This window comes from Macrotis lagotis, chromosome 1, assembly GCF_037893015.1.
Source record: "Macrotis lagotis isolate mMagLag1 chromosome 1, bilby.v1.9.chrom.fasta, whole genome shotgun sequence".
Taxonomy (NCBI): Eukaryota; Metazoa; Chordata; class Mammalia; order Peramelemorphia; family Peramelidae; genus Macrotis; species Macrotis lagotis.
Genome location: NC_133658.1, coordinates 285,329,619 through 286,443,643, shown reverse-complemented (window position 1 = coordinate 286,443,643; position 1,114,025 = coordinate 285,329,619). Strand labels below are relative to the sequence as shown.

The 1,114,025-nt window shown below is 38.0% G+C and overlaps 8 protein-coding genes, 2 long non-coding RNA genes, 3 other non-coding genes and 3 pseudogenes across 32 annotated transcripts in view; 9 read left to right on the top strand and 7 right to left on the bottom strand.

Annotated features, from left to right (window-relative positions):
* Positions 1-17,544: 17,544 nt before the first annotated feature.
* On the bottom strand, positions 17,545-160,435 carry SARDH (sarcosine dehydrogenase). 7 transcript variants are annotated; one of them, XM_074210762.1, is made up of 24 exons: positions 160,301-160,435; positions 159,832-159,919; positions 158,113-158,251; positions 155,932-156,013; positions 155,192-155,570; positions 145,351-145,529; positions 144,019-144,198; positions 142,076-142,199; positions 141,022-141,122; positions 133,660-133,764; positions 132,824-132,953; positions 128,893-128,979; positions 128,247-128,337; positions 114,122-114,263; positions 108,442-108,525; positions 106,752-106,865; positions 103,291-103,429; positions 100,937-101,050; positions 87,241-87,388; positions 75,748-75,841; positions 38,138-38,300; positions 35,826-35,994; positions 32,115-32,250; positions 17,546-18,619 (listed from the first exon to the last, which is right to left on the bottom strand). In XM_074210762.1, the coding sequence occupies exons 5-24, from the start codon at positions 155,505-155,507 to the stop codon at positions 18,494-18,496; spliced, it is 2,742 nt and encodes a 913-aa protein (XP_074066863.1). In that variant the 5' UTR covers positions 155,508-155,570; positions 155,932-156,013; positions 158,113-158,251; positions 159,832-159,919; positions 160,301-160,435; the 3' UTR covers positions 17,546-18,493. The 7 variants fall into 7 exon arrangements, with proteins under 7 accessions (XP_074066866.1, XP_074066867.1, XP_074066863.1 ...); XM_074210765.1 differs by lacking the exon at positions 158,113-158,251 and having other exon boundaries at positions 17,545-18,619; positions 155,889-156,013; XM_074210760.1 differs by lacking the exon at positions 158,113-158,251.
* Positions 46,869-47,447, top strand: LOC141505186 (programmed cell death protein 6 pseudogene; annotated as a pseudogene).
* LOC141510534 (U6 spliceosomal RNA) lies at positions 59,189-59,295 on the top strand. The gene has a single exon (XR_012475004.1). It is a non-coding gene; the product is annotated as a U6 spliceosomal RNA (small nuclear RNA).
* A 7,369-nt stretch (positions 160,436-167,804) lies between the features above and the next one.
* Positions 167,805-249,745, bottom strand: LOC141505181 (guanine nucleotide exchange factor VAV2). 2 transcript variants are annotated; one of them, XM_074210757.1, is made up of 22 exons: positions 249,285-249,745; positions 246,411-246,511; positions 214,825-214,924; positions 214,398-214,493; positions 213,954-214,022; positions 204,611-204,697; positions 203,780-203,865; positions 200,430-200,562; positions 198,607-198,716; positions 197,429-197,530; positions 196,809-196,897; positions 187,190-187,231; positions 186,569-186,585; positions 184,711-184,732; positions 183,229-183,356; positions 182,689-182,763; positions 181,368-181,420; positions 179,126-179,242; positions 177,916-178,003; positions 176,356-176,479; positions 173,449-173,603; positions 167,805-170,743 (listed from the first exon to the last, which is right to left on the bottom strand). In XM_074210757.1, exons 1-22 carry the CDS (start codon positions 249,345-249,347, stop codon positions 170,696-170,698), a joined length of 1,905 nt encoding a protein of 634 aa, XP_074066858.1. In that variant the 5' UTR covers positions 249,348-249,745; the 3' UTR covers positions 167,805-170,695. The 2 variants fall into 2 exon arrangements, with proteins under 2 accessions (XP_074066858.1, XP_074066859.1); XM_074210758.1 differs by lacking the exon at positions 187,190-187,231 and having other exon boundaries at positions 167,807-170,743; positions 249,285-249,744.
* A 1,840-nt stretch (positions 249,746-251,585) lies between these two features.
* LOC141505182 (guanine nucleotide exchange factor VAV2-like) lies at positions 251,586-698,788 on the bottom strand. Its single transcript, XM_074210759.1, has 26 exons — positions 697,874-698,788; positions 605,634-605,750; positions 439,913-439,971; positions 384,926-384,994; positions 335,958-336,060; positions 331,203-331,301; positions 325,882-325,950; positions 323,008-323,108; positions 291,440-291,539; positions 291,013-291,108; positions 290,569-290,637; positions 281,215-281,301; positions 280,384-280,469; positions 277,023-277,155; positions 275,197-275,306; positions 274,019-274,120; positions 273,396-273,484; positions 263,784-263,825; positions 263,166-263,182; positions 261,309-261,330; positions 259,819-259,946; positions 259,261-259,353; positions 257,959-258,011; positions 255,716-255,832; positions 254,507-254,594; positions 251,586-253,077 (listed from the first exon to the last, which is right to left on the bottom strand). Exons 1-26 carry the CDS (start codon positions 698,075-698,077, stop codon positions 252,922-252,924), a joined length of 2,409 nt encoding a protein of 802 aa, XP_074066860.1. The 5' UTR covers positions 698,078-698,788; the 3' UTR covers positions 251,586-252,921.
* On the bottom strand, positions 519,654-559,072 carry LOC141505180 (STE20/SPS1-related proline-alanine-rich protein kinase pseudogene; annotated as a pseudogene).
* Positions 698,789-722,830: 24,042 nt separating the features above from the next.
* Positions 722,831-722,935, top strand: LOC141510505 (U6 spliceosomal RNA). Its single transcript, XR_012474984.1, has one exon. It is a non-coding gene; the product is annotated as a U6 spliceosomal RNA (small nuclear RNA).
* A 16,938-nt stretch (positions 722,936-739,873) lies between these two features.
* LOC141516640 (heat shock factor protein 1-like) lies at positions 739,874-741,943 on the top strand (annotated as a pseudogene).
* Positions 741,944-802,133: 60,190 nt separating this feature from the next.
* On the top strand, positions 802,134-807,022 carry BRD3OS (BRD3 opposite strand). The gene is made up of 3 exons (XM_074210756.1): positions 802,134-802,202; positions 804,436-804,707; positions 804,827-807,022. Exon 3 carries the CDS (start codon positions 805,133-805,135, stop codon positions 805,385-805,387), a length of 255 nt encoding a protein of 84 aa, XP_074066857.1. The 5' UTR covers positions 802,134-802,202; positions 804,436-804,707; positions 804,827-805,132; the 3' UTR covers positions 805,388-807,022.
* A 1,519-nt stretch (positions 807,023-808,541) lies between these two features.
* Positions 808,542-863,017, bottom strand: BRD3 (bromodomain containing 3). Of its 8 annotated transcripts, XM_074210752.1 has the most exons (14): positions 861,934-862,094; positions 857,424-857,546; positions 854,876-854,996; positions 841,723-842,037; positions 840,436-840,573; positions 839,728-839,875; positions 838,141-838,355; positions 832,725-833,096; positions 826,028-826,156; positions 823,365-823,556; positions 819,817-820,058; positions 815,156-815,448; positions 813,216-813,344; positions 808,542-812,191 (listed from the first exon to the last, which is right to left on the bottom strand). In XM_074210752.1, exons 4-14 carry the CDS (start codon positions 841,921-841,923, stop codon positions 812,076-812,078), a joined length of 2,175 nt encoding a protein of 724 aa, XP_074066853.1. In that variant the 5' UTR covers positions 841,924-842,037; positions 854,876-854,996; positions 857,424-857,546; positions 861,934-862,094; the 3' UTR covers positions 808,542-812,075. The 8 variants fall into 8 exon arrangements, with proteins under 8 accessions (XP_074066853.1, XP_074066852.1, XP_074066851.1 ...); XM_074210751.1 differs by lacking the exons at positions 854,876-854,996; positions 861,934-862,094 and adding an exon at positions 862,796-863,017 and having other exon boundaries at positions 857,424-857,590; XM_074210750.1 differs by lacking the exons at positions 854,876-854,996; positions 861,934-862,094 and adding an exon at positions 862,796-863,002.
* A 45,527-nt stretch (positions 863,018-908,544) lies between these two features.
* Positions 908,545-933,225, top strand: WDR5 (WD repeat domain 5). Of its 4 annotated transcripts, none has more exons than XM_074210746.1 (14): positions 908,550-908,959; positions 911,687-911,870; positions 912,356-912,464; positions 914,588-914,661; positions 915,082-915,171; positions 915,459-915,548; positions 915,744-915,827; positions 918,630-918,685; positions 920,782-920,828; positions 925,905-925,980; positions 926,837-926,870; positions 927,932-928,006; positions 928,547-928,634; positions 930,034-933,225. In XM_074210746.1, the coding sequence occupies exons 2-14, from the start codon at positions 911,790-911,792 to the stop codon at positions 930,132-930,134; spliced, it is 1,005 nt and encodes a 334-aa protein (XP_074066847.1). In that variant the 5' UTR covers positions 908,550-908,959; positions 911,687-911,789; the 3' UTR covers positions 930,135-933,225. The 4 variants fall into 4 exon arrangements, 3 of the variants coding, with proteins under 3 accessions (XP_074066848.1, XP_074066847.1, XP_074066846.1); XM_074210745.1 differs by having other exon boundaries at positions 908,550-908,964; XR_012473560.1 differs by lacking the exons at positions 928,547-928,634; positions 930,034-933,225 and having other exon boundaries at positions 908,545-908,964; positions 926,837-927,664.
* Positions 933,226-937,586: 4,361 nt separating this feature from the next.
* LOC141510744 (U6atac minor spliceosomal RNA) lies at positions 937,587-937,714 on the bottom strand. The gene has a single exon (XR_012475161.1). It is a non-coding gene; the product is annotated as a U6atac minor spliceosomal RNA (small nuclear RNA).
* A 459-nt stretch (positions 937,715-938,173) lies between these two features.
* LOC141516620 (CD59B glycoprotein-like) lies at positions 938,174-959,615 on the top strand. 3 transcript variants are annotated; one of them, XM_074227629.1, is made up of 5 exons: positions 938,174-938,340; positions 940,083-940,129; positions 953,676-953,943; positions 957,382-957,522; positions 958,737-959,615. In XM_074227629.1, the coding sequence occupies exons 3-5, from the start codon at positions 953,868-953,870 to the stop codon at positions 958,931-958,933; spliced, it is 414 nt and encodes a 137-aa protein (XP_074083730.1). In that variant the 5' UTR covers positions 938,174-938,340; positions 940,083-940,129; positions 953,676-953,867; the 3' UTR covers positions 958,934-959,615. The 3 variants fall into 3 exon arrangements, with proteins under 3 accessions (XP_074083730.1, XP_074083737.1, XP_074083742.1); XM_074227636.1 differs by lacking the exon at positions 940,083-940,129; XM_074227641.1 differs by lacking the exons at positions 938,174-938,340; positions 940,083-940,129 and having other exon boundaries at positions 953,548-953,943.
* A 13,539-nt stretch (positions 959,616-973,154) lies between these two features.
* Positions 973,155-982,790, bottom strand: LOC141505175 (uncharacterized). The gene is made up of 3 exons (XR_012473561.1): positions 982,722-982,790; positions 976,928-977,523; positions 973,155-973,365 (listed from the first exon to the last, which is right to left on the bottom strand). It is a non-coding gene; the product is annotated as an uncharacterized LOC141505175 (long non-coding RNA).
* Positions 982,791-983,740: 950 nt separating this feature from the next.
* Positions 983,741-990,994, top strand: LOC141516612 (uncharacterized). Its single transcript, XR_012476766.1, has 4 exons — positions 983,741-983,848; positions 985,549-985,609; positions 987,663-987,734; positions 990,712-990,994. It is a non-coding gene; the product is annotated as an uncharacterized LOC141516612 (long non-coding RNA).
* A 113,913-nt stretch (positions 990,995-1,104,907) lies between these two features.
* RXRA (retinoid X receptor alpha) overlaps positions 1,104,908-1,114,025 on the top strand; it is a 441,978-nt gene continuing 432,860 nt past the window's right edge. Inside the window, exon 1 of the mRNA XM_074210739.1 lies at positions 1,104,908-1,104,932. The gene's annotated coding sequence lies outside the window, so the exon portion shown is untranslated. The remainder of the gene's footprint in view (positions 1,104,933-1,114,025) is intronic.

The window sequence follows — 1,114,025 nt, the reverse complement described above, 5'->3', positions numbered from 1 at the left end:
ATTGACTGAAGTAACCTTGAGCAAAAATGGAAATCCTTCCAAGCAATGTTGAATGTTTAGGGAAACATCTACAAGCCAGTACTCCCATGATTCTCTGTTTTCTAGAACTTCCCTTGGGGCATGAGACAGACTACCACCCAAGTCCTTTGCATTTTGACCCTGATCCCCATATATGCAAGATCCTTTGTTGTAGCTGCCTCAGGAGTTTATCCATCAGAGTGCCCCAGTGGGTGAGTCCCAGTGCTAATTTATCTTCTAAGAAAGCAATCCTCCCTGTCCTTTCATTGACTGTGATCTGTCTTGGTGTGTCCTAATGTCAAGAGATGGTTACATGTGTTATTTAAACATTTTCTCTCGAATGGCTGATTTATGGTAGTAGGATTTTTTCTTTCCCAAAACAGACAGGACAAGGCATTTAACCAATTAGAGATTTCCACGCCAAATTGCTCTGATGCAAAGATAAATCCACATTTTTCACCCAGTTAAAAAAGAAATCCTAACATCACCTCCCACCAGAAACCCAAATGAAAAGACCCAAGATCAAAACTAAAGGCAAACTGTTAGAGGAAAATTATGAATACTGGCTTTCTTCCCTCCTTCCAGATTCTAGAGTCAGCTTCCAAACAGTGGGAAAAAGTGAGAATAGAAGGTTTTGGCTAAGAGGGAAGTTATTTATCCCCTGTGTGGTAATAGTTGTATATGTAACATCAGGTAGAACCTTCCCCTTTCCCAATGGGAGGTTAACCAACTGCTGATAAAGCTATTATTAAAAATTGAGAAGGAAAAACAAAACACTGAGCAGATCCCATAGGATTATTTCCAATTTCCAATGAACACCAGGTGTCCTTGTCCCCTGGACAGCCTCCTTTCACCTCCATTTAAGCTGAGAGGGACTAAACCAGTGATTTTACTAGTATAAGGAGAGCCTCTAGATGAGGAACTCCATTTACCAATGCAAGTAAATACTTTCTTTGAAGCTTATATATTCCTAGAGTTACCCTAGAATATGGGGATGTTAAGTGACCTGCCTGAGACACAGAGCCAATAGATTTCAGAATCAGGATATGACTCCATCACACACTGCCTCGTGGATATAATTGTATGTAATTACTGATACCTAAATTCCATTGGGAAAAGGGATCAATATTCAGGCAACAATTCACCAGATCTCTGGAAGCAAAGATGCCAAATCTGAGTCCTTGGAACCCTGAAAACACAAGGGTAAAACCAGCCTATTCATGGGATGCTCATGTGGACATTTCCTCACAGGAGCAAGAAATGTCCCAGAGACTCATAACATCTCCCTGCCTTGGACCCAAGAACCTCCTCCCCCCACACTGGATTAGTCTCACTCAATTAAGTTCAACACTTAGTGAGCAAATGATGTGGTCAGTTCAGGGGACTGACCTTGTTTTGTTTTTGTTTTTTTCCCATCCTCACTAAACAAAAATTCCTCTATTTGGTGATGCCAAATGATTACTTCACTGGCAAGGGTTGAAGTTGTGTCTTGGGGAGGGGAGGGTAGAGGAGTAAGATTTTGGCATGGGATAGGGACTCCTTAAGAGACAGTCACTGGCACCTTTGTTTAGCCTTCCTTTGAAACCCAGTGCACAAAGCTTCTAATGGAAGCTGAATACCCAGTTCTGTCAGGTCAGAGCTAGAGAATGTCCTGTCACTACATAGGGAGTGAGTTGGTGATGGATGGAGCCTCAACAAACCCCTATAAGCCTGCCAAACATCTCTGCCTCAGTGCCACACTTCATTACAGACCGTAATGAACAGGCGGGAGACAATCTGCATTGCCGCTTTATAAATCAGGTCTTCACACAGCTCGTAGATCACAGGGAATCATTGCTGGAAAATGCCAAACCTTGGCTTGGAGACAGAAGGCTGGCTTAGTTCTTAGATTGTCTTTACAGCAGTGAGATGACACATAGATCTGGACTTTGTGCAGGTACTCAGTCCTTGGGCAGAGCCCAGCCATTGCCCAGGCTGAAACCTAAGCTGATTCCCTTAGAAGTAAAGACATAGTTAGTCTTCCTTAATGCCTTTACCCACTTACTTCAGGCTTCTTCAGTCTCCATCCCCTCTCCCATTATAATAAGGGTCCTTTAAAAAAAGAGTCAATCAGCTCTTGAATCTTAAAGAAGAGAAAAGTCCAATTTAGTCAGGTAGGAAAATCGATGTCTTGAGAACACTCTCCAGAAGGAAAAAACTTCAGAATCTTCTGTTATTACATTATTTGCCTTATTATCCTTTCAGAATTATATTTGTTCTGGGTGAGAAGCCCATGCTAAGCCATAGATATGTCATCTTTTACCTACTGCCTGACAACACAGACTGTGAAATGTATTGCTATCTTTGTTCATTGTTCCAAGTCATATGTAAACCAGTTACTTGTCCATTGTTATCATTATAGAGTTATAGAGAGATCTAGGGGTCAGGAAGAACTGGGTTCCAATCCCACCTCCATCACTAACTTCTCCTGTGACCATGCGCCTCAGTTTTCCTATTGGCTCAATAACATACTGCTTAACAGTATAAGTGGTGGCACAAGCAGATAGATCCTGCTAAACATTCCCTTCTACTTGTCCTATTTCAGAGGAAGCATTAAGAGCTGATGCTGCAAATGACATTGAATCCAAATGAGTCTGCATGAGAAAAACAGCTAGCTACTTCTCAGCATTTTGAGCCATAAGCCACAGATTCTTCTTTGAAAGCAAAGATGACATTATCTTAGTAGGCACATGGCTAGTCTTTGACTCTGGACTTAGACTATATAGATAGCCACATTCACATCAGTCTTCCTATTTATAATGGTTTTGTTAACAAAGAGTGGACCTGAGATGTAGATGAAGAAAAGGGCAAGTTCACCTGGAGTTACAGATTTAGGAGATAAAAGAGGTCTTAACAATTGAGTCCAACTCCTCATTTTCCAGATGAAGTAACAAGGCTATAAGAAGTTAAGTGACCTACCCAGGACCACATAGCTAGTCAGTGCCAGATTCAAACCCAAATCATCCCAACTCTGAGTCTACTACTTTTACCATGGGGTTATACTGTCTCTCTAGGAATGAGGCATGAAACTGATAGTCTAGGTGCCACATTGGATGGAGTATCAGCCCTGGAGTCAGGAGGACCTGGGTTCAGGTTTGGCCTCAGCACTTAGTAATTGCCTGTGTGACCTTGGGCAAGTCACTTAATCCCATTGCCTTAAATAAATAAATAACATAAAAAAAAGACTGATAGGGAGTGAGAAGGAAGGGGGAACAGAAAGGCAGAAGACAGAGAAATTTCTTGCTTATTAAACACATTGATCAGAGTTATTCTTGTTACCTCTAGACATCTAGGCACCTCCAAGGCTTGTTTCAGTGGTTCAACTTTTTATTGCTCCATTAAGTTCATAGGATAAGCAATTCAGAATTAGATTTGCCTATGGTTGGTCATTACTATTGTTCAGTTGTTTCAGTCCTATCTGACTCTTTGTGACCCTATTTGGTCTTTTCTTGGCAAAAATATAGGAGTGGTTTGCCATTTCCTTCTCTGGCTCATTATACAGATGAGGAAATTTGGGCAAGCAGGGCTAAGTGACTTTCCCAGAGTCATACAGCTAGAAAGTTTCTGAGGCCACATTTGAATTTAGGAAGGTGGCATTCTATCCTCTGAGCCATCTAACCATCCCCTAAATAGTTGGTTACACAGCTCTGAGTGTCTCAGGAAGAATTCAAGACTGTACCTCTGAAATCCACATTCATGATTCCAAGAGAAGAATTGGCCAATATCTAGTCCAATTCCCTCTTTTTTCCAGTGGAGAAAATTAACACCAGGAGAAAGTGACTTGCCAGGTAGTATATGTAGAACAGCCAAGGATTTGAACCCAAATCTTCTAAATCTAAATTCCATGCTGTGGCCTCCACACTATTACTACTCAAATACATTTTGTCCTAAGGGAAGCTAGGGTTCTCTAATCCAGGAAAATCTTTAAGAATGGAGCAAATACTCTCATTACAAGTTTAATTGCATCATAACCCTGCCTGGAGGTCTCTTCTAGTCAGAGATTTAATCACTAGTCATTGAGAAAATTCCATTTCTGAAGCTCTGACTTTGGTTCTCATTTTCATCTTGCCTTCCTTGAAATGACATTGTTCTTCTTTAGGATGGGATATATCAACTGAATTAATCAATCAATAAACATTTATTAAGTGCCTACTATATGCTAGGCATTTTGTTAAGCACTGAGGAAGCAAAAAGAGGCAAAAGACTGTTTGCAAGGAACTTTATATATTTTTTTAATCTTTTTTTTTATTTTTTAAAGATTTTTCAAGGCAATGGGGTTGAGTAGCTTGCCCAAGGCCACACAGCTAGGTCATTATTAAGCGTCTGAGACCGGATTTGAACCCAGGTACTACTGACTCCAGGGCCAGTGCTTTATCCACTGCGCCACCTAGCCGCCCTTGCAAGGAACTTACAAGCTAATAAGGGAGACAACATGCAACAAATATGTACAAACAAATAATATAGAAGATAAATAGAAAACAATTGACATAGGCAAGGCACTAGAATTAAGAGGGGTTAGGGAAGGTCTTCTGTAGAAAGTAGGATTTTAATTGAGACATAAAGGAAACCAGGGAGGTCAGTAATTAGAATAGAAGAGGAAGAGAGAGGACAGCCAGAGAAAATACCCTGAGCTAAGAGATAGAGTGTCTCATTTGTGAAGCAGAGATCAGTGTCACTCGATCAAAGGGTAAAAGTTGGAGAATAAGATATCACAAGTCTGGAGAGGTAGGAGGAGATTACTTTATGAAGGACTTTGAATGCCAAACAGAGCATTTTGTATTTGATCGTGGAGGCAAAAGAAAGCCACTTGGAGTTTATTGAAGTGTGTATGTATGATATGAATGATATGAATGAACCTTAGGAAAATTCCCTTAGAGGATAAAGGGAGGATGGACTGGAGTGGATTACTACTGCAATAATCCAGGTGTAAGGTGATGAGGTCTGCACTAATTTAGGGGCAGTGTCAGAGGAGAGAAGAGGCACTTATTCAAGAGATGCTACAAAGAGAATTGAAAGACCTTGGCCACAGATTGGAGATGGGGGTGTGAGTTGTAAGAGATAGTGAAGAATACAGGATGACTCTTGGGTTGCAAGCCTAGGTTGCAGGTAGATACTATATAATTTTAAACTAAGTGTATTTTAATTTCTTTTCATCCTTTGAAACAAAACAATTTGGAAAGGAACCAGCTTCTGTCAAAGGAGAGATAGAGTTACTTAGGTCTAAGCAGTTGCTAGGAAATCTATTCCAGGCAATCATCACTGACTGGAGGAAAGGAGCCCCCAACTTTATTCCAGAAAGAACTGAGTTTTCAAAAGGCATGGAGAGAGGCAATTACCATCATAGGCGCTGGGCATCCTGAATCTAATCTGCTAGTTGAGCTGGGGGGGAGGTGTTTCAACACATTCAGTATTTTAAAGGATTAGTATGATGGTAGAGAAAAGAACATTTTAAAACCTTAATATTGGGGGAGCTTTGAAAAATCAAACTGAAAAGGGAACAAAGGAGATTTGGTCATAAATTGCTGAGTGAATTCCACTGGTGACCAAGCAGCGTGACAGAAGCTCCTCCTGGGAAGACAATTAGGGCAGACACAGAAATGAGCAGGGCCTGAAGGGAATCAGGCTGAAACCAAAGAAATTAAGCAATGAGCCAAGTGAGACTTTCACTGGTTGATTAAAAAAGCCAACCCAGAGCTAATGCTGTTTCTTTCTCATCTGCTGTATAACACCTGTTATCTGGACTTCCCCTGGGAGCAGGTGGCAGTCCCATGATTTGGGGAACCTGGGATCTTGATGCAGAAAGGATTTGAGAAATCACCTTCTCTTTACAGTTGAGCAACTCTCTCCACTAGGCTATCCAACTAACTGCCCCCTAAATGGTTGGTTACACAAGCAGAACTTGAATTCAAGCCACAAATTAGTAAGTAACAAGAAAGATTCAAGTCTGAATTAGGAGGCAGTTTGTTACACTTCAAGGATCATAAGTTGTGGAGTCAGAGAACCCGAGTTCGAATGACAAATCTGATGCCTATTACCTGTGTGATTTTCTATAAAAGGAAGGGGTTAGATTAGCCAGCCTCTGAGCTCCCTTCTGGTTCTGAATCTATGCTCTTGGGAACCCAGCCTCTCTAACTCCATGCTCTGTCTACCATCCATATGACTTTTGAATTTTGAGCTGGCACCTTAAAATTCATCCAATGCCCTGATCTTGTACACAAGGAATCTGAGACCCTGAGAATTGATGCAATAAGGTCACACAGTCAATATATTTATTGACAAAAGTAAGAGTTACAATCTAGGACTCTCAGCTCCTTTTCCATTCTACCATACTGTCTCTGGCCATTCCTCTCCAAACACTCACTCTGCAACAAACAACTCATTCTGCAACAGCTTGGATATTTTTCAAAGTTTAGTCACTCTGGGTAGAGATAGATTCTCTAGAACTTTCTATTGAAACATATAACCTTTTAGTTGGGAAGAGCAACATATGAACATACTCATGCATTAGAATGGGAAGCGACTTTAAAAACCATTGTGCTTTACACAATGAGGCTGGGAACCCAGAAGTGACTTGTCTAAGGTCATACATCAAGTCACTGGAAGAAGGTAGTGGAAATAAGATGCCTTCTGTATATATGGGGGCCTATAATACAATTTTCTCATTGTTACACTTTCCTTGGTGCCTTCATTTTGCCATATATTCTTTTTTTTTTTTGTTTTTAAGGGGTTTTTTTTGCAAGGCAAATGGGGTTAAAGTGGCTTGCCCAAGGCCACACAGCTAGGTAATTATTAAATGTATGAAACCGGATTTGAACCCAGGTACTCCTGACTCCAGGGCCGGTGCTTTATCCACTGTGCCACCTAGCCGCCCCCATATATTCTTTCTCTCTACTCTTACCAGCTACTTCAAAGGGATCCATCTTCAAGGAAGAGAACCTAGAATCTGTGACTGAGAGAGGACAGGAATGGATGCACAACCAATAGGTTTTTCATCTGACCTCTCTGTTGATTAGCCAGTACCCTGGTACCTCCTTCTTTTGACAGACTCTTACTCGTATATCATGAGTATATCATCCCAGTGATACCATTTGTTTAATTAGGCCCCTAGCAGCTGTGATTTTACAAATTCCCTCTGCCTAGAAATGTCAGACAACTGCAGGCAACATTATTTATAACAACCAGGAGGTGCAGAAGGCTGAAAAGGGGATTAGTTGGAGGCTGCCATGATGGAGAAGGGGAGAAGTTTTTGGACTGGGGTGAGTGGGATTTTCCAGAAGAGGGGCAGTCCCTTCCCCCATCACACATGTCTTCCCCCAGGCTCCAGGCTAGTGTCTAGAAGGTTCTGTGTTTGAATAACTGAAGGAGGTGGCAGCTGTGGTCTCTTCTAATGAACTGGAGTACATTAGCAGACACCTGTTGGTTTGACTTGGCTTGAATTAATTTAGTGAAGAGACATCCCAGGAGTTCTATAGGAATCCATGGAAGGGCTAAAAAGGGATATTTTGATCCAGTATTTAGTACATCTCCAGAGAAGTCCTCCCATCAGACACATGGGCAAGACAAAGGAGAACAGACTTAAGGAAATTGGTGTCTGACTAAACTGGATACAAATTGGCCTATCAGTTCCCTAAGGGCATCTAGATAATATAGGACACTGAGCCTGGAGTTAGGAAGAGCTGAGTCCAATCCAATTCCAGACACTTCTTAGCTATGTGGCCTTGGGCCAGTCACCCTGTATCTGCCTTGATTTCCTCAACTGTAAAATAGGGTCAACAATAACAACTACTTCCCAGGGTTGTTGTGAGGATTAAATGAGATTAAAATTGTAATGCTCTTAGCCCAAGGTACTTTATAAATATGAATTTCCTTCTTTCCTGTGTTTACTGAAGAATGAACACAATTTTCTGATGAATGGAGTTGGTAAACACTGTGTGGGTTCTCCAAGGGACTCCGGGAAATTTCTTTTCCTGGAAATAAGAATAGATGGAACAGGTCCCTTGATTTTTTTGACCTAGGGAACTCTTGACAAGGAAACTTTACCTACCTATGCTGATCTATCTTTGCTCTGCAATTTATAGTCTCAAAGAATTGCCTCAGAAACTGAGAAATTAAGTAACTTGCCCTAGTCTGCTCAGTCACTCTGTGTCAGAAACTGAACTTGAATTTGGATCTTCCTGACATTGGTTCTCTGTCCATCACACAACACTACTTCAACCTGATATTTCTACAAGGACTGCTGGTATTCATATAATGCTTTGAGATTTGCAAAACATTTTATACTTGCGAACTCATCTTATCTTGTGAAATAGCTCTTATTTTTATTTTCCACTTTACAGATGTAGAATAACTGAAACTGAGAAAGGTCAAATGACTTGCCCAGGGTCACACAACAAAGTAAGGATTTGAGACAGGATTTACACTTAGATCTTCCTGATTCTAAGTTCAATATTCTATCAACTATGCTACCTTTTTTTCTCATTATAAGATGCTTTCTACTTTGTAAGATATATGTACATTATATCATTTAATCCTCTCAATAGTCTTGTGAAGTAGGTACTGTTCGTGTCACCCCCATTTTACAGATGAGAAAACAAGCAAGGTTAAGTGACTTAAAAAATTCACACAGCTAATTGAGTCAGCTCAGGTCTTCCAGACTCCAAGTTGAATATTCTGTTCACTATATCATGTTGCTTCTAAACAGAAAGATCTTTCAGTAGGACAGAATTAGAGTGTGGTGATTGACAACAGAGGACCAGCCCAAGTCAATATGGAGAAGAAAAGTTGATCACTGAGAAATTGATTTTTTTGGGCCAGAGGAATTAAAAGCCTTGCCAGTTTGGTAGAACTTACTGGGTCTTGTGTCCTGCTGACATAATCTTTGAGAAGCTCAGGATCTACTTCATCACAAAAAAGCAGCTCAGAAGGATCTTATAAAGGGGAATTTTAGTCAGCCTTAATAGAAACAGCAGAATGGCCAACATAAGGGGGTAATAGGGCCATGATCCTCAAAGAAACACAGACAAGGAGAGTTGAAAGGAAACTTGGCAGCCATCCAGTCCAGGCTACATAAGAAAAAAAAAAGTCCCTGGTTAGTTCTCTAGGTCTGATTATAGATCCCCTAGAGGTGGGAACCTATCAATTTTCTTGAGGCAGCACCTTCCACTTTTGGACAACTCTGTTAGAATTTCTTTATGGCATTAAAGCTAAGATGATGTCTTTCCAATTTCTACTCATTTCTCTACTTGACAACTTTTCAAAGACTCAAATACATCTACCATTTCCTATCTGGAGTCTTCTCTTCTACAAATTAAACATGCTCAGTTCTTTCAGCCTGTCTTCCTATGATATGAACTCAAGGTCCATCACTATCCTGGTTGCTTTTCTTTTGATTGTTGTTGTTGAGTCTTTTAGCCATACCCAACTCTTTGTGACCCCATGGAACAGAGCATACCAATACTGTTCTTGGAGTTTTCTTGGCAAAGGCACTAGAGTGGTTTATCATTTCTTTCTCTAGTAGATTAAGGCAAACAGAGATTAAGTGACTTGCCTAGGTCTAGCAAGATCTTATTGATCCCAGGCCCAGCTCTCTGTTCACTGAGTCATCTACATGCCTCCCTCTTTTGGAACCCCCCAACTCATCACTATCCTTTTTGCATGTGGCACCCAGGACTGAACATAATATTCAAAGTGAAGTCTGGCAAGGGTAAAATGTAGTAGAGTTATGACTTCTCTATTCCTGGAATTCTCAATTCTAGTCTAATTCAGCTCAAGGTTGCTTTAGGTTTTTTGGCTGCCATACCACATTGCTGACTCATATGGAGTTTGTGGACCTTAACAACCTCCAAATCTTTTTGTTGACTTAAAGTCACTGTTTTTACCCACACTACCTTCATCTTATCATTATGCTGATTTTTTATATATAATATGAGATTTTACATTTTTCTCTTCTGATTTTAGCCTTTATTAGATTCATCCCAATACTCTAACCTGTCAAATTTCTTGTGTAAGGTCCCCATTTCCTTCCTCTTAGCTTAAATCTCACTTTCTGAATGAAGCCTGTACCCTTACTGCTCATGTCTTCACTTTGGAATCATCTTCTGTTTACTCCGTCTATATCTAGCACATACATAGTTGTTCCCATGTTGTTTTCCCATTAGAATATGAGTTTCTTGAGGACAGGAACCTTGTTTTTACTTTTCCCTGTATTCCCAGTCCTTTGGCCTGACATATAGTTAGCACTTTATAAATGCTGACTGATTATTAAGTCATTTCTTCCAACATTGTGTTATCTACAAAAGTGATGAATGTTCTAGTTATCCAGATCACTGATAAAAATGTTAAACAGCAAGGATTAAGCACATATCTCTGGGCTATTCCATTTCAACTTGACAGTGAACCATTAACAACTGTTCTTTGAGTCTGGCCATATAACCAGATCTGTTTTCATTTTTAACCCACATTTCTCCATATCCATTTAATAATTATGTTCACAAAGGAATATTACTGTACTATAAGAAACTGTGAATATGTAAAATACAAAGAAGCATGAGAAGACTTATATGAACTGATAGAAAGTGAAGTAATAAGAGTCAAGAAAACAATATATAGAAAGGTTACACTTTAAATGGAAAGAACAACTTCCACTAAATATTTGAAAGTTAACATTGCAAATTCACAAAGAATAAGCATGACCTCAAAGAAGAGAGATGAAAAGATATCTCTCTTTACTCTTGAGTATAGTGTTGAGCATTTTATATATATATTTTTTTGGATTTTTACTTTTTTTTGTACTTTAGTATTTGTTTTTCTATTCTTCTTTATTCCATTTAAAAATATTCAACATTATAGGGTATAGTTTTCTGTGAAGGACAAAGGAAAAGATATTGAGAAAAATTTAAGTAATATAAAAATAAAAGTTTAATAAAAATTTAGGAAAGAATAGGAAGATACTTCATCCAAAGCTTTGCTAAAATTTAGATAAACTACATTCACATCATTTCCATCATCTACCATTTTGATAATCCTGTCAAAAACGAAATGAGCTTAGTCTGAAATGATTTGTTCTTCATGAAATCATGAACCATCTCTTTAATGATTCATTCCAGGCTCCCCCTCCCCCTCGCCCTGCCAGGAACTGAAATAAAACTATGTTCTCCAGTTTACCTATTGTGTTCACTTCCCTTTTTTTGAAAAGTAAGACAGCATTTGCCCTTCTCTAATTTCACAGTGCCTCTTCTGTGTTCCATGATCTTTTCAAGTATTATCTTGTTCCAGTTCATTTCATTAAGGACCTTGTCAGTTCCCTTGGGCCAAGTAACTTGAATTAAACCATGGAAACTACATAGTCTCTCACTCTCTACTTCCATCTTTAGAAATCAACTCACTTATTAGTAATTTTTGTTTGATCATCTTTGATACAAAGGTCATTCTCCTTTACAGAAAACATAAAAATTAAACTTTGGATTCAAATTTCTGCTTTCCCTTATCTACACCAAGCAAAGGTTTTATATTTTCTTTGATCTTTCTTTTCATCTCCCACCTCTCAAGTAAAAAGCAAACAAAAAATGTCACACCCTTGTTGTTATTTTTAACATCCTTCAGCAGCTTCAGCTTATTTTAAGTTTTAGCATCACTGATGAGGTATTTATTGTGTGATGTCATACTTTTATGTTCATACTTTATTACCTAGCTTTGTTTTCATCTTCTTCTGTCTATCCATTTCTTTTAAAAATATGAGTTGAGGGGGTTGTAAAGTTCTTCATACTTAGGTCCCTTCAGGCAAGTCCCATGTTTCCTCTTCATAGAAATTGTTTATCTTCATGTCTTAAGAATTTCATTCTTGAGCCTCTTCTGTCTTTTCTGGTCTCACTTTTCCTTGTAGCACTTTGGTTCATGATAAGACCGTATCTGGAATATTATGTCCTATTGTGAGTGCCACAAAATTTGAAGGACATTGACAAGTTAAGGTATGTCTATAGAACAATGAGGGGCATTTAAACTGAGTCACCTGGCCTGAGTTCAAATTTTACCTCCAATGATTATACCAAAGGGACCTAAAACAAATCATTTAATCTCCCTTGATCTTCAGTTTCCTTATTTGTAAAACAACCACATAATTTTTGGGACTGTGAACTGTGCCCTATGAGAATTCATCAGCCTGGAAAAATATTTAGGAGAGTCATGATAATAAATTCATAATTTTTTAAAGTTCTATCATAATGAAGAGGATTTTGTTTATTTTACCTGATCCCAAAGGGCACAACTAGGCAGAAAGGCATATAGCTTGGTTTCATATGAAGAAATATTCTTAACAATCAGAATGCCCCAACAATGAAATGGACTGCCTCAAGAAAGAGTGAGTCTCACATGACTAGTGGTCTTCATGTGGATATTCAGTGATTACTTGTCAGAATTTCTGGAAGGGATTTCTGTCTAGGTGCAGGACAGACTAGAATACCTTGGAGGTCTCTCTCAATTCTCAGATTCTATGTACAAAGGGGTCAATCAATCAAACAGCCAAAATAATGTATTAAGCAGCTTGTGTGATGTCATACTTTTATGTTTATACTTTATTACTTAGCTTTGCTTTCATCTTCTGTCTATCCATTAAAGCACCATTTTATGTGTGAGGAACATAAAGACAAAAATTAGATGACAGCTGCTCTTGGGAGGCTCCCATGAGTTATATGGGGTGATTCCTTGGGCTGCTTTACTTTGATCATACCTGATTAAAACCCAACTGGGCAAAGGTTTACTATATCAGAGCTTTTTCATTGGCTGTTCTTCATGGTTGGTATCATAGTTTCTCCTTATTTCTGCTTCACAGAATCCCTCTCTTCCTTCAAGATACAGATTAAGGATGCTTCCAAGCAAATCTTTTCCTGATGCCCCAACTGCTAGCACCTTCCTTCTCTAATATCTATCTTCTTTTTATACTATTTATACTTATATATATATTGTCTACCAACCTCCACTATCATTCATATTGGAAGGTAAGCAATTTTAGAAAGGGGGAAAATTTTTTTTGGCATCCTAAGTGCCTAAAGTGATGATTAGCACATAGTAGGTGCTAATTAATTGATATATATGGCACAAATTATCTGCAGAATGGGCAAAAAAAAGCCTAAAGAAGGGAGATTCAATGGCTTCAAGTGTATGAACTACCCAAGGAAAAAACTCTCATGTTTCTCTAGGTATCAAACAACCTAGGACCAAATTCCTCCCTTAGTATTTGTATCTTTGGGAAGTTGATCATATTATATTATATTACATTATGTTAAATTATCTATGTTGTGTTTGTGTTGTGTTGTGTTATGTTGTGTTTATATATTGTTTGTGTTGTGTTATGCTATCTTTTGTTATATTATTTTGATTATATTGGACTTGGCCCAACAACTCCTTAGTCTGTTTCATCACAAGGGGACATTTTTAGAGAAGTAGTAAGTAATCTTTGGGATATAAGTGGTGCTTGGCATTATCCAGAGAATTCCAACTTTACTACTTCATTAGGAAATAATGAAATAGATAGGTGGTTCAGTAGAAAGAGTGCATGACTTAGAATCAGAAAGACTCATCTTCATGAGTTCAAATCTAGCCCCCACTTACTAGCAAGTCAGTTACCCTGGTTTGCCTCAGTTTCCCACCTGTAAAATGAACTGGAGAACAAAATGGCAAACCACTCCAGTATCTTTGCCAAGAAAACTCCAAATGGGGTCAGCCACAAAGACTTAGAGATGACTGAAAAACAATCAAACAAGTAAACTTTAGTAAACAAATATTATTACCTCAGCAGTCCTAAGATTTTTCTGAGAAATATGGTCCATTCAAGTGGTGGCCTTGATAGAATCTCTAATCATGTTTCAAGATAACTCAAAGTCCTCTGAGTCAGAACAGTGCAGAAATCTACAGATGTCACTTTTTACTTAAGTATTGTTGAATCCCTCAGAAGCAATGGGTGCTCAATGTCCTGTCTGTGTCTGCACCAGTATTCCTCAATTGTAAAAAAGGGGGTAATAAAAATAGGGGTTGCAGGGTTTGTTATTAGAATCAGATGAAATATTTGTTAAGTGCTTAAAGTAAGCACTAGATAATGCTTATTTTCTCCCCTCCTCTTCTTTTGTGTAAGGCTTCTTGAGAGGCTTGCCTATATAGGTGTTTCTATTTTACCTCTTATTCACTTTTTTTTTGATGAGGTAATCAGGGTTAAATCAAGTGTCAAATGTCTGAGGCCAGATTTGAAGCTAGTTCCTCCTGTTTCCAGGGCTGATAGTTGCCCTTCTCTCCCTCACTTTTAAATCCTTATAATCCAGGTCCTGCCCTCCTCACCCCACCAAAATTACTCTCCCCAAAGTTATCTATGACCTTTTAATTGCCCAACTCCATGGCCTTTCTCAGTGCTCATTCTTCTTGACCATTCTGCAGTCTTTGTTAAGGTTAATTACTCTCTTGTTCTTGATATTTTCTTATCTCTAGGTTTTCCAGACACTGCTCTCTCCCCAGTTTTTCTCCTATTTAAAAGGTCCCTCCTTTGACTTCCAGCCAAGATGGCAGAGAAAAACCAGGAACATTGTTAAACTCTCCTGGGTTTCCCTCAGAAATGACATTAATCTTAATCTTAACAGATTAAGGAGAGACAGAACACACCAAAATTCAGAATGAAACATCTTCCAGCAAGGTCTGTCACAGGGGAGCATAGGTTAACCCAGGGAAGAGAACAAAAACCTGTGCACATGTGGCAGGGTGAGGCAGAGGATTAACCTGAGATCCTTGGCTATGGGAGTGGAGGCTTTCCTAGTTCAAACTTGCAGTGAGTGATTGAGAAAGCTCCAGTATGGGTGCTCCTGACCCCCATTCAGCTCACTCAGCTGGTCTGGACAACCCAGCCCTGACAATGAACCTCTAGTGTTCCTAGCCAGAATGAGGGCCTGGCCCAAGATAGCCCCTTTGCCAATGGGCCAGAAGGTGGGCAGCTGACATCCTCAGTTCAGACAGCCCAGAGAGAGAGCCTCAGGAGATCCTTACCAGTCAGCCCCCTGTGTAACCCCTTGGAGTTCCTTACATCCACAGTCTCAAGCCAGTTAGCAAGCCTCTAGGTTTCTCAACCCTGTGGGTCTGAGCAAGCCCCCTTCCCCCCAACACAAGAAACTTGTGGATAGGTAACAAATCTCAAAATGAGTAAGAAAGGTCTGAGAAAAGCAGTGTTCATTGATAGTTATCTTGGAGATAAGGATGAGCAAAACACAAACTCAGAAAAGGAGAGCAGAAGGGGTGCTACATAAGGAGTTTTGGAGGAGAATGTGAATTGGTCTCCAGCCCAGAAAAGACTTTTTAAAAGAGCTCAGAAATCTATTGGGAAAAATTGGGAAAAGAAAAAAATTAACATCTTGCAACAAAAAGTGACAGAAAAAAACAAATCTTTAAAAAATACAATTGGGAAATTGGAAAAAGATAACTTTAAAAAATAGAATTGACCAAATGGAATAAGAGATGCAAAAACTAGCTGAAGCAAACTCCTCCTTGAAAAATAGGATGGGATTAATGGAAGCTAATGATTTCATGAGGAATTATTGGTAAAACCTCTGACCTCATTTATCAACATTGGCAAAACAATTGACCTGGAAAACAGATCCAGGAAAGCTAGTTTAAATATAATTGGATTACTTGAAAGCCATGAACAAAAAAAGAGCCTGTATTTCATACTTCAGGAAATCATCAAGGAAAACTGCCCTGCTATCTGGAACCAGAGGGCAACATAGTCATCAAAAGAATCCACTGATCACCTCCTGAAAGGGACCTCAAAATCAATACTTCAAGGAATATTGTTGCCAAACTCCTGAATTATCAGCTCAAGGAGAAAAGACCCTTCCTTCTCGGTCTTCTTTCTTGGGTCTTCATCCAGGTCATATCCATTACTCAAGACTGTCCTGATCCCTCTTCTCTCCTCCTTCTAACCTACTTTACTTGGTGATTTCGTCAGCTCCCATGGATTTAATTATCATCTCTGTGCTGGTGATTCTCAAATCCATGTCTTGCCCTCATCTCTCTGCTGACCTCACCACCTTTCAGACATCTCAAACTAGATGTCCAGTAGATATCTTAAAATCAGGGCAGCTAGGGTGGCACAGTGGCTAGAGCACCAGCTTTGGAGTCAGGAGGACCTGAGTTCAAATTTGGCCTGAGACATTTAATAATTAAGCAGCTGTATGATACTGAGTACTTAACCCCATTGCCTTGCAAAAACCAAAAGAAAAAAAAGGAAAATACATCTTAAATTCAACATAGCCCAAACTGAACTGTTAATCTTTCCCCCCCTAAATTTCTCCCTCCTCCTAACTTCCTTATTAATGTCAAGGACAACAATAGCCTCCAAGTCCCTCAGGCTCAAAACCTAGGTGTCATCCTTGTCTCCTCATTATTTCTTACATCTCTCCACCATTTCTAATCTCTTGTCAAGATCTGTCATTTTTGTCTTTGCAACATCTCTTGAATATGTCCCCTTCTCTTTTTTTTAAATGCTACCATCCTCATCACCTCCTGCCTGGACTATTTCAATAGCCTTGTAGTAGGTCTACCTGCTTTCTCCACTCTAACCCAGTCTCCATCCAGCCATTAAAGTGATTTTCCTAAAGTTCAGGTCTATGTTACCCCCAGGTGCCATGTCACTTCCTAGTCAATAAACTCCATTGACTCCCTATTGCTTTCAGTATTGAAAACAAAGTCCTCTGTTTGGCATTCAAATCTTTTCATAACCTAGTCTCCTCTTTCTTCACCCCCACTTTACTTGCCAGTCTTTTTTATCCCTCTCTTCCCCACATTTACTTTTTTGAAAAAGTGACACTGGTTTTCTTGCTGTTCTATGAACAAGAACCTCCATCTCTCACAGACTATTCCCCATCCCCCCTCAGCTCTGTCTCCCACCTTCCCAGGCTTCCTTCAAGTTCCAACTAAAAATCCTGACTTAGCCAACCCCTCTTAATTCTAGTACCTTCCTTCTGTGAGTTATTTCCTATTACTCCTGCATAGAATTTGGTTACTTTACTCCCCTATTAAACTATGAGCTCCTTGAGGGTGGGACTGTCTTTTTCCTCCTTTTTTCCCCCTAATGTTTAGCACAGTCCCTGGCCCACCTGATCCTTAATAAATATTTATTGATAGATTCAATCTGTACTCCAATGAAGTACATGAGTCAGGAAAGAGCAGAGGTATCCAAGGAATCAAACCTCTCATCATTTCTTTGTATGTCCTTGAGAGAACTAGCTCATCATACATTCAAGGATGATAGCCAATTCCGTGTGTCTCTGGCACCAACCCCCCCCCACTCCAGAGAAGAGATAATCACTTAATTGGAGACAGGTTTATTCCTAGCACTATGTGAATTATCCCAATCATATCCCTTTACCCAGCAAAAAAAAAAAAATGACTGACTTCACTGAATTAAATGAAAAGGTTAAGGAATGAAAAAATACATAGATATTGTCATATTCTGACAAATATTTATTAAGTATGTATAATGTTAATTGTACTATGCTATCTCCTAAGAGGGAGATACAAAGATATAATCTGAGCTTTCCCTCAAGGGTCTTCAGATAAATTTGGCAGACAAGACAGATCTGAAAAGAATTTTGTTGAAATCATAGAAAATATGAAATACAAAGGAAAGTAAGATTAAGTGGAAATCTTCTAGAAGGCTGGCAATGAACAGGTCCTATGGTAAATGAGAATCTTTTGTAAATGCACAAATCTATAACTGAAAACTTGTTCAATTGTCAAACAGAATCAAACTTAGAAGAGGTGTGTACCTTCTATGAGTCTGGCCTTTGGGTTCTGGAATAAAGCCCTAGTTTAATATCCCCTGGTTCTTCCCTGGGAGGAAGAAAATGAATCCCACTGGGTCAATGGCCCCTGAACCCTGACTTCATTAGTTTTAGGCACTTTGGTAATGTCAGTTCAATTTTTTAAAGTATTTACTAATTGTTTTCTATGGGATCTAAACTTCCATAGCTTCCTTAGGAGGACACAGGAATAGTCCATCCACTAAAGAAAGTTATAATCTGGTTGGTGGAATAACCTTTATGAATAGAAATCAATTGGAATGCATTGATTGAGAATATTTGATATGTTTTGAGTATTTTTGATATTGGAGGAAGCAGTACTTCCCGCCATCCTAATTCTGAGTCTGAAAGTTTCCTCCAAAACATCATCAGAAAGCAGCTTCTTCAATAGACTGGACTTTGTTTTTATTTTTAAGCAGAAAACAACAGGGGGACTGAGGGATATTTCCAGGGTTCAGATAAGAAGAGGTACAGAATGTGTTAAAGTCAGTGGTTGGGAAGTGTGGTCCTTGGCTGACTGGAAATGATTGTAGACTTGTTCCCTTCTTCCTTTCATCAGCCAGTACTTCCACTTCCCAAGCAGTCAATATCAGAGACTTCTAGGGTCAATATATTCCCTTCACTCTCTTGTTGTCTGGATCAAATGGAGATTTCACATGAGCTTGGGCAGGGTAGATGACTCCCATCCTTTCAAGAGCATAGTCACCACTCTTCACGAAGTCCAGGGAGACCTGTCAAGTAGAAAAAGAAGAAGGAATAGGACATGCATCTTCCCCTTTCTCTAAATCTAAGATCCTATGTGCTTTAAAACGGCAGGTTGGGGGCAGCTAGGTGGCACAGTGGATAGAGCACCAGCCCTGGAGTCAGGAAGACCCGAGTTCATATCTGATCTCAGACACTTTTTTTTAAGTTTTTTTTGCAAGGCAAACAGGGTTAAGTGACTTGCCCAAGGCCACACAGCTAGGTAATTATTAAGTGTCTGAGACCGGATTTGAACCCAGATACTCCTGACTCCAAGGCCGGTGCTTTATCCACTATGTCACCTAGCTGCCCTAGGCCTCAGACACTTAATAATTGCCTAGCTGTGTGACCTTGGGCAAATCACTTAACCCCACTGCCTTGCAAAAATAACAAAAACAGAAACAGCAGGTTAACCTAATAATAATAATAATAATTCATAACTCTATGTTGTTTTAAAGTTTACATAGAAATTTCTTCATAACAACTCTATGAGTTAGATTAACAAAAGTACGATTACGCCTATTTAACAAGAGAAGAAATGGAGACTCAGATAAGATAAAAAGTCTCACCCATAGTCCCATGAAGGACCCAAAGAGTGCATCTAGTCCAGTTCCCTCTCAATTTGATGGTTGAGGAAACTGAAGACCATTTTGAATTACAGGATTTAGAATCATAAGGGATCTTAGGGATCCACTAGGCCGCATTTTATGTATAAGAAAAGAGAGTCCCAGAGGGTTGACTTGATTTACCCAAACAGTGCAAGAGATTCAAACTCAGTTCTCTTGACCCTAATATAATATAATGATCATTTCCCTTCAAGTCTTCTGAAGGGCATGTGTCTGTAAGTTCAAAGATCTCTCTTTCACTCTATTACACTGTTGCTCCTGGGGAAAGTATGAATTTTATATCACTGAAGCCAACTCCCTTGGATTTTTGCCTTCACTTCTTTGAGATCTAGAAGAAGTAAGACCAGGCAAAGGTCAAAGAAACAATCTATTTCCCTTCCTTTCCTTCCCTGCTCCCCAATAAATCCAGGCTCCTGAGAAAACAGCAGGAAGAATTTTTTTTAAAGGATGGTTTCAACTGGACGTGGGCAGTTTGTCTGAGAGCAGCTGTGGTCACAGACAACCCAAAGTCAAATTGAGTTCACATCCTAGAGGGGTGGAACGAATGTAGCCAGCGCTAACTAAAATCACTTCCCAGACACCCTGGCCTTTTGCTCTCTCCTCACTGACTAAGCTCTACCTGGCTCTGCTATGAGAGAGTTGGAGAGACCAACCTGTCCCAGAAATAGACAATTCTTATAGAGAAGTAAAAGAGTGCCATGTCCAGACTAGTATGACTGATGAGATGTGACAGCTGGGTTGGCTGCATTTGCTGTATCAGCGAGCCGAACTGTTTGGGCTGATTAGAAATGTGTGTTTCCTCTGTATAGCAATTAAATCCAGGGCTAGAACTACTGGAAGTGTTCTTAACTCTGCAACATAAAGAAACAGTTATAATATTTAGCTGCTCTAATCTTGGCTAAGAAAAAATGGATCTTCACATAATACAAACTTTATAAGTAAGTGGGACCAGTTTACCATAAATTCATGTATGGTTGTGATATGAAAAGCTATATACACATAGGTATTGTGCAAGTAGTCATATACCAACAAACTACAAATGGCTTCTGGGTATCCTAAATGTGGAGGGTTTTGTCTTAGTTAAAAAAGAGATTATCCTTTTAATAGGATTTAGCATTTCATTGAGCCCCTGCTAATCTCTAGTCCTGGTGGTCTATATCAGCTGATAGAGACTATACTTTGGGTTTTGACCCAAGTAAATTCATGATTGACTTAAAATGTGTATTTTATTAATGAATTTTGTCTTTACATCATGAAAATTTTTAGGAAGGAAAAATCTTTCCTCTATTTTAAACAACCCCTTGTGAGAAAGATCAATTAAAGCCAAAAGCATCTGGTATTGTTACCACATCTGATGAGGTATGTAGCACTCTGCCATTGCAGTTTCCAGTCATTCTGATGTGGGTTAAGGGGGAATTTACAATTCATCTTTAAGGATAAATAAAAACTAGAGTCACTTCACTGGAGTCTTATAAAAAAGGAGGTGTCTTTACATTAATTCAAGTGAATTTTTGTGTGCTTTTGTTTTTTGCCTAAGTACATAGAAGGAGAAATATGGTATGGTGAACCACAAGATGAATGAAAAAACTGAAGGGGTGCTCCTCCAGTTTCTACCTGCAATTCTCTTTTCTTCTTTCTATACTTTTCCTATTGGCAATCTCATTCACTTCCACCATTCCTTCTACCCACCTTTCTGCCAATGACTCCAAATCTAAACTCTAGGTCAGACTTCTTCCTACGTCTCAATTTTGAGTCAGGTTCATCATATCTCAAGCTCGTTTATTATTTTTCCCTTTAACTATGTTCTTCTTTTTTTCAATTCACTATTAGTGGCATCACTAATTCCTAAGTCTCCTAAGTTCATCATCTGATATCCAGACTCTGCTCTTTCTTTTCTCTAGTATAGAATTGACCATCATTTTCCATTGATCATGTCTATGTCTTGGTATTTACCGTTTCTTCCCTTCTTCTCCCTCAGGACCTCCATCCTAATAGGGGCTTTTATTAACCACCTGGACTATAACATTACCCATGGAATAGTCCTTTCAGTCTTTTGACTTTTTCTATATTAAACTATTCTTCACATGCTACTAAGATCTATTTTCTTGCCCACAAAATGTCTTTGTCACTCCTCTGCTTAAATGACTCCCTAGTGCCTACCAAGTAGACCAAATGCCTTAATTTATCATTCAAGGTTCTCCTCAATCTGGAACCAGTCTGCTTTTTGCATTTTATTTCACATCACTATCCTGTATATACCACAGTAAAACTGAACTATTCAACATCTCTTACATATATATGCATATATGTGTATGTATACCTATTTGTGTGTATCTGTCTGTCTACCTATCTACTCCCTGATCTATCTCCATTCCTTTGCTCATGATATTCCTTTTCACCTATCCCCAAATGAATTATTACCCACTCATCTACTCTCACAAAAGTATCCCTGATCCCCTTCATGATTCTTCCTTCATATAGCACTTTGTACTTCTTATATACTATCTATATATCATTTTATTAAATACTTATTTTTACAGTAATAATATGCTAGTTCAAGACCCTAAGTTCCATGAAAGCTGGGGAGATGTTTTATCTGAATTTAACATCTCACCCAGTGCTCTCCCCAAACCTAGTAAGCACTTAAGAAACATTTGGTGGATTGAAACAAATGTGAACATAGAAAACTGGAACTGAAAGGGATGTCAGAGATTTCTGACATTTCATAGGTGAGGTAAATGAGGTTAGAGATGGGAAATTACTTACTAAAGTCATGCCATTAGTCAGAAACAGGATTAAATCCTTGTCTAATGTCTAATGCACACCAAATTTTCTGCCAAGGCCCCATTGTGGCTATTCACATTGATTAAATCCACATCCACATCCCTCAAAACAGGTGATTACATACTTCTCAGGACTCAACAGATTTTCTAGTTCTGAAATCCTTCTCAAGTTGCTGAAATAGATTTCCCCAAACATGACTTTCTTCTAATGTTGGCTTTATCCAGGCACTTGACCACATGGGAAGAATTGTGGGGGCAACAAAAAGCCATCAAAGTCAACTTTCCCCACCAAAAACAAAAACTTCTTTCTTTGTGTTTGAAATTAATTATTCTGAGAGGTAAGGTGGCATAGGGGATAGAGAGCTAAAGATCTGGATTCAATGTGACCCTGGATAAGGCCCAACCTCCTAGTACCTCCAGGTATCTCTCTAAAGAGTTTTAGTTGCAGACCTTTTACTCATGGTATTTCATTCTGGAAAAGTTTCCCTGACCTATGCAATCACAGATTTAGACAAGAAAAAAATTTTTCCTTTGGGCTAATATTACATATGACGATGATAAAAAGTAAAGTAATTTATCCAGGGCCCTGTAGTTAGTAAGTGTTGGAGCTGAGATCTGAATCCATTCCTGATGTTCCTCTTTTCCCAATACCATTTTGTTGTTTTCTCTCCTTGGGGTCCTCTTTAAAAAGATAAATCCCTCTAGAAGAGATAATGTATGATTAGTTCATTAAAACCTCAGTGTGAATTATTCTGATTATTTTTCCAGAGCACCTGAGAGCACCAGGGGCCTATGGGCAGAAACAGAAGGTGGGTGGTGAATTAGAAAAAGAGAGGCAAGGCAAACCCCCCTTTAATATCATATAGTGCTAAGGGGGAAGGTTCTGTGCCCCACACCAATTCCTGGGGGTGTGAGTTGGGAAGCTTCCATATGGATTCTATCTAAAAAGTCTGCATTATTGACCTTTACTATTCCTCCCACCCCCACCCCCACATACCCTTCTTACTCTCATTTTTTCCCCTTATGCAGACTTCAATTAGCATGTAAATCAGACTGGGAGTTATCACATCCAACTGAGAGATTAATGTTTCCCATTAATGTCTGCTTAATGAACACTGCCTTTCCGGCAGGAAACATTCTGGGTCTGTGGCAGAGGAAGCCAGAAGAAAGGGAGGATTGGTAAAGGGTGATCAGAGGAGGAGGGCCACCCACTACCCAACCATTGCCTTTCTTCACTATCAATTTGCATAGTTTTCAATTTGGTCTTAAGCTGCTTTGGGTGGAAGGTGAATGACAGAGAGAAAATTTCACATAGTTTTCCTGAAGGACTTCAGGGTTGGCAACCATTCACGGTTTTTGCCATACTTGGGCCAGAAAATCCAAGAAAACAGGAATGTATGTATTTATTTCAGTGTGGACAGGAGTGTCCTTGTAACCTTTGTTCCTGCTGTTTCATTTCTCTGAGTTCCCATCCTTCAATCCCAGATTCAAGATCCTTCAGGCCTTTCCTGATTATTCCATTCTCACAGATATCACTCTTTTCTGAACTCTAACAGCACTTAGTCTCTATCTAGTATAATTTAATTCAATTATATACTAGAATACATGATAGAATTTAGGTTTGAAAGAAATCTTAGACGTACTAAGCAAGTCCCAAGTTCTTTGGGTCAAAGAGAGTCTTTGGTGAACTAGATCAATGGGGTCAACTTCAAATAGAAATAGATGTCTGTGGGCTGCATAATGATTTAGAAAACCAGATATATTATCTATGTTGTATCTTATTTTTATTTATTTTGGTAAACATTTCACAATTATATTTAAACCTGACATCTCTCAAGTGTGATGGCTCTGGAATGGATGACTTTTAAAGACCCAGAGCTCATCATATGTAGTAAAGTATATGGTAGTCCAGTCTAATTAATTTACAGATGAGGAAACTGAGGCCCAAAGCAGTTAATGACTTGTTTGAGGTCACATGTATAGTAAGAAATAGAGCTGAGATTTAAATTCTCACTCCAAATCTTGCCACAGGTGCTGGGGAAGTTAATCCATTAATTTCTGAAACTTCTTTCCTGGGGTTCAGTTGCTTTGATTGGGGTGAAGGGAGTGAAAACCAGCTCAGATCATGTCATCTCGTAGAAGCAGCTAGGTGGTTCAGTGATAGAGTACTGTGGATGGAGTCAGGAACACTATCTTTCTGAGTTCAAATATGACCTCAAACTCTCACCAGCTGTATGACCCTGGGAAGTCACCTCACCCTATTTGCCTCAGTTTCCTCATCTGTAAAATGAGCTGGAGAAGAAAGTGGCAAACCACTTCAGTATCTTTACCAAGAAACTCCCAAAATGAGGTAATGAAGAGTCATACCCTAGTGAAACAACTCAAAAACAACAAAATAGTATCTCATAGACCCTAAACCTCAGACCAGACTTCACCATGCTATATTGAACCACTCTCTCAGGTCATATTATCATCTGCCTGCCTACCCCCTGTAACCCTTTTGTTTTTGGAAAGCTATTGCCAGTTGGACATCATATGCATAATTCCACTTTTCCTATTAACACAGTAATTAACCATATGACCATCCTTCCAATCCCTAGGCTCATGGGGATTCTTTTCTTGAACTTACTTCACAAATGCAATCTCTTTTCGAGTTCTGTCATTTTTACCTTTACAATATCTCTTCTACACATCATCTTCTCTCCAGACTGACTATCCTAGTGCAGATTTTTTATCACTTGATGACCAAACTTTTGTTCTCAGGTCCACTTTAGGCTCTTAAAACTTGAGGATCCAAAAGAATGTTTATAAAAAATTAAAACTGATAAAATTTAAAAATATTAATTCATTACACTAATGATAATAAGCTCATCGAAAGTTGACATAGTTTATTTTAATAAAAATAACTATATTTTTTAAAAAACAAAAATAGTGATAAGAAGAGCATTGTTTTATATAGTTTTACAAATCTTTTAAAATTTTAATATAATAGAAGATAATTAAAATCTTATCTGCTACTGCATTTAATTTGAGGGTTTTTTTTGTTGTTTTTTTTTGCAAGGCAAATGGGGTTAAGTGGCTTGCCCAAGGCCACACAGCAAGGTAATTATCAAGTTTATCATTATTATCATGTTTGAACCCAGGTACTCCTGACTCCAGAGCCGGTGCTTTATCCACTGCTCTACCTAGCTGCCCTACTGCATTTAATTTGTTAAATATGTTTTTTTTGAAGTATAGTAAGAAAATTTGACTTCATATAGAGAAGTGTATTTTATTAGGCAAATAATGTCCTACTGTTTTTAGAAACACAACTTTGACCTTGTGAACCATGACAAAATCAACAGAACCCCCAGGAATTGGTGAACTTGGAGAATTACTGGTCTAGACTATTGCAATAATGTCCTCAATAGCCCCCCCCCCCCATCTCCACTCTTTCTGCACGTCAATCCAGCCTCCACTGAGCATCCAAATAGATTTTACAGAAGAACACATATGACCAAGGCACTATCCCTCCCTTTCCCTTATTCAGTCAATTCCAGTGGCTCCCTATTACTTCCAAGATCAACTTTAAAAGGCTTTACTTAGAATTGTAAGACCTTCATCATCTTGCCCCTTAATCTTTACAGTCTTCTTGTATTTTACTTTCTTCCATGTATACACTTGTATTCCAGCAACACTGGCCTTTGTAGAGCTCCCAGATTTATCCCTTTTCATTGATAATCTGTGCCCAGAATGTTCTCTTTCCTTCCGTCTTGTTTTCCTAATCTCAGCTCAAAATTCACCTTCTGTATGAGATCTTTTCTAGTTCTCCTCAAATCCCCTACTTCCCACAGCTGGTGCCTTCTTCCCTCTGAGATTATTTCCCACCTGCTCTGTATTATATCAGGTAGTTAAATTGTTTTTTTTTTTTTACTGAATGTGAGCTCCTGGAGGACAAGGCCTTTTTTCAGATCCCTAGCATTTTAGTACATGGTAGGTTCTTAATAAATGCTTATCAACTGAATGATCCTAGTTACCACTCCATTTAATATGTTTTTCTCTTTTGTAATGTAAGCTACTTGAGGATAGAGACTGTCTTTGTATTTTTATATCTCTGGTACTTAACACAGAAGTTAAAATAGAAATATTTAATATATGCTTTTGCAATCCTCCATTCACATCATGATTTGACTTGAAACAACTATGAACTTTGTGCATCTGTAAATCTTGGCACTTAATGGTTCATAGATTTAGAGCTGGAAAGTACCTTAGGAGGTCATCTAGTCATTACCTTCTTCATATTTTAAATAACCTTACCCTTTTTCTTATTTTTTTAAGTCATGTTCAACTCTTCATGACCCCATTTGAATTTTCTTGGCAGTGATACTGGAATGAATTGCCATTTCCTTTTCCAGTTCATTTTCTAGATGCGGAAACCCAAGCAAACAGGGTTAAGTGACTTGTCTAGAGTCATACAACTTATAAGTGTTTGAAACTGGATTTAAACTCAGGAAGATGGATCTCTAGTCACTCTTATTTATTGCACCACTTCATTGCCCATGTCTAGCATAGTTGCTGATAAATATAAATTTTAGAATTGGAAGAGACTTTAGAAAGAAATCTGATTCAACCTCCACATTTTGAAGGACTTTCCCCTTCTCTTATTTCTAGAGCAGTAACTAATAAGATGAATAAGGCTTTTGCCAGGATGCTGACATCTAGCTGAGCATTTTTCCTCTTTGGTGAGGACTGCTTTCTCCCTGCAGTTACTACCTATCCTGTAATTCACTTGCAATGAATAAAGGAGTACACCCCCTAGCTGCTGCCCCAGATCCTCTATCATGATACTCCTACCCCACCTTTTCTCCCCAATACTCAGAGGAGCAAGAGCCAGGACTCTTGGTGGGGGGGGGCTGATTATTTCCTCCTGGTATGACCATACCTGTCCACTGCACTGCCATTCAGCAACTTGTTCTCAACCAGAACCAAAGAGGAGCTATGGTCAGGGCTGTCACTTTCTCTCCCAACTTGGTTTGAATTAGTCAAAGTGTTTCTAGCTCCTCTTCCCACAACAATCAGCATACATTTAACACAGTCACACATTTAATGAATATGGACTGATGAACTAATTGATTCCTACAAAATTTCTTTCCTTAGCTGTCATGCTTCTGCTCCACGAGCCAAAGTAGAGGACTTGAAACGATAGCTCAAATTCTAGGTTTAAGGAAAGGAAAATGAGGTTCATTAATTGAATATCCTATAACCAAAGCACAAAATAGTAGGCACTTAATAAAATCTTGTTGATTGACAAAGTTCCTTTCAACTGTGTATAGCTTTACAGACTTTCACACTTATAACCTCATTTGAGTAATCATTAAGCATTTACTAAATACCTGTTCTGTGTTAACTCTCCATTTCTACACTAAGAGTCCTTCTAAGGAATGTTTGGATCCCAAGCATCTAGCACACAATGGTTCCTTATTAAATGATTTTTCATTCACTGAGAGAGTGGTGATGGAGGTTGTGAAAAGACTCTGGACTTGGAGTCACAGGAAACTTGTATTCAGATTCCAGTCCTGGTCATTAAATATGAGATTGGGAGCATTTCTCTTGAGACAGCTAAATGACATGGTGGATAGAGAGCTGGGACTGAAGTCAGGAAGATCTAAATTCAAATTCAGCCTCAGATGCTTACTAACTGTGAGACCATAGGCAAGTCACTTAACACTATTTGTCTTAGTTTTTTCATCTGAAAAATGAACTGGAGATGGAAATGGCAAACCACTATAGTATCTTTGCCAACCAAACCCCAAATGAGATCATGAAGAGTCAAACACAACTGAAAAACTGGAAGATAATTTCACTTAGCCTTTTTTGAGCTCAGTTTCTCCACCTGTAAAATGGGGATAATAATAATTGAAGAATTTACTTCAAAAGGTTGTTGAAAGGAATAAATGAAATTATATGAGTCAAGTGTTTTTGTAAACTCCAAAGTATAGCATATAGATGATAGCTATTGTTGCTATTGGCAAGGTGACTAGGCATAGTGAAGAAAAGGCTGACCCCAGAATCAGAAGAATAGATAAAAAAAATATAAGAGCTCTTAAGTTGCTCCAGGGAATTCTCTAAGACTAAATTACAAATTCATTGCCAATCTACATGGATGGAGGAACTCCTCATTGAGAGTCCTCCACCTTGAAGAACACACAAATATGAACCCAAACAACACAAACTTTGCAAGTTTTCATTATTACTATTATTATAATTAAGATAGCATAGTAGATAGAACTAATGCTTTGTCCTTCCTTCATTCTCAAAGAAGACCATGACATCAGGAAGGTGATATTATGACAAGTATGTGAATTGGATTTGAGTGAGGGGGTGCTGTGCTAAGTCACCAACCTCCAGAGCCATCTGAAACCAGAGACCAGATATGAATTAGGATGACTGGAGATGGCTCTGGATATGAGGCAATCAGGGTTAAGTGACTTGCCCAAAGTCACACAGCTAGTAAGTGGCAAAAGTCCGAGGATTCAAACTCAGGTCCTCCTAACTCTAAGGTCAGTGCTCTATCTAGCTGCCCCTAGAATATAGAGAAGGAGCTTCAGAACCAGAAAGATCTGGGGTCATGTCTTGTTGCTGACACAATCTGACTTTGTGAGTCTGTGTAAGTCACTTAATTTACCTTTCAGTATTCCAGGCAACTCTCTCAAACTCTAAATGTTACAGAATTAGGTACTGACTTTCATGTGTCAAGGCAGATCCCTCACCTGAGTTCCTATACAATTGAAATCACAGGTTTAGTCCCTATCCTTGTCTAATTAAATTAAGAATCTATAAGCCTGTGTCAGGAAGTTAACTTTCCCTCTTAGAATCAAGAAGGACATTTCCTAATCAACTGCTTGCCATCTTACCTTAGTTGCATTGATTTTGTTTGTGTAGAAAAGCTTTGGGGGGGAATTTGGAAGGTTCAATTGTCCCTTCCAAAAAGTTTAAACTGAGAGCTTTTCCTTTCAATTAATTTTCCTACAGAAAGTACAAGTATTGAAATTCATTCCATTGGCCTCAGAGCTTTTTCAAAGCACTGTAATTGGTGCTCAGATTATTTGTTATCGATGATGAGGATAATGATAGTGTTTCTCACTCTGAGAAGCATTTTCAAAGGGAAAGGCAGACCCACTCTTTTTCCTTTTTTATGTTGCTAGTCTCCCCAACTATATGGATTTAGGCAATGCTTCAAGTGCAAGGTTATCAGTGGCTGTAGAGCAATTAATTTGGCAGCACTGTGGAGGATGAACTAGAGAAGGAAGACTGCAGATCTGGAGACCAATGAGGAAGGTGTTACAAGAGAGGTGATGAGAGCAGGAACTAGAATAGCAGCTCTGTGTATGAAAAGAAGAGAGCAAGGAGAGATGTATGGCTCAAAAATCAACTTGACTTAGAAACTGATTAGTTGAGATAAGTGAGGAATAGGGAAGAGTTAAAGAGAAACCTGAAGTTTAAACCTGAATGATTATCCTCAAAAATAAGGAATGGGTAGGTTCAGAGAAGAAGGTATTGAGTCATTTTGAATCTCAAATTTTGTGATTTCTACAGCATGTGTATATGTTTAGAAGGCAGCTGACAATGTGAGTGGAATTCAAGAGAAAGTTTAAGACTAGACATATTCAGATTTGCAAGGTGCAATATTTGAACCCATGGAATAGATGAAATCATCAAGAAAGAAATTATAAGAAGTGAAGAGAAGAAGGATAGAACCCTGGAAGAAACCCATCTTAAGCAAGCATATTAATTCATGTTAAGACAGATGAAGAGATTGAAAGAGACTGAAAGATACTGAAAAGTAACCGTTATACACAATGAGAACCAGAATATATTAGTTTCATGCATGTGGAGAAAGGAGAGAATATAAAAGAGGAGGGAGTGGTCAACAGCATTAAAAAGTACTGAGAGGTAAAACTCAGAGGCTGATAACTGAGAAAAGGCTATCATATTTAGAAATGAAGAGATCCTTGATAGTCTGGGGAAGGTGATGGGGTCCAAAGTCAGAGGTTAAACGAGTGGGTGATGAAGAAATGAAGAATCAGAGGCAGTAAGTAGAGATAATTCTTTCTAGCAGTGTGGGAGTGAAAAAAAAGGCAAGATAAGGGATAATTTGAAGAGATATGAAACTCAAGTGAATGATTAGCTAAGGATGGGATGTTTGAAAGTAATTAAGAAAGACAAATAGGTCAGAAGAGATTAAAGGAGGAAGAATAGATGCACAAACTCTTAGAAAAGAAGGGAGGGCATAGGGAGAAAGAGGACACAGGGAAAGCCAAGGCCACCTGTTCCTCGGATGCAGAAGTAAATAAAGCTCTATTTCTAAGATACAGAGGTATGCTAAAGTATGCACTGAGTACTGAAAAAGCATGCAAAGAGTACTGAAGGCTTTAGGCATAGGACGTAAGGCTATCTTCTGAAGGTAGGGAAAAGCTTGTGGAGAGAAGTTTTGAGGAACAGCATCAAAGAGGAATAAAACAGAGAAGCATAAATTTCTTAAGCAGCAGTGAGGACCCAGTTCAGATTAGATAATGTGAATTTACAGTGAATCTAGATGGCACAGATGGAACTCAGTAATTTAATCAACAAGGAGGACAGTGGGGATAATCTGGAGTAGAGAATTGGCTAGGTGTAAATGGTGGTAAGCCAACAAGTGAGGGAGTCAAAGACAAAACTTTTAATTCTACCATAGGTAGAAGCTGTGAAGGGAAAAAAGTAAAGTCAGAGTAATGTTGATGGATTAAGAAAACAGAGAAGTATGCAAAGAGTGGAGATAATAATGATCAATAGGAATTGAAATGCTCTGCACAAAATTAATGCATCTTGTATAAGAAAACAAGCAAGTAAATGAAGAAAACAGTTTTTGTCAAATTTCTCAGATAAAGATTTGATATCCAGGATAGTAGATCAGATCAAAAACTATTTCCCCAATAGATACAGCATCAAAAGATGTGAACAAGCAGTTCTAAAAGAATCTAAAACATTAATGACTATATGAAATAACCCAAGAAAAATGCAAATCAAAATTGCTCTGGCATATAGTAAACACTTAAATATTTTGTTAAATTGAAAGAACATCCATCCATCCATCCATCCATCCATCCATCCATCCATCCATCCATCCATCCATTCAGCCAAGCAAGCTAGCAGTCAGCTAACCAATATTTATTAAAGCCTTTATATGTAGACCACAGAGTAGATGGGAGACAGGTAAAGTTAGGAGGTAGAACAAAAGTCTGCTTCTGTGTATGTGTGAGAGAGAGAGAGTGTGTGTGTGTGTGTGTGTGTGAGTGTATGTATGTATATATGCATGTATGTATGTATGTGTTGAAAGGATTTAGGATGATTGAGAGAAGGATGTTTTTATAATAGAAGTTCGGAGTAGTGGTTAAGATATTTGAAGGAACTGGTTTGGGTTTGGGTCACTGGTTGCCCTAGTCTTATTCTTTGAGTAAAAAGAATGGGATGGCATTTCAAAATCTCATTCTTTCTGGGTTAGGAAAAAATAGTTGTTATCCTCTGGCTCTGTCCTCAACTCTGACTAACATAAACTCTGTGCTTCAAAAATCAGTCTCTTAAAAGAAAAAATACAAAGAAACAACAGCCAACTCAGCCTGGAGATACAGTTTACATGAGTCACTCATGTCACTGCACCAGCTTTCCATCTTGATCTGCCTCTTCTCTCCCTTCCTCCTTCCAGCCGAGGCCTCTGCTCAGGGCCTTATCCATCATCACACCCTGTCAGAAATGTCTTCCCCCCCAGTTTTTCCATAGCTGGAGCCCAGGCCCTCCGGGGAGTTGGTGGTATGAAGTGGAGTGCCAAGGACTTGGTTGGGCATGGGAGGCTTCCAGCTCTTTTCTTCTTTGCCTTCCCTGTAGGTCTCACAGTCCTTTCTGGCTTATAGCAGAAGAAGGTTTGGAGGAAAAACAACTCTTCCCTTTTGTTATCCTTCTGCGACAAAATGCTATTCTTTGATACCATTCTGCAATTTTCTTATATACGGTATTTGGATTCACAGCTTAAGTTGAGCTACCCCCCCTCCCCAAGAACTCACCGGACCTTCCTCTGGATTCTGGATGTACCCATAGGCAATGGTTTTATTGATAGTGAAGCCAAAGTCTGCCCTCCGAATGTGGCCAACTACTTTTTCATTTCTCCAGATGGCTTCCAGGCCAAACATGGGCACCTTTCTGTAAGAAAAAAAGAAAAAGAAAAAATACCACTCAAATATTATATAATGGGCTGGGCTACGTTACAAGGGTAAATAAGTCCTATTCTCTTCTCTCAGGGACTCAAGTGTAAAGAACTTAAGTAGAAGAGATACTATAAATAGGGCAGAGTATGATGCAAAGGACTATGAGGTTTAGAATATCTAACAGGGGGAATTCTGGAAGAAGGGGTTTCAAGGAGGAGATAGCCTTTGAGTTGACTCTTGAAGTATAACTGGGATTTCAATAGATAAAGATGAAGAGGAGAGGAAGCATCAAAGATCATCAATCAAGTAACAAACAATCATTTATTAAGGGCTAACAATGTGCCAAGCACTATGCTAGGTGATAAAAGTAAAAAAGAAAAAATAAAACTGTTACTGCCCTCAAGGAACTTATATTCTTTTGGAGGTGACAATGTAAGTATAAATGAAGGTGGTGAAATATATATAAAATGAATATGAAGTCAATTTTGAAGGGAGACACTGGCCACTGGGAGGATAAAAAAAGGCTGTTCCTGATATTGCTTAGATAGAATTTTGAAGAGAAAAATAAATTTTAAGAGAGAAAAGGGAAGTACATTCCAGGCATGGCAGATGGCCAATACAAATTTGTAAGGATATATGTATGTATGTATGTGGTAAACTTTTTTCACATAAATAAAAATTTCTGTCTATATTTATGTATTGCATACATGCCTATATGGGTACATGAGTCACTCATGTCACTGCACCAGCTTTCCAGCACTTATGCATATTTGTGTATATATACATTCAGTATATATGCATACCATGTATTGTATGTGTGTGACTGTGTGTAGACTTGGATTAGGTTGTAGTCTATGATTTCTAAGTTTCCCTCCATTGGGAGCCTGAGCATTCACCTATAATTTCAAAGTTCCTTTCTAAGGCTTTATAATATCTGTGAGAACCATCCTCTGGATTCAGTGAATCTGGACAGTGCACAGCGGCCTTGCCTCTTTCTAGTACTTATTGGAACACTCAGTTATAATATGACCTCAAGGTCCTCCTACCAACTGGGTCTTGGTTTCCCCATCTGAAGACAAGCCCTGACCTCCCTAACTCATAAATAGATAATAGACATGGAAAGGTATTAAAGTTATATAAAAATTGGAGGCATTCTTTTCTGTCTAGTAGCCTTGCATCCCTGAAAAGTGAAGTGAAAACAGTGGGCATTTGTTTCATCTTTTTAAAATCAAGTACCTTGAAAATATACCCATGGGGCAGAAAGTTGTTTTTCTCTTTTGTTTCAAAGTGGATTTCTGAATGTCAAGGTTGCATATCCAGTGAAGTTTTCTTGCTGAGCACAGCCCTTGACTAAGATCTTGTCTCTGAGTAGTGGAGGACCCTGTTTTCTCAGCTCCAGCCCCAAGCAAGAGTTTTGCAAATAGGAGTAGGAAGAAACAGACCAGGAAAGGGAAGGAGGAGGTTAAGGAGAAGGAAAAAAAAGAGGAGGGAAAGAAGGAAAGGAAAAGGAGGAGAAAAAAAGAGGAAGAGGAAAGGGGGGAGGAGGAGGAGGAAGAAAAGGAGGAAGAGATGGAAGAGGAGTCAAAATCAAGCTAAAGGACATGAAAACAGAAGATCACCTAAAGAAATTCTGAGGGAAGATGTCAAACCACAGATTCCTTCCTTCCTTCCTTCCTTCCTTCCTTCCTTCCTTCCTTTTTTCCTTCCTTTTTCTTCCTTACCTCTTTTTTCTTAATTCTGGCTGAAATTTTAGTTCTCTGAAAAAATGTACATTGCTCTTAGTTCTATCCTTTGGGGTCAAGCCAAACAACACCTATCACAATAGTTAGCATTGATATGGTCCTTTAAGGTTGGCAAAGCAATTTGTACATGTCAACCTTGCATTTGATTCTCCGAACTACCCTGAGAAATAGGTACTACTTTATTCCCATTTTGAAGATGAATAAATGGAAACTGAGAGGGGTTAGGTGATTTCGCCCAGCTAATAAGAGTCTCTGGCAAGATTGGAACTTAGGCCTTCCTGATTCCAGGACATTGTGCTATACTTTAACAAATCCCCATGCTTTCATGTAACACCCCTTCTATTGCTTAAAAGCAGCTATCAAGTCTTTTCTAAATATTTTCTTCTCCTAGAAAAACAGCCCCAGCTTCTTCAAATGTGGTATATTCTCCAAAGCTTATCTCACTTACTTTCTTCTGTATAAAATCCAGTATATTTCTATCCGTATTACATAGGTGGCCCCAAATTGAACACAAAATATCCCAGATGTAATAGTACCAAGATAGAATACAGCAATGCTATTGCTTTCTTTAAGCTGAAAAGCAATGTAAATAGTCCTCTGGACAAGGAGTCAGGAAGATCTAAGTTCAAATCCTGCTTTAGACTCTTATTAGATTAATTAATCTAGTTATAATTTGATAATTTAAAATTATTTGAACTCTTTAGGTTTCAGTTTCTTTGGCTATAAAATGAGGGAATTAGACTCAAGATACTAAAGTTCCTCTTCTAGTTTCAATGATTCGCCTATTCACTTTGGGGCTGCAATATCACACAACTGATTCCTATAGAATTTGCCATCTACCAGTCCTCCCAACCTCTTTAAAGGAGCTACTGTCTCACCATGGATAGCTCTTCAAGGCACCAGACAGAAAGAAGAAGTTAAGGAATATATGAAGTCAATGAAACACACTTTCCCACTTGCCTTGTTCTTGGTCTTGACCTTTCCTTGGAGAAGAGTGGTAGTTATGTAAGGGGCAAATGGAGTGTCTTAGTTTTCCAAATCAAGAGAGTCTGGAAGTATTATTCTAGTTTTGAAAACATTGATTAAAATTATCCCCATTCATTACCACCCACAAAGGTGGAGATAAAAACAAACAGAATCAAAATACATTTGAATCTCTTGGCAAAAATCGTTATTTCCCAGCATAGGTTGTTATTATACTTCAAATCAATTCAACACATATTTATAAAATATCTGGTGTGTGATATCCAGAGTTTTGGTAAGACACAATCCTACTTGTTCTCATAGAACATACAGTCTAATAAGTATGCTTAATATATATTCTATGCCAAAAGCTATAATATAAAATAATATATTAAAAAACAGAAAACAAAGTGCTATATGAGGTTCAAGAGTTAGAAGATGATAATTCACTGGGAGTATTCACAAAGCCTCATGAAGGAGTGACATATGATTTCGGTTTTAGAGTGTTGAGTAGGATTTTAACAGATATAAAGAAGATGGGAAAGTTAATAAAGACACACACACCAAAAAAACCACAGCTTGAGCAAATGTGTGGTGGTAGGAAAGTGCAGGAGGCCATGAGTAGTCCTGTTTGCCTCATATATAGGTCCTATGAATTGCCTAAAAGAATATGGAATACAACATGAAAAGTAGAAAAGTAAGATGGTATCAAATTATAATGTCTAAAATGCTGATATAATTATTTAAAATTTTTCTTATCCCAATTGTGGAGTTAAACAGAAGAGAGTCTAGAGTGGGGTATGCAAGGAATGTTTCTGAACTATAGAGAATTGTGAGCAGTAGTGCAGGAAAGGGAAGTACTTACTTGTCAACAGTAAAACAGACCAGGCGCCTGAGGAGACCAGAGGTCCTCTGTTTCTCTAGGGCTTCTCTTCCCAAAAAAGGAATGGCAGACTTCAATTTACAGGTGAAAGCCAGCCCTGCTTCCAGAGGGGTGTCATCAGAGCGAAGGTCTGCATGCCAATGTCGGTAGCCTGCACAGGTGGTCAATGTTATCACAGAATCAAGGATAGCAAAACTTGACCAGTACAAAGAGATTATGAGATACTGCCTACAGAGTGTAGTTTTTTAAAACTCCTATTATATGCTAGGCAATGGGCAGGCTTTGGGGATATAAGAAGAGGTAAAAAGACAGTGTCTGTCCTCAAAGAGTTTTCAATCTAATTGAGAAGATCCCTTGCAAACAAGTTATCTGCAGAATAAATAGGAAATAGGTGAGGAATGACTTCCTGTAGAAGATTTTTAGATGAACTTTGGATGGGACTTGAAGTCAGGGACATGAGTAGTCAGAGTGGAGTAGGGAGACCATTCCCACCATGGGGACATAGGGAGAAACTGTCAGGAGTCATGAAGTGGAGTGTCTTGTTTGTGGAACACCCAGGAACCCAGGATCACTAAATCGGCATATGTAGCACATATAGATCAGAAGAAGTGATACAACGATACTTTCAATGTCTCACTGAAGAACTTTAGAATTGATTAGGAGACATGGGAAACACTGGCACAGGATCATTCAGCATGACAGTTCTGAGAAGGTGCTGTACTTTATGAGCAAAGTCATGTTTAATAGAAACATGAGATATGCAAATTTAGAGACAACTCTTTCCCAAAAGTTCATATGAACTATTTGTGCCAACCAAAGCTCGTGTTAGTTTGATTAGCCACAGTTGGACACATTGTACATTTACCCTGACATCCTGATGTCATTTGACCTTCTTAGATTACAAAAGATAAAAATGAACAAATGTATCAGAGAGTTAGGTTTAAGAAGATCAAAGAGAGAAGAGGTGATTAGATTAGATTAGGAAGGACCTTCAATGCCAAAAAAGCATTTTTTATTTGCTCCTGGAGGCCACAAGAAACTTTTGAAGTTTGTGTGAATAGGGGGTAAAAGGAAAGTCACTTTAGTGGTTGAATAGAGGGTGGATTGGAATGGGAAAGACTTCTCAGGCAGTCCCACAGATGGTTATTGTGGTAATCCAGGTGTGAGTGTGGTGAAGGTCAGCATCAGTGTCAGAAGAAAGAAGGGGGCCTATTGAAGAGATGTTGCAAAGGATAAATGCACAGGCTTTAGCAATTGCTTGGACATGGTAGTGGGGGTGGGGGGTGGGAGGATGAATGAGAGTGAGGAACCCAAGGTGACTTGTGAGTCTGAGGAACTGGGAGGGATGGTGTTGCTCTTGACCGCAATAAGTCAGAGTAGGGGGATGGCTTAGGATAGGAAAAGAGAATGAGTTCCGTTTTGGATATGTTGAGTTTAAGATGTATGTTGGATGTTCTTCTCAAGATAACTGAAAGGCAATTGGAGATGAGCATAGTATAAAGCTTCACTGAATCATAAAACTTCTATCCCTAGCCTTTAAAGATGCTACCATCCTTTCTGACCTAGTAAGATTCAAACTATAGACATCACTATTTTATAACAAAAACCTAAACCTTGAGTCCATGGAAGAGGGGAAGGGACTTGGAGTGGCACTCATTATTTTCAAAAGGTCTCTATTAAAATATTCCTATATTACCTAGAAAAGAGAGGCTTCCCATTTGGGGCAAGGAGAATCTTCTGTTATCCTCTCCCACTAACACAACTTGTGCAAATCACTGCCTCAGATTTGGATTTTCTTTTTTAAATCATTAAAATGAGAGGGTTAGACTAAATAACCTCTAAGGTTCTTTTCAACTCTAAGATTCTATGTTGTTAAATTCATTTGAATGCTAACATTCTAATTTCTAAGTTCCCTTCTAGTCCTGATAGCCTCTGATTCTATTAGAAATAATTAAAAAAGAAAACAAATTAGTTTAGTTGTTGACCCTTTTGAAAGGCACAGAGAATCTTAGATCAGGGAGGATAAGATATAGGCTCTCAAAGTTTCTGGTGTAGGAAGGTAAATGACCATGAAAAATATTGTGTACTTATTTGTGTCAATGGACAGCATGGATAAAGATCAGGGATCAAGCCAGGAAATGAGAGAGGATTTCAAGATCAGTAAAGGAACAAGGTAAAAATAGACTTGTTAGAAAACAACTACACTTTGGAGAATAGACCTTGGAGGAGGGCAGCCTCAGGAAGAAGTGTTCTGGGGAGTGGCAGGAGGTCCTAGGAGGTCAACAAGAACCTACCTTTCTCAATGCTCAGGGAGTCAATTGCCCGATAGCCTGCATTGACAATGCCATGCTTGTTACCCTTTTCCATCACAGCCTTGTAAACAGGAACACAGGATGCCTTGGGAATGTGCAGTTCCCAGCCCATCTCTCCCACAAAAGACAATCTCATGGCTCGAACCTGTGGGAAGAATAAGAGGTCAGTTCTCATTCTTGTTCTCAGCTCTATTCTTTTTATTATCCATCCCCCCAAATACATTTATATAATAGAATCTTAGGTGATGCAATGGACAGAAGACTGAACCTATAGTCAGGAAGACACATCTTGCTGAGTCCAAACCTAGTCTTAGATATGGGCAAGTCACTTAATCCTGTTTGCCTCAGTTTCTTCATTGTAATATGAGCTAGAGAAGGAAACGACAAGTCACTCCAATATCTTTGCCAAGAAAACCTCAACTGGAGTCATGTTGAAGAGTTGGATACGACTGAAATGACTGAACAACAACAAATAGAATTACAGAGTGTCAGAGTAGAAAAGTATTCCATATATCATGGAGTCCATCCTTCTCAATGTATATCTGAGAAAACTAGACAATGGAACTGACTTACTCAAGGTCACACTGGGAGTTAGTGGCAGAAGCCAGGACTGGAGGCCAGGTATCCTAATTCTCATTCTAATGTTCTTTCTTCACTCAGGGGACATGCTGAGAACTTGAAAGTTAGATTTAAGACGCTTCTCCTTCCACTTTTCCCTGTAGTATTCAGTATCTTCTGTTCTTAGTATTAAAAGCTTGTCCCAGGAAAGGATCAAATTTTTTCACCTTAAGATATAAATGAGCAGTAAAGCATCCTTTGTTACCTCTCCCAGGGGAATTTATATTTCAACAGAGGTCAAAGCCAAAGAAATGGTTCTCAAATGGTAAAATTTTATACTCTTATAAGTGAGCAGGTGGAAAGGAAGTATATTTGGAAGAAAGAAAGTCTTCTCTATGTACTTAAAATGAGATGCCATATGGGGAACACTTTGAAAAGTTAGCACCATAGAATCATAAAGTTTTGCAAACATGAAGATGTAGGTCTAGAGCAGGAGTGGAAAACTTAACTAACTTCCCTTTTTGAAAATGATGAGGGCAGAACTTTGAAGGTCATACCCAGAACAGAAGAGAATTTTGATTCTAGATATAAAAACTAATTTCATTAACTAAAAAAGACAGCTTATTGAAAATCTACATATTGGATCCTCTAGGTACTGTTGGTATATTTTTGAAAGGAGTGGAGAAGATTGAGGAGATAAATGATACAAACTTGAAAACCCAACCCTTTCCCTCAAAAGGTTTGCAAACTAGTTCCCATGACTACCCAGACAACTGATAATTCAATAAATGTCTCTAACCCTTCACCATTCCCTTATAAACCATCATTTTCCTCATCTATCTGAAGACATGGGAACTGAGACCTGCCCAGGGGGTACAACCCACATCCATCCAGAATGGGAATGACTGGTGGCTAAGTCTCTAGTTGGTAGAATCTTTCAGAGCATGGGGTGCCTCAAAATCTATAAATGTAGCAAAATTTCAGTTTCTGTAAGGGAATGGTTGACTCTAATACTAGGACCTTGGGGAGGTGACTTCCTAGATTCACACATGTTTTGATTGGTTTTACTTAAAAACCGAATTGTCAATTGGTGCTTCACAACACCCAGGAGGATCCACAAGCAGCTAAAGGGCAAGAGGACTTGTGTCTCATGATCTCTGCTATTCATAGCTAGAGTGATGAATGAATAACAAAGAATAAGTTCTCCTAGACTACCAGGAATGTTAATTCTATTGTAAATTTGACACTCTAATCGAATGATACCTGAGGAATTGGAGTCTAAAAGCTTTTGAAACAGCACAAATTTGCTCTGTGCTTGCATTTGCTGAGGTCTTTTGAACTTCAAAATTGAAACAGAGACTGTACTTTTGACATTTTCTTGCATCCACTTTGCAAGCCTTCAGTTGTAGATAAGGATTGCCTTGTCAACTGAGTTCTAATTTTAGACAGCCTAAGAGGGAGAGCCAAGCTGCTAAGCCAATCTCATTTCCTTGCAGGAAAAATAAAAATTAAAAAAATATAAAAACATGTATTAAATGATCCAGTAGTACCTCATTCACATTCAGTTGGACTCTTCCCACAGGGGAAACTGGTGAGGTTGTTAAACGTCGGACTCCATTTGGAAGGGAGAATGAAGTTATTGTTATTTCTCTCTATTATTATATAAAAAAGAGACTAAGGCAGTAATGTGCATTACTCCAAAATCATTTGGAAACTGGATGACCAAGACAAACTGATTGACATTGGTAACTGGTGAAATGAGATAGAGGAACCAATGTCCAGATGGACACCAGAGCAAGGAGGGGAAACTGTACAGGATTTTCTCCAACTCTAGTAGAGGAAATTAAAGAAATAGCAGAGGTGAAAAATGCTTTGGAAAGTGTAAAAGATTTAAGCTAATGTAAGGTATCCTTGTAAGATGGGGTCAAGGTGCATGTGACTGGAACTGAGAATGTCATATTCACACCTTCATTGAACATGGGATTAAAATACTAGAAAGTAACAACACCTTCATTTTACAGATGAAGAATCTGAGGCACACAGAAGGGAAAGCTTAGAGAACAGATTGAATAAGAGACAGATCAAATAATATGCTGAGAAGAGACAGAAGAGACAGTAACATACAGCTATGCCTTCATTTTGTTGCAAAGGGTATAGGCAGGGCATTGAGGAGATAGGAACCTTGTACTTTCTATCTTTGGGACATGGAATAGCTCCCACTTTGGGGGTCTCTTTCTCCATAGGTGCCACCAGAACTCACCTATTTCTAGACCCACATGTGATCAAATGGAAGTTGACCTGAGCTCCCTAGAAAAGTGCAATAGGTCAAATCCACAAATTTGCTTGCAATCAGAATTTCTAAAACTGAGATGATGGTCCAAGTATTCCAAGTGAAATAAGGTGCAGAAAAATTCCAGATGGTCAAAGAGTTCAGATGGTCCCTTAGAAGATGAACAGAATTGGCTTTCGCCTTAATATTGACCTAAGTAATTATCACTATCAAGTCTTTATTAGTTCCTGATCATTAACAACTGGAAACTGCTAACATCCGGTACTTCTTAGTGACTCCTTTCTTACTATAGAAGAGGCTCATGCCTGCATATGGCAACTCTAAATAGGATAATATCGAAATAGGATAAATCTAAGAGGGGCAAGTTGGGGGGGGGGAATCAATTAAGATAATGGTACTTTGACTTAGAATTACTGGTAGTCACAAGAGTCAGAATTAAAATGAAAGATGAAAAGATGTCCAGAGCCATGGATCAATAGGTGATATAATCATACTGATATGATTCCATTTTGAGAGATTGGTTGGTGCTGGGTGCCATATTTTATCAAGTAGGTTTAATTTAAATGTATTTCAGGTATTTACTGTATACATGGCTCTGTAGAAACAAAGACAAAAAAAGACTATGCCCTACTTACAGAATTTACATTCTACTAAGGGGTAAATTACAAAGAATTAGGAGATAGCAACATGGCCCAAGGGAAAAAAATATCCTATGTTGTTTTTTTCACTAAGGTTACCTTAGTTACCTTGGGTAACTACCTTGGGTAGACCTTGGGTAAGCCTCTTACCTCTTCAGGGCTTCAGTCTCCTGATTTATAAAAAGAAATAGTTGGACTAGATGGCCTTTACAGAACTAAATCTATCATTCTATTGATTTCATGTTCCCATATTTCATGGTGTAGAAGATGCACCCTTTTTCAAAAACTTTAGGATCTAAAAACTGGAAGCATCTTGCACAGTGGTTGTAGATTTTTATACTTGCATTTCCTGCTTTTTCTCACTTGCTATCTTTGCACTAGCTGTCTTTGCAATAATTTTGTTTCACATTTATTACCAATATATCAGATTAAGTTTTGCTGCATTATGTCCAGAAATGGCTCAGAAAAGATTTTGGTACAGTGCTGAATTCAAGTTCAATGTAATCCATTTTTGCAAAAGTGAATGCTGAATGTCAGTTTGGTCCTCCTCCAACTGAGAAAACAATCCAAGACTGGCTGCAAGAAGAAGAAACCCTACTGAAAACTTCCTGGCAGAAGAAGGCCATGAGAGGCAAGTCAACAAAATGGCCTAAGTTAGAGGGGGAATTGAAGAGATGGATTGAAGAACAAAGGACAATTGGAATTCCTGTGTCCACAAAGATGGTTCAGCACCAGGCAAGAAGAACTGTTGATGAAAAAGAAGTGACTGATTTCAAAGGAGACACAATTGGTGCTTCATGTTCATGAAATGGAATGAACTAAGCATGCGTCCACTTCCATGAACCAGACTTGCCTAAAAGATGCCTGAAAGCTATGAGCAGGAAGTCCTTTTTTTTGGTTTATTTATTTCATATTATTACAATAATTTTGTTATAAGAGTAAACATAACCCCCCACCCCAAGAAGATGAGAAACCTCAAGAATAGTGAGAGAGAGAAAAAATATACTTCAGTCTATGTTCAGATTTCAATGGCTCTCTCTTTGGGGTGAGTTACCTTCTTTATCATAAGTCCACCAGAGAAGTTGTTTCAATATTTTTTACCACAGTTGCTATTACTAGCTGTATTTCCCTCCACACTCTCATTTATTCTATTCTCTTTCTTCTTCCATCCTGGCCCTGTCCAAAAGTGTATTGTATCTGAGCACCCTCTTCCACAATCTTCCCTCTCTTCTATTACCTATTTCCCTCTTCCCTCCCCCTATTCCTCCTTATCCCATCCCTCTCTTCTCATTTTTCTCTAGGATAAGATAGATTTCTTTACCCTATTAAGTGTGTATGTTATTTCCTCTCTGAGTCATTTCTGATGAGAATGAAGGCTCACTCATTCTCTCCTTACCTTCCCCTATTCCACTCCATTGAAAAAGCTTTCTCTTGATTCTTATGTGAAATTTCTTAGCTTCCTCTTCCTCTTCTTTCTCTTCCTCCAGTACTTCCTTTTATCACCCATTGACTCCATCTTTTTACTATATTATATCATTATATTCTGCTCCTTCCTGTTCCCTGTCGATATATGCTCCTTCTAACAGCTCTTATGAGAAAGTTCATATAAGTTATGCAGGAAAACAAACAGTTCAATATCATTAAGTTCCTCATAGTTAGTCCTTCTCGTCCACCCCCTCTATGGTTCACCAGAGTCCTGTACTTGGAGATCAAACTTTCTGTTCAGCTGTGGTTGTTTCAATAGAAAAAGTTTGAAAGTCCCCTGTTGCATTGAAAATCCATCTTTTCCCTTGAAAGATGACATTCAATTTTGCTGGGTAGTTGATTCTCGGTTGTAAAACAAGATCTTTTGCCTTCTGGAATATCATATGCCAATCCCTATAAGCCCTTAATGTAGATGCTGCCAGATTCTGTGTAATCCTGACTATGGAGCCTCTGTAGTTGAATTATTTGATTCTGGAAGCTTTTAGAATTTTCTCTTTGACTTGGGAGTTTTGGAATTTGGCTATAATATTCCTGGAAGTTTTTCTTTTGGGATCTCTTTCAGAAGGTGACCTGTGAATTCATTCAATTTCTATTTTACCCTCTGCTTCTAGGATCTCAGGGCAATTTTGCTGTTATTATTTCTTGAAAAATGAAGTCTAGGCTCTTTTCCTGGTCATGTCTTTCAGGTAGTCCAATAATTTTAAAATTATTTGTTCTGGATCTGTTTTCGAGGTTGATTGTTTTTCCAATGAGATATTTCATATTTTCTTCTAATTTTAGGCTTTTTTTTGGAAGAGTTTTATTTCTTCCTGATTTCTTGCAAAGTCATCAGCTTCCTTTAGTTCCATTCTGCATTTGAAGGAGTTATTTTCTTCAGAGAGCTTCTTTATCTCCTTTTCCAGCTGGTCAATTCTGCTTTTTAAGGCATTCTTCTCCTCATTCACCTTTTGTTTTGCTTTTTTTCCATTTGGCCTAAACTGACTTTCAACATATCATTTTATTCAGTATTTTTTTTGGTATTTCTTTCACCAAGATGCTGATTTGGTTTTCATGATTTTCCTGCATTGCTCTCATTTCTCCTCCCAATTTTTCCTCCATCTCCCTTAATTGCTTTTCAAAGTCTTTTTTTGAGCTTATTCATGGCCTGAGCCCATTTTCTATTTCTCTTGGAGGTTTTGGATACAGAAGCTTCAATTTTGTCATCACCTTAATATGTGTTTTGATCTTCCTTGGGACCAAAGTAATTTTCTATGGTGAGATTCATCTTTTTCTGTTGTTTACTCATTTCTTCAGCTGAAGACTAATTTACAGCACTTCTAAGGCTTTGGGGGTTTTTTTAGGGGATGCCCCAGGGGGACCTTTATTCCTCTGAAGTTTTATGCTCTCTTGGCTGTGCTTTGATATATAGGTGGCCACAGATACTCCCCTCTGCCCTAGATCTGTGGGGAGGATCCCTGCTATCTTAGTATGGAAGGCCAAACTGCAACCTGGATCTGAGTGTGGGTAAACAGTAGAGTCCTGCAACAGGGAGAACAGAGAGATTTCTGCAGTCTCCCCTGACCCCCTTACCATCTGTGGGCTGTGCTCTGGAGGTACAGGCTGGTTTCTCCTGATTCTTGCTGAAGGTTCTGCGGCCAGTGCTCCTCACTCCACACTCATTCTGGTGTAGCAGAGTTTTCTCACTACCCCTTCAAGCTGTTTCTTGTGGTCCCTGGGCTGGGCTGGGCTGGGCTGCACTGCAATGTTGCCAGGGCTGTTTTTCAACTCCTTGTCCTAATGAAATACAGCTTTCCCATGGAGCTTCTAAGTTATCTTAGACTGGGAAAATGTATCACTCAGTCTTTCTGTGGGTTCTGCTCCTCTAAATTTTGACTAGAGTCACAATGTGATGGCTTTTTGAGTTTTTTGGGGAAGGAATTCCTGGTAAATGCTGCCTACATGCTGCTATCTTAGTTCTGCCCCCCCCCTTGAATTTCTCAATGAATAAAATTTGAGTTCAATAACTTTATTTAATATATTTTTTCCTATTTCAGGCCCCCAAATTAAGGTATGTCTTATAAATGGGGAAATATGATAATTCTGCCCCAGTTTCCTCAACTGTAAAATGAGCTGGAGAAGAAAATAGCAAACCACTCCAGTATCTTTGAAAAACAATTGTAACAGGGGGACAGCTAGGTAGCTCAGTGGATAGAGCACTGGTCCTGGATTCAGAAGTACCTGAGTTCAAATCTGGCCTCAGATACATAATAATTTCCTAACTGTGTGATCTTGGGCAAGTCACTTAACCCCATTGCCTTAAATTAAAAAAAAAATTAAAAAAACCATTACAACAACAACCCAAATGGGGCCACAAAGAGTCAGACATGAATAAAGTGACTGGACAACAGCAACAAAGGATTCTATGAGGTAAGGTGAGGAGGTCAAATTCTAGATATGGGGAGCAAATTCTGTGAATGCACCAGAGTGGAATATAAAATGTCATGCAAGGAAAGCAGCCAGCAGACTAGGACAGAGAGTGTGAATAAGAATAATACAGAAGCCTGGGAAGGGACCATCAGGGACATTTAGAATGTAGAGTGAGGTTAGAACTAGACATCCCAGATGCTAAGACTTGAAATTGGTCTACCTGAGGAACAGCTGAAGGGATGAGGAATTTTAGCCTGGAGGGCTAATGGAGGAGAGATGACTCAAGTAGAAAAAAAATGATAAATTCAAATATTTGGAGGGTTTTGTATAAAAGAGTGCAGATTTATTCTGCTTGATCCCAGAGAACTAGACTAGAACCAAAGAAACCATTTTGAGCATAATAGATTTTTTTTGACTCAAAAAAAAAAAAACAAGCCAAAAATGCTTCCTTACAATTAGAGCTGCTAAAAATGGAAAGGATTGTCTTGTAAAATAGTTGAGTTTCTCATAGCAATAATAATATTTCACCTTTCTACAATGCTTTAAGGTTTACCAAGTATTTTCTTTACAACATAGTATCCCTGTTTTATAGATAAGAAAACCAAAGTTCAGAGAGGCAACCTGTTGTAACTGACACCTCAGAGCTGAGATCTGAAACTAGGTTTTGATTCCAAAACTAGTAGTCTTGCTTTTAGGTCATCATGTCTCACATTGGAGATTAGATGGAGAGAATGGTTATATTGGGTAGGATTTTAGGTTAGATGACATCTAAAGCGCTTTCCAGTGTGAACATTCTATGATTCTAAGACTATATGACTCACCCCCCCCTTCTGAAGCAAGCCCACAATGGCTATAGAGAAGGATGCTTGGCAGAGATTGTGCAAGGCAGATTATTCATATCACCGAAGTCTTCTGGCATGTAATGCAGTGCTTACAATTAGCCACATAATGCCTCTCTTCTGAAGCACTGGAAAGATGACAGCATCTCCCTTTGCTTTGAAGAAAGTAACTGTTACTGATGCAGGGGTTAACATGTTTTAGCTGGGAGTATTTAGAATGGCATGGTCTTCGCCTTTCAGTAAGAGTGATCAAGTGAATATCACCCTGCTTTCTGTGGCGGGGGGTGGGGGGGCAGGAAAGGGAGAGAGGGAGAAAAATGTAAAACTCAAAACCTTGCAAAAAAAATGATTGGTAAAATCTACTGTTGCATGTAGTTGGAAAACCATGATTTCTTTTTTTTTTAAAAAAGAGTGATCTAGAAAGTGGAAATGAAGAAGCCCTGTGGAGCCATTCTCTCGCTCGGCGCTCCACGTCTCAGCCTTCTTCCAACTGGCCCATGGCCACCTACCCCTACCAGACAGGCCCCGGGGGCGCCCCCCGGCCCGCAGCTGCCACCTTGCTGCCGGACCAGAGCTTCCTGTGGAACGTCTTTCAGCGGGTTAATAAAGCCAGGAGTGGAGTAATCTCTGACAATGAACTTCAACAAGCATTATCCAATGGCACATGGACTCCATTTAATCCTGTGACTGTCAGATCAATCATATCTATGTTTGACCAAGAGAACAAAGCAGGCTTGAACTTTAGTGAATTCACTGGAGTTTGGAAGTATATCACAGATTGGCAGAATGTCTTCCAGACATATGATAGAGACAACTCTGGAATGATTGACAAAAATGAACTTAAGCTAGCATTATCAGGTTTTGGTTATCGATTATCTGAGCAGTTTCATGATATCCTTATCCGAAAGTTTGACAGACAAGGAAGAGGACAGATTTCTTTTGATGATTTCATTCAAGGCTGCATTGTCTTACAGAGGTTGATAGATATATTCCGGGGCTACGATACTGATCAGGATGGCTGGATTCAAGTGTCTTATGAACAACAGTATCTTTACATGGTCTTTAGTGTTATGTAACACTCACCTTTGGAGGTTATCAATGGGACTGTTATGGAAAAAAAGACTGTAAATGCCAAATCCCCTGTTTTATCACATAAGGAAAAGGAACACTGATGCAACTCAAGATTGTCTTCCTCCAATATTTTATACAATTGATATGTTTATGTTTCAAAATCCTAACTGTATATATGTGAAAAAGGCTAATTAATATTTTACCATAGTAACTATAGCCATGTAGTTCTCCAGATGCAAAAATGGATTTAGTTTGTGGTCATTTGTGCCCTGAAGTTGAATATGTGTAACTTTGCTTCTGGTATCTGGCATGAAAAATGCATTTTATCTTTTGTAGATGTCTCTACTTCTGTCAGAATACTTCTAAAGAATCAGAATTTTAAAATAGTATGGAACTTGCACATAAAGCTTTTCATGTGCCTTACTTTTGTAAAAGAGGTTTATTGTATCCATTTTAATATGTAACATAAGCAATAAAAAAATGGAAAAGAAAAAAAGATTGATATAAAAAAAGAGTGATCAAATATGAACAGTTTGAAAGCAAAGAACTAATCCTATTGGGAGACCTTGGAGGATTCTTAAGTTTAGAAGGCCTTGCCATCTAGATCTAGTTTGTAGACAACTTTTATAGAGTGAGTTGGACAAATTTTCTTGATGTCTGTTTTATTCTTGGTTCTTCCTAATGCCCAACTATAAACAGAATCATAATTTGGACGAACAGGTTTTATCCCAGGGCACTAAAATTTAAGGCTCCATTCCTTCAGCAGTGTAGAGACAACTGAGTCTGAAATCTAATAACAATCTTTTTTGGTATACTTTCTCCCCTGGCAACCATGTCCCAGGTGATTCCTTTGCTGGCTCCTCTCTATCTGCCCTGTGGATGTAAAGTTGATTTGAAGAAATGTTTTGTGTTGCTTTCCTTAGGAAATGAATATGCCAACAGAATATTAGTTATGGCTCTGATTTCTATGCACAACTTTCAGGAGTTTAGAACACTGGGCAAAAGACAAGTATCCTGTTTGGGTAGAGCTGTACCCAGCAAGAAGCAATATGGTTTTGGTCCCAGGATGCTAACATGGGCAAGGTGTAGCTCTTCCAGGCTGGTAGTGGGCTGAGGGCTCCTTCCCAGATGGAGGACCCATTTCCTCAGATCTTCTTTTACAGTGTTCTCAGCTACATTGTTCCTCATTATGTAATACAGTAGACATTAACTTTTACTAGTCAAGAACTCGGGGATATATAAACATTTAATAACTAGCTCTCTGAGGAAAAACAAAACAAAAAAACCTACTTGATAGACCAAGGGTGTTTGTTCAGTACATTTTCAAGTTTAATCTGCATTATTAACATTTTCTCTAATACCTTTTTAAGTTTGGACAATCAACAAAACAATAAATCCAGTACTGATTTAAAGGATTTCCTGTATTTTGGAGGTGTAAATCCTCACCTTAAGAATTAACAATTATAAAGACTAACAGACTACCTTCTGTGTGTGTGTGTGGGGGAAGCAAGAATAGGGGGAAAATTGTAAAATTCAAAATAAATAAAATCTTTCTTGGAACAAAAAGAATTTAACACTTGACTCTCCTGAGACAGGAGTTATCAGAAGTCAGACAACCTACAACAAAATCTGTTCTGCTATTTACCCTTGTGATCTTTGGCAAAGATCATATAATCTTTCTGAGCTTCCTTTTCTTTGCATCTATACAATGTAAGGTTGAGAGAGGAGAATTGGACCAGATTCTCATCCTAAAAATTTAATCATCAGTACTCCCTAGGCAGTAGGAGTCTGATCTAGCATAGACCCCTGCTCAGTCTGGTGATGTCTATTGGACTTTTAAAAGTCTAAATAAAATGAAATCCTAAATTTCAATTGGAAGTCAGTGAAAATTTTTAAAAAGTATTATTTTTTTCTCATTCTAGTTCATAGATCCCCTGAAATCCATTCATAGATCCCTTGGAGATCCAAGGACCTCAGGTTAAGGATCCTTACCCTAAATTATCACCCTCTAGGATCCAATTACTATAACACTCTCTCGGGGGCTTTCCTTCCCCTATCCCCCATAAGTGTGCAGGCAGACTCTGGATTGTACCATCATCATCATCACCACTACCCCCTCTCCAAACTGAATTTTGATACAAATGTAATGAATCTGAAAAAAAGTGCTTCTTCTGGGATATCTGATATGTTTTGTTTCTCCATTTGAATTGGGAAGAAACTTCCACATGTGGATCCAGAAAAGAGTTTTACATCAAGAGCAATAAAATGAAGGCATGTGATATATGTGAATACAATCTAGTTACCAAATAGAAGAGGAATGTCTTAGTGGTTCTCCAAGCATCTAAAGCACCTGCTACTTTGAACTGAAAATGCCTTAGAGCTGTGCATCCTGTTATCAGCAGCCAAATTTAGCATCAAAATTAAATGGTTGGAGCAGAAACCTTTTGTGTTACAAACTGTTCTCTGGGCTGCTAAGGTGTCAAGTGTTTCCGCCATTGGGAGCTTCAACTTGGCTTCCAACACTGTCCCCAGTCTCATGAGGATTTAATGAGAGAGTATCTATGAAAGTTCCTTGAAAATGGTAAATGGTGGGGCAGATGTTAGGTGTTATTTATGCAGATGGTGATAATGCTGTTTCTATTCTGATTTCAATTCAATTTAATTCAATTCAACAAAAATGGTCTAAGGAAAAGAATACTAGACTGGAAATCAGAAGACCTATAATTAAATCTCAGTTCTGCCATTTATTACTATCCTTGTGATCTTTGACAGTCATTTAACCTTTATGAAGCTTTTTTTATTTACATCTATATAATGAAGGAGAGAGAGAGAGAGAGAGAGAGAGAGAGAGAGAGAGAGAGAGAGAGAGAGAGAGAGAGAGAGAGAGAGAAGGATTGAGCTAGATAATTCCTAAGGTCCTTTCTAGTTCTTACACTCTACGATTCTAGGAAAATTTGAGTATCTACTATATTCAGGGCATGGTGGGGCGGGATATAAAAATATTCAAGTCATGTTCTTGCCAGCACAGAATTTACCATATAGCAAGGGATATCAAACATGTAAAAATAACTAGAATATAATTCAGAATATATTAAACAGTATTGGAAAGTTTGCTGTTCTTCTATACTTATAGTTTGATTCAGTTAGGATTCTGGTGAGCTAATGAAACTTATTCAGCTTTTAAAATTCCATTTTACTTCTATACAATGTTAGAGGTCAAAAGAAACTTAGAAAACAAAATTGTTCTGGAAGGAACCTTAGTGGTCATTTTGGCCTAACTCTCTCATTTTGCAGATAAAGAAAATGAGGCAGTGACTGAGACAGTAATACAATGAGCTGTGTTAGTGAGAGCAGGGAGAGAAGGCTGCATGCATAATCAAGAACCTTTCTTCTCTCTGAGTTCACATAGTTATATTTTTACAGGAGACAATCCCCTACTTCAAGCCTCATTCCATATCTCAATCTCTAGTCTTCATTTGATTAAATCCATGGATAGGGTTAAACTGTCAGCAAGTTCAGCTAGTTTTGTTATCTAGTTTAGCATCTGGTCCAAGTCAACTGTAAAAATTCAGAAATAAGAAGAAATGTATATTGGAATCAACTGTTAAGTCACACATCACACTCAGGACCTTTAGTGAGTCAGAAGAAATACACAGTAGAATCAACTGGGGTCTAAAATTGGGGCACCCATATAACTGATCTCTCCAAACTTTTTCATAGCACCCCAGCTCATGGTTTTATATATATTTCTATGACACTTATGCTAGAGACTCTGGGGTCAGCCCTAACAAATATGAATGGCTTTTAAATACTTAAGTTTCTTAAGAGTCACAGAGTGAGAATGGCATTGATGTATAATCTTCAAGGACTGAGTTAAAAACCTGAGCATCAAAGAGAGAGAAGTAAGAACAGTAAGAAAAGATTTATCTTTGATTAAGTTTCAATGTTTCAAATATCCAAAAACTCTAAAATATTTCAGACACCATACCACTTCTCCCTGCTCCCCTCACTCCCCACCCCCACTGGTTTATTTCCTTTCCAGACAAATTGACAATATCTAAATGCTTATTCTTTCACTTACCAAGATAGTGATAATCTTTAGATATATACTGCCAAAAAATACTTAGTCAACCTATATGATTTTTATTGAGATTGCCTCATATATCCATTATTAAATAACTTATTTAAGATGGTGGAGATCTTCCTCTAGGGCTCTTTTTAAAAAATTAAATTTAATATTTTTATTCTTCCCTAATTCCATGTAAAATAATTTTAATATTCTTTTCAAATTTGAGTTCCAAATTCTCTACCTCCTTCACTCCCATCCCCCATTGAGAAGAAAAGCAATTTGACATAGATTATACATGTATACGCATACAAAAACATTTCCATGTAAGTCATACTATGAAAGAAAACACAGACAACCTTCCTCTCTCTCTCTCTCTCTCTCTCTCTCTCTCTCTCTCTCTCTCACTCACTCACACACACACACACAATAAACAATAAAGAATGTAATAAAGAAAAAAGTATCTTCAATCTGCTCTTTTAGTTATTTCTCTGGAAATATATAGCTCCTTTCATCATGTCCTTCAGAACTCCTTGGATCACTGTATTGCTGAGAATAGATAGCTAAATTGTTCACAGTAGATAATCAATCAATATCACTGTTACTGTATACAATACTTTTGATTTTGATCATTTCACTGTGTATTAGTTCATGAAAGTCTTCCCAGGTTTTTTTTTAAATCATCCAGCTTGTCAGTTCTTATAGCACAATAATATTCCATCACAATCATATACAAAAAATTTGTTCAGTCAATCCCCAATTGATAGCATCTCTAGGACTCTTTTCTATTTTTTGTGGATGCCATTAAATCAATAGAGCTATTCATCTATCATTATTATATCCTCTTGCCATGGAACTGGTTCATCCCTATTTCCAGTCATATCTTTCTCAATGATATCCTTTGTACTACTTAATGGACATAGTTTATTACTAGAAATAGGTTGCAGCCTACTAGTCCTACCAAGTATCTCTCCCATAGGCTTAACCTAGATGGTATGCGGATGTATTGGCTTATTGCTGATGAGGGGAAGGAAAATATCAATGGCTGTATATGCCTATGCTCTTTCTATTGCTCTTGGGAAGCATCTACAGAGATTTTGGTGTCCATTATTCTTAGTAATAAAGCAGCAAGAGAATATTTGTCTATAGAGAAGTTTTTGAATGAAGGAACTCCTGGGATTGTTGATAATACTTTGTGATTTCCCAAAGACAATCTGGTCTACTCTCTTCCCATTTATTCAATTCTGAACCCGGTTCAACGCCCATTTTGCTATGCTCCTCTCAACCTGTTAAAGCTTCAAACTGCATTAAGACCTTGGGGAAAACCTTGTATATACTGGCATTCTGACTTAGTGAACTAACAGTACTAGCACATATAGTTGGCATTTAATAAATGTTGATCAGAGGCATTTTTCATCCAACTAGCTTTTTCCATGTGTGAGTCATTAGACTGATCCTTTTTTGGGTAATGATCAATGTCATTAAAGTGACCTTGTCATGACCTGAGGCTTGATACTCCAATAGAGTACTTTTAAAATGATTATGTATGTCTCACACTAACAGACTGGCTAAAATGATAGAAGGGGAAAATGACAAATGTTGGAAGGGATGTGAAGAAATTGGGACCCTGTTGGTGGAACTGTGGAATCCAACCATTTTGGAAAGCAATTTGAAAATTTACCCAAAGAGTTATAAAAACATTTATATTACATACCCTTTGCCCCAGCAATACCACTTTTAGGTCTGTCTCCCAAGGTGATTGGGGAAAAAGGAAACAATCCTATATTTTCTAAAATATTTATAGCAGCTCTCTTTGTGAGGGAATGTTTATCAATTAGGGATTGGTTAAACAAGTTGTGTTATGTGATTGTGATGGAATATTACTGTGCTGTAAGAAATGATGAGCTGATTGATTTTAGAAAAACATGGAAAATGAAAAATTAAATAAGCAGGACCAAGAGAATATCATATACATAAATGTAATATTATTTGAAGAATAACTAAACAGCTAAGTTATCCTGAGTATTGGAAATATTCAAATGAACCTCAAAGGATCTATGAGGGAAGACACTATCCATCTCCAGAGAAAGGACTTTATGATAAATAGAAGTATTCATTGTATAGTTTGGTATATTTATAAATCTATGTCAAATGGTGGCACTCTCTAATGCAGGGTGGGAAAGATGGGCAAGAGAGAGACAGTTCAAAACTTAAATGCAACAAATTTTTTAAATGATTGTGTGACTATAAAGATATAGTTTACTATGGAGACTAATTTAGGAAAACTTCCCATCTCATATTTTCAAACAGGACATCCTTAATATGAAAATAAATCATTCTTATAAAGATTGCATAATATGATTAAGGAAGTTTATGAGTAATTATTTGATGTCCCCATCATCTTTTCTTAGGCAATAATATCACCTGTGATTTTTTTTAATATACTTCTGGTCTCTTCCCCACCATGAGAAATCTTATAAAACAATTCTTCAATGTCAACACCATCACCAACTTCCTAATCATATTCTTAGTATGTTCAGCTTGGTATACTGTCCCAGCTTGGCAACTTCAACAATGGGGACATAGGTGTTAGGATCCAAAAATGGCTGTTCTACTAGGACTGATATTAAACATGGATCCTGAAAAATTTATTTCATTTTCTATCTTTGAATGTCCAGGAATAAGGAAAACACCAAAAACACCATTATATTACGGCTCCTCATATAGCATTTATTTTTCTTTTTCATACGCCCTGGCCCTGGGAAAATGAGACTTTAACTATGAGGTAAGATTTGGATACTTCCTTAATCCAGAACAATATGAAGGTTCCCTCTACTCTGCTCTAGACCTCTATAATCACTTCCAGTGATTCCACTTCCAGTCTTCCCTTCTTCCATATGCTCAGGGATTGGATTTAGAGGCCTGTAATCACTGCCATCTTGCCTATTTCAATGAACTATATTCAGAAAAGCAAACCAAACAAGCCTTTATTAAGTGCCTACTATATGTCAGATACTTAGTGCTAAGCACTAAGGCTATAGAGATTAAAAAAGAAACAGTCCCTGCCTTCAGGGTACTTACAGTCTAACAATCACAGGTCTCTATAACCATCAAGGCTTCCCACCACCAAGACCCTGTTCAGAACAAGAGTTTTGACATCAAGTCCAACCAGGAATCAGGTGAATTCAACATTCAGGATCTTGTATTTATCTTCTAGATATATTGACATGAGACAGAGTAATTGGCTTCAAATATATGATTAGATAGATTCCTGAGGATCTTGACCACCAAGTATTCATTAAACCAAATGCTCAACCAGACTGTTCTTCCCTAATTTTTGAAAGAGAATAAAAATCTACTTTCCCTGTTACAGGATCCTGGAGCATGGGATTGACTCAGTTTCCCCATCTGATCAGTGAGTTTAGGTTAAATGATCTCTGAGTTTCCATCTCTACCACTTTTAATCCAGAGGAAAAGAAGCCCCAAGAAGACACAGATGCACACAGAGATCTAAACATGCATGCAAATATCCAAACAGGAACACATATGTATTCAATTGGCCATAAGGAAAAGATAATTTCTGAAGCTAGATATTTGTTTCCCCTTTTGTTTTAAGTCATTCAAATAAGGATAAATTTGTTTGATTGAATCTCTGACTAGGGATGAGAGTTTTTGTGGGTGAGCAGGCAAGGCTTTCATGAAACCAAAGTAAGTGATTCTTCCTTTAAAGGTTTCAGTAGAATTCAAGTTGTGATACACATACCACAAAGACCCTGATGTCTCATCATACTTGGATGCAGTTATCCTTTCATACACATCTGGTGCTGGAAATAATTTGCTTCACTATCATTCTATTGTGCAATAAGGATAAAACAGGATGACAAAGTTCTTCTAGACAAAGCGCTAATGAGGAGACTCAACTTACTTTTCCTGTTTGCTATAAGAGGGCTAACTACAAATTTCTACAATCTAGGTTCTTAATCTGGCATCTGTGAGCCTGATTTAAAATATTTTGATAACTGCCTTTCAATGTCTTGGGTTTCCCTGGTAACCCTGTATATTTTGAGCATCTTAAAACATTTTTCTGACAAAAGACCTATTAGGTCTCACCAGATTTCCAAAGGAATTACACATGACACTAAAATGGTAAAGAGTTCTTACTCTAGAACAAATCTATCAATTTACATATGCTGGATGGGCAAATCCCCCCCCCAATAGAAATCACTGTTCTCTTTACTTTGATTTGCCAAAAGGATGAATTAATCTCACAATATCCCTGACAAAAGGCCATCCAGTCTCCTATTTAACACCTCCAAAGACAGAGCTCATTACCTTACAGTTCTTGGAAAGCATCTCAAAGTCAACTGATAAATACACATTGTATGAACTTGTCTGCCCTTCACACTTTCACACAGGAGACTGTGAATGGTGTGAAATTGTTTATATAACATGTGCAGGATGGGGAAACGTTCCTCTCTCCAAACTAATCAAATCATAACTGCTAGGATAACCCCTTTCCTGTGGCTAGGGCGTCACACACCTACGGGAAAAGAAATTAAATTTCCTTTAACCTTAAATTAATTTTCAGAAGAAAAACACTTTATCAGCCAGACTTGTCATGAGTTTTCCTCCCGGTGATGGCAGGCACTTGCATGCTTCTCTCCAAAGGAGGCCTCTACTGTTTGGAGGAGCTACGAAAATTGTATTACTGAAGTAATTGCCAGAGATTCATATCTTTATTCTTCATACTGGAAAAGGGGGTTCTGGAGAAGCAGCCAATACAGGAGGCATGTTGCAAGACCATTTAATGAGCCAAATGTCCTCCTTTTGGCACAGATGCAAATATTTTGCCGGAGAGGACAGCTGGCTGTTTGACTGCCTCTAGGGGAGGCTAAACTTCGTCCCATCCCCTTCCTCTTGGAATTCGAGGATTATTTGAGTCTATGACTAATCCAAATACCTTAGGGAGGAATTTTTAAAAATAATACCACATAGTCAGAAAAATCTCCTGACTAGAAGCATTACAGAATCTCGGTTGCAAAGGAGCTCAGAGGTCATATGGCTTAATCCATATTTGACCAAGAATATCCTTTGACACTACTGCCCCCTCCAAAAAGTGGACATCTAACTCCCTATCTGAAGACCTCCAATGATGGGCATAGCACTACTTCTCAGGGCAATCCATTTAACTTTTGGACATCTCTAATAGTTAGGAAATTTCTCCTGACATCCCTTTTAGATTGGCATCTTGAATTTCCACTCACTGCTCATAATTCTGCCCTCTGGGGCCATGCAGAACAAATCCATAGAACAACTATTCAAATCCTTGAAGACTGCTAGTATATCCATCCTAAATCTTCTCTTCTCCAGGCTAATCATCTCCAGTTCCTTCAACTTATGACATGACTTCCAATCCCTGTATTATCCTGGGAGTCCTCCACCCTCCTCTGGACAAGTTTCAGTTTTTTAAATGTTTTCTCAAAGTTAATGTCACTAAGAACTAAACATAATACCTGTGATAAGGTCATAGAAGAGCAGAGGGCTTTCAACTGCCTCACTCTAGACACTATTTGCTACCTGAGGGGGCAACAGAAATACAAGCAGATTGAGAGACATATGGGTGTCTCTTGGTTCTTTGAGCATACCACCAGGCTTATGCAATGATGGCCTCTTCACTAGGATATGTTCGATTTAGCTCATATGGACACATTGTTAAATTATCAGTATGAACATTTATACTTTGGAAATAAACAGATGCTACAAAACCAGAACTTGAATTACTGTTTTGTTGATTGTCTAGACTTTAAAAAGAGAAGGATAAAATGTTCATTCAGATTAAATTTAAAAGTGTGTTATGTATAGGTTTAAAAAAGAAAGTCAGTTGTTACACAGTTACAAGCATGCTGCTGCTTCTTCACCTATTGGGGGGAAATGTGTGTGATTTTTAAAGCTCTTTTTTTGAATCACACCCTTTTCAGGATAGAGTTAAGTGTATACACATATGCATATATAAATGTATATTTGTGTACATATCTCATTGTGACAATGGAGAGAGTGCCAGCAGAGAACAAACCCTGGTGGCAGGTTCTATCAAGCTGCAAAGGTTTGGGGCGTGAATTTGGAAATGAATTGCACAGCTCTTATCTGAGCACCAGCCAACTCAGTTCAGAGAAATTAATTTTCATATTGGGTGATGAATTCTATCTACAACAATTGCCCAAAACTGTCTACCAATTCAAGGCAGGGTAGTGATGTACATAGGTGAAGAGGAGATCAGCAATTAACTGAATTGTAGATGCTTGACCTGAAGTCAATATAAAAAACACACACATATCTATCTATCTTGCACATCTGGTTGGTAAAAATCCAACTGATCTCCTGCAAATTCTTGGCATAATGCTCACACTCCTGCACTGAGTCTCTTGTGTTGAGGGATATACTGTCAACACATTTTTTTAGACAGCAAAGAATTTTATCTGTGAGCCACTGGTCTAGTGAATTCTCCAGGGATTCAGGGTGTCTGGGTTGGAGAAGTTCAACAAAGAAGTATAATGTTTTAAAGCTAAACAGGATTTTAGAAATCATCCCTTCTGACTCCCTTATTGCGCAAATGCACAGAGAGGTTGAGTAACTCATTCAAGGTCACATAACTTCTAATATAGATAAAACACTTTGTAAGTCTACAGTTATCTATCTATCCATCTATCTATCACCTGATCAATCTGTCTGTATGTCTATCTGTCAACTAGTTGTGGTAGTAGCAGTTGCATAGTCATGGGGAAACCCTGATCTTCTGATTCCTTCCAGTATACTCCACTACCTCCACAGAAATCTGAGAAGAGAGGTGATGTCCCTTCTCCAGAATCACTGAACGTGGAGATAGGATACCAAGAACACCAAAGTTAGAAGTTTCCTCTGGAAACCATCTGGCCCACTCCTTTGCCTTTATAAGAATACAAGAAGGAGATGGTATTTTCTGTTGACAATGAGTAATCCTGAGCATTCTGTTCTTTTCGTTTCGTTTTGTTTTGTTTTGTTTTAGTTTTTGCAAGGCAATGGAGTTAAGTGGCTTGCCCAAGGCCACACAGCTAGGTAATTATTAAGTGTCTGAGGTCAGATTTGAACTCAGGTACTCCTGATTACAGGGCTGGTGCTCTATCCACTGCGCCACCTAGCCACCCCTCCTTTTTTTTTTTATTTGTTTTCTGAGCATTCTGTTCTAAGCAGAGCATGGAAACAGAACGTTTCTGGGTTGGATGTAGATATACATGAATCTTCTGAAAGCTCATCTCTAATCATGTTTCTCCTTTCCTCAAAATTCTTCAATGGCTCCTTACTACAAAATGAATAAAATCCAAACTTCTCCTAGTCTTTTTTTGCTGTTACTATTGTTATAAAATTTTCAGTCATGTCCAACTCTTCATAACCCCATGTGGGGATTTCTTGGTAAAGATACTCAAGTTGTTTACCATTCCTTCTCTAGCTCATTTTGCCTACGAGAGATTGAGGCTAACATGGTTAAGTGATTTGCCCAGGGTCACACACAGCTAGGAAGTGGCTCGGCCAGATTTGAACTGAGGAAGAGGAGTCTTCTTGAGTTTAGATCCAGCACCCTATCCACTGCTCACTTTCCTAGACTATCTTGCCTCAAAACAAGATGTTTCCTGAGTATAGATTGTGGTGCTCACTTTAGCAGCATATGTACTAAAATTGGAATGATACAGAGAAGATGAGAATATCCTCTGCACAATTATGACATACAAATTCATGAAGCTGAATATGGATTGTGATTTCTCATTTTAATTCAAGATAGCAAACCTTTATTAAGTGCTTATAAGATATAAAGCACTATGTCAGAGTCTGGGAAAACAAAGACAAAAGGTCCTTTCCTCAAGCTGTACACAAAGAAATATGCCTCTGGTCACACTCTCACTTTTGTTTGGAAAACAAATCTCTCAGTATCAAAATCCCACATTCTTCAAAGTGTGGATCAAACACTATCTCCCCCCAAACTCTCCAAAGAGATCAAAGGACTACTATCTGGATAGGACTTCCATCCAAGGTCATCTTGAACAATCCTCTTGCTTTATAGATGAGAAATTTGAGATCATAGAGGGGAAGTGACTTGTCAAATTATCTAATTTGTCAAATTAGAATGCACATCTTCTAACTCCAAATCCAGGACTCCCTTCACTCCTCCATGCTGAATGAAACACATTCTACCATACACCATAGCTACCACCACTATTACCACCACCACCACCACCACAACAACAACAACAACAAACACTTCTCTCTAGGAGCATGATGTAGGATCAAAGATTAAAAACTGAAAGGAATATCAAAGGTCCTCTAGTTCAACTACTCCATCTACTCTGTCATCTGTAACCTCTAAACATTTATAGAATTTCATTTTTATTTCTTTTATGATACTTGTCCCAGCCTGCTTTTTTAAAAAATCTATTTTAAGGCAGTACAATGTAGTGGAAATAAGGTTGGTTTTGATGACAAAGAATCTGGATTCTGTCTCTGTCACTTGCAAACTGCATGAGCTTAGGTAAGTCATTTAACTTTTGGGGGCCTCAGTTTCCTCATCTGTAATCTGAAGGAGTTGGACTCAATGATTTCCCATAGTCCCCTCTGACTCAAGATCTATGACACTATGAATATGACTAAGCTATTAAATGATTTTTTTTAAATCTACCCTAGTAGACTGTAAGCTCTTGAGAGAAAGGGCCATGCCCTCTCCTTCTTTGTATAGGCTCCACAGAACCTATTACAAGGATTCTCACAAAATAGTTGATTAGTGGATAATCACTGAGTGTTAAATAAACAAATTTTTTAAAAGTCCTCATGGGTTTAACTTCTCATTTGACTCACCATGCTGTTTGCTAAGGCAGCAGAGAGGAAGAGGAGAGAAGAAAGCAAGACATATCTCCATATTTCAGCTTTCTCTGGACAGTAGCCATCCAGCTGGGCTTAGGTGGTTGAGCAATGCCCAGATAACAGGGAGGGTCTGCCTGGGGAGAAGATGGGCAGATAGTACTGGAATATGCATCCAATGGGCTCCCCTCCAGGACTGTACTCACCAAGAATGTGAGAGCGTCAGTGACAGCTGGAGGATTGGCCACTTAGCTCTTAATTACATTAAACACACGTCTTCTGAAAGCTTTTTGGCTTTTTAATCAGATGGCAAAGGCATCTGTCTTGCTCATAGGCTGCCTTCAGACTATAACTTTCTCATCAGACAAGTTTAATTATCAACTCTTGCCGGCAGTTGGAGAGAGGTCCCTCACTCTCCTCCTTGCCAGCTCTATCAGAGAGTGTCCATGACAGAATGAGGGCTAGGTAGATGTTAATAGGAGGAGGCAGGATGTGAAGGGAGGAGAGACAGAGACTATGGCCAGCCTGTCTGGGAAACCCAGCTTGTTAAACATACACACCCAGCATATTTTTAAGACATATAAGCTGAGTCTTTGACACTGGGGCTGTTTCCATTTCATAATCTAGGTAACTGAAAAGTATTTTTAACTTGCTATTTGTAAAGTTACTCTCTGTTTCTGGTTTTTTTTTTCCCCAAGCGCATCCTTTCTATGTAGGATGTCCACACAGATGATCAGTATTATTCTTCACCATGCACCATTTCCATTGTCTCATCAATTCAGAGCTACTGTTATGTTTTCCTTTCCTCTTCTTTTGAAGCATGGTCATTTCAAAAACTGTCCTTTGTGTTTGAATTCTCCCTCGTGACAAGTCAATAGGATTTGTTAACTTGTCTTCTTTGGGACAAAGGAAAACAATTATAAATTGGATGACAGATGTTTAATAGTCTGTCCTCAGTGTCTCCCACCTTTCTTCCATAAGGTGGAGGTAGTGCTGTTCTAGAATGCTCAATATTTTTCTGTTTTGTTTTGTTTTGACCCCACTATTCAAAGTTCTTCTCCCAAGGGCATATTTTTTTTTAAAAAGCACTTTTAGGTCTAGGAGAAACATTCCCAGATCAGAACAAAATGCTAGAACCCAGGTGAAAACTCAAACTGGTCTAACATGGCTCAATGGTATTTTATTAATGATACTATTTTATGTTTGTATGATGCTTTTTACTGTATAAAACACTTTCATATCTGTGATTTCTCTTTCAAGTTGTAGGCACAGCATGGGTTATTATTCTCCATTTGACCAAAAAAGAAAATAGTGTCAAATGACTCACCCAAGGTCACTCAGTGATCCGAACTTATGCTGAGTGTCTACTATGTGTGAATCACTAAGGCCACAAATGAAACAGTTCCTCTCAAACAGTTTATATTCTAAGAGTGTATGTATTGGGATGGGGAGGAATATAACAAGCAAAAACAATCATTTATCTAAGAGAAAGATCAGATCATGTACTCTGTCATGGCACAATGCAAAAAATGCTGAACATGATATCCAAAGACCTGGGTTCAAACCTTGATTATTCCATTTACTACCTTTTATGACCTAGCTCAAGTCATGTAACCTCTGTGAAATTTGTTTCCTTATCTGAATATAGGAAGCTGGGCTAGACAGTCTCTGAGGTTCCTCCTAGTGTAAATCTATTGGAGAATCAATGAAGTCATTCATAGAAACAACTAGCACTGCACAGTAGTGAGAAAGGCTGCCTAGGGAGATGTTGGATTTCCCTACTCAAAGACTTCAATCAGGGGTTAGATTATTAGGGATGTTGTATATCCTGATGAAGAACAGAATGAACTTGAAGGATGCTTCCAACAAATTATGTGGTTCCAAAGATAAAGAATCTGAAAGACAGAGATAAGAAATGAGTTTGTTCCAGGTCTGTGAGGTGTGAGGGATAGGATGCACTAGGTGAGTACACAAGGGTGGTAAATGGCCAGTCAACTTGAGGAAAAATTAATAGTCCATTTTGGCTAGAATATAAAAGGCAGAGAAAGGGATAAGGTTAGAAAAGTAGATTTTCATGAACTGATGCAGCATTAAGTGAACAGGATCAAGAAAAAATATACACAATGATTACAATGATGTAAATAGAAGGAAAATTAGCTATAGAACAGTTACCAATGAATGCTGAAGAAGTGCAAAGAACAGAATAATTCCCAAGAAGCAAGAGGAGAAGAGTTGGGAGGCCCACAGGTGTGGAACATTATAAACTATTTCTAGATTTTTTTGATATGTTGATCAATGTTGATGATTTTCAAAATTTTCTTTGTGTTTTTCTTTTCTTTAAAAATATTCTTTTTTTATGGAATGTCTTTCTAGAAAATGGAAGGGGAAAAATACTGGGAGAAATTTAGGTGATGTATTAATCAAAAATAGCAGTGAAAATTTCTTAAAAGAGGGGCAGCTAGGTGGCACAGTGGATAAAACACCAGCCCTGGAGTCAGGAGTACCTGGGTTCAAATGTGGCCTCAGACACTTAATAATTACCTAGCTGTGTGGCCTTGGGCAAGCCACTTAACCCCATTTGCCTTGCAAAAACCTAAAAAAAAAATTCTTAAAAGAAAGCTAGGGTAAAAACAGATTGTAGAGGTCCAGGCTAAGGAATTTGCATTTTATCTTTGAGATCAGAGGTGCACACAAATACAAATTCTCTGTCTGTGACTATGTCTCCCTGTCTCTTTGCCTCTGTCTGCCTCTCTCCCCCCTTGAGAACTGGGGCTTTGACTTTTTATATGTATGCATACATATACATACACACAGACCTAAAGATATATATGTATGAAGATATAGATAGATAGACACAGATATTCAAAAAAATCTCTGACCTTATACCAGCAGTATCTCTAGATCTAGTTAGAGATAGTTATAGATACCTATAAACACAAGCATATATATTTTTGTATATCCAGCACCTAGTACAGAATATGGCTTTAAAATATGTTCAAAGAATAAATGGCTTGGAGTCAGGAAGATCTGAGTTCAAATCTGGATTCAGATATTTACCGGTGTTAACCCCAGGCAAATCACTTAGCTGTTGTCTACTTTAGTTTTGTCATCTATAAAATGAAGGTAAGAATAGCAGTTCCCCCTGGAGTTGTTGTTAGCAAATATGATAAAATTTGTGAAGCAATTTGCAACTCAAAACACAAAATAAATTTGAACTTTTATTAGTTCTCAGAAAGATTCATTTTTACCTCTATTAGAGTACTTATTTTTCTAAGATACTTGTCTATGGATCTTAAAGATGAAGAACTCTTCTCATAAGGTAGTGAACGTGAGTTTTATTATCTCTATTTTAAGGATGAAGAAATGTTATCAAAGTGAATGAAAGGAAGAGCTAGAAATCAGACCTGAATCCCAAGTTCTAGACCACCATGTTTCTTGTTCTCTCCCACAAACTTCTTGACGATATTTTCCATAGAACTCCTTACCAGTTACAGAGATCCTTGTCTTTCTTCCCCCTCCTTCTACCCTCATGGCTTCAAGGTTGGATGACATAGTCCAAAGTGACAAACTCCCATCTATAGTCTCCAGGGAATCCTCAGACTTGTCAATCATACTCTATTACCAGGAACATGCTAGGTTCATTGTCCTGAGGCTAAGACACCTTGGAACCCTCTCTCCATGGAGAAAAACAATGGGGCCAATAGACCAAATCCCATGGCTGTGCTGTCTGCCACCCTTTCCCTATTATGCTAGAAAAGATCTCCCATTAGTCAGCTAGTATCACCACATCAATGAAAAATTCCAGATCAAGGAGGGAATTCACTCATATCTGCGGTACACTTTGAAAATTATTTTCTCTTTTGTTTGTCTCCCAAATCACTGCTCATTCATCATGCATTTACTGCCTTGTGTTTACTAAACTATGCCCTCTCTCTCTCTGTCTGGGTTGGACACCCATGTTCAAACACAGGGTTTGGAAGAAGCAAAACAGCATCTTTTAACTCTTCAAGCAATGGCTAGAGAGAATGTCTCCATCAGGGGTTCTGTCAGTGAATTTTTAAAATATTTTCAATTACTCTATTTCAATATGATTAGTTAACTCAGGGACTTTATGTTATGCATTTAAAATAAAATGATATATTGCATCACTTTGCAAATTTTAAAGCATAATATAAATGCTTGTCATTATTATTACTATTACAAAATTATTCTGAGAAGGGGTCTATAGGTTTCACCAGACTGTCAAAGGGTCTATGACACACAAAAAGGATAGAGTGAAGGACAAATAGAGACAGAGATCAGGCCTTTACACATGAAAAACTATGTTTCCTTGGAAATAAAGCAAGATCTTGGGCTCAGAGCAGATCTAAAAACTACCACCATATAACATAGGGTAAATCGCTCAACCATGATAGGCCTCAGTTTCTTCATCTGTATAATGAAGGGGTAAGACTAGATGAATTCTGAGTTCTTTTTCAATCCCAAATCTAAAATTCTATGATCTTATGAAATAGGTAAAACAAGCCTTAAATCCCCCAAAACATCATAGGTTACATTACAATAAATGGCCTGATATTGGACTGAAAACTACAAAAGATGACTGACTTTTGAATATCATCATTAATTTCTAATCAAAATATCAAAGGATAATTTCCAAGTCAAGGTAATTAAATAACTTCGGTGACTCTTTATTTTCTCTAGGATAAAATAAAAACTTCTTGATATGGCACCATCTATTTTAACTTACAGCCAAACTGGACTGCTTGCTGCTTCTACTTCGCCCTTTTCTGCCTGAGGGTGCCTGTTACAATTCCTCTTCATTTCTTCTTGTTGTGGACCAAGGGTATTGCCTCCATGAAACCTCCTATTATTCTGCCTGATAAAAAAGGAAAAAGATCCCTTCTTCCTCGATTTTTCTTGAACTACTTTGCCTCAATCTCCCCTTTGCACCTTCTACCTGATACATTTTGCCCTAGAAGACTTGGGCAACCCACTATCATGCTACCAGTTAGGGCAATTATGAGCTAGGACATTATGGAACAGGTGGAGCAGCTTGAGTTCACTTATGTACCAGAAATCCAACTGAGTCCTTTGGTAAAGGAGTATATAAGGATTGTCCTAAGAGCTTCTTGAGAGTTTCTGAACCCCCACCCTAGGAGTCTCCTTATAACCTACTTCTATCTGAGGGTAGTACAGCAACCACTTACTGAACCCCAGGGTCTGCATGACCCACAATATCAGATGTGGCATCATACTTGGAAGATGATATCATCTTTGAGTGTATGTTTATCCCAACACCCTCTTTGGACTGTAAGCTTCTGGAGGGCAGAAATGGAAACATTTTTATACTTGTGTCTACTGTGTTTAACATAATACCTCACCCATGATGACATACTTTGTTGAATTTGGTCTATTAATGGCAAATATCTGGACCCAGGGCTTTGGCTATTGTTTCCTCTGGTCCTACTGTCAAATACAGAATATTTTATCTGTAGGCTCCCTGCTTCCTTTCCTCCAAGATGGTAGATTTCCAGTAGCCACATTACAGGAAGATCAAGATTTCATTGATCACAGACTCTGGAGAGAATGAATAGGGAATAAGATGATGATGATGACAATGATAGGGACTGAATCTGTGATTTTTGTTTTTTGGTATAGGGAACTACTTCCAGGTGAGAAAACTCCCCATACAAATACAAGCCAGAATCTTCTATATCAATTGTAGTCTTAAAGAGACTGAGAAGTTAAGTGACTTGTTTAGGGTCTCAAGGTCTGTACAGATCATGGGAAAGACTTGAACTCAAATTTTTCTGATTCCTAGGTCAGCTCTCTCTCTATGTTAAAACATTCTTCCATTCATTTGGTAAATAGTACAAGCATAATAGGGGGTTGAGACCTGACTGGCATGTTAAGATTTGTAACTCTGAGGGCTAAGCTACAAATTCTAGGATGCTGGTCAGTTCTCATCCCCTCCCCCATCACACTATAAATAATAGCAATTTGCAAAGTACTTTATATACACAATTTCAACTGATCATCATGACAATCCTATGAGTAAGGTATATTCCCCATTTTACAATTGAGGAAATGGAGGCTTTGAAAAATCAAGTGATTCATAGAACTAATGTTGGAGACAGGATGCAAGCTTAGGTCTAACTCCCAGGCTAAAATTATATCTATTGCCCCATCTCACTGCCAAAGAGTATTGCCCTTTATTTTACAGAAGAGAAAATTAAGATGCTGAGGGATTTCAGGATCCCATAATCAATATTTTTCAAAGGTGCTACTTGAACCTAGGCATTCCTGACTTTGAGGATAGCTGTATGGACCATGTTCAAAATATATTAATAATGATAAGATTAAATTTATATTGTTCTCTAAGAATTGCAGAGTGCTTTATTATATTAGATGTCAACATATAGTGGTGAGAATATTGGTCCAGAATTCAGGAAAATGGGGTCTAGTTCAAGTTTCCTGCTCCTTAAGAGCTAGCATTTATAGCTTTTTAAAGTTTTCAAAATGCTTTACATTTGTTAGCTATTAACCCTCTTTAACCTTAAGTTACTTTCCTACCAGGGACCACAGTTTCTCCATCTGTAAAATGAGGGAATTAGACTGGGGCCTTTCCTTTCCAGTTCTAACATTCCAAGAGTCTATGTTTGACATTGGGACCCTCTCTCCATGATTCCTCATGAGAAAGGCAAATAGCTATTGGCTGGGAGTCCCTCAAAGCCAGAGTGGGTTGTGTCTCAGCAGCTCCACTCAAGCTAAGTCAACTTCACAAATTGAGCCTTCAAAGCACAGTATGTTCCCCTTCTGGCCCTTACCAGCTTCCCCACCATCTGCTGCCAGACAGATGGGTCTGTGATTGTCAAGCTCACTTGGTGATCAAACACACCACCTGGCTTTTCCCAACCCAAACAAGTCCATCTTCAAGAGAACATGACAATCTGTATTTAACACTTAATCGCTCTCATACTTAGAAAGGCTGCCGGTGTCAAGGTGGTGAGTTATCTTCAGGGGCCTGGTTTTACTCTGCCTGGCTCCTCTATAGTAGCAAGAGGAAAGAACAGCCTTTCTCTTCTTTCCCTCTTATCCTTATTGTTATTGTTGTTGCTGCTGTTATTGCCATGCTTTCTTGAGCATTGTAGGGTAATTAAATTTTATAATTGAAAAAACTGAGGCTTGGGGAGGTCTTAAGATTTTAGGACCATAGATTTAAAGGCTTCCTCAGAAATCATTAAGTCAGATCCTGATAGAAACAGAGAGGTGATGCAGAGAATGGAGTGCTGGGCCTAGAGTTAGGAAGGAGACTCCAGGAAAATCACTTAATGACTGTCTGCTTTAGTTTAGTTCAACTCTAAAATGAGGATAATAGTATCACTTGCCTCCTGGAGCTGTTACAAAGATTAAATGAGATAAAATTTGTAAAGCTTAATGTTTATGTCCTTCTTTCCCCTCATTTTACAGATGAGGAACCTAAGGTTCAAAGTGGCTAAATAACTCATAATAGAAAATTAATGTTAAGGCAGGATTAGAATGCTAGTCTCCTAATTCTCAGTTCCATGGGTCTTTCTACCATACCAAGGTAAAAAATCTTCTTGCCAAGTGAAGAATGCTTTTGTTTTATTTTGAAATTTTGTTTTGATTTAAAATGGACCCAAACTCTCCATACTGCATATGTGCAATGATAAGCTCCCTGACACAACTTGACTTAGGTAACTGTAAAAATGCCACTGAATTAAAAGCAAAAGCTTGTCTATTGAAGAGAAATCTTGTAAAGAGGGCAAGATGCACATGTACTAGAGGAGCCTGCTTTTCAGACAGGCAGCTTGCTAACAAGACAGATTCATCTTGGTCCTGCTCCCAAGGTCCCACTCAGCCCTGAGAACTGGCCTCAGTCCCCAGTTCCCACTGCGGCCTCACTGCAGGTGAAGGGGCTGGGCCACAGACCCGGGCCATGCACACAGTTCTGTCTGCCAGGCCCAGGGAGTCAGCCAGCAGGCGTTGATGGTGTGGGCTGAAGTGAGGGGGCAGGAAGAGTTCTGGTGGGGTGGGGAGGCAGCTGTATCAGGGGCGTCCGAGAGCAACACAAGCAGCTGCCATCTACAAGAGGAAAAGACTCTTTTATAGGGTTTATTTTTTGTTGGGAAGGGAGGTGGGATGAGTAGTTAAGGTTGGTCCTTTATGCCTTTATGAGTGTGTGTCTCTCTCTTGGACTTTGTCTCTCTGTGCCGTCTGTGTTTTTCTTCATCTGACTCTATACATCTCTGTTTCTTTGTGTTTGTCCGATATCTCTCCCCCAATTGTGGAATAAAGCCAAGGGAGACAGAGGTGTGTGCATGTGCACGCAGACACACACACACACACACACACACACACACCCTTACAAAAGTCCTGCTTCTAGGAAAGGTTTAAGAAAACAGGAACATCTACCATCCCAGACAGAGCTGAGTCTGTCCCTTAACCGAGGGCCAGAAAGTTGACCTGCCCCTGAATAGGAGGCTGGAATGTAACTTTGGTCCAGAGAAGGGGTTGTGGTTTTAGGGTGATTCCCCCCCAGGAAATGCTGAATTTATATGCTCTAGGAGGTGCCCTTGAATGCACCAAGGAGGCAGGAAATAAGTAACACTCAGACAACAACACCCTCTAGCCCCCAAACCCTGCCTCCAGGGAACAAGGGGAAAGTGGAATTCTGAAGGAATTCTTGGACTCCAAGGAAAAGAAAGCAGCCATTCTCTCTCTGATTCTCTGAACGTTGTTTATTTGTTACACTGATACAATCCCTTTCCTCCAAAAACCTCAGGGTCTAATCTTCAGGCCAAGTTTTCCCACACTGGGCTCTGGGCTCCTTCCAATCTGTAACACACCTGTGAACATACCAGGGTGCATCAGTAGGCTGGTTCACCCTGCATTCTGTTGCTGATCCCTTCACCCAATTATATATACAATATTTGCCTCCAAGGCAAGAGGTGGAAAATATGACTTCAAATTGAATTTGTAATTAGAGGGAGAAGGAAAGAAACTCAGAGATGAAAGGTGAAGGTGAAGATGGCCAGAGCTAGACCAGGGAAGAACTCATGGAATATGGTTCCCAATGTTTGTGTGTTTTCAAGAGTGGGAGCTACAGTTAATGCTAGGAAGTGGGAAGGGTGGAAGTACCCTTTGGTAACTTTATATTGAAGAACTCATACAGGACAAAGGCGATACAAAGACACTTTGAAGGTCTAAAGAACTTTGGGATTGATTGTGCAGCATGGGAGACCATGCACAGGATAGCCCAGCATGGTATGCCCACATCAGAAAGAGTACTGTTCTCTGTGAGCAAAGCAGAATGGACACAGCTCAGGAAATGGGAGATAAGTAAGTTTATAGAACTCACCCCAGTTGTTCATATGAATTATTTGTGCTTGATCAGTGGTAGAACATTCTTAGTTTACATTGGTCTGATCAGCCACAGTCAGACACACTGCAACTTGTTTCTAACATAGTCATGTTGTTTTGGTCTTCTTTGATAACAGAAGACAAGAACCAAACATTTTAAGTAATTATCCTTGTAATCCAAGTGCTACCTTGTCTCTACACTGCTGAAGAGCTCTAAATACATTATTAATATATAGTATTTTACATTTTGGCTTTCTGGGTAATAGCCCTAGTCACCCTTCTCCAATTACTGTTCTGACTTGTACATTATCTAATAAAGATATCATGGTTTGCCTGAAGAAAATGAGTCCTAGAGGACTTGGACAGCTGAGTGTGGAGGCTAGAAGTTCATACTAAGTTGTAAAGTCTTTAGGATGGATAACTAGTGACAGACCATAGGTCTGCTCTCTGAGGACCAATCCAGCTAAGTGCTTACAATACTTAAAATCAGAAGACTAGAAGAAAGAAGAATGGTGAAACTTTTGGTCACAGCAGTTCAAGAAGACTCTAAATAGAGAGGGAGAGCTTGTGGTCTGTTTCAGTGGGGAGACAACCTGTACTGATGAATTAATAGATGCTTAAGGATTGAAATATACTTGCATAATGGAGGCAATCCAACAACCTTTTCTACTCCATTTGCCCCCCTCCCCATCTGTTCTGGTTAAAGGAAACAAGACAGGGATGGGTCTTAACTGAGCTGCCTGATCCACTTCTTGGGGAAATGTGCTCAGTTGGGAAGGACTTTGGAATGACCAAGAATTTTCTTGGTATACTTGATGGCATTTGAAAGAGGGGGCTGCCTCAAAGAACATTTATCCACTGAGCCAGTATGAGTGGTCACTGACTGTCTTCCAGGGTTCTCTCTTCTGTTCAACTCAACACATAGGGATTCTGGTTAGACTTCTTCTTAGACTTTACATCACTTTATGTCACTTAAGTTCACATCCCCTGGCCCTTACTCATCCTATATTTCACATCCCCTGCCAAACTTTATGATTTTTACTTCCATAATAACTCTCATAAATTTCTTCTTTTCTCCACTCACACAGTTCCCACCCTAGTTCAGGTCTCACTTCTCACTTGCAATATCACAAAAGCTTTTTCACTGGTCTCAATTTCCCAATGTCTCCTTTACTCAGCTGCAAGAGGCTGTTCTAAAGTGTAGGTCTTTCCAATTCACTCGCATTTTGATAATTTCAGTAGTTCCCTAACATCCAATATCAAATAGGAAATCTTTTCTTTGGAATTGAAAAAACCTTTCTCACCTCCTCACATCCTGTCTTTCCAAGCTAATAGTTTATTCCTCTTCAAAGATTCTACTACACTTCAGCACTGAATCACCTGCAATTCCTCAAAAATAGTACTCCTATCTTTACTCCTTTGCATTGACTGCATCCCATACCTAAAGTGCTTTGCCTTTTCACTTCCATGTCTTAGCAGTTCTGGCTTCCTTCACCTCTCATCTCAAATCCCATCTTCTGCAGGATACCTTTCCTGGAATAATCAGTTGCTAATGATGCAGGGAAATGATGTAGAGAATTATAAATATAGCTTTAATGATGTAAAAATCTTACTAACTGTGAAGGGCTGTTTGCTCCTGAGAGGTGAACTGAACCCCTGTTGATTGTATCCTGTCTTCCCTGGATGCTGTTGTTTATATCTTGCCCCCATTTTCCTCTTACCTAATCTTGGCCTAGACACTGGTATGACAGGAAATGACATAAACTTGGGGGTTGAGCACCTTGGGACAGGAAGGACCAGTACGTAGTTTGCCATTGGAAGATACCTGGTCCAAGGTGTAAGACCACTCCCCAAGTGCCACCCTCTGTCCAACTTACCATAGAAAGGTATTTAACAGAAAGCACCACCTCTTTGAGGTCTTTTTGCTTCTTCCACGTTCCCATCTAAAAGGATGGGGTTTTCTCATGTTCTTTCTTAGCCCATGTGGAGCACAGTGGACCTCTGGTCTTGTGGCCAGGCTAAACCAAGCCTTATGGCTGCCTTCCCTTCTCTCTCTCTCTCTCTCTCTCTCTCTCTCTCTCTCTCTCTCTCTCTCTCACTAAGACTTCACCTGGCCTGTCCTCAGAGCACTTACTGCTTTTCTACTAATTTTGACCTATGTACTTTGTAATAATATTTTGTCATAATAAAATTCTGATCAGTTTTAACATCACAGAGAGTGTACGAATTCCTTCACCTTTTCAGTGACCTTAAATGTTCTGTCTTCAATCTCTAAATCTTTAATAATCGGCAACACTTAATGCCTTCTTCTCTGATACTGCCTTCCATCTATCTACTATGATTATATCTTGCAATGTATCTCATTATTTATATGCTGTTTTCTCCATTAGAATGAAAGCTCCCTGGCAGAGTAAGTTGTTGCTTTGACTTGAATAGATCTATTATCTTCCTCAATAAGCATGCAGATATGATGATATAGTATATGGCATGCAGATAGTATATGAGAAAGCTTTGAAGACCTGGGCTCAAGTCCCTGCTCTGATCATTAACTAACCTTAGTCAGTATATTTAACCTCCCCTATATTACCACCCCTCTTAGTCTCCTCATCTCTAAATTAGGGGTGGTAATTATTTGCACTATCTGACAGGATTGTCAGGAGGAAAATATCTTGTAAAACTTAAATTTTTATGTAAATATGAATTGTCATTACTACAGATGGTAATCTACATGAGGTAACTGCTCTGCCTTATCCATTTCTGCCTCTCCCTTAGGGTTTATCATGATATCCTACTTACAAATGCATAATATACGGTTGTGTGAAGAATGGGGAGAAAAGGAAAGTATTCTGAAAGTGGATTTAAGAGAAACTTGGAATAAAATCAAGCCTGTGTTAAGAACTTTGTGATTATGGAGCAATAAATTAAGTTTGTCTGACCCTCAACTTCTTTATCTGTGAAATGGGTATAATATAATATAATATAATATAATATAATATAATATAATAATACTTGTGTATCCACTTCACAGGTTTGTTGCAAGGATCAAGAGAAATAATTCATGTACTTTGTTAATCTTATAATATTATATAAATATTTTTACGTATAAATTATTATTTTTAAGAAAAGAAAAAAGAAGATTTTAGTAGGACTTTCATTATAAACCCACGAGGGAAGCATATTGGGAATTACTAGTCCCACCATGTGGTTAAGGACACTAAAGAGCAGAGAATGGATGAGACTTATGGATGACTCATAAGTTATGAAAAATGCCCAAATCAAAACAAGAACCCAGCATTCCGGATTCCAAGTCTGTTATATAAGAATTCATTCCTGTGATCAGGACAGTGCAGAGCCCTAGGCATCCTATCCTGGTACCAACTGTGTGTACTGAGGGAAAGGGAAGTGGGGAACAGATTATGGGTCATTGATTCTGCTGGGATTCAAATGGGGATCTCCTAAAGGAGTGAACTTGGAGTATCTTGTCCTTTCTTCACTCCATTTCCTTGAGGGGAAAGGCTGGTGGGAAAATCTCCACAAAAAAAAAATGAACAAATTGCTCAAATGGCAGAGGGACCAGCTTGAGAGAAAAGCATTACCTTGCTGCTAAAGGCTTGTTATTAGGCCCAGCATATACAAAGTCAGTCTGGCTCAGAAGGGAATTTCCAACCCTTTTTTATAAAGAAAAGTCATTTGGAGTAAAACTATGGATTTCAGGTGTGAGAACACATTCAGCTTTAGAAATTTCCTACTTTTTCCCACTTCTATAATGCTTTCTGCTCTTGAAAAGGTATTTGCAGCCAATAATCTCCTTCTTCCTCACAACACTTCTGTGGGGTAGTCAGGTAGTCAATCAGCAAGCATTTATTAAGTGCTTACTATATGCTAAATGCTAGGAATACAAGAAAAGTAAAACCAAACAAATCTCAAACAAAGAAAAGTACAGCCCCTGTTCTCAGCAAGCTCATGTTCTAATATGCATACAAGACATCTATAGGTAAATGGGAGGTAATCTCAGAAAGACAATAGCAGTTTAGAGAATGAGGAAAGGTCTCTAGAGAAAAGGGGGATTTCAGCTGCATCTAGGTAATTATTAAGTGTCTGGAACCACATTTGAACTCAGAGCCTCCTGACTCCAGGGCCGGTGCTCTATCCAGTTCATCACCTAGCTGCCCCAATTTCAGCTGCACCTTGAAAGAAGTAAGGGAAGTCAGATGAAGAGGTAAGGAAGGATATTATACCTATCTCTTTCTTTTCTTTCCTCCATCCCTCCCTCCTTTCCTCTTTTTTTCCTTCCTTCCTTCTTCCTTTCTATCTTTCTCTTCCTCACTTTTTCTTTCTATTGTAAAAAATTTCTTCTTGTATAAAATGACTAATAATGGAAATGTTTTACATGATTGGACATGTATAACCTATATCAGATTTGTTACCATTTCAGGGAGGGATAAAAGGAGTGGGGAATAGAATTTATAACTCAAAGCTTTTTTCAAAAGTCAAAAATTATTTTAACATGTCATTAGGAAAAATATTATTAAAGAAAAAAGAGATTAAGTACTTTGATCACATTAAGAGCGTATCATAGATCATTGATGGAAGGGCCACTAGAGTTCAACATTCTCATTTTGCAAATGAGGAAATTGAGACCTGTGATAGTTTTACAAAGGTCATGTCATTAACAGGATTTGAACTAAGGTTCTCTGATTGAAAATGCAGTGCTCTCAAATAAAACCACTGCAACCAAGATTAAAAGGATGTAGTATAAGTGAGGAAACAATTTTTATGACTAGTGTTTCTGACAAAGGACTCATTTTTAAAATATATAGAAAACTTAATCAAATTTTAAAAATAAGTCATTCCCCAATTGATAAATGGACAAAGAATATGGAAAGGTAATTTTCAGAAAAAGAAATTAAAGCTATCTATCATCATATGAAAAATTGCTCTAAATAATTATTGATTAGAGAAATGCAAATTAAAATATCTCTGAGATACCACCTCAACACCTCTTGGCCAATCTTAGCCAATATGACTATGTTGAGGGGTGGGGAAGACTGGGAAACTAATGCATTGTTGGTGAAGTTGCAAACTGATCCAACCTTTCTAGAGAACAATTCTGAATTATGCCCAAAGGCAATAAAAATGTTCATATCCTTTGATCCAGCAATATCACTACTGGGTCTGTATCCTGAAGAGATCATGTAAAAAGGGTAAAAATCTCACATGTACAAAAATATTCATAGCAGTTCTTTTTGTAGTGGCAAAGAATTGGAAATTGAGGGGATGTCCATCAGCTGGGGAAGGGATGAAAAAATTGTGGTATATGCACCATGGTGGAACACTATTGTTCTTTAAGAAATCATGAGGCACAGGATTTCAGAAAAATCTGGAAAGACTTGCATGAATTGACGCCAAGTGATATGAGCAGAACTAGAAAAACATTATACATACCACATTCCTAGTCTCCTGATTGAACTACAGCATTCTTTTCTACTATACTACCCAGCCTTGAATTTGAATCTTAAGATGAAGTGTCTCTCTTCCTATAGGGTTGATGGTGGGAAGAAGATTCCGACATTTCCTTTTTCCTCCTCCATTTTCTCTGTATCTTCAAGGGTTCCCAAGCCACCCCCCCCCCCCAGGATGGAGGTTCAAAGAAAGGGTCATTTCCAGGCAAAATTGCAATATCTACCCTATTCTCTCCATTCCAAAGTCATCATATCATATCCCAGTCTCATAGTTTGTTGCTGCCATGACAATTGGCAAGGCACCACCCACTGACCACTAAAACCAACTTTTATCCATCCCATCCATCCCTTGGGGCCAGGGTCTTGGTGTCTCTTACAGAAACTGTCTGAGAAACTCATCTGTGCCCTTCAGACAATCAGACCACTTGCTGAATGCCAGCTATATATGTGGTGGTACAAGAGGTTAACTGTATAGCAAAAGAAGAAGGTTGGAGAACATTTGGTACATACCAGGTGCCCAGCAGCTTTCACCAGTTTGTGAGTGGAAAATGGAAAGGCTTCATTGCTCAAGTCTGTCTCAAGCACCTCCTGAAGGACTGCCCGACTGTAAGGAACAAAACTCTAGTTTTGGTGTGTATAGTAATAGTGAAAGAATCAAGCACGGTTAGAACCACATGGTACTTTGGAGTTCAAATCAATCAATAAATACTTAGAAGGTATGTGCACTAATGTGCCAAACATAGTGCTGTGCTAATATAAAGTATTAGAGTTTAACAAGACCTTTAGACAAAGAAAGAACCTTAGAATATAGAATGTCAGATAGAAGAATACTAGAGTTTTTTGCTTACAGATGGGATCACCTAAGGTCAAAGGTCAAAGTAGCAAATTAAGGGGAGAACCAACACTAGAGCCCAAACTTGTTTTTACTAATTTCTAGCCCAATTCTTCTTCCACTAAGCCAACAGTATTCCTCAAATTTTGTTTGTTCTTGAGTTTCTAAAATTTATTCTTACTGCCACCTAATTATTTGTTCCTCTTCAAAGACTTATTCATGTGATTACAAATTCTTTTTTTTCCTTAGGTTTTTGCAGGGTAAATTGTATTAAGTGGCTTGCCCAAGGTCACACAGCTAGGTAATTATTAAGTATCTGAGGCTGGATTTGAATTTAGGTACTCCTGACTCCAGGGTCGGTGCTCTATCCACTGTACAACCTAGCTGCCTCATGATTACAAATTCTTAAAACAAAGGATTTTACTTTAGGAACTGTACCCAGTTCCTTGGAGTTTTCAAATCCATGTATTACCCCATAGATACAGATTTTGAAATGGAAGGAACTTTACTGATATTTAGTCCAATTTCCCTCATTTTTTCCCAAGGAAAAAATTGAGTCCCAGAGAATTTAAATGACTTGCCAAAGTCAGGTAAGTAGTATATGATAGAGGCAGAAGACTTAAAATTTTCCTCAGACATTCCTATCTTTGTAATCTCCATCAGATCCTCAAGATGCTTCCGCTTTGCCAGTAATTGAGCTATACTGAAATTAATCGTACTGTAACTCATCAGCATTCCTTTTACAACTTCACATGAGTCCTCTTAAGAGAATGAAATTCCTGTTATTCTGAACTCTCTGTTTTGTGTTTAATTTTCTGTTGTTGTTGTGGTTGTGGTTGTTCAGTTCTTTCATTCATGTTCAACTCTTCACAATCCCATTTGGGGTTTTCTTCACAAAGATATTGGATGGTTTACCATTTCCTTTTCCAGTTCATTTTACAGATGAGGACACTGAGACAAATAGGGCTAAATGACTTTTCCAGGATCATATAGATAGTAAAGATGTGAGGCTGAACTTGAACTTAGGAAGATGAGTTGTCTTGACTCCATTCCCAATACTCTATTGGGCTTCTTTTCCAATTTTTGTCCAATTCAACCATGTATATTATAAAAAGTAAAGACAAGAAGATTGTCCTCAGTGTGGCAAAAATCATTGACTGCAAAATCCCAACTATCTAAAAGCCTTCTTTTGGCAAACAAAAATTTATTTATTTGTTTTATTCTGAATTGATTGTTTAAATTAATATATGGATATATGTATTTATGCTATGCTCAGGTTTTCTGAGAAAGAGGTAGGTTATGTGAAAACAAGCTGATTATAAGGGTTCTGGTCAAAAGAGTAGCTCCTAAAAGATGTTTAGACCAGTTTGCTACAATTTTGTGCCATCCTGTTGTCAGTACTATACAATGAAAATCAATAGAATGATAACTCTGAGGTCCTCCATCAGCTAAGGCAGTGTCAGTCATATTCCCCAGACTAGATTCCCTTGGAGTAGGAAAATGAATAAAGGTACTTTAAAGACAAGAGTTAAAATCATTTGGGTTAACTTCTTGCTGATCAGAAAATAAGATAAAATGAATAGTTGATCAATGTTTGGATTTCACTTGGAATAAGTATCAAGGTCAAGCCTAATCCATAAATTTCAGGAAACTTATTGGATTCACTGCCAACTTAGAGCATGGCCCTTGGAAAGAAGACCTATTAGAAGTAATAACCTACTCAGACACTTTTTATTTGACCAGATTGATGATGATGATGGTGGTGGTGATAATGATGATGATGATGATGTTGATGATATTAATGATATCTAGTTGGTTCCAAATCCCTGACCATACCTCAAAGCTTGCCATATAACTACAGTGTAATTGTAGTTCCACTAATCACTTTGGAACTTGGCTGTCCTGAGAAGTGAGAGCCCACTATATCTCCATCTCTTTGGAGATGGAAGATGGAAGCCATCTTCTTGTCATTCATCCACATACATAACCCCAACTCTTTTCACCACTTGCTCTGAAGATGGTAATCAGATCAATGCTACCATTATTTCTGGAAAGGGTATGCTATTTGACTTGTCCTCATACTCTACTCACCTTATGACTTCCCAAATCAAACACCTTCCCTAGGCACTATTCATCCATATATGTTGTCTTCTGAATCAATTAACATATAAGCTCTGAGTTGGAATTTCCTTTTTCCTTTTTTGTATTTTTATCCCCATTTTATAGCATAGATCCTGGCATAGTACAAGGGTTTAATAATTGCTTTTTCATTCATTTATTAGAATATGCATTCATTCAGTAACAAGCATGTCAATAACTAACATATAATACTTTAAAGTTTGCAAAACTCTTTCCATATGCAGAGTATCAACTTAAAAACTGCACTATACCTTTGAGGCATCCCACATTATCTATTCAAATCTCAAAATTACAAGATAGATATTAAGGTATAATTTTTCCATTTTACATAAGAGGAAGCTGTAGTTCCCTTGTAGTTCCATGACAGATTTTTAACTTTATAGCCAGTAAGTACCACAGAGAGAGAGCTTTCATACATTGATCTTCCTGGGTGACAGAAGCAAGAGAAATGGTAGAAGAAGCAAACTTGGGCTTGATAAGACAATTAGAGCTACCCAAAAGAGGAATGGCTGCCTTGTGAGGTAGTGTTCTTGTTCACAGAAGGCCTTAAAGCGTAGGCTTAAATCACCACTTCTCAGAGAATGTTATAGTATAGTAGGTATTGCTTTCAGGAATGGGCGGGATGGGGTAGCAACTGGGGTTTCTTCTATCTCTGAGAGGAAGAAATGTTAGAACTACAACATCTGTAAGTCTGTCTGTGTGGAAGAATCCTGAATTTGAAGTCTAATTACCCAAGTGACAATTCCATTTCTTCCATTTATTCCCTGCATGACTAAGAGCAAGTTACTAAATCTATCTGAGACTCAGTTTCCTCAAATATAAAACAAGAAAGTTAGACTAAATGGCTTCTAAGTTCCTTTTTTAATTCTATGACTATATCAGGACTTCCAGAGTCCAAATCCAACCCGGAATGCTAATTAATCTACGAGACCATGGGCAAGTCATTTTAAACTTTCCTCAGTTTTCTCAGCAAAATGGGGGTGATCCCTTCATAGGGATATTGTAAGGCTCAGATGAAATACTTCGCAAACTAAAATGGTACACAATGGGTGCCTAATAAATGTTCCCTTCTCTTCTCCCTTATGATTCCTAACCCAAATCCAGTACTCAATCTACTCATGGCATACTTCCTCTCTCTAGGTTCTCTGGACCTTCAAAGTAATAGGAAGCAACTCATAACCCTCCAATTGAAGGTGCCCTGGAATTCGAGAAGAAGACAGAACATGATTGTTTATTATAAGATTTTCAAATAACCAGGCCTTCCTCTGTAGCTTGGCTTTGTAATGGGAAGTTGATGCTATCAAGTTAACTTTCTAAACCCATCCCATGAGCTATTTGATTGGGCCATGGACTATGAAAATCTAGTTTCAACAACATTAGTAGCTGATAAAGGGCTACTCTCTGGGGTGCTGAGTTAGTAGACTGCCCTCCCAGAACTGATGCTGCTCAGACCTTTGAGATCTGTATAAGCACCTTTATTTAATAAGGCAGTCCAAGTCAACCTTTCACATATGCATAATGCATGTATGGATACACACACTACACATATGCAAACATACACATTTGAAAGGGGGTATATTTAACATTGTATTCTGGAGTCCTAGAGCCCAAAGTAGTTTGATCCTTGATATAGGGGAGACTAATGTACAGAATTAAGTGTGAACAAATCTCCCTACTGCTCCTTCCCTGGCAAAAAAAATGAGGGAGTTGGAGCAGGGGTGGGAAGGAGACTGGCAAAGACTCTGAAGAGAAAGGAAAGCATGGCTGCTTACTTCTTTTCTTTTTCCCTGTGAGTCACCCACTCTTCCCATTAGCAAGGGTTGGAAAGCTACTGGCTAATGTCAAATATTTAAAAGGAGATTCACTTTAGTCCCGGACAGCTATTCAGAGGAAGATTCATAATTAACAGCTCCTAGGGGCCAATTTGGGAGTTGATACCAGCAGTCATATCCTAACAATGAGACAGCTTCATGTGAAACAGCCTCACTAGGGAAATAGAAGCATGGCAGATTAGATCTGGAAGAGACCAAGAAGATGGAGACCTTATTTTACAGAGGGTAAAATCAAGGTTTAGGAAAGAGGAAGTGATGGTGCAGCTACGTGACGTAATGGATAGAGCACTGGCCCTAGAGTCAGGAGGACCTGAGTTCAAATCCAGCCTCAGACCCTTAGAGCTACATACCTCTAGGCAAGTCACTTGACCCCAATTTTCTGAAAGAGAGAGAGAAAGAGAGAGAGAGAGAGAGAGAGAGAGAGAAGGAAAGAAAGAAAGAAAGAAAGAAAGAAAGAGAGAAAGAAAGAAAGAAAGAAAGAAGGAAGGAAGGAAGGAAGGAAGGAAGGAAGGAAGGAAGGAAGGAAAGAAAGAAAGAAAGAAAGAAAGAAAGAAAGAAAGAAAGAAAGAAAGAAAGGAAAGAAAGAAAGAAGGGAGGGAGGGAAAGAAGGAAGGAAGGAAGGAAGGAAGGAAGGAAGGAAGGAAGGAAGGAAGGAAGGAAAGAGGAAAGTGCGTTGCCCAAAATCATCAAATGACTTAATAGCAAAATCAAGATTATGACCCACCTCTCTGTATTCTAAGTGAAGAACTATCTGATCTATCAAGGAGATTAAAAAAATCTCTGTGCCAGTGACAGGAGGGACAGATTCCAATTCAAATCCAGATTCAAAAGAAACCTGCAAATTTATAAAATATTTCCTATGTGCATAACACTGTTCCAGATACACTGGATATTATGGATATCTGTAAAGATATATAAGAATTATTTGTTCTCAGAAAGTTTACAATCTTATGGAAGTGTTCTCTCTCTCTCTCTCTCTCTCTCTCTCTCTCTCTCTCTCTCTCTCTCACACACACACACACACACACACACACTCTCTCTCTCTCAGTGTGTGTGGATGTATAACAATTTAACTGCCCAAAAGTCCTATTGGAGATGAGAGAAGAGAGCACCTTAAATTGTTAATCCCTGGGGAATCTTCCATCATCCTGATGGGGGTATTTCATGGGAAAGGAAGTGTTGATCAGAGGTGATATCTGGGAGAGCCTGACATGAAAACTAGAAAGTCAGAAGATAAAAATTCTCAGAGCTGAAGATCACCCAGTCAATTATCCAACACTTAATGAGTGTCTACTGTTTACAGACTCTATTCCAAGAATCAAGATAGATACCAAGACTCACCAACTCCTCATGTGATCTTGAAGAGTTAATTTTACTCTTTTTGGCCTCTGTTTCCTCATATGTAAAATGAAAGAGTTGAACTGGATGATATCTAAAGTCTCTTGCATATTATTCTATGAACCTCTGGGAAGTTTCTAGTCTAGTTGATTTGATGTGAATGAGAAACTCTGGAGAGTTTTTTTTTAATTAGAATTGAGTTGATTCATAGCAGAAAAAAATGTAAAGGAAGGTAGCCTAGCTCTATCAGATCTAAAACTATACTATAAAGCAGCAGTCACCAAAATTGCTTGGAAATGGTTAAGAAATAGAGTAATGGATCAGTGGATTAGGATTGGTTCAAAAGAATGAGTAGTAAATGATTCTCCTGTTGGCAAACCCAAAGACATTAGCTTCTGGGATAAGAACTCACTATTTGACAAAAATTGTTGGAAAACAGTATGACAAAAACTAGGCATAGACCCACATCTCACACCCTTTCCCAAAATAAAGCCAAAATAGGTACAGGATTTCAACATAAAGGGCGATACCATAGACATTAATAGACCAAGAGATACTCTATCTGTCAGATCTATGGAAAGGGGAGAAATTTATGACTAAGCAAGAAATTGAGTTCATTATAAATTGCAAAATGGATGGTTTTGACTATATTAAAGAGGTTTTGCACTAATAAAACCAATGCTTCCAAAATAAGAATGAAAATAAATAACTGGGAAGCAATTTTCACAACTAAGGGTTCTGATAAAGATCTCAATTCTAAAATATATAGAGAATTGCATCAAATTTATAAGATTACAAGTCATTCCCCCAATTAATAAATGGTCAAAGAATATAAAAAGACATTTTTCAAATGAAAAAATTAAAGCTACATATAATCATATGAAAAAATAATCTAAAGCATTACTGATCAGAGCAATGCAAATGAAAATAATTATAAGATTCCACTTCCCACCTATCAGATTGGCTAAGTGACAAAAAAGGGAAAATGATCAATGTTGGAGAGACTGAAGTAAGACTGGAAATTAATGCATTGTTGGTAGAGTTGTGAACTGATTCAACCATTCTGGAGAGCAATATGGAATTATGCTCAAAGAGCAATAAAACTGTTCATACCCTTTGACTCAGAAATATCAGTACTAGACCTATATCTAGAAGAAATCATAAAAAATGAGAAAAGTCCCACATGTTCCAAAATATTCATAGCAGCTTTTTTTGTAGTAGCAAAGAATTGGAAATTAAGGGGATATCCATTAATTGAGGAATGGCTGAACAAGTTATGGTATATGAATGCTATGGAATACTATTGTCCTATAAGAAACCATGAATGGTCAGACTCTAGAGAAGCATGGAAGAAATTACAGAAACTGATGTGGAATGAAGGAAACAGAATCAAGAGAATACTGTAGACATTAAAAGCAACACTGTGAGTTGATCAACCTTGATGGCTGCAGCTCCATTCAGTAGTTCAGAGATCTAGAACAAGCCTAGGAGACCTGCTATGGACAATGCTAGCCACATTCATAGAAGAAAAACAAAACAAACAAAAAACCCTATAGAATTTGAATGAACACTATATTCACATTTTAAAATCTTCTCTTATGTTTTTCTTTCCTATCTCATTGTTTTCTTTCTTTTCCCTTAATTCTAATTCCTCATACAGAAAGTGACTAATCTGAAAACATGTTAAGCACAAATGTATATACAATATTCACCAGACTATTCAGCACTTAGGGGAGGGGAGTGAGAAGGGAGGTGGAAGGAAATTATGTAACTTAAAAATATGCATATGCCCGTGGATGAATGTTGAAAATTTTTCATAATATGTAACTGGAAAAACAAAATAAAATATCAATAAAAAGAGATTAAAATTGAGTTGATTTGTGGCAGAAAAAGTTAAGGAATCTGAATTGAGTAAAATGAACTTTTCTTCTTTCTAGCTTATCAGGAATGCTTGGTAGATACCAATCTGCCTCCTGCCTGGAGCTAGTTATAAATGAAGTCCCACACATAAGGCTCTGACTGCAACTTGGTTAGTCTAATGCTTCCTACATGTTCACCTTGCTCTCCTCTTCCTACCTCAATTCAGAGAAGAGTAATAGAATCCTGCAGTTCCCTCCACCTGCCACCCTGACTCTCTACTCTTACCTCCCTGGTGCTAAAAATAACACTCTCAGAATGAGCTGACACTCCCTGTCAAAAAACTCCATTTGAATGCTGCCTCAAATCCCAGGAAGCTGGCAGATTCTTTCCTGTAGGGCTAAAGCAAATTACAGGTGTTCTCTTTGTTTTAAATTCAAGAGCCATAGAACTGCAGAATCTGAGATTGAGAAGCAACTTCAGAGGTCATTGAGTCCAATCTCCTGAACAAAATAAGAATTTCTTCTAAAGTATTCCATCTGATGATTCAGATTCCAGAGACTTTTAAGGACATTCATCTCCTGTAGCATCCATAGCATTCTTAGACAGCTCTTAGTGTCAGGAAGGTCCACCTTATAATTTGCAGCCATCTGCCTTGTTCTGGCTTCCTCTCAGCAACTCTAGGTCACATCAAGCCTATTCTATAGTACTTCTTTACAAGCTTGGTGTAGATTATCCACAAGCAAGATGGCAAAGACATTTTCTGTAAACCTCTTCCCCCCAATCTCAAAAGATAGGAATTATATACCAGATACAAGAGTGATTACAGCAGATTCCATAGGATAAGAAGGCAGACCTCCTTGTGCAAGATAAAGACACCATGAAAGGAGAATCAATACTTATGCTTCATCGCCCACCCGACAATGCTACAACTGCCCTAGTCAACACAAAAATGCATTGTAACTGTAATTTAACAGTATTGTAGCATCTCCTGTGACTCTGTGCTAACCCTCTCTTCTCACCTCCTTTCTCCAATTCTCAGCCCTAGAAGATGTGACAAATATGCCCAGAATCATACAGCTAGAGGAAAGAAGATCAGAACTGAAAATTTGCTAGTTCAGATATCTGTCCTCAGAACCATAGGCTGGGGGAAACAAAGCATTGGATCTGAAAAAAAAAAGCAACTAAAAAAATAACTATGGCCATCTCTATTCTTTAAGAGTTTACTCAGAGCAAGGACCCAGGCTGGCTAACCCCAATTAAACCCCCAAATGTGAAGAAGTTATGATTATAAACAGCCCAGCCTCAGAAGGTCTATACACAAGTGGGGGAAAGAAGGGGAAGCAAAAAATGAATATCAAGGATGGGGAATATAAGAAAAAAGCTGAAAAATTAAAAACAACAAAAGAAAAAGCTTAAAACAGAATCCAGTCTCTAAGTAGAAACAGCAACAGAAAAAATTCTAAAAACAAAAGAATAAGTAAAACCTCTAAAAAGGAAGCAAACTACATTAACAAAATATTATAATATGAAGGAAAGGGAATAGTGTTTAATGAAAGGTAGGATTCTGTAGAATCATTAGAGATTATGGAACAAGAAACTCTAAAATATCCAAAGAAAAACAAAATTTGCAAAATAAGGAAATAAGAATGAATTTAGGTCAGCAACTAGAGCTTTAAATGAAGAATTTAAAAACAATGAGTAGAATAGGAAAAATACAGTTTGTAATATGGTAAATTTCCAAACAAATATAAGCTGTGAAAGAAAATAACAGATATGAAACTCAAAAATACTGAAATAGAGGAAAGTTTGACAAAAGCAAAATGCAACATTAAAAACAAACAAATCATTCATTCTATGAAAGTCAAAGCAACTAAAATTCTAGGCAGAGAGCACCAACATAACTTAACGAAAAATATGACAGTTCAAAAAGCCTGAATTCCACAATACAGGAAAAAATACAAAACAAACAACAACCTTTCCAGAAAACAAAACATAGATTGAGAAAAATCCCCCCAAAACTTCCCTCATTTCATTTCAAATATTTGAGAGGTCCCTGTCCCCTGCTATATCCAACTAGCCAGCCACCAATGAGATAGGGAAGTCTGTATCACCCTAGTGACAGTCCTTCAAATAGTATTAGGTGGAAAATTTGCTCTCAGCTTGGCACCAATTTGGAAGCAGGAGAAAAAAATTACCCTCATAGACTATTTCTCAGCCTCTTTCCACCCAATGATCTCCCCACCCTTGGAACTCAAAGTATTTACTGTCTGTGTTATTAATTTGACAATTTACTGTACAGAGGCCCTCCTGGAGCTATTTTTTCTTCCTTTATTCTGTTATTTAGCTTCTTCCTTAAACTTTTTAAAGTGTTTTGCCTCTTTCCCTCTCCCCTCAAGGTACAGAGGAAAAAATCATTGGAACCCAAGAAAACTGGGTTCAAATCCCAACTTTGCCACTTAATACTTTTGTGACTTGGCAAGACATTTAACTTCTCTGGACCTCAGTTTTCTCCTCTGTTCAATGAGGGGTTAAGGCTAAGTGATCACTAAGGCTCTTTCTAACACTAAATCAATAATTTTAGAAACTTTTGAACTGGATTATAAACTCCCCGAGGGCTCAGACAACATTTTATATTTTTCTTTTACAATCCTTCACATTTTTTTTTTTGTGGGGTCTGTTGTTCAGACCTGGTTTTTCATGAGCATATGAAGAAAGTAGCTGAGAACATTTCTTAAATCAATGCAAATACAGTTTCCTGGGAGTGGTAAGGTGGTCAGTTAGGTGGCACAGTGAATCAGGAAGCATTAAATTTAAAAACTAGCCTCACACATTTACAAGCTGTGTGATCCTGAGCAAATCACTTAACCCTGTATGCCTCAGTTTCCTTATCTAAAAAATGAACTGGAGAAATAAATGTTAAATAAATAAATAAAAATAAATGTTATTTTTTTGCCAAGAAAATGCCAACTGGAATCTTGAAGTATTGGACATGACTGAAAAATGACTGAACAAGAAAAAGGGAGTAGTAAATCATTAAATGATTTATCCAGGGTCATATGAACAGAATGTATTAGAGATAAGATTTGAATACAGGTCATCCTGACTTCCAGGACTGATTCTTTATCCAATAATCTCTTTTGCTAGAATAGTAAATTTTCTTGGAGTTTAGGGATGGAAAATCATCAAGAAAAGGAGCATGGATCTCAAAAAGCTAGCTTGATTAAAATGACAGGACAATCACCCCTCTCTGTTCCATTTCCCCAAATGATCCCAGTTTAAAGGATCAAACTCAGTAGGGTAGATTTTAGGGAGCAGATACATTTCATTACAAATGCACAGCACAGAAAAGGAAAAGGAAAAGACTAGACTTTGGGATGGACCACAATAGTTTTCTCTAAAGGTAGGATTTCAATGCCTTAAAACCCATACACAAGTATATCCCAACATAGAAAGGGGATGATTGGTGAATGGGAAAGTCAAGGGTTCAATTTAAAAGAGCTCTGTTCCAGGGCCCTGAAAGGAAATGGGCTTAAATATTTGATGCTTTCAGTAGCAGTAGCAAAAAATAGTAACTAGGGAAGGCAGGGGGGATCTAAACAGCAACCAGGGACCTTCTACCCTCTTCAACCCTCTTCTGGCAAAATTAAAAAACCCCTTTCTAAGTGAGGGAAATCTTTAGTCTTCTTTCTTTCTCTTACACTGTTGCTCATCTTCCTGCCACCTCAAGTCAGTTTCCATCAATCTTCCCTGTGCACATCTCTTTTCTGCCATGACTTTATCTAGTTATAGGAAAAATCCCTTCACTTCTGCCTTTTTTTCTCTTTGCTTCCCTGCCCCCCCCCACACACCCATACTGTGATTCCTATAAAGTCCATTTAGCTTTCTAAGGGGGAAAAATAGTAACAATAGAGAGAGGGTGGGTTTCTGAAAAGCATTAAGTATGTTTCTGATCATCAGGGCTAAAAGCCTCACACATGGCCTCCAATTGAGGGATAATCTTACCTTTTTGGTCCCTGGATACTAATCATCCCCATGTCCTCTGAACAGTCAATGAGTTGGCAATTGAACTTCTTGTCCTGAAGCACAGTGGTGATGTGGGACCAGTTGTACTGGGCTGCTGCTCCCCCCACAGCCAGGTAATAGGCATCCCCTGGGAGACAGAGAGCAATTTTGCTTAGACAGCCATCCTTGGAATCACCATTGACTCTTCCCTGTCTCTACTATCCCCAGTCAGTCCTCCACATCTAATAAGTTACAAAGTCCTATCAATTCTGCCTACAAAAGTACTCACATGTCATTCTCTTTATTACACTGCCACCATCTAGTTCAGTCCTTTATCTATTGCAGGAGACTCTAATTAGTCTTTTCTTTAGTTTTTCCCAATCCACCCTTCACTCAGGTACTAAAATAATCTTCCTAAGGCTTAATTTTGACCAAGTCACTCCTCTTCTCAAAAACCTTTAATGGCTTCCAAATACCTCCAAGATTAAATATAGAGCACTCAGTCTAATATTTAAGGCCTTCTATAATCTATCTCCAATTTGCCTTTCTAGCCTTATTTCACCCTTCACACAGCCTGCAATGCAGCCAAATTAGAATCTTAGCCATTCCTCAAATTTAGCGTGTCATCCAATACTTCCATATTCACACAGATCTAAAATATTCTCCATCTTTTTCTATCTCTCTGAATCCTTAATTTACTTTGAGACTCAACTTAACTTACCCTAGCATTCTCTTCTTTCTCAAATTATCCTGTTTTGATTTATTCACAAGTATAGTGAAACTTCCCAAAAGATAGTTTCTTGAAGGCAAGGATTTAATCATTATTGTATTTATATAGAGGCAACAATGCACAATGAATAGAAAGCTGACCTCAGAGTCAGAAAGACCTGTGTTCAAGACCCATCTCTGACTAGTTGTGTGACTCTGAGCAAGTCACTTAAACTCTTAGTGCTCTTGTCCAGTGGTGTCACACTCAAATAAAACTAGATTTCTTCTAATACCATATTGACCTAGAAATTCACAAATTAACAGTATTATATGGCTCTGAATTTTTATTTTATAATTATTAATTATACTAGTTATGACTATTATGTAATTATTAATTAATTTACTTTATAATTTTCCAATTACATTTTAATTTTGCTTCTGTGCTTGCAACACACTGGAGTTTTCTTGTCTCAACTTAGGTTGAAGAGAAGGTACAAATATGTATTGTTAAAGGGTTTTCCTATACTGAATGAATCAATAAAATTGACGAAATGACACCTCCAGTGTTACTCAACGAAATTACACTTTCACTTCCTATCCCTATCTCCAAAATGACTTCCAAAGTCTCTTCCAGCTCTAAGTATATAATCCTGTCATGGGGTCTCTAGGATTATGATGCATGAACTCTCAGAACAACAGAATTAGAAAGGACTTTTTGGATGAATCTATTTCAATTCCCTCATTTTACAGGTCGCCCTATCAATTGGGTAAAGCTTTAGCCAAGGCCTAGGTTGATTGATCCAAGTGGGCTTTTCACCATATTCCACTTCCCTGTCTCAAAAAGTGAAGACTGGAGGGCAGCTAGGCAGCACAGTGGATAGAGCACCGGCCCTGGAGTCAGGAGTACCTGAGTTCAAATCCAGCCTCAGACACTTAATAATTGCTTAGCTGTGTGGCCTTGGGCAAGCCACTTGACCCCATTGCCTTACAAAAACCTAAAAATAAATAAAAATTAAAAAATGAAGACTGCCAATATGCTTTATCCCTATCTCATGGCAGGGAAGGGTTAAAGCAAAATTCATTTTGAATTCCCTGTCATTTGCTAGAACCTGCCACTGGCTTCCCTGTTTATTTAGATGTGGGTGACTATTAACAGAGGTCAGTTAGCTTTACCTTCTGCACTGAATGTGCTTGTCCAGGATAGATGGTGACGGGCTCCTTGGAGATACTAAAGAAACAAGACAATGGCCTCGGGCTCAGACCATGTTCTTTTTAGTGAAGAAATAGCTTCATTAAAACCAGTGCCCTCTCCTTCCCTGAACCCAACTGTAAAGAATCCTCTCTGCCTTCTCAGGGAAACATAACAAAGACCTGGAAATGAACGGCACCTCTGGGCATAGTCAGATCAGACTGTGCTTCCATTTGTATCCAGTCTTGTGATTTGAAAATATTTTGCAAAGATGCTGAGTTGGGACTGAGAATTTGCTAACTTGTCCTCTTAACCACAGGCCATCATAGCATCATAGAATGTCTGAGTTAGAGGAATCTTAGATAGTAAAATTTGAGAGCTGGAAGACATAAGAACATAGAGAAGGTGGAGAAGGAAAGGGGACAAGTATGCATTAATTATCCACTATGTTTCAAGATTTTACAAATGTCTCAATTAATCCTAACAAAATCCTTGTGAGGTAGGTTCTATTAGTCCCATTTAAAAAAATAGAGCATCCAAAGCAGGCCTAAGTCACCTGACTACCCCAGGTAGGAATAATGGAAAGGATACCAGTTCTATTTTGTTGGGTTTTGGAACTGAAATCATGATAAAGATGGATGGCTGGGGACATTAGTATTGTGTCTGTGCAAGAGGGACTAGAGTAAGATCATTTGCCAAGAATATTTTCATTAATCAAGAACAAAAGTTGGAGGTTTGAAGACGATCAGATACAGTCATCGTTCTGACCATAAATGATGTCAATTTAGCAATCTGGGATATTATTCCCATGACCCACCAGACAACTTCTGGGAAACCAAAGTCTTTAGGCTCCAGGGAAAGTATGTTTGAGCCCGAGAGGAAAAGGTCAAATTGATGACTAGACCATTGGTGAGACAGGTTTGGATATACCGTGTTGTTGCCAATTCATCACAATAAAAATACATACTGGCATTTTTGTCTGATATTGCTGAAGAGCTGTGATGCCTCACTAATATGGGAGGGAACCGTATCCATATATCCATATATCCATATATCCATATGTGTGTATATATATATAATATATATATATTATATAATATATATATATATATATATGAAGACTCCTATAGTATCCAGACCTTCACCAGAAGTCCTGTTTCCTATCAAATCAGGCCATGGGGCAAAATGGTTCTGGAAAAGAAAGTGAGAAGGATGTCTTTGCACAACATTCCCTTCACTATGATAAAAATAATGTGCAAGTCATGCCACCATTCATTTGATATCATGGTCTCCATTCATTTATTTATTTGTTTGTTTTCATTAATATGCACATGCATATTTTTGAGTTACAAAATTTCCTTCCACCCTCCCTTCCCACCCCCATCCCTTCAGCAGTGAACAGTTGAGTTAGTATTATACATACATATTTTGATAAACATATTTACAGATTAGCATTAGTAATTTTTGGCATGAGGAATTAGAATTAAAGGAAAGAGATACATAAGAGATAATTTTTATGAAGTGCTCATCAGATTCTGAAGGTTGTTGTTGTTGTGTATATTTTGTTTTGGTTTGTTTTTCTTCCTCTGGATGGCAATAACATAGTCCACAGCTGATCTAATACAGTTGTTCTAGCTCTCTGACCTGCTGAAGGGAACTGCTTCCATCAAAGTTTGTTCATCTCACAATGTTGTTGATGTATACATTGTTCTCTTAGTTTTACTCCCTTCACTCAGCATTAGATCCCATAAGTCATTCTATGCTTCTCTAGAGTCTGACTATTTATGGTTCACATAGAATAGTAGTATTCCATAACTTGTTTAGCCATTCCCCAACTGATGGGTACCCCCTCAATTTCCAATTCTTGGCCACTACAAAAAGGGCTGCTATGAATATTTTGGAACATATGGGATTTTTCCCTTTTTTTTTTTTATAATTTCTTCTGGATATAGACCTAGAATTGGAATTGCTGGGTCAAAGGGTATGAACAGTTTTATTTTTCTTTGGGCATAGTTCCATATTGCTCTCCTGAAAGGTTGGAGCCATTCAAATTCTACCAGCAATGTACCAATATTCCAATCCTCCTATGACCTCTCCAACATTGATCATTTTCCCTTTTTCTCATCTTGGTCAATCTGATAGGTGTGCAATGATACCTCATTGTTGATTTAATTTGCATTTCTCTAATCAATAATTATTTGGAGCATTTTTTCATATGATTATATATAACTTTAATTTATTCATTTGAAAACTGTTCATATCCTTTGAACATTTATCAGTTGGGGAATGCCATGGTTTCTTTTGATTACAAAGGACAACAACCAGCCATAGGTAAGAAAACTGAGGCAGAGTCTTGCCCAGGGTCATAATATGTGTGTGAGGCCAGTTTTGAACCAGATCTTCCTGACGCTAGATCCTGCACTCTATCTACTTTGCTACTGAGTTGCCTAAACATAGAACATAGAATATCAAAACTGAAAAGGCCCTTAAAACACATCAATGTTCAAGCTGGGGCTTTAAAACATCTAGAACTTTAGGGTTTTGCATGATGAGAGGCTTTAGAACATGGAATGCTAAACTACAGAAATCTCCAAGCTATCTAAGAACCCATTCTTTGGCATCCTGACAGGTGGCTATTCTCCAGCCTTGACTTCAATATTGCCAGAGAATTTCAGAGTTCATTTGAATAGTAGTGTTAATGTTCATTCATCTTCTTTGGTCCTTCCTAGACCTGACTCAGTACTATTCTGACACAATCATCTGACAGATGATTCCATGAAAGTCATCAGCATTCCTGGGGTCTAGTCTAAGATTTATTTCTTGACTTGCTAAGTAATTTTATTCCATTCAGTGCCTTTCATTTTCTTCCCCCACTCTGGCTATTTCTATAAAAGGAAAAAAAGTAGAGATTGTATTTAGCTTTGAGAAGTAGCATGGCATAGTAGATTTAACAGGAGTCTTGAGTTTGTATCCTACTTCTGACTTCTACCAGCTATGTAGCCTTGGGCAAGTCATTTATCTTTCCTGGCCTCAATTTCCTTATCTGTAAGATAGGGATGATAATAATTTCTATAGTACCTATCTTACAGGGTTGTTAAGGATCAAATCAATTAACATAAAGGAAACTTCTTTGCTTACCTTTATAGTATATAAATGTTAACTATTGTTATTTTTTTAAAAGGAGAAATATTCAATTTTGCATAGAAATGGTTCTATTGCTTCTTCAGTCACCAAGAAGGCCCAGGAAGGCATGGAGTTTGGGGGTGGGGGGAGGGCTGCTGATTAAGACTGCCTCAACACTCCTTCCCCCGCCTTCTCCACAGCTCCTAAACTGCATTTGAACAATATGTCATCATGATAATAGGTGCAACCACCTACTGTAATTGAAAAATAGATGTGCTTTTACTATACTATATTCTATCACCAAGCCAAGAAAACGTCCCCAAGAGCTGCTCACTCACCCCTATGCTATCTTTTTAATTAGCTCAGAGGGCGGCTTCTGAGCTGGAGAAGAAAAAAAGACCTGGGAGCAAGGGAATGGGTGCCGAGCACATTAACAAGCAGCCTTATCTGAGACCTTCAGATACCTCATCCACCCTCCTCTCTACCCTTGTTTGCACAAAAATCCTCAAAGCTAATAGCAAGAAAATATGATGCTTTCTCCATTCCTGCTACCACTGGCTCAAGGGCCCTTTCAACTTTGTTAATAGAATCAAGGTTAAGTTAACAATAGGACATAAATGTAAATAACAGCATAAAATAATTCATGTGAACATACTTAACGAATTATAAAAGGCTAGACAAATATAAGGTGTCATTACTATCCTCCTAGTTTCTTCCACTGTAGCCCTACTCTAAATGCCTCTTGATAGTGTAGAAGAGATCCTAGGGTATCAAAAGGCCAGCAGCACAATGTATATACAAATAGGTCCAGACACTAGTTGGCCTCCAGATGATGATTTCTTTTTTTCTTTTTGAAACAGAAATTCATAAAACCATCTCTTAGGCATAATATTAATATGCTGCATTTATTTATATAATACTTGAATATTTGCAAAGGAAAACTTGTGAGAGAAGTGTTGTACATATTTGATAAATGAAAAACTGGGATTGAGTAAATTGAGTGACTTGCATAGGAATACTCAGTTAATACATATCAGAGACAGGATTTGAATACGTCTTCTCGACTGCAAGTCTAGCATTCTATTAGCTATATGCTGTAATCTTCGGCAAGACACTTAACTCTGTTTGTCTCGAATTCAGGGTCATCTCCAGGCATCCTGAAAAATATCTGGCCACTGCACTCAGTGAGGAGAAAGTGAGGCTGGTGACTTAGAACAGCCCACATCACTTAAATCCACTCCAAGTGTAAATCATGATATCACCTCCCTGATGTCATGGTCTTCTTTGAGACTGAAGGACAAACAACAGTAGTTATATATACTACTTTTCTGCTTCAAGGCATAAAAGAGTTACAATATGAGTGGAAGGAATATCTGCCATGATAAAGTTATGGTTCTTTTCAACCTAAAATAGTATTGTGGCCTCATGTTGGAATAATCCTTTGTTCCTTTCAAGGTATGTGTTTTGCTTTGGTTTTATATAAATAGGTTCATTTTTCCCTCCCCTACTCAGCTCCACCTATTTAAATGTAGGTTATCCTTCAAGATCCAGATCAAGGAGCACCTCCTCCATGAACCACTCAGCCCTGATGATATTTTTCCCTTCCTAGATTTCCAAATGATGTACACCATTTACAGTGGTTAATTGCATGATACCCGATCTGGTTACTTATCTTCTCCTCTGGGCTTGCATATTTATCTGTATGAGTATGTGCATCCCATTCAGAATCTAAGTCCCCTGAGGATAGATCTAATGTCTTATTCATCCCCATGGTATCTACCACAGAGTCTTGTGCAAAGTGGACATTCAGGAAATGTTTCTTGACTAATGCATAATAAAAACTGTGAGAAGATAGCATAACAATGTGGATCTGTGTTTATCATGGTTATACATGTGTGATCTATATTAGATTGCTTTCTGTACTGGGGAAAGGAAGGAGGGAGAATAAAATGAAACTCAAAACCTTGCAAAAATTGATTGTTGAAAACTACTGTTGTATATAGTTGGAAAAATAAATAAATGAAATATCATTAAAATAAATAAAAAATAAAAATTGTGAGAAGAAATTAATTTTCACTAAGCCCTAGAACTTATAATTAGGGATCCAGCTTTGACCCTTAAAAGAGATCTGTTTAATAAAAACTAAAAGTTGTCCTTACTTTACAAAGGAGAGTTTAAGCATACAGATGTCAGCATGATCAAGAAGGGATATAATTTGAAAAAATATAACCAGTTTCACAAAAGACTTCAGAAAATTCCTACAAGAGAGACTCAGAATGGGTTATTATGGGATCATGGGTCTGTTTGGAATTCATAATTCAATTATAAATTATGATTTTTAAATTAGATTTCTATCTCAGATGAGATGTAGACCAATAGTCCAACTCCTTCATTTTAGAGATGAGGAATCTGAAAACCAGAGAAGTTAGTTAGTTAAGTTAGCCAAGGTCAGACAGGGAGAAAGTAAGGAAAGAGATGGAATTCAAACTCAGATCTCTGACTCCAATGGTCATTTCTAAGACATGTGCTGCATCCTTAACCTTTGAGATTGTCATCAGGAATGTAAACCCTGGTCTCTACCAAATCATCCTTCAAATTCCCCTATCAAAGTCAATATTTCAGCCTGTGGGGTCCTTTGGAGTTTGCCCAAGAAAATCCTCCTTCTATACTAAATTCGCTTAGAAAGATTTGGGAGATAGGCTTTCTAAGAATAATTAGAAGAATTGTAGTTTTCATTACTAGGCTCAGATCCCAAAGAAACCAGTGATACAGTCAGTCTCCAAGCACATCAAAATATTTATATAGCACTTTTTTTGTGATAGACAAGAATTGGAAACAAAGTAGATGCCTGTTGATTGGTCAATGACTAAACAAATTACTATACAGTTGAGGCAGCTAACTATGTTATAATACAGCACTGGGTCTGGAATCAAGAAGACCAGAGATCCAATCTGACCTTTATACATTTGTCAACTGTGGGATGGTAGGAAAGTCATTTAATCTTTGTCTGCCTCAGATTCCTTAACTGTAAAGTGGACATAAAGATAATGCCTAGCTCCCAGGGTTGTTGTGAGGATTAAATGTGACAATATTTGTAAAGTACTTACTAGAATGCTTGATACATAGAAGATACTTAATCAAAGTATTTGTTCTTTTTCATTTCCCTTCCACTGATGTAATGGGAAATTGCTCTACTGGGTATAAGAAAAGACAAATGTGGTGACTAGAAAAACACATCAAATTACATGAACTGATGCAGTGAAGGAAGCAGAGCCAAAAATTCAGTACACAGAATGATTACAACAATGTTAATGGAAAAAAATAGCCACTAATGAAAACCAAAAGTGAATGATTCACAGTTCTAAAGAAAACATATCGTAACATAACATTAGAGAAGAGATATGGGAAGACTTTGTCAGACTACTCCTTGTAGAGGAGGACTTTCATAAGTTATATGATAGACGTATTTTCAGACTTGATATAATGATGAGTTTTTCTTTTTTTCTTCTCTTTTTTTCTCCTTTGTTTTTAAAAATATTATTTGTTATATAGACAGGAAAGGGAGGAATACTAGAGAAAATATGGGTGATATAAAAAACCCAAAAGATGTCAATGAAAATTTCATATTAAAAAGAGAATCAGTGGGGCAGCTAGGTGGTGCAGTAGATAGAGCACCAGCCCTGGAGTCAGGAGTACCTGAGTTCAAATTTGACCTCAGATACTTAATAATTACCTAGCTGTGTGACCTTGGGCAAGCCACTTAACCCCAGAGCCTTGCAAAAAACCTAAAAATTTTAAAATTTTAAAAAAAGAATCATGACTACATAGTACTTTTAGTTGACAAAACATTTTCCCCCTAACAGTTCCATTATGTAAGCGGTCCAAGTACTGTTACCTCTCCTTTTGCTGAGGAAAAAAAAACAACTAAAGCTCAAAAGGACCATGTAACTTGCCAAAGTCATATAGAAAGTGAATGGTAGAACTGGAACTCAGAACCAGGTTTCTGTATTCTCAGTTCAGTGTTTTTTCCACTAATAACATTTAGTGATGCTCCCCTTTCCTGGAGATCATGAAGACAGAAGACTACACATTAAAAATCTCAAAAGCAGAAGGAACCTAAAAAGTCATCTAGCCCAGTTGGCTAGCCCAAACTGTATATGAAAGGACACATCTCTAAAAAGTGGCCTTTCTCTGAAAACTTCCAACCATAAAGAAATCTCCTAAAGGAAGCTCATTATGCCTTGGGACAGTTCCAATTATTGGGAAATGTCTTCTTATATTGAGCCAAAATCTGACTCTGCAATATCTACCCATAAATTCCAATTCTATTCCTTGTCATCAACCAGCATAAATCCCTTTTCCAACAAAAAAAGTGTTTGTTAAGCCCCTACTATACACAAGTAACTCTTCCATATTAGAAAACACTTCAAATATTTGGAGGTTGTTTTTGGTCCCCACTAAGTCTTCTCTTCTCCAGGTTCATCAGTTCCAGTACTTTAAACAAATTCTGGAATAGCATAATTTCTGATCCTCTCCCACTCTGTTGCCCTTTAATGGATGTGACCCAATTTGACAATGTCCTTTCTAAAATACTGTGTCCAAAACAACATGCAATACTGCAGATTCCATCTAACTAGTGTGAAGGGCAAAACCATATCTGTTTCCAATCTGGAAGTCCTCAGCTTCTTGATTCCCGAGGGAAAAAATGGCATGTTTTGGATGCTGGAGCAATTTTTATAGATTGAACCCAGATCTTGGAGTAAGGATACTGAGATCCTTAGGTGCTATCTAAAAACTTGGCATTCTCCTTATAATCACCGAAACTTCTATTCCACTGGGAGAAGAATGCCCCAATGATGAGCATAAAACAGCAGTACATTGCTAAGCATCTATAAGCTCATGCTAGCAGGGTCAGAAAACAGAAATATGTGTAAATTTCCTCACTATGAAACAGTTTAATTTTATTCTTAGGTGCCAAGCTTCAACACACAACACTCTGAGAATCAATTAGCACATTTCCCTATCACCTCATCTATTAATTGTACTCTTTCCTCTCATACCAAATAGAAACTGGGGAAGCCATTTTCCATCTCTAGGCTTCAGTTTCCTTAACTGTAAAATGAGAGGAATGATTTCCTTCTAGTTGCAGCATTTTTTTTTTTTTAGGTTTTTGCAAGGCAAATGGGGTTAAGTGGCTTGCCCAAGGCCACAACGCTAGGTAATTATTAAGTGTCTGAGACCAGATTTGAACCCAGGTACTCCTGACTCCAGGGCCGGTGCTTTATCCACTAAGCCACCTAGCCGCCCCTAGTTGCAGCATTTTACGAGTATGAGTTTATTCAGTCTCACTACTAACTCCCCATGAAGAAGGAGATATGACCAGAATTTTCCCAAACCCCAGTTCTGAGACCATCATTTTTGTATTATAGTGGTGCAAAAGCAGTTCCTCTTGATCATCCTTCCCTCTCTCACTCTCAGAACTCTGATCATCAATCCATACTATGGTATACACCCTTGAGAGTCAGAAGACCTATATGAGAAATAATGTATTTGGACTCCCACTCTATTTCAATCAGTATTAATCAATTTGATATGATTCCATAGGAGTAGTGACTATAAGTTCCATAAATTAGACCCCAGAGCTATGAGCTTCAGATTATAAGACCACTTCTGTAATAACAGAAAGCTAGCTAGAGTACTTTCCCCCCTTTTCTGTCTTGGTGACCAAGTTCAATTGTGGCAGAGGTGACTCAGCTACATGGAAACTCCTCCAATTTATTTTTGTACCTCTGAAATATTCTTTCTTGTCCAATACAAGCAAATGACCATTTTATGGCCATTTAGTCCATGGCGAATGCCCTATACTTCATCCAACTTGTGATACTATTGACAAATCATTGTCGCTTATTTTTAGCTTATGCATCATATGTCAACCAATGGGATTCTATATTTGGTATACTATCTCTAGAATGTTCAGGTAATACAAGATAGTAAACTCTATAAATACAAAGGTCTAGAAGAAGGAGGCATCTCAGTTGGTGAGGAAGATCAGAGTCCAGTTCAGGAGACCATGGACCCTTTAGTTAAGTGCCATTGGCTCAGAGGTCTGCCTCAATCTTTTATTGAAGATGGGACAATTTTTATCCCACCTACAAGATTCTTATCCTAACTCTGCCACTAATTTGGAGTGTAACCATGGGTAAGTGACCTTTCTTATCCCCTCACCACCTTTGAAATGAAGACATTGGACAAGATAACTGTTAATGTCCTTACCTTCTCTAGGTTCTAAGATCCTTTCTAGGTCCCTTATTGTTCTGACATTCTATGTTCTAAGAGAGAGATTCTGAATCATTTTCGTATTATGGACTCCTTTGGCAGTATGGTGAAATCTATGAATCCCTACCCAGAATATATACATCTATACATACATACATATATTTTAAATTCACAACTGAAGAAAATGCTAAATCTCAGAAGTTGTGAAAATAAAAATGTATTTTTTTCCCACCAAAACTCATGGTCACCTTGAAATCTATCCACAGGTCCCAGGAAGAACCCCATTCCAAAGTCTCTTCTAGTTCTGATATTTTATATTTCAAAATCACTTTTTGCTCTCCACATATTATGTCTGAGCATTCTAGCATCTAAGGTCTCTTCCAGGTTTATTGCTTTATGTTACAAAGTCACTTTTTATGCTATGTTCCAACATTCTATTATCTAGCATCTCTTCCAGGTCTAACATACTATATTCCAAGGTCACCTTTTGCTTGGGAATTCCTATGATTCTTCCAGTTCTAAAATTTTATGCTTCAGGATCATTTGTTTGCTTTGATAATCTATATTCTAACTTTCAATATTAGAGGCAGGTAGGTGGTGCAGTGGATAGAGCAATGACCTTGGAGACAGGAGGACAGGAGTCTGAATTCAGCCTCAGACACTTGACACTTAATAAGCTGTGTGACCTTAGACAAGTTACTTAACCCTAATTGCCTCACATCCCGGGTCATCTCTAGTAGTCCTGATTCATAGTGGCCACTGGACCCAGATGACTCTGGAGGAGAAAGTGAAGCTGGTGACTTAGCACAACCCCCCCTTCACTCAAATACAATTCATGTGCTTGTCAGGGCATCACTTCCCCTGATGTCATGGTTTTCTTCGAGAATGAAGGGCAAACAGCATCAGCATCATCAATGTATGATGAACTAATATCTTCTCCAATTCTAACATTTTATATTTCGTAGTAACTTTTTGCTCTGACATTATACATTCTCCCATTCCATTCCAAGGTCACTTCAAGCTCTGACATTCTTTATTCTAAGGTCCTTTCCAACTCTAACATTCCTCAATTCTATTCAATGTCATTGTATGTGACACTTTGTACTCTTTGAATTGGGTGTGTTCTGTCTCCTCAGATGGACTGCAGCCTGCTTCCAGAGAAAGACTTTGTGTCTTACTCCTTTTGTTCAGGATTCAGTACCAATATCGATATGGGGTGAGCACTGAAGATGAAAGAGGTACTGTGCTCAGTTTATATGTAGAGATGACACTTCAAAATGGCAGCCTCAGCTAGCTTAGTCAAAAGTGGGGGGAAGGTTTGGAGTAGAATCAAGACTAGAATCTAGATGATTTCAGATCTGGATGCTTACACAAGGGAGTATAACTGGAAATTGTGAGACCTCATATAGTTAACACAGTCTAAGTGAAACTTCCTCCTTCAAATATATTGTCACTAACATTAGAAAGGCAACAATCCTGTCCATTTAGACTGTTTTCCAGTAGAATGGGGGTGGATTAACTCTGAATCATTGCCCAATTTCCTTGAAAGGTCAAGTATTTATATAATAGCAACCAGAATGGGAGCTGCCATTTGTAGCCAGGGAGCAGAATGAAAAAAATTCATTGACTTTGAGTTGAGGAAGTGGGGAATGGGAGAATAATAACAGGGTGTGGTGGGGAGATAAAAATGAATAGAGACACAAAATCATAGATTTAGAGCATAGGAAGACTAAAGAGTGAGATTCAGAGAAGAGAATTAATTTATTCGATGTTACACAATTAGTGTAAAGGGACCTGGGATGAAAGATTGTGAATTCATTAACATCGTATTCTGCCAGCTAAACTAACTAACCACAGGTTCTCAACAGGCTTCTTTTATAAAAACTAACCCACAATCAAGGCCTCCTGTAAGCCACAGGCACATTCAAAGGTATAATCATTGAGTAGTCACTGCCCCTGTTGGGGAATCTAATCAAACCCTACTTTTACCCCAAGATGAGACCTCCAATTATGTCACACCTGGTCACCCACCTACAGGTTAAACTATATAATTACAGAGGGATGAATTAGGCAAAGCCAGCTCCATGGGAGACTTCAGTTTTTAGACCTCATTGTCCCCAATTTAAACTTAGGCTCTTGAAATTAAACATTTGGAACTATTTTGTTGCTTCATCCGAGGATAGGTCACTAATGCAATGTAATTTGGGTATATCTTACCTTCTTGTTTTGTTTCTTTTTCCTTAGGTTTTTTTTTGCAAGGCAATGGGGTTATAAGTGGCTTGCCCAAGGCCACACAGAAAGGTAATTATTAAGTGTCTGAGTCAGATTTAAACTCAGGTACTCCTGACTCCAGGGTCAGTGCTTTATCCACTGCTCCACCTAGCTGCCCCTATATCTTACCTTCAAATGAAGGGGTGAGTGGCAAGGCCTCAGCATCCTGAGCCAGGTGACTTACTGTCAAGTCACTCTCAGTGCCTCCACGATGATTTAGCATGCAGGTGTATACCGTGGAGCCTGGGAAAGGGAGGAAATAGTCTGTTGGGGGAATGATTGTTCATGAGATTGGTAATTGAGCCAAGAATCACATATCATGATCAGAGGATACGGAATAAAATAGCTAAAAGCAACAATTTTTCTTTTTAAAGAAAATGAGATATTAATGCACTGTTGGAGAAGTTGTGAAATGATTCAACCATTCTGTAGATCAGTTTGGAACTATGCCCAAAGGTCTAGAAAACCATATTCCCTTTGATCAAGCAATCCCACTACTAGGAATGTATTCCAGAAGAGGTGAACAATGGAAAGGAAAAGAAAAATATCCTATATGTATAACATATCCGATATGTATAGCAACTCTTTTATAGTGGTAAGAAATAGAAAATTGAAGATATGCTCATCAGTTGAGAAATGGCTGAACAAATTGTGGTATGTGATAATGATGGAAGGCTCTTCTGCTATAAGAAATGATGAACAGGATGCTCTCAGTAAAATGTGGAGACTTACAAGAAAAGATATAATGGGAAATGTACTGCATAACAGCAGTACTATAGGATGATCAGTTGTGAATGACTTTGCTTTTCTCAGCAGTACCAAGACTACTTTGAAAGACTTATGATAAAAGATACTATCTATCCCCAGTGAGAGATAACTGATAATGTCTGAATACCATTGAAACATACTTTTTTAAACTTTGTTTTTCTTGAGGGGGAGGAGTCTATGTTTAGTTTCACTTTGGAAATGTTTTGCATGACTACACATTTTTATTTACATCAAATAACTTGCTTTTTCAATGGGGGGAGGCATAGGAAGAAGGGAGAGAATTCGGAACTTAAAGTTTTAAAAATGTTTTTATATGTAACCAGAAAAAATAAAATAAAATAAAATAAAACAATTAAGAAAAAAGTAGACATCCCCTTCTAGAGAAAGGGAACCTAGATGAGAGCCATAGAAATTTAGGCACATGCCTCCATGCTAACAGATACCTGTGATAGGTATACAGTATATAATTCTAGTTCTTTCATCTAGTGTGACCAATAGAAGAGCCATTTATCCAATTATTCTTCCATAGGAATCTTGGACTCTTTTCCTTTCCCAAGTATCTTATTCAATTTCCATCTTTTGAGAGTGGTCTGGATTCACTTAGGTTTTAGTTTCTTCTTTCACCTTTTTTAATGATGGTGACAAGTCAGCTTCATATTTCACAGAGGTTATTTTTCCATCTATATTGAACCTAGAACTAGTTCTTCTTTGCACCACATGAGATTTAGGCAAACAGTGAAAAACTGTTCAATACTGAGAAAATGCTGAATGTGAGGAAGATTACCTAAGGGGTACTATGGAATATCTCACTTTGGGAGTCCTTAAAGATAGGTCAGATTACTAGTTAGGTGGAATGATGTAGACCAACTTGTAGACCCGTACTGCAACTTGTTACTTCTGTAACTTTGGTGGGGTGGGGACAGCTGGAGGATTGTATGACTTCTCTATTCTTTAGTTTCCTCAAATTTAAAATGAGGGAATGGGATCTGATCCCTTCTAGTCCGATCTTCACAATACCATACTTAGGTGATCTCTTAAGGTCCTTCAAGTTTCAAATTATCCAAGCCTATTGCTAAAGAGATAAGGAAATTGAGGGAGGGGAGGGTGGAGGGGAGAGGTGAGATGGGGAGGGAGTGAGAGTGAAGCTGACTTTCTAAAAGGTATAGTATGTCAGAGACAGAACCAAGATTAGGGCCACCAAGAAAAGCCCATCTTCTTTCTACTCTACCCAACCTGAAAACTTGATCCATATTTGATTATAATAAATGGGAGGAAAACTTTTTTTTTTAAAGTTGAGACATTACGTTCAATGCCTTCTCTCCTTATTTCTCTATAACCCCTTACTAAAAACATATAAATTGAACATGAATCACTTAATTCTGTATTTATACATTCAGCCTCTCTAGGATAAGGCCTATAAGCTCTGTCTAAGCAGTCTCTGTAGACCTTGAGGTCATAGAAGAATAGAGCTTCTCAAAGGATTTCTGGGGCTGCCAGAAGTCCCCTTTGTAAAAATTTAGCTCAAAGTCCTGGAACTGAACCATTTGATGCTATAAAGACCTGACAGCAGGTGGGGGTCAGGGAATCTAAGAACAGAAGTTCATTCTAACAACTAAAAATGGGTCATCAAGTTCCTTTGATTATCCTTGGTTTCCATGAGAAAAAGAATCTTGGAGTATCATGAATAGTTCATTTATATGAGATTCCTCCCCTACCTGGGTGTTTGTGGACATCAGCTGAGAAGAGCCAATCTGCAGCCTTTTTGGCTTCAGGACCCACCAGATAGAATTTCCCAAAGTAAGACATGTCAAACACAGCCACTGCAGCTCTGCAGGATAAGCATTCCTTCTGAATCTAAAAACAAACAAACAAAAAAAAACAAAAAACAGGGTGGGAGAGGATGCTTAATTCCTTTTCTTTAACAGAAACACACTAGGGAAAAAACAAAAAGTTCCTTGAGAAGGAGAGGAAGCAAAAGAGAATTAATAATAACTCATATTTCTATAGTACTTTTCTGAAGATATGGTTGTCAAGTGCATAGTGGAAGTATTCTATGCCCATTTTACAGAAAAATACAGATTTAGAGAGGCTGAAAGCACTGTGATTACAGTTCCAAACAAGTATGCATTAGATTGTCACCTAGGTAGTGACAACTTCTCGTCAAACTATGCTTTCATTTCATTACCCTTCTGATTAGACACTTAACAATGCATCCCTACTGCTGATAGCATCAGTCTGAGCTCCTCTGCCTAAGGACCTTGCCCTGCCTGACCTGTCCAAGTGTATGTATCCCAAACAAACACCATCCCTCCATCTTGTCAGATGAATCTTCTCTAGGCCACAGACATAATAGGCTTCTTCTCCATTTCTTGGCTTTTTGCCAAACTGTTCCTTCTACCTGGAATGTTTTCCTCCTATTTCTCTCTTTCCATCCAAATTTTGTCTACCCTTCAGAGGCATCCTCTGGATGCTTTCCTTAAGAAAAACTGTCTCTTTCATATAGATCTTTCCTTTTGTAATCTAGCATTAGACCACATGTTATCTTCTGGTTTTTCTTTGTGAATCTTAGCTCTCCCACTAGTTGAAAACACCCCGAGAACAGAAACTACCCTCTATTCCTTTTGTATCATTCAAATTCCTTGGTACAGGGTGGGATACATAGTAGGTACTTTAACACAGTAGTGGGATACATAGTAGGTATGTATGTACTATGTACATAGTAGGTATATATGTATGTACTACTATGTAAGTAGTAGGTACTATTTACCCCATGAATTTTTCTGTATATATTTTGCATACAATTTTATATCATTTTCAGTTCCAAATTCTTTGCTTCTCCCTACCCTTTCCCCAGCATTGAGAAGGTAAGAAAAAGAAAACAGGAGAGTATATTTTCTACACACATTGTTGTTAACATGTTGTCTCCCCTTTAGAATATGATTTCCTTGAGGACAGAAACTGTGGTTTTGGACAGCACAATATCTTGCACCATATTAAGCATCTCATAAATGTTTGTTGACTGACTGAAGGATTATAAAGCTTCATGCTTTGATTTAAACCCTTTTGCTTTAAGATGTAAAATCTTATCATCCCCACCCAAAAAAGGCTACTTATCTCACTTGTGCTTCTCAGTCCCAGCATTGCGAATTCTTGCAAATTACTAGAGGGCAAGCAATAGTATTTTTCTTCCCTTTTAAACATTTTTTTTAAATTTAGTATTTTATTTTCCCCCAGTTACATGTAAAAACAATTTTTAACCTTTGTTTTTAAAATTTTGAGTTTCCTTCCTCCAGCCCCACCCCAAACCCTTAATGAGAAAGTAAGCAAATTGATATAGGTTGTAAATTTGTACTCATGCAAAACATTGCCATAATAGCTATGTTGTAAAAGAAAACATAGACTTCTCCCTCCCCCCAAAAAAAGAAACACAAGAAAAATAAAGTTAAAAAAGTATGCTTCAATTGGTATTCAGATACTATCAGCTCTTTCTCTGGGGATGGATAGTATTCTTCATCTTAAGTCCTTCAGAGTTGTCTCAGGTCACTTAGGCAATAGTATTTTTCACATTTTAAGGAATTTTCAGACTTCTTAGTGGAGATTGAAGGAATCAAAGCAAACTTATATTGGTACTAAATTCCAGTCTTATCAGGAACCAGTGCTTCTAACATGTTTGGTCAACTTGAGCTCTGTTATACCTGGATAAGAAACAATCTTTTCTAGCCACCTTCACTTAGGTCTATGGCCCCCTCTGCCCACAGTGACTAAGGTTGTCCCAGGGAAATGACTTGAAGAATCACATAACTATGAAACTTTAGAACTGATAGGTTACTTAGAATATAAGATGTTGGGGCAGCTAGGTGGCATAGTGATCAGGAGTCATGAAGACTTGAGTTCAAATCCAGTCTGATGTTTACTAGCTTTGTGATCCTGGGCAAGTCCTTTAAACCCAATTACCTAAAAAAAAATCATGTAAGATGTTAAAGTTGGAGAGGAGATTTTCTTAAAATTGGAAAGGGAACAGATGGAGAAATTAAGACCCAGAAAGAGGAGGTGGTTTGTCTATACATTCATATAGCTAGTTTGTGGCAGAAAAGTAGTGACCCTCACACACAACTTGGTGCCCTTCTACTTCTGTGGCTTTGGTCATATTGCTTATTGTTCTTAGCACTAATTCCCCCTTCTACTCCCAGATGAATCCTCCTCATTCTTTAAGCAACCCATCTCTTCATTTTGGGGATGTAATATCTACCACCTCTATTTAATTCCTCCTTATGAAAATAATTTTATTGTAAAAATAAGAGATGAGGGAAATGGTGTGATTAAATTAGTCCTTTGTTATAGTTGTTCAGTCATGTCAGTTGTGTCCTACTCTCCATGACCCCATTTGGGGTTGTCTTGGCAAAGAGACGAGTGGTTTGCCATTTCCTTCTTCAGTTTATTTTACAGATGGAGAACTGAGGCAGACAGGGTTAAATGACTTGCCCAAGATCACCCAGCTAGTAAGTATCTGAAGTCACATTTGAACTCAGTTCTTCCTGATGCCAGGTCCAACACTCCAGCTACTGCAGCATCTAGCTACCTAGATATCCTAGACTTGTCAAAGAACATAAACTACCATCTGCTGGTGCAGCATTTTCCCCTCTACCCCAAACTTGATCAGAGATGCCTATAGTTAAACATGATTCCATTCCCCTTTCAGAAAAAAAGTATGTCTCATGTTATGAGCAGGTTGTTAGAGGAACTCCTGGTAATATTGAAATTCATTTCCTTCTGCCAAGGAAGATAATTTGCTAAAGAAAAAAATGGTATATTTCTCCTTAAAATGGGAAATAGAACCATTCAAAAATCAGTGGGAGCTTGGGTACTGGAAAAATACTCATATGAAAGTAGTTGCTGACAGGAATCAACCTCCTCAGCATCCCTGGCACTAGACCTATCTGGTATGTTTTTTTTTTTTTTACTTTTTGCAAGGCAATGGGGTTAAGTGACTCGCCCAAGTTCACAGAGTTAGGTAATTATTAAGTGTCTGAGGTTGAATTTGAACTCAGGTCCTCCTGACTCCAGGGCTGGTGCTCTATCCACTCTGCCACCTAGCTGTCCCTTGGTATTTTTTTTAAACAAAAGATTGAGAAAACCCAGCTTCTGCCTGAACAATTTCAGAATCCTTTTTACTTACAACATCATGATGAGGAGGGAAATCAAAGGTATATTCATTGCCAAGCAGCTTGTTATACTTGTAGCCTTCATGGGGCTGGTGCTCATATGCCCCATAATAGTCATAAGGGAGGATCTGAAAAGAGAAGAGAGGTATTGTGGAGAAACAGTAGAAAGGGACCCTGGTGAATAATATGACAAGAATAAGTCTGTTTCTCATGCATTCTCATCATTTACCAGAGCAATCCTTGGCCTTTCTGTATTTTCTCTTTTTTGGCCTCCATTCAAGCTTTGATGTCTCCATTTCACTTCAGATATCTACTAACAAAGCTCTTTGTCCCTTGTTGATACTTCGCTAATTCCCTTGCTCATTTTACCAGTCCTGTTTGAGCCAAGCTAATTCTCACACTGGCAAAGCTGCCAAATCCTTCAGTAATCTCACCCTCAATTTCAGCCACAGTGCCACAGGTGTAAACTGAAGAGGAAGCAGCAACTCCCTGAAGACTCTGCTGCTTATACAAAAGATGTCCCAAAACTCCAGGGGTTCAACAAAAGCTCTGCTGAAAGAAGTGGTGCTTTATATGGGGTTCTATCTTTTTAAATGAAGATTCATCCTTGATTGCTCAACTAACAACATGCAAGTGTACATGAGGCAGAAACGATGGGATTGAGGGCATTGATCAGCAAATAGGAAAATCACTGGAAATTGATGACCTGAGTAACAGCAATTTTAATTCAGGGTCTGGTACTCTATCTACTGTGCCATAGTACTGGGAACCACCAAAAGAGATTACCAGCCCATGGATGACTTAACCAATGTTTGGCACATAGCAATCATTGTATAATCATTGATATATTATATAATATATTATATAATTATATAATATAAACATTATATGAACATTAATAAATGTTTATTGACTATTTGAAACTCTGAATCCCAAAGTCCAGCTAGATGGTAAATGATTTGCTTCAAACCACATAATTAGTGTCAGAAGGGAAATCTGAAATTAGATTTTCCTGGGGCAGCTAGGTAGTACAGTGAATAGAGCACCAGCCCTGGCAACTGGAAGACCTGAGTTCAAATTTGACTTCAGATTCTTGATTCTTACTGGCTGTGTAACCTTGAGCAAATCACTTCACCCCACCACTTTGAAAAAACAAGACCAAAAAAAAAGAAATTAGGTATTCCTGACTCCAAGGCATTATGCCATGTTACTTCAACTTTTAATTAAGCTGAATTAAAATTGCATTTTTGACGTATTTTGACAGCTCCCTTTCAATAACTGCAGAATGACATTTGGATAGCCCTCTGTAGTTTTCAAAATACGTTCTAGAATATTGACTCAATTCAGCATAACACCTGTGTTAGATAAGGATGAGAGAAGGGAATCCTTGGTTCATTTTAAAAATCATAGGAGCATACATTAAAGGTGAAAGAGCTCTTAAAGTCATTTGATCTACTACCTCTATTTTAAAGATAGGGAATTCAAATTACTTATTCAAGTAAGTGTCAAAGTTGGTAAGTGTCAAAGTCGGTATTTGAATATCACAGAGGTGATAAAGCAGGCAGATGAGGGATATATTGGGGGAGAGAATCAGAAGGGCTCTTACCACACTAAACTAAGGTGGTGGGAACCACTGCAGCCAGCGGGTTATAGACTATCTCTAGCTGGTCTGAATTAATGGCCAAACTCTGTAGATATACTTACGGGAGCTGGTCCCTGTGGATGAAACCATCCAGGTCTCTCCCAGCCGTGCCTTTCCTGGAATACACATCCCTGCTGGAGGAGCTCCTAGACACAAAGGTGAAAAGACAGATGAGAGCAAAGCATCTTCCAACTCTGGCCATTTAATAGCTAATCAGGTATGGGTGCACAAATAGTCAAAATTAGAAGAGGGCTTAGTAAAGCCCCTTGCTTTACTGTTAGAGAAAACTGATGTACAGAGAAGTGAAATGGATGCATTAGTTCACAATTCTACCAATAATGAATTAGGGTCCTGACTTTAAGGGAGAGGAAGAGGAGAAAAAAGAAATCTACTTGAAAATTTTATTATATATTTAAAAGAAATAGCAAGTTGTACATAATATAGTTCTGGTTTTGTATGTAATCATCTTTTTTATTCTACTATATTATGGAAATTCTTGCTTTATTCTAAAACTTAAAGAAATTATAAAAAAAGAAATGAAATAACTGGCCAGAGTCACACAGTAAGCTAGTGATAATGCTAGGACTAGAACCCAAGATTCTTGACTTCCAGTTAAATGCTTTTTCTGACTGAGGCTGCCAAAGACAAATTTGAACCTGTTTAATTTTATTTGAAGGACCTCTAGAATAGGAGATAGGACACTCTGTTGGGAAAGGTATCAGGTAAGTGGATTTTAAATAGATTTTATTTCATCACTATTTTAGGAATGTCTTCATGGACTGATGTGAATGGGGTCTCTTGGGGAACTATGACCATGTCTTCATGTACCTATCTGCATCTACCACTAATGGCAGTTCAAATCTTGGGAGCATGTATGTTCAGTGTGATTTTTCTGGAAGAAAATTTAGTTTCCTTGAGAGATAAACTATATCACATACAACATCAAAGACTCTTCCTACACTTCTGGAGATTTATGTTCAGAAATCGATGCATATGCTCACAACTCCAGAAGATTAGGACTGGTCCAGACCTTAGAATGAAGAATGACAAAGCTGTGTGAAGGACCTTAGAATGTAGAACCTCAGAACTGAGAGGAGTCTCAGAATACAGAATATCAGAACTGGGAGAGGCCTCAGGACACAGGAAAGGATCTCAGAAAATAGAATATCAGACTTGGAAGGGATCATAAAATACAAAATGTAAGACTGGGAAGGGTTTTAAAATATGGAATGTCAAAGGTGGAAGGGGTCTTAGAACATTAGAATGTGAGAGCCAGAAGGGACCTTAAAGATGATCCAATGCAGAAATAGATTTAAGGTGAACCATGGACTTGAATGGGAGGGAAATTGCATCTTTATTTTTGTTAATGTCTAACTCAAATTTAGCATTTCTTTAATAATAAATATTTAAAATATATTATTTGGATATGCAATCTGTTTCACAAAAAAGGTTCAGAATCCCTGATCTAGTCCAACCCTCTCATTTTATAGATAAAAAAGTCAAGGGCAAACATGTGGATGAGAAGCAGACCTAAGATTCAAAACAGAATTCCAAATACAAATGTTCTTGTCACTACACTGTGACTTTGTGAACAAAAGAAAGGGCTATAAGAGCCTGTAAAATGGGGATGGGTGGGTGGTAGTGGTAAGAGAAGGGCTGTATATCAAAAACAAAAATCACCTTGCAGAATCCTAGTCCATATCACATTCAATCAAGAAGTGTAAGTTAAAGAGATGTGGGAATGATGTAGAGCACTAACCTAGGGATCAGAGGACCTGGTTTTGCATTCTAACTGAAACTTATTATCTGTGTCATTTTGGGGCAAGTTATTTCACCTCTTGTGGCCTTAGTTTCTCATCTGTAATATAAAGGGTTTGGGACTTAACATCCAGAGGCATAGAGACTCAGAGGAGGTAGGGACCTCAGAGACTGTCTAGTCCAACCTTTCACTAACCAGGAATTCTCTCTCTAGTAAGTGGTTACTCAGTCTCTCCTTGCAGGTTTCCAGTGAAAGGAGACTTAATACTTCTTCAGGCAACTCATTCTACTTTTAAACACCTGGCCTAGTGGATAGTCAGGAAGACCGAAGTTCAAATTTGACCTCAGACATTTACTATCTGTGTGACCCTGGGGAAGTCATTTAACCCCTTTGACTTCAGTTTCCCTATCTATATAATGATCTGGAGAAGAAAATGGTAAGCCTCTCCAGTATCTTTCCAAGAAAACTCCAAATGGGGTCACAAAGAGTTGGACATGACTAAAAAAATAATTTTTAGGATACATTCCCTCACATTGAATCTGTATGGACCCTCCTATACTTGGTCCTGCTTTCTAAAACCAAGAACAAGACAAATCCCTCTCATTTGATAATCTGTATTTGGCAGAAAAGAAACTTTGGTAGAGGACACTGTTGTCTCCCATCATTACTATACCCATTCCTTTAGGTCAGATTTTTAGCTCTATTTCCCAAATTTGTCCTCTTTCTATCTAGGTAGTTTGGCATGGTGATATTATCACCATTGATCCTCCATTGATGCTCACCTTAGGACCCTTTGCCATATTGTCCCCTTCTGGCTCTTGGATTTCTTCACAGGGATATATCTTTCTTTGTAGAATGTTCTTCCAAGTCATTTTCTTACAATGTCATCCTGAATTTCATCCTACTGAATTTCAGGGACAACTATGAGGTCAAAGTCACCTCCTTGCTTTGAGATCTCTAAGTTCACTTTTTAAAACCTATACTTTGAGTATTTATATAGGTACATCTAAAACTATAAGACACATCTATCCATATCTATATCCAGAAAGAGACAGAGATAGGAATGAAGAGACAGAGAGAGAGAGAGAGAGAGAGAGAGAGAGAGAGAGAGACAGAGAGACAGAAAAACAAAAAGGAATTCAGAGAGAAGGAGGGAAAAAAGACAGAGAGAGGGAAAAGAGAGAGAGGGAAACAGAAGGGGAAAGGCAGAGACAAAGAGAGAAAGACAAAAGAGATAAAAAGAAAGAGGGAAAAGAAAGAGAGGTTTCCCTCCCCCTCCATCTTTAAATGTTATGAAATCCATGCTACTGTGAATTAATTATTCTCCATGGTAGGAGGGAGAAACCAGCCCTTTCCATGTCACATTTAAGTAAAATAGTAGCATTTATTGTGGAACATGTTTGAAACAATTAATTTCTATTTATAGCCCAGAGAACAGGTTCTATTCTTTCAAATCTCAAAAGCGAACTGTCACTCTCCTAATGAAGCTGCATTCATTAGACATTCTAAGAGGCAGCAATCCCTTAGTGAAGCTTGGCTACAGGGGCACACTCTGCTGCTGGTGACAGGCCCACCTAGGTAGGCTTGTGCTTTTGTATATGGAAAAGCTGAGACTTGGTTAATACTGAGAAATGAGCTGACCCAAGCAGATTGATTCCCTACAGTGAAAACCTTGATTTCAAAGGGAGAATCCATGTAACTCTTCCTCTTCTCCTCCTTGAAATCTTAACCTGGGGGGTATATTCATTTGTTCATTCAATAAACATTTGTTTATTAAGTTTTTATTTTCGACAATACCATTCTCCATATTGGGAGAAATGCAAAGTTTATTTGTGGAGCTCACAGTTAACAGCAAGATAAGAAACAAATGCTGATAACTTCACCATAAACATATTTTGAGAGATAATATGTTTATTCAAATTATTTAACAGAAAATACTACAATTTTAATTGAATACATTTATTTCCCCAGTAGCCTGAAAGTGCTTTGAGTTTCCCTTTTTCTTATCTCTATATCTTCAGTACCAATCAATCAATAAACAGTCATTAATTGCCTTCTATGTCAGACAGTATTCCTAGAACTAGAAGGAATACAGAAGAAGATGAAGGATATTTCAAGAACCTTAAAAAGGGGGTGGCAGCTAGGTGGTACAGTGGATAGAGTACTAGTCCTGGAGTCAGGAGGACCTGAGTTCAAATGTGACTTCAGACACTTAATAATTATCTAGTTGTGTATTCTTAGGCAAGTTACTTAACGCCATTGTCTTGCAAAAACCAAAAACAAACCAATAAATAAATAAATAAAAAGGAAAGGAAGCCTAATGGGAAAGATGCCCCAGGTTACAAAGATAATAAATACTTTGCTGGGTTTTTGAGAATTAAAGTTTACTTGCACTGTATTCTGATGATAACAAAATGGACTGAGCCCCAAAGATGAATAATAAGGATGATTAAAAATTTCAAGATTATTCCATAAGGTGAGATTTGAATGGGAATGTGGGTCTAGACTTGGAAAAAAGAAGACATAGGGAAGCATGAAAACTTTCTTAAAATATGGAGATTTGGTTATCATGTAGAAGAAAGATTATACTTGTTTTACTTAAATTCATTTTGAAAATGTTTTGTGTGTGAGTGTGTGTGTGTGTATAAATATATACATATTCCTTTTTCCCCTAACAAAGAGCACCATACTTTATTATGAGACCACAGAAGCACAGATTCAGAGCTGGCAGGGAGCTGAAAGGCCATCAAGTCTAATCCCCTTCTCCAGGAGTTGGGTGATGTGCACATAGTTACCAAGTAAGCAGCAGGGGCAGGACTTGAAATCAGACCTTGGGAGTCTAGAACCAGCATTCTTTCCACTATATCATAGTGCCTGGTTATAAAATAAACATAGTAGGGAGGTCAAAAGAGAAACTAAGTGTTATGAGAAACCCCAAAGGGAATGCTGTTGTCCAATGAACAGGAGGATGAAAAATGTTCCAGACTTTGGAAAAGAGGTATAACAGCATGTTTGGGGGATATGGAGTAGAGTTTGACCATAGCAAGAAGTTTCAAACTACTGCAGTTTTGAGATATAAGGCTAGAAAAATAGGGTGATTAAAATTGTGCAAGACATTGACAATTAGGAAAAGGAATTTAAACTTTACCCAATAGGCACTAGGGAGCCAGTGAAGATGTCTGAGCAAAGGAGTGACATGAGGTGATCTATAAATGTATTACAGATTTATGATGATGACAAAGTTGAACAACTTTTGTACTCTAAATCAAAATGGGAATCAGAAATTATATCCCCCAAAATATAGTGAAGTGAATAGTCAGATATTTAGCACCAGAAGGATATCTATGCTACCACTCAATATGTCCTTTTCCCTTATAATTTTAAGATGAAGAACCTGAGGACTATGAAGGCAAAGTGACTTTCCCAAAGTCATAAAAGTATTAACAAAGCTAGGATCTGAACTCTGCCTGAATTTGATCCCCTTTCTTTTTTGTTTTGTTTTGTTTTGTTTTGTTTTGTTTTGTTTGCAAGGCAAATGGGGTTAAGTGGCTTGCCCAAGGCCACACAGCTAGGCAATTATTAAGTGTCTGAGACCAGATTTGAACCCAGGTACTCCTGACTCCAAGGCCGGTGCTTTATCCACTGTGCCACCTAGCTGCCCCATCTGTGCCACCTAGATGCCCCCACTGTGCCACCTAGCTGCCCCCAATTTGATCCCCTTTCTACTGTGCCTCTCTACTTCCTGCTCAGAAGAGTCTGGTCAGTCACAAAATCTTAGTCACAGCAATGTCAGGACTAGAAGGCACTTTAGTTCAACTATTTTATAGATGAGGAAAAATAATCCCTCTGAAGCTCAGAGAAGGGAAGGGACTTGCCCAAATTTACAAATTACAAATGTCTATTTAGAGACAGAATTTGAATTAGAACTAAAACCTATTGATTCCCAAACCTATAGTCTCATGCTACATAATATGGCGACTCACCTCATGCAGTGGGTCTCTCCTCATATTTCGGCCAGCCAATGGCTCATCATGGGGGAAGACAACAGAGTAATTCTTGGCATATGATTCATGACTCCGTTCCCGGATCCAAAGATGGTTGTCAGTGAGTGAATGGTGAAAGCGTCTGAGTCACAGGAAGAAAGGGTGATCATTAGCACCCAAGTGAGGATGAATGGCCCTGCAAGGACCAGGCAAAATCAGAACCTTCATTGGGGGCAAATATCCTAATCCCTGGGGAATAATGATGATGTTGATGATGATGATGTTATACAGTATCCAAAGTATTTTCTCATAACCCTGTGGGGCTTGTTTTTATAAATGAGGAAATTCAGATTTAGGTCATCTCCAAGGTCACTCTACTGATAAATTGTGGAACTGAATCCAGGTCTTTTGACTCTATATTCAGTTTTCTTTCCATTATACTATATTGCCTCTCTAGGAGAAGGGGGAAAAAGGCAAGAAAGAGTAGTGTTCAGCTAACTTTTCTACTATTCTTTAATCACTTTTAAAAAACCATTCTTGAAAGAAAAAAGAAGACAACAGTCCCACCTATAATATCCTTTGCAGAGGTGAGAGTTCCACAAGTGTTATGCAAAGCACATAATTTCATACTACTTTGATGTTTTGCTAGAATATGCTGATTTTTTTACTCATCTTTTTATTTGTTTTTGTCTTTAAAACATACTATTTATTATATGGGATAGCTTGTGATGGGGAGAGTACAAGGGGAAACTTACAATGTAAAAAATCAATAAAACTTATTTTTTAAAAATATTAAATAAGTCGGAAAGGCTGGGGTGTCAGGGGGGGGGTGGTAGAGGGGATGATGGGCTGACCTTAAAAGTCAGGAAGTCTTTGTTGTTCAGTTATGTCCTACTTTTTGTGACCCCATTTGGGTTTTTGTGGTAAAGATACTGGAGTAATCACCATTTCGTGCTGCAGTTACAAAGTAGGAAACTTAGATAAACAGGGTTCAGTGACTTGCCCACAGTCACACAGCTAGGAAGTTTCTGAGGCTAGATTTGAACTTAAGGTCTTCCTGACTTCAGGCTTGGCATTTTATCCACTGTACCACCTGACTGCCCAAAGACAGGAAGACTTGAATTCAATTCCTTTATCTTACACATACCAGTGACCATGGGTCTGGTACTTAGTTTAAATGAACTTGTGATCTGCATGGGTAGGAGGGAGTTTCCACACTGGGTTTTCACTACCACAATGAAATCATAAGGAAGCCCAAAAATAAAAACAAAACAAAGCTAACACCAAACAATAACAAAACAAAAAACACCCTCCAAAACAGGAAGACAACTTTGTAAAGGTACAGATGAGGAAACACGTCTAGACAAGTTAAATGACTAGCCCAAGCTCACTCAACTGGGAAAATAACAAAAAAAAACCAAATAATATAACAAAAACAAACAAACTGTTCTCAATTCCTAGACCAGGATTTGGATTCTGGGAACACAGTATGATGTTTCCTTGAAAACAGACTCACAGATCTATTTATTCCTCTCTGAGCTTCTCCCTATCATCTATGATTTCCTTATTTGACCCCAGTCTTCCTCCTCCACAGATTCCACCATTTTACTGTTCAGTGTATTTCTCAGCAAATGTCAGAAGTTTCCCCTCAGACTACACATCTTCTCCCTCACCTCTCCCTTATGGCCTTGAAAACACTGACAGTATCTGGATGGTGGCTTTGATATGGAATGGTTAAATGGAACAGATATAAATGTTAATGAAAAGATCTCTTAGAAAATCCTCAAAGAAAAAAGGTTCATTACTAAAGCTAAGACAGTCTAATGAGGGGGAAAAGCTGAGAAGGAGAAAATGATCTGTTCTTTCAACCAATGAATTACAGCCTCTTGGGACTGAACTGGTTCCCCTTCCCATTCAATTGTGTTCAACTGAGCAGCATTAGATGGAATGTAACATCAGGGTGTATTTTTTTTAGATACAAATTGAGTTCTGAGAGTAGAGTCAACACTAATGACTATCTGCAATTGGTGAAGAAGGGAGATGCATGGACCTTTATTTCTTTTTTTAATGTCCTCACAGAAATAGAAGCAGTTGATATAGAATGGAATGTTAGGACAGCCTGGTATAATGTAAAGAGTTTTCTGTTTGGAATCAGAGGACCTGGGTTCAGAACTTGACAATGCCACTAACTTATCTGCATGTGACTATAAGCACATCACTTAACCTCTCTGGGCTTCAGTTTCCTCATCTGCAAAATTGGGAAGGAGGTGCATTGCCTGATTTTTAAGGTTCCTTCGTTTAAATCTAAGATCCTATGAAAATTTCAAACAAGGACTTAGAAAACTGAGGCTTAGTATTTAGAATGTTAGCTCTTAGAACATGAAGTAGTAGATAATACAATGTAGAATGTCTATAGAAGATAACTCCCAATATTTCTTCCACCTATCTTGCTGTTGTTAATCAGTCATTTGGGATATTTCCAATTCTTAGTGATGCTATTCCTTGGCAAAGATACTGGAATGGTTTTCCATTTCTTCTCCAGCTCATTTTACAGATGGGGAAATTGAGGCCAAACAGGGTTAAGTGATTTGCGCAGGGTCATACAACTATTAAGTATCTGAGACTGGATTTGAACTCTGGTCTTCCTGGCTCCAGGGTTGTTTTATTCATTATACCACCTGGTTGAATTATCTTCTCTAATCTTCCCATTTTACCAAAATAAAACTGAAATCCAGAGAGGGCAACTACCTTGCTGAAAATTGGACTGCACATCAGAACCCAAGTCTCATGATTCCCACTGTACAATTTGTTCCACCATCTAAGCCTTGTGATCTTGCAGAGAATCACTGAGTTTCTTGAGGGTCACCTGTGGGCTCAATTCTGTACTAGAGGGAAAATATTTTCAAGTACAAATAAGGAGCAGCAAGGGGCAAACTGAAAAATGAAAATAGATCACGGAGAGCTGTCTATTTCTATGGCTGGCATCACTGTAAAGACAATCCTTGGCCATATGTTTGCCTGTTTAGGGTTTCCTGGATGTTAGACTTTGTGATATATCACTGAATCTTCAAAGAGACCCTAGATGCCATTCAATTAAACCTGTACTGAAGAGAAGTCCATCCCATAATTTACCAAATAAGTAGTCACTGAGTTTTTATTCTGAGATTTCTTTAGAGAGGACATGTGGTAGAAAAGATACAGCACAGGAAGACCTGGGTTTGAGACCTGGTTGTTATTGGTGTTTGTCCTTCGTTCTTGAAGTGGACCATAACATCAGGGAGGTGATGCTATGACATGCAAGTGGGCTTCCATTTCCTCATTGAAAATGGTGGGGGTCAGCTAGGTGGTAGAGGGGTGCAGTGGGATAGAGCTCCAGCCCTGGAGTCAGAAGGACCTGAGTTCAAATGAAGCCTCAGAAACTTAATAATTACCTAGCTGTGTGACCTTGGGCAAGACATTTAATCCCGTTGTCTTGCCAAAGCCCATATAGACATGCACACACTTATATCCCCAGTTCCTTCTTTTATGGGGCAAGAAAGTTTCTGTCCCCCTCATTGTCATGGTAAATGAAATATGAATGCCTATGAATGCCTTTTGGGGATATACCAGGAATCTCTAAAGATCCATCCTCATTTGACTGAAATGAATCCCTACATAGGCATGAATGATGACCCCTTGAGGTCCCTTCCAGATTCTATAATTCTTAAACTTACCATGGGTAAAAAATGTGGTCTGTCTAAAGTATTTCATGCTGAATCTCTACAAAGATCAGTTTTTTAAAAAAATTTTTATTATTCTAAAGCATCAAACTAAACTCTCAGGGAACAGTTGCAAAATTCAAATTCCTCATCCCTACCCGCAGGGCTTGGGTTAGCATCGCCTGGGTAACCGATGGTTTCCATGGCTCTCAGGCTCATAGATGCTGTTTTCTTGAAATTGCATGCAGGCATCATTGCTACCAGGAGATTTGAGGGGCTTCAGCTGTGACTGACTCTAATTGGAGACTAATCCCATGTTATTACACAGGGAAGCTAACAGGGCCCTAGGTAGTACCACCATTTCTTGTGGCCAGCTAAGCCTTACCGTGAGGATGTTTGACCCCCTCCTGTGGCCCTCCAGTCTTTACTGGGAGTGGGAACAGTTCCTGAGGGCTCATTTAGAACAGGACTGGTACCTGCCAAGCTGTTAATACCATCTAACAGCTTGCCTGTCTGGTTTTCTCAATAGGCCAATCTGCCTGGAGCCAGATGTGCTCCTAGTTGCTAGGGCTAAAATCAAATTACTTGGCATAAACCATGTGAGGGAAAGGCTCTCAGCAACTCTTTTGCTGGGATGTTCTCTCCTTAGGACATCTCTGCCCTGAGCAAAGTGATCTGTTCACTGTTATCTGAACTTGACATGATTAAGTAAGATTCCCCAAACTTAATCCCAAGGGGATCACTTCCCTACTACCTGTGTGACCTTGATATCACAAGACCTTGGTAGTCTACCTCTTTTCTTCATCTATAAAATGAAAGGGATGGATCAGATGAGCTCTAAAATTCATTCCAGCTCAAAATCTCAACATTTGTCTTCTCCCCTAGGCAGGCTTCCTTCCTTTTCTATGACTATATCTTGCCTCAAGGTCTAGCTCAAATCCACCTCTTCCTTAAAATCATCTGTGACCATCTAGTTCACATTGATGGCTTTTTCTTTTGGTTTCTGAAGCAAGAGTCTTCAAAGTGATGAACCTCCTTAGTGGATGACCCCAAGAAGTATGGTTCAACCACACATGGGAAGATACATTATAACCCACCATCCATATGAGGGCCAATCATACTTAACCTCAAATCCTGACTCTCCTCCAATCTGCCTTTGGCCCCTAACATGAAAGTTCCAAACTTAAACCCATTTAGTCTGAACTCTATGGGATACCCAGATCAACAACTGCACAGGTGCCACTAGGAAAATCCACCTTGCCTCTGTCTCCTGGATCACCTTGTACCTATATCAGGAGTTACAGGAGGATGGGCATCAGTGAATAAGAGTTCTTCCCTTTTCTCTTTCCAGCAGTATGCAGTGAACCACAGAGGATGAACAAATGTGGATGAGTTGGGATATGCACTGAAAAATCTCATTATATAAACTTTCTCTCAGAAACTTATCTTTCTTCCAAACTTCTCTCTTCCATTAATGGGCACCATCATCCTTCCAACCTCTTAGATGCAGTACCATCTTTAACTCCTCACTCTCCTTTATTTCTAAACCTATTCAATTAGCTGCTTGATTTTGCCATTTTTTGCCACCACCAAAATCTGTGAATCCATTTCCTTTTCTCTGCTTACACAGTTATCATCTTAGTTCAGTACTTCTGTCTCTATCAGCTGCATCTGAAGTTGTCACTGCCTCTCCACACCTTCAATCTCTGCATTCATCCTTCACACAGTTGGCAAAGTTATCTTCTATTCATGTCACACACATACACACACACACACACACACACACACACACATACACACACACACACACACACACACACACATCCCAAACTCCAGTGATCCATATAACCTGTAGGATTAAATATTACTTCATTTTTATCTCATTCTTTTTAAAAATCTATTTTTGCTATATGTTTTTATAATATGTATATTTACTTTGTAATCCTAATGATCTGGTAGTTTAAAGAATATTAACATAGCTTTAGACTGCATGGAGAGAGGAAGTATATAGGACAAAAGAGGCGATCATCCCAATGTAGTATCCCTAGTCAGATCATTTGAGCTACACATTTTAAGACAGCAATTGAGAAACTGGAATATTTCCAGAGAAGATCCACTAGCTGGTAAGGGAACTAGTCATCATGTCATGGAAAGAGCTACTGATGAGGCTGTGGATATTTCACTTAAGGAAGATAGTCCAAATACTACCAACAGAGAGATGGGCACAGGAGTCCTGGGCATGGCAGTATTCTTACAGCTCAATCCTTACAGCAGTCATCTAGAGAGATGACTCCCTGCCAACCAGCTGCTCCCCCACAGGGCAGGCAAGCCAGTCTAGCTAAAGTAGCAAGCATTTTGAGGAGAGACAAACAGATGTCAGACAAGTCAAACCCCCACCCTCACCTGGACCACCACATTCCTTCAGACTCTGATGAAGACAGCCCAGAACTCTGAATACAAGACCCTTAGATTCCAGTTCTTTGTCATCATCCTGGGAAGCCACCCCTATGGGAAATGCATCTCCAGCAGGTGCTATGGACATAGTGCCTGAGGATCCAGAAAGGAAAGTTCTTGCCATTGAAAATTTTGTTAAATATTTCAAGAATAAAAATTATGATTTTTGTCAATGGAAATGACAAAAATCAGCATTAACATCTGTTTTGGCACTGCCCCCTAAGGATTATGGGATTTTTCCATCTGACTTGTAGCTGAAACCTTCCAGATGCATTATTATTCCCAACAGAATTATGAACTCCATAAAAGCAGGAACTGTCTTGCTCTTCTATCTGTATGCTCATGCTTTCCTTTGTACATAATAAACACTTGATAAATGCTTCCTTCATTTATTTAATCAATCAATCATTCAGATGTCTTCAGGTAGCTAAAAGATTCACCCCTACAAAAAGAATTAGTCTTACCTTGCTTGGCCCCTAGAGTAGGATCAGGTAAGAAAAGAAGCCAATCTGAATATAAGGTAAATCCTTCAAACAACTAATACCATACCAAAATAAACTAGACTTGGGAAGTAGTGAATTTTCACTCACTAGAGATCTTTGGGTTAAGATTGGATAGCTAGGGGTGGCTAGGTGGAGCAGTGGATAGAGCACCGGCCCTGGAGTCAGGAGTACCTGAGTTCAAATCCAGTCTCAGACACTTAATAATTACCTAGCTGTGTGGCCTTGGGCAAGCCACTTAACCCCATTGCCTTGCAAAAACTACAAAAAAAAAAAAAGATCGGATAGCTAACATTTATATAGCAACATAATTACATTAGTAATAGTTAATATTTATATAATACTAACAAAAATCTCTGTTTAGTTTCCCATTTGTTCCTTTCATCAAGCCTGTTGAATTTTATCATGATCCTCATTTTACAAATAAGGAAACTGAGGCTGAGGATTTAACTTACCAAGGTTACACAGTTATTAAATGTCTGTGGTAAGATTTAAACCAAGGTCTTTCTAACATCAAGTCTAGAGCCATGAAGCCTTCCATTGATGTTGGGTTTATGTTCTTGTTCAGGTGCCATTTGGACTAGATGACCTCTAAAGGAATTTCTTTTTTTAAATTAATTTGTTTTTTCCAACTACATGCAAAGATACAAAGTAATTTATTAACTCTGATATTCTCTAGGTCTCTAGTTCTTTCTTGGTCACTCATTAGAAGCATTGTAGGAACTGTGAAATATATTTTTGAAGAGGAAATCAAGGTCCTTTCCTGATGCTCATTTTCAAGGTCTCTAAATGCAGTTTATCAAGTACAGAGCACATACTGGGTTCTCAACTCCGAATTCTTGATCGGAAGGTAATGAATCCCAGGCTCTCCAAATCCTAATAGCATCTAACATCCCTGACAAGTGACTGTCCAACCTTCTCTTGAAGACTTCCAGGCCTCACTACCTGAACAAGGTAACCTATCCTGCTTTGGGATAGTCTTAATCATTGAGAAGATTTTTCCATGCCTACCTTGAACTTCCAGTATTGCTCCAAGAGTTGCCCTCCTCTGATCCAAATAAATCAAGCCTAGTATCTCTCCCAAAAGACATCCTCTCAACTATTTATAGATAGCCCCCAAGGGTTCTCTTCTCAATGCTAAATGTCTCCAGTTTTTTCCAACCAATCCTCATATGGCAAGGCCCCTAACTTCTTCCTATCCTAGTCATTCCCTCCTGGGTTTGCTCTGTCTTGTCAGTAACTGTCTTAAGATGAGATAGTCTAGAAATGAATACCAGAAACTGTAGGAGAAGCAAGAAGACAGGGTTCCTGCCCTCAGGGAACTTAACAGAATAATTTAGGGAGTACAACAGTCACACTTATATAATTGCTAAAACAACATAATGTGCAAAAAAGAGGGAGAATTCTGCACATACTTGGCATGCTTTGTATTTACTTATTGAGTACCTAATTCTCCCACAGACTGAGACAAAAATAAAAAAGAATTCTAAATTGGCTTGCCAGGCTTTCATCCCTGATACACAGAGCCCCTGGAAGGAATGTGTCTATTCAGCACAAAAGGCAGAGGGAAGGAACTCTAGCCACAACAGGCCCAGCCATCTCCTTTATCAGCCTCCTCCAACTGAAAGCCACAACCCTCATGATCATCATAAGCTAAATCAGTCTGATTCCTAGTGGGCTAAGGGGAATGGGAAGTGGGATAGGGGGTGGAAGAGGAGGAAAGAGGGAAGACATAACTTAATAGGCTGTATTGTTGCTATGTTGTTTAGCTTTCCTAAAAAATGTGGGTAAGGAAGTGAGGTATAGTTGAAAGAGAACTAACCATAAACTTGGGCTAATCTTGCTTCTAAAAGGTAAGAAATGATTGGATGACCCTAGACAAGTCATTTACCCTCTCAGAGCTCTAGGCAAATTCCTCAGACCATAAGCAGGAGATGGTCCCTGTGTGTGTGTGTGTGTGTGTGTGTGTGTGTGTGTGTGTGTGTGTACTGCACTGGTAGAGGGAATTTTCTCCCTGCACAGATGAAACCTCAGGTTCTATATTTTGAAAATAATATACATTTCCTCCCTTCTGATTTTTCTTTGCTCATGATAGATGAGGAAGAAAAAGGAGGAAAATTTTTGGGGAGGGAACTTGTCCAATCCAACAAGTATTTATTGAGCATTCACTTTATGCTCAATCAGTTCTATGCACAATGGGGAAAGCACAGGATCTAGTCACAAGGAGCTTATATAGACTCAAGGTGACAGAATACCTAATACTTCAGTAATGAAAACTGATTTTTTTCCCCAAAATATGCCCACTATTTTGGTTGATTGTCACAATTGTTCTTGTAAGGCAGGCAAGTGTTCATAAATCATATAACCTAGAGCTAGAAAGGATCCAGTAGTTAGCTAAGTTCAAATCCCTTGTTTTACAGTTAGACAACCAAATCATAGAGAAATGACAGACTAATCCAGAGTCAGACACATAGGAAGAGGCTGAACAGGAATCTGATTCCAGTTCTTCCAAACCCATGTTTCTAGCCCTCTTTCCATATTCACATTGCATTTGTATTCTAATACTAATTTTAGAAGAGAAAACTGAGGGTCAAGGAGGGGAAAGGGTTTTTCTTAGCTACCTGTCTTGTTACTGGCAAAGCCAAAATTAAAATTCCATCTCCTGATACCTATCACAGGATCTTTGCATCTCACCTTGCTCTCTGCTCAGTAGACCAAAAGGTCAGCCTAGAGTGTGTGAAAAGGTTATAGAGGCTTGAGGAAGGAGCACAAAGGACCTCAGTTACTCAGGAGGAGGTGGAGAATGAGGACCTCTGTCATGAAATCCTAAGAAAACAATCGGAAAGAGCAGATTCTAGGGGAAAAGGGGAGAGGGTGATAGACATTTCTTTGCCTTCTCCTCTCTTACTGCTGAATTTTGAGTTTTGGGGTGGGAGTAGGGAATATGATATCTTTACATCACTGAAAGAGACTACAAGTGACCTAAGCAGGAATTTGCTGGTAGTTCAACAACACCAAAAAAAAAATACAACATATTTTTAAGTTTAATTAGCATTATTAACTTTTTCTTCAACACTTTCCTAAGTCTAGATAATCGCAAAATAATAAATCAAGGCTAGATTTGTAATGTTTATGATTTTCGAAGTGAAAATGCTCAATTGAAAAATTTAACAATATCTCCCCAGAACTTTTATGAACTTGCTCCAACATATCCCTTTCCCTAAGCCATGAGGACCTTTCTCTCTCTCTCTCTTTTTTGAAGACTACAGGGCAAGATAAGTCTTCATTTCATTTGGTTAACTGCTTTGGTACTTCTTTTTCCAGGGTTTTAGAAGTTCTTTCTACTTCACAGACCTTCTACTGCATTCTAGGCCTATTCCCTCATAGGCAGTTCCCTCCTGACCAGATTTCCCTTTCAGGGTACTAAAACTAGAAGGGAAGCAAAGAAATGTGTAATGGTAGATTTCAAATGCTTGATTCCTAGGGAGAAGAGCTGAGTTTGAATCCTTAATAATTTATTTATTCCCTATTTGACCTAGGCAACTTAGCCAACCTCTCTGTTCCTCAGTTTCCTTATCTGTAAAATTAAAGATTTGGATTGAGCAGTGGGATACAGTATAAAAAGCAGTGATTATAGAGTCCAAAGATCTGGTTTCAGGTCCCACCTCTGATGCTTACCTGCTAGCCTCCATGGGCCTCAGTTTCCTCATATGTAAAATGAGGGAACTAGACTAGATGGCCTCTATATTCCTTCCAGCTCAAAATCTACCCTTCTAAAAAATATCTAATGTCATTCACTACAGAAATAGTTCTTCTCTAGGGCTGGCTTCTAGATAACTGAACGATCTTAGGAAACTCACTTTCCCTTCTCTAATAGCCTGGACAAGACATTAGAAACTGGATGACCATGACCTCCCCATATTCTATTTTGGATAGGCTCACCATCTGTGAGTTTTACTGTTGCAGAGATGGTGAGATCTGCTTTTTGAGAGAGGCACTATTGCTATGAAAAACCAGACTGTGAATAGAGCTCCACTTTCTTTAAAAAGAATTTTTTTTTAAAGACAATAAGCACCAAGAGATAAAAGATATAATTAGCAGATGAAAACTCCCAAGTGCAGGCAGCTGGTATTAATGTTTTCAGGGCTCCCCAAGCAAGGGATGAAAGGTGCTACAGACTTATAAGTATGAGCAGCTTGGGTTTAGGGGAAGGAGGGTGGAAGTTGTTAGCAGATTGTGAGAAAGGAGACCAAGGTCTGAGAAACAAAGGCAGCTATATTAATGTCCAGGGCTACTGAAGATGGCTTTGCCCCAGTGCTTTTTGAGCCATTGGGGTCACAGATCTGTATGAAGAGCTCTCGGGGATCTGGGTCCTAATCTATATTGCTTTCAGCTCTCTTGAAATTCAATAATATCAGACCAGGACAACCAGTTTTGAGCAGTAGCAGCTGCTTCCCCCGCAGCTACAAGACAGGTTTAAATATTTTATTCTCTTAAAACGTTGGCATGTAAATATTTCAGTGTAGGAAAGAAAGGGAGCTGTTTGAGGATAGAGAACTCCTGATGTGGGGGTGTTCTCTAAGAGGCTGGGTGGAGCTGCTGGGCCCAATATTGGTCCTGGCAGTGAGTCTGTGTGTTTTGGAGGGGGTGTGGGTGGGGGTTTAGGGTGACCCAGCCAGACCGTGTCTAGTCACAGCTTTCCCACTGTCTGACCTGGGGCAAGTCATCCCCTCCCCCTTCAGGGCCTCTGCACTGATTTCCCCATCTGGTAAATGACCTGTTTCACTAAATAATCTCCAAAGTCTTCTTCCAAGCTCTAGCATTCTATGTACCTCACAGGTTTGTTGAGAGAAAAGAGCTTTGTGAGCCTTAACTCACTATAGAAATGGGAGCTATAGAATTCACAGCTGTTTCTATGCTCTAAGCTCAGTCTATGTTAGGTTGTCCCAAGGGCCATTCCAGCCCAGATGTTCTGCATTCTTTGTTCTAAGGACCTTTCCAGCTTTGGCATTCCATGTTCCAAGGGCCATTCCAGCTCTGAAGTTTTGCATTCTTTGTTCTAAGGAACTTTCCAGCTTTGGCATTTCATGTTCCAATAGCCAATCCATTGCTGATATTCTCTGTTCTGTTCCTAAGACCTATGTTCCAAGAATCTCTGTGATATTCTATGTTCTCTGATCTAAGGATCCTTCTAATCTTGACATTCATTGCTCTAGGTTCTGAGTCAGCTTGGTGGCTCAATAGATAGAACAATAGACCTGAGTTCAGGAAAACCTGCATTCAGATTCAGGGTCTAGTGCTGGACACACCTATTTCCCAAAGTTGTGACAAATGAGATAGTATTTATAAGGCACTTTGGAAACCTTAAAGAGCTATATGAATGCTTATTATTATTATTATTATTATTATTATTATTATTATTATTATTATTATTATTAGTTCTTCTAGCTCTGTCATTCCAGCTCCTTCAAATTTGCATTTTTATGTTCCAAGATCCTTCCCACCTCTGACATTCTTTGACCTAGGTTAGCAGGATAGGACGACCCTGCAGCATATTAACTCCATAACTGTTTCTTATGTTCCAAAAAGACAGACTTCTTAATAGTTCAGGACGTCACTGTCCTCAGACAGCCCCCTGCTGGCAAGTAACTGCTTGTGCTCTAGGTTCTTTTATTCTGTGTTTCTAGTGGGGCTGCAGTAGGATGGGGGCAGCAGAAAGGCTGCCAGACACTTTTATCTTTCCATATAAGTTGGGGCTGTGGGGGAAGGAGTGAGGAGCAGCCCCTCTCCCTAAAGGTGATGTATATTATGCAGATAATCACATCAGTAGTCTAGCTAGGAAAGGGATGGAAGGTTAGGGGGTAGGAAGATAGAGCAGGGACTGCTGCTTCAGAGATGCTGCTTCAATTGGATCAGTCATCTCTGCTATCAATTTAGGGGATTAGGCAGAGCCCTGATTGAACAACATGAGCCAATCTAATTATTGTGGCCCAGCCGTCACTTCAATCTCTCTTGTCCAACAGAGGCTGTTTGCAATAATGAAGGCAATGAGATAAACCAAATGCGTAAATTCATTAAAACTATTAAGTGTAATTGATTTGGCTTTTCCAAGAGAGAAAACACAGTCAGCTAGTGTATCACCCCATGAGAAGTTCAGCACCCGTGCCCCCAGGTTCCAGACATCTGGGTTCTGACTGACTTACAAAATGCCCACCAGCCTTGTTAGCATCCTGACCTAAGTAAGTGGGGAATACAAATCCCTTCCAACAAGGCCTAATTACAACCATTATTCAAAAAAATATTTCTTTCCTTCTTTAACTGTAGGTAAAAAGGGAAGAGGAACACTGGTTTGCAACAGGTTTTCCCCTACAGACCTTTACTACTATATTTGTGGTGCCATGAGCCCCACTTCCTTGGGTCTCAGTTTCCTCACCTATAAAATACTTTGGATGAGATAAATTTCTAATGTCTTTTCCAATTCTAATCATAAGATCACAAATCCAAAACCAGGAGGGACTTCAGAATTCAAGCCCCTCAATTTTACAGATGAGAATACTGAGGACTTAGAAAAAGATGTGATCCAAAAGTCATACTTTATAATCCTATGATTCTCTAGTCACCCCCCCCCGCAAAGTAATATTAAGGGAAATAATTTCCCCTCTATCTAATATGGATCAAATAGCCCTCACTTCTTATAACTGTTTGTACCTCTATTCAGACTACTATCTTAGCTTAGACCTGCATCACATCTGACCTGGAATATTATAATAGCCTCCTAATTATTATTCTGACCTCTAGATGATTCCTTCTTTGATCCATCTATTCAAATAGCTTCCCTTCTAATCTTTTTAATTGTCTGACCCTGTCACCTCTCTACTCAACACCTCTACCCATATATCCTATCCCCTCTAAGATAACATATAAACTCCTTATCCCAGCACTTAAGATTCTTTGAAATCTGCTTCAGCTTACTTTTCCCAGCTTTAATTTAGCATTATTATCCTTTACACACTCTAAATTCTAGTAAAATTGGACTGCTTCTTCTCTGATCTTGTCCTGTCCTCTTCTATTTCTTTGGCTTTGTGTAGACTATCCCCCATGTATGAATTCTACTACTTCTTTTCCTTCAAAGCCTAGCTTGAGAGTCATCTCCTCCAGATCTGGTTTTCACTGTTAGAGCTGGGGATTCTGTAGTGAAATGAGCTGGACATTTCATTGTACTTCTTCTCTAGACCTCATTTTCCTTATCTGAAAAGGATACTCTGAACCCTGTCAACTAACATTAGGTAATTATTGACATCATTGTCATCATTACCACTGTCATCATCATATTCATTGCCATCATCATCATCATCAATCATTGAGGTCATAGTCCCCAGTTGAGCAGTAGATACACAGTAAATATTTGTTAAAGTGAATTAGTTAAATTCCAGCAGAATGTAAGAGTAGGAAGGAGGGAAGGAGAATACTTGCCTGATATCATAGCCATACATGTCTTTCTCTGGGCGACCATGGATGATCCAGTGAGCCAGCTCCTTTCCACAGCCACCTCCCAGCATCATTCCTGGACAAAAGGAAAGCAATGTGCTTATATTGTCCTTCTCATCTTTCTCAGTACTCTGCAATCCATCCCAGCTACTTCCTCTCTGGACTACCTTCATGGCTTCCCCTGCTCATATGGTGTCCTATTCCCAAGTTGGGAGATGTCTGAACTTCAAACCACAGCTCCTCTGGGGAGCCTTCATTGATTAGGGGGGTAAAGGGATAGGTTAAAGGAAATGAAGGAAAAATATCTGTCCATCTATATTTCTAGGGTCATAGGTTTAGAGGTGGAAAGAACTTAGAGACTTAGTCTAACTTCCTTATTTTACTGCTGAGGAAATGGAGGCTTGAAGAGATTAAGTGACATTCCACCTACCTGCCTCCGAAGGCCTTCTAGCTTGGTAGGACCTACAATAGCCCATGAACTTTGAAAGACTGAAGCCCCAAAATAGCACTTTGGTAGCTTGGAAAGGGGAGATGAAAAATGGGAGCAATAATACTTGTTTCCCAAAGGGGTTGAAGAGGGGAGCATTGTAATCATTTATGAATTATTATAACAGGGATCTAAGACTCTTACCTGCACTATTGAAGCCACAGCCAAGAAAGAATCCCCGGAGTTCAGGTGCCTCTCCCATCAGGGGCTTATGGTCAGCTGTAAAGGATTCTGTAAGAGAGGAAAGAACTGAGTCTCCTCCAAGGTGAACCAACATACACCCTGAGACCAAGCAACCAGCAGCACTGTAACCAAACAGAATTAAAATCCCTTGATTCTCCATTAAATTTCTGTGAAATAAGGAAATTAGACTAGATAATCCCTAAGGTCCTATTCCACACTGATATTCATGGAATCATTGAGACTCAGAGACATTGTAGTCCAACCTCTTTGGGGAGGAAATATCCTTTATACAACATTCTTGATGAGTCATCATACAACCTTGCTGGGGACCTACATTCAGGGGTATTTGCTGGCACCCCCACAAAAGTTAGTACATCCCATTGCTTCCTTGCTATTGGTTTCAATCTTGTCTGACTTTTTGAGACCCCATTTTGGGTTTTCATGACAAAGATACTAAAGGGGTTTATCATTTCTCTCTCTCTCCAGCACATCATAATAGACAAGGAAAATGTAGTAAACATGGTGAAAGTGAATCGTCCAAAGTCACATAACTAATAAGTGTTCAAGGCAGATTTGAAATCAGGAAGATGAACTTTGGTCCAGCACTCTAGCCACTGAATCACCTAGTACCCTATTTCATTTCTTTGAGCAGCTCTAATTTTAGGAATTTCTGTCCTTTATGGTCAAGCAGAATAATAATAATGATAATGATAATAATAATAAGCATTTACATAATATTTTAAGTTTTGTTTTACAAACATGATCACATTTGATCCTCAAACTGTGAGGTAGTGCTATTATTATCCTCATGAAGAACTAGATGATTTCTATAAGGTCACACATCATAACACATCCTCTTCAATCCAGTGACACTGGCCTCTTGACTGTTCCTTTAACAAGACCCTCCTCTCACCTCTGGATATTTTCTCTGGATATCTCTCTGATTACCAACCTCCCTGGCTTCTGTTACATCCCAATTAAATTCTCACTTTCTATCAGTGCTTTTTGTCTCTTCAAATTATTTCCTATTTATCTTGCACATAACTTGCTTTGTATAAATTTGCTTATTGTCTCCACTATTAGACTGCAGGCTCCTCTCTTTGTATCCTCAATACTTAGCATAGTGTCTGGCACTTAATAAATGTTTATTGCATGAATGAAAGGTCGGATTTGAACTCAAGTTTTTCTAATTCTGGATATAGCCCTCTTTCTATTTCACCACACTGCTAAACAAATCCATTTTCCACATAGCAATCATTTGAATACTTAAAAACATCTATCTTAGGACAGCTAGGTGGTGCAGTGGATAAGAGCACCAGCCCTGGAGTCAGGAAGACATGAGTTCAAATCTGACCTCAGATGCTTAATTATTGCCTAGCTGTGTGATCTTGGGCAAGTCACTTAACCCTATTACCTTAAAATGAATAAAAATTTTAAAAAAAACCTAAGTCTTCTAGCCCAATTTTCTTAGCTGATTCTCAAATGACTAGAACTTGAGTTCCTTCACCACCCAAGTTTCCCCACTCTACTTGCTCACCAGCTTATCAATCTCTTCTTCCAATGTGGTCTCTACAACTGCAGGAGTCCTCTGAGCAGAACAGATTATTATTATACCTTATTCCTGGAGACCATACAATTCAGCTTCAGATTGCATTAGCAGTTTTTGGCTGCCATATTAAACCATTGATTCATAATAAGCTTGCTGTCCACAAAAAATCACAAGTCTTTTTCAGAGAGACTGTCCCTTCAAATTCCATGTTCTTTATTTCACTGTTTTCTTTCAGCTCTGAGTTCTGGAGTTGAATGGATCATATTCTATGGTCCCTGCCAGGTCTGTGTTCTACAATCCTAGAATCATAAGGATTGTGAAATTTGTATCTCCAACAAACATGCTCCTCTAAAGGAACCCAGTTTCCCTATTATCATCTGGATATTTGTCAAATATCTTTCCTGGCATGGAGAAACAATTATTTCCAAAAGAGATCATCAACCATAGTTGAAAAATCAGAAATAAAATTTCCTTTCCTGTTGTCATACTATTCCCAATCCCCTTAAAACAGGGTTCTAAGATGCAAGGTGAAGCTCCCACCTAATTAAATGTTTTAAAAAGTTGTGAGCTATTCATTCCACATAAAGTATTATTTTAAACATTTATTTTTTTTCACTCCCAATCCCACACAAACCTGGGGAGGTTGCGGGGCTAAATTAGTCATTTTTTCCCTGACATACCACAAGTTTAAGCTGGTATTTCACGTGTGTATTTCTCTTAATCTGTCTACTGGGGAAGTGTGTCCTGAATTTCAGATAAATACTTCTTTATTAGCCTAATGGATTAAAGCTGAAAAACAGCCTGGAGCTTTGGTATCTATTTAGTCTCCTGACTTGTAGCTAGGGCCGCCAATCTAGACTGTCCAGTCCGTGGCAAAGGAAGAAGCATTGAGAAAATAAGCCCCAGACTGAAACAAGAGACCTGGGGGGTCTAGTCCTGATGGGGTAAGAGGATATAACCTCTAGTAAGTTTCTCTATGGATCTTTGTTTACCCTTTTGAAAATGGGGATAAATAACAACTCTCAGAGTTACTGGTATTAGCAAATGAAATCATCAAAGTGGAAAGGAAAGATGAAGGTGGAGAAAGAGGACCTAACACACCCAACAGAGGGGGAAAGGAAGGACCACAGGAAGAGGTAACTAGATGATGTGATGGAAACCCTGGGTTCATCTAGACCCTTACTAGCAGTGTGACCCAAAGGAAATCATTTAATCTCTACCTGCTTTGCTTACGCTTAATGAAAAATAAGGATTAAAAAGAGGACCTTCTTCCCAGAATACCTGTAAGTATCCAATAATATATTTGTAAATTGCTTTTTTTATTACAAACTATAGCTTTTAATGCCTCAAGATATGGTGTTAAAAGTATGGGATTCAGGGAAGACACTAGGTAGTGCAGTGGAGAGAGCACTAGAGTCAGGAGGACCTGAGTTCAAATTTGACCTTAGATAATAATTACCTGTGTGACCTTGGGCAGGTCACTTAACCCCATTGCCTTGTTTAGAAAAAAAAAAAGTATGAGATTCAGAATCAGAGGATTTTAGTTCAAGTCCAACTTTTATTACTACCTATGTGAACAAGTCATTTGTCTCCTTGAACATAATTTTCCTTCTATACAAAATGGAAGGGTCTAAACTAAATGATCTCTGAAATGTCTTTGTTCTAAGACCCTTGAGGCAGACCCAGCTTCCCTCCATTTACATAGCCGCTGTACTAGTGTTAACACAGCTGGGACAAGGGTGTTACTCATTTGGGGGAATCACTACCCTTAGCCTCAGTTTCTTTCCTTGTAAAAGGAAAATATCCCCCCACTCTCACCTACCTCAGTGATGCAATCCACATGAATGCTGGGGGGCAGGGAAGTGAGGGGGGGAAGGGACAGAAGGAGAGAAAGGGTGCTATATATAAATTCAAGGTGGGAGTATTTTAGGAGCTGAGCTCATTCTGTTTACATCCCACGTCTGTTTCCATCTCCTTCAGTTCTCCCCAGAGGCCAGAGGAAGGAGGTGAATCAGGGCACAGGAATACTTGAGGGAAAAAACACCTGTTTTCAGAACTGTTCTTGTTGCTCTCTTGAATCTCTTCTGCTTCCTCCATATGGATGCAGACCCCAGACAGAAACAATTTCTGTCCCTTCTGGGAGAAGAATAATCCTAATCCTCTCTCATGTATAATCAACTTTATTTTGAAAATGTAATTGTAGATCTTTTATTTCATTTCACCATCATAATAATCCTGGGATTCAGGCAAGGGAGGGTTTTACTATGATTTTTAAAAAATTCACTTTACAGATGAGGAAACTGAGGCACAGAGTGGCCACTTGCTTTGATCAAGATCACTTACCAGGGCCACAGACAGTAGATTTAATACCAGTTTTCTCCAGTACTGGGACTCGGTTGATGGCACCTTTGATGTGCTGGGTAAACACATCCCAGTCCAGGTCAAAAAGTCCAAAAGCAAACTTATCAGATACCTGCAGAAACAGGTACATTTCAGTCACAAGAAGAGGGAAGGTTAAGGCTAAAAGACAAGTCACCATCACAACTCTTTACAGAAAGGGGTTAAAAGTCAGTGGCTACCAGATCTCAGCCCAGATTCCTTCCTTTAAATCTCCTCTATCTCATGTTTTAGGTTGGGTTACTTCAGTATTTAGAGATATGAAGAATAGACAGAAAACTGATCTAGGAGGGAGGAACACTTGGTTTCAAGTCCCACTTCTGAGACTTACTAGCTATAATCCCACACAAGTCCCTTAACCTTGTTAAGGTAACACTGAGTATAAATAGCAGGCCAAGCTGCATCAGGAGAGAGCTTTTGCTCACCGGAGAGTTCTCTAGACCAAGGAAATCACAAATCCATCCTATTCCACTAATCAGGTTTAGGTAATAGGTTTGACCATCTCATGCAACTTTTTCAATCCCTATACAGAGATTGTGATCTTTAACTCTGACCATCTCACAAATGTGTGACTTTTCTTAGAAAGGAGATTAGTCAAGAATGTGTATGGCTTGGTGTAGCCCATCCCCCCCATAGCTGGAGAGTCAGCATGCTGATTTGGAGTCAGGAGTTCAAAGCAAAATGATGGTTAATCCTCAGTAATTCTCAGTCTTGCTAAGAAGGCGGTCAGGATGAAGTCTCTCTTTTCCTCCTAAGATCATTGTCACCAGGGTAGCACTCACCTCTTCCCAGAAGATTGGGTTGGACTCATAACCTCCCACAGAGAGGGCATCCCCTTGGAGACGGAGATAGACAGAGGCATCGTGATCCCGAACATTGGGCATGTTCTACAAAAAGAAAGAAAGAAAGAGGGAACAAAAGGCATAGGAATATGTTTATACTCCTGGAAGAAAAGAGGAAAGGAAGTGATATGTACATGGTGTCTGTCTCTGTCTCTCTGTCTCTCTGTCTCTCTCTCTCCCACTCCCTCCCCTTCCTCTCTCTTTGTTTCTCTCTCTTTCAGTTATTCATATTTAATACATTCTTACTTTCCTTCTTAGCATGAGGTCTTTCTGGATCCCTGACCTCAATAATTCTATCCCTTTAAACTGACATAGTCCTCCTCTTAGAATCCTTATTTATTTTTACATGAAACTTTTTCATTCCCTAGCTGCTAGTGACTTCTCCAGAAACCTTGCCTTGCATTTCCTTTATATAATATATATATATATATAATATTTAATAAAAAAATAAATATGTATATATAAAATAATTGCAAGGCAAGTTGTGTGTATATATATATATGCATGCATATACATATATATATATATATATGTACACACACACATATCAAGGGTTAATTGATTTACCCAATCAACTCACCTTGCCCTCCTTAAAATAAGTCATTAGATGCCCAATCAAGCAATCTCAATCATAGACTTTAGACCAAGTCTTTGGAAATAGGGTGGAAATTTGATCAAGACCTAGGAGTCAACTGTAAATTATCAAATATGTCAAAAAGGGAGGAAATAGCCAGACTGGAGCAAACACACTGTTCTGAAGAGAACTGCCTGAGAGGGAAGGAGAAGCCATGACTTAGCCTTGGCCTTCATCTACTTCCTCACCTTCCCCGAGGCCTTATGAGCTGCAACAAGGTCCAAAAGACTTTGGACTTCACATCTTCTCAGAAGTGTCTGTCTTAGCCTTGTCCCATGCCTTCAGTTGGCAGCAGAATGTACACTGGGGCAGAAGGACAGAATAGACAAGAGCCCAACAAAGAAACTATACCCTGCCTATTATAACCTCCTCAAGGGTTTTACCGATCTACCATGTTTGCCCCAAATGATACCCTGCTCAATTGATTAAAGATTGCAGCACGATCAAGTTTCCTAGGCCCAAACATGACTAATGGGCTGTGTCATTCCAGTTCCAAGGATTTTTCCAACTTGGTCCAAAACCTATAATTGAGATTGATTCAGCAGTCACTTATCATTTACTTTGAGTGGGAGTGAGGTGATTGAATAGGTCAATTAACCCTACCCTGGCAGATATATTTTGTTCATGCTTAAATGCATTGTGTGGTGTTTCCCCGACAGAATATCAATCCCTTGAGGTCAAAGGACCCTTTCACTTTTGTTTTTGAATCCCCAGGAGTTAGCCCAATGCCTTAGGTACATAGCAAGTTCTTAATAAATGCTCATTGGTTAATTGATTGGTTCTGCAGGTAATATTCTATCCCTATGAAAAATACTTTGAATATATTTAAAATATACTTACATGTTATATGTCCTTCCCCTGACCCAAGTGAGTGTAAGCTCCCTGAGGACAGGGACTTTTATTTTTATTCTTGTATGCAATGTATGAGGTACTTTGAATCAAAAGTAATTGGCATTTAATAAATGTTTATCAAATTGAACTCACTGAACCAGAACTTGTTTCTGTTTCAACCAAGGCTGCACCTCTGAGCCTCCCTGGCTCCCCCCCCACCTCAGTTTGTCATCCAAGACAAAAAAGGCTGTTTTTTGATTGGCATTCCTTCTGCCTTAATCAGCCATCAAGTTCAGTGACCACACTAGGCTGGGCACTGGACCAACATTGCCTCTGGATCCCTGATTATCTTCCCACTCTGGGAGGTTCTTCCTTGATATGTCTTCCTATTTTCTGCATAATTCAACCCTTACCCCAGAGAATGGAATGTTCTGCCCCTTCTGTCTTGCCCATCAAAAATGCTACTCATTCTTCAAATACTATGTCCTCCATGAACCTTTCCCAGTCTACAACTATCTCTAGCTCCTCTGACTTTGTATGCTTCATTCCTTCACACTCACTGCCTTGTAATCACATACACAGGGTGTGTAAGTCAGCCCAGGCAAAGCAGCTTGGGGTGGGGGGCAGCATGAACCAAATAAGTCAAACCGCTACCACCACCTCTTAACCACCATCTCCCCTCAGACTCTGATGGATTCAGCCTAGGACACTGTACCCAAGGACCTTGGGAATAGCGATGCTTATAAGCCAGGGCCCTCAGCCATCATCCTGGGAAGTAGTCTGTGAAACTGTAACCTGGGAACTGCTCCTGCAATTACTAAAGCCACATCTATGGATGACTCAGAAAGGAAAGTTCTTGCCCCCAAAAGCCTTGGGATTGTCGAATTAGAAAAAAAGTTATAATTTTGTTAATGGAAATGACATGAAAGAAGAAGTATTACTATCTTTCAATAAATGTTGTTTCTTTTGAATATGAGCTCTTTGAGAGGAGAGACTGCTTTATTTGTATGTCCTGTGCTTTGCACAAAATAGGTTCATTCATTTTTATGTGACCATGTCCACACTTTCCAACTAGACAGAGAGTTCCTTGAGGGCAGGAACAATATTTTATATATATTTTTTCATAGCCAGTGTTTGGAACCATAAAATATTAGAGCTGAAAGGAACTTGAATGATCACATACTCCTAAAACTGCAAGTTTCCTGAGAATGAGTGACAATGAATGACTTCTCTAGTCTTGCTATCTACCAGTGTCTACCATATTATTAGGTCTATTAGCACATGCTAAAAATCAATATAATATTTATAATGCTCTCCTCCTGACCTCCTATCAAAGGAAGTCCTTAGAACTTTGACAGATTCATGAGTCTAATCCTTGATACCAAAGGAATGCTACCAGTTCCAGTGTGTATTGTCTAGTTTTCTCAGGAGGAATGGTGCTATTCAAAAAGGCTATTTGCTGGTGGATTTGAGAAAGCCTCTTGCTTCCTTTGCCCTCTAAAATACAAAAGGCTCACAACCAGTGTAGCTACTCAGCCCAAACCCATATTCTAGTTAGGGATTATCAATTGTCTACATCATACTTCTTTACTTCTCAGGAACAGATGAGCAATTAGATTGATTGATAGAGCCAAATGGCACTTGTATCCCTTATATCTTTTTTGTGTGTTCCTTCCATGGTTTATTTCCACAAGTCCCATTGAGTTAATTTTAGGAAGTGGGTGGGCTGGATTTCTATTACTTGAGATGTAGAATTGGGCTTTTTTAAGCCTCAACACTACTCTGCCCACCCAGATGGAGAAAAAGTGAGAGATAAACAAGAGGTAGCTGGCTAAATTCTAATAGCCTTTCTCACCAGCCCTGTTGCCCCCAGGTTCTTCTGGATTCTGGGAGGTCCAGATGGGGAGCAGACAGGGTATACAATGGGCTGTGCCTACCACCTGCCAGGGCAGCCTGCCAATAAACAGCCTCAGATGAGGCCTAGAGGGCTTTTCCCATTAGACAGCCTGGCATGGGGAGATTGGGCAACTTCCCCCTGAATAATAGTAAGTAAGCACCATATCCTATAATAAAATAGGATTCTATTTGTTTTGGTAAATGGAACCTCTGGAAAGTCCTGGACACCTTTCATTCCTGTAGTCACACCAACAGCAAAGGGTCAAGTGAGGATGGGAAATCAATAGCTACTTCCCAACAACCATCCCTAGCATTATAGAGGACTTTAAAGTTTACAAAGCACTTTACAAATATTATGTCATTTGATATCACAACAACCCTGAGAGAAAAGTGCTCTTATTATCCTCAATTTTATATTTCAGAAAACTGAGATTAAGTGATTCATTCAGGCACACATTTAGTAATCGTCTGAAGTTGGATTTGAGCTCAGATCTTTTTGAATCCAAGTTTAGTACTCTAATGACCCACCTAGCTGCTTCTTAATTTTTTCCCTAGCTCTAAGCTAAGTCCTAAGGCTATGACCTTAGAGGAAGGACACCAGGGAATTCCAACCCAGGATTTCAATTTTAAACACACCCTAAATCCACATGTTATTTAATGTTCTCTCCCATTAAAATGGAAGCATCTACAGGCTCAGGGTGGTTTTGATTTTTCTTTCTATCTTTCTATTACTTACTGTAGTTACCAGCTTGTAATAAATAATTGTTGACCAATAAACTATTCCTGGGTTATCCCCTTATAGCCTCAACACCTTATTAAGCACCACAGTTGATTTGTAGACAAATTGGGAATTTGTAAAATCACACAGGATACTTTAAAGAAAGGAGAGGGATAGGTGACCAGCCTCTAACATATGCAGGTACAAGGAACAAAATCACAGCATTTTATAGAGGGAACCTTAGAGATCATTTAGTCCAAGCAGCACCTCTGTTGGAATCTCTTCTAGAACATCTTGGAGAAGGGGCAAAGAAGTCATCCAGTGTCTCTATTCCAATATCTCAAAGACAAAGAGGGAGATCTTTTTTTGCTTTGTCCTTAGTGGGGCTTTTTTCCCCTTTGCCTCTCTGGAACTTCCACCGATAGCTCTATAAAATGATGGAGCTAACCTAGATGACCTTTCAATCAGACAAGCCACATTTAAGTATTGACTATAGTGCTAAACACTGGGGATACAAAAAGAGGCAAAAGTTAGTCCTGACCTAAAGAAGCTTACTGTCTAATGGGGAGACAACAAAGAAAGAAATATATATCAACAAACCTTAAAAAATAAATAGACCTCTTCCATCTCAAATCATTCTAGTACTTTCCTCCTTGGACTAAGAACAAATCTGATTTTTCTCATATGGTAGCAATCTAAATACTTGTTAATACCTTCCTCTTCCGTACCACTTTATTCTTCTGTTCTTCAGATTTATTGTCCCCAATTCCTTCAACTGATTTTTGTTTGATACAGACTAGGCAATCAATAATGTTTGTTTCCTTCTTTCCCTCCTTCCCTCTTCCTTCCTTCCTTCCTTTCTTCCTTTCTTTATTCCTTTTCCCCTTCCCTCCTAAGACCTGGTCTATAGTATCCTCAGCAACCTTGCCAGCCTCCCCTAGACATGCTCCAGTTTGTAGATGTCCTTCCTAAAATGGCACCTGAACTGGATGCATTCCACATAGTCTGATTGATTCAGAGAACAGAAAGACTTTCTCACTGAAATTAGAATGTCTGGTCATTTTACCCTTGGTACCTCCATGGATAGGAAAACCGGCCTAGCCTTAATTACTGGTTTAATCTCTGCCATGCAATTTATCTCTCTATTCCCTTTCACCAAAGAAAGATTAAGAAGGCCCCACAGATATATTTACAGGTTAAGGAAGTCTTGCCTCAGACTCAAAGGCAAATCCAAGAATGTGGTGGTCCTTTTTCTGCATTTGGAATTCCAGTGGTCCCTTTGCTCTACCCCAGAACCCCAAGACAAAAAAAATCACAAATGGAGTGAAATGAGCAGAACTAGAACATTGTACACAATAACAACAACATTGTGTTTTTATCAACTTAGCTCTTACATTAGAAATGTAATTCTTAGCAATACGTTAATTCAATATAACTCCAAAAGATTCATAATGGAAAATGCTATAAACATCCAGAGAAAGACTACAGAGCCTGAATGTAGACCAAAGCATACTATTTTCGCTTTTTAAATTTTTTTTGTTTTTTCTTAAGGTTTTTCCCTTTTGTTCTGATTCTTCTTTCACAGCACAACCAATATAGAAATATGTATATCATGACTGTTTAAGTATTACCTATATCAGTATAACTTGCTATCTTGGGGAAGGGTTTGGGAAAGGTAGGAGAGAGTAAAATTTAAATTTTGAAAACTATCTTAACATTTAATTGTAAAAAGAAAATAAAAAATTGCTAGCTCAGATAAGAGGGTTGAATTTCAACCTGAGATAAGTGAATTAAAAAAATTTAATGACTATTTCAATTAAAAAAACCCCCACAGATACTCAAGAGTAGGAAGGAACCTCAACTTTGTCTAACCTCTACCCAAAACATGAATACCCTCAGGATAATCCTAAATAAATGGTCATGCTATCACTAGAATCACCACTTTAACAAGACAGTCAACTCATTTCTTAGCAGAGAAGAGTAGAAACCTAAACAACAACAATTCTAAATGTCAAACAATAAAAATACAGTCACCCCCTTCCTAAAGATAATTCTGCAGGCTTACAGGAAATAAATTATCAATGGAAAACATAAAAAGATACAATGAAAACTATCCTTATATTGAGTTGATAACTGCCCTCCTTTTGATGTCCTTCCACTGGTCCTAGATGTCTCCTCCTCATAATAGGTTTTAAAGTTTTGTCCTGTTTCATCTTGAAGTGTTTCAGGATAATAAGGGGGCAAAAGTGGCCTAAGAGAGACCTCTGGTGGCTAATTGAAAGAAGGCACTGTGCTCCCCAGCATGTTTCCTGAAAAGGCCAAGTCCTGCAGTTGCTGTTGACCTGGAAGACCCAGGTGCCTGAGCCTGGTTAAATCTAGGAGCAGACATCAGGAAATGTAGGGTAATGGAATTCCCTTAATACTCCAGGGTCTAGTCTTCTCCAGTCCCACTCTCTGCACAGAATTTGCCTGTTCTCTTAAAAAATCTCTTCCAGCCTGTTTCCATGCTCTCTGGAAGGCAGACACAGTGGCATTCCTAAAATGATCTCAAGAACCTAGTCAATTTACAGCCACTTGGCTAAGGTTTTAGTCATTCCCCATGTGAATGAATGGAAATGAAACTGTTCTTGGTCACATGAACTGTGAGTACTCTCCTCCATCTCCTTCCACCAATATTTTTTTTTTAACACATCCGCAGTCTTGTATAGTCTCTCCCTCCCTACCAGAAGGTAAACTCTTTGTGGACAGGGATAGTTTCATTTTTCTGTTTTTATTTTCAGAAATGAGCATGATTTCTCTTAGCTTAAATTCATTTGCTAGCTTATCTCCCTTGTGGATGATGGTTTACTACAGTGTCCTAATCCATATCAGTATGACTTTCATGAGTTCCACAATAAGCCATATATTTAGAATTTTCTCTAAGAAAAAGAAAGTTATCCTTTGCACATTTTTGAAAAAGAGGTGATATATTTTCTGAAGGTAAAAAAGACATTTCAGATTATCTTGCTTTTTGTCATTATCTGGATCACTAGTTTACATTTATATGGTACTTTGAGATTTGCAAAACACTTTGAATATATTATCTAAGTTGATCCTCACAGCCCTGGGAAGTAGGTGCTATTATTTTGAATGAAGAAGCTGAGAGAAGTCTGAGGAAGAATTTGAATGTGCGTGCTCATGACTCTGAAGCCAATATCCACAATTTCAAGCTTTCCCCACTCACCTGGATTCCTTCAATGCGCTCAGTGACAACATAGGCATGATGCATGGCCACAAGTGGCACCTTCACTCCTGCCATCTTCCCCAATGTACTCGCCCATACACCTGGTAGTAAAATATAAACCCATTAGAGAACATTATCAACTTGGCTTCAGGCAGAGAGTAGGAGATAAAAGAAACATAGAATCAGATCTGGAAGCAACAGTAGATATCATCTAATCCATGAGCAATGGAAAGAGTATCCAACACAGAGTCCTACTCATCCATTTACTATATTTATGACCTTAGGCAAGTCTTGTTTCAGTTTCTTTAACTATCATATAAGGGATCCCTGAAAGACCCTTACATCTTAAAATCTATGATACTATGATGCTTCATTTTACAGATGAGAAAATTAAGACCTAACACAAAAAGATAAATTCAAGAGTAACTTTTTGAGTAACTCAAAAGATTTGTATGAACTGATACAGAGGGAAGTAAACAAGAGATTAACCTAGGGAATATCTAATACAGTGACCACAATAATGTGATGGAAAATAATTCTAAAAGACCTAAGAACCCAGACCAGTGCACTAACCAATCTTGACTGCAGAAGTTTAATAGATGAAGTGTATCTCCCTCTTCTCCATAGAGAAGTATAGTCTATGGGAGTTGAATAAGGACCATGCTATCAGATATGATAAATGCATCCCTTTACTTTTTAATTATAAATCTTTGCTATTGTATGACACAGGAAATGATATCAATGTTTTTTTTAAAGCATCAATAACATTTTTTTTCAAGAAATTTTGTGATTTTTCCCAAGTTCTCACAGGTAATATATTGAAGGTGGGCTCCTGGCTTCAAAGCAATTAATCTTTCATTTATACCAGATTAAGAAAAGATCTGGGGATTACCTAAATCCATGGGAGTGTACCCACCATGGCAAAGCATATGGAATTATGGAGTAGGGTGGGGGAGGGAGACCTTTTTATTCTCCCTGTCTCCTCATCCTATTCCAGGGAGGGACCCCAAAGAAAGGCTAGTACAGAGCTGTATGGATATTTGTGCTTTCCCACCTGCACAGTTGACTACACAGGGAGTCTGGATGGAGCCATAGTCAGTATCTACTGCTGCCACCCGTCGTACACCGAAGTCATCTGTTCGTACCTGAATGCCAGTCACAGGGCAGTTCTCAATGACCTAGTATTCAAAAAATACAGTTGACTGAAACAAACCAAATTTCCATCCTTGGATTCAGGACACTTAGGCCAAATGCCAGATTGCCGGTATATCTTATTTTACATAATCTCTGTGACTCTTATCTAATTTATATAAATAGCAAATTTTGTGAATTAAAGCCTTTTTATTTGCATTCAAGAAAAATATAAAGGTGAACCTTTCATTTCATAAAAAATAAAAATTCACATTTTGATTTATCTATTATATAAACATCTAGATGTTCATTTATTGAGTTTGCTTAAAGTGACCTTCATTTGCCTGGGGATGAGGTGGAACTTGACTCCATGGTGAGATGGGCAGGAAAATGCTGGACCTACAACTCAGTTCCTTGCTTCTAAATAACAATAATTATTAATAAAAATAGCAAATAATTAGCATTTATAAAAATGATACTTTAAGGTATTATTCACTATCACACCACCTGTGAGGTAAGTGTTATTATTATCACATTTCTTTAGATGAGGAAATAAAGATTTGGAGAGGATAAATGATTTGACAAGGGTCTCTTAACTAGTAAGTCTGAGGTAAGATTGAAACACAGATCTTCCTGACTTTTTTCCCTTCTTCTTTTTCTTATTGTTCACCCTTTGTTATCAAAAATGATCTTTGATATCAGGAGGATCATGTCTTTTTTTTAAGAAAGATTTTATTTGAGTTTTACAATTTTTCCCCCATTCTTGCTTCCCTCCCCCCCACCCCCCACAGAAGGCATTCTCTTAGTCTTTACATTGGTTCCATGTGATACATTGATCTCAGTTGAATGTGATGACAGAGAAATCATAGAGAGGATCATGTCTTGCTGGCAAGTGAACTGGATTTAAATGAGACAGAGCTGGGCAAGGAATTGAGCCTCATTCTATCCTCCATTCTATCATCTGAATCCAATGTCAAGGAATAGGTCAGGACAACTGAGGATGGCCCAGGATGCAGTGGGAGACAACCTTAAGCTAAGGTTTTTCCCAGGTCTCAGGTTGTGTGAGGCAATAACCATTCAATAATCAAAGGCTAGGTAAGAACTGAGGTAAAAGATGGTCTACTTTATATTTACAAAAGAATTGATTTGGGAGGGGAAGACCCTCAGAGATTTTGGCCAGAACAGAAATAATTGCTATTCACACTCACTCTGAGCCATCAAAATCAAAACAATGAGCAAGTGAGGCTTCATCTGACCAATCAGTAAGAGTCTGAGTGATTTGGGTCCAGTGGGGAATCATATCCTTACATTCGGGTGCTTTGTTTAAAGGAATATAGAGTTTGATTGTTTATATGCCTTGGGGTTCAGTGGGGCTATATTTTTCTTCTCCATTTATTTTTTCTACCATTGTTGGGTTTTTAATTGGGACAATTCTTTTTGTCTTCTGTAGTTTTCATTTAAGATTTTTTTTGGAATATCGCTCTGGAAAACCAGACTTCAATTAAAATCCATTGGGATTCAAATGGAGCTATTTGACTCTACCTTCAAAATCAAATCACTGTGGCTCCTGACTTCAAAGCCACCCCATTATCCAGGGTGCCATCTACCTGGCTCTGAAATCAGCAAGGTCCTCCTGCCAATGTTGCCAATTCCTCTGGTTGTCCCAGAAGGAAAACATGGTCACCCATTTTCATGATTAGGGAAATATGGCACAGAAAACTTACACAACTTGCCCAGTGTCATCAAGTAAAGCAGAAATGCAACCTAGTTCTCCTGCCTCAGAATGTAGTGCTCTTTTCTGGGTGGGGAGAAGTCCCTAAGGTCCTGAGGAAGGAGAGCATCCAGGGTTTGAAGTGACTTTCATACCTGGGCTCCTCGGGCAGTGGCTGCCCTGGTGAGAGTGGTACAAGTGCCTGCAGGGTCCATAGTGCCATCATGGGGGACATAGAGGGTGCCATAGAGATCCTCCACATTCATCAGTGGATATAGTGCTTTGGTTTCTGCTGGTGTCAAGACATGGGACTCTATCCCATAGGCTTTGCCAAGCTAAGGGTAAGATAAAAAGAGAAAGATTCTTCTGATTCTCCTCAAATCAGACCTCTGACCCCTCTTTTTAGCCCCTAAAATGAATTCTAATCTAGCCCTGCAGATCTTACCTCCCAAGAATGTTCCAGTTTCATTCTCCAGCTCTTCCCTTTTTTTCATGCTTCTTTTGAAGGGTGGAATTCAACTCCCACCTTCCCCATATGTCTCCAAATACTACCTTTCCTTTAAAGACTGACCTAAATCTCATTCCCTTCAGAACTTTCTCCCTTTGCTCCCACCCACAGCAGTCTCTTGCTTCTTTGAATGCCTTACAGTGTGTTAACCATAATTTTCTTAGGCTAAAAATGAAACAACAAAGTTAGTTTTATAATCCATGGGTGGATGACATCCTTACAAATGCCAACACTGATACAAAATTCTGGGGGCATTTTATATAGAGGACAAAGAACCATAAAACTGAGTCAGGTAACCAATGAGATTTAACATATACGTCATAATTCTACAATATTATCATCTGATAACTTATAATAGTTGCTTCAAATTGTTATTGATAAGAGTCCCACTTACACTAAAAAGGAATGTTTGCAAATAGTCTTAGGATTTCCCCTATCCCTATCCAACATATCTCTTATCTTGTGGTTTGTTGATTCAGGTAAAGGAATTTATTGGTGCCATCACAGCCTTCAAGGTAGTATTGGCACAGATGAAGTCAACACTTTAGATGCTGGGGATAGGCCTTACATAGCAGACTGACATTTTTACACATTGAAACAACAATTTTTTATAGCTATCAGAGGTTCAGAAACTAATTTTTGATCAGAAATAAAGAATTTAAGAATATCAAACTTAGACAAGTGTTACTTAATTTTAATATATTTAGTCTTATAGGGTTCTTTAATTCTGTGTATGTATGTATGTGTATGAGAGAGACATAGAGAGAGAGAGAGAGAGAGAGAGAGAGAGAGAGAGAGAGAGAAGGGAGACAGGAAGAGGGAGAGAGTCAGAGAAAGGAGAGAAGGAGAAAGGGAAGGAGGGAGAGAGAGAAAAAAAGCAAGGGTGGGGGGGAGCAAAGGAGAGGGAGAAAGTACTTGATAAGTGTGAAAGACATGAAGCCTGTATCCCTAGCTTAGCCCTGACACCATCTATACCTACCGACATAAGTCGTTTGTACTCATCCAATCGCTGGCGGTTGGAGGCGATGAAGAGTCCCCCATTTTGGATCCAGCCAGTATGCAGTCCTGTCTCCTCCTCAAGGTCATGGCTCACCACTTGCCGTGTATGAGCCAAGAGTTCCACCTCCACATCACTAGGTCGAAGTTGCCACAGGAGACCTGATAGGAAGAGATACAATAAGTATAGGTTAAGACTCAGGTCCTTATTAGCTCTAGCTACAATTTAAACTAATGAGGGATATAGCCTATAGTGAACCTACAAGTTATATTCTTTATTCATTCTTGCCCAAGATTGTCCTTGAAGCTCCAATTATGATAACCTGTTTTCTTTTCCAGTGCTACAATTGTAGAGGCAGTGTGTAAATCCCTTGAGGAAGCAAGAGAGACTTGCGTTTTAATCCCCTACAACAATCCATTTCACCTCTCTGGGCCATAATCATCCCCATTTGCAAAATGAAAGATGTCAAACAATTCCTGTATAGTGGACATAATTCAAATGCTTACAGAAAGAAAAAAAAATTTCTTTCTGAGAGTAACTGCTTAAATGATTTGAGCTATTCAAAGAAAGTCTTGCCTTCTTAGGAAAAGGGGAGATAAACTAGTCTCAGTCAAGAAATAAAGAATCAGTTTTGTAAGAATGTGTCATCTTAGACAAATCATTTCCCACCCCTAGGTCTTAGTTTCCTCATCTTTAAAATGAAACAGTTGGCAAGAAATACTGAGTAGGCTGAGGATGCAGGTCCTTATGATCCTCCAGTCATAATTTCAACCAGAAAGGGATAAAGGTTTATAGCATATTGATAGGTCATGTCCTTCACATGGGTCTGCCTACAATGACCCCTGAAGCTATGGGATTATAATCAACAGAGGAAGGAAAAGAGCCCAAAGAAGCAAGCTATTGGCTCTTCCAGAAAAAGGCTGAAAAACAAGAAGCTTAAGATGAAAGACTGATAAAATCCTAACTCCTAAGTAAATATACCAACTCTGCTATTTAAAAAAGACTGAAGGAAAAATGTGTAAATTTTTAAAAACCTTAATTCATTAAACAAGTAATAAAATATGAAAGAAAATTAGCCCCGAAATCCCAATGAAATAGAATCCTGAGAACTCCTGAGAGATCACAGAACAAGAGCAAGAAACTCCAGAATGGATCAAAAGAGAAATAAAACTTAAAAAGAAAGCATTAGAGTAGAAATTAGGGCAGAAATGTGAGGACTCATATCAGAATTAATGAGACAACAGAGCAAATATTTTAGATACAGAACAACAAAATCTATTCAAAGAAAGTAAATGCTCTGAAAAGGACAATCATGGTTTTTTCTTTTTCTTTCTTTCTTTTTCAACCAAACCTGTGATTTCATCAGTATAGGGACATGTGGGTGAAAAACTTCATCAATGTAGATCTCTTTCTGCAACTCAGTGTCTCAGAGTCATACCAGTCACAGCTGGTATGTGCCTTATAGTAGGATTTGAACCTATCTCTTCCAAACTCTGAAGACATTTCTATTCATTATACCACATTCTCTCTTAGGGGAAAATTTATACTCAAAATATGTAAGTGGAAAAAAATTTGACAGAAGAAAGACAAAAGATAGTAATTTTGAAAGAACACATGAATTATATGTTGGCCAAAATGACTGATCCTGAAGATGAGACATATAGAGATAGAATTCAAGTTGCAACCCATGTAACCTATCTGGTAAAAATTAACCTAATCATCAAGGCAAAAAGATGAACCTTGAACAAAAAAGCTATCTGAGTCAGTCTTGCCCCAATCCCATCCCTCAATCAAAATAAAACAAAACAAAACAAAACAAAAAGAAAAGACAAAAAATAAAGATGGATATTGCATTTGGGCAACAAACATTCCAAACAAGAGAAACAGAGGAAAGGCAAATAAGTCCTATAATTAAGAAAACACTAAATAATTTAAGCAATACTCTAATATGTATAGGTTGTTGTTTAACAAACAAACTAGATTTAGTGTAAAAGAAAGAACAAAGAGTGATATTGATAATCATTTCAATCATGTCTCTCTGAGGCTAGATTTGAACTGAGGGAAATGAGCTTTTCTGACTCTAGGCCCTGCATTCTATTCACCACCTAAATTATCTGAGTACAAAAAAAGGATGAAAGGGGCTAAACATTTAAGGGATTCTTAAGGAATTGGAGAAGAGAAGTTTTTATTCTTGTACCATTTTTCAGTCATATCTGATCTTCATGATCCCTCTGGAGTTTTCTTGGCAAAGATTTTTGAGTGGTTTAACATTTTCTTCTCTAGCTAATGTTATAGATGAGGGACTGAGGAAAAACAAGGTTAAGTGACTTGTTCAGGGTCAACAGTTAAGACTGATGAGAATTATGAATGTAGCAGAAACAAAATCTGTAATCTTTTACTGCTGTTAAAATCTGGGGAGCTTATTAAGGGTGTGGAAAGTTCTTTGCTCTTGAGATATAAAATGACTCCTATTGTTTCATTGTTTAATGTAAAATTTGTATCCTGTCTCCTTATTCCCAACCCCCAGCCTTCAAGTTTACATGGTTTCTGTCACATAAGGTGGGGAGGGATTTCCTCTTTTGCCTTCAGTGCCCAGATAAAGGACAAGGCTATAAAACTGGAGTTGGACCACCACTTAGGGCTGGTCTGCCCATCTGGCCCAGTCAAACTCCTCTGGACTGTTCCTTATCTCTCTCTTTACCTATCCCTCTCCCTCTGTCTCTGTTCTCCAAACAACCTCTCCTAGCCTTTTGTTATTCAAGGCATCCTAAAGTGCTTGTTAACCCTTCAGGAGGAAAATCTTTTGTTCTGTTTACTTTGTTATATTTCATAATAAAATCCTGATCAATTTTAACATCCCAGAAGGCTCAAATTCTTTCACCTTTTCAGTGGCCTTAAATCTTCTGTCTTCTATCTTTAAATCTTTAATAATCAGCAACAAGATGAACCTTCCTAACTTCAGTAAAAGCACTCTATCCACTCTATCAAGTAGCAAATATTGAACTAATGTTCTGTCGCCTAAGTCCCATACTTTCATATAAGTTAATCAAGTATCTTTTTTTTCTGGAGATAACAGAAGCCCACCTACCTTAAGATCACTTCAAATACAAGGCCACACACTGAAGACTAGACTTTTTCTATCTCCTCCCCCCTTCTCTTCCTGCTCTCTCCTGACTGGAATCCCATACTTCCTCCTGCTCCTGCCAGATGAGAGGTAGGGTTCTTGATGTCTCAAATGATACCACAGCACCACCTGCTAGGAGGTTGAATCTGGAGGGAGGATTTTGAAAAATCTCCCTCAATTGACCTCTCTACAGTCACTAATATTCTGCCTGGATTCATTGATCAATCCTCAACACATTCCTACTACCTATACTATTTACATTCCAAAGATTTTGAACCCTGACTGCTAATTCCCTAAACTCAATTTATTGCTTTGTCATAAGTATCTTCTTCTACTCTACCTTACCATTCTCTGAAATGTTCTACTCCATATCTTTGCCCCTTTCATTGTGCCTGCTAAAATGTTCATTCCAAAATAAATCAATTTTCTTTCATCTTTCTCATATTATCACTGTCTTCCATCCTCTTCCTCATCCTTTCCACTTCCAGACTTCCCTGGCTTCTTTCAGGTCTCAGTTAAAATCCCACCCTCTACAAGAAACCTTTCCTGAACTTTCTTAACTAAAATGCTTTCTCTCTGGAATTACTTTCAATTTATCCTATATATTTCTTGTTCATGCATATCATTTGCAACTGCCCCATCAGAAAGTAAGCTCCCTGAGGACAAGTATTGTCTTTGCCTCTATTTGAGTCCCCAGGATCAGGAACCCAGTAACACTTAATAAATGATTGTTAATTAATTGATATTAAACCTTTTCCTTTCTTGTTGTGTCTTCTGGTCCTCAGTGAAATGCAGCTCCCTTGTGATGACACTGTTTCCCTCATTTCCAGTACTGGTTATACTTTCTCTCCTACCCCCCTGACTTGTTGGTCATAGCGGAGGATTTAGAATCTTCCTGGCTGTGCATGCCCCTTCCAGAGTCTATTTATACTGCTCTTCCTTGCTGCAATGCAAATTCAATGCTTGGAGATATTATCTGTCAATACCCAAGGACACTCAGCTATCTTCTTCAGTGTCTGGTGCAAAATTTTAATTTCCCCCCATTTCCTTCCTTCATGTTAGTGAATTTCAACATGTGTGTGTTATATATGCATACATACATACACACACACACATATATACACACACAAACTACTATATACTATATATTCATTAGAATACAAAAACAGACAAAAGACTGTCCCTGCCCTCAAGGAGCTCATAATCTAAAGGGGTTCACAATCTAATGGTGGAGAAAACAAGCAAACAAGTATGCACAAAACACTATATACAGGATAAATAGGAGACTACAGAGAAAGGACATTAGGATTGAGAAGGGTTGAGAAAAGCTTCCTGTGGAATGTGGGACTTGAAAGAAGCCAGAATAGGCAGAAAAGTGGAGATGAAGAGAGAGCATCACAGACATGGAGATGCCTGGTGCTGCAAGGTGAAATGTCTTATTCATGGAACAACTAAGAAGCCACTGGATCAAAAAGTCTGCCTTAGGGAGTCAGGGGTAAAAAGACTGAAAAGATTGAGAGTTGGGGGCAGATTATAAAGGGTTTTGAGTGCCAGAGGATTTTCTATTTTGGTTCTCTAGGAAATATGAAAATCATTTTGGCTGCTGAAGGAGAATAGATTGACTGGCAGAAGCTCCATATCCTTTCCCTTGCCAGCACCTGTAAGTGTTTCATTTCCTTCTTCACAATCTCTGACATTCCTTTATCTGATCATAATCTTTGAATTTGTCCAACCCTATTCTTCACTCTCACCTTCATTTTCATTTCTTCCATCCCTCAGTTCTTTCTGAGGTCATAACCCCTGTGCTTACTTCACCACTCTCCTTCCCTCCCTAGCTTGACCCTTTGGTGAACAAAGTCTACTATACACTATCCTCTACCCTCACTATCTTCCTCTTCATCTTCCTCCTCCTCTTCCTCCTCCTCTTTTTTCTTCTTTCTTCTTCTTCCTCTTTCTGTTTCTCTCTCTCCTTCAATCTCTCCCTATCTACTATTTTGCCTCCTCTTCATGGCCAAAATTCTTGAAAAATTTGTCTACTTCCTCTCCTTTCAATCTCTTCTAAACTTCTGGTGTATTCTTGCCATGACATTCAGCTTAAAGCACATTCTTCAATATTATAGATCTCTTAACTACCAAAGCCCAAATCATCTTTCTTTTTCTCTGCAGCATATGATACTGTTGATTACTTTTTCCTCTTGGATACTTTCCTCTCTCCACTTTTCTTGACATTGCCCTCTCATGGTTTTTTCCTAATTCATCCATGTAAATCCACACTACCTGGTTGTACTCTATGGTTCTGTCATGGACCCTCTTCTTTTTTTTCCTCTCATTTGGAGATCTCATCAGTTCTCATGGGTTCAGTAATCATCTCTATGCAGATGATTCCCAGTCCTGCTCAACCAGCCCTAACCTGGGGGATAGAGAGACTCTTCAAACATCATCAACTGCCTTTTAGTGATCTCAAACTGATCTGTCCCATAGGCACCTCAGATACAATGCCCCAAGTAGAGTTCATTATCTCCCCTATTGCTCATTCCTTTCCTATAATATCACCTCTTCCTATTCCCTTCCCTATTAAACTATCTTCTCAGTTACCTATGTTCAAAATCTCACTGTTGTTCTTGACACTTTTCATGCATCACACATATCCAATCTATTGCCAAACCTTGCCATTTCTACCTTCACAACATCACTTTATATGTACTTTTCATGTACTGATACAGCCACAACCCCCGTTCAGGCCCTCTTCACCTATCACCTGGAACAATATAATAGTTCCACTCCAACTTCTTAACCAAAAACTAAAAGATATTATTGAAAAAAAAAGAAATAAAATTATCTGAAGCTAAAATGCTTTTGCATGAGCAAAATCAGTGCAGCCAGAAGTAGGGAAAAAAACTGTTGAATTTAAAAACATCTTTGCATAAAGTATCTTTGATAGAAGCTTGACATCCTTGATATTTAGGAAATTAACACAAATATATAATGCTAAGAGCTATTTCTTAATACACAAGTAATTAAAGGATATGAACAAAGTCCTCAACAATATTACAAACTAATAACAACTAAATGTGACTACTACAAGCCACCAAAATAGAAATTCAAATTAAAATGACTCTGATGCTTCATCTCATACCTAGAAAATTAATACAGATGACAAAAGATGGTGGTGAAAAGATAGATACACCAATATACTGTTGGTAGGACTATGAATTGAAGCAACTATACTGGGAAATAATTTAGAATTATATGAAAAATGCAACTAGAATTTCCTTATCTTTTGATTCAGAGATTCCATTTCTAGACCTATGCTCCAAGGAGTTTAAAGAAAGAAAGAGGGGCAGCTAGGTGGCTCAATGGATAGAGAACTGGCCCTGAAGTCAGGAGGACCTGAGTTCAAATCTATCCTCAGACACTTAATAATTGTCTAACTGGCCTTGGGCAAGTCACTTAACCCCATTGCCTTAAAATAAATAACAATTTTTTAAAAAGACAGAAAGGTTCTATGCATACATACCAAAATAGTCACAGAAGCATTTTTTGTGATGGCAGAAAAAGTAGAAACAAAGGTAGTTTTGTTAAAGAATGACTAAACAAAATATGTTACATAAATTTATTGGAATATTATTATATATCATGAGAGATGATAAATATATGGATTTCAGAGATACATAAGACATAGCTAGGGATTCAGTCAAGTCAACAAGTATTGATTAAGTGTTCATTATGTCCCAGGCACTGTACTAAACCCTGTGCATCTAAAGAAAGGCAAAAGAAAGACTGTTTTCAATATGCAAACAGTTATGTACAAATAGGACATATGCCAGATAAATTGGAGATAGTCTACAGAGAGAGGTACTAATTAAAGGGGATTAGCTAAGACTTCTCAGGGGGAGGTAGAATTTTTGGCTGAAATTTGAAGGCAGGGAAACCAATGAGCAGAATTGAAAAGGGAGGGAGTTACAAGTATGAAGATAGCTGGTGAAAATACTGATAAGATGAGTAGTTGTGTGCAAGAACCAGTAGGGCCAGTATCACTAGTCAAACTCATAAATTAATAAGGACTTATGTTGAAAAATGTTGTCTATTCCCAGAGGAAAAAACTGATGGTGTCTGAATACAAATTGAATTATACTTTTTTAAACTTTATTTTTCTTGAAGGTTTTTTAGAGGGGGTCTATGATTTCTTTTACAACATAACTATTATGGAAATGTTTTGCATGACTCCATATATATCATCTGTATCAAACTGCTTGCCTTCTCAATGGGGGGAGTGAGGTGGGGAATGAGAAAGGGAGAGAATTTGGAACTCAAAAATTTAAAAATAAATGCTAAAAATTGTTTTTACATGTAACTGGGAAAAATAAAATACTAAATAAATAAGTAGATTCAAAAAGCACAAATCGAAACAAAATAAAAAACGTTTTCCAAAGTAGAATTGACAAGACTTGGCAACCTGGATGGGAGAGGTGGAATTGACAATGACACCTAAACTTCAAACCTAGGTGCCTGGGAGGATGGTAGTATCCTTGATGGCAACATGAAAGCCTGCGAAAAGGAGAGTATGGGAGAAGAGAATAATGAGTTCAGATTTGGAAATGATGAGTTTAGTTTATCAATGGATTTGAGATATACAATTGTTGTTTACCCTTCATTCTCAAAGAGGCCATGACATGACTTGAATTTAAGTGAGGGAGAGCTGTACAAAGTCACCAGCCTCGCTTTCTCCTCTGGAGTCATCTGGGTCCAGTGGCCAGATATGGATCGGGGAACTGGAGATGACCCTGGATACAATGGGAGACCTTGGCCTTTTTATGTTAGCAACTGGAAGAAGGGAGATTGGAGGTCAGGAAAGTAGTTAGGGCTAGACAAATAGATCTGAGAATCATAAGGATAGAGATGAAAATTGAATCCAAACAAGTTGAGGTCACCAAGAGAAATAATAAGGAATAAAATTATATGATATGACATGATATAATAGAAAGGAGAGGAAAAAGGGAAAGAAGAGGAGAGTAAAATAGAGAAAAAAAGAGAGAAGAGGACCCAAGCAGAGCTTGGAGGAGCACTCATGATTAGTCAGAATTTTCAAACTGGAATAATAGGATTAGGAAAATTAATCTATCAGAGTATGAACTGAGGGGTATTAAAAGTAGAAAAAAAAAGCTAAAAGGCTGTTAGAACAATCCAGATTAGATACAATATTGGACTGAAAGAAAGGGACAGATCAGATAGATGTTAAAGAAAAGATTAAATAAATTAGACTGTTGACAAATTCATCTGTAAATGTTGACTGATGGAAGCTTACACAGATACACAGGTTCTCAGATGTCATCTAGACCAACCTCCCCCTCCTTTTTATAGCAGCCCTGAAAGGACAAATGTGGAAAAGGGAAGGAGGAGAAAGAAGATATGGGATAGATGTAGGATATTTATCTACTATCTAGATCTAGTATCTACTTGGGTAGGCTACCTTACTTAACTTTTTTCAGACCTTACTTTGTCTTCTCATAAAATAGGAATGTCTTCCCTTCTCTAATTTACTCTCATGACATGGATTCTTTTTGAGAATGGGGTGAGTACAAGGGCTACATGTAAATCCAAGATGGAAGCATTGTAAGAGCCCTCTTTCCAGTCGAGTGGCACTTAGAAAGTTCTCCATAATATTGAACTTGGATAGCAATCCCTGAAATTTCCTACTGCTGAAGTAATCTAATCCCAGTTAAGTCTTAATTACCTTATCTGTCAAGCAACCCTCATCTCCATATCTAGGACAGTCATCATAAAAAGCAAAAAGACTTCTGTCCAAAAATATTTATAACCACTTTGTTAATAATAACAATAAACTAAAAGCAATGTATATATCCAGAAAATGGGGAATGACTGACTAAATTATGGTATATTAATGTAATGGAACATGGTGCTACGAAAATTATGGGAGCTAGGTGGCAGAGTGAATAGAGTGTATGGTTTAGAGTCAGGAATACTCCTCTTTGTGAGTTCAAATGTGGCCTCAGATGCTAGCTGTGTGATCCTAGTAAAATGATCCGGAGAAGAAAGTGTTAAACTACCCCAATATTTTTGTCAAGAAAATCCCAAGTGGGGTCATGATGACTCAGCCATAACTGAAAATAACTCAAAAGTAGCAAATGAAAATGATAAAATATGAAGTATATAAGAAAATATGGAAAACAAAGACTTCAGGAGTCCCTTCCAATTTTATATGCACGATCTTATGTCCAACAGAGTTAAGCAGATTATATATATATATATATATATAAAATAAAGTCCTGTGGCCCTCTAGCCTTCTCCAGTTCCTTCTACTGATCACTGCATAGATTTATATTAAGCTGGCAACTGTCTAACTTGTGAATGCATGTCTTAAAATGTGGCATCCAAGATGAAAAACAACCTGGCCCCAGCCATACTTTTTTTTTTTTGCAAGGCAAACGAGGTTAAGTGGCTTGCCCAAGGCCACACAGCTAGGTAATTATTAAGTGTCTGAGACTGCATTTGAACCCAGGTCCTGACTCCAGGGCCGGTGCTTTATCCATTACGCCACCTAGCCGCCCCAGCCATACTTCTTCAGATGCATTCTAACTGGCACTGAGATACTCTCAAGGAGAGAACTCTCTCTCTACCCATGGTTGTTCTCACTGCTCCTACCCCTAAAGGCTTTACTATTTCCCAAATTATACTCACCTGCAGTGTGCCAGGTGGTTCCTGAAGTGAGTTTATCTCTCTCCAACAGTACAATGTTGGTCAGGCCCAGCTTGGCCAGATGGTACAGGGTTTGACAACCCAGGCTGCCTCCACCCACGACCACTACATCAGCTGACTTGGGGAGGGGCCGGGTAGGCCCCGGGGCTACAGAGTTCTGGTCTTCCTTCAGGGTCCGCTGGTAGGGCACACTCTTTTCAGTGGTGGGGCCTTTGGAAGTACTCAGGAGCCGGAGCTGAGGTCTCCATGGGTGAGGGTGGAAAGCTACCACTCTCAGTGCTCTCTTCAGAGAAGACATGGGAAACTGAAAAGCTAGGAGCTAGTCGTTGAGAGCAGGAATCTTCTTCAAACCTGGCAGATACTGGGAATGGAGGAAGACAGAGAGACTCAGATTACCTAAATAACACGGGAAAGATCAGATTAAATACTGTCACACTTTCATTCCAAGTCCCTCAGACTAGGGAAAATCTTAATATGATCACTTTATCTATATATTTATTGCTTTCCACCACAAGCATTTATAAAGTGATTTCCACATATTGAATGCTTACTACTATATTTATAACTGGAAATATAAAGAAAGGGAAAGGGGCAGAAATCAGTTTAAGGAAGTCACAGTCTAAAGGGGAGGGACAACATGCAAACAACTACATACAAACAAGAGGTACACAAGAACTACCTGGGAAGCCTTCCTTCCTTGTAGTCACCAGTTTCAGTCTTACCTAAGGTCCACCTTGCCCCTTGGAGCCTTCCCTGACTGTTCAAACCAGTGGAGTGCTGGTAAATGTTTAACAATTGACTCTTCTGAAAGAAAAACAAATTCATATCCACCACACATTTTTAAGCTTTATGTGTATTATTAACATTTTTCTCTATCACTTTTTTAGCAACTGGGTAGCACAGTAGTTAGAGAGCAGGGTCTGGAGTCAGGAAGATTTTTTGAGTTCAAATCTGATCTCAGACATTTACTAGCTATGTGACCCTCCACAAGTCATTTAATTCTGTTTAACTTGGTTTCCTCATCTGTAAAATGAGTTGGAGAAGGAAATGACAAGCCACTTAAATATCTTTGCCAAGAAAACCCCAAATAGGGTCATGAAGAATCAGACACTACTGAAATGACTCAACAACAATTGTCACTTTCTTAAGTCAAGACAATCAACAAAGCAATAAATCAAGCCCTGATTTGTGGCCCTGATTTCTGATTTCCAAGGTGTAAATGTTCACACACTGAAAATTTAAGTTGATAGAACTGGCTTGAACTGGCTCCAAACCCACAGGGGTCATCAGGACCCAGAGCTGGAAACTCTAGTCTCTGAAAGCATATTAAAAACTTCTTTTTTAGTTCAATAAAAAAATTTTGAAAATTTTTCTAATCTAAAACTCTTTTCTGACTTTTCCCTATAGGAAAATTTATAGAATATCAAGAAAAAGGTTAAGGTCCCAAGAATAAGGATAACGAGGGGAAAAGAATTTTGAACAAAAAGAATCTGATTGTGATAAGATTATTTTCCAGAAGTGACTGGGGTATTGGCTTAATTGAAGGCAATCAGTCAACAAAGTTCATTCCCCTCTTTTCTCTTTCCAGAAGTCATAGTGATCATAGAGAAGTCCTTTGAATTATATGAGATATTCTGGGAACAGCTGAGGGGTGGGAGAAAGCCCGTAAGGGGCGTGGAAAGAGGAAGAAGTAATTTTAGGAAGATAGTTCTCCAGAGCCTGTCTGAAGAATATTATTTTCTTAGAAAGAGTAGAAAGTAAATAAAAAATCATTTTTATCAGTTTGTAACATTTTCCTTTTTTAAGATTACTTTCAAAGTTACCTCAAATTGTCTTTGAGGAAAGGTTGAAGAACAGGGGGATCTGGGAATGAAGAGGCTGTCAATTTGGACTTTTTCTCTTAAGATTAGATATGCTTGGATTTAGAAAAATGTTTTAGTAATAAAAATGTTTCTGGTAGACTCATGCCTAAGTTACAGAGTATGGTTATTAATATTTTTCTTCAATAAGTCGAAACCCCTCATTTTACACATGAGGAAATAGAAATCAAAACAGGAGAAGTAATTGAGAGGCAGCAGGACTTAGTAGCTAGTGTTATAGACAGGAAGACTTGGGTTCAAATCTTGCCTGCCTCTGATTCTTATTAGCTCTGTGACTATGGACAAGGGGTTGAGTAAGGCATTTATTTCTCAAAGTTTTTTCCTGGTCTATAAAATGAGGGGATTGAACTGGATTATCTATAATATACCCACACCCCCAACTCTTAATCTATGATTTTATGAATTACCCAAGGTCATATAGGTAAATTAGAAAGTAGTAGTTGGGATTTGAACCCTAGACAACCATTTGATTACTGGTCAACAAAGTCAGGTGAAGAAGGAGTATGGAACCTAGAGGAAAAGAAGTCAGGAGCAACCTTTTCTAGTTTCAAAAGGCAGGGGATGGTGGACTAAAAGGAAGAGAAGGGAGGAATTACATAAGGTTATACTTCCATTTTCTTCCTATTAAAAAGAAAAGAGTAGGGGGAAAAACCCAGAGTATCCACTTGTTTCCTGAGGTTGAGGGAAAGTCTCTCTCAAAAGAAAAGAAGAAACACCTCCATGTTTTTATAAACTATTCCAGGCCAAAAAAGCTATTTTATGGAGAACTCATACAGGGCAAGTGTTCTCCCAGGTGGGGCAATAAGGAGGAGGTTTCAGAAAAAATCGATACAATGACACCCTTAAGGTCTCTCTTAAGAACTTTATAATTGTGAGGCAAGGAAGATACTGGTACAGGATCCTCCCTCTTCAGAGAGGGTGCTGTGCTCAGTGAGCAAGGCAGAATGGAAGGAACTCAAAGGAAATGTGAGATACACAAGTTTAGAGAATCCACCTCAGATGTTCACATGGACTGTGTCAGACCTGTATCCATCCATGCTCGTATCCACCTGATCAGTCCATCAGACATACTATATAACTTGTCTCCAACATAGTGACATTGTTTTGTTCTTCTTTAGTAATGAAGGACAAGAACCATCCAATATACCTTAGTGATTCATTGCTAAAAGAGAAGAAAGCAGGGTAGGGGAAGGAGCAGGAAAGACTATTCAAGTTCGTTACAACCCCATAAACATGCAAATTAGAATATTGTAATATTTGTCTGTAAGACATAGTCAGAATCTTACAGGCTTAATTCTGAAGGGCAGACCATGCTGCCTTTTTGCATTCGACTTATAATTTTTAAAAGGGGTGGCGTGGTTGGTAGATATAAAGGTGCTGGCCAAAGGCTACATCTTTCCCTGTATACTCCTAGGATGCTTTCTTTCTGCAATCCTCTCAGGACACTTAACCATGTTACTTTGCGACTGTGGTTAGAGACTTGTAGCTTTATGCTTCAACAAGAGTAGGCCAGCTTCCTCATGGAATTATGGGCTCCCTAATACAACCCCCCCTCCCCATTTTCTACCCTCCTCCACTCCCCTCTACCTAATATTAAGCAATGGAATGCAAATAGAATGACACCTAAGATACTGGAAAGTTATGAAATTTGGAGAGATGAGTACGGGTTCAAATTCTGGCCAAAACTCCATGCTTTTGTTTCCTGACCTGGAAAATGAGAGGGGAGGGCTTGAACTAAGATGCTCTCTGAATGTCCATGCACCTCTAAATCCTATGATCCCTGATTGAATTCTAAACAGTTAAAGTATATTGGTAACAAATTGGACCCTCTACATTCTACTAAGGAAAAATGTAGTTGGATAGGGAGAGAGGAGCCTAGGATAAAAAATTTAGTTTATTTGCAGATACCTTTTTCTATTCAATGTACCTCAGTACTGTGGTGGGTGATGGGGACAGCAGTAATGATTCTTGCCCACTGAAGAGCCTCCACTCACAGTGGAGAATTGGGTCACTACCCATCCATGCTCCCCCCTGATGTAGGGTCTTGGTCCTGGCTTCCTGTAGCCTAATTCTTGCCAAGGAGGTAGATAAGAATTCTAAGGTGGCTTGAAACAACTTCCCAAAGTGGGAAGATCACTAGATCTACCATTTGAAAAATTAGGTTCCTATTCTATCTCTGATACTTATTCCCTGAATGACTTTAAGCAAATTACTGGACTTCCCTGACCTCAGTTTCCTTATGTGTAAAAATGGGAGAGGAGTGAGGATGTTGGATCAGATGCTGATCCATCTGAGGTCCCTTGCAGATTAGATCTATAAAGCCTACTAGGCATTTTTCATCTTATTGAGGACTCAATGTCTAAGAAACCTTCAGTGACCAAAGGAATTACTCTGGTGGTGAGATTTTAGACACCATGATTTTGACACAGGGAGTTCTTTAGAGCTCAAATGGCTTGGCACCTTTGCCTGTAGTGACTTGTATGGGAACCAGACATATGCTTCTTCTCCACTCCTAGATCTACCTTGAACTCTCACACACCATCCCCAATGGGGCTATCACAAATCCTATGCCAAACACCTCCCCTAAGACAATAGAAACTTGGCCTAAAAGTTCACAGCAATCTTTGGGAGTGGGGGTTGGAGGTTGATGGGGTGAGTGTCAGGATATGCCCCTTGTCCTGGACTCATTCTGAGACAGCTGGTTTTATCATTAACCCAGCTTTTTCTCTATCACTTACATACCTGGCTTTTTAAACTGGACCCTGCTGAGTCAGCACCTACAGGTTGGGGTAGTTCTTTCTTTCCTTCTTGGGGTGTTCAATTTTATCCTCTGATAATGTTGGAAGAGGGGAATTTGGGAAAGAGGGAAGAGATAAAGAATTCAAATCCAGGATTAGAAGCAGCTCTGCTAAGAACTTCAGATCTAGGGACCCGTTTGGGTTTTTTGGAATTAGCACTGTTATCTCTCCCTCCCAGGCCCCCCAAGCAATGCCCTCACCTATGGCTGATTCTATATGGTGCCCTAGGCCCCATAGACTTGGGGGAAGGGGAAGGTGAAGGAGCAGAGCCCTGTAACCTGAGCGCTTTCTCTCCTTCAACATCTGGTTCTCAGCCTTCCCCAGCCCAGACCACCATCCCCCTTGTGCCCCTCCCCTCTGCCTCCAAGAGGGCAATCGGTGTTTTCCAAAGATTCTCAGACCTGGTCACCCACCTGAAGAGAGGGTTCCCAACCCCAAGGCAGAGAAAAACTACTTGTTAGAGAGCCGGCTTCCCCTTACTCCCTGCTTCTTGCATCGGCTGTGTTGCTGCTGCTGCTGCTGCTGCTGCTGTCTCCGCCTCTCCCCTGTGGCCTGGCTTTGCTCCCAGGCTGCATTTCAGCTGCCAGGGATCTGGTTCACTTGGAGAGAAACAAAAGGCTGCCCTGCTGGCTAGTTTTGTGCTTTACTGGAGTGTAGATAAAGGCCTGAGGCCTAGCTTACTTTCTCTCCTAGGAAGCCTTTAGAAGGATAGGCCCTGACTCCCATCAGCAATTTCCAGAACTTGGAATTGAACAGGGACATTCTACACTCCCTCCAATACATTGTTCTGAGTGTGATAGTATTTGTCAGACTGGGGAGGGAGACTAGAAAAACCCAGGTGGCTCTGGTTTCTTGGAAGACCTTAAACTATTAGCCACCCCTCTCCCATTCTGTTCACGGGTTTCTAACTTCTTCAAAGTGTGCTTGTGTGTGCTTGTATGCATTCAGTCTCAGAACAGGAAGGAAGTTTCTGAGGTTAGGAGAATTTCACATCTCGGGAAGGAATTGCCTCTATAGCATGATGAATGATCATCCAGACTCTGCTTGAGCATTTTCATTGATAGATTGCTATCCAAAGAAATAGGGTTTTCCCACCTTTTCAGTCCTGCAAATTTATGGGGGAACAAGATTTTCACTTGCCTATTCACTTGTCCATGGACACCCTTTACTGCATACAACCTTAGTCCCTAAGGCTATATCAGTTGTATACAATTCTAGTCCCTGAGTTCCCATATTCCCATTTTCTCAAATTGCTTGAGAAGACTAGCCATAAGGGGAGAGAATGGACTGTAGGGACAAAGATCCCCATCAACAGAACATAAGACCATGTTCTTAATGGGAGAACCTAGAAGGAGGGGAGATAGATTAGAAAGAGGTCAGAGGCCTAGAAGAGACAGTAGCTAGAAATAGATTAAAATGTAATTGAGGAAATGTTTAATAAATCACAATATTTGTTTTGATTGAGTCGTTTCAGTCATATTAGACTCTTCACGAATCACATTTGTTCTGACAGAGATACTGGAGTGACTTAATTCCTCTTCTAGCTCATTTTACAGATGAGGAAACTGAGGCAAACAGGGTTAAATGATTTGCCCAGGGTCACATAGATAATAAGTTTTTGAGATTGTATTTTAACTCTTGAAGATATCTTTCTGTTCTGGCCTGGCAATTTATGCACTAACAACCCACAATAAAATATAGATATTGCTAATTTGGGTTTTCTAAATGACGATGTGGGGGGGGATTAACTAGATGGCTCAGTGGATAGAGCACTGGCCCTGGAGTCAGGAGGACCTGAGTTCAAATTTGGCCTCAGACACTTAATAATTGCCTAGCTGTGTGGCCTTGGCCAAGTCACTCTTAACCCCATTACCATAAATAAATAAATTACTATGTGGCCAGTAGGGATCAGACTTCTATTTGACTCTGACAGCACTGGACTTGATTACCATCTTGATCTATTCCTTTGGGTTTTCCTTATGGATTCAGGATCATAGACTTAGAATCAAAATGAACTTTAGAGAACACCCAGCTAAATTCCTTCATTTAACCTAATAGGAAATTGAGTCTCAGGGTGGTAAAATGAATTGTCTAAAGTCTCAGAGTATATACGGGAAAGAGGAAGAGTCTGAATCCAAGTCATCTGATGCCCTAGCCAGAGTTCTTTCAACTTGAAACTGGGTCTCAAGCAAGAATAGCTGGCAGTAGGGAAAAGGAGACTGAACTTGGAATAACAGGGTCTGGATTTGAATCTCATTTGAGTAACTTAGTATTAGTTTCCTTATCTGTAAAATGAAGGAATTTGTGCTAAATGATCTCTTCCAGTTTCAAATTCTAGGATAATATATTTAGTTATTGACACAACAAGGCTGGCCATAAGCATGTGAAGTTCACTTACTCCGCTCCCCTTAGGGGCTCCTTGCTATTTTGCTCACCCTCCCACTTTCTCTATCCTGTCCTGTTCTCAGGAAAGGTTATGAGATCATCTTTCTTAAGCATACTTTCTTCTAAAATCTGACTTCTCATTGTATAATGAAAGACCTTGTTTCCAGGGAGAATTATTTCAGCTATTTATCAGATGGAATAAAGAAACTTCCATGGCATCCCTGAAGTCTCAACATAGGCAGTCATGATTCCCCCTGTGCCCAAAGCTGACTTCAGTTTCAGTGCAAACTTTGCACTGTGCTTTGCCAAACTTGGTCTATCTAACATGATCTTTCTGCTCTCAGTCTCTCTCCTATTTGATCCATCTTCCACTTTCTATTCAGTAACTTTCTATTCAGTAACAGTTGGCATTTGAGGCCCTTTACAATCTGACCCTGACCTACCTTTCCGGCTCCCCCACATTGCTTCCTATTCTAACTAATATCCCTTCCCAAGTGTTGTCCCACCTTATTCTGTCTCATGCCTCCATACTATATCTCCATGCTTGGAATGAACTCTCACTTTACCACTTTCTGCTGAAGTGACTTTCTCCATTCATGGACCACTTCATCTGCAAAGACTTTCCTGAACCCTCCTTTCACCTTCTCCTTCCCTGCTCCACCAGTGAAAGGGATTATCCTTTTCAAAGAATTTTCCTTCTATCTCTTCTTTATTCGTTATATTTAAGTACACCTCTTCTTCCCTAGATTGTCAGCTCAAGTGTTAGACTTGCTTCATAGGGTCATATAGAACATGAAAAGACCTTTAAGGTCATCTATTTCATTTTTATTGTTATTGTTCAATTTTCAATTGTGTCTGACTCTTCTTGACCCCATTTGGGGTTTTCTTGGCAAAGGAAATGAGTGGTTTTGCCTTTTACTTCTGTAGCTCATTTTACAGATGAAGAAACTGAAGCAAACAGAGTTAAGTGACTTGCCCAGGGTCCTACAACTGATAAATAACTGAGGTCAGATTTGAACTCAGGAAGATAAATCTGACTCTCCACTGAAACATTTAGGTGCAGATGGGGAAAAAAATGAGACCCAGAGAGGATATATGAGTTGTCCAAGAAGTCATAAGTATAAATAGCAAAGCTTAGTTTCAAACCCAAGTTTTCTGGCTCCAATCTTATGTGTCCCCTCCCTAATCATCTTTTTTATTCTTGAAACTTAGTCTTACCAATAGCTGGTATTTAATAATGTTTATTTACTTGAATGAAGGCAGTTTGACTCATTGGCAAGAGCTGAATAGGAGCCTGTCAGTTTGATTTGAAGATTTTGTTCAGCTTGATCCCTTATGGGGTTAAACTCTGAGGGTGGAGGGGGTGTAACACTAAGTCCTAATCTTTTGTGACACAGATCCTTGCTTGTTTCACAAACAGAACAGATAATCAATTTTTTGATGTTGGTCTCTTTTGGGGGACTTTGGACTGTTGAAGGATGCAGCATAGGTCACTGGCTCTTTGATTCCAGAGTTGTCATATGGGTCAGTATCAATGGTAGAATATAAGACTCTTAATTCATGCTCAACTGCAACCTCACTCTGTTCTCACCCCTATGCTGCCATTTTCCCCACTCTTTGCACACACACACATACACACACACACACACACACACACACACACACACACACACACATCCATAAATACAATGTCTTAACAGAACTGACCCAGGATCCTGTTGCCAACTGAATAAGAAGATTACCTCAGTATTCTCTTTACTGCTCATGGATGGCCCATTCTGGGGGCATAGCTTCTCTGCCAATTGACCTCTCATTTGCCAAATTTTTCAAAGCTGGGGGAGTTGTTGGCCTCTCAGGCCCTTACTGGACTAGATTTCTAGGGAAGGAGTAGCAGACCACAAGGGAGAGAAGAGAGTTTGCTTTGAACAAGTTGTCAGTACTAACATGGTATAACACCAGGCATTTACCTGTGGTCTCAGCAAGGACTTCTCTGAGTAAACCTGAATGAAATTCAACCTTCTCTACTGTAAAATGGGTTTGATCATCCCTGCTCATCCAATAGACAAAAGGAACCAGAGCATGTTTCTAGAGCTATAGACTTATCTCAGTTTAGCAAATCAAGGATTTCCCTTATCACTCCCATACATTAGGTGGAAATATTCTTGCTATGGCTACTACCATCAGGTCCTTCCATTAACATGTCTTATCTAGGTAAGTGGGAGACCCCCAGTACCAAGGGCTATGTTTCAATAGTTCATACTTTGGTTGGTCCTCCTGAGCTAGTACAATTTTGAAGTTGGGTTAATGAATGGGGTTTGCTCTAAATACAGGACTGCTGAGGGATGGGGGGGAGGTGGTTAGCCGAAGTCACTTTAGGAGAAAGGGACCTGAAATTCTTGACCTGGAGGGAGAATAGCCTAGATAGTATAAATTGTGGAAACTACCCCAGACCTGGCTTTGGATCCCTGGCTCTGTCCCTTATCAACTGTGGAACAGGCCATTTACCTTCTCTAGGTCTCAGTTTTCATTTGTAAGAGAGCATTATAGAGTGTTTGCAATAATTCCAGTCTTATCTAGGGCCTTAATTGCAATGGTATAAGGGAAAGAGCATTGGATTTGTAGTCCTTGCTCTGCCAAAATACAACTGAATGACTTTGAACAAGTTATTTGCCCTTTATGGGCTTTAATTTCTTCATTTGTAAATTGCATTAGATGATCTCTAGAGAGGAATCCAGACTGGTATAAGGTTCTTGTTCTGACTGAATTGTGCACTCATGAATGACTTTGAAAAAAGGCACTTCATTTCTCCAGATCTCAAAAGAAGTTCCTTTTATGAAGCACTTTTTATCAAGTCAGGCAACTATGCTAAGTACTAGGGATTCAAATACAATAAATAATCCCTACTAGGGACAGAAGAGCTGGGACACACACACACACATCCCACACAAAATGTCTTTTCAGAACAGCCCCAGAGGCCTGTTGCCAATTGAATGTGATGATTACCTCTGCATTTTCTTTGCTAGATACATGGACCAATATCCATGGGGGCTATGTCCTTGCTTTTGGAAGGAAATGTGGGAGAAATGAGCCTATTGGATTTTTCCAAGAAAACCTGTGAGCACAGGTATGATCAATATTTTTTTAAGAAGTGGTTACAGTTTAAATTTCTTAGTATGGTGAGTGTAAGAATTGGGCTGGAAGTTCCTTATCAATGGCAGTCATAAATCTTTGTTCACAGATAACAAATCTCCTCTCCTAATCATTGGAACATGAAGTTGATAATGTCTGGCTTGCCTTCCTTTCCCAGCCCCACCCCAACAATTTTCAAGTGTGTCATGGAAGATAGAGACATAAGACTTCAAGTGACTTTTTGAAGAAATTCTAAAAAATCCACATTTGGGGTCTTTGAAACTATCTTAGAAGATATATATCTTAGAAGATACATTGTAGTCAGGGGTATACTGGTAAATGTTTAGGAACCGGTTCTCTGGGGAAAAAGAATTGTATTCACAATGTACTTTCAAATTTGATTTGCGTTGTTTTCCCCATTACTCTCTGAAACCTTGAATCTAGATGAGGGGGTGGGAAAACTTTTATTATGCCTAGGGTCATTTGGATATTTATTTAAAATGTAATTCTTGGGCCATACAAAATTATCACCTTAAAATTTGCCTATTATATTTGGTCACCCCTAAAATTTACCTATTATATTTGGTCACCCCTAAAATCTTCTAGATTTATTGAATTTTAAGGCCCACCTGAGGTTGCTTTGGCAGTACCAGACCAAATGATTACACAAGCCTTATAAGGCCTGTGTGTCTGACATAGGTCTAAAGTTTTTGGATGCTAATAAGCACCTGTTGTTTTGATGTACTTGTTTAACTAAAAGAATTATTTTGCTATGTAGTGATAATTGCAAGTTCAATTGTAGCTACATGTATAATCTCTGATAAACACTCATTGATGAAAAGACCACTAAAAAAGAAATGCTTATAAACAACTTTTCCATTGATAGTTTCCTTTCATCATGTGTAGATGAGGAAAGAACTATCAAAGATGGACATTTGCTAATTGTGTGATAAATGACCAATCAGGATTAAAAGATAACCTGTCAATGCCTTAGTTAGAGCTTTTTAAAAAAACTTCACTGGAAACCTCATTCAACAGCCTGATCCCAGGTGGTCACTTGAGCAAACTCCTGTGTTCCCTTATTCACCCACTTCTGCCCTGCTCTCAGTGTCAAAGTGAATTAATACAATGAAGCAAATGGAGGGAATAACTATGACTCTCTTAAAGTAGCCAAATGCTTCATCATTTAATTAGTTTCAGAGGTGAGTAGAACAATCACTTTACTGATGATTAGATCATTGAGAAACCTACAGGTTAGCTATTCCATGTTGCTGCCCATATGTTCTGCCTGGTATTGCTAAAACACCACGATGCCTTGCTGATATGGGATTCACTTCCTAAAAATCAAGGATCCCACAGCATCCAGGCCCATCACCAGAAATCTTGTTTCCTACTAGATTAGACCACAGAATGATGACAGTTCTGGAAAAGGTTGTGAGAAGGATGACTTGATTCGACATTCCCCTCACTATATATATATTCAACATAATATGCTAGTCATGACATTATTTATTTGAAGTCATGGTCTTTGATTTCAAAGGACAATAATCAATCACTTCCTAATTCCCACAAGATTCAAGTTTTCCATGTTGGTTGATTTTCTAATAGTGCTGATTGACAGTCTCACCAGTCCACCGACTGCCCCAAGGAAAGAGAAAACTTCAAGAAGAGAAGTAGGAACTTTGTGTGTCCAGGTTTTATGACAAGTTTACCTGAAAGCCCTAAGAATTAGGGCTGGAGAGAGTTCCTGGAGAGGTTGATGTTTGTATAATTTGTGTTGAGAAAAGGGTGATTGCATACATTGCATCCATATACAGTCTGATTTGGTATTTCTATCAGTATACACAAAAGTAGGTGTCAAACATTCAGTGGGTTACACAGAAGAAAAATGCAATAGGTATTTTTTTTTTTTGGTGGGGAGAATTGGTTTTTTTTTTTGGGTTTTGCAAGGCAGTGGGGTAAAGTGACCTGTCTGAGGTCACACAGGTAGGTAATTCTTAAGTGTCTGAGGCCAAATTTGAACTCAGGTCTTCCTGACTCCAGGGCCAGAGCCCTATTCATGGCACTACCTAGCTGCCCCTGGTGGGGAGAATTTCAAAAGAAATTCAAGTCTCCTGGCTGGTCCTAGACAGGGCAAGAAATTTGGCAGTACAGTTCTCCTTTCCACATGATAGAGGTTAAAAGTGCCACACCACTAACCCCATCAATCTGGAAAATCTGTGAAAAATCTTTTGGCCTTCCCTTTGTACCAGAGAAGCAATCTCATTTTTTTCTTTTTATTTTATGGGGTGTTTATAGTACCTTATTGTAAAATTTGGGTTGATATTAAACAATACTATACATACATTTTATGTATTTTTGAGTTCCTAAATTTTTTTCTGTATTGTCTGCTGTTCTTTGCATGTTGTCTGCAGCTCCCACAAAACTTTCCCCCCAAATTCCCATTTAATTTCTTATGTCAATCCATGATATTGAAATCCCAAGATGAGGAAGAGATAACTATAATTCTTCATGACTTCCTTGATGACTAAGTGGAAGGAATAAGGCAAAGCAATTCTGCAGAAAAGAATGTATGTTTATTTGCAGTAAAAATCATGATTTGAAAAAATCTATTGGCAAAATTACATTTCTGTTTGGTTGCGGGCATTAATTGGGTATGCTGTAACTGAGAAATCCCTCCCCTGCATGCAAAGGGCTTCTCAGTCACAGAGACTTTCCTAACTCAGGATTATAAACTACCCCTAGAGGACCTCCCAATTGCCAGCTATGAACTATTCCACAATTTCCCCTTGCCCCCAACTCTCCCTCCCTGGTTAGTGCAATGCAAAGAAACAAAAATCCCAAGGCATTTACATTATCATTTCCTATTTCTGAACATCCTCACAATTTTAACTCATTTCATGATGAACTAAAATATATATACAATTTTCTTGCCAGCATAAAAACATTTTTTCCTTATTCACAGATATATATCATGGCATTTGGAGAAATAATTACAAACTTTTTTCTTTTAAAACTAAAACAAAAAAAAAACAAAACAGAACGAGTTTCTTACAACAGTAAACACAAAAGAAAATCTTTCCTCACCTCTTTCCCTTCCCAGGAATACAGCCAAATTCCTGACTCAGAGGCACCCAAAGAGCTTAGGAAATGGGGAAAGGAAACAGTCTTAAATCTGGGATGCTCATTTTGAGGACTAGAAGCCTACTTGACACATCCATTTTCAAAAACATTTTTCTAAATATTTCATTTCACAGGTCTTTGAAGAAAGTTTTTCCACCATTTTCTTGATACTATCCCTCCTTCCCCCCTCCCCCACCTCCTAGATAAAAGGAATGTGTGATTGGTCCAGAAATGGTCACAGTTAATGGAGAATTGAACCAACCAGACTAATTGCCAGTCAGTTAGCACCAAACGGCAGCAGGGGCGAAAAAAACAAAGAGCTTCCCCCACCTAACTCCCAATTCACCTCTCTAGGTTTCTCCTTCCCAGGAAGAAGCTTAGTTTTTAAATCCTTTCTCTTTACTACCACCCTCTTTCCCTCAACAAGGAGTTGAATGAAAGACTTCATTCATCCCGGGAGCCAGTGTGGGATGATTTTTCTGCCAGCAGTTTTGGCACAAAAAAAGATCAAGCAAGGTAATCCCTCCCAATCTCAGTCAAGAACTAGAAAAAAAGAAATAGGGGCAAGACCAAGGTGCTTGCCTCACAGACAGATCTGCCCTTGTCCCTAAGCAATGCAGTGTGGTAACACAATTGAGTCAAAGAACCTGGGTTCAAATCCCATGTCTGTTCCTCTGTGACCAAGTTATTTGCTACATCTGGGTCTCAATTTCCTCATCTATAAAATGATGGAACTGGACTAAATTGATCTCTAAGCTCCTTCTCCGTCTGTAAATCTATAATTCTAGTGTCTTTTAGGGCAAATGAATGACCAGAACTAGAGAACAGAGGCTAGGTGTGGGGGGGGGAAGACAAGAAGCATTAGAAGGTAAACCCTGGTTTGGGGGACTGTCTCAGAAGGAAAAAACTTTGTTGAGATAAAGAGGGAACAGCCAAATGTTGGGGTATGGAAGATGGAGCAGTCTCAGAAATCACTTTGAAAATACTGAAAATATCCAGGGATTTTTTTGAGAAGACCCCCTCCCCAGGAAATCACATGGGGGATCCCATGGGAGTTGTGGGACTCCTCTCCAAGAGGTTCACGAGAAGCAACATCCTAACATAAGAAAACTTTCCTTTTTTCACTGATCCCATTTAAGGATTCAGTTTCTGTTTGCCAGTGTGGAGGAAATAGTATATAAATACATTCTACTTCAGTAGAAAAAAAATGTGTTTTGGGGGAGCAGGGAGGGCACAATATTTGATGCAAATATAAGTGGTACCATTGACAGGAGTTTCAGCATCTTGAAGCTCCCTTCATTTCCCCAACTGCCCTCAGGGAAAGGGTGCCTCCATGACAGCTGGGTTTTCTATTCCCTTCCCTACCCTCCCTAGCTCAGAGGAAACCCAAGGCAGACCCTTCTGAAAAGAGGCAGGGACCAGATGGCCTCTCAGGTTCCTCCAGTTATAAATCTATGATCCAATGAGAAGCGAATATTACACAGACAACACTTTAGACGGATCCCCTTCCTTCTATGCACAATGGTCCCAGGCTGGCCCCTTCCTTCAGCAGCTACAGCCCAGGACTTGGTTGGTGTTCTGGATGAAGGCAGTAGGACCCAAAGACATGTGCACAGAGTCCTTAATCCTGAAGCATTGGCATCAGAGCTAGCAGCAAGAGAGGACACCAGGGAAAAGGTAAGGAGAGGAGTTCATGGGAATTTTCTGCCAGTCATCATTTCAGGGACTTTTTCCACTGCCCTTTGACCCTGCTAATGTCATCACCAAGAGGGCAGAGATTCTTCTTGGTTCCAGGGGTCCCTCTGGAGCAGAAAGTCTGGCAATGGCCAATAATCAACTTCCAACAATGTAGTCTCTGGGCTCAGAAAGATTCTGTATTTTCCCTTCTCTGGGATGGTGGGGTAATGCTGTAGCAATGTAATCTGAGATACACAGTTAAGTTTTATATACAAGTCTTGTACACTGGGATGGGTCATCAGTGGCAGATGACTGATTTGCAAATGGTTTGCATTTAGCATCTTGTCCCCCTCCCCCCAACCCTTCCCCCACCCCTTCAGGTTGTTTAATACTGGAAGCTTGGAGGACTTTTCCCTCTGAATTAGCTAGAGGTTTGCACCAGCTCTAGAGAGACTCTGCTGAGAGAATCCACGGCTCTGCCTGAGAGTCAGCTGTCACTGCACACCCTCCTCTTCCACATATGTTGATGGAAACCAGCCAATCTGCAAAAGACAGTTACCATGGCATGAGAGAGTAGCAGAATCACTACAAGAAGGCCTCATATCAAGTCTATGCTATGCTATCAGAGGGCTGAGAACTTTTCATTCTCTAAAGGAGTCTCCTAAACTCAGAAAGGCTCTCATATGGAAGAGGGAGGTTCATGCTATTAGCTCAAGGATGGAACTAGGCTTGATGGATGTTAGGTAGATAAATGATAGGGAAGCAGATCTCAGCTCAATACAAAGAAGTCCTTTCTAGCAGAGGAGTCTGAAAACAGAATGGGCAATGCAAAGTAGTGAGCTCTTTGACACAAGCTATTTTAGTAGGCAAAGATGATCACCACCTACACTGGGGCTGGAGAGGACCACGGGGTCAGCTAGTCCAGTGTCTCTATTTTACAGAAGAAAAAAACTAGAATTTGGAAAATGCAAGTAATGCTGGAGATCATCAGTTCTAACCCATATCTCAACAGGAACAATATTCCTTCTACAACATTCTTGACAAAGGGATTTAGGTGCTTCCAAATGAAAAGGAAGAATTGACTATCTCCTAATTCAGTCCATTCTGAGATTTTTTTTTTGGATAACTCTAATAGTTAAGGAATTTTTCCTTACATGGAGCTCAAATATGCTTTTGATTAATCATAGTCATAAGACCAGTGCTGGAAGATCAGTTGTTACTCCTGCACCATCTCTGTTCCAAGTTGGGGCAAATTTACAACATCCTAGGAGCTTATATTGAGCCCATGTCACAAATATACATAGCCCTTATTCTCTGGATGCTTCAAAGCCCAGACAAAGGATTCTAGAGGGCTCCAGGAATAGGTGATTTTAAGAAGGAGGGAAGGAAGCAAAGTCTAATTAAGCACTTTCCCTATGCTAGGCACTGTCCTAAACATTTTAGAAATATTATTTCATTTGATCCTCTTAACAATCCTGTGAGGTAGGGGCTATTACTATCATCCCCACTTTACAGTTAAGGAAACTGAGACAGACAGAAGTTAAGTGATCTGACTTGGACAGAAGTGACTAAGAAATAATGTTGCTTATCAATCAATCAATCAATCAATCAATCAATTACCCCTTGAGAACTGTACTTCCATCAAGACAGCTAAAAAGTATCTCTCCATAGAAGATATGGGTATGAGATAGATTTAAAACAATCAGGACATGAAAAGAAGGATTATACTAGGAGAAGGCAAGATTAGAAGATAAATAACATCACATGAAGAGGCAAAAAGAAGTATTAAATTAGAGGAAAAGAAGGGACAGTATGAGCATTGAATAAATCTCAACAGATTTGACCCAAAGAGGGAATAAAATACATTCTCAACTGGGTTTCAAAATTTATCTTACCCTGCAGAAAAATAGGAGGAGGATAGGAAAGAAAGGGGAAGAAGGGACTGATAAAAGGGAAGGCTAAAGTAAAGATAAAAGCAATGTTAAAGTAAAAATTTAAAAAACAAAAGTAAAATGGGAGAAGGAAAGGGAAAGGGTTGATAGAAACAGGGCTAATCAAGAGGCAGCAATCAGAAGCAAAACACTGGTGAGGAGGAGAGGAATAAGGGGAAAGGAAAGAGAAAAGAATAAATAGGGGAAGATATCATGAGGGAAATACAGAGTAATCATATCTGTAAATGTAAATGGGTTGTTTTTCTTTCTTTTGCATGGTTCCTGCCCTTCCCCCCCCAGTTCTAATTCCTCTTTCACAACATAACTAATATGGAAATATGTTAAACATGAGTATGTACAACTTTTACCAGATTGTTCACTGCCATGAGGAGGGTGGGGCAGGGAAGGGATGGTGGTAGAAAAATGTGGAACTCATCAACTTGCAAATGGATAAATTTTGAAAACTGCCTTTGCATGTAATTGGAAAAATTAAATTAAATTAAAAAAAAGAAATCATGAGGGATGGGTCTTCAGAAAAGTCTGTAAAGACCTGCAAGAATTGAGGCTGAGTGAAGTGAACAGAACCAGAAGAACACTGTACGCACATAACAGTGTGTGATGATTACCTATGATTTGCTCTCAGCAGTACATACCTTCTAAAGGACATATAATAAAAAATACCATCCACATCTAGAGAAGGAACTATGGAGGCTAAATGCAGACCAAATCTTACTATTTTCAATTTTTTAAAATTGTTTTATGTATTATGACTTATTATCCTTTTTGATTTGATTCTTCTTTCACAACATGATTAATATGGAAATATGTTTAGCATAGTTAAAATGTATAATTCATATTGGATTGCTTTCCATCAGGGGAGGGGGAAGGGAAGGGATGGGGAAGGGAAGGGAAAGAGGGAGAAAAATGTTAAACTCAAAACTATCTTTGCATGTGGTTGGAAAAATAAATATAAAACATTTAAAAAAAATTTTAAATAGGGCAGCTAGGTGGTACAGTGGATAGACCACTGGCCCTGGAGTCAGGAGTACCTGAGTTCAAATCCGGCCTCAAACACTTAATAATTACCTAGCTGTGTGGCCTTGGGCAAGCCAATTAACCCCACTGCCTTGCAAAAAAAAAAAACCTATTAAAAAAATTTAAATAATGAGCTATCTGAGGCCAGAATGAACTCAGGTTTTTTTTTTTTCCAGAGCTTTATCCTTGGCACCACCTAACTGCCTCTAGGAAGCATTCTTGAATCAGGGATTGTAGTATACTTCTAAGCCCTGCCCAATGAGCCTGAAAGATGGTCTTACCCTTCCATTGGTCTCTCCCTTCCACCAGCCCTGGTCACCACCAATCCTGCTGTAGATTTTCACCACATCACCCTCTCGAAGTGAGAGTTCCCGCATGTCCCTGGCTGCAAAGTTGTACCTGGCCACAGCCGTGCCAATGACACGGGGAGTAAACACTGGGCAGAGGAAAGATGGGAATGTATTAAGTAATTAGCCAGTCTAGGGTTAGCCTCCACCTTGAACAAGAGTGGTGGGATATCCCAGCTGAGCTCTTTTCCCCCACCCCCTATGTTCTAATAGGCACTGATACCATGAGCTGGGCCTTTGGCCCCTTAAAGGTAACTTACTCTTCTGATACCAGAGTTTATAACCAAAATGACCCACTTTATACCAGCTCCTCCCTCAGACCCAAGTGTCATGATAGAAAGCAGAATGGACTAATTTCATGTAGAAGTAATGGCAAGGAGTAAAGCAAGACATGTTATGTTAGGGGGAAAACAAGCAGCTGCTGGCTATTTCATTCTGGTCTCAGACAGATCCGAGGTCAGTGTCAAGGACAAAGTTTTGAGCTCTGGTAGCAGAGGCATCTCAGGACTGGCAAGGCTCCCAAAATCTTGTCCTTCCTTTCTTGTTAAGCTTTTTATCCTTCCTCCCAGCCCAATTCCTTCAGATATATTAAATGGATTCCTAGTATGGTGCTACAGGAAAAAAAAAAAAACCACAGCAAGGAAACAGGACACCAGAGTTCTAATTTGAAATAAATCATCTATGGGCATATTATTCATCCTCTTGGACTTCAGCCAAATGAAGGGTTTAGACTTAGAAGGTCTTTAAAGTTCTTTCCATTTCTGACTTTCTAGAATAGTACAAGTCATGCCATTCCTTCTCTCCTTTTCAGGATGGCCTCTTGGATATTTTCTCAGCTACTTGAGTCAAAACACATCAGAGATGATGACTGAGTTATTGACATATTTTGGGGGGAAATGATCTTCTAAGTGATAACAACATAGATGGGCATGGAGTGAGGTTGGTGGTGATGGTAGTTGTGATTGGGCTGATCACAGGCCAAGCTTGAAACCCATCCTGAAAGCTAATCCAACAAAGGCACATTGTTCTCTCATCCCTCCCAGTGAAATCTTGCATTTTCATGGTCCCATCTGTTTGGATTGTCTACTCAAATGAGAAAGATCTCCCTCTCTGGTCAAGCAAGGGTTCCTAGTTTAGTATCACAGGGGCTCTGATGACTTTCAAGCTCGGCTGATGGCCTGATGACCCACTGGCAGACTCTCTGCCAGTCAGAAGTGGCTGGTGGATGGAAATGAAGCTTTTCTCCCACACACCCTAGGCAGTTATACCTGACCAGAAGGGTGTGGAGGAGCTCTGAGAGGCAAAACCGAGGCCCTGAGGACTGAGAAAAGAAAAGTTGTAGGAAGCACAGGAAGCTGCAAAAAGGTTAAGAGAACACATAAAAAGAGAGGAAGAAGGAAAATCAATACAAAAATTATAATTTAAAAATTAAAGTCATCAAGACAAGAGAAGTGAATCAAAGGTTTCCCAGGGATCCCTCGTGGAGCAGGAACAACAACTTGGAATGGGAAGTCTAAAAGTGTGGTGATACTCTAAGGCAAGTTCTTCTGCCCCTCACCTAAACTGCTGTAAATACAGATGTTATCACTGCTCTCTATACCTGGGTAGAAGCTTTATAAAACATTAAAGCCCTAGAGATGGCATGATATATAGTAGAGAGAACTCCAGACTTTAAAATCAGAAGACTAGAATTTGAATAGCAGAACTAACACTTGGCAGATGTGTGATTTTGTCTGAATCACTTAACTTCCTTGAGCTTCAGGTTTCTTTCACAGAATGGAAATGGTAAAACTTGTGCAACCTACCTTATAGGAATGTTACAAGGAAGTAACTATTTATATCTTAAAGTGCTACAAATTATGTTATCACTATTATTTACTACATTCAGGCTCCTAGACTTATTGTGGCCATGTATTCCAGACTTGGGGGAGGGGTCTCTCCTTTGATTTCCTGCTTTAACTTTTCTGCTTAGTAACTTTTTAACTTGCTAAGTCTTGGACCTGGGTGTAATAAATTGAGGCTAAGAAAAGTTAAGGGGTGCAGCTAAGTGTCCGAAGGTGGATTTGAACCTGCCTCCTGCTTGTACTTTACCATGGTGTTTCCTTAATGAATCTCTCCAGGTGCTACCTCCTTCTCTTTTCCCATATCAGACCCTTTTTCTCCTTTTTTTCTAGAACCCCATATGTGCTGTCTTCCCCCATTAGAATATAAGTTTCTTAAAAGTAGGAACTCCATATTTTTTAGCTTGAATTGTCTTCTCAGCAGAGAGAAAGTATTTAACATACTTTATCTGTTGGTCTTCTCTGAAACCTTATCTCATAGTTCAGTTATTATCAGCTCTGCATTCCCTCATATCCTCATTCTAAGCTGAGGGTTTATCTTACTTGCTATATGCTTACTTATCTTCCTAAAGGAGGATAATGTAGAAGAATGAGTACCTGCATGGTACAATTTGAGACAACTGCACCCAGGGTCTCTGACCACAGGGACCTGTGGGAGCTAACACTGGGTACTAAGGCTTATATCTTTCAGGGAAAAGTCCAGGTAAATTACAATTAAACTCAAGCACATTCTTAAGTCCTCCCATTTCTACTCCCCCTCCCAGAAATGTTCCTTTTTCTCCTTTCTTTCATGATCAATGCATAAAAAATCCTGATTTTATGAGAGGCATTATATGAATCTGAAGCTTAAAAGGAAGAACCCTTATGGTGATTTTTAGGGTAAGCAGTTATAGGTTCCAATGAGATGGTTATCTGAGGATCAGGAACACTAAGAGGAGCAGAGGGGAATGCCCTTTTTTAGAGTGTTGTCAGGGGAGGGGAATACTCAGCATGCTCTTACCTGGTGATCGAGTGGAGGCTCTTGAGGTTGAACGTTCTCGAGATTTGTAAGGGTACTTCAGGGTTGTGTCCAGTTGTTTAAAACTTTCCTTGAGTGAGTGGCATTGGTAGTATTCTACTAACTCCTGCCAAAGATAAACATTGCCATAGTGCTTATGAGACCAACAGCCTAGACAAACTAAGTCCTCTCTTCTGAGCACTTCCTAAGGCATACTCATTCAGGAAGCCCTCCCTGACTACTGGAGGTTTACTGATTCTTCTTTTTTCTAGCTCTGTTTGCATATAGAGTCTGTGGCACTGAGCTGGGCACACACTTGATAATCTGGGAGCAAACAAAACACTGGTCTTTTTGCCTGAGGCAAACTGTAAGGGAGAAATAGCTTCATATATTCCTCATAGCTCTCTTCTTGCCCTACAAGTTCACAGTGTCTAGCACAGGGCCAGGCTCAAAGTAAGTGTTTAGAAATCATTTCACTCATGACATTTTGATGGTGCCTCTAAGGGCATTATGACCATGAGTCTTGTCTGTTGAAAAAAGAGCCTCCATATTGAATCAGTGACAAAGTCACATGCAGTCAGAGAGAAACATGCCCACCCATTCTCTTCTTCAGGAGTAAACCTACTCAGACTTTTAAAGGAGGATCATCACCAGAATTTTCTGACTTTCTAAGAAGAGACCAAGAGTCTGCTTGGATATTTGAGACTCTCTTGAACCTTAAGACATACTCTGAACATTGAGTGTGGCTTAGTATAACATTGTGAGGAGATTCTGGGGATGGGGGAGGAGATACATATCAAGAAGACTCAGTGAGAAAAGGGGCCATGAAATGGTCTGTGGGATTTTCTAAATAGAATTAGACTTTACTTTTCCCTCTTTTTATACTTAAAGGAAACTTCTCCAAAAAATAGCAATATCATCATTAATAAATAAATGCTAGAGCAATTTGGAATTACACCAAAGGGCAACAAAAATGTGCATACCCTTTGATCCAGCAGTACCACTACTGGGTCTATACCTTGAAGAGATGATGAAAAAGGGTAAAGAAATCACTTGTACAAAAATATTCATAGAAGCCCTGTTTGTGGTGGCAAAGAATTGGAAATTAAGTGAATGTCCTTCAATTGGGGAATGGTTTAACAAACTGTGATATATATATATATATATATATATATATATATATATATATATATATATATATATATATATATGTCATGGAACACTATTGTTCTATTAGAAACAGGCTTTGCTGAGCAAGATGAGCAGAACCAGAAGAACATTGTACATCCTAACGGCAACAATGATCAACTTGATGGACTTGCTCATTCCATCAGTGCAACAACCAGGGACAATTTTGAGCTATCTGTGATGGAGAATACCATCTATATCCAGAGAAAGAATTGAGTAATTTGAACAAAGACCAAGGACTATTACCTATAATTTAGGGGGAAAAAACTTGTTATTATTCATGTTATTGCTTCTCCATGAATCCCTTCCCCTGTGTTTCTTTCCCATTCCATATAAATGGACCCAGGGAGGTGATATTTACAGAGATTCACATACCAATAGGCTTTCAAACTTCTTTGCTTCTGTGATATGAATCCAGTTGTCTTTTTCTACCACCTTAATATGTTTCACTTCATCATTGAACCTAAGGAAAAATGGCAAAGATTGATATTCCTGATCAAATTGCCCAAAGCTAAGAATTACTTTAGATTTGTTATGACTGTTTCTCCATTCCACTGGTTGACCGGGACCAATTTCAAGTGTCTTTTAACTACTTTCCAATGCTTTCTATCTTTATCAGTAAATCAAGGATCAGCCTTTTCCCATTACCGACTTGAGTAGGCAGTAATAGAAGTCAGCTACTCCCATTATCTATTTCTGTTTCTCATTCTAGGCTAGCTGTGTTAGTCTTGATATAAATGATTCTTGATCAAGGCATAGGATTGTTCAAGTTCTTAAGATCTCTCTTGCTGTCTTGTGACTCACTTCAGCTAACCCACATTTTTCTGCCCTATTGAATGTCTTGTTCTGAGTTGACTTGTCTGGGCTTTGGACCCCCCACTTCGTATTGCAATTCAGATTGAGTTTTGCTTCCTGAGATGCTTCTAATCTCTTATCTCTTGCCTGCACTAGCTTCCAATATCTCTGAATCCCTTCAATTTACCTTGCGTGCCTAATATCTGAAACACTGCTCTCATGTGCCCTATTATCACTGCATATGCTCTGAGTGCAGGTTGCTCATGTAGCTACTAATTTTCAGCACTGTCTGACTACAGGGGTCAAGATACTTTCTTAACTCTGGTCCATTTCTGCATTTGGACCCTGTCCTTTACTTTCAGTCTTGCTTTGAGGATCCTGGTTCTGGTTCATGTACTGTCTGCTCTTTCTAATCCCCTAAAACTTTGCTCTTATTCTAACACTGCTCTCATTTCAAACTTCTAGACATCTCTACAAAGCACTGAGAAAAGTGATCCTAGATGAAAGTTCTTTTTTTCTCATCTTTTTTTTTGGGGGGGTGGTGTGGGGGGCGGTGCAAGGAAGCAGGAAGGGGAGCAATTAATTCTTCTGTGTAAGCAGAGACTATAGTTTTCAAATATGATGGCTGACCATGGATATTGGCTTTACTTCTGGCAAGGTAAACATTTTGAGATTTTCATCAGGAAATCATATGAATTGCTCAGGCTTTAACTTGAGGGGAGGTCTCCTTACTACAATTGCTACAAAACAGGCAGTTTTGTTTTGTTTTGTTTTTTGATCTGGCGCATACTTTATACTTATCGCAAATCGCTCTGCCTCTGCAGGTCTTTCTCGAATCAAGTACGTCCCACTTGCATGGGATTTCAACAAGTTATCAGTCTGTTGTCGTTCCATATTGCCTGCAAACCTGAAGATGGACAGATTCCTTTAAGTAATGATATATAAAAAGATGAATGTGCAGCAAGATTCTTACAAGAGATGTAATTTTCATTTGGGAGGGAGAGATTTTGTTTTCTATATGTTTTAGAAATGAGTCCTTTATCAAAAATACTAGCTATGAAATTTGTTTCCCAGATTTCTGCATTCCTTCTAATCTTGGCTACATTGGTTTTATTTGTGCAAGAACTTTTTAATTTAATGTAATCAAAACTATCCATTTTGCATTTTATAATGTTATCTATCTCTGGTTTGGTCATAAACTACTCTACATAGATCTGACAGATAAACTATTCTGTGTTCTCTTATTTTGACTTGATCTTGGTATAGGGTGTGAGATGCTGGTCTATGCTGAAATTATGCCCAGTTTTCCCAGTGGTTTTTGTCAAATGATGATTTCTTACCCCAGAAGCTAATACAGATTACTATTTACTACTGTTTCTTTTGTACCTAATCTATTCCATTAATCCACCACTATTTCTTAGTCAGTACTAGACAGTTTTGATAATATAATATAGTTTTAGAACTGGGATAGTAAGGTCATCTTCCTTTGCATTCTTTTTTTCATTGGTTTTCTTGATATTCTTGATTTCTATTTCTCCAGATGAATTTTGCTACTATTTTCTCTGACTCAATAAAATTATTTCTTGACATTGTCCTGAATAAATAATTTAATTTAGGTAGAATTCTCATTTTTACTATATTAAGTTGACCTACCTAAGAGCAATTGATGTTTTTCCAGTTGTTTAGATCTGACTTTACTTATTGGAAAAGTATTTTGTAATTGTGCTCATATAGCTTCTGTGTTTGTCTTGGAAGGTAGATTCCCAAGTATTTTATATTGACTACAGGTACTTTAAATGGAATTTCTCTTCCTATCTTTTGCTGTTAGGTTTTATTGGTAATACATAGAAATGTTGATGATTTATGTGGGTTTATTTTGTATCCTGCAACTTTCTTAAAGTTGTTAATTTGTTCAAGTAGTTTATTAGTTGATTTTCTAGGATTCTTGAAGTATACCATCATATTATCTGCAATGAGTAAGGGTTTTGTTTCCTTATTGCTTATTTTATCTCTTTCAATTTCTTTTTCTTCTCTTATTAATAAAGCTAACATTTATAACACAAAGTTGAACAATGGCAATCCCTGTTTCACCTCTGATCTTAATAAGAATTCTTCTAGCTTATTCCCATTACATATAATGCTTGGTGATCATTTTAGATAGATACTTCTTATCATTTTAAGGACAACTCCATTTATCCCTATGCTCTCTAGAGTTTTCAATAGGAATGAGTGCTGTATTTTGTCAAAATATTTTTCAGCATCTACTGAAATAATCTACTGAAAGTTTTTGATATTCAGGTCAATTATGCTGATTGTTCTCCTTGTATGGAACCATTCCTGCCACAAATTCTACCTGATCATAGTGTATTATCCTAGTGTTAATTTTCTGTAATCTCTTGGTTAATGTTTTATTTAAATTTTTTGCATCAATATTCAATAGAGAAATTGGTCTATAATATTCTTTATATTTTGACTCTTCCTGGTTTAGGTATCAGCACTATGGGAGGGGACTTTGGATTTGTGATTTCATCTACATAGATAACCTCCCACATGGGATCTACCTCTACTTATGTATCATAACAACTCCTGTGTAACTTTAATCTTGGAATGTTGCTTGGGGGACACTGAGCTCTTAAACAAATTGCCCATGAGCATACAGCTAGAAGGTTTTAAAGGCAAGAATTAAACTCAGGCTGATTTTCCTGATTCTAAGACCCGCTCTCTGTCTATTATACCATCCTCCCTCTTAATAGACGTGATGGAAAGAAAAGGTGAATGGATCATGAAGTCAAAATACCAGAAACTTCATTTAAAACAACTGCCTCATTTGAGATGAAAAAGAAAAACAGAGACCCAGAGAATAGAAGGGACTGGTTCAAGGTCACACAGTTAAACATGATTTAGAATTAAAGTTTAGACCCATACAACCTGACATTTGTCAGATTTCTGCTCTGCTCCAGCATCTACTCAAGAATTATGTTATGTAGTAAAAAAAAATTCTCTCCAATTGCTCATTTTAACAATTGACTCACCAAGGGTATGTGGTATAATCTATTTCTCTCGATAGGGGCCTACTGCTTGGAGGCTATAGAAAGAGAAAAGGACTGGTTATTAAGGCACAAAATGTATATGATCACAGGATTTAGAGCTGGAAGGGGCCTAGAAGTTCATCTAGTTCAACCTTCCCAATTTACAGTTGAAGCTACAGAGGTCTGGAAATGTAAAGTGACATAAAATGATAAGAGTGAGGATGTGATCTCAGGTCCTCAACTCATATGTCCTTGGCTCCACTGTGTTGTTGGATGTGACAGAGCACATTCTTCTCTCAACCTTCTCTCTGGGGCTAATTTTTTTTTCCAATGCCAGGAATTTCCAAGTTTTTATCCACAGACTAGATTTGTCAAAGGCAAAGATTGGCTGTCTATGACTCATGCCTGATCTGTATGTATGCTATATGGAAGAGGAATTATGATTTTACCTTCCACTCCCTGGGCCCTAGGCTTTTGTTGTTGTTTAGGCATTTTAATCCTGACCCTATTTGGGGTTTTCTTGGCAAAGATGCCACAGTACTTTGCCAGTTTAAAAACCAATTTCCTTCTCTAGTTCATTTTATAAATGAAGAAACTGAGGCAAACAGGGTTAAGTGACTTGCCCAGGGCACACAGCCAGTAAGCAGCTGAGGCTGCATTTGAACTCAAGTCCTCCTGACTTTGAGATCAGCATTCTATTCATTGTACCCCCTTGCTGAGCTTTTGAAAAGTTATGAATAAATTCAATAGCTGAAGAGGAGAAGTGGGCATGATAGACATATGGGAATATTGTGAATAACGGCACAAGGTAAAAGGGCACTATGAGTGCAGAGATAGGGGCAAGGAGTTAATCAGTTTGGCTGAAACCTTGAATGCCTGGAGATAATAATGTAGTTTCAGCTTTACCCATTAAACAGTAGGGAGCCTTTAACAGATTTTTTTTGGTTTTTTTTTTTTGCATGTCAATGGGGTTGTGACTTGCCCAAGGTCACACAGCTAGGTAATTATTAAGTGTCTCAGACTAGATTTGAGCCCAGATCCTCCTGACTCCAGGCCTGGTGCTCTATCCACTGTGCCACCTAGCTGCACCCCACTTAACAGATTTTTGAAGAGAGGCTATGATATGCAGGATGGATGGAGGTGGGGAGAGGGCAAAGGGAAGGTTGTGCAAGTTGTTTCTATATGGAACCAGTAGTATTACTCCAATACCCTATCTATAATATGATGCCAACAATGACCTCTGTGTTCCAAACCCCTTATGAGCAGTTCCCTGGTCCACTGGAGGCCTGGACCTCAGTGGCACAGACAGTGGAAAAGCGCTTACCCGGCCATCCACAGGGCAGGGCTTCACAGATGAACTAGGAAAATAGCCCGACTTCTTGGTCTGCAGTAACCTTCCCTGAAAAGAGCAAGATTCAATTCAGTGTTCTGTCTACTGATTTGCAAGTTGATGCAAAGTTCTTTTGGGGGAGGTTTTCATCCTGATCCTTAGCTCTCCCTATGACTTCACTAAATTCCACAAACATGACAGATACATATGTTCTTGTTGATGTTCATCCTTGGCTGACTCTAGGTGAATCCACGAATTTTGTCCATGGGGTTTTCTTGGCAAAGACACCGGAGTGGTTTGTCATTTCCTTCTCCAGTGAATTTCCATTTAAATAGATGAGGAATTTAGGGAAATAGGGGTTGAGTCACAGGGTCACATAGCTAGTAAGTGTTTGAAGCTGGATTTGAACTCAGGAAGATGAGTCTTCCTGACTTTGGGCCCTGCATTTTATCTACTCTGCTACCTAGCTGTCCCAATGGAGATATGGGTCAGCTAATCTGAAACATTTTCCAAGCTCCCCAAAACACCACTTACTTCCCACCATTGAGACTCAGGGTCACCTCTCAGCAGTTCAATCACATCGCCTGTTTGGAATGTCAATACTGGCTTCCCTGGAGGAGCAGGAACACCATGGTAATTCTGTACAGCCACCATCTTCGGACCTAAAACAGAGAGGGAAAGGAAACAGCTCATTCTAAGCAATTCAGTTCAACTTGGACCAGCTATCCCTTGTACTTCAGCTTGTTAAAGATCTTTTTAAAATATGTCTTCATAGACTTCTTATATCAGTTGTCCAATTTGGAAAAATACTCTCAACCAATCATCAGACCCCAATGAAGCTCCATAAAAAACACTTGGTTTCAGTGGGGGCCCTACTCTACTAATAAGTAGACCACATATGGATCAGTTTTTCAGTCTGCAAAATGGAGGGGAGAGTACCTGCTAAATATCCTTCATGACATACTGCCATGCACATGTCCCTCACCCTTTTATACCAATCAGTGAGCCTATGCTTCCATTCACCATCCCTGTGACTTCCCAGATCAAAACACCTTTCCCTTATGAGATCTTCTCCTTTTAGAATATAGGCTCCTTGAGGGCAGGGATCATCTTGTTTTTTTTATTTGTATTGCCAGTACCTAGCACAGAGTCTGGCACATATACTTTTAATTAACTAATTCGTTCATTTATGAGGATGTTAGCTACTCCTCATGAGATACTAATGTCTGTTTTTAGAATTATTATTATTATTATTAATTATCCTAAGAAAATTTGTTTAATTCAAGTCAAAAACTTAACTATGGTCTCAGATACATCAACAACTTCTTTCTATAGAGTATTTTATATTTTTCAGACTCTTGCACATGTGGCTTATGCCTAGAATGCTATCCCTCCTCCTTTCCACCTCTCTTACTCCCTTATTTTCTTCAAAACTATGTTTAAGTGACATCTTCCCCTTAGCTTCTTTCTAGTATCCCTCAATTTTACATATATATATATATATATATATATATACATACATGTATATATGCATATATATGATAGACACACACACACACACACACACACATATATATATATATACATAACAAACACAAATATATGCATTGTCTCAATCAATGGAATGTAAATTTCTTGAAGGCTGGAACTGTTTTTCTCTTTGAATCCCCAGTATCTCCTAGCTCAGTGCAGTGATGAATGTTTATTGATTAACTGATTCAATGTTCCTGGGTGACAAAGACTAGGAAAGAATGTGACCATAAAGAAGAAAAAAGAAGAAAAATGGAGATCCTCCCTTTTCCTACAATGACAGCATTTCAAATAAGCCCCTGTCTTTACACCCCACCCCTCTCCTGGGGAAATCACTGTAGCATTTCAAGAGAAGGTCTAAGCAGGATGAATTTGGGGTTCTTGCCAATGTCAATGTCTCTTTCTCCCATGACACAACTATTCATTAGCCCTCCCAAATGGAACCTTAAATAATGAGTGTTTTGTACTTGTACCAGACATACTTACCAGCTCCTGTACTTAGTGCATCCTATAAAGGAAAGAAAAAACAACAGACTGCAATTAGAGGAAGACGTTTTTCATTGACTCTGGCTTAAAATATCAGGTTTATTTTCCTTAAGTAACCCTTCACTGCAGTGGATGACAAATTCCCCACCCTAGAAGTCAAAGCAATGGATAGAGAGGGGGTACTGCAGATGGGCTTTTAATGCCTCTCATGCCAAGAGCCCTTTATTGGAGGCATTCACTTTCTTTTACCCTCTCCATATTCCCCTGCCCTAAGCTCCCTCCAAGAAGCCTTCCTTGGTCAGCTCAATTGTGACTCTAAAGCATTTCTATGGCACTAAGGGTGGGATTTGTCTCTTCAGTACAATGATAATCTCTTTAGGGTCAAAAACTAAAAGTAGGTTGAGTTGATTGATTTTATGATCTTCCTCAGTATATAGTACATAGGAAATTACAGGATCATAGACTTAGGTTTGGGGCAGGTAGGTGGCATAATAGATAGAGTGCTAGTTAAGAGTTAATAAGACTCCTTCCTGAGTTCAAATATGGCCTTAGTAGTTGTATGACCCTGGCTAAGTCCCTTAACCATGCTTGCTTCAGTTTCCTTATTTGTAAAATGAGTTGAAAAAGGAAATGCCAAACCACTCCAGTATCTTTGCCAAGAAAATCCCAAAGAGGTCACAAAGTTAGACACAATTGAAATGACTGAACAAAAACAAGAAAATCTAAAGTTGGAAGGGATTTCAGTGGTCATTGTGTTCACTCCCTCACTTTACAGATTAAAAAAAAAACTGAGGCACAGAGAAGTGACTTGCCCAAGGTCACATAGCTAATACATGTTTAAGGCAAGATTTGAACCCAAGTCTTCTGGTGTTCCTCATTCCCTCCCCCCATCTCCACACAGTATTTTCTCTTACAGTATTCTGTGCCCTTCTTACAATTCTCCAATAATACCCTATCCACCATGCCAGTGGTGTCAGATTCAAATGGAAATGAACCATTAAATTATACACAAGGAACCCTATGGGTCACATATTGGGTTAGAAAGTTACTAATTTAACAAATGAACATTTAATAAATAAATTATTATATAAATAACTTTAACAAATTAACATTTACTTCTACTGTATTTTTATTTTGTTACACATTTCCCACTTCCATTTGAATCTGGTTTTGGATTGCAATAAGGAAAGCTCGTGTTTTGACACCTCTCCTCTGTCCCACACAAAAACTTAATATTGGGCTAATTTGTTGATATAGATAAGCCATCATCTAGGTAGACTAGAGAAATGCAGGAAAGAGGAAAGGAGTCATTGACCAATAAGGATTTATTAATAAAATGCTCTTATGTGCCAAGCATAGGACATAGAACAACCTGAATGCTTTCAGGTGTCCTCTGCCATCAGAGAAGCACAGAAGGATAACAGGACAGACTACCTGAGAGGAGGGACATTCAAATCCAGGACCAGATAAAAATTGCACAGTTTGAGAGATGGAAGCGGCCTTGTCTAGTCCAAACTGTACATGAAAAGAATCTGCATTACAAGATACCCAATGAGTGATCCTCTAGCCTCTGACTTGGAGACTTCCAAGGAGGAGGAACCACCCCCTCCATACATACAGGCATACATAGGCATACAGTGGGCCTATCACCCAGATGGAATTCTGCTATATGTAAATAACTGTCACTGAAGATCAACGGAGAAAACATACAAGGGAATTCTGCTACTACCATCACCCTTAATGGATAGCTTGTGACTTGGAGAAGCAATGGGAATTCGGATAATTGAATGAGGCATGAACCAGATTTTGCAAACATCAGAGAGGTGAGAGTGAAGAGAATGAATTTGGATGTTCTTACCGGATCTACAGGAGAACCTGAAAAAGAAGAAAATCAATCAGTTAGAGGTCAAATAGGCTGTAGTGAGTGAATCCCTGGATGAAATTGTTCATTCTCTTATCATTCAAGTGCATCTCCCTTAGCCTGGTGTTTTAGATTTGTGAGTGAGGCAAGACATCATGAAGGTTAGTCACCAGTATGGATTATAGTGAGGGCAGGAAAGATGCCCAGAGGGCCCCCCCCCCACATTGTTCCCATCATGTGTTCCTACCATTCTTCTGAGTATTTTCTATCAACTTTGGAGAGTTAATTTTTAAACTTTGGTTTGGGGAAGGGGGAGAGATGGGATTCTGAGCAGAGCTTTGGGACTGAGCCCTACAAACAGATTTGCTGATGTCAGTGTGATCACATGCTGCAGAAGAGAAGTAGGCTTCAGCTTGTCAGATAGCAAGGACATATTCCAGCTCCCACCCCAAGCTCCTCAAGATTTCCCTTATCTTTCTCCCCCCGTCCCTTAGATCACCCTGCTGAGTCCCGAGGATCTGACCAGCTGGGTAGCCCACCCTCTGTGGGGCAGGGCAATGGTTACAGTAAAAAGCACACGGGAGACTCTGGCAATTCAAATGCATTCTAACAACTCACAGTTGCAGATATATTTAGGTAGACATATGTATCCAATGGGCCCTAAAGAACACAGATGGACACACTGAGCTGGGGTCCGGCAAAAATCCAAGCCAGGACATATAGACACATAAAGAAAGAAGTCATTGCATACACTCACATAAAGGTTGCCTGGGACCAGTCACAGAGTCCCTCCAGTACAGGATTCTATGTTTGCAATGGTGCCCAAGGAATGCTTTAGGGGAAGTTCTCTCTATAGTACTAGCCTAATATGGTGACTCATATTGAAGAGACTTGAGTTTTGATTTATCACCTGTTTGACCATGGGCACCTTTGCCCACCTATAAAATGGGGATAATAAACATTGTCTCTACCAACTTCATCAGTAGTATATAAATGGGAGTTATTATTTTCTCCTAATAACTTTTTACACACAACAAAAGTAAATGGAAAGAACAACAGCAACCAAACATTCTCTAAATCGAATGGTGTGAAATTATAATGACTAACCTTGGCCCCCAAAAAGTGATAATGAGAAAGCTCCTTCTATATCTTTATAGCAGTAAGAGACTATGGATATGGAATCCTACATTTAAGTCAAACTTTTTTTCAATATGTTGACTAGTTTTGCTGAGATGTTTACTTTTTTATTCTTGTTATAAGGGGGATGACTCTCTAGAAAGAGGGGGAAGACTAATGGGAAATAGAAATTAGCAGAAAAAAGAATTTGCTTCAATTTCTTTGAACAATGATTTGTATTTGAGCCTATTTCATTCCACATGGTAATAATAAGTTCTATAGATTTGTTCTCTTCTTTGAGAAGTCTTATAGTGGGGGGGGGTAATTCTCAAAATTATCTCATATAATGCTATAAATTGTGGTGAAAAAATTTGTACTCCATTTTCTCCATGCCTTCTTTGAGTTTAAAGGCTTCTATCTTATTTTCTCTCAACTTTTTTCTCTACACACTTCAGTATTCTAGTCTTCCTGATCACACCATTTTACCTCCATAACTTCACTCATGTTGTTCTCTCCTGCCTGGAAACCCTTGCCATCTCTGTACCCAGCCAAATCCTATCCATACTGAAAGGACCAAGTTCCATTTCTTTTCAATAAAGTCTTCCCTGATTCCTCTGGACCTCAATGTTTCTTTCCATCTGTCCCCAGACAAAATACACCCACCTTCTTTTTCCCTACTCTTGACTCTTAGACCCAAAGAACAGAACTAAGTCCTTCTTATATTCTGTACTGTATTTGTTGTCCAGCTGTTTTATCTGGACTACAAGTTCTAGAAAGAGAAAGCAACATCTATGGCCTCTATTTTTTTCTATATTCTTTACTGTGCCTCACAGGAAGATCCAGGAGGAGTTTAATACAGAGCTGTTGGCTGACTGAATTAAACAAAGCCTAAACTCATATTTCTATAACCTGAAGGCTTTTGAAGAACTTTGCCCACAACAATCTTGTTAAATAAGTAATTCAAATATCATCACCCTTATTTTAAAGATGGGAAGGGGAAGGGCAGCTAGGTAGTGCAGTGGAATAGAGCACTAGCCCTGGAATCCGGAGGACCTGAGTTCAAATCTAGTCTTATATACTAGCTTTGTGTCCCTGAGCAAGTCACCTAATTTTAAAAAATCAAATAAAAGTAAAGATGAGAAAACTGAGGCTCAAAGAAATAGATTTCCTGGCACAAGGTTTCATATTTTATGGATGTCAGAACCTGAATTTGAATTTGGCACTGAATTCATGTATAGGGCTCTTCCTACTACATGATACCATCTCAGGTCAGTCCTCAGATTATACCTTCTACCTTCTGAATTACAGAAAAGTGAGAAGCCCAGACCGCCAGAAATTCTCTCTCTCTTTTTTTTTAAGGTTTTTGCAAGGCAAACGGGGTTAAGTGGCTTGCCCAAGGCCACACAGCTAGGTAATTATTAAGTGTCTGAGACCAGATTTGAACCCAGGTACTCCTGACTCCAGGGCCAGTGCTTTATCCACTATGCCACCTAGCCACCCATGCCAGAAATTCTTAAGGAGAATAGAGCCTGTTTCATACTTGTCTTCATATCTCCAGTTTCTAAGATAGTGTCTGGCACACAGTAGGCACTTAATAAATTCTTGTTACTGAACTGATTCAGTGCAATTCAGGGTAAGATATTTAACCTCTCCCAAGATCAATCTCCTCATCTGTAAGATGGGGGTTTTAACACCATCTACATTACTGGGCTCCTATGAGGATCTAATGAAGTAGTGTATAAAAAGTACTTTGTAAAATGTAAAGTGCTCTTATTTCATCACCATCATCATCATCACTGTCACCTTTTCTTGCTTTTCCCTGACTCTGTCCTAACCTACCTTGGGTTCCAAGGCCAATATTGCCTAAGAGAATTTAGATGAGGCTTGGTAAAGATCATGGAATTCTGCAGTCCCTCTTCTAGAAACTGTTTCATGGAGATGTCATAAAATATCTCTAAGAATTAAGGGCTGGGCTGCCAAGATGGGAGACATACCATCACTCAATAGGAACTGGTCATACAAAGAAATAAAAAGAAAGGTAAAATACAGTCCCTGCTCTTGCTGTCTAAGGGGAGGAAACAGCAAGTACATAACTATTGCAAAGATACGGAAAAGAAAAATCAGGGATGCTCTTTGATGCTAAGGAGGTCTGGGAAGGGATGCTCATGGAAAATGGGACTTTAGTTGAAACTTGAACTAAGTCAGAGAAGTCAGGTTATTTGTACATTGCAACCCACTCATATCTTCCTCAATACAGAATGGAAATTTCCCCATCTCATGCCTTTCCCTCTATCATCTACATCATGTTCTGGAACAGAGCTGATGTGAGAAAGCATTCCAGGTGTGGGGGACATCCAAGGAAAATGCTCAGTGTTAGGAGATGGAGGATATGTGCAAGAAACAGCAAGAAGACATTTGGTCATGGAGTGCTTGCTGTGTTTGTCCCTATGGTTGGGACCAAGTAGGACTGGCATGACCAGGGTTGTGCTAGAACCATCCAATAAGGGAATTGTTACATTGTCATTAGGAGCATTTACACCCTAGGAATCAGAAAATGCTACAAATTAGGATTTGATTTCTTATTTTGTTAATTGTCTCCACTTAAAAAAAATAGATAGAAAAAAATGTTACTTAATGTAGATTAATCTTAGAAGTATGCTATACTTTTCTGCTCCCATTCCAAGGCCATGACCCTAACTCTGGTGATCCTGGCTAGCAGCTTGCTGGTCTAGCTAGACCCCTGGACATTGAAAAGATCACCAGATCACTGAGTCTAGAACAGAATGTTTATGGAAGCTACTCGTTCCTCTGGCAATAATCCTGTATATTTATCACCATCCCAGCACTTAGTAGGTACTTATTCTGCCTTCCCCCATCCACCCACCCGCCCTTCCTCCATTTCTTCTGCAGCTGTTGATTTTGTTTTCACTTGTCTATCAAGGAATACAAGTCTAAAAGCATGCATCAACATGTCCAAGGGCAAGGCTTTTTCAACAGCATAACATTTTGCTCTAGACCAGAGGTGGGGAACCTTTTTGTTTTTTGGTGAAGGGTCATTTGAATTTTTAACATCATTCACTTGCTATATTTGATCAAACACTTAACTATTTCACCCTTAAAAAGCTACAAGATTTATTGAATTTTGAATCCTGCCTGTGGTTGCCTTGCCAATGCAGGACCAATATGATCCATGGGCCAGAGGTTCCTCCACCCCTGCTCTAGACTATAGTGTGCTATATAACAATGTGGATCAGTGATCTCTTTGATATGAGCATTCCTAATTTGTGTGCACATTGCAACAAACCCATACCTTCCTTCCCTACAGAATGGGAATTCTCCCATCTCTTGCCTTTCCCTCTACTCTCTATGATGTGTTCTGGAAAAATGAACTGCTGTTATTAGGGGGACTTTACAGCATGATATAATGTTATTACCTCTATTTTACAAAAGGAAAGAAACAGTAGATTTAGGATTGAATTCCGGTGCTGCCACTTATTAACAAGGTGGAAAAGTCAAATAGCATGTTGTTTCCTCTTCAATTAAAAAAGAGGAGAAGGAAATGGAGGTGGCATTCTTATCTTACTTTTTTTTCCAGCTTTTCCCAGGGAAAAGTCATTCAGTCTCAAAAGAATGAATGCCTAGGGGCAGCTAGGTGGCACAGTGGATAAAGCACCAGCCCTGGAGTCAGGAGTACCTGGGTTCAAATCCGGTCTCAGACACTTAATAATTACCTAGCTGTGTGACCTTGGGCAAGCCACTTAACCCCATTTGCCTTGCAAAAACCTAAAAAAGAATGAATGCCTAAAGTTGGAATTTCAGGTAACACAAGGCCTGTTCTACTTGAAGGCTTCAGTCTCAAGACTGCAACTACCTCATGAGGAGGACACATACGTTTTGCCATCTTCCAGGTCATCAATGGTCAATCCCCACAATCTCCAGGAACTGAACTAAACTAGAACCTTAGCCTCATCATTATGAAATTTTGGATATGGAGATAAATGGCATGGTATTATCATGATATTTTATGTATGGAGATAAAAAAAGGTAGAGTTAAAAACACTGGATGGGAGTTAGGAGACTGGAATTCTAGGCCTGGTTATAATGTTGTTTGTCATTGTTTGTCCTATGTTTGAGAGAAAGGCAATGACATCAGGGAGATGAGACCATAATATGTATATGAATTGGAGCTGAGTTGGGGGGAGAGGAGGTTAAAGTTATCAGCCTCACTTTCCCTTCCAGAGCTATCTGGGTCCAGTGGCAAAATATGGATCAGGATGACTAGAGATGACCCAGGATTTGAGGCAATCGGGGTTTTGGTATCTTGCCCAGGATTACACAGCTAGTAAGTGACAAGGGTTTGGAAGTGGATTTGAACTCAGGTCCTCCTGACTCAAGGGAGTGCTCTATCCACTGAACCACCTAACGTACCTGGTTATAATATTTCCTTGCTGTCTTTTACTCTTTGGATCTCAACTTCCTTATTTAGGACCAGATTCTCTGAAATCCTTCTAGCTCTAATATCTGACTCAGTAATATTTTGAAAAACACTCTGGAGGTGGAGTCAGAAGATCTCAGTTTGAGTTCCAATCTATCTCATCACAATAACTGTGGGATCTTACACATTATTTCTCCAAGTTTCAGTTTCTTCATCTGTCAAATGATGAAAGCAGTATTTGTACTCCCTTGTTACATGGATCAAATAAAATAATGTATGCAGAGTGCACTATAAGGCCATGATGATTTGCCCTCTATTTCTGACACCTAACTGTGGCATAGAGGTAACCTAGCATTCTATAGGAGACTATAGGAGTAGTCTAATAAAATGGGGTTAACGGTAAATTGTGTCTGCTGAGGAATAGCCTAAATAATCAATCAACCAAAAGCATTTATCAAATACCTGCAAGTGCTAGGCCCCATGTTAAGAATGTAAACAATCTCACCAGAAGGTTAATTTCCTAAAACACAAAGCCTGATCATATCATCCACCTGTTCAAGAAGCTTCAATGGCTTTCTGTTCATTGCCTTTGGAATAAAATACAAATTCCTTAGCTCAGCATTTAAAGCCCTTTGTAAATTCCAATTTGTATCTCCAGATTTATTGTTCATTACTTTTTTTATACATGCTAGTTTCTAGTGAAACTTTTCACTAGTGAAGTTTTTCCCCTATTTGGGTACTTCATTTCTCGTCCCTAAGCTATAGGCCACACTGCTCACTTTCTGCTTCCAGTTTCATGCCTCCCCTCACCAGTCTCCACACTGGTTACCAGGCCCCCTGGGGATACTAATGTGTCTGAACACATTCATCTATGATTAGTATCTTTCCAACTCATCTTACTTTCTCCATCCCAATCCTGTTCTCAAACCCCAAGGTCCATTCCCTTATTCTCTTCATCCCTTAACCCAACCATGCTAATGTCCCATTTCAGATCCACCCACTTTATGGAATACCTGTTCCATAGTTAAGAAACCTGTTTTCATTTTTAACTTTTTCCTTTCTTGCTTCTTCTACCTTCTGGAATTTTGATGAGACAGTTTCTGAAGATCCTACAACCCTGGACAGCCTAGCCAGCACTGCCTTACATTTATATCTACCTTACCTTGTAGTAAAAGAATTGGAATATTCTTTGCTCCCCATTATCACTTTTAGACTGTCCCTCTGCTACCATTTCTTTGTAATCTCTCCTCCTTTGAAGTTCATTTGACCCATACTGATCATACAGACATAATTCTAGTAGCTATTATCTATCCTCAGGAAATTCTCCTCCTTTATCAATGGTCTTAATTCATATCTCCTCCCCAAATACAGACTTCATCCTGGAATTTCTCCAACTATCTTCAAACAGCCTAACTTCCTAGTTCAACATTCATTTCTCTTGGGCCCACATCCCCACCTCAGCTACAGAGATATATAACAAGATCATATCCTTGATCTTATAATACTCAGAAGTGGTCGACTTCCAAGTTTATGAACTCAGAAATTCATTTACCTAATCATAAAGTCCTCTTCTATTTTTCCCCTTTGCCTTACAACCTCCAATTCTGTTTTTTGTCCTCAGTGTGATATCCTGTCCTCCCGATGCAAAGTTCTTGCTCATCAGTCCTGGCAATATTCTCCCCTATTCCCCATTCTCTTGGTGAAACAATCTAATTCTATACTATCTTCTACTTTTAATTCCCATGGATCCTTATAGTATCACTGATCTTACCCTGCCAAAGACCAGCCTGGAATTTTTATTTACTACCCATACTCCAATTCACATACTTCTGAACAAAAGCTGGAGAATAATAGGAAATTGCTGATGAAGTACACTAAAAAAATCTTTTTATACACCCCTAATTGATGCACACTAACTCACTCACTACAGAAGCTTTTCTTCCCTCCTCAAATCTTCCTAACCATTCCTGCTCCTCAGTGGAGAATCTTGCCTCATATTTTATTGAAAAATGAAGATCATTCACCTTGAAGTCTCCCTCCCTTTCTTTTCATCTCATCACTCAGATGCCTTCTGTCACTATCTTCTTCACCCTTGTCTCACATAAAGAGATGGCCCTACTCCTTAACAAGACAAACTCTTCTCTCATTTCAATTCATCTACTCCAAAAGATTGTTCCTCCTATCACCCCCAGTTCTCTCACTAAGCTTTAATTGTTTCTCATCTGGTTGCCTCCCTATTTCTACAAGCATCCCCACATCTCTCTTTTTCTTCCTCATCTGACCTGTCCATCCCCACTAGCTATCATCCTATTTTGTGACTAAATTGATTTAAAAAAAATACAATCAATGATTTCACTTCCTTTACTCTCATTTCCATCCTCACTCTCTGCAATCTAGTTTCCAACCTCACCAATTAAAATTACTTTGTAAAGTTTTCAATGCTCTCATTTGAAAGAAGGATCTCAGTCACCCTTCTTGACCTCTTTGTAGTATGAGACACTATCTCCTTGACAGTCTCATCTCTAGATTTTCCTCCCACTTATCTAACCATTCCTTCTCCATCTCCTTTACTAGATCTTCATCCAGGGTAAAGGTATATATCTCCCAAAATTCAGTACTATTTTTTTTCTTTCTCTACTATTTTATTTGGTGGTCTTACTAGCTCTTATAGATTAAAATGTCTTCTTTGCTGATAATTTTCAAATCATTTGTTCAGTACTAAGCTCTCTCTTGACTTCTAGTATCTCATCTCCAAATGCCTTCTGGATACCTAGAAATGGATATCCTATATCCATATTAAACTTCACATGTCCAAAACTGAACTCATCTTTCCCTTCTTCCTCAAGTCTCTCTCCACTTCAGGCCATTCTACACACCCAGCAATCAAAGTGAACTACTGAAACAAAGTCTTGACCATGTCATGCACACCCACAATTACCATCATCTCTAGTGCCTCCCTCTTACTTCCAGAATCAAATATAAAATCCTATCTGGTTTTTAAAGTCCTTCATAAGCTCATTCTTTCTTACCTTATCAATCTTCTTATACTTTACTTCCACATCCACATACTCTACAAGCTAGTAATCCTGGCTTCTTTGTTCTTCCTTGAACAAGACATTCCATTTCCTGGCTTCATTCATTCTATGGCTAAGCCCCATACTTGGGATTCTCTCCAGCCTTACCTCTGTCTCCTGGCTTTCTCAAAGTCTCAGCTAAAATTTCACCTTTTGCAAGAAGGTCTCACTTAATGCTAGTATTTTCTATCCAAGATTTTCTTTGATGCATCCTCTATATATTATTCTTATATAAGTATATAAGTTATCTTATGCATGTTGTCCCCCCCATTTGACTAGTAGCTATTTAAGAATAGAAACTGTATTTGCTTTTTTTTTTTTTTAAATTTCTAGGTCTTGACCTAGCAGGCATTTAACCAATGCTTGTTGACTGACTGCACAGACTGTCTGTCCTCATGCTTGGAAAATATTTCTTTTCCATGTTCAACTGTTAATACCACTATGTCTTTTCAAGACTCAGCTCATGGGACACCTTCTAAAGGCAGCTTTTTTTAATCTACTGAGTTATTGGTGGTCTCTCCCTCCTAAAATTATCATGTATCTACTTATCTGTTCACATGTTAGCTCTTTGAGGTCATGAGCTGTTTGGGCTTTCCTCATTTCCTTTATAACCCTTGATCTTTAAGATGTTTTCCAGTTTTAAGTCTATGATTTTTTTTAACCCCAGGTCTTTAATCAATGTTCAATGGATGGATGGAGTAGGATGAGGAATGAATCCATTGTCAAGCAGTAACTCACAAATACGATTCCAAAGCATAGATGGGTTGCAATCTGCATATATAGGTGGAAGCATGGCATGGATGAAAGTACTGAGTTTTGAAGTATTGCAACACGAGTTCCAGACCCTGATGAAGTTCCTGGGAATTTAGTCTGGATTGCAACCCTTTGCTGTCATAATTAGTAATAATTATAAATGTAGCCAGTAGGGGTCACTACAAAACAAGGCTAAACTTTCCTTCCTTCACAGCATCCACACCTTCCAATAACAAATACAGCAGTCAAAAGGAGCTCTGTCCCCCTCCCTCCAACAAAAATGTGACCTGTTTCCTCTCTTCCTCAGCCTGGGGAACAGACCAAGAAGAGAGCTGATGAATAAACTTGGGGTTCCTGGGGATGGGATGGGATTTCAGCGGGTAGGTAAGACTGCAAAGTTTCTTGAGATGAGGATCTGCCTGAAGTAGCTGTTTTGCTTTTGTATTCCAGCCTATGGTGCTGCAGAAGTGGAATCTGAAGCCTGGATTCACTTGACAAATGTGAAAAATACAAATAAATATGGGAAGATTTGTCCAGAGTAATAGAGATGGAATAAAAGTAAACCCTAGACAATATAGACACTTACCACAACAATATAAATTACAACAAAAATAATAAGAAGAAAAGTAATTTAAAAATTTGAAAGCAATATGCACAGAAGAAGTCAGAAGGGACCATGGAAGCAGAGCGGATTCAGAATTATTTCAAGTTGATAAATAATTGTTAAGGAAAGAAGGAAGGAAGGAAGGAAAAAGAGGAAGAAAAGAAGTGAAGAGAGAGAAAGAAAAAAAGGAGAGCAGGGGGAGAGAGAGAGAGGGAAGGATGGGACAAAGGTGACGGGGAATGTCAGATTACTTACTTATTTTGCAGGGTGGCATCACTTCTAAGCATTCCTTATGTGCCCCAACCCCACATTTAGTGCAAAGATAGCCTTGATAGAAAGTCCCCCTGAACAGGCAAAATGGGGGTGAAAAGGAAAAGATAATAAATGAGACTTTGCCTCTACCTTTGGCTTATGTTTAGAAATCTTCAAAGTTTCCCCTTGACTACAGAGATCAGGCCCAAACTCATCAATCTGGCATTCCAAAAGAGTCTAAAATTTGGCCCCAATCTAGTTCTTCAATGATTATTTCCCATTGCTTCCCTAATTAGATGAGCAAGTCAGCTTCTCTGAGCCTTAATTTCTTCAAATGCAAAATGGTATCAATAACTTGATTTGTACAAGAAAGGAGTTGGGCTAAATGAACTTTAATGTTCCTTCTAGCTCTAAATCTATGAGTTTTCATTTTTCCTCCCCCCCCTCCCTTCCCCTGAAATTGTCCTTGTAACTTATATATTTTCTGATGGTCCAGAGCAAAGAGGCCAGAGAAATAAGGTGGTACCCTGCCTCTCTGCTGCTTCTAGCAGATGTTGGGCCTTAATAAGGATGTGGCAGATGTTGGGGGGGGTTGGAATGGGGAATCTAGCAGATTTTCTCACCTTAAGAACATCTTGCATGCTTTGCAGTTGGTTGTCTTGTCGAATGTATACATCTGGAAGTTGTGATGGTTTGCGTTGGCCTTCTCTGGTTTAATGTTTGACCTGATACAAGAGTGACAGAACAGAGACCCCATTGAGTGTGATACCCTGCCCCCCTACCTCTCCAGACCTGGGATGATTTCTACCTTTTAGGACTTTCTGGATTCCTTGACCTCTCTTTTTTTTACTTTATTGCAAGGCAATGGTATGATTCCTTGACTTCTGAAAAGAGCTGGGGAATGAACTAATCATAGACTTAGAACTGGAAAATATCTTAAAGACCATCTATCCTGCACCTTCATTTTTATTTTAATGTAGAAAAACACTGAGTTTCCAGGGGGTTACTTGGCTTGTTCAAGTTCACACAGGTAGAAAGTTAGCAGAGCCCCAATTCCAATCTAGTGGCTTCTCTGACTCCAAATCCTCCACACTTCTGCCTGCACCCCTTGACCTCTGAATGGGGGCAAGACATGTTTCTTTGAAGTGGAAAATGCTGGGGTTGATTGTCAGATGACTGGGGTTTTCATCCCAGGTCTACTTTATATGTAACATTAGACCAGTTACCTTCCACCTCTGGGTTTTAGTTTCATAATTTGCAAAATGAAAGGTAGGTTAAATGTGCTTTAAGACCCTCATCTTGCTCGGAGATCCTGTGGTTTCTAAGATTCCAGTCCTAAAAGCTTTGGAGTTCACTAACCATGACAGCATTTTCCCCCCCTTTCATCAAATATGCAAAGACTTACTGAAGTTACAGAAAAGGGGATTTTGGCTAGACAATAACAGCTGCTAAAATAAATATCTTTGTTTGAAACCCAGTCCTAAAACCTGTGGTAGAGAAAGATACCAGGAGAATGTCTCATCCCATATGGAGTTTGTTTTAGAAGTGTCTGAATTCTCAGAGATAGTCTCTTCAGGAGGTCCCTTATGCAGACATATGCAGACATTCTGCTTTCAAAATAATTTAAGACCACCTTAAGAACCCTGTTTCCTTCTACTGTCCATTGTCCTGAACCCTTCCCTTCCCAGATGGCACTCAGTATGTTGAATGGAAGGGGTCAGTGCATTCTACACTGGAACATCCTGCTGAGTACACTGGCAGGAGACCCCGTCAGGGATGGCTAGCCCTCACAAGTGCTCACATTGCCATTTCAAACTGCTCCATCCATTTTCTTTTCATGTCTTCAGTCTTGCAGAAAAACTGGAAGCCCTGCTTTCCTTGTAGGTGAATTAAGTAGAACCCGTAAGACCACTGCAATGGGAAACAAGAAATGGTTTCTTCTTTCAATTAGGGATGGGTTGGGGCTTCCCCCCCCCTTCTTTTTTAAGCTAAAGTTCCTTTCTCTAAATAGGAACATATTGAGGTAGCTCTGATAGACTCTGCTCCCTAGCTGTCTCCCCCCCCACATCTCCTGCCCCCACCTTGGGGAAAACTCCTTGGTACTAGCAAGGGCTTAAACTCAAAATACTCTATCAGATACAGGTTGGTTTTAGAACCAAGAAGAGGCAGCTTTCAGGAATAAGCTGTGACCAAAGGAAAAAGGACATCCAATTCCTTAATCATCCTACCTCCTTTTACTTTCTAGATAGGGAACCCAAAACATAACCCAAGAAAGATTGCCTAAGGTTGGGACTACCCCACAGTCTCACTGTTTAAAATATTTCCTTGTTTCTATGTCCACACCACAACCCCAAACTTAGGATAAGTTAAGAAATGTCACTTGAAGTCCCTGCTTTTCCCCAGAACTCCTTTGGGAAAAGAGGATTTTTAAGCACAATGCATGGGAAAGTTCCTCCCAGCTATCACCCCAATGCTCATACCTACACATACTCATTCCCTTCCCTCTCTGCCCCCACTGTAAAGTCATAATTGTCATACTTGGAACATATAAACAAGTCACAGGAGAACATTATCTAGGGGCCCCAACACTCAGAGATAGAGGGGAAGGTATAGAGTTGTTTCTTACCATTTTCCCATGTGACTAGAAAGCATTAAGAAGAAGAAAAGTGGGAGGAAAAAAGATTATTATAAGATAAAGCCCATATTATCCATATTTTCTGCAAAGTCCTAGGTCATTGCATACTCTTGTGTTTTAGGGCTAGGGGGCTCCGTAGGGATGGAGGATCTTGGAGAAGTCAGAGCCAGGTTGTGCCCCCTGGGTTATGGGTAACACAGGAAGGTCAGTTATGTATGTACATGCTGGAGCATGTAAGTTAGAGGGAGCAGAGTAGAACAGAAAGATCTCTAGACTTGGAATCTTGAGAGAACTACTTCTAGCTTTGGTACTTAGTAGTTGAGTAACTCTCTGAGCCTCTTTCCTCAACTGTAAAGTAGGGATAATGATAAATAGGGTAACTAGTTCTCCTAAAGAGAGGAAAGTACTTTTTTCACTGAAGGGATTATGGGAATGTCAGTGACTGCTACCAGTAGCTTAATGAACAAAAGCACCATGTCAAAGATGAGGAGGCAGTGAAAGAAAGGAAAAAAAAGCAGAATGTTGAGTGGCTTTTCCTCCTCTAACCCTCACCCCCATTATATCCTATCACAGGCAACAGAATTCACAAAACAAAGATTAGAAGGAGCTGATTCTGGGATCTAAAAGCATGCTCAGTGAAGACTCCCTCTACCTCTTCACCTCTCAATATAATTCTCTTTTGCTTCTTCCTGAATGGACTGGGCAAAAGAGAGTCATTGCTTTTAATCACTTACTAGACTATTCAAGAGCATCAGCCAATATGCTAAAAACCTTTGACTTAAGTTGTCCCAATGCTGAGACTCAGAACATTTGGTATCTAATCTCAATTTTGCTGCTAACTAGACCTTCCTCTCTCTAGACCCTAGTTTATGAGACCATGGGCAGGCTTGCTGAATGACTCTGGGGTTGGGCGGGGGGGAGGAGAGTAGGAAAGAGAAGTCAGAAGACAAAGTAAGGAATGCCAGTGTGGATAGGGGGCACCTGCCTACCTTTTTAATGTCCTTATTGTTCATTGGATCATCCGTCATTTTGTGAAAGAGCAGCTCGATGATCTCCTTCAGCTCATAATTGTAGCCTTTCCTTTTACAGACAATCACCACTTTATCAAACAAAAATAAATACCTGCCTCAATGAGATTTAAAAGAGGAAAATCAGTGAAGTTCCTATTCCAAAGATTCAATTCAATTCATAATATCATTTAACTATTAACTGCCTATTATGGACCAGGCCCTAGGGATACAAAGACAAAAAGTGAAGTAACTCCTGTCCTCAAGGAGCTTATATTTTCTTGACGGAGATAACATATAGGTATATAGACAAATATAGATAAAATCAATACAAGGTAACCGAAGGGGAATAGGGAAGGCATACTGAGAGATTAAAAAGACTTCAAGCAGAAAATGATGTGAACTAAGATTTGAAGGAAACTAGTTATCCTAAGAGGTGGAGATGATGAGTGTATTCTAAGTATAGGGGATGGCCAGTGCGAAAATATTGGTGAGAGATGGAGTATCATGTGTGAGAAACAGTAAAGAGACCAGAGAATACAGGAAGGGGACTAATTTATTTTTATTTTATTTTTTAGGTTTTCTTTTTTGCAAGGCAAATGGGGTTAAGTGGCTTGCCCAAGGCCACACAGCTAGGTCATTATCAAGTGTCTGAGACCGGATTTGAACCCAGGTACTCCTGACTCCAGGGCCGGTGCTTTATCCACTGTGCCACCTAGCCACCCCTAATTTATTTTTTTATTAAAGATTTGATTTATTTTGAGTTTTACAATTTTCCCCTAATCTTACTTCCCTCCCCATCCCCCACAGAAGGCAATTTACCAGTCTTTACATGTTTCCATGGTATACACTGATCCAAATTGAGTGTGATGAGAGAGAAATCATATCCTTAAGGAAGAAACATAAAGTATAAGAGATAGTAAGATCAGACAATAAGATATGAGGTTTTACCCCTAAATTTAAGGTCCTTGGTCTTTGTTCAAACTCCACAGTTGTTTCTCTGGATACAGATGGTATTCTCCATTGCAGACAGCCAAGGGGACTAATTTATAATAAAGCTGAAAAGGTATTTGGGGCCAAATTGTAAAGCATTTTATATGCCAAACAGAAGAATTTCTATTTTATCCTGGAGGTGATAGGGAGTTACTGAGTAAGGGAGTGATAAGAATAGATCTGCAATTTAGGAAAAATTTGCCAGCTATGTGGAGAGGGACTGGAGAGAGGAAGGAGTCAGGGAGATCAAAGAGGATGCAATAGTCTAGATAGAATGTGATGTTCCAGGCTCTGTGTAAGGGGCAAGGGACATGGAGAGGATGAAAAGTAGTCCTTATGCTCTAGGAACAGGGCTGGGGAATCTTTTATCTGCCAAAGGTCATGTGAATATTTATAACATCATTCTTGGGTCATACAAAGTTATCAATTTAAAAATTAGCCTGCTGTATTTGGTCAAGCATTTAATTAATTCATCCCTAAAAAGTTCCTAGATTTATTGAATTTCAAGTCCTTGGGGAGAAGTCATGTTTACAGAGAAGTGAATTCAGGGGGTTTGATGAAGAAGAGCAAACTAAGGCAGGGTAGAGAGGAGTCAAGGAAGGCTTCTTACAGACTACTCAGCCCTGATGGAAGCTAAGGATAACATGAGGCAGAGATGAGAAAGAAGAGCCTTTTAGGCAAGGAAGACAATTGATACACAGTATGGAAGAGGAAATGCCTCGCCTAGGGAACAGCAGGCAGGTCAGTTTGGCCAGAACATGGAGTCATGTGGAAACAAAAAGTAGAGGTTAGAATGTATATGAAAGAGAGGAGAGAATATATCAAAATGTTTTCAGTAGCTCTTTTATTGGTAAGGGACAAAGAATGGGGGGACATCAATTGGAGAACAGATGAACAAATAATGAGATGTAATGAAATATTATTGTGCTAAAGGAATGATTAAGGGATAGGTCAGAGAAATCTAGAAAGACTTGTATGAACTGATACAGAGTGAATGAGCAGAACTAGGAGGAAGAATTTACCCAAATACAACAATATTGTAAAAACAAACAGCTTGAAAGACTAAACAACAGCTACAATATTGTAAAGTCAGAGATCTGGAAAGATTTAAGACTTCTGATTGATGCAATGACCAAGTAACTCCTGAGGACCAATGACAGAGAATGCTATGATGAACTTAAGATGCAAAAAGAAGGGGCAGCTAGGTGGCCCAGTGGATAGCATACCAGCCCTGGAGTCAGAAGGACCTGAGCTCAAATTCTGCTTCAGACACTTATTAATTACCTAGCTGTGTGATCTTGGGCAAGCCACTTAACCCCATTGCCTTGAAAAAAATAAAAAAAAGCTGCAGAAAGAAGCATGTTTTTGTACTTAGCCATTATGGGAATTTGTTTGGTTTGGCTGTGCTTATATGTTACAAGAATTTTTTTTTTCCCTTTCCATCCCCAATAGAAGATGGGGATGTGGGAGAGAATAAATTAGAAAAATAATTACTAATAGAATTTATCTGATGTCAATCTAAACAATATTTAAATACTTAAAAAGTAGAAGTTTCAGTGTTATAAGTTAGCATTTCATGTATAATCTAGTAGAAAGAATACTAGTTTCAATATCAGGAAAGAGTTGAGCTCAAATCCTATTTTCAGCATTTATCCCCTTTGTGATATTTTCACTTAAACTATCTAAGGGAGTTGTGACCCTAGTGGGACTAACTTCTTTGTAGTTGAGAAACCCCAATGAGATAAATTTAAGTAAAGTGCTTTTCCAACCTTAAAGTGCTATATGTCTTGTCTATTATTATTACTGTCTACTAGACCAGCCTGAATTCTTCCCTGAGGGGAGAATTTATAAGACTATATGTCTTACTGATCTTACCATCCTCCACAAAAGATAATAGTTGTGCAGACAATAAGTGTTGATTGGTTGGTTGACTGAAAATGAACAATAGTAGCTCTTTTTTGGATTAGGGAGCTTTTGGGGGATTTTGTTTTCTTTAAACACTATAAGAATTTGGAAGGTAGAGTAATTTAGGGACAAATGGCTTAAATTCTCAGACTTACTTTTGATATCTATAAAATGGATACAATGAAATTTATACTATCTACTTTACAGTGATGTATGTATGGATGATTATTCATTTGCCAGTCATTTATTAGGTATCTATGTGCAAATCCCTGTGTTTGGTGCTACACAGAGAAATTAAGAGACATTGTAAGCCTTTGATGGAGATCACAGTATAACAGGGATAGGCATCATTCAATGTCTACCTCCTGGGGAGCCTACTGACTCCCTCCCACCCCTGCCCTTGTGTTTGACCTCTGTTCCACTGGTAAACTCACCTATCTTGTTTGGTATGGTTTACAATGGACCGAACTTTTAATTCCCCATCGATCTTTGGTCTCCCAAATTCTTCCAGTTTAACTTGCTATGAAAGAAGAGAAAACAACATGAAGCCTCAAAGTGGTACTCATTCTTTTTTAGTTCCTAGAACCCCATCTCAGAAAGAATGAGGGATTGAAAATTTCCCAAGTAGGAAAGCTTTCAAGGGGAAAATAGCTGATGGAGTAGACCCTTTCTCTTCCTCTGAGGATGTGATTCCTATCCCATATGTTTCTAAAAGCACTCCCAAATCTAGAATTCTTAGGCAGAGCTGCGGTAACCCATGTGGCTTAGAACCCCAGGATACTGCAACAGATCAGATTACCCATCAGCCTCTAGTGTCATCGTATGCTCAAATAATATGAAATATTTCCACTTCTCTGAGTCTTCTACCAACGTATGTTTTCTAAAGTTACTTGTCAGCACTGAGCAGAACAACAAACAGCCTTGTATATCATTTGACAGCTCACTGCTGTGGGGAACACTGGATGTATATGCAGTATAAAATTGCCCAGCTTCCAATGCAGCAAAACAAAATCCAATCAAAAACAGATCCTGTGCATCCAGTGGATTTGGGATAGAGGGTTGGAAGGGAAGGAGGAAATATGAGAGCTATGTTAGCTTTAAACCTTCCACAGTGTCTTTTTCATCACAAAATGGAAACAATCATGGCAAAAAATATCCTTTCTAATTTCAAGCTGCCATTGATATTTTCACTAAAAATCATAAATGTCACTGTGCTTTGGTTCCAGGGAAGCTTTATAGGTGATTGAAAAGACATTCTGACTTACCAAGTTTTCTATAGAACTCTGAAATTCACTGATTTTCTTTAAGGTTTCTTTGTCCCGTTTGACTTCATTTATGTACATCGCCAAGTCCTTCAAAATGGCAAATAGTGGTGTTAATTGGCATGCTAAGGGAACATTGTAAAAAAATAAAATTTTGACAGTCTGTTGTAATAATGATTTCTTCAGTTCCACAAAATCTATTTATAAGTGTGACTTAATCTTTATCCATAGCCACCCTGAAAGTTTGGTAGAATAAAGATCATTATCCCCAAATTAATATGAAAAAAACTGAAGTAGAGAAGTGAAGCAAATTGTCTAAGGTCAGATTGCTAGTTCATAACATCACAGATTCAAAGGAAGAAGGGACCATGGAAGTCATCTAGTCTAGCATTCAACTCAAATAGAAATAGATCTCTGCATCCTTGTGGATCATATGTTAACTTAGAGAAACATAAATTAACATTTTATGTTGTACTGCATTTTTAAAATTTATTAAATATTTCCAATTACTTTTAAATCTGGTTCAGAAGGTTATGAATCTATCAGCTCTTATTCAATCCAACCGGCTTTTTATCTTTCTCTTCTTCCTCCTCCTTCTCATCATCTTACTCAGCCCTGTGATTTTAGAGATGGAAGGCTCTCCTGGTTAGGAATGGTATAAAGATTGGCATTTTTCTACCAATGCATAATCTTAGAGTGTTATCTGAAAAGAATAATAAAAGCCTGAACTCCCTAAAAAAAATCTCCAGGGCCTGATGGATTCACAAATGAATTCTACCAAACATTTAAGGAACAATTGGTTCCAATCCTATATAAACTCTTTGGAGAAATAGGGAAAGATGGAACTCTGCCTAACTCTTTCTACAAAACCAATATGGTACTGTTACCTAAACCAGGAAGAGTTAAAACAGAGAAAGAAAATTATAGACCTATCTCCCTGATGAATATAGATGCAAAAATCCTAAATAAAATCTTAGCAAAATGATTACAACAAGTCATCACTAGGATAATACATTATGATCAAGTAGGATTTATTCCAGGAATGCAGGGTTGGTTCAATATTAGGAAAACTGTTAGTACACTCAATTATATCAACAACAAACCTATCAGAAATGATATGATCATATCAATAGATGCTGAAAAAGCTTTTGACAAAATACAGCATCCATTCCTATTAAAAACACTACAGAATGTAGGAATAAATGGACTGTTCCTTAAAATAATTAGCAGTATCTATCTGAAACCATCAACAAGCATTATATTCAATGGGGAGAGGCTAGAGCCATTCCCAATAAGATCAGGGGTGAAACAAGGATGCCCATTATCACCACTACTATTTAATATTGTATTAGAAATGTTAGCAGCAGCAATTAGAGAAGAAAAAGAAATTAAAGGAATTAGAATTGGGAAGGAAGAGACAAAACTCTCACTCTTTGCAGATGACATGATGGTCTACCTAGAGAATCCCAAGAAATCATCTAAAAAACTACTGGAAATAATTAGCAATTTTAGCAAATTTGCAGGTTATAAAATAAACCCTCATAAATCCTCAACATTTCTATATATGTCTAAGCAAGAAACAGCAGGAAGAGCTAGAAAGAGAAATCCCATTCAAAGTAACCTCAGACAATATAAAATATTTGGGAGTCTATTTGCCAAGACAGACTCACAATCTTTTTGAAAACAATTATAAAACACTACTCACACAAATTAAATTAGATTTAAATAACAGGGCAAATATCAACTGCTCATGGATAGGTAGAGCTAATATAATAAAAATGACAATTCTACCAAAACTAAACTATCTGTTTAGTGCCCTACCAATCAAAATTCCAAAAAATTACTTTAACGAGTTAGAAAAAATTGTAAGTAAATTCATATGGAGAAATAAAAAGTCAAGAATTGCCAGGAGCTTAATGAAAAAAAGTGCAAAAGAAGGTGGCTTAGCCCTACCCGATTCTAAAATTATATTATAAAGCATCAGTCATCAAAACTGTTTGGTATTGGCTAAGAAATAGAGTGGTGGACCAGTGGAATAGACTAGGTGTAAAAGCAGATGATTATAGTAAGCTGCTGTTTGATAAACCCAAAGAGTCCGGCCATTGGGATAAAAATTCCCTCTTTGATAAAAACTGCTGGGAAAATTGGAAGTTAGTATGGAAGAAACTTAGATTAGACCAACACCTCACACCCTTTACCAAGATAAGATCCAAATGGTTACAGGACATAGACATAAAAAACAATACTATAAGCAAATTAGAAGATCAAGGACTAGTCTACCTGTCAGATCTATGGAAAGGGGAGCAGTTTATGACTAAGGAAGAGTTGGAGAACATCACCAAAATCCAATTAGATGATTTCGATTACATTAAATTAAAAAGTTTTTGCACAGATAAAACCAATGTAACCAAGATCAAAAGAAATGTAGTAAATTGGGAAACAATTTTACAACTAATGATTCTGACAAAGGACTCATTTCTAAAATATACAGAGAACTGAGTCATATTTTTAAAACAAAAAGCCACTCCCCGATTGACAAATGGTTAAAGGATATGCAAAGGCAATTTACAGATGAGGAGATCAAAGTAATCTATAGCCATATGAAACAATGCTCTAAATCATTAATTATTAGAGAAATGCAAATTAAAGCTTCTCTGAGGTACCACCTCACACCTCTCAGATTGGCCAGTATGACCAGGAAGGATAATGATCATTGTTGGAAGGGATGTGGGAAATCTGGGACACTATTACACTGTTGGTGGAGCTGTGAACTCATCCAATCCTTCTGGAGAGCTATGTGGAACTATGCCCAAAGGGCAACAAAAATGTGCATACCCTTTGACCCAGCAATACCACTACTGGGTCTATACCCTGAAGAGATGAGGAAAAAGGGTAAAAATATTACTTGTAAAAAAATATTTATAGCAGCCCTTTTTTGTGGTGGCAAAGAATTGGAAATCCAGTAAATGTCCTTCTATTGGGGAATGGCTTAGCAAACTGTGGTATATGTATGTCATGGAACACTATTGTTCTATTAGAAACCAGGAGGGACAGGATTTCAGGGAAACCTGGAGGGATTTGCATGAACTGATGCTGAGTGAGATGAGCAGAACCAGAAAAACACCGTACACCCTAACAGCAACATGGGAGTGATGTTCAACCTTGAAGGACTTGCTCATTCCATCAGGGCAACAATAGGGAACAATTTTGGGCTGTCTGCAAAGGAGAGTACCATCTGTATCCAGATAAGGAGCTGTGGAGTTTGAACAAAGTGCAAGGACTATTCCCTTTAATTTAGAAAAAGAAACAGCTTATTGTCTGATCTTGTTACCTCTTAGACTTCTCTTTTCTTTAAGGATATGATTTCTCTCTCATCACACCCAATTTGGATCAAGGTACAACATGGAAACAAAGTAAAGACTGACAGAGTGCTCTCTGTGGGGGGGGGGGAGGAAAGCAAGATTGGGGGAAAATGTAAAACTCAAATAATATCTTTAATAAAAATAAATTTAGATGATAAAAAAAGAATAATAATAGCTCTCATATATATTTGCATTTATAGCAAAATCTTTATACAGGTTAGCTTATTTGATTCTCAAAACAATTCTGTGGGGTAGAGGCTATCAATTACCACCCCCTTCCTTCAATTTACAGGTAAGGGAATGGAAGTCAAGAGAGACTAAGGGACTTGTCCAAGGTCACCTACTTAGTAAGTGTTTAAGGCAAGATTTGAAACCAGGTCTTCTTAATTTTAAGAGTTTAAGGACTGACTTACCCAAGATTACATAGGCAGTGAGGGCAGAGTCAAGATTTGGATGTTCATGTTTTGACTCCAACCCCAGCACCCTTTTCCCTGAACTGTGTTGCCTTTTGATAATGTATTAGCTAGAACTAGAATACAAATTCCCCTGACTTGATCTAGGGTCCTTCTCACTCTACCAACTCTCATAAAACTTTAAAATCAATTCAACTTAACAGAAGATTTGTTAATTACCTACTTTGTAGAACAAGGCAAAACTGGGAGGAGAGGAACTTTTGATTATTAAAAACAAAATACTGCAACATTAACCAAGCAATTTTGTTCAGATTCTTAAAGATTCTATCTTCCACATGTGTTCATGTGAGAGACAGAAGGATGTATTTACAAGGAGGAGAAGACATAGACAAACTTTCTTGAATGGCCCTCTCTGACCATGGGCAAGAACCTTGAGGGTCTTGAATTTTCCCAAATCAATCCAGGGCATACCCTTGGCACAGATCAAAATGACCAAAAGATTGTAATAACTTTAAGAGAAGAGTTTTCTCTGCATGTATTCTTGGCATCAAGTACCAAAGCACCAAGACCTTGTTATAAAGCAAGGAATTAAAACAAGCTTTTAGTGAATTAAACCACATCTAAAAGCAAAGTACAGATGCAGAGCTCCTGGTTGACACTAGAGGGTACTGTGTCCAACCAAGAAGTTAGACTATTCTTTCTTGGAAAGTTTGCAGAGTGGACTCACAGGATTTTCGTTCAGTTACAGAGAAGCTGGGCACACAACCAATTTCTTCTAATTTCATTCTCCGGAGAAGGCAGCAAGTGCCTGGGTGTAAAATCCATAAGGCAACACTGCTCATCCTAGTAGGCAATTGTCAGAACTCCCAGAAAAGTAACCAAATAGAAAAATAGCCAACTGGGTATCCTGGGGTATGATCCAGCAAATCTCATCACTTACTGCTCCAAGGGTCTGTCTTGCCTTTTCAGATTTTTGAGCAGAACTGTGCCAAGGTAGCTTGCTATATATGGTCCTTGTTAAACTGCACAGAAGAAATATTCCACAAGACAGCTCTGAATTTTCATGTAGTGGAAAGAACACTAAATTGGGAATCACAGGACCTGCGTTCAAATTCCAGCTCTATTTCTTACTGTCTGTGTTATCTTGAACAAGTTACTTAACCTCTTTGGCCCTTTTTTCCTTATTTACAAAAATGAAGAGGTTGGACTAAATAACCTCCAAGGTACCTCTCTATTGTAAATCTATGATCCTATAGATTATATTTTTCTCCTGGTTTTCATTTTAAAGTCAAAGAAGAATCCCTAAAGATAGATTGAGGTTTAGCAATGAAAGAAACTCTAAAATCTAGATGGTTTACAAGATAAGGGAGGGCCTGATTTGCTGACAGTTCAAGTGAGGAAGATATGGAAGATATTAGTCTAAGCCAATGAATTAAAACAGCTGCTAAAAACACTGATGCTAGCTTAGACTGAATTAATAGTCTAAGGTTAATTAGACTAATTGATAAAAAAAATCTAATGTTTAGAGCAGGGCAGCTAGATGGTACAGTGGAATAGAGTGCCAGGCCTGGAGTCAGGAAGAACTGAATTTAAATCTGGCCTCAGATACTACTAGTGGTGTGACCATGGACAAATCAGTTAATCCTGCTTGCCTCAATTTCCTCATCTGTAAAATGAACTGGAGAAGGAAATGATAAATCTGTCCAGTATTGCCAAAAAAGCCCATCAAACCCAAAATACAGTTACAAAGAGTTGGATATGACTGAAAACTAAATCACAACATTGAGATCAGTGGAAGTGATAAGCAACCATTTAGGAACCATTTAACTGTCTGTGTATAAAGCACTGTACTACTACTAAGAAATCATGAGCAGCCCAACTTTAGAAAAGCCTGGAGAGATTTGCATGAACTGATGCTCAATGAAGTTAAGTAGAACCATGAGAACATTGTATACATAAACAGCAATACTATGAGATGATCAACTATGATGGACTCAGTGACTCAGCAGTTCATTGATCAAGGACTATTCAAAGAGACTTGTTATGGAAAATGCCATCCACATCCAAAGAAAAAAAACTATTAAGTCTGAATGCAGAACAAAGCGCAAAATTTCATTTCTTTCTCAGAATTTCCCCCTCTTAGTTCTAATTTCTCTTTTCCCAACACGCCAAATGTGGAAATATGTTAAACAAGATTTTACATTTAAAACCTATGTCAGATTGTTCACCAACAAGGGGGAAGGGGGGAGGGAAGAGAAAGTGTAAAGGTAAGGAAACATGGGACTGAAAAATTTGCAAATGGATGAAGACTGAAAACTACCTTTGCATATAACTGGGAAAAAATTAAAATAAAATTTAAAAACAAAAACAAAAACAAAAACATGGTACTAAGCACTAGGAGTGAGACTCAAAATAAATAAGACACAGTCTCTGCCTTCATGAAATTCATAGTCTAGAAGGGCCAAACACAACAACATATTTTTGCATGTAATTTCTAGTCCCCTCTCAACCCCCTACAATGATTAAACCCTTTGAGGGCAGTGCCCACATTTTGTCTTTCTTTGTGGTCTTAGCACTTAATGCAAATACTGGTCCACAATACACTTGTAATAAATACTTGTTTATAGATGAATAAGTTTGGCCCATAACTGAGAAGTATGGCAAGGTAAATGTCAAGTGATTTGGCCACATCTGGAGAACTATTCTCTAATTAGGCAGGTTTTCTTTACTTTCTTTTTATAGGCAATTGGGATGAAGTAATTTGCTCAGGATCATAGGCCACATTTGAACTTGCATCCTCCTGACTCCGGAGCTAGTGCTCTACCCCATTATGCCATCTAGCTGTCCCTGGAAGGTAAGCTTTCAAAGGAACCAGAGACAGACTCCAAAAAAGACCACCAGGGTGGAAAAAAAGGTGGATAGAGTGCTGGATTGGATCCAGGAAGAACAGAGTTCAAATTCTACTTTTAACACTTAATTAGCTATGTGACCTTAGGTAAGTCAATTAACTTTTTGGAGCCTTAGTTCCCTCCCTGTATAATAAGGAAGTTGGGCTAGACAGATTCTAAGGTCCATCACTGCCCTAAATCTATGATCTCACTGTGTCACAGACAAAAGCTGGATGAACTGGAGACACTATGTCTGAAGAAGCACAGATCTAGAAGCACAATGATCAGAGTTCTCAAATATCTGAAGTGTTGTCCCATAGGAAAATGGGGTTAGACTTATGAGAACTGCAAAAATTTCCTGAGCAGGTAGGGGTTATACAAAATGATCTATAGCACCATACCTTCCTTTTCCATGCCTGTGTGATTCTGCCTAACAAGGGATATGAGGGTGAATGAATGGAAGTCAGAAGGAAGCAGACTGCTATTCAAAATAAAGAGAAATAGTCCCAGCAAACCAAGTCTTTGTAAGGTGACTTCTGGTCCACTGGAACAAGTGATGAACTTGGGAGCTATGGGACCTCAGTTCAAACTCACACAATAGGAATGGTTTAACAGCAGGACTGGCTGCTTCAGAAGGTCACTCTATTTGTTCAGTCATGGGTTACCTGGCTATTGTCAGAGATACTCTATAGGGGGAATTCCTGTAAGGAAGCTGGACAAGGTCCCTTCCAACAGCACAGTCCTAGGAATTATATTACCATAATATCAGATTCAGAATTATTATTTCCTCCATTACACTGAAAACACACACACACACACACACACACACACACAAATGCAAATGCAGGCACGACCTTCACGTCTCCAAAACCTTTTATTATTATTTTTAAATAATGGATTCAACCTGAATCTCCCTTCCCAACCTAGAGGCCCCTGAACTTGTCTGAACAAAGGAAAGCTGTTAGCTGAGACTGTTAAGTGATATATAAAACATTTTTCAGACAACAGTCACTTAAAGAACTCCAAACATCTCTCTATCCTAGCTAAAGGGGTGATGCTATTAAATGGTTGGGCAGCAGTTAGGTGATCCTATGAATCAAAAATAGACTTTTAAAGGAGGTGCTATAGAAAGAGGGAACAGGGGAAAAACACACCAGGGTCAAATCTGCCCGTCAAGGAAACAGAATTTCTGCAAAGAAGATAGGGTTTCAGATACCAAAGCTGGTTTCAGTTCCTTTGATGGTTAAGGCTAGGGGAGGGGAAGGAGGGGAAGTATAAAAAACATGATGTTTTGTTCTATGAACTAAATGACTTATCAGCCATTTCTGGGATTGACTGATCCCCTATTCCCAGTCAGGACAAAGCTTCCTGCTTAGAACCCAGACAACACTCTGTTGTGTACCTCTGTGATAAAATCATCACTTATTAATAGGTAGAAAAATTTGCTGGGTTGGGGTCTGGAGATCAGGTTCAAATTTTGTTCTTACACTTAATTTGTGGATAAATCACTTCATCTCTTTGAAAGATGCTCAATTTCCCCATCTATAAAATATTCATATCCTTTTCACAGGGGTGATGTGAAGTAATCATTTTATCCATTCTAGAATGACACAGAGTTGTAAATGAGTGAGTCAGGCAGTGGAAAGGGCACTGGATGTGGAGGTCAGGGACATGAGTTCAAATCTTACCTCACATTTACTCCCTGTGAAACCTTGGACAAGTCACTGGTTCTGGTCTTCAATATCTTCATTTAAAAATGGATTTTGATAATAGCAATAATTCTGACATTTATACAGCACTATAAGGCTTTCAAAGAACTTTATATAATCCTGACAACTCCTATCTAGAGTACACACACACACACACACACACACACACACACAGAGCCCAGACCTATTATCTTACCTTATATGTGGTGAGAAACACCTTCCTCTTATTCAGATCAATAATTATCTGAAGTACTTGGGAGCTGAAAGTTTGGTCACATGACTGGGATGTTTGTGAGGCACAGGCCTAAGCCTAAGCCTAGGTCTTCCTGAATCAAGGAATCAATTCATTATCCAGTAAGCCACACTCCCTCTCCTGTATCATAGATCATGCACCTACTCATACATGGAGTGATGGGAACTAGATTCCTGGGAGTGTAGAGATTTACCTAGAGCAATGCAAAGTGGTGTGTGTGTGTGTGTGTGTGTGTGTGTCTCACTTTCCTCGTTACACTACAATGAACTACCCATAATAGAATACCCCAGGCTCCCAAGAGACACTCTGCAGTGACAGGGAAACTCACTTCCCCACAAGCTCATCATAATACACTAAGCTTAGAGGTCCTATCTTCTCTTGTGAGAATGTCTTAAAACAAGACCTGTTTGTTTTCCTGAGGAATAGCCTCTAGTATGGAATCCAACACAGACTCAGCTGGTTCATAAATCCACTTAGTAGATTAGTAGAAAGAAAATGGTTCTAAACCAGGGAAGGCTACTGATCCCCACAAGGGAGTCCAGAGACAGATTTAAGGGGATCCATGGAAGGTATCCATAGAATTTGCCAAAATTCAAAAAGTATCAGACATAATACACAGAAAAGGTTAAAAAAAAACCCTGTTCTAAGGGTAGTCTTGCCCTGCTGGTGTTTCTTATGACTTCTCAAAAGAGTTGGTTCCTATGCTAATAAACCCAGCTACCTGCATGGCTTCCAGTGCTTCCTTGAGTTGTTGTCTTTCCGGACGATCTGCAGAGTGGCTGAGGAGTTCCTGAAAGGATTGAGGGAGCATTACTAAAATCCAGTTTCATAAACCACTGTCCATATCACAATTCTGGCATGTTGCACTGCTTGGTTCTAGTGGCAGGACTTTCCACCCACTTAAGTTTGATACATTAGCTCTAGTAGGCAAATCAGAAGCATTTGATTATAAACTTGAACTTTATGCATGCTTCCCAAGTCTTGTGACAAGTTGATCCTGAGCAGAGCCTCAAAAGAGGCAATATGTTCCATGATGAGCTAACAAATGTACAATGACTTTTTACAAATCATTCATACTCTGTGATGCATTCATTCAAAAGTCTATATTCTCAGGGTTCCTTTAGGGCCAATCTCAAAACAAGGTCTATGGTTGCTAGGCACTTACCTTCAGGAGGAGGTGATATTTCAGAACCCGCTGCATTGGTACCACTAGCAAATCTTGCAATTTAAACTTCCCATCTTGGACCTTCAAAGTGCATTCCTAAGAGTGACCATAGAGGAATAAATGTGAGTTTATTTGGTTCAGGAAAAAATTATCCCACATCCCTCTATTTCTCCATAAACCGAGGGTAAACATATAAATTCTGGATTCAAGTCTAGATGTCTCATACACTTCTCATACTTAGATCTCTCCATTAAAAGAAGAGCCTATTGACTAATTTTTTAAATCATTGAATTCTGAAGCTGGACTGGATCTTAGAATGTGAGAACTACATTATAGGATGTCAAAATGACATTTAATAATCTATCTTACAGTTAGGAAAATTGAATCAAATGGATGCCCTTCTCCCACATTACCCCAATTGCATTACCTCCACTTTTTGCCTAAAATCTTCTCGATTGGCAATAAGATGGTTCAGAGTGTTCTGGGCATACTCCATGTGGCTGCAGTATTCCCCATAGATCAGTAGCCTTAAAGGAGCAAAACACCAACACCATCACACAAAAAGAAATTCCAAATTAAATAAGAACTACTTAACATCACCACCATTTTCTGGCTTGCTTGGCTCCCTTTAATTTAATTAACTGGAGGTTATTCACCTCCAATTTCACCTTTAATAGGAAGCTTTTCCTATTCCCCTAGCTCTCCCTCTCCCCCAGCACCTAGAGCCTCTGATATTACTTTACATTAACACTGATTATAAATCTTATATATAGTCATATTGTCTCTATCATTATAATATGAAATACTTGAGAGTAGGAACAATGTTTTTGCCTTTCTTTGTATTCTCAGAATTTAGTGTCTAGGACACAGTAAACATTTAACAAATGCTTACTGACTATTAAAATTGTGTTTGTATGCACATATAGTTATGTGTGTAATAAATACATATTTGTAACAAATTATATTATAATAGCTTAACAATAAAAGTTATAGTTCTATTTTTTAATGATTAAAATTTATCTTAAAAAATTTATCTGGGTTAGATAGAACCTTTGATATGTACCCCTGCTCTTCCCCATTCCTGTTCCCACCTCCCCTCGGGGCAGGGATAGATTGTGGTAGATTGTCTAATGCTCTCTGCCCCAGATACTAGGGATCTGTCCAATCTTAAGAACAACTTGCATTCAGTCATGGGAAAGGTGCTTGTGTTGAGCAAGTCTTCTTTCCTAAATAGCCTGCTCACTGAGTCTCTTCTGAATTTGCTCCCAATTAACTGTTATTCATTTCTCTAAGACTAGCATTCCTAAAAACTGCAGTATGCAACTTTTAAAAAGATATAACTTTTCTTGAAGGGTCCTGAATGGGAATGGCACAGGTAAAAGAGTGGATTTACACAAGTCAGGAATAGCTAAGTCCAAGGGGACTAAGTGACCATTTGGTTTAGGTATTTTCAATGGCCTAATGCTTGCTGCCTCTCAGGCCTCATTTTTTGTGAAAAGTGTTTGGTTGGGGGCAGGGGTGGGAGATAGCTAGGTAGCACAGTGGCTAGAGCACTGGCCCTGGAATCAGGAGGACCTGAGTTGAAATTTGACCTCATTCACCTAATAATTACCTAGTTTTATGACCTTGGGCAAGTCACTTAACCCCATTACCTTGCAGGAAGGAAGGAAGGAAGGAAGAGAGAGAGAGAGAGAGAGAGAGAGAGAGAGAGAGAGAGAGAGAAAGAAAAGTGTTTGTTCAGCATCATTTAGGTGACCAAAACTGGTACAAACCAGCTGCTGCTTTGATTCCATGATACCTTTCAGGGCATGGATACTGGTAGGCTGATTTCTGCCCTGAGTATCCTAACACAAGGGCTTTCAGAACCTTCTACACAGTGGTCTGACATACTTAACTCAATTCTATTTCCCCCTCCTCCCTCCTGGAACCCCCCCCCCCCCAACTCTTCTTTCTACTAATTCAGTTAAGGAAAAAAGATCAACAGACTTGAACAATGGATCCAATTTAAAAGGATAAAATATAATAAGAATAATTGGAAATTCCTGAATTTGTATTCTAGATACCTGTACAGCCTCAGTCTCTACAAATACAGAATTAGCAAGGTGAGGAAACCTAGTTCATGTGAACGGAAAAAAAAAATCTGGGATCATAAAAACTAAAAACTAATTAAATTGCATTAAAGCCACCACAGTTGATAGAAGGAGGGAGGTGATATTCCCACAGCCCTCTATCCTGGTCAGATTCTATCTAGATTACAGTTCTGGGTCACACATTTTAGGCAGGGTGCTGCGAAACTGGAAACTATGAAGAGGATAGTGACAAGGATGGTGATAGTCCTGGAGTCTTGTCATAGATGAGTCACTTGAAGGAACTGTGAATATAGAAAGGATTTCTGGGCTATATTCAAGACTTTAAAGGATTATTGCATGGAATAGGTTTTTAAATTCTCCTTTTGAAGTTAGACCTAGGAGCAATGGGTAAAAGTGGCCAATCCCCAAACCAAAAACAAACCCCTCCAGCCCAAACAAGTTTAGTTTGATAGAAAGGAAACTTCCTGCTAATGGGAGCTGTCCAGCAGTACAGAAGGCTACCCCTTAGGAAAGGCAAATTCCCCATCTCTGGGGGTCTTCAAACAAAGAGGTCATGGGCCCATTTGTCAGAGATGCTGCCCAGGGAATTCATGACACAAATTCAGGTTATACTCTTCTTCCTTTTTCTCTTCCTTGGTCAAGAGATACAGGTCAGGGAAGCTGTGAGCATCAGATTAGGAAGCACAAAATGGATTTGCCCGAGCCAGCTCCACCAGATTCTCATGTACCAGAAAGCTGTGTATCATAATGTGATCCAAGGCACTGGATTCAGGAGTGTACTTCTGAGGTCTCCTTCCACTCTGAGATGTTGGAACCTCCAATCCCCACTACTTTTGCTCATTTTGTTTCTTCTTTTTGCTTCAACTGCTCTCTCTCTATTCATTTCCTTCTCCCTTCCCCTCTTGCAAAAAAATCTTTCTCACAGTTCCTGCCCCTTGTACTTTTTCCTTCCTCTGAAGTCTTTCATGACCAGAATCTAAACTGCTGGACTACATCATCAGCACTTGAGTCTGCAATGCCTCCTTTTGTTCTCTTGGTTGTTCATCTTTTTTCTGACTAGATTATAAACTCCTTGAGGTCAAGGAAACCTTCCTTTTCTTTTTTTCCCTTGTAATGCAACTAATACACAGCAACTTAATAAGTGCATCAATATTGAATGTTTCCTCATTCCACTGCTATGATGATTTGATGGAGCTGTAGCCCTAAAATGTGCTTTCAAAAATGCACTTTTCTTCCTTCTTTTCCCTCTTTGGTTAAGAGATATAGGTCAGGAAATCTGTGAACACCAGATCAGAAAATACAGATGAATTTATCTTGCAAGTATTCCTTGAAGGCCCCAGACCTTCATATACCATGTATCTGCATATCATAGTGTGATCCAAGACCCTGGAATCAGGAGGCATTTGATAGAATAGTTAGGCTCTGTGGATAAAGGCTTGGAGGCTTTCCATTTACATCTGCATCCTGGGAAAGCTAGGAGCAATGCCTGGGAACCCAAACAAGATGATCTCATCATTCTTTCTCCATCTCTAATTGTGATTGTGTGGCTTACACTAAAATTGGCTTGTGAAATATAGTCTGAAGGCTGCAGCTGGTATGTCTTTTTCTTGAGGGCTATATTAGAAGGAGGTGGGTAGGTTTGAGTGAGTGTTTAAGGATATAAAAAAGTCCAGTCTAAGGATTGAATGAGCCCCAAATTCCTGTGCTGTATCAAAGTTAAAAGCTTGTTTCCTAAATCCATAGTAATATCAATGGTCAGTCCTGGAATACACTTTGGGATCAAATAAGCTTTCAACTGAAAGGGAACTTGCATATCTTCCATCTAACCCCTTTACTTTAGTTGAAGAAACTGAAACCTAAAATGATTAAGTGACTTCTCCAGAGTCTCACAGGTCATAGGAACATAGACTTGGAGCTGGTACTTAAAAGCCAATCTAATCCAACTTCCTCATCTTAAAATTTTCATCTGGTTTCCCCAGTGTCTGGCACATAGCAGTTGCTTGTTGATTAAGTTAATAAAAATAAAAAACAGATGCAGTGAGGTTAGGTGATTTTTCCAATTGTCAAATAGGTAATAACAGAAGTAGGATTTGAACCCAGGAGCTGCAAAACCAGAACCTTTCCATGGTACCATGCTGATTCTTCCTAGGCATTACAGATAGCCGGGTCAAACTTCAAACAGTGACCCTCTGACATCAAATCTGGTGTTCTCTCCCCTACACTCAGCACTAGTGATATCATTTCACACACAACAAGTGTGTGAGGTGGCTTCAGGGCATGGGGGGGGCATTTCTTGAGAGGCATTTCCCAGCTCTCCTCAAATGCATAGCTTTCACTGGGTATGAATGGAAGAGTCTGCTCCTTCTGCCCAGCACTTTTCACAGGCTTCAAGGTTGGTGAGGCGTGATTTGAAGAAGCCACTGTGTGGCAGGAGAATGCAAAAAATCAACAGGAAAAGAGTCGGCAAGAGATCCTGTCTTGTCTAAAACTATTCAGTGGAACATAAACTGTCTCACAATATGGTAGTGATGTATAATGTCACCAATGTTGCTTGAACTTGCTTTTCATAACTGTGCAGGAGGCTCTGCCCAGAAGCTGCCCAGGACAGGAATCTGACCCTTGGCTTTATCTCAAGCAAATACACTATTAAACTGGGAATTCTGGTACAATTGATTAGAAGAATTTTTCTTTTCAGAACAAAAGCAAGCCTTAGTTTCCTTTGTGGTGAATGGAAGTGAGGGAGAGGTTGAAGGAAATTTAAGCAGATGCCAGTTCAGGAAAACTGATTTGTCAGCCTCCACCAATCAAAACAATATTCAGTTTGTTCCCTGCCTCTCTAGTACCCAGACGGATGGGTCTGGGCAGACCAAAACTTTATAATCAGGTTTTAAAATGTCACTGAGCTGCCCATTACTGTCCCCCTGTTACTCAGGAAATCTGGAAACCTTCAGGGCAAGAATAGAGCAGGGGAATTAATAGACATTTCCCAAATCTTAGGAGAGATGTCACAATATCCTTAGGGTTTCCTCCCCATTTTTCCTCAGGTACAATCACTCTCCAACCTGCCAGTGGCCCTTGTCTAAAAGGCCCTGTCAATCTATACTCCAAGGTAAACCCACACTTCCTGTTGAGAAGGGGAATTCCTAAATCACAACATAATGAAATTCCTGACTTCTACCCTAAGGAAAGCCAGATTTTGGAGAAAACCAATGAAAGAAACTTTAGTAGCAGAAGGACTTTCTAAATCACTTTCATATCTATGTATTACTCTCTCTGACTTTATAGTCTGATGGATCTAGAATATACATAAATCCTTCACTATTACAAAACACAAGGATTTCTCCTTTACTCTAGAGATTCTTTTCTATAGAATCTTTCCTAATACTCCGGGGGTATGGTGCTGTCTGACTCCTGCTCCATAATCAGCTCCCCTCCTTTTCTACTCATTCATAGTTGAGTAGTAGACTAGAACACTGAAGCTGCCCACCTGAATCTTAGTTATTCTCAAACTGACCAGGCATATCATCGAACTGAAGTCCAAAAAAGGTGAAGATGTATTATCAACATATCAAAGAAGAACACAATGATTAATCAAAGAAATGAATGCCACAAAAATTCATTTTCTGCTGGCCTGGTGGATGAGGGCTTCAGGTATTTGACTATATCTGGGGTTGACTTCACTTCATTCCCAATGATATTCTCACTAGTCTTTTTACTGACATGGGGTACCTTTCCCCTAACCCTCTTCCCTACATTCCAGTTTGAAACCATAATCAAATTAATATTATCATTATTATAGGAAATAGGCATCAAACTACCATGACTCTATTCCCCATCTGTATAACTTGTTAAACTAAAATACCCTTTGCTGGCCACAACTTCCAAATATATATTGCTTCTCCAACCAGGATGGGAGCTTCTTGATGGCAAGGGGTTGCTTTTTCTTTTGTATTTATAACACTAACATGGAACACAGAGGAAGAGTTAATAGCAGTTATTCACTCATTCAAAAGTAAATAATAAAAGACTAATAACCAGCATTTATTTAAAGTTTTATGTTTTGCAAAGTGCCTTACAAATACCTCATTTTTTCCTCACAACCTCAGTAGGTACTACTATTACATCCATTTTACAGATGAAGAAACTTAAGCTGACAGATAACTTAGATTATATCCAAGTTCAAAGTAGTTAATAATTAAGGTGGGATTTGAGCTCAGGTCTTCCTGACTTCAGGTCTAGCTCTCCATCTACTGTGCCACCTGGGTGTCTCGATAACAAATAATGGTATTAAAAAAAGGGCTCTTTTCCATTTTATTAAAGAAGAAAAAAGAAATTCAGAGAAGAGACTTTTCCATAGTCAAAGAGCAAGTTAGTGGCACATTCAAGACAGTCCAGGTCCCCTGATTTCCAGATCACTTTTTCCCTTACTCCACAATTCTGAAGTCTGTACTATATCCCCAATGTTTTTCTTTCTTTACCCTCAATTATATTGATAATATAAAAAAAATTCTTTCAACACTAAGTAGAATTTAAATAGGTCAAGTCTTTCTTTTCTATTCAGGAAAAAATTTGTTTACTGACTCTCTGGGTTACTTGATAGACACTTTAAGACTCAGGAAAGGCTCAGATCATGCATAATTCAGCCCTTGAAGCTGGCTCATTCTTCTCCCAGTGAGGTAGCTTCTGCCATCCACTGAGTAGAGAGAGCAATCACAACTGGTATTCTATAAGCACTGACTATATCAGTTCTTGAGTGAATGTCTGAAACTTGGAAAAATTAGCCCCCTAGATAGCAAAGTCTTCAATCTATTCAGCTCACAATGAGAAAGAAAATTAATGTAGAAAAAGAAAGTGACTCTGTTGGACTTATATGGCCTGAGTGTTGGTCCTGATTCCTAGTAGAGCAAACTAGTCCTTCACAGTAGGGTTAAGGCTGTAGCTTCTCTTTTTTGGGTAGGAGAGTTAACAGCTTGTGAAGAAGAGGCAAGAATAGTGCCCAATCTTAGAATATTACAGGAAAGAAGGGAAAGGTGATGGAATAAAAAAAGGGAAAAGGAGAAAGGGAAGGAGAAAGGGAGACTTGAAGGAATTTGAATCTGTTCAGAAATAGAGGTAAGAGAGGAAAATTTGAGCACAAAACTAGGGGGTGCTGTTTTTGGTCCTGACCTATCTTGTGTGTGTGTGTGTGTGTACATCAGAGGCAAGATAGAGTGCGCATTTAAATAAACACATTTCATTGATCAATTTTATGGAATCGTAGATCTCATACAATCCATATTTGAGTAGAAAATCCTGTCTATATGATTGGTTGTTGTCCTTTGTGGTTAAAGAGGTTCAAAATGGCATCACTATGCTGAGATCAAAGTATAGTGCACCTGACCATGGCTGATCAGATCAATACCACAGGCTGGGCATAAACCGTCCATGTAAACACTTGGAGTAGAGATGTCTAAATTTGTGCATCTCACAATTTTTTTATCTACTATAATTTTGCTCACAGAGCACAGTGCCTTCTTTGATAAGAGCAAGCTATGTTGGGCAGTCTTGTGCCATTGTCACCCATGGCACACAATTAATATCAAAGTTCTTCAGAAAGACCTTATAAGTGTCCCTGTATTTATTCTTCTGACCTCCATGTGAACACTCGCCCTGTGTTGGTTCTCTGTAAAATAGTACTTTTGACATTTGAATAACATGAACAGTCCATCAGAGTTGTGTTCTCTGTGGTAGAGTTTGAGTACTTGGCAATTTGTCTTTAGTCTCAGTGTCCAGTACCTTATCTTGCCAGATGATCTTCAGAATTTTCCTGAGAAAATGTAAATGGAAGTGGTTCAATTTCTAGGCACAGCACTGATATGCTGTCCAGGTTTCACAGGCATACAACAATGAGATCAGCACAATAGTTCTGTAAACTTTGAATTTGGTTGGCAACTTAATACCTCTTCTCTCCCAAATTTTCCTTTGGAGCCTCTCAAACAATGAGCTAGCTCTGGCAATGTTTGGGTCAACCTCCTCCTCTATGTGGACATCCCTTACTCACAAGGTAAGTAAACTTATCTAAAGCATTCAAAATTTCTCCAGTTGCTATAACTGATGGGTCTACATATCAATGGTGCAGTGTTGGCTGGTGTAGAATGTTTTCTTGGTGTTGTTAGATCAAAATTAGCACCAGTGGCAGAGAATATATATTCATGCTCTTTTACATCTCTGTCTCAGAGGCTGCATTGAGTGCACAATCATCTGCAAGCAAAAATTTCTCCCTTTACTTCAGTCTTGGCTTGTAGTCTTTTCAAGTTAAATAATTTACCATCAGTGTGGTAGTTGACTTTGATGCCATTTTATCTTCTTTGAAGGTGTCAAACAACATTGCTGAAAAGAGGCAGGCAAGCACACAGACTTGCTTCATTCCACTAGTGACAGGGAACACATGAGATCATTGTCCATCATTCATAACCTGTGCAAGTATCCTGATGAAGTGATGTCTACAATATATCCAATATATGATCATCTAAGTTCTACTTAAAGACATTCAGAGATAGATTAGTTCCCAAGGTAGTTCATTTAACTTTTGGAAAACTTTAGTTGTTAGGAATCTCTTCCTAGTGAGGTGAAATCTACCTTCCCAGTTTTGGTTCTAGGCAGAATAAATCCAATCTGTCTTCCTCATGATAAGCCATCAAAGATTTGAAGAGAGAGAGAGAGAGATCATAATCCATCCCAAAACTTTTTAGACAACATGGATATAGTGAGCACAAAACAAGAGCTAGATTCCTACATCATGTGTAAAGCCCTAGGTGGTACAGTTCTTTCTTTGTATAACATAGCTTGTGCTGTACCTCTGGCACTAGTCCTAATGCTCCAAAAAGCAATTCTTTCCCTGAACAATGCTGCCTGGGTACAAAGCACTCCTTAGGGTAGAGAGATCCCTTTGTTTCAGGATCCTTTTCTCTGTTTAACAACTCAAACTTATAAACACAAATGTGAATATACAATATTCACCTATTAGCCACTGAGGGGAGGGGGGGTAGGAAGGTAGAGTGGAAGGAAATTGTGTAATTTAAAAAAGATGCATATGTATGTGGATCGATGTTGAAAAACTTTTATAAAATGTAATTGGAATAATAAAATAAAATATCAATTGAAGAAAAACAACAAACAACCCAAACTTATCCTAATACTATTGTTTATTTACTCACAGAAGATAATCTAAAATTCTGAAGAGGTCAGTTTATATAGGATTCAGTCTACTAAATTGCCTAATTCTTTTCCCAGTGAGGCAGGTGTTGTCATTTGCTCAGCACAGCAATCACAATTTGTGCTTTTTAAACCCACAGTACATACCATCTATATGAATTATTAGTGAGGAAGAAATGTACAAGACTCTGTGACCCATGACCTAAAATAGCCATAAAATATAAAGCTATCATCTTTTTCCTTTCCTCAGCATTGGTGGGCATCTGGAATGCTAAGTTACCAAGTATAGATACTTTCCAGTCCTTCTCTGTAAATAATCCTCTCTTTTGGACTCTGAACTCTGGATGAGGTTCTGACTTGGGAGACCTGATGAATTGTGATGGATAAATTCCCTTAGGTCTGTGCTCCTACTGTATCCTTTGGACCATTTCCCATTTCTTTTTCAGTATGATGATCTCTGAACTTTCCTTTTGGCTTAGACCAGTCATTGGCAGAAAGCTCTCTAGATTGGGCTGGGGACCATTCACCCACAAGGAACAACTGCCTCAGGCTTGAAGAATCTTTCCATTGTTATTCATTTTGGGAATATTTTGCAACTCTGATTTTTCACACTCTTTTTAGGGGAGGCTTATAGCATGTTACAACAGGAACAGGCTTTTCAATTCAGTGTTAGAACTAGAAGTGACTTTAAGATATAAGAATTAGAAAGAAACTCAAAACACAGTCGGTTGAAAGCCTAAAGGGATCTTAGAGATCTTAAAGGGGTTGATCTGGAGCCCACAGAAATTCAGGGGGTTTGTGGATAGATTTCAAAGGGTTCATGAACTTGGATGAGAAAAAAATTCCATCTTTATTTCAAAAAAATTCATTTTCTTTATAATCCTATGTATTTAATGTTTTGCCTTTAAAAATATTTTGAGAAGAGAATCATAGGCTTTACCAAACTGCCAAGGGATCTAAGAAACACACAAAATGGTTAAAATGAATCTGATCTAGTTCATCTCATTTTACTGATCTTATAGGAGATATAACTAGAAGTAGAAAAAAGAAGGAATAATAGTAACAGCAGCTAACATTTCTATAGTGCTTACTAAGGGCACCTAGAGTGTCAACTGGAAGATGACATCGGACATATGGCATATAAAACGATTAATTTAGGAAGACCTTGGAGATCACCTAGTTCTAGGATCCCAGATTTAAAATAGAAAGGAATTTTAGGTATCATCTAATCTAAACCTCTCATTTTAAAAGATAAGGAACCTGAAGTCTAGAGAGAAACAAGGTCACATAACTAATAAGCAGTAGACCTAAGATTTGAACTCAAGTTCTTCAACTCCCAAGTCTTATTTCCATTACCTCACAGTGACAATTAGGAGCAATACAAAAGTGTTTGCCCCATGGCAGTTCAAAGAAAGAAGAGATCACCATGGACAGGAGAAAAGAAGAAAGATATGTCTTTAAAGAGGTGAATTTTTTATTTGGTCCTTGAAGGACGGTTGAGCTTTGGAAAGGCAAAGAGTTATGAGGAAAAATTAGGGGTGGGAGAAAATGATGCAAACTAGAGCTCTCTCAACTAAGAAAACTGAAGGTTTAAAGCATGAGAATGAAGAAGTTGGGCAGGGAAGAGGCAGACAGGAGCAACCTAAGTCAATAGTATCTCCTAATGCCTTTTCTTGTTTAATTTATGGACTGATGGGCCAAGATGTAACTAAGTTTCAGGATAGCAGAAGCCAGGGGAAAATACTACTTAGGATATCTGTTAAGTCTGAATTTTTCTTGGTTGGAATAATTAGAATCCTAAAATTCAGCTGACTAGCCTCACCCTAACCCCCAGTTCAACCTCTCCATAGCTCTACCAATGACCAGCATCTAATTAAAAGTGATGACATGGGAAGGCGGTCTTAGTAGTATAGCCAGGAGTTGATTCTTGAGTATGTGTGTCCTTAGTAACATGTTTGCACAGAGTATTGTGATGTATTCTTCCATGAATATTTCTATTGCTTCATCTATCTGCTTCATCAGACCCCACCATAAAGGAAAAGATCAGTGGAACAAAGTTCCCCCACCTTCCCGAGGTCACAAGATATATCTCTTCTTGGCCTCATGAAAAGCCAGACAGTCCTGTTAGGAAGTAGCCAGTTATAGAGGAAGTATTATAGAGAGTTATAGAGAGGAAGGGTTCTCTTGAGGGAGGTATCTTTACAAAGAACATTCCAGGAAAAGACTATGTATAAGGGGGTCAGCTAAACAGTGAATTTCTGCTCAATGTAGTTTCAACAGCTGGATGGACCCCAAGTTTGTCAAGCTATTTCTTCGTATCCTGGCCAAAGGGCAGGTTTCCACATCAGATTTAGCAACTAGGACTATACTATCCATTCTTTTACTGGGCAGGTTCCAGGGTGACTTAGCAGCCTCTAGACTAGTTATTTCTTCAAAACAACTGCTGTTGGTAATGTAAGTTCCAGGTGTGGGATGATGGACCCCCTCATTTTTAGGAAAAAAAATCAGTTGGAACTAAAAATTGTCACATAAAAATATGCTCCAAATCACAAATAGCAAGAAATGTAAAATAAAAACAATGGTGAGGTCTCACTTCATTTTGTGCAAAATAGGAAAAATGATAAAAGAGGAGAATACTTTACTTAGGAGGAGGCTGTGGGGAAGAGAAGCATACTGATTCAGTGCTGATGTAACTTTGAAATGATTCAATACATCAGTGATTCAAGGGATCTGATTTCAATTTGGAATTATGTAAGAAAAGTGACTAAAATCTTTTTATTCATCAGTATAAAGAGATTAACTCCCCATCCCCCCATCCCCCAGAAGTTAAAGAGAGGGAAAAATTCTATAGATATCAAAAAAAAAAAAGAAAGAAGTTAAAGAGAGGGGAAAAATTATTTAGATAACAAACAAAAAGAAAAAAGAAGAAAAGAAAACATAGCAAGAAAACAATAGGAGCAAAGTCAGTGCCCATTGATTGGGGAAAGACTGAAAAATTCAGGAATATGAATTTAATGTATCCCTGCCCTTAGCTTTGCAATCCTTTGGAACAAAATTGCCAAAGTAATTTTTCTGACATACAAGTCTGATCAAGTCACCTCACCTTCACTCAATAAGCTCCAGTGACCTTCTATTAGCCTTTAGAAATAAATATAAAATTTTACCTCATACTGCACATAAGGCAACTCACCTGAAACTCTCTTTTTTCCCTTCCTCATTTTCCTCTGAGATCAGCTATCATCTATTTCTTATAGTCTCTAAAGAAGTGGCCCAGTCTTTCCAAGGCCAATCCCTACATATTTACCCTGGCTGCCTTCTCTTTCCATCCTCCAGTAGACAACTCTACTATCATCTCCAGTCTCTCCAATCTTTGATCTCTTCTTATTTACTAGTTCCTTCCCTGCTGTTTGCCCATGTATCCTTTTCATTTTATTTTTGTTTAGGTGTTTGTTTTTGCAAGGCAAATGGGGTTAAGTGGCTTGCCCAAGACCACACAGCTAGGTAATTATTAAGTGTCTGAGACCGGATTTGAACCCAGGTACTCCTGACTCCAGGGCCGGTGCTTTATCCACTGTGCCACCTAGCCACCCTATCCTTATCATTTAAAAAAAACCCTCACATGAATCTCCATCTCTACTAGCTATCATTCTATATTTCTCTTCCCCTTTTTGGCTAAACTATTCATAAAAGTAATCAAGACTTCCTCTCCTTTCCTGCTCTTCTATACTTTCTGCAACTTGACTCCCAATCACAAGCCAGTGTACTGCCCCTTTAAAAAATTTTTTTTTTCTCAATTATATGCAAAGATAGGTTACATTCATTTTTTGCAAGCTTTTGGGTTCCACATTTTTCTACCACCCTCCTTATGTGAGCAAACAATCTGATAGACTGTACATGTACAGTTTAGAAAGGACATAAACTGTCCTTTCTAAAGTTAATGAAATCTCTTAATTGTCCAATCTAACATCTTTTTCTCAATCATTTTTTTTAATTTTAGAAAGACTTTGAGTTTTACAATTTTCCCCCCATCTCCGGCAGAAGGCAGTTTGATAGTCTTTACATCATTCCCATAGTATGCTCAATCATTCTTGATGACTCTGAAGTATTAATCCTTGTTGATCACTTTCCCCTCTTAGACACTCTTTTCTCTCTAAGTTGTCAGGATGCTGGTGCTTTTTCTGGGTTCTCCTTTCCTTCTGACTACTGCTTCTTTAACTCCTTTAATTGATTTTTATGCATGATGAGGTAAATATGGTTGATCCCAAGCCCCTGTCCCAGGCTTGCTTCCCTTTTCTCTCTATTCTAGGTGATCTCATGAACTCCCATTAGTTCAATTATTATCTCTATTTTTTAAAAATAATCTAATATTTTATTTCTCCCCACCTACATGTAAAAACAAGTTTAACATTCCTTTTTTTTAATCTCTGAATTGCAAATTCTCTCCCTTCCCCCATTCCATTGAGAAGGCAAGCAATTTTACATAGGCTTTACTTGTAGTCATGCAAAATACATTTCTTATGTCATCTCTATATTGATGACATATATCTAGTACGCATCTCTCCTGAACCCTAATCCTATAACACTATCTCTTGGACATTTTGAACTGGACATCCCACAAATTAATAGAAGATAACATTCAAAACATAAGTTATTATCTTCATCCCCATCCCATTCCTAAACCCTCTCCTATTGTTCCCTATTATCGTCCAGGATAATTACCATCTTCTCAGACAACCTTTGAAACTGGATGTCATCTCTGACTTTTCTACTCAATCAATTGTCAAATCTAGCCATTTCTACCTTGATAGTATTATATACAAGAAGACCTTTGTCATGCTCAAATAACCAACCCCCTATTTTAGACCTCCAATGCCTGTTCATCGTAAGATTTCAACAAACTTCTAATTGGTCTCCACACCTTAAGTCTTTCCCCAAACCAATCCATTTGCCACAAAATTGCTAAAGTGATTTTCCTAAAGAATATGACCAAGTCACTTCAATTTCAGTCAATAATCTCCAGTGGCCCTCTATTGGTTTCTAGGAATAAACAGAAATTCCTTTGTTTAAAATGTATAGTTCTGCACCATCTGATCTCCCCCTACTTACCAATCTTCCAATATATCACTCCCCTTGAAACATTCTGTTACAGAACTACTAGTTGCCTCCTACCTTCCCTCCTTTTCTCCTTTCTTCCTTCCAGCTACAGGATCAAATGACTTGCCCAGGATCAGACAGCTTGTAAGTATCTGAGGGTTGAATTTGAACTCAGGTCCTCCCAACTTTAGGACCTGTGCTCCATGTATTGCACCACCTAATTTCCCCCTAGTTGCTGTTTCTGGATCACAATGTTGCATCCTCTATCTTTGTCACTTTGCACTTGTCAATTATGTCAATTATTAAGAATGCTTTCCTGTTCCTCTCCACAACTCAGAATTCCTGAGAAGCAGCATAGCATAATGAATGGAAAGCAGGACATGGAAGTGGGAGAATCTGGCTTCATATCCTGCCTCTGATATTTATTGGGTGACCATGAGTAAGTCACTTAATTGCTCTGTGCCTCAGTGATCTAACATGAAAAATGAATGGGTTGGACTGGATGGGATGATCTATACAACTCCTTCTTAATTCTAAGTTATCATCCTATCATCTTCACTACTCAGAACAAACATCCCCTTCTGCAGGAGTCCATTCCCATTTTCCACCTTCCTGTCTCAGTTTTAAAACTACTATTTATGTATCTTGTATGATCCTATTAAACATACATGCTTTCTCTCTAGTTATAATGTAAACTCCTTAAGAGTAAGGACAATTCTTGTTTTTTCCTTTATATTCTGAAATTTTATCAAGCATCCAAGTGGTTACTGATTAATGATATAAAATATTACTGTATAACTAAGAAATCATAAGCAGGAAGAGTTCAGGGAAACATGGGACCTCAGATCAAAATGAGCAGAACCAAGAGGACAATATACACAATGACTACAACAAAGGAAATAAAATGATTACTAATGGTAAGTTGAACTCTAAGTAAGGGGAAAACCAAAGGTAATTCTAGAAAACATTAAAAAAATCCATTCTCTATCCTTCTTTACAGAAGTAGAAGGCTATCAGGGCAAAATTTAATATACTATCAGTCAAGGTTTCTATATCAGATTTTCTGCTTAATTCTTTTTCTTTTTCACAAAGGAGTTTTAGTTAGAAGAGGGACAGTGGGACATAACTGGAATATAAGAGCAAAAGTCATCGATAAAACATATTCTTAAATACATATATTTTAAAAAAGCAATTTGAGTTGCCTAAGTTAAAACATTCATTTAAGTATAAAATTCATAAATCATCAACACTAACCTTCAAGAAACTAATATGCTAGCTCCCTGTTCTTTAGGACCAAGGTTTAATTTAATTTAATAACCTTCTTAAGCATCTACTACATGTAAATTGGTCAGATTCTGAGAACACAAAACAAGACAAGTATCTCCATCACATTTTTACATCAAAGGTTACTGTGAATGCAGCAAGCCTCTTGGAGATGATTATAAGTTATCCACAACAAACTCTGACTTTGGGAAGATGGGGGAGTTATAGGAACCATAAGGAGCCATTATTTCATTTAAAGCTCATTCTATAGTATTGTCTTGTGGTCAAGATGACCAGTACTATATTAGCAGACACTTACTATCTGTATGACCTTGGACCAGTCACTTCACCCTGTTTGCCTCAGTTTCCTCATTTGAAAAATGAGCTGGAAAAGAAAATGGCAAACCACTCTGACATCTTTGCCAAGAAAACCCCAAATGTGCTCATGAAAAGATGGACATGGGGTGGCTAAGTGGCATAGTGAATAGAGCACTGGCCCTGGAGTCAGGAGTACCTGAGTTCAAATCTGGCCTCAGATACTTAATAATTACCTAGCTCTGTGGCCCTGAGCAGTCACTTAACCCCATTTGCCTTGAAAAAAAAAAAGATGGACATGATTGAAAACAATTAAATAACAACAAGAAGACTGCCAGAGTTACTTTCTGAGAGGTCTAGTTAAACTTGACTTGCTTAGATTGTAGATTCTGAAAGTGTAAGGGCCACCTCAGCTAAATTTGATTGCCAAGTATTTGCAGAGAGTCAGCCACGGTGGCAAGCACCAAGGATACAAAAACAACAAAAATAACCCCAACCCCCCGGGAGCTTACAGCTAAAGAGGAAGGAAGCAGTGGAAGGAGTTAGCCTAGGAATCTGGAGTCTACTCTGGGGAAACAAGTAATAAAGCAGGAAGAACATTGGACTGGAGCTCAGGTGTCCTGAGTTTGAAAATTAACTCTGCTAATTTACTGCTTACATTACCTTGGACCTTCCTTAAAGGTCTGAGGTGAAGTATGAAAGGGGTGAAAGCACCCATTGGTACTTAGAGGCTGTTGCTACTTGTCAATGAACAAGTCACTTCCCTTTTCTGATGGCTAGTCTAAGGAGACAACTCTTACATGACTTAATATCAATACTCTCTGAGGCTGATGGGGTTAATGATAGGCTTCAGCTCTGAGGAAAAAGGCTTTCCAATTTAATTATTCCCCAGTCTTCCTAGACTCCCTTCCCTCCTCTCTCTCTATTTTTGTTCTCTGAAAACATTGAAGTGCCTATAAGGTGCAAGGCATTCAGGATACAAAGACAATGAAACTGCCCCCTGTTCTCAAGGGACAGTTAGGTGCAGTGGATAGAGTGACAGGTCTGGAGTCAGGAAGACTCCTCTTCCTGATTTCAAATCCAGCCTCAGACACTTACTAGCTATGTGACCCTGGGACAGTCACTTCACCCTCTATGCCTTGGTTTCCTCATCTGTAAAATGAGCTGGAGAAAGAACCGGCAATTTACTCCTTTGTCTTTGCCAAGAAAACCCCAAATATGACCACAGAACTTTGTAGTTGGACATGCCAGAAAAATGATGGACTACTTGTAGCAAAGGTATAAAGCATTCAGGATGCAAAGGCATTTGAAATTGTCCCCTTCTCTCAGGGAGCTCACACTACTGGGAGGAGGTTGTATTGCTACACATGTGTGTGTGTGTGTGTGTGTGTGTGTGTGTATGTGTGTATGTGTGTGTGTGTGTGTGTACATATCTAAATGTGCATGTTCATATGCACACACACACAAACATTTATATTTTTTAGTCTCTTAAGATTTATTACAAACCATGTCAGTTCCTGGAGTATCTTTCTTTATGTGTTATATCCAATGTTTAGAATTTGAGTTCTTCAAGAACAGAAAATCTCTTTATTTTCACTATATAATTTAACATAGTCTTGGCACATCGTAAGCACCCAAATGCTTTTTCATTCCAGGCAGAAGTTCATCACCTAGAGTGCATGAACTTGTTTAAATCTTTTGATAACTGTACTTTAATAAAATTGATTCCCTTTGCAAACTTATGTACCTTATTTTCTGCATTTAAAAACACTATTTTGAGAAGGGGTTCATAGATGTCACCAAACAGCCAATGGGGTCCAGAACACAAAAAGTTTAATAACCTTTGAAAAAGAAAGCCCTTGAAAGAGGTCAGTCCCTTGAGGTCAGGGACGATCTCAATTTATACTTGTTTCCTTTGCTCCCATCACAATGCTTGACATATAACAGGCATTTAATAAATTCTTGTTGACTCAATGAATACAGTTCAACTAATATTTAAGTGCTTAAAATTACAACAGTTTAGGTCCACTGTTATTAGGTGAATCATAGTCACAGGATCCGTTGGGGCCTCAGTTTCCTAAACTGTAAAATCTTGGAACTGGAACACTATACAAAATCAAATTTGATTGATGTGTTGGTTATTTTTGTTTTACTTACCCCTTCTTTTCTTTTAATCTTTACTCTCTGGATGGAGGGGAAAGAGGTTACACTGGGAAACTAAGGTAATGAAAATAGCAAAAGCCATCATTTTTGATATTTTACAAGGTGTTTGGTGGCTTCTAAAATCATCTATGACTTCTTTTTTTTAAAGAAAGATTTTATTTATTTTGAATTTCACAATTTTTCCTCCTATTCTTTCTTCCCTCCCCACCCCCCACAGAAGGCATTCTGTTAGTGTTTACATTGGTTCCATGTTATACATTGATCTCAGTTGAATGTGATAACAGAGAAATCATATCCTTAAGGAAGAAATATAAAGTATGAGATAGTAAAATTATATTATAATATAATGCTATTTTTCCAATTTGATGGTAATAGTCTTTGGTCTTTGTTCAAAGTCCATAATACTTTTTCTGGATACAGATGTTATTTTCCATTGCAGATATCTCAAAATTGTCCATGGTTGTTGCAATGAAGGGATGAGCAAATCCATCAGAGTTGCTCATCACCCCCATGTTGCTGTTAGGGTGTACAATGTTTTTCTGGTTCTGCTCATCTCGCTCAAGATGTTATGACTTCTAAGGTCCTTTCTAGCATTCAAGTTGTTTGAACATTAAGATACAGTTCAACCCTACAATTTCATGCTAATACATTATGGACATAGATTGGGTGGGTCATGAGATGAAAGAAAGTAAGGGATAACCAATGGTTAGCCTGTGTGCTCCACTGATATCCTTGAGATAGAAGAAGAAAGGAAGCAATATCCCAGGTCACTGAACTGATCCCCTGTAACAAACTTATGGGAAGGACCTGGGCAAGCTACATAAGCAGGAAAAGATGGATGATGGGCATTATGGGAGAAATATCCCATGTTCATACATTCCAGAGCAACTGGAGTATTTGCGCATTAACTGTATGAGATGTATAATAAAGATGTGTTAAACTGAGAAACAGGACTCCAATGAATTCAGGTTTGGAAGTTGTCCCATAAAGTGCTGGGGGCGGGGGGTGTCAGGAAAACCTGAGTTCAAATTTGACTAAGATACCTACCAATTGTATGATCCTGGGCAACTTTCTTAACTTCTGTCTACCTGAATTTTCTCAGCTGCAAATGGGGATAACAATAACCCACTATCCAGGGTTATTAATGAGCATCTAATAAGATAATATTCATAAAGCACTTAGCACAGTGCCTGATACATTATAGTCACTTAATAAAGGCTTCTATCTTTTCTTTTTTAGGGTCCATCTGATGATTTTCCCCTCACTCAAATGCTTTTCTATAGTAAACAGCTTAAACCTCAGGACCTGGACAAATAACTTTGCTGACAAGGCACTTTGCAAAAAAAAAAAAAAAAAAAAAAAAAAAGCCCTGCCAATTCCTGCCGTGACTTTGCTAGATAGAAACCAGACACAGTTTTCCAGGCAAAGTCTGAGATGTGACCTAACTGAGAGAATCCAGAATTTGGGGAGGAGGAAGGTGAGAGGTGAGCTCTAACTAAGGTATTTCAACTTTTTTGAAGCCATTCATCTTGAAACTGCCATTTGATGTTTCTGAGAATATCATGCAGGAGAAAAAAAAAATCATCAAATTATGTTAGTCACTCAACTGCCCTCTGACTTCTTATCCTTAACATTCCTTGCACAACGACAGCGGCTCCCAGAGTTTGCTTGCAAATGTGTTCTAAATGAGAGTTTGAAGAAATATCACTGCAGAGGATCTCAATAATTGTCACCACCAAGGGAAGTCATTCACACAGGGTAATAAAAATGTCTTACCCTGGTTGAATAGAAAATTCAAAGTGCTGTAGACTGGGGGGCGGGGAGGGAGGAGGGAGAGGTAACTTGAGACTGAATTCAAGCTTGAGGAAAAAAAAAACACTGCACAGCAAAAGTTTAACTCAACTCCCATTAGTCCCCTTTACTTGGAATCCTGAAAGCTTTGTAGTAAATGGAGTGAGAACCCTGGGATAAGAGTGGTGTCTGGGGATGGGGCTAGCCCACTTTACTGACTGACTGTGAAGTTGTAAAAACTTTCAGGATGGGGTTACTTGGAGGAATGTGATCTGATCCTCTGTGTATCTAAATGTGTATGTTAAAAAGCAGGATTAGTGCTGTTTCAATGCAGACTAACTTTACTCTCCATTTGGATATCTTCTAGAAATCTCTTGCCATTTGGAAAGGATAATCTGATCCTCTAACATACACCCAGAAAATATTTATAGGGAAAATCTAAGTTTTCCACATCAGACCAAAAATGAAAGAGCTACCTTGAATTAGAAAAGAAAAGGGGGGGGGGGGTAAGGGAAGATAGCAGAAAGAGTATCAGATTTGGAATTAGATGGCACAGCTTTTGCTATTTACAACCTGTGTGACATGGACAAGCCCCTTTACCTCTTAGAGTCTGTTTTCTCTTCTGTAAAATGAGGTTGGAAGGAACAAGGCACATTGGAAAGAGCTCAGGATATGGAATCAGAGAATCTCTATTTGATTCTCAATTCTGCCCCTTCTTGGCTCTATATGTGGGGCCTTGGATCTGTGGACTAGATTATTTGAAAATTCTTTCTACTTCTAAATCCAAAGTCCTGTAAATCTAGGAAGGCATGTTAGGGCCATATTATTAAAGTCCACTGAAAGAAAGATTTGATCATAGGAGTGATAAGACCAATGCTCTGTGATTACTGTGGTTGGGGTTTAGAAGGATGATTAGGATAGGAAGACTGAAAGAAGGAAGTCAATTAGGAGGCTATTTCAACAGTCCAGGTGAGAGTTGCTATGGATTTGAGCCAGAGTAGTAGCAGTGGAAGTGGAAAAGAGGCAGAGTGCTGCAGATGGTGAGGAAGATTCATGACTAGGGAACAGAAAGAGGAGGGGAAAGATGATGACATTGGTTGAGTTTGAGGAGTAGGTGAGATATCTATTTCAGTAGGCAGTTGAAAATACAAGACTAATCTTTGAAGAGAGGTGATGACTAGAGATCAGTTAATCAATGAGCACTTAAGTTCCTACTATAAGACAGCCATTGTGCTGTAAAAACAAGAAAAACATTCTATTCTTGAGGATCCCATATTCTAATAAAGGAGAGATCATACAAAAAATTGCATATACAAGATGTATATAGGATAAATAGAAATTTCAGAGGAGTAAACAGCTAGATGGCACAGTGGATAGAATGCTTAGCCTGGAGTCAAAAGGATCCGAGTTCAAATCTGTACTCAGATACCGACTAGTTGGATGACTCTGGGCAAGTCACTTAACCTAGTTGGCCTCAGTTTCCCCATCTGTAAAATGAGCTGTAGAAGGAAATGACCAACTACTCCAGTATCTTTGCCAAGAAAACTCCAAATGGGTCACAGAAAGTTAAACATAACTGTAATGACTCAACAACAAAAATCTCAGAGGAAAGATACTAGAAAGAGGGAGAAGTTTGAAAGGGGGGCTAGAGAAACCTCTGCAAAAGGTATTTAGGCTGAGTCTTGAAGGAAACTAGGGAAGCCAGGGGGTAGAGATAATGAGGAAAGGCATTCCAGGCATGGCAAGGATGTTTGGGTAAAAAATGAGTAAAAAGGCATGGAGTCAAGGAATGAAATATCTTGCATAAAAAACTGAAAGAAGATCAAGACCTACTAAATCATAGAGTATGGGGAGGGGAATAAAGTTTAAAGAAGACTGGAAAGATAGAAAGGAAACAAATATGAAGGGTTTAAAATCAAAAACATAGATTTTTTACATTTGATCTTAGAGGTAATAGAGAGCCATTGGAGTTAACTGATGGCCAGTGGTCATGGTGGTGAAGGTTCAGTTAGATCTGTGCTCCAGGAAAATCTGTTTAGTATCTGAGTGAAGAATACACTGGAGCAAAGAGAGACTTGAGGATTACTAAGCTCAAATAAGGCTAAAACAATTGTCCTGACATTGGAAGATGAGAGCCTGTCCCAGGATGGGGCAGTGGAGATGAGACAGAGAAGAGATGCTATGAAGACAGAAAGAAGACTTGGCAACAGAAGGGAGATGTGAGATGGCAAGAATAGATTATGGAATGACCTACAGAGAAAGACAAAATAAGATGGAAAGAGTACTACATTCCAAGTCAGAGAACCTGGGTTCAAGTCCTGGTTCTTGTACCTAATACCTGTGCATCCTTAGGCAAAGTGCCTCATCTCTTCAGGTCTAAGGATGTTAATCCCAAAAAAGAGATGATTGTACTTGTTCATAAGATCATAGTCTTAGAACTATTAAGGGACCTCAGAGGCCATTGAGTCCACCCTAATTCACATACAAATGGAGAAACTGAGGTACAGAATGAATGATTTGTCTAGGGTCACATAGGCAGCCTCTGAGACAGTATTTGAACTCAAGTCCTTCTGACTCCAACCCCAATACCATACCCATGAGTCCTGGATTGGATGTTTTCTAAGGTCCCTTTCTAGACTTTCTAGACTCAAATTCTAAGTACTGACAATGTAAAGAAGAAATAGTAGTGAGGAGGTCCTTAAACACTATTATTTGTCTTCATCTTTTGTATCTGGTATAAAATTTGTCAGACTAGTCTACGGATGCTCTACTTTCCTTTTTTTTTTAAGTTTTTGCAAGGCAGTGGGGTTAAGTGGCTTGCCCAAGGCCACACAGCTAGGTAACTATTAAGTGTCTGAGGCCAGATTTGAACTCAGGTACTCTTGACTTCAGGTCTAGTGCTCTATCCACTAGGCCACCTAGCCACCCCACCTAGCCACCAGATGCTCTATTTTCCAAAGACATCTTTGCAAGCTTTGAACTCCCACCTGCTAAGTGTAAAGACAACAGGGGGCTCAAATTGTGTTTGAGCTTCCCTTGCAAAGAAAGCTCCCTGGGGCCATCCATTAGAAGTTGGTATCTAAACCCTACCCTCAGGCATGTCTAGCTGGAATTCAAACTTGTCCTCTGATCTTTAATAAAATGAGAATGGAGGGAGACCAGCTCTCCTTTCTGGATTAGGTCCCCAAACAGGACCAAAACAGAGAGCTTTAAAGATAAAAGATATTTCTTCAAGGCTCACAGCCCCACTACCCTAGTCTTCAAATCAATGTTAATCACCTCCTAATTGCCTCTTATCATCTGGTTTCAAATTCCAAAATGTGAAGTCACTATTCACCTGTCTCAGAATCCTTATCTCTGAAAACTCATGAAAGCCACAGATGGTAAAAATGTCCCTTTAATCTTATTCTGACAGGCTTTATGCATGAAAGCCCTCTGCAAATCTTCATTTAAATAATGCGAAAAGGGTTCAACTTACTCTTCTGCAGTTCTCCCTATAGGGCAGCTAAAAATTCTGCAGGTAATTATGGGAAACTAGGTTCTTTTGTACTCCTTTTCTATTAGAAGGGGACCAAAGCCCATCCCCCAAAACCACACCAAAACCCCTAAGCCACCTCCTGGCCATCCCACATACTTCTTTCAAAATTTAGTTAGCCAATAGTTCCCATATCTGGAGTGAATGAAGTGGATGAGCCTAGTCGTGGTAATGATAAGAACAACAGCAACAACAATATCAGCTGACATTTCTAGGTCACTTTATGGCTTGCCCAATTTTATTCTTCACATATGTTATTTGACTCAAGTCTCACAACAATCCAATGAGGCATGTGCTAATAATAACCTCATTGAATAGGTAAGGAAACCAAGAGGATAAAAAATTTCACTTTCTTCCAGTTTTTCTTTAAGGCTCTGTCTATTTGCTCCCTAAAAGAACTTTGAAGTCAGGGGGAGTATGATTTTTTCATTTTTTAATTTCTGTCACCTAACAAAGCTTTGCATATAATAGGCAAACACTCAATGCTTGTTGAATGGGAAAAAAAGAATTTATATAGTTAGTATTAAAATTGTAAACCAGGGTGGCTTAGGTGGCACAGTGGATAGAGCATTGACAGTGGAGTTGAGAGAACCTGAGTTCAAATGTGACCTCAGACACTTAATAATTACCTAGCTGTACAGCCTTGGACAAGACAAAAACCAAAAATAAAAAAAAAAGTTAAAAAAATTTTAAACCAAGGAACAGCTAGGTTATCACAATGATAGAGCACCAATCCTGGAGTTGGGAGGATTTGAGTTCAATTTCAGCTTCAGATCCTCACTAACTGTGTGACCCTGGGCAAGTCACTTAGCCCCAATTGCTGCCCCCCCCCCCCAATGCAAAGCAATCCCAGGATATTTTCTTTGCAATGTCAATTTTAGGCATAAATAGAATTATGTGCATTTACACTTTAAGGAAACCAAAAGAGCTAAAGGGGCATCAGACAATAAGGTCTAGTCTCCTCAGCTCTATTCTCCCATTCCCCCTCACTCTCTCCCTAAAAATTCTGCTTCTTAATCATTCATAGTATATCCAGAGTAGGTTACTTGAGCTCTCTAAAGTCTCTTACAGCTCTAAGCCTTTGATTCTATGATTGTTTAATTTGCTTAAGGATTTATAGGAAGAGGAAAAGAAGAGGGTTGGGAAATTACAGGTCCTTGTCTTAGAAATTTAGGTATTTAGGAAAGTGCCTCTGTTAAACCACTAGAAATAGAGGGATATGAAGAAGATCAGAAAGAGAATACCAGACAAACAGGTTTTCCAAACAGTGTTGTTTGGAAGCAGAAACATTTAAGTTCTATGCTAAGCCTGTGCTTGTATATATAGTTAGTAAAAGCTTGGATCAGAGTTAGTAATAGACTCATTGAGTAGGGTCCATTGCTAGAACCAGGACAAAAAAAGATTGTTCACAAAGTTGTTTTTCAAGATAAAATTTCCTTGAATTCCCACACATTCCAGGTTAGAATGTCTAGGATTTCAGAGATCACCATGTTGTTTCAACACAAATGGGTAAGAGGCACTAAATATGAAGTATGATAGCCTCACAGAGTCAGAGGGTACCTGGGGAATTTGTCCAATCCTTTACCCAATTAAAGAAACCTTTCAATTGAATACTCTCCAACTTCTCAGAAGTAACAATTTATCACTTAATTTATGATTGAACATTTTCAAACCTGGGAACCCTTGTGGCATTAGAATTCCTGAACTTTAATATTACTGGCAGTATGACTGTTAAGTGAGTCATTTCCCATTCTTTGGCTTTAGGTTTCTCATCTACTAAATGAGGGATAATTATTCTTGCATTAACAACACTTAAGTATAGTAGAGGTTTAGCTTCAGAGTCATGAAGATCTTGGTTATAAAGAACAGAATTGTCAAACATATGATCTATGGACCACAAGTGTCGCCCAAATCAGATTAAAATGTAATTGGGAAATAGTTAATAAAGTAAATACAACAAAGCATAAACAACATTGCATTTTAAAAACTAAGACAATATATGAACTCCAGGGATCTTTATATACAGAATAGTGATTCATATTTTCTATTTGAGTTTGACACTGCTGGTAGAGTGCTGGGAGTAGAGCCTGGAAGACCTTTGGAAATGCTGCTTTCTTTTCTCTTACAGTGACTTCTTGCCACAAGTTCTTCCCCACTCCAGTTACTCTCCACTAAGCTAACAAAATGATTCTCCTAAATTGCACATTTGACCATGTCATCCCACTATTCACCCAACTCCAGTAGTTCTCTCCTACCTCCAGGATCAAATAGAAAATCCTCTGGCAGTCAAAGCCCTTCATAAATCATCTCCCTCGCCATTTCCAATTTATTTTTATCTTACATTATAACCTCCACCCCTACCACCAGCACTAGATGTATTACAACTAGTAACACCAAATGCTGAGCCTTACACCAAGGGATCAAAATCTACTATGTTGCTATCAGACCCCAAAGGTTTCTCCAAAATTTCTTGGAAAATATCTCCCTGGTTCTCTTACAGACAGTATACTTTCAACTGCTAACCCACTTTGTAGTCAGAAATGAAAGGCAGCAGGGGACTGTAAATCATGTCTGTCCTGAATCCTCTCTATTACTCAACTCCTTCTGAGAAGCTGAGGAGCATGGTGAAGGACTTCCAGTTCACGACAATATGAAAACCAACTGAAGAAACTAGAGATGCTTGGCAAAGAGAAAAGAAGACTTGAGGAAGTGGGTGGATATGAAAGCTGTCTTCAAGTATGAGAGGGGCTTCAATGATGAAGTGGTTCAATGTAAGAAAAAGAATTCTCTTTAGAATTCTCCTAAAGTCAACTAAGACTCTTCCCAGAGACAGCAAGCTTCCCTGGAGGGGAAGTTTGTATTCTCTGGAGGCTTGTATTCAAATGCTGGATGACTGCAAATCAGCAATGTTATAGAAAGAATTCTTGATGAGATACTTATTGAACTGGGTGATCAGTGATGTCCTGATGTCCTTTTAAAGTCTGGGATTCTGGAATTGTACGAACAATTCAATTCAATAATTGTATACTAAGTATTAATTTCCATATGGGTTGTGAAGATAATATAAAATATATAAACATAAAAATATTATAATATAATATAATGTAATGTATTGTAATATCATATCATATCATATAATATCATATAAAGCATATTAACATAAAAAAGAAAGAATCCCCAACTGGGAATCATGAGATCATTCTGACAGACAGTTATTCACTACTTAACTTCTGGACCTTCTTTGCCTGTGAAAAAGGGTTAATACTGAGAAAGACTTAGAAACTTTTATCAACACAATGACCCATTACAACTTTAAAGAACTCAAGATGAAAAATGTTGTCCACCTCCAGAGAGAAAACTGATGAACTCAAGATTAAGGACTGAATTATAAAGTGGGGGGGGGGGGCAGCTAGGTGGTGCAGTGGATAGAGCACCAGCCCTGGAGTCAGGAGTACCTGAATTCAAATCCAGCCTCAGACACTTAACAATCCCCTAGCTGTGTGGCCTTGGGCAAGCCACTTAACCCCATTGCCTTGCAAAAAAAAAAAAAAATTAAAAAAAGATTAAGGACTGAAAGTAAGTTAATGGGTACACACCTGGAATGTTGGGAAGGTCAGATAATAACTCAAATTTATATACCAATTCATTTTAAGATGCTTTTATCAACTGCCTGTGATGTGTAAGGTTTAGAGCTGGGTGCTGGGGATACAAGGAAGGAAAACAGTTCCTGCCTTAAGAATATTACATTTCACTAAAAGTATAGAATGTGGGCAAAGATGGCAGTGGGGGAATCAGGAAAGCTTTTGCATTGAAGATAATACAGAACTTGAGCTTTGAGGGCAGTTAGACATTGCAGTGGAGAGAGGTATTGGGTCTTCAGTCAGGAAGGCTTGAATTCAAATCTAATCTCATACATACACTACCTGTATGACCTTGGGCAAATCACTTAACCTTGGTCTTCTCTCAACTGCAAAATAATGGCACCTATCTTTCAGGCTTTTTGTGAGGATAAAATGAGATGATATTTTTAGGGGTTTTTTTAGGTTGGTGTTTTTTTTTTTTGCAAGGCAAACGGGGTTAAGTGGCTTGCCCAAGGCCACACAGCTAGGTAATTATTAAGTGTCTGAGACTGGATTTGAACCCAGGTACTCCTGACTCAAGGACAGGTGCTTTATCCACTATGCCACCTAGCCGCCCCGAGATGATATTTTTAAACCACTTAGTGAAATGGCTGGCATATGGTAGTAGTCATTTTATAAATGTCTATTCTCTTTTCCTTTCTTTGAAGGAAAATCGAGTCAAGATAAATGGAAGAATTTTTTTTTGTTGGGGGGGCTTCAAGTGTGAGGTTAAGTTTGTATTTTATCCTAAAGAAAATAGGAAGTCACTGCATACTTCCAAGGAGTCCCCCCACCCCCGAAAATTCGCAGAAATATCAGTATAGGCAGTCAGTCAAAATGGGAGGTCCAATTTTTTTCTTCCTGCATCTATCCATCAGGTCATTGATAAGCAGTATGAGGCAGCCCAAGACAAAGAGAATCTGATAAGCCAGACAGTGGGTTAAATGGGGCTGAGATCTCTGTGTACTGGGAAATTAGAGACTCCCTCACAAAGGTCATCAGTTAGCAGAGGCCCAGGGCTAGACCTGTTCACTGCAGCCATCCTAATGAAATGCAGGAAGAAGCAACTGACACTTCCACTCATCAGCAGCCCTCCCCACACTCTCAGCCTCGTGGAGCAGAATGGCACAGCCTGGCTAATGAAGGTTCCAAGAAATGTCTTCCTCTCCTGAGAGCTGAGTCTCTGCCACCTGGGGGAGGATTTTTAGCTGTCAATCAAACATGTCTAGGCTGCAGCTGTAGAGCTGATTAATTCATCTCTGAATCTGGCTGGTTTCTAGGTAAGTGGAAGAACCTATTTGTAGATTCTTTATGAAAAGTGGGTCAGAGGACTGACCTCCTCACCATGTTCCACTTCCCAGGCCTGCTATCCAAGCTCAAGTCGCACAAATCAGGATAAGCAGTATTTGAGCATAGCTACCTAAGAGCCTAGGGGGAGGGGCAGACAAGTCCCTAGAGGAGGGCAACTAGATAAACAAATGATTTATTCCTTACAAGAAAGGAATCTGGAGAAACAGGCTGAGTTGCTTGACCCTCAAATCCCACCTGCCCTCACTTCAAAGAGTCACTAAATTTTCCTTCTTATTCAACAAAACCACAAAACTTATAGCTTTTCTTACAAGCACAGTGCAGTGCAAAGTGGCAAGAGGAAATGGGGTGGGGGGAAGGAAGGTGTAGAATCTCTTAAAATTGAAAAATCACCCCTCAGAAGCAAGGAGTATATGTATGTGCATGTATTGGAGGGGAGGGGCAACTTGTTTCAGTCATCCAAAAAATGAGGTGCTTGCTTTTTAAGACAGTTCCAGAAATGGTCCCAGAGGAATGGAACACAGATCCAGGACAAAAGGAGTCAAGGCCTGATGGTTCCAGTGGTTCACTTCCACCCTTCCATCTGCCTTAATTGACCAATCAAAAGCAACACTTAAAAATACATTCTCTTCAGGAACACCGAAACTGGAGAAGTCAAACCATAGAGACCATTTTGTAATGATCCTTCAATACCCAGATCACATCCCACCTCATCCTTCAAATCTTCAGAAGTATTCCATGAAAGCATGTAAGAAGCAACATGGTAGGGCAGAAAGAGTGGGACCTCGGGAGACAGGACAAGCCCTCACTCTGGGCTTAAAGGATCTGAATCCAAGTTTTGACTTTGATATTTGCTACCTCTGTGATCTGCAGCAAACAAAAGAGGATATAATATTGACCTTGGAGTCAGGAGGGCCTGGATTCAGATTCTACCACAGATACTACTGGGCAAGTTGCTTAAGCTCTCTATGAACTCAGTCCTCTTTTTTTGCAAAATGGGGGTAAGGAGGGAGATGGGGAGCTGAATTCATTGGTCTCTTAGGACCTTTCTAACTCTAAATCTAAGATTCTTTGACTTTGTTTCTGTAAATTAATCTCCTTGGGTCTTGATTTCTTTTGTAAAATGAGGCTAAAATGTTCTCTGAAGTTCCTTTCATCTTTAATTCTAATTCCATATACAAGTGATTAGATAACTGTTAAGTATTTCCTAGTTTCTGTTTGTCCTAGCTGTTGAAACTTGCTGAATGTGATTTGTCTCTTTTGAAGGCTATTGATTTCTCCTAACCACTGAGAGCTCCAATCTCCCTGCCCTCTAACCTGAATGAAAGTTTGGATTCTAGGTCCCAGGAACTTCCCTTTACATTAAAGTCCTTAACCCTATTGTTCATTGACCCAGAACAACAAAGAGGGAAGAGCAGAAGATTTGGTTTCTAAAACTACCATAATAAGGAGTTATTTAAGAAAGGAGGAACATAACAAAGGGGGGGGGGGATAACTAAATGTGTCCCATAAAAGAGATCAATCCATCTTCTCTATTTTTTTTGTAAATTAGTTTTGCTATCTTTTCATCATAAATATTTACTTTCTAAAAGAAGCATCATGCATAATGGAGTATCTAACCTAATGGTCGGTTATTAATGCAGATGATATTTCTAGAGTTATTGACTACTGAATGATATTTCTATGTCTAGACACCAGTTTAATTCCCCCTGGCATCATTCCACAGCTGAAGCCTAGCCTCTGATTGGATTAAAAATATTAAAGGATTTTTTATTCATCAAAGCTAACTATTTCAGTTTTTCTCAGGCTTCCTGGGTATTCTTATTGGGCAGCTGCAAAGAAGAAAAGGGGAAAATATGGGAGCTCTTGAGTGCTTGGCCAGGAAACTACATAATATAGTAGAAACACACATGGTTGAGAAGCAAGTTTTTGGTATTCAAGTACTGACTTTCCTCTATAACTAACTGTGTGACTTTGGTCAAGTCACTTCCCCCCAAAATCTGTAAAATGAGATTAGATTAGAGTCACTAAAGTCTTTTCTTGCTCTAACATTCTGAGCCAATGGAAATCCTCTTTGTTCTTTGTATAGTTGAGACACAGTCCATGATATAACTCTTATCTGGGAGGAAGTGAAGATAATAAGCATTTATACAGCACCTGGGCTAAGTATTCTATAAATAATATCTCATTTGATGAACACAATCTGATTTTCCAGAAAACTCTTTTCTTTTTTTTTTTTTGTTGTTTTGCAAAGCAATGGGGGTGGTAGTGTTGGTTTAAGTGACTTGGTCAAGTGAGTATTATACTTGCTAAGTAAGTATTATGTGTCTGAGGTCAGATAAGGTCTGAACTCAGGGCATTCTGACTCCAGGGCCCTTGCTCTATTCACTGAGTCACCCAGCTGCCCCCCACTTTATCACTTTATTTTTTGCTAGACAGTGGGGTTAAGTGGCTTGCCCAAGGCCACACAGTTAGGTAGTTATTAAGTGTCTGAGGCCAGATTTGAACTTAGGTCCTCCTGATTCCAGGACTGGTGCTCTATCCACTGCGCCACCTAGAGGCCCCCCACTTTATAATTTTCAAAAAGCTTTCACATATATGATTCAATTTGATAAAACAATAAGGCAGGATTCCCATTTAATCAATGAGAAAACTGAGGCCCAGTGAGTTGGGAGTAGAACCAAAGTCTCCTGACAAGTTTTACATCAAACTATATTTGGTAACATTGCTGCCCATCATTTCCTTAGGAGTAGGATTGCTGATAGTGAAGTAGGGTACAGAGAAAATATATAATATTTTGAGACTTTTCTGTTCTGTGAAGAGTATTCTTCATTCTGTCAACCATTTTGTGATCTCCATTTCCTAAACCACATTGGACATTTTTGGTCATGCTTTTTGGGGCAGGAGAAGGTAACATAGTATGTAGTAAGTGGAAAGCCCCTCATGCACAATGAGTACCATCTTAGACACTTCTTGGAGACAGCCCCGTGGTGTAGCATTGGAGAATACCTGAAGTCAGATGCTAAACCACTCCTCAAACACCACTCTCATCCCACCCAACAGAAAGGTGTTTGAGTGGACTTCAGCCCAGCTCTTGATATCTTCCTTCTTTCTCTTCCCTTTTCTGGACTCCCAGCAACCTCCACTCACCTCTTTCTCTAAACTAGATTCACATGATCTGGCCAAGTGAATGGAACAATATAGCCCCAGCTACATGTGTCTGGATTTACATTGACTTAAACTTCTTTCTTTTTTTTTTCCCCTCTTAAGCATTTTAATCTTTTTAACCTTATCTTCTGCTGATCAGTCTGTCCTTTAAATAGCTTACTATCTTGCTGTTTCTCCAGAGAGGTTAACCTGCAAACTATTTGCAGTCACATGTGAACTTTATGTAATGATTTGTGAACTTACTGTAATAACGTATGAACTTTGAAGTAACCTGTGAATTAAAATCTAAGCTTTTCTTAGCATCCTGAATCAGAACGTTGGTGAGTTTTTCACTCAAATGAACTCCCATGGATTGTTCTTTAAGCTCCCTTTCTCTGAGGGCATTTTCCCATCATCAACAACAAATAATAACTCACATTGTTTCCCAAGGGCGGACGATACTATGGGGACAAAAAGTCCCAAAGAAACTTACCTTTCTTTGAATTCTAGAAAGACTTTGGCCAGACTGCTCCCACCAGCCATCATTGATACATCAATGGCCCTTAGGAAGCTGTTGTGCACTTTAATTAAATCCTGAAATGAAGGAACAGGCAGCATGTTACTGTACAGTCACCATATAGGAAGGGTTCACAATTCTTGTAAACAATCTTATGATCCCTTTTTGTTTCCATTAAGTGTTGCAATGTAAGAGACTCCTGAAAGATATATCCCTGAATCACCATAAATACTAGTGTGTAATTAAGTTAGAAGGTTATACAATGATAAATGTATATGGGAGTTTTGAGCTTATTAAAGTCCCTTTACTAAATCTAATGGGAGTCCAACAGCATACATTAGCCTGTCATAACATATAGTAGTGAACCTCAAGTAGCCTGGGTACTGTAAATGAACAAGGATGGAATAGCACAAGCTGTTGTTGGTCCATTTCTTGGGCTACTTCTTAAGCCATTATTCAAAGAGAGAAAAACTCAGAAAGCCAGTTCATGTCCTATTTCCCACTAGGAATTCTTCTAACCTTATAATGGAGGAGGCTGAGTTGGGGTGGGGGGTGGAGGATAAGGAGATTTCTGCTTTAGAAATATTATCTGTCTTTACAAAATGATATTACTCAACTTGACTGTCAATTTGAGCTTGATATCTTGTTTCTGAGCTTGACATCCATCTATCCTTGATACACTTTCTCCATGAAGCCTTCCTACATACATCTTATAAACTTGCCCACATCCAAGAATAGTCCAATTTATATGAAAAAGCATTTCTTGGTTTATTTTTTTTAGGTTTTTTGCTGGGCAATGGGGTTAAGTGGCTTGCCCAAGGCCACACAGCTAGGTAATTATTAAGTGTCTGAGGTTGGATTTGAACTCAGGTACTCCTGACTCCAGGGCCGGTTCTCTATCCACTGCATCACCTAGCCGCCCCCAAGCATTTCTTGTTTTTAAGAAAGATTTTATTTATTTGAGTTTTACAATTTCCCCCCACCATTCTTGCTTCCCCCCCCACAAAAGGCAATTTGCCAGTCTTTACATTGGTTCCATGCTATACATTGATCTCAGTTGAATGTGATGACAGAGAAATCATATCCTTAAGGAAGAAAAATAAAGTATGAGATAGTAAAATTACTTAATAATACAACTTTTTTTCTAATTTGACGGTAAATGATTTTTGGTCTTTATTCAAAGACCATAATTCTTTCTCTGGATACAGATTATATTCTCCATTGCAGATAGCTCAAAATTGTCCCTGGTTGTTGCACTGAAGGGATGAGCAAGTCCATCAAGGTTGATCATCATCCCCATGTTGCTGTTAGGGTGTACAATGTTTTTCTGGTTCTGCTCATCTAGCTCAGCATCATGAACAAGCATTTCTTAAATGCCTATTGTGTACAATGCACTAGGTTAGACACTGAGGATACAAAGACACTAAGACTCAAGATGATCTTGCCCTCCATAACATTTCTCATAATACACTTGGAATTTTTCTTTTTATTCATCTTACTCTCATTGTAACATAGTGATTTGTAATGCTGTTTCTCAGCTTATCATCACTTATAAAGTAAACTCTTTGAAAGTAGAACCTGAGTCTAATTTATCCTTATATCCCTTAGCATTTACATTATACCTTACCCATGGACTAGACCTGAGATGTCATTGATACCAGAAATTCCTGGAGAAGGAAGCTTTCTATCAATGCAGATTAGCACCTTCTCAACAATTTATTATCTCAGAGATAATAACAATTGCTTGAAAGGTCCATCCTAGTTTCTTATAAGAATTCCATTATGCATTTTGGTCATCTGCTCCCTGGAAGAACTGAAGACAAACAGAACTCTCTCATCATCCTGACCTCAATGAGTACGCAAGATGGAGAGCAGGATTTCACTTGGAGAGATAAGGTCCAGATGTTCTTGTTGCCTATTCTTAGTCTCCTTGTGCCAATGAGAACGAGGGAGGCCAAAGCAGGAGATCCATGCAAGTGTGTCAACTGTTCACATATTTTGGCTACTGTAGCAAGTGCTGATTAGCTAGGCTACAAATCTGACATATAGTCTCTGAGAAACTCCATTAATGTGTGTATTCTGAGACATCATGCCTAAATATTATTTCCCTCTTCCCTGTAGTAATTATGTTCATATGAAGCTCCAGGTGTGCATACCTGTAAACTGTTTCCCCTAAAGGTGCAGAGAAATGCCTCTCTCAGGCTATTGAGAAAGTTCTTATTGGTCAAAACAGCCTTTCATATTCCTTGATATTCTCACAGTTCCTCTTTTCCAAAGAATTCAAAATATTTTCATGGGATTTTTCTCCCTTCTAATACTGCTTTTCCAAAAGCAAAACCTGTGATTTTTTCCAGGGTCAGGAGCTCCAGCTAAGGAACTTACTTTAGGATGGCACCTTCATTGCCTAGTGTAGTGAAAAGTTAAGTGACTTGCCAAAGGTCAAAAAGTCAATGTCAGAAGCAAGTTTTAAACCCAAATCTTCCTGATTAAGAGGCTAAACTTCCTATACCTTAAAAGGTGGTGTCTCTCACCACTTTCTTGTACATTCTCACTTAAGTCCTGGTGAGATAGGAAGTATTAGATCTACTTGGCAGACATCGGTTGACTATGTCCAACTACCTTTCAAAAAAGAAGTTAAGAGATACAGAAGCAATGAACTCCTAGCAGCAAAACACAAGGATAATTATGAAATTTGTTGGAATTATAGTGCCAAGTATCTGATCTAGGGATCAATGTTCCAGGAGCACTGGGAATCAGTAATGCTTCCCTTCAGCTTCATAGAGTGAGAACCAATGGGTACATAAAATAAAAGCTGGAAAGAGGAAAGCACATCCCCTTTGAGACTCTTACCTCTAGGTTGATAAAGATGGCTGTCATGTCCAGGGGGCTCAACACCAGCTTCAGAGGATTCATATAGTTCTGAAAAAGAGGAGACCACAGAGCATAGGGAATGTCATTTCTTTGGGAGTGAATACCTTCTCAAAGGGAGAAAGGAGGCTATTTCCTTTATCTCTGCCTCTATCAAGAAGGAGGATGACCAGAATTGGAGCTCAAGATCAGTTTGCATTTGAGACTCATTTTAATTCAGTTCAAAGAACATTTATTCAGTTCAGTGAACAATGTTAAAGGCCCTCAGTCAGAACCCCATCAACAGTTAAATTCCTTGAAGGTAGGTATTGTGTTTTTCTGCAATATATGCCATTAATCTCTCAATAAACAAGTATTTTTGAAGTGGCTACTATGAATCAGGTACTGTGGATATAAGTACAAAGAATGGGGGAGGGGATGCCCAAATAACAAAACAATGTTTCACACATTAAGGATAGAATGCAATAACATGATATAAAAAACTTTTCTAAATTAAAAATATTTTGTATATAATATATATATATATATATATATATATATATATATATATATATAATATTTTACAAAAGTGAACCTGTACAAAATAATGAAGAGTGAAATGAGCAGAATAAGAGAGTGTGGTATACTAAGAACAACTTTGGATGAATAAGTCATTTTGAGTACTATAAATACCCAAATTAACTATAAAGACCACATGTAAGAAGACACTATTTGCATCCAAGCAAAGAACTGATTAACAAAGTTATGTATAGAATAATTTTATGTATATATATATTATATAGATATAGATAAATAAAATGTGCGTTTAGGTGGGTATGCATACCTACACACACACACACACACACACACACACACACCACACAAACTTGTGCCCAATGGTAGCCATCTCTAGGGCAGGGGAGGAAAAAAAATTATATGATAATTTTATTTATATTTAAAAGAAATAGCAATTTGTACATAATATAATTGCAGTTTCCTGTGCAATTTTTTTATTATATTAGTTATAAAAATGCTTATTTCATGTCACATTAAAAATAAAATAAAAAATTTTTTAAATTATATGTGTGATAGGAACAAAAGACAAATCCAAAGTTCTCTAAGACAACCTGAGAAGGGAGAGTTGATTTTTATGTTGTGGGAGAAAGTAACACTTAAACTGAAGTTCCACAGACAGGTTTCAAAGAGCCAAGATGAGAAAGTTGAATATTTCAGGAGAATGGTCTCCATCTCTGGCTTCCAATGACACTTGTATATTCCTCTTGGGTGTACAGGATTTAGGCCTGGAGAGAACTTTAGAGATAATCTACTAAATTTTCTGTCCTGATCTCCATTTTCCTATTTCCAACTGTCTCTAGTACCTTCAACCCACAGAAATTTTAACTCAACATGTCCAAAGTTGAACCCATTATTTCCTTCTTCCTTTCCTTCCCTCCAAAACTTTCCTTTTTTTTTTCTCACAATGTCCCTATTATGACTGAGAATTCTATCATCTTCCCAGTCATCCAGGATCATAATATAGGTATCACCCTCCAAAAAAATCTCATTCTCTCCCAACCCCTATATCTAATTTTATGATCAATTCCTGTTGATACTATCTTTGTACCATCTCTCATAGACAATCTTTCTCTCCTCTGACCCAGTGATCATCCTGTACCATCACCCAACCTGGTACAGGCCCTTATTACCTCATACCTCACAAATTTATCTTCCTATAAAGCACAGGTCTGATCCTAACTCCCCACCTCCACAATCCCCCAACTTCAGAGATTCCCTGTGACTACTAGGTTTGAGTATGAAATCATCTGGTTTATCCTTCAAGACCTTCACAATCTGGCTTTTTCCTATCTTTTTTGGTTTATACCTTATTTTCCCCCACATCCTATGCAGTCTGATGGCACTGGCTTTCTATTCCTCACATTCCACACCCTTATTGCCTGACTCCCAAGCATTTTCACTTACTCCAATGCCTAGGATGCTCTGGCTCCTCATCTCTCCTTCTTGGCTTCTTTCAAGATCCAGTTAAAATTCCCCCCTCTGCAATAACTTTTAATACTCTTTAATGTAGCAATACCTTCTCAATACTTTCTTCTCTCTGAGTTTCTTCTCTCTGAGATTTTCTCCTCTTGTTTCTACAGTTTTTTGCATGTTGCCCCCCACCATATGTTATGAGCTCTCTGAAGAGAACACATAAAAAGAGAGGAAGAAGGAAAATCAATACAAAAATTATAATTTAAAAATTAAAGTCATCAAGACAAGAGAAATGAATCAAAGGTTTCCCAGGGATCCCTCGTGGAGCAGGAACAACAACTTGGAATGGGAAGTCTAAAAGTGTGGTGATACTCTAAGGCAAGTTCTTCTGCCCCTCACCTAAACTGCTGTAAATACAGATGTTATCACTGCTCTCTATACCTGGGTAGAAGCTTTATAAAACATTAAAGCCCTAGAGATGGCATGATATATAGTAGAGAGAACTCCAGACTTTAAAATCAGAAGACTAGAATTTGAATAGCAGAACTAACACTTGGCAGATGTGTGATTTTGTCTGAATCACTTAACTTCCTTGAGCTTCAGGTTTCTTTCACAGAATGGAAATGGTAAAACTTGTGCAACCTACCTTATAGGAATGTTACAAGGAAGTAACTATTTATATCTTAAAGTGCTACAAATTATGTTATCACTATTATTTACTACATTCAGGCTCCTAGACTTATTGTGGCCATGTATTCCAGACTTGGGGGAGGGGTCTCTCCTTTGATTTCCTGCTTTAACTTTTCTGCTTAGTAACTTTTTAACTTGCTAAGTCTTGGACCTGGGTGTAATAAATTGAGGCTAAGAAAAGTTAAGGGGTGCAGCTAAGTGTCCGAAGGTGGATTTGAACCTGCCTCCTGCTTGTACTTTACCATGGTGTTTCCTTAATGAATCTCTCCAGGTGCTACCTCCTTCTCTTTTCCCATATCAGACCCTTTTTCTCCTTTTTTTCTAGAACCCCATATGTGCTGTCTTCCCCCATTAGAATATAAGTTTCTTAAAAGTAGGAACTCCATATTTTTTAGCTTGAATTGTCTTCTCAGTAGAGAGAAAGTACTTAACATACTTTATCTGTTGGTCTTCTCTGAAACCTTATCTCATAGTTCAGTTATTATCAGCTCTGCATTCCCTCATATCCTCATTCTAAGCTGAGGGTTTATCTTACTTGCTATATGCTTACTTATCTTCCTAAAGGAGGATAATGTAGAAGAATGAGTACCTGCATGGTACAATTTGAGACAACTGCACCCAGGGTCTCTGACCACAGGGACCTGTGGGAGCTAACACTGGGTACTAAGGCTTATATCTTTCAGGGAAAAGTCCAGGTAAATTACAATTAAACTCAAGCACATTCTTAAGTCCTCCCATTTCTACTCCCCCTCCCAGAAATGTTCCTTTTTCTCCTTTCTTTCATGATCAATGCATAAAAAATCCTGATTTTATGAGAGGCATTATATGAATCTGAAGCTTAAAAGGAAGAACTCTTATGGTGATTTTTAGGGTAAGCAGTTATAGGTTCCAATGAGATGGTTATCTGAGGATCAGGAACACTAAGAGGAGCAGAGGGGAATGCCCTTTTATTAGAGTGTTGTCAGGGGAGGGGAATACTCAGCATGCTCTTACCTGGTGATCGAGTGGAGGCTCTTGAGGTTGAACGTTCTCGAGATTTGTAAGGGTACTTCAGGGTTGTGTCCAGTTGTTTAAAACTTTCCTTGAGTGAGTGGCATTGGTAGTATTCTACTAACTCCTGCCAAAGATAAACATTGCCATAGTGCTTATGAGACCAACAGCCTAGACAAACTAAGTCCTCTCTTCTGAGCACTTCCTAAGGCATACTCATTCAGGAAGCCCTCCCTGACTACTGGAGGTTCACTGATTCTTCTTTTTTCTAGCTCTGTTTGCATATAGAGTCTGTGGCACTGAGCTGGGCACACACTTGATAATCTGGGAGCAAACAAAACACTGGTCTTTTTGCCTGAGGCAAACTGTAAGGGAGAAATAGCTTCATATATTCCTCATAGCTCTCTTCTTGCCCTACAAGTTCACAGTGTCTAGCACAGGGCCAGGCTCAAAGTAGGTGTTTAGAAATCATTTCACTCATGACATTTTGATGGTGCCTCTAAGGGCATTATGACCATGAGTCTTGTCTGTTGAAAAAAGAGCCTCCATATTGAATCAGTGACAAAGTCACATGCAGTCAGAGAGAAACATGCCCACCCATTCTCTTCTTCAGGAGTAAACCTACTCAGACTTTTAAAGGAGGATCATCACCAGAATTTTCTGACTTTCTAAGAAGAGACCAAGAGTCTGCTTGGATATTTGAGACTCTCTTGAACCTTAAGACATACTCTGAACATTGAGTGTGGCTTAGTATAACATTGTGAGGAGATTCTGGGGATGGGGGAGGAGATACATATCAAGAAGACTCAGTGAGAAAAGGGGCCATGAAATGGTCTGTGGGATTTTCTAAATAGAATTAGACTTTACTTTTCCCTCTTTTTATACTTAAAGGAAACTTCTCCAAAAAATAGCAATATCATCATTAATAAATAAATGCTAGAGCAATTTGGAATTACACCAAAGGGCAACAAAAATGTGCATACCCTTTGATCCAGCAGTACCACTACTGGGTCTATACCTTGAAGAGATGATGAAAAAGGGTAAAGAAATCACTTGTACAAAAATATTCATAGAAGCCCTGTTTGTGGTAGCAAAGAATTGGAAATTAAGTGAATGTCCTTCAATTGGGGAATGGTTTAACAAACTGTGAGATATATATATATATATATATATATATCTCACAGTTTGTTATATATATATATATGTCATGGAACACTATTGTTCTATTAGAAACAGGCTTTGCTGAGCAAGATGAGCAGAACCAGAAGAACATTGTACATCCTAACAGCAACAATGATCAACTTGATGGACTTGCTCATTCCATCAGTGCAACAACCAGGGACAATTTTGAGCTATCTGTGATGGAGAATACCATCTGTATCCAGAGAAAGAATTGAGTAATTTGAACAAAGACCAAGGACTATTACCTATAATTTAGGGGGAAAAAACTTGTTATTATTCATGTTATTGCTTCTCCATGAATCCCTTCCCCTGTGTTTCTTTCCCATTCCATATAAATGGACCCAGGGAGGTGATATTTACAGAGATTCACATACCAATAGGCTTTCAAACTTCTTTGCTTCTGTGATATGAATCCAGTTGTCTTTTTCTACCACCTTAATATGTTTCACTTCATCATTGAACCTAAGGAAAAATGGCAAAGATTGATATTCCTGATCAAATTGCCCAAAGCTAAGAATTACTTTAGATTTGTTATGACTGTTTCTCCATTCCACTGGTTGACCGGGACCAATTTCAAGTGTCTTTTAACTACTTTCCAATGCTTTCTATCTTTATCAGTAAATCAAGGATCAGCCTTTTCCCATTACCGACTTAAGTAGGCAGTAATAGAAGTCAGCTACTCCCATTATCTATTTCTGTTTCTCATTCTAGGCTAGCTGTGTTAGTCTTGATATAAATGATTCTTGATCAAGGCATAGGATTGTTCAAGTTCTTAAGATCTCTCTTGCTGTCTTGTGACTCACTTCAGCTAACCCACATTTTTCTGCCCTATTGAATGTCTTGTTCTGAGTTGACTTGTCTGGGCTTTGGACCCCCCACTTCGTATTGCAATTCAGATTGAGTTTTGCTTCCTGAGATGCTTCTAATCTCTTATCTCTTGCCTGCACTAGCTTCCAATATCTCTGAATCCCTTCAATTTACCTTGCGTGCCTAATATCTGAAACACTGCTCTCATGTGCCCTATTATCACTGCATATGCTCTGAGTGCAGGTTGCTCATGTAGCTACTAATTTTCAGCACTGTCTGACTACAGGGTTCAAGATACTTTCTTAACTCTGGTCCATTTCTGCATTTGGACCCTGTCCTTTACTTTCAGTCTTGCTTTGAGGATCCTGGTTCTGGTTCATGTACTGTCTGCTTTTTCTAATCCCCTAAAACTTTGCTCTTATTCTAACACTGCTCTCATTTCAAACTTCTAGACATCTCTACAAAGCACTGAGAAAAGTGATCCTAGATGAAAGTTCTTTTTTTCTCATCTTTTTTTTGGGGGGGTGGTGTGGGGGGCGGTGCAAGGAAGCGGGAAGGGGAGCAATTAATTCTTCTGTGTAAGCAGAGACTATAGTTTTCAAATATGATGGCTGACCATGGATATTGGCTTTACTTCTGGCAAGGTAAACATTTTGAGATTTTCATCAGGAAATCATATGAATTGCTCAGGCTTTAACTTGAGGGGAGGTCTCCTTACTACAATTGCTACAAAACAGGCAGTTTTGTTTTGTTTTGTTTTTTGATCTGGCGCATACTTTATACTTATCGCAAATCGCTCTGCCTCTGCAGGTCTTTCTCGAATCAAGTACGTCCCACTTGCATGGGATTTCAACAAGTTATCAGTCTGTTGTCGTTCCATATTGCCTGCAAACCTGAAGATGGACAGATTCCTTTAAGTAATGATATATAAAAAGATGAATGTGCAGCAAGATTCTTACAGGAGATGTAATTTTCATTTGGGAGGGAGAGATTTTGTTTTCTATATGTTTTAGAAATGAGTCCTTTATCAAAAATACTAGCTATGAAATTTGTTTCCCAGATTTCTGAATTCCATCTAATCTTGGCTACATTGGTTTTTATTTGTGCAAGAACTTTTTAATTTAATGTAATCAAAACTATCCGTTTTGCATTTTATAATGTTATCTATCTCTGGTTTGGTCATAAACTACTCTACATAGATCTGACAGATAAACTATTCTGTGTTCTCTTATTTTGACTTGATCTTGGTATAGGGTGTGAGATGCTGGTCTATGCTGAAATTATGCCCAGTTTTCCCAGTGGTTTTTGTCAAATGATGATTTCTTACCCCAGAAGCTAATACAGATTACTATTTACTACTGTTTCTTTTGTACTTAATCTATTCCATTAATCCACCACTATTTCTTAGTCAGTACTAGACAGTTTTGATAATATAATATAGTTTTAGAACTGGGATAGTAAGGTCATCTTCCTTTGCATTCTTTTTTTCATTGGTTTTCTTGATATTCTTGATTTCTATTTCTCCAGATGAATTTTGCTACTATTTTCTCTGACTCAATAAAATTATTTCTTGACATTGTTCTGAATAAATAATTTAATTTAGGTAGAATTCTCATTTTTACTATATTAAGTTGACCTACCTAAGAGCAATTGATGTTTTTCCAGTTGTTTAGATCTGACTTTACTTATTGGAAAAGTATTTTGTAATTGTGCTCATATAGCTTCTGTGTTTGTCTTGGAAGGTAGATTCCCAAGTATTTTATATTGACTACAGGTACTTTAAATGGAATTTCTCTTCCTATCTTTTGCTGTTAGGTTTTATTGGTAATACATAGAAATGTTGATGATTTATGTGGGTTTATTTTGTATCCTGCAACTTTCTTAAAGTTGTTAATTTGTTCAAGTAGTTTATTAGTTGATTTTCTAGGATTCTTGAAGTATACCATCATATTATCTGCAATGAGTAAGGGTTTTGTTTCCTTATTGCTTATTTTATCTCTTTCAATTTCTTTTTCTTCTCTTATTAATAAAGCTAACATTTATAACACAAAGTTGAACAATGGCAATCCCTGTTTCACCTCTGATCTTAATAAGAATTCTTCTAGCTTATTCCCATTACATATAATGCTTGGTGATCATTTTAGATAGATACTTATTATCATTTTAAGGACAACTCCATTTATCCCTATGCTCTCTAGAGTTTTCAATAGGAATGAGTGCTGTATTTTGTCAAAATATTTTTCAGCATCTACTGAAATAATCTACTGAAAGTTTTTGATATTCAGGTCAATTATGCTGATTGTTCTCCTTGTATGGAACCATTCCTGCCACAAATTCTACCTGATCATAGTGTATTATCCTAGTGTTAATTTTCTGTAATCTCTTGGTTAATGTTTTATTTAAATTTTTTGCATCAATATTCAATAGAGAAATTGGTCTATAATATTCTTTATATTTTGACTCTTCCTGGTTTAGGTATCAGCACTATGGGAGGGGACTTTGGATTTGTGATTTCATCTACATAGATAACCTCCCACATGGGATCTACCTCTACTTATGTATCATAACAACTCCTGTGTAACTTTAATCTTGGAATGTTGCTTGGGGGACACTGAGCTCTTAAACAAATTGCCCATGAGCATACAGCTAGAAGGTTTTAAAGGCAAGAATTAAACTCAGGCTGATTTTCCTGATTCTAAGACCCGCTCTCTGTCTATTATACCATCCTCCCTCTTAATAGACGTGATGGAAAGAAAAGGTGAATGGATCATGAAGTCAAAATACCAGAAACTTCATTTAAAACAACTGCCTCATTTGAGATGAAAAAGAAAAACAGAGACCCAGAGAATAGAAGGGACTGGTTCAAGGTCACACAGTTAAACATGATTTAGAATTAAAGTTTAGACCCATACAACCTGACATTTGTCAGATTTCTGCTCTGCTCCAGCATCTACTCAAGAATTATGCTATGTAGTAAAAAAAAATTCTCTCCAATTGCTCATTTTAACAATTGACTCACCAAGGGTATGTGGTATAATCTATTTCTCTCGATAGGGGCCTACTGCTTGGAGGCTATAGAAAGAGAAAAGGACTGGTTATTAAGGCACAAAATGTATATGATCACAGGATTTAGAGCTGGAAGGGGCCTAGAAGTTCATCTAGTTCAACCTTCCCAATTTACAGTTGAAGCTACAGAGGTCTGGAAATGTAAAGTGACATAAAATGATAGAGTGAGGATGTGATCTCAGGTCCTCAACTCATGTGTCCTTGGCTCCACTGTGTTGTTGGATGTGACAGGGCACATTCTTCTCTCAACCTTCTCTCTGGGGCTAATTTTTTTTTCCAATGCCAGGAATTTCCAAGTTTTTATCCACAGACTAGATTTGTCAAAGGCAAAGATTGGCTGTCTATGACTCATGCCTGATCTGTATGTATGCTATATGGAAGAGGAATTATGATTTTACCTTCCACTCCCTGGGCCCTAGGCTTTTGTTGTTGTTTAGGCATTTTAATCCTGACCCTATTTGGGGTTTTCTTGGCAAAGATGCCACAGTACTTTGCCAGTTTAAAAACCAATTTCCTCCTCTAGTTAATTTTATAAATGAAGAAACTGAGGCAAACAGGGTTAAGTGACTTGCCCAGGGCACACAGCCAGTAAGCAGCTGAGGCTGCATTTGAACTCAAGTCCTCCTGACTTTGAGATCAGCATTCTATTCATTGTACCCCCTTGCTGAGCTTTTGAAAAGTTATGAATAAATTCAATAGCTGAAGAGGAGAAGTGGGCATGATAGACATATGGGAATATTGTGAATAACGGCACAAGGTAAAAGGGCACTATGAGTGCAGAGATAGGGGCAAGGAGTTAATCAGTTTGGCTGAAACCTTGAATGCCTGGAGATAATAATGTAGTTTCAGCTTTACCCATTAAACAGTAGGGAGCCTTTAACAGATTTTTTTTGTTTTTTTTTTTTGCATGTCAATGGGGTTGTGACTTGCCCAAGGTCACACAGCTAGGTAATTATTAAGTGTCTCAGACTAGATTTGAGCCCAGATCCTCCTGACTCCAGGGCTGGTGCTCTATCCACTGTGCCACCTAGCTGCACCCCCCTTAACAGATTTTTGAAGAGAGGCTATGATATGCAGGATGGATGGAGGTGGGGAGAGGGCAAAGGGAAGGTTGTGCAAGTTGTTTCTATATGGAACCAGTAGTATTACTCCAATACCCTATCTATAATATGATGCCAACAATGACCTCTGTGTTCCAAACCCCTTATGAGCAGTTCCCTGGTCCACTGGAGGCCTGGACCTCAGTGGCACAGACAGTGGAAAAGCGCTTACCCCGGCCATCCACAGGGCAGGGCTTCACAGATGAACTAGGAAAATAGCCCGACTTCTTGGTCTGCAGTAACCTTCCCTGAAAAGAGCAAGATTCAATTCAGTGTTCTGTCTACTGATTTGCAAGTTGATGCAAAGTTCTTTTGGGGGAGGTTTTCATCCTGATCCTTAGCTCTCCCTATGACTTCACTAAATTCCACAAACATGACAGATACATATGTTCTTGTTGATGTTCATCCTTGGCTGACTCTAGGTGAATCCACGAATTTTGTCCATGGGGTTTTCTTGGCAAAGACACCGGAGTGGTTTGTCATTTCCTTCTCCAGTGAATTTCCATTTAAATAGATGAGGAATTTAGGGAAATAGGGGTTGAGTCACAGGGTCACATAGCTAGTAAGTGTTTGAAGCTGGATTTGAACTCAGGAAGATGAGTCTTCCTGACTTTGGGCCCTGCATTTTATCTACTCTGCTACCTAGCTGTCCCAATGGAGATATGGGTCAGCTAATCTGAAACATTTTCCAAGCTCCCCAAAACACCACTTACTTCCCACCATTGAGACTCAGGGTCACCTCTCAGCAGTTCAATCACATCGCCTGTTTGGAATGTCAATACTGGCTTCCCTGGAGGAGCAGGAACACCATGGTAATTCTGTACAGCCACCATCTTCGGACCTAAAACAGAGAGGGAAAGGAAACAGCTCATTCTAAGCAATTCAGTTCAACTTGGACCAGCTATCCCTTGTACTTCAGCTTGTTAAAGATCTTTTTAAAATATGTCTTCATAGACTTCTTATATCAGTTGTCCAATTTGGAAAAATACTCTCAACCAATCATCAGACCCCAATGAAGCTCCATAAAAAACACTTGGTTTCAGTGGGGGCCCTACTCTACTAATAAGTAGACCACATATGGATCAGTTTTTCAGTCTGCAAAATGGAGGGGAGAGTACCTGCTAAATATCCTTCATGACATACTGCCATGCACATGTCCCTCACCCTTTTATACCAATCAGTGAGCCTATGCTTCCATTCACCATCCCTGTGACTTCCCAGATCAAAACACCTTTCCCTTATGAGATCTTCTCCTTTTAGAATATAGGCTCCTTGAGGGCAGGGATCATCTTGTTTTTTTTATTTGTATTGCCAGTACCTAGCACAGAGTCTGGCACATATACTTTTAATTAACTAATTCGTTCATTTATGAGGATGTTAGCTACTCCTCATGAGATACTAATGTCTGTTTTTAGAATTATTATTATTATTATTAATTATCCTAAGAAAATTTGTTTAATTCAAGTCAAAAACTTAACTATGGTCTCAGATACATCAACAACTTCTTTCTATAGAGTATTTTATATTTTTCAGACTCTTGCACATGTGGCTTATGCCTAGAATGCTATCCCTCCTCCTTTCCACCTCTCTTACTCCCTTATTTTCTTCAAAACTATGTTTAAGTGACATCTTCCCCTTAGCTTCTTTCTAGTATCCCTCAATTTTACATATATATATATATATATATATATATACATACATGTATATATGCATATATATGATAGACACACACACACACACACACACACATATATATATATATATATATATACATAACAAACACAAATATATGCATTGTCTCAATCAATGGAATGTAAATTTCTTGAAGGCTGGAACTGTTTTTCTCTTTGAATCCCCAGTATCTCCTAGCTCAGTGCAGTGATGAATGTTTATTGATTAACTGATTCAATGTTCCTGGGTGACAAAGACTAGGAAAGAATGTGACCATAAAGAAGAAAAAAGAAGAAAAATGGAGATCCTCCCTTTTCCTACAATGACAGCATTTCAAATAAGCCCCTGTCTTTACACCCCACCCCTATCCTGGGGAAATCACTGTAGCATTTCAAGAGAAGGTCTAAGCAGGATGAATTTGGGGTTCTTGCCAATGTCAATGTCTCTTTCTCCCATGACACAACTATTCATTAGCCCTCCCAAATGGAACCTTAAATAATGAGTGTTTTGTACTTGTACCAGACATACTTACCAGCTCCTGTACTTAGTGCATCCTATAAAGGAAAGAAAAAACAACAGACTGCAATTAGAGGAAGACGTTTTTCATTGACTCTGGCTTAAAATATCAGGTTTATTTTCCTTAAGTAACCCTTCACTGCAGTGGATGACAAATTCCCCACCCTAGAAGTCAAAGCAATGGATAGAGAGGGGGTACTGCAGATGGGCTTTTAATGCCTCTCATGCCAAGAGCCCTTTATTGGAGGCATTCACTTTCTTTTACCCTCTCCATATTCCCCTGCCCTAAGCTCCCTCCAAGAAGCCTTCCTTGGTCAGCTCAATTGTGACTCTAAAGCATTTCTATGGCACTAAGGGTGGGATTTGTCTCTTCAGTACAATGATAATCTCTTTAGGGTCAAAAACTAAAAGTAGGTTGAGTTGATTGATTTTATGATCTTCCTCAGTATATAGTACATAGGAAATTACAGGATCATAGACTTAGGTTTGGGGCAGGTAGGTGGCATAATAGATAGAGTGCTAGTTAAGAGTTAATAAGACTCCTTCCTGAGTTCAAATATGGCCTTAGTAGTTGTATGACCCTGGCTAAGTCCCTTAACCATGCTTGCTTCAGTTTCCTTATTTGTAAAATGAGTTGAAAAAGGAAATGCCAAACCACTCCAGTATCTTTGCCAAGAAAATCCCAAAGAGGTCACAAAGTTAGACACAATTGAAATGACTGAACAAAAACAAGAAAATCTAAAGTTGGAAGGGATTTCAGTGGTCATTGTGTTCACTCCCTCACTTTACAGATTAAAAAAAAACTGAGGCACAGAGAAGTGACTTGCCCAAGGTCACATAGCTAATACATGTTTAAGGCAAGATTTGAACCCAAGTCTTCTGGTGTTCCTCATTCCCTCCCCCCATCTCCACACAGTATTTTCTCTTACAGTATTCTGTGCCCTTCTTACAATTCTCCAATAATACCCTATCCACCATGCCAGTGGTGTCAGATTCAAATGGAAATGAACCATTAAATTATACACAAGGAACCCTATGGGTCACATATTGGGTTAGAAAGTTACTAATTTAACAAATGAACATTTAATAAATAAATTATTATATAAATAACTTTAACAAATTAACATTTACTTCTACTGTATTTTTATTTTGTTACACATTTCCCACTTCCATTTGAATCTGGTTTTGGATTGCAATAAGGAAAGCTCGTGTTTTGACACCTCTCCTCTGTCCCACACAAAAACTTAATATTGGGCTAATTTGTTGATATAGATAAGCCATCATCTAGGTAGACTAGAGAAATGCAGGAAAGAGGAAAGGAGTCATTGACCAATAAGCATTTATTAATAAAATGCTCTTATGTGCCAAGCATAGGACATAGAACAACCTGAATGCTTTCAGGTGTCCTCTGCCATCAGAGAAGCACAGAAGGATAACAGGACAGACTACCTGAGAGGAGGGACATTCAAATCCAGGACCAGATAAAAATTGCACAGTTTGAGAGATGGAAGCGGCCTTGTCTAGTCCAAACTGTACATGAAAAGAATCTGCATTACAAGATACCCAATGAGTGATCCTCTAGCCTCTGACTTGGAGACTTCCAAGGAGGAGGAACCACCCCCTCCATACATACAGGCATACATAGGCATACAGTGGGCCTATCACCCAGATGGAATTCTGCTATATGTAAATAACTGTCACTGAAGATCAACGGAGAAAACATACAAGGGAATTCTGCTACTACCATCACCCTTAATGGATAGCTTGTGACTTGGAGAAGCAATGGGAATTCGGATAATTGAATGAGGCATGAACCAGATTTTGCAAACATCAGAGAGGTGAGAGTGAAGAGAATGAATTTGGATGTTCTTACCGGATCTACAGGAGAACCTGAAAAAGAAGAAAATCAATCAGTTAGAGGTCAAATAGGCTGTAGTGAGTGAGTCCCTGGATGAAATTGTTCATTCTCTTATCATTCAAGTGCATCTCCCTTAGCCTGGTGTTTTAGATTTGTGAGTGAGGCAAGACATCATGAAGGTTAGTCACCAGTATGGATTATAGTGAGGGCAGGAAAGATGCCCAGAGGGACCCCCCCACATTGTTCCCATCATGTGTTCCTACCATTCTTCTGAGTATTTTCTATCAACTTTGGAGAGTTAATTTTTAAACTTTGGTTTGGGGAAGGGGGAGAGATGGGATTCTGAGCAGAGCTTTGGGACTGAGCCCTACAAACAGATTTGCTGATGTCAGTGTGATCACATGCTGCAGAAGAGAAGTAGGCTTCAGCTTGTCAGATAGCAAGGACATATTCCAGCTCCCACCCCAAGCTCCTCAAGATTTCCCTTATCTTTCTCCCCCCGTCCCTTAGATCACCCTGCTGAGTCCCGAGGATCTGACCAGCTGGGTAGCCCACCCTCTGTGGGGCAGGGCAATGGTTACAGTAAAAAGCACACGGGAGACTCTGGCAATTCAAATGCATTCTAACACTCACAGTTGCAGATATATTTAGGTAGACATATGTATCCAATGGGCCCTAAAGAACACAGATGGACACACTGAGCTGGGGTCCGGCAAAAATCCAAGCCAGGACATATAGACACATAAAGAAAGAAGTCATTGCATACACTCACATAAAGGTTGCCTGGGACCAGTCACAGAGTCCCTCCAGTACAGGATTCTATGTTTGCAATGGTGCCCAAGGAATGCTTTAGGGGAAGTTCTCTCTATAGTACTAGCCTAATATGGTGACTCATATTGAAGAGACTTGAGTTTTGATTTATCACCTGTTTGACCATGGGCACCTTTGCCCACCTATAAAATGGGGATAATAAACATTGTCTCTACCAACTTCATCAGTAGTATATAAATGGGAGTTATTATTTTCTCCTAATAACTTTTTACACACAACAAAAGTAAATGGAAAGAACAACAGCAACCAAACATTCTCTAAATCGAATGGTGTGAAATTATAATGACTAACCTTGGCCCCCAAAAAGTGATAATGAGAAAGCTCCTTCTATATCTTTATAGCAGTAAGAGACTATGGATATGGAATCCTACATTTAAGTCAAACTTTTTTTCAATATGTTGACTAGTTTTGCTGAGATGTTTACTTTTTTATTCTTGTTATAAGGGGGATGACTCTCTAGAAAGAGGGGGAAGACTAATGGAAAATAGAAATTAGCAGAAAAAGAATTTGCTTCAATTTCTTTGAACAATGATTTGTATTTGAGCCTATTTCATTCCACATGGTAATAATAAGTTCTATAGATTTGTTCTCTTCTTTGAGAAGTCTTATAGTGTGGGGGGGTAATTCTCAAAATTATCTCATATAATGCTATAAATTGTGGTGAAAAAATTTGTACTCCATTTTCTCCATGCCTTCTTTGAGTTTAAAGGCTTCTATCTTATTTTCTCTCAACTTTTTTCTCTACACAATTCAGTATTCTAGTCTTCCTGATCACACCATTTTACCTCCATAACTTCACTCATGTTGTTCTCTCCTGCCTGGAAACCCTTGCCATCTCTGTACCCAGCCAAATCCTATCCATACTGAAAGGACCAAGTTCCATTTCTTTTCAATAAAGTCTTCCCCGATTCCTCTGGACCTCAATGTTTCTTTCCATCTGTCCCCAGACAAAATACACCCACCTTCTTTTTCCCTACTCTTGACTCTTAGACCCAAAGAACAGAACTAAGTCCTTCTTATATTCTGTACTGTATTTGTTGTCCAGCTGTTTTATCTGGACTACAAGTTCTAGAAAGAGAAAGCAACATCTATGGCCTCTATTTTTTTCTATATTCTTTACTGTGCCTCACAGGAAGATCCAGGAGGAGTTTAATACAGAGCTGTTGGCTGACTGAATTAAACAAAGCCTAAACTCATATTTCTATAACCTGAAGGCTTTTGAAGAACTTTGCCCACAACAATCTTGTTAAATAAGTAATTCAAATATCATCACCCTTATTTTAAAGATGGGAAGGGGAAGGGCAGCTAGGTAGTGCAGTGGAATAGAGCACTAGCCCTGGAATCCGGAGGACCTGAGTTCAAATCTAGTCTCATATACTAGCTTTGTGTCCCTGAGCAAGTCACCTAATTTTAAAAAATCAAATAAAAGTAAAGATGAGAAAACTGAGGCTCAAAGAAATAGATTTCCTGGCACAAGGTTTCATATTTTATGGATGTCAGAACCTGAATTTGAATTTGGCACTGAATTCATGTATAGGGCTCTTCCTACTACATGATACCATCTCAGGTCAGTCCTCAGATTATACCTTCTACCTTCTGAATTACAGAAAAGTGAGAAGCCCAGACCGCCAGAAATTCTCTCTTTTTTTTTTTTAAGGTTTTTGCAAGGCAAACGGGGTTAAGTGGCTTGCCCAAGGCCACACAGCTAGGTAATTATTAAGTGTCTGAGACCAGATTTGAACCCAGGTACTCCTGACTCCAGGGCCAGTGCTTTATCCACTATGCCACCTAGCCACCCATGCCAGAAATTCTTAAGGAGAATAGAGCCTGTTTCATACTTGTCTTCATATCTCCAGTTTCTAAGATAGTGTCTGGCACACAGTAGGCACTTAATAAATTCTTGTTACTGAACTGATTCAGTGCAATTCAGGGTAAGATATTTAACCTCTCCCAAGATCAATCTCCTCATCTGTAAGATGGGGGTTTTAACACCATCTACATTACTGGGCTCCTATGAGGATCTAATGAAGTAGTGTATAAAAAGTACTTTGTAAAATGTAAAGTGCTCTTATTTCATCACCATCATCATCATCACTGTCACCTTTTCTTGCTTTTCCCTGACTCTGTCCTAACCTACCTTGGGTTCCAAGGCCAATATTGCCTAAGAGAATTTAGATGAGGCTTGGTAAAGATCATGGAATTCTGCAGTCCCTCTTCTAGAAACTGTTTCATGGAGATGTCATAAAATATCTCTAAGAATTAAGGGCTGGGCTGCCAAGATGGGAGACATACCATCACTCAATAGGAACTGGTCATACAAAGAAATAAAAAGAAAGGTAAAATACAGTCCCTGCTCTTGCTGTCTAAGGGGAGGAAACAGCAAGTACATAACTATTGCAAAGATACGGAAAAGAAAAATCAGGGATGCTCTTTGATGCTAAGGAGGTCTGGGAAGGGATGCTCATGGAAAATGGGACTTTAGTTGAAACTTGAACTAAGTCAGAGAAGTCAGGTTATTTGTACATTGCAACCCACTCATATCTTCCTCAATACAGAATGGAAATTTCCCCATCTCATGCCTTTCCCTCTATCATCTACATCATGTTCTGGAACAGAGCTGATGTGAGAAAGCATTCCAGGTGTGGGGGACATCCAAGGAAAATGCTCAGTGTTAGGAGATGGAGGATATGTGCAAGAAACAGCAAGAAGACATTTGGTCATGGAGTGCTTGCTGTGTTTGTCCCTATGGTTGGGACCAAGTAGGACTGGCATGACCAGGGCTGTGCTAGAACCATCCAATAAGGGAATTGTTACATTGTCATTAGGAGCATTTACACCCTAGGAATCAGAAAATGCTACAAATTAGGATTTGATTTCTTATTTTGTTAATTGTCTCCACTTAAAAAAAATAGATAGAAAAAAATGTTACTTAATGTAGATTAATCTTAGAAGTATGCTATACTTTTCTGCTCCCATTCCAAGGCCATGACCCTAACTCTGGTGATCCTGGCTAGCAGCTTGCTGGTCTAGCTAGACCCCTGGACATTGAAAAGATCACCAGATCACTGAGTCTAGAACAGAATGTTTATGGAAGCTACTCGTTCCTCTGGCAATAATGTATATTTATCACCATACCAGCACTTAGTAGGTACTTATTCTGCCTTCCCCCACCCACCCACCCGCCCTTCCTCCATTTCTTCTGCAGCTGTTGATTTTGTTTTCACTTGTCTATCAAGGAATACAAGTCTAAAAGCATGCATCAACATGTCCAAGGGCAAGGCTTTTTCAACAGCATAACATTTTGCTCTAGACCAGAGGTGGGGAACCTTTTTGTTTTTTGGTGAAGGGTCATTTGAATTTTTAACATCATTCACTTGCTATATTTGATCAAACACTTAACTATCTCACCCTTAAAAAGCTACAAGATTTATTGAATTTTGAATCCTGCCTGTGGGTTGCCTTGCCAATGCAGGACCAATATGATCCATGGGCCAGAGGTTCCTCCACCCCTGCTCTAGACTATAGTGTGCTATATAACAATGTGGATCAGTGATCTCTTTGATATGAGCATTCCTAATTTGTGTGCACATTGCAACAAACCCATACCTTCCTTCCCTACAGAATGGGAATTCTCCCATCTCTTGCCTTTCCCTCTACTCTCTATGATGTGTTCTGGAAAAATGAACTGCTGTTATTAGGGGGACTTTACAGCATGATATAATGTTATTACCTCTATTTTACAAAAGGAAAGAAACAGTAGATTTAGGATTGAATTCCGGTGCTGCCACTTATTAACAAGGTGGAAAAGTCAAATAGCATGTTGTTTCCTCTTCAATTAAAAAAGAGGAGGAGAAGGAAATGGAGGTGGCATTCTTATCTTACTTTTTTTCCCAGCTTTTCCCAGGGAAAAGTCATTCAGTCTCAAAAGAATGAATGCCTAGGGGCAGCTAGGTGGCACAGTGGATAAAGCACCAGCCCTGGAGTCAGGAGTACCTGGGTTCAAATCCGGTCTCAGACACTTAATAATTACCTAGCTGTGTGACCTTGGGCAAACCACTTAACCCCATTTGCCTTGCAAAAACCTAAAAAAGAATGAATGACTAAAGTTGGAATTTCAGGTAACACAAGGCCTGTTCTACTTGAAGGCTTCAGTCTCAAGACTGCAACTACCTCATGAGGAGGACACATACGTTTTGCCATCTTCCAGGTCATCAATGGTCAATCCCCACAATCTCCAGGAACTGAACTAAACTAGAACCTTAGCCTCATCATTATGAAATTTTGGATATGGAGATAAATGGCATGGTATTATCATGATATTTTATGTATGGAGATAAAAAAAGGTAGAGTTAAAAACACTGGATGGGAGTTAGGAGACTGGAATTCTAGGCCTGGTTATAATGTTGTTTGTCATTGTTTGTCCTATGTTTGAGAGAAAGGCAATGACATCAGGGAGATGAGACCATAATATGTATATGAATTGGAGCTGAGTTGGGGGGAGAGGAGGTTAAAGTTATCAGCCTCACTTTCCCTTCCAGAGCTATCTGGGTCCAGTGGCGAAATATGGATCAGGATGACTAGAGATGACCCAGGATTTGAGGCAATCGGGGTTTTGGTATCTTGCCCAGGATTACACAGCTAGTAAGTGACAAGGGTTTGGAAGTGGATTTGAACTCAGGTCCTCCTGACTCAAGGGAGTGCTCTATCCACTGAACCACCTAACGTACCTGGTTATAATATTTCCTTGCTGTCTTTTACTCTTTGGATCTCAACTTCCTTATTTAGGACCAGATTCTCTGAAATCCTTCTAGCTCTAATATCTGACTCAGTAATATTTTGAAAAACACTCTGGAGGTGGAGTCAGAAGATCTCAGTTTGAGTTCCAATCTATCTCATCACAATAACTGTGGGATCTTACACATTATTTCTCCAAGTTTCAGTTTCTTCATCTGTCAAATGATGAAAGCAGTATTTGTACTCCCTTGTTACATGGATCAAATAAAATAATGTATGCAGAGTGCACTATAAGGCCATGATGATTTGCCCTCTATTTCTGACACCTAACTGTGGCATAGAGGTAACCTAGCATTCTATAGGAGACTATAGGAGTAGTCTAATAAAATGGGGTTAACGGTAAATTGTGTCTGCTGAGGAATAGCCTAAATAATCAATCAACCAAAAGCATTTATCAAATACCTGCAAGTGCTAGGCCCCATGTTAAGAATGTAAACAATCTCACCAGAAGGTTAATTTCCTAAAACACAAAGCCTGATCATATCATCCACCTGTTCAAGAAGCTTCAATGGCTTTCTGTTCATTGCCTTTGGAATAAAATACAAATTCCTTAGCTCAGCATTTAAAGCCCTTTGTAAATTCCAATTTGTATCTCCAGATTTATTGTTCATTACTTTTTTTATACATGCTAGTTTCTAGTGAAACTTTTCACTAGTGAAGTTTTTCCCCTATTTGGGTACTTCATTTCTCGTCCCTAAGCTATAGGCCACACTGCTCACTTTCTGCTTCCAGTTTCATGCCTCCCCTCACCAGTCTCCACACTGGTTACCAGGCCCCCTGGGGATACTAATGTGTCTGAACACATTCATCTATGATTAGTATCTTTCCAACTCATCTTACTTTCTCCATCCCAATCCTGTTCTCAAACCCCAAGGTCCATTCCCTTATTCTCTTCATCCCTTAACCCAACCATGCTAATGTCCCATTTCAGATCCACCCACTTTATGGAATACCTGTTCCATAGTTAAGAAACCTGTTTTCATTTTTAACTTTTTCCTTTCTTGCTTCTTCTACCTTCTGGAATTTTGATGAGACAGTTTCTGAAGATCCTACAACCCTGGACAGCCTAGCCAGCACTGCCTTACATTTATATCTACCTTACCTTGTAGTAAAAGAATTGGAATATTCTTTGCTCCCCATTATCACTTTTAGACTGTCCCTCTGCTACCATTTCTTTGTAATCTCTCCTCCTTTGAAGTTCATTTGACCCATACTGATCATACAGACATAATTCTAGTAGCTATTATCTATCCTCAGGAAATTCTCCTCCTTTATCAATGGTCTTAATTCATATCTCCTCCCCAAATACAGACTTCATCCTGGAATTTCTCCAACTATCTTCAAACAGCCTAACTTCCTAGTTCAACATTCATTTCTCTTGGGCCCACATCCCCACCTCAGCTACAGAGATATATAACAAGATCATATCCTTGATCTTATAATACTCAGAAGTGGTCGACTTCCAAGTTTATGAACTCAGAAATTCATTTACCTAATCATAAAGTCCTCTTCTATTTTTCCCCTTTGCCTTACAACCTCCAATTCTGTTTTTTGTCCTCAGTGTGATATCCTGTCCTCCCGATGCCAAGTTCTTGCTCATCAGTCCTGGCAATATTCTCCCCTATTCCCCATTCTCTTGGTGAAACAATCTAATTCTATACTATCTTCTACTTTTAATTCCCATGGATCCTTATAGTATCACTGATCTTACCCTGCCAAAGACCAGCCTGGAATTTTTATTTACTACCCATATTCCAATTCACATACTTCTGAACAAAAGCTGGAGAATAATAGGAAATTGCTGATGAAGTACACTAAAAAAATCTTTTTATACACCCCTAATTGATGCACACTAACTCACTCACTACAGAAGCTTTTCTTCCCTCCTCAAATCTTCCTAACCATTCCTGCTCCTCAGTGGAGAATCTTGCCTCATATTTTATTGAAAAATGAAGATCATTCACCTTGAAGTCTCCCTCCCTTTCTTTTCATCTCATCACTCAGATGCCTTCTGTCACTATCTTCTTCACCCTTGTCTCACATAAAGAGATGGCCCTACTCCTTAACAAGACAAACTCTTCTCTCATTTCAATTCATCTACTCCAAAAGATTGTTCCTCCTATCACCCCCAGTTCTCTCACTAAGCTTTAATTGTTTCTCATCTGGTTGCCTCCCTATTTCTACAAGCATGCCCACATCTCTCTTTTTCTTCCTCATCTGACCTGTCCATCCCCACTAGCTATCATCCTATTTTGTGACTAAATTGATTAAAAAAAATACAATCAATGATTTCACTTCCTTTACTCTCATTTTCATCCTCACTCTCTGCAATCTAGTTTCCAACCTCACCAATTAAAATTACTTTGTAAAGTTTTCAATGCTCTCATTTGAAAGAAGGATCTCAGTCACCCTTCTTGACCTCTTTGTAGTATGAGACACTATCTCCTTGACAGTCTCATCTCTAGATTTTCCTCCCACTTATCTAACCATTCCTTTTCCATCTCCTTTACTAGATCTTCATCCAGGGTAAAGGTATATATCTCCCAAAATTCAGTACTATTTTTTTTTCTTTCTCTACTATTTTATTTGGTGGTCTTACTAGCTCTTATAGATTAAAATGTCTTCTTTGCTGATAATTTTCAAATCATTTGTTCAGTACTAAGCTCTCTCTTGACTTCTAGTATCTCATCTCCAAATGCCTTCTGGATACCTAGAAATGGATATCCTATATCCATATTAAACTTCACATGTCCAAAACTGAACTCATCTTTCCCTTCTTCCTCAAGTCTCTCTCTACTTCAGGCCATTCTACACACCCAGCAATCAAAGTGAACTACTGAAACAAAGTCTTGACCATGTCATGCACACCCACAATTACCATCATCTCTAGTGCCTCCCTCTTACTTCCAGAATCAAATATAAAATCCTATCTGGTTTTTAAAGTCCTTCATAAGCTCATTCTTTCTTACCTTATCAATCTTCTTATACTTTACTTCCACATCCACATACTCTACAAGCTAGTAATCCTGGCTTCTTTGTTCTTCCTTGAACAAGACATTCCATTTCCTGGCTTCATTCATTCTATGGCTAAGCCCCATACTTGGGATTCTCTCCAGCCTTACCTCTGTCTCCTGGCTTTCTCAAAGTCTCAGCTAAAATTTCACCTTTTGCAAGAAGGTCTCACTTAATGCTAGTATTTTCTATCCAAGATTTTCTTTGATGCATCCTCTATATATTATTCTTATATAAGTATATAAGCTATCTTATGCATGTTGTCTCCCCCATTTGACTAGTAGCTATTTAAGAATAGAAACTGTATTTGCTTTTTTTTTTTTAAATTTCTAGGTCTTGACCTAGCAGGCATTTAGCCAATGCTTGTTGACTGCACAGACTGTCTGTCCCCATGCTTGGAAAATATTTCTTTTCCATGTTCAACTGTTAATACCACTATGTCTTTTCAAGACTCAGCTCATGGGACACCTTCTAAAGGCAGCTTTTTTTAATCTACTGAGTTATTGGTGGTCTCTCCCTCCTAAAATTATCATGTATCTACTTATCTGTTCACATGTTAGCTCTTTGAGGTCATGAGCTGTTTGGGCTTTCCTCATTTCCTTTATAACCCTTGATCTTTAAGATGTTTTCCAGTTTTAAGTCTATGATTTTTTTTTAACCCCAGGTCTTTAATCAATGTTCAATGGATGGATGGAGTAGGATGAGGAATGAATCCATTGGCAAGCAGTAACTCACAAATACGATTCCAAAGCATAGATGGGTTGCAATCTGCATATATAGGTGGAAGCATGGCATGGATGAAAGTACAGAGTTTTGAAGTATTGCAACACGAGTTCCAGACCCTGATGAAGTTCCTGGGAATTTAGTCTGGATTGCAACCCTTTGCTGTCATAATTAGGAATAATTATAAATGTAGCCAGTAGGGGTCACTACAAAACAAGACTAAACTTTCCTTCCTTCACAGCATCCACACCTTCCAATAACAAATACAGCAGTCAAAAGGAGCTCTGTCCCCTTCCCTCCAACAAAAATGTGACCTGTTTCCTCTCTTCCTCAGCCTGGGGAACAGACCAAGAAGAGAGCTGATGAATAAACTTGGGGTTCCTGGGGATGGGATGGGATTTCAGCGGGTAGGTAAGACTGCAAAGTTTCTTGAGATGAGGATCTGCCTGAAGTAGCTGTTTTGCTTTTGTATTCCAGCCTATGGTGCTGCAGAAGTGGAATCTGAAGCCTGGATTCACTTGACAAATGTGAAAAATACAAATAAATATGGGAAGATTTGTCCAGAGTAATAGAGATGGAATAAAAGTAAACCCTAGACAATATAGACACTTACCACAACAATATAAATTACAACAAAAATAATAATAAGAAAAGTAATTTAAAAATTTGAAAGCAATATGCACAGAAGAAGTCAGAAGGGACCATGGAAGCAGAGCGGATTCAGAATTATTTCAAGTTGATAAATAATTGTTAAGGAAAGAAGGAAGGAAGGAAGGAAAAAGGGGAAGAAAAGAAGTGAAGAGAGAGAAAGAAAAAAGGAGAGCAGGGGGAGAGAGAGAGAGGGAAGGATGGGACAAAGGTGACGGGGAATGTCAGATTACTTACTTATTTTGCAGGGTGGCATCACTTCTAAGCATTCCTTATGTGCCCCAACCCCACATTTAGTGCAAAGATAGCCTTGATAGAAAGTCCCCCTGAACAGGCAAAATGGGGGTGAAAAGGAAGAGATAATAAATGAGACTTTGCCTCTACCTTTGGCTTAGGTTTAGAAATCTTCAAAGTTTCCCCTTGACTACAGAGATCAGGCCCAAACTCATCAATCTGGCATTCCAAAAGAGTCTAAAATTTGGCCCCAATCTACTTCTTCAATGATTATTTCCCATTGCTTCCCTAATTAGATGAGCAAGTCAGCTTCTCTGAGCCTTAATTTCTTCAAATGCAAAATGGTATCAATAACTTGATTTGTACAAGAAAGGAGTTGGGCTAAATGAACTTTAATGTTCCTTCTAGCTCTAAATCTATGAGTTTTCATTTTTCCTCCCCCCCTCCCTTCCCCTGAAATTGTCCTTGTAACTTATATATTTTCTGATGGTCCAGAGCAAAGAGGCCAGAGAAATAAGGTGGTACCCTGCCTCTCTGCTGCTTCTAGCAGATGTTGGGCCTTAATAAGGATGTGGCAGATGTTGGGGGGGGGGGGTTGGAATGGGGAATCTAGCAGATTTTCTCACCTTAAGAACATCTTGCATGCTTTGCAGTTGGTTGTCTTGTCGAATGTATACATCTGGAAGTTGTGATGGTTTGCGTTGGCCTTCTCTGGTTTAATGTTTGACCTGATACAAGAGTGACAGAACAGAGACCCCATTGAGTGTGATACCCTGCCCCCCTACCTCTCCAGACCTGGGATGATTTCTACCTTTTAGGACTTTCTGGATTCCTTGACCTCTCTTTTTTTTACTTTATTGCAAGGCAATGGTATGATTCCTTGACTTCTGAAAAGAGCTGGGGAATGAACTAATCATAGACTTAGAACTGGAAAATATCTTAAAGACCATCTATCCTGCACCTTCATTTTTATTTTAATGTAGAAAAACACTGAGTTTCCAGGGGGTTACTTGGCTTGTTCAAGTTCACACAGGTGGAAAGTTAGCAGAGCCCCAATTCCAATCTAGTGGCTTCTCTGACTCCAAATCCTCCACACTTCTGCCTGCACCCCTTGACCTCTGAATGGGGGCAAGACATGTTTCTTTGCAGTGGAAAATGCTGGGGTTGATTGTCAGATGACTGGGGTTTTCATCCCAGGTCTACTTTATATGTAACATTGGACCAGTTACCTTCCACCTCTGGGTTTTAGTTTCATAATTTGCAAAATGAAAGGTAGGTTAAATGTGCTTTAAGACCCTCATCTTGCTCGGAGATCCTGTGGTTTCTAAGATTCCAGTCCTAAAAGCTTTGGAGTTCACTAACCATGACAGCATTTTCCCCCCCTTTCATCAAATATGCAAAGACTTACTGAAGTTACAGAAAAGGGGATTTTGGCTAGACAATAACAGCTGCTAAAATAAATATCTTTGTTTGAAACCCAGTCCTAAAACCTGTGGTAGAGAAAGATACCAGGAGAATGTCTCATCCCATATGGAGTTTGTTTTAGAAGTGTCTGAATTCTCAGAGATAGTCTCTTCAGGAGGTCCCTTATGCAGACATATGCAGACATTCTGCTTTCAAAATAATTTAAGACCACCTTAAGAACCCTGTTTCCTTCTACTGTCCATTGTCCTGAACCCTCCCCTTCCCAGATGGCACTCAGTATGTTGAATGGAAGGGGTCAGTGCATTCTACACTGGAACATCCTGCTGAGTACACTGGCAGGAGACCCCGTCAGGGATGGCTAGCCTTCACAAGTGCTCACATTGCCATTTCAAACTGCTCCATCCATTTTCTTTTCATGTCTTCAGTCTTGCAGAAAAACTGGAAGCCCTGCTTTCCTTGTAGGTGAATTAAGTAGAACCCGTAAGACCACTGCAATGGGAAACAAGAAATGGTTTCTTCTTTCAATTAGGGATGGGTTGGGGCTTCCCCCCCCCCTTCTTTTTTAAGCTAAAGTTCCTTTCTCTAAATAGGAACATATTGAGGTAGCTCTGATAGACTCTGCTCCCTAGCTGTCTCCCCCCCCCCACATCTCCTGCCCCCACCTTGGGGAAAACTCCTTGGTACTAGCAAGGGCTTAAACTCAAAATACTCTATCAGATACAGGTTGGTTTTAGAACCAAGAAGAGGCAGCTTTCAGGAATAAGCTGTGACCAAAGGAAAAAGGACATCCAATTCCTTATCATCCTACCTCCTTTTACTTTCTAGATAGGGAACCCAAAACATAACCCAAGAAAGATTGCCTAAGGTTGGGACTACCCCACAGTCTCACTGTTTAAAATATTTCCTTGTTTCTATGTCCACACCACAACCCCAAACTTAGGATAAGTTAAGAAATGTCACTTGAAGTCCCTGCTTTTCCCCAGAACTCCTTTGGGAAAAGAGGATTTTTAAGCACAATGCATGGGAAAGTTCCTCCCAGCTATCACCCCAATGCTCATACCTACACATACTCATTCCCTTCCCTCTCTGCCCCCACTGTAAAGTCATAATTGTCATACTTGGAACATATAAACAAGTCACAGGAGAACATTATCTAGGGGCCCCAACACTCAGAGATAGAGGGGAAGGTATAGAGTTGTTTCTTACCATTTTCCCATGTGACTAGAAAGCATTAAGAAGAAGAAAAGTGGGAGGAAAAAAGATTATTATAAGATAAAGCCCATATTATCCATATTTTCTGCAAAGTCCTAGGTCATTGCATACTCTTGTGTTTTAGGGCTAGGGGGCTCCGTAGGGATGGAGGATCTTGGAGAAGTCAGAGCCAGGTTGTGCCCCCTGGGTTATGGGTAACACAGGAAGGTCAGTTATGTATGTACATGCTGGAGCATGTAAGTTAGAGGGAGCAGAGTAGAACAGAAAGATCTCTAGACTTGGAATCTTGAGAGAACTACTTCTAGCTTTGGTACTTAGTAGTTGAGTAACTCTCTGAGCCTCTTTCCTCAACTGTAAAGTAGGGATAATGATAAATAGGGTAACTAGTTCTCCTAAAGAGAGGAAAGTACTTTTTTCACTGAAGGGATTATGGGAATGTCAGTGACTGCTACCAGTAGCTTAATGAACAAAAGCACCATGTCAAAGATGAGGAGGCAGTGAAAGAAAGGAAAAAAAAGCAGAATGTTGAGTGGCTTTTCCTCCTCTAACCCTCACCCCCATTATATCCTATCACAGGCAACAGAATTCACAAAACAAAGATTAGAAGGAGCTGATTCTGGGATCTAAAAGCATGCTCAGTGAAGACTCCCTCTACCTCTTCACCTCTCAATATAATTCTCTTTTGCTTCTTCCTGAATGGACTGGGCAAAAGAGAGTCATTGCTTTTAATCACTTACTAGACTATTCAAGAGCATCAGCCAATATGCTAAAAACCTTTGACTTAAGTTGTCCCAATGCTGAGACTCAGAACATTTGGTATCTAATCTCAATTTTGCTGCTAACTAGACCTTCCTCTCTCTAGACCCTAGTTTATGAGACCATGGGCAGGCTTGCTGAATGACTCTGGGGTTGGGCGGGGGGGGAGGAGAGGCGGAAAGAGAAGTCAGAAGACAAAGTAAGGGATGCCAGTGTGGATAGGGGGCACCTGCCTACCTTTTTAATGTCCTTATTGTTCATTGGATCATCCGTCATTTTGTGAAAGAGCAGCTCGATGATCTCCTTCAGCTCATAATTGTAGCCTTTCCTTTTACAGACAATCACCACTTTATCAAACAAAAATAAATACCTGCCTCAATGAGATTTAAAAGAGGAAAATCAGTGAAGTTCCTATTCCAAAGATTCAATTCAATTCATAATATCATTTAACTATTAACTGCCTATTATGGACCAGGCCCTAGGGATACAAAGACAAAAAGTGAAGTAACTCCTGTCCTCAAGGAGCTTATATTTTCTTGACGGAGATAACATATAGGTATATAGACAAATATAGATAAAATCAATACAAGGTAACCGAAGGGGAATAGGGAAGGCATACTGAGAGATTAAAAAGACTTCAAGCAGAAAATGATGTGAACTAAGATTTGAAGGAAACTAGTTATCCTAAGAGGTGGAGATGATGAGTGTATTCTAAGTATAGGGGATAGCCAGTGCGAAAATATTGGTGAGAGATGGAGTATCATGTGTGAGAAGCAGTAAAGAGACCAGAGAATACAGGAAGGGGACTAATTTATTTTTATTTTATTTTTTAGGTTTTCTTTTTTGCAAGGCAAATGGGGTTAAGTGGCTTGCCCAAGGCCACACAGCTAGGTCATTATCAAGTGTCTGAGACCGGATTTGAACCCAGGTACTCCTGACTCCAGGGCCGGTGCTTTATCCACTGTGCCACCTAGCCGCCCCTAATTTATTTTTTATTAAAGATTTGATTTATTTTGAGTTTTACAATTTTCCCCTAATCTTACTTCCCTCCCCATCCCCCACAGAAGGCAATTTACTAGTCTTTACATGTTTCCATGGTATACACTGATCCAAATTGAGTGTGATGAGAGAGAAATCATATCCTTAAGGAAGAAACATAAAGTATAAACATAAAGTATAAGAGATAGTAAGATCAGACAATAAGATATGAGGTTTTACCCCTAAATTTAAGGTCCTTGGTCTCTGTTCAAACTCCACAGTTGTTTCTCTGGATACAGATGGTATTCTCCATTGCAGACAGCCAAGGGGACTAATTTATAATAAAGCTGAAAAGGTATTTGGGGCCAAATTGTAAAGCATTTTATATGCCAAACAGAAGAATTTCTATTTTATCCTGGAGGTGATAGGGAGTTACTGAGTAAGGGAGTGATAAGAATAGATCGGCAATTTAGGAAAAATTTGCCAGCTATGTGGAGAGGGACTGGAGAGAGGAAGGAGTCAGGGAGATCAAAGAGGATGCAATAGTCTAGATAGAATGTGATGTTCCAGGCTCTGTGTAAGGGGCAAGGGACATGGAGAGGATGAAAAGTAGTCCTTATGCTCTAGGAACAGGGCTGGGGAATCTTTTATCTGCCAAAGGTCATGTGAATATTTATAACATCATTCTTGGGTCATACAAAGTTATCAATTTAAAAATTAGCCTGCTGTATTTGGTCAAGCATTTAATTAATTCATCCCTAAAAAGTTCCTAGATTTATTGAATTTCAAGTCCTTGGGGAGAAGTCATGTTTACAGAGAAGTGAATTCAGGGGGTTTGAGGAAGAAGAGCAAACTAAGGCAGGGTAGAGAGGAGTCAAGGAAGGCTTCTTACAGACTACTCAGCCCTGATGGAAGCTAAGGATAACATGAGGCAGAGATGAGAAAGAAGAGCCTTTTAGGCAAGGAAGACAATTGATACACAGTATGGAAGAGGGAATGCCTCGCCTAGGGAACAGCAGGCAGGTCAGTTTGGCCAGAACATGGAGTCATGTGGAAACAAAAAGTAGAGGTTAGAATGTATATGAAAGAGAGGAGAGAATATATCAAAATGTTTTCAGTAGCTCTTTTATTGGTAAGGGACAAAGAATGGGGGGACATCAATTGGAGAACAGATGAACAAATAATGAGATGTAATGAAATATTATTGTGCTAAAGGAATGATTAAGGGATAGGTCAGAGAAATCTAGAAAGACTTGTATGAACTGATACAGAGTGAATGAGCAGAACTAGGAGGAAGAATTTACCCAAATACAACAATATTGTAAAAACAAACAGCTTGAAAGACTAAACAACAGCTACAATATTGTAAAGTCAGAGATCTGGAAAGATTTAAGACTTCTGATTGATGCAATGACCAAGTAACTCCTGAGGACCAATGACAGAGAATGCTATGATGAACTTAAGATGCAAAAAGAAGGGGCAGCTAGGTGGCCCAGTGGATAGCATACCAGCCCTGGAGTCAGAAGGACCTGAGCTCAAATTCTGCCTCAGACACTTATTAATTACCTAGCTGTGTGATCTTGGGCAAGCCACTTAACCCCATTGCCTTGAAAAAAATAAAAAAAAGCTGCAGAAAGAAGCATATTTTTGTACTTGGCCATTATGGGAATTTGTTTGGTTTGGCTGTGCTTATATGTTACAAGAATTTTTTTTTCCCTTTCCATCCCCAATAGAAGATGGGGATGTGGGAGAGAATAAATTAGAAAAATAATTACTAATAGAATTTATCTGATGTCAATCTAAACAATATTTAAATACTTAAAAAGTAGAAGTTTCAGTGTTATAAGTTAGCATTTCATGTATAATCTAGTAGAAAGAATACTAGTTTCAATATCAGGAAAGAGTTGAGCTCAAATCCTATTTTCAGCATTTATCCCCTTTGTGATATTTTCACTTAAACTATCTAAGGGAGTTGTGACCCTAGTGGGACTAACTTCTTTGTAGTTGAGAAACCCCAATGAGATAAATTTAAGTAAAGTGCTTTTCCAACCTTAAAGTGCTATATGTCTTGTCTATTATTATTACTGTCTACTAGACCAGCCTGAATTCTTCCCTGAGGGGAGAATTTATAAGACTATATGTCTTACTGATCTTACCATCCTCCACAAAAGATAATAGGTGTGCAGACAATAAGTGTTGATTGGTTGGTTGACTGAAAATGAACAATAGTAGCTCTTTTTTGGATTAGGGAGCTTTTGGGGGATTTTGTTTTCTTTAAACACTATAAGAATTTGGAAGGTAGAGTAATTTAGGGACAAATGGCTTAAATTCTCAGACTTACTTTTGATATCTATAAAATGGATACAATGAAATTTATACTATCTACTTTACAGTGATGTATGTATGGATGATTATTCATTTGCCAGTCATTTATTAGGTATCTATGTGCAAATCCCTGTGTTTGGTGCTACACAGAGAAATTAAGAGACATTGTAAGCCTTTGATGGAGATCACAGTATAACAGGGATAGGCATCATTCAATGTCTACCTCCTGGGGAGCCTACTGACTCCCTCCCACCCCTGCCCTTGTGTTTGACCTCTGTTCCACTGGTAAACTCACCTATCTTGTTTGGTATGGTTTACAATGGACCGAACTTTTAATTCCCCATCGATCTTTGGTCTCCCAAATTCTTCCAGTTTAACTTGCTATGAAAGAAGAGAAAACAACATGAAGCCTCAAAGTGGTACTCATTCTTTTTTAGTTCCTAGAACCCCATCTCAGAAAGAATGAGGGATTGAAAATTTCCCAAGTAGGAAAGCTTTCAAGGGGAAAATAGCTGATGGAGTAGACCCTTTCTCTTCCTCTGAGGATGTGATTCCTATCCCATATGTTTCTAAAAGCACTCCCAAATCTAGAGTTCTTAGGCAGAGCTGCGGTAACCCATGTGGCTTAGAACCCCAGGATACTGCAACAGATCAGATTACCCATCAGCCTCTAGTGTCATCGTATGCTCAAATAATATGAAATATTTCCACTTCTCTGAGTCTTCTACCAACGTATGTTTTCTAAAGTTACTTGTCAGCACTGAGCAGAACAACAAACAGCCTTGTATATCATTTGACAGATCACTGCTGTGGGGAACACTGGATGTATATGCAGTATAAAATTGCCCAGCTTCCAATGCAGCAAAACAAAATCCAATCAAAAACAGATCCTGTGCATCCAGTGGATTTGGGATAGAGGGTTGGAAGGGAAGGAGGAAATATGAGAGCTATGTTAGCTTTAAACCTTCCACAGTGTCTTTTTCATCACAAAATGGAAACAATCATGGCAAAAAATATCCTTTCTAATTTCAAGCTGCCATTGATATTTTCACTAAAAATCATAAATGTCACTGTGCTTTGGTTCCAGGGAAGCTTTATAGGTGATTGAAAAGACATTCTGACTTACCAAGTTTTCTATAGAACTCTGAAATTCACTGATTTTCTTTAAGGTTTCTTTGTCCCGTTTGACTTCATTTATGTACATCGCCAAGTCCTTCAAAATAGCAAATAGTGGTGTTAATTGGCATGCTAAGGGAACATTGTAAAAAAATAAAATTTTGACAGTCTGTTGTAATAATGATTTCTTCAGTTCCACAAAATCTATTTATAAGTGTGACTTAATCTTTATCCATAGCCACCCTGAAAGTTTGGTAGAATAAAGATCATTATCCCCAAATTAATATGAAAAAAACTGAAGTAGAGAAGTGAAGCAAATTGTCTAAGGTCAGATTGCTAGTTCATAACATCACAGATTCAAAGGAAGAAGGGACCATGGAAGTCATCTAGTCTAGCATTCAACTCAAATAGAAATAGATCTCTGCATCCTTGTGGATCATATGTTAACTTAGAGAAACATAAATTAACATTTTATGTTGTACTGCATTTTTAAAATTTATTAAATATTTCCAATTACTTTTAAATCTGGTTCAGAAGGTTATGAATCTATCAGCTCTTATTCAATCCAACCGGCTTTTTATCTTTCTCTTCTTCCTCCTCCTTCTCATCATCTTACTCAGCCCTGTGATTTTAGAGATGGAAGGCTCTCCTGGTTAGGAATGGTATAAAGATTGGCATTTTTCTACCAATGCATAATCTTAGAGTGTTATCTGAAAAGAATAATAAAAGCCTGAACTCCCTAAAAAAAATCTCCAGGGCCTGATGGATTCACAAATGAATTCTACCAAACATTTAAGGAACAATTGGTTCCAATCCTATATAAACTCTTTGGAGAAATAGGGAAAGATGGAACTCTGCCTAACTCTTTCTACAAAACCAATATGGTACTGTTACCTAAACCAGGAAGAGTTAAAACAGAGAAAGAAAATTATAGACCTATCTCCCTGATGAATATAGATGCAAAAATCCTAAATAAAATCTTAGCAAAATGATTACAACAAGTCATCACTAGGATAATACATTATGATCAAGTAGGATTTATTCCAGGAATGCAGGGTTGGTTCAATATTAGGAAAACTGTTAGTACACTCAATTATATCAACAACAAACCTATCAGAAATGATATGATCATATCAATAGATGCTGAAAAAGCTTTTGACAAAATACAGCATCCATTCCTATTAAAAACACTAGAGAATGTAGGAATAAATGGACTGTTCCTTAAAATAATTAGCAGTATCTATCTGAAACCATCAACAAGCATTATATTCAATGGGGAGAGGCTAGAGCCATTCCCAATAAGATCAGGGGTGAAACAAGGATGCCCATTATCACCACTACTATTTAATATTGTATTAGAAATGTTAGCAGCAGCAATTAGAGAAGAAAAAGAAATTGAAGGAATTAGAAGTGGGAAGGAAGAGACAAAACTCTCACTCTTTGCAGATGACATGGGGGTCTACCTAGAGAATCCCAAGAAATCATCTAAAAAACTACTGGAAATAATTAGCAATTTTAGCAAATTTGCAGGTTATAAAATAAACCCTCATAAATCCTCAACATTTCTATATATGTCTAAGCAAGAAACAGCAGGAAGAGCTAGAAAAAGAAATCCCATTCAAAGTAACCTCAGACAATATAAAATATTTGGGAGTCTATTTGCCAAGACAGACTCACAATCTTTTTGAAAACAATTATAAAACACTACTCACACAAATTAAATTAGATTTAAATAACAGGGCAAATATCAACTGCTCATGGATAGGTAGAGCTAATATAATAAAAATGACAATTCTACCAAAACTAAACTATCTGTTTAGTGCCCTACCAATCAAAATTCCAAAAAATTACTTTAACGAGTTAGAAAAAATTGTAAGTAAATTCATATGGAGAAATAAAAAGTCAAGAATTGCCAGGAGCTTAATGAAAAAAAGTGCAAAAGAAGGTGGCTTAGCCCTACCCGATTCTAAAATTATATTATAAAGCATCAGTCATCAAAACTGTTTGGTATTGGCTAAGAAATAGAGTGGTGGACCAGTGGAATAGACTAGGTGTAAAAGCAGATGATTATAGTAAGCTGCTGTTTGATAAACCCAAAGAGTCCGGCCATTGGGATAAAAATTCCCTCTTTGATAAAAACTGCTGGGAAAATTGGAAGTTAGTATGGAAGAAACTTTAGATTAGACCAACACCTCACACCCTTTACCAAGATAAGATCCAAATGGTTACAGGACATAGACATAAAAACAATACTATAAGCAAATTAGAAGATCAAGGACTAGTCTACCTGTCAGATCTATGGAAAGGGGAGCAGTTTATGACTAAGGAAGAGTTGGAGAACATCACCAAAATCCAATTAGATGATTTCAATTACATTAAATTAAAAAGTTTTTGCACAGATAAAACCAATGTAACCAAGATCAAAAGAAATGTAGTAAATTGGGAAACAATTTTACAACTAATGATTCTGACAAAGGACTCATTTCTAAAATATACAGAGAACTGAGTCATATTTTTAAAACAAAAAGCCACTCCCCGATTGACAAATGGTTAAAGGATATGCAAAGGCAATTTACAGATGAGGAGATCAAAGTAATCTATAGCCATATGAAACAATGCTCTAAATCATTAATTATTAGAGAAATGCAAATTAAAGCTTCTCTGAGGTACTACCTCACACCTCTCAGATTGGCCAGTATGACCAGGAAGGATAATGATCATTGTTGGAAGGGATGTGGGAAATCTGGGACACTATTACACTGTTGGTGGAGCTGTGAACTCATCCAATCCTTCTGGAGAGCTATGTGGAACTATGCCCAAAGGGCAACAAAAATGTGCATACCCTTTGACCCAGCAATACCACTACTGGGTCTATACCCTGAAGAGATGAGGAAAAAGGGTAAAAATATTACTTGTAAAAAAATATTTATAGCAGCCCTTTTTGTGGTGGCAAAGAATTGGAAATCCAGTAAATGTCCTTCTATTGGGGAATGGCTTAGCAAACTGTGGTATATGTATGTCATGGAACACTATTGTTCTATTAGAAACCAGGAGGGACAGGATTTCAGGGAAACCTGGAGGGATTTGCATGAACTGATGCTGAGTGAGATGAGCAGAACCAGAAAAACACCGTACACCCTAACAGCAACATGGGAGTGATGTTCAACCTTGAAGGACTTGCTCATTCCATCAGGGCAACAATAGGGAACAATTTTGGGCTGTCTGCAAAGGAGAGTACCATCTGTATCCAGATAAGGAGCTGTGGAGTTTGAACAAAGTGCAAGGACTATTCCCTTTAATTTAGAAAAAGAAACAGATAGCTTATTGTCTGATCTTGTTACCTCTTAGACTTCTCTTTTCTTTAAGGATATGATTTCTCTCTCATCACACCCAATTTGGATCAAGGTACAACATGGAAACAAAGTAAAGACTGACAGAGTGCTCTCTGTGGGGGGGGGGGGGGGAGGAAAGCAAGATTGGGGGAAAATGTAAAACTCAAATAATATCTTTAATAAAAATAAATTTAGATGATAAAAAAAGAATAATAATAGCTCTCATATATATTTGCATTTATAGCAAAATCTTTATACAGGTTAGCTTATTTGATTCTCAAAACAATTCTGTGGGGTAGAGGCTATCAATTACCACCCCCTTCCTTCAATTTACAGGTAAGGGAATGGAAGTCAAGAGAGACTAAGGGACTTGTCCAAGGTCACCTACTTAGTAAGTGTTTAAGGCAAGATTTGAAACCAGGTCTTCTTAATTTTAAGAGTTTAAGGACTGACTTACCCAAGATTACATAGGCAGTGAGGGCAGAGTCAAGATTTGGATGTTCATGTTTTGACTCCAACCCCAGCACCCTTTTCCCTGAACTGTGTTGCCTTTTGATAATGTATTAGCTAGAACTAGAATACAAATTCCCCTGACTTGATCTAGGGTCCTTCTCACTCTACCAACTCTCATAAAACTTTAAAATCAATTCAACTTAACAGAAGATTTGTTAATTACCTACTTTGTAGAACAAGGCAAAACTGGGAGGAGAGGAACTTTTGATTATTAAAAACAAAATACTGCAACATTAACCAAGCAATTTTGTTCAGATTCTTAAAGATTCTATCTTCCACATGTGTTCATGTGAGAGACAGAAGGATGTATTTACAAGGAGGAGAAGACATAGACAAACTTTCTTGAATGGCCCTCTCTGACCATGGGCAAGAACCTTGAGGGTCTTGAATTTTCCCAAATCAATCCAGGGCATACCCTTGGCACAGATCAAAATGACCAAAAAATTGTAATAACTTTAAGAGAAGAGTTTTCTCCGCATGTATTCTTGGCATCAAGCACCAAAGCACCAAGACCTTGTTATAAAGCAAGGAATTAAAACAAGCTTTTAGTGAATTAAACCACATCTAAAAGCAAAGTACAGATGCAGAGCTCCTGGTTGACACTAGAGGGTACTGTGTCCAACCAAGAAGTTAGACTATTCTTTCTTGGAAAGTTTGCAGAGTGGACTCACAGGATTTTCGTTCAGCTACAGAGAAGCTGGGCACACAACCAATTTCTTCTAATTTCATTCTCCGGAGAAGGCAGCAAGTGCCTGGGTGTAAAATCCATAAGGCAACACTGCTCATCCTAGTAGGCAATTGTCAGAACTCCCAGAAAAGTAACCAAATAGAAAAATAGCCAACTGGGTATCCTGGGGTATGATCCAGCAAATCTCATCACTTACTGCTCCAAGGGTCTGTCTTGCCTTTTCAGATTTTTGAGCAGAACTGTGCCAAGGTAGCTTGCTATATATGGTCCTTGTTAAACTGCACAGAAGAAATATTCCACAAGACAGCTCTGAATTTTCATGTAGTGGAAAGAACACTAAATTGGGAATCACAGGACCTGTGTTCAAATTCCAGCTCTATTTCTTACTGTCTGTGTTATCTTGAACAAGTTACTTAACCTCTTTGGCCCTTTTTTCCTTATTTACAAAAATGAAGAGGTTGGACTAAATAACCTCCAAGGTACCTCTCTATTGTAAATCTATGATCCTATAGATTATATTTTTCTCCTGGTTTTCATTTTAAAGTCAAAGAAGAATCCCTAAAGATAGATTGAGGTTTAGCAATGAAAGAAACTCTAAAATCTAGATGGTTTACAAGATAAGGGAGGGCCTGATTTGCTGACAGTTCAAGTGAGGAAGATATGGAAGATATTAGTCTAAGCCAATGAATTAAAACAGCTGCTAAAAACACTGATGCTAGCTTAGACTGAATTAATAGTCTAAGGTTAATTAGACTAATTGATAAAAAAAATCTAATGTTTAGAGCAGGGCAGCTAGATGGTACAGTGGAATAGAGTGCCAGGCCTGGAGTCAGGAAGAACTGAATTTAAATCTGGCCTCAGATACTACTAGTGGTGTGACCATGGACAAATCAGTTAATCCTGCTTGCCTCAATTTCCTCATCTGTAAAATGAACTGGAGAAGGAAATGATAAATCTGTCCAGTATTGCCAAAAAAGCCCATCAAACCCAAAATACAGTTACAAAGAGTTGGATATGACTGAAAACAACTAAATCACAACATTGAGATCAGTGGAAGTGATAAGCAACCATTTAGGAACCATTTAACTGTCTGTGTATAAAGCACTGTACTACTACTAAGAAATCATGAGCAGCCCAACTTTAGAAAAGCCTGGAGAGATTTGCATGAACTGATGCTCAATGAAGTTAAGTAGAACCATGAGAACATTGTATACATAAACAGCAATACTATGAGATGATCAACTATGATGGACTCAGTGACTCAGCAGTTCATTGATCAAGGACTATTCAAAGAGACTTGTTATGGAAAATGCCATCCACATCCAAAGAAAAAAAACTATTAAGTCTGAATGCAGAACAAAGCGCAAAATTTCATTTCTTTCTCAGAATTTCCCCCTCTTAGTTCTAATTTCTCTTTTCCCAACATGCCAAATGTGGAAATATGTTAAACAAGATTTTACATTTAAAACCTATGTCAGATTGTTCACCAACAAGGGGGAAGGGGGGAGGGAAGAGAAAGTGTAAAGGTAAGGAAACATGGGACTCAAAAATTTGCAAATGGATGAAGACTGAAAACTACCTTTGCATATAACTGGGAAAAAATTAAAATAAAATTTAAAAACAAAAACAAAAACATGGTACTAAGCACTAGGAGTGAGACTCAAAATAAATAAGACACAGTCTCTGCCTTCATGAAATTCATAGTCTAGAAGGGCCAAACACAACAACATATTTTTGCATGTAATTTCTAGTCCCCTCTCAACCCCCTACAATGATTAAACCCTTTGAGGGCAGTGCCCACATTTTGTCTTTCTTTGTGGTCTTAGCACTTAATGCAAATACTGGTCCACAATACACTTGTAATAAATACTTGTTTATAGATGAATAAGTTTGGCCCATAACTGAGAAGTATGGCAAGGTAAATGTCAAGTGATTTGGCCACATCTGGAGAACTATTCTCTAATTAGGCAGGTTTTCTTTACTTTCTTTTTATAGGCAATTGGGATGAAGTAATTTGCTCAGGATCATAGGCCACATTTGAACTTGCATCCTCCTGACTCCGGAGCTAGTGCTCTACCCCATTATGCCATCTAGCTGTCCCTGGAAGGTAAGCTTTCAAAGGAACCAGAGACAGACTCCAAAAAAGACCACCAGGGTGGAAAAAAAGGTGGATAGAGTGCTGGATTGGATCCAGGAAGAACAGAGTTCAAATTCTACTTTTAACACTTAATTAGCTATGTGACCTTAGGTAAGTCAATTAACTTTTTGGAGCCTTAGTTCCCTCCCTGTATAATAAGGAAGTTGGGCTAGACAGATTCTAAGGTCCATCACTGCCCTAAATCTATGATCTCACTGTGTCACAGACAAAAGCTGGATGAACTGGAGACACTATGTCTGAAGAAGCACAGATCTAGAAGCACAATGATCAGAGTTCTCAAATATCTGAAGTATTGTCCCATAGGAAAATAGGGTTAGACTTAGGAGAACTGCAAAAATTTCCTGAGCAGGTAGGGGTTATACAAAATGATCTATAGCACCATACCTTCCTTTTCCATGCCTGTGTGATTCTGCCTAACAAGGGATATGAGGGTGAATGAATGGAAGTCAGAAGGAAGCAGACTGCTATTCAAAATAAAGAGAAATAGTCCCAGCAAACCAAGTCTTTGTAAGGTGACTTCTGGTCCACTGGAACAAGTGATGAACTTGGGAGCTATGGGACCTCAGTTCAAACTCACACAATAGGAATGGTTTAACAGCAGGACTGGCTGTTTCAGAAGGTCACTCTACTTGTTCAGTCATGGGTTACCTGGCTATTGTCAGAGATACTCTATAGGGGGAATTCCTGTAAGGAAGCTGGACAAGGTCCCTTCCAACAGCACAGTCCTAGGAATTATATTACCATAATATCAGATTCAGAATTATTATTTCCTCCCTTACACTGAAAACACACACACACACACACAAATGCAAATGCAGGCACGACCTTCACGTCTCCAAAACCTTTTATTATTATTTTTAAATAATGGATTCAACCTGAATCTCCCTTCCCAACCTAGAGGCCCCTGAACTTGTCTGAACAAAGGAAAGCTGTTAGCTGAGACTGTTAAGTGATATATAAAACATTTTTCAGACAACAGTCACTTAAAGAACTCCAAACATCTCTCTATCCTAGCTAAAGGGGTGATGCTATTAAATGGTTGGGCAGCAGTTAGGTGATCCTATGAATCAAAAATAGACTTTTAAAGGAGGTGCTATAGAAAGAGGGAACAGGGGAAAAACACACCAGGGTCAAATCTGCCCGTCAAGGAAACAGAATTTCTGCAAAGAAGATAGGGTTTCAGATACCAAAGCTGGTTTCAGTTCCTTTGATGGTTAAGGCTAGGGGAGGGGAAGGAGGGGAAGTATAACAAACATGATGTTTTGTTCTATGAACTAAATGACTTATCAGCCATTTCTGGGATTGACTGATCCCCTATTCCCAGTCAGGACAAAGCTTCCTGCTTAGAACCCAGACAACACTCTGTTGTGTACCTCTGTGATAAAATCATCACTTATTAATAGGTGGAAAAATTTGCTGGGTTGGGGTCTGGAGATCAGGTTCAAATTTTGTTCTCACACTTAATTTGTGGATAAATCACTTCATCTCTTTGAAAGATGCTCAATTTCCCCATCTATAAAATATTCATATCCTTTTCACAGGGGTGATGTGAAGTAATCATTTTATCCATTCTAGAATGACACAGAGTTGTAAATGAGTGAGTCAGGCAGTGGAAAGGGCACTGGATGTGGAGGTCAGGGACATGAGTTCAAATCTTACCTCACATTTACTCCCTGTGAAACCTTGGACAAGTCACTGGTTCTGGTCTTCAATATCTTCATTTAAAAATGGATTTTGATAATAGCAATAATTCTGACATTTATACAGCACTATAAGGCTTTCAAAGAACTTTATATAATCCTGACAACTCCTATCTAGAGTACACACACACACACACACACACACACACACACACACACACACAGAGCCCAGACCTATTATCTTACCTTATATGTGGTGAGAAACACCTTCCTCTTATTCAGATCAATAATTATCTGAAGTACTTGGGAGCTGAAAGTTTGGTCACATGACTGGGATGTTTGTGAGGCACAGGCCTAAGCCTAAGCCTAGGTCTTCCTGAATCAAGGAATCAATTCATTATCCAGTAAGCCACACTCCCTCTCCTGTATCATAGATCATGCACCTACTCACCTACTCATACATGGAGTGATGGGAACTAGATTCCTGGGAGTGTAGAGATTTACCTAGAGCAATGCAAAGTGGTGTGTGTGTGTGTGTGTGTGTGTGTGTGTCTCACTTTCCTCGTTACACTACAATGAACTACCCATAATAGAATACCCCAGGCTCCCAAGAGACACTCTGCAGTGACAGGGAAACTCACTTCCCCACAAGCTCATCATAATACACTAAGCTTAGAGGTCCTATCTTCTCTTGTGAGAATGTCTTAAAACAAGACCTGTTTGTTTTCCTGAGGAATAGCCTCTAGTATGGAATCCAACACAGACTCAGCTGGTTCATAAATCCACTTAGTAGATTAGTAGAAAGAAAATGGTTCTAAACCAGGGAAGGCTACTGATCCTCACAAGGGAGTCCAGAGACAGATTTAAGGGGATCCATGGAAGGTATCCATAGAATTTGCCAAAATTCAAAAAGTATCAGACATAATACGCAGAAAAGGTTAAAAAAAACCCTGTTCTAAGGGTAGTCTTGCCCTGCTGGTGTTTCTTATGACTTCTCAAAAGAGTTGGTTCCTATGCTAATAAACCCAGCTACCTGCATGGCTTCCAGTGCTTCCTTGAGTTGTTGTCTTTCCGGACGATCTGCAGAGTGGCTGAGGAGTTCCTGAAAGGATTGAGGGAGCATTACTAAAATCCAGTTTCATAAACCACTGTCCATATCACAATTCTGGCATGTTGCACTGCTTGGTTCTAGTGGCAGGACTTTCCACCCACTTAAGTTTGATACATTAGCTCTAGTAGGCAAATCAGAAGCATTTGATTATAAACTTGAACTTTATGCATGCTTCCCAAGTCTTGTGACAAGTTGATCCTGAGCAGAGCCTCAAAAGAGGCAATATGTTCCATGATGAGCTAACAAATGTACAATGACTTTTTACAAATCATTCATACTCTGTGATGCATTCATTCAAAAGTCTATATTCTCAGGGTTCCTTTAGGGCCAATCTCAAAACAAGGTCTATGGTTGCTAGGCACTTACCTTCAGGAGGAGGTGATATTTCAGAACCCGCTGCATTGGTACCACTAGCAAATCTTGCAATTTAAACTTCCCATCTTGGACCTTCAAAGTGCATTCCTAAGAGTGACCATAGAGGAATAAATGTGAGTTTATTTGGTTCAGGAAAAAATTATCCCACATCCCTCTATTTCTCCATAAACCGAGGGTAAACATATAAATTCTGGATTCAAGTCTAGATGTCTCATACACTTCTCATACTTAGATCTCTCCATTAAAAGAAGAGCCTATTGACTAATTTTTTAAATCATTGAATTCTGAAGCTGGACTGGATCTTAGAATGTGAGAACTACATTATAGGATGTCAAAATGACATTTAATAATCTATCTTACAGTTAGGAAAATTGAATCAAATGGATGCCCTTCTCCCACATTACCCCAATTGCATTACCTCCACTTTTTGCCTAAAATCTTCTCGATTGGCAATAAGATGGTTCAGAGTGTTCTGGGCATACTCCATGTGGCTGCAGTATTCCCCATAGATCAGTAGCCTTAAAGGAGCAAAACACCAACACCATCACACAAAAAGAAATTCCAAATTAAATAAGAACTACTTAACATCACCACCATTTTCTGGCTTGCTTGGCTCCCTTTAATTTAATTAACTGGAGGTTATTCACCTCCAATTTCACCTTTAATAGGAAGCTTTTCCTATTCCCCTAGCTCTCCCTCTCCCCCAGCACCTAGAGCCTCTGATATTACTTTACATTAACACTGATTATAAATCTTATATATAGTCATATTGTCTCCATCATTATAATATGAAATACTTGAGAGTAGGAACAATGTTTTTGCCTTTCTTTGTATTCTCAGAATTTAGTGTCTAGGACACAGTAAACATTTAACAAATGCTTACTATTAAAATTGTGTTTGTATGCACATATAGTTATGTGTGTAATAAATACATATTTGTAACAAATTATATTATAATAGCTTAACAATAAAAGTTATAGTTCTATTTTTTAATGATTAAAATTTATTTTAAAAAATTTATCTGGGTTAGATAGAACCTTTGATATGTACCCCTGCTCTTCCCCATTCCTGTTCCCACCTCCCCTCGGGGCAGGGATAGATTGTGGTAGATTGTCTAATGCTCTCTGCCCCAGATACTAGGGATCTGTCCAATCTTAAGAACAACTTGCATTCAGTCATGGGAAAGGTGCTTGTGTTGAGCAAGTCTTCTTTCCTAAATAGCCTGCTCACTGAGTCTCTTCTGAATTTGCTCCCAATTAACTGTTATTCATTTCTCTAAGACTAGCATTCCTAAAAACTGCAGTATGCAACTTTTAAAAAGATATAACTTTTCTTGAAGGGTCCTGAATGGGAATGGCACAGGTAAAAGAGTGGATTTACACAAGTCAGGAATAGCTAAGTCCAAGGGGACTAAGTGACCATTTGGTTTAGGTATTTTCAATGGCCTAATGCTTGCTGCCTCTCAGGCCTCATTTTTTGTGAAAAGTGTTTGGTTGGGGGCAGGGGTGGGAGATAGCTAGGTAGCACAGTGGCTAGAGCACTGGCCCTGGAATCAGAAGGACCTGAGTTGAAATTTGACCTCATTCACCTAATAATTACCTAGTTCTATGACCTTGGGCAAGTCACTTAACCCCATTACCTTGCAGGAAGGAAGGAAGGAAGGAAGGAAGGAAGAGAGAGAGAGAGAGAGAGAGAGAGAGAGAGAGAGAGAAAGAAAAGTGTTTGTTCAGCATCATTAGGTGACCAAAACTGGTACAAACCAGCTGCTGCTTTGATTCCATGATGCCTTTCAGGGCACGGATACTGGTAGGCTGATTTCTGCCCTGAGTATCCTAACACAAGGGCTTTCAGAACCTTCTACACAGTGGTCTGACATACTTAACTCTATTTCCCCCTCCTCCCTCCTGGAACTCCCCCCCCCCCCAACTCTTCTTTCTACTAATTCAGTTAAGGAAAAAAGATCAACAGACTTGAACAATGGATCCAATTTAAAAGGATAAAATATAATAAGGATAATTGGAAATTCCTGAATTTGGATTCTAGATACCTGTACAGCCTCAGTCTCTACAAATACAGAATTAGCAAGGTGAGGAAACCTAGTTCATGTGAACAGAAAAAAAATCTGGGATCATAAAAACTAAAAACTAATTAAATTGCATTAAAGCCACCACAGTTGATAGAAGGAGGGAGGTGATATTCCCACAGCCCTCTATCCTGGTCAGATTCTATCTAGATTACAGTTCTGGGTCACACATTTTAGGCAGGGTGCTGAGAAACTGGAAACTATGAAGAGGATAGTGACAAGGATGGTGATAGTCCTGGAGTCTTGTCATAGATGAGTCACTTGAAGGAACTGTGAATATAGAAAGGATTTCTGGGCTATATTCAAGACTTTAAAGGATTATTGCATGGAATAGGTTTTTAAATTCTCCTTTTGAAGTTAGACCTAGGAGCAATGGGTAAAAGTGGCCAATCCCCAAACCAAAAACAAACCCCTCCAGCCCAAACAAGTTTAGTTTGATAGAAAGGAAACTTCCTGCTAATGGGAGCTGTCCAGCAGTACAGAAGGCTACCCCTTAGGAAAGGCAAATTCCCCATCTCTGGGGGTCTTCAAACAAAGAGGTCATGGGCCCATTTGTCAGAGATGCTGCCCAGGGAATTCATGACACAAATTCAGGTTATACTCTTCTTCCTTTTTCTCTTCCTTGGTCAAGAGATACAGGTCAGGGAAGCTGTGAGCATCAGATTAGGAAGCACAAAATGGATTTGCCCTAGCCAGCTCCACCAGATTCTCATGTACCAGAAAGCTGTGTATCATAATGTGATCCAAGGCACTGGATTCAGGAGTGTACTTCTGAGGTCTCCTTCCACTCTGAGATGTTGGAACCTCCAATCCCCACTACTTTTGCTCATTTTGTTTCTTCTTTTTGCTTCAACTGCTCTCTCTCTATTCATTTCCTTCTCCCTTCCCCTCTTGCAAAAAAATCTTTCTCACAGTTCCTGCCCCTTGTACTTTTTCCTTCCTCTGAAGTCTTTCATGACCAGAATCTAAACTGCTGGACTACATCATCAGCACTTGAGTCTGCAATGCCTCCTTTTGTTCTCTTGGTTGTTCATCTTTTTTCTGACTAGATTATAAACTCCTTGAGGTCAAGGAAACCTTCCTTTTCTTTTTTTCCCTTGTAATGCAACTAATACACAGCAACTTAATAAGTGCATCAATATTGAATGTTTCCTCATTCCACTGCTATGATGATTTGATGGAGCTGTAGCCCTAAAATGTGCTTTCAAAAATGCACTTTTCTTCCTTCTTTTCCCTCTTTGGTTAAGAGATATAGGTCAGGAAATCTGTGAACACCAGATCAGAAAATACAGATGAATTTATCTTGCAAGTATTCCTTGAAGGCCCCAGACCTTCATATACCATGTATCTGCATATCATAGTGTGATCCAAGACCCTGGAATCAGGAGGCATTTGATAGAATAGTTAGGCTCTGTGGATAAAGGCTTGGAGGCTTTCCATTTACATCTGCATCCTGGGAAAGCTAGGAGCAATGCCTGGGAACCCAAACAAGATGATCTCATCATTCTTTCTCCATCTCTAATTGTGATTGTGTGGCTTACACTAAAATTGGCTTGTGAAATATAGTCTGAAGGCTGCAGCTGGTATGTCTTTTTCTTGAGGGCTATATTAGAAGGAGGTGGGTAGGTTTGAGTGAGTGTTTAAGGATATAAAAAAGTCCAGTCTAAGGATTGAATGAGCCCCAAATTCCTGTGCTGTATCAAAGTTAAAAGCTTGTTTCCTAAATCCATAGTAATATCAATGGTCAGTCCTGGAATACACTTTGGGATCAAATAAGCTTTCAACTGAAAGGGAACTTGCATATCTTCCATCTAACCCCTTTACTTTAGTTGAAGAAACTGAAACCTAAAATGATTAAGTGACTTCTCCAGAGTCTCACAGGTCATAGGAACATAGACTTGGAGCTGGTACTTAAAAGCCAATCTAATCCAACTTCCTCATCTTAAAATTTTCATCTGGTTTCCCCAGTGTCTGGCACATAGCAGTTGCTTGTTGATTAAGTTAATAAAAATAAAAAACAGATGCAGTGAGGTTAGGTCATTTTTCCAATTGTCAAATAGGTAATATCAGAAGTAGGATTTGAACCCAGGAGCTGCAAAACCAGAACCTTTCCATGGTACCATGCTGATTCTTCCTAGGCATTACAGATAGCCGGGTCAAACTTCAAACAGTGACCCTCTGACATCAAATCTGGTGTTCTCTCCCCTACACTCAGCACTAGTGATATCATTTCACACACAACAAGTGTGTGAGGTGGCTTCAGGGCATGGGGGGGCATTTCTTGAGAGGCATTTCCCAGCTCTCCTCAAATGCATAGCTTTCACTGGGCATGAATGGAAGAGTCTGCTCCTTCTGCCCAGCACTTTTCACAGGCTTCAAGGTTGGTGAGGCGTGATTTGAAGAAGCCACTGTGTGGCAGGAGAATGCAAAAAATCAACAGGAAAAGAGTCGGCAAGAGATCCTGTCTTGTCTAAAACTATTCAGTGGAACATAAACTGTCTCACAATATGGTAGTGATGTATAATGTCACCAATGTTGCTTGAACTTGCTTTTCATAACTGTGCAGGAGGCTCTGCCCAGAAGCTGCCCAGGACAGGAATCTGACCCTTGGCTTTATCTCAAGCAAATACACTATTAAACTGGGAATTCTGGTACAATTGATTAGAAGAATTTTTCTTTTCAGAACAAAAGCAAGCCTTAGTTTCCTTTGTGGTGAATGGAGTGAGGGAGAGGTTGAAGGAAATTTAAGCAGATGCCAGTTCAGGAAAACTGATTTGTCAGCCTCCACCAATCAAAACAATATTCAGTTTGTTCCCTGCCTCTCTAGTACCCAGACGGATGGGTCTGGGCAGACCAAAACTTTATAATCAGGTTTTAAAATGTCACTGAGCTGCCCATTACTGTCCCCCTGTTACTCAGGAAATCTGGAAACCTTCAGGGCAAGAATAGAGCAGGGGAATTAATAGACATTTCCCAAATCTTAGGAGAGATGTCACAATATCCTTAGGGTTTCCTCCCCATTTTTCCTCAGGTACAATCACTCTCCAACCTGCCAGTGGCCCTTGTCTAAAAGGCCCTGTCAATCTATACTCCAAGGTAAACCCACACTTCCTGTTGAGAAGGGGAATTCCTAAATCACAGCATAATGAAATTCCTGACTTCTACCCTAAGGAAAGCCAGATTTTGGAGAAAACCAATGAAAGAAACTTTAGTAGCAGAAGGACTTTCTAAATCACTTTCATATCTATGTATTACTCTCTCTGACTTTATAGTCTGATGGATCTAGAATATACATAAATCCTTCACTATTACAAAACACAAGGATTTCTCCTTTACTCTAGAGATTCTTTTCTATAGAATCTTTCCTAATACTCCGGGGGTATGGTGCTGTCTGACTCCTGCTCCATAATCAGCTCCCCTCCTTTTCTACTCATTCATAGTTGAGTAGTAGACTAGAACACTGAAGCTGCCCACCTGAATCTTAGTTATTCTCAAACTGACCAGGCATATCATCGAACTGAAGTCCAAAAAAGGTGAAGATGTATTATCAACATATCAAAGAGGAACACAATGATTAATCAAAGAAATGAATGCCACAAAAATTCATTTTCTGCTGGCCTGGTGGATGAGGGCTTCAGGTATTTGACTATATCTGGGGTTGACTTCACTTCATTCCCAATGATATTCTCACCAGTCTTTTTACTGACATGGGGTACCTTTCCCCTAACCCTCTTCCCTACATTCCAGTTTGAAACCATAATCAAATTAATATTATCATTATTATAGGAAATAGGCATCAAACTACCATGACTCTATTCCCCATCTGTATAACTTGTTAAACTAAAATACCCTTTGCTGGCCACAACTTCCAAATATATATTGCTTCTCCAACCAGGATGGGAGCTTCTTGATGGCAAGGGGTTGCTTTTTCTTTTGTATTTATAACACTAACATGGAACACAGAGGAAGAGTTAATAGCAGTTATTCACTCATTCAAAAGTAAATAATAAAAGACTAATAACCAGCATTTATTTAAAGTTTTATGTTTTGCAAAGTGCCTTACAAATACCTCATTTTTTCCTCACAACCTCAGTAGGTACTACTATTACATCCATTTTACAGATGAAGAAACTTAAGCTGACAGATAACTTAGATTATATCCAAGTTCAAAGTAGTTAATAATTAAGGTGGGATTTGAGCTCAGGTCTTCCTGACTTCAGGTCTAGCTCTCCATCTACTGTGCCACCTGGGTGTCTCGATAACAAATAATGGTATTAAAAAAAGGGCTCTTTTCCATTTTATTAAAGAAGAAAAAAGAAATTCAGAGAAGAGACTTTTCCATAGTCAAAGAGCAAGTTAGTGGCACATTCAAGACAGTCCAGGTCCCCTGATTTCCAGATCACTTTTTCCCTTACTCCACAATTCTGAAGTCTGTACTATATCCCCAATGTTTTTCTTTCTTTACCCTCAATTATATTGATAATATAAAAAAAAATTCTTTCAACACTAAGTAGAATTTAAATAGGTCAAGTCTTTCTTTTCTATTCAGGAAAAAATTTGTTTACTGACTCTCTGGGTTACTTGATAGACACTTTAAGACTCAGGAAAGGCTCAGATCATGCATAATTCAGCCCTTGAAGCTGGCTCATTCTTCTCCCAGTGAGGTAGCTTCTGCCATCCACTGAGTAGAGAGAGCAATCACAACTGGTATTCTATAAGCACTGACTATATCAGTTCTTGAGTGAATGTCTGAAACTTGGAAAAATTAGCCCCCTAGATAGCAAAGTCTTCAATCTATTCAGCTCACAATGAGAAAGAAAATTAATGTAGAAAAAGAAAGTGACTCTGTTGGACTTATATGGCCTGAGTGTTGGTCCTGATTCCTAGTAGAGCAAACTAGTCCTTCACAGTAGGGTTAAGGCTGTAGCTTCTCTTTTTTGGGTAGGAGAGTTAACAGCTTGTGAAGAAGAGGCAAGAATAGTGCCCAATCTTAGAATATTACAGGAAAGAAGGGAAAGGTGATGGAATAAAAAAAGGGAAAAGGAGAAAGGGAAGGAGAAAGGGAGACTTGAAGGAATTTGAATCTGTTCAGAAATAGAGGTAAGAGAGGAAAATTTGAGCACAAAACTAGGGGGTGCTGTTTTTGGTCCTGACCTATCTTGTGTGTGTGTGTGTGTGTGTGTGTGTGTGTGTGTGTGTGTGTACATCAGAGGCAAGATAGAGTGCGCATTTAAATAAACACATTTCATTGATCAATTTTATGGAATCGTAGATCTCATACAATCCATATTTGAGTAGAAAATCCTGTCTATATGATTGGTTGTTGTCCTTTGTGGTTAAAGAGGTTCAAAATGGCATCACTATGCTGAGATCAAAGTATAGTGCACCTGACCATGGCTGATCAGATCAATACCACAGGCTGGGCATAAACCGTCCATGTAAACACTTGGAGTAGAGATGTCTAAATTTGTGCATCTCACAATTTTTTTATCTACTATAATTTTGCTCACAGAGCACAGTGCCTTCTTTGATAAGAGCAAGCTATGTTGGGCAGTCTTGTGCCATTGTCACCCATGGCACACAATTAATATCAAAGTTCTTCAGAAAGACCTTATAAGTGTCCCTGTATTTATTCTTCTGACCTCCATGTGAACACTCGCCCTGTGTTGGTTCTCTGTAAAATAGTACTTTTGACATTTGAATAACATGAACAGTCCATCAGAGTTGTGTTCTCTGTGGTAGAGTTTGAGTACTTGGCAATTTGTCTTTAGTCTCAGTGTCCAGTACCTTATCTTGCCAGATGATCTTCAGAATTTTCCTGAGAAAATGTAAATGGAAGTGGTTCAATTTCTAGGCACAGCACTGATATGCTGTCCAGGTTTCACAGGCATACAACAATGAGATCAGCACAATAGTCCTGTAAACTTTGAATTTGGTTGGCAACTTAATACCTCTTCTCTCCCAAATTTTCCTTTGGAGCCTCTCAAACAATGAGCTAGCTCTGGCAATGTTTGGGTCAACCTCCTCCTCTATGTGGACATCCCTTACTCACAAGGTAAGTAAACTTATCTAAAGCATTCAAAATTTCTCCAGTTGCTATAACTGATGGGTCTACATATCAATGGTGCAGTGTTGGCTGGTGTAGAATGTTTTCTTGGTGTTGTTAGATCAAAATTAGCACCAGTGGCAGAGAATATATATTCATGCTCTTTTACATCTCTGTCTCAGAGGCTGCATTGAGTGCACAATCATCTGCAAGCAAAAATTTCTCCCTTTACTTCAGTCTTGGCTTGTAGTCTTTTCAAGTTAAATAATTTACCATCAGTGTGGTAGTTGACTTTGATGCCATTTTATCTTCTTTGAAGGTGTCAAACAACATTGCTGAAAAGAGGCAGGCAAGCACACAGACTTGCTTCATTCCACTAGTGACAGGGAACACATGAGATCATTGTCCATCATTCATAACCTGTGCAAGTATCCTGATGAAGTGATGTCTACAATATATCCAATATATGATCATCTAAGTTCTACTTAAAGACATTCAGAGATAGATTAGTTCCCAAGGTAGTTCATTTAACTTTTGGAAAACTTTAGTTGTTAGGAATCTCTTCCTAGTGAGGTGAAATCTACCTTCCCAGTTTTGGTTCTAGGCAGAATAAATCCAATCTGTCTTCCTCATGATAAGCCATCAAAGATTTGAAGAGAGAGAGAGAGATATCATAATCCATCCCAAAACTTTTTAGACAACATGGATATAGTGAGCACAAAACAAGAGCTAGATTCCTACATCATGTGTAAAGCCCTAGGTGGTACAGTTCTTTCTTTGTATAACATAGCTTGTGCTGTACCTCTGGCACTAGTCCTAATGCTCCAAAAAGCAATTCTTTCCCTGAACAATGCTGCCTGGGTACAAAGCACTCCTTAGGGTAGAGAGATCCCTTTGTTTCAGGATCCTTTTCTCTGTTTAACAACTCAAACTTATAAACACAAATGTGAATATACAATATTCACCTATTAGCCACTGAGGGGAGGGGGGGTAGGAAGGTAGAGTGGAAGGAAATTGTGTAATTTAAAAAAGATGCATATGTATGTGGATCGATGTTGAAAAACTTTTATAAAATGTAATTGGAATAATAAAATAAAATATCAATTGAAGAAAAACAACAAACAACCCAAACTTATCCTAATACTATTGTTTATTTACTCACAGAAGATAATCTAAAATTCTGAAGAGGTCAGTTTATATAGGATTCAGTCTACTAAATTGCCTAATTCTTTTCCCAGTGAGGCAGGTGTTGTCATTTGCTCAGCACAGCAATCACAATTTGTGCTTTTTAAACCCACAGTACATACCATCTATATGAATTATTAGTGAGGAAGAAATGTACAAGACTCTGTGACCCATGACCTAAAATAGCCATAAAATATAAAGCTATCATCTTTTTCCTTTCCTCAGCATTGGTGGGCATCTGGAATGCTAAGTTACCAAGTATAGATACTTTCCAGTCCTTCTCTGTAAATAATCCTCTCTTTTGGACTCTGAACTCTGGATGAGGTTCTGACTTGGGAGACCTGATGAATTGTGATGGATAAATTCCCTTAGGTCTGTGCTCCTACTGTATCCTTTGGACCATTTCCCATTTCTTTTTCAGTATGATGATCTCTGAACTTTCCTTTTGGCTTAGACCAGTCATTGGCAGACAGCTCTCTAGATTGGGCTGGGGACCATTCACCCACAAGGAACAACTGCCTCAGGCTTGAAGAATCTTTCCATTGTTATTCATTTTGGGAATATTTTGCAACTCTGATTTTTCACACTCTTTTTAGGGGAGGCTTATAGCATGTTACAACAGGAACAGGCTTTTCAATTCAGTGTTAGAACTAGAAGTGACTTTAAGATATAAGAATTAGAAAGAAACTCAAAACACAGTCGGTTGAAAGCCTAAAGGGATCTTAGAGATCTTAAAGGGGTTGATCTGGAGCCCACAGAAATTCAGGGGGTTTGTGGATAGATTTCAAAGGGTTCATGAACTTGGATGAGAAAAAAATTCCATCTTTATTTCAAAAAAATTCATTTTCTTTATAATCCTATGTATTTAATGTTTTGCCTTTAAAAATATTTTGAGAAGAGAATCATAGGCTTTACCAAACTGCCAAGGGATCTAAGAAACACACAAAATGGTTAAAATGAATCTGATCTAGTTCATCTCATTTTACTGATCTTATAGGAGATATAACTAGAAGTAGAAAAAAGAAGGAATAATAGTAACAGCAGCTAACATTTCTATAGTGCTTACTAAGGGCACCTAGAGTGTCAACTGGAAGATGACATCGGACATATGGCATATAAAACGATTAATTTAGGAAGACCTTGGAGATCACCTAGTTCTAGGATCCCAGATTTAAAATAGAAAGGAATTTTAGGTATCATCTAATCTAAACCTCTCATTTTAAAAGATAAGGAACCTGAAGTCTAGAGAGAAACAAGGTCACATAACTAATAAGCAGTAGACCTAAGATTTGAACTCAAGTTCTTCAACTCCCAAGTCTTATTTCCATTACCTCACAGTGACAATTAGGAGCAATACAAAAGTGTTTGCCCCATGGCAGTTCAAAGAAAGAAGAGATCACCATGGACAGGAGAAAAGAAGAAAGATATGTCTTTAAAGAGGTGAATTTTTTATTTGGTCCTTGAAGGACGGTTGAGCTTTGGAAAGGCAAAGAGTTATGAGGAAAAATTAGGGGTGGGAGAAAATGATGCAAACTAGAGCTCTCTCAACTAAGAAAACTGAAGGTTTAAAGCATGAGAATGAAGAAGTTGGGCAGGGAAGAGGCAGACAGGAGCAACCTAAGTCAATAGTATCTCCTAATGCCTTTTCTTGTTTAATTTATGGACTGATGGGCCAAGATGTAACTAAGTTTCAGGATAGCAGAAGCCAGGGGAAAATACTACTTAGGATATCTGTTAAGTCTGAATTTTTCTTGGTTGGAATAATTAGAATCCTAAAATTCAGCTGACTAGCCTCACCCTAACCCCCAGTTCAACCTCTCCATAGCTCTACCAATGACCAGCATCTAATTAAAAGTGATGACATGGGAAGGCGGTCTTAGTAGTATAGCCAGGAGTTGATTCTTGAGTATGTGTGTCCTTAGTAACATGTTTGCACAGAGTATTGTGATGTATTCATCCATGAATATTTCTATTGCTTCATCTATCTGCTTCATCAGACCCCACCATAAAGGAAAAGATCAGTGGAACAAAGTTCCCCCACCTTCCCGAGGTCACAAGATATATCTCTTCTTGGCCCCATGAAAAGCCAGACAGTCCTGCTAGGAAGTAGCCAGTTATAGAGGAAGTATTATAGAGAGTTATAGAGAGGAAGGGTTCTCTTGAGGGAGGTATCTTTACAAAGAACATTCCAGGAAAAGACTATGTATAAGGGGGTCAGCTAAACAGTGAATTTCTGCTCAATGTAGTTTCAACAGCTGGATGGACCCCAAGTTTGTCAAGCTATTTCTTCGTATCCTGGCCAAAGGCAGGTTTCCACATCAGATTTAGCAACTAGGACTATACTATCCATTCTTTTACTGGGCAGGTTCCAGGGTGACTTAGCAGCCTCTAGACTAGTTATTTCTTCAAAACAACTGCTGTTGGTAATGTAAGTTCCAGGTGTGGGATGATGGACCCCCTCATTTTTAGGAAAAAAAATCAGTTGGAACTAAAAATTGTCACATGAAAATATGCTCCAAATCACAAATAGCAAGAAATGTAAAATAAAAACAATGGTGAGGTCTCACTTCATTTTGTGCAAAATAGGAAAAATGATAAAAGAGGAGAATACTTAGGAGGAGGCTGTGGGGAAGAGAAGCATACTGATTCAGTGCTGATGTAACTTTGAAATGATTCAATACATCAGTGATTCAAGGGATCTGATTTCAATTTGGAATTATGTAAGAAAAGTGACTAAAATCTTTTTATTCATCAATATAAAGAGATTAACTCCCCATCCCCCCATCCCCCAGAAGTTAAAGAGAGGGAAAAATTCTATAGATATCAAAAAAAAAAAAGAAAGAAGTTAAAGAGAGGGGAAAAATTATTTAGATAACAAACAAAAAGAAAAAAGAAGAAAAGAAAACATAGCAAGAAAACAATAGGAGCAAAGTCAGTGCCCATTGATTGGGGAAAGACTGAAAAATTCAGGAATATGAATTTAATGTATCCCTGCCCTTAGCTTTGCAATCCTTTGGAACAAAATTGCCAAAGTAATTTTTCTGACATACAAGTCTGATCAAGTCACCTCACCTTCACTCAATAAGCTCCAGTGACCTTCTATTAGCCTTTAGAAATAAATATAAAATTTTACCTCATACTGCACATAAGGCAACTCACCTGAAACTCTCTTTTTTCCCTTCCTCATTTTCCTCTGAGATCAGCTATCATCTATTTCTTATAGTCTCTAAAGAAGTGGCCCAGTCTTTCCAAGGCCAATCCCTACATATTTACCCTGGCTGCCTTCTCTTTCCATCCTCCAGTAGACAACTCTACTATCATCTCCAGTCTCTCCAATCTTTGATCTCTTCTTATTTACTAGTTCCTTCCCTGCTGTTTGCCCATGTATCCTTTTCATTTTATTTTTGTTTAGGTGTTTGTTTTTGCAAGGCAAATGGGGTTAAGTGGCTTGCCCAAGACCACACAGCTAGGTAATTATTAAGTGTCTGAGACCAGATTTGAACCCAGGTACTCCTGACTCCAGGGCCGGTGCTTTATCCACTGTGCCACCTAGCCACCCTATCCTTATCATTTAAAAAAAACCCTCACATGAATCTCCATCTCTACTAGCTATCATTCTATATTTCTCTTCCCCTTTTTGGCTAAACTATTCATAAAAGTAATCAAGACTTCCTCTCCTTTCCTGCTCTTCTATACTTTCTGCAACTTGACTCCCAATCACAAGCCAGTGTACTGCCCATTTAAAAAATTTTTTTTTCTCAATTATATGCAAAGATAGGTTACATTCATTTTTTGCAAGCTTTTGGGTTCCACATTTTTCTACCACCCTCCTTATGTGAGCAAACAATCTGATAGACTGTACATGTACAGTTTAGAAAGGACATAAACTGTCCTTTCTAAAGTTAATGAAATCTCTTAATTGTCCAATCTAACATCTTTTTCTCAATCATTTTTTTTTAATTTTAGAAAGACTTTGAGTTTTACAATTTTCCCCCCATCTCCGGCAGAAGGCAGTTTGATAGTCTTTACATCATTCCCATAGTATGCTCAATCATTCTTGATGACTCTGAAGTATTAATCCTTGTTGATCACTTTCCCCTCTTAGACACTCTTTTCTCTCTAAGTTGTCAGGATGCTGGTGCTTTTTCTGGGGTTCTCCTTTCCTTCTGACTACTGCTTCTTTAACTCCTTTAATTGATTTTTATGCATGATGAGGTAAATATGGTTGATCCCAAGCCCCTGTCCCAGGCTTGCTTCCCTTTTCTCTCTATTCTAGGTGATCTCATGAACTCCCATTAGTTCAATTATTATCTCTATTTTTTAAAAATAATCTAATATTTTATTTCTCCCCACCTACATGTAAAAACAAGTTTAACATTCCTTTTTTTAATCTCTGAATTGCAAATTCTCTCCCTTCCCCCATTCCATTGAGAAGGCAAGCAATTTTACATAGGCTTTACTTGTAGTCATGCAAAATACATTTCTTATGTCATCTCTATATTGATGACATATATCTAGTACGCATCTCTCCTGAACCCTAATCCTATAACACTATCTCTTGGACATTTTGAACTGGACATCCCACAAATTAATAGAAGATAACATTCAAAACATAAGTTATTATCTTCATCCCCATCCCATTCCTAAACTCTCTCCTATTGTTCCCTATTATCGTCCAGGATAATTACCATCTTCTCAGACAACCTTTGAAACTGGATGTCATCTCTGACTTTTCTACTCAATCAATTGTCAAATCTAGCCATTTCTACCTTGATAGTATTATATACAAGAAGACCTTTGTCATGCTCAAATAACCAACCCCCTATTTTAGACCTCCCAATGCCTGTTCATCGTAAGATTTCAACAAATTTCTAATTGGTCTCCACACCTTAAGTCTTTCCCCAAACCAATCCATTTGCCACAAAATTGCTAAAGTGATTTTCCTAAAGAATATGACCAAGTCACTTCAATTTCAGTCAATAATCTCCAGTGGCCCTCTATTGGTTTCTAGGAATAAACAGAAATTCCTTTGTTTAAAATGTATAGTTCTGCACCATCTGATCTCCCCCTACTTACCAATCTTCCAATATATCACTCCCCTTGAAACATTCTGTTACAGAACTACTAGTTGCCTCCTACCTTCCCTCCTTTTCTCCTTTCTTCCTTCCAGCTACGGGATCAAATGACTTGCCCAGGATCAGACAGCTTGTAAGTATCTGAGGGTTGAATTTGAACTCAGGTCCTCCCAACTTTAGGACCTGTGCTCCATGTATTGCACCACCTAATTTCCCCCTAGTTGCTGTTTCTGGATCACAATGTTGCATCCTCTATCTTTGTCACTTTGCACTTGTCAATTATGTCAATTATTAAGAATGCTTTCCTGTTCCTCTCCACAACTCAGAATTCCTGAGAAGCAGCATAGCATAATGAATGGAAAGCAGGACATGGAAGTGGGAGAATCTGGCTTCATATCCTGCCTCTGATATTTATTGGGTGACCATGAGTAAGTCACTTAATTGCTCTGTGCCTCAGTGATCTAACATGAAAAATGAATGGGTTGGACTGGATGGGATGATCTATACAACTCCTTCTTAATTCTAAGTTATCATCCTATCATCTTCACTACTCAGAACAAACATCCCCTTCTGCAGGAGTCCATTCCCATTTTCCACCTTCCTGTCTCAGTTTTAAAACTACTATTTATGTATCTTGTATGATCCTATTAAACATACATGCTTTCTCTCTAGTTATAATGTAAACTCCTTAAGAGTAAGGACAATTCTTGTTTTTTCCTTTATATTCTGAAATTTTATCAAGCATCCAAGTGGTTACTGATTAATGATATAAAATATTACTGTATAACTAAGAAATCATAAGCAGGAAGAGTTCAGGGAAACATGGGACCTCAGATCAAAATGACCAGAACCAAGAGGACAATATACACAATGACTACAACAAAGGAAATAAAATGATTACTAATGGTAAGTTGAACTCTAAGTAAGGGGAAAACCAAAGGTAATTCTAGAAAACATTAAAAAAATCCATTCTCTATCCTTCTTTACAGAAGTAGAAGGCTATCAGGGCAAAATTTAATATACTATCAGTCAAGGTTTCTATATCAGATTTTCTGCTTAATTCTTTTTCTTTTTCACAAAGGAGTTTTAGTTAGAAGAGGGACAGTGGGACATAACTGGAATATAAGAGCAAAAGTCGTCAATAAAACATATTTTTAAATACATATATTTTAAAAAAGCAATTTGAGTTGCCTAAGTTAAAACATTCATTTAAGTATAAAATTCATAAATCATCAACACTAACCTTCAAGAAACTAATATGCTAGCTCCCTGTTCTTTAGGACCAAGGTTTAATTTAATTTAATAACCTTCTTAAGCATCTACTACATGTAAATTGGCCACATTCTGAGAACACAAAACAAGACAAGTATCTCCATCACATTTTTACATCAAAGGTTACTGTGAATGCAGCAAGCCTCTTGGAGATGATTATAAGTTATCCACAACAAACTCTGACTTTGGGAAGATGGGGGAGTTATAGGAACCATAAGGAGCCATTATTTCATTTAAAGCTCATTCTATAGTATTGTCTTGTGGTCAAGATGACCAGTACTATATTAGCAGACACTTACTATCTGTATGACCTTGGACCAGTCACTTCACCCTGTTTGCCTCAGTTTCCTCATTTGAAAAATGAGCTGGAAAAGAAAATGGCAAACCACTCTGACATCTTTGCCAAGAAAACCCCAAATGTGCTCATGAAAAGATGGACATGGGGTGGCTAAGTGGCATAGTGAATAGAGCACTGGCCCTGGAGTCAGGAGTACCTGAGTTCAAATCTGGCCTCAGATACTTAATAATTACCTAGCTCTGTGGCCCTGAGCAGTCACTTAACCCCATTTGCCTTGAAAAAAAAAAGATGGACATGATTGAAAACAATTAAATAACAACAAGAAGACTGCCAGAGTTACTTTCTGAGAGGTCTAGTTAAACTTGACTTGCTTAGATTGTAGATTCTGAAAGTGTAAGGGCCACCTCAGCTAAATTTGATTGCCAAGTATTTGCAGAGAGTCAGCCACGGTGGCAAGCACCAAGGATACAAAAACAACAAAAATAACCCCAACCCCCCGGGAGCTTACAGCTAAAGAGGAAGGAAGCAGTGGAAGGAGTTAGCCTAGGAATCTGGAGTCTACTCTGGGGAAACAAGTAATAAAGCAGGAAGAACATTGGACTGGAGCTCAGGTGTCCTGAGTTTGAAAATTAACTCTGCTAATTTACTGCTTACATTACCTTGGACCTTCCTTAAAGGTCTGAGGTGAAGTATGAAAGGGGTGAAAGCACCCATTGGTACTTAGAGGCTGTTGCTACTTGTCAATGAACAAGTCACTTCCCTTTTCTGATGGCTAGTCTAAGGAGACAACTCTTACATGACTTAATATCAATACTCTCTGAGGCTGATGGGGTTAATGATAGGCTTCAGCTCTGAGGAAAAAGGCTTTCCAATTTAATTATTCCCCAGTCTTCCTAGACTCCCTTCCCTCCTCTCTCTCTATTTTTGTTCTCTGAAAACATTGAAGTGCCTATAAGGTGCAAGGCATTCAGGATACAAAGACAATGAAACTGCCCCCTGCTCTCAAGGGACAGTTAGGTGCAGTGGATAGAGTGACAGGTCTGGAGTCAGGAAGACTCCTCTTCCTGATTTCAAATCCAGCCTCAGACACTTACTAGCTATGTGACCCTGGGACAGTCACTTCACCCTCTATGCCTTGGTTTCCTCATCTGTAAAATGAGCTGGAGAAAGAACCGGCAATTTACTCCTTTATCTTTGCCAAGAAAACCCCAAATATGACCACAGAACTTTGTAGTTGGACATGCCAGAAAAATGATGGACTACTTGTAGCAAAGGTATAAAGCATTCAGGATGCAAAGGCATTTGAAATTGTCCCCTTCTCTCAGGGAGCTCACACTACTGGGAGGAGGTTGTATTGCTACACGTGTGTGTGTGTGTGTGTGTGTGTGTACATATCTAAATGTGCATGTGCATATGCACACACACACAAACATTTATATTTTTTAGTCTCTTAAGATTTATTACAAACCATGTCAATTCCTGGAGTATCTTTCTTTATGTGTTATATCCAATGTTTAGAATTTGAGTTCTTCAAGAACAGAAAATCTCTTTATTTTCACTATATAATTTAACATAGTCTTGGCACATCGTAAGCACCCAAATGCTTTTTCATTCCAGGCAGAAGTTCATCACCTAGAGTGCATGAACTTGTTTAAATCTTTTGATAACTGTACTTTAATAAAATTGATTCCCTTTGCAAACTTATGTACCTTATTTTCTGCATTTAAAAACACTATTTTGAGAAGGGGTTCATAGATGTCACCAAACAGCCAATGGGGTCCAGAACACAAAAAGTTTATTAACCTATGAAAAAGAAAGCCCTTGAAAGAGGTCAGTCCCTTGAGGTCAGGGACGATCTCAATTTATACTTGTTTCCTTTGCTCCCATCACAATGCTTGACATATAACAGGCATTTAATAAATTCTTGTTGACTCAATGAATACAGTTCAACTAATATTTAAGTGCTTAAAATTACAACAGTTTAGGTCCACTGTTATTAGGTGAATCATAGTCACAGGATCCTTTGGGGCCTCAGTTTCCTAAACTGTAAAATCTTGGAACTGGAACACTATACAAAATCAGATTTGATTGATGTGTTGGTTATTTTTGTTTTACTTACCCCTTCTTTTCTTTTAATCTTTACTCTCTGGATGGAGGGGAAAGAGGTTACACTGGGAAACTAAGGTAATGAAAATAGCAAAAGCCATCATTTTTGATATTTTACAAGGTGTTTGGTGGCTTCTAAAATCATCTATGACTTCTTTTTTTTAAAGAAAGATTTTATTTATTTTGAATTTCACAATTTTTCCTCCTATTCTTTCTTCCCTCCCCACCCCCCACAGAAGGCATTCTGTTAGTGTTTACATTGGTTCCATGTTATACATTGATCTCAGTTGAATGTGATAACAGAGAAATCATATCCTTAAGGAAGAAATATAAAGTATGAGATAGTAAAATTATATTATAATATAATGCTATTTTTCCAATTTGATGGTAATAGTCTTTGGTCTTTGTTCAAAGTCCATAATACTTTTTCTGGATACAGATGTTATTTTCCATTGCAGATATCTCAAAATTGTCCATGGTTGTTGCAATGAAGGGATGAGCAAATCCATCAGAGTTGCTCATCACCCCCATGTTGCTGTTAGGGTGTACAATGTTTTTCTGGTTCTGCTCATCTCGCTCAAGATGCTATGACTTCTAAGGTCCTTTCTAGCATTCAAGTTGTTTGAACATTAAGATACAGTTCAACCCTACAATTTCATGCTAATACATTATGGACATAGATTGGGTGGGTCATGAGATGAAAGAAAGTAAGGGATAACCAATGGTTAGCCTGTGTGCTCCACTGATATCCTTGAGATAGAAGAAGAAAGGAAGCAATATCCCAGGTCACTGAACTGATCCCCTGTAACAAACTTATGGGAAGGACCTGGGCAAGCTACATAAGCAGGAAAAGATGGATGATGGACATTATGGGAGAAATATCCCATGTTCATACATTCCAGAGCAACTGGAGTATTTGCGCATTAACTGTATGAGATGTATAATAAAGATGTGTTAAACTGAGAAACAGGACTCCAATGAATTCAGGTTTGGAAGTTGTCCCATAAAGTGCTGGGGGCGGGGGGTGTCAGGAAAACCTGAGTTCAAATTTGACTAAGATACCTACCAATTGTATGATCCTGGGCAACTTTCTTAACTTCTGTCTACCTGAATTTTCTCAGCTGCAAATGGGGATAACAATAACCCACTATCCAGGTTTATTAATGAGCATCTAATAAGATAATATTCATAAAGCACTTAGCACAGTGCCTGATACATTATAGTCACTTAATAAAGGCTTCTATCTTTTCTTTTTTAGGGTCCATCTGATGATTTTCCCCTCACTCAAATGCTCTTCTATAGCAAACAGCTTAAACCTCAGGACCTGGACAAATAACTTTGCTGACAAGGCACTTTGCAAAAAAAAAAAAAAAAAAAAAAAAAAAGCCCTGCCAATTCCTGCCGTGACTTTGCTAGATAGAAACCAGACACAGTTTTCCAGGCAAAGTCTGAGATGTGACCTAACCGAGAGAATCCAGAATTTGGGGAGGAGGAAGGTGAGAGGTGAGCTCTAACTAAGGTATTTCAACTTTTTTGAAGCCATTCATCTTGAAACTGCCATTTGATGTTTCTGAGAATATCATGCAGGAGAAAAAAAAATCATCAAATTATTTTAGTCACTCAACTGCCCTCTGACTTCTTATCCTTAACATTCCTTGCACAACGACAGCGGCTCCCAGAGTTTGCTTGCAAATGTGTTCTAAATGAGAGTTTGAAGAAATATCACTGCAGAGGATCTCAATAATTGTCACCACCAAGGGAAGTCATTCACACAGGGTAATAAAAATGTCTTACCCTGGTTGAATAGAAAATTCAAAGTGCTGTAGACTGGGGGGCGGGGAGGGAGGAGGGAGAGGTAACTTGAGACTGAATTCAAGCTTGAGGAAAAAAAAAACACTGCACAGCAAAAGTTTAACTCAACTCCCATTAGTCCCCTTTACTTGGAATCCTGAAAGCTTTGTAGTAAATGGAGTGAGAACCCTGGGATAAGAGTGGTGTCTGGGGATGGGGCTAGCCCACTTTACTGACTGACTGTGAAGTTGTAAAAACTTTCAGGATGGGGTTACTTGGAGGAATGTGATCTGATCCTCTGTGTATCTAAATGTGTATGTTAAAAAGCAGGATTAGTGCTGTTTCAATGCAGACTAACTTTACTCTCCATTTGGATATCTTCTAGAAATCTCTTGCCATTTGGAAAGGATAATCTGATCCTCTAACATACACCCAGAAAATATTTATAGGGAAAATCTAAGTTTTCCACATCAGACCAAAAATGAAAGAGCTACCTTGAATTAGAAAAGAAAAGGGGGGGGGGGGTAAGGGAAGATAGCAGAAAGAGTATCAGATTTGGAATTAGATGGCACAGCTTTTGCTATTTACAACCTGTGTGACATGGACAAGCCCCTTTACCTCTTAGAGTCTGTTTTCTCTTCTGTAAAATGAGGTTGGAAGGAACAAGGCACATTGGAAAGAGCTCAGGATATGGAATCAGAGAATCTCTATTTGATTCTCAATTCTGCCCCTTCTTGGCTCTATATGTGGGGCCTTGGATCTGTGGACTAGATTACTTGAAAATTCTTTCTACTTCTAAATCCAAAGTCCTGTAAATCTAGGAAGGCATGTTAGGGCCATATTATTAAAGTCCACTGAAAGAAAGATTTGATCATAGGAGTGATAAGACCAATGCTCTGTGATTACTGTGGTTGGGGTTTAGAAGGATGATTAGGATAGGAAGACTGAAAGAAGGAAGTCAATTAGGAGGCTATTTCAACAGTCCACGTGAGAGTTGCTATGGATTTGAGCCAGAGTAGTAGCAGTGGAAGTGGAAAAGAGGCAGAGTGCTGCAGATGGTGAGGAAGATTCATGACTAGGGAACAGAAAGAGGAGGGGAAAGATGATGACATTGGTTGAGTTTGAGGAGTAGGTGAGATATCTATTTCAGTAGGCAGTTGAAAATACAAGACTAATCTTTGAAGAGAGGTGATGACTAGAGATCAGTTAATCAATGAGCACTTAAGTTCCTACTATAAGACAGCCATTGTGCTGTAAAAACAAGAAAAACATTCTATTCTTGAGGATCCCATATTCTAATAAAGGAGAGATCATACAAAAAATTGCATATACAAGATGTATATAGGATAAATAGAAATTTCAGAGGAGTAAACAGCTAGATGGCACAGTGGATAGACTGCTTAGCGTGGAGTCAAAAGGATCTGAGTTCAAATCTGTACTCAGATACCAACTAGTTGGATGACTCTGGGCAAGTCACTTAACCTAGTTGGCCTCAGTTTCCCCATCTGTAAAATGAGCTGTAGAAGGAAATGACCAACTACTCCAGTATCTTTGCCAAGAAAACTCCAAATGGGTCACAGAAAGTTAAACATAACTGTAATGACTCAACAACAAAAATCTCAGAGGAAAGATACTAGAAAGAGGGAGAAGTTTGAAAGGGGGGCTAGAGAAACCTCTGCAAAAGGTATTTAGGCTGAGTCTTGAAGGAAACTAGGGAAGCCAGGGGGTAGAGATAATGAGGAAAGGCATTCCAGGCATGGCAAGGATGTTTGGGTAAAAAATGAGTAAAAAGGCATGGAGTCAAGGAATGCAATATCTTGCATAAAAAACTGAAAGAAGATCAAGACCTACTAAATCATAGAGTATGGGGAGGGGAATAAAGTTTAAAGAAGACTGGAAAGATAGAAAGGAAACAAATATGAAGGGTTTAAAATCAAAAACATAGATTTTTTACATTTGATCTTAGAGGTAATAGAGAGCCATTGGAGTTAACTGATGGCCAGTGGTCATGGTGGTGAAGGTTCAGTTAGATCTGTGCTCCAGGAAAATCTGTTTAGTATCTGAGTGAAGAATACACTGGAGCAAAGAGAGACTTGAGGATTACTAAGCTCAAATAAGGCTAAAACAATTGTCCTGACATTGGAAGATGAGAGCCTGTCCCAGGATGGGGCAGTGGAGATGAGACAGAGAAGAGATGCTATGAAGACAGAAAGAAGACTTGGCAACAGAAGGGAGATGTGAGATGGCAAGAATAGATTATGGAATGACCTACAGAGAAAGACAAAATAAGATGGAAAGAGTACTACATTCCAAGTCAGAGAACCTGGGTTCAAGTCCTGGTTCTTGTACCTAATACCTGTGCATCCTTAGGCAAAGTGCCTCATCTCTTCAGGTCTAAGGATGTTAATCCCAAAAAAGAGATGTTTGTACTTGTTCATAAGATCATACTCTTAGAACTATTAAGGGACCTCAGAGGCCATTGAGTCCAACCTAATTCACATACAAATGGAGAAACTGAGGTACAGAATGAATGATTTGTCTAGGGTCACATAGGCAGCCTCTGAGACAGTATTTGAACTCAAGTCCTTCTGACTCCAACCCCAATACCGTACCCATGAGTCCTGGATTGGATGTTTTCTAAGGTCCCTTTCTAGACTTTCTAGACTCAAATTCTAAGTACTGACAATGTAAAGAAGAAATAGTAGTGAGGAGGTCCTTAAACACTATTATTTGTCTTCATCTTTTGTATCTGGTATAAAATTTGTCAGACTAGTCTACGGATGCTCTACTTTCCTTTTTTTTTTTAAGTTTTTGCAAGGCAGTGGGGTTAAGTGGCTTGCCCAAGGCCACACAGCTAGGTAACTATTAAGTGTCTGAGGCCAGATTTGAACTCAGGTACTCTTGACTTCAGGTCTAGTGCTCTATCCACTAGGCCACCTAGCCACCCCACCTAGCCACCAGATGCTCTACTTTCCAAAGACATCTTTGCAAGCTTTGAACTCCCACCTGCTAAGTGTAAAGACAACAGGGGGCTCAAATTGTGTTTGAGCTTCCCTTGCAAAGAAAGCTCCCTGGGGCCATCCATTAGAAGTTGGTATCTAAACCCTACCCTCAGGCATGTCTAGCTGGAATTCAAACTTGTCCTCTGATCTTTAATAAAATGAGAATGGAGGGAGACCAGCTCTCCTTTCTGGATTAGGTCCCCAAACAGGACCAAAACAGAGAGCTTTAAAGATAAAAGATATTTCTTCAAGGCTCACAGCCCCACTACCCTAGTCTTCAAATCAATGTTAATCACCTCCTAATTGCCTCTTATCATCTGGTTTCAAATTCCAAAATGTGAAGTCACTATTCACCTGTCTCAGAATCCTTATCTCTGAAAACTCATGAAAGCCACAGATGGTAAAAATGTCCCTTTAATCTTATTCTGACAGGCTTTATGCATGAAAGCCCTCTGCAAATCTTCATTTAAATAATGCGAAAAGGGTTCAACTTACTCTTCTGCAGTTCTCCCTATAGGGCAGCTAAAAATTCTGCAGGTAATTATGGGAAACTAGGTTCTTTTGTACTCCTTTTCTATTAGAAGGGGACCAAAGCCCATCCCCCAAAACCACACCAAAACCCCTAAGCCACCTCCTGGCCATCCCACATACTTCTTTCAAAATTTAGTTAGCCAATAGTTCCCATATCTGGAGTGAATGAAGTGGATGAGCCTAGTCGTGGTAATGATAAGAACAACAGCAACAACAACAATATCAGCTGACATTTCTAGGTCACTTTATGGCTTGCCCAATTTTATTCTTCACATATGTTATTTGACTCAAGTCTCACAACAATCCAATGAGGCATGTGCTAATAATAACCTCATTGAATAGGTAAGGAAACCAAGAGGATAAAAAATTTCACTTTCTTCCAGTTTTTCTTTAAGGCTCTGTCTATTTGCTCCCTAAAAGAACTTTGAAGTCAGGGGGAGTATGATTTTTTCATTTTTTAATTTCTGTCACCTAACAAAGCTTTGCATATAATAGGCAAACACTCAATGCTTGTTGAATGGGAAAAAAAGAATTTATATAGTTAGTATTAAAATTGTAAACCAGGGTGGCTTAGGTGGCACAGTGGATAGAGCATTGACAGTGGAGTTGAGAGAACCTGAGTTCAAATGTGACCTCAGACACTTAATAATTACCTAGCTGTACAGCCTTGGACAAGACAAAAACCAAAAATAAAAAAAAAAGTTAAAAAAATTTTAAACCAAGGAACAGCTAGGTTATCACAATGATAGAGCACCAATCCTGGAGTTGGGAGGATTTGAGTTCAATTTCAGCTTCAGATCCTCACTAACTGTGTGACCCTGGGCAAGTCACTTAGCCCCAATTGCTGCCCCCCCCCCCCCAATGCAAAGCAATCCCAGGATATTTTCTTTGCAATGTCAATTTTAGGCATAAATAGAATTATGTGCATTTACACTTTAAGGAAACCAAAAGAGCTAAAGGGGCATCAGACAATAAGGTCTAGTCTCCTCAGCTCTATTCTCCCATTCCCCCTCACTCTCTCCCTAAAAATTCTGCTTCTTAATCATTCATAGTATATCCAGAGTAGGTTACTTGAGCTCTCTAAAGTCTCTTACAGCTCTAAGCCTTTGATTCTATGATTGTTTAATTTGCTTAAGGATTTATAGGAAGAGGAAAAGAAGAGGGTTGGGAAATTACAGGTCCTTGTCTTAGAAATTTAGGTATTTAGGAAAGTGCCTCTGTTAAACCACTAGAAATAGAGGGATATGAAGAAGATCAGAAAGAGAATACCAGACAAACAGGTTTTCCAAACAGTGTTGTTTGGAAGCAGAAACATTTAAGTTCTATGCTAAGCCTGTGCTTGTATATATAGTTAGTAAAAGCTTGGATCAGAGTTAGTAATAGACTCATTGAGTAGGGTCCATTGCTAGAACCAGGACAAAAAAAAGATTGTTCACAAAGTTGTTTTTCAAGATAAAATTTCCTTGAATTCCCACACATTCCAGGTTAGAATGTCTAGGATTTCAGAGATCACCATGTTGTTTCAACACAAATGGGTAAGAGGCACTAAATATGAAGTATGATAGCCTCACAGAGTCAGAGGGTACCTGGGGAATTTGTCCAATCCTTTACCCAATTAAAGAAACCTTTCAATTGAATACTCTCCAACTTCTCAGAAGTAATAATTTATCACTTAATTTATGATTGAACATTTTCAAACCTGGGAACCCTTGTGGCATTAGAATTCCTGAACTTTAATATTACTGGCAGTATGACTGTTAAGTGAGTCATTTCCCATTCTTTGGCTTTAGGTTTCTCATCTACTAAATGAGGGATAATTATTCTTGCATTAACAACACTTAAGTATAGTAGAGGTTTAGCTTCAGAGTCATGAAGATCTTGGTTATAAAGAACAGAATTGTCAAACATATGATCTATGGACCACAAGTGTCGCCCAAATCAGATTAAAATGTAATTGGGAAATAGTTAATAAAGTAAATACAACAAAGCATAAACAACATTGCATTTTAAAACTAAGACAATATATGAACTCCAGGGATCTTTATATACAGAATAGTGATTCATATTTTCTATTTGAGTTTGACACTGCTGGTAGAGTGCTGGGAGTAGAGCCTGGAAGACCTTTGGAAATGCTGCTTTCTTTTCTCTTACAGTGACTTCTTGCCACAAGTTCTTCCCCACTCCAGTTACTCTCCACTAAGCTAACAAAATGATTCTCCTAAATTGCACATTTGACCATGTCATCCCACTATTCACCCAACTCCAGTAGTTCTCTCCTACCTCCAGGATCAAATAGAAAATCCTCTGGCAGTCAAAGCCCTTCATAAATCATCTCCCTCGCCATTTCCAATTTATTTTTATCTTACATTATAACCTCCACCCCTACCACCAGCACTAGATGTATTACAACTAGTAACACCAAATGCTGAGCCTTACACCAAGGGATCAAAATCTACTATGTTGCTATCAGACCCCAAAGGTTTCTCCAAAATTTCTTGGAAAATATCTTCCTGGTTCTCTTACAGACAGTATACTTTCAACTGCTAACCCACTTTGTAGTCAGAAATGAAAGGCAGCAGGGGACTGTAAATCATGTCTGTCCTGAATCCTCTCTATTACTCAACTCCTTCTGAGAAGCTGAGGAGCATGGTGAAGGACTTCCAGTTCACGACAATATGAAAACCAACTGAAGAAACTAGAGATGCTTGGCAAAGAGAAAAGAAGACTTGAGGAAGTGGGTGGATATGAAAGCTGTCTTCAAGTATGAGAGGGGCTTCAATGATGAAGTGGTTCAATGTAAGAAAAAGAATTCTCTTTAGAATTCTCCTAAAGTCAACTAAGACTCTTCCCAGAGACAGCAAGCTTCCCTGGAGGGGAAGTTTGTATTCTCTGGAGGCTTGTATTCAAATGCTGGATGACTGCAAATCAGCAATGTTATAGAAAGAATTCTTGATGAGATACTTATTGAACTGGGTGATCAGTGATGTCCTGATGTCCTTTTAAAGTCTGGGATTCTGGAATTGTACGAACAATTCAATTCAATAATTGTATACTAAGTATTAATTTCCATATGGGTTGTGAAGATAATATAAAATATATAAACATAAAAATATTATAATATAATATAATGTAATGTATTGTAATATCATATCATATCATATAATATCATATAAAGCATATTAACATAAAAAAGAAAGAATCCCCAACTGGGAATCATGAGATCATTCTGACAGACAGTTATTCACTACTTAACTTCTGGACCTTCTTTGCCTGTGAAAAAGGGTTAATACTGAGAAAGACTTAGAAACTTTTATCAACACAATGACCCATTACAACTTTAAAGAACTCAAGATGAAAAATGTTGTCCACCTCCAGAGAGAAAACTGATGAACTCAAGATTAAGGACTGAATTATAAAGTGGGGGGGGGGGGGGCAGCTAGGTGGTGCAGTGGATAGAGCACCAGCCCTGGAGTCAGGAGTACCTGAATTCAAATCCAGCCTCAGACACTTAACAATCCCCTAGCTGTGTGGCCTTGGGCAAGCCACTTAACCCCATTGCCTTGCAAAAAAAAAAAAAAATTAAAAAAAGATTAAGGACTGAAAGTAAGTTAATGGGTACACACCTGGAATGTTGGGAAGGTCAGATAATAACTCAAATTTATATACCAATTCATTTTAAGATGCTTTTATCAACTGCCTGTGATGTGTAAGGTTTAGAGCTGGGTGCTGGGGATACAAGGAAGGAAAACAGTTCCTGCCTTAAGAATATTACATTTCACTAAAAGTATAGAATGTGGGCAAAGATGGCAGTGGGGGAATCAGGAAAGCTTTTGCATTGAAGATAATACAGAACTTGAGCTTTGAGGGCAGTTAGACATTGCAGTGGAGAGAGGTATTGGGTCTTCAGTCAGGAAGGCTTGAATTCAAATCTAATCTCATACATACACTACCTGTATGACCTTGGGCAAATCACTTAACCTTGGTCTTCTCTCAACTGCAAAATAATGGCACCTATCTTTCAGGCTTTTTGTGAGGATAAAATGAGATGATATTTTTAGGGGTTTTTTTAGGTTGGTGTTTTTTTTTTTTTGCAAGGCAAACGGGGTTAAGTGGCTTGCCCAAGGCCACACAGCTAGGTAATTATTAAGTGTCTGAGACTGGATTTGAACCCAGGTACTCCTGACTCAAGGACAGGTGCTTTATCCACTACGCCACCTAGCCGCCCCGAGATGATATTTTTAAACCACTTAGTGAAATGGCTGGCATATGGTAGTAGTCATTTTATAAATGTCTATTCTCTTTTCCTTTCTTTGAAGGAAAATCGAGTCAAGATAAATGGAAGAATTTTTTTTTTGTTGGGGGGGCTTCAAGTGTGAGGTTAAGTTTGTATTTTATCCTAAAGAAAATAGGAAGTCACTGCATACTTCCAAGGAGTCCCCCCACCCCCGAAAATTTGCAGAAATATCAGTATAGGCAGTCAGTCAAAATGGGAGGTCCAATTTTTTTCTTCCTGCATCTATCCATCAGGTCATTGATAAGCAGTATGAGGCAGCCCAAGACAAAGAGAATCTGATAAGCCAGACAGTGGGTTAAATGGGGCTGAGATCTCTGTGTACTGGGAAATTAGAGACTCCCTCACAAAGGTCATCAGTTAGCAGAGGCCCAGGGCTAGACCTGTTCACTGCAGCCATCCTAATGAAATGCAGGAAGAAGCAACTGACACTTCCACTCATCAGCAGCCCTCCCCACACTCTCAGCCTCGTGGAGCAGAATGGCACAGCCCGGCTAATGAAGGTTCCAAGAAATGTCTTCCTCTCCTGAGAGCTGAGTCTCTGCCACCTGGGGGAGGATTTTTAGCTGTCAATCAAACATGTCTAGGCTGCAGCTGTAGAGCTGATTAATTCATCTCTGAATCTGGCTGGTTTCTAGGTAAGTGGAAGAACCTATTTGTAGATTCTTTATGAAAAGTGGGTCAGAGGACTGACCTCCTCACCATGTTCCACTTCCCAGGCCTGCTATCCAAGCTCAAGTCGCACAAATCAGGATAAGCAGTATTTGAGCATAGCTACCTAAGAGCCTAGGGGGAGGGGCAGACAAGTCCCTAGAGGAGGGCAACTAGATAAACAAATGATTTATTCCTTACAAGAAAGGAATCTGGAGAAACAGGCTGAGTTGCTTGACCCTCAAATCCCACCTGCCCTCACTTCAAAGAGTCACTAAATTTTCCTTCTTATTCAACAAAACCACAAAACTTATAGCTTTTCTTACAAGCACAGTGCAGTGCAAAGTGGCAAGAGGAAATGGGGTGGGGGGAAGGAAGGTGTAGAATCTCTTAAAATTGAAAAATCACCCCTCAGAAGCAAGGAGTGTATGTATGTGCATGTATTGGAGGGGAGGGGCAACTTGTTTCAGTCATCCAAAAAATGAGGTGCTTGCTTTTTAAGACAGTTCCAGAAATGGTCCCAGAGGAATGGAACACAGATCCAGGACAAAAGGAGTCAAGGCCTGATGGTTCCAGTGGTTCACTTCCACCCTTCCATCTGCCTTAATTGACCAATCAAAAGCAACACTTAAAAATACATTCTCTTCAGGAACACCGAAACTGGAGAAGTCAAACCATAGAGACCATTTTGTAATGATCCTTCAATACCCAGATCACATCCCACCTCATCCTTCAAATCTTCAGAAGTATTCCATGAAAGCATGTAAGAAGCAACATGGTAGGGCAGAAAGAGTGGGACCTCGGGAGACAGGACAAGCCCTCACTCTGGGCTTAAAGGATCTGAATCCAAGTTTTGACTTTGATATTTGCTACCTCTGTGATCTGCAGCAAACAAAAGAGGATATAATATTGACCTTGGAGTCAGGAGGGCCTGGATTCAGATTCTACCACAGATACTACTGGGCAAGTTGCTTAAGCTCTCTATGAACTCAGTCCTCTTTTTTTGCAAAATGGGGGTAAGGAGGGAGATGGGGAGCTGAATTCATTGGTCTCTTAGGACCTTTCTAACTCTAAATCTAAGATTCTTTGACTTTGTTTCTGTAAATTAATCTCCTTGGGTCTTGATTTCTTTTGTAAAATGAGGCTAAAATGTTCTCTGAAGTTCCTTTCATCTTTAATTCTAATTCCATATACAAGTGATTAGATAACTGTTAAGTATTTCCTAGTTTCTGTTTGTCCTAGCTGTTGAAACTTGCTGAATGTGATTTGTCTCTTTTGAAGGCTATTGATTTCTCCTAACCACTGAGAGCTCCAATCTCCCTGCCCTCTAACCTGAATGAAAGTTTGGATTCTAGGTCCCAGGAACTTCCCTTTACATTAAAGTCCTTAACCCTATTGTTCATTGACCCAGAACAACAAAGAGGGAAGAGCAGAAGATTTGGTTTCTAAAACTACCATAATAAGGAGTTATTTAAGAAAGGAGGAACATAACAAAGGGGGGGGGGATAACTAAATGTGTCCCATAAAAGAGATCAATCCATCTTCTCTATTTTTTTGTAAATTAGTTTTGCTATCTTTTCATCATAAATATTTACTTTCTAAAAGAAGCATCATGCATAATGGAGTATCTAACCTAATGGTCGGTTATTAATGCAGATGATATTTCTAGAGTTATTGACTACTGAATGATATTTCTATGTCTAGACACCAGTTTAATTCCCCCTGGCATCATTCCACAGCTGAAGCCTAGCCTCTGATTGGATTAAAAATATTAAAGGATTTTTTATTCATCAAAGCTAACTATTTCAGTTTTTCTCAGGCTTCCTGGGTATTCTTATTGGGCAGCTGCAAAGAAGAAAAGGGGAAAATATGGGAGCTCTTGAGTGCTTGGCCAGGAAACTACATAATATAGTAGAAACACACATGGTTGAGAAGCAAGTTTTTGGTATTCAAGTACTGACTTTCCTCTATAACTAACTGTGTGACTTTGGTCAAGTCACTTCCCCCCAAAATCTGTAAAATGAGATTAGATTAGAGTCACTAAAGTCTTTTCTTGCTCTAACATTCTGAGCCAATGGAAATCCTCTTTGTTCTTTGTATAGTTGAGACACAGTCCATGATATAACTCTTATCTGGGAGGAAGTGAAGATAATAAGCATTTATACAGCACCTGGGCTAAGTATTCTATAAATAATATCTCATTTGATGAACACAATCTGATTTTCCAGAAAACTCTTTTCTTTTTTTTTCTTTTTGTTGTTTTGCAAAGCAATGGGGGTGGTAGTGTTGGTTTAAGTGACTTGGTCAAGTGAGTATTATACTTGCTAAGTAAGTATTATGTGTCTGAGGTCAGATAAGGTCTGAACTCAGGGCATTCTGACTCCAGGGCCCTTGCTCTATTCACTGAGTCACCCAGCTGCCCCCCACTTTATCACTTTATTTTTTGCTAGACAGTGGGGTTAAGTGGCTTGCCCAAGGCCACACAGTTAGGTAATTATTAAGTGTCTGAGGCCAGATTTGAACTTAGGTCCTCCTGATTCCAGGACTGGTGCTCTATCCACTGCGCCACCTAGAGGCCCCCCACTTTATAATTTTCAAAAAGCTTTCACATATATGATTCAATTTGATAAAACAATAAGGCAGGATTCCCATTTAATCAATGAGAAAACTGAGGCCCAGTGAGTTGGGAGTAGAACCAAAGTCTCCTGACAAGTTTTACATCAAACTATATTTGGTAACATTGCTGCCCATCATTTCCTTAGGAGTAGGATTGCTGATAGTGAAGTAGGGTACAGAGAAAATATATAATATTTTGAGACTTTTCTGTTCTGTGAAGAGTATTCTTCATTCTGTCAACCATTTTGTGATCTCCATTTCCTAAACCACATTGGACATTTTTGGTCATGCTTTTTGGGGCAGGAGAAGGTAACATAGTATGTAGTAAGTGGAAAGCCCCTCATGCACAATGAGTACCATCTTAGACACTTCTTGGAGACAGCCCCGTGGTGTAGCATTGGAGAATACCTGAAGTCAGATGCTAAACCACTCCTCAAACACCACTCTCATCCCACCCAACAGAAAGGTGTTTGAGTGGACTTCAGCCCAGCTCTTGATATCTTCCTTCTTTCTCTTCCCTTTTCTGGACTCCCAGCAACCTCCACTCACCTCTTTCTCTAAACTAGATTCACATGATCTGGCCAAGTGAATGGAACAATATAGCCCCAGCTACATGTGTCTGGATTTACATTGACTTAAACTTCTTTCTTTTTTTTTTCCCCTCTTAAGCATTTTAATCTTTTTAACCTTATCTTCTGCTGATCAGTCTGTCCTTTAAATAGCTTACTATCTTGCTGTTTCTCCAGAGAGGTTAACCTGCAAACTATTTGCAGTCACATGTGAACTTTATGTAATGATTTGTGAACTTACTGTAATAACGTATGAACTTTGAAGTAACCTGTGAATTAAAATCTAAGCTTTTCTTAGCATCCTGAATCAGAACGTTGGTGAGTTTTTCACTCAAATGAACTCCCATGGATTGTTCTTTAAGCTCCCTTTCTCTGAGGGCATTTTCCCATCATCAACAACAAATAATAACTTACATTGTTTCCCAAGGGCGGACGATACTATGGGGACAAAAAGTCCCAAAGAAACTTACCTTTCTTTGAATTCTAGAAAGACTTTGGCCAGACTGCTCCCACCAGCCATCATTGATACATCAATGGCCCTTAGGAAGCTGTTGTGCACTTTAATTAAATCCTGAAATGAAGGAACAGGCAGCATGTTACTGTACAGTCACCATATAGGAAGGGTTCACAATTCTTGTAAACAATCTTATGATCCCTTTTTGTTTCCATTAAGTGTTGCAATGTAAGAGACTCCTGAAAGATATATCCCTGAATCACCATAAATACTAGTGTGTAATTAAGTTAGAAGGTTATACAATGATAAATGTATATGGGAGTTTTGAGCTTATTAAAGTCCCTTTACTAAATCTAATGGGAGTCCAACAGCATACATTAGCCTGTCATAACATATAGTAGTGAACCTCAAGTAGCCTGGGTACTGTAAATGAACAAGGATGGAATAGCACAAGCTGTTGTTGGTCCATTTCTTGGGCTACTTCTTAAGCCATTATTCAAAGAGAGAAAAACTCAGAAAGCCAGTTCATGTCCTATTTCCCACTAGGAATTCTTCTAACCTTATAATGGAGGAGGCTGAGTTGGGGTGGGGGGTGGAGGATAAGGAGATTTCTGCTTTAGAAATATTATCTGTCTTTACAAAATGATATTACTCAACTTGACTGTCAATTTGAGCTTGATATCTTGTTTCTGAGCTTGACATCCATCTATCCTTGATACACTTTCTCCATGAAGCCTTCCTACATACATCTTATAAACTTGCCCACATCCAAGAATAGTCCAATTTATATGAAAAAGCATTTCTTGGTTTATTTTTTTTAGGTTTTTTGCTGGGCAATGGGGTTAAGTGGCTTGCCCAAGGCCACACAGCTAGGTAATTATTAAGTGTCTGAGGTTGGATTTGAACTCAGGTACTCCTGACTCCAGGGCCGGTTCTCTATCCACTGCATCACCTAGCCGCCCCAAGCATTTCTTGTTTTTAAGAAAGATTTTATTTATTTGAGTTTTACAATTTCCCCCCACCATTCTTGCTTCCCCCCCCACAAAAGGCAATTTGCCAGTCTTTACATTGGTTCCATGCTATACATTGATCTCAGTTGAATGTGATGACAGAGAAATCATATCCTTAAGGAAGAAAAATAAAGTATGAGATAGTAAAATTACTTAATAATACAACTTTTTTTCTAATTTGACGGTAAATGATTTTTGGTCTTTATTCAAAGACCATAATTCTTTCTCTGGATACAGATTATATTCTCCATTGCAGATAGCTCAAAATTGTCCCTGGTTGTTGCACTGAAGGGATGAGCAAGTCCATCAAGGTTGATCATCATCCCCATATTGCTGTTAGGGTGTACAATGTTTTTCTGGTTCTGCTCATCTAGCTCAGCATCATGAACAAGCATTTCTTAAATGCCTATTGTGTACAATGCACTAGGTTAGACACTGAGGATACAAAGACACTAAGACTCAAGATGATCTTGCCCTCCATAACATTTCTCATAATACACTTGGAATTTTTCTTTTTATTCATCTTACTCTCATTGTAACATAGTGATTTGTAATGCTGTTTCTCAGCTTATCATCACTTATAAAGTAAACTCTTTGAAAGTAGAACCTGAGTCTAATTTATCCTTATATCCCTTAGCATTTACATTATACCTTACCCATGGACTAGACCTGAGATGTCATTGATACCAGAAATTCCTGGAGAAGGAAGCTTTCTATCAATGCAGATTAGCACCTTCTCAACAATTTATTATCTCAGAGATAATAACAATTGCTTGAAAGGTCCATCCTAGTTTCTTATAAGAATTCCATTATGCATTTTGGTCATCTGCTCCCTGGAAGAACTGAAGACAAACAGAACTCTCTCATCATCCTGACCTCAATGAGTACGCAAGATGGAGAGCAGGATTTCACTTGGAGAGATAAGGTCCAGATGTTCTTGTTGCCTATTCTTAGTCTCCTTGTGCCAATGAGAACGAGGGAGGCCAAAGCAGGAGATCCATGCAAGTGTGTCAACTGTTCACATATTTTGGCTACTGTAGCAAGTGCTGATTAGCTAGGCTACAAATCTGACATATAGTCTCTGAGAAACTCCATTAATGTGTGTATTCTGAGACATCATGCCTAAATATTATTTCCCTCTTCCCTGTAGTAATTATGTTCATATGAAGCTCCAGGTGTGCATACCTGTAAACTGTTTCCCCTAAAGGTGCAGAGAAATGCCTCTCTCAGGCTATTGAGAAAGTTCTTATTGGTCAAAACAGCCTTTCATATTCCTTGATATTCTCACAGTTCCTCTTTTCCAAAGAATTCAAAATATTTTCATGGGATTTTTCTCCCTTCTAATACTGCTTTTCCAAAAGCAAAACCTGTGATTTTTTCCAGGGTCAGGAGCTCCAGCTAAGGAACTTACTTTAGGATGGCACCTTCATTGCCTAGTGTAGTGAAAAGTTAAGTGACTTGCCAAAGGTCAAAAAGTCAATGTCAGAAGCAAGTTTTAAACCCAAATCTTCCTGATTAAGAGGCTAAACTTCCTATACCTTAAAAGGTGGTGTCTCTCACCACTTTCTTGTACATTCTCACTTAAGTCCTGGTGAGATAGGAAGTATTAGATCTACTTGGCAGACATCGGTTGACTATGTCCAACTACCTTTCAAAAAGAGAAGTTAAGAGATACAGAAGCAATGAACTCCTAGCAGCAAAACACAAGGATAATTATGAAATTTGTTGGAATTATAGTGCCAAGTATCTGATCTAGGGATCAATGTTCCAGGAGCACTGGGAATCAGTAATGCTTCCCTTCAGCTTCATAGAGTGAGAACCAATGGGTACATAAAATAAAAGCTGGAAAGAGGAAAGCACATCCCCTTTGAGACTCTTACCTCTAGGTTGATAAAGATGGCTGTCATGTCCAGGGGGCTCAACACCAGCTTCAGAGGATTCATATAGTTCTGAAAAAGAGGAGACCACAGAGCATAGGGAATGTCATTTCTTTGGGAGTGAATACCTTCTCAAAGGGAGAAAGGAGGCTATTTCCTTTATCTCTGCCTCTATCAAGAAGGAGGATGACCAGAATTGGAGCTCAAGATCAGTTTGCATTTGAGACTCATTTTAATTCAGTTCAAAGAACATTTATTCAGTTCAGTGAACAATGTTAAAGGCCCTCAGTCAGAACCCCATCAACAGTTAAATTCCTTGAAGGTAGGTATTGTGTTTTTCTGCAATATATGCCATTAATCTCTCAATAAACAAGTATTTTTGAAGTGGCTACTATGAATCAGGTACTGTGGATATAAGTACAAAGAATGGGGGAGGGGATGCCCAAATAACAAAACAATGTTTCACACATTAAGGATAGAATGCAATAACATGATATAAAAAACTTTTCTAAATTAAAAATATTTTGTATATAATATATATATATATATATATATATATATTTTATATATAATATTTTACAAAAGTGAACCTGTACAAAATAATGAAGAGTGAAATGAGCAGAATAAGAGAGTGTGGTATACTAAGAACAACTTTGGATGAATAAGTCATTTTGAGTACTATAAATACCCAAATTAACTATAAAGACCACATGTAAGAAGACACTATTTGCATCCAAGCAAAGAACTGATTAACAAAGTTATGTATAGAATAATTTTATGTATATATATATTATATGGATATAGATAAATAAAATGTGCGTTTAGGTGGGTATGCATACCTACACACACACACACACACACACACACACACACACACACACACACACACACCACACAAACTTGTGCCCAATGGTAGCCATCTCTAGGGCAGGGGAGGAAAAAAAATTATATGATAATTTTATTTATATTTAAAAGAAATAGCAATTTGTACATAATATAATTGCAGTTTCCTGTGCAATTTTTTTATTATATTAGTTATAAAAATGCTTATTTCATGTCACATTAAAAATAAAATAAAAAATTTTTTAAATTATATGTGTGATAGGAACAAAAGACAAATCCAAAGTTCTCTAAGACAACCTGAGAAGGGAGAGTTGATTTTTATGTTGTGGGAGAAAGTAACACTTAAACTGAAGTTCCACAGACAGGTTTCAAAGAGCCAAGATGAGAAAGTTGAATATTTCAGGAGAATGGTCTCCATCTCTGGCTTCCAATGACACTTGTATATTCCTCTTGGGTGTACAGGATTTAGGCCTGGAGAGAACTTTAGAGATAATCTACTAAATTTTCTGTCCTGATCTCCATTTTCCTATTTCCAACTGTCTCTAGTACCTTCAACCCACAGAAATTTTAAACTCAACATGTCCAAAGTTGAACCCATTATTTCCTTCTTCCTTTCCTTCCCTCCAAAACTTTCCTTTTTTTTTTCTCACAATGTCCCTATTATGACTGAGAATTCTATCATCTTCTCAGTCATCCAGGATCATAATATAGGTATCACCCTCCAAAAAAATCTCATTCTCTCCCAACCCCTATATCTAATTTTATGATCAATTCCTGTTGATACTATCTTTGTACCATCTCTCATAGACAATCTTTCTCTCCTCTGACCCAGTGATCATCCTGTACCATCACCCAACCTGGTACAGGCCCTTATTACCTCACACCTCACAAATTTATCTTCCTATAAAGCACAGGTCTGATCCTAACTCCCCACCTCCACAATCCCCCAACTTCAGAGATTCCCTGTGACTACTAGGTTTGAGTATGAAATCATCTGGTTTATCCTTCAAGACCTTCACAATCTGGCTTTTTCCTATCTTTTTTGGTTTATACCTTATTTTCCCCCACATCCTATGCAGTCTGATGGCACTGGCTTTCTATTCCTCACATTCCACACCCTTATTGCCTGACTCCCAAGCATTTTCACTTACTCCAATGCCTAGGATGCTCTGGCTCCTCATCTCTCCTTCTTGGCTTCTTTCAAGATCCAGTTAAAATTCCCCCCTCTGCAATAACTTTTAATACTCTTTAATGTAGCAATACCTTCTCAATACTTTCTTCTCTCTGAGTTTCTTCTCTCTGAGATTTTCTCCTCTTGTTTCTACAGTTTTTTGCATGTTGCCCCCCACCATATGTTATGAGCTCTCTGAGGTCAGGGACTGGGTTTTGTGGGGGTGGGGGTGGAAGGGGTATTATTATTACTATTCCCCTTTACAGATGATAAAACAGAGGCAGGCAGAGGCTAAGTGACTTCTTCAGGCTCATAAAGCTCTTAAGTGCTTGGATTTGAAAACTCTGGTCTTCCTGATCCCATAGAGCTCTATCCACTGTACCACCTAGCTTTTGCCCAGGACCACATTGAATCATCAGTGCCTTAAGGAATGAGATTATGTGATCTTTCTTTGTATCTCCATCACTTGATTGTGCTCTGCATAGAGTAGGAGCTAAATAAGTACCAAATGGCAGTATTATCATTCTCGTTTAAAAACAAGCAAGGAAACTGAGACTCAGAGGGAAAGTAAATTGTTTAAGCTGGTAAAGTCAAGATCAAATTCCAAATGTAGTCCTTGATCTCACCTTTTCTTATTTCTCTTCTTCCAAGCTAAAAGGTTTTGCTACTTCCATTTCTTCTTTCTTCTGATCTACCGTTTTTCATAATTGTATAGTTCTGACCATGGTAATCCCCTGCTCTATAAAAAAAAAATAGTCCCTGTCTCTTGATTTAAATGATGTTCAAAATCTGTAAACCATGAGAGAGATCCTTCCAGTACTGGAATGAGGAAGCATTGTTGCAGATCAGTTCATAGCTAGAACCATTCCAAGACTGCCCACCAAGGCAGTCTGAAAACCCCTCATAATCTATCCCAAAGCAGTTGTCATATTCCTGCTCTGGTCTGAAGCTCAGACTACAATGGACAAAAATAAACATGGAGCAGGCAATGAAGCAACCTAAATCAAACAGACCCAATGTGGTTGCTTTCCTCACCCTCAGATAAGCAAGGTAAATGTTTGGAAAAAGAAGCATCCAGTGACCAATCAATGGAGTCACAGTGGGGTTTGAATGTGGGGGCAAAACTGCAGGAAGGCAAAGTTGGGGAGGAAGGCAGGAAAATAATGCCTGGATGACATCACTTAGTAGCTGAAAGAAAGACTTCCCTTCACAAGTCAGTACAATCAGCATTCATTGATCCCAATTTCCAAGCCAAGGATGGATGCAGGCTGTGAAATATTACTTTAATACAATTAGTTTCTATGACAAACTTGCCTACTCCCCCACATTAAAAAAATACAAAACTTAAAACTATTCAGTAAGTAGAAGTTGGTCTTGATAAAGGTACAGGAAGATGCCCCCCCTGGTTTTCTGTTTCTTAGACACATGGCTCTTTGGATTTAGCAAATTCAATGTGCTTCTTTTATTCTGTCAAGGCTATATATGAATATTGCTCTTCTCAGACTTCCAATACCTTCTCAGCCTAAAACCCTGTTTAAATCCTATCTCCTCCAATAAGTCTTCCTCCCAGCTCTGATTTCCTCTGGCACATGAAACTAATCTAAACCACCTCAATCTGGTTCCCAATCATAGAACATACTATTTAGGCTACTGTTTGTGATATATTTAAATCTTTCTTTACCAACTAAGTTATAAGCCCCTTGTATCCAAAATCCACATCTCCTCTTCTAATGGCATAGGAATAGCTACTTCAGACAATCAACTGACAAGCATTTATTAATGCCTATTATGTGCTAGATATTGTGCTAGATACAAAGACAAATATGAAATAGTTCTTGCCCAAAGGAGTTTACATTCTATCTTAAAAAACAAACATGTAAATAACTAAGCATTGTTGGGGACGGGAGGAGCATGTATACAAGTATGTTGATAACAAATGATATACGAAATAGAGTCTCAGGATAAACATATACATCAAGTTAGTAAATACAAATGATAAACAAATTATGATCTTAGTAAGCATTTGCTGATAAAACTTTTCCAAGACATTCTAGAAACATATCTTTTAACTAGCAGGAATAAATATTTAGGCTTTTAGGGTAGCAGTCCAAGGTATGTAAATCCAGAAATAGTGGGTGTTAAATCTCAGTTGTGGGATTGTGGAATTGTGGGATTGTGGCTCTGAGACCTGAACTGCTATATTGGAAACAATGATGAGTTGTCAGGAAAGATGGGTTTGAATCACCTGTGAATCAATTTTTAACAGTCTGAGCCTAGACAAGAAACTTCCATTTTCTCTGGGACTCAATTTCCTCATCCATAAAATGAGAATAAGGATACTTAAACTTCTTATGGAGTGTGGGGAGAAAAAAGGTCTTCAAGAATCTCAAATTCAACATTCCAAAACAAAACTAATCATTTTATCTCTACTCCCAACCCATTATTCCACTGAATTTGTCCATTTCTTCCAGGAGTACTGCCATTTTTCCAGGCTATCAGGTTCATAACTTCAGTAGTATCTTTGATCACATATTTCCCTCATCCTACATGAAATTCCTTTCTACCCCCAAGTATCTCAACTCCAATAACTATACACTCAACCACATCCTTACTTCAGTTCCTTTATGCCATTCACCTCAACTACTGAAATTGCCTCTGAGTTGTTGACCCTGCCCCAAGCCACACAATTTCCAATGATTCCCTTCCCCTCAAGTACAGATCTCACTAAGTTACTGCTTTCCTTGGTAAACTTGAGGTTCCCCATTATCCCCAAATAAAATATAAACTCTTGATTTTAAAGTTTTGTACAATATATAAGGCTCTGTACAACAACTCTCGCTAACTTTAAGGTTAGTAAAGCATCTTCTTTGTTGTTACACCACAAGATAGGTAGTATCAATATTATTCCTATTCTGATAGATGGTAAAACTCAGTCTTGGTCAAATTAAAGAGATTTGTTCAGGCAGGGTCACACATAGTCTTTGGAGTTGGGTCTTGACCATTGACTCTAAGAACAACATTCTACCCCAAAACTCATACTCCTCATTTTTACAATGGTATCAGTCTGGATAAATTTAAAACACAGGCTATAAATCAAAAAGAAAGGGGAGGGAGGTAGAAAAATGTGGAACTCAAAAGCTTACAAAAAGATAAATGTTGAAAACTATCTTTTCATGTAATTGGGAAAAATAAAATAATATTCAAAAGAAAAAAATAACAAAACACTGGCTATAGCCTCTGGGGAACTTTTTTGGTTTCTTCTACTATCTCAATGGCCCTTTAAAAACATGGCCAGAAAAATGACTCTCACCTTTTCAATGTCTTCAAGAGTCCTATAGTATTTGGCTTCTGTTTCCTGAATTTCTAGCAAGCAGCAATTTCTTTTGTCATCTTCTGTCATTCCCATTTTCTAGAAAGAAAACATTCCTTTGTTCAGTGAGGTTTCTAATCCCTCCTGGCCCACAGGCTGGGTCTCCTCACACCTGGTTTGTCAGAACAATTTGAACTGAGGCCATGACTTCTTAAATTAGTGTTGAAAGAGCATTTGGGAAGGTGTCATACATTATGGGGGCTGGACTGAAACTTTTCTTCCACCCCCCCCTCAATTTCCATTCATGCCAAGTGCCAGAATTAAGAGATTGAATTATCTCTACTTATTATTTTTAGTTCTTAGAAACTATTAAATCCCATTATACCTAGAGCAAAGACGTTAATGATGATGGTAGCTGACATTTGCATAGTGCTTTGAGGCTTACAATATGCTTTACATATATGATTACATCTTAGCTATAATCTATTGGATGCTCTTAATTACACAGACTGATAGTTCTTTGATGGCAGGGACAATTCACAGACCACAAATTATGACCCATGGAATCAAAGGATTTAATATCATTTAATCCAATCATCTCATTTTACTAAGGAAGAACCAGGGATACAGTAATAGGAAGAGATTTTAATTTTAGAACATGGAGCAAGCAGTCAATATTTGAATTCAGGTCCTGACTTCAATCCAAGGTTCTTCTACTATGCCATATCATCCTCTGACTTCTGGTTCTAGAATAAGAAGACTTTCTCCAAAGAATTTCTAAGCCACCTGCTGAAAGGGAGTTTAACAATAAAATAACTCATTAGTGAGGCTAGGCCTTGAATCTTTTTCTTTTTATGGCACCTTCTGTTTAGCATCACCCTCATTTCTATATACCCTTGCCACTGATCCAAGAATCTTCTCATAAAAATGGACAAAAAGGTAGGAGGTCGGGAGGATAGTTCAGCAAAAATAATCTACATATCTGGAAATTCCATGGAACTGAAGTTTTTAAATCCAAGTAAGGAAAGAATTTCCAAGTCATGCTCTACTTTCTAGAAAGTTGTTCTTACATCATTTTCAGGAGAAAGTGGTCTTGTCAGGGATTTTTGTAGTAGGACTGAACCAAAACAGAGTAACCAGTGATTCTCTTACTTGAATCTTCTTTAGAATAGATTTTTATTCAAATAATTAAACACAGAGAAAAATATTCATAAGTTGATGAATTCAAAACTCTGTTTTGAACTCAAATTCAAAATTTATACTAAAATGAGTTCTGAAACATTTACTATCTTATCTTCCAGGATTGGTCTACGGAGTGAAGAAAGATAGGTAGATCTCTGCCACAGATCTTTCTTTTTCCCCAAAGGTTAAGGGTCTTATGCTTCTTACCCTTGAGGGTAAAAAGCTTCTGGCTTATCCCACCTCTCTGCATTCTATGTGCCACCACATGGAGAAGAGGCAAGAGACTATATGATGTCCTCTTGGAGAGGACAATGAGTGAAGAAGTTGGGTGGAGAGGGGAGATCACTTTAGCCCATCTGCCACCTTCTCATTTTAATTAATTATTTTTGCTAACAAGATGCTATATTGTTAAGCTACTTATTCCTACATTGCTGAGAGCTAAGCAGAAGCTGAAGACAATCCTGACATTAGAAAGTCTCTGACTTTGAGAAAGTAGGACCCATAAAACAAGCAGTTCCTGGCATTAGTCTGTAACCTGATCTTTTGAGAGGTTTTAGAGGTCATGTAGTCCAATTCAATATAATTTCTTCTTCTTTTTTGTATACCTGAGGTGGGTCAAGAATTTGCCAGAAATTCATTGGTGCTGAAGTTATAAGTAATTAATGCTCTCTTGATCCCTTCACTGAATGATCACAAGAGGGGCATTTATCCTTGTCAGGATGGCAGGAAGTGAATGGACTGAGAGAAGACGGAATTGGCAAAACCCTGTTATGCAGGTAACATACTTATCCTGGCTACTCTGATCTATCACCAGCCATTGGTTGGTTGAATTCATTTCAATTCAACTAACATTTGTGATGATGTATTTGTGGATGCTCTGTATTTGTACATTTTCCCTTTTATGCCTTGTACCAGAAAGATGCACAGCTATGTGAAAGCCAGCCTAACTTTCTCTGGTGCCTGTTACTTACCTGCATATATCTAATCTGAAAGCATGGAGGGAGAAGAAGCACAAATAGTTAGTAATGCCCACAATCTTGGCACTTCAAGCTGGGTTTGGGAGACGGCTAGACCCCAGTTCTCCAACATTCCACCAATGACATGAGAAAGCACTTTATAGTCAGTCACACCTGCACACCCATTATGGCCCCATGAAGGAGGAGAAATAGCTCTGGAACAGAGCATGGCCACTGACCACTTCCTCATATCCAGACAGATTCATATTACTTGAAAGAAGCAACTTGTCATTCCCTAAGTTTTTGCCTTGGGCCAGAGAGCTCCTGATTGTACTTTTCGTCACAAGTCTCATAATTCAATTCAATGAGCATTTGAAGGACACTAGGAATATGAAGATAAAAATTATATTCCTTACCCTCAAGGAGTTTACATTTCTACTTGAAAAGTAGGAGGAAGGACAGAATAGATTTCCATTGCCTTCAGTTGACAGCATTAAGCTAATTCCAGGCATAACAGGGAAAATAAAACCACCTGCTTTATCTCTGAGAGGAAGCAGGCGTGAAGCATCATTTCCATCCTGCCAGGGATCAACAGGGCCACTGTAAATGTTTCAGTCCTCTGGCTGGGAGATTAAGGGCTACACAAAGCAGTACTTGTAATACATCCATCTCTTCCCTAGAACGCAGATAAGCAATCTTCCCTTATGCTCCCTGACAGGCTTTGAAAATAAATCTTAGGACTTTCCATGTGCATTTTGAGATCAAATAAACACCCTAAATAGGGACATCCTTGGGAGCTAGAGATAAAGGATACATCCTTTCTAAGGGAGGATGACTATGGCAATGGCAATATGAATACTGAGGCATTTGTACAGGAAGAGATATTCATTCAATATAGAATTCCCTAATTTTCTACCATTTCCAATTTTATTGCTATCTTCATATTTTAGTCACAAGACTTATCTCTCTCTCTCTCTCTCTCTCTCTCTCTCTCTCTCTCTCTCTCTCTCTCTCTCTCTCTCCCCCTCTCTCTATCGGTTTGTTTTTTGTTTTTTTTAAGGCTATTGGGGTTAAATGACTTGTCCAGGGTTATATAACTGGTAAATTATCTGAGGCCATATTTGATCTCAAATCATCTTGACTCCAGAGTCAATACTCTTTAAGATATGTCTTAGTCATAGAGTAAAATTACTAAGTGTTAAAAATGCCTTCATGAGGAAAGGTGCTGGAGACCTAGAATTAGAATTTCTTCTAATCACCATTGACTGTCAAATTCAAAATGGTTGGCAGGGAGAGCTTTAGACTTTCAGGTCTGAACATCAGAAAGGTCTCATTGTGGGAAGGAATTAAACACAGAATCAAGCATTTGGAGTAATTAATTTCAATCATCTCTCTGGACAGGTTTGGTTTGGGAACTACTCTATAACACAAGGGTAGTTCAGAGATGGGTTCATTCTGCTCCAGATAAATTGAGTTCTTCTAAAAACATACAAAAAAAAGAAGCATGTTCCTCTTTTTGCCCTGGAAATGTCTTTGACTTTGACAGGGAGATTAGCCTTAGAAATTCTCTCTTGGCCCATAGTCCTGGGACAAGGGAGGCAGGTGAATGTGCACAGTCTGTAAGTATTACGCAGAGACAAGTTGTTGAGCTAATCCACTCTTGGTCTTTATACTCTCTCCCTGGGCTCTGATGTTGGCTTCTGTGTCACACATGTGGGAAGAGGGGAAACCCACAAAATAGAAATTAGAACCACCTTCCTCTTAAGAGCAGGTTTGTTTGGTGTAGGAAGTAAACTCTGGTCTCTGAAAGGCATTGATTTACATCTGCCTCTAATGCAGCACCCGTTAAAACGACAGACACTCCCTCAGAATGAGAAATGTCTCTTTGGAAGGCATTTTGGGGTTGTATTTTCCCCTCTGCTGTCTTTTCTTTTACCACCAGCATCTGGTTAGTGCTGTACTAAGGAAAAAAACACTTAAATTTGGTGTCTGGGTAATATCCAATTTTGTTCAATGGCAGCACATGGTTTCACAAAAACATCAACCCACACAGAAGGACTTGTTGATGGTTTAGAAAAGAAGCAAAATCTTTGGGTCATAGGTACATAATAAGTTCTACTAGCATGTTTCGGTTCTTACCACTACATGTACCACCCTTGGGTAGGGTAATCTGGTGGCCTTAGGGAAGACAGGGTACCCTTGAATAAAAAAATGTATTTGGAAGCTGGCTTAAGACAGATTATTAGTCAAGTTGCTTGGAAGTAAATATACTTGCCACATAAAAGATGCACAGCTGGCTAATTGAGCCAATATCAGCCTCATCGTTCTGTGTACAAAAGGATGAAATGATACCCGCTGTGTGCAATGGGGACCAAGCAACTATTTGTAATGCTGTTTTTTTGCTGTGAGAACTTAGAACTTTGCAAATCCTTCAGAGGAGAATTCCATAGCAACACATTAAAAAATCTTACAAATGGTACCAGTGGCTCTAATCTAGTTTCTTTCTTTTCACAAAGGCTCAAACAATCAGAAGAGATACATCAGCAGATTTTGAGGGTTGTTGTTTCTAAATCTAAGGCAAGGAGGGTGGGGGATGGGGTGGAAACACACACATTACCATAGGCTGTTGGACTTCCACTTTAATAATATCCTCATAGATATCATCACCTTCATCTTCACACGGGACGCAGTCATAGATATCCTCACCCAGATCATGTTCACTGAAACAAAATGAACACAACATTAGGGGTGAACAGACTTGTTCCTATAACCTTGCAAATGAGTAAGGCAAACCAAGTCAATAAATAGCAAAGGATTGGTGGCTCTAAATTAGTTTTAGGATCATGTCCAACAAACAAACAGCAATGAGGTTGCACCTGCAATGGGCAGTGTGAAGTAGTAAGGGCAGGCAATGAGCCAAGATCTGTCGGCAGCTTACCATGACAGTCTTAGTGCCAGAAGACATAGAACATAAAAACTAGAAGGGACCTCAGACACAGAATGTCAGAACATAGGTTTTAGAATGGTAGAGTTGTGAGTGGCAGAATAGGGAATATTAAACTACAAAATCACACAATGTTAGAGTTAGAAGGGACTTCATTTCAACTAGTCCAATTTTCCCATTTTACAGAAAATATAGGCAGAAGTAACCACTCTGACTTGAAAATTGACAGGTAGCCATTATCAATGGTATGGCCAAGATTGAAGTAATGCTAGTCTAGCCCTCTACATGTTAATGAGAAGGGATGGGAGGAACACCATTTATTACTACTATGTTAGTTTCTAGTGTGTTAGAAACACATATCCAGATATATGAATAAAAATGCAGTATATATACAGTATATATACCATAATATATATGTATATATATATACATATATATATATATATATATATAGGTATGTTTTACAAATATTTTCTCATTTGATCTTTATAACAATCCCTATTATTCTCATTTTTCCTGATGATGAAAGTGAAGCAGGCAGGTTAAATGACTTTCCCAGGGTCATACTGCTAGTTAAATATTTGGAGATCATATTGAATTTAGGGTTTTTTTTAATTCGGAGCACAGAGCTCTATCTGCTGTGCCATCTAGTTTCCATTAAGCACCCTGCTGTGAGTTCTCTGATGTGCCTTTCTTGCCAGATCCTGACACGTCTTACAATCAATGACTACAATATAGACCTTAAGAGCTCTCTCTGAAAGAAAAGACAAAGAATACGCCTCTCTATTTCACAGTTAGAGGAGTCAAATTGCTAAAAAAGATCTCCACCAAAAAGTCAAAAAGTTCAGTAGTATACAGAGACTATGTTAAGAGTTCCTTGTTTCCAGTGTCTTGCTCCTTAAAATTACTGACCTTTATTTCCTTTTGCAAGAAATAAAAATTTAAATAAAAACAACCTATTACCTTTAATATTTGCCTTTCATAGACATATCCATAAAATTATGTAACCCAGACTTTCTTCTGTCATTATAAAGCCCTGCAGATATTTTGAGGTAGAACAAAAAAGGAAATATATACATGTCTTATATATGTATTCCTGTATACATATTCCATATGTATACACACACATATATTCTCTCTCTCTCTCTCTCTCTCTCTCTCTCTCTCTCTCACACACACACACACACACACACACACACACACACACACACATTCCTGCTTGGGAGGGTGCCTTGGGAGTTCCAGATGTAGACTGTCTAATCTAAATATTTAAAGTACAAAATGATTTTCTATCAGTTGATCCCCAGAGCTTGGATCCCCAAGGCTTTACAGTCTACATAACTTTATGGATAACAGATCTCACATGCAACCATAATCCAAAGGGGTGTGTGTGTGTGTGTGTGTGTGTGTGTGTGTGTTTGTATGGGGAAGCACAGCAATTCATGACAAAGAAGACAATGGAGAATAGGATTACCAGTAAGTGATTAGAAAGGAAAATTAAAACAATTCTGAGATATTGCTTCATGTCTATCAGGTTGGCTAACATGAAAGATATGACAAATGCTGGAAAGGATGTGGGAAAATTGGGGCACTAATGTACTACTGGTGAATTTGTGAATTGGTCCAACAATTCTGGGGGGAAATTTTGGAACAATACTGAAAGGGCTATAAAACTGTGCATACCCTTTGATGGAGCAATACCATTATGGCTTTTGTATTTGAAAGAGATCAAAGAAAAGGGGAGAGGACCTTTATGTACAAAAATATTTATAGCAGCGATTTTTGCAGTGGCAAAGAAGTGAAAATTGAGGGGATATCTATCAACTAGAGAATGAGTGAACAAATTGTGGTATATTGTTGTGATGAAAAACTATTGTGCATACTCATAATGAGCATGCTTTCAGAAAAACCTGGGAAGATTTATATGAAGTGATGCAAAGTGAAGTGACAAAACCAGAATGTTATACCCTGTAAGTTCACAGTATTGTAAGGATGATTACCTTTGAAAGACTTAGCTACTCCAATGAAGACAATGATTCAAGAAAATTTCAAAGGACTCAGGATGAAAAATATTATCTAGTTCTAGAGAAAGAACTGATGAACTGTGTGTGTGTGTGTTTTCTTTTGCAATATGGTTAATTAAGGAAATACGTTTTATATGACTTCACATGTATAATCAATAACAATTGAGAGGGGCAGGAGGGAGAATTTAGTGCTCAAAATTTTTTAAAAATGTTATTTTTTACATGTAATTGGGAAGTATTTAATGAAATAAATAAAAAATAAAACATTAGGGGCACCTAGGTGCCTCTAATAGGGCACAAGCCCTAGAATCAGGAGGATCTGAGTTCAAATTCAACCCCAGATACTTAATAATACTTAGCTATAATGATCTTAGGCAAATCCCTTAACCCCATTCATTGCCTTTTTCACTTCAAATAGCCATCAGGCAAACCATCTATCCATAAGGGAAACCATTTCCTTTCTTTTACAAGGTAACAAAATAGATTTACATTCATGATTCCATCATAACTCTCATACAGGAATTTATCAAATTTATCAAGTATCAAACAAGCAGTCCACAACCCTCCTGAAGGTGGTCTGAACCAGGTCAAAATGAAGTTCCTATCTGATTCTAATCTGTTGAGGCATTAATTAAAAAAATATAAAAACATAAGTTTTCTAAGTCAATATGTGGTTCACAAGGTTTCTTGTATATGGGTTTGACCTGGCATGTATGCCCCACCAGCCTTAACCTATAAATCAGAGGACTGTTCTCTTGAGTTGTACAGGGGGCAACAGAGTAGCACAAACTCTTTTGAATCCAAGTTGTAAAAGGCTTAGAGGTTAGCTGGTTTCTGGAGTCCCTGCCCTCCTTACTCTCCCCCCTCACGTCAAAAAGCACTAGTAGACTTTTAGCTGCCCAAGCACAAAGCTCCATTTCTTGCTGTGAAGGGAAGCCCAGCACATTTGTGCCAGCTCTTTTCTTTGTGCCAGGGTTTCCTTTCAACCCGGCAGGCGATAGGATCGCACATCCTGTGTTCAAAGGTTGACTCCGCCAAAGCTCACTTCCAGAAGTCATTGAAATGCTGCAGAACGTTCCCGGGACAACTGGGGCCAGAGGAAACATTCAGGTGGATGGGGGGTGGGGAGAGGCGTGTGCGGAAATGATAATATAGGATGGCTGCCAGCGGCACACAAAACCCTGGTGGAACTGTAATCCAATAAACTTGAATTAAAAATAAACATGTCCCAGAAGCACTAATCTATTGCATCAACTACAATTTGGGGTTTATTTTTCCCCCTTCAGTTTGCAAGGGAAGAAGAAGGAATAGCTTTTTTAACATGGGCCATGCCATAGTGTAAGAAGCAGCATGGCTTAAGAAAGAGTTAGTGGGTGTAAAGGAAGACAAGAAGAGCCTGACTCCTGCCTCTAATGCACAGTGGCTATCATTTAACTTCTCAGAGTCCCAAGAAACTCTTTAAGGCTATATGTTGCATAGATAACCTATATCAGATTGCTTGCTATCTTGAGTGATGGTGAAAAATTTGGAATTCAAAAATCTTTCAAAAAATGAATGTTGAAGATTGCCTTTACATGTAATTAGAAAAAAAATGAATACAATTATGTTTTCAAAAAGACTATATGTTGCAGAGCAAGTGCTGATCTGCATTTGGAAGGGGTTTCTCTCACTGGGAGAAACCTATGGTATACTGTAATGGAAAGACCATGAAGGTAGGAAGAAGAAAATCTGGATTCCAGTATTGAAGGTTGGCAAGAATGTTTCTGAGAAGATAGCTTTTAATATAAATCAACTTTAAGAGGTTCATCTTATTCACTAGGTCTCTGGTGATACCTTAGTAGGACAACACTCAGGCATATTTGGCACGATATGCATGGCAGACAACCAAGACTTGGGGACAAATGGCAGTGAGCAGCAACCACTGCTTCAAGGTTTTAAGCCTCAGATTAATCCCACATTACCAGGTCAGCAAGACAACTCATCAAGAAAGGTATACTAAGTAGAGGGAGGGAAGTTTTCAGCTAAAATTAGGTAATGTGAAAGGCAAATTAAGTCTTTCACTTTTACTTCCTCCATAGTGGAGATCAGTTTTGAGAGGATCTGTTGGCAAAGGCAGGGAAGTTACTAGATTTTTTTCCCCTAGAATTTTAGAATCTTAAAACCAGAAAGCCTTTAGAGAAATACAGGTTGTTAAAGTAAAAAGTAATCTTAGAACATAAAACTAGAAGGAACCTTAAGGGAGAATCTGGTCTGATGTCTTCATTTTGCAGAAAGGAAAACTGAAGCTCAGAGAAGAGAAGTTACTTATCCTATATGAGAAAAAAAAATAAAAGAACCTGTGACTGCCTGTGGAAACTATAAATTTAAAAGAAAATTGAAGGATGATTTTTTTTCTCTAACATCCCTCAAAGGTCTTGGAAGTCTGCATACTAGAACCAGTGTTGGTACAGACCAATTGCTGAAGGATTTGGCATTGTTATACACTTCCCTGCTCCTTGCCATGTCTGATCTTTTGTACTGAGATTGCTATGTGCACACCCAGCTCACTCAAAACACACAAGGCTGTCTGTCATGTATCATCTTTTGCTGATTCACCAGGAGACTTGTAGTTACAAAGAAACAGCCAGGAAGTCTGTGATCTTAATGCTCAGAAACAGAAATGTGGGTCACTCTTCTCTATTTAGCAAAGTACTTGTGATATATTCTCTATGGAAGCACTCCCCTCTCTGCCTCTCCCCCAGCCAGAATGGGGAGGTGGGGAGTTAGGTGGCCTGGAGTGGGGGAGCTCTGGGTTCAAATGTGACCTCAAATACATACTAGCTTTGTGACCCTAAACTAGACACTTAATCCTATTTGCCTTGGTTTCCTCATCTGTTAAATGAGTGGAGGAGGAAATGGCAAACCACTGCAGTATCTTTGTCAAGAAAACTCCAAATGGGGTCATGAACAGTCAGGCACAAATTGAAATGACCAAACAACAGTCATTAGCTTCTTGCTAGCAATGATTATCTGACTAGTAACTTAAAAGAGAAGGACAGGGAGGCTAGGTGGCGCAGTAGATTAGAGTACTGGCCCTGGAGTCAGGAGTACCCGAGTTCACATTGGGCCTCAGACACTTAATAATTACCTAGCTGTGTGGCCTTGGGCAAGTCACTTAACCCATTTGCCTTGCCAAAAAAAAAACCCTTAAAAAAGAGAGAGAAGGGAATAAGCTTTATTTATATAGCAGGCACTCTTCCTTTAACCATTTTACAAATATCTCATTTGATACCTACAACAACCCTGTGAAATAGATGCAATTATTGTCTCCATTTTACAGTTGAGGAAACCAAGGCAAACAGGTTAAGTGACTTGCCCACAATCACATAGCCTATAAGTATCTGAGGTTGGATTTGAATTCAGGTCTTCCTGACTCCAGATCCAGTTAAACTTATAATCATCCATAGAATTCTCTGTAATCTTTTGAAACCAAGAGACAGAGTGAAAAAAAAAAAAGCAGATTCCCATGGGATTGGGACTTCAAGGTAGAAAAAGGTTCTTTTTTGCTCCCAAACATCTCCTGGTGGCTGCACCAGAGTTCATAAAATAATTCATACCTTAGTATCTATTTTTTGAATTTCAGAGGCAGAACCACGTACTGTGGTAGTGTTTATGTTTCTCTGGATCTTAATTTCTTCACCTGTAAAATGAGGAGTTTGAACTAGATAGATTCAGCTTGTACTTGCATAGTACTTTACTGTCAACAAAAGTGTTTGCATTCATTATCACATCAGAACCCTGGGAAGTAGGCACTGTAGTGGTTTTTATGCTCCTTTTACAAATAAGGAAACTGGGGCCCAAGATAAGTCATCTGACTTGCACAAGGAATTATGCAGTTTAGGAAGGGGACAGAACAAAATTGGAACTCAGGGCTTGTGGTTTCTAGTCTAGGGCTCTTCCCACAGCTGGGCTATCTGCCTTTCACACAGGTGAACTTCTTGGGGGAGACAGGTAGCATGTAAGACTCTCTGTCACTCATTAAAACAGATTGATTAGCCAACTATCACCTGGAAGAGGTTCCTTCTGATGGAAGGGATAGATAAATATGAATGAGAAGTACCAGGAAATTATAAATCACAAGTTATTGGTAAGCCTAGGTCAGCACCTGCAGTTGGAGGAAAAATGTAGTGTGGCTAGTGGCACCAAGAGCAAAGATTAAAAGAAGTAAAACAAACTTCAGGGCATTTATTATTCTGAAGTATTTTTACATCAATTTTTCTGTACTTCTAAATACTGGGTATAGCACCCATTCTCTACCTTTGCAATAATAGCTCAAGGCTCTATCTTCCCTCTTTCTCTGCAGAAAATCAAGAACTAGAGATGTCCTGAACCATGAAGCAAACTTGTCCATTGGATTATAGATGGCTGACTGCTGGACCAGGAAAGTATAACAAACTTTTGGTTATCTGGTGTTCTACTGAGAGGGATCTATTAACCAGTACTTTCCCAGTTGTATATTCTCAGTCCAACTTGTATTTGAAACAGGCAAATTGGGGGAGAAGTTTCCCTTCAGAAGAGAAATTTCCCTTCTGAGTCAAAAAGTTTCTAGGGAATGTTGTGAGTTCAATTGATGTTTGGCCCATCGATCCCACCTAGATCCATGACTTCTTCAGTTTCAGACAGTGATAACCGATGTTCCCAATGTGACCTTAACACCTGGCAAACTCAGAAAAAAGCTTTTGAGTCAGCACAGCAAGGTCTGGTCATGTTTAGTCTAGCTTTCAGCCTAAGTGATATTTTACTGCATTCTAATTCTTTCACAATTGGTCATCCTTGAAGGGTGTGCATGTTTCAGTGGCTGTGTTGAGACTTAAAAGGAAATTCATTTCTCCATCTCATTCCTCAATCATAGTAGCTTTATGCTGTGTAAGTACTCAATAAATATTTTCTGAATGAGTTCTGTTTTCCAGCATGGTTCCACATCTTGGAGTCAATTAAGATTTTTCAATCTACTCTAGTGGAAAAATCTCAATTCTCTGTTAAGCTTTTATAAACCTTCACAACCTGGCCCCAACATAGCTTTCCAGTCTCACTGGACATTACTTCCCATACTCTGCAGTCCAGCCAATATGCCCTCTCCTCTGTTCTTCACAAATGACAGATACTCAACTCCATCTTCTCTCTCCCTGCCTTTACCCAGCTCTCATGTCTGGTATGCACTCTCTCCTTTCCCACTCACTGCTCCTTCCTTCCTTCCTTCCTTCCTTCCTTCCTTCCTTCCTTCCTTCCTTCCTTCCTTCCTTCCTTTCTTCCTTCCTTCTTTTCTTTCTATCTTTCTTTAATACACAGCCCTCACACCAAACTCTACATGAAAACTTTCATAATTCATCCCCTCCCCTCTGTTGATGCTTATTATCTTCCAAACCTATCTTATATTTAACTGCTTTTTTATTTCTATTTATTCACATTGTACTCACACAATCTATATTAACATGCATTTATTGTCTCTCCCATTAATAGTTAATATTTAAATAGTGATTAGTAAGTGCTAGTCATTGTACTAAGGACTTTACTATTAGCTTTTAGCACCTGTTTTCATTTATTGTACTTGCATCTTCAATGCTTAGTACAATGCTTGGCCCATGGTGGCATTTACTGATTGACCACTAACTTCATCCTTTTCAGTGGTCTAAGACTCAGAAGTCTTAGAAATCCTGACAAAGCTGAGAACTTAAAAAGTAAAGGACCAGAAATGAGAAATTCACAGCTTATACAGTCTGCTCCTGGCTTTGCTGCACAGGACCTTGGGCTAGCTGCTTCTCCCTCTGACCCTTAGTTTGTTTGCTTGTGAAATAAAGTTGAAAAGGCAGCATGGTACAGTAAAAAGCCAACAGAGTCAGAGGACCCAAGTTGATTACTGGCCTTGCTACATGTCACTTTTTTTCAATAAAAAGATATATTCAATCAAGTGAAAATATACCTTGCCTTCAAGAAGCCTGCTTTCTTCTGAGAGCATAAAGACTGCAGACTAGAGAAATCAACACAAGATAACTGGAAGAGAGAAAGATGACTAACAAAAGGATCAAGAAAGGTATCTCACAGACACCAGAATTGAGCCTTGAAGGAAGCTAGGGATGCTTAATTTCTTTCAGCCTAAGTTTCTTTTATAAAATAAAGGATGAAATTGAGAAAGAGAATCTTTTGGGTCTTGAACACCTTTGGTAGTCTGGTAAAATCTTCTCATAATGTTTTTATGGGATTAAAGGAAAGATTACCTTTTAGTTAGAGGTTAGTGAAAATATTTACATACTTTTAATACCCCTTCCAAGTTGCTGAATCTCTTAAAACCTTTCCAACAGCTTTTCAGGTTAAAAACTCTAGAATAATATCTTTAATAAAAATAAATTTAAAAAAAACTCTAGATGATCTCCAAGGCCTGCCCCTCCCATCTCTATACTGTTGAAAGAAAAAATGAAAGAAAGAAAGAAAGAAAGAAGAAAGAAAGGAATAAAGAAAGAAAGAAAGGAAGGAAGGAAGGAAGGAAGGAAGGAAGGAAGAAAGAAAGAAAGAAAGAAAGAAAGAAAGAAAGAAAGAAAGAAAGAAAGAAAGAAAGAAAGAAAGAAAGAAAGAAAGAAAGAATCCACTGGATCTGTAATTTCAATGGAATTGGGAATTTTCTGGGAGGAAACTCCATCTATCAAAGAAGCTCAGTATCCTTACTCCTCAATTCAGTCTTTTGGAGTTTCACTGGGGCACTGTTAAGTGATTTTCCTGTAGTCACATAACTCTAAAACCTAAATTCTCAATATAATCTCTAAGATCCCTAAACACCATGTTTTATGCTCAAAAGTTCTTTCTAGCTTTAACATTCAATAATTTCAACTATTTAGTAGCCATTTATTAAATACTTACTAAGTGTGACTGGTGATAGGAGAGGTAAAGATAATCAAATTCCTTCATGGAATTTACAAAGTAGCAAGAATTATAAAGTAATTATAAAGCAGGAGGGAAAAAACCAAGAAGAGTAAGAAGTGTTTAAAATGTTACACAAGGTAGAATGAAGAAGAGATCATGGAACAGGGAGAATAGTGATCAGGGGAGATAGGAATTGAGTTGTTGCTATCAAACAATTTGACTAATTTTAATTTTATGTCCTATTTAATTTTATGTCCTATTTCCTCCTCATCCTCTTCCCCTCTCAACCTATAATTTTCTACTATGGTTTCTCATTGTAGTCAGTAGCACTAGAAAATGTGAAATTCTAAGAAATCTGGATATTTTTAGGCAACCTGAACAGAAATCTTCTAGGTAAGGCACCATCCAGTTCCAGAAGAAAAATTCTGAACTTTGTGAACCATGTCAACCCCTGCAGCAAGTTGCAGCCCTCACATTTGCCTCTGAAAGCCTTAGCTGCAATGGTTATTTTTACCATTTTATGTCCCCATCAAATCTGGGGGGGGGTATCTCCTCTTATGCTATAATAATTTAGTGCCACAAAGACCAATAACATTCTATTTAACTTGCTTGCAAAAAATAAAACAATTCCTTCTTCCAACCCTCAACCCCCAGCCCATATACATACAGGACATGGAAGAAAAGGGCACTCAGGCTTTCTGTTTTCTTGCCTCAGGCCAACATGTGAGTTTTAAGGCTGACAGTAAAACATCACTCCTGACAAACTGGAATGGGCTATTTTGGCCATCAGCCTTTTGATGCTGGTGGAGGGATCATTAAGTTGTTACTAGGAAACCAAAGCTGACATCCTTGCTCAGGGTCATCCCTGAAACATAGCTGGTCTGTGGCATGCTGGAATGAGAGAGGAAGGAAAGGGAGAGATACAATGAGGATGGGTATGGGGGATGTAGGAAAGCACTTTAGTCACTGGTCTCTATTCAATATATATCTATCAAGCTCCTATTACATGCAAGATACTATGCCAGGTCCAGAAGATACAAAAATGAATACTGATAAACAAATGAAAATACACTCTCTTCTCAGGAGACTTAGAATTCAATTGAGGAAAGGGAGAAAGACAAGAACTTCAGGAATTTTGATACAGAGATTATAGAAAATAAATACTGATAAATAAATGAAAGTTGATTCTCTTCTCAGGAGACTTAGAATTCAATTGGAGGAAGGGAAAAAGACAAGAATTTCAGTAATTATGATATAGAGGACAGTAAGATAAGTGCTACAAGAAATGTGAGTAGATAAATGATTTTCACTTGATTGTAGAAGGAAGAAAAGAGGCCTCATGGAGTAGGTGGATGGACAAGGTGGTCCAAAAGGGACCTTCAAACTAGTTTATGAGTTTGTGATACTCTACATGTGGAGCCAGGTGGCACAGACCCGAATTCAAATCTGGCATTAGATACTTCCTAGCTATTTGACCCTTGGATAAGTCACTTAACCTCTCTTGGACTCAGTTTCCTCATCTGTAAAAAATGAGGAAGAGAAAGAAACAGCAAACTACTCCAGTATTTTTGTCAAGAAAACCCCAAATAGGATCACAAAGAGTCAGACATAATGAAACAACTAAACAACAATAGTAATGCATATACTTGCCCCCATTTTCTACCTTAGGGAATGAGTCAAGTCTATGCAACTTCTCTGAAATATGGGGTGAATAAAGAATTCATAGGCCAAGCATAGAGAATTTCATGGGGTTGTTTAAATGCCTTTTCTCTTTCTTTTTAATAATTACGTTTTGATTTAGCTATATTTAAGTCTTCAGTGCCTGATGTGACTATCATTGTCATTTCATGTGGGTTTAAAGAGTAGCTCCCAATTCTATCAGTAGACAGTGGAGAGAGTAAAAAATGTGATATTAAGATTTGGACCTAAGCTCTTCAACCAGAGTAACCAAAGAAATAGCTTGTTGTCCAGCATGAATGCTCATGAGTCATAAAGACCTTCATGTTCATTTGGTTATTTGTGCAGTGCCTCCAGAGAGAACAATAGGGATAAGGTCATGGACACAACAGTGGCTGAGGTTCTAATACAACCTTCTCCCCATTCACTGGGGACCTGGAAAGACAAATCACATACCTTCTCCATGACTGGTTCCTTGGTCAAGAAAATGAATTGTGGAGTGTATTGTGAGAAGTGTCTTTAGAAAGAAAGCATACTAATTCCTCATTTTACAGATTGTGAAACAGATTAAAGTACTTGGCAAGATCATATATCAAGTAAGCAGTAGAATTAGAAGTCAAACCCAGGTCTTCTGACTCCAAATTCAGTGTATATTGGGAAATAAAAAAAATCTAGTCTATTTCACAGGGTTGTCATAAATAAGAGGAAATGTCTGTGAAGGTAGCATAAAAGACACAAGGGAATGTGATTACTAGGCTGATTTGGGAAACTGATTTGCTCAGAAGTGACTATGGAACTCTGGTGACAATGTGATGGTTGGGGCTATAGAGTTCCTGCTGATTTCTGAGAAAATGAAAATAAGGCTGGTGCATTCATGACCTTTAAAAACCAGGTCCTTCTTTGAAGTCCCTGAACTAAATTGGACCATAGAGATTCACTGTAACTGCCTCTGTATCTGGGTTTAACTAGGTATTAAAAATAAAAATTCATGTAAATTCTGCAGTGTATCTGCCAGCCTGCATACATTTGAATATTTAGCCCCCATGCAGAATAGTAATGGTGCTACTATCGACCCTCTGGGGAAGAGGATGGGTCTGCAAAGGAAGCAATGGGGTGAGGATCTGAAGAAAAGGGTATTTGTCAATTAGACCTTGACCCATAGAGAACTGGGGAGAAATAAGAGGTTTTAAGGTCAAGTCCTCAGATCCTGGGGTAAACCCTTGCAATAGAGAACTCTTGGCTGCCCTAGTATGAGAGTAAAAAAAAAGCAGGGGCAAAGTACCCACCAAAGACAGAGTAAGGGAACTCATAATACATCTATTCAAACACAAACCAAGGCATGGTTATTAATTCTACCTGTCCAAGTCAGCTCAACCAAGCCTCTAAACACCTACTGAAGGAGACTCAAGTGCTAAAAAGCCAAAATCCAAAATGCAGGGTCTCCTTTCAAGGAAGAGTGGGAAAAGATCAGAGACTACCTATCCAGTTACTTTCACTCTAACAAATACATAAAAAAGAAGATAGATAATGGGGTAGATAGTATGATGATGATGATGATGATGATGATGATGATGATGATGATGATATTTGTCCTTTGATCTCAAAGAAGACTGACATCAGGGAGGTGATGCCAAGACAAGCAAATGAATTAAATCTGAGTGAGGGGAGTGCTGTGCTAGGTCACCAGTCTCACTTTCTCTTCTAGAGTCATCTGGGTGGCTAGATATGAATACAGATGATTGGAGAGGATCCTAGATTCAAGGCAATCAAGGTTAAATGACTTGCCCAAGGCCATATAGCTAGTAAGTGTCAAGTGTCTGAGACCAGATTTGAACACAGATCCTCCTGACACCAGTACTGGTGCTCTATACACTTCAACATCAGGAAGACCCAAGTTCAAATCCTGTCTCAGACACTTATTAGTTGTGTGACCCTAGGTAAGTCAATCTCAGTTAAAGCAAAGTTTAATGAAAAAAAGATTTAAAATATAATAGGCTGGTCTCATAATACCAGGAACATATATCAAAGGCTATTAGGATAGTAGAATCATATACTGAAGGTAGATATAAATTTGTCATCTTGGTTTATGTCATCAATCACTCAGACAAAAGCAGCTGTTTATTGGACAGTTTTCAAAGAAACCCTGGTGAGGATCTGTGGGGTACAGAGAGTAGAAAGCAACAAGCTAGTGTTAAAAGAGATTATAGAAGGAAAACTTAAAGGAGGAAAAGAGAATATACACAGGACAAGACAACATGACACAGAGATAGATATAAACCTATGGTAGGATTAAAATAAATCAGCAACTAGTTCTCTGCCCTAATGGATGTTTTAAGTATGCAAAAGGATATACTGAAAGTTAGTTAAATATTTCATGCATTTAATACTCAAATAAGAACAATAAATAGAGGTATACAAAACTAGTTTATATGAAATTACTCACAGTAAGCAAACATATCCTTTTGGTGCAAAAGTAGCCACGTGACCATAGGAGCTAATGTTGGAACATATGCAGAACAAAACTCATTCTACCTATTCTAACTCTTTATGGCTTCCGAAATGGGTACTAAGATAACTCTTGAAATCTATATTTCAATTGGTTCATTGTATCTCAGTTTCCTATTGGTTTTACCTTTCAGGGAACACCAGAACACTTGTAATTTCTCAGTGGAATTTTGAATGTAACACAAAGCAGAAACAAATGACAGCTTGTCATCCCTGGTTGTTTGATACTTTTTCTCTTTACATTTTATGTTTGCTTACTGAAGTAACAAAAATTGGGAATTAAAATGTAGTATTTCATCAAAGGTATAATGAATTTTAAGAAATGAATAAATAAATATTACAAGTATAAGTCCATCAATTTTTTCCATCTGTGGATGGAATGAACATTAATACAGGTATTTAGAAAATTCTGTTGCACAGATGAACATTAAAAAATAGTAAAGAATGTAAATTTGTTATTTCCACATAGAGAGAGCTCTGATTACAGGTCATTTTACAAGCTATTCCCCAATTGACAAATGGTCAAAGGATATGCAAAGGCAATTTACAGATGAGGAAATCAAAGCAATCCATAGTTGTATGAAAAATTGCTCTAAATCACTACCTATTAGAGAAATGCAAATTAAAGCATCCCTGAGGTACCAGCTCACACCTCTTAGACTGGCCAACATGACCAGAAAGGATAATGATCAATGTTGGAAGGGATATGGGAAATCTGGGACACTAATACATTGTTGGTGGAGCTGTAAACTCATCCAACCTTTCTGGAGAGCAATTTAGAATTACACCCAAAGGGCAACAAAAATGTGTATACCTTTTGATCCAAGAATACCACTACTGAGATTATAAAAAAGGGTAAAAACGTCACTTGTACAAAAATATTCACAACAGCCCTGTTTGTGGTGGCAAAGAATTGGAAATTAAGTGAATGTCTATCAATTGGGGAATGGCTTAACAAACTGTGGTATATGTATGTTATAGGACACTATTGTTCCATTAGAAACCAGGAGGGATGAGAATTCAGGGACACCTGGAAGGATTTGCATGAACTGATGCTGAGCAAGATGGGCAGAACCAGAAGAAGATTGACATATTAACGGCAACATGGGGGTGATGATCAACCTTAATGGACTTGCTCATTCCATCAGTGCAACAATCAGGCACAATTATGGGGTATCTGCAATGGAGAATATCATCCGTATCCAGGGAAAGAATTGTGAACTTTGAACAGAGACTAAAGACTATTACCTTTAATTAAAAAAAAAAACCTGTTATCTTATTATGTAATTTTGCTATCTCTTACACTTTATTTTTCTTCCTTAAAGATAAGATTTCTCTCTCATCATATTCAACTTAGATCAATGTACACCATGGAAACATGTAAAGACTAACAGACTGCCTTCTATGGGAGTGGGGAAAGGGAAGCAAGATTAGGGGGAAAATTATAAAATTCAAAATATATAAAATCATTTTTATATAAAAAAACAAATACCATTTTTAACAACTGGTTTGTGGAACTCAACATAAATGTAGGTATCAGTTCTGCTAAACTGGGGTGAACCAGCTGAATCCCACCACTGATATAAATTAATCAGAACTTTAGACACTGGTATAGGGATCCTGTTGAAGTGAATGACAATAATTACAACCCTTACTTTCATAGCAATTTATGGTCAATAAAACACTTTTCTAAAAAAAATTCTAAAAAAATATTTTCCCAACACAAACTGAATGTCCAGTTGTTGAACTAAACATGTCCAAAGTAAAGATTAGATTGTAAGCTCCTTAAGGGCAGGGACTGTCTTTTGACTCTTTTTATATTCACATTGCTTAGCACAGGGTCTGGGACCTAGTAGTTTCTTTAAGTGTTGAATGATTGATTGGTGATCAGCTCCGAGGGATTAATTACCATCTGATATGTTCTAAAATCTATCTATCCTGCCACAAACTCTGTGCCCCCAATCTCCCATCTCCAAATTCCTTTTAGAAATAGATGATCAATAACCATCTTAAACTCAACAAGTCTGAAATAGAAGTCACATTCTCCCTAAACACTAGTCTTCCCTATCCTATTACTATAGAAGGCAATTCCATCCTCCCAGTCACTTGGGCTCATAACCTTAAGAATCTTTCTGGACTTCTCACTACCTTTCACCCCTCATATTTTCATCTACTCTCAAAGCCTATCAACTTCATCTATTGAATATGTCCCCTTAATCTACTTTGACACCATCCCTACCCTAATGCAGTTTGAACCATGTCACCATACTACTCAATAAACTCCAGATGAGCCGGTTGTTGTTTGGTGTTCAGAGTAGATCATAATCTAGCCTTCTTTTGTTTGTCCAGTTTTCTTAATGCCTTGTTCTCCAGCATCTACTCTTTGATCCAGTGACATTGACCTTTTGGCTGCTCAGGAACAAGATATTCCATCTCTTAACTCTCGGTATTATCTCCGGCTGTCTTCCATACCTGAAATACTATTCTTCCTCCACTGTGCCAACTCGCCTCCTTTCAAGTCCTAATTAATATTCCATTTTTTACTGGAAGCCTTCCCCAATCCCTCTTAATCTTAAAACCTTTCCTCTATTAATTATTCCCAACTTACTTACTTACTTATTATATATATATATATATATACCTTGTTTTTTAATTTATTTGCTTAAATATTTAATTTAATCTCTATTGTCTTTCTTTCATTAGATTATAAGCTCCTTGGGGTGGCTAGGTGGTGCAGTGATGGAGCACAGGCGCCCTGGAGCCAGGAGTACCTGATTTCAAATCTGGCCTCAGACACTTAATTACCTAACTGTGTGGCCTTGGGCAAGCCACTTAACCCCACTGCCTTGCAAAAATCTTAAAAAAAAAAAAGAAAAGAAGAGAAGAGAAGAGAAGAGAAGAGAAGAGAAGAGAAGAGAAGAGAAGAGAAGAGAAGAGAAGAGAAGAGAAGAGAAGAGAAGAGATTATATGCTCCTTGAGGGCAGGGACAAGTTCTTCTGCCTTTTTTTTGTAAACCCCTCCCCCCACAATACTGAGTATAATACCTGGGACAGTAATTGCTTAAAAATATCTAATGTTTGATTGATTGTTTAGAAATGGGAAGATGTTACCCAAGCCCAGAGGACAAGTGATACAGCCAAGATTCAAACATGTGTCTCCTGGCTCCAAATCTACTGCTCTTTTCCTTCAACCATACTTCTAGGCAGAGGATAAACAAATCAAGGAGAGCTTTCCAGGAGATTCTTTTAAAAAAAAAAAGTGGACTTTAGAGAAGGAGAGAAAAGGGCATGATTTGACAGAGAGGATGAGAAAGTATCTTCTCTACATGAAAAGCAGCATAATGAGAGCAAGCAATTAATAAGGACAATGAATCAGATGGGGGCAGACCCTGAGAGCTAAGTAGAATGAGAAGGAAGTTAGATTTGGATCACAAGATTGATCTGGGGGCTACTACAAGTTTCAGAGCAATACAGTAACATGATTAAAAATAACAAAATGTCCCAGATAAATATGAGCTGTGTGATTTTGGGTAAAGTATCTCCCCTTTCTGAATCTCTAAACTTCCCCATCTGCAAACTGAAGGGATTGGACTAGATAATCTCTCAAACCCCTTTCCAGTTCCAACTTTTTATGATTCTGTGCTACACCAAAGCAGAAGTGAAATCTCTAAGCACTTCATTCATGACCCAATTCTTTCAATACATACCCTCTACTCCCTGCTCCACTCAGCTCAGAGACCTAGAGAAATGAGATGAGTCTAAATGCAACACATTTTCTTGTAATACAATAATAAGACTTCATAAGAAAATGTCTCCTTTATTCTAGGCCATTCTCCATCCCTTTATTCTTCCTATCAGATAATTCTGGCCTCTAAAATTCTCTTTGAGGGACATACTCACCATCCTAATCCCTGAATCATTCCCACCCTTTAGCCACAATGGAGAAGCAAAACAGAGTGTCTAAGGCCTTATACACCCTAATCATAGTCCAGGAGCAATACTCTTTTGGAGAGAATATGAGCTTTCTTCTTCATTTCTCATTCACTTTTACTCTTTTTCTTCATCTCAAAACCCCTTCCCAAGGCCCCCACCTCATTCCATCAGCCTCTGAGGTTGTGAGTGTCAGTTTCTCTATATGTGCTTCTGAGCTCATCCTTTTCCATCTACTCTAGAAGATTAGAAACTCAGTCATTTATTTTTTCCCCACCTCTTTAATTGTCACACAATACTTCTCATTTGGTTCCTTCCCAGCAACCTTCAAACACACCTAAATTTTCGATTTGTTTAAACACAAACAAAAAAAAAAACCCTTCACTACTATCATCCCCTAAAGTCATGTTGCTTTTATCTAGCATTCCTTTCTCATCCAAATTCCTAGAAAAAGCTATCTACACCTTCTAATTTCAGATTCCTTTCAATTTCTCTTCTCAAATCTTTGCAATCTGGCTCAAGCACTCAATCACTCAAAACTGAAGCTGTTTTCTTGAAAATTACCAAAAGGTCTTAATTGCCTAATCTGACAGTGTTTTCTTGGTCCTCATCTTAGTAAATCTCACTCTCTCCTCTTATATGCCTCTCTCCTACATTGGTTTTTGTGGCAATACTTTCTGACTCCTTTGCAAGCTCATCATCCATAGCACAATTTAATTGTAGGTTTCCCCAAAGTTCTTTCCTGGTCTCCCTTTTGTTTCTATAACCATTTTCTTCAGGTCTTCATCAGGTCCCATTAGTTTATCATCTCTGTGAAGATGACTCAGGGTATTCTGAGTCTCAGTCTACTCTGAGTTTCAATCCAGCACCATCAATTACCTACTAGATATTACTGGAGATATCAAAAACTCAACATTTCCAAAAAAGAACTCAGTTATCTTTTCTTCCAAACTTACTCCTCTTCCAAACTTCTATTTCTTTAAAAAATCTACTATTTTTCCTTTGCAGATTGTTAAGCTGAATGTTTTCCTTAACTCTCTCTCAGGTGCTATTTCTAATGAGTTGTCAAATCTTACCATCTCCATCTTCATGAGACTGCCATCTCTACTAAGCATAAAGAAGTTGCTGCCTTAGTTCAGGTTTTCATCAAATCTTACCTAGAATATTGCAATAACCTCCTAATTGACCTCCCTGCCTGGCTATAATCTGCATATCCACCAGTCAGTTTTGTTAAGCACAATCTAACCATGTGACTCTCCCATTTGAATGCCAGTTGTTATTATTGCTTCTAGAATTAAATATAAACTCCTTTATTTAGCTCTTTAAGCCCTTCACAAGCTGATTTTACCTTTGCACCTTTGTTGTACATCAGTCCTCTCCCTAGGGGTCTAACTCTGAGGCACAACTAAAGTTTTTTCTGTGCTCCTCCTATACAACACTCCAACTTTGATCTCCTTGCCTTTGCATGAGATATATCCCCTGACTTGAAGGTACTCATTGCTCCCATCCCTTAATGATATCCTCAACTCAAGTACTGCCATGAAGCTTTTCTTGTCCTGAATGCTAGTATCCTCTCTCTTCCAATTGCCTTGACTTGAACTACTTTATATTTATTTCTTTATATTTATTCTCTATGACTGTAATTTCCTCAATAGGATATGAACTCCTTGAAAGTATGGATTGAATCATTTCATGAATCTGTAATTCCATTATCTAGAGAAGTATCTGTATATGATGTTGTTCAATCTGACTCTTTATAACCCCATTTGTAGATTTCTTGGTACAGTTACACAGGTGATTTGTCATTTCCTTTAGCAGCTCATTTTACAGATGAAGAAACTGAGGTAAACAGGATTAAGTGACTTGCCTAATATCTGAGGCCAGATTTGAACTCAGGAAGTTGAATCTTCATATCTTCAGTTCCAGCACTCTATTCAAGAGTATAAAGTAAACATTTAACAAATACTTGTTGACTGATTGACTGATTGATAGTATGAACATGACTCCATCCCATCTTCACAGTCTACTCCAGCCTCTTCCTCTGATTTAGCACTCTTAGCACTCCTGCCCTGGAACTATGGGCATTTACCATTCCTAGTCAGGAATCAGACCTACCTGGCACTCTCATACTAGCTTGTACTTGTAGAAACAACACTAACTAAAGTGTCTGGTATATAATAAGTGACTAATACATGTTTTTCCCATTCCATTCTATAGTGTAGATAGTCCTCATAGATCATAGAGGTCCTCTCTTCAACATTTAGATAGCGCCTAACTCTTCCTGACAGTTTCCATTTATCAAAGGGACAACCTGGAAAGTTACAAGTCATTCTTTAAGAAAAGCAGTGGCCCATAACTAAACAAATTCCCAGTGACATCTCAAGACAAGTGAGCATCCCTCTGCTGTTCTCACTTAGAACATGCTAACAACTGTTACCATTCTCAGAAAAGAAATTCCTAGAGGCAATTGTTCCAAAGAGACTGGAGACATATAGTTGACTTAGATACATAAGACAGGAAGGGAGAGCATAAAGTGGCTTGCTGCTCCTGAGAATGTCCACTTATGCAATGAAATATTTTGTTTTGTACAGGATGAGCTGAGAATCTGGTCTACTTCTTGTGGAAGTCTTTTCACCCTGTTTCAGGAGGAAAAGAAGGCTAAGGAATGCCTGCTTCATAGGGACATTTATGAATAAGTGTAAGAGAGTTAGGTATCACTTCCACATATCCCTGACTCATACAATTCTTTAGTGACTTATGATTTTTATTAATGATAGTATCGGTTCTAACAAAAGAACTGAATTCCAGCCTGGAATCAAGAAGATCTAAGTTCAAATTCAACCTCAGACACATTAGCCATGTGACACTGGGATAAGTCATTTAACCTCTGCTTACCTGTTTCCTCATTTATAAAATGGAGATATTAATAGGACCTACTTCCCAGGGCTGTTATGAAGAACAAGTGAGATAATAATTGTAAAGTGCTTAGCACTTTGTAGTAAGGGCTATATAAATGGTAGCTATTATTATTATTATTATTATTATTATTATTATTTAATACAAAGCCTAAAAGTCAGTTCAATTCAATTCAAAAAAGTATTTATTAAGTAACTACTATGTTTAAAGGATTGTCCTAGGTACTAGAGTGGAGGTGGAAAAGAAAAACAAATTAGTCATTGTTCTCAAGGAACTTATATTCTAATGGGTATTTTCTTTTTTCTTTCTCTTATTTTTGGTTCTTAAATGGCTTACTTGAACTAATATTGGTGACCAAATTATAGCACTTTTACTAGCTTAGAATAAAGAGATGATCTTAAAAATAGAGCAAATAGCTTGCCAAACAGAGCAAGATCTATTGGGTATTTTCAAAAGTTACTGTGGTCCCAAAATTCAGTACCTGTAGCCAGATGATAAACCTCTTCAAACTCAGCTGGCCTGGTCCTTGGGCCACAGACATTTAGGTCATTCCTATTTCCACACTTAAAACCTTTCCAACTTGGTAGGATTTGACAAAATTTGGGCCCCAATGTCATGCTTTCTAAGAACCCTGACCATCTCCATACCACTGTCAGTACAGGATGTTAGGGGAAAAATTGTTATAGAAGCTGACCCAATGTTACCTGCAGTTCTATCTTTCTATCTGCTGGAGTGATCAGAAAACATTGGGGTACCCAGGAGAGAGAAGTGATGGAGTAAACATGCAAAGAAAGAAATATATTTTTTTACACATGATCAATATGAGAATTTCCTTGGTTTTGCATTTCTGTTACAAAGAGTTTTGTTGCTGTCTTTCTTTTCCTGACTGGGGGAAAGGGGATGTAAGAAAGTGGAGTGAAGTAACATAGATGGCTTTCAATTGAAAAGAATTAAATTTAAAAAAACCACTTATGGCCATAGTGAATTCCGCAGGTTATGTCTGTTCATTCCTAACTGTGACCTCAAAGGGCAGGACAAATCTATAGCAAAAAAATGACAAGCAAACATTTTAAAAAGTAATTCTTTTACAGGAGAATCTAGACTTTTTAAAATGTTTGTATATGATTGCAAAGATGTGATTTTTTTTCTCATTCAACAAATCTATCCACAGAACTTGTGGACTGAGGACTAGGAATACCAATATTAAAACATGCCAAACATTGTGCTAAGTACTAGGAATACAAAGAAAGCCAACAGCCTCTATTAAAGTCTTACTCTGATACCTCCATGGAAATAACTTTGAAATCTCAAAGGCTCTGCCAGGAGATATAAGATTTGGTAGATCCTACCACACTGGAAAGATTGTGAGTAGAAACCCAATGGTGGAGTGCATTTCTGTCATCCAAGGTCAAGTCAAAAGAAGCAACACTAAGTTGGCCTCAGACTGAGATATTTTCTGATCATAGCTATTCCCAAATACATTCTTACAGATGTATAGAAGGGTTCTACTATGTAATACTAAACACAGTAACCAATACCAGTGAAAATATGGATCTTTGATGACTACTATAAAGTAAAGATATTCTGAGCACCATTATTCTCCAAGAAATAACTCCAGTCTTTGTTCCTCCTTGAAGCATTTGCTGTCTACCCTAGGTCATGATGAAAAGTCAGCACACTTTTTGGCACCTTAATAGGCCTTGATCCTAGGGTATACTGGTAAGGTTTAACAACTGACTCTCCTGTAGCAGTAGAGCATTTCTCCTGCATTTTTTAAGTCTAAACAATCAACAAAACAACAAGCCAATTCCTGACTGGAGTTTTTGCTGATTTGTAGTGAGTAAATGCTCAGACTGAAAAACTTAATCAGTTCAGCAAGTTTGCGGAATTTCCAACACTGCTTTATCACTTCCATATTTTTCCCCCAAAGAACTCTGACCCATCACTTGAGTTTGTTATTTTGCTTTTTCAGGCAGCAGGGCATTGTGCATAGATTGTTGGACCTGGAGACAGAAAGATCTAAAGCTGAATCTACGCTCAGCCATTTAGTAGGTATATGACCCTTGTAATAAAACCTCCTAATCTCAGATTCCTCAACTCTAACAGGAATACTAAGCACACCTACTTCACAGGGTTTTTTTTTAAGATCAAATAAGATAATATATGCAAAAACACTTTTTAAAACTTTAAAGCACCATGTAAATATTAGCTGAAAGCTTTGAAGCCAGGAACCAAGTCTTATTTGTCCATGACAAAAGGCCTTGAACACAGTAGGTGTCTGACAAATAATTGTAGAATTTGTTAAAGTGACCTGCCTTAGGAAAGCAGAAAAAGGAAATGAATCACAGCTATCTGTAGTTCTCTCTTGACTTTTGGCAAATAGCTAAGCTGTGGCTATAGGTAAGGCTTCCTTTCCTTCCTCCACAATCACTTTCTCCAAGAAAATTTCCCTGGTAGAATCTCTGTATCTAGAAGAGATTATTTCAACTTCAAATCTCTCATGCCACCCATTTTTTTAAACCTCTCTTATGCCATATAATTTGTCTATATATGTATATATATATATATATATATATATATATATATATATATGTATATATATGTATGGATATGGACATCTCTAAAACATAGATAACTTTTCAGGATATCAGACTACCTTAAAGACTATATAAAGTTACAGAATGGGTAATGATAGGTACTCCACTGGTAGGAGTTTCCTCACCAGGAAGCTCCCAACAAACAACAGCAACAAGGACTTATCAGATTTTGACCTCTTTAAAGGTAATCCCTGGTACCTCCCTCATACCAATATGCTAGTGTTCAGTACCAAGGACAGAGCCTTGTGTACAGTAGGTACTTAAAGAATACTTGTTAAGTTGAATTTAATGAATCCCCATCATCAAAATTTATTGAAAGATACTGTGTTAGAGAAAGCACGGTTTTTACCTCTTTTCAATAAATCCTCATCACTTTCAATCTGCAGTTTCAGGTTTATAACAATGGCTAATGCAAAGCAGAAAACTAACCTGATTCTAACTAAGGGGAAAAGTAATATCATCTGACACCTCTAAATGTTTCTTCCTTAGTGGAAGTTCAGGACAATTTTCCAAATACTTACAAGGGACAGAGCCTTACACTCCTCAGTAGAAGAGAAAGAAGTTAGGATAAGAAAGACCTCCGTTTTTCTGGGATTCAATAGTCTAATGAAAATTTTGTTGTTCAGTCATTTCTAACTCTTTGTGACCCTATTTGGGATTATCTTGGCAAAGATATTTAGAGTGGTTTGCCATTTCCCTTTCTAACTCATTTTACAGATGAGAGAATTAAAGTATAAGTGACTTACCTAGGGTCACACAGTTAGTGTCTGAGGCCTTGAACTCAGGAAGATGAGTCTTCCTTGGAAGCAAGGAAGAATGAGCTCTAAGACTCTAGGAAAGGTTTATGGCTAAAAATAAAACAATCAAGACTAATTAGCGGAAAATCTGGCCTCTCCCATGTTTTATAGGCATGAAGACCTCATTTCAGTACTCCCATCTCCAACAAATATTGATTGTGTGACCTAGGGCAACTCACTCTAAGATGCTAATCTGTCCTGATAGGAGTTTCTTTGCTAGAATTTCCATATATATACACATATATATATATATTATATATAAATATACACACATACATATACATTAGTGAAACCACAAATCCAGTTTTAGTTATTGTTCTATAGAGCCCCATTTGGATTTGCATTTATTCTAAAACAGCCCTGATTTAGTCTGGCCAACAAAAAATGGAATGACCTAGGCAGATCACTTTCTTTTTCAATGAAATTTAAGAAAAGCTTTTTGAAAAGCAGGCTATGTCCTAGAAATATTTTCTCACATCTGTCCTCAAATTATAGAGAAGTCCCACTCTGTTATCTATAGTTCTGCTGATTATAAATCCCTATGCTTGGCAACTGTGACCTCTGTTGCACCAAGCATCTCTTCCTACTTCAAAATTTTTTGATTCTGCGAATTGTTCCCAAGGTAAATTACCATTAAATGATGAAGTTGGCAGAAGAGATTGAATGTATAATCTGACCATACCCCAAAAGGTAGCTGGACAACTACAGGCCATTAGAGTCCCTGTTATGGATTCAGACACACTGGGTTTAAATATGAACTCTGTCACTTACAACCTGTGGGTCCTTGGGCAAGTCACTTAATCCCTATAAACCTTAGGCTCTTCGTCTGTATTTTTTTTTTAAAAAAAGGCAGTTGGACATGCTAGTCACTGAGCTCCTTTCAGCTCAAGACTGATGATCCTATGATCCTTTTGGATTTTCCTAGGACCTGCTGAAGAAGTCTTCATCAATGCTTAATAAACAAACAAACAAACAAATAAAGGAACCCTCAGGTCAGGGTATCATCTGCTACACAAATCACTGAGGAGAGGTGGCACTAGTTCAATATAGTATACTCGGTTAGAAATTGCAGAGTAAAGTGAAATGACTTTTGTTTCACAGCTCCAAGCATGAACCACTGCAAAACTCACTGGACCCCACCATCTGTCCACCCTCCAGTATGCCTTCTCTCCACTCATTGCCTTTAGTCTACCATCTGCCTAATGAACAGAACCACTGAGGGTGGGGGTGGTGAATCCATCAACATAATAGCTTTTTGGAGGGGGATTCTGATTTTTTTCTTTGAATTGGCTTTTTTTTGTTGTTTGTTTTCATTTTCATTTTTATTTTTAAATGATCATTTATAATGGTTGCTGGGGATTTTTTTTCAGTAAACCCTTTCTCTGAAAAAAAAAAGAATCTATTCAGTTACAAATGGCACATCCATAGGCCCAGTCCAAAACAAGCTTTATGCATGGGAGGTCTCCACATATGCAAATCTAAATCTCACTGTGTGAAATTGAACTTTCATGCAAGACAGCTTGAGCATATGTGTGTTTGTGGATACAATTTTTAAGCAAACTTTCTTCACGATTAGGTAAAACTGGGGGAGTGTTGGGAGGGTGACAGGAGTTGATTTGGCTGCTCTTCTCAGTGATCTTGGTCCTGTTCAGTTGAGAGTCTTATTTAAATGACCAATACACCTCAACTTAGACCCAGGTAAAACAGAGAAAGACTTGCTGCCCTCCCCAAATATGGCTAAAGATCAAGAAAATCTTTTTTTTTAAACAGTAGCAGTAAGAAAGGATGTTAATAGCTGTCTAATTCAACCCTTCCCGTGGGGGATACAAAGATAGAAAATATAGTCTTCCTTCCTCAAAGAGTTCACGTTCTATTGAGAGAATACAACTAGGGACAGACAAGTATGACAATGCATGTGAGTAGGTAGTTTGAATTCTTAACTAAGTGGGGAAAGGCAGACTGAGGAGGGTCAAAGTGGTGGCAGAAGTTGAAAATGCCTTTGGGGTCTTGGAGATGAACTAGGTTTGAATCCTGATTCTGCTTCTTCTTACCTGAGAAATAATTTTAACTTTATGGGCCTAAATGGATCTCAGTTTCCTTATCTTTAAATGAGAATGTTGTACTAAATGACTTCTGAGGTTCCTTCCCTTCTAAATTTATGCTCCTATGATTCATATTTGAAAAGAAGTCACTTCTGTGACCCACCAGACAAGTGATTGTGTAGCCTCTGCTTCAAGTTCTCTAATAAATGGGAGTTACTTAGGTGCCAAGGCTGTCTGCTCCACTTTTGGACAGTTTTAATCATTACAAACTTCCAGCATCAACTCTAACTTTGCCTGGACTTCCTCTCCCAGGTAGCTATCACCTAGGGCCTCTTTGCTCTCTTCTCCCTGCTCCTTTTTAGTTTCCTTTTGGGGATGAAATTAGAAGGTGAGTTTCTGAAAGGTGAGGATTTTCTTTTTTTCTACTTTCATTTGTACTCTCAGGTAAGTCCAGTGCCAGCACAAAGTAAGTATAATAAACATTGACTAAGTCTGACTGATAGACATTCTTTGTTCTGTCCTCTAAGGACACACACTGAGCCTCCTATCAATTGCCCAAAATAAATGCCATTCAAGTTCTTGGAGAGAGATTCACCATCCCTCATTTTTTTCTTCTACACGACAAGCAGACTTAATTCTTTCCATCAGACCCTATTTGATCTAAACTGGTATACAGCATGAAGAACAATTGCTCTGGCATGAGAGGACTGAGACTCAAATCCTGCCTCTAGTACACAGGTGCTACATGAGTGACCTTGGCTTCTGACTTGGGCTTATTCTACCTGGCCATAAGTTTCTTCATCCATAAGATGGAGTAGTTGTACTTTGTTGTTCAGTTCTGTTTTTCAGTTGTGTCTAACTTTTCAAAACCCCATTTGGTATTTTCTTGGCAGAGACACGGGAGTGATTTGCCATTCTCCAATTCATTTGACAAATGAGGAAACTGAGGCAATTGGAGTTAAGTGACTTCTGCAAGGTCATACAGGTAGGAAGTATTTGAGACCAGATTTGAGCTCAGGTCTACTTGACTCTAGAATCATTCCTTTATGCCCTGTGCTATCAACTGCCTCTAGGAGGGAGAGTTTACTCTAGTATAGACCTCCTAGATAGGATATTTGAATACATGTACACCTACCCCCCCCCCCACAGGCTGCTTTCTGTCATTTTTCAGTTATGTCCAATTCTCTGTGACTCCATTTGTCTTGCTAAAGATACTAGAGTGATTTGCCATTTCCTTCTCCAACTCATTTGATGAGGAATCTGAGGCAGACACAGCTAGTAAGTATCTGAGGATGATCTGAATTCAGGTCTTCCTTACTCCAAGCCCAGCACTTATTCAAGGTGGTGCCCCTTCCCCCCACCCCACCCCCCAGTTGCAGTTGGACTAGAACTGCAGAATCAAACTCAAATAGAAAGAGGTTCCCTAGAGGCTGCATGCTGACTCAGACAACCATAAATTAACATTATCCATTGTATTTTATTTCTGTATATTTTGTTAAACATTTTCAAATTACATTTTAATCTGTTGAATACCCTGACTACATTCTATGTTCCCTTCACCGGGGCTTCTGGGCGCTATTCAGTCTATCAATACTCTTCCTAAAATGACTCAGAACCCAATGAATTCATATCCCTGTGAGAAGGAATCAAAAAATAAAATTATCTATAAGGCTTCCCAGACTAATTGGGGACTGCAGGAAGCACAAGCAATGTTGTAAGGCTGTGTGTGTGTTTTTCTTTTTAATACTCTAATAGCTGCTACCCTGACACTCATCTAGAACGTCACAAAGTCATTTTACGATGCAATAAACTATAAAGTTATACATTTATTTATAAATTAGCTTCCCCAACAGTATCACAGTTACATGTGTTTAAGCCAAGAAATCACTTCAATTCCGAGTACAATAAAGTAAAATTAAAGCAGCCAAATCCTGAGCCATGAAATATGGGCTTTTAGAGCTAGAAGGGTCCTTAGTACATAAAACATCTGAGTCAAAAAGGGACCTTAGAGATTGTCCAATTCAACCCCCTTCTGTTACAAATGCAGAGAACTCAGAGGAGGGAAGCTGTCTGCCTTTATTATAACCATACAGATCACAAATGCTGAAAGCTCAATAAAGACAAACAAATCCTGCAGTTTGTAATTTAAGGGAGGGGTCTGCTCCTGTGATTTCCTCACCTCATTTCAAATCTACTCCCTGACCACCAATCTCCAACATAGACAGTGAAAAAGGCAACTGAGGCAATCAGAGGGTTAGGACTTACATATAGGCAAACACCTAGTCTGTAGCAAAGGGAAAAAAAGATTGAATCTAATTGGGTCTACCAGACTCCCAGTTCAGTCCTTTATGCCACACTCTCTATTAAAATTATTCATTGATTTGTGAAGCACAAAAGGAAAATTGACTGCCTTCAAGCCTGGGTTCATTTTCATCAAGGTCAACAAAAACTCCAAAGCACAGGTCTAATCTCACGACTCCTTACTCAATAAACGCCATGGGCTCCCTATTACCACCAAAATCCAATTTTATGTCTTCTGTTCAGCATTTAAATATCTATGAAACCAGGCTCATTTCTACCTTTCTAGCCTTCTTACACATCACTATTTCCCACACCCTCTACCATACAGACACACTGGCCTCATAGCTGTCTGTCACTCCTCATACACAGTTCTCCATCTCCTGTCTTTGGGGCTTTCTGTTAGCTATCATCCAAATCTAACATGCACCCTCCTCATCATTGTTTGTCAGTCTACAAGTAGTAATCAAACCCTTATCATGTGCCAAGCACCGTGGAGATAAAGAAAAGAAAAAAAAAAGAAGCAAAAAAGAAGCAATCTTTTGACCTCAAGTAGCTTAAAGGCCAGTGGGAGACAACATGGAAGACAGGTGCAGAATAGCTGAAGGCAATATCGAAGGGGAAGGAAGCTTAGAAGCTGGGGGGATCCTGGAAAGCATTCTTATAGAATTTGGTTTGAAGGAAGCCAAGGAGAGTAATAGGTGGAGGGTAAAAGGGAAAGTATTCCTGAGAATTCCTGTAATTCTGGCTTTCTTCAAGATTTAAGTCAAGTGTCACTTTCTACCTGGAGTTCTCCTCCATAGTGGAGTAGATAGAGCACTGGACCTGGAATTAGAAGACTTAAATTCAAACCCAACGTCAGAAATGAACTGTGGGATTTCTGTAAGGCATTTAATTTTTCCTAGCTTCCATTTCCTCATCTGCAAAATGGGGATAATAATATCCTCACTTCCCAGGGTTGCTGTGAGAATGAAAAATAGCTACATACATTCTAGCTTATTACATAAATTTGCATATGTACATGCTGTCTCCTACTGAGAAGACCAAAAACCTTATGTGGGCAATGATGGTTTTATTTTTATCTCTGTACCTCATTCTTAGCGTACACAGGAGGCATTTAATAAATGATTATTTATTGACTAATAAGAACAGGGCTGCTGAGGAATCATCTCCAACTCTGTATTGTGATCAGGACACATCCTTCAAGGAAAAGAGAGAGGAAAGAATGAAATTCTTTTATGTTTGTTTTTTAGGTTTTTGCAAGGCAAATGGGGTTAAGTAGCTTGCCCAAGGCCACACAGCTAGGTAATTATTAAGTGTCTGAGGCTGGATTTGAACTCAGATACTACTGACTCCAGGGCCGGTACTCTATCCATTGCACCACCTAGCTGCCCCTGAATGAAATGCTTTTAAAAGGAGAAGGGAAAAACCTGATCTAGGTCTATAAATATGACTAACACTCACCTTCATTAAGAGACTGGGGTCTATTAATTGGCAACAACAAGCTCTCACCTACCAAACCCATAAAACTGCCACCTCTGATAATCCCTCTTCCTTACACTCCAGAGTTCCTAATTTGGAGAATGACCAATCACCAGTTGTTGAGTGGGAGAAATAAGACATATGGAAAATCTGATAAGCTGTGCTTTTATTTTATAACAGACAAGTGAACAGCTGAGGGGTTCTAGAGAAAATAACAGTTATAATTGATAAATTATAATTCTTTTCAAGTCAGTCTTTTAATTTGCTCAGCAACCCTGCAAATTGTAACAATATGAAAAAAATGTTTTAGTCGACTCCAGGATGTGAATCCACCCATGCAAAACATCTGATAGGGCAGAAGACTTACTTTATACCCTGGGAGAATGGATGACAGTAAAGGTTAGAGGATTGATATATCTTATCTGTAGAGGCTATATCTTATCTGCCAGGACTTAGATGGCATTTACAACTCTTCATTCTCTCTCTCTGTCTCTCATACTATTTTATTTTTTTCAATCACATGCAAGAATAATTTTCAACATTCATCTTTTGTTTGAGTTCCACATTTTCTACCTTTCCCCCCCTTCCCTTCTTCCTCCCTATGACAGCAATTAATCTGATCTAGGTTATACATGTATAATCATGTTTAATGTATTCCCCTATCAGTCACCTTTATCCTCTCTTATCTCCTTTGTTCAATCAGTTGCCAAGTCCTGTTGATTCTATCTGTCCTCAGTCTATGCCACCACCCTGGTGCAGTGCCTCATGCTCTCAAGTCTTACCATACCAGCAACCTGCTAGTTACTCTCTCTACCTCAAATCTCTCCCCATTCCAGGCCACCCTCCATTCAGCTGTCCAAGTAATTCTCTTAAAGTACAAGTTTGACCATGTCAACCCCTAACTCAATTAAAGAAAGGATTCTATTTTGGAGCTATCTTGATATGGTTGGAAAAGTAGATCTGAATTCTTTACAAGACTTATTAGCTGTGTCCTTGGGAAAATAATGTCTATTTTCTGGAATGCAGCTAGGTAGTGTAGTAAATAGAATGCTAAACCTAGAGTCAGGAGGATAAGTTCAAATACAGTCTTAAATTCTTAGCTGTGTGACTCCAGCAAATCATTTAACCTCTTTTGATCTCAACTGTAAAATGGACATAATAAAACTATCCATCTAGAAGGGTTGTTGTGAGGATCAAATGAGATAATATTTGAAATGCTCTTAGTATAGAGTCTCATACAAAATAGCTGTTATTTAAATGTTTATTATCTTCCTGTCTCCCCCCCCCCATCTTTTAAATGAGACAGGAAGGGTTAGAATAGATTTTAAAGGACATTCCCACATCTAATACTCTTTCCTTTTATTATTCTATTATTGCATGATGGTTCATTTTTTAAATCCAAGAAAAGGATCTCAGAGGGAACCTAGTCTGAAGATTTTTAACCTGGGGGTCTACATATTTGTTTCATTAAATGATAACTACATTTCAACATAATTGTTTCTTTTGTAATCTAATGCATTTTAAAAAATTCTCATATGCCAGAGGGATCCATGACACAAATGACAATTGAAACTCTCAATTCTAGTACAATTCTCACCAGAATAGGAATCCTCTCCTACTTCTCTGCAGATAAATGGTCACTCAGCCTCTGCTAGATGACCTTCCATAATGAGGAATTACTGTTTCCCCAAGGCAATTCAATGTACTTTGGACAATTCTATTCATTTAAAAAAAAAGTTTTTCCTTGCATTGAATTTAAATATATCTTCATTTTTAGATGTTCTCTTCTAATTTTTCCTTATAAAGTCAAAGAGAGGATAGCTAGGTGGTACAGTAGATAGAACATCTGGCCTGGAGTCAGGAAGAACTGAGTATTGTCCTATGGGCAGGACTATATTACTAGATACTAGATGCGTGACACCTGGAAAAGTAACTTAACCCACTTTGTCTCAGTTTCTTCATCTGTAAAATGAGTTGGAAAAGGAAAAGACAAAACATTAATATCTATGCCAAGAAAACACCAAATGGAATCATAAAAAGAAGGACATGACTGAAAAAGTCTTTATAGACTTCAGTTTCTTCACCTGCAAAATAAAGGGGTTAACTAGATGGTGTCTAAGGTTTCTTTTAACTCCAAATCATAAACCTAAGTAAACCTTTCATGTAAAGGTATTCTAAAATGAGTCACATTTTCACCTCAATTTCCTTGATAAAGCATTTTAAAATGGCAAATGCTTTTGTTTTCATTATTTAAAGTAAGATGTTTTTATTCCTTGATCTCATATTATTCAATGACCTCAAACAAATGCTAAGAGCTTTCAAGAAATTAGTTTTATAGGATTTAGACTTGGAAGGGATTTCAGAAATCATCTTGTACAATCTCTTCTTTTGATGGATGAGTGGAAAGGCAAAGCAAGGTCAAGTTTCTTGCTCAAGGTCATGCAGAGAAAAAGTAATAGAAGTGGAATCCAAGTACAGGTCCTTTTACTGCAGGCCAATAACTTGTGTGCAAGGTGAGAAGCAACATAGAGCAGTGGATAGTGAGTTAGAGTCAAAATCAGGAATATTTGAGCCCGAGTGATGCTTCTGATTCATAATGGCTGGGTGACCTTGGACAAATCTCTTTAGCTCTTTCTTATAAGGCAGAGAAATAGTAGTGAAGTAGATAAAGCATTGGACCTAGATTTCATGAAGATCACCTCAGACATTTATTAGTTGTGTGAACCTAGTTAAGTCACATAATCTCTCTCTACCTCAAAAAAAAGAGGATCAGGTGCAGAGCCAATACGGTGACAGGAGAAGAGCCTCTCCTAAGTGTTCTCTCCAAAATATTTCAAAAATCTTAAAATTATGACTCTAACTAAATTTTCAAGAGACAGAACCCACAGAAAGATCCAGTGAGGCAATTCTCTAGACCAAGGTAACCTGAAAAATAGTGGAAAGGACCCACTACATGGGGTTAGAGGGGTGGCCAGCCAGAGTGAAGAAGCTTCAGCCTCCTGGATGCAGCCCCAGGACACCTGGGAGTGACGGCTCATAGCAGTGGGGGCAATTTCCTGACCTACACCCTGGGGAGCACCAGCGGAGGGGACCTCTGCCAGAGCAAGCCCATGAAGCCCAAGCCCTCAGGGCAGTTGCAGCAGTCAGCACAGCATGGTCAGCTCAGCAGCAACCACCACAGGGCAGCCAAGATCCAGGAAACAAACAGAAGCAGGCATGGAGCCAGTAAACAGGAACCGCCAGGCAACTGAGCCTTGAGTGCTCAGCCCACCAAAGGTAGGGGAGTAGAAAGAGACTTCAGAAGTCTGTCCTCTGTACCTGGAACAGGACTCTGGGGCTTTTACGCAATTCAGATCCTGATCACAGTCTAGGCACCCCCCATAAAACAGCGCCCCCACCTCAGCCCCATGGCTGAGGGGTGCTCTTCTGGTCATTCACAGACCAGGAGGGCAGTCAGAGCCTCACACACTGAGATCTTTTGTGTGGGGGTGGGTCCCAATAATACTCAATAGCTTAGGAAGCACTCCAAAACCAGGTAGGCTGGAAAAATGAGTAAACAGAGAAAAAAGGAACACCATTGAGAAATACATTGACTATGATCCCAAGAAGGATCAAAATACTCAATCTGAAGATGAGGAAGTCCAAGCTCCTGCATCTAAAGACTCCAAGAAAAATGGAAATTAGGCTCAGGCTATGACAGAGCTCAAAAAAGATTTTGAAAATCAAGTAAGGGAGATAGAAGAAAAATTGGAAAAAGAAATGAGTGTGATGCACGAAAAACATGAAAAAGAAGTCAGCAGCTTAGTCAAGGAGATCCAAAAAAAAATGCGGAAGAAAATAACATGTTAAAAACCAGCATAGGTCAAATGGATAAAACAGTTCAAATAGTTGAGGAGAAGAATGCTTTAAAAAGCAGAATTGGGTCCTGGGGGGCAGAGCCAAGATGGCAACAAAAGCAGATCATGTCTTAGGCACTCTCTCATAAATCTTCAAAACTAAGGACTCTAACTAAATTTTCAAAAGACAGAACCCCCAGAGGGACCCAGTAAGGCAGTGCTCCTACTCAAGGTAACCTGGAAAAGAGTAGAAAGGTTCTGCTCCCTGGGGTTGGAGGGGTGGCCTGCCAGAGGAGTGGCCCACCAGAGCGATAGAACTTCAGCCCCCAAAGGCAGCCCCAGGGTGCTGGAAGCCTTGGCTCACAGCAGCGAGGGAGTTTCCTGAGGTATGCCCCAGGGAGCACTGGGCACAAATTGGGGGAACAGTGGGGGGACCTCAGCCAGAGTGAGCTTGTGAAACCCAGCCCTCAGGGCACACAGCAAGCAGCATGGCCACAGCAGCCCAGATCCAGGAACAGGAAGCAGAAGCCAGTAAGCAGGAGCCCCCAGGGCATGAGTGCTGAGCCTAGGGAGGGAGCAGAGAGAGAGACTACCCAGCTCTGTCCTCTGTCCCTGGAACAGGATGCTGGGGTTCTGACCACATTCAGATTCTGATTGCAGTCTAGGCCCCCCCCACAGAACAGCAGTCTCCCCCACCTCAGCCCCGTGACAGAGGGGGGTGCTTATGGTCATTCACAGACCAGGAGGGAGGACAGAGCCTCACACACTGAGATCCTTGTGGGAGTGTCCCAAAAGCTCAGGAAGCACCCCCAAAACCAGACTCAGGCTGAGAAAATGAGCAAGCAGAGAAAAAAGAGGCTCACCATTGAGAAATTTTTTGCCTGTGAGCCCAAGAAGGATCAAAAACACTCAGTCTGAAGATGAGGAAGCACAAGCTCCTGCATCTAAAGACTCCAAGAAAAACAGAAATTGGGCTCAGGCTATGACAGAGCTCAAAAAAGACTTTGAAAATCAAATGAGGGAGATAGAAGAAAAACTGGGAAAAGAAATGAGAGAGATGCAGGAAAAAACATGAAAATGAAGTCAGCAGCTTAGTCAAGGAAATCCAAAAAAATGCTGAAGAAAATAGCATGCTAAACAGTTCAAAAAGTTATTGAGGAGAAGAATGCTTTAAAAAACAGAATTGGCAAGATGGAAAAAGAGATAAGAAAGCTCTCTGAAGAAAATAAATCCTTCAGACAAAGAACAGAACTCAGGGAGATTGCTGAATTTACGAGAAATCAGGACTCAACACTTCAAAACCAAAAGAATGAAAAATTAGAAGAAAATGTGAAACATTTCATTGAAAAAACAACTGATATGGAAAACAGATTCAGGGAAGATAATTAAAAAATACTGGGATACCTGAAAGTCATAATTAGGAAAAGAGCCTTAACCTCATTTTTAAAGAAATCCTACAGGAAAATTGCCCTGATATCCTAGAAGCAGAGGGCAAAACAGAAATGGAGAGAATCCACTGATCTTCCCTGGAAAGAGATCCAAAAAAACAAACCCCAGGAATATTATAGCCAAGTTCCAGAACTCCCAATTCAAAGAGAAAATATTACAAGCAGCCAGAAGAACACCATTCAAATATCATGGAGCTGCAATCAGGATCCACAGGACTTAGCTGCAACTATATTAAGGGCTCGTAGGGCTTGGAATATAATATTCCAAAGGCAAAATATCTTGGAATTCAATTGAGAATCAACTACCCAGCAAAACTGAACATCCCCTTCCAGGTTATAAAAAAAAAGGACTTTCAATGAACCAGGGGAATTTCAATTGTTCCTGTTGAAACAACCAGAGCTGAACAGAAAGTTTGACCTTCAAATACAGGACTCAGGTGAACCATAGAGAGTAGAGGAGAAGGGTAAAATTTGAGAGACTTAATGATGATGAACTGCAGGTATTCCTGTATATTAAAATGATACTAATAATATTCATATAAAACTTCTCATTTAATAGAGCAGGTAGAAGGAGCTCTTATAACAAAGTACAAGAGAGAGCTGAATTTGAAGATTATAAAATATTGTAAAAATGGAGTCATGGCTAAAAGGGAAATGTAATGGGAATAAAAGAAAGGAGAGGTAGAATAGGCTAAGATATTTCATATAATAAGATTTTTTTTATTGCAATGAGCTATTGCAATGATATGGAAGGGGGAAGGTTCTGGGGAATGAGGGAACCTTCACTCTTATCAGAGGTGGCTTGGAGAGGAAACAACATATACACTCAATAGGGTATAGACATCTAGAGTAAAAAGGAGAGAAGGGGGATGGGGAAGGAGGGATGTGAGTGATGGAGGAGAAGATGGATCGTGGGGAAGAGTGGTCAGATATAACACATTTTTCTTTTTTACTTCTTGCAAGGGGCTGGGATTGGGTGGCCTGTCTTGGACCATGGGGTCGGGTGGTTGTTGGGCCTTAGGGGTGGTATGTGGGCTCAGGGCCTCTTGGCCCCAGGGCCGGTGATCAATCCACTGGGCCACTCAGCTACCCCTACAGCACATTTTAGAAGAAGGACAGAGTGAAAGGAGAGAGAAAATATAGTATATGGTAGTGGGGAGGTATGAATGGAGGGAGTTGTGATCAGCAGTGGCAATGGTGGAAAAATATGGAAGTAGCTTTGTGATAAACTTATCATAAAAAACATAATTTGTACAAAAAATAAAAATAAACAAATAAACAAAAGAAATACTGAATAGAAAAAAATAGCTATTGATTTCCAAGGGAAAAAATGAGGATCATAGTAGTCCCAGGGTTTATATGAAGATCAAATTGAAATAATATTTGTATGTTTAGCACAAAATCAATCAAGCCCTCCTTCCTTCTTTGCAATTCTTTGAGATAGTTCTGTTCTGTACAAAATAAATTGCACACTTAGAGTTCCCTGCACTGATGACATCACAAGCCCAATCAAAAATAAATAAAATACAAATCAGTGTGATAAAAACCCAGTTTTCTCCAATACAAGCTCAGTTTAATCCATGTCTATTTGTGGTGTTGCAGTTCAACTAAAGGCAGTTGTCTTATTTTCGGGTTTTTTTTGTTGTTGTTTTGTTTTATTATTTTTAAAGAGAGATCTTAAGAGAGAACCTTTTGTATCCTGGGCTAGTTGTAAACCAAAGAAAAATTTTTGCCCATTGGTTTTAGTTCATTTTGGTTTAGGGGCTGAGGTATGACCTTAGGAAATCTGAGCTGAGTCACAGTGTCCTAAAAAGGATAGTAATGCAGACTTGTAGCCTCCTGGGTTTCATGAGCACAGGAACCCTTGGGAGGTGCTGGGAGAATTTATCTTTTTTTTTTTTTGAGTATGGATCCAGGACGGTCACAGTTGCTGAATCCTAACCATCAATGCAAGATTCTGGCAAGGCTGAATCACTCTCTTCCCATGAATGCTTTTCTTGTGCAGCTGCTGGGGATTAGAAAAAGGCTAAGAACAAGGCCCTCTCATGATGGCTTAGCTGGTGCCAGTTTCTAACATCTGCCTACAGTACAAGTCATTGTTCCCTGGAAGAGAAGAAAGGAACTTTCTTTTCTCAATGCACAGACTACCATTCCTTGCCTTAATCATTGTGGATATTTTTGGGCATCTGAATAGGCTACCATGCCTTTTTGTACCCACATTGCATCAATTTCTAATTCCTTTGTTTGGCATTTAAGATTTGTCATAATCTAACACCAACTCCACTCCCCAACATAATTACCAGGAGAATTATTAATTCCAATCAGTATGATGGAATGGTGGACAGAACACTGCCTTCAGAGCTAGAGGGTCTGATTTCAAATTCTCCTCCTCATGTTTACCACAAACTGTGACCTTGGACAAGTTATTTTATCATCCTTAGTGTTTCTCTAGATTAGTGATGTTAAACTCACATGGAAATGGAAGCCATGAAGCCACTCTCTGTGAGCTACAAATTGACTTAGAAAACCACATTTAACATTATCTATGTTCTATTGAATTTTTGTTTATTTTATAAAATATTTACTTTTTAAGCTAGTTTGGAACTCCAGACTGCTTCTGGTGTATAGCAGGCTGCATTTTTGATGCTTCTGTATAAATGGCCTCTAAAGTCCCAACCTACACTAAATTGTGATCCCATGAACCTGATTGTCTCAGTACCTTTGTTTATGTCCTTTTCTCCAATTCTCCTGGATCTTGGTTATCCTTCCTGACTCAGCTTAGGTCCCAGAACTTCTTCCCTGTCTATCCAGCTTACAGTTATCTTTGCATAAGAACTAGCTGAATTAACTAGAGATGCTTAGCTTAGAAAACAGAAGGCTTAAGGGGAACAGGCACTTCTCTTCAAACATCTAAAAAGCCGTCACATGGAAGACAGCTTAGGGTTGTTCCACTTGACTCAAGAAGACAGAACTGGGATCAAGAGGTAGAAGTCTCATAAACTGATCTTAGCTTCAGGTAAGGAGCAGGGGGAGGAGTAGGTATTTTAACAATTAGAGCTGTTTGAGAAGAATGGACTTTTTCAAGAGATGGTGAGTTTCCCATCACCAGAAATATTCAAAGGGAGACTAAGTCTCCAGTCAATGGGGAAGAACCAGAGGGATTTTTTTTTCAGGGTCACATTGGACTAGATGATCTCCAAAGTCACTTGTATTTTAAAATTTTCTTCTTTGAATTTCTATGCTTCCTTAGTACCTCACACTCTTAGCATATATTGTCTTGTTCCGTTTTCTAGTTACTTTGCCCATCTCCCTGGCTAGATTATAAAAATAGAAGTAAGAGTTTCACCTTGTAGCCAGTAACACATTGGGCATAAACAGTTAAGTGCCTAATAATTTTTAGATGAGTTAGTGTACTATGCACAACAACTATGAAACCATCTCCAATCTTGTGGGCATTATGACATCCTCTCTGTATCGCTCTGGAGCTGTATGCAGTCTGACCTTAAATACATGTTTTAGGAAACAACAATGATGATTTATTGGCAAACTCCAAAACCAGAAGCCTGAGCCTAATGCATTATTGTATTAAACAGGCAAAAGATATTCTTCATTTTGTCAGATATTTTATTCAAAATTTTCAAGTGCATACACTAAAACATATATGTTTCTGCACATGCATATGCATATGAGACATTTAATGCTCGTTGAATATGTTAATGAAGTTCTGACCTCTCACAGGACATTAATAAAAATTGCACAAGAAGTTTAGTTTTTACCTGCATAAGAATATTTGCAGATAAAAATTTGTCTGCCAAAGAATATTTTTAGATAAAAATATTGTCATCAGTCTCTCCTCTAAAATATTTTTCATACAATCACCAAAATAATCTTCCTAAATCACACCTTTGATCATGTTCCTCTGCTGCTCAAGAAGCTCTAATAGCCCCCAGTGCCCACTAAATAAAAATAACAACAATTATAATAACATATTTATATAGGGACCTTATATAGGTTTGCGAACTGTTTTGAGTCTCACAATAACTGTGAAGTTTATAAACTTATTAGCCTGACATTCAAGACCTTCTACACATTGGTCCTAATTTATCTTTTGAAACTCTCCTTTGATGGGCACTCTATTGCAAACAAATGGGAATACTAGCTATTCCTTGATTGAATGCTTTACTCCAACTATCCCCACATATTCACATAAGTTTTCCATGTCTAGAACATACTACCCTGAAAATCTCGGTTGAAATCCTCATCCTTTCAGTTTCACCAAAGGTACAACTTCATCCCAAGGTCTCCTATACCCTCCCAAATGAAAGGGATCTCTCCCAGTTCTCAGACTTTACAATACTGTATGAAGCTCTCTACTATATTTACTTCATTCTAGGCAGTGGAACAGAATTAGGTCTATTGAGCTCAAATCCTTCTGAAGAAGCCTACTTGCTGTGTGAACCTGGTTATATTAATTAACTTCTCTGGGTCTCAATCATCTTATCTGGACTCAGTGACCTCAATCTAACCTTAAATCTATGTTCTCATGCCCTCTTAGGTCTCTTTCATTTCTAATGATAAGAGTTATTTTGTGCCACAGTTATGTGAAGGCATGTTAAATTCCCCATTATATCATAAACTTTCTGAGGATAGAGAACTGTTGTTTTTTTTAACTTCACATCTCCTAATATAATAAAATGCAACATTTTAGGCAATGTTTGGTCATCTCATATTGAAGAAAGGAAAGACATTTATCATAAAGATATCTGTCTTTCCTGGGTCTTGCAAGGAATGAAAAAAAGATATTCTATAAAGAATTTGGGGGCATTATGGGAAGATGACTGATTTAGGTAAGAAATTTCCAGGCTCTAAAGATTTCTTCCACAAATAGATAGTGCATCACCACAAAATGGAAGTAGTGTCCTAAGACAACTGGAGAGGACCTCAGGAAAAACAGAACCTCCAGGGGCTGAAGTTTGGAGTGCAGACACTTTTCAGGCTGACTCCACTAAATCAACAAACAGCAACAACTCCCTCAGGAAGTAGAGGAGGACTCAAGAAATTTCACCTTATCAACTTTAACCTTCTCCCTTTTTAACTCCCCCAAAAGGTTCCAGAGACTGTTTTAATAATAACTATTCCCATGCCAAAAACTCAATTTTCCAGAGGAGTTGACCCTCCCTGTTTCTTGCCTAGAGTAGCATGGGATCTGTGGGTCCAAGGGCCTTGAAAACACACAAAAGAGAAGGTAATGTAAGAAGGGGGGGATCAAATTGAGAAGCCATGGAACAAGCAGATGTCTGATTCTTCCTTTGGTTCATCTAATTTCATTTCTCATCTTGCTCGTCTGTGTCAGGGTACTCTATCCAAGCGTGGAATAGGAGAACTAGAGAACTAAGGAAGGGACTTTGGAGATTATCTGGTTTAACCCTCCTATTGTATGGACAAAGAAACTGATACTCAGAGAAGTTAAATCATTTTCGCAATCAACAAAGCACCAGAGATGGTATTTGAAGCCAGATCCTGTGATTTTTAAGGTTAGTACTCTTTCCACCTTTCCATCCTAATTCTTTCAATGTGGTACCCACAATGGTAGAGATATCTTTCAATTGGGATGGCATGGATTTCAACAGAAATTTGCAAGGGCTGGTATGTTCTAGACATGAACAACTTGTGTGAATATAAGGAGATAGTTGAGAAGGATAAGGATGTGGAAGGGAAGAAACCCCCTCAGTAATATAATGGATGCTGAAACTCCAATTAAAACAAGTCACTCCTCTCCCTTCCCCTGTGGAATCATGGACCCAGGTCCCAGAAAAACTGATGCTCTGTCATTTTCCCTTGGCATTTCCTCTATATGGCAGGTCCTCTCACCTTGAAACTGTTTTAAATGACAATGTCTTATCATTGGCACTTAGAGGGGAGGTGAGATCTCAGGGATCTTACCATTGGGGAACTCTATGAGAGGAGAGATGAGATGACTTGCCAGCCATTCCCAATAAGCAAATATTTTCAAAATGAGACAGTAGTTTCATTTTGGGGGTTACAGGCAATTGGGAAAATCTCTAATATTTCACCAACCAGGGAAATTGCAGAGTTCCTCACAGCTCTTTCCTGAGAGCTATAAAAATAGTTATGGTGATAGTTCATGTTGTTTCTACAGTATTTCAAGGTTTAATTACAAAGCACTTTGCTATTCAATTAGTTTTTCAATCTGTATCCCTGTCCTTCCTCTCTCTTCAGTTTTTTAAGGCTAACCCAGGGGAAGTCCAAGAAGAAGATTACCATTACAGTTTGGTGGTAGCAGATCCTGATAAATGAATTCCAAGTTCTGTGGCAAAAGGAAATACATATAGAGAGTAGGAGATAAGCAAAAATAGATAAAGGGAAATTAGCCCTGGGGTTGAACTGCCTTGACTGGTGAGTAAATGAATGCAAACTCTATGGCATTACATCCAGGTCAACTGCAAACCATGAAGATTTCACATCAATCCACCCCAGACAACTTGTCTTCCTATGGTTTCAGGTGCATGTACTTTGACTTCTCCTAGCTCTATTACTTCTAGGAATAATAATCAAATCAAGCCTGTTATAACTGCTGGAAAGGGTGTGATCATCTATGACAAATGACTACTCTCACCATCAGCATAACTCTCCAAACCAAAATTTCCTTTCCTGGTTACTTTCAATCTATAAGGTTTTGTATCTGATTCCCCATCAATATCATAGGTACTTATGTTAATTTTCATACATTCATTGATTGTGGAATTAAAAAAAATGTTTTGAAATAGTTTCTAAAAACAAAGAAGAGAACTCTACAACCTAGAGAGAGTTATGGGACTATTTCTGAACAGGGTAGACATACTCCTGATCTATACACATAACTGCTGACCCTCAGATGCCACAAGTCTAGGTCTTCTGGCAAATGCTAGGTAGACAAAGGTTATCTTAGGGCACACTCTTTGCAAGTATGGGACCATATAACTGTTGTGTCCTCCCCCCAGGCTGTTAGAATGTGAGACCATCAAAGAAACCATAGTTTTCAAGGAAAAAACCTGAGGAACAGAGCAAAGAAGAAAGTAGCCTACAAACATGTCCACTTTCAGTTTCTAAGTGAGGTCTGAATGAGTCAGGGCTTTATGGAGAGATCTGCAATCTTGAGTGTATATATACCTTTTAGCATACCTGGGAACATCTTGGATCAATGTAGTGGTGGTGTTTGGTGGGGGGGACACTCTAAGCAAATGACTAAGGAAATAAGCTAATTCTAATTTATTCTCCAACTCCAAGCTCCAGACTTGTCAGAATGAAAGATTTGATTTTTTTGCCAATCTCCATTAAAAATTAAACTTGAACTAATCCAACTATTCTGGAAAGCAATTAATGAAGATGCAATTAAAATTTTTCATACCCTTTGAATTGCAGAGTGTGCAACAAGGCCCACATGTCAAAGAGGTCAATGGTCAAAAAAAAGTTCCCATATAAACCTAATTACTTAACAGCAACCTTTTTATTTATATCATAACAGAGAACTGGATACAAAATATAATGGAATATTCCTCCATTCTAATAAAAATACAACTATGAGGCAGTTCAGTGGATAGAGAGCTGAATCTGGAACTAGAAAGACTGAAGTTCAAATCCAGACTTAAGACACTCAGGGACCAATGACCTTGGTAAAATAACTTACCTCCCTCAGCCTCCATTTCCTCATCTGAAAAATGTTGATAAACTCCTAAGATTGTCATGAAGATAAAATGAGATAATATTTATAAAGAATTTTGCAAACCTTAAAGTGCTTATGACTGGGGCAGGTAGGTGGTGCAGAGGATAGAACCCTGGCCCTGGAATCAGGAAGTCCTGAGTTCAAATCCAGACCTCAAACATTTTGATACTTACTAATTGTGTGACCTTGGGCAAGTCACTTAAACCCACTGCTTCACAAACAACAATAAAAACAAAAAAGTGCTATGATGATGATGATGATGTTATTCTGGCTATAGAGATACATGAAAGATAGTTGAACTGATGCAAAGAAAATAAGCAGAAACAGAAAAACAAAACAAATTATTATAGCAATGTAAATGAGAAGAACAACAACAGTCAAAACAGAACATCATGAAATGTTAATGGATTAGCTTGGCTCCAGATAAAAGTAAGGTCTTGGATCTTATATAAATAGTAAAACATCCCCATTTACAAAGGAAGGGAAAATAGGACCCAGATTCATAATTCTGCTGTGTCCTTTCCCACCTGAAAGACTATATATATATATATATATATATATATATATATATATGTATATATATATATACACTTCACCATCCTTGACAGACAACTAAAGAGTGCCCCATACTAGTACTTAACATGATGTTTTGGATTTTTTTGCCTTTTACCTTATCCATTATTCAGATGTTCCAAAAATGGGCTCCCTCTGATGTCATACCAATGACCTCAACTGGCTTACTAGGGGGAAAAAAAGGTGGTTCTTCTGAGGGAGGGGATATTTGGCTATCAACAAAATATCTGTAGGGTGCCTGGGGATCCATCTGGATGAGAGATGCTTTTGAAATGCAAGATAATGGTGGCTCAGCTCATCATCTGAGCCTGAGCACAATGGACAGAGACAGCATGCTTTGCAGGAACTAACAGTTGCCAATACTATGCCTGGCTTGAAGCCAAAGCCATTAGACCATTGTTAGTGTGGGGTCTGTGAATTCACAACCAGTCCAAATGCCCTCTTGGCCAAAACCAAGTTGGAAAAGGAGTGATTAAAAATGCAATTTTTACAAAAACTGTTATGATATTGAATTATTAAATTGAGGTTCACAAAGACAGGTTGATACGTAATGTTGCCTCCCAGAAAAGAAGAAAAAAAAGGAAATCTATTCAACTTGAGCTGCTGGACCCAAACCACAAGTTTGGGAGCCTAATTCATTTATCTGCCCTGTAATTTATGATTTACTTTTGCAGTAACTGCAGTCATAAGGAACTCATTGAATTAAAGAGTCTTACTATTTATGTTGTGGAATAATATTATTTAACTGCTCAAAAGCCACACATCCCCCAGAACAGTTTTTCCATATGAAATAGATTTACATTTCATGTTTTGGTTCAGGATCATTTACACACTGGTTCACACACAAATACATTTTCTCTCTCTCTCTCTCTCTCTCTCTCTCTCTCTCTCTCTCTCAACAATGTTACAACAAACCTAGATGAGTTTAAAGCACACAAATTCAAACACGGCCTGAGGGTTACTCAAAACACACAACATGAACAGCAAACCTCATGGTTAATAATTTATTATTCTAAGACATCAGAGTCAAGAGCCAGTTAGGTCTCTGGGTATTGTCATCTCTGAGGAGGGCTTCAATATCAACCTACATATTTATGACACATTCAGCTCACTAAGATCTTGCTCCATCTGTAGAGATGGAAAGAGGGAAAGGGAGGAAAATAAGGGAAGGGATGGCTCTGTCACCTTAGGTTAGCTTCAGGTTCATGCATTCAACAGGCCTTTATTGAGCAATGGAGTTACTTGGGTACCGAAGATATAAAGAATAAAACAGAAGTGACTTTGCCTCAAAGATTTCATCTTCTAGAGGCAAACAGCATGTAAAAGAAAGTTAAATACAAAAGAGCTGTCAAGTAATTTTATGGAGGAGGAAGGGGATCCAGATAGTCTTTCTCTAGAAGATTGCATTTGAGGTGAATTAATAGGGAAATAGGGATTAAATGAAGTGGGGATGAGATGCCAAGTATAGAGATCATAAGGCTTGGAGATGATATAGTATGTTATTTATGGGGAGAGGAAGGAGCCCAATTTGACTGGAATATGGAATGTATGAGGGTGAAACATTTCATAAGACTGCAAAGGCAGGTTTTATCCAAATAGTAAAGAGTTTTAATTACCAAAGAGCCAGAGGAAGCAGAAGGAGTAGAAGTGAGAAAAGAAAGGAAAGAGAGACCAGGATAGTAGCCTTGGGTGATACCTATACACAGGGGATAAGATAAAGATGATGACCCTAAAGAAAATATTGAGAAGCAATAGCCTCCAATAGGGGGAGAGCCAAAGGAAAACAGTGTCACAAAACTCAGGAAGAAGAGAAGGGCTAGGAGATGACAATGGCAACAGTATCAAATGGTACAGAGAAGTCAAGAAGAATGGGGAATGAGATGTGACCTTTGAATTTCGCAATAAAGACATAACTCAGGGGAATCTAGGTGGTACAGTGGATAGAGCACTGGCCCTGGAGTCAGGAGGTCCTGAGTTCAAATCTGACCTCAAACACTTACTAGCTGTGTGACCTTGGGCAACTCACTTAACCCCATTGCCTTGCAAAAACCTAAGGAAAAAAAAGACATAACTCTATCTTTGGAAAGAAAAGTTTTATTTGAATGATGAGATTGAAGGCCAAATGTCAAGGAACTGAAAAGTAAATGGGGATGGTAAGAGATAGAAGCAATTATTGTTAACAACTCTTTGGGAAGAGTCTGGTGAGGAAAGGGAGGACCAGATGGTCTCTCAGGTTTCCTCCAGGTTCTGATATTTTTAGTTGTAAAGTCTCTTCCTAATTTTAATAATCTATCTTCATAGTAAGTCATAAGATTCACACCTGAAAGAGATCTTAGAGATCATCATCACCCATTCTCTTATAGACCAAGAAACAGTTCTGGAAAGAAGTAAATTGAGTAAGATGACACAGACAATTTATTAATTAATAGTCAGAATCTGAATCTGTTCGATTGATTCTAAATCTTGGGTTCTTCACTATACTAGGCTCTTATTTTAAGATCTTTGGGTTCTGACTATCTATGATTCTATCTCTATCAAGCTAGAGAGTAGCAACTAACAGGAGTTTTTCTAGAGTAATACAAAAAACAATTGATTTTTGTCTTTGTTTAACTACTATTGTCTCAGTTTCCTCATCTATAAAATAGACTGGAAAAGGAAATGGTCTAGGCTTACTCTAACAATCTGTGTAATGAAGAGTTTAGACTCTAAGTTCTCTCCTAATTCTGATATATTAAGGTCCAGGGAACCTCCAAAAGAAGTATACTATCTAAAACATACTGGCTCCTTCTCAATTAAGAATTCTTAGACAGAATGAGAAAATACAAACCCTGGAATTGTTGGTATTTAGGTATGTTTAGGGGTGGGAGAGAGGGTACATTTCAGGGAGCATAGAGAAAGTTCAAGCTTGGTTTAGAGTCATCATACTTGGTGAATCCTTCTAGGGTTGTAAGGGATAATACAGGAGGCTAAGGTCCTGAGCATCACACACACACACACAATTATCCATCCTGTAGCACATAGAGAAGACTGTTATACCTGATCTCCATGGGCAAAGAATCAACTCTATACTAAGACTTTGTTGTGTTCAAGGGGGAGGGGCCAAGGTACTGATTCAACAAATTTCCTAGATGGTGACAGGACAAACATTTTTTCTATCCTTCCTCACTTTGGACAAGGTCTCCAAGATACACCACTTGAACTGTTCCCAAATTAAGGTGAGCTTCAAACCCTTAAAGCAACTCAATGAGAAGTATTCAATCTATAGATACTGGCCAAGAATTCCTACCCATATTCAGTCCAATGTTATACGTGACTATGGATGATGTCATTGATGACTACCACTCTTCTGGTAGTAATTTTTTCTTTTTTTGGCTTTTGAAGGCAATGAGGTTAAGTGATTTGCCCAAAGGTTACACAACTAAATAAGCATTAAGTGTCTGAGGCTAGATTTGAACTCAGGTCCTCCTGACTCTAGGACTGGTGCTCTATTTACTGTGCCACCTAGCTGCCCTCCTGGTAGTAATTTACTTATTTGTTGAATTCCCTGCTTGGGAAATGCTAAACATAGAACTCACAAAAAAGAATTGACCCAACAGCATAGCTGATAAGCATAAGCCAAAGACTAATAGCTGTTCCAAGCTTCTTTAATAATGACAGTGCCTAAATTTCATATTACTCACTGTTCAATATAAGACTAGGGAGGCATCCAACCAACTAGATTAAGATTCTAGCATCTGGGGGCAGCTAGGTGGCATAGTGGATAAAGCACTGGCCTTGGAGTCAGGAAAACCTGGGTTCAAATCCAGTCTCAGACACCTAATAATTACCTAGCCTTGGGAAAGCCACTTAACCCCATTTGCCTTGCAAAAAAAAACCTAAAAAAAGATTCTAGCATCTGACTGTTCAGAAAAACACAGCAAAGAGTCTCTTAAACCAGGTTTGAAGAAGATACAATCATTCTTTCCCAGAACTCCAAAATCTCTTTTATGACCCACCACAATTTTTGTTAGGCTCTTCCAAGTGCTTTCTGTCTAACCTACCCTTTAAACCAGACATTTTCAGTTCTTACAGGATCATAGATATAGAACTGGAAAAGACTTTAAAGATCAATGAGTTTAATCTCCCCATTTTTCACAAATGAGAAGATGGAGAACCAAAATGGGAAAGTGATTTTTTTCCAAAGTTAGAGAAAGTAAAAACCTAAGTCAAAATTTGAACTCAGAGCTTCCTGACTCCACATTTGGCATTCTATCCAAAGTAAGTGACTCATGCACAGTAGCTTTAGGTTTGAAAAAGGTCATCTGAATGAGGAATGAATGGAAGCATATATTAATCCAGGTTTTGCCATTATGTGTCACATCCTACCCAAAGCAGAGTCAATACATGCAAGAGAACAGACAAATTCCAAAATTAGGGAACAATCACCTGGGGCAGAGGAGAAGAGTCAAATCTGGGAAAAAATATAGGTAAGCAAAAAAGCAAGACCAGGCTAGGAACAGGGTTTCTGTGCAGTAGCAAAATCCAAGAGGCTCAGATTAAGATACCACTGCCAGGTTAGACATTCAGACCAATGAATGTATATGAGATCACAAAGCAAATCAGAGAGAATGGGGAACTGGCCATTGTCTGTTTTAATCCATATTTCTGATATTTCAGTGCCTCTATCAAGCCTTCTTGGACAATCAGGGTGAGGGAGAACTGTACTTCATCCTAATACAGTCACCCATTTTTCAGACTAGGTGATACATACATCAATTTTGTTTTGTGGCCTCTGAAAACTACCTGGGCCTGAGTTTCCTCTTTTGGAAAAAGGGCATGATTCTCATCATCTATATTTCACAGGTTTTATGTAATAAAAGTATTTTTCAATTGTAAAGGACTGAATAAATGTAGTAGTTACAATCAAGTAAAAACAGACATAAAATGTAAGATCTAAAAAGGAATTAAAGGACTTTACAACTCAATCCTTCCCATTTTACCAAAGGGAAACTGAGACCCAGAGACATTTACTCTTTGATTCTTGATAGGCATCAGGCAGAGCAGAAAGAAAACTTTAGATTCAGCAGAGTTCTGCTCTTTTATTAACTTTGTGACCTTGGGCAGGACATTTCACATTCCTGAACTTCAATTTCCTCAATAGTAAGATGGTGAAAAAAGAGGTTGGGGTAGATGACTTTTGAGGTCCTGTTGAGCTCTTAACTCTCCATCTTTTCCATAGTGGAGAATTGTGAAGGCCAAGGACTATGCCTTATTCATATATGTATTTCCAAAAGAAGCTTGATGGTACCCAGGGAAACCAGTCATGGTGACTTTCTATACAGAAGAGAAAGAGGTAGTCATGGGAATGAAATGAACACCAGATTGGGTGGGCTAGTTGACACTGCTGATATGTTCCTGCAAGCTGTGAGATTTCAGAAAATCCCTGACTTTTCTTAAATCTGAATTAATATTCCCAAACTCTCTCACACAGGGATAAGCTCTGTAAGAAGTTCCAGACTTCTGACCTACAGGAATTTAATCCCCATCTGCGCCATCACTGCTAGCTATTGCATAGCCTACAAAGGTGAGGGACTTGAGCCAATTTCTTTTTCAATTACTAAAGAGGTTCTATGTAACCTGTGGTATTTAGAGGAGAATTTAATGTTAAAAAGTTATCCCTAGGGCCTTGGCTCCCAATTATCCTCTATTGAGAAGTCCATAAATTGAGATCTATTAGAATTTATGTCTCCCAGGGCTCTTCAAAAGGAAAGCAGGGGTGATTACAATAGTACAAAATTCTCCAGGCAATATATTCATAGGAATAAATCCTGTATTGAGTTTGACAGTAATATTTCAATGTGACAAGGAGAGAAAAAAAGTGAAACTTTATTCCTCTTTTTTCTCCTCTTCCAGTTACTTACTCAGCCAACTCTTCCAAACTCCGATATACATCATCATCATTCTCTGTGGTCTCTTCTGAGGGGAAAGGCCTGTGAAAGAAGACAAATCCACAGTTAGCGGAGTCTCTGTGTTGTCACTGGTGCTTATAGATCAAACTGCTCCTTTGGAACAAGGCTCCTTTAAAGGTATCCTGAGTTTCCTCTTTTGGAAATAGGATGATTTTTTTCATTTCTGTATGATGGGGTTTATTTAAGGAAAGCACTTTGTAACTATAAAGGACTAAATATAGTTACATTCAAGTAGAAACAGAGTTCTGAAAGGTAAGACAGTGAAAAGGAACACAGGGATCACTTAATCAATCCTTTCTATTTTACAGATGAGAAACTATGATCAAGAGACATTTTCTCTAGGATGGGAGGGACGCTGGGATAGTTTCAAATTAGTTTTTTATTCCCCATTCCAACCCAAGGTAAAGGGGTCAGGATGATGCTAATTTGTTTTTACTATGACAATGAAAGGAGCAAATTCTAAAGCACATGTTATAGAATCTCAAGTGTTTTCAGACTAGGAAGTGATTCAGGCATCCATATTCAAAATGGCAGTCAAAGACTTAGGCTACTTGTGTGACCAGAACCAGAAAGGACAAAAGATGTGCCTACCTCTCAAATCTCACTCAGCACGGACTCCTCTTACCATATCTATGGAAACATTGCAGTTTTGGCCATTGTGAGAAGGACATGGGTAGGAACAGCAGCAATGCAGAAGGCTATTGACTATTATTTTATGTGTGAGTGGGAAGAATGGCAGGAGAGAACTCTCCAATTGAAGGATGCCTGCCACAAATGAGTGGGAGAGCAAAAGGGGTGGTGCAACAGCAATACCATAACTTCTATATTTTGTATATTCAACTACCAATGAGTGCTTTGTTAGATGCTACAAAGCTAATTGACATTTGTGACTAGAGTTGATCATAGGGGCGGCTAGGTAGCGCAGTGGATAGAGTACTGGCCCTGGAGTCAGGAGTACCTGGGTTCAAATCCGGTCTCAGACACTTAATAATTACCTAGCTGTGTGGCCTTGGGCAAGCCACTTGACCCCATTTACCTTGCAAAAGCCTAAAAAAAAAATAAATATAGTTGCTCATCTCAGCTTGTTGAAAAAGTAGGGCTAAATGATGATAGAACAAGTTATAACAGAGAGGCTGCACAGAGAGGCTGCCCATAATGAATTCCCCAAATCTATATGTTGGCAATGCCAATATGAGCACTGGTTAAACCAACCACTACCAACAAACCAAAATGGCACCATATGGTATTTATTGCCTACTGTTTTATGCTACAATTCCATGTATTTTCTTTGACTAGGCCACAAGTTCCTAGGGGGTAATGACTGATGTCTTATTTATCTGTGTGTTCCCCTTACCTACACAAGACCTTATATATAAATAGCTGATGAGTGAAAGTTTGTATAAGTCACTCTGGTTCTGTATGTGAAGGTTTTTGTTTGAAAGGAGACTTGAGTATAGATCCCAAAGAGAGAAGTGTAGATTGTGGAACAAATTTCTATTTGATAAAAAGAATATTTTGCTCCCTTATCAATTTCAGGAATATAAAATAATAAGTGATAGTCAGTTAATAGATAAGCAATCTTTGTACAGAAAAGAGATGAAGGTCACTCTACTTTTAGCAACAAGATGATCAAATAATAGATTTTAAGAGCCAACAAATAGCCAGGAATGCAATAGAAAGTTTGCCAAATCAATACATTGATGATCCTATTCAAGAATTCTTTTGAAGTGACTTTTCATGTAACTTTTTACAAATGGTAACTCATTTTCATACCCTTTCTAGAAGGACAGAGTGCAAGAAACAGGACTCCTTTTGTATAAATCCAAAGAGAAGGACTTTACCTAATCAGGTAAATAATCTAGTGGAAGTCAAAGAATCACAGAACCTCAGAACATAAGAATATTTGAGCATGGATAAAGGAATGGTAGAGCTAGAAACAACTCAGTACAGACATCAGAGCAAGAAGCAACCTCAGAGGTCATCTAGTCCAACCTGCTTATTTCACAAATAGGAAACTGAGACCATAAAAGAAGCTCTGATTGCCTAGGGTCCTAGAAGGATAGAACATAAGGAACTGGTAGGCTCCTGTCTTTTTTCTTCTATTCTTTCTTTGCACACTAACTTATGTGACCTTCAGTAAAGCCTAGTTAAAGTCATGCTCAGCACAAAGACTAAAAAGCCAGGGGCTGGCTGCTCAGAAAAGCTGTTTGGGGGTGAGGACCAGGAGGGAGGGGGAGAAGAAGAAAAAACCCACATCAAACATTGGAATGAAGAGGGGTATTTTCCTGGATGAATCAAAAGCAATAAGTATAAGATCAAATAATACCTAGAAGAGATGAAAAAAAGTTCCCTTAATTAAACCAAATATTTCCTAGCTGCCCCAGGGGAGCAATACTGTTATAAGAAGACTTTGGCTGCTCAGTTGCCCAGAAGAGGAGCTACAGCGCAGTCATAAAGGTTTGCACTTTATTCCAGATGTCAGCTGGGATTTTTCATAGTCTCACCAGACTGACATTTCTCAGTGGCAGGAGAGGAATCCAAGGGATGCTGAGCTCAGCCAACTCAGCTTTGGCCTACTTCCCCTAGCTTTACAGGAACTACTCATGGCCTGAGTGACATAGAAGTTACAAGGAGTCTATGGACAGGACCTTCCAGACCCTTTTGTGACATGGATACTTCTATAAATCCTGCCTGCCACTGGCTCTGGTATCTATCCATCTATCCCATTTCTCTCTCTCTTTTTAAAAATTTATTTAAAGCAATGGGGTTAAGTGACTTGCCCAAGATCATAACAGCTAGGCAATTATTATTAAGTGTCTGAGGCCAGATTTGAACTCAGGTGCCCCTGACTCCAGGGCTGGTGATCTATCCATTGGGCCACCTAGCTACCCCCCCCCCCCCCGCCATTTCTCAAATAAATGCACAGGTCCTTCCTTTCAATAATCTTTTTTTTAAAATGTAACTTTGATTTTATTTTAATTTGCCGATTAACAAGCATTTATTTTCTCTTCCACTTCTTCCTCCCCTCCCCTTCAAATCTGGCCTCAGACACTTAGTAACTGTGTGATCCTGTTTAAGTCATTTAATCTTGTTTGCCTCAGTTCCTCATCTGTAAAATGAGGTGGAGAAGGAAATGGCAAACCACTTTAATTTCTGTGTCAAGCAAACCCCAAAAGGGAACATGAAGAGCCTGATGTCAACAACAACAATATGTGACAGGCAACATATTTTAGAACTAAAGGGATCTAAATGCTTGTCTAGTTCATCACTTTCATATTATATATGAAGAAGCTAAGTTTCCCCAAAATAAAGTGATATGCCAAAAATCATACAAGTAAGGAACACAGTTAAGCTCTGAATCAAGTTCCCTGACAACAAATGAATGAATGAATAAAAAAAAAGACAATATTTAATAAGAGATTACCATGAGTCAGTTACTGTGCTGTGTTAGGAATATATTTTTCAAAGAAATAATCACCATCTTCAAGGAGCTTCTATTCAAATAGAGGAAGGTAACACAAATAAGAGGATAGTGAGGAGATAGGGGTGTTTTTTGGGGGGGATGCAAAAGGTATAGAGGATGGCAAGTAGATGACCTGGGCTCTTGTTTCAGTCAGAAGATATAGTGGACTAATTTGTACATATCTCAGTACATTACTCAACTGAGTTGAGCCCTACATCTAAACCTGCAAAGATGAGAGAATTTACTTATCAGAGAATAAGGGCTAGGGTCTAGATTTTCACAAATCTGTAAACAGAAGTCAACATACCAGGATAATGATCTAGGTGATCAAGTGCTCCTTTTACTATATCCCATCATTGGATGTAGTCTTTTAAGCATTCTTCCAACTGTACTAATTTGAATAACTTACTCATCTATGATCTTAAAATGAAACACCATCATAATTTAAGAAAAATTTAAATCAATCAATCTTTTTCTAAGAGCCTTTTCACAGAAAAGTTCATCTTTTTCTTTTATTTTCAGTTCCTTAACTTACAAACAAGTTTTCTGCCTAATTCAACTTCCTTACCCCAAGAGACATAAATGAAGAATACTAATGTCAAAAGTATTATATTGTCTCCCATAAACTCTTTAGTACTTCAAACATCCCCATTTAGAGCAAAAAATCCCAGAGAGGAAGAATAGAAAAAGGAATCGTAATCCAAACCACTTTGTACTGCAGTTACAACCTCTACTAAATTCTGTTGTCAGAAGGACAGCCTGAAACTCATGCAAAGAGAAGAATTAGAGAAGCAACGGACTAGGACCAGTATGTGTCCTTTTTGAGGAACAATGACAAACAAAACATGGATGGGTGGTAAAGGAAACATTCCTAGGGAGGAATTACAAAATTCCATCTCGAGAAAGCATATGGAGATGATCAAAAGCCACTCCTTTGTTGTATCTTCTCCTACTGAGAGGCTTTACAGCCTCTGATTTAATAGGAGGGGAAGAAAAGAAAACATTCACACATAAGAATATTTGGACAGGCTTGTTACATCACATCCATGTCACAAATTAAAGCCACAACAGGATAGCTTTGAAGGAACCAATTTTGTCTATCACCAACAAAGAGATTTAGAATCCTGTCATCCCTGCTCCAAAGTTTATGCTGCCCCCTCTTAGAGGTTTCATTCTCTCCATCTTCTTTGGATCTGTGCCCTATTGTCTTCAAAGGCACAAACACACCTTTTTCTCTGGTAATGGCCCAATCATTTTCCTCACTTTTCCTAACAAACTTGATCAAACAAGCAGTTTGTATGATGATTCTGTTAACTGTCCACTCTCAGTCTTTATTCATAATTTCTTAAATACCTACCATGTCCCTGTACTGTTCCAGACTCTGTGGGAAGGAGGTACAAGGCATAGATCTAATTTTCTTATCCCACTTAACACATAACATGATGCCCTGGGGAACAAAATAATAATAATTTATTATTATTATTAAATAATAATTTATTATTAAATAATAATAATAATCTGAATTTATGCAAACTCCCTAAGTAGATGCTCATCAATCTGATGCTTTATTGATTTAATGAAGTATTTCAAGTATTAGCTGACAGAGTCAACACTCCCTGGAAAGGGAATATTATTTAAAGGAAAGTATAGTCCCCTAATCAAGCATGCAGGAGAGTATCATGTGATTGAATACCAGGAGATGTTGTCTTCTAGTTTGAATAGCTGAGTTCTAAATGAATTTAGTATTTTCCTCCCATTCTATCAGGACACTTTCTAAGGATATGTTTCCTTGGGCAATGTCTCTAGGAAACTAACCTTTCCACTTATGCACTATCAATCAATCAGCAAGCCTTTATTCTTACTCAGTGCTCCTTTGCCAGAGCAAAGCACAGCATGGAGTATACAAAGCAAAACTGAAAATGTTCCCCGTCCTTGAGAACCTCAGGGATTCTAATGTAGGAGACAAAAGGTACTTATATTGGAGATGCTTAAATAATAGAAACAGAGAAACCTTAGTCAGTCCTAGCAGCTAAGGAGAATTAAAATGATTCTTACACTACCTATTCCCACTTCCCAAAATGCATTTTTCACTCAAAATCCCTCTCTAGGAACTGAAATGAAAAATTTCACTTTGACCTTTTCATTTAATCCCACCTTGATGTTAAGAGGTTTCTTCTCTACATTAGCACCAGGCTTTTCCATTACCCTCTGATACACATACACACACACACACACACACACACACACACACACACACAGACACATTTACCCAGAACCCTGAGGAGCTGAAGCATTTGGGTATGCTGGCAAAGTCATATATGGATTGGATAACTTCCCACTGGAAAGTTGGATCACAACTGGTTAGCAAGATGGCATTACCAACCCAACTAAAGAATTAAGTCCCAAAGAGAAAACAACTTCAAACAAAGAATAATTAGATAAGCATTCATTCTTATGGTCTTCTAATATTCTCCCTGGTCAATGTAAATTCCTTAGAGACAGAATTTGTTGTCAATTTTGTCTTTTATTTTCAGTTCCTTAACTTACAAACAAGTTTGCTGTCTAGTTCAACTTCCCTACCCCAGGAGACATAAATTAAGAATACTAACATCAAAAGAATTATATTGTCTTCCACAAAATCTTTAGTACTTCAAACATCCCCATTTAGAGTCCAATCCTTAGGACACTGCTTTGAATATAGGTATTTAATGATGCTTATAGAAAGTTGATGCTTGAAAATGACAGAAAAGGAATAAAACATGCTGGAGGAATTATGGGGTAACAAGCAAGTTACTACCTTTGGTGGAGCTGGCAACTAGTCTTAGCATTCTGGAAAACCATTTGGAAATATACCCCCAAAGCTATTAAACTGTGGATATCCTTTGACCCAGTGACACATTTACTAAGTCTATATCCCAAAAAGATAAAAGAAAGAGGACAAAGATCCAAACGTCCTTAACTTATAGCAGTCCTTTTTTTGGTATCAAAGAATTGGAAACTGAGGGAATGTCTGTCAACTGAGGAATGGCCGAACAATTTATGGTATATAAATGTGATGGAATTCTATTGTGCTGTGAGAAATAATAAGATAATTTCAGAAGAAAAACAGGAAGACCATGCACAAGTGAAGTGAGCAGAACCAGGAGAGCTATTTATACAATAACAACAATATTATAACTGTGAAAGACTCCTGATGAAACATGATACTCATCTCCACATAGGTGACAGATTAAAGAGTATAGAGTGAAGCATTTGGGGGGGGGTGACGCAATTAATTTGGAAATTGTTTATAAAATTTTTTTCTGTTTTCACTGGGAAGATAAGGGAAGGGTGGGTGGGAGAGAATTTGGAGCTGAAAAGAAAATTTAATTTTAATTTTTCTAAAAAATTAAGGAAGGAAAAAAGTAGACATCCACAAGAGATTAGGAAAAAAACTGAGGAATGGCTAAACAAAGTTTGTGATAGCTAGATGGCACAATGGATAAACTGCTGGACCTGGACTCAGAAAGATCTGAGTTCAAATTCAGCTTGAGACTGTTACTAGATGTGTGACCTTGGGCAAGTCACTTAACTCTGTTGTCTCAGTTTCCTCATCTGTAAAAGGAGTTTGAGGAGGAAATGACAAATCACTCTAGGATCTTTGCCAAGAAAACATAAAATGGAGTCACAGAGAGTCAAACAGAATAGAAAAACAACAAAAATAAGTTGTTACATAAATATGCCCTAAGAAATAATAAATATGGAGAAACTTGGGGAGACTTATAAGAATTGATTATTCTATCAACAAGTGTTTATTAACCTCTTATGTATTGTGAAGATACAAAAGCAAATGGATTAAGTTCTCCTTCCTCAAGGAGTTTAACTCCTAATGGGGGAGATGTAAGGAGATGTAATGTAAGTAGATGTAATGTAAACAGAAAGAGCAAAGAAAATAAGCAAAACACAAGAAATTGAATACTTTTAATTATGTCTAAACTGGACCCTAATTAAAAGAAATGAGAATGTACTAATGGGTGTGACATGCTACATATAATATCAGACTTTTGATTTATTAGTTTTACTGAACTTTTTTGTTTTTCCATTTTTTATTTTTTATTCTATGAGATAACTTTCTGGGAGTAGAAGGGATAGGGGAGAATATGCAGGGGAACAAAGGCAAAAACAAGCAATATAAAATTTAAATGAATAGATTTTTTTAAAGACAACAGAATATCATGTAATGGACTACAAATGCATTGTTAGAAATGATGAATATAAAGGATATAGAGAAGCAGGGGATAGACTGATACAAAGAAGAAAAAAGGATCAGGAAAATAATATATGAAATAACCACAGTGTAAATAGAAAGAATATCAACAAATGAATCTAAATAATATTATCTACTTATAATAGCCAAGCTTAGCCACCCAAAAGAGAAAATACACCTTCACTCCTTGAAGAGACAAGGGACTTGGTATATGAAGCATTGCATATACAAACTCAAGTCACTCTTCTTTTCTCCCTCCCCTCTTTTTTTTCTCTTTCAAGGAATGATTCTCTAAGCAGGGGAAGAGGAATATATTTGAAAAGGAGAGTGATATGAAAACAAAGGATATCAATTTTTAAGATTTAAAAATTGCTCGATGAAATGTCTTAAATTTTACATGGAAACTTTAAGGACTGAATGAACTATTTTACAAAGACAAATATAAGAGGTTACAGAATTAATAAGAGATAAGAAATGGGATTTTATTTTAAGGACTACAACTAAAACAGCAAACAAGAATCAACTATGAGCTCAAAATCCAGGCAGTTCCTCTCTAGTGGGACAGTAATATCAAAGTTCTAGAAAGGGCTGGAAGAAGGAAACAGAGTCAGATACTTTTGTGGTAGGACTTTAGTGCAGATACAATGACCTCAAACATTAAAATAAAAAGTAGCAATTCAAGGGAAATATGATCCACCAGCGGGCCCTAAATTAATATTTCACAAGGCAGCTGCTAATATAAGGGAAAAAAAACATTTGGGTTACACAGTGCTATGTGATTTGATTAATCTCCTGACTGGCTCTTTATATGCACTTCAATACCAACTCCTTAGGTGCAGAGCTCAATTCAATAATACGTGCCTGGCTGTGGACACTTCTGCATTATTAAATATAAGCCAGACGCTTAATCATTTTAGGATACCTGCAGAGAAGACAGATTATTCAAAAGGAGCTTGGAAATCCTGCTTGGCACCAGTTTTTATGACCCATTTCTCTTAGTAAAGGGCTAGGATCTGGCTTCAGAAAAGTAAATGGATCAGTAGTAGCTGTCCCTTGATTTGGATGGCTTCTGAGGTCTCATTTTAACTTTCTGCAAAATGTTCTGCCATTGAGACTTCAGCAAATTCTCTAGAGAGCATATTCTTTCCTGGAGACAAAAAGGAAGCCCCAACAAAGAACCATGATTTCCCCCTCCCCTTTAATGCAAAGAAACATACTAAGAATGGTATTGATTTGCATAGCTGTTTCAGGTCCATTACTAGCCAGTTGGTGATGGTTAAAATAAATATTTTCACTATTTAAAACATGGGGTAATAGGAAGATGGTTTTTCTGCTGCTAGAAAAGTTGGAATTGCAAAGTTGTACAGAATAGCTCCTCCTGGTAGGTCCACAGTTTGCCTCTGACAACACATGGCTGACAGTACTTCCCAACATCTATCCCTCAAGCAGATAATCTCCCACAAAATCAGAGAGTTAGAAGGGACACAGAAGTCACTTAATTCAAAGTATACTTTGTGCCCACAGACTGGGCACAAATAGTCCATATGAATATTTGGGAAGGAGATGTCTCCAATTTGCACATTTCATGTTTCTTTTGAGCTATTGCAATTCAGCTTCACTCACAGAATGTATAGCACCTTCCTTGATGCAGGCATGCCATGCTGAGTGGTCCTGTGCCAGCATCTCCCATGTCTCATAATTAATTCCAATGTTCTTTAGAGAACTTGAGAATGTCCTTGTATCACTTCTTCTGACAACTATGTAAGCACTTACTTGCTTTGCATAAGTTCTCCAAAACAATGTTTTAGGTAAGTGTACATTGGGCATTCGAACAACATGGTCAGCCAATCTGCAGGAGAGTTTAATGCTTGTCAGTTTAACTGAAGAAATAACCTCAGTTTCTAGTACCTTATCTTGCCAGGTAGTCTTCAGAATTTTTCTAAGATATTTCAGTTTACTGGTATGGTGCTGGTATGCCATCCAGGTTTCATAGGCATACAACAATGAAGTCAGTACAATGGCTCTGTACTGACAATTTGGTAGGCAGTTTAATACTTCTCCCCAACTCTTACCTTCAGAACCTCCCAAACACTGAGCTAGTTCTGGCATTGCCTGGGTCAATCTCATCATCTATGTGAACATTCCTGGAAAGAGTACTGCCAAAATAAGTGAATTTATCCACAGAATTCAAAATTACTCCATCTGCTGTAACTGATGATTCCACTTATGAATGATGTGGTGCTGACTGGTAGAGCACTTGTGATTACTTGGTGTTAATTGCGAACTCAAAACTAATACAAGTGACAGAGAATTGTATCTCAGCTTCAGAGGTTACACTGAACAAACAATTATCTGTGAACAAAAATATCATGCATCAGCTCTCCCTCGACTTTATTCTTGGCTTGTAGCATTAAAAAAAAATTTTTTTTTTGCTTGTTGTCTTTTGAAGTTAAATAATTTACCATAAGGACAGTAGCAAGGTATAAGATGATTGAGCAAGTAGAAGATAGTCAGGTAATGAAGAATTTTGAATGCCAAATAGAAGGTTTTATATTTGATTCTGTAATTAATTGAGAACCACTGAAGTTTATTGAATAAGAAAGTGACATGATCAGAACTGAACTTTAAGATTACTTTGACAGTCATGTGAAATCTAGACTGGAATGAGGAGAATTTGAGGCAGGATGACCAACCTGAAGGGTATTCCTGAGATACTTTAGACATCAGGTAATGAAAGTCTACATCAGATTAGTGTCAGTGTCAGAGAAGAGAAGAAGTATTATAAAAGAGATATCATGAAGATGGAATTGACAGACTGACAATTAGTTGGATATGAGGAGCAAGAAAGAGTGAGGAATACAGGATACACCTAGGTTTCCAGTCTGGGTGACTTGGAGGATGCTTGTGCCCTTGATATTAATAGTGAAGTCAGAAAGAGGAAAGGACTTGGGCTGAAGAAAATGAATTCAGTTTTGTACAAATTAAGATGCATATGGGACAACTGGTTCAAGATATCCAATAGGCAGTTTGAAAAAACAAAACTGGAGGTCAAGTGAGAAGTCAGGGTTGGACAAATAAATCTGAGAATCATTAGCATAGAGATGATAGCTGCATCCATGAGATTATTAAGTGAAATATTGTAGGGGGAGAAGAGAGTCTGGGATAAATTTTAGGGGACACCCACAGTTATCAATGATGGCTAAAGAGCTCTCTCTCTCTGTCCCCCCCACCTCCTGTCCTGACATCCCTCTCCACCTCCCCACCCCCCAGAAAAACAACAATTCAGTCAAATCCTACTATATGTGGCACTGTTCTTAGCTAAAAAGGAACAAGAGAACCAAAAACAGAAGAAAGCAAGTATGCCTCTATGAAGTACATGTCAGATAGAATATCACTATCCAATAGAAATTCCAGTAAGGCTATCCACAGACTCCCTGAGGAAGATGAACAAAATAGAAAAATCCTCTCAAGGAAGCAAAGCATAGAAACTTTAAGGCTTATTTTAATTCAGACTCTTCAGAACAGAAAAATACTGCCTAATGGTCAGAGTAAGTTACAAATATCTATAGGGAATATTAATTGGATCCTAAATCTAGAGGCTGATCTGTGTAATTAGAAAATGCTGGATCCAGAGTCAAAATGAATCAGACAGTGGCCATGTGATCCCAGTGTGTCATTTGAACTCTGTTTCCTGCATCTATAAAATAGGAATAACAACAGCATCTCCTTCCCAGGGTTAAGTGAATGAAAGAAATAGTGTTGGAAAATCTATATGTATACAGATGTAGATTATATTAGGCTAGTTTTGATAATGAGGATGATGATAATGAAGTGGAAGAGAGCTCTGAAACAAAAAAGGTTAGATGACTCCCATGATCACACAAAAGGGATTCCAACCCAAGTCCACCTACACTGAATCTAGATTCAGTATCTCGGCCTCCTTTAAGAAATATATTTATAAAAACCCAAAAGTTATATTTATAGCTACCAAAAATAAAAGATCATAGAAGTAATTACATTTGGATAATTTTTAGCAAAAATAATTGCACCTGAAATATCCAGAGAAGAGAGAAAAAATAATTGGATTCTGAATTGCTCGTGTAATTGCTTTGATTTTTCACTCCACTTGTCACTTGTAGACCTGGCCTAAGAGAACATTAAGCTCCCTCTCCATCACAGCTGGAAATTAAGCAGCCCACCCCCACCTAGAATATTTCTTCAAGAAATGAGATGAGAGCATGTATGATCTCAAATAAGATAATGTATGTAAAACTCTTTGCAAACTTTAAAATGTTAGATGAGCATCAGCTATTATTCACAGAATCATATAGATAGAAGGAATGTCAGTAGCTATCTGAGTGATCTACACCTGAACAACTCATCTTCTCATCTGACAAGTAGTCCCTCAACCTTTATTTAAAGATGTCCCTCAGGCTCCCCTAGGCAACCATTAACACATCAAATTATTAGCAAGGTGTTTTTATATTAAGCTTAACTTTGCTTAAAGTATGTCCATTTAATGTCCCAAGTTCTTACAGGGGTCAAGCACACAGTGTCTAATCTGCTCTTACAGATAGTGTTACTTTTCCAAGAGAGCTGTTACTTCATCACTTTAGTCTTTTCCCGGCATTTCCATAAGCTGATATAACTAAAAGTCTTCATCTGACAAAGCCTTTATCTGCCCTCCTTGAATGTAAAGACTATTTTATATTTGTCACTGTATTCCGAAAGCCCCACTCCAGGTCTTGGCACATAGTAGAGTTTAATAAATGTCCCAGAGAGCTTGCTTCAAAGTGTTGCCACTCCAAATACCTGAGGCTCCCCATTCTCTTATCCTCAGCTCCTCTTATCCTAGAAGTGAACACTGTGAGGGTTTTCCTCCCCATAAAATGTTCAGTTCTTCCACTGATCAACTAACTTTTCTTTCTCCATGTAAAAGTTATCAAAATCTTTTATTCCTTTGAATATGTTACTCTCTGTTTAATAGGCAAAAAATCTTTCTGTGTGGCCTCTTCCTATTTTCTCATATTTATCCATCTCAATCCTGCAACAATCTTTACACATTTCTGTTTTCCTATTCCTATGTGCCTTCTAGAATGCTTGATCTATTATTAAACTCCTCTTTCATCCTCATCTCATTTTCTTTTCATCTTATAGTGTTAATGGCAACCTATTTCCCTCTGGAAGATACTGTTTCACTGGCTATCATCTTCAGTCTGGTGAAAATATGTGTCATATAAGTCATATACCAAGCAAAACAAATTCCTGGACATCGACCAAATCAGAAAATTCATTTCTCATTTTGCAAATTAATCTATCCTATCATAAAACATTCCTCTGGAATCATAATTATTTCATTGAACAGAGTTAAGTCTTTCAAAATTATTCATTTTTACAATATTGATGTTATAGTATAATTTGGTCTCCTGGTTTTGCTTACTTCACTCTCCATTAGTTCATACAAGTCTTTCCAGGTCTCTCTGAAACTGTCTCTTTGATCTTATAGCACAATACCATTCCATTACATTCATATACCATGAGTTGTTCAGCTATTCCCCAACTGATAAGCACTACCCTTATTTTCCAGTTCTTTGATATCACAAAAAGAAATACAATATTAGGATACATATAAGGACCATTTCCTCATTCTGTGACCTCTTTGGGGATAGCAGTATTGTGATTAAAAGGCCTTATATTATTTAATAATATTTAGGGTATAATTCCAAATTGCTTTCTAGTATGGTTGGACAAATTCTTTCATAATGTATTAATGTGTCTGTTTTCCTGCAGCACCTGCCACATTTGTCATTAGCTTGTTTTTGTGCACCTCTATCAACCTCAGAGTTGTTTTAATTTATATTTGTCTAACTAACAATGGAATCTGGAACATCTTTTCATATGATTATAGATAGATTGGATTTCTTTCCTTTGAAAACTTGGTCTTCATCTTCTTAGATCATTTATCATTTAGGGAATAGCTCTTATTTTTATAAATTTTAAAGAGGTACTGATATATCTTGGAAATGAGATCTTAACAGAGAAATTTGCTGCAACATATATGTATACAAATATACATACATAAACATGTATATTACAAATATAGTATTATCATTATCAATTACTTTCCTTATAATCTTAGTTGAATTGAATTAACTTGTGCACCTTTTGAATTTTATGGAATCAAAATTATTTATTTTATCTTCTATAATCCTTTCCATACTTTGATAATGAATGCCTCCTCTATCCAGAGGTTTGAAAGATAGTTTCTTCCATATTCATCTAATTTTTTTTTTGGTGAGACTTTTTTGTATCTAGATCATGAATTCATTTGGAGCTTATTTGGTGGAAAGTGTGAAGGGTTGGTCTAAACCTAATTGCTCCCATGTTGTTTCTAATTTTTTCAGCACTTAAAAATATTAACTGGTATTCCCTCTGTGAGTTTATCAGTTGATTCCCAGAGTTCAATTATCTCCCCAACTGCTAGTGTTTCCCTGCCAAACTATCTCTCTCTCTCTCTCTCTCTCTCTCTCTCTCTCTCTCTCTCTCTCTCTCTCTCTCTCTCCCTCCCCATATTCACATTAATTGATATAATTTATATTTATAACACACTAACAAACACATTTATTTACATTAATTGTTGTCTCCTCTGATGGAATGGAAGCTCCTTGTAAGGAGGAGTTGTTAATTTATTCTTTGTACCTGAATCCCCAAGAATCTAACACGGTGCTGGGCAAAGAGAAGGACCTTAACAAATGTTTACTTTATGAATGATTGATCTGAATGTAGATGACTTCCAAATCTACGTATCCAGTTCTACATCTCTAATCTCTCTCCAAAGTTAGAGCTCTGTATCACCAACTACCTGAATATCTCCACCTGCATATCCTGTAGGCACCTCAAATTCATGTCTAAAACAGGACTCATTATCTTCATCTCTTCCAATCTCCAAATTTCACCATTTCATTTGAGGATATTACCATCCCTCCAGTCAACCAGGTTCATGGCCTGAGTCACATGTAACTCTTCTTTTGTCTTCATTCCCCCTATCCAATCAGGTGCCAAGTCTTATCAAATCTTTCACAATATCTGTTCTCTTCTCTTTCTTCATACAGTTGACTTCAGGTCATCATGACTTCTCCAGTAGCCTCCTAATTGGTCTCCTTCACTTCACTCTCCCCATTCCATCCTCCACATGGTTACCTTTTAACATCTCCAAGACAAAAGCTGGTCTTGTTACTCATGCTTGATAATGTCCAATGGTTCCCCATTGCCTCTATGAGAAAATACAAATTTCTCAATCTGTCACTTAAAACCTTATACAATCTGCTTCTCTCCTACTTTTAAATATATGCTTCATTATGATTTCCTTGTAAATACTCTTTATTATATTCATATTGACCTACTAGTTATTCCTTAAAATTATTTTCAATCTCTCATTTTTTTCACACAGAATATTTCTCATACTAGTGATATTCTCACCTCATCCCTCTCTTCAAGGTTCAGCCCAAGTACCATTCCTTTATGGTCCTGTTAAGCTTAACATCTCACTGTGGATTGACTACCATCTCCTTATTCCCCTTGTCATTCTCTCATCTTTCAAATTACTTTGTACTTACTCAACTATGCACATTTTTACATATATGTGTGTGTGTGAATATAAATTTTCTAAGGACAAATTTTATCTTTATAATCTTTATATACCCAGAACTTAGCACAATTTAAATATGGTCTTTATTTATTTATTTATTTTGCAAGGCAAATGGGGTTAAGTGGCTTGCCCAAGGCCACACAGCTAGGTAATTATTAAGTGTCTGAGACCGGATTTGAACCCAGGTACTCCTGACTCCAGGGCCAGTGCTTTATCCACTACACCACCTAGCTACCCCTAAATAAGGTCTTTAAATAATTCTCTTTTTAAAACTATCTACTGAAATTATTTTCCTTTTAAATCACTACATATTCCATTGAATCTTTCTCCCACTCCCAGAAAGCCATTCTTTATAACAAAGGGAAAAAAATCTACTTCAACAAAACTAACATATTGAAAAAGCCTGATATTATATGTAATATTCCATAATCACAGTCACCCCCACCTCTGCAAAGTGATGAGGGAGAGTTCTCATACTGAAGGATATTCTGAATAAGTGCTAGTTGAGTTGAATTTAATTGGTTGGCTTTTGGTGATGAAGGTCTACCAATTTGTTTAAGTTAGAAATTAGAGGGTGGCCATCTAATCTGGACATCACCATCCCTATCCTTGAAATCTTTCCAGCTTTCTAAAACCAGTCAGAGTGTGGGTTTGGTTGGCATAGCTTTTGAGAACATATTCATTCACCTATAAGTACCCTGGAGCTCAGTACCACAGCAGACTTTGACACCTTCCCCCCTACTGTCCTTCTCCCTGAAGTAAGGAAAGCACCCAACAAGGTCAACTGGATGCTGAGGGGGTAGGAAGGAGCTCAAGTTCTGTCTAGGAAGTTACAGCAACTACACTTTGAGAGCATTAAAGAATAATAAAGGACAGTATGTATTTAAGACCCTTAGTAGTCACTCTGAGAGTGCTAGAAGACAAAAATAGTAGAGTACTTAGAGAGCATCCAGTTTCTCTCTCTCTCACACATACAGCCCCCCTACACACACACACACACACACACACACACACACACACACACACACCCTTGTTTTATAGAAGAGGAAGCTATGGGGAAAATTAATGAGGAAGTAGCAAAGCCTAGTCTAGAACCTGGGTCTCCTGACTCTGAACCAGGGTCCTCTCAACCACACTACACACACTGCCTCCATAGTCAGTGATTCTTTACCCTTCATTTTCTTAGCCAACTCACTGGCTTGCACTATGAGAACTTAGCACACCCCCATTTCTCATGAGCCAGGAGCTGGTCTGCCAGGGAAAATAAAGTCAAACTTTAAAGACAAATCAAAAGCTTCAGCCTGAAGGACTCAGCAGAATCCACTTAATTATTTAAAGCATCACCTGGGGTCCCTGTCTCCTAATTGGCTGGGAGGCACTGGCACATCAGAGTACCCTGCTAAACAGATTTGACTGTCAAAACAAGATGGAAGGACCACATTTCTTTTTACAATAGAGCAGCACATCCATCTTAGAAGGGAAGGTTCATAAAGCAATAAATGGAAGCAAAGTGTTAACTAGGGAGGGGCAATCAGGGCTGTTCCAGGGTGCTGATGGCACATGAAGTCCTGCAGCAATATAGAAATAATATGAACTTGGCATCTAGTTAGCAAGAGAAATTAGTTAAAACAGAAAGCTAGTAGATGGTAAGACAGGATGAACTCATCCACCTTCCTTCCCCAGCTTTGTAACCAATATTCCAGAGTCTATAGCTAAATACACATGAGTACATACACAAACTTTCTGCTGCCCCTGGTATAGTCTATGGTGTTTGCCATAAGCATAAAAATTCCTAATTAAAGCTATGACTGGAGTCCAATTTCTGGACAGTGTCCAAATGCCTCTGGTCATCCAATAAAACCCCTAATGTATGGGCAATGCACTTCAACCTGGGTAACTCCAGCTTAATCATTGAACAGCAACAATAATAAAAAACAAGGCTAAACACCCACATTATTGAAGAAGAGAAAGAAGAGAGGCATCTTTGGGTAATTTATAACTTTCTTTAGGTCATCCCTCCCCTCTAGCTGACAGGCAAGTCCTGTCAATCAGTTGATCAATAGACATTTATTAAACATCTACTATTTTCTGGATTTTGGGCTATACACAGGAGAGATAAAGACAAGAATGAATTTCTCCAGCAGGAGTTAAAACAATGAGTAGCCCATAGTAAGCACTTCCTTCATTCAGGTAGGTGGTGCCTAGAATCCCACAAGCCTCCAGAAACATGCTGGTTTTTGGCATCAGTGAAAGTGCAACACATTTTTCATTCACCGACACATTTTTGGTAATCAAGACTCATTAGGCAACTAATGGAAGCTATGGAAGCAGCTGTGAAGACTTCTTTCTTGCAAGGAGAAAGTTCTCCCCACCAGCTTATATCATCTTGGCAGCCAGAGTCAGGAAGACAAAAATGAGACGGCTGGGTCATGTCCATTTTTAAATGCTTTATGTATATCCAAAGAGCCATCTAAATAGGAAAAAAAAGTTTGGGGTATTCCTGCTATGGAATACTTCTCCTTAGACTCTAAAAAGCTGTATGCCAGATCCAAGAAACTGGGCATTAAAAATAATGTTACTAAATAAACACTGAGGACCACTTTCCATGGATGGGCTTAATTCCTAACTCTCTCAAAAGGAACTACACATCCACAATTCCATTTATATGGAATTGAACATAGGAAAAGAACATAGAAAAAAAGAACATAGAAAAATCCAAGCTAGAAGAAACCTGGGAGCAGTGAACATTAGAATCAAGAATGTTAACACTTAAAGGATCTTAAAGACCATCTAAATGAACATTTTTGTTTCATCTACCTCTGGAAACTGAGGCCTAGAGGGGAGAAATGACCTCCCCCTGGTCACACAGCATACCGGGGTGGAGCTGTGGTTGGAACAAGGTCATCAGTTTTCTAGAATCATTGGCCCCTACCAATTGGAAGAGAACTTCAAGATCACCTATCTATTGAAGGTATATCAGATTCAACTAGAAAGAGGCATATTGACTTGCCTTTGAAATGTAATTTTATCTATTTTATTTTACTTTTATTATTTTGTGAAACATTTCTCAATTACATTTTAATTTAGTACGAACCCCACTTGAGAGTGCTTCCGTGGCTACAAGCTACATGTTTGTGACATGTCTGATCTTACATTTTCTTGTTAAAGAAACTAAGGCCCAAAAAGAAGCTAACTGACTTGTTCAAGTTCACCAAGAGTAATTAATTGATAGATGTCTTTCATTTTTTTTTTAGTTGTTTCAGTCACGTCTGACTCTTTCTGACCCCATTTGGGGATTTCTTAACAAAGATATTGAAATGGTTTTCTATTTCTTTATCCAGCTCATTTTGCAGTTGAGAAACTGAGGCAAAGAGGATTAATTGACTTGCCCAGGGACATGCAACTCGAAAATATCTGATGTCAGATTTGAACTCAGGAAGATAAGTCTTTCTGACTCCAGATCCGGCATTGTAGCCATTCTATCATAGAGCTGCCACATAGTTAAATCTATTCCTAGTAGTCAGTATGTATTTAATATTTAAGGTGTATATGAATCATCTATAGGGTAAAGTAGAAATGTTGCCTTAAGCATTCATTCAACCCCAAAGCATCGCCTACATAGACAGGCATCACCCAATTTCTGAAAATCATTAATTGTTCCTTTGGGTAATGACATTGAATTTCCAAAAGGTCAATAGTAAGGATGAACACCTGGGAACATCTAAAGAAGGTAGTAAGTACCCTGACAGAAAGGGACATGGAACAGGTTAGTTTTGAAAAAGTCTCTATCTGTGCCATACCAATCAAACTACCAAATAACTACTTTACCAAGCTAGAAAAAAAAACAGTAACAAAATTCATTTGGAGCAACAAAAGGTCAAGAATAGCACAGGAACTGATGAAAGACATGTAAAGGAAGGTGACCTAGCTCTACTAGATCTAAAACTTCACAATAAAGTGGCAGTCATCAAAACTGCTGAATCAGTGGGTTAGGATGGGTTCAAAAGAAACCGCAATAAATGACTACAGCTATCTACTGTTTGACAAACCCAAAGACATCAGCCTCTAGGATAAAAACTCACTATTTAACAAAAATTGTTGAGAAAACTAGAAAACAGTATGGCAAATATTAGGCATAGACCCACATCTCACAACTCATATCAAAATAAGTTCAAAATAGGTACAGGATTTAGACATAAAGGGCAACACCATAGATAAATTAATAGACCAAGAAATACTAAATCTATCAGACCTATGGAAAGGGGATAAATTTATAACCAAAGAAGAATTAGAGTACATTGTAAAATATAAAATGAATGATTTTAACTGTATTAAATTAAAAAGGTTTTGCACTAATAAAATCAGTGCTGTCAAAATTAGAAGAAAAGCAGAAAGCTGGGAAACAATCTTCACAACTAGGAGTTCTGATAAAGGTCTCATTTCTAAGATATCTGAGAATTGCATCAAATTTATAATGTTACAAGTCATTTCCCAATTGATAAATGGTCAAAGGTTATGAATAGAAAGTTTTCAAATGAAGAAATTAAAGCTATATATTTACGAAAGAGGGGAATGGGTGATGAGGGAAGAGGGTTAGACTAAGAACAAAAGATTTCTATGCCTTAGCACCAAAGACCTAGAGTTGGAAGGGACATCAAAGACCATTTAGTCCAATGCCCTCGTTTTACAGATGAGGCAACTGAGGACAAGAGAGGTTATCAGACTTGCTCAAGATCACACTGTTAGTTAACATTGGTCTTGGGAGCTGAAACCATGACTTCTAAGAGTAAATTCTAAACTGATTTGATGAGGGACAGTTAGGTGGTACAGGACATTTGACCTGGAGTCAGGAAGACCTGTGTTCAAATCTGCTTTCAAAAACTTACAAAAAGTATGACCATGGGCAAGTCCCTTAACCCCATTTCCTCTAAAAAGCAAAATACCCCCCCACCACCAAATCCCAACAATTTAAAAAATGCCAAAAAACTAAGTTGACTTGATGGCCTTTGAAGTCTTTCAACTCAAGATCTTCAATCCAATGAGTCAGTTTTAAAGTCAAAGTCACTGAACCATTCCTGAAGCTAAATAGTGTTATGTCCCTGACCCCACTTTCCTCACTGCTCCAATTTCAGTCAACTTTATGGGGAATTTTGCATTGCTCACCCTAGGCTTCACAATAGTGAAGAGACCTAAAAAGGAACATATGGATTTAAAAGCCAGTTCTGTACTAACATGTCATAGATTGACCATCTGCAAAAATTGGTGCTTGGATCACAGAGATCACAAGCAACCCTTGCCAGATTACTCTATATTCTAAAGTTGCCATGTCTCCAAATCTAAGCTTACATAACAAAGTGTAAGTATTCCCATAAATCACCAGTTTCCTGCTCCAGTCCTGAGTGAGAAGGTCACTGACAGAATTAGAAACCCCAATCTCAGGAGGCCACCCCAGGTTTCTTCCTCTGACTGGAAGGGTGCTTAAGAGAGGGGGCCTCAACTGGCAGCTTCAGGGTTGCTTTAAATATGGACTGAAATGCTTAGTTACACCAGGGAATAGTCAGACAGCTATATGAAACAAAACTTCTTGTTCCATTTTTATAATTTTTGCTCATGAAATAGCCCTAAAAGGTTCTAGTAATAGTTTACCTCAAGATTTCTAATGCTAAATTAAGTCAGCATCCAGGTTTTATTCTCAAAGCACCTCCCCTGCCATTCTTTCACCTATAAGGACTCTCTACAGGTCAATGGTGATCAATACTAGTCAGAGTACAGTTTGCTCTGTGTGTTTTTAGGTGCTCTTACAAAAAAGAATAGCTGCTTGTATAATTTTATGATTTAGCACATTACCGTGGGCTAAGAAGGGGGAAAATGTTTATTTGACATCTACTAATGTTTAACTCAAGATGCTGGCACAGGCTCCATGTTACCAAACTTCTTTAGGAATACTGGAAGAAAAAGACCATATGGCAAGCCCAAATTTAATATAAAAAAAACAGATTTTGTTAAAAATCTAAAGCTTAGAGACTTATGCTAGATCTTATTCAAGAACAACAAATCTAGAAGCCATCCCAGGAACTAGTATGTTATAGAGGAAAGAGATCAGGATTCAAAAATTTATTTATTTTTTCCTGTTAGTCCCAGGTCTGTCATTAACTATGCTATGTATCTCTGGGTAAGTCACTATCTGTGCCCCAGTAAGCTTATCTGTAAAATGGGAATATTTAAAACTACTTGCCCTACCTATCTGACAGAGTGTGCATTGAGAATTAAATGAGACATAGTAATGGAGAGGTCTTTGAGAAGTTTGATAATCATTCATTCAAGAATTTAATCAAAGACCATTTTGTTCTGATCCTAAGCAGGTAATTTCTCTTTAGTAATCTGAACCTGCTTGCCATAAAACAGACAAGAAAGATGATGGATTTTCTGCTAATCTGGTATTTTTGACAATCTATATTTGCTATTTTACTGTTCTAAAGCTAATTCTACTAAAAGAATCCTGAAATAGAAAAGAAACTGAGTCACTGTCAAGGATGCCAGAGTTAGAATAACACACTGTTAAAACATAGAAAAGGGGAGTTATAAAAGACATTATCTAAATCAAGTCAGTCAACAAGCATTTATTAAATGTCTACACCATGCCAGTGACTGTAGTAGATTCCAGAGATTTAAAAACAATAGCAAAACAGTCCCTTTCAAGAAACATAATCAATTAAAGCAAACAACACAAATAGATATAGACCATATACCTACAAAATAAATGCAAGGTAATCTCAACAGTGAGGGTACTAACAGCTGAGGGCATCAGAAAAGAAATTATATAAATGATGCTTAAGAGGAAGCAAACAAACTGACTACATTCAACTCCTACAACCATTATTCAAGGAATAACTCCAAAAGAGAAGGGGCTTGCCATTCGCACCTTGACAGAGAGAGAGAGAGAGAGAGAGAGAGAGAGAGAGAGAGAGATAGTAGGTAGCTCATAGTAGGCAAGTCAAACCACACTGTCACCTCATCTACCATCTCCTCTTAGAATTTCAATGGAGATAGCCCAAGAGCCTTTGGAGTAGGATTGCCTGCAGATCAGTGGTCCTGCTTCCTTCCTGGGCCCCAAAGCTATGGAGAAGAGAAGTCACTATGAAGAAGTAAGTGTTTAACAAGGTTTCTCCATTTATTCATTCATCCATCCACTGAAAGACATAAAAAATTCTAAGAGTTGCAGGTGAGGAGGGTGTACATTCCAGGCATGGGGGACACTTTACAAAAGGCAAAACTGGTAAATAGAAGTGTGGGTATTAGGAGTAGTAGGAAGACCAGTCTGGCCAGATTTAAAAATACACGACTGTATAGGAGACCATTTAGTCCAACTCCTCTTGTAATAGAGGAGAAATGAAGTAAACTGTGGTAAAGGCCAAAGAAAAGTGAATTGGGAATCAGATTTGGTTTCTAGCCTGGAATTAAATAAACAAGCACCAATTAAACTCCCCAAGTGCCAGTCCTTCTACTAAGTGCTGGGAATACAAAGAATGCACAAAACAATTCCTGCTCTCAAGAAGCTCCCTAGAAAAGAGAACATGTATACAACTTTGTACAAATAAGAAATATAAAAGATAAACTGGAGCTAATATTAAAATGAAAGCATTATGTCAATAAGGGGGAAATCAGGCTTCTTGTAAAAGATGGGATTTTGCTAGAACTCAAAGGAAGACAAGAGATGGAAATGATGAGAAATAGAATTCTGGGTTTGGTAAATAATGAATGAAAATGTTCAGATGAAGAATCTTGTGCAAGGTACAGCAAGGAGGCCAAAAGACAGAATACAAGTTGGGAAGTAAAATGTATGAAGACTCAAAAAGATAGAAGAGGTCAGATTATAATGAACTTTAAAAAACTGTAAAATAGGATCTTAAAAAAAATTAGATTCTGTTTTTAAAAAGGAATCACTGGAGTTTATTGAATAAGGAGCAACACTGTCAGATTTGAACTTTAGGAAGATCAGTTCAACAGCTGAATGAAGGATGGAATGGAGGAAGGAGTAACTTTAGTTAAGTAAATTCAACAATAAGAGAGATCCAGGAATAGGGTTATGAGTGTCTATACCATTTGCATTGTGACTCTCTCCTCTCTCTGAGTTCCATTCAAAAGAAGACTTGATTACCTTACTTATTTCAAAGAAATGGATCAAAAGATGATAATAAAGAATGTGAAAGCATATTGCAAAAGTAGAAATCACTCCCATAACCCCTATGAGGAATTATGATCAACTGCATGTATGCACCTGAGAAAACTGCATGTAAAGGGGAAAAAAATACTTTGTTCTCTTGGATTAAAGAAAACACCCACCCTAGAAGAAGGGTGCGGTCACTGAAAATGAGAGGGATTGATGGCTTTTCTGACATGAGAGCAGTGGGATTATGGCATTCTGTGTGTGGTAGTGCCAGCTCTTCTTTGGAAAGCTAATTCTTGGGTGGGGCAGATTTCAGTTTAGAATACAAGTCAAGATCAGGGCCAGATTACTCACCTCCTAATTGTTAGGGCTGGAGGACATGACCAAAACTAACAGGGCTATAAGGATTTTGACTTTAATCAAAAACATTAATGCTTCCCTCCCAAAATGAGAATGTGGGCTAAACACTACATTCCATTGAAGACCAACCCTGCTTCCAGGATGGCCAACAGGAATTCTTGAAGGAAAGAAATATTTGGAGGGGTAGGGGGGAAGGTGAAATCCACCCAAAGGATACCAAATCAAAGTTCCAAGGGACTTAGTTTTTCTCTGCTTTATCAGCCAAGATAATTCACTTAAAACCCAAAACAGCTGCTTTATGGGGAACAACACCCACCATTATTTAATCCAAGCAGCTATATCCTGGGACAAAAAGTGTCACCTGTATTTCCTCATAAGCAATGCTGCTGGAGGAAAATGAAATTCATTAATCTCCAACTAAGAGTTTCTCAGAGAGCAGCTACTCAGCCAAAAATGAGTGACTATGGAATATCAAGGGGTTTGCCCTGGGCTCCCTTATCTTCTTGGTCTACATTCTTTCTTGGTGACCTCAACAATGTACACTTATGGGTTCAATTACCAAAACTATGCAAAGGACTTCCAACTCTACACATTCAGCTCTTCTTTCCATAGATACAAACCAGTATCACCAATTGCTCGTCATCTTCATCTGAATATCCCACAGGCATTTCAAAAATCAACATGTCCAAAAGAGAGCCCAAAGACTTTTCTTCCTAAAAGTGTAAAATTTTCTCTTTTCATATTTCTGTTGAGGACCAATTTTCACCAGTCATTTACTGATTCTTAACATTTCCTCCCCAGATCATATTCAATAGGACCAGGGAAGGTCATAAAAAAACAAAATCTGAGTTTCCTTTTCCCAAGGAGAAGAGGAGATTTAAGGAAAAGGTGGGTTATAATTCCACAAAACACTAAGTCCTGGACTTCTTATCCATAGCTAGATGATGTTTTGTCCTTCATTTTTGAAGATGATTATGACATCAGGGAGCTGAAGCCATGACAAGAACATGAATTATATTTTAGTGAGAGGGTACCATTCTCTTTCTCCTCAGTTGATGACTGTGTAAATGGAGAGAAGGGAACATATATCAAAAGATATTGTAGAGGCAAAAACCCCCAAATTCAACAATTAATTGCCTACAGAAGAAGTGAGGATGAAGAATTGATGATGAAACTACAGCAATGAGAGCCTGAGTATCAGGAAGGATAGTGGTTCATGCAAGAGTAACAAGAGAGTTGGGAAGATTAAGGAGTTTGAAGAAAAGAAAATGAGTTCTTTTTGGACATGTTGAATTTAAGATGTCTATGGGGCATCTAATTCAAGATATCTAAAAGACAGTTAGTGGAACAGAACTAGAACTTAGCAAAGAGAGAGAAAAACTGGATAGATATGTATAGGAATAACCTGCATAGAATTGCTGGTTGAACTCATAGATGTTAATAAGATCTGCAAGAGATAGCATAAAAAGAAAAGAGAATAGGGATGAAGATAGAGTCTTAGGAATAATCTATGCAATGCAGATGATGTTCTAGAAAAGAGGGTCTAAGAAGGAGTCAGAAAGGTACGAGTAGAACTAAGAAGACAATGTCATGAAAACACAGAGAAAACAGATTATCTAGGAAAAGAGGGTGATCAAAAGTGTTAAAGTCTACAGAGAGATTAAAAAGGATGAGGTTGAGGAAAAAACCACTATATTTGACAATTAAAGGATCATATTAACTTTAGAAAACAGTTTCAGTTGGAAGCTGAACTGCAGAGAATTTAGAAGAGAAGAAAATTGGAGACACCTAGTATGGATGGGATTATCAAGGAGTTTAGCTGATAAGAGGAAAGAAAGATTGAGAACACAAGTGAGAATTTTTTAAGAATAGAAGATATAAGGGCAGACAGTTAAACAGTAATTTAAGAAGAATAAACTAGAAAGAGATGTGTAGTTAAAGAGAAAATGGGGATACTCTGAGTGAAAATATTGGATGGAGATAGGTTTAAGAAGAGGAAGGAGAAGGGGCAGTTGTGGCACAGTGGAAAGAGCACAGATCCTGAACTCAGGAGGAACTGAATTCAAATCTGACCTCAGACACTTAATAATTGTTTAACTGTGTGATCTTGGGCAAGTTATTTAACCCCATTGCCTTAAATAAATTTTATCAAAAGAAGAGGAAGGAGAGAGAGAGAGAGAGAGAGAGAGAGAGAGAGAGAGAGAGAGAGAGAGAGAGAGAGAGAGAGAGAGAGAGCGAAAGAGAGAAAGCTCTTCGTATATGACCATATTTTCAACAAAATACAAAGTGAGGTCCCCAGATGAGAAATTGAGAGAAGGGGGTTAAAAAACTTGAAGAGGGATGAGAAATGTTTGTGATAATCACTGAGGTGAGTACAATAGTGATTCCTTTAGGGAGGTATAAAATGATTGCCTTTGCTGCAGTAAGATCCCTGTAGAGATTATATAACATTAATTCACAGTGAATACACACGTTTTATGATTTTTTTCTATCTCCAAATAACAGCAAAAGAGACAAATAGTTGGAATAATCCAGACTTTGGCAAGGCATATCTTTCTGTTGAACAAAGGTGCAGAATATTTAAGGATAAATATCGATGTAAAGTTGAGTTCTTTCAAACACAAAGGGCAAGATAGGGAAGAGAAGAAAGTATAGCTGATGCATGAGGGGTGGAGGAATTAAGAGATGATGAAGACAAAAAAGCAGTACCGGGGTCTTAAGGCATATATATATATATATATATATATATATATATATATATATATATATATATATATAATGGAATGATAAAAGATTATGTGGACTAAAGGAATTTTGTAGTTTATGGACATGGACTTTGAACACTGATAGGTGATAGCCAGATCAAGGTTATGACCATCTCTGAATGTAGCAAAGGTAGAATCAAGAAGTAGTTCATCAACATTGAGTAGATTGAGGAACTGAGTAGTTAGGATGCTTTGAGGAAACTTCACTGTCTATGTTGAATTATGAGGTTAGGCACTGTGGTAGAGAGAAAGACCATGATCCAAGGAATTTAATTCATTGAGGAAGAAAAGAGAATGTTTGGTAAAAGGCTAGAGTTAATAATAACCAAGATCTAGAATGGAAGATAAATGTGGCTATTGTGAATATCAAAAGAGAAATATTTGCTGAGAATAATGGTAGAAGGAAAGCCCAGAAGTGACAATAGGGAGAGAAGGGAGTATTTGAGCATACCCAATAAATCAAGGGAAGGTTTGAAAATGCAGCCAGAACTGGAAAAGAGTGACCAGGGAGATGAGGTGTTCTCAGGAGTGAGTCACATATAATCTAGTGCCAGAAAATGGGAAAAAAATAAGAAAAGAAAAGACCAAAGGTGAAAGAACAAATTTATTCATTATGGAGCATCCATGTCAGAGAATATAAGGGAACTAAGTTACAGAGGAGGCATTTCTAAAAGTCAGGCTCTAGTCAGTTAAAGGCAGGACCTCAATTTACAGTTTAAGTACTTTTACTTGAAAGATTTATTCTCTTAAATAAGAAGTTTTGGAATCTTTTTTTCCATTTATCTTTGGAATAAAACTTCAATCCGGGTCTTTCCTTAAGAATCATAGGACTCTACCAGCCTCCTCATTTTACAAAGGGAGAAAATTCAGACTTTAGGGAAACTAGGTGCAGAATAGAGTGCCAGGCCTGGAGTCAGGAAGATCTGAGTTCATATCCAGCCTCAGACCCTTACTAACTGTATGACCATGGACAAGTCCCTTAACCCTGCTTGCCTTAGGTTCCTTATTTATAAAATGAGCTTGAGAAGGAAATGGAAAACCTCTCCAGTATTGTACTTTACTGAGAAAACCCTAAAATGACATCATGATGACTGACAGGGCAGAAAGGACTCAACAACCACAGAAGGAGCAAGAGTTTTGCCTAAACTCACTCTCAGAGGATTTCAAATAAGTTCCTCTGACTTAAAATTCAATTCTCTTCCCACTGTAATACCTTCTTGATTATATCAAGCTGCCAGAAGACTACAAATATAGAATTAATGCTTTATCATAGGGGCAGTAAAAGTCACTAAAAACTCTCAATTAGATTGTAAAGAGCTGGATTGTCCACTCCCTACAAGATCACAGATGGGAGCAGGGAATGGGGTGTGGGGTGCACATGGAGGGGGTGAGGGGATGATGTGAATGATCACTTTTAAAAACTTACTTCTATGCAAATAAGGAGATGAGGTCTTCCAACAAGAGGCCTCCAGTTTTCATTCTGGGTGTATACTTAATGACATCAACATTTTCAATGCATATGTATAAACCCCACTGAAAACATGTCAATGCTGTGGGGTTTTTTCCATCAATCTCTGAAAACAAGCTGATAATATCACACAGCTGCCCAAATACAATTTTAATAATGATATTTGCTGAAGGGACACTTTTCTGTTTCTCTCATGACTGGTAAATCTTTCTTAAATCCCAAATAGGAAAAACCCTTCTAATCTATGTTCCTCCCCCCAAAAAAATTCCCTAAGTAGTGCTGATGATTTGGAACCCCAAAACCCCAACCATACTGTTTAGCTTCAGGTTCACTCAATCAACACTAATAGAGATACCCTAAGCATATGAAACAGAAAAAAAGCATAAACTCCCAATCCTGGCACTCACAGCCTTCTATAATCTGCCTTTAGCTTGCTAGTGGTGACTTGGATTCAAGAAGATATGAGTTCAAATCTTACCTCAGAAACTTACTAACAATGTATCCTTAGGAAAATCATTTATGCTTCACTTAACCACCTGAGGCTCAGTGGAACCATGTAATTCTCTTCACAAACCTTAAAGTATCATATAAATGTCAGTCTCCATAACAACAATTCATTTCCTGGTCCAGCCAAACTGTTCCTCTTTATCACCTGTTTCCATTCCATCATCTACCATCTTGATAACCTTTGGTTATGATAAACTTCATTAATTCTATACCCTGTTCATTTTATCCCTGAACCCTACAATGACCCCACCTTCCCCTCCTTTTGTCTTTTAAAGCTCTTCCTTACCATCTGGGTGAAAGTCATCTCTCAGTTCTCAAACTTCTTATAGTTTTTATAGTTCCCTCAGCCCCTCCTTTGCCCTTTTCAATTTTTTTGAGGGGAAGGCTATCACAGAGAATTAGTCACAGGATTTAAAACAAGGAAAAAAATTAGAGCTGGATTAGATAAACTCTGAGGCTTCTTAAGACTCTACTGTTATAAACATGTTCCAGTTCTATCTTCTGTGTTTCCTTCAATCTTTAGCATTTCTATGTTTTTAAGTCTCTGTCAGGATAAAATTTTATATTTTTTTCCACTTTTAAATCAAGGACCACAATACTGCTGAAGACGATTGATAGTTACAACCCTGGGAAAGATTCCCTTCCCCTGCCCTTCTTGTGTCCTGAGCCAGTTTATTTCTCTTCTCCTTGGTTGCACTTTCTGGAGTATTCTCGCCCATAAATTCCAGGCCATTAGGATCAGTTGACTAGAAAGCTAGCTAGAGCAGCTTTACATTGGGGAGCTGGTACATGAAAATCTCTCTATGTGTTTTATGGGTCTTTAATGCTAAGCAGTAGGGAGCTTTCTTCAAGTTCATTTTAGTAACATTAAGTCTTTATAAGTGTCATGGGGGTCTCTCCAACCTGGTAGTGGTGCCATTACACACTGGATGATAGCTTGGGACCAGTCAGGCAACATATGTTACTAACAGACTTATGAAACAGAAAAGGAAGTAGCTAAAGCCCCCAGGGGAAAGTTAGAACCCCGTGGTAGCATGCCATTGTCAGCTTCTTGGGGGTCAAAGAAGAAATAGTACAGTCCTTACATATTACTGAAAGATGGTGAGACACTTCTCTATGGCTTCCATTCTTCCCTATGGGACACACAGTCTGCTCTGCTAACATCTGAGGGGCAATGTGACAAATGGAAAAAGTCCTGGATTTGAAATCAGAGGATTTAGATTCAAATTCCAGTTCTGCCATTTAGTAGCTGTGTGACCTCAGAAATATCAATTAACTTCTTTTAACCTCAGTTTCCTTATCTGTAAAAAGAAGGGTAGACTGGATAACCCCTAAGGTCCATTCTAACTTTAAATGTATAATCCTCTAATGTTACCTGATGATTGTTCTGCAATCTAAGTATTGAACTACAGAACACAAATTTTCAGCACTTCAGTTTGAGAGACCCAGCTCTAGGCAGTGGTAATAGCAGTTTTGGTTTTTTTTTCAATTTCTGATTCAGCTTAGAGATCTGTCTGGCCAATCTTTTCCACTTTTTTCCCCCTCTGACTTTATTCTGTGATCTTCCCAAGCTTTTTTCCCTACTACTGGCTGCCTTTGCTCCATCCTACCCACACAACTTGGCTTTCTCTGATTCCATTCAATTCATTATTAATTGCCTGACATGTATGGAATGTTCAGGGAGAACTAAAACCTCTGGTGTGAGGACGTGCCAAGACCTTTGCAAAGTTGCTCATATGCCTTTGGTGCCCACCTTCATTCATTTGCATATGTGGCTTCAAGAAGCTTTGGCACAAGGGTAGCTAGGTAGTGCAGTGGATAAAGCACCAGTCCTGGAGTCAGGAGAACCTGAGTTCAAAATTGGCATCAGACACTTGATATTTATTAGCTGTATGGCCTTGGGCAGGTCTATTAACTCCATTGCCTTGCAAATAATACCCCCCAAAATTAAGAAGCCATGGCATGTATAGCAGCCATACCCTGGCAAAACTGTTTGAGCAGACAGGCTAAACCAAGTTGAAGGTAACCAACAGGCCTTAAAATCTGAGTTCAAATATGACCTCAGAAACTTAATATTTACTTAGCTGTGTGACCTGGGCAAGTCATTTAACCCCATTTCCTTGCAAAAAAAAAAAACAAACAAAAAGGAATAATTATGCTAATAATCCTTTAGTACAACTCCCTCAATTTATTGATGAGAAAATTGAGAACCAGAGATGTCAAGAGACTTGAGAGATGATAACTATTTAAAGTGAGATTTGAGCCTCAAATCTCTTGACTGAGTCCACTGCTCTTTCCACTATATTAGTCCCTCTCTAGAAAATTCTCAAATAAATATTTTTGGATGGTTGGTAGGATTCCCCCTGCATCCCTTTCTAGTCTTTCCCTTCTCTTTAATCTAATTAACTCAGATTTTTGGCATGAAAATATTATCAGGATTGAGGAGTAGAAATCATTCTAGTTTACCTATACCCAACCATTTGATCAGTCTATCACAAATTTTCTATGAATTCTATTAATACTCTCTCTGATTTAGCAAAGGCTCCTAAGCAAATTTATCAAAAAAAATCAATCAATTAGCAACTTTGTCGATGTTCAGTTATGTCCAATTCTTCATGACCCTATTTGAGGTTTTCTTGGCAAAGATACTAGAATGGCTTGCCATTTCCTTCTATGCATTTTATAGATTAGTAAACTGTGTTAAAAGACTTGCCTAATAGTAAATGTCTGAGCCTGGATTTGAACTCAGGAAGAATCAGAGTTCAGACTAGGCATTCTATCCACTATGGTATCGCCATGCTGTCCTACTATGCTCCTACTATGCTCCAGTCATTGTAATAAGCAAGGAGATCACAAATATGAATGTAAAATAGCATCTAACCTCAATCTCAAATTTGTTTTCTTAAGTTATTTGAAGCTATATCTTTATTATTCTTCCTGTCTTTATGTTGTGCATCATCAATTATTGGATTTTGAAACCATTAGTATTAAAATAGACAGCTACTCAGATTTCCTTCATTTTAAAACTGGTGGAACCAGTTCAAATGGAAGAATTTCAGGTTTTGCCCAAGGTCACACAAATGGTAAGCAGCAAAGAATGGACTGGAAACAAGTTGTACTTTTTTTTTTTTTTTGGTCTTTAAACCTGGGTAGGGGTCATTCTCTTACTTTAAGTTCTTGGCATTGGTTGATGACTTTGCCTTAACAAAGATGGAAACCAAGACTCAGAGATACCATGTGACTAGTTGAAGTTCAAATGACCCAGGGCTTTATACTCCAAGGCCAAAGATCTCATCCTCAACAGAAGGGGAAATTTCTCCAATAAGTGTTTGGTTTCTCTTTTATGAATAGGTTTGTGGCGTTAGTGGTTTTTCCTGGAGTTTGGTAGTTGCCATGTCATTGCTCAGAGTATATTTTTAGGGTAACATATTAGGGAATTATTAACAATATGGTCCAATTCCATCATTTCAAAGATGAGGAAAGTAAAGGCCACAGTTCAAAGAACTTCCCAAAGATTTATAATGTAAAGAGGAAAGAGTACTTGTGTAGGACTTAGAAGATGTATCTGTATTGCTTACTACTTATGACTTCAAGGAAGTACTTTCTTATCTCTGTACCTCAGTTTGCTCATCTATGAAATAGGAGCTTAGATTAGGTGCTTTCTAAGATCTTTAGTTATAAATTCTATAGTGGCGTATATTTATTTGCATGCATGTGCATCTAAATGTAGATGCAGATTAATACATACATGTATAATAGATATACACTCACAAGTATATGTAGTCAACTAGTATAAATATTTAAACCAAATCTTTTCACTCTTATTCTGGTTCTCTTTACTCCAAACTTGATCACAGCCAGTAAGGGTGGTAATATTTCCATCAATTAAAAACAAAACAATGGTTACAGGACATAGACATAAAAAACAATACTATAAGCAAATTAGAAGATCAAGGACTAGTCTACCTGTCAGATCTATGGAAAGGGAAGCAGTTTATGACTAAGGAAGAGTTGGAGAACATCACCAAAATCCAATTAGATGATTTTGATTACATTAAATTAAAAAGTTTTTGCACAGATAAAACCAATGTAATGAAGATCAAAAGAAAAGTAGTAAATTGGGAAACAATCTTTACAACTAATGATTCTGACAAAGGACTCATTTCTAAAATATACAGAGAACTGAGCCATATTTTTAAAACAAAAAGCCATTCCCCAATTGACAAATGGTCACAAGATATGCAAAGGCAATTTACAGATGAGGAGATCAAAGCAATCCATAGCCATATGAAAAAATGCTCTAAATCATTAATTATTAGAGAAATGCAAATTAAAGCTTCTCTGAGGTACCACCTCACACCTCTCAGATTGGCCAGTATGACCAGGAAGGATAATGATCATTGTTGGAAGGGATGTGGGAAATCTGGAACACTATTACACTGTTGGTGGAGCTGTGAACTCATCCAACCCTTCTGGAGAGCTATGTGGAACTATGCCCAAAGGGCAACAAAAATGTGCATACCCTTTGACCCAGCAATACCACTACTGGGTCTATACCCTGAAGAGATGAGGAAAAAGGGTAAAAACATTACTTGTAAAAAAATATTTATAGCAGCCCTTTTTGTGGTGGCAAAGAATTGGAAATCCAGTAAATGTCCTTCAATTGGGGAATGGTTTAGCAAACTGTGGTATATGTATGTCATGGAACACTATTGTTCTATTAGAAACCAGGAGGGACAGGATTTCAGGGAAACCTGGAGGGATTTGCACGAACTGATGCTGAGTGAGATGAGCAGAACCAGAAAAACACTGCACACCCTAACAGCAACATGGGAGTGATGTTCAACCTTGAAGGACTTGCTCATTCCATCAGCGCAACAATAGGGAACAATTTTGGGCTGTCTGCAAAGGAGAGTACCATCTGTATCCAGATAAGGAGCTGTGGAGTTTGAACAAAGTACAATGACTATTCCCTTTAATTCGGAAAAAAAACCCAGATGTCGTATTGTTTGATCTGGTTACCTCTGAGAATTCTGTTCTCTTTAAGGATATGATTTCTCTCTCATCACACCCAATTTGGATCAAGGTACAACATGGAAACAAAGTAAAGACTGACGGAGTGCTGTCTGTGGGGTGGGGGTGGGGGAGGGAAGCAAGATTGGGGGAAAATTGTAAAACTCAAATAATATCTTTAATAAAATTTTTTAAAAAAAGAAAAAAAACAGGAAGTAATCATTTTGTTGGCAATCTTGACAACCTCTGGCAGGGAGGAGACAGGGTGGGAGTTCTGGGAGATCCCATATGATAATCTGTTCCACCAACCCAGCAAAATATCCCTCCATCCCCACAAAATAAAAAAGCCAGGAAAATAATGATTTGGAACTTCCAAGCTGTTTCCAAGGTCATTCATTCCTCTAAGACAGCATGTCTGTGAAATGGAATTAGAGTAGATAGATCCCTTTCATTCATCAAAGGCAGCCAGCATAGGGTTTAAGTCATGATTCTGTCAATTACTAGTTGTACAAATGTGGACAAATTGTTTCCCCTTTCTGAGGCTCTGTTTATTCTTCTATAAAATGGAAATAGCAATCCATACCTTGTGTACCTCTGCAGATTAAAGCAAGATGCAAATGAGATCATCACTGTGGGAAGGTCTAGTAAGCTATAAGGAAATCCATATATATGTATATATATATATATATATATACATATATATATATATGTATATATATATATATATATATATATATGGAACAAATAGGGAGGAGTTGCCTTCTTAATGTTAAAATATCTCACAAGAGATTTAACTACAGACATTCCAGAAATTTAAGTTATTTAAAAGTTTGCTAAGGAGTGAACTACATTCCTTTTGTTGTTCACTACTTACACAGAGGTCAGGATCACAAACCAGAGGTAGCTGAGTTCATCATTAGCTTTTTTTGGATCCTCCATTTAAAATGGATACTGTTGTGAAGGATCAATGATTTTAGAATCAGAAGATATGGGTACTGATCTTGGCTCTGATATGAATTGCTTGTGTGACCTTGGGTAATTTACCAAACTGAAACTTGCTGGTATGTTTACCTGAAAAATGAAGAAGATTGAACTACATGATGTCCAAGGTCAAACTCCTATCCAGCTCTAAATTGCATAATCTGATGACATCCTCTTGCCTGACCCTTGCCAAGCTATTGGTTCTGAGTACTCTGCCAAAGTCACATCACTATCTGATCATTTATAAAATTATGAAATAATCATCTCAAACTGAGTTGCCTAAGTATTTTCTTCCATCAAACAACATCCTAATTAATTAATTTTGCTTATATTTGTTGGTATCAATAAGGTGGCATGCCCAAGAGAGCAGAACCTAATCAAGAAATCAATTAACTAGACAATGTAAGCTGTGGGAATGAAGGAATTGACCAGGGATTGGCAATAGATCATGAGCTTGATGTCAGCAGCTCACTTTTTCTGTCTCCGCAATTCCCATCCTTCAAGAGTTGTGCAGAAATATCTATACTCTCTCTTCCCCTTCCCTCATCCTCTAAGGCATCCATTCATTAATTCAGTCATTCAAACATATCTAAGTGTCAATTTCATAAGAAGTCTATACTAGACAATAAGAGTGATACAAAATCAATTAGCAAGCTTTTATTAATTATATAACTATATGCCAGACTCCTATTATGGGTCTGGCATATACAAAGATATAAAAAGGAGACAATCCTTGCCTTCAAAGAGATACATTCAATTGGGTGGATAGGGACAGGTGGCATGGGTAGAGGGAAGACACACAGCATATACATATATGAATGAGTACAATTGTCTATGTAAGTGATGCATTTGTATATAAAATATATACAAAAAAACAAGGTAATTTTAAAGATTGAGAAGGGATCATGATCTGAGGGGTTCAGTCCAGGCTATATGTAAAGCTGAGCTGCTCTGATGAAATTAGGGATTCTGTGAGATCTATAGGAAGGAGGTCATTCCAGACATGGGGGAGAGTCTATGCAAAGACAAAGAAATTAGAGACAAGGTGTCATGTGTAAAAAAAGAAGACTAATGTGACTAGTGTGTGAAGGGAAATAATGTATAATAAGACTTGAAAGGTAGACAGAAGCCAGGTTGTGAAGGACTTTAAATGCCAAACACAGCAATTTATATTTGGTCCTCAAAGTAATGGGAAGTCACTAGAGTTTATTGAGCAAGGGAATGACAGAGTCAGATGCTTTAGGAATATCAATTTGGCAGCTGGGTGAAAGATGAAACAGAAAAGCAAGAGACACAAGGAAAACAAATAAGAAACCACTGCAATAATCCAAGTGGAAGGTGATAAGGGCTTGAACTTGGGTGGTGAGGAAGAAAACAGACTGGAAAATAAGAAGTATTATGGGGAAAAATGAGAAGATTTGACCACAATTTGGATATACAGGTTGAGAGAGAGTCAGAATGATTCCAAGTGTGCAAAACCTGATTTAATGTATTTAAGATATTTAATGTATCCTCAACAGGAATAGGGAAGTTCAAAAGAGAGATGGATTTGGAAGGAAAGATAATGAATTCTAGTTTGGGCAAGTCAAGTTTGAGGATCACATAGGATACCTAATTGAAATGCCCATTAAGTAGTTGGTAACATGAAACTGGAGTTGAGAGGGACATTATGGTTGAATGATGCATAGTTCCTGGCAATGAGGCATTTGTCTGTAGGACAATTTTCCTAGGGAAAGAAAATGATATTGTGACTTCAGTCTTAGATGAAGAACTGACCTTTCTCAGCAAGACCAACAACTTCCTGATTCCTTCTTCCCATTTTCACTGTCATATTATTCCTAGTGTCATATTTTCTTTAATCTTCAGTCTTTCACTAACTACGGGTTTCTCCTCTAATATGGAAAAACACCCAAGTCTCTCTCCAACCCTTAAATGATCTCTTTATTGCTAAATCTAATGACCTTTTCTAAATTCCCAACCTTCTTCACCATGTCACAATATTTGCCCTGGTCAACCATTCTCTTCTCAGTACTCACTCTGCATTTTCATGATAGTCTTTTAAAATTTCTTTTAGTTTCTTTTAGTTCTCTTCCCACTTGTGGAATCACTCATTCTCCCTCCCAGAATTAATCATTTCAATAAATCAATCAACAAGCATTTTTAAATCCCTACTATGTGCCAGGCCCTAGACAATCCACTGATGTTACAAGTACAAGGAATCAAATATCCCCCACCCACAAGGAGTGTACATTCTTACATGGGAGATACCATTATACAAATATATATATATATATATATATATATATATACATATATACACACACAACATTAATATGAAGTAGATAAATAAAAAATATATAAAGTAATTCAGCAGAGAAGGTAGTAACAATTTTTTTAAACAGATCTAGAAAATGTATCAGACCAAATCCTGATGGGGAAATCCGGGCAAAAGCTATACTGAGTCATTTTTCCTGCCCATGAGGTTTGTGGACACTTGAGATACTGGGGAGAATATGGCTGATAGATGGATCTAGCAGTATTCCATTGTTGTTCATACCCAAACCCAGGTCAGCAAGAGTTCTGAATGGGGGGCAGTGATCGGATGTGCTCTCTAGATCAGGTCAGGTCAGGAAAACTGAAAGCTTGCAGATCTCTAGCCTGTGATTTTCTTGATACTGGAATAACACAACCCTCAGTAGTACAAAAAAGCAGCAATGAGACCAGCCAAGATCTTTCCTCCAGAAGTACACTAAGGCTACCCATATAACATCAAATCCCAAGGAAGTGGGCCAGAAGAATGAGCAAACTAAAACAGAATCCCACCATAAAAAACTATCCGAGTGACAAAGACACACAAAACATAAAACCAGAAGAAGAAAATGACTATAAAATATCTCTAAACAGTCTCAAATAAAAACACAGCTTGAGCACAAATTCAATTAAAATGCTTAGAAGGGATGAAGAAAAAGTTTTTATAAGTTTAAAATTTTTTTAAATTAATGAAATGAGTATTAAAGAAAAAAATGGAAAAAAAAATCAAGATGGACCATAGAAAAACAGTGATTCTATAAGACAACAATAACAGAACTCTAAAGCAGTTCAAGCCCTCATTACTTCTCACCTAGGTTATTATAACAGAATTCCATTTGGTTTACCTACCCCACCCTCTGAACAGATACTATGGTGATTTTTCATAAGACACAAGTCTGGCCATAGCCATACTAAATTTATTTCGATTGACCTACTAGGCTCAAACATAAACACTCCTAATTGGTATTTAAAGCTTTTCACAACATGGTCCCTTCTTATTTCTCCAGGATTTTAACATGTTATTATCCCTCCCTGCACTCTGTTTTACAGAAATTAGTTCACTGCTTTTTGAAAAAAACACTAATCATTCCCATGTCTATGCTTTGCACAGGCTGTGCCTCATGCCTGGAATGCCATTTCCACTTCCTGAAACTGCTGACTTCTGTCAAGTTTCAGATCAAATAACAACTTTTGTGTGAGAATTTTCCTGGTCCCCTCAGTTAATAGTCCCTTCCTCTCAAAAATTCATTTGTATTTGATAGATGTCATACACACACACACACACACACACACACACATACACACACATATATGGAGTTTCCCCTAATAGAATAGGTCCCTGAGGACAGGAAAGATTTCACTATTTTTTTTATCTTCAGTGTCTATCATAAAGAAGGTTCATAATAAATGCACAGTGGCTGAAAGAGCATAAGGCAGGGTAGAGTCCCAAGCTCAGTGGTTCCTTTTGTGGCTTTAAAAAGTGCTTTAATGATCCTCTTTCTTTCTTTTCTTTTTGGCAACACTATAGTTAGCACCTTTTTACCCATCCCACAATTAGTATTCAAAAGTAAAAAAGAAAAACACAATCCTTTCAACAGGTATAGTCAAGCAAAACAAATCCTTTTGTTTTGCAACATCCAAAAATGCATGTTTCATTGTGTACAATGAATTTATTGCCCCTCTGTCATGCTTCATCATTAGTCATGGCTAGTCACGATCTTAAGTTTTTCAAAGCTGTCTTTGAAATATTTTATTATTGTATAAATTTTTTTAGTTCTGCTCACATCACCCTGCATTAGTTTTATATGTATATATCTATACACATAGACAACATATATATGTTGGTTTTTGCAAGGCAATGGGGTTAAGTGCCTTGCCCAAGGTCAGACAGCTAGGCAATTATAAAGAGTCTGAGATAGAATTTGAACTTGGGTCCTCCTGACTCCAGGGTCTCTGCTCTGACGCCTAGCTGCCCTGACATAAGTTCATACAAGTCTTCCCATGTTTTTCACTGTACTTTTTCTCATTGCTTATAGTAAATAATATTCTATTACATTCATACGCCACAATTTGCCCAGTCATTCTCCAATTGATGGGAAAAACCTTAGTTTCTAAGGACTTTGCTACATCAAAAAGAGTTGCCATCTATTTAGACTTAAAAAGGTTTTTTTATCTCTTTGGAGTCTAGTTAGAACTATTGTTGGGTCATAGGTATGCAAAATTTAGTGATACTAGAAGCAGATTTTGCTTTTCAGAATCGCTAAATTACAGTTCTAACAAAAGTACCAGTAGTATGTGTCTTCCCACAGCCCCTCCAATTATTGCTATTTTCCATTTTTGCCATATTTGCCAATCCAACAGATGTGAAGTAAAACTTTAGAGTTGTTTTAATTTTTTTCTCTAATTATTAGTGATGTGGAGCATTACTTTTCATATATCTGTTGATAGTCTAGATTTTTATCCAATCATATCATTTGACCATTTATCTACTGGGGGAAGAGAGTTGGTTTTAATCCTTGCTGTCATTATATAGAACAAATCAACACTTCAGCTAGAATGTCCCTAAAGAATGAACCAAGGGGGGCGGCTAGGTGGCATAGTGGATAAAGCACTGGCCCTGGAGTCAGGAGTACCTGGGTTCAAATCCGGTCTCAGACACTTAATAATTACCTAGCTGTGTGGTCTTAGGCAAACCACTTAACCCCATTTGCCTTGCAAAAACCTAAAAAAAAAAAAAAAGAATGAACCAAGGGAAAGAATAGCCACTTTATCTGATAGTTCATTGAGTCAGAAATTCCTTAAATATTAAGTACCTATGTGAAAAACACTGTGATCTGCTCAAGATGAGGGAGATAAAGTTTAGATACAAATGACTGATCAACTGGGAGGTTGAGAATAAAGATGGTTATGAGTGTTTATAGAATAAACAGCAAGGACAGGCATTGGCAGAACTGTTCTCAATACAAAAACTCGCCTGTCCTACAAAAATATTCATTCCTTCTCTAGAAGGTCTCAAAACAGAATTACTCCCTTCATCATCACAGCTTGAAACGCCCAGTTAAGATGTTTCTTGATCAAGGGTCTCTCTCCCCCTGGGGCTATCCTGCTAACCACTGCCTTGGCATGAAGAGATGTATGAAAAATTCACTAATTAGAAATTCTGTAGATGAAGGGCAGCTTGTGGACAGCTCTATGCCAGTTTGTCCCCTACACAAAGCTTCTTTGTTCTGCATAAGGGTAGAATTAATATGCCAGAGAAGTTGACAGAATGACATAAACTGTGCCTTAAAATTCTATCCTTTCAAAGTGCTAATTGACATCAAAATACAAAGTAGATGCTTACTACATAGGATAGGGGAGACAGAAAATTGACTAAGGAGACCTGTATTCAAGTCTTCAGACAGTATTTAACAATAAAAATTACTGACTCTTGAGTCATAGAACCTTGGCTTTAAATCCTGATTCTCATTACCTGCAGGATATTAAAAAAGTCACTTAATTCCCTTGGTCTGTTTCCTCTTTTGTAAAACAAAGGCACTGGAATGAATGGTCTCTGAGATTTTTTTTTTGCCAGCTCTAGAGCTATGAGTCTATGATCTATTTATGATTTAATATAAACATATAAGCAGTGACCATAAGCAAATCACTTTTTCCCCAGTGCCTCAGTCAACTCTCTTATACTATAATTTATTGCTGAGTTGCCAAGCTGCCAGTTCATTCGCTGGACAGGAGTAGTCCATACTAGGGAGTTCCCGTAATGATGAAATCAATCAATCAATCTCTCTCTCTCTCTCTCTCTCTCTCTCTCTCTCTCTCTCTCTCTCTCTCTCTCTCTCTCTCTCTCACACACACACACACACACACACACACACACACTCATTGGACTTAGAGGAGTCAAGAGAGGTTGGAGTTCAGTTCCTTCCTCTAATACTTATTGTGTAATTATAAGCAAGCCACTTAATCTTTGAACCTGAATTACTTCTTCTATAAAATGAGAATACCAATTATATTATCTACCTCACAGTATCATTATGTCATTAAGCATTTGTAAAGCACTTAGTTACTTTTAAAGTTCTCCATTAGAATATACAATCTGTGAAGCAGAGACTAGTTGGTTTTCTTTGAAACCCCAGCATTTAGCACAGTGCCTGATAGATAGTAGGTAACCTATCCATTCAAGCATTTTTGTCATCTACTCTGCCATTAGTTTCATGTCTCCTTTTCTCACCTCCCTTTCATTCCCAATCTCTTCTACCTCTGGTTCTGGAAACCAGAATCAATAACGAAATATTCAAAGTGCAAAACAAAGCTGAGCTAAAGTTAAGTACAATCTTAGTGATTCAAGTCTAAATTCTAAATAATAATGGACCACATTTCCATAGAACTTTATAGGGTATAAAGTAACCAAGAGATGGAATACTAGATAGAATTCAGGACTTGGACCTAAGAAAACCTAAATTCAAATCCTGTTTCAAACACTTGCTGGCTATATGACCCTGGACAAGTCATTTAACCTCTGTCTGCCTCAGTTTCCTCATGAACTCTATAATTTCTAAGGTTCCCCCAGTTCTTTTTTTATTTATTTAAGGCAATAGGGTTAAGTGACTTACCCAAGGTCACACAGCTAGGTAGTTGTTAAGTGTCTGAGGCTGGATTTGAACTCAGGTCCCTCTTGACTCCAAAGCTGGTACTCTATCCTCTGTGTCACCTAGCTGCCCCTTCCCCTCTAGTTCTTAATCCATCTCTATGATGTAGGTAATATGAGAATTAAGACCTCCAATTTGCATATAAAGAAACTGAAGTTCAAGAAGTTAGATTACTTGCCCATAGTTCCATAATCACATTACAGGGCAGAACTAGACCTCAAAGCCAAATCTCATCACTCTAACATATAACGCACTGCCTGTCAGTGAAATTCAATTTCTCTTATGCCAAAGACTGAGGTTCAGTGAGGTACAGCTAAGGAGAGGCATAGCATAGTGAGGAAAGGGCTGGGTCTCAGATTTAAGAAGACCTAGATTCAAGTCCCACTCTTCCAGTTCCAATATTCCATCTTCATTGGTGAATGATATAACTAACCAATCTACCACTGGGACAAGGGAAGTCAACTGACATGGACTTTTCCAGAAGCATTGGTGATATTAGTTTGATTCTGATTTCCAGAACAAGAGGTAGAAGGGATTTAGAATGAAAGGGAGGAGAGAAGAAGAGACATTAAAGTAGTGGCAGAGTAGATGACAAGGATGGTGGGATGGATAGATTATAAAGTATGTAGTCTGATTGGGCTGGCTAAATGAGTATGCACTTACTCACCCATCAGGACAGTTCATCCTAAAATGAGTGGTTTAATTCTCCAAGGTTCCCTTTTCTGGAAGGCAGACCATCCAGACAGGTCAGTAATAGGATTGGTAGTAAGAGTAATGCCAAAGGTGGATGGATCAATAAGATATTATGCATGATATTCTGAACTTATTTTTTTCCCCCATTCAGAAAACAGAGATATTTCTTACCTTGTCTAACTCACTACAATGTTGTAAAAATCAGATGAGAGTATAGTCACAAAAAGCTTCTTTCCATATTAAGTGGTATGTATAACTACAAATTGTGGTTCCTAATTATCATTAGAAGCAGCAACAATCTGATCTGAAGGTTGGTGAGCCATGACATCCCATGTGAGAGTGACTTGCAAAGACCTCACATAGCATCAGGAAGATATGTTGGTAGAGTGTGAAGGGTCAGAACCAACACATCAAATTTTATGTTCCAAAAAGAAGCCAGGATAGAGTAGCCCAGCATTCACAAGTGACCTTTCATGATCCCCACCCAGCTAGGATTTTAATTGGCTCCAATTATTCCCCTCCTACTGCCAATATAAATTATGTAAATTCCATTATCATAATGAAAGCAAAAAAAAAAAGTTAGCCCCCCTTGGAGCTATCCCTCTAGCAAACCTTTCCCCAAAACAAAAACACATACAAAAATGAGGCAATAAGGAAGCTTCATGTCACCTGGTTGGGAGAACAAAATAATATTCCTTTTATGATGGGCTCCTTAGCATCTTAATATTGCAATTATTCATCTAAATCTGCTTTCTCTGCTGGACATTTCAATTATCTGAAATTAACTAATATACTTAGCATGTAATATTGTTCATTATTATGTAGCTTTACTAAATTGTGAGCTTTATTAGGCATCATATTTAATTAAATTATTTATAATATAAGAATACTTAGCATTTATAAAGTGTTTTATAAATCTTATCTCATTTTATCTTCACAAAGACCCTGAAAGGTAGGTTTTATTATTATCATTTTATAGATATGGAAATTGAAGCAGACAGAGAAGTTAAATCATTAGCTAGCCCAGGGTTGCAAAGTTAACAAATACCTGAGGTTGGATTTGAACTCAAGTCTTTCTCATTCCAGATGCAAGACTCTATGTAACAAACCACATAATTGACTCAGTTGAATGCATAAATGGATAAATGAATTCATAAATGAATGAAAATCAAAGCTGCCATATATGGCATCCCTAGAGATAAGTTTATCTCAGTTATTAATGTTAGTAAAGGGTCAGGGACTAATTTAAAATATCAAGATTTTTAGCTTCCTCCTGGTATCCTTTTGTATTCACATGTGATTTTCGGTGTGCCTGATATTTTGGGAATTAACTTCATTTCTGACTCAGAAACTGGGAAGCAATTCAATTCAGTTTTCCTATCTTGACCTCTACGCATGTACTTCCTGCTTTGTACTCCTGACTGGAAATTGATAAACAGCCTTGAAGGCTGGTATAAAACAAAAATGCAGATTTAAGAGGCACTATCTACTCTCCAAGTTTACCCAGAACCAGAGCACAGCAGCCTGACAGGGACTCCTGGAACATAGAATATCAACACTGGAACAGTCTCTTAGAACAAAGAATATCCAATCCAGAGGATCCTAGAACACAATTTCAGAGAGGAAATGAACAGTAGAGATCAACTAATATGGCTCCCTCTTTTTTACAGACGAAGAAATAAGATACAGAGAGATTAACTCATTTGCCCAATAACACACAAAAAAGGTAATATAGAGTCAAAATGATAACTCAGCTTTTTAAAAATAATTTATTATTTTCCCCAATTATAAGTTAAAGCAATTTTTAACATTTTAGAACTCAGCTTTCTAAGCTCCCAAATATTCCAATATAGGATGCAGTTGAAGAATAGAAAGAGCTTTGAATGTCAAACCATAAGACATGGGTACAATAGTTTGGGGATGTATTTGTGTGATCTTAGGCAAATTCCTTAACTTCTCTGAACTTCAGGTTTCCTACTTGGAAAATGAAGATTTTTTTTTTTATATCTTCAACAGTTCTCTCCTGGTTTTTTTGCCTTGTTTTTTTTTTCTTGTAAGTCTTCTCTCCCCTATTGAGCATATCTTCTCTGAGGAAAGAAGTTAAATATGTACAGACTCCCAAGAGGTTTATAATAAGAAGAGAGGTGCCATATACACCAAAATACTTTTAAAAATTACTTTTGGTGGTAACCAAGAGCTCAAAACAAAAATAGATGCTCATCTATTGAGGAAGGGTTGAGGCATATACCATATCATAGAATATGACTGCACTATAAAAGATGAACAAAGATCTATGAGCTAATACTAGAGAAAATAAGCCAAACCCTGAAAACAATACATATAATGATCATGACAATAGAAATAGAAACAAAAAAAGCAAAACAAACAATAATAATCCTAATTTTTATTTTTACTGTTGTTTTGGGGGGGCAGCTAGGTTGTGCAGGGGATAGATTAGTTGGCCAGGAGCAAGATTCTTTTTCCTCAGGTTAAATCTGATGTAAGACATTTACTGGTGTGTGACTCTGTGCAAGTCACCTGTTAGTCTCAGTTGCCTCATCTACAAAATGCACTGGAGAAGAAAATAGCAAACCACTCCAGTATCTCTCCCAAGAAAACCTCATGGAGTCACAAGAGTCAGATACAACTGAAACAGCTAAGCAGAGTGACACAGAACTCAAGTCTTCTTGACTTCAGGACTAGGTCTTTATCTACTGAACCCACCTTGATGTGAAATTATAATAATGCAACAGTTCCCAAAGAAGAGATGGAAAGGACAGTAACTTCTGAACACTTGTGAAAGTGAGGATAAACTCATCACAAAATCAGAATTTGTTATGTTCGTTAATTTTCTGAAATGTTTTTTTTCTTTAAAAAAATTTCCTTGGTATGTAAGAAATGACTGGGGCTATGGAGAAATGATACAGCTGAAATTTTAAAGAATTATAAATACAAAAGTTATCAATAAAATTCTATTTTGGAGGGCAGCTAGGTGCAGCAAATAGAGAACTGGCCAGAGTCAGGAGGACCAGAGTTCAAATCTGACCTCAGACATGTAATACTTAGCTGTGTGACCTTAGGTAAATCACTTAACCCCACTGCCTTGCAAAAACAAAAACAAAAACAAAAAATATTTTTTTTTAAAAAAGAGGAAGAATGGTATAATGGTATACTACTATGAGCTCTATTAGGGAACATCTTGTCTAAACTTGGTATCTGGCTCTCCCCTAAGCCCTCCCCTACTCTAGTATAGTGGTCTACAAATAACACAGAATAAGATTGTTTATAATAATAATAGCAAGCAAAGTGCTTTATAAATAAAATTGCTAGGGGTGGCTAGGTGGTTCAGTGGATAGAGCACCAGCCCTGGAGTCAGGAGTACCTGAGTTCAAATCCTCAGACACTTAATAATTACCTAATTGTATGGCCTTGGGCAAGCCACTTAACCCCCATTGCCTTGCAAAAACCTAAAAAACAAATAAATAAATAAATAAAATATAATTGCTTTTTTTCCCCGCTTCACAAAAGTCCCTGACAGGTAGATTCTAATAATATCACCATTTTACAGATGTGGAAACTGAGACATAGACTTGGAGTCAGAAGACCCAGCTGGAATCAATGTTTCAAGACCTGCAAACTGTGTGTCCATAGGAAACTAATTTGTCCTCTTTGAGTCCAAATTTCCACATTTGCAAGATATGAATAATTTTGATGATAATATTATAATCAGAGTGCTCTGCAAACATTAGGAAATATATGACATAATTTTTGCTATTTGTAATCCCTATACCATCTAGCACAAGACCAGGTATACATCAGAAATAAGGAATACTTATGAACTGAAAAAACCTATCATCTGGACTGTTTGGTTTTATTTTCTTCCTTTATTCTCATGTCATTTTTCACCTGTAGCTTTTATTGAAAAAATTCCATGGTACTATTCATTTCAAATTGTTTCCTCGCTCATTTTGTAACTGAAAGGTAAAGAGAAAAAACCTTCCTGTCTTGTTTCCTACCAACAACCACCTCCCCCCCCCACACACATACTCCAATTCTGATGCCCCCTTACCTTCTTAGCTCATAAAATGAACGCTGGAAGGTACTTTTAAAGGTGTACTCCCATCATTGGGAAATATGAGGAAACTAAAGCCCCAAACAGTTAAAATTACTCAGTATTTGGGGCACTGAAAACATCACCTTCAACTTTGGGGGATTTCAGTAGTAATATTGAATTCCTATTTTTTTTCCTCCCATTATCTGGAGCTGAAGGCAGTGGTAGGATTCAGCCAGTTCGCACCCAGCTCAGGAGAACTGATACCTAATTTTATGCTGAGTTCATCAAACCAGTTGTTAAAATAGTACTTGTAATCAGGGTTCTCAGCAGAAGTGAGATTCAGTTAGTTTGCACAGATACCTAATTTTATGTTGAGTTTGGTGAACCAGTTGTTAATTTATTTGAATCCCAACTCTGACTGAAGGCATAGGGTCTCCTCAGAGAGATTACTGAACAGCTGGGGGAAACCTTGGCATGAATGGCACCTGAAATCTCCCCAGATGGAAACCTGTAGAAAGGAATGCTACTCCTAATAAGGACCCCACAAGCTCAGAAACTGAGAAATAATTTATTTCAATTTAGAAAATACTTATTAAGAACTGTACCAAGAAATACAAAGTCCCAGTCTCTGCCTTTCAGGAAGCTTTAAGTCTGATAGCTGCAATATACTTTGTGAGAAGAGGCGCTTCATTCTGTCTTTGTTTTCTTAGTTGTTGCTCAACCTTCATTTTTCAAAAAGAGGACTAATGACATCATGGAGTAACATCTACACTTGTGCATCAACTGTATCAGCCTCACTGTTTCTTCCAGAATCATAGAAGTCCAGTGAAAGGATAAAAGTCAATACGATTAGTGATGGCCCAGAGTGCAATGAATGATCTTGGCATTATCAATGCCTAATCAGATACTAAACACCCCAGAGCATCTACTTCAGCCATCTTAGAATAAATTGTTCTCATTCACCCATTCTACTAGGGGAAGTCTTCACATGAGTAGGGTAGACATCTTCCTAACTTACTGATGGGTTTGAGGTTATCCTCAACCACATTTAGCTCATCTTCTGAAACAGTGACTGCTGTCCATGCTACAATTTTTTGGAGCCCCAGGTGAGAGTTGGATGAAGGTGGAAACTAGAAATGGATAAGCAGCCCTGAAAAGACCTGAGCATCCCTCACACCAGAGATGCTAGTCCTACCTAATACCTAAGAAATAAGCAGCACTTAGGAAATACTTTTTGCTTGCTAACACATAGCAAATGCAGTAAAGTACAAAATGAAGCAATAGGAGGGTTCCTTCAAGGAAGACTGTTAGTGATTGCTGATTCAAGCAAGGAAGCTTTCAAGTTGCCATTTGAAGGACTGAGAAATTCAGAAGGAAAAAGATTGGGAAGGATAATACAGGAACTCTTAAGAATTGAACGTTGCAAAGGTACAAGGGCAGAACACAAGGTACATATCTGAAGGATACAGAAGATCCAGTTTAGCTGGAACAAAGAGCATGAGGAGGAAGGAAGACTGAAAAGGTGATGTTAAACAGCTTGAAGATGGAATAGAACTCCAGGCAAAAGATGATAAAAATCCTGATCTCTCTTCCACTCATGTCAGATGCTATTCAGTCATATCTGTATCCGTGTCAGAGTCCATTTGGGGTTTTCTTGGCAGAGATACTGCAGTGGCTTGCCATTTGCTTCTCCAGTTCATTTTATAAATGATGAAACTGAGGTAAACAGGGTTAAGTGACTTGACCAAAGTTATATGAACAGGATTTTATAGAGTTCATAATGCTAACCCCAGAAGGTCTTTGAGAAACTTTCTAGTCCCCCTCCCTTTTTATAGAAGAGGAAGCTGAGACTTAGAGAGGCAAACTACTTGCTAATAGTCACAAAATTAGTAAGCATTAGGGGGAGATTGAAACCTAAGTCTTCTGACACCAAAGCCAGTGCCTTCTACTGTATCATTATAAGGCATTTAAATTATGATTCTGGCCTTCCTCTATAGAAGCTAACAGAGTAAAATTAAATTGAGCTCTATTCACTTGAATAAATACCAGATGCTACAGTGGATAAAGTGTCAGACTTAGAATAAAAAAAAAACTCATCTTCCTGAGTTCAAATTATTCACTAGTGATGTGACCTTTGGAAAGTCATCTGATGACTGTTTGCCTTACTTTCCCCATCTGTAAAATAAGTTGGAGAAGAAAATGGCAAACCAATCTAGTATCCCAAATGGGATAATGAAGAGTTCATTAGAGCAGGTTTGGATGGGTAAGAAAGAGAAAAGACTTTGAGACACTGGAAATGGGAAGGAGGTAAAGTGGGAACAAAAATGGAGAAGGGGGAAGGTATCAAAGTCAATTCTGCAAACTTCACAGTCCTGCCCCATCTATTTTCCATAACTTGAATGGATCTAGGATTCCATAGATGTATAAATCCCCCCAAGGGATACAGGTCATCCATGCTTTCTTACCATATTCAATCCTAATCTGCATCTTCCTAAAATTCTATGTAAGATGTACTAAGAGAATCCCTCTTGAGTTATTTACCTTATTGGATGCCAATGGAATATTTGCACTGCCAGTCAATTATCAAATGTGATATTTGTTAAGTGCTTAGTGCAGGGCCCTCCCTTTTATTCTCTTCTCCCCCATCAGTATTTCCCTTGCTTTTACCACCTGATTGGCCCACCTTCTTTTCTGCTCAAATATACCTAATGACATCCTTTACCTTGTTTCCCTTTCTTCTCTAATTCTTAGTTGGTAATATGTTGTTGCCTATCCACATCCACCATCTAACTCTCTATTGTCCTAAGGGTAACCCTCAACTTTAGCTCTTGAAGGACTAGGGATGCTGTGCCATTTGTCACACCTTCATTCCATCAGTGGAAAAATATGTAGACGAATAACAATAGAATTACTTCCTTGAAGTGTACTAAAGAGACAAATCAGGTTTCCTTCCTTATAGAATTTAAGATCCTTAAAGGCAAAGATTTCCGTTTTATCTTTGTACCTTCAGAATCCAATTTCATGCCTGGCCAATAAGAGATTCTTAAGAAATGTTTGTTGGTTGATTCCCTAAGTTGGACTGAACTAAAAGAATCCTGGACAACCTGAAAGATTTTAGTGTGCTGTTGTCTTACCCTTTACTCCTCAAAAGGGCTTTTAGATCTTTAATTAGGAGCAAGAGTGACCTAGCAATAAGTGTCATCTCTCAAGGATCCAGCAAACAGTCTAGGATGAGAGGCAAGTCTAGTGTTAGCAACATGGGCATGTGTCTATTTGAAAAAAATGCATAGCAAACCACACTTGCCTTCCTTCCCAACAGAAAATCCAGTGCTGAAATCTTAACCCCACAATCTCCCCCCCACCCCCACTCCCAGGAATGTACCAGATGTAGCTGGAGACAAGTGCAAAGGCAAATCTGAGCCCCAGGACAGCAAAACAATCCATTATCTGGGATCTTTCCTTCATCCCTTTTGGAAAATTGCTCTTGGAAATAACCCTGTCACTTCTGCATAACTGTTTTGATAGATAACTGAATTACCCTGTGAAAGGGGCCAAAGTTGACATGTCTAGAAAGTAGCTACCAGACAATTCAGGAAAACTGCTGGAAGAAATAAACCATGAACATCATCTGCTCTCCCTTTCTTATTTTTGGATGGGGTATGTTCACAGACCAATATCCTCTTCCATGACAAGTAAAATATATCCCCATTGATCACATCTAGCCTTTTATATCAGCTTAAACTGGGCTCCTAGATCATGAAACCTTCGGGGCCTGACCAGTTCCTGAAATAAAAGGCCAGACTTAGCCACATTGGTATTTCTGTTTAAGGCCATAAGAAGCAAAGAGAATTTTCCCTCAAACAAGGTTTTATATATGGAGAGAGAGAGAGAGAGAGAGAGAGAGAGAGAGAGAGAGAGAAGGTGAGCCAGACTCTCTAAAGCTCTCCCTTCCAACCCCACCTACTGCCCCACTGGACCCCAAGCAGTATTTTTAGATTAAGCTGCCAATTCGTCAGCCAGTGGGATGTATAATGAGACTCTTATGGTAAATCATCTCATTATGCAAAGTGCAGGGGTTGTTAAAATGATCATTTTTAAAGTGGGGTGGGAGAGGGAGGGGCACTGCATCAGAAGTAGAGCTGGGCTCTCTAGAGGTTTACAAGCTGCAAGACAGAAAGAAAACTGGAAGTCAGAGGATCTTGGCTCTAATGCCAACCCAGCCACTTGCTACCTGGACCTCTTTGCCTCTCCATTTCCTCATATTGTAAAGTCAAGGAGCTAAACTATGGAGTTGGGGGGGGGGAAGTGGGGGAGAGGGAGTTTTAAAGTCTCTCCCAGGCCTAAACCTAATGGTCTTATGAAAAGGAAGATGAGACAGAGATTCCAGGATTTCCAGTTCAAGTTTGAAAGCCGGGCCAAGCTAAAAATGTTTCTTAATTAATACCATTAGAGCTGGTCTCAGACAAAGAGCTTAGTTAGTGGTTTTTGAATGTATTCCTGACAGACACCAGATTGTTTAAATTACCTAAAAAAGTTCTCACACTCTGTTGTGGAAGCATGAGAAAATTATTCAACCCTACTTACTAAGGCCAGCTCACTTGTGTATAGTATTTGCTGCTGTGCTTAGAGAATGTGACTTCTGCACCAACACTACAGGCAGAAAGGACTCTAAAGGCAGTGAAACAGGGTTCTAGCTTTGGCTCTATAATTCTTGACAAACCATATACCTCCTTTGCAAAATGAGACTAATAATAGTAGCAGCTGCCTCACAGGTTCATAGTGGAAATTAAACCATAAGATAAGAACTTTTGCAAACATCAAAGTGCTGTATTGTTTCAATTAATGGTGGTCAAAGTGGTGATGGTGTTTGTGGGTGGCTGTCCTGCTATAAACTAGCTATGAGATCATGGGGCAAGTCACTTCCTATCAGAGATGGGGGGCGGCGTGGAGCAAGCTTTGGCTTGTAAGAGTCTATTGTTAAATTTTTAGTGTGAGTATTTACAATCCAGGAATAGCAAAGGCTACATACAAAATTGGCCCTGATTATTGTTTTGTTGATTGTCTAGACTTAAGAAAGTGTTAAGAATGAGTTTAGATTTTAAAGTGTCTGTATATTTCTTTAAAGGAGAGCCTAGTTGTTAAATATTTAGCAGCAAACCCCTCTATAAACATTGTTTTAGCTCAAGAATGTAGTAGAAAACTCAGAGATCAAAACCTTCATCAGACTGGAAGCCTGAGTTAAAAACAACATGAATATCCATAATTTCATCTGAGTTTCACATCCCTGTTTCTTAGCAGGCCAATCTATAATACTGACCATCTATCTTACCTCTGCTTGTAAACTTCCAGTGATTGGGAACACTCACCACCACCTTTGGAGGCATTCTCTTATTTGAATAACTTTTAATTATTAGCAAGCTTGCTCTTCATAGGATCCCAAATTAGTCTCTCTATGATTTCTACCCAAGTCCTCTTAAGTTTTCTCATCCAGGGTCAAGTAGAATAAATCTAATCCATCTAATATATTTAACAGTCCTTCAAAAACTTTACAAAAGCAATTCTTACATTCCCTAAATCTTCACTGCTTAGCTTCTTCAACTGATGCTTGTATGATGTGATCGCCAAAGTTCCTCATGAACTTAGTTGTCTTCCTCTGAACCCTTCCCATCCTGTCAGTGTTCTGCCAAAAATGTGGCATTAATCACAATTAGTTGGAGATTATATAACACTTTAGCGTTGGAAAAAATACTATATATATATATATATATATATATATATATATATATATGTATATATAATCTCACTTGAGGCTCAAATTAATTCTATGAGGAACCTAACTGAAAATTTTGTCAAACACATTTTTGTTGTGGTTTAGTAATTTCTATCATTACCAACTCTTCTTGACCTCATATGAAATTTTCATGGAAAAGATATTGGAGTAGTTTGTCATTTCCTTTCCCAACTCATTTTACAGATAAGAAAACTGACTCAAACAGGGTTAAGCAACTTGTCCAGGGTCACATAAGTAGTAATTTATACCAAGGTTTTCCTGACTCCAAGCCCAGTGTTTTATTCATTTTGTCACCTAGTTGCCCAATGCCCATTTTGTAGATTAGAAAACTGAGGCATAGGATCTATGTGCCCATACTCACACAGCTCCAAATGAGGGATTTGGAGCCAGGTTTTCCTGACTCCAGATCCATCATTCCATGATCCATGCCACACTCTCAGAAATGAACTCAACATTCTAGAAGTGATCAGACTAGAGGCAAAATATTCTAGGTACTAGAATATTAAATATTAATATTAAACACTAAAATATTGAGTCACTAGGTCTCTCTTAAAGTTGCCTATGATGGAGTTGGCTTCCATGTCACACAAAAAACTTATATTTGACTCCTAGATTTGACTCACATTCAATACCTAGATCTTTTTGAGATCGCTCTCTAGTTAACATTCTCCATATTGTAGTTGTGAAGTCATATATTTTAACCTAAGATGCTATGTTTATTCCTATTGTAGTTCCTATTACATTTCATTTTATGAGATTCTTTCCAACATTCTTTCCTGTTCAGACCCTTTTAGATGTTTGGCTCAACTATCCAACATGGCAGCTATCAACCTGACTTTTGTCTATTTACAAATCTTATAAATCCATCTGTACCTTTATCCAAGATAATGATTAAAATAGGACAGGAACTTAGACCACTGTTTCTCTATAGTGGTACTGAATCATTAATGATTACTTTTTACATCTTCACCAATTCAACCAGGGCAGAATCTTCCTAATTGAACTGCTGTCTGGTTCAGTTTTCTCCATTGTATTTACAACAAGATCATGTGAGTCTTTCTTATACGCTTGCTTCTAAGTCCTAGTCAAACTATATTTCATGCAGCATCCCCAGATGTAACATTATAGCAACCCTGTCAAAAATAAAAAAAGCAATTACATTGGTCTGACACAACCTGTTCTTGATGAGGACATACTGGTGAGTTGTGAATCTTATTTCTTTTCTAGGTGTTCATTAATCACAACTTTAATTATGTGTTCTAGAATTTTGCCACAAATCAACATCAATTTCAGTGGATTTCTAATTTTAAAGTCCATTCACGATATACATACATATATATATATATATATATATATATAGTATACACATGCATACATACAATCTAGTAACTCTTTCAATATGTAGAAATGAATAGAAATACAGATTTGTAGCTCTCTCAACATACACATAGCTTATCACACAGGTACACTCCAAATAAGTTTTCTTTTGTGCAGTCTGACTCAAAAAAGACCTTATTTTGTATCACTTGCATCGTTCTGAGCAGTGAACACAAAATCACTCTCCTGGTCTGTATTCCAACTATGAACTGAAACCTCTCCTCCTGGATCTGCATCTGATGCAAATACCTTTTCCTCTTTCATTCCATATTTAACTCATTTGGTTTCCAAATAGATCTGTGTCATTGTGTCTCTCAGTCTCTAAGAAGGCAAATTCTGAACTGTATCCAATGATATGCTACTAAATATTTAACAACTGGCTGCCAGGGATTGGGAGGAAGAGCATTGGAGGAAAGGAGGGGTAGTCATGAAATACTTTTAAGTTTAATCTGCAGTACTACTATTTTCTTCATTGCTTTTTAAAGTCTAGACTATCAATAAAAATGCAAAGACCAAGCCCTGATCTGAGGTGCAAATGCTCATACTGAAAATTAACAATCAGCTCTCACAATTCAATGAGAATTGACAACACACTCCTGACCACATCCTTCTAAAAACTCAGATACTTCTCTCCCTTCCTCCATCCCTTCTTTCTTACCCCACCCTCCCATTCTTCTTCTCTCTCTCTCCCCACACAAACACATGAATTTACAGACACCATACATATACATCTAAACAAATGTGTATATATAACTACAGAATAACTATAAATTTATATGCATATATACACACTTACACGCACATATACACAATCTTTAATTTAAAACAGGAATGGATCTTATAAGCCATTACAGTTCACCCACTTCATTTTACAGATGAAGAAACTGAGGCTCAAAGAGATTACATGACTTGCCCAGAATCACACAACCAGAAATAGTAGGTGAGATTTTCCTAGCTCTGAGTCTATGGTTTATTCACAATGTTAGGATTACAGCCCCAGTTAGAAGGCCATTAAAATTCCAATAAGATCAGGTCCATCCATCTGTCCCCTGATAGCTACAAAAATGGAGGCTACTTGATTCACACTAAAACCTTCCTGATCTTTCCAATGCATTTATATAGGCAATGATCTGTGACAGGATTAATTTGCTGATCTCATTACCTAAATCGAAAGAGATTTTGTAGTCATAAGAAACATGCTTGCAAGATTTCCCTGGTGTGAATTGAAGGTTATTTCCCCCCACTTGCCTAGTCTTTTTGAATGGAAGTCAAAAGGTAATTCTAAGACACAATGAAAATATAATGATAAAAGACCAGACTGTAAGATGTTTGCTTAAAATTCCAAAGACTGCGACAAGCTGGGTTAGCAGCAGACAGTGATAAACACACACACACACACACACACACACACACACAGCTTTATCATTTATTGAGCACAGCAAAAACTTACCTAATTCCTTTGTTCTGTGCAATACTGTGCAGAGAGAGTCTAGACACTGCAGAGATGACCTGAGGGGAAAGGCAAAAGAGATGCTTTTGTAATTTGCCAAGAAATAGAAAATAACAGTAAAATGTTTTATAGCTGTACAAAACTGTTGGCATGAGACAGTTTATATGTAATATATATATATATATATATATATATATATATATATATATATGTATGTATATGAAAGACAATGATGACTTAACTAGTAAATTACTTTGCATGTCTGATCTTCTCGATAAGACAAGCTTTGACATTTCAAACCAAAGCCTGGCCCAGAAAAATTTTCAAGGTCTAGAAGACATCACATCAAGACAGTGATATAATGATTCACCAGGTCACTTTTCTTTGTGATATTGTGTCATTCAGGAGACACTGATCCAAACACAAAGGGATTTTCTAAAAGGAAAGTTTACAGCTAGCCTTTCCTTAACCTTTCTCCATTCTCAATCACTACTCAATTATTCTCCTGAATATTCCAAATACCCTTTATATAGTCCCTCACATGTCTTTGAAAGAGTATGATGGGGCTGGCTAGATGGCACAGTGGATAGAGCACCAGCCCTGGAGTCAGGAGTACCTGAGTTCAAATCTGACCTCAGACACTTAATAATTACCTAGCTGTGTGGCCTTGGGCAAGCCATTTAACCCCATTACCTTGCAAAAAGCCTTAAAAAAAGAGTATGATGGAAGGGAGAGGAGAAGTTCCCAGAAATCATGAAGAAAATGAGTCATAAGGAGAATACATAATTTACCCAAAGTCCCACACAGTACTAATCAGTCTTTGAAAGCTAAATAATCCATGCTCTTATGACTGTGATCTGAAGCTATGTAGAGCATTGGAGGAGATCAAATATACATTGATCACTTTCAAAACTAAGTTGTTTTCAATGAATAAACAAAGGATATGAGTTAAACAGTTCACAGAAAAATTGCAAACTATTAATGACCACTTGGAAGGTAATTCAAAATCACTAACAATAAAACAAATCAAAGCAACTTTTAGATTCTTTCCACACCCAGAAAATTGACAAAGATGACAAAAGATGGAAATAAGCACTGTTATGGGAACTTCAATAAGACAGGTAGACTATTACATTCTTGGTATAAATTGTTACATTAGTCCAACCATTCTGAAAAATAATTTGAAATTATGTAAATGAAAAAGTGAACGAAATGTCCATTATCTTAGATCAGGGATAGGAAACCTTTTTTTCTGCCAAGGACCATTTGAATATTTATAACATCATTCCTAGACCATAGAAAATTATCAATGTAAAAATTAGCCTACTATATTTGGTCAAACATGTAACTAGTTCACCCTTAAAAAGCTCCTAGATTTATTGAATTTCAAAGTTGCTGTGGCAGTGCCAGACATTATCTGCCTGTTCTTAGATCCAAAGAGCCTACTCCTAGGTATGCAATGTGAAAAGATAAAAGACAATAAAAGATCGGCAATATTAAAACATCAGTGCTTTGCCTCAGTTTCCTCATCTGTAAAATAGCACCTACTTCCCAGAGTTGCTGTGAGGATCAAATGACATAAAATGACACATAATAAAATGCTACATAAATGTTAACTACTACTAATATTATTAATATTCACAGCCATCTCTTTTTGGTGTAACAAAGACTAGAAACAAAATTATTGTCCATTGAATAGGGAATGGCTAAATAAATGATACATGAATATAATGGTATATATTGCTATGCATGAGGAACAGAGAATTCAAAAAAACATGAAAAAAATTATATAAACTGATGCAGAAAGAAGCAGAATCAGAAAAACAAGATCCACACTGACCATAATATAAACAGAAGGAACAAAAAAATGAACTTGAATGCTGTATCATACTGAACATGCCTGACTCCCTTCATTATAAAAGTAGAAGCCTATGGATGTTGAGAGAAATGATTATTAAATAACCAGATATTAGGGAGATTCAGGATTTTTTCCCTTCCTCATTTGAATATCAATTCAAAGCTTGGATCTCTGAAGGGCAGGACAGATGATAGGATGGAATCTTGGAGTTGTTTCCCCACCCAACTAGAAGAACCTTACAAAGAATTTAAACTAAGATGAATTTTGGCTCATCTTATTCAACTTAGCCATATCTGAGCAGAAGAGCCCCCCCCCCCCATCTAGATTGCCCTAGGAGGGATATTGGACATTCTGGATAATAGAAAAATCTTTTTGTCCAAGATTGAGTGATCAGTCAAGTTTCCTAGCACCTCATTAGAATAAGCCCACCTCTCTTTATAATATTCATTTTTTTTATTATTTGTTAACCAATCAGAATTGATCCACCCTCAGGAACACCCATTCTTCCAAGGACATATATAAGCATTGAGTGGGTTTATTGAGGGGTCTTTGACATTCAAGAGTGCCACTGACCCTTTTTATTAATTAATTTGAGTATGATTAATAAAATGAATTAATTATCAGAAACTATGTCTAACTTTTTATTCATCAGTGTAGAATACTACATATATTGTCTAGTTACATATATTGTTAAAACATCAAGCAGGGACAAAAGAAAACGATCACTTTATGAATGACTAGAAGATCATTAAGGTATCTCTTCAGCTCTATATTCTATGCTGCTCTCATAGCTCTAAAGCAGGAAGATTAAATCTAATCCCAACCATGAATTATAACAATGGTATAGCCTAGAATTAATTTATTTTCCAATTGCCATGATATACTTACCCAAAGAATATCAGAGCAGAACAACAACTTAGAACACAAACACAAAAGAATATTGGAGGTACAATGAAAGTATATTGGAAATCAGCTATTCCAAACCCAGTATCTGATTTATAAGGACTATGACTGGGATGAGTGGGGGATGGGGGATTAGAGATATTTTTTGAATCCATCTAAAAACAGGATTCTATTGTTGGAATTTTCTCTATTTCCTTAGATAGCAGCCAATAATTTTACCATGGAGATGGCCTAACCGTAGCTCCTAACACGTATTTAATGTACTTGTAATGCAATTAAGGGTAGTATTTATTTATAACTGTTCTTGGTTTTGAGTATATTTGATAAATACATTTTGGACAGTTGAACAAACCATACTGCTAATACCCTTGAATCTGTTCTCATATAAGTTTTAAAGATGAAAACTGCAAGACACAAAGACTGAGCTCTTAAAAAGTAAAATAAAATAAAGCCATGTTCTGCCTTCTATTCAGCCCAGGAGGAAAATTCTCCATGAAATCATTGGGATGTTCAGCTGTAGTGGCTTTCTCTAACATAGAGGCTGATTCCAGAGCTCCTATGCCACTGGGCTACATTTCCACTTGGCTATGTGAACTGTCACTCACAGTTTGTAAAGAGGTCAGTGGTGAATATGTGTTATTAAGCAAAGGCTGATGCTTAAATGGGGTTAAATTTACCAAACAGGAAGAAAAACCATCCTCTGACCTCAGGCAGCTGAGGCCAGAGATTTGCCAGCTGCTTTTGCTCTGTTTCATCCTGGCTTTGAGATGTGACAAGGAAAGAAATGTGTGCTCCCCAAGGGTGGCCCATCCTCAACTGCTTCATTTTTCTGACTCTAATGTGATTGGGGGGGGGGGGATGAGAGGCAATGTCCCCAAAGAGAACCAGAGATCCCCATAGAGCACCCACAAATTGCCCCAGTCCAAGATAACTGAGCCCAAGTGTATGAAACTCTGTCTAAGAAGATTAATACTTATCAAGGAAATAAAATTATGCAGTTAAAGGCCTTCATGTCAGGACAACTCAAGTCATTGGACTAGGGAAACTCACATAGCCTGAGGACTCATCTGTTGTTCTGCTAAATAAGGGCTGAGATATTCTCCCCAGTGCTATTCTAAGAATAAGATTCAGAAATGTAAAACATTCCCTCATTTAACACCTTTCCCCAAATAAACAAATGGCAAATATGGGTTTTGTTGGTTTCATTTAGCTGCTTCCTTTGGTTGGTGCCCTCTAATGAAGATTTCATGAAAATCACACTTTATAGAAGAAAAAACTAGTTCATTTGGACTCAGCTATTTCAAGGAGGGCAAAGAGCAGAAGGAAGGAAGAAGGGAAGAAAAGGAAAGGAGGAGGGAAGGAAAGAAGGAAGAGAGGAAGGAAGGAAGGAAGGAAGGAAGGAAGGAAGGAAGGAAGGAAGGAAGGAAGGAAGGAAGGAAGGAAGGAAGGAGAAGAGGGAAGGAGGAAATGAAGAAAGGGTGGAAGGAGGGAAGGAAAGAAAGAAAGAAGGGAAAAGGAAAGGAGGGAAGGAAGGAAATCTATTAAAAGTCTACCATATATATCAAGACAGCTAAGTACTTGACAAATTCAATCTCTCATAATCTTCACATGATCTTCAGAGATAAGAAAAATGAAGCAAACAGGGTTAGGTGACTTGATCTGGGTCATATGGTTAATAAATATCTGAGGAATTTGAACTCGGGTCCTACTGGTTCTAAGCACCGTGTTCTATCTGCTGCACCACCTAGCTGAAGGGAGGTTTAAAAAAAAGGAAAATCTTCAGTTAATGATAATTACAGCAATAACTCCCTTGCACATATATTTCACTTGATAAATGTTTATTAATTGACAAATGCTTTAAGGTTTGTGGATCATTTTGCATGTTATTTTATTGGATCCTTACAAAAATAAGGATGAGGATTCGGTGCCTTTTTATCCCCATTTTCCAAATTAAACAACTTAAGAAAGTTGGGAAAGACATGAAGCTAATTGTACCTGAAGCAGAATTTTAAACTCAGGTCTTTTTTTAAAATCTGTTTCTCTTTTAAAATCTTATTCCCTTTATGAATCAAATCATCAGAAATGCACATGCATAAAGATACTTCAAATACAAAAAAGTGAATTCACAAGTTCCAAACTCATCAGTTTTTGAGAACCAATCATTAAATGAGCAGACAAGGTCAATTAATATTTGTACATCATTTTTAAAGAGGATCACAACATCAGGGAGGCAGATGCCATGACAAGCACATGAATTGGATTTGAGCGAAATAGTGCTGTTAAGTCACCAATCTTACTTTCTCCTCCAGAGTCATCTGGGTCCAGTGACCAGATATGAATCAGGACAATTGGAAATGGCTCTGGATGTGAGGCAATCAGGGTTCAGTGACTTGTCCAAAGTCATACAGCTAATAAGAGTCAAGTGTTTGAGGCCAAATTTGAACTTCCATTTTCCTGTCCTCCTGACTCACCTGTGTGTCTCCCATAAGACAGTAACACTTTAAAAACTACACAAAAGACATGAGGCCAAGTCAGGTCTTTTTGATTCCAAATCCAGTGCTCTATTCACTCTGTTTCCTGGCTGCCTGAGTTCAAAGGCCAGAGAAGACTTACAACTAATAAACAGAAAAATAAAGAACAAAAGGCAATAAAGTGTCAAGAAGAGTGATCACAGATACCTAGAATTTAACAAATATTAAATGCTTATCATTTAATGCCAAATACAATCCAAAATATAAGAGATGCCAACTGTCTTCTTTCATGCGGTAATAAGTTATAGTCTAATAGAAATCACACATACACACACACATTCTGTCTTCTTACTGCTGCCTCACCCTTACTCCCATCCCCATGTTCTCTCTCTCTTCACCTTTCCATCTTAGAATTCCTGACTTCCTTTACAAGTCAGTTCATTTCCCACCTTCTACAGGGAGCCTTTGTCCTTGACAATGATTAGCACCATCTCCTCTAAGATTATCTTCCATCTGCTCTGCCTGTATCTAGTCTATGTCCATTTATTTATATGTTGTCTCCTCCACTCATGTATAGGGTCACTGAAGAAAGAAAGGGATTATTTTTTCTTGATTCTCCTCAGCATTTAGTATCTGACATAGAGGAAGACCTTAAAAGCCTGCTGATTGATTGATAAAACTATGATAAAGAACAGTTCATAATTAGAGAGAAATGAGAGGACGGGTCACTACCAAACAGGAGAATTAGCAAGTACATTTGAGTTGTTCATTAAAGGATGGATAGATAATCAACAGGTAAAGGGGGAATTATACATTTGAGGGAATAAGAGGGAATAAGAATGTAAACATAGGCACAGAGACAGATGAATTCAGATAGTAGACAAACTATTGGGGGGAAAAGCATGGGGGTTATAAGAATATAAAGGTAAGAAGATAATGGAGGACTATGAATGCCAGGGAAAGGAGTAAACATCTTACTTAGGAGGCAACTTTTGATCAGAGGAATGACATAGCTAGATTTCTATGTTCAAAAATTTACTCTGGCAGTAATATGAAGGATAGATTGGAGGGGAGAGAGAAATGAGAAGAGAGAGAAGACCTCTTAAAAGAGTATTACAAAGATCCAGGTAGATAATAATATTATGTATGAATAGAGTTAAGGAAATGAATATGGGAGAAATTGAAGAGGTAGAATTAGCAAGACTTAGCAACTGATTAGATAGGATAGGTTATAGAGAAAGAAGAGATAGAAATAACTTCAAAGTTACAAACTTGAGTAAACAGAGAGACAGGCTAAAATTAGAAAGAAAGGCAAGTTTGGGGGAAAATATAATAAGCTCCATATCAGGTATGTAAATCTTAAAGTAATAATAGTAAATGGTGTAGTATAAGTATATCAAATTCAAATAGAAATAGATCCCTGCAAGCAGCATGCTGAGTTAGAAAACTATAAATTAACATTATCTATGTAGTATATTATATATATTTTTAGTTTGTTCAACATTTCCCAACTGCACTGGATTTGACACCTCTGGTATAGAAGACAGAGGACTTGACCTGAAAGCCAAGAAGTGAGCTCCAATCTTGACCTCAGGCACTTATTTGGTGAGTGTTCTTATAGAAATTCTCTCTCAATCTGCTTAAATTTCTATAGGATGGAGATAATATTAGCTTCTAGCTCCCAGAGCAGTTGTCAGTAAAAACCATCTAAGGGGTGGTTACTGGTTACCTAATGGCAATGTGGATTGAAGTAATTGAAGACTTCCCAGAAGAGAATGGATTCAGATATGTCCTGAAACTAGGCTAGTATTTGGATTTAAAAGAAGAATAGAAAGACAAAGCAAAAAAAAAAAAAAAAAAAAAAGGAACAGTATGGGCAAGAACAGAAATCCAATTTGTTTTTCACTAAATTACCTCATAGAAACAAATTCATAAATAATTTTTCCATCAAGTAACCCATCACTAGGTCCTTGTATTCCCTGCTATTGAAATGAACAGTTTCTCCAAGAAGGATAAAATAATTTTAATTTCAAGTACTGGATTTGGATTCAGGTTTTTCAGTTGTGTCAAATCTTCATAACCCCATTTAGGGTTTTCTTGGCAAAGATATGCAAGTGATTTACCATTTCTTTCTTCAACTAATTTTAAGATGAGGAAACTGAAACAAACAGGGTTAAGCAACTTTCCCAAGGTCAAATAGCCAGAAAGTGTCTGAGGCCATATTTGCACTCAAGAAGGTAACTTTTCTGGACTCCAAACCCAGTACTATTCATTGTACCACCTAACTGCTCATAGATATCTTTAATTAAAGCTGCTCTTTGGTGGTCAGCACATAAATAGTAATCACCTATAGGATAAAATAGAAATGTTTTCATAAGCCTCCACCAACCTCCAAATCACCCCCCACTATATTCACCATGCTACCAAGGTGCCCTTAGATTCAGAAGACCGGAGTTTAAATCTCATCTCTATCATCACTTTTGGGATCTATGGGATTCAGAGACAGAAAAACAGAAGTTAAATCTTGTTTAAGCAAATCACTTAATCTTTTGAGGCCTCAAGTTTCCTCATCTATAAAATGAGGATCTTAAAATTCCCTGTTTAAATTTCTTTCTAATACTATGATCCTATGATGCCACAGCCATCCAAAGACTACCACCTCACTGGATGGGAAGAGACTTGGCACAATTCCCCAAAAGAGAATTTAGTACACTTGAAAAATATCTGCTCTGCACAAGGGCAGTCAAATCAAGGCAAGTGGGTAAAAGTTCCCATTGAGATCATCCCCAATCACTGGTCTGGGTTGCTAGGTCACTTTCTCAGTCAGAAAGATGAAGACATTTGACTGCCCCCTACTCAACCTGACTTGAATTATTCCTGCAGGGATACTGTCAGAAAGTTATTTGATGTTAAAGTTCAACCTGACCCAACATGAAGAAAAAGGAAGAAATTGAAGCATGCAATTTTCCATCCTGGTGCACCACTGCCAAAACCCTGCACTTTCATGGCTTCTGCTAGGGCTTTAGGACACAGAAACAAGACAAGTTTTCAGATATGCTGTCATAAGGAAGAGGAATTACACTTGTTATAAACTGTCCCACAGAAAGGAACAAGAAGCAATAAGTTCTGGATCAATATGAAGAGTTTTCTGGTAATTAAAGTTGCCCAAGATCAAATGGGCTACTTCTTAAGAGAAGTTTTCCCTGCCTGAGAGCCTTCCATAGGAAGCTGGTTAATTCCTTATTAAGGGGCATCAGGTACAAATGGAACTAGATGACACGAGAGATCCTTTCAAATCTTAAGTCTGTGAATAAGATTTGGTTGCACCCTGGAGAGTCCAAAACCCCCTGATCTCTTTAGAAGCTCCAGGCTTCCAGTATAGGGTTATGTGAGATCTAAGGAAAGAATGATCCAAACCACAAATGTGGTATGAAACACACCCAACACACAAAAGACTCAACTGGAGCAGTAAAAGTATATGATGAGTATTCATTTTATGAAGGATTCACCATGGGTTTCCTTTAACAAGCAAGTTCCTCTAGTGTATTTATCAAAGGGTTAGATTCATACAAACTTGACTTCTACCAAATTGGCACCGTACCAGTCAAAACATACCTTATAAATTGGATAAATGAACCCCAAGCTAAGAGTAATCTCTTTGACTGAAGGATTTTGATGCTCAGAGGCAGAGATAAGAGGAGTCCTTTTGGGTCATGGAGGGCAGCCTGTACAAAGGTAGTGAGACAAGAGATGGAATGTTGGTATATAGAGGATGCCAGCGTGAACTAGACAACAGAGTGAATGAAGGAGAGTGAGTCTGGTAAATTAATCTAAACCAGATTGTAAGGACCTTAAAGGCCAATCAGAATCATTTGTATTTTATCCTAAAGTTAATAGGGAGCCTCTGGGGCTTCTTGAGCTAGGGAATGACATGACACAATCAGTCCTTTAAAAACATCATTTTGGAAGTTGCATGGAGGTGGGACTGGACAAAATATGTCTAATATAGTTCTAAACTACTCCACAGGTTATAAGGGACCATAATATTATTTCATAGTTTTATAACTCAATAACTACTAGTTCCTGGGAGACCATGATGAAAAACATAGCATCCCCAAATCAGGGATATTCAAAGCAAAGTCCACAGACTATGAAAAACTCCCAACATTCCTTGTATTTCACACTAGAACAATATCTCTCTTCCTTGCTTCTGGTTATAATATTTAGCTTATGACCAGTAACAAAAACCAAACTTCATAATGCCTCACCAAACAAATAATGTCCTTCCCACTAACTCTAGTTAGTGTTTTTCTTTAAAATTTCAGTGAACAAGAAGTAGGAGGGGGAGAGGGGAGAGGATATTGGAAGAATGGTACATAGATGGAAAAAAAAACCACCACTGTATCATAAATTAAGCCCCAGTGTTCTCAACTTGTGGATTCTACAGACACAGTTCCTAGGAAACGAATCCAATCCATCATTTTGGATGATCCTGTCTAATATGGCATCATGAAGGCCAGGCTCCCCTGCCGAGGAGACTGCAAAAACTAGGTTTCTTTCTTTAACAAAAACCCAGTAGTTTATAGTTTTTAAAATTCATTTTTGTAAGATTTTGATATCCAAATTTTTCTCTCTCCATTCTTTCTTTCCTCCCTCCCCAAGACGAAAAGCAATCTGATATAGGTTATACATGTACAATCATGTTAAACTTATTTCCATATTAGTCACATTATGAAAGAAGAATCAGAACAAAAAAGAAAAATCATGAGGGAAAAAAAATTCAAAAAGCAAATATTAGCTTTCAGTGAGGTCTAATGGAAAAGTACTTGGACCAAGTATTAAGAATACATTCATCCCAAGCACCTCATGGTACATCACCACCAAAACTGAATCTCACTTTCCATAATCATCAATTAGGGAAAATAGTATTTGATCTTTCATAGAGGCATTATGTGAATCAAAGGTGAGAAATGCGTTAAAAAGTCCTTTAAGAGGTTTAGTGTACCCTACAAATATAAGGACATTTTATGAGATTTAGAGAACTCTAAACACATTGGTTGAATCAGTCCTTATTTCAGAGGCTGGATTCCCATTCAAGCCAGTAACTCTGACTGCTTCATGAGCAGAGACTGCATTCAAACTTTGGCTAATGATGTAAATATTCTAATCTGGTCCTCCTGGCCAGGAGCATATAAATGGAGTAAAATAGCCCCATGCTTAAGCTAGAGAGGTAAGGTGAGTAGTCCAAACTGGTTATAAGGAGACCTGGGCTTGAGTCTCAAGAGGTCAGACATTTACTAAGTCACATGAGCTTAATCAACTCATATAATTTCTCTGAGTCTCACATTCTTTATCTGAAAAAGAGAATTAATATCTTCACTACCCACAGTACTAGACTGTCTTGAAGATCAGATTAGGTAATACATTCTAAATACAATATAACACATAAAGGGCACAACTGTAAACGGTGGTGGACAGTTTAACAAACCACAAGACAAACTGTCTCATTAATAAAAATGTAAAAAGTGTCCCATAGGACTTAACCAGAAACAATCTACAAGTTCTCATGCAACCTGGACTGAAACTGGTGAGGAAGGAGAGAATGGAGTTGGGAGAATTGGTGATAAGTTCAATTTTATTCTATTTCCTTTGTGCCCTTTCTAAGGATTCAGGAAACTCATTTAAAATCAGTCCAACTGGGGCGGCTAGGTGGCATAGTGAATAAAGCACCAGCTCTGCAGTCAGGAGTACCTGGGTTCAAATCCAGTCTCAGATACTTAATAATTATCTGTGTGGCCTTGGGAAAGCCATTTTAACCCTGTCTGCCTTGCAAAAAAAAAAAACCTAAAAAAAATCAGTCCAACCAACAAATCTTTAGATGATAATGATGATTTTCCTCCTTTATTAATAAAGATTTCTGATATTTTTAGAAAATAGATGTGTTTGCATTTTTTATTATTATTATTTGGGGGGTTGTGGGGCAGATAGGGTTGGGTGGCTTGCCCAGGGCCACACAGCTGGGTGATTGTTGGGTGTCTGGGACCGGATTTGGGCTCAGGTGCTCCTGACTCTAGGGCTGGTGCTCTGTCCACTGTGCCACCTAGCTGCCCCATTATTATTTTTTAATTTTAGTTTTAATTTTTTCCTCTTTACTTTATTGCTTATGAGGGTCTATATTTTGGGGGTGAGGGGTATTATGTTTACTCTTAAACAAGAATATTTTAGCAATGTATAAAAAACATCATTTGTACAAAAATAAAATAAATCTAATTAAAAAAGAAAGTTAAAAAATAACCAATTTAAAAAAAAAGAAAAAAGAAAATAGATGTGTTTGGGGCAGCTAGGTGGCATGGTGAAAAGAACACCAACCCTGGAATCACGAGGACCTGAATTCAAATCAGACCTCAGACACTTAATAATTACCTAGCTGTGTGGCCTTGGGCAAGCCACTTAACCCCATTGCCTTGAAAAAACTTAAAAAAAAACAAACAAAAAAACAAAAGATGTGTTTGTATGAGTATGCATATGTGTATATATATTCATAAAGGGAAAATACACACACACACACACACACACACACACACACACACACACAGACACACACACAGAGCCACTTCACAATGGCACCATTCCTAAACCAAGTATTTCTTTCTACTGTATCCATCAGCCACTAGCCACCAACTCACTACCAGGAGAGAGGAAGAAGCATGCTTTACCTACAGTGATGAATAGATCACTCAAATATAATAACTTACATTAAAGTATCTCTTTTTATTAGGGTTGCTTTAAAACAGGGTAAGATTTGGTGGTTAATCAGCTCAACATGTACTTTGTTCCCTCAATCCCAATGAATTTTTGTTGTTCAGTTGCATCTGACTCTTCCTGACCCCACTGAGGTTTTCTAAGCAAAAATACTGGAGTGGTTTGCCAAATCCTTCTCCAACTCAATTTATAAATGAGGAAACTGAAGCAAACAGGGTTAAATGACTTACTTGCCTAGGGTCACATACTAAAGGTGAGTAGTGTGTGTCTAAGGCCAAATTTCAATTCAGGAAGATAACTTCTTTTATTTCTTTCTTTTTTTGTTTTGTTTTGTTTTGTTTTGTTTTAGGTTTTTGCAAGACAAATGGTGTTTAAGTGGCTTGCCCAAGGCCACACAGCTAGGTAATTATTAAGTGTCTGAGGCTGGATTTGAACTCAGGTACTCCTGACTCCAGGGCTGGTGCTCTATCCACTGTGCCACCTAGTTGCCCCATTTTATTTATTTCTTAAGGAAGAAACAGGTTTCTTTTTTTCCCCTTACACTGTAATTGCTTACTGTAGTAGCATTTTATTGTTGTTTTAGTTTATTTTTTTTTAGGTTTTTTTTTTTTGCAAGGCAAATGGGGTTAAGTGGCTTGCCCAAGGCCACACAGCTAGGTAATTATTAAATGTCTGAGGCTGGATTTGAACTCAGGTACTCCTGACTCCAGGGCTGGTGCTCTATCCACTATACCACCTAGCCGCCCCTTAGTTTATATTTTAGTAGACATTGTGAATATCATTTTTCTTCATGCATCTTACTATACTCTGCATCAACTCATATAACTTTTCCCATGGTTCTCTAAATTCCTCATATTAAGCACTTCTCAAGGTATAATAATATACTACTTTAAGTTGTTTGGTCATTCTTCAATCAGTGATTATATGCTCACTTTCCATTTTATTTTATGTTTGTTACCAAATATGGGGCCCTGTACTTATAAAAAAGACAGTCTCTGTTTTCATATAGCTTACTGGTTGACTAGGAAAAACAGAACATGTATACAAATGGAACTAGGAATGACAAGTTTAAAAAGTAGCTAATGGAGGCAAAGAGGTATAAATTGTTTGTGAAAAATTTAGGATAGCAAGATGACTTTTAGGGGGAATAATGATAGGCTTCATGGAGGAAGTAGTATCTTAATTGTCTTAATTGTCTTACAGGAAGAAATGGATTTCAACTAAGTGAAATGAGGAGGGAGGACAGTATAGGCAGTATAGTTTGCCTGAATTCATGGAGTTGAAAGACAGCAGGAGGAGATTAGAAAAAAATTAGAAGTTTCAATTTGGAAAATTTGCAAGATTGGAAGTCATGTGGAATATTGCTAGAACAATGGGTTGGAATCAGGATGTTGGATAAATTAGTTGAATAAGGCTAAAGAGTTACTGATTTTTATTCAGAGTAAAGATCTGAGTTAAACTTTCACTTCAGGAACCTACCAGTAGTGTGACCTGGGGCAATTCATTTAATTTCTCAGCATTCCCCACCATTCTCTAAGGCTATAGAAAAATTGCTTGCAGAGAAATTGCTGACCCACTTGATATAGGGAATCTCCACATTTGGGGATTTCCTAAATCTATGATATCAGAGGTTCAGTTCCTATTCCTATTTACATGAATGAAAAAAATCATTTACATACAAAATCAAAAGCAAGATAATCACTGCCCTCAATGTGGAAGCCAACATAGAGAAAAGAATGGTATCAAGGAAAAGGAATCAACCTTTGATCAAAGAGATGATGATAGAGCAGTTACTTGATGCTCCTTTTTCAGTGGCAATGATAGTGTAGATTTGGGACATTCAGACAGTCAGGATGAAGATGGTGACAGGGACTGCTGAGCAATGAGGCTTAGCTTCTCCCAGGTTTGATCTCTGGAAATTTGGTTTGGAGGGAAAAGGATGGGAGTGGAAGGATGGAAAATGCTGGGACATGCAGAAAAGGATGCAAAAATCCCTATAAGATAAGTGGATCCTCTTTTTTCTTTAATTCAATTAAAATTTTCAATTCAATTAAAAAAGAATTTATAAAGCAATTACTATTTGTTAGGCACTGCACAAGGTAGAGATTATTAGCACCTCTACCAAAACTCTCTAGCATGAAACACAGTATCTGGCACATAGAGCTAGGTTCTGATTAGTAAAACTAACAAATTTCCTGCCTGGTTTCGTTATTTGAATTTACACTGCATATTTCCATTGGATTGGAACCAATTACCATATTTTACATAATTATAACTTTGAATAGTGACTGAAAATTCAAATACATGAGACAACCTCCAGAGACTCATTATTCATATTAATCTGGACCTCATTGTAGTAGGTACTTAAGATATAGAAACAATAGTTAACTAGCATCTATATAATACCCTGAGGTTTGCAAAGTACTTGACATATAATTATTTGATCTTCAAAACAGAACCAGTAATGTAGGTGCTATTGTTGACACAATTTTACAGATGAGGAAATTGAATCCGAGATAGCTAACATACCTAGGGTTTAACTGTTAATAAGTATCAGATGCAAGATTTGAAGTCAGGTGGTAGAACACCAGGACAGGAGTCAGGAAACCCTGTATTCAAATCTAGCAACACTTACCAGTTGTGTGTCCCTGGGCAAAATAGAAATTTGTCTCAGTTCTTCATCTATAAAATGAGCCAGCGAAGGAAATGGTAAACTACACTTCTACGTTTGTCAAGAAAATCCTAAAAGGGCTCACAAATGAACAACAATAACTTCCTTACTCCAAGTAACTCTCTCTCCACTGAAGCTTCTAGCTGCCTCTTAACAAAATCCAGTCTCTCTTCCCAAGCTTATATTCTCCAAGACTGCATAAAATAATTAATACTATCTTAGGAAACAGAAGTAGTTTTGATTCAGTGTCAGAGGTGACTAGGTGATATACAGATAGAAAACGATCTGGCGTCAAGAAGAATTCAGTTCAAATTTGGACTCAAACAGCAAGTTATTTAACCTCTCAGTATGTTTCCTCATCTGTAAAATGGAATAATAATATCTATCTCTTCAGTGTTGTTGACAACTTTAAAGCACCTTACATATGCTAGTGATAATAATGCTGTGCTGATTTAAAATTCTCCTTTAATATTTCCATGTATCTATTGTTCTCTTGTTCTCTTCAACATGAGTACTCCCTCCAGGGCAGACCAAAGAACTCATCAGTTCCTTATTCTCTATAATTCTCACCCATATCCTTCAATACACTGTCCATGGGGGAGATCTGAATAATGTGACAAAACTTCAGAGCTTATTGATCTTTGAACATTACATGGATACCAGAACTATAGTCAAGATACCTACATCTTGTTCAAATCTATATTTTTCTAGATAATAACTTGGGTAAAAATATCTTGGATGGGCATTGCTCATGAGAAATGGCTGATCTGGGCCCAGAGATGAAAACAGGAAGAGAGTAAGGTGTATTTCACTCAAGAAAATATCTAAGTCCTTTCACTGATCCCAAGTTAAACACACACACACACACACACACACACACACACACACACACACACACACACAATCACTTTAATACCAATATTCTGCCACGGATGTTCTATGGTAAAGAATCATACTTCACTACAAACTATAAACTATCAAAATGACAGGAATCCAATGTGATGGAGAGCACTCATAGGGTTGTTGTTCATAAGTTGTAGCATTTTACTGAAGATAATGTGGATAGGATGTGACACACATGTTTAAGATCTGTTTTGCGGACAATAAAAACTATACCCCATCAGGCATGGCCAAAAACCTCATGCTTATAAAATGGAAAAACAAAAGTTCCAAAGATAGTCTATAGAATTCATCTAACATACTTTTCATGTTCTGATGGAAAAGAGCAAGAGAAAAATGACTGAATTAGTATGGACAAAGACAGACTCTTAACTGGCAATCCAGTACCTCTTTTCTAGTTTAGTACCAGTGAAATATTACTGACAATTTCTCTTTCCAAAGCCATTGACAAATGGCAAGGGAAAAAAGTGAGATTTCTGGATAAGTTACACTTCATTGAATAGAAACATTTAAACTCAAGAAAAAGAAAGACAAGATTTAGTTGAAAAAAACAAACTGATACTAATTTGGCTACAAAAAAATTTAGGGACTTGAACTAGGATGTCAACAATGCATAAGGAGAAAGAGCAACAGATTTGATGGGAAGAGTACCTTGGCTCAAATCCCTCCTACTATTTACTACCTATGTTGCCCTGTCTCTTTCAACTCTAAATCTTTAATCCAACGATCATTTTGATTGAAACCATAAATTTAGATCCCCAGGATCTTGGAGTATGGATTCAAATCAAAGGCTAAAAAGAGAAAAGACCAAGCGACTTTTTGAACAATATCAAGGATATTAAGCAGAAAGTAAGCTAGGTAGTCTAGTGGATGGAGTGCTAGGCTTGGAGTCAGGGCAGACTAGAGCTCAAATGTGGTTTCAGACACTTCTAACTGTGTGACCCTGGGCAAGCCACTTTTCCTCTGCTTGCTACAAAATGAGGCTCATATGGGATAACAACTGTAAAGTGCTTGGCAAACGTTTAACATCACATAAAATCAATTGGACCAAAAAAATTCCTAGAGTATTATGCATAATTAAATACTTTAGAGGGGACTTTGTAGTGACAAAGAATTGGAAGCTGAGGGAATGCTTATCAATTTCCTGAATGATGATATATGAATGAGATAGAGTACTATTATTCTATAAGAAATAATGAATGGGAGGACTTCAGAAAAATCTGGAAAGACTTACATGAACTGATGCTGAGTGAAGTGAGCAAAACTAGGAGAATATTGAACATATTAAAGCACTACTGTCTGATGAAGAATTATGATGAACTTAACTCCCCTCAGCAGTAAAATAATCAAGACAATTCTAAAGGATTTGTTATGGAAAATACCATCCATATCCAAAGAAAGAACTAGGAAGTCTGAATGTAGACCAAAGCATACTTTTCTCCATTTAAAAATTGGTTTTATGCTTTATGTTTTTCCGCTTTTGTGGTTTTTTGCTCCCTTTTGTTCTGATTCATTTATCACAACATGATTAATTTGGAAATATGTTTAGATTACTTGTCAAGAAGAAGGGAGAGGGAAAGGAGGGAGAGAGAAAAATGTGGAACTCAAAATTTTACAAAAAATAAATATTGAAAATTATCTTTGCATGGAGTTGGAACAATAAATAAATTTAAAATATTTTAGAGGGGGGAAATTTCACTAGAATTAAAATTTTCTTATGGAATCCCTACTAGTGCAAAAAAGCTCAGTGTTCCACAGCACACAATTTTGAGAAATGTTATTTTGCTTGTGGTTGATGTCCATTGATTTTTCTGGGTCCTGGTTTCCTCATCTGTAAAATGAGATCATTGGACTATCTAAATAAATATCTAAATCCTACAGTCTTAGACATGGTGACATTCTCATCCATAAAAGGAAAGAGCCAAGTTTCCTCTTAAAAATGTAACAGTTAAAAAATCTAACGTTCTTCAGTCTTTGTCATTAAAGATTAGCAGAACCATTTCTTATAGTATTACCCCACTAGAGAAGACAAGTATGCCAGGTCCATACTGTTAAGCATTCTGAAATAAATCAAACCAGAGATCATCTCACATCAAAACAGAAGTTTAGGGTAGCTAGGTGTTGCAGTAGATAGAGCACCATCCCTGGAGTCAGGAGTACCTGAGTTCAAATCTGGCCTCAGACACTTAATAATTGCCTAGCTGTATGATCTTGGGCAAGTCACTTAATCCAATTGCCTTAAATAAATAAAAATTTTAAAAAATACAAAACAGAAGTTTGTTGCTATTAGACCATCTGACTAAATGTTTGGTTTTTAAACCTTTCATCTTAGGGTTTCAGAAACCCATCCAATCCTATTAATATTTGTTAAGACAAGGAATAGCTAGGCATGGGTCACAGAAAGACAAAATGAAAAATGGGTCTTGCCCTCAAGAAGTTTCTGTACTCCTGAGGGCAGGATAGGAGAAGGAGGAACTAATGGTAAATAATAAAATGCACACAAAATACTTTGAGTAGAAAGGAAAGAGTGTTAACAGGGAAACAGCAATCTCCCTTTTGTCTGTCTTAAATTGCTCGAGTGATTTGAGATCTTCTGTTATCTGCAATGAGAAACATTGCTGAACAGCTACTCTATACATGTCCATGAATATAAAATACAAACTTGAACTCTCTTTGCTCTTATAGAAAGCTCCATAACTCATCTTTCTCCAGATTGCACCTCTACTATACCCCAGCTAAACCTCAGTCCAACCCTGGGATTTATATCTTAGAAGCAGTCTCTACCCCTATAATCTCTCCTATTGATTGGATAGATCTGAGAGGATGCCCAAACCATTACTGTACTAGGAGAATGTCCAGCAATATTCAGAACTTCCTCTACCTTTGTCATTCCACCTACCCCAGCTTTTCATACCATTCCTTCCTATGGGCATTCTTCCCCAGTAGGATGTAAATTCCTTGAGGGAAGGGATTATTTGTCTTTCTACTTATATTTGTGTTTGCATTCTACTTATATTTGTATTCCAGAATTTAGCAAAGTGGATGCCTACATGGTAAACACTTAAATAAATGTTTATTTACTGGCTGACTGACAAATTGGGAGAGAGGCTGAGAGAAAGCACTAGAGAGATCAAAAGAAAATAGAGGAGAAAGAAAGAGAAGGAGAAGAAAAGCTGGGAAATGATGAGGGCAAGAAAAAAAAGAGAAAAAAAGAGGATAAGGGGATAATTTTCATTACATTAAATGAAAAGGTTTTACAAAAAAACAAACAGTCAAAATTAGAAGGAACACAGAAACTTGGGGTACAATTTTAACAGCTAGTGTTTGTGATAAAGGTCTCATTTCTGATATATTTAAAGAATTGTACCAAATTTATAAAAATACAAGTCATTTTCCAATTAATAATGGATATGATCAGGAGGTTTTTCAGATGAAAGCTATATCTGAATTTAGTCAAATGAATAAATCTCTAAGTCACTAATAATTAGATAAATGCAAGTTAAAACAACTCTGAGGTACCATTTTACATCTAGCAGACAGGAAACGGAAAGGATAAAATGTTGGAGGGGGTATGGGAAACTGGGACACTAATGTATTGTTCTTAGAGTTGAACTGATCCAACTAATCTGGAAAGCAATTTGGAACTATGCCCAAAAGGCAACAAAACTATGCATACCATCTGATCTACCAATACTACTACTAGGTCTATATACCAAAGAGATAGACCTAGTAAGAACTGGAAATTGAAGGGATACCCATCAATTATTACTACTAAAAATTATGGTATATGAATGTGATGGAGTACTAGTGCTCTGTAAGAAATCATGTGCAGGCAGAATTTAGAAAAGCCTTCAAAGACTTGCATGAACTGATGCTGAGTGAAATAAGCAGTACCAGGAGAACACTGTACACATTAGCACAACATTGTGTGATGATTAACCATATAGACTTAGCCCTTCTTAGTCATACAGTGATCAAAGACAATTTTGAAAGATCTGCAATGGAAAATGCCATCCACATCCAGAAAAGAAACTATGGATTCCAATCAAAGTATGCTATTTTCACTTTTCTAAAAGTTTTTTTTTATTTTTTCCTTCTCTTGGTTTTCCCCTTTTGGTTGATTCTTCTTTCATAGTGTGACTAATATAGAAATATATAGAACATGATTGAATATGTGTAATATATATGTATATATATATATATATATTATTTTCATATATATATATGTATAAAATCACTTGCTGCCTTGATGAGAGGTGAGGGAAGGGAAGGAGGGAGAAAACAGCAAAAATTAATGTTGAAAATTATCTTTACATGTAATTGGAAAAATAAATATTTTTTTAAAATGAGAATGGGGAAATTATTTTTTAATGAGCTTAATTCAAATAATTTCAGTCCTATAAGGCATAATGGAGGAATAACTTTAGAATACCTCAACACAAAAGAAAAGAATTCTCTATTATATTCAGTCAGACCCAGGATCCCAGGCTCAGCTGAGTATCAGATTCTATTTGGTATATTTTAGGATTTTGGATATCTTGCAGATTCATTTGACTGCAGTGACATCTTCCCAAATCCCCCTAAGGGGACTAAAATGACAATGATCACTGAAGACACAACTCCATTATCCTCAAGCACTAGATGCACTGGGGCTCCCCTGTTTCAATGCTATTTCTTGGCTACATATCTCATGTTCTGTATTTTTACAGGTGTATATATACATATATGTGTGTGTGTGTGTGTGTGTATTATATATGTAATATATATATTATTGTCTTGATGTATGTATATAGCAACATATGTGTCAGTGTATCTCCTAAGAAGGAGAGCACAGTAAGTAAGACTGTACCTGTAATTCATCAGACACCTGAATTTGACCATTAGCAAGTCTCTTTCCTCTATAGAGCTTAAATTTCCTCATTTGTAAAATAAGAATAATGCTTGTACAGACAAACTATAATAAAGTTGTCAGGAGGAAATTACTTTGTAAATCTTAAAAGTGGTACATGTTGTACACTTCAGTGCTAAATATCCTTATATCTAAATTTCTTGAGGGCAGACTCCATAAGACATACAGGATTTTTGGATGGGGGAGGGCAGGGGGAGGGTATACCAAATTTGCAGCCCTTCATAGAGTAGATATTACTTTTACTTTGAAAAACAAACACTTCAATAAAACCATGTGGAGATGGGCAGAAAGGAAACATTAAGTTGTGAGCCACTATGCCATTAAAAGGTGAAAGTAAAGAAGTATCTCCCACTTTATCATTCTGGTCTAGATTTTATAACCTTAAAAGGACACAACTCCAGGCTTAAGAAATCACAAGCAATGACTTAAAAACTTGCTGGTCTCTTGAACTATACTCAGAAAAGCTATAACAATCACAAGTGTTTTATAGTCTTGACTGTTGCAGTTCCACTTAGAATCAATCAAGGAGAATGAATTCTCTCTCCAGAAATACTGCAGGATCAGTAAGCACAGAGCTGGAAATGAACTCAGTCCAATGAAAAGCAAAGGACAGGATTTTCAAATTCATTTAAATATGTTGCCTGGGAAACTTATCTATGTAGGCAAACTATAGCCTGCCTAGCTGTATGTCCAGAGGCAAATCTTTAGAAAGAGATTTCCCCACCTTTTCCACAGGAGGCAATTAGCCCCAGCCCCCACCCCACCCCCATCTGCATTGAGCATCAAATGAATGAAAACTTCATGTCATAGCTTGGGAATAACAGACAGCCCAGCTACCCAAGGGACAGGAATGAAATGCAGTGTCACGTTCAGGCTTCACAGAGAATTAAAGAGCCCCACAGAAAATATAGTCCCTCTTAGCAGTTAGTTGTATTGGGCTTATGACATTGAAGCTTGCATTAAGCAAGGAGAGAATGAAGAGAGATGGGAGGGAGATGACAAGAAGGATCAAGAAAAAGTGACTATCCAGAGACCTAGGACAACCAATCACTAAAAGACAAAATGCAACACAACTAGAGCTAAGTATTGATAGCCACTTAACAGGGACAAGAATCAATAGGTGGCTCTATTTCCTCCTAGCAAAGGTTGTAATTCTGGGCATATAATTTCAGAAGAGTTGTTCTTATGAATGATGAGTTGACTACACCATCAAAATTTGTCAGCTCGTTGTGCTCCAGCCTTTTCTGATTCCTCTCCACTGCCTCCCCTAATTACATTGTATTTATTTTGTATTTTTTTGGTATTTCTACCAAATATAAGTTCTTAGGGACAAAGTATCTCATCTATATATTTCTTTAAAAATAGCAAAGTCCCTGGTACAAAGTAAGCCCTTAATAAATGTCTTGATTGACTGACTGAACTGGATTGAATAAAATAGCCTCCATTTCCTGCCACAACCCTTGCAAGACCAATATTTTGCAACGATGAAGAAACTCTTGCTCAGGGAGTTAGTCTGCTTGGTGTAGGGCCACAGAGGCTACTGATTGTCAGACCTTTGACCAACTCTTCTGACTCTTTAAGACCAGAGATATTTTCAGAATCATTTTTTTTACTTTGATTGCAGACTTAAATCAACTTAAATCATTGATGTGGCATCATATTCACCAACAACCTTCCCCTACATTATTCCTAATGATGCTGGATAAATTTACAAAATATTCTCTTCTTTGAATGGGGAGAACATTACCAAGACAGAGGTACAAGCACTGAGTTTTCAGCTATCCCAGAGGTAGATTCCCTCACAATTCTTCCTCCACATTTTCTAGTGGAGCACACTGGACATTAAGCACAGACAAAAGGCAAATTTTTAATGTATGAGATTTGTTGCCAGTTTTGATATTTTAGGATCCTCATCTTTGAATAATAAGATCCAAAGACCCCTATGAAACTCAACTCCCCAGAGTCAGATAGTCAGGGCAAGACAGCCACAAGAATTTGAGATCAAAAACCTGTACTTGTTTCTGAGTTCTGGAATTATCCTTTTGTACAGTAAATTGCATAGAGTGATGGGGAAAGGGAGAGATTAATCTATCCCCCCAAAACTAGATATCTCCTGAACATAAATAGCAAAGAAGGGTGATGTGGAAGGGATGAAAAGTGGGAAGTTGTCTTCTCCCCTACTCAGTTCATATTCCCATCTCCCAGTAATGATTTTTCGGTAAAGGTTTGTGTGCTAGAGATAGAAGTCCTTTTTTGACACAGGATCATATTTGGCACTACAATAATGCTTCTTACCTAGCCTTCTTCATGAAGACGCATATGGTTAAGATCCATACTTTCACAAGATACAAACATTCTACTCCTCAACCACTGTATCTGGAATAAAACTGGTCAGAACCCATCCCCATCTGTCCAATCTGAGTAATAGAGGTTCTCCTGGGAGTGTGAAGGACAGAAAGATAAAATAAGTCATGTATGTTCAATCTTCTTTACTCAGTTATGAGAAAAGGGAGCCAATGGACTGTGGGATTACAGGGGCATGTAGGTAATGGACATGAATGTTACATGGTACCTTGTTCAAGTCACACATAGTTCCTATTGGTGGAGCTGTGAATTGGACCAATTATTCTATAAAACTACAAAATAATTCAGTCCACGTGACTACTGGATTTCTGTCCTAAGGAGGTCAAAGACAGAGAGAAAGCATATGTACAAAAAACACTTAGGACATACTTTCAGCAGTAAAAAGTGAAAGCAAAGTGGGAAACCACTAATTAGGGAATGGTTGAACACACTGTTATATATGACTATAATAGAATATACAAAAAGAAATGATGAACATGAAATATTTAGTGAAACGTGGGAAGCCTTGTAAAAATTAATTCAGAAAAGAATCTATATGACCACCCCACCCCCAAAAAATCTTCATTGAAAGAAATAAGAATTTGATCAATACTGGATCATTCCTAAGATCCCCTCCAATTCTAACATTGTGTTCTCTTTTCTAACACATGAATGCTTCCAGCTCTGCAATTCTAGGAAGTCATACAATAAGTTGGGTTCTAAGCAGGGACTCTTAACTCCAGGTCTACTAAGTAGCTCCCAGGTCTGCCCTTTTGCCACCACTCTATGCTGCATTCTTAGCTAACTTTTGAGAAAACAGTCAATTAGACATTGTAAGGTATATCAACCAAACATGCTGACCTTTCACATTACTTTACGTTAGCTGGCTCTAATTTTGATGGAAGATCTCTTTAGTTCTGCAACTGAGCCACTAATAGAGACTCAAGAAATCAAAATTAAGGGCAAAATTAAGTGCACAGAGAGGGCAGCCCCATAGTCAAGAAAATCTAACTCCAACTATTCCATTTCACTTGTCATGGCCAGCTTACTTAACCTTTCACCATCTACAGACAAATCTTTAAAACCTATGAGAGGCAGAGCTGCTAAAGCAAAGCTGAAATTCCAGTTCAGTAATAGCCATTCTGACTCCAAGGGTTTCCTTGAAAAACTGAATGTGTGATATTCAGGATGCTGCTTAGAGTAGATAGTCTCTGAGGTCTCATCTAATTCTGATATTCTGTAATACTAACTCACTCATTTTGAACCATCACTTCTATGAATAGAATTAGTCATTTGTACCAGTAAATAATTACTTGTGCCACTGAACTAACTCTCAGAATTAGAAATTACTATTAGTTGCTTTATAGACAGGAAGCACAGCACAGGAGTTTAAGAACCAGTCTTGAAGCCAAGAAGATCTGGGTTCAAATCCAGCCTCTAATATATAATACTATGGACAAGGAATTTAACTAAGGTAAGTTGCTAATCTGCCTCAGTGTTAAGGCTTTCCACTCTGGTATTTTCCCCACATAACTAAAATAACATTTCCAGACTACTCCTCTATTCTCCATCTCTGGCCAAGATCAAAGAATGGAAATCTGGATTAGGCAGACATAGCCTGGAGTTCTGAACCCAAGGGATCCACCTCAGTAGAGAATCTCCTGGAAATAGGAACAGCTGTATTTAAAGACTGACAGTAAAACCATCAGTTGGTAATCAAGCACCTGGAAACATATGCAGAGCAAACATCCCTAAGATCAGGTATTGGAATCAACAGGGCAAAGAATTCTTCCTGGTTTCAACAGGGATCATGTAATACCTGAAACATTTGAAGAATGATGCAATTTTAAGATGAGAGCAAATCTTTTGCTTTCTTAAGGCCTCCCCCTTGACTGCTTAAAGCCCAGTGACCTCTTCCATCCCCCATGATTGCTTATTATACCTATTATATTACTAAATGCTTATTGATTATGACGTGCTTACTATATATTGCCTGAAGTTGTTCTTTAATAATTGTCTGTTATTCTTAACTCCACAGACAAAAAACCTTGAGGGAAAAGAGCATTTCTTATTACAGTGTTGCCTCTAATATCTAGTATATAATTAAGCTATTTCTCAGTAATAATTTTATAATTAATCTCATCTGGTCAATAATCAGTTGTTTAATAAATTTACTTTGTACTTGGTGGTATGAATTGAGTGGAGTTAGGGGAGAGGGGGAAAGGAATTCCAAGCATTATAAAATACAGTCCCTGTTCTCAAGAATTTTTTTTAGTATTTTAGTGGCCATCTATTGGATGTTTACAGAAATCAATATGAGATACTCCAATGTCTTTGTTTTGTTTTAAGATTTTAAGTGAAAAGTTACACAGTGGCACAAAGACATTTCAGACTACCTATATAATACAAAATAAAGTATATATGTATATAAAAACTTACATGAGATAAAAGTTCTTTGATAGTTCAGGAAAGGAAGAAATCAATTCCAATCTAAGAAAATGTTAAAAGGCTGCATGAGGAGGAGGACATGGCATTTGATACAGATTTTAACAATTGGGTAGAATTTTAACCTCAACAGGTGTGTGAGGTGGTAGATAGTGATGGTTTCATCCCAAATAGTAAAAGAGGATGTGTTCCAGAAATGGGAAATTTGATAGAGACATTGAATGTGTACAAAAGAATATTATGAAATAAGACTAGGAAGCCAGCTTGTGGGTGGCCTTGAACACCAGAATAAGGAGTTTGGCATTTAATCAACAGGGGACATAAAGCTAATGAAGATTTAAACTGGATCAGAATCTGAAAAAACTACTAAACAAAATAAATTTAGATTGCAGAATTATATGATAATCATCCCCTTCCATTCCTCTATAGATAAACCACTCATCTTTGGAATTCTACCTTGGGATTGATTTTTGATTGATGAATGAAAACAAACTCATCCAACCCTTTAAATCTAGTCCCAAACCTTTACATCTAGTGTGATCAAGTTTCATTTTTATTCTAGTCATCTTGTCTTGGCCTGTTGCCCCAGGAAAACCACGACCTAGATAGCTCACTTTGAGAATAATGATAAATACTACCACAGTTTCTGGAAAGGACATGACAATGAACTGCCCTTCAATTTCTCAGACAAAAAAATTGTTGAGTTGTTTCAGTCGTGTCCTATTCTTTGTAACCCCATTTGGGATTTTCTTGGCAGATACTGAATGGTATGCCATTTCCTCCAGTTCATTTTACAAATGAGGCAAAGAGGGTTAAGTGATTTGTCATAAAGCCAATAATTATCTGAGAGCAGATTTGAACTCATGAAGTTGAATCTTTCTGATTTGTAAAACCATTTACTCTAACTACTATGGTACCACCTAGCAGTCCTTGCATTACCTTCACCCATTCAAATGTAAGTTAATTGGGGGTTTACATTCCAACTTTTATATTGCTGACAGCTAGGTGGTATAGTGGATACTGCACCAACCCTGAGGTCAGGAAGACCTGAGATCAAATCCCATCTCAGACCCTTGCCTCTTACTAATTGTAAGACTTTGGACAAGTCACTTAACCCAGATCATCTCCATCCAGGGCTATCTCCAGTCATTCTGATCCATATTTGGTCCCTGGACACAGATGGCTCTGGAGGAGAAAGTGAGGTGGTGACTTAGCAATGGGATGCATTTATTCAAACCCAATTCACTTGCTTGTCATGGCATCATCTCCCAGAATGGAGGATAAACAACATCATCATTTGTATCTCCATACACACAACCCCTTTAGTGCTTAATATACACTGGTATCTGTTCATTAATTTACTTCAAGTTGATTATTAATGATAACTTGAGCTTCCATTTTATGTAGTTTTAGGTTTTACAAAGCACTTTACAATAATAATAAGAGTGTGGGGCAGCTAGGTGGCGCAGTGGATAGAGCACCAGTCCTGGAGTCAGGAGTACCTGAATACCTGAGTTCAAATCCGGCCTCAGACACTTAATAATTACCTAGCTGTGTGGTCTTGGGCAAGCCACTTAACTCCATTTGCCTTGAAAAAACCTAAAAAAATAAAATAAAATAACATAACATAAAATAAAATAAAATAAAATAAAATAAAATAAAATAACAAAAGTATACATGGAAGATCAAACTATACACTCAAAAGATGACAAAGCCAAAGCTTCTGTATCCAAAACCTCCAAGAAAAATAGCAATTGGTCTCAGGCTATTGAAGAGCCCAAAAAATGACTTTGAAAAACAACCAAGTAAGGGAGGTAGAAGAAAAATTGGGAAGAGAAATGAGAGCAATACAGGAAAATCATGAAAACCAAGTCAGCAGCTTGGTGAGACATACCAAAAACACTGAAGAAAGTAACAGGTTAAAAATTAGTTTAGGTCAAATGGAAAAAGCAGTCCAAAAGGTCAATGAAGAAAAAAAATGCCTTAAAAAGCAGCACTAGCTAGATACAACAGGAGATAAAAACTCTCTAAAGAAAATACTCCTTCAAATGTTGACTGGAGCTAAGGGAAGCTGATGACTTGGTGAGGAATCAATAAATAATAAAATAAAACAAAAGAATAAAAAAACTAGAAGAAAATGTAAAATATCTCATTGGAAATAAACAACTGACCTGGAAAACAGATCCAGAGAGATAATTTAAAAATTATTGGGCTACCTGAAAGTTATGACCAGGAAATAAGCCTAGATTTCATTTTTCAAGAAATAATCCATCAAAATTGCCCTGATATACTAGAAGTGGAGAATAAAATGGAAATGGAGGGAATCCATTGATTACCTCCTGAAAGAAATCCCACTCAAAAAAACTCCCAGGAATATTGTAGCCAAATTCCAGAACTCCCAAGTCAAAGAGAAAACACTACAAGTAGCCAGAAAGAAATAATTCAATTACCATGGCGAGCTACAGTCAGGATTACACAAAATTTAGCAGCATCTACATTAAGGGCTCGTAGGTCTTGGAATATGATATTCTGGAAAACAAAAGTGCTTGGATTACAACCAAGAATTCACTACACAGCAAAACTTAACATCTTCTTTCAGGGGAAAAGATGGACATTCATTGAAATAGGAGACTTTGAAACTTTCCTGTTGAAACAACCAAAGCTGAACACAAAGTTTGATCTTCAAGGACAGGACTCAAGTGAAGCATAGAGTGGATGGACTGAAAGGACTAATTATGAGGATTTAATGATGTTGGTCTTCATGTATTCCTGCATGGGAAGAAGATATTGATAATTCATATGAACCTTCTCATTTATAAGAGTTTTTAGAAGGAGCACATATAGAAAAGGCACAAGAGGGAGCTGAATATAGTGGTTTAATAAATTATAAAGATTGAGTCAATGGGTGAAAAAAGGGAATGTACTGGGAAAAAGGGAAAGGAGAGGTAGAATGGGCTAAGATATTTCACATAAAAGAGTCAAGAAAAAGCTTGTGCAATGGAGTGCAATGAAGGGGAAGGTGAGGGGGGAAATGAGTGAGCTTTCATTTTCATCAGAAATGACTCAGAGAGGACATAACATATACATTCAGTAGAGTATAGAAATATATCTTAGGGGCAGCTAGGTGGTGCAGTGGATAGAGCACCAGCCCTGAAGTCAGGAGTACCTGAGTTCAAATCTGGCCTCAGACACTTAATAATTACCTAGCTGTGTGAACTTGGGTAAGTTACTTAACACCATTGCCTTGCAAAAAAAAAAACCTAGAAAAGAAATTATCTTACCCTAGGGGCAAAAGGAAAGGAAAGGGATGGGAGAAGGGGTTGTAGATGATAGAAGAGCGGGAAGATCATGGGAAAGGGTAGTCAGATACAATACACTTCTGAGAAGGAACAGGGAGAAGAGAGAGAGAGAGAGAGAGAGAGAGAGAGAGAGAGAGAGAAGAGAAGAGAAGAGAAGAGAAGAGAAGAGAAGAGAAGAGAAGAAGAGAAGAGGAGAGGAGAGGAGAGGAGAGGAGAGGAGAGGAGAGGAGAGGAGAGGAGAGGAGAGGAGAGGAGAGGAGAGGAGAGGAGAGGAGAGGAGAGGAGAGGAGAGGAGAGGAGAGGAGAGGAGAGGAGAGGAGAGGAGAGGAGAGGAGAGGAGAGGAGAGGAGAGGAGAGGAGAAGAGAATAAATGGGAGTGGGGAGGAGTGGAATAACGGGAAATATAGTTAACAATACCAACTGTGGGGCAGCTAGGTGGTGCAGTGGATAAAGCACTGGCCCTGGAGTCAGGAGTACCTGGGTTCAAATCCGGTCTCAGACACTTAATAATTACCTAGCTGTGTGGTCTTGGGCAAGCCACTTAACCTAACCCCATTGCCTAGCAAAAACCTAAAAAAAAAAAACCCAATACCAACTGTGGGAAAAAATATTGAAGCAACTTCTCTGATGGACTTATGGTAAAGAATGAAACCCAACCCAGTGACAAAGCCAATGAAAGACGGAATACAGAATATGTTCCCCTTGACATATCTCAATTGGGGGGGAGGAGATTTTATGTTTGCTTTCGCAAAATGATTATTGTAGTAATGTTTAAATAAATAAGTCAATAAATCATTACACTAAAAAAAAGAAAAAAGGTAAAAAAAGAAACCCAAAAACAAAGAATTGGAAATTGAAGGGTTGCCCATCAATTGAGGAATGACTGAACAAATTGTGGTAAATGAATGTGATAGAACACTATTGTTCTATAAGAAATCATAAGGGACAGGGCTTCAGAATAGCCCGGAAAGATTTGCATGAATTGATGTGAAATGAAATGAGAAGAACCAGAAAAACATTATACACACTAATAGCAACATAGGATGATAATCATCTTTGCTGAACTTGTTCACTTTAGCAGTATAATAATCAAAAACAATTCTAAAAGATTTGAAATGGAAAATACTATCCATATCCAGAGAAGGAACAGTGGAGTTTAAATGCAGACCAAAGCTTAATAGCTTTAATTTTTAAAAGTTATACTATGCATTATGATTTTTTTCCCTCTCTAATGTTTGTTTGTTTTTTCTGATTTGATTTGATTTGATTCTTCTTTACATGTATAGTCTATATTAGGTTGTTTTCTCTGTTGGGGAGGGAAGGGAAAGGGAGGAGGGAAAGGAGGGAGGGAGAAAAACGCAAAACTCAAACCTTGCAAAAAAATGATTATTGAAAACTACTTTTGCATGTAATTGTCAAAATAAAGAAACAAAAGTTAAAAAAAAGAGGAATGGAGTTTAAATCCTGTCCCAGAGATTGTAAGTTCCTGCATAAGACATTTAACCTCATTATCCATCAGTTTCTTAATATGTCAAATGAAAATAGCCCCTACTTGGGGCGGCTAGGTAGCGCAGTAGATAAAGCACCGGCCTTGGAGTCAGGAGTACCTGGGTTCAAATCCGGTCTCAGACACTTAATAATGACCTACCTGCATGGCCTTGGGCAAGCCACTTAACCCCATTTGCCTTGCAAAAAAAAAAACCTAAAAAAAATGAAAATAGCCCCTACCTCCTAGGATTGTGGTAAATACAAAATACAAAATGATATAATATCTGTAAAGTTCTTTGTAAATCATGAAGTACTATATAAGTTTTATTATTATCATGGAAAGTGTTTTATAAATCTAAAAGCCATTTAAGCACTAGTCATTATCATTATATAGAGTGTTTTATAAACCTTAAAGCACAATATAAATGTCCTTAAAGTGGTATAAAATGTTAGTGACCATTACTATCATTATTATTATTATTAATGAACTTATTAATGAATATACCACAGGAAGTATACACAAAGCAGAGGAAAAAATCATCCAAAGTATATAAGTAAGTCAAAAGTCTGGTACAGACTATGGAAAATTTAAGAAAACACAAGAGTAGGAAAGGGAAAGATCACTTGGAGTCAGGGAGAATTAAGAAAAGCTTCTTGGAAAAAAATGGAATGTTTTCATATCAAAATCAGTTTCAGGGATTCCTAGCCTCTCTCCTGGGGAAAGGAAAATAGACTCCAGTAAAGTGTTGTACCTGTTCTATTAGAAACCAGGAGGGATGGGAATTCAGAGAAGCCTGGAAGGATTTGCATGAACTGATGCTGAGTGAGATGAGCAGAATGAGAAGAATATTGTACACCCTAACAACAACAAGGGGGTGATGATCAACCTTGATGGACTTGCTCATTTCATCAGTGCAACAATCAGGGTCAATTTTAGGGTATCTGCAATGGATAATACCATCTGTATCCAAAGAAAGAATTGTGGAATTTAAACAAAGACAATTTTTTAAAAGGTATCTTATTATGTAATTTTGTTCTCTTATATTTTACTTTTTCCTTAAGGATATGATTTCTCTCTCAACACATTCAATTTTCAATGTATAGGATGGAAAGAATGTAAAGAGTATCAGACTGCCTTCTTGGGGGTGCGGGGTGGGGAGAGGGAAGCAAGATGTGGGGGGAGGAATTGTAAAATTCAAAAAACAAAAAAAAACGTGTTGTACCTTGGGGCATTATTCAACGAAAAGAAGGGAAAAGCATCTCATAAGCAGCAGAATATCCTCTGGGCCTCCAATCATCTCCATTGGTAACACAGCTCCCAACTCAGAAGACCTACTTTAGAGATCCAGAGTACCCACTCACTAAAGCAGTTGTCAATGCTAAATTACAATAGCAAAGAGCAGAACGAAACTTTATAGATCAAGAGGGCGAAATTCTAGACCTGAACACAGTCAAGGCCTTACTTTATTTCTTTGCCACTCTAAACACAAAATTAAAAAAAAAAATCTGCCTTGGTCTTAAGACTGCAGTTCCATTCATTTGTCCTCCTAAGTTTTTCACAAAGCAAGGGATGAGTCAGTTAAACAATAGGCTCCCTAAAGCAATAATTTACAATAACTGCTTTTCTTATAAATTGCACTAGCTTCTGCCTTAGCCCATAGCCAGTGGGGAATTCACAAGACAAGACCAATAGCTCCTTATCCCCTCAGATCTCAAAGGTGTTCTTTTTTGTCTTGATGAAAATATAAGCCAGTTTTCCTGAATCTCTCCAAGCACCTAAGCATAATGCCCATTTGTCATTTGATCTTCTCTATTAGACTGTAAGCTGCCCAAAGGCAGGAACCATGCCATACCCCAGCACCTAAAAACAGACAATGTGCAGAGAAACTGAGTAACTGGAAATAAAGGAGATGGGTACAGTACCAGAGAAGCCAAATGAATGAGTGAGCTGAAGAACAAATGCAGAATTTTAATGCATCATTCATCATAGCTACCAGTGCTGAGGGAAAAATATTAGTAGAAAATGACTTGGAGGGGGTGAAGTAAGGAGGAGAGAGGGAATGAATACAATATGATTTCTCTGAGCTTATTTAGGGGTTGTTTACCTGGTTTGGTATCAAAGAATAACACTGGAATTCTTGGGAATCTGTGGACCCCTTTCTCATGAAATATTTTAAAATAAATAAAATAAAATACACAGGGTAACCATACCCTAAGAAAATCAATGTCACTGAAATATATTTTAGATTTTTTTAAAGTATACAGAGCCCCTGGTTGGGGACCAAGAGACCTTGCCTAAGGACAATAAAAGAACAGGGCAGAAACCTTATTGTCTAAAGCTTGAGACTCAGATGGCATTTAAGATTGCATGATAATTGTGGTGGTGGTGGTGATGATGATGATGATGACGATGATGATGATGATGATGGTGATAATGTAACTTTGGTTTACAAACTCTTTACATTTATATTATCTCAGTGGATCCTCAAAATACCCTGTGAGGTTCTTGCTACTATTATACCCATTTTATAGATGAGTAAATTGATACAAAGAGAGATTAAGTCACTTACTTGCTTGGGGTCAAACAACTAGTAAATTTTTAACATGGGTCTTCCTAACTTCAAGGCCAATATTCTAACCATTATATTACTATACCAAGCAGTGAATTTAGAGTCAGGAAGGCATGGATTCAAATTTTATCCAACTAGCTGACAGACTCTGGCCAAGTAACTGAGTATCTTTGTGCCTCAGTCTTTTCACCTGAAAATGAGGGTACTTGGCTTCCTGGTCCCTAAGCCTTTCCTAATCTAAATCCCAAACCCTTTCCCTCAGGAAATATAGGCAATCAGCAATTCTCTTGCTGGAAAAGAAAGTGGCCTAAATGTTTTGATTCCAAGGAAGCAAGGATAGCCTTTCTGCCCTCCAAAATGCCTTCCCTGGATTGGTCAAATATCTTTTTTTTCCAATTAATATGTTATTTTTCCAATTACATGTCATAAAAGTTTTTCAACATTCACCCACATGCATATGCATATTTTTAAGTTACATCATTTCCTTCCACTTTCCCTTCCCACCTGCCTCCCCTCAGTGGTGAACAGTCTGGTAAAGGTACATACATATTTGTGTTTAAAGATTTGTCATTTTATGTATGAGGAATTAGGATTAAGGGAAAAGATAGGAGAAAAACATAAGAGAAATTTTTAAAAATTGAGTTTTGTGTTCATTCAGATTTTGTAGAGTTTTTTGTTTGTTTGTTTAGTTTTTCTTCCTCTGGATATAGATGGGTCTCCTATGGTTGTCCTAGCTCTCTGAGCTTCTGAGAGAAACTTCATCCATCAAGGTTGATTATCTCACAATGTTGTTAATGCGTACAATGTTTTTCTCTTGGTTTCTGCTCCCTTTGTTCAGTATCCTGTAATTCATTCCATGTTTCTCTAGAGTCCAACCATTGATAGTTTCTTATAAAACAAATATTATTGTATTTATAAGATTTATAATATTCATATACCATAAAATGTTTAGCCTAGTCAAAATTTCTAAGACAGGGGTTAACCTCTTTTGTGTCAAAGACCTTATTAATAGTGGGGTGGCTAGGTGGCACAGTGGATAAAGCACCAGCCCTGGAGTCAGGAGTGCCTGGGTTCAAATCCGGTCTCAGACACTTAACAATTGCCTAGCTGTGTGGCCTTGGGCAAGTCACTTAACTCCATTTGCCTTGCAAAAACCTAAAAAAAAAGACCTTATTAATAGTCCAGGGAAACTTATAGATCCCTTGTCAGGAAAATGTTTTTAGATGCATGGAATAAAACATAAGATTGCAAAGGAAATAAAAAATAATAAATATAGTTATCAAAGTTTCACTGACTCAGATTAAAAACCACTTGCTCTAAGAAAACTAGAATGAGATAATAGTAGAACAGGGAAGGGACCCCGCCCCCAACAATCCTCTAGTCTCAGAATCACAGCATATTAGACTATTTAAACTCCTTCGACACAGCACAAAGTAACAGAGTGATGGATTTGGAATCAGACCTGTGTTCAAATCCCACCTTAGATGTTTACTAGCTATATGACTCTGGGCAAGTCACAGTCTTTCTGTGGACTAGTTACAAAACTATTAGAAATTATTAGGATTATGGTCTTTAAGGCCCCTGCCCAATTCTGTCTTTGATCCCATAAAACCTATACCTACCTAATCAAGAATCTTTTTTGAAACAAACAAAAATGATCCTTACCTCCAGTGAAGAGAAACCTCCCCCCCTTCCAAGGTGATCCATTCCTAATTTTGTCTCTAGCCATTTGCAAACTAAGTGATCTTGGTCATTTAACATCCCTGAGTCTCAGTTTCCTCTTCTGTAAAATGAGAGAGTTGGGCTGAGTGGTCTTTACAGCTTGAAATGATGTAGTCAGGATCTTTTTCATAGGATACTATGTCAAAATGAAAATAATTTCTGCTTCCAAGGAACTTAGAGTTTACATATAACAATCACTTAAAGGCATATACATATATAACATAATTAAAAGACATACACATTTAATAAGTGTCCAAGCTCATTGAGAGGAAGTGGGTATAGTAGATAGAACAGTGTACTTAGAGGTAGGAAGACCTGAGTACAAAGTCTACCTCAGATTACTTAATAGCTGGATGACCCTAGAGAAGTTACTTACATGTTCCATTTGTAAAATAGGGATGGTAAATATAATAATAAAATCATAATTGTTTTGTAAGCCTTAAGCCACTATGTAAAAACTACTATTGATATTATTATTCAAGTGTAACTAATATTAGCTCCCTTTCTGACAGCATGCCTTGACTGATGTTTGTCCTTCGCTCTTAAAGACCATGACATCATATGATGCCATGACAAGCACATGGATTGGATTTGAGTGAGGGGTTGCTTTACTAAATCACCAGCCTCACTTTCTCCTCCAGAACCACCTGGGTCCAGCAGCCAGATATAAATCAGGATGACTGGAGACAGTCCTGGATGAGAGGCAAAAAGGGTTAAGAAACTTGCCCAAGGTCACACAGCTAGTAAGTATCTGAGACAGAATAAGAGCTCCCATCTTCCTGACTCCAAGGCCAGTACTCTATCCACTGCACCACCTAGCTGCCCATCATCTCAGACGGTGCCTTGATTAAAGTAGAAAAGAAGGACTGAGTAAGTGAAGGTCTGGAAATGAAAAGAAGAGACAGGCTGCTGAGTATACAAATTCACCTGTGCTGCACCATTACAACTTGAGAAAATTAACTCCCTCCCAAAGGAGGCAGAGGACCTGAAGAAAACAATATTTCTCCAGCAATTAATCAAAAAAGGCTAATTCTCCTCCTAATGAGTGGGAGGCCACCTGGCTCCTAATGATTCCCCTCTCAAGCAGGTGGTCTGCGCCCCTGTACTGCTGATTCTGCCCAGTTTATAGGTGAAAAGAAATATGCCACCTGGATGAGAGCAAGCCTACTTCCAAAAGCAAGCTTGAATTTCAGATCTTTTGAACCATTAGGGAGGTGGGATGCCCCATCTAGTTCAAGTCCTTTGTTTTTCTAATGAAGAAACAGAAGGACTTCACCCATGACCACACACTAAGTAATGCCAGAGCCAGAATTAAAACCCAAATTCATTTAATTCAATTCAACAAACATTTATTAAAGACCTAATAAATATTCAAGGTATTAGGACCACAAAATTAATTTAAAAAAAATACTTATCCAAAGTAGTTGGAAAAGCACATTTTATTGGAAGGATGCATTTACAAAGAAAATAGCGACTGCAAAGGAGAGTACCATCTGTATCCAGACAATGAGTTGTGGAGTTTGAACAAAGTGCAAGGACTATTCCCTTTAATTTAGAAAAAAAACAGATATCTTATTGTCTGATCTTGTTACCTCTTAGACTTCTCTTTAAGGATATGATTTCTCTCTTATCACACCCAATTTGGATCAAGGTACGACATGGAAACAAAGTAAAGACTGACAAATTGCTTTCTGGGGGGGGGAAGCAAGATTGGGGGAAAATTGTAAAACTCAAATTGTAAAACTCAAATAATATCTTTAATAAAAATAAATTTAAAAAAAAGAAAATAGGGAGACCACAGCTAAGTTTTATAGCCTCTTCAAACTAGACTAGGCCATGACTCCTTGGACTAGCTCTCTGCTTCTACCCCAGCAGCATTCTCACACCCTGGAGATGCCTTCACCCTTATCCTTCTTTCTCTCATTGTTGAATTTCTCTTTGAATTTCCATTTGAGAAAGTTCCAGACTCAATTGTGCTCTTTTTCAAAACTTCCAGGGCTATTTTGCCTTCCTCCCCTGCCCTCCCCAACTTTTCAGCTCCCTTCTGGATTGTCACTTCCCACTGTGACTGTCTTTCTTTTGGTTTGAATTTGTATTCCCAGTGATTCACAATAATGTTGGTACATAGTGAGTATTTCATAAATGTATCTATCTAGATATGGAAATATCTATCTATTTAGGAAGAGAACTTTTCAAAATCCCTGAGCTTGGCTGAACAGGAGAGGATTCCAGATAAGAATGAACAGCTGGTACAAACGAATTGATGCCAGAGACGAGATTCCGAGTTTGGGAAACAGCTGGTAGTCCAGAATGTTTGGAATGTATTATATGAAGGAGGGGTACTGGGAAGTAAGACAAGTATTTTTAACCTAGAGGTGAAGGTTTTCCAGAAGTGGTGTGACATGGTTAATTGTTGTTCAGATGTGTTCAGTTATAAACAACTCTTCAAGACCCCACTTAGGGTCTGCTTGGGCAAAGATACCAAAGAGGTTTTCCCATTTCCTTCTTCAGTTCATTTGACAGATAAGGGAACTGAGGCTAAATGACTTGTCCAAAATCACACAACTAGTAAGTGTCTAAGTCCAGATTTGAACTCACAAAGATGAGTTTTCCTGACTCCAGACCTAGCACTCTATCTACTGTCACTTTGTTGCCCTCGTGGTTAGATCTAAGTCTAAGAAAGATTATTATTCTCACTTCTATGGGGAGGATTAATAAGAGAAAGGAGAGACAGGAAACAAGGAGAACGCCTAGCAGGCTAGAACTGTAGTCCAGGAGAGAACTGATGAGGGCAAGAACTAGGGTGGCAGACATGGGAATGGAAAGAAGTGAAATATGTTTAAAAGCAGCATATATGGAACTTGGCAGATCTCCTGGTTCACAAGCCAGTGCTTCTGCTACCCTACATTTAAAGTAAATCTTCCCCAGACAAATTCTGGGAAAGAATCTGCTTGGCTCAGAAACAGAGCAAAGCTCTTCTGGAGGCAAGAGACTCTACCAGATGTCAGAGATCTGGTCTAATCTCAGACTCTATATCTCAGTTGTGTTAAAGACTTTGCTGGTTTCTGGGTGAAGGAGAGAAGGGAACAAAGAACTGAAAAGCAGACTGAGGAGAAAGAAAGGAAACTCTTTGTAGGTTTGTCATTTTAATCAAAAGAAATAAGAACAGCACAGATTTAACCAGGGATAGCATAGTGAAATGGCTTTTAGAACTTCGGGAAATTTATCTGTCATTGAAAAAAAAGTTTCATGCTTCACTCCGTTTAATTCCATCCTCAAACACTGGTTGGAATTGAAGCCATCACCTGCTATGTCTAAAGCATGTCTAGAATGGAGCATGATCACCATCCATGAACAAAAAGCCAAAGGCCCATCTTTAGAAACAACAACATTTAGACTTACTCATAAAATCAGAGACAGAGTTGAAAAAAACTTAGAGGTCATCTATTCTACCCTCTCACTGTAAGACAGGGAAACCAAGGTCCAGAAGATTTAAATGATTCGCCCAAAGTCACACATAGGGATTGATTTTCTAAGGCAAGATTTGAACCCAGACTCTAAGCCCAGAAACTCTTTCCAGGCTACTATGATAGGCATGCATTGAATATTAGTTGGGCATGCCAGCATTCAGACTATGGATGTCATAGTTCACATCTATATACTGCTTTAAAAAATTTTCACAAGCATTTCATATATGTGTGTGTGTATACACAAATATGTATACACACATATAAAATTTCAATGATCTTCACAATGAACTTGTAAATTGTTACAATTACCTCTATTTTATAGGTTAGGAAACAGGTTCAGAAAGATTTTAATGACATTGCTATTATCACACAGTTCATAAGTGTCAGAGTTGGAATATAAAATCTGATCCCCAGTCCAGCTTTCCATTCATTAAGCCTTACTACTTCACAATACTACCTTCTGGGCTTCCATTTCCTCATCTGCCAAAGGGAATATTATGACTACTACTACTACTACTACTAGTAATGGCCCTCTTCATGTAGTAATTACTGTGTCCTAGGCACTATGCTAAGTGTAATAATCACAATTATAATAATAGCCGACATTTATATAGCACTTATTACACATGAGACACTATTCTAAATATTTTACAATTATTATCTCATTTGATCCTCACAATAATTCTGGGATATAGGTATTTTTTATTTTCCCCATTTTTCAGTTGAGGAAACTGAGTCAAACAAGCCTAAAGTCATAGTTAGAAGCATCTGAAATCAAATTTATGTATTTTTCCCAATTACATGCTAAAAAAATTTTAATATTATTTTAAAATTTTGAATTCCACATGACTAAAATGGAAATTTTTAACATAGCTGTATATGTATAAGCTATATAGTCATTGTCAAGGAGATGGGAAAGGGACTGGACAGAGTGAGATCTCAAAATCTTACAAAAAATGAAAAACTGAAAACTATCTTCACATGTAAATGGAAAAATATAATAATAAATAATTATAATAAAAAGACATATTATTTATATATAATAAATAAAATATATCAATGGTATATAATATACAAAATGTAATAATATATCATAAATAATTATAATAAAAATTATTATATTAATAACATTTTATAATGAATTCTAAATTCTCTCCTTTTCCTCCCTCCTCTTTAAGAAGGAAAGCAATTTGATGTTATATATGTGCATTAGTAATGTTATAGAAGAAAATGCAAGGGGCAGCTAGGTGGCGTAGTGGATAAAGCACCGGCCCTGGAGTCAGGAGTACCTGGGTTCAAATCCGGTCTCAGACACTTAATAATTACCTAGCTGTGTGGCCTTGGGCAAGCCACTTAACCCCGTTTGCTTTGCAAAAATCTAAAAAAAAATGCAGATCCCCCCCAAAATTAATAAAGTTAAAAAAACTGCATTCAGAAGATCTGCATTCAGACTTCATCAGTTCTTTTTCTGGAGGTAAAGAGCACTTTTCATTATAAAATATTTCAGAACTGTCTTGGATCATTTTATTGCTGAGAATAGCTAGGTCATTCATAGTGGATCATTATATATACTTTATATGGCTTTGCTCCTTTCATTTTGCATCAGTTCATATTTCCATGATTTTTTCCTGAGAGCATCCTGTTCATCATTGCTCATAGCATAATACTATTCCAGTACAGTTATATACCATACCTTATTCAGTTGTTACCTAGTTAATAGGCATGCTCTGAATTTCTAATTCTTTGCCAAAAAAGAGCTGCTTCAAATATTTTTGTGCATCTAAGTTCTTCCCATTACCTTTTTAAAAGAATCTCCTTGTGATAAATATCTAGTACTGGTTTTTCCAAATTTGAACCCAGGTCTTGGGCAGCTAGGGAGTGCAGTGGATAGAGCACTGACCCAGGAGTCAGGAGGACCTTAGTTCAAATCTAGTCTCAGACACTTGGCAATTAATAGCTGTGTGATCTTGGGCAAGCCACTTAACTGCCTCACATCCAGGGTCATCTATAGTCGTCCTGATCCATATCTGGCCACTGGACCCAGATGGCTCTGGGGAAAAAAAGTGAAGCATAGCACCCTCTCATCAAATTCAGTTCACATGATATTACCTCCCTGATGTCATGACCCTCTTCAAGAAAGAAGGACAAGCATCATACATTACAACACAACCCCACTACTTGCCCAGGGCTCTGTTCTAATTATAACACCACTTTAATACTAATAAAGCATGTCTTTGTATGTAAACACACCCACTCTCTGAGGCAGGTGTTATTAGCCCTACTGTGGTGGGAGTAATATTTGCTATGTGAGATAGGCTACTTTTTCCTTAAAACTGGATAGCCTCAGAGACTAAGATTCAGGGCCCCTGAAGTAGCTTCCTAGAGCTCTCCCTAGGAGAGCCAGGAAGGAGGTTGTTATATTTCTTGCTGAGTCTTCTTACTATGCTATGGCTAAATAAACCTCCTTTTAATAAAGCCAATTCTGAAGCACCTGCCACGTTTAAATCATGACTGGTCTACAACCCCCTTTTTATAGATGACAGAATGGAAATTTGGAGAGCCCTAATGATTTGTAATCACAAGGTAGCTGAACATATCAAAATATAATAACAGATACCTCTCAATGATCATTTTATCTTGCCTATTGCCTGGTTAAGTACACTATACTATATAATCTTCTCAACATATAATCTTTCACAGATTCATGGGATCAAGAATCTAGGTTTCCTCTCCATGAAGACAGGCTGCATGCCTTCATCTTTTGTACCATTTTCATCCATATGCTTGAATCCCCTATAGAAAATTCACACAACCCAATGAAGGATTTTGCTTCTTTTAGACTTTCACAGTTGCCAGGGTATCACTTAAGCTATCCATCTATTATCCCTTTCTCTACTTAATAAACATCTGTTAATTTAATTGAAGGAACAAAAGATCCAGTTAGACTCTATATAAATGTAAGTGAAATAGCTATTAGCTTGATTATTCAATCCAGATATTTTTTTTATTTCCTTCAGAAAACCAGCATCATCTTTTTAAAAGTTTCCTCTGACCAGAACCTAGGCTGGGCTGTTCCTCCCACTTGCTCCCATGGAGCTCTTCACAGCGTGTTCTTCCCAGAGATGCCAATTAGTTTGTTCTGTACTATTTGTAAGCAGCTCTGAAAACACAAAGACATGGTGCCAAGACACCTCTAGAAACAAGAGATTTACAAACTCTCCATTACTTAGAGGTGATTTATTGGATGGTCTGACAAATCAGTTAAATCATCTTCTCAGAAATACTGCCAACATGCAATATCTGAAGAACTCATAGCTGCCAGCATGTGCCAGACTCACCAGACTCACATTTGAATAAGCATATGCCCCTGTCCTTAAATGATGCCTCCACCCACTAAAAATCAACTCTTTCTATTACCTATGAACTGATCTCACTCAACAAAAATTGAGAAGCTATGATATATTCATGGAATAATCCTTAGACATTGGCATCCCAGGAATTCGTTCTATTCAAAGATACTCTTTCCTCTACTGGTCTTGTCTTCTAATCAATTCAAGGGTAGGGAGTGGGAAAGGGAAAGAATTAAGTGCCTACTATATGACAGTCACTATGAGAAGCAAATATTAAATTATCTGATACTCTCAGAAACCCTTGGGAGTGTTCTTATTATCCCCTTTATGCAGTGGAGGAAACTGAGATAAATAGCAATTAAGTGACTTGTCCAGGGTCCAATAGCTAGTAAACATGAGGCTAAATTTGAACTCAGATCTTGACTCCAGGTCCAGTACTTTCTATCCACTTTGCCACCTAGTCGTTTTCAATTCAATTCAATTCAACAAATATTTATTAAGTTCTTCAAAATGTACTTGTGATTTAAGGAACTTATATTTTCCTAGAGGGAGAAGGAAGAATACAATATGGTACATATTTAAATATAGTCCAAGACAGAATGTGCATTCACTGGTAAGGATGCCTTTGGAATCAGGAGACCTGGGGTCTGAGTAACCCTCATTATATTAAAATACCTGCATGATCTTGGATATTTTATATCTCTGGGTCTCTGCTTCCTCATCTGTAAATTTATTGGACTGGATATACAAAGTTATTTCCTCTTTCTCTGAACCTGTGGATTCTTAGCCCCTAAGTTTAGGTAATAGCAAGCAATCCAGTTTAACAGAAGGAGAAAATAATATGAAATTAGGTTGGAACTAGACCTTCTTGCCAGTCCCTTGCCTTTTTCTCACCATGCCATGGATGTGAGGCAAGCTCATCTGCAGTTGTCCTCATTCATATCTGACCACTGGACCCAGATGACTCAGGAAGAGAAAGTAAAGCTGGTGACTTAGTACAGCATACCCTCACTGAAATCTAATTCAATTGCTTGTCATGGATCATCTCCCTGATGTCATGGTCTTCTTTGAGGCTACAGAACAAACATCATGGTCATCTAAATGACTGCAATAACCCTTTACCTTGTTTCCAGGCCATCTTTCTGAAAGGTGATCAAGTGATTTTTCTCAATGCTTCCCCAATCATATGATTATTTAGGGCAATTAGGTGGTGCAGTGGACAGAGCACTGGAGGACCCGAGTTGAAATCCTGGCTCAGATATTTGACACTTACTAACTGTGTGATCTTGGGTAAGTCATTTAACCCTAATTGCCTTGTATCCAGGGCATCACCAATCATCCTGATCCATATCTGGCCACTGGATCTAGATGACTCTGGAAAAGAAAGTGAGCCTGGGGACCCCCTAACTCAAATCTAATTCATGTGCTTGTCATGGCATCACCTCCCTAATGTCATGATCTTCTTAGAGAAGACAAATATTCTCATCTCTCTCCCACTGCCATTTTAGACTGGCAATCTTACACTTCACCACAGTGCTGGCCTTCCAGCACTTTCTCCCAATTTCCCTACCCTATAAGAATGCAAATTCCTTGAGGGGAGGAAAAAATTTTGCTTTCTTTTATTTATACTTATAGTGATTAGGACAAAATCCTGCCAACATATCTGGGAAGATAAGCAGAAATATAGGAATTCTCAATATGGGTGCAAGGATATGTGTGCTGAGGGAAAGAAAAGTGATTATAACTCAAAGAGTAAATATTTGTGGGTCCTGCCCACTTAGATTCTTTAAATGATAAACAGAAAGGGGATATGGATTATCATTCTTACAAGAATAACTGTTTCACAAATACAGCAACTCAGGAGCAATGACTTCTATAACTTCGTAAGAAAGTAAAAGTTTTCACTCCACTAGAAAGACGCTCATTTTGAGTTAAAATTGTAGGACGTCATAGTTTGAATTTTGCTATTCAATTTTCACTTTCAAAGAGGATCAATGACAGCACAGATTATGTCTTGAACTTGTGCAAGAACTAGAATTGAGTCAAAGTTGTACAAAGTTGTCAATCTCACTCTTCCAGAGTCTTCAAAGTCCAGTGGCAAGACAAAAGTTAAGATAACTGGTTATGGCCTGGAAGGCAGTAGCTGATCTTAGCATCTATGAGATCTGACTAAATACTAACTTCTCCACAGTACCTGCTTCATCTGCCTTCATGGACCTTAGAACAAAATGTTCTCAACTGCCCATTTATGGACAGGGATGGAGGGAGTCTTCACATTATTTGGTATAAACATTCCCATCATCCCTAATTCATTGACAGATTTGGTTAATCCATCTACTGAGATGGTTTTACTGGGATGTGGCCATTGTGTATGTGTGAGAGTTGGTGAAGGTGGACAACAAAAAAGTGGGAGAATAGCCCTGAAAAGGACTTGACAAGTCCTCACACCAGAGATGCTTGTCTTTCCTGAACACCCCATATACCCTAGTTTGGGTGAAGACCGTTTCAAAGAGGCATTGTGTGGAATGGAAAACAAAACATTGGAGGTTTTTAAAAAGAAATACATTTTCATTATTCCAGTACTTATCACAAGTAGAATTGGATTAAAAATAATTGGGGAGGGGGGCATGATAGCTAGGCAGAGCAGTGGATAGAGCAATGGTCCTGGAGTCAGGAGGACCTGAGTTCATATCTAACTTGAGACACTACTTACTAGCTTTGAGATCTTGGGCAAGTCACTTAACCCCATTGCTTCACAATAACCCCTCCCCCCCAAAAAAAACCCCACCAAAAATATTTCAAGGGGTAGAGTCTTAGAAGACCAGCTTTCATGGAAAGATATGCTCATCCTTTGAGCATATCTATCCTTTCCTATTTAGATAGATCATAGTTAACATATTTATCATCCTTAACAGATGAAGTAATTTTATTTATTTATTTATTTTAAAGTGTCTCCACCTTCTTAAGAGTGTGATCAGTTGATTGTGAGTTCCAGGAGGAGGACATCTTTTCTTTTTCTTTATATCCCTAGCCTTAAGGAACAATAGTTAGTGCTTAGTAAATGCTTAACTATAAACAAAGGTAAACAGCTTCTGAGTCACACTAAATTATAAATAAGACTAGTCTGAATTAATAGGACTGTTAATAATTTTTTTAAACAGGTAAAGGTTTAGTGTAAATTAGTTAAGCAAACCTAATTCATCTGTGAAATAGGGGTTCCCTACCTAGTCAGGAGAAAGGGACAATTTCCCCTTTGGCCCATTTGTTCTCCCTTTAATTCTCCTTGCCATGCTGGAAGAGACAAAAGCAAACAGGGGGTCCACATATGGTGATACTGACTCTCCTCCTCTGCCCCCAATTAACAATCTGTGATTAATGGAGCAGGTGCCCAAGGATTAGCAACTTCGTGCATATTTTGACATACTTGCAATGGTGCTGGCAATGACACGAGGATGAATGCAAAAATGAGATGAATGGCTCTGATTTTTAATTCATGAATGTAATGAAAGCATTCCAAAGTGTGGGGAAACCTGCTTGTAATTACCTTTTGGGATGAAACAATAGCTTAGTAAGGGTTGTTACAAGGGTTATTACAAAAATTATTCCTAAAGCCTCTGTAGGGAAGAACTGACTAGGGTAATACAAAAACCCATTTGCTTGGTAGATAGGTTTGATTTTACTTTAAAGATCTAACAAAATTAAGAATTTAGGGAATAACACTAGTTTTAACAATGTTCTAAAAATGAGAATCTTTAAGCAACTTCAATGTGAAGGAATTTATCTTAGACAAAAAAAAACACAGTCAAACCTACTATGGTAGAAAGAAAGCCAGTTTTGGAATCCAGCAAGACCTGAGTTTAGAAGAAGCTACTGATACTGTGTGGAGTTATTTAAATAGTAATACACAGGTGAGTCACAACCTCTGCACTTCAGCTTTATCATTTGCAAGATGTAGTGAATACCTGCATTATTTTCCTCACAGGGTTATTGTGAGGATCAAATGAAATAATGTACATAAAAGGTTTTGTGAAATTTAAGACACCATATAAATGCTTATTATTATTATTATTATTACTAATACATACATAACTTCAGAAAGAAACTACATCTTTGGGGGGACACTGTTTAACCTTGGAAAGGCAATCAACTAAGACCCCACTAGCTCTGTAAAATTGTCAAAATATAACAAAACTAGGGGGGGAAAGCCCAAGCATCAGCAGCTTCCAGTATCAGGAGTAAAGACCAAAAAATGCTTTCCAGAAATACATAAAAACATGATTTTTTTAAGAGTTGGAAAGAGCCCAGCCACTTAAGGCAACCTCTTCATTTTATAGAGGAGGAAAAGAAGGTCCCAGAGAGAATGTAAAGAGTCCTGGGTTTTAGAAATAGAAGACCTGAGGTCAAATTCTGTATCTGACATTTACTACTTATGAAGTTTGCAGTAAACGACTTCCTTTCTCTAAAGCCTCAGTTTCCCTGCCTCTAAAATGAAGCTTAAGAGCTTAAGTTTCATGTAACTCAGCCTGGGATTCAATTACCTACTTTACCTATGACGCTCACTTAATGAAAACTCCTTAGTCAAACTAAAAAATCAATTTCAAGTACACAGCCTAATTGCTCAATTCATCTAGATGGTTTAATACCATTAATATCAGTTATCTCCAGTTTTATGTCTTCCCTTGTATTCCACTCCCCATGTTAAAATTCAGCTCCTATGAATTTATTTGCCATCTCTACACCATTGATTCTTATACCATTCTCTCTACTGACCACCAATTTGCTATTTCAACTGTCATTCAGACATACTGAACTATATGTCCATTAGACAAATTGATATCAACATGTTCAAACTAGAAATTAGATTATAAATTTCTTGAGGACAAAGACTATCATTTGCCCCCTTTTGTATCCCTCCACATGGCTTAGACAGTGCCTCTATGATGACAATTCCCAAATCAACCTACCCTGCTCTAACTTATTTACCTCCAATCTTTCATCTCCAACTACCTTTCAGATATCTTAAACTGGATGCCTAGTAGATATCTTTAAGGTAAATATGTATAAATTTTCATTATTTCATTGCTTATTTTGTTCATTATTTTTCTCCCTCTCTCCTAATTTCCTATTGCTGTAGACAGAACAACACCCTTTTCCTTACCCCCCATGCTCACGATTTATTTATTCCCCCATATTTAATCTGTTCCCACTTTGATGGGTTTATCTGCCTCAGGTCTCCCCACTTCAAACTATTCTCAATCCACCAAACCAATTTTCTTAAATCTTAGGTCCAATCATGCCACTCTCAGGAAATGAACTCCAATGTCTCCCTGTCACCTCAGGAACAAATAAAAAATCCTGTTTAGCATTCAAAGCCCTTCCTAACTCAGTCCCCTCTTACCTTTCTAGTTTTCTTACATCTTATCCCCCCCTAATACTTTTGAATTCAATGACAATAGCTCCTGACTATCCCTATTCCTGTTCCAGGAATAATTCAGCCATCCTCTCCAAGTCTAGAATGGCCTTTTTCCTCATTCCCACCTACTGCCTTCTCTGCCTTCCTTTTTAAAGTTCCAATTAAAATACCACCATTCTACAGAAAACCTTTCCTAATCCTTCTTGATTCTAAACCTTCCTTCTAGTAATTATTTCCTATTTTTCCTACATAAAGCTTGTTCGTACATATTTATTTGCTTGTTGACTTCCCCATTAAAGAAGAATAGTGATCAGGGTATTTTGCTAAAATATATTTTAGTTTGATAAGTTACAGGGAATCCTGAGTGAAGCCATAGGGGAATAAAGAGATACACCCTTTCCAGTAGCAATGCAACTAATTATTTAATTATGGAAAGGGAGGAGGGGGAGAGAAGAGGATAAGCAGAAGGGTGGCTGATGGGAATATTCTAAGCAAGGGAAGCATGGTTGGAGCCTGTCCAGATGTAGTGGGTCACCAGAAGCTTTCACTAATCAGGATAACAGGGTCCAGCAGTAAATGAATCAAGTCTTCCAGGGGATAATCTCTGATTCTGGCAGCCATGGAAGTGGGGAACAAATATAAACCCCATTTTTAGAGTGGATATAGTATACATTACATTATTAGTCTTCCAAAATTGCTATATGACTGAAAAATCTCACGCAAATCAAATATTTTAAAATAATAAAGGAACTCACTCTAAATAATAGCTAGATTAAATAGATAATTTTGATTACTTTTTAAATTTTCTTGCAGTCAAGAATAGAAGAAATGTAGAAAATTCAGGAAAACTTTCATAAGGTAAGATGTGAATGTATTGGAACATATGTTGTGCTACAGGAAATGATATGCTGTTTAATTTAGAAAAACAAGGAAAGACTTGGACTTATGAAGGAAGATAATATCCACCTTCAAAGAAAGATATGACAAATGGAAATAACCATATTATAGACATATATATATACATGTATGTGCATACACATACACATGTTTTATAAATATATACATGCATGCATTCACATACTTAATTGCAGCCTTTTGGGGGGTTTGGGTTGGGGGGAGGGAAGACAAACAATAAAATTTAAAAAATGCCCAAGAAAGAACAAAAGAAAACCTACAAGCAAAAAAAAGAAAAACTGGGCAGCTTTGAAAATAAAGTGTAGTATTTATAATACAGGCTTTCATGAAATGGAAATTTTTTGCTTTATATTGAATCTGCTGATGTTCTGCTATGTAAAAGGCAATGATTTTTTTCTGTTCTCATTTTGTATTTAAGTTGAAAATTTAAAAAAAATTTGATGAACATCCATATCTCCTTTTTTCCCTTCCTTGTCATTAATAATCAGAGGGTTGAAAAAATTATGCTTCATTTTAATGAATCTTGTGTCATAACACATCCAGGGGAGATGTTATATTAGAAGAGAGCCTTTAGGGTAACATTTTCCTCTACCACATCAAGTACTTTTTAAAATGTTATATTCAGTAAACAATGTAATGGAATCTTGTCTTCTTTTCACCTCTCAGTCAACTGAATAAAGAAGTAACCCACCACATACCAACTGGAAAACCTTTTGGTTTACTTCCCATATCTTTATCAAGGATGATCTAGACATATATGTTGATTATTCTCAAAAACTTTTTATAGGGATTGGGAAAAAAAGTCTATCAGTTGATAGTTATAAAATTTTTCTCAACAGCATTTTTTCCAATAAAAATAAAGTCTATTTAGACGTTGTTTTCTCAAGTATTTAGAAATCTGTTATCTTTCAGCTATATTAAGAATCTCAATACAATTGAAATAATGTTATTTCTGGCAAGAACTTCCACTGTATGTATATGTATGTGTGTATATGTATGTATATATGTATGTATATGTATGGTGCGGTCTCATCTTTGTTTTCTTTGTTGCTATTTTTACTTTCTAACATAGTCAATTGAATACTGTCTAAATGTGGAGACTCCACTCTTACTGATGTATTAGAGAATATTTTTAACCTTCACAGATCTTTTCCTTCTTCTATGTTTGTTGCTCTTCCCATGATTTTCCTCTTAGATGCTCTTATGATTTAAGTCTTCTGTAAACTTCTTTACCTCTTCACTTTTATTTCGTGCTACTTCATGGGATGATACTGTGATAATTTCCCATCACTCTTCAAGATTTTACAAACAGTTTCTATTCTAAATCAGTGCCACCCTCAGCTAATGTATCTCTGCTTCGTAAGGAGATCAAATGTTTTATGGCTAAGGGCTTTTTGTTTTGTAGTTTTCTTGTTCTCCTCATTGTGGTATTTGATTTATACTGACTAAACTTTCATAAGAAATGGTGATAGTTCAACATTGTGAGCTTTATCCATTTTCCATTTTAAAAGCATTAACAGTTTGTTTAATTAGTTCAATTTGAAGTTGCTTTAACTGTATGTCATATTTAATTTTTCTTCTTTCATCTATTTTAGCATTGATTTTTACCATTATTCTAACAAGTTAATGTTTTGCCTCTACATAGATAGCTGATTCACAGTGACTCACTCTTGTATCAGTAATGAATACCTTCCTGTTCATTATAGAAAAATCAATTTTTCTTTTTTCACAGTGCTGTTTACTGTTCCAAAGTCTCCAGATTTGCTTTTTTACAAAAAAAAAGTTTTCATTATCTATAGGCATGAAGCTTCTACATAGATTAGGAATCTTGGCCTCTCTTATTTCCTACTTCTAGGCCATGTTTTTCCAAATATACTTTTGTAATCCTCCCCTTACAACCCCATTTACATTTAAGTCACCATGTTTTAAAATATTTTCTTGCAATTTGGAAGGCTTTTTTAAAGCTTTTCATAGGATAACTTATTTTTGCAACATCTGTAATTACATTCATGGCAATATTTTTCACAAAAGTTTATTACAAGTATGGCAATAGAAGTTGACCAAGTATCCCATGAAATTATGTCACATGTTACCATAAACTCCTTTGCTTGCCTCTCATTTTAGCTGTGATTTTCTTTGATCTTTCAGGTTCATTTATAGTGAGAATGTCAAAATTGATATCAATGAGTTGCTCTAATATTATGTCCATTTCTGGGTAAATGGATAATCATTTCACATTTAGAATACCAAGAGAACAGTTAAAAAGATGAAGAAAGGTGTGGCCTTGGGCAAGCCACTTAATCCCATTTGCCTTGCAAAAAAAAAAACCTAAAAAAAAAAGATGAAGAAAGGGGCAGCTAGGTGGTGCAGTGGATGGAACATGGACCCTGGAGTCAGGAGTAACTGAGTTCAAATCTGGCCTCAGACACTTAATAATTACTAGCTGTGTGGCCTTGGGCAAGCCACTTAACCCCATTGCCTTACCAAAAAAAACTGAAAATAAAAAAAATAAGACTTGGCTCCTGCTTTCCAAGAGTTTATTCTAGCAAAGGGACACCAAAGGATCATCTAATCAAAAAAAAAAAATCCAGTTGTATAGGCTGTATGAACTGAATATGATCTATAAATATCCTGTAGGTAAATCTCTCATTAATGCATATTTAGTTTATCCACAAAGATGCTGAATGTCCAGACCTTGCATTTATACACTCCTATTTCTAATGCCTCTGTCAGTTCAAAGGAATTCAACCCTTTGCCCAAAGTTGGCACATGGAACCCATCTTAACACCTATTTTTTTTTTTGAGAGGGGAGGAGTTTTTTCCCTTTGGAAAATACTCCATTCAACATTCATGCATCACTGACATGGGAAAGATGCCCTGATATTGCCAAAGGCAGCACATTAATTCTGTAGCTTGTTGGCATTTGAGCTGACCTTCTGATAATTCACAAGGGTCTTGGTGTGACAGTTCCAAATTCAAGTTCCCTCCTATTTTCAATCTGGAAGCACAAACCTATCAAGACAGACCAAAGAATTCCTGGTCCTCTTCTACCTCATACATTCACACAGGCTCTCACCAAAAGTCCCCACCTCAAACACAATTACTAAGATAGGATCTACATAATGTTCCTACCTTTATGGGGGGAGAAGAGATAAGGATGCTCACTATATTCTTAAAATATCTCACTTCAGATAAGTGTAAAGTCTGCAAAGCCTTACCTTTCAATAAAGATTGCTTCCATAATTGTCCAACTTAACACCTAATAATCTCTCTGTACCAAATAGACTGGTCTCCTTAATACAACTCAGTGCACACACACACACACACAAACACGCATATATATATATATATTTAGAGAGAAATATATAGATAGATAAGATAGACAGACTAGATAGATATAGATATAGATATAGATATAGATATAGATATAGATATAGATATAGATATAGATATAGATATAGATATAGATTGTTGAAATTCACTTACTGGACTTCTGTATCATGGAATTAACCAAAAAATTGGTAAACAGAAAAGGTAAATAATTTGTTCAACTTTGAACTAAGAGAAAGTCAGAGTCAGCTATTAGCATTCCAATGACCTACTCCTGCTAATTGTCATCCAAGTCTGGTTCTGAGAAACAAGAGAACATACCAGTGTAAATTTCACCTAAATTCAAAGAAGTCTTCTGTGGGGGGGTGGATAATAGCAGGAAATAACTATAGTAATCTGCTTGATAAACCCAAAGAGTCCAGCTATTGGGATAAAAACTCTCTCTTCAATAAAAACTGTTGGGAACATTGGAAGTTAGTATGGAAGAAACTTGGACTAGACCACACTTCACACCCTATACCAAGATAAAATCAAAATGGATACAGGATTTAGACACACACAAAAAAATTATAAGCAATCTAGAAGATTAAGGAGGAGTATACCTGTCAGATCTATGGAAAGGGAAGCAGTTTATGACCAATGAAGAGATGAAGAACATCATTAAAAACAAATTAGAGGGGCGCCAGCCCTGGAGTCAGGAGTACCTGAATTCAAGTCCTTAATAATTACCTAGCTGTATGGCCTTGGGCAAGTCACTTAACCCCATTTGCCTTGCAAAAACTAAAAAAAAAAGATACAAATTAGATAATTTTGATTACATTAAATTAAAAAAGGTTTTGCACAGACAAAACCACTGTAACCAAGATCAAAAGAAATGTAGTAAATTAGGAAACAATTTTTACAACTAGTATTTCTGACAAAGGACTCATTTCTAAACTATACAGAGAATTCAGTCAAATTTTCAAAAAACCAAGCCATTCCCCAATTGACAAATGGTCAAAGGATGTGCAAAGGCAATTTACAATTGAGGAAATGATAGTGATCCATAGTCATATGAAAAATTGCTCTAAATCATTACTTATTAGAGAAATACAAATTAAAGCATCTCTGAGGTACTACCTCACACATTTCAGACTAGCCAATATGACCAGAAAGGACAATAATCAATGTTGGAAGGGATTTGGGAAATCTGGGACATTAATACATTGCTGGTGGAGCTGTGAACTTATCCAACTTTTCTGGAGAGAAATTTGGAATTATACCCAAAGGGCAACAAAAATATATATACCCTTTGATCCAGCAATACCACTAGTGGGTCTATACCCTGAAGAGATGATGAAAAAGAGTAAAAACATCACTTGTACAAAAATATTCATAGCAACCCTGTTTGTGGTGGCAAAGAAATGGAAATTAAGTGAATGTCCTTCAATTGTGGAATGGCTTAACCAACTGTGGTATATGTATGTCATGGAAGACTATTGTGCTATTAGAAACCAGGAGGGATGGCTAGGTGGTGTAGTGGATAAAGCACTGGCCTTGGAGTCAGGAGTACCTGGGTTCAAATTTGGTCTCAGACACTTAATGATTACCTAGCTGTGTGGCCTTGGGCAAGCCACTTAACCCCATTTGCCTTGCAAAAACCTAGAAAGAAAGAAAGAAAGAAAGAAAGAAAGAAAGAAAGAAAGAAAGAAAGAAAGAAAGAAAGAAACCAACCAGGAGGGATGGGAATTCAGGGAAGCCTGGAAAGATTTGCATGAACTGATGCTGAGCAAGGTGAGAAGAATCAGAAAAACACTGTACACCCTAACAGCAACATGGGGGTGATGATCAACCTTGATGGACTTGCTCATCCCATCTGTGCAACAATCAGGGACAATTTGGGGCTATCAGTGATAGAGAATATCATCTGTATCCAGAGAAAGAATTGTGGAGTTTGAACAAAGATCAAAGACTATTACCTTCAATTTAGAAAAAAAAAAGTTAACTTATTATGTAATTTTGATATCTTATACTTTATTTTTCTTTCTTAAGGATATAATTTCTCTCTCATCACATTCAACTTAGATCAATGTAAAGACTAACAGACTGCCTTCTGTGGGGGTTGGGGGAGGGAAGCAAAAATGGAAGAAATTGTAAAACTCAAAATAAATAAAATCTTTCTTAAAAAAATAAGTCACAGGGCTAGTATGAGGAAAGTAATTTGTAAAATGTGAAGTGATATAAAAATATAAGTTGTGGTTATCATCATAATAATAATTATATATGGCTCACTGGTTACATATAATTACCATTAATACAAAGTTCTAAACCAAGGTTATGAACCTGGGATCCAGGGAATTGTAAGGGATCTATGGATGAATTTTAGGGGGTCTGTGAAGTTAAATGGGGAAAATATATCTACTTTCACTAACCTCTCACTGAGATCTAGTATTTTCTTCAAATTACTTAAAGACATTCTGATGTTTATAGGTCTCACTAGACTGCAAAGGCAGTTCACAACTCCCTACCTCCCCCCAAAAAGTTAAGAATCCCTGTTCTAAGCCAAAGGATCTCATTAGAAATGGTTTCTGTCTGGAAATGCACAAATTGACATCTTCCTAATATTGTTCAAAGGATCACAGATTTAGAAAAATCATTTAGTCCCACTCACTCTCTTCATCTTACTGATGCTCAGGTAAAGAAAGTGAGGAACATGAATTGTCTGAACTCATAAAATTACTATTAAGGGAAAGATCCTCTCCACTATACTAGGCTTCTTTCTTGTTCTGTGAGGTTAAGTCTCTTATTCACTATGGATTTTTTATCCTGCAGTCAGCTCCCAACCAGTAAAAAGGAAAAACAAGAGTATGTGATCATTAGCCACCAAGATCAGAAACCTATCTGAGCAGGAGGATAATGAAGAGCATGAATCCAGCCCTTAAGGAAGTACTATACTCATGAAGCTATCTCAGACTTTGCCAACAAAAATCAAAAGAAAAAAAAGATGTCACAATGATAGAATCAATTTTGCCATAGGGTTGGAATTAAAAGATGTCTATGCCCTATTTTTTTCTGCATCACCAAACATCTGCACTATTTGCTAGGTTGTAACTTATATACCATACACACATTTATATACATAGCATACATAAATCTGGAACTCTGCAGCTTAAAAATTCCTGGAAAGAAACACAATCTAAACATGTACTGATTTATTCCTGGAAAAAAAAAACAACCAAAAAACATGTGCTTGAGAAAAAAAAGACAAGGAAGTTCAGTTCTTCAAGGGAAAATTCCAGAAAAGTGAGGAAACAAAAGCAACAAAAAGATACATTTTAAAGTCATGTTGTTATATAATTAAACATTAAAGTCATATTTTGTAAGCTGATAGCAATTGTTAATTGAAATCACAAATCTTTATCAAGTGTTTACTATGTGCAGTCATTGTGCTAAAGCAGAAGAGGCATTAAGAAGCAAACACTGGTCCTTCCCTCAAATTATATTTCGTCTATTTTTTTGTTGTTTGACCTTCATTCTCCAAGATGACCATAACATCAGAAAGTTGATGCCATGACATGCAAGTGTATTGTACTTAAGTGAGAGGGTCTTGTGCAATGTCATGAGCTTCACTTTCTTCTCCAGAGCCAATTGAGTTAGGGTTAGGGTTTGGGCTTTGTCTATTTAAGAATGTCTATAAGGAAATCAAATGTTGAAGTATGCCTCTCTCCCTATCTCAATCAAGTCTCTGCAAAAAGCAGGGTTCATGTTTAAGGGGTCAGACTGGATAGCTGAAAGGTTCTTTCCAAGTCTAAAATCTATAAGTCAATATTTATTAGGCTTTTGATTATATTTTTATTCCAACATTGATATATGCATGAGGTTCAACATTTGGGAAAATGCTTCTAAGGCACCAAATTCTTCTGGGACAACTCCTGATAAACTGTTGAAGTATAATACAAATTGAACTCTTCTTCATCTTCTCTAATTTCATTCCCTCCACCTGAAATGCCTTTCTCTGCTGATTTTAGTCAACCAGAATCTTTCAAGGTCCAACTCAAGGTCCTCTCTCTATTTTTTTCCTATTTATGTCTCAGGCTCCCCAATTAGTCTGAGAAATTCTTGAACACAGGGGCTCATTCATATTTCTTTTCTTCTTATGGCTTGCCTTACACCAAAAGCAGCATATTGCACAGCCCATGTGTGTTCAACAAATAAAATTGTGCTAATTGAATAAGTAAAATGAGAAAAAACACTTGATTTTTCTACAAGAAAAAAATTCCTATAGTTGGCAAAGGAACATTCCATCTCTTCCTTATCCTCATTCTCAGTCTTAGAATAACACTTAATAGCGAACATTCCTACTATATGACAGGCAGCATGCTAAGCACTTTACAGTGAGGAATCTCATTTGATCCTCACAACAATGCTAGGAAGTAGACACTATTATTTACTCTTATTTCACAGAAGAAGAAGCTGAGGCAAAGAAAGACCAGATGACTTATCCAGGGTCACCCAAGTGGTTAAGTGTCTGAGGCTGGATTGGAACTCAAGAAGATGAGCCTTCCTGACTTCAGATTTGGCATTCTAGTACCACTCAACTGCTCACATTCACCCACTAGAGTGAATCAAAAGCCATCACCCTAGGGCCAGTCCTTTATACTCTGTTCCATCTCACTGCAGAAGGACCTCGAAGGTTATCTATATTCCAATCTAGACCTTGGTCTCTAGTCTCACCAGTATCCTAAACAAGAAACCCCCACTGACAAGTGATATCATGTAGTCTGTGCTTGAAGCCCTCCATTTCTGGCCCATTCTGTGTTTGAAGTTTATTTTTATTTGGAAGTTAAAATCTTTAATTTGCCTCCTGTCTAAAGGGACACAGTAGCCATCTGAGCCCCATCCAGCAACCCAGACAGACCCTGAACAACACTCCTAACCACTGGTCGTCCACCCTTTGGGTGAAACCCTCCAGAGAGAGGACACCCCTGAGAAAGACCACTCCACTTTCAGGCAGTTCTGATTTTTAGGGGAAGTTTTCTTACAATCAGCCTAAATCTGTCCCTTTTTGCTTCCATCCTCTCTGCTCCTAGTTTTGGCTGCTAGGGACAAAGAGGACAAGAACGTTTTCTCTTCCATACAACTAATAGGAAATTCAAATTCTTTTTTTTTTTCTTTAGTTTTGTAATTCAAAGTTCGGGGCTTCCCAAAGAGGCTCACATAAGACTGGGTTTCAGACTGCCCTATCAAAATTAGTTGGCTCTGTCTTGTTGCCCCCAACAACTTGTTGAGTTTTATATTAGCCAAATGTAGAAAATGACATTCCGGCATGGTTCAAGTCTGAGTTTCCCAAAAATATAGGAGGATCTTCAAACTTTCAGACATACACTAAATATACAATATGGGTATCAAGTATGGATCAGGCTTTATTTAAAATCACCAAAAAATAAATAATATGAAAGACTCACAGGACAAGTGAAGAAATATAGAAATACACATAGATCTGTAACTCTAGCATACAAATTTCTGGAAAGAAACACAATCCAAACATGTACTTATTTACTCCTGGGGAAGGAAAAATGTGTGTTTTAGAAACAAAAAAAAGGTATGCATCTTGATTTCTCAACCAATAGCAGGGTTTATATTCATTTTTTTTAGGGTTTTTTTTTGCAAGGCAAACGGAGTTAAGTGGCTTGCCCAAGGCCACACAGCTAGGTAATTATTAAGTGTCTGAGACCGAATTTGAACCCAGGTACTCCTGACTCCAGGGACGGTGCTCTATCCACTGCATCACCTAGCCGCCCCTAAGGGCTTATATACATTTACAAAAAAAAAAAATGACATCATCTATTAGACTCACCACCAAAAGGTAAACACACTGGGAGAGTGCAAGTCACCTAACTTCTCTTTGCTTCAGTTTCCTCAACTATAAAATGGGATAATGAGAGCACCTACATCACAGGATTTTGTGCTGAAATGAGATATTTGTAAAGTGTTTGGCATATAGGTGGTAAGTAAATAATTAATCCCTTCCCGCACCTCAGAGGATTGACAAGGTCCTGCTCTTCAGGTATCCATTCCTCCATCATGGGACTCTAGTTCTCTAGTTATAGAGGTCAAACAGCTATAGTCTTCATTCTAGATGGAGAAGTAGATAGTGCACAGCCTGGAGTCTGGAAAATCTAAGTTCAAATCTGACCTCAGACAACTTATATTCTGTGACTAGCTGTGTGACCCTAGGCAAGTCACTTAACCCAGATAGTCTTTCAGAAAAAGAAAAGGAAGCAGCAGCTTATTGCTAAGGAATCTTCTTTCTCAAAAAATTCTGGTACCTGAACTCTCAAATGTGAGGAATCACAAACTTGGAATTATTTGTGAGGTATACTATAAGTGAGGAACGTCTACTTGTGAAGTATACTAAAACATCTTTTCTCAAGTTGTCTATACATATGTATGCCAACACCATGGGCAAATAATAATATAAGGCTCTCATCCAACTACTGCCCACATGCCTGCTCAGAGAAAATCTATCTTCAGGTTTATGATTTGTGCTCAAAAAAGGAAACAAAGCCTAAAGGTGTCAGGAACATAAGGCCACCTGGAAAAGCATATTTAGTTTGGCGTGTGCTTCTCCTGCAAGAAAGTATTAAGGATCATGGAGGGCAGAGGAATTGATGTAATAATCCTTTCCACTCTGTAATGCCAAAGAAGAGAAACAAAACATATCACTTTTTCAAGAAAAATTATTTATTTTTTCCAACTTTGTGCAAAGATAGTTCTCAATCTTTTTTTTCCGGTTTTTGCAGGACAAAGGGGTTAAGTGACTTGCCCAAGGTCATGCAGCTAAATAAGTATTGAGTGTCTGAGGTCAAAGCTGAACTTAGGTCCTGCCCCATAACATTCATTTTTTGGTAAGGTTTTGAGTTCCACATTTTTCTCCCTCTCTTCTCTCCCCTCTCCCCTTGACAATAAGTAATCTGGTACTTATAACTATGTTTGACATAGTTTAACAAATCACTTTTATAGATCACTGGAAAGCAGTAGTTCTTCCTGCAAGAGTCTACTCTAATTAAATTAGTTGGAAATAGTCTTAGAAGCTGAGCAGTAAATGGGAATTCAGGGAAGCCTGGAAGGATTTGCATGAAGTGATGCTAAGCAAGATGAGCAGAACCAGAAGAACCTTGTACACCCTACAAGCAACATGGGGGTGATGATCAATCTTGATGGACTTGAGCATTCTATCAGTGCAACAATCAGGCACAATCTTGGGGTATCTGCAATGAAGAATAACATGTGTATCCAGAGAAAGAGCTGTGGAGTTTGAGCAAAGACCAAAGACTTTTACTTTTAATTTTTTTAAAAGGTATCTTATTATATAATTTTGCTCTCTTATATTTTACTTTTTCCTTAAGGAAATGATTTCTCTCTCAACACATTCAGCTTAGATCAATGTTTACCATGGAAACAATGTAAAGACTGCCTTCTGTGGGGGGTGGGGGGGAGGGAAGTGAAAATAGGGGAAAATTTGTAAAATTCAAAATAAATTAATTAATTAAATTTTTAAAAAAGCTGTCCAGTATGGGAACCAATCAAAAGAATCGACATAGTAAGGTGATGGGGGTACAATCTCTAAGGGAAGTGCCTTTAGAAAAAGGATTATGTTCTATAATCATAACAAAATGATTAGGGAAGTTTTTCAATTGACCAGGGGTTTCTCCCCACCTTGGACATATATATATATATATATATATATATATATATATATATATATATATATATATATATGAAACTCAAGACTCAACTTGATTCTCAATTTGAGAAAAAAATGACTATTGTGATGTATATAAAAATAGATAAAACATCAATTACTTGGTTGAGTTTCATTAAGATAGACAAACAGCTAATTTTTTAGAAATCCCAGAGAAAGACTCCTAAACCTGAAGTTAAGGTATATAGACACATTTTGTGTACTCTTTTTGTTTACCAGATATGGGATCCTGCATAAGGCACTTTAATTTTTCTGAGTTTCCATTTCCTCAGTTACAAAATAGGAAAGATGATATTTGCACTGCTTACTTCACAGATATATTATAAAGTAAAATGCTTTAAAAACCTTAAAAGCAAGAGAAATGTATGTTATTAATACTGATTTATTTGAGTAAAAGCTCAAAATTATGTTCTCCAAAAGTCAATTAATTCTCTTAGGGAGCACGCCTCAGTATGAGCCAATTTCCCTGGAAATGACCATCCATGAATCCCCTCATTTTCCCCTCTCCCCCATCATGTTCCTTCTTCCACACCAGATCCTCAAGCTTCAGATTGAAGTTCCTTCCATTTTCTTTGGTCCCCTAGTGTCATTTCACAGAGACACAGAGGTTACTTGAATAGACAGATTCTTTGTTAGTTGCTCATTTCTTTAGCCCTTAATGAATCACAAACAGGCATGGTAATTGGTAATTAAGCCCCATGAAAGCTAGATGACTGGCACATGAGCAGCCCATTCAGGCGACAAAGACAGAACCCAGCTTCCTATAGTGGAATGTGCAAAGAACAAGGTTCTTCTGGTCCCTTTTCTAAAACTAATTGACTGTATGACTTTGAGCTAATCATTTCCCCTCACTGGATCTTACCTCTACTTTTAGGATGAAGAGAAGAAATTAGATGGACTCCACGTCTCCATCCAACTCCAACAGCACTATGACTCTAAAATATCATGAGGCCTCTAGTCTTAGCCCTGAACAGGCCAAATGCAAAAGGGAGATGAAACCAGAGGCCATGCTGTCATCACAAAACCCATAATCCAACATGACTGAAAGTCAATCCTCTGGCTCTCCCTGCCCTCCCATTCAGGTAAATTGGGCCAGGAGGCATAATGGAAGCAGGCAGCTTGACAATAGTGTGAGTAGCTCTCAAAGACATCACCAGCTGTTGATCTGCCATTGAATCAGAGACACTTAAAAATTAACCAGTACATATTGGAGGCAGACTATCTAATGAATTTCATTCCTTCTCAACAGAATAAAGGCAAAGAAGACAGATTTCTGGTTTGCCACATGAAAGAACTCATATGCTCAGCATTATACAGTGAGAAAAGACCAGTCCCCGGAACCAGAGAACCCATATTTAAATCTCACCTCACGGGTGGGTTACTACCTGCATGATACTGAACATATCACTTAGCCTTTCTGGGTCTCAGTAGCCTCATTTCTAAATGAGGGAGTTTGGACAGGGGTCTTAGAGGTTTTAAGCAGCTCTAGAAATATGATTTGTGGAATAAGGGTCAGTCAGTCAGTCAATATACATTTACTGATACACAATCTACCATGCATCAGACATTCTGCTTAGTCCTAGACAGACAGACAGACAGACAGACAGACACACACACACACACACACACACACACACACACACACACACACACACACACTGCTTCCCTTAAGAAACTCAGAATCTAATGGGAGAGATAACAAGCAAACAAATATATACAAACAAGACTTTTAAAGGGTAAATAGGAAATAATTAACAAAGGGAAGGATTGGAAAGACTTTCTGAAGATAAGATTTTGGTTGGGACTGAAAAAGGAAGCAAGGGAAGCCAGCAGGCAGAGATGAGGAGGGAGAGCATTTCAGGCATGGGACCAGAGAAAAGACTACATTTTGGAGAGACAGGTGTAAAAAGGTTGGAAAGGAGGGAACTAGGTTATAAAGGTCTTTGAACACCAAATAGAGCATTTTGTATTAGATACTGAGGTGACAGGGAACCAATGGAGTTTATTGAGTAGGAAATTAATATGATCATATCTGAGCTTTAGGGAAATCACTTTGGTGACTGAATGAAGGATGATCTCTATGGTAGGGAGATGGATAATGGAACAACCTACCTTGGAAGCTAGTGATTTCACAGTATCACAGGATACAGAGATGAAGAGCCCTTATACATTACCTAGTCTAAACTTTTCAATTTATAGATGAGGAAACTGAGACTCAAAGAAGAGATGCTCAAGGCTATGTCAATAGTAAACAGCAGATAGAATCACATCATGGAAGGCTCATTGCATTATACCATGTTTCAAGCAGAGGCTGAAAAAAACTATCTGCCAGGATTGCTATGAGTTAGATACTTAGACTGGGACATAATCCTGTTCTTTAAGAATGACCACTTCTTGAATCCTTTAAACTAAAGTCAATGGGAATGATGAAAAGGGAAACTCATGAGTGAAAATGTTGATTGAGTTTAGTAACAAAGACCTTAACAGTGAGAATGATTTAGGGTCCTCAGAAGGGACTACTTTTAACTCAACAATGGTCAGGGATTACTTATGACTCTTTCTAAATTAGACTTGATTTTAGCTTTAAGGCTTTACCCAACAATCTTATGGGGACCAAGTAAGCTTAGAGAAAAGATCATCCTTTTTTGATTGATGAATCAGTGAGCAAAAACTTCCAGACCACTAAATTTTTTCTGACCCTAAACCATCAGATATGTTTCCAATCACCCACCTTGATCTTCTTCTAGTGATCTATTCTGATATAGCACATGTTGCTCTCATTGCTTCAGAGTATTATTACTATTCAGATCAAAACACTCTCCACTTGCCAACATTCTTCTCTATGTGCTGTCTCCTTTTGCTAGAATGTAAGCTCCTTCAGGAAAGGAACCCTTCACTTACATAGTAAGTGCTTTTGGCACATAGTAAATGCTTTAAAAATGCTTTTAATTTATTCACTCTGGAGTGGGGGAAAATCATTCAGAAATCAACAGGCAACCAGAATATGAAAACTTCAACAAGCTGCCAAACTATATGCAGTATATGTACTTGATGAATAATGAGTGATGGAACATACTTTGTAGGGCATTTGTTGTTTGAGTACAAATGCATCACAGACTTCCTTGGGGAGGGTATTTCCCATAAAACTGGACAATGGGGAGACATGAGCACTGAAGAATAAGGCTGACATGTTTGAAACTGACCCAGAAAAAAAACCAGGAGGTGAAAGGCTCATTTTTGAATTCTGATATAAAGCACTAACTGGTCTGAAATCAGAGAATTTTGTCCCAAAAAATCAATGCCCCATTACCAGCATAAACAGGGGTCATTTGTTTTTGCCCTCAGGCAACACACCAATTCTAAGCATTTCATAATAATGTGAAAGCCATCCCCCAAGACCACAGCCAAAAAAGGACTGCATGTTTTTACATTCCAACAAACAGCAGCTGCCAGGAAGCAATTCACATTCAGACAGATGCACCAGGTACATGGTGGAATGAGCCTTGTCAGACTGTCATGCTCACCAATAGACCTATGCAAAGCACTGTTTGTACTCCATGTTCTAGATTCTGTTTTTCTTCAATAAATTATGTCCTGCACCTGAGTAATAATGTTCAGATTACTGCACAGTGGTACCTATTCCTTTTTGCAATGAGAAGTGTAAAATTATAGAGAGGCATTGACTTCAAGCCTCCTCCCTTACCAAGCTTACCAAGACTCAACCCTTTCCTTCTTTCCAAATTAACTAAGTCTTCTCCTTGAGGAACAGTTAACAGCCTCCCCAATGAATCTTCCTGATTTCTTTGTACATATGTGTACACACAGCACTGGTATAGAACTAAAAGAAGTAGATGATGGGAGTAATCCAAGGTTGAGTTTGGAAAGGCATAATCAGTTATAGGACAGAGGGCTTAGAAATTTGAGAGTAGAGGACAGTGTAGAGTTTAGTTGATTTACCAAAGGATGAAGATGATGATGGTGATGATGATGATAACTAACATTTATATGGTACTTATATGTGATAGGTGCTGTGCTAAACACTTTATAAATATTATCTTATTTGATTTTCACAACAACCTTGGATGGTGGTAGGTGCTATTATTTCCACATTTTACAGATAGGGAAACTGAGGCAAACAAAGGTTAAATGATTTGCCCAACCACAATAACCAAGGATGGATTTGCAGTCAGCTCTCTGACTCAAGGCTCAGTGTTCTATGCCAATGATAAGAAAGAGAGAACAGTATAAGTCAGGCAAGAATGATGGAGACAATGGGCATCATAGGGAGGATAAAAAATTAGAAATGTGAAGGCTTAGGGGAAAATAGAGTGATAAAAGATTCTGACCATATGTAGATGCAGTTGAAGTGGAATGGAGGAGTGGGTCAAGGAAATGGAAGAGACTGGGTCTGTGAGTCAGCCTTGAAGGAAGTCATGAAGGAAGGAATTAGAATATTCTGAGAGAAAGCTACAAGAGAATAACCACTGGTAACTATACTGGGTGATGTGTTTGGATAATAAGAACCTCAAAGCATGAGTTTTACTGTGTGAGAGTGATAAGAGAGGAAAATCTAGAATGGGACAGTAATCATCATCATCATCATCATCATCATCATCATCATCATCATGGTGCTTTACAAATATCTCATTTTATCCTCCAAACAACACTGGGTGGCAGGAACTATAATAATAGTATTTTGACAGATGAGGACACTGAAACAAATAGAAGTTAACTGATTTGCCCAAGGTCACATAGCTAGTAAGTGTCTGAGTCTAGATTTGAACTCGGTTCTGTTTGACTCCAGGAGGAAGGAGAGATGGAGGGAAAGAGGGAAGGAAGAAGAAGGGAAGAGGGGAAGGAAGAGAAAGATGGAGGAAGATAGGGAGGAAGAGAAAAGGAGAGGGAGGGAAGGAAGGAGGTGGGAAGGGGGGGTTCTAGTCCTGGAAACACTAAAAAAAAGTGAGAAAGGAAAAAGTTTAAGAAGAATTAATTAGCAAAAGCAAATTGCCACATTGGGCCAGGCACTATACAAAACTGGAGGAACAAATAAAGGCAAAAACAGTCCCTACCCTAAAGGAGCTCAGAGTTTAATGGACAAGACTATAAGCAAACAACTATGTAACAAACAAGGTATAGGCAAAACAACTATGCATAGGATAAATTGTATGTTATCTTAGAGGGGAGGCATTAACATTAAAGGGGACTGGCAGCCTGTTTTTGTATTTCCCTATCTCTTTCTCTCTACCTATACATGTATAGATGTATGGAATACTTTTATGTGTGAGTATGTAAATGATCAAAATATCTGGTAGATGGCAGAGGCATGGGAGTCTAGAGGAATTGCCAGTCAGTATTCTTGTCTTTCCTCAGGGTCCTAGAGATGCTGACTTGAGTAGAATAGAGAAATTCTGAGCCTCTTGCTCTGCGTGGAGAACAATCCATCTGGAGACAGAAGACACAGACCGGAAACCAGGAAATGGTATTATCCCAGTTTCCCACTGGCTTACACATAAGACAAGTATTGGCAGCAACTCTTGGTCCTAATTCTCAAGAAGAGTTGCCACTACTACTTTTATGAATAAGCCAATGGGTAACTAAGACAGTCCCAGCTCCTAGGCTGGATAAGCTTTCTGCAAGGCCAGGCAGGAGTAAGGGAAGCAATAATCTTACAGGGGAACTTGCTTCCCTTACTCCCCCCACCCCCCCATGTTCACCCTGCTGGAACATAAACTGTTTTCCAAGGCCAGACATAGGGTTGGTCGCCAAATCACAGGCCTTGTTGCAGCTGCCTAGCCAATCTAGGCCAAATCTAGCTCCAGTCTCATGGGAGGAATAAAGGAGTTTGGCTTGGACCCTCAAGGCTGAATTTCCTGGAATGTAGTGATGGATACAGCTCCAACTGCCCCAAGCCCAGAATATGGGAAGAGTCTGGGATAAGGAATGATTTATAGGTATAAACAACAATTCAGAAAACATTTTTAAGGGCCTTACCATATGAAATACCAAGATAAAATAATGGCTCAGTCCTTACCCTCAAGGAGTTAACAGTCTTTGAGAAGGAAGATGACACATACAAAATAAGGATGGACATGAAATAGAAAGGAAGAAGGGAGATGAGAACCAGACAATAAAAGGGATCATGTCTTCAGGAGCAGCAGGAAGGAAGGAAACACTGAACTGGACCCTAAAGAGACAGATTTTAATAAGTAGAGATGGCAAAGGAGTGTATTACAGATCTATGTGAATTCATAAAGACACAAGACATCAGGAGAAGATCAAGAAGAAAATAGTAATCCAATTTTGTTGTAATAAAGTACATGTAACAGGATTTGGGAGGACTAACACTAAAAAGGTAAGTTGTTGCAAGCCTATGAAGGGATTTAAATGCCAGGCTAAGGAGTATATATCTTATCCCAGAGACAACAAGGAACCATTAAGACATTTGAGAGGGGAGTGAGTAGATTCTTAGGAAAATATACACCAGGGACAATATTGATAAAATATATAATAATTCTATATATTTGTATTGAACCTCTCACTTAGCAAAGAGTTTTATTCCATTTTCTAATTTGATTTTCATGGCAATCTAGTGATACTACCAGAGTAGAGACTATTATCCCCACTTTGTAGAAAAGAAAACAAGAGTTGGGGTGATTGAATGACTTGTTCAAGATTAGCTACAAAAAAGGACTAGAATGTATGTCTCTTAATGCCCAGGTTTCAATAGCCTAACCATATGAACTGAACCCTCACAGTTGTTGCTTTTCATGAAGACACTGCAATCACTGTTCCTCTACAAAATGATTTCCTGTGTAGTTCACCCATAAAGCACACCAGCTTTCACAAATCACTTTTATTCTAAAAATTCTAAAGCAATTTTCCTCCATGGCTTTCCACCAAAATCCCTTATTACTATGTTCAGCCCACAGAATAAGAAAAGCTTAATAACTCACTCAAGCTCACACAGCAAAAATAGGACTAGAATTCAAGTCTCCCATTTCCAATTTCTTTCAGTTAGAACAGTCTCTTTAGCATTTTCTCAAAATGTTAGAAGAGGGCAATGGAAATGGCTGATGAGACTACAGATACCACAAAAGCCCTGGACATTTCTTTGCAAATCTATCCAAAGAGGAATTAAAAACCTATGCAAGTTTGGCTTTTAATATTTTAACATGCATTAGAAAGGACACATCTGGCAGCCTGACAATGGCCCTTCACCCCACTCCTCCAGAGGGAGATTCCAGGTTCATAATTTGCACCAAGATAGTGCCCCTGGGTCATTTTGCACTGCAAAGTTCCGGAGAACATTCAACCTTCCTTTCTCCCTCTCTCCTTCCCTCCCTCCCTCCGGACAGCTCCATGACATAACAGTTCACTTGTCAGAGTACATTGGTTGCAAAGAATGAGAGTCAATAAATGCAGAGCTTGAGGATGGGAAGGGCAAATCCTGAGTCTTCCAGCAGTCCTAAAACAACCCATAGAAAGAACTTTCCAAAAAGGGAGGAGCAAAGGTCACCAGTTTCCAATTTGGTTTTCTCCGAGGGTCTCCCATCCATTAGCTGCCTCTAATTTCACATCCTAGCCAATGCCCTCGGTGTTTCACTGAAAGGTTCCAGGGAACTTCCAAGAGAAACACAAAGAGACCGTATTTTCCCTCACTCCCCACATATCACTGGAGGGCTGAGCTCTGTCTTTCCTATACATATTCCCTTTCAGCTGAGCTCCCAAGCAGAGGTTCCTGGCACCCAGAGGGTACCCCAAGTTGCTTCTTTTTGTCTCTGGGCTTATGCTTTCTGACAGGACCCTTTGTCAGGGATGAGAATGCTGAGTTTCCCTCCGGAAACATCAAGGGACTATTTTCCTGGAAGGGCTCTCTGTAAGCTGATCGCCCTGGTTGGTTTTGTGTTGGGAGGCATAATGAGCCTGTAATTCACACAACTCCAGGACAGTTTTTATAAGCACCAAAACACACAGAGAATTGCATAAAAAAATGCCAACCTGCTCAAGGCACAGCCTGCACCATGATAAACATTCATTACTGAACTTTAATTTCACTCCATATTAACCAACCAGAGAACACAGACAGACCATTTCTCAGGATAAAATGTACATTTATATAGTGTCCCATGCCACATACTCTGGCCCTCTGTCATAAAGCAGGTGACCAAGGCAGCCAAAAGCAATGGACTGATGGGAAAACTATAGCTGAGGTCTCTTATAATAATTAAAAGAGTTGAGGGGATGACAGTATTTCTAACACCCCTTGTGGAGAGACTCAGATTTATTTCTCTTCAAAGGCATGCTCTTCTCCCAAAGACACCAAGGAGATGCTGCTACACTATGGATATAATTCAATCCAAGGGGGATCTCTTTTTCTATTAAGGAGCATAATTCTCCAGGAAGCTCATTTATCCTACAGATTAGAAACACAGAATAAAGGGTATTCCTTTCCTGAGTTTCCTCCATGGTTTCTGAATCCTACACTTGCAGACATGATGGGATAATACCTGAACATCTTTCAAGGTCCAGCTGAAGGAACACACCTCCTCCATAATTTCCCCTCTGCTTATTCCATTAAATGAACTAATGTTTACAAAGTTCTTTGCAAGTCTTAGACCTATATAAATTTCAGCTATTTTGGTTATAAATGATATAACATATTATTAAGACCATCAATAACTATTACTGCAGCCCATTGGGAACTCCTCCTCCTCTGAAAACCTAGTGCACTTATGAACTCAGTGGTACAGTGGACAGAGTACCAGACTTGCACATAGGAAGAACTGGGTTCAAGTCCTGTCTCAGATATTTATTAGCTTAATGACCTTGGGCAAGTTACAACTTATACTGACCTCAGTTTCTTCATCTGTATAATGAGAATATTAGTAACTACCTTTCAGGTGACTGGAAGGATCAAATGAATGTGTATAATGTGCTTTGTAAACTTTAAAGCACCATACAAATGGAGTTGTCCTCATCCTCATCATCTGAGGAGGGAGCATGGCACAGTGGAAAGTATGGAGGATTTGCAGTCAAAGGACCTGGGTTCAAATCACAAATCTGTCTTCATTGCCTATACACCTTTATGCAAGTCATTGAACTTCTCTAGAGATCAGCTCCACATCTGTAAAAGGAGAGTTGAACTTGATTGCTTCTAAAGTGTGCTCCTTTGCTTTCAGAAATACCTGGGAAAACTTACATGAACTGATGCAAAGTGACATGAGCAGAATCAGGAGAAGATTGAACAAAATGACCGCAACACTGTATGATAATCAACTGTAAACAACTTAGCTATTCTTGGCAATACACTGATCCAAAATAATTCCAAAGTTCTCAGGATGAAAAATGCTATTCACCTCCAGAGAAAGAACTAATGGAGTCTGAAAATGCAGATCTGAAGCATACTTTTTTTTAAACTTTCTTGTTCTTGGGATTTGAGGTTTGCATTCTCTTTTGCTACATGGTTAATATGGAAAAGTTCTGCATGATTATATATGTATAATCTATATCAAATGGCTTGCCTTCTCAAGGAAGGGGGAAGGAGAAGGACGAAGAGAATGTAGAACACAAGCTCTTTTTTTAAAATATTAAAAATTTCTGTAATTGAGAAAAATAAAGATAAAAATAAAATGCCCTTCAACTTTTGTGATCTTTCCTTCAGCATAGTAAATCTTCTGTTTTTGGTAATCTCTTCTTAGGCTCAGGATAATCATAAAAATCCAATATTTATAAATCTCTAGGGGTACCTAGCTGGTACAGCAGATATTACCCTAGGGCTGGAGTCAGGAGAAACTGAGTTCAAACCCAGCTTCAGATACTTACTAGCTGTGTGACCTTGGGCAAGTCATTTAACCCTGACAGTCCACACCTCCATTACAGCTGAAGCCTCTTCCCAGGACAAACTTAATTACAGACCTTCTGCCCCAGGCACTGGTGTGTGAACAGAAGAACCAGCTCAGCTGACAATAGGGAAAGGGATGATTTCACCCCAGAGTATAGCCCACCATTGATCAAACATAAAAGTATTGAACAGCTTCAATCACTCCCTCCAGGCCAAGGGAGAGGGCCTCAGTCAAGGTCACAGACACTCCAGAGAAAACAACCAGCACCTCCTACTGGCCAGCTGGAGATATTATACTCAGTGAGCAAATCCTCTAGCACCCCCTACTGCCCAGCTGGAGATATTACACTCAGTGAGTAAAGCATCTAGGTATCCCAATATCAATCTCTGTGAACCAGCCCCTCCCCAACACAATATCTTAGCAAAATGAAGAAAGGTCAGCAGAAAGGTGGATCCATAGAAAAATTCTTGGAAGGAAAAGACCCTAACTCAGAGAGACCTAGAACCTCTGAGGAGAATATGATCTAGTCTCCAGCACAGAAAAACTTCCTTGAAGTAATAAAGGAGTTTAAAAATCAATTGGAAAATTTGGGAGAGTCAATTAACACCTTGCAACAAGAAAACAAATCATCAGAAAATATAATTGGACAAATACAAAAAGAGAATAATTCTCTCAGATCCTCAATTGGACAAATACAAAAATGAAAATAATACTCTCAAAACCTCAATTGATCAAATGGAAAGGTCTTTCAAAAATAGAACTGACCAATTGGAAAAGGAGTTTCAAAAGGTAAATGAAGAAAACTCCTCTCTCTAAAAAAAAAGAATAGAGTCTGCGGAAACTAATGACCTCATGAGACAGCAAGAGACTGTTAAACAAAGCCAAAAAATAGAAAAAAAATGTAAAATACCTTATCAGCAAAACCACTGACCTCGAGAATAGATCCAGGAGGAGCAACCTGAGAATTATTGGACTTCCTGAAAACATTGAGGAGAAAAAATGCCTGGACTTAATATTACAGGATCTAGTGATGGAAAATTGCCCTGATATCATGGAACCAGAGGGCAAAGTAGTTATTGAAAGAATACATCGATCCCCTCCAGAAAGAGATCCTAAAATGAAAACACCAAGGAATGTTGTGGCCAAATTCCAGAACTATCAGATAAAAGAGAAAATCCTGCAAGCAGCCAGAAAGAAACAATTTAAATACCAAGGAGCCACAGTAAGGATTACGCTGGATCTGGCTGTATCAACATTAAGGGATCGAAGGGTCTGGAACAAGACATTCTGAAGAGCAAGGGAGCGTGGAATGCAGCCAAGAGTCTACTATCCCACAAAGCTGAGCCTTCCTTTTTCAGAGGAAAAGATGGATATTTAACAAAATGGAAGAATTCCAAACATTCCTGATGAAAAAACCAGAGCTAAATAAAAAATTTGGACATCAAACAGAAGGTTAAAGAAACACATGAAAAGGGAAAAAAATGGGGGGGGGGGGGGAGGTGGTAAAGAAAAATAAACTGCTATCCATTAAGTTGAAACTGGCTAAATCCCAGCATGGGAAAAAGGTCCTCATAACTCTTGACAATTGTAACTCCAACAGAGAGAATATACCTAGCCAGAAGTGATGGACACTCATGACTTATCCATGAGACTGCTATCTAATGGGATGAAACTGGCTATAACCCTACTTGGGAGAAAGACTAATAACTCTCAAGAATTGTAACTCTATTAGATAGAATGTACTTAGCTAGAACTGATGGATACTCAGAATTTTCTATTACTCAGAATGGTTTTTAAAAACACTTCCTCCTTAAAAAAAGGGACAAGAAGGAGATGGGAGGAGGGAGGGGATTGAATGGGGTAAATCTCATTACATTAAGAGGTACAAAAGACCTATGTTAATAGAGGGGAAAAAGGGAGGAGATGAGAAACACCTGAATCTTCTTCTCATCAGACTTGGCTTAAAGTTAACTTACACACATACTCAGTTAACTTAAAAAACATCTAACCTCTCAAGTATTAAAAGGGGAAAAGGGGAGGGGGGACAGAGAAAGGGAGGGGGAGAAAAAAAGGGGAACTAACAGAAGGAAGGGAAAAGGGAAAAAAGGGAAAGGGGAAAGAAAGGGGGAGGGGGTGAATATAGGAGGGAAAACACACTGAAAGGGGAGGTATTCAGAAACAAGAAGCCTTCCCTAGAATCCTGCCAGTAATGAAATTTCCCCCTCAGACTTCCAATACCATTTGGTTTGCTCCTCTTTAATTCACTGTAGATATTGTACATTGACATAAACCTACATTTACTTATAAATATATGCAAAATATACTTACAAAAATATAAAATATATTTATATTTGTCTCTTATCCTCCACTAGACTATAAGTTTCCAGAAGGCAGGAACTGTATGTTATCTAAACTTCACATCTTCCTACAGGGCCTAGCACAATACCCAGCAGATATTTATTAAATGCTAGTTAAATGAATGAATAAATGAATGCATAAGCACCTCTTATTTTGTGAAATATAAGCTAACTTGTCAGGAACAATTTTAGTTTTATTAATCAACCAAAAAAGTTGGAGAAGCCCCAACAATTTCCTAAGTTGTTAGTTGCTAGACCTTCCATCTGACATCACAGTCCTCAGTTGTTAAGTCATAAGCATGTTTAGAGAATAAGCCATCGTGACTTCATCCAAAAGAGGGTTGGTACTTTTGGTTCTAAATTAATAGGGCCAAAAGAAGACAAAAAAAACTGTTTAAAAGCAAAATAACTTTCATGAAAAAAATCCAAATTGTCTTCAGGGTAGAAATCAAAATTTGGAAACTTAGCTATATATGAATATAATTCTGTCCAAGGTGTAGGGAATGAGAGAAATTAAAGAGATGCATAGTTATTCTTTTTTAAAGCCTGAATCACATTTGGGGGCCATCATTGACTAAATTAGGCACCAATGACTTCAGTAGTCCATGGATTCTGATTCTTTAACAGATAATGTTCAGGATATTATTTCTAAACTTTAAGAAGGCTCCTACTTGCCCAACCCAGAAATCACTTCAAGGTAGATTGAAACAAGAGCCTGAGGAACCATCTGCCTGTCCAGCTGGACTCTGACCTTGTAACATTCTAACTGGAGTCCACAGTTTTCCGGGCCAGTACAAATAATCCCACTGTGTAAGGCAGAGTCTTGAATCTCTCCTTAAACTTTCCTAAATAAGGAACAAAATATAAATCAGGTCTGCAACAGATTCCATTTTCAATAAATTTAAACACAATGACATCCAGAGGGGTAAAATATCCCCCAGCTAGTAAATAATTGGGACTTCTGAGGTTATCTGGGTCACAGGAAGACACTTAGTTCCTTGTGAGTTCTATAAACTCATCTGCTTAAAAATAATCAATGAAATTAACTGATTTGCCCCAGAGAATAGCTTAAGGTTGCCCTAAATCTTCATCTGTGGCTCTCCCAGCCCTCATTCCCATCCAGTCAAATGGAAGAGTCAGAATGTCATGCCAAAAGCAACCAAAATGTTCTCACCCTTCCCCTGTACCATCAATAATATCTTCAGATGCCTGTAACCTTAAGTCAGCAAGATGAGATCCCAGGAAAGATGGGAGCCCACTAAAGCAGGATGATGGTAATGATAACAGAAAAAAAAAAATTTGTCATGTCAACTTCTATCAACATAGTATTTTAGTGTATTTCAAACAGTTTTCATATTCACAAGGTTATTAGAATTTCACAATCAAATAGGAGAAGGGAGGGTAAGTGGAGCAATTCCCCTTTTTTACAGATAAAGCAATCAAGTCCAAGAAAGTTTAAGGACCCAGAGCAAAGGAATGAACAAAACTAAGCCCAACTGACTTTTAGTCCTATGCTCTTTCCATAATACCACAGAGACCAGTATACCCAAACAGTATTCCTAGAAGACCCCTCCAAGCTTAGAGGAGAAATATAATGTCCTGCTGGTAAAAGATATCTGTGAAGGGCCATTCCCCCCCTCTCAAATAAGCAAAGACACCCTCTAAAGGCAAGTTTCCTAAACTTATCCAAAGGGAAGCTTTCAAGAAGTGGATAGAATATGACCTGGAGTCAGGAAAGCCTGAGTTTAGATCCCAATCTCAAATACTTCTTAACTGTGTATCCCTAGGCAAATCACCTTCACTTCTCTCTACCTAAGTTTTTTCAATAATAGCACCTACTTCCCAGAGTTGTTATGAGGAACAAATGAAATAATATTTGTAAAGTGTTTTGCAAGCTTTAAAGTACTATATAAATGTTAGCTCCTAAATATCATTATCATCATCATCATCATCATCATCATCATCATCATCATCATCATTATTATTTCCTAAGCATTCTGATTGGTTTTTGTCCTTTATTTTGGAAGAAGACCAAAATGACATCACTAAGTTAGAGATGACTTAAGTGTACCACAGGCTGGGTACAATAGTCCATGTAGACACCTGAAATGGGTTCTCTAAACTTACATATCTCTTATTTTCTTTGAGCTGCTTCAGCCTTGCTCATAAATCACAGCATCCTCTCTGATGAGGGCACATCATGTTGGGTGGTCTTGTGCCAGTGTCTCCCATACTGCACAATCAATTATAAAGTTCTTCAGAGAGACCTTCAAGGGTATCCTGGTAACCCTTTTTTCTAACTCTCTGTGAGCGCTCGCCCTGTGTGAGTTCTCCATAAAATAGTCTTTTTGGCAAACATACACTTGGTATTCAAACAAAATGATGAACATCATAGTTACACTCTGTAATAATGTTTGGATATTTGCCAGTTTAGCTCGAGAAAGGACCTCAGTATCTGATACCTTCTGACAGATGATCTTCAGAATCTTCCTAAGACAATTTACATTGGAAGTGATTCAGTTTCCTGACATGTCCAGGTTTCACAGGCATACAGCAATGAGATCAGCACCTCTTCTCTACCATCCTTTCTTTTGGAGTCTCCCAAATACTGAACTAGCTCCAGCAATGCTCATTGTCAATGTGTACCTCCTTAAAAAGGACACTGCCAAGATAAGTGAACTTATCCATAGAATTCAAAAACTTCTCCATTTGTGGTAATTGATGGCTCCACATATGGATGGTGTGGTGCTGGTTGATGGAGCTTCTATGTTTCCGGGTGTTAACTGTTAGGCCAAAGTTTTAGCACAAGCATTCTACACAGAAATTTAAAAGTCCATTACTCTGGTTGATCCTTTACATCTAAAAGGTGACTGCAAACCTCAATCAAGAAAGTTAAATGGATTTCAAGGTACAGTTAAATTAGAAATGAGGCAAGTAGTGGAGAGAGCACTCAGCCTGGAGTCAGGAAGACCTGAATTCAAATATGACCCCAGACATTTATTAGCTGTGTGATCCTGGTTAAGTCATTTAACCTTGTTTGCTTCTATTTCCCCATCTATAAAATGAACTGGAGAAGGAAATGAAAAAACCACTCCAGTTTCTTTGCAAAGGAAACCCCAAATGGGGTCATGAAGAATCAGACATGATAGAAAACAGCTGAACAACAAGCTAGAAATAATTTGGAGAGCTGGAATATCTAGAAGAAGCTAAGGTGGACAATAAAGAACTTGGGTTATTTTTCCCAGAGAAGAGAAAGCTTGAAGGACATGATAAAAATCTTAAAATAGTTGAAAAACCTTTAGATGAGTTATTAAGCTACTTCTGCTTTTCCCTACAGGGCAGAAGAAAGCCTCAAAATACAGGGAATTTTTAAGATTTTAGACAATAAAAGGAAAAAAAATCTCACGATTTGTGCCATCCAAAAGATTTACTAGGTAGGGAGTTTTCTTCTGGACAATAGACTCAAATAGTAGAAATTGTTAAATTCCCCTTTTTTACAGATGAAGAAAGTGAGCAGAAGTTACATAATCTATTAGGAAACCTGTAAAAAGGATCTTCCTTCGATCAGGAGTAGTAGGATTAGAATCTTAATGTCAAGGAATATTTATTAACTATCCCTACTACACTGGAAAACTTGGTAGGATAAAATAATCCTGACCTTCATGGATCTTATCTGGTCAAGAAACTATAATATACAATAAAACAAGATAGAAGTACAAAGTAAACCCATTGTGAAATACTATCAAAAAATCATTCATGAAGGAAATGATATATGAGGTGAACTTTGAAAGATGGATGAGACCTCAACAGGATAAAATGTTTGTCCCATCTTAAATCTCAGAGCTAGAACTAGAGGGGACCACAGAAGTCATCTAATCTAACCTCTTCGTTTTACAGATAATGGAAACTGGGGCTCAAGGAAGTTAAGAGACTTTACCAGGTCACATAGGTTTTTAATGTCAAAGAGAATTTGAACCCACCAACTCTGGCTCCAGAGCTAGTACTTCTTTACCCTGGACCACCATTCCTCAATGGAGTTCAAGTTTTCATCACAGAAAAATTTAGATGTACATCTGTCAATGAACAAGCAGAGAAAGTCTCCTGAGATACCTTGAAACTAACTCAGAGGTTCTATGATTATTGGGCCATTTAGAGAGAAAAGCCACACCTGCTTCTCAAGGGATGCCATTGCTCACTTTTCCAATAGGATTAAATCAGTCTCAGTCCTAGAAACACACCTCACTCTCACCTTATTGGTACTCTCCCTATTTACAAGGAGCATACTTTGTTTTTTCCACTGCCACTTCCCCCCTAAACAGACATGAACGGGTCATGCCTTGATAGCACAGGCTATGACTAGGACACTAGTTACAAAAAACAGTTTCCATAGAAACAGCTAGCTAGAGCACACAAGCTAAATCCCATTTAGTCACTTAAGGAAATGGTCTTCCTATGTTCACTCTGGATCTTGGAATTAGTACCAGGTTGCTGGGAGATTCAATAATGCCAAGCCCGCATTAAACAAACGTCTGTTTTTTTTACTCCAATTAGTATAATAAGCCTTACTTAATTAACTTGTTCCAAAGGACCTCATCCCATAGGCTGGTTTCAAGGTACTAAACATTTAATTTCCAGATCAAGAGGGGTTGCCATTAGGAAGATTAATTGTTCGCACACACAATTTAATTTTTTTTTCCTCCACTGAAACAAAAATGACACTTCTACCAATTAGAGGATTCTGTGCTTGTGCTAGGTAGTTAATTATTCAGCGCTGAGACAACATAAACAGCATTTGAAATGAAGTGTACCATCAAAGGCACCATCCCAGCTCATCAGCTCTCACAGTGCATCCTCAAAAGCCGCTTAGTTCTGGCAGGGCCATGAGGGTTGGGGGCCGGGACTAATTGCACTGGGCCTCCTCCCCAATCCCAACATGTTTATCCTGGCAAACCCTGGTTAAAATGAACATCAAAGACAGGCTTAAAGGAGAAAAGGAGGAGAGTAGATGGAATTTGACATCATCAGAGTTGGAAGGGATCTTGGAGACTATCTAGTACTGACCCTTCATTTCACAGATGGGGAAATGAAAATCCAGAGAGAAATAACCAAAGGTCACAAAGCAATATAGAGACAGTCAGGGTGAAAATTCTCCCAATTCACTGGGAGTATCATCCATCCAAATGACACAGGAGAGTAGTACAAAACTTAAATGTGTGTGTGTGTGTGTGTGTATGTGTGACAGGGCAAGAGAGAGGGAGAAAGGGGGAGAGAGAAGAAGAAGAAGAAGAAGAAGAAGAAGAAGAAGAAGAAGAAGAAGAAGAAGAAGAGAAGGAAGAAGAAGAGGGAGAAGGAGAAGGTGAGAAAAATAAAGGGGAGGAGAGGAAGGGAGAGGAGGAAAAGAAGAAGGAAAGAAAAGAGGAAAAAAAGAGGTAAGAGAAGAAGAAGGGGGAGAGGGAGGAATCTGCACCTAACACAGTTTCTGGGCTAGGAATTTAATAAATGCTATTGAATGAATGGACCAATAGAGGAGAGTTACTACTTGTCAATGCTTTAAGTAACAACTGCATGTAAGCACTGATCATATTTTAATGTACTTCCTCTTCTTCTTCTGCCTACTATACTTGAGTCAGCTCTTACCACCTAGTGTACCCAGCATGCTCCCCCACCAAAATGCAGGATACCAGGACAATCACTCCAATTTACAAAAGCTTCTGTCCTGCTTAGTGAGGAGAAGGGTTCATAGGACTTTCTAGAGGTGACAAATGACCACAGAAGATTGGAACGTCCAACCTTCCTCATTTTTACAGATGGGGAAACTGAGACCTAAAGACATTGAATGACTTACTTGAGGTCAAGGAGCTAGTAAGTCATTGAGTCAGTATTCTAACCCTATATACTTTGGCTCTTCATCTTGTATTACTTCCATTATATCTTTCATACTAAATTTCACCATGTTTTAATGAATCTATCTCACCAATACAGCTATTCTCTACTACAAGGAAACAGATCATTTGCCATTCTGTGCAGTGTTGGCCCTGATCTTCCCAAAAGTTTCCCCACCCCCATTCCCACTCCCACTGTTGTTTTCAAATAAGGGGAGAAGTAAATCGAAGAACTGAGTTTTGTGAGAGTAGGATGTAACCACCTTGAAGTATCCTTCCAGCTCTAAATCTCCAATCAATGAATTCAGTGCCCTCTAAACTCCACATCCCAAGCTCCCCCTACTCTCTACCATACTTGTTTCTTCTCTACTTCCACCTCAAGTAATTGGATTGAAGGATACTTTAGAAACTTCTGGGTTTAAATAAAACAAAAATTCTTCCCACTCAAACTGTGATCACATCCATTATAAGAGAGTAATTGTTTTTTTTTTCCCCAAGCTGCTCTATAGTGAAGGCTAAGCTATTTGTTTGTAAAGCATTTCATTTAGAGAAATTTATTTTGCTCTCCCTTCTCTTTTTCTCCCCTTTTTAAATCTGATCTGGCTTTTTAGAGAATGTGACATGATCTTATTAATGTTCAGAATGTTAATATTGATTCAAGGGGGACTCCTCACAGCCCTGGCTTCAGAGCCTGGCAACAATTCCAGTTTTAGAATATGCATTCTTTGCCATGAATAATACATAGAGATGCTAAATCCCAGTTGAGAAGCCACTCCCACAAAGGCCTGGAGAGGTTTCTAGATCTTGGCTGTGCTAGCTGGAGGTATCATTATCTGTTAAATGAGTGGTCTGCTCAGAATGTGGGGGTAGATGGAATTCCAGCTAATTATTGGGACTAGAGGCCCACACCCATTCTTCCAATGTCAGGGCTACCTCATCAACTAGAGATTCTCCAGCTCTGCCATCTTGAGCTAAGGTCAACTTCAAGATGAAATGAAAACTCAGCTTAGGGGGGCCCAGAGCAATTCCCATGCAGAGCCTCCCTAGACCGCCCAGGAAAGACATGAAGATGATTAAGAAATAGCTCCTGCTGAGAATATCACATCCCGCCCCCACCCCCCAATTTCTTTTAATATCAAAAGCCCTGCACTGGCACAGAACAACATTAACTCAACGACAAAGCTGTAATGCCCAGAGCCAGTCATTGGTAACTTCCTGTTGGTCTTATTTCTGTTGTAGAAAGCCCACCAGTGCATACTAAATAATTCTCTCCAGTTAAAACTGGCTTTCATAAATATGAAGTTGGGTCCACACCCCACACACAGATGAGGCAATTGAGAGTTGATAGAGTAAAGATACAAGTCCATTTCTCCATCCAACATATCACAAGGCCCCCACCTCCCAACCCCAATAATACTATGGACTTCAGTCTAGGCATCTTACTCAGAAAACAGGGAAAAGATACAACTACTGCTTTCTATTCTGAAACCAGGCTATGCAAGTTAAAAGAAAAAACAGAGGACAACTCACATTTATATTGGACTTGTAAGTTTTACAAACCATTTTCTTCACAATTCCCCAGATACCTATGGAGGACAAGTAGGAATATGCTCATTCTGCAGATGAGAGAACAATGGCCCAGACATTTCAACAAGATTCACATTTCTAATAAGAGGTAGAGCTGGTCATGAACCCAGGTTTTCTTCATTCCATGACTAAAGCTCTTTCTACTATCTAAGGACTTATCTAAGGATTCCCCCCAAAACTGTGGGGGGAATAATAAATAATTTTATTTATAATAAATAATAATGTTAAATTCACATTAAATAAGTCATAAATTAATAATTAAATAATAGATAATAGAGGAATCAATAATAGTAACTTATCTAATCATATAGTGCTAAATTGATAAAGTAGAGCTTCACAGAGGGGAAAGAAGTCAGAATCCAGAATCAGAGGATTTGGTGTAAAACCACTTAGCCAATTACATGATTCCTCTTCATTTCTTGGGGCCTCGGTTTCCTCATCTTAAAATTAGAGGAGTAGATTGGATTAGATTGATTTATAAGATCCCTTTCAAACCTAAAACTGCAGAATTCCATGGTCTTAAGATCAAAGGTAAAAAGAGCAAATGCTACTGCCAAAACTGCTCAGTTAGGGTAGCTGATGCCCATCATAATGCTAACATTTTCATATAGCATCTTATTACAGGAACTTTATTAAGAACAATACAAATGTTATCTCATTTGATTCCATTAACTACCTTAAGAAGGCAGGTACTATTATTATCCCCAATTTACAGTTGAAGTAACTGAGACAGAGTTTGTGTTGCTGTTTTTGTTCATTTAGTTTCAATGGTGTCCAACTCTTCCTGACTCCATATGGGTCTCTTTGGCAAAGATACTGGAATGGTTTGCCATTTCCTTCTCCAGTTCATTTGAGAAAAATAAGGTTAAATGACTTGCCCTGGGTTACACAACAAGAAAGTGTCTGAAGCCAGATTTGAAGTCATGGAGAAGAGTCTACCTGACTCCAGGCCCAGTTCTCTATCCATTGCACCACAGTAGATAAAATGATTTATCCTCTGTCACACAGTATTAAGTGGCAGAACCAAGACTAGAAGCTATGTCCTCTCATTTCCCATCCATTGCACCACACAAGATAAAATGATTTATCCTCTGTCACACAGTATTAAGTGGCAGAACCAAGACTAGAAGCTATGTCCTCTCATTTCCCATCCATTGCACCACACAAGATAAAATGATTTATCCTCTGTCACACAGTATTAAGTGGCAGAACCAAGACTAGAACCCATGTCCTCTCATTTCCCATCTAGTGCTCTTTCTATCTTATTATATGGGAATTTCATTCCAACAAATACTATCCACATTTTTCACACATAAAATACAGAAATACTGACACCAAAATCAGTACAAAAACCTATCATACCTCCAAATTTAAAGAGAAAAAGTTTTAATTTACTATCTTGGTTCCAAGGATTCATTTATTATAAAATGAAGAGGAGCTAATACTGACTTGATTCCAAATATGAAGAGAATGGAGCTCAGGAATCTCACTACTAAGAAAGGACCCCCCCCCCCCCCCAAGGATGAATAAGGTCATGGCAGGTCAATCAAAGAGAGTGGCCAACTTTGAAAGCAAAGCTGCCTAGAACAGATGGTTCATCAAGGGGACTATTATTTTTTGAAAGTTGAGAACTTAAGGGCAGTTTGACATCAACTCATTTCTTCATTCAAGAATCTGAAATCATCTTCCCCAATCGTTGACCCTCCCTTCTTCCCCAGTCCTGCATCTGGAGCCCCAGAGGATCCAAATCCTCATGATGCTCTGCTTCTTCTTTTCTAAGCTATGAAAATGATTAACCACCTGGGGAGCAGAAGGTCCTTTAGAAAAGTGACCTTACAAGGTAGAGGCAGAAGGGACCTCCAGAATACTGCCCAACACACTGGACTAAGCATAGTGAAGAATTCAGAAGTCTAAGGCAAGTGCAGGTGCAGTTAACATGCTTCGTCTGGGGCGGCTAGGCGGCACAGTGAATAGAGCATCAGCCCTGGAGTCGGGAGTACCTGAGTTCAAATCCAGCCTCAGACATTTAATAATTATCTAGCTGTGTGACCTTGGGCAAGCCACTTAACCCCATTTGCCTTGCAAAAAAGCCTAAAAAGTAAAAAAATATTAAAAAATAACATGCTTCATCTTAGGTGATACACCTTCTTTCAATTTTCCCAATGAGAAGGCTAGACCAGATGGTGTCAGAGAATTACAGGATCATATTTAAAACTGCAAAGGACCACAAAGGTTCTCTAGTCTAGTGATGTCAAGCTCAAATAGAAATAGATCCCAGCCAGGAGCATACTGACATAGAAAAGTGAAATTTATCTTATTTATATGTATGGCTGAGGGGACAGAGCTTTAGGCTTGGAATCTTCCTGAATTCAAATCCAGCCTTTGATAGCTTACTATCTGTGTGACCCTGAACAAGTCACTTAAGCCTATTTGCCTCAGTTTCTTCATCTGTAAAATGAGCCAGAGAAGAAAAAGGCAAATCACTCCAGTAACTTTGCAAAGTAAATCCCAAACAAGGTCACAGAAAATTGAGTGCTATTTAAAAACAACATTTCTTAACTTTTTTTGGTTGGTTAAACATTTCCCAATTATATTTAATCTGGCTCTTTCCTTACTGGAATTCTGAGTGTGCACCTCCAATCTAGACCAATTCTCACATTTTCCAGATGAAGATGCCGAGATCCTGGTGAGGTCAGCTGGCTTGGCTAAGGACACAGGTAACAAGTAAAAGGAACATGATCTGAATCCAGGTCTAAGTGTAAATCTGAGCCAGTTCCCATCTGGAATATCCCTTTGAGAAGAAGATATGACAGAGAAAGAACAAAGGCCTGGGTACTTAAGCCAGCACTAATAACTCTCTCGAGTGGCCCTGGATAAATCATTGACCACCACTCCCAGGCTTCAGTTTTCCCCTAGAATAAAACAGCACTTCTGTCTGCCCTATCTCAAAAAAGACTCTGAAGAGTAAAAAGTCTCTTTAAAAAAGGCAACATTATCATTATTTGCAATTAAAAGAAGTTATCCAATCAAACAGCAACTACCAAGATACATTTCCTTTTAATCCCTGGTTAAGGAAAAGGGAACCATAGAACTTTAGTGGTAAGAGGGACCTCAGCAGCCACCTAGACCAGGTGTCCAATACATGCCTGCCACATGCATTCATTCTCTCAGTCACTGGATCATAGATTTAGAGCTAGGTAAGGGACCACAGACATCACTTATCTGGCCCTCTTATTTTACAGATAAAGAAACCAAGGCCCAAGAGGCCCAGAACACACAGGTAGTATGAATCAAAAGTGGGATTTCTCTTCACTCTCACAGCCCTAATCATAGAGCAAACCTTCACTCAATCTCACCCTGAATATTACAACAGACTCTTAATGCATCACGCAGTCTCAAAGGTTTTCTCTATTCCTCCATGCAGCTCCCAAAGTGATATTCCTAAAGTACTACCTTGACCATGTCAACTACCCTACCAAAAACAAAGTACCTGTGCCTCCCAGATGCCTCCAAAATCAAACTCAAATGCCTCAGTTTCCTCTATCCAAAGCCTTTCAAAATTGACCCCAGTAAACCTTAGTAGCTAGGTGGTACAGTGGATAGAGGGCTGGGCCCAGAGTCAGGAAGACTGAATTCAAATTCAGCCTCTGACACTAGGTGTGTGATCCTAGGCAAAACACTTAACCCTATTTGTCTCAGTTTCCTCATCTATAAAATGATCTGGAAAAAAGAAATGGCAAACCATTCCAGTATCATTGTCAAGAAAAGCCCAAATGGGGCCATGAAGATTTGGACAGAAATGAAATGACTAAATAGCAAAAGGTATCTATCTATCTATCTGTGTGTATATATATATGTGTGTATATATACATATATATATAGAGAGAGAGAGAGAGAGAGAGAGACAGACAGACAGACAGACAGACAGACAAGTGACAGAGAAATTCACGGAAATATATGATAAGAAAAAATAAAGAAGTACATGATAAGGCAAGAAGATGTCACATGGTAAGAACTAGAAGTGTGACAGGTGGACAGTCCAAGTCCTTCATTAGACTCTCTGGAACAAGAGAGGAAAACAAGGTAGAACCCTCCAGGGCAGTGGTTAAATCTTTTCTCCAACTTCCCAGTCCCACCTTTGGAGGACACCCAGGATGGGCAGACACGGATGGGTAACATGCTACAATACTGGAGGGAATGTTTGGATTGCTGATCTGATCACAGATCTGAATATTGGTATATGAGGAAGTAGATTACAAGGAATAGAAAGGGAACTAATAGAATAAGAAATGTGAGGAGATCTCACCATCTTGGTTCTTGGAAAGCAAAGCCATAAGATTCTCTTCAGAGCATTTTAAAGACAAGGGGCTTTGTCAGACTCAGCATTTTATGCTGTTAACACAGCAGTCTTGAAGCATTTGCTATTTAGATATCTAAGTCTGATATCCACTGAAAAATAAAATTGCCGTGCATTATGTAGCTTCATGGATTCAAGAAAACAAGACAAAAGACACAAACTACAAGCAGATCCAAAATTACTCTGCAGCAAAGCAATAGCAAGATGTGCTCTAGTGCTTTATCAATGCAGGACCTTTCAGATGATTAGTTTTTAGGTACAGGCAGTGGAATTTCATTTAAGCTCAAATGCAAAAGTCAGAAAAAAAATGAAGTGGTATGATGGGGTAGGAAGACCACTGGCTCAAGAGAAGAAGACCTGGGTTCCAATACTGCCTCTGGGAATATCTGTGTGACTAGGGTAAATGATATTTCTTAAAATCCTTATGACTCAATTTTCTTATCTGAAAAAATAAGGTCTTGATGCAAGCTCCATGTGTCTGATTCAAAATGGAAATGTACAGAGGGATTTTCATGTAGGAATTTGTTGGTGAAGGGAACTCCCTGGATTAGGGATCCTCCCTCCAAGTGCTCATTGGCAATGTCTGCTTCCTATTGTCCTAAAGACTCCAAGAACTCTAAGAGGTGGAATCTTCCTCTTTGAGATCAGAGGGGAAGCATCTGAAATTTGGGGGATCATTTTTAAACTATAGCAAGTCAAGAAGTTAAAAATGTTATAAACAACCATGAAGCATCTGGTTCTTTGAGATTAGAAAGTAAAACTACAACTAATATAGAGATGCATAAAATTCACCGAGCCAATGTTCTTCTCTTTTTCTTTTTTTTTCCTCTAAAGGTAATTGGGGTTACATGATTTGCTCAAGGCTACATAGTAAATGTCTGAGGCTAGATTTGAACTCAGGTCCTCCTGACTCCAGGGCTGGTGCTCTATCCAATGCACCACCTCACTATCCCTACCCTTCCCTATGGCTTTTAGGATTGTGAATCTGATTGATCAAGCTGTATTCTTTACGTCACAAGGCAGATGTAAGAAAAGTGGTTTGGCTGTTATTATTATTAAAAGATTTATTTTAGGGCGGCTAGGTGGTGTAGTGGATAAAACACCAGCCCTGGAGTCAGGAGTACCTGGGTTCAAATCTGGTCTCAGACACTTAATAATTACCTAGCTGTGTGGCCTTGGCAAGCCACTTAACCCCATTTGCCTTGCAAAAACCTGAAAAAAAAGATTTATTTTATAATAATAATTTATTTTATTATGAAAATAAAATTTCTTATTTTGAAGCACCAGAATGATATGCTGCCACCAGGCAGAGGGATATCATAAAACCCCTGATTCCATGATAACTTAAAAATTTCCAGAACAAGTGGAGGATGTATAATGTAGCTGTTTGCTATAGGCAATAGCTGTCTTCAGTCAGGAAAGCCTGGGTTTTAGTTCAGCTTCTAACACTTCCCCAGAAATCTCCAAACTGAATCATCTGCTCTCTGGTCATCATCCCCATGGGGATTCTGGAACTCCATTCTTGGAGCCCACCTTGTTTCTTGCCTGCATTTTTTTTTTTACCATCTTCAGTCTATGTTGTTGTGTGTTTTGTCCTGTCCTGTCCATTCCATTACCCCTTAGGTGTGTTCTTCTCCAAAAAGGATCTGGCTTGCCTGTATTTCTATCCCCAAATCTAAGCATATCAATCTTTCTTCTTCTCTCCCTCCCTCCCTCTATTCCTTCCTTTTTTCCCTTCTTTCTTCCCTTTGTCTTTCTTTGTCCTTCCCATCTGTCAGTCCATCTGTCCATATTGGCAGTATAATCCTAAGTAAATCACAGAATCCATCAATGTTCCCTCAAAACCCACTAAGAATAAGTAGCTACATAACTCAAGCTGTCTTCTCTGATACTCCTAAATTACTTATTACCCAAGCCAGTTTATCTAGCAAGTGTGATTACAATTCATCTTTGAGAATCTCCCATTGTTTTCTGGCTGAATTTTTTTCTCTCAGTCCTCCAGGAGAGGAGGCAGGACCATAGTTCTAGAGATAAAAGGAACCCCTGAGGTCACTGAGGTCAAGAGGGTTCATGGGACTTAAGAGTCCAAGGTCACCAAGGTAGTAAGTGATGGGACAGCAATTGAAATATGGGTCTCCTGACTCCAAGCTCAGCTATATTTTCCAATTTTTAATACTGAACACATAGTAGGCACTCTATAAATATGTGCTACTTTGACCTTGCAAAAAGAATGTTTTTGATGTTCACATCTAACAACAATGACTAGTAAACACTAAGCACAGCATCCTACCACAGGATGCATAAGGTTGGTATTTTACTTTGGAAAATTTCACTTAGAGCATCATTTTCAGACCATCTTGGGGTTAGTTGTTTTTTGATGATTTCCTGATGTTTGTGATCATGTCTACCCACAGGACAATATGATGTCAAAAATCGATGCTACTGTCCCAAACAACCTCTGAAACATTATTGATCTCATCCTCAATGGCAGAAGAAAATAATACTCTGGTAGTGGTTAGCACTGTCTAACACAAGTCCTGTCTTTAAGCCAGGAGAACTTTAAAAAACTCAGACTTTAAGAGAAGTTTCTTCTCAGGTAACAACAATAAGCATATCCTGGAAGTTAAAATTGCCTCTCCCTCATTTCCCCCATACCCCCCACAAAACACACACACACACACACACACACACACTCACTCATGTCTGAGTGAGTATAGAAACAGGTCATCAATAGGTTGAAATCCCAGGTCTTTGTTCATGGTGTCAATCATTGCCTTTGGGGAACAACCACGTGGTAGAAATTACTTAAAAGCCTGTATTGATTTTTTCCCCCTACAAAAGTAGGATATTTAAAATGTCCTGTGCAAACACACTTCTTCAGATCACTACAAATGCAAACTCAGGGCCCAGGAGGGTCTTCAATTCAATTCAGCTAACAATCAGTAGGTTACTTCTATATGAAAGAATATATACTGGGAGCTGGAGGAGTCACCAATCAACTATGGTGGAAGGGGAGGAGAGATGAGTCAACAAATAAGAATTAAGCAAGGTAAAATATCACAAACAAGCAAAGGGCTAGATGGCAAGTGAAGTGAGGGAAATCATTTTCATTTAGTGGGGGTGAGGAAAACCTTTATAGGAGTAATAATGTTTGCAATGACCCTAAGTAAATGGAACCACTTGGGATCATTGATCTAAGCTGCATTTCACAAGAATGAATGGATGATGGGGCGGCTAGGTGGCAAAGTGGATAGAGCACTGGCCCTGGAGTCAGAAGTACCTGAGTTCAAAGCCGGCCTCAGACACTTAATAATTACCTAGCTGTGTGGCCTTGGGCAAGCCACTTAACCCCATTGCCTTGCCCCCCCCCCAAAAGAGTGAATGGATGAGGAGAAAAGGACTCCTGAAGTAGAAGATGCTTGAGATAAATCTAAAAGGACAGCAGGGATCTGTTAGGGTTTAAGGCAGAGAGTATTCTAGGCTGGAGAAACAGCTAGTGCAAAAGCAAGGACATAAGAAATGGATTGTGAAGAACAACAAATAGGTCAAGAAGAGTGGAAAGGTAAGATTAAGACAGTTGCCAAAAGAAAATGAATATTGAGGGGTTGGGGGTACTAGATGACCTTTAAGATCACTTCCTGCCCTATGATCTCTATTATTTCTGACTCTCCATATCTTGTATTTAACTAGTATTTTATAATTTAAATAGTTGACTCTCTCAATAGAATGGAAGTTTCTTGAGGGTAGGCAATATTTCTGCTTTTATATCACTAACAATTAGCAAAGAGGCTTGGCACATAGCCAGTATTTAATAAATGCTTATCTATTTTACAGATAATGAAGCTGAGACCCATGATAAGTGATGACTTCCCCAAAAATCACAAAGATAGTAAATAGCACAGCTGAGGTATTCTTAGACCCTCTGCCTCCTAATCTAGGGCCCTTCCTCAGTCCTTCCACCATTTGGTGTTCCAGAGGATAGAGTTAGGAGTTTAGAACTCAACCAAGATAACCCTCCCTGCCAGTGCTGCCCATCACCTCTCTTAAAAATGTGGGCAGGGACAGCTAGGTGGCACAGTGGAGAGTCAGGAGGATCTGAGTTCAAATTTGATTTCCAACACTTATGATTACCTGGCTGTGTGGCCTTGGGCAAGTCAGTTAAAAACAAACAAAAAAAAAAGGAGGGCAACACTTATCCTTCCTACCAATCTATCATATAGTTTATATTCAAAGTACCAGAATCACCTATAACTCTAACCATGTGGAGAACAACCAGAAACTTCTTAGCCATAATCACCTGAAGGCCAATGTTAACCAAAAAATGTTTGGTAAATACCTTGTCTATACCATGAATCTCTTCTCAGAATAATGTTGTTAAATGTATCAAGTAAAACACATGGAATTGTGAAGGAAATCAATTCATTATCAACTAATTATTATCTAGTTATCAACAATTTAAAAAAAAAAACAAATTCACAGACCCCACAGTAAGAATCCTTATATCTGGTATGAAAATATCTCTAGATATGAAAGTCAGAGATCTAGGTAACAGCTAGCACAAATTCACCTTGGGCAAGTTCACATCACCTCTCTGGGACTTCAGTTTCCTTATGTGGGAAATGGAAACATTTATAAGAACTTTTAAATCTTACAAAGCCACAGAAATGTGTGACATTATCACATTATACCATCTACCACTGCTACTTTCTCCAGGTTGGGAAACTAGACTAAATTGTCTAGGGGAGGTTTTTTTCATTCATCAGTTCTGTTAGAGTTTTCTGGGTCAAAAGAGGTTCAATGAGGCAGCACAGAAGGCAAACACAGCTGCCCTAAAGCTTATGCTCTGAATGTTCTCTCTAGCCCCTTTCCAGCATCCCCCAATCCAATTAGGCCTAAGAGGTAAAGTGTCATAGAAAAAAAAAACAGTGGGTGGATTACATAAGAAATTTCTGGCAGGGGCATGGTGCTGGACCAGAGCATCTCCCTTCCTTGAGTCTTTTTTCCCTTTGTCCCCCCCCCCCCCTTTAATGGACCTTTTGTAGATGGGATGTGCTCAGCTGATCATCCTGGCTTTCTAGGGACCTCCTTCCCAGCTTATTTCCACAGCCACATCTGCTCCCAAAGCAGGAGGGGGCGGACAGAAACTGAACCTCCCCTGGATGACCAGGAGTAGCAAGTCAGGGCCCTGGAAAAGCCAGCTTTGTGGGAAAGGAAATCACCACTTGAAAGTAAGAGGGAGGGGAGTAGGAGAGAGACAGCAATGACTCTCTGAGGCCAGCCAAGCTTCTGAGAGACTGCCCCAAAACAGGGGGGACAATTTAGAGACAATCTAGGAGAAATCATGAAAAAGGGGCTGGAGGAGGGCAGAGGGGGGAGGCTGAAGTGGTTTGAAGACTTTGATCTGGTTCAATGCAGAGGCTGGTGATTAAGTCAACGAAACAGGGATTGGCAGTGGAGGTGGAGGAGGGAGAACCTCTCTGAGAATTCTGTTCCCTTGGTCTGTTTATTTTGGAAACAGAGAATGGGAGGCAGAGAGGATAGGGAGGAGAAGACAGAGTTGATTCCTTTCAAAGAAACACTGCCCCATCTGCACATATTCATATACTATGATCTATAAACACACACATTTGGGGACAGATGGGAATGGGCAGGAAATTAAGGTCTTCACCCAAGGTCACCAAACAAGTCAGCCCCTTGGGTCAGGTAGAACAATCAAACAGCTAAAATTTCTGTGTCACAATCCTTCATTTGGCCAAAAAGCCTATTGCTCTTCTAAAGACCTCTTTTTCTCCTCCTTTTCTCCCTCCCTCTCTCTTTTGCCACACACATAAAGATAGATGCATATACATGGATATACTTCTAAAACTGAAAGTCAACATTTAATATCAATCCATCACAATTCCCAGAACTTCAGATGAGTAGAAAGAATTGATCAATCAAGAAAAGAATATGGTGAGAGAGAATTTTTTTTTTTAGGAATAGCATGGTATGAAATGACTGAGGAAAATGGATATTTTTTTAAGGGGGAGGAATAAATAATATGCCCTTGAAAGGACAAAGTCCAAAGCAAAATCACTGGATTCTGCAAATGAGATGGAGTTGGGAGGCTGAATAAAATGAATTTCCTTATTATGGAGGAGAACTGGGAGGGATTTGGCATCTTTATAGTTTTTGCTTGATCAAATGTCATTGTAGTTCAGGGAACCTGGGTTCAAATACTGACTTTGAGCAAATTTCATAACCTCTCTGGGTCTCAGTCATATCATAAGTAAAATAATAAGTCTGAACTAAATGACTTCTAGAGGCCTTTCCAGGTCTAAACTCATGTTGTTTTATAATTATTTTTAGAGTATGGGAATGAATAGTTGTGGCCAATTAAGAATATTCTAAAGCTAGTCATTAATGGCCTTGATTAAGGGGCAAGATGAAAAATCATATCTGCATTATTATTTGGGGCAGAAAAAAATGCATGACAAGATAAACCACAGAGATACCTTAACTCCAAGGAATGACTGCCCTTCCCTAAATATCATCATTTTCTGGTTAGTACATTGTATTTATCTACTAAACCACAGACTACTGCAACCTCTGATTGCATTGGAGTGCATATAAGAAATATGATTGGTAAATTCAAAGATTCACTTTTGATTTAGACTTTTATGGGACACACTGCTCTGCAGCCAAGCTCCCATCTTGTTTTAGGAGGTAATCACCAAATCTGTGAGCAACCACTACAGTGCAAGTCCCACAGCTGGGCCAGGGCATTTAAGGAAGCAATGCCTCAATATAATTAAGGAATAGTCCAAGTCCAGATTTCGTTTTCTGAAGAGCCCCAGGTCAATCCTCTTAGGGAAGTTCCAGGGCTCCTTGGGATTTGGGTCTCTGAAGCAGTCATTCCATCCATCTCTATGAAAACTTTATTTTTTGGTTCTATTTTAATTTCACAACCATAGGCTACCACACCCTATCCTCTCTGGAAAGTTCCATCACAACAATAAAGGAGGATTTGGCAAGAGCCAAACTCAAGTCACAGAAATAAAGGATGAACTGGATAGAAGATGATAGAAGATGAGAGAGAGAGAGAGAGAGAGAGAGAGAGAGAGAGAGAGAGAGAGAGAGAGAGATCCAAGAATAAATCCACTATTAGGAAGTAAATAAGTATGTATGAAACATCTACTATGAACCAGGTAAATAGCTTATAAATACTACCTCAATCAATCCTGACAACAAACCTGGATGGTAGCTATTTTACACATGAAGAAAAAGTCAGACAAATAGTGGGCAAATGACCTACCCAAGGTCACATAGCTAGAAAGAAGCTAAGACTGGATATAAACTTAGGCTTTCCTAACTTATTCACTATACAACATATAGGACTCATCTATTCAAAATATGGTATAAAGGATATTACCTATGCAGTGAGATGATCTGGGTTCAAATCCTGATGGTTTTTGCATATAGAGCCTCCGACAAATCATTTCATCAGTAGAATAAAGAATCTGGACTAGGTGATCTCTAGGTCCCCTCCAAACTTAAATCTTAGGTTACTATTTCTTCTATCAGGAGATAGCAAGAATCCCAGTGCATCAAACTATTTGGTCCAATATGAAAAATATGAACAACCAGTTCTGGGAGAGTTTCTACCCTCGGAGCCACTAAGACATGTCAAATGGGTGTAGATGGAGCATCAACCCTGCATCAGGAGGATCTGAGTTCAAATTTGACCTTAGACACATAACACTCACTAGCTATGTGATCCTGGGGCAAGTCAATTAGTCAATTATCTTGCCAAAAAAAAAGCAAATACTGCATAAATCAAGAAAGAATATCCAGTTACTGTAATATTTTTTAAAATGCAATGTCATCCATGAAAAGTGAAAGTATTGGGAAAACCCAAAATGCTTTTTTTTTAAAAGACAGGAAGACTCAAGAGAATAAAGAGTTTTTTTAAAATTCCCTTTCCTAAGCTTCAATCAAAAAGCTTTCCCTGATTCATCTCACATTTCCCCAGAATTTCCATAGCAATCTCCACCTCTAGAGTATGATATATGCTATCCTATAAACAGAGGAGCTAATGCTAATCCAACCCTTCATTCTACAGTTATGGAAATTGAGGCTAAAAGTAGCAGCCTTGTCCTAGGTTATACAAATAGAAAAAGTCAAAAGTCAAACACATTGCTTTTAAATCATTCTTTCCATTATATCACAAATTCTTCTCAGTCATGTCAGACCTGTGCATGTTGCCTCCCCACTGAGAGTGGAACCTTGATCTTCCACAGCCTGAGCACTACATTGGTTTCAGAATATTTGCTAAATTAATTGGCTTCCTATACTATCACACTCAAAGATCAGAATCATGGATTTAAAGCTAAAAGGGATCTTACAGATGAAGAAACTGAGACACAGACAGAATGAACTATGTGTCCATACTGAAAAAAGTATGAGGTATGATTTGAACTCATTTTCAGTCAAGTATTTGATTGGTTCACCTCAGGGATACACCAGGAAGAAGATTTCTCAAAAAAAAAAAGGAACACCTCCCACATAATTACAGACTACTTTTATTCCATACCTTCCTACTATAACTAAATGTTGTCTGACTTAATAAGAGGAAGGGGTAGATAAAATACCAATTTTGTCAATAGCTGGGAGAATGCCACACCACAAGTTAAAATAGACCTAAAATCTTCATGGATCATTAACACTGAGAGCAAAGAATGCACCGGTATTAATAGAGCAAAGACCTGAAGGATATTTGAACATCCCGTAGGCCACCCTACCCCCCACCATGTCTAAACCCCATTGTCCCAGCTCCCTTTACACCAAGTCCCAGGAGTACTCCAAGGTCTGACCAATTTCAGTCTCCAGTTGGAAATTCCCATTCAACTGGTCCTCAACTGCCTGCAGGGCTGGGGCAGCAGTCCAGTAAACATAAAAAGAAAGCAGATCTTTAGATCAGAAGGGAGAGGTCAACTAGAGCAAGGGGGTAGGGAAAGGACAAGGCTGGTTTGTTTGTTTTCCAAGCAATTAAAATGCTAATCAAACACAGAGCTTTCCACCTGGAAGAATCCATTTCCTCATTTATAATTAAAAACCTCACTTTCAGACCAGGCTCTTCAAGTGAAAATCAGGGGGTGGTATTTTTTTTTCATTTCTATCATTTGAACCTACTGAAAGTTAGAAGCTTTCCATCTACAAAGCCAACTGCATGTGTTCTAGCATGAAGAAGGCGGAGATGCCCCAGGTGAAAGAAGCCTGGGAGGAGGTCAAAGCTGGCTCATTCTACAGTTCCTGCCTCACACTCCACTATTAGGTAGGGAATATTAAAGAACTGAGAAATTCAGAGTTCAGTCTCAGAGGAAAGGCTTTCTACTTGGCAGTGGGAATCACTTTGCAATCTAAATACCAAGTCTGCAAGGACAAGTCACTCCCATAACTGCCTCCCATTCCGCATTCAGCATATTTATTAAAACCAAGCTCAGCAACATGTAGCAGTAGACAAAATAGTGAACTAGCAATCCTAGTCCCTTTTCTGCCAAATAACCTATGAGGAATCTATCTCTCTGAACTGCCATTTTCTCATCTGTAAAACTGAGATAACTCCCATAATAGGAATCAGCAAGGAAGAGAAAAGAAAGCTAGAAGTGAAAATCAGAAGACATTCCTATTTACTATTTGTGTGACCTTGTAAGACAGGTTGGCACAGCTCTCTAGATCTGTTTTCTCATTGGACAAATGAGTGGATTGACCTAGATGCTGCTCTAACATACTGACTTACCAGCGTTAGACCTCTGATAGTTCTAAATCCTATGCCTTACTTCACAGAACTGTTTGCTGTGAGGATCAAAAGAGATGATGAAAGTCAAGTGCTTGAAAAATCTCTCCTCCCCGTTAAACATACCACATGTCTCCAAATCTCATAATTTTGCAATCAACTTTGGGTTTTTGGAATGGAAGGGAAAGAAAATAAAATTAATTTTTAAGTTCTTTTGAATTTTTCTAATATGATGTGTCTCACACTCTTCTCTTCCTCTTTATTCCTAATGTTGACACTTTCTTCCAAGCCTTGAACATCTCATGTATAGATTAATAAAACAATTCACTCATTAGGCTAAATAATAGCTATCTTTTCTAAGCTTTAATCTTTGCAATTCATTTTTACAGGCTCCCAAACTAAACTTCTAAAACCAGTATTTCAATACTGCTACTACCTTGATCGAACCATGACTCTTTACTGCCTTTCACACCAAATTTAAACTCTTCTATTTGTCATTCAAGGCTTTGTATTATGATTATGTCATGGAATTAAGTTTTATGATGCAATCTTCCTTTCACTCTCCTCTACCCCTCCCCCACACCCTCACCATCCATCCAATCTTCTCTCCTTTGCTTCCCAAAACACATGCTCCATTTGAGCCAACTAGACTCCCCATTAACCCATAATCCCATTCTTCCTTGGAGATCTTGAATGTGTCCTGTAATTACTCTTTTGCATTGCATTTTTTAATTCTACTTTTTCCATGAAGCTCTTTCTCCCCAATATGAAATTCAAACTCTATATTCTCCTCAAATATCATTGATATAGCAAAGCAACATTATCAGTAGTGGAATGGGCCCATATACAAAGAGAATAAAAGTCAACTACTCCAACTACTCGCCAAAGTCAGGAGAGCTCCAAGGATTCATTTTTTAATAAGAGGATCTGCTAGTAAATTAGCAAGAAAAATAAGTTGGAAGTAAAAAAACTTGGGTCTGAATTCCAGCTGTACTGCTTACTACCAATATGACCTCAAAGAAAATCAATTAAGATCTGTTAGCATCATTTTTTCCCATCTGTAAAAAAGGAGACTGAGATGATCTCATAATCCCTTTCAGATCTGAATCTTGCGATCACTTTGACCACTATGATGCTTTTATCCTAAAGAACCAAATTTATTTGGAAAAACCATTATATCTAAGTCATGCTTACACCAATGAACATGGATCTTCTGAGCCACCAACAACATGAAGAATAAGAGTTCCCATGTCCCCATGTTTGATTCTAATCTTATAGGACATTTTTTTTTTAGGATTTTGCAAGGCAAATGGGGTTAAGTGGCTTGCCCAAGGCCACACAGCTAGGTAATTATTAAGTGTTTGAGGCCAGATTTGAACTCAGGTACTCCTGACTCCAGGGCCAGTGCTCTATCCACTGCACCACCTAGCTGCCCCATGTTTTCATTTTTTTTAAAGACTACTAATATTTAGGAAGCACCAGACTGGAAATTTTAAAAAGATATTTCTGTTGGGAAGAAAAGAGGATGCCATCATGTTCAACCATCATGTTGGATTTGTTTATATGTATTATATGTTTTCATTTTTTTTTCAGCTGAGCTGGTTTGCTCTTCTTTTTATTTCTTTCCCATTTATTTATTTATTTGGGTTTTTGCAAGGCAAATGGGGTTAAGTGGCTTGCCCAAGGCCACACAGCTAGGTAATTATTAAGTGTCTGAGACCGGATTTGAACCCAGGTACTCCTGACTCCAGAGCCAGTGCTCCTCCTCACTTTCTAAGGGATATTTCTTTAATTATACCCCCCTTCCCTCATCCTAGGACCAATGGGCAGAAGAAAACCTATAGGAGGCACCATTCCCAGAGGGTGTTGACAAAGCAAAGAATTGTGGATGACAGAAATACCAAAAAGGAGAGGACAGTTATTACAAGAATATTAACATACCCCTGAAGGTACCACACTATTAAAAGTGTATAACAAAGAAACTGCAATTTCTTATTACAACCATTTCACTACATTCTGCTGAAGGGTAAAGAGAAAATTCAGCAATATGAGTGACTTCTAACCTCACATAAGCCAAGATTTTAATTAGAGTCTGGACTTTATAGACTTTTGGACACATTTTCCAAGTTCCAATGGTAAACTAGGTCATGACTCTCATAGTGAATGGACTATCAGGCTTAGATTCTTGAATCTGAATATTAGGTAGCACATGCCAGAGTCTTTGGTCACAGTTCAGATCACATAATTTTCATGATTAGGTCAGAGAAGTTCAGGAGAGGGAAGCACTTCTGATAAAGAGTTTAAAACATTAGGAGTTACCTTATTGGAAAACATCTCAAAGTCAGCAATGAGAGCTTATTGGAACTGTCATATGACTAAGCCACAGTCACCCACCTCTATAAAACATACTAGGACTCAACAATCTAAAGAAGTTGGGTGAAATGTTCCACATTTTTCAGAATATAATACAGTTACTCATAAGGGATCGTCACCTGTAAACTCCAAGAATCCAAGGACAGAAACAGGATAGTGATAATTCTCAAAGAGATATAAGGATTACAGAGAGTCACGAATGGAGGACTTTGAACCAATGCAAATCCTGAATCTTTTTTCTTTAAAGAATAGAAGATCAGGGTGGCTAGGTGGCGTCATGGATAAAGCACCGGTCTTGGAGTCAGGAGTACCTGGGTTCAAATCCGGTCTCAGACACTTAATAATTACCTAGCTGTGTGGCCTTGGGCAAGCCACTTAACCCCATTTGCCTTGCAAAAACCTAAAAAAAAAAAGAATAGAAGATCAACTGCATTTTTTTCTTTATAGGTACGATGTGCAAAGCATAAATATATAAAAATAAAATTCATAGTCAGTTTAAAACAAGTCTGGCTAGTAATTCTTAGTTTTTTAAAGTATATTGATTTTAAATATAACATAAAATGACAGTATTGTCCAATGTACAATTAAAGTATTATCACAGAAATTGCACAATGAAAGAAGAATACATTTCTGATAGAAAATTCCTTTTATTACCAATAAATAGGACCACCTTAATGCATTTGCAGATTGGTTTCAGTTAAGGGAGATTCAAATTGGTTACTCAGAACATTGAATAGCTTTTGGACTAATTGGCAGCAATTGTGCAGCTGTGAAATGTACTGACTATGATTTGAATTGCTGAAGCATGTTATAGAGCTCAGTGAGTGGTGGTGGTGGTAGCAGTGATGGGGTTCTGTTGTATATAATTTTTTTCCCATTTCTCATCTAAACAGGTCTCTTCACGATCTTCTGATTTTGTTGAAGGTGAGGGTGGTGTGTGGGGCTGAGGTTGATATCCAGTCACAGGCATCTACTGACACTCAACTGAACAAAGCAAATTAGCTTCACCTAGTCAGGTTCGTATCCCATTGCATCCAGAAGCCAACTTAAATGTCAATGTTTTTAATGCTTTAGGGACAACTACAATATTCAGCAAATTTGCAGTAACTGTAACTACAACATGACCATCAACCAGACCTGTAGAGAATGGTTCCTGAGTAACACCATCTGCAAATGTCTCTTCCTAGAGTAAACTCAAATCATGTCATTAAGTTCCTTTCTGGAAAGATCCTTAATCTAAAAATAGAATTCACTTCATAAAGAGCTTCTGTAAATTCCTCATTAATACAAGGCTGGCCCTGAGAATACATTATATATCTGCTCAGGAATACTGCTGTCATTCACTGTAATATCTGGATGTTCTTTTACTCTTCATAATGTTACCTGATAAAATACTTTTCTTTCTTCATTCTTTTCATCCTTTTAATTATCACGTCACTCCCAGTCTCCATCTTTTCTCTTGTGAAGATGACCCCTGGATCCAGGACTCTTATAACTTTTTTGCTATATCTGGCATCCTCATGAGTAGCTTTTCAGATTTACTCTATTCTTGCATTTTAAATTGCTGCTATGGACCTTTTAGAAGGATCCTTCTGAAAGTACAATGCAAGTAATTTTCGAAAAGACTTGTCATACTTTTTTTTTTATCAGTTGTCTTCTACTCCAGTTTCTAAAGGGGGAGGAATATTTTGCAATGTAAACATTAACACTCTCATAGGAGGATATCTGTGATAAGAATAGTTACTCCAAACTCCACATATCAGTCTTGAAGTCATAGTCTCTCACCTGTTCCATGACTCTCTAGGTACCATATCCAACAAAAGATGCCAACAAATGTTTTCCTTACTTTACTGTGAGTAACATCACCTTCCATTGCCAAGAAAGTGCTAACACCAAAATCTGCTATTTCACCTAATCTTTGCCCCAAAGAATATTACCAGCCTTCAAATCCCTAACCATTTTTCTGGACATAGTCTAAGCCTTGCAAAACTCCTTTAAGAATTGCAGCTATCATTGATTTTTCCAGGACTCCATTCTTGCGTTCTCAAATGACAGTATATTTTGTGATATCCAGCACTTAACCTCCGCTTAATGATTTTATAACCAGCCAAAACTAATCCTTTATAACAAGAGGTGTAATAGGTCATTATGTTGGAATGACTGTATTAGCTCATGGCTTGGATTCTTTTAGTAGTTCATCCATGCTCATCTGGCATTTTTCTAAGTTGAGGTATTCTAATGCTACTCATTCTTGGCAGGGTTTGCATAGTGAAGACTGGCCACAGCATTAGCACTACTGCCAATTACCTCCTATAGCTCAAATGTGCAGTCAATGGCCTAGCCCACTTGGGTCACTGAGGCCACCCCAGCATCTGCCTGGACCAATGTAAATCAAAGAAGCAGAGAGAAAACTGGAACCTGTAACAGAAAAACTTCCCATTTCACAATTCTAAGCACCTACTGAATACAGAAAACTGTGTTAGTCTCTGAGGAAGCAAAGATTAAAAAAATAATTATGCAATTCCTGTCCTCAAGGAGTTTTGAGCTCAAGGTCAAATAAGTGAGTATATAATATATACACTGCAACTTGGTCATATAGAAAAAAAGAAGAGGGGCGACTAGGTGGTGTTGGGGTGGCTAGGTGGCGCAGTAGATAGAGCACCGGCCCTGGAGTAAGGAGTACCTGAGTTCAAATATGACCTCAGACACTTAATTATTACCTAGCTGTGTGGCCTTGGGCAAGCCACTTAACCCCATTGCCTTGCAAAAACTAAAAAAAAAAAACAAAAAAAACCCAAACCCAAAGAAGAATCTGCTAAAGTGCTATAAGAAATTTGAGGAGAGAAATAAATATTTCAGGGCTACTGGAAGAGTCTTGGAAGAAGTGATTCATTAAATGGACCCCCCCCAAAAAAAAGAGAAGTCTGGTCATACAAATATGCCCACCCATAATCTAATAATCTCAATTTTTCAGGGAAGCTAAGCCTAGCAGATCTCTTGGGTTCAATTGAGTAACCATACTAAATTCATTAATATGGTAATGGGAGGGGGCAGGATGTGGAGAGCAGTATAGTTAATGAACCATGAGGGATCAGGCAAAATACAGACAAATTAACCCAGGTCAAGATGGAAGAGGTCAAAGCTCCCATGTCAGTCAGAGAGGGATCAGGTCATGAGTGGCCTCCAAACTTCTAGTCTGGGTAAGATGAGGAGAGGAGAAAGAGGAGAGAAGAGAAATGGAAAGAGAAGGTAAAAGACAGAAAGGAGAAGAAGAGAGTAGAGGAAAGAAAAATATGATACAAGGCTTCAGATGGATTAGAGTTCAATTATGGAGGGTCTGGATGGGCAGACTCAAAAGTTAATAATTTACTCAGTAACTAATGTGAAGCTACTGGGAAGCTCAATGGAAAGCCAATAGGAAGGTTTTTATTAGAGAAATGACATTTGGAAGATGAATGAATAAATAAAAAAACAAATTTATTAAGCACTTGTATCAGAATGTGCCAGGGATAAAAATACAAATATGAGACAGTCTTTTCTCTCAAATAGTTTGCACTAAAATAGGTATATAATACATAGAGGAGAATAAATAAAGGGAAGGAGTTTTAGACTGGGAAGTTCTAGGTTTTGTGAACAGAGTCCCAGGGCAATGGATTGCCACAGTCTTCTAAGGCAGCATTATTCATTTGATTCTTATTCCCAGAGTGAGGGAGAGGAAGAACAAGCCAGGGGACACCACAACTATGGACAAGGTATATGACAAGATAGCTAAGTAGGCTTTCACTTCCTGTGGATAGTATACGAAGTATGGACTGAGGTTAACTAAATATAGTAGGTCACCAGGATCATGATAGATTGGAGCCACCCCTACAAAGTGGTTCTACCTGTGTCTAGCAAGGAAAATCCTAGAATCATAGATCTGGAGCTGAATGGACCTCAGAGGCTATCTAGTCCAACTTCCTCATTTTTACAGATGAGGAAACTGAGACCCAGAGAGGTTAAGTGACTTATTTATGCAGGTAGTGAGCATGAAAGATGAGATTTGAATCCATGTCCTCTACAGTTATCCAAATCAGAAAGTTATTTGCAATCAGCAATTGATCAAGTTTGTCTTGGTTGACAGATAGGAAATGGAAATAATTTGAGAACTAAGTAGAGCAACAATTAAAAGTGAAAATGATGCTCAGTTTTAGAGAAGTTTTCCCCCTGGAAATGACTTTATGACTTTAATCTAAGGACTTTCTGAACTACAACAAAGCTGCAATATATTTGCCGTTCCATATCAATCAGAGTTTTGGACTTTGCCTTGAGGCAAAGATTTAGTCCTTCAATTCAACAAACACTTATATCAGTCATCTAAGTCAAGCTACTATGTAGTAAGCACCAGAGATACCAAGATTCCTTTTAAAAAATTCAATCCCTACCTTCAAGGAGCTACAATTCTTCTAAGGAAACTATAACATATACACAAATATAAATTCAAGGTGCACAGTAATGAGGTTAAAAAAAGCCAACAAACTTTGAAACTATGAACTTTGAACTAAGATCATTCTAAATTCCAGAAGACTGATAATGAAATATGTGATCTATTATGGAAAAATGATGGATTTAGGATAAGGAATGATACACACAAACACACATATACAGGCACAAGTTTATTAAGGGAATTTCTTTTGCTTTACTATGTATATTTGGTACAAGAAATGTCTTTTTTCTCTCTCTACCTCATCAGACAAGGAGGAAGGGGTGGAAGAGAGAAACTAGATTTCAATTAATTTTGTTTTGATAGAATGGTGGTGGGGTACTATGGATATAAATTGGAACTTGTACTTTTAGATGAGGTTACTGTAATTATTCATTTTAGTTAATTGTTTTATTTTATTCATGAACTCTCCTCACAAAATAGGGATGGATCTGTAAATGTCTGAAATGTAAAATGAAAACTTTAAATAAAGTCAATATCAATAAAACTTTATAAAAAAATGATAGAGCCAGATAAAATATTCTAAGAAAACCAAAAAGGTAGAGAACAGTGGAGCAACACTTGATACTTTCAGGATTTCAGAGATCTTTAGTAATTTTAACACTATAACAATGGCAGAGACACCTAGAATAATAACTCTCATTTCTCTTAACAGTTTAAAATTTACAAGGTACTTTCCTCACAATCCTGTGAGATAGGGAGACCTGATACTATTGAATTCATTTGCAGCTGAAGTAACTGAAACTACAAAATGAAGTGATATATTCATTCCACTAAGATCATATAGCTAGCAAGTATCACATGCAGGGTTCTTTGTAGAATCTACCTGTTCCTTTTAGGAAATCTCTTCATTTTTCATTGCAGGTTGTTCATCTCAGTTGTGTCCAATTCTTTGTGATGGGGTTTTCTTGGCAAAGATACCAGAATGATTTGCCATTTCTTTTTCCAGTTCATATTAAAGATAAGGAAACTGAGGCAAACAGTTAAACAACTTGCCCAGGGTCAAAGAGTTGGATTTGAATTCAGGTTTCTGTGAAACCAGACCCTGCATTCTTTCCATTATGCCACTAAGCTGCCTTTGACCTCTTTATAGTTACAGTTAAACTAGGGCTATCTCCCATTATATAATACTTGAAGGTTTATAAAGTATATTAGTAACAACAATCTTGAAAGGTAAGTAATGAAATAGCATTAACTCCATTTTACACATTAATATATAGAATTGAACATATTTCCAGAATACTCTATGGTATCCTAGAGGTTCCAAAATGGCATATCCAGGGAAAGGCACCTAGAATGGTAAACAGATTAGAAAGACAATGCATTTTGAGACTCAGTTTAAGGAACTGAGAATGCTCTGTTAGAATATTAGAAAACAAGTATGTGAAGGGCTAACATTGGGAAGAGGTGGCACAGTGAATAAAGTGCTGAGTCTGGGAGTGAAAAAAACCTGAGTCTAAATCCAGTCTCAGATACTTACTGGTGTGTGACCTTGGACAAGTCATTTCACCATATTTGCCTGTTTCCTCATCTGCAAAATGGGCTGGAGAAGGAAATGGCAAGCTAGTATCTTTGCCAAGAAAATACTACATGTGAACACAAAGAGTTAGACTGAAAGAACTTAAAAACAACAACACTGGGATGAATAGATGAATAAGCATTTGCTCAGTATTTACAATGTTCCAGGCACTATTCTTAAGTGCTAGGATTACAAATCGAAGCAAGGGTTCTTCCCTCAAGTATACATTCTAATGGTAGAAAAATAAGCAAAGGGGAACATCCCTTAGGGGAGGGGATATCTCCAGCCCACTTTTGAAATGGGCAAGAAGTGATATAGAGGCCTGCTTCCAAGCAGGATAAGGTGAAAAGTGGCCTCTCTGAGCCCAAGGGCTCTGAATCCAGATGGTTCTGCTGGGAGAGAGTTGAGATGGAACTATGATTTGGCAAAGAATGGAAGCATCATGGATGTCTGCTTCCAAAGCTCTACTTGGTTATGGTGGGCAGAACTAGTAGCAGTAGATAGGAACTGTCCCGAGACATTAGGATCCCTGTAGGAAAAACTTCCTAACAAGTGAGTGGAGTTGTCCAAGTTTTGAATGAGTCACTTCTGATACTAGCAGGTAGTACAGACTCCTAGATTTGTGATGAAAGGACCTGGATTCAGATCCTAGCTTGGCTACTTACTACCTATATGATCCAGGGAAATGCATTTTAAACTCCTCAGGCTTCAGTTTTCTTAGTTATAAAATAGGGACGTTGAACTAAATATCCCCAAAGGTCCCTTCCATGTCTTAATATATGATCCTATGATCCATAGTGATGCTCTTCAAATGAAATTCTTACGCTCACTTGTTGAGATAGCTAGGTGGCAAAGAGTCTAGAGTACTAGACCAAGTCAAAAAGATCTGAGGTCTAATTCTGCCTCAGTCACTTAATAGCTGGGTGGCCCTGAGCAAGTTACTTAAATTCTCAGGTTCCATTTCCTCATCTGTAAAATGAGAATAACAATAGTACCTATCTTAATGGGGTATTGTGAAGAAAAAATTAAGAAGAATTATAAGTGGACAATAGTTAATTGGAACCTAGTTTTATTGTTAAGAAAAAAATGAAACAATATTTGTAAAGTGCTTTGCAAACCGTAAAGTGTAATAAATGCTGATTTTTAATTGCTGCTGTTGCCATATTGTAGAGGGGTCTTCTCTTTGGAGTGGGTCAGTTGGACGTATCTTTCCAAATGTAGATTCTATGAATATTTACATGAAGGGAAAAGTTGCTGTTCAATCACTTCAGTTAAGTCCAACTCTTTGTGGCCTGATTTGAGGTTTTCTTGGCAGAGATGCAAAAGTGGTTTGTCATTTCTTTTCCAGATCATTTTGCAGATAAGGAAACTCAGGACAATAGGATCAAGTGACTTGCTCAGGGTCTCACAGCTAGTAAGTGTCCAAGGCAGCTAGGGGGTATAGTAGATACTGACTTTGGAATTAGGAGTACAGAAGTTCAAATATGAGTTCAGATGCTCTACCACTTACTAGCTGTGTGACCTTGGATAAGTCACTTATCCCTGATTGCCTTGCATTCAGAGTCATCTCTAGATGTTCTGATTCATATCTGGTCATGGATCCAGATGACTCTGGAGAAGAAAGTAAGGCTTAGTACAGTCCTTCATTCAAATCCAATCCATGTACTTGTCATGGTCTCTCCTCCCTGATGTTGAGAATGAAGAACAAACAGATTTGAACTCATGAAGATGAGCCTACCTAGACTTCAAGCCCAGTTCTCTCTATCTACTGCACTACCCAGTCTAAAATCAAAGCATGAGCTTTTTCCCAAAGTGGGATTTTGTACTGGATCATTTATATTTTCTTCTTCCCCTGCTTGGTAATAGGTCTTATGCAGTTACAAGGAAGTCTTTCAGGGTTGAGGTAGACCTCCTGCTTTAGGAAAAAGAAGAGTTAACTAGCTTGAAAAAAGATCAAGAAAATCTTAACTTTGGCCTCATTATCACCATGTTATAATCATGATCTAATGAGCTGTAAACAATTGCAACATTTAATACTCTTGATATCACCACATTTTATTACAGGGTTCTTGTCAAGTAATTGCTTTCCTGAAGACATTACATGTGGTTTTTCAGGGGGTAAGGTAAAAACTGCTCATCAATTGATTCCCTCCTGGAATTAAGTGGACATGGTTTATTGGAACCTTGTTTTATCTTTATTGAAGATGCAGGGTTGTAATTAGAGATTAGCAAGTCCAGGTGAAAGGGACAGATAGATGCCCCTTTACAGATTCAAAGATAAAACTAGCTGAGTTGGCAAAAAAAAGTGTAAGAATTTAGACCGGTGGGATAGCAGCTGTGACCTATATTTAAAGATAACCAACCTATTATCATGGTTAAAAGATTATAAAGCAAGCCCTAAGCAAGCCCTGATTCTATCCCAAACATTAGGAAGAAAAGCAGGGAGTTCTCTGACTCCAATGTAATTTCCCACACTTCTCAGCACAACTTTATAATCTAATATAAATCCTTCCCTTCACTTGACAGAAAGATAGCACCAAAATGACTCTCAAAACTTCTGCAGAATAACTGAACTAAGCTTCCCATGGATTAGGGCCATATTACACAGAATTCCAGAGCTAGAAGAGAAATTAGAAATCATTTAATCCAATATTTTCATTTTATAGAAAAGGATACTGAGGTGCAGAAAGCAAAAGTGGCCTGTAAACACCATTACCCTGTGCTGGTTTGCTCCTCAGACTATCTGGTCCACGTTTTCTTTTTTTTCCCCTTAGGGAATGAAACTCAAACTCCCCTGAATCTCTGTATCTTATGATCCATCTTGGTAAAACTGTGCATAAGGAAGACAATTCAAGGAAGTGATATGTCTCCCAGGCCACATGTTCATTAGTAATTAGGGGAAAATATGTAGCCCAAAACACCCTACATGTAAAAATAAGTATTTACTTCCAGGGTATTCTTCCACTACAAGAAAATTTAAAATTAATTTGAGCTTAAAAAGCAAAACAACAGCAACAACCCTTCAACTACAATACAGTTCATAGCATCTGATAGTATATTGTAACTACTGCAGACCAATAAATTCAATAATCAATGATATAGGGCCGGTAGGAGGCACAATGGATAAGATCACTGATCTGGGAACCAGAAAGATTCATCTTCCTGAGTTCAGATCTGGCCTCAGAACTTATAGCTAGGTGACCCTGGACAAATCACTTAAACCTGTTTGCCTCAGTTTCCTCATTTATAAAATGAGCTATTAGAAGGAAATGGAAAAACTCTCCAGTATCTTTGTTAAGAAAACACTAGGGGCAGCTAGGTGCCACAGTGGATAGAGCACCAGCCCTGGAGTCAGGAGTACCTGAGTTCAAATCTGACCTCAGGCACTTAATAATTACCTAGCTGTGTGGCCTTGGGCAAGCCACTTACCCCATTGCCTTGTAAAAAAAAACCCACTAAATGTTAAGAAAACACTAACTCATCACAATGTTACAGGCACCATGTTTAAATGTTAAGGGTTACAAATCCAAGCATGGGACACCTTCATTCCTTCCTTCAAAGAGTTTATTGAAAAGAATAATGACATCTTAAGACCTGGGCTTTTAAGATATTAGTAAAAATTGACCATGAATGCCTTGTTAGAGATGATTCCAATTGTTACCAATACTGAAAGCACCAGGGAATCATCTCCACTCAATAGTAAAACTCAGGACGTACCAGCCACATAAAACAGATTAGCCCTCTGTGCATTTACTCCTCCCTCAGCTTCAATCCCAATCTCAGGTGTATAGGATTGCCTAGGAGGATATTGTTTAGGCTACTGTGAAATTCATTCTCTCTGTGATAGCTGGTTCAGTCAATTAGCCACTAAGTCTTCACTGAGCACCTACTGTGTGCTCAGATCCAAGCAGGATACAATTCTGTTTGGAAGGTGAGACAACTAAGTACAATACATTTATATTACATCTGAGTAATTAAACATGCTGGTATCTGAAGAGTCAAAATAATGGGAAAAGTTCTTGATTTGAAGTCATAAGGACCCGGGTTGGAGTTCAGTATAGGTTCTTCTCGCTAGCTGCTTGATTTTCCATGTTATATGGACAATTTTCTCCTTACATTGAGGGAAGAAAAAGAGGGAGTTTGATCTTCCTAATTTAGGAATAATAGATTCAAGGTGCAAAATGAGACATATTTTTGGAAATGGAAAATTAGTGGATTTCTTTCATTTTGTTATACTTGTTTTCTAGAAGAATTGTTTCCTTTTTGAAATTAGAAAGGAACTTTAGGGAGCATAGGACAGCTAGTATTACAGTCAACAAAAAAAAGAAGAAAAGAGGGTTGTAAAATTGTTTTTTTTAAATGCACAAAAGAAAAGGTTCAGAAAGGGTGGCTAGGTGGTGTAATGAATAAAGCACTGGCCCTGGAGTCAGGAGTACCTGGGTTTAAATCTGGTCTCTAACACTTAATGATTACCTAGCTGTGTGGCCTTGGGCAAGCCACTTAACCCCATTTGCCTTGCAAAAAACCTAAAAAAAAATTTTAAAAAGCAAACTGTACATTAAAGTACTGAACTTTCTCAAAGAATACTCATTTCTATTCTTTGTATATGGAAATGTTGGTTCCTGGTGTTCTTTATATTCAAAATAAAAAATAAAATAAGGGGATAGCTGAATTTACAGTTTTTGCAATGATCAAGCTTAGTTCTAAAGGATATAAAATAGAACATACTTTCCTCCCATAAAGAAGTAAGGGACTACTGGATTCTAATGTTGCATATGATGGCAGACACTTTGGGGGGGGTTGGTTATTTTGCTTAATTATTTTTCTTTGTTGGAAGGGACAGTTTTTTTTGCAGAGGGAGGGACTATCATAAATAATTGTGGTATACAAAATGAAAGACATGAGTAAAATTTAAAACTAGCTGAGGGAAGGCGGTAGGACTAGATGATCTCTTAGGATTCCTACAACTCTTAAATCTCTGATCCTATGAATATCACCAACAAGTATCTTCTAGAAGCTCCAAGCATACCAAAAATCAGTGCAGGTTGGTGTGAGAGAATCTTCCTTAAGCCATTTTCCTTCTATCTTCAGAGATCCTGCTCCAATTACTGCCTGTTCAGCCTAGTCTGGCATTTAATTATACACTGTCTTGTATTGTGTGCTAATTGTTTCCTATGTATGAGTTTAGTCTCCCAAAGAGACTGTAGGATGGGAGGGAGAGACCCAGTATGCTTCATCTTGGTTTTGAGTATACAGCAGAAAGTATACAGTTCAGAAAGTATAGAAAGTATACAGTATGCAGTTCAGAAAGGAGAGCAGGTAGCTTATGAGGTACTGATAAATAGTCCAACTTACCTTCACTCACTCTCCCTGCTGATAAAGACTGTTTGTCTATGTTGAATAGATTTTTCAAATGCAAATATTAAGGAGGTAGAACAGAACAAAGTTCTCCATCCTTGTCACATCAATTTTTAACCCCTTTGACATTCTATTCCTCTGTTAAAGAAAGAGGGACTTTTTGATATATCATGCTAAGAGATCATGGAAATCACCTAGTTCAGCCACTTTACTTTAAAGATAGGAAAACTGGAATTGGAGGGAGTAAGGGTGACTTGCTCAAAATTCTAAAGATGCTAACAAATAGAATTTTAATCCTGGTCCTTTTTAGTTGGAATCTCTATTTCAAGTCTCTCTCTACTCCAGACCATCTTCCATTCAGCTATTAATCATCCTAAAGTGCAGATCTGATCCTCTCATCTATCTATTCAATAAACCCTCGAGGCTCCCAATTAATGCCAGGATCAAATATAAAATCCTGTTTGGCTTATAAAGCCCATCATAATAAAGTCCTTCCTATCTTTTCAGTCTTCTCATGCATTCTCCCTCCATGTACTCTATGATTCAGTAACATAGTCCTCTTTCTTATTTCTCACCCAAGTCATCTCATTTTCCAACTGTTTATTTTTGATAGTGATCTTTGATGCCTGGAATTCTTTCCCTTTTCATGTCCATCTCCTAGATTCCTTCAGTTATCCCAAAATTTCATCTTCCAAAACCATTTTCCTAATTGCTCTTAAAGTTACTGTCTCCCCTCTGTGGATCACCTCCGATTTATCATATATATACATACATACATATATATATATATATACACACATATATGTATATATATGTAATCTTGTTTGTACATAGCTATTTGCATGTTAGTTTGCAATCATACCATGACCTGCTTGAGATCATGAACTGTTTTTTTTCTCTCTGTATTTCTATCACTTAGCAGAGTTTCTAGCATATAGTAGGTGCTTAATAAATGTTTGGTGATTAGAATGCTGGATGGTCTTAGAGATCACCACCATTCACTATTCAAATGAGCATGCTTTGTTAAAGATCCTCTTGAGACCTGTAATTCCAGTGGTATAGTGAACCCATAAGTAAATGCCTCCAACTAGTGCAGACCAATACCATCTCTACAACTAAAAGTCTTAAAGTCCGTAACAGGGTTCTGAGAGATTGTCAAATCAACACATATATGTCAAAGGAAAGACCTGAGCCCAGGTATTCCTTACTCCCAAGACTGAATGTCTAGTCTTACTAACATTTCTTATTATGTTCAATTATTATTATTGATAGTGACAACACTCAATATCACTCACCACATGGAGCAAATGCTTCCAAGTTACAAAGTGCTTTCACATCCATTATTTCATTTAATCTTTATAGCAATTCTGTGAGACAGATAGTACAGAGATCATTATCAAAAGACCTGAATTTGAATCCAAGCTCTCCCACATATGACCAAATCCATTCTCCTCTTAGGACTTCCCTCGGTTGCACCACAAGACTTAATGATCTCTGTGGTTCCTTTCAGCTCTTAACCCTACAATTCTCATTTTATATATATGAGGATACAGAAGTTAAGGGAGTAGCTAGATAGAACACTGGGCATGGAATACCTGAATTCAAATCTAGCCTCAGACACTTACTAATAATTGTGTGCCCCTGGACAAGTTACTTAACCTCTGGTTGTCTTAATCTATTGGAAAAGGAAATGGCAAACCACTTCAGTATCTTTGCCAAGAAACCCCCATGGACAGTATATTTCACAGTCATGAAGAGTCAGACACAATTAAACTACTGAACAACAGCAGCAGCAGCAGGGGTTCAGAAAACAAAATTAACTTGTTTGTGCTCACACAGCTAATAATTAGCTAAATTAGACCTAGAATTCTTCTTTCTTCAGACTCTATTCTTTATAGTATATCATGGGTATATAATATATATATATATATATATACATATATATATATATATAGTATATCAGACTTTTGGGAATATTATGACTTCCTTTTAAAAAGAAAAGTATTTCATGATTGTTCCATGTCAGTAGTTGCATTTATATTGCATATTTTGTTAGAGATTAATAAAGATCAAAATATTGAACTTGATAGGCAGATGAATTCCTGGACACGTTTCAAAAATGTCAAGATCTGTAGGATGTGTACTACTACCCTGGATGAGAGTACCCACGAGTTTTCACACCTGTGGCTAAAAGAAGCTATGGCATAAACAGCAACCATATCCTGATAAAAACCATCTTAGTAGATAAGACTAAACCAGATTGAGGTCAATCAACAGACCTTAAATCTATTGGTGAATTAAAGAGGATGTCTGCTCCAAGTATATGTAGACTTCCCCTGTTGTAATGAGTAGATGAAAACAATTTCCTCCAATGGCCATGAAGGAGGTTGAAATAGTGGTTCTGGAGGGCTTAGAGTTCTGTCAGACATCAAAGACACTGAGGTCATCCACTATATCCCGACACTGAGATCATCCACTATATCCCAGGTCATCTCCAGTTGCTTCTATTTTTTGTCTTGCCAAAGGAAGAGAGAGCGAGGCTAAGGACTTTATATAGCTCTACTTCACTTAAATCACACACAAATCAAGACAACACCCTTATCATGTCACTGGTCTTCAACAAACAACTACTACGCTATAACATGCAATCTTTGGTGAATGCTATTACATCAGAAAGATTAATAAAAACAAAAATGACTCTAATAGTGTTCCATTTGTTCTTATGCACAAATATTTATTGTCCTGAGGAAGCTGCCTCTAATAAAGGCAAATCCAAGTTTGAATATCAATGAGACTAACTTCTCAGTGTCATTCATCCCAACGTGGATACACAATAACATAAAGCATTAAGCTATGGTTGATTCAGCTACCATGAAGATACAAAGGCTAGTTTGTTATTTGCCTAACTTTAATCCCTTAGTCTTTGCAAAGTTTCTCCAGAGCTGACTTATAAAGCTAGAAGAAAACCTCACTGGAATAAAAACTAATTTATAGACTCTAGAGGGGGAGACTGACATTTTCTAGATCATATACCATCCCTGTAAATCAATTTCTATTCCCTGTTTTCCAGCTCTGACTGCCCCAGCCTTTATAAATAAATGCCAAGCATAATGAGTTTTGAAATAACCAGCCTAAAAGTAACAAAGAAAATGACAGTCATTGAAAAATCATAGTTCTTTGGGTTGAGCCTAAGTGTAGTTTAAAATGATTATGGAGACCCAGATGACATGGTGCAGAAGTAGGTCCAGAGGGTTTGAAAAGGAAGCTCTATCCACCTCTACATTCTCCTTCCCTTTTTGGAGGAGAATAAAGAGTGATTCCTAGATTTTTATAGATTCCTAGAAAAATGCTAAATGACAACCCTGATATTCCTCAGATCTTAAAAGAAGCCTGAACTTTCTCCTGAGCTCAAGGAAGTCCCTCTGCCTAACTTGGGGCTCAGTTTCTTCACCTAGTTTTGACTAGATAACCTCTAGGGTCTCTTCTAGATCTATATCTATCTATATTACTTTGATCAGATAACTTCTAAGATTCCTTGAAATTCACATGATTATATGCTTGTTTTTAGGGGAAAGGAAAGCAAATAATGCTATCACCTTTGAATGCATACTCTTAGAGGATGGTCCTTAAAAGCTACTTCAACATTCCATTTACTCTCCTATACATATTCTCCAATGCCAAGAATGCACTCCTTTTTCACCCTTGGATATCTGAATCCTTCTTTTATGTCAAGGATCAGCTCATATGTCTTTTCCTAAACAAAATCAAAGTATTTCTTGATGCCTCCTAACTGGCAGTGCTCTCTTTCTCCTGAAACAATTTTGACATACAGCAGTATTTCCATTTCATCTGCCCAGGAGAAGGTAACCTTCTTGAGGACAGATTCTCTTCGAGTTGTTTGTTCCCAATGTCTATTATGCTTGTTGAATTGATTCCAATATAGAAGAAAAAATGCAGAGGGTTCCGTTGCTAAGGGACAAAGGTGAGTCTTGTTCTTTGCTGACATCATCAGGTAACTTTCCCATCCCTAACCACATTCTCTTTATTAGCCAGAAACATTTCATGGAGTTCATTTTTTTCATGTTCAGTATTTATCTACTGCAGAAACAGCACTCTAAGCAAATTTCTTTTTCAAGTATTTTCTACCCAGCTAGGAAAAGGACTCAGAATTGCATATAAAGGCATCAGATAGATATTCCCCTCCCCCCCCCCCAAAAAAAGAAAGAATGTCACAGGGGATTAGTTTAGGGTTTGTTGCTCTGTCCCCACTAATTACGCCTACACTGCAATGCATCTTGTGTTTGGATACCAGTGACTAAGGAAAGAACTAGCATCTCCATCGGGGACAGGGATGGAGGCAGAGGGGAAACAAAAATTCACATTGGATATGCTTAACAAATATCACTTTTTAAAAAATTTTAGCTTTTCAATAGGAACAGATTTATTCCCCAGAAGCCAAAGCTTCAGGAGACAGCCTGAATGGTTAAGACTTTCACACTAATTGTTGCTTCAGGTAGACCCCAGAACACTAAAGGGATAACCTGCAACGGGCAATTCATAGGCAGAGATGAAGTCAAGCCACTTACTTTGTCTAAATTTCTTTAAGGATGTAGCTGAGTTATAGTCAGGAAGAAAAATAATCACCACTGGGGAAAATCCAGTGGGTTTTTCTTAGAATAGGGAGTTTTCTTTGAGATTCTGACCTATGTCTGAGAAACCTCTCTTTCCCATAGCCACATGTTTGAATTCTCTCTTAGATGCTGAATCAGACATGGGGGAGTAAGGAGGGGAGCAAGTTAGCCGATATTTTCGATTTCAGAAACCCTCTGAATCAAAAGTAGAGAAACAATAGTACTTTTCAGTTTAACTTCAAAAAGAGGACCTTCCAATCTAAACAAAAGAGGTTTCATCACAAAAGAAGTTATAAAAATGTAATGTATGGATATAATCCAAACTTTTTTTCAAATGCAGCAAAAGAGATGAATTTTATCATCCCCCAGTGCTTTGAAAAGAAAGCTGTTCTTGAAAGCTGGCACTGAAAGATTCCTCTATTACCACTCCCCACAGACACCAGTTTCTGCACCAATTTGAAACCTGGGTTTCATCCCCTCCTATCTTCCTCCTCCCATATCCTTCCCCAACCTCACCCATACACACACAGAAACCTAAGGAGATTTTAAAAGGAAAGCTCCCATTTGAAAAATTCCTGACCTTAAAACTCTGAACAAATGGCAATCAATCAAAAAGCAATTATTGAGCACTTACTATGTGCTAAGCATCTGATCTAGCAATTAAGAAATCATTATTAACCTTGAAGAGAGCATGTTCATTCTAGTAGGGAGTCAAGGATAATGTGGAAATTGAAAAAGTGCATGACTGAGGACAGTGAAGCCCAAGAAAGAAAGAGACAAAAGTGGGAAATTCAGCAGAGAATGGATTTGGGAGGAAAGATACTGAAATTAAATGTACAGGGTTGGTATCTTCGAGCATATCTTATTGGCTCACCATACAACACAAGAAATAAAAAAAAGGAGGGGTGAAGCTTTTGTTCACAAACTACCCAAGAACACAGAATCTGTCTAGAAAAAGGGTTCCTGCTGAAATCACTGAGTAAAGGTAATGAGGTTAGGATTTTCCCATCAGCACCCTAATGACTGCCTTAAGTCTCTTGGTCACAAAAGATCCTAAAGGATTGATGCTCATGACAGAAGGGGGAAAGTTTTGAGTTTATACAGTTATCAAGTAAATGCTTCAAGATAGTGAGGAAAGTGGTATAAAGCTGTGATAGAGATAAGCCCTTTGAGTATTGTAGGGAGGATGAAATGACACTCATTTTCAAAACCCTTCAATTAGTGAATTATGCCTCAGTCAAAAAGGGGTGCAGGGACCCCATTTTTGGGACCATGGATTTAGTTTTGGAGTCAGGAGAAACAAGGTTGAATCACTGTCCTGACACAAGATATGACTCAAGTAAACAACTTCTTTGAAACTCAGCTTCTTCATTTATAAAATGAGGGTATGAAACTTCCAATATCCACCTCACTAGGTTATTATTAACAAAGTCCTTGACAATCCTTAAAGCAGCCACTCCTGTGTGATTATCACTGTCTTTATTTTCTCATATTACTATTTAACTTTTTGTGACATATCTTAATTTCCAGATACACCATAATAGCATGTCTACAGAATCTTGACTTCTCTCTTCCATGGGATCATAGACTCTTACTTGACCGATTTTGTCCAGTACTGTGCTATGTAGAAAGACAGGCAGTAAATCTTTATTGAAAGAGTAGTAAATAGCATTGAATTGTTTGAAAAAAGGAAGGCTTTGAAAATGAAGAGGACAGCATCCAGCAGGCACGATAGTATGTGTGCGTGCGTGCATGTGTGTGTGTGTGTGTGTGTGTTTGTGTGTGTGTGTGTGTGTGTGTGTGTGTATGTGTGTGTAAAACAACTTCAGGGGTAGTATCAAATCATTTTTACATTCTAAAAGCAAGGGAGCTCTGGGCCTAGCATATTTCCTGCCCCAATTTATTTGTAGATACTCTACTATGGTATTTACCTTACACACACACAGACACACACAGACAAAAAGATACACACACACACACACACACACACACACACACACACACACACACACACTTTCTACCCCATAAATTGTGACCGATAGATAGCCTTGTACATTTTGCTCCATTCCTAGACAATTCACTCATAGTCTGCTCTTAGGACTAGCTGTTCTGGCACGTAGCTACTGGGTACAATTTCATTAGCACACACTGGTGGGAATAATCTTGCCCCCCAATTATTTCCCCCCTAGTTTTCTGGTTTATTAAAAAAAACCTTAACTGAAGTCAGGCTTTCATTTCCCATGGGGAGATCAGACTTCAAATGCAAATCTCCAGGTAAAGGAAATTAACTGAAATTCATAGTAAGGTCTAAATGACTCATTCATCTAACAAGTATTTATGGGACCACTTAATATTTTTCAAGTGCATATTGTTCAAAACTCTTGGGACATACAAAGAGGTGGCTTTACCTTCAAGGAGCTTTCCATTGAAAATTCTGCTTTTTTCTAAGGATAATTTGGAGTAGTCAGACAAAGGCCATTTCTTAACTGTCTTTATCTCCCCAGGACCCAACTCATTATCTGGCAAATAGTAGGCTGTTACTTGATAGGACACTTGGAGAAAATCAAGGGGAGAGGGTGCCAAGAGAGAACTGGGTGAAATCATAGCTAAATCCAATTTTTCAAAGATTATTAAGACCCTAGTTCTCAGGGCAGCTAGGTGGCACAATGGATATAGAGCACTGACCCTGGAGTCAGGAGGACCAGAGCTCAAATCAGACCTCAGACACTTAATAATTACCTAGCTGTGTGGCCTTGGGCAAATCACTTAACCCCACTGCCTTGCAAAAACCTTTAAAAAATGACCAGAGGGGCAGCTAGGTGGCATGCATAGTGGATAAAGCACCGGCCCTGGAGTCAGGAGTACCTGGGTTCAAATCCGGTCTCAGACACATAATAATTACCTAGCTGTGTGGCCTTGGGCAAGCCACTTAACTCCATTTGCCTTGCAAAAAATAAAAAATAAAAACAAACAAAAAAAATGACCCTAAGTTCTCATTCAAACAAAAAGCAGAGGGACTGCTCAGAATTAGTTTATTATCCTAAAAACCTAAGGGTTATAATGCCTTGGCAAGTCTATGAAATAGCATACATTGTTACCTAAGCACAATCATACATACATTTAACAAATACCTATTAAGCATTTAATGTGTTTTCGAGCCATATGATCTGGGTTGAAGCCTAGACTTTATCACTAATAGCCATGATCAGAGGCAAGTCACAATTTCTCTGAGGCTCAATTTTTTCATCTATAAAATCAAAATGTTAATATTGTACAGCTAGTACTCTCATGCTTCATGTGAGGAAGATGCTTTGCAAAGTATATGTGAGAAAGGGAAAGAGGAAGAGAAAGAAAAAAAGGGGAATAGAAAGATCAAGAAGAAATGAAGAAAGAAGGATGATTGATTGATTATTGTCCTTTGTAATTGAAGAAGACCATGACAAGTGAATATTGTGCAAAGACATCCTTCTCTCTGCCTTTTCCAGAAGTATCATCAACCCATCCACCCCCATGGTCCTAGTAGGAACAAAGACTTCTAGTGATGATTTTGAAAGCTGTGGGAGTCCTTGACCTTTAAGATATGGGACCCTCCGATATCAGTGAGGTACCATAGTGTTTTAGCAAGACCAGGCAAAAACACATGTATGGTGATTTTTTTGTGACTTTTGCAAAGGCACAGTATAGCTAACCAGTCTCTTATGGTCTAATCATCAGCACAATACATTTATACTTTTGACAATATAGTATAGCAAAGCTGACTCCCAAAAGTCTGTCAGTAAGGTGATTGAATCTTTCTAATCAGTTTTGCAACCATATTCTCCCTTGCAACCCAAAGACTTTGGTTTCCTCAAAACTGCTTACGGGAATAAAACCTCCAGATTGCTAGTCAGCATCATTTATGGTCAGAACTACAACAACATCTGATTGTCTTCGAATTTCTGACTTTCATTCTTTATTAATGAAAACATTTTTGGCAAGTACTTTCCCTCTGGTTTTTCTTGCTCCAGTCCATGAATTTCACTTATGGTGGCACAATATGAATGCCCCCAGCTATCTCTCTTAATCATGGTCCCAGTTCTGAAAACCAACAAAATAGAAAAGGGTCTATTCCTTAATTCCTAACTGTGGTATTCCTCTTTGAACACTAATTTTTTCAAAGTAAATGTTTTGATGAGTATGAAAGAATACAGGATGAAGGAAAAGAAGAGGAAGAAGATGAGGAAGGAAAGGAGAAAGATGGAAGAGAAAAGGAAGAGGAGGGCAAAAGAGTAGAGAACAAAGGAAGGAAGAAGGAAAGAAAGGAAAAGGTAAAGGTGAGGAGTAAGAGGAAAAGGAACAGAAGATGAAGGAAAAGAAGAAAAAGGAGGAAGAAAAGGAAGAAAAAGAAGATGAAGTAGGAAGAGAATGACAAAAACCAGATCTCTACCCTTATTGAACTTAGACTTTAATATTCAAGGGATAAAGTTCAAAAACTGCAATATATTAAAGAAATTAGATAAATGCAAACTACTATGATAATCACAGAGAGAAAAAATATGTAATAACTGATAGGTCCTTCAACCTTGCTTGGTCTATTCTAGGGTACAAAAGTGATGAAAAGTTATATGATATTAAGCCAGTACCTTCCAACTACTCTACATGGGTTTGGCAAGTACCTAGTTATTTAAATGCTATCTCCCCCACTAGAATGAAAGTTCTTTGAGGGCAGGAATGGTTGTGCCTTTCTTTATGCCCTTTCCTGTCTGACTACTGACTCCGCCTTATTGTCTCTTGGTTAATTACCATAAAACTTAGAGCTTTTCTCTTGAGAAGTACAAACCTCATTGATAATCCAGGAACCAAAATAGAATATTAAGCCAGTTCACTGCCCTAGAATACCTCTAACAGACAATGGTATAGGATATAGAAGGAGATGAAATTCAGAGTCAATAGTCTAGCAGTGCTTTTCTATCAGTTTCTGGGGAAGGCTCCAGAGTCCTAGTCAAATTTAAGACTTGGAACAGTCTTGCAGTTTCAATGATGAAGAACATTTGCCAACTACCTGAGGCAACTAACATTATATAAGACAGTCCTTATCATGAATTGTTTAATGCGGGTGGGGAAAGGAGGCATCTTCACACCATCATACCATTCAATAAATATTCAAGAATTTATAATTTTTATTGAAGTCTCCTTTAGAGTTAGTCTAAATATGTTTCCCCACCCTGTCCTGCTCCATTCCATTCAGCCATTTCTCTATATACAACTAACACTCAAAGAAGTTAAGCTGAACTAATAATTCAACACAGCTATAATTTGATTATTTTTAATTTTTTTTTTAGGTTTTTGCTAGGCAATGGGGTTAAGTGGCTTGCCCAAGGCCACACAGCTAGGTAATTATTAAGTGTCTGAGATCAGATTTGAACCCAGGTACTCCTGACTCCAGGGCTGGTGCTTTATCCACTGCGCCACCTAGCCGCCCAACACAGCTATAATTTGAAAGATGACAGTAGTCACCAGAAAAACAAAACAGATGGTGTGTTCTATTTCTGGAGTCAAGCAAGAAAAAAAACTCTTCATTTGAGGGGAAAGGTAGAATACCCTAAATATAACCTACCTCTCTTTAGCTTCCCTTTTTTTTCCTGCTGTTACAAATTCCAGTCTATAATTTCCCCCCATGTACCTTCTTCCCTTCCCTAGTTGACAGACTCTTCTCAGTGATCTAGCAAGCCCTTAGAAGGTCAGAGACCATGTTGCCCATTCCCTGAATACATCAAGTGTGGAAATAAAGATAATGGACTGTGGTAGGTTACAAGGTTAGAGCTACAAATCTTACTCAGAAGAGAGGAAAATGTGCTGACAAAGCTGGTGACTTCTTCCTTGGTCAAAAGCATAATTCTGTTCAGATAAAGGATTTAGAACTGAAAGAGATCTTAGAGAGCCATCTACCATAACACATACACATAAGTCACTTTCTGTACTTGGGCTTCAGTTTCCCCATCTGTAAGATGAGGGAGGAGCTGGTCTCTATGACCTCTTATCTCTTTTAGCTCTCAAACTATGGTCTCACTCATTTTGTAGTTGTAGAAAGTGAAACTATAGAAGTGATTTTTCTCCCCAAGTTCACACAGATGAGTATCAAACCCAAATTTTATGACCCCAAACCAGAATTCTTTGTAGAGTAACACATTATCTTTAGCCACTGCTGTTTGCCAGATCTGGAATATCCAATAGGTGGGATTATTTGTATAGAAAAAAAAAACCTCCTCATTTACTCTCAAAGGAATTTTGTTTAAGTGGGAATGGTAGAGAAAGAGATGGCCTAGAGCTGGGATTTCATCAGTGGAGGAATTAATGAGAAAAAAACTGTCTATCAATTCAGATCAATCACCAATCAATAAGAACCACATACACACACACACACACACACACACACACACACACAAACACACCCATCACCTACTATGTGCAAATCACAAATTAGGCAAACAGATAAGACAATAATGCAATAATATCTGCTCCAGCCTCAGTCTCTCTTAATTTTGTGATCATGAGCAAGTCACTCCACTTCTGTCTGCCTCAGTTTCTTCATCTGTAAAATGGGACAATAATAGCTTTTACCTTCCAGAGTTCTATGAGATAATAATTGTAAAGGACTTAAGATAGTTACCACTAAGTGCTATAAAAAAAGTTAGCTGGTTACTGTTGTTGTTGTTACTTGTTTGGTAATTTATACTTTCAGCTTCATTCTGTTCTCTAAATAATTTGTCTGGGACACACAGTCAGTAAATGTCAAAGGCTTGACTTGAAACCAGGTCTTCCTTATCCCCCAAAGCCCAGCTCCATACTAAAATTTAGGTTCTGGTATTGCTTCTAGACCTGTTTTCTCTACCTTGCTCTTAAGCAAAATTATAGTACAGATCCACTACAACACTTTGCATCTCTTGACTCACTTCAGGGTCCCAGAGAAAGGGCCTTAGGCTTTCTCTCTCATTCTCTATTGGGCCTGACTTGGTGGTGAAATAGGTACCCAAGATGAAGTCAGTAAACCCCATGATGTACACCCAGGAAAGGTTTGATTTCTCTGCCTCCAATGTCTGATCTCCAGTGGATACTTCACACAACTCCCAAAATCATTTTCCTAATGTACAGTTCTAACCCTATTACCATCTAATCCCCTACCCTCCAACTCTACAATCTTCAGGCTTTCCCAACTGTGACTTGGGAAAAAAAAAACAAACATCTCCTTGATCTACCACTTAAGGCCTTCTACAATGTGGATCCAACTGAACTTTCTGGCTTATTTCCTACAACTCTCCTTCCTACACTCTGCTAACTGAACCTATTGGTCATTCCCGAAACCTAATATTCCATCCTCTAACTTTGCCCATTTGCACAGATTATCTGCTCCCCATGCTTGAACTACACTCCCTCATTTTATAAATGAAGATAACAAAGAAGATGAAGATATGAAAGGAAAGTAAAAAATAAACATTTTTGACTTTTAAGAACATTTCCCTCCCATCCTCACACACACAACAACAAAAATTCCACTCTAGCCAAGAGTATTTTTTGGAATCATTTTTCTTTTTCCATCTCTATAGTCAGCATTCTTGGCAGTGTTATCAATACTTAATTTGTCCTGAATACCAACTGCATCAGCAAGACTTAGGTGAGACCAAGAACCTCATATGACATCAGCAAAATGCTGACCCTTGAGACACTTTAAGATGCCATTTGTACCCTGGTTGTTGTTGCTTTAATTGTTTTAACCTTTACCCACTTCAATCAGAGAATACAAGTTAAACTTTATGGATGCTTAATGTTGTCAATATGAAGAGGGAAAACTGCATCAAAATGAAAACCATTGTGCTGCCTTTCACTTCCAACCCTGCCAATAAACACAGACTTAGAGCTTTAAAAAAAATTAACCAGTAATTCACCCAGATACATATTAATCTCAACGCTTCAATCTTACTTCCTGAAACCTAACCTCATAGCTGTTTTCTGCTACAACATAGACTAAAAGCAGGGGGGGGGGGCGGAGGGAGGAAGGGAGAGAGGGGGAGAGGGGGAGGGAGAGAGGGAGAGAGAGGGGGAGAGAGAGAGGGAGAGAGAGGGGGAGAGAGAGAGAGAGAGAGAGAGAGAGAGAGAGAGAGAGAGAGAGAGAGAGAGAGAGAGAGAGACAGAAAACAAAACCCTTTTGCTCTAAAATGGAAAGCCCCTAGACTTTTGATATTTCACAACCTCAGTTAACCTTTCAGTGGAATCTCCATCCTCTACTTTGCCTGAACCTACTACATCTACTTTTAAATCATACAACCATGACTAACATGCTCATTGAATTGAACTGAATTACTGCATGAGGTTTTATAATAGCATGGAGTAGACTTAAAGTCAGGAAGACACAGATTCAAATCCCACCACTCATGCTTGCTACTTGTAGGTCCTTTGGCAAGTCATTCCACCCCACCCTCCCAATTCCCCAAGTTTCAGATTTCTCATCTGCAGAATAGTCACTAATATTTGTAGTACCTACTCCACAGAGCTGGTGTGCTACGTAAAATACTATACAAAATTTAAAGCACTAAGTCTTTCCACAAAATTATTCCACAAAAACCAATTAAGTGTCTGCTCTGTACTGGACACTGTTCCGGGGGCTAGAAAGATAAAATGAAAAGATGCTCTAACTTAAATGAGCTTTATATTCTATATAGGGAAAATACTAGCAGCTCAGGTTAGATAGGTCAGCACCAGGAGAGATGAAGAAAGATCTATTGTAGGAGGTGGAGTTCAAGCTGATTTTTGAAAGAAGTCAGATATTCTTCATGGTGTGAGTGAGGAGAAGGTGCATTCCAGACATGGAGACAACCTTTACAAAGACACAGAAAGAACAGATGGAATCTTGCATGAGGGATAGGAATACTGAAGGAAGACAAAGACTGTGGAGATGGAATTGATTAGTCATGACAAATATTAGGGATGGGGGGTGTGAGGTAAAGTAAAGCACTGAGGAAAACTCAGATCATGAACATGAATGAATAGAAGAATGGTAGTATCCTAAAAAAAAAAAAGGAAAACAACAAATTCTGTTTTGTTTGTTTTATTTTTGACATGTCAGGCATCATTAGTATAACAAAGGATGGCAGAGCTGAAAGGGACCTATTAGAACCATGGCAACCAGGTGGCACCATACTCAGAATGTTGAACCTGAAGTCAGCAAAACCTTAGTTCAAATTTATCCTCAGACTCTGGCTGTATGACTGAGCAAATCACTTAACCTTGTTTGCCTCAGTTTCCTCAGCTATAAAAAAGCTAGAGAAAAAAAGGCAAACAAGCCATACCAATATTTTTAGGTCACAAAGAGTCCAATACTACTGAAATGACTAAACAATAATAAAGAACCATGCATATTTACCTGTATATTTCTGTGCTTCCCATTTAAAATCAAGTCCACATTGTGGGATTTCTGTCAATACTATAGGAGCAAAACTGCCTTAGAACGCAGCTGGAGAGTTAGGAAATTTTTCACTCAGAAAAACAAATTATGTGAAATAATATGATTGCTGTTTGATTAGAGTCACTGTCACTGACAATGCGTCTGATAAATTTTTGTTATATAAAGCAGTATCTCATTAATTTGGATTAGTTGGAGATTAGCATGGTTAGTCAGTCAATTGCCATTCAGAGATGCAAAGAAAGGCAAAAATCAGTCCCTGTTCTCAAGAACTTCACAATCTCATGAGGGAAGACAACATGCCAACAACTGTGTACCATCAAGCTATATTCAGTATAAATTAGAGACAATCAGCCAGGGGAAGACGCTAGGAAAAAGAGAGGTTGGGAAAAGCTTCTTAGAGAAAGTGAGATATTAGTGAGGTTGAAGGAAGCCAGCAAAACTATTAGGCAGAGATGAGGAAAGAGAGGGTTGTAGACCTGGGGCAAAGGCAGAGAGAATGTCCAGAGTCAGTCTTGTTTGAGGAATATAAAGGAGGATAGTCTTAGTGAATTGGAAAATATTGGAGGACAGGAGGAGGATGAAAGAGTATAGTGGAAGGAATCACAATAACTGGGATTTCTGTGACTAAGAGTAAGTAGGGAGCTGTAAAACCTGAATTCAAATCCAGCCTTGGACATTTTACTAGATGTGTGACCATGCACTGGTCACTTGACTTTTGTCTGCTTCAGTTTTCTTATTAGTAAAATGGAGATAATAACAAGTCCCTACCTCCCAGAGTTGTTGTGAGAAAAGAAAAATAGTTGTAAGATATTTGCAAACCTTGAAATACTATAAAATGCTAGCTATTATTATGGGGGCCTTAAGGAAGCTACTTTTCCTATCTAGACCTCAGCTTCCCCACCTGGGAAACAAGGCCATTGAAACTCCATGACCTTGAAGGTCCTTTCAAGACTCATTTCTAAGATTCTGTAATGTTGACCTCATGAGATGTTTGATGTTAAAAAGCCAGAAAAGACCCTGAACCAAGAACAGATTCCTATATCTCTCCTTGGACAGAAAATCACTCACTGTGGAAAAGATAGACTTTAAAATTGCTGATGTTCCATTCAACAAATTTTTATTTAGCTCCTATTGTGTACATGGAAATATGCTGAGAAACTGTCAGGGTTTTCATAGAAGGAATGTTGCTTTCATTCACTTATCACTTCCTTTCTAAGAAAACAGGAAATAAATTCTAAGGTTATAAAACAACAGGGATGTAATTCTATGTCATTGGCTTATGTGGAGTCAAATCTACAATCAAAAGAGCTACAAAGATTTTTTTCAAAGGCAAGTAGCAACTAAGTAAAAAAGAAAGGAAAGAAAGAGAAATGGAGGGAGGGAGGGAGGGAGGGAGGAAGGAAGGAAGGAAGGAAGGAAGGAAGGAAGGAAGGAAGGAAGGAAGGAAGGAAGGAAGGAAGGAAGGAAGGAGAAAAAGAAGAAACAAAAGAAAGAAAGAAAAAAGCAAGGGAAGAAGGAAAGGAGGAAGGAAAGAAGAAAGAAAATTACAAAAGGCAGAAAGAAATACAGACTACCAGGCCTGGAATACCTGGATGAGGCAAGGCTCACTGTACTTTCCCAAGGCAAACTGATTGCTTCTTTGCAACTTATAGAATCTTAAGCTTTTTCCAGTGCAGAAGTTTAGTGACTTTACCAGAATCACACATTTAATCTGTGTTAAAGGCAGTATGCTAGGCTACACTACCTCTCAATAAATGGCTGTTGATTAATTAATTGACATTATGAAAAAAAAAAAACACTGGCTTTGGAGTCAGAGAACCTGTAATTCGATTCTAGAATGTTGTAACATATTACTCCTGACTCCTTCGGTAAGTCCCTTAACTTCTCTAGACTTCCATTTCTTTATCTATAAAATAAAGGGAATTGTACTCCAATCAAGGGTTCTTAGTGAAACCTATAGGGCCCTTCTCAGAATAATGCTTATGAATACATAAAATAAAATATACAAGATTACAAAGGAAAACTAATTATATTGTTCTCAAAAAGTTAAAAAAAATCATGAACTCTGAATAAAGACTCTTTGATAAATTATCTCTAAGGTTGATGATCTCACCTCAAACTCAAAAATTCTGCAAAGGGAAAATTGTCCAAGATTTAAAAGAGAAATCCCTACTTGAGTTATTTCATCCCTTTCCTCCCCTATTTCATAGATGAAAAACCTGACATAGTTTATATACAACTCAGTAAAGCACCAGAGGGAATGAGTATCAATAACAATAGTACCAAAAAAAATCAACAAATCTTTTATCTCTACATTCATTTTTCTTATTTGGTTAGGAATTCATATATATTTAAAGGGTACTTAGTTCTATTACTCAACAGTTCTTATAGCATTATAAGATTATGCCCAGTAGGGGTGGGCATAGAGAGGTGGTAATGATAGAGAACAGTCACATCTGGAATGAAACAGCCAATATGCCACTGCATCAATTTCTCTTGATGCTCTCTCATCAAATATTCTTAATTACGAAACCTCCTTTGTATCTTCTCCTCCTCTGTCACTAATACAATATTTTCATGGGGATTCAACAACAGAAACACATCTGTTATTCTCTAGATTTTGATTTACATCATTTCAGAGAATTACTCCCTGAAGAAAAAAAATAAAAAACAACTACAGTCTACAGTCCTCACAGTTTTCAGTGTACCCACTTTTCTCCAAAGGAGAATCCCATTGGAAAATGTTTATTTCTAACCCCAAACTAATACACATTTCCCAAAACAGGAAGGGATAAGTTAATTCTATGACCCTCTTACTTAAACACACACACACACACACACACACACACACACACACACACACACACACAAACACACACGCCCGTGCGATTCTTTTTATGAAAGAAATCTAAATACTATTAAAACCCAGTTATCAGACCTCCTCCCCCACCACATCCAGTTGCCAAAGCAGGAAAAGAATAGGCTTGCAAAGTTTGGCCCTGCTAAGATAACAAGGAATGAAAGAACAAGATGAATAGTAAGTGTAGAGTCCATTACTTTTGTTGAATGCTAGCTGACAGTGATAGATTTGGAAAGTTTTGCTCCTGGAAGATAAACTAGTCTTTTTTTCTACTATATAAAAGGTAGAAAAGGTAGAGAGAAAGAAGGTAGCAGTAACAAAGACATGGGGAGTGGGGGGGACACTCCAAACAAACATTTTAGCATCATGACTTCAGAATAGGGATTTCCAGAATAACACAAAGAAAAGTCTGAAGAGATTCTGTGAATGTGAAAGACACTATGTATTGAAATTTGTTCATGGAACTTGGAGCTCTGCCTGTTATCTTGTCCTGAAACTTGCCATGTGGGGGGTGAGGGGGAGAGAGGAAGAAAGGAAGAATTTATTATTTCCAGAAACTCCCCTTTGAGAAAGACTTCTCGTGTGATTGGTTATAAACCATTCCTTAAGGATGAGAGACAATGGAGTAGGTAAAATGTTGAAAAAAATTAGCCAAGGAATCAATCAATGTAAAAGCAGTTCTTTTTCTTGTCTTTATCTACCAAAGACTTGTCCATTATCCTATGTAGAGGGAAGAGGGAGGGAGAAGAAGGGTTATTTTAATGCCTTCTTACTATATTCCATTCTCACTATATCTCACTGAAGTATCCAGAGGACATCTGAAGAACATTGTGAAACAAATGCCAGGCACATCTGGAATTCCAATTCATTTGTGTATGGCCATCAGCAGTCTAACGTTATCAATATAATCTAAAGGATCCACTCCAATGAATCAGAGATTACCAATGCTCTTCTGGCTGCTCATCCATTCTCAGTCTAAATCTTACAACCAGAGCCAGTCCTTGGCAAACTTTCAAGTGAATTTGATTCATAGTGTCACTAGCTTTGATGTTTTGTTTTCCTTATGCTATCTTTTTATTCCATACTACCAAGTTTTCTTATCCTCCACCTAAGAGAACATATGTTCTATTTGTTTTTTTGTTTTGTTTTGTTTTTCAGTTTTTGAAAGGCAATGGGGTTAAGTGATTTGCCCAGGGCCACACAGCTAGGTATTAAGTGTCTGAGGCTAGATTTGAACTCGGGTCCTCCTGACTCCAGGGCCTTTGCTCTATTCACTGCGTCTCCTAGCTGCCCTGAGAACCTATGTTCTGGAAAGGAGCTATCCAACTCATTGGGACTGTAATATAAATTACTAATATACATTTATCATAACTAATACAGCTATAGTCATGTCATTCAGAATATACTAATCTAATCAGATTGTATTTTAGAAGCAATGTGGTAGAAAAGATAAAGCTCTAGACTTGGAACCATCATGACCTAAGGGAAAATCAGGTCCTAGTCACTCATTAGTTGAATGACCTTGGGCAAGCTATTTAACCTCTCTGGTTCATAATTTCCCACCAATAAAATGAGAGACATGATGACCTCTAGAGATTACTAACTCTAAACCTCTGATTCTGTAACTGTGTTATAAATTTAACCTTTCCACATCATGGGGGTTAGGAGTGATGTGAGAAATCTATGTAAAATTTTTTGGTCCTCCCTTCATACCAGAGAAGTCTAATTATTATGATATTAAAAGATGATGTATACTAATATTATAATAGTATATAATTCTATACATATATTTTATTCATTTCTGAGTTTGTGCTCTTCTGTGTTATCTACTGGCCTTCATATGCCATCTGTAGCTTCTGCAAAACTCCCAAAAAATTCCTATTTAATTTCTTACACCAAGCCATGATATATGGAAGCTGAAATGGGGAAAGTTGCAAAATGTATCTCTGGATGGCAGTGGTTTTAAACTGGGGAGTTACAAAATTGGTTTTTAAAAACTATCTTGCTAACTTCATTTTAATATAATTGGCTTCCCTTGTAATCCTTTGTGTTTTAGTCGATGCTTTGTAAAAACATTAATCTGAAATAGGAGTGCTAAAGAGGTCCAGGGAGGGTAGTGAAAGAGAAGGGAATACATTTCTATAGTGCCCACCATGTGCCAGATACTCGACTGAGCACTTTACAGATATTATCTCATCCTTACAATAACCTTATGGAGTAGGTACTGTTATCATTCCCATTTTACAGTAGAAGAACTTGAGGCAAACACAGTCACACATTGTCTGTGTGTGTGTGTGTGTGTGTGTGCTTTTTTTTTTGCAAGGCAATGGGGTTAAGTGACTTGCCCAAGGTCATACAGCTAGGTAATTATTAAGTGATTGAGGTGGGATTTAAATTCATGTCCTCCTGCCTCCAGAGCCAGTGCTCTATCTACTTCACCACCTAGCTGCCCAGACAATTAGTGTCTTAAGTGCAAATATGAAGCCAGTTCATGCTATTCCCAAATCTAGTGCTCTACCCTTAATGTCCATTAATGCCTCCAGGCCTGTGCTCTATTCTCTCTTCTTCTTTAAAACCAAGAAGAACAAGTAGTCCTGCTCTAGGATATCTGCATTAAAGTAAATAAATATTAAGCTACTAGTACAACCATTAATAAACAATAGAATTTCTGGCATTATGAACCAAGGAAGCTAGGATTTTGTCTGGGGTGGGGGTACCTTTATGGATACCCCTCTGAAGTCACTCATTCAGTCAGCAAGTCACTCAACATGCATATATTAAGTACTTACAGTGTTTTAGGAATTGTGTTAACTAAGAAGGATTCAAAGAAAGGTGAAAGACAATCAAAGAGTTTATATTCTAATGGAGAAGACAGCATGCAAACAATATTGGCTAAAGAAGACACTAGCATTAAGAAGGGACTGGGCAGCTAGGTGGATAGAGCACTGGCCCTGAAGTCAGGAGTACCTGAGTTCAAATCTGACCTTAGACACTTAATAATTACCTAGCTGTGTGACCTTGGGCACGTCACTTAACCCCATTTGCCTTGCAAAAACATAAAAAACAAAAACAAAAAAAGGATGGGGGGAAATGGAAATCCTACCCATGCTTAAGGACAATAGCAATGTCTTGTGGGACTACATTAGAGAGGGAGTAAGGTATGAGAAGACAGGAAAGATAGGAAGGGCCTATGAATTTTATAGTTGTTCCTGAATGTAAAGTAATTTATCTAATTGGACAAGCAAGAACTGGGGGGGGGGGAAGGTAAAATGACATGATCAGACCTTCATTTTAGGAAGATCACTTTGGGGCAGCTAGGCAGTACAGTGGATAGAGTATAGGCCCTAGAGTCAGGAGGACCTGAGTTCAAATCCTGCCTCATACACTTAATACTAGTTGGGTGATCTGAGGCAAGTCACTTAACCCCATAGCCTTGTAAAAATGCAAAAAATGCAAAAAAGAATAAGAAAGAAAGAAAAAAGAAGAGGGAAGGAGGAAGAGGAAGAACAAGAACAAGAAGATGATCACTTTGATAACTGAAGAGACAGGAATACCAACTTGCAGGTCAGACATGAAATAATGATTTACACCAGAGTGGTGACAGTATGAGAAGAGAGAAAGAGATATTTTGAAAATAAAATTGCTAAGTCTCACAATAGATTGGGGGGAAAGGTGTGATTGTGTGTGAGGAGAATATGATACCTAGATTGTACTGAGTGACTGGAATGATGGTAGTCCCCTTGACAAATTAGAAAGATGGGAGTGTTTGGGACATAAAGTGTTCAGTTTTGGACATAATGCATCTAAGATGTCTAAAAGAAATCAATTTGGGGATACTTAATAGGCAGTTAGAGATGCAAGACTGGAGGTCCACAGAAAGTTTATGGTAAGATAAAGATCTAAGAATCATCAGCATAAGAGATGATTAAGACATAGTTAAAGAGGTGAAGGAACAAAGAAGAGTTATGAAAACCTAGAGAGAGAAAAAACAGTTATCAAGGAGAAAAGGATGTTGACAATGTTAAAGGATGCATTATATAATGTAGTCTTATAGTTTTCTAATTTATTCCTAAGTTAGGACTTTTCTATCTCTCTATCTTTCTTTCTTTCTTTCTTTCTTTCTTCTTCTTTTTTTGGCAAGGCAATGGGGTTAAGTGGCTTGCCCAAGGTCAAACAGCTAGGTAATTAAGTGTCTGAGGCCGGATTTGAACTCAAGTACTCCTGACTCCAGGGCCAGTGCTCTATCTACTGCACCATCTAGCCACCCCAAGTTAGGAATTTCTAATGCTTGTATCCTCATCAAAATAGTTAGCAATATTCAAGTGTTTCAACAGACAGTGGTTTTATTTCTCAATAAATATTCTTCCTTCAAAGCAACTTGGGGAAAATGCTCTCTTTCCAAGGCAACTATTTATTGTCTCAACCAAAAATATTAATCTAAAACTCATCTGAGTATTACAGGCTCAGAATGTGATTTTACCAGTAAATACCCTCTTTCCACCCTGGCTTCCTGGATCAATCTACAATTGGAGTCAATTACTCCAAGACTTTTTCTACATTACCCAAACTAGTCTTCATAGAAAATATACAATTCTGAAATGATCTTATCTAATTTTGACCTGTTTTCATAGAATCAGAAGATTCTAGAGTTCCTGGGTACCACTGAGATCATCTCAGCATCAGCCCATAATCTGGGGGTAGATTTGAGGAAGGGGATGTCCATGAACTTGGATGGGGACAAAATTATATCTTTATTTCAATATAATTAATATTCTTTGAAATTCTATATATTTTACTTTATACATTTAAAAAACTTTATTCTAAGGAACAGTCTATAGGTTTCACCTGACCAAAAGAAAAAAGTTAAGAACTACTGATGACTTGGGTAGAGGATTACCCAATTACCCAAGACTATAATAATGAGTCCAGAGGGAGAGTGAGTCAGAAGCAGTCAGGATAAGAAGCAGGTTTAATGCCCAGTCCTCTAGTAGGGGGCACTTCAAAGAGCAGCCAAAGAAATACCACTATTTTCTGCTCTCACATGGTAATTAAAATGGACTTTATTCAACACCTTCTTTACCTTGAGGAAATGCAGGTCAAAAATGCCATCACTTAAGAGTTCCAAGTGTAATCATTTCTACTACATCCCCTTTCCAATATCTTTCATGACAACATATAGTTCTTACAGAGGACTTGAGCAATTTCTCATTGCTCTGCTTCACCAATTTCATTTTCCTTGGTGATTGAGATTCTAACACCATTAAGCATGATTTAATTTGCTATCCTAAATGCTTAGCCCACGGTATTAGGACCATCTTTCTGCTTCCACTTGAAAGACATCTTTGCCATATACTCTGCTGTTAAATTAATAGCAAGATGATTAGAAACTTTAGCACTGAATTCATGTGCCCCAAGCTCTGCTGAAAATTATTTTCCAACAAGGAAAGAAGCAACTGCTAGTTTGCTAGTTATGACAGAGCAACAGAAAGAAAGAAATCAGGTTTTTTCAAAAATAGCACATATGTTCTAATCAAGTCCATGGCCACGAGTATCAGTGGTCACCACTATCAACACATACACACACACACACACACACACACACACACGCACACACACGCACACACACACACCTTAGAGACCATCTGCACCCACATCCTTATTTTACAGATTAGAAGGGCAAGTGACTCAGCCAATATCCAAAAGCAGATTAGAGGCAGAACCAGAAATTGGAGTAGAAATAAAGCTAAACTTCTGAGTACTAAGAATGCATTTTACTGGTCCCTTGCTTAACCCTTTCATTCTGAAAGCCATTCCTGATGGGGGAATGGTTCTTATACTTTTCTTACACCTTGACCTCATATGGTTCTTACACCTTAGTCATCTTTTTGCTTGTAAAGGTCCATCAAGCAAAGAACTTTTCCTAAAGGATTTATACTTTCAGCTAAAGATCTCTGATCCTAGTGATCCTATTGATCTCCTCTTCCACAATATCTAACTATCCACCCATATTTCCTTGAATACACTGGGCCAGGTCAGCTTCTCACCACCTATTTTCCACTGGGCATGTACTTTTTTCACCCTCCCCCTCACTTCTACCATGAATCAATACTACTATTGCTACTAGTAAAGGTACATCAATTAACTTCCCTACAGTTCCATTCACCTTCCTTTGAATTCCAAAACAAAATACCCCTATGTTTGGTAGCCAATCCCCTGTTTGCTTGTTCGCACTAATCTGAAAGCTTTTTGAAGTTAGAAACTGTCTTTCTCCCTTTTAGATTTGTTTATAAAGTGCTTGGCTAATAATAAACACTTAATAAATGGCTTTTTGTTCATTCATTTGTGGGCACTGGCATTACAAATTTTCACATTAGTCAATACTACAAATTTATGCCTATTATTAACATGCTGATTTTCTTTATTATCTCAGCAAAACTCATTTTGTCAGACTTAAGATACATGGATTTCTGTTACATAGAATTTCAACTCAATTTTGTCAGGAAAGATTTTATCCACATTGCCAAAGATGAATATATAGAGAGGTCAAATTTTCTAGAGAGTTAATGATATAAGACATTAGGTAGATACAGAGACAGGGGAAGGACACTGATTCTAGAAAAACATACCTGGGCTCTTGTCTTGGACATGTTACTTTTTACCTGAGTAAATCACCACTTCTGGATAAGTAAGAAGTCACCCCCCCCCCCAAGTCCTCAAGTTTCCCTCACAATCACAGCGTGATAGTAGATAGACACTACGTGATTTGGGCAGGTTAAATTTCAAGTCTTTCATCTTAACATTTATTAGATGGATGAACAAGTCCCTTAGCTTCTGATGGCCTCCATAATAATCTAACACTATAAATTATAAACAACTTTGTGTGTGTGTGTGTGTAATTCTCTCACCAATGAAATTTCAAACAAAAGGGGTAAAGGGCTCTCCCAAGGTACAGTCTTTCCAGAAGTTTACATTCTTTTGAGATAAGACAACACATAAAAGAAAGCTGAGGGAGAGGTGCTGAGAAGATTCAGTTATTCAGAGGGAGGGGTTAAGGGTTGCAGAGATTTTCTGAAACTAAAGTGATTCTTTAGGATCAAAATGTTGCAGTCAAGTGAGAAAAGGATCCTTGGTCCTACTCAAGTTTCTTTCTAACTCTAAATCCTGTGACTCTTTCAAGGCTATTTGATAGTAGCTGGTTTTTGAAGAAATCCATGGAATTTCTCTACAAGCACAGATCTTGAGAAGAGGGTTGATACTCCTATTTCTGGAGGAGTTTGTACTAATCCTTCATACTGAATCTTGGTAGGGCACACATTACCCTTAAAAAAAGGTTCCTGATGGTGGATGAGATGAACCTAACCCACCCAACTTCAGTTTGTCCTGAAGAAATCCTTTTTTTTATTCTTCTTTGCCATTTTTTTAACAAGGAGGGTGAAAACTATGGTCCTAAGGAGAAGAGGAATACCCATGTTGGGTGGTGAAGTAAGAATAGAGAATTGTGTGAACAACAGAGAATTGCCCAAAAAAAAGAATTAGAACATAAATCATTCAATAAATATTTATTGAGATTTTATATAGCACAGTATAGCGCTGGGTCTTATAAGCATTGAGGATACAAAAAGAAGCAAAAGACACTTCATCATCACAATCTAATGAGGAAACAACGTGGAAACAAATATTTACAAAGCAAGTTATAACAAAATAAATAGAAAATAATGAACAGATATGGTCACTTCTTTCAAGGACCAAATAATATTGTAAGAGACAGAATGTGCTCATGTGAAACAACAAATAACAATACCAGATATAATGCAATTGTAGCCTAGTGAATGTTATAGAGAAGAAATACTTTAAAAAATCAGAGAGGTATCATCTATATCAGGAAAAATTTCTGGAGATAAAGGGGAAGAGAAAGGTGATTATTGGCATTGTTATATTAGGCAGGGGAAAAAGTATACTGGGTCTGGAGAATTAAAGACTCATCTTCTCAGGTTCAGATCAAACACTGACCAGCTGTGTGACCCTGAGTTAGTCACTTAATCTTGTCTGCCTCTGTTTCCTCAGCTGTAAAATGAACTGGAGAGGGAAATGGTAAACTACTACAGTACCATTGACAAGAAAACACCAAATAGGGGTCACAAAGAATCAGACATTATTGAGAAACTAACAAAAATCTCTTCCAGTTCTGACATTCAACGTTCTATTTTTTGATATTCATTGTACCTTCCAGCTACTCATGACTGAAAAACAACTGAACCAATTGGCAGTAAGCAATGGATAGATGACTGGACCAACAGATGACTATTAATCAGTAAGCATCTCCTAAGTTCTAGGTATGTGTTAGACATTGTATTAGACATTAAGTAAGACCAAAACCAAAATTATATAGTTTCTGCTCATATGGGCATTGTATTAGAGAAGGCAAGATTTCCATATGTAAGTATATGCAAAGTTAAAGTAACTTTGTGAGGGATGTAGTGCCAGCAGGGGTGATAGGGAAAATGCCACATGTAGGAGTTTATATTTCTGAGAAGCAGAGGTGAGGAGAGGGTCTATTCTTTGCATGGGCTCAGCCTGTTCAGAGGCAGAAAAATTAGAGATGGAATGCTATGTGCAAGGTTCAGCAAGACAAGTTTGGTTGGATCACAGAATGGGTAAAAAACCCAATAAACATGAAGGTGGGGTGAGGCAAAATCAGTGGGCTCCCAGGTGTTATGGATTGAGTTATATTGGGAAATCCTGTCCCGCATGGCTTTCTAGAAAAAACCATGGTAACATGAAATCAGGTTATATTGCAGCATTGAATGCGCAGAACATTTCTGCAGTGGAGAAGGGGACTCTGGAGAAAACTACCTTGCAGCATTCATTCGGAGGGCACATGATGCTTGTTCATTTGTTTGTAATCTGTGTACAATTATGTTCTTGAAAATGAGCCCAGAGGCCTCTGTGTAATGGGTGTATTTTTAATAATGCCAAGCAACAGTAATCATCCTCTGACGGTAATGTTCTAGAGGGATCAGAACTAAAGGCAGACACTAGGAAACAGTTCACACCATACACAGAGAAGAGACTTCCTTGCAAATCTAAGTAATCTCTGCCTCCCCAAGCCTCTTTCAGTTTCCTTTGACCAGTTTGTCCAGCTGTTCAGTGTAATGCCATGGAAGTCTAAATGACACCAAAGGATACAGAACTGTAAAGAGTTTTAATGATCATCTAGTCAAACCCCTTTTTTATATTTTATATTTTATATTTTACAGAAGGAAAAAACTGAGACCCATAAGGCTGATATGCATCACACAACTAAGGGTAAAATTCACATCTTCAGCAGATAGAAAAATAGATGATAATGACAATAACTAGGATTTATATGGTGCTTTAAGATTTGCAAAGGACATAAGTACTATTTCCTTCGATCCTCCAACCCTGGGATGTAAGTACTATTATTGTCTCTTATAAATGAAGAAATTGAGGCAGATGGAAATTAATTAAAGTCCAACAGGCACCAGGTAGGTTCAAACAGTTAAGATTGTGTAGTGCAGTAGACAAAAATGTTGTTCAGTTGTTTCAGTTATGTTTGACTTATCATGACCCCATTTAGGGATTCTTGGTAGAAATACTGGAGTGGCTTACCATTCCTTCAAAGTCCAAGGTCTTAAAGACAGCCAGAAGCATCAAAGGGATTTGAATCCATATTCTCTGATCCCAGAGATAGTGTCTTTTCACTATACTAAACACCAAATCTATCATTTTATAGATGGAGACACTGAGACTCAGTAGTCAAGTGACAAGATCACAAAGGTAATAAAAAAAAACTCATTTTGCCAGCTCATTTTACAGATGAGGAAACAGTGTTGCACAGCTAAGTAAGAAAGACATGTCTTGGGTCACATTTGAACTCAGGTCTTCCTGACTACAGGTCCAGCACTCTATCCAGTGTACAACCTAACTGCCCCAAAATACTAGACTAACAATTAGGAAATTTGCATTCTAGTCCCAGTTCTGTCAATGATTAGCTGTGTAACCTTGGGCAAGTTATTCCTTCTCTCTGGGCCTATTTTCCCAGCTATATAATGAGGAGATTGGAATAGTTAAATTCCTGTTGCAACCACCTTCCTCCCCACCCCCCCCCACAATCTTACATAGAATTTTAATGGCACCTCTCAAATACATTTTGGAATGGAGTATTATTTATCACAGTTATTATTTGTGATGCCACCCCTTCCCCAGATTGAAAACCCCATGAGAAGCAGGGATCTTGCTTTCCTTAACTCTCCCCGCCCCAACACATGATAGGCACTTAAATACTTATTAACTGAAAGGAGTTCCCCATGGGCTCCTATGTCTAAAGAGGACTCCCTGGAAGCAAAAGAGACAGATCTGACATTCTCTCCAAGACAGCACACTAATTCCCAAACAGGCCATTCCCTGGCAGGCCCAATTCCTTCATCTCACCCTGAAGTGGCACTGAATCTCCTGCCTTTTCAAGTCTCAAGCTACAAAAAAAAAAAAAAAAATATGTTTTATAAGACAAGGATTTGGGATGTCGGATGTGGTATCATGCATTCCTTTCAAATTCTTGGGGAGGGGGAAGAAGGGGTTCTCATCCATTTCTGCCACCAACTAAAATATTTTGGTCTCAGCTTTGTATGGAATGTAAGAGAGGAAATAACAAATAACTTTTAAGATGGGATGGATATTGGCCATCTCCATGAAGCAAAACAAATAGCACAATCTTGGCATGGCTGATATCAATTAGAGAAACACCCCTTCCCTTTTTCTTCATAAATAAAAGCTTGTCAGCTACCCAAAGTAGGAAATGGAGTGAGAACAACCAGCATCAGGTTCCTTTCTTTCAAGAAGATGTTTGGCAACCAACCAAATACTTCCTGGGCAAGAACTATGGAACTGGCTTCACATTAGGCCCTGTGGGGCACAGGCCCTTACCCTCAAGAAGTTTATAGTCTAGTTAAGAAAGCAAGATACATTCACATAGAATCACCAGTTTCAAGTCTGAGAAGATTTTAAGAATAATAATAGAGCTAGACCTAGAAAGGACTGGGGGGCCATTAATAGCCATTCCTCCAAAGTGATTTGTCCAAGATCTCACAGGCAGACAGAAGTATCAAAGGGATTTGAATCCATATTCTCTGATTCCAGAGACAGTGTCTTTTCATTTACAAAACACCAAATCTATCATTTTATAGATAGAGGCTCAACATCAAGTAACAAGGTCACAAATGTAGTAAAAAGCAGAACTAGAATTCAAAACCAGTCTTTTCATCCAATGGTCTTTTCATTATGCCACACTGTCTTTGTTCAAGGGTTAAGCTTTACAAGTACAGACAAAGTGCTATAAAATTTTCAAGTAACTAAGAGTAAATAATGGCTGAAATCATTGGTGGAAGACTCCATGAAGGATTGTATGAACTAGTAGGGAAATATTTCCCACTTGAATGAATGGGAAGATTGTTGGGAAGTGGGGAAAGATTTAGGAGAGGGCGGATATTAAAGGCACACAAACCTTGAGGACTGAATATGGAGCAGGAACTATTTCCCATGGTCCTATGCTCAGTCCTAATTATTCTACCATAGGAATACTTTGTTTTTTGTTCATATGACAACATTCAATGCAGTTAATGTAATGTCTCTGTTTGTGTTTGCATGTGTGTGTGAGAGAGAAAGAGAGACAGCGACAGAGAGATAGAGCACACTCATTAAGCATATACTATGATATGACATTAAGTGTTATGGATCTAAATATAAGTAAACAAGGTAGTTTCTGTCCTCAAGGAGCTTACATTCTAATAAGAAAAAAAATATATATATATAGGCTGTTCAAAAGTAGGGAAGGGGATGAACAGAACCAGAAAAACACCATACACCCTAAGAGCAACATGGGGGTGACGATCAACCTTGATGGACTTGCTCATTCCATCAGTGCAACAATCAGGGACAATTTTGGGCTGTCTGCAATGGAGAATATCATCTATATCCAGATAAAGAACTGTGGAGTCTGAACAAAGTTCAAGGACTATTCCCTTTAATTTAGGGGAAAAAAAACATATCTTATTGTCCAGTATTGTTATCTCTTATACTTTTTGCTTCTTCCTTAAGGATATGATTTCTCTCTCATCACACTTGATTTGGATCAATGTACAACATGGAAACAAAGTAAAGACTGACAGATTTCTTTCTGTGGAGGGGGAAGGAAGATTGGGAGGGAAATTGTAAAACTCAAATAAAATTTTTAATTAAAAAAAAGTAGGGAAGGGAACAAGTTATTGATTCAAGGTGTTAATGTGATCTCAAGAAGGAAGTGGAATATGTTTTTGTTTTTTTAGGTTTTTGCAAGGCAATGGGGTTAAGCGGCTTGCCTAAGTCCACACAGCTAGGTAATTATTAAGTGTCTGAGGTCAGATTTGAACTCAGGTACTCCTGACTCCAGGGCAGGTGCTTTATCCACTGTGCCACCTACCCACCCCAAGGAAGTGGAATATGGAAGGAGAAGAAGCAAGGATTATATTTGTCAATAAATATTTATTTAGTATTTACTATAGATCAGGCAATGTGCCAAGGCCTGGAGATATAAATACAAATTAAAAAAAAAAAGATAATCCCTTCACTCATGGGATTAAAATCCAATGGGGAATACAATATACAAAAGGAAGTTGAAAAATGGGGAGAAGGAATGGAAGGAAGAAAGTGCTTAGTGGAGGACCAAAATGAATTAGTCCAAAGAATTTCAAAAGCAATTCAACCAGTGGGCAATGGGGAGAAGAATCAGTTGGGCCCTGACTTAATGGAAGCTTTGGAACTCCTGGCTCTCTATTCTACTCAGAGGGTCCTGCTGAGAGTCAAGTAACAAGACTGAGTCAATCTCGTAGAATAATGAGACAAGCAAGGTGGCACAGTGGATGGAGGACCAACTAGGAGTCAGGAGGATCTGAGTTCAAATCCAAACTCAGACACTTAATAACTACCTAGCTGTGTGACCTTGGGCAAGTCACTTAACCCCCATTGCCTTGCAGAAAACCCCCCAAAAAAACCTGTAGGATAATGAGATTTCTCAATGTGGAGCTTCCAGAGCATGAAGGAATGAGGGAGAAGTTCAAAAAACAGTGCAGCTGGAAGAAAATGTTGAAGTCCTTCCTAAAATGGTGGTCCCATTCAAAGAAAGAGTCCCAATGAGGAGAAAGGATTCAAAAACAGGAGGCTTTCAAGGAGAGCAATGATTTTTATATGGCCCACAATACAGCAGACAAATCAGAGATTGTTAATTTTGTTTTCTTCTTGTTGACATATACATATATTCTACTTTCTTCCATACATATGAATATGTGCATATATTTATTATGAAAGAAAGTAGAAGACAATGACTATGTTGTTTTCCTAGTTTTTCTGCTTGTTTAGATTCCAATGAGTAGTAGAGTGGAACTCATGACACCAGCCTCTACATGTAAGGTTTCTTTGGCAGAATTCTCCAAAATGGGACTGAGGCAAAAAAAATGCCCCCAAAAGAAGGAAATGGGTCTTACAAAGGATTTCTTTTTTTATTTTTTTCAATTATATTTAAAGATAATTTTCAACATTCATTTTTGTAAAGTTTATTTCCCCTCTTATTCCCTTTCTCTACCATAGGATAGTAATCTGATATGTTATATACATAGAATCATGTTACACATATTTCCACATTAGTCACATTGTGAAAGAAGAATCAGAACAAAAAGGGAAAAAAACACAAAAAGGACAAAGCAAAAAACAAATTTAAAAGCTAAAAATAGTTTTGATTTGCATTCAGATTCCATACTTCTTTCTCTGGATGTAGATGACATTTTCCCACACAGATTATTTAGAATTGTATTTGATTTACTGGATTGCTGTGAAGAGTCAGGTCTATCATAGTTGATCATCACATAATGTGACTGCTAAGATATACAATAATCTCACTTCCCACAGAACCAGTTCAAGTAAGGTTTTCCATGTTTTCTATCTGCTCATCATTTCTGTAGAGCAATAATATCCATTATATTCTTTTTTTTTTTTGCAAGGCATATGGGGTTAAGTGGCTTGCTCAAGGCCACTTATTAAGTGTCTGAGACAGGATTTGAGCCCAGGTACTCCTGACTCCAGGGCCAGGGCCAGTGCTTTATCCACTGCGCCACCTAGTCACCCTCCATTATATTCTTTTACCACAATTTGTTCAGCCATTCCCCATTTGATTGGCATCCCCTCAATTTCTGATTCTTTGCCATAAAAAGAGCTACCATGAATATTCTTGTACATGTGAGTCTTTTTCCTTTTGTGATCTTTTTGAAATACAGACCTAATAGTGATATTACTGGAGCAGAGGGTTTGAACAGTTTTATTGCCCTTCGGGCATAGTTCCAAATTGCTTTCCAGAATGGTTAGATTAGTTCTCAACTCCTCCCACAATGCATTAGAATCTCAGTTTTCCCATATCCCCTCCAACATTTATCATTTTCTTTTTCTGTCAAATTAACCAATCTGATAGATATGTGGTAGTACATCAGAGTTCTTTTAATTGGTATTTCTCTAATTAATAGTGACTGAGAGCATTTTTTTTATATGACTTTACTTGAAAACTGCCTGTTCATATCCTCTGACTATTTAGCAATTGGGGAATGACTTTACAAGGTCAGAAACCTGATTTGAGACAACAGAGGTGTTCCATTATAGGAGGTTCAAAAAAGAAAATAATTTTAGTCTGGGTAGTAAGCACTTTGTTTGACTTTTGTAAACTACCCTTAACTGGTATGGTGGATCAAACCTCCCCTACCTTTACCCTGAAAGAGTTTTTCTAGTCAGTGCCTCTTAACAAATGGGACCAAGGAAACAATAGATAAGCTATGAAGACATGGAGCCCAGAAGGCGAATAACAGAAAGAAACTTGACGATCACAGGATCAGCAGAAAGTACAGAGAAATGAAAAAAGCATGAGATATGGTTTAAACCTAGAGGGCAGTTTTCCTGGGATAATCATCTAGAATCAAACATGAGACCTATGGTGATAAAAATGAATAAGACAATCACTGTCTTTAAGGAGCAAAGATTTCTGCAGGGGAAAAAAAGACTATGTAAATAAAGTTAGTATGATAAATACAGATGAGAAGCACTTATGATATATCCCTATAATTTTAGCTCATCTTTACATGTTTTCTTTCCCCATTAGAATGTAAGCTCCTTAAGGGCTCGGATTCCTTTTGCTTCCATTGGTATCTCTGGAGTTTTGCATAGTACCTGACTAAAAAAGGTGCTTAATAAATGACTGTTGACTTAATGAGAGCTTGGAGTAAGGGGAAATTCATTTTCAATCTAAGAAGTGAAAAACTGGGATAATATATAAAGAAATCAAGAAATCCTGTATGGGGGTAGCTAGGTGGCACAATGGATAGAACACTTGCCCTGGAGTCAGGAGTACCTGAGTTAAAATCTGACCTCAGACATTTAATAATTACCTAGCTGTGTAGCCTTGGGCAAGCCACTTAACTCCATTGCCTTGCAAAAACTAGGAAAAAAAAGAAAGAAATCCTGTATGGACATGGGGTCACATTTGAACTGGGCAACATTTCAAAAAACTTTTACACTATTCCAGGCTAACAAAATTATATGAACAAAAAGGATAATGGCAATTGTACCAGTGTAGAGTCAGTCAATAGCCAATCAATAAACATTTATTAAGCACCTACTTGTTATAAGGTCTAGTGTAGAGTACTATTCCACTTGTCTGACTCCTAAATCATTCCAGCTCAATTCAATTCCATTCCTTACCTGCTCTTAGTTCGGTAAGACATATCAGCTATGAAGACAGGACAATTTTCTATCATCTCCCAGGGAGGGCTGAAGAATTCTTTGACACCAATTTGGAAAATTTCTCTCTAGGAGTTGCCAAAATGCACAGAATGTTTCTGACAGACTCTTCTAGGTCTATGTACATTAAGTCTGAGAGCAAATACTATATACTCATAATTCAATTTATTAATTCTAACTTTTGGTTCATGAATTGGGTTGTTAAGCATCACATTCCTCTAGCTAGCTTTGTATTAGCTTGGACAGAACTGGTGAAAAACACTCTTCCCATCTGCCAACCTGCCTGAGTTCAGTAACCTATATGAGAAGGCAAATATCTCTTTGAAGTCTGCTGGAAAGGATATGGATTTGGCCAGGTGTAGTCACATTCAGGCAAGGTCACTAGGTGCTAGATTTGAAAAACAACAAAATCCAAGAAAAAGATAAGAAAGAACTCTCCATTGTCCAGTCCCACCCCACTCCACATTCAAAGGCTTTTCTACCTTTTCTTCATCCTCAGTCCTAGCTGTGCGGCCTTGGGCAAGCCACTTAACCCCATTTGCCTTGCAAAAAAAAAAATCACCTTAAAAAACCCCTAAGATTTTAGTGAAGGGGAAATCATTACCTTCCCAGTACTCCACTTTCAGATAGTTCTAAAAGATAGGTTTTTTCCCCTTACACCAAGTCAAAATGTACACTTCTCCAACTCCCTTTCGTGTCTGCTTACTTCTGCACCCTGCTCCTGGACTAAGGCAGGTCTGAACATTCTATCCAGTTCATGAAAGTAGCTATTGTATCTCCTATTCTCTTCTCACTCTCCAGCCTCCAGAGCTCCTATTACAAAGTCTTTTCTTCTCTAGGCTTAACTTCTCTCATTCCTTAACTGACCTTCATATGATATGAATTCAAGACCTTTCACCACTCTAGTTTGATTGAATGATCTTCAACTTATTCCTGTTTTTTCCCAAGATGAGACTCCCAGAAATGAAGACAGTATTCTAGGCAAGGTCTTATCAGGACAGAAACTTCTAACCCTGGACACTATACACCTCCCTTAATGAAGGTCAATATCATATTCGTTTACCAAGCTACCTCAAAATGCTAAATATGCATGTAGAACAGGCTTAATCCTTTCTCATTTCTCTCCCCTTCCCACTATACACCAATGGGAAAAAAATATAATGAAAAATAAAACCCACATAACAAATATACATAGTCTGGCAAAACAAATTCCCACATACTCCTGTCCAAAAATTTATGTCTCATTCTGAATTTCAAATTCTAAATCATTACCTCTCTGGCAGGAGATGGACGGTGGGTTTCAATTCACTCTTCTAGACTCAGGGTTTATCATTCAAATCCTTTAGTTGATTTTTTTTAACTCAAGCTTAAGATATAACATTTTTCTCTATTAAGTTCCAACCTATTAAATTCACCAAATGTTCCAACTTGTCAAGATATTTTTGAATCTTGGCACTGTCATTCAATGTGTTAGTTGTACCCTCCTCACCCATTCTCAGTTTTTTGTCATCTGCCAATTTCATTACTATGTCCTCTTTATAGTTCTCCAAATCTTTATTAAAATGTCAAGCAACAGAGGGTCAAGCACATATCCAGGGATACTATAGTGGAAATCCACTTCCAAGTTATGACTGAGGAACTTAAGACAACTTTCAGATCCTGCCAGGTAATCAGTTCCAATGACTGCATGAACTCAGCCTACATCTCTTGGCTACAACCAAACTCTAGAATTCAGAGGTGAAATAGGCTTCAACGGTTATTCAGTCCAACTTATCCATGAACAGAACCCCAGAATTGTGGCAGAGGTGGGGAAGGAGTACAGGCTTACATAAGATACCTTGTCAAATGCTTCGCTAAGATCTAATTACTTTACATCTACAGCACTGCTTGATCAATCAGTTTTACCAACCCTTTCAAATGAGGAAATGAAGTTATTCTAATAAGTACTATTCCTCCTTTGTGATCACGGCTACCTTTTATGTGTTCATTAACTTTCTATTTAATAAGGGATAGCAAAGAATGCTTACTAGAATGATTTATTAGGTCTCTAAGCCTCACCTTGATGCTGCAGTAATTAGAAGTGAGTCCAGAAGAGAGGGCACCCTGAGAACCTGAACTTGAAGGTTTCTAAAGGAAAAAGTTTATTCCCCAAGATCTGCGCTGTCTCTCTTCTTTGAGACCACCCTCCTTCAAATTGCCTCTCTTCATCTCCAGTGTAATGGTCTGAAAGCCAGATGCTAATTTCCACACCTGGCAGACTTGTCATCCTTGGCTCCAATCCCATCATCACTCCATTGGAGTTCATTCCCCTACCACATTCCCCAGTCTATGCATCCCTGCTATGCCAGTTCAGCCAGTTCAGGGAGAGAACAAAGATACAGATATCTCAAAGAAATCAGTAAAAAATTAAATTATTGCTTCACAAGAGTCAACAGCCTCCAAGCAGCTAGTTCTTCATCCAAATGAGGCCACAAAGCATCAGAACATGAATATTGTTCTAATTACATTTTGCAGGTAGCCGTTAACCTAAGTGCTCCTGCACCAGAAGCTTTATTAGTGCTGGGTAATCACATGCAGGTGTGTTTTATTAATATGGAAGGCACAGAACAACCATTCTAATCTGCTCCAAATGCCATTAAAATCAAGTTACCAGCATTCCACTGTTCCAATCAGAGTTTGGGAACTGGTTGGTGAGATCTTTGTTTGTTTTTGTTTACTCTTGAGAGCCTACAATTATTCTCAGCACTTTTCCTATGTAAGGAAACCAATATGTATTATGAGGCTAGAAGATTCAAGGATAGCCAATTTGGACTTAGAATAAATGCTTTTTACATCCACCTTCGACTAAAAGCACTCTTAGCAGGGCTATATAGTGAACAGAGGGCTGGACTTGAGAGTCAGGAAGACTTAGATTTGAATAGCAGCTCTGGAGCCTTCCCCATCTAAGTGGGGGGAAAAGTGTTCTCACCTTTCAGAACATTACATTCCTCATCTGCAAAATGGAAAAGAGATTATCACTAGTCCATACCTCCCAGGGCTGAGGTTAGGCTGCAAGATGATAAGGAATGACAGCATATTGTAAATGTTAAATGAGAAGAAAGAGAAGAAAGGCTAACTGAATGAGACTTTTTAATTTTCAGAGAAGGTACATTCATACATAAGTAAATAAAGTAACTCACAAGGTTCTGCCTACACCATCAAAATCAGAGACCCAGCGCCACCCTCTCCCAAGAAAATTCATTATTGTTGTTGTTTTTATCAGTAGCTTCCATAATGGATTAAAATAGATTGATCCTAGGAGTCCTTGGAAATAGAGTCCAATTTCCATCATTTGACAGATGAGAAAGCTGATGTCCAAAGAGATTAACTGAATTATGCACCCAATAATCACAGCAAATTGCAGTCAGTCAAAAACTCCTCAAATACCTACAATGTATCAGGCAATGTACATTGTAAACAGATTTGAACCTAAGTCCTCTGGTTCCAAATTTTTTGCACTTTCTACTGTTCCAAAAAAAGGAAATTAAAATGTCCATGGATGGGAAAAGCAGAAATGTGCTCAATTTAAAGGACCTGTCACTCCTCCTCCCCCTTTCCATTAGTAAGCAAATATTTTCTGTTATATTCTTCCTTCTCCCCCCAAAAAAAATGAAAAAGAAAACTATAATTATAACAAATATGTATAAGCAAGCAAAACAAATTCCTACATTAAGCACATCCAAAAACATATGCCTCATTCTCTATTTTAAGTCCAGGACTTCTCTGGCAGGGGGTTAGTGTAGTGGGCTTCATCTACTATCTTTTGGAGTTGTTTTGTCATTGTCTGGATTCTAAATTCTGGGGGGTCTCTCACTGTCACAGAAGGTTTAGACTCTAAGTATTGGCCCAGCAACTAATTAAATTCTAGATGTAATCCAAGGACCAGACTAAATAGAGAATCTTATCACAAGAAAGTTGGCCACTGGGTGATGGGTTGTTTTAGGTTTATTTTGGGGTGAGGAGGACTAGCAATAGCAATTTTCAGAACCATAAGGAAGAGGGAAGTGTTGGTGATTTCCATAGTCATAGGAAACATACATATGGCAAAATCACATATTCTTGACATTTGAAGCATCAAATGACTTTAATGCTTCTTCTGTAAATGGGGGATGGGGTGGGGAAGAAATTTTCCTGTCATAGCATTTATGGATTGCTTATAGAATCCTCTAGCACAATTGGGAATGAAGCTGTTCTAGTTGTTTCTCTGATTTTTTTTTTCCCATCTGAGGGGAATCTTTTAATCACTTATCTTAAGGAGGTTTAGTCTCAGGAGATGAACATCTAGAACCCTCAGTGAAAAATGAAGCTCAAGGCCTAATTGCAAGAAGACACTTCTTCCCTGCCTTAGTTTCAGCAAGAACCTTGTCATTTACAGGCTTCATGATCAGATGGATTATTCACAGGGATGGAAGAGAAGAAGAGATGTTGGTTAAGCCCAGATTTCTTCCTCTCCCTGATATGAACAAAAGATCTGAGAGACAGAAAGAGAAAGACCATTTTTACCTGACTGCTTTGTGAATTAAACTGACAAAAACAAACCAAAAAAAACCAGTAGCTCATAAAGCTGGACTTTCTTGAGTAGGAAGAAATGTCTGAACTGCTACAACTTGGCTTGATTTTATTTTTCTGTTTTATTTCTTTGGTGCAAACTATCATATTTTAACAAAGACAGTTAATATTTCAGACACTGAGAGAAGAAAATTAACAAATTAAAATATGATTAACTGAGGACAGGGCTGAAAAATGAACAGGGGAAGGGAGAGAAGAGGAGTAGAGGTAGGAGAGGGGAGGGAGAGAAGAGAGGGAGGAAAAGGGGAGGGGAGGAGAGAAAAAAGGGAAGGGGAAAAGGAAGAGCAAGGATTGGATGCTTGGACTGAATGATTTCTAAGGATCTTTCCAGCTCTAGATCTAGTAACCTTATGAACTAGTTTAATTAATACATCATTATATGACAAGAGGGTATTGGGGATAAGTAGCCACCTGAGTGAAGAGTACCCAAACTCCAAACCCTTTCCCACATTATAAAAACAGCTTTAGAGCTAAAATGAAACTTCGAGGTCACCTAGCCCAATCTTCTTTTTATACATGAGGAAAGTGAAGCTCAGAAGAGGTGGGTGACTTGCCAAAGTCACAGGGGCATAAACAGACAGAAGAGGGCCAAGTTCAAAATCTAGGGTTCTTTCTGCAGCAACACTTTCTTCTAGCACAATAAAATGTATTCCCTACTTCTCCCTCTAAATAAAATAGTAGTGTGATCATATATATCCTAATATCTTCACTTAGAAGATGGGATGTGGTTTCCTAGACAGTCATTCTAATCTCTTTTCACAGCACTCAGGTCTAATATTACCCTATTTTACAGTTTCAAAATATGCCACCTTTCCCCTTGGTCCTCAATAAAGCCCACTCCATCTGAGATCAATCTGTAGCTACCAACAAAAGGTACAGAAGATTCTCCAAAGAGGATACAGAGAGAACATCATAAGGAACATCATCATTATCATCTTCATCAGATCACAGAACTAGAACTAGAAGGAACTTAATAATCCATGTAGTTACCTTGTTTAGAGTTGAGGAAACTGAACCCCTAAAAAGTCTTACCGAGGTCTCAAAGTGCACCCAAATCCTGACTCAAGGGTCAATGCTCTTTTGAGGGTACCAAACTGTGCATCTCTAATAATAAAGGAGAGGGAAGCAAAACTCTCTGCCTCTAAGCAACATCTTCAAAATTAATGGCAAATTTCATTCAGTTACAGCACAGACTAATTAAGCTCTCACTGATTTCTATATACTGAATCTCTGTCAAAGTCAAGCTTTCTTCTCGGAAACTTTCTAGAAGAAGGAATCATACAGAAGGAAACAAGATGCATTCCCAGACGTGGATTTGTTTTCCATAGGTCCCAGTGAGGAGGGAGGCTTCAGTTCCAGGACCTTCTTTGGGGGCTGAAGGACTAGGCTCCATTCCACCAGAGGTCTATAACTGTGGGAAAAAAGGAACACCTCCACTATGAGACAAGAACTTCTTCCTTATCTCTCCAGCATTTCCCTTATCTCTGCCAGCATTTCCAATGATTCACTAATAAAAAGAATCACTTTATAGAGGTGAACAAGTTGCACTTTTATTTTAGAGAGGCAACTAAGTGGCAAAGCTGAGTTCAAATACAATTTTAGATACTAATTGGTTGTATGACCTTAGGCAAGTCATTTAACTGCTGTTAGTCTCAGTTTCCCAACTATAAAATAGGTATAAAGTATCATCTACCTGCCAGAGTTGTTGTGAGAATCAAACGAAATATTATTTGTAAAGCACTTAGTGTAGTACTAAGGTGCTAAATAAATGCTTCTTGCCTCTCCTTACTCCCTTATAAAACTGTCCAACAAATATGAAAGTCAACTCTAGTTGAACTAGTCAGGCAAATGGTCTCTGCCATGGCAAACTACAGAATTTATTTATCTCTTACTCTGCCCTTTTAACTTTTATCTTTTCCTGGAGTAAGTTATTTGAGGCCAAGGATAATATTATATGTCTGGTCTTTCCCCAACAGCACTGATAATACAATGGGTGCTCAGTAATGCTGATCTGTTTAAGATTGAGGAGATTTCATCTGGCATGGGTTTAAATATTTCCTTCATATGGGACATGAACATGATTTGAAAAAAGAGCATGCTCTATAGAAATTTCATCACATTAGGACTGGCAGAGTGCCTTCTTCATCCCAAGATGAAGGGCTAAAGGATCATCATGGGATAGAACTCTCAAGTTATAGCCTGTTATGGATGGGAAAACCAAATTAAAGTGACTTGCCCAGAATCACAGTGAAAGTAAATTTTGGAGCCTAGGTTCCCTGCTTTTCCCTAACCCATCATATTGCTTCCTACTTAGTAGGGAAAGCACTGAACTTGGAATAAGACTAAATGGATATGAATCTTGGCTGTTCCTAGCTGAGTGACAAAGAGCAAAGGTGTGCATAGAGGATGACAAATGTACAGAAAAACCAAGAGGGTATATTCCCATTGGTCCCTGACAATGGGGGTTCTGCATAACTGTGATGATACCTTTCTGAGCTTTAATTTCCTCCACTATAAAATAAAGTCTGTGACTTTCTCAAAGTGTTTGTAAAGAAGGTTTCATAGGAGAGAGCTTCTTAGAATGTGCTAAGCCTGAGTTCTTCAAATTGTTATGGAAATGGAAGGAGGTCAAAAGAGATTTTTCTAAAGTTGGGCTGTGTAACTTCAATAGGAAACTGCTGTCAAATTAATTCCACCCCCAAAGTTACACCACTTAAGAAATTGTTTTGCTCTTTGTCTTGTAGCCTGATGTTTGACCCTGGATCAGAGGGGCTGATGGCAGTCCGTGGTTAAAAGAACTCCATTTCATTACAAACCCTAAGATTAACACAGAACTACATGCTGCTTTAAAGGAAAAGAAAAGAAAAGAAAGGTTTTCAACCATTAAGGAATTTCCCCAAACTCTACACCCACACTTGCCATTTCCTTCCCCATCACCCACAGCCATTCAGGTTGTGAGGAACAAACAGCACTGCCATCAAAAAGCAAAAAGAGCTAACTCCAATCTTCCCAATAATTGGCAGGGAACATTGATCTAGCTGAATTACAGTCCTAAATTCAGGGCCTGGGACATAATAGGGGTTTTTTTGTTTGTTTTGTTTTTTCAAAGCAGTGTGGGTTAAGTGACTTGCCCAAGGCCACACAGCTAGGTAATTATTAAGTGACTGAGACCAGGTTTGAATTCAGGTTGTCCTGACTCCAGGGCCAGTGCTCATGATACGTTCTGAAGAAATGTTTCTTGACCAAAATGCAAAAGTTTAACACTGATCTCCAGCAGATTTATAAAGTCCATTTAACACAGTCATACCCAGCACCACCTGACACAGATGCCTCTTGGAAAACAGTGGCTGCTAATTGACCTCAAAAACACTGATATAATATAAAAAAACTTTCCAAGATTCTATGCAAGGAGAATCTGGACTGCCATGGACACCCTGCTGCTGACCCATAAGTGTAAATAGAAACTCAGCATCCTATTCTGTTAGGGTTATATCACTGAGAATGGTAAACCAAGGTTATCTTCTTTCTTTTTCCTTCTTCTGGTATTCTTGCAGCACCATGGTTAGAGATTAAGCATCAAGCAATAAATATTTATTGCTTTAAATTTTTTTTTTCCAAAATGGATTTCAACAATTTCAAACCCTCTTCCTTCAGGGGGTGAGATCTCAGTTTTGAAAGTGAGATTTACCCTTTTGAGAACACACTAGTTGGGTGAACACAAACACCATTTCCCAGTAAGCAAGAGCATGAGTTCTGTTCTTGGGATGAGTAGAGACCAATGATTTGCAAGATTCAATAACACCTGCTTAATAGCCCCCCAAGGCTATATTCTCTGGGGAGACTTGTCTCACACTGAGATAACCACAGAGTCCTAATGAAGCCAGGAATTGCCATGAATATTATGAATTTAAGACTAAAGCATTGAAGTGATTTGCCCAAAAGTCATTTTAACTGAAGTAAACATATGAAACCTCTCCACTTTTCCTATTCGGATGTATTGAAACCATGTACAACTTCTTACTGGATCTAATTCCTGTTCATATTTTTCCATAAATCTTGCCAAAAGGATCTGGCCATTGTCCTGAAGGCCCTCCTCTGATTTTTTTTAACAACCTAGAGGTGGGAGTAGCTGTTGCAGTGGATAGAGCACTGGTTGTGGAGTCAGGAGGACAGGAGTTTGAATCCAGCCTCAGACACTTGAAACTTAATAGGTGTGGGACTCTGGGTAAATCACTTATCCCTGACTGCCTCATATCCAGAACCATCTCCAGTCATCCTGATTCATATCTCATGGATCCAGATGACTCCAGAGGAGAAAGTGAGGATGGTGACTTTGCACAGTTCCTCTCTCTCATTCAAATCCAATTCATGTGCTTGTCATGGCATTATTTCCCTGATGTCATGATTTTCTTCAAGGACAAAGAACAAACATCATCATTATCAAAGGTAGAATGTAACCTTATGGTTCTACTCTCCATCATTTCCCTTCCTGGTCTTCCTTCTTCTATATCTGCTGTCTTTCAACTAGAAGGTAATCTCCTTGAGAGCAGGGACTTGTTGCACTTCGGTATTTGGATCCCCAGTACCTAGTATGGTATTGGACACAATTAGTGCTTAACACATTCTTTTTTACTCATTCATTCCATCTACTGCTATTCATCTTAGAAGAGATTCTATCTCCTTGACTCCAGGTATTTTTGCTGACTATCCCAAGGAATGATTTTCCTCTTCATCTCTACCTCCTGGCAGGCCTAACTTCCTTCAAATCTCAAATAAAATCCCACTTTCTATAGGGAGACTTTCTCTATCCCTCAACCCTCTTGATTTCCCATTTATCCCACAAGTAACTTGTTTACACATAGTTGACTGAATGTCACCTTCTCCAATAGATTGTGAGCTCCTTGAGGGAAGGGTCTGTCTTTTGCCTTTTTGTGTGTGTCTTTATTAAAGTGCCTGGCATAAGTAGATGCTTCATAAATGTTTTAGCAAGCATTTCCTCCTCCCAAGTCCCCCCAAACTCCAGCAGTCAATATTGATTATCATCTGCCCATTTCTTGCTATGTGACTGATTTACCTCTTAGCAATGTCTTTCTGCTACTTCTTATAAATGTCATCATTAGTAATGTGTTTACTTGCCTACATACATATCTTTACACTGCCTTTTGGGTTATTGTAATTTTAATTCATATCATGATGCATCATGATTTACAACTGAATGGTACCATTGAGGAATGCTGATAGCAATGAAATAGGCTTCTGCACAGGTTAACAGATTGGAATCAAATGAATGTTATTTTCTCAGCAGTGGGAAATGTTTTGTATGGACAAATCCAAACTCATCCCTGAGGATGAATGTACTATATCTCTAGAATATATCCTGAATAGGAGCACAATCTGTAGCCACAGTACCTAGAAGTATAAACTGGTCTTCAAAGTGATCAGGCCTATGATCTTGATTTCACCAGTGTCATATTTCAAACATCTGAGCTATTTTACTGAAAACATATTCAAGCTCAGGGTTCAGGGATTTTGGCCCAGTAAGGTAAAAAGCATCCAAGAATCACAAATTAGACCTAGGAGTGATCTAGTCTAGGAGTTCTTAATTTTTATTATGCCATGGATTCTTCTGGTTATCTGGTAAAGGCTTTGGATCTTTTCTCAGAATGTTTTTAGCTGCATAAAATAAAATTCACAGAATTACAAAGTAAACCAACTACACTGAAATATAACTATAAAAAAAATTTAAGAACTCCTGATGTAGTTTATCCCACTAACTTTCCAAATGGGTTATGGAAGTCGAAGAAGTGACCTACCTATAGTCACATAGACAACTGGGACTCAAAACAAGACTTTCTGAGACTTTTGACTCTGAATTTAGTACTCAGCTTATGTCTGAGGCAGAAGGGCAAAGTGAAAGGGGCACTGGACTTGACATCAAGAAAGACCTAGATTTAAATCTTGCTTCCCCTTTTTAGTAGTTAGCTGATCTCTTAACTGAACTATACCTCAGCTTCTTCATCTGTAAAATAGGAATAATAATAGTTCTTATCTCCCAGGGCCATTGTGAGGAACACATGAGATGTTTGCCAACTCATTTGTACTATATGTTAGTAATTTGTACTATATGTTAGTAATGCTTATTATAGTTGTATTGAAGACCTTTAAAATTTTAAAGTGCCACACAAATGTGAGCAGTTAACTGTTATTGTCCTTATTACCTACACTATGCAATTTTTAAGATCTAAGAAGGCAAATTGGGGATTTTTTTTTCATGTGAATGGCAGGACTGATATGTCATACTGGCATATACAAGCGGTTGTAACAACTCCTGAACTGCTACTGAAATCTGAAACGTTATCCACCTTTCACAAACATAAAGGCACAGACCGTGAAATCCTCCCATCTGGCAAGGAAGGCTGAGATAAAACCACTTCCACCACCAGTTCTAAAAATTATAATTCAACATCTGATTTGCATATTTGACTTATGTGAGTGAGATGGGGGAGGATGTATGTGTAAGAAAGGCTGTTCCAAATGCTGTATGACTACAATCATAGGGACTACTGATTTCCTAAAATGACAAAGAACAGGTAGGGGAGGCAATATTTTATGACAGGGAAACTTAAAGGATTTGTAGTTGCACCTTTGCCATCAGTCTTTCCAGGATGCATTAACGTCTTCTTCTCACTACCATGATTGCATTTTAATAAGTCATTAGAGCAGAGTGGATGCCGTTAAAAGACTAGAATGTCTCACTTAACGCCATTAAGACTGAGAGTGCAAATGAACTAACTGCAGTGATCAGCATCTGAGGCTCATTAGATCAATCAGCAGTGAGCCCCAACCATTCTTCATTAAGCAAATTAATGAACAAATATACAAAGAAAAATCAGTAAACAATCAGATAATGGAATTGTGAGCAATATGTAAAATGGATGCAACATATAACAAGAGAACTTAATATCAATTTACCCAACCAAATGATAACTTGGAAAACACATTAAACAAGAATGGATGCAATGCTTAGAAATCAATAGTGTAGATACACCTAAGTAACAGCTGATGTTTATATAATCTTTCTGATGTACCACATGCTTTATATACATTATCTCACAGGTCTGAGAGTAGGCAATACCAATATTTTTAACCTACTTTGCCGATTAGCAAACCAAGGTTCAGAGACAGTAATAAGAACAACTATTTATGTTTAGAAGGCACTTTTTGGTGACCTTATGAGATCATTTTAGTATTTTAGAAGCTAGTACATCAGAAAAGTATGAAGGTAATTGCCACTATGTATTCTGTCCTCATTAGACTCGAATGCAGTATTGTGTTCAGTTTTGAGTACAACATTTTAAGAATGATGATAAGATGGGGCTTGCCCAGAGGAGGTAAATAGGTGTATGTTATAGGAGGATCTGTTGGAAGAACTGGACACATTAAGCCTGGAAGACTCAGGACATGAAAACTATTTTCAAGTGTTTGAAGGCCTGTCATGAGGAGAAATGGATTGGGATGTTTTGTTTGGATTCATTGGAAAGAACCAGGGGCAACAGGAGTGGGTAGATTAAAAAAAACAATTTTATGCTTGACAACAAAAAACCTTGCCAACAATTAGAATTGTCCAGAAATGGAATAGTCTGCCTCAAAGGGCAAAGGGGGTGTTTTCCCCTCCTTGAATTTCTCCTAGCAGAGGATGGATAACCACTTCTCAGCTATGTTATAGTGGCAATTCTTTTCATATACAATTTGGACCCGATGGCCACTGAGGTCCCTTCTGACACTCAGATTTGTTGATTTTATACCCTTGTGAAGTCCTGAAAGAATCAGAAGACCCTCAAGAAATGGGTATAAAACCTTTACAGATGACTCAAGGACCCAGTGGCTACAAATCCTAGATCACAATAAGGCACACAAGCTTTCCAACCTGTATCTATCCATCCACCTGAAGAGCTCATAGGACCGCCTGATCTTTGTAACCTTTGGAGGCCAAGATGCATGTTCTCAGTTCATTTGTATGTAAATGCAAATTTTCTGTGCCTCAGGTAGATAGTTCTAACTCTGACTGGGGACAACACTAATAGCTAGATTTAACAGCTTAAGAGATTCCTGCATTTAGTTAAATATTCTAATGAATAATAAAAAAGAAGATTGATCCCTTTACCAGGGTATGTTTTGCTATTAACAGTAATGACGGAAATGCTCTAAACAGACCTTCTTCTTTAGAACACAATCCTACTCAAATGAAACCCTAGGCAACTGACCATTAATGACTAAAGTACTTCCTCTGGATGTTACACTTAGCATTAAGTGTGACAGACACATAAGAGAATAAACCACAAGAACTTCATAAGAATACAAAGCATGTTGTCTTAGAAATCTAATTTAAATTTTAAAATATATTGAAATTAAAAATCTGACACGAAAGTTGGTTCTCAACTGAGACCAATTTTTCACACTGTTAACTCCTTATAGTTTTTGTCAAAAACCTTTTACTTATGTAGGTAACCATGCCTTCACCAAAGCCTGGGGTTGTATTCATGAAGGAAAACACTATGACCTATGTTTATAAAGGAATGTGACTCCTGATTGGCTGAAAAAAATAAATGGATATGATGCTACATACTTGAGTAATGTGTTGTATATTCTTTAAGAGCACACAAAGGCAGAGGGAAGGCAAGGGCTTTGGAATGCTAAATGGAGCCCTAAAGCTGCAGACCTATAAGTGAACCTGTCCCTTGACTTCTCAGGCTCAAAACCTTGAGAGACACTACCTTCAGTGAGGTCACTCTCTTTTTCCTGCTTTGAGTTGAGTTATTATCTACTCAAGTAATCTTTGGTATACTCTCCTAATGTATAGAAGTTCTCTGGTTTCTTTTTTTTCTGTCTTTAATAAGAAGTTCACTAACTTTTCATGAGGGCCTTTTGTATAATTAGCATGTACTGGGAAGAGCCTGAGCTAGCAAACACAAAGTAAGGCTACCTTCTCCCTTGAGACAAATCAGAAAGAGTGGCTCCTAAAAGCTCTACACCAAGTTTCATGCCCCTAGACAAGGAATACTGAAGGATGGCAGTTAGATAAGTCAAGACTGATGCTTTTCTTAGAGATAGGTAAGATCCCTCAGTCTTGGTTTCTGCCTGCCCCTCTTCTCAAATCCTTTAAGGTGAGTCTGTTCAATCTATCTATCCATCCCAAATTTATGTATCAATGTATGTATGTGTGTATATATATGTATACATATTTATTTAGGGGCTCAATGGATAATGGAATCAGAAAAATTCATCTTTCTGAGTTTAAATCTGACCTCAGACACTAGCTGTTCAACCCTGGGCAAGTCACTTAATCCTATTTGCACCAGTTTCCTCATCTATAAAATGAGCTAGCCAAAGAAATGACAAACCACTCCAGTATCTCTGCTAAGAAAATGCCAAAAGGGGGCGGCTAAGTGGTGCAGTGAATAGAGCACTAGACCTGTAGTCAGGAGTACCTGGGTTCAAATCCGACCTCAAACACTTAATAATTACCTAGCCGTGTGGCCTTGGGCAAGCCACTTAACCCCATTGCCTTGAAAAAACAAATCTTAAAAAAAAAAACACCAATAGGGACCACAAAGAATGAAACATTACTGAAAAATTACTAAAATACACACACACACATATATATATATATATATATATTCATATACATCTCACACATGCATATATACACATAAACACACATATATTTCCTATACATGTCCAATATCACTTCATCAACATTCTCAAAGAGAACACATGTTATTTTTTACCTTTTTATAAATATTTAAAAGCTTACAAAATATTTTTCTCATGTAAACCTTAAGTAAACAGTATACTATATTATCCATTTTTATAAATGAGCAAACTGAGGTTCAGAAAGTGTGAGGGAATTCCCTAGGGTCATACTCTTAAGAAATGTCAGAGTCAAGATTTTTCTCATACTACCATCATACAATTTTGAAGCAGAAGGAGTACTCATCAAGTTCAATACCCCCATTTTATTGATGAAGAAACTGATGACCAAAGAAACTTCTTCATCTCTGTTAGCCCAAGGCAGTAATCAGCAGTTAGGAACTGAACCCAGATCATTTGCTAGAAATCCAGTACTCTTTACACAGTTTCAACCTGCTGGATTCACAAGACATAGAAAAGAGAAAAGAGAAATATTACAGCTACTTGAATTACTAAATCTCTCTTCAACCTTCCCAGGTAGTCTAAACATATTTCTTTTGACCAAGGGATTATATTCTTTCTTAAAGGGCTGCCTGGAAAAAGTATTCACATAATCCATCAACACTCCACTGTAATGGGTACTAAATAGTACTGTTGTATCACCCATCAGCATGATAGTATCAAATCCCATCCCCCCCACACACACACATATATTCTTTCTGATTACCCCAGGTGGAAATAAAGCTCTTGTGTGAAAAGTGGTTCTACCATCTTAAAGAACCAAAATTCCAGAAAGAGGCACCTTGCTGGAGTAGAGTGCCTGGGACTGGGAGTCAAAATGACTAAACTCCTTTCTAGTCCTGGCATTGCCAGAGATTCTATGCTATCTGGGAGAAGGCATATCCTTTCTCTGGATCTTGGTTTTTATATCTGATAAATGAGAGAAATAGACAAAAGAATATCCAAGGCTCCTTCCAAATCTTCAGACCAAGCATTCTACCCTTGTTTGGTTTTTTTTGAAGTTTTTTGTATTTTTTTTTCTTTTTTTAAACTTTCCTTAATGGGATTTAGATACATTTAGAGTTGAACAAGAATAACATACCCATTTTAAAGCTGAGACTAAAGGCTTTGTAATTTGCCCAAAGTCACAGAGTCACAATGTAAATGAAGATCCTCTGACTTCAAATCCAGGGTTCTTGTCACTAAGTTGTAAATACCTCCTTGAAGGCTCTAATAACATCAAAATACTAATAATTCTACTGTTGTTTTAAATAACCATAATAGAGAAACAAGATGTTACAGATAGAGAGTCTCAGAATCAGAAAGGTCTGGATTTGAAATCCACCTATTGATACATTCTAGCTATGTGTCTTTATTTCTTTTTTTTTTAGGTTTTTTTTTTGCAAGGCAGTAGGGTTAAGTGGCTTGCCCAAGGCCACACAGCTAGGTCATTATTAAGTGTGAGGCTGGATTTGAACTCAGGTATTCCTGACTCCAGGGCCGATGCTCTATCCACTGCACCACCTAGCCACCCCTGGCTACATGTCTTTAAAGGAAATTATTTAATTGCTCAGGGTCCAAAGAAATACTATGACTGTAATACACTATGTATTTCAAAACAAGCACCTATCTACATTGGTGGAGGAAGTTTCTTCACTAAGGATTGCTTATACCTAAGAAAAGACAGGCCCATATTTTTAATAAATTCTCCAATAATAAGCACAAGATTTGGAACTGAAAGAGAGGTGCCATATTCTAAACTCCTTCATTTTATAGATGCCTAGAAGTAGAATGACTGGCATAAAATCACACAGCAAGTAGCAAAGATGTCTCACTCCTCTCCCATCTATCCTCTAACTGCCCATGTGATCTTCAAGAAGTGCAGATATGACCACATTAACACTCTTTCTTCAAATTCCAATCACTCCCGATTAACCTCTATTAAAACCAAAAAAAAAAAAAACCCTCTCTTTAGACTGGCCCCTTCTTACCTTTCTCGGTTTTTTGTACTTTATTCTCTTTCAGGGATTTTGCCATCCAGCAACATTGACCTTATAATTTCTCCCATGCAACATTCTATCTCTTCTGACTGCCTGGTCCATAGTAAACATTTAAGAAATACTTGTTGACCAATCTACTAACTAATAAAGGCAGCAGACTTGAGTTAGATGAACATCCGCTACATGGAAAGCAACTTCCATAAAAGACAGTCCACTATTTTGCTAGTAATAGATAGATGTCATTTTCCTTTTTTTTCTGTGTACCTTTGTTTTTATTGTTAATATTTTTATTAGAGGCTTTAATTACAATTTAAGCTATTTCATTGATAAAAATACATATGTAAATTTGCCATAGTAAAGGCATCATAGTATTTAGGGACCTCTTTTTTTTTTAGATGTCATTTTTCTTCACCCCCCCCCAACAGCATATGTTATGCCTTCCTAAACATTTGAAAAAACACAGAAACTAGCTGAAAGAAGCTATTAACCTCCAGACACTAGAAAGATTCCATATTCTTCCTTAATGCCTAACTTCTGATCAGGATTAAAAATTAATTCTAACTCTCCCAGAACATGGAGGAAGTGTTACCACAAGGATTTCTCAAAAGGCTATGATATTGAAATAAACCATCCCATTTCTACCAATTAGTAAAAGTAATGACCCTGAACCAGACCTACAGCACAGGATGACCTTTCCCCAAAAGCCAAACCAAAGAAAACATTTAACCCTTCCTACTCATCCCTCACACATTCACCAAACCCTTTGAAAATGAGAAACAAGTCCAGAAACAGGCCAATAAGGCAAGTGAAAAATGATTTATGAATCATCAGTGAAGGGGGAAAAAACTCCAATCAATATTTTATTATAAAACCCTGATTACTTGCACACTAAATATTCAAACAATAATTCAAACCCTGACAGGTCAGGTTTCTTTACCAGAGAGTCTGTGGGAGCTCAGGAAGTGTCCTGGGCAAGCCATACTAGATCTGAAATATAATACCCTTAATGTCATCCCTCAGAAAAATACAAGGGAAGATAGCCAAGGAAGAAAACTTCCAGAACCAACATTTCTGGCCCTTTCGAGGCAAAGTCTGTACTGAGTTTTGGGGGGTGTTAGTGATTAGGAGACTCAAATACACCAAGTATAAATTGGTTGAAAATTTTTTTATCAGGGCACCAAAGGGCTATTTGTAGGACACTGACGAATGCTTCCCAAATAACTGCAGAGTTTAAACAAGCTAGAGATCTGTGGAAAAAGAAGTGGCTCTAAAGTCAGGAGACCTGAGTTCAAGTGCTTATTCTAATAATTACCTGTGTGATGTTGGGCAAGTAACTTGCTTAACCTCCCTAGGCTCAGTTTCCTCATCTGTCATATGAAGAAATTGGACTAGATAACCTCTAAGATCTGTTCCAACTTGTTGATCTATAATCCTTTTGGGAAGACACAAAGTTTAAATACTTCATTGTCTAGCTAAGGGCTGAGTCAGAAACAAATGTTACTATACGACACAAAAAAACAGTGAAGTCAAAAATGTGAAGAGTTTTATGAATTCTCTGAATTCCCTGTGTGCTGGGGCCATGCTAATCTTACCCACACAGTTACAATTTAGCATATAAAGGAAAAAGAGTATCCTTCCCTACATTGATATCAATCAATAGGTTCCATCAATCAATTAAACTTTCTTTGTTTCAGTTATAATGGTAAGTACCAGGAATAAAAAAATAAATAACTACTGTAATCCCTGCCCTCAGGAAGTTTACATTTTATTGGTGAAGACAACATGCATGCATAAGTAAATACAACTGGTTAATTCTAAGACTTGTGCCATCTGCATCCAGAGAAAAACTATTGAGTCTTAATGAAAACCATATTTTCACTTTTTAAAACTTGTTTTACATTTTGCCTTTTCTCACATTTTTTTTCCCTTTAGTACTGCTTATTGCACAACATGACTAATAAGGAAATATGCTCAATATGATTGTACAGGTATAACCTTTATCAAATTATCTAGATAATCCATATAATAGATTGCTATCATGAGGAGGGGGGAAGGGAAGGAGGTAGAAAATTCAAAACCTTACAAAAAAATGAATGTGGAAACTTGTCATATAATTAAAAAGATAAATTAAAATAACATAAAAAAATTTTTAATGTAAATACAAGCCCAGTACTTAAGTATCCCTTAAGGTATTCCTACCCAGTACTCAATGGTTCAAATGAATCAAACAGATGAAGGGGGTAGGGGAGCATTGAAGCCTAATCAACTAAGAGCTTCTCCCAAAGAGTTAACCATTAGTCAGCAAAGTTTAGCACTGTCCCCATCCAAGGCCTCTTGAAAAGCATTGACTCCATGAGGAGTATCTGTAACGCAGTAATAACTTTTAGCCCACAACTTTCTGCATTATCCATCTCCAACCCCTCCAGCCTCAGGGAAATGAAGCAGAGGAAAAGGAGGGTCTGCCACAGTAAAGTGGAGCAAGAACAGAGAGCAGTAACAAGCTCAGCAGAGACCCACTATCTCTACAGTCTGGACAATGAATCATTACCTCACTGTCCTGACAGTATGAAAGAGATGGTTGTAAGATTTCCAAAGGGTACATGCCAGAAAGACCATAGGGAAGAACTATTGATGTCCGGAAATTGGAAAGCAAACTAGTTTTAGCCAGTCATCTTTCTGACATTTAACTTTGGATGGTAAGGAAAGGTACAAATAATCCAAAATCAGAGATAATCCCTAAAAATGTGGTTTGGGGGAGTGTGGTATTCATATCTATACTCAAATACAGGGATCTGAGAATGAGAAGCTGCGATAGATCAACCTATCAATCAATAAGCATTTATTAAGCACTTACTATATGTGTCAGGTACTGGATTAAGAACTGTGGATATTAAAACAAAAGATGGTTCCAGCTTTCAGAGATATTATAGTTCAATTTCAAATAAATTAATGAAGCTACATAGGAAAGAGATTCCCTGAGCATTAAGACCATTTCTTTTCAGGGTCTTCCTTGCACAGTCAAATAAATTAATAAAGCTACATAGGAAACAGATTCCCTGAGCATTAAGACCATTTCTTTTCAGGGTCTTCCTTGCACAGGAACTAACATAGTAATGGCCTTTAGTTCAAGCATATAGTGGGCACTGGGAAACATCCTGATACACACACACACACACACACACACACACACAAACACAATCCAGAATAATGCAAAGGGACATTTAACCCTTTTCCTCAACTATCTGTCTTCTTAGCTAAAACTGCCTTCTTAGCTAAAATCTTCCTAAGGCAGGAAGAAAATTATGTGCTTCATTCAAAAAGGCAAAATAGGGACAGCTAGCTGACACAGTGGATAGAGCACCGGCCCTGGAATCAGGAGTAACTGAGTTCAAATCAGACCTCAGACACTTAATAATTACCTAGCCCTGTGGCCTTAAGCAAGCCACTTAACCCCATTGCCTTGCAAAAAAAAAAAAAAAAAAAAAGACAAACAATTGAGAATTCCAAAAGATTTTTCTGGAGTTGACAACCTATGAAAAGCAGAAGCATGAAATACCTTACTGGAGGAAGTGCAGAGTTTGAAGCAAGGACTGCCAGGAACAATTTACATTCTCTTTCCATAATGACACCTTTTAGTGATCAAGTCCATTGATCCTCAAATCTATACTCCAAGAGGTTGTTTCCCCTTTTCTCTTTCATCACCAAGGAGGTGGGCTGCTATTTCTAGTTTCTCAAATATCTCAGAGAACTTTCCCCTTATGTATCAATGAACAATTAATAATCCCTATCCCTATAAAGAAAGGAGTCTGATCCTCATTTGCCCCAGCAGACAAGAAGGCGAGCACAGCAAGAATGGGGCTGCCTACTCAGATTCTGTTCTCCAGCCAGTCAGGTTTCCAAAGGAGACTGGCTTTATGCCTCAGCTACCTAAGCAACAAAGGCCTCACATGAAATTAGTCTGCTATTTCCACTGTCCACCTGTCTCTCAATCCCCTGACGAACCCCAATTCTGCGTGTTGTTTCCATTTACTACATTGAACCCAGCTCTCACAAATCTTAAAAGGCAAAAAAAGCTTCTGGCCATTCAATAGGCAGCCTGTCTGGTAAATATATATGCTCAATACTCAACTGAGACTTCTGACTGCTGGGACTTCTGTTTTCAAGAAGACCAGTAACTGAGTTTCCTGTGTGGATAAATGCCTTAGCTTGAAACATCTGTTTGCAACTTCTGCACCTGTTCTAACACACTTATAGAGACACCCAAATGAAAGGGGAGGAGGAAGGGGAGATGGGGGGGGGAGAAAAGAGAATATTCCCAAGTACTTAAATATTCCCTCTGCCCCCCCTTTAAAAGACAATTTTAAAATCTGCATGGAATTATTACGTTTTCTTTCCAGTCTTCTCCTCCAGACCTGATTAGCTTCTGAGTTGATTCCCTTTTAGAGTTTTAGAGCTAAAAGGACCAAAAAAATCAAGCCAATCAAGACCCAGAGAAAAAGCCGACTAGGCAGAGACCATACACTGATTTAGGGATAGGACTAGAAGATGAGGAAGCTTGGTACAGTGAATGATCACATACTTCCCTTGTTAACATACCAAACCACTTAATCCCTGTAGGAGATTAGGTTATCTCATCTGTGAAGTGGAGGGGGTAAAGTGGGGTTGGATTAGAAAAACCTCTAAGGTGATCTAAATCTATGATCCAGGAATTCCTAAGAGAACCAGGTATCTTGAATATATAATAATTTTCTTCTTTTATAAGAAACTCACTTACAGATGAAGAGTTAATAGGTTTTTAAAGATTGAACCAACTTGCTGGCTTCTGAGCCTTAATCAGTAGAAGTTTAGGAACTAAATTGAATCTTCCTTTTATTGTGGGGGTGGGGGTGAGGAGGAGACTTACAAATTAACCAGGAACCTTAGAATCTATCTATAGTCTCCCATGGTCTTGAACACATGTATTACTTGGAAGCAGTTAAATAGGGTGAGCATTTGAAGAATATAATTTCATTTTTTCCTATTTTTTGATTTTCAAATAGGATATTTTTCTAAAGAAGTCAAGAGGCATTAACAACAGTAACACCTAAGATCTCAACAACAACTTTCCCAGCGAAGGGGAACCACAGAGCAAGTCTCTCCTTTCCTCATTCCCCTCTGCCACCACCCACATACCCAAGCCTCATTGTTGGTCTTCTTTCAAATTATAAGCAAAAACACACAGAAACTTGACCAAACAAACATCAAGAAGACAGAAAATTGAATCTGGGAGCTGCCTATTGCCAGGAGTCTAGTGGTAGGTGGCAGAATACTGTAGTTTTTACTTCTGATCATACCAGAACAGGGCTCCACATTCACTGTCATGTTATTGTCCATTAACACTCAGAACTGTGGAAACTGCAGCTGGAAAAGCCCTTCAAGATCATTTAGTGCATCTCATCATTTTATAAGTGAGGAAGGAAATAGAGGACAAGATAGGCTAAGTGATTTTTCCCAAGGATAAGTAAGAGTTAGTTAATTAAGAGTCATATATGAGTTTTATGCCCCTGTTCATTTGACTCCAAATCCAATAAGGACATTTCTCTCTTCCCCCTCCCCCATGCCAAGTGAACTTTTATATTTGCAGTAGATATTTCACATATGTCTGCATTCATGCAAGAAGAGAGATTAGAACGGAGATATTTAGGCTAAAAATACAAAAGAACTTCCTAGTTGAAAAAGTTAGCACAATGGAATTTTATTATCAAGTCAGAATGTAGAGGCAGGTTTTAAGGGACAACAAGGGGATGTCAACAACAACATCATCATCATCACCACCCTCATCATCACCAATATTTATATATCACTTCTATGGTCCAAGCACTGTGCCCGGATTTTTGCAAATATCTCATTTGATCTTCCCAACAGTCCTGGGAGGTAAGTGCTATTATCATCCCCATTTTACAGTTGAGGAAACTGGTGCAAACAGAGGTTAAGTGACTTGCCGAGGGTCATTCAGTTAGTAAGCATCCAAGGTAGGACAATATTGTAACTCCAGGCCCAATACTCTCAACATTGTACTACTTGTTCCAGGCTAAAGAAGCCAAGAGGCACTAACAACAACATCCAAGAACTTCACAAAGACTTCCCCATTGAAGGGGAGCCACAGAGCAATTCTCTCCATTCCCTACTCCCCTTACTACTACCCTACTACCCACACACTCAAGCCTCACAGTTGGCCTTCTTTCAAATTTTACTTGGAACTAACAACCACAGATTGAAAAACACACAAAAACGTAACCAAACAAATATCAATTAGACTCAACGGCAAAAAGTACTGAACTAAATACCAAAGAACCTGTATTCAAATCCCAGGTCTGTGACTTATATTGTCTTGGACAAGTCATTTTCCTCCTCTGGGCCTCAGTTTCCTCACCTGGATAAAGGAGAGAAATGGGGATCACAATCAATCATGTCTAAGGTCCCCTCCAATTCTAAATCCTATGGGAAAAAAAAGCACTGGGTTTGAAATCAGAAGCCTTGGATTCAAATTCTGTCCTGTTATTTGTCATCTTTGAACAAGGCATTTAGCCTCATAGGTCCTCATTTATAAAGAAACCAGATAAATGAGCTAGACAACTGCTAAGATTTCTTTCAGTTCTATACCTCTCATCCTAGGTGCTGGGACAATTTTGGTTCAGGTCATTCAGAGGTAGGGAGAATGTGTGGATGATATAACTCATTAAGTCCCTTCTAGCCTTAGAATCCTGTTATGTTAGAATCTTGTCAAAACCCATCTATCAATCCCATCCCTGGGATAAACAGAAGCCTGCCATCACTTGTAGCAGTGTTTCTTCTCATCAGGACATCTTGGAAACAAGAGTACAGATGAGATATGCATGCAACCATCAACCACAAAGGGCGGAGCTCACTCAGGCTGCACTGAAAGCCTCTCCAATGCCAGAACCAAATCATTGCAAATTATTGAAAATAAGTAACTAACATTTGCAAACCTCTTAGCCACACAGTTGGCTGGTCATAGGATGAGACTTTAATCCATATTTATGTACATCTTACATCATTATATTTGGCTGCAGCAAATTCAAAACAAAATGAAATTATATACTGTATACTCCCAATGTTAACTGCAAGCCAAAAAATGTACTTGGCTAAGGTTTTGTGCCTTCTCTGTATAGTTATTCTAAATAATAAGGTTTTGGCTTTTTAAAGGTCTTTTCTCCAAAGCAGATATAACCTCCTGCTGGTGACATTGCATGACAGGCCTGCCATTTGCTACCACAAAGAGGAAAGTTGAGTGGGGAGGTCCAAATCTGTTTTAAATCAAGATTATTTGTAATGATGAGAACCGGTTGTGGAAAATATGGGAAGCATGATTTCATTCAACTTGCAGTCTGGTGCAGCTCCCAACAGATGTGCAGATGAAGACCCAGAATATTCACACCTCCCTCCTGAGGTCAACCAGTGAGGTAAGGGCCTCCCACCTACACAGCAATTCCATTCCACCTACATTTACTGTTGTTATGATTGTAGTTCAATTGAGTCCAACTCTTCATGATGCCATTTGGGATTTTCATGACAAAGATACTACAGAGGTTTGTCATTTCCTTCTCTAGTTCATTTTACAGATGAGAAAACTGAGGCACACAAGTTTAAGTGACTTGCCCACAGTCACCCAGCTAATAAGTTTCTGAGGCTGGATGTGACCTCAGGAAGATGAGTCTTTTGATTCCAGATCCAGTTTATTCACTTTATCATCTGGAATTCTCTGATAAAACATAAACTCTGGGCAGGGTCCTGTGCTCAGCACTTAAGGTATAAGGATGAAAAAAGCTCATTCCCTCCTCTCAAATGTCTCACAAGCTATTAGGGTAATAAAACAAATAGACACACAAATATAACATAAGAGTTTAGGAAATGTCCAAAGTGATAGGAAAGATGTAAAGAGGGACATATTATAAGATTATAGATTTAGAGCTGGAAGGAATCTCAGAGGTTTAGAGAGGTTAAGTGACTTGTCCATATCCAGAAATCAAATCTAGCTCCTTCTGATTCCAACTATCCACCACATCATAAAGATAGAGGCAGAGGCATCAGAGCAAAGATGAGCTTTGAGTTGAAATTTGAAGAAAGGATTCCAACAACTGTAAAAGCTAAAGTATTTTAGGAATGAAAGCCAATGTACACCACAGAAGAAAAGTAAGAGAAGACAGAATGAGGTAGAAAAGTGATGTGTAGTCCATTGGCAAAAATATGTAATTTGTGAAAGGGAGTCATAGCAGACAAGCTTGAAAAGGTAAATTGGAACCAATCATGGAGGGCTTTGAATAACAAGGGAAGGAGTTTTTATTTTATTCAGTTAGTGACCACAGTCCATTGACAGAAGAGAGTTAGGTTCTACCTAAGAAATAATTTTCAAGAGTTAATTGTTTAAACACAATTAGGCCCCCACAATGTGCTTGATACTACATTGCTAAAGACCTTGCAAACCACAGCGGACTTGCACAGGATGGTTTGAACTTATTTCTATGCTACTGTGTGGCTGAGCAGCACTCTAATAGGAATTCTCTCTTCATACTGAACTTGCAACATTCATAGTAGCAAATAATAAAAATCCTTTTGCATTCCATAAATCTCATATTCATAAAGCATATTCCCTCAAACAGACTGGTCTCTGATATTGGTCTAAAAATAAATTAGGCAATAAATATCTTCTAATATTTCCCATTAGCCAGTGGAAATTCACTCTTCAGGTAATGAGAAAAGTGAGTGCTTTCTTAGAGTAGGTGACTCAGAGCTTGAGGAACAAGTAAATTAATGCATAGATTCTTAAGAGTGTCAAGTGACTTACAGAACACCTGAATTACAGGCAGCATAAAAACCTGTTCTGTGCTTGAAGTCTCTGGTCCCAGGATCCATCAAGGAGCCATTACAATCCTGATACTATCAATTTCAAATGAACAATTTCATCCATGCCATGTTTTCCAGTGATGTCTAAAGCTTTCCATAACTTGAGGCTTCACACTCACTATGAACATCAAAATCATCCTTCTGTCTCCAAAGCATTTTCCTTCTCCTGCTAAGGGCAAAAGCATCTGAAGAGCAGATCTGACCTTGCAAGAGAACAGAGACACTGTGCATCAAATTCTAATGTATTCTCAAGATGTCTCAGTAATGTTAACCTTGGTCAACCAACCACTCAGCAAGCATTTATTAAATTTTTAAGGGGCAATTTGTTAGAGCAGTGAATAGAGCACTGGTCTTGGGAATCAGGAGGATCAGAATTCAAATTCAGCCTCAGACACTTGACACTTTATAGCTGTGGGAATTTCAGTAAGTCACTTAACCCTGATTACCTCAAATCCAGGGCCATTTCCAATCATCCTGATTCATATCTGGTTACTGGACCCAGGTGACTCCAGAGAAGAAAGTGAGGCTGGTAACTATGTACAGCCCTGCCTTTACTCAAATCCAATACATGTGCTTATCATGGCATCACCTCCCTGATGTCATGGTCTTCTTCAAGAATGAAGGAAAAAAATCATCATCATCATCATCATCATCATTAAGTTTTTATTATATGCCACATAGCAAGATGAGCATTAAGGATAAAAAGAAAGGCAACCAACAGTCCCTGTCTACCCAAGAAGCTTATAGGCTAACTGGGGAGACATCACATAAATATAAAAGCATATAGGGAGCAGCTTGTGGTGCAGTGGCTAAAGCACTGGCCCTGGAGTCAGGAGGACCTGAGTTCAAATCCAGCCTCAGACACCTAATATTTGCCTAGCTGTGTGACCTTGGGAAGTCACTTAATCCCATTGCCTTAAATAAATAAAAATTTTTAAAAATTTTAAAAAATTTCAACTCAAAGTCACCAAGGACCCAGCATCAAATTTACAAAGCACATACATAATTGCACGTGCATAACTTCATTCTAAATTATTATTTTTAAAAGGTGTTTTTCTTTTTAAAACTATGTCAGTAATGTTTTGTTACCACAGATCCATCTCAACAAAAATATAACTACTCTGTGTAGTATATTACTTGAAAAAAAAATTAGATTACCAATTAACAGGTAGGAGGAATGCATCCTATAACTTTGACAGTAAAGTGTTAACATTAGACAATGTAATGAATCAAGTGTTTTTATTGCCTCTCCAAAGTGAATTTATTGACATCATCACAGTTATCATATATATATTTAAATATATCAATATGTATTTACATATTGATATATGTAAATGTGTGTGTTTAAGGGGGCTATTTCTTCCTCCTTCATCACTCCAATCAAATCTTATATTCTCTAACTTAAAATGTGATTTATTTCATTAGTATTTCTATAATTTGACCTCTGAGTTATTCTGTAACATAACCTAGTCTACACCTGTCAAACACCTGAAGCATGGGGAAAACAAGTCATGCTTTTCTTTTAGAATTTCCCAAACCATGTCTTTGTTTCAGAGTTGCCCAAACTTGCTATGTTTATTCAGTTCACCTTCTATGATTCCATGACCGCCATCAGCCTGGCATGAGTCAGCAAAGCTGTTGACCATAAATAAAAATAAAGCTTACCTTCCCAAAATCTCGGACATCAAACAGGTCAAAAGGATCAAACAGCTCACTGTTCCGTAACCCAAACTTATCATGGCAGACTTTCAAGAAGGTCCGAATGTTCTTCAGACACAGAAACTAAGAAGGAAAGAAAAGAATTGAAATTTAGTTCCTGCAAGTATCATTTAAGATAGCTTTGGATTCAAGTCAAGTAAGTAAAGTAAAGGAAGTAAAAATACAATGAATAAGATACATTCTTTCAAACACTAATTTGTACTGAAGTGAAAAATACAGACTGTTTTATTTATTCTTTCCTCACTCAAAGTCAAGTTCAGTGCTGTGCTGTAGATAAAATGGTTCTCATTCGAAGGATGTCTTCCCCAGATTTAATCCAGTAGATTTCAACCATAATAATATCAATAACAACAAAATTATATTGAGTCAGTAAAGTCCCCCACATCCCTTCCAAATTAAAACAGACACAAAAATGCCAAACTGTTTAAACATGCTGAAAAACCAACAGCCAAGAAGTACTTCTATCAGACTAGACAGTTGTTATTCGTTACAATAAACTGAAAAGGAAGTTGGTGAACTCCAACAGTACTCAGAGCCTGAAGGAAAGATCACAGGTCATCAAGAAAAGGCCACCAGGGTGGGCACTGTGGCAGCCATTGTCTAGGAGAATGATTCATGGGGAGCCTCTCTTTAATCTCAGGATTTACTCCAAAGGGAATGGCAAGGTAGGAAGGACAGGAGTAGCAGAAAGGACTGAGTATCTTATGTAGATATGAAGCCATGTGACAAAGAAGTTTCCTTTTCTAAAACCTCTAAAAAGATGTTGTTGCTTTTTTAAGTTAAAAAGTTGTTCATGTGTGAATTACAAGAGAAGAAAAGAGACCTGAATATTTTGTCTGGCAAGTCCACAATGAGAGAATGTTAAGAATGGTTTCCTTCCATTCAAGTAAGAACCCAGCACACCATGCCAAACAATCAGGCAAGTATTGAAAACTACAGGTTTATTATCTGACAAAAAGGGAAAAAAAAGAGCAAGCTGTCCATAATAGTCCTCCAATTTCATATACGATCCTCTTTATTCTACAATGTTCAAGGAAGTGACCATTCCTCTTTAGCATTTAAGAATAAAAATCATTTTTAAGTATAATAAAAAGAAAATGTAAAAAAACACAGTATACAGAGCTGAGATTCAAGTAATAAAGCTCATGAGAGTTTCAGGAGATTCTAGAAGGTTCTAGAACTATGTCACTAATTCATTCTTGGTCTTGACTTGGCCTTGACCTTGCAAGAGAACAGAGACACTGTGCATCAAATTCTAGTGTATCCTCAAGATGTCTCAGTAATGTTAACCTTTGTCAACCAACCACTCAGCAAGCATTTATTAAGTTTTTAAGGGGCAATTTGTTAGAGCAGTGAATAGAGCACTGACCTTGGGAATCAGAAGGATCAGAATTCAAATCCAGTCTCAGACACTTGACACTTTCTAGCTGTGGGACCTTCAGTAAGCCACTTAACCCTGATTGGCTCAAATCCAGGGTCATTTCCAGTCATCCTGATTTATATCTAGCCACTGGACCCAAGTGACTCCAGAGAAGAAAGTGAGGCTGGTGACTATGTACAGCCCCACCCTTACTCAAATGGCCTCCAAGCTCACAAAGTAGTCATCCTCAATGGCAATTCCATAGTTACTGTCATAGGTCTATGTCCATGGAGCTATAACCTTTTTCCTGCCAGGTTGCATCTTAATTGTTCACAAAGATCCAATTCTTATCCCTTCCTTCAAAGCTGTAACCCAGCAAATTTTGTGATTTAACTGTTAACTGCTGGTTTTAAGTAAGGCTCTGAGCTATAGAAGTGGAAGCTGTCAGTACTGCCATTGATGCCTACAAAGAGGGGACCTTCAGTAGCCATGACCCATTGAACTGAAAAAACACTAATAGGACCAGCGTCACTAGAAACACAGTTCTTCCTTGTATTTGGCACAACTCAGCACAGAGCAGGCACTTAAGAACTTGACCTTACATCCTCAGAAGTAGAAGGACAGAAATTCTCAGAGTGAATATCAGTAAGGGGAAGTCTTCGCATGCTTGGGGTAGACATACCCCTAATAACTCACCCATGTATCTGAGATTTATCAGTTACTCTCAACCCACTTAGTCTATTTGCCAACTTGGTTTTACAGAGCTGTGGCCACTGCTCATGATGCAGCTTCTTGGAGCCACAAGGTAAAAGCTGGATGATAGGCAGGCACCAATAGGGGATGAGCAGTCCTGACAAAAATTTGGCAAGTCCTCGTACCACAAGTGTACAGAGTGTTCAGTGAGGACAAACATCTCATCAAAAGAGTTGTTGCTAAAATAATGCTTAAAGAAAGTATTGAATGTATTATGCCCCTGTAAAGTTCCTTAAAGGAAGGGACCACGTTTTATATTTGATCATATATATATATATATGTATATATACATATATATATATATATATATATAGCATAATGCCCTTGTATACAGTAGGTATATGATAAATAATGTATTAAATTAATGAATGAATTTCAGAATGGTGGAGAGAATTTCAAGAAGGGAGAGTCACAGGAATATGGCATACAGCAAGTTAGAAAATTTGTGTTCAAATCCCACTTCTGATGCTTACTATTGTCACTTTGGGTAAGTCAAAATCACCCTGGATCTTGTATCCTCATCTGTAAAATATGTGAATTGAATTAAATGGTTCTGGGTCCCTTCTAGCACTAAAGCTATGATTCTATGAGAATTCCAACTCTGAATAGGTTGAGGTCTAGCAAGACTCAACCCAAGTCTAGTCACAAAAAAATGTTGGGATGCCCTGAGGAATCAGGTGTTTGGACAAAGAGAGAGAGAGAAGAATAGCTTGACAAATAGAAGGGGAAATATTTGGTGATGAAGAAATGATCAATTGAGACTGTGCAACTATGGTAAAGAGGTGACAGAGGAAGTGGATTTATTTAGAGAACTAAGGCAAAGATCTTTGCAATGGAAGGGGATGAAATTGAATGTGATCTGCAATACAAGGAAAGTCAAGATATATCTTTAGGGAAAGATAAGTGTGAACCAACACAGCACCATCTAACTTTTTTCCCCTCCTGTTTTCTTGAAAGCTCCATTAGCCTTCTGCAGAGTGGTCTGTCACTGCTTTGAGCCCATCCCTCTTCTCAAATTTCCACTAAGCATTTATTTTAATTCTTCCTAAGCCTCCAATTTTCAGAGTTAATTATACAGGTTTTAACCATAATTATACCCAGAAAGGTCCAGGTTTCCTTTCATAGCTCTAAACGAGGAAAGCCTTTCCTTCAGCTGCCTGCAAAGCATCTGTCTTGTCTGGTTGTTTTCTCAAGGAGTACCAGAGACAGACAGAGAAAAGTACTTCTAACTGTTTTAAGCTTCTGACTCATCCAGGAAATCTTGCCCCTGAAATCTAAATTCAAATTGCCCAGACAAATCTCTATAAAACTGAGCTGTGCTTTTCAAAAGTACTCACTTCTAAAGTTACCTAACAAAATACGCCCGAGACTTGTTGGGGAGAAGAGGGAAGAAGGATGGAAAGGGGAAGGGGAAGGGGAGAAAGGCAGGAAATGCAGGAAGGTAAAGGATGAAACATTAGCAATATAGCATAGTTGGTAGAGTTCTAGATCTTAAAGCCTGAAAGACAATGGGTCAACCTTGCTTCTGATGCTTATTAGCTATATGACCATGAACAAGCCATTTAACTACGCTGAACCTCAATTTCTTCAACTGTACAATTACTTTGGACTAGATGGCTTCCAAAGTCCCTTCCAATTCTCCATTCTACGATTCTATAAGTGGGTCTCAATTGCACAAGGCTTCATCTGGTGAAAAAGTAGGACCATAGAATGCTGACTGTCAAAACAGAAAATCCGACCTGGAAGGAAACAGAACAGAGAGGGACAATAGAGCTCAAAATGTTACAACATAGAATGTTTGAGATGGAAGGGACCTCAACAATTCTGTCATTCAATCAATTCATTTTGTAGGATAGAAAACTGAGGCCCAGAATGATTAAAGTCATTTACTCACTATCACATGTTTATAAGTAGAGGAGACAGGATTTGAGTCAAGGTCTTTGGGTAATTCAGTGAACTTCTTTCTCTGTGTGCAGAACATTGTTTAGTGTAAATCCTAAAGTCTCCAATAGACCATGGTTCAAAAGCACGTGTTTCCTGTCCTCAATTATGTAACCTCAAAAAGCAATAAATAAAGACTTATAGGAACCACACACTAAGCTAAATGCCAGAAATACAAAGAAAGGCAAAATACAGTCCCTGCCCTCAAGGAGCTTCCATTCTAAAAGGGAGGACTCCATTTGGACAACTAATAGAGAATAGAGGGAGATATTTATTGCTGGGTGTTATAAATGAATTAAAGAAAAAACCTGCTAGAGTGAGAGAAAATTGTACATTTTATTCATGAACCTTGCAAGATACATCTTACAAGGTACGGGTATCTCACTCCTAGGCATGAGACAAGAATTAGTCTTCAAAGTCAAGTAATTTATAGTCTTCAGAAACTCTTTCCCCTCCCTCTTAGATGTTCATAGGCTCTCAGAGTTTGAGTTACAATCTAAGAGGTCCACCCATTCCATGACATGCCCCTAATTTGATCCCCCCCCACATCATCCAACATATGATATGCTAAAGAACCCCAATCATCACAGTGGGGTTGTGGTTAATATTCAATTACCTAATTGAGCAAACTCAGTAGCATTAGGTCAAGATCTCTAGGTCACTCTTGACCAGTTGACAACAGGTTTGGGGTTTGGTAACCATGGAATGGGATTAGGAAGACTCTTCCAATGTTGTGATTGGCTGGGCCATTCCCCGCTTTGTAATGGATTCCCTAAGGGCTCCCCTCCACACAGTGAAGACCAACACCCTACATTTCTCACACTGGGGGACCTAGAAAGGTCTCCTGGAGTCTGAAAGGAAGACAGGAAACTAAGAGGCAGAGATGAAAGGGATAAGGCATTTCAGGTGTGAAAGACTACAAATGCAAAGGCTCACAGGTGGGAGATAAAATGTCTTATTCTAGGACATATTCCTAGAATAGTCAGTAAGAGGATAAAGCAAAAACACTGATAGCTATAACATAAAATAACACATGATAGGTACATTAGAGAGGCACAGTCAGAGCTTGAGAGATCTAAAGGATATCAAGAGATCCCAAAAGGATTTCTGGAAGTGGTATTTGAATTAAGATTTAAGAAATGGATAGGAATTTAACCAATAACAAAAGTAAAGAAGGAAATAGCAAAGATACAGAGATGACAAACTACAAGATAGATATGTTTCAGGGGCAGAAAATACTCTAGAATCAGGCTGAAGCATAGAACATGAGGGAATAAGGCCATATTAATGACATAAAGTTGGAAAGGTAGGTTGGTCCTAGACTGTGGATAAAGGGTCTTGAAAGCCAAGAAAAGTCAAATTTATTACCAATTTCTTGACTCCAATTCTGAATTCTGGCAACATTATGCCATACTTAATCTAGTTTTAAAGAGTGAGAGATGAGACAAAGTTCCTTCCCTGACCTGGTGTTATTCTATGTGACCAATACCCTTAGCTAAAATAACAGCCCCTTATATTATCCCCAACCAGAGGAAGAAAAACAAAACAAAATACACAGCGAAAAAACACCCTACCAAATCTGATGAAAACTTTATAAAAATTATCTCTTATATATCTCTTTCCCTTAAACCTAATTCCTCATGCCAAAAACCCCACTAATTTGTAAATATATTAAACAAAATATGTATGTAAAATGCTAACCTGACTGACTGAGGGGAGGGGGTTGGAAGGGAGGGTGGAGGGAAACTTTGTAATTTTGAAATATACATGTGAAAATAAATTTTTAAAAATCAGTAAAAAAATAAAATAAAATAACAGCTCTTTACCATGCCAAGAAAGGAGCTTAGGCAGAATATAGACTAAATTCAACATCTTTTATTCATATTTGCTATTCCTTTTTCCCAGAGATGTTAAGTTACCTGGACAAACAATCATTTTGATGTAAAGTCAATTCTAGCTTGTTTAGTTGGGGTTGGGGAAAACACAGATTAATTAAATTTGTGGATATTCCAAGCAATCTCATCTTTGTGGCCCAACCATCCAAGGCATCACTGGCATTGTTTGAGTCTTAATTTCTTCCTTATTTCCCCACTTACCCAAGATATCTATAGAATACACAAACTAGATATCCTGTTCAAATAATTCCTGACAAAGAAATCTGGACTTGGGAGTCAGGGAGACTGGTTTCAAATCGCAGTTCTACTATTTATTAATCATATGAGCTTGGGATAATCAATTCATTCAGTTCCCTCAGGACTTAATTTTCCCTATTTGTAGAATAGGAGCAACAATATTTCAACCATATATCTCAAAAGGTTGTGAAGAGGGTGCTTTGGGGGTAGCTAACAAATGTGAGCTATTATTAGCACATCAGCTTCAATCTAGGATTTATTTGATGAATTCCTCAGTAATCAAATGAGCCTTCCCTTTCAATAGTGAGATAGTTATAAGGTTCCCACAGTTAGGTAGAGCTCTCTGAAGGCAGCATGAATCAGTAGTTTCCTGACCTGCTCCTAGGGAGCACTTGGGACACTATGTAGGGATGCAGGCTTCCTAGCTTTGGCTTCCACTCTAGGCTAGTTAAATAAGAGTTGATACCTCCTCTGAACAATTCTACTATTCATCCCTTCCTTCACTGACATGGGTGTTGAACATTCTGGATTCTGAAAATGTCAGGCTTTTCTCTCCTGGCCATTAAACCTTAGATCAAATCAGCTTGAAATAAGATTAGTAAAGGGGCACAGACTGGATCCACAGACTCTCCCATCTATTTTCCCAAACCTGGTTGAATAAGACAGTTATATCTCTCTCCCCTTCAAAAATCTTTGTCACTTGACTTTGAGAAAGCTCTGGGGTGGAGAGGATATATGAGGGAAAGAATACTGAAATCAAACAATGGCATAGAAACCAATCCACATCATCTCAAAATAAAACCACAAGCAAAGGTTTCATTTCCAGCACTAAAGTTGTTTCAATTACAGCCCCTTCTCTCCAGAGGAAAATAGACCTGTTTGGTCTTTTCTTTGGAAAACAAATGGTAGTCATTAGCTTTCCTTAAACAGCTGCTCTGTTTCATGCACTTACTGTGTGGACATTGCACTCTGGGGTTTCTGGGTTATACTATAGAACTGGAAAAGACCTTCAGGCCACCCAGTCCAAACCCTGCATTTTATAAATAAGGAAACTAAAATCCAAGGAGGCTTTGCGTGACTTCATAGAAGCATTGACTTAGACCTGAAAACAACCTTAGAGGCCACTGATCCCAAGCCCCTCACTTAACAGATTAGGAAACTGAGGCATGAAGAAGAAATTGCCTGGATTTACACAAGTCTCGGAGATAGAATTTAAACCCAGGCTTTTCTTATTCCAAAATCTAGCACTGTACATTATGCTACCTCTTTAAGGAGGTTGTACTGCTACAAAATAAATGGCAAAATTCACTGAGTTTTCTAGCTTTTTCTATTGCACCATTTTGACTCATCTCTCTAAATGTGGGAATACCAAATCCTATGTCATCACCAATTTATTCTGAGACAAAAGAAACTCCTGGCAATGAAGATGGCTCTCCTGCACTTTTTGGCACCCAAGAAGCCCTGTTCATTCCATGGAAGATAACCTTGAGGGAGAAGTCAACTCTGCAAGATACTTTGGGAAGGACCCCTTCCCTCAGGGACTTAAATCAGAGGAATAGATCAAAGAACCCTGGATCATGGAATCCCAAAGGACCTTAGGGATCAACCTAGTCCAAATTCTTTAACTTAAAGGTGATAAACCTAAGGACTAAGACTAAAAGGCTAAGACATCTGACCAAAACTGCACACAGGGAGACAAAGTCAGAAGCCAGATACAAAGCAAATTTTCCCACTCTGAACATCAAGGACTCTCTCCACTCTTTCAAAAAACTCTCAAAGTCATTAATTCTCAAACACTGTTTTGGGTCATAACACAGGATACTTTGCTGAGATGGATCCTAGGTCACTGAACATTTACATCAGCAACCTAAGATCATCTTTTTTGTCCAATGCTTTGTGAACTCAAGGTCTGATGAGTTTTGCAGGTGATGTTTAATTATAATAAGTCTATCTTATTATAATAACAGTGTATTACCATATACTGAGTAAGCTAGTTGGTGTAGTAGATAAGAGGGTTGGACCTGGAATCAGGAAGATCTGAGTTCAAAATTGCCCATAGACATTTGCTAGTTATATGACTTTGGGCAAGTAACTTAACTTCTTTGCCTCAGTGTCCTCATCTATAAAATGGAGATTAAAACAGTGCATATTTACCAGGATTGTTGTCAGGGTAGAATTATATTTGCAAAGTATTTATCATGATCACTGGCAACCAGTAAGCAATCTATAAATATTACCTATCAATATTACTATTTAATATTTTATATTAAACATTTACATTAAATTTATATCTACAATAATGTAACCTCTAAAATTTTGCAACACACCAAGAAAAGCTTGCAGTCTCCCAAAAAAGACAAAGTCTACCCAGCAAAACACTCCTAGAGCTAATATGCTATGTTATACCCCTTTAAGAATGACTGGTCCAAAACCAGAAGATCCTACAAGATGTGAAGGAAACCAAATATAGCAACAACGTTTCTGTCTTGTTTCAGTACACAAAAATAGATACTTCTTCTGAAGGGAAGACAAGCCTGAGGAGTGGGGAAAAGGAAAGGAAATCTGGATGCTACCAGAAAGAGCCAATGTTTCTTTGAATTGTAGCTCTGCTCGTTACAGGAGCAACTACCACGAACATGGAAGATGATGAATTACCTAATAAAAGACCACACTTCTATCAGGCTTTTAAGGTTTACAAAGTGCTTTCCTCCCAATAACCCGGCAAGGGGGGAGCCGCCATTCACCTAACACTTCAGCACTTTACATAAATTAGGCAGAAAGAGGAAGCATTATAATAACAGGTACAGTGCTGGGCTTGGAATCAGGAAGACCCAAGAAATAAAATCCCTCACTGTTATACTTACAAACAGTGAGATTATGGACAAGTCTCTTAAAGGCTCTGAAACTCAGTTTCTTCTATAAAGTGGGAATGAGGATATCTCTTCCCACCTAGTTCACTGATTTTTGTGAGGCTCAGATGAGATAAAGTAAAAGAAGCATTATATAGGATGTTACATACACTCATTATATACATACTTCACACATATATATAAAATATAAAATATAAAATAAATATACATTGTATATACATGTGTATGCATACATCAATGTCATACATTATATATGATTATATATTGTGTATATATATTATATCTTTATAATGTATATATATATGCAGAGATATACATGGATATACAGTGTTTATTTATATTTATATAATATAACCCTCTAATATATTATAAAAGGTCCTTAAGAGGAGGCACTATTCTCCTGTGCATGTGTATCACCAGGCATAATACCCAAAGACAGTCAATAACTGGCTTTTGATTGCTTGGTATGCATGAGGAAAACAAAATTCAGGTTAAATAACTAAAACTAACAAAAATAACAGCAATACTGACATTTATAATTTATAAATATTACCTCATTTTATCCTCACAGTTGTTTTGGAAAGTATATTCCCTTATTATCACAACTTTTGCAGCTAAGGAAACTGAAGCATTATCTGAGGCTGAATTTGAACTCAAGTCTTACTGCCTCTATATCAAGCACTGTAACCACTGCACTATTTTGCCACCTTCTCATACAGTAAGGTAGTTGGTCAGATTGGGTGTCTTGGCCAAAAAGGAATAGAAATAGAACAAATAATTGAGGAATTTCTAATTGTGGTCACTTATCAGCAGTTGAATCCATGGGTCTACCTTTGTATCCCTTTTCTAGCTCACTAAAGATTAGGGATATCCTTGAATTATGATTTCAAGTAAAATAGGGAACTCCTAAATAAGGAAACTCCCTCTACCAATGTGCATCTGTTTGTATCTTCTCTGTTAACTTATAGTTGTATGGTTTTTTATGGCATTATCATATATCACAAAGAGATGTCAAGTGACTTTCCCAGGGTCACAATATTTGTCAGAATCAGAACTTGAATCCAGCTCATTTTGATTCTGAAGTCAATTCTCTAGCCACAATATCAAGGTTATCCCTAAGATTATTATATTAAAAGGTGCCTGGAGTTTGCTTAAACTAAATTTGTTTATTTTAAAGGATGTCAAATTCCATTTATTTATTTATTGCTAACTCCAGAACAGTTTAAGCCTCAATGTTCAATCAAATGACCAACCAACAAATATTTATTAGACTTCAATCACTGTAGCAAATAATGAGAAGATTAGTATATAAATGGAATAGTCCCTGCCTTAAAGAAGCTTCAGTCAAGTTAGGCGGGATGCCATGTGGGTGGGAGTGTAATGGGTAACTGCTGATCAGCTCCCAGATGGAATGTCTGCTGTTCACATCAGCTGTTGCATATTCCAAAAATCAAATCAAAGGGTATTTTCTAGGGTAGTATATATGCTGGCTATATCCTTTGTTTGAAATCAATAAATTCCATTCCCTATGAACATGATCTGTCTCTCTCTCTCTTATTTAAATATTAATTTAAACAAACTAGTACATGTGAATAGTGTCTTCAGTAGAATTCAAATGCAGGACTCCTCTCTTGAGCATCCTTTCCACTACACCACCATAACCCCAACAGACATACTCCCTAATTTTAAGGCATATGTTGTCTAAAGAGAAAAGTCATTTACACATGAAATAAGCAATATCAGGCCATGAGCAATGGGTGATAGGAAATAAAGTGATAGGAAAATAAAATTCAAAAGGAGAGGAGGACCCAGTAGAGGCTCAGTAGATAGATCACTAAATAGAAAAAAGTGAATGATTTTTCACCCTCTTGTTAACCAACCAATAAAACACAAAATATGAAAGGCATGCAGTTTAGTCAGAGAGTAGAGGGATACAAAGATGTCCCACTGACAATGTGAGAGCAGACTTTTTACAGCTGTAGCCTGAAGCATATCAGCACATAGAACAACTCTCATACACAGGGAAAAGTAAAGGTGAATTTCCTATGGTTACATCATTTATAAGTGACAAAGTATGGATTTAAGCCCAAGCACCTTACTGATTCCAAGCCCCTTTCTCTTTCCACTTTAGCAGAGTTCCCTCTTAAATAAATGAAACAGAAAAGTGCTCAAGAGGGGAAGGGAGATAAAAGGGGGTGGATCAAGCTGGGAAGAGAAAGCCCAGACTATGAACATGAAAAAAAAGAATAAATATGATAGAAGAATGGATGAGTTCTGTTGGGGCTGTAGGCTTATTGCCAATAGATGCCCCCTGGCCCACTGCAGCTTAACTGGCACAAAGCCCAAGCAATTCAGAGATTTGAGGCTGCATCCTGCAAACAACTGTATGCATCTGGCAGGCCTTCTTAACCTCAATCAATCCCAAACCAATGAAAGGCCTTGCTAAACATAAAAGAGAGAGAGAGAATTTGATGGGGAGGGAGGGAGGGAAGCTGACAAGAGTGTCTGGTGAAACAAAAAAGAACTGTGTCCAAGATTTCCCATGGAAGAAAGAGAGAAGCCTAGCCAAGAAAAGAAGTGTATCATTTCTTTAAGCTAGAGACCAGAGGCAAGGAATTTGAACTCTTGACTTTGTTTATTGATGGTAGCTTTCTATGTCTGTTTAGAAAATCAGCACTCTTTCCCTGAAAAGTCTAGTTTCCATCCTAGTAATTGTGAACTGTAAGTTGGAAAGAATACTAAACCTGAAGAGATAGGACCAGAGTTCAAATTCCATCTTTGTCATTTGTTGACCTTCTACAAATCCCTTAGCCCTTATGGGCCTCAGGTTTCTTATCTCTAAAATGAGATGGTAGAACTTGATGACCTCCCAGGTTCCTGATAGATCTAAATCTATGATTCAATAATCTACCCCCCCCCACTAACTGATACCAAAGGGATGTTCATAAATTAAGAATGGATGAATAAATCAGGGTCCATAAATGTGTTTTAGTCGACCAAAACTGTAAAGACAATTTACAAGCCTATAAAAAGTAGAATCAATGCATTGACCATCCATGATTTGAAAGGTTTAAGACTGGAAACATAGAAAGGGGTGAGGTTGAGAAGATTTCACAAAACAAAAAGCAAACCACAAAAGATTCAAATTCAAGATTTATTTTTTTGATCCTGAAGGTAATAGGGATCTATTGGAGTTTGAGGTGGGGGAGGGAATTTGCATTTTAGAAAAATCATTTTGATAACTGAGGGAGGATGAACTGGACCAGGGAGAACAAGCAGGTTATTGTATAGCCCAGGGATGAGGTGATGAGGACCTGCACAGGATAGTGGCTGAAGGAGTAGAGAAAGGGACATATATATGAGAGATGTTGTGAAGGTAAAAAATGATAAAATATTGACTATGTGGGGTGAATGCAAAAAAGGAGTAGAGTTTGACACTTCAATTTCAAGCCCTTGTGACTGAGAGGATAGGGATACCCATAACAGTAATAATGTTGAAGAAGGAAGTATTTGGAAGAAAAAATAATGAATTCTGTTATGGACACATTGAGCTTGAGTTGAGTACATTTCAATGTCTAATAGGAAGTAAAAAATATGAGAGTGGTAGTCAGGAGAAAGGTTAGGGTGGGATGAGTAGATTCAGAAAACAGTAGAAGTGATAATTGAATAAATGGAAGCTATTCAGATCATCAAGTGAAATCTATAGAAGAAAAAGAGAGTCTAGAACCCTGTGGGAAGCCCAATAAGTAAGGATGGCCTAAATGAACATTAACGTATCCAGGAAACAAACTGATTATAGAATGCCAGGTCTGAAGTCAGGAAAACCAGAGTTCAAACATGGCCTTGAACACTTACTAGTTTGGCCCTGGGTAAATCACTTAACCCTGTTTGCCTCAGCTTTCTCATCTGTAAAATGAACTGAAGAAGAAAATGAAAAACTATTCCAGTATCTTTGCCAAGAAAGCCCCAAATAGTCACAAAAAGTTGGACAGGACAGAAATGACTGAACAAAAAACAACAACTAAAGGACCAGCAGAGGAGACAGAGGAATGTCAGGCAGGTAGATGGAAAACCAAGAGAGAAGAGTACCATGAAAACCTAAAGAGAATATAGTATCCAGGAGAAGAGGGTGACTGACAGTATCAAAAGGTGAAGAAAGATAAGGATTGAGAAAAGGTCAATACAAGTGGGAATTAATAAGTCATTGGTAACTTTAGAGAGAGCATTTTCAGCTATTGCTCAAAAAGGGGAATGATAACACCAAAACTTGGAGGAGATGACTTGTCTGTGCTTGGGGGAATCCCACAGGTCTTACTGTTAAGTATTTGCATTAATTATAGGGAGGGCTGTGGGGTAAAGAGGGGATATTGAGAACAAAGAAATGGATTTCCCCTCCTATTCTTTATCACCACCTAACACACACACACACACACACACACACACACACACACACACACACACACGTTATATAATACATGGATCAACTAAGTTAACAGATAAGAAAGAATACCAAACTTCCTCTCAGGAATAGGGAATCTGTACTGATTAGTTATGTGCCTGAGATAATCACTGGAAACAACCAGAGGTTCCTGTAGCTTTGTCAAATCAATCAAAAAATATTTACCTAGATGGTATAGTGAATAGAGAGCTAAGCCTGAAATCAGGAAGACTCATCTTCCGAATCAAATCTGGCCTCATGCTCTGACCCTGGGCAAGTCAATAATCCTATTTGCCTTAGTTTCCTCATCTGTAAAATGAGCCAGGGAAGGAAATAGCAAAACACTTCATTAAATGCCAAGAAAACCCCCAAGACAGAGTCACAAAGAGGCAGACAAGACTGAAACAACCAAATACTCTTCTCCCCAAAAAATGTGCCAGACTCCATGCTGGGCTTTGAGGGTATGAAGGGAAAATTGAAACTACTCTTAAGGAGTTTCCATTCTATTAAGAAAGACAGCATGTATACATATAAATACAAAATAATAATGTGTGAAATAAACAGCATAATTTCGGTGGGGGGAAGCACTGACACTAGGGAATATCAGGGAAAAATCTCACTTAAGGTGGTATCGGAGCTTAAAAGACACTAAATGCTTTCAAAGGTGGTGAAGAGGAAATATATTCCAGGCAGGGGATCACTGTGGGAAGTATGGAAGATAGAAGGTCACAGATGAATAACATAAGATAGTCAATTTGGCTGGCCTTTAGAAAATGGGAAAAGGTTAGAGAGATAAACTGGAACCATATTGTGAAGGGCTTTAATTGCCAAACATAGGAGTTGATATTTGATTCCAGAGTTAATATTAAGCAAGGAACTAAACCCTAAGTCTCAATTGTGAAATCATATGATTAGACTAGATGGTCTCTGAGGGTCCCTCTAACTCCAGAGTTATGATCCTAATAGGAAACCACTAGAGTTTATTAAGAGGGGAAATGACCTGGTGAGACCCACACTTTAGGACTACCCCTTTGGTAGTTATATGGAGGATGGATTGGAATGGGGAGAGCTTGGAGACAGGGAAGATCAATTAGAAGGTTAATCCAGGCAAGTAATGATGAAGACCTGAACTAGTACAGAGGTCATGGGGGTGGGGGAGAGAGATGGGAAGAAATCTAAGTGCCATGAAAATATAACTGGAAAGAGTTGGCCAGAGCATCAGGAAGATGAGTTCAAGTGCTGCCTCTAATAAATAATTGCTGTGTAACCCTGTGACTCAATGCTTTCTAGCTATTCTCTAAAACTGTTAATTGCAGAGAAGGTATGATTTGCATTATAAAAAGAATTCTTCCCTCAGAACTTCATGAAGTAGCATAACAAGAGGGAGACAACACTGGACTTGGGGGTCAGAAGACCTGGATGCAAATCCAGCTTCAGTCACTTAGGTATTTGATGCTTAGCAATTCACTCAACTGTACAGAGCCTCAGTTTCCTCATCTATAAAGTAAGATAATTAGACTTGACCTCTAAAGTTTCTTCCAGCTGTAAGTCAGTGATCCTATGAAGTCACAGGTCCTATTTAAAAAAATAACAAAAAACAAGATGGCATTGGAGATTTCTAGGGCCATAATGGGAGAGGAGAGGATTTGCCTGAAGAACTGAACTCCAAAGCCTAAAATATTCCTTCTTATAAAGTACAACCTGAGTACAGAATTTTTGAGTGTGTAGTGATATAGCATCTGACCTCTAGAGAGAACTTACTGAGCATGAATAAGCTTCAGAAAGGAGTATGCTCCCATGGGAGAATAGAGTTTTACGGAAGATGCTTGGAGCAATGCCCCCACACCATCTGGAGTCTTGTGGCACTCTTGAAAAATCAGTTTGCTAAGTGCTTTGATAGTAAGGGCAGTAAGGATCAGGACATTCTTTTGTTTTTTCATGCTTATCTCTTAGAATACTAAATAAATTTTAGCTGGGTGAGAAGAGGGATAATGGGAAGGAGAGAAGTAGAGAGAAGTATAGAGAGAAGTATATATACATACATATTATTGCTAAGACAATAGATTAATAACATCATCTCCAGAAGACAGGAAGAAGCAATTTAATGAAAAAAACTCTTAAGTTCTAAGTTAATATGGTCACAGAAACTCAGGGTATTATACCTGCATGTAACCTCTGAGATCTTGTAATCTAACTTCCTCATTTTAGAGATGAGGAAATTGAAGTCAAGAGGAGGGGAAATGACTTATCCAGGATCACACAGCAAATCAATAGCAGAACTAGAACAGGAAGTTTACTGACTTCTGGTTCAGTGTTCTCTCTAATGCATTATGCTGAATTCCTCAACTTGAGCAGGTGTATGATTTGGGTAGCTACTAACACAGTATAATTTGAGGGGTTATAGGAAAAGTCCCTCTGACTCAAAACCTCTCTCCTAGTTACTTTCAATTTCTCATTTCTTGGAGCTAAAGCACTGGTAGCCTAGTGAAAATATGAGTGGTGTTATCTGATATGCTATCAAACTGAGCCTTTATTATTCATTAACAACTTAGCTCCTACTTTAGCAGATTGATTAGGGAACAACCCTGAGGGAAAAGAGTTAGACTGGTTGGAAGAGGAAGAGAAGAGTTCTAGAATATAGGGTATTGCTACAGAAGGTAGACACAGTAAGGTAACAAAGGGAGGGCAGGGTGGCACCCTGGGTAACCAGGAGAGAAGTAAAACAAAAAGTTCACCACTCAACCCTTTGAGGAGCAAAGGATGGAGGGAAGAAGTAGTAGAGACAAAATGTATCTTAAGCAATGAGCATGAGCATGGAGCTGCCTAAATAATGGACCATGTCCAGGTTTTATCTTCAGGCTCTACATCAACAATTCAGCATAGAATGAACCCAGCAACCACCCACCATGCAGAGACAATGAGAAAGGGAACTTAGTTCCACTTGGTGACTATGATGTAAGAGGGTTCCCTTTATCTTTCCTGACATACCACTCCAAGATATACCAAAGGAAAAGGGAGGGGAAAATTGGAAACCGAGGTGGAGGGGAGAAAAAGAAAGAAGGAGAAAGGAGCACATTGTCAGCAGATAATTATCTCAAAAAAAAAAAACCAGATGAAATACAGTAGGTATAAGAAAGGGGAGAAAAGAGGAGATCTAGGAAAATCTGCACATGCCCAAAGCCACAATTCATGAATGGTCCACACTCTAAAACTCCTAAAATGTTGTTTCCCAGTGGTTTCTGCTGTGTCTGACTTTTCATGACCCCAGGATTCGAATTCAGATCTTCCTTACTCCAAAGTTCCTAGCTGCCTTCCTCCTCAAGTTACTCTTTTGAGTAACTAATACTGAATAAATTAATGTATTTTTTCTGTTTGCTTTTATTCCCCACCCCACCCCCCGCTGTACAAAATAGGTGTGGTGTAAAAGGCAGAAAGCTGAACTTTGAGCCAGGAAGACCTCTGTTCAAATCTCATCTCACATATTTCAGACTGTGTGACCCTGGGCAATCTTTCAGTATTCTAGGCAATTCTCTAAGTAAGAATCTGGATTGCAAAGAAGATGCATTAGAAATTCCTAACCTTGGGAATTCCCTAGATCAGTGAAAACACAGGTTCTCCCTTTCCCCACTAAAAACAAAGCAGATTGTGGCTTTTTTCTCATTAACTCAGTTCCACTTCTTGTCTTCAAATGAGTGCACTGCTGGAGGAACAGAAAAAAGGGAGGGTATCAAATCTAATCAGATAGCAACCCCTAGTTATTTCACCTGTTCATTTTCCTTTAAGAGAATCTTTGAGTCTCATGCATAAAGTGCAGAGCCCCAAGATAATCTAGTGCAGAGTTTCTCACTGAGGAAAAGTGGCTGGGGCTTTAGGCTCAAGTCTCAATTCATCGATTATCACGGATAGAGAAATCTTGGGTTAAGACAGCAGATTTATCTGTACTGTGTCAGGGATTATATTATTCCTGGGCAATTTAATGTGAAAATATCTTCCATTCGTGAACATTTTCTTCTAGGAGCATGTACAGGGAGAGACAATATTGCTCAGTCAAGCTGATGAATGAACTTGAATTGTCTTTGTGCACAGACCTAAATAAAGTTTCTATCTACTACCCTAGATGTGCATTTAACATTAAAATATTCTGCCTCCAGTGGACTCCCTCCTCCCCTCTCCTACCTTTCTGTGTCAGGGGAAAGCAGAGACAAAACATTGAGTACAGCAATTTATTTCTTTAACAAATACTGAAGGTCATTTAAAGGCTAACATCCAAGGCCATCTGCTTCCAGTTGGGAAGCCAAAGTATAGATGATGGACCCAAATAAATTGTTTTATGACTGTCAGAACTCATACTCTAAAACTCAAGTAAAAAGATTATACATAACAGATTTTATTTCCATTAGCTATAGCAAAGAACAAGTTTTCTAATTACTTAAATTGCTGACATGCATGAGGCAATTAGAATGGAAAGAATACTAGATTTGAAAACCAAGAATATGGGTTTGAAGCCTACCTTGGACACTTACTTGCTAGCTGGAGGACATGACTTAACTTACCCAGACCTTGGAAGGCATGGCTGGACATGGTTGTAGTCAATGACCTCTGAGGTCTCTTCCAGATCTAAATCTGTGATCCTATGAATCCTAGCCTCTAGCACCCATAGTTCAGGAACTGACCTAGGGGTGAAGTTCAGGTCCTTAACAGAGGAGTTCAATAATTACATAATACAAAATGGTTTCTTAACAACAGTCCACTGAAGTAGGCAGTGCAGGTATTATTATGGCCATTTTTAAAATGAGTGAACTGAGACTCAAAGACTTGCCCAACATCATACAACTAATAAATGACAAAATCAGAACCTACAGGATCAGGTCTTTAGGGGAAGATGGAAAGAAACAAGCATCTATTAAGAACCTAAAAGTTCTGGGAAACTGTGTGACTGAACTACCCCTACAGGAAGATATTGAGTAAATTTGCCCATGGTCACACAAGTGGTAAGTTATAGGGTCAGGGCTCGAACCCTTCTGATTCTAAATTCAGCTTTGGATTTTTTGGTTTTCAATTACACTATATTACCTCCAAATCCACTGAATGATGATTGTCATGCATAATGTCTGAAGGCATCTTGTTTCTCTCTTCTACTTTCCTACCAAGTCAAAAACATTTAGCCCTCTCACCCATAAATCTTTTAAGTGCAGCACTGCTAAATCATTCATTATTTACAAAGAAAAAAAAAACCTGTTATTACCAAAAAGTCCTTCCTATTTAAAACCCATAAAAATAATAAAGAAATTCCTCCTCCTCCTCCTCCTCCTCCTCCCTTTAATACTGCTCCTTCCTTCCTTTCCCTTCCCTTCAAGTCCCAGAACTTCCTAGCACTGAGGTACATTGGGAAATAAAGACCCTGCCTCCAGAGGCAGACCGTAGTCTTGAGAATTGTACCAGTCAGCAGTGATATGACTGAAGAAACAGTGCTTTAGGGGCAAGATGGGATGAGGAGGGGGAATCATTTACTAAGGTTATAAACACATTCCCAACTATTATTGAACTATTATCTTATAAGCATAACAACTCAAAAAGAAAGAAATTCCCTTTAAATCTATCAAATCTGTTCAAAAAGTATTAGGCTCTACACTTAGCTGTGGTGCTGATCTCTATAATCAATATAAAAGTTTAAATCACAATCCTTGGTCTTGAGAAGCTTACATTCTGATTTAGGAGATCATTAGTTTTCCTACACATTTCCGTTATTATGTTATAGCAAATAGTCTCTTGCCTGCATACCAACACGCCTGCTGTCCTATTGCTAATCAGTGAAGAATATTTTTGTTGTTGTTATTGTTCAGTCATTTCAGTCATGTACAACTCTTTATGATCACATTTGAAGTTTTCTTGGAAGTAATTTGCCACTTTCTTCTTTAGCTCTTTTCACAGATGAGGAAACAGAGGCAAACAAGTTAAGTGACTTGCTCAGGGTCACATAAGTATTTAAGACTAGTTTTTTTTATTTTTAAGGCAATGGGGTTAAGTGACTTGCCCAAGGTCATACAGTTAGGTAAATTTTTTAAGTGTCTGAGGCTGGATTTGAACTCAGGTCCTCCTGACTCCAGGGCCACTATCCATTGCACCACCTATCTGCCCCCCTGAGACCAGTTCTCAGGCCAGATCTTCCTGACTCCTAGATAGACACTCTATCCACAGCACTACCTAGCTACCTCATATTTATGCTATAACAATTCAAAGAACAACATACTTAGGAAAAATAAAATATTTAAATTTTTCTAAAAAAAGAACAACATACTTTAAAAGTTTCACAAAACAATTTCCACACAACAGGAACACCTAGGTTCAAGTACTACTTTTAAAACACAATGGCTGTTGGGACCCTGGACAAATTTAAAAACATCTTTCACATGACACAGATCTGGCTGTCTAGAATAATACACAGGACTTGGAATATCCAACAATCTTTCTCTGGAGAAATGGTGCCATGACATAAGTGAAAGGGTGAGACTACATGAGCTAGAAGGTATAACCCAACCCTAACAATTTCTGATCAAAGGAAATAAGGAATTTAAAATACTCTATGAACTTTAAAATGAAAAGCAAATAATTCTTCATTATTATTTCTTATCTCTTTGATAGAATTCAGATAAAGCAATCCTAACGCAAATGGTGTTGCTACTAGTCTTTTTATATTTCATATTCTCCAATCTATGACACAGATAAATAAAATAAATTTTTTGTGGTTGATAAAAATTAAAATAGGGGCTAAGTCAATCCTCCCTAGGCTAAGAGCATCACTGGTATACCAACAAGCAGGAGCATACAGGACAAAGCATTTCAAACCTGTCCCTCTCTCCTGCCAAGCGTCTCTATTTTGAAAGGTTTTTGCTCATTTAGCTTGAAGATTAGGAATATTTCAGTGACATTTATTAAAGATGTTAAATTTTATTTATAGCAGCCCTGTTTGTGGTGGCAAAGAATTGGAAATCAAGTAAATGTCCTTCAATTGGGGAATGGCTTAGCAAATTGTGGTATATGTATGTCATGGAACACTATTGTTCTATTAGAAACAAGGAGAGACGGGATTTCAGGGAAGCCTGGAGGGATTTGCATGAACTGATGTTGAGTGAGATGAGTAGAACCAGAAAAACACAGTACACCCTAACAGCAACATGGGAGTGATGTTCAACCTTGAAGGATTCGCTCATTCCATCAGTGCAACAACTGGGAACAATTTTGAGCTGTCTGCACAGGAGAGTGCCATCTGTATCCAGATAAGGAGCTGTGGAGTTTGAACAAAGTTCAAGGACTATTCCCTTTAATTTAGGAAAAAACCTATCTTATTTTTATTTTTTTTTTAGGTTTTTGCAAGGCAAGGGGGTTAAGTGGCTTGCCCAAGGCCACACAGCTAGGTATTTATTAAGTGTCTGAGACTGGATTTGAACCCAGGTACTCCTAACTCCAGGGCTAGTGCTTTATCCACTGGGCCATCTAGCCGCTGCTAAAATAGATATCTTATTGTCTGATCTTGTTACCTCTTAGATTTCTTGTCTCTTCTTTAAGGATATGATTTCTCTTACCACACCCAATTTAGATCAAAGTACAATATGGAAACAAAGTAAAGACTGACAGATTGCTTTCCGGGGGGGGGGGGGGGGGGGGTAAGATTGGAGGGGGAAATTGCAAAACTCAAATAATATCTTTAATAAAAATAAATTTTATAAAAGATGTTAAATTTTAAATAGATTATTTTTGCATTATTCTAAGACCCCTTTCAACTCTCATACTCTTGGATTCTATATGATCTTCATGGAGAAAATCTCTATACAAGGATCTTCATTCTCTCAAGTTTCTATCCTATTAAAACGTCCAATGACTTGGCAGGGGATGCTTCACCAGAAACATCCTTGCAGTGGGGCGGGGAGTGGTTCAAGTCTCCAAAAACAGGACTTCATGACCTGACACATTAAGGATTAGTAGTCCAGACTAACCCTACTGCCCTCTGAAGAACTAGGATCATGAATCAGGATTAACCTGCCTAGAAATCAAAGGTGTCAGTGACTATTGCCAGTATAAAGATCTTGTTTATGTCCCCTGGGTTGGGTCTCCTAAGTAGCATAATAAAGATCTGGTATTTGTACAGCCCATGAAATTGAGTTTTCAATTGAAAAAGTGGAAATATTGACATTAAATTAAACAGGAGAATTTTTCCTAACAAGATTCTACCAGTCTATTCATGAATGCAGAATTTCAAAATAATTTAGTCTCATTCTCACTCTAAAATGTTTCCAGGTCTAAATCAATACCAAGGGCTTCAAAGTGAGGTCAAGAAAACCAGAAAAATATACATATGAGAAATATTTCTCTTTTTTAAAAAAAAGTCAGATAGTGAGGCTTCACTCATCTTGGAAAGATACATAGAACACAACCATTTGTTGGTTGTTGCTTAATTTGCTTGATTCTACTTAGTTAAGCAGTTTATGTAAAATTTTATCCATTTGTTGGTGGTTATAATGTGTATATATTTTTAATGTTTCCATATCAATGCTCAAAATAAATCAACTGTCTTGGTAGACCTTCCTTCTTTTTTTGCAAAGATAAGTGATTAGAGGTATGTATCATCATATACTCAGGTATTATATATGCTAACAAGTGGGTTGGTTTGCTGAGTTTGTTTTTCTTTTTTTTTCATTCTTTGTTACTATAAATGGTTCACTATCTAGGTTCACTATATGGAAGGGGAGGATTCCAAAATGAAAGTAACATCAAAACAACTAATGCGGGATTGTGTGTATTTAGGTGCGTTGGAAGGCTTGTGAGAGAGCTAAGCTGGGGCCGCTTAGAAGAGACCAACTCTACGGTTTATACCTTATTTCCCTTTCTCTCTTTTTTTTTGGGGGGGGGGTTTACAAGGCAAATGGGGTTAAGTGGCTTGCCCAAGGCCACACAGCTAGGTAATTATTAAGTGTCTGAGACCAGACTTGAACCCAAGTACTCCTGACTCCAAGGCAGGTGCTTTATCCACTAGCCACCTAGCCGCCCCTCCCTTTCTCTTTTCTAAGTCATCTTCGAATCCTTCACCAAAGAGGAATGAATATCCATCCCATCCAAGGTTCCCTCTGAAGGCCAAAGCCCCTCCAACAGCAAAAGGAAATATTTTGTGATTGCATTACAACCCATATCAAAACATCTTCTTCTTGCTGTGCCTTTTGGAGCATAATACATCAGCTAAGTGACTAATTGAGCCAAGGGGGTATATAGAATGGCCAAATTATCAAGACATGAAGGTGGGGGAGTGGGAAAGAGAGAAGAGGTCATAGGGGAAGTGGGGGGTTAAACCAGAGATTTACTATAAACCTGGGAGGAAATTTGCTTTTTACTGTCTCTATCTTTTCTGCACTTATTGCTGAGAAAAGTGGGAGAATTCAAATTCTACTAGACTTCCATTTGAAATCCTATAGATAGGCATGAATTAGTACTTTGGATCCTGATATGAAATTTGATGAAGGGGATAGATTTGAGGTTCTTTAAGGTCCCTTCTAGGTCTGGCATTCTATGATCTAAAGTCCTTTCTGGTTCTAACACTCTACTTCTCCCATAAAACTCAATGACATTCTGTCCCAGTTACAGAATCCTGTCTTGGAAGATGGGAGGGAAGGCAAGGACTCTGTAACTGGGACAGAATAATTCCCATTTGTTCACAATCCTTGATGAAATCACCCAGAGAACCTAATCTAAACTATGAAAACAACCCATTCAAGTCTTCTCCATTTCCCTCATATCCTAAAAGTAAATGCTGGTGACATTCACCACTGTGCCCACATGCTGGGTAATTCTCCTCCTAGTGCCTGGGCTCATCATCCTCGTTACAGTTTGGACTGCCCCATTGTCCAATCCAATTCCCACATAATCCTCACAGCTATTTTAGTTTCTAAAACACTACACAAATTAAAGCCAAATGTTTCTCTTAATTGCCAGAACACACCAAATTATCAGCCTCCGGTCTAAGTAAACAAGTTTCTCTATTGTTTCTTCCTGCTGAGTTAAAATTATGGAAAATATTACTGTGGAACTAGAAAGCATCCCTAAAATGAAAGGGGGGAAAAAACCACCTATATATTCCAACTCCTGCTCTTACTAAAAAAACAATGGAAAGCATGAAATGACTCTTTTTTTTTAAATTTTTGTTTGGTTTGAAGGGGAAGGAAGAGAGAAGGCATTCCCCACCACCACCAGTTTTTAAATAGAATCTATTTAAAAACTCAAAGAAGGGAACCTTTAAAAGTCCTTAGAGATAAGTAGTTTATAACATTTGTTTTAATAGAAGGAGAAATTTCTACAAGGAATCCTAGGTTCACCTGAGATCTGAATATTTAACAAAGGACTCTCCTAGAAAAATGACAGACAAATGTAGCTAATGATTTTTTGTGCTTTCAGGGTAATCTTTGCTTTAATGAAAAGGAGAGAAAGCTCTTTACATCAACCAAGTGGATATCTGACTTGCATCACAGAAGCCATGACCAGATTCAGTCCCAGCAGCCAAAGGACTGGCTACACAGTAGCATTTTGGGCACATGTCTTGTCTGACAAGGTCCCCATTTAATCTGGGATTCTGTTGCACCCATGCTAGTCTTTTAGCAAGGGCAAATTTAAAGTAGAAAATTGAGTTGATCGACCATGACCCCAAAAAATACATTGAGATCTACACATTCATTCCATCAGAATGTCTTTTCCTTGGACTTCTTGCTCTTAACTATTACAAACTCCATCAGATTCCTGCCTCCTCTCCTCCTCACTTCATTCCCCAGTTATGTGCATCCCACAGGCTGATTTGCTCATCATTCCTTAGACTTCTAAAAGCCACTGTCATAGGCTCAAAAGCTGGGGAAAAAACCTTACAGATCATCTAGTTCAGGTGTCAAATGTGCAGCCAGTAGGCAGGCAAATCTCTTCAGTGTAGCCTTAACCAAATTAAATGCAATTAGGAAATGTTTAACAAAATAAATAAAATATAATGCAACATGGATGATATGAATTTTGTGGCTTTCTAAGTCAATATGTGGCCTGCAGGGATCCATTTCTATTTGAGTCTGGCTCCACTGATCTAGTTTATTCCTGTCATTTTGCAGAGGAAGGAAACTGAGAGCATGAGAGGTGAAATGAGATAACAGAGATCACACAGGTAGTAATTAGCAAAGCTAGGATCCAAACTCAAGTCAAAGAAGAAATCTCATAGCAGCATAGATTTTGGTTCTATGGCACTTAAGAAGTCGTTTTATCCAATCTGGTCATTTCAGAGATGGGAAAAATTCAATTGAATTTAATGAACATTTTTAAATTCCCTAATATGTTCCAGACACTGTAGTAAGTGCAAGGGATATAAAGAAGTAAAAAGAGAGATTGTCCCTACCTCAATGAACTTACAAACTAATGGAGAAAGACAGAACACAAAAGGAAGCTAGAAAATAGGAAGTTGGGGAAGACATGGAGGGAAGGGAGGGGGAAAAGACAAAGACAAAGAGAAAGAGTTGGGAGAGGAGAGGGTTTAGCTGTATTTCAATTAAGGTCCTGATTCAGTCAATGGTTACATCATTCTATCTAACACTGTAATCTGTGTTGCTAAACTAAGGAAACTAGAATGGACCTCAGTCATACAGGTAATAGATATGTATAAATAATAGTCTTTTTGGTAGGATGGTGCTTTTTAAATATCTTTTCTTTTTAGGTTTTTGCAAGGCAAATGGGGTTAAGTGGCTTGCCCAAGGCCACACAACTAGGCAATTATTAAGTGTCTGAGACCGGATTTGAACCCAGGTACTCCTGACTCCAGGGCCGGTGCTTTATCCACTATGCCACCTAGCTGCCCCTTAAATATCTTTTTTAAAATTTTTGAACAATTTTTAAATTCTGAATCCAACAACTCCAAATAAAATGGGCATTCCCATATTTAAATAGACCAGAAAAGAAGAACTGTACATGAGACTGCAAATCTCTTTGGAATAAATGTGCTTGCATCTTCTGAACCCTACCTGGGTTGCTTGACTCACTGGTAAATTACAAAGGAAAACCTTCTGATTTGAAAGCCACATCACTCATTGAGCTCAGAAGAAAGGCATACATAATGAGAGGAGACAAGCTTGATTGAAAGCTGCAAAGGGGCATGTTAGGCTCAATGACTGAAAAGTAAATGACCCTCTGTACATAACAACTGGGAGCACATTAAAAGTGAAGTTTTTAAGCGTTACCTCGCCATAAATACCAGGGGAAATAAAACATCTCTCTCCAGCGTTGCAAATGCCATTAATCAAACCATTCAGTTAGCACAGATCATTGCAAGAGGAAAAAAATAAAATTTTATGTTAAGTTATCATCACCAATCACTTCTGGTTATATCTGAGCAGTGACTTGGGACTGCTGGGGAAAAGAAACCAGTGGGCCAAACCTTCCTTTCCTGATATTCATATCTGTCTAGTAGATGATACCTGGGGAGGGCCTTATACCTGTCTTCATGAAAGCTACTGGATCAACCTTAGAATCTTAGTTTGGTAGGGGAAAGTAATGAGGGATAAATATAAATTAGAGTACAAAACAGAAATTATAACTGTACAAGTTGCCAATTGTCAGGGAGACACATTTGTCCAGATGTCTGCATTCCACCATCAGCAATTATGTATTATGTACCTACAAGGTGCCAGATAGTGCCTCATGAATCTTTCATTCTATCAACATATATAAGTATGTGAGAATATATTAAAAAATGAAACAAGGATTATCAGAGGGTGAGGACATGTGCTGGCATTTGAAAGAATCATGAAAAGCTTGAAGGCAAGGCTCAAAGAAACAATAGACTCTAAGAGGTGGAAAAGTTAATTTCCAGCCAGGTTTGGAAAGTCACCATATGTTGTCAAAATAGGTATCCTTTTGGAACATGACCAAGTACATAGTATTATAGAGGTCACATACATAATTGAGTCTTCTACAGAACCAGAGACCAGGCCCTCTTCTCCTCTTCCTCTCCAATAGACATCCAAATCAGGTCTTCAAAGGCATCCTGGGAGGAATGGAGCTTCTCAAATCTGAAGGTAGCTCTTCTCCATACCAAGCCCCATCCCTCAACATACACCAGGGATCCTATACTACCTTTTCCAACAGACTGTCCCCTCTATCATCCCTTCTTTCTCCTATTCTTAGATTTCTCCCTAACTCCTGTGTCCTTCCCTGCTACCTACAAATGTGCCCATGTCTTCTCATCCTTAAAAAGCCCTCACTGGATCTAACTATGCTCCAATAGTTATCATCATAAACCTCTCCACTCCTCCTTAGCTAAACTCCCTAAGAAAGCAGGTCTACAATAGATACTTCCTCTTCCTCCACTCTCCCTTTCTTATAACCCTCTTCAAACTAGTTTTATTCCTCCTTACTCAACTAGAACTCCTCTCTTCCAGTTACCAGTAATCTATCAATTGACAAATCTAATGATCTCATCAATTCACATCCTTCTCTATTTCTCTGCAGTCTTTCACACTTGGTCAAATGTTGGTTCTTCTTCTGGACATTCTTCTCTATTTCATTAGTCACTTCATTAGCCTCAATGGGTTCAATCATTATGAGTATGCTGTTTCTCAGTTCTGTATATCAAGGTCTACCTGCTCTTCTTATATCTCACCAGTCACCTACAAGCTATTTCAAAATGGATGCTTTATGCATCTCAAGTTCAACACAATTACAATAGATCCAAATGTCCCTTTTCCTGGCTACCATTGCCCTCCTATGTTGCCACTTTCTTTGAGGGTTCCTCATTTTTAGGACATATCTCCAGGCTCATAATTGCTTCTCGCCCAGTAAGTGCTGTGCAAATAAATGTTTTTATCATCTGTGCATTCATTCATTCAATATCATTTAGCCTTTGTCTATTAGCAATATAATTTTTAGAATCTAAATGAAAGGCAGGAGCCTGCCTATGCTCCATTTTTGTTCCTCCCATACCTAGGCAGCTAGAAGTTTATAGGGTAGAAAATATAATATTGGTTGGTTGTTTTCCTTCATTCTCAAAGGGGACAAAAGTGACATCACTGTTAAGAGTCAAGTTACCCTAAAAAAAAAAGGGGCACCTAGGTGGCTAGTGGATAAAGCACCGGCCTTGGAGTCAGGAGTACCTGGGTTCAAATTTGGTCTCAGACACTTAATAATTACCTAGCTGTGTGGCCTTGGGCAAGCCACTTAACCCCATTTTCCTTGCAAAAACCTAAAAAAAAAAGAGTCAAGTTACAGTATATCCACTAAAATAACAGCTCAGGATGATCTGCCACAGATTGGGCACAAATAGGCCATGTGAACATTTGAGGTAGATTCTCTAAATTAGAGCATATAAAATTTCTTTTGAGTTACTTCAATTCTACTTTGCCCATAGAGCATAGCACCTTCTCTGATGACGGCACTTCATGCTGGGGCAGTCCTGTAAGATAGGAAATGTGATATATTCTTTAGATATTAAAAGCAAATGAGTAGCACAGATCAACTTATGGAATAATGGGTTCCAGTTTTCAAAACTATAAAATTTAGCTCTGATTTGAAAGAACACTGGACTTGGATCAGAAGACCTGGGTTTTAGGTCTCATCTCCATTCCCTAGAAGCCATGTGACTAGGCAAGTCACTTTTGTCTTTAAATCTCAATTGGCTAAAAGGTATGAAAATCTGTACTACTTAAGTCAAAAATATAACTGAGATCAGAGATGTAAAGTACATTGTCAATCTTCACATTTCTTTCTTTAAAAAAATAAAAAAGATTTTATTGATGGAAGGGAGAAGTTATCAATCCTTTTGGATGTTCACCATCTGGTTCAAAGGATTCACAGAAAACATTCTTCAATGGAACTTTTAGCATTCAATAATTGCAGAATAATATGAATGGCAAATTAAATTACTCTAGGGGCTCCTGATGCTTTTTTTTAAATTAAAAGATTTTCCCAACAAAAAGTTGTAAAATAGAGAATGATTGCCAAAGATAGAAATCAGCAACTATTAGACAACTTTAAGCCTAAGAGGGAGACCTGAAGTACTGAGTAGTTAAAGTGACTGGTCTAGGATTTTTTAGCCAGTATGAATCAAGAGTTGAATCTAATTATTCTGGATTCCAAAGCTAGATTTCTATCCACTCTACCATAGTTGTTCCATTGAATATGGCATACAAATATAAATTGTCATCTACATTAAAACTTCAAACAAAAAAAAAACAACCTTTGGCTACATTTTGATTTGAGATTAAGTAAAAAAAAATGGGTCATTGGGGCAGTAGATAGAGCACCAGTCCTGGAGTCAGAAGTACCTGAGTTCAAATTTGACCTCAGACCCTTAATAATTGCCTGATTGTGTGACCTTGAACAAGTCACTTAACCCGATTGCCTTAAATAAATTTTTTTAAAGGGTCATGGTAGGACTTGGGTGTGTCTATGGTTGTTGACTTTTGTTTAATTCTTCTGTCCAAATTCTAAATATTGATATAAAAATAGATAACATTCATGTCACCATTATTAAAAATGTCTGCCAGGTTACACTAGTATTTATGATTAGTGGAACTCTGAAATAGCTCAATCACTGTGGTAGCAATTTGTAATTTATATTAATAAAGAGAATAAAGTGTTCATATCCTTTAACCCAGATATTCCACTAATAAATACATTTACCTCAAGGGTAATAAACAGTAATAAACAGAAAAATCTTGTATATGCTCAAATTTAAACATCACTTTTTTGTGGTAGCAAAGAAGCAGAAATAAAATAAATGAACCATTTAGGGATTGATTAAACGTTGTCCAATGTAATGGATTATTACTTTGTAAATGAGAAGCAATGAATATATGGAACAGAGAACATGACAGGAAAATTCATATAAACGGATATAAAGTGAAATAATTATTTTGTTGTTCTTTGGTAATCTTCAGTGTCCAACTCCTTGTGACCCCATTTGGAGTTTTCTAGGCAAAAATACTGGTTTGTGATTTCCTTTTCCAACTCATTTTACAAATAAGGAAACTAAGGCAAACAGGGTCACACAGTTATCAAGGATCACATTTGAACTCTAGGTCTGGCATACTACCCACTATGCCACCTAGCTGCCCCAATATAATAACTACATTAAAGTAATTAGGAAAAACAGCAGCAACAACAAACAAACCTTTGAAACTGAATGGCACATAGAAGGCACTTAATACCATGATATAATAATAATGACCAAGCTTGGTCACCAATTAGATATAGGAGAAAATACCTGCTTCCCTTCTTTTTAGAGCTAGGGGACTATGGACATGGAACACCACATATAATGATGGACCTAACTGATTTCCTAGTTCTGCTAGGTTTTCCCGCCATCTATTTTTATTCTTTATTTTAGGGGTTGGTTCTCCCTTAGAAGGAAGGGGAGAAATACTAGGAAATTAAGGGGATCAGGGAATCAAAAATATCATTAAAAATTAAATTAAAAATCCTAACAATATTGTCTGGATTTCACTGACAATGTTTCTAAGATGCTGAGTAATCAGAATATTTACCATAGGTACTTAGGAAATCAGGAGACATTCAGTAACCTTTCAATTTTCAAAATATTATTTCACTAGCAAAAGACTAAATCAAAGACCTATCCTCCCAAGACAAGAAGGAATTCCCCTAGATTCAACTCAGATGTTATTGTTCAACTACTTGAAAAAACTTTCTCCTACTTTCCTAGTATGAAATATTTCTCCTTCCTTTTTCTCCTGTTGGGTGGATCCTGCTTCTTTTCCTTTCCCAAAAGGACAGTCAGGAAGGAAACCACATACTCAGCCACTGTTACTCATTCTGCATGGCCAAGACTGGAAATACTGGCATCCAGGACAGCTGGCAGCTACAAGTTTCCACAATTGTCATCTTCCCACATCAGATCATGGATATGGATTATAGATGGAGTGTCCCAGGTAATTTTAAAACTGTAAGATGCAAAGAAGGTTTTAGGTACAAAGAAAGTTCTAATCAGAGGTCATCGAGGACAAAAATAGCAGCTAAACATATCATTTAAGGCCTTTGTAATCTTTGTAATCTTGCTAGTAAATCAAAATCTGGACCAACATTTCCTTTTCAGCTAGGGGATTACTCCCCAAGCAGGCAACTGAAAAGATGAGAGCTTGAAGAGAAGAAAGTCTGCCATTTAGAACTAAAGAACTAAATTCAGAAGCTAAAGAAGAAAATCAAATAAGGGGAAAAAACCCTCATCAAGCTCCTGCCTTGAAGAAAGCTCTATATTTACTTACTCTCCCCAAAGTCTCTGCATATGTATAAGATTCCCTTAAAGCACCCAAATGTGAGATGAGTGAAGTAAGAGAAGATGAAGAAACTGAAGGTCAAATTTTGAATTTTCAAGTTTAACAGTCACTTGGACCAACATTTTAAAAACAAACAAAACATATAAATGAGAAACTAAGGTACAAAGAACTGTGTTTCAAAGCTGGAATTGTCGCAGCACAGTGGAGTCAGTAAGACCTGAGTTCAAATTTGACCTCATATAATTATAACTACCTAGCTCTGTGACCTTGGGCAAGTTACTTAACCCCATTATCTTGCCAAAAAAAAAAGATGGGATATTTGTCAAATTAAATTGAAACTAGGATCCAGAGAACAGAAATGTTGAATTGTTGAATTGAAACGAGAAAGTCATATAATGAGTTACACCAAGAGAACTAGGATTAGAAATAAATTCAATAAATTTTATTAAGACTTAGAATATGCCAGTTATGTGAAAGGTTCTGGGCATGCAAACAAGGAGCTTGCTTTCTATAGGAATCCAGAAATCTAAACATTCCCTTGCACAATCTTTGTTCCAACATCTCTTCTGTTGTTGTTCATTTGTGTGACCCTTTGGAGTTTTCATAGCAAAGATACTGGAGTGGTTTGCATTTCCTTCCCCAGCTCATTTTATAGATGAGTGAGACTGAAGCAAACAGGGGTACATGACTTGGCCAGAGTCACATATTAAGTGTCAGAGACTGGATTTTAATTCAAGTCTTCCTTACTCCAAGTTCAACACTTTAGCCATTGTATCACCTAACTGCCCTGAAAGACCTGGACTAATTATGATATGGCAGATTCTACAGAACAGTAGGAAAACAGCTTTCAAGTGTAGCCACTAGCTACTTCAGTTTGGATCTGCCTAAGAGGAATCATTATCCAGACTTGAGAAAGCAAGGGTGGGAATAAAACAAAAATTTATTAAAAGAAATTATAACACATAAGAAAATGGTAGGTAAAGAAAGACAGAGACAAGTCAGAGAAAACTAGAAGCCCTGAATGGAGTCCACTCTTGTCTTGTCTCTCATCCAGAGGGCAAAAGATGAACTCCCTTCCCCTTATTGGACCTGGAATTAGGTAGAAGGTGAAGCTTAAGGAGATCAGGATATAAATTTTACATTAAACAATGAATCAATGGTAGCTGATTTACATCAAGAATAGGGATCTCCACCCAATTTGACAAGATTTAGCTGTCTTTAAGATTATAAATTTTGTTTCTGTTACATTCATAATTCTCTACTTCTAGTCAATTTACATCTAAAGAGTAGGGGGTAGTCAATTTACATCTCCACCCAGTTTCTACATTCATAATTCTCTACATCTTTTCCCTGAGTCACAAGTAAAGAGAATAAGATTTTAGATTAATAAGGAAGGGAGGAAGAAAAGGGGAAAAGGGAAAAATATCCCAAACCAGATGCTAGAAAAATTTCTGTGGCCTAGAGGAAAGAATTCAGGTGTGAACCCCAAACAGAAGTATTCCCCAGGAACTTCTGGAATTTCTCCCAGCAGAGAGGCCTACCTAATGTGCTTCTTCAGGTAGGGGGAGATAATAACCAGAATTAGCAGAAAAATTCAATAAAGAAGCAAACTTTTCCCTAATTATGTCCATTAAAAGTGGTGCCAGGAATTACCACCTCCCCAATCACTATCCTCAAATTCCAGGGTCCAGAAGAATCAGCTGCCTAAAGCAATGTATGGGAACATTGCCTTTCTTCATTGTTGGCTTACTTTGGTGGGGGAGGGGAAATCTACTTGTATTTTTTTGGCCTGATCTCAAAAGGGAAGCCTGAAATAGGTTGACATCATCTTATTAGCACTCAAGCTCCTTCAGTCATAAATCCAGCATTGTAAGTGCCCCAGCATATACGGGAGTAAAAGAAATGAAATGTGTAAGAGACTCCAAATGAAACACCAGTCTCCTGGTTTACTCATTAATGCATACAATAATAAAAAAAAAAACAACCTCCTCCAAACTCACAGTGACTGGGCCCTCCCTACCTCCCACCAGGATAAAGAATGGTTCTTTAAACAAACAAACAAACCTTAAGCCTCAGCTTTAGAAAACTACTGGGTTTCCTCCTTCATTATCCCCATTTCCCCAACTCAACTTCCTATTTATCACAAGACTTGTGCCCAATTCAATAGGAAAAACAGTTTGATAAAATTGAAAAAACATTGGTCTCAACAGTCAGAAATTCTTTCCTTTATTCATTATTCTCTACATAACAGAGAATAAATCAATTAAAATTAATCTATCAGACTCAATTTCCTTGTCAGTAAAATGGGATGGGGTGGTTATAATCAAGAACCTACAAGGTCCCTACAAGCATTAAAGCTATGATCCAACTATCACTTTTAAGTGAATCTGGGATTTCACTGGCAATAGTTATTCCTTCCAGCATAAGGAGAACAACACATTTATGCTTTCTCATCATATGCAATTTTTGTCTCTTTCTGTTAAATTTCCCAAGGAACTTCCCACACCATTCTGCCTATACTTTGACCATCACCCTCAAATCATGCCCTTCCCCAATTACCTTAAGATTCTTTCCCTAAGAAAATGACACTTTGATAGGTGAGTTTTTACTTTCCTTATCTTACATATAACCCGACCTCCACATCATGGCATTGGTACAACCCTCCCCCCACTACCTCTTTGTGTGTTGTTGTCTTCTCCCATTAAAATGTAAATTTGCTTCATTCTCCCCAAGGTGCTTGACAGAACTTAATAAATGCTTTAACTATCTATCTATCTACAAAACTTTAAGGAGATTCGGAGCCTTTTAAAATTTTGTGGATCCCAGTGTAATATTTGGAGGGGTTCATCAGTGTATAAAATGTGTTAATAATCAACTGTATACAGAAACAGTAAGGGAGATAGAAAATTTAAATAAACTATTTTATTCTGGATGATCTGAGAATGAAATAGGAAAATAAAGAGTAATACTCAGATAATTGTGACATACAAGAACATTAGAAACCTTGAAAAGCAGTTTATTATCATATTAACTAGAGGTGAGGGAGAGAATCAGAGAAGACTTTATTAAGAACATGGGGGTTTCAGTTGGGCCAACAGCAATTCTATAAGGGAGGGAAGGGGAGATGAGCAGTCCAGGCACAGAACAGTTTTCAAAAATCAAGAAAAGAGAAAATACAGAGGTAATTGGGCATCAGAGAGTTATTCAGTCTAACTGGAGCATAAAGTACAAGGAAGATGTGAGGAATATGGGGTGATTGGGTTCCAAAAGAATGTGAAGGGAGATTGTTCCTTTACATTACAAGGTCTGCCTATATTGTTGCCTATGGGCAGTTATGTGAGTTAAGACAAAAGACTTAGCCCCACCTGATCAAAAAAAAAAAAACAGATTAGATCAGGTCTGTCCCACCTAGTTATAATTTAGAGTCTGCATCCTTCTCCTTTGCACATGCTCAAGGAGGTAGCTATTCTTACTCATTAGTATAATGGGGGGGGGGGGGGATGTATAGGGAGGGATGTTAACACTTAGATTTGTAACCCCAGCCAATGATTGGCACTATGGGGCAGGAACAAAGTCTTCCAAAGTGCATATAACACCTAACATTTCCAGGATTCCTCATCCCTCTCCCCTTGAGAGAGGTGTGCCATTTATTAAGATGTCTTAATAAAAAACCATTTTAATGATTGGACTAAATATTCATGAGCTATTTATAACAGAATTTCTTTTTAATTATCTTAACATGTAATTGGGGAAGGAATAAAATATTTTATTAAAAAAATTTTAAGTACATTGAAGAAGGTAGCGTGAGATACAGCAAGAAAGAAATGATGGGAGTCTTTAATTAGAGGCAAAGGCATTTAAACTTTATTAGGTGGGCAATAGGGTGCCCCTGAAGATTTTAGAGCTAAGGAATGACACAGAATTTGCTATTCCCCAACCCTGGGATTCCATTTTCTGGCTGCCCAGAAAATTTATCTAGCCCCCTGCACCTAGAACATACTCTTTTCTTACTTTTCCTTATTTCAATCTTTAGGCTTCTTTAGCTCAGCTCAGGTGTCACTTCCAATGGGGAATTGCAGTTAGGACTCTAATCTTACTCAATTTAAAATGGATTTTAGAGAGCCATTCTGTGGCTCTCTCATTCAAGGCAATTTACAACAAAGAACTCTCTTTAAAAAACAATAACAACACTATAAAAAATGAAGAGCAATACAACCTGGGAAAACTTACATGAACTGATGTTAAGTAAAGTGAACAGAACCAAAAGAAGATTGTACACAGTAACAGCAATGCTGTAAATGATGAACAATAAATTATTTAGCTATTCTCAGCAATGCCATGATCTAAGACCATTCTGAAGGTCTTTTGATTAAAAAAAAAATGCCAGTCATTTTTCAGAGAAAGACCTGATTACATCTGAATGCAGATTGATGAACTTTATTTTTTTTACTTTTTTCTTGGGGGTTTGAGGGTTGGTTGGTTTCGTTGATCCGTGTTCTCTTTTGCAACATAACTAACATGGAAATATGTTCTACATGACTTCACATATATAATCTATAACAAAGTGGCTTTTGCCTTCTCAATAAGGAGGTAGGGGAAAGAGAGGGAATTGGAATTAAAAAAATATAAAAAATAAATGTTAAATTGTTTTTATATGTAACAGAAAAAAACCATTTTAAAACACCATTATAAAAACAATAACAAACAACAATAACACAGGACCCAAAAGAACCAGGAACTAAATCTCTCTCCATTTTCATTTCTCTCTAATGGCAATAAAAGACACGCTTACTGTAATGCTTTAAGTTGACTAACAACAGTTTACAAAAAGCATTCTGCAAGAGAGTAAACATTTTTTTAAGTGTCACAAAGAAACTATATAATAAGAAATCATAGGTTAATCACATAGCAAGTGTGGGGAAAATCAACAGGCAGCCCACACTGGTTCCATTGACATTTATCCACAACCTGTCTAGAAGGTCCCAGTTAGTTGACTGGATCCTCTAGAAGCGTTGCTCACCATAAGAGAATGTGAGTGGGCTCTGATCTTTGCCACTAAAAATGAAATAGCACTGAACCAGTCATTGGAGGACTAATCTTATCACAAAGTCACCAATTTCTTAAAGTTAGGAGAGCAAAGGCTACCAGTTCCTATGGTACTCTCCTTCTGGGCTAGTAAAAAGAACAGAAGTGAGGAGGTATTTGGGTCAAGTAGAAGCCACTTTTATCTCCCTACACTTTCATTTCTTTGATGTAAAATAAGGACTATCCTGAGTTCTTTTCCAGTGGGTTCTAGATCCACATTCCTCTGATCTTTAGATAACTAAGACTTGTACCTCTGGAAACAACTCTGATTTCTTGGTCTGAGGAAAAGTCACTAGGTGTTCTGAAATGAATGTTTAGGAATTTTATCAGCAATTAAGCAGCAAAATACTCTGGGACTGAGACAGCTAGTTCAGATATGTCCACTGAAGACAAGAAAGTTTAAATGAGGAAATCAAAATATTCTGGGCAAATCAATACTAAGCATATATTTTCCAGAGGGCCTATAGAGCTTTTTTTTTAGGTTTTTGCAAGGCAAATGGGGTTAAGTGACTTGCCCAAGGCCACACAGCTAGGTAATTATTAAGTGTCTGAGGTCACATTTGAACTCAGGTCCTCCTGACTCCAGGGCCGGTGCTCTATCCACTGCCACCTAGCCACCCCAAGGGCCTATAGAGCTTTAACAGATCTGCAAATCTCACCTGCTCCTTCACTGAGATTCTTAGAAAAGTCAAGGAGGGTAGGAAGAGGTGAAAAGGTATAATATGGGCTTTGGGAAGTACGGTGATACTTATAACTTCTATAGGGGGAGCAGCTAGGTGGCGAAGTGAATAGAGCACCAGCTTTGGAGTCAGGAGGACCTGAGCTCAAAACCAACTTCAAACACTTAATAATTACCTAGCTGTGTGACCTTGAGCAAATCGCTTAATCCCACTTACTTGTTAAAATAAAAACCACTTCCATATGGCCACCTCAGAAGAATTCCTAGGAATTGCAAAGAAAATAAACCCACCATCGAATTCCTTCTTTATGGAGTTTTTTGCCCCTTTTCTGAAGGCCTTCATATATCATCAAAGTTCATCAAAAAAAAAAAAACCAGAAATTGAACAAAAGCAAGGATTACTTTTTTCATTTCCTCAGAGAAATTAAACTGTCCTCCCCAAATCACAAAGTCATTAGCAAAACAGACTAGAAACCAGTTCTTCAGACTCCCAGTTCAATGGGTTTTCCTTCTATAAACTATCCTGTGTACAGGAGTCTAGTAAGAGGTTTCTTTCTAACTGGTGCAGAGAAACAGAGCTTTACATGCCAACCTGGGCTAAAGGTGAGAAACCTTGGTTTAAGCTGACACAGATTTTCCTCCTCTCCCTCCAAATCACTCTAACTCTAAAGCTGCTTCTTCAAAACAGAATGGTAATTTCGGTGACTAGAGCTAGGCAAGGGGAGGAAGGACAGACAATCCATCCATTGCAAACTCCCTACCCTCATCCCTTCAACTCCATCCCCTGGCAAGGTCTTATTTTTCTGTGGCAGCTGACAACAGATTACTGAGTCACTTAACCCTGACTGCCTCACATCCAGGGCCATCTCCAGTTGACTTGATCCATATCTGGCCACTGGACCCAGATGACCCTGAAGGAGAAAGTGAGACTGGTGCGGGGTGGTGGGGGGAGGCACTCAAATCCAATTCATGTGCTTGTCATGGTATTTCCCCATGATGTCATAATCTTCTTCAAGAATGAAGGGCAAACATTACTTATTTTTCCTCTGTGACCCCAATCAGGTTCTGGATTGGATAATGGGATGAGGACTTTAGACATCATCTAGTTTTGTGCTCCCCACCCCACCCCACTCAGTTTGTCAATGAGGAAAATGAAACTAAGAGAGAAGTTAAGTGACTTGCACAGGTCAATTCAGTGGGTGTTCATTTCAACCTTCTAGCATTAATGAGCCTAAGAAACTTGAGATTTACTTTGAAATAAAACATTACAATTGCAGTATGATTTAAATAAATAGAGTTAGTTTCTCTCTGCTGGATACAACAGGAAGAAAACACTCCTAGCTAACTCACTAACTCTATCCCAGTCCAATCAATGTTGAGAAAATTCCAAGGTCCTATAACTTTCCTTCAGTACAGAGCTTGGATTAATGACTGAATGAAAACCTCAGGCTTCCCATTAACTCAGTTCTTACCAGCTCTTGCAGGACATAAGAAACTATATTCTTCTTTACTCAACCCATAAACATCACCATTGATACAGATCCTTTAAGGACCTCCTTGTCATGTTAGACACCAGCTATTGATGGAGCAGACTGAGGACTAGACTGAGAGTCTAGTGACTGCCATCTGTAAAATGATTGTGTTAAACAAATTATCTCTAAAGTCTCTTCCAGTCCTAGCATCCTGGTGATTCTATACTTCCTGCCTCAAGAGAAATAAAAAGGCAAGTGGCTATTTGCAAATCTGGTGCAAGTGTATTCACATTAACATAACATAGAGAATTCACCCAACAAATAAGAAACCAGAAGAAAAAATTTTTCCCTTCTCGATTCTGAAAATCCAGATTTAGAGATTTATTCCTTTGATTTAAGATTACAAGTGCTTAGAAGGTATATAAACTGATTCTTCTCTGTGTCTTCCTCTGTGTTGTTGTCCACTAAAATCTTCTTGGAGCTTCTGGGGTGATGATCTCTTTAAAAGGTCAAATACAATGATTCTTTCTCAATCCTCATTCTCCTTAACTTCTCTTCAAACTCTAATAGGTTTGATTACCTTCTCCTCCTTGATAAATTCTGCTCTCTGGGTTTTGGGGTCACTTTCCCTTGATTTTATTTCTCCATTTTTAACAACTTTTCAGACTCCTTCACTAGATATTCCTTTGGATTATGCCCTCAAACCATAGTTGTCCCTTAGGATTCCATTCTAGGCCCTCTTCTCCTCCAAGGTCTTATTAGCTCCTAAGGTTTTAATTATCACTTCTTTACTAATGATTCTAAATCCAATCTCTTTAATGACCTCTAATCTCACATCTCCAACTCCTTTTCAAACATCTTGAAATAGATGTGCAGGAGACATCTTAAACTCAACATGTCCAATAAAGAACTCATTATCTTTCCCAAAAAATGCTTTCCTTTCTAAACTTTACTATTCAGACCAGATGGCAACACCAATTTCCTAGTCCCTCTGTCTCACAACCCAGGAGTCCTCCTGGATTCCCCACTATCTCTCTCAGTCCCCATACCCTAGTTCTTGCCAAGGCCCATCAATTATACTTTTTCAACATCTCTTCAATATACCCCATTCTCTCCTCTTACAACACCACCAATCAATCTAATGAAGGCCCTCATGACCTCATACCTTTACTGTTGCACTAAACCATTAGTAATGCCTGCCTCAAGTCTCTCCTCACTCCAATCCATCCTCCAGCAACTTGAGTGATTTTCCTAAAGTGTAGGTTCAATCATGTTACCCCTCTAATATATAAAGACTGGTGGCTTCAGAAACAAATATTAAAGCCTCTGTTTGGGATTCAAAGTCCTTAATAACCTAGCCCTCTCCTACCTTTCTAATCCAGTCTCTGCCCCCACTGATGGTCTCTGGGCATTTTCTATGGCTGTCTCCCATGCCCTCCTTTGCTCAAGCTAGTCCTCCGTGGCTTCCTTTAAGTCTCAACTAAAATCCTACCTTCAGTGGGAAGCCTTCTCCAATTGCTCTTAATTCCCTCTGTTAATTATTTCATATTTATCCTGTACATAGTTCTCTTTGTATATATTTTTATTTGCATGTCATCTTCCCTACTCGATTATAAGACCTCCTGAAGACAGGAGCTGTCTTTTATACTTCTTTTTATGTATCCTGTGCTTAATCCAGTGTCTGGCACATAGTAGGATTAAATAAATGTTACTGATTGATGGGTTGCTATGATAGAAGTTAGGGATAAGTTAAGAGTTTGGCTCCATGGCTTTACATTTCTGTGGAACAATTGAAAGAGGGAAGGATTTGAAACTGGAAAGTAATTTATTGAATTCAGTCTTTAATCTTTTTTATCTTTCAAGATGCAGCCCTAGGGAGATATGACTCCATTCATTAGCCATAACTTAATAGAAATCAATTTGTGAAGTACAATAAGGTTTGAGATTTGGGTGAACAGAAAGATCAGGAAAGCTGGGACAGGACAAGGAAGGGAGACAGACTTGGGAGTGGAAGAAGAAACTCTGGAGAAAAGAGATAAGGGGAGAACCAGAAGACAGAAAAAATGTTCCAAAGGTAAAAGTCATTTACTTTAATTAGATGGGGATTTCATATAACTCAGTAAGTATTGCTTAAGTACTTAAGGCAACATCCTTGGGGGCACACAATGAGTATTTATTAAGCACCTACTAAAAGCCCTAAATAATAAGCCCTACTATATAGGGCAGAGGCAGTCCAGTGGTTAAAGAACCAGACCTGGAGTTGGTCAGGAAGATCTATCTGAGTTCAAATCTGGCCTGAGACACTTATTAGCTGTGTGATCCTGGGCAAGTCACTTAACCTTTTTTTTATTTGCTACAGTTCCTCAACTGTTAAATGGGGATACATAAAAGAAGAAAATGGCAAACCATTCTCGTATCTTTGCCAAGAAAATCCCCTGGACTTTATCCATAGGATCACATATAATCAGACCTGACTGAATTTGTCTTGTGCAAAACACTAGGGATATAAAGAAAAGTCAAAAACAAAACAAAACAAAATCAAAAAACCTGTCCAAGCTCTCAAGAAGTTCACAGTCTCATGTGGGCAGAAGGATAATTTTGCATCAAAGGATTTTAATAGGAGGTAGGATGATGGGTGGAAGAGGAGGGGAAGAGAACTAGGAAAGGAAGTCATTCCTCAGTAGATAAGAATTGCAAACATTAACAACCACATGGGGCAGGTAGGTGGTGCAGTGGATTGAGTGCCAGACCTAAAGTCAGGAGGACTCATCTTCCTGAGTTCAAATCTATCCTCAGACACTCGCTACCTGTGTAACTTAATCATGTTTTTCCTCAGTTTCCTTATCTGTAAAGTGAACAGGAGAAGGAAATAGCAAACCACTCCAGTATGGGGTCACATGTTGGACATGACTGAACAACTACAAGTCATTTACAACTCCAAAGATCATGAGCTTAAATCCTATCATTTCAACCCACAGTCCAAATAAAAATTACTAAGCCTATGCTCCCTATCCCCCCTCACATATACATATACACTCAGAAAAATTAGATTCAGGATACAGATTGAGACAAATAATTTTTCAATTTGATCAAATCAGGAATTAGTATTGTTTTACTATGCATACATTAACAAGAGTTTTGTAGTGGAGTTCTGTTTGGATTTTTTTTTCCCAATGTGGGGAAAGGTAAGAGAAAGAAAAAATAGAGTTTGTTATCTTTAAAATATTTTTAAATGACCAGTTATTTTTCCTTTATTTTTCCATCAAGTTTCCTAAACTAATTATTTTAAAGGAAAAAGAAGCTAAAAAGGACATAGTAAATGAGAAGGCATCCCAATGAGTCTAAAACTATATAATAAGAATAATAAGAATAACTAATTTTATAAGTTTTATAACACTCTATAATTATCCTCATGACAAAACAGAATCAAGGGTGAAATGACTGTCTGTGGTCAGAGGTTCAAAGATTTAGATCTGGAAGAGACCATTATGTTTTTACTTTATAGGTGAGGAAACAGAGGCCCAGAGAAATGTAGAAGCTGACCCAGGTCCTCTGTTGACAAATGCAGTATTTTTTCTGTGATACCACATAAACCAGGACTAGAACGCAGATCTCAAATCCATTACAATAAGCCACCTTCCCAGAAGCTCCAAGAAGCAGAGGCTCTAAGCTACAGAGGACCCACTAGTCAGTCCTAATGAAATTAGGAGCTCTTACAGGGACCAGTCAGACAATCTGATCAAGCTCTTAAAAGCTAGCTAAAGAAGCCCTAGAGGAAAGGAAAACTCGGGTAAAAATCGCTTTAGTCTAATGGACATAAGCAAGTTAAACCAAAGAGTAGAGCATGGAACAGTTTGGCTGCTCTCCCCTATATTGTGACTAGACTTAGAAACTACACAGGCACATCCGGGTTTTACATGGAGGAGACCAGCTGCTTCCCTGAACCTTTGGCCGAAATCCAGAGGCAACAGGGTGTCTGAGGTCTAGGATTGATGACAGGCTGTCTTTAAAGAACTTTCTGCACACTGTAAACAGAGACAGTGCTCCTCTGAGTCTCTCTCTATCCAGTCATACTATTATTAAAAGCCCAGTTCAAATCCCATCTTCTTACAGAAAGCTTTCTGTGACCACCACCAGCAGCCCACTCTGATCTCACTTTTTTCTTCAATCTTACAACATACCTCCTCCCACCAAATGCACTACATGCAATCCACTGAGCATATGTAGCCATATGAATCTTCCTAAAGCAGTTTTCAGTGTCCTTCTCAAGGACCCTGAGTAGCTCCTCCTTGCTTGTACAACAGAATTCAAACTGTTTAGTCTGGCAGTCAAGGAATAGAATCACTTCAATGAATTCCACTTGGATAGAGCAATGGTCTTGGAGTCAGGAAGACCCAAGTTCAAATCGGTCCTAGACACTTCATACTTACTAGCTGTGTAACCTTGAGCAAGTAACTTAACCCCAGTGCCTTGCAAAAACCAAAAAATTAAAATAAAATAAACATTAAGTACTAATTTGTGCCAGGCCCTGTACTAAGTTGGGGTACAAATAAAAAAGACAATATCTGCCCTCAGAGAACTTAATGGAAAAAAGGTAACACACAAAATGAAAATGGATGGGAGGGGTATGACAGGAGGTACCCAGTCAGGGACATCTTATTCCTGGAGCTGTAATCAAGCAGAGTTGGAGATAGAAAGTGGATTGAACTGAACATCCAAATCTTACCCTCTATAAGAGGAAAGCTTTGGAAGTTTAGCGACCCTCCAGCCCTAATCAGAAGGAGGAAAAAGTTGGAGGATTTGGTTAGTTTTTTTTCCCTTAGTTTATCTTTAAGCTTACATTTTTAAATAATCTTTTAATATTTTTTTCATTGTCAGTTCCAAATTCTACCCCTCTTTCTAGCACCTCCCCCCATCCATTGAAAAGGCAATCCATATGATGCCCATTATACATGGGAAGTCATGCAAAACATTTTCATATTAGCCATGTTGGGGGGGGATAAAGAAAATAGGGGAAAATGTGCTTCAATATATACTGAGTTCATCAGTTCTCTCTCTAGAAGTGGAAATCATTTTTCCTTCTGAGGCCTTTGGAATTACCATGGGTCCTTCTATTGACCAGAATAATTAAATTGCTTACTCTTACTATATTGCTATTATTGTATGCAATGTTCTTCTGCTTTTGCTCACTTCACTTTACATTACTTCATATAAGTCTTCTTGGGTTTTTCCTGAAACCATCCTTGTCATCATTTTTTATAGTACAATAATATTATATCACACATACCACAATTTATTCAGCCATTCCCTATTTGATGGGCATACCTTCAATTTCCAATTCTTTGCCACTAGAAAAAAAAGTTATTATAAATATTTTGGCATATATAGGTCCTTTTCCTTTTTGTTTTTTTCTTCTATATTTGGATATAGATTTAGTACTATTATTGCTAGGCTAAAGGGAATGGATTTTAATAGGTTTTTGGGCTATAAAATATTCTTCAGAATGATTGAATCAGGTCACAACTCCACCAACAATGCACTAATGTCTTAATTTTCCCACATCCCCTCAAACATTTGTCATTTTCTTTTTCTGTCCTATTAACCAATCTAATAGGTATGAGGTAGTACCTCTGAATTGTTTTAATTTGCATTTCCCCAATCAATAGTGAGCTAGAACATTTCTTTATATGGCTATACATAACTTTGATTACTTCAACTGAAAACTTTATAACTTTTGATAATATATCAATTGGGGAATGGCTTATTTTTATAAATTTGACTTAATTCTCTCTCTCTCTCTCTCTCTCTCTCTCCATATACACATATATGTTTATAGATAAATGAGACTTTTATCAGAGAAATTTGATTCAAATATTTTCCAGTTACCATTGGCAACTGTGTTTCCCTCCATACTATTTCCACCTCTATTATGTTCTCTCTCTCTCTCTTTTCAACCTGTCCTTCCTCAAAAGAGTTTTACTTCACACTATTACCACCCCCCAATCTTCCCTCTTTTCTATCATCCCCTCCCCTTCTTCTTTCCCTTTCCCCTTCTTTCCTATAGGGTAAGAAAGACTTCTATGCCCAATTGAGTATGCACATGATTCCTTTTTTGAGCCAACTCTAATGAAAGTAAGGTTCATTCACTCCCCCTAACTTCCCCCATTTCCCCTTCTACTATAAATTTTTTCTTGCCTCTTATGTGAAATAATTTGCTCCATTGCATTATTCCCTTTCTCTCAAACATTCATCTCTTAGCCTTTAATTTTATTTTTTTAGATATCATCCCTTCATATTCAATTCATACCTGTGCCCTAATAAAGAGAAAGTTCTTATGAGTTTCCACTAACAACTTATCATGTAGGAATGTAAACAATTTAACTTTATTAATTCAATTATGATTTCTCTTTCCTGTTGGCCTTTTCTCTTGAGCTTTGTATTTGAAAATCAAATTTTCTACTCAACTCTCGTCTTTTCATCAAGAATGCTTGAAAATTTATCTTATTGAATTCTGAACATCCCTTGAAGGATGTTCAGTTTTGCTGGGTGGTGATTCTTGGTTGTAATCCTAGCTTCCTTGGCCTCTAGAATATAGTATTTCAAGCCCTTTAATCCCTTAATGTAGAAGCTGCTAAATCTTATGTTGTCCTGATTTTGGCACAATGATACTTGAATTATTTAATTCTTGTAATATTTTCTCCTTGATCTGGGAGGTCTGGAATTTGCCTATAATATTTCTGGTAGTTTTCATTTTGCAATCTCTTTCAGGAGGTGATTGATGGATCCTTTCAATTTCTATTTTACCCTTTAGTTCTACAATATCAGGGAAGTTTTCCTTGATAATTTCTTAAAAGATGTTATCTAAGCTCTTTTTTTGATCATGGCTTCCAGGAAGTCCAATAATTATCAAATTAAACTGACTCCTTTTCCAGGTAAGCTACTTTTCCAATGAGATATTTCATATTGTCGTTGTCTTCTATTTTTTCTTTCTTTTGATTTTTGTTTTAATTCTAATTTTAATTCTAATTTTTAAGGTATTATTTCTTTCACTGAGCTTTTGTACTTCCCTTTCCATCTGGCCAATTCTACTTCTTTAAGGAATTTTCTTTAGTGTATTTTTGTGCCTCTTTCTATATGGCCTAATTTGCTTTTCAAGGCATTCTCCTCATTGATTTTTGGTGCCTCTTTTATCATTTGGTCTAGTCTGCTTTTTAAGATATTTTCTTGAGTATTTTTTTGTGTCTCCTTTATCAAACTGTTCGCTCCTTTTTCATGATGTTCTTGTGTCACTCTCATTTCTCTTTCCGATTTTCCCTCTACTTATCTTGTTTTTATTTTTAAACATTTTTTGAGTTCTTCCATGGCCTGAGACCAATTCATATTTTTCTTGGAGACATTGGATGTAGAAGCTATATGACTTTATTATCTACTTCTGAGTATGGGTTTTTTTTGTTAGGTTTTTGCAAGGCAATGGGGTTAAGTGACTTGGCCAAGGCCACACAACTAGGTAATTATTAAGTATCTGAGGCCGGATTTGAACTCAGGTACTCCTGACTCCAGGGCCAGTGCTCTGTCCACTGTGCCACCTAGCTGCCCCCTGAGTATGTGTTTTAGTCTTCTTTGTCAACATAGTAACTTTCTATGCTCAGAAATTTTTTCGGTTGTTTGTTCACTATTTCAGTCTAGCTCATGATGTTTAAGAATGGGGTTCTGCTTCCAGGCTGGTGGGTGTACTATCCTAAGCTTTAGGGGCTCTTTTGTGTGCAGCTGTTTTCAGAAATATTTCTAGGAATATTTAAGGTTTTGATTCTTCCTAGGTGGTGTTTACTACTCCACTGGTCTGTGCTCAGGTGTATGACTAACCACAAGCACTCTTTTCAACTGTGTGGAACTATGATAAGGATCCCTACTCCACAACAATCTGCAAGTTCTGGTGTATAAGTGTTCCTCCTTGCCCTGGTATTGCCCCTCAGGACTATGATGTAGAAATGCACTGAACTATGTCCATTCTCAATCAGATACAACCAACCTTCCCTGCCAACCTTCTAGGTTGACTTTGACTGTAAATTTATTTCACCCTGTCCTTTTGTGGGTTCTGCTGCTCCAGAAATTGTTTTGTGCCTTTACTTAAAGGTGTTCAAAGAGGTTTTGGGGAGAGCTCAGGCAAGTCATTGCCATTTTTCTCCACTCTTGGTTTTTCCTACCACCTGTCATTTTCCTTTTCTGTCTTATTAGCCAACATGAGAGATACAGCTCAATATCCAAAACTGAGTCAATTAGTACCATGAGAAATTTAAAGGGATTTACTTATTCTGGGAGAGACATCTCATTCCATGGATGTGTGACTAAACAAAGCTGCAGACAACAAGGGGTGGTCTTGGTTTGAATGCCAATAGATTACTATGACTCCAGGCTAAGCAGCATCTTTCCCAGTAGTAAAATGACAGAACTTGTCTGTGTGCACCAGAACAAAATCCTACATTCCTACTTGTAGATTCTTAAATTTTAGAGTTTGAAGGCACCTTAAAAGTCATCAAGTTGAACTCATTTTACAGATGAGGAAACTGAGGTCCAAAGAGGTTAAGTGAATTGTCCAAGATCATATAGACCCTACAGAGCAGAACTTGAACCAAGGTCCTCTAACTCTACATCCCATGACATTTCCACTGCACCATGATGTCTCTCATACTGCAACTCCTCACTGTCAGTCAGTCAACAAGCATTTATTAAACAGTAACTTAGCCAGATAAGATACAAATACAAACAATGAGAAAACCAGTCCCTGCCCTCTAGAAGTTTATATTCTAATGGTGGAAGATAATACATAAGAAAAATTTTAAAAAGTTAGAGTACTGGTGGGAGAAATAAATGTTACTGCATATAAGACAGACATCAGAATAGAGAAGTCAACCTAAGAGACTTAGAAAATACTGCTGTTCCCCAGGCTTCTGGTGGGCTATGGCTATCACTGATTTGTTGTAGTTGTTTTTGCTCACTCACCACCCAAGGTCATGATCAGGAGTTACCAGATAAAATGAGGGGATCGGGAGGTGATTTTTAAGGTCTCCTGCAGCATTAATGTTCTGTTTCTCTACTATATAAACTCTCCACTGATAAACAGCTAGGGGAAAAAATCAATACCATTTGTCAAAGATGAGCTTATGGCTCTCTTCCTTACCCCCACCCCCTTCCCAGTACCCAGGTTGATTTAAATGTGCAATAAAGATCAGCTGGATTTGTTTCCTTATCTTGAAGAACCAGGGCATAACACTACACAAATTCAGAGTGACAGTGGACTCCAGTTCTCTCCCTTACCCACCCTACCCAGAGGACATCAACCCCACCAGGACAGCCTCCAAGAAAGAAAAGAACAGGCATCTCCTAGTTGTTGTTGAGATAACTCCCTGAGCCAACAAATGCAAAGGCTTCCTTTTCTTGTAAGGTCCTCCCTCCCAATGCAGTCCCTAGAAAGGCTCAAAAGGGAAACGTAAAATGTAGCTTCTTTCCCAAATTACTCTATTTAATCGTTCCTCCAATTATTTCCTCAAGCCAAGAAATAAAGTACTAATCTCAAGAAAAAGGGAAGTTAAGCACATTATTTTCTCTCTTAACTAGGAGTCAAATTCTCGCCTTTCCTCCAACTAGTAGCAGAAAAAGGATTTTCCTATAATTTGCTACTGAGTCTTAAGTAGGCAGTTTTTCTTCCCTCTCCAGTCAGTTTAAATAAGTACTGTTTTCACAAATCTATGGGTAAAGGGACTTTGCTTAGGCTACTCCACCCCACCATTAGGTCCTGGCAAAGCTTTTCTGCTTCATTCCTGAAACAAGCATTTGTTGAGGACCTGCTATGTAAAATGACCTGGGTTAATTGCAAAGGACAGAAAGCAGAGCCTTGTCCATCAGTACCTACAGAACTAAACAGAATTTGATGGGGGACAAAGAAGAGGTTAAAAGAATTATTTGGCAGCTGAAAAGGAAGATAGAGATCTATCTATCTAGAAAGAAAGACTGGAAGAATTTTTTATTAAATTGAGTTTCATGAGGTTAGAGATCACTTTTAAATCATGATTATTGTGAACTAGTTGTTGAATTTAATTTGTGCATCTCCCTAAGGTCTAAAAACCATCAACCAAAGATCTCTTACAGAGCTCTACTTCAAATGTGATCTCATATGTATGGAAACTTTCTTCCACCACTCTGATTGCACTCCACTACTATGTAATTGTTGCACATGCCCCTTTCAAGAATCTACCCAATATAATAATAATTATAGTTAATATCCATATATTGCTTTAATATTTACAAAACATTTTGCATTTGATTCTCAAAACAACCCTATAAGATATGTGCTATCAGTATCCCAATTTTGCAGATGAGGAAAATGAGTCAGAAGGATATTTACAGGGCCACTTTGCTGGTACCAGGAAGGGACGGGATTCTGTTGCATTGCCTATACTTGGATTTGGGTCACAGTCCTGGGTCTTAGTTCCAGAGCGAGGAGGACACTAGCACAGCTGTGATTGTAACCACAGAAGAACAGGAACCTTGGTCACAGTTCCAGGGTTAAACAGAATGTTTGTGGTCACTCACAAATCAGTGCACAATACAGGAGAATAGTAAACAAACACAACTCTCCCTAGATCATATCACCTTGGAAGAATCAAAAACTCACAGGTCCCCAGAACTGTCTTTGAAAACAGCTTTATAAAAAACTTGAAACTTGGGACAGTGCCCCCTCCACTTGGAAAGCAGAGCCCCACTTTAACATAAGAGTTAAAAATCAAGAAATGGACTGGAAAATGACCAAACAACAGAAAATAATTCTGATTGTGATGATCAGTGGGGAACCACTATGAATTCTGGCATTCCAAATTTTTTCCCATTGCAATACTAAAATAAATGGGGCAGGGAAACAGCAAGAAATCTAAGTAGGATCAAGGTACAACATGGAAAGGATCAGGGTACAACATGGAAACAAAGTAAAGACTGACAGAGTGCTTTCTGTGGCGGGGGGGGGGAGGGAAGCAAGATTGGGGGAAGATTGTAAAACTCAAATAATATTTTTATTAAAAATAAATTTAAAAAAAGAAATCTAAGTAACATAGATTGTGAGTTCCCTGAGGGCAGGGAATTTTCTTTTGACTATCAATTGACATACTGCCTGGAACATAGTAGGTGCTTTACAAATATTTATTGATTACTAACTGAAGTTGCTAGAGAGTAACACAGACAATAGAACTGAAATTAGTCAAATAAATGCTCTTTGAGTCAGGGATGGCCTCATTTTTTCATTTGTATCCATAATATCTAGAACATAGTTGGTACTTATCAATCAATTGATGGTGATATTTATTTGGTCCTCCATTCTATGACAAGTACATGGATTGGATTTGAGTGAGATGGTGTAATGTCACTTTTGCCTCTGGAGTCATCTAGATTCAGTGGCCAGATATGAAGCAGGATGAATGGAGATAGATACCCTGGACACAAGGCAATCAGGGTTAAGTGTCTTGCCCAGGGTCACACAACTAATAAGTATCAAGTGTCTGAGGTCAGACTCCCATCCTCCTGAATCCAAATTCAGTGTTCTATCTACTCTGCCACCTTGCTGTCCAATCAACTGAAACTGTCTAACCCCTTCCTTAAGAGATCACCACCAGACCATCTATCTTGGATAATCAGTTGGGATTATTTAACAATTCTTTTATACTCTATGTTAAGCACTGAAAATATAAAGACTGCCAAAAAGTTATATATCACTTCTCAAGAAGGAGAATGCTCAATTATGTCAGTGATCTAACATTTCAGCATTAGACAAACTTAATTTTAACCTGGTAGTAATAAGCAGGGTGGGAGTAGGCAGCACAGAGAGAGAAGTAAAAGGGTAGTCTTGTTCCTAAATTATGCAATGAAAAGTCCACTCTTCTAGAATATAAAATTAGGAAAAAGTCAGTGGGACTTGAAAAGAGCTGTTTACTTTCACTTACACATGTTTGCCTGAATTCTGCAATCCAAATCAGAAATACAGTCATTTCATACATGAATGGCTGCCAAGTCAGAAACTCCAACCTTAATCAATGAATCATGTTAATAGCTTATGTTTTTATGAAGTTTCAAAGTTTACCTAAGGATGTTCCACTCAGCTACTCTGTAAGATAGAAGTGCAAGGTTCATCATCATTATTTTACAGATTAGAAAACAGACTCAAGGAGGTTCACTTGTCCAAAGGCACCAACTAGTAAGGAGGAGGATGATGGCTTAGATGGAGATCTCCTAAAACTTCATGATCACTGGCCTTTTTCCACTCTAGCCTAAAACCTAATGAGGTTGTAAGACCTAAGAAGCAGGGGCAGCTAGGTGGTGCAGTGGATAAAGCACTGGCCCTGGAGTCAGGAGTACCTGGGTTCAAATCCAGTCTCAGACACTTAATAATCACCTAGCTGTGTGGTCTTGGGCAAGCCACTTAACCCCACTGCCTTGCAAAAACTAAAAAGACTTAAGCAAAATTTATTTCGATGCCTCTAAAAATTTAAAAGCCTATTCTAGTGTTTCTCCCTCCATATAGTGTGCCTCCCCATTTTGACTCCTCTTACCTCTGCTCTCCCCAACAATCTCTATCCCAACTCTATCCCCTACATGTCCTCATTGTAATCCTGAATGCAAAGAGAAAGACAGCAGATCTGTCCATCAGAAATAAAGGTGGTCCATGGAACAGTAGACCTGAAAAGATGAGTGATAGAGGGAGAAGACTATGAAAAGCATTTGTGACTTAGTAGAAAGTCATGAATTCAAATTCCAGCAAGTCTCCTTCTTAGATGAGTGACTCCATTTTTCTAGGTCTCAGTATCCTTATTTGTAAAATTATACTACTTTCACTAGCTATCTCAAAGGCTCATTGTGAGGCAAGTATTTTGTAAACCTCAAAATTATATATAAATGTGTTTTTATTGGATGAAACATACAAAACCAGAGAAAAAACCAATGCATTGCAACCTTACCCAAATGACCCAATTTTTAAATGACAACTTGGCTACTAACTATTTGTGAGTCCTGGGGCAAGTCAGTTGATCCTTTTCATCTTCGTTTCTTCTATAAAGTGAAGACCTTAAATTAGATGATCTCCAAGTTCTCATTCAGTTCTAAAAACTATGATTCTATGACTGATTTTTGCAACTCTTATTCCAAGATTAGAGAGAAATAACACTTCACTAGCCCTGCACTCTTCCCATTTATGGTTACTCTGGGACTATCCTGTAGACAAGATCAGGAAGTCAGGAGACAGATCAAGATATCTATAATGTTAGAGAAAGATTTCTTCTACCCTCAAAAAATTCCCTTGCTAAATTGGAGAGAATAAAGGTTCCACATTGACCTTGAACCAGTCCCTACAGATGATTTGATTTCACAGCAATGGGGAATGTCCAAATTATTTATTGCTGCTATTCAGTAATATCTGACTTTTTGTGTCTCCATTTGGGAGTTTCTTGGCAAAGATACTAAAATAGTTTACCATTTCCTTTTTTTTTCTTAGGTTTTTGCAAGGCAGATGGGGTTAAGTGGCTTGCCCAGGGCCACACAGCTAGATAATTATCAAGTGTCTGAGATCAGATTTGAACCCAGGTACTCCTGACTCCAAGGCTGGTGCTTTATCCACTAACGCCACCTAGCCACCCCTTACCATTTCTTTCTACAGATCATTTTACAGATAAGAAAACTGAGACAAAAAGGGTTAAATGAATTGCCCAAGATCACATGACTAGTAAGTGCCTGAGGCTAGATATGAACACTGTTCTTCCCGAATCCTGGCACTCTATACACTGTGCCACCTAGCTGCCCCTCCATATGAAGAGGTCAGATAGTTATACTCTGGAATTAGGCATCCCCATATCTTGGATAAAGGGTATTCTAGATTAGGTACTGTGCTTTCAACTTCAGGCTGGCCTAGCTTATAATTTACAGCTAATGGTAGAGAAAGGCAACCAAGTCCAATCCTCTTAGAGTTCTGTAATCCAAATGACAAGAAACAGGGAAGGAGGAACCCTTGCCATTTGAATCATTTCCCAAAAACTTTCTTGAAAAAAATGTGGATTCAGGGATAAATCCTTTATAAGAGTTAACCCCTCTCTCAACATCCCAAAGGACAGCTGAACTTTTGGGACCAAAGAACTAAACACTCTTTAAGTTCTCCTTGGTTTCCTTGAATCTTTTCAGAATATCTGAGCCATCCACATAGGAAGCATCCCACAAAATACCACCCAGTATTTTCAGGCATTCAATAAATTCCAAGGAGAGAAAGAAAACAAACAAAAACACCAGCACTTCAGGATAAGAACCATCTGTTGGTAAAAAGTTGAGGATTAAAGGTAGACAATAATAATCAGGAGACTTAAGAGTCTAGTCCAGGTTCTGCTCTTCTCTAGCCAAGGCAAGTGACTTAATCTCACTGGACCTCTATATCCTCATCTGTAATAGTAAGAACTGTGACCTAGGTAATCTCTAAAGTTCCTTTAGGTCTATATTTTCTAAGACCCTATAGCTTCCTAGCTCTTATTTATTTTTCCTCATCTATAAAAGTGGGATTCTAATCCCTGCCCTGCCTGCTTCACATTAGATAGCTAAGGATTAAATGAGATGATGGGTACAGATTACAAAATGCTTTATTTGATAAAAAGTAATAGACCAGGTAGTTGCTATTTACTACTAAAGAAAATGAAGCAAATGATTGCTTCTAGCTGTACAAAGAGATAACAGATGCCCTTCTCTCTTCAAGAAAATATACTAATTTACAACCTGGACCTTTCTTGTGAGAAAAAAATATAAACCTGAGGCAGCATTGGGATAATGAAAATAACACTGTAGTCAGGAGACAAGGTTTTAGCTATGGGAACTCATATGGGACTTTGGCTAGATCTCTCTGATCTTTTCCAGCTCAGCAATCCCAAAATCAAAGAATTGATGGAAATATATTAACTCTTTGAGGTCCCAAGAGACATTTAGGAAATTGCAATATAAATTCAAAGCTAGAAAGGGGTTTCATTTTATAGCAAGGAAATGAAACCCAAAGAAGTCAGGATCACACATTATTTTAGCAGCAGAGCTGTGACTTGAAGTCAGGTAGATTGTACTCCAATCTAATATTTCACCTGTTACCCCTCCATAATATCACATGCATGACAACCCATGTGTGTATGTATGTGTTAGATGGAGGGGTAGAGATGAAACTAAATTAAATGCAGATCCTTCACATGCCTGCTTTTAAAATATACTTCTTAAGAAACAATAATAAACTAATTTTGGAGGATAGAAAAGCATCTTCTCCAAATTCCTCCCTAAACAACATTCCAGAAAAGTAGCAAGATTTCATTCAATCTTACATGACTAATTTCATGCCTTAGTCTTCTGATATCTTCCAGAACCTTGGTCTTCAGCTAGTTCATTTTGCACCAATATTTGTCCTTCATTCTCAAAGAAAACCATGACATCAGGGAGGTGATGCCATGACAAGCACATGGATTGGATTGAAGTGAGGAGGTACTGTGCTAAGTCACCAGCCTCACTTTCTCCTCCAAAGCCATCTGGATCTGGTGACCAGATATGAATCAGGACTGGAGATGACTCTGGATGCTGGCAATCAGGGTTAAGTGACTTGCCCAGGGTCATACAGCTAGTCAGTGTCAATTGTCTGAAGTCAGATTTGAACTGTCCTCCTGAATCCGGGCCAGTGCTCTATCCACTGTGCCATCAGGGAAAAAAGGGTAGTAAAGTCACAAACTCTATGGGCATCAGAGTTGGGTTTTTGTTTTGTTTTCCAGCCAGTCTAGCAATTAGCACTTATGAAATATCTGCCAAAGTACTAGAGATATAAAGAAAAGCAAAAGACAGTCCCTGTTCTCACAGAACTTACAGTTTAATGGGGGAGACAATATGCAAATAGCTATGGACAAGCAACATAAAAACAGGATAAATCACAGAGGAAAGGCCCAACCCCTAAGAGAATTCAGAAAGACTTCTCACAGTGAGTAGGATGGATTTTAACTGGAACTAGAAGGAAACCAGGAGATAGATGAGGAAAGAGAGCATTCCAGGTATAGAGGACAGCCAGAAAAAAATCCCCAGGAGTCTAGAGAGATTGACTTAATCAAGGAACAGGAAGGAGACCAGCGTCACACTAGATCAGAATAAGTGGTGGGTATTAGAACTCTGGGTAGCTTTGTGGTGATAGTTACCTGCCTCCAGATCAGCCTGGAGTCAAGAAAACTCATGTTGAGAGTTCAAATCTGGTCTCAGACACTAAGTAGAGAAGAAAATGACAAATTACTTTTCCAAGAAAACCCCAAATGGGGTCACAGAGAGTTGGACAGGACTGAACAAGAAGAACACTGAAAAGGTAGGAGGGGGCTAAATTACGAAGGGCTTTAAATGTCAGATAGAAGATTTATATTTGATCCTGTAACAATAATAGGAGTCACTGGAGTTTGATGTTGGGAGAAAGGGAGTGTGTGACATGGTGAAGTCCACGTTTTATTAGGAAGATTAATTTAATAGCTAAGTACAGGATGGATTGTAGTGGGAAGAGATGAGTTAGGGAACCATATCTGTGGCATCATTGTTAATTATCTACTTACTATATACACAGAACTGTTCCAAGAACTAAAGAGTATAAAATATAAAAGAAACAATCTCTTTATTCATGGAGAATACATTATACATACATTATATACATATATATACATTATATATATATTTTATATATATATATATATATATATATATATATATAAGCACTGAACCTGTGATTTCATTGTTATAAGGAACTCAAGAATGAAAAACCATCCACTACAATGCAGGCTGGCACCTTTTCAACAGCTTAAAATCTTAGAGAGCTTTCAAGAACACAAAGAAGGTGAGAGACTTGCCCACAATCATACAGCCAGTAGGTATAAAAATGACCCAGGTCTTTCAGGCTTAGACACAATTCTCTAGCCACACTGCCTCTCCACTAGAAAAGATTTAAGATATACAAATAGATTGTTTTAAAAATAAAATGGTGGAAATAGATCTCTGCTAAGGTTCCTTCTAGCTCTTAATATTTCAGTGAGGTATTTATGCTCTCATCATTGTTGTTATTCAGTTGTTTTAGTTGTGTCTGACTCTGATCCCATCTGAAGTTTTCTTGGCAAAGATACTGAAGGAGTTTGCCATTTCCTTCTCCAGCTCATTTTACAGATGAGGAAACTGAAACAAACAGGGCTAGGAGACTTGACCAGAGTCACACAGCTGGTAAGTGTCTGGGACTAGATCTGAAATAAAGAACATAGGTTTTCCTGAATCCAGACCTGATACTCCATTTATTCAACCACCTAGTTAACCTATTTACTCTCTCAGCTTCTTTCAATATGTAATTTCACTAGTTTAAACCCTAAATGCACAATGACCTTAACACTGCAGAATATTTAAATTTCATTCAACATATTTCATTCATTTATTCAGTTGTTCATTCATTAATTCAAGATGAGCACATGTCAATTTCATCCTTTGATTAGGTGGCGAAGTGGATAGAGCACTGGTCTTGGAATCAGGAGGATGGGAGGTCCAATCTAGTCTCAAGACAATTGACTAGCTCTGTGACCTCGGGCAAGTCTGATCCTGATCCCCTCAAATCCAGTCAGTTCTCCTTATTCATAGCTAGCTACTGGACCCAGATGACTCTGGAAGAGAAAGTAAAGCTGTGCAGGATCCCCTCACTCAAATCCAATTCATGTGCTTATCCTGACCTCCCTGATGTCATAGTCTTCTTCAAGAATGAAGGACAAACATTATTGATTCCACAAATAGTAAGGATAATATTGTATGAAGCCCTCTAAGGTTTCTAGGTTGGAATCCTAGCTTTGTCATTTATATACTGGGTGGTCATAGGAAAGATACTTAGCCTCTCTTGACTTCAGTTTCTTCATCTACAAAATAAAGGGACTGCACTGGGGTCCTTAGAAGCATCAGAGCTTTGATCATTTCATGGAAGTTATCAGGAAGAGAAGAAAAGAGGTTGGGTCACTATAAGAGGTATTTATCCATATAATGTAACAGATCCGGCTACAATGCATCTTGTTTGTATTTCCGCATTGGCTCAGTTATGTTCCAAAAGGCAACACTTTTAACTAGAGATGAATTTCACTTGCAAGAGATTTAAACTTCCCAAAAGATTTAGCTTCTGAGGAGGCAGCCCCAGTTCCTCAGAGTAATTAATGTCAGCATCTGTTTATGACCTTTTGAATAAGTTGTGCTATTCAGAAGGCAAAGCTGTTAACACGTTAGAGAATATAATTAACAGGAAAGGGAAAAAATGTGAAATTAGATCTTAGGCTAATTAAAAATTTTTTTTCCTTCAGCAAACTTCTCTTCTCTCTTAAGACTGCCATATTTGATCATGCTTATGTTCCTATTCACATTTGTGTGGGTTTTTTTTCTTATTACCAATCACTTTAAGCATTAAGGAGCTTGTGAAGGCAAATCCATTATAAGAAAGCACAATTACACTCCGGTACTGGCTAAAAAATAAATTGGTAGAATTAATGGAATAGATTAGGAATGTAATAATTGTATGAAGTGACTATAAAATCTAGTACATGATAAACCCAAAGATCCAAGCCTTTGGGACAAAAACTCGTCACCTAACAAAAACTACTGGGAAAACTAGAAAATGGTATGGAAGAAAATATGTATAAACAACATTTCACACCATAAACCAAGATAATGTCAAAATGGGTATATGATTTACACAGAAAGGTTGGTTCCATAAGCAAATTGGGTGACTATGGAATAGTTTAGCTCAGATCTGTGGATAAGAGAATAATTTACAACCCAATAAGATACAGAGAGCATTATGAAATGTAAAAGAGATAGTTTTAATCATATAAAATTTAAAAGTTTTTGCACAAACAAAACCAAAGCAACCAAAATTAGAAGGAAAGCAGGAAACTGGGGGAGGGGGGATATTGTAGCACAATCTCTAATGAAAGTATCACACACACACACACACACACACACACGTAAATATCTCATTTCTCAAATATATAAAGAACTGGATCAAAATTATAAGAACACAAGTCATTTCCAATTGATAAATGAATGGTCAAAGGAAATGAATAGACAGCTTTCAGATAAAAAATCAAAGCTATCTCTATTCATGAAAAGGTGTTCTAAATCACTACTGAATAGAGAAATATAAAATAAAAACTCACACGTATCAGATTTGCTACTATGACAAAAAAAGGAAAGTAAAAAATGTGAGAAAAATGGGACACTGGTGCACTGTTGGAGGAGTTATGAACTGATCTAATTATTCTGGATAGTAATTGAACTGTGCATACCCTTTGACCTAGCGACAATACTGTTAAGTCTATATCCCAAAGAGATTTTAAAAGGGGGAGGCAAGGGGAAGGACCTATTTGTACAAAAACTTATAGCATACTAAGAATTTGAAACTAAGGGGAAGCCCATCATTTGGGGAATGACTGGACAAGTTGTGGTATGTGATTATAATGAAATATTATTACACTATAAGAAATGACAAGAAAGATGATTTCAGAAAAATTTGGAAAGACTTACATGAACTGATAAAAGAGCGAAATGAGCAGAACCAAGAAAACAAAGTACACAGTAACAGCAATACTGTTCAATGGTCAACTGTGAATGATATAGTTATTCTTAGTAATACAGTGATCAAAGACAATCCAGAAGGACTCATGGGTCAAAAAAGCTAGCTGACTCCAGAGAAAGAACTGATATTGTGTGACCACAGGCTGAAGCACAATGAAGTCTATACTTTCTTTTTGTTTGTCTGTTTTGTCATCTTTATTCTTGTACAAAGTGATTAACATGGAATTGTTTGATATGATTGCCCATATATAGCCTATAACAGATGTTTGCTGTCTCAGATATCTTACTGTCTCAGAAACAGGGGAAGGATGAAAGGAAGGGATAGAAATTGAAACTCAAAACATTTTTAAAATGTTAAAAATTATTTAAATATGTAATTGGGGAGGGTTGGATAAAATAATTTTTTAAAGAAAGAACAATTTTGGAAAAACAAAATTTCCATCTAAGAGTTTCAGGGATTTAGTAACATAATTTCTGGTATTGTACTTGATGTTATTGGCCAAAATTAATATATAGAGAGCTAGCTATGTATCAAAGAGAGATGATATTATTCCCCCTTAAAGATCTCTTCTGATGGCCAGTTGGGCATGGAGGTGACTCTTGGTCTCAAAGGCTATTCCAGTAGAAACTAAAATCTAGTAGCTCCTGATGAACTGAGAAACTAACACTATCAAAACTCTCCTTCCTGGTCCCCTATATGAGTTGGATTCCTTTGGGGGCAGGAAGGTGTCTTTCTGCTTTTATCTGTTTTTCCAGGACTTAGTACATTTTTAAAAATTGTAATCCTTGCTATTCAAAATACTGTTTTTTTTAAAAAGGCTCAAATTCCTTTCTTTAATGAAGGGGCCAGGAGAAACAGAACAATACTGAAGGAAAATACCAGGCTGGAAGTCAGAGAAACTACCAGGGTGCCATGTCTTTCCCAGTTATATGATCTTAGGCAAGTAATGACTTCTCTGTGCCTCCATTTTCTCTTCTGCAAATGGTATGATCACCTAGGATCTACTGACTTCAAAGAGATGACAAAACATAAGTTTAAAACTGAAAGAAATCTTTCAGGAAAAGAATCCCTAGTTGCAAGGAAAACAATGTCAAGAAAAATGAAGTAAAGTGACTAACCCAGAATCATGAACTAAGTGGTAGGGCTAGGATTCCAAATTCTACTCCTATACCTCCAATCCACCATTTTTTCCAGTGCATTATGCTGCTATGAAAATAAAAAAGCATTACATAGTTAACACACAGCAATTCACAGTTATAGAGCATTTTATGTGCTTTATTTTATTTGATCTTTATAACAACCTTGGAATTACAGCTGTTTCAGGTATGGTTTCTCCAGTTTTTATAGATAAGAAAACTGAAGATTGAGGGATACATTACTAGTTAATATTACAAGTGGTTGCAAATTTAGGTGTAGGTTCTGCATTCCTTCCACTACCCCATGCTAACTCTCTTATGGGAAGTCACTTTATAAATGGCAAAGCAAGGCTTATAAATGCGAGATATAAAATATTAGATCATAAGCCCCCAGATGGCAGGGTGCTTTTGATATTCATTTCTATATTCCCCTCTCCATGTCCTATACATGATATGTGATACTAATTATAATAAAGGAGCTAAATTTGGGGCTTGATCTCAAGCAATTCTCTCAGAGCTTTCATTTCCTCAATTTAAAAATATACTTAAGAATTTCAGATTATTTTATTTCATAAATATACTTAACGCTCTTAGAAAGACAACTTCATGGCAATAGTATATAGAATGCTGGGCCTGGAGTCAGGAAGTCAAAAAGTTAAAATCTGGTCTCAGACACTTTCTAGCCTCAGTTTCCTCATCTGTTTACATGAGCTGGAAAAGGAAATGGCCATACCCCTCCAGTATCAAGAAAACCTTCAAATGCAGTCTTAATTAAAACAACTGAACAATAACAAAGACCTCTAGAGCTGGAAAGGGCCCCAGTGTTCAACTCAATCAACCCTCTCATTTAACAAATGAAGAAAATAAGACCCAACAAGTTAGGTGACGTCCAAGATCACATTAGGAGTGTCAGAAATTGTCTTTGACTGGGTCTTCTAACTTCAGAGCCTGCACTTAAGTGTTCTCCTTCATTTTCCTCCATCACAGGTGGTAATTTCTTTATGACTGTGAGCTGGATGGTGAACTTCTGAGGCCAGGAGCTGCCATTTGCCTCTTTTTTGAACCTCCAGCACTTAGCACAGTACCTTCAAACAAAATAGGCACTTAAATGATTATTGACTGATAATGACGTAGTAAATGTGCTATCCAAAAAATTCCTTACCAACACCTGGTAATGCATCTCTCTAAACTTAGCTCAACTGATTGATCCTCTGATGAAAGAAATACAGCTGATACCAGGATTCATCTTCAAAGCCATTTTTGTTTAACAGAACCGGTATGAAATCCTGCTTTGTTTACACAGTGCTTTAGAAGCAGGGTCAATACTACACCACCAGACTAGGATTTGAATGGAACTTGTAAAATAAGGACAGTAATATTAATCCTGCCTAGGTTTTAGATAATTAGTGAAGGTTCAATGAGACTATAGAAGTCAACTGTGAAATGTTAAAGGAATAAGAAATTATTAGAATAAAAATTTTTTGAGAGCAAGGATTGTTTTCTTTTTCTAATCTTGCTACTCCCAGAACTTGGGACAGTGCCTTAAGTACTTGTTATCATGACCCCATTTGGGGTTTTCTTGGCAAAGATACTGGAATGGTTTGCCCTTTCCTTCTCCAGTTCATTTTGCAGATGAGACAAATAAGGTTAAATGACCTGCCCAGGTTCACACAGTTAGTATGTGTCTGAGGCTAAATTTGAACTTAGGTCTTCCTAACTCCAGACCTGGAATTCTAGTCACTGTGCCACCTAGCTGTTCTACCTTACACAAATCAAGTGTTTAATAAAATCTTGTTGTTAGATTATTATCAAGACTTTAGGTTTGTCAAAGGATCATCATGCTAGGTATCAAACCTTATTGGAAGCAAAGAAAAAACACTGAACTTCATCAGAAGACCTAGTGTTGACTCTATCTCTAAGGCATATGACCGGGCAAATCACTCAACTACTCAGTATCATCTCCTTACTTTTAAAATAAGGATAATAATATCTACTCCATTACAGCTCATTGGTATGAGTGAGGATCAAGAGATAGTGCATATCTTTGTAGCCTGAAAAGGTTCTAGAATAATGTTGGGTTTTGGTCTAGAACCAAAGATGAAGAAGACATTGAAAACTGGGATAAATGAGTCCTGATAAAATCATCCAGCAACTTTCAGATACTATCTTTCTGTATGTGTTTCTATATTTGTGTGCATGTGTGTATGTGTACTCACAGTCTATATATATTTACATCCCTGTGACAAGGTTGGTTTCTTCTCACTCACTTTCTGTCTCTCTCAATCTCTCTCTCTCTCTCTCTCTCTCTCTCTCTCTCTCTCTCTCTGGAAATCAGATTCAGCAAAACATTCCTGTTATGTGATGTTCTGGTTAATAGATACTTTGCTGTCTTATCATAGTATTATTTCCAAAGGGACTGCATCTACCTCATTATCTTCAAGTGGAACATCTGTCTGTTAGATTAGCTCCAGCGAGATATCACAAGTGACTCCACAGATTATTGCTGCTCATCCTTCATTTTCAAAGAGGACCAATGACTTGCCAGGGTAAAATTTTGACTTTCATAAGAATTGAATTTAAGTAAGGCAGAGTTGTACAAAAGTAGTCAGCCTCATTCTCTCACTGAAGTTCAGTAGTAGGTCAAAAGTCAAGTCAATTGGCTGTGATGCAGTAGATGTACCTCTCTATACATTTATATCCAGGGTCTAGTCAACCTAGCCTATTCATTGTCCCCACCCAGAGCTTGAGCACTATCTTCTTGCCTTCATTCACATGTTTCCCCTTGTGTTCCATCCCACCCCACCCCACAATCTATACTCACTTATTCCTTGAAACCGTTTCTAACCATGCCATCTTATGGGAACCTTCCTGCCCTTTCTTTAAGCTACTTTATAAACTGTAAAGCAGAATAAAAATGTAAGGCACGTGGCTTTCTGTTGATAAGGATTTCTATGTATATATATATATATATATATATATATATATATATATATATGTATGTAGATGGTCACTTCAAGTAGACTGAGCTCTTAGAGGTCAGGGACCATGACTCATATACTTCATTGTATCTCCCAAGCTACCAATCCCAAGTACAGGCAAAAGAGAGGTTTTCAATAAATGTCTGTGAAAAGTAAGAAGGTAGAAAAGAAAGGATAAATTCCAGACCTGGAATAATTTGGTTTTGAAGCCTTTAGATAATCCTAGACCCTTAGAATAGCAAAAAACCTTATTGCTCAAACTTTATCTTGCAACAACCATGTTAGTAAATCCTCCACAATATCCCTGATATATGGTCATCCAATTTCTGCCTGAGTATACTAGCCACAGGAAACTCTCTATGTCAACCTAACCCATTTCATTTCACATAGGCCTAGTCATTAATATTTTCATTATACTAAGTTGTACTTAGCCTTTCTTATTGCTTCTACCCATTAATCCTAGTTCTGCCCTCTGGGTCACACAGGACAAGTCTATTTCCTATTCCACATGAAACAAAGACATGCAACATAGTTCCCACAATCACATTCTCCAACCAGGAACCTCAAGATGCCCAAGGAGCACAAAATAGGTCCAAGGGGCAATGACCACATCCAGTATGTCCATAGTCCAAGCATGTAACCCCAAGAGAAAAAATTACAAATCCATAGATCTAAGAAGCCAAATTGTACCAAAGTGTCATTAGTGTCATTAAATACTATCAAATGAGATATTTTAAAAGATTTAACACAGTACTTCACCCATGCATAGCTCATGTTTTAAAATGCTTTTTCCCTCCCATATTTCCTGTGGAACTTTGGAGAAGAGGCAGTTTTATGGAATTGGGGGGGGGGGGGCAAGGAAGGCTTCCTAGAGGAGACAGGGCAAGAAGACTTTTAAGGATGGATAAGAGTTGGAATGGCTTCAGTGAGAAGGGAAGGCATCACAGCTGAGGAAGGCAACAAAAATTCACACTTGTATTCTCACTGCGCTCCTGAGAACTTGGGAAACCTGAAGAGAAAAGAGAATCCCAGAGAGAAAGCAACATATCCTTGGTCACAGAATCAGTAATAGCAGAGAAAGATGGAAAGAAGCCACAGATTTACTTGAAACCAATATCCAGACAAAAAACCTTTCTTCTTACCTGTGGATCAGGAAGTCGTCAACTTGGTTAATTTTTGAGGACAATGCCACTGACCTATAGACTAGACCACTAGGACACTTGATGGGCAGTATCTCTCTGAACTTTGAACTGTGACTTGTCTTGGCATACAGGACATTCCCCATGTTGGTTGAAGAGAGACTTGTTTCTTCATTCACTCAGAATGCATTTCCTGGCCAATCTCTCAACAATAAACAAGGAGGTCCTCTCTGTCATCAAAGCCTCCTCCAGACTTTGAGAACTGATTGAGAATCTGCTGGAGGGACAGAGGGCCAAGACTACACCCCCTGAGCCTACAGCACAGCCCCCACATTTCCAAATATTTTCTACATGTGTGGGAGTTGGCAGATCATTCCACATTAGCCATAAACACAAATTACTTTTCTGTGTTTTCTTGTTTTAATCTATAACCAGGCTCCCTCTATGCTTCTCCACATAACAGATGTTTCATTTAAGCTGCTAAATTACCACAAAATACACCCAAAGAGATGACAGGCCTATTTTTCTCAAGGTTTATTTGCATGAAGGGGGAGGGGTGTGTGAAAAATTGTATTTTCCCCCTTTTTAAATTTTCTATGACACATATTGGTTAAGGAGAGGAGAGTAGAGGCAGCTTCACTGCTAGCACATAAATTATTGACTTGAGCATTCGGGTGAATAGAAATCCTCGAATGAATTTCAGAAATCCTTCTTGAGGCCTCAGGGAAGTTGACACCAGTGACACTCCAACATACTCAGTAAACAAGAGGCAATCTTGCAGAGAGACTAGATTGGCAAAGGCAAGACCTCCAGGAGCCCCCAGCCTTAGAACTGTTGCCTTTAACAGCATAAATGAAGCCACAGGCAATGGAGAAGGTGGGAGGAAAGAGGAGAGTTCGGGCCAGCTCCATCCACCTGGTGGGGTTTTGGAGAGTCACAGGTGCAGTTGTCTGTCAGCACATTCTACCCATGGATACACAAAACCTGGCAGATAATGGAGTGAGATAATTGCTGAACACCCCATCACTGAGGTTAAGTTAGAGGGTAACGTGGACTTGATGGTCTTGGCCCCGTGCCCAGGCTGACAATTTCCCACTCTGCAAAATAAAACAAGCAGCTTTGGCACAGGCTCATCTTCCATCCTGAGAAGAGAAGGTGCCAAACTTAAACATCTAAAGGGTTCTGAAAGTCAGTTGAATGACTGGGGAAAGAACCGAGTCAATCCCTTGGCATGGCTGTGAGTGCAAGACCCAAATGAGAAAGGTCTAGATTATGCCTGGTTCTATCCAACAGTAACAATTCTTTCTTACTGTAAACAAAGCCTTCTGCTCACCAAATGTCATGCATATGCCATCCAGGCATATTCATAAGGGGGTAGTTTGGATAACCCAAGGGAGACACAGGAACATAAAAAACTTCTCTTCTCCCTCTTCTGAGGATCAATCTATTATTGAAATGTCAAACTGATTAAATAAATAGAATAGACAGTTGCATCAGAGAATCTGGCTTTGGATACAGCTTTGGATGGTGGGGTGACCTTGGGCAAATCGCTTTACTGCTTTAAACATCAGTTTCTTAATATGCAAAATGAAAGAGCTGAACTGGAATGGCCTCTGAGGTCCCTTTCCATATTATATCCTTGATTCTTTGATCTCAAGGGGTCTCAGTTTCCTCATTTGCAAAATGAAAGGACTGAATTCAGCCTCCAGGGACCATTCTAGTGTTAAGTCTATGATCATAAATCCTCAAAAATTGTACTGGCTTGATTGGCAATTCAATATCAAGCACTTCTTAAACATCTTAAGATAAATCATAATAGAGTAGATAGAACCTGCAGGAAGATCTGAACTCTGTGTGACCAAGGAGTGTGATCTCAATTTGCCTTAGAGGCAGTTAGATGGCTTGGTGGCTAAAATCCTGGACTAAGGGTCAGGAAGACCCAAGTCGTTTGTAAAGCAATGTACTGTGGAGGTACAAAAACCAATAAACAGATAACCACTGAATTAAAGGAGGTTGCAAGCTATACTCAAATAGGATATGATAACACTCACTTGTTCCCTGATCCTCAAAATACTACCCTCTAAGATGAGCAGGAATTATTTTCCCCACTTTGATCACTTTGAGAGCAAAGACCTAATTAGATCCAGAAAGTCCCTTATAGATCTTCTAGTCAACCCCATGCTTCATTTCCCAGATGAGGAAACTGAAGTCCAGAGAGTGACTTGCCCAAGGTCACATAGCTAATTGTAGATGAATGAGACAAAATCCCAGCTCTCTTAACTCTCTACACCTAAAAAAAAAAAACACTGCTTCCCCTCCCTACTCCATTTTGTGGAGGCCACTGGCTCCATAGACAGAATATCAGAAATGATATAACATTATGTGGTTGGGAAGTTGCTGCTGCAAAATCAACCATAAAGATAAGCCAGGCTATAAAGATCTGGAGAACTGCTGTGAATAGCACTGTTTTATAACCTAGATTTATTAACTAGCTTATTCACTCAGTTATTGGACCCTCCCCTCCTTCAGCCCCACCCTTCTTCAGCCTTTGCTAATTCAACAAAGAATGGGGCACACATCCATGTAAGATTCCACTGTTACTTGACCCTCCAGTAAAAACATTTGCAATTCCAAGTCCTCCTGTTATGTGGAGGAGGTGGAAGGTGGGGGTGGTTGTGCTCACACTGCAATACAAACTAACATGAAACACCAAGCTGCAGCCCAAGAAAACAGCAGAAACAAAGCATCATCCCTAAAGCATAAATTCTTACTTTTGCATTCCTTTAAGTGAAGTAACTTTAGGAAAATTTAATCAGTTGTCTGCTATCCAATGATGGCGAAAATTCTTTTTATTGAGTTTATACCTATCCCACTGAGGCAGAAGAAATGGCAAATGCAGAAAGCAAGGAGAGGCTGTCCAATGACTCCAGAGAAGCCAGCTTCTAACAAGAGACTTTGGGTTCTAAGGGCTTGTTATCACTGCCTTCTATCTAGTCCTTTATCCTTTTCAAGGAGCTTCCACATGCTTTCTCCAATTTGAACCTTCCAAGAATTCTGGGAAATAGTGAGATTACAGGCTCAGACATATAGAGCCTAAAGAGACCACATATGTCATAATGTCCAATTCCTGCCCTTTTTAGATGGGAAAATAGAAATCAGTTTAAAGGACTGAAAGAGATTTAATGACTTTGTTCAACTTAAAACGGGTAGTGGCTGAGATAGGATTTGAACTCAGTTTTTTCTGACTGCAGAGCTAGTGTTCTCTAATGGCAAGTATTCTATTCTATGGATTTTTTTAAAAAGTGAGGTACAGGGGGTGGCTAGGTGGCACAGTGGATAAAGCACTGGCCCTGGAGTCAGGAGTACCTGGGTTCAAATCCAGTCTCAGACACTTAATAATTACCTAGCTGTGTGGCCTTAGGCAAGCCACTTAACCCCATTGCCTTGCAAAAACCTAAAAAAAAAAAAAGTGAGGTACAGAGAATTAGAATATATTTTCAATGTTACCATGAAAATATGCACCCATATTAATATAATATTATAGAGCCTAGGGAGGAAGGAGGGTTGGAATTCTACTTACAGACAATTTATTCATTACATCAATCAATATATGACAACTACCTGTTATCTAGAAGACAATAAACTAGGCCCATCACTATATTGTCTACAGAGAGGCTTAAGACTTAAAGATCCATTTCTGCAATACAGTCCTGAGCTTCTAGGGTAAGAAGGAAAACTGGAATGTGCCCTTTTATCACCTCTACTTCCCAGAATCTCTGACTTTCTTCAATACATACTCAGATATCACCACCCCCCAACAAAGTCTTTTCTAATTCTCTTATTCATTAGCATATTCACTCTTAAAATCAATTTCCATTATTATTTGTGTACATAATTTCCTTTTTTTAGAATGTAAGGTCTTAGAGGGTAAGGATAGTTTCATTTTTGGTTTTGTATCCCTAGGGCACATAATATCCAGTTAAATATTTATTAGTTTGAATTGAAAGGGCCAACACTCTTAATTCCTAAGAGATTCACCTCTTTTCACCCCCAGTGCAACTCTATCCAGACATCATAGACTGCCCCTACATTCAGCAATATTAATAGGTAATGGAGAGAGACCCACATACAAAAAGAAGAAAGCATATTTGTAATTTAAATGGGAAGACTGAAAAAGTCCTCTTTTACTGCTTTGAAAGAAGTAATGATCTAAAATTTGTAATTTACCATCTTATTTTTTAAGATACAGGCTGTAACCTCCATTAAATGCCTCCTTGTGGCATAGAATTGGATCCTAAGAATTAACCCTGCTGAATGTCCTCTTCCAGGGAAAAAGATGGACTTTCAGTGAACCAGGGGAATTTCAAATGTTCCTTTTGGAATGGCCAGAGCTGAACAGGTTTGATCTTCAGATACAGGACTCAGGTGAAGCATAGAGAGTGGAGGAGAGGGGGGGGGAAATATGAGGGACTCAATGAGGATAAACTGCATGTATTCCTGCATAGAGAAATGACACTGATAATACTCATATGAACCTTCTCAGTTAATAGAGCAGGTAGAGAGAGCTTTTATAGTTGAAGCACAGGAGAAAGCTTAATTCGAAGATAAAATATGGTGTAAAAATGGAGTCAATAGAAAAAAAGGGAAATGGAATGGGAGAAAGAAAAAGGAGAGGGGGAATAGTCCAAGATATTTCACATAAGATTTTTTTTATTACAATGAGCTATTGCAATGATATGGAAGGGGGGAGGCAAGGGGGAATGAGGGAACCTTTGCTCTCATCAGAGATGGCTAGGAGAGGAAACAGCAAATATACTCAATGGGGTATAGACATCTGGAGTAAGAAGGAGCAGGGAGCAGGGGGAAGGGGTGGGGATGTGAATAAAGGAGGAGAGGATGGACCATGGGGGGAGAGTGGTCAGATATAACACATTTTCTTTCTTACTTTTTGCAAGGGGCTGGGATTGGAAGGCCTGTCCAGGACCATAGGGCCAGGACCTAAGGGGTGGTATGGGGGCTCAGGGCTTCTTGGCCCCAGGACCAGGGATCTGTCTGCTGAGCCAGTCAACGACCCTACAGTAGAGTCAGAGTGAAAGGAGAGAGAAAATATAGTACATGGTAGTGGAGAAATAAGAAAGGAGGGAGTTGTGATCAGCAATGGCAACAGTGGAAAAATATGGAAATAACTTTTGTGATGGACTTATCATAAAGAATGAGATCCACCCATGATAGAGTTGTTGGTGTTGGAACAAAGACTCAAGCACATTTTTTGTTATTATTATTTGGGGGAGGGTGCAGGGCAGGTGGGGCTGGATGGCCTGCCTGGGGCCACATAGCAGGGTGATCTTTGGGTGTCTGGGGTCGGATTTGGACCCAGGTGCTCCTGGCTCAAGGGCCAATGCTTTGTCTGCCACCCAGCCACCCCTACTATTATTACTATTTTATTTTATTTGGGTCTTTTTTTTTCTTTTTTCTTTTGGTTTTTGCAGGGCAGTGGGGATCAGGTGGCTTGCATGTCACACAGCTGGGTGATTGTTGGGTTTACGAGGCTGGATATGGACTCGGGTGCTCATGGCTCCAGGGCTGGTGCTTTGTCCATTGCGCCACCTGGCCATACCTACAATTATTACTATTATTTTTTTTAATTTTAATTTTTTCTCTCCCCTTTACTTTTTTCACCCAAGCAAGTCTATCTATATTCATGGGGGAGGAGGGGTATTTTGTTTACTTGTAAACAAGAATATTTTATTAATGTAAAAAAACATTTGTACAAAATGAGAATAAAAAATAAATTTAAAAAGAAAAAAAAAAGAATTAACCCTAAGAGGACAAGCTAGGGCCAATTCTATCAGGCCGGAAAGCTTTGAGTGTATGTGGGTTGGCTATCTTCTGAGAACCTAACTAGGATAAATAACAAAGGCTCAATAGAAAGACCACCAGATGACAAATTTTCCCCACAGCAACTCATGACTACGTACAAATAGACTTGTACAGTCTCTGATGGCAATTTCTTCCAGAAAGGGGGCAAAAGAATTCTCAAGTCACTTGGATGGGAACTGAACACTTAATCATAGGGAAGATTAACATTTAACAGAGCAATTTCCCTACCAAACTCGAGCTCCCAGACTTAACACTAAAAATTTTCAGCAGCCTGAACAAGTATCATTCTTTCCAACCCTTTTTAAAAAGATAAGGAAGCAGCCCCAAGGAGTTTAATCAGCTTGTCTACACAGTAAACCTATGTTCTCATCTGAATATATTAACATATTCTTGTTGAATTATTGGGCAAGAATCACTTACACCTTTCTGGACTTCAGTTTTCTCATCTCTAAAATGAAAGGATGAGACTAAGAGACCTCAGGTCCCTTCGGTTCTGTTTTTTATGATAAGCTTTGGTACTGATCTACTTTTTTTTTGACAAGGCAATGGGGTTAAGTGACTTGCCCATGGTCACACAGCTAGGTAATTATTAAGTGTCTGAGGCCATATTTGAACTCAGGTCCTCCTGACTCCAGGGCCAGTGCTTTATCCACTGTGCCACTTAGCTGATCTATTTTTAAAAAGTAGATTCCTTACTATCTCCATGATCACCCAAGTATGTGCATCAACAGAAAAGAATTAATGACACTCTTCCAAGGTGTTTTTGAAAGCTTCTAGGGCAAGTTACTGAAAAATTCATCAATTTACTACAATGGATCAGACATTCAAATCTTGACTTTTTACAGACTCAAGTCTGGGCAGTTATATGCAAGGGAGGCACATTAAATTTCATGATAGAAAAATAACAGCTCACATTTATATTGTAACTAAATGAGGGAGGTAGGGGAAAGCATTATCAACTTCATTTCCCAAATGAGAAAATTGAGACCAGAAAGGTCAGGTGACTTGCCCAGGGACACATAGCTAGTAATATTGGACCCCAGGTCTAGTATTTTCCTGGACTAGTAAAATTGGACTCCATGTCTTGTGTATTCCCCAACTAAAGGAGATTGCCTTTCTTAATGAATTTCTGAGCAGGATTATGAAGGTGTCTGCCATCCCACAGTGAGAGTAGCGAAGCCTCACCATGAATATTCATGAACTTGGGGTGACCATAAAATTCTCATTCTATTTATTTCATGTTGTTCAAAGAACATTATTGGACAGTGGTAGAAGGGAGCTGTCCCTCCAAGAGAAATGACAGCTTAGGTAAAAAAAGACAATTAAGCCATTACAGCTAATTGGCTGCTCACTTAGTGAAGAATACAAGAAGGCAGGAAATTGGCAATGGCAGGGAGGCCGCAGGCTGCTGGTAGTCAGATTGCCAGGGATGCAGGAGTTCAGAAGTCACAGCCTGGGAGGAGATGGTGGTCTAAAAACCTTTATCATTTTGTTCTTGCCTGGAAGAAACAACTGTTCTGATCCTCTGCATGGTGATATTCTATCCCCATCTCTCATCTTGATTTTTTTTCCCCCCACAATCAAGGAAGGCAGCAAAACTGAGCATCTCCTGCATCAGATCCCCAATTTAACTCTAGAGGAAAATAGAAGGATTTCCCATAATGCACAAATAATCTTTTAATTAACATTCATTCATTCTACATTTACTGAGCACCTTCCAAGTGAAAAGTCAGGCACTACTGGAGACACAAAGTCTAAATTAAGTCTTAGTCCATGCTCTCAAAGGTTGATGCCCTAATCAACTACTATGGGTAGCAAATTTGTTCTACAAATGTGAACCTGATTGCTTCCATAATTCCAGTTATTCTAAGTCACTGAAAGTCCCATCTTCTTGCTACTTCCCTAACATTCTCATATAAATTCAGTTCAATCCTAGTAATCTCTATATCCCTCCTTTTCTACTTCTTTTCTACTTCCAGTCTTATGCTGGAAGAAGCCTGGTCTTCTTAGAAAGCACTACTGAGCTGGATCACCTTACCCATAGGTGGTGGCTCCTACTCTCTTATTCAGTTCTGAATTTAGTCATTTCTACCAATATTCAGCAATCTCAGAGAGACTATCAGAAGTGGAGAATTTGAATCATGACTCTGGTATGCACTCGTCTTCAAACTTGAACAACTCACTAAAATAAAAGTGTTGGTCTAAATGATGTCCAAGGTCTCCTCTAGCTCTAACCATGATCCTCTGTGGTTTATCCCATCTACTACCCCACACTTATCCCAACCCCATATCACCCCACCACCATCTAGCCCAGATTCTTGTTACCATGCTCTCCCAGGTTCCAGATTTTCTACTCATTTTCTCTCAACAAACCAGTCCCTGCCCTAATATTTTGAGAACTTCAGTCTATAAACTGATATACCCTCAAAAATTCTGACCTTCCAGTCTATTAACTTCATCAATTCCCATGATATCCAGCTTCATTCTATCAAGCTTCATTCTATCAAAGGTACCCACAAAGTGATATTCCTACTTTAAATTTCATCATCACACATAATTTCCTGTACTTCCATGATTTTGAGTTCTAAAAGCTACCTTTCTGATCAAAACATCTTGCTATCCCAAACCTCCTTCACACCTCCTACATATATTCTTTATCTTTACCATAATGCCCAGGTCCTTCTCATCCTGCCATGCCCTGTCCTTTGTCCCAGTTCATTATCTCCTCCCTGCTCTGACCTCATTTTCTCCTCCTCTCCTCCTTTACCCTTTAAGGTGACATCTCAATCTGATTTTAATGTTATCCTCTGCCCTTAAGGTCTGTACCTACCACTATTAATGCACTATTTATCTCATCCCAAGAACACCCTTATCATTTCTCTTCTCTGATCACATACCCAAGCTGCTAAGTGACATCACCTGCTAGATGGGATCCACTAAAAAATCATGATAGCCAACCTCAACTAAGCCCTCATTTCAACAGTAAAAATTAATTTAATTATTTCACTACCCTCAAACCTGCTAATTATTTCTCTACCTTCATTTGTAGTAGACATCCTGACCCATAGTGAGAAAAATTAGTGAAAAAATAGAGTACCATCACCTTGAGCTGCCCCTTTCTCTAATCTGTATCTCCAAACCCCCTATATCTTTCACCCATTCTTTCTCTAAATAAATAGTCTTCACTTTTCCCAATCAAACCAGCCTCTGCTTATGCCCTAAATTTTATTCTTTTCCACTGCCTCTGGGGACTTACCTCCCTAATCATTCCTTCTCTCTTTCATCTATAAATTCTCTTTACCCACTTTATCACTTCTCTCTAGGAACACAACCAAGAACTTTACTCAACATCTCTTCACCTTCCATTTGCACTACTGCAATAGCCTCCTCATTGGTTTGCCTGCTTCATCTTCCCTTCTCCACCTGTCTTCTACACAGTTGTCAACAGAATTTCCCAGTATTAAGTCTGACCTTATCACTTTCATGCGCAACAACTTTCTCTCTTTCTCTCCTGCTTGCAAATTAAAATATAAAATATAAAAACTATAAACTTATCCAGATAGAAAAGGTTCTTCACATGGTTCTCATTGACTCTTCCCCGTTTATTTCATGCCCCAAGACTAACATGGAAGCAACAAGGTGAGATAAGTGAATAGAGTGTTTCACTTGGGAGTCAGGTCTGAGTTCAATTCCCATCTTAGGCTCATACTAGTTGTTGTATTCTGGGCAAGTTATTTGCCCTCTCAAAGATTCAATTTTGTCATCTGTAAAAGGGGGAAGAAAATAGTAGCACCTTTCTCATGGAGCTATTGTGAAGATAAAACAAGATAAGAGATCTAAAATGGATTCAAACTTTAAAGTGTTATATAAATAATAGCTATTGCTAATCCTTATCTCTTAACAAATTGGACAATTAGCTGTTCCCCAAACTTATCATTACATGTGCAGCCTCTGTGCCTTCACATAGACTTTCCCCTTTATCTACAATGCACTCCTCACCCATCTTTGTTTCCCTAAATCCTTGTTTGCCCTCAAACTCAAGGTGGTACTTTTTCCATGAAGCCCTTCCTCATTTCCCCATCCCTCCTAATACTTCTCCATTTTCTTTGCTATCTGTGTACAATTGTTTAGCCTCTAATAGAAGGCATGTTCTATGAGGCATGAGTGTGTTTCAATGCATCTTTGTACTCCCAAGGCAAAGAAAGAACCTTGCTCATTAACTACTTAGTAAATATTGTTGAATTGAATGTCATTGGCAGTAGCCCAGTTGGGGCAAGACAGAGATACCAGATCCAAATGTCCATCATGAAGTTCATTTTCAGACAGACACCTATATCCATTCATTCTTGACTTAATAGAGCTGGGACTATTCCTTTATACTCCAGATCAGCACCTACACAGAGAGGCCACAAAGGCTGAGCAGAATACTCAGATCCTTCTCATTCTGAATTTCAACCTTAAATTCTTCATCAAGAGACTCTTTTCTGATAATACTACATGTTATTAAACAACCCTCACAACATATGAAAATCTTTCCCTCTGCTGAGGCCATAAAGCTTTCAAGCAACCTCTTAAACTATATGAATAATGACTAGAGTTGAGTGCTCTATGATGTCTTTATCTTTCATTTACATACTAGGGGATTTGTTTTTGTATATGAGTATCCGGTGTTTTGTTCTATATTGCTTTTTAAATAGTCCCTTTGAGTTGTCATAGCAAAGAAGTGCCTAGCTTATCTATATACAACTTGGACATCTACTTTTGGCACAACTCAGAAGAACTGCTCTCCCATCTCTGTCTCAACCCCCTCCCCCGCCTTGTTCCATAGCCACAGTGACTTGCCCAAGTCTTGGAGGGTTCTTGTATGTACTAGAGTAAAACAAGTCACCATTTGCTTCCTTATCAAGGTGAAAAAAATGAAAATATAGAAATTTAATCCACCATAACACTTATTCAACTCTACCAACAAGTTTGGATTTTTTGCTAGCACTCTTATTTATCTTTAATACCAACCAAGAGTCAAAGGTTAGGACAAATAGAATTTTCCCCTCTTTACAACTAGGGAAAATGAGATTCAAGGGAAAAAAGTGACTCACCTGAGGTCAACTGAAACATCAGACTTAAAAGAGTTAGAAGGGATCTCAGTTGACAAGTACAGAAACTGAGGCTGAGAAAAGCTAAAAAACTTGCCTAAATCAATCAACTAGCATTTATTAAGTTCCTGCTAAGTTCCAAGGAATACTCCCCCCCCAAAAAAAGACAAAAAAATAGTTCCTTCCCTAAAGAAACTCATAGTTCATGGTCATATGACTATTGAATGCTAATGCTGAGATTCAAACTCAGGATTCTGACTCTAAATCCAGGTGTCTTTCTACCACACCATACCACAGCTATCCAAAGTAAGAACAAAGTAAAAAACACAGGATCGTCCTGTCTACCAATTCAGTGGATTCTCCCATTTCTAGTCTAGCATTTGTATTTTCTCAGACCAAGTCAAATGAAACTGTGAGCCATGTCAGACAAAGATGAATTACCCTCAGCATCTGGATGAGTTCTACATGGTAAATTTTTATGGAGTAACTCATTATTAGTGACTCAAAGTACAACATGTATAATTATACTTCACCTAGTAGGTGTTTCCAAATTGACAGCATTAGAGTATCCCATCTGAAATGAAAGCCAGCATGATTCAAAGTTCAGAAAGCTAAGATAGGAAAAGAGCTAACATCAAGTCAGCAGGGACTAAGATAACACAAACTACTTCTATTTGGACTTTGTGCTATATCACAAACTTCTATATATCTTCTTCCCATCACTGGAACTCCCACCCTTCCTCCCTATCTTGTGGTTCCCAATTGTATACACTCTTTTCTGATTTTAATAGCCAATATGGAAAAATTGTTCTAATGGTGTGAAACCACATCTGGTTGTAGTACTCAGTTGTATACAACCAGACAGTATGGATTATTATAAAAGAACATCCCATATCTGATTAGACAATTTCCCCAACTTAATGGATTTTGATCACAGAACAAGAGAACACTGGACAGCTTCTTTGAATCTCTATACCAAGGGAAAAACAAGAAACACAACCTAGAACATAATATCTTCCTCCATCTAGCCTCTGAAGGTTCAGTCAGAACAATTACTTTGGGGAGCGGGGGGAGGTTGATCAGTTGCTTTGACCAATCCTTCAAAAAGACTTCTGCTAACAACCATAGCAACCCTAAGGAGAACAACTGTACAGATGGTTTTTTTTTAAATCTATTTCCTCAAAATCTAGGGTAGGTGAAAATATCTAGGGAGGGGAAATAATCAAGGAAATAAACTAATTATTCTGAGGGAGTTGATAATTGAAAATAAGCAGCCTACAAAGAAAATTTAGTCAAACAGAGTTTAGTATGCAGAACAAAGACAGACTGTGTTGGAGCACAGATCCACATCAAATTTTGTTTTGGGGCTGACCCAAGCCAGATACTGTTACAGCACACAAGAACGTTGAGCTTAGTGTTCCTGAGAGTACACCTTACTGCCACTTCCTTTATAACAGACCAGTGAATGCAAAAAAAAAAAAAAACCCTAAAAAAAAAACAGATAAGTAAGCAATTCTAAAATTCTTATGACTGCTTTAAGTGCTTAGCAGAAAAGAACAAAGACCAAGCATGAAGGTGGCCAGCTTTGTAAAGAGTCTCCTGAAAAGACAAAAGTCTCCAGATGACAAGAAGGCTCCTTTGGGCAGCTGACAAGGAAAGGTATAGTTAATAGAGGGTACAATGGATTTTTCAGCTTGATTAAAAGTTGTCTCTGAAAGACAAGAGAGTTTCCTGGTAAGAATTGTGCAAGCTGATGCCGAGTAAAGTAAGAAGAACCAGAAGAACAATTTTTTTTTTTTGGTTTATGCAAGGCAGTGGGGTTAAGTGCCTTGCCCAAGGTCACACAGCTAGGTAATTATTAAGTGTCTGAGGTCTAATTTGAACTCAGGTCCTCCCAACTCCAGGGCCAGTGCTCTATCCACTGTGCCACCTAGCTGCCCCAAGAAGAACAATTTCTACAATAAAAACTTCTATAAAGACAAATAACTTTGAAAGACTTGGGAGGTCTGATCAGCACATTGAATCAGCCATGATCCCAGAAGACAATAATGAAAAATGTAGGTCAAAGTATAATATGTAGACTCATGTGCATTTTTGGACATGGCTAAAGAAGGAATATAATTCAATTGATTTGATATAAATTTTGTTTTTCTTCACATGTGTGTGTTTCTTCACTTCACTAGCCAAACCCTTCTCTTTTTGATAACCTTCTTATTTATACAATTCCAGTTCTTTTCTTCATATCTTCATAAAGATTTTTGGAATCTCATAAAGGATCTGCCAACATTCTAGAGACCTTTTTGTATTTGGTGTATACCAGTGAGGCTCTCAGGAAGTATCCTTCTAGTAGGATATGCAAGTAGGATAACTTTGAAAGTTACATGTTAAATTTGTTATTTTAAAGAAAAGGAAACTGTACATTTCAGAGATATACAGATTCATATACAATCCTCTTTTCCTGTTCTGTATATCTGGATATGCTCACTTTATTTGGTGTTTTAAGTTCAGAATAAAAAAAATTTAACACAAAAACAAAACAAAGCCTGATAGCATAACTAAAGGTAATGATTATGATAACTTTAGATATGATGATTTCCCTAGCCCATTTCTACCCTCTTTATTTTCAACATTTAAAAAATACATAGAATTTTGCTCTTAGGAGACAGTAGACTAATTTCAACCATGCTACCAATGCTCAAAGTATATTGATAATTCCTGTTTTAAAATGGATTCCAGAGTCTATAGAAGGTCCTTTTGAATGTCCTCAGTATTAGCAAATCTCTACTCTTCGGGGGGTAGATTTGATTTAGTCACAAACTTAGTGTGGTAAGTTTGAAAAAGAGGTATAACTATGATAACAAAGATTTTCTGGTATGGCATAAAAATCTTTCAAAATTCAGTAACTATGAAATATTCTTCATATTCTTCTTTGTTCTCAATCCACTATTCTGTGAACTTTTTGTTAGCATTACCTTATTATTCTTTTACAGTATTTACCACATTGTACTGGGTATTAAGAGTTCTGTCTTCTCTGCCTTGTTAGACTGAAAACTCTAAGGACAAAGATCACTTAATCTTAATTAAGAATTGCACAAGGAATTGCACAAACCACCTAGCTGCCCTCAAACCCTTCTCTTTTTGATAACCTTCTTATTTGTGCAATTCCTGTTCTTTCCTTTGTATCTTCATAAAGATTTTTCAGTTCTCCTAAAGGATCTACCAACATTCTAGAGACCCTTTTCCAGTTCCTTTTGTATTTGGTGGATACCAGTGGGGCTCTCAGTAAGTATCTTTCTAGATAAAGTCAAATCCTCTCCATATTGGCAGGTTGGAGATTCTCCAATATTACCCCAATATTACAAATTTGTTAAATTACTATTTATTAAGCAGTGGTCCATGTGCATAGCTACTATTCCATAAATACTAATTAAATGTTCTTTTTCCTAGGGAAGGGAAGAAAATGGGAAGAATCTCTATGTGGAGTAGATCTGACTTTGCTCAGAAGTTCAAAAAATCCACAGTCAAGTAGGATCAATCCAAGAAGGAACTGACAAAATCTTAGGAAGGGGATTCAGTAGCAGCCATGAGTCCATGAAGAAGTTGAAGCAGCTCAGAGAAAGCCTTCTGGAACAAGGGCAGGGAGGAGGTGGGATAGGGAACAGTGGATCCAATTTAGTCACTAGGAACCAGGACAGAGGATGTTGGGGGAGGGAGCCATAGACAAGAGACTTCCTTACTGGAAAGATACAAGTTCAAGAACTGCAGCCAAAAAATCAAACAAAACCAAAATACAAACAAGTTCCTGGCAAAGCTTTTGATTCTGTCCATTTCTTGGGTCGTGTCTATACCAGCAAATCTTTGCCAAATAGCTGGACTGTTGGGTCAAGAAAGAGGCTTTATTTGAGCCAATCCCAACAGGCTAAACTTTTATTTCTGCTAAATATGTTTCTGTTGCTGGCCAAAATGGAAACACTGGATTCTATGTACATAAATGAGATGCACATTTGAAAGGATGAGAGGCTACAGAGGTAGAAAGTAGGTGCAAGAACAGTAAGAATTTTCCTAAGTTTTTCAAAGTTCCCAATGTTGCCTTTTTACAAATTAACACTTTGCAAAAGGTAGGACCTAACCAAGCCATTGTTTTTATAGTTATTTCAACTGTAAACTTTCAACTTTTCCCATCAGTTTTGATATAATGCAAAATGGCATAAGAAAATAAAGGGGAATTTTTTAGGAATTTTGTAGAAGCCACATACAACATGTGAAGGCCAGTAGATGATATATTAAAAAGTTTAGAAACTCAGAAATGCATAAAACACATGCATAGTATTTATGCAATACTATTGCATTGATATTATACATATCAACATATTTACTTTTACTATCATAGCAATTCAAAATTCTTCTCTGGCACAAAGACAGGGTCAAAAAAATTTATATAGATCTTCCAGATGGGGGAGGGGGGACCCTAACCTCATCTATGTGGAAGAGATAACTATACAAAAAATGAACATTACTAATTTAGCAAATATATTATGTATCTTTTATATGCATGATAGTAAGTTAAGCATTGGAGTAAATAGAAGGATAAAGGGGACTGTGTCTGATCTTTAGGAATCTAAATTATAATTGGGGGAGGGAAAAAATAAAACACGTACACATAAATATAATCTAAAATAGAATAAAATTAGAACATAATCCACCTTAGTCCATGTCTCCTGGTGTTTTCATGGCACTACTCTGTGGTAGTTCTCTTGGAGCCCATCAGACCAAGGATCAGACCATGCTGGTCACCCTTCTCTGAACATTTTCCCATTTGTTGATGTCTCTTCAGAAATTAGTACCCACAACCAAAAGAAGTACCTTTATTAGAATGGAGTTAAGAACAATGAGACAATTATCTCTCTCATTTTGAATGCTAGACTGTTATCTATGCACACTAAGACTGGGTTGTTTCTTTTAAACATTCATGGCATTTCAGTGATTCATACTGAGCTTGTGGTCAACTAAGATACTTAGGTTTGTTTTTTTTTAACATCAAATGCTGTTCAGACCATATTTTTCTTCAATAGAATTCTACCCTGATTGCTTGGGTTCATCTATAATAAGAAAGAAATATCAGTCTAGCTCATAAAGATAGTCATATCCTACTTCTCGGGTCTTCAGGGACTTCCCTAATCACTGGCATCAAGAACATCCATATATCACAGGTATAATAAGTTTTTAAAAGATTTCTCTCTTAATCTACTAGTTCATCAAAAATTCCCCAACTCTTCCTACAGTGAGGAGCATCACAAAAATATATTTGACAGTGCCCAGGAACAACTTTGTTTTATTAGAAAAATTTTTATACCAAAAGGCATCTTGGGACTTTTATGCCGAGATGTGGAATAATGAATGTGGAATACAGTCTATCCTAGATTTGATAGTGGCATTGGTTAGTTTGCTATTTTTTTTTTCATTCCTATACTACAAGATATAAGACCCTGGCCAAGTCAATTAATATCTAGGACTCTTAAGTAACAAAGAAGATCCTGAGTTGCACTAATAGTGATTTTCCTCATTTGGAAGTTCCCTATACCAATGTAGTGACAGGTTCTATCTTTAGCCCTGTAAAGGAGGGCTTTCCCTGGCTAAAGGGAGGATACTGGGATGAAAGCAATTTTAAAATACATGGTAATGAGTATTTCATTCTTAAACAACAGAGCATTAAAGTTGGAAGTCACTTTCCAGGATATAAAAAGTTAGAAAATAAAACATTGGTGCATACTATGGGAATGATGTAAAGGTTAACAAATTGCCTTCTGGGGGGGGGGGCAAGACTGGGGGGAAATTGTAAAACTCAAAATAAATAAAACCTTTCTAAAATTAAAACAAAAAAGAAAATAGAGCATTGGAACCCGAAAGCATCTGAGAAAATATCAAGCCAATCTTCTCAAGTGACCAGCACAAGCACACAATAAGTTGGAGATAAGTCTCCAGATGCTCAGTTATGGGATCTTGATTATCACTTGCCATTTTGGATGCAAGTTAATCTTGCTGAGACCCAGAGCAGGCCCTTTGCTATACCTACAGTATTGGGAAGTTAAAGAATATTGTGTGAAGACCTTTGATAGCACTGCTTCAAATAAGCCACCAACCCCAATCATGCTCTCCCTTTCTGACTTTGTCACTCTCCTCCTTGGTCTCACTTCCCTCTCGTCTTTTCTCCCCTCTATTATTTTCCTCTCTTCTCCTCTCTTTTTCTCTTCTTCTCTCTCTTTTTATCCCTATCTCCTCTTTCCTTTCCTTTTCCTCTCTTTTACCCTTTCTCCTCTCTCCTATTATTTTCTTCTCTTATCTCCTTCCTTTCTCTCTCTTTTCCCCTTCTCTTCTCTTCTTTTTCCCCTCTCCTTTCTTTTCCTCTCTCCATTTCTCCTCTTCTTCCTATCTTCTTTCTTTTCTTCTCTTTTTCTCCCTTTCTCATCTCTCTCTTCTTCCTCCCCTCCCTCTCTTTCCCCTCTCCTCCTCTCTGTAGGTGTTGCCACTGAACTATTTTCATACTTCCTCAGTGAGGGTCATGTTACAGTGTCTCCACCTATGTCTCCAGTTAGAGACCAACTTGTTTGTTCCTCTGAAGCAGATCAGTTCTCTTAAGCCACACCCTATCAGGTCGTTGGCTCTCTCACTTCCATGATAAGAAGGAATCTCTCCAACATAAAAAAAAAATATGAAAACAATTTTAAAGAGAAAGAAAATATTTCCAAGCCAAGCTAGGCATATTAAAATAATGGATCCAAAAAAAAGATAGTGAATAAATATTTCCCTTTACAATTCACTATCCAATGGGTTTCTCAAAAATCTATCACTTACCAGACTTTGTGCTAGGCCTAAGAGAGATAAAAAAAATGGCTATGGCACAGATTCTAGTCTTTCATGACTTTCCAAAAAAGGACAAGATTTGTCCACAAATAACTGGATTATAAAGTAGAACATAAGTGTGTGCATAACAGAGCAGATTGAGCACAGAGCCTGGAGTCTTATTCTTCTTCCTGAGTTCAAATCTCACTTCAGACTCTTCCTAATTGTGTGTGACCCTGGGCAAGTCACCTAACTCTGTTTGTCTCAGTTTCCTTATTTGTAAAATGATTTGAAGAAGGTTTTCTTTACCAAGAAAAACTCTTGACTAAAATGATTAAACTACAAAAAGAGGTACACAGTATTATGGAGCTTCTAAGGAAGAAGAGATGACCACTTCCAACTTTGGGAGTAGAGGGAGAAGAATAAACTCCATGGAAGAGGTGGAATATGAGCTGTATCTTTAAGGAAAAGTAGATAGGATTTTGATGGGTAAGGAATGAAGTTAGGTTAAGAGAGAGGCAGATTGTTTTGGGAAAAATAAGTGGTTAAGGAAACCATGGAAAAAGGAAAGCCTGAGATATATATGCAAAGCATTAAATAATCTAGTTGAGCTAGGTCTGTGTAGGTAAGTACTCTGGGACAAAGCAAAAAGGGCAGGTTAAATCCTGAGGTGTTTGGTTCTAGAGTAAGGGCCTTATGATGTTTGTCCTTCATTTTCGAAGATCATAACATCAAGGAGGTGATGCTGGGACAAGTACATGAATTGGATTTGATTGAGAGATTGCTGTGCCAAATCACCAGCCTCACCTTCTCCTATTGAGCCATCTGGATCCAGTGGCCAGATATGAATCAGGATGACTGGAAAAAGCCCTGGATTTGAAGCAATCAAAGTTAAGTCCACTGTACCACATAGCTGTCCTAAGGACCTTAACACTTAGCTTAAGTTAGCAATAGAGAGTCATTGGCAGTTAAGTAGTAGAGAAGAAGTGGCTACATATCTACTGCCAACCCTTCCCTTCCAATAAAAAGGACAGGACAAACTAGACAGATCTTTAAGAGCTAAGGATGTTGTGCTAAGCAGTCAGCTATCATAGGATGTTAGTTGAAAGTTACTCATTTGGTAAACAGTTCCAATTAGAATACAATTCATAAGACTCAATCTACTAGTGATGACTACATGCTCCAGACACAACATCCTAGGGGTACACCTCAAAGAACTGAGGAAGATGTAAAGGGAAGGAAGTGTTAGTAGGGTAGCAAATCTCTCAACTCATTAAAGCATCAGAAAAATTTCACTTCTATTCACTGACCCCAGTTTGATCCCAGGCATCCATCCTTCTCAGAATACATGAAGCAAGAGTGAGGAAATTCACTGTCAGGAATGGTGGGAAAATTCCCTTATTGATTATGATTCATAGCAAGCCAAGTTGACAAATCCAGGAATTGCCCATAGAAGATCATTCTCCACTAATAATAATTCATGTGTCCCTTCTATCAGTCAATATTGTAGTCCCACTTCCTACTCCCACCAAATACTAATAAAACTCCTCAAAGCTGAAAGCCATCTGCTTTTGTAAGATGACAGTTCTCTCTTTCAGCTTAGACCTGATTTTTTGGTCTTTTTCAGTCATTTTTTTTCAGTTGCATCTGACTCTTTGTGACCCCATTTGGAGTTATCTTGACAAAGATATTAGAAGGTCTAAGGCCCTATTTGAACTCAGGTCTTCCTGACTCTGGGTCCAGCACCCTATCCACTGCCCCACCTGGCTGCCCTTATTTTCATTTGTAACTCCCAAGAATTTTGCTCCAAAGAAGAATGGAGATTATGCCCTGGAGATATGATTCTTGATTAAATAAACTAATGAGCTTTCATTCACTTAAATATTTATTTAATTACCTGTATGCAATGTGCACTGTGCTCAACATTAAAAGAGATACCAAATTAAGATAATGGCAAAAGCTCCAGTAGAGAAGAAAACACAAAAAGTGTAGAACAAATAAGGATAGGAACTAAAGGCCTGTGATGTCATTGGTATAGGGAACTTTCAAGTGAGGAACCTACCTCTCCCAATGCAGGTTATCATCTTCTCTTTCTAATATAAAGTTGCCTAAAGCCATGGGTGTTTAAGGATATTCATAAGATCACCCAGAGGGGGGATTTGTGCCTAAGTCTCCCTGGTTTGAAGTCAGCTTTTTCTATCTACAAAGCCAGGTGGCCTCTCCCAGTACACAATATCCCAGTTCAGTCATGACTGACTTTTCTGTTACTCCTTTTGGGATTTTCTTGGTAAAGATACTGGAGTGGTTTGCCATTTCCTTCTCAAGCTCAATTTACAGATAAAGAAACTGAGGCAAACAGGGTTAAATGACTTGCCCAAGGTCACATAGCTAGTAAATATCTGAGGCCAGATTTGAACTAAGTAAAATGAGTCTTCCTGATTCTTGGCTCTTTCTGATTCCATCCACTCTACCATCTTGTAAATGTCTTGTAAATGTATTAGGAAGGGGCAAAAAAAAAATCAAAAAATACCTCACATAAGGTGGATCAGGCAAAACAACTCAGAGGACATGGCATTTAAATTGTGATTTCAAAATATCTTTTGTACAAAAATATTCCTAGAAGCCCTGTTTGTGGTGGCAAAGAATTGGAAATTGAGTGAATGTCCATCAACTGGAGAATGGCTGAACAAATTGTGGTTTATGTATGTAATGGAAGACTATTGTTCTATTAGAAACAAAGATTTGCATGAACTGATGCTGAGTGAGATGAGCAGAGCAAGAACACTGTACACCCTAACAGCAACATGGGGGCGATGATCAACCTTGATGGACTTGCTCATTTCATCAGGGCAACAATCAGGGACAATTTTAGGGTATCTGTGATGGAGAATATCATCTGTATCCAAAGAAAGAATTGTGGAGGTTTAAACAAAGACCAAAGACTATTTATTACCTTTAATTTTTTTTAAAAAAGGTATCTTATTATGTAATTTTGCTATCTCTTTTGCTATCTCCATTGCTATCCTTAAGGATATGATTTCTCTCTCAACACATTCAATTTTGATTAATGTATAGCATGGAAACAATATAAAAACTATCAGATTGCCTTCTGTGGGGGGTGGGAGTAGGGAAGCAAGATTGGAGGAAGAACTGTAAAATTCAAAAACCAGTAAAAAAAATAAAAAAAAAAATAAATTGGGATTTCAAGCATGGATAAGAATCCAAGAAGCCAATGAGGGGAAAGAGAGCATTCCAGACATAAATTCCCAGAAATGAAGCACATGAATTCAAAGTAGTGGACTTAATTAGTGTTATATCCTGTCTTCTGGACTAAACTCCTACTGTCATTTTCATCTCCCTCCTGCCAAAATCTTGGACTTTCTCCCAGGAACTACCCTTTGACCTCATCCTGCCCTAATTCAGATCTACATACCAATTCTAGGCCATCTCCATACTATACTACCTGCCACAGGCATACCTCTCTCCCCCATTCTACTCTGTTTTGTATATTGTCTTTTCCTATTAGAATGTAAACTCCTTGAGTCAATTACTAGCTAACTTGGTTGCATTTGTATGCCCAGAATTTATCAATAGTTTTGGCATTCTGTGTTCCATAAATACTTTATCTATCTATTAAAGGTCTGAGATTACTGGTAAAAGTTGGTAGGAGAACAGAAAGATTGCTAGCAACTTCTAGCTTCTAGCTTGCCCATTCAACCCAGAGATAAAGTTTTCAGAATAATGAGAGAACTGGCTTTTAGGAGCTTAGTCATTTGGGGTTACTAAGCTATGCTATTCAGATGCCCTTCATTAACCTGCCAACTTAAAAGCCCTGATCCAGGTCTACTACTGTGTTAATATTGGGCAAGTCATTTCACATACTTGGGACTTAAGTCTTCCCATCTTTCAGAATGGCTTATCTAACTTCGCAGGAGATACTGTGAAATTGAAATGGAGATCGGGAAAAATATAAAGCATGTACATGAGTTGGGGAGCACTGTGAGACTCAATCGTCAACTGACTCAATCTAAGCAGTTTAGGTAGCTCTCATTCCTTAGGTCCTTTGGAATCAGTTTCCTACTAGCTACAACCTAGATGAAAGGGATGATCCTCCATCTGATTCTCTTGTATTTCTACTCCCTAGGCCAAGGGCACTCAGGCACTCTCTACATTTTGCATTCTCCCAAAAAATAACAAGGAGGTAAGATGGACAGAGTTTAGGCCTCACTTACTTTTTTGTATCTCTCCAAAGGTATAGGCCCAGAACCTTTCACTTTAATATTTAATTAGATGTTGAGTTTAATGGGATAAATACATGTTTTTTTATTATTATATTGAGCTACTTCAGGCCCATCAGGTGAGACACTTTGAAATATCAGCCTGAACTCATTCAAGATAATGATTAATATGAATTTAAGCTTGAGGAAGGGAGGGGGGGAAAAAGAATGAATGAATGAGGCCCGATAAAGTCTCCCTGTTCTCTACAAATGCTGGTTTTAAATGTGATAAACTAGTGTAAAATGTTTAAGGGAGCAATTATGGGAGGAAAATCACTGGGAACAAAATGAATTTAAGGCATAAAAATCTCAATACTGACAGAGAAGCACACCTGGAAAACTACTGGGGAAATCTAAGCAGTGATGAAGGCAGGAAACTTTCCTCTTTAATTATGAGTAAATTGGTGAATAAGAGAGTACTAGAATTTGAGAATCAGTTCACCAGCAGTTACAGACTCACCTGAAAAGCATCTAAACACTCCAGGAATAGCAGTGTGTGTGTAGACTTGGAGATTAACTGAGAGATACCACAGGAAACAGAGAAAACACCAATTTTTCCCCTCCCAAGTTATAGCCCTAGAGGCTTTCAAACAAGTCAATTGGTTGCTTTAAAAAGGAGAAGGATGGATTAGGGTAAATTCCAAAAAAAACTGCAGGAAATGACTACAGCAATCTACTATTTGACAAACCCAAAGACATCAGCCTCTGTGATAAGAACTCACTATTTGACAGAAATTGTTGGAAAAACTGGAAAATAGTATGGCAAAAACTAGGCATAGATCCACATCTCACACCCTGTACCAAAGTAAGGTCAAAATGGGTACAGGATTTAGACATAAAGAGCAACACCATACATAAATTAATAGATCAAAAAAATACTCTATCTATCCGATCTATGGAAAAGGGATGAATTTATGACCAAACAAGAATTAGAGCATACTATGAACTGCAAAATGAGTGATTTTTTTAATATGTTTCAGGGCAATGGGGTTAAGTGGCTTGCTCAAGGCCACACGGCTAGGTAATTATTAAGTGTCTGAGGTAGGATTTGAACCCAGGTACCCCTGACTCCAAGACTGGTGCTCTATTCACTGCACCACCTAGCCGCCCCCAAAATGAATTATTTTGATTATATTAAATTAAAAAGGTTTTGCACTAATAAAATCAATGCTGCTAAAATTAGAAGAAAAGCAGAAAGCTGGGAAACAATCTTCACAACCAGAAATTCTGATAAAAGTCTCAATTCTAAAATATATAGAGAATTGCATCAAATTTATAAGATCACAAGTCATTCCCCAATTGATAAGTGGTCAAAGGGTATGAACAATTTTCAAATGAAGAAATTAAAGCTATATATAATCATATGAAAAAATGCTCCAAATCACTATTGATTAGAGAAATGCAAATTAAAACAACAATGAGGTATCATCTCACACTTATTAGATTAGCCCAGATGAGAAAAAGAGAAGATGAGCAATGTTAGAGAGGTTGTGGGAGTACTGGGATATTGATGCATTGCTGTTGGAGTTGTGAATGGATCCACCCATTCTGGAGAGCAATATGGAATTAATCCCAAAGAGCAATAAAACTGTTCATACCCTTTAACCCAGCAATTTCAATTCTAGGACTACATCCAAAAGAAATTATAAAAAATGGGAAAAGTCCTACATGTTCCAAAATATTCATAACAGCTCTTTTTGGTAGTGGCAAAGAATTGGAAATTGAGTAAGATGCCCATCAATTAGGGAATGGCTAAACAAAGTATGGTACATGAATACTATGGAATATTATTGTTCTATAAGAAAACATAAATGGGGCAGCTAAGTGGCGCAGTGGATAAAGCACCGGCCTTGGAGTCAGGAGTACCTGGGTTCAAATCTGGTCTCAGACACTTAATAATTACCTAGCCGTGTGGCCTTGGGCAAGCCACTTAACCCCATTTGCCTTGCCAAAAAAAAAAACCCTAAAAAAAAAAGAAAACATAAATGGTTGGACTCTAGAGAAGCATGGAATGACTTAGGGGATCTGATGCTGAGTCAAAGGAGTAGAGCCAAGAGAAAAATATACACATGAACAACCTTATGAGATGGACAACCTTGATGGAAGAAACTCTTCTCCACAGTCCAGAGAGCTAGAACAACTGTACTTAACTGGTTATGTACTATATTATCCCAAACCAGAGGAAGAAAAACAAAACAAAACACAGGGGGGGAAAAAAAAACAACACTTCTGAATCTGATGAACACTTTATAAAAATTATCTCTTACTACTTAGTAAACATGTTTAACAAAATATGTATGTAAAATGCTAACCTGACAACTCCTTGCTGAGGGAAGTGAGGTGGGAATGGAGGGTGGAGGAACTTGGAAATATACATGTACAAATGGATGAAAATAAATTTTAAAAAGTGGCCAGGGGTGGCTAGGTGGTGCAGTAGATAAAGCACTGGCCCTGGAGTCAGGAGTATCTGGGTTCAAATCCAGTCTCAGACACTTAATAATTACCTAGCTGTGTAGCCTTGGGCAAGCCACTTAACCCCATTTGCCTTGCAAAAACCAAAAAAAAAAAAAAGTGGCCAAAAAAAGAGAAGGGAGAATTACAGAAATATATTTTTATACTTTTCTAAATCTTATGTTCGGATCTTTAAGTTTCACAACTATTTTCTCATCACTCATAAATGCAATACAAATAAGTACTCTAAGAAAAGGAAATGTCTATATTTACTGAACTAGATTGTTAGAACTGGAAGAGCACTTAGAACAAAAATGTCTGAACTAAAAAAAATCATCTATTATTACCCTACCCTCCTTCCACCAATTTTCACCAATAGGAAATTAGAAATCCCAAAAAGAAAAGACACTTGTATAAAGTCACAAGGGCAGCTAGGTTATGTAATGGATAAAGCACCAGGCTTGGAATCAGGAATACTCATCTTCCAGAGTTCAAATTGTGCTACAAACATTGAATTAGCTGTATGACCTTGGGCAAGTCACTTAACCCTGTTTTGCTTCTGTTTCCCTCATCTTTTAAAATGAGCTGGACCAGAACCACTCAAGTATTTTTGCCAAGAAAACCCCACATGGGTCAGGAAGAGTCAGGAGAGATTGAAATGACTTAATAATAGCACAAAGTCACAAGGAGTTAAAAGAAAGAGCTGGGGTTAGAACCTAGAGATCCCAAATCCTTTCCACTAAACACTGTCTGAAGCACCCAAGGTAGTACTTATGAAATTGAGAACATGCCCACATTCAGTAAATGTTTGATAGTGAGCACCTAAATCTCCTACTTTTCATTGCTGTCCTCTGCCATTGTAGTGGACAGTTATTTATTTCTCTTCCAGTGCCCTTCTCTAGCAATGGATAAAAAATCACTAGAGTGTACTATACAGAACAGGGGAAGGGGTCTTCTTGATCTGTCACAGCTCAGGGCCTCAGAAGTTGATTATAGAATTGTTGTTACAGTTCCTAGCTCAGTTGATTAGTGAGTTTCAGAAATGGAATTAAAGTTCAAAACCAGACTAAGCTGCCTGGGGGGAAGAGGAGGAGGCAGGGCCAAAGGGAAAATGAGCAGAAAGGGTTCCATCAATAAACCAGAATGATCATTAAATGTCCCTCGACAATGCCCAGGCTCTTTCAGGTGAGAGTCTTCAAGGGGCAAAGTCAAGGAGAAAGCTATGGTGTAACCTCTAAATAATAGGGCACAGAGAGGTCTCTTTTCTGCTGGCTGGCTGGTCATCTCAGCCAGCACAGCAAGGGGAACTGACAGGCCAATCTTAATTGGGTTTCACCAAGGCATTTCCTGACTGAATAAAAGGTGCCTCCAGGGGAAAATCCTGTCTTTATATTAAGATAAGAGAAAACCTTTCAGTTTAGCTTTTGAAGCTGACTTTCTCCCCCCCCCCCCCCAAGATAGATAATCCCTAACCTTATTTTTGCTTTAGATTGAATGATTTTGGACAGTGCCTTCCCTCTGCTGATTATTTCCTATTTATCCCTATACATAACTTATTTGTACATAGTTCTTTGCATATTGTCTCTTCCATTAGATTGTGAACTCCTTGAGAGCAAGAATTGTCTTTTTCTTTTCTTTGTAACCCCAACCCTTAGCACATTGACTGGCACATAGAAGTAGGTGCTTAAACAATGTTTACTGACTGTCCTGAACTTCCTAAATTGGATATGGCCTCTACTGCTCCTCCCCTGTGACTTAATGAGAAGACTAATAGAAAGCTGAGCTTCTTTTAGACAGATGCTGTGGCAGTATATGGCAGTATTATTTGCTCAAGTTTCTTCATCTGAAAAGGTCAAAGTAGCAAAGGGCATTTGGAAAGATTTGGTAAAGCCAGCTGCTTACACCCATCAATAAAGGACAGCATCAAATATTCATTCAGCACACTCTACTTGGAATGGGGGTAGGGATGGGGATACTGAAAGCAGTATCTGATAGTACATCTAATAGCATTTCAATTCTGAGCTTTGGATTTTTAAATGCAATCATGAATAATATTTTTTTCAGCTACTATGTAATTTGGAGGGAAAGACACCACCACTATGCCACACCCTCCCCCCCAAAAGCTGGCACTGCAGTTAGAAAAATTAATGGAACAAGATTTGGGTACACAGGATATTCAAGGCCTCTTTGTAAGACTATCTCCTTTATTTTATTTTTTTTATTTACTTTTTTTTTAGGTTTTTTGCAAGGCAAATGGGGTTAAGTGGCTTGCCCAAGGCCACACGGCTAGGTAATTATTAAGTGTCTGAGACCGGATTTGAACCCAGGTACTCCTGCCTCCAGGGCCGGTGTTTTATCCACTGCGCCACCTAGCCACCCGGCTATCTCCTTTATAAGGGTATCCCTTTATAAGGAAAGTGACTAATTGTTAACTATAATAGAAGGAAGTTTTCACTGAAAGATTCAGAAGGCAGTATGCAGAAGATTGGACAGATCCTATATGAAGGCCTTCTATAAGGACAAGAACCACTTATGAAAGAAGAGAGGAAATCTCCACACAGATGAGATAGAAATAGAAGTTGCTAACTAAATTGGGATCATTGAATCCCAGAGATAGCAAGCACCAAAGGCAGTGAGTATGCACATTCATGTTGTTCCACCTTCCTTTATGCTAGGAGGGTTGTGGAATTGGCTTTACTGTCTCCTTAAGAAAGGTAATACACAGGTTGGCTAGGTAATTACCTAGCCGTGTGGCCTTGGGCAAGCCACTTAACCCCATTTGCCTTGCAAAAACATAAAAAAAGGTGGCATACACACAATTAAAACTTAAAAAGGCTAAAGGCAATGAGTTCAAGTCTCACCACTGCATTTGTATAACAATAGGCTAGTCAGTTAACCTCTTGATACTATAAATCTAACATGTAAAGCTCATGCTGGGCCTTGTGGCACACATATGTGTATATTTAACAAAATAAATAAAAATACAAAGCAAATGTTAGAATGTTATGTATGTTTTTCTAAGCTAATGAGTTGACTTCTGAGTTAATGGACACAGTTTCTATTTGAATTTGACATCACCGGCTACAGGTAAGTTTTTTTGAAACAAGGACTACAGAGAAAATGCCTTCCTCTTTTGATAGAGATTTTCTCACTTATGACTTCCTTATGCCAAGGAAATTCAATTTCTGATCAGTCCAGCAAAGGTTATTCAAGAAAAATAGTGAAAGTCAGTTGGCAATAAGAAGTGAGAGGTACTCTCTTCTAGGAGAATTAATTCTTTCAAGAAACAAAAACACATTTTACATCAGAAAAAGAATTTACTACAGGATGCCAATTTGAATTTAGAAAAATTAATCTTCCTGACTACAAGACAGGCTTTATTCATTGTGCCACCTACCTGCCCCACAATTAAAAAGACAGTACTGTATACTGGGGGCAGTTAGGTAGATAAATGTTCTGAATTTGTGACACTGGACAAATCATTTAACCATTATTTTCCTAAGTTTCTCATCTGTAAAATGGGGACACACCAGAGAAAGAAATGGCAACTCCAAAGAGTCAAATAGTGCTCAACAAATGTATACTGAACAATTTGTATTTTCTTATCTTGAAAAGAAAAAAAAAGGCACAGGAGAGCAGACCAGAATTTTTGAAGAACAAAGTCTCTATTTGGTCAAGAGAATCCACAAAGCTGCAAGTGAAAAACTGATGCCTTAATAGACGACCCTTGCCCAGCACCATTGGAAGCTTAAAACATGACGAGGTTGAATATCAAAACCCACAATGTTACTTCTCACTAAACACAACACCCTAGTTCTAATTTCTGTGATTCTGTAAACGCTGGCCTTTAAAAATAAACATTTTCTGCTACAGCTACTTCAAACAGCTTGCCTAGCAAGGCTACAAAATTGCCTATTTGTTTAAACAATCACCAAGTTACCAGGTAAGAAAGACAATATTTCTAAACACTGCTACCAGAAACTGTAACAAAGTACTCGGGAGGAATAGGGTGGGATAGGAGGCGGGGTAATCCAGATATCTGGAGAGTAAAAAATAGTGGCAAAAAGTCTCCACCCTTCCAGATCAATAATAATCAGGCAGAAGAGCAGTTCTTAGACTACTGGAGCCAACTTTTCCCGTCACTATCCTGAAATGACTCTTCCTTAATAAAGTTCATTTGTTTAAAAAAGCAAAACCAATCCAATTCAGAGTCCATTCAGGAAGAAGGAGAGGAGGAGTTAGAGCTGAGATCCGCAGGCTAGGGGAGGTGCTAAGGGAGGGCCCAGACAACTGTCAGTGACATTAAAATCTCTTCTCTGCTCTCTCTAGTTTCTCCCCAATTTGCCCATGCATGGTTCAGCCGAACCGGGGGCACTAGAGGCTACTCTCCGGATCTCTTGATCAGTGGAACCATCAGGACTGCATGAGTTTAGCAGCCCTCTTTTCTATTCCTCACTCCCATTTTATGCTCAGCAACAACTAGGAAATGGGATAGAGGAGAAAACGATGGTAACCCAGGAGGAGTGAAGGGGAGAAGGAATACAAATTATTGAAAACCTAAAAGTCCTTCTCTGTCACTTATCTGTGTGACCACAGTCAAGTCACTTAACCTCTGGAAGGTTCTATTTCCTGATCTATAAAATAAGGGAATGGGACTGGGTGGTCTACAAAATCTGTCTCTCTACTCCCCAGAGCCAAAGCCACTTACCTGGGACATCTGTGGCCTGAAGTTGATATCTTTGAGGTCTATAGATCCAGGTGAGAGGTTGTGTAGTAGCTGACACAAGAGGACCCCATCCCTCAGCGCCTGGGCCAAGTCGAAGACCACGGCTGAGGGCCACACGACCCTGTGGTTGGGGGGCAGGACTTTGCAGTCGATGAGCCAGCGGCCGCATTGCCGCCACTCCTCCATGGTGGCGGCGCCCGGTGGGCCCGCCGAAGCCAGCCGGCTCCCACTGCCTCCGACCCAGAGCCCGGTGTCAGGAGAAGGCAGTAGAGTCGGTGTCCGTTCCCACGGGTGCAAAGGCTCAGAGTCCGGCTCAGTTTAAGGGTTCAGGATGAACCTCCCAGGCCCGGAGAAAGGGAAGTGCACAGACCCGGGCCATTTCTCCCGAACTCCGAGTAGTCCCCCCCCCCCAAAAAAAAGGAGAGAAGAGGGGCGGGGTAGAGAGGAGATTGCAGGGTAGGTGTCTGACTCTCTCCTGTCTGGCTTCTAGGAGACTTTCTCCTCCCGCGAATTGCCTCAGTTCTTCCCCACCAGCATCCGCCCCCGGTGGCTTTCCCCCCGGGCGGGGAGGCTTCAAGTCCAGGCGCTGGCTGCCAGTGGGCTGGGGGCCAGGCGGTCCAGGGGAGTTCCCTGGGGGCAGCCCGCTTGGCAGAGGCGACCCTCTCCCTCCGCACCAAGGCAGGGTCGCGTCCCCCGAGGTCTCCACGCGTGTCCAGCCCTTCAGGCGCGGGAAGCTCCAGCCTCCCAGCCCTCAGCTGGGGTTTGAAAAGCCACCCCAAAAGTCCCCGGACTCTTCAGCCCACGCCGGGTCCTCCCTTCACCCCCACACCCACGCAAGTCTGGGGCTCGGGGGGAGGTTTAGCTGCCCGCGCCCGCTGCGGTCCGGGGTGAGCCGAGCTCCGGAGCCGGCCAGGAGCGCCGCATGCTCCGCCGCCCGCGGCAGCCCGGCCCGGGGCGCGCACAGCTGCGGCTCCGGGCGCCCCCGCTCGCGGCTCTCTTCCTTCCAAGTGTCCCCTCCGGAAGACAAAGAGTCCGGTGCTCCCGCGCCCGTGCCGGCCCGGCCGCCCCCCGCCGCCGCCGGCTGCTGCTCCTTTGTTCGCCCGGCCGGCTGGCTCTCCCCGCGCCCCGGCGCAGGCTCCGGCCCCAAGGCGGCTCGACTTTCCTCCCAGGCTGCCCAGGACTCGACTCCGCGCCGCTCCCCGCCGCCCTGTCCTCCGTCCTCCCGTCCGCTCCGCTCCGGCGCCCGGGGGCGGACTAACTACAGCTGGAGCGAGTGCGGGCTACGCGCGCCCGGAGAGCCGGCGCGCCCCGAGGAGAGGAGGAGAGGAGAGGGGGAGAGGGGGAGAGGGGAGCGCGCCCTTCCTCTCCCCCACACTCCGCGGGCGCGCGCGCAGAGCTCCTCCCTCTCCTCTTCACCTCCTTCCTCCTCTCCCTCCTTCTAGTCGCCTAGCTAAGGGAGAAAGTTAGAGGATTGAGCCCGAGCGTGGCCAGTCTAGAGATGCTCCTGCGGAGAAGGGGACGGGGAGGGTGGGCCGCCTTCAGACCCCCCGGGCAGTGTCTTTCCCGGCACCTCTTAAAGCCCAGTCTCGCCTGTTCCTAAAGACCACAGACCTTCCCGAGAGGGTCTGTCCCAAGCTTGGGGACGCGGAGGAGGAAGGGGGTTGGGTGCGGAAGGATGCGGAGACTATCGACTCCCCTGCATTTGTTACTCTTCCTCCTTTCCTCCTCTTCCTCCTTGGAGCAGCGGTTGGGAATCCCCCTTCCAGATGCCCGCTAACTCCAGCGCTCCCTCCCCGTCCTTCCTCCCGTTTGACAACGCTGGCATCTTGGATGGAATAAATGTGAAATGTGGAAACACGAAAGAGGAAATGGAACTGCGGCAGTGTTCCCCTTCAGCTGGTCCCCAGCCCAGGGACACAGCTTCACCTCCACCCACGCTGCAATTTAGCCCGAGCAGGATACTGGGTTTCAGCCCCTTTAGCTCTCTTAACCCCTTCACGCCTTCAATAAGGCCATGAAGGTATGTGTCAGCGTGGGACCGGAAGACAGGGTTTGAGGGAAATATCTTCTCAATACTTATTTCTTGACAGGGAAACTGAAACAGCAAGCAACCTGGAAATTTGCTAAATGATCTTAAATAATAATACCTAAATTATCTAATTATAATTGCACCAACTTACAATTACATGACACTTCAAGGTTCACAAAGCACTTCTCTCATAACTCCATGAAGTGAATGAATCATTATATGTAATCCAAAAGAGAAAAAATAAAAGACTCAAGGAAGAGAAGTGATTTGCCCAAATCACATAATTAATGTCAGAGCCTGAACTGGAATCCAAATGTTTCACCATTAGGTTGAACTGCTCTTGAGCTCATAGGAATCCTAACCTGGGCTTTATTTTCATGGGATTCAAAATATCCCTTCTCTTTACATTTTCATTTCAATGTTGAATAAAAGACATTAAACTCATATAAGGGGAAAACTTCCTAATAACTGAATTGTCAAAAATTAAATGGGGTTGCTTTAGTAGGTAGTGAGCTTCCCAGTGATGGAGGCATTCAAGCAGAAATTATATAATCGATGCTTAAGGTGTATGTTGTCTATGGAAAGTCATGATTACTTATAGATGATGATATTCCTTCCCAAAAGCATTTTTTAAGCATACTAAGAACAAGGAATTGAATTTGTGTATATATGTTAGTTTTAGTTACCTAGGGTTTTTTCTCCTGGAACCATAGAAGGAATAGATCAACTGTGTGCAGAGACCTGCCATTCTGCACATTTAAAAGTTGGTGCTTGATGGGTTCAAATTGTTCAGAAAGAGAGGATTTTTTAAACCCTAGAGTCTCGTTTGTTCCTCTTATCTACCCTTGATAACATAACTTCACAGGAATAAAAAGGGGCCTGAATGAAAAATGACCTCACTTATCTTAGCCTTTCAAAAGAAAAAGTTATTTTGCTCCTATGTAACCCTACCAGTGATTACAACTCTTTGAGTAGGATACAATCTACCTACAGAGATCAGTTCCAGACATCATCCACCAAAACTCCTAGATAGAAAGTGCTGTAGACACACAAAGGATAGTTTCAAATTTTCTAGAAGTCAGTCTTTCTCTCCTTGACATACTAAAAATAATGTTTGTACTTCATTTTTGAAGAAGACCATGATATCAGGAAGGTGATGCCATGACAAGCACATGAATTGGATTTGAGTGAGGGGATGTTAATGCTAAGTCACCAGCCTCACTTTCTCCTCTTGAACCATCTGGGTCTAGTGCCCAGACATGAATCTGGAGATGGTCAAGAATGTGAGGCAAAGTTAAGTGACTTGCCCGGAGTAATACAGCAAGTTAGTGTCAAACCTCTGAGGGGATTCAAGCTCCTGTTCTCCTGACTCAAAGGCCAGTACCTCTATCCACTGCACCACCTAGTAGTCTTGGATAATTGAATAGATTAGAATCTATGGACTTTCATCTGGAAGGACCCCAAGAACATAGAATTCACTGCTGTTTGGAACCTTAGATAAAGAACATACAATGCCAGAAATGAGAAGGACTTTATAATACCATGCAAGAGTCTATAAAAGCCATTTAATAGAATCTCCTCATTAGAGAGATAAGAAAACTGAAACCTTCTTACCCAAGTTCACACAATTAAATAGTGTCAGAGGTAAGCCAGAGTTCCCCCCCCATAAGATCTGAAATGTCTCTCCCAATTGATTGATAATTATCTTAATGTATATTAGTTTCATCTCTCCAAAGAGATTACAAATTTATAGGACAAAAAGTAGTTTCTGACACTCTCAAAGTATAAGCCTAAAGCTGGCCTAAGCATTTGTGTTTGATAAATATTTGTTGTTTGAATGAATACAGAAAGGGGAAGGAAGAAATCTCTCTGCCTATATTTCTGCTATGCCATTTGTTCGGTTTTCTTTTTTTTTTCTTCAACAGCCTGACCTGATATGTGTCCATGGTAACAAGTAGCCTCTCATTAAGCCACAAGCTTTGGGGAAATTCAGACCGTTTATTTTCTATGCTTCCTCCCTGGGCCCCTAACTCCCCTCCATGATGCTGTGAACACAGAGGCTGGGAATTTGAGAGAAAAAAAAAAACCGGAAACTTTCCACCAATAAAGCAAGCATTGATCTGCTGCCCCCTATTGGATTCTAAAGGTAGATAATGAGTAATTTTTTTCTCCCACTCCCTCAGTGCTTTGTGTTGGAATTGGGATATTGCTCAGTTTTTCTTTCTTGAGATGATGAGACTATGAAAGAAACAAAGAAGCACTATAAGTCTTTCTTTAAAAGGGCTGCATGTGAGCAGATGCAATGGGAAATGTACTACATACAAAGTAACAGCAATATTGCAGGATGAGCAGCTATGAATGACTTACCTTTTCTCAGCAATGCTGTGACCCAAGAGATGAAAGATATATGATAAAGAACTCCATTCATCCCAAAGACAGAGCTGATGGTGTCTGAATACATATTAAAGCATATTTTTTCTGAAGTCTCTTTTTTTGGAGGAAGGGGGGCTATGTTTACTTTTATGACATGACTATTGTGGTAATGTTTTTCATTACACATTTTTTACCTATATCAAATAACTTTTACAGTATGGAATTGGGATGGGAGGAAGGGAGAGAATTCTGAGCTCAAGGTCTTTTTTTATTTATTTAAGGCAATGGGTTAAGTGACTTGCCCAAGGTCACACAGCTAAGCAATTATTAAGTGTCTGAGGTCAAATTTGAACTCAGGTCCTCCTGACTCCAAGACCAGGGTTCTATCCACTGTACCACCCAGCTGCCCCTGAGCTCAAGATCTTAAAAGTGAATGTAGAAAACTTGCTTTGGAATGTAATCAGGGAAAATAAAATAAAATAATATAAAAATATAAATATTTTATATAATATAAATATAATTTCATATACAATAAATATATAAATATATCATATAAAATAATATAATAACTATATTATTTTATATATAAATATATATTTATAAGTATAATAAATAAACATAAAATTTTTAAAAGACTGCATGATCATTTTCAGTAAGGGGAATATTCCCCAGTGCCCAGGAAGTCAGTGAAATGTCAAACATTACAGGTTTACATCCTAGGGAGGTCATGTAGTGATTTTGTGGTTTGAAATGTAAGAATGAGATATGAAAATAAATCATAGGGACAGCTAAGTAAGTGTTACAGTGGATAGAACACCAGTCCAGGACGAAGGAGGACCTGAGTTCAAATCCAACCTCAGAATCTTCCTAGGTAAGTCACTTAACCCTGATTTTGAAAGAAAGGGGGAAAAAATCTAAATTGCCCTGTTCCCAGCTCCCACTCATTACTTGTGGATAAATAAAAAAATATCTAATTCTTCTTTAACATGACCAGCTCTTCAAATATTTGAACTCAGCTATCACATTCCATCCTGAGTCATCTCTTGTTCATGTGAAAAATCCTCAGTTGCTTTGCTTTCACTATCTTGGTTCCCTCCTGTACCTTATCAATAGCATTCTCAAGCTGTGAAGCTCAAGTTTGAACCTAATATTCAAGATGTGGAATGACAAGGATGAATTATAGACTACTGCTTCTGTATTCCTAGAAGTTAGATCTTCCTTAATGCAACCAAGATTCCATTACTATTTTTGACAGTGGAATCACACTGATGACTCATATTGAGTTTGTAGTATCCTAAAACTTCCACAATTTTTTCAAAGAACCTACCTCACAACTATGCCTCCCCATCTTATATTTTGTAAAGTCAGTGTTTTGAACCTCAAAATAAGACTTTTCATGTATCCCTATCCAATTTTACCTTCTTGATTACAGTTCAATACTTTAGCCTAAGGGGTTTTAAACTGGAGTCTCTTTCTAGTTTCAAGATCCTTGAACTTATATGAGAAAAATAAAAGTGAAATCCTTATTTTTATTAACCTCTAACTGAAATTCATTGAGCATTTTCTTTTATTATGAATTTTCAAAGAAAACTATTATTCTGAGAAGGGTCTATAGACTTCATCAGATTTCCAAAGGGGTCCATGACAAGGAAAGGTTTAGGACCTTTTTAAAAATATTCTGTCAGGGGCGGCTAGTCAGGAGTACCTGAGTTCAAATCCAGCCTCAGACACATAATAATTACCTAGCTGTATGGCCTTGGGCAAGTCACTTAACCCCATTTGCCTTGCAAAAACCTAAAAATAAATAAATAAATAAATATTCTATCTTTCTTTCAGTGTGTATGGCTATACATCCTAGTTTTGAATCAACTATAAATCAGATAAGCACACTACTCTTTTTCACTTTATCTATATCCTTAATAAAGTTGTGAAACAACATAGGACCAACAGATAGCTATGTGGTACAGTGGATAGAACCCAGACCTGGAGTCAGAGCCTGGTTGGGTCACTCTCTGTTTCTTCAGCTGTAAAATAGGGACCTATCTCTTAAGGTTGTTGTGAGGATGATATTTGTAAAGTACTTTATATGGTGGCTGGCACATATTAGGTACTTAATAAGTGTTTACTCTCTTCCCGACAAGCTGCCCTTCACTGGGAACTTTTTGCCATGTGTACAATGAATAATATCACTCATTGAATCCAGCCATTGACCCATTTGGATTTCATCTAAGTGGATTATCTTCAAATCTATATGTCTCCAGCTTTTCCTTTAGAATAAAATGAAATACTTCATTAAATGCTTTGATAATATCTAGGTAAATTATCAACAACATTTTCCTGATCTACTAATTTTGCAGCTCTGTCTAAAAAAGAAATCCAGATAGCCTGGTATGATTTATTTGCCCTTGATGGAATCATGACTGCTCTTTGAAATCATTGCTTCTTTTTCTAGAAGCTAAGTAACCATTTCTTTTATCATTTGTTCTAGAATTTTTGCAGGAATCAAAGTTAAAGTCACTGGCACATACCACAGTTTTTAGAGGCTTTCTTCCACTCCCCTTTTTGAAAATTGGAAAAATTCTTCCTTCTTTAGTCCAATGCAGTTAGATGTTGCAATGGATAGGGGGCTGGGCCTAAAGTCAGGAAAACCTGAGGTCATGTCCCGCCTCAGAAAGAAAATGGTTATGTAACCTTGGGGAAGTCATTTAACCTCTGTCTTACCTGTAAAGTAAGGATAACAGTTCCTATCTCCCAGTATTATTGTGAAGTTCAAATGAGATGACATTTGTAAGGGTCTGGCACATGGAAGGTGTATATATAATTCAGGGTTGATGCTTGTTCCCCAACAAGTTTTCAGTTCTGATATAAAAGAGAGTCCTTGCCCTCAAGAAGCTGATATTCTAATAGGGAGAAATGACATAGGAATTATTGAAAATAATTGTCAGAGAGAATACAATAGAATTAAGGGAGAGAAGCAAAGATTTTCTGTAAAAGTTGGGATTTTAGCTGTACAGTATAATGCTCATGCTCAACTCACTTAAGTTGAGTATCATCTTTACTCACTATTTTTATTGTTTCCAATACCAGGATCACTGTTCTTGGTAGAGAGAACAAGCAAATAGTTAAACAACCCTGTTTTCTCTCTTTTCAGTTGTCTTAGTTCCTTCTTATTTTCTACATAGGGAAAATAATGTATATAAGCATAAGCAAATAAAGAATATAAAGCATATCCAAACTACTTTTTGTGGGGAAATCAGAAAAGGAGGATTTCTCAGTAGAGGAAGAATGCTAGCTCAGCCTATAATGGAACTAGTAGATCCAAAAGGAAGAGATGAGGGGAAAGAATATCCCAGGCCTATGAGATGGAATCTCCTATATGGTGTCAGGTGTATAGAGAGCTTTTATTTAAAAAACAAAAAGAAACAACTCTCTTTCTTGTTCATGGTTATATCAGTCATCTGAGATAGGTACTATCATCATTAGATAAATGGAAAAACTAAACATATGATGATAAAACTGGGAGTAGAACTCAGAATTTTAGCTTTCTAGGTCAAGGACTTTAACATTTTATTGTACATCTTCCTTTTGAGAAAGGGTGAGAATGTCCTGTGATCATGTTTCATAAATTTATGTTCTCTAAGCATACATATGAGTTCATCCATCTGAATAATCCATTTAACAATGTAGAATACCCTCTCCCCACCTTAGTGGAGAGTCATAAATTGTTGTGGCTTTAAAAAAAAAAAAAAGAACCAACTTTGGTAATCAGCCCTCTGGTGGTGAGACTCTTCAAATTGAACTACGGCAGTTATACCATTTGTGCCTGAGTCTGTATTGAAAACCTTTCCATAAAAGTTACCAAATTAGAAAGGTAATGTGAAAGAGTGGGTAGAGAGAGACAGTCTTGGAATCAGAAAGATATGGGTTCAAGTCCTGTCTCTGTCACAAATTAACCCTGTTCTTTGAGACCCTAGGCATCAGATGAGCTAATCTAGATCAGAAGAATGAGTATAAATGTGCCCACACTACAAAAATATAAAAGAAAAGTACAGCACAAATCAGAACTTATTCAATGGTCACAATTTTCAAAAATCCCAGGTTATATCACAATTCTGATCAATGCAATAGCCAATTTTGACACAAGACCTAATAGAAATACATAATTTCATCCTTTTCACAGATAGATGGGGTATTATAGAAATAGAATGACATTTGTTGTTCAGTTGCATCTGACTCTTTGTGATTCCATTTAGGATTTTCTTGGCAAAGATACTTCATTGATTTGTCATTTCTCTCTCCAGTGAATTAAGGCAAACAGGTTGTGACTTGTCAACAATCACATATTTAGTAAGTGTTTTACCCCAGATTTGAACTCGGAGAGATGTCTTCATGGTTGCTATCCCAGCATACTATGCACTGAGCCACCTACATGCCATTGTCCATATGTGGTCAATTGTCTAAAATCGCTTTATTTAAGTATACATTTTGGTTACAAAGAAGCAATTTATTAGGCCCTGCAGTTGTTGATCAATAGAATAAGTGGATTATAGATATATTTTGAGCTGAAAGGGGTTTTTAACTTGATCTAATCTCTGTTGCTATTGAGTCTCAATCCTGTATGACTCTCCAACTTTCTGTGATCCCATTTGAGATTTTCTTGAAGACTACTAGTTTGCCATTTCCTTCTCCAACTCATTTTACAGATGATGAAATGAGGTAAATAGGGCAAATTGACTTTTCCAAGTTCACACAGCTAGTAATATCTCCTGGATTTGAACCCAGATGCTTCTGACTCCAAGGTCAGAGCTCTATTCTAATTCTATCATTTTAAAGAGAATGGAGACCCTAGAGAGATTCAGTGATTGTCCCTAGAAACAGCATTGGGAAGTGACAACTTTTTTAATACTTTTTAAAAAAAATATGAATAAAAATTATTGGATTGGACTGATCTTTTAAAATATGTTTTATTAATGCCCTTTGTCTTTACATTACTTGAAAAAAAAATCTAAAGATCTCCCCTGATCCACCCAATTGATCTCTCCCATAGGACAAAGGAAAACAATTAAGCAAAACTAGCTAATAAAATGATTTCTTCTGACTTTGGATATAACTCCAAATTGCTTTCCATACTCATTGTAACATTCACAATTTTATTAACTGGGCAATATTACTCCTGTTTTCTAAAGTCTCTCCAAGATTTGTTATTTTTTATTTTTTGTCATCTTTGACAATATGAAAGATACAATAAGGAACCTTAGATTTATTTCTATTTCTGTTTTCCTTCCTGCTTATGATTTGGAAAATTTTTCATATGTTGTTGATAGCTTGTATTTCTTTATTTGAAATGTCTTTTACCTATCTATTAAGGAATGGTTTATTATTATTATTATTATTATTATTATTATTATTAATTATTATTATTATTATATAGTGACATTAATTTCCATTTTATCTTGAATATTCAAATAGACCTTTTTCAGGAAAAAAAGTAATGCAAAAAGATTTCCCAATAAGGGGCAGCTAGGTGGCATAGCGGATAAAGCACCAGCCCTGGAGTCAGGAGTATCTGGGTTCAAATCCGGTCTCAGACACTTAATAATTACCTATCTGTGTGGCCTTGGGCAAGCCTCTTAACCCCGTTTGCCTTGCAAAAAAAAATTTCCCAATAAACTATTTCTTTTTTCATATTAACTGCATTGATTTTGTCTGTGCAAAAAGTTTTCAGTTTTATACAATTGAAATTGTCTCCTATGATCAAATTCATTCCTTGTTTGGTTACACAAAGTTGTAGTAAGTACCTCCTTCCCTCTCTTTGAATCTGTGCTCTTCTATATATACATCTTATATTTAAATGGGATTTCTTGTGACATGATAGCAGATTTTCATCTAAATCTAATTCCAGTTAAACTACTTTACATTTTCCCAATTAGTATTATGTTGTTTGATTGCTTTCACAACATATTTACTAGAGTCACTTTTTTTATAACATTTATATTCTTTAAACCAGTAACAAATAGTTTTAATGATTTCTAATATTTAATATAGTTTGAAATTGGTCATGCTAGTCACTCTTCATTCCCATTCCCATTTCATTATATTAGTTAAAATTCTTGATATTTTGTTTCTCCATATGAATTTTGTTATTATTTTGTCTATATTTATAAAGAAACTCCTTGGTAGTTTCAATCATATATAATTAAGTCTGACTTATATTGTATCATCACTCATATTATCAAGGCTCAAATATGAACAAGTATCCTTATTTAACTACCTTTATTTTGGTATGCTGTTGTTTGCTTTGTTTTTTTTTTTTTGGCAAAGCAGTGGGGTTAAGTGACTTGCCCAAGGTCACACAGCCAGGTAAGTATCAAGTGTCTGAGACCGGATTTAAACTCAGGTCCTCCTGACTTCAGGGCCATTGCTCTATTCACTGCGCCACCTAGCTGTCGCCTTCACTTATTTCTGATAACAGATTTTGTAGTTGAATTGATATGACCTAAGTGTGTCAGAGTAAGTTAACTTTCAGATCTTGTCTACATTCTAGTTACTTTGAATGAAATTACTTTTTCTGAGGTGGAGCCAAAATAATCAAATAAAGGCAGGGACTCATTTGAAATTTTCCCCAAACCCCTTCAAATACTTTTAAATAATTATTCTAAACAAATTCTAGAGCAGTTAAACCACAAAAAGGAGGGAAACAATTTTCTGGTCCAAAACAACTTAGAAAGTTCTGTTGCTCCAGATGAGAGAGCAGCACAGGCCCCAGCAAATAAGAAGCAGGCCCCAGGGCAACTGAATCATTGGCAGCAGTGGCAGTTTCTAGTCCTCTCAACCAACAGATGCCAAAAACAACTTAGAAGGTTGGCAGAAAAGATCTGTCACACCTATGTGAGAGTGGAACACAATCCAGGGCAAGCAACATTGACAAACCAATAGCAGGCCCTGAGAGCCATTGAATCGGGAGCTTCTGAGGCTGCATCCAAAACTCTTAGCTATAGATCATAAAAGAGTTAAACAACTGGTCAGAAGGAGATTACAGGGACTCTTTGCTAACACTAAGACAGGACTTAAATCTGGGTTGCAGTCTTGGTTGCCAGTACCAGGGAGATGAGGAGTAGCACATCAGAGCTTGGGATGGGAATCCTGTTCATACTTCCAGGACAGAAAAGAGTGCTTTTGGTCACCAACAGACCAGAACACAGCTCAGAAAACTGGTAAATACCTATGCCTTAATCAAACCACCTTAGAAGAACTGAAATCTTACAAGTTCCTAAAAGTATCTCTGAAAAAGTTATACAAAACCCCTGAAGTTTGAAACATCCTTCACCCTGGAAGAGAGATTTACTTTAACAAAGAGTTAAAAATGAAGCAATAAATTGGGAAAATGAGAAAATAACAGAAAAAATGCTGACCATATAAAGATACTCTGGTGATAAGGAAGATCTAAACACTCAGAGGAAGATAATAAATTCAAAGCTGCCACATCCAAAGCCTCTCAAAACATATGAATTGATTTTAGACTAGGGTAGAGTTCATAAAAGATTTTGAAAATCAAGAGAAGTAGAGTAAAAATTTGGAATAGCAATGAGAGTGATCCAAGCACATGAAAAATGAGTCAATAGCTTGGTAAAGGAGACACAAAAAATACTGAAGAAAATAATACCTTAAAAACAGACTAAGCCAAATAGAAAAAGGAGTAGAAAAAGCCAATGAGAATGCCTTAAAAAGCAGAATTGATCATATGGAAAAGGAGGCATAAAAGTTCATTGAAGAAAGTAACACCTTAAAAATTAGAATTAATCAAATAAAAATTCATGACTTTATTAGAAAGCAAGAAACAATAAAATGAAACCAAAAGAATGAAAAAAATAGAAGATTGTAAAATATCTCAATTGATCTGGAAAATAGAATTGGAAAAGATAATTTTGGACTACCTGAAAATCATGATAAAAAAAAAGGCCTAGATAGCATCCTTTAAGAAATTTTCATGGAAAACTGCCTTGATATTTTAGAACAAGAAGGTAAAACAGAAATGGAAAAAATCCACTGATCACCAATTATTTTTAATCTTTCTTTTTCTTTTTTCTTTTTCCATGCGAAGGTAGTTTTCAATATTCATCCATTTGCAAGTCTATGAACTCTACATTTTCTACCATGCTCCCTTCCCTCTCTCCTCCCTGTGGCAATGAAACAATCTGGTAAAAGTTGTATATGTACAATTATGTTTAATATATGTCTATATAGTCATATTGTGAAAGAAGAATTAGAACTAAGGAGAGAAAAGCCACAGGGAAGAAAGAAAAAAACATAAGAGAAGTTTTAAAAAATGAACATAGTATACTACCAATTACCTCCTGAAAAGATTGAAAAATGAAAATTTCCAGGTATATTATACCAAAATTCCAGGTCAAGGAGAAAATATTGCAAGAAATCATTCAAGGATCATATAGTCAGTCAAGGTAACACAAGTTTTGATATGTCAGAAGGTAACGGAGCTAGAATTACAATCAAGAATCAACAATCCAGCAAAACTGAATCTAAACCTTCAAAGGGAAAATAGTAAAACCAATGGAATAGAGGATTTTCAAGTATTTTTGATGACGAGATCAGAGCTTAATTGAAAATTTGACTTGCCAATACAAGACATAGAGAACCATAAAAAGGTAAACAAGAAAGGGAAATCACAAGGGACTCAATAAGATTAAACTATTTACATTCCTAAATGGGAAGATGATATAGATAATTCATAAGAACTTGTTCATTATTAGGACAGTTAAATATATAGGCAGAGGACATAGTTATAAGTTGAATATGAAGAGATAATATCTAAAAAATAAAATTAAGGGGTGAGAGGAATATATTGGGAGATAGGAAAAGAGAGAGGTAGAATATGGAAAATTATCTTACATAAAAGAGACAAGAAAAAGCAGAGAGGAAAATGAAAGAGGGCTGTGTGTGTGTGTGTTTGTGTATGAGAGAGAGAGAGAGAGAGAGAGAGAGAGAGAGAGAGAGAGAGAATCTTACTCTCATCAGATTTGACTCAAAGAGGGAATAACCAAACTGGAAAGTAGGAGGGAAAAGGGAAAGAGGAGGAAGGGGGTGATAGAGGAGAAGGCAGAATTGGGGAGGCAGTAGTGAGAAGCAAAACACTTTTGAGGAGGGACAGGGTAAAGGAGAGAAAGAATAGAATAAATGAGGTGGGGGAAATAGGATGAATGGAAATACAATTAGCAATAGTAACTGTGAAAAAATTTTTGAAACAAGTTTCTCTGATAAAGACTTCATTTCTTAAACATATAGAGAAGCTTGAGTCAAATTTATAAAAATAAGAACCACTCTCCAAATTGATAAATTATCAAAAGATATGAAGTTTTCAGATGAAGTAATCAAACTCTCTATAACCATCTAAAGAAATGCTCTAACTCACTATTGATTGAAGAAATCCCAACTAAAATAATTCTCAAGTACAACTTCATACTTATTAGATTGTCTAATAGGGCAGAAAAAGAAAATGACAAACTTTGGAAGGGATGTGGGAAAAATGAGAGATTAATATTCTATAGTGGAGTTGTGACCTGATAAAACCATTCAATAGAACAATTTGAAACTATGCCCAAATAGCTATAAAATCAGGTCTTCATTGACTTAACAACCACCACTAGTTCTGTATCTGAAAATAGCTTTTTTTTAAAAAGGAAGAGGACTCAAATGTACAAAAATATTTATAGCAACTCTTTTCTAGTGGCAAAGAATTTGGAATTGAGGGGATACCCATCAACTGGGAATGACTGAACAAATTGTGGTATGTGATTATGTTGGAATACTATTTTGCTATAAGAGATGATGAACATCATGCTCTGAGTAAATCTTGGAGAGATGTACATGAGCTGGTGCAAAGTAACATGTACTGTGTACAAAGTAAACAATATTATAAGATGATCAGCTATGAATGATTTAACTATTTTCAGTAATATAATGATCTAAGACAACTCAGGATGTATGCTGAAAGACGCTATCCATCCCCAGAGAAAGATCTGATGGTGTCTGAATTCAGATTGATGTATACTTTTAAAGCTTTATTATTTTTGGTCTATATATTCTTTTACCACATAACTATTATGGAAATGTTTTGCATGACTATGCATGTATAAGCTATATCAAATTACTTGCCTTCTCAATGTGGTGGAATGGGGAAGGAGGAAATGAGAAAATTTTTGAACTCAAAGTTTTAAATATGAATGTTAAAGATTATTTTTGATTAGAACTTGGGAAAAACAAAATGTTAAATGAATTAAAAATTAGAAAAATTATTTTTTAATCTCTCCTAATTGTTTAGAATTTTTAAAAACAAATGTACAGAAAGACTGATGACTTTTGTGAGTTTAGGATATGGCAAAGTGAATATAGAACTATCATTAAGCCAGTTCTGGATTCAAGTCTAGCATCTGACATCATTGAGTGATTCTGCAAGTCATTTAACTTCAGTGGATAGAGTACCATCCCTGGAGGCAGGAGTACCTGAGTTCAAATCCAGCTTCAGGCACTTAGTAATTACCTAGCTGTGTGGCCTTGGGCAAGCCACTTAACCATGTTTGCCTTGCAAAAACCTACATACATACATACATACATATATATATATAATATATATATATATATATATATATATATATATATATATATATAGTTAAGCTTTTATGGTTTGATTAATGATTCAATACCACATTGCTTGTTGGATGTTACATAAAGTATGAAGAACAAATAACAACAAAATAAAAGTGACAACAGTAGCTCCCTTTAGGTCTTATCCTTGATCTTGTGGAAAGGTCTTTATGTGGTGCAATGATTTTAGATAGATGGTTTACTATATTATTTAAAGATCTATTAATTCCTTTGCTTTTTAGTTGTTTTTTAAAACATAAATAAAAATGATATTTTATTTAAAAATGTCTATAACTAATAAGATAACCATGTAATATTTACTTTTGTTAATAATATGGTCAATTATATCTATATTTTTCTTCTATTTGAACCTTGAATTCCTTGTAAAAATCCAATCAACTCAATGTGAATAATCATTTGTATACATTATTGTAACCTCTTTGCTAATATTTTTATATCAATATTAGTTATAAAATTTCCAGTGTTGATCTAAAATTTCCTTTCCTTACTTTGTTTCTTCCTGGTTTGGATATCAGGAATATATTTGCATACTAAAAGAATATTAGATAGGATACTTGCTCCATTTTTGTAAGCAATTTATATACTATTGGAATTAACTTTTCCTTGATTTGTAAGACTCTGAGTGTTGAAACCTATGAACTTTTGCCTGAATGCCTGTAAGACTCTGAGTGTCGAAACCTATGAACTTTTGCCTCAATTCTGCTCCTAAGTCTCTGCCTGGTCAGCTCTCTGAGTTTCTGCCTGGTCAGCTCCTGGAGATTCTGCCTGGTCAACTCTCGGACCATGCACCAGGGGGGCTTCTCCGAGGACCTGCATCCAATAAGAACACTAAGAACACACTGCACCATCTCAAGACAATCAGCAGGCAGATGCTTGGAAATCCCCCACTGAACCATATATAAGGTCTCTCCTCACTTTACTCGGGGTTCCAGGATCCTAGCCCTGTCCTAGGGACAGAACCCTAGCTCAAGCTAGTTTAATAAACCCTTGCTATTGCATCTCCATCGTGTTGAGTGCCTCTGTTCCATAATTGGGGACTTTTCTCGGACCTTAACAGATTATTTGATAGAATTCACTGGTAAATATATCTGGACATAGAGAGTTGACTTGTTCAATTCTTTTTTTCTATGATTGGGTTATTTAGATTCTTGATTTCTTATCTTGGAGTGGGAATGCAATTCAGGACCAAAGTCTGGTCTGGTATTTTTGGTGTTTTATACATTTATATTTTGGTTTTTTTAGGTTTTTGCAAGGCAATGGGGGGGGGGGGGTAAAGTGGCTTGTCCAAGGCCACACGGCTAGGTAATTATTAAGTGTCTGAAGTCACATTTGAACTCAGGTACTCCTGACTCCAGGGCCAGTGCTTTATCCACTGCGCCACCTAGCTGCCCCTTTACATTTATATTTTTAAAGTATTCCTTGATTTTCTTATTGGTTTTCTTGGAATAGTTTCTCACAATTTTCTTATTTTTTTTGTTTTATATTATTTATGATTTTTTATTTTGTTAATTTTGTTTTCTCTGTTTTAAAAATCAAATTATTTGTTGGGGTTATTAGTCCTTCAAAAAACAGTTCCCATTTTTATTTACAAACACTATGGTTGGGGCGGCTAGGTGGTTAATTACCTAGCTGTATGGCCTTGGGCAAACCACTTAACCCCATTTGCCTTGCAAAAACCACAAAAAACCCTCAAACACTGTAGTTTTTGTTTTCAATTGTGTTTATTTCTTCTTTGATTTTCAAAATTTCTATTTTTATCTTTATTTGAGTTTTTTGTTTTATTGCTTTTCTAGATTTTTTTAATATCATAAGCTCAATTCATTGATCTTTTCTTTCTCTCCTGTACTATCAAAGGTCTTTAGAGTTATAAATTTTCCTCTAATGATTATTTTGGTTGTATCTCCAAAGTTTTGCTATACTTGTATGAACTTCTACCTGTAAAGTTTTATAATTATCAAAATAAATGTTTTCAGAAGAACTATGAGCTATCTTTCTGAAATGAAGAGTACTAGAAGATGGCATTAGTAGCAGACATTCACATATTGAAGTAAGCATTGTGAAGACTAAATTCAGTGTGATTATGTTTCTTAAAGCAGAAAAAAGAAGTACAAATAGTATAAATTATAATGAGATATTTATAAATATCAAAATATAAATATTTTAAAATAAGAAATAGAAAATAATTGAGAGAAGAAAATAGCTAATTAAGAAGGCCAAAGAATCACTAAGTGTGTTTCTACTGAATGAGTAACTTTGTAAATTGAAAAACATTTTGCAGTTTTTGGCCTCTGCCCAAATTTGTTTGATTTGTGCTGCTATTCTAAACAGTTGTCTTTCCAGGACAATAGTTGGCAGACAGTTTAGGTATTCACAGACAAAAGCATCAGAAGGGTCAAAGGCATAGCCAGGAAGAACAGATGGCTTTGGGGGGTATGTAACAGGAGTGTCTTCTGTTGTTTTTTCAATTTGGTGATTGGGATCATTGACTCTCTTTGGTTTGTTTTTCCTTTATGCGACTTCTGATAAAAATGGTTCTGGGAAGATAAAAGTATTTAGCCAGGCCAGAAAACAAATCTGGAAGCAGTAACAATCTAACATTAATCTCCTAAGTTTCTCCAAAACATTTATCTTTGGACAGTCATCTCATTTCCATGACAGAGTCAAATTTTTATAAATTAGAATTTATTCTTCACTCAGGGTTATTTTGAGTTTGATTTAAACTGCCTCAGGAGACTTGGGAGGTCTTTCTGTTCAATGATACAAGTATCTATGATCTCTGAGAAAAGCTTGACAAAGAACAGAAAAAAGAAAAACTGACATTAGACTTAAGACAGTTCCCTAGTGACTGCAAAAGAGCTTTCTTATCTTTCCAGTTGAAAGGTGAACTATCTCCTTTGTTGAGAAAAGGGTGAGTCAAGATCAAGGATGTACCACCAAGCTTTCAGTAACTAAGGCCTTCTCCTGAATCCTCAGTGGGTATTATTTTTATGATAAAATATATATTTTTATTTAATTTAGGTTTTTTAATTACATGCAAAGATAGTCTTTAGCATTCATCTTTTTACAAGCTTTTGAGTTTCACATTTTTCTACCATTTCTCTTCTTTCCCCCTACCCCATGGCAATGAACAATCCCATATAAGTTGTATATGTACCATCGTGTACCATAAAATATTACCCTGGAAATTCTCAAAGGGAACATGTTAGGTAAAACATAGAATACCAAGCATGGAAAAGACCTTAAAATGGACTATTAACTTAGGATACAAGAGTTTTTTTTTTAAATTGTCAATTTTATGCTAATACACTGGGGAAAACTATAAGAATGTAAAACAAATTGACAAAAATATTATTCTGAAAGGATTCTAAGATACTAAAATAGCTAAGAACACTTGCCCTAGAGCATAGAATGTTTAGAACCAAAATTTTCTTTGAGAGCCCCAAGATCACTCCCTCATTTAACCAAGGAGGAATTTGAAATTTGAAAGAAAGAACTTGCCCAAATTCATATTTGAGTTTGTAGTAGAACTAAAACTAAAACTGGTTAAGGAAGGGAGAGGATGGAAACAAAATGAGGTTTTTTATTGTCTAAAATGTGGAGCAAAGCAAACCCACTGGCTCTGGAGTCTGAGAATCTAGGTCTAATCCCTTCTTCACCACTTTACCCCCAACCTCATGTGACTCTGAGCAAGTACTTTGATTTCCCTAGACCTGATGAGGACGTTGAGGTTTCCAGAACACCAATGATGAAGCAGAGGTAATGGAATCAAGATGCAGAATAAATCATACATTTTCAGCTATAGTCAGTGAGAGATTTTCTTCACTATTCATATTTGTATTAATATGTTTGAGGGTTTTTTTCTCCATGGATGGAAAATGGAAGGGAAAAGAGTAGGGTATTTTTCAATTTTTTTTTTCTCAATGGGAGGGTGGAATGGAGAATGGGCAACTAGCTCTCACCAACTTTATCACTCACTCAGCTCTTTCCAAAACATAGAGCACCCAATAACCATTCTCTCCTCCAGTGAGGAGAGGTTTATACAAACACCTACACGAGTCCTAGATTACAAATTTTTTTTAAAGAAAACCAAGCTGTACATAGTGGAATTCACAGTTTCATTATAATTAATTTTTCTGTTTTATATGTATATGCTAATAATTAGCTTATTTGGTATTTGTTAAGTTCAAAATTTTTAAAAAATTTAAAATTAGATAAAACAAGGGGAGTGGAAATAAATGGTTTCAGAGGTCTCTTCCAGTGCTATCTATAATTCTGTATTCTTTTTATATTATGCTTATTTTTTAGGGGCTTTTTTTGGCAAGGCAAATGGGGTTAAGTGACTTGCCCAAGGCTACATAGCTAGGTGTCTGAGGCCAGATTTGAACTTCTGACTCCAGGGCTGGTGCTCTATCCACTGTGCCACCTAGCCACTCCTATTATGCTTATTCTTGCCAAAGATTCTTTTTATTGTTTTTAATCTGACTCCAGACTGAAAAAATAATCAGTCAATTAATACTGATGCCAATCAAAACCTGAATTCTAGAATCAAACATGTCAAACATCTGGATGGAGACCTTCAAATTTTTTAATCATCACCCAGGTATTTTGTCAGATTGTAAATCCAACTGTAGCTTCAGCTTGAAATTACCTTTCATTGATTGATTCATTGTTTGGCAAACATTTAATAAGGTTGGTATAGTAAACTGGGAATAATAAAAAACATTAATCAGATGCAATTTTTGCCTTCAAGGAGCTTCTAGCCTAGTAGGAGTGAGTTGGCCTATGCAGTGCTCTTAGAATCTTAGTTAATAACATTTGCATTGTAAATTAGAGCTGAGGAGAGAAGTCCACAATTGTAGGAAAAGAAGCTGTAGCTCAATCTGACAATTATTATCAAAATAAGGAAGCATGATTTAATGGAAAGAACACTGGAGAAGGAGTCAGAAAGATTGAACTCAAGTTCTGATTCTCTTTCACTAACTCCCTGAATTCTATCATGCAAATCATTCCCCATCTCTGAGCATCACTCTCTCCTTTGGTGAAATGAAGAGTTTGGGTGAGATGATCTTGAAACTGCCTTCTAGCACTAACTTTCTGTAATTTTTCCTGGCGTGCATTTTGGAGATGGATGAGATATCTCCTAAGCCAGACCATGCCAGATAGACTTCTCAAATGTCCTGATGAAGAGCTCAATCAACAGGATCAATAGTGTCAAGAAGAAGCAACAGTGGGGAGAAGAGAGTCTTGGACTTAGAGAAAGGAAAGATTTGGGACTGAAATCTTAGTGATTCAACTTATTCAGTTTTTGTGTCCTTGATACCTTTTCAGCTTCCATTAAATCTATTAAATGAGGATAAAACTTGCTCTATTTACCTCCCAGAGTTATTGTGTAGGGAGCAGTAGAAAGCATAGTTTAAAATAATAGTCAAATTATATTTATTAAGAGCCTCATTATGTATCAGAGTCAAAGCTAAGGACTGTCTTGTCCTTACCTTTAAAGAACTTATAGTCTAATGTAGAAGAAACCATGCAGACAACTATGTATAAACCAGTTATATACAAGATAAATTGGAGACAAAACATGAAGAAAGGCACTAACTAGAATTAAGGAGTCACCACTAAAGGCTTCTCATAGAGGGTGGGATTTTAGCTGGGACTAGAAAGAATTCAAGAAAGCTAGGAGGTTGAGGTGAAGAGGGAGACTATTCCAAGGATAGGGAAAAACCAATGAAAAAGCCCTGCATCTGTAGAGTGTTTGTTCTAGGATTAGATCAATAGCATTGGATCATAAGAATACATAGATGGACACCCTCTCTGAAGATAAGATTGAAATAGATACATAACTTAGACATAAAGACCATAAGCAAATTAGGAGAGCAAGAAATATCTTACCCTATCAGACATATGGAGAATGGAGACATTTATGTCCAAACAAGAGAGATAGAGAGCATTGTGAAATGCAAAATAGAAAATTTTGATTATATTAAATTAAAAAGAGTTTGTAACAAAACCGATGCAACCAAGATTAGAAGGAAAATTTTCATAGTCACTGTTTCTGATAAAGGCATCATTTCTCAAATATATAGAGACCTGAGACAAATTCATAAAAATATAAGTCATTCCCCAATTGATAAATGGTCAAAGGATATGAACAAGAAGTTTTCAGAAGAAGAAATTAAAATTTTTAATAGTATTATAAAAAATGTTTTAAATCACCATTGATCAGAGAAATGCAAAATAAAACAACTCTGAAGTACCATCTCACCCCTATCAGATTGGCTAATATGACAGAAAAGGAAAATGATAAATGTTAGCAGATATGTGAGAAAATTGGAACACTAATGCACTGTTAGTGAAGTTGTAAACCGATTAACCATTCTAGAGAACAATTTGGAACTATGTCCAAAGAGCTAAAATCTATGCATATCCTTTGATCAAGCAATACCACTACTCGGTCTCTATTAAAAAAAAAGGGAAAAGGATGTATATGTATGAAATATTTATAGTAGCTCTTTTTGTGGTAGGAAAGAATTCTAATTTGAGGGAATACCCATCAAATGGAGAATGACTGACCAAGTTGTAGTATATGAATGTAATGGAATACTGTTGACTTCCAGAAAAACCTGAAAGAACAAACTTATACTGAGTGAAGTGAAAAGAACCAGGAAAACATTATATACAGTAATAGCAATATTGTGTGATGATCAACTATGATAGATTTAACTCTTCTCAACAATACATTGATCCAAGACAAATCCAAAATATTTATGATGGAAAATGCTATATCCAGAAAAAAAGAACTATGGACTTTAAATGCAGATGAAAGCTCACCATTTTCATTTTTTTCTCATTTGTTTTTTCTTTCTCATGGTTTTTTCTTTTGTTCTAATTTTTCTTTCATAGCATGATTAATATGGAAACATATATAATATGATGGTACCTATATAACCTATATGAAATCACTTGCTGTTGGGTAGGGAATGGGAGGAAGAGAGGAAAATTTTACAAAAATAAAGGTTAAAAACCATCTTTACTTATAATTTTGGAAAAATAAAAAGTTATTAAGAATTTTTTAAAAGAATGATGAACAGGCAGATTTCAGAAATTTGAACTACTGCTGAATAAAGTTAGTAGAACCAGGAGAACATTATATACAGTCACAGTAACATTGTGTGATGATCAACTATGATACACTTAGTTCTCAGCAATATGGTGATCCAAGACAATTCCAAAAGACTTGTGATAAAAAAAAAAATGCCATCCACATGCAGAGAAAGAATTATGGAGACTGAATGCAGATGACAGTATATTTTTTTTTAGTTTTTTAGTTTTTGCAAGGTACTGGGGTAAGTGACTTGCATAAGGTCATGCAGCTAGGTAATTATTAAGTGTCTGATGTTGGATTTGAACTCATGTCCTCCTGACTCCAGGGTCGATGCTCTATCCACTGTACCACCTAACTGCCCCTGAAAGTATATTATTTTCACTGTTAAAAATTTATTGTTTCTCATGGTTTTTTCCCTTTGTTATGACTCTTCTTTCACAATATGATTAATATGAAAATATGTTTAATATGATTATACATGTATGGCCTATATCAGATTGCCAACTGTTTTGAGGAGAAGGAAAGGAGAAAAATTTGGAACTCAAAATTTTACAAAAAGGAATATTAAAAACTATCTTTACATGTATTTGGAAAAAATTAAATAATATTAAGTATTAAAAAAAAAGGTACATGGATGGGTAGTAAATTGAGAGAAAACTAAAAAAGTAGAAGGGACCAGGTTGTGAAGGACTTTGAATGCCAAATAGAGAATTTATATTTGTTCCTGGAGATGAGAGGGAGATACTGAAACTTTTGAATAGGATTGACATGGTCAGTTTTTTGCTTTGCTGTTTTTGTTGTCATTTCAATCATATGTAACTCTCTGTGTCCCCATTTTGAGTTTTCTTGGTAAAGATACTGAAATGGTTTGCCTTTTTTTCTCTCCAACTCATTTTACTGATGGGGGAATATAAATGATGAGTTAAATAAGGTTATGTGGCTTACTCAAGGTCATACAGTTAGGAAGTATCTGGGATCAGATTTGAACTCAGGAAGTTGAGACTGAAATGGGAAAAACTTTGAGGCAGGGAGACCAACCATCAGATTTTAATAAGAGTCCAGGCATATGCTAATGAGGGTCTGTATTTAGGTGGTGTTAGTGCCACAGGAAAGAAGAAAATATGTACAAGAGATATTCCAAAGGTAAAATTAATTGGCAACAGGTTGGATTGGGGGTGGGGGAGGTGTGAGAAGGGATAAAAGGGTAGAGGACGACATGTGAGGAACAGGGATGGTGATGCCCTGGTTTGGAAGAGGAAATCTGAAAGGAGGGGAAATTTGGAAGAAAAAAATGATTCAATTTTGAACATATTGAGTCTAAGATGTCTATGAGCCATCAACTTTGAGTCTAAGCAGTTAGAGATGTGAATCTAAAGGTTAAGAGAGGGTTCAGAGATGGATAAGTAGATCTGACAAATATCAGCCTAGAGATAAAAATTAAGAACATGGGAACTGATGAGATCCCTGATGATAAAAAATAAATCAAGACTATCATTAATTCTCAATGATGTATTGAAGAGAAAATTAAATACCACAGAATGGCAGAGGAAGCATTTGTCAATCACTTACTATATCCCAGGAGTTGTGTTAAATACTGGGCATACAAATACAAATGGATAAGCAGTCCCTGTTCTTGAGGAACTAGAAAGGTGTGTCTGTGTGGGTCTGTACATGTGTAGTAGGAGTAGGAATAAAAGTAGGAGTAGGAGTAGGAGTTGGAATAGGGAGTAGGGAGTAGGAGTAGTAATAGTAGCCAAATAGTATCCAAATTTTTATGGAGTCCTGTAAAATAAGTCTTAATGAGTCAAAACTTCCTTTATCAGAACCCAGGGACCTAAAAAAAGAAAGTCTCTGCTGAAGGAAGGGCAGCTTAGTGGAGTAGTGGATATAGTGTCAGACCTGGAAGATCTGAATTCAAATCAACTTCAGACACTTATTGGCTCTGTGACCCTGGTCAAGTCATTTAGCCCCTTTGCCTCAGTTTCTCTAACTGTAAAATGAGGTGGAGAAGGAGATGGCAAACTAGTAAATCTGCTAATGAAACTTCAAATGGGGCTTTGAAGAGTCAGACACAATTGAAAAACAACTAAATAACATACTGAGGGAAACCTTTCTCCTCTATCTCACTCTTAATTTTATATTAGAATAGACCTTACAAAGCATTGAGTCCAATTCTCCCATTCAATAGGTGGTTTCTAATGGTGCTTCCATTTCTAAATCTATAAATCTATGTCCCTAAGTTCCATAAGAGTTTGCCCAACCTCTATGTGTAAACAAGGCAAGTTTTCAGCATCTATAAATCAGAACTTATGCTTGGAGAGGCTAGAAACAAAACTTTATTTCAAAAATTAGTCTAATCCAAAATAAAACTGAAAAGTCTATCTTCCATCTGCCCAAACTCCATCTTTCTGTAGATTCGTCTCTGTTGATCCAAAATCTTTACAAGGCCCAGGTATCTCATTCATATGAAGGAGGTAAAAGCTTGATACATAATTACTTTCATGGGGATTTACATTTTATGAGGAGTCTAGATATGGCAACGTTTTATTCAAAGGAATGCTAGGGGTACTGGAACCATGACATCAGCATAGCAAAGTTATTTGGGGAAGAGAACATTCTCAAATCATACCTACCCCACATTCTAAAGCTGGTCATGAAGACAGGGAAAACAAAAAAATGAAGAATTCTCTAAGGTTTGGAAGGATGTCTTCTACATCTCTCAAATATATCCATCTTGAAAATCCCATTTCCAGTGCTCGCTTCAGCAGCACATACACTAAAAATTGGAACAATACAGAGATTAGCATGACCCCCGCATGAGGATGATATGCAAATTTGTAAAGTGTTCCATATTTTTCCAAGATGGCAACAAGAGAGGATCTTCTCTTAGGCACTCTCTCATAAAACTTATAAACTAAGGACTCTAACTAAATTTTCGAGAGACAGAACCCACAGAAGGACCCAGTGAGGCAGTTCTCCTACTCAAGGTAACCTGGAAAAGGGCAGAAAGGCTCTGCTCCCTGGGATCAGAGGGGCAGCCCTCCAGAGGGGTGACCCACCAGAGCGAAAGAACTTCAGCCTCCCAGAGGCAGCCCCAGAGCGCTGGGAGCCGTGGCTCACAGTCCTGATTATGCCCTGGAGAGCACCAAGCACAACTTGGGGGAATAGCTGGGGGACCTCTGCCAAAGTGAGCATGTGAAGCTCAGCCCTCAGGGCACACAGCAAGCAGCTGCAGCCTGGATCCAGGAACAGGCAGCAGAAACCTGTAAGCAGGAGCCCCCAGGGCATGAGTGCTGAGCCTAGGGAGGGAGTGGGGAGAGACTGCCCAGCTCTGTGCTCTGTCCCTGGAACAGGACTCTGGGGCTCTGACCACATTCAGATCCTGATTGCAGTCTAGGTGCCCCTATAGAAGAGCAGGGCCCCCCCACCTCAGCCCCATGGCAGAGGGGTACGCTTATGGTCATTCACAGACCAGGAGGGAGGACAGAACCTCACACACTGAGACCCTTGTGGGAGTGTCCCAAAAGCTCAGGAAGCACCCCCAAAAACAGGCTCAGGCTGTGAAAATGAGCAGAGAAAAAAGAGGAACACCATTGAGGAATTTTTTGCCTGTGAGCCCAAGAAGGATCAAAACACTCAGTCTGAAGATGAAGAAGCACAAACTCCTGCATCTAAAGACTCCAAGAAAAATAGAAATTGGGCTCAGGCTATGACAGAGCTCAAAAAAGACTTTGAAAATCAAATGAGAGAGTTAGAAGAAAAACTGGGAAAAGAAATGAGAGAGTGCAGGAAAAACATGAAAATGAAGTCAACAGCTTAGGCAAGGAAATCCAAAAAATTCCTGATTAAAATAGCATGCTAAACTGTGGGGGTCCAGCCTCTGCAGGGTCCTTGGAACCTGACAGGAGGGATAGAGTCAGCAAAATGAGTTGAGTCAACAAGTGGGTAAAGGCAGGAGCAGGTTGACTGACTGTCAGCTGCTTGAATTTATTTTTATAGTCTCAGAATCATGTATGTTTCAAGCAAGCTAAGATCATTTCCTTGGTTACAAAAGTGTACAATTTTCATCATCAATCATATAGTTCATATGGTTACAAGTTTTAATCATGTGATTACAAGTTTAAGTAATAATCATATACTTAATTGATTTCTTATCCCTATTCAGACCATGATAACCTTAATCTGTTACCTTATTTATTACTACATTGTATAATGTTAATTCATTTAAAGGTATTAATTAAGCAATTCTTTTAATGGAAAGTTTTTTTTAGGTTTTTGCAAGATAAACAGGGTTAAGTGGCTTGCCCAAGGCTACACAGCTAGGCAATCACTAAGTGTCTGAGACCCAACCTGAACCCAGGTACTCCTGACTCCAGGGCCAGTGCTTTATCTACTATGCCACCTAGCTGCCCCTGAATGGAAAGTTTTTTATATTTTTTTGTGTAAGTAATGTTTTTCGATACACTTCCTTAACAATCTATAGTGAGGGTCTTTATGCTTGTCCACCCATCTGTTAACTCTTACAGTAACCAATTTTTCTTTCAGGCCTTGTTGGTAGAAACCACAGTTTTTGTGACTTTTTAAATTTTTTTCCATGAAACTAAGGCTGCTGGAGTTCACATATTGATCACTTGTACTAACTATTTTCTCACCATCTTTTTCATATATTCCTGTGTATGGTAAGGGGGGCAAAACTATTAATTTCCCTGGAATTCTATCTGACCCATCTTATATCTGTTTTCCCTGTATATATTCTGACATCTCCCTGGAACTCCCAGTGCTGAGTTTTCCAGAGATTTCATAATGTTGAAGCCTTTTGTATGCCTCAGGGAAAGGCAGTCCTGTTAAATTTGGGCAGAGTTTACAATCTGTTTTATTCAAGGAATTTTTCTGAAATCCTTCCTTTATAGTCATTCCAGTATTAGGGCGAGTAAATATTGTAATCAATAATAAACCTATAAATATTGGTATGCATGAAATCCCTATATATATTGAAGAAGGAAATGTTCCATCAGGCAGTGTGACTGCCTTGAGTCTTCTTGCTGTGACTGTGTCCAACAGCTTAGATACCATGGCTCCCAACACTAAACAGTTCAAAAAGTTATTGAGGAGAAGAATGCTTTAAAAAACAGAATTGGTTAGATGGAAAAAGAGATAAGAAAGCTCTCTGAGGAAAACAAATCCTTCAGAAAAAGAATAGGACTCAGGGAGACTGATGAATTTACGAGAAATCAGGACTCAATACTTCAAAACCAAAAAAATGAAAAATTAGAAGAAAATATGAAACATCTCATTGAAAAAACAACTGATATGGAAAACAGATTTAGGGAAGATAATTTTAAAATTATTGGAATACCTGAAAGTCATGATTAGGAAAAGAGCGACATCATTTTTTTTTTTTAGGTTTTTGCAAGGCAAACAGGGTTAAGTGGCTTGCCCAAGGTCACACAGCTAGGTAATTATTAAGTGTCTGAGACTGCATTTGAACCCAGGTACTCCTGACTTCAGGGCCAGTGCTTTATCCACTATGCCACCTAGCTGCCCCTTTGACATCATTTTCAAAGAATTACTAAAGGAAAATTGCCCTGATATCCTAGAAACAGAGGGCAAAATAGAAATGGAGAGAATCCACTGATCTCCCTGAGAAACGGATCCAAAAAAACAACACCCAGGAATATTATAGCCAAGTTCCAGAACTCCCAAGTCAAAGAGAAAATATTACAAGCAGCCAGAAGGACACAATTCAAATAATGGAGCTGCAATCAGGATCTCACAGGACTTAGCAGCAACTACATTAAAGCTCGTAGGGCTTGGAATATAATATACCAGAAGGCAAAAGAGCTTAGAATGCAACCGAGAATCAACTACCCAGCAAAACTGAATGTCCTCTTCCAGGGAAAAAGATGGACTTTCAATGAACCAGGGGAATTTCAAATGTTCCTGTTGGAATGGCCAGAGCTGAACACAAGGTTTGATCTTCAAATACAGGACTCAGGTGAAGCATAGAGATTGGAGGAGAAGAGGAAAATATGAGGGACTTAATGATGATGAACTGCATGTATTCCTGTATAGAAAAATGACACTGATAATACTCATATGAACCTTCTCAATTAACAGAGCAGGTAGAAGGAGATTTTATAGATGAAGCACAGGAGAAAGCTGAATTTGAAGACAAAATATGGTGTAAAAATGGAGTCAATAGAATAAAGGGAACTGTAATGGGAGAAAGAAAAAGAAGAGGGGGCAGTAGGCCAAGATATTTCATATAATAAGATTTTTCTTTATTACAATGTGCTATTGCAATGATATGGAAGCAGGGAAGGTGAGGGGGAATGAGGGAATCTTCGCTCTCATCAGAAGTGGCTAGGAGAGGAAACAGCATATATACTCAATGGGGTATAGACATCTGGAGTAAGAAGGAAGGGGGAGTAGGGGGAAGGGGTGGGGATGTGAATGATGGAGGAGAGAATGTACCATGGGGGTAGAGTGGTCAGATATAGCACATTTTCTTTTTTTACTTCTTGCAAGGGGCTGGGATTGGATGGCCTGTCCAGGACCATAGGGCCAGGTGGATGCTGGGCCTAAGGGGTGGTATGGAGGCTCAGGGCCTCTTGGCCCCAGGGCCAGGGATCTGTCTGCTGTGCCACTCAACTACCCTACAGCAGAGACAGAGTGAAAGGAGAGAGAAAATATAGTACATGGTAGTGGAGAAATACGAAAGGAGGGAGTTGCTATCAGCAATGGCAACAGTGGAAAAATATGGAAGTAACTTTTGTGATGGACTTATCATAAAGAATGTGATCTACCCACAATAGAGCTAGTGGTATTGGAACACAGACTGAAGCACATTTATCATTATTATTATTATTATTATTATTATTATTATTATTATTATTATTCTTGGGGGGCAGGGCAAATGGGGCTGGGTAGCCTGCCTGGGGCCGCATAGCAGGGTGATCGTTGGGTGTCTGAGGCCAGATTTGGACCCAGTTGCTCCTGGCTCAAGGGCCAGTGCTCTGTCCGCCAGCCGGTCGCCCTTACTATTATTACTATTTTATTTTATTTTGTGTTTTTTTTTCTTTTGGGGGTTTTTGCAGGGCAGTGGGGTTGGGGTGGCTTGCATGCCACACAGCTGGGTGATTGTTGGGTGTGTGGGGCCAGAGTTGGGCTCAGGTGCCCCTGGCTTCCAGGGCTGTTGCTCCATCCACTGTGCCACCTGGCCATACCTACAATTATTACTATTATTTTTTAATTTTAATTTTAATTTTCTTCTTTCCCCTTTACTTTATTGCTCAAGCAAGTCTATATTGTTTTAGGGGAGGGGGTATTTTGTTTACTCTTAAACAAGAATATTTTATTAATGTATAAAAAAGCATTATTTGTACAAAATGAGAATAAATATTAAATAAAAAGGATTTCACATCAAAAAAAAGAAAATAAAAAAAGAAAATCCCATTTCCAGTCACATAATGCAAACTCAGCTGTCACCATTTCCCAGGAAACTCTAGGTGTAGAAAAAGACCATCTGGTCCCCTGAGTTCTGTGTGCATGTGACTAGAGTGCTGGTTTCTCTCCCTCTCTCAATTAGATTTGATTGAAAATGCAAGTGATTACAATTTTCATCTTTTGTTTTTTTGACATTTAAAATGAAACCTCACAAATCCTCTTTTTGGACGTTTAACCCTTCACAACCCAGCCTCTTTGAAACCCCTCTTATCTTCTAACACTTTTGTCCCCTTCACCAGTGATCTGAAGGTTCCTTTCACAGAATACAGCTACAGGTCTCATGCCTTTGTACTCACTGTGTCTCAAGCCAGAAATGCTGTCACTCCTCACCTCCACCTTTTGGCCTTCCAAGCTTCCTTCAAGACTCAAATATCTTCCATAGGAAATTTTCCTGGTCACTCCCCAACCCTATCCCCACTTTCTGCAAGTACCTTCCCATTGAAATTACTTTTCATTAACCCTGCAATTATTTTCTATTGTGTGCTATAGAATGTGAACCTCTTAAAGTTAGCTAATAAGTGTCTGAAGTTGGATTTGAACTCTCATCTTCCTGACTCCAGGTCTAACATGCTATCCAATAAGCAGCCTAAAGTTGAAGACAAAAATTTATAAATCATCTGCTAAGAGATGATTATTGAAACCATGAAAACTGATGAGTTCATTAAGTGAGGAGGTGGTATAGAGTGAAAAGAGAAAAAGAGACTTAGGAGGACTCCCCCACAGTTTTTTACATCTATCAATCCATCAATTTATTGATATTATATATGTATATATACATATGAGAGAGAGATGTAAATATATATACATACATATATATATATATGTATACTTTCATATATACATATACACACAATAGTCTTCTGTTTTCTCTCCCTCAAGTCTCTTCCCATTCTACTTTAAGCTGCAAAGATGGTTTTTCTAAAGACTAGGTCTGACCATGAAACATGCCCTCCTCCAATGAATCCCCACTTTCCAGTGAACTCAAGTAACTCTCTAGAACTCCTAGGTTCTAATATAAAGCCCTTTTTGGCATTTAAATCTCTTTATAACATGTCCCCCTCTTTCCAGTCTTCTTACAACTTATTCTCTTCCTATGATTATTACATTCTCACTTGCATTTTCTCAAAAATAATGTTCCATCTTCATTCTTTAGCATGTGCCAGTCCACTATGACTAAAATGCTCTACCCCCCCAGATCTCAGCTACCCCAGTTTCCTTCAAGATTTAACTTAAATTCCATCTTCTTTTCCCTGCTTCTGCCCCTCCTCAGCTGCTAATGCCTTCTCCTTTCAGATTATCTTCACCTGTCTATCTATATTTAATGGACCTAGTTATTTTTCTGTTTTTTCCTTCTTTATAATGTTATGCTCCTTGAGGGCAGAAATATATTTTTTCCTTTGTGAGGTTGTCATTGATGTTGATGTTCAGTTATGTCCAACTCTTCATTACCCTATTTTCTTGGAAAGATACTGGAATGGTTTGCCATTTTCTTCTCCAATTCTTTTGAAAGATGAAGAAACTGAGGCATACAAGGGTAACTGATTTGGCCAGGGTCACACAGCTAGCAAGTATCTGAAGATGAATTTGAACTCAGGAAGATGTCTTCCTGACTCTAAGACTCTCTCCATTGCCATACCTAGATGCCTTACCCTTTTCATAGGGATGGGGGTCAAAGCTATCTAATCCATTTTAGACTGAAACCTTACCTTGAACACATTTCGATCAATAAAAAGTCATTTCATACTAACACAAAAGGCATTTGGTAAAGTAAAATGATTTCAGACGTGTAATCTAGAATTTAGCTTTAAGATTTAGTTAAGGCCTCTGATTCCTCTATAAAGTTATTGAGTTAGCTGGAAAAAGGTAATTACAAAATCAGAGTGAACCCTGAATTCTAGTAAAATCAAAGTTATTATATAGGTTTTTATTTAACAAGAGAGAATAAAGAATTTTCATAGATTTCTTTTGTTGAAATTTAAAACATAATAATAGCAGATTACAACTTTTTTTTGCAAGCCAATGGGGTCAAGTGACTTGTTCAAGGTCACACAGCTAGGTAATTAAGTATAGTTATAACTTTTTTTACAATTCAGGTCTACTAATGAGAAAAATGTACTTCTTTGTGGAAAAATAACATTTCAATTAAATGGTGTTCAAAGTTAGTGCTCCCGGTAACCAAAATAAATTACAAATATTTATCTGTTAATGCTCATTTGTTTTGATTTTACTTAGGACAATTTTGAAAAATGTCTTTTTACAAAGATAGGTACTGACAAATACTGATATAAATCCATGAGGATATAAATTTAATTGAGCATAGTCATCACTTTGAATTTATATTTATAGATTTCTATTAAATTTTTAAATTTAATTCTATTAAATTCTTTCAATATTTGACTCAGTTTGGTATTACTTTGCATTAATCACTTTCAAATGAAGGTTAGAATGAAGCTTTTCAAATATACAGTTAAATGTATTTTAAAATATGGAACTTTCTTTGGAACTTGCATCAAGTGCTAAAAAATGCTTTTGGAACTGTAGTTTAAGTTCAGAAAATCTATCTACTATAAATATGTGTGGAAACGAATATCTCACTTTGGTAGCACAAGAAGTGTATAAAGCAACTCAACATTGCCTGCAAGTCAAACATTGTTAGTTCTCATCAACTTGATTTTATCTCAGTATGTTTCATATATAAATACTATTTTTATTTTGCCTTGTAATTTTTTTATGTTTTTTTAGGGTTTTTTTGCCTTGTAATTTAAGAGTGAATTCATTAAAAAACATCAAGCCTGCAGCAAAAGTTACTTTCCAAAGCCATTTAGTATTCAATAATAATGATTGAGGGTATTAGTTCTTCTCATTGAAAAAAATTAGACTTGGTTCTGAAATCAAAAGATCAAAATTAAATTTTTTTGTCATTTTTTCATGTTTCAACATAATTAATATGTACTGATAATGGGAAAAAAGTAATGGTTTGACAATATGTGAGGTACTTAAATTGCTATTGAGTTAAACCTGCCTCACACAATTTGTATTACATCTAGTAGTAGCATGAAATAAGATAAGAGATGAGAACACCATTTAATCTCTTATAATTATTCATCTCTGCTACTGGAGTACAAAAGACAATTGGGAAACAAATGAGCATAGCTGTGTTCCAATAGAATTTTATTGAAAAATTCTGAGGCAGTTAGGTTGGGCAGTGGATAGAGCACCGGCCCTGGAGTCAGGAGTCCTTGAGCTCAAATCCGGTCTCAAACACTTAATAATTACCTATCTGTGCGTCCTTGGGTAAGCCACTTAACCCCATTTGCCTTGCAAAAACCTAAAAAAAAAATTCTTGGCACATAGGCTATATAAAAATAGGTAGTAGCTGAATTTGACCTACACACTGAAATTTGACACCACCCTGGACTAGAACATGATTAATGAGAACTTTTTGAGTACCTTAAAATGGGAGAAAAGGACTTCCATCTACCAGGAATATGTTATCCCTTTACCACATATACATTCTAAGCTTGAAACCACTTTCCCATTGGACTCCTTATGTGCTTGTATATTGAAAATAAGTATATTAATTTAGATTGAACAGCTGTATTTTGTTTGAAATCTCTGTTTTGTGACTGAATAGTTGTTGTGTAAATTGTTTTTCTGCAATAAGATAAGGAATTGGGTAGAATAGTTTGACAATGTTGAGCAAGCACTCAAATTTTTTAAACAGCTTCCAATTACTTGTGTTCCCCATGTTTTGTAAATAACCACTAATGGCAAGTGTTTCTACACCAAATCTGTTAAATAACTAATAAGCATTTCTTAATACTAAAGCTTTGTCTGATAATTTCCTTTCCTCATAAGTTCAGATAATCAATCACCATGGAGAATTTTGATTCATTAGGCGGAATCATGAAAACTCACCAGAGGCTCCAGCCATTAGCTTGCTCCTGGGCTGAGTTTTCCCATGTTCTCTATGCTTGGAAATGTGAGCATTCTGAGTTTACTTGATAGCAGTGTTCATTGATGTTGTGTGCTGGCCAGCTAACTTATACTACATACTTTATTCATAACCTATTCATTTGACTCAATCCTGCTGTAGTCAAGTTCTCAGGCAAACACTGAAGAGGCAGGAAACAAAGATGACAAATGCTCTGTTTATTTACTAGAATCCCAAAGCTTAAATATCCCCTTAGTTCCTGGTTTACTCCCAGTTCATGTGGCTTTCTCCAATTAACAAACAAACAATGCCTCCATACTTGTGGGCTGCAGATGATCAAGTTTACTTCCTCAGGCTAGCACTCCCACTCAATGTTGCTATCACTGGCTTAGTGTTTAAATACAATACTCCAGGAAGTGCCAAAACATAAGGAACAGATGAGAAGATCCCAGCAAGTTGATCCAGGTGAGTAGGCTATTGATGCAATGGGCAAGAGGGCCTTTAAGTCATTCCCAGTCATGCAATGAACTTCCAGTAACCCTCAACAGTTGCTTACACATTGATGTAGATTTAATAATTTGTTACGGCCAAGGGAGATATCTGACTTCAATGGGGCAGAGAGATAACATTGATATAACCACCCATAGAAAACATTCTTTTTTTTGTTTGTTTTATTTTTTTATTTAATATTTATTTATTCTCATTTTGTACAAATAATGTTTTTTATACATTAATAAAATATTCTTGTTTAAGAGTAAACAAAATATCCCCTCCCCACCCAAAAAAAATATAGACTTGCTTGAGCAATAAAGGCAAGAGAAAAAAATTAAAATTAAAAAAAAATAATAGTAATAATTGTAGGTATGGCTAGGTGGTGCATTGGATGGAGCACCAGCCCTGGAGTCATGAGCACCTGAGCCCACATCCAGCCCTGTACACCCAACAATCACCCAGCCATGTGACATGCAAGCCACCTCAACCCCACTGCCCTGCAAAAACCCCCAAAAGAAAAAAAAACACAAAATAAAATAAAATAGTAATAATAGTAAGGGCGACCGGCTGGCGGACAGAGCACTGGCCCTTGAGCCAGGAGCACCCTGGTCCAAATCTGGCCTCAGACACCCAATGATCACCCTGCTATGTGGCCCCAGGCAGGCCACCCAGCCCCATTTGCCCTGCCCCCCAAGAATAATAATAATAATAATAATAATAATAATAATAATAATAATAATGAATGTGTTTCAGTCTGTGTTCCAATACCACTAACTCTATTGTGGGTAGATCACATTCTTTATGAGAAGTCCATCACAAAAGTTACTTCCATATTTTTCCACTGTTGTCATTGCTGATAGCAACTCCCTCCTTTCGTATTTCTCCACTACCATGTACTATATTTTCTCTCTCCTTTCACTCTGACTCTGCTGTAGGGTAGTTGAGTGGCCCAGAAGACAGATTCCTGGCCCTGGGGCCAAGAGGCCCCAAGCCCCCATACCACCCCTTAGGCCCAGCACCCACCTGGCCCTATGGTCCTGGACAGGCCATCCAATCCCAGCCCCTTGCAAGAAGTAAAAAAGAAAATGTGCTATATCTGACCACTCTACCCCCATGGTACATTCTCTCCTCCATCATTCACATCCCCACCCCTTCCCCCTACTCCCCCCTCCTTCTTACTCCAGATGTCTATACCCCATTGAGTATATATGCTGTTTCCTCTCCTAGTCACTTCTGATGAGAGCGAAGATTCCCTCATTCCCCCTCACCTTCCCTGCTTCCATATCATTGCAATAGCACATTGTAATAAAGAAAAATCTTATTATATGAAATATCTTGGCCTACTGCCCCCTCTTCTTTTTCTTTCTCCCATTACAGTTCCCTTTATTCTATTGACTCCATTTTTACACCATATTTTGTCTTCAAATTCAGCTTTCTCCTGTGCTTCATCTATAAAATCTCCTTCTACCTGCTCTGTTAATTGAGAAGGTTCATATGAGTATTATCAGTGTCATTTTTCTATACAGGAATACATGCAGTTCATCATCATTAAGTCCCTCATATTTTCCTCTTCTCCTCCAATCTCTATGCTTCACCTGAGTCCTGTATTTGAAGATCAAACCTTGTGTTCAGCTCTGGCCATTCCAACAGGAACATTTGAAATTCCCCTGGTTCATTGAAAGTCCATCTTTTTCCCTGGAAGAGGACATTCAGTTTTGCTGGGTAGTTGATTCTCGGTTGCATTCTAAGCTCTTTTGCCTTCTGGTATATTATATTCCAAGCCCTACGAGCTTTAATGTAGTTGCTGCTAAGTCCTGTGAGATCCTGATTGCAGCTCCATTATTTGAATTGTGTCCTTCTGGCTGCTTGTAATATTTTCTCTTTGACTTGGGAGTTCTGGAACTTGGCTATAATATTCCTGGGTGTTGTTTTTTTGGATCCGTTTCTCAGGGAGATCAGTGGATTCTCTCCATTTCTATTTTGCCCTCTGTTTCTAGGATATCAGGGCAATTTTCCTTTAGTAATTCTTTGAAAATGATGTCAAAGGGGCAGCTAGGTGGCATAGTGGATAAAGCACTGGCCCTGAAGTCAGGAGTACCTGGGTTCAAATGCAGTCTCAGACACTTAATAATTACCTAGCTGTGTGACCTTGGGCAAGCCACTTAACCCTGTTTGCCTTGCAAAAACCTAAAAAAAAAAATGATGTCGCTCTTTTCCTAATCATGACTTTCAGGTATTCCAATAATTTTAAAATTATCTTCCCTAAATCTGTTTTCCATATCAGTTGTTTTTTCAATGAGATGTTTCATATTTTCTTCTAATTTTTCATTTTTTTGGTTTTGAAGTATTGAGTCCTGATTTCTCGTAAATTCATTAGTCTCCCTGAGTTCTATTTTTTGTTTGAAGGATTTATTTTCCTCAGAGAGTTATCTTATCTCTTTTTCCATCTGGCCAATTTTGCTTTTTAAAGCATTGTTCTCCTCAATAACCTTTTGAACTGTTTTATCCATTTGGTCTAAGCTGGTTTTTAGCATGCTATTTTCTTCAGCATGTTTTTGGATTTCCTTGACTAAGCTGCTGACTTTATTTTTATGTTTTTCCTGAATCTCTCTCATTTCTTTTCCCAGTTTTTCTTCTAACTCCCTCATTTGATTTTCAAAGTCTTTTTGAAGGTCTGTCATAGCCTGAGCCCAATTTCTGTTTTTCTTGGAGTCTTTAGATGCAGGAACTTGTGCTTCTTCATCTTCAGACTGAGTGTTTATATCCTTCTTGGGCTCATATGCAAAATATTTCTCAATGGTGTTCCTCTTTTTTCTCTGCTTGCTCATTTTCCCAGCCTAAGCCTGTTTTGGGGGTGCTTCCTGAGCTTTTGGGGCACTCCCACAAGGGTCTCAGTGTGAGAGGCTCTGTCCTCCCCCCTGATCTGTGAATGACCATATGTGCCCCCCTCTGCCATGAGGCTGAGGTGGGGGGGGGGGGGGCCTGCTGTTCTATGGGGGGGGGCCTAGACTGTGATCAGGATCTGAATGTGATCAGAGCCCCAGAGTCCTGTTCCAGGGGCAGAGCTCTGCAGTCTCTCTCTCTTCACTACCCCGCCCAGGTTCAATGGGCTCATGCCCTGGGGAGCTCCTGCTTACTGGCTAAGCCTGCTTCTGTTTCCTGGATCTTGGCTGAGGTGGCCATGCTGCTTCACTGTGTGCCCTGAGGGCTGGCTTCATGTGCTTGCTCTGGCAGAGGTCCCCCACTGTTCCCCCAATTTGTGTCCAGTGCTCCCTGGGGTAGGGCATAGCTCACTGCTGTGAGCTGCGGCTCCCAGCACCCTGAGGCTGCCTCCCAGAGGCTGAAGTTCTTTTGCTCTGGTGGGCCACCCCTCTGGCGGACTGCCCCTCCAACCCTGGGGAGCAAGCCTTTCTGCTCTTTTCCAGGTTACCTTGAGTAGGAGAACTGCCTCACTTGGTCCCTCTGTGGGTTCTGTCTCTTGAAAATTTAGTTAGAGTCCTTAGTTTTAAAGATTTAGAGAGAGCGCCTAAGACATGATCCGTTCTTGTCGCCATCTTGGCTCCACCCATAGAAAACATTCTTAATTGTACCTTTAGGAATCAGTCTGGTGATTTGCTCCCAGAGGGTTTGATGTTTGTATTTTTGGATAATCGATAAACTTTGCATATATATTGATGCATATTTTAGTTCATTAGCAACTAAAAAACATATTGATGATAAACCAGTTTTACATAAGAACTATATAACTTGTTGCAGAATTTATCACAGATTTTTGAGGGGATGTATTGTACTAGCTATTTTTATTAAGGACTGAGCAAGAATGAAAGAATGAAGAAAAATGAAAAATTATCAAAACCATCAGATTTTGCTATTAAGACACCATTTACAATGAAACAAAGGATAATCTACTATTTATAGTGGTACATTTTGTAGTAGAAAAAAATGCAAACTAAGTAGATGCTCATTGATCATACAACTTGTGGTACACGTTTATAATAAATATAACTGTGTTCAAAAATAATAAATATGATGAATAAAGAGAAACATAGAAAATTTTTATGAACTCATACAAAGTAAAGTAAGAAGAATCAGGATAACAACATACACAATGACTACAACAATGTAAACAAAACAACAACAAAATATAAACTTAAAGTTGTGGAAGTACTTTGTTCAAGTTCAGACCCAAAGAACAGAGATAAGAAAACACTCTCCCCTCCCTCTTTTTTTCCTTAGGTTTTTGCAAGGCAAATGGAGTTAAGTGGCTTGCCCAAGGCCACACAGCTAGCTAATTATTGTGTCTGAGGTCAAATTTGAACTCAGATACTCCTGACTCCAGGGCCAGTGCTCTATCTACTGCACCACCTAGCTGCACACTCCCCTCCCTTCTTTAGAGAGGTGGAGGACAATGGGTGGACTGTATATAATGACATTTTAAAATATAGTGGTTAATTTTGTTAAAGTCCCTACTATCAGGGAGGCTGAGGCTGGTGCATTCCTTGAGTTTAGGGGCTCTAAGCTACATAGATCTAAATCTAATTGTGTGTCTGCACTAAGTCTGGCACTAATATGGTGAGACATGAGGGGCAAAGAGCTAACAAGGTACCTAAGGAGGACAAACAAGCACAGTTCAAAGCTTCTCTATTCATCAGCAGCAGGACCAGGCCTATGTGTGGTCATTGCACTTCCAGTTGTACACAGTTAGTAAATGACTAAGACTACTTAACCAAGAGGCTTAAGACTGGCTGACTAAAGTTGTTCAGTCATTTCAGTCATATCTGACTCTTCAACAACCCATTTGGAATTTTCTTGGCAGATACTAGAATATTTTGCCATTCATTCTGTGGATGATTTTACAGCTGAGGAAACTGATACAACAAGGTTAAGAGACTTACCCAGAATCACACAGTAAATAGTACTTGGCACCTACACAAAAACTGACCATTTGTTAGGACATAAAAACTCACAACCAAATGCAGAAGAACAGAACTAGGAAACATGTCCTTTTTAGATCATGCAATAAAAATTGCATATAGTGAAGGACAATGGAAAGTGAGATTAAGGGGTGGCTAGGTGGCACAGTGGATAAAAACACTGCTCCTGGAGTCAGGAGTACCTGGGTTCAAATCCGGTCTCAGACATTTAATAATTACCTAGGTGTGTGGACTTGGGCTAGCCACTTAATTCCATTTGCCTTGCAAAAAACCTTTAAAAAAAGTGAGATTAAAATTAATTGGAAATTAAACAATTGATCTTAAAAAAACCAAGTGGGTCAAAGAACAAATAATAGAAATAATTGATCATTTCATTATAGAAAATGGCTCCAATATTGCAAATTTGGTGGCTGAAAGAGGGATGGTGCTCTCAATGGACATGAGAAAGTTAGGGAAAGGGACATATTTGTAAGGAAAGATGAGTTCTCTTTGGAATGTATTGAGTTTTAGATGCCTCTAGGACATCTGTCTAGAGATAGATGATTGATGATGCAGGCTATGTTCAGAAGAGAGACTGGTGTTGTATATATGACTCAGGGAGTCATCTGCAGAGATTTGAAACTACATGAGACCTGATGAGATCTCCAAAAGAGAAAGACTAGAAAGGGAAGAGAAGAAGAAATAAAATATCCTAGTAGCAGAACACCAATGTTGATCTAAAAAAGGAAACTAAGAAAGAACAGTCAGACAGGAATCAGGAAAGAGCAATCCAGGGAAAATGCATGGAAAAAAGAATGTCTAAGAGTAAGGTGTAACCAATATTATCAATGCTTTGCAGGGATCAAGAATGAAAGAATGAAGAAAAGTGAAAAGTTATCAAAAGCTATTGGATTTTGCCATTAAGACATCATTTTTATAGAAGTATTTTCTAAAGTAGCAAAAAAAGTGAAAACAAAGTAGATATTCATTGATCAAAAAATGACCAAACAACCTGTGGTACACAGATGAAATAGAGTACCACTGTGTTATATTTGGTGAATACAGAGAAGGACAGGAAGAATTATATGAACTCATACAAAGTAAAGTATGCAGAAGCAGGAAAACACATACACAATGACTACAACATGTAAATGAAAACAGCGACAAAATATAAACTTAATGCTGTGGAAGTACCCTGTTCAAGCTCAGGTACAAAGGATAGAGATGAGAAAGTACTCTCCTCTTCCTTCTTTGGAAAGGTGGAGGACCATGGGTATGGAACACTGCATATAATGACATTTTTTAATATATTGGTTAATTTTGCTAAACTTCTTTTTCTTTTTTAAATTCTTTATTATAATGGATGACTTCCAAACTGGGAAGTATAGCTGATAGGTGATAGTATAAGTGATATAAAAACAAAAGTTATCAAAAAATATATTTGATACAATAGATCATTATTTAAAAATGTTGGTAGAATAATTTATTTTGAGTGATAATGTTATCACCAGATTGCTAGGGCTTTGGGCAGTGAGGAGGAGGTGAGATACTAGAGGAAATGACGTTTTCTTCAAGGGGTTGGGTTATAGAAGTGAAGAGAAGGATAAAAAAATGATAAGTTAAGAGATAACAGGATTACTAGAAGAATTTTTACATAGTGAAATATAAAAACCTGGACTGAAAACATTTGCATCAACACACACACAGAGAGAGAGAGAGAGAGAGAGAGAGGATGTGAGAGATAGTATAGTGTAACAGATAAAGGTCTGATCTTGCAGTCAGGAAGAAGTGTGTATAAGTCCCTCTTCATCCTTTAGATTCTCAAAGACATATCTCATGCTATTTTTAATCTTTAGGTTAAACAAACCTTTACCATGCTATGTAAATAAACTTGCTAAGTGGTGCAGTGGTACAGTGCTGGACCTGCAGTCAGAAAGACTTATTTACCTAAGTTCAAATCCAGTCTCAAGACACTTACTAATTTTGTGACCCTGGATAAGTCACTTAACACCATTTGCCTTAATTTCCTCATTTGTAAGATAAGTTGGAGAAGAAAATGACAACTCACTCCAGTATCTTTTCTTTTCTTCTTTAGGTTTTTTGCAAGGCAAATGGGGTTAAGTGCTTGCCCAAGGCCACACAGCTAGGTAATTATCAAGTGACTGAGGTTTGATTTGGACTCAGGTACTCCTGACTCCAGGGAGGGTGCTCTTTGCATTGCCCCACCTAGCCACCCCTCCAGTATCTTGTCTAAGACCCTAAATGGTATCATGAAGAGTCAGGCACAACTGAATAACAATAAAAGCATTTTCAATCATTTGAGGTGTATATGAGCTGGTCTCCAGGTCTCACATCAGTCAGATTGTCCTACTCTGTAAATAACCACTAAATGTGTTTTTACGTAGTCTCTACACAAATTTATCATATACCAAGGTTAACCTTGCAAACTCTCCTTTCCTCAGTCACACCCTAGACTCACCTGCTCCAAAAAACTTTCTTTGGCAATCCTCCCATTATAGAATATTTCTTCCTTTTCTGAACCAACAAGATTTGTAAAAACTAAGCAATAGAGTGAAAGGATTGCACATGGGGCCTATGTGATTAAGGCAGATAATTTTCTCTTCACTTTCAGAGGTGAAGAGTATCTTCAGATCTAGAAATTCTCACATGCAACATGAAATCTTGGGGCAGAGCTGCTGAGAAAGTCAGAGGTGGGTTGAAAGATGGCAGCCGCCTTGCTGGGCCTTGGAGTTCTTTCTGCACAGTCAGCAGTGGTAGTGGCTTGGGCAGCGGCGGAGTCGGCTATGGTGCCTGAGACCGAGGCAGTGGATCTCCTGCAGCCCCAGCGGCAGCGGTGCTAAGCTGCAGCCTTCCTTCCTTCCTTCCCCCTTCCCTGCCAGCCTCCCTTGGCGCCTGCCTCCCTGCCCTGCCCAGCCCACTGGCCCCCAGAATGGAGCTGCCCAGAATCCCTGGTATGGTGGGACCCAGCAACATCCCTGCCTTCCTGACCAAACTGTGGACCCTAGTGAGTGATTTGGAGACAGACCCTCTAATCTGCTGGAACCCGAGTGGAAATAGCTTCCATGTTTTTGACCAAGGCCAGTTTGCCAATGTGAGAAATGTAGGGTGTTGATCTTCACAGGATGTGGAGGGGAGCCTTAGTGAATCCATTACAAAGGGGGAATGATCCAGCCAATCACAGGACTGGAAGAGTCTTCCTAATCCCATTCCAGGGATACCAAACCCCAAACCAGTTCTCAACCAGTCAAGAGTGACCTAGAGATTTGACCTAATGCTACTGAGTCTGCGCAATTAGGTAATTGAATATTAACCCACACACCTCTTGTGAGGATTGGGGTTCTTTAGCATATCATGTGTCATATGATGTGGGGGGGATCATATTAGGGGCATATCATGGAATGGGCAGACCTTTTAGATTGTAACTCAAACTCTGAGAGCCTATGACCATCCAAGAGGGAGGGGAAAGAGTTTCTGAGGACAATAAATTACCTGACTCCTGAAGACTAAGGTGTGCTTCACACCTAGGTGTGAAGTACCCGTACCTTGTAATGTGTATCTTGCAAGATTCGTGAATAAAATGTACAATTTTCTGTCACTCTAGCAAGTTTTTCTTTTCATTCATTTATAACAGCCAAGGAGGTGTTTGTTGCCAAAGTACTTCAAGCACAGCAACATGGCCAATTTCATTAGGCAACACAGTATGTATGGTTTTTGGAAAGTTGTCCACATTGAACAAGGTGGCCTGGTGAAGCCAGAGAAAGATGACATGGAGTTTCAGTACCCATACTTTAACCATGGTCAGGAACAGCTCCTCGAGAACATCAAGAGAAAAGTGACCAGTGTCTCCAGCATAAAGCATGAGGATATAAAGGTCCAACAGGACAGTGTCACCAAACTACTAACAGATGTTCAAATGATGAAGGGCAAATAGGAGAGTATGGACTCAAAGCTCATGGCCATGAAACATGAGAATGAAGCTCCCTGGAGAGAGGTTGCCAGCCTTCAGCAGAAGCATGCCCAACCACAAAAAGTAGTCAACAAGCTGATCCAGTTCCTGATCTCTCTTGTCCAGTTAAATCACATGCTGGGGGTGAAGAGAAAGGTCCCCCTGATGTTGAATGATAGCAGCTCAGCACATTCCATGCCCAAATTCAGCTGCCAATACTCCTTAGAGCACGTCCACAGCGCTTCTCCCTACACAGCTTCTTCCCCAATTTATAGTGGCTCCAACCTATACTCCTCAGACTCTGCAGACAATCCAGCCCCTCCGCTTCCCCCAGTGGTAGCCTGAATAAGAGAATCAGTTGGATGATATGAATCAAGGAGGAGCCTTCAAGTCCGCCAAGAAGCCCCCAGATTGAAGAGACCAGTCCAGGCCACTGGACTCCCTAAGTGGTGGAGACTCCCCTGTCTCCTTGCATGTTCATAGACTCCATTCTTCAGGAGAGTGAGCCAGCACTGCTGCCTCTGCTTCTGGCACTGTGGGTGGGGCCATCTCCTCTCCAGCTTCAGGTTCCCTCCAGCCTCCTGAGAAGTGCCTCAGCACAGCCTGCCTCCATAAAAATGAGCTTAGTGAGCACCTGGATACCATGGACTCCAACCTGGACAACCTACAGACCATGTTAACCACCCATGGCCTCAGTGTAGATACAAACGCCCACTTTAGCCCCTCAAAGTCTGTGACAGACCTGAGCTGCCTGATCTGGACAGCAACCTGGCTAGTATCCAGGACCTACTCCCCTCCCAGGAGCAACCAAAGCCTCTGGAGACTGAGACAGGCGGTGCAGATTCAGGGAAGCAGCTAGTGCACCACACAGCCCAGACCTTGTTCCTGGTAGACTCTAGCACTTTGGATACAACAGGGAATGACTTGCTTATCTTCTTTGAACTGGGGGAAGGGCATGACTCCTCGGAGGAGGATGACTACACTGATGACCCTACCATCTCCCTGCTGTCTGGCTCTGAACCCACCAAGGTCAAGGACCCTGCCATCTCCTAAGACTCCTCTTCCTCTGGGAGGGGTATGATCCAGGCTTCAGGGTCCCCCTCCCTTCATCAGTCTTCCTGAGGGTGGGAGAGGGGCACTGTCCCTTGTGTTTGTGCTCAGAGAAGTTGCTAGAAATCTAACTTGGGGCCAGACAAACCTGGTGGAGGGAACCTGGCAAGAGATAGGACCCGACTATAAGGGGCCACCCACCTGAGCAAGGGGAGGGTGTGTGCCCAAGGGCTGTTCTGGACAGAGCTTGATACAATGAAATCAGGCCCAGGTGAGCAGAGGTCAACAGGAGAAAGGACCCCAAGACCATGCATGCCATTGAGTTGGACCCTACCCACCACCTTTCATACTTTCCCAAGGCTCCACCAGGCAGCAATCTCTGCTTGCCCCATTCCCCATCCTTGACTCCATATGTTCTCTTGTTGGTTGGTTTGGGGTTTTCTCAGTTACAGTTTGTACTGACCCCAGTGATTGAAAGAAAGTCAGTGGTGGGTAGTGGGATGGAAAATAGTTTAGAATTAAGAAACTTGGGTTTGTTTTCTGGAGAACAAATTGGAAATACATCCAAAGGGTAATAAAATTGTGTATGCTCTTTGATCCAGCAATACGATTATGAGATCTGTATCTCAAAAAGATCATAAGAAAGAGAAAAAACAAAATTATTTATACCTGTCAGATCTATGGAAAGGGAAGCAATTTATGACCAAGGAAGAGATGGAGAACACCATTAAAAATAAACTAGATAATTTTGATTACCTTAAATTAAAAAGCTTTTGTACAGACGAAAGCACTGTAAACAGGATCAAAAGAAATGTAGTAAACTGGGAAACAATTTTTATGACTAGTGTTTCTGACAAAGGACTCATATCTAAAATATACAGAGAACTTAGTCAAAATATTTTTTTTTAAAAAGTAAAGTCATTCCCCAATTGACAAATGGTCAAAGGATATGCAAAGGCATTTTACAGATGAGGAAATCAAAGCCATCCATAGTCATATGAAAAATTACTCTAAATCACTAATTATTAGAGAAATGCAAATTAAAGCATCTCTGAGATACCACCTCACACCTCTCAGACTGGCAATATGACCAGAAAGGACAATGATCAGTGTTGAAAGGGATGTGGGAAATCTGGGACACTAATGCATTGTTGGTGGAGCTGTGAATTCATCCAACCTTTCTGGAAAACAATTTGGAATTATGCCCAAAAGGCAACAAAAATGTGCATACCCTTTGATCCAACAATATACCCTGAAGAGATTATGAAAAAGAGTAAAAACATCACCTATATAAAAATGTTCATAGGGACAGCTAGGTGACGCAGTGGATAGAACACCAGCCCTGGAGTCAGGAGTACCTGAGTTCAAATGCAATCTCAACACATAATGATAACCTAGCTATATGGCATTGGGCAAGCCACTTAACCCCATTGCCTTGCAAAAACCTAAAAAAATAAAAATAAAAAATAAAATAAATAAAAATGTTCATAGCAGCTCTGTTTGTGGTGGCAAAGAAATGGAAACTGAGGGAATTTCCTTCAATTGGGGAATGGTTTAACAAATTGTGGTATGTGATGGAACTCTATTGTTCTATTAGAAACCAGGATGGATGAGAATTCAGGGAAGCCTGGAAGGATTTGTGAACTGATGCTGAGCTAGATGAGCAGAACCAGAAGAACAGTGTACACCCTAACAGCAACATGGGAATAATGATCAATCTTAATGGACTTGCTCATACCAACAAGGCAGCAATCAGGCACAATTCTGAGATATCTGTGATGGAGAATGCCATCTGTATCCTGAGAAAGAATTGAGGAGTTTGAACAAAGACCAAAGACTATTACCTTTAACTTTTTTTTTGTTTTTGGGAGGGTTTTGCAAGGCAAATGGGGTTAAGTGGTTTGCCCAGGGTCACACAGCTAGGTAATTATTAAGTGTCTGAGGTCAGATTTGAACTCAGGTACTCCTGACTCAAGGACCAGTGCTCTATCCACTACGCCACCTAGTCACCCCATCTTTAATTTTTAAAAAAAGATGTTGTCTAATCATGTAACTCTGCTATATCTCATACTATATGAGGATATGATTTCTTAAAGATATGATTTCTCTCTCATCACATTCAACTTAGATCAATGCATACTGTGGGAATGATGTAAAGACTAACAAACTGCCTTCTGTGGGGGATAGGGGGAAGGAAGCAAGATTGGGGGGAAAATTGTAAAACTCAAAATAAATAAAACCTTTCTAAAATTAAAAAAAGATATCATGACTATCCAGAATTTATAAAAGTCTGGGAAAACTTTCATGAACTGAAGCTCAGTTAAGTGACCAGAGGACCATCGTAGAAATTAACAGCAACATTGTGTAACAATGAACTACAATGGTCTTGCTCTTTTCAGCAGTACAATAATCAAAGAAAATTCTAAAGGACTTGTGATGGAAATTGCATCCACAATCAGAAGAAGGAACTATGGAGTTTGAAAGCATATCAAAGCATAGTACTTTCAATTTTTAAAATTTGTTTTATATTTTATACCTCTAATTTTCCCCTATTTGTTTTGATTCGTCTTTCACATGATTAATATGAAAATTTGTTTAACATAGCTATACATGTATGAGTCATATTATTATCCTTATATGACTTGCTATCAAGGGGGGGAAGGTATAGAGGGAGAAAAATGTGTAACTAAAAACCTTTAAAAATTGAATGTTGTAAACTATCTTTGTAAATAAGTTGGTAAATTAAATAAATAATTTTTTTTTTTTTTTTAAAAAGAGAGAGACTTGGGTTTGAATCCCTGGAACAGTGAGTGAATTTGTATATCATTTCCTCTTTCTGGTTCTCTGTTTCCTCATATGTAAAATAAGGCGGTTAGACTAATCCATTGTTTCTTAACCTTGTTTGTATCCTAAACCCTTCAATAGTTTACTGATATCCTCATTGCCACAATCTGGCCTTTTGATTGGAGGTCAAAGCTATGAACTCCCAAACTTCCATTTTAAGAGGAGGCTTATGACCAACATCTCCCCATTTCTCACCAAGACTACATGCTTTGGGGACTATTCTGACTTGCATTGGTTACCCTATCTGCTTTTTGTATGTTGTCTCCCTCTCAGATTGTAAACTCCTTGAGGGCAGGGACTGTTTTGCTTTTCTATTCTTTTCTTCTTCTCCTTCCTCCTCCTCCTCTTCCTTCTTTCTTCTCCTCCTCCTCCTCCTTCTCTTTTTTTTGAGTACTTGTTTCCTTAGTGTTTAATACATGTTAACTGATTATTGATTCCTCAGAATGTTTTTTTTTAAATATAATTGAAGGAGGTACTAAGTTTCAGTTAGACAAGTAAAACTACAGATGCAATTTTTTTCTCATTCAAGTTCACAGACCTTCTGAACTTCCAGGATTGGAAACCATGAACTAGATTATTTTTAAGTTTACTTAATGCTATAAATTCTATGATGAAACAGTCTCTTTTTTGCTACAAAACAGTCACAATTTTGTAATTTGATTTTGAGTATCTGAATCCAGCATAAAGTCTTCATTGCTAACTCAATCAAGTAGGAAGTTCCTAGATCACAACTACTTTGTACAACAGTTTAACCACCATACAAAAGCTTCATTTCAGTGAAAAACCAATCCTTGTCTGTAAATCTTAGATAGGAGGTCTTAAGCTGGAGTCAGGGATCCTAAAGAGATTGTGGATAGATTTCAGAAAGTGAATGAGGATGGGAAATGTATTTTGACAGTTTTTTTTATCCTATTTTATCCTTTTCATTCTTATTTTACTTTATACATTTTAAAAGTTTGTTCTGATAAGGAATCCTTAGATTGCATTAGCCTGACAATGGATCTATGACATGCAAAAAAGGTTGAGTCCCTTCTCTTTGGAGTGAGACTTCTGAGCCCCACCTAGTGGAGTATAAATTAAACTTCTGTTTCTTGCTACTGAATTATAGGGAACACACTAACAACAATACCCCCCCACACACACACACACAGATGTCTAAACATGTCTCCTTCATCCTGTACCTGGAAAATTGAGTTTTGGATCCCAAGATCCAGGCTTTACATTTATTTACATTTACATCGAACTTTACATTTATTGCTGATGGATGAAATAGCATATTACAGTAGAAAGAGCAAAGGTTCAAATTCCATGCTTGATATGTGAAATCTTGGCAAGGCACTTAACTTTCATCATCGACTTTTTCAACTATAAAATGAAAAAAGTCATTGAACAGTGCTATTTCTGTTTTACATCTTCCAAGGAATCTTTGGATGACCTTATTACATGGATGAGAGACAAACAATAATCTATGATGCAAAACTTCTCTTTCCACTCTAAATCTATGAACCTATATATTTCATCTTTTACTGAGTCTTCCAACCTTTACTGATGGAGGTTTTTTGGGATACTATTTTTCATCTAGTGCATTTAGATTTTGTGTCACTTGAATTCAGATAAACATGTTACCTATACCTTTATCCAGTGACTGGTAAAAATGTGAAATAGTTCAGAGTCTAACCAAAATTTCTCAGGCAATCCACTGTAACTTAAAAAATAATAATAGCATAGCTTCTTAATGGGATACCAAAAAACTTTTATGTGCTCAGATATGTCTACAAAATCATTGATTTTTTTAGGTCCCTTCAATGATCTAGAACAGAAACTATTCATGCTTGCTTGCCCATCTGTACAACTCTTGCCCATTTTCTCCAAAAAGATTGTGATGGGAAACCACCCAACCTGTTGCAGAGTGGATTTCTCCTAATAACACATAGGTACTAGTGGAGCATGAAAATTATCTACCCATCATCTTCTGATCTTGCCACACAATCAACCCATTTTCTCTTCTGATCATTTAAATCCTTCCTGTTATTCTTTGCTATTGTTCTTTTGTACACTCAACTTGTCAACATATCCTCTATTATCCTCTCTGTGATACTAATATTTAAGACTTCAAAAGCTAGGTTATTTCACATCTTGTGACCATTTGATACCAGTTAAATGTTGGCATTGAAAAGATGGTTTTTCGTTTTCATAGGAAACTTAGGATCAATTTAAAAAAAATGTTGTGCAATTTTTTTGTGATCTAAAAAACAATCCATTTTGCTCTCTCCAGCTTTTCAACTCTAAGCCCAGGCTCACTTTCCATCTGCATTTACAGTCTCCAGATAGATATACTGTTGGACAGCCTCTGTAGTGTTTTCATCCAAATATTGTTGAAATCTTGGCAATAAACATTCTTCATCTACTTTATCTTTCCAGTGTGGAAGAGCAGGTCAGACTTCTATGAATGACTACAACATCTCTTTCAGGAGGCTCTGCACTGTCATGGGTTTAATGCATTCTACACAATTTCCTTTTTTTCCCTTTTCTTTTGCAAAAACAGGATCATTTGGAAGTCTCATCATCTGTAAGAAATCATTGCTTCTTCTAAACTCTATACTTTATGTCTTCCATCATAGTGTTGAATACTTTTTTCTGTTTTATGCCTCACCTGATATTTATTAACAGAAGTCCTTGAACAGTTTGATTTCTGTTTCATATCTGTCAAGGAATCTTGGATGACCCCAATAAATGAATGAGAGACAAACAAAAAGCAAAAATAGTACCCTATATTCTATACATCTTTCATTTAATTTTGAGTTGGTAAATGTCATCCACTTTTGAAAAGTCTAATTGTTTCCTAATAATGTCCTCATTAAGAATGTACTCAATTTATATAGTGATGACTCTCATGACAATTTTGTAAAGATGGATGAGTAGGAACATTGGTTAGGAGTTATTTATATTCTCCTAATCACTTTTTGGTACTTAGTAAAGTCTGAGGTCCCTCCCACTTTTTTTATCTTCCTCTCTTTCAGGTATCTGGAATATTGATTCTTCAATGCCCTCACAGTTGTATCTGCTCATCAGATTTCTTCTACATTTACCTGGCTTAATTTGGCTGCTTTCCTTTTAGTGCCATTTTATTACCTTTATTGCCATTTCTACTTTCTTTATAAACTCCACAAGGACTATGATGGTCCAAATGTAGTGAGTGGTTCCCCTCTCTTTGATGCAGAAATTAGTTTTTGCAAATGTTTTCTATTTTTCTTCTGTGTATAGTCATTCTTCCACTATCATTCATGAATATCTTTGGAATCTTTTACTTATTTGTATATCTTGCCAGGATTTTTGTAAACTAGCTTTACTCTCCATTGCTTATCTTTGATTTATAAAATAATACCGTTCATAATTATCTACTCTCCTTCCTTTTGAAATTTTATTGATGAATTTAAATGCTAACCTGTTGTTTACTTTGGTAGTCATCTCTCTCCATATGGTAATAAAGTCACATTTTTGCCTACTAAGTTGTTTTCTGGGCTCATTTGGTCTTGTGTCAATTAATTTACATTAGTTTAGCATCTGGATGAGATTGTTATAGTGTGTTGTTATTGCCATCACTTCTCTTGTCTATTCCCATTTTTATTTTTGTAACTTATTTATATAACTAAGCCACTAATATTTAATAATTTAGGGTTAAATTCCTTTAATAACATGCCATATTTTTCTTCCTGCTTCATTTTGTTATGTTTTTGAAAATTCTAATCTTAATCCTAATGAATCTGTGATCTTATTTCTGAGTTATTTTCTTTGTCTCTTCAAGAAATACCTGTGAGTTATCCTTTTAGTTTTATTTATAGCAAGAATGTCAGGACTGACATGATTCAAATTCTCTAGCATTAGATTCATTCATTCATCACTGAACAAAGATCTTACAGTTAGAGATTTTATTTGTTGTTCAATTGTGATTCCATTTTGGGGTTTTCTTGGCAAAGATACTAGAGTGATTTGCCATTCCTTCTCCATTCATTTTATAGATGTGAAAACTGAGGCAAACAGAGTTAAGTGACTTGCCCAGGGTCATGCAGCTAGTGAGCATGTGAGATTAGATTTGAACTTAGAAAGAGGAGTCTTCTTGACTCCAGGCACTGCAGTCTATTCACTGCACTATCTAATGCCTATTTGGAATACCAACAGTCAAATTTAAGTTTGTTGATGTTCTAAAAACTGTGATTCTCAGCACCCTCTGGCCCCTTTCACATCATTCTATCTCTACCACTGCAAAGAGAGAAGAAAGTCAAACAAGATTAAAAGTTATTTTTAAATTTTTCTTTGTTTCATGAATTGTCCCAATAAAAAAATAATTTATCATTAGGTGACTAGTCAATATATATATATATATATATATATATATATATATATATATATATGTATACATACATATATATATATATATATAATGTGTGTCTCCATATATTCATTCAAGATGGTCCTCAGAAAACAGAATTAGATACTCAGAGTCTTTATTTCATAGTATAGCCTGTCAGAGTTTGTGTTCCGCTATCATAGCCAGTGACATATCACATTAGGAATATGTGTAGGATGCAAGGAAAACCCACAAAAACAATAGCATTTCAAAAATTGTAAAATGGGGGTCTAGTTGTTAAGAGTCCCATCATGGAAGCATTACAGGGGATCCATGGAGATGTTTAAAATGAGCTTTCTTCTGGAAGTGTGTGATGGCATGGAATGAAGGGTGGGTGAACTCTATTTCAGACCACAAACAGATGTTCAGTAGCTACTTTTTGCTGGGAAACTTTGGTTGATTGCTGATTCAGAACTGAGAGTTCCAATGGAGGATTTCATTCACCTTCCTTTCTGAAATTATTTTGACCCCTGGAGGATTAGTGGAGAGGCACCCTTTCCCCCTCTACACCCTGGTTGACCTTTGGGCTAGTCTATGTCTGGGACATGGCCAGTTCTTGTTTGAGTATCCTTTCCTTTAGCACAAGGCATTGTGGTCATCAATAGATTGGAACCACAGATTGTCCAGTTACAGAAGTCCATGCCAGAGTTTGCTAGAAATCATTAGCCAAGCCTAGAGAGCAAGCACAGTTCTGAGAAACAATCTGCTTGATCCAGTTTAGGAGTGGATCAATTCAGTAGCCAAGATGTCATGTCTTCTGGCAAGGCATCTAATGTCTATTCAACATTTTAAAATGAATGTGGTAGGGGCAAATGCTTTCTAGTGAGTACCCTCAATCTGAGCCTACTCCCCAAATAACAATGTGGTAGAGAAAAATGTCTCTGGCTTGGTGCTCTTAAAAACTTAGTTTTTACTTTTGTTATATCTTTTTTGGTAAATAATACTTTATAAAAGCTAAATGATATTAATTTGCAATGGTACAGAAATATGATGTGACTGTAATTAGAGAAAACACACTAGAATAGGATCTCAAGCTGAAGGTATTAGAAGAATCTCACTGGCCCTCAGAAGTGCCCCTAGAATCATGGGGGAAGATAAAATTTCCCTTGCCCTGGGGAATCAAACCAGTAGTGAAAATGAGAGTAGGAGTCAGAATTGGGATAAGAACACCCAGAGTCTATGTTACTAGAATAGAAATTACAAAATTCAAGAGGAAAATGATAGAAAATAAAGTTATATTCAAAATGACTACAAAATGCATACAATATCTAAGAGTCAATGTACTCTAAACTCTCAAAACTTGTATTGCTACAATTACAAAACATTCCTCAAAGAAATATTGACCTAAATATGTGAGAGGTATCTGTACTCCCTGTTGAGTTACAGCAGTATTATAAAAATGATAATACCTAAATAATTTTATAAATCAATGCTATATCAATCAAACTAGTAAGACAATATTTTATACAACTAGGAAAAAATAAAATACATTCAGAGGAATAAAAGATTTGGAATCTCAAGGGAAATAATTATTTAAAAGTAGGAATAGTCAATAGTACTCTCAGAGTTTAAATGATACCATAAAGCAATTATTGTATTCTTACTGAAAAATAGAAAAGAAGATCAGTGAAACAGACTAAAGAAGAATAAAAAACAATTAAAATCAAAAAGCCAGAGTTAAATAGAGCCAAGAACACAAATTACTTCCTATTTGACAAGAACTCTTGGAAAATCAGATAACAGCAAGACAGAAATTTTATTTAAAACAGAATCTTTAAATTTAAAATGTAGTCTAAATATTGGAATATATGATGAATTGAGTGATCAAACTATTTTTAAAAATTGAAAGAGAACCAGTTTGTCTTTTACAACTCTGACAAAGAAGAGAATTTTAAACCAATTAAAGGAAAGAGGCAATTACAAAAAAATTTTAAAAATTTCAATTACATAAACTTGAAAAGCTTTCACAATAACATAAAAAAGGTAACAAAAGATAGGACTAATCAGAGGTGAAGTTGCTGTGGAAAGACAAGCACATCGATACACTTCTTTTCTTCAAATTCAGTTTGATTTTATTTTTAGTTCTAAATTCTCTCCCTTCTTCCTCCTACTTCCTCTTCCATTGAACAAGCAAGAAATACAAAACCCATTATAGATTTTTCTGTACCTTCATCCCCTTCATCATTCTTCCAAGACAATAGTATTCTATCATATTCATTTACTATAATATATTCAACCATTTCCCCAGTTGATGAACATCTCCTCAGTTTTCAATTCTTTGCCATTTTGTACAGATAGGTCCTTTTCCTCTTTCTTGGTCTCTTTGGGGTATAGACTTAATAGTAGTATTGCATCAACAAAGTGTATGCATGGATTTTTGATTGTTGTTATTGTTCAGTTGTTTCTACCATGACTGACCCTTTGTACTCTAATTTGAGGTTTTCTTGGCAAATTGAAGTGGGCTGATATTTTCTTCTCCAGTGGATCCATTTTGTCAGTTAATCAGAGACTAACTAATTTTTCCAAGGTCACATATCTAGGAAGTGTCTGAGACTGGAATTGAATTCAGGTCTTCTTACCTCTAGGCCCAGTGCTCTAGGCCACTGAGCCACTACTGCCTCTTTAGCTTTTGGGACTTAGAACCAAATTGCTTTTCAGAATTGCTAGACTGGTTCACAGTTCCAATAACAGTACATTAGTGTACTTGTTTTCAAAGATCTTATACATTTATTATTTACCTTTTTTGTCACCTTAGTCAATCTGATGGCCAAGAGGGAATACCTCAGTTATTTCAGCTTGCATTTCTCTAATTTTAATGATTTAGGACTTTTTTTTTTCATATGACTATTGGTAACTTTGATTTATTCATCTGAGGACTGTGCATATCTCTTGACATTTATCAGTTGGGGAATGGTTCTTATTCTTATAAATTTCTTCAATTCCATACATATTTAAGAATGAGACCTTTATCAAACTTGCTTCAAGGATTTTTTTTCTCATTTCTTACTTTTCTTCTAATTTTAACTTCATTGATTTTGTTTATGCAAACCCTTTTTGATTTAATGCAATCAAAATTGTCCATTTTACCATCTATGAACATCTCTAACTTTTGTTTGATTATGAATTTTTCTCCTAACTAAAGATTTGAAATTTTTTCTATCTCCACTAATTAGCTTATGATATCATTCATTTGTATGTGATATGCCCATTTTGAACTTATCTTGGTATATGATATGAGATGTTGGTCTATATTTTGCTAGTTTTTCCCCAATAGTTTTTGTTGAATAGTGATTTATATTTCTAATAGTTGGGAGTTTATCAGATACTAGATTATTATGCTCATTCATTTCTGTATATTGTGTACCTTTCTTTTCCACTGATCAGTCCTTCTATTTCTTTTTTATTATTATTATTGCAAGGCAATGAGGTTAAATGGCTTGCCTAAGGCCACACAGCTAGGTAATTAGTAAGTGTTTGAGGATGGATTTGAACTCAGGTACTCTTGACTCCAGGGCCGGTGCTCTATCCACTGCACCACCTAGCCACCCCCAGTCCTTCTATTTCTTAACCAGCACGAAATTGTTTTGATGATTACACCTTTATAGTAAATTTTTTAGTATTGCTAGGCCTCTAATTTAATTGATTCTTTGATTTTCTTGTCCTTCTCTTCCTTCAGATATTGTTATTACTTTTTTCTAGCTTTGTAAAATAATTCTTTGGGAGTTTGATTGGTATGGCATTGAATAAGTAAATTAATTTAAGCATAATTGTCATTTTTATCACTTTGGTTTGATGTATCCATGAATTGGATTTGAGGGAGGAATGCTGTTCTATGTCTCCAGAATGATTGCATCAGTTTACAATTCCACCAACAATGCATTCATATACCTATTTTTCCTCATCCCCTCCAGCATTTGTCATTTCCCATATGTCTGAATTGAACCCTCAGAATTGTTTTACACTAAACAAATCAAGAGTGCTTTAGAGTGCTGTTCCATATGATTATTGTAGCTTTGATTTTTTTTCCTTCTGAAAATTGCCTGGTCATATCTTTTGATCATTTATCACCTGGGGAAATGGCCTTCATTTTCAAAAATTTAGCTCAGTTCCCTTATATTTAAGAAATGAAATCTTTATCAGAAGAATTTTAGCTTAATTTTTTTATATTGCTTGTCTATGGTACCTTGTAGCAATATGTAGTTTCCCTGAATATGTCTTTTAATTAGGTATATTTTTGCTTTTACTTAGCCTCTCATTATGATTGCAACCTCTGACTTTTTTCAGCAGAACTATAATAAATGGTGCTTCAGTCACTTTTTAAACTCTGTGTCTTTCAGTTTCAACTGTGTCTCTTGTAGACAACTATCACTGGATTCTGGTTTCTAATCCATTCTGAAATTCACTTGTGTTTTATAGATGACCTTATCCCATTCAAAGTTACGATTATTAACTGTGTGTTTTCCTCTATACACATTATATTTATCAGACAACTTCCACTTTTCTCCTTATTAGATCTATTTTACTTTGGGTTATAATAATAATATTAACAACAACAACAACAATAATAATAATAATAATATAATAATGGCTAATATTTTAATAAGGTTGTCTAGGTGGCACAGTAGATAGAATACCAGACATGGAGTAAGGAAGACTCATCTTCCTGAGTTCAAATCTGATCTAAGATACTTATTAACTCTGTGACCCTGGACAAGTCATTTAATCCTGTTTGCCTCATCTGTTAATAAACTAATGGCAAACCTCTCCAATATCTTGGCCAAGAAAACCTCAAAAGAGGACACAAACAGTTACACACAACTGAAATGTTTGAACAACAACAAAAGTATTTTAAATTTATTTCCTAAACTCTTCTATTTTCTTTCTGTTGAAGTTGTATATAGTAAATTCTGATTATAAAATAAGTTCTCCACCTATTGATTTTCACTCAAATTCTTTCCAACCTTCTTTGTATCTATAGTTCCTTGATTTCCTTATAAGAGCACATAATTTTTAAACTTTGTTTTATTTTTCCCCCCAGTTACATTCAAAACAAGTTTCAGCATTCACTTCCAAAACCTTGAGGTTCCAATTTTCTCCCTTCCTCCCACCCCACTCCCCTAATTGAGAAAACTGAAATGTGTAGTGTGGACATGAAAAACATTATCACAATAGTGATGTTGTAAAAGTAAATATAACCTCCCACCCCCCAAAAAGAAAAACCTCAAGACAAAGTGAAAAAAGCATGCTTCAGTCTGTATTCAGATTCAGCTCTGTCTTTGGGATGGATAGTATTCTTTATTATAAGTCCTTCAGAATTCTCTTGGGTCTCAGCATTGCTGAGAAAAGATTCACAACTGATCTTCCTACAATATTGCTATACTTTTTATAAAGTACATTTCCAACTGCATTTGTTCACGTAAATTTTTTTTAGGTTTTTGCAAGGCAGATGGGGTTAAGTGGCTTGCCCAAGGCCACACAACTAGGTAATTATTAAGTGTCTGAGACCAGATTTGAACTCAGGTACTCCTGATTCCAGGGCCGGTGTTCTATCCACTGTGTCACCTAGCTGCCTCCATATAAGTTTTTTTTTAAAGAAAGATTTTATTTATTTTGAGTTTCACAATTTTTCCCCTATTCTTGCTTCCCTCCCCCTACCACCCCCCAGAGAAGGCAGTCTGTTAGTCTTTACATTGTTTCCATGTTATACATCAATCTAAGTCAAATGTGATGAGAAAGAAACCATATCTTTAAGGAAGAAAAATAAAGTGTAAGAGATAACAAAATTATTTAATAATATAATGGTTTTTTAAATAAATTGAAGGTAATAGTCTTTGGTCTTTGTTCAAACTCCACGATTCTTTGTCTGGATACAGATGATATTCTCCATCACAGATAGCCCAAAATTGTTCCTGACTGTTGCACTGATGGAATGAGCAAGTTCATCAAGGTTGATCATCACTCCCATGTTGCTGTTAGGGTGCACAATGTTTTTCTGGTTCTGCTCATCTTTCTCAGCATCTGTTCATGCAAATCCTTCCAGGCTTCCCTGAATTCCCATCCTTCCCTGAATTCCCATCCCTCCTAATAGAACAATAATGTTCTGTGACATACATATACTACAGTTTGTTAAGCCATTTCCCAATTGAAGGACATTCACTTAATTTCCAGTTCCTTGCCACTACAAACAGGGCTACTATGAATGCTTTGTACAAGAGATGTTTTTACCCTTTTTCATAATGTCTTGAGTGTATAGACCCAGTAGTGGTATTGCTGGATCAAAGGGTATGCACTTTTTTGTTGCCCTTTAGACATAATTCCAAATTGCTCTCCAGAAAGGTTGGATGAGTTCACAGTTCCATCAATAATGCATTAGTGTCCCAGACTTCCCACATCCCTTCCAACATTGATCATTGTCCTTTCTGGTCATATTGGCCTGTCTGAGAGGTGTGAGGTGGTACCACAGAGATGCTTTAATTGGCATTTCTCTAATAAGTAGTGATTTAGAGCAATTTTTCATATGACTAGAGATGGCTTTGATTTCCTCATCTGTAAAATGCCTTTGCATATCCTTTGACCATTTGTCAATTGGGGAATGGCTTGTCTTTTTTTAAAAAAAAAAATTTACTCAGTTCTCTGTATAGTTTAGAAATGACTCCTTTGTCAGAAATACTAGTTGGGGAGGGGGGTGGAGCCAAGATGGTGGCATGAAGGCAGCATTTCCCGGGAACTCCTTCCCCCCAAAATTCCAAAAGCCATCAAATTATGACTTTAGCCAAAATTTAGAGGGACAAAACCCACAGAAAGACTGAATGATACATTTTCCCAGTCCATGATAACATAGAAGTTCCATGGGAAAGATGTGTTTCACCAGGTCTGAGAGCTGTTGGAAAAAGCCCGGGTCATAGTCCAGGAATAGCTTGAAGGGGTGAGGAGAGAATTCTGCTACACCAGAATGAGTGTGGAGTGAGGAGCACTGACTGCAGAACCTGCGGTGAGAATCGGGAGAAACCAGCCTGCACCTCCAGAGCACAGTCTACGGATGGTAAAGGGGTCAGGGGAGACTGCAGAAATTTCTCTGCTCTCCTGGGGACAGGATTTTGCTATTTGTCCACACTCAGATCCAGATTGCAGTTTGGGTTTCCATACTAAGATAGCTGAGCAGGGCTCCTCCTTACAGCTCCAGGGCAGAGGGGACTGCTGTAGTCATCTACATATCAAATCACAGGCAAGAGAGCATAAGATCTTGGAGGAAAAAAGGTCTCAGTGGGGTGCCCCCCTAAAAAATCCCAAAACCTGTGAAGTGCTATAAATTAGTCTTGGGCTGAGGAAATGAGTAAACAATAGAAAAAGAAGATTCTGACCATAGAAAATTATTTTAGTCCCACTGAAGATTCAGAAGATGACAAATTCAAAGCCTCTGTATCCAAATCCTCTAAGAAAAAGAGAAAATGGGCCCAGGCTATGGATGAGCTCAAAAAGACTTTGAAAAGCAGTTAAGGGAGGTGGAAGAAAAATTGGGAGGAGAAATGAGAGTCATGAAGAAAAATGATGAAAACCAAAGCAAAAGCTTGGTGAAAGATATACAAAAAATTACTGAAGAAAGTAATATATTAAAAACCAGTTTAGGTCTAATGGAAAAAAAGCAAAATAAAAGGCAAATAAGGAGAAGAATACCTTAAAAAGCAGAATTGGCAAGCTGGAAAAGGAGATAAAATAGCTCTCTGAAGACAATAACTCCTTCAAATGCAGAATGGAATTAAAGGAAGCTGATGACTTGGCCAGAAATCAGGAAGAAATAAAACTTCCAAAAAAGTCAAAAATTAGAAGAAAATGTGAATTGTCTCATTGGAAAAATAACTGACCTTGAAAACAGATCTAGAAGAAATAATTTAGAAATTATTGGGCTATCTGAAAGCCACAACCAGGAGAAGAGTCTAGACTTCATTTTTCAAGAAATAATAAGGCACAATTTCCTTGAGATCCTAGAAGCTAAGGGTAAAATAGAAATCAAGAGAATTCACCAGTCACTTCCTGAATGAGCTCCCAAAAGAAAAACTTCTAGGAATTATAGCCAAATTCCAAAGCTCCCAAATCAAAGAGAAAATTCTAAAAGCTTCCAGAAACAAACAATTCAACTACAGAGGCTCCATAGTCAGGATTACACAGAATCTGGCAACATCTACATTAAGGGCTCATAGGAATTGGAATATGATATTCTGGAAGGCAAAAGATTTTGGTTTACACATTGGAGAATCAACTATCCATCAAAACTGAGCATCCTCTTTCAGGGGAAAAGATGGACTTTCAATGAAATGGGGGACTTTCAAACTTTCCTATTGATTTTTTCCTTAGAGAGTTCAATGATAGCTTGTTGAATTTCTTTTTCTGACATCAGGCTTTTTAGGCATTCAATTTCCTTTTCATTTAACCTGGGCAATTTATATTTTCGTAAATATTCATCCATTTCACTTAGATTGTCAAATTTGTTGGCAAAGAGTTGGGCAAAATAATTCTGAATTGTTTCTTTAATTTCCTCTTCATCAGTGTGAGTTCACCTCTTTCATTTATGATACTACCAATTTGTTTTCTCCTTTCTTTTTATTTAATCAAATTGACCAAAGGTTTATCAATTTCATTGAGTTTTCTTTCATAAAACCAGCTCTTGGTTTTATTTATTAGTTCAATATCTTTCTTGCTTTCAATTTTATTAATTTCTTCTTTAATTTTTAGAATTTCTAATTTGGTGTATATAATTGGGTTTTTTTAATTGTTCTTTCTCTAACTTTCTTAGTTGCATATTTAGCTTATTGATTTCTTCTTTCTCTAATTTATTCATCTAAGCATTTAAAGTTATAATATATCCCCTGACAGCTGCCTTGAGTGTATCCCATAGGTTTTGGTATTGTTTTATTATTGTCATTATCTAGGATGAAATAATTAATTCTTTCTATAATTTGTTGCTTGATCCACTCATTCTTTGAAATGAGGTTATTTAGTTTCCAATTAGTTCTGGGTCTATATCTCCCTGGCCCAATTTTGTGTATGATCTTTATTGTATTATGATCTAAGAAAGATGTATTCACTATTTCTGCCTTTCTGCAATTGATCATTAGGTTTTTGTGTCCTGGTACATGATCAATTTTTGTATAAGTGCCATGTACTGCAGATAAAAAAGTATATTCCTTTCTATCCCCATTCAATTCCCTCCATAGGTCTATCATATCTAGGTTTTTCTAACAATCTATTTACCTCCTTAATTTTCTTCTTGTTTATTTTATGAAAGGATTTATCTAAACCTGTAAGTGGGAGGTTGAGGTCCCCCAGTATAGTTTAGCTGTCTATGTCTTCCTGAAGCTCTTTCAACTTCTCCTCTAAGAATATGGATGCTATACCATTAGGTGCATACACATTTAGTATTAAATTTACTTTATTATCCATGGTACCTTTTAGAAAGATATAGTTTCCTTCCTTATCTCTTTTAACAAGATCTATTTTTGCAGCTGCTTTGTCTGATATAAGGATTGCCATCCCTGCTTTTATCATTTCAGCTGAAGTAAAATATATTTTGCTCCAACCTTTTACCTTTATTCTATAGGTATCTCTCTGCTTCAAATGAGTTTCTTTTTTTTTTTTAGGTTTTTGCAAGGCAAATGGAGTTAAGTGGCTTGCCCAAGGCCACACAGCTAGGTAATTATTAAGTGTCTGAGACCGGATTTGAACCCAGGTACTCCTGACTCCAGGGACAGTGCTTTATCCACTGTGCCACCTAGCCGCCCCCAAATGAGTTTCCTGAAAGCAGCATTATTGTAGGATTCTGGTTTTTAATCTACTCTGCTATTTGCTTATATTTTAAGGGAGAATTCATCCCATTCACATTCAGAGTTATAATTACTAATTCTTTATTGCCCTCCATGCTATCTTCCCTCTGTTTGTATTTTTCCCTCTTTCCCCCTTTATCTATATTCCCCAGTATTTTGTTTCTGAATACCATCACTTCAGTGTGTTTTCCCTCCTATATTAACCCCCTCCCCTTTCTTTCCCTTTTCCTTTTTCCCCTTCTTCCTTCCCTTCCTTCTGTTAATTCCCTTTTTTCTCCCCCTCCCCTTTTCCCCTTTTAATACTTGAAAGGTAAGATAAGTTTCTTAACTTAACTGAGTATGTATAAAATAACTTTAAGGAAAGTCTGATGAGAAGAAGATTCAGGTAGTTCTCACCTCCACCCTTCTTCCCCTCTATTACAATAGGTCTTTTGTACCTCTTAATGTATCAAGATTTACCCCGTTCATTCTCCTCTACCCTCCAGTCTCCTTACTGTCCCCCTTTTTAAATAGGTATTTTTTTAAAATCATTCTGAGTCACAGAAAAGTCATGAATGTCCATCACTTCTGGTTAAGTATATTCTCTCTAATAGAGTTACAATTCTTGAGAGTCATTAGAGTCTGTCTCCCAGGTAGGGATATAACCAGTTTCATTTTAATGGATAACAGTCTCATGGATAAGTCATGAATGACCATCACTTCTGGCTAAGTATATTTTCTCTGATAGGGTTACAATTCTCAAGAGTTATGAGAATCTTTCTCCCAAATGGGGATATGGCCTGTTTCATCTTATTGAATAGCAGATTTTTTTTACCTTTTCCCCCATTTTCATGTGTCTCTTGAATCTCCTGTTTAATGTCCAAATTTTCTACTTAGCACTGGTATTTTCATTAGGAAATGTTGGAAGTCTCCTTTTTTGTTAAATGTCCATCTTTTCCCCTAGAAGAGAAGGCTCAGCTTTGCTGGATAGTGGATTCTTGGCTGCATTCCAAGCTCCCTTGCTCTTTGGATTATCTCATACCAGGCCCTTCAACCCCTTAATGTTGATGCAGCCAGGTCCTGAATAATCCCTACTGTGGCTCCCTGGTATTTAAATTGTTTCTTTCTGGCTGCTTGCAGGATTTTGTCTTTTATCTGATAGTTCTGGAATTTAGCCACAATATTCCTTGGTGTTTTCATTTTAGGATCTCTTTCAGGAGGGGATTGTTGTATTTTTTTCAATAACTATTTTGCCTCCTGGTTCCATGATATCAGGGCAATTTTCCATCACTAAATCCAGTAATACTAAGTCCAGGCTTTTTTTCTCTTCAATGTTTTCAGGAAGGCCTATAATTCTTAGGTTGTCCCTTCTTGATCTATTCTCAAGGTCAGTGGCTTTGCTGATGAGGTATTTTATATTTTCTTGTATTTTTTCAATTTTTTGGTTTTTGATCAACAGTATCTTGTTGTCTCATGAAGTCATTAGTTTCCACACATTCCATTATTTTTTTAGGGAAGAATTTTCTTCTTTTACCTTTTCCAACTCCTTTTCCAGTTGGTCACCTCTATTTTTGAAGGAGTTTTCTATTTTCCAAGTGTAATTTTGAAAGAATTATTTTCTTTTTGCATTTGCCCAATTGAGGATCTGAAAAATTATTCTCATTTTGTATTTGTCCAATTGTATTTTCCAAGGATTTGTTTTCATGTTGCAAGATGTTGATTTTCTCTTGCAATGTGTTAATTTTCTCTTGAGTTTCTTTTCTCAATTTTTCCAATTGATTTTTAAACTCCTTCCTGATTTCTTCAAGGAAGTCTTTCTGGACTGGAGACCAATTCATATGCTCCTCAGAAGTGCTAAATCTCTCTGGGTTAGAATCTGTTTCTTCCAAGTATTTCTCCATGGGCCCCACTTTTCGCTGGCCTTTCTTCATCTTCCTAGGATCTTGTGTTGAGGGTGGGGCTGGTCTCAGAGATTTGCTTTTGAAAACCCTAGAGGCTTTGTTCACTTGGTTTAGTAATTCCAAGGACTGGCCAGTAAGGGGGCACTGGTTGCTTTCTGTGGAGTGTTTGAGGCCCTCAGCAGCAGGGTCTGAGTTGACCCTGAACAATGGGCCAGCCTTGGGGAAGGGAGCTAATCTCCCTTTCAGCTGAGTCAACTCTTTTTCTCACACCTGAACCTGAGGGGGTGGGGGGTGGTGGGAGTTACCATTCGTTCTTGGAATTCGGCTCTTTGAAAGTATGGAGCTCAAGTCCCTTGACCAGATGGTCATTTTCCAGGTGTGCTCTGAAACTCTCTGTGCTGGAACTGGGGCTCACCAGAGCTTCTCTCCCCCTGGCCAAAGATTCCACGGCTAAAGTTGGTTCTCAGACTGCCAGTCACCAAAGCCTCTGCAGCTAAGAGAGGTCCTCTGGCTCCCCCCCCCCCCCACACTGCTGTCCCTGCACTGTCCCTCTGGTCTCCATTCCTGGTTCACTCACAGTCCCCTGAGACAGACCTTGTTGGTAGGTGCTCTTCTCCTAGCTTCTCTTTCTGGGTTTTGTCAATCAAATTTCTGTTAAGAAGTTTCTTTCATGTTATTTTTGAGGGGAACCAGAAGCACTTAATACAGTGCCTGTCTTCTCTCAGTCATCTTGGCTGCAAGTTGTCATATAAGATTTTTTACTGATAGCATCCTGTTTATCATTTCCCATAATAGAAACAGAACAGCATTTCATCTCAATCACATACCACAAATTTCTCAGTCATTCCTCAATCAACAGCTCCTTCTTTTCTTCCTATAGTTCATCTCTTCTGGAATATAGACCTAGCAGCAGCTTTACTAGGCCAAAGGGCAGGCATGGTTTTATATCCCTTTGGGTGTAGATCCAAATGTAAGCACATATTTTTTTAAATAAATGATGTTTCATTCCTTCCCCCTTTTACTATTCCATTTCTTTTGAATAAAGCATAACCACATAGATGCATATTATCTAATATAAATCTTCATCTCTTTTTGACCTTTCTCTCACTTCTGTCTAGATTTAATGACTGTTCTATCTTGGTTCTATTCCTGTCCATTGACCACACCCAACTCCTTTGTTGGATCTTCATACATGGCACATTCACTAACAGTGATCATTACTTAAGGATCTGTCCTTGGTTCCCTTCTTTTTCCCTTTCTGAACTCTCTCATTTGGTGATCCCATCAGCTACCAGCACTTTGGTGCCCTCCATACAAAAGATTCAAGGTCTATTTTTCCCATCTTAGTCTCTCCCTTGTCCTGCTTCAACAGCATATTGGGTATTTCACACTTGATGATCTATACTTATCTGAAGCTCAACATGTCCAAAACAAAACTAATTATCTTTTTATTTCAAGTTTTTGCAAGACAAATGGACTTAGGTGGCTTGCCCAAGGCCACACAGCTAGGTAAATATTAAGTGTCTGACACTGGATATGAACTCAGGTACTTCTGACTCCAGGGCCAGTGCTCTATGCACTGCACCAACTAGCCATCCCCTAATTATCTTTTCTTCAAAATCTACTCAGCTTCAGAACTTCTCTATTATTGTCAATGGCACCACCATTATTTTGGTCACTAAGGGTGATTACATCATTGTCACTTTCAATTCCTCATTTTTCACTTTCCCCATATATCCAATCATTTCTCAAATCTTATCATTTCTATCTCCACAATATTTCTTGTATATGTTTCTTTTTCTTCATTCATAGTGTATAGTTACCACCCAACTTCAGAATCTTATCACCTCTCATCCAAACTTTTGTTGGATCCTTTTCGTTGATTTCATTGTCTCAGATCACTTCATACTCCAAAATTTCCTCTGCATACCTTCTATTGACCAGTTTAAGGAAATCCTATTACCTCTAGAATCAAAAATAAGCTCTTTCACTTGGTATAAAATCTCTTTATGACCTGATCCCTCCTTATCTTTTCAGTCTTCTTACACATTACTCCCTTCCTTGCACTATACAGTTTAACAGACTGGCTAACGTATGGTTCCATTTCCTTTTTCTGTGCCTTTGTGATGGCAGTCCCCAATGTCTAAAATAATCTCCATCTTCTCCATCTATTAGAATCCCAGGTTTCCTTCAAAATAAAGTTTGATCAATACTCTCATTTTTAAAAAGTTTTATTTGTGTGTTTTGGTTTTATATTACAAGCATTTACAGGTTAATCCTTTTCCACAAGGGGGTTTCTTATAAAAAAAATAAGTAAAACTAATAATGCAGTAATTATCTGAAAATACATGCAATATTTTATATCTGTAACACTTCCCACCCACCTCTGCATTAAAAAAATACATAGTTGATAAAACAAATTACTTCATTTGAAATATTTAACTCATTCTGCACCCATTCTGCACCCATGGATAGCATGCTTCATCACCAGTTCTCTGACATCATGGGCAGTCATTGCATTGATACTAAGGTGCTATAACTTTCAAAGTTAGTTGTTCTTTCAGTGTTGCTATTGCATAAATTATCCTTCTGTTTCTGCTTACTTTACTCTATGCCAATTCATTTACATTTTTATATGTCTTTTTGAAATCATCTATTTCCTTATCTCTTATACCACAATCATATGCCATCACATTCATATACCACAACTTATTAAACATTGCTCAATTGTTGATCATCCATTTTCTTTCCATAACAAAAAGAGCTGCTATAAATATTCCTTTACATAAAGGACCACTCACTCTTTAATCTGTTTCATGTATACGTGTAGCAGCTAGATACAAGGGCATGCATAGTTTAGTAACTTTTCACATCTAATTCCAAATTACTTTCCAAAATGGCTATGCACATTCACAGGTTCATCAACAGTACATCAATATTCCTTATTAATTTAATTTAAAATTACTATAGAATGTAGAAAATACTTAGGATCCTACCTTCTAAGACATGCCAAAAGATGTATACAAATACATACATACATATATACATACATATATATATATATATATATATATATGTATATATACATAAAAGTGCTTACAGAAATGAAGACAGATTCAAATATTTGGAAAAATTTGAATTGCCAATATGATAAAAATGACAATTCACCTAAGTTAATTTATTTATTCAATGACAAACCAATCAAACTACCAAATGGTTTTTTTAGCAAGCACAATGCCTGAAACATAGTAAGCACCTAACAATGCTTATTGATTACTTGATCATCTCACCAAATTTCAGTATTATCTATGAGATCAAATTTGTCTGGTTGTGCTGGAATGTCTAGTTCCTCCTTCTTATTGCCTAAGCTTTGGGCATTTATATACAGACATCTGAGATCATGGATTTTCCTTCTTGTCCATTGTTTCCTGTGAATGTCTAGGTGTTGCCATTTTCCTTTATGGTATCTGGAGTAACTGAGTATAGATAATAGAGAATTTTCTCCATACCCTATTTTTTTGTTATTAAAAACTTGGTTGATTAGAAATTCAGTCTTTATTAAGTGGCTAATCATGAGCCTGTCAATCCAATATTTTAAGCTGTGGTCCTAAGAATTCCAAATCTTATCAGATACTTCCTTTTTAGTCAGTTGTTTACTTCCCAAAACAAATTTTCTCTTTTTTATCTTCAATGGGCAAACACAATACTTCTTGCTCTGAAATTTGCAGGTAATTAGGAACCACTGGAGTTTATTAGGTCAGGGGTCAGGGGAGAAGGAGTTGACATAATCAGACCTTTCCTTTAGGAAGTTCATTCTGAAAGATGAGTGGAGGATAGACCAAAATCAAGAGTAGCTTGAAGTAGAGAGATCAATCAGAAAGACTACTGCAATAGTTCACAAAATCCCAGATATGAACAAATTTGTTTAAGGGTTAAGGGAAACCAGAAGGGCATTTGTCAGCATTTCTAGAATGTAATAATACCATTAGTGAGCAACTCTCCTTCCATCCTGAGATCTTTTTAGTCTCATTCCTTTACTATATTGCTTTGAAAAGAGATCCAACAAGGGGCAACTATAGATTGTTATCCAAATTTAGTGTTTCCTTCTGCAGATTCAGAGTGCTTTTCCCCACAACTCTCAATTCCAGTAATTCTCAGGAAATGTTACTGATTTCTTCCCACATCCCAGATCTATTTGGTCACTCACTTTTTAAAAAAATGTATTTATATATTTTTTCACATTACTAAAATAGTCTTAATCCCCACTCCTGTCACAAAGATAGAGAAACCTTAAGAAAAATAAAGTGAGAGAAAAAAAACAGTGTGCTTTAGTGTGAAGTCAGATACCATTAGCTCTGTCTCTGATATGGATGACATTTTTTTATCATAAGTACATCAGAGAAATTGCTTCAATACTTTTTTCCATTAGTTATTACTAGCTGTATTTCCCTCCATTCTGTTCCTCCCCACTTTATTCTATCCTCTTTCTCTTTTCACCCTGTCCTTCTTCAAAAGTGTGCTGTATCATATTATCTTTTCCCATGAACTTCCCTTTCTTCTACCATCACCCCCCCATACCTGTCTCCTTTCTCCCATCCCTCATTTCTCATAGTTTCTTCAAAGGGTAAGATAGATTTCCATACCCAGTTGAGTTGGTCACCCACCTTGGCAGTTTTTCTTAGCTCCCAGAACATGATGGGCAGTTCAATACTTAAGTGCTGCATTTGGAGTCGCCAGTAGATGGCGTGAGATATATACTTCTATGTCCTAAAGACTAAATGTAAATCTGTGAAACTTCTAGCAAATGGTTATTGTTCCCTTTCCCAGAGTATCAGTTCTCTGTCATGGCCCACTAGGAAGAGAATACCCCCAAAGACTATTTCTATAGACGGTGTTTACAGTAGAACACCTCCACTTTTGGTATCTTCTTTTGTTCCCATGACTGAGGAAGGGTAGTGGAGTACTAGATAAAGATCTATCTCTTCTTGTATCTCCCTTCCCAGTTACATAATGGCTCATAGTGACTGAAAAATGCAGAAAATTAATTGCATTACTATGTTTATTGTTATTTTTATGAAAGCATTTGACTTGTTAGACCAAAACGCAGTCTACAATAAATTGTCTCCTATATAAATATTAAGAATTTTTGATAGATGCTAATTTTATTTGATAATTCTATAATTATCAAGTAAAGCATAAAACAGGGAAAGTATGTTTCCCAAAGGTTTTCAACATTGTCTTTGAGAAGGTTCAACACAGAGTCCAAATCAGAGAGGGTTCTCTGTAGATTCTCTTCTTTGAGCATGAAGAATTCCAAAAAGGGAAGGGTTTACATTTTAACAAAGGAGACAAAAGGAAAACAATTCTGAATGAACAAGAAAAGAATAAACTGTAAATAATCTTGGAGGGAAACCATTAACATAAAGAGAGTCACTTTATATCATGGACTCAAACACAACATAATTTCCTCAATAAATTTTGTAACCAATCAGAAAGGTTCAGATATAAAGCAAAAACCAAGAGAATTAAAAATATCTATTGTTTACATAATGACATTCCATTGAATTCTGTGTTCTGTCATCATTACTTTAATTTAGTAAGACAATGCAAAAGGACAATGAAATGAGCTCCAATTTGAGGGAGGGGAAGAATATTTATAGTCCCAGGGGTCAACTAGGTGGTGTAGTGGATAGAACTCCTAGAGTTAGGAGAATCTGAATTCAAATCCAGTCTTGATACTTACTAACTGTGTAACCTTGAGCAAGTCACTTAAATGTGGTCTTACAAAAACAGCAAAAAAAAACTATAATGCCTAATAAATGCTAGGCACTATACTAAGTTCTTTTTATAAATATTGTCTCCATTGATCCTTGCAATAACTATGAGAGATAGATAATATCCTGATTTTAGACTTAAGGTTAAGTGACTTGCCCAGGGTTATACTGTTAAGTTACTGTCTAATGCCAGCTTTGAACTCAGTTCTTCCTGATTCCAGCCCCCCCCCCCACCTCCCCAACCATTTTGCCATTAGTTGCCTATCGAATAAAAGAAAGTAGGCCAAGTGTGCAACTCTTTTGATGTTCCCAAGCTGCTTCCTGAAACAAAAACTTGTATTTTTAACCATGAATAGTCTCCTAGTGACATTAAATCACTGTGAACTAAGAAATATCAGCATAATCTCTGACAAATCAATTTGCAATTAACCAAAAAAACAATTAATAATGATGATTTGCACATGGAAAAGTAATATAATATGGCTCTAGAAATGTATTAATTGTAAAAGGAAGATCATGTAGCAAAAATAGAATAATAGGCAGCTGGAATATTATAAAGGTATCCACATTGAAAGAACTAGAGGGAAGCCTGACATAATGAGTGGACCCTTCATGGAGCATTTATGGGAGAAGAAAGAAGAGTTCCAGGATGAAATGAAGATGGGTTGGTATGTGCATCAGTTATAAATCCTTTGAAATAGTGAAATGTGGTGATGCTAATGATTGGGTCATGGGATTTTGAGCAAATTCATTACCCTCTCTCAATGTCTCAGTTTCTCTATCAGTAAAGAAGTGTGTGGGGGGGCGGCTAGGTGGCGTAGGGGGAGGCTAGGTGGCATAGTGGATAAAGCACCAGCTTTGGAGTCAGGAGTACCTGAGTTCAAATCTGACCTCAGACACTTAATAATTGCCTAGCTGTGTGGCCTTGGGCAAGCCACTTAACCCTATTTGCCTTGCAAAAAAACCCCCCAAAAAAAACCTAAAAAAAAAAAGTGGGAAAATTGGAAGTGAGTATGGAAGAAACTTAGATTAGACTAACACCTCACACCCCTTACCAAGATGAGATCCAAATGGACACAGGATTTAGACATAAAAAACAATACTATAAGCAGATATCTTATTGTCTGATCTTGTTATCTCTTATACTTTTTGTTTCTTCCTTAAGGATATGATTTCTCTCTCATCACTCAGTTTGGATCAATATACAACATGAAAACAAAGTAAAGATTGACAAATTGCTTTCTGGAGGGGGGGAGTGGGGGGAGAGAAGTAAGATGGGGGAAAAATTGTAAAGCTCAAAATAGATAAAATCTTTTTTAAAAAGTGGGAGAAAATGCCCCTACATTATAGAAATTTCATGAGGAAAATGCTTTATAAAACCTTAATGTTAAATAAAAGATCATTGATAAAACTTTTGAAAATATACAGAATAAAACAAAATGAAATTCAGAAGGGAACAAAAAATTTGACATGTTTTAAAATTTTTTAAATGTTGTTTCATTTTATTTTTTCATTTATATGCAAAGATGGTTTTCAACATTCATATTTTTGTAAACTTTGGAGTTCCACATTTTTCTCACTCTCTTTCTCCCCCCACTATGACAGTAAGTGATCTGATATTGGTTATACACGTGTAATCATGTTCAACATATTTTCATTAGTCATTTTGTAGAAGAAGAATCAGAACTAAAGGGGGAAAAACATGGAAAAAATGAAAAAATCATAGACAAGTTTGTAAAACTGAAAACAGTATTCTTTGGTCTGCAGATTCCATAGTTTCCCCCTGCATATGAATGGCATTTTCAATCATATCTTTTAGAATTGTCCTTGGTCACTGAACTGCTGAAAAGTAGCTAAGTACATCATACTTGATTATAATGTGTACAACATTCTCCTTGCTCTGCTCACTTTACTCAGAAATTTTGATGTGTTTTAAAAAATAAATTGTAGTTTATAGAACTTCATGGTTTCCTATACAATTCTTTTTTCCTCGGTTTATTAAAATATTGATGTTTCTTCACAATAAGAGTTTTTTCATAATATTTAAGTACAAAGTATATATATACATATATGTACTATATATCTACTTTATATACAAAGTATCTAAACAAATAATTTAAACATTTTTATTGAAAGTTTTGAGTTGAAAATTCTTTTCCTTCTTTCTCCCCCTCCCCAGGGAATAAACATATATATGTTATATTTATACAATTATGTAAAATATTTCCACATTAGCAATTTTTCTTTCAGTTTTTGCAAGGCAATAGGGATAAGAGACTTGTCCAAGGTCTCACAGATAGGAAATTATTAAGTGTCTGAGGTCAGATTTAAACTCAGGTCTTTCTGATTTCAGGGCCAGTGTTCTATCCACTGTACCTCCTAGCTGCCCCCATATTAGTAATTTTTTAAAGGTTTTTGCAAGGTAAATGGGGTTAAGTGACTTGCCCAAGGCCACACAGCAAGGTATATATTAAGTGTCTGAGGCTGATTTGAACTCAGGTACTCCTGACTCCAAGGCTGGTGCTCTATCCACTGAGCCACCTAGCTGCCCCATATAAATAATTTTTAAACAATGATAACGATAATGTGATGTGAATACATTATGTTAAGAGTTTGCAGGGATAAAGATCATTTTTGAACATCTTTTATTATGAAATTAACATGAAAAGCATAAGTATTTTAATATTTAAAGAATAACAAAAATGGGGATTATGTGAAACTATGAATGTCTATTATGTGCATTTTATCTTGTGTTATCACTAAGTAAAAATTGGGGTTTGAATTTTATTTGTTTAACACAGTACTTAATTCCAATATTATCCTTCTTGTCTGTGTCTCTCTCAACTTCTGCTTGCCTTCTGTTTATTTTTTAAATGAGTCATTGACACTCTTTTCTTTTCTTCATTTTTTTGGTAGTACTCCTACACCCTACTACCAAAGTTCTCCATTTAACCAAGTACAGTCTTATAAAACAAATACATACATTGCCTATGTTTGAAAATATCCTTCTCTGGGACAGCTAGGTGGCATAGTGGATAAAGCACCCGCCCTGGAGTCAGGAGTACCTGGGTTCAAATCTGGTCTCAGACACAATAATTATCTAGCTGTGTGGCCTTGGGCAAGCCACTTAACCCCGTTGCCTTGCAAAAACCAACCCCCCCCCCAAAAGAAAATATCCTTCTCTTTCTGTCCCTCTAGTTCATCACCTCTCCACCAAGAATACAAAAAAATATGCTTCAGTACCAGGCTTCTGGTATTATTTTGGATTGATCAGAGTTCCAACATCTTCACGGCTGTCATTTTACAGATAAGGAGAATGAGACCCAAAAAGATTAAGTAGATGTGCCCAAGGTTATATAAGCATTAAATCTGTTCAAGTAATTTTCCAAATGATAGGCAATTACTTTATTCCCATTTGTTACCATGTTTTTGCTGTTGTTTAGCTGTTTCAATGATGTTTGACTCTTTGTGACCCTGTTTGGAATTTTCTTTTATTAAATTTGTTATTCTATTTTCCCCCAATTAGTTCTAAAAACAATTTTTATTACTCATCTAAAAAAACTGAGTTCCAAATTCTCTCCCTCCTTTCACCTTTTCCTGAGATGGCAATGTTTAATATAGGGTTCACATGTGCAATCATGCAAAACATACTTTTCTATAGGTCATGTTGTGAAAAAAGAAACACAAACCAAAAACAAACAAAAAAAATTGTTTTAAAATGTATGCATTGTAATACCACTACTGGGTCTGTATCCTGAAGAGACCATGAAAAAGGGATAAATATCCCACATGTACAAAAATATTCATTGCAGCTCTGTTTGTAGTGGCAAAGAATTGGAAATTGAGGAGATGCCCATCAATTGGGGAATGGCTGGACAAATTGTGGTATATGTATGTGATGGAACACTATTGTTCTATAAGAAATCATGAGAGATGGGATTTCAGAAAAGCCTGGAAAGACTTGCAGGAATTGAAGCTAAATGAGATTAGCAGAACCAGAAGAACAATGTACACATTAACAACAACATGGGGGGTGATGTTCAACCTTGATGGACTTGCTCACCCCATTAGGGCAATAAGCAGAGACAATTTTAGGGGAACTGTGATGGAGAAAAACATCTGTATCCAGAGAAGGAATGATGGAATTTAAACAAAGACCAAAGCTTATAATCTTCAATTTATAAAGTTCTCTTATGTATTATGTTATTTTGCTATCTCTAATTTTTTTTCTTCCTTTTGAAGCTGTTTCTTCTCTCACGATACATTTAATTTTGATCTATGCATATCATGGATGCAAACAAAAAGACTACATCAGATTGCCTTATCTTGGGGGACGGGGGAAGAAAAGGAGGGAGAGAGAAAAAAACTTTGCAAAAAAGGATTAGTAGAAACTACCATTATAAGTAATTGGAAAACAAATAAAATATTTATATAATGGGAAAAAAGTATGCCTTGATATGCATTCATACTCTGTCAGTTCCTTTTCTGGAGGTGGATAGCATTTTTCATTTTAAATCCTTTGGAACTGTTTTATATGACTGAGAATAGCTAGGTCATTTGCAGCTTAATATAATATAATATTGCTGTTACTGTGTACAATGTTCTCCTAGTTATGTTCATTTCACTTTTTTGGCGATGAGGTTAAGTGACTTGCCCAAGGTCACACAAATAGATAACTCTTAAGTGTCTGAGGCAGGATTTATACTCAGGTCCTTCTGACTCCAAGGCTAGTGTTCTATCCAAGGCACCCCCTAGCTGCCCCCTAGCTCATTTCACTTTGCATCACTTCATGAAAGTCCTTCCAACATTTTCTGAGAGCGTTCTGTTAGTCAGGTTTTATAGTTTGATAGTATTCTATCACAATTATATACCACAACTTTTATAGCCATTCCCCTATTTTTGACACCACAAAAAGAGTTGCTATAGATATTTTTATACATATAGGTTCCTTTTCTTTTTGTTTTTGCTCTTAGGATACATATCTAGCAGTGCTATTGCTGGGTCAAAGGGTATGCATGGCTTTGTAGCCCCCTTTTGGTACAGCTTCAAATTGTTTTCCAGAATGGTTGAATCTGTTCTCAACTCTGTCTCAATTTTCTCAGATCTCTTTCAACATTTGTTATTTTCCTTTTCTACCATATTAGTCAATCTGATAAGTGTGGTGTCGTACCTCCGTGTCATTTTAATGTATATCACTTGAATTGTTGTAAATCTGACTCGGTTCTCTATTTATAGGAGAACTGAGACCTTTATCAGAGAAACTTGCTGTCAAACTTTTTTCACAATTATGATAACTGTAAATTGTAAAATTACAATTACTATCCTATTTTCTCCATTTATTCAACTCTCTTTTTTTACCCTGTCCATCCTCAAATATTTTGCCTCTGTGTACCACCTCCCTCAATACTTCTTCCCTTCTGTTAACCCCCCCCTTTTATTCTTCCCTTACCTTCCTACTTTCTTGAAGAGTAAAAGAGATTTCTATACCTAAATTAGCAGGTATACTATTCCTTCTTTGAGTCAATTCCAATAAGAAAAACATGGCACAGTCTGCCATCTTCCCCTTCACTGTAAAAATTTTTTTGTGCTTCTTTTATGTGATACAATTTACTCTATTCCACCTTTCCCTTTCCCTTTTCCTTTCTCCTAGTGTATTCTTCTTTCTCCCTCCTTAATTTAATTTTTTTAGATATCATTCCATCATAGTCAACTTGTACCCATACCTTTTGTCTATGTATACTCCTTCTAATTACCTGATAATATTAAATCCCTTACAATTTCTTTTTTCTATTTACCTTTTTATGCATTCTTGAGTTCAAATCCAGCCTCAGACACCTAATAATTGCCTAGCTATATGACCTTGGGCAAGTCACTTAATCCCATTACCTTATAAAAATTTAAAAAATAATTTATGCCATTCCTGATATAGCTTTGAAACAAAATTTTTATCAGAGAAACTTGCTATAAAGATTTTTTTTCCAAATTGTGAGTTCTGGGCAGCTAGGTGGTGCAGTGGATAGAGCACCAGCCCTGGAGTCAGAAGTACCTGAGTTCAAATCTGGCCTCAGACACTTAATAATTACCTAGCTGTGTGGCCTTGGACAAGCCACTTAACCCCATTGCCTTGCAAAAAACCTAAAAAAAAACCCAAAACCGAAAACCGAATTGTGAGTTCTTATTTTAGAAGATTATGTCTTTGAGATTGTCAAACAGTAGATTAACTTCTGGAATAAAAACTCACTATTCAACAAAAACTGCTGGAAAAACTGGAAAAGATTATGGTAAAAACTTGGCATAGCTTCACATGTCATATTCTATATCAAAATAAGATCAAAATGACTATAGGATTTAGTTATGAAAGGTGATACTATAGACCAATTAAGAGAACAAGAAATTATCTGTGGGAGCTATAGAAAGAGGAAAAATTTAGAACAAGAAATTTCAAAAGAAATTTTCAAACAAATTTCAAAATGGGTGATTGCAACTATAAAAGTTTTTGCACTAATAAAACCAAAGCTGTCAAGATTAGAAGAAAAAAAAGAAAGTTGGGAAACAATTTTCATAGCTAGTATTTCTGAAAAAAGGACACATTTCTAAAATATATAGAGAACTGAATCAAATTTATAAGATTACAAGTCATTCCCCAATTGTTAAATGGTCAAAAGATATGTACAGGCAAGTTTCAGATGAAATTAAAACTAAATATAGTCAAATAAAAATGCACCAAATCATTATAGAGCAGAGAAATGCAAATTAAAACAACTATCACCTCATTCTTGTCAGACTGGCTAAAATGACAATAAAAAGGAAAATGATCAATGTTGGAGAAGATGTGAGAAAATTGAAATATGAATGCATTGTTGATGGAGTTGGGAACTGATCCAGCCATTCTGGAATGCATTCTGGAACCATGTCTAAAGAGCAATAAAACGGACCATACCCTTTGATTCAGCAATATCAATACTAGGCCTATATCCAAAATAAATCATAAAAAATGGGGAAAAATCTCACATGTAGTGGCAATCTCACATGTAGTTCAACTTCACATATAGTGGTGAAGAAGTAGAAACTGAGGAGATACCCATCAATTGGGAAATGGTTGAACACCTTATGGTATATGATTGTTATAGAACACTATTGATCTATAAGAACACTTGAGTAACTGAACTCTAGAGAAATATGGAAAGAATTATATGAACTGATGCTGAGTGAAGTGAGTAGAACTAAGAGAACATTGTACAAATTAACAGCAACATTGTGAAATGACCAACTATGATAGAAGCTACCCTACAGTAGTACAGAGATAAAATACCATCCCTGATAGATAGGGACAATGCCATCTACATCCAGCAAAAAAAAAAAACAAACCATAGAATCTGAATGCATACCATGTTCACTTTTTTAAAAATTCTCTTATATTTTTCCTTTCTTTCTCTTGGTTTTTCCCTTTTCCCTTAGTTCTAATTCCTCTTTCACAAACTATCTAATATGTAAATATGTTAAACACAAAAGCATATATACAACTTTTACTAGACTATTCACTGCCAATTGGGAGGGAGGAGGAAAAGGGGGTGGTAGAAAAATGTGAAATTTATAAATTTGCAAAAGGATGAATGCTGAAAAATTACCATTGCATGCAACTGGAAAGATAAATTAAAATTTCAATAAAAAAATTTTCCTCCTAGTTAACTATATTCCTTCCTATCTTAGCTGCAATGAATGTTTTGTAAAAAAAACCAACCAACTTTAAAATTTTTTTTATTGTAATCAAATTTATAATTTTTATATTCAGTGGTCTTTTCTTCCCCCTTTTTTTAAAAATTCTTTTTATTCTATTTTAGGCAATGGGGTAATTGACTTGCCCAAGGACACACAGCTAGGCAATTATTAAGTGTCTGAATCTGAATTTGAACTCTGGTCCTCCTGACTCCAGGGCCAGTGCTCTTTCCACTGAGCCATCTTGTTGCCCCCTTTTCTCTCCCCTTTTATGGTGATGACCTCCTCTTTTATCTATAGATCCAAAAGAAATTTTTTTCCTTGCTCTTTTATTTACTTGTGATAAAATATTTCATATCAAGGTATAGATTTGGAGCTAAAATGGTGTAAGATGTTGATCTAAATCTAATTCTGCTGAATTATTGTCCTTTTTTCCCCAAAAGTTTTTGACAAATATTCTTATTCTAAAGTCCTTATTCTAATAACTGGAGTCTTTGGGGTACTATGTTCATTTTCTTTTATATATTGCATATCTAATTCATTTCATTGATCAAAATATAAATTTTTAAACAGCATTTAATAAATTTAAGTTATTAATTTTTAGTAAAGTTTGAGATAGATTCCTTCATCCACCCCCATTTCTCAAAGTCCTGTGGTGACAGACAAGTGACAGAGTAGCAGGTGCAGATATATTGGGAGCTGTGGTCACAATCCTGCATATAGGTGGCCCAGACCATAGGGTCATTTCCCTACTAAAAGCAGCAGTGAGATTCAGCTACCCCCGGGTCACTGAGCAGCCCTTTTAAGGATTGCACTGCTCACCTCCTGATGTGAGGAAGGGACCAGAAAAGGTACTCTAAAAATTGTCTGCTTACCCAACCCTGGCCTGATTACCTTGGCAGGGAGGGATCCCACAGTGTGGTTAAGTCACACAAAAAAATCTACAAAAACTTCAGAGAAGATTCCACTCACCATCAATGCATGGAATGTACACACACTAATAGCCAATACAAGATTCAATAGACCTGAAAAACAAACAGCTCTTGTTACAAGAGAACTCAGTAGTTATCATATCCAAATAGCAATCCTCAGTGAAACAAGGCTGGCAAATGAAGGCCAGTTTACTGATATTGGAACTGAATACTCGCTTTTCTTGGGTGGTCACAGTGAAGGGGAACACTGTGAAGTTGGGATAGGTTTTGCAATCAAAACCAATCTAGTCAATATTCTTGAATGCCTACCAAAAGCAGTGAATGACAGGCTCATGACAATGAGCTTTCCACTTCCAGGAAAATGCCATGTTACTATCATTAGTACCTATACTCTAACCTAATGAACACTGATAAAGTTAAAGAAAAATTTTATGAAAACTGGAGACCTTTATCATCAATGTACCAAAAGAGGACAAACTTATAATTCTGGGTGCTAGAATAAGCTCAGATTACCAGACATGGTAGGGAGTCCTTGGAAGGACCTTCTCATCACAAACACCATCTTCCATTTACCTAAATGCAATAAAACTTTCTGGATGCACCCTTGTAGCAAACATTAGCATCTGTTAGACTAGGTGATCAAAAGTAGAAGAGACAGACAGGATGTGAGAGTAACAAAGGCAATGTGTGGTGCAGAATGCTGAACTGATCACAGACTCATCCTCTCTAAGCTAAATATTTATATTTAAAAAAAGCAGTAGCCCCCAGGAAAAATGAATACTAGAAGAATTAATGTCAAGAGATTAGAGTTTCTCTCTAAGCAGGAATAGTTTGTTGTTACCTTGGAGGGATCTCAGACACTTAATAATTACCTAGCTGTGTGGCCTTGGGCAAGCCACTTAACCCCATTGCCTAGCAAAAACCTAAAAAAAAATGTTAACTTGGAGGGAAAACTGAGCCAATGCACAGTTGGCAACAATGGAGCAGAAAAAAGATGGGCAACTTTCAGAGGTCTGGTGAACAGCACTGCATTTGCTCATCTGGGCCAGAACACTCACAAACACCAAGACTGGTTTGATGAAAATGATGGGGAAATACAGAAGCTGCTAAATGAAAAACTACAACTCCACAAGGTTTACCAGCAGGATCCATTTTAAGAAGACAACTTTTAATTTCATCAAAAGTAAAGTACAGGGGCAGCTAGGTGGCACAGTGGATAAAGCACCGGCCCTGGAGTCAGGAGTACCTGGGTTCAAATCCGGTCTCAGACACTTAATAATGACCTAGCCGTGTGGCCTTGGGCAAGCCACTTAACACCATTTGCCTTGCAAAAACCAAAAACCAAAAAAAAAAGTAAAGTACAAGTGAAGCTTAGAGAGATGCAAGATTCTTGACTGAGTAAGAAGGCAGAAGAAGTGCAATTTTATGCAGACAGCAACAAACCAAAATGCTTTTATGATGCCCTGAAGGCTATTTATGGACCAAAGACATACAATGCATCTCAGCTACTCAGTGTTGATGGATTCACATTGATTAATGCTAGGGACATGATCCTAGAGAGGTGAGCTGAATATTTCCATAGTGTTCTTTCATATATATATATATATATATATATATATATATATATATATATATAATTTTTTTTATTTATGAACACAACTAACATTTACATAGTGCTCTTTAGGATTTGAAAAGCATTTTACATAACTAAGTAGGGAAATGGATCATACATTATACAAAATTTTATTTATAATGGGATAAAACTTCAGCTTTTTAAGAAACTCGCCTGTCCAGAATGATGTACAAGATGTTTGTTACCTAAAACCCTTTTTTATTAATGTTGCTTGAAAAAAATAAGTCATTTCTGAACATTGTCCTCTTCTATTCAGTAAGTTCATGGAACATAGATTTAAAAAAGTCATTTGTGCCTTTTCCTTCCTCCCTTCCCCAATTATTTATTTAAGGGATGGCTCACTATATTCTTAATAGATTATCATCAATCAATGCAGAAGCCATTGACCATTGAAGTCAAGCCATTGACTGTTGAAGTCAATCAATTGCTAGATGAAGGTCCAGCTGAAGAAGAGGTTTTGAATGTCATTAGATTCCTTTCAAATGGTAAAGCACCTGGTACTAATTCCGTTCCAGATGAGATCTACAAGGTGGAGTGGTCCGTTGCTCATCCAAAAACTGACTGAAATTTCCTTGGGTTGCCCCCAAAGAATTCAAGGATGCCTCTATTGTCCATTACTATAAAGGTAAAGGGAATAGATTGTCCTGTGTCACAGGGGTATTTCTCTTTTGGTCATTGCTGGTAAGATTCTTTCCAGAGTCTTTCTTTTTTTTTTTTAAGGTTTTATTTTTTTTGCAAGGCAATGGGGTTAAGTGGCTTGTCCAAGGCCACACAGCTAGGTAATTATTAAGTGTCTGAGACTAGATTTGAACCCAGGTACTCCTGACTCCAGGGCCGGTACTTTGTCCACTGTGCCACCTAGCTGCCCCCAGATTCTTTCTTAATAGGCTAATCCTTCACCCGGAAGATGGTCTCCTCCCTGAGAGCCAGTGTGGCTTCAGAAAGGATCAAGGAACAGTTAATATAATGTTTGCTACCTGACAACTTCAGGAAAAAATGCCACGAACAGAATAGAGGTCTGTATACAACATTTGTAGATCTGATCAATGTCTTTGATACTGTCACTCATGATGGTTTATGGAAAATTATGTCAAAATTTGGTGGCCCAGAGAAGTTCATCAGTATTGTATGTCAGTTGGCATGCATGTCCGAGTTCTGGATAGTAGAAGATACTCCCAAGATTTAGGGGTGGTTAGGTGGTGCAGTGGATAGAACACCGGCCCTGGGGAGTACCTGAGTTCAAATCCGGCCTCAGACACTTAATAATTACCTAGCTGTGTGGCCTTGGACAAGCCACTTAACCCCATTGCCTTGCAAAAAAAAACACTAAAAAAAAAATTTCCCAGTCACCAATGAAGTGAACAAAGATGTATCCTTGCTCCCATACTTTTTAGCATGATGTTTTCAACCATGTCAACAAACACCTTCACTGAAGATGAACATGCCCATAAGGTTGGCTCCCACAAGGATGGCAAATTCTTCAATTTGAAAAGGCTACAAGCCAAGATCAAAGTAGAGCAAGTGTTGGTGCATGATTTTTTGTTTGCAGATGATTGTGCACTCAATGCAGCCTCTGAAGCTGAGAAGCCACAAAGCATGGATAGATTCTCTGCTGCTTGTCTAAAAAATTTAGGTGCTCCATCAGCCGGCACCACACCTTTCATATGTGGAATCATTGATTATAACAAATGAAGAAATTTTGAGTACTGTGAACAAATTCACTTACCTTGGCAGTACCTACCTTTCCCATTAGGTACACATTGGTAATGAGGTTGACACTCATATTGCCAGAGCTAGTTCAGGCTCTGAAAGAAAGTGTGGGAGAGAAGAGGTATTAGGCTGACTACTAAACTGAAGATCTACAGAACCATTGTTCTGACCTCATTGTTATATGCCCTGTGAAATGTGAAATGTGAAATCTGAATCAATTCCATTTAAATTGTCGTAGGAAGATTTTGAAGATCACCTGGCAAGAGAAGATACCAGACACTCAGGTCCTTTCTTGAGCTAGGCTGCTTAGCATTCCAACACTACCACAGAGAGTATGATGGACTGGACATGTTGATCAAATGCCAGACATATGCTGCCCAAAAATTATTTTATGGAGAACTCATATAGGACAAATATTCACAAGGGGACCACAACACATGATACTGAGACATACTGAAGGTCTCATTGAAGAACTTTAGAATTTATCATACAGCAAGGAAGACTCTAGCAGAGGACTACCCAGCATAGTGTGCCCTCATCAGTGAGGGTGCTGCATGCATTCTCTGAGGAAGGCAGAATTGAAGTAGCTCAAAGGAAATGTGACAAACATGTGTTTAACTTCATGCTGCCATCTAGGCTCTGCCCCGGAAATCCATCCAAACATCAGTTTAGAGTACCCACCTCAGGTGTTCACATGGACTATTTGTGCCTAACTTGTAGTAGAGCATTCCAAGTACATATAGGCCTGATCAGACAACACAGTTGAAATTGTCTCAAACATAGTGATATATTTTGGTCTTCTTTGGTAACAAAAAACAAGAACCATTCAAGCAAATACATCATCACAAAACAATTTTTTTCTTATTTATATACCTATTCCCTCAACTTTTGTTTCTTGTCTGCTTTTAGCTAGAATTTCTGGAACTATATAAAATAACAGTGGTAACAACAGGCATCCTTGTTTTACCCATGATCTCTTTAGAATGGTCTCTAAAGGGGTGGCTAGGTGGCGTAGTGGATAAAGCACCAGCCCTGGAGTCAGGAGTACCTGTAAACCCGGTCTCAGACACTTAATAATTACCTAGCTGTGTGGCCTTGGGCAAGCCATTTAACCCCATTTGCTTTGCAAAAAAAAAAAAAAAAACCTAAAAAAAAAAGAATGGTCTCTAAAAATGTTAGCTCTTGGTTTTACATTGATATTAAGGAACAGTTCATTGAGCCTTTTGTTTTTAATTCTTTCAACATAAAGGGATGTCACATTTTGTCAAAACACCTTTCAAAATCTATTAATAGAATCATACTCTTTTTATTGTTTTTTACTATTATTTATTTTTTTCTATATTTTAAAAAATTTTTTTCTTTAAGATTTTATTTATTTTGAGTTTTACAATTTTCCCCTTAATCTTCCTTCCCTTCCCTGCCACAGAAGGCAGTCTGTTAGTCTTTACAATGTTTCCATGGTTTACATATTGATTTACATTGAATGTGATGAGAGAGAAATCATATCCTTAAGGAGGAAAAATAAAGTATAAGAGATAACCAAATTACATAGTAAGATAATGGGCTTTTTTTTTCTAAATTAAGGGTAATAATATTATTTCTTATTAGATTGGAAATAAGTTGTAGTGAATAGAGACTTGGTCCCTGCACTAGGAAATCCTAGTTCAAATTCAACTTTGGACAAATATTATTCAGTCATTGAACATCTCAATGCTATAAGCAGCTTTCTAAGTCTGTAAATTTAAGAAAAAAGTGCTAACTTGAAGTGTCTTGGCCCAGGAGTTCCTTATATCCCATGGTCTATTTATGTTTAGAATTTTTGTAATGTTAAATTAAACTTGAATTTCTAGATTCAACATGGTTAAAGTGTATCTTTTAAATATGTTACTGTAACTCCTAGAGAGGTACCATGATGTGTTAGAGATTTCAATTGGAAATCAGACCTGTGTTCCAATTTGTGTTCTTATTTGTGTGATGTTGGGCAAGTCACTTATCCTCTCAGTACCTGATTTTCATCATCTATAAAATGAGGAGCTTGAACTAGATGAACTCTAAGGTCATTTAAACTTTTTAGTTATGATCCTGTGATTTGCATTCTATGTCTCTGTCTTTCTCTCTCAATCTCTTTCACTGTTGCTTTGTTGTTCAGTTGTGTCTGACTCTTTGTGACTTAATTTGAGGTTTTCTTGGCAAAGATAATGGAATGGTTTGCCATATCCTTCCTTCTTACACAGCTAGTGTCTAAAGTCAGATTTGAACTCAGAAAGATAAGTCTTCCTGACTACAGGTTCAACATTCTATCTACTGTGCCACTTGGCTATAAGTCACTAAGACTATTTTATTCAGTATTTTTTCATCAATATTCATTAGGAATGTTGTCTATTAATTTCTTTTCCAACATTGTCTCTTCATGATTCAGATATCAAAACCAGATTTGTCTCATAAAAACATGTACATAGTAGCATGTACATAAATAATTATAGCAGCTTTTTTTATAGTGGCAAAGTATTGGAAATTGAGGTGATACCCCTCTATTGGGGAATGGCTCAACAAATGGTACTATATGAATGAGATGGAATACTATTGTTCTATAAGAAATCAAGAATAAGATGATTTCAGAAAAACCTGGAAAGGTTTATATGAACTAGATGCTGGGTGAAATCAGCAAAACAAGGAGATCATTGAACACCTTAACAGCAATATTATGTGATGATCAACCATGATAGACTTACCTCTTGTTAGCAATAAAATGATCAAAAACAAGTTTAAAAGTCTTGTGATGGAAAATACCATTCACATATAGAGAAATAACTATAGAAACTGAAAGCAGACCAAAGCATATTATTTTCATTTATTTAAATTTAATGTATGTTTTTTCTTTCTCATGTTTTTTCTTTTTTGTTGTAATTCTTCTTTCACATCATTTATAATGTGAAAATAATTTTAAACATGATTGTACATGTATAGTCTATATGAAATTATTTGCTGTCATGGGGAGTGGGGGAAAGAAGGGATGGAGGAAGAAAAATGTGGAACTCGAAATCTTACAAAAAGTTAATGTTGAAACTATCTTTACATGTAACTAAAAAAAGAATTAAAATTTTAAAAAGTATTGTAGTAGGGGTACTTCTTTTTCTATATTTACAAACAATTTCCATTTTACTGGAATTCTTTAACTTTTTATAGAATTCATTTTTCCTCTTTTAAGAATTTATTTCTAGATTGTTCAATTTCTTTTTTAGGATTGGAATATTTACACTTTCAATTTCTCATTCTATTACTATAGATACTTTAAATGTTTTGTAAATATTCATTTCTTCTCCTAAAGACTGCTTTCACTGCTTCACAAAAACTTTGATATTTTTTAAATTATCTATTGTTTCTCTGATTTTTCCCCCTTAACTTTTCTAAAACCTGCCAATTGTTTAGGATTAGATTATTTAGTTTTTACTTAAGTTTGATTCCTTTCTTCAAAAACCTTTATTGATTATAAACTTTATTGTGTTATACTTAGTAAAGGATTTATTTAACATTTTTGTTTATCTGCATTTAAGAAGTTTTGTGTTCTTGTACATGATCAATTTTTGTAGATATCATGTACAACAATTGTGAATATTTCTTTTTAATTACCATGGTCACCAGAAATCTAGGTATATAACTTTTCTAAAATTTTTTTCAGATCTTTAATTTCAGGCTTAAATTCAATAATTCTTTAAAACCTATTTGGGTCTTTAAATTTAATGTTTCTAATTTATATTTTTGCCTTGGTCAGGATTTGAGATTTTTAACTTCTATAGTTTGGTTGTCTATTTCTGTCTATAATGTGATTAACTTTTCCATCAAACATTTAGATACTTTGCCATTTGGGAATGATGTTTTCCATTATCTCTGAAATTTTTAAGTTTAATTCAGTTTTTTACATTTATCTCTTTTAGCCATGTTATTTTTTGTTTCTTTATCTGAAGTAATAATTATTACTTGCTTTTTTTGATTTTGTATAATAAATTCTTCTCCAGTCCTTCATTTTAATTCTATATGAATTATATTTCAAGTACATTTCTCATAAACAAAGCGTCAAACTCTGATTTTTAGTTCATTCTGCTACTCTGCTATTTATGGACAAATTTAACCTGTTTATGTTCACTATTAACGATTGTTAAATTATTTATTTCTCTTCATCATAGTCTCTTAGACTTTTTCCCTAGTTTCTTCCTACCTCCTCTTTTCAAGAATGGGGTAAAGAGAGAAAATCTGATAAATACTAGTAATCTACAATTCAAATTAATTGTTCCTATTCCTAGAATCTACCTTCCAAGGATGTTGTAAGGATTAAATGAGATAAAATTGTAAAGCACTTAGTACAATGTCTGGGAACCTAGAAGGATAAGTGCTAACTGCTATCATCATCATCATCATCATCATCACCATCATCATCATCATCATCATCATCATCATCACTATTCCTTTGCTCTTCATTCAGCAAGTCAAATCATCCCTGATTCTTTAACTTTCTTTCTTATTAATCACCCTTTTTGAAAAGCTTCCTAAAGCTGAAGTGTAATGTGCTTGTGATGATTCCTTCCCTGAATTTACTCTGCATCTTATGTCCCTCTCCTTTCCCTGTTACTGCTTAGTGAATGTGCTTTTACACTAAATTCCGGGTTTTTTTGCATGTATCTTTAGGCCTCTTTTACTTGGTCTACTAGATAAGGGTAAGATTCATGAGATATCAACTACCCAAATCATTTCCTCTTTACTTGTATAATCTTATCATGCATCCATTTGTGGGAGAGGATAAATTCGTCTCTTATTCCTTCATCTCCCCTCTACTATATTATTTTTCTTTCCCTTTTCTTTCCTTTCTTAAAATCAATAAAACTGTACCTAGGCCTATGCTAATCTTATTTAACTTCCTCTTTGGATTTGAAGCTAAGGGATCTTTGCCTGTCCACCCCAACTGAATATAATTGCACCATCATCTTTAATACCTTCCACTTCATCAAAAATAACTTTTAGGTTTCTCCTGATTCTAATGTTTTCATTTCAAAGTTTCTACTCAACTCTGGTCTTTTCATCAAGAATGTTTAAATGTTATCTTATCTATTTAAAAGTCCAGTTTTTCCCCTCTTGGATTTACTTAGTTTTGCAGGATAAGTTATTCTTTGTTGTAAGTTTTCAACTTTTGTCTTGTGAAATATTATATCTCAAGATTTTTCTCTCCTTAAGAGTAGTTACTGCCAAATCTTTTGTGATTCTGATTGCTTGGTACTTGAACTCTTTCTTTCTGGTTGATTGAAATATTTTTTATTCAACTAGGAAGTTATGGATTTTGGCCATGATATTAGTGGATATTTTATTTGGAACTCCTATAATGATCAGAAGATTCTTTCTGCTTTTACTGTATCTTCCTTCTCTAATAGATCTGGGCAGCTTTCCTCTATGATTCCTTAAAATATGGTACCTAGGTCTTTTATTTGGTCATAGTGTTGAAAGATCTGGATTATTTATCTCTCTTTAACCTGCAGTTCAGGTTAGCTGTTTTTGATAGTAGATATCTTATCTTTTTATATTTTATTGATCCTATAGTTTCACTCTAATATTTCTTATTTTATGAAGTCATTTAGTTTTATTTTCTTCATTCTAATTTTCAGGAAGCCCACTACTTGGAATACTTGCCATTATTAGTTCTGATTCTTCCAGGGCTCTTATTTCAATCATAGTCAATTTTAATCTCCTTTTATCTCTTCTAGTCATGTGATGTCCTTGTGGCCTAGATTTTTTTTCTGAAACTCTAATTGTACTTGACTTACTCTCTTTTTTTGTTTGCCTCTTGGGCATATTTTAACCCATACTGTTTCTTAATTGTTGAAGTTCCTGTTTGTGCAGTCAATAAGGGAATTTAATTCAGGTCTGAAAAATCTAAGGCCTTTAGTCTTAGGTCCCATTTTTACAAACTCTTCTTTCTTTCATAGTCCCCTCCTTTGCAACAACAAAAAATTATCTTTATCCAGAGAGAAAAACACTTGTATAGACAGCAAATAAATAAAGTTTCAAAAGAACAGGAAACTCTTGAGGGTAGCAATGCCAATCAGCCATGCAACAATGAGCAGAAAAGAAGAAGTGAAGAAGAGATCAAGTAAACCAGCAAACAACAAATTATGCATAGGCAGATCACTCCTTAAGTGAGTCAACTGAGCCTGACAAGATTCCAGTGCTGAAGATAATATTGTGTCCAAGTTATTAGTGATTATCCTTTCCATCATCTCATTGCTAGGGCATATCTGCATTGTCTCTCTGTCCTTTGCCGGGAAAGCAAAAGTTATCAGGTTTCCTCTGTTGACTCACAATACTTCAATCTACCATGATCCTTTAGTCCATCCTCTCAGTGGTAAAATAATACTTTCCATCATCTCACTTGATAATAAATTATATTCTGTTTAATAGATTCTGTTTTTACTAATATTATCAGCCTCAGTTCCTGGCTTGAGATTTTATGCCAGATACAGGGTCTTTGCTTTTACTCTTTTGGATGGTATGGTCAGGTCATATTTTTTTTGTCCTATCTTTGTTTTGTTTTTGGACTCTTCCCACTAGCTTTCACTTCCCCTGGAATATTTGGGCTCAAAAAGACTGCTAAAAATTAGTATTCTCTATGGTTTTCCATTCATTCTATCTTCTCCTGGAGCATTCCTGTGTAGAGTACTTCAGGTTTCTGGCTCTCCTGGGGCATTCCAGGTCAGAGCACTGTGCTCTTCCAGTTCCCACTTTTCTCTCCCTCCCACACTACCCTCCTTCCCTGCTTTGGGCAACCCTGGTCAGAGCACTTTGGTCAACTTTAATCCTGTTTACCTGAACTCATAGTTTTTCAGTCTCCACTGGAATATATTTATGAGAATTGGATGGCTCTGTTTTTTTTCACATTTTTTTTAATCTAAATATTTTATTTGTTTTCCAATTTTATACAATAGTAGTTTCTACCTATCATTTTTGTAAGGTTTTGAATTTTACAGTTCCTCCCCCCCCACCTTCCCTTCCTCCCCTACCCCCTAGAAGGCAGTCTGGTAATCTTTGTTACCATCACATTAACATCTTGATTAATCAGTGCTAAAGACTATTAAATTATAAGCTTGAGGGCAGGCAATGTTGTTTTTAACTTTTGTATTATTATTTCCTGTAATAATGACCCACACAGAGTAGATAGTTTTGTTGAAATGAATTAAATTGAACTCTATACCTTGAAGGATGTGCCAGATGGGCAGAGTAGAAGAGGAAGGCCAATTTGGGAGACCCCAGGAGGCAGAATCATGTACTTTATGGGGGTATATTATTATTAGTGCTTTAGTAGATCACCGTGGGCACTTCAGGGAAGCCACAAAATTATGGAATCTCAGAAATGGAACAACCTGAGAGGGCATGTGCTCCATCAGTGCACCACGGACAAGGATCTTCTCTATTATAGACAAACAGTCATTTAGTCTTTTCAAGAGCTCCATGAGAAGGAACACACTGATTTTATATTTCTTAACTAGGTGTATTGCTACAGGGTTTTGTTTTTATTTTTGTGTTTCAATTTGAAGGGGAGACAAAAGGGAGAGAAAGTGGCAGAGTTGCAAAAAAAAAGTCATTGAAACATTTAAAAAAAAAGACTAGAGGGGCAGCTAGGTGGTGCAGTGGATAGAGCATTGACCCTAAAGTTAGGAGACTGAGTTCAAATTCAAACTCAGACACTTAATAATAATTGCCTAGCTGTGTGACCTTAGGCAAGTCACTTAACCTCAATGCCTTGCAAAAACCAAAAAATTAAAAATAAGAAAGACTAGAAGAGAATTGAAGACCAGAAAGAAATACAGACAAGCAGGATAATTTTGAAAATGATTTGCAGTATCATATACTTACCCCCTTTCCCAAGACAGTGAGCAAACTGATATAAGTTATACATCTACAAGCATGTTAAACATATTTTCTCATTGGTCATATTGTAAAAGAAAAAAACAGAACAAAAGGGAAAAAAATAGAAACGAAAATAGTATGGTTCAATCTGCATTCAGCCTTGATCATGTTATATAACAGATTCATAGTTTTATGAACAATCCCGTGTTTCTGTTCTATTGTATATGTAGAAATGTTCATTTTTATATGATGTTTTTAAGTTCAGATTTAAAATAAGATAAAATGAAAAGAAAGAGAAAGAATTCACTGTCTCCCTCCAATTTTAAAAATAATTATTAGTAATTGTTAGGAGGTTTTTACTTCCATTAATACTAATTTTGCTTTTTTACTTCTGTTAATACTATTCTCCCAAGTTCTGTCCTTTCTATTCAAATACAAGTCCAATCCTTCTTATAGATTACTACTTCAAAAGATCTATGTTTTTATTTCTTGGGGTCCTCCTACTACTACAACTTTTCCATGTAGAAGTTGCTCTAGTCAAAGTCTTTATTGCCCTTTCTAGTATACTTACTCAGTGGAGACTCATACTTATCAGAGATGACAAGCCTCAGGGTTTTAGAGGCAAGAGAGGGCCTCCTCTGATAAAAATCCTGATCTCAGGATGCCAAATAGAACTAGTGCTTTGGAGGACTCCAAGACTGGAAGCTGGGAACTCTGTACTCACTCCATATATGGAGTATTTTCTGAGTATGCATTATTCCATTATCCTAGGATACTGATACAGAATTGACACCAAATATGATTTCAGTCCAGCTCCAAGGGACCCAATTCCATGGGGGCTCACAACTCAGAATATTAGAGGCAGTAGAGGGACTAAGATAGGGACCCATACCCAACAAAGATCTTGATCCTTAGGGCTCCAAAGAGAGCTTAGTAATTATTTCAAGGGTAGGATGCCTCTAAATATGCTTCAATCCCTACCCCCTGAGGAAACGGCTACTGGCCTGGTGTTGGCTATGAGTTTATTTGGGTCTCGGAGTTTGAAAAACTTTGCTGGCCCAGATGCCTGAACAGAATCTCCTAACAATCACCACCCTCTTAGTTTTTGCTCCCCTGTGTTTGAAGTAAATCACGTTGGTGTCATTTCCCCAACAAAATCATAGAAGTCCCTGATTATTTCAATCTTCCTCCATGTTATGGGAGGCAAACTTTCAGCTTCTGCTCCACTTATCCCACTTCTTAAGAACTGAATTCAATCAGGTGAAAATCACTTCATGTAACTGTTCCTTGTATTCCTTGCAGGCAGTTAAATGGTACAGTGTGGATAGATTGCTAGACTTGTAGGAAAGATTGCTAGACCTAAGGTCAAATCTGACCTCAGATGTGTGAGCCTAGCAAGTCACTTAATGTATTTGTCTCAGGTTCTTCGTCTCTAAAAAGTCACTTAATGTATAAAAAAGAATAACAATAACATCTTCCTCTCAGGGTTATTGAGAGGATCAAATAGGATTATATTTGTAAGGCACTTAAATGTTATCACCATCAACCATAAACACTTTAGCTCTACCACTTCCAAAGTCTATGTCCTCCTCCATCCTCACTGTGTTATCTAAAAGCCCATTTCTGACTTTTTAAAAAATAAGTTTTCATTGATCTTTTGTTTCTTTTATCGTTATAGTATCCCATGTATCCCTCCTCTTCCCAGTCATCCCATATGACAAATAGTAAATTTTAGAGAGAAAAAAGCCAACATAAATGATGCTCTGCTCTAATTTTTTATTTAAATAGTATTTTATAAATTTTTCAATTACATATAAAGATTCATTTTTGTAAGATTCATTTTTGTTTTTTTTGTTTTCTGTTTTTTTAGTTTTTTGCAAGGCAATGGGGTTAAGTGGCTTGCCTATGGCCACACAGCTAGGTAATTATTATGTGTCTGAGGCCAGATTTGAACTCAGGTACTCCTGACTCCAGGGCCAGTGCTCTATCCACTGCACCACCTAGACGCCCCTGTTAGATTCATTTTTATAAGATTTTGAGTTCCACATTTTCTCTCTCCTTCCCTTACCACCCCCCCACCCTTTCCCAAGACAGCAAGAAAATTGATAAGTTATACATATACAAGCATGTTAAACATATTTTTCCATTGGTTATATTGTAAAAGAAAAAACAAGAAAAAGAAAAAACAGAAGCAAAAATAGTATGCTTCGATCTGCTTTCAGACTCGATCAGTTCCTTCTCTGGATATGGATGGTAGTTTCTATCATGAGTCTTTTATCATTGTTGTGGATCACTGTAATGCTGAGAAGACATATGTCTATCATAGTTGATCATGGCATAATGTTACTGTTATTGTGTGCTATGTTCTCCTGGTTCTGCTCACTTCACTCACCTGATCTATTGTAAACAAATTTCTCTTCATCTTCATTTTCTTTATTTTGTACTTTTCCTATCTTAACACACTATCTGAAACCTAGAACCCTCCAGAAAGATACCTCATTTAGTATGGGTACTCCTTTCATCATTTGAAATACAAGTACATTATAACATCCCCTGATCTTTCATAGATACCATGGTTTTCCCACCTTGTACTTGTGATTTGAACTCACTTGCTTACATTTATTCTTATTATTATTCATTAGATTCAGTCCCCATATTCTAGTCCATTTTGTATCTTGCTTTTGTGTTAGTTGCCTCTTCTGGCTTTGTCTCTTGCAAATTGGATGAGTTTGCTATCCATATTTTTTAATCCAAATCATCGATCAAAAGCAGTTTGCTTTTTAAAGCATAGGGTCACTCCCATAGACACTATATTATTCCAAGTTGATATGAAATCATTAGTGATTAATCTTTGTGTCCAGTCATTCAATTAATTTCATACCACCAAACTACATTATTATCAAGTCAGTATCCCTTTGGAGGGGAATATCTTTCCTTCCCTAGGATTCAGTTTTTGTTTCTGTGGATTGTATTAAATCAGTTGCTCTCAGAGTGGTCAAAAGACCCCTAAGGATCCCTAAGATCTATTCAAGAAGTCCAAGAGGTCAAAATTATTTTCATCGTAATACTAAGACATCATTTGCCTTATGAAATATTCCTCCTTCTATTGGCTATATATCTTTATGATGGATTATTTTTTTCATATACTTCAATCAAAATAATATATCACAACAGACTGAATGCAGAAGAAGATATAAGAAATCCAGATGTCTGTTATCAGGTCAGACATTAAAGAGATATTGGTCAAATAATAACACTTTTTTTTTGCAAAATAGTTATTTTTCATAAAAGTAGCTTAGTTAGCATATAATGGGTTTTTAATACCATAAATATTTTATTGGTTTTTCTAACTACATACAATGGTAGTTTCTACCAATCTTTTTTTTTGCAAGGTTTGAGTTTTACAATTTTTCTCCCACACTCCTCCACCCCACCCCCCACCGACAGAAGGCAATCTGCTATAGGCTTTATGTTTTCAACCATGATAAACATAGATCAAAATTGAATGTGTTGTGATAGAAGAATAAAAATCCAAAAGGAAGAAAGCATTAGAGATAACAAAATTACATAATACAAAAGACAACTTTTAAAAACTGAAGATAACAAGTTTTGGTCTTAAACGCCACAGTTCCTTCTCTGGATATGGATGGCATTCTCCTTCACAAGCCCCCTAAAATTGTCCCTGATTATTGCATTGATGGAATGAACAAGTCCATCATGGTTGATTGTTGTTATCAGTGTGTATAATGTTCTTCTGATTCTTCTCATTTCACTCAAAATCAATTCCTGCAAGTTTTTCCAGGCTTTTCTGAAGTCTCTGAAATCTCATCCCTCATAATTTTTTTTTTTAGTTTTTGCAAGGCAAATGGGGTTAAGCAGCTTGCCCAAGGCCACACAGCTAGGTAATTATTAAGTGTCTGAGGCCAGATTCGAACTCAGCTACTTCTGACTTCAGGGCCAGTGCTCCATCCACTGCACCACCTAGCTGCCCCCATGATTTCCTATAGAACAATAGTGTTCCATCACATACATTTACCGAAATTTGTTCAGCTATTCCCCAATTGATGGGCATCCCTTCAATTTCCAATTCTTTGCCACTACAAATGAATATTTGTGTACATGTGGGATACTTACCCTTTTTCTTAATCTCTTCAGGACAGAGACCCAGTAGTGGTATTGCTGGATCAATGCCTTTTGGGCATAATTCCAAATTGTTCTCCAGAAAGGATGGATCAGTTCACAACTCCACCAAAAATGCATTAGTGTCCCAGATCCCCTCCAACATTGATCATTATTCTTTCTAGTCATATTACCCAATCTGAGAAGTGTGAGGTGGTACCTCAGAGAAGCTTTAATTTGCATTTCTCTAATCAATAATGATTTAGAGCAATTTTTCAGATGACTATAGATAGCTTTAATTTCTTTCTCCAAGAACTGCCTTTGCATATCCTTTGACTATTTATCAATTGAGGAATGACTTGGTTTTTTTTAATAAATTCGACATATATTTTAGAAATGAATCCTTTGTCAGAAACACTAGTTGCAAAAATTGTTTCCCAATTTACTACATTCCTTTTGATCTTTGTTGCAATTGTCTTGTTTGTGCAAAATCTTTTTAATGTAATCAAAATTATGCAGTTTATTTTTTTATAATGTTCTCTATCCCTTCTTTGGTCATAAATCATTCCCCTTTTCATAGACAGGACAGTTAGACTATTCCTTGTTCTTCTAATTTGCTTATAATATTTGTCTTTTATTTTAAAACCTAAATCCATTTTGCCCTTATCTTGGTGGACATGAGATGTTGATCTGTTCCTAGTTTCTGCCATGCTACTTTCTTTTTTTCCCAGTAGTTTTCATTGAAAAGTGAGTTCTTATTCCAAAAGTTGGAATCTTTGGATTTATCAAACAGTAGATTACTATAGTCATTTCCTGCTGTCTCTTTTGCAGCAATTCTATTCTACTGATCTATGACTATTTCTTAGGTATTACCAGTCAGCTTTAATGACTGATGTTTTATAGTATAATTTTAGATCTAGTATGGCTAGGCTGCCTTCCTTTACACTTCTGTTCATTAATTCCTTTGATATTCTTGATCTTTTGTTCCTCCAAATGAATTTAATTACTATTTTTCTAGCTCACTAAAGTAATTTTTTGGAAGTTTGATCGTTATGGCACTAAATAAGTAATTTAATTTAGATAGAATTGACATTTTTATTAAATTTTCTCAGCCTACCCATGAGCAATTGATGTTTGTTCAGTTATTTAGAACTGATTTTGTGTGAAGAGTGTTTTATAGTTGTTTTCATAAAATTTCTGAGTCTGCTTTGGCAGTTAGATTCCCAAGTATTTTATGTTGTCTGAAGCTATTTTAAATGGGATTTCTCTTTCTATCTCTTGCTGCTGTATCTTGTCAGTAATATATAGAAATGATGAGAATTAATGGGGGGTTATTTTATATCCTATGACTCTGTTAAAGTTGTTCATTGTTTTCAGTAGTTTTTTAAATGATATCTAGGGTTCTCCAGGTATACCATCATATCATCTGCAAAGAGAGTTTTGTTTCTTCATTACCAGTTCTAATTCCTTTAATTTCTTTTTCTTCTTGTATTACTAAAGCTAACATTTCCAAAATAATATTAAATAATAGTGGCAATAATAGGTAGCTTTATTTCACCCCTGATCTTATTGGGAATGCTTGAAAGTTATCCCCATTACATATAAAGCTTGTTGATGGTTTCAGATACATACTGCTTATCATTTTAAGGAACAATCCATTTATTCCTATGCTCTCTAATGTTTTTGGTAGGAATGGGTACTGTGTTATGTCAAAATCTTTTTCAGCATCTATTGAGATAATCATATTATTGCTGTTAGGTATGTTATTGATACAGTTTCCCTAATATTAAACCAATCCTGCATTCCTGGTTTAAATCCTGCTTAGTCAGTGTCTTATCCTAGTGACAACTTGCTGTAATCACTTTGTTAATATTTTATTTAAATTTTTTGCATACATATTCATTAGGGAAATATAGCTTTCTTTCTCTGTATTGACTTTTCTTGGTTAAGATATTAGCACCATATTGGTGTCATAAAAGGAATAAGGCAGAGTTCCTTCTTTACCAACTTTTTCAAATAATTTATATAGAATTAGAAACATTTGTTCCCTGAATGTTTGATAACACTCACTTGTGAATACATCTGGTCCTGGAGATTTTTTTTAAGGAGTTCATTGATGACTTGTTGAATTTCTTTTTCTGAGATAGGGTTATTTAAGTATTTAACTTCCTTTTCTTTTAACCTGGGCAATTTATATTTTTGGAAATATTCATCGATTTTATTTAGATTACTAAATTAATTGGAATACAGTTTGGCAAAATAGTTATGAATTATCACTTTAATTTCCTCCTCATTGGTGGTGAATGCACCTTTTTGATACTAGCAATTTGGTTTTCTTTTTTAAAATCAAATTAACTAAAGGTTTATCTATTTTATTGTTTTTTTATAAAACCAACTCAGTTTTATTACTTTAATAGTTTTCTTGCTTGATTTTATTAATTTCACCTTTAATTTTCAGAATTTCTAATTTGATATTTAATTGGAGATTTTTATTTTATTTTTTCTCTAACTTTTCTAGGTGCATGCTCAGTTCATTGATCTACTCTTTCTCTATTTTATTCATGTAAGCATGAATAATAGTTAATAGCTGCTTTGATTGCATCCCATAAGTTTTGATATGTTGTCTCACTGTTGTCATTGTCTTGGATGAAATCATTATCCTTTCTCTGATTTGTTGTTTGATTTACTCATTTTTAAAATTAGGTTATTTAGTTTCCACTTAGTTTTAGGTCTGTCTCTCCATGGCCTTTTATTGCATGTGATTTTTATTACATCTTGGTCTGACAAGGATTAATTCAATATTTCTGCCTTTCTACATTTGATTATGAAGTTTCCATGCCCTAATACATGGTCAAAATTTGTGTAGATGCCATGTACAGCAGAAAAGGTATATTCCTTTCTATCCCCATTCACTTTTCTCCAGAGGTCTATCATATCTAAGTTTTCTTATATTCTATTCACCTCCTTAATTTCCTTTTGTTTATTTTATGGTAAGATTTATCTAAATCTAAGAGAGGGTGGTTGAGTTCTCCTACCAGTAGAGTTTTGCTATCCATGTCTTCTTGTTACTCATCCAGCTTTTCCTCTAAAAAATTGAATGCTATACCATTTGGTGCATACATATTTAGTATTGAAATTGCTTCATTGTTTATGATACCTTTTAGGAAGATAGAGTTTCCTTATCTCTTTTAAAAAGATCTATTTTTGCAACTTCTTTGTCTGAGATAACAATTGCTACACCTGCTTTTTTTTTACTTCAATTGAAACATAATATATTCTCCTGCAATCTTTTACCTTTACTCTATATGTATCCCTCTGCTTCAAAAGTGTTTCTTGTAAGCAGCATATTGTGGGATTCTGTTTTTTTAATCCACTCTGCTATCCACTTCTATTTTATGGGAGAGTCCATCCCATTCACCTTCAAGGTTATAATTATTCTTTAATGCCCTCCATACTATCTCCCCTCATTTGTATTTTTCTTGTTTTTCATCTTATCCCTTCTCCCCAGGATTTTGCTTCCAAATGCCTCCTTCACACTCTCACCCTTTTCTTTTTCTTTTCCCTTATCACCCTTTTCCTTCCTTACCTTCTACCAGTCCCTCTTTCCCTCCTCCTCCTTTCCTCTCCTAATACTTGAAAGGTAAGATAAATTTCTAAACTTCACTGAGTGTGTATGTGTTAATCCCTCTTTGAGTCAAATCTGCTGAGAGTAAGATTCAAGCAGTTCTCACCTCTTCCCTCCTTCCCTCTATTGTAATAGATCCTTTGCACCTCTTCATGTGATGTAATTTACTCCATTCAACCTCCCCTGTCCTATTTCTTTACTTGTCCCCATTTTAATGAAATTTTTTTAATCATTCCATCAAAGTCTTGGACATATCAGGAATGTCCATTCTTTCTAGGAATATTTCCTCTAATAGAGTTACAATTCTTTAAGATTTATGATAATCTTCCTCTCAGATGAGGATGTAACCAGTTTAAACTCATTGGATAACAGCTTTTTTCCTTTTCCCCTGTTGTATCTCTTGAGTCTCCTGTTTGAAGACCAAATTTTCTGTTTAGCTCTGGTCTTTTCATCAGGAAATATTGGAAGTCTCCTATTATGTTAAATGTCCATCTTTTCCCCTGAAAGAGAAGTCTCAGTTTTGCTGGATGATGGATTCTTGGTTGTAATTCAAGGTCCCTTGTTCTCTGGAATATCATATTCCAGGCCCCTCAATCCCTTAATGTTGATGCAGCCAGGTCCTGTGTAATCCTGATTGTGGCTCCTTGGTATTTGAATTGCATCTTGGTATTTGAATTGTAATTCTTTAAACTACAGGATTTTTTCCTTGATCTGATAATTCTGAAGTTTGACCACAACATTCTTTGGTATTTTCATTTTGGGATCCCTTTCAGGAGGGATTGTTCAATGACTATTTTGCCCCCTGGTTCCAGGATATCAGGGCAGTTCTCCTTAACCATATCCTGAAGTATGGAATTCAGGTTTTTTTTTCTTCAAGGTTTTCAAGTAGTTCTATGATTCTTAAATTGTCTCTCCTGGATCTGTTCTCCAGGTCAGTTGTTTTGTCAATGAGGTATTTTATATTTTCTTCTATTCTTTCATTTTTGGGGGGTTTTGTTTAATAGCTTCTTGGTGTTTCATTAACTTCCACAGGTTCCAATCTTTTTTAAGAGAAGAATTTTCTTCATTTACCTCTTGCATCTCCTTTTCCAATCGGTCAATTCTATTTTTGAAGGAATTATCTTTTTCCATTTGCCCAACTGCATTTTTGAGAGAATTGTTTTCTTTTTATACTTGACCAATTGCATTTTCAAAGGATTTGTTTTCTTGTTATAGGATGTTAATTTTTCTCTTGCATTTCTTTTCCTACTTTTTCCATTTTTTTTAAACTACTTTCTAATCTATTCTAAAAAATCTTTCTAGACTGGAGCCCAACTCATATTCTCCTCTGAAGTTTCATTCCTTTTGTTCTTCTTTTTTGAGCTAGTAGCCTTGTCTCCAAGGTAACAATCAATGGATTCTGCTTTGTGCTGGACTTTCTCCATTTTGGGCCCTTTCCCCAGGGTCTTGTGTTGAGGGGGGGCTTGGTTTGCCAATCCTCAGTGTTGATATTCCTAGAGGTCTTGCTCATTGGGATTAGGAATTCCAGGGTTTACTTAATGAGTCCACTAGAATGGATAGAATGCTAGGAACTTTCTCTGGATTGTCTGTGTTGGCTGTGTTGGTGGACTGCTCCCTAGACTTGGGACTGGATCACACAATCTAGACTGGGCTCTCAGACTAGAAAAGCCACAGGCTCTCTCTGGTAATCAACTGGGGAAAATCTGCCACCCATACCTGGGCCTTGGCTCAAGGTTTGACCACTATGGGTTGTTTCTGTGTTTGTGCTAGAGTTAGTCAGGCCCTCCCATGGGAACAAAGTGGGGGGGTGGGGGCCCAACCTGAAACCTAGGGGCTCCCTTTCCTGGTCTTCCAGATCAGATGTAGCTCTCCCATATGCTGGCCAAGCACACAGCAAAGGCTTCTGCCTCGGTTTTCAGGTCAGTCCCCTGCCTTACCCAGTTGGGCACAAAGTCTCTGCTCTCTGCATTGGGCACACCCACATGCCCACACCACCATCACCACCATGACCTTGCTGGAAGAGGTTCCCCTTTGTTCTGTGAGTTCAAAATCTGTTAAGAGGCTTGATTCATATCTGTTCTGAGGGAAAGCCAGGAGAGCTTAAAACAGTGCCTGGCTTCTCTCCACCATGTTGAATCAATTAATGGGTTTATTGTTAATTTTAAATGAATTATTTTTAAATTTTATATTTTTATTTCTAATGCAGTGAATATCAATACAATACAAACAAAAGTTCCTTGAAGTCCTAAGTCATTTTTTAACTGTGTAGTCTCTTAAAAGTGTACATTTCTGAGGCCAAAAAGTTTTAGAACTTCTGCCCTAGTGATGATGTCTAAAAGACTCTTTTAGCTCGGAATCCTGTGATTCTCAGGAGGATCTCCCCACTCTTTCCTTGTTCCCTTCAATTCTTTAATTGTACTAATCGCACCAACACTGATAAAATGACACCTGACATTTGAAGATTGTTTTAGACCCTGCCAAATTCCTCTCCTATTGAGTATCACAGTTGTAAAGTAAACTTTTCCTTCTCCCTGGGAGAATACTGCCTTTAACTTCCAGGCTTGGGACCAACTCTCTACTCAACCTGTATAGCCATAGACCTCCAGGATTTCAACGTCCCTGTCAGGAAAAGGAAATTCGTAGTCATTGCCTTTTGGGATGGAAGAGGAAAGGTCTAGGAGCAGGGTGGAAAGAGTACTGGGCCTGGAAGAATAGAGTTCAGATCCATCTCAGACACTTACTAGCTGTGTGACCCTAGACAAGTCATTTAACTGTTTGCCTCAGCCTCCTCATCTGTAAAAAGTTGGAGAAGGAAATGGAAAAATCACTCTGGAATCTTTGTCAAGAAAACCCCAAGGGGTAGCAAGGTGGTGCAGTGGATAGAGAACTGGCCCTGGAGTCAGGAATACCTGAGTTCAAATCCAGCCTCAGACACTTAATAATTATCTAGCTGTGTGGCCTTGGGCAAGCCACTTAACCCCATTGTCTTTCAAAAATCTAAAAAACAAAACAAAACAAAACAAAAACTCAAGACTTCTGGTCAAGATGGCAGAGAGAAGACAGGCACTTGTGCTAAGGTCTCCTGATCTTCCCTCATATATAATATGAGACAAAACTCAACATAAATTCAATCAACAAAACCAAGAAAAAGAAGTTAGGAAAACATCTATGAAAAAGGTCTGTCTACAGGGATTGTGGGGGGGGGAGTGGGGAGCAGAGAACAGACAGCCAACAGGGGTGGGGTGAGAGCCAGACTAACCTAAGATCAGCCATGGAAGCTTTGATTGTGGCAGCCGGCTGCAGAGGCTTTGACTGTGGGAGCAACTGTATGGGGAGCTCCAGCAGGGCTGGAGAGCAAATTCTGGAACAGATTGTTGCAAAGTGTGGCTGGACATTGATCCACTCAGCTCAGCTAGTCTGGAGGACCAAGGACTCTATACTTTCATTTCAGCAGTCCTCTTTCCAGAACAAACACAGTAACAGCCCACCTCCCCCCAGGCTCAGGCAGAGCTCCCTCAGATGAATAAGGAGATTAAATACCTTGCCCCAGGGCCTAGCCCACATTGTTTAAGGATAAAAGTATCCAGGAGCAGCACCCACCCTCTCCAGGCCTATGGATATGGCCTTAAATCAAGGTCACAGACACTTCAGAGAAAGCAACCAGCACACCCTACTGGCTGACCCACTTGGAGTTACTAAGCCAAGTGAGCAATAGCCTCTAGGGATCTCAACACCAAACTTCTGTGAACTAGCCCCTTCGCCAACACAAGATATTAGGAAAATGAAGAAAGGCCATTGAAAAGTGGGTTCCATAGAAAACTACCCAGAAGGTAAAGACACTAACTCAGATATCTATATAACTTCTGAGGAGAATATGAATTGGTCTCCAGCCCAGAAAGACTTCCTTGAAGAAATGAGGAAGGAGTTTAAAAATCAATTGGAAAATTTTGGGAAAGAAACCCAAGACAAGATTGACACCTTACAACAAGAAAACAAATCCTTGGAAAATACATTTGGACAAATGCAAAAAAGAAAATAATTCTCTCAAAACTTCAACTGGGGGGGGCAGTTAGGTGGCACAGTGGAAAGAGCACTGGCCCTAGAGTCAGGAGTCACTGAGTTCAAATTCGGCCTCAGACACTTAATAATTACCTGTGTGGCCTTGGGCAAGCCACTTAACCCCATTTGCCTTGCAAAAAACCTAAAAAAAAACTTCAATTGGACAAATGGAAAACTCCTTCAAAAGTAGAATTGACCAATTGGAAAAGGAGTTCCCAAAGGTAAATGAAGAAAATTCATCTCTAAAAAAACAAGAATGGAGTCTGTGGAAACTAATGACTTTATGAGACAACAAGAATCTGTTAAACAAGACCAAAAGATTGAAAAAATATTTAAAAAAATATAAAATATTGGGGTAGCTAGGTGGCGCAGTGGATAAAGCAGTGGCCCTGGAGTCAGGAGTACCTGGGTTCAAATCTGGGCTCAGACACTTAATAATTACCTACCTGTGTGGCCTTGGGCAAGCCACTTAACCCCATTTGCCTTGCAAGATCCTAAAAAAAATATATATATATATATAATACCTCAGCAACAAAAGCACTGGCCTCAAGAATAGATCTAGAAGAGACAACTTAAGAATCATTAGACTCCCTGAAAATATTAAAGAGAAAAAAAGCCCAGACTTAATATTATAGGATTTAGTGATGGAAAATTGCCCTGACATCATGGAACCAGAGGGCAAAATAGTAATTGAAAGAATACATGGATCCCCTCCAGAAAGGGTTCCCAAAATGGAAACACCAAGGAATATTGTGGTCAAATTCCAGAACTATCAGATAAAAGAGAAAATCCTGTAAGCAGCCAGAAAGAAACAATTTAGATACCAAATTGCTGCAGTAAGGATTACACAGGACCTGGCTGCATCAACATTATGGAATTGAAGGACCTGGAATGTGATATTCCAAAGAGCAAGGGAGCTTAGAATGCAGCCAAGAATTCATTATCTGGCAAAACTGAACCTTCTCTTCCAGGGGAAAAGATGGACATTTAATGAAAAAGGAGGCTTCCAACTTTTCCTAATGAAAAGACAAGAGCTAAATAGAAAATTTGGACATCAAACAGGAGACTCAAGAGATACATGGAAAGGTTAAAAAAGGGGGGGGGGTAAAGAAAAAAACTGCTATCCAATAAGTTATATTAGCTATATCCCCACCTGGGAGAAAGACTCTCATAACTTTCAAGAATTGTAATCCTATTAGAGAGAATATACTTAGCCTGAAATAATGAACACTCATGACTTAACCGTGACTCTGATAGAATGATTTAAAAACCATACCTCCTAAAAAGGGGGGACAGCAAAGAGACAGGTGGATGGAGGAGATTGAATGAGGTAAATCACATTATATAAAGAGATATAATGGACCTATTGCAATAGAGGGGAAGAAGGGAGGAGCTGACAACCACTTGAATCTTACTCTCATCAAATTTAGCTTAAAGTTAATATACACACACTCGGTTAAGTTAAGAAGTTTATCTCACCTTTCAAGTATTAAAAGGGGAAAGGGGGAGGGGGAGGGGGAGGGGGAGGAAAAAGGGAACTAATGGAAGGAAGGGAAGGAAGAAGGGGAAAAGGGAAAGGGGAAAGAAAAGGGAGGGAAGTTGATATAGGAGGGCAAACACACTGAAGGTGGTGCAATTCAGAAACAAAATACTGGGGAATATGGATAAAGGGGAAAAGGGGGAAAATACAAATAGAGAGAAGATAGCATGAAGGACAATAAAGAGTTAGTCATTATAGCTCTGAATGTGAATGGGATGGATTCTCCCTTAAAACAAAAGTGAATAGCCGAGTAGATTAAAAACCAGAATCCTACAATATGCTGCTTATAAGAAACTCATCTGAAGCAGAGAGATACATATAGTGTAGAAGTAAAAGGTTGGAGCTTCAACTGAAGTGAAAAAGCAGGAGTAGTAATCTTTATCTTAGACAAAGCAGCTGTAAAAATAGATCTTGTTAAAAGAGATATATCATAGACAATGAAGCAATTTCAATACTAAATATGTATGCTCCAATTGGTATAGCATCCAAATTCTCAGAGAAGTTGAATGAGTTGCAGAAAGACACAGACAGCAAAATTCTACTGGTGGGAGACTACAACTTCCCACTCTCAGATTTAGATAAGTCTAACCATAAAATATTTTTTTAGGTCTTTTTGCAAGGCAATGGGGTTAAGTGGCTTGCCCAAGGCCACACAGCTAGTTAATTATTAAGTGTCTTAGGTTGGATTTGAACTCAGGGACTCCTGATTCCAGGACTGGTGCTCTATCCATTGCGCCACCTAGCCACTGCCATAAAATAAACAAGAAGGAAATTAAGGAGATAAATAGACTGCTAGAAAACTTAGGCATGATAGACCTTTAGAGGATAAAAAGGAATATATATATATATATATATATATATGTATGTATATATATATGTATATTCTGTAGTACATGGCACTTACACAAAAATTGACCATGTACTAGGGCATAAAAATCTAATTATCAAATCTAATTATCAAATGCAGAAAGGCAGAAATAGTGAATACATTCTTCTCAGGTCTTAATGCAATAAAAATCACATGCAATAATAGGTCAGGGAGAGAGAGACCTAAAACTAATTGGAAACTAAATGACCTCATAATAAATTATAGAAAGAATTAATGATTTCATCCTAGATAATGACAATAATGAAGCAACATACCAAACCTTATGGTATACAGCCAAGGCAGTTGTCAGGGGATATATTATATCTTTAAATGCTTACATGAATAAATTAGAGACAGAGGAAATCAACAAAATAAACATGCAGCTAAAAAAAAGAGAAAGAATAAATTAAAAAAACCCAATTAAATGTCAAATTAGAAATTCTAAAAATTAAAGGAGAAATTAATAAAATCAAAAGCAAGAAAACAATTTACTAATAAATAAAACCAAGATTTGGGTTTTTGAAAGAATTCAGGGAAGCCTGGAGGAATTTGCATGAACTGATGCTGCGTGAGGTGAGCAGAACCAGGACATTGTACACCCTTACAGCAACATGATCAACCTTGATGGACTCGTTCATTCCATCAGTGCAACAACCAGGGACAATTTTGGAGTATCTGTGATGGAGAATACCATCTGTGTCCAGAGAAAGAATTGTGGAGTTTGAACAGAAACCAAAGACTATTACTTTTAATTTAGAAAAAAAATCTTATGTAATTTTGCTATCTCTTATACTTTATGTTTCTTCCTTAAGGATATGATTTCCCTCTCATCATTCAACTGAGATCAATGTATACCATGGAAACAATGTAAAAGACTAACAGACTGCCTTCTGTGGGGGGGATGGGGAGAGGAGGGAAGCAAGAATGGGGGGAAATTGCAAAATTCAAAAATAAATAAATAAATTCAAAAGGAAAAAAAGTATAGAAATAATAATAATAATAATAATAATAATGATAATAATGATAATAATGATAATAATAATAAATAATAAAAGCAAACCCTAAAGAGGGCCAGGAAGAGTCTGATAAAGGTTGAATAAGGCGGTCCCTGCGGCGTATCTGTGTTCCGAGTGCCAACCCCAGCGCTCGCGGCCCTTCCCCGGGGGCGCCAGTCCGCCCTGCTGGACCGTGCTGGACCGTGCTGGACCGTGCTGGACCGTGCTGGACCTTGCTGGCCTCAGATCCCGCGGTTCTACTTGAGTCTCTTCCCAGTCCGAGGAAGGAGGCGCCGATCGATTGCTCGAGCTCCCCTCGCTCAGCCGCTGTGCTCGGCGCTCGGCTCCCAATGTCTGCGCCCCCGACGCTGCCGCGTTGCTATGGGGACCGAGCGGCCCCCGCTCGCGGCCTAATCCCGGCCCGACCCGGCCCCGCCAGGGCCCCGCGGGGGTGAGTGTGGGGCTTCGGAGGCGGGGCTCCAGGGCCCCGCGGGGGGCGGGGAGGGCCCGGGCTGGGGGCTGGGGGCAGCCCTAGCCCGGCGCGAGCGCCGTCTTCCCTCTCCCCGCTTCTCCCTTCCACTCCCGTCCCCCTCCTTTCCTCACCCCTCGCCTCCTTTTCCTCCCTCCTCTCGCTTCTCCCCTGATCTCCTTTCCCGTTCCTCCTCTTTCTTTATCCTCCCTTTCCTCCCCTCACCCCTCTGCTCTCTCTCCTCCCTCCCCTCCTTTGCATCCCCTCCTCACCCCTCCTTTGCATCCCCTCCTCACCCCCTCCTTTTCTCCCCTCCTCACCCCCTCCTTTGCATCCCCTCCTCACCCCTCCTTTGCATCCCCTCCTCACCCCTCCTTTTCTCCCCTCCTCACCCCTCCTTTGCATCCCCTCCTCACCCCTCCTTTGCATCCCCTCCTCACCCCCTCCTTTTCTCCCCTCCTTACCCCCTCCTTTGCATCCCCTCCTCACCCCTCCTTTGCATCCCCTCCTCACCCCCTCCTTTGCATCCCCTCCTCACCCCCTCCTTTTCTCCCCTCCTCACCCCCTCCTTTGCATCCCCTCCTCACCCCCTCCTTTTCTCCCCTCCTCACCCCCTCCTTTGCATCCCCTCCTCACCCCCTCCTTTGCATCCCCTCCTCACCCCCTCCTTTGCATCCCCTCCTCTCCCCTCTCCTCCTTCCTCTCCTCTCCTCCCTCCCCTCCTCATCCCCTCCTCCTTTCCACCCCCCTCCTCTCTGCTGCTGGATTTCCCCCAGTGATCAGCAGATGGGCGCCTCATCTTTGACAAGGCCTACTCATAGTATTTTGACCAAACTTCCCCCTCTTCTGGCTCCCACGTTCCCATTGGGGGCACTGCCATCCTTCCATAATGCACATCTACAACACCAGAGCCACCTAATCAGTTGCCAAGGCTTGTTTATTCTACCTCCTCCCCAGCGATTCTCCCATTCATTTCTCTTCTACCCTATCTCTGGTCTTTACAGCCTGACCCTTAGAAGAGTACAGAAACCTCCAAATTCACCTCAGTAGTTCCAGACTCTCCCCTCTTGATCTGTTCTTTTAGCCAAAGCCTAAAATCTTAAAGCACAGCTCTGACCCTGCCACTGCCCTATGCAAAAATCCACAAGAGCTTCTACTGTCTCCAGGATAAAATACAAAATCTTCAGACCTGAGTTTTTAAAGTCATTCTCCCCAACCCTCCATATGACATCTATATTTCTTTTATTTCATCAGTTCTCTGATCTAGTCAGGCTCACTGACTTTCTGTTCTCTATGTACGACATTTCCCACTTCTGTTGCATAGGGCATCCTCTATAACTGCATTCTCTATATCTGCCTCCTCACTTTCACCCTGTCAAATCCCTCATATCCTTCAAAGCATGGCTTAGCAGTCTCTCCTGATCCCTCCTGGTATTAACACTCTTGAAATTACTTTATATTTACTTTCAACAATATTTTGCTCCCCTCAGTAGAATGTCAACTCTTTGAGAGAAGACACTGTTTTTTGTCATTGTGTTCTAAGTTCCTTAACAAAATACATTCAACATAGTAGGAATGTAATACATATTTACTGAATTAATTAGAAGACCAGTGACATGTGGAGGATGGGTATTCAAGATAAGGAAGCTTTGGGAAACAATGTGATAAGAGCAGAAAGAGTATAGACTCTAGAGTTAGAGGACAACATTTTAAATTTTATCTCTGACCCATCTTGTGTGACCATGGATACATGGGCACTCTCTCTGGGTTTATAGTGCTTCTTACCAAAAAATGAGGGAGTTGGACTAGATGTCCTCTAAGGTTATTTGCAGTTATAAGTATGTGATTCTATGTATTGAGTAGAGAATAAAGTTAGAGGAGTGCAAATTCAGGGAAGCAGGGGATGATGACATGGGGTGGTAAACTGAGAATGCTGAGATGAAGGAATTTGGGGAATGGGAAGATGAACACAGGAAATGAGGAAATGGAATATAGAGGATAGGGACACCATGAATTATGTTATATAAATAGTGAGGAAAAGGGGGAGTCAAAAAAGTTTAAGACGATGAAGATTAAGAAAATGAGGAAAATAAGGGCAAGGGATACTGGACAGAGGAGAGATAGATAAGACACTATAAACAATTCCATGTAAACACGATTGCAGATATGTATCAATTTTCCTTCACCTATATGATGGGAATTTTTTTTCTTTTAGGTAAAGAATCATCTTGAAAACAAGCCATTAGCCTTGGAAAGTGTTTTTACTATCAAGGAAAAGCTAGTTCTAAATCTACTATATGTAATGAAACATTGATGTGTTGACAGTAGCCGCAGATCTTTGGATAAACTTGAGTGGAATTGTTTCAAGAGCTTATTTAGTTTCAGGTGGTAAAATGTATGTGTTTTAAGTGAGATCAGATACATCCTTGGAAATAAGATAACTTAGGATGAGTTTCAACATAACTTAAAGTACTTACCAACCTCGGGGTAAGATTCATTGCAGATGTCTATTTAACAATATTCATAATACATTGTTAAGTCATTATATCAAAAAGGCTATGGCTGGGGCTCAGTTATATTGAAACATCATTTTTCTTGCATGTTAGGTCTATGATGTTAACATCAATCTGTAGCAACTTTTTCTTACAAAGGACAAGCTCGTCCCATTTTTCACTTTTTCTTCATCCAGCCCTTATCATGGGGATATTTGTCTACAAATAAGATGTAACTGAAATGGCAAATGGCTTTTAATCACGGATAAAGAATATTTCAAGCCCAAGAGTCCAGGGTCCTGAATATTGGATTTCATGAAATATGTGAGAAGTATTTGGTACTTGTAGTCTGCTGTGGAGTATCCAAAGTAAAGAAGAACCCAAGGGAAGTAAACAGATTCTTTTACACAGGGAGGAGGAATGAATGGGCGAGTACCTCTAGCTGAGAAAGCTTTGTCTGAAGGCTATGCCCGACTCCGTTACAGGGACACCTCCTTACTTATCTGGCAACAACAGCAGCAAAAGTTGGAATCTGGACCCCCTGGGACCTACTTGAGTAGGAGCCGGAGCATGTGGTACTCACAATATGGAAATGAGGCCATATTAGTAAGAGACAAAAACAAACTTGAAGTCTCTCGCGATACTGGACAGTCAAAATTTTGCACTATTATGTAATTTTGATGTGAACACAATTCTTGAGTCCAAGCATCAAGAAATAGCCAAATTGATATTTGACTGTCTGTTATTTATTTCTCATCATTCCTGAGGTGATTTTTTCGAACATTTAAGCCCCTCAAGGGCCAACTTTTCTAAAATCAAATATTATGTGGAAGAGAGGAAGATGAAGTGGATTTATTTCTACACTCTTAGAACAATTTAATTCTAATTATAAATAAAACAGTAATTGGTTCCCATTGGCTACATTCGGATTCTCTCATGTAATGAAAAACAGAGGTGCTGCTGTTAGAAAAGGATTTGGTCACTCCGTGACCTTGCTATTTTAGCAACTCTACATACTAGTTTGTGTTCTGCTTCTTTCTAGATGGATACAAAATGCCCATTTACAACAAAGAAAACATTAGAGGGGCATGTTTGGGAGATTTTGTTGTGTTTTGCTTTTAAATGTAAGCTTCTGCCTAGCAAATAAAGGTACTAATGTCATAAACAACAGAGGATGTCACCTCACATGCAGTGCTACCAATAGCTAGATGTTAGTGAAGTTTATGCTTTGTAATTGAATTTCAATGCATGTCACCCTAAGTTCATTAGGAATTTGGTTTCCCTGGGTATTTTTAACTTGTGGTTGAGATTGCTTACATTTCATTTAAAGAAGTGATGAATATGAGTATTATTATGTCCTATACTTAGGGATGGTCCATAAGCACATTCATATATGATCATTTCCAAACATTATGACAGACTCTAAAGAGTTAAATTTAATCATGTGAATAGCTAAACTTGGTTTACTCTTGACAGTGTTTCAATAAATTCCCTTATGTAGTATGTTGCATTCAGACATTTACAGTATTTAATGTATTTTTGGTTTTGTGTTTTGCATACATACTGATATGGATAGCCTAAATTGGTAGTTTCTGTAATCAGTCATTTTATATGGATTTGCTGTCTACTGTAATTAAAGTCTACTTGGCTACATAAATGTGGAAATGTTTTCTGTCACAGCTGATGTTTCTTTTCTAAATAAACTTGCCTTTTAGATGTCTGGCAAAGAACTCAAGGGAACAACAGTGATTCTTTCATGTGAAATCCATAGGCTTTGATTCTACAGTTACTTTTATTCCTTATTGTCCACATAGGAATAAATATGTAGTATTCCTAAAACACATTTTGGTTATTTTACAAGGAAAGAACTAGGTTCATCTTAAACCACCATCTGATTTACTAATGTTGCTCTTAAGGCCTGTCCTGATATACAAATCCTACTTTTCACCAGACTGTGACAAAGCCAATATGTAGGCTTTGTTATTATTGGCTTTTCCATGGCTATGCAGTTCAATCATGCTATTCCATGTTTGTATAGTACTGCTTGCTTAGCTTATTGAAATCCAGATTTGCCTGCAGAACACAGTATGTCCCATGGAACACTGATGGGCAATGACCGTGACATGTTTGTTGCTCAGGCATCTTCAGTTATATCTGACTCTTCATGATCTCATTTAGGGTTTTCTTGGCAAAGATAGGGTTTACCCATTTTCTTCTCCATCTCATTTTACAGATGAGGAAACTGAAGCAAACAGGTTAAGTGATTTGTCAGGTCACAGAGCTAGGCAGGGTTTGAAGTCAAGATTTAACTCGGGAAGATGAATTTTCCTGATTCCAGGCCTGGGCACTGCGCCTAGCTGCTCAACTAGCACTGACAAACTCTTGATTCCTGGATTTCAAGATAGTAAAAGGCAAAGGTATTGCCAAGTTTCAGTCCCCAGAATTCAATTATAGGTGAAACATGAATGTTAATGCCATCTATACTCTGCTTCCTTTTGGTGTCTGGTGACTGGTGTCAACAGAATTTTAAATGTGCTCTGGACTAGATGGGTCTGTAACCTGGGAAAGACCAGAGGCATACAGAACAGAGTTCCTTGGGAAAACAATCTAGTTAGCATATTCATTCCACATATCAGTTGATGAGAATCACAAATTCCTTTTTATTGGCAAAACAAAGCTCTTCAGAGCTTTGTCAATTTTGACAACAAGGTTTTAATCTCAACTTATCTACTCCCTTATTTTTGGTTAGATTAATTTTAATTCATATATCTGTCTAAAGACAACTTTTTTTTAAAGGTTTTTGCAAGGTAAATGGGGTTAAGTGGCTTGCCCAAGGCCACGCAGCTACACAATTATTAAGTGTCTGAGGCTGGATTTGAACTCAGGGACTCCTGACTCCAGGGCCAGTGCTCTATCCACTATGCCACCTAGCCGCCCCCAAAGTCTTTAACTTTTAAAAATTTTTTTCAATTAATAAAGTTTTCTTCCTTCTGAGAAAAAAAAAACTCTTGTACCAAATTTGCACAATGAAGTAAAACAAATTCCTGCATTGGTCTCATTTAAAAATATGAGGCAATGAGGTGGAACAGTGGCTTAAAGAACTGGGCCCCATATCTAGAAGTCCTGAGTTCAACCTCAGACATTAGCTGGGTGACCCTAGGCAAATCAATTAATCTGCTTGCCTTAATCCACTGGTGAAGAACATGGCAAACCATAAAACCCCATGGATGCAATGGCATACTATGGTTCTCAAGGATGTGTCAAACAATTACAAAAATATCTCAGAATATCTGGAGGGCAGGGTGGGAAGATAGGGCCCAGAATGGGCCTAGAATCCAAAAACATCATCTTGGGTTCAGACTTGGCTTCAGGCACTGTGTGACCCTGGGCAAGTCATTTAAGCCTGTTTGCCTTAAGTAGAGGCATGGCCTGGTTGCCACCAGACACCATTTCTCAGAGTTGAAAAGAGGCCTTATAATTTTGTCAAAACCCCTCACTTTACAGGGGAAAAAAATGGCCCAAAGGGGCCAATCCTTTACTATAAAAAAGATAAACATTGTGGTATAAATATGAATTGTATCAGACTTTTTGCCTGTTGTCCAAGGACTATCCTGGCAAAGTTCAAAGAGGCTAAAGTTCACCAGGTTGACCACAGGTTGGTGAATTTTCCAACCACAGCAATTCACTATGAATATCTAAGGCAGCACAGAGTAAGATCTGCAATGGTGAAGGGAACATCCACAGTTAACAGCGTGACAGATTCTTGAAATACTGAAAGTCAGGAGCATGTGAGGCTGAAAAGGACAGAATATAGGAAAACACACAAGAATGATTTTTTTGTTGCTGTTTATTATGAAAAACAAAACAAATGCCCCAGGAGAAGGGTCCATGATTACCAGTAACATCAAAGAGTACTTGCTACCTTTTTTTATTCAGTTGTGTTGAGGCCAGCATTGCAATAAACAAGCTAAAACTACTTTACATTGACTCATTTTCAGTAACTGACATTTACAGGAATATACTAGAAACGGCACTAAAAAGTTTAAGAAAAGAGTTACGGTAAACTTGCATGCACATCATACAGAAAAGTAACATTTTAAATATAAAAAAGAAAAACTTTCTGGAAGTGTTATGCCTGTATCACAGAATAGCGCTAAAACTGTACGTGTCAAATCCTACATTGTTGATTTTGTGTCTTTTTTCTCCAAACAATTGTAAAAGATGTAAATGCTGTAAAAATGTGTCTTTACAGTTTAAAAGCAAGATAATGCTGCCCAGTGTGAGAAATTTTCTCTAAGTAAATTATGAATTCTATATAAGGCCTGCCCCACAGCCTCTATGGTTTTATTTATATTTTAGAATAATTATGTCCTTTTTCAAGCTCTTATTAAAAAGTATTTTTGTAGTGCCTCCCTAGCCCCATCTTTTTAAAAAAAAATTCCCAAAAGTGAAAATTTAAAATTGGTCTACAGTTTTCAGTGCTAGAATGATTTTAATTAGATAACTATAGTCTTCCTTACCACAGAGGAAATGGTAAATCACTCACAACCTGTTACTGGGTTTGTTGGGAAGTTCCCTCCACTTCTCAATCACCAAGAACAAAAAAATGTGAAAACATTCTTGAGTTTGAAACAGTGAAGACAGAATGTTTTAAAACTATAGCACCATGAAATTCCAATTGTTTGTGTTGACTATGCTATGAGTCAAATACAAAATCAACAGAATTTTTTCTACACAAAGGAGTAAATTTCACTAGCTTAGGAGAGGATCCCTTCCCTCTTTAAACAAATTGATAATATAATATTTTGAAATTTTTTACCTGCACTAAACTTTAGGATTACATAAATTTTTCCTTTTTTTCACACAAGTGAAACTTTTATCCATTCTTTGTTCATTAGTGATTATACTCTCAAAAGGAGAGCTTATAAGAATTCATTCCTCTCAACATCTCTTGGAATTTCTGCAGTATATATTTCACACTAGAATAGATGATTTAGTCTGTATTTAGTAGGCGTTACAAATTATATTTAAGCCTTAATTAGTTTTCTATTCATTTCCTCAAAGTAATAGTTTAATCATATATTTTGAATATTTTTTAAATGTCTTTTAAAATCAGGGTAAATTTATAAAATGGTAAACTGAAAATTGTTTCTAGTAGAACAAAGGTGAATAAAAGTTTAATAAATTGGCTCAGTACTCGTACTCCCTTTTACATGTTAAAAAAAAAATCAAAACAAATCCCAAATCCAAGTTAGCAACTGATATTCCTTCATCCATTTCCTCATCACAGTATGACAAAATTTAAAGGTAGGTGGTCGAGTCACAGGAAATTTTAAAAAAAGTTTTACCTACTAAATTACTATATCATATGAAGATTCCACTGAAATGCTGGTGAAGATTACCTAGAGATCCATGAAAAAATAGTCCTACCAATAAATGTCATGTCAGTTCCCATACAGTTCTCAATTCATTGATTTTATTATATGAAGTTAAGTGAAAATTAGGCTTTGATACAGTAACTTTTGCACTAAAGCAAAAGCACTGGAGCAGAGAGCCAAAGTGGGGCTAAAAGAGGCATGTGAAGGGGGCCCAGAGAAAAACTCCTCAAAACACTTGAATGGGCCTAGAACTCCAGGGTGCAGAATTTTCTTGCCTCCATTGCTAGAAGCCTGGACATTGTGGCCTGTGGGGGGGGGGGTCATACCATCATGCCAAAGGCCTGGATGGGGCAAGGAGGGAACTACAACTTATACAAGCTGAGCATGATCCTTTCATTCTTAGCCCATTGCCAATGCCTGACCCTTATCTGGGCAAATTGGGGCATCCCTGTGCTATAGGCTGTGTGGCAGCCTGCTAGAAAGACAAAAACAAAACATAACCTTCTGTTAAACTCTGTATATTATTATTATTATTATTATTTTTTACAATAAAAAGTTAAAAATCAAGACTTCGATTTTACTATACATTTTTTTCTCAGATTACAAAGTTTATATTATATAACTGGGGATTCCCTAAATTGATTTATTTTAAAACTGCCCTAAAGAGACCTGTGGCAAATACCAAAAAAGGAAAAAACAAAACAAAATAACAAAAATTTTTTAATGTGCTGCAGCTGGAAGTTACTATACCTGTAAGTCTCTAAACTCTGTACAAAAAGAATCCAAAAAAAAGTAGTGGTAGTAGTAAGAAGAGGAAGAGGAAGAACAAGAAGAAGAAAAAGAAGATGAAGAATGAAAGTACATAAACATGATTGAGCACCAACACAGGCAACAGGAAACTGTAGCACCTGTAGGTTAAAAGTCCAACATATTTAAATAGGGTCTCAGAGTCTTATCTTTTGTTTAAATCATTTTAAAAGGCCTGCATTTCTGCTGTTATTTTTATGCAGTTTCTTTGTTGTTGTTTTTTTAAAAATGACCAATGATGTTATTAATAAATAAAGTATTTATATATACATGAAATCAGGGAGAATGATTATGGAGTGCGCTGCAGCAGTGCAGGTTATGCATTAGGCTGGACTGTCATAGAAAATTGCTGAGCCTTACAAAAAAAGTCTCCTTTTTTTCTTTTCTTTTTTTTTCTGTGTTGAGGTAAAAGTTTCAGTGTTTGGAAACCTGCACTCTGCATGACACAGCAGTGGCGTTCCCTCCTAGGAGCTCCCATAGTCACAAAGATTGAAAAATTCAATGTCCACACCCCCTTCTCCCCTTCTTCCCACCCCCACACCCATTCAATTCTCAGGTTGGAGCTGTAGCTCTCTTCCCTTTGCTTAAACCCAGCTCTGGTTCTCTCACAAAACAGGTACATTGTCATTATCCACCGCATGAACGTGCTTATGGGGAAAAAAAGATGATAGCATTGGATATTTTCATTACACTGTAGACTTGAAGTTAAGAATACTAGTGCTAATAACAAATACGACAACTATTTCCAAAGCTAACATCTTTTGGATATGGTACCATTTTTCAGTTTTTTTAAAATTCCTTCTGGGATTGAAGACCAGGTTGGGTGTGAGAAAAGGGATATTTGCAAGAACCTTTAGACCATATCTTGAAGATTTTTCTATGGGTATATATCATTAGTATTTGAAGTTCTTGCTATTTCCAAGCAATCAGCTTCAGACAAGATTAAAAAGACTTTATGCAGAATAAACTCCTTTTTCATAAAGTCTAATACACACACACACAAAAAGATCTTTGACCTATTAAAGCAAAAATTGGAAGATATCATTTATAACACTGAATTAAAAAAGAAAACCTGCACACCATGGAACAAAAGTAGTATATTAACCAGAGAAGGGAACACTGCAGAGTTATTATTGTGTGCGATGTCCATTTTTTTTTTCTTTTTAAAAGTCCAGAGTTTATTCTGAGTCACTGCTGTCAGAGCTAGATCCACTTGAACTGCTGCTTCCAGATTCTGAGGAGCTGCTGCTGCTAAGACGAGATGGACCTCCAGAGGGAGCAGAACCAGATTTTTCTAATGGGAATATGTAGCAGGTTAGAATTCATCCAACCATTTCTTCATTCAACCACTTATTCATTTCTTTTATTCAAGTGCCTTTTGGATTCTGAGCACCATTATTACATGTTAAGAGTTTTCAAATTTACCGACCTCTTGGTTAATAAAAAATTCTTTTGAAAAACACACACACACACACACACACAAAAACCTGTACACAGGATGCAAGATGGGAGAATCACTGGGATATAGTGGACAACAAATTACATTCTGGCAACCTAGCTTTTTTGGAGAAAAAAAGAGGTATACATAGAACTTAGAATTATTATACAAGAATAGAGTTGGTAGGAATGATCAGTAGTACTTGTCAGGCTCTTTCTAGGATATTGTCTAAATTATTCTCCTTAATCATTTGGATATAAACACCTGGGTTGGAGAAGAGTTTATTTAGTGAGCCTAATCACTTAAAAAAAATAACTAAGAAGTTGGAAAAAATAAAGGCTGAGAAGCTCAATTATTTTCCTTGAAAATGAATTTAAGGGTATGGGAACAAGTCACACCTTTAGGAGCTAGATAAAAAGAACTATTCCCTGGTTCTAAGAAGTTATCCACAGGGAATCTTCCTCCAGGGATTTAAAAATAGAAGTATTTTTCTTGTGTCTTTATGACACATCTTACAGATCCCACTATCTGACAAACAGAACCACCACAATGGATCTATAGGCGATTCTGTGACTACCACCAAATCACAACTGATTAAAATTTAGTCTTCCTGGTCCTGGTAATTAGGAGTAGGTTGGGTGACAACTAAGCTCATAAGAAATCCAGGTTAAGTAAAGCCCTTATATCTCTTAGCAGCAATTCATCCCTAGCCCCCTTTTCTGCTCTGCCTCGTCTCAAGTGTAATGGAGAAGAGAGGGTTTGAGCCGTGACATCAGATTCCTTATGGTCCAACAATCTCCCTCCTCCCTGCCTTCACCCAGAAGAGCCCTTTCCAGTAGAGACAAAGTTCTTCCCTGAAGAAAAGAAAATGCCCAAATACCTTTTTTAGCAGGTTTCTTGTTGTTATTTAGCTGCCCACTCACATCCTGTAGTCTCTTTTCTAACTCTTTCTTCTTTTCCTGAGCTAACTCTTCTTTAGATTTTGCTGCTTGCTTTTTCCCAGTTGCAGCTGTGAAGGAATATACAATGTCTGAAACTGTACATCGGAGGGGACGATGCAGAGCAAGAGCCTGGCAATGATAGTATTCATTTGATGGGACTCGAAGTCATGCACTTCTGCTCTGGTTACTTGATCACTGTTGTGTTATTGCATGGTCATTATGGATTTCTCTGAATGGGTAACCAAAGAGTCCTTAAAGTGACTCCCAGGAATAGATTAGGCTTTGGGATAAATTTACTTTCCTTTTGTTCTAACATCAAGGTTTAGAGTCTTTTTTTTTTTTTTAGATTTTTCAAGGCAATGGGGTTAAGTGGCTTGCCCAAGGCCGTGTTATTAAGTGTCTGAGGTCGGATTTGAACCCAAGTACTCCTGACTCCAAGGCCAGTGCTCTATCCACTGCGCCACCTAGCCGCTCCAAGGTTTAGAGTCTTAAAAGATAAAAATGTCCATGTAATTAACCATATAGTTAAAAGGTAATTTACCACACAATTGAATGATCAATGTATTAATGATTTCTGAATTGTGATTTGGCTTTTTTGTTCTGATAAAAATAAGCCGTCCCTCTGACATGTTCAGAAACTACCATTTAATGCCCCCAGACCTTAGTTAGGTTTGTGAATTTGAGTTGTGAAGATATACAACTATGTCTCTAAAAGGATCTCTATGGGTTCACCTTTTGTCTTAGCAGACACAGTATGGGTTGAATATGTACTCACACTCCCCAGGACCACTAAGGCTCCTTCAATCCTTGTGATCCAGACCGTTCATTCACTGATCATCAGCCAAGATCAAGAAGCAATGACTCCCATGAGAGGAAGGGTAAAAGGGAGCAGGGGAGAAGAATGACATGTAGTAGCATGGGGGACCTTCCTTTGATACATCTGCTTGGGGCCCCAGTCAAAAGCAGGATCTTGAACTAGATGGAAAACTGGTCTGGCCTCCACGAGAAAGTAGTTATGAAATATTCAATACAACAAAAAGCCAAAACCCAGAATGTGCCACTGCTTCTGCAAATCCAGCATGGTCAACAGTCATGGAGCTGGGAAGGGAGGTACAATGTAAGGATTCTTCAAGGTACCCAGAGTCCTAAATGAGGGGAAAGGGAGGGAATCTTCACTTGTTCAAGTCATAGAGGAGCCACCTGCCTGAACAGCAGCCCTGCTTCTTGCCACATGTCAAGAAAGGTCTGAGCTCTGGCTTCCCAAAGTATGGCTAGGTTCCTAATTTTTATTCAAAAAGCACTGTTTCACCAGCTGACTAGTAGCAGAGTAGCCTGGCAGGGACTGAAACTCCTCCTAGTTCCAATATTAAATAGGCTTTCATGGACAATATGGGGATCAGTATGAATAAGAAACATGACTAATATTCTATATTAACTCTAATGGCCAGCCAGGAAAGGTTCCTGCTAGAATCCTGGGGCTGGGAGTATAAATAAGGAAGGCCAAAAAAAAAAAAAAAGGAATAAAGTAAAGAAGATGGGATTTCTTGTCAGGGCTAGGATGGTTTGTGGGAGAAAGAGGGAACACAATCACTTGTGCACATTTTCTTTTTTATTTTTTTGGTTTTTGCCAGGCAATGGGGTTGAGTGACTTGCCCAAGGTCACACAGCTAGGTAATTATTAAAGCATCTGAAGCTGGATTTGAACTCAGATCCTTCTGACTCCAAGGCCAGTGCTCTATCCAATGCGCCACCTAGCTGCCCCTGCTCATTTTCTCTTGAAACAAAGCAGGGTTAAGGTTTGTCACTCAGGGTCATGAGTGGTATCTGGGCAGATGGGTAGAGAAAGGGAAAGAGGACTGGTAAGGATTCAATTACTTACAAAATGGTTTTCTTTGTTTTTTCTGTAAACATGACTTGACATATCTCTCCAGTTCTCGCAAAGTGGTGGGTTTCAGAGTTTCAAAATCAATTTCTATCTCATCAGGATTGGAGTCCCTGAGGGAAGGCTCCCGGGACTGAATGATATGGACCACCCGGCCCAGTTTCTCCCCGGGCAGCCGGTTGATGTCCAAGCTGAGCTGCCGCTTTTCATCATAGGTCATTGGCAAACCCTCTTCTTCCTCATCTGAGTCATAAGAGGCAGATGCCTGCTTTCCACCTTTCTTAGGTTGCCTGGAGGTAGAAAAGAATACAAAACTATTTCACAGATTTGCATAACTAGAATCCAATGCTGCCAGAGTTCATTGTTTTATCATGTTAACCTGAGAGTCCAAAGTCCAATGGTCAGGGATCATAAGCACCTACCTTAATGTGATATACCTTAGAGCCCAGATACTAATTCTACCCCCCCCAAAAAAATATATAATAATACATACATTCTACCCCCCACACAAAGTATCTAAGAACAGATAAGCCTCTGACTGGGACTGAGCCTTGTCTGAGTATCAAGCTCACCTTCACAGTGTTCTGATTATTGGTCTCTCTGAAAGTTTTCTCTAGTCTTTCCATTCCTGCTGTTAACTAGATGTGCCTTAATCTTTTCCATGTCTTTTGGAAGTCTCATGATGATTTCTGGTCTGCCTATCCCAAGATCCTGATGTAGTAGTACAGCTCTTCCTACTGATGGTTGAAGTGTGGTGCAGTGGAAAACACTAGCTTTGGAATCAAAATTCTTGAGTTAGAATCCTTGCTGGGCTAATTTTTTTACCCATGTGATTTTAGTCAAGTTATTTTCCCCTCATCTCCACCTCCTGATCTCCTTCAAATACCAGCTAAACTACTAACTTCTATAAGAAGCTTTTCCCAATTCCCCTTAGTGCTAGAACCTTCTCTCTCTTAACTGTCTCCAACTGATCCTGTCTATACTTTGTTTGAACTTAGTTGTTTGCATGTTCTCTTCCCCTATTAAGACTGGAAGCTCCTGGAGACAAATGTCCTTTTCCTATTGTTTTGCCTTTCCTTTTGAGACCTCAGTACTTATTACTTGGACTGAATGATATTCCATCTCTGAGTTTTAGTTCTCTAACTTAGGGAGTTAAGCTACTACTCAGGGGTATCTTCCTAACCTCAAATTCTATTATTCATTCTGGTTCTCTTGATCTGGGGAACACCTCTGGTTGCTACCCAACTACAGAGATCTCAAAGCAGATACTGATTCCTTAAAATAGTCCCCAAAAGATGAAACCAAGGACTATCTAGATAAGAGACAAATATGTATGCCATACTAAAATGTCATAGGAAGCATTAAAAACTTCTGAGAGGATTTCCCAAAGGAAATAGGGATTTGGTTTAAATGCAGTTTGTTTATCATTAAGAATCAAGTTCTTCTGTGGTATAATTTAGAAGGTTTCAGTCACATAAATAAATGATATTCTAGCATGAGGAGAAATTGGAAAGTAAAGGAAGCTTTCTGCCTTTACCCACCCTCCCACCCTCTTGGTTCTTCCAGCCCACCTCACTGATTTGAAATTACATGTCTAAATTATGTTCTGAAATTATGTGTCATAATGGAGGGAATGGAGGGAAACATACTAGCATAATTGATCACAGGTCAAAGAATTTAAGCTGAAAGATCCTTTAAGAGATCCTCAATGCCAATCTCATCACTTTATTGATGAGGTTCAGAGAGAGGGCAAGTGAGTACTGAAAGTCCAAGAAGTAGCAGTCCTGTGACTCTGAAATTTAATACTCTTTCTGCTAAACCCTACCGCTTATAATTCTTGTACTAGGTAGCAAAGTCCTCTGTGTGGTGACAATATCCCTAGCACTGTATGTAGGAAGAAGGAACAAAGAAGTCTTTAAGTTCGGGTTGGAGGAACAGCTGAGATTGATGGGGTCTTTACATTCTGGGGCAGATGGCCAAAAGGAGATACCCTACATGGAGGTCCCTATACAATATAGGTCTGAGGGTTGTCTTGAACCCAGGGTTTCCTAACTTCAAGCATAGCTTTTTATCCATCACAATGTACAGCAGGCTATAATGATGACTAAATCAACTTCTGTGTGTGTTTAAGTATATGTATATAATGTATACACATATATAATGTGTGTTTACATACATGTATCTGTATAAGTATTTATAATTATTTCAGAGAGGGACCATACCAATGAGTTCTTTTTTCTTTTTTTTTTTTGCTAGGCAGTGGGGTTAAGTGACTTGCCCAAGGTCTAAGTTTAGAAGGTTTCTATCAGTTCTTATAGGTTGGCAGTCCCCTTGATCAGAATTGTGTAAATAAATAGGATACAGGGAGACATCTCTTGTACAATGGAAAAAAAATCACTTGATTTTGAAGCAACTAAACTCCCATTTTCAAACCTGGCTCTACCACCTGATGTGTGATGCTGGGCAATTATTTTCCCCTCTCCTCATCTCAATCTTCAGTCCCTCAGAGGTCCTCTCTGTTCTTCCAATTCATTATGTCTCTTTTCAGATCTCTTTTTCCTCCTTTCATTGTCCTGACCAGTTAACCAGTTCAACTGTGTGCTATCCTCCATCCTTGAATCCTCTGACCCCTTCTATTACTAATGTTCCCACCCTACTAGTCTTCAACTCTGAATCACCCTACCACCCATTTTCCCTGCAACTGCTCTTGGTGCTTGAGCAATGGCATGCAACCATGCCACCTGTATTCAGTGCAAATTCATGGTACTTCTCTGGGTCTCACTACTACTACATAGTAACCCATTTATTCATTTCTGACTTATTTTCTAGAAAATTCCCAAAAATGAATGTTGAAAGATCTCTGCTCTTTACTCAAATCCCCAACTCCTTTACTGCCATCTCTCTAATCAGATGAACTTTGCTTCCCACAAGGCAGTATCTTGAGTTCCCTTGCCTCATCTACTTTATATCTCTCAAAACTAAACTTCAAAATCTATCCTCTCCACCTCTGCTTCAATTTTGGAGGATAAAAATGATCCTTCTCCTTTCCAAGGCCAACTTCCTTCACTTGTGCATCTCAGTTTTCTCGATTTCCCCCTTTCTCTCTCCCTTACTCAGTCTCAATCTTCTCTGCTGCTTATAAATATAAAAATTATATAAATATGAGATTATAAATATCATAACCCGATAGTAAAATGTACTTTCATTTGCCCGTTATCTCCTCAACCTATCATTCTCTATGTCTATATTTTCATCATTAACTTTCTAGAAAGTCAATCTACATTTGCTGTCTCTTCTTCTAACCCCCCACTAACTTTACTCCTTGCAATCTATCAACCACTCAACTGAAACTGTGTCAAATGACTAACCCCTTTACTACCAGGCTTTCTTTCTTTGCTTGGCATCCTTGACACAGATCTCTCTTGATTCTTTTTCTCACCCATTTCCCAGATGTCTTTGATGGCCCTATCCCACTCCATAAGTAAAACGTCCCCCCCCCCCAAGCATGTACCCTAGGTCCTTTGCTATTCGTTCTCTTTATTCTTTTCTTTGATAACCTCATCTCTGCATTCTGTTGATTTTTCATTTCTATTTAGATAACTTCCAAATCTATATATCCAGCTATAATGTCACATCTCAACTTCAGGCTTGGTTCTCCAATTGCCTACTAACCATTTCAGTCTAGCTCAAGGACACCTTAAACTTAACATGTCCAAAAAAGAGAACTATAATCATCTTCCTTCTTAAATGTTTTCTTCCAAACTTCCCCTACGTCTTTCAAGGCCACAACATCGACTTGTCTTTGACTCTTCTGTCTTACTCTCCATATCCAATTGATTGCCAAGTTCTGTGGATTCTTCCTCTATAAACACATTTATTCCCATGTCTCCACACACGGCAACTATTCTATTTCAGGGGGTCTCAACTAGACTTCTTAATCCATCTCTTTTCCCTGTCTCTCCCTGTGCCTCTCCACCCTTCATAAAATAATCTTCTGAAGGTACAGATCTGACCTTGCTGTATCCCTGGCTCAAAAGTATTATCTCCTTCACATACACCATGTGATAATTAAACTGGACTAAGTTGGTCATTAAATTCAACTCTGAACCCCTAAAATTTGCCTAGAATGCACTGCCTCTCAGAATCCTCTGCTTTGTTCAGCGTTCAACTCAAATGCGAACTCATATGAGAAGCTTTTGCTGATTCATTCTAGTTGTTGGCATCCCTCCTCAAATTATCTAATATTTACTTATCTGTTTAAAATTTAGATCTTCATTAGAAGATAAGCTTGAGAATAGCTACTGTTTTGTTTCTTTTACCCCAGTTCTTTCTTATAATCTTATTTTATTTTTTCAATTATGTGCAAAGATAGTTTTCAACATTTATCTTTTTATAAGCTTTTGAGTTTGTACCTCCCTCTTTTCCCATGACATCAAGGAATCTGATATAGATCTAAACCCAGCTGTTAACATGATTCTTTATACACAGTAGGCACTTAATAAATGATTGCTCAGCTGAACTAGGCTTCTAAAGAAAACTGTCTATGGACAAGCAGTCACTTCTTCAAGCTTCAAAGGCTGAGCCCCTCAAGAATGCCTAGGCAGAGAGATATACCCATCCAGTCCCACATCTGCAAACATGACCTTCTTGGAGCCTACCTGCTTGCTGTCGTTGTACTGTTGGCCTTTTTAGCTGGTGCTTTCTTTTGTTGGGTTTGTTTGGTTGGCTGAGCCACCTTTGCTTTTTTCTCCTCCTCGGCCTTCACCTTGTGCTTCTCTTTCTCCTTCTCTTTCTCTTTGTCTTTCTTTTTCTTCTCTTTCTCTTTTTTCTCTTTTTTTTTCTTTGGTTTATTCACAGGCGCCTGTGACAGAGCAGCTAGTTGCTCATGCACCGCCTTCAGCTGAAAGATAACATCCAGGAGAAATGAAAGCAAAGAGGAAAAGGTATTTATGGAAGAACTACTAGTAAGTTTATTCAGAGAAAAGGAAGTCAAATGGGATCTGCATTGTAATTTTGGGGAATTCTAAACTAGAAACCTCTTTCAAAGACCCTTTCCATCCAGACTGAGGTAGTAAAAAGAGTGTAAGACTTGGGGGTTCAAGAAACCTGGGTTCAAATCCTGATTTCCTGCTTATTATTTGTGTCACCTATAGAATAAATAGCTTTACCTTCTGGAACCTCAGTTTCCTCATCTGTAAAAAGAAAATGATATGGCTATACTATTTAACTAACAAAGAGCTATTGGGGGGAAAGGGGATGTTTTATAAACCTTAAAATAAAAAATTAATATTTCTTTTATTATTACTGTTGTTCCCCTGCCTTAGATGCATTTAAATCATTCTAGACAGGCAAGTTCTTATACATCTGTAAAGGGAATAGGTTTAACTACTGCCTTTAGAAACCTTCTAATATGAGGGTCTGCCTGAGGCATAACCTATATCCCCCTTCTTCTGGCCATAAGCAGGTCACTAGGTGGAGCAGTGGATAAACCACTGACTTTGGAGTTAGGAGGTTGGGAGTTCAAATCCAACCTCAGTATTTGACATTTACTAGCTATGTGACCTTGGGCAAATCACTTAAACCTGACTGCCTCCCATCCAGAGCCATCTCAGTCATCCTGATTCATATCTGGTCACTGGATCCAGATGGTTCTGGAGGAAAAAGTGGGGCTGGTGACTTAATACAGCACTCCCTCTCTCAAATTCAATTTATGTGTTTGTCATGGCATCACCTCCCTGATAGCATGGTCTTCTTCGAGAATGATAATCATCATCATCATAATGGAAAGCAGTTATCTACAACTAGCTTTAAATGTTTGTACAGTCATTTTTCAGATGTTTCTGACTCTTCAGGATTCCCCATTTGGAGTTTTCTTAGCAAAGATCCTAGAGTTGTTTACCATTTCTTTCTCCAGCTCATTTTACTGATGAAGAAACTAAGGCAACAGGGTTAAGTGACTTTCCCAGGGTCGCATAGCTAGGTCTGAGACCAGATTTGAACTTAGGAAAATGAATCTTCCTACCTTGAGACCTGGCAACCTATCCTGAACTAGGAGATAAATGTGTCTAGTAATTGCTCAAGATTATCAAACTAATAACTCATATTTACATAGCATTGAATAGTTTACAAAGCAAGTAGGAAAAACACAGGAGAGTTACCCTGCAAAGGCCAACTTGCAAAGGAAAGAACTGCAATTCTTCTGTCACTTGTCAAAAGTATAAGTGAATAAATATAACCAATGCTTTGAGTCAGCTTCCCGTGGCCATTCTGAATGTGGTTTGGAAGAGGCTGGGCATGCATGTCCCTGTGGTTGTAGATTAAGCAATCTTTAGGCCCACCCCCCATGGTGACCCATGTAATGACTGCTACTGATAACAATTGCTAGGGTTCCCCCACCTCCCAAACACATTTCAAAGATGTAACTTGTGGTTATTGATTCACACCCTGGCAATGGAGAGAACCCCTGGCCAATCATGAGAAGCTTTCTAGGTAGGATTAATGGTGGACAATATATTAATTTCCCTGATTCAATTTATGGGGGTGGGAGTACAATACAAGGTGTTCCCCATGCCCCCGATATTCTTCCTCTTCACTTTCATCTATTGGGGACTTTATATACAACATTTTATACAGGACCTTTCCAGATCTCCAAGTCATTGGCACTGTGTCCCCTCCCACCAAACCACCATTCATTTATTTATCTCTGCATCATATCCCTTCAGTGGACTTTTAAGTTCTGTGAGAGTGGACTGTTTCATTTATGTCTTCATATGTATTTATATATATGGGTATTATGTATTTATGTACATGCATATATATATATATATATATATATATATATTCAGCATCTAGCGATAGTGCCTTGAATATAGTTGTGCTTAATACAGTATCATTTAATTGAATCAAACTGGCAAATGACTGAGGATCACTGGTGGAACTGAGTGAACTGAGAGTGGCTGGTTAGACTCTGCATGGTCCTTCCTAACTATCAGAGGAAAAATCGCCAGTAGAAGACTAATGCCAATGAGTTATTTAGTATTTAGTCATTTTTTTGTCAATTGTTTTTATTATAAAAATTAACAAAAAATAACAATGGATGCTGTTTAGTTGGTTCAGTTGTGTCTAACTCTTTGTGATACCCTCTGCCAGATTTGGGTTTTTTTTTGCAAAGATACTACAGTAGTTTGCCATTTCCTGTAGCTCATTTGACAGATGAGGAAACTGAGGCAAGCAGGGTTAAGTGATTTGCCTAGGGTCCAAAGTGTCTGAGAGTTAGGGTTAGATTTGAACTCAGGAAGATGAGTGTTCTGACTTCACACCAGGCATTCTATCTGCTGCACCACCTGATACCTAACTGACATTACATAGCACTTTTAATATTTGCAAAGCACGTTGTACACATTATCTCCTATGAGCCTCACAACAATCCTGTGAAGTGGGTACTATTATTCCTTTTTTTACAGATGAATAAGTTAAGATTCAGAGAGATTAAGTAATTTGCTTATAGTTACATACTAAGTGTTGGGGTAGAATTTGAACCCAAGTCTTCCTGATTCCAATTTCATTCTATCTACTATACCACACTTTCAACTAGGTAAAATATGCAAACTATATATCTCTAGGCAGTTTCTGTGGATTCCAAAATCTGCATGTTGTCTTGTGCTCTTCCCACGAATAAGATTGTAAATTATTTAGTAAATTCTGTAATCAGGGAAAAGGTTCCATATCCAACAAAGAAAATGTCCAGACATTCTATAAGATATCAATCCACAAGAATTTATTGTGTTCAAAGCACAATACAAGGTGCTAGGGATAGGAAATAAAAAACAAAAGTGTCCCTTCTCTCAAAGGACTTAATAAGACTATCAAGATGCCAAATGGATATACTATGGTTTTTTGTTTTTTTAAACCTTATTTCCAATTGTAGATGGAACCTCTTGTCCAATTCACATACATACTACACACAGAAACACACACACATACACACACAGCACCCCCACCTCCCATTGAGGTTTTTTTTTTTTTGAAAGGCAATGGGGTTAAGTGGCTTGCCCAAGGCCACACAGCTAGGTAATTATTAAGTGTCTGAGGCCGGATTTGAACTCAGGTATTCCTGAATCCAGGGCCGGTGCTCTATTCACTGCACCACCTAGCCACCTCCATTGAGTTTTTAAAGAAGTGACATGCAGACATGCATCCATCCAACCTGTTCCTGGAGTTCTGCCAGTCTGGTCGCTCGCTCTTCTTCAGAATCTGAGCTGTCCGAGTCAGAAGAACTCTCCTCACTGCTGTGGCTGCTCTCTGTGCTTTTACTGACGACAGGTGCAGCTGGAGGCGCTGGAGGGGGAGCCTCCACAGGTTCATCAGGCATTTTTGCAAACCTCATCTCAAACACATCCTGCAGGATTAGCAAAAGAGCTGTTTCCAAAGTTACCAAAGTCCTACCATGACCCCACTTTGGAGCTGGTGCTCTTGCCTCTCCCATTCAGATTTCTCTGAACCATCTCTCTAGCACACTGAACAATTCATTATGATGGTCTCCTTCCTGTGGTTACTAGATAACTTATCTTGATATTTCTTAAAATCAACCAGAGTTCTCTATGTCAGAATCAAAGTTCCTATATAGCCTGGGATACTGTCTCAGAAAGAGACACAAAAGATGATTATAAGGTCAAAAGTTGCCTTAAATGTCACCTCAAGTGTTAGGGTTCGCTAAAACCATTTATTCATGACTTCAACAAATACTTAGAACCCATTATGAACAGGGTCCTATAAAATTAGATATTCTCCACAGCCTCAGTGAGCTTATAATCCATCTATAATCCTCTACAAAAATTGGTCATCCATGAAAGTAAGTGAATCTTTCTCCAACTAATTTACATTTTTCAGTTTGAACCTTTCATCATCCTGACATATCAAAGAAGATACCCTTCTGCCTGTCCTACAGCTATGTCCTTATATGGTATTCAGTAACATAGGGTTTGAGGAATAAGTGTATGTTTGTCCCCTCTGTGTTCTTCATGGTTTCAGATATTTTAATCATATTCCAAATTCAGCTCTCCTCCTTTGAGGTAGAAGTTTTTAGCCTATGCCTTAAGGGTAGCACTTAAATTCCTGAAGAGTTTTTTTGAGAAGAAAATGATGAGAATTCAATGAGAGGGCTATAAGATGAGGGAACAAAACCTCTATTTACAATACAACATCTATCAATACCATCCCTCATTCTCTAACTTGGGTACTTGGCTTTGGGACTTCTGCAGATTCCCAGTCATTTTTAAATAAAGAATTTAATATTCCTATTCATAAATCATGTTGAAGATATTTCTTTTGCTAAAGCACTGGAATCTGATCTCTCCCATTTAAATTTTATAACTAGCCATTGCAATAAGTAATTATATTTCATTAGCAATTATACTTAATTTGCTTCTTTGGGCCTATTACTGATGAGTACTCTTCAAAGAATTAAAAATCTGAACTGATTATTTCAACTATCTTTCCATTACCACAAAATGTCATTTGATCTACATTATATTGTCTCCCTTCCTTCAGGATCAATCAACTGATTCACATCTCTTGGTTGAAAACCTTCCAAGTCACCCAACATATTAGTTCCTTTCTGTCTCTATCTGGTATATAATGATGATAAATTATCAAAGATGTATTTTCTTTTCTTAAAACACCAAATACTATTCCATTAATGAAGTGCTTAGGACAGAAAATCCACCAATGGGAGAGTATAATTATGAAAAAAAAAGGGTAGTGTTGGCTCTCATTTGCCGGGCACTGGCAGGTCTTAAGTAATAGTGTTGTCGTGCTGTACTGCCAATTTAGGGAAAGCATGAAAAGTACTCCAGACATACCACTATCCCTTGCCTAACAATATCTTTTAATTTCTTCTGTCCATAAAGAGATGGTGCTTGAAATATAGAATCTTAATTCCCAAAGGTCTAGTTGATTCTTGCCAATATCTCAGTTGGTTTCCATTTGGGGCTTAGCAGAAAGTCCTAAAGAATGGATATTCTAGTACTGTAAAGACTACTTAAGAGGGCAAGCAAAGAAAAACTGAAAACATTTTCCCTATCCATCCCTCAAAATTCAAATTCCTTTAAAATTTGCCAAGTTATTATTTAATAAAGTGTCACTTAAAATACTGGTGCTGCCCTCTTGGCCTAAAATGCCATTTTTTTGGTAATGATGGAATTTTCCATAAATCAAAATGACACTTTCCCCTACAACAACCTGAGTAGGGTCAGTACCATTAGTCTTTTACAGATATGCAAAAATGATAGTCAGAAAGCATAAATGATGAGTAAAGGTTCTCCTCCACATCATATAGTCTCTTCTACTTCTTCACAATTAGATCTTGGAAGCTTCCTAAGGTTAACAGCCCTACCTTAAATAGAATTTTTTTTAAAATTTGTCCCATAACATAGCTTAAGATACCTACTAATATATTTTTTTTAGATTTTTTTTCAAGGCAATGGAGTTAAGTGGCTTGCCCAAGGCCACATGGCTAGGTAATTATTAAGTGTCTGAGGTCGGATTTGAACCCAGGTACTCCTGACTCCAAGGCCGGTGCTCTATTCACTGCGCCACCAAGCCACCCCCTCTACTAATATATTTTACAAAAACTAAACTTCGTGGTTAGTTTTCTTCATCTTTTCCTGAACTTTACCATCTCTAAGGCACTACAGTTTTGTTTAGTTACTCCACTCAAGAGATAGGCAGATTAAATTTATTTCCTCAAAATTTAGATCAATGGCTATATCATGCACATATTCTTCCTCAGCCAAGAGAGGTAATGAACGGGGAAAGAAGTGCTTTTATTTGATTCTTCAGGGAAACAAATGTTTTTACTGATGACTTTACCTGAAGTTTCCTGGCCATGGCCACCACCTCATGATCTGGAGGATTGTACTTGTAGCAATTCGAGAACATTAACCGTATGTCAGCCGCAAAGCCTTGTGCATCCTGGTACTCTCGGCTGTCCATTTTCTTCTGCAAACACACAATCAAAACGTGGTAAATGTGTGCAACTAATTGATTGTGTCTTGATTTTATACTCTTTTGAGGTGCTCCAAGATTGCAATAGTAGGGGTGTGTGTGTGTGTGTGTGTGTGTGTGTGTGTGTGTGTGTGTGTACTGCTGTATAGCTATAGCTACATAACTACAGTGAAATATAATATATCCAAGTTAACAAAGAAATAGTTACATTATCTCTCAGTTCATATTTGTTACATTCCAGTGGCATAAATAAGGACTAAATATTATCTTCAATTTGGTATGGGGAAACTGAGGTTCAGAGAAGTTAATCTTGTTCAAAGTCAATTAAAGTTATTCAAGGCCAGAACCAGAACTAGATCCCACATTTCCTAACTCCCTACCTAGGTCAGTGTCAATCCATTAAATGGCTTCCCAAAGAAAGGAAAGGAAAAATTTTATTTTAAACCTGAACTTCTGGCTCCCAGACAATGTATTTCAGTATTTCAAATGGAAGACTAGTAGGTTATCTTCTCTAGATTGTCTCAAAAGAAACAAAGATTCAATTCTAAGTAAAACAGCAAGAAATTAACTCTTACTTAGTTCATTTTGCTAAGACAATACACTTACAAATATGAAACAAACCAGAGATGCTACACTGACATGATCCTGAGGGATAACTCATAAAGGCATTTTTTCTGTATTTTCACAGAAGAATTTCTACATTAAGATTATTTTTAATCGACATAATTGTATGATAAATGTTTTGTGCTGATGAACAGATTAAGAAATTTGAATCAAATATCTTGCAGAATTACAAACTTAAATGATTAATAAAGTCAGACAATAATTCATTTTACAGAAGTGGAATCCTCAGATTTAATAAAATTTCATTAAATCAAGGATTAGATAGCAGCACCTACTGCTGAGTAGGTAACACAGCTCTATTAGACGTAAAAGAATTCCATCTCCTTACTCAAAAAAAATGCAGGAAATAGGGATCTGAGTCCTGGGAAATTAAGAGCAGGGCTGGTAATTCCAGATTTAGGAAAATTCCCCGAATCTGAGGGTGGGATGAAGAGAATAGCCATGGTCAAGTACTGCAAAGACCTACAGAAGCACTCCTAGTGTAAAAAATTACTAGTATAATTTTTATCAGAATCCCTTCCTTAACTAAAGTACTCAGCTTTCTAAAATGTGGCTTTGCCTATAGCAACAAACCTCCGATATGACTTTTATGAAGTCAATAGGCAAGCAAGATTTGGTTTTTGGAACTCCTTCTTACTGAATGAAAACTTTAAGGGAGGCGATCCAGCCAGTGGGGAACACCAATAGGAACAGGCACACCAATAGGAACAGGCACAGAATCCAAATGACTTTGATTTCTATGGTACTCATTGAAAATTTGAACTAAAGACAGATTTTTGAAGACTTCAAAAACAATCTGTGAATACAGTCAGCAGCACCTGATTCACTGTACTATTAGAAGCATGGAATTTAGTACAGTTAACTTCCCCTCCCCCAAGCATACTTATTTTGTTGGAATGATCAATCTTTAGTAAAAATAACTTCACATATGGTTTAGATGACTATTAAAGTGAGTCTGCATTCTGAGCATTCAATAATGGGGAGGGGGTAACACAGAAAGGGGATAAACTGGCCTTAGATTAAAAACATGCTATCAACAATCCACAAAGTAGATTCAATACAAAATAATTCGGAGCAGACTATGGGGCAAGACTTCAAGAACAACAAAACTTGTAGAGAGGTAGACAGACTTATATAGAGCATCTCTATTTATATAGAGTATCTTTGTTTTGGGGTTGGGTTTTTTTTTGTAAGGCAAATGGGGTTAAGTGGCTTGCCCAAGGCCACACAGCTAGGTAATTATTAAGTGTCTGAGACTGGACTTGAACTTAGGTACTGCTGACTCCAGGGCTGGTGCTCTATCCACTGTGTCACCTAGCTGCCCCCTATATAGAGCATCTTTAAATGACAAACATTGGGGCGGCTAGGTGGCATAGTGGATAAAGCACTGGCCTTGGACTCAGGAGTACCTGGGTTCAAATCTGGTCTCAGACACTTAATAATTACCTAGCTGTGTGGCCTTGGGCAAGCCACTTAATCCCATTGCCTTGGAAAAAAACCCAAAAACAACAACAACAAAATGACATTGTCAAGTGGTAAAGGGATTAGTTTATTCTTGTGGCTTCTAAGGCCAGAACAAGAACCTGCTGGAAGATAGGTATATTTTGGATCAATATGAGAATTTCCTGACAATAAGAGAGCTGTCCAGCAATGGAACAGGCTGCCTCAGGAGCTTTCAAGCTCCCAGTCACTAGAAAAATTTAAGAAGAGGCTGGATGACCACTTGTCGTGGATACTAAGAGAGACTCCTAGGCTAGGTAGAGAATTTTCTAAATGATCTCTTAAGATCCCTTCAAATCTAGGATTATATGATTAGATTATATGATTTAAAAGACAAATGAAGCAGATATAATTGGATAATATATATTGAACATTTATATATTATTCTAATATGAAGAAAAATTCTGGTCTTGTACCATGCTCTGGTTATGGAAAATGCACGTATGATTTCAAGTTTCCCTTTCAAGGATTTCACATGACAGACAAGAGTTCTTTAAAGCTTAACTCAAACCTAGCCAACAGTCACATGTTGAGTTTTTCTCCTTTAGCTTATAAACTTATCTTTTGAAACTGAGATTATTCTAAATATTTTTTAAATCATCACATCATAAAACAAAGATAAGATTTCTCCTTTGGGCCTTTGTGGTTTCGAGGTCATAATTAATAAAATGTGGCTTAGGCATCCTTTCATTGGTTGGGGGGGGAGAGAATATGTGCCAGTTCATTATCTTACATTATAACTAAGGATCTAAAGCTCTGAAAAACCAATTAAAATGGAAAAGTAAATTTACTTTCCAATATTTTCTAATCCTGCTTCCAGGGCAAATCAAATCTAGACTAAGTTATAGTAAATGATATTTTGCTTTGGCCTAAACTCAATAGCCATTTATTATCCCATTGATAATCTGAAGTCAGCAATAACAAATGTCCTGGAAAATTCATATGCCAAAAGGCTGTAAAGTAGGGATTTGGAGGGTAATGGGCAAAATAAGTTTCCATAAAGTTAATATAGTGATTTTTCTAGTATCCAACTGTGACTGTCCACCTGGGTTTCTAAGTATAAGTCATAATAAACTATAATACCTTTAACATTATTTAAAAATATTCATAGCGTTCTTGGAATTATTCATAGGTTCTTGTCACAACCTGACCATCTTCCACATTTTTGTGGCTTAAGAACAAATATCTTAAACATTAAATATGTGTGTAGAGTGTTGAAGAATTATTAGAATTAGCTGACTGACCTCAAGGATGATAGAAATGAAAGGGCTATCTCTATACACGCATACATGTCCAAAGGCAATAGGTTTTAAGGGTAAAGCAAGATGGATGTAAACCATCTAATATTTGTTTTTATACCAAGCATTAAATTAATTCAACAGAATTGGGCCTGAGAGAGTGTGGTTTTATAGCTGAAAGGCCATTTAGTCCAATCTCCCTAATTTTGCAGAAAGCAACTCACCTAATAAGCCAGTAAAAGATAGATCTGGGAGTCCAATATAGAACCTCAGATTCCAGGTCCAGAGTCCTTATTTCTCACTTCCACAGTCAGACACAAGCAGAGTGTTAAATACATCTAATCTGCTCCTTGAAATTCATTCTATCTCACTTTCCTATGACAGCCTTACCTCTTAAAAACATGTGGAGCAGAGGCTTGCAAAAGTCATAAAAAAAGACTTTTACACCAGTGTAAGAACCTATAATATTCTGCTAGGTTAACTCAGTATATTAAGGGTAACTACCCTATGATGGAGTGGTTTGGTTGTCACTGTTTTTAAAGGCCTATGGTGACAAAAATTCAAGAGTAAAAATGTAGTTTGGGTGTCTCTTGTAGTTATACAAGAGCAAAAACCCCCCAAGAACACTTAACCTGGTGAATTAGCACCTGCCTCATAGGCTCCTTTAGGCATCAACCATGCCTACACTTAGGTTCTGGAGGAAATTATTTCACTCCCATGATATTCAAATTCATGGAAGCTGCCCAGTGCCTGGAACATAAGAAGGTATTCAATAAATGTTTGATTGAGTCATTCCTTGCTTTTAATAAAATCTAAAGACCTGTTCTTCCTTAAGTTGTCTTATATTTACATAATGTCTCTGTTCTGATGGTCTCAAAACTTTAAAATGAGCTGAGTCAATGAGAGTTTGGAGTTCTAGTCCTCATTCTGCTATTAACAAACTATATGAATCGCCACCACTCATTTCCCAAACTTGGACTTTGTTCTCATCATTTGTTAAATAAAGCAGTTAGACTATATAAATTATCTAAATCCATCTGAGTCGGTGTTCATGTCATCCACTTCTTCACAGTCCTGTGATGCATGAAGATGACAGGAAATGTCCTCGTTTTAATATATGAAAAAAATAAAAGGGCCCAGATAACTGAATAGCAGAGTAGATATTTAGGAATATTCAAATTCTATTATTAATTGAAACCTGAGGTGGTCATCCTCAGAAGAGTGGGAGGAACCTGGAGTTTCATCTATATAAAAGCAAAACCAAAACCTGAAGATCATGAACAGCTATCACATAATTGTAGCATATTCTAGAACCAAGACTAACAACTTTGTAAGAGATACTAAAAAATGGTATACCTCCATTATATAGTTAGCCATTATATCTGTTGTCTCAGTCAAACTTAAAGACCTTAAAAAGGCTAAGGTCACCTACTGCATCCCAGGCTATCTCCAGTCACTCTGATTTATTGCTGACTACTGGACCCAGATGGCTCTAGAGGAGAAAGTAAGGCTCCCTCATTTAAATCCCAGTCACTTACATATCATAGCTTTATATCCCTGCTGTCATAGTCCTCTTCAAGATGAAGGACAAAAAACAACACTGTGGAATCAGTATGCCACATGTGAAGCCATTCTGCTGTCACAGTAAAATCCCATTCTAAAGCAACTTAGTTAAGTTATTTACTACATCCCCCACATTTCCCCAATGGTATATTAAACAATTAAATATGATCTTTCTGTATTTTGGAGAATCCAGGACCAGAACTTACAAAAAGTAAGGTATGTGGCTAAGGAACTGAGAGGCAACATCAGGAAGAAAAAATACTGTTCAAGTTGTAGTTACTGTCAAATAAGTCTGACCCACAAAGGCCTATGATTAGAGGTTTAGGCCCCATGGTCAGCAAAGGGGAGACAATGGCTCCCCCTCTGTAAAGGGCAGAGCTCAGGCTGCCACTCCAGAGCCACTCACAAAAGGGTCACATGAAACGGGCTATTCAGTGCCCCAATTGCCATCGGCATTCTTCAGAATATAAGCAAAAAAAAGCCACAATTGGACTTAGGTTAGAACATAGAGATATATCTGCTGGAACTGAAATGCTACAGAAAAAGTTCTCAATGAGAGACTCATGTGTTGTTCTAGCCATAGCTCAGGAGGAAGGGAAAAAAAATTAACATTTAGGTCAACAAGCAAGGTCACAGATGGTTCAAACTTCATGAAGACCAACCAAGAGTAAAAATAAAAGATTCAAAATCCAAGTTTGAGCCAACTTTCTGTTCAGACAACTCTAAGCAGCAATTGTCTCTGCTTAGGCAACTCTACTCAACCCCTAGAGAATTTATAGCTCCTATAAATCTCAGGAAAGCAACAAACAAAACAAAAAAAAAAGGACCCTCATTTCACCTGGCAAAAAATAGAAGGTGACTTCCACCAGAACCTTGCCCTGTTCCAACCTGACAACCACTGGTTTGTTCAGGACACCAAATGACCAGGAAGGTAGTTCATGAGGCTATAAGCAGGAGATCTGTGAGGTTAAACACAGTAATAATACCTAGAACAAAGAAAGTCTTGATTCCTAACCCTTTCTGACAAAGAACCCACCTAGAAGCCTGAAGACAAAAGGAGGTTAAGTTAGGCAGAAGGTGGCAACTATATATGCTTAATACATGTTGCTAATAACAATTCACATTAACTTAGCACCTGTGGATTCAGGATGTCAAAGGGCTCATTGTTCTCAATTATCCCCATGTTACAAGGGAAACTGAGACACAGTGTCCAGTGACACACAGCCAACTGGTGACACTAGTGCCCTGCATCCTGGAACCCCTGGTCTCATATTAAAATTCTTAGGCCATATCCTTTCCTGCCGGCATAAAGTGTAACAACAGCCGACGTCAGAGCAAGAAGCTGTCAAAGCAGCTAATGCAGCTGAGGTCTCAAGAAAGAAATGGGTTTTGACAGCTTCAAATAACGGGGCTGGTGGGGCACAATATCACAAACCAACTGCCTGATATGGTTTGGGCGCAGGGGAATGGACTGTCAATGGTCCCTTCCAGCCCCAGGAGGCCTAAAGCAATCCTTTTGGAAGAGATCTCTGAGAGGTTCAAGATCCCCTTTCCTAAAACTGACCCACCCCATGGAGCTGCCTAAAAGGTCAAAGAAAGCTCCAATGGGCTAGACACACGTTAGACGTGGCACATACTTTAACAGTACTGAGATCCATGGGGTGTTTGATAATATCGTGATAATCATGGAGTTCCAAAGCCTCTGCATCCACAGGCTTGTAAAACGGCCAGGCATAGGCAGCATGTTTCTTAGAAAGCATCTCTTTGAGGATGCTGTCACAGTACTTGAGGTGCTCCGAGAGTTTGCCTTTCTTCCCTGCATGCTGGGGGACCTCCCCATCTTCCAGATCTTTCTTTGGTGGTTTAATGGGTCGGCCTCCGCTCTCTCGTCGGGCGACCACCTTGGCCTGTTTAGGGTCTGACAGTGGCGTGGGCGATTCACTCCGGCTGGCGGTGATTGCTGAGGTTGTCGGTGTGGTCGTATCTGCTTTTCTCTTCACTCCCTTTTTCTGAAATAAATAAAAAGATGAGGTAAGGACCTGTGAATGACAACAATGAATATTACCAGTATGACAATGATCACAGGATTATAGATGGAAGGGATCTCTTAATATGTGCAACTAATAACAATTTAGATTAACTTAGCACCTGTGGATGCTTTTTTTTTTGTTCTCCATTATTCCCATTCTATGAGGGGAGAAACAGAGTTCTTTGAAACTGTCTAACCCCATTTCCTTCCTGAGAACTCAGCTATATTAGATTTTTGTTCTGATCATGGTGTTATACTTCATGCTAGCAGGAAGGAATATGCCTAAGAATTATAATACAAAACCAGAGATTCTAGGTTGCAGGACACCAGTGTCACTGGTTGGTTATCTAATCTAAACCCTTTACTTTTAAAATTTGAACATGCTCTCCTCTTCCAAATGCTGGCAGACTAACTTCCCCTGAGATCCCTGGTCTATAGGGCAGACATGCCTACTTAAACCAGTTGGATGAACAGGTAGTCATCTGCCAAAAATGCTTCCTGTGAGATCTATCCTTCCAAATGAGAGAGTGGAGGCTGAGCCATTAAACCACCAGCACATAGGGAAGAAGGGCAAAGTTTCCAAGAACAACAAAGCATCTCAAAGAGACATTTTCTAAAAAAACAGTCTCTTCATCTGTCTTCCATCTGACTCCTCTTCTAGGTTTTGTCTCAATTACAATGTGAGTTCCTCGAGAGTAGGGACTGTCATTGTTTTTCTATTAGCATCACTAATGCTTAGCAGGGTATTTGATACGCACATAGTAAAGTTTTTTCATTCATTAAGAGATTTACCCAATGTCCCATAAGTGCTAAAGGCAGAGTTGGGACTGAGACATGGGTCCCCTGACTCCAAGACTTTCCATTATAATACTTTTTTTTCCAATGTGTTCAGTAGAAATGATCATGACCACTAGCTAAGTAAAAAGCAATGCAGGATACAGCATCACAAAAAAGACAGCATTCTTTGTAAAAGTCCATTAGACATTAGACTCCTTGGATCTTTCCTATAAAATGGAGCTCAGGGTTCTCAACTGCATAAGGACAAGGTCCATATTGGTTGTTATAAGCATCAAAAAGCTATCATGGTTGTAAACTGCTGTGTGTAAAGCTTAATGTTCAGTTATTTTTAGTGGTGTCTGACTCTGAGACCTCATTTTAAATTTTTGTTTTGTTGTTTTTGCAAAGCAATGGGATTAAGTGACTTGCCCAAGGTCACACAGCTAGGTAATTATGTGTCTGAGGCCGGATTTGAACTCAGGTCCTCCTGACTCCAGGGCCGGTGCTCTATCCATTGCACCACCTAGCTTCCCCTCATTTAGAGTTTTCCTGGCAAAGATACTGGAATGGTTTGCCATTTCTTTCTTCATATTATTTTACAAATGAGGAAATGGAGGCAAATAGGTTAAATGACTATCCAGAGTCAGTCAGTTTTTAAGTGTCTAAGTCCAGATCTGAACTCATCTTCCTGATTTCAAGCCCACTGCTCTATCCACTGTATCACCTAACTTCTGTGTAAACATAAAAGCACAATATAAAAACTATTGTTTAGGGGTGGCTAGGTGGCATGGTGGATAAAGCACCGGCCCTGGAGTCAGGAGTACCTGGGTTCAGATCTGGTCTCAGACACTTAATAATTACCTAGCTGTGTGGCCTTGGGCAAGCCACTTAACCCCGTTTGCCTTACAAAAAAAAAACCACCTAAAAATCCCCCTATTGTTTAACTGTCCTTATTACACCCCTCTAGTACTTAGCCTGGGGTCCTGATATATAGAGATCTTACAACATATTTGTTGAATGATCATCTCCTGTATGCAGAATAAGATAAGGTTTTGCACTCAAAGATGCAACAGCTTCTAGTTTAGTTGGGGAAGCAAGATAAGTGGTGTGTTAGAGAGTAGCCTGGAGCCCAAGGACTTAGAAACCTAACTCTGCCACTTATCTGTGACCCTGAGCAAGTCATTTAACCTTTCTGAGGACTCTGGGCCCGTCAAAGTGAGGGAGACTGAACATAAAGACCTGATATCCCCTCTGACTCTAAATCTATGATACTAAATCTATGATCCCTGGGCTTGGGATCTCACCTCCAACAATGACTAGATATATCATCTTTCCTACTCTGAGCCTCTGTTTCTTCAGCTACCTCTCAGGATTACTATGATGCTCAAATGAGAAATATTGATAAAATACATTGTGAAACATGGCACTATAGGATGTAAAAATGCTTCATGTTATTGTTATGAAAGGATAAATACTACAAGATAGCTTAAATTAAGTACAAATGAGTAAAATAGACACTTCCAAAGGAAGCTATTACCAAGCACTGGCCTAATTGGGGAAAGCTTCAAGGAGGGGGCAGAATTTGAATGGTGGAGAAAACTGAGGGAAATAAAATGGGATGGCCAATGATGGGAGGAAGAAGGGTGTCTATATTATATATTATATGTACATTATATATACATTATATACATTTATATATATGTACATAATGATGACCAGATTGGACAGTTTAGAATGGAGGGATTATAGGAAAGAGCAGCAGATGGTAAGGGTCACAATTTGGGAGGGAAAGATCATGGGAAGCCTTGAGCAATGACAACAGTGAACAATGAAAACAGTTCTCATGTCTCAAGCTGAGAGCTCAGACAAGAGTCATGGGGTTTTCTAGCATCTTTGAGATGCTTATAGCTGTTCTCTTGTACTATGCAGGTTTATCATGTGATTATATATATATATACATATATATATATATATATGTATATATATATATAACATTAATAATTTTCTTGTGACCTCCCTCATTGGTTTCTCAACTCAAACTGTAAAGGTTTAATAAAAGGGCCTTAATTCATTTGGGTGAGGAGTTTTTGGTTTTTGCTTTTGCAATAACAAAGTATGAATAGGTGAAACTGGGGGCCTGTGAGGTCTGTTGTTTTGCCAAAGTTGTCAAGAGACCCCAAATGACTGCAAACTATGGTAAAGAAATAAATTGTTAAAAAGCAAAGTATTTAAGATTTCAAGTGCTCTGAATATTATGAGTTGAAGTTTGCTAACTTCTAGTTGAAGATTGCAAAGGGAAAGCAGATAATTAAGCTTCCAAAATCCCCATCATTTAATCTACATTTAGGAAATAGAAAAGGAGGATATTTGTCCACCTTTCTACATTGCCTTAATGTTTAAAAGGCATTATCCTGTCCTAACAACCCCATGAGGTAGTACCATGTATTATATATTATGTATATTATCATCATAATAATATTATTATATTAGCACAATTGTGTAGAAGAGAAAGATTATTGGATTTGGCATCAGCAGTAATGGGGTTGAGTTTTGGTGCTCACACTTAGTAGCAGGGCAGCTTTTGGCCAAGGCATTTCCTTTCTCTGAGGAGCTCAGTTTCCTCATCTGTAAAAGGGGATATAATAAGACTTGCAGTTATGGTAGTATGGTTAGAGAGTTGACCAAGAAATAAAAAAGAGCTAATTTCAGTGCCAGCTCCAACCTGTACTGGCTCTGTTAAGTACAGTGAAGGCATTTAGATTCTCAGGACCTGACCAATTCTCTAAGAATATTAGATGTTGCAACCTAGATTGGTGTACACTGTATAGTGGAGGGAATTTCCCCACCAGGAATTCTCTAGATAAGTGAAATCATATGTCTAGTCCAAAATGATGATTATGAGGATGTACACTATATAACTTACAAAGTTTTATGGGGAAAGTATTCTGAAAGCATTAAAGAGCTATAGTTTGTGTTAATTTTTATCCCTGTTTTATAGATGAGGCAAATTTAATAGATGAGGAAGATGAAGGATTCCTTCAGGGTTGATAAGTAGCAGAGTAAGAACTTCAGTCCAGGTCTTAAGTCTCTAAGTTCTTTTTATATTACCTTTCCCCCACCCTACCCTAAATAGTGTCTTTTTCTCTAAGTTCACCTTCCATCTCTGTATATAAGTTGTATGGATCTATTAGTTACATATTGTCTCCCACATTACACCATAAGCTTCATAAGGGCAAGGGCTATTTTTCTTTGTATCTTCAATGTTTAATAAATACTTGTCAATTACTTGATCAACATTGTTGTATTATTACAAAAAGACCATTTTTACTTTAAGTGAAAACAGAACAGGATTATCTGATCATTTCCGCTCCTTCTCTGCTCCCCTAAATGAATTCTCCCATCTCTTACTAAGGCTATATATTTTACTCTGTTACCCTGTAAGCAGAGCCACCTGCTTTACATAAAATAGGTAAAAAGCTTTCAGTGGGCCAAATCAATGATCCATGATGTTGCTCATCACCCAATATAAATCTAAAAACAACTGATGAGCCCAAACCAAAAGACAAATTCTAGTTTCCTTCAAAGCACACCACAAGTTGTTTTCCCATCAGGCAAATTAAGCCAAGACTATATGCTGTGGGGCAGCTAGGTGGCACAGTGGATAAGAGCACCAGCCCTGGATTCAGGAGTACTTGAATTCAAATCCAGCCTCAGACACTTCATAATTACCTAGCTGTGTGACCTTGGGCAAGTCACTTAACTGGCCTTGCAAAAAATCCAAAAAAAAATTATGAAAGACATCAGATTTCAATAAAAAATGTTTTTAATAAAAATGGAGCATGTATTCAAGACCTAGTTAGTCATTCTTCAGGTTGCTACTCCTCATCTCTTTTAATATAACATATGAAACACTGATTAAATGTAGGGAAGTCCTAACAAACATGTTCATGCCAGAAGAAATTTTAGGGATTTGATCTTATCTGAGAGTCTGAATTAATCAACCCTCCTAGTCTGGCAGCAGATACTTTTATCAATGGCATATTTTTCCAGGCAGAAAGTAAAAAAATAGACAACATCAGTAACTCATGTGAGATCATCCAAGGCATTCAAGTCTGTGGCCAGATAACAAGTTCAGTAATTCTTCCCTGCAAAATTGGTCCCCTTCAAATGCCTATAGGGCATTTACTACTTCCCCTAGAGGGAATCTACTAAAACTGGGGACTTAGGAAGGAGTAGCTTTTGCTCACCTTCACTACGGGTGGTGTTGGTGGAACCACAGGCATGATGGGAGTGGCAGGAGGAGGTGGGGCCACAGTAGAAGGGACTGTGACAGATGGGACATTTGCAGTGATGGTTGGCACTGGAGTTGCTGCAATCACTGGTGTCTGGGAGACAGCGGGAGGAACATTCTGAAAGGGAGTCGATGGGGAAACAGAGGACACGGCTGCTGCTTGCTGTGCTCCTTAAAAGTAAGATGAAGAAAAATAAATACATCTGATATCTGCTCTCCTCCCACAATCAAATCAAATTAGGACCCAGTCTGAACTTACTATCATTAAAAATCTGACCTCCTCCAGAAAGTTTTCTGGATCACCCTAGCCAGAAGTGAACTGTCCCCTCCCCTTTTAGAACATTTTTCCAGGACTACTCACATGGCCTTTATTCATTGTGTTTTACTGTAATTATTCTGCTCTTTTATTTCCTCAAAGTCTGTCAGCTCACAAAGAAAAGGACAAAGTCTTAAACTGAAACCAACACTTCTTGGAATGCAGAAGGTGTTCAGTAATGATGTGTCAAGCAAATGAATTGGGAGGAGTGAATTCTCTACTCATCTTTTCAACAAAATCACTAGTTAATGCAAATTCCATGCTGGTAAACCATGCCATAACCTGGATGACAGCAGCATGGTCAAACTCTTACCAAACAGGGCTCTCCCCTCAGGATCAATTCACTTGGGAGTTCCGGTTCACAAATCACCCAGGGCCACCAAGGCAGAGATCACTGTCTCCCGCTTATGGTAGAGTACCCTTTATTTGCAACAGCAAATTCAGGATATAGGTTTTGTGGGGGGTTTAAAGTGCTTTAGCAAAACCATTTACATCAAATATGTCATTTGATCCTCACAACAGCTCTTTGAAGTGGGTCCTCTTATTATTCCTCTTTTCAGATGAAGAAACTGAGGCTTAAAAAAGTTGACTTGGCCATGGTCCACATAGCTATTAAGCATCATAGGATTCAGACCCAGGTCTTCCTAATTTCAAGTCCAGGACTCTTTCAACCACCAGAGCTGTTCTCCAAGTCTGGTCCTAGGGATCCTAGAAGCCCCTGAGACCCTTTCATAGGGTCTGCAAAACCATTTTCATAATAATAGTAAGATACTCTAATTTCTAATATAAATATCTTTGGTAGGGAAGGGATGGGTGTTAATTTTTCAATGTAAAGGATTTCTAACACTAAAAAGCTTATTCCATTCATCAAAATACCTGCTACAAAAACAAAGCAAAATAAAACATATCACTATAAAAGAGGAAAGCCTGAATCACTAAGATATTTTATTGAATTCATTCATACATTCATTCCTTTTCATTCACTATTTGTGAAGGGCACTGTGCTGATGCTATATTTTTGCTGATGGTATGGTGTTTTGCTTGTCCTACAGCAGCCATGTGTTATTCCATAAATAGTTAACGCAAGGCCAAAGAGAACATATTTTAAAAAATAGGATCAGTCATTGTGAGGCTACTTGAGGAAGTTTTTTTCATTTCTTTGTCTCAACCTTTTAATAAAACAAAAAAAAAAACCTAAGTGTTATCAATGCCACATCCCACAATTACCTGCACTCTGTGTTCCCGCTGCTGGTTTTCGACCTTTGCCCTTAGGAGCAGGTGGTAATAATTCCACTTCCTCTTGGGGCATCTGGGCTACCTTCTGCAGAAAAATTTTCTCTAGGGCTTGGGCCATGAGGACTATATCATCTGTGGGCTGGAGAAACAGAACAAGGCTTGGCATCAGTGATTGGAAAGAGGAACATGTTAAAAGACAACTATTTTTGAAAACTAGAATTTGGTGGGCTCAGATGAGTGGAAAAACTAAGGTAATGGTGCTAGAGCTACAGTGAAAAAACAAAATAGCCCAAGCAAACCAAGGGAGAATATGTTCCACTTATAGCAAATATAACCAAGGAGCATCCAGGGTGACTGTGAGAGGCTGAATCTAAAGAGGTAATGACATTGACTATTACTAGATCAAGTCCTGAAGAGCTAGAATTAAAGGGTTTATTCTCTGATCTGGGCTCTGACTCACTAGCAACACTGGGATATATCACTTTACCCAAACATTTGCTCTTTCAACACCAAAAAAGCTTCAGACCAAGAAATTGGAGCAGAATAAAGCAATGTGGTTACTCCTAAGTGGTATTTCATGTCATTTCAAAAGGACACTTTGGAAGGGTAAATTATCCCTCATCAAAAGATAAAAGCCAAAGGCTTTGGTATTCCTCACACAGTGCTTCCACTTTAAAGAAAAAGAGGCTAGTCTTTTACCTTGTTATAAATATAACAATTTGTAAACATTGTGTTGAAATCCTGCATACATTCACTCGCACTCCAATAATAATTGTTTTCCAGTCTCTTCTTAATAGTCCCCATGTCCATTGGATTTTTAATTATTTTATGATAATCCTGTAGGAGAGATTTTAAAGGTGTTAGTCCTTCATAAGCCCTTTAAACTATGTTAAAGTCCATTGCTCTCTTTTTTAGATAGTTTACTGGTCTCCAACACAAGCAGGAATCCAAGACCTTTTGTGACTCATATCACTTGATAGATCAAGTCTAGATTAAAGCAGAGATTTTTGAGTCAACTAAGAGAAGATGGAAACACCTGTCCACCTCTATCTCCATCTACTCTCCTAAAGAAGTCTAAAACTTCCTGACTTCAGGTAAAAGGTTTCATGTTCTTTTTATCCCCAACCAGAAAGAGGATTCTTTCTCTGGTCAAAGGTGATGGAAAGTAACCCAACAAAAAAAAAACACACCCAAATTGGGGAGACATGTTGGATCTTTTCACAAAATGAACCCTAATTCATAGCAAGTGCCATAGTACCTAATAAAAATCAGAAAAAAAGTATGTAGATACTAGGAATGCCTCTAATCTAAAGTTTCAGTGCTCAGCTTTTAATGGATGCTGAAAGTTAAAAGCCTCAGGAAGAGTTTGTGGATCAAAATGAAACAAAACACCTTCGAAAAAAGAGATGGTCATATTACTTCAGCATTTCTAGCATCTGGACTTTCTGTGACGTTGAGTACTCCTTCCACTGATACAGACTGCATTCCTTCTAATGCTTTTAGTACGTAGTCTTAGAAAAAGTTCCCGTGGCCACAAAATTCTCCAGGACCGTTCTCAGGGCCACAGGCAAACTCCATTGCTAGAATCCTAACTCCACAGGGCCTGCCTCCAAGCATGGCCTTAAAAACCCCAGGTCAACTCCACACCACAGTGGGGCATCAGAAGGCTTTAGGGAGCAGGGATATTACTTGGTCTTTAAATTTAAGGTTTCATGCAGCTTTCTTATCTCATCTGATTCTTACAATACTCCAGGATGAGACAGGTAGAGAGCAGGGATTATCATCCCCATTTTACAGGTAAGGAAATGGTTAAGTGAAAGGACTTTCCTTTCCCCCAGGACACACACAGATCAGGGCCCTGAACCCACTCTTACTGTCTCTAGACCTAGTCACCCCTAAATAGACCTGGCAACAGATGATTCTGGAAAGGTGTTGCTGGCTAGGTATCTATATAAAGGTTCAAAGCAAAAAGAAGGGAATACTCACAGGTAAATTCAATTTAATTGCATCTACTGGTTGATAGAAGGGCCAAGCAAACTGGTGCTTCCACAAAGTTTTCACCACAACATTCTGCATGTACTGCAGCTGGTTGGTCTTCCTCCCAGGCTTGTTTGGATTGGTGACTTCTGGGGGGGGTGGATTCACAGGGCCCTGAGGAGCCGGAATTGCTGATGTTACCGTCGACATTTTCTGAAGTCTCTATCTCACTTACTGTCACAACAGCAGCTAGGAGATTCTCTTTCTTTCTTTATGCTCCCCGAATAGGATTGACATCCCATTTCCAGGGCCCAACCATGCAACCTGTATCAATAGGAAGAATGACAAACAAACTGAAGATACTAAGTGCAAACATCTCTAAAGACTTTGGGAGGTTCATGTGACCTGGGAGTGGACAATAAGCATGTCCATTCAAGGATTTGACTTTGTCAATTCATCCATGGGACAAACTACAGAAAAAAAAAATACACACACAAAAAAGAAGAAAAAACCCAGCCTCCTGGCAACTTTGTTACCTTCAGAGGACATTTTCAGTCACCATATGTCTATAAAGTTTGTTTTTTTCCAACCCTCATCTGTCATTTGGTGACCTCTCTCAAAAGATGACTTTAAACAGAAAATTAGGAATGCAAAGAAATACAAGTGTTTATGAAAGATAAAACATTTCCAGGTCATGTGTCACACACTGATATTGAGGGAGAGGAGTGAAAATGCAACAGCATTAAGGTGATTAGGCAGCAGGTGGTAGAGAAGTATTATGGGAGATTTTTTTACCTGGTAAATTCTAACTAATGCTCACTTAGATACCAAGCTAAAACTCCCCCTTCTACCTACTTGTTGGAAGATGATTGGTTTCCACTGAAATCTAAACCTTTCTTGATTGTAGCAATTTAAAAAAAATGTTTACATGTAGAAAATTAAAAAATCAATCTACATAGTCAATGAAATACAGGCAGAACTATAGTAGAAATATAGATATCCACAGTACTACACAAGCAAATGACTAGCTGAGCTTCGCCTCCCTTATATACTGGGATTCTAATGTAACCACGAGAACCAAGGAGAAGGGGGTTGTGATGGTAAAGAGATTGTGACATATGTAATAACTCAGCCAATCAGACTTTAGGAAGGGAATCTACCCAGAAGAGGCCTTGAGAAGGCAGATAGATGACTGATCCCTGTTCATCCTGTCCCCATCTCAGTTCCACATCTTTTATGCAAATAATTACTCATTTCTTAAATGGAAATTTGAACATCAAGGAACTAAGAGCCTATAGACCTAGATAACCCTTGAATGTCTATTTGATTTTTTTGGGGGGGGGCTAGGCAGTGGGGTTAAGTGACTTGCCCAAGGTCACACAGCTAGGTAATTATTAAGTGTCTGAGGCCGGGTTTGAACTCAGGTCCTCCTGACTCCAGGGCCAGTGTTCCATCCACTGTTCCACCTAGCTGCCCCCTTGAATGTCTATATTTTTGTGAAAAATTCCATCATATCCTGAAAATGTAGGGGGGTCAGATAGAAGCCAGGGTGCTCTTCACAGGACAAAGCCAATTGACTAATTCAAACAGGATCTAAGGGAAAAACAAAGCTAGCTGGCCAATACCCCAATTGTTAGTTGCAGGATTGGGAAACTGGCTCCCCGGAGGGCAAGGAATCTCAGAGCTTGCTTCTGGCCTGGAGCCTGGAGCCATCTCTGTGGGGGGCTGGGAAAGAAATCAGGGCAGTTATTCCAAGGAGTCCCTCTGGACTGTCTTCACTCATGTGGCCAATGGACTAAATGGTCTAAACTTAGACTTTGTCTTTCCCTTGGTCCCATGCAGGTTCACCTACCCTAAGTCTCAACTCAAAAGTTTCCCATCTTTTTTTGAATGAATAAGCACATTTTAAAAGGGGATCACATGTCATTGTCCAATCTGCAGGTTCACTTTCTTTTCCCTACACCATCAGAGGCATTTCTTCCATTTCAGGGAGATTCCATTTAAGTAAACCTCATTCACCATCAATTTCCAAAGTAAAGGGCAGACTCATTAGTAATCTGCTCTATTACATGGACAGTCAGTAAATCTGGTTAAAATCTATCCCAAATAACCTTTTACCTCTTTCATTTTTTTCAAGGGTCTTCCAATTCCAATCACTCTAATAAAACTTAGTTGAATTAGAATAAAAATCTCAGAGGCACAATCCTCATTTTCCCAAATCTTGAGATTCATTATATAATTTCTTTCATTCAAATCCTCCCTCTCTTCCCACCTCCAAAAGCACATATAAGAAAATTAAACACATCCACATAAATATGTTAAGATAAGCAAGGACTAAGCTTTGGTTTTCTATGTATAGTTTAGATAAATATTAAGCAATAGAAATGTTTTGTTGGTTCAATGTCCAGTGTATCTGTATTGGTTCCAGTAGTCATTGACCGCTTTCATGACTGTCTGGGTTCTTGCTTCATTTCAAACAAAAGGCAGTTAAAAAAAAATAACCCCACTTCTCAAATGAATTGAAACCAATGAGTCTGCCTTACTCATACACTTCCTAGTGGAATCCTACTTCTGGGTTGATGTAACTTTACTTCTTTAAAATTAAGGAAATATAAACCTTTATTCAGCATTTTTGTCAACTTCTAGATAGTCACTAACTTTCCAAGCTTTGTATCTGACTACAAATCTCTTATATCCATCCCCTGATTTGGGGATTGGAAGGCTGACAGAGGGAACTAAATTCTCTGCCTTGTTACAAAGTCATTATTGGAAAGAAGAAAACCACTTTATTATATGCTTTGTAATAATATCAACTCCTCACATTTTTGTAGCACTTTAGATCCTTGGATCTAACTAAAAGAACAAAAGGGAGCCTTTAATAAAAGTCATCTACTGGGAGCCTAGCTCCCCATCTTCCCAGTCTTACAGATGAGAAAATAAAAACCAGAAAGGTGAAGCATCTTGTCCAAAGTCAAGTGGCAGGTAGTGGAATAAAGACTGAAACTCAGGTTGTTTGACTCCAAATCCAAGGCTCTTCATTATCACACATTTACAAAGCATTTTCTTCACATGAGCACTCCAAATGAGAAAGTGGGGCTCTGAGAGGTGTTTTTAGGGGTTGTCTCTGGGGATTTTTTTGGCCTGTGTCACCCAATTTATTAATAACTATAGCAGGGTTTGAATTCCAGGTCTCTGGACTCCATTCCTTCCCCTATCTACCTCTCCCCATCCTCAGCTCCTGTAAACCATTTCCACATTTTCCTGCCAGTATCTCCTATGGGTAAAAATTTTTTAAAAAAAGGTAAATGTAGATTGAAGAAAACATAGACTTACCCACCTCCCAATGGTTTCCCTGACATGGAACTATTCCCACAGGTATCCCTTAGATGAATTTTCTACCATCACTGACTCCAGGTTTTCCTCTAGGCTGACAATGGCTAAGTATTTCTACATATGTTTAAGACAACAGTTGGATACTGAGTCTCCTCTGGTGGCCTGGGTAACTTGCTGGTCAAAGGACAGAAGTATTTACACCCCCGTTTCTTCTTCCCTTGGCTTCAGCCTAAAAGTACAAACACTGACAGTTGATAAGTAAAGAAAAAAGGGAACAGAATAGTAGTGTTCAGTTTGAATAAAAGCCAATCTAGTGTTGAGGAAGAAATGGATTGTCTATACATTCTAAGGGAAATAATCCACTTACTTAGGTGCCTAAAGGTTAAAATAAGAGTGTGAAACTGGGAGAAGAAAGAAACCAAAGAATTAGGAAAAAAGAGAAAGTGAAAGTTCCATCAGACAAATTTATTCTGCAATCTGCATTCATTATTCATGGAGCTCTTCCTTCAAGCAAGAAGACTTAAATAAGAATTAGGATCTTGTTAAAAGCAATTTACAGAGTCAAAGATGCCACATCTTTCCTCAAAGAACAATTTTGGATCTTGGGAAAGAAAATGACAACTATGACCCTTCTCTTTTCCTTCTTACTTTTCCTTGCTCTACCTCTTTCTACCTCCCAAATTAACAATGCTGGCCCTACTCATCTACAAAGCTCGAATCTATTATGTTAAGTCTATCACGAGGCCCTGGAGAGTCCACTCCAGAAAGAGAAGACAAATGATTAGAAGCAATCTGACTTGACTTCCTAGTTCTAACTTTTCTATTCATGGTGCTCCCTTGAATCAATCATTTAATATTCTTTAATATCACCTCTCAGCTCTTTACATTATGGAAATGAAAAGTCTGGGATGTTTGGAAACAAGTGTCAAAAAATATCAGACCATGACTCCAAAAACTAAGTTCTAGTGCTCATTGGTTGCATGCAAATCACAGAACTCTTGCTTAGGACTGGGCCTTAAGCCATTTAGCCCAACTCTCACTCTTGGGAACCCATCAACATATCTTGGAAACCCTTCAACATATCTGTCAATTTGAGAGGGTGATGGGGAGGGGGGGCAGGCTACACCAGGCAGTCACAATTACCAAAACCAATATTCACAATTCATCAATGAAGCCTGAGGAGGAAACCCTGGCCCCTAAAATTACGAGGTATCCTTGACTCCCACCAAAGAGTTGAAATTAAAGAGTAGCTGCTTCCCCCTTCATATGGATTTGATTAAAGATATGTTGCAAATGGGACAAAGGGGAGAAAAAAGCCCTTTTTGACCTTTGCCAAATACAAACAAACAAAAACTACAACATACTTTCTATCAATGACACAAAAGAACAGATGTGTGAGAAGTAATTGAAGTCTGACTTCCTGTTAATCCAAGAAATTCAGGCCCCAGAGTCGAGCTGCAGGCTCAATGGGAGGCCAAAGGAGGGGGAAGGGTAGAATGGAGGGCAAGTCTCCTATCACAGGAGGATTCAAGGACAGATAAACTCCATGCTGCCTTGCTGATTTTGCTGCTGTTGTTCAATCGGCCTTTGAAGCCTGGGAGAGCAGTACTATTCTGAAGAAAAAGAATTGTCAAGGACAGACAGAATGCATTGAAGCATTTCAGTTTCATGTTGTGCATTGCCAAAAACAGACGCAATGCTAGCTAATACAAGTTAGTGTGTGTTTCAAAAATAATGTTTATCATGGAATTAACCCAACATCAACTCCTCTGGGACTATGCCAGGGTCTTATTACATGCTCAAGACATGTTATGTTCAGGATGTGCACGTGAGGAGAGAGTTGTAACAAAATCCATGAGTGAAACACAAAAGCTATCTTTGTCACTGGCACACACCTGCACTGCCAGGGACAGATGCCCAAATGCCCAGATCCTCTCACCATCACCACCCTGATCCTCCCTGGTAAGATCTAATGAAAGAGGGCAAATCTCAGCTGTATCCAAGCACTGAATACCCAAATAATTTTTTTTAAATTGTCTTAGCTCCTCCTATTGCCAAAATGACCAAAGGAAACCCAGGATAATTTCACCAAATCAGATGAAGGGAAATATTTGGGGGGGGGGTAAGAAATGAAAGCAGGCATTTGAGAGCAAGGGGAGAAAAAGTCCTAGGAACAAAGGATAGGATTTTAGGATTGAAAGGAACTTTAAAAGATATATAACCTAAACTTCTCATTTTGCTAAGGCCCAGAAAGGGGTAATAACATGCACAGTTAAGTAACACAGGTAGTTAAGTAGGAGACTGGGGATTCCAATCCAGGCCCTTTGACTCCAACTTCAGGGCTCTTGCAACAAAGTCCAGAGTTTCCTTGGACTTATGAATCTTTTGCATATTCATAAGACTTCAATACCAATGGATCATAAAAGTATTAACAAGGGACATACCCAGAAACGATGGCTAAATCCACTAAGCCTCTCCAGGGAAGTAAAAATCAATTCCAATCCTTACTAGTTAAGGGTTATAACAACCAATTATGTTCTGTATTATATTATATTTGTCTATGTGCTTTAAACTCCACCCCTAGACTGTAAGCCTTTCAAGAGCAGGTAATTTGTTTTATCTGTGTTATCTGCTCTAGCCTTAGCATAATACATTGCATATAATAGGTACAGAAAAGTTAGCAGAAAAAAAAATAAATGAACAGCCAGCTGGGATCTACAGGATCATATACCCAACCTAATTCACGAGAGATTTAATTATGGTAACAATTTTGGCAACTGGGCATTTTGATATAGACTGGTGAATGAGAGGGGACAATCTGAAAGCCAGGAAGACAAGGGCTAGGGACAATGATGTTACCATTGTCCTAGCACACAACAGAGTCAACTTTTTCAAAAGATATCTATCCATCCAGACTGAGGGGATTTTGCCATTCAATGGGTTGACTCACACTTTCCCCTTCCCTTAGTTTAAATGCTGCTAAGCACTGACTAAATGAAACAGCTATTTTGTTTTAAATCTAAGTCATACCCACTCTACATCAGAGGTTAGTTATTTTTCTGGCAATTCCTTTCAAAGTGGAGTTCTTGAGAGTAAAACAGATATTGACACAGGGAAATTATTGCTTCCAAGTACAGTGACTGAGTGGGCCAGGAGAGAAAAAGTCAACCACTGAAGATCCTTACAGACTAACAAAAACAATCTACTGAAGAACAGAACTCCCAATTGGACAACACCAGTCATCTGTCAATCTGTCATCCCTGTCTTCTACTGGGGAAAGGGGGGGGGGGGGGATGGATTCCTGACTGGACAAAGAGAAAAAATGAATCTGACATTTCCAAACAAAATTAAGTTTTTAGAAACTTCAAATCACTTCCTACCTTTCTCAATCAAAGACCATAGTACATTTAATAAGCATCTATTGGGTAACTCTGGTCATTTTCTGACCTATCTCGGGATACTTCCTAGCAATACAAATTATAAACTGGGAAAAAACCTCACTTAAGAGTTGATTTGAACAAGACCACAAAAGCAATGAACACATAGGAAATTCAAGCCTTAGCTACTGTGGTCATTAAGATTATGCTGGTGTTTTCTCATAAACTCAGTGCTTCTTTGTCAGAATGCCAATGGACTTCTTTGTCAGAATGCCAATGGATTTTTACTTTGCTTCTCATCTGTTTCTCTGGGTCAGTCAAGATGTCTTCCTGAGGTGACTCTGGTAGGCAACATACAAGTCTCTCACCTGTGCATGGAACACATCTGGTCAAAACCACCAATTATTATAGAGTACCTAGCTCTATTATACTATGGTTTGAACTCTTGTACTATAGCCTTCTAATTGGTTTCTGTCCCTCTGGTTTCTCTTATCTCTAATCCATCCCTCCCACAGGTTCCAAAGGTCTGACCATGTCACTCCTCTGCTCTATAAACTCCAATGGCTCCCTATCACATCTAGCATCAAATAAAACATCTTCCATTTTGCATTTAAAATCCTTGACAACTTGGCTATTTCCTACCTTTCTAGCCTTATTACAAATTTCTTTCTTTTAGGCACTCTATACACCCAAACTGGCCTGTTAGTTGTTCTTTATATGCAATATCTATTTTCTTGTCTTCTTTCCCTTGCATAGCATCCCTCCTCTTAAAATCCCCAAATTAAACAGTACCTCTTAAGGAGGCCTCTCCTAATTTCTTCTCAGGTACCAATTGTTGGTGCCTCCCTGTTTTTATACTTCTATGTCTACATGTTGTTTCTCCTATATAACATATAAGCTTCTCAAAAGACTGTTTCATTTTTGTCTTTACATTCCCTGTATAGTGCCTGGTGCAAAATAAATGCTTGATTGATTGGTTTTAGCTTTGGTCAAATTCCCATATACAGTTTTATATATAGGAGAGAAATATATATGTGGGGGGGGCACCTATGGGGCAATGGAGTTAAGTTCACACAATTGATAATTATTCTGAGACTGAATTTGAACTCAGATTCTCCAAACTCCAGGGTCAGTGCTCTATCCACTATACCACCTAATTGCCCTTCCTGTAGTTATTTAGAAAGCCCACAGTGGCGGTATTTAACACTTTCATAATAGCATCCTAAACAGCAAAACATACTCCTAAATTGCAAGGGGGAGAGATCACAATAACCACCCATAGTTATCTGTAGTATTTTTAACTTTTATAGTGTGCTTTCTTCACAGGATCATAGATTAAGAGATTGGAAAGGTTTTCTAGTTCAACGTATTTTACATATGAGGAAAATGAAGCCCAGAGAAACAGTCAACAATAAAATATGACAGATAGAACATAGCAGTTCAAAGTTTTGAATTCACTACTCCAACATTCCTACTGTACCATTCTGTCTCTTCCCTGGACAAGAATATAAAATAAGCACTATTTATTCCCATTTTACAGATGAGGATCCTGGAGGGTAAGTGGTTTCCCCAAAATCATACATTTGCACAGGTAAATATCAAAGTTGGGCTTTGAGACTAAGTCCCCTGACTTCAAATTCAACACTCTTTCCTATGAATGGAGAAAGTCAAGAACACTGTGCTAGATTGTATACTCATCCTGAAGCAGAAATATTGGAGCCAGAAACACAAACTGAAAAAATGTGGGATGCTTCCAAAATTCCTGGAGAGGACTCATAACAGTCTTCAGGGCCAGTTACTCAGTTGGCCTAATTTGGGGGAAAAACACTAGATTCAAAATCTGAACAACTGGGCTCTATTCCCAGCCATACTACTTACTACCTATGTGACATCAGTAAAGTTTCTCAACAGCTCAGAGGATTCTATTTTCTCAAGTATAAATGTCTGAAATGAGGGATTTGAACTAGATGATAGCTAAGATCCTTCTAGTTCTAAATTCTGTGATGCCAAGATCCTTTCCTAGTGAAGGATCTTCTCTTTGCTCCTTTTTCCAATAATGAGGGAAAGGGGGTTTCATAACAGCAGAATTCACCTACCTTCTTCCCCCCCTAAGCTGACGTAGTATGGTGGTTGGAGGAGCCCCTGGCCTGGCTCCAATCACAGATATAGGAAGCTGTCTCCTGGAGACACTCTCCAATAAGAGGGGTTGTGTGGCACTGGGGGAGGGGCATGGAGCTAGACTAAGAATTAGTATCTAGAGAAATTAGATGGGGGAGGGGGAAAGAGTATCTGTCCCTGTAGCTGCCAGGAAAAAAAAATCCCCTAGCCTACAACTACTAGAAACAAAACAAAAAATGCAATCCCCCAAATCAACAGTTCATCCTCCATTCACAAAACACCCTTAGTTAGCCTTTTTCCTTGACCCTCAAAGGAATGAACCATGTTTGATGCCTCTAGTCTTCCTTTTCAGGTTTCACTATTTAGAGCAAGCCTAGGTGTGTTAAAAGAGGTTTTGAACTAGTTGCTCTGCATTTCCTATCTATTATAGTCAACAGAGCAGTTTTAAGCCCATCAGGACTAGAAACCATTTTCCATAATGGGAGCCTAAAGGTTTTTTTGATACATATAATGTAGCACCAATTAATTTTCCTACTTAAACCTCTCATAGTAAAGGAGCATTTAAAAATCTGTTCCCCAAGCTGTCAGCTGTATGGCATTCACCACACAACACACCCCAGCAACCACTTTATTCCAAAAGCTATTTATTGCAGAGACAAAAATCTTATTGAAATAAAATAGGACAAGCCTCCCATTCACTCGTGAGGCTTTGTGTTCTGAATGTTTGTTCAACAGTAGAGTAGTCTTACTCAGCAGATACTGTACTTTCTAGTTCTGTTTGTAAAACCATCTAAAGTGATCCCAAATGCAGGTTTTTAAACAATATAAAGTATCTTTCTTTTCAGAGTAATTCCAACATCACTGAGATTTTAACCACTTCCCTTAAACATGGAATATCACTTATAAAAATATATGAAATAAGGATCATAAATAGAATCCTACAGGAAATCCATAGAATTTAACAGAGTGGAAACAAATTAACAGAAAACAATTGAAGAGTACATTTGCTTTGTGTCCCTTTCCAAATCTGCCTGTGGTTCCACTTCCTTAAGTTTTGCTTTCCCTTTTAAAAAGTATAATAGTAATATACTAAACATGAAGCTGGGCAAAGGAAGCAACATGAACAGGCACTGCTTATCTGGAACAAGAAAATCTGAAGAGTGCTGAGAAATGAAACTTTGAAAGAAGCCACAAACTACTAGACGAAGGAAAACCCAGAAAGCAGATGACTTTAAGAAACTGGCAAGTTATAAAGTTGGATTTCAGGAACCAAATCACCCAAGACAAACATATTAAAATGCTAAAAAGTTCATTGGACCAAAAACTACACAGAAGATGCCCCTATGCCATAAACTTGAGCAAACTCTGACAATCTAAAACAGTCTTCCTGCCGCTGTTAAGAATCTTGATATTATCCACTGAGCTTTGGAGAAACCACAAGAGAAGTTTCTTTTCTTGGTGGAATCTCATCTGAAATGTATGAAACTGGTCTGTGTAGTAAAAGAACACTGGGCTATATTAGGACATCTGAGCTCCATTTCTGGCACTATCTCCAAATGAATGGCCCCAGACCTCAGTTTCCTCATGTGTCAAATGAGAGAGGCCTGATATATGCTCCCTTTTCAACTATATGTTATTTTTTTAATGTTCTACATTTTATGACCCTCCCAGTATAAACTACATTGTATGCTATTATAACAAATATTCTAAGGTTCCTTCTTGCTTTAACATTCTGTGATTCAAAAAAAAAAATTTTAAGACCACTCAATAACTCTTTAGGAGTATGACAGGTACCCAGCACAAGGGACTGGGGATAGAGGAAATGGATTTCATTAAAGTGTCTTTCAACTTGCAAATGTGGGTATTTAACCACAATAACAGACTCAAAACACCATAAATGAAGTATAACTCATCTAAAAATGGAAAAACAGTTTAAGATAACTGACTTGGAAAAAAACAAAAATGGAAACTTTAGGGCTTGTGCATTTTCACTAGCACTGAAAAACATTGAGCCAAAAGCAAGGGGATGCAATGCTTCATTTCTGGAGGGCAGAACCTGCCATTTGTAGAATTAGTGCCATACCCCAACCAACAACAACCCTACCAGCCTTCATGCAATAAATTCTCCAGAGAGTAAAAAAGCATTATGGTATTAACGGGCTCCCTCTCCTGTTTATATCTGATGGGGAGTTCCCTTATGCTAACTTCAACATCAGCACCAAACCCATGTGTACTGCTTTAGAACTTATATAATACATTACCTCATTCATCTCTACCACTAACCACTCTGTGAAGGAAGTGTAGCTGATATTATCATACTCATTTTTTTCAGATAAGGACACTGAGGCTCAGAGAGGAGTGATTCATTCACCTAAGGTCAAGATAGTTTGGACGGGGCACAACCAGCACTCAGGACCAGGTCTTCTGACTCTATGGCCAAGGTTTTATCCATCTAGATACTCTACTATTTGACACTACCACCACTATAGTAGGTCTAAAGAGCTCTTTGTACTCTTCTAAGCTGTTCATATAAACAGGGGTTAAGATTATAATTCCCCATTTTAAAGATGGGGAAACAGATCAATCATGCACTAGGGGACACTGAATTGAAATTGTCTTCAAGGGGGCAATTACCACCACAACAGCTATTTAATAATTATTGAAAGCCCATTGGTGTGCTAGGTGTAGCCCAGAACATACATAAAATATACTCCTGGCTGTTAAGGAGCTGCCATTCTAAGTCACATGAAACTGGATCCAAAGAAGGCAAATCCTTGCTCCTGAGAGAGTCTTGGTGCCTGGCCTCTGTGATGGACTGAGACAACTGTTTCCTGAATGAAATAAACCAGTGCATTCCAATGGAATGCAGGCAATCATCATGCAATGAGATGCATCTGGGAGTAAAAGCCACTGGCCCAAGACAGGCCCCAAGCCCAAGACTCTCCACCCCCATTTCCCTCCCTTGGGGGATGTCTCTGCCAGAGCCCAAGCCTCTCAAATCTTGGCTCTTCCTTGGCAGTCCCCCTTTCCTGCAGTATACAGTAAGCTAAATAGAGTGAAGAGACTAATTTGCCACAACACAGGGGGATCTTGAGGCATATAAAGTCTGGACAAAGGAAATTAGAAATCCAGTCAAAACATTTTTTTTCAACAAAATCTCCTTTCTTTATTACAACATGGGGGAGGTTAACACAGAAATTGGGCTCTTACAGTAAATCTAGAAATCTGGTCCCAAATTTCCCTTTACTTTTAAGTCCACCTTCAGTAAAGAGCTTCTCATAGCTCTTCAGTTCATGCAACAGTAACATCACTAGGGCAGATGCTTCTATAGCCATTATTTGCAAGGTAATTTGAGTACATTATTTCATTTGATTCTCATAAGTTTGAGGTAAGCAGCACAGTATTATTGTCCTCATTTTACAACTGTAAATGAATTTAAGAGCCTTACTTGGCCATGATCATAAAGCTGAAACAAGATTTGACCCAAAGTTTCTTTTGGTGAAAAATCCATCTAACTTTGTACTATTTCATATAACCCCTCCAAGAACTAAAGTGTTTTTGGGGAGTGAAGGGAGATTCCAAATTTACAACTGAGGTCCAGGTTAAAATCACCCTCCTTGTAGTTTCTTTCCCACTACCCCACCCCCACACTTCCACCCCCTTCAGGAATTTCTTTGAATTCTGTGTGCAGAATTTCACTGAACTAGACTCCCAGAATCCTAAGCACCCAGATCTGGAGATGATGCTGGTTTTAACCCTTAATGGGCAAATGTTAACACTCACTGACTCTTTCTTTGAAGTTTCCTCATGCTTTCTCAATTGTTTTTCTCTAAAAGCTTCATGTTTTTTCAGAAACCTTTCACCTACTGTTCCTTGTTTTTTCAAAACATTAGCATCACAGGAGTTTTGTCACAGCATTACATGTTGAGATCTACATATTGGTCATACTTTTAGCTTTTCGTTATTCCTCTCAACTAATTTCCTCTTCATCTCCCTTTAGGTAGAACCTTTACTTCCATTTTTCTTTCCTTTGCAGGAGGGAAGGGAGGAGGAGAAAAATAGACTACTATTGACCAACAATCTACATAAAGATAGAAGAAAATGAGATTTAAGTAGCTTACATTTTTTTAAAGTGGAAAGAAGGGGTTCGATCTAAGCACTGCCTTTTTTTTTAAAGTATGCATCATCTATCAGGTCCCTAAGTAAAAAAAAATTCATAGAATGGAAGAACTAAGGAGGAATTTTAGAAAATAAATTAGAGCACAGAATATCTAAACTGGAAGGGCCTTTACCGAAGTGATCATGCACAAAAAAATTAATTGACAAACAATCACCTGCATGCAGCCTTCTCTATCCCATCCAGAACCATCCACCTTATAAGAGGAAGAGACCCAGCCATTTGCAGTTATAGACTTTCACAGGAGCAGGAAGCCTCACTCAGAACAATAACTTTGGCTAAAAAAAAAAAAGTACAAGTATTTCTAAAACTGCCAAAGTCTACTATTCTCCAGGACAGGAGCAAAAGTAACTGTCAAAGAGATCTAACTCAATTTAATTTATTTAGGGGCCTGAGAATGTGTTAAAAGACCAAAGAAGATAAAAAAAAATCTAGTGGAATTATATAAAAAGGACCTGGGGAATACCTGACATGTCTCCTTACTGAGGAATGCAGTGACAATTTGAAAAATTTGAAAACTGGGGCTTATGGATTGTGTACAAACAACATCTCTCTGAAATAATTTGCTTCAGACTCACAATCAAAGATTCCTTGGTAATTATTTAATCTAATTCTTACTCTGAACAGATAATGACAGAATTTAAGACCCTTCAGAAGGGGGAGCTGTTCATTTTTTTGTCTTTGTATGCCCAACACCTGGTCATAGTATCTGGCACCTAAGACATACTTAATAAATGCTCAACAATTGACTGACTAATTACAGATGGGGGACATGAAGTCCAAAGTGGGTTAAGTGACTTGTTTGATATAAATATGATCTGCATTAATTGGGCTGAGGAGATTTAACAATGGACATAATGAAAGCATCTTAGTTTGTAGATTTCCCTCTACTTGAATACCAAGCAAAGTGGAGGCTCCTATGTAAGTACCTCACCAAGGTCATATCCCTTTGTGGGGATGAGTGCATGCCAGGAATAATGGGTAAAGAGCACTGAATTTGGAGGAAAGACCAGTGTTTGAATTTCTGCTCTGCTACCTGTGTGAGTTTGAGCAAGACACCTAAATTCTCTAGACCTCAGTTTCCTTATTTATAATGAGTCTGTTGGACCAGATCCTTTGAAAATGGATACTATAATCATATCCAATAAATTAAGAAACAAAGGGAAAAGCAACTTGTAAAGAAGGGTGAAAGTAGCTTCTGAAACACTAACTAATCCAACTCATTGTGGGATTGGAAAATTAGTTCCAAGGCCAAAGAAATGAAACATTCCCTAATGGAATTATTTAAAGACAACCCATTCTATTTAGAATGAAGTTGTCAACTCAAAAGCATTAGAGACCTAGCATGAGCCATACACACATCTATAACCACTATAATTGTGAAATGGGAACAGTCCCATATTTGAGGCTTGGAAAACTTGGAATCTAGAGCTCCCCAAGGAGACTACCTGTGCTTAGATCTCTCACTCAGCTTTGTTTTATCTTGTGATTTCTGGGAAACAACCTCCCATCCCAAATGACAAGTTTTAATTCATGTCCTTCTCAGACTCTGGTAAAAACCAAAAAAGGATAAAGCAACAACACAATGTAACAGCAGAATAGGTTGTTTTAATCCAAGCCAGCCCCAGGAAATAGCCCCACACATTTCAGTCTGGAAAAACATATTTGCATTTTTTTTAAATGGCCATGGAAAGAGTCCAAATCCCAATAGAAACACACAGAATAGAAACATTTGTGTGTGTCAAGTAAAGCTGAAGACAACAGCTCCAACAAATATTTCCTTAACTCCTAATGGGAGGATTGCATGAAATTTACATTAGAGTTGCTCTTTAAAGCAATAACTTGGGAGTGCTCATCAATTTGCAAAAAATTTGGAAGCAGACAATTTGGATGGTTCAATTTCTCTCTCAATTGAGGCCTTTATTAGATTCTACCATGTCCCCCCCACCAAACCACACACTTTCCACTGAGACTTAAATGTGCATTCCCATAAAAGTAACATAATTCCCTTTCCCTCCCTCCACCTGAAAAGTTTACGTTCCTGGATAGAAACTAGATTTTGATGCAACAAATAATTCAGAATCATGAAAACTGAAGAGCAAAATGGTCATAATGGCCTAAAAGACAGGGTACTATTGCCACTTTCTTAGAGGATTTCAAGATTTCCAGGGAGGTAGTCTCCCTTGGTAACTGGAATATTGCTATCACCTGATTACATAGGAGCTGTACCTACCAGGCAAAAATGACTTACAGTTATTTAAATTTTGTATAACTTCAAAAATTATGGTTTCAGCTCTATGATTTTTCAAATTGAATTATGGGCTTCTGGAAGGCAGTGGCTGTGTTTTATACTTCTATGGCACCCTCACCATTGTGAGTTCAGGCCTGAATAACCAGTAGAAACTCAAATTAATTTTCTTTGCTGATTTGTTATTAGTTTTCTTTAATTGTTAATAAGTTACAAAATAGGAAAGTTCTAATGTATTTTGGTGCTTTCTTAAAATAATTACAATTTGCACATAGGTAGTTATATCTCTAACATTTTCAGATTACACTTAATGCTATCCCAGATTAGTATTAAAAAAAACAACATTAAAAAACAAACATAATGTTATTAAAAAAAAAACTTTGTTTCCCCCACCCGCTGCCATCCAAGTTCATTCCAAATTTTATTTTACCCAGTACTCAGAGAATCTGCCACTTACTGGATCTCCAACACACTTCATCAACTTCTGTCCACCAATATTTTCAGTGGCCTTCAAGGGAGCAAAAGGCATTCTCTGAGGTGCACCTTTTTCCTGGGTCTGACCCCATGTTACAGTTGAGCACTAAAAACAAAGTAAAGCAGAAAACCAATCTAGAGGGCTGGTGGCTAAAAAAATAAAGAAAATAAAAAGAAAGAAAAAGGAAAAAGAAAAAATGTTCGTTTTACAAAGATACAATGGACTAGTACCACAAATTGAAGCAACAGACATGGTTTCCACCCACTTACTCTTTTCTCCACCAATGTTTCCCTGGCTTCTCAGGCTTATTATAATTCTGAAGAATTAACAAGAACAAGATTTGAGAGTTTATGCCATGTGAGTGAGTTTTTCCCTCCCTCTCTATCCCATCCCATCCTTTATTCTTTCTGAAAGATGATTTTCAATTGTCAGATAGGAGACAACAAGGAATATGTGCTCTATACTGGTACATACTGGCATCCAGGGATGGATTTTAGAAAATCAAATGGAAAGAGATGCTTGGGTCACTCTATTTATTCTAGAGCAACTGTGGGTATGAAGGAGATACAAGACCACATTGCAGAATAGGGCATAAAACTAAATCAATTCTTCTTAGTAAAAAACTAAACTAACCCCAAATATGTGAAACACATGAATGTTGCTAGGACTCCTGCTTGATATTTCTGTACCCAACAGTGCCTTGGCTGTGAAGAGAAAGGGAGGCAGTTAAGAAACAATACAAGTGCTCTTTAGGCTGTCATATCAAGCCTCCCAAAGGAGTTCGGGTAGACAGAAGCATCCATGAAAATAACCCATATTTCTCTATAGCACTCCAAAAAAAAAAAGTTTATCATTCATTCATTCCACTCATTTTCAATCACTCAACAAGTATTTATTGAATGCCTATCAGGCACTCTGCTAGTTCTGGGTGAAGATGTAAGTACAAAGATTAAAGCAATTCCTACTCACAAGGAGCTAACAATCTAATTTGGGAGAAAAGCATATATAAGTATCTACAACATAAATATAAAGTAAACATAAATAAATACAAAGTAGCTAAATGCAAGGTGGTTGGGGGGGTGATTACCAGCAATAGTTTCAAATATTAGAAAGCATGTATCCTTATTCTTTTCCCTGCCCTCTCCTAAAAAAAAAATTTTTTTAAGATTTCACCCAATGTACCATGATTTTTCATGTTCTGGAATCTTTATTAGGGTCACAAAAACCACAGGGTTTATGATTTATAATATATTTTTAAGAATGAATCAAAATTGGAACCATAAGTCAAAGGGGCAGAAAGGACTGGTGCCCACTATCTGAAGATTCAATCATTTCATAAGACTCTGAAAAGGAGTAAATGGTGGCTATAATTTAGTTCACTGTATTAGTTTTATCTATGAGGTTAGTTTGTATTCATATATATGTAATATATACATATATGAATATGCATATATTATACACATATAATATACATTTAATATATATATGTATATTTAAATAAGCATAAATCTTCCTGGGAATGGATCTTAGCAATTCTTTCCTACATGAACCTTGGCATACAAGTGATCTGACCTAAAGCCAAATTTTTAATTCAGTCATTAAGTCATCTTAATTTCTAAAGATATATTTAATCAATAATTATACTAATACTGTCTTGGCTTAGTTTCTATAAACAAAGTAAATGAAATCACAAGATCACAAACTGAAAATGTTATGCATCTTATTATGGGACGATTATTTTCACTAGTCTCTTCCACAAATTGGCATTATAAGTAGGCAACGGTGTCTTGGGTTGCTACAAAGATGTTTCTCACTGCTGAAGTAAGAGGGCTAGAACTATTTACTGAAAAGTTATGGCCAGTTTCACTTTTTTCTTTTCCTCTGGGAGTTTCACTTTCTGTTATTCAGGCTTTAGTGGGTTTCAGGAAAAGAAGAGAATGTTTACTAATACTGAAACCTATTTACAAGTTTGCTTCCTAAATATTACAAACTGATTTCAAAGGAACTCAAGTCAGAAGTATTCAGATTTCAAGAGTTACTTTTTAATATCTAAAAATCTTGTAATCTATACTCCATCTAAAATTGTGTCTATATTACAACTTCAAGACGACATTTTTAAAGTTAGAATCTAGAAAGACCTTTAAAAATTATGCAAATGAAATTTGGATTCAACATTACCAATAAGTTCAGAAAATGATCCTGATGTCCCTATGACATTATGTACCCTATTATTTCACCATCTGGAATCACTGGGCCACTTCAGGTTCTGAAGGCAGCCAACCTAATCAGTTACTTTATTTGCAAATATGATGCTTCACTGCTTCAGTATAAACTAGGTCCAACAGGTCATACTTCTGAGCTCAAAATGTAATAGTGTTAAGAACTAGGTAGATATTGAATAAATAATTATTGACTGATTGGTTGATTCCTCCATTAAGGGAGGGGGAGGAGGGAGTATTCAAAGAGAACAGTCCCAGAGAAGCATTTTTCTTGGAATTTTCTTAGAGGATGGGGGAAGGGGTGCTTGCTCATTATCTTTGTTTTAATTTGTCCTACTGAAATCTCTCATTTGTTTTGGATACTTTGACTCTTTCACACATGAGACTCCCCCCCCCCATTCCAACTTTGCCAGTATTCTTTGGGGGGGGCTTGCATTTCTGATACAAGTGGTAGTGATGGCAAGTTAGGGCACTATGAAACAGAAGGCTTTTCACCAAAAATTTAGTGTCCCATTGAAATGATAAACTACAACAGAAGCCTCTGTTACCCATTATTTAAAGGTCCCTAAAAGTATGAGTTAACAAGATGGACTATTATAGCTGCTCTGGAGTAGCTATGGCCCATCAAATCAATGATCCACAGATTATGAGCATCCCATTCACTTTCAATGCTTCATCCTTCCAAATCAATCGCAGCTAGGAGAAAGGGGCAAATCCCAGGCTGGGAGTTACCATCATTCCCTTTCCCTTGAAAACTTTGCAAAGAGAAAGGAAATCATGCCTTCTGCTGGAGTCTCATTTCAGTTCCTTGTGAACACTAGTGGGGGGGTGGGGGGAACAGTCTCCTTTGCCAAGTAGGAGCAAGAGGGGATTTTGAAATGAATATTTATTCCCATGTAAGTTGGGAGAGTTACCCTTATTTTCTCATTTTGGCACAATCCTGGAAGATGCCATCGTGAGCCAAACTGGGGAGGGAAGAAAACATACCCCATAAGACCCGAGTGGCCTCGAGTTAAATTTGCTTAAACACAGAGTTCAGTCTGGGTTTGAATTCGAGCTTCAGCCCCTTTTTCTGGGGCTCAAAAATTCACTTCTCTCTCTGTCTCGCCTTCCCGCCCCTGACCATGGAACTTTGATCGAAAAGACCAAAGAAATCCAGCGGAGGAAGCCCACCTGGAGCCCGCCTCGGGAGCGCCTCGCAGAGCGGGTAGCCCAGGCCCAGGACGAGCCACCCTCCCGCCCGCCTCGCTTGCCCCCGCCCCATGGCCCCCTCCCCGGGCCCTGGGTCCCGGCCCTTCGCCACACTTCCCTAGTCCCCCTGTTCTAGCCCTCCTTTTCCCCGGGCACAACTCAAACTGGACGGAGCCAGGAGGGGCGGCCGAGGAGAGAGGAGAGAGGGAGGAGGAGGAGGAGGAGGAGGCGAAGGAGGGAAAGGCGGAGGGTGGGGGCGGCTTTCTCCAGCCGGGAAACTCGCCGCGGATCGAAACTGAAGAGCCATTTGCTCGCGGGAGCCTCCGGAGAGCCGCGAGGCCGGACCCAGCTGGGCGACCTCGCCTTTGGGGCAGCTGGGGAGAGTGCCTCGGCTCACCTTTCCCTTCTTCCCCTTATTTTCCCTCTTCAAAAGATGGCGGGCACAGGGAGGGAAAAAAAAAATTCCCTTCCGTGAGCGAGCGAGCGAGCCAGCGACGGACGAGGCTGGCTCTGTGCGGTCGGCCGGGGCACCCCGCGCTCGGGCCCCGCCAGCTCCCTGGTCCGGAGCGGGGCGCTCGGGGTACAGGGAGGGCGGCTGGCGGGCTTGGGGGAGGGGGCAGCTCGAGGAGGGGGCAAGAAGGAGCCCCGGCAGGCGGCGGGGGAAGGGGAGGGGGCGCCCAAGGAGGCAAGCGATCGCGATGCAACCGTCCGCCGGGGCTCCTCCTTGGGCGCCCCGATCCGGAGGAGAGGAGGGAGGTGGAAAACACACACACAACATACACACACACACGCGCACACAAAGACACAAACAGAGAGGCACACACAACCCCAGCCTGCTCCTGTGTCTCGGTCCCCCAAGCTGGCTTTGTTACATTGTTGCAATGCACAAAGGCTGCAGAACCCAGGGAGCGTTTTACTCTTTCCACCAGGCACTGGCCTTTCTGAACAGGCTTCTCCTTCGCCCCCACCTCGCCCCCCCTTTAACCCCCCCCAAACACCCCCCCCAGCCAGAAAAGACTGATCGGAGATAGCAATGCAACCGCAGCACCAAACGAATATAAGGGTAAGATTAAATAGATTACTTTGCCCCGGCAGCTTCAGCAACGTTTGCCTTATAGTCCCTCCGGTTGCTCTTCTTTTTATCCTCGGCAAGGCAGCATAATAGATGCGCTAGAGCTATGTAGGGCTCATGCGCTACGGCGCATGGCCTGGCGGGAGTCGTAGTTTGGAGCCGGACCCCGCGCCGGGGCAGCCAAAGGGAGGCCGAGACCCGTCAGACTACATGTCCCAGCCGAGCCGGCGCCGCCTTTTTCTCTCCCCCGCCCTCCCCACTACCTTCCCCCACCCCGCCCCCCCTTCTCCCGACTGGGGGGAATAGGGGAACGGTAGGGGGGTTACCCCCAGGTCAGCGCGCGAGTCAGGCATTTAAGTTAGCCCCGGGCCCTTGGCAGGTGGGCTAGGGCTGGGGGACGGAGGGTTGGGGGGGGTGCTGGAGGCAGCCGTGGCGGTGGGCCCCGGGGGAACCCACCAAAGGAGAGGATCCTGCCTTGAGAAAATCCCGGCTTCCCCTTGGTGTTCTCTCTTCCCTCCTTCTTCTAAAGGTAAAAACGAGTCTGGGACCCCTTTCAAAATGCTTGTAGAAATCTCCAGCGGGGAAGTCCCCCCATCCCTTTCCGACCTCCGGCCCCAACACCGAGCCCCGATCTGCTTCCTATAGACATTGCTAGAAGGGGCAAGGAGAGAGAGGGGCGCCCTGCGGCCCTTTTTGTTTAGAGAGAGAAAATGAGAGAGAAAGAGAGAGAGAGAGAGAGAGAGAGAGAGAGAGAGAGAGAGAGAGTGAGTGTGTGCATGTGTGTGTTGATCGAAGCGTTCCCATTCCATCCCCAGGCCCCCTCTCTCCTGGATTCGAAGTCGAATCTACAAACCACATATCCAGAGACTCACATTTTTCCCCAAGTCGCCGAGACAACACGCCCCCTGAGCTGTGGGCAGCTGCGGTGAGCTGGCGGGGAAAGTTGGCGTTGTTTGTGAATTTCCTGCCACCACCGTGAGGACTGAGAGGAAGCGCGGGAGGAGAGGAGGGGAGAGAACTGGACGCCTGGAGCAGCCAGAGGAAGCGCCTGAAAACATGCCGATCCCCCAGAAGAGGAGCCAGTAACAAACTGCCCTGCAGGTGAAGCCGAAATAACCCTTGAACTTCAGCACAAAACAGCTGGGTGAATCATTTGGGGATGCACATACCTGTAGAGGCCGCCAGTGTTTATAAACAAACATGTGTTAATTAACATATTAATTTGGTAGCCACGTAGGAGAGAAGAGGCTTTCCAAACCAGACAATTCACCACTCACCTGTAATTCTTCCTTGGAATAAACTGAAATGTATTCTACTCATCTTCCTTCCTTGGCAGTGGGGAATGGGGAATTGAGTTTAAAACTGAGGATGCAATTTTTCTGTCTAATGAAGGGATTGAACTGGATGATCTCTTAACATCCTTTCCAGCTTTGACAGTATATGTTCTAACATTCCATATTCCAGATCTGACATTCTGTGTTCTAATTTTCCATGAATTCTACATTATCTGTGCTTTCAAAAGGTGATCTTCACTAAAATTATTCTTTTCGTATAAACCTATATTAGTCAAAACTCAGTGCCCTGGACGTACACTTGTTTGGTTGATGAGGGGAAGAGAAAGTTTACCCACTTTTCTATGCATAGGGAAATTACATACTGGAAAGAGCAATGTAAGTCAGGTGTCCCTACTCTGCCATAAATCAGCCCTGTGACCACCAAACATCCCTGGACCTTACTGTTTCCCTCTAGAGAATGAGAGTTGGACCTCTAGGACCTTTCCAGCTATAATATTCTCTGTTCCTTCTGACCATTTTTTTGGAGTTTTTTTTTTTTCCTTTTCAAGGCAAATGGAGTTAAGTGGCTTGCCCAAGGCCACACAGCTAGGTAATTATTAAGTGTCTGAGGTCGGATTTGAACTCAGGTACTCCTGACTCCAGGGCCAGTGCTCTATCCATTGCACCACCTAGCCACCCCTTTTTTGATTTTTAACCATCCTATCAGTGACCACCGGTGTTCAAAAGTCTCTTGAAAATGAAAATCCTAGGTCTTTCTGTTGCTATGTATAAAACAGGATTTAAGAACCATAGATTTAGAAATATTTGAGGTTATAGAAACTCACCTCATCCCAACACCTCCATTTTGTGGATAGGATAACTGAGTTCCAATGAGATGAAATAATGCTTATATTTTACACAGGCAGGAAGAAGACACTAGAGCTAGGATTTGAACCCAAGTCCACTAAATATCCAACACCCTGTCCACATCATGAACCCTTTCCAAACTAACTTTGTCTAATTTGACTGCCCCAAAATAATTTGGAGTCAGTCAGTTACTAACAGTCCACACTGCTGACAAGTCATTTGCCATTGTAAAACTCAGTTTTAGCTTGAAATCCAGGCAATGCTGCACCAATAGATCCTAAAACCTGACAGTATTTCGAATAGATGTTCCTGCTGTATAATACACAAAATAGGGTGGTTTCAAGAACCAAAACTAGTAATAGGCAAGGTGGGCACCTAATAAACACAAGTGTAGAAAGGACAATATAAGGGATGCTTTAAAATTTAACTTTAATGCATATTTTTTAATTAAAAAAACCCTCTTCCTACTATTATAGGCACTTTGAAACAAGTCATTGCATGTGATATAGAAAAAGTTAAAATCTTCCTACAACCAACAACACAAAGAGATGTAATTCTCAAACATTGCCTAGAACCTACAAGTGCCTTATCTCCGCTTTGTTGACCTCTGTCCTGTACAAAAATTAGATCAAGCCAAAAGAAGAGGGAGCTTTGAAATAAGGAATCTTCCTGTATACCCAAAGATGCCCAATTAACCCTTATCTTTAAGGATAGACCTAGGTCTAATATTTCTACTCTATATGCCTGGATGAGTTTCTGAGGAGTCATATCTATATAATTAATGCAATGGATCATTTTTTCTGGTCAATATTTCTTGATTTCTCTTTTAAAAATTCCAAGAAGGGCTGTACTAAATCATCATCCATAAACATTATTAGGATGCACTGGAAAAATAGAGAGCCCAGAAGTTGGAGTCAGAGCTAGGTTCAGATTCCAGGTATAGTCATTTCCTGAATGAACTTGGGAAGGTGGTGTGATAACAATGAAAATAGCTCTGACTTTGGAGAGGACCTGGAATTACCATAGTATAATTGACCTTTCTGGGTCTGTTTCTTCATCTGTCAAATGTGAGTATCAGACTAGAAGGTCTCTCCACTTTTACATCTATGATCCTATAAAAGATGACTTTACTTTTCTTAGTCTATGTATAAAATGAAGGGCTAGATGAACTTTCAGGTTCCTTCCAACTCATATTGGCAGCATTCTATCATTTATATAACCTGTCACTGCTTTCTCAACAGCTTAGATCCTAAGATACTTGAAGGCAGGGCCAATGTTCTTTCATTTCCTTTGTATTCTATAATACAGAGCACCACACGTGGTAATCACTCTGTAAATGCATATTAAGTCAATCTAAAATATCTCCATTTATCCCCCTGAATTCAAGCTGAATATCATGGCCATCCAAACTTTATACCTATTGCTAGTCAACCTACCCTCTTTTGTTTTTTTTCCTATTTTGCCATGCATATTCTGCTCTTATCAGGAAAATCTTTTTACCATCACACACTTATAACTACTACTAAATCCACTTCCACGCTTGGTCTTGACTAGAGTCTAGGCTCTAGACTAGACAGTCCTCCCACTTCTCTATCATATTGTATTCAATCCTATATCCAAACCTCAGTTTGAGACTCACCTCCATGAAACCTTTCTTGACTAACTCTACCTGGTTCTAACCACCTGCAATCATTTCTATGCATCTTCCTGTATATTTGTTAGCCTAAAAAGGCTTGGCAGATAAAGACCCAGCCAAATTAATTTAGAGAGGAGAAGAGGGTAGAAAGAGAAAGACACAATAAAATTATCTCATATTTTAATAATTTCTCCTCTGCCTAATGCTCCTTATAGCTACAAGTGGCCCAGGGTGTTCTTAGAGCTTGTATGGGTTCAAAAGATAAGTTTCAGATCTGTCTTTTCCATGCCTTGGATGAAGAGACCATTTTCTATTTTATCTTCCTAGACTCTAGTTCCTATATTCCCTTTTCTCCTGTCTCCCAAAGAAACACCAAAAAAAATGTGTTCTGGAGAACTTACTACTTAAATCGTTTCTCCAGATTCTGAATAAAAAAAAACAACCCCCCCCCCAAAAAAAAGCAGAGAAGCCCTGTTTTGGAGGCATACAGCCCTCCATCTCCCTCCTAAACAACCAACTCCCTCCACTTTCTTACCCACAAGTCTAAACTTCCTGAAAGCGATCAGTTCCATATAGCAGAGAGCAACTTTATTCCACCTTAGCAGGAAGTTCTAAGAAGCGAAAGCATGAAGTAGTCTGTGTGAAGGAAACGTGGATTTTTATAAAGGCATTCTTTGTCCAGTAATTACCCAGTAATCATCCCAACATGGGTTAGGAGTGAAATTTACCTATCAAACAAAAAGAAGGTACCCTTAGTTAATTAATAATATTAATGAAGTACTAGGGGACATAGTTAAGCTATCCAAGGGACTAAATTGTTGAAATCCTTTTAGGTAGAAGCATATATACTTAGTTTCTGAACATATTTTCATAATGTACTTAACAAAAGTAAAACTAAGGTACAAGGAAAATGACCTGGCAATCCAGGAGAAGCTGGGGGTGATGTCTTCTGGGGAAGGGCATATCACTCCCTAGCAGGATTGGAAGGAACATCAGGTAAGGAGGGATAAGCTCCAAATCACTGACTGGAGTTCTTGTCCCTCAAGTGGTACAGAAGGAAAATCACACTGGAGAGGTAAACCCCAAAGAAAGTGGGTGTGTCATTTTGTTTAAGTAATAAAAAGGCCCAATGAGGTCATAAGGTCAAAGACTAGAGGGCAATTTGTGAGGAATATTCTGGTTTTTTCTTTTTTTCAAATTTGAGTTGGACTAGAATGAATTCTACAGTCATTTCCATCTCAGAAATTCTAGAATTCTGTGTTTTCCCCCTAGAATAGGGGTAGAGAATGTCCGACCATGGACCATTTGGTCTGGAACTGCCATCTAAGAGCTCTACAGGGATGAATTGATGAAATGTTTGACCAAATATAGCAGGAAAATGATGTTATAAACATCCAAATGACCTTTGGCAGAAAAAAGGCACCCTGCAGGAATAGTGTTTTTTTGTTTTTTAAGACAAATGAATTATCCCATCAAATTGGTAAAGAATAATGATAAATGTTGGAGGGGCTGCAGGAAAATAGGCACATGAATGCCCTATCAGTAGAGCCATTCAAGAAAGCATTTGAAATTACAGCCAAAAAGTTAATAGTGTTTACTCTTTTACCTATTTGACATGTATCCCAAAGAGATCAAAGAAAGAGGAAAAGAATCCATCTATACAAAAAATATAATAGCTTTTTTTGTATCTGGAAACAAAGAATAGGAAACTAGGGCAATGTCTTATCGGGGAAATGGCTTAATGAGCCATGGTATAGGAAAACTATTGAAATACAATGCTATTATGCCAAATTAAGGGATGAAAAATACTATTTTAGAGAAACTTGAGAAGACAGTAGAAGGGATATAGACCCAGGAAAGCAATCTATGGAAGAACAACACTATTAAAAAAAAAGAATCTTGAAAGAACTCTGATCAGTGCAGTAAGTTAACATCATTCCAGGAGAACTGAGGAAGCACACTACTCAGTTCCTGATAGAGATGTCAGGTGATGGATTCAAGATGCAAAATAAGAAATGTATTTAAAGATGTAGCTAGTGTGGGGATTTGTTTAGCTTGACAATGCATAATGTTTCAAAGTTTTGATTTTTCTTTTCCCTTTTTTTCATGTGGGGAGATTGGAGGGAGAGGAAAATAAATGTTTGTTAATTTTAAAAATAAATTTATTTAAAAAAACACCTCCCTATTCTCTGTAATGTATTGTGTGATGAGATCAGAGAATCAATTGAGAAACATGCCAAGAGAGTCCAATGGAGAAACTTTTTTAAAAACTATTTATTTATTTATTTATTTATGCATTGCTATGATAGTCTTGTAAAAGTAAACATAATCCCCACTTTCCCCCACAAAGATAGAGAAACCTTATGAAAAATAAAATGAGAGGAAAAAGGAAAAAATGTTCTTCAATCTGTGCTCAAATAACCATCAGTTCTGTATCTGGAATGGATCACAGTCTTTATCATAAGTTCATCAGGGAAGTTGCTTCAATATTTTTTTCCCACAATTGCTATTGCTAAATGTATTTCCCTCCATCTATTCCTCCTCACTCCCATTTATTCTATTCTCTCTCTCTCATTTTTGTCCCTCCATTAAAAGGTGTTACAGAGAACAGTAGAGGAGTGAGATCAGCAGGAAATGTCAGTAGAGGCTGGCACAAAAGATCTGATATATGAAGGACTATAATTGACCCTGAAGAAAAATGCCAACCTAGGATCTTTTAAACCTTGGAGGGGGGCGAGGAGATCTAAATTAATTGTGGATTTTTTTCCTGTCTTCCTTTGAGACAGTGCAATCTCATGCTTCCACAATTGGGAAACTAATGTCAGTCTTCTGGGATGTCCAGTGGAGAGATATTCCCAGGTAGAGGTGGTTGGCAAGTGAAATGGGAAACTGCTCCCATCCCTTGACATAATTTAGATTATTCTTGTTATGGGTGGCCCATATGCAAGAAGCAAATAACATTGTATTATTTACAAATCATATTTATCTACTTTTAGCAGGACACTTATTAGTTAATACTTTGTCCATTGTTAACACAGGCTTTGAACCTACTTAAATTCATAATTTGGTGTGATTAGAAAGAATCTTAGTGATCATTTAGAAATAACTAATTTTACAGGAAAAATGATCCCTGATTGGTAGATTGACTTGCCTAAGGTCATACAATGAGCAAGTGGTACAGCTCCAATATGAAAAACTTCCTTACAATTAGAGTTGCCTAAAAATGAGATAGTCTAGCTAAATAGGCAGTGAATTCTCCATTCTTGACTGACTTCATGTAAAGTTAGATGATCATACATTATGATCTTCCTGTCCAATGAGAGATGGATTAGATAACCCTGTGGGCCTCTATTCTCTTAATTCTATGTTGATTGATGGTGCACATCTTAAATTGGATCAAAGGATAGAACCAATGGAATTAATCTTGAAGGAAATAAAATTATTTCTTTTAATTTTCTAAGTCATATATTGCTGTTTAAACTCCTCTTTGTTTACATTTTAAGATATAATTATAGTGCCAGAAGGAATTTTTTTATGAAATAGTATTCAAGCAATATTGCTAGCACACTGTTTAGAATTGCACTTGAAGAAGGCATTTTTATGATGAAACCATATAAAAGTCATCTTTGTAAATACATATTTATTGAATGACTGACTGATTGAAAGAATATTGGAGATTCTTGGTGACTGACCAAAGATAAATGAATCAATTTAGTTATAGGCAATGATTCTAGTAATTCAAAGCAGCAAATGATAGCTTACCCTTAATTATGTTGGGTCAGAGGTATAACTGGGAATTCTTTCATCTGATACAAAAAGAGTTTGTGGTAGGGAGAGATAGATGATAGAATTAAAAAGGACAGACTGACAAGGGTGAAGAGGATCTAGGAAGTGTTCCATAATAGGAGGAGATGGGGCTGCTTGTCTCTCCAAAAGTCTGACTTGTGTCCCATAGGGACTAAAAAAGGATGCTGGGAGATGAGCAACATGGTGATGAATATTGAGTAGCAGTGGTCCAAGGTCATCTTTTTTGTTTTTCAGAAGAAAACTATGGGGTTTACTGACTGTACTCTCTAGACTACTGAAAGGAAGAGGCATTCCAATCTCATGGCAGAAAACACCTCCCACAGATGTCTGAATTCTGGGGGGAAGCCTCAGTTGCTGTGTCCTATTTACAGCTACATGGGAAGTCAGTGTTCAGATGAGCCAAAATCTTAAAAGAGCACTATGTTTATAAGTATAAAATTGAAGTATAAAAGGCTAAATCTTTTTAAATGAATCATTCATGAGACTTCTATAGCTCTATCTTTAAATAAACTTGTTTGGATACACATCTATGATGGTATGGAGGTTCCTAGGTCAAACAAGTATGGACCAATGGAAGAGCAATGAATTTAGAAATCAGAAAATTTGGGTTTGAATTCTGGTCCTACCACATCCTAGCTGCTAGTAAGTCACTTACCTTCTCAGACTTTTAAGGTGTAAAAATAATGGGGGGATCACTTTAGACTTCCTGAAGTTCATTCCATCTCAGATATTCTATAATCCCAAGATAATTTTTCAAGTTCTTTTGTTAAATTAGAATTTTGTTGCATTGATTATCATTTGAAATAAGAGAATCATTGGGTAGAACTTGGAAATACACTGTTCTATAATGATTTTCTTTTTTAATGGAATTTGACTTGAAATTAAAAGTGTGTGGGCATATTGGGTATAGTAGCAAGCAGAATGCTCCTTTTCCTAATTGGCATAATGAGAAGGAATCAATGCAAATGAGTTTCTGCAAACCAAATCACATTTTAAATGTGCTAAGAGAGCTCAAAGAAGAGAGGAGATTTATGGTGAATTTTTTATAATGAGAATAGCTGTATGACCTTAAAGAAGTCACTCAACTTTCCTGTACTTGAGTTTCCTCATCTATAAGATGAATGATTTCTAAGCTCCCTTCTAACTCTAACTTTTATGCATTCTATTACTAATCACCCTTGTGAGATGTCTCTTCTATGCATTCCAGATTTCACTATAGCCTGTGATTCTATGAGAGGCAGCATGGTAAAGCAGAGAGAGAACTGGGTTCAGAGTCAGGAAGCCCTGGGCTTCCTTCCACCTCTGACACATATTGGCTTGTGACCCTGGGCAAGTTACCTCTCAGTACTCTTAGCTGCTTTCCAAGTCGACTTAAATTGGGCAGATGATGCAGACCTGCATTGGTAGAGGGAAATTTCCTCATCTGAAAGTTTTCTGCCAGTGAAATCACAAGTTCAGAATCTATCAGATAGATAGATATCTATGTGTGTGTATGTGGATAGATATCTGTTTATCTATCGTTTCTTCTCAATAGTTCCAAGAATATTTAGTTTCCAGAAAATACTACAATTAGTCTACAGGATTAATCTGTTTTCATCAAAAAGTTTCCTTCTATAAACTTATCAAAAATTTTAGTAAACTTATAGAAGGGAAATTTTTGATGAAAACAAATTATGTAGATTGCTGAAACTTTATTCCACATTTAGCTCTAGTCTAAATGACCAAAGTACCAAAGGTCCAAAGCAAGTATTGGGACTAGGGTTGCCCTCATGGATGTAAAACAGACTGAGATAGCTTATGCATTATATGGGGTTTGTAGTCATTTATTTTCCAGTTAGGAAAGGAGAAGGGTCTTTTTCTGGAAATTATTACCTAGGGTTCCAGAATTTCTCACTCTGCTACAACCCCCTGTAATTTTGGTTAGAGGGAAGGGCAATTCTCCATGTTGCCTTAAATCATTACAAAGTGCTGGTATAACAGTTGACAAAAAAAAAAGTGGGAATGGATGGTGTACAAATGCATAATAACACTAAGCTGTAAGTTTGGTTTTCAGAAACCTCTCATTTTCCTTCTTCCATATTTTTATCCTCAGTATTGGGTATATATGTATGTATATACATGTGTGTGTATATATATTATGTATGTATGTATTACATTTGCAATATTTGCATAGATTGTTCATTTTTATATGCATTTCATTCCAAAGAACATAATTTATGACAATATGCTAATTCTAGTATGGAAAAAAAATCAGGGTACTGAGTAATTATAGAATAGCTTATTTTTAGATCTAGACAGGACCTTAGAAATCTTCTTATAAATCTCCGTTCCAATGCAGGAGTATGTCTATAGCCACCCTGGCAGGTAGCAATTCACTGCTTGAACATTTCTAATGAGTGATAGGGAGAATACTCCTGAGGTAGCTCATTTTATTGTTAGACAACTCTTACTATTAGGAATTTCTTCCTTATATTGAGCTAGAATCTGCTTCTCTGGAAATTCTGTCCCATTGGTCCTAGTAATGCTCTCTTGCCCCACCAATTTATAATGCTTCAACTAAATCAGATTCTTTGCATGTTCCTTGAACATCTTACATTTTTTTTCCACCTCCTGACCTTGTCAAGAGTAGGAATAGCCTTCCCTCACATGTCTAAATGTTGCTATCCTTCCCATTCTTTTTTTTTTTTTAGGGTTTTGCAAGGCAAATGGGGTTAAGTGGCTTGCCCAAGGCCACACAGCTAGGTAATTATTAAGTGTCAGAGGCCGAATTTGAACTCAGGTACTCCGGACTCCAGGGCTGGTGTTCTATCCACTGCGCCACCTAGCCGCCCCTCCTCCCATTCTTCAAAGTCTAACTCCAAATTCAATACTTCTATTTTTCCCTCCTCTAAACCATCATAGGAATTTTTTGTATTTCTAATGACCTTATATTTTATTTTCTATTGTATTTATCTATACATATTCCTTTTTTGCCCTACTGGACTATAAAGTCCTCCAGGGCAGGGACTACATTTCATTTATTTTTGAATCTACATTAGGCACATTTAATTCAAGATATTTAATACAAATGTGTCTAATTAACAAATTCTCCATATGACAATAGGTAGTTCATATTCCCTTCTCTCCTTTCTCTCTCCTCCAATGCTTTTCTTCCCTAGGTGAAATGTCATCAGTTATTCATTCCTTCAGATATCTTTCTCTCAACTCTGATGATTCACCAAGTTTTAGTTTATCCCTTCTTGAATTTGCATTGCTTATATCAAGAGAGGAACGTCTTTCTTCTGTTGTAATATCTGTGTTAAGCCTTCCTGGCTGCTTTCAGCCTCCATGTCACCAAAATCTGAAGAGGTAATTTCAGTGGCAGCTCCCTCAGTAGCATTCCACTGGAGACATGAAATCATGTCTCGCTTTTGGTAATTTTCCAGTATACTTGGGTTGATGTAGGGTATTCTGAGATCTTTAAGTGATAGAAAGCATCTAGATTTAATTTTTTTTAGGTTTTTGCTAGGCAATGGGGTTAAGTGGCTTGCCCAAGGCCACACAGCTAGGTAATTATTAAGTGTCTGAGACCAGATTTGAACCCAGGTACTCCTGACTCCAGGGCTGGTGCTTTATCTACTGCACCACCTAGCAGCCCTAGATTTAAAATTTTTTTAAGAGTTTATTTTGAGTTTTACAATTTTTCCCCCATTCTTGCTTCTCCCCCCCCCCCCACAGAAGGCATTCCGTTAGTCTTTACATTGATTCCATGTTATACATTGATCTCAGTTGAATGTGATGACAGAGAAATTATATCCTTAAGGAAGAAAAATAAAGTATGAGATAGTAAAATTACGTAATAATATAATGCTTTTTTCTTCTAATTTGCCAGTAATAGTGTTTTTTGGTCTTTGTTCAAAGTCCATAATACAATGGAGAATACAGATGGCATTCTCTATTGCAGATAGCTCAAAATCATCCCTGGTTGTTACACTGAAGGGATGAGCAAGTCCATCAGGGTTGATCATCACCCCCATGTTGCTGTTAGGGTGTACAATGTTTTTCTGGTTCTGCTCTAAATTTACATTTTTAGGTCTTGTTTTTTTTTCTATTTTTGCACAGTAGAGTCAGAAAGAAGACTTTCAAATCTTATGATCATAGATGCAGATGTCCAGAAAGATTCTTAGAGACCATCAGCTCCAATCCCTTCATTTTCAAGATGAAGAAGTCAAAGCCCCAGAAAGCATAGTTATTTGCCAAAGGCCTTAAAGGTAGTGAATTTTAGAGATAGGATTTGAACTCAGGTTCAAAATTTGAACTCAGCTCAGAACCAGTATTCTTCACATTGCCTCCTCTTGACTAATAACATTCTGTTCAACGCTGAATAAGCAGATCTCAATTGTCATCATGAGTGAACCCATCTATACTTATAAGAACATGTGGGGTGAAAGGAGGTTTAGAGACAATGACAACCTAAGAGGCATGTGTAGTTGAAGAACAGAGAAGTAGGCCAGGAAGTAGATTTAAGAGTGAAATTGTTTAGGAATTTGAAATATCCCTAAAAGAGTGAGTTTCCTTCCCACTGGGGATGAGAAGTTTAAAGAGTGTTTATGATAAAAGGGAGGAAGTGTTTTTTGCCAAGTAAAGAAACTATGCCAAGCATATTAGTTGAGAGCTTCAAATCAAATGTGAGCTTTTTGACATTTTTGACATTCCTTACTTTAGGAAAATGAACTTTTCTTATTTCCAAGAGAAAAAAAAAGAGATGGGATGCTAGATCCATCAAATACTAGGTGTGGATTTGATCTTTTTCACATTGAATAAGACTTTGGTAGGGGTAGGGAGAAAGAAAAGCAGAAATGGTTAAATGGTTGGTTTTAATCTAGTAAGTCTTACACTTGGTTTCAAAAATGTATGATTCACAAGTAAAATATTAGACAGAAATGATTAGAAATTAGCTTGCTTGAAAATGATCTGAAGGTTTCTGGGGTTGCAAATTTAATAATGAGTTAATAGTGTGATGTGGGAGCTTAAAAAATCCACAACACCCTAGATCCCAATAGGATCTAGCACCCATAACATGTTATTAAAAAACAACAACACCCTATTGGGATCCTGGGTTACACTAAGAGAGACCGAGCTTCCAGGAATAAGTGTAAGATACACTACTGCACTCTCTCTTGAGCAGACTACATTTAGAATACCAAGTTCACTTCTAAGGACCACATTTTAGAAAGGAGAGTTTCTGGAAGAGGCCAGGATGGTGAAGGGTCTCAGGTTTATGCATATGAAGATCAGCTGGTAGACTAATAGATGTTTAGCCTGGAGGAGTCTAAGAGAAACTTGATAATTGTTTCCAAAATATGTGAAAGGTTATTTTTTAGAAGAGAAATTAATTTGTTCTGCTTGGTCCCAAAGGACAAACAGGAGAACTACAAGGACCTTACAAAGAGACAAGTTGAGGCTTAGAAAATTTTGATAACCAGAGTTTTAAAAGTGGAATGGACTGCTATGGGTGGGGTGGTGATTCACATTATGGGAAGTCTTGTTAGGTAGAGGGGATGCTTTTTTAAGTACTGGTTGGACTATATGATCCTTGAGGTCCCTTCCAACTCTGAAATTCTGAGGAATTATATTTGAAAGTTCCAAACTAAGTAGGAACAACTTGGTTTACTTATATTCTCTTTGAAAAGATGCATTTGTTATATTACAGTCAGTTCTCTTTGTACATACCCTGCTTGTCCATATAACTAAAAAGCAAAACCAGCTGCCAAAATGACCATAACTGATAGTGTATGCAATATTCTGTTTTGATAATATATTCTCCTACTTCTCCAAAGAAAGAGGAAAGGTGCTTTTTTTCATATCTGAATCATTTTTCTGGTTCTGCTTACTTTACTCTGATTCAATTTATATAAATTTTTCTAAATTCCCCAAAGTTACCATTTCCCACAGTACAATTAGTTATTGTTCAGTTGTTTGTTTCAGCAATGCCTGACTCTATGTGACTCTATTGGGGGTCTTTTGGTCAGAGATACTGAAGTTCGTTTTACAGATGAGGGAACTGAGGCAAATAGGTTTACATGACTTGCTGAGGGTCAGTGTCTGAGACCTGATTTAACTGACTCTAGACTCACACATTATCCATTGTAAAGCTAGCAGTCCCTTTCATTTAGACATTTATCACACCATTTCTTCAATCATTCCCCAATTGATAAGCATTCCCTAGTTTGTAGCCTACTTGATCCCTTTTCAGTTTGGATCATGGAACAAAACAAAACTACCATCTACTTTGTACCTAGGCATCAAGATCACAGCTAATGAATAAGTAATTTTACTCTTTATACACACCAATAGGGTGTATATTTCCCCAATTTTTTTCCTTTCCTAAACATTAAACAAAACAGTCTTAAAATGTGCAGAAATCTCAATTAAGCAGATTCTGTGAATACTGGAATAAGAGGACTCAGGACTTAGCTATATGCTAGGGAGAGAGGACATATGCCAAGGACCTTTGGCCAAGAAATCTGAATGAAATGTGGAAGAAACAGCCTCAACAGCTGGCTAAAAGCCACTCACTATAGTGACTAGACTTCAAAGTAGAACCTGTCAAAAACCTACAACTGGAATTTAGATCATACAGTCATATGGAAATGAGAGAGAATCTAAAACAAAGGCAAGTTGTCTTCAGTATTATTGAACTTTAGGGTTATAAAGAATTTCAAAGATAGGTGGTAAAATGGATAGATTGCTGATTTAGAATCTAGAAGACCTGGGTTCTGATCCTGATTCAGACACTTATTCACTATGTGACCCTGGGCAAGTCACTTTAACATTCTCAGTTTCAGTTTCCTCCTCTTTCGAAGGAGGATAAGAAAAGAATCAACCTCCTAGGATTGTTATGAACATCATGTAAGATAGCTATTATCATCATAATTCACATTCCATAACATTTTAACATTTACCAAACACCTTGTTTCACAAGAAACCTCTGAGGTTGTTATCCTAGGCATCTAAGAGGCAGTGTTTAGAGAGCTAGGTCTGGAGTCAGGAAGAGCTGAAACCAAATCCAATTTCAGACATTTATTAGCTAATGTGTCCCTGGGCAAGTTGCTTTACAGCTATTTGCCTTAGTTTCCTCAACTGAAAAGAGAGAATTATAATAACCCCTACCTCCCAAAATTTTTGTGAGGATCAGATGGCATCTGGTAGGCACTAATAAATAATAAATAAATGCTTACTTCCCTACCTATCTGTAGTAGGTCCTCCAGGGTTATTTGTGGAAGTTAACTAGGAGTCTTTGCATTCTAAAATTTGTTTTTGTGAGAATCAGATGAAATAATTTTTGCAAAGTTCTTAGACTAATGCCTGGCACTGTAAGTTCTATATAAATGACAGGTGTTGACAGGGGTGGTGGTGGTGGTGATATTGGTATTGATGGTAGTAGAAAGGGTCATTATTCCTGTTTTATTGAGGTTAAATGGATTTCCCATGGTCCTATAACTAATGAGTATAGAAGTGCAGCTATGAACTCAGGTCTCCCTTGACTCCATGTCCTAATTTCTTTCCATAATATCACCATTATTTCTCTCCAGATAGAAGTAGTCTACAGATCATCTTCCAGTTTAGTTTCCATTTTACACATGAGGAAACTGAGGCCACAAGAGGAGAGTTAGGGACTTTTTCTTGTTATCCAACTAGTTAGTCCAGAGCCCAGTCCAGGGATCCTCTTACTCCCTTTTAATGACCTTTCCACTAAACCACTAATAGCAGGCTGTTCTCAATTGAATACTGGTGTGTTTCTGAAAACTATCCTTCGGACTTGCTTACTGAACTAGCTCCTTGGGAAAAGGGAGAGAGAACCACCATCTGCATAGAGCTTTGGGTACAAAGGTAAATTCTTCTCTTCTAAAGCCCACCCTCAATAAAAGAAAAGGCAGGCACTGACTGGCAGTAGCTATCAGATTGCATATTCTGAAATAAAGTAAAGACTACTTCATTGCTTAGAAGTGGGAGGGTCAAAGCATGAGTTTCTTTTTTTTTTAAAAGCAATCTCTAGTTTTGAAGGGCAAAATAAGGATGTCATTTTCCATAAACCATTGGCTCAGTCAGCCACCAGAGACCTCTGTAGCCTAGAGAGATGGTACCGGATCTCAAAACCATCTGACAAGATTCCAAATGCTCCAAATGACTTTGTCCCTCACTGTACAACAGGTTATACCCTGTAAGCAAATTTTTCCTGAACAAAGAATCTTACTGCCTGAGTTTCTGGAACTTTTAACTTAGAAGAGATTACAATATCAATTCTCTTCTTTCTTGATGACTCTGATTTACTGTCTAGAGAAAGGAATAATATAAAAGGGTATTCCTAGCATAAAAGGTAAGAAAGAAGTTAAAAGAGATTAAAAAAACAAACTATCATCTTTCAGTATAACTAAAACTTTCATGTGTTCTTTGCTCAAATGTTCTGGCACCCCTTTATTATCCCTGCTAAATTCTACCCTTATACCATTGTTTTTCACCCAAAAAGCTACTCTGAATCCATATGATTCCTTTTAACCAAATATTGATTAATTTCTTATTAATTGGACATAATCACTTACCATGGCGGCCTCATATGAGAGATAGAGAGCCCACCTTTTTGACATTCCCACTCCCACTACTACCTTGGAACAGACCCTCCACACCACATGACCGGACTATTGCCATAGAATGCTTGTTGTTCTCCTTGTCATAAGTGTCACCTTCTCTTAATCATTCTCCATTCAACTTTCAAAATGATCTTCTTGAAGCACATAACTGATCATATCACCCCATCCTACTGTATAAACTCTAGTGACTCCCTATTACTTCCAGGATCAAATGTAAAATTCTCTGACATTCAAAGTCCTTCACAATCTGGCTCCCTCCTACTTCCAGTGACCTTGGCCTCCTTGTTTTTCCTTGAAGAAAACACTCCATCTCCAGATTATAAGGCTGACCTTCAAACCTAGAACATTTTTCCCTCACCCTGGATCCTCTGGTTTTTTCCCTACAAGAAGCCTTTTCTGATTCCCCTTAATACCAGTGCCTTTCCCCTGTTGATTATTTCCAATTCATCCTGTGTATATCTTATTTGTATATAGTAGTCATAGCCCTATTAGGTTGAGCATCTTAAGAGTAGAAACTGCCTTTTGTTAAAAAAAAAATAGTATTTTATTTTTTATAATTACATGCAAAGATTAACTTTAAAATTCATTTGAAAATTTTAAATTTCAAATATTTTTCTTCCTTCCTCTCTTCCCTCCTTCCTGAGAGGGTAAGCATTTGAAAAAAGTATTAAATGTGCAATCATATAAATTACATTTCCATATTAATCATATTGTCAAAGAAAAAAGACAGTAAAAAAAACTGAAAATAGTTTGCTTCAATCTGCATTCAGACTTCATCAGTTCTTTCTCTGTATATGAATAGCAATTTTCATTGTGAAATCTTTGGAATTGTCTTGGATCATTGTATTGCTAGGAATAGCTAAATTGTCCTGGTTCTGCTCATTTTACTTTCCATCTTCATGTAAATTTTTCCAAGTTTTTCTGAAATCTGCCTGCTCATCATTTTTAATAGCACAACAGCATTCCATTACCAGAAGTTGTTCAACTGTTCCCCAATTAATGGACATCCCCTCAGTTTCCAATTATTGACAATACAAAAAGAGCTGTTATAAATATTTTTGTACAAATAAATCCTTTTCCCCTTTTCCTTTGATCTCTTTGGGATACTGATCCAGAATTGGTATTGTTGGATCAAAGGGTAGGCATAATTTGATTGCCTTTTGAGTATAGCTTCAAATTATTATCCAGAATGGTTGAGTCAGTTCACAACTCCACCAACAGAGAATGTGTACTATTTTTTTCACTTCCCTTCCAACATTTATCATTTCCATTTTCTATCATATTAGCCAATCTGAGATGAGGTGATACTTTAGAATTGTTTTAATATTCTCTGATAAAATTTTTTCATATAACTGTGTAGAGAGAGCTAAAGAGCATTTTTCATATAACTATAAATAACTTTAATTTCTTCATCTGAAAACTGTCTATTCATATCCTTTGTCCTTTTATCAACTGAGGAATCACATTTATTCTTATAAATTTGACTGTATCTTTTTGAAAAATGAGACCTTTATCAATGACATTTGCTGTAAAAATTATTTCTTAGCTTTCTTCTTTCCTTCTAATCTAAGTCACATTGGCTTAGTTTGTGCTAAAAAAAACTTTTAAATTTGATATAATCAAAATAATTCATTTTACATTTTGTAATGTTCTCTCTTATTTGTTCATAAATTTTTCCCTTCTCCATGGATCTGAAAGGTTAACTATTCCTTGCTCTCCAGATTTGCTTTAAGTGTCAGCCTATGTCTAGATCATGTACATTTTGACCTAAACTTGGTAAACTGTGTGAGATATTGATCTATACTGAATTTCTACCATACTGTTTTCCAGTTTTCTCCTAGCAATTTTTGTTAAATAGTGAGTTCTTGTCCCTGAAGCTGGGGTCTCTGAGTTTATCAAACATTAAATTATTATAGTCATTTACTATTGTGTCTTTGTACTTAATCCAGTCCACTGATCCACCACTATTTCTTAGCCAGGACCAGATAGTTTTGAAGGTTAGCACTGTATAATATAGTCTGAGATCTGGTACAGGTAGTCTACCTTCCTTTGTATTTTTTTTTTCATTAATTCCCTCAGTATTCTTGTTGTTCTTCCATATGAATTTTATTACTACTTTTCTAGCTCTATAAAGCAATTTTTGGTAATTTGATTGATGGCACTGAATAAATAAATTAACTCAGGGATAATTGACATTTTTATACTTTTTAACCTATCCATTAACAACTTACATTTTTCAAATTGTTTATATCTTACTTCTTTTGTGTGAAAAGTGTTTTATAATTGTTTTAATATAGTTTCTGGGTATGTCTTGACAGGTAGACTCCAAAATTTTATATTGGCAACAATTATTTTAAATGGCATTTCTCTTTTTATTTCTTACTGCTAGACTTTGTTGATTATATATATATATATATATATATATGATTTATATGAATTTATTTTGTATCCAACAACTTTGCTAAATTGTTCATTATTTCAAGTAATTTTTAGTTAATTCTCCAAGGATTCTCTATAATTCTCTAAATACACCATAATCTTATTTGCAAAGAGTGCTAGTTTTGTTTCCTTGCTGCCTATTCTAATTTCTTCAAGTTCTTTTTCTTCTTATTGCTACACCTAAAATTTCTATTGAATATTGAATAACTGTAGTAATAATGAGCATCCTTGCTCATTAGACATCATCCTTGCCTTGGGAAGGCTTTTAACTTATGACTGTTATAAACAATATTTGCTAATAGTTTTAGATAGATTCCACTTATCATTTTTTTTAGGTTTTTTGCAAGGCAAATGGGGTTAAGTGGCTTGCCCAAGGCCACACAGCTAGGTGATTATTAAGTATCTGAGACCAGATTTGAACCCAGGTACTCCTGACTCCAGGGCCAGTGTTTTATCCACTGCACCACCTGGCCGCCCCTCCACTTATCATTTTAAAGGTAGGTTCATTTATTCCATTTTAAGGGAAACTAGTAGTTTTTAATGAGTGCTGTATTTTGCCAAAGTCTTTTCTGCTTCTATTAAGATTATCATGATTTTACTTGGTTTTGTTATTGATATGGTCAATTATGCTGATAGCTTTTCCAATATTGAACCAGTCTGAGCAAGGACTGTCATTTACCTCTCTCTATTCCTAGTACTTCACACAATGCCTACCACGAACTAGGCACTTAATAAAAATTTGTGAGTCTAGGTTTGTATAATCTGCTTCCACAGAATTCATTTCAATTCAACCAACATTAATGGACATTAATGGACTACTGTGCACTAGGGGAGTGCTAACTTTGGAATCACAAAACCAAGGTTCAAATCCCAGCTCTGCCAAAATTTATTTGTGATCATGGACAGTCATTTCACCAGTCTTGCCTTCAGGTTTTTGATGTGTAAAGTGAACAAGTTGAACTAGATCACCTCTAATGTACTTTTTTAGCTTTAAATCTCTGATCTTATGAGAAACCAAGTCAGAAAAACTTCACTCCCCCTCCAGAATTGTAAAATCTAGTAAAAGAACAAATCACTGTAATAACAAGTTAGATAAAAGTACCAATGTCAAAAAGTCCTGAGAGGATTAGGGGATGGGATCCCCTTAAGCTGGGAAAATCAAGTAAGGTCTTACTGAGGAGATGGGACCTGAATGAGGAGAAAGATATCAAGAGGCAGCAATCTTTTCTGGTCATACTAGAAAACTGAATCTTAATGATGACAGGCAACCTATCATAGCCTTAAACTTTTTTCAGTGCTCATACTTTAATGTTTGCATATTGCATTAGGAAGCCTCACACCATGAGGCTGTTCTGAAGGTTGTATTGTTCTATCAATTACTGTAGGTATAACTGCAGTTACACCCAGGCTCATAGCTGTAGTCCATCTGCTTAAACAAGCATCTCATAATTGGCATGTGGTTTGCATAGGGAAAATCTGTCCTTTACAAGGCATGAAAAACTGAATCCCTTGTAATCAAAAAGAAAAGATTCCTTCATCCTCAGACTTGGGTGTGCACTTCCCAACTATGATCCTCTTTATCTTTATTTAATACCCCCCAGAGGGGTGAAGGAAAAAGAAATTACATTGGTATTTTATGTATTGATGTTGGGTGAACTCAGACTAAAGAAGTTAGATTCAATGTTAAAGGGTTCTGAGAGAACCTGAGCCACATGACATGCAATCTAATGCTCTCTCATTTGATTGTACTGTCTCAGCTCAGTTCGGGTTATATGTTTGAAGTCACAGGATCCTAGAGCTGAAAGGGACCTCAGCAAGAACCTAGTGAAATGACTTGCTAGAATTCACATGGTAATAAATGGCTAAACTTGGAATTTTGAACCCAGATCTCATGATACCAAATCCATAATCATTTGCTGCTTCCCATTCCCCAATAGTTAACTCTCATCTAGACTCTCAATTCCAAAGTAACCTGACCCTCCCCACCACTCTGAATTTGATCGATATCCTGCTCTGGATTCTCACTATTCTTATTCTCTGTCCCTAATCATCTAGTAGAAAAATCAAATGAAACACATTTCTCTATCCACACTTCTCCTGTATAAGTTGTTTTACCTTTTCAATTAGTTTCTCTCATCTTGGATAAGGGGTGAGGCACAGTGATAGGGAATGACTATAGGTTGTCAGTGTCCTCCAGCTTTTTCTTTCCCCAGGCCTCCAACAAAAATTTTAAAAAATATATATTATATATGCACATACATTATATATTTTATATTGTTATATTTATCATAATTTTATATATTTATATATTATATATAATATATATATGTACATTCCAGGTGAAAAGATATCAAAAGGTGAAAAAATTCACTCAAACTGTTGGAGAAGAGAACCTGAATTCAAGTGCAAGCTCTTAAATTTACTATATGTCTATGATTAAATCTTTTTATTTCTTTGAGACATTCTTTCATCAGGATAATAATCAGCATAAATTTTAATGCACTTTAGAATTTACAAAAGTTTTTTAAAAAATCAGACCCAAGTTTCATCAGCATAGAGAGCTCTGTGAGGAACTCTACTGTCAATATAGATCAGCACTTTCTAGGCAAGTCTTTGAAGATTGTTGCAGAAACGGAGAGGTTGCTCAAGATCATATAGCCAATCTATGTCAGAGGTGAGATTTAACCCAAATCTTCTTCAAAAAGTCAACTTTCCATTGACTATGCCTCTTCTACTCATTCATAGTGGGGAAAAAGATCAGTACCATATGCTCAGGCTAGAGCACAGCTCATTGAAACATGCCTATAGTTGAGCTTTTATCCCCCACCCCAAACTCTTCCCCACTCTATCCTTCAATTTTAAGAACATGTCTTTAACACAGAAAGTTTGGGATGACACAACAAAAGCAGTCTTTTGGTCCCCAAGACAATGGGGGGGATAATCAACAGTAATGGAAGAGAATTGGTACCAAGGATAGAAGAGCAGCCTATTCAATAGACTTTAAAAGAATGGACTCCACCCTTTAGTACTCTTTTTATAACCTTTTACTATATGTGACAACTTTGCAGAGGCTCTCTACTGGACCTCCAATGGGAAGGGAGAAGATCTCTTTTCCTTCCAGCTGTGGCGACTTCTTAAACAGGGCAATGGGCACATGTACTACCTAGGTAAATCCAAGCCTTGTCCTTAGCCTTAAGGCCCTAGTCACCTCCTCTAAAAGTTTCCTTTTCTAAGCATCAATGATGCTGAGATGACTGTTTCTATTTTTTTCAAGAAGTCTTGAGTTCCTGGGTTTCTCAGACAGAGTTGAATGACAGCAGCAAGATTTTCCCCAACTCAGAGCAGATGACCATTGTCAGAAAAATGAGTCTAAGCCACAGCCTGGTTTACCAGAAGACATGAACTTTGAAAGTATTCAAATAGGAGAGTTGAACTTAAGGAAAAATGGTACTCATCAGTTTCATAAAATGTTTCATGTTTTAATATTTTACATATTGACCTCTTAGTAACATATTATAAGAATTATGGGATATTGTATCCTGTTTTGGGTAGTTTTCAATGTGTGCTTATGAATCTTTTTGCATTTCAAGCATTCCTTTTCTCTGGAGCAGTCAACTGGCTATTCTATACATGATCAACATTGTATGTTGCCACTGTTTTCCCTCTTTGAAGAGAACTGAACCAATCCTAACAATTAAGTGCTCCCCCCCAAATAAATTTTCACATCATGATCCCTCTTTCCCCCCACAAAAAAATTCATAGGCTCATCCCACTCAGTGGGAATCTGGTTTCTGGAAACTGGAATAGACTAATCTTCCCAAACACAATTGACCATCCTCTCCTATTATCAACTGGGGAACCAGATCCTCTTAAACTCTGAATGGTCCCTTTTCCCTTCTTCTTAGCTAGAGTTTAAACCTTCACTAAGAACTCCCTTGAATACATGGGGTCCTTTTTCTTTCTGCTTATACAAAACCCATGTGATAAGATCATAATTTTATTATATATTGTCGGAAAGTATAAAGCCTTTACTATTGCACCATAGGACAAAACCATCTAATATATAGTTAACTTCCCTGAAATATGTCATGTAGGAAATTTTTAAAAATTGCAAGTCTGAGTTCACATAAGTCTGCAAGTATGGCCCTCCTTGGGCCTAGAGGTAGGCAGTAGAGTCTCTGCCATTCTGCTACCCACCAGCAACCAAAATCTACAGGGACCCATGCTCCCTTGTGGCATGGCAGATCCTATTACCTGCAGCTGTGAGGGTAAGTCTGTACTTCATTATATCAATAAGAGGGAAGACAATTCCAGGAGAAAAGCAAATTAGCAAGGACCAATGTGTTAAATAGTTTTTAGGAAATAAGGAGTGGCTGGGGATAGACAAGGTCCAGGAGGGCTCTGGGGTGATGTTTTCCAGGATAAGAATGTTTGTAAAGGCTCCAAGTTAGTCTCCAGATGCTGTCTTTTGTGTGTGCTAATGTTTGTCAATAGTTGCATGGCCTTTGTTCTGATACCAGGTTTCTGCCAGTTGTTGATTCTCCAGATGGAAAAGGGAAATCAAAAGTCCACCAAGGGACTAGTATTACTAAGCTACTCAAAGACCCTTCAGTTAAGGAAGGTAAATCAACACTCAGGCTCACATCATTATTACATTTCTCAGGTAATTTCTATGATATGTTCTATTTATTACCCATGAGTTTCTACTTTCAATATTTAATTTTATTACCAAAAAAGGAAATACAGAAGAAAAAGAGAGTAAAGCAAAGCAAGGTGGGGATATAGGGGAGCATATAAATAAATATTCACATGCAATAGAGATTTCTCAACTCATTGTGATAATTTGAAATAATAAGCCTATTAAATATGTTAGGAAAACCCAGCAACAAAGAAAGGTAGAAAAGATGACCTGTACTCCTTGCACAATGCCCAAGTAGCATCCAGAGACCTGCTAAGGCAGCAAGCATATTATTTTGGCACTCTTGATTGTCTATTGAAATTTTATTTGTTTAGTGACTTAATTAAAATCCTATTCCAATATGAGGATACAGAGGGGTTTCAGGTTTGAAAATATGAATGTGATATGTACATTGAGAGAAAGTTAAACATTTTGGATGTCATTTATTTTTTTTTAAGGTGTAGGGTGTGTGTGTGTGTGTGTGTGTGTGTGTGTGTGAGAGAGAGAGAGAGAGAGAGAGAGAGAGAGAGAGAGAGAGAGAGAGAGAGAGAGAGAGAGAGAGAGAGATCTGGGGTGGAGAAGGGAATCTTTTTTTCAAATCATTCCAGTAACTGGCAAATACTGGCATCAGGCCCATTTTAGAGAGCCTGAGTTTAGCTGCTGCTGTTACCTGTTAATTAAAGGCTTTCTCCTTCCCTGAAATCTCATATTCCCACTGGTGCTATGGTAACACTGACACCAGAACCCCAAGATCAATAGGAAAATCAATGTCTGGGATCATAAATATCCTATGGTTAGAATCACTGACATTCTTTGTATCATACAATAAATGTACCACAGGGGGGGGGAAAAACACCTAGTTCCTCAAAATCCCCTCTATGATATGTTTAAGGAAGACAATCACTAAGAGTCAGCTTCATTTTTCATCTCTCCAATGTATGTTTTGCTATGTGCAGATCCTTTTTCTCATGTCTAAATGGTAGAAAATTGGCATCATATTTGCTTTTGAATGTCTAAATAGAGTATTTTAAAGATTAGCTTAACTTCATCTTTGTTACTAGCTCCCTTTTATGAGTAGTAAGCTGCTACTGCATGACCAGAAGTCTAACAACTGTGGTTATCTCTTATTCCAATTTTGGTCTTCCAAGGTCTGACATGTCAAAAGCAATCAGCTGTGGAATGAGCCTATGATAAATCTAAAGGGGAACTTTATTTCTTCCACCTCTATTTCAAATGGTTCTTAGACCATGTGGAGGATGGGAAAGAGACAAAATACACACTGAATAGAAAAGATGAGATGAGGAAAATAAGAACAGGCCTCAGTGTTTCTAAAGAAAGAAGAGAGGGAACATATTAGAGCTAACCACAGAAATCTCTATGGACTTTCTACCTTTGTACTAGAAGTCCCAAGAAAAATTCATAAGAAAAAGGTCCCTATGAGCTTTTAATATTTCAGATATTGTGCTTCTTGTGCAGGAAACATTATTTGTGGGGACCTGGGGAAAGGTGGGCCCTGGGCTGGTCAGTTGTTTCTTCTATGCATGAAGAAGATACTGCCTTTTTCAACTCATCCTAAATAAGAGGCAAGGAGAACACTTGTACCCATACTCCTAATATTAAAAGTAGCAAGTCCACTCCAAGTTTCTTATCAATCTGCTAGCCCTCAATCTGAGCTGTCTGAATGTTAGTCTACAGCAGAACCAGGTTGAGATTTTCTCCAACTCCTGGGTACTTTTGATCTTTTGTGGGTACTACAGAGAATTTTGGCCCATACTCGTGATTTTCATTGCTAAAGAAAGACAAATACAGTAAGTAACCAGGGAACCAGCCTCTGAAATGTGATCTATATGGTTGGCAATGGAGACATAGGATTTCTGAGCAACAAAAGACCTTGGAGAAAACATAGGTTAAGTACTTTATTTTGTAAGTATAGAAACTGAGGGACAACTGAGCAGATAGAATGCCAGGCTGGAATCAGGAATGCTTATCTCTGTGAGTTCAGGTCCAATTCAGGAGATTTACAAGCTGAATGACTGGACAAGTCAATTCTATCAAATGGATTGAAGAAGGAAATGGCAAACCACTCCAGTATATTTACCAAGAAAACCCCAAATGGAGTCATAAAGAGCCAAACATGACTTAAAATGACTGATCAACAACAAAAATGGAAACTGAGACCTAGTACAAGAATCAACTTAGGTTGACCTATCTAGTCTCAGTGGTAGGGTTGGATTTCAAGTATTCTCACTGCTATTCACTTCTCTTTTCACTACATCACAGCCCTGGCTCATTTTCTAGATAAAATTACTTGCTAGCTAGTACCTATCTGCAATGCATTTCATCAGGTATAAAGAGATACCACCTGCTGCTTTGAACAGTCAAAGCCAAAAGTAACATGGAATTGGTAGCTACTTTAGCAGTCATCCAGTAAAATACTCTCACTGGACGAAGAAACAGAGGCCCAGAGAGATTAAGCAAATTGTTTGAGATCAGTGACAGAACTAGGAGTATATATTACAAAGTCAGTCAATTTAGAACAGAAATTAATTTTGGGTGCTGAATAGAGGCAGAGGAGGAAAGAAAGAATAATTTCAATAAGGATGATCAAGAGGAGATCAGAAGGTGGGATATAGAGGAAGTAGTCTCTTTGTAAATCTATACCAAAGAGAATGCTTAAAGAACCTCACTCTTGTTGCTTTGGTTAGCTTCCCCTGTGCAAAGGGAATGGACTGGGAAAAAAATGATTCTAGGAAGAGTCTGTAAAACAAGACAGCAAAAGTTATATTGGATCATCCCATATGTCTTGTCCACATTTTCTTCTCTTTATAGTTTCCCTAGGTAACTTCATCTGTTTCCATGGCTTCAGGTATCAACTGCATGTGATTATCTACCAATTTTATAAAACCAACCCTAACACACAACTCTCTCTCTCTCTCTCTCTCTCTCTCTCTCTCTCTCTCTCTCTCTCTCTCTCTCTCTCTCTCTCTCCTAAAATCAAATACTTCATCATAAGCTTCCTGACTGGTCTACCTGCATATTTAGTCATTTCAAATTCAGTGAAATAAAAAAAATTAAATTGATAATTTTCCTCTCCGAATCTATTCCCCCTTCAAACTTACCCTGTTACTTAATCTATTATGTCTTGATTTTTAAAATTTTTTATTTAAGGCAATGGGGTTAAGAGTTACTTGCCCAAGGTTACACAGCTAGGGAATTATTAACTGTCTGAGGCCAAATTTGAACTCAGGTCCTCCTGACTCCAGGGTCGATGCTCTGTCCCCTGCACCACCTAGCTGGCCCCATGTCGTGATTGTAAAAGAAAAATCCAAGAAAAAGAGATGAAGAGGAATAATACACTTGGGGAGCAGGAGAAAAGGAAAGGAAAATTAAAGGAAATTATTTTATACAACTGAAGTATACAGTCTATACAAATAATAAGACAGAGATGTGGAGGAGCATCAGCACTTGAACTTTACCTTCAGCTGAACTGATCAATAGAGGAAATAATACAAACATACAGAGTTGGATATAGAACTATATTTCACTCAATAGAAATAGAAAGTAGAGAAGGAAGAATTAAAGGGAGGGTTAAGTTTAGGAAGAGATTAGCCCTAAACAAAACAAACTTTAAAAATGCACAGAAAAATTTATAGCTGTTTTTTGAGGTGGCAAAGAATGAGATTCTGTGGGGGTGCCAATCAAATGTGATAAAATATTATTGTGATCAATGAACTCTTTTCAGCATGATGATCAACCAGAGTTCCAGAGGAATACTAATGAAACATGTTATCCTACTGCCAAAATGGTAAAGGACTAAAAATGCAAAATGAGACAATTCTAATTGTTTTTTTAATATAATCAACATGATAATTTGTTTTGATTTGCTATTCATGTTTGTAATGGGTTTTGTTTTCTCATGTTCTCAATTGGAGCGGTGAGGGGAAAATTTTTAAAAAGTGGATCTTGACTAATTAAAACAAAATATTTTAAAATAAATTAATTCAATTCCATAAAAAAACCCCAACAACCCATGCTGTTCACGATCTCAGGATCATCTGGGATTCTCCCTTTTCCTTAAGTGGCTAATGTCAGACAACTGTCAAATCTTATATCCTGTATCTTCGTGACAACTCTAATAACCCCTTCCTCCCTTAGACATTGCCTCTCCCCTACTTCACCTCTAGTAAGGAGTACTATAATTACCTAATTGGTCTCCCTGCTTCTACTCTGTCTCATCTTCCAAATAAACTAAAATGATCTATCAGCCACAAGTCTAACTTTGTCCCTTTCCTAATCAAAAATTTCAGTGACTTTCTCTTGCCCAGACTACTAGGAGGTGCAGCTGGACCTGGAATCAGAAGACCTGAGTTCAAATTTGACTTAGATACTAGCTGTGTGAACCCAGGCCAGTCCCTTTACTTCTACTTACTTCAATTTCCTCAAGTCTAAAATGAGCATAATAAAACACCAATCTTTTAAGATTGTTGTGAGGATAAAATGAGATAATATATGTAAAATACTTAGTACAGTACCTATGTCCTTATTCCCTTTCCTTTCTCTTTCATTCTAGGATAAAATACAAACTCCTCTTCTACATATTCAAGATCCCCTGCAATCTGATTTCTACCTGTCTAGTCTTCTTTCCTATTATTCCCCTTACACACATTTTATATTCTCGATAACTAATTGTTTCCAAAGCTTGCCATTCAATCTGCCACCTTGGTGCCTTTTCTAGGTCATCCCACATGTCTAGAATAATATCAACAACAACATATATCACACATGATGATTATAGATGTATAGACAGCACTCTTAGGTTTGCAAAGCACTTTCTTCACACAAATGCATGAGTCAGGTAGTGAAAATTATTACTGTTGTTATACTTGTAAGGAAACTGAGGCACACAGAAGTTAACTTACCCACTCAGAGCCACACAGCTAATAAGTGCCAGAGCTAGAAAGTCAGCTTTCTCCTGACTCAAGTTCAGTGCTCTATCCCCTATACCATGGTATTTATTCTCTTCTCATCTCTACTTCACAAAAGTCTTATTTTTATACATGTACAACCATGTTTAACATATTTCCATATTAGTCAGGTTATAAAAGAGTTAGAACTAAGAGAAGACAAAGAAAAGACAAAGACATAAGAAAGACAAAACGCAAAAGAAATTTTAAATAGTGGACATAGTATTCTTTGTTCTGTATCCAGACTCCATAGTTTGAGGTTGTTTTTTTTTTCCCTGGATGTGGATATCATTTTCTATAACAAGTCTCTCAGGATTGTCTTTGATCATTGTACTGCTGAGAAGAGCAAGTCCATCATAGATGATCATCTCACAATGTTGCTGTTAATGTGTACAATGTTCTCCTGGTTCTGTTCACTTCACTCAGCATCAGTTAATGCAAGTTTTTTCAGGCTTTTCTGAAGTCTGGCCACTCATGATTTCTTACAGAACAATAGTGTTCCATAGCATTCATTTACCACAACTTGTTCAATCATTCCCCAACTGATGGGCATCCCTTCAATTTCCAATTCTTTGCTGATACAAAAAGAACTGCTATAAATACTTTTATATATGTGGATCTTCCCCCTTTTTATGATCTCTTTGGGATATAGACCTTCTAGTGATATTGCTGATCGAAAAGTATGCACAGTTTGATGCCCTTTGGCCATAGCTCCAAACTGCTCCTTATCTTTCAAGGCCCAGGTCAAGTGCTATTTTTCCCTTAAAAACCTTCTCTTATCCCCACAGTGTTTATGTTTTCTCTGCCTCTTCAAATCATATCTGGAGAGAGAAGAGTGTAAGCTCCTTGAGGGTAGGAACTGGTGTGCCTTTGCATCCCCTGTACTTGGTATACTGCTTTGTATATATTAAGCATTTCCTAAATGTATATTAAATTGAATCAAAATTACTAATGAATCAATTAGCAATTCCATACTTTATACAGTCCTAGGCATCCTTTTTCTTTTGATTTTGACATCACTTTGGGAAATATTGCAGAGCTGGCTTCTCTAGTCAGGTACCATTTGGGCTATATGGTCTCTGAAGGCTCTCCTCACTGAGGGATTCACTAATGCATTATTGACACTCAGTCTAAACTATTGGCTCTATTTCCCCAACCATATTGTAAACTAAACTACCAAATTATATCTTTCAACAACTCAACAAGTATTTAGTAAACAAGACATTTTGTTAGATATTGGGAAACAAAAAGAAAATAGGATGGGGGGTGGCTAGGTGGCATAGTGGATAAAGCACCGGCCTTGGAGTCAAGAGTACCTGGGTTCAAATCCAATCTGACACTTAATAATTACCTAGCTGTGTGGCCTTGGGCAAGCCACTTAACCCCATTTGCCTTGCAAAAACTAAAAAATAAAATTGAAAAAAAATTGAAAAAAAGAAAATAGGATGGGGGAAAGGAATAGAAAGTTTAACATTGAGAGTTTATCACTTAAGAAGTGTGGGGAAGGACTATAAATGCAAAATAATTTGAGGAGAAAGAAAGCAATAACAGGTGTATCTGAAAGGGTTTCTCATAGAAGATAAAAGGACACCAATGCCTCTGAGGAAGGAATGCATTTGAAATCTGGGGACAGTGTGTGGAAAGATCGAAAAGCAGAAGATGACATGAAAGTCCATTGAATAGCAAGTAGATCAGATCTACTGGAATATAATATGAAGGTAGTAATGTAAAAACAATTTGGAAAGACAGCCAACACAAGACAGCAAAAGGTTTGTTTTTTAATTTAATTTTAAAAATAAATTTAAATTGATATTTTCATTTTTAAATCTCTTAAAACTTTCACTTTATTTCTCCTCCAAACCTCTCTCAGAGAGCTAACCCTTGTAATTATTGTGTGTGGGGGCAGGGGGGTGGAAGAGGGGCAGAAATTACAGCAAAACTAGACAACTTATCAAAAAAGTTTGATGTTTAATTCATTGTCTACACCCTTAGTCTACTTCTGCAAAGAAAGAGAACAACAGGGGAGATGTTTTCTTATATCTCTTCTTTGGATTGAATCTTAATTATATTTATTATTTACATTGTTTTATTGATCCTTCCATTGCATCACTAAAATCATTGTTTGCAAGTTTTTTCCTGGTTCTGTTTACTTCATTCTGCATCAGTTCACATGTCTTTCCATGTTTCTCTGAATTCATTATTATATTGTTGATGGTAGGACAACTACATTTACAAACCATAATATTTTTGGCCATTACCCAAACTGATGGAAATTTACTTTCCTTCTAGCTCTTGTTACAACTCCAAAATATTATCACAAATATTTTAGTGTAGGTGCAACTTTTCTTTTTTTTGTTATTGATCTCCTTGGTATATATACCTAATGGTGGAATCTCTGGGTCAAAAGGGTATGGACATTTTAGCTACTTTGTATAATTCCAAATTCCTTTCCAAGAATGCTTGGACCTACTAAAATTTTTATTGTACCCTTCACTTGTTGTACCCTTCTTTCCACAACCCCCCCCCAAAATCAGATATTCTCATCTTGTGTCATCTCAGTCAATTTGCTGGGTGTAAGGTAGAATATCAATGTTATTTTGATTTGCATTTCTTTTATCATCTATAACTTAGGAACACTTTCATTAAGTTAATAGTTTGCAATTTGAAGAACTTTTCTAATCAGCATCGGAACAGTAGGCAAGAACTAAGGTGGAGACCATATGAGTGGAGAAAATGAGACATTCAAGAAATATAGAGATAGAACTGGAGATAGAGTCTTAGCAACTAACTAGATATCAGGATCTCATCCCTGTGAGAGTGAAGAGATGGAATTGTGACTCTAGGAAATTGGGTAGGAGAATAGTGGTAGCTTCAATAAAAAACCGAGAATTTGGACTGGATGGGAGGGAACAATTACTATCTACATTTAAATGTCTTTCAACTGAACATATATTTACTGAAGTATTCATTTTGGTGAAGATCAATTGAGATAATGGGTCAGTTTTTATCATTATTATTATTATTATTATTAGATGATCAATAAGTATTTTTAAATATATATTATATGCCAGGTTATGGAGCTACAAAGATAAAACTGAAATGCTCCTTGGCTTCACAAGATGTGCATATATAAGTATATTCAAAATGTATACAAGGTAATTTGGGGGGGGAAGGGGGACAGAAGATACTAGAATCTGGGAGTATTAAGAAAGGCCTCATTTAGAAACCTCTGCTTAAACCAAGCTTTAAAGGAAACTAGGAATTCTAAGAGGCAGAGAGGAAGAATGAATGCATTCCAGGAATTCGTGGAAGCCCAGAGATGGGGCATAGAGTGTTCTATGTAGGGAACAAAAAGTAGGTCAATTTGACAGGCCCATAGTATTTGTAGAAGAGAATAATGTATAATAAAGCTGGAAAGGTAGGTAACAGCCAGGTTGCAAGGGACTTTATATGGCAAGTAGAAGAATGAATTTGATTCTGGGACAGCAAAAACTACTGAAGTTTACTGAGCAAGGGTGAGAGTGATATGGTTAGACTTCTGCTTTAGAAAAATCACATTGACAGTTGTCTGGAAAATGATTAGAGAGAGAGAGGAAATTTGAAGTAGGACACCTCTTAGTTCAAAGCAAGGGGTGATAATAGTCTGATCTAGGAGGGAGCAGAATGAATAGATAAGACTTGACAACTGATTAGTTATGGGGCAAAGAAGAATGCAGAAATGAAGATAACCTTGAGAGTGTGAACCTCAGTGACTAAAAGGATGATGGTATTCTCTGGCACTAGGGAAATTAAGGGAAAGAGTATGTTTATATAATATATAATATGTATATATATATATATATATATATCAAATAATAAGTTTGAAATCTCTGTGGAACATGCAATTTAAAACTTCAATAAGAAGTGATGATGTGGGATTAGAGTTTAGAGAGAGACTATATCTGAATATTTGATATTTATGTAGAGATGATAATTGAACATTTGGGAGCTAATGTAGTAACTGGGGTAGCATGTGGAAAAATAATAAAAGAGGGCATAGGACCGATCTTTGGGGTTTACCCACAACTAGGTGAGACATGGATAATGATCCAGAAAAGAACAGTGAGTAAAAGATCAGTCAGACAGGTAGGAGAAGTCAGAGAGAACATTTTCACAAAAAGCAGTGTTTTCTTCCAGAAAGGTGAGAGCATATAGTCAATAGGGTCAAATGCTGCTGAGAGGCTAAAAAGGATTAAAACTGAGAAAAGTCCATAAGAATTTAGAATTAAGATAGATTCTTAACTTTATAGAGAACAGTTTCAATTGAGTTATGGGGTCAGAAGTCACAGTTCAAAGAGTTGAGAAAGTGAGTGAAAAGAAAGGAGATGGAAACCATGAAAATAGAATTTTAGGAATTTGATTATGGGAGGATAAATACAGGATAACAACTTAAAGGAATAGGAGGATATTCTTAGTGAAGTATATCCCCTACCTTCAGGATCTGTCTCCCCAATTTGACACCCATAGTTTGAAGATTGGGTCCCTGTGAAGGTGATTACTCTCACAGATTCAAAAGTATTCTGTGGGTCTGTAGTCATTAAAACATGCTTCCCAAGCCCCAGAAGTAGGCTTACCTTTAATAGTCAGTCAGCAGATATAATTAGCTCATAGCAAAGATGTTTACTAAGATGGTACAATAAATCATTCTTCTCCACCATAAGCCTGGAGTACCTTGTCCCACAAAAACATTTGGTGTTCATGGGAAGAGCTTGCACATAAACAGAGTAAAATCATAGCAAGATACATATGTAGGAAACACATGTGGCTAAAGCAACTTGTTTCTTCTCATGCCATCCCAACAATGCTGCCCCTTAGGTGTAGCTGCCTTTCTGTATAGATCACTGTGTAGATCTGGGCCCCCTTGGTCTACTATTCTCCACAGTTCAACTCTTGACTTCCAGGTTTCCTGAATCCATAGTTGGCTCTCTTCTCAGCTGCCAAAGGTCAGCTTTTTTAAAGGGACTTTCTGTCCTCAATTCCCTGACTCTGTGCAACCTCTCAAATTTGGTGTAGCTGATGGATTTTGATAATATTGAGGAAGTAACTCTATTTTGAGCTACCATGGCCAGGAAGGGGAGCATGGAAAGAAAATCCTGCCCTCTTCTCTCTCAGATAGAGTCCCAGTGGTGGTCATACTCTACAAAGCTGTTCCCAGTCTTTGTCCTTTGACCATATGAGATCTAGCAGACTTAGAATTTAAAAGCCATCCAAGGGTGTCTTTATCCAGGAAATGACTAAATGTTATTCTTCTAACTCCATTAGAGGAATTTCTTCAAAATTTATAAAAGGCAATGTGTTATAAACACATTTTGCACTGATTTTTAACAAGTTAACACCTTGTTATTATCTGCCCCTCATTTTCTGTGATTTTAACAACTAGACTGGGGGGAGAAGGGGAGAAAAACCAAATTCTTCTGCTATATAAGGATAAGAGAGACCTGATTCTCCTAAAATATTTTAAACTCATTATTTTTCTCCTCAAACTCATCCCTCTTCCAAACTTCCCTTTTACCATTAAACTTCAGTTCACCCAGGTTTACAATCTCAATGTCATCCTCAACTTTGTACCCCACTTATTCATAGACAGGTAGCAAAGAAGGAAAGTAGAAAGAGAGAGGTGGGGGGGGTAGAGAGAAGGGAGAAAAAAATAAATATCTATAGGGACAACCTGCTAGAGCAGGTAGAATGGGATCAAGATTTACACATAAAGGCTAGATGGCACAGGGAATAGAATACTAGTCCTTTAGTCAGGAAGACCTGAGTTCAAATGTTACTTCAGATGCTTGATAGGTAATTGGGTGACTCTGGGAAAATCATTTAACTCCCTTTTTTCCCCCACCCAAATCACTTAACTCCCTGCTTATTCCCCTGCTCCAAAGCTATATGTGGAAGAGTTGGGCTTGAAAAGAGAACTATCACCTCTTCCATTAAAAGCTAAAGACAGGGGCAGCTAGGTGGTGCAGTGGATAGAGCACTGGCCCTGGAGTCAGGGGTACCTAAGTTCAAATCCAGTCTCAGACACTTAATAATTACCTAGCTGTATGGCCTTGGGCAAGCCACTTAACCCCATTGCCTTGGGAAAAAAAAACCCTAAAAAAACCCCTAAAAAAAAAAGCTAAAGACAGGGGGTGGCTAGGTGATGCAGTGGATAGAGCACAGCCCTGGAGTCAGGAATACCTGTGTTCAAATCCGACCTCAAGCACTTAATAATTACCTAGCTGTGTGGCCTTGGGCAAGCCACTTAACCCCATTGCCTTGACAAAAAAAAAAACTAAAAAACTAAAGACAGAGAATGGGGGATAAAGTGGAGTTTTGAGATACAGAGTAAAAGAGGTGTAGTGTGTTGTGAGTGACATTTTTTTTGGATGAAAAAATATCCTCAGCTAAGGCAGGAGAGAGGGAAATAATGTGGGAGGCCTGAAGAGAGAAGAAAAAGTTCGTAACATTTGCACTAGGGAGTTTGAATGAATGGAAAAACATTAAGTTCTTACTATGTTCTATGCACTGTGCCAAACAATGGGATGTAAATAAAAATGAGAATCTCTGCTCTCAAGGAGAATTCTAATAAGAAGAGATAAAACATTGGAAAATCATTGACAGACAAGGGTGAAATCTTAGGGATAATGGAGCCACAAGCAAGTAAATGTCATCCTTTCAAGAATCAAGCATTGGGGCATCTAGGTGGTGCAGTAGATAGAGCACTGGCCCTGGAGTCAGGGGTACCTGAGTTCAAATCCAGTCTCAGACACTTAATAATTACCTAGCTGTGTGGCCTTGGGCAAGCTACTTAACCCCACAGCCTTGCAAAAAAAAAAAAAATGGAATCCAGCATTGAATACCTGATTGTTGCTCCCAGATCAAAAGGTGGAAAGGGGAGTGGAGAAGAGGATAGTCTAAGGCAGGGTGAGAATCTTTTTCTGCCAAGTGCCATTTGTATATTTATAAAATCATTTGCCTGCTTTATCTGGTAAAAAATTTAATTCATTCCCCCAAAACTTCCTAGAGTTATTGAATTTCGAGTCCCTTCTGTAGTTGCCTTGGCCACACCAGACTCATATGGCCCACTGGCTGAGGTTCCCCATGACTATTCTAGGGGCATGGCAAGATGATTTAGGTACCTGGGGCCAGCTGGATCTAGTAAGTACTCACCAAGCAGTAGAGCTGCAGAGTGGCAGCTGGAGGAAGGTTGGAAGCATGGAAAGACAAGAATGGTAGCATTGAGCCAAATGTCGAATCAGAAAAGTAAAAGAATATCTTGATGTGGTGCACCTAGTTGAGATTAAACATATAAATTTGTTGCAGGCCCAGTAATCAAGGTTACATGACTTCTTCCAACACCATTTAGCAGTATGTGAGCAAAAGGAAAAAACACAAACACCAGGAAACAAACCAGGGTTGGAGTTTGACAGGGCAGGAATGGTAAAAGGACAAGAGAACAAGGGATTTGAGAATGGAGAATAATGTAGAGTTGGATTGGTTAAATAAAAGGTTGAGACTTGGAAGGGAGGAAAGCAAAGGTGATGGCCTGGGAGAGCATTATTAGAGGAACCGGAGGTTCTGATGAGGACAGCAAAGATTAGCTTTAGGAGCAAGGAATAATAATAATGTTTGTCCTTCATTATTGAAGATCATGACATAAGGGAGGTGATACCATGACAAGCACATAAATTGGATTTGATGAAGAGGGACTGTGCTAGGTCACCAGCTTCACTTTCTCCAGAGCCATCTGGGTCTAGTGGCCAGATACAAATCAGGATAACTGGAGATGGCAATTAGGGTTAAGTGACTTGCCCAAGGTCACACAGCTACTGAGTATCAAGTGTCTGAGGCTGAATTTGAACTACTGACTCCAAGGCCAGTGCTTTATCCGCTGTACCACCTAGCTGCCAATTAGGAGTAAAGAATAGGGGAATATGGACTACTAGGAGGTTTTACTCAGATAAAGGCATTTCAGAATTCATGATCATTTCATGGTATGTTTGTAAGTGATGGCAAGATCAAGGGTGCGACTGTCCCTGTGTGTTGCTGTATTATAGCAAAAAAAGGATTTAGATATTAAAGGAGATTGGGGTGCTACGAAGAGAGTTTTGAATTTAGAATCAAAAGATCTGGGTTCAAAAGTTCAGTCACTTATTGTCTGGGTAACCTCAGAAAATTCATTTAACCTCACACAAGGTTTCACCTTTGGCTTTTTATCTGTGAAATGTTGGACTCTGTGCCAATCTTTAAATCTGGTATCCTATCCTACATGGGTATCTGTAGTTCAAGACAGACTATGAGTGTACCTAAGAAGAATAAATCTGGCCTTTTGGTGTGTAGTGGATAGCATGCCAGTCCTCAAGTCAGGAAGATTCTTTTTCTTGAGCTCAAATCCAGATTCAGACAACTACTGGTTGTGTGATCCTGGGCAAATCACTCAGCCCTATTTGTCTCAGTTTCCTCATTGGTTAAATGAGCTGGAGAAAGAAATGGTAAATCACTTCAGTATCTTTGCCAAGAAAATCCTAAATATGGTCATGGAGAGCTGGACATGACTGAAAAACAGAACTATAAAGTCCTGTGAACACTCCAAATAATAAAGAAGTTTTCTAGTTGGGACCATAGTAACAAGAAATGGGGAGGCAGCTAGGTGGCACAGGGGCAGTTAGGTGGCACAGGAGTGGCTAGGTGGCACAGTGGATAGAGAAATGGCCCTGGATTCAGGAGTACCTGAGTTCAAATCCGACCTCAGACACTTAATAATTACCTAGCTGTGTGGCCTTGGGCAAGCCACTTAACTCCATTTGCCTTGCAAAAACCTAAAAAAAAAGAAATGGAAAGGCTTCATATTTTATATGTATTACTATGCCCCAAACAGAGAACATCACTATGATGGTGATAGGGTCTTATGCTGCTCTTAGAGCTGTCTGAAGACAGAACTAGAGCACATTAAATAATGAATAATAGAAGATTATGGAGAACTGAGTGTTAAATAGCAAATGAGAGAAATTATTATTAAGCAATCAATTATTAGGAGGATTTAGGGTTTTTTCCCTTTCCTATTTCCTTATTCTCTACTTGGTCAAATCATCATTTGAAGAATATTGATGATAAGATTAGATTAACTTTCTCCTCAATCTTGTTCATACCCTACCCAGTGGAAAAGCTTATTCTGTTCCACTCAGGCTTGGGTAGGTGATCCTTTGTTTAAATTGCCAGGGTGATCTGGGAATAAAAGTGACATAATCAAAGTCATGCTTCTGTAGCCCCTTAAAAGAATAGACTCATCCCTCATTATAATATTCATTCTTCTCATTAATTGTTCACTAATCAGAGTTGATTGCAGTCTGTCTCAAATATCTACTATTCCTAGGGCATAGAAGTATCAAGCAGACACTTTTGGTGGTATTGGTATTTGGCATTCAAGAATGCTACTGACTTCTTTTATTATTTATGTACAAGTCAATATTTAATAAATGATTAATTACTCAGAAACTATGTCTCTCAAAGTTTTTATATGTCATTCATGGTACCACAGGGATTCAGAGAAGAAATAAGTATTTGACTGGTCAAAAAGGCTTCATGGAAGAGGTGGTCTTGAAGGATGAATAGGATTTGATTAAGTAGAAGGAAAAGGAAGATATTTCAGGGAAGTAGGATGACATTAATGAAAGTCATGAGTGAAAAGAGTATATCAGGAGTCTGGTCTAACTAGGACAGATGTTTGAAGTTATAATAAGACGTTAAATACATAGGGCAGGAATAGGATTACTAAGACATTGACAAATCTAGGACCTCTTGCAAAATAGCCATATCATGGGAAAACCACTGGTAGTGCAGTTAAAGAACTAGAATTCACATCTTGCCACCAATACTAACTATATGACTTTTCCTTATCTGTAAAATGCAAAAACTCCACTAGGTGACCCCTAACAACCCTTACACCTCTAGATTTGTGATACTGTTCAGTTCCTTTAATTAAAAAGAAGCAGGAGGGCTTTTTTCCCCTCATGAAATATAGTCTCTCTGTAGTCCTTTTGTAGCTGAACTTCAAAACCTATTTAGTGACTCTAGTTTTTTTGGGTCACCATTTTCCAGTCAGTCCTGATGGAACCTGATGGAACCAAGGCTAAAGAGTTATTATGGATGCCAGAATTTTTAATGGAGATAAATTTTAAATGGAGATAAGAAGTTGGTCACCCCCAAAGGACTGAACAGCCATCTGCAGAGCATATTGACAGCACAGGAATTCAATCTATCACTGAGTGAATAAACATAGCTGAGATTTTTGGCTCAGAAATTCTACCCAGTGTTTGGCATTTCAAGCTGCTGCTTTCTTAGTTGCTCATGGGCATAATTCAGAAAAAAACTACTTCTTGCCCAACTACTCTGTCTTCCAAATTTAAGTGATCATGCACTTACAGCACCACCTGGAGTAAAACTGTAAAATACTAGGATTAGGGACTTAACTAGCCCCTGCAGTAAGAGTAAGGCTTGGAACCCCGGGGAAAAAACAGGAAGGAGGAAGAAGAACAAAAGAAAAATGTTTTTTTTTTTTTTCATGGAGAAACCATAGGGCAGAGGAACTCAAACTGCTATGTGAGGAAGGGCAAGAAAATTTGGGGGGACAAGAACAATAAAGCAAAGTGTATCTGAGATGAAAGACTAGACAGAAAGTGGGAACTGGGGGAACAAAAAAGAAACATTTTTAAAAAAGAGAATTTGAAGGGAAGGGAAAGGAATCCAATTTGACTTTTAAGTTAGGGAGATAGAAACCTGTGGTTTATAATAATCTGTACTAAAGAATGTACAACCCTATTCAGGGGGTGTTTAGCATGTTGTAAACTTCCAAGTGATGTGAACTTACTACTACAGTTATTTCAGTAGATATTGCCCACTGTGGGTCATTGTTGATGGGGGGAAATTTGCTGTTTTGGAACAATGACTGACTTTGGGGAAGGAAAAGAGAGGGGTTATTAAAATGTAGGGCAGATTAGAAATCTTAGCTGATCGGGTTCTATTTCCTAATTATGGAGGCTTGAAACAAAAACAGACTGACCTGGAGCTTTGTGGGTCTCTGGTTGTCTTTAACAGCTATGCCCATGGAGTACAGATTCAATTCCCTAAACTATTAGGAGAGGTCTACAGGAGAGGTCTTTCTCTGTCTCTAGGGCTACACTAAGCAGCCCTAGATACATAATCCTCCCCAACTGCCATTAGAATCCACTATCCTCCAAAACTCTGGACCTGGCTGTTAAAGGGACAGTGCTCCTGGCAGGCAACCTGAGGTGTCTGACCTACAACTATAATACGGATAAAAAAAACTTTAGTGTGGAGAAGGATTGATGTGATGACTCCCTCCACCAATACATATGTATATGTGTATATATATATATATATATATATATATATATATATATATATATATATATGGCAACCCCTTCCACAAAGTAGTAAAAGGTCTTGTGGCAGAAAGATTGTTATCCTGCAGCTTAGTCAAAACAGCATAAATTTAATGGCAGAGGGGTCCTCGGAGGTCATCCAGTCCAATTTCCTAATTTATAGATGAGGAAAAAGTAGCTTCCCAAGGTTAGAAAGGAAGTGTTAGCGATGGGATTTAATCTGAAATCTTCTAACTAGAGGTAGGGAGATTCTTCTGGATTACTATGCTCTTTGCCCCTAACTGAGCCAATCTCAGAAGGCAAATCCGAAGCATCTCCAACTTGGTTGCACCTACTCAATTCTTGAATCTCTGAGAACCCAGTGTCACTTCTATCTATATAATTTGAAGAATCAGAGGAGAATTTAATGAGATAGCTAGGTGCTCAATGGATAGAATGCTAGGACTAGCGTCAGGAAGACCTAAATTCAAATTTGACCCCAGATTCTTACTAGCTTTGTGAACCTGGGTGAGTCACTTAACCTGTTAGCCTTAATCCACTGGAGAAAGAAATGACAGATCACTCCAATATCTCTGTCAAGAAAATGGACAACATGGTCCACAGGGTCGTGAAGAATTGGACATGATTGAACAACTGCAAATCCTAACAATAATGTAATATCTTTACTATTTCATAGTACCTTCTCTCCCCCTTTTTTCCCCAGGGGAATTCAAAGCAGGTCACAAGTTTGATATTCTGCCATTTGGTAGAATATTTACTGCCAAACACAGCACATGAATGTACTTTAAAAAAAAGGCAAACATTTGTGCTATCTTCCAAGTCTACTTCTGTGAAACTGTTCTTAACTAGTACAGGCGATTCCATTTCTCAACTCATGTATTAATTTTATAATTTGTAACACTTATGTCAAAAGATTTTTTGATATAAAAGATTTTGGGACATTTAAGAAGCCACTTCCTTCACAGTTGTTGATCCTGCTCAGGTAGAACCAAGGAATAGCATTATCTGTCACCTGACATAGCCACCTTCTGTGCCTTATAAATATTCACTCATTAGACTCAAAAATAAGGAAGGAGGCAGCTAGGTGTCATAGTGGATAAGCACCGGCCCTGGAGTCAGGCATACCTGAGTTCAAATCTGGCCTCAGATATTTAATAATTACCTAGCTGTGTGGCCTTGGTTGGGCAAGCCATTTTACCCCATTTGCCTTGCAAAAGCTAAAAAAAAATAAAATAAAATAAGGAAGGGAAAAAAAGAATTTATATCCTTACATTGTTATTAAGCACTTTATAAGTATTACCTCATTTGATCCTCACAAGTCTGGGATTTATGTGCTATTATAGTTATTTACCTGCCATTATTATCCCTACAGTTGGGAATACTGAGGCGACAATAGTTAAATGACTTATCTGAGGTCACCAGCTAGTAAGTGTAAGAGGCTGCATATAAATTCAGGCTTTCCTTATTCCAGGTCCAGCGCTTTATTCACTACATTACTTAATTACCTATTTCAAAACACAGAAAAGCTTTTGTTTGTAAATTATGGGAAGGTCCTAAAAACAGATAATGAAGTAGATCTGGCTTCTTATTGTAGGGCGAGGAGAAAGGTGCTGCCAGGACAGAATACTCTATACAGTGTGAGGTGTGCTTATTATAGCAGATATTTTTAATAGTTTTTCTTTGTCATTACTGATCGATCACCAAGCATTGATTACTAAGCACCTAAATGCTGGACACCTGCCCTCAAGGAGCTTGCAAGCTAATAACAGAAGACAAGGTATTTATTGTACCTACATATAGGCATTTAAGAATATGTATAAAGTAAATACAAGATAGCTTTTAGAGGGGATGCACTTGCAACTGGAGGACCAGGAAAGGCTTCATGAAGAAAGAAGCTCTTGATTTGAGTCCCGAAGGAAGCTCAAAGGCAAGGGTGAAGAAAGAAGACATTTCAGGTAAGAGGAAATCACTGTGCCTTTTTTAGAGATAGGAGATTGTGTCATGTATATGGAATAGTAAATCGGAAAGGGAATATACATATATGTGTGTATATAAATATAAATACACATTACCAGGCATTGTGGTAAGTGATTTACAAATACATCATCTGGTCTTCACAAGTTTGTATGATCCTCATTTTTACAGCCCAGGATCACACTGCTAATTAGTGTCAGAGGCCATATTTGAACTCAGGTCTTCCTGGCTCCAAACCCAGTGCTTTCTGATGGTGCCACCAGCTGCCTAGTATGCTAGTAGAAATGGATTTTAGCAGTCAAGAAGGTGGGGAGGTAGGAAGGGGCTAGGCTATGAAGAGTTTTAAAATTCAAATAGAGAGTTTATATTTGATCATTAAGGTGAGACAGAGTCACAGATTTTTTGTTTTTAGTTTTCTTGTTTTTTTAGGAAGGAGGCAACATGATCAGGTCTGCCTTTTATGAAAGGGAGGGGGGAAAAGGGAGAGATCTGAGGCAGGGAGAGAAAATAAGAGGCTATTGCAGTAGTCCAGGTGAGGGGCTTAAATGAAGCTTAAACTCCACATGTGAGATATATGCTAGAGACAGAATTGACAAAATTTAAAAATTGATTGGATATTTAGGGTGAATGAGAGTCAGGAAGGGGAAGACAGCTCCTGGATTGTGAACCTGGATAATTTGAGGGATATTGGTGTCCTTGAGAGTAATAGAGAAGTTTCAAAGAAGTTTGAGTTGGGGGAGGAAAGATAATATAATGAAGGCTTTAATCTGTCACAACCCATCCAATCCTGCAAATCCTGTACAACTCACTCTTCCCCTTTCAAAATGTAAACCGGGGAAGCAAGCCATTATTCACCAGTCCCTGGCTTATCTGTGAATTACTGCTCCACAGAGCAGAGAACCCACTCTCTCAAGGTACTTGCCAAAGATACTTGGGATGATCCGGGAGACAGGGGGTCAAGATGATTGGGGGAAGGACTAGGCTTTTCCCACTGGCATCTGTTAGGCTATGGATGTCTGGGTAGCAATCAGGTTAAAATTGCCTTGGAGGATAACAGTCCCCCCAAGGGGATAGGTTGGGAGCTCAAGCAGGAAGGAGTAGAGTGCGAGAGCACTGGGGACAAGGGTAAGTATGGTTGTATTTCAGACAGTTCAGGAGGTGGGCATGCAACCCTCTTCCCAACCACCTTCCAGATTGGTTGCTCATACACCTTGAGGTCAGGTCACATCCCCCCACTTTGTAGACCACTTCCCATTCCCACCTCACATCCAAGGCCACCTTCCTTTGTTTTTCCTATGGCTAAAAACTGCATCCTGTTGCAGTTTGTGGTCAGACTACTGGTGATAAACCCCTCTGCATTTAGCTAGACTAGGCCTCAGACAGGAGATACAATCTGTTGCCATTTCAGTATTTGATGCCTTTCCAGTTTGGTAGAATTTTCTAGAGCTTGAGATCCATTGGCATAGTCCTTTAGAGCTCAAAATCACCTCCATGTAAATAAAGCACGGGGGGGGGGAGGTTAGTGATGGATTAATAAATGTAGGGTATCATCATTATTACCATCCTTTTTCAGTTTTTAAACTGAACTCCTTTGCCATCCACTGGCCCTTCTAGACCAGTCTAATTTTTATCTACTTTAGGACAAAAACTCATATTCTTGAGAAATTATCCTCCTGATCAAGGTCAGAAAAGTTCCGGATCTGAGTTCTAATTCTGACTCTGTCACAACTGTATTTTCTCATCAGTAAAATGGAGATCGTAATACTTGACTCACCAGTCATCTCAACTGATGCCTAGTTGTTGTGAGCTGCTTGAGGCCAGAGAGACTGTATTTTATTTTTCTTTGTATCATTAGTGCTTACCACAGTGTAGAGGTATTCAATGTTTATTACCTGACTGACTGCTCCTGTCCCCCTACCATAACCTTTCCATCATGGCCTTAATCTTTCCATTAATGGAACTCCTACCTTGCCTAGGACCATACTGTTCTGAATAGTGAGTACCTCACATGGACCACTATCTCAGTCAGATCAATTCCAGAAAGGCTTCCCTTTACACCCAGATCATCTTGTATCTCTTGCCTGAAGGGGATTGTTCATGTTATATGTTTCTATGCTGTTCTTGCCTACTGAGTTATCAATAGAAACCCCACATCCCAACAATGTGGAAAGGGGAATAGGAAGATATCACAACTCTACCCATATATTGGGTAAAAATAGATGTGGAGGGTTCCCTAAGGGGGAATCCCAAGGGAGTCCAAGGTTGCTTAGTAATATATATACCCCATGTTGGGAAAATCTCTTTGGATTCTGTCTAGTCCAATGCCTTTATTTTACAGAATAAATACATAAACGAGGCATACATAAAGTGATTTGCTATAAATCAGTTGACAAAGTCATAACCAAAATTCACACTCCTAGTTGTGTTCTTTCCACTATCCCATACCATACTGCCTCCCCTAATTTAAATTTCAAATAATAATAATTTATGAGAACCATAAACTCTGGGAAATGCTCAAGAATTCTCATCTGATGCTATAAACAGAAGAGAATCCTTTTTGTGTGACCATCTACAATTAAATTCAACACATCCAAAATAAAACATCTTTTCCCCCTATCTTTAAATCGTGCCCCTCCTCCCAATTTCCCTCTTTTGCTGATGGTAACACCATCTTCCTAGTCACTCAGTTTTGTAATTTGAAGTAATAACTGACTCTTTCTTCTCTCTCACACCCAATGCCTTAATATCCAATCAGTTCCCAAGACTTGTAGATTCCATTACACATTAACATCTCTTATATTCATCTCTTTAATTTAGCACCCTCACCTAAAATCAGGCCCCTTGATGGGACTATAATAGTGGAGTATTATAATAGTTGCCTAATTGATCTCACTGTATCCAGTCACTCCAGTACAATGTGGAATAGTAGAAACAACAATGGCTTTGAAGTTATCCATATATTAGCTTGTTTCACCTTAGGCAAATCATTTCCCTTCTCTGGGCCTCAGTTTTCTAATTTGAAATGTGAACAGATCTCTGAGGTTCTTTCTAGAGATAAACCTATATGGGCCTCTAATCTATTCTCCATACCTACCAATATAATCTTACTAAGGCACAGGTCTTGTCACTCCTCCACTCAAAGACTTTCAGCGGCTCTGCATCTAAGATATGAATTGCTTGGATTGCTATTCATTGCCTTTTATAATATGTTCCTATCTACTTGACCATGCTTTATTTCTTATTTCTCACTTAATAAACTCTGTATTCTAGTCAAACTAATCTCTGAACTTGGCATTTTATTTTTGATTTCAGTAATAGTAGCAATATAGTAATATAATATAATGATAATGATAATATAGTAATATAATATTAGTAATATCTCAATGATATACACATAAATCACTTTAAGGTTTCCAAAATGATTCCTTCCTCAACCTTATAAGACAGTTAGCGATGTATTATTATTATCCTAATTTTACAGGTGAGGAAGTCAAGGCCCAAGAATATTAAGTGTCTTGCCCAGGTCTTGGAGCTGGTAAATTTCAGAGGTGGGAAATTTATTGCCTGGTCTCTCCACTAAATGATGAAATTTATTATATATTTATTATGAATAATAAATCTAATTTCTTATTATATAGTTTATCATATACTTATTATCATCATTTATTATTATATATTTTCTTTCTCTGAAGATACATACATGTGTATGGATGTATGTATGCTTATATAGGTTTCAAAAAGTTCACAGTACTAAAATTTTTGAACTCACTGAGACTTTTGGGACATTCTGTTAGTACACATAACACAAGGTCTATCTGTATCACATGTATCCAGTGCATAGAAAACTAGAATACATGCACATGTGTGAAGGTGTACAGGACATATGCACAGACAATGAACACACGTGTATGTATAATTTTATATTTACATACATGCAAGTGTATACATATACTATATATTATATATACAATTTCTCATGCCTATACAGACATAAATGTGTTCATATACCCATGTGTGTTTACTGGGTCTCCCTTAAAGTCTTTAATAACGTAAACATTTGGGAAGGATTTCTCTCTTCTCCCATGGCTGTCTGCTTCTGTCCCTTTTTTTGTGCACATGTGTGTGTCTGTGCATGTGTGTGTGTCTCTATGTGTCTGTGTGTGTATCTCTATGTGTGTCTGTGTCTGTATGTGTGTCTGTGTGTGTCTGTCACTATGTGTATCTGTCTCTATGTGTGTCTGTGTGTGTCTCTATGTGTGTGTCTGTGTGTGTGTCTCTATGTGTGTGTGCGCGTCTGTCTCTATGTGTGCCTGTGCGTGTGTGTCTGTCTCTGTGTGTCTGTGTCTGCATGTGTGTCTGGCCCTATGTGTGTCTGTGTGTCTATGTGTGTCTGTGCGTGTGTGTCTCTATGTGTGTGTGTCTGTGTGCGTCTGTCTCTATGTGTGTCTGTCTGTATGTGTCTGTCTCTATGTGTGTCTGTGTGTCTGTCAATATATGTGTGTGTGCGTCTCTCTATGTGTGTCTGTGTGTGTCTGTCTCTATGTGTATCTGTGTCTATGTGTGTGCGTGTGTCTGTCTCTGTGTGTCTGTCACTATGTGTGTGTCTATGTGTGTGTGTCTATGTGTGTGTCTCTGTGTGTGTGTCTGTGTGTGTCTCTGTGTCTCTATGTGTCTCTGTGTGTGTGTGCGTGTCTGTCTGTCTCTATGTGTGTGTGTCTGTGTCTGTGTGTCTATGTGTGTATGTGTGTCTCTATGTGTGTGTGTCTGTGTGTGTTTATGTGTGTGTCTGTCTCTGTGTGTCCCATGGCGCGCGCGCGTGTGCGTGCGCGTGTGTGCGTGTGTGCGCGTGTGCGCGCGTGCGCGCGTGTGCGTGTAAGACGAGGCGTCTGAGCGGGGCGGGTCTCCAGTCCCTCCGCCACTCTGCGGTGCGCCCGGGCCGCCCTCCCCGGGCCGGGCCGGGCCGCGGCACCACCCCGTTCCGGACGTGTCTGAGCCCGCGCACTGGGCCCTGCGGCCGCCGTAGTCCGCTCGGGCCGGGCCGGCGTTGTGTCCGCCCTCCCGCCGCCTCCTCCTCCCCCGCCCTCTCAGCCCGTCCTTGGCTCCGCCCCTGCGCTCGCCCCCGCCCCGCCGCCACGCATGCGCGCAGCGGGGTGGCCCGTCCACATTACCCGCCTGGCGCCGGGAGGAGGAGCCGCCGCCGCTGCCGCCACCACCTCCACCTCCACCACCTCCACCTCCACCTCCACTTGGTCCCGGCGGGCGCCTGGTCGTCGGTCCTCGGCCGGGCCCAGCCGCGCTGCGCTCCCCATGAGCGGCGGCGGCTGAGGAGGCTTCGGCCCGAGCGGAGGTGAGGTAAGCCCGCGGCGGGCGGCGGCCCCCGTCCGTCCGCGCGTCCCGGCCCGGGCCTGGGCCTGCGAGCCCGGGGGGGACGGCCGCGCCCGGACCCCGGACCCCGAGCGCGGGGGCCGGGCCTGCGCCGCCGAGGCGCCTGCCGGCCGGCCCGGAGCCTGCCGCCCCCCGCTGCGCCCCAGCCCTCGCGCCTCGCCCCCCACGCAGGCCGCGGGGAACGGGGTGCGCCCCTCGCCGTGGCGCCGCCGCCCGCCCCCGAGACCGGCCCTCGCCCCCCGCAGCCCCCGAGGGCCAGGCCCCGGCGCGCCCTCCGCCCTCCGCGCTCGCCGAAGATCTCGGCAGAGCCCGAGGCGGTGCCCCCTCCCGGAGCCCCAGAGCCCCGGGGGCCTCCCCTCCTCTCCCCCGGGCGCCCCCTCCGGCTCCCACCCCCCCGGATTGGGCTCGGAAAGCATCCCAGACCCCGCTTTCCGCAGGTCAGGCTGGACAGATGACTTTGACCTACTCACAGCCGCTACCGCCCTTCGCTGCCCACCTGAAACCCCCGGGCTCGGCTCAGGATGCTTCGGGCCACCCTTCAGTTCCCATGTTTACGCTTTCTTGACCCCTTCTAAAGACACCTGGCCTGGGGCTCGGAAGGAATGCACCCGTTGGGTTACCTTTCTTTTTAATCCCCCCCACCCCAGCAGCTAAACCTCAAGCGTTTTCCCTTATCGCCCCTTATCCCACATGAGAAATATTGATCCTGAGTCAGCCCAGTGAAGGCTTGAAGAGGATGGCTTTCCTTTTTTCGACAACTATCCTTTCAGTTTTTCCTTTTCCTGGTCCTATTTTTACTCTGTTTGCTCTCCCCTCAACACTAAACCATTAGATGTGGATAGAGAGCAAGCTTTTCCTTTCTTTAGTGATCCCTTCGTGGTATCTTTTTTCAGGTAGCCACGGCCCAATTCACTTCAACATATTCCCTTACTCAAAACCCTTAATTTTAGGTCAAACTGCAGCATGGACTTCCCTATTGTCAGTGATCTCCACCTTTCTAATTGTACATTTTTCTTTTCCCCACCCCGTCACACTTTTCTCTCTTAGCCACATCCTAGAAATGATCACTTCTCCCTCTGGAGTGAAGCAGGCTCTTGAGGGAGTAGTTTCTGGTTTGCCAGTCTTTTCACCTGAGATTAGCTCACCCATTTGAGGGTAGAGGTAGTGTTCTTATTTCTTCAGCCAGTGACCCCCACATATGTTCTTGGCCTAATTTCATACTGATCTTCTCCCCACTTAAATATTTTGGTATTTTTTAAGTGGTTAGATCAGCAATTTTTTTCCCCCTCTTCATCCTCCTGATGCCATTCTCTCTTCCTTTCCTTCAGATCTTAAGTTAAGACTTAAACTTTGTCAGGTCCTGACCATCGGGTTCCCTTAGTCTTTCCTAGATATATTAGGGGTTACGATCCTTAGGGTTTTATATGGGGAAAGACACCTTAATTGTGGGACTGATATTTGTTTTCATCTGCCAAAAGACTTGTAAAGTGGGTGCTTATGATGTAATCCCACTTTCTCACCCCCACTCCTTTCTTTTCCATGATTTTGACTCGTGTTAGTGTTATTTTTACTGGCTTGTTTCTCCTTGGAGCAACCAGAAGTTCTGGTAAAATATGTTTAACTAAGTTAGAATTATTCTATCTAAATTAAACAGAATTACACATTCTAGTCTAATGATTTTTTTAAGATTTTCTGAGGGAAAAAGTGCTAGGTAATTTAAAAAATAGACATTTACCTTTTCTCATTAAACTGGTTATGTGCTTGATGTAGGCAAGTAATGGAAGTTAGGACGAGGCTACATCCAAAGCTGCTGATTTTCCAAGAGGCAGGTGAAATAATTACTTACAGTACAGATTTTCAATACTTGCAATTGTCAAGCTGAAATCTAATTGAGCTGCAGTAGAGATTTTTTTTTCTCATCTGCAGTATGAGTCTTGATTGCAGAGTATCAGTGCAGCATTTCAAGCTTTAGTCCAGAAGGCAAGGCAGATGAAATTCCAACACAAAGCTGACTTTGGCTTGCACTTTTCAGCTGTGTTTCCTGATTATTTCATAGGAAAATGAGCTTTTCAACTCACTTGAGAAACATGCTAGAAAACATTCTTACTCCTATAGTATGGAAGCTGTAGCAGAGATAATAACCAAAAGGCTTTGAAAGAACACTAGGTGTGTAGTTGTGTACCTATTTAACTTATCTCACAATGGTATATGTCTTCAAATCTGGGTGACTTCTGAAACTATTCTGTTGGGATTTAGTTTTTTTCTGTCACTTAGAATCCTAGATTCCTGTCAATCTTATGAATTTTAAAAATAAAAATAAAAAATACCAACAAATAATCTTTAAAGAAATAACTGGATCTCAGCTATTTCCAACAGCCCTTCTTAAACTTTTGACTAATATAATGAAAATGCCTTTATAATTTGGGTTAATACCATGTATAAAATGCAAAGTTAGTTCAAGGATAGTTTGACATGAATAATAAAAGGTAGAAACAGGAAATTTAGGATTATTATATGATTTCTCAGAATTTCTTTCAATTACAAATTTATCCTTAAACCTGAAAGGTTTTTGTATAATAGACTAAAGTATTATGACTAAATTTTATTAGAACTTTTCTAGCTATTACATTTTAAATAACATTTCCTTTGAACAGTGATTTGTCCCTACTTTTTTCTGTTCCCCTTACAGGTTCAGATTACCAAACAGATTTTCTTTTCACTGTTGACATATTCTGGTTGAATATCCCTTCATCCCCTAAATACCTTCAGTCCTACTTGTTGGTTTCAGAACCATGGCAACAGAAGAAAAGAAACCAGAGGCAGAAGCCACAAAAACACAATCTACACCTTCCTCATCAACCAATCAGAGCAAGGTGTGTTTTCAAAGATTTTTTGATACTTTTAATAAAATTTAGCATATACAGAATTATATTGAAATAAGGTTAATCCAAAAATGGGTGTGTTAGAGCTAAGCTTAGAGTAGCAGAGTCAGTTGCTAAATTTTCACTGTGAGCATTTATTCCTTGAAAATCTGGTTAATACCATAAATTAGGACAATAAACAATAGAGCAATATTGTTTTGGTTATGTAGATAAAGTGATGGGGAAAATGTTAATAATAGAGATTAATTTAAAAGTGTCATGCGTACATTTTTTTTCTTCAGAGTAGATTATTAAAAACATTCACCAACATACTGGAATTGATCTCTTGGCCACTTCATATGTTGTTGAAAATTGTTGTTTCTCTTTTTTCACCTAAGTAATGTTGTCAGTAATACTTTGGCATCCATTTTAACTTTGTAAGGATCTGAGTTGGTTGACCATGGTCACTTTCTGATGCTTAATTTTGTTCTTTCTAGCCTGCACCCGTAAAGCCAAACTACGCATTAAAGTTCACACTAGCAGGACACACTAAAGCTGTATCTTCGGTAAAATTTAGTCCAAACGGAGAATGGCTAGCAAGTTCTTGTAAGTAAAATCTCAACTATGAAATATCACTACCTAATTTGGTTGCTGAGAAAATTGAGGCTTGGTTTTTAGTCATTGAGATTTGGCTGATTTAGCAACCCTCCCATATTAAATTGTGATGTTTTTGTCAATGTTGATGACGATCTGAGTTGAAGGGACCTCAGGTTACCCTGGCCAACCTACATCTGAATAAGAACTCATGAGCTGTAGTTATTTTTCAGCTACCTCCTGTTAAATAAAACCTTATTGAGGGAAAGTCATTTTATTCTGAGAAAACATAGTTGACTTTTGGCTAGCTCCAGTTGTTAGGAAATTAATTTTATATAGAGCATAAATCTGCTTCTTTGAAACTCTGAACTCTTGTTTCCAGTTCTAACCTGTGGAGCCAAAGAGAATTAGTTTGATCTCTCTCAAGTGATCACCTTTAAATTGTCTTAGGATGTTGTATGTGTAGCTTTCCAAGGACTTTGCAGGCCACATAGTTCAAGCCCCTCATTTTAAAGTTGAAAGCCTTGGGTTCAGCAAGGGTAAGTGATTTGTGCAGGGTCATAGATAATGTCAAAATTATGCATCACCCTCCCAAGTCTTAGTTGAACATTTTAAGTTGAGGTTCAGTTGAACCAGTGATATAATTTTATAGTGCCTTTTTAAAACATGTGTCCAGATTTGGATAAAGTGCTTCAGATACAATCTTCTGGTGTTTGTGGTTTCTTCCTTTGTTCTATACATTAATAGAAGCATAGTGTCCAGGTTAAGATGGCATTCCTCTGTTAAAGTTAGACCCAGATAATGCTTCAGGATGTGAATGTGACTGGGTTCTTGAAAACCATCAATAGAGCACCCATTCCAGTAGCCCAGACCCACTTAGTTGGGGAGGCTTCAGATATAGGCCTTAAGGCCTATCTGAGAATTAACTTAGCTGAGGCCAGAAAGCTTACTATCAGGTGATTTAGCCATAACAACTCATGAGTGCCATCTACCTAAGGCATCGGTTAGAGAGCCCAAATCAATGAAATTTTCCTCAAAGTAAGATTGAATTAACCTTTGTCAGCTGCCATGTTACACTGGTTCATGTAAAATTTAGTTCCTAAAAACTCTTCAGTAGGGGCAGCTAGGTGGCGTAGTGGATAAAGCACCGGCCTTGGAGTCAGGAGTACCTGGGTTCAAATCCGGTCTCAGACACTTAATAATTACCTAGCTGTGTGGCCTCGGGCAAGCCATTTAACCCCATTTGCCTTGCAAAAAAAAAAACTCTTCAGTTTTCTTAGATGAACTGTTATATAGACATGTTTCATCCTTTACTGTGATAGTGGTTTTTTTCACCCAAGTATACACAGCTAATTCAACTAAATTTAACCTTAATAGGTTTGACTAATTGTTCCCCCTTGTCAGATCTTTTTGCATCCTGAATCTGTCATTTAGCATAATAACTTTTTTCCAGCCTCAAACCCTTGACAGGCATATGTTATCCTCATTAATTGATAAAATATTGAACAGCACACTGGGAAATTCCATTTAGACATCTCCTCTTAACTTAGTAATAATAGCTCTGATTGTTCTTGTCTCCAGATCATTCTGGTTAACAAGGATAATATTTTTAGAGTCCCCTTAAAAATTTATTAAATTAGGTCTTAATTCCATAAAGCAATGGAGGCAGGCATTTAAATCCAATTTGATTCATTTCATACTTGACTATATTGTGTGAAATAAAAAAACTAAAACTTGAGTGTTTTGGTCCATCAGTTTTCCCCATAATCTATAGTATGAAAACTTCCATGGACACTCCTGCCTCATGAAGCATTATGTATTCCCACTGAAAAACGTCAATTTTCCTCTTCATCTTGGAACTTTTGGTACAGTTAGAAAAGGTCTCCTCGCTGCTTGCTATTAATCTAATAAAGAGAAAAATGTAATGTAATCAGAATGTAATGTAAAAATGTAATGTAGTCAGAACACCTTTTTTTCCTTTTTCAGTGTGGTCTCTTCACCAGAATTTGGAGGGGGGGTGAGAATAACCAATTGCTTACCTCACAAAGTAGCTCTTAGCATCAAATGAGATCACATGAAAGCTGAAGTTATTACCCATCTCTAATAAACTAACGATAAATATTTTTGTCTTTTAGCTGCAGATAAACTCATTAAAATTTGGGGAGCATATGATGGAAAATTTGAGAAAACAATATCTGGCCACAAACTGGTAGGCTTTTAAAAAATACCTCTATGGGATTTATTATAAAATAAAAGTTAATGTTGTACAGTGGAACCTAAGGGACAAGAATGCAGCTAAAAAATGCGGCTCATTGACTTTAGATTTGGAAATGAACTAAATTAAAGCTTTACTATACTTTTTTGTCTGTCTTTGTCATTGCTTGGAAAATGTCAGGTCATTTCATGACTGTTTCACCAGGAGTTTATAATTTGCAACAAAGCAGCTAAATTGGGTGGGTGCCTTGGCAGTACTTTATATTTCTAAGAATATAACACTCCTTGTGTATTAATGTGTCAGCTAAGCTTTTTCTGGCAATTAAATGACTGGTGCATATTTGTATTTTACTAGCTCTTCTCTGTCTCATCTGGGAATTAAACTGCTTCCCCCCCCTTTTCTTTTTTTTTAAAGGGAATCTCAGATGTTGCCTGGTCATCAGATTCCAATCTTCTTGTATCTGCTTCCGATGATAAAACTCTTAAGATATGGGATGTTAGCTCTGTAAGTAGTTAGCTTCCACATGAACCCCTTTCACTTCCCCCACCCATTCCCTCAGAATATTTATTGGATATCTATAATTGAGAGATGATAAGGGATTTATTTAACATTTGTAAGCACTATACATTAGGGCACATTCTTTCTAGATAAATAAAAGGAAGGATTTCCAAAGGAACCTGAGGTCAGCTAGTTCATCTCTGTGATGCTGTGAATCTTTGATTTTAGAATATAGTTTTTCTTGACCTTCTGATGAGTTTAGTAATGACTTGCTCTGATACTTTTATTTTTAGGGGAAGTGTCTAAAAACACTGAAGGGTCACAGTAATTATGTCTTTTGCTGCAACTTCAATCCCCAATCGAACCTCATCGTTTCAGGATCTGTAAGTTTTTAATTGTGACAAGTAACTTGTATATGAACATGGTCTAATCAAGATAATAGGTCGGTTTTCTATCATACTTTAGTTTTTAATCACTTGGGGAAACAGGGTATCTTTTGCTATCTGAAACATTCAAGAGGTTGCCAGTATTATAGAAATCTCCATCTTGATTGTTTAATGTTTGTTTTTCTCCTTTAGTTTGATGAAAGTGTAAGAATATGGGATGTAAAAACAGGAAAGTGCCTCAAGACTTTGCCTGCTCATTCTGACCCAGTTTCGGCTGTAAGTCGTCCCCTTATATACATTTCAATTTTAATTTCCTTTTTTTTTTTCAGGCAGTAGGGTTAAGTGACTTGCCCAAAGTCACACAGCTAGTAGGTAATTATTAAGTGTCTGAGGCCGGATTTGAACTCAATTTCTACTGACTCCAGGGCCGGTGCACTATCCACTGTGCCATCTTAGCTGCCCTTCAGTTTTAATTTCTTGCAGCACATTATGGCACAATGGATAGAAAGCCTACTCCCAAGGTAGGAAGACCTTGGATTCAAGTCTTTTATAAATCACAATGCCTTTGTAACCCTAGACAAAGCAATTCATCTCTCAATATCCTAAGAACTCTCTAAGACTATAAGTTGTAAGCTACTGGTTTTCACTGGCAAGAAAAAATTTCCTCATTGAGAGTTCTCTGTGTATAAAATCATAGGTTTGATTTTTTTTTTGAATGAGAAAAAAAGTAATTTATGGACTTGATAGGCAAGTATTTTTTATTTACTTGGAGATAAAACCAAGGTTAGTTAGATAGTGCAGTAGATAGAGCACTGGAAGAGTTCACATAATTAGTAAATTTTCAAAGTGCTTGACAAATGCAAAAGAGTAGAGTATGTTATTAGACAATGCTGCTAGGGTCATGGGAAAAGGACTTCAGGGAACATATGGACTTTCATTTAAGCCTGCCAGGGTTTATAGACAAGCTTCATAGACAAAATAAGTAGAGGAAAGGACATCAGTAGAACATGGTGTTGGGAATAATGGCCATTTTGGGTGGGATACATAGACTGAGGTGAATGTCAAAAAACTTTCTCTAAAGAACCTTAGCAATACTCTTGGGCCTAAGGAATATGTGATATTGATAATCTGTTACATTTGACTAAAGTTATCTTTGACATAGGTCAAGTTTTTAAATCCAAAGAGAAATGTAGATCAATTTCAGTATCTTAAATGTAGAGATTTAATGTTAAATAATCATTCTTTTTTAAATTTCAAATTCAAATCACCTAATAAGGTGATTTGATCTAATCTTACGGAATACCCCAAGATGTTCTTACTCTAATGTAAATAGCACTCCCCTGAGAAAATATGGAAGGGGGAGGGTGGTGTAACAGTTATTTGTATACATTTCTACCTTTGCTGTAGATGATAAGAGTTAGAACTGCCTTTAGATTTTTCTGAATAAATATTTACTGAATTTGAGACTAAATTAGGTGTACCAAGAAATGATTCCATTATATTTGTCTATGTGCTTTCCATCCTGAAAGATGATGGGCAGACTGTCCATTTATGTATGAAGTTAAATTCAGTTTTGACTCAACAAACACTAAATGGTTGATAGTGTGTGTGAGATACTAGTAATACAAAGACAGTCTCCACTTATAAAAAACTTAAATTCTATTAGAGGCAGCATGTTTCAAATACAAAATAATCTCAAGAGGACAAGTTCATTCATTGAGGGGAAGAGGGAAGGTAAGGTTACACTGAAGCAGCTAGGTGGTGCAGTGCATAAGAGCACTGGACATCCAGTCCTGTATTCAAATCTGGCCTTAGACTAGCTGTGTGATTATAGATAAGTCACTTGACCTTTCCTTGCCTCAGTTTTCTCAGTAGTAAAATGGAGAATCATAAAAGTACCAACCTCCAAGGACTAGATAATATTTGTAAAGTCTAGCACACCAGCCATTTCTACTACTATTATCATTAGGAAAGGCTTCATGTAAAAGGTGGAAACTAAACCATACATTGAGGGAATCTTGGGATTCTTTGACTTGAGGATGAGGAAGGAGTACATTTCATTCATGGAGAACCTATTCATGCAAAGGCACAGAAAGAGATGGAATATATAGGAAGGGGAGAAATAGGAAATAAGTCTAGAAAAGTAGATGGGAACTAGATTATAGAGAATTTTAAATATTAGACTGAGGATTTCATTTCAGAGGCATGGGGTAGGGGAGATAGGTTCAGATTTCTTAATAATAGTAACTTGTAGCTATGTAGAGGATAGGTGAGAAGACTAGATATAGGAAGATAATCAGACTGTTGAATATTCCAGCTGAGGGGTGCTGCCCTGAACTAGGATGGAGGCTCTGAGTACAGAAGAAGGGATGACCAATAAATATGAGTATTGAGGAAGAGTAAAGACTTGAATACGGCCAAGGCTGTAAATTTTGGAACCTTGAAAGATGGAGGAGTTAGAAAAAAATGGAAGATTGGAAGGGGTGGGGTTGGGATGAGAGACTTTGGGTTGGGGATAGAGAGAACAGGTTAAGTTTTGAATTTCTTATGGGACATCAAATGGGGATGTCCTTTAAGGAACTTGGTATGTGATAGTAGAGTTCAAGAGATAAAGATTGGATCTGCCTAAAGAAGATAGATGAACCTGTGGTAACTGATAAGATTTAGTAAGAGAATGAAGGGAAAGAAACTTTGAGGGACTTCTTAGAGAGCATGAAGAGAAGAAGGAGTATTTAGCAAAGGAGACCGAAAAGGAATAGTCTGGATCGAGGGGAAAAAAATATCTTGAAAGCTAAGGGAGGAAAGACATGTGGAAAGGAACCAGGAATAATTGTTTAACAGCACAACAGTGTCCAGAATTGTAAAAAAAGTTGAGAAAGCTAAGGAATGCATAAGTCAGTTGGATTTAGTAGTTAATCTGAAAAGTAAAATAATTTAAAAATCCATGATTTCTATTTTTAAAACTTACCTGAATTATGGTTCTGATCTTTCTTTGTATAGCAGTGTTATTTAGGTATCTTGGAATTATAACTTCTAAGAATTTTGTTACGAATGGTTTCATCTCTTCCTCAATAATAGGTTCATTTCAATCGGGATGGATCCTTGATAGTGTCGAGTAGTTATGATGGTCTTTGGTAAGTATTAACCTCTGCATAATACAATTTCTTTGTATAAATCAGTGGGTGATACTTAAAATATCATTGAAAAATACAGGTTTGGGGGGCAGCTAGGTGGTGCAGTGGGTAGAGCACTGGCCCTGGAGTCAGGAGTACCTGAGTTCAAATCTGGCCTCAGACACTTAATTCCCTCGCTGTGTAGCCTTAGGCAAGCCACTTAACCCCGTTTGCCTTGCAAACAAAAAAGAAAGAAAGAAAAATGCAGGTTTGACAAAAAGTGGCATGATTCAACAGAAAGAGTACTGGATTTGGAATTAATAAGATGTGGTCTTGGCTCTGCTGCTTAATACTTATATGACCTTGGGCAAGTCATTCTCTTCCCTGATTCTCAATTTCCTCATCGATTAGAGAAAGTTGCATTATACCTCTATAGGTATAATGGTCCCTTTAAGGACTAAATCTATGATTCAGAATTCAAATAAATAGACTGATAAATGTGAGATTAAAAAAATTCCCCCAGTGACTAATCATTTGAAGATGAAGATATTTAAAGGTGAAAATTTATTGAAATTCCTTAGTAACCAATGGAAAGCAAATCAAGACAAACATAAGATCTTATAAAATTACCCCAAATGTGAAAGTAATTTTTTAACAAATGCTCTACATTAGTGGAACTTTTAATTAATGCAAATATAAAACGAGACAAGTCACAATGAATACCGTTCAGCTTATCAGTTCTGTTGCCTAGGACCTTATCCTTAGACACTATAAACCAAAATTCGAATAGACCATAAACAGAATAACAATTGGTGTGAGGAGTTACACTAATTAGAGAACTTTGAATTTGTCTAAATATTCTGAAAAATAATTTGGAGTTATATGAGAAGCGTCTAAGAGGATCTTATCTTTTGTCTCAACAGGCCCATTAGCATGTACCACCCTATAAAGTCAAATGATAGATCCTAAAGTTAATAAAGTGATATGTGAATATAATACCATAAACAAGGAAAAAATGAGTTTAGGGAAACCTGGCAACACTAGTACAAAGTGATGCAGAATAAAGGGAAAAGAATGAAAATAATTTACAAAATAGTTAACAATACTGAAACTATTAAAGAAGTCTAGTAGAATTTTTTTTAAGTTTTTTTTTTTTGCAAGGCAGTGGGGTTAAGTGGCTTACCCAAGGCCACACAGCTAGGTAATTATTAAATGTCTGAGGCCAGATTTGAACTCAGGTACTGCTGACTCCAGGGCCATAGCTCTATCCACTGTGCCACCTAGCAGTCCCTCTAGTAGAATGTTAATGAAAGAAGATGTGGAGAGCTTTCCTCCCAGTTCCTGGGGCCTTCAATACAGAATCCATTGTCTGATAAGACTTTAGAGTTGACTTTGACTAAGAATTTATTCTTTTGCTGAAGGCAGTTAGGATGGTGCTCTGGTTAGAGCACTGAACTTTTATTCTGGCAGATCTGAGCTCAAATGCAACTTCAGGCATAATGTGAACTGGAGCATGTTAGTTAAGGGGAGCCCCACTTTCCTTTTCTATGAAATAGGAATAATTGTACCTACCCCTGGTAGAGATTATGAGAATAAAATTACGTCTTTGTGAATCTAAAATTGCTTTATAAATGCTGATTGTTGTTTTTAATAAGGTTCAGTTTCAGAAGGAATTGCGTTAGGAGGAACTGAGAAGTGTATAAAGAAAAGGCAACACTGAAAAGGACAAAAGATTTTTTAAAAATAATGTTCATAGCTGCTAATACTAATGGCAGAAGAATCAGACTGTTCAATAATCAAAAGTGCTGATTACATTAGATTGTGTTCTAAAAGAATTTAAAGCAATTTTTAAAATAAAGCATTTGAAGTAATAAGGCTTTTGTGAAGAGATCAGTCAGAACCGCATGTATATATACTTGTTAAGTAATTGTCAAAGTCAAACATGGTAGGACTTCATAACTGGAAAGGTGCAACAAATTTTAGATATGATTACTTGTTTTTAGTAGTTGTCAATTTAATGCATTAAAAACAAATAATTTACAGTGGATTTTTTGTTTATATTTTAATAGATTATCAATTTTTTATCTGTATTGACCCTATTTTTTTTTTCTCAAAAGTCGAATCTGGGATACGGCATCAGGTCAATGTTTAAAAACACTTATTGGTAAGTAAATAAATTTGACTTTTGTTTATGTTGAATGATTCATGATTTTCTATGAAATTTTTTCTTCTATTCTGGCTTTGTTGAATTACATTTCTCTTCGGCAGGATGGATTTAGTTAAAAGAAATTTTATGGTAATCACTTCTTGGCTTGAAATTCCAATAGAGAACTTTGTTTTGACTTCTCCTTAACTCTTCCTTCACTGAGTGTTTAGTTGGGTGGTGGGGGGGATGTCTGTGTCTATGTGACTTTTTTTTTTTGGTATCCCTCCATTTTCTCATTCCTTTTGGTAGAGCAAGTGTGGGCTTCTGGAGCATTTTCTCCCTGGGTTTGTTATTGTGCTCATGTATTTTATTTATGAATGGCTGCTGAATTCTGTAAGCAGCCCTTGAGGGACTTTTATTAGGTGAGATCTCACTAAAAACTAAAAGGTTGGACACCCTTGCCCTAGAGGTTATTTGGATTTTTAGGTTAAATAAAAGAAAATTCATTTATTTCAAGTTATTTCAGTTTCTTAGTGTCTCGCCTGAGAAAGTTCTCATTATTCCTCCAACAACCATCCTTCTGAACTCGGTATCATTAAGGTAGTTTATTGGTGATCAAATGACATTTCATATGCAAATACTCTGCTAGGCTGAAGGGATACAAAGGTGAGAATGTTGTGGTCCTTACCCTCTAAAACCTGACCTGGGCATGGAATCTCCCTGATCTTTGATCTTCTCAAAAGTCCCCTTAACATCTCACATCTTTAAATGGTATTAACAATTCTGTCTGTGAGGGGCCGCTAGGTGGTGCAGTGGAAAGAGCACTGGCCCTGGAGTCAGGAGGACCTGAGTTCAAATGTGGCCTCTGACACTTAATAATTATCTAGCTGTGTTTCTTTGGGCAAGTCACTTAACCCCATTGCCTTAAACAAAAATTTTTCAAAAATTAAAAAAAAACTCAATTCTGTCTGTGGACCTGGCTTCTCATTTATCTTTGGAGAGGCAGTTTTTATTCTTCACTTATTTCCCCTAATTAGTATGTTTTCTGACATCACTACTCATAATCTGCTGTCTGCACTCTTCTCACCTTTCTGTTTTCCCCTAATGCTGTGATAATGGAGACCCCATTTTTCTTATCTTTTTCCTTCTATTTTTCTTTTTCCATAACCATTCATTTTTTAGTATCTCCTAGGGCTAGTCTAACTTTATTTTCTGATACCATTTATAATGGATGTAACTTCCTAAGTCCTGACCTTTCTCCTTTTCTTTAATTCTGACTTTTTTATTGCCTGAAAATTTGTCTTGACAATACATATTTGAAATTGAGCAAATCATATTCTTTCGAAGTAGCCTTTCTCTTTTCAGTTAACCAACCTTAACAAAACATTGTTTATTATTTTTCCATATTGGATTCTTTGTTAAATATTTAGGTCCATTTTAAAATCTACACCCACTGAGTGCTCTGTTTCAGTCCCTTAATCTATACTTTGCAACTTTTATTTGCTTCATACATGTTGTAATAATGTTCTTTCATACTTTTGTGTAGTTCCTGAATGGAAAAAGCACAACAACAAATCCCACTCCAGGCTTTTGTAGCATTCATCTGTATTTCAACTTTGTTAAAGTCTTTGTCAGCTAATAACTTTTGTAGGATGTTAAAGAGTTGAGTTAAGGGAGAGCCAAAAGGAACTTCCTACTACCATAATTTTACATACAAGATTACTAAAAAGAATTCTGAAAAACCCTCTTGCTTTAGAGTTTAGAGGTCTGGAAAGTAATCTCTGTTAATAAACTTGATGATTGAGTAAATGTGATCATTCTGAGTCCTGTGTCTCCTTAGATAGAAAAGCAGAGCCATGTTCTACCTTACTTTGCTCCTGGTGTGCTTGCTAGTTTCTATTCTTTTATTAAATTCATTCAGTAATTATTATTCAATAAATTTATTCAGTAATAATTATTATTATTTTATTTTTGTTAATTTTTAACTTAACTTTTATAAAGCTGATTATTCTGCATGGAAACATTAAATGCTGTCCTATATGGAAAGCTCGTAAATCTTGACCTTGAGAACTTGAACAAAGGTTTGGGGTGGGGAAGAAGAGAAGCTTTCATTCTTGTTTTGTGAACTATTGCTATTATGCAAATGTCTCTTAAAAGTCCATTATTCCCCTGCTCCTTGAAAAAATAAAACCTTGCAACAAATTAGCCATTTAAGCAGACAGATCCTCATGTTGATCATATCCAAGAATGTAATTTTTTTCACATATTAAACCATCACCTTAATCAGGGGTAGGTAGGTAGCATTTATCATCATTTTTATGGAAATTTGATTAATTATGGTGTGGGTTAATTTCCAAGTCTTTCTAATTGTTTTTAGTGTTGATATTATGATATAAATTGTTCTCCTTGGTCTCCTTTCATTCTGCATCATCAAATCATGTAAATCTTTCCCAAGTTTCTCTGAAATCTCTCTTATTTCTTACAGCACAATTAATTAAATATTCCATTTCACTAATAAAATTTGTTCATCTCTTCTTCAATTGATGAACTTTGCCATTACAAAAAGAATTGCAGGGACAGCTAGGTGGCACAGCTAGGATAGAGCACCAGAGAGCACCAGCTCTGGAGTTCAAATCTAGCCTCAGATACTTAATACTTGGGAAATCACTTTAACCCCATTGCCTTGCAAAAACTAAAAAAAAAAAAGGAATTGCTATAAATATTTTTCTTCATATAAAACCTTTTCCTCTTTGATTTCTTTGGAGTACAGACCTAGTAGAAATATTGTTGGATCATTAGTAACTTTGGGGGCTTAGGTCCAAGTTGCTTTTTATGATGACCATAGTAACTTGTGCCTCCATCAGTGTGCTGGTTTTTGCTACTGTCCCACCTTTTATTGTCATTTTAGGCAAAGAGCACCTAGCTAAGAATAGAATATTGGACTTGGTGTCAGGAAGATTTGAGTTAAAAATCCAAACTCAATGTGAGACCCTGGGAAAGTTACTTAACCTCTCTCTGCCATCTGAAAAACAGGAATGACAGTACCTTCCTCATAGAATTTTTGTGAGGTTCAAATAAATTAACTTCAGTAAAATGCTTTGCAACCTTTGAGTACTGTTTATCTCCTATTTTGGGGTTGGTTTTTTTGTTATTATTTTACTAAATTTGCAATATGAGAGAATTGTTTTAGTTTTTATTTCTTTGTGATTTAAAGCATTTTTTTCATATAGCTATAGATAACTTGAATTTCTTCCCATGAGTACTACCTGTAAAAAAATATCTTTTTTATAGTATTGTTTTTATGAACTACCTATCATAGGTGAAATAGTCCCTATTGACAATTGAATATGGATTTTAAAAATCATTAAAGCCAAGTCTAGCCTTTAATCTTTTGTTTGTTTTTTACAAGGCAATAGGGTTAAGTGACTTGCCCAAAGTCACACAGCTAGATCATTATTAAGTGTCTGAGACTGGATTTTAACTCAGGTCCTCATAACTCCAGGGCTAGGCTTGGACCACTGATCCTCCTAGCTGCCCCTGCTTTTAATCTTTCTTAAGTATTTTGTTGTTGGACTTCAAAGATTCTAAAGAATTAGATAATTTTTATTCTTGTCCTAATTTCCAGACAGCTGCCAAGGAAATGCTTGTGTTTATATTTTAAATAAAATGAAATAGTATAGGATTAAATGAACATCTTATATAGGGCATTGTATCTGGATTCTTCACATCTTTTACAGCCCATCCTTCAATTTTGAAGATTGAAATTATTAAACCTATTAAAGCCTAATAAACCTGCCCTGAAATCGGGTAATAAAATGTGTTCACTGTTAGTTGAGGGTGAGCATGTATGCTAAATAAGCACTCTGGGCATACTCTCTTACTTTCAAAATAGACTATAAGTGAAAGGGTAAAATTAGTCATAAACTCTGAGAGTTGTTGGGGACCTTCTAAGGTCAAATATTAAACATGGTACGATCTAGATCTCAGTTCTCAAGAGAAGAAAATTTGAATGTTTCAGTTTAGAGAATTAGGGGATTAAGTGATATTATGACATATGGATCATAAAGAAAATCAGGGTGATAAAGCAACAAGAAGGTCAGCCTTGTAGTCAGAAACATCCTACCTTTGACCCAAGCTAGCTATGTGATGATAGGCACTTCATGAAACTTTTGAAGGCAAATATGGTTAAAGTTTCTATTTTCCCATAGAGGGAATTTCCATCTTGAGCATTTTCCAAATATTAAAGTTGTAGATTTTAACTAAGATTTATCAATCCCATTCCCCAACCCCCTGCCCCCCCCAAAAAAAGCTAATATTTAAAGATCAGTTATTTCTTAAAGCTGTTTTTCAGCTATTTGGGTCTATAAACAAATACTTGTATTCTTCCCTCATGATCATTTCTAAATTCCTGGATTTAGAGGTAGGCCTTACAAGCCTAACACCTCCCCACCTCCATTTTACAGTTTTGGAAACTGGACCTAAGGATTTAAGTAACTTTCCAAGGTCAGAAGTGGAATTTGTACTGAGGTTTTCCTCACTCAATCTGCTATCTCCATTCTTCTTCAGTCATTCAGTGATGAAGTGTTAAAAAGACCCAAAATATTTGAGACAAAGATGGGGTAATTCATATATAACATTTCCCTCAAACCATTTCTCCTTATCAAGGTTATAAAAAGTATTGAGTATGAATTTGCAGTTGGGGCAAAGCAGAATGCAGGGAGGTGAATAATTGAGACAGGCTTCTGATCAGCATACTAATAAGCTTTGTCATTTTTGAAGATAAAATATTTTTAGAAGAATATGTAAATGATAACTTGCTCTAAGACAAATGAAGGATTAGTTTCAAAAAGAATATATAAGTAGGAAATTTCAAGATTTTTTTTTATTCATGGAAAATGGCTTATCCTGATGGATTGAGGAAATAACTGAAATCTTTTTTTTTTTGTATTGCTAGCAAAGTTAGTTCAAACTTTTAAAGGGAGGCATAAAACCTTAAGTGTTCAATTTTGGTGGTAGTTATACCATATTTCTTGTTGTGTTTAAATTGTGGCATAATTTGATAGAAATTGCAGCAAAGTTTCCTTTTTATTGCAGATGATGATAATCCTCCTGTGTCTTTTGTGAAATTCTCTCCAAATGGTAAATACATTCTTGCTGCAACTCTGGACAAGTAAGTATTTTAGGCATTTTTTGTTTGTTTGCAAGAAAATAAATTTTCAAAAATGGCTTCCTTTAGACCAATATTAAGATTCTTGCAATAGTTATTAATCAAATGTATAAATAACAATAAATTATTTTAAAACAAGTTTAAGACCTAGGTTATCAGAGATAGGAGAAACCTTAGCTCTAGTGCAACTCTTTCAATTTATAGATTGGAAAACCTAACTGTTAAAAGACTTGGTAGTCACTTTAATCTTTGAAATATCTTTTATCATTTGTAATTTCTTTATCAAACTTGAATGAATTGGAAAAGATAGAGAGTTGCAGAATTGCATTGACTTGGAGTTGAAAGTTGGCCAATATCTCTGGGGTAGGAATTTTACCTTGTTCTGCTGTAGTGCAGACTTAATTAGGGACTCATATATTTCCTGTGTGTTCTGGGAACTTGAATTTTTGTCCCCACATTTTTTGAAATGATTGAGGTTATGTGCTGAATGCTAATCATGATTATGGGAAGTTGTTTTCCTTATAATATTAGGCAGTACCTCTGCTCTCAGATCTTTATGAATGTTAAAAGCTAATTAACTGTCTAAAACCTATAGGTATGTTCTGTTGTTTTTTTTTTAAGTTTGGAGCCAGGTTTGAATTACTCATTTTGACTGAATGTGTTGTAATAAAAACAGGTTCTCCACTCTTGTTGTAGTCCTAGAGTTCTAATTTTAAAGCAAAATGTAAAACTCAAATGTAAGTACTCTTATTTTAGTAGAAAGTCTTTTTTTTTTTTGACTAGATGAGCACAAGTAGCAAATTTAATTGGAGACATTGACCTAAAATCAAAATTGATTCATTTCTTTTCATCTCTTTAGCACTCTTAAGCTATGGGACTACAGCAAAGGGAAGGTAAGCACTTGTTTAAATTGGATGAATTATAAAGGTGTATTTTGTTCCATCAGTTTTCCTACTTTGGGTTATATGATAGTAATAGCATAAGAAATCATCCTAGTGAGATTTAGGTACCTCATAGAGTTGATCTCATGGCATAGAAGTTTCATAGATTGACAAAAATAAAAGTTGTGAGAGATGACAGACATCTGCATGATAAAATATTTCAAGGATATGCAGTTGTATTTTGTGAGTATTTGCTATCATTTGTGTATTGGATCCCTTCTTAGATGGTCTTTGATAGTTGCTCTGTCTAAAAAATTTGACATCTTATGGCTTTATGAATTTTTCTCTTAGATGGACTAATCCTTAGATGATCATTCCAAAATTCAAAACCTTGTTAACTTGTGAGCTATCTTGCATAACTTTTGAGAACTAAAGATCATCTATTTCTGAGGATTTTGGTGGAGTACATATTTACATGGTAATTAAAAGTATGTGAAGAATGCTCTAGAAAATGGAAAATGACTTGAATTGGGTCCAGAACCATCAACATACTGCTGATCAAAGTTTAAATGTCCATGAAGATGAAGACTTACCTGCTTTTCTGCCTAGATATTTTTTTCCCTCTCTCTTAGAACATTGGTCCCTAATAGAAAATGAAGGTCCTTCAAATGGAATGCTGTACAAAAATAAGCCTGTGAGACTTGAGGCATTCTTGAAGTGCCAGCTGCTGCTACAGGTCAAACACAGCAGCTGTGCTGGTCTCCAGAGGTCTTTGTGTCTGCAGCACTTAGCACAACACCTGGCATGTAAGAGGCACTTGATGATTTCACCAGGTGGTTCATAGAGGAAAGAGAAGAGTCATGGATGAACTTCTTGACTTAGCTTGGTTCTTTTAGACAGATGGAAGTATGGTGGTGGTGGTGGTGTTGATCATTGCCTTTGTGCTCTGTATTCAGGTTTGATTTCCAAATGAAATAAAGAATGAAATGATTGTCTTATCTAGGTTCTGGGGTAAATTGCTACTTTTCCCTTAAGTCTAGGATAAACCTGAGAATAACTTTATTTTCTTTCAGTGCCTGAAGACATACACTGGTCACAAGAATGAGAAATACTGCATTTTTGCTAATTTTTCAGTCACTGGTGGAAAGGTATATTTTATGGTCTTGGTTCTTTGAAAAGTGGTTGAGAAAGAGAAGTATGTAATGGGAGAAATTTTAGATACCTTTCTTTGTAAGAAAAGTAACTGTTCTATAGTAGTCGAACTTGATCATCAAGGGACTGCTGAGTACCTGAACCAGGTAGACAAAAGCAAACAAACAAAATCCCTGCTTTCAAGGAGTTTACTTTCTAGCAGGAGACGTGTGTGTGTCTGTGTGTGTGTGTCTGTGTGTGTGTGTGTGTGTGTGTAGGCATCTAAAAATAAAAGAGAAACTTTTCTGCTATGTAAAAATTGAATAATCCAAAAGAAGGCTAATTCCAGATCTTTGGATTTGGCAGTAACTATCAGTTAACCATGAGTCTGCTAGAAGAATACAATTTTCAGACTTGATACACATTGCAAAAATTATGAAATGGTTTTTCAAAGATGGATTGAGTAATTGACAACTTTAAATTTAGGGAAACAACTTCTCCACCTTAGTGTTTTTTTTTCACCTTAATATTTCTAATCCTACCTTTTTATATCACAGTGGATTGTGTCTGGATCGGAAGATAACCTGGTCTATATTTGGAACCTTCAGACAAAAGAGATAGTACAGAAATTACAAGGCCATACAGGTGAAAGCAAAGCTCTTTTATTCATGGTTTCCTAAATTATCAGATTTATATTTTTTGTTTATTTATATTTATATTTTTTGTTGTTTTTAACTGCGATAGCTGTGCACCCACCTTGTAAACACAGAACTGGAGCTGCTTGTCCATTGTTTGCTTTTTTATTCTTTCTGTACCATTCAAAGAATCAGATAAGCATTCTCTTCCTCTAGCTTTGACTAGGCCATCTGCAGTGTTCTCAGTTTGTGTGTGTGTTGGGTGTGTATTAAAAGTCTCTTCTGAACTAAACTTAGCTTAATGTTATATCTCATATTATCTCTATCTCAAGTTGTCCCTTAACCTGCCAGCCCCTTCATTTACAGGTCTAGTCTGGCAGATCTCTTGCTTTAATTCCTGAATGAACTTTGTTCATTATGATTTGTCTCAGTTACAATATTCCCTTCTCTATCAAAAATATTTCTTTTATCTTTCTATAATCTATTTTTCACTCCCACAAATAACATTTTTTGAGTACCCTAGTCCATGCCCATTTCTTCTCTCAAATCTTACTGTTTTTGTTGTTATTCACACATTTGTTTGCCTGGTTTCTTCTTTCCTATGTTTTTGTTCCTATTAAAACTGTTGACTTTACAAGGGATCATGTCTTCTTTGCATTCCACCACCCATAGCATAGTGCTGGCTAGTAAAGTGCCTACTTGCTCAGTTAATTGACAGGCAAGTTTAACTTCACAACACAGGTTAGGATTCAGGTATGGACTTGCAAAGCTTGCTGTTTTTAAATTTGCTATTCAATTAGTATTTAATCATGGGACCATTATATTTCAGTTTTTGATACTTTATTCCCTTAGGTTCTCATGCTTGTTGTACTCTCTATACAGAGGTTCTGTAACTGATTGTTTTTCTCATGACCTGACAACTCATATGATATATTTATTCCTTGAATTTATGGAACAAAAGAGTTTCCAGTGCTTGAAGTAGGACTTGATTTCTTTTAAGAGCTAAACCCATTTTAAAGTTTTGTTTTTAAGTTTTTTGATTTGGCTGGAAAGATTGCTGATTTCTAAGATCAAAATGATTATCATTTTGTTCATTTCTAAGCTCTATTTAGAACATAATGTTCTAAAAATGAGAATCGTATTAGGTTCAACTGGCTGTTTATGTCTTCCCTTTCTCCTCTCCAATCTTCTTTCAAAAATCAGATAATTTCATTAGAACCAAAGTACCAAAGTTCTGGACCAACTTATAAAACATATCCTTTAATTATGAGGGAGAATGGAACAAGAATGTAGAATAAAGAGTGCAGGAATCCATTTCAGTTGCTAGGGGACAACTTGAAGTCACATCTGCTGATTGAGGACCACACATGAATAGCTTGCACACAATGGGGTTGTCTTTTTTTTTCCAGATGTTGTGATTTCAACAGCTTGCCACCCTACAGAAAACATCATTGCATCCGCTGCATTAGAAAATGACAAAACAATTAAACTCTGGAAGAGTGACTGTTAAGCCCTTCTGATATCATGTTAGAGACTGTATCAAGAAGAAGTAGATCCTCTGAGGCAAGAAACTAAGATTTGAAATTGGTTTCTTGGCCTAAAAGGAAATCAATCCCCTTTTTTCTTCCCTGGAATGGCTAGTCTGGTGAGAAGAGGCAGCATCTGCCTTATTTGACAAATGGATCTTTTCTTATTTTTTTTTGTTTGTTTTAAGGGGAAAAAATTTGCTTGTATTACTAGAAGGTCCCAAAAGACTTGGTGATGCTTCTTGTCAACTCTCCTGATGCTGCCAGAGGAAGAATTTCAATCTATATTGTGTATAAATCGAGTCAGCAAAAACCTGAATTTTTAATTTTTTATTACAGAAGGATAAATTTCATTTCATCATGAATTTTTCCTCAACTAAATGTTCTGTAATTTTTTAAAAAGATATCACTTACCCACTTCTAACTCTGTGACCAAATACAACCATGTAAGTTTTTGGCTTTCTATTCCCCAGTTTCACTGACCTTGTAGTGAAATATCTTTTAATCTTCTGTATAGTTTACCTCTTGCTATGTATGTTTAATAGATACTATTATATCACAAATTGTCAACTTCTCTCCCCTCCCCCCCATTAATTCCTGCTTGTAGAAGTTCTCAGCACATTTTGAAGTCTTTCTGGGGAAAACAAAACAAAACTTAGAACATTGTAAAATTTTTCAATGTAAAGACAATTTTGTATCTTTAAAGTATGGTATAGAACTGTTAATGGCATGACTGTATACTTCAGCCTCGATATCTTCCTGTTTGTCACACTCTTGTTTACACATCTGACAGTACCATGTGCTGTAATAAAAAGGTGGGATTTTGTGTACATGTGTGGCAACTGTGTTCTAATATGCAGTGTCTGTGTCTGTTTAGTTTCTTAAATTCACAAATTCCAAAAAACTCTTGACAAGACATAACAGCCCTAGTGGTTTATTCAGTCTTCCTTATCACTCTACATTTCAGTGACATGTAGCCATAAACTTGTTTTTGAAGGACATGTTTCAAGCTATATTTTGTACTTGTGAAATAATAAACAGAATACTACATCTCAGTAGAATAGACAGGGAAAGAAGCCTCACCTCAAATGTGAGAAGCAGCAGCCTGTTAATTGCTGATATGGCTCCCACTGAAAGTCAAGTGAGTGGTCAGGTGTGGAGGTAGGTGTGACAGCCACAGCTCCAATTCAAAGTATTGCCTGTCCTGTCACACTCAACCAACCTATCATTCTGTACCTCCCAACAACTTTTCTTAAAACAGTCAAATCTGTTTAGATCTATTTGTTTTTCCCAGTTTTGAAAAAGCTCCAGGCCTTCATAAATCCACTTAATTTATCTTGAAGAGATGATATGCTTCTCAATATGAAGTACCCAGGTTTCCCTGTTTGGACACTTTTCTAATGTCTAATATGTTCAGTGGCATGACAGCTTTCAGGAAGACACGAAGTGTTAAGTCTAGACTTACCATTTCTATGATAGAAACGTATAGTTGGAACTCTGCACGAGGTGGCTATTGAATGACTTTTTGTAGCTCAAGTTGGATTTTAACTTCCCTTATCTTTGTGAGACTGGGAAATCTTAGTCATCATTTATTGAACTTCAGAACTAGGGAGAGAATCTGAAGGGGATGCCTAGGGAAAACTAAGGGAGAGAGAGAGTGCATTGGAAGAACTGGATTTTGTAGTGCTTGTACCAGACTATGACAATCTCCTGGTGTTCATTCAAATCTTTTTTTTGAATCCTAAGGGGAGGGTGGGAAGGGCAGTGAGTGAGAGCCTTTTAGAAGTAGATGAGTAGGTCAGGTTTTTTTAGTCAGTGTCTTGCTTTCTAGTCTCCTTTGAAACCCGAATGAGATGTAATTACTCCATGGAATGCCACAAGCCATTTTATCAATATGCACCTCTATAGACAGTGTTAGTGTGATTGCATGCTGCTGAAGAGACTGATCCTCGTGTCCTATAGGAAAAGTCAACATTCTATTTTTGTTTAAAACTGCCAGAATGAAGCCATGAGCTCTTTGGAATTGGTGCTAAAACTACAAACTGTGACTTGATTGGATCGAAGCAGTTGTAGCCTCTCCTGTGGACTAGGTTTTCTAAATGTGGTGTTTGTTAACAGCTGGGCAAAAGGATTGACTGTAAAATACAATAATTTTCTAAAATATCTTCCAATAGTTGGCTGCAATTATTGAAATAACAATCATGGAAGGCACTTGAAAATAAGCCTCTGACAGTTTTCCCATTTTTGACTCCTGCCTACATTCTGTGTGTACTGATATTTAAGCACACATGTATTAGGTTGGCTTATTCATCCATAAAGACTTTTCCAGCCTAAGGGTCAGAAAAAATTGTATATAAGCCTAATACAAATGATTGAAATGCAAAAAAAAAAAAGTCTTAAATGTTTTGGTTCTTAGGTATATATGAATTTTTTTTCAATTTTGCTCTCCTGCCATAAGTCACTCCTTGCAGGAATGAGGTGAGCTGTATGCATAGCTCCTATCATTGCGTATAGTTTATTTTTTCTACCTTTGAATTCTTTGTAGATTTATGTAAAAGCACATGCCTTTTTTTTTAATAAAATAAAGATTTCCATGTCTACAATGTGTCATAAATTGATCAGTTTCTTAACATACTAGAAAATCTCAGTGGTACTTAAGGTATTTCTGTGTTTGTAACAATACATTTCTAATGTTTTTTTACTTGTGTCTTGGCTGAAACCAGCTGCAATTCAAAACTTAGAGGAGGTGAAGGAACTTTTGAGTGGAATTAAATGGAAGTCAATCAGTAAGCATTTATTTAAGAATTTTACTGTGTCAGGCACTGTGCTGAGCATTAAGAGTACCAAGAAGGGCAAAAGGCTTCCAGGGAAATCATGTAGAACCTTTGGCATAGTCAAGCCAGCTTTGCTTTGCCCAGCATGATTCCATGCCCTTCTGATAGTCACAACCTCATAACATTTCCTTCTCTGCTGTGGGGCTGATCTGCACTGCCCATTTCACAGATTCATTGTTAGATTATTTTACCTAGTTTATCAACCAGAACATGGACCTTTTTAAATGAAGCTTACTTTTACTGTTTTTTTATAGGGTTTTTACTCTTGAGAGAAATGCTTTTTTTGGGTTTTGAAAAACTTGACTGATTTCATAGGATGTCTCACCTTTAAATCAAATTGTATTTCCAAAATTTTTTCTTTTTTTTTCTTGGGTTTGTATTTTTTCTTAGATTTAAAGCCCAGGTCTAATGCCATCTCCAGGAACTATGTCTTTATCTTCTACTCTTTGCTATTCTCTCCCTTCCCCAGTTCCCTCCTCTTAACTTTATCAGATTTTTTTTTTCCATATCTTATATTTTGCTTTGCATTAGTTTGTTTCTATGACTGAGTTCCCCTATTAGGTTGAGCTCCTTACATTGTGCCAGGTAAATTGGCAATTGAATTTGAATTTAACGAAGTTTACGTCAGGCAGTTCTTGGCCTTGGAAACAACATGGGCCAAGGCACTTAACCCTATTTGCCTCAGTTTCCTCATCTGTAAGAAGAGCTGGAGAAGGAATTGGCAAAGCATTGCATTCTTTCTCAAGAAAATTCCAAATGGGATCACACAAGTTGGAATAACTTTACAGCACTGCTCTGCTTACTGTTTTCTAGGCTCTGGGGAAGTTACAAATCTAAAATGTTCCCTGTTCTTAAGGGATTGGCATTACTTAGGGTGGACATTGGGGGATAATACACATGGTTAGAATTTAAGTGAATGTGAACATTGAAGCAATGGCTTTATTGTTCAAAAAGTGGTGATAATTTCTACCTTGAGAGGACAGAAAACTTCTCAGAAGTTGTTTAATTTTAAATATTAGGCCTTGGAGGAGCCTGGATATTTAAGTAAAGGAGATGCTGGGAGATTTCTGTGCAGGTACTAGGGTGTAATAGTAATGCATGCCCAGTGATCTGAACTGGCAAAGAGGTCCAAAGAAGAATGTTCAATTTGACCAGAATGTGGTCTGCAAAGTCCATAGGTTAATAGTAATCAAAGAGTCTAAAGTGACCTTAGGCTTCATTAATGGAGTTATGGAAAGTTTAGGGGAGTGGGTATCAAAAGAATTCGGTATAGAAGTATATTCAGGTGTGGCTAGGTGGCGCAGTGGATAAATCACTGGCCCTGGAGTCAGGAGTACCTGGGTTCAAATCCGGTCTCAGACTCTTAATAATTACCTAGCTGTGTGGCCTTGGGCAAGCCACTTTAACCCCATTTGTCTTGCCCCCCCAAAAAAAGTATATTCAGTTCATCAAGGGTTACAGATGGAAGCAGGAAGAAGGGAAAGGGGAATGTAAAAGGGACTGCATTTGGGGAAGGATTAGTCATGAAACAAATCCTAAACTTGGAAAAGAGATAGGGAAGAAAAGGTTAAAAGGAGAAGAAAAGGATTATAGAGAAATGGATTACATAGAAGAAAAAGTCTAGGAGAATAGAATGGAAAGAAATTAACATATAAAAAAGACTTGGCTACTTAGCAGAATTGGTTTCTTAAAAGCAAAATATGTTTACAGCAAACACTTGAAATATAAAAATGAGTTCAGCTGGGTAGGAGTGAATTATATTATGCCTCAGTTAAATGTAAGAAATCATGATTAGTCATTTTGATTTCAGATAAGATGGCAGAAAAAATTGATTGCAAAAAAATTAGAAGTTTTTGTACAAATAATAAATAACTGAAAAAAATTATGGTAGTTTTTCTGTTCAAGGTCTCATTTCCAAGACAGAATTGATTCAAGTGTTTGAGGAGGGAAAAAAGCAATTTCCCAACTGATAAATGGTCAAAGGGAGTTTTTCAGCAAGAAATCAGGTTATGGATTTTTTCCTTATGAAAGAATATTCCAAATCACTACTGATTAGTAGATGCTAGGTGTTGCAGTGGATAGAGCATTGGGCCTGGAATCATGGTTCAAAACAAGAAGATGACTTTAAATCCAGCTTCAAGTGTTGATCCTGGGTAAGTTATTTGATCTCTATTTGTCTCGTCTGTTAAAATATAATTCGAATTACATCTACCTAGGGTTGTGATCATCAAATGAGACATATAAAGACCTTAAAAAACTATTTGAAGCTGACTGATCATGAGTTAGAGAAGTACAAATTAATTCCTTAATTCTGCCTCATATCCATGAGAGTGGCAAAATTGACAAAAAGAAAAAATTATAGAGGTGGTGAGGAGCTTCAACTCCTTTTGCTGAGATTGTGGCTTGTTGAATCTTGGCTACTTCAAGCTTGAATAAAAGATTCCTTCTCCAACAGTGGGTGAGTGGCGGTGGAAGGGGGTTCAGGTTGTGAGCCTAATGCTTTTTAGGGCTGGAATACCTAGATTAGATTCTCTTTACATTTTGTTTAGAAATCAATTCTAGTTGGGTAGGGGCCTGCCCCAGATTGAGGATAATGTTTCTGGAGGGTTGGGCCAATTTCTTTACTAACCTAGCCCTTCAGAGACTGACTGATCAAGGCTGATCCCTGAATGAGGAGGTAAAAAGAGAAAAAGCCCCCTTATAACTAATCTTCTAATAATTTGTTATTAATTATAAAAATGACAATTTCCAAATTGTGCACCTTCCAAAGCTACTGCAAAAGACATTCCTAAATCTGCAACCAAACAATCTGGAGTAGAATCTATCTGTTCAGAGGTGTCTGCCAGCGATGCCAAGACCCCACAGTGCAAAGGGTCATCTTTTAACTTTGGGAGAAAGTCATGGGTGGGGATCTTGCTGTGGAACATCTTTAATGGGATTCCGATGGCAAAGAAGCTCATTATGGATAGAAGCACGAAGATCTTAATGAAGCAGCAATGAAGCATGAAATGCCTGCAACAAATGGAATGAGTGAAATTTGAGAGAAGCAATGGACTGCTGAGGCAAAAGGGATCCCCCCCCCATGTCTGTATCCTGTGAATATTTTCACTGCTGAAAAACTCTAAAGCATTTGCACCATAAAATAGTGGTTTTTAAAAAAATAAGTAAATATACATAAATAGGTCAAAAACTAAACACAAAGATTATACAAAATAGTTTCCAGAGTGAGGTGATATGGATGGTAGCAACTAGGAAAAAGCAGAAGACCTGGGAATGGTTTAGTAGGTGAAGGAAAAAAAGTGGGAGGCATATTCTAGCTGTCATCAAATCTGTTTTTAATTAAAGATTTCATTTATTTTGAGTTTTACAATTTTTCTTTTTAGGTTTTTGCAAGGCAAATGGGGTTAAATGGCTTGCCCAAGGCCACACAGCTAGGTAATTATTAAGTGTCTGAGACCGGATTTGAACCTTATTCCAAGGCTGGTGCTTTATCCACTACGCCACCTAGCCGCCCCAGTTTTACAATTTTTCCTCTAATCTTACTTGGTCATCAAATATTTTCAAGGGTAGTCATGTGAACAAAAGTAGATAAGTAGACTTGGGTTATTCTGCCCAAGAGGGAAATGTAGAAAGTTAGATTTTGGTTGCCTGTCAGTAGAAACGTCTTGCTAATCCGATGTGTCTCTAGAGGTCTATGCTGCCTCAAAAGCTGAAGGTTTCTCTATATCAAGATCTTTCAGGGAAGGCTGGACGACTGCTTATTGGGGATCTATAGAAGAGCCTTGCTCCTCAGGATGAGCTCTGGAGACCATTTTCACTTCTGAGATTCTGTGATTCTCTTATGTTCATAAAGTAGTAGCAGAAAGAGGAGGGAGCCAGATTGTGGAGGGATTTGAATGCCAAGACAAAGAATTTGCCACATGTTCAGTTAATGTCTCACAGATGCTTTGCCTTAGGTCACCCGGGGGGTTAGGAACAGGGCCAGAGGTACAGTCCATGACATCAGACTACTGGTACAGGTTTCCCCATCTCACCATTCTTTCTGTTGTGTTTTGTCAGCACTTGAAAGATCGGATCGTCTTGAACTGGTAATCTGAGCAAAAAAAATCATTTGAATCTGGATCCCAACATCATAATATACTAGAATTTATATAGCATTTTTTAATCTTTTCTCATTTGTGGTTGCCCACTACAATCCCATGAACTAGGTTCTATTCCCATTGCCTTGATGAGAAAACTGAGGGTGGATGAAGTGAACTGCCCAGACAATAAGTGAATAAATCAGGATTTGAACTCCTTTCCTTCACCCCAAGTGTAGCCTGTGTATTGCATCATCTAGTTACCACGCAAGACATACATATAAAAGACTAAGTTAAAGGAAGGAGTTGTTATTTTTGGTTTTTTGCTCAACAGCCTAAAAACCTAACAGAATAATTGAGTTGCTTTGGGAGCCTCATCACTCACAGGCAGAAGACACAATAGACTTGTTCACATACAGTTTGCACCTACATGATCCTTTGTCATCCTTCATAGTTCTAAAATTTTGTAAATTTAAGTTAATTTATAAAATGTAAAGAATTGCCAACACCTCTGGAAGGAAGAAAAAAAACATGGTTAGATGCCACAGAGTAGGTGGCAATGCCTTAACCGTATATGTGTTGTAAAGGCCACTAGGACCTCTTCCATCCTTATCAAGGGGAGTGCTAACCTTCTCTCCTTTCATACAACACAGCCATGTTGGGGCTGCCTAGGATATATAAAGCCTCCAAAAGTGGAATACTTTTCGATTACGGTGAATATTTTATTTCGCTTAAAAAATCCAGTTATAAAAGATAATTTAAATATTTTATAGGAATATCCATAAATAAAATTAAAACAGGCTTCTGTAAAGGATGTTATAAGGAAATGAAACATTTAACATGAGACGATAATTTATTCATTTAACTGTCCAATCACGGGCAAGCTGAAAAAAAAACCGAGTCAACGAAAATACCGAAACTATGACAAGAATTACAGTGAAAAAGAATTTCTTTTAAAATAAAGGTTAAAAACCAGAATGAATAAAAAAATTATGACGATATTATACTTAATTGCTTAAATATTTGACAGTATTATACCGAAACAAAAAACCGAGGTGCGACGAATCTGCGAATTCGATCTAGGAAGTTAACTTCCTTTGATCGGCTTTCCGTGCCTGGTGTGGGTGACCCGCATACAAGGAAGTGCCTGCATTCCCGAGGGGAGACGCCCGGGGGCGCTCGAGGTCGCCAGTGCGAGTCGGGCCTGGGGAAGGGAGGAGCTGAAAGAACCTGCTAGAAAGCGCGGTCGCTGATACTTAGAGCCTTTAGGCTCTCGGGTGAGCTGTCTCCTTCGAGCCGCCGAGCTGTGTGGCCGATGCTGAAAACTCTCTTATTCCCATTTTTTCGATGAGGAAACTGAGGCTGAGAGCTGCCAAGTCCCTCCCCCGCGGCCGCACAGCCTGTCGGGAGCAGAAGTGACATTTGGGCCCGTGCCGCGCATTCTAGTGGTGATGCTTTTTACAAAAGAAGCACGGGAAAAACCCTCCTGATTTAATCTGAAGACATTAAATTTTAATAAATATTTGAACATCTTTCCCACATTAAGAGTTGGACTTTAAAGAGCTGCGATTTGATTGGGGTTTTTTTTATATATTATTGTTATTGCTGTTATTTTATAGTTTTATCCTCTGCTTTTGATGAGTTCTCCCTTACTTGGGAACACTGGGCTAAGAAAAAGACCCACAAAGTTCATTCTTCTGATTCTGGGCAGCAAATGTGGAATTCGTTTGGAAAGTAGATTTACAGCTGGAAGTCATGAAGTTTCAACCTTACCCTTATTTTACAGATAAAGAAACTGAGGCACAGAGAGGTTAAATAACTTACCCACGGCTAAGAAGTATTTGAAACAGAATTTTGAATGATAATTTTGAGCTAGATTCAATGCCTTCATTAGAGCTTGTCAATCAAATTAATAAATTAATTAAATAATTAAGTCCTCTCCTCCCTTCAACAACCTGAGTCATTTTTACAGTTACAGCAACTCCAAAAGCTGACCAACTGACCCTAAAGTGGGGTTGTAATTGGAATGAACTCCAGCAATGGAATTCAAGATGAGGGTGAGAGAGGGCTGCTCAAGTACCTCGGACCATATGTCCTGGGCATGACTTGGAATCAACTTGGGACCCCTTTATTACTTTTTTTTACTTTTTTGCAAGGCCATGGGGTTAAGTGGCTTGCCCAAGGCCACACAACTAGGTAATTTTTAAGTGTCTGAGGTCAGATTTGAACTCAGGTCCTCCAGACTCCAGAGCCAGTTGTTCTATCCAATGCGCCACCTAGCTGCCCCTGGGACCCCTTTATTATTAATTGTAAGTTACCATCCCCTCCAGGTTTTGATCTTTTATTATACTATACTATACTTGTTTTAATTTATTATTATTTTTCTTTTTTTAGGTTTTTTTTTTTTTTTGGTAAGGCAAATGGGGTTAGATGGCTTGGTAATTATTAAGTGTCAAGGCCCAATTTGAACTCAGGAACTCCTGACTCCAGGCCCATTGCTCTATCCACTACACCACCTAGCTGCCCCTTTAATACACCACCTAGCCGCCCCTGTAATTTATTATTATTATTATTATTATTATTATTATTATTATTATTATTATTAGTTAGTTAGTTTTTAGTTTTTGCAAGGCAATGGGGTTAAGTGGCTTGCCCAAAGCCACCACAGCTAGGTAATTATTAAGTGTCTGAGACCGGATTTGAACTCAGGTACTCCTGACTCCAAGGCCAGTGCTCTATCCACTGCACCACCTAGCCACCCCCCTTTAATTTATTATTAAAGAAATATTTCCATGGTCTCCAGAGAGAAATTTTCTGGCTTTAAAAATGTATGTGTTTATAAAAAGTCAGAGTAACATGGAAAAACATATTACTTGATAAAGTTAACTAAGCAGACGCAGAAAAAAATATACACACCAATACAATGAAATGAAATGAAAAATACTGCTAAATTATGATGACTAAGCTTAGCCATCCCAAAAAAGGTATGAGATGTCACTTCCCTTTCTTCTTTCCAAAGGTACAGGACTATGGATGTGGAAAACTTCATAAAATGTTGGCTTATTGGTATGTTAGTATACTGAATTTTTTTTCTCTTTTAAAAATGCTTTGCTTGTAAGGGATGGCTGGTGGGGAGAAGGAAAATATAAAAGTGATGTTAAAACAGATTTGTTGTTGTTCAAGTCATCTCTGACTTTCTGTGGAGTTTTCTTGGCAAAGATACTGGAATGGCTAGCTATTTCCTTTTCCAGCTCTTTTTTATAGATGAGAAAGCTGAGGCAAACAGAGTAAGTGACTTGCTCAAGAGCTGGTAAGGATAGGGGGCTGATTTTTTAATTCAAATCTTCCTGATTCAAGTCCAGCACTCTATCCAATATACCATGATATAAGTACAAAAGATACCAACTAGTTTTTTAATTTAAAAAACCAGATTAAAAATCTGTTATTTTTACTTCAATGGATTGACCTCCTAAACTTGAATGTCCTCAGAGATTCTGTATTTTCTCACAATTCTTTCTTCTTTGGTCATTGCATCATCTTTCATGGGTTCAATTATTATTTCTGTGTGGCTGACTTACAAATTGATATGTCTAGTCTTAATATCTCTTCAGTATTATGTCTCTAATTCTCTTTGAACCATCTCCACCTGGATGTCTTTTTGTCATTCCAACTCTCTCGTCTGTATTTCCCCTATTTCTTTTGAGGGTTCCTTTATCCTTTCAGTCCAAGCTCTCAGACTTATTTTGATTTTTCTCTCTCTCACCTCCCATATAAAGTCAGTTGCTAAATCTTGTCAATTCTATCCCTCAAATGTCTTTTACATTTCTTTTCTATCCACTTCCATGCCTGTTTTACAAGTGTAGGCTCCCTTCAGTTACTACACCACTGAAATAGCTTAATTGATTTCCCTACATCCAGTCCCTCTTCTACAATCCTTTCGCTGCCACACTGATATCCCTCAAACATAGGTCTGACCATGGTATTGCCCATGTCAAAGACTTCACCATTTCCTTCTTTCCAAAATACAAACTCCCCAGCTTGACATTTAAAGACTTTCAATCTACTTGACTCCTTGCTTTCTTTCTTAATTCACATTACTTCCCTTCATACACTCTATGTCCTAGTCAAACTGGTTGATTGGCTATTCCTAACTCCATATCTTTGTGCAGTCTGCCTCCCAGGTCAAGGATATACTCCTTCCTCAACTCACTGCTTCTTACCACTCCAGTTTCCTATAAGACTCAGTTCAAGGGTATTTACTATAGAAACACTTTCCTTTCACTCTCCCCTTTCCTCATTATTTAAATACCCAAATTACCTTTTTTTTACTTTATTTTACAATGTATTCTGTGAATATATTGCATATTCAGTTGAATGTAAGTTTTCTGAAGGCAGAGAACAATATTTATATGCTAAGCACCTAGCATAGATACCTCATGAATTTTGGGGAAAGGGAGTATCCAGACTTATGATTTAATCTATGTGAGGAATTCCTAGTGAAGTAACTTATCACGCAGATGCAGATCTTCATTTTTCTGCAATTTATCATCTTGTTGCCTAAGGCACCAAACAGTCAAATATTACTGATGGCATGTGTCAGTTGCCATATATGAACCTAGGTCTTACTTATTTGAAAGTCACCCACTATTCAATATATGTGCTTCCTCTTATGGTAGTATTTATATATACATAAAGAACTTAAAAAGTGCTTGTTGAACTGAATTGATCTCCTTAATATAATATAATCTGAATATAATCTCCTCAATGTAGATCCTCCTTTCAGCATTCATGTTTTCTCATCCTTTGTTATTTCTCCTCCCTCACTCTTGAAGTCTTCCCTTGGATCTAGGCATCAAGACAATCAATTTCATTCCTTCCTCTTGCTCCATGACAAACCCACTTCCATTTCTGATGTGACATCTTCTGGGTTCCATCTTTAAGTACTGTTTGCATATTATTGATAACAATTTCAGACTGCTTTATGTCCACCATTTCTTTTTCCATTGTCCTCTGGGTGAAGCACAAATTTGATTCTTCAGAGAGTATGCTCTTTCATGATTCATAGCCATGGAGCATCTCTAGAAAAAAAGGTCAGTGTCAAAAATTTAGAGGTTTGTCAGCGATAGCTTGGTAGAGTTTTATGTGCTGCACCATTTCCCAAACACAATGTAGCCTGTTATTTTTTTCCTCTTCAATTGGCTGCTCAAATCATCTTCATGCAGTACCTGTCCAAGGTACTGATGTACTGATAATTGGCTACCTTTCCAACTGTATCATGAGCATCTCTAAATGTCCTGTGAAGTAAAAAATTGCCTTTGAGTACAAGATGAAATCACTTCTTCCTACTATTTTTTTTCATTTGTCTCCCAAAAAGAACTTTTGGGGGTGGCTAGGTGGCAGTGGATAAAGCACCTGCCCTGGAGTCAGGAGTACCTGGGTTCAAATCCAATCTCAGACACTTAATAATTACCTAGCTGTGTGGCCTTGGGCAAGCCACTTAACCCCATTTGCCTTGCAAAAAAAAAACCTAAAAAAACCCCTTTTGAACCATTTTCTTAATTTACCTGCAACCTCTTTATATCTTCTGGTTTATTTTTCCTTAGAGTATCAATATCAATATTGGTTCAAATTTTCTGTGTCTGAGTATATCAACTCAATCATTGAATAAGGACCTCAAAATTGGGATGCCTGTGGTTAAACTTAGTTTAGACATGGTCTTAGCTCCCTCAACCCCATTTTCTGCCACTGTCAATCTCACCAAAGAAGGAAACAGAAACTACAAAACACTGAGGATCACTTTTGTATTGTTTGTTTTGTGAGTTGAAAGGGTCAATGAATCAAAGTATCAAGTGATCAATTGATTATGAGCTTCTCCTTCCTTAATCAGCCTGGTTTTCAGACAGTAGAAATAGTGTATTTTGGGGACCATACTGGTAGCCTCTTTTGAGATCATAGATCTAGACGTCATCTAGTTCAGCCCTCTCATTATCCAGCTGATGAAATTAAGACTCAGAAAGGTTAAATAACTTGCCCATGGTCACACAGGTGGCAGAGCCTGGGAATCCAGGCTAAATTAAACTTGCCCAAATGTGTATTCTATTGGCACATCCTTTGAGAGCTCAGCTGTGAAAGGGAAAAGATGAAGGGACAATAATTCGAAGGGATGACAGTATCAAGTTAAAAAGTATATATTTTTAGAAAGGAAGATCCCCAGGGCATGCTAGTTAGTAGAAGGGAAAGAACCAGTAGAAAAAGAATTAGAGGGGGCAGCTAGGTGGCACAGTGGGGTGGCCGCGAGGTGGTGTAGTGGATAAAGCGCCTGCCCTGGAGTCAGGAGTACCTGGGTTCAAATCTGGTCTCAGACACTTAATAATTACCTACCTGTGTGGCCTTGGGCAAGCCACTTAATAACCCTATTTGCCTTGCAAAAACCTTAAAAAAAAAAAGAATTAGAGTGAAGATGAGAAAAAAGTGAATGATTGATGGGGTAAGGTCTCATAAGGGCACAAGTAGACGAATTGACTTTGGCAAGGAGAAAAACTGTTTCTTCTCAGAGACTAAAGTAGAAGAGAATGGAAAATTATTTAGAGGAATTAGAGGAATGGATAAGGGAGCAGAAGGGAAATTCACAATATATGGCCTTGATTTTTTATTTTAGTGAAACAAGTCAAGTATGCTCTAGCCTCGTCTCACTGTGCATACTGTCCATCTCAGCAGCTCTCTCTTCCATCTCTTCAAGTTCTAGAACCATAATTCATTGTTACTGGGAAAGGTGTGTCAAAGTTTCTCTCCTTTGATTCAATGCACCATTCCTATAACTTTACAAATCACAGTAGCTTTCCTTGGCCACTGTCCCCTTTATGTTACCTTCTTGGAATGTAAGCTTCTTGGATGAAGGGAGACTGTCTTCACTTTTATATGTATATACCCAGTATTTATCACAGTACCTAGTACATAGTAATTGCTTTAAAAATTCTATTTTTAAAAATTCATTTTTTCTGAGAGGAAGGTGAGAGTTTTGTATATATAAATGTGTAGTGGGGGGGTATTGGAGGATGTGAAGTGAAAAGCTGGTTTACAATAGTCACTTTAGGGGAGTGTGTTAGAAAATCAGTCAAGAAAGAATAATACAAGATAAAGGGTATTGAGGGTTCAGTTTTGAATGGTAATCATAAGTAAGCAAAGTTGTTTAATTTTCTCCAGCAGCATGCTTTTTGTTTGTCTTTACTTCTATTGGATTGCCATTATTTTAATAGTTTATATATTTCAATATACCAAGCTATGAATTTGATAATGTACAGTTTGATTTTTTAAAGGTGTATGATAAAATTTTAAAATTAGTATTTTCAAACTGATCTTGCTTGTCTTTATTTTTTCTCTTTTATGTATTTAAAAAAAATTCAAGCGACTTTCTCTCTTCTCTTTGAAACACTATCTCAAACTTCCCTCTCTTCTTTCAAATGGCTTTTTCACTGAAAAAAAAAAGAAAGACACAATCCTTGTAACAAATAAACATAGTCAAGCAAAAGGAACTCACAATTTGTCCTAAAATGTATATCTTACTTGCATCTCTCCCAGAAGCAGGCAGAATGCTTCATCATCAGGACTGTGTAGTTGTGATCAATCATTATACTGATCAGAATTTTAAAAGTCTTTTCCAGGAGCATTTTATTAAGTGTAGTGAAAATGGATGGTGTGGTGGAGGTAGCCTTTTGTTAAGGTTTGGGATGACATGGAGCTGGTAGACCTGAGTGATTGGGAAGATGATGGTACCCTTGGGGCAGCTAGGTGGCACAGTGGATAGAGCACTGGTGCTAAAGTCAGGAGGATCTGAGTTCAAATCCAGACTCAGACACTTAATAATTGCCTGGCTGTGTGACCTTGGGCAAGTCACTTAATCCCATTGCCTTAAATAGATAAAAAAAGAAATTAAAAAAAAAAGATGATGGTACCCTTGACAGTAGTAGGAAAGTTGAGAAGAAGTGGGGTTCTGGGAGTAAAGATATTTAATCCTATTTTGAACATGTTGAGTTTAGGATACTCTTGGGGCAGTTTGGTAATACAGGATAACAGTTCATAATTAGGTCTGCATGAACTCATGGAAACCTATAAGATCACCAGATGAAAAAGTATAGAGAGAGAAGAGAAGGCCCAGGGCAGAATCTTAGTGTATGTCTACAATTAATAAATGTGAATTGAGCAAAGAACCAACAAAGGAGACTAAGGAGTCTATCGGACAGGTAGAAAGAGAACCATGACAGAACCATGTCACAAATTCCTAGAAAGAAGAGAGTATTCATGAACACCTGTTGATCAGCGTGGAATCAGGAAGACTCATATTCCTGAGTTCAAATCCAGCTTCAGAGACTCACTAGTTGGGTGATTCTGTGCATGTTGCTTAACCCTGTTTGTCTCATTACTTCATCTGTAAAATGAATTGCAAAAAAAAGAAATGTCAAACCATTACAGTACCTTTGCTAGGAAAACCCTAGATGGGATCAAAGAGTTGGACGTGACTGAAATAATTCAACAACAGTGATCAGCAATGTCAAGACTATAGAGATTCTAAAAGGATGAAGATGGAGAAAAGATCATTAGGGTTGAGAGGTCTGAGTTCTAATCAATCCTGGGTTCAAAACAATGAAGGGAAAAAAGATTGGATTTGAGTTCATAGATTGTCTGGGAAGACAGGAAGTGGTCAAAATCCTTCAGGGAGAATGAAAATAGATTTAGGGGAAGGAAGCAAATGGAAGATTAAAGAGTTCTGTGTTGTTAGGACCCTCCTAGCTCTTACCTTCTGTGATTTTGTGATTGTAGATGAGCTCAAAAAAGGTTTAGCTCCAAGTCTGTTTTAATCTGACATCCTTTCTGTCTTTGGGAATCTGAATGGTTTAAGGGAGAGGCTGAGTGGAATGAATTGTTAATTATCCAGGAATCAATTCAGCAGCAGCATCCCAGCCTTCTTGCTTTAGGGCCTGTTACTTAGAGGGGCATGGTAAACTCAATTTTTGCAGCTGACTTAAGAAAAATTCTCTTGGGCTTGGTGTTTCTAATTATATACACTACTCATGTATCCTTGCCACATTTTGTGTGAACGGCTGTTGGCCAAATATGCAGCAGGCAGCCTCCTTTCTGGTCCAAAACAGACCCATTAAGTTAAGGAGAGGAAACCTTTCATCTCTTAATAATCACATTCTATGTAGGAATTCATTTGATCTAATTTCCTGCCTTTCCCCCTCCAACTTGTGGCTTGATAGTTTGGCGGCTAGTTGTACAGGGTTAGATGATTATTTTAAAAGCCAGTTGTGACATTGTACACCCCTGCGGGTGGCTTAATGATTTAAAGAAATTGTTTATACTATTAGACACTCATTTTTCAGCTCTGAATTGAATGCAGACAATGATCAATTAGAAAGGACATTAGACTGGGCATGGAGAGGACTAGACTTTCCTTTTGCTTGGTGTTGACTCATTGTGTTGACTTACGAAAATTCTTTTATGTAGTTTTACAATGAGAGGATTCTGCTTGGATCCTGGCTCTGTCATTGAGGGCTGGAGTGCCAAAGATTCTGGACAAGTCTGTTCAGAATTCAGAATCAGGACTGGGCTTCAGTTCTGCTTCTATGGGGGGGGGGGGGTCAGGATGGCACTAGACATTGCTCTTAGATCATTTCTAGTTCCCTATTATGATCAAATATAAAATCCTTCATCTGACTTTAGAAGTCCTGTATAACCTGGGCCCCTATTTTCCTTCCAGTCTTACACCTTTCTTCCCTGCACATACTCTATGATCCAGTGACATTGCCCTCCTGCAATGTTTTCATTGTCTATTCCAGGCCCCCCATGCTCTCCCTCCTCATCTCCACCCTCTTAACTTCCCATTGACTTCCTCAGTAAACATCCCACCTTCTACATTTACAAGAAGCCTTTCCCAGTCTTTCTTAATCTAAATGTCTTATCTCTGAGACTAACCCCTGAATTATTCTGTATGTACTGATTCTTGTTTTTTATATTTTGCATATTGACTTCTCCATTAGACTGTGAGCTCCTTGAAAGCAAGGGACCACTCTCTGCCTTTGTATCTTGGGCTTAGCACAATAGCTGACATAAGTGGGTGCTTAATAAATGCTAATAAACCCACTGACTGACTAACTCTATGATCCCTCTGGAACCTTCCAGTATCCATTAATTCCTTCAAGACTTCAGTTCAATTACTACCTTTTACATGAAGATGTTTCTATCCCCTCAGCTGCTAGTGCCCTGTCTCCTTAAACTAGCTATCTACATATACTCATATATACTGTGTTGACTTATGAGATGTAATGCAAGCAACTCAGAGAATAGGGATTGTTTTTCTTTGATTGCCCAGCTTCTAGCACATTATGTAACAGATGTTTAAAAAATGCTTGTTGACTAGAAAGACTTACAGAAATGATGCAAAATAAAGTGAGCAGAACCAGAAGAGTATATGTAGACAAAAACATTATTGTATGATGATGAACTGTGAATGACTAAGTTATTCTCAGCAATATGATGATCTGAGACAATTCTGTGGAACTTGGGGTGAAAAATGCTCTCCTCCTCCAGAGAAAGAACTGATAGACTTTGAACGTAGGTCAAAGCATACTTTTTAAAACTTTATTTTTTTGTTGGTGTTTTCTTTCACAGCATGACTGAAATTGAAATATGTTTTTCATGATTGGATATGCATACTCTATATCAAATGCTTACTGTCTCCAAGAGCGAGAGAATCTGGAACTCAAAATTTTAAAAATGAATGTTAAAAATTGTATTTTTCATATTTTGGAAAAATAAAATATTAAAAAGGGAAAAAAATCTTTTTGATTTATTGATTAGACCTCAGTGATATAACAAGGGATGATAACTATGAAGCTCACTGAGTCTATTCTAAGTATCTCCTGTTTTTCAAGCAGCATGTTACAAAATAGTTTGACTCAGAATATTTATTGCCTGGAGCAAATCACTTAACTTTTCCAACCCTCAGTTTCCTCATCTGTAAAATGATAAGGTTTGACCAGATAGATTCTGTGGTCTCTTCCAGTTTTAGATATAAGATTCTCCAACTTTTCATTGAATGTGATCTTGTATGGTTCTCTGCTTCATGAATACATCTCTCTTCTTTCCCTTTACAATCTAACTTTCCAATGAGTTCTGCTATCAACTTTTTGTCAATTGTAACCAAATCTATTGGTTGTGATTTTGAGTTGTCTAATGCTGCTCTCCTTCCTATAGACCATTTTCAAGATAATTGGACTACTCTTGGCTTTTCATTCTTGTCCTATTATCTCTTGCCTCCATGCCTTGGCTCATCATATACCCTTGTCAGAAATTGGTATCAGACCATCTTATCTTTATTTGGTAAAGCCTTTCTCTTTCTTTAATAGCTAACTCGAGAATTACCTTCTTCATGAAATCTTCCCTGACATTCCTTATTTCCTACCATTGCCTCCAGAATATCAATCTTTCTGTTATCAGTATTCTAATAGTACTTTTCCTGAACAGATCCAAGGTGAAGGATCACATGAAGGAAAAGAAGTTCTTGCCCTGAACAGCATAGGATATGAGAGTCAAGGACTAATAAAAACCAGAAGGCTGGAAGTCAAGGGCTGTGTCTTCATTGCTTAGTTTTGGATCTTGCTCACTTTCAGTTGCATGACCATCACAGAAGCTCTTAGAAGCAAAGTCTACTTCTTAGCCACAGGCTTTACATTGCTCATGTATTTTTTTTAGGAAAAAGAGTCTCCAAATTTGATTTTGAGAGGCCCAAGAACTCCACAAGAAATAAAATAGGAGTTACAAGAAACCCTTTTTATCTTTTATTAGCATTATTTATTTTTATTTTTTTTGAATTTTACAATTTCCCCTCTATTCTTAATTTTTTACTATTAATCTAAACATGAATATTTCTCTCTTATACAAAGAAGAGTAGAGAGGATTGTATATTCTATATGAAACTGTTACAAGGAATTTTTATTCCTATATCAGATGGTTGCTGATATCTTAAGAGTTCAAATCATTCCTAATCACAGGAACTCAAAGGAGTAAATTTAATCTTAGCTTGGGAAACTCTGGCAGACTTTTTGTTGACTTCTCTTCACTAGGGCTGGTGGCTCGTAACCCAGGTTATAGTCTAAATAGCTATTAGTTTGCCCTTGTTAGGGAGAGTCCTTCTAGATACTGTACTGTAGTAGATGGTAGCCTGGAGTCTACCAGATAGATGACCCTAAAGAGAATAAAGTTCAACAATTATAACAGTAGGAGACACTAAGCAGAGATGGCATGCTAAGCAAAGATCCTATTAATGATCAGCCTGATGGCCTAGGATCATTGGTCTTGAGTTAGAAGGGAACTCAAAAGAGAGGGGAAAGAACAAACTTTTATCAACCGCCAAGTGCATTCCAGGCACTTTGTTAATCACTTGACTCACAATAAGCCTGTTCTACTATTATCTCAGAGACCATCAAACCCAACCCTTCATTTTATAAAAGAGAAAAGTGAGGGACTTAAGTGACTTTCCAAATGTCTTATCAGAGGGTGAGTATCCAAGGTCATTGATTGCAAATTCTATGATTCCAGGACCCCAACTTTTTACATTCTAGCATTCTGAAGTGTCAGAGATATGAATTATCTGTGTAACATATCTCTGTGTGTTTGTACACCCTTTGAGTATGTTTTCTGCTCACAAATATTCTTGTCTTTCCTTACTAGTAGTATAGAAACCAGTGAAAGAGTTTATTCCTTGCATACCTAGGAGAATTTGAAAATTGTCACTTTATTTGCTAGGCGATTCAATTAAATGTCTTTTGATTTGAACTAGTATACCGACTAGTGACTAGTGAACTAGTAACTGATTAGTAAAAATAAACATGACCATGGAGAGGTTTACCATCAATGGTTTTGTGGATTTGTGTTAGATTTTTCTGGAGGTTCAAAAGTAAGGGGATGCATCAGGGGAGTATCACAGTCATCTGTATCCAATTCTTTTTCCTGATGAAATGAATGTATTTTTCCAATCTTATCATGCACATACCTTCTTATGTACTCTGTGTTCTAAACAGGATGGCCTTCATGTTGACTTTCACAAAACTATTCTGTGTCCCATCTTTGCGCTTTTTCATTGGTTGTCCCCTGTACTCTCCCCAGTTTTTTGAAATGCACCATTTGTTCACCTGTGCCCCTCTGATCTCTTAGATTTTAGATTCAAAACTTAGCTTATGTTCCAATCCAAGGAATCCTTTTCTCCATTCATAAAGTCCTCACCTGTTCACTTCTGGGGGTGACATGGAGGATGTATAAGTTGTTCCTGTGTTCAGATGGACTAGTTCATCTCTGGACTTGGTCAAACAAGAGATACTCCTCTGGGTTTCTGTGCAATCCTCTCATCAGACTAGGGGGCTGCAGGCATCGGCTCTGGGGTGTCAGTTGTCAGTGGAACTTATTAAGGTTTGTGTGGGTCTGCCTGGAAGATTCCCTTGATGGATCTCTTGTTCTCATCTATAGCCTAGGAGATCCTATCTCAGAATTCTCATTTAGGCAAGTAGATGGTGCAATGGATTGAGAACATGAGTCTGGAATCAGGAAGACCTGAGTTTAAATCTAGCCTAAGACATTGTTAAGTAGATAACTTTAGACAAGTTACTTAACTGCTTTCTGTCTCACTTTACCCAATTGTAATTGGAAATAATAAGATCACTTACCTCATAGGGGTATAGGAAACAAATAAAATATTTGTAGAATGCTTAGTATACATTTTGTTGTTAGTGTTGTCATTAGTGTTCAGTTGTTTGTTGTTTTTAATGTTGTTAGTGTTCAGTTGTTTGTTAGTGTTGTTAGTATTCAGTTGTGTCTCACTCTTTGTGACCCCTCCTTCTCCAGCTCATCTTATAGATGAGGAAACTGAGGCAAACAGGGTTAAGCAACTTGCCTAGGGTCACACAGCTAATAAGTGAGGCCAGATCTGAACTCAGGAAAATGAGTTTTCCTAAGTCCAGATCCAGAACTCTATCCACTGTGCATCTAGCTTCCCCTTTTCTTTTTTTCTTTTTTGGTTTTTGTTTTTTGCAAGACAGTGGGGTTAAGTGACTTGCCCAAAGTCACACAATTAAATAATTATTAAGTGTCTGAGGCCCAATTTGAACTCAGGTCCTCCTGACTCTAGGGCTGGTGCTCTATCCACTATGCCATCTAGCTGCCTCTACTGCCCCTTTTCTATAAATATTAGTCATTATTTCAGGGAATGTTCAGGTGAGGTCCAAAATGTTATTTGTGTTGGTTGTTTTTTGTCCAACTCTTGGTGACTCTGTGGATCATATGATTGATGAGGTTTTCTTGGTAAATCATTGGTTTATCATTTCCTTCTCTAGTGGATTAGAGCAAACAAAGATCAAGTGACTTGGCTCAGGTCACACAGATATTGTGTCTGAGGCCAAATTTGAATTGACTCCATTCTCAAAGCTCTATCCATTGAGCCTGTATCTGTCTCCTTACTTGTTAGTAAGAAACAAGTTCTTCATGTGTACATGCAGTTGGAAATTATTGGTCTTTCAATGTATGCAGCATATCAAAGCCTTTTGCTACACATCCAGTAGTCACATAAAGCAGATGTAACTAGAAATCCTGTTGTTTTAGAGCTGAGACATTAAAAAAGACACTTTATTTGTACTTGTAATGACATATAACATTCATTTATATTCACATTAGTCTTCCACATTGAACCTTGGTGAAAAATGTTGAAATGGAGAGGGGGAGAAAAAAGCAAAATTCCAAGGTTCCAAACATCCTTATTGCTTTTAATAATTTTCTGTGGTTGAAAAGAATGTCTTTTTGACAAATCTCCTAGGTAATTTTTTTTTCTAGTATGGATTCTATTTTTTTTTTAGGAGCATTCACAGAAAAATCTTCTTTTAAACACTGTGATTTTTTTTCATGCCCCCCCCCCAACCTCTTTATAATCATCTGTCCAGTTCAGGTTGTTTTGGAAAATATGGACAATAAATTATGAACAAGGTATTCTAGATATAGCTTGTCTCTGATTTCTTGTATTGGCTTGATTAATTCAACAGCCCTTTAACTTTTGAATCTGCAGGTTGCAGAGGCAGATGATTGGGATCACTTGATAGGAGAGGTTCTGGTTCATTCTGCCCAGACATTCTGGTCAGACTGGGGGGGGATGAAGTGGAGTCTGACTTTTGACAGAAAGGGGCAGATTACTCTGTACCAAAGTCTTACTCTGGAGGGGTGGAATGGTGCTAGGGCAGTGGCAGTGACACAGAGGATCTTGGGTGTGGCCATGGGCAGGATACATACTTATGAGAGACCTAAGCAGTGTCTGGACAACAATCTGCTCTTGTGAACTTCTCCTCTACTATATAAATATTAGTTATTATTACCTAAGATCAGGGAAGAAGTAACATATCAGAAATAGAGTTGCATGGGTTCATGGATATAGAGTCTAGGAGGAGAGATAAACTACCCCAAGCTGCCTAACTTTCCTCTGACCTGGAGACTTTTAGTAGTTCCTCCTCCTTGAAAGGCATCAGGCAAGAGAGTGAAAAATTGTCTGCTCAAATCTTTCATATGCACACCCAGTTCTCTCCCAATAGCCAATTAAAAATTTTTTTTATCACAAAAATCAATAAGAAATAGAAAAAAGTTGGGGGGAAGGGTCCCCCTGGTACACATGCCCAGAAACAGACTCACCAAGCCTCCAAGTGGATTAGAGGCAGGGAGGGCATAATGGACAATATTCTAAAAACCTTAATTGGCCAGTCCTCATTATACTTCTATACATCCACGTCATTTTCCCTGGTAGATATAAAATTGAGATCAGGGATGATTTCATTTGTATTTCCAACGCCCAGCACAATGTCTGGCACATCCATAGTAGGTCCTTAAAAAATGATTGTTCATTGACTAGACTTTAATCAGAATCTATGTCACATTTATCATTCCATTTTCAATGTCAAATTCAAGACTTTATACATAGTAGGCATAGACAAAACCAAAACAAATATTTATGGAATTGAATTAAATCTCTAACATTGATCTCAACCTCTTTTTGATATCCAAGCATAGTTTTTGGGTCAAGCTGCAGTTATGATGGTAAATATTTGATGTAAGTGGTTTTCCTTTCCATGAAAATCAGCTTGAATGATAGCTTTACCATGGCACAGTTCTCCAAGATGAAAGACTAAGCTCAAAGATGTGGGGGGGGGGGGATACAATCCAACCACCCCATTTAATCTTTCAGAATTAGAGGATTTTGAAGTGGATTTAGAGCTAAAACTTGATCGCATTAATGGCTAGTAATTTCAAGAACAACAGACCTGGAGCTTGGGGAGCACCTCCACTTCTCCCTCTCCCCTCTCCCCCACCACACACTGCCCCAGATGGAGCTCTACCTCTGCAGAGGGACACAAGAGCATTCTTACTCCCCTCCTTTCTGCCACAAGAGCCAACCAGTCACTCCTTGGGATTGTGGACTCAGAAGATACCACAGTGATATCCTAGTCTACACAGAAATATTTTCTGGAAGAGAAATAGAAGAACCTTACAAAGCTACCTCTTAATTTCTAAATAACTTCTCTTCCAGATGGACAACAAACAACTCAGATTATTACTTCTCGTTTTGAAGAGGAGGCCTTAGTGACTATTTACACCTTCCTTGGAAAGGTCTCCTGGAAAGGAGAGACTGTCTGTTAAAGCTTGGATTTCTTAGCCTCTCTAGGCCTACAGTTGCCTGTCTTGCTTTTGGAAAACAAAGGAGTCTTCTAATTTTGTCTCCATGCTGTCCAAGTCTGGAGCTGGCTCTACCTGCGGACTCTTCCTTACTCTGATGATGATTTCTTTCTTTCCAGCTGGTAAGTCACTTTCCTCAGCCCTGGCAAGCATTCTGGTCTCTTAAAAAAAGGAGTTAGAAGCCTATGTGGAGTATGGGAAAAATGACTTTTGGGCTTTCCCTCTTTATGGAAAGAAGTACAGAGGAGACAAAGGTTTCAGTGCCAGAAACTGTGTATAACTAGAACTAGGTTGGGCCTTTAATGGTGTCAGTTGGTTCATTATATGGAGAAGAAACTGGTGATGGCACTGAAGTAAATTCAAATGAATACATATTTTATTAAATACTTACTGCTACTAGATAGGGGTTTTGAGAAGTATAAAACTTAGAAAAAATATGTGATCTTTTCTCTAATAGAGCTTTCATTCTAGTAGGGAGAAGTGGGGGGGATGATTCATTCATAAAGAAGGATATGGCAATGAGGGAATAAGCATTAGCGCTTTACAAATAATATCTCATTTGATAATAGTATAATGTACAATTTGTTGTTATTGTTCAATCTTTCTAGTTATGTTTGACTCTTCATGAGTCTATTTGGAGGTTTTTTGATAGGATACTGGAATGGTTTGTCATTTTCTTCACCAGTTCATTGTACAGATGAGGAAACTGAGGCAAACAGAGTTAAGTGACTTGCTCAGGTCACATAGCTAGTAAGTGTCTGAAGCCAGATTTGAACTCGGAAAAACGAGTTCTCTATCTACTAAGTCATCTAGCTGCCCCAAAGAATACAATATTACATGATAAATGCATTAGAGAGATGAAGAATAAACATTTTATCCTGATGACTAACTTCAGTGACTGAATTCCCACCAAGAGATACTGATTCCTTTGGTAACGCTATTAGCTTTTGTTCTGGAGGGGGAACACACATCCAAAGTAACATATGGCATTGGGGCATAGAGTATAGAATCAAAAAGGCCTAGGTTCAAATCCTCCTTCAGACAATGCCTACCTGTGTGATGCTGGACACGTCATTTCAATTCTAATCCTCCTTATTTGTAAAACCCAAAAGATAACAGCACTTACTTTACAGATCTCTTTTGAGGCTCAAGTGAAATTATGTATGTAATGTGCTTTGCAAGCATTAAAATATTATACAGATGTGAGCTACTGTTGTTATCTTTTATGAGTTCTTAAGTTAATATAAAAAAGATTAATTTGTATATTTTGTTTTCTCAACTACATTATAAGTAAAAAAAAGGTATCAGATTTTGGGAGAGCTTTCTCTTAAGTCTCCATCAAGATTCTTCAGCCACTTTTCATTTTCATTCAGTTTTCTTAGTCAATTCACTCATTCACTTTTCTTCTTGTGAGGTAGTGGTTGGAATGAATTTCATTCCTCTGTTTCTGCTTTTTTTTTCACTTTGCATTATTTTAATAAAAAAAGGACTCTGCAGATTTCTTTGCATTCCTCATATTTGTTAGTCTTGATTGCATTATATTCAATTCCATTATTGTACCACAATTGATTTAATCATTCCTCTATGGGGATTTAGGATACTTCTAGTTTGTTTGTTTTTTTAATAATTATATATAACTCTTCTGGGAAAACTTTTTTTTTTTAGGTTTTTGCAAGGCAAGTGGCTTGACCAATACCACACAGCTAGGTATTTATTAAGTGTCTGAGGCCAGATTTGAACTCAGGTACTCCTGACTCCAGGGCCGGTGCTCTATCCACTACACCACTTAGCCACCCCTGGGAAAACTTTTTAAGACAGATTTTGTTGTAGTTTATTTTGTTAAGGTTTTCAATATTTTTCAAAATATCAGTTTATTTCTAACAATAGGCCAAAGGGTAGGATCCTGTAACTTTTACTGAGTACTGCCAGGTTGATTTCCAGAAAAATTCCATAATCTTGCAATCCTGTTAATTAAATTTTGTATGTGTGTTCTGTCTCCAAGTTTAGGCTTGAGGAAAGAGTCCATTATATATTTGTCTAGGCAACTGTGTAGTACAATGGTAACAGTTTTGGATCTGGAGTCAGGAAGACAAGTTCAAATCTTGTCCTAGTTACTTCTAACTATGTGAACCTGAGCAGATCATTTCATCTTTTTCAGCCTCAGTTTCCTCAACTGTAAAATAGGGATAATAATAATAATAATAATAATAAATAATAATAATAATAACACTTCTCTGACAGGAGTAGTTGTGAGGATCAAATAAGTTAATATGTATAAAGAACTATAGAAATAATAACTAATCTTCATATGATCTTCATATGGTGTGCTTGGAATTGACCATAAGATACATGGTATTTGATAACTGTTTATAATAAGAATTTTAAATTTTAAATTTTCAGATAATAATATTTTAATAGAACATATAATACAAAAGAATTACCTACCAGTAGAAGACAGACCATGATGGAAAACAGATAACTAGATATGGAATGCCTGATATTTATTAGCCTACCAACAAATGATTTGTGTTTATTTAAAAAATTTTTTATCCTTAAACAATAAAGAAAAACATTCACATATACACAGCAGAATATACTGAAAAAGGATTCCACATGAAACTGTGAATCTCTGTATCATATTTCTTACTCTTTAATTTTTGGTTTTTTTTAGATGTTTTTATTTATTGTTTGACTTCTCTCTTGGAATAGAAATATAATGGACACTCACAGGTCCCATCACTCTACTTACCATCTCCATTTCTTACCTGGGCTGTTGGCCCTCCTCTTACAGCCATGTGCCCACTTCCCTTTCTTGGAGGTACACCATATTGGTGTTAGACTTAATGGTTAGTTCCCTGACACACAGAACTCCTAAACTGAAGCTATCTATCAGCCTTAACTTCCATATTAATAAGAATTATATATACTATCCACACTAGTCATATTGCTTTCTTTCTTTTTTTTAAGCATAATGAATTCTAATTGCTACTTTCAAAACTCCATTTTATTCATGATTGCTTTTGAATTTTTGTTTTTTTTCTTTGAATGCTAATAAATATTACAATTTTTGAGTGAGGAGGGAGAATCAATAGTGTTAATCATCCCCTATATACTCACAATTAACCAAGAAAAAGAAAACTCTTGTAATAAATAAACTTAGGTAAAACAAATTACATAATAACTATGAGCAAAAATGTACATTTTGGTGCCTGTTTCTATCACCTTTCTGTCATGAGGTAGTCTCTTCCAAGAGAAGAGAAATGAACTGCCTAAGGTCATACAGGTATCAAGTAACAAAGCTAGGATTCCAATCTAGGTCTTAAAATTCCATATTCTTTGTTCTTGGGGTCATTACAGGTGATCAGCTGGGGGTCTCCTGCAATAGACAATAGAGAATCAGGGAAGGTTTCTTTGTAGAGGGGGAGTCAGTGGAAAATGAGGGAGAAAAAAAGAAGAAAAGACTAAGATTGCGCTAGGCTTGACAACAGGCAGAGGAGGAGGGTTAGGGTTAGTAGAGACAACCTGTCCAAAGCCTGACCTTGGCCACCATTTTTCCTTAGCTCAAGGACTGCAGTGTTATGCCTGCAATGTCATGGTTGGTACCCAACACATTGACCCAGGCTGCTCCAAACCAGAGATTGTCACCTGCTCCGAATCACACCAAGGTTTCAAGCACAAATTCTGCATAAAAACTGAAAGTGGTGAGTGTTTCTCCAGCACCTCTACCATACTAGAGATGACTAATAGCTTCAAAGGAAAGGTTATGGATTTTAGCATCTATCCCTTTTATAGCTCATCTCAATAAGACTTTAGAGGGAGGGCATCAGTCTAAACTTTTCATTTTCAGATGAGGAAGGAATTTAGAGAAATTAAATGATATGGTCACACAGCTAATAAATGTCAGAGATGAAATTGAGCCTAGTTTGCAGATTCCAAATTCAAAACTATGTCATACATGATCTCATTTTGCTTTCTTTAGAACTCTGTGGTAAGAGATGAAGGCATGTTCTATTATTATTTTACAGATGAGCAAATTGAGGCCAGAGAGAGATCAGTCAATAAACATTTATGCTTACTATATGCTGGGGATTTGTGAAGTGCTGAGGATACTGCCCCCCCCAAAAGGCAAAAGGCAATTCTTGCTCTCAATGAGCTTATAATCTTATAGGGAAAGACAAAATCTAAAAGCTGAAAAGTGAAGGGGAGGAGTTCTGATTCAGGAACAAACAGAGAAATCTAAAGGCATGCAACTAGATAGCAAATGAAGAGAAGAGTGATCGTGCAACCTCTTTAAAGGGAGGTCCTGTTCTTCACCCTCTTTTCAGAGGGAGGAGAGTGATTAATCCAAAGTGATACACAGCAAGTCACTGACAAATTCTGGAATTCATTCATTCTTTCAATAAACATTCATTGAGTTCAAGATAATGTGTTGGGCATTGAAGGGGAAACAAAGATGGGTGTGAGAGAGTTCCTCTTTTCAAGGAGTTGGTGATTTAACAGGAAAACTACCAATTAAATAAACAACAATGATATAAATAAGGCAGCAAGTGAAAGCATAATGACAGAAGTTCAGAGAGCTAAGGAATCCAAAAGGAGGAGGGCATCATTTGTAGATGCATGGATTTGGAAAAGCTTCTTCACTTTTGAATGAGACTGAAAAGATGGGTACAATCTGACAGGTCAAACTGGAGAAAGTTATTCTTGATGACAAGAGAACTTCTGGAGGTGTCTCTCAGCCCTTGAATTATTTTGGTCTCCTCAGTTTGTGACTCTACAAATCTATCATTCCATATTGGTGGATCCTGAGATTAAAGGGAGACTCTGACCTACATCTGAGTGATTGAGAATAGGTCTCCTTTTCAACTTTTTTTTTTTCCTAACATAGTACTTCTTTTCTTCTCTTATATCCTCACAGTGGTTCAGGGGATCCTGTTCACCAGCAGCTGTGCCACCTCTCGTCATTGCCAACAGCAGGAAATACCTGGGGTGCACATTCACTGCTGCCAGACTGACCTCTGCAACAGCTCCCTTCGGACTGCCCAGGCCCTTGGCATGTTCTCAGGGGGCACCATCCTTATATCTTATCTCCTTATGGCTTTCTTCCTTCTCTAAGACCACTGAAATAAACTGGAAAGATTTTAGACTCCAGGAAAAATTCTGTTGGGTGACTATTGGGAGCATCAAGTCAAGCCAAGTCTGCCATGTTCTCAGATGTCTTTATGGAGAAAACCTTTGCTTCCTTTTCTCCTTGCAGCATCACTGCACTTAACCAAAATGATGGGTGGCTCCCAACTAGTCTCCAATAGTATTTCCAAAGAATACAAGTGACTGGGGTGTGTCTCCTTCATTCAGTCCAGTGTGATGTGTGGGTTTCTTTTATGTCCTGTGACTGCTTTTACATTTCCATCCATTTTCAATGCCCCATCCTTCAAAAAATTCATGGAACTTTCCAAGTCAGCATAGTTCAGTGAAAAGAGCATTACTTTTTTTTAAAGAAATATTTTATTTTGAGTTTTACAATTTTTCCCCCATTCTTGCTTCCCTCCCCCTACCCCCCACAGAATCTTTCTGTTAGTGTTTACATTGGTTCCATGTTATACATTGATCTCAGTTGAATGTGATGACAGAGGAATCATATCCTTAAGGAAGAAAAATAAAGTATGAGATAGCAAAATTACAGTATAATATAATGGAAAAGAGCATTACTTTTGACTATAAGAACTGAGCTTGCCCCTAACTACCTGTGCAACCTCAGACAAATCAATGGGCTTCAATTCTCTCATAATGAAACACAAGAGGGGTGAATCAGATCATTGGTATCAAACTCATTGTAGGCCTCATATTGACTTAGAATTGAGGTCAGATTAGAAAACCACAAACTAACAATATCTAATCTTATTTTTATTTACTTTTAAAAATCTGAAGTTTTGTTGGTTGTAAGTGGTTTGACACTGAGTTTGATACCTCTGAATCTGATTATCTCTATAATTTCTTCCAGTTCAAAACTTCTATTTTCCCATAGTGGGTGATGGATAAATTAACAGAATTATAAAGTAATTGATGCTATTTTTATCCAAATTTGCTTCTATCTAGAATGAGATTCCTGGAATGAGAGAGGAAACAAATCTATTTGTCCTGTAATCATATAAACCCTGAAAAACCAAGACAAGATCTAGGGAATTTGATGATCTATATGTGGAACTAGTAATTACTTATGAATATATATATATATATATATATATATATATATATGTATATATATATATATATATATATATGTTTTTGCAAGGCAATGAGGTTAAGTGGCTGAGGCTGGATTTGAACCCAGGTACTCCTGACTCCAGGGCCAGTGCTTTATCCCCTGCGCCACCTAGCCACCCCAATTACTTATGAATTTAATGGATTTGCTGAATTAGCATGTGCTCTAGAACTAATCTTAATTCTCTTGATCTCTCCCCAGTCTTTGACACTGTTGATTAACATCTCCTCCTGTATTCTCTCTAGGTTTTAGGGTTTTTTAATTGTTGTTTTTAGCTCTTATAAAGTGATAGTTACAAATCTACAAACATTTGCTTCAATAGTTTCAGGGTTTAATCACCCTGTCACCACTTTGGTCTCCCCTAAGCTACCTCAGTCTCTGGAGGAGTAAATTAAAAACTTAGCTTAGTTTCCAAGTTTTTGCATTAACCAAGTTCATGTCCAGAAAGTGACTGACTTTGAGGTGAATCCTTTCATTGAACTGGAAATCTGAAGCTCATTCTCAAAAACTGCTTTGTTCCTTGAACCATTAATTCTGAAAAGTCTACAAAGCCTGACTTGGATTAAAGTCCCTGGATTTCCTTGGCTCTCCTAATATCTGATAATTCACTGCCTTTCTAAAGAATGGAAAGTAATTCACTAAAAGGTCAAGTAGGAAGACCCATTTCTCAAGGACCATATGACCTCAGAGGAGAGACAGCCAAAAGACCTTCCTCTTTCCTGTATGCTCTCTCATTGGATGCTACAAGCAAAACAATCAGCAAAGTCCTCCAGAGCTGAATAAACCAAAAATAATGCTCTTCCTAGGTTCTCATGATGCTATTTGCTTTTAGTTATCCCTCTGTCACTCTGACCCAGTTGTGCCAGGTCCTTTGCTAGATGTTCAAGTTCACACCCATCCAAAGCTCTTTTGGTTGGTCTTCTTTATTTCTCCTCATTATCTTGCTTGGTGATCTCAGGAACTCCATTAAGTTTCATGATGATCTCCATGCAAAGGATTCCCAGATTGAAATATTGAACCCTATTCTTGTCTTTTTTTTTTGTAAAGTTTTTGCAAGGCAGTGGGGTTAAGTGCCTTGCCCAAGGTCACACAGCTAATTATTAAGTGTCTGAGGCTGTATTTGAACTCAGGTCCTCCTGACTCCTGTACCACTCCACCTAGCTGCCCCCTAGTCTTTTTTTTTTGAACTAGTCCTGTATCACTTATTGCCCTTTAGACATCCTAAACTTCATGTTCAAACAGAACCCTCTCCATCTGCAATATCTTCCCTTCTTCCTAATTTCCTTATTATTATTGAGGTCACTAGGTGGTACAAGCACTAGGCCTGGAGTCAAGAAGACCTGAATTCAAATTTGACCTCAGACACTTAATGTGTGATCCTCAGTAAATCACTTAATCCTGTTTACCTTGGTTTCCTCCTCTGTAAAAGGAAATGGCAAACCATCCAGGATCTTTGACAAGAAAACCCCAAATGAGGTCATAAAGAATTGGACACTACACAACAACAACATTGAGGTATCACTGTCCTTTTCAGTCACTCTGGCTCAAAACTACAATGTCATCCTCAACTCATTCACAGGCCACAAATTTAAACTGTTATTAAACCTTTCAATTTTTACCTTTATAACAGCTATCTCATATGTCCCCTTTTGCCTACTCACAAAGTTGCCAGTCTAGGTCAAGCCCCACCCCCCTTTAACTCTTACTTGCATTATTGCAATAGCTATTTTTTTGGTCTCCTTGCCTCATATTTTCTACTTCTAATCTATTCTTCACTCAGCTGATTTTCCTACAGTATAGCTCTATGTCACCTTAACATTTAATAAACTTCATTGACTTGCTATCAAATATATAAAACTCTGTTTGACATTTAAAAATCCTCACAACCTTCTACCCTTTCCAGTCTTCTCACATTTTATTCCTCTCTATGGGCAGCTAGGTGACTCTGGGATCGAAGGCAAGAACACAAATTCAAATTTGACTTCAGATGTTTATTACCTGTATGCCCAAGCAAATCATTGAATCCTATCTGACTCAGTTTCCTCATCTGTAAATTGAGCTGGAGAAGAAAATGACAAGCTACTCCAGTATCTTTGCCAAGAAAATTTCATATGGTATCATAAAGAGTCAGACAAGACCAAAAAAAACGACTTAACAAAATGCATTCCACAATCCAGCAACACTGGCCATTTTCTATCTGTATGTCTTTGCATTGGCTGACCGTCCTTTAGGCCTACATACTCTTTTTTTTTTCCTAATTGTATTTTATTTATTTTTCCAACTTACATGCAATAGTAGTTTTCAACAATCATTTTTTTTCAAGAGTTTGAATTTCCCTTCCTTCCCTCTCTTCCCTTCCCATTTCCCCCAATAGAATGCAATCTAATAAAGGTTATACATGTATAATCATGCTAAACTAAGGTCTATATTAATTATGATGTGAAAGAAGAATCAAATCAAAATCGGAAAAAAATTAGAAAACATATATGACAACTTTTAAACACTGAAGATTGTAAGCTTTGGTCTGTATTTAAGTCCCCCCCCCCCCCCACATATGGATGGTTTTTTTCAATTACAAGTCTTTAAGAATTTTCTTTGATTATTGTGCTACTGAATTGAACAAGTCCATCACAGTCATAGTCCAAACAAGTCAATCATCACCCAATGGTGCTGTTAGGGTACACAATGTTCTTCATGTTCTGCTCACTTCATTCTGTATCAGTTCATACAAGTCTTTCCTAGCTTTTCTGAAGTCTGAAATCTTATTTCTTATAGAATAGTATTCCATCACATTCATCTACCAAAATTTGTTCCGCCAATCCCTAATTGATGAATATCCCCTCAATTTCCAATTCTTTGCCTCTCCAAAGAGAGCTGCTATAAATATTTTTGCATATGTGGATTTTTTTTTACCCTTTTTTGCAGACTAGTTGGGGCATTATTATTATTATTATTACTCTTTGGATGTATTATTACTCTTTGGGTATATTATTACTCTTTGGGTGTATTTCCAAATTGCTCTCCAGAATGGCTGAATCAGTTTACAACTCCACCAACAATACAATAATGTCCCAGTTTTCCCTGAACCTCTATAACATTGATCATTTTCCTTTTTAGTCATCTTGGCCTTTCTGATAGGTGTGAGGTGACACCTCAGAGTTGTTTTAATTTGCATTTCTCTAATCAATAAGTGATTTAAAGCATTTTTTCATATGACTGTAGATAAATTTAATTTCTTCATCTGAGAATTGCCTTTTCATATCATTTCATTATTAATTGGGGAATGACTTGTAGTCTTATAAATTTGACTCAGTTCTCTATATTTTAGAAATGAGTCCTTTGTCAGAAATACTAGTTGTAAAATTTGTTTCTGAACCTAAAAGTGCCTTCCTTTTAATCTTGGTTTCATTGATTTTATTTGTGCAAAAATTTTTCATTTTAATGTCATCAAAATTATCCATTTTGTATTTTATAATGTTTTCTCTCTCTTCTCTCTCTTCCCATAGATCTGATAGGTAAACCACTCCTTATTCTCTTAATTGGCTTCTGATGTCATGTTTTATGCCTAAATTCTGTACCCATTTCAACCTTATATTGATATAGGGTATGAGAGATTGTTTCTGCCATACTATCTTCCAGTTTTCCCAGCAGTTTTTAAACGAAAAAAGAGTTCTTAGGGTCTAGGATATTCTTTCTTACCTTTGTCCCTTAGCTTCCAACCTCCTCAATCTAACCTTCTTCCAGAGCCCTTTCCCATCCCCATCCACCTAATGCCCTCCCTCTTAGATTACCCTCCATATATTCTGTATATCTATCTTATATGTATCTAATTATTTAGAATTTTTCTGTCCCATTAGGATGTGAGCTACTTAAGAGGGGCAGTGTTTTTTTCTTTCTTTGTATACCTAAATACTTAGTAGAGTACCTGGAATGTTGTCCATATTTAATAAGACCCTGCTGAACATGGGTAAATTATTTATTTTGATCTTCCTTCACCTTAATGTATAAAACTGAATTCATTATCTTTTCCCTTAAATCTTCCCCCTTTCTAAATTTCCCTCTTATTATCAAGGGCAATATTATCCTTCCAGTCCTTCAGTTTTGCAACCTAGATATCAACTTTTACATTCCACTCTTTCTCACCAACCATGTTCAATCTGTTGTCAAGTCTTGTCAAATTTACAGTAGTCTGATGGTTGGTCCCTTTATCTCTAGTTTCTCCCCATCTCACACCTAATCTCCACTCAATAAACTTCAAAGGCTCCCTTTTACCTTCAGGTTTGACTTTAATATCCTCTGTTCCTTATTCACTCTGACCTTTCCAGTTGTCCTTACCAGTTGTCCTTATACTACTTCCTCACCCTACCCCATCCCCACACTGAAGTTCAGTGCCTCTGTTAAGCTGCTTGTTCCTCAGACAAGCTACCCTTGCCCCTGCCTACAAGCATTTCACTGGCTGTTCCATAGACCTGGAATATTCTCTCATCTCTGCCTCCAACAAGAAACCTTTCCTTATCTCTCTTAATTCTAGGACTTTCCCTCTGTTTATTAATAATATTTTCTATTTATCTGTATTTACTTGTTTGGACATAATTTTTTTTTTTAGGTTTTTGCAAGGCAAATGGGGTTAAGTGGCTTGCCCAAGGCCACACACAGCTAGTAATTATTAAGTGTCTGAGACCGGATTTGAACCCAGGTACTCCTGATTCCAAGGCTGGTGCTTTATCCACTACGCCACCTAGCCACCCCCATAATTGTTTTTTTTATCTTTTTTTTTAAACAAATTGTTTACATATTGCTCTCCCATTAGATTATGAGTCCATTAACTTTCTTTGTATTGAAGTATTGCTATGCTCAGCATGACACCTCACATTAGTGTTTATTTTACATTTTCTCTGACTATTTTGCAAGTCTATTGTAAGGTTTAAATGAGATGAAACATAAAAAAGTGCTTTGAAACTATTAAAAACTATAAATTTGAGGAAATTTTATTGTTAAAGTAGTCCCTCTGTGCCTTAGTTTCCTCATGTATAAAGTGGGAGTTCAAGCAGCCTCTGAACTCTCTTCCAGCTCAGATATTCTACAATTTGGCATTACTTCCTTCCCTTGTTTTCTATGAACATATTAAGTCTTAGGGGCAGCTAGGTGGTACAATGGATATGGCACTAGTCCAGGAATCAGGAAGCCCTGAGTTCAAATTCTACCTTAGGCACTTGACATTTACTAGCTATGTGACCTTAGGCAAGTCACCTAACCCTGATTGCCTCACAACCAGAATCATCCATCTCTAGATGTTCTGATTCATATCTGGTCACTGAACCCAGATGATTCCAAAGGAGAAAGTGAGGCTAGTGACTTAGCATAGCATCTCTTACTCAAATCCAAGTCACTTGCTTGATATGGCTTGACCTCCACGATGTCATGGTTTTCTTTGATGTCTTTGGTGTTATCAGTCAAGCACCTCTCACATAGAAAGAATGAGAGGAGATCCCACAGAGGGAAAGACTGGGTTGGGGGCGGGATCTCTAAAGGATCATAGATTTAGAACTGAAAGGAACCTCAGATGCCTTTTAGGCAGAATTCTTCATTTTACAGTTGAAGAAACTTGACTCCCAGAGTTGTTAATGACTTGATTAAAGTCACACAGGTAGTATATGTTAGAGTTAATTAAAAAAACTCAGATCCTCTAACTCCAAACCTAGTATTCTTTCTGTAGAAAAATAGTAAAGAAGCATCCAGAAAAGGGATCTAGCGGAAGAGAGAAATTTAGCTGATGTCTCCATTTTGCCAAGGGCTGACCCTTCTTACAGTCTTGTGCATCTGGAAGAGGGATTAATCAGCATTTAATTAGTGCTGAGAACAGGTGTGAAATAACCTAACTGGGCAGCACTCCCACTCGTCCCCCCTCCTCTAAACCCCACACACAAGTGACAAGAACTTGGGTTGGTAATTCCCAATTAAATTTCTTTCAAATTAGGGATGAAAGCTGCCGGCAGGGGGCATTATTGGACCTTTCGAGCAGCATGGTCCTCTGAGCCTGAATCTCTGAAAAGGGAGGTTTAAACAGAAAGAGGGGAAATTGAAGCCTCCAAGGAGACTAGACATTGTGTCAACTGTTCCTTTAGAGAACACAAACCTAGTATAACCTCCCTTTGTCACCTGCCTCCCCAGGAGACCACAATTCCTAGGACAATCTCCAAAGGAATATTTCGTCTACCCAAGATGTTTCATAGGATGGTATAATTATAGAGATAGAAGGGGCACTGGCCTGCCATCCAGGGGCCCTCAATACAGGTTTATTGACTGACTAGTGGTCAGCCAGCCCATCCCCCTTATTTTACAGATGAGAAAACTGAGACCCAGAGAGATGGGGTAGTACATGCTACATATAGGATTTGAATCTTTTTTTTTTTTTTTTAGGTTTTTTGCTAGGCAGTGGGGTTAAGTGGCTTGCCCAAGGCCACACAGCTAGGTAATTATTAAGTGTCTGAGGCCAGATTTGAACCCAGGTACTCCTGACTCCAGGGCCGGTGCTTTATCTACTGCACTACCTAGCCATCCCTACAGATAGGATTTGAACCCAGATCCTCTGCATTTTTTTTTCTCAAGGTGAATTTAAATGATTATCAATAGTAGGAATAGGTGGTAAGAATATGTGGTAAGAATAGTGGTAAGAATATGATTTCATTGTAAAGGAAACTCTCAAGTGAGGAAATTCCTCCTACAGATGCAGATCAGCACCTTCACTGCAATTTATAATTGCAGAGAGAAGTATTAAACTCAAAGAAAAACAAACTACTAAGCTATACATTAAAATCCCTGTGGGCCACATATTAACTTAGAAGGCCATATAGTAACATTATCTTTGTTCTAGTCTATTTTATTTTGTTAAATATTTCCACATTGCTTTTTTTTGGTGGGGGGTGGGGTGGGTTAAGTGATTTGTCCAGTTCTAGCACACAACAGTTCATCTCAAATGTCTGAAGCTGGATTTGAACTCAGGTTCTCTTGATTTTAGAGCTGGTGCTTTATCCATTGGACCACCACCTAACGTATCCCCTCCCCCATAACATTTTTTTTTGCAAGGCAATTGGGTTAAGTGACTTGCCCAAGATCAGATAATTATTAAGTGTCTCAGGCAGGATTTGAACTCAGGTTCTCCACTCTGGGGCTGGTGTTCTATCAACTGGGCCACCTAGCTGCACTTCTAATATTTTAATCTGTTTTGGGTAGCACTTTGGAGTGTTTCTTCCCCTGGGACTTGGAGCAGAGGAAGACATAGTGTTTTGTCAGAGTCACACAACCAATATGTGTCATAGGCAGAGTTTGAATCCAGATCTTCCCAACTTTGAGATGAGCTCTCTAGACACTATATCATGTCACCTCCACAACTAACAAATAAATATTAATATGATTATCAACATTATTAATAATTTAAAAAATTTTGTAAGATTTTTATACTTTGATTAAATTATGGATTTTAAGTTGGAAGATTGCCTTAGAGGTCATCTAGTACAACCCTCTCATTTTACAGATTGGGAAACTGAAGCTTGAAGAAATGAAGTGACTCACCTAAGATGACAGAGTGAATGACAGAAATATAATTTTCAGAACATAAATACATATTGCTTTATTTTGTGCTCACATTACCAAGGTTTCCCTATGTATCTCTCCCGCAAGGTGGTATGGCAGAATATTGGACTTGGAATCAAAATGGGTTGTGAGGGTCAAATGAGATTATATTTGTAAACTGTTTTGCATATTGTCTGGTGCAGTGGTATTTAATACAAGTTTATTCCTTTCCCCTCCTTACTACAAAGAATAAAAAAAAGATAGAGAATCTGTTACACAAAACAAACCAACACATTGACCAAGTCTGACATCTTAGATTTCATACCCACTTCTGCAAAGAAGGGAGAGAGATGTCTTTTCATGTGTCTGTTTTTGGGGAAACGTTTTCTTTATAATTTCAAAGAACTTAATTTCCATTGTTTTGGGACTTGTTCCTGGGGACAAACTTTTTTTTTATAATTTCAAAGAATTCAAATTCCAATGTTTTGTAGTTATTGTTCTTTCCACTTACACTGAGGCAGTTGTGCATGTTGTTTTCTTGGCGCTGTTTACTGTACTTTGTATCAGTTCATATAACTTTCTATGTTTTTCTCTTTTTCTCTTTTTCATTGTTTCTCACAGCACAGTAATATTCCACTGCATTCATGTTATATAGTTGTTTTCATTCGTGTCTGACTCTTTGTGACTCCATTTGAGGTATTCTGGTCAGATAGTATGCCATTTCCTTCTCCAGCTCATTTTACAGATGAGAAAATTGAGTCATAACATGGTCAAATCACTTGTCCAAGGCCATATAGCTAGTAAGTGTCTTAAACCTGAATTGAACTCAGGAAGATGAGTCTTCCAGATTCTAAGTCCAGTATTCTATCCACTATGACACCTAGCTGCCTTTATATTCAGATTCCACAACTTGATTAGGCATTTCCCAATTAAAAGACATTTATTTGGTTTCTAGTTATTCACTACTACAAAAAGTACTACTATAAAGATTTTTTTTTGTATATAGGACTTACTTGTTATCTCTGATTTTCTTAGTGTATTTGCCTAACAGTAGAATCTCTGAGTCAAAGGGTATGGATATTTTAGTTCTCAAAATTTCATGACTTTCTAGAATGGTTAGAATAATTCACAGTCCCAGGAGTGAATTAGTGTGCCTGTCCTTTTACAACATCTTCAATATCTTCCCATCTTTTATCACCTTTGTCAAATTTCTGGACTTAGCATTTTGGTTTGCCAAATTTTAATTTTTTGTCATTAATGACCTGAAACATTTCTTCCTATATTTTTTAATAGTTTGTAATTCTTTCAAAAAGTATTTATATTCCTTGATGACATCTATTTGAAATCAGAGCCGAAATTTGAACAAAATTTCTCTGGGATTAAAATCCAAAATTCTTTCTATTGTACTGCCTCTATAAAAATTTGTTGAAATGTTATCTCAAATGTTGAGTACATTTGTTCCTCCTAGATCCCTTTTCTTGACTTATCTAGCACACTAAACTGAAGTCTTATTTTCTCTACTAAACTTTTTTTTGTTGTTCAAGAAAGATTTTATTTATTTTGAGTTTTACAATTTTTCCCCTAATCTTGCTTCCCTCCCTCCACCCCCACGGAAGGCAGTCTGTTAGTCTTTACATTGTTTCCATGGTCTACATTGCTCTAAGTTGAATGTGATGAGAGAGAAATCATATCCTTAAGGAAGAAAAATAAAGTATAAGGGATAGCAAAATTACATAGAAACGATAATAGTTTTTTTTCCCCTAAGTTAAAGGTAATAGTCTTTGGTCTTTGTTTAGACTCCGCAATTCTTTCTCTGAATACAGATGGTATTCTCCATCGAATTTAGCCCAAAATTGTCCCTGATTATTGCACTGATGGACAGAGCAAGTTCATTAAGGTTGATCATCACCCCCATGTTGCTGTTAGGATGTACAATGCTTTTCTGGTTCTGCTCATCTCGCTCAGCATCATCTACTAAACTTCTTGAAGAATTTGCTTATACCCCTGGCCCTAATCCTTCCATTTTCTCAGACACTTTCTTCTCCACTTATTGTGATCAAGTTTTCTTTGCTGAAATTCCAAATCATCAAATCCAATGTTTTTTTATTTTTTAAAAAGTTCTCATTCTTTTTGGTCTCTCTGTATGGTTTGACATTGTTGGTTATCCTCTCCTGATGGAGATTCCTTCCATCCTTGACTTGAGATTCATCATCCTCTACTGGTGCTCCTCCTACCTCTCTCCAATCAATTCTTCTATTTCCTTTGCTGGCCTTTTATTCTTTTTCTTATCCCTTTATGTGAGTACTACACAAGGGTCTATCCTTGGTCCTCTTTCCCTCATGTCTGTGTTGTCTTTTCTCAATTTCATTTATAGAATCACATTTGGTCCAAATTCCTCATTTATCAGATGATGAAACTGTGGCTCAAGGAAGTTAACTGTCCTGTCTGGGGTCATATAGGAAGCATCATGGAGAATTACCTGCCTTGGCTTTCTACTACCTCTCCATTGCAGATGACAGCCAAATTTATTCCTACTCCTGTTCTCTCTTCTGAATTTTAGATCCACATGTTCAACTACTTACATGCCATCTTTGCCTGACTGTTCCACTGACACCTCAAACTTAATCATGTAGAGAGATACAATGGGGAGAACCCTGAGGCCCTGGGTTCAAATCCTATTTCAACCATTATTTGTGTGATCTTTGACTGTCACTTATCCTCTCTGAGTCTCAGTTTCCTCATCTATAAGATGAAGGAGTTGACTTGATATCCACCAACCTTAGGATCCAACATCTAACACAGTGCCTAGCCTATAGTAGATGCTTAATCAATATTTGATTCTTGTTTTGTTTGATTCAACAGTAGTAATTCAAACATTGCAAATAACATTATCCTCATTTTATAGCTGTGAAATTAATGCCCTGAAAATTAAAGGAATATATCCTTGGCATCTTAGGAAACTGGGATCTCCTGAGAGCATTCTCTCTATTATACTCCTGACTCCAGGGCCAGTGCTCTATCCACTGCACCACCTAGCCTCCCCTGTTCTTTCTATTATACCAAACCTATCTCGGTCTCCTCTAGGTCTCCCAGGAAGATAAAGGATGGTCCAATTGGAAAGTTTAAGAGATGTATTAATGACACTGGTCTCAACTTGGATCTTTGGTGGATCAGTTGAAGCTCAAGGACTATGAAAGCTTTCTTAGAGTCCTAATGCTACAGATATTTCTCTCTAAAAGCTTGACTTTTATGCCACTAGCCTTCCTCACGCCAACTGTCTATTAATAAGAATAACTGAGCTGAGCTGGGGGGGACACAGAATTGCCAGTTTCTTTTGGCCTCCTCCTTTCTTCCCTCCTTAGCTCCTGGCTCCAGGGAGTAAACCCACTGACCTAGCCACTCCTCATCCCTCTTGGGTGTGCATTTTCAGTCCAAAAGAATGGTTCATGGACCTTGGATGTTCCTTCATCAAAGCATCCTCTCTACAAGTGGACCTCTGGGATTTGTTCTCCTCAGTTTCACTTCCCATGTAATATAAATATCACTGTGACTAAGGCAGTGAGAACAGAGGGTGAGCCTCTAGGGTCTCATGCGTGCCAGGAACTGGGGTGAAATTTGAACACAAGACATCCTAGGGGAAGGTAAGAAGTGACTCACTGACCCAGGAAAACCTAGGATTTGAAAGGAAATACCACTCTGCATTTGAAGATACCGGAAAGAACCTAATAAATATATTTTATCACTGCTCCAACTCAATCCAATTTAATAAGAATTTATTGATTGTTGACTTTGTCTAGTTTTATGTTAGGCAATAAGGATATGTAAATTTTTTGTTTCTTTTTTAAAAATGAATATATTATTAATTTAAAAAATCTATCATTTTGAGTTTTGTACAGTGGAAAGAACATTGATTTTGGAATCAGAGGCCTACATTAAAATCTTGCCTTTGTTACCTATCATTATGACTGGGAAAGTCACTTCCTTCTTTTGGGTCTTGATTCCTTCATGAATGAAATGGTGATGGGGTAGACTAGTTAGTCTGTATGACCCCTTCCAGTTTCAAAACAAAATGATCCTGTGACTACTTCAGCATATACCAATAGAATCCTCCTTTTAACAATATAATTAAGGGAAATAAATCAAAACATTGACTATACCTGACAAGAACTGTATACCCTATTCTGTACCTTGACGTTACCACCTGTCTGCTGAGAGGAGGGGAAATATATTTCACTGTAATTCTTTTGAAGCTGATATTGGTCACAGCATTGAACTGAATTCTCCTGTCTATTAATGTTGTTTTCCTTTGCTTAATACGAATGATTATGCAAATGATGATTCTTATTTTAATGATTATGTAAATCCTTCCCTTGATTCTTCTTTTTATGATTTATATTAGTTCATGTGAGTCTTCTCACATAATATCTATTTCCTAGGCTTGTTGTAAGGATCAAATGAGATAGTGTACAAAACTTGAATGTGCAATATAAATGCTAGCAATGAATTAGTTAGCAGATAAGCATTTATTAAGTGCCTCTTATATGAGCTAAACAATGGAGAGTTGAAGAAAGGCAAAAGATAATCCTTTCCTCTCCAGGAGGTCACAGTCTAATCTACTATTCTTGTTTTTTATAGACCATGATTTGTCCTGCAATCCCTAACTGATAATATAAAAATAAATATGTTTGAGGGACTCATAGTTCAGTTGGAGAAACAAAACATACCCAAGGGAAAGAGATGGAGAGTTAACAGAAAATGGCCAACTCCTCTTTGAATGTCTCATTGTGGTATATACATTGAGTAGATCTTGGATTTCTGAAAGCCATGCAAATGGAACACAAGTTCTAGAAGGCCCTAACAAGGTCTGGGGGAATGATGACTGTCCAAATACTAGCCAGAATCAAGTTAGAGAAATTAATTCCTAGTGGTTAATTCATGGGGTAATTTTTTTTTAGCAGAAACTCCTTAAAACTTGGAAGGGGCAGGATGGCTAGGTGGCTTAGTGGATAAAGCATGGGCCCTGGAGTCAGGAGTACATGGGTTCAAATCTGGTCTCAGACACTTAATAATTACCTAGCTGTGTGGCCTTGGGCAAGCCACTTAACCCCTTTTGCCTTACAAAAAAACAAAAACAAAAACAAAACCTAAAAAAACCCCAAAAAACTTGGAAGTGGCTATGAGCTGCTTGGTTAGTAGAAATGCCCACATCAATTAAATCATGCATCCTTGAAATATTGCAATATGAGGCAATAATTGTAAAACACTTAATATGGGACCCTGCAAATAGTAGGCACATAAGAAATATTTGTTTCTTTTGCCCATTTTCCTCTTTGTCAGTATGGCATCATGGGCTAGAGCAGTTTAGAGGAGTGGAGAATCAATGAGGGTCGGTGTTGTAATGGGAGATTTCATAAAGAGAAACATAATGATGGTAATAAAAATAATTGCTGGTTCTTTTCACAAGCATTTATTAAGTATTATATCCCAGATCCTGGACTAGGGTTGGAAATATAAAAAAAAATGAGCACTCCCTGCTCTCAAGGAACTTACATTCTCTTGGGGGGGGGGGGGTGAAGTGAAGAAACAATGTGAACATTGATAAATAAATCCGAATTGAATGGGCTTCATGGAGAGGGTGAGCCTTGAAGGAAACTGAGGATTCTTCAAGGTAGGTGTGAGGAGGAAGTGCATTCCAAGCATGAGACAGTCTGTCCTAAGAAACAGAGATAAGAGATGGAATGCCATGAATGGAGTCAGTTGGGATGGAATGTCAAATATGTACAAGAAGCCTGGTAAGGTAGCCTGAAGCCATATCATAAAGGACTTTACATGTGAAATCAAAGAGTTTTGACATTTATATATTTAAAAATTTATAGAGCACTTGACATGCATTATCTCACTTGGGCCTCACAACAAGCCCAAGAAGCAAATATTACGGGTAATGTTATACTGAGGGCAGGGATCATTTCTTATATTTTACAGTATCATGGAATAATAGATCATATTGCCTATCTGATAGAGTATTTTTCTTTTTTTTTCTTTTTTTTTTGCAAGGAAAATGGGGTTAAGTGGCTTGCCCAAGGCCACACAGCTAGTAATTATTAAGTGTCTAAGGTTGGATTTGAAGTCAGGTACTCCTAACTCCAGGGCTGGTGCTCTATCCACTGTGCCACCTAGCTGCCCCTAGAGTATTTTTATATGTGGAAGTGCATGCCACATTCCTGGCCCATGGTTGCCCACCTCTTCAGAGGAAAAAGAGAGTCACATTGTCATATCTCTCCTAGGAGTCATTTCCCTTCCTGTACCTAAGTGCTCTCAACAATAAAATGAGACAGTTGGACATAACAGCATCTTTGTTTCTTTCCTCTGAGCTCTAAATTTTTGATCCTGTTAATCTGTAATCTAGAATTCTATAATGCAATGAAGTATAAGATATGGTCATAATCACTTGGATTTATAGTCTAGTTGGAGAAGCAAAACTAAGACAAGGGAAAGAGTCAGTAGTAAAGAATCCAATGCTGGATTCTGTGGTCAGTTCAGAAGAGGAAGAGAGCAGCGTCAGCTCAGGTGGTCGGGGAAGACTGAGAGGACATGGCTCAACTTGAGTTGGGCCTTGAAGCATGGGTAGGACTGGGAGAGATGGCCTGTGAAGTGGGGGGAGCACATTCCAGGGCAGGCAACAGCATGAGCAGAGGCAGGTGCTGAAATGAACATAACTCACCTTCCCCTTTAAAAAGACAACTTGTATTGATATCTTGTTTTTTATCATTGTGATTTCCAAATAGGACACACAGGAAGCAAATAGCAACATGAGGTCCTGAGTCCTCTTTCTCCAAATTTAGAGTTCTTTTCTGCTGCATCAGTTTGTCCTTTCTTTACTTCCTTTCTCTTTTATATCTCACCCCCCACTGATACTTCTTAGCCCAACACTGAGTACACAGAAAACATATAGCAAATATTTATTGAATGAATGAATGAATGAACAAATGAGTTATTTATTCATGATATAGATGAACTAAGTCCTCAGCTTCTGAGAAGACTAAAGATTCAGTACTTGAGCCCTCACCAGTGATATTTCAAAAATCATGAAAGACAGGAGAGGGTCAATAAATTTGAAGAAGGGCAAATGTCTTGATCATCAAAGAAAAGGAGAGAACAGAGTCTGCAAACTATGAACCAGTGAGTTTCACTTGGATTCCTGGGAAAATTCTCTAATGGGTTATTAAAAAGATCATTGTCAAGCATCTATAAAGGGCAGTGGTGATTAAAAAAGAACTAGTCATCAGCTTAGTCATGACTTTCTGGACAGAATCACTACATTAGTAGATGAGGGGAATGCAGTGGATATCATTTAGCTTGCAGCAAAGTGATAAAGTTTCTCTTACTACTTAAACAGAGAAGATAGGAAGATATGTTTGGATGATAATACAATCAGATAGATTCAGAGCTGGTTGATGGTTTGACTCAAAGAATCATTATTAATGGTTCAAGTCTTATGGCTAGTGATCTCCAGTGGAGTATGATGTATAAATGTCAGGTGATACAATGCTTAGAATGCTGGGCTTGGAATCAAGAAGACTCATCTTCAATTGTCCACTTGCTAGCTGGGTGACCCCTGGTAAATCACTTATTCCCTGGTGTTTGCCTCAGTTTCCTTATCTGTAAAATGAGCTGGGGAAGGAAATGGCAAACCACTTTGATTTCTTGGGGTCATGAATAGTTGGATAAAACTGAGCCAACTGAACAATAGTCTCATACTTGTTCAAATGAAGGCAAAAATGTTCATTAAGGTGAGAGGGACAGCTGTCACAGGATGACAGGATCCAGAAAGATTTTGACAAATGAGAGTATTAGATTGAATCAAATAAGATGAAATTCAATAGGCATAAGTGTAAAATCTTATAGTTGGGTACAAAAAATTCAACTTCAATATAAAATGGGAGAGGAATAGATAGATAAGAGTTGTTCTGGAAAAGATCTCAGGACAGGTGTGGTAACTAAAAAAGTTGTTTTCTTGGACTGCATAGAGAGGGGCAGAGCTTCTAGGAATGAAGAGGAGGCTGATCCTCTGCCCCCCCCCAATCTGCCCTTGCCATTTAGGATATTAAATATCTGTGGAACTGGGTTCAAATATATATTTCAAAGTTTAACAAAGAAGTCAATAAGCTACAAAGTGTCTAAAGAAGAGCTACCAGAATGATGAATTGTCTTGAATCCATGGCACATGTAGATCATTTGAAAGAAATTGGTATGTTTAGCCTGTAGGAAAGAAAATTCAGGTGGGGGGAGGAGGAACAGGGTAGATGTCTTCATGCAGCTAAAGGACTGTCATGTGGAAAAAAAGACTGGATTTGTTCTTTTTGGTCCCAAAGGGGGAGGAGGCAGGGTGAGAGGAGATTGCAAAGAGTCAAATTTCAAATTTATGATAGGGGAAACTTTTTAAAAATTTAAACTGTCCTAAAGTAGAAAGGAATGACTTAGAAATCTTCAAGCAGAGGTTGGATGACCACTAGTGAGGTTATAATGGCAATTCCTTTGGTGTTTGAATTGTACCAGATGACCACTAAGATCCCTTCCAACTATCATATTCTGTAATTTAATGAATTGATTAATCAATGACTGATTGAATCAATGGATGAATGGATGGAGAGATGATTGAATGAATAACAAATTAATAGTTGGATGGGAGAATTCATATGAGAATAAACTATGAATGGAATATGTAAATGGACAAATGAGTGAAACAAATAGCTAATGGCTAGATGTATCAATTAATAATAACAATTAGGTGGCATGGTAACTGAATTTGGAGTCATGAAGACATAAGTTCAAATTCTACCTCAGATGCTTATAAGCTAGGTGACCCTGAATAAGTCACTTAATCATACTCAGTCTCAATTTCCTTATCTGTAAAATGGAGACAATAATAGTCCTTATCCCCATAGGGTTGTTGTGAGGTTTAAAGGAGATTATACATATATATTCATACATATGTGCATATCATGTATATACACATGCATTATATATATGTAAATATATATCAAGAAAGAGAGAGAGGAGGAGTAGAGAGAGAGGAGGAGAAAAGAGGAGAAGGAACAGAAACAGAGAGACAAAGAGAGAGAGAGAGAGAGAGAGAGAGAGAGAAACAGAGACAGCTATGTAAATCTTAAAGCAGGATAAAAATGTTTGCTATAATTAGAAATGAATTATTATGAATGAATGAATTACTGGCTAGATAAATGAATGAATTGCTAGGTGAATGAAATGTCTCCCACCTTTCTTTATGGGTGGGGTTTGTTTCCAGAGATAATGGGTCCTATCTTCCTGAGAGGTTTCCTCTTTTGTGAATAATGTCTTGATTTCTCAAGATGATCCTCAGATGTGTGTGAGGGCTGAGTGGAACTATATCAGTTTTTTCGGGTATGGGGAATGAGTCCATAATCTTCCAGGATGTCCACTCCATTACATCTGTCTCAACATCGAACTTCTGATCATTTTCCCTATTTGCTTTCAGATAGGGTGGAACTAAGAAACATGCTGTGGGGGAGAGTATGGAGCAGAGAGAATAATCCCCGGTGTTGCTTAAAAATGCAAAGCCAGTGCCATGAAAATCACCAAAATAGATTGTTTTGAAAAAAAAAATAATAATAACAGCTTCCATTTGCATTGCTTTTTTTCTTCAAAGAACTCCACACATGTTCTCATTTATCCTCACGACGTGCTTGGGCAGAAGGAAGGGAGTTGGCATTATGAAGCCAAATGTTCCATATGAGGAAACACAGACGTTCTCAATTATCTGCCTCAATGGAGGCAGGCCATGGTGCGGATAATCTAAAAATATGGATAATCGAAAAATTGCATCCATGGTGCCCTGGAAAGTAATTTTTAAAAACTGTATATTATTCATACCTTTTGTTTTCCCTCTCCCATTTTTGAACTTTCCCTTGTTACACAGAAAACAAATAAGTAAATCATCCTATACAAATGATCTCATCTGACAACATATAAATAACAATAATGACAATTAACATTTATATAGTGTTTACTATGTGCCTGCCAGGCAATGTACTGAGATCTTTACAATTTTTATTTCATTTGATCCTTGCAACAATCTTGGAAGATAGATACTATTATCCATATTTTACAGATGGAGAAAAACGGAAGCATACAGAAGTTAAGTGACCAGTATCACACAGCTAATAAGCATTTGAGTTCAGATTTGAACTCAGGTCTTCCTGATCTCAGGTCCAGTTCTCTATTCACCATTCTACCTACCTGCCAGCTATCTAGCTGTAGTCGTTCAATAACTCTCTACTACCCCATCTTTTCTATTACTCATTTTGCTTTAGTGATCTTTTTGGGAACATTTTTGTGGCCATTGTGCATATTGCTATTTGGATTTTGTTGTGCATCAATGCATACAAATCATTCCACTGCATCTATACTTGAAGAGGGTATTTGGTGAATTCACTTTTCTTTCAGTTTGGTGTTTGGGAATTCACTTTTTTAAAAAATTGAAACTGGGCTTTAACGACCAATCTCAGGAAAAACTGGGCAGTTTCAGCATCTCTCAAGTTCTCAATTTAGAGATCTTTCCTCATTTCTGACTTCATCCTGGCAACAGTCAACAGCATTTCTCAGACTGATGAAAATCACCAGCTTTAGCTAAGCTGCCCTGACTCTTTAAGCTTACCCTAGGGTAGTGTTAATTAAGGGTTTTGGTCTAAGAAGCCTTTTGAGTTGCAGGTCAAAGTGAAAATAAACCAGAAAAGCAACATTTCTCTTTTGCTTTCATATGAATTTTGATATTTGATATCTGATATAGTTCCACTCAGCCCTCAGACACATCTGAGGATCATTTTGAGAAATCAAGGCATTATTCACAAAAGAGAAACCTCTCAGGAAGATAGGACCCATTATCTCTGAAAAGTCAAGTTATAATTGGATTTCTCCAAAAGTGGTGATAGTTATTGCTTGGGATCATACTCTTTGCCTTTTTGACTATGTAGTAGGCAATAGAGAGATGGCTGACCAGAACCAGTGGGTCAAGTAGGGTTTCATTAACCTGGTCTATAGATCCAGCCAGAACAAGAGGAGAAAGAAGAGACGACTTCCTCCAGGTGGCGTAACTGTTCTTGCAAGACCTGTTACTTCCACTGGTAGGATCATCCATCTTGTAAATCTGCAAAGGGCCAGGCACAGTTAAGTAGGCTGAAGTGTGTCTGAACTTTCTGACCTTTGCCCTAAGATCACTTCTCTGGCCCCAGGGTAGTGGATCAGCACCATTGCACTCTCCAAACAGCTTCAATTCCTTCAATGGACATTTCTTTCTCCTGATGGATTCTATTAGCACCTGGAGGTTGGACATGCTACTTTGGCGTGTTGTAAGAAATCTGATTTATATTGGAAACTCGTGGCCACATCTATCTTTACACTCACGTGGCTGGGCTGGAGGAAGGGGCTTGAAAGGAAAGAGTCAAACAGATCAATCTTGAAAGCAAGACTGAGAGAGACTCTGAAAGGAAGATAGATAGAGCTAAATATTTGGAAGACACAGTGGAATGAGAATCAATGGGAGGATTGGCATAACATGGAAAACTTAGGCTAAATATTAGGAGAAGTTTCCCAAAAGGGAAACCTATGAGATGGTGTCTGTCAAGAGAGGTTTTTGAAACAATTAGAATGAGAGAATTCAGAACACGTCTAGCTTTATCTGAGCTAGAGTGGATGAAGGAGATAGCTCGGAATCCTTCTTTTTCCCCTCCCTCTTTCTCTTTTCACTGTTTTCTTTTGACCCCTGCTAGTTTAAGGATGCCTAATAAAGACCTCTATTTTCCTACTTGTCATTTTGATCGCTTGATCAATAGGGAGATCCCTGAGTCCCTCATTCCACTGCTGTTGAGAAACAATATTTTTCTAAGACATATAGTGGCATATACCTTGTCCCTAGCTTGGTGGTGATTACCAGAAGCATATTACCTCTGAAAGTCTAATATTGACTCTACCATTAACTAGCTTGGGATTTTCTTCTCTGGGTCTCAATTTTTCCAGCTACAAGATCAAGGAGCTAAGTTTAGATGATTGCTAGGATCCATTCTAGCTCAATTATTCTCTGTTCTTAAGTTTCTTCTTAGCTCTGACATTTTTCTGTTCTCCCTTCTAACTCTGACATTCTGTGTTTCAAGGTTTTTCTAGATCTGACATCTGACATTTTTTTCTCAAGTTCCTTCTGGCTCTGACATTCTTAGTACTAAGATCCCTTTTGATTCTGACATTCTATGACCCAACATCACTTTCAGCTCTAAAACTCTGTGTTTCAAGCTCCTTTCTAATTCTGAAATTCTGTGTTCTCAGGTCCCTTCTTGTTCCAATATTTTCTTTTTAAAAGTTCCTCCTGAAACCTGGAAAGACTTTGAAGTGAGCAGAACCAAGAGAATATTGCACACATTAATAGCAACATTGTGTGATGATCAGCTATGATGGGTTTAGCTCTCCTCAGTAGTACAGTGATCAAAGACAATTCAATTCTAAAGGACTTGTGATGGAAAATATCATTTACATCAAGAGAAAGTATTATGGAGTCTGAATGCTGGCTAAAACATACTATTTTCCATTTTGTAAAAATTTGCTTTATGCTTTACGGTTTTTTTGCCTTCTCATGGTTTTTTGGTTCCCTTTTATTGTGATTCTTCTTTCCTAACTTGACAAATATGGAATATATTTAACATTATACCTGTATAACCTATACCAGATTACTCAGCTGTCAAGGGGAGGGAAGAAGAAAGAGAGAGAGGAAAGAAAAAATGTTGAACTCAAAATCTTACAAAAAAAGAATATTATCTTTGCCTGTAATTGGGATATTAAATGGATATATCTTTAAAAAATAAAAAAATAAAGTTCCTTCCTGCTCTGATATTGAGTTCTAAGATCCCTTTTAGCTCTGACATTCTCTATTCTAAATTACTTCTGATTCAAATATTCTGTGATCTAAGATGCTTTCCAGTTCTGACAATCTGTATTCTAAGATTCCCTTCTAATTCTGACATTCTAGAATATTTTCCATCTTTAATGTTTTGTGCCAAGATTCCTTCTGCCTCTGAAGTTCCTTCTAGCTCTAGTATTTCTACTTTAAAGTCTCTTGAAGCAGCTAAGTAGAGTAGTGGATCTCTATCACTGAACCAAGAATCAGGAAACCCTGAATTAAAATCCAATCTCAGATGCTTTATGTGCCTTTAGGCAAGTCACTTAATTTTCTTTAGTCTCAACTTCAACTGAGAATCAATGGAGATAATATTTGTAAAGTACATAGGGCCCAGCACATAGTAAGTTATTAATAAATACTTATTTAATAATTAATAATTTTCATTAATTAATAATAATTATTTATTAATAATAAACAATAAATTAATGTTCCCTCTCTTCTGTCTCAAAAATTGATGTCTAAGATTCCTTCTAGCTTTGATGTTATTTTTTTAAGGTACCACTTAATTCTGTCAATATTTCAAGATCCCTTCCAATGCTGGCATCTTTTTGTACTCTAAGTTAGAAGTCAAAGGTTCTTCACTTTTTATGTATTATCATGGATTCTTTTGGTATTCCCATTGAAGCCTATGGACCCCTTTTCAGAAGAATAACATCTTTAATATATGAAGAGAATATAAAATACTTTCAGAGGGCAGTGAATACATTTTTGTTATTTTTTCCCATCCAAGTATCTACTTCTCCTTAAATTAGGATTCTATGGATTCCAGGTTAAGAACTCCTGCTCCAGATTTTCTTACAGCTCCGACATTCTTTGCTTTAATATTCTCTGTTATAAATTTCCTTACAGCTTGAATTTTCTATGATTCTTTGTTTCTAAAAGTCAGGACTGCCTTTATGTAAGCAAACCAAGGTGTTTACTGAGACACTACTTGGGCATAAAGACTAAAGTTGATCCTTTTAGAGAATTTTGGAGATGAAAACACAATGAGTCCTAAGTATGATTTTATTGGGAGCCACCTTGCTTCACTATACAGCCAAATGCTCCAACATACAGCCAAAGAAGCTGGTTGTCTCTCTTTCTGCCCACAATTGGCTTTGGAACCTCACTTGAGCCTTCCTCGGCTGATTCCTCATCACACCATTGGTTTGTCAAAAGTGTGTGGAAAAACAACACTCTGGCAGCAAAATGAGGCAAGGCAAAGAAAGAAGAAAATTACAGGGGCCACTTGAAGAATAGATTCTCTTTCTGGTCACTCCTACATCATGATGATTAGGAACCCCTTGGGCTCTTCTCTGGTCACTGTCATAGATTGGTTAGTTCAATTTGGTTTGAATTATAAACACTTCTAATAAGAACTTGTATCACAGATTCTTTGGGATTAGGGAGCCTATCTATGATCCCTTTCTAGTTATCTCCCATTGTTCTCTTTCAACAGCTGTAATGCCCACCAAATACATTCTTCTCAATGAAATTCAATTCAACAAAATGTTATTAACTGTTTTCATTGTTTAAAGCACTTGCTAAGGACCTAGATATTTCAAAAAGCAACAACAAATAGTCCCTTCTTAAGTCTAGTAGATTCATGAAACAGATAGATAGATAGATAGATAGATAGATAGATAGATAGATAGATAGATAGATAGAGATAGATAGATAGAAAGTTATAGATTAGATAGATGAATGGATGGATGGATGGATGAATAGATGGATGAATAGATAGATGAGTATAATACAAGGTTGTTTGAGGAGAGAGAGAACACTTTGCAAGATAGCTCACAAGATAAAGGAAGGCTTTACTCAAAAGATGGCACCTGAGTGGAATCCCTAATAAGCCATTCGTGTATGGTAGGTGACACCAGGCATATGCTCTAATCCCTCCTATCTTTTCTGAAGATCTTTACATGATGTATGAAGCCTTCATTGTTCCAATGATGAAGGTCTTTGCTTTGGTACTGACACAGTTATGGTTAGTTCATGCCCTTAAATTGTGCCCTTAAGATCAATCTTTAAAAGGATTTCAGTGGGCGGGGAACAAATGAAGTCAGAGAACAAAGAGAAGCTACACATAGACGTGAATTTCCTACCTTGGATGCAGGATGCAGGTTGATAGAAGTAGGTTGCTCTTCTGAATATAGCAGCAGAATGATAAGGAGTTTCTGGGCTAAGCTAGAAAGACCTTGAACCAGCAATGGAGTTGTCAATGGCTTTGTGACATAATTTTTAGACTTAGAGACCTCGTGGACTTAATAACATAACAATGAACTAGAATCTTACTCTTCTTAGTACATGAGTCAGGTACACTATTCTGGTTTGGGGGAAGAGTGTCAGTGCTAAAGTAACCTTGATTTCTTGCCCTATTGGGAGAGACCTCAAACCTAGTGTGATAGTAGAGAGGATGTGTAAGTCAATGAGGAAAGTGGGGCTCCCTGTAGGGTGAGTTATTTGACTTACAAGTTGATTTATTTAGCAAATTTAAGTTCTTTTTTTCTGGGGGAGGGGCTCAGCTAGGTTAATAGAAAAAGTCTAAGATTTATTTAAGTTTCTAGCAGGTGGCAATTCATCATGTATGAGAAAGGGTCAGGGAGAAATGTTGCTTTATTTTCTTAACAACTCCTAGTTCTCTCTCCTTGAGGAGGGGGATGCTCTCCCAGGGCAATTATATGTCTAGAAAAATATATGGGTCCTTGGGGAAGATGGAGAGGGATGGGAATTTGATTTGACTTCTTATAGACTTTAATCTAGTGAAATAAAATATCCTATTTTGATGCTTTCTTAGCCTGAGTGTTTCCATGGGAGCCAAGGGACCTTTTCCTTTTGCTGCGGAAACCTAGACACAAACCAAATTATAATGTCTCCAGGGGATACACTGGATGGGTGCACAAGTCAAAGAGATGATTATTGAGAAACCCTCAATACTGAACCTGGTTGATGTGAACACAAAGATTGGGTAACTGATCATGAGCTGCGGTTGTTAGCATGATGTGGTGCAAAGAACCCTGGATTAGAATCTTATACTTCTATGATTCCAAGAATCCTTGTCTTAGTAATTGTTATTGCATAGAATTCCTTTCCACCCCCCATCTCTAGCCATCAAAATCCTACCCACATTGAAAGGACCAATTCAATTGCTGCTACTTTCTCCTCTGAACTTTCTCTTTTCCCTCCCCAGTCAGAAATATACTATCACTCCCTGAGACTCTCATGGCCTTAGGTCTGTATCTCCCTTGGGATATTTGTCACATCCTGCTTTGTATTGTAATTATTTGTGTAAGCATTTTATCTCTCTTTGTAGACTATAAACTCTCTCCTAGTTTACAAACTCAGTCACAGGAAGCCAGTGGTGGAAGGGGGGCAGTCAGGGAGAGTTGACTGATAATAGGGTGAGGGAGTGGGGTAAGTTGGGTTGGAGATGCTTTCTCTGCTGTATCTAGAACAGGTTGAAGTACATAGTAGGTGTTCAACTAAGGCTCATTGGATTGGATTAAATAGATTTCAATTGGGGAGAAGAAGCTTTCCTTTTTTTTGTGGGGGGGGGGGGGTGGAGAGGGAAGGCTGAGTGTTATGCTCCACCATTTTCAGTCGACCAAACAGTGGGAAGGGAGGGTGAAAGACAGTCCTGTCTAAGGTGGCTCATTGTGGAGTCATGAAATCACTCATTTCAGCAGCTGCTTCTGTTTATAGACATGACAGCTCTCTCCATTCCTTAGCATACACACAGACAGCTCAGAAAACAACTCTGCTTTTTCTTTAAAAATCTCAACAGCCCCTCCCTCAGAAGCCCCTTTCTAAAGGCCTTTATGGCTGAAGAGTTACTACTGTTTCCATTGCCAGTGAATTGATTCTAGACTTAAAATATCTTCAGCTCAAAGTGGTCTTGATGTTCCACCCAGGCCAGGGAGAGAATTAACTCAAGTCTGGAAGTGTTTGCACTTAGCCCAGATTCTCCCATTTATTAAGGCCCATTCTGTCTCCTTGCTGGTTCCCTTTCTCCAGACAGGGTGAGGGTCTAGCAATTACTTGGAGCTTTCATGGCCCAATGAAATCCATCTTCAGAATTTCAAATAACAAAACTGAATATGGTACCCTTTCTCTTCTTCATTGATCCTATAGGATGACATACATGAAGGCAATGGCTAGACACATGATCTGCTGCCTCTTCCTCAGTTTCTCTGCCATGTGGTGCCTGGAGGCAAGGATGGCAAGATATGTCAATGTTACATATATTTAGCAGCAAATAGGAAGGAATTCTCCCTTAGGACTCTATTATTTATTGACTGATCCATCCAGTTGAAACCACATAGGACCTTTGTCATTGTTATGTAGTCATGACAAGTAGAATAAGAAAAAGTATATTCAAACTAGAGAATGTGGAAGCCAGAAGGGAGGTTAGACTATAGAACATGAATGCTAGAAGATACTTCAATATTAGAGTTTAAAATGTAGAATGGTACAACTGAAAGGGAACTTGAGGAAAATCTAGGTCTGACTCCCTTATTTTACAAAAGAGACTGATGGCTAAAGTTCAGAAAATGTCCAGTAATAACACTAGCTCACACTTACATCATGCTTCAAAGTTTATAAAGCATCTTTCTCTATATTCGTGTGCTCACAAACAATTACAAGTTGATGAAGGAAGTTGTTCAAGCTCTTCCTCAGACCTCCATTTTGAGGTAGAGTGATAGGTCAATCAATCATCCCTTATTCTTTGGACTCAAAACTCCTCTGGTCCCGGTACTCTCTTCATGTATTGTTTTCCCCCAACAGAATATAATTAGAACATAAACTCCATGAAGGTAGCAACTGTCTTTCTTTTTGCTTGTGTTTATATCCCTTAGTACATATAGCAATAATTAATTTTTTGCTAATAATAATAATAATGATGATGATCATCATAAAAATTCTATTTTATAGTTGAGATTGTTTGCTCAGAGTCACACAACCAGTCAAGTCACACGATGAGGATATGGTAGAGGTGAGACTATAACCCTAATCTAATAACTGTCAATCATCTTTTTTGTATTATACTTTCTCCTTTTATGGATAAAGGAAGAATGTGGGATTGGGAGGTGTTGGTAAATGTTTAACAATCAGCTCTCTGACACAGAATACACTTTTAAGTTTAATCAATCTTATTAATATTTTCTCCATGTATTTCCTAAATCAAGGCAATCAGCAACACAATAAATTAAATTGTGATTTGTAGAATTTGTTTATTCCTGAGTATAAACCTTCAAACTACAAATTTAACAATCAACCCTCTCTAGTTAGGGCACACCTTAGAGATGGGAAGGGACACTTTTTTTGAGGTGGACTTGGGAAGACAGACAAACAAAATGAACAAAAGCACAAAATGAGGAATAGGTAAGGTATATAATGGGAGAAGCGAAAGGGGCATCTTTGGGAGTTTTTTGTCCTTTTTAGGAGTTTTAAAGAATTGGCTTGATGCTAACATTTCAATTCTATTTAGTGTGTATTTTTTTTCTCCTCACTGTAACTCTAAATCAATGACCCTCTGATGTCTCCTTGTGTTCTGTGCCATGCGAGACACAAAAGATTTGACTTCATTTCTTGGGATCCCAGTCTTCTTGGGGAGTCAAAAATTATTTGAAAAACAATTTAGGCAAAATAATTCAGGGGCAGCTAGGTGGTGTAGTGGATAAAGCACTGGCCTTGGAGTCAGGAGTACCTGGGTTCAAATCTGATCTCAGACACTTAATAATTACCTAGCTGTATGGCCTTGGGCAAGCCACTTAACCCTGTTTGCCTTGCAAAAACCTAAAAAAAAAAACAATTTAAGGAACCTCTCAAATTTATGGAACCTCTCAAATTTTGAGCTTCTGCATTTGGTGGTCCTGTTAGTAAAATATTAAATTGTATTTAATTGTATTAAATTGTATTAGAATGGGTCCCTGGACTAGGAAGTTTGATGCAGCTGAGTTAATATGTGGAGCCCAAGTAGAGAAGAATTAGGTAGAAGCACACTTTCTGAGATCTCCAAATTGTCTTGGACACTGTTGTTTTAATGAAGTCTTGCTCTGCTCCCAAATACAACTATCAATAATGCATTCATTGGTTGTGGCTAATAAGTCCAAGGTGGCATTATTCTATTCTCACAAACTAGGATCAGACAGTACTGCCTTGGGAACTTGCTAATAGATCATCAGTGTATTATGATGTTCTTCCTCCTCAATTATCTTATTTATTTAGCCTGGAGTAACCTTTTATGTTTCTTCTAATTGAACTCTGATTTAACATCTTGAGACTTGGCCCTTCAAACTCTGTATTTCAATATAGCCAAGTCCCCCTTGAATTTAGGCTTGTCTCCAAGCCCAACCCAGGGGGAAAGTGAGAATCAGCCAAGCTCATCTTCCCTGGCCCCTTTCTAGACCATTGCTCAATTGTGGTATTGCTACCCTTGCTGACCTCTGTCCAGGCTGCCCTTCTGATCCTCATGTCCCTGTGGGTCTGTCTTCCCTGACTGGACCACATGCTTTGGGACTTCTTTCTCCCTTCCAAATTTATTGTCACTTATAATAAAGCACTCCTCTTACAACAACAATGTAACCTCATTAGTGCAAGTATTATAATTTCCATTTTATAGATGAAGAAAGTGAAGCTTAGAGAAGGCCACATAGATGGTGATGGGTATTAGAACCAAGAGGGACCCTGAAGTCCCTATTTTCCATACCTATCAAATGAGTATTTTAAGGAAATAGTCTCCAAAGTAGAACTGTGACTTGACCCCCAGGGATCTGTGGCATGGTCCTAAAGGATATGTGATCAACAAGAGAATGGAATATAGATTGTATCCAACTGTCTCTTCAATAGCATGTCTGGACTTATTTTCCAAGCAACTTTACCATTCCTTTCACCCATTCACTCCACTTTGTCCTCTTCCACCACTGGCTTCCTTTAGCTGAGTTCTGAAGTTAGCTTCCAAGGACAGTGGTTCAATCCCCTCCCCTTCCCCATCCCCTCTCCCCTCCCCCCCACCTGGCTTCACCAGATACACCTTTGTTTTCCAGAATAATGATGAACGAGAAAGAGCCCCACCTCCTCCTCATCATCCATACCCTTTTCAGGGGGGATGGGGAAAGGTCTGTCAGTTATACAGAATGAATGAATGAATGAATGAATGAATGAATGATGATGATGATGATGATGATGATGATGTTTATTCTTTAATCTCAAAGCAGACCATGACATCAGGGAAATGACAGAATGAGAAACAAGTGAATTGAATTTGAGTGAGGGGGTACCATGCTAAGTCACTAACCTCACTTTTTCCTCTGGAGCCATCTGGGTCCAGTGACCAACTATGAATCAGTATGATTGGAGATGACCCTGGAAGGGAGGCAACTATGGTTTAGTGACTTGCCCAAGGTCACACAGCTAGTAAGGGTATGAGGCTGGTTTTGAACTCAGGTCTTCTTGACTTCAGGGCTAGAGCGCTAATCACTATCTACCATCTAGCTGTCCTAATAGATTGCAATCAGCATCATCCATTTCATTTTATTCTTTTCCCCCAAATCTATTTCTCCTCCACATTCTCCTATTGCTGTTGAGGCATTTCCATTCTTCTATTGACCTCTTGGGGTCATCCTTGAGTCCTCATGCCAATATTCCAAAAGTTGCTCTATCTTATCATAGACACCTTCACAGCAACATTCTCCTCCCCCTCTTCTTTCCTCATTCACTAAACTTCAGTCCTCTTCATCTTTCCCCTGATCTATTGCAATTACCTCTGAATTTTTCTCTCTGTCTCAATCAATCCATTAATAAACATTAATTAATAAAGTATCCACATATGCCAAGTATTATTGCTAGGTGCTAGGAATACAAAATACAAGGAACGAAACAGCCCTTACTGTCTTTTTATTTTATTTTTTAAATTTTTCAGAGGTGGCTAGGTAGTGCAGTGGATAGAAGACGGTCCCTGGAGTCAGGAGTACCTGAATTCAAATCCGACCTCAGACACTTAATAATTACCTAGTTGTGTGGCCTTGGGCAAGCCACTTAACCCCATTGCCTTGCAAAACAAAGTTTTCAACATTGTTTTTTTATGACTTCGAGTTGCAAATTTTTTCTCTCTCTCCCTCCTCCTCCCCCAAGACAGTAAACAATTTTATATAGATTATATACATTCAGTCATGTTAAATATATTTCCACATTAGTCATGTTGTGAAAGAAGAAACAGAACAAAGGGGGGGAAAAGCATGAAATAAACCAAAGAAAATGAAAATAACATGCTTTAATCTGCATGTGGACAGTATTTGCTATCACAATTCTCTTTATCATGGTTTTGAATTAATACATAGTCTTCTAAGCCCTTAGACCTTTACTAACTGTGTGAGCCTGAGCAAATTACTCAACCCTGTTTGCCTTAGTTTCCTCATCTGCAAAATGAACTGGAGAAGGAAATGGTAAACAGCTCCAGTTATCTCTGCCAAGAAGGGTCATGGAGTCTTGAAGAGTTGAACATGACTGAAATGACTGAACAACTTCTCATTGAACTCCTTTCTTCAAATCTTTCCTTTGTCCAATCCATTTTCCACAGATCTGCCAAAATGATTTTTATAAATTTCTGGTCTGATTATATGATTATATGCTCAATAAATACCAATGACTCCCTATTAATGCCAGGATCAAATATTCATCTTTATATCATCCTTTTAAAGTATATTTGTTAATGTATTTAAAATATATTTTTATTATTTATCCTCATAAAGATTTGTAGATAAGTTTTACAATGTACACAATTATTAGTAGTTAAACTATAAAATTAAATAAATATGGGCATATTGGGTAATATATATTTCAAAATTTTTTTCTTAAAAGGATGCTTAATCAGAAAGTTTGGAGACCACTATTCTAAGAGCCCTTCCATCAGAGATTATATGATTTCATAATTCCCTAGGACCTAGACATTAGGGTATTGTTTCAATTCTACCTCTCTCTAACTGTGTGACCTTGGACAATTCATTTAACTTATCTGTCATTCTCCTACAAAACTAGGGAATTTATGTATTTTATATATGTGTATGTGTTTGTGTGTGTGTGTGTGTGTGTGTGTGTGTGTGTGTGTGTGTGTGTATGTATATATGTATATCATCTCTGGATCTCAATTTCCCCATCTATAAAATGAGGATGGACCATATAATCACTAAGATCCTTTCTTTCAATCCACAAATACCTTTTACAAGCTTATTGTGTGCCAAGCAGTGTGTTAAACCTTGGGGAGACAAAGGCAAAAAAACCCCCAAAAACCAAAATCTTTCATTCCTGTCCTCAAGGAGCTCATATTCTAATCTTGCAACTCTAAAAATATATATTTTTAAAATTCCTTCCTGCCATTTTCTAATTCTAAATTAGTCTGAGAAGCTAATTTAAAATTAGGATAGGGTTTAATGTACCTACCTCACAGGGCTGTTGTGAGCATCAAATGAGATATTTATAAAAATATTTAATATAGTGTCTGGGACATTATAGACACTATAGAAATATTTATTCCCTTCCCTTAATGTATTAAAGCATTCCAAATAATGCTTGATTTTTTTAAAAAGGTCCTTCAATTCATAAATATCCAAGAAAAGATTTTGATAGGAATTGCAGGTCCTGAGACTGTAGGGGAGATATTTTTTGGTCAAGGGGAAGGGTATCCCTCAAAAGTTGTTAGCCTTTTGCTCATTTCAGTAGTACAATAATAAAAAATACTAAAATATTTGTGATGGAAAATGTTATTCAAACATCCAGAGAAAGAAGTATGAAGTTTAAATGCAGACCATACTATCTCCAATTTTTAAAAGTTGTCTTTATGTATTATGATTTCTCCCCTTTTTATTATATTCTTTTTTCACAACATTATTAATATGGATACATGTTTAATATAGTTATTCATGTATAACCTATATTAGACTGCTTTATGTCAGAGGAGGGAACAGAGAAGGGAGGGAGGGAGAAAACTGAAACTCAAAACCTTACAAAATGATTGTTGGAAACTATCTTTGCAAATATTTAGAAAAATAAATAAAAATATTTAATTTAAAAAAGTTGTTTCTCCTTTTTTTTTTAAAGAGGACCAATGACATCACATCATGATATCTTGACTTCAGCATGAACTGAACTTAAGTGAGGCAGAGTTGCACAAAGTGATCAACATCATCTTCCAGAGATATCAGAATCTAGTGGCAGGACAAAAGGCAAGATGACTTGACCCTGTGACTTACCTTGGCGACTTCAATGATTGACCAAACTCTAAGCACTCCACAGCATCTACTCCAGCTGTCTTCGTGGCCATTGGAACAAATTGCTCTCATCTGCCCTCAAAAATAAAACCCAAGTCAATAGCCTCCTATTATGTCCATACAAAATCTTTGTTTCTCTCTGTCTCCAGAATTTACCATTTCACTCCTCATAGATTATCTTTTCTCTCATATTTCCCGTCACCCCTCCTAACCATCATTGTCTTCTACTAACTACTTCTCAGTGTTGCATTTTTGACCCTTTTCCCTTCTGACACATTTACTCTTTAGTCAATTAGTTAATCAGTATTTGTTGGATGCCCCTATCCATTCACTCATTTATTTAGCAAACATTTACTGAGTAGCTCCTCAGTGGCCAGGTTTAGTGGTCTGAAGGAGAAGGCATGACCAGACAAGGAAGAAATGACTGCACAGTCTGGTTGGAGAGACAAGACACATACAAGGAAAAATTCAAGAACAGTACAAAACAGGATATAATCATGTGTTAGTTTTTAAGTTTTTGACATTTGTACCAGTAAGGGTTCTTTCCAGTCTCTGGGAAGCTCTCTCTCCTCGCTCTGTCTCTCTGTCGCTCTGTCTCTCTGTCACTCTGTCTGCCTCTGTCTCTCTCTGTCTCTCTCTGTCTCTCTCTCTCTCTCTGTCTCTCTCTCTGTCTCTCTCTCTCTCTGTCTCTCTCTCTCTCTGTCTCTCTGTCTCTCTCTCTCTCTCTCTCTCTCTCTCTCTCTCTCTCTCTCTCCCCTCTTCATGTCCTCAACTGATGATTTTCCTCTCCTATTTTGTAACCACCTCTTTTCATCCTTTGCTATCTCTCCAATAAGTGGGCTTCTCTTGACATGTTTAATTAATCCTTTCCATTAAAAAAATTGTCTAGGAGAAAGAGTCTGCAATATTTACAGTGCTTAGAGACTTCAGGTTACTGAGTGGGCAAATTACAGACTCATCAAATATTAAAATTTGAGAGGCCCTTAGAACACAAAAATGTTAGATTTGGAGGGAATCTTGGGACACAGAGAAAATGTTAGCACTGGAAGGGACCATAGAGCATAAAGCTGAATCCATGAACAATTAATAATTTTCCAAATGTTTATATCTGACTTTGTGTGGAAAGAGAAAGGAAGGGAAGGAAAAGGAAATGAAGAGAATAAGTATTTATATGACAGGTATTTTGCTATGTATCTTGGAAACAAAAAAAAATCTTTCCTCTTCACAATATCTTTGCAAGGTTGGTGCCATTTTATAGTTGAGGAAACTGAGTCAAATAGACATTGTTAAGTGACTTTCCTGGGGTAGTACAACCAATAAGTGTCTGAGGCCAAATTGGACTCAGGTTTTCTGGCTTCTGAATTCAGTTCTAAGCCCAATGGTAAATGCCTCAAGAGATCTTAGAATAGAGCTGGAGAGGACTTCAAAAGAAATTGGTAGAACTGAAAGAAACTTTAGAAGTCATCTGATCAAACAACCCCCTTGCTTTCCAAAGGAGGAATCTAAGTTCCAGAGAGAGGGAATTGCTTTACCCAAGGCCTCCTGGATGGTGAACAGCAGAAGTGGGGTTGAAACCCCAGGTTTCTCTTGAGTTCAGTTCAGCACTTTTTCTCCCTAGACTGTGATAGGAAGCTTTTCAAAGCAAATCTTGAGACCAGCCTAGACTAGAAATGAGGAGTGACTCCTCTGCAAGTCGGGAATTAGGACACAGCTGGGCCTGGGCAGAGCTGCAATTATTTAAGATGCTAATTTGAGTTATCAATTGTTTTCCTGTTGAGATTTATACAACTAGGTCATTGAACTCTTCTTAGAAATGCATTTCTGGGTGGACACAGTTCTGGGTCATCCTCTTTGCCCCTTGCCAACCTAAACAGGACATGCTGTCACACCAGTAGAGATTACACTTGGTTTGTTTTTTTCTAAATCAAAGATTAAAACTGGTGTGGGGGGGGGAGTGAAAGGCACCCAAACCCACAATTTAAAACAAGAGAACAGTTTCCAAGTTTCCTTCTAGAATTCTCTTCCATTTAAATTCAGTGTCATTTGCAGCCTAGTGATGCCTTTAGGCCCTGAATTGGTGATCTGCTATTTTCTTCTTCTTCCAGTTTTTCCATAAACTATAAGTCATTTTGAAAAGTTTTCTGGAGCAGAGTCTTGAGAATGGAGAGAAGGGATGGGGGCGGGGGGACAGGTATTTAGCTTCCCAGCCATGGTCATCATGTCTTTTATGCATCAGGGTCTAGGTCAATGTTTCTGAATGAACAAAAGCCTGGGTTAGGAGTCAGAAGACATGGGTTCATAGAACCATGGAATTTTATACTTGGAGAAGATGTCTGCTTGAATACCTGCTTGAATATCTTTTCTGATGTAGAACTCTCTACCCCTTTGAACAATCTATTCAAAATCCTGGACAACACTAGTTCTTCCTTAAAATGTGTTGAAATTGTAATTATATAGTAATTGTATAGAAAACTGTAACTTCCTGGGATTTCCAGTAGTATCTGCAACCAAGAGAAAAATAAAGGTTTACTGTAATTGATTCTAGTATTCTTTGGAAATTTCAGCTCCACAAATGATATATAGAGGGCTTAGATTTATACCAAGTAGAATCTTATTTCTTTTTTGAGAAACTTTAATAATAAAATTCCAAATTAGTCAAGTTGTATTGATAATACTACATTCTATAATATGGCTAATCTTTAATCTGCTTTAAATTATATTTAATTTTAAAGAATATTGGCAAATTTAAAAAGGCAGGGACTGAGTCATAGTTAGCTCCTTAGAACTTGTATAGTATATAACTTTTGTTTAATAACTGTTTGGGAAATGAATGTGGAGAGAATAAATGAATGAGTGATTAAAGCAGCTCAAAGGATACACAGGATGCATAAGTTTAGAATACCCGTGCCAAGTGTTCATATGGACTATTTGTGCCTGACTTGTGGTAGAGGCTTCTAAGCTTGTAATAGTCTGATCAGTTATGTCCAACACACTGTATTGTCTTTAACACAGTGATGTCATTTGGTCCTCTTCAAGAACAAAGGACAAAAAGAACCAACCAAATTTTATATAATCAAAATTATCTATTTTGCATTTTGTAATACTCTCTATATCTTCTTTGTTCCTAAATTCTTTCCTTATTCATAAATCTGATCATCTATTCTGTTTTATTAATTTGCTTATGGTATCAACATTTATGTGCAAATTATATACCTGTTTTGACTTGGTTTATCATATGAGATGTTGGTCTATATCTAGTATCTTATATTATTTTCAGTTTTTTCCAACCATTTTTGTTGAATCTTTGGGTTTATCATATGTTGTATTACTTTAGTCATCTACTATAATGTAATTTGTACCTAATCTATTCCACTGGTCCACCACTCTGTTTCTTAGCCAGTACTAGATTTTATTGATAATTACCACTTCATAATTCAGCTTGAGATCTGGTATAGTTGGACTACCTTCTTCTATAATTTTTTTCATTGATTCCCTTGATATTCTTTAACTTTTTTCTTCCAGATGAATTTTATTTTTTTCCAAATATTTTTAATAGTTTGATTAGTATGGCATAGAATAAATAGATTAATTTAGTCAGAATTGTCATTTTTATTATATTGGCTTGGTCAATAAGCAATTCCCAAGTATTTTATATTGTCTACAGTTATTGTAAATGGAATTTCTCTTTCTATCTGTTGCTGCTTTGTTGGTAATATTTAGAAATGATCATCTATGTGAGTTTATTTTGTATCCTGCAACTTGATATAGTTGTTAATAATTTCACATGGTTTTTTTAGTTTATTCTTTAGGATTTTCTAAGTACAACATCATATTATCTTCAAAGCGTGGTAACTTTGTTTCATCATTTCTATTCTAATTCCTTTAATTTCATTTTCTTCTCTTATTGCTATAGCTAACATTTTCTAGTACAATATTAAATAATAGAGGTGATAATGGGCATCCTTACTTCACTTCTGATTACATTAGGAAGGCTTCCAGCTTATCATTATTACAGATAATGCCTGCTGATGGTTTTAGATAAATATTATTTATTTTAAGGTAAGTTCTATTTATTCCTATGCTCTCTAATGTGTTTTTTTTTTCAAATAAGAATGGGAGCTGTATTTGATCAAAGGCTTTTTCTTCACCTATTGAGATAAAAATATGAATTCTTTTGGTTTTGTTATTGAGATGGTCAATAATGCTGATAGTTTTTCTAATACTGAACTGATTCTGTACCTCTGGTATGAATTCCACTAGGTCATAGTGCATGATCCTTGTGATAAATTGCTGTAATCTCTTTGCTAGCATTTTATTTAAAATTTTTGTATCAGTAGGGAAATTGTTCTATAATTTTCTTTCTCTGTTTGACTTTTTCTGATTTAGGTGTCAGCACCATATTTATGTGTAAAAGGAATTTGGTAGGACTCCACCTATTTTTCCAAATAGTTTGAAATCAATTGTTCTTTAAACAGTGGTAGAAATTGCTTGTGTTTCTATTTGGTCCTGGAGATTTTTTCTTAGAAAGTTCATTGATGGTTTTCTCAATTTCTTTTCCTAACATTGTGTTATTTAAATATTTTGCTTCTTCTGTTAATTTGGATAATTTATATTTTTGTATATATTCATTCATTTCAATTAGATTGTCAAATTTATTGACATCTAATTGGCAAAATAGCTCTTAACAATTATCTTAATTTACTCTTCATTGGAAGTGAATTCATTCCTTTCATTTTTAGATACTAGTAATTTAGTTTTCTTCTTTCCTTTTTTAAATCAAATTAACCTAAAGTTTATTTTATTGCTTTTTCATAAGACCAGATTCTAGTTTTATTTATTAGTACAATAGTTTTCTTACATCAGTCTTATTAATCTCTCCTTTGATTTTCAGGATTTCTAATTTGGTGTTTAGTTGGGGATTTAAAATTTGTTCTTTTTAAAGTTTTTTTTAATCTCCATGCCCAATTCATTTATCTGTTTTTTTCTCTTAATATTGCTTGATTCTGTTGATATATTGCTTGATATAAGCAATTAGAAATATAAACTTTTCCCTAAGTAGTGCTTTGGCTGCATGCCATAAATTTTGGCATGTTGTCTCAATGATGTAATTTTCTTTTCTTTTTTAAAATATAATATTTTATTTTTTCCCCAATTATAATTCAAGACATTTTCTAGCATTCATTTTTTATAAGCTTCTGAGTTCCAAATTTTTCTTGTACCCTTTCTCCCCACTTCCCTCTTCTGAAAATTGTAGGCAATTTGATATAGGTTATACATATGCTATACTTCCATATTAGTCACAGTTGTGATAAAAACAAACAGATCAAAAGGAAAAAAAAAGACAGAAAAATAAAAAAAATGAAAAACTACGCTTCAACGTGCATTCAGATCTGTCAGTTTTTATCTGGTTGTGGATAGAAGTTTTCTTTGTGAGTCCTTTGTATGTATCTTGGATTCTTGTGTTGCTGAAAAGAACTGAATCTTTCATAGTTGATCATCACAGGATATTGCTGATACTATGTACAATGCTTTCCTGGTTCTGCTCATTTCACTTTGTATCAGTTTGTACAAGTCTTTCTAGGTTTTTCTGAAATCTGTTAATCATTTCTTATTGCACAATTGTATTCCATTTATATATCACTGTTTGTTCAGTTCTTCCCCAATTAATGTACATCTCCTTAATTTTCAATATTTTGACACCATGAAAAGGGCTGTTATATTTTTGTATTTGTAGATCCTTTACCTTTTTTTTATGATTTCTTTCTAAATACATAGCAGTGGTATTGTCAGATCAAAGATATATGCAGTTTGGTTGTCCTTTGGGCATAGTACTGTATTACTCTTCAGAATGGTTGGATCAGTTCACAATTCCACCAACATTGCATTATTGTCCCAATTTTCTCACTTCTCTCCAACATTTGTCATTTTCTTTCTGTTCTATTAGCCAATCTAATAGGTCTGGGGTGGTACCTCAGAGTTACTTTAATTTGCATTCCTCTAATCAAAAGTGATTTAGAATAATTCTTTATATAACTTCAGATAGCTTTGATTTCTTCAACTGAAAACTGCTGGTTCATATCCTTTGTCCATTTATCAATTGGGGAATCAATTGGGGAATGACATGTATTCCTTTTTTTTTTTAGATTTTTTTTGCAAGGCAAATGGGGTTAAGTGGCTTGCCCAAGGCCACACAGCTAGGTAATTATTAAGTGTCTGAGGCTGGATTTGAACTCAGGTACTCCTGACTCCAGGGCTGGTGCTCTATCCACTGCACCACCTAGCTGCCCCAATGACGTGTATTCTTACAAATTTGACTCCATTCTCTATATTTTTGAGAAATGAGACTTTTGTTGTTGTTGTTGTTTTTATCAGAGATACTTGCTATAAAGATTATTTTCTGCCTTTCTCCTTTCCTTCTAATCTTGGTTACATTGGGATTTTTGTGCAAAAGGTTTTCATTTTAAAATAATCAAAATGATCTGTTTTGCATTTCTTAATGTTGGTAACTCTTTTAACTTCTCCTTTAAGAATCTGGTTGCTATACCATTTGGTGCTTATATGTTTAGTACTGACATTGTTTCATTGTCTATGGTATCTTTTAACAATATGTAGTTCCCTTCCTTATCTTTTTTGATTAGCTCTATTTTTTTGCATTTACTTTTTCTGATATCAAGATTACTCCAGCCCATTATCTTTACTCTGTGAGGCTCTCTGCTTCAAGTGTTTCTTGTAAACAACATATTACAGGATTCCAGGTTTTGGTGCACTCTTTTATCTGTTTCTGTTTTATGATAGAGTTTATCCCATTCACATTCACAGTTATGATTATCAACTGTATCTTTTCCTCCATCTTAATTTTCCTTCCCTTTCTCTCTCATCTTTTACTCTTTCTTTTCACTAGGGCTTTGCTTCTGTCTTCCACATTTACTGATCTGACCTGCCTTCCTTCAGTTCTCTCTCCTCTTTATATAATCTGCTCCCCTTCTACTTCCCTGTCAGGTAGGGTAGAACTTCTATACTCAACTGACTGTGGATATTATTCCCTCTTTGAGTCAATACTGATGAGAGTAAGGTTCAAAAAGTGCCCATAGCTCACCTTCCTATGTTCTTCTCCACTGTAACAGGTCTTTTGAAACTTCTCATGAGAAATAATTCCCCCCATTCTATCTCCTGCACTTAATGTACCACTCTTTTTCATCTCTTAATTATTATTTAATGTCATTCCTTCAAATTCACGTTATACCCCATCCTCTGACTATGTACACTTCTTCTTGCTATATTATTAGTGATATAATTACAATTATCATCTTACCACGTAGGAATGTAAATAATTTGGCTGTACTGAATTTATACTTTTTTCCTTTTTACCCATTGGTCAGTGCTCTATCCACTGCACCATCTAGCTACCCTTAGGTAAGAGATTCTTAGTTATAGTCCTAGCTCCTTCGCCTTCCAGAATTTCATGATGCGTGATCTCTGATCCTTTGAATTGCTAAATCCTATTACATAGGATTGTGGCCCCTCAAAATTTGAATTGCTTTCTTTCTGGCCACTTATGTTTTTTTTTTTCTTCACCTGATAGTTTTGTAATTTAGCTATAATGGTCTTTGAAATTTTCATTTTGGGATCTCTTTCCTGAGGTGATGAGTAGATTTTTTTCAAAGCCTATTTTGCCTGCTGTTTCTAATATATGAGGGCCATTCTCCTTGATAATTTCCTGAAAGATGCTGTCCAGTACCTCCTTTTGATTATGGCTGAGATTGTCTGAGATTGTCTCTCCTATATCTATTTTCCAATTCAGTTTTTTTTCCCATGAGATATTTTGCATTTTCTTCTACTTTTTTTTTACTTTGATTGATTCTTGCTGTCTCATCGAGTCATTAGTTTTCACTTTCCCAATTGTACTTTCTAAGGAGTTGTTTTCTTTAGTAGTTTTTTTATCCCCTTTTCCATTTGACCAGTTCTATTTTTTTAAGCTGTTGTTTTCTTTTTCCAGGACTCTTTTTTCATAATTCTCTTGTTTTCTCTTATGTATTTCCCCAGTTTTTCTTCTCCCTCTCTTATATGTTTTTTACCAAAGTATGGAAATTTTATTGAAAAACTGAATTTAGTTGATATAATCCATATATATATATATATATATATATATATATATACATATATATATTAATTTAAGGCAGTGACTTGCTTAAGGTCACATAGCTATGCAATTATTAAGTATCTGAGGTTGGATTTGAACTAAGGTCCTCCTGACTCCAGGCCAGTGCTCTATCCACTAAGCCACCTAGCTGCCTCTCTTATATGATTTTTAAACTATTTTTTGAGTCATGATTTCTTTCTGTGCTTGAGACCCTATTTTTCTTTGGAGTTTTGCCTATAGATGCTTTGACATTGCTATCCTCTTCTGAGTTTGTGTCTTGATCTTCCCTGTCACCGTAATAACTTTCTATGGTCAGACTCTTTTTTTTTTTTTTTTTTTTTTTTGCTGCTGTTTGCTCATCTTTTCTGACTTTTTTCTTTTCTTTTAAATTTGATCTCTGCTCCTGGGGTGAAGAGGCACTGCCTCAGCTTTTTTGGGTCAGGGACTTGAAATCCTGGTTATTTTCCTGGTACTGCACTGATGTTATCCTAAGGCTCTTGCTGTGAAGAGAAGGAGGAGTGTGGTTAGTGGCCAGCACTGCTAGAGGCTGTAGGTCTGGCAACTTACTGGTTTTGAGCTAGGGTCTGGGGTATGCTGAGGTCAGTAGGGTGTTTCTGACTTTTCCTGGATTACATTGAAACATGTGGAGTTTTGATCATGGGTACCTGTTTGTTTGGCACCTATAGTGTTGCCATTTACCTATTTGCCTGGGGTTACACTGAAGTACATGGAGGTCTGACTGCTGAAGGCTGCTTGCTTATTAGGGCTACTCTGAAGCATGTGACATTCTCACAGCTAGATTTGTCAATCCTCTGGTTATGCTGAGGCATATGGAGGTCTGAGTGTTGGCATTTTCCTACTCTAATAATCTGGGGCACAGTATCTACCACTAGTTTTCTGAGGTGATACTTCCTGTCCTGGACTGCATTATCATTTTACCTGAGTGAGAAAAACCTTTCCTGTTGATTTTTCAAGTATCTTGGACTCAAAGATTGTTTTACCCCATCTTTTTGCTGGTTCTGCTGTTCTAGAATTTGTTTGGGGGTGCTATTTTGGAGATGAATGTGGGAGAGTCATGGTTACTTACTGTTTACACCTCCATCTTGGCTCCTAGAATGGCTCTTGATATCATTTTCTTTAATAAAATTATTGTTTCTGTGATTTATTCTTTGACTCACTTATATTTTTAGGATTAGATTATTTTATTTCCAATTAATTTTTTAACCTTTCTTTCCATTGTCCATTATTAAATGTAATTTTTGTTGCATTATGATCCCAAAAGGATGCATTTGCTAATTCTGCTTTTCTGCATTTGGTTGTGAGATTTATATACTTATAGATGGTCAACTTTTGTGTGGGTGTCATGTACCACTGAGAAAAAGATTATATTCTTTTCTATTCTTATTCAATTTTTCCCAAAGATCTATTATATCTAACTTTTCTAGAATTTTGTTTGCCTCCTTGACTTCTTTTTTTTTTTTGTTTTTTTGGCAAGATTTATTTAGTTCTGATAGGGGGGATTGAGGTCCCCCCACTACTATAGTTTTGCTATCCATTTTCTCCTGCAATTCATTCAACCTCTTCAAAAAGTTAGATGCTATGCCATTTTGTCCATGTATGTTTAATATTGATATGACTTCATTGTCTATGATACCTTTCAGAAAGATATAGTTTCCTTCTTTATCTCCTTTAATTTGGTCTATTTTTGCCTTTGTCTGCAATCACGATTACTACCTCGCCTTCTTTGCTTCAGTTAAAGCATAATAGATTCTGCTCTAACCCCTTATCTTTACCATCTGTGTATCTTTCAAATGTGTTCTTATAATCAACATATTGAAGGATTCTGGTTTTTAATCCATTCTGCTATCTACTTCTATTTTATGGGTGAGTTCATCTCATTCACATTTATAGTTATGACATCTAACTATGTATTTCTCTGCTGTTTTTTCCCCTTATTCATCCCCACCTCTCTTTTATCCCATCTCTTCCCTCCTCACAAATGTTTCACTTCTGACCACTGTCTTCCCCAATATAACCTCTCTTTGATAATCCCCACCCCCTTCTATTATCCTTGTAACTTTTTTCTTTATTAAGTAAGTTAGATTTCTATATTCAACTAAGTATGTATGTTATTCCCTCTTTGAGTCAATTTTGATAAGAATAAGGTTTAAACTTTGCCCAGCACCCTCCTTCTTCCTTTCCTTTATAATAGCTCTTTCATTCTTTTTTTATGTGGAATAATTTCCTTCTTCAATCTCTCCCATCCTTTTTCTTTCAGTGTAATTTTCTTTCTTATCCCTTATTTTGTTTTGTTGGAGTATCATTCCATCAAATTTATCTTATATTCACACTATCTATATTTTCTCCTTCTAATAATTCTTATAGTAAAAAAGTTATTAAAAGTTATAAATATTATCTTGCTACATAGAAATACTCTGAATTTCTTATGTTTTCTCTTTCTTGTTTCTTTTTTTTTGCATTTTTATATTTTTTTTTGAATCTTATATTTGGAGATCAAATTTTTTATTCAGCCTGGGTCTTTTAATTAGAAAAGCTTAACAGTCCCCTGAAAGAGTATGTTTACTTTTCCTGGGTAAATAATTCTTTTTTTAAAATTAGGTTTTTGCAAGGCAAATGGGGTTAAGTGGCTTACCCAAGGCCACACAGATAGGTATTAAATAATTATTTATTTTAATTCTAGTTCCTTTATCTTCCAATCATATTCTAAGTTCTCTGATTTTTTTAATGCCCTTCTTTTGTAATCCTGATTGTAATTCCTTGGTATTTGAATAGTTTCTTTTTGGTTGCTTGCAATACTTTCTCCTTGATATGTGAGCTCTGAAATTTGACTTTGATGTTCCTGGAAGTTTTCATTTTGTTATCTCTTTTAGATAGTGATCAAAACTTAGGCAGTTTTAATTTCTATTTTCCCCTCTGATTCTATTATATCAGGGAAGTTTTCTCTGATAATTTCTTTTTTTGGGGAGAATTTTAGTTCTTCCTGATTTCTTGCAAAGTCATCAACTTTCTTTAATTCCATTCTGCAAGGAGTTATTTTCTTCAGAGAGCTTTATTTCCATTTCCAGTGGGCCAATTTTGCCTTTTAAATCATTTGTTTTTCCTCATTTGCCTTTTGTTTTGTTTTTTTTCCATTTAGCCTAAACTGGTTTTTAACATATTATTTTCTTCAGTATTTTTTTGTATTTCTTTCACCAAGCTGCTGATTTGTTTTTTTTTTCTTTTAGGTTTTCACAAGGCAAATGGGGTTAAGTGACTTGCCCAAGACTACACAGCTAGGTAATTATTAAATGTCTGAGGCCGAATTTGAACTCAGGTACTCCTGACTCCAGGGCCAGTGCTCTATCTACTGTGCCACCTAGCTGCCCCTGCTGATTTGGTTTTCATGATTTATTTGCATCGCTCTCATTTCTCCTCCCAATTTTTCTTCTACCTCCCTTAATTGCTTTTCAAAGTCTTTTTTGAGCTCATCTATAGCATGAGCCCATTTTCTGTTTCTCTTAGAGGCTTTGAATTTGTCATCTTCTGAATCTTCAATAGGACCAAAGTAATTTTCTATGGTCAGATTCTTTTTTTTTTCTTTTGTTTGCTCATTTCCTCAGCTTAAAACTAATTTGCCATGCTTCCAAGGCTTTGAGAGTTTTTGGGGACACCCCACTGAGACCTTTATTCCTCCAAGGTCTTATGCTCTCTTGCCTGTGCTTTGATATGTAGATAATCACAGGTGCTCACCTCTGCCCTGGAGCTGTGAGTAGGATCCCTGTTCTGCTATCTTAGTATGGAAGCCCATACTGCAATCTGGATCTGAGTGTGGACAAACAACAGAGTCCTGCCCCAGAGAGAGAGCAGAGGGATTTCTGCAGTCTCCCATGACCCCCTTACTGTCTATGGGCTGTGCTCTCAAGGTGCAGGCTGGCTTTCCTGATTCCTGCTGTAAGTTCTCACTGTAGGGCTGTTCTGAAGCCAGTGCTCCTCACTCCACACTCATTCTGGTGCAGCAGCATTCTCTCACTGTCCCTTCAAGCTATTCCCAGTAATCCCTGGGCTGCAGCTGTGGCTTTTTTCCAACTCCTGGTCCCAGTGAAGTACTCCTTTCCTGTGGAACTTCTAAGTTATCCTGGATGGGGAAATTGTATCACTCAGTCTTTCTTTGGGTTCTGCCCCTCTAAATTTTGGCTAGAGTCATAATCTGATGGCTTTTGGAGTTTTTTGAGGAAGGAGTTTCTGGGGAATCCTGTCTTTATGCCACCATCTTGGTTCCTCAGTTATCTGATAATTTCTTGAAGGATATTGTCTAGGCTTTTTTTTTTCATGACTTTCAAGTCATCCAATAATTCCTATTTTATCTCTCTTGAATCTAATTTCTAGGTGAGCTGTTTTTTCAATGCGAAATATCAGACTTTCTTCTATTTCTTTTTTTACTTTTTTGATTTTATTTTATTGTATTTTTATGTCTCACAAAATTGTCGGTTTCCACTTTTTCAATTATAATTTTTAAGAAATTATTTTTGGGCACCTAGGTGACACAGCAAATGGAGTACCAGCCCTGGAGTCAGGAGGATCTGAATTTAAATCTGGTCTCAGACACTTAGTAATTGCCTAGCTGACCTTGGGCAAGTCACTTAACCCCATTGCCTTAACAAATAAAATTTTTAAAAAGTTTAATAAAAGAAATTATTTTCTTAGGAAGTTTTTATATTTTCTTTTCCATTTGGCCAATTCTATTTTTTAAAGAGTTATTTTCCTCAGTAATTTTTTTATATATTTTCCCATGATATTGACTCTTTTTAAAAAATGATTGTCTTCCATTATTCTAATTTCTTTTCCCAACTTTTCTTCTGCTTCTCCAATTTGCTTTTTAAAATCCTTTATAAGCTCTTCCAGGAATTCTTTTTGGACTGAGGTCAAATTATATTTTTCTTTGAGGCTTCACATGTAGCTAATTTAACACTATTGTCCTTTTCCATATTTATGCCTATCACCACAATCATGTTCTATAATCAAGTTTTTTTTTTCTTTTTGCTCATTTTTTTCTTGCCTTTCTTGGTGATTTGATGTTTTTATGCAAGAGTTGGGCTCTGGCCATGCACTGTCTCAAGTTTTTTTATGCTGCGGGCTCTGGATCTTACTGTGAATTTTCACTGTACTTCAGGGTTTTGTTGCATGCTTTCTTTAGAAAGTATACTTACCTCTGACTTTTCCTGGGGCATGGGGCCTCCTTGTTGGCTTCCCCTGGGTGTGGGATTTAGTTGCTGGTCTTCTCCAGTGGTGGGATTGCTATGGTACCAGAGTCTTTCTGGTGGCTGACCTTGGAGGAGGAATCTTGTTCACAATCTACCCTAGGAGAAGGACCCTGATGCTGGGTTGCTATGGAACAAGGCCTCTCTGCTGGGGCTCCAGAAGTGGGGTCTTACTGTTGACCAACCCCCAGGTTGGGGCTTCATTTCTGGTCAGCAATGGAATCTAGATTTTGTTGGTGGCTTGTGCTGTGGTGGAGTCACTGGGTGGGACCTTGCTGTGATGCACTTGGCCAGGAGGTAGTGGCTTGCAGGAGGGTAAGACCCTACTGATAGATTGCCCCATGCTTGGAGCCTTGCTGCAGACCCCCTGCTGTGAGACTGGCTGCTGCTGCTGCTGTTGATATTGCTGCTGTTCTTGGATCTTCCTTCCTTCCTTCCCCAGGGAGACAGATCTTTTTTTACCATGCTGGTAATCCACTTCCTTGGTTCCTAGATCAATTTTGAGGCAGTTTTCTAGTTTGTAGAAGAATTTGGGAGGGTTTCAGAGGGTTCCTTCCTTACTCTGCCATCTATTTATAAATAGATTTTTATTGACACCTTTTGTTTTCCTATCACTTCCATGTCTCTCATATCTTCCTCTTATATCTTTCCCTCTACCTTCTCCCAGAAAGAAAAATCATTTAAAACAAAGTATTAGAAAAGTGAAAGAAAGCAAAATTTAAGTAATCAATCAAATCAAAAATATCTAATATTATATACAATATCCCATACTCATGGATCCCCATCTCTGCAAAGAAGTGAGGGAAAAGTATCTTCTCATATCTCTCTTTGGGGCCAGTCTTGGTCATTATATTGTTTTGTTATTTCCATATAGTTTTGTTATTTCCATTTACATTGATTATAGCCCTTGTGTATATTTACCATTAGTTTTGTCTATTTAACTTTGTATCAATTCATATAAGTTTTTCTATTCTTCTCTGTATTCATTATGTTATTTCTTTCTTTTTCTTTCTTAAGGTCATCAGGGTTAAGCAACTTGCCCAGGTTCACACAGTCAGTGTGAGATCGGATTTGAACTCAGGTTCTCCTGACTCCAGGATCAATATCTTTGTTATTTCCTTCAACAAAGAAGTATTACATTCATGTACCATCATTTGGTTAGCCACTCTACAATCAATGGGCATCACCTTTGTTTCTAGTCCTTTCCTTTAAAAAAAATTGCTATAAATGTTTTAGTATATATGGAGCTTTTCTTTTTTTGCTGTTGACCTTTTTGAGGTATATTCTTCAGAAGAACTCTGGATCAAAGAGTATGGATATTTTGGTTACTTCAGATGATTTGAAATTATTTTCTCAAATAGTCATTTCATTTCACAGCTCCAAAAATAATCCATCAATGTGCCTATCTTTCCATAACTCCTCTACCATTGACTATTCTGATTTTTTATTGACTTTATCAATTTGCTAGATATGAGATATTTTTACTCGCATTTCTCTAACTAGAGATTTAGAACAGGGACTTGTGGGAAGCCCAACACTCTCAGACTAAATGTAATTGGAAAATATTTAACAAAATAAATAAAAATACAATAGAAAATAGATAATATTAATGTTATTTTCTAAGTCAATACATGACCAAAGGGATTCTTGTGAATGCTTTAGCAATTCCTTTTCTATTTGAATTTGCCACCACTGATTCAGCTTTTTTCTTACAATTGTTAATCATGCACAAATCTTTTGAGAATTGTTTGTTCATATCCTTTGACTGCTTCTCTACTGGGGAATGATTTTTGGTTTTATATATTTCTGTAAGTTATTTACATATCTTGGGTATCAGACACAGCAGATATATTTGATATAAAGATTCACCCCCCCACCAAAACCATTGACAGTATCTTATGAAAATTTTTCAACAAGGGGTGAAAGTAAAAAGGCATTTAAATTAATCTTCGGTGTTGTTGTTCATCCTTCATTTTCAAAGAAAACCAATGGTATCAAGGGTAATGACTTGGGTGTGAATTAGACTCTGTGTGTGTGTGTGTGTGTGTGTGTGTGTGTGTGTGTGTGTGTGTGTGTTTATTAGATTTAAGTGAGACTGAGACTCTCAAAGCTATTAACCTTATGAGCTCATCTTCAGTGAGAGCAAAATCTAGAACCCTTTTTCTTTGTCCAAGTCCTTATTTTCCTTATTTCCTTTTATTATTTATAGGGAAATGCATTTTGACTTCTCATATCTTAGAAGTCCTCAGGAATGGGGTAGATGAATAATTTTAGAAAATCATGGAATCTACCCCCGTTTCAGAACCTTGGAGCCTTTTTTTTTTAAACTAGAAGCCTAATGTTGTTCATGCAGTGATCCACATGTCTTCTAGCAAAGCCTAGCATATTGTCTCTGGAAACTTCCTGCAACAATTTCAGAAACACACTGGAAGTGCAAAATGCTGGCACTAATGCTTATGAGCAATTACAGGTTCTTTACCTACCCAAGTTTATACAATTCAAATTAAATGCTACCATTGCCAGCTGCCACCTCTAGAGACCTATCCTGAGACCTTGAAAAAGGTATTTGTATGAAATGGAAAATTATATTTTGCCTGGCTCTTTCCCCTCCTGGTTACCCACTCTCTTCAAACTCTGAGGCACTGTTTAGGAGACATTTAGCCAGCTTTGGAACTTTGGAAGATGGTCTTGGCCAGTCAGGAATTCAATGGTGAAGGAGGTGAAGATTCAATTCAGCATTTCCTCCCCAATCTAGCCTTATTACTATTTCCTGCTAACTAACCTTTATTCCCTTTGTTTCCAGGTGTCTATATAAAGATCTCAAAATCTTACTCCATCTTATTTTTCTAGTCATACTATATGTTATCCTTCTTTCACTCTTGTATAAGAATTTTGAATTTTGGAATTGATTGCATGACATGGGAGACACTGGTTCAGGATGGCCCAGCCTGGTGTGTCTTCTTCAAAGAATGCATGGTGCTCTATGAGCAAAACAGAAGTGAAGTAGCTCCAAAGAAACACAAGACATGCAAATTTAGAGAATCTACCCCAAATGTCTCATGAACTTTTTGAGCCCAACCTGTGGCAGAGCATTCTAAGATTATATTGCTCTGATCCACCACAGTCAGATACACTGCAACTTGACTCTAACAGAGTGATGTCATTTTGGTCTTCTTTGAGAACACAGGACAACTAAGGAACCAATCAATGTAGCCAAACTAACCTTCTCTCTGCTCCACACACATGTTATCCATTGCTGATTTCTTTCTCTTTTTTTTCCTCCCTTTGGGGTCAGGAAGCAAGCATTTATTAAGTACAATTTTGCTAGGCACAGAATACAAAGACCTGAAAGAATCTTTCCTCTCAAGAAACCTGCATTCTGTGGTTCATTATATATGTATATACTTGACTGATTTTTTCCCAATTAATATTTTATCTTATTTTCCGATTACATGTTATGAAAGTTTTTCAACATTCATTTACATGCATATGCATATTTATAAATTACATAATTTCCTTCCCCCTCCCCCTCCCCTCAGTGGCGAACAGTTTGGTGAACATTGTACATATACATTTATGCTTAACATATTTACAGATTAGTCATTTTCTGTATGAGGAATTAGGACTAAGGGAAAAGAAAGAAAACCATGATATGGGAATGAAAAACATAAAGAAAATTTTAAAAGTGAATGTAGTGTTGAATCAGATTCTATAGGGTTTTTGTTTTGTTTTGTTTTTCTTCCTCTGAATGTGGATAGCAAAAATAGGTCTCCCAGGGTTATTTCTAAATCTCTGAACTGCTGAGAGGAACTACATCCATCAGGGTTGATTAACTCACAATGTTGTTGTTAATGTGTACATGGTTCTCTTGGTTCTACTCCCTTCACTCAGCATCCTTTCTATGCTTCTCTAGAGTCTGACCATTCATAGTTTCTAATAGGACAATAGTACTCCATAACATTCATATACCATAATTTGTTCAGTTATTCCCCAATTGATGAGCATCCCCTCAATTTCTATGTCTTTGCCAAAAAGAGCTGCTATGAAAATTTTGGAACATGTGGAATTTTTCATTCTTCTGGATATAGGCCTAATATTGATATCATCTCTGATCTCTGATTTGCAATGACCATTCCTTCACTTCTATCTAATAGAATCCCCTTGTTCCTCCAGTAGCTCAGGCACTCCCTACACATACAGCCTTTCCTCGTCTGTCTCCCTACCCCATTTATTAGTGCCCTTCCTTCTAAACCACCTTGTATTGAACTGCTTTGAATTTATTTTGAATTTATTGTATGTATGTGTGTGTGTGTGTTGTTTCCTCCAACTGAATGTAAACTTCTTGAGAGTAGAGTTGTCTCATTTTTTTTTCTATTTTTATCCCAGAATCTGGCAGAGTTGCTGGTATATAGTAGGTACTTAATAAGTGTTGCTTGATTCCCCAGAGCTTTCTACTTGAGTTCTCCCACAGTTCACTGGAGCTTTCTCTCCATTCTCTTTATCTTTCAGTTAAAATTTACCTATCTTTTATCCTGTTGCATAATGAACCTTCTCTCTGAGGCTGGCTAAATCAGGAAATTCATCGGGTTAATCTGTTAATGGGAAATGACTTCTTTCTAATTCTAGGATTTTATGAATCTGATTTGATGATAGTCTTTGATTTGTTGAAAGGGGTCTTTAACCAGTACATGATCCCTAACCTAAAGTCGAAATTCTAGCCCTGGGAAACCCAAATTCTAGAATAAACTACTGGAGAAGATGTTGAATTTTTAAAAAGTCTCCTGAGCATACTACTTAAGAATTTCAGACTTTTAACCTGTAAAATGGGAAGGAAAGAGACTGCTACTTTCCTCTATAGGTATATCATGGGGAAAATTCAGTCAGAATTCTTTGAATCAAAGGATTTAAAGCTGAAAGTCTGGTCTGAGAAGTCATTTTACACAAGGGGAAACTGAGATCCAAGCAGGTAAAATGGTTTACAAAGGTTTCATAGGGTCCAATTCCCCATTCCTTGAGCTTTTCAGGGTGAGTCAAAAATCCTAGCATTGGGGAAGAAAGGGAAGGAATTTATTTACTGTTTATATGACAAACATTGTGCTAAGTTCTTTTTACAAATATTATTTAATTTGATCCTCACAACCCTGGGAGGTGGATGTTATCTTAGTTTTGTAGTTGAGGAAACCAAAACAAACAGGTTTAAGTGACTTGCCCAGCTTCATGCACTTAAGCAAGTATCTAAAGCTCTTTTTGAATTCAAATTTTCCTGACTTCAGGTCCAGAACCTTATCCCAAGGACCAGTTGCCTCAGGCATTATTGCTAGATTGGAGGGATAATATAGCTCCAGGAGGGGAAAAAAATGTGTGCTTAGATACTGGAACAAGAGAAAAGTAGATGGAAGATAATTGGGTTAGTGAGATGAAAAAATAAAATCCAACTCTGGGTAAGCAAAGAAGGCCATGTGGCTTAAAGAAAATAGTAGAAAGGAAAAAACATAGAATTTAGAATCAAAGGACCTGGTTTCAAATTCTGACTCTGTTACTTGATGCCTGAGCCTCAGACAACTCATTTAATTTCTCTGGGCTTCAGTGCTTGTTTGACCTAATGACAAGAAGCAGAAATTGGTTCTTGGGTTCAAATTCTAACTCTACAATTTTCTACTTGTGTGGCCTTAGTGAAGCCATTTACCCTTGCTGGGCCTCAGTTTTCTCATCTGTAAAGTGAGGAGTTTGGACTAGGGGCCCTTCCAAGTCCAGAGTCTTTGACTCAGGATATAGGATTTAGTGGAGAATTACTCTGGCCTCTTTCAGCTTCAAATCCCAACAGTCTTTTTTTCCCCCTAGCATTAGCCTTTGGTCTTTTTTCAATGGGTGACCCCAACAGTCTTTATTGTCTTTATTCCTTCTTCCTATGGAGAGCAACTAGGTGGTGCAGTGGATAGAGTACCAGCTCTGGAGTCAGGAGGACCTGAGTTCAAATAACACCTCAGACACTTAATACTTAGCTGTATGACCTTAGGCAAGTCACTTAACCCCATTGCCTCACAAAAACAAAAACAAAAACAAAATGTATTCTGAAACACAACACAAGATTTAAAAAATAAGTTCAACTGGTAGCTCTCATAGTTCCTTAATTTGTCTCTGAGAAGGAAAGCAATCCTTGGAATCACAGACATAACCTGGTCAGTTAGGTGGTGAAGTGGATAGAGCACTGGTCTTGGAATCAAGAGGACGGGAGTTCGGATCCAGTATCAGATATTTGATACACTTGCTTTGTGACCTTGGGCAAGTAACTTAATCTCAATTGCCTCCCATCCAGGACCATTTCCAGTCATCCAGTGGTCATTCTGGCCACTGGACTCAGATGGTTCTGGAGGAGAAAGTGAGGCTCAAATCCAATTCATATGCTTGTCATGGCATCATCTGACATCATGGTCTTCTTCAAGAATGAAGGACAAATACCACTATTATCTTCCCATGGGAAACTTCTGGAGGATTCCAGGTGACCCAATCTCCTTTCTTTGAACTTTGTGCTTGATATAGGATTGTATGATGTTCTTCTGTTTAGCCTGATATTCTTCTGTTTGTTATGCCTCATAACCTTGACTTTTTAGAGTCAAAGATGTTTTTTTTTGTAAGGCAATTGGGTTAAGTGACTTATCCAAAGTCTCACAGCAAGTTAATTATTGTTTCTGAGGCCAAATTTGAACTCAGGTCCTCCTGACTCCAGGGCCTGTGCTCTATCCACAGAGTCACCTAACTGCCAGAGTCAAAGACTTTTGATCTGGAAGGGACCTCAATGGCTCCCGAGTCCAAACCCCTAACTTTACAGATAAGAAAACTGAGACTCAGAAAGGGTAGATTGAATTGCATAAGGTCACACACAGGTAGAAAATTGTAGAGTTAGAATTTGAACCCAAGAACCAATTTCCGTTTCTTGTCATTCAAACATACTACTTCTGACAGCAATCTAGGTTGTGAGCTCATTCTAGATATGAGTCAACTATTTCTTTTCAACAATTCTCAGCATAGAGACGGTAGACATAGGGCAGGTGATCAGTAAAGACATGTTGATGAGTGAGTGCTTGGTCAAGTAAGTTTTTTTTTCTTTTAGTGTCTTAAGTTTTGATTTTATCTTACATGGTAGAGTAGAAAACAAATACTGATTTTTAAGGTAGGGGAACTGACCTTTTATTTCCTATGTGACCTTGGGCAAGAGGCTTATCTTCCTTGGGCCTCAGTTTCCTCATCTGTAAAACAGGAGGAGGGGATATTGGATTTGAAATTAAAGTTCTCTTTCATTTCCAAGAATGAAGTTAAAACAGTATCTGTATATTAGGAATAGATTCCAGCCTTGGCAAGTTTTCTGTGGAAGACCTTAGCAGCTAGGTGGTACAGTGAATAGAGTGCCAAAGTCAGTGAATAGAGTGCCAGAGTCAGAAAGACTCATCTTCCTGAATTCAAATCTGGCCTCAGACACCTACTAGCTGTATGGTTTTGAGCAAGTCGCTTAACTCTGTTTGCCTCAGTTTCCTCATCTGTAAAATGAGAAGGAAATAGGAAATCACTCCAATATCTCTGCCAAAAAAGAAAAACAAAAAAGCAACCCAAACTTAAATGAAGTCACAAAGAGTCAGACACAATGAAAAAAAAATGACTGGACAACACAGTTTCCCCCTTACTCTAACTGAAGATGAAAAAATACTTGAAGATAGTAACCACTAAACTTGACTTAGAGCAAAAGAAGTAAGCAGGACCTATGGAGGTAGTTTAGGGTTAAAGGAGACTCCCAATTTATGACTTCACTTCAGCTCCAACTTGTCCCAGTTCTTTCTCTCCTCTATCATGGGTCCTAGCATTAATTTCCCATTCTCCCTCTTGTCATCTTTATGGGGTACTGTGAGGACAGATTAATTTATGATTTTAAAATTCCTTTAAGAACACTAGCCTTGTATTCTACAAGAAGAAAAGAGAATTCTCTAGGATTACAGTCAACTCTGGTTTAAAATAACTCCGGCTGGCGCAAGGGCCCCTTTGAACAAATACCTGTTTGCCGGATTCATTTTCCACCAGCTCAAGCCAGACAGTCAGACAGCAAGCGTGTTGAATCCACGGAGCCAGTGTTTGCAAGTGAATTTCCACTGAACAAGTCATTATAACACATATAGCCACCTATGCAAGTCTCTTTTATGTATATTTGCCTAAGGAATAACCATTGGACTTTCCCTAAGAAAGTTGATGTAATATATCTGTGCAGAAGGGAGAAGTCCTAGGATTGTATTCTGATATTTCTCTCTATTCCCCAAGGAGTTAGGGTCTAGAATAGACTGTATTAGAGAGACAGAAGCAGAAAAACTCACACTCAAAATCTCTCATTTTACAGATGGGGAAACTGATGCTCAGGAAAGGGAAAGGGACTTCGGATCATTTCATGAATTAGTGACAGAGCTAATATGAGAATCCCAGTGTCCTGACGGCTACTTTGTGCTTTCTATGAGAAATCTTATTGTGTTGGGTGAGGGAGGAAGGGGGTGGGGTGGGGAATCTGTCACCAGGAAGGGAAATCTAAGTGAAAAATTGAAAGGGGTGGGCTTGGGGGAGGCTTCAGAGTTCTTTGGCTTCTAAATAGCCTGCTGGGGAGAGTGGGGAGGGGGAGTGGGAGGAGGGGAGGCTAGGGAAAGAAACCCTAGCTGACTGAAGCTTTTACCCACTTGGAGTGTTTGATTTTCTTCCCATCCCTCCCTCCTCGGTATTCAATTAATCAATAGAAGAAATCTCTCGTGTCACACCTCTCCAAGCCCCACAGGCTCCTACAAGATTGATTAACACAAACATCAATTTCCTGGGCTGCACGCCTCCGAAAACACAACGCTTTTTTCAGATTGAATTGCTACTGTGCACTCGGTGTAAATAAAGGAGAGAGAATAATATGGAAGATTTGTTACCGTGTACAGCAACTGTTCTGCCTCTCTTTTCCTAGTGCTATTACTAAAGAGGAACGGGGGGGGGGGTAGAAAAAAGAAAAGAGGAGAGTCAGGAAAGAGAGGAGAGAATGGGGGGGGGGGGGAATTTGATAGAATGAGGGGAAAAGGAGAAAATGAGGAAAGAGAGAGAAAAGGAGAGAATAAAAAAAGGGGAGAGAGAGGGAGGAGAGAATAGAGAAAATAAGATAAAATGAGAGAAAGAATGAAAGAAAAGAGAGGAGAGAATAAGAGAGATAGAAAATAAAAAAGGGAGAGGAGAGGAGCTAACAAGAAGAAAAGATTGAGAAGAAAAGTAATGAGAAAGACTGAGAGGTAAAGAAGAGGAGAGAGTGAAAGAGAGGGACAGAATGAGAAAAAGGAGAAAATGGGAGGAGTGAGTCAGAGAGAAAAGGAGAGGAGAGAATGAAAAAATCAGAGAAAAAAGAAAGGTGTGAAAGGAGGGGGGAGAGAGAGAGAAAGAAAAAGATAGAGAGGAGAGAGAGAGAAAGACAGAGGGAGGGAGGGAGGGAGAGAGACAGACAGACAGACAGACAGACAGACATAGAGAATTTACCCAACAACCAATCTTCCCTACTAAATCTCTGAAATAATCTGGGGGTGGGTCCTCAGCTTTAGGATTTCTAGGAGGGACATTATAATTGATTATTTATTTTCTTTAGCAGTCACTGGGGAAAGGTGACAGACTGACAGCTGAAGGGACTGAAATGGTCTATTTATTGCCTGGGTAGGTTCAGTGGCCCCAGTAGACTGGTTTTCCTGCTAGGCTGAGCCTGCAAGAGCTGTTTTTACTACCCTGGAGGAAAAAGAAGCTAGTTTCTTGCCTTTTTCTTTCAATCAACAAATGCATATTAATCAGAGGTATAGTGTGACCTGTGTTAGAGTTGTAGATGTATGTGCATACTTGCATATGTGCACCTGTGTGTCTATGTGCATGTATGCATATGTATGTTGAGCAGCTGGAGGATGATAGCCACTAACAAAGTATAGAAGAAAGTAGAAGAGAAAGTATATGACATGGTCTTGCCCTCGTGGAAGTCACAAGTTGGGAAGAGAAGTCTAGCACAGAATAGAAAAATAAATCAAGAACAATCAATACTAAAGTACTAACTAAGGACATATGTAAACAACCAACAAAAGTCACAAGGTTGTATACATGGTAGTAGGGATTCTCAAGCCCAACTTCAAAGATGTTCTCCCCTTTGAGGAAGCCTTTCCTTTTTGTTGTTCCTTTTCAGGAAGAACTTTTCAGCCCCAGAGTTCATAGTTCTTTGTTTTGCAACTCTCTAATAATAATAATATACTCATGGAATATTTTATTATAGTTATCTATGTTGATATCTCTCCCCAAACTAAAGTTCTACTCAAATGTCTCATCCTGATTGCCAAAAGCTGTAACAAGGGAATGTAAGCTCTGATAGGTCATATCAATCAATTTATTCAGTACTGTTAGGTCATATCAATTATTTATTTAGTACTTTGCTAAGCATACCAAGGAAGCCAGTGAGACTTCAAGTTTAGATCTTAATATGCTTAGCTAAATTCAAGGTGATAAGCCTGGTGCAAGAGTCATAACTAGTGTAGGGTGACTGGGGATTTGTCGTAAGCTACCACAATATAGAGGGTTCTGATAGCACTTTTATTCCTTAAATAAGTGGAAAAACTGAATCTAGCACAATTTATCAAGAAAAAGAAATTAAATTAATTTTCTCTTATTAGATGTCATGTTCTCTTTTTCTAAACCTACCACTAGTTGGATCCCAGGTGAGCCTCTCTTGTCCTGGTCTTATACTTTCCTCATAGGGTAACCTTTCCCATCTTGTAGTGTCCCAGGATCTTTCCTACCCTGTGTTTGTTTTTTTAAGGTCTGAGGTCATCATTCTACTTTAATTGAATTTATCCAAAATGATGGGTCTCACATTTTTTTTTGGTCTTTACTCTTAAAAGTGATTGAAGATTCCCCCAAAGAACTTTTGCTCATGTGAATTTTAGCTATAGATATTTATCATATTAGACATTCAAGCATGTTAGTATTATTATGAAAATAGTTTTGACCTCATGGATAATGTCCCTCTCTCAAAATAAAAAAAAAAGAGCCTCAGGTATCTCTAGACATCCTGGACCATACTTTGAGAATTGCTCTTATAAATTGATCCAAGGGTGTTTTTTGTGCTCCCTTGCACTTAGAAGTTTTTAAAAGCCTTTTCCTGAGAAAGCAAGATCCCTAAAATTCCTTTCCTAGGTTGCCTGGAAGGCAATGATTTTTTCAGTCATGGAAACTCCCAAAGATCATATGCCAATCTTATTGTTAGTTGAAATAATCACAGAGGAAATTATAGATTCTTAAAATTGAAGTTCTTGTGTCTTTTCCTTAATGGACTATAAACTCTATGAGGGTAGAGATTATTTTTCACCTAGACCTTTTATTTTCCTCCCAGGGTTCAGTATAGTGCCATGTACACAATAAATGCTTACTAAAAATAGTTAGTTCTACTATAATGCCTGCTTTGAAAATGGGAATTTGTTCCAACCCAATTGATGTATTAAGGAACATTAGGGCAATTTCTTTTTCAGAAATATTGAGAGATAAAACACCGACCTTGGAGTCAGGAGTACCTGGGTTCAAATCCAATCTCAGACACTTAATAATTACCTAGCTGTGTAGCCTTGGGCAAGCCACTTAACCCCATTTGCCTTGCAAAAACCTAAAAAACAAACAAACAAAAAAAAAAGAAATATTGAGAAGGCAGAAAACTGTCCCACATCACAATAAATCGTAAGTGACAACTTTTCTGATATCTACTTCCACAAGTAAACTTTTTCAAGGTAAAGTGTCATATATTGTCTATCTTCTGGTGCAGTTAGAACTGTGAATAGAGAAAAGCTGAGCCATACCACCACTTTCTTCAGCCTCACCTCCTTCCCTTTCTGACATGGCCTCCTGCCAAAGCCCCTGAGTTGTGGTGCTGGGGCCTGCCCAACTTGCTCTTACAGCCCCAGGCTAAAGATGCAGCCAATATTTATTGTAGTATTTATATATTTCTTAACCACTTAAAATGCATAAAACTGTGCTTCCATTTTTATTAGGGTGCTGCTTTTTTTTAAATGTCACTGACAAAGGTTTTGAGTGTTGTGCCCTTCACAATATTTTCCCTATGAACTCAATGGTTTTATTATTGATTTTACACAGTAGTGTTCCTTTTGGGGAGAACCATATATCTTATTATAAAAGAAGTGACTATTTAATTGAATTATTGAGCAGAATTTCCAGGTTTCATTCCTAGCCTACCTTTCCAACCTCATTTTTTGTACTCTCTCATACTCTAAGTTCCACTCAAATAGGTCTTCTTGCTATTCCCCACTTAGATCATTCCATCTCCTATTTCCTCTCTTTTTCTATGACTCTACCCCATGCACTCCCTTCTCATTTCTTCTTACAATTCTTTGTCTCTTTCAAAACTCTGACCAAATACCATTTTCCATATTCCTTTGGATTCTTTCCAATTGTTAGTGATCTCCCAACCCCAAAATTTATCTTCTTTGTATATATTTTTATATTTATTTATTTATGCATGATATTTCCCTGATGGAATATAAACTCCTTTAGGGTGGGGATTCTTTCATTTTTGTCTTTAGATAACACAATATACCTTAGTGCCTACCATATGATTGGTACTTCATAAACATTTATTAATTAATTGATAGAGTAATTGATTAAACTTACCACATAGCTGAAGTGTGGCATATATATCATTGGAAAAATAATTTTAAAAAATGGTTGGATTCAGTGGTGAAGATCCCTTAAAATGTTTGACATCTTATGATCTCATTGCCCAGGGAAGGGGAGAGAAGATTTATAGCTAGGAATTGAGGGAGGTACATTGGAGGTACTTCAGAAACTAGTGGGAAAGAATACCAATGTCTATCAATTTTGACCCTAACTAGCCAACATTACAATTTTAAGCATAAACTCAGACTCAGCCTTGTGTTTCCTATATATAGAGAGCTTGCTTTGTATATGATGTGTTGCATGTTGTCCCCCCCCCCCAAACTGGATTGTGAGCTTCTTGAGAGCAGGGGCTACTTTTCCCTCTTTTTTTGTATCCCCAAGGCTTAGCACAGGGCCTGACCCATGGTAGGCACTTTATAATGTTTAATGAATTGTGTTTGAAGCTTCAGAATTCTAGGAAAGATATCCACAAGCAATGGGATTGGAGAGGGGGAGGGAGAAGAAATGTGTATGTTGATTCTCAGCCTGTAAAATCAGAACATGATGAATTTGGAAAGCTAGAAAACGACCCACCAAATGTTCTGCTGTTCCTGATTCTCTATAAGGAGGAGGCCTCACACCTACAAGAAACCTATATTTAAAAGAGGGGAAAAAACCATATGGTTAATACTAAAACTTAACAGATATAGGCTTAGAGCTGGAACAGTGTGACCTTCTTTTGGGTTTCCAACTTCTAATGATCGGAGGAAACAGGAAAGAGAAAGAATCCTCCATTTTCAGGTTCTAATGCAAGATTTTAATAAAAATTCAAGAATTTTTGCCTGGCACCCATTAATGCCAGATCTGAGATTTCAGTGATTATTTTAGCAACCAAGGTGGGAGGGAAAAGGAAAGGTGGACTTCAGTGGAAAGGGTGGAAGATGTGAGAAAGGGATCACTCGTGTACCTAAATCAGAGAACATGAAATTGAGAACTATTTCCCAGGGAAAACTTTTTAGATTTGTGAGAATGATCTCCTTTGGGGTTAATGAACTTAGAAATCACAAGTTCTTCTGCTATGTAAAGACCTTCACAATATGACTCCCTCCTATCTTCCTAGAATATTTCCTCATATTCTCCTTCACACATCCCTTGTCTCTACAAACTGGCCTAGTCATTATTGCCCAAATTAAATATTCCACCCCCCCATGTCCACACTTTTGCAGAAGCATCATTAGGCTTTCATCCCATACTGGGATGAATTCCCTGATCCCCTTTTTCTCTTAAAAGGGAAACCTTGAAGACTTCAAGGCTCAAGGGTGAGCCTTCAGAAAAAAAATCCTTTCCTGATCATCCTAGCTGTATCCTCCTTAAATTGTCTTGTATTTATTTATTTGTACACATGTTGAATTTTCAAGATAAAAGTTAGCTCCTTGAGGGAAAGGCCTCCTTTATTTCTGTCTATCACTAGTGTTTTGCATGTGGTAAGCGAATAAATGAAAGAGTAAAAAACATTTATTAAGTTCTTATAAGTGATAAGTATTAGGGATACAAATAGAAAGTTGAGATGATTCCCTGCTCTCAAGAAGCTCACACTCTAACTGAGGAAGGTAACACATATAAGGATTTAGCATCAGGACAGATGGCAAGGTTCAGAAACCTAATGGTTTAGTAATCAGGTAGATGACAAGGCCAGGAGATCTTTGAGTGTGCTGTATATCAGAGAATCACACCTGGGGATCTAGAAGGAGATTCAGCAAGCCAGACAGTAAAACCTGGGAATCATTAGGATACAATGGGAAGGGTAAATGGTCAAGCCTTGGTCTTCTGTTTGAAGCTGGTAACTTCTAGATCATCTAAGTAGTGGATGTGAGCAGCCATGTCTACTCTGAAGTGTGGTGGGAGCTTGGAAGGACCCAGCCTTGGAAGGACCCTAAGAGGAAATGGGGGCCTGGGTGTGAAGGTCCAAGTATAGCCTGGGATTCTGGGTTCCTTCTTGCAGTGAAAGAGAATGGAGGTTTGTTAGAGAGTTGGGGGGGGGGGGGGATGATTGGCCTCACTGTGGATTATTACAAGTAGTTACTCTTTTTTATTATTTATTTTTATTTTTTTTCCATCTGTAGGCACATGTATAATTTTAAGTTACAAAATTTCCTTCCTCCCTCTCTTCCCACCCCCCTCCCCTCGGTGGTGAATAGTCAGGTTAGCACTGTATATGCATATTTTTGACAAACATGTTTACAGATTAGTCATTTTCAGTATGAGGAATTAGGATTAAGGGAAAGAGATACATACATAAGAGATGAATTTTATAAAGTGTCCAGATTCTGAAGGGCTGGGGTTTTTTTTTGCTTGTTTTTGTTTTGTTTTGTTTTGTTTTTCTTCCTCTGGATGGGAATAACATTGTCTATACCCAGTCTAATACAGTTGTCCTAGCTCTCTGAACTGCTGAGAGGAGGTCTATATCCAGAAGAAATCATAAAAAATAGGAAAAGTCCCATGTGTTCCAAAATATTCATAGCAACTCTTTTTGTAGTGGCAAAGAAGTAGAAATTGAGGGGATGCCCATCAATTGGGGAATGGTTAAACAAGTTATGGTACATGAATACTATGGAATATTATTGTTCCATAAGAAACCATAAATGGTCAGACTCTAGAGAAGCATGGAATGAGTTACAGGATCTGATGCTGAGCAAAGGGAGTAGAACCAAGAGAACAATATAAACATTAACAATATTGTGGGATGATCAACATTGATGGAAGCAACTCCTCTTAGCAGTTCAAAGAGCTAGGACAACCATATTAGACCAGGTATGGACAATGTAATAACTTGCTGTAGTCTCATTGATAAAATTTTATTTAAGATTTTTGTATCAATATTCATTAGGGAGACTGGTCAATAATTTTCTTTATCTGTTTTGATTCTTCCTAGTTAAGGTAACAGCACTATGTTGATTCATAAAAAGAGTTTTTCTAGCTTTTTTTTAGTTGCACACCCAATTCATTGATCTCCTCTTTCTCTATTTTGTTCATATAAGGCATTTAGAAATATAAAGTTCCCCCTCAAAACTGCCTTGACTGCATCCCATAAATTTTGGTATGATGTCTCATTAATATAATTTTCTTGGGTATAATTATTGATAATTTCTATTATTTGCTGTTTAATCCACCCATTATTTAAGATAAAGTTATTTAATTTCCAATTAGTTTTTGGTTCATCTTTCCATGATCTTTCATTACTTATAATTTTTATTGCATCATGATTTGAGAAGTGTATATTTATTATTTCTGCCTTTCTTACTTTGATTATAAGGTTTTTATGCCCTAGTACATAGTTTTGGTATAGGTGTCATGTACTGTTGAGAAAAAGATATATTCTTTTCTATTCCTATTAAGAGGTCTATCATATCTAAGTTTTCTAAGATTTCATTCACTTTCTTAACTTCTTTCTTGTTTATTTTGTGGTTAGATTTATCTAGTTCTGAGAAAGGGGAGATTGAGGTCCCCCATTATTAAAGTTTTGCTGTCTATGTCTCCTTGTATTCACTCAGCTTTTCCTCTAAGAATCTGGATGCTATACCACTAGGTGCATACATATTTAATAATGATATAGCTTCATTATCAATGATGTCTTTCAAGAGGATGTAGTTTCCTTCCTTATCACTTTAATGAGATCAATTTTTGCTTTTACTTTATCTGAGATCAGGATCACTATTCCTGACTTTTTTGGAAAAGTGTAGCATTTTTTAAATTATATAAATATTTTATTTGCTTTCCAATTATATGCAATCAGTTTCTACCTATTTTTTGGTAAGGTTTTGAATTTTATACATTTTCCCCCCACCTTCCCTTCCCTTCCTCTTCCCCTCCACAGAAGGCAGTCATACATTGATCAAAATTGAATGTATTGAGAGAAAACTTATATCCTTGAGGAAAAAATAAAAAATTAGAGATAGCAAAATTATATAGTACATAAGATAACTTTTTAAAAAAAATTGAAGGTAATAGTTTGATTATTTGATTGATAAGCTCATATTGTTATCAAAGTATCAAGCTTGATTGCTTGATAATTAGCATTGTCTCAAATTACATCAAATTATAATTATAATTATTTTTTACCTTATCACCTTTTCAAGGTCACACAATCCTCATTAGCCAAAGTATCATCCAAAGTCAAATCATTTCTTGTTCTATTTGTGCCCCTTCTCCCAGTCCTCTTTTCTTTCACACCATACCCTCCCTCTCAACCCAGGGTACTTAACCCCTTGTTAAGTGAAGCTTGGTCTATTTTTCTCTCACACTTTACCCCCTTCCCTTCCACTCAAGGTGACAAGTAACAATTCTATGATAAGAAAATATTTATTAAATTCAATCTAGTTGAAGAAAAAAGAAAAAGACAAATTTAGAATTTCTTCAGTGGAAGGGAGAGAGAGAGACAATGGGAATAATTATAATTTTTTGAAGAAGTGAATTTATACTTGGGGTTTAAGTCGGTGAGGAAAAGAAATAAGCTCCTCAGATCTACACTAAAGCCTCTCTCCTCAACTCCTTCTCAGTGTTACAGATACAACTTGTAAAATGACCCTAATTGATTAGTTGACTTCAGTATTTCAAGGACCAGGATTTTATCTACCTTTTCTAACAGGTCTGTCACATACTAGTAGACAATCTCTATCCATTGTTGAGGTCCAAATGCTGAACCACTTGGAATTTACCTAGGCACATCTTGAGATGATGGGCATTATCAGTTATTCTGACCCATATATAAACAATCCAATTCACCAATTTTATATACTTTCTCTGATTAGGAAAGGTAATGTTGGGGCAAAGTGAAGCATCTGGGCAGAATTTTACAAATATGGAGATGGGATTTCCAGATAGAGGAAACAGCATGAATGGACCGCCTCAGATGGTTTCCCCAAAGGTACACTCCATTTGACTATAGAACAAGCCTATGGTAGCTTAAAGTTCTGGTGGCATAAGAGAATGTTGATCAGAAATGATTTAGTCTGGCTCTCTCCTTTTATAGAGGAGGAAACTGAGGGAGACAACATGGAGTGATGGAAAGTGTCCTTAACTAAAAGTGAGACATATGGCCTACACCCAACCTTACTATAAACTTGACATGTGCAATGTAACAGTGTAATACCAGGCAAATTGTACAACACCTCTGTCTATGTTCTCATTTGGAAAAGTAGGGAAAACAGTCTCCACTCTGCCCTACATCAGTGAGATATTGTGAGGATCAAATGAAAAAATGTATTGTCTTTTTTAATATTTGTTCCCTTTGCTAGATTATAAAATTTATAAGGATAAGGACCTAGCTTTACCTAAAGTTCATATTTCTTTCAGTGTGAAGCACAGTAGGCATTTAATAAATATTTGTTAAAAGAAGATGGGAAGGATAGAGGAAGGAATGAAAGAAGGAAAGAAGAGAATAAGGAAAGGAGGAAGAGAGGTTGGAGGAGAGAAGGAAGGAAGAAAGGAGAAAGGGAAGGAAAGAAGGAGGGAGGAAAGGAGGAAAGAAAGGAAAAAAGAGAGGGAGGGGATCTGACAGTGATTGGGGGAATATTTTACCAATTGTACATTCTAAACTAATCCAAATTATTATTATTCTCCAAGATCATGAAATGTTTCAATAGGAAGGCAGTAGAAGGAGTGATCCTTACCTCCCAGTCATTTTCTATTTAAACAACCTTTGCTCCTCAGGATGTTTGCTAAATGATTAGACCCTGAGACAATTGCCCTGTTTTGAAACACAAAAATGTGCTGACTATGGTGATGATTTTCTCCACACAGATTCATCTTGTTTAGTGCTCGGAGTTGGGAAGAAAAAAAATAATTTTACTTTATGTCAATGATATATTATTTTTTTATTTACAGATTTTATTTATTTTGAGTTTTATAATTTTCCCCCCATTCTTGCTTCCCTCTCCCCACCCTCCACAAAAGGCAATTTGCCAGTCTTTACATTGTTTCCATGGTATACATTGATCCAAATTGAATGTGATAAGAGAGAAATCATATTCTTAAGGAAGAAACATAAAGTAAAAGAGATAACAAGATCAGACAATAATATATCAGGTTTTTTTCCTCAATTAAAGTTAATAGTCCTTGCTCTTTGTCCAAACTCCACAATTGTTTTTCTGGATACAGATGTTATTCTCCATTGCAGACAGCCCCAAATTGTCCCTGATTGTTGCACCGATGGAATGAGCAAATCCATCAAGGTTGATCATCGCCCCCATGTTGCTGTTAGGGTGTACAATGTTTTCTGGTTCTGCTCATCTCATTCAGCATCACTTCATGCAAATCCCTCCAGGCTTCCCTGAATTCCCATCCTCCTGGTTTCTAATAGAGCAATAGTGTTCCATAACATACATATACCACAGTTTGCTAAGCCATTCCCCAATTGAAGGACATTTACTTGATTTTCAATTCTTTGCCACCACAAACAGGACTGCTATGAATATTTTTGTACAAGTGATGGTTTTACCCTTTTTCATCATCTCTTCAGGCCCAGTAATGGTATTGCTGGATCAAAAGGTATGCACATTTTTGTTGCCCTTTGGGCATAGTTCCAGACTGTCATCCAGAAAGGTTGGATGAGTTCACAGCTCCACCAACATATTAGTGTCCCAGATTTCCCACAACCTTTCCAACAATGATCATTGTCCTTTCTGGTCATATTGACCAGTCTGAGAGGTGTGAGGTGGTACCTCAGAGATGTTTTAATTTGCATTTCTCTAATAAATAATGATTTAGAGTAATTTTTCATATGACTATGGATCACTTTGCTCTCCTCATCTGTAAATTGCCTTTGCATATCCTTTGTCCATTTGTCAACTGGGGAATGACTTTTTTTTTTTAAATTTGACTCAGTTCTCTGTATATTTTAGAAATGAGTCCTTTGTCAGAAATACTAGTTGTAAAGAATATTTCTTAATTTACTACATTTCTTTTGATCTTGGTTACAGTGGTTTTGTCTGTGCAAAACCTTTTTAATTTAATGTAATCAAAATCATCTAGTTTGTTTTTAGTGATGTTCTCCATCTCTTCCTTAGTCATAAACTGCTTCTCTTTCCATAGATCTGACAGGTAAACTACTTCTTGATCTTCTAGTTTGCTTATAATATTGTTTTTTATGTCTAAATCCTGTATCCATTTGGATCTTGTCTTGGTATAGGGTGTGAGGTATTGGTCTAATCTAAGTTTCTTCCATACTCTCTTCCAATTTTCCCAGCAGTTTTTTATCAAAGGAGAGTTTTTATCCCAATAGTTGGACTCTTTGGGTTTATCAAACAGCAGATTACTATAATCATTTCCTGCTAATGCACCTAGTCTGTTCCACTGGTCCACCACTCTATTTCTTAGCCAATACCAGACATTTTTGATGACTGATACTTTATAATATAATTTTAGATCTGTTAGGGCTAAGCCACCTTCTTTTGCACTATTTGTCATTGAATCCCTGGAAATTCTTGACTTTTTATTTCTCCATATGAATTTACTTACTATTTTTTCTAACTCATTAAAGTAATTTTTTTGGAATTGTGATTGGTAGGGCACTAAATAGGTAGTTTAGTTGTGGTAGAATTATTTTTATTATATTAGCTCAACCTATCCATGAGCAGTTGATGTTTGCCCAGTTATTTAAATCTGATTTTATTTGTGTGAGAAGTGTTTTGTAATTGTTTTCAAAGTTTCTGAATCTGCCTTGGCAAATAGACTCCCAGGTATTTTATATTGTCTGAGGTTCTTTGAATGGGATTTCTCTTTCTAGCTCTGTCAATGATATATTATTGACAGCTTCCTACATGCTTTAGAAAATAGTTAGCTAGCTGGTCCTCTCTGTTAGGTGCTGCATCATACAGCCTTCTAAACTGTGGGAGGGGAGGAAGGAGAGTATTTGAGTGTAACAGAGAGGAGGCACAGCCTATGGAAAACCCTGGAAGGAAGAGATAGAAGGTCACATACAAACAGAATAAAATACAGCAGTTTAGGGGGGCAAATAGAGTATATCAGGAGTAATGTAAAATTGACTGATTATGAAGATCTTTTAGTACATAGAAGATTTTATTTTATTCCTAAAGTAATAAGGAATAATAATAATAATAATAATAATAATAATAATTCTGTCCAATAATAATATTGGACAGAAGAGTGCCATGGTCAGGTCTGTCCTGTACCAGCATTGGTTTGGCAGATATTCAGCAGATGGATTAGAGAAGGGAAAGTGACTGGGAGACTGTTTCAATAGAGTAAGAGAAAATAAGTGATAGTGAGCTTTGATTTGTTTATCTCTCTATATATCTCTAATATTTAGCCCAGTGCTTTAGGAGATCTTAATTACTGCTAGCTGATTGATTGAACTAGGGTAGTGGCTGTGCAAGTGGTGAGAATGGGAAAGATGTTGTGGAGATAGAACAGAGTAAAGTATTGAAAATGATGTCAATGATTTGAACCCGTGAGACTTCGAGAATGGGAATGCCCATGAAAGAAAAGGGAAGTTAGGAATATGGGTGGGCTTAGGGGGAATGTCAATGAATTCTGTTTTGGACATTCTGAGTTTAAGGAACATTTAAGTGGAAATTTCTAACAGGTATTTGCTAATATTAGACTAGCTATAACCTAAAGAAATGAAGAATGGTTGGGATGTTTATCTTAATGTCTTATACGATGGCAATCCCACTGCATGCTGCCCTGATTGGGCCATTGTAGGAGAATGTGGTCAGTTGCTGAACCCCATATTTGTGTAGAGATGCTGGCAAACCAGAGCATATCCAAAGAGAGGCAGTGGGATAATGAATAATGTCATATAAGAACTGAATGATAGTGTTTGAGGTATTGTTTGACTGGAAAGAGAAGACATGTGGGAGAGAGACATGATTGTTGCCTTCAAATATTTGGTGGAAGCAAGAATAGATTTGTTTTGCCCAAAACATGGAACCAAGTTATTAAGATGAAGATTTTAAGTGATGTAAGAGAAAAAAACTCCTAATCATTAGAGCTAAAAAAAGACTTGGATGATCAGCATGCCCCTGATTTCCAGTTTGCCTCCCCTACAGACTTTAATGAATTCACCTTTAAATTCACACTCACCTCACTGAGTGAGATTGGAGTGTCTTTCTCAGTTGGAAATCAGGGGCATGTTGATCATCTAGCTTTCCCCTCTATATCTGCCCTCCAAAGTTAAACAGACTCTTCTTTCTTTAAGAGTCTCTGCTTGAATGTCTGATTATGTGTATCTTCTTTCAAAGAAGGAAGGAAGAATTCTCCCTTGGAGGTGGATAGGTAATATTACCAAGATATGTCAAAGTCTCCCTAAAGTCTCATTTACACAACTTATAGAGACACTCACATAATCAACAATTGCCTTAAAAATAAATATAAAGAGAAAATATGTAGTATATATCTACATCCATAGATATGAGTCAGCTAGGTGGTTCAGAGGATAGAATTATAACCTGGAGTCAGTCAGGAAGGCCTAAGTTCAAATCCAGGTTCAGACATCTTACCAGCTGTGTGATCCTTAACCTCTATTTGTCTATTGAAGAAGGAAATGCATACCACTCCAGTATCTTTGCCAAAAAAAATTCATGAACAGTATTGGCTATGGAACATAGGGTCATAAAGAGTTGGACATAACTGAATGACTGAACAATAAAAGCAAAATAGATAAATAATATATATATATACATATATTCACCTAATATTTATAAAAGCAAGGTAATTATTTTATATACATTTATATCCATGAAGTGTTATTACATATATTATAAAATAATTGGGGAAGGAAGATTCTATAATAATGTGATTTCATATACAATCAAGAGGCTAAGTGTTCAAATGCAGATGTTAGAGTATCAGGTATATTGGTTGTTTTATTGGAGCATTTCAATACCCTGATTTGTCTCTATTGTAACTACATACATTAAAAAATATTGATGTCACACTTAACCACTCCTCCTCAACATTTTCTTGTTCTTCATTCACTAGGGTTTCAAAAATTATTGCTTATTAGAGTTCATTTCCAAAAGTAATCCACAAACAATTTCAAATCAACAAACAATCATAGAATGTTAGTCCTGGAAAGAATCCTAGAATCATGAATATTATATGGGATGTCAGAAGGTCAGAGCTGGGAAAAAACCTTAGAATACAGAATTTTAAAGCTGAAAAGGACCTTAGACCATAAAGTGTCAGATGACCTAAATGTAAAAAGATCACACCATAAAGAAATTGAGGAAAATCGAAAATACTTTGCACAATATCTAAGGGTTGATTCTTGACTATATAAGAGATCAAGTAATCATAGAAAATAATATTGACAATTTTGATTACATAAAATTGAAAAGTTTTTGTAAGAATAAAATCAGTGCATCTATAGTTGTAAGAGAAGTTGTTAGTTGAGGTAAATCTTTGCAGCAAATATATGAGAAAATCTGATATTTAAACTGTATAAGGAATTGATATAAATCTATAAGAAGAGTCATTTCTCAATAAATAAGTGGTCAAAGGATGTGAAGAGGCAATTTTCTGCATTCATCCTGTGAAGCTTTTGAATTCCACCCTTTTCTACCACCCTTCCTTTCTCTCTTCCCATGGCAGCAAACAATTTTATATAGTTTGCATATATATACAATCATTCTTAATATATTTCCATATTAGTCTTGTTAATGAAAGAGGAATTAGAACTAAGGGGGGGGGGACCATGAGAAAGAAAAGAAACACCATACAAGAAAATTTAAAAAGCTAATATAGTATACTTTGCTGTTTATTCAGACTCCTTGGTGCTTTACTCTGGATGTGGATGGTGCTGTTTGTAACACATTTCTCAGGATTGTCCTTGATTGTTGAACTACTGAGAGGAGTTGCATTCATCATAGTTGATCATATCATAGTGTTGCTGTGAATGTATATACTGTTTTTTTTTATTCTATTTACTTCACTCAGCATCAATTCATGCAAATCTTTCCAGGCTTTTCTAAAGTCAGACTGCTCATGATTTCTTATAAAACAGTAGTAGTCCATTGCATTCATATACCACAATTTACCAACCATATACTAGCCATTCCCCAATTGATGGCACCCCTAACAATTTCCAATTCTTTGCCACTACAAAAATAACTGCTCTAAAAATTTTTGTGCATGTGGGTTTTTCCCCTTTCTTATGATCTCTTTGGAATATAGATCTAGTAGTAGTATTACTGGATCAAAGGATATGAACAGTTTTATTGCTCTTTGAGTATGGTACCAAATTGCTCTCCAGAATGGTTGGATCAGTTCACAACTCCACCAAGAGTGCATTGGTGTCCCAGATTCTCTCCAACATTGACCATTTTCCTTTTATTTGTCATTTTACCCAATCTGACACGTAGGTATAAGGTGGCACCTTAGAGTTGTTTTAATTTGCATTTCCTTGATCAATAATGATTTAGAGCGTTATCATATGATTATAGATAGTTTTAATTTCTTCATCTAAAAGTTGCCATAAATAGATAATTTCCTTTTTTTTTAGGGTTTTTTTTTGCAAGGCAATGGGGTTAAGTGGCTTGCCCAAGGCCACACAGTTAGGTAATTATTAAGTGTCTGAGGCTGGATTTGAACTCAGGTACTCCTGACTCCAGGGCTGGTGCTCTATCCACTGCACCACCCAGATGCCCCCAAATAGATAATTTTCAAAAAAAAAGTGAAATCTATCCATTTCATATTAAAAAAGTTTCAAATAGGCAATAAAGCAAATGCAAATTTAAACAATTCTGAGTTTTCATCTCATATCCATCATATTGGTAAAGGTGACAGAAGATGAACATAACCAGTGTTGGAAAGTTTGTGGAAAACTAGATACAATAATATACTGTTGGTCAAGCTGTGAATTGGCCTACTCTTCTGGAAAACAATTTGGAATTATGAAAAAACGTAACTAAAATATTGGTTCTCTTTGACCCAGAGATTATTACATTGCATATACTCCAAGGAGACTAAAGACAAAAAAAAGGTCTCATTTATCAAAAATATTTATAGCAGAATCATCTTAGCAGTTAAGAACTGAAAGGAAAATGGATACACATTAATTGGGCAATAGTTGAAGAACTGTGATATCTAAGTGCAATAGCATATTATTATATCATGATTATAAAGAATTCAGAAAAATTTGGGAAACTTGCATGAATTGTAAAATGAAGAGACTGGACTTGACAGCCTCTGATTTCCTTTCCAACCTTAAATCTATGATCAGTTCTAAAAACGGATGCAAAGCAATCATGTACATGATGATCAAAGTAATAGAAAGGCAAACATCAGTGGAAGACTTCAGAACTGTGATCTAAATTAGAGTGAACAGCTATAATGTCAGAAGACTGATGGTGAAGTGTGACAGAGGGTTAAAATGAAACATACATTTTCAGGAAGGTCTAATGTATTAATTAGTTTTGACTATTTGACTATACTTATTTGCTACAAAAGAGGGTTTTATTTTTTTTATTTTTTGCAAGGCAATGGGGTTAAGTGGCTTGCCCAAGACCACACAGCTAGGTAATTATTAAGTGCCTGAGGTCGGATTTGAACTCAGGTACTCCTGACTCCAGGGCTGGTGCTCTATCCACTGCGCCACCTAGCCACCCCAAAAGAGGGTTTTATTTTGAGGGGTGTGTCAATGACACATAGCAGTGATGTGAAAAATAGAAGAGTTTCAAGAAAACTTTTTTAAAAACAGACTTTAAGAGCTAGAAATCCCATTATTTTACAGATAAGGAAACAGGCCCAGAAAGGCCAAGTGATTCACCAAGCAACATATACTAATTAGCAGCAAAGTTGAGGCTCAAAACCAGGGTCTCTTGCCTCTGTACTTTATTGTTATTTTCTATAACCTCCCTTTTTGCAACAAAGTACTCTGAGTTCTTGATTTTGGGCCCTCAAGGTTATAGATTTTTGGAGCACAGTGCCAGTTGAAGCTAGGTCCAGTCTGCATTTGACCTTCCCGCTGATGTTTGTTATTCCCTTTGGCCTATTCTATCTTGAAATTACTTTGTCCTATTCACAATTAAAGAAAAAGTCCAAAAGTCAAGAAAGAACAGAATCTATTCATCTCTATTACATTATCATTGAAAGCCATAATGCATGATTTTGTTGCTCTGTTTTCAATTATGTTCCAAGGTTAATTTGCTTTCAAGCATCCCTTACTACGTAGGCAAGCTCTTGAGATAGATGCATATTTGGACTCAGCTGCTGTGGTTTAAATAAGCTCTGTGACCTTCCTGAGATTGAAAAAGTGACCACACTTAAGAAAATAGCATGGATAAATCTGAAATACTTTGATTTATATATTCATAGAATAATTAAATCCACTAGTTCACCAATCTTCTTAGTAGATGTTCTGAAGTCTAGTTCTTTGATTTTCATGATATCCATGAATTTGTTCCCTTCTCCCCTCTCCCCCCTTAATCTGAACTTTCTAATTTGCATTATACAATGTAGTTCTGTTTATTCTTCCCTCAAAATAGCTCTTCCATCCATCCTTCCTGTCTACTTCTTCTGTCGCCTACCTACTTGACCTACAAACTACCTCTTTCTCAGTCTATTGAAACAACTTTCTGAGAAATTTCCCAGTCTCTGCCCTCACTATTCCTAGCGCAAAGGCCCACACTATATTTCCTTGAAAAAAACATCAATGACTCTTTAGTGTCTATAGGAAGAAGTCCAAATTGCTCAACCAGGTCAACTTCCTCACTGTAATCTGTAATGTCACTGCTGACTCTATCCAACCTTACACTCATTTGTTTTCCCTTTTCTTGGAATACTCTAACCTCCCTCTGTGTTCTCCTATCCAAATTTTACTAGTCTTTTAAGGCTCATTTCAACTCCCATCTCCTTTAAGAAGCCTTTCCTGAGTACCTCCATCCGACACTGAGTTCTTAGGGCATTGATGTCTAGGTCAATCATTCTGGAAGCTCATTTTCTACTTTTGTCCAGAACTCTTTAATTGTTTCCAATTTCAGTATCTGCCTTTTCTAACCAGATCTTAAACTCCCTGAAAGTAAGGGACAAACCTTCTTTTGTATACTTTATAGAAGTGATATGACTTCAGAATTAATATTGGAGTTAGCTTTTGATTGGCTTTTGATTGATAGTCTTGACTGGTAAGACATAGTTTTAAAGCATGAACCACCAGTCATATCACTCTGTGGATCATAGATATTCCCTGATCTTATTGCCAGATCAGTCATTTGAGGTAAGGAACAGGAAACAGAGCAGGAAAAATATAACTTTTTCTTTGTAGTTTCTTGAATGCTAAGATAACCATTATTAAATCATTTTAAATTTTAGAGGGGACTGAAATAGTTGGAAGAGAAAAAATTGAAATGATTGTGCTTCTAATGTATAGTTGAAGTACTAAGATATAAATGATATAGCAAAATAGCTAGCATTTATAGAGCGCTTTAAAGATTGGCAAGGTACTTTATATGTGTGATCCCATTTGATAGTCACTCAACAACTCTGAGATAGATGCCATTATTATTCCTATTTTTACAAATTAAGAAATTGATAAGGAGATTAAATGACCTAGCTAGAGTCACATAGCTAGAAAATGTCTGAGGCAAAATTTGAATTCAGGTATTCCTGATTCTAATTTGTTGTCTAGGTGTTATATGTGCTGTGACTAGGTTCAAATATTGCCTCTGATATTTGCTAGGTGTTTGACTATGGACAGTTCAGTTATATCCTTTCACTTTCATCTGTAAAATGAGGACAAGGGTACCTATACCTCCCACACAGGGTTGTTATGAGGATCAAATGACATAATTTCTCTAACATTTCATCAACAATTATAAAATACTAGAGCTAGAAAGGACTCTAAAGATCATCTAGCTCAATTTCATCATTTACAGGTGAGGAAGTAAAGATTTAGAGGAAGGGAAGAGACTTATCCAAGGTCACACAGCCACCTCTCTTCCTATTCTAAAGCATTTCCCCATTAGATTCCATTTTTCTCCCCTGTACCAGGCTTCCCTCATTTTACTATTAGGGAAGTAGAAATAATAGTAGAAATAATTCTACTATGGTGCTGAACCTGTGCCAAGTTCTGAAGGATTATCTAAAGAAGGCACATTCATTCCCTTCCCCTCTACCATCATCCAATTTAGCTAGGGGAAATAAGACAAATTTGAAGTAGGTAATGATAAGAGACTGCATTTGTTAAGTGAGTGGTTTAGTGAGTGGTTCAGGCCATAAGTAATGGTGAATTTCTGAAGAATACCTCATTCTAGGAGAGAAAGGCCATGAAAAGCTTGGTATGCATAGGGAGTGGAACAGGACATGAGCAGGGTCTTCAAAGGCGAAGGGCAGGAGGGGGTAATTCCTCAGTTCTTCAGATATCTTATAACTCATATCCCCAACATAGTCTTTCATCTAGTGACAATTACCTTCTTACTTCTGCTCCAACACAACATTCTATCTCCAGTGAACTGTCTTTCCCCAATTCCCAATTCTTCCAATCACTGCCTCCTGGCTTCCTTGGCTTCCTCTAAACCTCAGCCAAACTCCCTCTCTGGGTAAGAAACCTCTACCAATCCCCCTTAATACTGATGTATTTCCTCTGTTAATTCACTCCAATTTATCTTGACTCTATCTTGTCAGTATGTAGTTGTTTGCATTCTCTGCTGCTTCATGGTTAGACTGAGCCCCATGAGAGAAGGCACTATCTTTTCCCTTTGTAAACCAAGCACTTAGCACAGTGCTTGACTAGTCAATCAATGAATATTAACTGACCTCAATATGTATGATAGTACAAATTTGATGCTTGAATTTCATTTGTCTAGGTCTTCTCTTGGATAGAATAAGGCCTACCCCCTTCTACCTTCATCTATCCAGTCTTCCAGGAGAGTCAGACTGAGGAGGGAGGGAAGGGCTAACCTTTAAAGAAGGACTGGGAGGTGGTCAGGAACAGCTGGATCCCTAAGAGTCTACCCTCTCTCTCTGTACTGAGGATCTTTGCCTCTCCCATTCCTTTGTTAAGTAAAAAAAAAAAAAAATTCTGCATTTAACAAATACCAAATAAAATTGACATTTACATATTATTTATAGCAGAATAGAAAAATTTTCCATAAAACTGTTGGATTCTTTTATGGACAATGCTTTTTTTACTCTTGGTTTTTTTTTTAATGTTGATTCTTAAATTGAACTTGATACCTGTTTATTTTCTTTGCTCTGTATTTGGTCTTTGAATTCTGTGTCCCTGAAAAAGGATGCCACTCTGAACCAGGGAAAATTAAGCTCTTGTTTAAGAGACTCATTTCTTTTTATCTGTATATTTACAGCACTAAAAAAAAAACTTTGGCACATAGTAGGTCTTTAATAAATTTAATATTCTATTGAATTGGGTAAAAGGTAGGCCCTCTTCAGTTGCTTTGTGGGAAGGACCTTCCCTTCCTCTCACTTATTTGTTTTTATCTTCGTATTAACAGCATGGAGAAGAATCTCTGGCACATAGTAGGTCTTTAATAAATGCTTTTTGTATTGAGTAGAGGGTAGGCCCTTTTCAGTTGCTTTGCTTCCCTTCCTCTCACACAGATTCAAGGAATCCTCTGTGTCCAAGAGAAAGGATAACTCTTTGTAGACATGTTATTTTAGGAAGGAGTTTGAATGCTAGGCTAGGTTGTATGACTGTGGAAAAATATCTTCCCTCACTGAGTCTTAGTTTCTCCCATAAAATGTGGGGTTTGGACTGCATCATCTCTACTCTGTGATTCTCTTCTGTCCCACTAACTTCTCCCTAAGGCCTTCTGACACTAGTTTTGGTCCCCTGTGTGAAAATAAAGCAGCCGGTGTGTCCTGGCCTGTGTGGTTCTACTTAGAAACGCATGTTAGAGAGATGCTGGCACAGCAGCCAATCAGACCCCAATGGCACCCTTTGTGGTAATAAAGGGATGAGAAAATGATCCCCCAAAGCCCCATCACCGGCTTCTTGAATAGAAACAAACAGAAAAAGAAGCCCCTGGTGAGAGATCCTGAGCTCTCGAACCCGAACCCAAGGTAATGAGGCAGTGTGGCTTTGTGGGGGAGGATGCTGGCAGAAATACTCCCTAATGCTTGTTATTTTCAAGTGGCATCAACAAAGTGTGTTACCAGGCCTGACTGGCGTGAGGAGCTGAGCCAGGGGAAATGCAGGCTGCACTTCAAGTAAATGCGAAGAGTGGGAAATTCTGCTCCGGGAAATGGGAGTTGTGTGGAATTTTTGCCTTTCAAAGCAAACCCAGAACAATAGGAAGTTTGGGATGCACAGGGGATAGACATGGGAAGTGCTGTGTTAAGCAGAGAGAGGTTCCCAACATAGGAATTTAATTGAGTAGGGAAGAAGATATTTCAAGGTTCCGGTTCAACATAGTAACACTTAGAGACTCATAGCTCTTGGAGCAGGTAAGATAAAGGAAAAAAAGGAAAAAAAAATATGACAGAGGATGTGTTCATATGGTAGGTGTGAAACTAGACAGAGCAAAGATTTTCCATTTTAAAAGGACAAAACTACTACATATTTTTATTTATTTATTTAGTTTGGAGAGAGTGGATTATTGTAGGTTGTTTGGTCAGAGCAGGTTTCCAAAAAAGATGGCTAAGGAAGCGGGGGTGTTGGATGAAAAGCCTGGGTAAGACTATGTGTTTGACACCAAAATGAATAAGCTAACAATGGAAAAATATACATGTCAGTTCCATGCTGTAACACTACCTCCAAAACTATGTCTGTGAAAAGTCTGAGACTAGAAGAAAAATGTAGGGATGGACAAGCTCTCCTTAATAAGGGAATAGAGTAACTTAAATTCTAACAATCTCTCTCTCTCTCTCTCTCTCTCTCTCTCTCTCTCTCTCTCTCTCTCTCTCTCTCTCTCCTCTTCTCTTTCTCTTCCTCTCTTGTTTTCTCAGTCTTTCTTCTACCCTCTTTTGTTATCATCCTTCCAATCTCCCTTCCTACCTTTCCTGTTTTCCCTTTCCTTTACTGAATTATTCCTCAGAAAGAGGTAAATTTTAGATGATAATCCCATAGAGTGATAATTGAGAGAATATTAACTTATTGGGGAGAAAATTCCTGATTTTCTCTAAATTATTTGGGTGAAGGTGATGGTTGCTTTCATTGACATACTCCTTTGGGACCTGTGAGGGACAGATTCCTAGGCTTAAGCAGTTATGAAGCAGAATTTCCTAGGCAAAAGAGGGCTCCTAAAATCTCTTTGACAATAAAATCCTGTTTTACTACTGGATAATAAAGGAAAACTGCAAGAAATATTTGACTAGGAACCTTAGAAGATTTCTCTTATAAACCTATGGGAACAGCTTAAACTGCTGTTGGTTCAAATATTCAAAAACTCTCAAATGATATATGACAAGAGAAACCCATTGACCCCACTCTAAGGAGATAACATAAATTTTTTTTTATGCAAGGCAATGGGGTTAAGTGGCTTGCCCAAGGCCACACAGCTAGGTAATTATTAAGTGTCTGAGGCTGGATTTGAACTCAGGTGCTCCTGACTCCAGGGCCATGCTCTATCAACTGCACCACCTAGCTGCCCTGATAACATGCTTCTTAAAGAATATGACTGCTAAATCATCTAAAATTTCTTAGCACCTTGTGCTTCTGCTATGTACCTCCATGTTTATAGTGTGTGTTTTTATCTTCTCACTTGGGTGGTAAACTTCCTAAGGGCAAGGACTGTATATCTCATTCATTTGACTCTCCAGTGAGGGTTGAATGTGGTTGATACTCTGTATTTGTTGAATGGAAGGAAGAATGAGATTCTATTGAGAGATGACATTCCCACCAAAAAGCACAAGGTGGGGCGATCTTGTTGATAGCAGAGAGGAGGGAAAGAAATACACATTTTCATTCAATCTGTTGAATTGCATCATTTCCTCTTCCTAGTTGCTTTGACCCACTGTGGAGAAGTGAGCAGCAATTACCCATGATAGAAGCAGTACCTGAATTCAAATTCAGGAGCACCTGAATTCAAATCCAACCTCAGACACTTAATAATTACCTAGCTGTGTGGCCTTGGGCAAGCCACTTAACCCTATTGCCTTGCAAAATCCTAAAAAAAAAATTATCTGCCTAATAAATACTAAATAACTACCATATGCAGCATCCTTTGTTAGCAGAACACTTCCCTTCTGATTTTATGCTATCTAGATAACTGTAAAGACTAAAGCAGTTGATATTATGGGAATCACTGGATCTTCAAACAAGAGCTGTAATGTATCTCAGAGGTCATTTAATCTAACCCCCTCAGTTTATAGATAAAGAAACAACCTCAGGGAGGATAAATGATTCACACAAGATTATAAGTAGTAAGCACTCAAGGGCAGGATTGGAAGCCAGGTCCTCTAAACCAATGCTCCATTTCCTCCATGATGCTTTTGTTGACCATTAATAGCTCAAAACCAGAGATCTCAGCCTCTGCCATATAGATTATTCAGATCCCTGAGTTTGACCTCACTCATACACTTATCTGGAATTGTTATTTGCCTGTCTGATAGTGAGCATTTGGTCTCCCCAGCTAAAATGTAAATCCTGAGGCTAGGAATATGTCTTGTATTAAATCTTACCCAATTAATCTAGAACTTCTAACCATAATCAGTCAAATGAATAAATTAGGAAACCCAAATAAATACCATTGTTTCAAAAGGATGAATAAAATTCGTAAAAAAGGAAAACTTGGAGAAAAAGAGAGAAATTTGGTCTTCTGAATCTTGTTGCAGAACAGAGGGCAGAAAAGAGATTTATTACCACCTGTTCCCCTCCCCTTTCTCACATCATATCATGGGAATCAGATTCCTATTTTCCCCCCTTAGTTTCCTTCTCTCTTCTCTTTACTTTTTCTTTCTTGCCTCTTATCTCTCCACCTCTCCCTAGGAAAGACACCTTCAAGAGAAAGATCAATAGGAATCTTCAGGAATATGTCTGGGATGGATGGAAGGAGAAACCTTGTTGAGATGGAATTTCATCACTAATGACCTTCCACAGACTATTTCATAGTATTTTTTTAATGATGGCTCAGAAACACTCTATAAAATTGTTGTAATAGTTACCCATGTAACTCAATTCTCTTATAGATTATCTTCCCCATGAGGGAAGGATTAGATCTTACCTAAATTTTATGTGACTCCAGGTCTAACAAAGGATGCTGCATATGGTAGTTATTTAGTATTTATTAGGCAGATAATTTTTTTTTTAGGATTTTGCAAGGCAATGGGGTTAAGTGGCTTGCCCAAGGCTACACAGCTAGGTAATTATTAAGTGTCTAAGGTTGGATTTGAATTCAGGTACTCCTGATTCCAGGGCTGGTACTCTATCCACTGTGCCACCTAGCCACCCCAATAATTTTTTTTAAAGAAAGATTTTATTTATTTTGAGTTTTACAATTTTTCCCCCATTCTTGCTTCCCTCCCCCCCACCCCTCACAGAAGGCATTCTGTTAGTCTTTACATTGGTTCCATGTTATACATTGATCTCAGTTGAATGTGATGACAGAGAAATCATATCCTTAAGGAAGAAAAATAAAGTATGAGACAGTAAAATTACATAATAATATAACACCCCCCCCCCAACTTGATGGCAATAGTCTTTGGTCTTTGTTCAAAGATTATATTTCTTTCTCTGGATACAGATGGTATTCTCCATTGCAGATTGCTCAAAATTGTCCCTAGTTGTTGCACTGAAGGGATGAACAAGTCTATCAGGGTTGATCTTCACCCTCATGTTGCTATTAGGGTGTATAATGTTTTTCTGGTTCTGCTCATCTCACTCAGCATCAGTTCATGCAAATCCCTCCAGGCTTCCCTGAATTCCCATTCTTCCTGGTTTCTAATAGAACAATAGTGTTACATGACATACATATACCACAGCTTGTTAAGGCATTCCCCAACTGAAGGACATTGACTTAATTTCCAATTCTTTGCCACCACAAACAGGGCTGCTATGAATATTTTTGTACAAGTGATGTTTTTACCCTTTTTTTAAAATTGTCTCTTCAGGGTATAGACCCAGTAGTGGTATTGCTGGGTCAAAGGGTATGCACATTTTTGTTGCCCTTTGGGCATAATCCCAAATTGCTCTCCAGAAAGGTTGGATGAGTTCACAGCTCCAACAATGTATTAGTGTTTCAGATTTCCTGCATCCCTTCCAATTGATCATTGTCCTTTCTGGTCATATTGGCCAGTCTGAGAGGTGTGAGGTGGTATCTCAGAGATGTTTTAATTTGCATTTCTCTAATAAGTAATGATTTGGAGCAATTTTTTCATATGACTATGGATTAGGCAGATAATTTTCAAAAAAAGAAATGCAATGTATTGATAGGTAAAAATGCTTTGAATCACTCTTAGAGAAATGCAAATTAAAGTAAATAAGAGATTTCATCTCATAGCTATCATATTGTTAAAATTGACAAAAAAGGCAAAAACTAGAGAGTCTGTGGAAAAATAGTACACTATTGATAGAACAATAAAATACTCTAGGAATATCATAAAGCAATTTGGAAATATGCCCTCAAAGTCACCCTTTGACCTAGCAATGCTAGGCTTATTCCCTGAGGAGGTCAAAGAAAGAGGAAAAGATCCTTTATATATAAACATTTTTTGTAGTGGCAAAGAACTTGAAACTAAGGATGAGGTGGAGGAATGCCCATCAATTAAGGAATGTTAAAATAAATTAAGGTATATTGATTACAATGGAATACTATTTTACTATTAAGTCATTTTTTTTCAAGTGGCCCCATTTGGAGTTTTCTTTGGTGACAAAGTCTCAAGAATGAAAGGACCAGGTAGGAAAGAATGGCTGCTAGAGCTTGGTGAAGGAACAAGTCCAGAGCGTTAGGTCTGGGGACCAGAGAAGAATGAAAGAATGAACATGAAGGAGGAAGAAAAAAATTCTGGATAATTGAAGAAAATTAAAAACTAATATTTGTTGGGGTTAGAGAGTATACTCTCTATGAGAATCATAGTTGGGTTCAGAATCAGTCAATAGCTTGAGGTCAAAGGTCCTAGTCAAACTTTTTTTAAAATAATTTTTTTATCTTTTCTATTTTTTATATCTACATTTTCTACTGTATCCCTCATTCCTTCTATTCCCAAAGAGCCATTGTTTATGATAAAACTTTTAAAGAGTTCAGCAGCAAAATCAATAAATATATAGAAAACTCTGATGTTATAGCAATGTTCTGGGTCCATGATTCTTCAGTTTTGTAAAGAAGTAGTGAAATAGCCTCTCAAAGTTGTTCTTTGGAACCTAGAGTGATCATTATACATTTTCAGTATTCAGTAATTTTTTTTTGGTTAGTGATTCTTTAAATTTAAAATGTTGCTGTTACTGTACATATTGCTTTCCCAGTTCCAGTTGTTTTACTTTATATAATTTCTATAAGTTTTTCCATACTTCTCTGTATTTATCATATTCATCTTTATTACAGCACAGTAATATTCTGTTTCACAATTTGTCTGGTCATTCTCCAACTGATGGACACTTACCTTGTGTTACTATAAATATTTTAGCATATACAGAATTTTTCTTTTTATCATTGACCTCCTCAGAATATATGCTTAACACTGGGATCTCTGGTTCGAAGGATATAGCCATTTTAGTTATTTTCTTCACATAATTCTTTTTTTAAATAGATCCATATTGATCATGTTGTGAGAGAAGAATCAAATCTAAATAGATAGAAAATCTTCATGTAATTCTATATTGAAACACTAGGTGGTACCAGGCTTGGAGTCAGGAAAACTTAAGTTCAAATCCAGCCTCAGACACTTACTAGCTTTATTATCCTGGGTAAGTAACTTAACCCTATTTCTCTCAGTTTTCTCAGCAATAAAATGAGCCAGATTTTTGCAAAGAAACACCAAATAGGGTCACAAAGAGTCAGATGATTTAAAAGTAATTGAACAGCAATTCTAAATTGCTTTCCAGAATGATTGGATCCCTTTACAGCTCCAACAGTGTTGCATTGCAACCACAATATATCATTTGCTCATGTTACCATAATTCTCCAACGTCCTCATCAAGATGTGAGGTGTAGTCAGCAATGAAGAGTTAAAAAAATTTGTACACCACATACTTGTAGCAGAATGGATGAATTAAAGAAAGACAGTAGTATCCATGCCTGGTTTTCTGCAGAAGGAATCCTATACCTCCCCACAACATCTAGACATATCATACCTAGCCCATTGACTTGCTTCTCCAAAGGATCCATATCCTTGGGGACAGTTGGTCTCTAATAATAAGCTAACTGCTGGAGAGAATTCCAGGAAGATGGAGTTGGTCAGAAAACTTCTGGGGTTCCAGATTTCCTCCACCACAAAAAGACAACATTGCCTCAGAGTAGCAGAAATAAAGCAGTTGTCTTCCTAAGACAATTTGAAAAGACCTCAGGAAAGACCTGATCTCCAGAGTCCAAGGTTTGGCTTGAAGGAAATGCAAACACCTCCAGGCTGACTGCAGAATCAACAAACAACAAGCCCTGGGGAAGCTGGGATGAGAGGCAGCCTCAGCCTTAGAAATTTTCAACCCGAAATGTGGGGGTATGATGACTGAGTAGGAAAAGATTGATGGACCTTCCACTCTCAGGGAAGTCCAAGTGCAGCTGTGTGGACCAGATGTCCTGGGCTGTGGCTGCAAGAGAAGGACTCAGCTCACACCTGGTGAGTGCAGGAGGGAGAGCCAGGTACCACATTGGTTTTGGGCACTTGCAGGAGAGCAGACTCTGGTTTCAGTTTTGAGGCAGAGAGGACAGAGGTAGTTTGCAGTCACCAGAGGGATGACAGAGAGCAAGATTATTTGAGGAACATCCTAGCTGGGGGGTGGGGGGGACCTAGTTTTGGTTTAGGAGAGAGGAGGAGAGACCAAGGTCTGAGGCAGACCTCAGAAAATAACAGTAAGAAGGACCTGAAGTTTGGGACATCATTCTTCCTACTTCAGGATCACAACTTGATTTCACTAATAGCTGCTAAAAATAAAACAAACAAACAAATTAAAATGTGTAAGTAAAGGAGAAAGAATCAACCGTAAATAGTTACTATGGGGGATTGAAGAAGATCTATATGTTATGTATTCAGAGAAGGATAAGGAAACTAAAAAAATCACTCCTTTTCTAGAGTAATCAAAGAAAATCAAAAAATCATGGAAAGAAAATCAACTGGAAATAAAGAATAAAAAATTTAAGGAAGAAAATTCCTTGAAAACTAGAATTAGGGAAAGGGGAAGCCAATGATGTTCTAAGATACCAAGAAATCATAAAATAAAATGAAATGATTGAAAAACAGAAGAGAATGTGAAAGGTCTCATCAGAAAAAAACTGATCTAAAGAACAGAACAAGGAGAAATAATATAAGAATAGTCAGACTATCTGAAAATTGCAATTAAAAAAAGAATTTTCATAATATTATAAGAAATTATCAAGGAAAATTGCCTTGAAGTTCTGGAACAATAAGGCCAAGTAGAAATAGAAAAAAAAATCCATCATCTGAAAGAGATCTCAGGAGTAAAATTTACAGAAATATCATAGCCAAATTTCAAAACTCCCAGGTTAAAGAGAAAATCTTGGAATCAAAAAGAAAAAGAACAATTTAAATATCATGGAGCTACGATAAGATCTAATAGCTACCATGTTGAAGAACCATAGTTCTTAGAAGGAACATATTTTGCAGAGTTGAAGAGCTGGGGTTATCATCAAGGGTAACTTACCCAGTAAAATTAGGTATAATCCTGAATGGAAAAAAATGGATATTTAATGAACTCAAAGATATTCAGGTTTTTGTGACAAAATTCCAGAACTTAAGGAAAAAATTAAAATATAGCATCCAGGAGAAGTATAAGGTAAACATTAAAGACCCACTTATAAGAGACTCAATAAGGTCAAATTGTTTACTTCATATATGAATCAATATATGTGATCACCTGGCAGGATAAGACACCAGACACTGAACTGAGGGCCTTTCTTAAGCTAAAGTGCCAAGCATTCAAATATTACTATAGAGAGTACACATATAATGAGCTGGCAACATAGTTCAAATGTCAAACATAGGCTTGCCAAAAAGACTCTTTTATGGAGGACACACACAGGGCAAGTTCTCATGGAGGGTAGGGGTGGGGATTCAGAAGAAGTGAGATGAGGATACTATGAAGGTGTCTCTTCAAAATTTTGGAATTGATTATATCACATGAAGATACTGGCACAAGACCACTTAGCATGGAGTACCCTCATCAGAGAGGGTGCTTTGCTCTATGGGCAAGGCAAAATGAAAACTACTCAAAGAAAACATGAGATACATGTTTAGAGAACCCATCTCAGGTGTTCACATGGACAGTTTGTGTAGAGTGTTCTGTGCTCCTGTTGGTCTGATCAGCCACATTTGGACACACTGTAACTTGTCTCTATCATTGTGATATCGATTTGGTTTTCTTTGATAATGAAGGACAAAACCCAACCAGCCAACCAGTCAACCAAACACCCATATCATTATTTGAATAGGTTGAAAGAAAATGTAGGCTGAGCTGAGTATGTTGGGGTTATGTAAAAAAAATAAAACTCTCTAGGGAGAGATTAAAAAAAAAGGAGTAATTATCTCATACAAAAGAAGTATAAAAAGAAAAAATTGATACAGAAGATGCTGGTGGGGGGAAGGTGGGTAGTTCTGAACCTTACTCTCATCAAGGATGGGCTAAAGAAGGAACAGCATATATGTCTTGAAAGGTATGAAAGTCTTCTAGATTCAGAAAGAAATAAGAGGACAGTGGAATAGGATAGGTGGAGAGAATAAGGGGAGGGACTCTTAGAGGGGTAGATAGTTAAGGAATAGGAAAGCAAGGTAATGGATAAGGGATAGGGTAAATATGATAAGAAGAATAATTAGAATAAAAATAGGAAGAAAAACATACAAGTAATTGTAGCTTAGACTGTGAATGGGACTCATTTACTAATTAAATGGAAACAGTAGATTAAATTTTGATTTCAGCAATATGTTGCTTTCACAAAACATAAAAATGAGAGATAATACATAAAAAATAAAGGGTAGGAGTAGAATTTTGCATGTAAAAAAACAGGGTTACTAATTGTGATCTCAGACAAAGCTGAAGTTAAAATAGATTTAATCAGAAATGAAAAAATAGAGAAATGACACTATGAGTTAGCAATATTATTTAATGTTGTTTTAGATCATTTAAAATACCTTAACAGTGTAAAATATCTGAATGTACACCTGTCAAAACAGATACAGAAACTATATTAACATAAACATGAAGCACTTTTCATACAAATAAACTCAGATCTAAGTAAGGTAAAATTTATAGTCCATAGAAAGGTAAAACCAACATAAATTTTAAAATGACAATTTTACCTAACTAATCTATTTATTCAATATCATTTTAATTAGATCACCAAAAATGTTGAATTTGAAAAATAATAACAGTGTTCATTTGAAAGAACAAAAGGGAAATAACTTCAAAGAAACCAGGGGACTAAGAAGTAAAGGAAATAGATTTAGTATTATCAGACCTTAAACTATATTATAAGCTGAGAGCATTGTTGAGATATAGAAAAGATAATTTTGATTATATTAAATCAAAATTTTCTTTTATAAATAAAACTTAATTAGCCAAGAACAGAAGGAATACAGAAAATTGGGGGAATACTTTCATGACCAATCTCTCAGATAGGATGTTGATTGGGTTGGAATATTACTGTGGTGTAGGAAAAAAGGAGCTGGTTGATTTAGAAAAACATGGAAAGTCCTGTATTTATAAAGGAAGCTGCTATTCACTTTCTGAGAAATAAATGATAGGTGGAAATAAGATTAGTATGGTCATGAGGGTACATGTGTTTATGTTTATAGATATCGTATGTGTGTATATATATATATATATATATATATACATGCATATGTTAAAATTGATCATGGATATATATCCATGATAATATATATCCATGATCAATTTAAACATTTTTTGGGGGAAAGGAGGGGGAAAATAAAGTAAAAGTGTGCAGCAGATAATAAAAGAAAACCAATAAAGAAACAAAGTAAACCTGGGCAGCTTTGAAAGCAATGTACATTGTATTTATTATGTAGGTTTTCTTGAAATGGAAATTTATTGTTTTGTATTGAATCCTCTCTTATGGTCTGCTGTGGGTACATGACAATATTTTTTTTCTCATTTTGTATTTAAGTTCAAAATAAAAATGCGCAAAATCATATTGCTTTCATTACAATGTTTATATTAATAAAAATAAAGTACTTTAGATGAAAATTTAAAAAAAGAAAGAAATGAAATCTCATCTGTTGAAAACTCAGCTTGCCAGAGAGGGATCTGGGAAGACCACCCAGGCTGTGGCATCTTTCTTGTTCAAAACTGAGAGAGTACAGCAAATGGACATAGTCAATCTCCTTGTTCCTTCCCATAGACTATGTTTAGATCTTGGTCCCCAGCTTGCAGAGCTGTTGCCATTAGTGATGCAGATGATTCCTTTAATTCATAACTCCCTTGAATGGAACATCTACAATACAGACAAAATTTCAGGGAAAGCTTCCTATTGTCATTTTTCACGTTTTAAAAGAAATCTTTAGAGTGACTGTAGTCATAGAATTTTTAGAGCTGAAAGGGAAACTCTGGAGGTTCTCTGTCCCAATACCCTCATAAGGAGACAACAAGGCACAATAGGGAGAACAGTTTTAAAAGGAAATATGCTGACCCTTGCCTTAGCAGGTTTTAGAGGAAAGCGCACTGGATTTGGAATCAGAAGTTGTCATTGTTGTTCAGTCATTTCATGCTTTCCAACCCCATTTGGAGTCTTCACGGTAATATTATTGGCATGGTTTGCCATTTCCTTTTCCAAATCATTTGACAGAGAAGGAAACGAAAGCAAGCAGGTTTAAGTGACTGTCTCAAGGTCACATAGCTAGTATATGAGGTCATATTTGAATCCATATATTCCTGATTCTAGGCCTGGTATTTTACCTAGCAGCCCTGAGTTCAAATCCCAGCTCTGTCCTTTAGTACCTGTGTGACATTTAGGGGGTTGAACTAGAAACTCTTTGAGATTCCCTTCCATTTGAAGTTTATGAACCTATGATTCTCATGAGCAAACTGAGAAGTAGGAATATAGACATTTGATTAAGGTTCCTTATCTAATCAGTGGTTCTGAGTGTTCTTTGCTCAAGTTCTAAACTACCTCCTATCATTCTCAATCAGATCAAAAGTGATATAGTCAAGATATTGTCAAGTAAAAACCCCTTTAACCAACAAAGAAAATCCTTTAATTATTGAGATGCTGCCCTAGCTTGGAGCAAAAAAGGACAGACTTTAGCCTATAGGATCTATTTTTCCCATTTATATTCTGTTTGTGTTTTACCCTCAGTTCAGTAAGCAATGAGTGAACATTGGTTTCTCTTATTTTCTCTCTCTTGTGGGTTGGCAAAATTCCTGCTTTGGTTTCCTAAGGCAGGGAAGTTTTCCATTCCCCAATAAATCCTGGTCCTACAGATTTTGACCATATGCAATCATTTGCATTGTAAACTTTTATTCTCCCTCAGCCCCCACCTTAAAGGGAAAGAAAAGCAAGCTCAAATTCAGAGTTGATGATGCTGAGAGATTCTTTTTAAGAAGTTTAGACTGGTTTACTTTTTGAATACCTTCTGAATTTATGAAATTTTGGAAACATCTCTGTTCATAAAGGCAAAGAGAACATTTGATTTTCATTGTCCAGAAACTTTGGGGAAAAGAATATTCTTCAGTTTTCTTCTCCAGACAGATAAGAAAATACCCATTTCAGGACACTGGTTATTCAGATTCATTGGGTTTTACCTTTTTTTAGCAGTTTAATTCTTTCCAGTTTAGTTTGACTAACATTTATTGATCACCCACTATGTGCAAGACCCTGCTTGTTAGAGAAGTCAGATAACTGACTGACAAGAGAATCTGGGTCTTTCAAAAGAATCAGCTTCTATGAAGCCAACATCCCATGGTTAATAGTATCCCAGGTTCTTGGAACTCTGTCTCATGTAATAGCTACTTGCCTATTATAGAGATAGAGAAATGGGGTGGGGGTGGGGGGCCAGGATGGCAGGATGATAGCAGAACTATAGGGATACCTAGGCTATCATCTGCTCACAGACAAATTAAAAAGTTAGTTTTTTTTTCCTCTGAGTGGAGAGAGTGGGGATGGGGGAAAAGAGAGGGGACCAGGGGAAAGAAAGTCATCTGTTTAAAGCCATTCTCTTTACCTTGAACCGCTGAGCCTAGCAGACACATTATTTAGGGACTGGAATAAAAAGCCATTCACTTTGCTTCAATTGACCATTTAGTTCAATTTGTGTGTTACTGCAGGTAATTACTACGGTAATAACGCCCTGTAATCTGTGTTGATTGGGAACTGGCCCTGTTTCTGTATTAATAACAAATGCCGTCTATACTAATTACCAGTTTGTTACCATGGTTATTTGCATGGACGCCATGTTAATGATACCCTGGAAACAGAAAGCAATAGCCAGTTTTTGAATTAAATCTTTGTGTTCTCTCAGTGCTAAAAGCACATTTCACATAAAATAATCATGAATAAAATGAGATCATCTTAACTGAGTTGCCAGGAAGCTGATTAACTGAACTGCATAAATGCGATTTTGCCACACTCAAAAATTAGAACCTCCAAAACATTTTCCATGGTTGCTAGGCAACGCCCTGAAGATTACATCACTTATACAAATATGCTCTGCCAACGATGTCATATATACATATTTATAGTGCAGACGTGGAACGTATATGCATTATAGAAACGACATGATTTTTCTCTGGAATGATGGGGATAAATTGCTGGCTGCCATCCAAGGGATACAGAAAAGAAAACTAGGGAACACCTGTATGGCACTTTCTTGGGTACTGATCTCTGATTTATTTCCCTCAGGTTACTCTAAGGAGTCCAAATAAAAGTTATGTGCCATGACTGATATAGTTTATTAGAAGTTGTCTGGGGAGACTCTCACACTCACACTTACAAGTGAGAATGTGATTGTGCTTAGGTACCAAGGGCCATGGAGAAAGGGTGAGATCAGAAAAACCTTGAAGGTAGGGGTTGGTATCTATTCCTCAACTCCTAAAAAGGCCCCTGTCTCTATTCCAGTCTAGAACCAGGTCCAAAGAAACAGTTTAATACAAGGAAGGATAAGAAATCTCTTTCTAAAGATGAAAGTAGACCAACCATGGAGTAGTCTCTCTTGGAATATAGTGAGTCCCTTGCCACTGAATGAGCTCAAGATGATGAATAACCCCATTTGTCATGGATACTGAAAGGAATAAGGAGTAATATTAGATAACTTTTGATTTCTCAAATTCTGGAATTCTGGGTGATTTCACCACAGACTAGGATACTTAGACTGGTTCAAACATTTTCATTGGGGCAGTGCCAACTGCCACACACAGGGTAAATAAGCCAATGTATTGAAGGAGATAAGGAACCCTGAGGAAGAGACAGGAACAGGCAAGTTCTAGGCAAACTACCACCATCAGCACCTTGATCACCATCTCCCCTCAGACACTGGGGGAGGTGATTCAGGATCCTGAGTCTAAGAGCCTTGGGAACTACAGTGATGAAATAAAGCCTATCTTTTAATGTTAGTCTGCAGACTTACATGGGGTGGGGGATGGGAGACCCTTTAGTTTTTCTATAAAGGTCTAGACTAAACCAAATGATGAAGTTCCCAAGGAAATTCTGACTGTATTGAGAGGCAGAAGAAGATGAAATATAAGTATTCTCTAATAGTGAACCTAATCACTGTGACCCCAAAGTCTTAGGTTCTGGGACATGGGTTTAATGGAAAATTCAAAAGCTAAATGAGGTGATCTCCAAGTTTGTGACTCTATTTCAAAAATAATATGAATTTAATATTAATATGGAATAAATACTAAAATAAAGTACTATATTAATGAAGTATAAATATTAGTTAACATAATTCTAGGCTAAGGAGCTTGAATTTTATCAAATAATCAAAGGGTGCTTAAGTGAGGAGACAACATAAAAGTCATGTTTAAGAAGAGTATTTTGATGGTAGTTCAATTCAATAAGTATATATATCAGACATAGGGCAAAGTCCCTTCTATCTCTGAATCTATGATCCTATAAACATAATTCCTGAGTTCATATTCATTGAGAAGACAATGTGTACATAATGTTGTGTTGTTGCTCAGTCATGTCCAACTATTATTGATTGCATTTGAGGTTTTCTTAGCATAAATACTGTAGTGTTTTGCCATTTCCTTTTCCAATTAATTTTATAGATGAGGAGACTAAGGTTAACAGGATTAAGTGACCTGCCCAGGGTCACACAGCTAATAAGTATCTGAGACAAAATTTGAACTCAGGTCTTCCTAACTCCATGCCCACTGCTCTGTCTATTGTACCAGCCAAATATGAACACAAATAAGTAAATGCAAATAAATAGAAAGTTAATACAAGGTAATTTGAAGGACAGAAAGAGGAACCAGCAGCTGAAAGGGATCAAGGAAAGTTTCATGCAGGAGATGGTACCTCATCTTTGAAAGAAGCTGGGGATGCTAAAGAAGTGGAAGAGAGAATGGAATGTATTTCAGGGTTGAAGAAAAACTTCTGTACAAAGGCAATAGAACGGCAGATAAAATGTATGTGAGGGCCAGAAAGTAAGACTGCTTAAATGGAACACAGAGTTTATGAAGACGAGTAAAAATATGGAATGGTAGGTTGGAACCAAATTGATCAGGACTTTAAACACCAAACAGAGAGGTTCCTAATTGATCCTTGAGGCAATAAAGGAGCCAATGGACGTTTTAAAGTAGGGGAGTGACTTGGCCTTTAACAGCTGTCTCTAGGATTGACAGGGGAGAGAAGCAGGGAGACAAATAAAAAAGGTATTTTAGTAGTCCAAAAGAGAAGTGATAAAGATCAGAAAAAGGGTAGGGGACATTTGGGTAAAGAGAAGGAAATGGATGTAAGAGATGTCATGGAAATAGAAATGAAAGTGGAGATGGAGACATGGAAACAGAGAAATATTATGGAAGCAGAAAACTCAAAGAGGGGATTTGTCAAGTGACAAAATTTTCAGGGTAAGGAAGAAGAGCCAAGAAAAACTTGGATGCCTAGAAAGATGGTGGTGTTTTCCTAAGAAATAGGGAAGCTTGGAGCAGAGTTGAGTATCAGGGAGATGAATTCCATCTTGGTCACAGTGAATTTGAGATGCCCAGAGGACATCAAAGAGATGTTCAATAGTTTGTGAAGTAGGCCTGGAGCTTAGGAGAGAGTTGATATATAAATCTAAGAGTCATATGCATAGATGATAACTGAAGTGTTGGAAGATGATTGTCACTAAAAGAAAGGGTATAAAGACAAAAGAGAGTCTGGTCAGAGCCTCTCTGATTGGGGTGCAACATGAATGATGATGATCTAGCAAAAGGGAATGAGGAGGAGTTGTTAGATAGAAAAGAGGAAAATCAGAGGACAATAGTGTCACAAAAAACAGGCAAACATATCTAAGATAAGTCAATGGTTAACAGTGTCAATTGTAATGGAAAAGTCAAGCAAGATAAGGACTGAGTAAAGGCCATCATTTATTTTTCCATTTAGGTATTATTGATAGCTTGGGATATGGAAGCTCTAGTTGAATGCCTAAATCAGAAGCCAGATTGGAGCTGGTTGAGAATTGAGTGGGATATTTTGGAAGGTGGAGAGATTTGAGGTAGGCAAGCCTGCTAGAAATAGTACAAGACTGAAATTTCTGAGGGCCTGAAATAGGGTGAGAACAGTAGGAATGAAAGGATGGAATGGATCTAAGATAAATTGTAAGGGAGACTTGACAGGACTTGATAACTGATTGAATGTGGAAATATAAGAGAAGGAGATGTCAGCAATAACTCTGACATTTCAAGCCTGGGGCCCTGGAACAACCATAGTGCTTTTGATGAAAAGGGAAATTCAGTAGGAAAAGATATTCTTGAGCTTGTCAGTGTTGTTCAGTGTTAACCATGTGGAGTTTGAGGGGAGAATGTAATATCCAAATATTGTCTCTAGCAGGCACCCCTAAATCATGTTGAATGTTGTAGAGGCTCACCACAAATATGTTCATTTGCCCTGGAGAACATTGTCAAATGCCTTTTAAAATATGTTTGACCAAAAGGTGACTCTATGGAGACAGCCCATGAGGTTCAGAATGATCTCAGCTGAGAACTGAAAACCACTTTGTAAGACTAAGGGATACTGTTTTGTTATGCTAAACATGTCCATAATCACATTAATCAATTTCTCAACAAATGTGTTTCTACAGGGACAATGTCTTCTCTATTTTTATTTGTCAAGTAGAATTAACATTCCCATGAGGATTAGAAATTTTGCAATGATACTCCTCTTCCTGGTTTCATCATACCACAATTGATATTCATGAAGATGCAACTCTCCAACAGATCATATTAACCAGGTAATCGCCAGCTCTGCAGTTCATCTTATATAGACAGTTCAACTCAACTCAATAAACATTTCAGTGCCTCTTCTTGTGTAAGGCACAATATATAAATATATATATATATATATATATATGTGTGTGTGTGTGTGTGTGTGTGTGTATATATATATATATATATATATATATATATATATTTAAATATAAGTTAATTTGAAGCAGAGGAAGACCATTATCAGAAAATATTTCCTAGAGGATATGGCATCAGAATTGAACCTTAAAAGAAACAAAGGATTCATAAAGGGGAATACATTGAAGAAGGAATGTCTTTTACATAGGGGATTATGTGTCTGTAATGGCAAAGAGATAGGGGATTACATTCTGAGTTTGGGGAATAGCATATACCATTAAGAAACATGAGGAGGAATAATGAATAGCCACAGTTGGAAATTTTGGCATCTGGAGCAAATTTAGTTGAGCTGAAGTGACAGGGGTTTGTGTGTGTGTGTGTGTGTGTGCGCGCACGCGTGTGTATTCTTGTTGGGTACTAGAAGACCTTGGAATCTCAACTTGAACACTGCTGATATAAGGCATCCCTCTTAAGGGCCATGATAATCCCCAGATCCAACTGGATGTAGTCCCAGTTGAATGCAGTCATACAGGAAGCAGAGGATGGCTCTCCTTTGGAGAATCTAGCCAGTACTGAGGCTGAACAGCCAAGAATTTCCCAGGCTTCAATCATTTAACTCCAAAGAAGAGAAAGGGGAGGGACATGCAGGTAGACTCTGGGGGAAGGGGAAGGCATTGAATCTGGGAGGGGGGGTAGTAACTAGACTGAACAGGAGAAAGGAGTGAAGAACAATGCAGCTAGATGTGGGTGGCAGAAGCAGTGGGTCAAGGAGAAACTAAACCCTCACCATCATCCAGGATATTGATGCCCTTCTTAGAGTTCTGAAAAGGAAATAAGACTGGAAAGAATAATCTTTCATAACCTTTTCCCTGAACCTATTAGGGATCATAGGTATAAAGGAGGAAATAATTTTTTCATCTGCCCTGTTTCTAATACCCAACTCTCAATCTTATGACAAGACCCCAAATTTTCCTTTGGTTCTTATGCCTGGCTTATTAGTCCACATAGGGTTTGGCTAATTCAGGCATAGTAAGGTACATTTGACTAACGTTTTCAGGCTTTGTAACAGCAGACTCAAAGATCTTTTTGCCTCAGTCTCTTATAGTGATGTGTCCTCCCTGATGAAAAGTACTCAGGGAGGTGAACCTTTAGAAGCAAACTTTTAAGTCACACGATTTGAAGAAACAATCATGTCCCATGTCATACCCACAAAAACTAAAGTATTTCTGCAACACTACACCATCTGCTGTTGATAGCAACTTTCTACTGTATATTTCAAGTTTCTTTACGTAGCTTTAGGGTGAAAGGAGAGGAACAGCAGAAGGCCTGGCTAAGAGAATGTGAATTGTTTTGTGCATGACTTCCCTTCCACTAGAATTCAGTTCTAAGGCTTAATTAACTCTGTCTTCTCCACCCAGACCCTTATTAATGCAGGAAAATCACTAACAATTTTTGAATCTCAAGAATTCTGAAGAATCCAGGGTTTGAGCTTTGTTTTTGTTTTGTCTAATTAGCCTGTCTTCTAAAGCCTTGAAATGCTATGTTTTGAAGGGATTTCCCAGCTAAAGAGGACCCAGCACATATTGTTCTCTGAAGAACAAGGGGAAAGACAAAGTCTTTGATAGTTGACTTTGGCTTGGGATAGTAAAACATTCACAAGCAATTCATTCTGGACTAAATATATGGCCTCTGTGATGTTGCCAAAGTTGTATGTCAATCTGAGTATAAGATATCTAAGAGTCACAGCTCAGTGTGGGGGATGATTTAAAAATCAACCCAGAATCTACATGGCCAGAATAGAGAAGAGGCCTTGCCATTCTCTCAATGCCTCTCTCAGTGTTACAAGTATAAGGGGAAGCAGTGTGAGACAATGAAAAAAGAATCAAAGGACCTGGGTTTCAGTCCAATCTCTGCCATTTGGTGTATGACTTTGGGTAGATGACTTATCCTCTCCTCTCTTCAATTTCTTTATCTGTAAAAGAGAGTTTGGACTTGATGGCCTCTAAACAATCTTACAATCTATACATCTAAGATTTTCTTATTTGGGTAAGGGATTAGAAATGGGCAGAATCCATATACTGTGGCCAAAGATACTTGACTTGATCCCTGGGGTTACAGATTATGCTCCTGAGGTATTTGGTAAATAGTAGTTTTAGGGTGGAAGGAGAAGAGTAGAAGAACTGGGTAAGAGAATATGAATTGTTTAGTAAAAGCACTCCCTATTACTAGAAACAGGGCTTGGAATCTGTGCAGTGATGCGCTGGTATGTTTAGCAAGTGTATCTGAAAAAATAAAAGAATGTAAGAAGAGTTTTAGCTTAAAACTGAAGCATTAACATTTTCTCCATCATTTTCTTATGTCTAGGAAATCAACAAAAAATAGGTTAAATTTTTGTTGGTCACTTTTGTTCATTTCCAAAGTGTAAAAGTATATTCTGAAAATTTAACAATTTGTCCTCTAGCCAGTAATAGGCAGGTTTCAGCATGACCCTGAGTCTATTATCTTCCTGATGGTAGATCAGTAGTCTTATTTTTAATTAAATTTTTAAAAATTAACATTAATTTTTGCCTCCCATTAGAAAAAAAACCCTTTGTAAAAAATATTTTTAATCAGGTCAAACTGATTATTGGCCATGTTCCAAAAATATGACTCAATTTTCATCCTGAATCCATCACCTCTTTGTCAACTTGTAGGTCCTCTGGAATGGGACTTATACATCAGAGTTCTTAAGTCTTTCAAAGTTGATTTTGTAGTGTTTTTGTTGTATAGTTATTCTTCTGGTTCTGCTCATTTCACTCTGCATTGGTTAATCTAAATCTCCCTAGTTCCTATGAAATTGAATTTCATCATTTCTTTTAGTACAGTGGCACTTCTTTATATTCATATATCTCCATTTACTCAGCTGTTCCCCAACTGATAGGCATCCCTGTAGTTTTCAGTTCTTTAATGCCACAAAAAGTATTTTTGTATTTTATATATACATATATATATATATATATGTATGTATGTATGTATGTATCCTTTTTCTCTTTGCTTGATCTTTATATGCATAGTTTAATAACTTTTTGACCATACTTGCAAATTGATTTCCAGAATGGCTGGACTACTTCAAGCTCCACCAGAAAGTTCATTAATGTTTTCCCACAATCTCTCCAACATTAAACACTTTCCTTTTTTGGTTAACATTGCCAAAATGATGGATTTAAGATGAAACTGCAGAATTTCTTAAATTTATGCTTCTTTAATTATTACTAATTTGGAGCATTTTTTTATGATCACATAGCTTGGATTTCTTTTGTTTTATCTCTGAAAGGAAAAAATGGCACATAATTAATTAACCAGGAGAGGAAAGGAAGAACAGGAGACACTGAGAAGATTAAGAAGCAAGTCTGATTGTTGGGACAGTAAGAAAGATTAAATTCAAGGGTTAACATTGGGAGTTCCACATTGAAAAGAGATTTAGTAGGTTATGAAATTCATAGGCTTAATGCATGTATTCATTTTTGCTAATCTTCATTCAAGTTGTAGTTTTAGAAATTAGTTAAAAGTTAATTAGATATATAAAGAGGACAATACAAATCCTCTTTCAGCCCCATTCTCATCTGTAAAATAGGGGTAATAACACTACCTACTTGTGAGAATCAAAAGGGGGTTAATATGTAAAGTATTGTGCAAACCTTAAAGAATTGGATAAATGCTTTCTATTATCATTACCTAGGGTATGTACAATATTGTACTAAATGCAGTACAGGGAGGAGGTGACAGAGTAGAATGAGAAAAATGAGCCTTAAGGAATTTGTAATCTGAGGGAGATAAAACATTAGAAACATTTAAGAATAAATATAATCAAAATGTCAACAAATGCAAATTGAAGATAGTATTTTACCAAGTGGAGTTGAACCAAGTGTCATTCATCTAGGGAAACTCCTTGAATGAAGTGAGAATGACACATCTCCAGCCTCAGTACTCCAATCTGAAAAATGGGTATTCCCCTTCTGAGATTCTCAAGAGGGGCAGGAAATTTTTTTTTAAAGGGTTAAGGAGAGGAAGATTGTTTAACTGCCCTGGTTTCTCTCATAGCTCAGGTGCATTGCAACTTTGGGGAATAGGGGGAGATGGAGAGGCTATCGGCTCGCGGGCATTTAAATGGGGAATTCGCACTGAGTCCTTTATTGTCCCTTCAAATTCCACTGAAGTCTGAGATACCCGGGTTGTAAATCAACAGAGAAAGGGGCTCTTTTGAGCTGTCATTCCGAGCAGGTAAAGATAATAAAAGGATTTTCATTAGGAGGCAGAGAAAGGGAGCGAGAAGACAAAAGAAAGAAAAATATCACTCGTTTTGGACCCAGTCAATGTTTTTTAAAGCTAAATTTTCCACATGACTCACACCCAAAGCGCCAGGTTTGATTATTAATCACGGACAGACCATCCATCCAGCCCTCTGGGCCCGCTGGCCGCGAAGCCGACAGACGCGCTAATTCCACATTTGTCTTGTTCAGATCAAGTCGATTGGATCTGGGAGACTTCCAGGGGTGGCGAGGAAGCGGGCGGCGGGGGCCGCTGGGGGGAAAGCAAACCCACCAGCAAGCCGCCCCCCAGCCCCCTCCCCAGCCCCAGCCCCAGCCCCCTCCCCAGCCCCAGCTCCCGCGTTCAGAAAGGTGGAGGGTGTCTCTGCTCTCCGGGTCGGAACCGGAGGGGCGTTCTCGGGGCTGCCCTGACCCAATAGACGGGCCTCGGCCGGCCCGGGCTATCTGGTTAACGACCGCCACTGTGAGGGGAAGGATTTTGCCCACCGTGGGCTGCAGCCGGGAGGCACTAATTATAAAGGGTAAACTAATGCCCCTTCTCTGAGAGTCAGCTCTCGGGGCAGGGAGAAAGAAAGAGGAGAGGGGGAGGCTTCGGCTTCGCCCCCACCCCCCACCCCGCCAGGGTCTATGTTCTCATCTCCCCTTCCTGATGTTTCTGCTGTGTGTGTGTGTGTGTGTGTGTGTGTGTGTGTGTGTGTGTGTGTGTACCTTCCTCTTCTCTCCCGTCTTTCCCGATCTCAAGGAGAGAGAGACAGACAGACAGAGTCAGAGAGAGGAGAGAGAGACACAGAGACAGAGAGGAGGAGAGAGAGAAACAGAGGGGAGGGGGAGAGAGACAGACAGACAGAGTCAGAGAGAGGAGAGAGAGACACAGAGACAGAGAGGAGAGAGAGAAACAGAGGGGAGGGGGAGAGAGACAGACAGACAGAGTCAGAGAGAGGAGAGAGAGACACAGAGACAGAGAGGAGAGAGAGAAACAGAGGGGAGGGGGAGAGAGACAGACAGACAGACAGACAGAGTCAGAGAGAGGAGAGAGAGACACAGAGACAGAGAGAGGAGAGAGAAACAGAGGGGGAGGGGGAGAGAGAGACAGACAGACAGACAGACAGAGTCAGAGAGAGGAGAGAGAGACACAGAGACAGAGAGAGGAGAGAGAAACAGAGGGGAGGGGGAGAGAGACAGACAGACAGACAGACAGAGTCAGAGAGAGGAGAGAGAGACACAGAGACAGAGAGAGGAGAGAGAAACAGAGGGGAGGGGGAGAGAGACAGACAGACAGACAGACACAGAGTCAGAGAGAGGACAGAGACAGAGAGGAGAGAGAGAAACAGAGGGGAGGGGGAGAGAGACAGACAGACAGACAGAGTCAGAGAGAGGAGAGAGAGACACAGAGACAGAGAGAGGAGAGAGAAACAGAGGGGAGGGGGAGAGAGACAGACAGACAGACAGACAGACACAGAGTCAGAGAGAGGAGAGAGAGACACAGAGACAGAGAGGAGAGAGAGAAACAGAGGGGAGGGGGAGAGAGACAGACAGACAGACAGAGTCAGAGAGAGGAGAGAGAGACACAGAGACAGAGGGGAGAGAGACAGACAGACAGACAGAGTCAGAGAGAGGAGAGAGAGACACAGAGACAGAGAGAGGAGAGAGAAACAGAGGGGAGGGGGAGAGAGACAGACAGACAGACAGAGTCAGAGAGAGGAGAGAGAGACACAGAGACAGAGAGAGGAGAGAGAAACAGAGGGGAGGGGGAGAGAGACAGACAGACAGACAGACACAGAGTCAGAGAGAGGAGAGAGAGACACAGAGACAGAGAGGAGAGAGAGAAACAGAGGGGAGGGGGAGAGAGACAGACAGACAGACACAGAGAGTCAGAGAGAGGAGAGAGAGAGAAACAGAGGGGAGGGGGAGAGAGACAGACAGACACAGAGAGTCAGAGAGAGGAGAGACACAGAGACAAACAGAGAGCAAGAGAGAGAGAGAGAGAGAGAGAGAGAGAAACAGAGGGGAGGGGGAAGAGAGAGAGAGAGAGAGAGAGAGAGAGAGAGAGAGAGAGAGAGAGAGAGAGAGAGAGAGAAACTGCCAAGGCTGCCTGAGCTGGGAGAAAGACTGATGGGCTAGGCTGAAAAGGAATTGGAGAGGCACAGCTGATTTCCAGCAAATCCTTATTCTTTCCTGGCATGGGGAGCCCCCGGATTCATAAATTCATCAAGGCTTCCCAGGATGTCAGTTTTGGCAAATGAGCGGGAGGCGCCTCCCATTAATGGCTGGGTGGGGGCTGCTTGACCCCAGGAAACCATGGACAGAATCACCAAGCTAGGTTCAAGGCGGGGGCTGTGAACCCCAGATTCGAGGGTGAGGTCAGAGAAGGGTCAAGAAAGCATTGTGTATATGTAAAGAGAAGCAGTGGTTTCCATTCCAGGTCTTTCATGCTGCTCAGAGACTTTGGGGGCCCTTTGAGCTCCCATTGTGTGCGGTTGGGAACTGTCCTGGGAGAGGCCTGCCTGGAGGAATGGAAAAAATTGGAAACAGTCACACTTAAGCATTACCAGCCAGGGCTCAGGCAGTCCAGTTGAAGGAAAAAGCCAAAACCAAAGGGAGATAAGCTAGGCAGCTTGCATTGACCAAGGCAGAAAGATCATTCATTTATTAATTTACTCATTCATTTATTTATTTATATACCTACCTACCTATTTATTTACTTATCTATCTTTCTGCTTATTTATTCATTCATTCATTTATTTATCCATTTATATATATTTATATATTTACTTATCCATTCATTCATCTGTTTATTCATTTATTCATTCACTTATTTGTTTATTTATGGTATTTTAATATGAAGTTATTTCTTTGGTTGAAATGCTCAATGTGGTGCTTTTCATTAGGAATGATTTGTTAAAGTGGGTTTTGTGTACTGGTCCATCAGGAGGCGTTGGCTCTGCTGCTTCCCAGCGATTGGTACACTCAATCATTTTCAAGGATCAGAAAGCATTGAGAAATGCTGGAAGGAAAGACTCTTTCAACTGAGAGCTTCCCTCTCTGGGTGCAGGGAACAGGGGAAGAAACCAAACTGAATTGTTGGATGTCTGGCCCTTTTCCAGAAACTCTCATGGGGGCTCCTGAAACATCTTCAGAATGGACCATATTGAAGGAGGGAGGGAGTGAGTAAGGTTAAAACTGGAATCTAGGTTTTGAATCTGTTATTTTTTCCCTTTCCCTGAATGATGGAATCTGAATTCTCTGAACATGAAGAAGCCAGAAAACTTAAGAGATCATCTGGTCTAGCCCCATCTTCTTGAAGATTAAAAAAAAGCTACAACTCAGAGAAGAGATGGAACTCATAATTTAATATAGTAAATCAGTGGCAGAGTTGAGACTAGAACCCAGACCTTTTCTATTTAATTTTTGAAAATCTGAATTTTGAGAAAAAATTTTATTTTGAACTTAACACACACAAAACAAAATGAACATTTCCATATGTATAGTGGAACAGAAAAAGCAGATTATACATGAAACTGTGAGTCTCTATATGTATAGTTTTTTTAAGTACAAAATAAATTCAACACATAACTTGCAAATTGCTTGTCTAGGTTTCCTTCTAGCCTTCCTTTTTGAATCCAAGACTTTTGATTCTTTCTACCATTTGGAAAATTACACCATTGAGTAAATCTTTTGACATCTATTAGGCCTCAGCTTCCATAAAAAAAAAAAAACCTCAAAGCTTTCTGATATCCTTTCAAGCTCTAGATTTAGGTTCCCTTGACTGCCAGGCTAGGAGTCTTCACCATATCTAACAGCCTCTTCTTACTTCCCTATAGATGGCTTTTTACTAATGTTGGAGACTAACCCATTTGTCTGGCATGAAAAGATGAACCCCACATAATCTGTCTTTTCTCCATCATTCCCCTACCCTTCACCATTGTTTAACACTCCCATAATCTTATTTACCAAATGCCTTCATGCTTGGCTTAAATTTTTCATCATCTCAATTCACTTTTACTCATCTAAATCCCAGAATGATGTAGGTGTCTCAGAGTGGTGGAGGAACATTTGCAAGGAGAAAACAAAGAGAAAACTCAAACAGATTTGGTTTTCTTTGTCTTTGGTTGCTGATCCAGTAGGCCCTAGTGGCAGGAGGTGAGATAAAGGTTGAAATGAAGTCAATACGGATAGATTACCTTTGTGATTATGCTGATTCCCTCCTCTCCTTCCCCAGCTTCTGGGGAAGGGACCTAGGGAGCTTAGGGTTGGTTCTCATCAGATAGATGGTCATTTACTTAACTCTTGGTTTTTCATTAAAATGGCAAATATAGCTATCTAGTATCACAAGGTCATTGGGTTGCAGTGTCTCCGCTTAATATGATGCTATTAAAGTCCCTCTCTAATGTCTTAGATACAGCAACTTCAGAAGGGCACAATCACACACTGGGTGAGACTGCAATTTCCTCCTGTCCCAATGCTCCGATCTTATCAAAGGCTGAGTGATCTCTGCGTAAGGAGACTAACTGGGAAACATTAAATATTGTATAATGCTGGTCCTCCAATCAGAAGCCAACAGCTTGATCGGGCCATGCTCTTCCTGTACGGAATCCATCAGGATTCTTGTCTTCCTTTAAAAAAAAATTTAGCCCATTGGCTTAATAGGTGGAGTAAGTAAAAGCTGAGAAATGATCAAGGCTTTTGCATTTTATCTTCTCCCCGCCATCATGCCCTTCCTTCCCTTCCCCCCACCCCATCCAGTTCGATCTTAGTTCAATCCTTTCCTACCCAGACATTTTTTATCCTATTCTTTTATGGAATTTCAGAATGTTAGATCTAGAAGGGCCCTTGGAAATCACCTAATGACTCTAACCTCCTAATTTTACAAAGAAGAAAACATTCCCAGAGAGATTAGAATCATAGAATACTTAATGTTAGAATATTAGAATCACAGAACAGTAAAATGTTAAAGCTGAAAGGAACCCCACTGATTGTTTAATTCAATCTCTTTTCAGAGAACATTGGAGCCCAAGGAGGGGAAATCATCCCAAATACACACAGCATTTCAATGGAAGAGCCAGAGAGACCTTGGTCTCTTGACTAGTAGTACATAGAAGGTATATGATTGATTTATACAGAACCCAGCTCTTTTTAATTTCAAATTTACATTTTTAATTTTAATGTTAAAATAACACAACTCTGATTTTCCAAGAAAAAGTCAGATACCAAGAGCTGAATTGGGGGGGGGGGTCATATATTCTCTGCCTTTGACTCAGGAACCTAAAGAGGTGGTTTACTAGCTACTAGGTATTTAAACAGAGTTTAATGCAGGTATATCCAACTTGCTGCCCCTCCCCCCTCATGGAGCCCATGTCCCATTTTTTGTGTGCTTATTGGTGGTGGGGTTGCTTTGTATTTATGAATGGTTATTGAACTCTGTTTTCAGTCCTTGACAGATTTTTGTTGGGTAAAGTGACCCAGAAGAGCTAAAAAGTTGGACACTCCTGGACTAATGTTTACAGGGAAGCAGTAAGGTGTTGGTGTGAAAAGCTCTGTACTGAGTTGGGAAACATAGGTTATGCTGCCAGCTCACACAATGCTGTGTCATTGAGCAAGTTGCTTAGGATTATAGTATTAAAGGACCTTAGAGATTATCTAGTTTTATAGATAAAGAAACCAAGGACTAGATAGGTAAGCAGAATGACTTGTCCATTATTTTACAGTTAATAATAAGCAAAAATGAGTTTAAATGTGCAAATGTATGTGTACAATATTCACCTGACTGCCCCTGAGGGGAGGGGGTGGAAAGGGAAGGTGGAAGGACATTATACAACTTAAACATATGTATATGCATGTGGATGAATGTTGGAAAACTTTCATAACATGAAATTGGAAAAATAAAATAAATATCAATTGAAAAAATAAGTATATTCCTCAAAAAAAAAAAGAAAAGTTTAAATGCCAGGTTTTTTTTTTTTTGCTTACTTTCTGTGCTTACCTCTCAGGTCCTCGGTTTCTCATCCATAAACTAGACAAATTGAAAACGATATCTAAAAATCCCTTAAAGCTCAAAAATTCCAGGATTCACAATCCCCAAATAAGCTGGTTCTTATAGCAGTTCTTTACAATCACGAATCATCTGCCTTGCCAATTTCTACTCTATATAGAAAGTACAGTCCATTTAGCATGGCAAGGATCAGCTCTCTTTCCCAAGGACCAATCAGCATTTTGGAGATAGTGGCAATTTTTCTTAAACTAGATGGATTTAATTTCTAAAAGAGCATGTTTTGCTCTGGTTTATTTTGTAGGGACTTTGTTTTTCAGCATGACAGGTGTTTTGGTGGAAGGTGTTTCAAGAATATAGCAGATAGAACAAAAATAATTTTTGAAAATGCCACAGGGAAATCTGGGAAAATATCTCTCCCCTTACATTGGTGAAAGCCAAGCCCCCCCCCCCCCCAGCCTTCCAGAACAAGTACAGTAATTGAGAAACAAGATGTGTTTCTTTTAATTGATTCCAAGAGCATCCAGAAGAACACCTAGATCATTTCTGTTGTTCATTAATCTTTGAGACATTTGATTTAAATCCCAAGATAAGAATGTTAAGATTCAAAGTGTGTTCAAACCATCAGATCCAAGCTCTGGTTTGGTTTTTTCCTTTTGGAAGAGGAGAGGTCACAGTAGGAAAAATAATTTCCTTTTCTCTCCCTGATGTGTCTTTCTCAGAATATATGATGATAGTTATTTAGACATGGGATTTAGCTAGAATTGATCTTAGAGAGATAGTGGTTATGCCACTTGAGGCCCAGAGATGGGAATAACTTTCCCAAGGTTATTCATAAGTAAGAACTAGAGCTGATATTTGAATTGAGGCCCCTTGACTCCAAATAAAGTGCTCTCTACCTTCTCCCAGACCCAAGCCTTCCCCTTTCCTCATCCTAAGCAACAATGCCTTCAGTGAAAAAAGAAGGTTTTAGGAAGAGATGGAGTCTGCCAGGTGGACAGTTAGTGCAGCCAGGAAGGAGTTAGAAGGCCCAGGAAGGTTGGAAGGGTGGGGAAGCAGTGGCCTCTTTGGAAGGGTTGGCTTTTCTCATACTAAAATAGCAGAAAAGATGTTGGAAACTGGGCTGCTATATAGAATCACCCAAGGGAATAAAGCCTGAACAAACAAACAAACACCAAAAATAAAGGGGGGTAATGTTGAAAGAGAAATAGAATTAAAAAAAAAACTAAACCAAAGCATCTTCGCCATTACTTCCCATTTGAGTCAGAATGGCTTAAAAGATAATTAGTTAATTGAGCTATGGGAGTCATCTCCCTATAGCAATGTGTCAGCTCCTATTAGCTACTCAGTAACATTAACTGAGATTACACAGAGACTCCCTGGAGATATTGATCATTCATTTACCAGGTCCGGAGCTGTTTTTCCTTCTTCCCTCTTCTTTCTCCCCCTCCTCTTCTGTCTGAGGCACTGTTTGCAAGGGCCAACTACTCCATCACTCCTGGTCTGCTCTGCCGACAGCCCTCAGCTGCGATTGTTTTCGAGTGCAAATAGATGTCGGGATTGATCTCCCTCCTTCCACTAGAGTCCTGGGGCTTCTTAGTTACTCTAATAAAACACAACTAATTAAATTTGTGTCCTGCATTTTCAATATTGCATTATCCTAATTACTAATTAGGCTGACCACCTGTAACCGATAAGTGTTGTTTTCCCACAAAGGATTTTGCAATACTCTAAATGTTTCTTCTTCACAATAGGAGTTCATAGACTGTAAACTAGGTGTGCCAGCACTCTCTGAAGGAACATCCTTTCAGAGAAGGGAAAATTTTTTCTCCTTAGATGCAAAGGTCCTAAACTTCTTCATAATTTAGAAATATTTGGATAAATGAATAATGATCATCAGACAAATGAAGCAATAAATTTCTCCCCTTCCCTCTCTAATCTAGCCTGCAAGTACTGATCATCCTAACTCATCTCAATGATTTGATCACCCCTTTACTTAACAAAATCTATTGTGACTCCCCACTGCCTAGCTCCCACTGCCTGGTGAGTAAATTCTTTATGCAAGCATTCAGTTCCCCACATAACTTGTTTCCAGCCTACTTTTCCAGCCCCATTGAGCTTCATGTAGTTTTCATTCCTGCCAAACCGGGCTTCTCTCTTTTCTCTTGTTCTCATCCTACCCTACTCCTCACATGGTTCATACCACCCCCATACATAAAATAAATTTACTCTTCTCCCTCTATCTCCCAACATGATGTCCCCTCCTTCAAGGCCTATTTTAGCTGGTACTTTTCTCTGGAAATCCGAAAAGAGAAAATAATAAAATGTATTCTCTTCAAAAAATTAAAAAAAATTTTTTTCAAAACATTGATGTCACTTCCAATGCCTCCCTCCCCCTTTTCTCAAGAGAATGCTCCCATGTAACAGAAGACAGTTAAGTAAAAGAAATCAATATAATGACCAAATGTGAAAAGGGATATTTCATTCTAAAACCATAGTCCACCACCTCCCTACCTAGAGTTAGAAGGCATGTTTCACCACCAATCCTCTGAAGTCATGATTGGACTCAACACTGATAGTTGTTTTGATGTTTTTTTGATGTTCCTTTACATTATATGGTCCTAATATAAATTGTTTTTCTGGTTCTGTTTACTTTAATCTACAACCCAAGTCTCTCTGAATCCTTCATATTTGTTATTTCTTGGGGCACAAAAATGTTACTATACATCCACATATCAAGTCAAATATTGGAAGGTACCTCTTTTTCTATTTCTTTGCTTCTATGATAAAGCCTCCTCAAAAAAATTCTCAATGTCTTACCTAGATTTCTCTTTTCTCTTGTATAAAAATTATTTTTATTCATTTTCTGCCCACAATTATCTATTCAAATGTAAACTTCTTGAAAGTAGACTGGATCATTTCTATTATTTGTATTCCCATCACTAAGAACATGACCTCACACAAAGTTGCTTAATAAATGGTGAATGAAATGATTTCATTGAGGTCAGAGCTGGTCTGTACTAGAAAGATCTTTAAAGCATATAATCCTGGAGTTGGAAGGGAATTTTATTTTTTCCACTTAATAATATTTTATTTTTTCCAATTACATGTAAAGATAGTTTTCAGCTTTAACTTTTCACTTTCCAAATTTTTCTTCCTCCCCCTGTCCCTCCCTCCCTCTTTCCTTCTTCTCTCCCCAAGACAAGCAATCAGGTAGAAGTTATACATGCGCAATCAAAGTAATCATTTTTGCACATTAGTTATGTTGTGAAAGAAGAATCAGAACAAATGGAGAAAACTACCAGAAAGAAAAAGAAAAAAAAAGTGAAAATAGTATACTTCAATCTGCATTCAGACTCCATAGTTTTTTCTCTGGATGTGAAAGCAATTCCTGTCATGGGTCTTTGAAATTGTCTTGGATCATTATATTGCTGAAAAGAGGTAAGTCTATCATAGCTGACATCGCACTATGTACGATTTTCTCCTGGTTCTGCTCACTTTATTCAGCATCAATTCATGTCTTTTCAGGTTTTTCTGAAATCCACCTGCTTATCATTTCTTATAGCACAATAGTATTCCATTACATTCATAAACAACACCTTGTTCAGCCCTTCCCTAGTTGATGGGCATCCCCTCAGTTTCTAATTCTTTACCACCAAAAAAGAGCTGCTATAAATATTTTTGTACATGTGCGTCCTTTTCCCTTCTTTGATGATCTCTTTGGAATTCAGATCTGGTAGTGGTATTGTTGGATAGAAAGGTATGCACAGTTTTATAGGGAAGGGAACTTTAGACAATAGAATGTAATTGTCTTAGGGCTGGGTAGCTAGGTGACTCAGTGAATAGAGTCCTGTAGTCAGAAAGACCTGAGTTCAAATTTGACCTCAGACATTTGATACTTACTAGCTATATGACCTTGGCCAAGTCACATAAGGCCATCACTTTACAAAAACAAACAAAAAAAATCTATTCTCTCCTTTGATCCTTACTGCTTCCCCAGGGGCAAGGTGGTCCAAGAATTATAATTCTCTTTTAACAGAGGAACAAAGTAGCGAAATGATTTCACTTCAAAAGTGAGGTAAGGAAAGGAATGGTTCTGGCTGATGTAAGATCATTGGGAAGAAAAATGACCATTCCTCTTAAAACTAGGGATAGAGAAGGAAAAGCAATTGGAAAACACTAGAAATGGGACAGACAGATTAATGGGTTAAGAGAAAGGTTAGATAGGATCCCTTAATTTTAAATTCTACACAAGAAGTAAACTCAGGAGGAATGAGAAATACTGAAAAATGAAACTCTAAGGACACAATTCATATGAAGAAGACAAGGGAAAAATGTATGGAGAAAACACACTGATGTTCAGGGAACTTTTCAACCAATAGATTTAAATAGGTATGTACAGAAGATAGAAGCAGATAAAGATTAACATAAAAGCATGACACAATGCTGTAGGAATAGTAAACAATCAATCAATCAAGAAACATTTGTTAAGTATCTACTCTAACAAGCCCTGTGCTAAGTGCTAAGGATATTTAAAAAAAAAGGCAAAACAGTCACATCTTTTAGAGAATTTACAATCTAATTGGAGAGACAATTTGCAAACAAATATATACAAACAAGTTATGGGCAGGATAAATAGGAAGTAATTAACATGGGGCAGCAATGGCCTGGAGTCAGAAAGACTCATCTCAATTCAAATCTGGACTCAGACTCTTACTATGTGGTGTGGTCCTGGGCAAGTTATTTAATCCTGTGTGCCTCAGTGTCCTTATCTGGAAAATAACCTGGAGAATGAAACAGTCAACCTCTCCAGAATCTCATTAAAAAAAAATCTCAAGTGGGGTCACAAAGAGTCAGCTTAACTGAAAATGACTGAACAACAATAAAGAATTAAGAGGGTTGGGAAAGGTGTCTTGTAGAACAAGGGATTTTAATGAGACTTAAGGAAGTCAAAGGAATCAGGAGACAGAATTGAAGGAGTGCATTTCAAGCTCCATAGCCAGAGAAAATACCTAGAGCAGAGAGATGGAGTATCTTGTTCCTGGAATAACCAGGACGATCAGTGTTGCTGGATCAGAGTAGGTGGTAGGGAGTACAGAAAAGATAGGAGGGGACTAGGTTATAAAGAGTTTTGGATGTCAAAAAGAGGATTTTGTAATTGATCCTGAAGGTGATAGATGCTAGAGTTTATTAATTGTATAGGGGTGAAATGAGGGTGAGGAGGCCAGACCTGCATTTTAGGAAAATTACTGACTGAATGGATTGGAGTGAGAAGAGAACTGGGTCAGGAAGACCCACAGGAGGCTATCACCATGGGATGATAAGTCTGCATTGGAGTGATATCAAAGGAGAGGTGACCAGGTGTGGGGTATATTCAAGAGTTTGCAAAGGTTTAATCAACGGGTTTTGACAACAGATTCAATGTGGAGTGTAAGATATTGTGAGAGGGATGGGAATTCAGGGAAGCCTAGAAGGATGTGCATGAATGATGCTGAGAGAGATGAGCAAAACCAGAAGAACACTGTACACCCTAACAGCAGCATGGGAGTGATGATCAACCTTAATGGACCTGCTCATTCCATCAGTGCAACAATTAGGCACAATTTTGGGATGTCTGTGATGGAGAATGCCATCTGTATCCTGAGAAAGAATTGTGGAGTTTTGAACAAAGACCAAATACTATTACTTTTAATTTTTAATTTTTATTTTTTATTTTAGATTTTTCAAGGCAATGGGGTTAAGTGGCTTGCCCAAGGCCAGACAGCTAGGTAATTATTAAGTGTCTGAGATCAGATTTGAACTCAGGTACTCCTGACTCCAAGGCTGATGCTCTATCCACTGTGCCACCTAGCCGTCCCTATTATCTTTAATTTAAAAAAAATTTTCTTATTTATGTAATTCTGCTATATCTCATACTATATGTTTCTTCCTTAAGGACATGATTTCTCATCACATTCAACTTAGATCTTATGGGAATGATGTAAAGACTAACAAACTGCCTTCTGTGGGGGGTGGGGGGGAGGAAAGCAAGATTGGGGGAAAAATTGTAAAATTCAAAATAAATAAAACCTTTCTAAAAAAAAGAGAGAGATAGGAGTCAATGAAGGACTGAGAGGTATTGCCCTCCGTAGTAACAGGGAAGGTAGGAGTAGGTGAAGTTTGGAGAGAAAGATAAGTTTGTTTTTGGACATGTTTAGTTTAAACTGTCTACTGAACATCTAATTCATGATATCAGAAAGACAGTGAGATCAGAGGTTAGCAGAAGGTTTGGGGAAGAATATAGATTGATTTGCAAATCGTCAATATAGAGATGTCAGTGTAATCCATGGACCTGACAAGTACACAAGTTGAAGTAGTATAGAATAAAAAGGGGAACAGGACAGAACTCTGAGAAACACCTACTACTGTTAAAGGGCATGACCTGGATGAGGATACTGGAGAACAGTTAATCAGATAGAGAGGGGTATCCCAAAAAATATATATAGAGAAGAGTATCACTTACTATCAAAGGCTGCAGAAAAGTGTTGTTGTATATGGTAAATAAGAGATCATTAGTTCCTTGGGAAAGTAGTTTTGGTGGAATGATAAGAACAAAAGTGAATTGTGAGGAGTTAACAAGAGAGTGAGAAGAGACAAAGTGGAAGCACCTATTGTAGATGCCCCTTTTAGAGGAGTTTAGCTTCAAGCTACAGAAGAGCTAGATAGAGGATGATGATAGTAGGAGGATAGTTAGCAGGGATATTATCAGGAACATTAGAGCCCAGAATCAGCTAAAGTTAGCAACATATGATAAGGAAAAGAAAGGAGTTTAATTTGGCTTCTTCTAAAAAGTTTATATTGGAAAAAGAAGAGGACAAAAGAAGGGACAGGACAACTGCTCAAGGTAGATGAGATAATGGTATGATGAAATGATGAAAAGAAAGAACTAAGCAATTTATTTTACTTCTTTTCTCTCTCTCAAGGATCATGATCTTTGAACCAGAAAGGACAGAACAGAAAAAATGACAAATGGGAAAAATAAAAAATAAAAAAAATGACAGATGGGAAATAAAACATAGGTTAAGTAAGATGATGATTAGATAACACATAGTTTCCCTTAATGAGTTAAAATATATGCAGTCCCAGGGTACTAAAAAGAACTGGTAAATATGATTGCCAAGTCACTAATAATGGTCATTTAAAAGTTTGTGGAGAATGAGAAATAATGTAGGACTGGAAAAGGGTAAAAGGGGAGAAAATGGACCATCTAAGCTAAAGATCAGTTGATTCCTGGAATTATTCTAGAATATGCCATTAAAGGGATGGTTTGTGAACATTTAGAAAAGGAATGTGATCACAAAGTATCAGCACAGCATTATCAAGAACAGGTCATATGACACCAGATAAATAAAGGATTGTTACATAAAAGAGAGATTTTACTACTTCTGCTTGGTTCCAATGGGTAGAACTAGAACAAAAAAGGCCAATTTAGCCTTGATAATAAAGAAAAATACTAATAATGAGAGCTATTGAAAAATAATCAAAAAATATAATGGACTGCCCTAGGACATAGCTGGGACATCTCTTGAGGTCTTCAGTGAATCAGACTAGAGGACCACTGGTTGAGGATGTCATATAGGGAAATCTTAGGTGAGATTTAGACTGAACTGAGTGTCTACCAAAGTCCCTTCCAACTCCATGATTCGGAGTTGCTGCTCTAGGCACAAAGTTTGCAAATTGCCCAAGGATGTACATCCAGGTCATGGCAGAACCAAGACCAGAAGTCAATTCTCCTAGAACTCAATCCATCCCTTTTTCTCTGTCCCATCACACCTTGCTGCCAAGAACATTCCAGGACCATGAACTGTTGTTTGCACATGACATCTCCCCTTAGGTTTAGAATATAAAACGACCTTAAAATGTTTCTGAAGTTAATGAACTCCTTGGTGTTGTTCTCTGAAAGGGAATCATAATTCAAACTGTTTTTATTTAATTCTCTTTGTGAGAAGGGCTGTCTGAATTTGATCCACCTACTTATTATGAGATTCATGCATTGAAGGGCCCTGGGCTGAATTGTCTATGTATCATTTTTTTTCATTTTGTAAACATGACAAAGGGACTTTGAAAAGAAAAGTGATTTTTTTTTTTTGCATCAAGTACCTTATAGTAGAGAATTGAAGTGAAAGCATTAAGGTTTTTTTTAATACTTTAGAAAAAGATTTATATTATATTCTTTTATCTCTCATATACATAATTGCCCAATATCCATTGTCCCAAAGGATAGGAATTTTGACCTCTTAGAAAATGCCACTTCTATTATGAAGGAAAAGATCTGAAGTGTCTATTGTACATTCAGAAAACTCAAAAATCAGCTCAAATCTTCCCTTGATTTAAGACAGGACAAATCAGAATTTGCCTTTAGAGAGCTTATAAATTCACACAAGGTGATGGATTATATAGACATTTATAGTAATAAGGCCCTTTGGTGCAGAGAGCTGGGTGCCCATTCCCACCAAGGGATTACAACTCTGGACTCACAATCAGGGAGCCCGACCCCAAAGAGAGTAGTCAGCTTCTTCTCTTCTTCTCTGGCTTCTTATTCACCCAGTTCAGAGTCCCAAAGCTTAGATTTGACTCCAGTCTAGTTTCCACGAATAGGATCCCTTCCAAAAAGATATTCAATGTACAAAATGGCTCAGTTACAGGATAGTCATTTATTTCTTTTATTCTAAAAGAAATGCTTAAAATACAAAAGACTCATAAACTTGCCTTGATATGGGCTTACAGTATGAATTTGTAACTTATACCCAGGGGATATTTTAGAGAATACTGAATGCTAAGGAGAGCTGATTGTAAATTTTCAGAATGAGCATTTATACCTCAGAAGTCAGGAAATGTAACAAATCAGGGATTGCTTTATTGCATTTTGATCAAACTTATGAAAGTGATAGAGAAAATATTGAAAAGATATACTAAACTTGAAACTGTACCTCGTATACATTTGAATTTTGGAGAGCTGGATGTTAAACATTTACCATCATATCTCTGTTATAACTTATGCCCTCAAAGTTGTTGACTGTAACATCAAAACATTTAACCATTTTTTAAAAACTGCACAAGGGAACCACATACATCTTTATCAAAAGTCTAAACTCACATCTTGCCAGAAGTAACCAAGGGCACAAGTCTATCTTTTTTTTAATCTCCATAGGGTTAGCTCCTTTATAACTCTCTACCTGCATTCTTCTTTGGGTGGATAAGGGATGAAATAGAGAGTAAAGGGTTGTTGTTGTTTAATCCTGGACTTCAAAGGAAACCCGATAGAAGGAAGGAGAGGTAAAGAGGACTCAGCTAGGACTGACAACCACTAAAGAATTTCTCAGCTAATCAGCAAACATTTACTGAGCACCTACTAAGTACAGGTACTGTACTAGGGATTGGGGACACAAAGATAAAAATGAAACAGTTTCTGCCCTTAAGGAATTTATAATCTATTGAGGCAGCTAGCATGTACACAAATAATCATAATCAAAATACATACAAAGTAAAAACAAATAAAACTCGTTTTTCAGGGAGGACATTAGCAGTTGGGGGATCAGGAAAGGTAATACTTGCTCAGAATCAAAGGATTGAGATTGTTTCACAATAATTGATCACAAAAAGACTTCTCTAGTTGAGAATATTGTGGAGAAGCTTAGTAAAATCTCATTTTTTTCCTATCAGAAATTTGAAGGGACACCTGAGATTAAATCCTGATTCTGTTATTTATTATGTTTGACCTAAGTCAAATCACTTTGCTGTTCTGCTCTTCAATTTTCTAGTCTCATTTGTAAAATGAGGATATTGGTAGGGTACAATGAGATAGTGCTTGATTTGGAAGCAGTCCTCTCCCCCAATTACCCTGTATATTTATAAGTCAGATATATATGCCAAATATATGCATATACATTGTCTGTCCTGATGGAAGGTTTCTTGGTCTTGTTATTCCCAGCTCCTACAAGGTGGCCTGGCACATAGTGGATGCTTAATTAGTGCTCTTTGATTGATCATTGATTGTCTAGATGAGTCATAAGGTCCACTGAGGCTCTAGATCCTATGATCTCTGATCTTCCATATCTTTTCAGAGTATAAAAACTTTCACAGACTTAGTGTCTCCATTCTTTGAATAATAGAGTCTCAGCCCTGAAGGTGGGCTGCCTTGAGTTCAAATCTGACACTTATTAGTTGTATGGCCTTGAGTAAGTCACTTAACACTGATTGCCTGATGTCCAGGGACATCTCCAGTTACTCTGATCCATGTCTGACCACTGGATCCAAATGGTTCCGGAGAAGAAAGTGAGACTGCTGATAGCATAGCCCCTCCTCTATCAGATCCAATTCACATATATGTCATGGCATCACCTCCCTTGATGCCATGGTCTTCTTTGAGAATGAAGGACAAACATCAACATCCTCATGGTACAGTGGAGATAGTATAAGATTTGGAAGAAGACCTGCTTTCAAATCCCAGCTCTGTGGCTTACACCTGTTTGACTTTTTGCAATCCATTTAATCTCTATTGGACTCAGTCTCCTCATCTGAAAAAGAGGGGGTTGGACCAGATGATCTTTTCTGGTTCTGGAACTATTGTCCTATGACCCCATAGAAGTCTCTTTCTGTTGGAGTTGTTACCACCACCCTTCCAAATCACCCTCCTTCAAAATCTGGATAGAGCCATTCCTGGTTTCTCACTTTCCCCTTACCCCACATATCTATCTAATTATATGCCCAGTCTTGTTACTATCTCTCCACAATATCTCTTCCACACATTTCCTTCTCTCTATTCACACAGCTTAGGTCAGTTTCTTATCACCATTTAATAGCACTATTGTAATTACCTGCTAATTGTCCTTTCTCTTCCAAACATTCCCCACATAGATGCTAAAGGTCACCTAACCATATCACTCCTTAGCTCTGTAAACTGCAGTTATTCCCTAATATCTCTAGGAACAAATACAAACTCCACTGTTTGGCTTTCAAAGGCCTTCACAATCTGGTTCCAAGCTAACTTTTCCTGGTTTACTCCCCTTCACTCACTCTATGGTTTAATTAAATTGGTGGTCTTGCTTGTATCTCACACTGAACAATCCATCCCTAGTCTCATATCTTCATGCTTCCCTTGAGTTCCCTCCTCCTCCTCCTCCTCCTCTTCTCTTAGAATCCTTCATTTCCTTCAGAGCTCTGCTCAAGAGCCCCCTCCTCCATGAAGTCTTTCCTGATCCCCTCTTGGTAGTAACTTATCCCTCTCCCCCCAATTACTCTGTATATTTATGGGTTAAACTATAAGCCAAATATATATGCACACACACACACACAAATGCCAAATGTATAAGTCAAATATATGCACATACATTGTCTGTCCTGATATGTTTCTTTTTTGTCTTGTTATTCCCAGCTCCTACAAGAATGCCTGGCACTTGGTGGATACTTAATTAGTGCTTCTTGATTGATCATTCATTGTCTAGATGATTCATAAGGTCCATTTAAGCTCTAAATCCTATGATCTCTGATCTTCCATATCTTTTTAGAGTATAAAAACTTTCACAGACTTAGTGTTTCCATTCTTTGAATAATTCGTTTCCAGAAGAAAGTCATTCTAATGGGCTGACATTCTCATTCAGGAAAAAAAATGTGCTTAATTTAAATAATAACATAGAAGCACATTTCCTTCTGGATTAGTTTGATCCTTTATTAGGTGGGACTTCTACCGAAAGATTCAATTGAGATGCTCAACTTCCATTTTGCCATCTGTGAGAGGCAGGAGAAGCATCCTGGCATCTTTCTTTAGATGAATATTGCAGTACAACTTGTTTGCAGGCTGATCCTATTAATAAGTGGTTATCTGTGATGAAAACCCCATTAACCCCCAAGATATTTCTTCCATCAGCTTGTTTGACACTCCCTTCATTACATACCTTCCTTGAGGTTATGGCTTTATATCTTCAGGCTGTTAAATATACAGTAAAATTCCTGGGGGGGTGTTAATCTATCAACATGGATTAATTTTCAGGGTGGTTTACAGGAAAGAAAGTCTTGGATTATACAGACTTGGACAGTGTGTGACTGTCATTTAACAGAGAGCAGGATTTCTGTGAAGAAACTAGGGAAAGGAAAACTCATCAGGGAAAGTGGAGAGAGGATACTGGCAGAGGAAGGAACAGTTTCGGTGCTCTGGAAAGAGACAGTAAGACAAACCTGTAGGAGAGAAGAAAGGGTGGCAAGATCATTGGGCATAAAATTTGTCTCCTTTTTGCCTTATCTTGTTGGGGTCAAGACCTCCATATAATTTCTTAACTATGTCTGACTTGCCTTATTCGTATCCCTAGTACCATGCTATATCTCTCATAGTGAGAGCCTGATAAATCTTCCATATCCGTGTGTCTCTCTCTGTCTCTCTCTTTTTTTCTGTCTCTCTCTGTCTCTCTCTGTCTCTCTGTCTCTCCCTGTCTCTCTCTCTCATCCTCCCCACCAGGCCATCCCTTACTCACTGTCCCATTCAATTTACCTCAGATCTGTCCTGCTTCAGCCCATCCAGAATTTGGCTGGGTTTGTCTCTGCATCAAAGGGCAGAGAGGCTAACCCCTTCTCTGTCTACTGCCAGGAACCAAGGGATTCAGCCCACACAGCAGGATATCTCAGTTTTATGTGTGAACTAAAGATGAGTAGGCCTACATGAAACCAGAAAAAAAATACAGAGGAAATGTGATATTTTTTCTTCCAAATTCTCCTGGGGGAAGGGAGGAAAAGAGGGAAGAAGGCCTCAGGGTAAAAACGAAGTTGCTCACAGGTGGGGGAGTATTTTTTTCTTGACATTTTCCATTTTCCCCAAGTCTTCATTCATAGCTCTAATGGGAGCTCTCCAGAATGAAGCAGTTTCCTGTATCCTGCACCTTCTGCATTCCCTGTGGTAGCAGCTGGGAAAAGCCTCCTACCTCCTTTGCACTTAGCCAAGTCCCTCATAGCCCATCTCCTCCTGGGAGTCATCTCTGTCCACCCCCAGCCCAAAGAATCAAAGGATCCTAGACTGCAAGCTGGAAAGGACCTCAGAGGCCATCTGTTCCAAACCTCTCATTTGACAGGCAAAGAAGCAGAGGTTAAATGGCATATCCCAGGCCACATAGCCAGTGCTAGAGGCATGATATAAAAGTATATCTTCTCATTCTTGAGCCTGTATTCTTTCCATCTTACCACAGAATTTCTCCCTGCTTTGGACCTGAATAGAACTTATATCTACTCTCTGACTCTCATTCTGTATTGTCATGAACTTTTAAAGTTTTCAGGTGACTAGGTCTAATGTCCTCACCAGACTATGAGCCCCTTGAAAGGCAGGGACTAGTTTTTTACATCTTATTTTGATTTTTGGCAAGGCAATGGGGTTGTGTCTTGCCCAAGGTCACACAGCTAAGTAAGTATTAAGTATTTGAGATCAGATTTGAACTCAGATCCCCCTGACTTCAGAGCTGGTGCTCCATCTACCATGCCACTTAGCTGCCCTTAGGTCTTTTATATCTTTGTAATTCCCATAGAACCTAGCATATAGTCAATATGGTGAATATTTGTGGATTGTTTATATCTGTATCCAGTCCCGTCCCAGTCAATCATTCAACAAAAATTTAAGTGCCTAGGAGAAGGAAATAGCAAACTACTTTAGTATCTTTGCCAAGAAAATCCTAAATGGAGTCATGAAGAGTTGGACACAACTGAAAGGACTAAACAACCACAACAGCAAAAGGTCAGGCATTTTGATAAATACCAGGGAGACAAAAAAAAAAGAGGCAAAGACAGTCCCTGTTCTTAAGGAGCTCACATTCTAAAGTAAGAGACATTATGTAAATAACTAGATAATGCAAGATAAATATGAAAACCACCCTTTACAATTATTGTACCCAATTACTTGGAAGCAGCCTTCTAATAGCCTTGTTGTCATTTTTCAGTTGTATCAGACTCTCTGAACCTATTTTGGGGGAACTTTCTTGGCAAAGATACTAGAATGGTCTGCCAAAGGAAACTGAGGTACACAGGGTAAAGTGACTTGCCCAGGACCACACTGCTGAAAAGTGTCTAAGGCTAGATTTGAACTCATGAAGATGAGTCTGCTGCACCCCCCAACAGTGAGACATTTTTTAGTGGAATTGTAGATCAGCATTTACTTGCTTAATATTTTTTCTGACTTAAAGGAAAACTGTCCTACTTCTGGAAAAAAATGACAGGGTAAAAAGTTGATGTGATAAACATGTAAACATGAGTGCAAAAGCCCAAACCTCTTACCTCTCTGCTGTGAAAATAGATCATTTCTTTTCCCCCATTGCAGAGCAGATGTTAAGTTTCCAATAAAAAGGGAAAAAAAAGATGAGAGACATTTAGCAAACTATTGCTTTGCAGGCCAGAGTTATCACTCTGATTTCAACTGGGACTATAAAATTTTATGAGCTATTAAATTGTCCTAAACCTCCTTTAACACACCAACTCCAGTGTCTGCAATTACCCATTAAGAAAAAAGTGGGCTACATTAGTACAACTTTTACTACTTGCTCTCAATTGTGTTCAATCAATAAAACTTTTAACTAGTCACATTGCTTTTTTCTAATTCTGAATCTTGGGCAATGAAGGGTGCTGCAAAGTTATTTTGTTGGAGTTTGATGACAAGTGAGTCAAGAGGATCCTCAAAAACAGTCTATTTAAATACTTTCTGTAAGGGTCAAGGTGACTGGGACTGGATTGACTAAAAAGAGACCAGGAGCAGGGCTGCAGTTAGCCAGGTGAGCTCCACCAGGTGTTTTAAGTCCAATGGATTGAAAGTTCAGTCCAGAGAAGTGAACAAAGGGACAAGGAGTCAGGCAGGTATTATAGACAGGATGTACAATCCCTGGAGTCAGGAGACAATCAGATGGCACAATTAATCTGCTTGCTTTTCTTCCCTGTCACACTGTGGACAGGTCCTTTTGCTTCTGGTCTATCTGTTAACCAATCCATCCTGCACACTACTGGCTAAATAATCTTTCTAGTGAGGTGCATGAAGATGCCACTCCTCTACTCAAAAACCTTCAGGGGCTCCCCATCAAACACTAACTCCTGATACATCACGTTTTTATATTTATCTTGCATTATCTAGACATTTATCTTCCTTCTTTTTGTTCATTCGTTTCAGTCATGTCCAACACTCTGTGACTCCATTTAGGGTTTTCTGGGTAAAGATACTGGAGTGGTTTGCCATTTCATCTTCCAGCTCATTTTACTGATGAAGAAACTGAGACAAACAGGGTTAAGTGATGTCTGAGGCCAGATTTCAACTAAGGAAGATGAATCTTCCTGATGTCACTGGCACTCTATCTCCTTTGCCACCTAGCTGTCCTCTCTTTCATTCTACATTCCAACCAAAATGGATTCCTCTCCATTTTCTTTTCTTTTGTTCTCTTCCATCCTCAAAGTTTTGCTCAAAATAGTAACCATATCTAGAATGAATTCCCCATCCTCCTGCCTCTATCCAGTCCTTCCCTTCATTCAGAATACAACTCTGAAGTAAACTCCTTTATGAAACCTTCCTTGACTCCAAACTTTGTATTCCCAGTGTCTTGCTGGGATTTTCAATTTGCAGTCATTGATCATGCCCTGAAAGAGGACATAAGTCTGAAGATGGGCACTTCCCCTAAGGAAGGGAGTGATGGAATAAATAGAAAGACTTCAGGGATGCCTTCCTATCATGTAATATTGAAAGACTGGCAAGGGTAATACTAACAGAAATACTGTTTTTAAAGGTTTAGTATTTTTGTTTAAGAAGGTGCAATAGCTCCAAGATAAAGATCAGTACTCCTAACAGCTTCATCTAGTCCTTTTCTTCTTGTCCTGTACTTACATGTGAACCACGAACATTAGACTGAGAAGACTGAGGGAAGTTTCACTGTCACAATCCCACATAGCTCCTTTGCAATTTTGTTGAGTATAGTCCCCCGAGTAGTTTGAGGGACACAAATTGACAACCAGTGACTATACAGCAGGCACTAAAGTGAATTTTTTAATCCCAATCTGGGATTCAATAAAATTGGGAAACTGAAGAAACAGATGCTATAGCTGATGGTAGACTACATGGTGCAGTAGATAGAATGCTGGACCTGGAGTCAGGAAGACTTGGGTTCAAATCTGGATTTAGATATTTATTAGCTGTGTGACCCTGGGCAGGTCAATTAATCCTGCTTGTCTCACTTTCCTCATCTATAAAATGAGCTGGAGAAGGAAATGGCAAACCTCTCCAGTATCTTTGCCTAAAATGGGGTCATTAAGAGTTAGACACAACTGAAAAACAACTTCAGAACAGCAAAAGCAGGGAAAAACCTTTGCTAAATAGATACTGTATCTTGAGCCTAGTAAAAATATGAGAGCTGGGGCAGCTAGGTGGCGCAGTGGATAGAGCACCGGCCCTGGAGTCAGGAGTACCTGAGTTCAAATACAGCCTCAGACAATAATTACCTAGCTGTGTGGCCTTGGGCAAGTCACCTAACCCCATTGCCTTGCAAAAACTAAAAAAAATATATATATAAGAGCTGTGAATTGCTCTGGTCACATGGGCCCTGAATATGTATCCCTAAATATATGTTCTTCATTCATGTTTCTGGGCCACATTATGTACCCCTTCTCACATATTTCCTGGCAATAATTAATCCCCATATCCATGCCCCCTCTTCATATATCCCCCTCATCATGGGTGTTCTTTCCATATTTGCAATCTCTCATTGATAGTGTAGTAACTGGGACAGCAAGTGTGCTTCTTGTGGGGAGAGGAAGAAATCTTTTCACTTAATTTACCATATTATTTAAATGCTTTTGCTTTAAAATTAATTTAATAAAAGTCACACATCTGTGGGGGCTCATAAACCATGATTTTTAAGTAGGTGCTGTCTCACATAATGTCTCAAATCTGGGTTAGCTTTCTGGGAGCCCACATATGAGGGGATCCTGGATGCTACAGTAAAATAATTGCTTTCCTTTGATTAAAGAGAACAAAAGTAGAAAGATAATTCAGCACAGTAGTTTATTAGAATGTGGGTGGGAAAGGAGAAGGAGCTGGAAAGAATTGAACAGCTACAATTCTATAGGACTTAGGATGGCTTTACCCAAAGAAAAGATTGTTAAAAGGTGATTTAATAGCAGTCTTCCTGCATATGACACATTATTATGAGGAATCTGGTGCCTAGATAACTGGAGAACAGATCAAGAGGAAATGAACTGATATAACAAAACATAATAGCTTATGTTCATATAGTGCTTTACAATTTACAAAGCTTTTCTCACTTCAGATCTCTGAAGGCGAACCATATTATTCTTGCTTTATAGAAGCCAGGAAACTTGAGTTTGGAATGATTTGCCTATAGTCACTCACCTAATAAGAAATGTCAAAGTCAGCATTAGAATATAGGTCTTCTGTCTTCTAAAATTGCACTATTTCCACTACAGTACACTGTCTTTTAATATAAAACAACTTATATTAGAGCATGGAGGAAAGAGACAGAAATCAATTAATTTTGAATAGGTTTAAATGTAGCTCTTCCTGGAGACGTCAGGCCCAGGCCACCTTTTGAAGTCTCTTCTAGATCTTGTGTGCTTATAAAAAGAAAGGAGGAAAAAAGAAAGAAAGAAAGAAAGAAAGAGAGAGAGAGAGAGAGAGAGAGAGAGAGAGAGAGAGAGAGAGAGAGAGAGAAAGAAAAGAAAGAAAAGATAGAAAAGAAAGAAAGAAGAAAGGAAGGAAGGAAGGAAGGAAGGAACAAAGGGAGGAATGAAGGAAGGAAGGAAGGAAAAAACTTGTAAGAATTATCAGTAAATAACTGGAATAGATTTGATTTGCCCCAGAATGAAAATAAGAATAACTGGTTCCTTTGGAATTTGAGGGTAAGAAATGCTGGTTCTCTTATATTCTATGGTATAGCTATCAGGTTAGTTCGAATTATTTGTTCTTTAGAATGGTGAGTTATCTTCAGGATCTATGTCAACTTTGAAAAATTAGCATTAGTGGAAGATGCGGGTTCATTGTAGATTGAATGTTGGAAGGAACTTAGAGGGCCATCTTATATAAACCACTCATTTTATAGATGAGGATCAGAATTTGACTAGGGTCAAAAAGCTGGTAGAAACTAGAGGCAGGATGTCAGACTGTCTTGCCAATGTTTACAGAATCTGCCCAAGGATTATATCAATGAATGCTCTTATTTGTTCAGTATGTTCTATTTTGGTTTCCCCTTCTAGGAGTTAACTTTTTATTTTTTGACATTCTTTTTTTTATTTTGAGTTCCAATTTTGAGTTCTCAACCATTGAAAAGACAAGTAATATGAAGTCATACAAAACATAATTCTATATTAGCCATGTGGCAAAAAAAAGTAGGGGGAAAACTATGCTACAATCTACACTCAGAGTTCAATAGTTCCCTCTCTGGGGTGGATAGCATTTTTCACAATGAATCTTTTGGAGTTGTCTTGGATCATTGTATTTATCAGAGTAGCTGTCTTTCATAGTTCATCAATATCCAAAATTGCTATTACTGTATATAATATTCTCCTGGTTCTTTTCACTTCAGTTTGCATCAATCCATAGAAGTCTTCCCAGGTTTTTCTATCCTGCCTGTTTCTCATAGCACAGTAATATTCCAACACAATCATAACAGCACTTATTCAACTATTTTCTAATTGATGGGCATCCCATCAGATTCCAATTCTTTGACAAAAAGAGCTGCTGTAAATTTTTTTTATAGATATGGATTCTTTTTCTTTTTCTATGATCTCTTTGGGATACTGACATAGTATTGTTATAGCTGGATCAAAGGGTATGGTCAGATTTCTAGTCCTTTGGGCATATGCCAAATTGTTCTCCAGAATCGTTAACCAGTTCACAGTGAAAGTTGTCTCTTAAGGGCTGGTCTCTTGCCTGATGGTTCAGCCTCCTGAAGATCTCTAAGAGAGCTGAGCCAAGCAAGCCATATAGAAACAATGACAGGGATAAGATGTCCTCCTCAAAGCCACATAGGAATTCTTGCCCCCTCCGTGTTACTGGGCTCAGGTAACCACCACTCTTCCAACATGGGAACTTCTTTAATCCCCAGTCTCCCCCCCCCCCAATATCTTACTTTGTCTGAAGTGACATGAGGTCAGAAAAAGGATGGAAGGGGATAAATATTTATATGGCACCACTATATATCCTAGGCACTGTGCAAAGCACTTTACACTTTTATCTCATTTAACCATCACAACAACCTTATGAGGAGGATGCTGTTATTATTTCCATATTATAGTTGAGGAAACTGAGGCAAACAGTGGTTAAGTGAGTTGCCTGGTTCACACAGCTAAGAAGTATCTGAGGCCAGCAAGACATTTATAAATGAAAATGTATCTCTTCCTAACTAAATCTAGAAAGCAGAATTGGTCAGTAGAGGTTAGTACCAAAGGACTGAGCCAGTTTGATGAAAGACACTAGGGGATTGGAAGGTCTGGGTTCTAATCTGTTTCTGACATTTTTCTCACTCTGTGACCTTATCCAAGTCATTTTCTTTGCCTGGGTCTCAGTTTTCCTATCTGTAAAATGAAAGAGTGGGGATAAATTATTTTTAAGGCTCCTGGCAGACAACATTTTATTATTCTAACAATAGCTCACCTTTCTATAAGATTTTTGAAAACTAAAGTTTACAAAATGCTTTTATTAAAAATGACACTATTAGCATCTACCTCATTTTACAGGTTAAAAAAGGTGGAACTCAGTAAGGTGGGGTGACTTGCCCAACTGAGTACTAAACCCTTGATTTGGATTTAAGCTTTCTGATGGCTAGGCCTAAACTCTTCCTACTGTGCCATGTTGCCTCCCCAATTCTAATTACAGGGAGATGGAGGGTGCCTTCTTTCCAGCCGATGTTTTACATTAAATATTGACACATTTGGAGTCCATGCAGTAATTATGAAGCAAGGAAACCTGGTTAATTAGTCTGTAAAAAGGAACAGCTCCATAGACTGCATAAGATACCAATTCAGAGAGTGGTCCCTGGGTGGCCAGACTGGATTGCGAGTTCCCTGGCATCCTATCTGGAGAGATGACTGTGAAAGTTGTAAGAGTTGCAAAAGAGTTGTTGGGTAATTTTGGAGAATGGAAATGGTTCTCTGTTGGAAACTTGATTTCCATTTTCCAGTGTTTGGATTATTCAAGGCTCCGTTTTCCTATCATTGTTTATGTTTGGCTCACTAATCTTCTATTAGTGCCTCCCGGAGAATCTGTGGCTCCTTGGTTCTGGCTTCATGCAAAGCTAATTGCCTGCAGAGGTCAAAAAGAGATTTCTTCAGGCCTGTCTGTCTGAGACTTCTATGGTCAGTTTTCCTTCATTGTTTGGGGAAACAGAGGGAGGGTCTTGTGAACTTGAAGAGGGGCTGGCTGGGAGAAGATATGATTTCAGGTCAGCCTGAAGATGGGGTGGGGGCACAGTAATTTGGCTTACTGATGGAGTCAGTCTCTTGGGAACCCAGACCTTCCATTTAAGACATAGAATTATTGGAACTTTAATTAAGATATTATTTAAAATATTCTGGCCAGCTGTGCATTTTAATACACCCACGCTTCTAGTGTATACTTCCTTGACAAGCTCCTGAAACCATCCCCCAGCACCCTACTCAGTCTGCCAAGACTCTCCTTTCTCCTCAGTCTGACAGCTCCAAAAATCATACTTCTTACCACAAATCTTACAGGACTGATCAAAGAGATGGTGACTTCCTTTACCTTATTTCAAAAAAGTAACAGGATGGAAAAAATATTGCACCACAATTCAGAAGACTTGGTCTCAATTCTGACCCTGACTTGATATAAAAATCTCTAGCAAGTACCTTTACCTTCCTGCATCTCAGTTTCCTCAAATGGAAAATGAGGAAGTTGTAAGGTTCAGTCTCTGAGGTTTATAGATCTAGAGTTGGAAGTGAGCTTAGGGGGTCTAGTCCATTTTCCTGATAATAGAAATGAGGAAATAGGTCTATCCAAGTGAAGTGACATATCCAAGACCACAGAGGAAGTTAGTGACAGACGTGAACTTTGATCCTAGGCCCATGAGTCCAAATTCATAGTATGTAACACCTTTTTGTTGTTTATTATTCAATTGTTTTGATCACATCTGACTCTTTGCCACCCATTTGGGGTTTTCTTGGCAAAGATGCTAGAGTAGTTTGCCATTTTTTTCTACAGTTCACTTTATAGATGAGGCATCAAAACAGGGTTAAGTGACTTGTCCAGGGTCACACAGCTAGAACTTGTCTGAGACTGGATCTGAATGCATGAATGGCACCTAACTATATTATATATTACCTTTAGAAGTCTAAAATTCTATGACTCCATGATTAAGTAAATTGTATAAGGTCATATAGTAGTACGGCTAGGACTGAAAGCAAAGTCTTCTGCTTTCTTTGTCCTTAGAATCCTACCACCTGGCCCATTGCCTGACACATGGCAGGTCTTAATAAATACTTGTTTAAACTAAATGTTCTTGCCACTGTGTATTGCATACTTACTCAGCTTCTTTGGATAATGGCAGGATTTCTGTTAAAATGATGCAGATATGCTCAATGGGAAGGATTATATAGCACCCTTAGTATGAATTAGTCCATTTCATCAGGTAACTATCACCTTGGAAAGCAGGGCCTCCAAAGGACTGGTACACAGAATAAATATGTTTAAATTGAGGAAAAGGAGAGGGTTGATTCTGTATGTCCTGCAGTGAACTCCACAGAGTCCTCAGCTGGTTGAGGTCCCTGAATACCAAGAAAAGAGCAATGGAAGGGAAGAAGAAACTCTCAGACTACAACTGACAAACTCAGTTGTTACTGCAATAACTTTGTTCCTCTATCTCCTTCTGGCCCCAAATCACCCTTTCAAGCTGAGGAGATATGGTCAATCACTTAAGAAATTCTATAAATCCTGACTGTGAGAGCAGACTGATGATGGGTGGAAGTTGGTAAGGAAGTGAGGGAAGGTGGTAGGGTAAACTTGAAAAAATTCAGAGATTCAAGAGTTGCATTGGGACATGGTGAGTTCAATGGTTTTTCTGGTAAGGCAGAGGAGAAGTAGAGGCAGTGGGGAGTATTCATCACCATAAGCCACCTGAGGTAGACCTTGGAGCAGTATTTTACTTATGAGCTTTACCCTGAGAACTTTTTCTGTGTCTTGTGGTGAAGTTTGATATCCTAGACCCTCCAGAAAAAAATGTTAGAAAGGGCCCTGTGGGATACTACATTTCTCTAGGACCTACATACTTATCCCTCTCCCCTTTCCCATTTTAAAAATACTTGCCTTGTGTTCCATTTCCTTAGGGGTTCTGTTTTGCTTTTTAATGAGTTAATATAAAGTGTTTAATACTTTCCCTGACATAGTGTGTACTTAATAAAGGCTTATTGTCTTTTCCTCTTCTTGCCTTCTTTATTGCAAAATCAGCAGATCTCTCAGATTGAGAAATAGGAGTATTTTTGCTCTTTCCAGAAATACCTCAAGGTTCCCAAAGGAGTTAACACTAAAGAAAATGAGACATGGTGCAGGATTTGCATTCGGAGGACCTGGATTCAAATCCTAACTTAACCGATTGCCATCTGTGTGACCTTGGGCATTTTAATCTTACAACATTTCCAGGATTGTTGAACATTACTAGCCTTTATACTCCCTGCCAAACAATCATACTGGCATTCACAATGATTCCTTATACATGGTATTCCATTTCACATTCTGTGCCTTTGGATGAGCTGTCCCCCAGGCCTGGAAAGTACTCTTCCTCATCTCTAACTCCTAGAATGATGAGTCTCCTTCACAACTCTGCTCAAGCACCATTTGCAAGAGACCTTTCCTAATCTCTCCAGTTATTATTGTTCTCCTCACATCACCTGGGATCTATTCTAAATCTTGTTTATATATTTTTATATATCTTCATATTGCCATCCCCATCAGAATGCAAGCTCCTTGAGGGCAGTACTGAATCCAGTTGTCTGGTTCATTAATAAATGCTTGTTAATTGATTAATTGATCACTTTGAATCAGTTTCTACATCTTTTTTTGGGGGGGGTGTTTCAAGGCATTGCTGTTAAGTGACTTGCCCAAGGTCACACAGCTAGGTAATTATTAAGTGTCTGAGGTCACATTTGAACTTACGTCCTCCTGACTTCAGGACTGATGCTCTATCCACTGCACCACCTAGCCACCCCTGCGTTTTTAAAATAAAGTCAAAGAAATGGTCTCTGAGGACCATTCCTCTTCCTCTTTCTACTTTGCATCTGCTGTCCTACCTGGTTTCAACTCCATAGAACAAGATACCCCTTCCCAGAATAAGCTTATCATTCTAAACTCACCACCACACTGCCAACTCATACCCTGATTGATACCACCTCTTCAGCTTCTTTCCCCCTCTAATTGGAAGGCTTAGAGTACCAAACTCCTCCCAAAACCTTCCTTTATAGAGGGAAGAAAAGAGACTCAACTCACCCCACTTTGTATCTACTGCCTTGCCTGGTTTCAATTTCAGGGAACAAGATGATTCTCAGCAGATATCACCTGGTATTCTGCCTCCCTCCCACCCACCTACTTCCTCTGAATTTGCAACTCCTTTTGTGTGTTGTCTCACTTGTTCTTTTTATTAATTTTGTTGGCAGGACTCAGGGGCACAAAATAGATGTTTAATACATGTTGATTCGATTGGGCTAGATAAAATTAGAATCTCAGACGTATGAAGCATCCCAACCTTCAGTAGGTTTGGTTTCAAGCAGAAGGGCTGACCATGGATGCAATATTTCCTGGAGCTCCAGAAGACTGAAGACATTAGCTATCTCAGTGGAGAGTGCTGACTCTATAGTGTAGAATCCTATAGAGAACAGGGTTCAAATTCTGATTCTGATGCTTACTTTCTGGGCAAACTGGGCATATCACTTACCCCTTTCTCCCAACTACCCTCACCCTCAGGCAAACTTCAGTTTCCTGGAAAATGAGAGGAATGGTTCCCATTTATCTCCAGATCTATGACCCTATGTTATCAGTAGGCTTTGGGAGACAGGGTGAAAAGATCCTTCTAGCAGCATATTTATTGGATTTATGTTATTTTAATTTACACTTCAAAAAACCCAACTAAGTTTCTTTTTTTCCCCTTTTCCTTTTCTTTCTCTCCTTTTTGCTCTCCTCTTCCTGCCTATTTTCCTTCTCTGCAACCTAGTCAGCAAATTTATGGTAGATTAGAAGAGAGAGGGCTTGTCACTATGGATTCCAGACTGGGACCGCTTTCTGCTTAGAAGTTGCTTGGTGGGGTGGCTAGGTGGCATAATGGATAAAGCACCGGCCTTGGAGTCAGGAGTACCTGGGTTCAAATCCGGTCTCAGACACTTAATAATGGCCTAGCTGTGTGGCCTTGGGTAAACCACTTAACCCCATTTGCCTTGCAAAAACATAAAAAAAAGAGAAGTTGCTTGGCTATACAGAGGTTACTTGTCTAGTAGATCTGTCAATAGCTTTGACCGGTTATCACTTGTTTTGAATTGACTTCTTAATTGTAGGGAGTCAATAACAGTTTTCTGGGGATAGATTTCCTGCTTTCTTTACTATATTATTCTTTGACAGTTGAAGCAATTTCTGTTCTTAATATCTCTTAGGAGCTGAATTGATTCTGGGTCCTTCATGATATTTGTTGTTCAGTAGTTCAGTAGTACTTTCTGGATTATGTCTACAATGCCAAACTGCTGATTGAAAGGTGAATAATTCAATCAGTCATCTTGATTGGTTAAGATATGTAATGATGCCATATATCCAGATATGTAGGGATAGATGTATTATTGACTGAACTTTCCAGTTTTCTCCATGACTCCAAAGTACCAATGATGAAGAATGCAAACCATCTCCTGGTAGAAAGATGATGGAATCAAGATGAAGAATGAGTTATGAATTTTCTGACTTGGTCAATATGGTAATTTGTTTTGCCTTTGTTACAAGGGTTTTGTTTTGTTTTTAAGTAGGTAGAAAGGATGGAGGAACAAAAAATGAATGACTGATAACAAAAAATTAAAAAACAATTTTCAGAATTCTACCTAGTATATTTAGAGATACAATCCAGGTTTCAAAGGAATACCTGCAAAATGGGACCATTGATCCTTCCATGAATAGGTCTAGACTTTTTTATTTCCTCTTTTTGCTGAGATATGATTTCTCAGTTTTCAGTCATTCTATCTCTAAGTGCATTTCTCTAGCAAGGAGAGAAGCTGAGAGTGATAATAAGACAATGGAAGTGTTTTCAATGCTAATGTGACCCTCTACTTGGCCTCCCTTGGGACCAACTAAAGAGCAAAGTAGTTATCTGAACTCATGTCCCTATTTTCCTTCCATCTTTATCCTCCCCTTCTTTTGCACTTGTTGAAATCCTCTTCCCTCAAAGATCTAGCTCTGGTACAATCTCCACCATGGAGACTCTTCTGGTCACTCCACCAAAAAGTGATAATATCCTCCTCATATTTTCCTAGAGTGCTTTGTCTGGATCCCTCATTGCCCTGCTCACATTTTATTTTGTGTTGTACTTACTTTTTAACTTGTATTTCCAATAGACTTCAAGTTCCTTGAAGGCAAGAATTATATAATTTTTCTTCTTTGAATTTCTAACAAGGACAGAGTTTCAAACATAGTAGACCATTTATAAATTTCCAATAAATTGCGATTAATTGAAATATCTTTCATGAATGAGACAGATTACAGATTTTAAAAGTAAAAAAATTATATAATCAAAAAACTATACGATGGAAAAAAGATGGGTTGGTCATTAGCATAAATAACAGATAGACAATCCACATGTTACATTGATATCACATTGGCATCACGATGTCAAGAGATCTGGGGGAAGGTACTCCAGTTCAATAAATGAACCATCTGGGAAGAAATCATGGGAAGAAGCATTCATTGCACAGGATGAGAAGGCTAATAATCTGTTGCAATGGTGGGCATATTTCCCAACAATGAAGTTTAATTTGGCAGAAATTCAGCCAAATTCAGTCAACATTTATTAAATACCTACTGTGTGAAAGACACTGCTAAACATTGGGATTATAAAGACAAAAAAAGAAAAAGATGTTTAACAAGTGATCACTTGCCCATTTACATACTGGAGAATGGGAGCTCTCCCTCTCAGACCTGCAGCTGCAGTCTCTCCTCAAGATCCCCAGCATTCGTATGGACTTGGATGTCTTCCAAGAGCTTCTCTGGTTCCCAGTAGAGCAATTCCATTAGCCCCTCTCCATTTCTTTTGCTCCCCCTCAATCTTTCCTTCTTCCTTTTCCTCTTTCTTTATTACCTCCAAGGTTAGCTTCACTCCAGTATTTCTACAGGAACCTATGTGCCTTGGTGTGTTCCTCTTCATGAGGTGCTTTGCTTTTTTTTTTTTAAGGCTTCCCTCCCTCCTCCCCATCCCTCTTAATTGTCCTGGTGCCTGCTTTCCAGGATGAATGGATTTCCATTTGTTTTTCAGGTAACAGCCTCTACTGCATAGATTCAAGCTTCTCTATCCTAATGTGATTGTTGTGTTCTTGAAACCCTGAGCCTGATCTCTTGTTTCTTCGGGTCTGATGACATAACAATAATGTAGAACAATGGGCAGTTAGGTGACTCAATGGATAGAGTGTTAGGTCTGGAATCAGGAAGACTCATCTTCACTTGCTTGCTGTGTGACCCTGAGAAAGTCCCTTAGCTCTATTTGCCTCAGTTTCCTCATCTAGGAAATGACAAAACAAGAAAGCTCTAAATGAGATCACAGAGTCAGATACAATTAAAAATGACTAAAAATAAGAAATAAAACAATTTATGTATACAGTACTTCAAAATTTACAAAAGGAGCTCATTTAATGATACAACAGGGAAACCTTACCTCTCTATCCAGCCTGACTCCAATATTCAACTGGGACAAATTATCCTTGATTTCTATTTCCAGTCATGCCTGATGTACCCAGAAAAAATGCTCTTTACTATGACTAGCTTCTTTCCTTAGGATCACAGAATTTAAAATCATAAGTTCTAGAACTAGAAATCACCTAGTTCAATCTTTCACTTTACAGTTGAGTAATCTGAAGATCAAAGAGATAAAGTGACTTGCCCAAGATTTTCCAGCTAGTTACTGGCAGTACTTTAAATTCAGGTCACTTGACTCCAGATTCAGAATTTTTCTCATGGCACCAGGACCTCAGGGGTCTTCTAGTCTAATATAATAAACATTAATGAATGCCCAATATGTGCCTGGCACTAAGTGCTGAAGATACATAAGGAGGCCAAAGTTAGTCCCTGCCCTCAAGGAGCTTACAATCTAATAGGCTAATCTCCTCGTTTCATTAATTTCTCAAAAAGAGAAACAACTTGTCACTCAACTATTAGTAGCAGAGCCTAGGCTAGAACTGAGGTCTGCTGTCTCCCAGTTTGGCATCCTTTCTCTGATTTCATACTGCCTCCATTCTTTTTTCTTGTTCCTCTTTCTCTTTTCCTCTTTCCTTGTTCAATAAGAGTTTTATTTCCTTGATAGATCACAAGCCTTCTACTTCTGCTACTTCTTCTTTCCAGAGGAATTTTTAAGAATTGTGCTGCCAAACTCACCAAACCTGCCCTCTCTTTCCAGTCATATCCAAATCCTTTCAGAATCTTTCCTGGACACTGTCTGAATCTTAGTTTGGGGCAAAACTTCCAAGAAGTATCCCTTATGTTCTGTGTTAATCTATCTGAAATCACCTATTTTTAATTACTATGGAAATATATGAGGACAGAAAACATGGGTCCATGTAACAGCTCTGCTGATGATTATTGTGTGACCCATGGGCAAGCCATTTCTCCTCCCTGGGACTTAGTTTACCTATTCATAAAATGAGAGGAGCTCATACACTTGATCAGTGATTTCCTTTCAATTTGGACATTCTAAGTTTTAAATGTGCTTTGAGTTTGTGAGTCCAAGACAACTTCTAACTTTGACAAAACATATCCACACCATGCAGCAACACAATTGCCTTCCTCCTGTGGGTCTTCACCCCAATACCTTAGGTCTAAGAGTTCATCATGAAACATTTGGGAGTTTTTTTTTAATTTCAAGGACTCCCACAGAGATGACTGCATTATTTACATTAGCAGATGTGGCCTAGTAACTGTGAGTCCAAAGACTCATTTACTCTGTTCATTTAATGCACCAGCAATATTCCGTCCTTGCACTCATGATAAATCTAGAATTGAGATGTTTGAGATCATCTATCTAAAGAATTAATCAAACTATTTCAATCCCTTTAAAAAGAAAGTGGGGGAGGGAAAAGAAAGTCTTGGAAAGATGCCACATTATCTCTCTCTCTCTCTCTCTCTCTCTCTCTCTCTCTCTCTCTCTCTCTCTCTCTCCACCCCCCCCCCCCTTTGAGGAGTGAATTAATTTAGCTTTGTGGTTTTGAATGTTTTTGGCTCCTGGTTATTGAGTCATTCAGCACATCACTGTGACTTCCCCCCATAGGGCGTTTAGAAGCAGACAGAGAGGGGTGGATGGCTTGGACAGTTCCCCATTGGTTGGCTGGGAAAGCTGGCTCCTCGAGACAGTTTTTCGTGTCAGATTCCCCAAAGTCCGACAGCAGCAAGTCTGGCAGGACGCTTCCTGAGGGCAGACTGAAGAGGGCTTTTTTTTTTCCTGGGTCCTGTGAGAAGACCAAGATACAAAGGATGAGCATTTTATTTATGGCTTCCCCCCTCCCCATTCCACCTTTCAATTTATTCAGGAAATTCTGGAAAGGACCATTTGCATCCTCTTAGGTTAAATAACTGCCCAGAACTCAGTGTCTATTCCAAGATCCCAGCCTCTGGCTCCTGGTAGATATTTTTAACAGGGAGGGTGGAGCAAGCCTACTCAGAGTGGCCAAAGGTATATGGCCAATGCTCCCCATCCTGGTCAAAAAGCTGATGGTTCAGACAACACCAGGCTCTCACTCTCATTGAAAAGCCATTTATATACAGAACATTTGAAGTAACTAGCAATTCTGGTGTCCCGTGGCAGTCTCTTAGGAGCTTCCTGGTTTTTTGAGCTGGGGACTAAGCAATGTATCTGGAAAAGAGTACTAGAATGGGAGTCAGTTGCATCACTAATTGGTTAGCTGCATCACCTTGGTCACACCCCTTCCCCTTTCTGGGTCTCAGTTTACCCATCTATAAATTGAGAAGTGAGTGAACAAAATGATCTCTAAGGTTCTTCCAAGTTCCTAGTCTTTGTTCTAAAGTCTCTTTAAACACTCTTAGGTTCTAATATTCCTTCTAACTCTGACATTTTATTTTCTAAAGCTCCTTTCAGCTCTAGGTTCTATGTCTCCTTCCAGGTCTGATAGTCTAGTTTCTATGTTGAAGCCATTGACATTTTTGCCTTTCATGTGACTAAGTTGATGGGAATAACCTTTAATGATACTCTTTGCCAAATCTCAGATTGAGGCTTTTCACCAGATGATGGATTCTGCACCAGACCACCCCTGACTAACAGAGACAACTATGATGCTAGTCTAAGGAAACCACTTTGGGTACTTGGAGATTTTCAAGGAAGGAAATAAGAAAAGAAATTAAACGCCAACTATGTGAGAAGCATTGTGTTAAGTATTCTACAAAGACTATGTCATTTGATCCTCACAAAAACCTGAGAGGTAGGCTCTATTATTGTCCCCATTTTACAGATGGGCAAACTGAGACAGACAGTGATTAAGTGATTTGCCCAGAGCCAAACATCTAAGTGTGTAAGACTGGATTTGAACTGTTACAAGGGATGGCACTTAAGATCCCATGAGTATGGGGAAATAGAAAGGGGAAGGGTAAGACCCGGATAAGTCATCAGAAAGACAGAGGCAGTTGAACCTCTTGATGAATGGGATATACTTGTGATTGAGTCAGCACAAAGGGGCATCCAAGCCTGGACAAAATGATGCTGGACCAGGACAAGAAGGAGATCAATGACCTAGCAACCAAATTATTCCAGATTCTTGATATTCTTACTTTGGGACAGGCATTCTCAGGTGATTATGGCACATTGTGGACTGCTCAGCAGCATGGAAGAAGCTCCCAAAATTTTATGGAGAAGGGCATAGTCTTATTCAGAGAACAAGATATGGTTTCTCATCTCTGATGTTACAGGCAAGTAAATTACAATTAGGCAAGTGTCTGGAAGATTCCAGCAATTAAGATTCCAGATATTGGGAATTCTAGAGAAGGGAGCGATTATAGTCAGGAAGGAAGAGGAGTACAGAGAGCAGGGACAGCCTGTTACAAGAAAGGGCTACTTAGAAAATAGGATATTTATTTATTTAGAGTATTTATTGAATTGTCATAAATTTGCATTTGATTCCAGAGGAATCAGGGACTTTGGATTTAGGGAAGCTTTGGAAAAATCACCAAAGATGCTACTGATTTATAGACGAGGAAAATGAGTTCTGATGAGGCAAAGGGATTTGTTTAAATCATAAGGGAATAAGCAACATATTGCACTAGAACCCAAGTCTTCTGATTCCTGATCCAATATTCAAAATTGCTAAGACATTGCAACATGTCAGAAATTCTCCAGAAATTCTCTTATTGGAATTATGATTTTGGAACTGTAGTAACCATTAGGATTTTTGGTCTTCTGAAAATTCCTCTCCCTACTGAAAATGTGCATCAATATAACATAGTATTTTCTAGACCTGAAGAGGTCACCAAGAACCCTATAATCATTTTTAAAAAATTAACTATGGGTGCTAATCCATAACAGCTACTGAGACTTCTTGGTCTGTCTTTTTGGGAGTATTTCTTGAGCACAGTTATAGCTCTGAGTACTGAGCTCCTTTTTCAAACTTTATGAAGCATTTACTTTGCATATAAACTCCCACACTATATTTACATACAAACCTCTCTCAAACTCTAGACTTGAAAGAACAGATGAGACTGCTAGGGTAGAGCTTTGACACTGAAGTTACAAGTTTTCTGCAAGGCATTAATAATAGCAGAAAGTTATCTGAGAATTCTGCATATATTTATCCTGTAGGGCTGAAGTTCCAGATCACAAGGTGAGCAGAAGGATACTGGTGAAATTCTAACTATTAGACAATGTTTTCTATTATTAATGCAAAAAAATTACAGCTCTATAGGATAGGGATAAGAACTAGACTCATGAATTTCATTGGCATAGAGAACTTTGGAATTAGGAAGGTCCTTCTACCATTGCAGATCAGTAGCTTTTCTGCAACTGAATAGTCTTAGAGATCTGACCAAAGCAGTAAGGAGGCAAATGAGCTGCCCAGAGTCATACACCCCAAATGTATCAGAGGTACCTACAACTGTTGGTTCATTACTTTGGTGAAATTGCCACATCTTCAACTACTGTGACTTGAGATCACAATTAATTAGATCCAATTAATTAGAAAAAGACCTGTGAAAATTATTTTCTAAACTCATTCTACTTCAACTTAGAATCAATCAGTCAAAATCTTGGCTGAGTGCCTGACCTGTATTTGGCTCTTAGGATATGGAAGGAAGTGTGGTTACTACCCACAAAGAACTTGCAAACTACATGGGGAGACTTGTACAATAGTTAAAGGACATGAGTGATTTCTCCTACTGTTCCTTCATTTGAGGTCACCAAAATGAAGATTGTTTTAACAATGGCATTTGAAGGAGAGAAAGGAACTTTTGTCACTGAAATCTTCACAGTTTTATGAATTCTGTGAAGGAAGGGGACTAGGTTGGTAAGGGACCTCAAAACTAAGTCATACAATCTTCTAATAAAGGAAATGGCCAAGTTTGGCCTTGAAGAGAGAATTAGTTCAGGGGGAATATGATAGCTATCTTCAAGCATTAGGATTGCTAGTTTTTGGAAGAAGCCTTAAATATTTTTCTGATATCTCCCAAGAGGAGGACTGGTAACTATAGGTAGAAGTTGCAGAGGGGCAGATATAAAGGATAATTTTTCTGATAACTAAAACTGTCAAAGCATTCAGTGATTCATTAAGTTGCCCTAGAAGATAGTGAATTCTCCATCACAGGAAGTCTTCCGGAAAAGGTAAGATACTCATTTGTTCAGGGTTCTATAGAGCAGATTCTTACTTCAGTCAGGAGGTGAACTAGACAAGTCCTGAGATTCCCTCACAACTCTAAAATTTTGAGATTCTGTGATCTAGGGACCCCCAAGCTAGTTAAGAAATTGACCGTGGTTACAAGGTTCTCCATGTTTCCTTTCCTCCTTCATTTTCCATTCAGATATTCTTTTTTCAACTTTGCATTGTTGCTCCACCTTCCTCCTCACCCTCTTCCACCCTAGTTTTTAATTAACTCATTGATGTAGGATTTTTTACTCTCTCCCTGTCCCCAGGTTCCCCAGTGGTTAAGTTTGGGGTGGAATGGTGGTGGGGAGAGGAGCTGCATTCCTTGCTTTCCCTTATTATAAGCCAGCCATCAAAAGGAAATTAATTTGAATTGAATTCAAAGAGAATATGAAAAGATGAGGAATTCTAGATCATATGTGTGCATATCTGCACAAACACAGGGGCTATGGGAGGAAGAAGGAGACTAAGAAGACTAAAGCAGGAATGGGGAAAAGGCTGAGATATGCCAAATGCCATTGAAAACTCCCAGACATCACAGGGCAGTATTGGGAAAACAGCCCTCCTACAGCTGGACTCTCCTTTTGCAATTCTTACATTTTATTTCGCAGTAATTTATATCGACAGAGGCTTTCAAAACACTTTAGGGTTGTTTACAATGCTGTGCAGGAACATTTTGTCTCCTCTCCAATTTGTCTTCCCAGAAGACTCTTGCCCATCTCCTCCTCTGGGCTGGCCACCCTGCTGTGAATCCCCTTGACCTCTGTAAAGGGGTGACCTTGAATGGGTTCTTTTCAGGGAGGTATTCCCGATGTGAGAAAGATTTATCCAGGAGCTGACTCCCATATCTACTCACAAGGTTATCATCCCAATCCCACTGATAGACATTGTAAATCCTTATAATCTATCTCAACCTTAACTTTTCAGCTAAATTACAGTCCCCCTCTGCCCAGCCAAACTGTAGATATAGATCTTTCCCCCCACATTCTCCCACCTCCACACATTTATCCACACTACCTCCCATGTCTAGAATTCTTTCCTTTTTCTTCTTCACCTATTAAAACTGACCCAAAATTCAATGGTGTATATAATAAAACCACATTTAATTGCTTCTTGCATAATATTATGTAGTATACTTACCTTCTTACTAGATATCAAGATCCTCAAGGGTAAAAGACTATGTGTTGCCTGAACTTTATACTGGTACCTAGAAGAGTATTCTGTATACAAAAGGAGTTTAATAAATGTTGCTTGTGTTTGTTGTTTGTGCTGCACCTCTGAGGTGCCTATTTTCTAGTTAAGGAGGTGAAGGAAAAATAGAGATGAAATGAGGGAATTTGAGAGTTGGAAGAATGTCAAAATCCATTTAGGTCAATCCATACCCTAAAGATTCCCCCTAGAACATATCAGGTCATTCAGCCTCTCCTCAAAGACCTTATATGAAAGGTAGCCCACCACTTCTGAGACATCCCCTTTTCCTTTTAGATAGCTCTAATTGTTAGTTTTTCCTAACTTCAAGCTTATATTTACTTCTTTTTACACATTGCACTTGCTTCTTCCACCCTCTGGGGTCAAACAGAAGGAGGCTGATCAGTCCCTCATGAAAGTGTTTCGAATACTTAAAGACAGCTATCACATCTTCCCTGCATCTTTTTCCTAAGCTAAACCTACAGTTTCTTTAGCTAATACCTTGACATTAGTACTGCATTTTCTTAGCATAAATGACCTTCCATTTAAGCAAACATTTTAACTATTAGAAATAAGATGACTCACCAATTATAATCTCTTTTCATTTCATGCATCCATACATAACTTCTCTTATCTGTAATACTTTTGAAACTTTTGTGTCAAGCAACTGGTAAAATATGAAGAGTATATAAGTACTCTTCTTTTTCATTTTAAGCAAACATTATTCAAATATTTCTCAACTACTCTAAGTCTTCAGAGGGACCTTTTTCTCTATTGCTGATGATAATAGCTAATATCAAGGTATTTTTTCAAAGTGTTTTTCTCATACTAACCCATGAGGGAGGCCAGACTAAAAGAAACAAAGAAAGAAAGGAAAGAAGGAAGGATAAATCTATTATTTTTCTAGAGACATCTCCACTCCAAATGTTCATATGAATTATTTGTGTCCCACTTGTAGCAGAGCTTTCTAAAATGTATTGGTCTATCCAACCAGTCACAGTCTGGCACACTGTACTTTGTATCATAATAATGTCATTTTAATCCTCTTCAAAAATGAAGGACAGTAATCAATTTATTTCTTCTAAAAAGGTAGGAAGAATAAATAATAAACATTTTGTCTCAAATTTTCTATATTTGTTACAAATTAAGAATTGACCTTTGGGGTGCAAGGATGTCCATGTGAGAAGAAAAATTTATCTGTTTAATCTTTCTCTGTCTAAAGGAGAACAAATTCCTAAAAATGGTTTGTCACTAGAACTGACTCTGGTCAAAAAATTTGAAGTGTGAGGCAACAGTGCAATGGAAAGTGCTTTATGTCAGTGGACCTGGGTTCAAATTCTGCCTCAGTTACTACTAGCCTAACTTTAGTCTGGACACTCTCCTCATCCATAAAATGAAGGAGTTATATGAGATGATTTCTGAAGTTATTTCCATTTCTAAATTTATGATCTTAAGTAGGAAAATAGACTTTGGGTCCTTCTTTTCCATTTTTATTACTCTCCTTCCACTATTTGCTTCCCTGACTCTCCTAGATTCACTATACAGTGAACCCCCCTCCAGGGCAATGTTTCCTTCTTTGAGCCATTTCCTTTCCTTCTCTCACCACCACTCATCCTATGTTCCATTCCATCTCCCCCCCCCCCCCACCATCCCCAACTAGCTGTTCCATCAGGAAGCAATGTGATCATCAAATTCCTGAAAAATATGGCCATGATTTGATATGAGCTTAGCATTAACAAGGGACTCCTCATGATACTAATTGAATTGATAAGGGACTGAGTTTCAGACAGTAGTTGTAGCCTGATGGGAGTATTTGGGGGTTGCTCAAATAATCAAATAAAAATAATGATAATAACAGTCAAAAGAATTAAAAAACTAATGTCACAGAAAGTACTATAAAAAGGAACTTGGTGGAGGTGAATAGTTGTGACATATCACCATTGATGATATTTGAAGAACAGGAGAAAAAGATATCATTTGAGAAATGTATGTTATGGAGAGAAGATGTTTATATGCTGTAGGTAAGGAATAAATGGACAGTTTCCCAGTGTAAGGAAAAATCAAGAAAGATGTCCAGGGCAACACAATTGTTATCCCCATTCTATAGATGAGGAAACCAGATTTTGATGGGAAACTTTATCTGAAGTCTCATGTTTAGTAAATGGCAAGCTTGAACATGAACCCTATAATAGTGCCTTCTCCTTCACTTTTCAAAGGGAACCTTTTCCTCTTTTTTATATTTTTTCCAGGGCAGACCCTGGCCACCTAAGATTCATGCTGTGAACAAAAATCAGTAAGGAGGGGATGAAGGGTTTTCTTTCCTTCTGTCCTCTTTGACTCATAGCTTTCTCTGGCTTATTGTTCCTGTTAAGGGAGTAGAACTTTCAAGGTGTTGGGATAAGGAAATGTGACCCATTCTGACTGATACCCTTGAGTTTGCCCTTCATCCTCAGGTTGCCTTGACCAATCCTGAAATTCATAAATAAGAGTGTTACCACAGAGAATTTAAATTCTGCTCCCTAGCTGCTTTTAGCACCTAGTAAGACTGGTCTGGCTTCTTAGTGCATGCTTCCAAGGACTGACCTTGTAAAGCTTTTGAAAGCTGAATATACAGTGTCTGCCATGAGTCAACATGGCAACTAGATTTTACAAATGTGTGCAGGGATATTTCCATGTGCTATGTGTTCTACAGAAAGGGTTTGAACTTATCAAAAGCAATGTCGAGACCAGCTTTCCTTAGTGTCAATGGAGACATCTGCTTAAGGACTTTAGGACCCACTGGTCCCTGGCCTCAAAAAGATTTAATCTTCTAATATCTGAAATTCTGCCATCAGGATTTCATTCATTTGAGTCTTGAAAGTGCTTTGGCTTTCCACTGTCTTCTATTAAAATGCAGATACACCCAGCAGAGGTTCACAGCTTTAGCCTTTATCAGGTTATGGGGTAGTAGAAAAAACCCTTAACTATGAGTCAGTAGACCTGGGTTCCAGTACTAACTCTGCTAATAGTCAGCTGTGTGACCTTGAACAAGCTGTTTCCTGTCTCTGGGCCACTGTTCTGGAATCTGAGTCCATGCATTGCTTTCAGAAGGACTGTAAACTTGTATGGGAAAAATGTTTTTATAATCAATATAATCATTTTCTTTATACTCTTATATATTTTATTTAATGCCTTTTAAATATATTTAATTAAATTTTATTTTTCTCTAGTTATATGTAAAAATAAATTTTAATATTCATTTTAAAAATTTGAGTTTCAAATTCTCTCTCTTCTTTCCCCCATCCCACCATTGAAAAAACATGTTATATTTTTATTTTTTTTGCAAGGTAATGGGGTTAAGTAACATGCCCCAGGTCACAGCTAGTAAGTATCAAGTGTCTGAGGACAGTTTGAACTCAGATTCTCCTGGTTCCTGAGCCAGTGCTCTGTTCACTGCTCCATCTGGCTGCCCTGAGAAAGCATGCTATATTTAATGCCTTCTAAATCATTATTCTGATAAGGGATCCATAGGCTCCACCAGACAATCAAAAAGGTTTTTAGGACACTAAAAACCATTTAGAATTCCTAGACTATCTGGTATCTAACATTCTGATCTATAAGGCCTGGAAAATCATTTAATCTGGTGCTGCCAAGGTGAGAGCAGGAGAGATTCCAAATTCAATAAATCTAGGAGTTTTGGGGGTGAATTAATTCAATATTTGACTAAATATAGCAGGCTAATATTTAAATTTTGACCTTGGCAGAAAAAAGGTCCCCCACCTCTGTTAATCTAAGGCCTCTTTCAGCTCTGACCATATATGGATCTGTGGCTGCCAGTTGTATATGCTAATAGTAGTTGAGACATAGATCGACTATGACCAGGGAAAAGGGCTACAGAGATCATCAAGGCCTGAAGGATTATTAGAATTCCTCCATTCCAATGCCCAGAGAGGGACATTTGACTTGCTTGGATCACAAACGCTTGGATTTGAGTTCAGGTTCTCTGACACTAAATCTAGGGCTCTTTGGAAAGAATCACTTCTCTGCCTCCTTTACCACTTTGCCCAGGGCCCACTCCAGTGAGTGGGTTTTGTTTTGCAAACATCCTCAAGGAAAATGGAAAGTCTGGTGACATTTATTCCCACTGATTCTCTTTTCTCCACCCCACTCCACCTTTGGCAGGCCCAGTGTATGATGTCGGCTTTCTCAAGGAGGTCTGTCCTAAGACAAAAGACAGGGCTTTGTTTGAAAAGTGGTTTGCGTTCCCAAAACTGATACCCAAAGCCAAATGGAGCCTGTTCCTGGCTTCTCTAACAGGGGTTTCTTCTCTTCTTTCTCTCTGTGGGCTCTAAGAAACTCAGAGACTTCAAGGTTTATAAAAGGCTTTAAATTATTCCATTTCCCCTTCCCACACATTAACAAGTACTTTCCATTTGCTGTGTCTCTCTCATGGGAAAAAAAAAGACAGAAAAGAAAAAAAAAAATCAGAAAGCCAACAACCTTCCATAAAGAAAGAGGAGAAAAGGCACATATTAGAAAGACATGCGACTCTTCATTTTCACATGACCAAATGATGGACAATACTCTACCCTCAACGATGTCATCTATTACCCTACCCTGCCTGGCCTTCTCTGACCTAAGACCCAGTCTGTCCTTGCTTGAAAATCTAGGAAGGATTCTATGATAATGCTAGGGGTAGCATACTGAATCATTCATTATTAGTCATTGACATCTCAGGTATTACTTTATCTTACTAAGACAATGGGACAAAGGATGAATGTGAGTTGGCAATATATATATATATGGTGCTCACTCCTCTAGTACTAGAGATATAAAGAAAAACAAATAGCTCTTGTCTTCAAGGAACTTCTGTCCTACTAGGGTTCTATTTCTATTGTTCATGAATTTTGTGCTGATCTGTGTGTGATCCATCTTGTCTTACTAGAACAAAAAGACAGACTGAAAGTTTTTGCAGATTTTTGGGGGGGAACTTATAAAATAACATAATCTTCAACCATTTGTCATGTCAAGGAATCAATAAATTTCAGAGTTAGGAGGTACCTTAAAAACCTAAAAAAAGCTTAAATCCATTTTTGAACAAGAATTCTCTCTATGACCTATTTGGCAAGGTGTCATCTAACTTTTGCTTGAAGACCTCAGATAAGGCAGAAGTTAGCAAAACTCCAGGTGGACCAGGGTGACAGATAACTTGTCCCAATCATCAAATTTACAGGATTTGTAAAGGAACTTTCATTCCTTCAGGAATATAGAAACAAGAGTTCAATAACCAGCTATTAAGAATGATGTGTTAACATTATAAGTTACCAATTGGCCTAGGTATATCTCCTGATTCCTCCCCTCAATAAGAGCTCCGCTCTCCAATCCTGCCACCCCAGTAGTTGCCTCAAGGTAGCCTGGAGTCTTTGTCTCCCCTACACACAGGACAGCATGCTGGGATCTCTCCCTTCCCAATTTAAAAAGTTGATTTGAGGGTACATTTGCTCCAGGTATTAAAAAAATGCTGGTTATAGTTCTGAATCTCATTCCTTCTGGTGGGAACTCATTCCATTCTATTCCTATATAAGTTCTGATGGATTTACAACTGACCTGAATCAATGAGTTTTTCCAATCAAAAGGCAAACATTATCTACTACTCAAGTCCCAGTTTCCCACTGTATCCTTATTATATCCTGGAGTTCAGTTGAAAACTCTCTCAATTCCCACTCATCCACATATTACATTTTGTGGCATTGAGTAATATTTATTGCATTGGGTTATAAACTACTTGAGTATTGGTGCTCTAAGTCCCTGACCTCATATGGCGACTGCCAGGACAGACCTATTCACCCAGTGAGGTGGGACCTTAGTTTTTGCTTTGGACCTATTTGCAGCAACTATCCTCATACTATCTTCAGTGCTCAAAGGAGAGCTTTGCAACTGATCCCTTCCCTGACTTCCTCCAATGTCTAGCAATGCTGCTACAACTCAGAAAGAACACCATTTCTCCTTGAATTTTAGATTCCCTTCCCACAATCAATTGGCAGAAAAGATAGGCTAAAGAACACTTCTGAAAGTGAGTCCTCCTCCCCTTAATATGCCTTTAAATTTTTTCTCCTTGGTGTCCAGCTTTACTTATGCACCAACCCCAGACTCCCAAGATGTTATTTCTGTCCTCTATTGACTCATGACTTTGCTGGGCATCCTCTCTTCTCAACTTAAACTGGAATGGAGAGACTCCAGCAGAGCTCCCTAAGTTTGACTGAACAGCCTTCCATCCCACTCTAACCCCATCACATACTCGATGCCTCTGAGCCCCTTTTGGATAAAATGAAAGGCTAGGATCAGAGGATCTTAAATTCCCTTCAAATTCTAACTTTTTTCCATTTCCATGATTCTCCCCTTGACAAAGGCCTTGAGAAGGATGATACTAAGTACTGATGCAAAGATGGATAAGATATAGTCCCTACTCTGAAGGAATTCTTAGAATAAGATTGAGATACAGATAACAGTAGCATGAAATAATCTGTGAAAAATATACATACATACAAATATATGTACATATATATGAAATAAGTTACATGAAGAAAAACCAGAAAATCTCACAAAAATTGCACATGAAATTTTTTCTTATAGCACTCACTGATTGGGTTCATTGATTATGGTTGATTATGGATTTGTATCCATAATTCCTAAATCTCATGTCTCTCTGATATTGCTATATCCCTCTACACAAAGTAAGGGTTTCTAGGAATTCACCCCTGCCTGTGGGCTTCAGGATTTCAAATCTTTGTTGTAAAAGATCTAATTGGTCAATGAATCCAGTTTTTATAGAGGAAATAGACAAAAATGAAACAATGACTCCCCTCCAGGAGCTCGTGTTCCAACAGGGGAAACAACAGTACACATAGAAATAAATAAAAATATACATATCGAATAATTTCCATGACTGGTAGAATCAACAATGTCTCCTGAAGAAGAGTTCACTTCACTTTAGCTTTGAAGGAAGCTCAGGTTTCTAAGAGATGGAGATGAGGAAGAAACACAAAGGCATCCATAGGGAATGCTGCCTATGAGGAATGGCAAGTAGACCAATTATGTTTGACCACAGAGTGTGTGAAGGGGATTAATGGGTAAAATAATCCTGGAAAGGTAAACTCGAGTCATAGCGTGATGAACTTTTTAATGCCAAACAGGAATTTGTGTTTTATCCCAGAGGTAATAGGGATCCAGGGCAGCTAGATGACTCAATGGATAGATCACTGGGCTTGTAATACAGAAGACTCACTTTCATGGTTCAAATCTGACTTCAGACACTTTCTAGCTATGTCTAGGCAAGTCACTTAGCCCTATTTCCCTCAGTTTCCTCAACTGTATTAATGATCTAGAGAAAGAATTAGGGAACTATTACAATATCTTTGCCAAGAAAATTCCAAATGGGGTCATGAAGAATTAGACATGACTGAACAAGAACTTTTCCAGCTGGGGAATGACATGGTCAGAACTCAAGGTAGCTAGGTAGTAACATGGATAGGATGATGGACCTAGAGTCAAATCCAGTCTTAGATACTTACTAGCTGCAAGATCCTGGACAAGTCATTTAAACCTCTGTTTGCTTCAATTTCCTCAACTACAAAATGGGGATAATAATATCAGGGTTGTTGTAAGGATCAAATGAGATAATATTTATAAAGCACAACATGGTGGTGGCCCTTTAAAATGCTTCTTTCTTTCTTACCAATTGTGTTTTTTGGAGATTACTCCTGGTGTACTGTGGTGGGGGGATGGAGGGGAGGAAGAAGGAAGAAGGATGGTATTGAGAATAAGGAAAGTTTCATGCAGCGGTTACCATTTGAACTGATACGTAGTGACTCCCTTGAGTGAGCCCTGACTGCAGCTATTGTACACTTAAATGATCAGAGGATCAGAGGATTTGTACCTGAAAGGGATCCTTTAGTTCAGAGGTTCTTAAACCTTTGTGTGTCTTGACCTCCTCTGGTGAAACCTATGGATCCCTTCTCAAAATAATTTTTTTTAAGTTCACTCCAAATTTCAATTGGAGTTCAGTGAAAATAAAGGTTTTTTTTTTCTCTAACCAAGTTCACAGACCATGTGAAATTTATGTTCTCCTTGAGAGGTTCATGGACCCCCAAATTAAAACTGTTGTTCTAGTCTAACCTTCTCATTTTATATACAGAGAGAAACTGAAATCCCAAAAGATAAAGTGATCTTAAATGGTCTCTGAAGTGCCTTGAGTAATTTGAATTGTCATTCATATTATTATTCAGTTATTATTAAAATTTAAAATGAATGAATAGTAATTCATGTTCCTTCAGTACTCTATAGTTTATAAAGCATGATTCTCACAACAATCCCAAGAGGCCAATAGTGAGAGTATTCCTATTTTTCAGATGAGGAAATAGAGGACAGAACAGAGACAAAACATCTTACCACAACTAGTAAAAATCAGAGCCAGGATATGAAACCAAGATATTTTTCATTCTGAGGCCAATCTTTTTTCCAACCTCACCAATTCTTATCTCTTTGTTTCCTCGTGGAGCAGAACTTTGAAGGAGCTTTAGGATTTGGGGAGGCAGCAATAGAATTAGCTCTCTCATTTATCTTTCCTCTGTTCCTCTTGGATATGTCTCTCTCTTGCTACATATCCTTAGGTTATTGTGTTTTCCGCAGCTTTCTATGCCAGAGGAGAAGGGTGGGGTATGAATGAGGTGGCCCTCCCTTTCCCCAAAGTATTGCTACTTAATTGGACTAATTTGGTTTCTAGACTCATAAAATGGTTGTCTCTTTCATGCAATACAGTCGGTTTCCATATTGGCCACTCATAGTGTTCCCCTCAGAGCCAAATGGCAGGGAACTCCATTTCTCAAGCAGGTCCCAGGAGAATTGGCTCAGTATTGGCCTGGAAGAATTTCCACCAAGCAAAGTTCTTGCAGTTGGCAGCAGCATAATTAAAAATCTCACCCATTCCTTCCAAGACAAAAGAAAATGTATATACAACACACACACACACACACACACACACACACACACACACACACACGTAAGCATCTATTTTGCAAACATGCATGCATACATGTGGTAGAGATTCCTTTCATAACCCATTTGAAATCCCATCAATGTACATCATACAGCATCAGCCCAAGTCAGAGAGCAAATTGTTATTATAAATTCTTTTTCAGTCATGTCCAACTCTTCATGACTTCATTTGCAGTTTTCTTGGCAGAGATACTGGAATCATTTGCCATTTCGTTCTCCAGCTCATTTGACAAATGAGGAAACTGAGGCAAATAGGGTTAAGTGATTTGGTCAGGGTCACACAGCTAGTAAGTGTCTGAGGCCAGATTTGAATTCAGAAAGATGAGCTTCTGATACCAAGTCTGGTTCCTCCATCCACTGACCCATCTAGCTGCCCTAGATAATAGTTTTTTGCTATTCTACTGTTCCTTTGGCTATATATGTGCTGATTTATGGGGGAACTATATCTTCCCCCAATCTAAAATGATTCTTCATTTGTTCCTCTCTTGTTTCATCTTTCTTTTAAGATTTCTTCTAACTAGGGTAGTCTTTGTTTTACCATTCAATGTTCTAGGAAACTCTGCCTTGGCCTCTAAGTTACTATGACTTTAGGTAAATCAATGTTCTGAACCTCAGTTTCCCTCATCTGTAAAATGAAGATGTTGAAAGAGATCTACATTCTTCCAGCTCTTCCAGGGTATGTTCTGTGCTCTAAGTTCCCCTTGAGCTCCAATCTTGAATTGTTCTATTAATATCACAAGTATGTGGAGGAGTGTGCAACAACAGGAACTATTTCATCCTTTTCAAGACACATAGATGTGTTAGACTAATAGAATCACGAGATCTGACTTTAGATTTCAAAATTGTCTTTGTCTTGATCTGCGGTATACTTTTCTTTTGACCATTTTGACTGTTTAAAGGAAGCATTAAATTTTTTCCCTCAATGAGTTCAACAAGGAGGTGATCCCTGAAAAAAAAAAAGGTCTTGGAAGAAAAGTTGTTGAAGACTCCAGTTTATGTATACTAATTTAGACAAAATGGCAACCATGTTCCCCTTCTCCAGCAAAATCAAGAGTCCCCATTTTCTAAGAAGAGACCAGAAATGTCCTGGTTTAACTGGTACTGCTTACAGATGGTTTTCCACTAGGTTGTGACTCCTGGTTTTAACCCAAATACAGAGAGGGTGTGTTTCCATCTTTCCAATGCTTGAGAATTACTCATTTAAAATTCATTTCAGTGGACTTTTTATATACCTATTTTATGTCTGTTTATTTAAGTTACTATGGTAGTGTCTCATGAATGATATTTAAGGAGAAACTTGGGCTTTCTAACTCAATTGCTGTAATTTTCCTTTAAAATTTCTCTCCTCCTACCTCCCCTGTCTCCTTTTGGAACAGGAGTCTGGTTGGACTGGACTGGGCTTCAGTTCAGGGGAGGAGAAAGTGCCCAACATGTGATCTGGGAATTGGGAATTTCGGAACAAAATCCCAGCTAAATCTCTCTGTCATGTCTTCATTTTTCCCCCTTTTCTCTTTTCTTTCTCCTTGCTAAAACAACATCTTTGAAGACTAAAACAAGTCAGTGGAGTGATTTTACTCACTTACCTTTTTCCTGACTGAAGATAATTTTCCCCTCCCCCATCCAAATAATCTTGCTTCCTAGCTTTCCTCTTCTCTTCCTCCTCCCCCCACCCCCACCCAATTCCAAGTCCAGGGACCTTCTCATGCCGTCTGTTTGCCTGTACCTGGACCAGGTGTTCCTGAAGGAAAATATGGATGGCTTCTGTCTTGGCTTTGGACTGGGTAAGTTTTTGGTTTTTCTGCTCTATTGACGTTCAAATGGACAACTCAATCAGTGTTGCAAAGCAGGATGCACGTGGACTACAAACCTGAAGGCTTTCCTTGCATCTATCTCCTATGTATGATACCTAGATAAGAGAGCAATGGCATAATGGAAAGAGTCAGAAGAACTGAGTTCAAAACCCAGACCTGCTGCTTACAACTATGTATCTTTGAGTAAGTCATTTTACTTTTCTTGGGCTTTAATTTGATCTTCCATGACCTCTAAGTTTCCTTCTAGATCTAAATTTTTGATTCTATGTTATTATTAGAATTCCTAAATAAAATTTTAGAGGACTGGGAACAGCAACAGGAAGGGAAAAAACTAGGAAAGAATAAGAGTAGGGAAGATTATATTCAAGGTCAGGATGATATTCCTTACCTGTACTGTAATTTATAAATTTTTAAATGCTCCAGGGTTTTAACACTTATATAATTTCCCCCCAAAGCTTTTGATCACTTTGTAAATATTCAATAAGCATTAGGCAGTCCATCAGTGACCCATTTTCCAAACTTATAAAACAAGGCCGAGAGACAGTCAGTATCCAAACAACTTCAAGACAGCAGCAGAGCCTGGAGATTGTTCTTGAAGTCCAGGCCACAGAAGCCAGAGTCTCTTAGGATTAAAAACATTTCAAGACTCTCAAGGTCTGACTGGATACAGAAGGACCAAAGATAGCCTAAGAGAGTAGTTCCTCAAGGATATCTTTAAGCATGACACATCCAATTTGGGGTATTGCTCTGCAAAGTCAGCAAAACATTCAGGTCCATGTTTTCTCTAGTTTTGTTTCTATGTCCTGAAGACTACCAGATCCTTACATGAGACTTGGGGCCTGGAGGAACTTGTAAGGGAGGTTTGCAGGAGAGTTTGGTCCCCAGACCTAATGCATTTTGCTCCAAACACATTTCCCCTTGATTTTTAAAACCCATGTCTGGATTGCAGAGTCCATCCGTCTGTTTTTAATTTATTCACATTAAACTCATCAGAATGTTCTTGGGTAACCGCCGTTTGATGTCACCAAATGCTGCTGAACCTCCTTTTGCCTTTTATCTGAGGAAGAGGAAGCTAGGATTGTGCCAAAAGAAAATAGGATGAGTCAACCCTTACAATCTGAGTTAAAATTGATATCCAGGTCCAAGTGGTCTCAAGATTCAATAAAAGGCATTTCCCAAGGCTTTATTATCATTTATTAGACATATCAGGCTTATCCTTGCTGCTGGTGAAATTGTACTTAATAATCACTGACTTGACACTGAATAGATTAATAAAAATAATAATAACAATAATGATGATGACCACATTTATATAGCACTATGCTAAACTCTTTATAACTACTATCTCATTTATTCATGAAAAGAACCTTAGAAAGTAGGTGCTGTTATTATTTCCATTTTTTAGTTCAGGAAACTGAGGCAGATTTAAGTTTAAGGTTAAGTGACTTGCTCAAGGTCATAAACTACTAAGTGCTAAAGTTGGATTTGAACTTGGGGCTTCTTGGTCCTGGGCACCCTGGCCCACTATAGGTGTTGATTCTGCCCTCCAACATAAGTTTATACAGTGGTTCACTGCACTTGGCTAGGTATGAAGTACCAAACAAGTTTCTCTCAGATCTTATAGAATCTCATTCCAATACTAGTTCCATCCTATCTGGGATGTAAGGAAGATTACTGTATGGGACATCATTCATTTTTCTTTCAATAGTACTCTGGGGCACTTGGCGGGTAAACTTGGAATTCTGTGAGTGCTATATAGATTTCAGGTAAGGTGGTAAATTGGAAGGTGATTTCTTCTTTTCAATTAATTATTACCAGGATGGTTAAGGTAGATCATATGAGAGAGGACTGTGATGGGATATATGAACAGAGTTCAAGAGGATCACCCAAATGATTAATTTGGTGAGGGAAGTAAGCAGAATTTGGTCAGGACAGTGCATCAATCAGGTGATGGAACCTACCACCATCAACCTCATGCCTTACAATCAACCTCCTGCTGTATAATAGACATGCCTCATATCAGTTTTCTCCAAACCTCAAGTAATTAGATGCCTTGCAACTAACAGCATTGTTTCTATATCTACATGTAAGTAAATGAAAGCTCAACCATTCTTAAGGCAGCTGTTTTCAGTCTTTAATTGTCAACCTCAATGAAAATGCATAACTTTGAGTCTGTGAGTGGATAAAGGTTTACCAGGGAATGAGAGGTAAAAAGGATAGGTGTAGGGTTGTCTTATTTGGAAAGGGCATATTTCAAAGTCTCACAGCTAGGGAGATGAGGGAAGAAGGAAACTTTGTCAGATGCAACAAAATCTGAAGTTTGGGACACTGCTAATTTCCTGGGAAGAGTCTCCTAGTTTAGATGGGAAAAATCATTAGCCAGTTAGTTTGTTGTTATTCCTCTCACTTTTATTCCTCCCACCCCCATCCTTCCTTTGCTTCATTGTGGGCAGCTGCCACATCTATCCTCCTTCTGCCCCACCCTCCTTTCTAGTCCTTCTGTCAAAAACCTTCCAATTGGAGGGAAATAGATCCTGACAGCCTCTATGCGAGCTTGGGCAATGAACTTGGGTCCCAGAGAAATAACTATACCCTATGTGTCTGGAGCCAGGAGATCATTAAGAGGAAATGTGAGATCTAGTGAGTCAGAGCTGGGACCTGCAGGGGTCGGATATATGTCGTCACTCAAGAAATCCTTTCCCATTCTTACTGTGATTTGGAAACAAATTTTTTTTTAACTGTAACCTCCTCCCTTCATTGCTTTTCAATCCCAATTTCACTAACTTCTGTGTTTCTTCTCAGGGTTGGCCCCAATGCAACTCTCTACTTGCCCTCCCAAGGTTGCACTTAATAGGAGCCTTGGGGAAGAGGGGATGGTCTGAGGGCCCTCTCGGGGCTGTGTCCTGTGGACATCTATGATGGTATCTTAATAACAAGGAGAATTGTCATGCCTCAAATTCCTAGAGATTTTTGTCCCTGCAAAGTTTCAAACAGCTTGAAGGCCTGGTTCCATAAGTCCACAAAGGTCCCTCATTTTACAATGGGGAAAACAGAGATCTGGAAAGATTAAGCTATGTAACTATGATCCTAAAATAAAAGAGAACAAGAACCCAGAGATCTGAGGCCTACTGTTCCTTCTGCTAGAAGATACGATGACTCATTAGCTTTGTGAGGTAGGGAAGAAAAAAAGATCTCCAGCCTGTCCATTCTAAATTAAATGGTCTGAGGAAAGAACGAGAAGATACTTATAGTTACTTGGAGCCCCACTAGAGAGGGAAGAATAAAGGGGTAACTCATTAGTGAAGTTCATTTGCCATCACATCCTAAAGTCCCACTTCACCTCCTACAAAAGTGATACTCTTCTAGATTCTAACTCTACCATCAAAAGAAGATATTGACTTAGTGCTTTGGATCTTCCTTCATTGCCCCACTCCCAAAGATGCCTATTTGGGCTCCTCTAATGCAGGTGCCAGCTTGCAGGGAGGTGAAGAGGGGAAGTGAAGACAATATCAACCCATAATTTTCTGGACAGAGAATTGTAGAATCAAAAGATTGATAGGAACTGGGACCTGATTCAGAAGAGTCTCTGTCTCTTCATTGCCCCAGTCATTATGTCATCTGGGCTGGGTTGGCCAGAAGCTTAGGCTGAGTCAGAATCTCCCAATGGGGTGCCATTTGAGGGGTGCTGAAAGGCCCCTTACTTCCAAATATTCACTCTCTAGGCCTTCTGGAAAACCTAAAATTCCCATAATTTGGACTAAAACATTGTGTCACCAAAGACTTCTGTTAAAATGTAAATGTTATTGGGAAGAGGTCCTAGTGAAGGCAGAGTTGGGCTAGCTTTAATGGAGTTCCCTATCTTAACTCTTTTCTGTAGCCATTGAGTTGGGACCAAATTTCTCATGTTCTACATCTCAGATTACCTACTGACTACTCAGAATTAGACCCAAAGCAAACTGGGTTAGGAAGCCTGGAGAATCACCATTATGCATCAGGGGATGAGGAGAACATGGCCTAAATGAGTCTGAGTCAAAAGTCAAGAATAGCCACAATGGGAATAATCATGGCTAATATTGATATAGCACTATCATCTTCTTTGATCCTGATACAATCCTGTGAAGTATGTATTATTATTCTCCCATATATAGAAACTGAAGCTTAAGTTAATTAGCTTGTTGACATCACCTAATAAGCATCTGATTAGAAATTTAAACCCAAATATTTTTCATTCCACTTCTCTATGAATGCTCCACTCTGCCTCCTTAAAAGAGAGTAGGAAAGAAGCAGGGGAGGCAGAATCCAAGGGGAACAGGTTGGAAAGTCAATCAGTTCTGGAGCAGAAGCTGAGTGCTGACAGATCAACCATGTCAAAGGGACATTTCTGGGAGATAGAGACTTCTGAAAATGGTTGGTCACATTAGTCCATCTGCAGATTGCTCTGCATGTCCCTTTGCTTACAAAAGAGAATGTTTGGAATGTTTGCATCTCTTTGGGTCCTTCCTTATTCATGTTTTAAGTAGGGGTTTGAATTCATAGCTGCCTTTCCAGTCAACTTCCTAGTCTACCTCATCTGGGCATAGTACTATTTTGGGATCTATTGAAAAAGGGGGAAAAAAAAGGAAGGAAAATAAAAAAAGAAGGAAAGAAAGCAAGGAATGAGAAAGGAAGGAATGAAGAGAAAGAAAGAAAAAAAGAAAAGAGGGAAGGAAGAAAAAAGAAAGGAAGGAAGAGAAAAGAAAGAAAACAAATCTGATCATGAGCCTCCTGGCAGTCTCTTCCTCCTGTCTGCCCCATAGTACCCAGTATTGCTGGGCACATAGAAGACTCTCCATAAAAAAAAAAAAACTAACTGAATTGATGAATTGATCTTAGTCCTCAGGCAGAAAAGCTTTCTCCACCAGCCCCACAGAACTGAAGCCAGAGAAAGAGAGAAATCAAAGCTGCATTTGTTTGACTTTGAAAGTGTTCAGTCACACCCCCTTGAGAGTGACTCAGAGAGTCTCCTGGGAGTCCCCACTAGTTGGAATCTTCCCCAGCAAAAATACTGACTATGGGATTTCCCCAATACCTCCCAGACCCACAATTCTGGTGCTGGGAAGGTGTTTCCCTTTTCCCTCCTCTCCCCTCCTTTACCCTTCCCTCCTCTTTCCTCCCCTCCCCTTCCCATCCCTTCCCTTCCCTGAATGGGAGGGGGTTGCATGTTGTTCTTCCTTTAGGCTCAGTTTCTTAGATCCAAATGACTCAGTTTAACTCATATCCCCAAGTAGTCAGCTATGGGACTTAGTGGGTTGGCCCTGGGCCCGCATGCTTCATTGTTTAGAAATGACGTCCCTACCAGAAGACCCAGCATGGAGGGGGGTGAGGGGGAGAGAATCAAGAACTGTTTGCTCTATTTTTATATCTCTGTGTCTAGTACAACACCCCTTGTAAAAAGGGTAGAATAATTCCCATCTCAAAGGGGTGTTGTGTGCTTTAATTAATGTTTCCAAGGGGTTTTAAAATCCTCACATGAAGGACTCCTTATAAATGCTAACTATTACCATAAAGGGAAACTGCCATGGGACCATAAGACTCATTTCAGAGAAGAACCAATTGCTAATTGTTTGTGGTTGTTTTCTTTTTTTCCTTTTGGCCTGGGTGTTTCTATTTATACACAATACAATGACCATTTCACAGATTGTTGGAAGTTGACTTTTGGAAATTGGGCTGATCTGGGGCCCTAAGTTTAATTCAACTCAGGGTTTCCTATAGCATTGATGGTGTTCAATTTATACTAAGAGGCAGACAGTTGACACTAAAAGGACTAATATAGTGAGAAACCGAGAAACAGCTAGATGGCACAGTGAACAGAATATTGGACTTGGAGTCAAAACCTGAATTCCATTCCTGCCTTAAACATTTGCCAATTGTTATTTAGCCTCTCTCAGCCTCAGTTTTCTTATCAGTAAAATGGGGATAATAATAGTGCCTACCACAGAAGACTGTTGTGAGAAACAAATGAGATAATAGTAAAGTCTATATAAAACTTAAAGTGATACACAAATCCTAGCTATTAAAATGATTTAGTAATCCTTGCAAATTAACTGGGGTCCATAGGAAAGCAGCTGATTTAAATCTCAATCAAAACAGAAAACATGGTCTGCTGCGTTCTCTGCTCTTTTTTTGGCCCCCTGACCTGATTCATAAACGCTAAGAGGTTTTTTTGGCCAAGTTTATCATGATTAGGGTAGTATTTGTCAATTCCATTTGTTATATGCTAAGGAGGTCAATATGGAAGATGGAATTCCCATATTCAGGTCAGTTAAACAACAATTTTCAAATGCAAGTATGCTCAATTTTCACATCTTCCCTAGATTACAGAGAATTCTTATCCTACCTCATCTCTGGATTAGGAATCACAAAATCTGGGTTTGAATATTGCCTCTCCTACTAGTAGCTGTGATTTTGGACAACTTGGTGCAGTAGAAAGCATGCTGATTCTGGAGCTGGAGAACCTAAATTCAAATAGCAACTGATATTTACTGTGGGGGAAAGTCATGGTTTCCTCAACTATAAAATAAGGGGAACTAAATGTCTGCTGAAGTCCCTCCCTGTTCTTAGAGACTATGAATTCATTTGAGCTCTCTGAGTCTCAGTTTCCTTATTCATAAAGGTAAGGATCATACCTCCTACCTACAGAGTAGATGTGAATACTGAATGAGACAACAATAATAACTAAAATTTCTGTAGTGTGTCCTCAAAGTCTTGATGCTGACTAGTCTTTTTCAGTCATGTCTGACTTTGTGATCTTTGTAGGGTTTTCTTAGCTAAGATCCTGGAATGGTTTGTTGTTCCTTCTCCAGTTCATTTAACAGATGAAGAAACTGAGGCAAACAAGGTTAGGTGATTTGTTAGGGTCACACAGTTGATTTAACTCGTTTTCCTGACTTTTACACTCTATCTACTGCACACCTCTCTAGCTTAAGTTATACAGTATCTTATGATTTTCAAAATATTTTATATATATTACCTCATTGAAGCCTCATTACTACCCCCATAAAATAAGTACTTCAAATATTAATTTCACCGTTTTACAGGTCTTATTGTTATTATCTTCCATTTAACTTCATAAAGTTTAAGTGACTTCCTAGGGTTGACCCAGCTACTAAAGATCTGAGGTGGGATTTTAGCCCAAGTCTTCCTAATTCTTAACCCACCCTGCTGTGGGATAACATTGTATCGATGTAAGAAATGATCAGCTCTAAAATCAAGTGAAAGTAGGCAAGTTGAAAGACAAGAAGAAGGTAACTATAAATAAAGACTGTGCAGCAAGTCTCCACTCTCCTCTTCCTCCTTCTGCCTTCATTGGAAATGTGTCATTGATGAATTTCTTTCCCTTGCTTTTTCCATTCTTCATGTGGAGCCTCATTGATAACTAGAGCATTCTAATTCTCTCTAGACTCACTATCTGGGAATACTGGAGGCAAAGGGAGGAGAAGAAAATGACAAACAAATGTGACCCATAAAGTTGAAGATAGCACTCCCATTGGGAAAAAACCCTTTGGTGTTAGAGTTTTAGAATGATGTTTTGTCCTTCATTCTCTAAGAGGACCATGATATCAGGGAATCAATGCCATGACATGCAAGTGAGTTGGATTTAAGTGAGAGTTATGTGCCTAGCTACCTGCCTCACTTTCTTCTCCAGAGTCCTCTCTGGGTCCAATGGCCAGATATAGATCAGGATGACTGGAAAAACCTCTATCTTGACCACATGGCCTCCCAGTAATCTGTGAGAGGGACAAGTTGGGTAAATATTATTATAATTATTTAATGAATAAGGAAATTAGGCCTAGATAAGTTAAACAAGATCAGTTGGGGTGTGGTAAAAAAAAACACTAACTGGAAGTTAGGAGAGATAGGGAGGCTCACTTCCCTGTTTTAGCCTCAGTTTCCATATCTTTAACCTAAAAAAGTTGGATTAGATGGTCTCTAAAGCCCTTTCTGTCTCAGATACTCTTAGGTTCTAGGATCCCTTCCAACTATAAGGGTCTATGATTCTTCTAGGTTCCTATCATGATTTAATAGAAGAGTTCAAACTAGAACCCAAGTCTCCTAGTTCTCAGGTTTTCCCCTTTTCCTTAGGTTTTGGAGTGTTTTTTCTTACTAAATGTATTGCCTCTCTCCCTGAGGGCATACCAATAACATATGAGAGAAGAAAGGAGGAACATGCCAGACACTAAGCTCTTTACAATTATTATTTCATTTGATCCTCATAATAACCCTGGGAGGTAGGTATTATTATTATCCCATTTTACATGTGAAGAAAGTGAGGCAAATAGAGGTTAAGTGACTTGCTCAGGATTTTGCAAGTTAGTGTCTAAGACTGGATTTGAACTCAGCTCTTTCTGACTTTAAGCTCAATGCTCTACTTATTGAGTCATATAGGTGCCTCTATAATGCTGCTCAGGGTGGTTCTTTCTCTCTTTCTCTGTCTTTGTCTCTCTCTATATATACCTTGTTGTCTCTCTCCCTCTCTCTCCCTTTCTGTGCATACACACACACGCACACACACACACATACACACTCACTCACTCACACATACATGCATGCGTGCACACATCCAGGATTTCTTAGAATAGTATATAGAAGGGTCAAAGTGCTAACCCAGCATTAAGATCCCTGTTAGAACAGTTTGAAGAATTGTTTCCTATTGGTTGTATAGATAATAACTTTTGTATTTTCTTCCTAAATCACTTTCTTTAGCACTGTAGTCACCCACTCCAACATCTTCTTTTCTGGGTACTACATGTCTGGGAGGATTGTAGGGGTGTGTTCAAGGAAGACTAGTACCTTGATGTGGGGGTGCTGAACCCTTTCCAGGGCTGCTTTCCACTTTTTATGTCCACCAGAGCCACCTAGCTTTCACCTGTGCCTCCAAGAAGCTGGGGCTACATCTCAGTAAACTGTTTCAGCAGGTGAGTTAAACCACATTGAGCGTAACTGAGGGGTCTCAAACCCTTTGGTGAGTGGGGGATATCTACCCCAAGCATGTGAAGTCTTCCACTGGTGGAATGGGCAGATGAG

What these genes read in the sequence shown, in the direction of transcription:
- BRD3OS (XM_074210756.1), top strand. Translation starts at nt 805,133, where the DNA reads ATGAATGGGCGAGTACCTCTAGCTGAGAAAGCTTTGTCTGAAGGCTAT.
- WDR5 (XM_074210746.1), top strand. Translation starts at nt 911,790, where the DNA reads ATGGCAACAGAAGAAAAGAAACCAGAGGCAGAAGCCACAAAAACACAA. An exon ending in ACCTCATCGTTTCAGGATCT is followed by an intron (nt 915,549 to 915,743) that starts GTAAGTTTTTAA and finishes TTTCTCCTTTAG; the next exon opens with TTTGATGAAAGTGTAAGAAT. An exon ending in AGTAGTTATGATGGTCTTTG is followed by an intron (nt 918,686 to 920,781) that starts GTAAGTATTAAC and finishes TTTTCTCAAAAG; the next exon opens with TCGAATCTGGGATACGGCAT.
- LOC141505181 (XM_074210757.1), bottom strand. Translation starts at nt 249,347, where the DNA reads ATGAATCCTCTGAAGCTGGTGTTGAGCCCCCTGGACATGACAGCCATC. An exon ending in AAGCACTGGAAGCCATGCAG is followed by an intron (nt 204,698 to 213,953) that starts GTAGCTGGGTTT and finishes GCCATTTTGAAG; the next exon opens with GACTTGGCGATGTACATAAA. An exon ending in AGAAGTTTGAAAGCCTATTG is followed by an intron (nt 176,480 to 177,915) that starts GTATGTGAATCT and finishes TATCTTTGGCAG; the next exon opens with GAGTTAGTAGAATACTACCA.
- LOC141516620 (XM_074227636.1), top strand. Translation starts at nt 953,868, where the DNA reads ATGCTGTCCAAGTCTGGAGCTGGCTCTACCTGCGGACTCTTCCTTACT. An exon ending in GATTTCTTTCTTTCCAGCTG is followed by an intron (nt 953,944 to 957,381) that starts GTAAGTCACTTT and finishes ATTTTTCCTTAG; the next exon opens with CTCAAGGACTGCAGTGTTAT. An exon ending in CTGCATAAAAACTGAAAGTG is followed by an intron (nt 957,523 to 958,736) that starts GTGAGTGTTTCT and finishes ATATCCTCACAG; the next exon opens with TGGTTCAGGGGATCCTGTTC.
- SARDH (XM_074210765.1), bottom strand. Translation starts at nt 155,507, where the DNA reads ATGTCTTCTCTGAAGAGAGCACTGAGAGTGGTAGCTTTCCACCCTCAC. An exon ending in CCACTGCCCGAGGAGCCCAG is followed by an intron (nt 142,200 to 144,018) that starts GTATGAAAGTCA and finishes TTTGAATACTAG; the next exon opens with GTCATTGAGAACTGCCCTGT. An exon ending in CTGTGGCTTCAATAGTGCAG is followed by an intron (nt 128,338 to 128,892) that starts GTAAGAGTCTTA and finishes CCTTTTGTCCAG; the next exon opens with GAATGATGCTGGGAGGTGGC.
- BRD3 (XM_074210751.1), bottom strand. Translation starts at nt 841,923, where the DNA reads ATGTCGACGGTAACATCAGCAATTCCGGCTCCTCAGGGCCCTGTGAAT. An exon ending in CAATTAAATTGAATTTACCT is followed by an intron (nt 840,574 to 841,722) that starts GTGAGTATTCCC and finishes TCTCTCCTACAG; the next exon opens with GATTATCATAAAATAATTAA. An exon ending in CCATGGCCAGGAAACTTCAG is followed by an intron (nt 823,557 to 826,027) that starts GTAAAGTCATCA and finishes CTAATCCTGCAG; the next exon opens with GATGTGTTTGAGATGAGGTT.
- LOC141505182 (XM_074210759.1), bottom strand. Translation starts at nt 698,077, where the DNA reads ATGGAGGAGTGGCGGCAATGCGGCCGCTGGCTCATCGACTGCAAAGTC. An exon ending in TGGAAGTCCAACAGCCTATG is followed by an intron (nt 331,302 to 335,957) that starts GTAATGTGTGTG and finishes TTTTCTTTCTAG; the next exon opens with AAAATGGGAATGACAGAAGA. An exon ending in CCATCTTTATCAACCTAGAG is followed by an intron (nt 323,109 to 325,881) that starts GTAAGAGTCTCA and finishes CCTTCATTTCAG; the next exon opens with GATTTAATTAAAGTGCACAA.